Source organism: Eubalaena glacialis, chromosome 11 (genome assembly GCF_028564815.1).
Source record: "Eubalaena glacialis isolate mEubGla1 chromosome 11, mEubGla1.1.hap2.+ XY, whole genome shotgun sequence".
Classification (NCBI taxonomy): domain Eukaryota; kingdom Metazoa; phylum Chordata; class Mammalia; order Artiodactyla; family Balaenidae; genus Eubalaena; species Eubalaena glacialis.
The window spans coordinates 18,125,328-19,278,760 of NC_083726.1; the positions used below are offsets into that span (position 1 = coordinate 18,125,328).

Here is a 1,153,433-nt window from a genome sequence, read left to right on the forward strand (position 1 = left end):
ACAACGGTTCTTCCAGGAGTGGAAATGTGCTGACACTGTTCTTTCTTGTCATTTTATCTTTTTTTTTTCCCTTTTCACAAAAATGGGACCATATAGTACGTACCATTTTGTAAATTTGGGTTTCCCACACCCCAGGCCACTTAACAGCACATAATGAGTATTTTTCCATATTACTAAATTTACAAGTCAAGCAGCGATTTTAATGGTTGCATAGCATTCCACTGTATGAATGTATTAGCCCTTATTTAAACTGTTTCCCTAGTTTGGGATGTTTAGGCTGTTTCCAGATTTTTGCTGGGATGAATATCCTTATTCCTAAATCCTTAGAAGAAATTCCTAGAAGAGGAATTGTTGAGTCAAAGGGCATGTACATGTCAACTTTTGACATTTATGACCAAGTTGCCTACATCTGTCGAGTTCCTGCAGGGAATGGGTGAGCAGGGGGGCCCTGTGAGGTGAGTGGGCAGTTTCACACAGGTCCACGGCTCTTATCTGAATCCCCTGGGACCAGATGTATTTCAGAATTCAGAATTTTCCAGGTTCTAGAGAAGTACCATAGTGTACATTCTATGCACCATATTGTATCTCCAGCAGATTCCAGGACAGACCCACAATCCAAGTCATCATTAAGGTTTCCTCCGTGGCCTATATGGGAACAGAATCTAAAAAAAAGAGTGGATATATGTATAACTGAGTCACTTTGCTGTGCACCTGAAACTAACACAACGTTGTAAATCAACTATAGTCCAATAAAAATTAAAAAAAAAAAAAAAAGATTTCCTCAGTAAAACACATGAACGTTCACAATAAGTGAGATAAATCAAGATCACAAAGAGCCTTGTGGCAGCTCAGGGCAGGTTTTGCCAGTAGATAAGTTTTGGAGCTAGAAGTATGTTTAAGAAAGAAAAAGCAACTTTCAGAGGTCAGAATTTTTGCAGTGTAGATTTATGGAGAAGGGAACGCGGTCTATATATCTTTCTGCCACTTTGTGAGGGATACTGGCTTAGCGGGACAGGAGGACGGAGCACAGAGTGGGGATGAAGTCATCAGCTTGGGAGGAAAACCCATCTGTGTTTGGATCCTGCCTTCACCAGCTGCAAGCTGGGCGTCCCTGGGCCAGTAGCTTGCCCTTTCTGGGCCTCATCTCTGAAGAGTACACATACCCCAGAGCTGTGGAGAGGATTACAGAGGATGGAGCATACAAAACACTGAGCACATCCCTAACTGGCGCTGCATAGATGACAGCAATTATTAAACTTGCCCTAGTAAATGGCAGCACTGGGAAATACAAGAGAAATGAAAGCCTTTGCTTGTCCTGTGATGTCAGGTGGGACCAGATAAACACTAAGACGCTTCTCATCTGTCAGCCCCCAAAGCTGACCTTCAGGGTTCTGCTCTAACTCACCCAGTGGAAGGCCCAGAAATTTGGGTAAGAGGAAGGGGCCACCAGGAGATGCGGTGGAATTCCACCCAGTGGCCCCTCTTGGCTTGTGCCCACCGTGGTGGTGCTGGGGCCCTCTGTCTCGCTGGCACGCTGGCTCGGGGGGCAGAGCCCAGGCCAGCCCCACCTGGACCTCCTCAGAGACCTACTTCGCTGTCCCAGGGTGCAGTTGTTGCAAATGAAGCCCTGGATAGTTCGAAGCTGCAGTTCCAGAGGCAAGTTACCCCAGTGCTTGGGCAGGACCCCAGCAGGTCCCACACAGAGTCAAGCTGTGGCATTAAGGACACGGGCGGTCCAGAGGGAAGAGGTGCGAGGGCGGGCGCAGGTTGGCTTTCCTTGAGTGCTGGGGTCCTCTGGGAGACCACAGGTGGGTGCCGGGGTGGGAGGGGTGGATGAGGGCAGCCGGAGGAGTGGCTGAGGGGACAGAGGTCTGGGCTGGGCTGCATGGGCAGAGGCGGGGGGTGGAGTCAGGACAAGGCATCCTTCCCTGTGTCCCAACCACATGGACCTGGAGGAACGCGGGACTACACCCCTGGGTTGTTTACCAAAATTGAAAAACAGAAAAGGAGAAGGAACAGACTTGTAAAGAAAAGCCTGAAAAGCCCTCTGTCAAATCCCCGCTCTGGACCAAGTTTTACCAGCACAGATTATAGCACCTTGGTTGCTGGAAGCTCTTTGCGCTGAGGACTCAGACAGATTACATTTGCCAAGAATAACTTTGTCAGGTCCGAACTGCTTTGCACCAGGAGGTGGGGAGATGGAAATTTTCAGAAGCCCCCTATCCAGTGGGGCCTTTCACAGCTTACCAAATAGACCCTGGAAAACAGCAAACAACTGGTTCATCTGTTTAGAAAGTACTGCTGGGGTTTCTTTTTTTTTTTTTTTTTTAATTAGCTGCTAGTAGCAGGGCTTTTTTTTAAATTTTTATTTATTTATTTATGGCTGTGTTGGGTCTTCGTTTCTGTGCGAGGGCTTTCTCTCGTTGCGGCAAGCGGGGGCCACTCTTCATCGCGGTGCGCGGGCCTCTCACGATTGTGGCCTCTCTTGTTGCGGAGCACAGGCTCCAGACGCGCAGGCTCAGTAATTGTGGCTCACGGGCCTAGTTGCTCCGCGGCATGTGGGATCTTCCCAGACCAGGGCTCGAACCCGTGTCCCCTGCATTGGCAGGCAGATTCTCAACCACTGTGCCACCAGGGAAGCCCTGGGGTTTCTTTAAAAGATTTTTAGAAAATATTCTAGAATCCACTGTGAGACTTCATCAAAAGTGTTTCTTCATTGCTCATAAGCCCACTAATTTTACACAATAATTTACTTCTAAATGTGCCTTCCTATCTTAATCCGTATAAATTTCATATTGTTCATATTGTTTTAATCACAGTATTATTAAATTTCATTTATATCCTTTTCCTTTCTATTCCATAAACAGTTTTTCATGTTTCTTATAGTCCTCATGTTGATTCTAATAATAGCATCCATTTCATTGTATTCAATACCACAGATTTCCTCACCAGACTACAAAAAATCGTTTTTCATTATTATAAATAATGCTGCAACAAACATCTTTGTACATAGGGTATATTCACAGACTCACTACTTAAATTGATTTTCAGTTATTTATTCAACAGATGTTTATTGGATTCCTATTATGTTAGGCCCAGGGGATAAGTGAACGAAACAGACACAGCCTCTGCCCCAAAGGGGAAACAGTCTATCCTTTAATAATTTTCAGATCTTCCTGAGTGAGTCTCAAATACAAAAAGGACCCTCTGAATGAAAAATTGTAGCATTTGCAGCCAAGAAGCATCAACTGGGGTCTGTAGAAGTGACACACAGAGTTGGGGGGAATCGGGATACCCCTCTCTTACCCACCCCTCACCAGAGCCTGCAGGAGTCACAGGATGGAGAGCAAAACAGCAGCTCATTTCATTCATTTGTCTTTTTGTTGAAGTATAGTTGACTTACGATGTTGTATTAGTGTACAGCAAAGTGATACCTATATATATGTACGTATGTATAGGCATCACTTTTTCACATTCTTTTTCATTATGGTTTTATTTTTTGGCCAGGCCACTCGGCTTGTGGGATCTTAGTTCCCCGACCAGGGATCGAACCCTGGTCCTCAGGAGTGAAAGCACAGAGTCCTAACCAGTGGACCGCCAGGGAATTCCCTCATTATGGTTTATTACAGGATACTGAATATAATTCCCTGTACTATATAGTAAGACCTTGTTGCTTATCTATTTTATATGTAGTAGTTTGTATCTGCTGATCCAAAACTCCTAATCTATCCCTCCCTCCGTTCCCCTCTAGTAACCATCAGTTTGTTTTCCATTAACAGCAGCTCATTTCTACACGAGCCAGGCTGGAGGCCAGGAGACCAGGGACCATGCACAAGGTGCCTAAGAGGCCACTGCAGCATGAACTTGCACCCCATCATGGGGGCAGGTCTGGGCCTCTGCAGGCCTCTCCCCACCCCCTGGGCCTGCCCCTATAAACTGTTAGGATTTGGGGTGCAGGGTTGGTGGAAAGTATTCTTCCTGAGGACAGGCTGCTCATAGAGGGGAAAGGATGTGCCGAGCATGCTTAGTGCCTTCTCCTGAGCGCCCGGATTGGATAACTCGCTTCTCTCCCGACGGAGGGAAGGATGCGATTGCATCCGGAGCCACTCTCCCCGCTCCCACGCTGCATGGAAACAGGAATGGGGACTGCAGAGGCGGTGGGGAGGTTGTCCAGTCTCTTCTGCTTACAGCCCCCTTTCCCATCCAACACCAGCTCCTGACATCCACCTCCCCTCAAAGCCCAGCCACTGGGACTGGCCCTCCAGGGTTCCGGGACCTTGTCAGCAGGCTGAGGGGTGACCGGAAATGAGCGGAGTGGGAAAATGGCAGCATTCCACCCAAAGCCAGGACCTAAGCAAAACTTCCACCTGCACTTGGTCTGGGTCTGCCGTTTGGTGGGATGACAGATTACGGGGCAGAAAATCGGGAGGCAAATCCCTCGGCCACAGGCTGCTTTTGACTGAATTATCGTTACTAAATTAACCTACGGAACCCTTATTGTGTGCCAGGCATGGCGCCAACCTTTTTACATCATTGTCCTATTGAATCTTCTGAGCAGCGCCCCCTGACCCAGGAGCATTTACCAGCTCTCCTTTACACATGAGGGTAGATAACTTCCCCAGGACCGCGCTAGTGAGTAGCAGCGACTGAGTTCAAACCAAAACATGTCTGATGGCAAAGCTTGGATTCCTAGCCTTTGGGCTATGCCATTTATCAGCACCTGGTTACCCCTGTCTCTTGTGCCTTCCTTCTTGAAAATGCATGATTGCTTGCAAAATCACTGCTCCGGTTACCAAAGAGGAAAGAAAGAAAAAACGTGTCTTTTGACTGATTACATGCGACATTCATGGGCGTGGCTGGGGAAAAGCCAGTGTCTCCTGACGGCCAGATCTGCCATCTGCCAATGGTTCACGTATAATAATAATAACTAACACCAACGGAGCACTTTCTACGGGCGAGCTCCGTTGTCAGTACCCTACTGACCAAAGTTAACTGATCTAGTCCTCATGACAACCATGCAAGGGAGGTACTGATGTTTTCACCTCATGTTATAGCTGAGGAGATTGAGGCACAGAGAGGTTAAATGACAAGCCCAAAGTCACACAGTACGTGGTAAGCTAGGTTTGAGCCCAGCTTGTCCAATTTAAGAAGCTATTGGTTCAGCCACCCTCCCCTAAATCCTTTTCGACTGAAGAGGAACAAAGCAGCCAATCCATTTCAGAACACAGGACACTGTGGTGATTCGTAGAGGTGGTTCTCCCCGAGGTCCTTTTGGCATAAACACCTCTAGATTTTTCCACAAAATTGTTCCTGGGAAATGCCCCTTATTTCTTCAAATGGGGACGTGGGGCAGTGGGGAGGGGTAGGTTACAAAGTCTCATTTTATTTCTCAGCCAGTAGACTTGTCTGTGCCTTACTCTTATGCACAAGTACTTAACCCTCCGAGCCTCTACGTTGACCCTGATTCTAAAATGTCTCTCTGCACAAAACATTCCATTTCCATAATGTGGCCTTTCTTATTTGTGGAGACTTCTCTTCTCTGCAAATATTGACAGAGTTTTTTTTCCCGCTGATGAATTAACACACCCCAGCCCAGTCGGCATTCTCTGCGCTATATATGCCTTGAAGCGTACACGGAAGTTTTCTCACTGATTTTATTTGCAGAGAGAACTGACTGGCCCCTGTTGCACCGAGAACAAAGAATGAACAGAACAAGGAGGGATCACAAGAGGGGAGGTTTTCAAGCCAATGCTGAAACTGTTTAATGATGATTTAACTCAAATCCAAACCTTCTAACAAGTAAACGGGGGAAAAGCAGACTGTTTTAGGATGGTTAGTTTTGCTTTCCCTCCTGGCAGCTCTGATATTCTGAGTGATGACTATAACTTTACGAAGCTCTTTCATGCACACAATCTTTTTTGAGTCCTACAACAACTGTGAGGGGGAGTGATGGAGGCTGTAGGAGGAGGATGGCATGAAACAAAGATTAGTTTCTGCTCTGCCTCCCTCCACTACCCAAGGTTGTCTCTGCTTTACATGCTGTTCATTGGCTAATCCACTCACTAGACTAGAAAAGCTAAAAAAAAACCAAAAGAAAACCTCACTTCCCCAGACTCCCTTGCAGCTAGGGGTGGCCATGGACACAGCTCTGGCCAAGGAGATAAAAGCAAAAGTCTGCTGGAGAATGTTGGGGCAGCTGAATTAAAAGTAAAGAGGCAGTTCCACCCTTTTTTTGCCCCTTCTTCTTACTGCCTTGACTATGGACTTGATGCCTGGAACTGCAGCAGCCATCCTTTGACCATGAGGGAAAGGACAAGAGAATTGCAAAAAAGCATACTTGGGGCCCTGACATCACTGAGCTGCTGCTCCAGTAGCCAAAACCACCTGCCTTGGGACTTCTCTTTATGTGAGAAAAATAAACATTCCTTTAAGCTCCTGTTACTGAGTGCTTGTTACTTGCAGCCAAAACCACTCCTAAACAATACCCTTGGGTGTTATTATCTCCTTAACTCAGATGAGGAAAGCAAGGCCAGAGACACTGAGTGTCTTGTTTACAGTCCCATTGCTAATCAACAGAACATGAACTAAAGTTTTCTCATGCCTTTCCCTAGCCTCTCCCCACTGTTTCACAGCTGCCTCCACAGTGGTGGCAGAAATTCCATGTAGCAGAAAAATCTATTGGCCATGAATGTCTAGTACTTCATTCAAACAATTGATATGTCTTCCTGGGTCAGTGGTCCAGGTTTGTGTGCAGCAAGAGGGCATTCTCAATTAATTTCAGACATTAACCAGTAGGGACTTTAGTCACAGAAAGGAAAAGTAAACTGTCTTAGCTGTCAGAAGTCTGGTTTAAGTAATACTGAGCAAACTTTCCCTCCCATCTTAGAGGTATGGTTGAATGCAGTCACTGGTACCCTTGGGTCCTGGCCACCGCCTTCTTGGATGATGTCAGGAAAAATGGACACTTGCTATGTGCGCAAAGGGACATAATGACCCTCAGCCTCCATCTGCCTGGGTAAACACTCATGTGGTCCCATCCAGTTCCCATGTCCCCACCCCCCAGACTATAGTGGTTCACCCTGTTCAAATACTCAGGTTCTCTTCAAATACTCATTGTATGTTGTTATCACTTATTGCAATGTAATTAAATAATTATTTATGCAATTATTTGTTTAAGGTCTGTTCCCCCAACTGGACTGGAATCTCCACATGGGCAGGGACCCTGTTGGTCTTACTTACAGATGTGCCCTCAAGTCTAGCACAGAGCCTGGGCATCGGAGGCCCCTGATGATGGTCTCTGAATGAATAAATGAACAGATAACTAAACGGCTTCAGTGGCTCTTTCTCCTTCCTGTAATTCAGAACCCCAGTCTTTCCAACTAGCTCGGGAAGTTTCTCTTGGCAGATGCAATTTTCCCTCCTCTTATAATCTGGCTTCTATCCTAGGCCTTGAAAGTATAGAGGTGACTCAACCCAATACCAAATGCCTGGGTCCCTTTAGAGTCCTGTGGGGTTTTTCGTGTGGAGTCTTGGAAACAGCTTGGAAAGATATTCTAAGTAGCCCTAAGCTGGCTTTCTCAACCTTGACAAGGTTGGTCATCTGGACTGGATAATTCTTTGTGGCAGGAACTGTCCTGTGTATTACAGGATGTTCCTCAGCATCCTGGCCTCCGCCCACTAGGTGCCTGTAGCACTCCCTCCCTACCTCCTCCCCAAACTGGCTCCAGACTCGGCTGAATGTCCCCTGTTGGGGACATTCAGGAGTTGGGAACTACTGCTCTAGAACTATCGGGTTAGAAATTCCAAAACAGCCAACACATCCATTAATCAAAGGAAGGATCCTTCAACCTCGCATAAGACCTGAGGCTGTGAACTAACACGCAGCGAAAATATAGTCCTGGGGCTCCACTTTCTAGGGGAGAGACAACCTCAAAAATTACAGAGGAATTAGGCCTGATGCACATTCCAGTCTTTGAATCATCTTAACAGTTGGGAAGGAACACAATCTGAACGGCAGAGGTGCCCTGGAGCACGCGTCATCAGCGCCTTATCTGTATCAGTGCCTTCTCAGTTGGTGATGTCAGAAATTCCCATTTTCCCATGGTCAGGGCGGAGCGCCCCACACTCGGGTTGCTTTGCTTTGCACGAGTGTGACATTCGACCACTGTGTAAATGTTGGAGCCATTAGCATCCTCAAAGCTACTTCTCTGGGCCTCCATGCCTCCTTTGGAAATTGAGGCTGGGAAGCCCTCACCTGTTCCGAGGCAGAGTGCTGAACAAAATGGGTCCTTGCAGGTTAGAGATCTAGGACCACTCCCCACACCCATGACCTCACTAATGTGTCCAACAAGAGTTTGCTGACAGACGCCAACTGTGGTGGGTCTGATGGGCATGAGCTGCTCGTCCTTGGATAAGTCCCTCCTTTCTGAGCTTCAGTTTCTGCTTCTGCAAAGTGAGCAGCTTTGAAGCCACAAACCTCTTTGAGAATCTGATGAAGACCAGGCACCATCTCCCTAGGAAATACAAGTGAGCATAAAATGTCGCATAAAGTTTCAGGAGTTCACAGGGCCCCTTTGAGGATGCCTGGACCAGGGCAGGAATATTCGGTTAGAGGCCTCTAGGGCTGCTTTCAGTTCCTACTTCCTGGGGCCTGGAAGCAACACTGGAGCAACGCGCTGACGACCCTAAGTCAGCGCCAGGATGCAGCGACCTGGGGACAGGATGACTGAGGGCGGAAAGGAAGGTGGAGTGAATAACAGTGTGGGAAAGATAGCCTCTTACTATGCTGGGTCCTTTCATCACATCAAAGAGAAAGTCTCAGCAGGATGCGTACCACCTCCTTACCACCTCCCTGAGCTGCTAAACCTCTTTATCAGGGAGAGGCCTCCAGCTTGTCATCTTTAGGAAGCAACGTATCTAGCCAGAATTTAATGCCAATGTTTTGCTTTCATTGCATTTTTTCAAACTGTTTGTTTTTATTTAATTCCCAAAGCAGAAAGTATCAATGGGAATATACAGGAATAGTCACTAAACGTTGTCCCCACCTCCATCCCCAGCCACCAGCTCTTCTCTCCATAGGAGATCCATATGCCTTCCTTCCGGAAATATTTTATGTGTATGTAAGCATATGCAAATATGCTTTTGCATGTATTTAAAAAATTAATATCTATTTATGGCAAATGAGGCTCTTTCCCATTTATGATTTTGATATATATTTTCTCTTCAAATAACTGTGTTTACATTTAAAAGAAGGGGAGTCACTTTAAGGTATAGTGCTAAGTAAATACACAGAGGTGACAAAAAGTATGGGATGACACACACAGGAAGTCCACGGGGATCTCTGCAGGGGAGGGGGCTGGAGGGCAGAGTCTTCACCCCCTCCTCCTCCTCCCCCCAGCAAGAGAGGCTGGAAGGTGCTTTGTTGAGGTTCAAGAGCAGCCCCTCCCCAGGACCCCTTCTCCCCTGAAGGAATGGGAGCCCAGGCGGAGGGCACAAACCCTACTGAGAAGGCTCCCAGCCACAGAGGGCATCTCTTGGTAGGAACTGGGCCTCCTGTCTCCCACAGAACGTCAGACCATTTGGGGTCTCTCTGTATCTATGGTTACATCCAAGTAATGGAGGTTCCATTAGATCACGCCTGACATGTATTTGCTTCCAGAAAGGATGAGTCCCCTGGACACCGTCCTTCTTCCTGCTGCGCAAGGGGCCTCGGTGCAGACGTGTACACTCGTGCCTACGTGAGTACCTCTGGGTCCCCGTGTGTCTGAACAAAGGAGCAGGGAAGCTGCAGAAATGCAGCAATAGCTCAAAACTCCTTGTACCCAGCACAGTGCTGGCCTGCCTCGCAGCCCTTAATCGTTATGAATAAAATATTAATGCATTTTATTTATGCACTAATGAATTTCATTATAAATACAATTAACACTCTCATTCTTCTCAGATACAACACCTCATGGATCTAATGCACAAAGTTTAGAGAGAGTCAAATACTGTCATTATCCATAACTGAATTCAGATTTCACAAGATATCTGCAGACTCTCAAAATTGGCCCTTATAACTCAAAGCGTGTGCTTCTTAGAAATAGTTTAAGGAGCTGTGTTGAATTCAAAAGAGGTGGGGCATGCTTACCATTGCACAGAACAATGTTAAGATTAATTTCAAAAGGATCAGATGAAAACATGCTCAGAAATGCCTACAACTGTCATAAGTAGTCACTCCGTGATATGCCACGTGTCATGCCATTATGGTCCCTTACGTAGTAACAGGCTTGATTTTCTTGTGATCACTGGATTCTTGCTCATTCACTGGTTGGAGGGATGCTGAGACCCTCAGGCCCAGCTGAACCTACCTGAGCATCTTACATAGAGAGTTATTCACTGGAACACAAAACCCCAAGTCCCAGGCACTGCCTTCAATAAACATGTGGGCCACTCAGTGAGCTGTGGGAAGGCTGAGGCCACACCCCAGAAAAACGTGTGGGTCTTCTATATTTGGTGTACACCTATGTAGCTGGGGTTTTTAAAAACTAGATTTTTTATAGCAGTTTTAGGTTCACAGTAAAATGGAGCAGAAGGTATAGAGATTTCCCACATAACTCCCTGACCCTACACACACGTGCACACACACACACACGCACACACGCACGCGCACACACGCACGTGCACACACGCAGCCTCCCCCACCATCAACATACCCACCAGAACGGTACATGTGTTACAGTTCATGAACCTACATTGATTGACACATCGTGATCACGCAAAGTCCATAGTTTACATTAGGGATCACTCTTGGTGTTGTACATGCTATGGGTTTGGACAAATGTATAATGACATGTATCCACAATTATAGTACCATACAGAGTAGTTTCACTGCCCTAAGCATCTCCTTTAATATACTGACTTTTCCCCCGATCTACAATCTATAAGCTTTTTCTCATATCATTAAATATTTTCTGGAAAAAAAATTTTAATGGCTGCATTAGTTGAAGTACAGGCTAAGCTGCTATATCAAAGAGTGGTCCAGATAAGACACGTGTCTTTCTCTCTCATCCAGCAGATGGAGGGTCCTTGAAGGAACCCTGGTTCCTTCCATCTTGTTGTTCCCCCTTTTGTACTTTATTTGCTGAAGAAACCATGTGTTACCTTTCTGCGCATGTGTTACCACCCAGAGGTTCTTCTGGAAAGTGAGATGATAATGCCCAGCTCTTGGGTCCATCTGGGAGCTGAATGAGATGATGCATGAAAGTGCCTCAGATGGTGTGCGGAGAGGGGGTGCTTTTCGTAGAGTATCCTTATTCCATAGATTCAGGGGAGAGTAGAGTTTATAACAGTGACAGCGAGCTAAGCCCTTGTGAAGCACAGCTCTTGAAATTCTGCATGTGGCAGTGGGGGAGTCCCACCCCCGTCTTCCAGAGCTGCCTGACACCACACCTACCAAGAAATGACCCCTGGCAGGCCCAGCCCTGATCAGGTGCTGATGGCCTTTGCTTCCCTTCCTTTGCTTAATGGCCCTGAATGTGGACTCCGGCAGAATGACACAAGAATCATAAAAAGAAATTTAGAACAAGGCAGTCATTAAGCTGTGCGAGCCACACAGGAGGCAAGGTAATTGAATTCCTAATCATGTTCCTGTCTCCTCACTTCACCATGAGAAATTCATTTCACCAACTATTAGGCTCAAATTCACTACAGCAGGAAAGGGGCCGGGGAAGGGAGGTGCCTATGACGAAGGCAATCACCACCCCACACCCTAGAGCGGGGACTCGTCCCACAAAATCCCCTTTCCACGCTAGGGCTTTGGGGGAGGGCTGGGGGTTGTTGGCTCCTGATAACACCCACCATCAAGTTACCTTGCAGCGTTCCTAAACGGGAAGGCACAATGCAAGGCTGTGCTCTTGTTTAATTTTGTAACTACTCTCAGATGAGGCCTATGTGGGTTCCCGCTGGCTGATGGGGGCCAGAGCGTGGAGGGGCCTTTTCTTCCCTGGCCTCTGTGCTTGTCCCCAAGGCAGAGACAGGCCTTTCCTTCTGGTCTCCCTCCTGCTGGCCCCGCGCTCGCCCTGGGGTCACCCTCACATCGTTAAGCGTCAGCGGAGGCTCTGAGACACACCCCACGTCAGCTGGGCTCAGGGTCCCCCGGGAAGGTATTTAAAAATGTGTAGTGCTCTCTCAATTCCCAACAGACTCCCTGGCTTGGGGCCCAGGAATGACAGACATTTGGAGGCTTTAGTCGTAGGTGGTAGTGAGTGGGGCTGGAGTACAGAAAGACACGGAATTGTCCTGAACTTGAATCTCAGTGCCGCCCCTTCACATTTTTGGACCTCATCTGCTGAGAGCTGAGTTACTCATAACTCAACTGATAAGAATAATAAATAATAATAACAATAGCATCCACTCACCCAGCACCGCCGGCTTTGTGCTCCCTATTCTAAGCGCTTGATCACGTGCATAACTAACTTGATCCTCGAGGCAACTCTGGGAGGTGAGGACTGTTATTATCCCCATTTAATGGGGAAGAAAAGAGAGACCCTGAGAGGCTCTCTTTTTCTTCAACTTTCCTGTAGTGCCATAGCTCCATAGTCGGCTGCTCTGATCTGCTCGATGTGTGCTGTCTGCGGGGGTCCTTGCAAGACTCGGGCCATGGCGGTATGTGCCTGCATCTTTAATGTACACAGGCAGTTGTAGGGCTCATTCTCTTTCTTGTTTTGCTTTTTTTCACCCACGTCATGGTACATCCCGCAATATTGTTGCGTCCTCCTGCCTCCGCCTCCCCCTGGCCTACTCGTTCATCCCTTAGTAAGAGATATCAGGATTGGCTCCAACTCCCCAACATCACAAACGATGATACAACAGACATCTCTATGCGTGTTCCCTTATGGACACATGTGAGATGTCTGTCCAGTTCTCTGGGGCTGATGCCCAGGAGCAGGACTGCTGGGTCATGGCGTACATGGTGCGTGATCTGTCTAAACACCGAGAAGCCAACGGTCTGTTCTCGCACTGGCAGAGCCTGGGAGTCCCCTCACTCGGCGTTAATCAGCTTTGTGTATCAGGTCTGGTGAGTATAAGGCGGTCTCTCATTATTAACATTCACCTCTTAATCACTCATGAGTGTGCACATCTCTCATCTCTTGTTAGACTTTGGGGTTTCCTCTTCCAGGAATAACCAAGTCAATGTCCTTTGCCTGCTTTCCTTTGGGGTTCCTGTCTTCTTATTTGATGAGCCAGAATTCCTTGCTGTCATCTGGGTCTAAGTTTCTTGTCAGTTTTAGACACTGAAACTATTTTCTCCCAATGTTGTTGCCTCTCTAAGAACTCTTTTCCGTGGTGGTCTTCGCGGGTCAGATCTTTTGATGCAGTCGTTTTGCCTTATGGTTTGTGCTTTTGTTTTTGGCCGCACCTCTCCGCTTGTGGGATCTTAGTTCCCCAACCAGGGATTGAACCCGGCCGGGCCCACGGGAGTGAGAGCGCAGAGTCCTACCACTGGACCGCCAGGGAATTCCCTATGGGTTGTGCCTTGAGGTCACGGTGTATGAAGTCCTTCTCCACCTCTAGATCACAGAGATATTTTCAGTATTTGTCATATAAACTTTATGGTTGTACCATATACATTTAGGTCTTTACTGTTTCAAGCCTAGCTTTGTTATATGGTGCTTAATGAGGATGCAGTTTTATAGTTATACATACAGTGATCGAGTTTCTCCAGTATTATCTGCTAACGTATTTGTCCTTTTCTTTTGATTTGCAAGCCCTGCAACTTTTTAGCTGTGCGGCTTTATTTATTCAAGAGGGTAGTTTGTGTTCCAAGCAAAATAACGGAGGGCTGCGAAGCAGAAGCGGCAGCCTGCTGTTCACAGAGGTGGACACTAGGGGGCATACCTTCTCTTTCTGCTCCACACAAGCCGTGTGAGCTTGGACAAGACTAGGTAACTCCCAACCTCATTTTGCTCACTTGAAAAATGGGTACCACAGTTCTAAGGGTTCTTACAGGGATGAAAACAGAACCACTCACTGCACAGAAAGTGGCCTGGAGGTGCAGTTCTTTCTCCTTGTCTGCAGCCCCCATTAGTAATGCATCTTCTCTTCATAGTTCCTCTTGGGGCCATTTCAAGGCCTTTGTTCCCCCCATGCCCTTGTACTTGCAGAGCTACCCCCACATCATTCCAAACATAGTGAACTGCAGCCCTTCCTGTGTTAAATATAACGTTTATAAATATATGGGCATTGGATCCAACGGCAGTTGATTGGCTGAAATAATATTACGGAGGCATTTAAAGACTCGTCCATTGCAGTTTTTGCTGCACCAATTTTTCTTTTTTTTCCTTCATATTTTGAAGCATTTTGTAAAAGGTCTCAAATGTCCTCATAAACACTAGGTCTTTTGCTCATAGTACTTAGTGGATAAAACAGCCCAGCCTTCTCTGCCTCAGCAGCACTAACTCACCTTGTGGCTGTCGATAGCCCTGCTGTATAGATACTGGCTCAAACCCGGCACCTCCCCCGCCTCCTGAGCCTGAGACCCACCTACCCATCTTCCACTCAATCGACCCCACTAAGTCCACTCGAGGATGTGCGGTATTTGTTTCTAGTGCAGGAGCCAAGAACGCAGGCCCTGGGCCAGGCCAAGTGCAAATTCTCGTTCTGCCATTTTCTAGCTGTGATCTTGGGCAAGTTCATTAACCTCTCTATGCTCACTTCCTCATCTGTAAAATGGGACATTAATGACACTGACCTCAGAAAGGCAGTTGTGAGGATTATAGAAAAGGAGTCATGTGTGCAAAGCACCTGGACAAGTACTAAATTCCCTTTTGCTATTACTACCGTTCTGTTCAGAGAAGTTGTCTTCTCCACAGGATGTACCCTAGTGTCTCCAAGATGGGCTTGCTCATAAAAATCACCTGGAGTACTTGATAAAAATACAGATCCCCAGGTTGGTTGATTCCCTTGGGGATCTGACTCTGTTGGTCTAGGGTGAGACCCTGGAATCTGTATTTTAACAAGTGCTCAAAACCTAGATTCAATCTCGATTTTGTAATCTAAGAATCATCTACTGTTAGGCCAATTACAGAATCTCTCTAAGCCTCAGTTTCCTCCTATGAAAGATGGGAATAAGACCTATATAGATTATTGTGAGAATTAAAAAAATAAAGCCTGCATCATTCTGCATACTGCCTGGTGCATAGCTTCCTTTCATTTTTCTCATCTTAGTCACTGCATAAAAACAATAGCTTCTTGAACTATTTCTTTCTATATTTTATTTCATTTTTTTGAAAATTGTTTTTAACAATTAATTTTTCTGGGTTTGTTTTTTCTTTTTTTGAAATAAAAAGGCTCTAAATATTCCTCTGAGTACAACTTTAACTGTATCCCATAAGTATTCTCCTTTCTGTTATTTTCAGTTATCAGAGTTTTAATCACCTCTTTGATCCAGTTTTTGAAGAATGTTTCTCAATTTCCAGGTGGGTAAGTTTCCTGAATTTATATTTTTGCTTCTGATTTATGTAATCGGATATTATAGCTGTTGTATCACATCTCTGTGAAATGGACTCAGGTTTCTTTTGTGGTTTCTACAAATGTTTCATGGACATAAAAGAAAAATGTGTATTTTCTATTTGTAAGGGCAGTTATACAAACTCACTGATCATGTCAGTCAAATAGTCTGTGTTCTCACTTCTCATTTTGGTCTTTTTCAGTGTTTTCTAAACTGGAGCCATTAAAAAACTCACCTTTGTGATTTTTCCTGTATCCATGTATCAGCTATACTGCTATTTAATACATTTATTTCAAAGGGAAACCAATGTCATTTGTCCTTTTAGCTCAACATGAATATGGGTCTAGCACAGGGCACTGTAGGCTCTGAAATGTTTGAGAATGAACGTGTTACGGGCTGAACTGTGTCCCTCCCCACCTCCAAATCCCGATGTTGAAGCCCTAAGTTCCAAATGTGGCTGTATTTGGAGATGGGGTCTTTAGAGAAGTGATTAAAGTCAAAAGAGGGCATGTGGTGGGGTCCTCAGACAACATGATTGGTGTCCTAAAAGAGGAAATTTGGACACAGACACGGCGATGCATGCACAGAGAGGAAAGGCCATGTGAAGACACAAGGAGAAGGTGACCGTCTACACGCCAAGGAGAGAGGCCTCAAAAGAAACCAAACCTGCCAACACCTTGCTCTTGGAGTTCTGGCTTCCAGACTGTTGTTTAATCTGCACAGTCTGTGGTATTCTGATAAGGCAGCCTGGGCAAACTAATACACAGTGAAGGAATGGGCAGTTCCCTTCTCAGGTGAGACCCGTCACGGAGACCAGAAGTACTACCTATGCCCCAACCTCCACTTCAGCCTGCCCATTGTGGGTCTGGGGCCTCGCTTGAGACTCACAGGGCAAGTGGGCTTGCCTCGGAGCTCATGGGGCTCAGACTTCGCTCTTTGCTGAGGGACCCATGCATGGGTCAGGCCCCCTTGGGCAGCAGCGGTTAAGTGTTGCCCCAGGCCCTGCTGGAGACTCAAACCTTCCTCCTGTTTCGAGACCCACAGCCCCTAAATCACCTGGGACTCCCTTTAGCCCGTTTTTAGGCTTGTTCTGCTGAACTGCCCAGCTGGAAGTTTGGGGATTGAGCTGAGGCCACTTGTCTCCTTCTGTCCCTCAGAGTCTTTTTTGGAAGACTAGACTTTCCCTTGCTTTCCAATCAACCAGCTCGCAGAACAACTCCAAGTTCACAGTAGTAACTTTACACATAACTGTGGAATGAAAGCACACTGCTGGGTCCCACTGATTTTATCATTCTTGATAACATCCATCACCTCATCTTTTCATGACAAGTTCCCTCTTTAGGCTCCCTTTATCTCTTACTCTGACCTGCAATTGCCTACAAATTTATCTCTCCGACCCTCCTTCCACTCTTTATTCTGACCAAACAATGTGACAATAACAGTCGACTTTACCACATGCTTCCTCTCAGTGCTTTACGTGTATCGACCCATTTAACCCTCGCAGCCACCCTAGGAAGGTACAATTAATATTCTCGTTTGGAAGATGAGGAAACGAGGCAGAGTGAGGTTAAGCATGGATAACTTGGCCAAGAGGTGGCAGAGCTGTGATTCTAACCTACGTTGCATGGGTCTGCAGTAGGGTAGGGCACTGATCTGCCCCAAACCTGGCTACTCATCATCTATGCAGGGCCGGGATTAGGGTGAGGGAGGAGCCGAGGGTGCGGAATCTGATTCTCAGAGCTGTGCAGGGGCCGCTCCTGCTCTTACATGACCCTGAGTGTGCCTGCCTCACTTTCCTCACCCCAGTCCCGGCCCCGCAGTTGTGTACTTTCTCCGCTTCCCAGAGCCCCAGAATGATGCCCCGAAGCGTTGGCCTGCTGTTTGAGGCAACTTACAACTCATCTCTCCATCTTTCACTCATTTTCTATTTCCATGTCTTGACTGCTTGTCTGTGTGGAACATCCTTTTTCTATCCCTTGAATCTTTTTCCACCCCTTGTGGATCTAAAACCTGCCACCTGGCATTCACAGGAAGGGTCCCCAGGAGATCCCCTTGAAACAGGTGGGAAAGGGGGCAGGGCACGACATTTTAAAAGAATGACATAGCCATAGGACGTGACAAAAACTGGTTAGAACCAACTAGGTCCGAGACGGCAGAAGATTCGACTTCCAGTAGACCTTGAGCCTCATTATACGCTCATTGCAATACATTAGCTAAATGACACACCCACAGGCGCCATGACAGTCCTGACCCTAAAAGGTCAAAGTGGGCGTGGCCCAATTCCTGGAAATCCCCGCCCCTTCCCCAAAATAGTTGGAATGATCCTCCCACTCATTAGCCTATGAAATTACCCACCCTGTAAAAACTAACCACCCCATATTTTAGGGCCTCTCGCCTTCTGAGATGGCCCACACTCTGTCTGTGGAGTGTGTTTGTCTCTAAATAAATCCACTTATCTATCACCTTGTCTCTCACTGAATTCTTTGTGCAAGGAGACATCAAGAACCTTAGCTTCATTAAATCCTGAGACCAAGTATGTGATCTCAGTTAGAAGGCCTTGGGTTCAAGTCCCAATCTGGGTGCTGGCTGGGTTCGAGTCCCAGCATGTGGGTTCCAGTGTCAATCTGAGTTGCACAGTCTCACCCTAGTCCTGCTCTGTTCTCCTGGCATGGGGTCCCTTCCTTTGGGGCAGCTGCTGGTTTCTAGCAGAGCTTTTCTCCTTTTTACCTGCACTCATGCCCTTGGGGCCTCATCTTTCTCAGGACTTCAAATATCCTCTCTGGGCTGACGCGCTGACATTTAACTCTCTATCTTGAACTTCTTTCTGGAACTCCAGACTCATGTGTCCAGCTAACCGTCCAAAACCTCTACTCGGATGTCTACAAGGCATCTCAACCTCGGCACCTAAAACTCGAGCTTCTGATATTCCTCTCCAACCTGCCCCTCCTCCGTAGTTTTCCCATCTCGGTGAAATGGCACCTCCAGCCTCAATCCTTCCAGTGTTGAAGCCCAAAACGTAGGAGTCATCCTTGAACCTCTCTCGCTCTCTCTCTCATCCCACATCCAATCCAACACTAAGTCCTATTGGTTCTCCTCTCAAATTATGTCAGACTGGGATTTACTCACCATACCTACTGCTACCACCTTGGACTAAGACATCATCTTCTCACCCCTGATCACTGCAGCAGCCTCCACCCAGCCCAAAGCCTCAGGCTGCCCTCAGACCAGCCACCCGAGTGCTCCTATCACCTGGAAGTGTGATCAGGAAGTGGGGTCACACCCCTCCTCCGTTCAGAGCCCTCCAACGGCTCCCAATGCTGCTGCTTCTTACTACAACCAACAAGACCCTACCTGATCTGTTCTCTCTCTGATCTTGACTTTTATTCTTCCCCCCCTTGCTTGCTGGACTCCACCCACCATGCTGGACTTAGACTCATTCCCCCAACATCCCAGTCATTCTCTGCCTCAGAGCCTTTACACTTGCTGACCTCCCTGCCTGGAATGTTCCTTCCCCCAGGATCTCCTTCACCTCCTCCAAGTGTTCAGTCAAATGTCACCTTCTCTATGGGGTCTACCTTGACTGCCTTAATTAAAATTCCACTCCCCACGCCCCACACACCTCTCCCCTTCCCTGCTTAGATTTTTCTCCGTGGCACTTATCACCACTTATTCAATATAATGACTTATTTATTTTTGCCTATTTCTCTCAACTATAATGTAAACCCCTTGAGGACAAGGATTATGGATGTTTTTGTTCACTGCTGAACTCTCCTGCCTAGAACAGTACCTGGTACATAGTATTTGTTGAAAAAATGAGGGAGTAACTGTGTACATTCACCCACCCTACCTGACTGCACACACCTTCAGAGCAACGTCTGTGTTTGTTTCGGTCAAAGTTCTCTAGAGAAAGTGGACCAATAGGAGACAGGTAAAATGACAGATAGATAGATTCATTTATTATAAAGAATTTGCTCATGCAAATATGGAGGCTGGAAGTCCCACTATCTGCCATCTGCAAGATGGAGACCCAGGAAAGCGGTGGAGTAGTTCAGTCTGAGTCCAAAGGTCTGAGAACCAGGACCGCCGAGGGTCAATGTTCCAGCTCAAGCAATCAGGTAGAAAGAGCCAAATTCTTCCTTCCTTCTATTAAGGCCCTCAATGGATTGGGTGATGCCCACCCACACTGGGGAGGGCAAACCATTTTACTGAGTCCACTGATGAATGCAATTTCATTCAGAAACAGCCTCAAGACACACTCAGAAATAATGTTTAACCATCTGTCTGGGCATCCCTGTGATCCAGTCAAGCTGACACATAAATTAACCATCAGTGTGCATTCACTTTGTATCCACTGTGCCTTGATGTACAGCACATGCCATGAAGTTTGTTTCTTGTCTCTTCACTCCTTTAGCAACTGCTCTTCCAAGGTGCTGCTTTTGCAATTATGAGGCAGGCTCTACCTCATTTTCCTGACAGACAAGAAGGCGTCCCCATCACACACGCAGGAAAGCCAACACGGAGGGCTCTGATGCCTCCCTTCAGGTCAGTCTGCATGCATTTCCTGCACACATACTGTGTGCTGACCACAGGGCCAAGGACCTACCTATTGGGCTTTTTCAGAGTCAACACATGCTCCCATGCCCTTCATCTTCACAGCAATCAGTGTGCTGACATGCCTGGGTGTTTATAACCACGTAGGAGAATTTACAAAGGAGATGGTGGCAGGAACAAAGTAGTATCATGTTGTAGAAAAGCACACAGTTGGAAGCTTCTGGTCTCAGATCTGTGTTTAGCTGTTTAACCTTGACCTTGATGTTGATCAGTCAGCTTCACCTGTCTAGCCCTCAGTTTCTGCATCTGTAGACGGACTTGGAGAGGCTGACCTCCCTTTCCAATCTCAAAGCCTACGAAATAGCGCCTGAAAAACGAACAGCTATAGTAAGGTTGTTCGGTGGTGGGATCACGCTCACAGATAGCCAAGGGATCCAGAAAACCCTGTTCTGCTCAGCTCCTCCGGAGACTCTTAGGAGTGCCCAGAGGGAAACATACTGTAACAGTGATATAGGGCATCAGTAGGAAAGGGTCTGCAGGAAAAACCTTGGTTCCTTAGAGTGAATTACAAATTTAAAAAAAAAATTTAAGCTCTTTTCTTTTTCTAAATAAAATCTTTTGAAATGTTAAAAGTTGAGTGCTCTGATTTAAAGTGGGTTTAAGGAAAGAGGACCTGGCCTGCTTGTTGTGCAACCTCTCCAACTCCCATGTATTCATTATCGATTGCTGTGTCACAATTACTCCCAAACTTAGTGCATGTTTAGCCCATTCCCAGACCTCATATCAAGGATGGACTCATGGATGGTCAGGAAAGGCCTTCTGCTGTATTCTGTCTTTAGAGTCTGGTCTCCTAGCTCCTGTGTGAGACCTTGATGGACACATTCCTGCTCCTGGCATTCTAATACTCCCAGCTGCCCCTTCCCACCTTTTAAAGCTATTTGAATGAACTACTGAGTAGATACAAAGGAACATTTGTAACAAACATAAATAATGATGCAACAAATGCACAAGTCCTCCACTTGGGTTAGGAAAGAAGCCTTTAGGTCCTGGGTGCCCCTTCCTGACTCCAGCCTCTGCTCTGACCTTCAGCTTAAACTCCATATTCTTCATTTTGAATTTCTGTTTCCTGTGTGGTTCTACTCCAACTGTCCATCTAAACACACACACATATCGCTTAGTTTTGCCTGTTTATGTATATAATGGAACCACACTGTACATATGCCTTTGACCTTTTCACTCATTGATCCACTGTTTATAATACGTAGCTTGCTGTTACTTGCCTTCTGTTGTATGGATACACCGCAGTTGACTTGTCCATTCTTGTTCTGATGAATATTTGGGTTGTTTCCATGTTTCGTTTTTTGCTATTGCTAACAGTGTCGCGTCTTTTGGTGCACAGATACACCTGTGCTGGGTACATACCTAGAGTATGCACAGGATTTTGACTTTACTGGGTCATGTCAAATCATTTTCCAAGGTGATTGTACCAATTTACACTCCTCACAGCAATAAATGTGTTCCATTTGCACCACATCTTTGCCAACATTTGATACTGTCAGACTCTCTAAACTGTGCCACAGAATGGGTCAGAAATGCTATTTCACAGCAGTTTAATTGCATTTCTTCAACAAGTGAGGTTGGCCATTTTTATGTTTATGCCCTTCCTACTTTCATTAACATTTGGATCAAAGATTCCTGACACGAGAGATTAACAGTATCCTGAAGTGGTCATCTCTGATAGGTACTGATCCAAGTGGTTAAGGCTCTACCTGCCCACCCAATTACACAAAGTTTTATGTGCCTCTGTAGCGCACTTGTAGGCTTCGTGCTGGAAGCTACGCAGCACACAGAGGTAAAGAACCCTAATTATCTAGAAGTGGCTTCGTGCAGGGTAACCTGAAGTGCTCTAGAGAAAGTACAGAGTCCTGTGGAGTACATGCAGAAAGAGTTCTGGCTGGAGGCAACCCAGCGCAGGGGGTTAGGAGCGGTGTCATTGGGGCAGAGGTCAGAGGTGCAGGTGACTGGCCCAGGGTCTGACAGAGGGCCCAGAGCCTATTTACAGGGCTTTGGAAGACCCTGAGGACTCGGGGCAAGGGAAGCCTGAGGAATAAGATCCTGGCAGTAGTGTGGAAATACACCGGCAGTGTTAAGACCAGTTAGAAAAAGCACTACAACATCTCAGACAAGGTGTTTGTTAATTGTGCGGACAACACTGCTCGAGGGCATGTGAAAAAAACGATGGGACCCCAGGCTTCGGCTCAGTCGCCCTTCATGAAAGTTCCCATCCGTCAGAGATGAATGAAGGCAGACTGCAAGGTGGTCGAGAGCTCTGGGCCTTTGAAGTCACAGACGTCTCTGGCTTCAAAAATGTGCTATACCACTAACTAGCTGTGTGACCCTGAGCAAGGATTCCTACCTCTGAGCCTGCTCTTCCACCTGTAAGTGGGCACAGGAGCGTCCTGAGAGGGCTGTTATGTGCCTGGTACATGCTGCAGTAACATGCACGAAGTGGTACTGTTAGCACTCTGCAATTACTCAGGACAGACAGGAATTCTGGGAAGGTTTTTGGTAAGGATTACCACAAGATAGGAGCTTCTGCTCAACAACTGATGCGTAAGAAAATTAAGTGCATATGAGTGAATAATCTGAGCATGACAATAAACATCAATGTAAACACTTACTGAACCCCGGGTATGTGCCCGATCCAGTTCAGAGAGAAAGGAAGGCTCACGCACCCTCACAGTGCTGCTGTCAGGTGGGGCGGTTTTGCCACCTTAAAAACTAAGATTGACAGATCAAGTGGGGATAAGCTGAAAATGGATCTGGAATGCCAACACGGCTAAAATGTGAGCCTCAGCACACCAACCAGGCCCCGCAGCACAGCACCGATGAAACGTACTCAGCGCCTAGTTCCCACCATCGCCAACAGGAGCCCTGAAGTCCATTGGGCTCTCAGTTGAACAATCCCAAGACCACCATTCAACAAGAAGCCACACAGGGTGGATATTAACAGCTTTTAAGGTTTCACACTGTTTCTTTTCAGAAGATTTATAACAAAAATACATGGAATTTAATATGAGTTCTGATACACTGGGCAATTACACAGACAAGTCTATAAAGTGGAATCCTTCTCGTGGGGGCAGAACATTCTATTCCACAAAGAAGACAGAATCACACCATGATTAGGCATGATCACCCCGTACTGCCTGCGTTCTAATTTCAGAGACTGGCAGACTTGGAGAAAAAAACAAATGAGAAAAAAAAAATTTAAAAATAAAGAAAGAAAACTGAACACAGTCAGCTGTCTCAATTCCCCTCTCCTCTTTTCCTTTTCCCATTGTCTCCACACAACCAGATGGGACGGAGGGTGAGGCAGGGCTGTGAGGCAGACAGGGTCAGGGGATCTGCTGACTAAATGCTGGGCAGACGCTGAGTTCCCTGAGGTGACCGAGAAACGTACTTTCAATCAACCACTCAGTGCTGTAGCCGAGAAACACACACAGAGGGGAGGAAACGAAAAAGGAGCTATAAGAACTGCTGGTGGGAGGTCTGACGTCCACAACATGTTTAAAATCCAACTTCTGTAGTGGGAAAACGGCCTAAATAAGATCTGTCGTCAGTACATTTAGCCAGAAATCTGTAACTGTAGGGTTAATACCTCTTTGTGATAATACGGGTTGGAACGCTAATGGAGCAGAAACACTTCTGCCCAAATTCCACCAAGTACAGTCAACAGAAAAAGCCAAAACCATGTGGTTTTTACATGAAAATCCTTCACATCCACCTGTGTTCAAACATAATAAATTATGATATTAACAGCTTTCTTGTAAAAGGAATTACCACAAGAGTTAAATTGTTAAGTGTGGAAAGACTTATTTTTCCCATGAATATAGTTCTTAGGAAGGGAAAGATGCATAACACACATGAAAAATAAAGCTGCAGTATTTTGTGATTTTAGCTTAAAACAAAAGCTACCCCCCCAAAAGTCTTAAACAAGCGCTAAATGTTTCCCATTGCAAAAGATCTCAGCTCACTCAGACCAGCACACAATGGACTAAATAAAGACATTTATTGTTTTTCCCCATTTCAGCTGTGCATCTGCCTCCATGATGAAGAACAGTGGAGATCACGCTGTACGACCAAGTTGCCTGCAGTGGAATATTCCTCCAAACAGGCTGGCCAGGTAGCCATTTCATCATCGGTGGTATAGTGCCTGGGAGCACACCTGGCCAGTGGTGACCACTTGTTTTGGGGAGACGCTCTCTCCCCGGGACAAGCCTAGGAGCCACAGTGCGCCGTCCCAGCAACGAGCCGCCTTATTTGCACACGGTGGCCACAACTTGCTTTTGGATAAAAATTGTCTGCTATCATCTCTACTTTCACTAACACGGCGGAGAAAAAAAGAAAAAAATAACCAACATGAGAAAGGTTGACAGTGAGAATAAGAAAACCTACAAAGGAAAGGCCATGCAAAAACTGCTTCGACGGTTCCATCACCACCCACCGCGCGGGCTTGAGGCTGGTGACTTCATGGACGCCCCTCTGCGAAGCTCTGCCGAAAGTCAGTTTCGAGTGCGTCATGCTGACCCCAGTGCGATGCTGCCTGCCACCCACGCGTCACCTCCGGCCCATGAGATCCAAGGGGGCCTCGGGGCTGTAAGCACAGGACACGTGGCTGCTAAAGCCCGAGAGCCTTCCACAAACTTCGCCTTGGACTTGGGCAAGAAATACGTCAGTGGTTTGGAGTCCTGGCAGCAGCACCCACACTGGGGCTTAACCTCAGCAACCGGTCTGGAGGATGTTCCCCCCCGAGCGCTTGGTCACCGACAGTGTCGTGAATACCTGCAGGGGAGGAGACAGCATGAGACTCAGACACCAGCGCAGAAGTTAACTGGGCGCAGCTCAGATAACACCACGGGACTAAGAATGACTTGGGTGACTACTTACAACAGAGATGTAATATGACCAAGGTAAGCATTTCAAAACCAAGGTGAAAGAGAAAAAAATGTAGCTTATATCTAATAAAAGCACTTATTTGCACTAGGGTGATTAAAATAATACCCTGGTTGTTTATCAGTTCTCTAAAAGAAATGTACCATGAAATATTCTGGACACATAGAAAGAAGTGAAGTGTACTATCACAAACACCGTTGTGCCCACCCAACTCAGGGAGCTTCATAACACATGGTTCGAGCCCCATGTGTATCTCCTTCCTGATAACTTTCTCCCTCCCCGCCCCCTGACTGGTGCTTTTCTTTTGTAGGTTTTTAAAAACTTAATATGCAAATGGCAAGATAGTATATACATCCTCTTCTGCTACCTGCTTTCTTGGCTCAATACTTTATTTCTATTATTCACGCATATGGACACAGATAGCTCTAATTCTTCCATTTCTCACTGAAGAGTATTCAATTACTATAGTATACGATACCATATTAGAGTATAGTATATATACTATAGTAGTGGTCCCCAACCTTTTCGGCACCAGGGACCGGTTTCGTGGAAGACAATTTTTCCATGGATGGAAGGGGGCGGGCAGGAAGGGGGTGATGGTTCAGGGAGTAATGCAAGCAATGGGGAGTGGGAGATGAAGCGTCCCTCGCTCATCTGCTGCTCACCTCCTGCTGTGTGGCCCGGTTCCTAACAGGCCACGCCCAGGGGTTGGGGACCCCTGTACTATAATATTCAATTACTCAAATAGTGAGTATATTACAAATTACATACCCAGGCTCCTTTTGCTGGCCACTCAAGCTATAACCAATATGCTATCTGCAATGTGCTGTGACATTCTGGTACATCTCCCTGCACCTGGAGCTAGAGGTACAATTGCTGGGTGGGAGGGCAGGTGCAACTCTGACTTGGCTAGACTTCCAAAGTGCCTGACCAACTGATGCTCTCATTTGCAGTGACTGACAAGTTCTCCTGGTTTCACATCCTTGAAACATTGGTCCTTGCGGACTTAGAGCCTAAGATCTTTAGGTGGCTTTGATTTGCTACTACTCAGGATTGCCCATACAAAAAAAAAACAAGGCCTCTCAAACCTTAAAGCCTGTTCACGCTGATTAAAATACACGGAAGTTACAGATTCTAATTTGGCAGGTCTAGGGTGGAGCCCAGGAATCTCACTTTTAGCAAGAGTCCCAAGTGATTCTAATGCAGGTTGCCTAAAGACCACAGATTAGAACTTCTTGAGGAACACCAGTGTAGGCAACGCACTGAGAATTTAACGCAAAGTCCAAAGCCTAGAAGCCCACTGCATGGTAAACTAACCATTGGTTGCTTAACTTTGTAGTTTCCCCAAACAGGAAACCTGCAGCTCTCCTACACTCTATCTGTAACAGTAACTCTCTAAATTGCCAAATCCAGAGGACACCTTGCCGCTTTCATTTCTCAGCCTCTCTGGAGCATTTCTTGTTGTCGATCTCACTGACCTTCTAACAGTTCTTTCTTCTTTTTGTTTCCGTGAAAGCACTCTTTCCTGTTTCCTTCTTTTGTGGCTATTCCTCAGCCATGGCTTAGAGGTGTGCTGCTGAAACACCGATTTTTTTTTTTTTTAATAAATTTATTTATTTATTTATTTTTGGCTGCATTGGGTCTTGGTTGCTGCACGCGGGCTTTCTCTAGTTGTGGCGAGTGGGAGCTACTCTTCGTTGCACGGGCTTCTCATTGCTGTGGCTTCTCTTGTTGCGCAGCACGGGCTCCAGGCACGCGGGCTTCAGTAGTTGTGGCACGCGGGCTCAGTAGTTGTGGCTCGCGGGCTCTAGAGCACAGGCTCAGTGGTTTCGGCGCACGGGCTTAGTTGCTCCGCCGCATGTGGGATCTTCCCCCCGGACCAGGGCTTGAACCCATGTCCCCTGCAGGCGGATTCTTAACCACCGTGCCACCAGGGACGTCCCTGAAACACTGATTTCCCCCAGCCCTTAGGGTGGTCAGAGCCCCAGGGCGGGTGGGCTGCAGAACCAGGTGCCTGATCTGCTTATTCCAGTGTGCTGCCCAAACAATGCCACCGTCTACACGTGCACGTGCATGAACAAGGCCAGGCAGCATGGCCCTAGGGGTCCTTCCTCAGCTCTCTCCCCTTTAGATGCTTTCGTCATGGTCTCATTCAGGCAACTACTCCCTTTTAGGCAGATGGCTCCCGGTGAATGGCAGCGCCACTACTTGATTGACCAGGCCACGTGCCACGCATCTAGAATTGACCCTTAATTCCTCTATTTCCATTACTGCTGATGTATCATCAATTAATAAGTCTTAGATATTTTGCTTCTTTTCTGTCAAATCTGATCCCTCTTCATGTTAACCCTGACTGAACTGTGAGATTTTTGTTAGTTTCCAAAACATATGGTGCCTTCACCTCCCTGTGATGACAACTGTGTGGACCGCACGTTATACTTTCCCGCCCTACTGGACACGGACATGGGGGGCCGGGGCTTGCTCTGGCCAAGGACACATGTGGAAGTGGGAAGCATCACTCCTGAACAGAGGCCTTGGGCACCAAGGTGCTTTTCCTATGCCTCCTGTCCCTCTACCATTCAGCCAGCCGTGCCCCCAGGAGAGGCTGCCCCATCAGGCGGGCCCTGGAGTGATGATGGAATTGGAGCTGAGCTGCAGCTGCTCCGTGATGACCTTAGCGCCCCACAAGGAATAAACCTCTGTTGTTATAGGCCAAAAAACCCCAAACAAAATCGCCACCCAAACTGATCATCTCTACTGCCCAGGCATGAAGACATAAAAGGACTTGGTGTAAAATCAATTAAACTTAGAAACTTATTTGGCTACTGAATACAATTAAGATTTCAATCCAAATCTTTTCGGTCACACCAAGTAAGCTGAAAGGTAACTCTAGTAAGATTCTGCAGAGTCCGTTTGTCCTACTCTAACCCAGACCGACCTTTGAGAACCACTGAGTAAGTGTCATACTGAGACAGGAGGCCATGGCTGATGTGGGAGAGACCCCAGTGGAAGCGAGACTCATCAAGTGCTTGTACCACTGTCAGCACACCTGGACAAGCTTTCTGGTCAGCTGCATTCTCTGATTCCTGAGAAACAACTGGTCTCCTGACTTTTAATACAAAGAGGAAAGAGCACAAGAAATCGAGGCCACTTTGACTTATATAGGTCAAAGCAACAGGAATCAGCATCAAAAATACTTGTGAATAAAAGGGGAAAATACTTTTGTGTAAAGGAGGAACAAGACTGAGAAAAACCCGTGGTCTATTTTAGCCTTAAAAGCAGCAACAAAGCCTTTTGTCTTCCTATATATCAGCAGCACCTCAAAAAAGTCAGACCCAAGTAATAATGGCTAGTAAAACATTTAAAGTATGAACCCAGAAGAAAAATGTGTGAACAACTCGCATCCAAAAAAAAACAGTAATTATAAGAACAAAAGGTTCATCCTTATTAATAAAGATATGTGAAAATCCTTGAAATAGTTATCTTTCATACTTATTAAAGAAAAAGTTACACTGAATTTTGCAACATTTTCATTAGCACTCAAATACAACGCTGATGACACTGTAAACTAGTACAATTCTTTTTTGAAAAGCAATACAACTCCTTTGTTTAAAAAATGTGTGACTGTGGATGAGGACAGAAAGATAATATGCGATACTGAAAATAGCTGTGTTCGGATGATGGTATCACGGGCAATTTAAACTACCATCAAACATGCTCTCTTTCCAATTTTTATAAAGGAAGAAAAATAATGAGGCAGGGAATAAAGCAAATTCCAGGCTTGTGAATTTGCAAGCTTATGTTTTATTTCTCAGGAATCAATCTAGAAATAGAACTTGTAGGACATGTGGTTGAAAAACTAAACCCATCAAAAATGGAAACAAATTAAGGGGGGAAAAAAGAGCTCTTACCAATAGCCAGGACATGGAAGCAACCTAAATGTCCATAGACAGATGAATGGATAAAGATGTGGCACATATATACAATGGAATATTACTCAGCCATAAAAAGGAACGAAATTGAGTTATTTGTAATGTGGTGGATGGACCTAGAGTCTGTCATACAGAGTGAAGTAAGTCAGAAAGAGAAAAACAAAAAACTGTATGCTAACGCACATATATGGAATCAAGTTACTGATGAACCTTGTGGCAGGGCAGGAATAAAGACACAGACGTAGAGAACGGACTCGAGGACACGAGGACACAGGGGCGGGGCGGGGGGAAGGGGAAGCTGGGACGAAGTGAGAGAGTGGTGTGGACATACATATGTTACCAAATGTAAAATGGATAGCTAGTGGGAAGCAGCTGCATAGCACAGGGAGATCAGCTCGGTGCTTTGTGACCACCTAGAGGGGTGGGATAAGGAGGGAGGCTCAAGAGGGAGGGGATATGGGGATATATGTATGCATATAGCTAATTCATTTTGTTGCATAGCAGAAACTAACAACATTGTAAAGCAATTATGTGCCAATAAAGATATTAAAAAAAAAAAGAGCTCTTATCTATTTTTCTTATACTGGAAAACATGCTGATGTTAAAGAGATGGGGGAAGCCGAACTGCTGTTGTTGGTTAGTCTAAACGGAAAAACTGATGGGGTCAATTCTTACACAGATTTTATACGTGCAGAGCTGCTTTAGAATTTTCATAAAAATACATTTTAAAAAAACGAGCAGAGGCAGCTTTTCGATCCCAGCACAAAGAACACTCACAAAAGGGCAAATGCGGTAGGCATGTACCTCACATTTCTTATCCGGCCAACACCTCCCAGCCTCACAAGACCCCCTTCACTGAAGACAGTGATTATGTTGACTATTAATAAAACAAAACTTCTGATGTCTGGCACTAAAAGTCATTTTAAGGCATTTCACAGGGTCTTCTCTCTGATGCTCCTTCTTCTTGAGCCATTTTTTTTTTCTCTACAAATAAACTTAAGTTGAAATTATTACTCAAAATGATGTGTAATCAGTTTCCTATTCAACTATTACTGCTCAGATGTCCAGAATAAATTATCACCACACCGTCCTCACACTGAATAACGCTCGTGCCATCACTGACGCCCCAGGCCTTAAGACCCCCTCTCGTACTGACACCAAGGGGCCTTCAGTCAAAACAAGAGTAGTCCCTCCTCCTCCTCCAGCAATTCCAGAAGGAAACCCTTTGGAAACTATTTTGCTCCAAAAAGCAAAGCCTCCACTGAGGAATTCATCAACTTTTGTAAGCAATTACTTCTGAGAGCCAAAGGTTGTGCAACAGGTTATTTTATCGAAATGGTACAGAAGACTTCATTCAATGAATCATTCTGCAAACCACCCACAGCTGGCACGGGAGCCGGGCTAGTTCTAAACACTTGAAAGCAATGCCCAGGAGCAATTTTCAAATTATTACTGTTTCTAATCCATCCAATGGACTGACATGTGTGAAGTTTGATAAAAATGATTAGGAAACAAACTTTTAAAAGGCATGTAAAATTACAACCCCAATTTTCTATTATATTAGATACTGTCAAATTACCCTTTAAGTTTCTAAACCTTTTTCTTCATTTCCATCCTGACCTCATTATGGACTAGTAACAAACATTCTGTGGACTGCATTTTGAGTGGCACTCCTCTACAGCACATGGCTGTTTGCTAAAAAACAAACAGAAAAAACAACCAGTGGGTCCAATAGCAAATCCAATTACATACCATGCCAGCCAGAACTCAGCATTTAGCAAGAGTGTCCCTAAAAATCCCCTACTGATCAAATTTTACTTTCCCTCAATCAAGAAGCTTTAAGAAAGATTTCCACAGTCAGGATTTTGTCACAAGTGTTTGGTTTTTCAAAATCTAGTTTCTAAGCAAGTTGCTCAAAACCAGAGGTAAAAGAAATCACCAGAGGAGCTTTCTCGAAATATACCTCCTTCCTCCACCTCCCCTCTCCCCAAAATACTGTAATGATGACTTTTTAGTCAAGCCACATCTTCTGTAATGAAATACCCTGGGGAAAACCAGCTAACACATGCAGCTACTGAGTATCTGCCGAGTGCCAGGGACTCCCCTAGACACTTTCTGCACAGCACGGCCCACTGGCCCTGTGAGTTACAGCATCTCCACGTCAAATGCCGTGGGAAGGTGTGCAGAGCATCGTCTGCCCTGCGTGGTGCCTCGGAAGCCAGCCTGCCTGAGTTTGGATCTCGGTTCTGCCACTTCCAAGCTGCCAGGTCACTCAACCGCTCTGTCCTCAATTCCCTCGGGTGTCAAATGGAGACACTCCTGCCACCCGCCCCGTGGGGTTCCTGTAAGGACTAATAAGTAAGTCAGCACGTGGAGGGCGGGGTCCTGACACAGTCAGTAAGCCCTCAGGAACCTCGGCGCTTCCGCAGTGGGATTCCCCGGGAAGCTGCTCTTTCTATGGCTGCTCCCTACTGCAAGCCGCAAATGTGAACCACGCTCAGTTCTTCCCATTTCCAAACAGTGGGCTAGTGCGATCAACTCCATCTCCTATTCCCTCTCGCCTGGACCACGTCTTCTGACACACACTGCCACGACCCTGGTTCAGGCCCCTGCCCCCGCCCGCCTCCAGCCGTGCCTCGGCGGGACCTCTCCCCACAGCGCAGCCGGAGGGATTTCTCTCAGTAAGGTGTCTGATCACGTTCCCCCCACCCCCCCGACCCCGACCCAGCTTTAAACCTCTCTCAGCTGAACTGCATTGGCCCCCGGATAAAGTCAAAATATCCTGCCTTGGTTTATGAGGCCATGACCTTCCTACCTACTTCTCCAGCCTAATTTTATTATTATTTTTTTACCCCTCTCTGAGCTCTTCAAGCTACAGCAGTACTGAGGGCCTTTCAGGTCCCTGAATAAGCCATGATCTCTTTCCACAGAGTTCTCTTATTTGGTGTTCCCTCTGACTGGCTAACACCAATGCATTCTCTTCCTCTTAGGCAAGAACCACCCCGCAACCTGTCCCAAACCCCACTTGACACGTGCCCCGACCCTAGGACTCGTCACACTGGACTGTCACTGGCACTTCCCTCACCCGCCTCCCTGCTCTGACTCACATCCTAAATCCTTGCTGCTCCCCAGTGCCCAGCACAGTGCCAGGCACATGGCTGCATAACAGATGCGCTCAGGGAGTGACAAAATAGCATCCAGGGTTTTAATCTTGTTAATCAGCCGCCAGCTTGGAAAAAAGAAAAAGAAAAAAGCCCTATCAGAGGAGTAGAACATTCACCTCTGAGCTTCAACGTCATAAGAGAACCAACAGGTGGAGAGGCACAGTGGCAAACATCAAGACTTAAAAAGGGTTCCCATGGTGCCAGGTGTACTGCGGGAGCAGGCCTTTGGCTGACCTCCCTGCGGGCCCGGGCTTCAGGAGGACACCTGCCTCTTCACTGCACCTCTCTGCCCAGCTGGCAGTCATCCTGCCAAGATGCTGCCGCGCTCTCACTGCTGCTGGGTCACAACACAACACAACATGACACGACACGATACAACACCACCAAGTGAGGCGGCAGGAGGCAAGCACACGTCAGCCTTTTCAACCAGCCCACTGAAAACCGAATTCGATTAAAAAATTAGACACTCGCATAACCAAGTTGGGAAGTTATGTCTTTATCCCTGTTGGAGATGACTGTTGTTATTTTTAAGTATCTTAGACTTTTAAATATACTCACTGTCGTGGGTTGAATTAATTCTCCCAGAAAGATGTTCAAGTCCTAAGCCCTGGTACTGTGCACATGACCTTATTTGGAAACAGGGTCTTTGCAGATGTAACCAAGTTAAAATGAAATCATGCTGGATCAGCGTGGGCCCTAATCCAATGACTAATTATCCTTACAATAGGAGGGAAATTTGGCCTAGATACACAGGAGATAAGATCACTTGAAAAGCAGAGGCAGAGACTGGAGTGATGCATCTACAAGCCGAGAAATGTCAAGACTTGTCGGCAACCACAGAAGCTGAAGCGGCAAAGAAGGCATCCTCTCCAGAGCGCCTTTGAAGGGAGCACAGCCCTGCTGACACCCTGATTTCAGACTCTAGCCTCCAAAACTCTGAGAGAATAGATTTCTGTTGTCTTCAAATGCCCAGTTTGTGGTGGTTTGTTACATCAGCCCCAGGAAACTCACACACTAAGTGTTCTTGAAAAAAAAAAGAAATTAAGTTAATTGGCTCCTTCCCTAGACAGTCTCAGTCATTACACTGAATAAAAGACATACTGCCTGTTCTTTAAGAGCTTTTAAAATCTATTCTCTTTTCAATTTTTATTTATAATTTTTGAAATTTAGTTTTACTTCACAAGAACAAGTTTTCAAAAAAAGAAAAAAAAAACACACAGAACACAGAACAGAAACACAGAACAAAACAACACATACAAAGTTTTCTATGAATAATGCCACTAAACAGGTGCATATTAATACAGAGGAAGACACTATCCGTACTCAGGGAAAAGGCAAAGAAAAAGGAAATGAGAACATTTTTCCAGGCTGCAATTCTCAGCTCCATACCTAAGCCTCTTTATGAGATAACCTCTCCCTACCTCCAAGTTCTCCAGCTAGACACTTTTTTGGTTTCCAGGCCCTACTTAGTGGTATCACAATATTCGACTCTTGGAATGAGCACTGACAGGCATGAAGAAACACTGACACCCAGAGGCCCACACTGGTCAATTTCCAGTTCCACTGCCATTTGCTTGATCTTTTACAAGCCTCACTTTCATTCTCATTCTTTGATGTCAAAAGCTCACAAGGTAGACATCATTTAGCCTCCAGGTAGCTCAGGGATAACTAGGATTGATGCTCCTTCTGGGTACGGACGGCATTATTAGCTGACTGCCATGAAAATAATTTAGGACACATGATAAATAAAAGATTTGAGGCACATCTCTATAAAGCACTCTCACCATTTTTACCATTTAATAGCATGACGGTACTATCCGGTTACCAGGAATGAGAAACATATGAAAGAGAAAAAATCATTTCTAGAGACAAGGCTTTCTTTTGAGATAGTCTCCATCACTAATAAGCTCTAAGGAGGTAAAAGTAGCTCGAGTACAGCAGAAAGAACACTAGCTGCAGAGTCCTAGATCTGCCCCCTGTAAGCCAGGTGACGGTCACTTTGAAACAGAGCCTTTAAAACGTAGCGACCCACCTCTGCGCAGACGGGGTGGATTCCGATGGTGCCGTCCAGCTGGTCTTTGGTCAGCCCACATTTGAGAGCTGCTGCAAAGCCCTGGGTAACTTCTCCAGCATTTGGACCCAGTATGTGGAAGCCCACAACACGTTCCTAAGGTACAAAAGAATAATACAATTATGCGGCTTTCCTCCCCTTAACAGACTGGAATATTTCCCCAGTCTAATCTAAAACCCCCATTCAGAAATGGCCAAGGCTTATACTAATGCTTGCTGCTAAAAGCTGTCTAGGCTGAAGATACTCCAACATGGGCCAATACAGAGCGTGTGGTCACATCAAGCAAGAAGGAAAAGATAGGAATCGGCCATGCATGATGATGAGGAAAAACATGAAAAGCAAAAATGTGTGCAACCCCGTAAGCACCAATATGTTCTGGAAAATGTTTTCAAAGGGCTGTTCCATTGTGCCCTCATCTCCTCTATCTGATTGTCTCAAAGCTCCAGATAAACGACCTGTGGTAGCTGAAACATTTAAGAGCAATCATTCAAATTAAAAAATCATTTACACTAAAGTTTTGGGGGTAGATAGCACAGACTTAAGATCCTTCCAATGTGAAAACATTTTTTTAAAAAATTTTTTATTGGAGTATAGTGGTTTACAACGTTATATTAGTTTCAAGCGTACAGCAAAGTGAATCAGTTATGCATATACATATATGCACTTTTCTAGATTCTTTTCCCATATAGGCCATTACAGAGTATTGAGTAGAGTTCCCTGTGCTATACAGTAGGTCCTTATTAGTTATCTATTTTACATATAGTAGCATGTATATGTCAATCCCAATCTCCCAGTTTATCACCCCCCCTTACCCCCTGGTAACCACAAGTTTGTTTTCTACATCTGTGACTCTATTTCTGTTCTGTAAATAAGTTCATTTGTACCCTTTTTTTTAGCTTCCACATATAAGCAATATCATATATTTGTCAATCTCTATGAATGAAAGCAAGAAAAAAAAATATTTGGCAACTCTGAAATACCTGTGTGGGAATTATTTTGGATAAATTCTAAATCCCAAACTCAAGCTACCTCTGCCAAGAGCAGGGAAGCAAGCCTGTTGCGTTCTACTGCACAGACTTTCCGAGCCAGCTCGGGGCTACTGCATCCAGTCCAGCACCCTCACAACAGACCAGGTAGCTCAGGCGGTGAGGTGCAGAGCCTTATCTAAGGTGCAATGCTCCTGGAAACAAACAGGAAGGGCACTCTGTATGTGATACATTCCACGTTAGACTCTTACATTATTCATCCTGACAGTCAGGGGTTGTGTATATGGATAAATAAAGCACAAAATATACTAGGCTCTTGAAATATGCTAGATTTACATGTAATAATATGGATAAATCTCAAACTGAGATTCAAAAAAAAAAAAAAGTGCAGGCTTCTATTTAGCTGAGGATACCACTCTTCTTTAAACCACATTGTATGACATTTATGGTAAGTAATAGGCAGCAAACATATAAAAATATGAACAGGTGAGAGAGTCCAACTTGAGGACAGTGCTGCCTCTGGAGTAGGGAAGGAGTGAGGGGTAGAGGATCAAGAAAGAATATGAAAGACGGCACCGGCACTGGCTAGTGGTTAACAGCACGGATTCTACGTTGCCTGGGACTGAATTCCAGCTCTGCCATTAACTAGTAAGTACCCTGGCACAACTACTTAACTTCCACGCTTCAGTTTCCTCGTCTATGAATGCGGATAACAATAGCACGTACCTCATAGGGTTATGTAAGGATTAAATAAGTTCATACATGTGGACCATTAAGTAGTCCCTGGCACATTTCAAGTGTTCAATTACATATAGGCTATTATAAACTGCCTCTGTGATGGTTTATCTCTGATAAGAGAAAAGCTCTGAAGCAAATACACCAAAATGTTAATATTCATTTGAGTCTGGACGGTAGGTACATTCCCCATCCCTTTCTGTAAATTTTAAATATTTCGTGTAAAAAAAAGAGTAGCATACAAAAAGCATAAAAGCCTGGTAAGCAAGTATTATCTAAAACCAAGCACATTTAGACGGTGTGAAGTGACCGACTCAAAATGAATAAAGCAAGCCCCAAGGATGGTCAAGTTCCAGAAGCAAGCTTTTGTACGAGATGGCTCATGACAAAAGAGCAATGACAAGTATTTGTCTCTTCTAATACTATCTTTTTTAATGAAAATAACTGACAACAATGTCATCCTATTTATCGCCTCAGTCATTTTAATTAAGGTGAGTTTACCGGTAATGAAAATTATTTTTCACATTATATAAAAAATGCCATTATTAAAAAATAATATGTCATTATATAAAAAATGCCATTATTTTTCACATTATATAAAAAATGACATGGCAGTTCAAAAAAAAAAAGGACAAAACAACTGGATACAGTTAAAATTAAAGACTTGCTTGGTGTGAAAGAAACTTTTGAGGTTTCATTCATTGCCTTGTGCAAATGAAGTATCTCTTGCTAGACATGAGGCTGCCAATGAGAACGTCTGACATTTTCTCCTTTTCTCCTTTCTCTTCTACAGTAGCATGGTATCTAATGTATACTCATACAAATGACTTTTTTAAAACTTATGTCTGAAAAGATAAAACTCTACATGAAATTGTTCTCTATGTCAACTCTGTATAGCTTGTTAGAGGTTATCCTAGTATGTCCATTTTTAAAATGCATCTATGATGATCTTTTTTGTAGAGGATCCAGGTTTTCCTAGAACCTTGGGTTCTACAAAAAGCAATCTGCAACTGTGCTACTGTGTACAGTGGCAGTTTCTAAACAGGATATATCAGTTAATTATACTCAAATCCCAAGATAAGAAAATGAGTTTATTAGCCTTTTAACATATGGATTCTTTAGCACTGTTTATAGTTTTACTGGGGACGCTTTTTTTAAAAGTAAGATCTCAGCTAAGTTAAAAATACCAATTCTCATAAAGATTCAATCCACATAGGTGAGGGATATCAGGAGGTACAAACTTCCAGTTACAAAATAAATCAGTCACCGGTATGAAATGTACAGTGTGGGGAATAGAGTCAGTAATTATGTAATATCTTTGAATGGTGACAGATAGGATACAAACTTGGGTTATTACTGTTCTTTTTTGTTTTGTCATTATTTGTAGACAGTCGACGGCTTCATTGGTCCCCTCTAATAACACAAGCAGTTCTCAAGTTGTCCCTCTGGTTCCTTCCTCCAGAAAGTTCTGACTGCCTGCCCACTACATCCACTGCAGAGGGGAGTCAAGCAGTGTCATCATGGGCCTCGCCCTGGGATAATGTCCCAACAGGAGACCTACAGGTGGAACACTAAAGGAATGCAATGTGTGTACCATGTGAAAAATTAGCAGAAAGGAGTAAATAAGATTAGCACTTACACTGTCTTTGATATTGCAGACTATTTTTGCATAACATTTGTTGTTATCTCTTGATGGAATCGTCCATTCCAATGGCCAAAAGTAACTATGGAAAACCTAAGAAGAGGGAAGCACAATTTAGACCCATCATCTTAAGAAGTTATGTCTGTCAAACATGAGTTGTGGTGTGAAGACGGTGGAGGCTCTTTAATGTTTAATTATTAGACTTTCATTAAACAATAAAATTCATGGAATACATAGGAACCTGGTCAGAAGGTAAATAACTTTAAACTCATAGTTGACAAGCCCTTTTGCTATAAGCTCATCCCTTAATTACATTTAATTACATTTCAACCTCCAACGAATAAACCTCATGTAACAACAACAAGAGCAAACAAATGAGAGAAAGAAGCCATGTAATTACTTGCTGTCTTGCATTAGGAAAAAAACAAAACAAAAAAACACCATCCAGCTACCTCATAGGAATGACAACTTTGGGCAAGAAACAAGTAAGGTGCCAGGAACAATTATAGCAATTATCTAGTTCTCTTACTTAATACCTCCAAAAACATTTTCTCCTCTGAAATTATTCACCAAAAGTACTGAAGGAGAGAAGGAAGGAGGGAGGGAAGATGGTAGATAGAAGGACAAACAGACATCCTTACTGATATTTCATAAACTTAAGTCTTGGATGACTAAAGGGATTTTTTTCTCCTCCAACTGCTAGCCTCAATTCAAAACATATATGGTTGGCAAGACCTTTTAAAAACGTACTGATTATGTAAACATTATATAACATTATTTTATCTTGTAATATGATGTGATTTTTTTTTAATGTGGGTTACAATACTGAATGTGTAGTACTGCAACAATTACACCCAGAAAAAAATGATTAAAGCAATTATCCCCAAAGGCTAACAACTGCTGCGTTGTAAACATAAGCCTATGAGTAACTGTTTCCTATTTCCCTTGCATTTCACAAGATTTCAACTCAAATGCATTGTTTTTATAATAAAAAATGCAAATTCTAATAAAACGAATGCCAAAGATTATCTGTGAAGAAATACAGAATACATATATTAAGAACCTTAAAATTTAAATACCTTCTGATAACAATCTATCCTCAGCAAAAAATCAGAAAGAGACAATGAATAGCAAAGAGGTTCAAAATTCTATTTATAACAGTGAAAAACTGTAAATAATCTAATAAAAGAAAGGCTTACCAAATTACCGTACAGCACCCCTAAAGGAAATATTGCACAAGTCATTTTTAAAAGCGGTGTTTTTAGAGGGAAATTGCTTGTGACTTAACATTAACTGTAAAGTACAACAGAAAACCGCACATAACTTAATCACGCTTAAACTAAAATATATATACCTACACAAAATTATACACACACACAATATATAACATACAAATACTTAGAGATTAGAATATGCAAAAATATTAATAGCAGTTACCTTTTCATGAATTAAAATTTCTGTTTTCATATTTTCCTAATTTTTAAAATTTCCTATGAGGATATACTATTTTTTACAATCATAAGTGTGTTTTTGTTTTTGTTTTTTTAATATATAGATCTTAAAAGTTCACTTGATAACAATACTTTCATTCACTGTACAATCACTCATAGACACAATATCTAGAAATATTACAGACAGGCAAACAAGTGAAAATTTGATATTTTAGGCTGAAAATCAGAAAGAGGTTTGGCTGTCACATGTAGAAAGCTCCTATTTAATACAGTCAACTCATATTTAGCATTCCTAATGGAAAAGATGAACATAACAAATTATATCATTTTATTATTTTTCAATCCAAAAACTAACTTTCCTAATTTTAGAATGCATCCTGTGATTTTATTTAAAAAAAAAAAAAATGATAAGAAGAAGGATTGCCTTCCAAAGCATGTTGGCTTTAGGATAATATTTTTTTTTTTTTTTGAATTTTTGAATTTATTTGTTTTGTTTGTTTTTTCATACTGCAGGTTGTTATTAGTCATCAATTTTATATACATCAGTGTATACATGTCAATCCCAATTGCCCAATTCAGCACACCACCATCCCCACCCCACCGCAGTTTTCCCCCCTTGGTGTCCATATGTCTGTTCTCTACATCTGTGTCTCAACTTCTGCCCTGCAAACCGTCTCATGTGTACCATTTTTCTAGGTTCCACATACATGCGTTAATATATGATATTTGTTTTTCTCTTTCTGGCTTACTTCACTCTGTATGACAGTCTCTAGATCCATCCACGTCTCAACAAATGACTCAATTTCGTTCCTTTTTATGGCTGAGTAATATTCCATTGTATATATGTACCACCTCTTCTTTATCCATTCGTCTGTCGATGGGCATTTAGGTTGCTTCCATGTCCTGGCTATTGTAAATAGTGCTGCAATGAACATTGGGGTGCATGTGTCTTTTTGAATTATGGTTTTCTCTGGGTATATGCCCAGTAGTGGGATTGCTGGATCATATGGTAAATCTATTTTTAGTTTTTTAAGGAACCTCCATACTGTTCTCCATAGTGGCTGTATCAATTTACATTCCCACCAACAGTGCAAGAGGGTTCCCTTTTCTCCACACCCTCTCCAGCATTTGTTGTTTGTAGATTTTCTGATGATGCCCATTCTAACTGGTGTGAGGTGATACCTCACTGTAGTTTTGATTTGCATTTCTCTAATAATTAGTGATGTTGAGCAGCTTTTCATGTGCTTCTTGGCCATCTGTATGTCTTCTTTGGAGAAATGTCTATTTAGGTCTTCTGCCCATTTTTGCATTGGGTTGTTTGTTTCTTTAATATTGAGCTGAATGAGCTGTTTATATATTTTGGAGATTAATCCTTTGTCCATTGATTCGTTTGCAAATATTTTTTCCCATTCTGAGGGTTGTCTTTTCGTCTTGTTTATGGTTTCCTTTGCTGTGCAAAAGCTTTGAAGTTTCATTAGGTCCCATTTGTTTATTTTTGTTTTTATTTCCATTACTCTAGGAGGTGGATCAAAAAAGATCTTGCTGTGATTATGTCAAAGAGTGTTCTTCCTATGTTTTCCTCTAAGAGTTTTATAGTGTCCGGTCTTACATTTAGGTCTCGAATCCATTTTGAGTTTATTTTTGTGTATGGTGTTAGGGAGTGTTCTAATTTCATTCTTTTACATGTAGCTGTCCAGTTTTCCCAGCACCACTTATTGAAGAGACTGTCTTTTCTCCATTGTATATCTTTGCCTCCTTTGTCATAGATTAGTTGACCATAGGTGTGTGGGTTTATCTCTGGGCTTTCTATCTTGTTCCATTGATCTATTTTTCTGTTTTTGTGCCAGTACCATATTGTCTTCATTACTGTAGCTTTGTAGTATAGTCTGAAGTCAGGGAGTCTGATTCCTCCAGCTCCGTTTTTTTTCCCTCAAGACTGCTTTGGCTATTTGGGGTCTTTTGTGTCTCCATACAAATTTTAAGATGATTTGTTCTAGTTCCGTAAAAAATGCCATTGGTAATTTGATAGGGATTGCATTGAATCTGTAGATTGCTTTGGGTAGTATAGTCATTTTCACAATATTGATTCTTCCAATCCACAAACATGGTATATCTCTCCACCTGTTGGCATCATCTTTCTTTCATCAGTGTCTTATAGTTTTCTGCATACAGGTCTTTTGTCTCCCTAGGTAGGTTTATTCCTAGGTATTTTATTCTTTTTGTTGCAATGGTAAATGGGAGTGTTTCCATAATTTCTCTTTCAGATTTTTCATCATTAGTGTATAGGAATGCAAGAGATTTCTGTGCATTAATTTTGTATCCTACAACTTTACCAAATTCATTGATTAGCTCTAGTAGTTTTCTGGTGGCATCTTTAGGATTCCCTATGTATAATATCATGTCATCTGCAAACAGTGAGTTTTACTTCTTCTTTTCCAATTTGTATTCCTTTTCTTTCTTTTTCTTCTCTGATTGCCGTGGCTAGGACTTCCAAAACTGTGTTGAATAAGAGTGGTGAGAGTGGACATCCTTGTCTCGTTCCTGATCTTAGAGGAAATGCTTCCAGTTTTTCACCATTGAGAATGATGTTTGCTGTGGGTTTGTCGTATATGGCCTTTATTATGTTGAGATAGGTTCCCTCTATGCCCACTTTCTGGAGAGTTTTTATCATAAATGGGTGTTGAGTTTTGTCAAAAGCTTTTTCTGCATCTATTGAGATGATCATATGGTTTTTCTTCTTCAATTTGTTAATATGGTGTATCACATTGATTGATTTGCGTATATTGAAGAATCCTTGCATCCCTGGGATAAATCCCACTTGATTGTGGTGTATTATCCTTTTAATGTGTTGTTGGATTCTGTTTGCTAGTGTTTTGTTGAGGATTTTTGCATCTATGTTCATTTTGCATCTATGTTTTTAATTTTTTTATACAGCAGGTTTTTTTTTTTTTTAAATGAAAGCTTCTTTATTTATTTATTTATTTTTGGCTATGTTGGGTGTTCGTTTCTGTGCGAGGGCTTTCTCTAGTTGCGGCGAGCGGGGGCCACTCTTCATCGCAGTGCGTGGGCCTCTCACTGTCGCGGCCTCTCTTGTTGCGGAGCACACGCTCCAGACGCGCAGGCTCAGTAGTTGTGGCTCACGGGCCTAGTTGCTCCGCGGCATTTGGGATCTTCCCAGACCAGGGCTCGAACCCGTGTCCCCTGCATTGGCAGGCAGATTCTCAACCACTGCGCCACCAGGGAAGCCCTATACAGCAGATGCTTATTAGTTATCCATTTAATACATATTAGTGTAATATGTCAATCCCAATCTACCAATTCATCAAGAAAAGAAGTGTTAATAATGTGTTACTGATAGACTGATATTACCTGCTACTACTAAAGCATATAATAAAGAAAAGATTAAGAAATTTAAAATAGACTTTTATGTTACAAAATTTACTCTGATTCACAAATCTGGTCTTTTAGAAGGTTTTACTGGAAACTTTTTTCCCAAGCAATTTAAAACAGCAGACCCTTTGTGCAGCATTATTTGTATATATAAAAGTAGTTATTTCGTGTGCATTTTCCTTGACTATATACAGGATAAAAGGTGACTGGCAAAGTTAGTATAAATTAGAGGGTAATGGTAGAAAAAAAAAGTTAGTAAGACAGTAGAAATGTAGGTACTTTTTAGTTTCCTTCCTTGTATTTTTAACCATATAAATAATAAAAAGAAACCAGTAAAAGTGGTTTTAAAAAGTAGAACTAAGTATTACTGGGTCAACTGATAAAACTGATAAATGGAAGGCAGGTCAGATTTAAGTATTGTATCAACATTACATTGTCTAAAAAACAGTAACCACTATGTGGTTATACAGGAAAATGTCCTTGTTCATAGGAAATACACATTAAAGTATTCAGGGGTAAAGGGGCATTCAACTTACTCTCAAATGGTTCAGGAAAAAGAAATACACACAGATGCACAAAGACAGAGGAAGAGAACATGCAAAGTATAAAACAAATGGGCAAAATGTTAATAATACATGAATCTGGATAATGGGTATACAGAAATTCTTTGGGCTATTTTTCAATTTCTCTGTATGCTGAAAGTTATTTTAAATTTTGGGGGGAAAAGTAGTAGTAAAGAGTAGAACTTACCTCAATATTTTCTTCCCCGAATTTCTCCACAGCCTTCTCTTCAGAAAGACCACAAGCACCATATTCCAAAGGAGTGAAAATGGTCGTTGGAACATTGTCGTAGTCACACTGTTTCAAAATGGAGGTAAAGAGTTATGACAGAAGGAATTATAACTCAAAAGAGCATATACTTCAAAAAGGTTCAAATTTAGGAGAGGAAAGCAGACTAATAAAAACCTACTATGCTGACAACCATTAACTGATGTGATAAAATTTCAGCAGAGGTTTAAAGTCTGTTAATACTAGTCATGAATAAACGATTTGCATGGCTTCTCCACCCATCTACCAACAGATATTACAAGGACATACTTTCTCTCCCTTAAATAAAGCAGCCAAAAACAACACCAGTGCACCCAATGCTGAAAGTCTCCTATTATTAGTGGCAGAAGTTAACAGACTTTATTGGAAAATCAATCAGGCAATACAAATCAAGAGCCATAAAAACATTTAATAATTTTTGGCCCAATAACACCACTTTTAGAAATCTATAATAATAATTTAATATATAGCAAAAGCCACATGCATTAATTGAGCAATGCCGCAGTTCTCATCAATAGTGGCAATATTGGAGTGGCTTTAAAATGCAAATAAGGAAGTGATTCTGTAGTACATATTTTCAATGCAATCTTATACAGCCATTAAAATGGTAATGAAGACCACAGCAACAAAAAAGTTCATGATTATGACAGTATTTCCAAAGCACATTTTAATAGGCATAGATGACGGAAGGGTTCTGAAGTCAAACAAGTTTGTAAAATGCTTTATTAAGCAAATAAACAGGTTTCTCAACTATCAGATTCCTCAGAGCCTTTGATATGTTGATGTGAATTGTGAAAAATGTAATTATGTAAGTGCCAAATATGTTTGCCAATGTTATTTGGTAAAAACCTACCCAGTCACATTTGGACATAGAGGTGAAGCCTAAATTTAAGGTAAGCACTTAAAATATGAAAAATACAATTCTCCCTCTCTAACACAGTAGGGTGAAATTTTTAAAATGTGCCTCCCTCTAGAAATAGCATATATAGTATTTTTTCTCTAAACAGAGCACAAATCCTTGGAATTCTGATTCAAAAGTAAAGGCAGACATCCGCTTACAGCCATAATGGACCAGGTTTACTTCCTGTTTTAAACAACTAAAAAATGGGACAAATATGAAATACTTTTTAAGACACTGGCTGGTAGGGTGTGCAGCACTGTGGTCCCTGTGAGAAGGGAAACAAATGAGGTGAGACCAGCGATTGCTCTAGTCTCCTGCCCAGAGCAGTTTCCAGCGCTTGGTGCAAAGAGAGGGAACAGAGTGCAGGGTCTTTCTGAGTTATGGAGACAGAGATCCAAGTTCAGGGAAGCCAATGTGGCCCGAAGCTGCAGGGCAGAACACCAAAGTGGGTGGAGCTGCACAAAGAGAACTTAAGATCTGCAGAGAGGGCCTCCTGAGATTTGGGCTGAGTACTGATCTGTAAATGGATGCCAGAGGAAAGCACTCAAGCGTGAGGAAAGAACCACTGGAAATCAGTGAGCCCCCAAATGACCAGAGCTCTTACAGGACGGGAATCAGTTTCTGTTCCCACAGGCCAGAGTAGAGAAAGAGTTCGTAGTAAGAGGAACGGGGCAGGGTCCTTGGAAGGGTAACAACTGAGTAGTGGAACTAAATTGGGCCTAAATGAAAGGCTGCTGTTGACAAACCCTAAAAAAGCTGAAAAGCAAGCTACACAAGGATAAAATTAATCCCTTGTAACATAATGGGCCACCAGAACAAAGTCCAACACTACATAAAGGAATTCAACAAAACCCAGCCCCCAACAGTGTAAAATGCACAAAGTGCACATCCATCCAAAGTAACACGACATGCAAATGAGCAAGAACACACAAACTAATACCAAGAGGAAAATCAATCAAAAGAAACAGACATTGCAAAAGAGATAAGGGGATTAACAGAGGACATTAAAAGAGCTATTATAGGGACTCCCCTGGTGGCGCGGTGGTTGGGAGTCTGCCTGCCAATTCAGGGGACACGGGTTTGATCCCTGGTCCGGGAGGATCCCACATGCCATGGAGCAGCTGAGCCTGTGTGCCACAGCTACTGAGCCTGTGCTCTAGAGTCCGCGAGCCACGGCTACTGAGCGCGCGTGCCGGAATTACTGAAGCCCGTGCACCTACAGCCCGTGCTCCACAACAAGAGAAGCCACCACAATGAGAAGCCCGCGCACCACAACGAAGAGTAGCCCCTGCTCGCTGCACTAGAGGGAGCCTGCGCACAGCGGCGGGGACCCAACACAGCCAAAGATAAATAAATAAATAAATAGTTTAAAAAAAAAAAAGGAGCTATTATAAATGTGTTCTGTAGACTCAAGAAACTAGAGAAAAATAGGAATCCGCTGAGGAGAGAAAAGGAAAATATATTTTAAATAAGTAAAACTCGTAGAGATGACAGAAACTGCTTGAAGTGCAAACTACACAGAATGGGATTTATATCCCAAGACAGTGCAAAACAAAAGATCAGTGGACTTGAAGACATTGCAATAGGCTCTCTAAAAAAATAAGGCACAGAAACAGGGAGAAAAAACATGAACAGAGCATTAGAGACCCACTGAGGGAACCAACATTCATCAATGTGAGGCTGAGGGGGAAAAAAAGAGGGGGAAAGCAGAAAAATTAATTGAATGGCTAAAAAATTTCCAAATTTGATGAAAACTATGAACAGATAAACCCCAAATCTCTACACACCACCAGCAGAATGCCAAAACATGCAATGATCAAAATGCTAAAAAACAGTGATAAAAAGAAAATCTTAAGAGGAACAAAGATAAAAATGATGGCATATTCTCTTTAGAATCTATGCAACCAGAAGACAATGGGCAAATATTTAAATAAACACTGTAAATCTAGAATTCTATATTCAGCAAAAATATCTTCAAAAAAAATAAAGGCAAAATAAACTTAAAAAAAAAAAAAAAGCCAAGGAATTCCCCTTGAGCAGACATGCACTAAACAATTGTTAAAGGAAGTTCTTCAGGCAGAAAACGGTGTATTAGATGGAAATATGGATCCACATAAAAGACATTTTTTCTCCTTGGTCTAAAAATTCAGTTTCCAATTGGCTTAAATAGACTATTGTGGCCTAGCCTGAGAAATGTAATCCTTTTTTTTTTTTTTTAAAGGTTTTCTTTCTTTTTTTTTTTAATTAATTTATTTATTTATGGCTGTGTTGGGTCTTCGTTTCTGTGTGAGGGCTTTCTCTAGTTGCGGCAAGTGGGGGCCACTCTTCATCGCGGTGCGCGGGCCTCTCACTATCGCGGCCTCTCTTGTTGCAGAGCACAGGCTCCAGACGCGCAGGCTCAGTAATTGTGGCTCACGGGCCTAGTTGCTCCGCGGCATGTGGGATCTACCCAGACCAGGGCTCGAACCCGTGTCCCCTGCATTGGCAGGCAGATTCTCAACCACTGCGCCACCAGGGAAGCCCTCCACTTCATTTTATTTAGTAGAAGCACCTCTGTACTTGGTGGTGGATTCTTTAAGTCTTGAGACATCTGCTCTATCCTCAGCACGCTTTATAATCCATACTTCCCAAATCTTCCTTATCTCTTAGACGATACATTTTCATGGTTAAGACAGCAGTACCTACAATCAGATGTGGACTGGATTATGCCTTGGCTGCCTCCAAGCATTGTGACCTTGGACAATTACCTAATTTCCTGTAAGATGTCAGCATTTTCCACAGCTGCCCTAAGGTGGAACAAGGTATGTGTATACAGCACTTATTAGCACAGTGCCAAGCGCGTCAAACATAGCCGCTCTCTGTCGCCTTTCCTCCCAACACTCTTACGAAGCAATGAATATGTTATCAATTTTGAGGGAAGGCACAAACACCCATGATTCAATTTGGGTTCTCTTAAAATCCCAGAACAGATTTAATTTAGGCAGGTGTTTATGTTAAGCTGAATTTTTCAACAGAGAGCTGCTCCTTTAAAAGGAAGGAAGGAAGGAAGGAAGGCAGATGTGGATCCTCTGACGTTCTCAGATATGTGGGAATGTTCTATTAATGCATACTGGACAAAACTAAAAGGATTACGCAGTTCTTTAAAAACAAAACAAAAATGTGTAATTTCCCCAAATACAATTAACCTAGATATCTATTAGCATTTCAGCTTTGTTTACTATATTTGAAGGACAGACTGGTGAGATTTCAAACTCAGGGAGTTAGCACCACCTGTTTACTTTCCTGTTCGGTAAAGCACTTGTCATATTAGTTAGACTAAAAACGGGGGGAAAAAAACGAACAACAAAAAGAGTCCTTTAATTTCAATTTCCATTAAATTCTGATGCTGATAAAAGCTTAAGGCACTTTAAGAAAGAATTTGCTCTACCTGGCCAATGCCAGAATACAGTACTATGCTCACACATAGAAGGATATGTCCAAAGTAAGTGGATTCACTAGATATTTTTTTTTAAGGAATTTTGTGCTACAATAATTTTAAATTTATTTAGTACCAAATTTTTGTATATTTGCCCTCTGGTTATTATTGGTATAAAAAAATCTCTTTCTGTTTTAGGAAATCACAAAGACTCAAGGTCAAAAACAAATTAAATGCACCTCACATTTTATTTCTGAATACCCCTTTCTTGGTTCACCATTACTCAAAAACTCCAACAGTTAAAGAGGTAGTTAAGTTTATTTCAAATAGTGATATGAACCAACTACTATTCCCTGGATGATCAGACAACCTTGGATTAAAAACCCTTTTTAACCTCAATCCTGTTATCCTCAAAACATAAGATTTTATCATGCTACAATCCAAACCAACTCCAGGTACATTCAAAATGCTTGTCACAAATTCTACTAGCAGTATTCTTTGAAGTTTCAGTTGCTGTAACCAAACTAAATCAACCCATGATAATTTATGCACAAGGAAAATGGGTAGTGACTAAATTCTTTACAATCGATATTTCTAGAATCCTTTTAAAAAAATATTTAGGGAAGGAACGTTGGTAATGGGCAGGGGATATAAGGGAAACCTCTATACCTTCCTCTAAATTTTGCTGTGAACCTAAAACTGTTCTTTAAAAAGTCTTAAAAAACTAATTAGAGCATATTTATTCTTTTCTTGCCATCTAGTCCCATGAGACACACAACCAAGAGTTTCCATTTCCTGCAATGACTTTTAAAATCACTTACACATTCAACACTCCAAGAGCAGAAGATCTGTTTTTAGAAAGGACAGGGGAATAAAGCCTGAATACTGGTTTAAATAGCTCTGCACATTGACATTACTACCTAGATCCCCAAATCCTTTTGCAGCCTAGACAGGGGCCATAAAAAGATTCAGAAAATTATAACTCAAATTGGTAATAATGAAATTGATGTAAAATGCAACTATTAGGAGTATATGGAACATAATAGTGCTGAAACTTGATTAACCAGGCTCATTTTATTCTTAGTGCGATTCTAAGAGTGACAATTTCCATAATAAATCACAAAGGTACAGTGGTCTTAACAATGTCTTGTCTGGAATAGAGTTAATAAAGCGCATCTAGGATGCCATCATCAAAATAACTAAATTATTCAAGACCTGGAAAACTTCACAACCACCCTACACAGAGCACCAGGAGGTACCATTACAACAGCATGTCCGTGGTGACAGCCCCAACACTCACCTTGACAGCGGAGCCCCCATACAGCCTCTGCACCAGCAACCTTCCTGCCTGGATTGCCACTGGGGTGAGCTCCAGCTTCCCCTCTAACACATCGCCAATGGCATAGATGTAAGGCACGCTGGTCTGCTCTTCATCTGTGACAGGTATTTTTCCAGTCCTGCAAATTCATTCAGTTAAAATCATCATCAATTACCACTATTAAGTAAGTAGATCAAAATCCCCTTTCTCCCAAAGAAGCCCAAAACTGTGGCTCTAACTGAGGGCAATGTTCTCATGTATTACCAAAACAACAACAAAACTCAGAGGAACCAAAAGCTTAGAGATTCTAGCTATTCTGAAAATCAAAGGAATAAGAAAACTGTAAGAAACCCTGGAATGGGAAAAGTAGAACACAGTGGTTAAGAATGAATGAGGATTCTAAAGTGTGATAACCAGGTCTGTTAGTTATTACCTCTGTGATCTTGGGAGGGCTATTTAACATCTCTAAGCCTCATTTTCCCACCTATCAATGGGAATAATGATAATGGGAATAATTGTGAGAAGAAAAAGAATACCATCATTTACCTTAAGGAGTTGTGAGGACTGAATGAGAATGTGTATAAAACATTAAGCACAATAGTCCATGGACCCCAGTAAGTACAGAATAAATGTTAGCTGTTAACATTATACAAAATCTAAACCTTGGCCCCAGTTGGAAACAGGCAAGTAGGTTATTAAAATGGTGGAACACTTGGGCTGCTAAATCTTATCAGACCTCCTCAACTCCCTTGTCTATCCAACCCAAAGGGGAAAGAAAATAATAAAGCAAAAATGCTCACACTAAGATTAAGAAATCTCTTCTGTATAAATGTTATTCCTGGAAGGGGGTAGAGGGGGCACCCCGTATTTTCAATTTCCAAGGCAGCTAGCCTCTCAGAGCACTTGTTTTTACTTGGATATAAAAAGGGCGATACTGGGAAATACCCCATGCTACTCCTGTAAGCAGACAACAGAGTCTCAATTACCCAGTGCAGTGGTATAGTCCAAAGGGATTTTAACTTATAAAACATCAAAGTTTTCAGACTGGTAGCTGTCACTAGAAATGTAGCGACCACTCTAGTGATCCTAAAACTTGGTAGCTTTGAACATGGTTCAGATCTGCATATTCAATGAAGCTTTCAAAGCACATACCAGCAATTCACTGGGAAGTTGGATCTTTTTCTGTACACATATACATTAAAGAAACAAAATGCAAGCCAGTGTATCTCTCATTTAGATTTTGAAAAGGAAAAAAAAAAAAGACAAACAGGAAATATCATGATTGGCACTGAAAGAAGAGTCTTCTAAGCTTAAAAAGGGAACATTCCAACTATGGTAAAAACTAACTTTAAAATCTAAAACTCCAGTATTAATCGATCTTATAAATAACTGAAATAGTACTTAATAAAACATAATAAAGATTTTTTCTTACTGTTCATTTAACTTTACCCCCACGTTTTCTAAGCCAATTTCCCTTGTGCAAGCGTCTCTTCCTATTGCCAGCAACACCTGAAAAATTATTAATATATAGTGACTGTTAATAGAAAGGCTTTGCATGAGTTATTTAATCATATTTGTTTATTAAGGCGATGTGATTCATTTTCCAGACCTGGAAAGACATATTCTATTAAGATAATAATGCAAGAGTTTAAACAAATCAAAATCATTTAAATTAAATCTTCTAAACATGATATAGTAAAAAGCCTTACCTATTTCTTGTTAAGAAAAAGGGATTTAACAATTCCTTAATAAATCTAGCCAAGTATAGCGACAAAGACAGCATAGCCTATGACTGAAGTAAGTTATTTTTTTAAAGTGGTGGGCTGGGAAAATGAAAGAACATGGAGCAGAGAAATTCTAGCTCATTTTTAAATGTTGATACCTTTTAATAGCCATCTGATAAACAATATTTAAGTTATAGTGGAGAAAATTTGAATCCATCCCTGTACCAAAACAAATTATAATATCATAAGTAATAAAGGTGTCTTAGAATAGGAACAGAACCAAGGGTTTTGGAACTAGCAACCCAGCAAACATCCAGTGAGCACACTATTTGTTTTCTAATGAAGTAGGACCGAGGTCCACTCCTTACCGTATTATACTCTCCTTCGATGGTTATGTCACTATCAGTGGACTTAGCTACCACCCTGAGTCGGCCTGGTGTCCCTGCTTCAATTTGTTCAACCTACAAAAGTGATAAAGTTTTACTCCATGATAAAGACATGTATCAATATCAAGATGGTTAATTATGTCCTCTCCTTCTATCTGGTTAACCCAAACTTAAAACATGAAATTTGGCTTGTAAGGTCTTTTATGTCCCATCTCCCTCGCATTAACATCTTTAGGATGACATGTGGTTCTTTTATGTATTTCCTTCTTTCTCACTGCTTAATGTTTGCTAGAGGGGCTTTCCTTCAAATAGTTCTCAAACGGAATAAAATTCAGAGAGAAAGCACAGGAAAGGAGAAAGCCAGAGAAAGTACACTACAATCTCTAAAATTAAACCAATGACTTACTGCTTCTGCCAGGCTCCTATCTTATGACTTACCCAGAACCATTAATCCCATGCTGCTCACATTCGTAGATTCTCTTCTGACTACATATGTTCAGCTTTGTCAACAAAGAATAGACACGGAAATAGATCAATCACGATACAGATAAGAGCTAGAAAGCCCTAAAAAGCCCTAAAAATCATAGTGGGTGAGGAGGTATGTGGGCTTGTCATAACTAGGGGTTGTCTTCAGGTGAGGATGTAGGAATGGTGAGCAAGCCCTGGTACCTGTGCTCTGGCAAATGAGTCTGAACATATTAACCTACTACACATAGATGTCAACAGCCAAATCACGGGTTTCTGTACAATAATTACTGAAGAGACCCATAAAATCAACTGCAATTTCTACCCTACCTTTAAAATACAATACACTCTGTACGGGAAAACTGTGAAGCGTCATTTTATTTTCAACATCAACAAATAGTAAAGATTCCCTTCTAAAATGCCCTTCCTTTCTTACGTAGTTAAGCCCCTTTGAACATACTGGAAATGTCTTTCCGTTTAAATTAAAATATTCTAATTTTTGGAGAAGAGTTGAATTGGTCCATGGCTTAGATTTGCTTAAAAATATTAAAGGCCTCATCCCTCCCTCAAATTCCTTTCTGCCTCACTCACTTCTGTGTTCCAGTCAGGCCTTTCCTGTAACTAGCACATTTTCTGCCTTTAGAACAATTTCATTCCCCATGGCCTTTTTGCACATGCTATATTCTTGCCTAAAATGCATTCTCTCTCCCTCCTCTCCACAGAAGGCTTCGTCCACTGGGTCACTTTATAATACAGCCAGCATTCACCACCTGCCTACGGGGATCAGGGACACCGTGGTAACCCCAGCAAGATATTATGTACACAGACACAAGCTTATTTCACTAGGGATAGTCCACCACATTCTCAAAGGGCCTACAATGCCCAAAATGTTAAGATATTATAAAGGAAGATGCCACTTTTCTATCAGTATAGCATATACATACAGCTGTCGTTTGTCTAATCATCGTCGTAATGCTAACGCAATCTTCATGAGAACTCTAAGATAGGTGCTATCAATTATCATCATTTTACAGAAGAAACTGAGGCCCAGAGAAGTTAAGTAATTCTCCCAGAGTCATAACAGCAAGAAACTGGGAGAACAGCATTTGAACCCAAGTCATCCTGATCCCCATGCTCATCAAGAGATAAGCAGCATCAAGAGATTCATGGTCCCACAAAAAACCTAAGTTATTAACCCATTAAGCAATTTTTTAAATGACAGCTAAAATTCCTTAATTTTAAGAAAACAGTCCCATCCTTACTTGCCCTAAAGGAAACTGTTACTTTGAGATATGCGAAGTGATCGATTTTGCCACTCTTATGTATCAAAACATTTGTGGTAATGTTAACAAGTCTCAAATATAACTTGGCATATTATTCAGCATTTTCAAAAGAAGATTAAATGAGCAAAAAAGGCCAGCCCACATAACAAAATTAGATAATCATTTCCAGGGAGGCCAGAAAAATACAGTGCATCTGTGGACTATACTGTATACAAAGTAGAAATGTCTTTTGAAAGAAAAAAAAAAAAAAATCAGTCATCTTAAACTCTTATTTAAATAACTGGTATGTAGAAAGAAACAAGTGTAATAGACCAAAGATAATAAAATAATGGAATGCATAAAGGAAAGCATTAAACAGAAGAGAACTAATAAAGGTGGTAAAGTTGAGAAGGGAAGGAAATTATTAATCTGCAAACAATAACAAAGCTATTTAGGTGGTAGGAAGGTACCAGTTTATACACCTAAATCACACAAGTTGAGGAATTACAGCATTCCCAATGGTTTATAATGCTGAAAGGAGGCTTCTACCACTCACCCCAACTCTCTTCTCTTGCCTTTTAACATGAGTATAGAATCAACAAACATATAGGCAACCCCACTTACTTTTATTGGTACAAACTGTCTTATAAACTTGATACCATGTTCTTCCATATGTTCACCGATTTTGTTGGCCATGTCCTGGTCAAATCCTCTTAGGAGAATGGACCGTACCATAACAGTGACATCTAAACCAATGCCAGCAAGAAATCCAGCACATTCCAAAGCAACGTAGGATGCTCCAACCACCAGGGTCTTACCCGGGCAATAGGGTAAAGAGAACAGATCATCACTGAAAAAAAAAATTTTTTTTAAAAAGGAAGAAAAGAAAGAAGAGAAAAATGTTCATATGTGAATAATGACCATATCAAAGTAGACCTTTTTACTTTCCTAAGAACAAGACACTTTTAAGATTAAAAACATTCAATTAGCTACACACATAATATTTGAGAAGTTTTTATAAGGTCTTAGACACTCTCCTTTCTTGCCACTAAGTTGCTCTGGGAGCAGCTCAAGCTACCGTGGCTGAGCACAATAAACCATACAACTCTGACATTAGCCCAACTCCCAGTCAAACAAATTTATTCTGTACTATCCAGAATAATTCTCCACTTACATGTTTACAACCATACATTTGCAAACCCAAACTCCCACCCTCCTCCCACCACTCAGCTCTCCCTGAGGTGCAAACCCGGTGTTACTTCCCCTCACCTACAACACCAATTATCAAGGGGGGAAGAGAGGGACTTCCCTGCTGGTCCAGCGGTTAAGACTACGCGCTCCCAATGCAGGGGGCCCAGGTTCGATCCCTGGTCAGGGAACTAGATCCCGGCATGCCGCATCTAAAAGATCCCACGTGCAGCAACTAAGACCCAGCACAGCCAAATAAATAAAAAAGTATTAAAAAAAAAAAAAAAAAAAAAAAAGAGTGGGGAGAGGGGTGGGGGAAAACTTTCAACATATGGGTTTTATAATATGAAAACCAACTATAAAAAGTAAAACCTGACAGAATCTTCTAGCAGAGTGAGGAAGATACAAGACATAAGAGATCATAAAAGCACTGTTGGGAGATGAGTTTTTTAAAATATGAGAAGGGAGCCCATCCAAGACAGCAATGACAAGAGTTGTCAGCTGAGCTGCCCCCGATGAGGCTCAAAGGATAAACTCCTATTACAAAAAAAAGAAAAAGAAAAAGAAAAAAAAAGCCTGAAAACAAGTAATTTATAACACCATCAGAAAACCAGAAACTCCTGGGCAAAAAGCATCCAAGAAGACATACTTATCAACAATGTCTTAATGACTTCGTAATTCAAAACTCCTGAACAATAATGTCACCAGTGTTATCACTTGATGGACAAAAATAAACCACCCAGTAAAACCTTCTTGCTTGACTCACTGATTTCAGAAGGTCCCTCTACACTGACAATGCAACCATACAAACGGCAAAGAGTAAGGAAAAACTAGGATTTGAGAAACCTAAATGGCCTGCTATCCTCTAATTTTTTTAGTGTCTACATAAAGGTAATATGTGATTCTAGTTTTGAAAAAACAAAAACAAACGTATCTATCAATTATTTTATAAAATGTGAATATCCATATGGTTTTATATAGTATACACGTATAACATATACTCACACAAATATAAATTTCAAATATAAATATTGTAAGCATGTATCTATATGTTAGCAGCGATATTAACTCTTGGTGATAAGATGACCAATGTTTATAGTTCTGAATTTTTTTAATGTTCTCTGGTTTAAAATAGTTTTTCCTTTCTCTTTTTCCTAATTCCCTGTCCCTCTGGACAAAAACGTGGTGGAAAAACTAAGTTTCAGGAAAAGGATTAAATGGGTTTGAAGAAAAAAGAAAAAGCATAAATCCCCTTTTCTCCCTGCAATTTGTCCTTACCTGCTGATGCAGTATTCTTTGTCACCAGGGATACCCAAATAACGTGGCCTTTCACCGGTGGCAATGAGAAATCTCTCTGCAGAATAAATCTTCTCTTTGCCTTTGTTGTTTGTTGCCTACGAAGGAACCAATATATCAATTTTTAATAAATTATTATCCTTTAGAATTGTAAACGTTATAATTAAAAAGGCTGTTTTACCACATTGCCCAATTTGATCCTCATAAAAATTTGCTAATGCAGTAAGAAAGAGATACTAAGACTCTGAGTAGTTAAGGGATCGCTCAAAGTCCCAATGCTAGGAAGTGACAGAGCCAAGACTCAAATCCAGCTAATGTGTCCCCAAATCCAGATTACCCTTTACTTCACCACAAGAGAAAGTCCCTAAGAAGTGACTGCAAAATCACCAAACTGGACGGTCTGGGTCACAGTGGCTATCACTTTTATTAGGATAATCACCTTCTCTTTTCCTCCCCCAACAAAAGCTTAAAAACACACCAAAAACAGCTACTTACGCTGTCACATGGTTACCTTAATCCTATGAGGCCCAACAAACTGCCCGTACGCGTTCTCATAGGTGACCTTTTTCTCCCGCAGAGCCACACGGTAGCCCCAGTTCAGAGAGCCAATGTGATTCTGGATAGCTTCTGTCATTCTCTCCCAGTCATGTTTCACTGCACAGGAAGGTAAGACAAAATGTTTAGCTTTTCTGCTGCCACCTGGTAAATATCATTTCCCGGCAACTATTTAGTCTAAAAGGGCAAGTCCTTCATTTCAAGCACATAAACAACCTTTTCAACTTCAAATATTTTTCCCTTTTAGAAAACTACCATACAATTAAATAGTGCAGAATTCCTGGCAGTTCTTAAGACTAAAATAACCATACCCAAAGTTTTTTCTTCTTTATCTAGAAACGAATGGGAATTGTACCTTGGATTGCGAACACTGACTGCTGGGGTAACAAGGTACTTAGGTAAAGGCCTAAGATTTTGAATGTGTAACAATCTCTAAGAGATTCTGATGTGCCTCGGCACACGCCTATACTTATCTCTTAAAGATTCTAAGTACCCATTATATGTACTTTCCTACATTTCTAACCAAACTAAGTATTCTGTTCCACCTACTTCATTTTTCATAAGAGTTGACAGTTTAAAGCTAACATCCACTACTTCTACATACCAATTTGAGTACTAGACCTTATATGAATGAATAACATTTTCATGACTCTGAGTTATAGCTCTCCAGAACTGTTACTGATTGAGATTTAAGGGCCAGTGGCATTCACTATGAAGACACTATATGGAAATTATTACCGCACAAGTCAAAATTTGCTTGGAACGACCTTACTTTTCCCAACAAATACTAGACTTTTTCAGATTAGTATTCTTGTTACATGTCCTTCTCTTTAAGAGGGAAATAAACTGTTCAAATATACAACTTCCTGTAAGATCCACAAATGTTTTCTACAACCCATTAAACAAAGAGCCAAGAAAAGTGCTTGGCGGAGTCTGCTCCAATTTACTGACGCTCTGAATATGGAAGAGTTACAAGAAGCAAGTCCAGGAGGAAGGGACAGAAACTAACATTCACTGAGTGGCAGGTTATTTTAATCACACTGTTGAATTTAATCCTCACCACACAGTAGTACATAGCAGAGTCAGCACTAGTGCCCAAGTCTGTCTACGCTAACAACCTACACTTTAATGGGGCAAAGGAAGGATCTTAACCCTAGGTGCCCTGGGGAAAGAAGTCTCACTGAGAATACTGGTAAAAAGAGTATGTGTGGAATGATGGGGCTGGGAGGGATCACAGATCTTATGAGAGTGGTTAGAAAATAAAATGAGTGGTTCTTAGGTTTTCCTCCCAAAGACCCAGAGGAGTATGGCCTACAGACCACATATAGAACTTGCCCCTTTTGTGGGGACCATGGTGAGGAGAGGTAAACACAGAGCCATGTCAAAAGCTCTGAAAGTACCTGCCCCTACAGCAGCTCCTGAAACTTTGGTCCTACAAAGGAGTTGCCACTGAAGCCACGAGGGCTCAAAGAACACCACTTGTGTACACTCCATCTGCTGTGAAGTCAGAAAGGCTTCAGTCTAAACCTTAGTGCTGCCAATTTCTCAGCTATGACATGGGCGTACTACTCCACCCCCTAGAGCTTCAGTCTTCTTGTCTGCCATATGGAACAACGGGATCTCCCTCCAGGGACAGCAGGCTTACATATGTACTGGAATAAGATGGAATGGAGAATAAAGAGGAAAATGAGATGATCTGACTTTAATCACGACTCCTGTCCTGCAGGACCTCGATGAATCCATAAGGCTGGCAGGAGGCTGAGGTGGGTAGTGGGGAAAGATGGTAGCTTCCTTTCTGCTACAGCTATGGTCTTTATCTCCTCTCCCCATTTTCTTCCCGCTACTACCCCAACAATCACAAAACATCTGTTCCAACTTGCCCTCAGCACAACTGTGCAGCTCCCTAAGCTGGTCCACGGTCCTCCTCCTACCCTTGTCCCAAACCACCCAGGGTGTTCAGCCCACAGCAAATGTCCTCGCTTATGTTCCCCACATGCTCCCTGCTCTAGAGATGCCAGGGTATTTACTATTCTTCAAATATGTACCTGGTTCCTTCACTGTCTAAATGAACTGACCTTCCCCTCCTCTGCTGGCTGTCAAGGACACAACATCTAAAAAATCATCTCCAGTCACCCCTTAAATCATTTACCGATCCCACCTCCGGGCTCCCAGGGTACTTAGTTGGTACATCAATGATAACAAAACCTGTGTACCTACAGATTTGTGTTATTTATCTCTATATTTCCCCAGCACAGACTCAAGTACAAAGAGTGAGCACTCGATAGTAATATTATATAACTTCACTAGTAGGATTTCTAAAAAGTCTACTAAAAAATCTAATACATTAACTGAAGGGAGATTCTGTTGTTAACTGGGTAGTACATTGATAGTAGGCTCCCAGGAAGGGAAAGAGTGGATTAACGGCAGACTCAGTTGGGCATTCAGACATGGGAGTGAATAACTTGGGAGGTGGGGGGGGTAGAGGTGAAAAACAGAGGTGGACCATCAGCAGATGACGTGTTAAATTCATGTTTCATAGGTCAAGAGTCTGCTCAACTGCCTTTTTTGTTGGGCAAGGGAAAAGGACATGGAGCATGGCACCTCAGAACCACATAACAAAACTCTCAGTACCAGCCTCGGGCCTCCATAGATCACAGACAGAAAGCAGCCTTCTAAGGGTCGGAGGAAAGAGATATGACCCCAGCATAAGAAAACTTCAAGTAAAAGCATCAACAAAGGAAGCATGACTAGGTTTGAATAACAGCAAAAATTTTCAAAGCATGTGTTTATACCTTTTACATATGGGTATCTAATAACTATTAATTAAAACTCAGAAAAAGCCACAATACAATTTACCCTAGCTGCTGGTTAGAAGATTTTCCCTCGAATGTCCCTCAGAACTAAAATCAGATTAAGGGTTGGAGTCTCACTCTTCAAGGACATAGTGACCTACGTAATCAATTAGCCAGGAAGCTGTGCCAGACCTCTTTTTATTCTTCTACAGATAGTGTCATCTATACCTTCTAAAGTCAACAGATTCCTCTTCAACTTTTCTAGGGTTTCTATGGTAGTTTAAATATTTTTAATCCAACAAAACCCCCTTCTCAACAAACAATCCCCCCAAATATCAGCTCATGGAACAGACTTTTTTGGTGAGAGAGAAATGTAATAGCTTCAAAGGAAAGCAAATGTAGTTTGCACTTCCTTAGGAAACTCTATATAATTATGAGAATTTATCTGAAAGAATTCTGGTTTTCTATTATAAAAAGGTACTCCAAGTGCAATATCTGTTCTTACCATACATAATAATAGCTACAGAGCTAACACGACACAGGATAACCTCAGTGATTTTATCCATTAAAAAAACAAACAACAGAAACAACTTCCGGGTTACTTGCTAGATGCATGGCGCATTGCAAGATCCCAGCTTGAACCCCTCAGAAGCACAAACGTAAGAGCAGCTTCCCCCACATACCTATCTCCTCGACGTTCCACCCATAGTTTCGAGAGTCTCGGAGAGCTTGTCCTAACAAAGCTGCTTGGTGCATCAGTTTTTTAGGTATGCAACCCACATTCACACATGTTCCTCCGAGACCTGCAACAGCATTGAGAAATCAGTTTATAGCCTGTATTACAATCCTCCAAAGAAAAAGGGCAACGATTATTACTAACATCACAGAGGAGGAGATTTCCCTTCTATCCCTCTTGAGTTCTTGTGGTTGGACTAATAATAAATTTGACATAACAGATCCCCAGGAGAAAAAGAAAGAAATTTTAATTTGTGCACATGAAGGTTTCATAGAAATGGGACCTAAGAAGTAGCCAAAGCAGGCAGCTTTTATACTTTTTAGACAAAGAAACAATACATTTGTGAGAAATTGACAGGACAAAGAAACTTAGGTTTTGGGTGCCCAATTATTTAAGAATCTAAAGAGTTTAGGCTTGGGATGAATTAAAGAGGTGACAGGTTTGTGTACAATAGGCTCCTCAGCCCCAAATTCCCAATCTTTTGTGATAAGGCTGTCTCTCTACCTCCAGATGCAGGAAGTGCACCTTTCGCGTGACTTATTTCCTGCTTTCAGAGACAAAAAGGAGAGCTAGAGTGTCCCTCTTGCACTGGCCATTTCTTAAGTAACTTTAATTCAAAATAATCAGTATGCCACTGTGCGTATTTTGGAGTGGCCTGCCCCAAGTACCAGTGCTATTCTATTAAACATCATATTTTATTTGCTTAATGTAGCCAATACTGTTTATATGCGTTTACTCCTAAGTCTCGTGACATTTCTAAGTTCAGAGAGCCTTACAGACCAAAGACAGCAACATTACCCTAAAATGAAAATGAGCAGATTTCCACAACTTCCACATACTTCAAAGATTCAAAATTAATTGACTGCTGATAAAAATGCCAGAAACTGAAGCCTTACTTTGTGCACAACCTTACACTTGCCACCAGCCCTATGAGTAGAACTGATAAAGGGGCTGTTGAGCTGGGCGTGGCTGGACTGCAGTGGGCCCGGGACCACACAGAAAGTTTGGTGTATTCGAGCATCTCTTTATGGAGGTGGTCTACAGCCTTCCCTGATTCTCACCAAAGGATTCATGACACCACCCCCCCCAAAAAAAAGATTTAGTGTCCCTGAGTTTAAAGAACATGGTGATAACTTGTCTCCGTTAGGCAGGTGGGGAGGCAGCCAAAATGGCATGAGTAAGACTGCAAGATGGCAGTGGACTCCACAGCGAAGGAAATCGAAGCCCTCTCAGGAGAATGCTAGCCGCGTGTCACTACGGAGTGTGAGCTCCACAGGCCAGAGGGACTACACCCAGCACCAGAACAGTTACCGACACAGAAGTAACACCTTCACAAATATTTGATGAATGAATTAGAAATTGTGACACTGTTTTATCCAGACTTCCTGCTTCTTCTTGCCTCCTTCTAATTTGAAGCAGCTGAGTCATCTTGATAAAACTTAACCTATTTCAACATTTAACTGGAGTCCACTTTAACTTAGCACAAGTGAAAGAAGTACATGTTTTGGGTTATTTTTTTTTCTTATTTAATTTTTAATTTTAAAATTGGACTTTAGGGGCCGTTTAAACCATGCCAGGGAAAAACCTGCTCCTACAAAGTCACTTCTAAGGTATTTTAAAAGCCTACCCCATGTTGTTCCAAGAGGGGTTGGAGTGACAAAATCCAGGACCATCACCTTCTTGTTATATTTGGCTGCCTCCTGGAAAATAAAATTATTAAAATGAGTTGGAATGGTTAACATGATAGACTGGAAATGGGCTGTTGAAAACCCACTAAGCTATAATGCCTAAAGCATAACCAATCATTAATACCTGAGAATTTCATATACCAAAACGATTAGTGCAACTCCAAGGTAAAAGTTAAGCAATACTTAGTCATAAGGTAGCTTTAAAGAATATGCAGATTACAGTTGCAGAACTGTCAGAGTCAGCTGGAATCCCTAGAATCCTCTTATGTAATTCCAGCCAAACGATAATAAATTAAGCAATAATCTGAAAAATATGTGGCCATTTCTAAGCAAGTGGTAAACAGGCAGTAAAACAGATATACTGATAGTCTACAATCCTTGATTCAACCTGCATCCAGTAAGACAATATTTTTATAAGTACTTCGAAGTTTTATCTACTTCAGTTTCTAAACAGAATACTGGAAAAGTTTTTCTTCTGAAATTGTCAGATTTCCTAAAATGTTCATGTGAAGAGCCAATGGAGAAGTTGATGATCTCTATAAGGTTTCCGAATCTATTTTAGCGGAGTGACGACAACCATCACAAGTTCATTTTGCAGAGTATCCTTTATCTTTCTCAGAGAATAAGCTTTGTGTATTTGCAACTAGACCCCCAAAGGTTATTTGAAAGGACTGAGTCTATGTGTCCTTCAAAGCCACCACCACTAGAATAAAAAAAATCTGAGATTACTCCTCAATCATTTACAGCAAAGCAATGCTTGCTGCCAGACATTGGCCTGCTCCCAATTTGGACAGCTTCATTTGAATCTACCTTTACTGACTCACAAGCTACACCTCAGAGGAGGACAACTACCTCATCTTTTAAAACAAGGTGATGGGGAACAATGACAGGCACAAGGGCCCCTCACACATGGAAAATGTATCTCAATTTAGGGCCAGGAGCCGTACTCCTAATCTCCTGTATTTATACGTCCTGTACTCCATCACCTCCAGGCCACAGAGTGAATGGATACACTCTTACCTCATTTCATACACAGGGGAGGCAAAAACTTTTAGTAATTAAGCTTAAGAAATCCAGCTGCTCTCCATCTTTCTATTGGGGAGGAGGTTCTGTGATTCGGGAAATCATCAAAGTGAAAACAACTAATAATTATCGTATTTATAAAGAATAAAAATATATTTATTTCTTTTCAAGCCATTTGCACACAAACCCCTTATTATCTTTAAAAAAAAAAAAAAAATCAACCAAACTTAAAATGAATGAAAATATGTCCCAAAATACTGGCCCCAGTATTTTTATACAAAGAATATACAGCTGAACCTGGAAAAATGTCCTTAACGTTCCCTGCCCAAGTTAACGTATAAAACGTCACAAGAGTAGCTCAAACAAATTGCACATGGAACCTGGAGAATGCTGTTGGGGGCGTGACTGTTCTACATATCCCAGAACACACAAGAAGCCTTGCCTTAGCGGCTGCCAGTCCTCCCGAGCCCCCTCCCACGATGATGAGGTCATAGTCATAGGACTCGGGGAGATCCTTGGAGCCATTCATTTTCAGTAGATTTTGAAGTCCGCCCTCCTGATAAGCCTAAAGAAGAAAAACAATGGAAGTAAAAATAACTTAACTTATAAGCAGCAATGTCTGAAAAGTTTTGTGAAAAACCTTTCTTGAAAGAAAAGCAAAGGAAAAATATTGATTTACATCATAGCATGCAATTGGAAATGTTCAACCTTCCTTCAAGTGGTCATCAGTTACCTGCTTTCTGTTAGGACTGTCCTAATGCATCTCCACATCACAGATAGCTACTCTGAAGTGTCCTCATAGTACACAAAACTGAGGCCCTGATGGTCCGACAAAATCAACTTAGACCTAAATTAAGTTTGGTCAGCTCTTTTTTCCTAGAATTTTTAAACTAGGCTTTAAATTAGGTTTTAAAAACATCTGTACTATATGTTTTTAATGGACCCAATACAATTTGGCAATCATTTTCACTTTCTAGTCAAAGGTAGAATAATGAGTAGGCTAAGGTCATAGATTAAGATAGGGACCTGGTAAATAGCAACTGAAACAGGTTAGCCAAATATTTAAAACTTTTTCTACATTGTTTAGGTAAAGCGTAAAATCTAGAAATTCAGAACAAAATCACTAATTGACACTGACCTGAACAAAAAGTTAAAAGTCCCTGCTTTCATAAGACATTTTAAATAAATGCGGAAAAAAGGTTAAATAAATAAACAAGTGACCCTTAAAGCTCATTTCTTTAATCTGCTTATGTATGAAGCCTCCTATATTTAGTAGTTTCCATGTACTTGGCATTTATAATATAAACATTAGACTTTTAATTTTAAAATATTTTTTGATTCCACTAGTTTTAAAACACATGAGTTACATTTCATATTAGCATGGAACACTGTTTCGGTGAATATTTAAAATTATTTCTTATTTAAAAAATCTGCTAACATGAGAGAATGATTGGAAAAGTTGTTAACAAGCACACAAAAATGTTTTTCTTTTTTTTTTTCAAGCCAAGTTTTAACCTTGGTAATCAAAAAAGCCCCCAAATTTACCAGCCCAGACTGCACATTTTTCTCCTGCCTACCATCAGATGTGGGGGACAAAAGGCAGAGCTTAGGATCAGTAGAATTGGATGCTTGGGATGTAGAAGGGGGTGCAGTATGGAAAGGTGGAGGAGGCGCGGCACCGTGGCTGCCCCCAGGCAGCACGGCAAGTACACACCATGGCTCAGGGATTGAAGGGAGAGCACCTGGAAACCAGCAACAGCAGGGGCAAGACTGCATCACCCTGACCGTCTGTACAAAAGGTCTAACATGAGAGGCTGGTAAACAGAGCCAGTATTCATCAACTGGCATTATGGCCGAGGTTCCTCCTCCAATGCAAGGCACTGTGGGGAGAAAAACAATTTGGTAATGACAGCCCTTCAGATCAAAGGAGCAATGTAAGCCTCAGGTCACAAGCGTTCCTCTCTCTAGCTGATCTCAGAGCGGAAGGGCTGACTTGCTGTTTGAAAAGAATTAACAAATAGATGCAGCTAGATGTTCTTCTAGAAAAATAACCATTTTTAATCTCAGCCTCATTTTATCTGCATGTACTTTAACACAGATGGTGCCAAAACACAATCACTGGCTGCCTAAATAAAAACCACCCGTTCTTATAACCACCTCCCCCAACACATCTACTGAAACAAAAGAAGGAAAATGCACTGTCATGCTGGAAAGCTACATACTCCCTCTACCAGTTTATAAAAATTTGTTCTGTACTGAAATTTTTTATCAGACCTGGGTTCTTATGGTTCAAGTTTAAGTCAAATTATATCAACCGGGCACACAGATTTTACAAAGAAAGCTCTGAGTGAGCCTGAACATTTTTAGTTCTGTAATGTAAAATCAGCAAGACAGGCAACTGAGGCATTCAGCTGACCCCAGAACTAAACATGATGTTTTAAAATTTTAATCCAACTTAAAACTGAAATTGCTGGGCTTCCCTGGTGGTGCAGTGGTTGAGAATCTGCCTGCCAATGCAGGGGACACGGGTTCGAGCCCTGGTCTGGGAAGATCCCACATGCCGCGGAGCAACTGGGCCCGTGAGCCACAATTACTGAGCCTGCGCGTCTGGAGCCTGTGCTCCGCAACGAGAGGCCACGATAGTGAGAGGCCCGCGCACCGCGATGAAGAGTGGCCCCCACTTGCCACAACTAGAGAAAGCCCTCGCACAGAAATGAAGACCCAACACAGCCATAAATAAATAAATAAATAAATAAAATTTAAAAAAAAAAAACTGAAGTTGCTGTCATTCAACTGCAAGGAAGTGGTTGCCCACCTGAGATAAAAGTAAGACAGACAATATAAGACAGCTCTCTCCTCCACAGTGTAAGGAAGGCGCACACAGATGGGGTAAGGAGACACAAGAGAAAAATGCCCCCCATTCTCCAATTACGACTGCTAGAAATATTGGTTACTACTGACCAGAGAAGCTGATAAAGAACAGGAGTTCTCAAACTTTTAGTCTCAGGATCCCTTTAGAACCTTAAATTATTTAGAGCTTTGGTTAATGTGGGGCTTAGTATATTGGAAACTAAAACTAAGAAAAAAAATTTAATATCTTAAATATTAAAATATTTTAAGTTATTAAAATATCTTTAAATTTTAAATATCAAACATTATTGTTAAACATAACAATTGATTAAAACATTTTAAATTAGTGAGAAGAGTGGCATTATTTTGTATCTCTGTAATTCTCTGTGATGACTATCTTGATAAAAGACAGTTCATGTCTTTTCTGTGTTCAGTCTGTTGCACCACTCTGCCTGCCATGTAGCCTCTGGAAAACTCCATGGTAGATGTGCAAGAAAATGAGTGAAAAAGGCAAAGAGCATCTTAGTATCAAGGTAATTCTGACCTCAAGGACTTCCTGAAGGGGGTGGGCAGAATGAAGACCACATTTTGAGAACCAAGGACAGCAATGTAAACATACACCCCCCTCCCCCCAGCAGCTGTTTGTGAGGTTTACAGATTGTATATTCTTCCATCTGCCTCTCAATGCCTTTCCTCCACCCCACCCCCAGCAAAAACAGTGCTCCAGACTCCCCCAGAAAGGCACAATACTGAAAGCAATTCAGATTTCTTTAAAATTTGAGTAAGTCATTTTTATTTTTCCCCCAAACATGACTCCTATCCTTTGGGCACAGGTTTTTGTTTTTTTAACTATTACACATGAGCTCTGGTGTGGAAGTGACCTAGGTGAAAATACTTGCTCTCACTCTCAAGGCTAGGTGACTTGGGCTAATCATCTCATCCTTGGGAGTCTGTTTTTTCCTTTTGTAAAATCAACATTCCCCCCAACCCCACCCCCGCCCCCAACTGCTGAGCGTGAGATAAATCATATTGGCACCGTGGTTGGTAGGAAAAATCCCTTCAGTCACTAATTCTCCCTTTCCTACAAAAGGGAACCTGTCTGCTCAAGGGGCTAAGTCAAAAAGCTCCGGCATGTTTTACAGATGTTGTCCCCTGCACTTACCTGCATCGCCTCTCACCTGAAATGCCCTCTTCCCATCAAATTCTGATCCAGTATATCAACTGCACGATGTTTTATTATTTTTATTCAATGTACACAAACATGTCACCCTTTCTAAAGCATTCCTTTAGGCTCTTTTACCAACATCCTAAGACACCAACGTAAGGCCCGTTTGTTCCATTGTTTCCCTAAGGTTCCCAAACAACATTCTCCTGTTTCTTGCAACTGCATTAACACAGGTTCTCAGATCACTTAGTGAAGACTGTTCCGCCCCTTCCTGTCCTTCAACATTTAGCTGGAAGCCTTTACTTGACTGTGCCCAGCAGGCTGGATCCTCCTCTGATGCCCCTGCTGGCATCTTCACAATCCCATCAACTCTACAAGGACAAGCATCTTGTCTCATTCCTGCATCACCAGTGCCAACTCCACATGCATGTGATGTTCAAAAATATTCTTAGAATAAAAAACCTGGGTGCTAGTTCCTACTTTGTTATGTATACTGAGAGGCTGGGCTTCAGTTCAACTTTCTCATCCCTGAAAATAAACCTGTGGGAAAACACTGAAAAAGTACCAGGGGTGTAGCATAATAGGTTAGCAGCTTGGATTTAGTCCAAATCTGAACCTGACTTTGTCACTTATGTGATCCTGGGCAAACTGCTTAAATTCTCCTGCCTGGGTTCCTTGTCTCCAGTGATTATATAAACGATACGAGCTGCTGACTGCTTGTTTCCTTTGAAATCTGACTGCTGTTGCCAGCACGCTGCAGCATCCACCAGGCGATATACCTCAAGCCTCTGCTTTGGAGGATTATGGGCCACGAAAGAAATAAAACTAAATGATGGTTTAAATGCTACAGACTTTCTAGAAGAGCCTGGGCCCCAGGCCTGTAACAGGAACTGGCAAACTACAGCCTGAGGGGCAAACCCAGCAGGCCTGTAGTTTTTTTTGGGTTTTTTTTTCCACAGCCCCTGAGCTAACAATGGTTCTTCTTAACATTTTCAAATGATAAAGGAAAAAAAAATCAAGAGCAATACTTAATGATACATGAAAATTATATGAAACCCGAATTTCACTATCCATAAATAAAATTTTATTGGAAAACAGCCACGCCCATTTGTTTCAATATTGTCTAGAGCTGCTGTTTTTGCAACAAGAGCACAGTTGACTAGTTTCAACAGAGGCCATATGGCTCACAAAGCTTAAAATATTTACTACCTGGCTTTTTGCAGAAAAAACATTGCCAACTCCTGGCCTAGGGAAAATTTCAATCAATGCTGACAGGTGGTGCTGGGTGAAAACTATCAAACAGTAATACTGAGGTGAGTACAAATCAGAGAATTGTCTTTGTGCCCAGTCAGTGAAGTAGAGATGCTTGCTACACTATCTTCCTCCTAGGAGAACCAGGGAAGTTGATTCTCCATGACCAATTAACCATCTAGACCTGTCAGCTATCATGTGCCTAAAATGTCTAGAGCCACAGTAATATTTAACATTCACTCTGTACCAAGTATTCTGGCAAATGGCTTACAACAAACAGACTCCATTTCAATGCCTCCTCCCAGGGGCCACCCCGACCCAGCCTCTCAGCCACTCTCCAAGCAGTTTTTCTCCAGAGCAGTCATCACTGACAGAATTACTGTGGTCTCCCACTCTGTGACAGGCTCAACAATGGTCCCCTAACACTGAAGTCCAAACCCCAGATCCTGTGAATACATTACCTGTAAAAGAGTTTCTGGAGATGTGATTTAAGAATCCGGGGATGGGGAGATTTTCCAGGATTATCCCACGGGGCCCAACTTATTCACAAGTATCCTTCTAAGAGGGAGGCAGAGGGAGACTTCATTACAGTAATCAATGCGAAGACAGAGAGGCTGCACTGGCAGCTTTGAAAACGGAGGAATAGTGCATCAAGGAACACAGGTGGCCTCCAAAAAGGCAGAACAGATTTCTCTCCTCAGAGCCTCAACAGGAACCGGCCGTGCTGACACCTTGAGAAACCGATTTCAGACTTACAACCTCCAGAACCGTAAGAAAATTAATTTGTGTTGTTTTTAAGCCACTAAATGGTAGTTTGTTACAACAGCAATAGGAAACTAATACAGCGATTAGAATATAAACTCCATGAGAGACAGGCAATTTTCAGTTCACCACTTTCCACCCCCACCCCGTGCCTAGAGCTGTGCCTGGCACAGTTGTTGAGTGAATTAACAAAGTGCCAATTCTAATCACTTGGTAATGGCTTCCCCACAACAAAGCCAAGAATATGAGAAAGTCATGACATCTAGACTTAAAGCAAAGTGTAGGAACCGTGACAGAGATGTCACCATGGAAGGAGGCAGCAGCATGGACTTTCTGACGCTGATCTACTACTGAGTGAGGGACTAATATGAGTGCTCACAGCAAGCCCAACCTTGGGCTAGATGTTTGGTATATATCATCCCATTTAATCACATGCCATTCCCATTTCAGAAATGACAATAAGGAAACCCTTAGAGGGCTTCCCTGCTGGCGCAGTGGTTAAGAATCCGCCTGCCAATGCAGGGGACACGGGTTCGAGCCCTGGTCCGGGAAGATCCCACATGCCGCGAAGCAACTAAGCCCGTGCGCCACAACTACTGAAGCCCATGCGCCTAGAGCCCATGCTCTGCAACGAGAAGCCACCGCAACGAAGCGTAGCCCCCGCTCACTGCAACTAGAGAAAGCCCGCACGAAGCAAGGAAGACCCAACGCAGCCAAAAATAAAGAAAGAAAATAAATTTTAAAAAAAGAAAGAAACCCTTAGAGATTAAGAAACTTGCCCATGAGTCAATAATTATACCCAGGTCTAAATGATTACAAATCTCTTGCTTTTCTCACTATACCACACCCATTAATTCACAGTACTTGTCACATACATTTTCTCATTTTATCCTTACTGTAAATTTAAGGGAACAGGTAATAATTCCCACTTAACAAATAAAAAACCTAAAGGTTTGCGGGTTTAATAATTTGCCCAAAGTCTCCAACTAGAACGTTACAGAGGATCTGATCCCAGGTCCTTTGATCAGAGAGTGGTTCTGTCAAACAACAAAATCCTAGTTTAAAAGATTTCCATAATATTCTCCTGAAGTTCAGCTGATTTTACTGAACCTGTGAAATATAAGGCATTCTAACTATATTAGTGGGAAACCAGCAGACTTGCAGCTTGGTTCACATCTAATCTCTATAAATGAGTTATCTATCAGACAATTTTCCTTTTTTCTTCAAGGTAAACAATCGCTTTAATTTCCAAGTGATGAGGCAATCTATGTGTCATGACAACCAATGAAAAGTAGAAACAAGTGGTCAACCTGATTTATATGTTAACAGCTATTACTTTAGAGAAGACCCAGAAGATTACCTTCCTCCCAAACCTCCACATTCTCTGTTAATGCTTTTAGTCATCACTAAGTTTCAAATACTCCTAGTAAAGGCACTTGGCATTTAAAGAGAGAATTGGTGGTGAGTAGACCTGAGGCAAGATCTTTTTGCTATCACTAAGATTATCTTCTCCCCAAACAGCAAAGCTCTGGAAAACCTAAGGAACCCGGTTGGTAGAGGCATGCTAAAGGGAGGATCAGAGACCAAATGATGCTTGCACAATTGCTAGATCAAAGGGTGGTAGACACTGGGAAGGGTGAGCATCCCTTCATATAAAAAAGGGGAAAAATTGACTACTTCAGAAAATAATTGGCCCAGTTTCATGAGAAATTTCTATTTTTGCTAAAAACCTCCACTATTACTGAAGAACCTCTCACTCTCAATCTTCTCTTGATCTCAAAGTCATTCATTTAGTCTTTGGATTTCCCTTCCCTGTACTACATTTAGACTTAGTGGGAAAGTTTATCATTACTGCCATGCAAAGCAGATACTTATCCACTTGCCAAATAAGATTTAATGGCACGACCCCCTGCTACCAAAGATTTAGTTTCTATAGGGATCAAGGAAAGCATAGGCATGCTCACTGCACCTTCAAAACTTGTCTTCTTAAAGACCCAAATTTTCAGCAGTAGCGTCCAAATAAGGTGGTAATTTATATTCTTAAAACAATTACAAGCAACAACACTAAAAACCCTTTATGGCTTTATCCTAAGTGAAGAAAACTTGGATTAATTAATCATATATTTCAGTTTAAACAAGAAGTTTCCACGCATTTAAAGCCCTACTTAAGAAATCAAAATGGAGTTGGGAACAAATACTCAAAGTTGTTACCATGATGAAACATCACTGATTCTGAGGGACACTCCGTATCAGCAGAAATTACAAAGGGAAGCTAGGGGCCAGAGAAGAAATGAAGCAAGTACATAAAGACTATGTAACAGGATGTTAAAAGATTTTGTGTTTGAAATAATCTGGCAAAGGTGACCTTCTACTCCTGAGGACACTAACAGATGAGGTATGCCAATTTTTGCCCAGGATAACATTCAAATGGAGTAGTCTTCCAAAAAATCTTACAGGTCTCTCTGGAGCCATAACTTCTCACAATTCCATGTATTTGGCCTCCATATTTCTCTGCGAGACTACCTTCCTTACCTTTGACCAATTTACTCGCCTTTCAGCATTTAGTTGATGGCTCACCTACTACAGTAGAGATATTCTACTTTTGTTGAGTCCAATCACAGGAGAAATTATTTAGAATATGGATACCCACTCATTAATCTTACTGTCTTCTTTGCAATGAAGCACGGCATCTGAATTTTTTTTTTTTTAACAGTATTAACGTCACTTAGGCTCTGCCCTACAGATAGTCTTCCTTGACCATTTTTTCCACCCACTCTTCCCCCCAACCTGGTCAAGAGCCCCATTTGGGATTCCTGTGGTTCCCTGAAGCAGAGGAAGCAAGGCAGTAAGTATCAAAGAGCACCATAACTAATCTTTTTTGGAAAATTATCAAATACCTTTTAATTTATGGAATTCAGAACTTTTATTATTAAAGTCTTAAGGAGCATTCAAAAAAATTTTCCCATGAACATGCCAGTAAATTTTTTTTAGCAACAGAAGATGACAACTTTATAAACTACCAAGAAAAATACACTGCACAGTGAAACAATTTCTGATGTTCTTGAAAATACTTTTTCACTTTACAAGAGATACAATATGTGCTTCTGTATGGATTTTACTCTCCATTTTGAGATGCTTAAGAAAAGCCACAAAATGTTTCCTACACTAAGAACAAAAATCTTTAGTACGAGTTTCTGATCATGGCCTCTGAAATTTCAAAAGTTGCCACAATATTTTTCCAGTCCTGTAAACTCAAAGATATAACTCCTTGTTTCCTGCCATGGGAACTGGAATCATTCCCCTCACCCACATGGTTAATATTAATGGGCTCCAATATTGGCAGCCTGTCTTGGTCAAGCCTTATTCTTGCAAAACCATCCCTTACAATGAAAGAAACATAAAATATATTCTCCACAGTACGAGAGAAAGAGTTTGGGTCAATCACAAACTCAAAATAGGACACGGGAGTATCAGGATACTTTCGAAAGTACGTTTGCAACAATCCCAAGATTCTTTCTACTTCTTTTTCTGTCGCTTCTTGATTACTACTCAGGTCCAGCTTCCTCAGCTTTGTAGGCATATCCCCGTTTTCTTCCATTCTGTGAACTTTTTTCCGGTGCTCCAGTCGGGGCTTCCGCGCGTTAGTCTCTGATTTGAATGAACCGAAAATAAAGTGGAATGTTTCAGCTTGCAGCATCCACGACGTTGCTTCCTTTTGTACTGTCTCCCAAAAAGAGCGAGCTATATTATCATCACAGTCACTCAGCGCATCACGTCCATCATCTTCCATCCAGTTTAGACCCACAAATATAAGCAGAAAATCACAAAATGCCACTTGATTAAAAAAGCTCATGTCAGAGTTTAGCTGCTTTGCTTTTTCTTTACCCAAATCAGAAGCCAAAACAAGAAACTGAGCGTCGAGGGCCGCTTCTCTCGTTCGACTCACTGCATCAAACAGAACATTGGCTTCTTCGAGAGCCTCGGTTAAGGACTCGCTCGCCGTGTTCACTATGTCATCACGGTTCTGCTGGACGTTATAGATGAGCTGCCGGTACTGCTTGCGGATACTCCGGCATTTCTCCTCATCCACCAGCTCCAGCAGGCTTGGGTCGATGTCGGCCTCCCCACAGCTGAGGTCGTCAGAGCAGGCATCAGCCCCCGCCGCCGCTTCCACCTTCATCGGCTCCTCCGCCGCCTCCTCCTCCGCCGCCTGCTTCCCAGAGTACGCACCACCGGTAATGGTCACCACCGGCTCCTCGCCCATCTCTACATCTCCCCTCAGGCAATCTTTTTCCTCAGCCATGTCGGCGACCGGTAGCGCTCAAGTAACGGCCTTCGCAGTATTTCGGCCAACGGCGGAAACAAGGGGTCAGCCGGCGCGCAGGAGGACGCCTGCCCATGCGCACTAGCGCAGTCCAGGCGGCCCCGCGCCCGGCTCACCCCGCCTCCCGGCGGCCCCGCCCCGCGGAGGCCAGACCCCTCAGTGTTCGTGAACAAGCCCCCGGCCGGCGCAGAAGGCGCGCGAGAGGGGGTCCCACCCCCACCCTAGAGTGACACCGCTCGGTTCAAGTGACAGCTACTATTTTGGCGTTTACTGGCATTGTCATCTAGCTTTCAAAGAAACGCTTGGACAATCTTATGACAAAATTATGGGGGACCAAACGTCCCGTGCTTTAAAACATTTGCTGTCACATGTTGCGGCACCGTTTTTTCGCTCTGTGATTAAAAGACTTTTTAGGGGGGGAAACTAAATCTGGCTAAATTATAAACTGCTCACAAAGCCAAGGATCGTGGCCTGCGGTATCTCCATTACAGACAAACTGAACTCTCAGGGTCCATTTGCAAGGTGGTTGCTCGGAACTCTGTCATTATACTAATGTAAATTGTGTTAATTACCTAGGCGGGCCCTCAAAACCTTCAAAAGCCAAATCCTCTCTAACCTACCCCAGTGGGGGGCGGGGTCATCGGGTAAGCCAGGTCCGGACTGGCGCATGCGCAAAGGTGCGCTACCATACCCAACTCCCACCCCCGCCCCCCCCCACCCGGGTCCCCCAGCGTTACGCAAGCGATCTCTGGTGCTGCGCCACCCAAGGGTACAGGAATAAAGTGGACAGGGTCTCCGCCAAAGAGCTGTTTGGAAGCTTGCCAAAAGTGAGGGTCACAGACTCCGAATGGATAGTAAATCTGAACCCTGAAAGGTGAGAAATCTGTGAAGATTTTAAACACAATCTGTTATAAGGATATGAACGTGAATGCTGTAAGTCGGGTGACTAATGTATGTTGGAAAAATACACCCCCTAGTTCACTAGGAAATCACGTACAGTTGGAGAAAGGGCTCAGCTCATCAGTCACAAGAGGGGAAGGAGAGAGGGAAGAAGAGAGAGAGAGACCACCACATTGCATCTGAAGCTCCGGTTTCAAGGCACCAGGAAGTATACTGGCCCTACCTTCCTTCCTATGCATCTACACTGGTTCATTTTTCTTTGACATTAGCATAAAGTTTCTTGCAAATACATGAACAGCCAAGCCTCATGTTAAGTTACTTCAAAATAGTTATATTACTATTCGTTCACCATTATTCTTTTTAAGTAGGGGTAAAATTCAGAAAGAAACATGCATTTTTCAAAAACAGCATGCAGTACTGTTACTTGTGCATATACATTACCCTGCCCTATTAGACTGTTAGCTTCCCTAAAGCAAGAATTTGGTTATAAATCTTCCAAGCAAAGCTATTTTCACATGGAGGCATTTAAGTATGCACACTTGAACGTGTAAGCGTAGATGAAAACCTTTGTTCCAGCACCTACTGCCAACTTATTTGGAGCAAAATATTTCACAGATTAATGGAAGAAATATATCTTACACATTGACAATAAAAGTTGGGACTTCCCTGGTGGCGCAGTGGTTAAGAATCTGCCTGCCAATGCAGTGGACACGGGTTCGAGCCCTGGTCCAGGAAGATCCCACATGCCGCGGAGCAACTAAGCCCATGCGCCACAACTACTGAGCCTGTGCTCTAGAGCCCGCGAGCCACAACTACTGAGCCCACGTGCCTAGAGCCTGTGCTCCACAAGAGAAGCCACCGCAACGAGAAGCCCGTGCACCGCAACGAAGAGTAGCCTCCGCTCACCACAACTAGAGAAAGCCCGCACGCAGCAACGAAGACCCAACGCAGCCAAAAATAAATAATTAAAAAAAAAAAAAAAAGTAAAGTTGACTGCTTTTCAGAAAGTCAGCCTTATCTCTTCTCTGAAATGAAGAAAAAGAAAGAGAAAAAGTTGGGGACCAGGATCATCAAAGGGCCATATTTTACCCCCAAGTCTGGCCAATTACAAACTAACACTTACCCATTTTAAATCTTTGATGAAAACACATAGTTCCAAGTTCCAAGTCCAAAAAAGTTTGCTTAAATAGTTAACCATATTCTTGGGAGCTTCTGATATCCATTTCAAATTCAATAAAAGCAATTTATAAAAGAACTCCAAAAGATAAGCCAACCTTCCCACCCTAAGGTGCCTATTTTCTCCTGGCTCAGAGGATGGAAAACAGACCGACACCAATTTGCTCCATACAGAGCCTTTCATCCAACAATTTTTAAATGCCTTAGAGAAATAAATTAATTCTCCCAACCTACTTATAAAGTATTACTAATATATCATTTATAGGGATGTCACAGGAGATAACAGCCCACACAACTTGCTCGGAGCAACAGCACACATCAAGACCAGCATCATATTACTAAGTTGTGATTTTCAGTGCTGAATTTATTCTCTGCTAGATCCCTGCTCATAAGAACCTTGGTAACATGTAACTTAGGTCATCCTCAGAAAGTCATACTTGCATTATACTCTGCCTTTTAAAATCTGCCTTTAAGATGGGAATAAAGACACAGACCTACTAGAGAATGGACTTGAGGATATGGGGAGGGGGAGGGGTGAGATGTGACAGGGTGAGAGAGTGGCATGGACATATATACACTACCAAATGTAAAATAGATAGCTAGTGGGAAGCAGCCGCATAGCACAGGGAGATCAGCTCGGTGCTTTGTGACCACCTAGAGGGGTGGGATAGGGAGGGTGGGAGGGAGGGAGATGCAAGAGGGAAGAGATATGGGAACATATGTATATGTATAACTGATTCACTTTGTTATAAAGCAGAAGCTAACACACCATTGTAAAGCAATTATACTTCAATAAAGATGTTTAAAAAAAAAAAAAAACCTGCCTTTAGAGCGCAAAGTTTAGATGTAGCTACAAAATACAAATCTCAAATCTAATGATTTTCCCTGATCATTTGAAGAACGGGATTTCTACACTTGTGAATCCTTAAGTTACTAAACGGTGATTTTCTAACCCGAGGTCCAATTACTAGTAATAATTATATAAATGCAGCTTAAAAAGAATGCACAGCAATACCTAATTTGTTATACCAGTAAACTTCTCTGTGACTCTTAACAGAAGGCAAAAAGTGCGAGTACTTTAAAGAAATCACTGCAGTCTACCTTCTTCTTGCGGTAAGACTAGTTCAGGTCCCTTAACACACAACTTGGCCTCCAAAATAATTTAGCTTCCTTCTTACCCCTTTTTCTCTTTCAGGAGTTGCTGCTAAAGGCTCCATAGGGCCTCCATTTCCTTTCTTCTTTTCTTCACTCTTTTTCTCCAGTATTATTATTCAGTCCCTTTGCTAGGAGTTCAGATTCATTCATTCCAAGCATTCTTAAGCTCTTTCCCACAACCCCTAGTGTTCAACACAAACATGGTGGTACGGATGAATGTTATAGGTTATAGGTCTCTCTATGGTCAAATTTTAAAAGTCACATAGGACCCACTATCTTTTCCAGTGGGGTTTTATTGCCTGATTAATCTACAACCAACAGATATTTAAGAGACCTCTGAGCCAAAGCCAAGAACCAGTCAGGTTTGAGTCCCGCACTCTAAAAGATATGCTTATCCTGCTGTTAGCTACCTCCTGACACTTTTCTGTTCCTCCTTTCACAGCAGTTTTTCTCCCCTCATCCTGCCAGGGTATTGATTTAATACTGAGCTGTGAAGAGATGTGGTGAAGGCCTAGCTTGATTTGCTGGAGTAGCTGGATGTTAGGTGTATGTTCTCTTTCATCTGAATTTCCTTTAAGGTTATGTTTGTGTGTGTATATTTTTGCTTTGTTTAGCTTTTCAGTATTAAAGGTAAACTTTCCAATGATCAAGGCAGATATCTGTGTTTTTTAAATGAGTTTCTGAAAAGACCATGGACAGTGGAAGGAGGCAAACCTGGGTTCCATTCATGACCTCTTAGCTATTAGCACTACCTTAGGTTGCTTAACCTGTCAGCCTCCAGTCTCCTCATTTGTAAGATGAGAATACTACTACTTACATCATAAAGTTACTATAAGTATTGAATGAATGAGAATTACGTGATAGATCTGACAATATTTTCAACTATTGAGCAGGTACTTAAATCTTCAGTTATCCCAAAGATAGCAAGTGTTTAATAAACGTTAGACACTAAATAGGAAAAAAAAAAAAAGTGTATACAAACCAGTAGCTTCACTCCTGGGATGTTGTTTTAGGAACAGAAAAATATTTTAAAGGCTAAATATCCATAAGGAAGACAAAGAAATATATCTCACTATAATAATACCAGTGAAAAGAAATTTGTCATATAATAAAATTTTAAAACCTACTAAGGCTTCAACTAATGGAACTGTGTATATATATCACTTTGAAGGGTAAACCACTTTACTAGAAATTCTGAATCAGGGCCATGAAGAGTCTGAGATTACATGCAAAATTCTTTTTTTTTTTTTTGGAAAATTTATTAAATTTAATCAGTGTGGGTTTATTTAAATTCTAATGTCAGTTAAATGGCATATAATTTTTTTTTTTTTTTTGGGGGGCTGTGCCACGTGGCATGTGGGATCTTAATTCCTCGACCAGGGATCGAACCTGTGCCCGCTGCAGTGCAAGCCCAGAGTCCTAACTACTGGACTGCCGGGGAATTCCCGCACAATTCTTTATGTATATTTTTCTCATAAATGGCTCCTTGGACTTCAGCAGGTTCTTTGAAAAAACCTGGTATCTAAAAGAGGCTTTGAATAACTGTTCTATTCAAATAAGAAGGCTTTACTGTTAGTTGAAGTAAAAGATAAAATGACAATCAAGCCCCACAAAATAATTTGGACCTGCCCACTGAAATACTTTAGAATATATAAAACCTCCACCCTTGCTCTGTGGTTGAAAGTCATATATTTAACTGACACTTCAGAAAACCAAGTGCTGGCTGACTTGCCAAGCCTTAAGAACTAACATAAACAAGGGTGTGAGATGAGAATAGAACCTTTCCTGTTGTAAGAGCCACTATCAACTCTCTTGGGACACCTCAGAAGTCAGCAATGACCAGGAGCATCATTCTGATAGACTAAGGGTAGGAAAGCACTGGGTATTCGGCTTCTAAAGGAGGCAGCCTTGAAAAAACTCAGCTCTGGAGCCCTGGGTTAAAATCAAAACTAGTGCTTTCTTTGGAGTTTGAGTTTCCTCTTCTGTAAATGTCTTCAATCCGATGTCTTCTCTGTCATACAGAGCGGCCACGACTCTTTGTAAAAAATCATATACAAACATCTGTTGACAAAGGTATTTTAAAATATATACATTGCCCTACAGACTTGAGTTAGAGATAACAAAGACAGAGCCTAGCTCAACATCGAGAACACAGGGGCTCAATAAACAGTAGCTAAATAGACATAATGTGACTTTCTTCTCAACTGGCCTGGACACAGCTACATAAACTGAGGATGGACAATGCCGCTACCATACAGCTCTTTTAAAAGTCTGAACTGCTTTATATACTGCCTAGAACCTCTCCTGAACTATTATACTTGGGGCTTAATCGCTAACAGAGACAGTCCACTTTCACCAAATCAGACACCTTGTAGCTAAATCCCTCACTGAAGTCAGTCCTCCGGCCCCACCATCAACCATTCATTCCACAGGTATTTACTGAGTGCATACTAGGTGTTAAAATAACACATGGAAGATACAAAGATAAATCATTTTCATCCTAAAGGAGGGTATAATTTAGCAGGCACAGAGGAATGCAGTTCCACTCAGCAAGCATGCTATGCACAAACGCCAATTTGCCAGAGCTATGCTAGGAATACCAAGATTTGCATGGGCTCAGCCATGAATCATGAGCACACAATCACACCAGGGAGATCAGGCACGCATCCCAATAGCAGTAACACAGAGCCAAGTGCCAGAAGTGTGAGAACACCAGAGTGAACTTTACAGACAGGCCTGCGCTCCATCCTGGCTCTGCTGCTTTACTAGCTGTGTCATCTGGGCATACTCCTTAAGATCTGAGGGCCTCCATTTGCTCATCTGTAAAACTGGATCACACCACCTCCTTCACAGGACTACTACTGGGAGGATTTCAATCAACTAGGTACCACAGCATTTAGAGGCTAGCACACAGCAGATGTTCAATAAATGGTAGCTGCTATCATTGACAGACATTCATTTAAATATCTGATGAGCTCTAAGGCAGATCTAGAATCATAGGCACAAGGAATAAGTCTAACTCTTCACTTCTGATATTGGCAGGATTCCTCCTTACCCAGAGACAGGGATTTGTGGGAGTGCTGCGGGAGCAGAGGAGGGAGAGAACAGGCAAATCTGGCCTTGTACTCTGACACAGGTAGGCAGTTGGAAAAGTGGGTCTGAGCAGGAAGAAAAGTCAGGAAAGAAAATGAAGAACAGAACAAAGGAGGGAAATTTTAGGGACCACAGCTCCAACAGTATTCCCACAAGCTTCCAGTAGAGGTAAAAGGGGGCAGAGCACAAGATCACCAGAAAAGCAGGTTGGGGCCAGACCCTGGAGGACACAGAAAACCAAGTTAAGCAATACATACTCATCCTGGATGCAGATCTGGGGGCAGCAAAGAAGCAATCGGGAAGATGGTTCTGCAGCAGATGGACTGCAAGGGCAGGGAGATCAGAAGTGGGCAGCCAGTTAGCGACCGTTCAGGTAGGAGGCAACAGTACCTCAAGTAGCCTGGGCAAAAAGTTAATAGAAGAAGTGGGCACCTGTGTGGGAAACAGGCCCTGGTAAATGAACAGACAGGAAAGGTGAGAGGAAATCTGAAGCCTGGACCAGAACAGTGACACCACTGAATAAGGACTGACAGACAGCAAAGAAGAGGTTTGTGTTGTCACCTGGTTAAAGTGGGAGGAGAAGGCACTGGGTCTCACCACGCATTCACAGCTAGCAAAAATTTTACTATATAATCAGCACCAAATAAATTTATTTGCAGCACTAACAATCTATGCCTCTTGTAAACACTGTTAGTCCTTACTCTTACCTTCTTAAATAAACCAGAGTCAAAGCAGTCCTTCAATTCTCCTTAGGCCTCAACCTTAACTAGGCCAAAAAGCACATACACTACTAATCTCCCTGGAAGGGATTATCTGAGGAGAGAATCAAGTTTTCTGCCCGTTTTGGTAGAGTATTAAGAAAGAAAGGGAATGGTCAGAGAGTTATTAAATTACCACTCATTTCCCGATGTCTATTCAGTTAGGGGTCTGGTTTCTGGTAACTTTTAGAAGTTAGGCTTGAGAGGAGACCTGCCTGTTTCAGTGCCTACCCCGGGCCCAGAATGTGGGGGGCCCCCAGCCTGACCACAACACCATCACCTCTGAGCTGCTCCCACACTGGCTCCATAATTCCCTTGGATGTTAATCATGCACCGCTTTGGGTCTGTGTTCTCTCCTATTATTGCCTGGAAGAAATTAAGTCCCATGTTGCAAGTTTTAGTCTTAATCTCCCAAGATTATTATCTCAAACTACTGAAGTCTTAACTATGTCTGGCACTTTGTATTCCAATAAGCACTTTTCCACTCACTTTGCTTTACCTCTCAATACCACCGACAGGCATTCATTTTATATGAGAGGTTTTAAAACTCTGGAATCCTGGAGACACTGATTTACATATAAGAAAGAGTCCCTGTAGGAAAATTTGCAAGCTTGCTCTTAAGAACTAAAATGTTTATGAAAGCCGTATGTCTTTGTGCAACAGGAACTATATTCATAGTTCTTAGAATTTAGTAGCTAGCTAGTGCTAATTTCACACATGGACATACAGGCCCTGACCACAGATAGCATAGTTCCCCATTTTTCTATTCAGGTAGAAAGTGTTACTTGCCTGTTAAGTTACTCTTTGCCATCTTCAAACACCTTTTAGATATTAAACAGTAATCTTTTGTTTGGTTTTCCTCGACTCTAATTATTTAGCAACTAATCGTGACCAAACTACCTTATACATTAAAGTAAGTCTCAAATGTGATAGTTATAAGAATTACCTGAGGAGGCTTGTTTAAAATAAATTAAAAGGCAGAACCTAGTCCCTTCCAGAGGGTTTAATGAACAAGATCTCAGGTAAAGCCCAAGCATGTGTGTTTAACAAGCACTCCAGGGGACTCTGTGTAGGTGGTCCATAGCCTACAGTTTTTTGAAAGGCACTTCTTTAAAGCCTTCATCCTGTAGGTAGTCATCTAAATTTATCAGTTCCTTGTAGTAGGGCTGTACTCCCTGGTCTTCCATTGTACGCTGTGAAAATGAGGTAGGTTTTGCTGCTGCTGCTATTTATTGAGGAGAAAGGAAGACAAAGGAAGAAACAATAAGAGGAGAAAAGAAAAGCACATGTTTTAACGAGCTCCCTCCCTCTCCATTATTTAGGTTGCAACTAAAGCAGGAAATCTTAACCTTTTTTATGGTGTGGACTTCAGGATTATAACACTAATCCTATAAGCACTCAATTCTCCACTAAATAAATGCCTTTCTCCACTCAAACCCAATGTTCCCTAAAGAATTTCAAGACCTACCATTTAGTCCCAAATGTGGGCAACAATTATCTAGAAATTCACAAACATTTCAAAGCAGTAGCCTTACCTTGTTGTGTCTTCTTCCACATCTTAGTACTCATTAAAAACCAAAAATATATCAAATGATACAAAGGAGAGTGGTAAGTTTACTTAAAAGAGATGTACTAAATCATTTTTTAAAATTTAATTATAACTTGGTGGTAGGCTTTTCATTCATGGCATTGCACCTCACTAAATGTCTGAAATTAACTATGATCATAAAGAATTGAGAACATCAGATCTTACCAATAAAGTGGGTGCAAAGCTTATAAAAAAGTGATTTTACTTTTTACTCCCACTGGTGTTAAAACTAGGACCATCTGTAGAATTTATATAAAGATCAAATGCCTATACAGCTTTTTAAGTGCAAATTTATGACACAGGCGGAAAAAAGATCAGACAGGAAAGAATATTAACAGGACTCTGTCTCATTTTACTTGCAAACTAAAGGTCTGAGTAACACAGTGTATTTTATATCAAGCTAAAAGCCTTAATCTCCTTTAATTATTTTCCATTAATTTATTATTTGTCTTTGAAGTCTATCTCCATTTCTTATACCCATTCTTCAAAAAGGTAATAAATAAGATTCTTTTAAAAGAAAAGGTAGTAAATAAAAATACAAATTGTTATAACCCTCCTAAACACACACACATCAAAATACATTGTTACATTTAACTGAGGCCTCAGGCTTACTTCTAAGAAGGCAATGTTCAAGTATAGTATGAGATCCATTTCTTGAACATTACATTGATACAAACAGACAAGGAGGACAAAAAAATCAGCAAAAGTTAAAGCAGATGTATCAAGGTGATGCGATTCTGAGGCTTTCTAACCTGGTCATCCACGTTGCATATCCCCCCCTAAATGTGCACCCAGCCTCCCAGCATCTTGCCTGTATGGCAGGCCATGACCCATCCAGCCTCCCAGCATCTTGCCCGTATGGCAAGCCATGACCCATCCACCCCTCAGTGGATGATCCTAAGGGAGGGCTGCCACCACACTCACCACCACCTAAAGGAAAGATTTCTTTCTCTTCTTCCCCTCTACCCAGTTGTTAACTCTGGGCTAGAAAAGAGATACCTGAAGGGAAATGAACTCACTCTAGGAGCTTGCTGGTTGCTCTCCCCTGAGCCTGGGGTTCCGGGGTTTCTGGGTTTCCCTCCCCGAGAATTAAAGAGGAAGACGATAGGGACGGACAAAGATAAAGCATTTCCTGACCCACTTTTCTCAGTACTTCTCTAAACGACTCACTTTCAGCAGTTTACACTGCTGCTAAAAAATTTTAAGTTATTTGGATTTACTGGGAAGGAAAGAAAAAGGACACTTTAAAAAACCTATTTTAAAAGATGAAAATAGGTCCGTCTGCCCTTCCAAGCTTCCCACTTCTGAAATGTGTGTCTCATCCACGTCGATTAACACGTGAGCTGGCCCCCACGTTTCTTTGTCGTTTTCTAAGGATGTGCTCCGTTTGGAGGTTCGCTCACAATCACCCTGGCTTTGAGACCACGACCGGATCGATGAGCTCGTTCGCAGTTCAGGCGGCAAAAGAGAGGTTAAGGTCCCCCACCTACCTTCAGGGTTGGACCATGGCCGCCTAGCTTTCTCCGTTTCACAAACACAACGGGTACGTCGGTTTCCCAGGTCAGTTCGCAGAGCGCTCCCTCGAGGCCCCGCCCGTTCTCTGTGGCGCAAAAGCAGAGCGGATCCGGTCAGTCTTTCCGCCCGCGGCCGCGGCGGGAAGTGCGCGGCGGGGGCGGGGCTTCCGCGTCCCAAACTGCACTCGCCCGGGCGACCGCCCAGGCCCCAGCCCCGGCCCTGACCTTGACTAAGGCCCGCCGCCGGCTCGGGTCCGGACCTACACGCGGGCTGGAAACATGGCCTCGAGGCCAACTACAAACCCCACGATTCCGGCCGGAATGGAAGAAGAGCAAGTCTCACTAAAATACACGTCCCACTTTCCCAGTATGTCTGGAATTCAGAAAAGCCTCAAAAGCAAGCTCAAGGCACAATTATCTCAGCTTTTATAAAACACCTCCCAACTTAATCTTCCTTTGAACTCTGCATCGTATACACAGAATGCCAAAAAACCAACTTCCAAAGTTTCTCTGAAATTTGAAACCTCGAGGCAAAATTAAGAACACTGCCCACTTGGGGTGCTTTTATTTGAGAACCTTGAAATAATACAGCAACACCCTAAATGACATGCTGGGTGCAACTGGTCCAATTTTACAAACGGGCGAACTCAGAGAATGAGTCAGTGAGAATTAAAAATAGACTCTAGTTATACTGACATCAGGTCCATTCATGAGACAAAAACCACACCAGCCCCCAAAAGTATAGTTGTTTGACAATAACAATAATAATAGCAGCAGCTAACGATTCTGTAGTGCTTTGCATATGTTAATACTTAATCTTCATAACTACCCTGTTGAAGTAGGTCCAATCAGGTCCATTTCACAAATAGGGAAACTGAGGCACAGAAAAGCTTCCCTACCCAAATTCAAGCAGCTAGTCAGTCAACAGCAGAGCCAGGATTCAAACAAGGCAGTGCAGTGTAGCCTTTAACCCCTACCCTGTACTGCCTGATACAGTGAGATAAGCACCGGTTCCTCTTAGTTGTCTCCTTTAACAGCCTAGGGAAAGTCACAGGAGTCTAAGCCTTGGTCTCCGCACTTGAACACACGGAGACACACGTGATTTGCCTATCTCTCACAATTTCTGAGGATTCAGTGGTGTGAAAATTCCTCGAAAGGCATCCTTTAATCGTTATACTCGCTTATTGCTGACAAGGTTCTGTCAATCTATTCATCATATTATCACCTACAGTTCAAGACTCGTGCATTAAGAAATGATACAAAAACCATTTTCTCCGATATTCTGCAAACCGTCTCTATAAAGAAGAGCTAGAGACAGGAAACCACCAGCCGACAGGGGGCCGGTCTCACCTACCAACACGCCAAGCTTTCACCGACCCGGGCGAAACAATGAACACCGCCAAGAAGCTCACCCGACTTAGAGAAACCTCGGCCCTACTCAGACACGCTTTCAAACGTCTCCCCTTCCCCTGCATCCACAAGGCACCCGGCAGGAGGATGCTCTCGGCCCAGAGTGCTCACAGCCCACGGGCTTGGGGCTTCCTCCGTTTTCAGTAAACCCGAAGCTTACACGAACGCGAGTCCTTGGGCACCAGGCGCTCCTTCAGACGTCCCAGCACCTGCCGCTCCGGTGCAATGCGGGACTGAAGCAAACTGAGGAGAAAGGGCTGCGGGTTCCCAGTAGCTCCGAGAAGCCACGCCCTCCTCTGAATGGGCGGGCAAATCGCCAGAGTCAGAATGACAAAGCAAAACTCCACTCCTCGTGCAGCACTGGCAACTAGGCTGATGGGCTTAGCAAAGTGGGATCTCCTAATTGGGTGACAGCACATCCTCTTCCTGCTCACAGCGCCCCCCAACCCAAGAAAGGAGCAAAAACAATTTAAGGAATGTTTGGAACCGGAACCAAAAGAGCGTGCCTTAATTGAACAAAACTGGGCTATGCCCTCGGGCAGTGACTCCAGAACTTTGCTACTGATGGTAATCATGCGAGGATCTTCAAAAATACTGACGCCTAGCTCCCACCCCCAGACATTCTGATGTAATTGGTATTGCGTGCGACCTGGCCATCTGAGGTTTTTAAAACTCCCTGGATGATTCTAGTGAACAGCAGTTTGGGACCCATTGCCCTAAAGTAATGGATTAGTCAGTCTGGCGGTTCCCTAAAGGAAGCGATTAGGCTTTAAAAAAAAAAAACTTCTAGTCCATCCTGACTAATTCTGAAAAGAAGTGACAAATTTTCACCAACACGTAACTTCGCTTTATAGTACTTCCTCCTTATCCCACTCAGATTTTGGTTCGTCATGTTGTTTAAGGAAAAGTGAGTATATTTAACTCCAGCCATGCCAGGCACCTGCAGCCAGCTGCCCAAGTGAGCCACACTCTCTCATACTTCCCTGCTCTTAACTCATATTCTTACTCAGCACCTTGCGCTAGTAGGTGGCTATGAATATTTGATGAATAAATAAATAAATGAATGTCTTTCCCACTTCTTTGTCTGGATACTGCCAGACTGAAACACGCTCAGGTTGCTGGTTTCTAAAGGCTCCGTGAAGCCACAATTTGCTCCTTTTGAGTCCCCTCCCAGGTGCAAGGCAGAGGCTTGTTGCAGCCTCTCAGTTTCAGAACGCGTGTACACACACACACACACTCTACACATTGTGGGGGAGGGAAAAAAACCTTTAGCCTCCTAGGTTCTTCTAGCTGGTCTAAGAATTAAATTGGCATGAGACACATTAACAGGAGAAAATCAAATTTAATTACATACATAGCAGAGCAAGAGGAGAATATGAGGTCCAAGGACAAGTCAGGTGACTGAAGCTTGTATACCTTCCCAGAGAAGGAGAAGAGGGTGTTTGGGACTTCAAAGGGAAGGCAACTTACAGGAAGATGAAAATGAGCAAATGTTTGATAAACAAATGTTTGCTGAGTCATGCAGACACAATGGGACTCAGAGAGGACTTTGATCAAACAGGCCTTGCTGAGTGCCCCTAGTCTACCACACCTAGTTCATGGTATACTTTAGTTTTCTATGGTGATAATTGTTCTTCCTGAATAGGCCCTTTAGGCGGTTAAGGGGAGAAGGTAGAAAGTTCTTCCTGAGGTTTTTGTTTCTTAAAAATAATCAGCCCCGGGCTTCCCTGGTGGCGCAGTGGTTGAGAATCTGCCTGCCAATGCAGGAGACACGGGTTCGAGCCCTGGTCTGGGAGGATCCCACGTGCCGCGGAGCAACTAGGCCCGTGAGCCACAACTGCTGAGCCTGCGCGTCTGGAGCCTGTGCTCCGCAACAAGAGAGCCCGCGATAGTGGGAGGCCCGCGCACCGTGATGAAGAGTGGCCCCCGCTTGCCACAACTAGAGAAAGACCAAGGAAAAAAAAAAAAAAAAAAGGCAAATAGTATTAGGGAGATATGGCCAGAGACCAGAAAAGTAAATGTTACCTTTAAAAAAAAATAATAATCAGCCCCAAATCATCCTCAAACCAAAGAGACACATTTGGGGGTGGAAAGTTTTGTTACCCTACAAGATGCTTAACTGACACTCTCCCTGTTTGGTGGTTATTTATGTGAGTGCCTAACCTGATTCTGGGGTCCTTAGAAGAGAAGATGGGTCTAGCACATAGGTGTTCAGGAAACAAGATGACTTAGGAAGCAAAGAATGAAAAATGTGAAGGAAAGACAGCTGGGATTAAGGGAGAGAACTTACCATTTACTCCCAGCTGCTGTGCCAAGCTTTGTACTAACCAGTTTACGTGCCTTCTTTCATTTAATCTACACAAAACAACCCATGAGCTGGCATCATAACTCTACATTCTTAAACATCCATAGAAGCTACAGTTTATTGCAAAAGCACGTCTTAGGATACAGAGGGACTTTAAAATCATTTAACTTAATGTGCTAAAAGCAAGTGATAAGGGTTGACTTCTAAGAGCCTTCTGGGACAGACAGGTCCGAGTTACCATAGTTAACATTTTCTAATGGCATTCCAGAAAAGGCTAGATAAGGCATTTTAACTTCAAACTGTTCTTAAGTGAGCAGATTATAGCACAAATCCCGAGAGTAGTTCCATGTAGTTATTTTTTAAGTTAAAAAAAAAAAATCACCGTTAAAATAAGCTTCACTTTCCTTTCAAACCATTCTTGCTACAGTTCAGGGCCCAGATGCCTTACCCTTGTCAGGAAACAGAACGCCTTAGTTCTATTTAGTTGCTGGTTAATGGAAGAAGAGCCGCTCGCTGGCACACACACACCCCTCCCCCATTTCTCATCATGCAGCATTTGTTCTAGTGGTACATCTTGCATCTCTTGACTGGGTTCATGTTATTCCCCCTTCCTAAAATTATCTTCCCTCCCTAAGGGCCTACTCCCTCAAAGCTCATCTGAAATGTCATCTCCTGTGGGAGGGCTTGCCTGATTTCTACCCTGTGTTTATCGCTCCTTCCCTCTTCTGTGTCCCCAAACACCTAAAAATAATTACAAATCATCTAAATCCAAGAGCGTTTTGAGAAGGTAAAACCTTGCTTGATTTATCATGCCCTCCCAGAACCTGTTATATATAGTAAGTATGCAGAAAATGCTGGAAAAGACCCTCTGTTCCTGAGCTGTCATCTAAGGACACTATTAACAGGTCTATGCAGGTGTTCAATGAAGGGTCCTATTGCACTAAACTACCATTCCTCAATAAGCCTTTCTCACACATACACACTGAGCTAGAACCACCTTTCTGACACCCAGATCTTCTCTGCGCAAATCTCCAGTAGTTCTCTAGGAACCTCTAAATAAAGTCCAAACTCCTCAATTGTACTGACTTGGCAAGGACCACCCTTGTTAAACCTAGATGTCCACATATTCTGTACCCTACTTAACAAGAAAACATTGCTGGAGAAAACACAGAAATTAAAAGTAATTTCACTTTAGGGCTTCCTTGGTGGTGCAGTGGTGAAGAATCCTCCTGCCAATGCAGGGGACACGGGTTCGAGCCCTGGTCCAGGAAGATCCCACATGCTGTGGAGCGACTTAAGCCCGTGCGCCACAACTACTGAGCCTGTGCTCTAGAGCCCGCAAGCCACAACTACTGAAGCCTGCGCCCCTAGAGCCCATGCTCCTCAGCAAGAGAAGCCATCGCAATGAGAAGCCTGTGCACCGCAAAGAAGAGTAGTCCCCGCTCGCCGAAACTAGAGAAAGCCCACACACAGCAACGAAGACCCAACATAGCCAAAAATAAAAATAAATTAAATAATTAGAAAAGAAAAAAGAAACAGCCAACGCAAGAGGGACACTCTGACTCTCCTTTCTGTCTCACTGAAAATAGGAAATAAGTCACTCACGTGAAATGTGCACTCCTTGCATCTAGAGGTAGAAGGACACCCTTAATGCAAAAGATAGGGAATTTGGGGCCAGGAAGCCTATATAAACAAACTCATTACTTCTTTAATATACTACCCCAAGCCCAAACTCTGCTGATATTCGTCACTAGTTGGGCACCCAAAACCTAAGTTTCTTTGTCCTGTCAATTCCTCACAAATGTATTGTTTCTTTGTCTAAAAAAGTATAAAAGCTGCCTGCTTTGGCCACTTCTTGGGTACCATTTCTATGGGATCTCCATGCGCATGAATTAAAATTTGTTTCTCTTTCTCCTGTTAATCTGTCTTGTGTCAATTTTATTATTGGTCCAGCTATAAGAACTCAAGAGGGGTAGACTGGGAAATATCCCCCTCGCCAACACTCACCACCCAGTTCTACAAGGGTTAATTCGGAACCCAATTCAGTTGCCCACCAACCTGAGAGGAATTCAGGATGGAAACGGGATGAAGCACTTTAGATAAAGTGCTTTAGATAAACAGGCCCTTAAATAGCTAGATGTGTATCTCAGGAAGAATTTCAATGACCCCAGATTCTTGCATCTTCTCATACTTAGATAAGCACTTAACTTGAGATATCTGTTCTTTGTGATTAGCAGTAATCTCTTACCAAGATGTATGCTTGACAGTGTGTATTTCCTAGCCCAAAAAAAAAAAAAAATCATATATAAACGGGTCTCTCCCCTACTTCTTTGGAGCAACTCCTCAGAGCTAACTGAGCACTGTCTCTGGGCTATAGTCCTCAATAACACCCTGAATAAAACTTAAACTCACAACTCCTATGTTGTGTGTTTTTCTTTAAGTCGACAACACCTACACCTTGCCATTGGCTCATAACCTGCTTTCTACTTTAAGAAAAGAGAATCAACCAGACAGAACTCCCACCTATTTCCCTTTTTTTTTTTGGCTGTGCCATACGGCATGCAGGATCTTAGTTCCCCCACCAGGGATCAAACCCGTGCCCCCTGTATTGGGATCAAGGAGTCTTAATCACTGGACTGTCCAGGAAGTCCCAAACTCCCACCAACTTCCATCTCAACCACCAAGCTGCCATATTCCCTGCCTTCGCTCTTGATTTAATGAAGGCCAGCCTCTCCACTTGTGTGCAGATTTTCATCTTTTCTTGACTTCTCAATCTTCGATAAATTCACTCCTCCCATTAGCCTCCCTCTCTGGCATCATCAGTTTCTTGTTCTCTACCTGATCATTCCCATCATCATACAAACACACTGTAATGTTCCCACTTTTAAAAGTCTCCCAAGATCCCATATGCCCAATCCCTGTAGTTACCACCCAACTTCATTTCTCCCCTCACAGGGGGAAAAAAAATTTTTTTTGGAAAGAATTCTTTGTACCCTGAGAATAAAGTAGGGTAGGGAGGTCAGGAAAGATCTAAGTATGTGGCACTCGAGCAGAGACCAGAGTGAAATGAAGGAGCAAGACTTAAGAGGGGGAAATCTTTCTAAGCAGAGGTAACAGGGAACAGCTCCCTAAGCTGGGAGCCTGCCCGATTTGTCCACGGATCTGCAAGGGAACCAATGTGTCTACAGCTCAGTGAGTGAGGAAGAAAGTGGTAGGTAGTGAGGTCAGAGGAGTAGCCAGGGGTCAGATCCCAAAGGCCATAGTCAAAACTTTGGATTTCATTCTTAATGTGATAAGAAGCCAAAGTGTCACAAGAGAGGAGAGGGAAATGATCTAGTTTGTATCCTTAAAGGATTGCTCTGCTGTGTGGAGAAGAGACTAAGGTAGGGACTCAGACTGGAGGAACACAGGCCAGTCAAGAAGTTACCGTGGTGGTCCAAGCTGAGATGATGAAGGTTTGGATTAGTGAGATGAGAACATATATCTGAAGATAAACCTAATTAGTTTTACAGATGGATGGAACGAGGGGTGTAAAAGAAAGAAAAGAATCAACGATGACTCCAGAGTTTTGGTCTTGGCAACTGAAAAGGGGGGATACTCAGGTAGGAGAAGAAAAGATGGGAATGGGAGAGATGGAAAGCAATAGTTTGGGACAAATGCATAGTATGGTTTGAGAAACCTACTGTTATCCAAATGGAGATTTTGAGTAGGTAGTTGGTATGCAAATCTGGAATTCAGGGGAGAAGTCAGGGATAGAAATAAAAATTGTTAGTCAAATATAAAAGGTATTTAATGCCATGGATATTGCATTGTAGATAATGTTGGGGTTCTCCAGAGAAACAGAGAGAGAGAGAGAGATTTTTTTTCTTTTTTTTTTTTTTCTGGCTGCACAGCATGCGGAACTTCCCCAACCAGGGATCGAACCCATGCCGTCCCTGCGTTGGAAGCGTGGAGTCTTAACCGCTGGACCACCAGGGAAGTTTGAAAGATTTATTTTGAGAGAATGACTCACAGCATTTGGCGGCTGGCAAGTCTGAAACCTACAGAACAGGTCAGCAGGCTGGAAATTCCAGCGGTCTTAATGTTGCAGTCTTGAGTCTGAAGGCAGTCTGGAGGCACAATTCTTTCCTCTGCAGGAGACCTCAATCTTTTCTCTTTAGGCCTTCAACTGATTGCAGGAAGCTCACTCACATTATGGAGAGTAATCTGCTTTACTCAAAGTCTATTGATTTCAGTGTTAATCACATTAAAAAATACCTTCACAGCAACATGTAGACTGGTGTTTGACCAAACAACTGGGTACCATAAAATCAGCCATCACATCATGCGACTGGATGAAATTACCTAGTAAGTTAATGCATTTAGAGAAATGAAGACAGTCCAGGACTGAGCCCTGGCAAAGTGCAAAGGAGAAGGGTCCAGCAAAGGAGGCTGAGAAGGGAGGTAAGAGGAAAACCAAGAGAATGTGCTAAATCAAAAGCCAAGGAAGACGTGCTTCGAAAAGGAGGAAGATCAATTATATCAGGTGCTGCTGAGAAATCCTGCAAGATAAGGACTGAATCATGGAAGTTATTGCTGACTTTACTGAAAATGATGGGGGAAAGAAAGTCTAAGTAGAGGCGGTTCAACAAGAAACAGAAAAAAAGGACAAGGAGGTAGTAAGTATAGCCAACTCTTTCAAGGAGTTTTGCTATAAAAGCAGAAAACAATGGGAAAGTAGCTGAAGATGGATGTAGGAAGGGTTTTTTGTTTTGTCTAAGAAGGAAGTTATTATAGCATGTTTTAATGCTGAAGAAATAATCTAGTAGAGGAAATTTGGTGATTTCCAAAGAGGAAAGGAGCAAGATGAGATCTGTAAATTACAGAGGCAAAGTACTCTGAATATACATCTATTATGCAGCATAGACTTAAGTCAAATCTAGGTTCCATCACTGATTAGACAGTCAAATTACAAAGCCTCTCAGCTTTCTCATCCTCTTTCTACAAGGTCCTCTGTGGTCCTTCTACTCTTTATCTCACCCAAACCTTCCCACCGTCTCTATGCCCCAGCCATTAGCCTTTTTTCAATCCCTTTAATTAATCTAACCACAGGCTTTGCTAACTCCCAATCACTCAACACATCTTAGTTCAAACATGTCTTAGTCACATAAGCCAAATCCCCCTATGAAATGCTCTTGTGTTACCATGTATTCTTTCTGATTAGTACTTACCACAATTGCAGTTATATTTTTAAGTATGGTTATTTGATCAATGTCAGCCTCCCCCTCTAGAACAGCTTAGTTCAATAGAACTTTCCAGAATGATGCAAATATTCTATATTAGCATTGTCCAACCCAATAGCCTCTAACCACATGTAGTTATTGAGCAAATAAAACATAACTAGAGCATGTGGGGATGTAGCTCAGTGGTAGAGCGCATGCTTTGCATGTATGAGGTCCTGGGTTCAATCCCCAGCATCTCCATCTGATTTCTCCTTGTTTAATCCTTGGAAAATATGGCTAGTGCAAGTGCTGATCTGAGTTTTAAACTTTATTTATATTTAATTAATTTAAATGTAAATAGCCACATGTGGGCAGGGACCAGGTTTATGTTCACCACAGTGTTCCCAGCACTTAATACAGTACCCACACTTAGTAATTGCTCAAAAAATGTTTGTCAAAAGACTCGATCTGTACAGTGGGGATATTACTAGTTAACCTGTAGATTTCAACTTTTTCTAAGAGGAAAGGAAGAAGAGTCTTTACATGGTAACTGTCAAAGATTCTCAGTCCTCTTATAAAGGTGAATCTGACCTTCAAGAATTTGATCAATCCCAGAGGGTGGCTGAGAACATATTGGGTGATCTGAATAAAGTAACATCTGTAATATGCCTAGGAGTGTGCCTAGAACATGTGGTGGTCCATCAACTTCACAGAGGTCAAGCAAATAATGGTGTAGGGAAATTGGGGAAGCAGGTGATATTTGAACCATATCTGGAGGAATAATAAAGGTAGTAGTAATGGGAGTGGGAGTAATACCTAAGAATTTTTCAGTGCTTACCATATGCCAGGCATAAACTTGGGTCTTTACACGGCTAATTTAATCCTCACAATAATCCAATGAGTGAGATACCATTATTTCCCCCATTTTACAGATACCTGAAAAAAACCGAGATATAAAGAGGAAAATTATCTTCCCGTGGTCACCTAGCTAATAACTGGCAGAGCTGAGACTGATGCCCAGCCCTTAGCTCTTACCACGATGTTGTTCAACTCTTGAACAGAATTTTTCTAGGCAGAGGGAGCAATAGGTACAAAGACACAGTAGTAGGAAAGAAATGGTGTGTTTTTGCATGACATGCAGAAACATAAGGGGAGATGAAACTATAAATATATGCTGGATTCAGTTTGGGGTTCCCAAGGCAGCTAAGTGTATGGCTCTTTCCCCTACATTCTCAGTTAATTTTTAAAATCATCCAAGTATTACACCCATATTATAAAATTAGAAACAGAAATTCCAGGAAGATAAGCATTTTGCCAAAGGTCACAAAGCAGGTGTGTTGGAGTTTGGATATAAATCTAGGTGTGCGTATCTCCAAATCTATTGTTTGTCTTACTACTCAATAATGTATAGTGAGGTATGGGCTAAAAAAAAAGGCAAAAGGAACATGCTCTAGGGACAAAAAAAAAAAAAAAGATTAATTTTCTGACAAGAACCAGGTCAGAATTCATCCATGAAGCAACTACCTGAAATCCTGCTTGGGGGACCATGATCTCTGTGAAGCCTTCTCTGATCAAACAGAATTAGTCACTCCTTTATTTCTTATGTCAAGCTACAGTAAAGCTGTCTGTTTACATGTCTGCCACTCTCAGAACTGTCACTTAGTGAGCACCTCTGTGCCAGGAGCTTTACACGTTCTCATTAATCCTCTTACTAACCCTTTGGGAGGATACGTATTATCATCTCCATTTGCAGATGAGTAAACCAAGGATAAGTGAGTGGCCAAAGGTCTGAGAGCTAGTCCAGGCCTTATGTCCTCATGCTCTTTTCTCTCCACCACAGTCATTTTCACTCTGGGGGCTGGTTTTTGCAACCCTCGTACTTGGTACAGTGCCTTCCCCATAGTAGGCAGGCACTCACTCAAGGTTTGAATTCAACTGGCAGGATAGCAGGCTTTCGAATGTTCATGAAGTAAAGAGAAGAGAGTCTAAGGTGTCCTGGTAAACCAGCTTTGGGTGGCAGTTGCGGGGAGAAGCCCTCACTTGTAGCATCTGCCAGTTTCTGTGGTATAAATACCCCCACTTCGGCTGATTTCAAGCTACAAACCTGCCTGCAATATTCCTGAACGTTTTACCATGGCTCTCTTTAGCTGGTAAGAGCCAGCTCCAGCACACCATCTAAAAGCTCAAGGTCATCAGGTACAAGCTACTTTCCCTCCTACATGTCCTCTGCACGGCAGCTCTCTACACTTAGACTTCACTGCAACCTCAAAAGGATAAGTATTCTTCTACCTCTGCTATAGCTCACCTTTATCAGAGCCCCATGACCTATTCTAATTCCAAGTAGTCTTAGGGACTCCACATCCCTTAAACATCCTCTTCTTATCTTGTATCCATGACCATTCAATATTTAAGCCTTCTGTCTTCAAATGTGCCCAGGTCTCCTCTTTTGTGAATATTTCAGCTGATCTCACAGCCTCATCTAGCTTTCTGCTGACAAGCAGTATGGGCCAATAGTTACGGGAGCAGAGCCTCCTCTGACATCACATAACCTGGCGTTTCTGCTGACAAGCGGCATGCCCTTAGGCAAGTTCCATTACCTTTCTGTGCCTCAGTTTGCTTATCTGTAAATGGCCATAAGAAATAGCACCTGCACTTTATGTGGCAGTTGTGGAAATTAAATGAGTAAGTAGATGTAAAGGGCTCAGAATGTGGTAGGTATTCAATATTTGAGTTGTTATTATCATCATTATGTCCTTAGGCATGGTACAAATCTAGGAAGACCTCAGTGTGGTTAAGAGTTTGGATTTTCCCCTTTGACAAGTTAGTTATTCACAGTAACTGTTAAAAATGTGTTACACTAGACTCTGTTTAAAACTTAATTCAAGGGGGTAACCTATTCATCTTTCTTTTAATTAGCAGTCTATTGTCAAGCATGCCATTTTTCACGGTCATCCACTCTCATTGCTCACGGCTTGTTCTTTCTCTGGTAGAAGAAAAATGTATTTTTCTCAAACAACTTGCTAAAAGAAATGGAAAGACATGAGGAACTTAAAAAAAAGTTCCTCATGTCTTTCATCCATTTTGTATTACATGTACATACATGCATTTTGTACTACATACACATACATGCACAATGTACAAACACTAGTGCAGAAACATTCCCCTCCCGCATTCCATTTGTTTTAGGTCTCTCAGCGTCCCATTTCAGTTCTAGAGGAAAGAAAACCTTTTTAATTTAGAAAACAAACTGGCCAGCAGAACCTCAGGAGGTACAGGCTTTATTGCAGTCAAGCCTCAGACGTCTCATCTTATAAAACTGGAGATCAGTCACCCTCACCATGAGTCAAGGGGTTGTGTGAGTATTAATTAATAGTCATAAACAGCTTTTAGATCTTACAGATGAAAGAAGTGCCATATAGTTTATTATCATTATTAACCTCCAAATTCTTAAACCCTATTAGGTAGTTGACATTGAGAAGAACATCCCCCTCTGATTCTCCAAGAGCCCAAACTCCAGAATCCCAAGACAGTTTATGACTACAAATCGTTGGTGGAGGGCTATGGTCACCCATAAAGTAGCCTTGAATCTTCTTGATTGGCAACTAATACTCCAGAGCTGATTTGAACTAAGAGTGACCTATGTCTCATTTATAACTTCAGATGTATTAAGACCAACTTTCCCACTCTAAAGACAGATGAGAACATTGTGGTTCTCCACCAGAATATTTCTGAATTCATTTATCTACAGATTTACAATGCTCACTTAATCTTTCAATAATCTCAGGAACTCTTTTGAGGCCTTGTTGCAATAAAGGAGGCTGGACTACCTCCTACTCATCTTGATAGGGTTCAATGTTACCCATTAAGTGAGTTTACTAGGCCTCTAGTTCAATGTTCAGTCATTGGCCTTTCTTTTTTTTTTTTTTAAACATCTTTATTGGAGTATAATTGCTTTACAATGGTGTGTTAGTTTCTGCTTTATAACAAAGTGAATCAACTTTGTTTTATTTATATATATATATATATATATATATGTATATATATATACATATATCCCCATATCTCCTCCCTCTTGCGTCTCTCTCCCACCCTCCCTATCCCACCTCTCTAGGTGGTCACAAAGCACCGAGCTGATCTCCCTGTGCTATGCGGCTACTTCCCACTAGCTATCTATTTTACATTTGGTAGTGTATATATGTCCATGCCACTCTCTCACTTTGTCCCAGCTTACCCTTCCCCCTCCCCGTGTCCTCAAGTCCATTCTCTACGTCTGTGTCTTTATTTCTGTCCTGCTCCTAGGTTCTTCAGAACCATTTTTTTTTCAGATTCCATATATATGTGTTAGCATATGGTATTTGTTTTTGTCTTTCTGACTTACCTCAATCTGTAAAGTCATTGGCCTTTCTAAGAAAACAAAGTATTTTCCAGCTTACTACCATCATGTGATGACCTTAGTATGGTGCCTCTATTCTTATGATTGAAATAGAAGACAAATGTATGGAAATTATCGTACTAATCCCTTCAGACAAACCAACCTCAGCTGTTCCACAGGCAAAACCAAGATGTCACTAGTATCACTAACTGGATTCTTGACTTTCAGCTTCCTAAAATAAATTTCATTTCCCCATATTCTTATATGGCTAAGTGACTAAATTCTGGCCAATAGGATGTAAGCAAAGTGTTATGTGCAACATTCAGAAAATGATCTTAAATGGAAAGAACATGCTGTCCTTCAACTCTTCTTCCAACTGATGGCTGGACTTTGGGCACTCATCTTGGGACATAAGATGGAAGACAAATGCTGAGGACTGTGGAACATGAAAATAGGAGGACTCAACATTGGTTCCAACACTGTAGAGTACCATAAATGCCCTGGACACACTACCCCTATCTAAACTTCTTTTAGGTGAGAGAGAAATAAGCTTACATTTAGTTTAAGCCACTGTTATTTTAGGTTTGCTGCCACATGTGGCAAAACCTAATCGTAACTGAAACATTTACATTACACTATAGGAAACACATTTACACTATAGGAATTTTTTAAATAAATAAATAAAGCAAAGGAAGAAAAAGTTATTCAAAATTTCACCATCTGGATGCAATCAAGATCTAACTCTTGGCTCACTCTGCAGACTTTCCCTGAGTGCTTCTATTTTTTCCCACAGCTTCAAACCTCACCTATAGATTAAACCTTTCCAAATCTGTATCTCCCACTCATCCAGACCTATATACCTACTAGCCTATATATCCACATTGGACAATCACAACATGTCCAGAACCAAATTCATCATCTTCCCTGGTCCAAACCCTGTCTCCTTTCTCAATGACTGATACTACCATCCTCCCTCTTCATGGCACAAACTGAAGCAGCTTGCCTGACTTCTCCCTCTGCTTCAGCCGACACTGGATTGTGATCATCTGTCTATTAAAACCTCCCCCTAAGGAAGAACCAGATCTTATTCACCTGTGTTTCCTCAGTACCTACTACATGGCAAGATAGATGCACAATATTTGAGTGATTATTCATATTTTGTGTCTTTCTTTCCAGTCTTTTCCTACACTTTTTAAAGCAAGATGTGACTATTCTATAAAAACTATTTTAAACTCTGTTTTTTCATTAAACATTATAGTACTGAAAGTTTCCCCATGCTATTAAATATTCTATGTGAATCATTTTTAATGGCTGCATAATATTACATGAATTAGCAGCTACTACTAGCACTGACTATGTGTCAGGAACAGTACTAGGCATTTTACATACAATCTCACTTTATAGATAAGAAAACAAAGGCTCAGAGGAGCAAAGAGTCCTCTACGTGTGGTGACTATGACTAATGACCCACAATAGACAATGAGCCCATGAAAGGCAGAACTCATATCCTTTATGTATAAGAGCAGGCCCTCCAATATTTGTCAAAATAATTAAAATAATCAATAATTTACTAGAATGTGTATCTGGCAATTAAAAAGATTTATCTTGCCTTATAAAAAGCTTAATCTATCCTTTTCATATCTGAGTACAATGGGAAGAGGACATTAATTAAACACCATGTTAGATGCATTACAAACACCCTATTTAATCCTAATGACTCTAACAGAGGAGTAACACTATCCCACCTGCATGGATTCAAACCCAGGTCTGCATAATACAAAGATATATTTTCTACTTCCTATTTAAGAGAAATCCTTTTATAAAATGCATAAGTTGTTTTCTTAAATGGATAATCAGCTTCCCTACTTGCCTTGCATTCATTCCAAGACAGAAATTTACTTAAATAGAAGTATATATGCATGGATTCTGATGTGACTTCGATATAACCATTGGTCTCCATCCTCTTGATCCATTTATACAAAAGCAAAGCACACATGAGGGGTCCAATCAATGCAGTGGTTATTTCCGTAAATAGCACTAATACAGGTGTGAAAACTGGCCTGGTGTGCGAGGCGTGTGTGTGTGTGTGCATGTGTGTAGAAATTAGTGGGGAGTACCATGACCAATAAGATCATAAGCACAGCTTAGATCAGAGAACAGTTCAGCATTGATTAAGAGCCTGGCCTTTGGGCTAGATTCCCTAGCTTCAAGTTCTAGCTCTGTCACTTACTGGTTGTACGACCTTGAGCAAGTTCTTTAACCTCTTTGTGCCTTTATTTCCTTTTCTGCGAAATGGAGAAAACAGTAATATCTCGCAGAACTATATGATTAAATTAGTTAACACTTGAAGTGCTTATAGCAGTGGCTCATAGAAATTGCCATATAAGGGTTTCCTGAGAAACATGAACAGACAACAGAGATAACAATAATATAACATATGGAAAAATTTTGCTGCATTAGTAATCAAAGAAATACAAACAGAAATAAAGCTATATTTTTTACCTCTCAAATTGGCAAACAATAATTTTTTAAAACCTATTATTATTTCTAAGACTCACTAAGAACAGGGAAAACTCATTGAACTTGTGGAGTTATCAATTAGTACACATCATTTAAAAGGCTCTAGAACTTTAGAAATGTTCATACTCTGACCCAGAAATTCATTCCAGTAATTATCCTGAGAAATAATTCTAAATACAACAAAAACTTTATGCCCAAAGAAAAATATTTCTAACTTGTTATTCCATAATAGCAAAAAATTGGCAACAGATTATTTGTCCAACCATAGTGGAATGGCTAAATAAAAATATTATATGGAATATTTCATAACTGAGAAAATTATTGAGAACTTGTAATAACATGCAAACTATTTTAATAATAAAACAGAATACAAGATACATAAAAGATACACAAAAATATTAATAGTGGTTATCTCTGGATATAACTATACGTGATTTTTGTATTTTATTATAATGCAGTCTCTACATTTTCTAAAATGAACATTTCTGCAGACAAAACCAAAATGCTTAAGGAATATCTTAAGCCTCATTCATAAAACAAACAGAACAACCTCCATGGATCCCCACTTCCTATAGGATAAAGTCTCTTTACTTTTCCACTTTTATCTCTCATCGTTCTCTCGGTCAGGCCCTCCTTACTACATTCGCTCTAAATGAACAAGCCGTGATGTTTTCTAACTTGTTTTTGTTTACAGCCATGAATTCCTCCCTTACTACTTTTTTCCACTGGGAGAACACCTATCAACACCCTATCACAGCTACTCTGTGATCCCACAGCCTTTAGAAGAGAGATAGATACAAATAAGCAGAATGACCTTAAAGAACGAGACTGCCTTATTCATCTTTTTCTCTCCAGCCAGTGCTTGGCACATAAATAGGTGCCCAAAACACATCTGCTGAACGAATAAGCATCAGTACCAAAGCGGCGAGACCTGAGCTAGCCTGGGCTCCTCTGCCTGTGGGGGCTTTTATTTGTTTAAGGCAAGCAATCTCTGAAGAGGCGACTGGGGAACCAGACAGGCCTGGGCTTGACACAGCAACACTGAGCAAGCTACTAAAATGCGGAGCATCTGCTTCCTCACTTGCGAAACAGAACTAAATCCAGCAACCCCACAAGGTCATTGTGAGGACTGAGTGAGAGAGATGTGAAACACTGGCATAAAAAAGGAATGTTAGTTCATCAATATATCTCAAATGTTAGTTCCTCTCCCTCTTGCTGAAGGCGTTAAAGCCGTGCCTTCTATAAGCAGCCAGGGGACAAGGATGATACACCTCAGAACCCCTGGGCTAGTAACATATGGCATCCAGATTCATACTTTCAGCAAACTGTCACACATGTCCTCTCAAACCTTATATCTGCTTTCCACATCGATAGCTGAAGAATGGTAGCAGCTGCCAGACCAAATTAAGATGACTACCTTGATGCTGTCTGTTACTCAGATCAAAGTCACTGGGCAGACACTCGAAACCAAGATACAAGCTTTCGTGTATCAGCCAGCCCTGTGAGTGGCAGCCAAGGTACAGCTGTCACGGTGGCAGGTGGCACAACCTCTGGTTACAACAGCCATCCTCACATCTAGGAACACCTACCATAGTATCAGTGCCATGAAAACCATACACAAGGCAGGTAGCTTGAGTCACAAAACGTTCTGAGGATGGAGGCAGCGGAAGTAGAGGGGAGGGACCAGGAATTACCAGTGGGTTCACTGGCAAGCCAACTATCCTATTCATACTTTTCCATGCTTTGTTTCCTCATCATATGAAGGTGATATTACCTACCTCACTGATGGTATTTTGAAGATTAAATAGGGGAGCGTGCATAAGCCTCTGGCACAGGGAGGATAGGATTTGTGACCATTACCACGGCCCACAAACAGATACTAATGCCATGCCTTCTGGTGCTGAGTGCCCCTCTCCAATACCAATCACGATAGATCTGAGTTCACCTTGACAGTTCTTCTCAAATAATAACCTTAATTCATGTACACAGGCTCAAAATATGGCCCAAAAGAAGGAAGAAGAAAACCCAGTCTCACAAAGACAAGTAGTTGGAAAAAAGAGAAATACTTAATAGATTTTTCAGATAATTGTGGATATTCTTTTTTGATACTACACCAAAACTCAACAAGTGGTGGTTGATTAAAGGTTAGGTGCAGTGTGGAAACTGAAACCGTGTGGATGAGGTTTCCATACTCCATCACATTAAAATGCATTGGTCTATCTTATACTTTGAATGACTCTTTTACCCATGAATGACTTTGTAAGATCATACATTGATCATTAAGAAAATATTCATTCACTAAGCTATGTAGCTCTTCCAAATGTTGACATATTTCAACACAGAATATTTTTTAAAAATTATATTCATAAATAGTACCACCAACCTCATCAGAAAAGTCTTTAAGTACTAAAAAGCTATTGAGCTCACATGGCAGATACAACTTCCCAAATTCTAATTTTCATGTGAAAGGTCAAATGTTATCATTAGCAACAAACACTGTCAGTTGTTTTCCTTGAAGTGACAGACTCGTTTTGTTCATTTTGGGGGAAATGTCTGCCAAGTACTCAAGTTTGAATAACCATAGTTTGACTGTCAGTTATTTTTTCAAGTATATATGGTGTTCCATGAAAAAAGCAGCTAGTTCAGTTTGCAACGCAAACTATTAATTGCACAAGTGCTTCTTCTTGATAACATCATCACACTCCTTGCGGCAAAACACTTTATGGATTCTTTTCTCATCACACAGAATATTAAAAAGATGTATACTCAAAGGGTTGAGATTTAATAAAGTTAATAATGTTTATGACTTCATCGAGAATAGTCTTAAGTAAAATAGACATTTTCTTTTACTGTGTGTGTGTGGTGGTGAAGAATATAATATAAACTAGTATAGTTTGGTACCCCTAGTTTGATTCATGCTAAGTCATCAGCAGTTTTACCCACCACTGCTTTGCACCATCAATGAAAATGTCAAAACAGTAATGGTAAATAACATCTCAACATTATTATGAAAAAAGTTTTGACCTTGAGTATCCCCAAAGGTCACAGGCACCCCCAGAGGTCTGCAGACCACATTTTGAGAACTGCTGGCTTACTTTATAAATCCTGATCTGTCCCTGCAAGCTGCCCAGACTGTAAGCATGAAAAGGAAGAAAGCTTCTTATGTGTGATGAAGCAACAAGTGAGGACACAGAGGACCATCCACTCCCTCATCTAGTAAGAGGCTCCCACTCTTCAACCACAGACAGCTTCAACCTATCCCAATTCACATACTTTTTAAGCAGGACTTTAGCAAGGGAGGAGTGGGAGCTCCCAGCAGTGATCTATATATCTATGGCCCATAGGGCGAGAGCTTCCTGTCTGATTAGTGTTGCCAGAATCAAAATTTCAGAGAAGTTGATGCTTGCCTTAATTGACCTCCCATCCACCTTTTGGCACCCTTGCCAACCTCCCTGCCTTCTGACTCATGCCCCTCAAGCACTTGGCACATCCATTCTGCCCATCCTCTTCCAATGTTACCTCCCTTACTTTTCCCATCCTTAACGGACATGTTCATCTGCTTTATCTTGTTAGTTTAATTACCTTTTTTTTTTTTTTCTAATTCACACCAAGTTGCAAGTGACTTAACTTTCCCAGGAAAACTTTTATTTTTAAAAGGCTACTTTTTGGCCCAAATGAAATTTTAATTATTGGGATTTCCTTTCAAATACTATGGAGTGTTTAGGAGCAAGAGTCTTCCTTGATGGAATAATAGAAAGGTCATGCTAGGAGAGACAGACAACATGGTACTATGGAAAGAACATAGACTTTGGAATTAGGCCTGGGTCCAAATTAGAGATATATTAGTTATATGACTTTAGGGAAGTTTTTTGACCTCTCTGGGACTCAATTTCCTCATCTGTAAAATATAGATAATCTCTTCTTGTAAGGATTAGTGACTTTGTATATAAACCCAGCAGAGTCCTTATGAAACAGTAGGCATTCAATAAGAGGCAGCTATAATCTGGTCTGTGTTAGGGCATCTGTCTTTAGAAGCATCAAATAATAGTTTTCTGCCCCACCACTACCTCCTTTCTTCTGAGCCTAGAAATGAGCTTTCTATCCTAGTTACCATGTCTCTCTCTAGCTGAGTCTCTTCTCTATTGTTTTATTCCTTTGGAGACTGGGCTGAGACTATAAATGCTTAGGACTCTGCTTCCCCAAGCTACTAGGCCTGAAGATTCCCTATACTTCCTGATCTGGAAGGACCCACTTTCTAGAAGAGAAATGATGATGCTGGGCACTTGATCAGATTCTTAATAATGTTCGACTGCTGAGTCTTTGGGATTTTCTGACCCACGAACAGAAAGCATGATTGCCCTGGTCCTAGGAAGAGGCTATCCACTTTCCTCTACCTACCTTTCTTTCCCCGGGATTTCTAACCATATGCAACTATTTCACAATGGCTCCTTTCATGGATCTTTATCTTTACTGGTCTTTATATGTTCTTGCCACAGTTTCTGAATACATCTCAATTTATATTTAATTAAAATATTATTTGATATGACTTTCCAGAAAGGAGGCAAATTTGCAAAAATAATAAAGTTACCATAAAACTAGCAAATACTGTACCTGTAACTAGATTCAAGGTTAATAGAAATAATGATTTCAACAATAGGAAACTCAGAGTAATACCAAGGCTATACACTAAAGACTAAAGGTGAATATGATTAGTGCTAGGGGAAAGCCCTGCCTCAACGGTCAAAAAGAGGAATCAACTGGTAAGAGCTTATTAAACAATAAAAACCTCAAGGAAGAAAAATAAAAACCAGACAGAACAGATTAAATAAAATATACAGTCAGCAGATATAATTTACATATTAAACAGAACCTTACCTGCTTGATCAAGTTCGAGCATAAAATAAGAAACAGATATAGATTTAAATAACTTCTTTACCTGGAAGAAGTTGAAAAACAAGGGGGAGAATGTAAAAAAAAAAAAAAAAAAGGTTATAACCAACAGTAGAGTCTCTTGCCCACCTTTGTTACTTTCCTCCTCAATCAGCCTTCTCCTCTGAATACTTTCTAGTTCATTTTTATGTAACCCACAAGATACTCCCTGTTGACAGAAAGATATTTAAGAGGGTATTTGAAATCTGTTGATTCTAATCTGTTTTCAGTGATTCACCTGTATGGCTTCATAAAATATATTTTACATGTTTAGTGACTCAGTCTACCCCACTATAAAATGGGTTTAATACTAACCATGTTTAAAAAGGCACTGGAATACTTAATGTTTCCAAAACATCATGTGGTAACCCTGAGAAAAAACACATCCTACTATAGTCAAAGTATTATTTCTTTTTGGGCAAGTAACTTTTAACCAACAAATCAGTTACAAAAGTCATATGAGCAAGATTACATAAATTTTAATGGCAAAAACCAAAATTTTAAAGATAAGAATCCTTTCTAAGAATGATGGGGTATATGAAAAGGAGCTTGAAGGAAAGGGCAAGGAAAGCTATAGCTGGAAGACTGCATGGACAAAAGTCAATTCATATTCCAATGCTCATTTTCTAAGACTAAAAATAAAAAGTTCATAACATGAATGCATGGACTCTTAAGACTTCCTTATCTGCTTAGTTTTAGAAATAAAGCATTTGCAGTTTGTTACCAAAAAAAAGTTTTCCAGATTTAGAGAGTAAATCCTAAAAGTAAATTATCAAAATTTCAAAATTATCAAAATATGATAATATGTGAAATTTTAGAAAATATACTCCCTAAATTCCAGAGGACACATGACCCCACTTCGAGAAACTATTTTGTAGGTTGTTTTAACTCTGATTAAACTTAAGCATTGTTCATCAGTATAAGATTAAAGATCTGTACTGAATATCAGAAGTGCCAGTTTCTAGTGCATTTTTATTCATAAAAGTAGAGAATGGTAAATTTTGTCTGTAAAGTAGACACACTATGGAGAAATGGCAGTGGATCTGGATATCAAGGAGTGGATAAGCTGTAATGAGACATCATTTGCTAATTCCAAATGCATACTTCTGACTTCCCACTGAAACAAAAATCACATTTTCTGAAAAGGTTGGGGGAGTGTATCTTTGCCCTTTTTTTTTTGAATTTTATTTTATTTATTTTTTTATACAGCAGGTTCTTATTAGTCATCCATTTTATACACATCAGTGTATACATGTCAATCCCAATCTCCCAATTCATCACAACCCCCCATCCCCCCCAACGCTTTCACCCCTTGGTGTCCATACGTTTGCTCTCTACATGTGTCTCAATTTCTGCCCTGCAAACCGCTTCATCTGTACCATTTTTCTAGGTTCCACATATATGCGTTAATATATGATATTTGTTTTTCTCTTTCTGACTTACTTCACTCTGTATGACAGTCTCTAGATCCACCCACGTCTCTACAAATGACCCAATTTCGTTCCTTTTTATGGCTGAGTAATATTCCATTGTATATATGTACCACATCTTCTTTATCCATTTGTCTGTTGATGGGCATTTAAGTTGCTTCCATGACCTCGCTATTGTAAATAGCACAGCAATGAACATTGCAGTGCATGTGTCTTTTTGAATTATGGTTTTCTCTGGGTATATGCCCAGTAGTGGGATTGCTGGGTCATATGGTAATTCTATTTTTAGTTGTTTAAGGAACCTCCATACTGTTCTCCATAGTGGCTGTATTAATTTACATTCCCACCAACAGTGCAAGAGGGTTCCCTTTTCTCCACACCCTCTCCAGCATTTGTTGTTTGTACATTTTCTGATGATGCCTATTCTAACCGGTGTGAGGTGATACCTCATTGTAGTTTTGATTTGCATTTCTCTAATAATTAGTGATGTTGAGCAGCTTTTCATGTGCTTCTTGGCTATCGGTATGTCTTCTTTGGAGAAATGTCTATTTAGGTCTTCTGCCCATTTTTGGATTGGGTTGTTTGTTTTCTTAATATTGAGCTGCATGAGCTGCTTATATGTTTTGAAGATTAATCCTTTGTCCGTTGATTCGTTTGCAAATACCTTCTCCCATTCTGAGGGTTGTCTTTTCGTCTTGTTTGTAGTTTCCTTTGCTTTGCAAAAACTTTTAAGTTTCAGTAGGTCCCATTTGTTTATTTTTGTTATTATTTCCATTACTCTAGGAGGTGGATCAAAAAAGATCTTGCTGTGATTTATGTCAAAGAGTGCTCTTCCTATGTTTTCCTCTAAGAGTTTTATAGTGTCCAAGCTTACATTTAGGTCTCTAGTCCATTTTATTTTTGTGTATGGTGTTAAGGAATGTTCTAATTTCCTTCTTTTATATGTAGATGTCCAGTTTTCCCAGCACCACTTATTGAAGAGACTGTCTTTTCTCCATTGTATATCCTTGCCTCCTTTGTCATAGATTAGTTGACCATAGGTGCGTGAGTTTATCTCTGGGCTTTCTATCCTGTTCCATTGATCTATGTTTCTGTTTTTGTGCCAGTACCATATTGTCTTAATTACTGTAGCTTTGTAGTATAGTCTGAAGTCAGGGAGGTTGATTCCTCCAGCTCCGTTTTTTTCCCTCAAGACTGCTTTGGCTATTCGGGGTCTTTTGTGTCTCCATACAAATTTTAAGATTTTTTGTTCTAGTTCGGTAAAAAATTCCATTGGTAATTTGATAGGCATTGCATTGAATCTGTAGATTGCTTTGGGTAGTATAGTCATTTTCACGATATTGATTCTTCCAATCCAAGAACATGGTATATCTCTCCATCTGTTTGTATTATCTTTAATTTCTTTCATCAGTGTCTTATAGTTTTCTGCATACAGGTGTTTGGTCTCCCTAGGTAGGTTTATTCCTAGGTATTTTATTCTTTTTGTTGCAATGGTAAATGGGAGTGTTTCCTTAATTTCTCTTTCAGATTTTTCATCATTAGTGTATAGGAATGCAAAAGATTTCTGTGCATTACTTTTGTATCCTGCAACTTTACCAAATTCACTGATTAGCTCTAGTAGTTTGCTGGTGGCATCTTTAGGATTCTCTATGTATAGTATCATGTCATCTGCAAACAGTGACAGCTTTACTTCTTCTTTTCCGATTTGGATTCCTTTTATTTCTTTTTCTTCTCTGATTGCTGTGGCTAGGACTTCCAAAACTATGTTGAATAACACTGGTGAGAGTGGACATCCTTGTCTTGTTCCTGATCTTAGAGGAAATGCTTCCAGTTTTTCACCATTGAGAATGATGTTTGCTGTGGGTTTGTCGTATATGGCCTTTATTATGTTGAGGTAGGTTCCCTCTATGCCCACTTTCTGGAGAGTTTTTATCATAAATGGGTGTTGCATTTTGTCAAAAGCTTTTCCTGCATCTTTTGAGATGATCATATGGTTTTTCTTCTTCAATTTGTTACTATGGTATATCACATTGATTGATTTGTGTATATTGAAGAATCTTCGCCTCCCTGGGATAAATTCCACTTGATCATGGTGTATGGTCCTTTTACTGTGCTGTTGGATTCTGTTTGCTAGTATTTTGTTGAGGATTTTTGCATCTATATTCATGAGTGATATTGGTCTGTAATTTTCTTTTTTTGTAGTATATTTGTCTGGTTTTGGTATCAGGGTGATGGTGGCCTCATAGAACGAGTTTGGGAGTGTTCCTTCCTCTCAATTTTTTGGAAGATTTTGAGAAGGATGGGTGTTAGCTCTTCTCTAAATGTTTGATTGAATTCACCTATGAAGCCATCTGGTCCTGGACTTTTGTTTGTTGGAAGAATTTAATAACAGTTTCAATTTCATTACTTGTGATTGGTCTGTTCATATTTTCTATTTCTTCCTGGTTCAGTCTTGGAAGGTTATACCTTTCTAAGAATTTGTCCATTTCTTCCAGGTTGTCCATTTTATTGGCATAGAGTTGCTTGTAGTAGTCGCTTAGGATGCTTTGTATTTCTGTGGTGTCTGTTGTAACCTCTCCTTTTTCATTTCTAATTTTATTGATTTGAGTCCTCTCCCTCCTTTTCTTGATGAGTCTGGCTAATGGTTTATGAATTTTGTTTATCTTCTCAAAGAACCATCTTTTAGTTGTATTGATCTTTGCTATTGTTTTATTCGTTTCTATTTCATTTATTTCTGCTCTGATCTTTATGATTTCTTTCCCTCTAATAACTTTGGGTTTTCTTTGTTCTTCTTTCTCTAGTTCCTTTAGGTGTAAGGTTAGATTGTTTATTTGAGATTTTCCTTGTTTCTTGAGGTAGGCTTGTATAGCTATAAGCTTCCCTCTTAGAACTGCTTTTGCTGCATCCCATAGGTTTTGGATCGTCGTGTTTTCATTGTCATTTGTCTCTAGGTATTTTTTGATTTCCTCTTTGATTTCTTCAGTGATCTCTTGGTTATTTAGTAACATATTGTTTAGCCTCCATGTGTTTGGGGTTTTTACGTTTTTTCCGTGTAATTGATTTCCAATCTCATAGCACTGTGGTCAGAAAAGATGCTTGATATGATTTCAATTTTCTTAAATTTACTGAGGCTTGATTTGTGACCCAAGATGTGATCTATCCTGGAGAATGTTCCGTGCACACTTGAGGAGAAAGTGTAATCTGCTGTTTTTGGATGGAATGTCCTATAAATATCAATTAAATCTATCTGGTCTATTGTGTCATTTAAAGCTTGTGTTTCCTTGTTAATTTTCTGTTTGGATGATCTGTGCATTGGTGTAAGTGAGGTGTTAAAGTCCCCCACTATTACTGTGTTACTGTCGATTTCCTCTTTTATAGCTGTTAGCAGTTGCCTTATGTATTGAGGTGCTCCTATGTTGGGTGCATATATATTTATAATTGTTATTTCTTCTTCTTGGGTTGATCCCTTGATCATTATGTAGTGTCCTTCCTTGTCTCTTGTAATATTCTTTATTTTAAAGTCTATTTTATCTGATATGAGTATTGCTACTCCAGCTTTCTTTTGATTTCCATTTGCATGGAATATCTTTTTCCATCCCCTCACTTTCAGTCTGAATGTGTCCCTAGGTTGGAAGTGGGTCTGTTGTAGACAGCATATATATGGGTCTTGTTTTTGTATCCATTCAGCAAGCCTGTGTCTTTTGGTTGGAACATTTAATCCATTCACGTTTAAGGTAATTATCGATATGTATGTTCCTATGACCATTTTCTTAATTGTTTTGGGTTTGTGTTTGCAGGTCCTTTTCTTCTCTTGTGTTTCCCACTTAAAGAAGTTCCTTTAGCATTTGTTGTAGAGCTGGTTTGGTGTTGCTGAATTCTCTTAGCTTTTGCTTGTCTGTAAAGCTTTTGATTTCTCCATCGAATCTGAATGAGATCCTTGCTGGGTAGAGTAATTTTGGTTGTAGCTTCTTCCCTTTCATCACTTTAAGTATATCATGCCACTCCCTTCTGGCTTGTAGAGTTTCTGCTGAGAAATCAGCTGTTAACCTTATGGGAGTTCCCTTGCTTGTTATTTGTTGTTTTTCCCTTGCTGCTTTCAATAATTTTTCTTTGTCTTTAATCTTTGCCAATTTGATTACTATGTGTCTCGGCGTGTTTCTCCTTGGGTTTATCCTGTATGGGACTCTCTGTGCTTCCTGCACTTGGGTGGCTATTTCCTTTCCCATGTTAGGGAAGTTTTCGACTATAATCTCTTCAAAGATTTTCTCTGGTCCTTTCTCTCTCTCTTCTCCTTCTGAGACCCCTATAATGAGAATGTTGTTGCGTTTAATGTTGTCCCAGAGGTCTCTTAGGCTGTCTTCATTTCTTTTCATTCTTTTTTCTTTATTCTGTTCTGCAGCAGTGAATTCCACCATTCTGTCTTCCAGGTCACTTATCCGTTCTTCTGCCTCAGTTATTCTGCTATTGACTCCTTCTAGTGTATTTTTCATTTCAGTTATTGTATTGTTCACCTCTGTTTCTTTGTTCTTTAATTCTTCTAGGTCTTTGTTAAACATTTCTTGCATCTTCTCGACCTTTGCCTCCATTCTTTTTCCGAGGTCCTGGATCATCTTCACTATCATTATTCTGAATTCTTTTTCTGGAAGGTTGCCTACCTCCACTTCATTTAGTTGTTTTTCTCGGGTTTTGTCTTGTTCCTTCATGGGGTACATAGCCCTCTGCCTTTTCATCTTGTCTGTCTTTCTGTGAATGTGGTTTTTGTTCCACAGGCTGCAGGATTGTAGTTCTTCTTGCTTCTGCTGTCTGCCCTTTGGTGGATGAGGCTATCTCAGAGGCTTGTGCAAGCTTCCTGATGGGAGGGACTGGTGGTGGATAGAGCTGGGTGTTGCTCTGGTGGGCAGAGCTCAGTAAAACTTTAATCCACTTGTCTGCTGATGGGTGGGGCTGGGTTCCCTCCCTGTTGGTTGTTTGGCCTGAGGCGACCCAACACTGGAGGCTACCCGGGGTCTTTGGTGGGGCTAATGGTGGACTCTGGGAGGGCTCACGCCAAGGAGTACTTCCCAGAACTTCTGCTGCCAGTCTCCTTGTCCTCATGGTGAGACACAGCCACCCCCCGCCTCTGCAGGAGACCCTCCAACACTAGCAGGTAGGTCTGGTTCAGTCTCCTATGGGGTACCTGCTCCTTCCCCTGGGTCCCGATGCGCACACTACTTTGTGTGTGCCCTCCAACAGTGGAGTCTCTGTTTCCCCCAGTCCTGTCAAAGTCCTGCAATCAAATCCTGCTAGCCTTCAAAGTCTGATTCTCTAGGAAGTCCTCCTCCCGTTACTGGACCCCCAGGTTGGGAAGCCTGACGTGGGGCTCAGAACCTTCACTCCAGTGGGTGGACTTCTGTGGTATAAGTGTTCTCCAGTTTGTGAGTCACCCACCCAGCAGTTATGGGATTTGATTTTATTGTGATTGTGCCCCTCCTACCATCTCACTGTGGCTTCTTCTTTGTCTTTGGATGTGGGGTATCTTTTTTGGTGAGTTCCAGTGTCTTCCTGTCATTGATTGTTCAGCAGTTAGTTGTGATTCCAGCGCTCTCGCAAGAGGGAGTGAGAGCACGTCCTTCTCCTCCGCCATCTTGAACCAATCTCCTATCTTTGCCCTTTAAAACCCAGACTTCACAGTAGTATCACAGTAGGATGTGTTATGCAACAAGCAGGAAACTAACTTTATGTAGAAGTTAATTTCCTTGTGGGCAATTACCAATTTGAATTAATGCATTACTCATCCTAGAGAGAAATATGAATTAATCAGGCCAAGTACAAATATAAAAACAAAGTTTTGCCACTCTGACTCACTCACATCACAAGTGCTAAATGAGATGATAAAAATCAAAACTGAAGGAAATAACCTGGGGGAAATTCTATTCCAAGGTAATTTTTTTTTAATGAATGTGAACAGCCAAGTATATAAGTTTTACCCGCCTCAGAAGAAAATCACTGTTTTTACCAGGAGAGGCACCTAACCATCCTTCATGGCCAAAGACATTGAAAATTCATTTCCATATTAATTGGCACAAATCTGAAAACAGCTTATATATTTTATATTCTGAAAAGCTAAGGAACTGTTATGTGCCAAGGTAAAACCAGAGGATGTTTGTCCAGAAGGCCTGGCATATCCAGAAATTATTCAGATAATGACATTAAATTATTCAGATAATGACATTAAAGTTGCCAGAATAATTATACATTTTAATAAGTGTGCAAATACCTACCACTCTGTGTAGGAAAAGTTCATCATTCCCAGAGTACAGTTAATTAAGTAAAACTGCATAAATAAATAAATAAATGGCAAGGCTTTCTTTACCTTTTCAGACACAGGGCAGAGAGCTGAGAAATGAGGAAATCAGGAGAATTCAGGGATAAGATAGTAGGAATGAGAGTAATTACAGGTCAAGGAGATCTGCGATTGTCGGCAACACACAATCTGACTGCCTATCACTAGCAGCAACCCTGACCACACTAGCCCAACACTTCATTGCAGAACTAGAGCAGAGTCAAAATTGGAATTTTCTAATTCTTTACTAGTGTTTTAAAATATAAAACTAGAGTGACCAAATAGTGCCTGGCACATGGCAGGCACTCAATGGTGGTTGTTATTAATAAAAACGTACACTGTAGGTTTCCAAGTGCTTTCACATAGACTTGAAACCATCTGGGCCTCATAATAAAGCTGTGTATTTTACAGATATAGTAGATAAGGTGGCATTGTCATCCTCATTCTGTTGTTGAGGAAACTGAGATTTACGGAAAGAGAACTGAGGTCTTTTCAGTCCAGGTGTTCCTTCTGCTGTACCACCGTGAGCATGGAGCTATGAAAGGAGAGGCTAGACTAGAATAAGAAACCTCTTTTTAACAGGATCAGTTGTGCTTGGAATAGAGACAGATATTTGTTGACTGCCATTTAACCAAGGCTCAGAATTGATGGAAGGAAGATCACCATCCCAGGTCTTAAGTCTTGATAGGAAAACAGGAAGAGCAAGTAGTTCTCTTATTTAATCAACACTTTAATAGCATTTACTATGTACCAGGCATGTTCTATGGCTTTTTACAAATATTTACTAATTTTATCCTCACAACAAAGTTCTGAGATAGGTACTATTATTATCCATATTTTACAGATGAGGAAACTGAGGCACAATAGGCAAATAACTTAACCAAGGTCACATGGCTAATAGGACACGGAACCAAGATCCAAACTCTGACTTCAGAGCTCAGGTTCTTAACCTTATTTGGTAACAGAGAAGATTAGACAACCACATAATTTCAGAACTAAAAGGAATCTCAATCATCAACTAGTCTCAGCCCTTCATTTTAAAGATTAAACAAGCGAGAGGAATCTCAAAAGATCACCAGAGCTAGATAATTGAGCCCCCAGAGGGCCAGAATCATACAACAGATTTCTAATACCCAGCCCTCTTTTAAATTCTCTACCATTTACTGCTTATACTAATCATTTAGAAGTTAGCATGGGTTATCTTAGATCATTTTTCTTTCTAAACATATGTTCTGCCTTCTCAGTTTGAATAAACCCCCTAGGGATGGGATCTATACCTCCTACCTCTTGGCAACCCTACTCCCAATATGATGTCCTACACAAAAGGCATCATGATGACATTAATAGGGATGAAGCCTCAGGTGACAATGAAGCAGACTATGTTCAGGTGAAAAACAAAGATGAAAGGTTCTGCCTACTTTAAGTGTTTCCACTGCTTGCCCGCCTTCCCTTTGTTCTTATTTGGAAAAAGAGAAACACACACACACACACACACACACACACACACACACACACACACGGTCAGAAAAACCTGTCTCTACATAAGGCTTCCAGAATAAAAAGGCTTCTGAATTCAACCTCTCTGAGAACTGGAAAATAAGTCAAGAGATAGACAAGCTGAGGGAAAACTGAACTTAATAAATTACCTGGACAGATAGCCAGTTATGTTTACTTAAGAGTCCATCGTGTCTAGTCCTAGAGCTACCCTGAGTATAATTTAAAGTTAAACTTCAGTGATATTTAAATGCCCTCAACCTTCCTGTTAAGCACCTGATCAAGTTTGTCTTTAAATCCTCAACTTCAATCTGTGGTTAAATCGAGGTGGATTAAACCAGTCCTCCCCATGGCTGTGATCACTGACCTTTTCTCTCAATAATCTAAGATCATGAACCAAGTAGGAAGCATAGTTCATTCTCTGCCCGTAATAAACCAGAGCATAAAGAGATATTTATCCAAATTCAGAGTACCTTAAGTAACAGCTCCTTAGGATATAGTCTCTATAGACGTGCCTAAAAGGGAAGCAAATCACCTGGTTTGGTAACTCCCCTACCTAATCTTCCCTGACCTTGACTACCTGACGACATCTAGTATTTTGCAAAAGCTCAGAAAAAGATTACTCAAGCAATATTTTGTTCTCATATCAACACTCTCCAAGTACTCTGAAGCAAGTTACACCTACACACACCCCTCTTCCTAGGGTGAAATCCAATTGTTTACACCTGAGCTCGAAAAGTCGGTCAAATTTCTATCATTCAACAATTTCTCACCACCTGCCGAGGTTAAAGCCTTACCTCAGTACAGCGCTTGCACGTGGACTTGTTGAGGGTGACCGCAGGGTGGCTGTCGATCCAGGCCTGCAGCTGGGCGCTGGGGCCTGTGAGGGCTGTGCTGGTGGACCCTGAGTGACCACTTACCCTGGTGGTTGAGCTTTCTGGCGAAGCTGGACTAAAGAGATGATCCTTAGCTACAGTAGAAGCAAAGACGGTAATTATCAGAAGGAAAAACACGATGATGCATTTTCTAATATCAGGTTCGCTCAAAAAGCCTTACAACTTCAGCCCCAGCAGCCAAACTAAGGGATCTGAGGAAGGACTCCAGCGCGGACTACACATTTAGCTCTGTCATCTGACTGGAGACTTCTGGCAACTCATTCGATATTCCCAACTCTCTTTTTTTTAAATTCTTAGAAATTTACTTATTTTAAAATTTATTTTTGGCTGCGTTGGGTCCTCCTTGCTGCACGCGGTCTTTCTCTAGTTGTGGCGAGCGGGGGCTACTCTTCGTTGCGGTGCGTGGGCTTCTCATTGCGGTGGCTTCTCTTGTTACGGAGCATGGGCTCTAGGCGCGTGGGCTTCAGTAGTTGCGGCGCGTGGGCTCAGTAGTTGTGGCTCACGGGCTCTAGAGCACATGCTCAGTAGTTGTGGAGCATGGGCTTAGTTGCTCTGCGGCATGTGGGATCTTCCTGGACCAGGGCTCAAACCCGTGTCGCCTGCATTGGCAGGCGGATTCTTAACCACTGCGCCACCAGGGAAGCCCCTCCCAACTCACTCTGCATACTCGAGATTAGTTCTCAGGGGATCCTGACAAATGATAGCAAGAGTCTGAACCATCCCTGGAGAAACAGTAGGAGGCTCTGGACACTGAGGGCCACATTTACCCGACCCCTACTCCTATCCGTGGTTTACACGCAGAGAGGCCCTAAATCAGACATTATGTCCCCTTCTCACACAGCCCTGCTCAGAGACACGGGCATAGATGACTCAAACCAAGCCTTACTCCTTTTCCTCCAGCTAATTCCTGGATAAGACACAGGATCTTTAGGACACAGATGCAGCAAATTTTCAAAAAAATACTTTCTTCAGAATCTCTGTTTCCTCTCCAGGAGTTTGCTGGGGTCCGATTTGGCACCATAACAAACATGACCCGGCTGAATGGTATGTGATCCCCACATGACAGCACCGTCATCCTGCACAGCATCACCAACCAAAACCACTGAGAGACTGCTGCCTCTGGCCTGTAAATATCTAAAACTAGCTGTCTTCTTCAGGGCCCACACACAAACCAAGGTCAGTCCTACCCTTATTACTTGCTCTGCAAGTTATTTCTTCTCATTTCTGCTTGTCTGAGATCTACCCATTCTCCAACCTCTTCATCATCTTCATAGTTCATATTCATGTTTACTAGGCAGGGAGTGACTATCTAGATGCATCATCTCATTTAATCCTTACAAGGATACCATTAGGTAGGCACTGCTACCATCATCCCTATTTTGCAGATAAGGACACATACTCAGAGAGGTTAAGCAACTTCCCCAAGGTTGCACAGTTTACAGTGAGTGATGGAGCTAAAAATTCAAATCTAGGTTGTAATTCTCTAGAACCCATACTTAAAAAAAAACCAAAAAACCCAGCTCTATTGACATATAATTCATATACCATAGCATTAACCAGTTGAAGTGTACATACAATTCAATAGCTTTTAGTATATTCAGAGTTGTGCAGCCAACAACACAACCAATCTTAGAACATTTTTATCACCCCAAAAAGAAACCCTGTACCCATTTGAAGTCACCCCCCATCTTTCCCCAGCAAGCCCTCCTCCTTCACGACCTCTAAGCAACCACTAATCTATTTTACAGAGTCACACAATATAGTCTTTGTGACTGGCTTCTTTCACTTAGCATGATATTTTCAAGGTTCATCTATGCTGTAGCTTGTATCAGTGTTTTATTTTTTTTAATTGCCAAATAATATTCCATTATATGGATATACAACATTTTATTTATCTTTTCATGAGTTGATGGACATTTGGCTGTTTCCACTCTTTGGCTATTGTGAATAGAGCTGATGTGAACATTTGTGTACACGTTTTTGTTTGAACTCCTGTTTTCAATTCTTTTGAGTAAATATCTGGGAGTAGAATTGTTGGGTAATGTTAAATCTTTTGAGGAATCACCAAACTGTTTTCCAAAGCAGCAACACCATTTTACATTCTCACCAGCAATGTATGAGGGCCCCAATTTCTGCACATCCATGCCAACACTTATTATCTGTCTTTTGGATTCTAGCTATCCTAGTGGGTGTGAAGTAGTGTATCATTGTGGTTTTGATTTGCATTTCTCTGGTGGCTAATAAAGTTGAGCAAATTTTCATGTGCTTATTGACTATTCGTATATGTATCTTCTTTGGAGAAATGTCTGTTCAAATCCTTTTCCCATTTTATAATTGGGTTATTTGTCTTTTTATTCTTGAGTTTGTAAAATATTCACAAATCTGATATCTGATCAGATATATGATTTGTGAATATTTTCTCCCATTCTGTAGGTTTTTTTTTTTTTTACTTTATTTGATGGTATCCTCTGAAGTACAGAAGATTCAAATTTTCTGTTTTAATTTTATTTTTGGCTGTGTTGGGTATTCGTTGCTGTGCCCGGGCTTTCTCTAGTTGCAGCGAGCGGGGGCTACTCTTCGTTGCAGTGCGCAGGCTTCTCGTTGCAGTGGCTTCTCTTGTTGTGGAGCATGGGCTCTAGGCGCGCGGACTTCAGTAGTTGCAGCACGCGGGCTTCAGCAGTTGCGGCGCGTGGGATCAGTAGTTGGGGCGCGCAGGCTCTAGAGCACAGGCTTAGTTGCTCCACGGCATGTAGGATCTTCTCGGACCAGGGATTGAACCCATGTCCCTTGCATTGGCAGGCGGATTCTTAACCACTGCACCACCAGGGAAGTCCCAGAAGCTTTAAATTTTGATAAAGTCCAATTTATCTATTTTTTCTTGTACTTTCGATGTAATATCTAAGAAATCATTGTCTAATCCGAAGTCACAAAGGTTTTACTCCTATAATTTTCCCCTAAGAGTTTTATAGTTTTAGCTCTTACATTTAGTACTATGATCCATTTTGAGTTAATCTTTGTGTATGGTGTGAGGAAGGGGTCCAACTTCATTCTTTTGCATGTAGATATCCAGTTTCCCAGTACCATTTGTTGAAAAGATTCTTCTTTCCCTATTGAAATGCCTTGGCACCTCTGTCGAAAGTCCACTGACTATAAATTTAAGGGTAGAGCCCATGATTTTAACTAGTATGCTATACTGTCACCGCACCTAGACTGATATTTAAACAAAGTGTTAACAAAATCAGCTAATCCCAAGAAAAGTTAACAATAGTTCTCTCTACTAAGCTGGACTTGCACTTTTCATCATATACTCTTTTACACTATGTGTTTTAAAACATGAATATGTATTATTTTCATAAAAAGTTTTTTAAAAGCTAGTCAATTATAAATTTTAAAAGCTAACCCCTCTTATATACTGTCAAGACAGGGTCAACAACTAAGAGACTTTTTTAATGTACTAGACATTCAAATATTACTAACACCTGAAATATAGATAGAAAGGTGAAAAGGGATCTAGAAATCCTCTTATCTCTGAAATATGAAGAATGGGTGCTTCTTAAAGAAAAACTAAAATCCAGCCAATTAGTTATAGGATCCCAAAAGAGCAACTGGGTTTTGTATTCGTGGCAGAATATTCCAGATCAGACTATACTCTTAGTATCTGTCCTCCATAAGCTTGTAGTCTAAGATAGGCTTCTCAACCCTTATTTGCGTCAGAATCACCTGGGTTCTCTAGGTCTCACTCGTGACCTACTGAATCAGAATCGCAAGCCATGGGGCCCAAGCATGTATATTTATGTATGTGTATGTATATATGTATGTATGTGCACACACATAAATATACATATATTTTAAATGTTCACTGGTTATGTACACTCCTAATTAAGAACTACTGAACTAAGGCAACGTGACACATGACTACAGCCCAACAAATGATAACTTGGAAAATTTTTAATTAAGCTCTGGTTTTCATGTTGCTTATTTTAGAAGGCAAAGTGGACATAAGGATTCTTAGTGGTAACATCTCATAGAAAGAGAATCACAGGATATGAGCATGGGAAAGACATTTGGGGTCACTAGGCTAACCGATTCATTCTACTGATGAGAAAACTGAAGTCCAGACAGGTAATTAATTGGCGTTAGAGTCAGGGCTACCACACAAGCGACGTGATTCCATTATGCCTTACTGACTCCTTTGATTTCACAGATGACTGACTCTAAAAGAAGATGACAATTCCTTACAAAACATCTATGCTAAGGGCCCCACCCTCCTATTAAGCTCAGATATTTGCCAATACACAGAACACAGTACTAAGCACCATTACAAGGAAAGGAATATCTTCCGTAATCAAAAAGAGCTGCAATCTTACTGGGGAGAGACTATTTACCAAAAATAAAAATAAACCAACAGATGGATAAATAAATAATAAGAGATTGCACAACTAATCAAAGTCATCAGAATTTTTCCCTAAATTCCACCTCTAACAAAAAAGGCAAATAAAATTTAGTTAACAATTTTATCATTTGTTTCCAAATTTCCCCCCCTCAATTTTGAAATAAAATTTGAAACAGCACTGAAAGAAATATATTAAATGTTGCAAGAACTACACAGGACCAGTTGATCAGAAAAACTCAGGTAAAATTGTAATTATAAGTTTCTTTTATTTTGCCCCAACTCTTCTGCCTAAGATCAATTCCTAATGTTTAGATCCATCAAGTAACTACTATCCACTTATAAAAAGTCTAAAGGGTAATAATATAAAATATGCTCCATACTTAAACATTTACAAGAATTATGTACATCAGCAAAAGAGACTGGATAGCACAGAAATAGACAAATATAGAATAATTTATGATAAAAGATATCACAAAGCAATAAAGAGAGAATGTATTTTTTTAAATAGTATAGTAATGATGGCTTGATAATTTGGAAAAAAGTTTTTTCCCTTATCTCTTACTACATAACAAAGCATGTTAAATGGAACTTTTACCAGATCTCTGAGGCAATAAATTCCTAAGCTTAGAAGTAAATACAAAGGAAAAGAGCAACAGATTACACTGCAAAATAATAATAATAATAAGGTTTTTAAGGCAAAAGAGTAGCTTAGGGAAAATATTTACATTTAAAAAAAAGAACAATACAACAACAACAAAGAAAACCTCAAGCAAATTGGTGAGAAAACAGCAGTACCACAAATGATAAAATGAATAAGAACAGGAATTCTTTAATTCATTAGAAATTTAATTCATTAGAAAGAAAAGAGCAAACCTAGAATAAAAAGGTGTATTCATTTTATTTTTATTTCATAATCAGAAATGCAGATTAAAGCAATGAAGTATCATTTCTTACATATTAAAAATGGAATTCCCATTGATGGTAAATGTACATTGAGGAGAGTCCATGGATATAAGGGGGTATGTAAATAAGCTATTACTATTCTTTTGGAAAACAATTTGACAATGTGAATCAAAAACCACTAAAATGGCCATATCTTTTAACCCAGCATTCTCACTTGTGGGAATTTATCTTAAAAAAAAATCTAAAATAATGAAAACATTATATTCACAAAAATGATCCCCACCTCCTAGTCTTCTCACAAAAGCTTTCAGTAGTTTTTATTAATATAGCTAGCATCACCTAGTTAATGGAAAACTTCCAAATTCCTTTTCAATACAAGTTCTACAACTTTAGGAGTAATCATGTTAACTTCCTGTAAAATCCAATGGAACAAAATAGGCCACTGACCTAACACTCTCCACTCCCTATCTCCTGAAGGTGTGTATCACCTTTCTAGAGACAGGGACAAAGTTATATCTTGTTTCAGCTGCCTTTCTCCCTCCAAAGGCTATATCACAAACAGATTCTATCCCTACTCTCTAGCCTACTTCACCTCTTTCTATTCCCAGTCCTCAATCCCCTCTTTTTCTCTAGTTGGTCCCAACAGTTTAATCACAGTATAAACTGTATATTGTACAGTTTAGTAAAAAATTAGAAATAACAGAGGTCCCACACTAGGAGAATGGCTAAATTATAGCAGCTGTCTTGTTCTTCAATAATTTTAATGGCTGCATACTATTCAAGATTCAAAACAATATAGAAATGGTTTGACATAATGATAATTAAAAGGAAACAGAATACCAAATCCTATGTACTGTAGTTTTGCAATTATGTGAAACTCTGCATGTAGGAATCCTGAAAAGGAATCTGCAAAATGGTTATACGAGTTGTACTGGCATGACAGGATTGCAAATGGCTTTTCCTTTCTCAAACTTGAGAACAATTTTTTTTGCGAAACCTACTAACTGGCCACAAATTGCTACATATGATCCTTAAATAGCTCTTGGAGCCAAAAAAATTGGGAGACAATGGAGTAAATTTTAATATAGACTTGTGTTGGATGATATTGTGTATCAACATTAAGCCCAGTGGGTTTATGTGGAAGAGTAATTGTTCTTAGGAGGCACATCCTGAAATACTTAAGGTAAAAGTCATGATGCCTGCAACTTATTCCAAATGGTTCAGGCAAAAAGTGTGTGTGTATGTAGAGGGAGAGAGAGATTGGGAGGGAGAGAGAAAAGAGGGTGTCAAGAAGGAAAATAAAACAAATGACGGGAAATGTGAATCTTGTGAAGGGAATATGGGTATTCATTATATTATTCTTTCATCTTTTCTGTTGACCTGGGTGAACTGCTAGACTGCTGGGTTAGCAGCTTTTAAAACTTTTCTACAGAGCCCATAGTAGAATATTCCTGCTTGGATTTGTGGGGAAAGTCTGGTTCATTCCTGAAGGTTCATCACCTTCAGTCATGTCCCTGCACTGAGGCTGGTCTGTGTTTGAAAAACTCAGGAAGTTGTACGTCAGCTAACGCTAGAGACATTAAGAAGCTCAGAACCGATCCCTGGGACTCATTTCTTGATTTCCATTGTTCAGGCAAATCCCAACGATTTCTCTGATGCAGCATAAACATCTCTAAAAACAGTGGCTCTCAAAATGTGGTAGGCACACCTTTAGAGGTCCCTTTACCTCTTTAGAGGTAAAACTATTTTCATAATAAGATACATTTGTCTTTTTCACTGCTGGGGTTCTTAATAATGTTTAAGAGTAAAGGACAAATTTTTGAAAACCACCAACCTTGACATTTTGAAAAGTTTGAAAGAAAGAATATGTGAAAAGTGGGGTTTCATGAGGACCCCAAATTTTTATCTAGGTCTGCAAAAAAACCAAGTTCTTCCCTTAAACCTAAGTGAAGTGAACACAAGTTGGCTTCTCTTTCAAAGCCCCTAAAACTCATTGGAACAGGGCAGTCCTCTAGGCCTCGTTTTAAAAAATTGTTGTTGTTCTTTTGTTATGAGTTCTAATTCCAGGACACTTAAAATGAAGGAGAAGGAGAAGAATAAGGAGGAGGAGGAGGACAAGGAGAAAGAAGGAGGAGAAGCAGAAGCAGCAGAAACAGCCTGACTGTAAGGAAGAGACCCATCCACACTACCTCCCTTCTGGATCCTCACGCACTGCATGAAGCTGCAAAGGCCTGTGTTTCTGTTTCGTGGTCATGGCAACTAACAAAAAACCAGCAGATCATCATGAGGGTTGACTGATTAGACTTCTGAAAGGACCAGCTCAAGGTCAAGAGGTTTACACCAATCAAAGGATGAGAGAAAGAACCTAAGAACTTCAAAGCCGGGAAACAAGGGGGAAGGCAAAGAGGAGCCCAGCAAAGAAAGCAAAATGGCAAGGTTAAACACAGACTGGAGCTGCCACTTGTTAGAACTTGAATTTTTGCCATTAATTAGCAACATGATCACTTCAAACGTGATGATAAAAATTTTATAGCACTCCATTCAAGGATTTCTGCAGATCCCACAGTTCGTAACAAAACTTTTTATTCAGTTCAAATGCAAAGAGTTTTGCAAACACATCACCACTCTCAGATTTTTTAAAAATAAATTAATAATTTTTAATAGTATTTTATTCAAACCACAAGAAACACGGAATATTATTATCACAGTTGAGTGTAACAAGACGCCATCAAATAAGAAGTTATTCCATAAAAAAAACCTAAGAGTAGGGAAGCTTAAGTGGGGAAGCATATATGATCTATAAAGTGAAGAAGACAAGATAATTATACGTGTTTTTTAAAGTCTGCAGGGTATGAGACATGCTAGAAAAATAAAACACAAGTATTTGTGGAAACACAAGGAAGACTAGAAACTTAATGGGACACGCTGATGACTCTCTGACGCTGAATATAGTAAGTACATCTTAGTTTTTAGTACTATTTATTTACCAAATTGAAATAAAACACTGGGATGGTTTTTAGTTTTGAAAGGGGTTTTTAGTTCTTACAAAGAATATGCCATATAAAGTACTAGTTATGTTAGAAGCAAGCTGCTTCAAAAGGGCCTACAACATCCTGGTTATAGCTCTTCTTGTATCTCCTTCAAAGGAGTCTTATTAGAAGATTAAAATTAAACCTGGGTTGTGGTGGGTGTCCTAGCCTAGAAGGAACTTCCCACTTGCCTCACTCCACAACTGTATTCTTCTTTTTTTTTAAATAAATTTATTTATTTTATTTATTTTTTGGCTGTGTTGGGTCCTCATTGCTGCACGCAGGCTTTCTCTAGTTGCGGTGAGCAGGGGCTACTCTTCGTTGTGGTGCGCAGCCTTCTTATTACTGTGGCTTCTCTTGTTGCAGAGCACAGGCTCTAGGCACGCGGGCTTCAGTAGTTGTGGCATGCAAGCTCAGTAGTTGTGGCACACGGGCTTAGTTGTTCCACGGCATGTGGGATGTTCCCGGGCCAGGGCTCAAACCCGTGTCCCCTGCATTGGCAGGCAGATTCTTAACCACTGTGCCAACACGGAAGTCCCACAACTGTATTCTAATATGATTATACGCCATGTCCAGGATTCAATGGCTATACGAACCTGAGAACACACATTGTGAAAGGAAATATCTCTTCCCCGAAGGACTGGTTTATGATGGGAAGAACTATGCCAGAAGATCAAGTGTGTTGTTACTGCAGCAGACTCTGTGTGGAGGTGGGAGTGAGGTTGGTCTTAGTTTACTGGATCACTCGGCCCAAAGATCATTCTGTCAGGGTGAGGATTTACCACAGGGAATTTGGAAGGGTTATTTAAGGACCAAATGGTGGGACTTCCCTGGTGGCACAGTGGTTAAGACTCCGCGCATCCAATGCAGGGGGCCTGGGTTTGGTCCCTGGTGGGGGAACTAGATCCCACATGCATGACGCAACTAAGAGTTCTCATGCCACAACTAAGGAGCCCATGTGCCTGCCTGCTACAACTAAGACCCGGCACAACCAAATTAATTAATTAATTAATTAATTAATTAAAACTATTAAAAAAAAAAAAAAGAACCAAATGGTAGAAGAAAAAAATATCCAACTTTCTCCTACTGTTAAATTTCATATTGATGCTGTTAATAAGATAATAAAATCATTTTAGGGACTTCCCTGGTGGCGCAGTGGTTAAGAATCTGTCTGCCAATGCAGGGGACATGGGTTCAAGCCCTGGTCTGGGAAGATTCCACATGCCGCGGAGCAACTAAGCCCGTGTGCCACAACTACTGAGCCTGTGCTCTAGAGCCGCGAGCCACAACTACTGAGCCCACGTGCCACAACTACTGAAGCCCACGCGCCTAGAGCCCGTGCTCCGCAACAAGAGAAGCCACTGCAATGAGAAACCCACGCACCAAAACAAAGAGTAGCCCCTGCCTGCCGCAACTAGAGAAAGCCCGCGCGCAACAACGAAGAACCAATGCAACCAAAAATAAATAAATAAATAAGAAAATAAAAGGTTAAAAAAAAAAGAAAATCATTTTAAAGGCAATACTATAGAACTTTTTAAAAATCAGAAATATAAACACTTAAAAAATATTACATGAAAGAATAAAATGTTAAAGTTTTCCTTAGTATATTATATTTTTAAAATGATTTAAGAAATCAGATTTTTCTCATCTATGATGGATATACTCTTGACTTGATAATGCCCTCTAGATTTCAATTTTTTCATCTATGAGATAAGAGTTGGTCTAGATATGTACAAAATTTCTGCAAAGATGTCTTTTCTGGACATAAAGCATACACATGGAAGAAAGTGTAGGTGCTATCTTTGATTGTACAACATACCCACTATCGAATCTGAATTACAGTCATTAAAATACAAAAGGAATCTGTGGAAATGACTAAGCTGATCCCTCACACTCACACACTCACACTCACACACTCACACACACACACACCCCTACCAAATACCACTTAAAAGCTAACTAAAAGAAGTTCTCTCACCTACACTAGACCATTAATTCTCATGATTTCACTAAACATGCTTCAAATATATATACATACAGAAAATATTTTGTATTTCTCTTATTCTTTACGTTACCTGAGTGTTAAAAATAGCCAAAAAGTGGAAAAGTCATAGTACACTAAAATGTTCAGCCAATATGACCAACATTAGACTTTTAAAGAAACTGTCTCAATCTTTCCAGTTTTCTCATAAAAGGTTTAGAAATAAGAGATGAGGTTGCATTGTGTTTGAACAGATTTTCTTTTAAGGACTTAAGAGAAAACTATAGAGCGCTCTTGCCTTCTGAGATGGCCCACACTCTGTCTGTGGAGTGTGTTTCTCTCTAAATAAATCCACATCTTACCTATCACTTTGTCTCTCACTGAATTCTTTCCGTGATGAGACATCAAGAACCTGAGCTTCTTTAAGTCATGAGACCAGGTGTGTGATCTCAGTAAAAGGACTGTGGGTTCAAGTCCCAATCTGGATTTTGGCTGGGTTCAAGTTCCGGCTAGTGGGTTCAAGTCCCAATCTGACAGGCATGGTTTCAGCTGGTGACCATGAAGGGACAGTGACAAGACTACAACAAATAGGGAGGAAATTTTTGCAAAAAAGTGAGACAGACCTTAAGATCTTGGCACCAAATATCGTTGACTCTATCATTGTATAGAAAATTTCATCTCTAAAAGGAAGAAGAAGTACAATCCTGCAGCCTGTGGAACAAACACCACATTCACAGAAAGACAGACAAGATGAAAAGGCAGAGGGCTATGTACCAGATGAAGGAACAAGATAAAACCCCAGAAAAACAACTAAATGAAGTGGAGATAGGCAACCTTCCAGAAAAAGAATTCAGAATAATGATAGTGAAGATGATCCAGGACCTCGGAAAAAGAATGGAGGCAAAGGTCGAGAAGATGCAAGAAATGTTTAACAAAGACCTAGAAGAATTAAAGAACAAAGAAACAGAGGTGAACAATACAATAACTGAAATGAAAAATACACTAGAAGGAGTCAATAGCAGAATAACTGAGGCAGAAGAACGGATAAGTGACCTGGAAGACAGAATGGTGGAATTCACTGCTGCAGAACAGAATAAAGAAAAAAGAATGAAAAGAAATGAAGACAGCCTAAGAGACCTCTGGGACAATATTAAACACAACAACATTCACATTATACGGGTCCCAGAAGGAGAAAAGAGAGAGAAAGGACCCAAGAAAATATTTGAAGAGATTATAGTCGAAAACTTCCCTAACGTGGGAAAGGAAATAGCCACCCAAGTGCAGGAAGCACAGAGAGTCCCATACAGGATAAACCCAAGGAGAAACACGCCGAGACACATAGTAATCAAACTGGCAAAAATTAAAGACAAAAAAAAATTATTGAAAGCAGCAAGGGAAAAACAACAAATAACATACAAGGGAACTCCCATAAGGTTACAGGTGATTTCTCAGCAGAAACTCTACAAGCCAGAAGGGAGTGGCATGATATACTTAAAGTGATGAAAGGGAAGAACCTACAACCAAGATTACTCTACCCGGCAAGGATCTCATTCAGATTAAATGGAGAAATCAAAAGCTTTACAGACAAGCAAAAGCTAAGAGAATTCAGCAACACCAAACCAGCTCTACAACAAATGCTAAAGGAACTTCTTTAAGTGGGAAACACAAGAGAAGAAAAGGACCTGCAAAAACAAACCCAAAACAATTAAGAAAATGGTCATAGGAACATACATATCGATAATTACCTTAAATGTGAATGGATTAAATGTTCCAACCAAAAGACACAGGCTTGCTGAATGGATACAAAAACAAGACCCATATATATGCTGTCTACAACAGACCCACTTCCGACCTAGGGACACATTCAGACTGAAAGTGAGGGGATGGAAAAAGATATTCCATGCAAATGGAAATCAAAAGAAAGCTGGAGTAGCAATACTCATATCAGATAAAATAGACTTTAAAATAAAGAATGTTACAAGAGACAAGGAAGGACACTACATGATGATCAAGGGATCAACCCAAGAAGAAGATATAACAATTATAAATATATATGCACCCAACATAGGAGCACCTCAATACATAAGGCAACTGCTAACAGCTATAAAAGAGGAAATAAACAGTAACATAATAACAGTGGGAGACCTTAACACCTCACTTACACCAATGGACAGATCATCCAAACAGAAAATTAACAAGAAAACACAAGCTTTAAATGACACAATAGACCAGATAGATTTAATTGATATTTACAGGACATTCCATCCAAAAACAGCAGATTACACTTTCTTCTCAAGTGTGTACAGAACGTTCTCCAGGATAGATCACATCATGGGTCACAAATCAAGCCTCAGTAAATTTAAGAAAATTGCAATCATATCAAGCATCTTTTCTGACCACAATGGTATGAGATTAGAAATGAATTACAGGGGAAAAAACGTAAAAAACACAAACACATGGAGGCTAAACAATACGTTACTAAATAACCAAGAGAGCACTGAAGAAATCAAAGAGGAAATCAAAAAATACCTAGAGACAAATGACAATGAAAATACGACGATTCAAAACCTATGGGATGCAGCAAAAGCAGTTCTAAGAGGGAAGTTTATAGCTATACAAGCCTACCTCAAGAAACAAGAAAAATCTCAAGTAAACAATCTAACCTTACACCTAAAGGAACTAGAGAAAGAAGAACAAAGAAAACCCAAAGTTAGCAGAAGGAAAGAAATCATAAAGATCAGAGCAGAAATAAATGAAATAGAAACGAATAAAACAATAGCAAATATCAATACAACTAAAAGATGGTTCTTTGAGAAGATAAACAAAATTCATAAACCATTAGCCAGACTCATCAAGAAAAAGAGGGAGAGGACTCAAATCAATAAAATTAGAAATGAAAAAGGAGAAGTTACAACAGACACCGCAGAAATACAAAGCATCCTAAGCGACTACTACAAGCAACTCTATGCCAATAAAATGGACAACCTGGAAGAAATGGACAAATTCTTAGAAAGGTATAACCTTCCAAGACTGAACCAGGAAGAAATAGAAAATATGAACAGACCAATCACAAGTAATGAAATTGAAACTCATTCTCAATGGTGAAAAACTGAAAGCATTTCCTCTAAGATCAGGAACAAGAGAATGTTCCACTTTCACCACTATTATTCAACATAGTTTTGCAAGTCCTAGCCATGGCAAGTAAAAGAAATAAAAGGAATACAAATTGGAAAAGAAGAAATAAATTGTCACTGTTTGCAGATGACATGATACTATACATAGAGAATCCTAAAGATGCCACCAGAAAACTACTAGAGCTAATCAATGAATTTCGTAAAGTTGCAGGATACAAAATTAATGTACAGAAATCTCTTGCATTCCTATACACTAATGATGAAAAATCTGAAAGAGAAATTAAGGAAACATTCCCATTTACCACTGCAACAAAAAGAATGAAATACCTAGGAATAAACCTACCTAGGGAGACAAAAGACCTGTATGCAGAAAACTATAAGACACTGTTGAAAGAAATTAAAGATGATATCAACAGATGGAGAGATATACCATGTTCTCAGATTGGAAGAATCAATACTGTGAAAATGACTATACCACCCAAAGCAATCTACATATTCAATGCATCCCTGTGAAATTACCAATGGAATTTTTTAGAGAACTAGAACAAAAAATCTTAAAATTTGTATGGAGACACAAAAGATCCCAAATAGCCAAAGCAGTCTTAAAGAAAAAAACGGAGTTGGAGGAATCAGACTCCCTGACTTCAGACTATACTACAAAGCTACAGTAATCAAGACAATATGGTACTGGCACAAAAACAGAAATATAGATCAATGGAACCGGATAGAAAGCCCAGAGATAAACCCACGCACCTATGGTCAACTAATCTATGACAAAGGAGGCAAGGATATACAATGAAGAAAAAACAGTCTCTTCAATAAGTGGTGCTGGGAAAACTGGACAGCTACATGTAAAAGAATGAAATTAGAACACTCCCTAACACCATACACAAAAATAAACTCAAAATGGATTTAGAGACCTAAATGTAAGACCGGACACTATAAAACTCTTAGAGGAAAACATAGGAAGCACACTCTTTGACATAAATCACAGCAAGATCTTTTTTGATCCACCTCCTAGAGTAATGGAAATAAAAACAAAAATAAACAAATGGGACCTACTGAAACTTAAAAGCTTTTGCAAAGCAAAGGAAACTACAAACAAGATGAAAAGACAACCCTCAGAATGGGAAAAAATATTTGCAAACGAATCAATGGACAAAGGATTAATCTCTAAAATATGTAAACAGCTCATGCAGCTCAATATTAAAAAAATAAACCACCTAATCAAAAAATGGGCAGAAGACCTAAACAGACATTTCTCCAAGGAGGACATACAGATGGCCAAGAAGCAGATGAAAAGCTGCTCAACATCACTAATTATTAGAGAAATGCAAATCAAAACTACAATGAGGTATCACCTTACACCAGTTAGAATGGGCATCATCAGAAAATCTACAAACAACAAATGCTGGAGAGGGCGTGGAGAAAAGGGAACCCTCTTGCACTGTTGGTGGGAATGTAAATTGATACAGCCACTATGGAGAACAGTATGGAGGTTCCTTAAAAAACTAAAAATAGAATTACCATATGACCCAGCAATCCCACTACTGGGCATATACCCAGAGAAAACCATAATTCAAAAAAACACATGCACTGCAATGTTCATTGCTGTGCTATTTACAATAGCGAGGTCATGGAAGCAACCTAAATGCCCATCAACAGACGAATGGATAAAGAAGAGGTGGTACATATATACAATGGAATATTACTCAGCCATAAAAAGGAACGAAATTGGGTCATTTGTAGAGACGTGGGTGGATCTAGAGACTGTCATACAGAGTGAAGTAAGTCAGAAAGAGAAAAACAAATATCATATATTAATGCATATATGTGGAACCTAGAAAAATGGTACATATGAACTGGTTTGCAGGGCAGAAATTGAGACACAGATGTAGAGAACAAACGTATGGACACCAAGAGGGGAAAGCTGCGGGGGGTGGGGGTGGGGGTGTGATGAATTGGGAGATTGGGATTGACATGTATACACTGATGTGTATAAAATGGATGACTAATAAGAATCTGCTGTATAAAAAAATAAATAAAATAAAATTCAAAAAAAAAAAAAAAAAAAGAAAACTATAGAAAGCAGGGGTATTTAGAAGTCCCTCTGATCCGGCAATATTTTCACATGTATAGAATACCAGGAGAAAAAATATTTAATAAATATACCAATCTACCAATCTACACAATCTTGTCAAGAAAATACAAGACGAGGGACCATTTTCCAACTCATTTTATGAGACCAGTATTACCCTGATACCCCAACTAGACAAAGCCAGTACAAGAAAAGAAAACTGTAGACCAACCAATATCCCTCATAAAAAAGACATAAAATTCCTCAACAAAATAATGGCAAATTAAATCCAGCATTATATAAAAATAATAATAATAATATACCATGAGCTAGTGGGGTTTATCCTGGGAATGCAAGGTTGGTTCAACATTAAAAAAAAAAATCAATCAATGTAGTCTGCCACATTAACAGTCTAAAAAGAAAAACCACATGATCAATTGTATGCCAACAAATTAGATACCCGATATGAAACTAAAAAATTCCTAGAAAGACGTGACTACCCAAACTGACTTTTTTTTTTAATTTATTTATTTATTTTTGGCTGCATTGTGTCTTCGTTGCTGTGCGCGGGCTTTCTCTAGTTGCAGTGAGCGGGGGCTACTCTTTGCTGAGGTGTGCGGGCTTCTCATTGTGGTGGCTTCTCTTGTTGTGGAGCACGCTCTAGGTGCACAGGTTCAGTAGTTGTGGCATGTGGGCTCAATAGTTGTGGCGCACGGAATTAGTTGCTCCACGACATGTGGGATCTTCCCAGATCAGGGCTCGAACCCGTGGCCCCTGCATTGGCAGGCTGATTCTTAACCACTGCACCACCAGGGAAGTCCCCCAAACTGACTTTTGAAGAAATGAAAATCTGAATAGACCTATACTAAATAAAAAGATTGAATTAGTAGTCAAAAACTTCCCACAAAGAAAAGCCCAGGCTCAGGTGTCTTCACTAGTGAATTCTACCAAACATCTACAGCAGAATTAACACCAATCCTTCACAAACTCTTCAAAAAAATAGAAGAGGGAACAGTTCACAACTCATTTTATGAGACCATTATTGCCCTGATACCAAAACCAGGCAAGGACATCACATGAAAAGAAAACCACAAACCAGGGAATCCCCTGGTTATCCAGTGGTTAGGACTCCATGCTTTCACTGCCGAGGGCCCGAGTTCAATCCCTGGTCGGGGAAGTAAGATCCCACAAGCCATGTGGTGTGGCCAAAAAAGAAAAAAGTAAACCACAGACCAATATCTCCTACAAATAGAAACATAAAAATCCCAAAATCCTCCACAAAATATTAGTGAACCAAATCCAGCAACATACACAAAGGATTATATACCACAATGAAGTGGAATTTATCCCAGGATAAACTTTGCACAGGTTGATTTAACATATGAAAAATAAATCAATGCAATATCCCATGTTAATTGAATAGGGACAAAAACTACATGATCATCTCAATAAATGCAGAAAAAACACTTGACAAAACCCAACACCCTGTTACGATAAAAACACTCAACAAACTAGGAATAGAAGGGAACTCTCCTAACCTGATAAAGTCCATCTATGAAAAACCCACAACTAATATCATACTTAATGGTGAAGGACTGAATGCTTTCCCCCTAAGATCAGGAACAAGTTAAAGATGTCTGCTCTTGCCACTTCTATTCAACACTGAACTAGAGGTTTTAGCCAGGACAGTTAGGCAGTAAATAAAATTAAAGTTATCCAAGTTTGAAAGGAAGTAGTAAGACTATCTGTGTTCACAGATAACATGATATTGTACGTAGAAAATCCTCCGGAATACACACACACACATAAACACACATCTCTTAGAATGAATGAGCAAGTTCAGCAAGTTGTAAGATAGAAGATTAATATAAAAATCTTCTTCAGTTACATTTCACTAGCAATGAGTAATGTGAAAATGAAATTAGGCAAGCATTTCCACTAACAATAGCTTCAAAAAGAATAAAATACTTAGGAAAAGGTTTAACAAAAGCAGTGCAAGGCCTATACGTTGAAAACTACAAAACATCATTGAAAGAAAGAACTAAATAAATGGAAAGACATCTCAAGCTCATTGACTGGAAGACTTTGTTAAGATGGCAATATTCCCCAAATTAATCTACAGATTCAATACAATCCCTAACAAAATCCTAGTTGTCTTTTTTGCAGAAATTGATGAGCTGACCCTAAAATTCACATGGAAATGCAAAGGACCCAGAATTGCCAAAACCTTGAAAAAGAGGAACAAAGTAGGAGGACTCACACTTCCTAATTTCAAAACTCACTACAAATCAACAGTAATCAAGACAGGGCAGTACAGGCACATGAATAGACAATAGATCAATGCAATAGAATTGAGACTCCAGAAATAAACCAGTATGTTGATTTTTGACAAGGGTTTCAAGACAATTCAATGGGGGAAAAATAGTCTTTTCAACAAGTTGCTGACAACTGTATATCCACATGCAAAAGAATGAAGTTGGACCCCTTCGTCACACCCTACACAAAGATTAAATCAAAATAGATCATGGAACTAAATGGAAGAATAAAAACTATAAAACTCTTAGCAAAAAACATAGGAATGGACTTTCCTGGTGGCACAGTGGTTAAGAATCCACCTGCCAATGCAGGGGACACAGGTTCGATCCCTGGTCTAGGAAGATCCCACATGCCGCGGAGCAACTAAGCCTGTGCACCACAACTACTGAGCCTGCGATCTAGAGCCCGTGAGCCACAACTACTGAGCCCATGCGCCACAACTACTGAAGCCCACGCGCCCTAGAGCCCAAGCGCCGCAACTACTGAAGCCCAGGCACTCTAGGGCCCATGTGCCACAACTACTGAAGCCCACATGCCTAGAGCCCGTGCTCAGCAACAAGAGAAGCCACTCCAATGAGGAGTCCGCACAACACAATGAAGAGTAGCCCCTGCTCGCCACAACTAGAGAAAGCCCACGTGCAGCAACAAAGACCCAAAGCAGTCAGAAAAAAAAAAAAAATATATATATATATATAGGAATAAATCTTTGTGACCTTGTATCGTTTCCTGGATATGACACCAAAAGCACAAGAAACAAAAGAAAGCAAAAGATTAAGTGGACTTCATCAAACTTTAAAGGTTTTATGCTTCAAAGGGTACCATCAAGTAAAGTTAAAAAACAACCTATAGAATGGGAGAAAATATTTACAAATCATATATCTGATAGGTGACTTGTATGCAGAATACATAAAAAACTCTTACAACTCAACAATAAAGAGACAAATAGCTCAATTATTAAGTGGGGAAAGATTTTGAACAGACCTCTTCCCAAAGAAGACATACAAATAGTCAATAATCACACAAAAAGATGCTCAACATCATCAGTCATTAGGGAAATGTAAATCAAAACCACCATGAGATACCACTTCACACCAACTAGGTTGGCTAAAATTTAAAAGATAGTAACAAGTGTTGACAAAGATGTAGAGAAATTAGAACCCTTATACATTGCTGGTGGGAATGTAAAATGGCATGGATCTTTAAAAAGCAGTTTGGCCATTCCTTAAAAAGTTAAACATGTAATTATATGGTCCAGCAGTTCTAATTCTAAGTATATACCCAAGAGAAAAGAAAATGTGACCACACAAACTTGTACACTTATGTTCATAGCAGTATTATAGATAATAGTCAAATAGTAGAAACAAACAAAAAAAAGTAGAAACAACCCAAATGTCCATCACCTGATGAATAAATAAAATGTGGTATATCCATACAATGGCATATTTTTTTGTTTTCATTTTGTTTACTCAGTCATAAAATTATTTATTTTTCATAATTTATACACATATATAAGCATAAATATAAATAATATGATCCTTAGAAAAACGATCCTAACATCTTTCTATAGGATTACTTCAAACAGAGGCAACAGACTATATTTCCTTTTTGATTGGACCTCAGAGTTTCAGACACAAACAATGGCATATTATTCAGCAATAAAAAGAAATGAATTACTGATAATATGCTACAGTGTGGATTAACCTTGAAAATGTGCTTAGTGAAAGAAGCTAGTCACAAAAGACCACATAGTGTATGATTTCTTTTCTATGAAATGCCCAGAATAGGCAAATCTATACAGACGGAAAGTAGATTAATGGTTGCCAGGGTCTCCTGGGAGAGAGGAGTGGAGAGGATATCTTCTGCTAATGGGGATGAGGGTTCTATTTAGGGTAGTGAAAATTTTCTAAAGTTGTATAGTAGTGTTGGTTGCACACTTAACTGTGCGCTATTTTTTTTTTTTTTAATTTTTTGGCTGCGTTGGGTCTTCCTTGCTGCGTGCGTGCTTTCTCCAGTTGCGGTGAGCGGGGGCTACTCTTCGTTGCAGTGCGTGGGCTTCTCATTGCGGTGGCTTCTCTTGTTGCGGAGCACGGGCTCTAGGCGCACGGGCTTCAGTAGTTGGGGCACGAGGACTCAGTAGTTGTGGCTTTTGGGCTCTAGAGCGCAGGCTCAGTAGTTGTGGCGCACGGGCTTCATTGCTCCGCATGTGGGAACTTCCCGGACCAGGGCTTGAACCCTTGTCCCCTGCATTGGCAGGCGGATTCTTAACCACTGCGCCACCAGGGAAGCCCAACTGTGCGCTTTTAAATGGTGAGTTTTATAGTATGTTAGTTATATCTCAATTTTTTTAAAAACCTGGACACAAATGTTTATAGCAGCTCTATTTTTAATCACCAAAAAATGAAAACAATCCAAATGTCTTTCAATAAGCGAAAGCTTATATTATGGTACATTCATACAATGTAATAAATGCAATAAAATAGAATACAACATATTGTATGAATCTCAAAGGCATTACGCATGTGAAAGGTTACATTTTGTGTGATTCCATGTATATGGCATTCCTGAAAAGACAAAATTATATTGATGGAGAACAGATCAGTGGCTGCCAGAAGTTAGGAGAGGGGATAGGTTGTGACCACAGAGGGAGAGCAGGAGGGAGTTTTTTTGGGGGTGATGGAACTGTAATATATCCCGACTGTGTATACGTGTGTTAAAACTTATAAAACTGACAACCAAAATGTCAATTTTACTTGTAGATTAAGTCTTAAAATAAAATTTTAAAAATATCCCAAAAGATATACTCAGTTACTGAGCAGTTGTTATGAAAAAAGAAAACAAGACTGCAATGAAGATCTTATATATAGAAGAGGAACATGAATTTAAGGATCATTCCTTTCAGAGAACTGGTTCCAGAAATGTGCTTGTATTTATACAAACCCCTCTACTCAAATCTTTTTCAAATGCAATTAAGACATTATTTTCGATTTTAATATATTTATCACTTTAAAGCAAGTTCTTTCCTGCTATCTCAGGAGTTGCTGACTTGCCCACATAAAATGAAGTGAATGAGTTAAAATCTTAGTAGTTATTCAAGCATGTATTCCAGGAGCCAAGACAGGAAAACAGACATGTCTTAGATAATAAATGTGAAATTACCTTGTATATTGTGGAATCCTACAAAATGCTAGATATTTTTGTATGAAATTATTACATGTCCTATGCATTTACTTTTCTTTTTTTTTGGCTGCACTGTGAGGCTTGTGGGACCTTAGTTCCCCGACCAGGGATTGAACCCGGGCCCTCCTCAGTCAAAGCGCAGAGTCCTAACCACTGGACCGCCAGGGAATTCCCTGCATTTAAATTTTTCTGGGAGACAGATCCACAGAATTTTAGAGCTGGAAAGGATTTAAGGTTTATCCATTCACTTTATTTTGCAAATGAGGAAACTGAGGCCCAGAAGTGCCATGGAACGTGTCTCAAATCACACAGCTAGTTGATGGTAAAACAGGAGCTAGAACTCTGTTCTCTTGACTCTGATTCTCTTTCCACTCCCCCTCAAGTGACTTGTGGAGCCCTAGTCTAAATAAGTAGCCCTCAAATATAACAGGAGCTCTCTGTAATGATGGTCCTGTATTGGGATCAACCTTAGAAGCTAAGTTGTTTTATATCAGGCTCTTCCAATTCAAGGTTATGTTCCAGGGACCCGACTGATCTTGTGGACACGAAGTGATAAAGGGATACTACTATGCTTTGAAGGCAGGGTCAGGGAGCCCACAGCATTCAGCATTCACCACCTAAGCTGGACATTTTAATCTGTATTCAGGATTTCTATGACTAATTTTTAGTCTACTTGTCCTTAAACATAAGGTTAAACTGTCCTGAATATGATCCTTTTCCCCTTTATTTCCAGGTACTGGCAATCCTCCTAAAAGTTTTATTTTAATTCAACTGCTTATTTTCATGGAAACACAATGTTTTACTTTCAAGTCTTACGAGGTGATGGAGGGACGCAGGTTCTCATTACGTTAAAAATGGCTAATCAATCTATTAAGTGAGGCAGTAGAGCATCAGCTTCCTGGGGGAGGATCCTGGCTCCACTACTTACTATTTGTATGCCCTTTACCTCTCTGTGCCCAGTTTTCCTCATTTGGTTGTTGCAATGATTGAATGAGTTAGTACATGTAAAGCACTCAGCATAGTGCCTGACTCATAATGAGCATTCATATATATCACTACTTTTCATAAAAAGTCTCAGAAGTTATATTCCACTCCAGAAAACCCCAGAAGGGCATGTTCAGTCATATCCCCAGTCCCTACAACAATGCCTAACATCTAGAAGATGGTTAATAGGTGTTGAGTGAGTAGATATAACCTAACTCACAAGACTACCTTAGGAGTTACCCCTCTTTCAAAAAAACTATATTACTGGGAACTACAACACCCCATATGGAATGTTGGAAAAACCATTCCTTCTCCCTCATGACAAGGGCAATTTTACCTGAATGAGCTGTCTCATTTGTAAGATTCCAAAGAGTCAGAGGCAAGAGAACTAGATAAAAGAAGTTTCCAAGGGGGAAAACTGGTTCCTGGATTGATCAAAAGTGGGAGAGAAAATCAGACAGGAGAGACAAACTCGACTCACTTTATTCAAACATTTACTGAGCACCTACTATGTGCCATGCACTATCCCAAACAGGAAATTCAACTCTGAACAAGACAGCCTTACCCTGGGAACTCAGTCTAGTAGAGTATATTACACACTACACATTATGTCCTATAACAGAAATGCAAAGGGCCACAGGTGTCCACAAAGGGTAACATTAACTCTATTTGGGGAATCACAAAACTGTCATTTGGACTTGGTCTTGATGGGTAAGGAGAGTTTGCCCAATAAAGAGATGAAGGAAGGGTATGTATTCCAGGCAGAAGAGACCAACCATTTAAGAATAAGATAAGTGAGGCAGCCTGGCAAGGTCAGGGAACAGAAAAAACAAAACAAAACTGTGCCAAATGCAAGAGAGGAGGCCTTCAAAAGAGGCCTAAACCTGTCAAAAGTTCTTTGCTCTTAAAAGAAAATTCCCCAGGAGTTACAGCGTTGATCTAATCCAGTGTGAATGATTATTAATCAGTGCCTATGCAAAAAGATCACACACACAAATCCCTTTAAAATCTACCACCTCCGCCTCCCACACTACTCTGCCCACACCCAGAGCCAGAGAAGTTGATTGGGCTTTGCTTTGTTGTTGTTCTAATAAATACAGTTAACATCCCTTAACAAGCCTGCTCCAACTGCTGAACCTTAAAACTAGCTGCCAGACACACCTGCTCGTGCTTCCCTCCTTGCCAGTCCCTACCTTCGGCTGCCTCTTAGTGATACTTAGAGAGAGCTTTTACTGGTTGGTCCCTGTGCTTGACTGAAGGCCAAATCCCAGTTCAGCTTCCCTTATGTTCTACTTTGACCTGGAACCTTTTCTTGTCCAGCCAGATCAGCCTGGCCAAATCCCGAGAATTACCAGTCCAGCAGATCAAATCACACCCAGGAAGATACCATGGAGCCCTGCTTGCTGCAAATGGGTACAACCCATGCTTCCTGCTTTCCCAACACAAGGAATGTTTAGCCCAGTATTACATGTCTGACAAGCTTGACTTGGGGGTGGGGAGATGCTTACTGAGTTTCAGTTCCTTCTACTCCTTCTTTTCCTTGATCTCATTGCATACATAAAAGAAAGAGCAAATCTAGCTCTTGCTCAATCAGGTAAGATTACTTCCGCAAACCTAAAACAAACGTGATGACCAAGGGTGCTGTGCCCACTTCAAAATAAATCTTTGTGGTAAAGCACTCAATGAAACAATGAAACTGGATATAGAGGGGGCAAGCCTTCAGTATGCTCACAGTGGCTTTAAACCCTCTGCAGGGTGCTGCACACACTTGAAAAAGTAGTCAAACTAGGGCAGCACAATTTGAGAAGAATAAGCAGCTGAAAATACCACTAAATAAGTGAGCAGTAATTTCAAGGTAGTCATAACTATGGTGTACTACCCACGATCTTAAGAAAAAGTATCCAAAACTTGGAAATAAATGAAGGGATGACAATGTCCTTTCAATGTCATACTGAGGCATTGTTAAAAAACCCACTCGAGGCTCATTTAATAATCTAAGAGAATGTATTTGTACTATTTACTATTTTATTAGAGTCCAGACACTGAAGTTTCATGTTAACTTGTACATTTCTGTCCAATAATACCAAAGGTTACAGTTTTATTCACCAGTTTATTGACCTGTAGGACATTAATCAGTTTTGTAACTACTAGCAAAATCCATTCAGCAATTCTTTGATTGTGTCTCTATTCCTTGAATTCTCCTTTAAATCAGCTTTGCTACCTTACTGATTCCTTCATTAATTGATGAGTTTAATAAATTTTTATACAGGTTCATTTTATTTGTGTACAAGAATCATGTTTTTAACTTCTTGAAAATCATACTTTGATAACAGTCATTACATTGTTCACTGAGTCATTTCTCTGCATTGTGGTCTATCTAAGAAGAACTATTTTCTGCCCTGGCCACTCCTCCCATACGTTCAAAAGGCACATTTTTTTTTTTTTTTTTAACATGTGCCAGCTTGACATTATTTTACACAGTCACAGGCCTTAATTACCTACAATCATACAATCATATCTTGTTTGGTCCTCAGTGTTTTGTTTTATTTAACTGAATTATTGCTGACATTTACAAACTAGAAGTCACAAAAATAATTAATAAATATGGATTTCTAGTTTCTTTTGAGAAATCAGAAGGTCTGGCAACACTACACTCATTTTCTCACCCAATGGAAGGGGAGCTGAATAGAGGTTGCCCCTTTTTAGAGCATTCTCCCCTCGGTTCGCCACAGTCCCCAACACTCCCTGTTGTTTACCATACAGATTAATGACTTCTTTCAAGAACTTAATCCAACTGTAAATCCGAAATGCACTTTAAAAAAAAGACTAAATAGGGCTTCCCTGGTGGTGCAGTGGCTGAGAATCTGCCTGCCAATGCAGGGGACGCGGGTTCGAGCCCTGGTCTGGGAAGATCCCACATGCCGCGGAGCAGCTAGGCCCGTGAGCCACAACTACTGAGCCTGCGCGTCTGGAGCCTGTGCCCTGCAACAAGAGAGGCCATGACAGTGAAAGGCCTGCGCACGGCGATGAAGAGTGGCCCCCGCTTGCCGCAACTAGAGAAAGCCCTCGCACAGAAACAAAGACCCAACACAGCCAAAAATTTTTTTAAAAATTAATTAATTAAAAAAAAAGACTAAATAATTTAAAAGCTTTAAATACTCAGTACACTTCAATACAAAGAAGTGAACATTCAAGTGTGAAGATCCAAGTAATGTGCAAAGATTTTATCTGGCTAATGTGGGCTAAAAGCAATTATTCTCTTGAATTATCTAGTAAATCAGGCAACATTAACTTCTAATTGCAGATTCCTAGCCTGTCAGCCAGGATGATCTTTGGTTCACAGTTTTCAATTTCCTCTTACTGCATCTGACTCACTCTATCAGCCTTAAAGATCTGCAGAGGCTGCCTCCACCCATGCCTCAGCCCCACTGCTGAGGACAGCAGCCTCTTCTGGGAAAAGATGGCTTGACTCTGGCCCAAACACCTCACTGCTGCGTTCTCAGACCTTGGTTCAAACAAAATCAGCCAAGCCACCAAAAGTGAGGATTCCTGGCCCAATACCCCGAGACTGACTTAATAGGTCTAGGTTGGAGACCGGGAAAAGGAGCTTTTAATCTCCACATCCCTTACATGTATTAATTCTCTTGTAGGTGGTCTTAGGACCACACTTTGAGAAACACTGTCTTATGTAATTAATTCTTACATAATTAATTCTCTTGCAGGTGGTCTCAGGACCACACTTTAAGAAACACTGTGTCTCCATGCCTCACTGAAGAAGCTGATCAGCATTAGTAACATCTCGGCTTATGGAAAATTCCTCACTTAAAAAAAAATTGTCCTTTGCCATATGGACCATATGGATACATTTACTGACTCCTAACTATCTTTAAGGCGCCATGCCAAGGACTGTGGGAGATGCAATAATGAACAAGACACATTTCCCGATCCTCAAAAATCCAGCAGGAAAAATGTTTACAAGTTAATTAAAATAGAATGGGATATGTGTCATGGCAGAAGTACAGATTAAAATCTAAGCACCCAGAAGTGAACTCTCTCTACCATTTTTCTCAAGTATCTTGTACCCATCCAGCTTTATGATTACACATGATGACACAGCATTTTCTATGTTACTCATCTGCACTAGACTGTAAGTTCAAGGGCTGAGATCATGCCTTATTCATTCTGGTGTTCCTAGTGCCTGGTAAGAAATAGATGCTTGGTTGAAGAGTCATTCAATCAAGACATTCTTCATCATTACAACTTGGGCCAGATTGTGAGAAACTTCACATTAGATTCTGGCTGCTCATTGAAGAAATCCGTTTCTTGAAACCTAATAATTTACAGTGGGAGGGAACTTTGAGAACATGTGATCTAACATTTCACTAAATTTGGTGTGCAGATCACTGGTGATACTCAAGAAAGATAGCTTCTAGTATATTTATAGGTGCTACAGGAAACAACATTTTAAATTTCGATAGGATGCATATATGTATGTGTATAGAAAAATATCTAGAACAAAGCAGTGCTTTCATAGATTGATCTTAAAAAATGCTAAACTTATTTTGAAAAGTAAATGAAAGGTGAAACTTTTATGCCGTAAGGAATCAGCAAAGGCAACCATACGCCAATAAAAACTAATTAAAAAAAGAAATCAGCAAAGGGAATTCCCTAGCAGTCCAGTGGTTAGGACTCCACGCTTTCAGTGCCGAGGGCCTGGGTTCAATCCCTGGTGGAGGAACTAAGATTCTGCCAACCTCACAGTGTGGCCAAAAAAAAAAAAAAAAAAACCAAAGAAAAACGTTGCCCTTGGTGTGGGAGAAAGAGGCATGGGGGCGGGGGTTTCTGGGGTAGTAAAAATGTTGTTTCTTTAGCTGGGTGCTGGCTGGATAGGGACATTCAGTTTGCAAACATTTAGTAAGCTGTATTACGATAACTGCACTTTTCTGTACATATAGTATACTTCAATTAAAAAGCACTGCAAAAGGTGGATGTAGTTAAAGAAAAATAGTCAATAGATGATAGTACATGAATATGGGAACAATCCTGAAGCTGGTACACGAAAGGCAAATTTGGGACACACGGACTCAAACTCCTTCACTGGGTAGATGAGAAGAAACTCAAGAAATGGTCACAAATTAGCTGCTTGACCTTGAGCAGGAACTGCCCCCACTCGACCTTCTCTCTCATTCTTCCCTTGCCCCAACTCAAGTCCTCAACTCCAGCAGGCTATGTATCCTCATGACCTCCAGGATGGTCTTATCAGCTGCTCCCAGAGCAAGAATGATCTTTCCCTTTCAGACACCCCTGCCAAATCCTAGCTCTTCCAAGGGAGCTGCCTTCCCCACTTGGCTCTTTTTACCATTCCTTTTAGCCTTTCACCATATGCTGCCCTAACTAAATGGTAAGCCTCGGAAGGAGGCAGATCCTACAGCATTTAACAACTCCATCAGTTGGGCAGGTTACAATGAACACAACACTGTAAATCAACTATACTTTGTTAAAAAAATTTTTTAAAAATTGGGCAAGTTACTTTTCTGGGTCTCACTTTTCACACCTGTAAAAATCCGAGGCGAGGGGGACAGTATAATGGTTATGATCTGGGCTTTAAAATCAAATTGCCTCAGCTTTTACCCCAGTTCTACCACTACTTAGTTGTGGAAATTTGGGCAAGTTTTGTAACCTCTTTGTGCCTCAGTTTCTTCATCTGTAAAACGGGGGTGGGTGGTTTGTATGATACACCCATCTCAGAGTACTGTTGGTAAAATGAAACCGGATTATCCATGCCAAGTGCTTGAAACAGTGCTTAGTAACTGTTAGCCTTAGCCATTACGATCATTACCTGCAAAACGGAGAAAATATACGCACCTTTCTCATCGAAAAGAGTAATCGGAAGGATAAAGTGGGACGGTGGTGTCAAAAACGTGCCTCAGATTCAAGGGGGTGGGAGAAACAGGGAGGATGTGTCTGACAAGATTCGGGATGAACGGCAAGAGGGTGCGGGGGCCTGGGGGCACGTGGGCCCCACCCAAGACCTATCCAGTCAGCATCTCCAGCTAAACGGGCCTAAAAGTCCCTTTGGCCTTAGCTCCTTTGAGTTTGTCACCCTCAGCCCAGGGTCCTGGATTCTCGAGAGGGGAAGGTAATTCCCCGGGGGTAGCAAGTGGCGGGTTCCCTTCCCCTCTACTCTTTCTTTGTAAACTCTGTGCTTGTAACAAGGGCGCACCTTCAATAGCCCGCGGGCAAAAAAAAAAAGGCCAGTAATTCTCTGTAGGGTCGGCTCTGAACCGTCTTCGCAGGTCCGGGCTGCCCGGCACCTGCCTCCGACCCCCTTGAAAGCTGCCAGGCCGGGCGGCCCGCGGCCAGCCGCCTCCTCCGTGTCTTCGGGTGGACCGGGGGCGGTGGCGTTTCACCGCCGCGGGGCATCCCCAGGGCCCCGGGCAGGGCCGGCCTCCCCCGTTTCCGGATTCTCCAGCTTGGCGCCCGTCGGGCCCGCGACGACGGCCGAAGGCAGCCAGGCCGAGGGCGCCACGGTGCGGGGCCCCAACCACGGTGGGTCGGCGCCGGCCGTCTGGAGGGCCCCGGGGGCCGCGCCTACGCCCTCAGTCGTACCTGCCCTGCGGCCGCCCCGGCCTCTCTTACCGTCGGCCTTCCGCTCGGCCACTCGCGCCTCCCTGCTCTTGGTGCAGCCCATGGCGCACGGGGCCGTGTGGGAACTCGCGGCTGGGCGACGCCAAGCGGGGGTCGCGCGCCCCCTGCCGGCCGCCGCGGGCGAGACCCCGAGGCTCGCGCCTCTTCTCTTTCAAGCGGTGGATTTTTAGGCTCGCCAAAGATAAAATAGGAAAATGCAAAGTGGGAAGAAGGAGAGGGGAAGGGAGAGGAAGCGGGAGAAGGAAGCATCATCCAAAATCTTACCCTTCAAACTACTTTTGCTGCATTTATTACTTCTTTCCAAGTTTTGGGGGTTTTTTTTCCCCCTCAATGCATAGTTTTGCACCCAGCTTTTCACTTAATATTAGCATTTTCCATACTGTCACATAGTCTGCCAGATAACTGCCTGGCTTCCACCCACACCACAGGCTTTGCCACTGGATGAAACTTACACTGACCATCCTATTTTAAACAGAAGCCTGCTCGTCCCAGCCTCACCTCGACCCCCAACCCTTACCTTATTCTTTTGTTTATATAGCGCTGACAGCCTTTTAACTTGCCCTATATTCGCGGTCTCCGGCTCCTCTTGCCTCCTCCTAAAATGTATACCCCATTAGAATAGCACTTTTGCATATTGTTTTTCCTTTGCTGTATCCCAAAAGCCTAGAACAGTGCCAGGGACACTGCAGAAATTCAATACTGAAGAAAAGGAAGAAGGGAGGAAACATCATCTTTAATAACTAGCAGTTAATAGTCCTTCCAGTAGAGCTACTGTACTACACCTACCTGGTTCTCTTTGTTAGACATTTTGTTCGTTGCTTATTTTAAAATATTATGAATCAAGTTGCAGTGAATATCTTTCTTTTTACAGCTTTAAGGGCTCTCCTTACACATGGCCAGATTGCTTTTCCAGAAAGGCAGTCCCCGTTTGTTCTCCCTGTAGTAATGAATGAAAGTTCCACACTCCCCTAGAGTGATTTTTTTAACACCAAAACCACATTGTGCCACATCAAGTGTGTGTGTGTGTTTGTTGGGGGCGGGGGTGTCGCTGTTCCCAATCAGTGCAGTTTTTTGTTTTCCTTTCTTCTAATTAATTAACATATGTGAAGCATCCAACCCATATCCGGTTCTATTCTACGATTACAGGGTGTCTAACACAAGTTTCCTGCTCTTGAGGAACTTCTATCCCAGCTGAGATTCAGGGATCTTGTCTGCTCACCAGATGTGTGGCAAAGGTGCAGGCTCTTTGTTTTTGTCTGGGTTTGTGGGCAAGCTTATTTCCTGCTTTTCTTGGGAGCAACCCAGAGTCAAACTGCTCTTGGAAAACACTGTTGTTTATTTACTTAAATACAGAAAACAAATAAAAGCTGAACCAAAGCCTTTTAAAAACAGACACTGCCCCAAGCCAAAGTGAATCTTAATAACAACCTACTACAGCTGTTTGCAGTCTATCATAACAGTAACTAATATAACTAAGGCAGGACCGTTTAAAGGCAAAGAAAAGCTCCCTCCCTCTGTGAGCCAGGTCTGTTTCCTTTGTTCAGTTGGAGTGATTGTTTCAGAGATTTAAAAAAAATAGAAAATACTTGCTCAACTTATGCTAAAACTACTATTTTGTCAGCAAAATTCCAATTGTGGTTGTCTTTTCTTTTTCTGTATTTAAACCATACATTTAACTAAAATGATGGCTTTTCTATTAAAAAAAAAAAACTAGCAAAAGTAGCTGAGAGTCATGTGCTTGAGTCATCATATCATATATCAACAATTTCTTGGGCACTTAAGATGAGCCAGGCATCCTGCTTTGTCCTTTCTGCACATCTCATGTCATCTGCACAAGAGCCCCGTGTGGTAGGGACTATTATTGTTCCCATTTTACAGATGAGAGTCCTGATGCCAATCTAGATCTCCTGGCTCCCAGGCCTCTCCTCTTAACCACTAACCTCTCTAATCATTGTGATACAGCAACCCACTCAGCCCTATACATGAGAAGGCCTCTTCCCTGGGAAATGTTTTGAGTTTTAATTTACTTATACGTGATTTGTTTCAAGAGCATTGAAAGAGGGGACAACTCTATGATTTCACACAATAATAGTCAATTCTGAGTCCTCATCTTACTTGACCTGTCCACAGCATTTGACCCATTTAAAATTTTCTCCTCCTTGGAACAATTGGCTTCCAGGGTACCACATTTTCCTATATTTCCTCCAATCTTGCTATCTGCCCTTTCTCAGTCTCCTTTGCTGGCTCCTCCCCAATCTCTCTGGCCCTTAATATTGAAGTAACCCAAGACTCAGTCCTTAAATGTTCTATCATCTATCTATCTATCTAAATCTGCATTTGCTCCTTTGTTGATCTCATCCAGTCTCAAAGCTTTAAATGGCTCACAATGGCCAGATTCCTAACTCCTGCCCTAGACCACTTCCATAAACTCCAGGCTCACATATCAGCTGGCTATCCAACATTTCCACTTGATTGTCTAATAAACATCTCAAACCTAAAATGTCCAACAGATTATCCTCTCCCCAAACCTGTACCTCCCTCAGTTCTCCATCTCAGAAAATGGCAGCTCCATTCTTCCAGTTGCTAAGGCCAAAAACCTGAGTCATCCTTGACTCCTCTCTCTGGTACCCCACATTCAACTTGCCAGCAAATCCTGTTCACTCTACCTTCAAATGATATTTTAAAATAAACAAAAAAATAACTATCAGTTTATAGGAAACAGAGGACAAAGGAACAAGTTAAACAATACCATAGAGATGTAATCAGCAAAACCCAGAATGTGCCAATTCCATCAACAAATAATGGCAAGGGAAGAAAAAGAGGAAGTGGGAGATTATCAATTCCAAGAGACTTAGGATATATGAAGTATCCAGAATAGTCGAATTCATAGAGACAGAAAGTGGAATTGTGGTTGCCAGGGGCTGGGGGGAGGAGGAGAAAATGGTGAGTTATTGTTTAATGAGTCCAGAGTTTCAGTTTGAGAAATTGATAAAGGTCTGGAGGTGAATGGTGGTGATGGTTGCCCAACAATGTGATGTTCTTAACGCCACTGAACTGTGTACTTAAAAATGCTCAAAATGGCAAATTTCTCACATTATGTATGTTTTAGTACAATACAATGTGTGGACTTTGGATCTGAACAAATACATTGTAAAAACATTTATATATGTAAAATACGGACTGGATATTTATAGGTTGCTAGTGTTTTAATTGTGATTCTTTTGTTGTAGTAATTTTTTTTTTAAGTTCTAACCTCTTAGAGGTACATCCTAAATATTTACAACCGAAATTATATACCTGAGATTTTCTTTAAAATAATCCAGTATATTGGGTAGAGATGGAGATAAAATAACAGGCCAGGTGTGGATTATTAAAGCTGACTGATGGGTCCGTAGGGATTCATTCCACGTTCTCTCTAATTTGTATGTTTGAAATTTTCCATAATAAAAAAGTTTTTAAAAACCATTTCCCCCCCAAAAAAAAGATTACTTCTCACCATCTCTGCTACTGCTGTCATCACCTCTCACCTGGATTACCGCAGCCTCCTGATGGTCTCCCTGCTTCTGCCTTCCCCCACACCCCCTCTTGCTCACTCTCTTCTAATTTCCTTTCTTCCTTGAAGCCCTCCAAGCACACTCCCATCTGGAGCCTGTGCACTGGCTGTTCCTCCTGCTGGCACCACGCTTCGCTCATCTATCCCCTGGCTCCCTCCCTTGCCTTCTTCAGACCTTGACTCAAAAGGCACCTTCCCAATGAAGATTTCCCCAGCCACTCTTTCAAAAACTGTAAGCCTCCTTGCTCGGCAGCTCACCCTAACAGTCCCTTTCTCCCTTCCAGGCTTCCATTTTTTCCTTAGAAATGATCACCATCTAAACTATAACAGGAAAGTGATAATAATAACAACATAAGGTAGTCTATAACATATAATGATACTATGGTATGCTCTATGCATTTTACTTAATCATCTTGATTATTGTTTACCTCCCCCCAGAGAATGTATTCTCAAAAAAATTCCTGTCTGCTTTGTTTGCTGCTATATTCTTGGCACCCAGGACAGCATCTGGCACTGGCAGGCAATCCCTAAATATTTGCTGAATGAAAGAAGGAAGAGACACCAATGTGATTTACAAGTTCTTGATCTTGGAGCAGTTTTCATTCATTCATTCAAAAAATACTTATGGAGCCTTTGTTGTGTGCAGGGCATTTGTCTAGATATCACAGGATAATAATTTATAGCCCCCCCTACACATACCACTACCCTATTTGAAATTTTCAACATGGAATGATTAAAGTAAAAGTTGCTGTCAGATCAAAGTCAGATCAATCCATCATCTATGGCTGTTCCATAACTGGAGTTCATGAACCAAGTCCCAACAAAATGAGGGCTCCACAGTGATCTGGTTAATTTAGTCTCTAAAGTGTTGGCAATCCAGATGCAGTACATTTCTCCTTATCCAGAAGGGTTGAGGAATACCTTGTGCCAGTTAACACTTACCTGGATCGCCCTCCTCCCTCCTGCTCCTGTTCCCCTCACTCATGGTCAGAGTTACCCCAGCCCACCAATTCTGCTCATTCTGTCCGCTAAGTCCCTCTCGAATCCATCGGCTTCTCCCAGCCTCACTGCTGCTGCTGTAGCTGCCCGCCCCACCCCAATTATGACCCTGGGCTCTTGTCTCTTCTCCACCTTCAGCCTTGTTCCCCTCGAATCTTGCCTCTGCATGGCAGCTAGGGAGGTCTTGTGTGACATCTCCGCCTCGTGTGGCCTCAAGCTGGCAAACATTTGATGCCTGATACAGGCCCCCCATCACTGTGATGGGAGCCAGGATTTAGGAGGAGAATAAAACAAAACTAGCTTCCTGCCATCTCTGAAGTTTACAGCGTCGTTGGAAGAGAGGAGAGACAAATTCCTTAGCTCGCCATACAAGGAGCCCCCTAGTTAATCTGTGTCTCTGGCTTCTCGCCCCAGAGCAAAGTTCACCTGCACGGTGGAGCCAGGTCGTCTGTGCGCCCCGAGATTATGGAGCTGGCTCAGCTTGCTGGTTGCCTCCCTTCTTGGGCTGACTTACCTCCACCCATCTTCCAGGGCTGGGCTCACTGGGCCAAATGCTTCCATAATCCATCCTTCTATAGCTGCACTTAGGCTACACTGCAGGGACCCCTCAGAAGAGGAGCTTGGAGGGACAGAGATGGGGTAGGAAAAGAGTTCAAAGCCGTGTTTGCCCAGCTTCACATAAACCTGAGAAAACTGTACACATCAGAGAAGGGGGTGGCTGGGAGGCATGGAGAAGTTAAGTCCCTCAAGCTACCCTTTGACACAACTGTTTTCTCTATAAGATGATGAACTTGTCACGAACTGGTCTGTGTCTAATTTACCTTTGTGTCCCCAGCACCTGGCTCAGCGCCTAAGAGAATTAATGTGAAAACCTATCACATAACATCAATCATCAATTATACAGTGATGAACATTCTAGTTATTCGAGTTTTCTGGTTGCTTAAATTTGCCCTGGAATTTAGATTTTAAAGCAAGTTCCCTAAATCTAAGTTCTCTAGTATTAGAACCTTTTGCTTGAGTCACACACAAACTCCATGTTCCCCTTTAAAGGTGATTCTAACACTGGGTCACCTATTTATAGGACTCTCTGTGGTCTCTTCACCCAGAACAATTCACTATGTGTGCCAGGCAAGATAAAGGTAAAATGAAGGCTGGTTTTGCTGTGGATGGAAAGGTCAACTCCAAAACCACCAGCTGCAGGTTCTTGGGAGATATCCCTGCCAGGCTGCTCTTCCTGATGCGTTCCAATCAGGATTACTCCCTGCCACAGAAAGTTCCTGCAGTGTCTGTCCTAGAACTGAGATCCCAGCTAAGTAGAGCAGAGAACCAAGCTTTGTTGTCAGATCTGGATTCGAATCCTGCTTCTGGCATTTATTCGTTGCATGATTTTGAGCAATTTTTTGACCTTCTCTGAGTCTCCACCACCTCTGTAAAATGAGAACAATTACAATATCTATATGGTATGATAGCTATGAAGATTAAATAAAAGTACACACTCAGCATGATAATTGGCACGCAGGCTGACACTCAACAAATGGATATTTTCTGCCTTTCCTGGGGAGCTATGTTTTCCAAAGGTCCCCTGAGAAAAACTCTATATACCCTTTCAACATTTGTAGTAACAGATGGGGGTTATTATCCCCATTTTGCAAATGAGGAAACTGAGACCTGAAGGTATTAAATAGATTACTCTGCTAAAAAGTGGTAAAACCAGAATTTGCTCCCAATTTTATCCGATTCCTATGTGGTTGACAGATCCTACACACTATTGCCTCCAAAGCAACTTCATCTGGTTTATAATTTTCTTCAGGCTTTGTCCTCTGGTTCAAGAACTGTTTCCTCTGCATTTTAATCCTTCCCCCCCCCCCCACCGCAATGACTCAGAGTCGGCTGAACCCACTGTTAGCACTTATTCTTGCTTCAAGAAGAGTATTTTTATTTTTAGTAACTCATACACAACATGAAAAATTTTCTGCTCAAAATACAAAATTATTGGGACTTCCCTGGTGGAACAGTGGTTAAGAATCCGCCTGCCAATGCAGGGGACACGGGTTCTAGCCCTGGTCCGGGAAGATCCCACATGCTGCGGAGCAACTAAGCCTGTGTGCCACAACTACTGAGCCTGCGCTCCAGAGCCCGTGAGCCACAACTACTGAGCCCACGTGCCACAACTACTGAAGCCCGAGCGCCTAGAGCCCGTGCTCCACAACAAGAGAAGCCACCACAATAAGAAGCCCGCGCACTGCAACGAAGAGTAGCCCTCGCTCACCGCGACTGGAGAAAGCCCGCGTGCAGCAACGAAGACCCAACACATCCAAATAAATAAATAAGAATTGCTTTAAAAAAAATACAAATCATTTACACTAAAAAATCTTTCTCTCCCACCTTATACAAAGCCCAAATCTCCCTGCCTATAGGGAACTACCATTAGGTTCTTATGGATCCTTCCAGAGAGAATCTGCATTTATAATAGGGCACAGCTTTAAAATGAGAATTGAGTCCTTTTCCTGTATCAGGCAAAGGAGGAATTAGTGTCAATGATACTACAAATCAGTCAACTTCTGGGGAAAAATATTAGATTAGCCTGAAAGAATACTGAGGATTAAGGGTGATGAACGACCAACCAGTTTGGGAATATATTGGATTTTTATTTCATTAAAATGGGCTTTCTGCTGTGAATTTCTGGACCCAGGTGTCCAGAAAGGTCCAGTGAAAGGCCCCCGCACCGCAATGAAGAGTGGCCCCCGCTTGCAGCAACTAGAGAAAGCCCTCGCACAGAAACGAAGACCCTACACAGCCAAAAATAAATAAATAAATTAATTAATTATTTTTAAAAAGTTGTCTTTTGAATGACGTAATTTAATTTGTTTATTTTTTAACTGCGGTAAAATACACATAACATTTACCATCTTAATCATTTTTTAGGTGTACAGTTCAGTGCTGTTAAGTACATTCACATTGTTGTGCAATCATCCATCTTCAGAAGTTTTTCCTTTTTGCAAAAACTTCAGACTTTACCTGCACCATCAGCCCTTCTGGGTCTCAAGCCTGCTGACCCACATGGCTGATTTTGGACTTACCAGCATCCATATGAACCAATTCCTTATAAATTCCTTAAATCTTTTCCTAAGTATACACATACACATACACATCCTGTTGGTTCTGTTTCTCTGGAGAACACTGACTAATACAACATTGTGTATGAACATGCGTTCAAAACCAGTCTGGAAGCGTCCATAGTCTTAGAAATGCTCAGTATCACACCCTCACATGTGACCCTCACGTGTCACACCCATCCAAGAATCCTGTAGGCGAATTCATCCCAGCCCTTTGTGCCTTTGTGACACATCTCCATGATGGCTGGAATGGCAGCATGATGTGTTACTTCACTTCCTCATGGTTGTAAGGAAGAAAGAACCGAAACACAGATTCTTGACATGTCCCCATGTGCATCCTGAATGTTCACACAATCAACTTACTGAATAACACATTTTTGAAAGCATTCAATTCCTTCTAGATTGCTGTATATTGTCGAGATTTTTAAAAAGCCATTGTACTGCAGTGTGTACATGTGAATATGTATATTTGTGTAATACTGTGTAAAAAAGATATAGATAGATCAATCGATCTAATATATATCTATTTATCTATCTATTCGTATATATCCATGCTTGCATATTCATGAACATTCTCCAGCAATTCACAAAAGAAACTGATAACACTGGCAGTCTCCGGGGGTGGGGGTGGGGCGGAATCATAAGATAGTAGGGAAAACAGGGTGGAGAGTCGATTTTTCACTGTCTAACCTTGTGTAACTTTTGAATTTTGAGCAATTTGAGTATATGACATATTTTTTTTTTAAATCAGAAGGAGGGATTTCCCTGGCAGTCTAGTGGTTAAGACTCCGTACTTCCACTGCAGGGGGTGCAGATTCGATCCCTGATCGGGGAACTAAGATCCCGCATGCCGCATGGTGGAGCCAAAAAAAAATAATAAATAAATAATTTTTTTAAAATCAGAAGGAAAATAAATAATTTTTGCCTCTATTTCCTCCAAACTTTGTTTTGGGCTGTGCATTTTAACTTAACATACAACAAATAAGTCCTTGAGGAAAAGTATTTTTAAAATATTTACTGAGCATCTACTCGGTGGCAGGCCTGCTAGGTGCTGGGGGACACAGCAGTGAACAAAATGATGAAAAGTCCCTGCCCGTGTGAAACTTAAATTCCAGCAAGGGAGGTTGTGCAGAAAACAACTCTTAATAATAAATAGGTAAAGCATAGTAACTTAGAAGGTCATAAAGCCTGTAAATGAAAAGAAGTGAGCAGGATTAAGGAGGTTCGAGAGTAACGAGGGGGATGTGGGAGTGATGAAGGGTAACCTTGTAAACAGATTGTTAGGACAGAACTCATTGACGAGGTGACACTGGAGCAAACATTCAACTTTGTGAAACAAGGGGTGAGTTTACAGTTTGTTCTATGATGCTATTTCACCATTCTGCTGGATCATTCGAAATTATCTGATCCCATCTTGCATTATTTTTCTAATAAATATTATTTGTAGCAATACTAGGACCATCAAATATGTTGTGAAAGAGTTATGGGTTTGAGGACTTCCCTGGTGGTGCAGTGGTTAAGAATCTGCCTGCCAATGCAGGGGACACGGGTTCAAGCCCTGGTCCGGGAAGATCTCACATGCTGCGGAGCAACTAAGCCCGTGCGCCACAACTACTGAGCCTGCACTCTAGAGCCCACGAGCCACAACTACGGAAGCCCGCGTGCCTAGAGACTGTGCTCCACAACAAGAGAAGCCACCCAGTGAGAAGCCCGCAAACCGCAACGAAGAGTAGCCCCCGCTCGCCGCAACTAGAGAAAAAGCCCGGGCGCAGCAACAAAGACCCAAGGCAGCCAAAAATAAAAATAAATAAATTTAAAGAAAAAAAAAAAAAAGAGTTATGGGTTTAACAGTTGAGTGCAATGTTTTAAAGTTAAATGTAGCACGAAAATATCTTAGTACTCATAATCATTTCTCTATGGTGGGCCGTAGAGACAAGACAAAAGGCAAAAAATTCCTCTGGAATTTACTTTGTGTTTAAGAGAGTTTGTGTTAAATTTTTTGAAACCAGCTTCACTCTTTCTAGCTATGCCAATGTGGCCACTTTCTTAAAATCTCTGAATTTCAGTTTCCTCATCAGGAAAATGGGAATAAATAATAATAATACCCAAGTCATAGAGTTTTGGGTACTCAGTAGGATGATGCATGTAAATGCATACAGTATGTGCTCAGAAAGTGCTAGTCATGGACTGGCGCCAGTCTGCCTTGGTTCAAATGCTGGGTCAGCACAGATTGGCTGTGTTGACATTAGGTGAGTTTCTCAGTGTGTCTGGGCTTTGATTTTTCCCCAGCTGAAGAATGGGATAATAATAATATTACTTACTTCCTTGGATGTTTATGAGGACTAAATAAGTTAGTATATGTAAAACATTTAGAAAAAGTATAGTAAGTGTATTATCTGCTCAGGTTGCCGTTAAAAAAATACCATAAACTGTGTGGCTTAAACAACGGAAATGTATTTTCTCAGTTCTGGAAGCTGGAAGTCTGAGATCAGGGTGCCAGCAGGTTGGGTTTTGGTGAGAACCCTCTTCCTAGCTTACAGATGGCTACCTTTTCGCTGTGTGCTCACATGGCCTTTCCTCTGTGCGTGTACACGGAGAAAGATCTCTCTCGTTTCCTCTTCTTATAAGGCCACCAATCCTATCAGATTAGAAACGCACTCTTAAATGATCTCACATAATCTTAATTAACTCCTACAAGCCCTATCTCCAAATACAGTCACATTGCGGATTAGGGCTTCAACAGATGAATTTGGGAGGGGACCCAACTCAGTCCATAGCAGGAAGTGTTAGCTGCTCTTATTTCTATTGTAAATTTTATTCTTATTGAATTTCCTTATGGTAACTGATATCATATCATTTTCTGAGAGCAGGTTTTGATAGAGAGAAAGTGTCAAGTCAGTGGAGGAAAATATAAAATCACTGGTTGCCTGAGGACGAGGAACATAAGGAAGAAGAAAGAAGAAAAGGAAGGAGGGTTAGCATTCCAGAAAGCCCCTCATTCATGACGTTACCAGTCCTAAATTTTGCTTTTCCCTAGAAGCAGTGCACTTAAACTTTTCACACGGGTATTTTCTAAAAAAAATAAACAACAGGGATTTGTTGTATCTGAAAAAAAGTGGAAAATATGGAAAAGTAGGAAGAAGGAAAAACACCCATAATCCACCTCCCAAAGACAAGTAATAGCAATTTGGTGTCTTTCTTTCCAGTCTTTTTTTCAATGAGTGTATTTTCCACATAGCTGTACCAAGTATTATACTGTATTGCCTACTTGTTCAATTTAACAGTGTCATATAAATGCTTCTCCACTGTAGAGGTCAAATGTCAACTCTTGACCACCCCACATCAATTTCTCTTCCAAACACCACCCTGATTTTCTTTTTGCAAATTATCTCCCCACGTAGTGAATCATATGAAGGTAGATCCAGGTGAGGCCCTTCACCTGCAGAAGCTGCAGGAGTCCGGCCCTACCTCTTCTCACCTCAGTGCAGGTGGGAGGCATCCACAGATGCAAGATGCAGGGGAGGAAGGAACTGCTCCAGGGTGTTTACTGCCGCTGAGTGCTCTCCAGGGCAGCGCCTGTTGTGAGACCATTGGGGGAATTCCTGCTGCCCACGCGTCTGGAACTACCTTTATTCCTGCCCACTTGCCACCTGACCCTCTAGCCTCACTTTGATGTTGGGTGACCTCAGCCTCCAACCTCTTTCCATAAGTTTCCTTCTGCTTTAATAGGCCAAAGTCAGTTTCTATGGCTTATGGCCAAAGAACCCTAGCTGATAAACCTAAATTATTAATTTTTTGTTTAAACTGAGTTTTTGATGGCTATGTGATATTTCATCTCAGGGCTGTACCCAGTGCATTTAACCATGTCCATTTTGCTAGACATTTAGGTTAGATAAGCAACTTTGTGCATATTATGAACTGAATGTTTGTTTCCTAAATTTTATATGTTGAAGCCTAACCCCCAATGTGATAGTATTTGGAGACGAGGCCTTTGGGAGGCGATTAGGATTAGATGAGGTCGTGAGGATGGGGATCTCACGGGATTAGGGCCATTATAAGAGGAGACACCAAGGAGTGCTCAATCTCCCCCTCTAGAGCGCACTCTCTCTCCCCCGCACTCCAACCCACACGCGCAGCCCCCTGCCACGTGAGGACCCAGTGAGAAGGCGGCCATCTGCAACCCAGGAAGAGGGTTCCCACCAGAAACCGACCACGCTGGCACTCTGATGTAGGGCTTCCAGCCTCCAGGACCGTGAGACACAAACTTGTGTTTAAGCCACCCACGCTATCAGTCTAGGGTATTTTGTTCTGGCACCCTGAGCAGACCAGGACAGTGCATAGAGCTCTTTCTGTAATGTACATGATAAATACAATTAACACTGCTGCATTTAGATATGACAATTTTTAAGAGAGTACATCCTAAGAGTTCTCAACACAAGGAAAAAAATTTTTTTCTATTTCTTTAATTTCGTATCTATGATGATGGATGTTCTCTAAACTTGTGATGATCATTTCATGCTGGATGTAAGTCAAATCATTATGCTGTACACTTTAAACTTATACAGTGCTGCATGTCAATTATAACTCAGAAAAATGGAAGAAAATAAAAGGAAGACTTCCCTGAGGCAAATGAAACAATTGCAGATATTTAGATTAGCCTGATTCAAAGTTACCTACAAGCAGAAACCAGGTCTTATAAGTCTTGTGAACTACCTTCACCAGGGCCACCCCTAGGGTGTGTGAGACCATAGGTGACTATTTTTGTGGGGTCCCTATCTAAATAAACAATTTGGTTTTTAAAAAAACCAAAAACAAAAACCCCAAACCTATTCTGGGCCAGGCACTGTACTTACAGTGGAATCTATGAGTTTTGCCAACATCTAGGCCCCCATTCTTCTGGTAACAGTGCCCCGATTTTCCTTAAGCATCCCCTTTGTTAGTCTATATCAAGGTTTGCCAACTTTGGCACTATTGTCATTTGGGCTGGGGTAACTCTTTGTGGTGATGAGTTGCCCTGTGCATTGTAGGATGTTTAGCAACATCCTGGCCTCTACCCATGAGCTAACAGTAGCATCCCTGTCCCCCAGTTATAACAACCAAAAATTAGTCCAGACATTGCCAAATGTCCCCTGGGGATCAAAAATCATCCCCCAGCCCATTGAGAAGTCCTGTTGTGAACTGCCTATGGGGTCACGTGGTAAGAAACTGTGGGTGACCTCTAGGAGCTGAGAGTGGCACAGATGGAAAGGAAATTAGGACCTCAGTCCTACAACTGAAAGGAACTGAATTTGCAACAAGAATGAGCTTGGAAGCAGATTTTTCTACTGAGCCTCCAGATGAGAACTCGGCCTGGCTGATCCCTGGATGTCAGTCTGTGAGATAATACATGGGATGTGGCTGTACGCTGCTAGGTTTGTGGGGATTCGTTATGCAGCAATAGGGACCTTAAGTACCATGAGATATATCTATATCTTTATAATAATTTCCCCCACTCCTTTTTTCCCTTAAGCCATATCAAATAGATTTGTTATTTGCAACTAAAAATGTCCTAAGTAAAAAATTACCTCGTAAGCCTATTGAATCAGACAACTGTATTGATCTGTACATTTCACTACTTATAAATTTTACCTAAATTAAAAAAAAAAAACAGGAAAAAATTATCTCATAGGGTTGCCATGAGGCATAAATGAGATAATGTACATATAGTTCTGTGTTAGATACAAGTGGCTATAACTTAAACTGGGTTAAGTTAAAAAAGGAATGTACAGGCTCACAGAACTGAAAAATCTAGGGGTACGTCTATGTATTAGTTCTCCATTGTCGTGTTTCCTTTCTTTTTAAAGCTGAATGACATTCCATTTTATGTATGTGTCATATTTTGTTTATCCAGTCATCTGTCAGTGGACGTGTGGGTTGCTTCCACCTCTTGGCTGTTGTGGATAATGCTGCTGTGAACATGGGTGTGCAAATATCTTCCTGCTTTCATTTTTTTTGGATTATATACCAGAAGTGGGATTTCTGGATCATAAGGAGGTTCTATTTTTTTTAATTTTTTGAGGAAACGCCATATTGTTTTCCATCAAAAGTTCATCATTTCACATTCCCACCAACAGTGCACAAGGTTTGCAATTCCTCCACATCCTCACCAACACTTGTTATTTTCTGGGTTTTTTTCCACACTAAGTTTTATTTTATTTTTTAAAAATGCAGTGGATGCAGCATGGAGAATGGATTGGAGGGGTTCCAGGGTTAATGCCTACGGGCCTGGAATTGGCCTGAGATGAGTTGCCAACGTGGAATATGTACCTGCATAGCACTGGCCTCTGGTCAAGATACTGTGTTGCTTCGTAATCATGGACCCAAGGTAAGTTTCAGGGAGATTCGTGCCAGCATTGTTTATTGATAATTGTGAGATGGGTGATTTGCACCTGGTCTCAGTGAGACCCCCTTGAAGGAACTCACCATTGGGGTGGATACATTGCAAGAATATCCCATGTGACAGGATAAGAAGCCTGGCTATACTCCATTTTGGACACTGATTCCAAGGTGTTCAGTGTACATGTTGGTGGTTCCTGACCTAAAGGCAAAACTGTGTCCATTCAGCAAAGCAGAAAGAGAACGATTGGTGTGTACATCTGGACTTTCTGGACTCTTTGTTGTGAAGCAGACTTTGCCTGCTTCCTATGCATAACCTTACTTTAATGCTGCTGCTATACTTTAGCCCTTTCTGCAACATCGTCATTTTGGGTCCTGTTAGGTTTCTTTAGGAATCAACCCCTGCTAACTGCCACCATTACCGCAAGGGAGGAATGACTGGTTCTGTGGTATCCCCGTGTCTAATATAGTGCCTGGCGGACAATATGCATTTATTGTCAGTGTTTGTTGAGTCATCCAGGCTGGAGCTGCTGAGGAGTGCGGAGTGGGGACGGAAGTCCCACTATCCAGCTCCTCTGCTCCCCCCCGGGTCACGCGGACTGCTCGTCGGTGCCTCGCCCTGAAGAGCTGCTCAGTACACATTTCTCAAATGAGCAAGTAAATGAAAGAAAAAAAAACAAATGTTCTCTTTACTTGGACGTGGCAATGATCTCAAGGTGCTACAGAGCAAAACAAAGGAAGGTCAATGAGCAAGCCACATAGAGCTCGTCCTTCTCCAGGCCTCCTGGACACTCCTTTCTAATGACAGCTTCTCATGAACACTTTTAGATAAGCTGTCCTCAAATGAGAGGGTCCAACTGATTTTATTCTGTGGGCATTTCACCCGTGCTCCTTTCTCAACATCACCCCAGGGATTCACCAGCCTTTTTTGAACTGCCAACAATGGTTTAGAAGCAGATATTTTTGTACTAGTTGATTCTTGTCAATCCTGCCTCTTTTACAGTTTCTTGTTCCAAAAATAGCCTGTAATTTTGCTTTGCCCTAAGAACCTCTGAAGAAGGATTCTCCATTTGAAAAAAAAAAAAAAGGCATTGAAGCCCTGTATACAGAGAGATCGTAACGTGCCATCATTTCTTGGGCTTCTTTCTTTTATCTTCCTTAAGCACCAACTGGCTCCCCAAAAATGTGTGAGGCCTTTCTCAAGTTCCGTATTATTTCTATTCAGCAGCCATGAAACACCTTTTGTACTTGAGATGGACTTTGACAGAAGGATCTAGGAGTAAGTGTTCATTTTAGGTTTTTCTGAACATTAATAAGAACAAAATTGATGGTTCCTGGAAATCACTGGGAGGGGAAGAAAAAGGTGGACATGCCCGTGGCTTTAGTACTTGGAAAAGGAGCAACAGGCTTCTCAATCCAGACATTTCAAAGTAGACGTACAGAAAACATCTGCGACAATAAAAGTGCTAATAAGCCAAAAAAGAACTAAGCCAAAAAAGCTTATCTTGGGCAAAGGAATGCATTTTGGTATTTACATTTGCCAATGGGTTTGCCTGATTTCTTGTATACCTAGACAAGAACGAAGCTGCTCTGACCGAAGACTCTGCTCTGACTCAGAGAAACTGACCCAAGAAGGGCTAGAGAGACCCATAGTTTCCTCATGCAAAGACTCTGCCTCCTACCCTATGCTGTGAGAGCAGTGCCTTCCTTTTCATGTCTAATCCACACCTTCTCTGAGTAAAGTTGAGATAATAATGAAGCATTTTTGTTTAAAAAATAAAGTAGTTGGGGACTTTTTCAGGTAAAACTGAAATAAACACCAGAATAAGTAGATTAAATGAAAAGACAACTCATTGACACATGGAAAGGAGAGTCTGTTGGCTTCAGGCACAGCTTGATCCAGGAGCTCAAATGATGTTATCAGGACTCCATTTCTGTTAAACAGGACTTCTCTACTAGAAATCATAGTGATCACTGGCAGCTCAGACATATCCTACCAGCTTAGCATCCTCAGAGGAAGGAGAGCATTTTCCCAAATCCTGTTGGCAGCAAAGTCTCAAGGAAGATTTTGAATGGTATCATTTGGGTCATGTGCCCAATCCTGAGCCATTCATTTTGTCTGAGGGCATGGAGTCCTTTGGGAGATGGATATGAGCAAACCCACTTGAACTACATGGGGCACGTTTCCCTACAGGGATGAAGAATGCTGTTTCTAGAAGAGGGAAGGGATGTCAGGCAGACAATCACAACAGCTACGCCCCACAAAAGGTCTTTCAGAGTAACTTACCCAGCAGAACAGAGAGGCAGAAGGAAGGAAGAGGCCAGGGGTGGGGTGCCAACCATGGGACATGATTTTTTTTCATTTCTAATTTCTTGTTTTCCTCCTTCCTTCATTTGTTTCATTCAACAAAACTTCTTGCTTGCTGGAAACAGCAGGAGCTGGGATTGCAGGCTTACAACACCACGTACGAGGGTTTTAATAGAGATGTGAACAATGGAGGCTGGACAGACTTCCTGAGAATGTAATTTTGAGTCAGGTGTGAGCAGTGAGAAGGAGGGAGATCACTAGAGGAGGGAGGAGAGGTGAAGAAATGCCAGGTAAAGGAGACAGCTGGCATCAAATTATGGCATCTGGCAGGGTAGGCACATTCATTCAACACTGGAACATTCCCCGCGGCTGGGGCAGGGGCTGCATGGGAGGAAGGGGGGCCGGTGATGAGAGAGGAGCTGGGAGAGGGACCTCAGGGCAGATTGTGAAATGCCTTGAACCTCACGCCAAGATGTTTGGACTTGATCTTCTCTCTAGGTTTTGGGGAGGTCTTTAACCCTAGAATTAAATTTTCAAATATTTTTATGATGATATCTCTGGCAGCTGACAAGAAGGTGAGGTGGGATTGGGCAAGACGGCTGGCAAGGAGTCCAGTTTTGAGGTTAAGTTGGGAATTGTGGCCAGAAGTGACAAAGACCCCTAAGGCAGGGGTAGAGGAAGGGTGGGATTCTGGAGGCACAGCTCAGGTAGAATCCATGGGATTTGGTTTTGCCACAGATTGGGGAAGAACTGATTAACAGAAGAGGTATATGGAGACAAGAGTTGGAAGTAAGGAGCTACTGCCCTCCCCTGGCAAATTATTGCCAGAATGAATCATCCATTAAGAGACAGGAATGTTCATTGTATTCTCAGAACAGAAGATGCTTGTTTCTGGGACACGTCAGTCAGGAGGTATGGGTTGCATTCGTGTAGATTTTCATTTCATTCACTTCTCCAGAAATATTTATTAGGTTCTGTTACGTGCCCAGTCCTGTGCTAGATGCTGGGTACAGACTGGGAAGTGAAACAGACACCCTTCCTGTCATCATGGAGCTTTCTATACACTGTACTGGAGGGAAGGACAACAAACAAATGTATGCATAATTAACATGTACAAACTGTGTTAAATGTATGAAGACAATCAGTTCCAGGTGCAATGAAAAGAAATGAAGGGAGCAGAGAACCTCCTAAGATGGATGGTCAAGATGAGGTTCGATTCAGAGTGGGACCGTCCACATCCCCTTTCATCCGGGGAGGGCATTTCTAGCCAAGCAGATGTCAAACTAATGAAAATTTTGATATGTTGATAAATTTCATTTTGAGTTCAAAGTCACTCTTTTCTCCAAGTATCTTGCAGTTTTAAATGCACTCTGAGTAACTTGCTTTACTTATCCTCAAGTTTTATGAGTATAACTCATTTAGTATTTTAAAATTTGCAATATGATTCTCCATATTTGCTGACTGGTTTATGTGATATCCCTGGGGTAGATTGTTACAGCAATGGCTCCCACTCTATCACCCTTTCCTGTATGCAATCTCTTAGGTAGGCCCCTCCCGCACTGACATGTGGTGTGGCCATGTGACTTGCTTTGACCAATGGAATGTTAGGAGACATAAAACAAGCAGAGAATTAAAAAGTGCTTGAACGTTGGGCTTGCCCTTTCTTGCTCCCTGAGAATGACATGTGAGGAAGCCTGAGCTAGCCTCCTGGAGGATGAGTATCCCAGCTGAGTCCTCCTAGGTCAATGAGCTCTCAACCAGTCTACAAGCTGACTGTCACCACAGGAGTGACCCTAGATAACCAGCAGAAAAATCTATCTAGCTGAGCTCTGTCCAAATTACTAGGCCCAAAGAAATTTTGAGCAAATTAAAGGATTGTTGTTTTAAGCCACTAAATTTTAGGGGCTTTTTATGCAGCGATAGATAACTGATATGCTGTAATCTTCAAACAACTTAATTATTAGTTTTTAAACAAGAAAACTTAAAAGCAGCAAAGATAAATGACCCTCCTAAGATATCATCATAGTTTGGGGGTGGATCTGAATTCCTACTTTACATCCTAGACCTTATTCTAAAGACCGCTTCATTTCTGCAACTTCCAGTATCTCTCGGAAAATACCCAAACCTAAACCCACTAATGAATCATGGTTCCCCAACTTCCCAGTTTTCTTAGCAGGTATCTTAAAGTGATATTAAGATACTGGGCTTTAATTTAAGTGATTAAGAACCAAGATTATATATAATTGCATGAATAAACAGAACTAAACTGATCATTTTCAAAATAGCCACATAACCTTGTAATCAAAACTCATAACCATCTGCGAAATATTCTTTCTGTCATTCTAAACAACAAACGAATTAAGAGGAAATAAAAGGACATTTTACTCAACTTGTTAAAAAGAAATTATTGTGACTTTTTTTCATTGTGCTTAGAGAAGAAACATACTTTTCCAGTTCTTTGAAATATTAAAACAATAACTAAACCTAAAGTGGTGTAATCTAACACATATGTTCTGAATCCTTACAGATAGGAAATAATTTGTTCCCTAGGACATAAGAGAAACTCACATCTCTTTAATGTTTTGTGTACTTTTTTTTCAACTTGAGAATCACTTTCAACTTTTTAATAATGACTTGAAGATGTTGAGTTACTTGCCCAAGATTACAGATTATAAATCATAGAGATGGAATCAAATATTTTTCTTTTTGATGCCAAGTCCCATTCTCTTAACTGCCCTAACTAAAATAATAATAACTATTATTGTACAAGTAATATGGTCACTTTCTTCTTCCTAACAGAAGGAATTTTTTTTGCAGTTTCCCATCCTCCCCCCAGTAGCCACATTCTTCTGGGGAGGTGGGCACTAGACCATCTTGAGGGTGTGGTCCTGATTGGTCTATCTTTAAGTCAATCATAGTGGTCTCAGCTGGTTTACACAAGGACATGTGACCCCTGTGACACAAAGGGAAAGTCTGCTGGGGCATTTGTTCTTAAAAAGAGAGAATGCTTGTGACTGTCATGAGAATGACTTCTCAGCTCTCCAGCTGCAGGGACCGTAACAAACAGTCTCTGAGCACCTGAGGCCACGCTTCCCAGGGCAGCTTCCAGCCAAGAATGGAGTGTGGCAGTGGTGGTGTGATATGGGACTCCTGTGTCAGGTGACTTTGATCAGCGGTAACTTCGGCTAGGTGCCTCTGGCCTTCTCTGCTAGGGATATTAAGTTTGGATGTTTCTCCTGAAACTACCGCACCTATCCCACATGAGCGGAGCTGTCTGAGAACAAAGCCTGCTCCCGGAGAATGGCAAAGCAGAAAGATGGAAAGAACCTGGGTCTCCAATGATGTTTTGAGCTGCTGAGTTAATCAATCCCAGGTTCCCCCTAAATTTCCTTATTGTGTGAACCGCTGAGTTGAGGTTTTCTTTACTTGCAGCAGAAAGCATTGTCATGGATACAATTATTCTCCAACCCCACTTCCTAGAAGAAACCTCTAATAACATTTTACTATGAACTTTTCCAATACATTTACAAACATATACATCATTTTGCAACTTGCTTTATTTTGTAGTCATCAATATGTTACGTACGTCCTTCCACATCAGTACCTATAGATCTACCTCTCTCTTTCTCACAGCCACACAGAATTCTATATGGGGATGTGCCCTCATCAGTGTGCTGCTATCCATGATCATTCACGGTGTGCCCTTTTTCTGAGTCAAAAGACTTGAGAGCCACTGGCAGAGCCTTCCTTAGAGGTCAAATTACTATGTTCTGTTCCTCTTTCCATCCCAGAAACGGGACCACTTTCAACACAGGGGGAAATATACTTTTAAATGTACACCAAAGGCAGCGTGAGCAAATAAATCAGACTTAGGAACCAGAGAGGGCAGACGTTTTGTAGAAGACGAGACCTCCCAGCGAGGCCTGGTCACAGAGATGCAGCCTGAGACTGCTTGCGGAAGAGGGCAAGAGTATTCCAGATTATTCTAGCCACTTCCTCGCTCCTCCACTCCACCGGCCTCGCCTCGTTCTCGGCCCTCTGGTGTGCCAGGTTCTGGGGGCCGCGAGGGAGGCGGGGAGTGAGTGGGCTCATGCGGACGAATCATCCTGCAGGAACAGGCTCAGCTACTTACGCTGGGCTCGGTGGGATCGAAGACACCTGCTCCACCCGACCCAGCCTGGCCAGCTTCCACCGCCCTCTCCCGGCAGGCGTCCGGCCCCGCCCCCTAAACAGCCAGACCCCGCCCCCAGCCCCACCCACAGCCTGGCTCCACCCACCGCCACCGCCGGCCCCGGCCCCGGCCCTGCTCGCTGCTGGGACTTCTGGCTCTGGCGTCCACCTCTCCCCTTACTCTGTATGGGATTGTTTTGAGTCTGCAAGCAGCAAACCAAAACAACACAGAAAGTGTCCACTCTAAGGTGCTGTTTTTGTTAGGGCCAAACAACCAATGTGTTTCACCTAACGAGATCCTCCACCTTACCTTCTGAGAGGTGGAGTGGTCCTCAAATCCCAAGCCCATCGCAAAAGTCTCATGTTGAGGACAGAACTCCGCACCATGATCCTCACAGGAACTTCTTCTGGCGGAAACTGCATTTCCTCGCCTTTCCAGGAAACTTCCCACGTTCAGCCGGCTGATTTCAATCACTCTATCGACCTCAAACTGGCCTGGCTTAGAGATGGATCTTATCCGGCTGGGAATATAAAAGCAGCGGGCTTGGCTTTTTTTGAGCTTTTGAAGCCCTGCCTACCTATTATAGCAAACATTAAAATAGCAACTAAGCACATCACACATTAAATATACTTTTAAAGTTTTTGCTATATATGTTATTCGATCAAGATGGAGAAAAGTGGGTATAATATGCCAATGTTTATATAAAAAGAGGGAGATACAAATCTGTATGTATATTTACTTATTCGGCAGAGAAAAGGACAATGGAAAAATATACCATTAAAGTGAACAGTTATCTATAGGTGAGAGGAAGAAACTGGAAAGAACAGAAATAAAAGCTAGACTTCGAAGGTACCTTGTTTTGTAGATTCAAGGAACCACATGATATTTTGTATAATTATAAAAATAAAATTAAATGACAAAAAACATTATTTAACAGTGAAAGCAAAATGGAAGAAAAAAAAAGAAAGGAAGAAAGAAAGAAAAAGAAGTTAACTGTATATCCAGCTGTTAGTATAACCACATTGTGAAGAACTGAGACCAAAATAACAAACAACCCTCTGGGCAACACTGTAGGATGCTAGAGAACCAAGTCATTATTTTGAAAACTAGTAAATAAAAAGAAAGAATCAAGCATTTACCTTGCCTTTTTTATGCAAGCTATGCTTTGGGGTAACCAATTAATTGATGAGGGAACGTTTCTTTTTATAGTACTCCAACTGTTAAAAGAAGGAATGATAGAATAACACCATTTTACAACTTTGAAAGAATTAATGGTTCTAGGCAATGATCACCAGTGGTTGCAAATATCTCAAAAACAAATACAACCAGATATTGTGTGCCTCCTGATAGAGGTACCTCTGAAGGAGGCTTCCAAAAAAATTCCATCATAATCGAATCAAGTAACTTGATCTGACTACCAACTCAGGAAATATCAGGGAAAGGAGATGTGAAGTGACACTGCAAACTAGCAAAATCCAGACTATGGCGAACTCCATGGGACAAACAACCTGGTTTATTCAACAAGACAAATTGTCAGTAAGAAGAAAAAGAGATGGAGGGGAAAACCTACAGATTAAGAGGCATTTAAGAGACATCATTCATTTGCATTGAATGGACTTTATTTGGATCTTGATTCAAACAAACTCTAAAAAAAATAATCAGTTCTATAAACAAGCACACATATTTGAACACTGGCTAGATATTTGATGGTATTAAAATTTTATTGTTTATTTTTGTTTGTGTTTATTTATATTTACCGGGCTTTGGGGTTATTTTTTGTGTTTCTGTGGTTATGTTTTTTAAAAGAGTCCTTATCTTTTAGAAATAAATGTTGAAATATTTACAAACAAAATGATAGAATGGATGTCTGGAATTTTTTTCAAAATAATCCTGGCTTGGGTGCAGGGCAATGGGTAGGGATGTAGATTGGCCATGAGTTGACCATGGCTGAAGCTGAGTGAAAGGTACATGGGGTTAATTATTACTATTTCCTTTACATTTGTATTTGCTTGAAAATTTCATTGCTAAAATGTTTTAAGAAATCCTTTGGAAAGGGTTCTTATAATTTTGCTTTTGAAATTACTTGAGTGTGAGTAACTCATTTAATTTGGCGATGACTTCTTAGAAATCAGTTCATATTTTGGAATTCTTTCCAAGTGAGAAAATAATGATAATAACAACAACAGTTAGTACACATCCTTAGAGTGTGCCAAGTACTTTTCTAAGTGTTTTGCTCATTTAATCTTTTCAACCGTCTTTGAGGTTAGTGGTATAACTAACCCCATCTTATATACGGGATTACAGAGGATGAGGAAACGGAAGTTCAGGGAGATTGTATTACTTGCTGGAAGTCACACAGGTAAATGAGGAGCCAGGATTTGACCACAGGCAATTTAGCTTCACAGTTCATACTTTTAACTACTATATTAATCTACAAATTATTTTCCAATATAAGGACATTTTTATGAATACTAGATTGAATAATTAATGACGTTGACATAAGGATGCTTCACACACATTTAGTTAACCTTCATTAACTTACATTTTGAGATTTTTCTCTTTGTACTTCAGAGCAATACTTTCTTGCAAGAACCCAAATATTTTCATAAATCCCAAATATCTCACAGGCCCTATGCCTGGGGCCTCTCCTGCCCAGTGTATAAAACAACCTGAGATCTAGGGCAGAAAATTGATTAATTCTCAGGTGTTGCTTCAGCCTGATCCTCTCGTCCTGGTTTTGTCAACTTTCAACATCCCTCCCCATTGTCTCTATCTGCCACCTTTGTTATATCTGCCACTCATCTTCTGGAGTGGATCCCAGTGTATTTTGATCCTTGATTCTACCTTGAGCGGCTAGTATCAGTTTGCTCCTAAGGAATATGTTTTGGCTTTTCTGGCTCTCCCCAGCTCACAGGGTTGGTTGGCCACTTTTTGGTCAGAATTCACAGGCTCTGGGCCTAAGAAATGCAATGAGTTGGGCAGGGCACTCACCTCAAACTTTCTTCCCAATCCCCACTGATAGAGCTTAGTCTGTTCTAGAAGATTTTGAAAAGTTCTAGCCAATGGGATTCCTGGATCTAGCTTCTGTGTAGTGACCAACTAACCGGATGTGAGGATAGTTTAGCTAGTGGGCAATAAAAAAATAAAATAAAATAAAATAAAATAAAATAAAAATACCTGCACACAGTCAGCCCATGAATTCCCCTAATACTGGATCCTCCAATACTGGTTATAGGACCCTGGGATCCCTCATGTTCTCAGTCATCTTATTGTGTGTCTTATTTTTCCACTTGAGTCTGTTCTTTGCATTAATTTTAATATCACTTAATCTGCCCTGAATGTTTGGAGCTGGGAGGAAGGGACATAGTGTAATTTGCCCTGGGCCTGCTGGAGAGCTACTAGCTATGAACCCTCCCTAAAGATAACTCTGAACACAGGATAAGCATGTATGCATGCATGCCAAGAATGATTTAATAAGAAGTCTGCAATGTATCAAAAAATAAAAGAATAGGCATAGACTGACTCAAGGATCAAAAGAGCAGAACTTTGAACTTCCAAATCAATTTTTCCTCCAAAACAGATGTTTAAAAACCTTTATAGGCAGCAGACCTGAAGGATTTTGGTTTTGTGGTCTCATATACAAGCAGATAGCCAACTCCAAAGGGTAAGGCTTGTTAGCATTGGTTCCATCCTTCCTTAGTGAATAAATAAAGTGCCACTTATTGAATTGCCTCTATTGATCCCTGCATTGCCCCTATATTCTTTGAAGTTTCTGGAATCCAAGAGTTGGCCTGTTCCATCCTATATAGTTTAGGAAATGTTAAAGTGGCCCAAGGCAAATAAGACTCAAAGCCAGAAACACAGCCTGATATCACTGATAAGATAACAAGAAAAGGATGAGATAAATACACTATATTTAATCTTGGGAATGTTTATGTTGCTATTTGCATCATTCCAATTAAAAGAGTGATGTACACAAATGAAGTTTCCTACAGTTGTTGTGATGTGAAATAGTCCAGGATTGTGCTAGGCAAGGGTTTTCTGAGCAGGGTGGTGGTGTGGGGTGGTGAGGATGAGTTGAAATGGAGAACAAGGTATGACAGGTGTATGGGGTGGGCTGAGCCACCACGTTGTACAACTACAGGGGATGCTGCTCATTATCGTGTAAGTGAATGGCGCTCCCTGGCGTTGTGCAGTGCACCACCTGTGCCCCAGGGGTCTAGGAGAGTGAGGGAGTCGTGTCCGGGCAAACAGACAAGTAGTCCTTTCCCATTTGTCTACCCAGTGAGTGATGGCTTCGTTAAGTTTCAGAACTTCTTTCACTGTCGCTATCGTACCTGAAGCTTTCCTAACATTGCACACCGCCCTGGAGAGAGCTAACAGGATCACCTTCTATATTCTATTTCTCCCCTAAACACAATTTCTTCACTGAACGTACCACCCTGAAATTGTAAGAATTAGGTGCTATCTCCCTTGCTAGATCACTTTTCTTTTTTTAAATAAATTTACGTATTTATTTATTTATTTTTGGCTGAGTTGGGTCTTCGTTGCTGCACGCGGGCTTTCTCTAGCTGTGGCGAGCGGGGGCTACTCTTCATTGCAGTGCGAGGGCTTCTCATTGCGGTGGCTTCTCTTGTTGCGGAGCACGGGCACTAGGTAGTTGAGACTCACGGGCTCTAGAGCGCAGGCTCAGTAGTTGCGGCACATGGGCTTAGTTGCTCTGCGGCACGTGGGATCTTCCCGGACCAGGGCTCGAACCCGTGTCCCCTGCATTGGCAGGCATATTCTTAACCGCTGTGCCACCAGGGAAGCCCGCTAGATCATTTTTTGAAGGCAGGGAACATTGTGTTTCATTCATATTTGTAATCCTATTGCCTGGCACCTAGTACGCACTCAGCAAATGTTTATTGAACTGCACCAAAAGCAAAGGATGGTTTCATCATCTCTTAAATTCAAATCTAGAGACAAGACAAGCATTTCCTGAAGTGTGGACCACAGAACAGCAGTCCTAGAGAAATGCTTTTCCTAAAAGGGTAAACGCTGCAACCAAATTATCCCATCATGAAAATCGCAGTGCATATTACATAATACAGGCTCTATGAAGTCCTGCAATTAAAAAAAATCTTTTAAACTTCGTTCTGAAAGCAGAATTTCCAAATTCATTTGAGCATGGGATCGTCCCCTTCTTTGTGGTAACATAACATTTCTAAGGACACCTAAGAAACACTGCACCAGAGTATCTTTTTTTTCCCTTCTTTTTATTGAAGTATAGTTGATTTACAATGTGTGCCAATCTCTGCTGTACAGCAAAGACTCAGTTATATACATATATACATTCTTTTCTTATATTCTTTTCCATTACGGTTTATCACAGGATATTGTATATAATTCCCTGTGCGATACAGTAGGACCTTGTTGCTTATACCAGAGTCTCTTGATGTGTATAAACCAAGCTCTATTCACATTTCTCAAATCCAAACTGGGAGCCTGCCTTTTTAGTTCGCCCCTGAAAAGAACTCATTTTATTTATTTATTCATTTACATATTCACTTAACTAACATATATGGAGTGTTTATGGCTCATATGCCAAGGATAACAAAAGATGCCCTAGCTTCCCAAGAATTCATGGTCAAGACAAGAAGACAGAGAGCGAAACAGACTCTTACAGTACATACAACTCAATAGCTGTATGATAGACATAGCCCCTGCTTCACACCACTCTGAGCCATTATTCACATTGAAGTCTAGATCAGCTGGGAGGGGATGGGGAGAATTCACCTGCCAGGGTGTCTCCACTGGGGTGAAGAACCAGTTGGTTTTTGTGACACTGTGACTTATAATAAGAAATAGACATTTGGTCTTCCTAAAACCCTTAGAATTTCCTAATAAGAGGAAAAAGGTGTCTTCATATTCACAACAAACCCCTTCAACTACACCTGAGTTTATATCAGTGAGGCGACTTTTGGAAAGCTCCTAAGGCTAGGGGCTGGTTGCCAGGGGAACCAACCAGGTGTTTAGAGGGTTGGAACTCTCAGTCCTCCCCCCTCCACAGCCCTCACCTGCAGAGAGGGGAGATGGGGTGGAGATCAAGTTCAATCAATCACCAATGGCCAATGATTCAATCAATCATGCTTCTGTAATGAAGCCTCCATTAAAAACTCAAAAGGATGGGGTTCAAAGAGCTTCCGGGTGGGTGAACACTTGGAGATCTGGGGAGACTGGCACACCGGAGAGGGCATGGAAGCTCCGAGCTTCTTCCCACATACCTTGCCCTATGCATCTCTTCATTTGTTTATTCATCTGTTTCCTTTATAATATGTTTCATAATAAACTGGTAAACGTAAGTAAATGTTTCTGAGTTTTTTTCTGAGTTCTAGGCGCCACTGCAGAAAATTAATTGAACCTGAGGAGGGTGTCGTTGGACCCTCCAATCTCTAGCCGGTGGTCGGAAGCACAGGTGACAATCTGGACTTGTGATCATGTCTTGGAGTGGGGTGGAGGGGGTGTATCTTGTAGTCCTGAGCTCTTAACCTGTGGCATCTGACACTATTTCTGGGTAGATATTGTCAGAATTGAGTTGAACTGTAGGACACTCAGCTGGTGGTGGAAAACTTCTTTTTGGTGGTGGGGAAAAAAACCCAACAACAAAGTTCTTCTTTTTCAGTCCATTGTGAATCGATACCTTTGCAAAATACATAAAAAATGTATTACTAAGGCAGTGTGATAGTGGCATAAAGACATATAGATCAGCAGTCCAGAAAACAACCCTCAGGTTTATGGTTAATTGATTTTCAGCAAAGGTGCCAAGACCTTTGCTGAAAATCAATTAATTTAATGGGGAACTAGGACGCTTTTCTTTTCAACAAATGGTAGTGGAAAAACTGAATATTCACACATAAAAGAATGAAACTGGATTCCTTCCTTACACCGTGCACAAAAATTAACTCAAAATTGATTACAGACCTAAATGTAAAAGATATTCTTTGAAGAAAATATGAGAGCAAACTTTTGGAATCTTGGGTTAGCCAAAGCCTTCTTAAAGGATATAACACCAAAAGCACTAGAGACAAAAGAAAAAATAGATAATTGTATTTTATTAAAACAGAAAACTTTTGTGCTTCAAAGAATACCACCAAGAAAATGAAAAGACAACTCATAGAATGGGAGAGGATATTTGCAAAGCATACATCTCATAAGGGATTTAAAACCAGAATATATAAAGAACTATTGCAACGCAACCATAAAAAAAGATAAATAACCCAATTGAAAAATGGGCAAAGGGTCTGAATAGACGTTTTTCCAAAGGAGATATACAGATGGCCAAAGATGTGAGCAGGGTTTGTAAACCAATAGGAGACAGTGTGGTTCCCCCGGTGTCAGCAAGAGCCGGAAACCATTAGCAATGAAGGAGCGAGATGGGAGGGAATAGTTTCAGAATCTATGGAGAGGAGCTGAAGGGAGAGGGCTGCCCAGACAGGACTGTGGCCTTTGATAGAGGGAGGCAGCAAATCCACTGCTTCCGGCGGGAAAGGAACCAGGGAAATAAACGCCCCAGGCCCACTCTCTTCCTGCCTTTGATTTCTTCCCCCATTGGCCAAACTCAGAAGTAGAGCTGGAGTCCTCCAGGTGGAAGACAGGGGTGGAAACAGGGTTAGGCAGAGGCGAGTTTGTGATTTAGGGAGTAGGAGTCAGAGGGAGAATCTATACATTGGATGAACCTGGAAAGTCAAAATCAAAGAAAAACTAAGGTGAGTAGCGGAGCAGGATCAGGGAAGATGGGGTGGGAACAGGATGTACTGTGGACTTAGAGGTGATACGGCTGCTCGCTGAGTACCAGGATGTTCTCTGCTGGGTGAAAACCAGGGGCGGCTCAGCTTGGAGCAGAAGTGGCCTAAAACTATTGTGCTGGTTCCCGACTTCTCTTTGGAGCATTGCCCTAGGCCAGAGGTCAGCACACTTATTCTCAGAGGGACAGATGGTAAATATTTTAAGTTTTGCATCACAGCTACTCAACTGACACTGCAGTGGGAAAGCAGCCTCAGACAATACATAAATGAATTGTGTGGCTGTGCTCCAGTACAACTTTATTTATAAACACCGCGGGCCTGCAAGCCATTGTTTGCCAACCTCTGCCCGAGACACTTAAGAATTTTTTCATCATTTTGCCTTCAGGTAAACTTTTTTTTTTTAATTTTTAAATTTTTATTTATTTATTTATTTTTAAATTTTTTGGCTGTGTTGGGTCTTCGTTGCTGCGCACAGGCTTTCTCTAGTTGTGGCGAGCAGAGACTACTCTTCGTTGCGGTGTGCGGGTTTCTCATTGTCGTGGCTTTTCTTGTTACGGAGCTTAGGCTCTTGGTGCTCGAGCTCAGTAGTTATGGCATGCAGGCTCAGTAGTTGTGGCTCGTAGGCTCTAGAGAGCAGGCTCAGTAGTTGTGGCTCATGGGCCTAGTTGCTCCGCGGCATGTGGGATCTTCCCAGACCAGGGCTCGAACCTGTGTCCCCTGCATTGGCAGGCAGATTCTCAACCACTGCACCACCAGGGAAGTCTCTTCAGGTAGACTTTTTTTTTTAAATTAATTAATTAATTTATTTATTTTTGGCTGTGTTGGGTCTTCGTTTCTGCGCGAGGGCTTTGTCCAGTTGTGGCGAGCGGGGGCCACTCTTCATCGCAGTGCGCGGGCCTCTCACTGTCGCGGCCTCTCTTGTTGCGGAGCACAGGCTCCAGACGCGCAGGCTCAGTAGTTGTGGCTCACGGGCCTAGTTGCTCCGCGGCATGTGGGATCTTCCCAGACCAGGGCTCGAACCCGTGTCCCCTGCATTAGCAGGCAGATTCTCAACCACTGCGCCACTAGGGAAGACTCTTCAGGTAGCCTTTCGATGCATCTGTTCAAATGGCCTTTCCCCAGTTCTGGCTTCTGACAGATAAACAATCTGGACTTCTTTCAGTGTGCCAGGAATGAATGAGTCAGTAGATTCTGCCTTAATTCCTATAGATGTCCAAGAAAGGAAGCATGTGTAGCTGGCTGACCGCTAACAAGGGACATGGGCAGGAATTTCCAGCTCCAATGTCTTCATTTCAAATATTTTCCTGAAAATATGTTAGGTTAAAGGAAGGTTTGCTTTTCATGCCAGGAAAATACTCTAGTCTGGTGAAATGAAGGTTAAGCTTGGAAATCACACAGACCTCAGTTTAAAGCCAGTCACTTACTAGCTGTTTGACCTTGCTGAACTACCTTTCTCATCTGTAGAATGAAGGTATTCCTGACCTGATAGGTAGCAATAGTTATTATTATTATGAGGAGTTACAAAATATGTTCCTATTTGGAGCTTTTTTCTCTCTTGCTCTTTTCTACTGCCCTCTTGAAGAATATTGGTTCTTAAAGTTTGTTCCCAAACTACAGGTTTTTCACTTGGGTTCTCTAAATGCTCCTTGGGCAAAGCCAGAATAGATCCCAGACAACTTATAAATTGATGGACACACTTTTTTTTTTCATGGAAAGGCATTTTATTTTAAATATAACAGTGTATACACATCAATCCCAAACTCCCAATTTATCTCTCCCCTCCACCCTTCCCCGCCACGCAACCATAAGTTCGTTCTCTAAGTCTGTGAGTCTATTGGAGACCCTTTGTTTGCAAGCAATAGAAACTGAATTCAAACTAATGTAAGGGGAAAAAAAGAAAGGTGGGGTAATTTATTGGATACTGGAATTTTTCTCAGACGAAGCATAACAATTCAGCCTCAGGAAAGCATGGATTTCAGTAACTGAACTCATATTCTCTCTCTCTCTCTCTCTCTCTCCCCTTTTCTCTGCATTTCTTTTCCTGTGTGGACAAGTATTTTCTTTAAATTTATTTATGTATTTATTTATTTTTGGCTGTGTTGGGTCTTCGTTGCTGTGCACGGGCTTTCTCTAGTTGCGGCGAGCAGGGGCCACTCTTCGTTGTGGTGCCCGGGCTTCTCATTGTGGTGGCTTCTCTTGTTGTGGAGCATGGGCTCTAGGCATGCGGGCTTCAGTAGTTGTGGCATGTGTGCTCAGTAGTTGTGGCTCGTGGGCTCTAGAGCACAGGCTCAGTAGTTGTGGCCCATGGGCTTAGTTGCTCCGCAGCATGTGGGATCTTCCCGGACCAGGGCTTGAACCCATGTCCCCTGCCTTGGCAGGCAGACTCTCAACCACTGCGCCACCAGGGAAGCCCCTGAACGAGTATTTTCTATACTTCAAGGTAGGTGCCTGTTGAGAACTCTCAGTCACATCACAGCTTCGCCACCTAAGAGGAGAGGAAAGTTCTTTGCTTCTTCTTCCCCTAGAGCTGTATTTTAAAACCCCATGAAAGGGTCCTGTCTATCCTGACTTGGCTTGCATGCCCATTCCTCGAGCTAATTGCCGTGGCTGTGGAGGTGAGCTACTATGATCTGCTGAGCTTGTGTCAAGTATGCACATCATCTGATTGGCCGCACCCACTCGGACCACATGGCTGGAGTGGGGGAAGAGCAGGTGTCTCCAGAGAACAAGAGTGATGTTACTTGAAGAAGCATGGAAAGGTGTGTTGGGCAGAGAGATGTGTGCTATATTCACCGGCCATGTCTGCTCTATTAACCATATCAACATGGCAATTTTTCTAAGTGCCTGCCATGATTACAGTGCTAAGATCCTTAGAGTGAGCTACAGGACATATGTGAGCACATGACTCCCACCCTATTGTTGGGGGCGGGTGGATGGGGGCGGGTATCTGTTAGAGGACTGGGCTGTGAACAGGACATCTGGGATCAGTTTAGTATAAGGTATAAGGTAAGAGATTCTACCTAATAGTTTTCCAAATGATCACGCTAGACCCATTAAAGTTCGATTCTAGTGTCATACATTTCTTTTTCAGTTGAAAATTAAAAAAATTAAAGTCCAGTTCACGTCTCCCTGTTTTGACTCCTCTGGCTGTGTTTCTCTGTACTTCCCCTCTTCCCTGGCTCTCTCCTGGATACTATGTCTCCCTAATTATAAGCTTTGTAATGATTTCTTTTGCATGCATATCACCTGGGGTGGTAGAGAGGTGGATGCTTGTATTAACTCAGGTGAAAGAAGATGACAAGCGGTATCGCAATGAGCAAAATTAACCTCCCTTTTGTGGTGATTACGTCTGGGACCATACCAGACACAGGACGTGTTACTCAAGACTTAACTTCAAGGGACAAAAACCCAGCTAGTACCAAGTGAAGTAAGTCAGACAGAGAAAGACAAATATTATATGATATCACGTATATGAGGAATCTATAAAATACTATGAATGAACTTATTTACAAAACAGAAGCAGACTCACAGACATAGAGAACAAGCTTATGGCTACCAAAGGGGAAGGGGGGGCGTCGGGAGGGATAAGTTGGGAGTATGGGATTAACAGATGCACACTACCATACATGAAATAGATAAACACCAAGGATTTACTGTATAGCACAGGGAACTATATTCAATATCTTATAATAAACTATAATGGAAAAGAATCAGGAAAAAAAAGACTGTGGATATATACACATATATGTATAATCAAATCACTTTGCTGTACACCTGAAACTAACACAATATTGTAAATCAACTATATTTCAATGAAAAAAAGAAGTAAAGTAAATTTAAAGAAGAAAAAACGAACCAGCTAGTACTAAGTTGATGACTAGTAGTAAGTTGACAAAAAGTTAGACAAAATGGAGAGTGAGAAACTAGAACCCTGCAGAGACCCTCCCCTGCTTCTCTGCCTGTGTGCTGGCTTTCTCCGCAGGGCTGGGGGCCAGGAAGTTGCCAGGCCAGCTCCTCCCAGCTTGACACCAGACAGAGGCAGACACTTGCTCTCCTGGTGTCAAGTTTACAAGCCTGGGTAAGGGTTCTTACTTGGGATAGGTTGGAGGTTGAACCAGCATCAGCTGCCAAAACTGAGACCTGTCTTCAGAGGTCAGGCAGGTCACATAAAGGGAAGGGATAGCCTGGTAGAAGCCCGGGGTTGGTGGGGCCTGGAGCAAGTGAAAGAAGCCATCACCCACAAATGACTTAAATTCCTCCCTTCCCACTCCAAACTTTGAATAAGTGAAATAAAAATATGTGTGCTGGGGACTTCCCTGGTGGCGCAGTGGTTAAGAATCCGCCTGCCAGTGCAGGGGACACGGGTTTGAGCCCTGGTCCGGGAAGATCCCACATGCCGCAGAGCAACTAAGCCCGTGAGCCACAACTACTGAGCCAGCGCTCTAGAGCCTATGAGCCGCAACTACTGAGCCCGCGCACCACAACTACTGAAGCCCGTGCGCCTAGAGCCCATGCTCCGCAGCAAGAGAAGCCACCTCAGTGAGAAGCCTGCGCACCGCAACGAAAGTAGCCCCCACTCGCTGCAACTAGAGAAAGCCAGCGCGCAGCAACGAAGACCCAATGCAGCCAAAAATGAATAAATAAAATAAATAAATTTATTTAAAAAAAAAAATATGTGTGCTGCCTCCAAAGGCCACACTGGCTGGGGAGGAGTTTGCAACCTTTGAGTTAGAAGGCCTCAAGAATGTCTTAGCAATTGCGCAAATGAATCTGTGACTTTGATCATAAGCAAACCAAAGTGGGAGGAGTCTTTCCAGCCAGGAAAACACTATTTCCCAGAAGGATAATGAAGGCGGGGATGTGCCAGGTTGGGAGAAGCTGCAAAGCATCCTTCCCTTTACATTTCATAAAACTCAGTGACTTCCCAGAGTGAGGTCATAAATGCCTTTTAAAAAAAAATTTTATCACTCTAGGTTCAGAAAATTCAGTCATGTAAGTTCAGTCTATGCTTATAGTTTTGTATCCTTTGGTTGGATTGGGTTCTCACTGGACTCAGTCAGGGTCAAGTCAAAGGCATGGTGGTGGAAGAGTTTCTGACTCTGAGGCAGGGGAAGTTCAAGGGCCCTGGAGTCCGGTCATAGTAACCTGCACAGAGGCGGCCCATTAGCTTTGTCCAGGCGCTTGTTGGAGGTGAGAGAGTTGGGGCCGGGGCGGGGCGGGGGGGTGGTCACTCATTTGATAATTTGTTCATTTAGTAAACTTTCATTCAGCTTTGAGCCAGGCACTGTTCTAGGGTGCGGTGATGAACAAGATGGACATGGTCCAGCTCTCACAGAATCTACATTCCAGAGGAGGATGTGCTTTAGTGAACAAGATGGATATCACTCTAAGGCTTGGACTTGGAGGATCAGGAAGGCTTCCTGGAGGGGGTGATATCTAAATTCTGGAGGATATGTAAGCAGCAGCCAGGCAAATGGCAATGGGTGAGAGGTCAGTGGCCCAAACTTCCCAGGTGGAATTAACTATTATGCAAACCAAGAAAGTACTTAGGGACCAGCAAAGCAAGGATATCAGAAAATGAGGGGGAACATTTTTTTGGAAAGAATTTGACCTTGAAAAACATATTAAAGTGCCCATTTTGGAGAAAGCAAAAACTCTGTGGGACTGCCATCCATGTATTTTTCAGTGAAGTCTCCTTTTTATTTTGAATTAGATGTGGGAGACATGGCATCATAATCTTTTCGGTGCTTAGGGCCACTGAAGGTTCTCAGGAGCTGTCCTGGACCAAGAGGTGGGAGGGAGGTCTGTGGCCTCCCATTTCTTCCCTTCCAGGTACCTCCCTCAGCTGGTCCTTCCCCTCCAGGGCTCAGCCTGCCTCCTCACACCTCTCTTGTAGAACCATTCCCTAGCGTGCCTATTAAAATTCACTGCCTTCTTATTCCTTCCCCCCTGCACCTCTAATCCACAGCGACATGGGTGTTAATGATCACATAGCATATAAATTACTCCCATAACTGAGTAAACTAGATAAGCTTTAAAGATGGCCTGATTCCACTGTAATAAAGAATATTAATAACAGTCAATGACTAAGTACTCATAGTCATTCTTAATTTTGATTTCTTTTTCAGTTTTCCCCCATCTCAATAATTAGAACAACAATAATGGCTAACAATTTTGGCCATTATTCAACGGCTCTCTTGTTGAAGAGAGTGACCACCAGCTGAGTGACCTTGGAGGCACAGGCTACATAATCTCTGTGTGCCCCCATCACCTTATCTGCAGAGTGATGCTTTTCCTCATCCATTTTGGAGGTAACAATCTAACTCTTAAGGTTGTTGCGAGGCATGAGTTAGTATAAATTTAGAGTCTGCCTACAACATAGTTTTTCCCCAATTTTTTCTACTACTAACAGAGCTCTTCTGAATTGCTTATTACCTAATTATTATATTATTACCTGCATCACAAATTATTTCCTTATGATACATTTATTGATTAGAAGGGTAAGAACATCTTAAAGGCTGCTAATGCACAGACTAATTGCTTCCTAGAAAGCTTTCCATCATTGGTGTATGGGAACACCCATCTCACCACATCTTCATATTCATCTTTGTTGTAAAATTCGTAGCTTATTTGATAGGTTTCTCCTTCCTTTGATTTTTTTTTTTTAAATAAATTTATTTATTTATTTATTTTTGGCTGCGTTGGGTCTTTGTTGCTGCGTGAGGGCTTTCTCTAGTTGTGGTGAGAGGGGGCTACTCTTCGTTGCGGTGCCCGGGCTTCTCATTGAGGTAGCTTCTCTTGTTGTGGAGCACGGGCTCTAGGCGCGCGGTCTTCAGTAGTTGTGGCACTCAGGCTCAGTAGTTGTGGCTCGCAGGCTCTAGAGCACAGGCTCAGTAGTTGTGGGTCACGGGCTTAGTTGCTCCGTGGCATGTGGGTTCTTCCCGGACCAGGGCTCAAACCCGTGTCCCCTGCATTGGCAGGTGGATTCTTAACCACTATGCCACCAGGGAAGTCCCTCCTTCCTTTGATTTGAGGGTAAAGCTTTTTTAATAAACCCCACATGTTTATTAGCCATTTGTATTTTTTCTTTTATGAGTTTTCTATTTTATGTCCTTTGCTCATCTTTCTATTGGAGATGTGTTTTTTTCTTATCAATTTGTATGTGCTTCATACATAAAGATATTAACAATGGGTAGGATTTTTTAAATAACAGTTTTATTGTGATATCATTTACCTACCATACTATTCAACCATTTAAAGTGTACAATTCGAGGGACTTCCCTTATGATCCAGTGGTTAAGACTCTGCACTCCCAATGCAGGGGGCCCGGGGTTCAATCCCTGGTCAGGAAACTAAGATCCCACAAGCTGCACGGTGCGGCCAAAAAAATAAATAAACAAAAAGACACCAATTTCTAAAAAAATAAAAAATAAATAAAGTGTACAATTAAATGGTTTTTAGTATGTTGCAACCATCACCACAATCAATTTTAGAACATTTTTATCACCTCAAAAAGAAACCCCATGCCCTGTAACTATCACCCTTTATTCTCCCATCCCCTCCTGGAGTCCTAAGTAACCAGTTGACCTTCTGTCTCTATGGATTTGCCTATTCTGTACATTTACTATAAATGAAATCGCATACTCCATGGTCTTTTAGGGCTGCCTTCATTCACTTAGATAATGTTTTCAAGGTTCATCCATGTTGTAGCATGTATCAGGACTTCATTCCTTTTTAAGGCTGAATAATGTTTATCCATTCATCAATTGATGGGCACTTGAATTATTTCCACTTTCTGGCTCTATGAATAATACTGCTGTGAAGCTTCATGTACAAGTTTTTGTGTGGATTTTTTTTTTTTTTTCATTTTGCTTAGGTATGCACCTAGGAGTGGAATGGTTGGGTCAAAGGTTAACTCTGTGTTTAACTGTTTGAGGAGCTGCCAAGCTGTTCTCCGCAATGGCTGCACCATTTTACATTCCCACCAGCAGTGTAGGAAGGTTCTGATTTCCCCATCCTCAGCGACACCTGTCATTAGCTGTCTTTCTGATTATAGCCAAACTAATGGGTGTGAAGTAGTATCACACTGTGGTTTTCGTTTCCATTTCCCTCATGATTAATGATGTTGAGCATCTTTTCACGTGCTTATTGGCCACCTGTACGTCTTCTCATAGAAACATCTATTCAGATCTTGTAAATGGGTAGGATTTTTATAAGAGAGATTAGGGCCAGAATGAATCTGCAGTGGGGCGAGACTAAGAGGGAGTCCTAGACTTGGCTCTGCCACCTACTAGCTGGGTGATTTCTGGGTTTCTTAAACTCTGAGCCTGTTTTCAATTCTTTTAAATGGGGATAATAATACCTACCTCACAAAGTCATTGTGTGGCTGAAATGAGAAAACATGTGTGAATCATTTATTGGAGTACACGATACACAGTAAACACACAATAAGTGGGATGTATTTTCATGATTTTTAAAAGGTAATAACATGATACGAGCTGTGTGTCGGTAAGATTAATCTGGACCTGTCACAGTAAATAGATCAAAGAGAGACTGCAGACAGGGCCGCAAGTTCAGAGAAGACAACAGTTTAAGCAAAAGCAAACGAAATGAGAAAAAGACGTTTTTTGGCTTTCCTTCCTATTAAAGACAATTTCCCCTCCAGTCCTTGGCCTGGGCAGCCCTAGAAAGGAGAGGGATGTTGTTGCTTTTTCAGGTTGATCAAGAATGTTTTAATCATCTTCGTATATTAATTCATCTAATCCATGTGAAACTAGAGATGAATGTATTTTGAATATTTTGATTAACAATTCATAATAACTTGAGGAATTTTAAATATGTTTATTAACTCTGTTTCTCTGGAGAAAGATGACACATGACGCTTTGGTAATTTCAGGGTCATTTATATTATCAATTAAAATACAGATCTTCCTTGATTTATGATGGGATTACGTCCTGATAAACCCATTGGAAATTGAAAATACTGTAAGTTGAAATGCATTTAATATACCTCACCTACCGAACATCACAGCTTAGCCTAAGCTACTTTAAACATGCTCAGAACACTTATATTAGCGTACAGTTGGGCAAAAGCATCTAACTCAAAGCCTATTTTATGATAAAGTGTTGAATATCTCATGTAATTTATTGAATACTATACTGAAGGTGAAAAGTAGAGTGGTTGTGTGGGGACAGAAAGGTTGGAAGTGTACTGGTTTTTACCCTCATGATCGCGTGGCTGACTGGGAGCTGTGGCTCACTGCCACTGCCCAACATCCTGAGAGTATTATACCGAATATCATCAGCCTGGGAAATGATCAAAACTCAAAATTTGGGGAATTCCCTAGTGGTCCAGTGGTTAGGGCTCCACGCTTCCATTGCAGGGGGCATGGGTTCGATCCCTGGTCAGGGAACTAAGATCAGGAGAGCCACATGGCCAAAACAAAAAACAAAAAAACAAACAAAAAAACCCCTCAAAATCTGAAGTACAGTTTCTACTGACTGTATATTGCTTTTGCACCATTGCAAAGTTGAAAAATCATAAATGGAAACTTTTAGGTCGGGGACCATCTGTATAGTGTTTTCCAATGCCTGCTCATGAATTCATTCCTTACGTATCTACGGAGCCCCTACTATGTGCAGACACTGTTCCAGGCCCTGACTACACAGCAGTGAACACAAGGTCTTTGCACTCAAGGAGTTTATATTGTAATAAGGTGAAATGTTAAAAATCCATTCATTCAACAAATATTTTTTTTTTTAACAAATATTTTTTGAATACCTACTATGTGCTTGGGATGCATGGGTGAACAAAACAAGCAAAACTCCTTGTCCTCATAGAGCTTACATTCTAGCAGGAAGAGACACAAAACATAAACAAAATAAATAAGGAACCTCTACAGTATGTCAGAAGGTGATAAGTGTTACTAAAAAAATAATAATAATAATAAAGCAGTTAAGGGAGAGTGGGGGTAGGGAACTGGAATTGCAATTTTTATATAAGTGATCAGGTTGGTGTCAGTAAGAAACAGAAGGAGGTGAGAGCGTGAGCTCTGTGGATATCAGAAGGAAGAATGTGCTACGCAGATGGAATAGCAAATGCAAAGGCCCTGAGGCAGGAGCATTCCTGCCAGAAATAAGGACAAAAGGAAGTGGAGTGAGCAAAGGAGAAAACAGGATATGAAGTTAGAGAGGGAGTGGAGAGGAAATAGATTGTAGATGCCATAGGGCCTTGTCTGATCTTCATGTCTGAAAGAAACAAATAAAAAGTGCAGAATATATTTCTTGCTAAGCAAAGGACAGCTGTATTATGAGGCAGAGTATCTCTGAACAGAGAAGTCTGTGGTCTTATATAGTGTTTCAGGAAGTGTGGGGTTCAGAGACTGGCACTCTTAGAAGCTGGACTGTTCAGAGATGAATTGACCTTTAAAGAAGGAAGCAGGATTACTGGAGTGTGGCTATTGCTCATTGGCTAACTTTCTGAAGTCAGGGGCTGTCACTGATTGGGAGGTTGTCATAGATTGATTAAAAAAGATTCTGGTGGTTGCTTGTTTTATGGACAAAAAACAATCTTTTCCTTTGTCCAACTTGGAATGAACAAACTTGTCACTCTCTGCTTGCAAGGCTACTGTAAAGTCTTTTGTCTTTTACTCTGAGGAGAATGGGGAGGTACTGGAGGATTTTTGAGCAGAGAGGTGACAGGATCTGACTTCCATTTTCGGGGGATGACTCTGGCTGCTGTGTAGGCCAGGGCGGAAGCAGGGGCACAAGTTAGGAGGTCACTGCAGTTACCCTGGTGAGAGGAGATGAAATGTGTTCCCATTTTGGATATATTGATAGACAACAACCAACCAAGATAATCCAATGAGGTTAAGTATATTGGAGTGAACATAATAATACTTATTATTATGATATGAGTGGATGACATTATAGGGTGGGGCTTTTAAAGAGATCAGGGGTCAGGGGTCAGAGGTCAGGGAAAACCTCCAGTGGGTCTAGGAGCTGGTGAGGTGGGGCTGTGGTGACAGGCATAGCTGGGGTGGCAGAGGGAAGCTGAAGCCCGATCCTTCCAGGTCTTCAGGGCAGAGAATGGATGGAGAGGACAGGGGCAAGAGTAGACTAGGAAGTTGGAAACGGAGACAATACTATAACAGACACTGTCATCATGAGAATTTATGAGGTGAGGCCTCATTAAAGTAATAAAGTAAAATCCAACTGAGAAATCTTCATTGTGCTGGGGATTCTGTTTTGATGTTTGCCGAATTATGACTCATATATGGTGGTATAAATTAAGGGGCAGCTGTGGTGTACCGATTAGGGAGGGGAAAAAAGACAATCACCTATCCTTTGACCTTTAATACAAAGTCTAGATTAGTCTAGAGAATGTCTTTTCCAAGACATTAAATTGTGATCCACATCCCTCTCTTTCACCATGTCATCATGAAAAACGGTTAATGTTTACTGGGGGACTCCTGAACACAGGTATTAAAGGCACAGAGAACATAGGTTGTCATGGCAGGTTAACTGGGATTCAACTGCAGAGGGGGTGTGGACTGGGTCTCCAGTCTCCTAGAGTTAGCTCCCAGGGTAAGGAGAGTGCTTTACTTACCTCCGTAGCCCTGAGGCTCCTAGCACAGTGACCGGTAGACAGTAGGGGCTGAACAATCCTTTGCTGACTCGAAATTAAGCATGTAGATTAGATCAATGGCACTGAAATAAAACCACATTAATGCAGGGAAGGTAGTCGGTTATCTTTGCATCTTTTGATTCATCATCCAGTGTGTGGATTCGTCAGACTTCTCCCAGTTCTACTACTTCCTTTTTTATATTTCCTGCCTTTGAGTACATCATTTCACTCCTAAAACTCCACTTTACGGGTAGTTGTAGAGAAAGGGAGGAGTTAAACACAGGCCAACATTACTTCTTTTCTGCAAATAACAGTTTTTAAAAGTTTGATGAAAGATTGAATTTTTAAATCAATTTTTAAAAGATTGAAATTCATGTGATACAAAGGTAATAAGCCAACTGAAGCTAATGGGCCAACTTTCCTTAGAGCTTTCTCTGTGCATTTACTCTAAGTGAATTCCAAACAATCCTAAGAAGTAGCTAGTATTACTCCCATTGTAGAGGTGAGGAAACTATCATGGAGAGGTCAAGAAACTTGGCCAGGGTCACATGCCAGCAAGAGGGGGAGCTGGCATTCAGATCACGTTGTCTGATCCCAGGGTGGTATTGCTACTCACTCCTCTTGGAATAATTTGGAGGATTTCATTCGTCTTTGCTTCCTTATTTGCTCCGGAAATGTGAAAATAGGCAGAGAAACGGTAGGAGCTTTATAAATAAAACATGTCTACATATTTTTATGTGATTAAAGTTGGAAAGTTTAATGTGGCACCGGGCCACTTGTTTAGTAGAAGTAAAGGGAACGCGATTCCCGGCTCCGGTTGCAAAAATCCTGCCCCCTTTGCAGTGAGTGGTGTCTGGCCCACCGCCCATCTCTGATGGTCACAGCCCAGGGAAGTCCGACCCAGACTGCACTCAGGGAAAGACAGCGAAGGAGCTTGGCTGCACCAAGGCAAGAATGGGCCATGGATTCTTGCAGCCCAAATGTCATCGGGTTGGGAAAAGCCACATGTCATGTTGCAAATACTGTGGGGTTGGGGGACAGGATATGCAACATTTTAAGCTGGCGTGAAGGCTGGCTGGACTGACCAGCTTGTTAAACCTGAAGGAGAGTACTGCATCTTTAGATGGAATCTGAAAAACGAATACCGGAGCTCAGCGGCCGAGTGAGAAGGAGCGTTGTGCATGTGGCCACATTAACAGGGACACAAGGCCAACACGAGGTACTGAAAGCGTTCCAGGAGACAATCGCCGTTCAACTCCACCCTGCAGTTCGGGTGTTGCCCTGGTCGACAGCTTCTGCCCTTGGTTTCCCCATCTTAAAAATCGAGGCGCAGGCAGTCAGGCGAATGAGACACTTGCACTTGGTGGAAGGAGGGGATTGAAAAGAGAGGGAAGGCTGAGAAATCACGCTTCGCAAGGCCCGGGGAAAACACCGCGGGAAGCAAGTCCGCACAGACCTTAGCAGCAGCGCGCCAGAGTCCCAGTCCCTGTAAGCCCCCGCCGAGCAAGAAGGCCGCTGGCCGGCTCCGCCGTGCGCCGCAGCACCTACCCGCAGCTGCCCCCAGCCCGCTTTGCGGGCTGGCACAGCTGCCGCCGCTCGGCGCACGGGGCGGGGCCGGGGGCGGGGCCGGGGCCGGGGCGGGGCCGCGCCGGGCGGGCGCGCGGGAAGCGCGGAGGGAGGGTGTCACGCCGAGGGAAGCGGCCCGCGGCGGAGGGAGGGGAGGCCGAGTCCTGGAAGCGGAGCTCCGCGCTGGGACTGGTTCCTTCGCAGCCATTTTCTGTCCAACCAAACAGCCGATTGGAGACGGGAGCCAACCAGGGCTGCATTGGAGGTTTGTGTCTCGCTTCGGCCAATGATCGCTCCTAAACCGACTCCACTTTAGCTCGAATGAAATGTCCGTCTCCTCCCGGCGCCGTCCCCGCCGCCAACGCCGCCGCGGCCGGGGGCACTCGCCTCCTTCCCCCCCGCCCTCCCGCCCGGGCCGGAGCCGGGGCCGGGCGAGCGCCTGCGAGGCCTGTCCCGCTGCGGGCCCGGCCGAGGAGCGAGCGCGGGGCCGTTGCGCGGCTCTTTGTGCGCGGGGCCGAGGAGCGGCGGGACGCGGGCCAGGCCGCCCCCTGCTCGCCGCCGCCGCGGAGCTCCGGGCCCGAGGCCGAGGAGGGGGCGCCGGGGCACCGTCGGGCCCCGCTCTCGGCGGCGTCCCGGCCGGCTCCATTTTGTGCGGAGAGCCGGCCGGGGGGCGGGGGGACGCAGCCAGGACCTTCGGCCCCGATCCTGAACCCTGGGCCTGGCCGCCGCGCGGGGGTCCCCGGGGAGCGCCCCCCTTCCGCCCGCCGCTCCGCGGGGGCACGGCGGGGCCGGGCTGCTTTGTCTGCCCCGGCACCCCGGGCGCCGCGCGGCGGGCGGGCGTTGGGCGCGGGCCCGGGCCCGGGCCGGGCGAGTCGGGGGGATGCGCGCCAGGGGCGTCCGCGCCGCGCGGGCGGGACTGACAGGTCGGCCGGGCGGGCGGTGGGGCCGGGCGGGCGGTGGGGCCGGGGCCAGCCCGGGCACCTTCGTGGGGAGGAAGCGAGGTCCCCGGGAGGAAGGAATGGATTTGGTTTCCCCGCAGTCTGGTTTACGCGTAAAGAATGCAGCCATCTGGCGGCTTGCGGTCCCTGGACTTGCCCCGAAGGTGGGAAGGAAGCCTTCCGGATTGGACTAAGGTTTTAATCTTGGGTGGGAGGCGGGGAGGATATGCCAGGCTTTAGGAGTAGTAGTCTCCGAGAACAAAGAATTAGGGGACCCACAAGTCGTAATCTCGACCGAAGTACTCTAATGAGATGATTTAAGCAAGGTTAGGTAGCGTATGACCTTTAAAAAAAATAGTATCCCACTAACCTGCATGGACTCCACGGTTCGTGCCACGAATCACTGGGATGGTTTCGGCTTTCTTATATGGAAACTAATCAGCAATATAAAGTGATGAGGTAAACTGATCAATGTAAGTGGCATTAACAAATAGGGATTTTATTTGTAAAGTATTGAAAGTTTAACCCAAAGACCTTAAAAGGCAATTATTCCTTCCTCACACTGCTGCTGTAGTTTTTAATTTAAGGATTATATTGATGCAAAACTCTGGTTTTGATGCCAAAGAATGGAGGGTGGAGGAAGGAAGGGTCTACTGCTTTTCTTGGATACAAATTTGCATTTCTTTAAACATTAAACAGATGTATGCATTCCCTTGAGCTTTCATATATATCACAACCTGCCTTTAAGAAAATATATACCATATGAGGTGATAGTGTTTTTCTTTGATATACCGAATCTAAATATATACCGACTCACCTATTTGGGTGAGTGATTGTGGTGAGGTGTGGCACCCCTTCCCCCAGCAAAAATACATAAATATATACAGCTTCTATATTTTAAGGATTCTGAGGATTTTTTTACCCCCCCCCCTCCGCCAGAGACACCCTTTAAAAAATAACACTTATAGCTACAAGGAAGGAATTTTCCGGGCAGCTTTGGGCTAGGAAGAGGACGATATTTGGAAAGAAATTAGAAATTCCTTTTAAGATTATAACACAGTGGACAATGTCAGCCAGTCTTTGCTGCCTGTACCCTTGTAATGGCATTTTAAAATTCAATTAAGTGGTTATTTTTTCTGCCATTTACTAGATTTCATGCTTGAATGCGTATCAGTATTTTTTTCTCCTTTTAAAAATTAACACTAAAAGGGTATGTTTTTGTCCCCCCACTCTCCATTTAATCGTTTCACTCGAGAAAAGGAAAAGCAAATGAGAAAGGGAGATTGTAACATTGTAATTGATGCTAGTTTATTCAGCTATTTATGCCTTAAGGTGAGAAGGAAGTTCTGTTGAGATGCAATTTGAGTCCAAAATGGTGGTGCCTTAAAATGATAAATAAAGGTCTTAATTGATTGTGTTGTTGTTTTCTGGGCAACATGTATCTTCTTCCCGCTATAATCTGAGATATTTAAAAGCATTATACTCAGAGGTAAATTTGTCTCGCCTTTTGAGCTTTTGGACTCTAAAACAATAAGAAAACCATCACCAAAAAATTAAGTTGATAAATGGAGTGTTCGTGTCTGGGTGTCGATATTTTAAATAGTTTAGATATGTTACATGATTTTTGGTCTCTTGCATATTACATAATTTGGTGTGTTGTGATGAATATTTATGATGAACATGACTAAATATAGGGTTATGTTGGAAAAGCAATACCTCCCCCCGATGGCATTAACTTTTTTGTAAGTTCTCCAAAATATATCTTCCAATTTAACAAACATTTAATGGGTGCTTGCTTTTTGCACCATTTTTTAGCCATGCATTCCATTAAATAAGAATAGTAGGTAAAATTATATATGCCTTTTAAAATTTTACAAGGAAGAAAGCCTATAGGCTATACTTTCTTACTACTAATAGATGTTTATCTTCTAGGTTGGAATTGGGCAGAGATTAGACACCTTTTTAGGCAGGTGTTCTTGAGTACCACTGACAACACGGTTCTCAGAGTATTTCATGATAGTAAGTATGTTTTATCATTTTGGTTGTTAATTTGATTTGAACTGTAATTAGCTGGAAACAAAATTGTAACTGATTTATATTGGAGATTCCTGATAGAATGAATGCCTTTCAAGGCCAGACAGTACCTCTCCTCATTCCTGTTGCTTTCTTCTTTTTAGGTACTTGCATATATTAAGTGTTTCCTCTGGGTCCTTCAGAGTTGTCCAGGCTACAGGGTAAAAAGCTGTCCCAGCTCTCAAGAGGCTATCTGTTTAGCTGGTAGGGCTTTAGTCAAATTGAATACTTAGAGGCAAATTATGTGTGGAACAGAAAATGCTGGTTCTAAGGGTAGCACAAGTGAAAAGAGAGGTGTGGTGGGCTTGGTAGTTGGGAATGTCATGGAGGGAGCCTGCAGGGTTCGAACTGAGCCTTGAAGGATGAGTGGGGTTGGATAGGTGCAGGCTGTCACCAGAAGCAAAAGCCTGAAGGTAGGGGTGAGTGACTTATGTTTAGTGGCTGGGCAGTAGATCTGCATGGTCCAGGTGGGGATTTCACAGGATAATCTAGTGAAGAGATACCATGTGACCTGTCTGGATACTTAATCTTGAATCTGATACTACATCTGTAACATTAGGCACAGTCACAACTTCCTTGAGACATGATTGCCTCACTCCTAAAACAAAAGAACAAAAACAAAAGAACAAAAGAACCTGGTGATCCCTAAATAAGGTTTTTTTAAAAAATCAGCCCTGAAGATAGAGTTGGAAACCAGTTTAGTTAGGTTAAATAGGGGAACCACTCATGTAAAGCCATGAAATGGTTTGGATTTGATGCGGAAGACTTTTAGAACCATTATAGGTTCAAGAGCTATAGAAGCAATGTTTCAGTGAGATTAGTCTTAAAACTACATGTACCCAGGTAGGTTGGATAGTAATCCAGTGGAAATAGAAAAGGAAGGGCATATCCAGAAAACATTTAAACAGATTAGGTAGATCTTGGAGGAGATAGAAGAACCTAAGATGACACTGGTATAATTAGCCTGGAAGAGTAGAGAGATGGCATTATTAACAATGGAATTGCAACAGTTCAAAAGGAGTTCTTATCCATTGCCTCCTTGCAGGGGATGGGGGAGGTGAATTTCATTTTCCAGTATCTTAAGTTTGCAGTGGTGGGATATCAGACATATTCTACAGGCCTGGCTTGCTTGGGTGGCAGTCATGATATAGTTGTAGATGTAGGACTTATGAGCATAAAAATGATATTTAATGAGTTTATTAAGAAAGTAAGGGAAGAAAGAGAAAACGATTGTTGGTTAAAACTAACAAGTAGGGTGTGGGAAGGAAAGACTATTGCTTTGGAAATCAAGGGAGAAGAGAATTCCAAGCATAAATGTGGGGTCAGCAGTGGCCAGCACTACAAAGAACAGTCAAGTAGGTTGAAGGCAAGATCTTTGCCAACTTTTGAGAGCAGTTTCAGTATCATGTTGGGATGGAAAAGCACATGTCACAGAGTTTCAATAGGAATGAAGAGGTGTGTAAGGACTGTCAGGGTGAGGATGAGCCAGACAGAGTGTGGAGCAGAATTAAGGTTGTATGTGTCTATATGTACTTCGGTGTGTTTAATGAGGGAGACTAAGCATGTTTATTTTATTTTATTTTTTAAACTTATTTATTTATTTATTTATGGCTGTGTTGGGTCTTCGTTTCTGTGCGAGGGCTTCCTCCAGTTGAGGCAAGCGGGGGCCACTCTTCATCGCGGTGCGCGGGCCTCTCACCATCGCGGCCTCTCTTGTTGCGGAGCACAGGCTCCAGACGCGCAGGCTCAGTAGTTGTGGCTCACGGGCCTAGCCGCTCCGCGGCATGCGGGATCCTCCCAGACCAGGGCTCGAACCCGTGTCCCCTGCATTAGCAGGCAGATTCCCAACCACTGCGCCACCAGGGAAGCCCTAAGCATGTTTAAGGAAGAATGAAGAAGCTGGTACTAGAGATGAGGAATCTTTGTATTATTCCTTATCCTCAAAGAGATAAAAAGGAATTGATCCATAGAACGGGTGAAAGGGGTCATGTAAGAGAGAAAACTTTTTATGCCTGGGAAGAATATGAGAACTGTATTTGAAGGGACAGTAATAATACTAGGGTACATTTACTGAGTTCTTACTGTGTATCATGCACTTTGCTAAGTGCTTTTTATACAATACCTTCACTTCTCATAGCAATTTCATTTTGAAAATGGGGAAGTTAATATTGTCCTTGCTTGAGAAGCATCTTTGAAGGTTTTTAACATACAATCAGTAGACTCAGAATTTAGAGGACAAATTAAAGACGTAGGCTTAAGGACTATTTGAAAAACTATCAGGAACAAATACTGTAAAGCACTTTGCATCTGAGACTCTGGACTTGGGTCTCATTTAGGGTGCCACCTTGGGCAAGTCATTAGCCTCACATGACCTCAATTTTCTCACCTGCTTCATGGGGTCATGAACGTTGCATAAGGTATTTAGAAAGTGCTCAAAAATGTTAAACGTATTAAAGAGGGCACTACTTATCACATTTGTGCAACAGATTATTAGTATAGTTAAGATACTGCTACATCAAAAAATTATAGAATAAAATTTACTAGCTTAGACAGCTGACCATTTGTTTCACATAATATTTTAGAGAACAATATTATCAGTTAAACTAAATACTTAGAATAGTCAATAAAATCAATTTAATGGGATTTAACTACTCTTTGTCCATATTTCTCAGTTCCCTTGGATCTAATGATTGATCATTTTACCCATTCTCATCATTATCCTACATGCTCTTTCCTCTTTGTTGTCTGGATGGAATCCAATACTTTGGGGTCTCTGTTCTTACCAGGCTTGTAAGTATCACAGCTGGACATATTGATTCCACTAAACATTTCTGGTCACCAACTTCAGCTAGGCTCTTTGCATCCTCCCAGCACTCCTGTTCCCTTCCTTTTGCATTCTCTGGGGAAAGCCATCTGTCTCCCCAGCTGTAAGAATCCCAGCATTATCCTTGGTTCTTCCTCCAGCTCTTATTCAGTCAGCCACCAAGTCTGTTGATTTTACCAATGAAAAAGCTCTGTGGCCTCGGCTTCTGCTGTCCAGTGCTGCTGTCCTGTTGATACTGGGAATGTTCATCATCTTTCCTGAACTCATGCCCTGAATGCAGCATTGTAGCCCTTCCTGGACTTCTGCCCCCATTCTTGCTCCCCTCCAGTCCACTTTCTACACTGGACTGTAGCCAGAGTGATGTTTTTGAAAAGAAATCTGATTTGCATTCTTCTGCTAAAACTCTCCTTTGATTTACGCTTGTCCACAAGGTACTGCTTGATCCCGCCTCTGCTTAGCTCATTCCAGTCCGCCAGTACTACTTCTCAGTTTCCTTTGCCTGGAACATTCTTGCCCCATCCTTCTTTGACTGATTGCTGTTCATCTTTCAGTCTCAGTTTAAACGTCATTTTCTTAAGACAGCCTTCCTTGACTCTTTAGACTAGTGAGGTTCCTTATGGAATAAACTCCCAAAGCATATAACAAAACATCTTTATTTTCCTTAGCACTGGGCACTAGTAATTAGTTAATTATTTGTAATTATTTAATAACTATATATAACATTTACTGAGTACTCCTATTGTACTATGGTAGGTCTTTACATGGTAAGTACTATTCTCGCCCCACTTGCCAGTAAGTAGCAGGGAATTCAAACCAGGTGATCTGATTCCAGAGCCTGTGCCTTGGAAATACTAGTAGGCTGCGCTCCCCACCCCGTCCCCCTGACCCCAGTTTACGTAACATTTGTCTTCTCTGCAAGATGAGGACAGAGACCTTGTCTTTGTTGTTGACCTATGACGTTGTCGGCACATAGCAGAGACTTGATAAATACAGGGTGCTTACTCGGTAAATATTTGTTCACTGGCTTACAATCTACAATCTATTTTGTAAATTTTCATAGGAAGTTTTAGACCTAGAAAAAGCCTTTGGGATGTATCTAGCAAGTTACCCCCCTCATTTCTTATATATATATATAGGAGGATAGCTAGCGTATGGTAAGCATCAAAGATGAGGCTAGCTTGTTGAATGGAAGATTCTAAGAGCCTTGGGGATTCCAAGATGGGAACACTGATTTTTGGCTTACAGAATAGGGTAAATCAGAAAGATTTCAGGAGGATGGGTGAACACTGGGATTAAAGTATGGGGCAGGATTTTAATGGTAGAAAGATAGAAGAGAGGAAGACAGGAGTGGTGAAATGACAGAAAAGCTAAAACTTGCAGAACCAAAGACACATACAGCTAAGCAGATGACATGTGGCTTATCTTCAAATGAGGGAGGGTGAGATCTGACATCTCCTGAGTACGCTATGTGCCAAACTCTGTCCTTAGCAGGTTTCTAGTCTTTAATTCCAACAACTCTATGAAATACTTTCAGAAGTAATTTTTAGAAGACTGAGGTTTAGAGGCTAACGTTCTTAATCCAGGTGATAAACTTGCTGCTAATTCCAGTGCATGACAAGATAATGTGAGTTAAACTTTTTGCCTTTAATACTTTTTTTACATTATATTTATAAATTAATTAATCTCTCAGATCACGGTTATTACAACAGGGTCTTGCTCATCAGCTAATTTAAAAAGACTCAGGCTATCCTGTGGACATTGATTTAGCAAAGGATTTCTGTAACCGCCTCCACCCCCCCCTTCCCAAAAAAACAAACTGTATTTGTTTCTTAGTTGTAGGCTTTTAACCACTTTGGTCCTGTCTCCTGCACCTTGATCTCCCCTAGGGCATTGTAAAAACCAATCCATTCACAGCTATCCTAATTGACCTCTCTTTCATGGCTAATAAATCCATCGTCATATCTATTAAAGACTACTCTCCTAGTATCTTTATAGCATTTTAGGATCAAAATAGCATTTTATATTTGGAAAATGCTTCATACATATATTAGCTGTTTAAGATGGGGAAGGTGAAATTATTATTTCCATTTTATATAGAAATACATTTAACCGGTAGGGATGTTTGTTTTCAGGGATCAATAAGAGAGTCTAAATCAGAGCTCACTGACTGTTGTTTACCTCCTCTTAGAGGGCACTAAGAAGCATCATAAATAGGTACCCTGTACTTTCACAAATTATTAAAAGTAAGTGAATTCTATTCTCTACCCCCTTAAAACAGCTATATAAATTATGGCAATGTATCTGTATTTACAATTAAATTAGATACCACAGTCAACAGATGCATCAAAGAAATGCCATGTTATTGAAGACTTGGAAACTAGCCTGGTATTTTAGTATTAGGTAAAAATCCAACAGAGATGGAAAGGAAGAGGTGTTACATAAGGACTCAAATATCGCAGTTAATAACATTAAGTTTGTGCTGGGTCCTGGGCCTTGATAAACATTTAGGATCAACTGTCTCTTCTTGATTTGGCCTGAAAGCGTATATAAATTACACTTAATTTTTGCTATGCTTTTTATTCAGATAATGCATTCAAAATTTTTCCATCCACAATTTTCCATCCAGTCCCTTATTGTTTTGAATAGTATTATTTGCAAAGCAGAAAGACTTCCAGGATTTGCCATGTTGGAATGGAGACAGTTCAGGGCTTATGGGTCACCCCCACCCCGCCCAGATTTTCCCTCTTAGAAATCGTTTACCTCTGAGTAAAATTAAGCAGGGTTTTATTTTTATTTTGGCTGTGCCGCGTGGCTTCAGGGAATCTCAGTTCCCTAACCCACAGCAGTGAAAGCGTGAAATCCTAACCACTAGACCACCAGGGAATTCCCAGGGTTCTTTTAAAATAGTCATTTTAACTCTCATTTTTGTCTGTGGTTATCATTTTCCTATTTTTATATGCAGATTTCCAAGCTCCCTGACCCCTCCTTTTCTTTTTTCCTTAACGAGTCAAAAGTCTGAGGGTAGGGGGAGAGAAAATTAACCTTTGACTAGACTTAGGGGCGATAAGCTTGTTCAGAATGGGGGTGCACTTTCGGGTTGTGTGGGCACAGGACTGTGCAGGGAGCCCGTGTGCTTCTTGTACCAAACAGCAGTTTAAACCAGGATATTGTCTCTTGTGGAACTTCTGTGAGATGGCAAAGAGAGTTTGCAGCAAGAGCAAAAAAGTTCGTGTAGGAATATCTGGCTTTAGCAGGAGAGCTGAACAGGCTGGATATAGGTGAGTAACTACTAAGCTGATATTGGCTCTGCTTGTCATTACAGAGATAAATTAGGTTGTAAGTCAGGGTTGCCTATACTATATTTGATGATGATGCAATTGAAAAGAAAGACGTGTGTGTTTTAAATTCATTTCCTTGTTTTGTTTCCCCGTTGGTCTTAGGCTTATCGCTTAATAGAGGGTGAATAGGGGAATCTTGAATCATTGGCAAATTATCAAAAGGTTTCCAAATCAAGAAATATGTTTTCTTTTAGTAAGCTTAAGGCTATGAAAAATGTAACTGACTCATCCTATGACAGTTTATGAGCACTAAATCTATTATGTAGTTTTTAGACAAGTTTTATTGAAGATTATTGAAAGCTTTTTTTCCTCATAGATGGATGGTGACAGTTCCACCACAGATGCTTCTCAACTAGGAATTTCTGCAGACTATATTGGAGGAAGTCATTATGTTATACAGCCTCATGATGGTAAGAAAGCCACAATTAGAAACAAATTCACAAGTTGGAACAAATTAGAAAGTGGAAATTTTATTGATGTGATGTTCTAGGTTACTTTTGTCTTTACAGGAAAATTAGCACTCTTGTGTCACAGTTTAGTGATAGTCTAAAAAGGTATACTTTGCTATTTTTATTAGAAATAGTCTTCAAAAGAATGACGGGTTTTAGAAAAGAATTCTATAAAAGTATGCCTTTTTAAAGCTGGTACAGTTTCTTTAATGATTTGTTATTGATTTCCTACTTAAGTATTAAATATGGCGAATTCTTACTCAATTGATAAACTGAGTAGTTCTTTAGAGGGTGGTTGCTAGCTATTATATTTCTAGTACTTATAAACAGACTTAGTTTTGGTTTTTATTCAATATTAAGTTTTAACTATGTAGTAGAATGGCAGTATTATGTTGGCCTATCAGAAAAAATTTGCTTTTGTGGCATTCTGATGTGTAAGATTAAAAAACACTAAGATATATTTTTGTAGAAGGCAGTTGGGGGTAGGTGATTATTTACTTCATCCTAAAACAGATATTCAAACAAGTTAATTTTGATAACATCATTTTAAACATGTAAAAATGTAAACTGAATCAACTTAAGTACCTTTCGTATTTAATACATATATTAATAAAAGAGTGGGAAGTTTACTTACAGGATACTGCATTTAATCATAAAAGGATATTATTTGTACTATGAAAGCTTCAGTTATATCTAAAAATTTACTTTCTGTAAGAACATTGGATTACTGCTATAGCTTTGTTCAAAAACTGTTACTACATTAGTGGTAATCCAATTGGGTTAGTAATATTCAAGTCCAGTTTTTCCATTCTGTATAAACTTGGCTTTGGATAAACACACACCACACCCTTTTAATCTTGTTATATGCATGGAGCCATAGATCATAGTCTCTTCTATTTTATAGCTAAGTTATGTAACATATTTATGAGCACCTCCTCTGTTGGAGGTGCTGTACCAAGTCCTAGGAAGGACACAAAGCTGATCCCTGGACTCAGGTAGCAAAAATCTAAGAGGGGGAATGAGAAATAAGGATTATAAAATGTGTTAAGAGAAGAGACACAAAGAAGCACTTGTTTGTGATATTTTGTGAAAGGAGAGATCACTTCTGAAGGTGCTGTGGAGATGTATTTGAGCTTTTTGGAGAATGGGTAGGTAGGATTTAGTAGGCAGAGTTGAGGATAAGAGTATTCTAGGCAGTGGGTTTGAAATTAATGAGGAGGGTCAGTTATGGCCCTGAGAAAATTGTGAAAAGAACTGCTATCCTAATCCCTAAAAACGATTAGGAAATCAACCAGAATGTTTCTTATCTTAGATTGTTTTAGGTAGTCTTCTCTATCTTGAAGGAAAAATTATGAGAAGCTATAAACCTGTTATTTTTACTTAGATACTGAGGACAGCATGAATGATCATGAAGACACAAACGGTTCAAAAGAAAGTTTTAGAGAACAAGATATATATCTTCCAATTGCAAATGTTGCAAGGATAATGAAAAATGCCATACCTCAAACGGGAAAGGTAATGCTGAGGAGAAATTTAACTGGGTTTTGTTTTTCAGGGGTGGGGAGGGGGGAATGTAAAACTACATGAACACATATTTCATGAATATAGTTAGCTGTTGATTTCAGTCATTCAGCCTTTCAGCAAAACACATATTTCAGTTGTACACACTTGGTTACTGAGCGGTGTTCCAGTTTCAGCTCTCTCATGTCCCTCAGTGCTCCCGCTCCCCCACTTGCTGGAAGCAGATAAAACAGAATTAAGAATCGTTTTAAAAATAAGTGCATTGTCAGAACTATCAGGTTTTGGGCATATGAAGTTGTAACTTCCATATTGTTGCAGCAAAATTGGATCATGTTGGGCTGATGGATGTAGTAAGGATTTTCCCCCCAAATCTGTATGTTTGGAAACTTTCTCTATAATTATAAATATTAACATACATTTAATTCAACTGGCATGATTTTTTAAAGTAGTTTTGTCTTGTGAGAGAAATAATTGTATAAACAGTTACTTATAACAGCTTTTAAAAACTCATTGTCACTCTACTTATCACTTGGTCTGAACTGAAGTCCACACTTTGTATATTGTTTTGTATTGCATAATAAGCTTTCTCTCGTTTTATTGTAGCTTAGAAAATACTTATGAAAGTAATAAAGCTTACGAAGAAATACATTATTAAAATATATCACTGAGTCTAGAAGTTCCAATTTGAGTGGTCCTCCTTATGTTTTAAGGGGAAAAAAGCACAACTGCTGATAATTGCTTACTAGGCTAGGCCTGCGCTGCCTGGTACTGTGGCCACTAGCCACATGTGGTTATTGAGCACTTGAAATGTTGGCCGAATGAATTGATATGTGCTGTAAATGTAAAACATACCCCAGATTTTGAAGGCTTAGTATAAAAAAAAGGATAAAGAGATCTCAATTTTTAAAATGTTTTTTAAATTGAAGTATAGTTGATTTACAGTATTTAAAATATCTCAATTTTTAAATGGATTCTGTGTTTAAATGATAATATTTTAAATTTACTAGGTTAAGCAAAATATATTGAAATTAATTTCACTTTTTTTTTTTTTAGCATAGCTGCTGGAACATCTAAAGTTATGTATCCAGCTCAGGTTATATTATCTTGTTTGACTGCATTTATGCAGTAACTCTTGTTACTTTTCACCAGGATGTAAAATAGGCATGGAGGTGAAAGACAGTATGTTTCAGCAAGGATTTTGTCATTCTGTTAGAAGTGGCTTTGGAATTGCATGATATAGTCTATTAGAGTTTCACTTTCAAACCCTAGACCACTAAGTGAAGAGTTGTTTTTATAATGAGATGGCAGGTGTGTGCTTCTTTTGGTAGGCTTTTTCATAAACTCAGAACGTATTCTGGACACTTTGTATCTTTATTAATAAAAATGTCACCAGATGTCATTATTTCACTCCCTTGTAAGCCTTACAGTGAATTTAGTGTTTAGTTTGTTTTTAAAAACTTTCTGGTGTCCTCATTGGTGGAAATGCCAGGGCAGAGAAGCGGTACCTAAGTCTAGCCCACAGTACACTCCAGACATAACAGGATTGATTTTCTTGGGGCACTTGGTTAGTAGGAGTTTTCATCTTTTTGGGGTGGTAGGGTCATCCAGTAGTTGCTTTTATACCTAAACTCTGTTTTCTGTGAACAGTTGTCAAGGCTTCTCTCATTTGTATTTGAGTTTTCAGTCTCACTCAATGAGGGTTGGAATTTTGATAGCATACGTTACGTCACTGTTAGCAGCATATACTTTGAAGATTAAAGGTTAACAGTCATAAACTGAAATTTATATTCTTCTGAATAGCCTTTTATTTTTGCAGGTTGTTAGGAAAGTGGTGGTTATATTCCCTGCAGATTTACCTATGACTTTTCTCTTCAGATTGCAAAAGATGCCAAAGAATGTGTTCAAGAATGTGTAAGTGAGTTCATCAGCTTTATAACATCTGAAGCAAGTGAACGATGCCATCAAGAGAAACGGAAGACAATCAATGGAGAAGATATTCTCTTTGCCATGTCTACCTTAGGCTTCGACAGTTATGTAGAACCTCTGAAATTATACCTTCAGAAGTTCAGAGAGGTAAGTAAAGTGTCTCCCATTATGTTTTTAAGAAAATAAGATACACTATTCACTTTTTACTTTTTAAATGTATTAATCATTTCTCAGAAGTATGTAATCACTTATATTACTGAACTTAAATAGGAAGTCCTTTCTTTTTTCCTTTGTTTATTACTAATGACAGCATAGTTGTGTAATGATTCAGAGCATGGACTCTGGATTTAGACCACCTGGATGCTGAACTCTGTGACCCTGGGCAGACTATTTAAGTACTTTAGGCCTTGGTTTCCTTGTCTGTAGAATGAGGCTAATAATAATAGTACCCACCTCACAGAGTTACTGAGAGAACTAAGTAAAATAATCCATGTACAGCCCTTGGCTTGGCACATACAGAGTGCTCGATAATGTTAGCACATGCTGTAATTGTTACTAATTTAAAAGAGGTAGCATCTCAAAGCTTGGGGCCTTTTAGATAAGAAAAAGGGAATTATAACTATATCCTTTTCTTACTATTGATTGAATTCTTCTACATTTCCTGTTTGGTTTTTCTTTGCATGTGGTATGAATTTTGTGAAAATGAATTGAGATCAGCATATTTATTTCTACACTCCAACTTGGGTGTCAGATCCACATTGCTTTCAAAATACTTTCTCAATGTCTGTAGTGTTAGAATCCCATTAAATTAGTGATATCTGCACAGAATGACTAAAGTAGGAAGAGAATGTGTAAATTCTTTACAGAACTTTTCCAAATCTTCAGCATCATTAGAACCTGAGAGTGGACAGAAACTTAGAGGTCTTTGATCCAAACTGTAATTTCGATTTAGGAATTTTAAACTCCAAACTGGCTGCTATAGTGCTGGCCGAGAGCTGCATGTATAGTTAAATGATAACTTGGATCACTTGTAGTAGATCCGCAAGCTGGGTATTTACAGTTTTTGCAGACTACTTCATCTGTAAATAGACTTCTCTTTTCCTTTTGGTGTAGTGTGGAATAACTTTATTTTTACTCATAAATATTTTAGATTTTCTAGGTCATTACTAACACTGTCTTGTGATGACTACTGCATATATAACAGCATTTTGAAGGACCTTTCCATATGTTATTAACCAGAAGCATTAATAAATACTCTGTATTTTGTAATAATAGAAGCTCCTAATTTTAGGAAATAAGTAAGCATCCTCATTTAGGAAACAGGTTGTTGTTGTTGTTTTGAATACAGTGATTGCTTGTTTGATTTCCCTTCCTCAGGCTATGAAAGGAGAGAAAGGAATTGGTGGAGCAGTCACAGCTACGGATGGACTAAGTGAAGAGCTTACAGAGGAGGCATTTAGTAAGCAGTGTTATGATACATTTGTGCAGCTGCATTTATTCTTACGAGTCATGTAGATTGTTGGCAGTGATTAATTCTATATGTCTAGAGTAGAGCTTGTGGAATATTAGCACTGAGTGTTTTGACATAGCACTATTTTGAATAGTTCTTACTAGTTCATGCCCTTATATTTGAAGTCGGTGAGGGATAAGCGTATAAATTTTAATTCTGCAGAGATTATAATCTTTCACCAATAGTTCTAATGGATTTCCATAGTCCCTAGTTTTTGGTTTAAGATTCACATGAGAGGAGTATTGAGAATTGTTGTTTATAATATAAAATCTTGTGATTTAAATAAATTTGAACTGAAGGTTTCTTAAAAATTGAGTGTCATATTGGTGAAATAAAAGGTCTATGGTGATGTTTCTCATATAAAATTTATATGTACATATATTTCTCATATTTAAAATATATGCTGCTTAGTTATGTAAGTGTTGCTCCCAACCAGGCCTCACAGTGTAGGTCTACTTATGAGTCAGAAACTCCATCCAGTCTCTTATGCGAAAGTACACTTAGCGAAAGTACACTTCAGAAAATTGAAAAATGCTATAGGAAAAAAATGTGCGTTTTTAGGGAACTTTTTTTTTTTTTTGGTGGTTATTTTAATTAATTTATTTATTTATTTTTGGCTGTGTTGGGTCTTCGTTTCTGTGCGAGGGCTTTCTCTAGTGGCGGCAAGCGAGGGCCACTCTTCATCGCGGTGCGCGGGCCTCTCACTATCGCGGCCTCTCTTGTTGCGGAGCACAGGCTCCAGACGCGCAGGCTCAGTAGTTGTGGCTCATGGGCCTAGTTGCTCCGCGGCATGTGGGATCTTCCCAGACCAGGGCTCGAACCCGTGTCCCCTGCATTAGCAGGCAGATTCTCAACCACTGCGCCATCAGGGAAGCCCAGGGAACTTTTTTTAAATGGAAAAATCACACAACCTTAAGGTTCAGGTCAAGAAAGCAGATGCAGTTCTTTTCCTGCTTTAACTTTTTTTCTGTCTTTTAGCTAACCAGTTACCAGCTGGCTTAATAACTGCAGATGGTCAGCAACAAAATGTTATGGTTTACACAACATCATATCAACAGGTACAGTACCTTCTTTCTATTAATATTTTAAATAATTTAAAAAATTATATTCATTGATTTTTTTTAATCACAGGTAGTTAACGTCAACACATTATTATTAAGAATCTGATAAAGAAGGTTGTTAAAAATTGTTTTCTCAAAATATATAACTGTGTATAGTATTCTCTAATGGTTACAGATATGTACACATATGTTCATACAGTTCACCCGTCATATCCACGGGTTCCACACCCATGGATTCAACCAACCATGGATCATGTTTCCGATCTGTGGTTTGTGGTTGGTTGAATCCGCAGGTGGAATTTGCGGATGCAGAACCCGTGGATACTGAAGGCCGATTAAAGGACTTGCGCATCTGTGCATTTTGGCTTCCACAGGGCATTTTGGAACCAATCCTCCATGGATATTGAGGGGATGAATGTATTTGCATAGATTTCTATAAAGATACACAAGAAATTATTAAAGTAGCTCCTTAGGTAGAGAGAATGGAGATTTGGGGTGGGAACTAGACTTATTTTTCATTGTCTGTTGTTTTTACTCTTTGAATGTTTATAATATACAGGAAACTATTTTTTCTTTAATTCTGCTCAATTTAAATTTTCAAATCTTAGATTTCTGGTGTTCAACAAATTCAGTTTTCATGATCCGAAGAAATGATGGACTGGAGAGTGTAGAGAACTGAGTCTGTATGATTCCGGAACAGAGACATTAGAAGGAGCTGACTGGTGAAAAGATGTCTCTTTGTATATTAAATAGCTGTAATGTAGCTTCCCAATGCTTGACTAATTGAGGTGTTAATTCTGACTTGAGAAACTTTTTCATGAATGATTTTAAAGAAAAATTTGGATTTTAAAGGTATTAAAATATTTTTGTTTTGTACGAGAGTTTGTTGCTCTGTATGACTCCTGTATGCATTGTATATTGCAGTTTATTACTGTCAGAGATTTGTAGACAGTTTCTTATTTTCATATTGAATCATGTTACTTTTGTAATAATTCAGGTAAGCAGCTGGGTTAATTCATGATGTTTGCCCTTTTAATAAAAAATAAGGGTAGAGTTCATTTTGAATGCAAGTTGCCTTTATTATAAATTTGAGTTTGTCTTGGTTATATAATACTTTGCATGATAACCTAGCTAGATTTTTAGCATTTGCCATATTTATTAACTTTTTTGTAAAACATTCATAGCTTAAGCAGCACCATTTTTTAAAAAAATGTAATTGAGAAATTAAGTGTGAATGCAGAAGCAAATATTGTCTGCCCTATTCAACTTGGTGCCCGTTAACAGTGTTCACACTGTTCATTGTGCCTGTTAAGAGAGTTTTAGCTTATTGGCGCTTCTGTTAAGACTAGATTTGTCTTTGAGTTACATTATTACGGGTGTTGGAATTCATTAAGTTTAATGTAGTCCTAGTGCTCTTGAAATGGGGCCCCTTTCATTTTGTATATGATTTTTCCAAAGGCATATCTTCAAATACTATATAGTATCCTCTTCCAGAAGAGGAATTTCATAGTTTGATGGTAAATGTCCTCATTTTACCTTTTTAATTGAAATGTCAAGTTTCCTATTATGCTATGGGAACCAAGAAATGTCAGCCATCATTGTGTGTATACAGAGCTTTTTTGCATGGGTGAGTGAATGAAGTGAAGAACAGAGTTAGTGCTGTGAATGGTGCGAAAGAGAAATCTCCAGCTTCTAGTGTGCTGTCTTGATCTTTGCAATAAACTAAATTTAGATAATGTAACATTGTATAATTTACTAGTATTGTACTTGGGTTGTTGCTTTTTTAAAGTGAGGATTTGTATTTTCTCACCTATTTTTTGTGATAATTGAGTCTTTTTTTTTTTTTTTTTTAATCAACAATTGCTCTTGTATAATTTGCCTAAAAGGCACTTTGAGTGAATGTCATCTTGGAAGGACACTCAAATTTATAAGGGAGAAGCAATTTCCTAGATACAGGCTGGACAGAAACATTTACTTTGCCAGAAGGAACTTTGGTGGGCACAACTGGGATAATCTGAAGTTAATAACTCCCTCACTGCCTTCCCATTTAAAAAATAATCTTCATTACAGAAAATTCAAATGGGCAAAAAAGGGTGGTTAAGCAAAACCAACCATCATCCTACTATGTTAAAAACAAACAACCAATGTTAATATTTTGGTAAATATGATTTGTCCTTTTACTTTGCTAAATATGTATATTTTTATAAAAATGGGCTAATACTTGCATACTGTTTTATAACATGCTTTTTTCACTTAATATATTGTGAACATCTTTCCCAGGTCATTACATAGTCTTCTACTTTTATTTCTTTATTATTCTGTTGTATGGCTGAAACATAATTTATTTAATCTTCTATTGGACATTTTGACTATATACATCTTTTCACAGTTATAAACAACACTTCATTGAATCTTGTGTACATCCATTACTGTTTTCTTCAAATAAATTCTATTAGTAGAATTGTTGGTTTAACAGATATGCAAAATTTTAAGGCTTTTGATACATATATAATTGTATTTTTGAAATATCTTACATTTAATCCAGGCAGTATGTCATTATATAACTGATAAAAGCACTTGATCTTTGGTTATCAGGTTCTTTCTCTAAAGTTTAAAGATTGAGCTATGTTTAAGAATCCAGATAAAAAAATTAGACAACTTTAAAATGTATATCAGTATATACCAAAATGAAATTCTAAATTTAATAATTCGCTATTAGTACTAAAACTTTAGAGTAGGTAAAATTAGGTCAATTTTGGATTATACGGGCTTCATACTCTGAAAGAACATTGGCAATTGGCACGTGTCAGGTCCATAATCCCCTTTTATGCATGTGAGAAGTAGTGCTGCCTTCTTACCTGGCTATGTTGCATGTAACTGAATGTCATGTTTTCTTCCCCCCTGGAACTTCTTAAGTATATAAGCTCCTACATTAACCTAAAAGTTAGTTTTTAAAATAATTTTGTATGTGTTGCTTTATGAGTATCTAAGAGAGAAATGGGCTTCAGTGATTAAGTCATAGAAGAAGGGACTTAAGTTAGCGTCTATCTATCTAGCCCCTCACTACCTCATTATAAATGGAGATGCTTTAGTCCAGAGAAAATTTTTTTCAATGCTACCTTCCTAGTGTCATATGCTTGGGTATGATGATGTTTTAAGCTATTTGTATATCTTTTCCTCTTATAGTATACTATCTATGCAGTATTTTCCTTTCTTCAAAAACATGCCTTCTTGCGTATCAATTAGGCCTGAAAAATGAAAAAAAAAAAAAAGTTTCTACCATTTACCAAGAATGAAATCTTGCAGTGCAAGATTTTTGGAAAATGTATTTTCTCTTAGGGGATCTTGTTATTTTATCAGCAGTCCAAAATAAGACAATATTTCTTGCTTTATGTGATAAAATACACTTCTGAGTCACTCAAATAAGTGATACTGTATGAGAGCTATACTGAAAGCTAGTCTATTTTATTAAAAAAATTTTTTTTAAATTTATTATTTTTTTGGCCATGCCATGCGGCTTGTGGGATCTTAGTTTCCCAACCAGGGATTGAACCTGGGCCCCTGGCAGTGAGAGCGCTGAGTTCTAACCACTGGACTGCCAGGGAATTCCCAAAGCCAGTCTATTTTAAATGTATATTTTTGGTATCCCTGAATTAGACAATTTATTAGTTTATGTAATAATTTATATATATATATTGACATTAAACTCACATTAAGTCATATAGTGTGCTCATGAGTAAAAAACAGAACAACCGTACTAACTTTGTTTTCAAAGAGTTGTACTATACTGTCTAAAAAATACTCAGTTTTAATTGATGGTTTCTTTTAGAGCTAGATACGTTACTTTGCTTAATTTCACCAAGTTTAGCTTCCTCTTGCTCGTTCTGCTCCAGCCACCCTGGTCCCTTGGCTCCTTGTGCTGTGTTCTTTGTTTCTTCCCACCCCCCTGCCATGACTTTAAACACATATACTTCCTTCTGCCTGGGTAAGCCCAACTCATCCTTCAGGTCTCAGCTTAAACTTCATCAGGAAAGCCTTTAAAACTTTTGTAAAAACTTTGTACTAATCATCAAATACGGAAAATAGCACCACCCCAAATCGGTTTGTAATAGCCGATATGCTGGCTGCTATTGCCCCATGGATATTTCTTTCAAGACTATGCTGCTTTTTATACCTGATGTTAAGGATTTTAAAACCATAAGGCAGAATCCTTTCAAACCATAGGCCACAGATGGCATTGGGATGGATTCATATCTCTGGCTTCTGGGCATCACATTTTGAGATACAAGCTTGCCTAGAAATACAGTTACAGCTTTCCCTGACCTTACCCCAGAGACAATTTCCTTTTGCACTGCATATTAAATAGATACCTGTGCAAGGCAATGTATTGTAAGAACTCCTTTGCCAAGTTTAGTGCCACCGAGCGTGCCAAATAAAGTCAGTAAAATATGTATGTGCTGGCTCTGTCTGTAGAGGCCTAATGGCCATGTATGCCTTTTAGGGGCGGAAGGTACAAGTTGATAGGTAATTCCTCCATCTTCCACAAAAATACGTAAGATTAAAAACTTCTGACACAACAGCATACATTTTTGCCTCTTTTAAAAAGGCGTAATTTAGGTCTTTCCTGATTGTCCTCTAAGTACAAACAGTAACGGTTTCGTGTCTTACTTTTGCACCTCTTTTCCAGGGCTCAGTTTCAGAGTACATCTGAATGAAAGATAGTTCTGAACCTTAAACACTGGGTAATTGGTTGAAAACAAGTTGCTAGGCAAAGACAAGTCATAACAGACAGTGCCTTTCAGCTAGGACAGGTATGCCAAGAAGGCCCATTCATGCATATATAATGCCCAACATTAGGTTTACAAGAAACCAAATTCAAATCCTTTTTTTCAGACCAAAGCAATCACTAGTCAAAGAACACAAGTAATATTTGGGCTAATAGCCATTTAAGGAAATGGCAGAGCCATTCCTTACTGTGGAGGAAGAGTGTAACTTTAAAAAAATGGTTTTCTATACATTTCCAACCTTGCAAGTAGCAGTCCCCAAACCATAAAAGTGCTGTCTTGCAGGACAGTACAAAGGAAAGAACGAGGCATCCTACAATTCTGTACAGACCACAAACTATTACGTTTCCTACTCACATCAGGGCAAAGTAAAGCAGATTTTAATTTAGACTTTATTTCTGAGAGTAAGGCAGTCTAGATACCTTCAGTAACTCCTGTTTTAAAAAACCAAATGCTGAACAAAATGTAAGAAACAATGTGAAGTTGTATTAAATAAATATCTTTTTAAATGTATCACTGAGTTGACATGAAAGTATAAGGCATCTGCAAAACGCCAAAAATGAAGTGGAAACAGGACACCTGTGAGGTAAGCCAGCACCAAAGCCTGCTTTTGCCATGAGAGTTCTGTTAAACTCTGGAGACCAGGAGCTACCAGTAGTGGGGGAACTGGACATAAAGCCCGAGGCTCACTTAGGCTGGAGTCTAGCTGGGCCACCACCGAGAAGTGGGCAGCAAGGAACCTTGCCTGTTTCAATTTTGGTTCTGGGTGGAGGGGGATAAATCACCACCACCGTTGAATTCATAATCACTGGTGAGCCCTCAAGGTTTGTGATCTGAAATCTGAGAACCTTCAAGCTCATAATTTAAAGTGGTCTCACGTTAGTGGCCCCTGGGTGTTTGGCAGAACAAACAAATTATCTTAAGGATCTCAATTTCAGTCCATACTTCAAGTAATTCCTTTTTTCCCAAGGAAAATGTTTCAGATATCACAAAACAAGGGGAAATGGCACCGTAAATGAAAAACAACACGATTTATACAGCAGTAGACTCACCCACAAAGAATACTGGTATCAACACAAGAAAAATTACTGATGTATAAAGGAATAGAAGCATGGAAAATATGAATAAGGAGCAAAAGATTACACAGGAAAAAAAGTACATTTATAAACCAAATAGAACTCATAAGAAAAAAATATAATAATTGAAAAAAAACCCAACAAATAGAGGAAGGGAAAAAAGAATAAGAAAATGAAAAATGAAAGATAAGGGAGGAGTGGACAAAAATTTAAAAAGATGATATGATGAGCAATCATAAAAATAGAAATCATAGAAATAAATCCAAATTATACTTGTAATCATAATAGATGTACCAAACCATCCGTATGTTTTCTGTGGCCGTATCTTTTAAGTATGTATCAAAATGTGAGGCCAAAGAAAGATCTAAGATATTCAGATAAACACTAACCAAAACATTGCTATAGTAAGGACAAGAAAAAGATGAAAGCAACAGCATTCACAGAGAGTCACTACATAACTATAAAAAATTCAATTTTCACCAGGGAGATAGAAAAATTCTAAATTGGTATGCATCTAATAATAAAGCCCAAAGAAGAAGAAAGCAAGAAAAAGAAAGCAAACACAACTTAAAGAGAAATTGAGAAATCTGCTTATCATAATGAGATCTTGAGACTCTTCAGCAAATAAGAAATTAAGTATAAGGTAAATCAGTAAGGAGAAGATCTGCACAGCACAACTAACAAGTTTGATCTAATGGACACTACACTCAACAACTGAGGCATATACACTCTTATCAAGTAAACATGGGGCATGTATAAAAACTGACCACAAGATAAATCATAAAGCTAGTCTCAAATTTCAGAAAATCTTATAGCTCATATTCTCTGGAAAAATGACATAAGAAATAAAGATTAAGACAACTATAACCCACCCCTAGCATTTGGAAATACACTTTGAAAATGACTAATGGGTTAAAAAGTCAAACCTCTGGAAGGATTAATGATGAAAAAAAATGAGAAGGCACAAATGAACTAATAGGAATGAAAAAGAGTCATAACTACATATGCTGTGGAAACAAAAACGATATAAAGCTAATAAGGATAACAATATCAAAAAGTTAAACTAAGATGAAATGGAGAAATCCCTAGAAGAATTTATTAAACGTAACAAAACTGACTTGAGAATAATAAATCCTAATGATGCTAAAACCCTCAAAGAAATGAATCAATAGTTTAAAATCTTCTCTTAATGACCACATGGCTTTAAAGACTAGTTCCAATCTTAAACTCTTCCAGACAGTTGAAAAACTCATTTAATAAGACTAGTATAACCTTGATACCAAAACCAGACAATGACAGGACATAATAGGAGAATTATAAGCTGATTTCACTCACAAACGTAGAGGCAAAAATCCTAAAGAAAATATTCGCAAATTGAGTCCAGCAATGTATTAAAACACACACACCATGATCAAACTGGGTTTATCCTAGGAATTAAAGATTGGTTCAATATTAAAACGTCAACTATCATAATTTAACACATTAACATTAAAAGAAAAAACAATTTAACCATTTAAATGGATGAGAAAAAAGCATTCAGTAAAATTCAACATTCATTCATATAAAACTATTAGCAAACTAGAAATAGAAGAGAATCTCCTTAACGTGATGAAGGCCATTTGTGGGAAAAAAAAATACTCAGCTGAAATGTCAAAAGCACTCCCTTTAAATTGGGGCTGAGACAAGGATGTTCACTATCAGTTCTTTTCAACGTTGTACTACAGGTCCTAGCAAGTACAGAAATGTAAGAAGACATTTTTTAAAAGGTAGAAGGATCAGAAAGGAAGAAAACTGCCACCATTTCAGATGATGCGATTATATAAAAAACTCAGAAAGACATCTAGATACATTATTAGAACGAATAAAAATTTAGCATGGTTCTGGATCCAAAATCAACACATAGCAACAATATATCTATAATCAGCAACATCCACTTAAAATAGAAAGTGTAATTTTAAGAAATTTACCACAGCATTAAAAAATATATAAAACTCCCAGAAAGAAAACTAATATAAGACATGAAGGCCTTTATGGAGAAAAATTGTTAAAGTTTATTGACAGATATTAAAAGAAAACCAAATGGAGAAATATACAATGTTTTTGGATGGGAAGACTCATTACTGAAAAGATATCAATTTTCTCCAAGCTAATCAATAAATTCAATACAATCACAAAAGATAATACACAAACTGGGAGAAAATACATACAACATGTTTAACTGACAAAGGACTGGCATCCAGAATATATAAAGAAATCATATGAATCAATGAAAAAAAAGACACACACCCAATAGAAAAATGGGCAAAAAAGACATGAATAGGTATTTCACAGAAGAGGAAACACATTCATATACAAAAAAACACTCAGTTTCATTAGTAATCAGGGAAATGCAAATTAAACCCACAGTAAGATACTATACAATCGCCATCCAATTGGCAAATATAAAAGATAGTCAAGATTAAGTGTTTGCTAAGATATAAGTGTTTGCAGTGACACTCAACCACTGCCAGTGGGAGCTTAACTGGTACAAATGCTGTAGAAAACAGTTCAGTATGACTAAGTAAAACCTGCTTCTTAGAGCATCAGTTCTCAAATTTTTGGTCCAGAACCTCTTTACATCCTTAAAAATTATTGAGGACCTCAAAGAGCTGTTGTTCATGAGGGTTATAGTTATCAAAATTTACCATATTAGAAATTAAAACAGGCATTTTCAAAACAAAACTATATAGGTACACACTTGATAAGCTGTCAGAGTGATGATGTCATCATATATCTGGAAAACATTTAAAAGTGAAAACTGAGAGTGAAGAGGACAAATAATGTCTTAGTATTCTTATGAAAATGCTTTCGCCCTCACGGACTCCCCTGAAGGGGTCTCAGGGACCTCAAGAGTCCCTGGACCATACTTTGAAAACAACTGCCCTAGAGAACTCTTGCACATGTGCACCAGGAGACATGTACAAGAATTCACTCATTCCTCAAATATTTATTAAGCATCTACCATGTGCCAGCATTGTTCTAGACACTGTGAATGTGTTAAACAGACAAAATCAGACAAAAAAGACAAAATCCCTGCCCACACGGAGCTTACATTGTAACTGGCAGAATGCTCACTAGCAGCATCATTCAGAATAGCCAAAAACTGAAAACAATCCACATCTCCATGAACAGAGGAATAGATAAATAAATTGTGGTATAGTCATACAATGGAATACTATACAGCAGTGAAAAACAGATGAAATACACTTACATGCATAAACATGGATAAGAATCTCAAAAACAGTGTCAGAAAAAAGTCACAGAAGAATACATACAGCATGATACCATTTACATAAAAGTTCAAAAACAGGTAAATCTAAATAATATATTATTAGGGATACAAAATATAGATGGCAGGGCCATAAATAAAAACATAGGAATTACTGCCAAAAAATCCAGAATAATGTTTACCTCATGTGGTATGTGGGGAAGGAAGACAGTGGGGTAATTCTACACATCTGAGGGTATTCTAGTTCTTAAGCTGAAGATTGAGTACATGTGTGATCATTTTATTTATTCTCAACAAACATTGTAAAAGAAAAAGGATATAAGGTTACGTGATATAACTTCATCAACAAAGAGAGGGAACATCCGATTATTTCAGCCACTGTTCTGCATTGCATATCAGGCAATTATTGTAACTGGTGGGGAAGAAGTACATAATAATATGAAAAAAGGAATGAATATGGGCTATTCTTCACAGAAGTTAACTAGGTTCCCAGAGAGTTAGAATCTAACGAGATGGCAGTATTATAGCACTGCTCTGCCAAGCTGGTTCGGCCACTGGCATGATTCTGGTTAGTTGGTTATGTTGTTCATTGGGTATATAATTATTTGTATAAAGCGGAGAATGAAATGATAGGTGATACAAATCACAAAATAAACTGAGACACTGCCTCTTTACTGAATTCTGTAGACTTTCAGAAGTACAAATTCCCTTTGGCACATTCTCCTAATAGTGCATTTATGTGTTAAGCAATCCAAAAATACAGAAAGTGCATGGTGGCTATTGACTGTTTCTCCACATTGGGCAATAACAGGTGCCCAGGTTGGTCACAAGTGTCATAATAATTTTGCAATCATATCTTTGCCAGGGTCATCACCAGCAGTGCCATTTTGCAAATTAAACAAGGCACAGTTAAGGTACATTTTCACCTGATTCAGGGGATTAGCTATACATTTTGGTATACAATTTAGAAATTTGAAAAAAAAAGATCTTGAAACATTGGATCCATCCCTCGTACCCAACAAGGCAGGCTAAAGTTATTACCTTGGGTTAAGGAGGTGGTGCAAGAGGCAGACTAGGCCCGGCAGCAAATGGCTGGCAATACATTCTCAGGAAATGGAGAGCAGACAGTGTATCCTTCAGGTCCAATCTCTTCAACTAGGTTCCAAACATTCAGAAAATTCCAGACATCGTTGTGCTATTTTAAAAATCCTAGGCTGCTTGTTACAAAAGACCCAAAATCTTACCCATATGTAAGCTGGAATGGACAATGCCACCAGAAGGTGCTAAAGTGCAACTGGCAGCAGGATGATTTCGGATCAAGCAGTTGGCTGGACCTCCAGAGCCCTGCCCCCTCTCTTACATGCTACGCCGCCTTAAGTGGCACACCCACAGCTTTGTTAAATCGGATGTAATTATTATACCTGCAGCTTTGTCCTCCTTCTCCAATAAGAAACAGAGAAATAGGGAGGGAGCCTTCCTCAAGCTCGTAGGGAACTTCCAGTCCATCTTTTCAGAGGAGGAATGGATAATCCTCTTGGTCAAAGATGGGCATTTCTTGGACTGTGACTTACTAGCGGACAGAGTTACTCTATGCTCAAAAACAAACACTAGATGCTACCTTATATAGATATAGAAATAGAAGATATAGAGATCTATTTTGAATAAGGAGGCTGGTATAGCTTTTTCCTTCATCATTCGGTTTATAGAATTAATTGTTTCTCCCCAGAATGTTGTAGTTCATGTTTTTCCAGGCATGATTTTTAAAAAGTCTTTTTCTGAGTTACAGAAATATATAAGTATAAGGACTCCCAACTATAACTGGGAAACTTGGAAAGAAGGTGTGCCAATGTCATCTTGTTTTCCAGTAGTGTAAGAATCCTTTGTCCTGTAAGCTTAGAGGTGACAACGGTGACCTGACAGACTCCAGTGAGGTTCTAACGCTGGTGCTGTGTCCTCCAGCAGCTCCCTGTGCTTACATATTAAATATGTAGGTAGCTTCTTCTAAAGTTAGACAATTGTCCATGGCTTTCCTATATGGAAATCAGAGAGACTGACTTTGGAAATATTTTTAGCTCATTTTCCTGATCATCCAATGTTAAAAATCATTATCCAGCAATGCCCACCGGTCTCACTAAATTCTCAGATCTTTTTAGATCAAAGAATTCCTCTTGAGATCTATACAAACCCATATTAAATCCCTTTTAGCCTAATAAATATGTGACATATCTCTTACTTATCCCAGAACTTCTCTTAGGAACCTAAGTAACAGCAGGGTAGGGTAAGACAAAGGTGGAGCTTGTATTTCCTCCAGAGGCTTATTAAATCTGCTAAAATCTCTTTCCCTTTCAAAGCCTCCCTCTCACTTTGACCCAATTTGAGAAGGGGAGTGAGAGTATGGAGAGAGATGTACAGGTGCAATTTTCTTTAATCATTTGTTAAAATATTTAAGTAGCAGCTAAATGGCTGATATGGAAGAGAGATAAAGACCCAGTCTCTGACCATCTGGCAGAGGGAGAGGACTAACAACGCTAACGAGTAAGGGCGCAAGAGCTTTTAGGCTGCTATGACAAAAGATTGAACAAAGGACAGTAGGGGCATAAGAAAAAGGGGTCAAATCTACCTAGAAATGAAGTATGTCAGGAAAGGCTTCAGCAGGTTGGCGACCTTTACCTAAGTCTTGAAAATATGAATGGAGACAGGTGGGAGTGGAAAAGGGGACTGCAGACAGAAGGAGGTGCATAAAAAGACAGAGAGCACAGTCTGACAGAAACTAAAAAAACGTGAAAGTGTCAAGGGAGTGGTTAAAGTTTCAAATGACAAGATTAAGTACAATGAAAGAATTCAATGGATTTGGGAAATGAGACATTATCCCTGACCTCTGCTAGAGCCATTTTGATGGAGTAGCAGGACAGAAGACCGGCTGCTATGAATTAAAATGAAAAGCATAAAGAAAAAAAAAATTAAGACTAAAAAAGACCAAAAAAAGGTGACAACAAGTTTAGTCTGTTTCTTGGAGCCATCTGCCTTTTTACTTTCAAGCATACTAGTTTAGTTACAATAAAGGTTAGATAGGCTTTACATTTCTATCAGAAAATGACTCCCAAACACAATCCACTCAATAAACAAGTTTTTAGACACAGTTCATTCTTTATGAGCCTGCCTATATCATTTTAAGTGAATGATATAACATCAGCATTTCTACAGATTTACTCTGCCACCACTAATTTTTCTTCCATGTAGTTCAAAATAAATAACATCTGTAATTGCTTATAGTAGAAAAGGTGCTTTATTTTACATGTCATTGGTACACAATACATAAGACCGCCTAAAATTAGTCTTGGAAAACATAACTGTCAGTTATACCTTAAATGGTCAAGGACCAAGTCTATTTTGAACCTACTTCATTTATGATCAGATGACTACAGTAATTTTAAATACTAATAATCTCTTCATATCCAATGTTACAAGTTATTTTTATGCTACAAGTGCTGCAATTTTTAAAAATAAAAATATCTCCAGTTATAGTAGACCATATATCTAACTGGAACAAATCTTTGCTAGTCTACAAGTCTTTGAAATAATGGATCAACAGTTTCACCTTCTTACAGATGATTATATTTATGCAATTGGGTTATAGGGCAGGGGGCCCTCATACATGCAATCGGATTATTCCTGTTTTTTTTTTTAATGCAGATAAAAGTGGGTTTATAATACCCTATTTCTAGTTAAGTTGCCAAACAGTTTACTAAACTAAAATGAAGCCAATACAATACTTTAGAAAACATAATTCTAAGAGCATGCAACAGCAAAATCTTTTTACTACCTATGTGAACCAAATCTGCAGAGTCCAGGAAGAGGACTATGGCACAAAGACTTGTACATCTGAATTGCTTATCCAGCTGGGAGGAGTAAAGAAAGTAATTTAACTCAGGGTAAATCCTCTTATGAAAGATACCTGCATGTTATAACCCACTGCTACACAAAGGGATCGTCACTTAGAAAATGTGCAAATCATAGAAGCTAAATGCACTTCTCTTGTTATTTATCCCAATCCATTCTATTCATAAACACATAGCTCAATGATCTCTTATTAACTATTAATGTCAAAGCCACAGAGATTTCCCAATGGCGTCTTTCAGTCACCAATCATTTATCAAAGAGATAAATGTGATTACTACTTAATGTACAAATGTGAAAAAATGGTAAGAAACTGGGCTGATTCTCAAAGTAAAAACATTTGTTATTTTAACAAATCCCTTGGTATACAAAGACTGCCTTTCTCTCTAGAAAATAAGACATATTTTAGAACCACAGGTTCATATTCACCTCCTAGTCTAGAAAAGAAGAGATATTTAAACAAAGTAAACTAAACAAAATACTAAGTAGGTATAAATGTACACACTCAAACAAATATTCTATTCTTTGCTTAAAGTCAACTTATTCCTTGTCATTAAGAGAAGTGCTTCAAGATGCAAATTGTTAATTAATGCAGAGAATAAAGGGTTAAAAGCCAGACCTTTTCCTAATAAAGCAAACAGATCATTAAAATGATTGGGCTTGAAACACATACTTACTATAACTTTCCATTCTTATTCTTTTTGTAACTAAACGCACACATATACACAACAAACCCTAGCATTTAATATGTGCAAAATTGCTTACCATTTATTTTAACTTTGGTTAAGTACTTCTTTAGCCTATATCAGACATATTATGGAAGCTACACAAATGATTACAAACATAATAATGAGGTAAGTTAAAATTCTACTAGTGCAAAAAGCAAGCATATGCCAAAAGCAAAGCATATGAGTTAAACAAATGCAGAATGAAGCTCTCACCAAGGGAGGTGCTGGGATAACAAACCAGAGAAGCTCCTTGTAAACACTGTTTGTAAAGTACACATTTAAAGATTAAAGATTCATATAGCCACAAAAAAGGTATTCTAACAACACCACAGTAGTGCATTTATTTTACCTTTAGAGTTTGGAAATCACTCATTACGTGTCTAACAGTTTGCATATTTTCTTCAAGAGAAAATTAGTGAGACACATTAATTACAAATACTGTAGTATAAAAATCCCAGTTCTTTACAAAAATTATATATTAAAATATTCTATACACTTTTAAATTAGTAACTGGAACATACATATATATCAATTCTGCACAATTAAATCCATCTTTGCTTGGAGTATTATACATGAAGTTTGAGGACACAGCTACTCAGTCAACCTAAACTGGCATAAGGTTACATGGTATAAAACGACAGACCTGTGCCCCTGCAGTTACTGCAGCTCTTAGTCTGAAATATCTTTTCTGCAATTATTGCTCTGTATATTCATTCCAGATTCGAATAGGCAGTGGAACCATGAAATGTCTAAAAGGTTTAAAACAAGTTACCTGTAGCAGAGTATCCATAATGCCTATATGCATCTTTAAGGTTGTAATGGAACCTGAGTAAGCTGTCTAATGCTTATATTTCAGTTGTAAAAAAGTTTATACAATTTCAAGGTAAAAACAATGCAAAAATAAAACATTTAGAGCATTTACAAAAATCTTACAAATGTTTAAAACACTATTTCAAAACTGATGTCCAGTTAAGGTGCTTCTTTCTTTCTTCAATAAGAAGGACATACTTTAACTTTGAATTTTAAACTATGAACATTTTAATTTCAGCAAAAGCAAAATTAGATCCGTTGAGACAGATGTTGAAATGTTTAGGGATATATTTTACTTCTGATGAACATACAGAATTTTACTGCTGAAAGGGACCTTAAAGGTAAACTCTTTTAACTCCCTCATCTATTAATCAGGAAATTGAGGGCCAGATAAGTTAAGTGCTTTGGCCAAAAATATATTCCAATATATCAACCTGGTATGAATCAAGAAAAACCCATTATTCTTTTTGTATGTTGCCATGATACTTGGAAAATGATGAAAATTCAAAAGCAGAGTTTCTGAACTTGCCTCTTTCTTTTTTTAATTTCTTAAGCTCTGTGCTAACTGTAGATAAAGAAATGAATCAAATGGCTACTAAAATCAGTATTACAAATATTATCCAGTAGAAGATAGTTGTTAGCGGACCACTGCTCATATAGAATAAAGTTAGAGGGAGTACTCAAAGACAGGGCCTTTACAATGTAGAGAACATTTACTATATAAGACAGCACAGTGTACAACAGCCAGTTACTAGAATCATCTCAATAACTCTAGGATGACTGAGTTACATGGCCTTTATAAAAGATATTGGAGTAATAAAGCCTTCTAGCTTTTATCTTAATTTTACTATTTTCCTTTATAAAAGAGCTATAACTTTAGGGAAGAATTCATATACTAGTTTTCAGAGAGGCTTTGCTTCTTTTCTACTTTTATTTGGATCTAGAATTGAGCAAATACATTTTAAGAACAACTTACAAACTCAAATTCATAACTGCTAGAAATACAGTCAGAGAATACTCTTTTAAATGACAAATCTCCAAAACCAGTTACTAATAAATAATCATCACAATAGCTTCAGTTAAAAAAAAAAATCAATTTAAAGGTGCTTTTTTATTGTTACCTTGAAGCCATCGAACTTGTGTAGCTGGTCCATATCCCTTTTCATTCTTTGCTGATATCCTGAACACAATGGCAGGCCTGGATGTATAATCAATATGTGCATTTGCAAGTTGCCCAGCAGTTACTATACATGATGTCTTTAGACCACAATAAATCCTCATAAACACAAGCTGACTCGGATTATCTTGTATTTGTGCTGTGCGGATAGCCAAGTAGGCTGAATATTCCAAAATATTTCCAGAAGGTGAAGTTGGAGGTTCCCAGGAAAGATGGATACCCTCAACATTCTTGAAGAGAGGGGGAAAAACAAAAACAAAAACAGGTAAAAGTTCTGAAGTTTTCTCTAATATCACTTATTATGTTGAGTCTATCTTTAGAACACAAGATGCTTTTCACTAAAGTAACTGCATTAGATGTTAGAACTTTTATTGTTGATTTTTAAAAACTAATCTTAATTGGATCTACAGTGTTTAATTCATGCCCTTTTAAAAAACATAACTAGGCTTAAAAGTCCGCCTGTATTACCCCAAGAAAGGGATTTTTCTTATCTGAAAGCAGACCTTATCTTCTCTAAATAGGGGTAGGACCTTAGGATAAAATATAATCCAATTAAATGTGTTCTATTAAAACTCTCCAGCACAAAACTTTGTGGTTCCATAATAACAAGAACAAGGCTAATATTAAGAAGCATACACAGATTTCCCTGACTTTGTAAAATTTGGATGCTGTAATTCTGCTTGAAATTTTGGTCCTTAAAAATATCATGAATGATTAGAGAAAAATATTTAAAAAATTTTTAATCTACCCCTTTTAGATACCTCTCATTTCATCAGACACTAACAAGAATCTCTAAACTGATAGTTTTACTTCATGTACAAAGTTTCAGTAATTTAAATCATTAAGTCTTGACCTGATGTCTCACCTTTGAAATTCTGACTGCAGAAGGAGCTCCAGGAAAACCGGGAATACAAGTTTTAAATTCACTGATTTTGCTGAAAGGGCCTATTCCGCAACCATTGATGGCAGCAACCCTGAATCTGTATCCTGTGCCTGGAACAAGATCTTGTTTCTTAAGTAAACTGTAGTCAGGTACATCTGCATTTCCTATCTAAAATGTAATATATGCAAAAGTCAAAGAAAAGATGCAATTAATTATTTTTTCATTAAATAACAAAACTTTTAAAGAATGAATTATGTTTTAGGGTTGTAGTTCACATTATCTATTTTCCTCTTTCATACATGGAATGAACCCCCCCTCCCCCAAAACAAAAGTAACTAAGCCCATAAATTGGTGATTCTCATCCAGAGGAAAAGTGCCTTTCCAGTTGAGAATCACTGGTTATAAAAAGAAATATAAGGGTATTCTGCACATGAAGAGTATGGAGATAGAAAAAAACTGACCACTATAAACAAGGTAACAACTATCTCCATGTAAACTTAACGTGGAGTAGAAATCTCAGAAAATTTACTGTCAAACAGTCTAGCCAGGAACAATACCCTTTGGACATAGGCAAGCAAACTGGATAGAAAAGGAATGACTAGCACGTAGTACAGAGCGTTTTAATAATTAATATTCAGCAGATGCTGAAAAAATGTTAAATTAAATAATTGGACTGCATACTCTGGGTAAGAAGATCATAACATCTACAACTTTCAAACAATTTTTACATATTCTCCCTAACTCTCACTACACCACCAATGTACCATCCCATTTTTTTAAGGGAGTTAGGTCATCTCCATTTCACAGATGAGGAAACTGAGTCTCAGCAAGGTTAAACAAGTGACTTGTCCAACGTCACACTGTCAAGTGCTGGAACTAATGATTCAAATTCAAGTTTACTGGCTCTAAATTTTATGTTCTTTTCTTTCTTTTGGGAAAAACAGATAGCTACTAGGCCCTTAGATAAGGATATTTCCATGTATATGAAATCAAACTACAGCCAGAAATTTTGTTAGGCATAATACCAACAAATTATTAACTAGGATATCTATTTTTGTCAAGAATTGGAAGAATTCAATATGTAAAAGTGAGACATCAGAAGTAATATTAGAGAAACTAAAATATAATGATAAATGATATATTTCCCATTAGTAAGATCTTTGGGAGATTCAAACTGAATATGTATTTCTTTGGCAATTCCCTCTCTGAAATTCCCCATTCCAGAAAAAAATTAGTTCAATATGCTTTGGAGCTGTTATCTATTTCATAATTCTTAGAGGGTTAATGTCTCATCTATATATATGAGGTCCTCTTTAAGGGACTTCAGAATTAAGGGAAAATTAGATTGTATTCAATAGCGTAGGGGTTTTTAAATTTTTTAAACTGTGAAATTAGGAATAACAAAAGTTCTAAGTAAAAAAATGTTCTTCAAACATTCTTTAAACACACCAGGTAACAAAATTAGAGATATTTCAAAAAATCTTTATCTGTACTGGCCAGACCATATCATTTATGACTCAAAATCCAGCCCAGTGATTGTATGGGATTTTTTTAAATAACCTGCTTGTGATATATTCTATAAAAAGAGTCTTAAAAAAGAATACAAGATAACTATATACAGAACTCTCAATTATAGATTGTAAACAGATCCCAATTTCACTCATTCGAATGTCCTGAATCAGGATTATTTTTTAAAATCTCATTCTTGAGGCTTATAACTAACAGTGTAGAAAGTATGTCAATAGCTACCTTTGAGATGCTTTGCTTCCCTTTTGGCAGCAAATAAAACTGGCTCACCAAAGCTGTATTATTTTTAAAAATTCCTACATCACACCACTGTCGTTCTCCTGCTTTCGTTGTGGCCACTGGATTTGAAGGAGTCTCTTTCTAATTTCAGAGAAAGAAAAATTTATGAAGACTCTTACCGAACATACAAGAAATTTCAAGATTTAATAAATCCATGCAGTGATCTACAAGTAGGTATATGGGTAAACACCACAATTAATAGCTCATAAGTAAATAAACTCTTAACAGATTAGGTCAACTGACAGTGAAACAGGGTTGCCAATTCAAACATAGGGAGTGACAGGCATTCTCCAAGTCAGTAGCTCTGTGCTATCAACCTAGCTGGAGTTAGCATGCTTTCCAATCAGTGATACGTTAAAATGCCAGCTGTTTTATAGAACATTGTCATTTCAGAGACTCTCTCAGAAAATGTAATAATCCCTTTAATGTGACACTACAACTTGCTCCAAAAGGAGCAAATAAGGAAAAATTCATTCCAAGCTGGCTTATTTCTAGATTCAAAAACAACTAGCAGAAATTCAGTGATCTTTGCACTTGAAATACCTGTGATTCTCCAAACCTAAAAGGAGAAAAAATGTTCAAAACTAAAATGCAATTTGAATATAATTTATTATATACTAAAGAGGAACAGATTAAACAGTTTTACATTTTTACCTTGCTTTAAGACTAATAAACTTCCTCTACCTTAAGCTACTTTTAGTGATAAGTGAATTATACTTATCCCTGGAACTAACCTTTTTAAGCCATCTTCTTTATAAATGAGACACTGTTTCCAGAAGCTCAAAACAAATGTGCACTTCAGTTATTTATTTCTGTCTTGAATATATAACAGCAGAGGTACATGCTTATAACTCACATTACTTGTTACTTAGGCTATCACACATGACAAAGTGAGCTAACTAGAAGAGTCTTTAAGGTTTTTAGAAAAGGAATAGCTTTAAACTTGTTTTCATTTTAAAGTTGTAAAAACTCTCTTCAACAACTTTTATAAAACAACTGGCTCCAACTGAAATAACAGATACCACTCTGGCTGATGCATTGCAAAACAGATTTAAGAGATAAAAATTCATTTTAATAATTCTTCTCTGAGAAGAGTCTAAGAACACTGGGACTTAACATTCTGGAAAGGTGAAAGCTGATGAAGGTAAATACACAATCAAAAGCCATAAAATCATGACTGAAAGAAAACTAAAACTATAGACTAACCTTGAAGATTCTAAAAGGTAAATTTTAGGTCAAATAAAAACTCTTGCTCATAGCAATAAAGTTAAAATGACTGAGAATTTAAAAATAAATTTAAAGATATACACAAACACATGTATTCATCTAAGTGAAACAATCTTAGTATACTATTTGTGAGGCACATTCCTAGCATTTAAATTTGGTACCAGGCAGACTTATTCTGGCCTTCCACCAAAAAACCCAATGTCAGACACTGTTGGGATACCCTACAGGTATGCCTGACTCAGTATTGCAATATTCTGTTGTTCTCCTATTAAGTAGCTAGCAAGAAAGCCATTCAAGTTTTATGTTTTATAACACGTCCTTTTACTCTTTAAACCATTAATGTAATTTCAATATATACACATATGTATGTATACACACACATTTCTGATTATGAAAGTAACATTTTATTTTATTTTATTTTTTTTAACAGAAATATCCTGAAAGCATAAAGAAGAAAGTGAAAATTATCTCTGGCCCCACAACCTGAAGAAAGTCATCTAGCATCGTAGTGCAGACGTGTGAGGACTCACGTGAGAGTGTGAATGTACGCACTGTGTGTGTTTTTAATAAAATTGGGAATGCAGTATACATATTATTTTTTGTCCACAGTTTTCCACTTAACATTATACTGCGAACAGTTTTCTCTTTAACCCTTCACTTTTCAATTTATGTAAAATAATTACTAGAGGATACCCAAGAGTCTTTTCCTGAATTTATGTTGAAGGTGCTCAGCATTTAAAGCATGTTTAACCGTCTGTAAACATATATCATCTCCAGGTAATATACTTACAGAAAATGGCATCACTCCAGCATGTGCCTCTACACGGCTGATCTTAGTTGCAGGTAATGCACATGTTTCATCAACTAAAAATTAAACAATTCATCAGATAAGACTTACATAATCACTTATCAAACAGATATATTAAAATATAGTTTATAAATATACAAAAAATCACAATAATTGGAATATGGACCCTCTAACTTGAACTAATTCACAAAGTTCATTTTTCAAGGATTTGATGACTAGCTGGAACTTCAGAGAATATTCACCAAACATGAAACACAATTCCTATTGCAAAAGAATAAAATGAGAATTTACAAAATCAGAAATCAATCAAGCTGGGAGAATTGTTACTCCATAGCCTAGAACTAATCTTTTCTAAGGAAAAAAAAATTCTGCTGAATAAGTTCATGGTAGGAAAGATACATTCTGATTGTATTACAGTGTGTGCTAATATAACTATTTTATGTAAGGTAGCAGAGAATATATTATATAATGATTTTAACTGAAATGCCTTATCTTTTTATATTTGATTCAATCCAAGATGAAATGCAATTCCCATCTAAAACAAATACGTTTGATGAATTTATATACAAAAATGGTTCAAAATACAGTATGTGAAACACATTTCAAACCTTCAGATTTGGTACTGAATGTTGTTAGTGAAGTTTCATCTTTAACAACTGCCCCATTTGTACTGGATGATTCAGTTTTAATGGTCTGCTGGGTTACCATAGTTTGTGCGTTGGAAACAGTACTGGATACAGAAGTTTCAGGGATTACTGTTCTTAAGTCCAGGCAACTACTTAGAACACCTATATTTGCTGAAGTGTGAGGACCTAAAATTAAAGGGAAAAGATTAATTATTAACATAATACCTGCAAATAACTGCTGTATCTTGTAGTTCTTGTCACCCAATTCTTGGCATTTTCAATTTTACAATCATAAACGTGAGTACCACGAAAGTCAGTCATATGACTTAACCATTAGGCATAAAATATCTAGAAAAATAAAGTGCATTATATCCATAACAGATTGCCAACTTCTCAGCTCCTTCTTCCATTCTAAACACTGAATCATTGTTCTTGAACTCTACTCAGTCATAGATCAAATGGCCTTTCCTCCCATTTTAGGAAAAGAAAAAGAGGTGATCAGGCATGAATGCCACCAATTTTCTGCCTTCTCTTGTCCTAAACTAGAAATGTATTTATGATTGTGCCCAGCCCCTCTGTCCTTTCTTCCATTTCAGATGATGACTTCTCTCCTAAGGAAGTTTAATCTATTCTCTTGTGCTCTTGGTCCCATTCCTTCCACATATTTTGGGACCCTCTTTTATCAATCATTCCTTTCTTTTTGGGGTTTTCAAATTCTTCTTCAGTAGTTTTGGGCCTCAGTCTATAAACATTATAAACAAGTATTCTCCAGTTACCATCTCCCCTCGCTAATTTCCTTTAGAGCAGTCTCTAATTCCTTGACCTCCCCAAATTTGATCCAGCACACAACTCTAATGAAATGGCTCTGACAAATGTCAAGGGATACTTATTTCTAAGGGATACTTATCTACTTTCATTTACTTGACTTCTCTGCAATGTAAACAATCCTGACCACATACTCTTTTTTGAAACTGTTTCTGTCTATGACTTGTATTCACTCATACATACATCATAAATACACAGTCATAAACAGTGATGCCCACTACGTAGGTAAAAAATATGATACCAATCTTTTTTCCTAACCTTCTTGGAATGCCTTTTCAATCTCTTTAGCTGGCTTCTCTTCTTCAAATGACTCTTTAAATGCAGGTGTTTCTAAGCCTTTTCTTTTCTCCCCTTGTATATTTTCCTGGTGTTTTAGCTACCATTCACGAATTATACATGTCTCAAATACATGTCCCAGGTGCAGTGCCAGGTCCTGAGAATCCCTCAGTAAACAAGTCAGACAAGGTCCCTGCTCTTGTGGAGCTTACATTTTAGATACTCTTAATTTCTAAATTTATACTTCCAGCCAAGAACTGCATCGTAGACTCCAGACCTAAGTATCCAACTACCTATTAGAAATCTTTACCAATATGTTCCTCAAGTGCCTCAAAAACAGTAAGTTCAAGGCTGAACCTATCTTATCCCCAAATCTGTTCTTTTTTTTTTTTAATTTTTATTTATTTATTTATTTATATTTTATTTTTGGCTGTGTTGGGTCTTTGTTTCTGTGCGAGGGCTTTCTCTAGTTGTGGCGAGCGGTGGCCACTCTTCATCGCGGTGCGCAGGCCTCTCACTGTCGTGGCCTCTCTTTTTGCGGAGCACAAGCTCCAGACGTGCAGGCTCAGCAGTTGTGGCTCACGGGCCTAGTTGCTCTGCGGCATGTGGGATCTTCCCAGACCAGGCTCGAACCCATGTCCCCTGCATTGGCAGGCAGATTCTCAACCATTGCGCCACCAGGGAAGCCCCCAAATCTGTTCTTGCTCCTGTATTTCCTGTCTTGATGAAGAGTATCATCAACGACTGAATGTCCAACCCAGAAAACTGGGAGTCATGTTCGACTCATTTTTATTTCTCATATCTAACCAGTTTCCAAGTCTAATAGGTGCTACTTTCTAAAGGTCTCTGAACTGATGTATTCTCTCCTCTCCATCCCACCTACTGCTTTAGTCTCTATGCATCTCTTGAAGTCCTAAAAGAACGTCCTAACGAGTCTCCCAACCATTTCGTATTATAACTCTTCCTGATGGTGAGGCTAGAACGTCCTTTCCAAAATAAAAAACAAAAACTAATCACGGGGCTTCCCTGGTGGCGCAGTGGTTTAGAAACCACCTGCCAACGCAGGGGACACGGGTTCGAGCTCTGGTCTGGGAAGATCCCACATGCCGTGGAGCAACTAAGCCCGTGCACCACAACTACTGAGCCTGTGCTCTAGAGCCCACGAGCCACAACTACTGAGCCTGCGTGGCACAACTACTGAAGCCTGCGCGCCTAGAGCCCATGCCCTGCAACAAGAGAAGCCACCACAATGAGAAGCCCGCGCACTGCAATGAAAAGTAGCTCCCGCTCGCCGCAACTAGAGAATGCCCACGTGCAGCAACGAAGACCCAATGCAGTCAAAAATAAATTAATTAAATAAATTAATTTTAAAAACCCAACTAATCGTGTCACTCTTTCACTTTTGAAACATACAACAAAAAAAAAAAAAAGAAAGAAACGTATCAGCTACTCCAACCTACAGAGAAAAAGCCCAATCTCCTCTTGTTAACCTGAAATTGGGTAACCATTCATTCACACATTTGAATATCTACTATGTGCCAGATACTGTCATTGTACAACCACTCTTGTTTCTCCATTTGACTAATATTAATTTTATCCAAACTGCCTTACAAGTAGGATTCAGAGTACATTAAGACTCTCAAATCTCAAAGCTCCTATTTGTTTTCAAGAGTATAAACTTCTTTATATGATAGACATAGAAAATCACTATAAAAAAAGAAATTTAAACTGACGTCCAAGACCAAGCTTTTATAAATTTGACCAAATGATTCCCTTACATCAGAAAATCAACAAAAGTGCTCTCCTCTTCCACAAATAATAAAATTAGAAAAACTATAGGAAATTATTTTCCTTGAATATTTTTATCTACCATGGACTCATAAAGAAAAATAGAAATAAAAAGAATATTCATCTTGTTATTCACTGAAGAGGATTAGCTTTTTATTAACGGTCATAATTTTTTCAAATTAAAAATAAAACCACATATTCCTATGTCAGGGATATATCAGAATGAGATTTATAAAGTAATTTTAGACAATGAAATCAGAGGCAACACTTAATATATCTCAAATGGTATCAGAATATTCAAATTAAATACTTTAAAATATAAGGATCACCAAATTACAAGCTGTACCATGAATTCAACAGGCTAATCAACAGTTTCATAAATGAACTACCTTTCTGAGGATAATCCAGTTACTTGGTAAACAAATATTTATTTATTTATTAAGTGACTACTATTTACCAGGCATGAATCTGGGTGCTGGAGAACTTTATGTGAACAAGATAGACAAAATCCTGGCCCAAAATAAATTACTGCAGTTAGTTATAAGTGCTAGGACAACAGGGTAATGGAACAGTGATACTGAACACACTGGCCAATCTCAAATGGTACACAAGAGCTTGCCTCATTTAAATTCTGTAGTTAATAACTAATCTTTACTATTCAGGTAAGTTCTTGCTTGGTATCTTGACATGATTCTAATTAGGGTCAATATGGTAGGTATATATTATATTTTGAAAATGGATCCAAACCATATAACATTTACTTTTTCAAAGACTCTAAAATTTTCTACCATTATTATAAAAAGCTTAAGCTTTATTTAGAATGCCATCTTTATACCTTCATTTTTCCTTAGCATATCCACCACACAACTGTTATGATTAGAAGCGTTAGTTGCCAAAGATGAATGTAAAGTGGCATTAGAATCAGTTGATGCTTTGAGTTCTGGTTTGTTTTTCAGTGAAGTTCCTTTCATAGCTGTATGTTCAGATTTTGCACTGTTCATTGTATCACTGATCTACAAGAAATAAAATAATTTATTGTAGCAAGTAATGTTCAATTAAATAGAAATACATGTAAAAAAAAGCAAAATAATTTACAACTTAAACGTTTTGAAAATAAATTTTCCAAAATACAAAACAGTTTAAATTATATTCTTAATTTGTACAGGATTATTCTTTAAATTTTATAATAGTTTAAGAAAACAATTTCTTTCCACTTAATATTCATTCTCAAAAGACCAGTTCTGAAGGGAAAAGGAACAGTACATTTTGAGGGAAAAAAAAAATCTACATCTTTACAAGCAGTAGTTAGTATTCAAGTAAATACATATGTAACATAGGTGACAACACCCAAGATACTGAATTTAACATTCAAATTTTCTTAACAAGATCAGACATGTACACTAAAGATTTTACGACTCCTAAGAGAAAAATCTCACTTGTATGAAACCTTGAAGCATATGAATTATTCTATATGACTGAGTTTTCCATATAGGCTTCAAGATTTAATACATACATATCAATATTCTTCACCATTAAACATTCTAGATAGGAATCTTCCTAATTACATTTCTGTTTGTCTTCTTAAAGACACTATAACAAACACATTTAAACCTTTTGATAATTCAAATCATCAATGTGAACATCAGTTATTATATAGCAATAATTATAGGTCTACTGAACCATAAAAGTGATCTGGCTTCATTCAAATACCCCAATATCATTGCCTCTTTTTCGTTACATGTTTTTTGTTACTTTTCTGTCTTCACCTTTAATGTCACAATTATAACTATATTATCAATTATAATTTCTCATAGCTCTAAGGATACTTGTCCATAATATGCCCTCTACTTCCCTTCTAATTGATGGTGATTGTCCTACTGTTAATAAATGATGACGATGACAGCCACAGCCATTAAGGAGCATTATACTATGTGATAGTTCTTGTGCTACATAGTTATAAAGTCTGTATCTCATTTAACCTTCATAAGAATGCTATAAATTGGATAATATCACCCCTGGCTTACAGATGGAAAAAAATGAGACTCAGAGATCTTAAATAACACACCCAGGGTCAGGCAGCCAGCAAGTAGCAGAGCTAGAATTTGACCCTAAGTTTATTTCACTACCAAGTCTCCATGTTATACTATGTGGGAAGCACAGTAAAGCGAAGTGCAAAAAATGAGGTATGCCTTTATAAAGCAGAAAAAGCTAAAGCTAAGAGCCTGTACGTGGAAAGTCACTGAGAGGTGAACCGTTTTTGCTGAAGAGCCCAGAAAGCCTTGGAAATTGGGGGCATCAGGTTCTTTGGAGGCTGAAGTGCAGAGTGCAGAACACCAGAGGACCATCATATGGAAGACTATATAAAAAGTGTCTGTAGCCCCAGCTCTGCTCTTCCAGCATACAAAGGCAGACAGATTCCTCACCTCCATTTGAACTGAAGAAGGGAGATAGGTAGAAAGATTAAAATGGGAGGCTCTGGGGCTTCCCTGGTGGCGCAGTGGTTGAGAATCTGCCTGCTAATGCAGGGGACACGGGTTCGAGCCCTGGTCTGGGAAGATCCCACATGCCACGAAGCAACTAGGCCCGTGAGCCACAACTACTGAGCCTGCGCGTCTGGAGCCTGTGCTCCGCAAGAAGAGAGGCCACGATAGTGAGAGGCCCGCGCACCGCGATGAAGAGTGGCCCCCGCTTGCCGCAGCTAGAGGAAGCCCTCGCACAGAAACGAAGACCCAACACAGCCAAATAAATAAATAAAATAATAATTAAAGGTGCTAATAATTAAAAAAAAAAAAAAAAAATGGGAGGCTCTGGACCGTGGTACAGAGTCTCTCTGGTGAGGATGGAGGAGGGGCACCGATACTGAAAATGGGGATTAAGTGAAAGTCTGCATACTGAACAGAGAGACACTGCCCTCTCTGCATTAAGCTCCCAGAATACTGATAGCCAGGCTTAGAGCCCTTAAGCAAGAGGTTGGAGAAGTCTCAGGGGAAACCCACTGGTCCACAAGAAAAGATACTGATATTTGTGGATCCTCACTCAAAAACCCTCATAAAGGTCTACTAATCAAGCATGCCCATATGCATAGAGCTGCTATGGTCTGAATGTCTGTGTCCCCCACAAATTTATATGCTGAAACCTAACCCCCAAGGTGATGGTATTAGGAAGTAGCTTTGGACTGTGATTAGTGCCTTACAAAAGTGGCCCAAGAGTTTTGCTGGGTTTTTTTTAAACAGATTGTGCTAGATTGTTTTCACAAAATCTTGAACAAATCACAAGTGGATCAGCAGTGCATGAGCACCCCCTCTTCCTGATGGTGAACGCCAACACTGTGTGGCTGACGGGGTCTTGGTGCTCCAGCTGGGTGTCAGGCCTGAGCCTCTGAGGTGGGAGAGACGAGTTCAGCACACTGGACCACCAGAGACCTCCTGGCCCCACGTAATATCAAACAGCGAGAGATCTCACAGAGATCTCCGTCTCAACGCTAAGACCCAGCTCTACTCAATGTCCAGCAAGCTCCAGTGGTGGACACCCCCAGCAAGCTCCAGTGGTGGACACCCCATGCCAAACAACTAGCAAGACAGGAACACAACCCCACCCATTAGCAGAGAGGCTGCCTAATATACTAAGTTCACAGACACCCCAAAACACACCACCAGACGCGGTCCTGCCCACCGGAAAGACAAGATCCAGCCTCATCCACCAGAACACAGGCACCAGGTCCCCTCCACCAGGAAGCCTACACCACCCACTGAACCAACCTTACCCACTGGGGGCACACACCAAAAACAATGGGAACTACAAACCTGCAGCCTGCGAAAAGGAGACCCCAAACACAGTAAGTTAAGCAAAATGAGAAGACAGAGAAATACGCAGCAGATGAAGGAGCAAGGTAAAAACCCACCAGACAAAACAAAAGAAGAGGAAATAGGCCATCTACCTGAAAAAGAATTCAGAGTAATGATAATAAAGATGATCCAAAATCTTGGAAACAGAATGGAGAAAATACAAGAAACGTTTAGCAAGGACCTAGAAGAACTAAAGAGCAAACAAACAATGATGAACAACACAATAAATGAAATTAAAAATTCCCTAGAAGGAATCAATAGCAGAATAACTGAGGCAGAAGAACGGATAAGTGACCTGGAAGATAAAATAGTGGAAATAACTACTGCAGAGCAGAATAAAGAAAAAAGAATGAAAAGAATTGAGGACAGTCTCAGAGACCTCTGGGACAATATTAAACGCACCAACATTCGAATTATAGGGGTCCCAGAAGAAGAAGAGAAAAAGAAAGGGACTGAGAAAATATTTGAACAGATTATAGTTGAAAACTTCCCTAATAAGGGAAAGGAAATAGTCAATCAAGTCCAAGAAGTGCAGAGAGTCCCATACAGGATAAATCCAAGGAGAAACACGCCAAGACACCTATTAATCAAACTATCAAAAATTAAATACAAAGAAAACATATTAAAAGCAGCAAGGGAAAAACAACAAATAACACACAAGGGAATCCCCATAAGGTTAACAGCTGATCTTTCAGCAGAAACTCTGCAAGCCAGAAGGGAGTGGCAGGACATATTTCAAGTGATGAAAGGGAAAAACCTCCAACCAAGATTACTCTACCCAGCAAGGATCTCATTCAGATTCGATGGAGAAATTAAAACCTTTACAGACAAGCAAAAGCTAAAAGAATTCAGCACCAGCAAACCAGCTTTACAGCAAATGCTAAAGGAACTTCTCTAGGTAGGAAACACAAGAGAAGGAAAAGACCTACAATAACAAACCCAAAACAATTAAGAAAATGGGAATAGGAACATACATATCGATAATTACCTTAAATGTAAATGGATTAAATGCTCCAACCAAAAGACACAGACTGGCTGAATGGATACAAAAACAAGACCCGTATATGTGCTGTCTACAAGAGACCCACTTCAGACCTACGGACACATACAGACTGAAAGTGAGGGGATGGAAAAAAGATATTCCATGCAAATGGAAATCAAAAGAAAGCTGGAGTAGCCATACTCATAATCAGATAAAATAGACTTTAAAATAAAGACTATTACAAGAGACAAAGAAGGACACTACATAATGATCAAGGGATCAATCCAAGAAGAAGATATAATAATTGTAAATATTTACGCACCCAACATAGGAGCACCTCAATACATTAGGCAAATGCTAACAGCCATAAAAGGGGAAATCGACAGTAACACAATAATAGTAGGGGACTTTAACACCCCACTTTCACCAATGGACAGATCAACCAAAATGAAAATAAATAAGGAAACACAAGCTTTAAATGATACATTAAACAAGATGGACTTAACTGATATTTATAGGACATTCCATCCAGAAACAACAGAATAAACTTTCTTCTCAAGTGCTCATGGAACATTCTCCAGGATAGATCATATCTTGGGTCACAAATCAAACCTCAGTAAATTTAAGAAAATTGAAATCATATCAAGTATCTTTTCTGACCACAACACTATGAGACTAGATATCAATTACAGGAAAAAAAAAACTGTAAAAAATACAAACACATGGAGGCTAAACAATACGCTACTAAATAACCGAGAGATCACTGAAGAACTCAAAGAGGAAATCAAAAAATACCTAGAAACAAATGACAATGAAAACACGACGACCCAAAACCTATGGGATGCAGCAAAAGCAGTTCTAAGGGGGAAGTTTATAGCAATACAATCCTACTTCAAGAAACAAGAAAAATCTCAAATAAACAATGTAACCTTACACCTAAAGCAATTAGAGAAAGAAGAACAAAAAAACCCCAAAGTTAGCAGAAGGAAAGAAATCATAAAGATCAGAGCAGAAACAAATGAAAAACAAATGAAGGAAATGATAGCAAAGATCAATAAAACTAAAAGCTGGGTCTTTGAGAAGATAAACAAAATTGATAAACCATTAGCCAGAATCATCAAGAAAAAAAGGGAGAAGACTCAAATCAACAGAATTAGAAATGAAAAAGGAGAAGTAACAACTGACACTGCAGAAATACAAAGGATCATGAGAGATTACTACAAGCAACTATATGCGAATAAAATGGACAACCTGGAAGAAATGGACAAATTCTTAGAAGAGCACAACCTTCTGAGACTGAACCAGGAAGAAATAGAAAATATAAACAGACCAATTGCAAGCACTGAAATTGAAACTGTGATTAAAAATCTTCCAACAAACAAAAACCCAGGACCAGATGGATTCACAGGCGAATTCTATCAAACATTTACAGAAGAGCTAACACCTATCCTTCTCAAACTCTTCCAAAATATAGCAGAGGGAGGAACACTCCCAAACTCATTCTACGAGGCCACCATCACCCTGATACCAAAACCAGACAAAGATGTTACAAAATAATAAAACTACAAGCCAATATCACTGATGAACATAGATGCAAAAATCCTCAACAAAATACTAGCAAACAGAATCCAGCAGCACATTAAAAGGATCATACACCATGATCACGTGGGGTTTATCCCAGGAATGCAAGGATTCTTCAATATACGCAAATCAATCAATGTGATACACCATACTAACAAACTGAAGGATAAAAACCATATGATAATCTCAATTGATGCAGAAAAAGATTTTGACAAAATTCAACACCCATTTATGATAAAAACTCTCCGGGAAGTATGCATAGAGGGAACTTACCTCAACATAATAAAGGCCGTATGTGACAAACCCACAGCCAACATCGTTCTCAATAGTGAAAAACTGAAACCATTTCCACTGAGATAAGGAAGAAGACAAGGTTGTCCACTCTCACCACTATTATTCAATATAGTTTTGGAAGTTTTAGCCACAGCAATCAGAGAAGAAAAAGAAATAAAAGGAATCCAAATCGGAAAAGAAGAAGTAAAACTGTCACTGTTTGCAGATGACATGATACTATACATAGAGAATCCTAAAGATGCTACCAGAAAACTACTAGACCTAATCAATAAATTTGGTAAAGTAGCAGGATACAAAATCAATGCACAGAAATCTCTTGCATTCCTATACCCTAATGATGAAAAATCTGAAAGAGAAATTAAGGAAACACTCCCATTTACCATTGCAACAAAAAGAATAAAATACCTAGGAATAAACCTACCTAAAGAGACAAAAGACCTGTATGCAGAAAACTATAAGACACTGATGAAAGAAATCAAAGATGATACAAACAGATGGAAAGATATACCATGTTCTTGGATTGGAAGAATCAACACTGTGAAAATGACTATACTACCCAAAGCAATCTACAGATTCAATGCAATCCCTATCAAACTACCAATGGCATTTTTCACAGAACTAGAACCAAAAATTTCACAATTTGTATAGAAACACAAAAAACTCCGAATAGCCAAAGCAATCTTGAAAAAGAAAAACAGAGCTGGAGGAATCAGGCTCCCTGACTTTAGACTATACTACAAAGCTACAGTAATCAAGACAGTATGGTACTGGCACAAAAACAGAAATATAGATCAATGGAACAGGATAGAAAGCCCAGAGATAAACCCATGCACATATGGTCACCTTATCTTTGATAAAGAAGGCAAGAATATACAATGGAGAAAAGGCAGCCTCTTCAATAAGTGGTGCTGGAAAAACTGGACAGCTACATGTAAAAGAATGAAATTAGAACACTCCCTGACACCATACACAAAAATAAACTCAAAATGGATTCGAGACCTAAATGTAAGACCGGACACTATAAAACTCTCAGAGGAAAACATAGGAGGAACACTCTTTGACATAAATCACAGCAAGATCCTTTTTGACCCACCTCCTAGAGAAATGGAAACAAAAACAAAAATAAACAAATGGGACCTAATGAAACTTAAAATCTTTTGCACAGCAAAGGAAACCATAAACAAGACCAAAAGACAACTCTCAGAATGGGAGAAAATATTTGCCAACTAAGCAACTGACAAAGGATTAATCTCCAAAATATACAAGCAGCTCGTGTAGCTCAATATCAAAAAAACAAACAACCCAATCCAAAAATGGGCAGAAGACCTAAACAGACATTTCTCCAAAGAAAATATACAGATTGCCAACAAACACATGAAAGGATGCTCAACATCACTAATCATTAGAGAAATGAAAATCAAAACTACAATGAGGTATCACCTCACACCAGTCAGAATGGCCATCATCAAAAAATATACAAACAATAAATGCTGGAGAGGGTGTGGAGAAAAGGGAACCCTCTTGCACTGTTGGTGGGAATATAAATTGATACAGCCACTATGGAGAACAGTATGGAAGTTCCTTAAAAAACTAAAAATAGAACTACCATATGACCCAACAATCCCACTACTGGGCATATACCCTGAGAAAACTATAATTCAAAAACAGTCATGGACCAAAATGTTCATTGCAGCACTATTTACAACAGCCAGGACATGGAAGCAACCTAAGTGTCCATCGACAGATGAATGGATAAAGAAGATGTGGCACATATATACAATGGGATATTACTCAGCCATAAAAAGAAACAAAATTGAGTTATTTGTAGTGAGGTGGATGGAGCTAGAGTCTGTCATACAGAGTGAAGTAAGTCAGAAAGAGAAAAACAAATATTGTACGCTAACACATATATACGGAATCTAAAAAAAAAAAAGGTTCTGAAGAATCTAGGGGCAGGACTGGAATAAAGACGCAGACATAGAGAATGGACTTGAGGACACGGGGAGGGGGAAGGGTAAGCTGAGACGAAGTGAGAGAGTGGAATTGACATATGTATACTACCAAATGTAAAACAGATAGCTAGTGGGAAGCAGCCGCATAGCACAGGGAGATCAGCTCGGTGCTTTGTGACAACCTAGAGGGGTGGGATAGGGACAGTGGGAGGGAGACACAAGAGGGAGGGGATATGGGGATATATGTATATGTATAGCTGATTCACTTTGTTATACAGCAGCAACTAACACAACAATGTAAAGCAATTATACTCCAATAAAGTATAATTAAAAAAAAAAAAATTGGCCCAAGAAAGATCCATTGTCCCTTCCACCATGTGAGGATACAATGAGAAGTCAGCAGTCTGCAACCCTAAATAGGTTCCTCACCAGAACTCTACCATGCAGGCACCCTGATCTGACTTCCAGCCTCCAGAAATGCAGGAAATAAATTTCTATTGTTTATAAGCCACCTAGGCTATGGTGTTTTGTTATAGCAGGCCAAATGGACTAAGATATCTTCCAAGCTCATTTTTAATGCCTCACTTAAACATGAAAGGATAGCCAAGCATCACCAGACATTTGATAACAGCCTCTAACATGGAAGTCCAAGACCAAAACAAATTTTTTTAAAAGGAGCTTGAAAAAAAGAAATAATGCTGAGAGCAGAATATAACTCCATTTTTTTTAAAAAGCATAATTCTTGAAGAGATAAGGGAAAATATTACATTCATGAAGCAAAAATAAAATGTCATAAAAGAAATAAAGAATAAGAGCAGGCTTTTAGAGATTAAATATGTGGTTGAATATATTTAAAAATTGCATAGAAGATTTATAATATAAATGAAGAAACTTTTCAGAAAGCAGAACAGAGGAAAGATAGAAAATAGAAAATAAAAAGTAAAATCAGAGGATTAGTTCAGGAGGACCATCATTCAATTAATAGGAGTTTCCAAAAAAGAGAAAGAGAATGTGGAAGGAGGAAATAATCAGTAATGAAAGCCATGAGTTTCCAGAATGACACGGCCCACTGACTGCACAGCACAGTGAATGAAGCAAAGACACACACTCTAAGGTACATCACTATTGAAATTTCAGAGAACCGGGGATTAAAACAAAAACTATTAGGTCACATATAAACGATCAGGAATCCAAGTGGCGACAGACTTCTTAACAGCAACACTGAATGCTAAAAGACAGTAGGAAAATGCCTTTCCATTTCTAAGGAAAACATTTACAATATAGAATTCTATAACACAGCCAAGCTACCAATCAAATATGAACAGAGAAAAGGCATTTTCACATACGTAAGATCTCAAAAAGTTTACCTTTCATAAACCCTTTCTCAGGAAACTACTGGAGAACACCAAGAAAGAGAATGAAATGAGACCGAGAAACATGGACTCTAACACAGAAAAGAGGTAAAAGAAACTTCCAATATGAAACAAATGGAAGTTCTAATCTGACAGCTGAGTAGCAGACTTAGAGAAGAATTAGTACAGACTAGAGCATCAAGACAGAGGCCCTGGGAGGAATGGTTCTGGGGGCAGGGGGTGGTGAAGAAAGAAAAAAGAGACTACCTTATATGTTTGAATATTTTGAGAGGAGTTTTATTATTTTATTGGAGAATCTGAGTATTAATTAATGATAGGCAAGAAGAAAACTAAGCAAATGAAAAAGTGAGGCAGTTAACAATGCCAAGAAAAACAAAAAATTACATGAAGAAGGAACAATGCTCACAGCACACTACATGGCTCACCTATGAATATGTCATAATCACAATGTAAATATCAAATAATGATTCAACTAAAAATATTTAAAGGATGTGGGAAGAGGAAGGGGAGGAAATGGCAATATTTTAAGAGATCATAAAATCTTCATCTTCCATTACTGAAGACAATTGACCTAAAACTAGAAAGTCAAGAAGTGGCAGCACAAGGATTTTATTTAAAAGCACAAAGGTAGATACCAGAAGAGAGCTAAAATATTTGAAAGTAGTTGTTTCTAGAGGCAGGATCAAGAGCAAGTAGGAGCAGAGCAGGAAACTATTGTTCTTCATTATAAACCTTGTAGTACCACCTAAATTTTAAAAAAAAACAACAAAAACCAAACATATATATATACACACATATATATACATATATATGTGTGTGTATATATATATGTGTATGTGTGTGTTTGTGTGTTTGTATTAGCCTCTGATACTATGTGTAATGAGACTTCAATCTCTTGGCCAGGGGTTCTTAATTCAGGCTACTGTCACAATGATATACGGAGCTTTCCTTAAAAATAGAGTTACCTGGGCATCATTTTAAGATTCTGCTTCACTAGATCTGGGGAAAGGCATGGGAATCTGTGTTTGTTTGTTTTTTAATCTCAGAGGTGATTGTGATGTGCAGCTATGGTGCAGAACCCCTGTCCTAGGGTAATATGCTAAAAATATTAATAAAAATTAGGACTGTAACCATAAACATTCATTTACTGTTATAAATTTTTTCAACTTACACTGTTAGGAATGATGCTATTACTGCCTTGTCTGTGTGGGTCCATCCTGACTCCTGTAGGAATGGGAAAGTTCAGACTGATATGCTCTAAATTAGCTTCAAGAAAATACATTACAATCAAATATTTTTAAAAGTTACATATTTAAGGTTTAAAAAGTAGTATATTTATCAAAGTTTACCTGTTTTCTTAATAGTCTGCTTAATAGTTAACTGAAATCCTTTTTGGAAGAACATGTAAAATTAAATTTGCTTTTACTTTCCAAGTGCCTGTTAGTTACAATACTTTTGAAAGAAGCTGAAATATTTAAGAAAACTAATTAAAACCATCTCCTGAAGTCAAGTAGCATGTCAGATTAAGAAAGTACATCAAAATGAACTACAGAAAAAACATGCTACCCTACATGTCTATGTGTTCTACTACATCATAATGGTAATACAGTTAAGTTTCAGAGTTGAAACATAACGTATCTGATTTACCAGGCAGGAAACATCATAGCATAAAATTTCTTAAATCAGGTCGAATCACAGGCTTTTCTACACTATCTTTTTTTCGCGAAGCATATGAGCATACACGCTTTAAGTGTGAAAATTATGTTACCTTGCATATTTGGTGTTGCTGAAGAATCTGATGACACAGCTTGGTACGGCAAGTCTGTATTCAACTGCAAAAGATAGCCTTCAACTGTAGGCACTTCATCCCATTTGACATGAAAAGAGTTGGTAGTGGCTTTGATCAGTTGTACTTGTGATGGTGCCGGTGGTTTCTCTAAAGAACAATATTGGTATTATGTATTAAAGTTTCAAATGTATCAATAGTTTGCCTATATAGCTTGTGGACCTGGAGTTCTGAAAACATCAGCAATGAACATTTCATCTGTTTACTAAGAGGAAAAAATTTACTCAGATAAACATAGCTATAGTAGGTCAAATGAAAATAATTTGGAGTTCTGATTTTATTTATTTATCTAATTCCTTACACGAATAAATCTATAAACAAAATAATTTAGTTCCAAGCTGAGTCATCAAATTTTAAAAAAATATTTAATCCTAGAAGTGGGGGGAAAAACCAAGTACTTTATAGTTACAGCTATGCTATTTTACCTTCCTTGTAAGTTTTTAATTTTATGACCCAATTTTGAGCCAAAAGCATACATGTTAGAAATACTGCTAATGTTAGCAAAAATTATTTGGACATGATATTTTGGAAAAACTTCTTTGAAGTAACTTCTTTGAAGTTAATACCTTCTTATCAAAACTTGTACTAACCAGGGCTTCCCTGGTGGCGCAGTGGTTAGGAATCCGCCTGCCAATGCAGGGAACACGGGTTTGAGCCCTGGCCCGGGAAGATCCCACATGCCGCAGAGCAACTAAGCCCGTGCGCCACAACTACTGAGCCTGTGCTCTAGAGCTCACGTGCCACAACTACTGAGCCCGCGTGCCACGACTACTGAAGCCCGCGCGCCTAGACCCCATGCTCCACAACAAGAGAAGCCACCGCACCGCAACCAGAGAAAGCCTGCGCACAGCAACAAAGACCCAGTGCAGCCAAAAAAAAAAAAATTAAAAAACAAACAAACAAAAAACTTGTACTAACCAAAACAGGTAATTATTTTGGCATAAAATATTACCAACATTTCTAAAACAATAACAATCATAGACTAGATTAGAACTGGAAAAAAGGACCTAAGATTATTTCTACAATATCCCTGTCTTCTTTTTGTTTACCTATCAAATTAGGGAACTCACAAATCCCAAGGCAGTACACTCCATCTCTGGACAGTTATATACGAAAATGTATTTTTCTAGTGAGTTGAAATCTATACACTATAATTTAATCTTTATAGAACAAGTCTAATATCTATCTCTTTGTATCTTTTAGAGTAGGGGTCAGCAAACTATGGCTCATGGGCCAGATCCAGTCTGTGCCTATTTTTGTAAATAAAGTTTCACTGAAATATAGCTATGCTCATTTGTTTAGGTATTGTCTATGACTCCTTTTATGCTACAAGGGTAGAGGTGAGTAGGTGTAACAGAGACATTATGGCCCACAATGCTTAAAATATTTACTCTCTGGGTCTTTATAAAAACAGTCTAATGACCCTGTTTTAGAGGATAATTAAGCCTAGTTCCTCCAACTATTCCCATGTAAATTCCTCCACGATCCTATTCACAATCCAGTTTATTTATGTCTTTCAAAGTAAGGCAACCCATACCTGAACAAAAGCAGAGAATAAGAAGACAAGTCCAGGAGGTAAACCACCCACATAACAGAAGTTACATGAAGAAAAATAGAGAAAACAGAAGGGTGTAAATCAGTGAAATAAACTGAGAATTCCCACAGCTGAAGAACATGAGTTTCCAGACTGAAAGGGCCCACTGACTACTCAACACAAGGGATTAAAAATAGACACACAACAAGACACATCATCAAAAAATTTAAGAACAGTAGGGACAAAGAAAAAATCCTAAAAGCTATCAGGGGAAAGGTCACATTTAAAAGGACGAAAAATCAGAAGTGGTTTAGAGTCTCAACAAAAACACTTGAAGTTTGAATATAATAAAACAACTTTCAAAAAAAATTTTTCCCAGCTTTCAAAATTCTGAAGGATAATGACTTCCAATATAGAATTCTATTTCCACTCAAACTGCCAATTCAGTGGGAAGGAAGACTGAACTTATTTTTAAACAATGCAAGATCTCAAAATAAATTTATCACCTATGCACCTTTTCCTGGGATGTGTTCTACAAAAATGAGGATGTAAACTAACAAAGGGAAAAATATGAGATCCAGGAAAAAGGGAATCCGGCACAGGTGAGAGGCAAAAGATATCCCCAGAAAGATGATGAAGGGAGACTCCAAGATGATAGGTGTGCTCAATTTGTGGAAGGCAATCATCCCAAATTGGAGGAGGAGAAATTTCTTCAAGATGAGGAAATTTGATAGAATATCTGATGCATCTAACCATAATGAGAGAAGATTTAAACAAATGAGAGCATAGATTGAATTAGTGGTAAATACATACAAATCTAAAACAAACAAAGTGACCATTACTAATCGATGGCAAACAAAAAATATTCACAATATTCTACATAGCTCACCTGTGAATAGCATTTATATGGTTATAATGTAAACACTGAACACTCATCTAACAAAATTATGGTGTAATCAATCATACTCAGAGAGTAGGGGTTAGGGAAGGTGCATAGGAGAGAGGTGAGGAGTGGTGGGAAGAAGAGAGAAATCCTTAACTTCCACAGTAGAAAGTGAGCATATTATGCCTAAACTGAAAAAAAAATTAAAGTAACATATTCATGTTATATGGAGAATTGGAAGTAAATACCATAAGAACTGTTTAACAGAGCTGAAAGCACATGCTTGTGAAGCAAGGAAAATGGGAGGAAAGTGTGAGCAAAAGACTGCTATTTTTCATAAAAAACTGTTATGGAAGTATATTAATCTTAATATGAACTCAAATGCACAAAACTTAACTAAAAGTGAAGAAAGGCAAGATGAAGAACTCTATCCCCCTCCCTTGCCCAAACTGAGGCCAAGTTATCACAAGGAAAAGAAATATCTAAATTTTGCCTTTATGATAGTGGCCATGACTACTTTTAGATAGATATCCCTGTCCACAGCCTTTTATGGAAAGGTTTATGGAAAAACTGGCCATTCAAAGACAATGATTTTTAATCTTTTAAAAGTCACAGATCTCTTAAAGAATCTGGTTAAAGTGACGTATTTGCTACTGAGAAAAATTTATATGTGCACATTTTTCTTCTAATCTCAGAGACTGATTAGAAGCTTATCCTTGGACTTCAGCTCATAATTCCCAATTTCAAAGATGAATTAGTAAGTTCAATTTTCTATATTTTTTCCTACTTGCTAGTATGTACTTCTTGCATAGAAAGCATTTAGTCTCCAACTTAATTGTTCCATTTATTGCTTTTTCAAGTATCTTAATTTTTTTTTTTAATTTATTTATTTATTTATTTATTTATTTATGGCTGTGTTGGGTCTTAGTTCCTGTGCGAGGGCTTTCTCCAGTTGTGGCAAGTGGGGGCCACTCTTCATCGCAGTGCGTGGGCCTCTCACTATCGCGGCCTCTCCCGTTGCGGAGCACAGGCTCCAGACGCGCAGGCTCAGCAATTGTGGCTCACGGGCCCAGCCGCTCCACGGCATGTGGGATCCTCCGGGACCAGGGCTCGAACCCGCGTCCCCCGCACTGGCAGGCGGACTCCCAACCACTGCGCCACCAGGGAAGCCCCCAAGTATCTTAATTTTAAAATTAAACTTTCTACATTATAAAAGCAATGCATGCTACTGTAGAAAATACAGATAAGAGAGAAAACCTTTTAAAAAAATGTATAATCTCACCTCTTAGATAATACTTTGGTACACAGTGTATCCTTCCAGATTTTTCTATTTATACACTTAAAAGAAAAACTGGAATCATAGGTATGTTTTATAATCTGCTTTTCTCATAAAACAACACATACTACGTCTTCAGATCTGATTTCTCTACTGGCTTCCAGACTTCTTTATTCCCTCAATTGCCTACTTGATCTCCTTATTTCAAACTTAGCAGGGTTTAAATGGAACTTTTCATTTTCTCCACAAGCCTGTTTTCTCCGCAATTTTCCCATCTCAGTAAATGGAAATACCACCAAATTATTCAAGCTAAAAACTTCATCCTTCTTTCCTCTCTTTCTGTCATCTGCCATACCCAATTCATCAGTAGGTTCTGTCAACAAGAACTCCAAAATACGTCCTGAATTTATCCATTTCTCCCCATCTCCACTGTCACCACTAGAGTTGAAGACTTCTTTGACTACTGCAAAAGCCTCCTTTTGTCTCGGTGTGTGTACTTTTGCCCCCTTCAATTTAGTTTCCACACAAATGCAGTGACCGTTCCAAGATGTACACATCTCTCCTTCAAACTAATAAATAACCTACCATGTATTTTTAAAAGATTTAATCTCTACCATGGTGTTCCAGGTCCTACATGATCTGTCCCATGATCACCACTCTAATCTCCATTCCTATACTCTCTTTTACTCAGCTCAAATCTGTTGCCAAACATGCCAAGTATTCCCATCTCAGGGCCCTCATACTTGCTTTTCATTCTTCCTGCAGTGTCCCCACTCCCCCACACCCCACCCCCAAACAGGCTTTTTACATGGGTAGCACCTTCTCATCATTTGGACTACATCTCGAATGCCATGTCACCCTTTCCTGGCTACCCATTCTGAAGTAGCCACCCCACCCCACCTCATTCCTAGTACCTCTCATCACTATCTCATTGTTCTATCTTACTGTGTTCACATGCTTACACAAAACTAATTTTGTTACTTTGTTTGACTATTGCCCATCATCCTCCTGCCCTCACGCTCTCTTAGAATGTAAGTTCTTTGACAGTAGGGATATTATCAGTCTTATTCAATACTGTATTCTCAGCATTTGGAAAAATTCCTGTACACAGCTGTCAACCAATAAATATTTATTGAAAAATGGACGTGAGTTCCATATTAAAAAATGTTTTTGGTGTTATAAAACTTTTAAAAAAAATCTTTTTATTTTGGAATAATTTCAGATTTACAGAAGAATTGCAGAGTTCCCATATACCCTTTACTCAGTATCCCCTAATGCTAATACATTTGTTAAAACGAAGAAATTAACATTGGAGTAACACTATGTATTAACTAAACTATGGACTATTCAGATTTCACCAGTTTTTCAATTAATGGTTTTTGTTCTAGGATTTAATCTAGGGTATCACCTTACATTTAGTCATCACAACTCCTTAGTCTCCTCCAATCTGTGACAATTTCTCAGTCTTTCCTTGCTTTTCATCACTTTGAAACTTTTGAAGAGTACTGTTCACATATTCTGCAAAATATCTAGAATGTCCCTCAATTTGGGTTTGTCTGATATGTTCTCATATTTAGAATGGTGTTATGCATTTTGGGGAAAAGTATCACAGAGGTGAAGTTTCTTCTTATCACATGATATGGGAGGCGGGGGTAAATGATATCAACATGACTTATCACTAGTGATACTGACCTTGATTACTTAAGATGATGTTTGCCAGGTTTCTACACTGCAAAGCTACTAGTTTTCCCTTTCCGTACTCTATTCTTTGGAAGGGAGTCACTAAATCTATTCTAAACTCAAGGAGAGGGAAATTAAGAAATTCCCCTATAATGGGAAGGATCTACATATATCATTTCTTCCATTCATTTTCAATTATTGGGTTGGCCAAAAAGTTCATTTGGGCTTTTCATAAGCACTTATGGAAAACCCGAATGAACTTTTTGGCCAACCCAACATGACCGAGAGAGGCTGTGGCTTTCCAGTAAGTCTCAAAAGACAGACATCATTTGATCATTTATTTATCTAAAGGAAAAACTGTATTTGTTAAATACTCTTACCTACCAGTATCAAGATACCAAAGATCCTTGCAGCAAACTTGACTATTCAGTGCTTTTTTGTAGCCATCTCTTCCACTCCAAAAATACAATCGAGTGCCAATTGCAACAGCACAGTGTCCAGCTCTTGGTCTTGGTCTTGAATTTTTTTTGTCTTCTTGAGAATCTGATACTAGGGTGGTCCATTCTGCTGTATCTAAAGACAGAAATATCCATGACTAATCTACTTTTCTTAAAGGACAAAATAACAAAAGTTATTTTATTAATAAACGTTATTTTAATAACTCTTAAAAGACTCACCAAGATTTAAGTAAGAAAATGAACTGGTACATCTCCATTCACAATCATGAGGTGAAGTCTCAATATTTTCCCCCTTATGTGGAACCCATCCACCAAAGATGTACATCCTGAACAACAAAAAAAGAAAACATAAAGTAGCTGTTTTTTTTCCTAAAGCTTTAATTTTATTTTTTAGATTTAAAATGCTAAGAATAGACGAATTTCTTTCTTCTTGACTCAAAGTTTCAGGACTAATAAATCACTTATCACTGTCAAGGTAATGGAAATACGACAGTGAATAAAGTGGTCTTCTTTCAAGAGTTTATAATTTTATGAAGCAATACAGAATCAAAATTATTTCTCTCTGGCAAGTTATTTAAAGTGGGAAATATTTCAATTATAATACATTTGAAAATCAATATTGTATGCAATATACTAAGGGTTACCTCAGCCAGAAGGATACTCAAATGATCTATGACATCCAAAGTTAAATTTAGAATTGTATGTGTATAGTAACCAAAGAGAATTCAGTTTCATATAACTTTGGTCACTGATATCATCAAATAAAAAACATTAGACTATGTTCCTCAGGGCCCTAAGGGTTCCTGAGACATGCCCGATGGCTGCTGAAGAAGAAAGGCTCATCAGGAAGAGCTTAGGCCATGTAGCCTCATGTCAACCAGAGAAGCTCTATTTTTTTAAAATCTATTTTATATAGTAGAGTTCCAATGGAAAAACCACATGTTATAAAAGGGTTCTGCTGTTTAAAAAAATGAATATCTTATTAGATTTTGTTTATGGCTATTTTTTAAGAAGAACTAATGAGGTTCTAAATTACAACTAGTTGTTTCCTAAAACATTACTTTTAAGGTAAAGTCCCTACACAGGTAAATACTTACTTAAATTCTATTTAAACAATATTCCTAATTCTGGCCCAATGTTGCACAAAAAAGGGAACTTGTTGATAGTAACAGCTAACCTTTATGGAGTGCTCTCTATGTACCAGGCACTGTTTGAAGCATTTTATATGTATTAATTCACTCAATCCTCATGACAGCCTTGTGAAGGAGGTTTTACTATTATCCACATTTTATACTTGAGGAAACTGAGGTACAGATAAAGTTTCCCTGCCCCAGAACAGATAGGACAAGTATCAAAGCTCGGACCTGAATTCGGGCAATCTGGTTACAGAGTCCACATTCTATCCATAACACCATCCAAAGTATAATCATTGAGCATAGACACTGAATACACACCTGGGTACAAATCAATATGTGAAAAATATGTAAAATATGTAAAAAGAAACAGTGAGTTAGGTGTATCAAATCTGTTGATGGAGGACAGATCAGTTTGACAACACTCTACCTTACACTTATGTAATACCTACTCTGTGCATATTGTAAGGAATGTGAAGAAGTAAAAGAGGCAGCATGACAAGAAAATGGTAAGTATTTTGGCTCTTATGGGCATATTACTTTATGCCCAGTAAAGTAAATACTTACTTTATGCACAGTAAGTATTTTAGCTCCTGTGGGCATATTACTTTATCTTCACTAAGCACAATCAAACATTACTAAATCACTTTCAAGAAACTAGCAGCATCACTCTTCTTTGTACCTATCTTTCTTAAGTTTGTTAGAAAGAAAAAAAAAAGAAAGACTAAAAAACAGAAAAACACCATACTTATTTCCTATAACACTGGCTGTATGAAGGCTTCGTGGAAGTGGCACTGTCCCTTTAGTTTCTGGTTTTGACCATGACATAGTTTCTAAAAGTAAAAAGAAGTATATTAGCAACTTAATCTAATGACAGCAAATTACTTCAACTTACAGAATTTAAAAAAAAAGGACTTACAAAAATGAAGCAAAAGTGTTTCAAAACCATTACTTGAATTTCATCTTAAAATAAACATTTCCAGCTGACATAAATTGCCAATCACAGAAATCTATTTACACTTGAATATTAGTATTTGTAATGGAGAGGTGTATTTAGGGTGCTACCAATTTTGAATTAAAACCAGATTAAGGATTTTAACATTTTAAGTAAGAGCATATTGTGTAGAAGACACTCAGAAGTGGGAGCGCACATACCCTCCAAATATTCATTCCTACAATCCCTTAAAATAGCTATGCAAGGAGGTTTTTCACTGACCAGCAGTAACATTACTAATGCCACATTTCCTGTAGACAGAGTAACCACATAAATTCAATCATCCTCAACTGGGACATCTCACAGAGTGAAAGGGGTACTATTGATAATTACGTGGGACAATAAGCATAAACCAGGACCATCCAAGGCAAACCAGAATATATGGTGACCTGACTTATAGGGAGCCCAGGAGAGTTACTGTCATAAATCAAATATTCATTTGTTCAACTTGACTGATCAGCAATCACTCATATCAAGTACAACTCAATCAAAAATATTTTTCAAAGCAATTTTTATATTTGCCTTTATCAATCATAATGAATTCCTGAGCCTGCATGAACTTAAGCTTACCTAAGTCAAGTTGCCATAGGTCATCAAGGCGAGCACCACACATTCCACCAAAAACATACATTTTAGGACTTCCAGAATCTCTTCTGCAATATATAACAGCTGTGTGGGATTCTCTTGGAGAAGGCACAATCCCTTTAGTCACTGGAATGCTCCAACCCACAACACCAGAACCATGCTGTAGCTCCAACTCATAGAAATCATTTAAATATCTAGGATATAATGAATGAAATTAAAACATTAACATGATATACACTTTTTATTTGCTTTTTGTTTCTATTTATAAAAATAATATATGCTTATTCATATAATACAGAAAGCCATTAGAAGAGCAGAAACCCCATAACTCATTCATTCAACATGTATTTATCAAACACTACTGTGTACCAGGCACTCTTGTGGGGATCAGTAGTGAACAGAAGAGATTAAAAAAATTCCTGCCATCATTTAGTCAGCACTCTTGTCCATGACAATACCATGAAGGTTTCAAAACATAGCTGCAAATTCCCTGACACTCTTCCCATGAGGAGGTAGGGTCTATGTCTCCTCCCTTTGGTGCTAGGCAGGTTGTGACTGCTTCGACTAATAGAGTGTGGTGAAATGACACTATGTGACTTCTGGGGCTCAGTCACAGAAGGCCAATGCAGCTTCACTATAGAACACTTGCACTTGGAATCCTGAACGTCCATGAAAGTCCAACTGTCACAAAACCACCATCTGGAGAGGACACAAGTAGGCACGCAGGATGACAGTCCCAGTTGAGTTCATCCTTCAGCCATCTCAGCTGAGGCATCAGACATGGCAGTGACCACTGAAGCCTTCCCATCTGAGGGCCTAGTCACCACTGCTGTGTCCTGTATGAATTCCCAATATACAGAATCCACGAGCACAATAAAATGGTTGCTATTTTGCATCACTAACTTTTGGGGCAGTTTATTACATGGTACTAGATAACCAGAACAATCACTATTGACAATAATTAGTAAATACCCTTTCAGACCTCTCTCTCTATGGATACCCACATATGTATAAGCAAGATATACTACAAATGTCGCTTTGCAACTTTTTTTCTTTTTAAATTTTCACTCTATAATGTCATAGCAATGTCCTACATAGCTTTTTTACTCTAGAAATTGGCATGAAACTTCTCATCTATGACATGGATGTTTTCAATGTTTTGAGCAAAGTGACATTTGTAAGAATCTATCTCTCAATAAATTGAGTAATCAAATTATTACTCAAATCTGAGGGCAAAATTAAACATTTTAGAACATATAAAACTGCAAAGTTTAGCCATATAATTGTTTTGTGAAAAAATGATGCTAGATCATCCAGGAGAAATAAAAAGAAATCCAAGAAAGAATACACTGAATAAAAGAAATGGTTGTGCAAAGAAACTAGTAATTTATAATTAAATTTAAATTGATGTTGATGACAGTGGCTGTGAGGTCTAAATAATCACTGGGAAAGACTGACCAAAAAATTAATTTCTTAACATTACTGTAGTCTGGAATAAGATTCACGACTCTACGAAACATATGTAAAAAGGGAGTAAGCAAAAAAAGGCTAAAGAAAAAGACAGTAATCTATTTCCAAAGAGGACAAGGCATCTTCAGTTTAAATGTGTGTGATGATTTCCAAGCAACTAAGGGAAGCACAGAATTAGCATGTATAATTTTCAAATCATTAGAAGGAAAGAAAGAATCAAAGAAAAACAATAAATCAAGAAAAAGGAAGGAGAAGGAAAAAAAGCAAAGCATAGTCTATGGAAATAAGATGGCTAGGGAAAAAAAACAACTATAAACAATGTCAAAAGAGAAGAGAAAAACTGAAAAAAAATTTAGTAAACATCACAGAATTTTCTTAATATAAAGAGCTCCTAAGAAATCAAGATAATGACCAATCACACAACAGACATAGGTAAAAGGATATAAACAGGCAGTTCACAGAATAGGAAATAAAAATTATATAAATATATAAACACACATACACATACACAAATATTCAACCTCATCACAATTTTTACAAACCTAGCAAAGGCAGGGAAAGGGGTGTGGAGAAGCAACAACAAGCAGAGTAGATGGAAGACATAAAATTACAAGGGCAGGAAAAAACTTCCTTATTTTAAGACAAAGTCTCTTGGAGATAGGGAGTATGCAGGGGAAACAAAAGAACCCCAAATCCAACTATAAGCTATTAATAGCAGGATGATATTAAAACTATTTAACAACTGATATGGCATAGAGTTAAACAGATCAGAACGAATCCCAGCCAGTATGCTGTACCAGTGCATACTAGTTAATTGTTAGTCCTATTTACATAAGATAAGTCTATAACAAAATAATACACACAGGTTGAAATTATATATGTAAGGAGCAAAACACAAATTCACAATCACACTGGGAGATTTTAACATGTCATTCAGAAGTTATGACCTACACCCACAGGATAAAAAAGCTTTGAATAATAATTTAAAACACTGATTTAATAAAGAACCTTTTAGCCAAACAGTCAAGAACTTACAATCTTTATGAACAACTATGGAATAATTACAAAAAATGACTGTGAAATAGACCACAAAAACAATCACTAAAAAGGAGAAATCCTATAGACCACATTTTTTTTTTAACCTCAATATAATAAAACTAGATATTAGCAACAATAACAAAACTTTCCATTTTGAAATTTTTCTTTTTTTTCCTTTTTTTTGGCCACACCACTCGGCTTGTGGGAATTTAGTTCCCCAACCAGGGATTGAACCCAGGTCCATGGCAGTGAAAGCCCAAGTCTTAACCACTGGACCACCAGAGAATTCCTCCATTTGGAAAATTTTAAAAATTATGCTCAACATCCATTTTTTGGTTAAAAAGAAAGAAAAAGTGAATTAGCAAACTATAAATGTAAGAAAACTTCCTTATATATATGGAATCTAAAAAATACAACAAACTAGTAAATGTAACAAAAAAGAACCAGACTCACAGATATAGAGAACAAACTAGTGGTTAGCAGTGGAGAGAGGGAAGGGGGGAGGGGCAACATAGGGGTAGGGGATTAAGAGGTACAAACTATTAGGTATAAAATATGCTACAAGGACATACTGCACAACACGGAGAATATAGCCAACATTTTATAATTATAAATGGAGTATAACCTTAAAAAATTGTGAATCACTATACTGTACACCTGTTACTTATGCAATATTATACAACTATACTTCATATATATATAACTTTTTTTTAAAAACTTCCTTAATCTGATCAAAGGCATATACTAGAGACCTACAGCAAACATCACAATTAAAGATAGAAAGGTTGGGCTTCCCTGGTGGCACAGTGGTTGAGAATCTGCCTGCCAATGCAGGGGACACGGGTTCAAGCCCTGGTCTGGGAAGATCCCACATGCCGCGGAGCAGCTGGGCCCGTGAGCCACAATTGCTGAGCTTGCGCGTCTGGAGCCTGTGCTCCGCCAACAAGAGAGGCCAAGATAGTGAGAGGCCCGCGCACCGCGATGAAGAGTGGCCCCCGCTTGCCACAGCTAGAGAAAGCCCTCGCACAGAAACGAAGACCCAACACAGCCATAGATAAATAAATGGATAAATAAAAATAAAAAAAAAAAAAAAATAGAAAGGTAAATATATTAATGAAACAGAAGAGAGTCTAGAACAAGAGCTCACAAACTTTTCTGTAAAGAGCTAGACAGTAAATATTTTAAGCTTTGTAGGCCATAAATTCTGTCACAACTACTCAACTCTGCCCTTTTAATATGAAAGCAGCCAGAGACAATATGTAAATGAATGGACATGGCTGTGTTCCAATGAAACTTTACTAGCAAAAACAGGCAGCAGGCCAAATTTTGTCTACAGAGAGTAGTTTGTAACCCCTGGTCTAGAGAGTCTAGAAAAAGACCCAATTCTACGAGAATTAAGATATGACAGAGATGGGAGTTCAACACATTGTGGGGGGGGGATTGGCTTATTTAATAAATGGTGGTGGGAGAACTGAAAATTCATTCAGAAAAAAAAGTAAAAAGCCTCATACTAGTCACAGAAATATATTCCAAATGCATTAATATTTTAAACACAAAAACAAAGCTGTGAATGTACTAGAAGAAAATATAGAAAAATTATTTTTATAGTTTTGGGACTGAAGAGTCTTCCTAATAAGCAGGATACAAACCAGAAAGCCATTAAAAAGTATATTGTCATACTTGATAAAACAAAAAGGAAAACCCTTAAAAAAGTGGGGGGAGCAAAGAGAAGACTTGGGAAAAAATATTTGGAACGTATAAAACAAATTACATAGAGAACTCCTAAGAGTCACTAATAAAAAGAAAAACGAAAATCCATGAAAATATGATTAGAAATAATAAATGAATTCAGCAAGGTCACAGGATACAAGATCAATATACAAAGACCAAATGTATTTCTATATGCTAGCAATGAACAATCCAAAAATGAAATTAAGAAACCAAATCTATTCACAATGTCATCAAAAAGGATAAAAAGTTAGAAATAAATTGACAAAATAAGAGCAAGATTTGTACATTGAAAACCTCAAAAGACTGCTGACTGACAATAAAGAAGATCTAAATAAATGTAGAGACATTCCATGTTCATAGATTGGAAGACTCAATACTAATAAGATAGCAACTGTCCACAAATTGATCTACATAGTCAACACAATCCCTATCAAAATCCCAGAAGACCTTTTTGCAGAAATTGGCAAGTTGATCCTAAAATTTATACAGAAATGTAAAGGATTCAGAATAACTAAAACATTCTTGAAAAAAGAGTAATAAAATTTGAGAACTTTTATCTTCCTATTTCAAAACTTACTACAAAGCTACAGTAATCCAAACAGTGTGGTACTGGCATAAGGCCAGTGGAACAGAATTGAGAGTCCATAAATAAACCCTTACATTTACGGTCAATTGATTTTCAACAAAGATGCCAAAACAATACAGTGGGAAAAGGATAGTCTTTTCAACAAAAGGTGTTGGGAAAACTGGATATCTACATGTAAAAGAATGAATTTAGACACTTACTTTACCCAGGCATAAAAATTACCTCAAAATGGATCACAGATATAAATGTAAGAGCTAAAACTACAGAACTTTTAGAAGAAAATAGAGGAACAAATCTTCATAATCTTGAGACAGGCAAAGAGTTCTTAAAAAGGATGCTAAAAGTATGATCCATAAAAGAAAAAATGGATAAATTGAACTTATCAAAATTAAAATCTTTGTGCTTCAAAAGATACCATTAAGAAAATAAAAACTACAGATTGGAAGAAAATATTTGCAAATCACATATTTGATTTTTTAAAAAACAAACCTGTATGCAGAATATATAAAGAACACTTATAATTCAATAATAAGAATACAAGCAACTGAATTTTATTTTTAGATTTATTTTATTGAAGTATAGTTGATTTACAATGTTACGTTAATTTCTGCTGTACAGCAAAGTGATTCAGTTATACATATAAATATATACATTCTTTTTCATATTCTTTTCCATTATGGTTTATCACAGGATATGGAATATAGTTCCCTGTGCTATACAGTAGAACCTTGTTGTTTATCCATTCTCTATATAATAGTTTGCATCTGCTAATCTCAAACTCCCAATCCACCCCTCCCCGACACCCCCGCCCTTGGCAACCATAAGTCTGTTCTCTACGTCTGTGAGTCTCTTTCTGTTTCATAGATAAGTTCATTTGTGTCATATTTTAGATTCCACATATAAGTGATCTCATGTGGTATTTGTCTTTCTCTTTCTGACTTACTTCACTTAGTATGATAATCTCTAAGTCCATCCATGTTGCTGCAAATGGCATTATTTCATTCTTTTTTTTTATGGCTATGTAGTATTCCATTGTATATGTGTACCACATCTTCTTTATCCATTCATCTGTCTTTGGACATTTAGGTTGTTTCCATGTCTTGGCTACTGTGAATAGTGTGGCTATGAACACAGGCATGCATGTATCTTTTCGAATTATAGTTTTTTCCAGATATATGCCCAGGAATGGGACTGCTGGACCATATGACAACTCTATTTTTAGTTTTTTGTTAAACTTCCATACTGTTTTCCATAGTGGCTACACCAATTTACATTCCCACCAACAGTGTAGGAGGGTTCCCTTTTTCCCACACCCTCTCCAGCATTTGTTATTTGTAGACTTTTTAATGATGGCCATTCTGACTGGTGTGAGGTGGTACCTGATTGCAGTTTTGATTTGCATTTCTCTAATAATTAGCAATGTTCAGCATCTTTTTTTGTGCCTGTTGGTCAAGTGTATCTAACAAATGAACAGATTTGAATAGAAATTTCATCAAAGAAGATATATGAATGGATAAAAAGCTCATGAAAAGAAGCTCAACATCATTGGTCATTAGGGAAATGCAAATTAAAACCATAATAAGATACCACCTTATACCCACTAGGTTGGCTACAAAAAAAAAGACAGACAATAACAAGTGTTAGCAAGGATGTGGAAAATTTGGAACACTTATACATTGCTGGTGGGAAGGTAAGATGGTAGTCACTTTGGAAAACAGTTTGGTAGTACTTAAGAAGTTAAATATAAATTTCCCACATGACTCAGCAATTCTATTACTAGGTATCTAATCAAGAGTAATGAATACATGTTCATAGAAAGACCTGTATGCAAATGATCATAACAGTATTATTCATAAAAGCCAAAAACTGGAAACAATCCAAATGTCTACCAACTGATGAAAAGATAAACAAAATGTGATATATCAATACAATGGCATATTATTCAGCAATAAAAAGGAAGAAATATTTGATACATGCTACAACATGGTTGAACCTTAAGAACATTATGCTAAGTGAAAGAAGATAAATGCACAAAAGCACATTTATATGAAATGTTCAGAAAAGGCTAATCTACAGAGACAGAAAGTAGACTGGTAGTTGCCTGGGGATTGGTATGGGAATGGGGACTGAATGCAAATGAATAAGAAGTTTCTTTTGGAGTGATGGAAATGTTCTAGAACTGGATTGTGGTGATGGTTACATAACACTGTAAATTACTAAAAATCATTGAATTGTACATATAAAAAGGATGAATTTTATGGTATATAATATATACTTCAACTTTTAAAAATAGAAAAATAAACAAGGACCTGAACAGACAATTTCAAAAAAGGAATTGTAAATATCCAATAAGCATTGTTAATCAAGCTCATTCCTAGTTTAAAAATAAATCAAGATAAACCCATGAAATGTATTTCACCAATTATGTTGGCAAAAACTATGAAGAGTGAGATGATTCAGTATTGCCGAGGGTATAAGGCACTCTCGTACACAGTTATTAGGAGTATAAAATAGTTCCATCTCTTTGGAGGTTGATTCAGGGGTACCTAAACAAACTTAAATGTACCCTTTGACCAACACCCTCCCCACCCAATTCCATTTATAAGTATCAATCCTACAAAAATATTTATACATGTGCAAAAACTGTAATAGCAAAATAATGGAAATATGTAAATGTCCATCTGTAGGGGAATGGTTAAATAATTTGCATAATTCAGACTACTTTTCAGCCTTTAAAAAAATAGGTCAATCCATATCTACTGCCATGTAAAGATATATTGTTAAAAGTAAAAAACAAACAAACAAAAAACCCAAACAAGTAAACACCCAAAGTCATAAAGCAAGAAGAAAGATCTCACTTGTATAAAAAAAAGACATGTTTGCATAGAATCAGATTAACGTTCCCAAGTCCCCTCTCCCAGAAAGCAGAACATGTATCCTTGCATCATCGACTCAGGTCTTGGCCTTACGGCTTGCTCTGACCAATGGAATGTCAACAGAAATGAATGTGCTAGCTTTAATCAAGGTTTTAAAAAGCATCACGTGTATCTAGTTATTCCCTCAAGCAGCATAAACTTGAGAAGCTTACCCTTAACACAACAAAAGCTAATACAATGTGTTACATGAAAAAGGTCCCAAAAGATACACATCAAACTGAATTATGTGTGCTTGCCTATGTTGGGGAACAGTGATGCTATGAGAAAGAACTTTGTATACTTTCTAGTTTCTTGAATTTTACAAGTCTGTATCTAAAAAAAATTTGTTTAATGGAAAATGAAAAAAAGACATGTGCTAAAAGTAAAAGTATCTGGATTAGTGTGGTGGGATAAATTCTTTTCCTTTTCTCCAGTTTCCAATTTTTCCATGTAGTTTTAGTATATGTTATTTTTTAAAGTCTGGAGGAAAAAAAAAGCTAAGACTCTATTATCAGTCTAATGTAGGTAAAAAGACACATTATAATGGCGATGACAACTACTGATATTGCTGATGGCAACTTGAAAGTCCTTTGAAAATTATGCCAATAATCTTATTTAGCAATCACAATGACACTGAAAGGTAGGTATTTAATCACTCCCATTTCACAGTGAAGGAAAACAGGCTTAGATTACTTCCACTAAAGGACACGTACACGGTAAGCAGTGAATCAGAAAACAGCCTTTTGGATTCTAAACCTCCAAATCCTGAATGCTATAATGACCATGTGATCAAAACATTATGCAAAAAGAAAAGAGGCAGTGATTAATTCTGTTTGGAATTAGGAGGAGAGAATTGGTTCTGAAAGTACTTGCTTGTGTGAACCACTCTTAACAGCTTCCTATGAGAAAAATGGAAATGATAGCCTTCATTTTATATTCAGATTTTTGTCACTAATTCTCAGAGAAATATAATTTGAAAATATCCATTTATTACTTTTCATTATCACTTATGACAACTAAAATTCATTATGGCTCAACATATACAAATATATTGCCACAAGCAGTTACATTAATATCAATTTAATAAGATGATTTCTGATAGGAAAAGGCACAGTTTTGAAAATAGATATACTCCAGGGACTAAGGAAAACACAAAATGGACACAAATTTGTTCACTGTTTGGTTTAATTGAAAATGGCTAAGCTTCATCACTTTTGATAATTAAAGATGGAAGAAATTAAATGTTCTTAATCTAAATCGTAAAATAAACATTTGGTCTGAAAAAGTGTTGGCATACCTGGGAACATTATTGTTTGAATCTTCACTTTCATTTGCCAGGCCACCAAACAAATAGCATTTGTTACCATATAAAGAGAAGCTATGTCCCAGCCGAGGACAAGGAGGTAAACCAGAAGACGGGGGATACGGTTTCACTTTTTTCCATAACCAACGACTTGCCTAAAAAAAGAGCATAAATACTCTCAGACAAAATCAGGAAAGTGCTCCTATATTGTCAATAGTGTAACATCATACCAATACATTTTAATCTGAATCCAGTAAGAAGGCTTCAATAAGCTACTTTTGGGACAAATGACAAGTTAACCAGATAACTTCAGGAATTAAAATGAGTGTTCCAATAGAAATTCAGTCTAGTCTTCCATATTCACAGCTTTCCACAATGGCAAACTAAGCTTATAATAATAAACACTAGCAGTTATAAAATATTTTCCAAATGAAAAATTCAACATTATTTATAGCTTTAAGATTAAATGTAATTTATGTACTCTCACTTTTTGAAATCAGGTAATCCATGGATGGTATATATTTTAACCTTTAAATAAACATAAAGCTCATTAAAAAAAAATTTTTTTTTTCTTGGCCGCCGCATGCCATGCGGCATCTTAGTTCCCCAACCAGGGATCGAACCTGTGCCCCCTGCAATGGAAGTGCGGAGTCTTAACCACTGGACCACCAGGGAAGTCCAACATAAAGATCATTTAACAAACCAAACTCCAAAACTTATTCTCTAGCCATGGATGCTTTCTTTATCTAAAACTATTTTTGAAAATTTTTTAATGAACTGCTTGTAAATAGGCATAATCCACCTACATCTGCCAACTACCAGATACCCTTATGATCACAGCCCTGGGAATATACAGTTCAGGGATAAAAGTCAGTTAGGGTTGTCACAGAGGGCTGTGGGTCTGGTTTATTAGAGAGTAAAATCTAGAAAGGCTATTTGAAACTGTTACTCCTTTTGTATGTACTGCCAGAAAAGGGGAAAAAAGTGATTATTAGCGTGAGGGTAACAATTTCTATAACTAAGGCAGAAGTTTTCAAAAACTTATGGTCTGAAGACAGCAGGAGCAGGTGGGAACTTAGTAGGAATGCAAATTCTCTGTAGAGAACACTGATTCAGAAACTCTGAGGGCGGGGCCCAGCAATCTGTGTTTTCACAAACCCTCCAGGTGCTTCTGCTGCAGGCTAAAGTTAAAGAAGGACTGCACTAAGACACAAAAGCTCAAACATATAACTTGTACAACTGAGGCTAAGTAACAGGTATCTTAATGTTACAAATGTTGCACTGGGTATTGGAAAAAGACTTACATTAGAAACTTTGGCTTTGGGACTTCCCTGGTGGTCCAGTGGATAAGACTCCGCGCTCCCAATGCAGGGGACACGGGTGTGATCCCTGGTCAGGGAACTAAGATCCCACATACCGCATGCCACAAGGCGCCGGCAAAAAAAAAAAAAAAAAAAAAAAAGGAAACTTTGGCTTTTTAGTGAAGTGGAAATGTTTTCTTTGAAGCTCTGAAATGTGAAGCTCACACTATTTTAAGCATGTTAATGAAACATTTTGCAATCTTTCAAAGAATTATGAGCAATATCATTAAAATTTCAGGTTGAGATAATAAATTTGAAATACACTTACTTGTAACTCATATAACTCATTGCTGTATCTTCCGTATTCAACCATTCCCCCAAATACTAATATTCTGGTACCATCACAGACAAATCCATGGGCAGCACAGCCTGGAGGGATGTCTCCTCTAACAGCTGGCAGGAACCACTGATTTGTAACTAGTTGCCGAAATAAAATTAAAACCAATTATAATAAACAGTTATCACAAACTATGCGTATGTACTTTTATATGAATCATTTATATCAGTGGTTCTTAACTGGGAATGATTTTGCCCCCCCAGGGACAAACAAAAAAATTACAGTTGTCAGAACTGCAGGAGGAAGGTGTTACTGGCAACTAGTGGGTAGAAGGCTGGGGATATAGGGCAGCCCCTAAAACAAACAAAATTATCCGGTTCAAATGTCAATAGTGCTGCTGTCGAAAACCCTGATCTATATCACTTAATTTCTCAACAAAAACCCTACTTGGGGAGCATCATCCTCTCCATTTTACAAGTGAAAAATCTGACACTTAGGTTCAGTTACTTTAGCGCTGATCCTTGAGCAACTGGCAGAGCAAAATTCAAACCAGGTCTAACTTATTCCACAGCCAAGGTTTTTACAGTCTACCAAATTGTCGACTAACTTTTTAACTTTTTTTATGCTGGGGTGCCAGGAGGAGGAGAAGGTGAAAAAATAAAGTTTCCCCTACTCCACCATTTTATTAATTTCTAAATGACCACTACGATTAAGTTGTTTGGTCAAAGAAGTTATTGATCACGACATAGAACTCAAACTCATTAATTAGCCTTACACCAAGAAAACAGCTTCCTTAGGACAGCTGGCGCATTTACAAGTGGGAAAAATGAAATTCCAACCTCCTTTCTGTTCCACGGAGGTACTCAAAGTCAGGGCCTCCGCGGCCGGGGGCATTTCTGATGTGCAGCGGCGCTCAAGCCGACAGTCCTCCCCGAGCGCCGAACGGCTGAGCTTGGGCACACAGACAGGCGCCGGTATCACCCACGAGCCACTTCCCCGCCAGTGAAGAGGGCTACCAACGGGGTAAGAATCTTGACTGCCAACTGCCAGGTACGGGGCTGTATTTGGGGTGAAAGTACCAGAAGGCCTCTCGTTTTCCCTCCTCATCTCCCCTATATTCCCTTCCTCCTAAGGAAGGCAGGCAGGCAAAGACGGGAAAGGCCCGGAGGAGCTCTGGTTTGGAGGTGGGTTTTGACAGGGAGGGATCTCGGGGCCCCGGAGTGGGCGAGACTTCGGGAAGAGGCCCAGGCGGGTGGAAACAGTCTCTCTCGCCTACGTCCGCCAGCAGGGCTGGGGCGGGGGGGTCCGGGACCGCCTGCCCGAGGGCCGGCGCGCCCCGCTCGGGGGCCGGTTCCGCCCCGCGAACCCCGGGGAAACGGAGCTACGGACCGGGACGCTGCGGGATTGGGGCCTCCCGGCCGAGACTCGCTCCCCGCCGCCCGCCGGAGGAGGTAGTGACCCGGCGGTGACAGCTGTCAGGGCCGCGGCCGCCGCCTCGTCTCCCCTCCCCCTCCGCGGCTCCCACAGGCGGGGCCGAAGAACCGCCGCCGCGCCTACCCGTGTTGTAGACGTGCAGCTCGTCGGCGATGCCCTCGTTGCCCCCTCCAAAGATGATCATCAGCTCCCGGATGGCCACCGCTCGGTGTCCGTGCCGGGCGCGGGGGACCGGCCCCGTGAAGGAGGAAACCCGCCTCCAGTTGAGGAGGCTGGGAGCCGCCATCTTCCCAACCCCCGCCCCTCTGTCCACAATGCACCGCGCCTGCTCCGGCGCCGCTGCTCCGGGAGGAGAGGTGGGACCCGCCTCCAGCTGTGCACGCGGGAGGGAGGGAACCCCACGGAGGAGGAGGATGGTCACGTGACCGCGGGCGTCCAGGGTGAGGATGGAGGGCTGAGGGGAGCAGAGGGGGTCCTGGCAAGGGAGCCCCGCCCCCGCCCCCGGGTGACGTGGCTGGTGTTGGCACCCTGGACAAGGGATTTTAGGGTGGAAGGAAATTTCCTACCGACCAGTCTCCCCTCCCCATCCAGAGCCTCCAGTTTTTTATTTGCGGGAGAAGATACAGCGTTTTCCTTTACGGCCACTTTGAGCATCTAGGATGTGCGGGCGAGTCAGACCCTTTAAAACAGGGGTCGCCAACCCCCAGGCCGCAGACCACAACCTGTCCGGGCCTGTTAGGAAAGGGGCCACCCAGCAGGGGGTGAGCAGGAGGTGAGCGAAGCTTCCTCTTCGCCTGAACTATTGCCGCCCCCCATTCCGTGGAAAAATTGGCTTCCACGAAGCCTGTCCCTGGTGCCAAAAAGGTTGGGGACAGATGCTTTAAACAATGACAACACAGCAGGAGAAAAGCTCTCCTAGAGGTTTTGAAGTGCCGGGAGCGCGGGGAGAGGAGAGGGAAGTCCATCTCCGCCGAGGGCGTGACTGCGCGCAGAGCGCCGGGGCGTAGTGGATGCCCGCGAAGGCGGGGGGAGGGAGGGAGTCTGGACCATGGTGGAGAGGCCGCGAGCGCTGCGTGCCACCCGCGGCTAGGAACACCGGAGGGAAGGTCGGAGCTAAGACTGCAAAGGCAAATTAGGCAGATCAGATTTGCGGGGGTGACATGCCAAGAAGTTTAGGAACGGTGAGCCGCGAAAGTTGTTTTGTTTTGTTTAAGCAGGTGGGAGGTTATAGATTTGTCTTTTATTACTATCTAACATTTGAGGGTCTTTCATTGACAAGCACTGTCCTCCTTGCCTTATATGAATTAACTTGTGATTCTCGTAACAATCCAGTGAAGTGGGTACTGTTATTTCCCTTTCGTGGATGGGGAAATGAGGCACAGAAAAGTAAAGTAATTTTCTCATGGGCACACAGCAGAAAAGAATTAGGGCCAGTATTCAAACGCAGAACTTCTGATTCCAGAGCCCCAACCCCTAACCACTATACCATACTTACTGTGAATACAGTCATAAGTAACCCTGTTAAGTCCGGGCTGCTTTGTGATTTGGTCCTACCCAGAATCACACTCAAAGAGATACAAGTCCAGCGGCAGAGGTGGGGGGGCGGGGAATGAAAGCAATTTAAATCCCTACCTCACACTCTCAAGAAGGTATCAAAGAGGGAATACACATAATGTAGGCCAAATTTCCTAAAATTTCATTTCCCTCATCTTACTATTTTCAGTTTCTCTCGTATGCCTAGCTCATCTCTCCTCCCCCAATTCCCTCAAACCTAACCATGCCTCTCCCACCTTCTCATTCATCTAAACTTCCTTTTGAGAGGTAATTCTCTCCCTTTTAAAAAGGAATTCTTAGTATTCTTTCCAGCTCCTGCTTTTCAAGTTCTTCCTGTCACTGATTAATTCCCCAATTTCATAATATGGTCAAAGAGAATTTGGAATCGGAATAGGAAGGTGGCTGGAAACAAAGAAAGAAAGCTATGAATATTTATGTACTGATATTTTTCTTGGTCACATACACAACATGGGCTCTTAAATGTTTCAGTTATAAAGTTTTTATGTATCTGAAACAATACTGGAAAAGTTGGGGTAGAGCCATGAGTTTTTCATAAAACTTTAAATACTTCATTTAAAGAATTTTTTTTTATTCTGAGAGTTTAGTGTTAAAATGTCCTTACTTTTATGACTGATGCTGTAAGTGGATGGTAGTTTTTTTTGTTTTGTTTTGTTTTTTTAATGTCCTTATAGCAAAAGACTAAGGGTAAAATTAAAAGTTGCAAACCCAATGTTGATATTCAAATTTAAAAAAATCAAAACTGGTGTATGATATTTGAAAGTCTGAAAATCTCTGAACTAAGGGAGAGATGAAAGCAAAATGTTAAGACAAAGGAGATTACAAGTGATAACTGGTTGCTTAGATAAGGAGCTTCAGGACAGTGGTGGAGGTCTGTATTAGTTTCCTAAGACTGCTGTAACAAAGTACCACAAACCAGGTGGATTAAAACAACAGAAATTTGTTGTCTCACAGTTCTAGAGTCTAGAAATCCAAAATCAGGGACATAATCCCTCTGAAACCTGTAGGGAAGAATACTTCCTTGCCTCTTTCTGGCTTCTGGTTGGTGGCCGTCAATCCTAGGCCTTCCTTGGCTTGTAGCAGCATCACTCCAACCTCTGCCTCCATCATCATATGGTGTTGTCCCTGTGTGTCTGTGTTTCTTCTCTTCTTATAAGTTCACCAGTCATATCAGATTAGGGCCCACCTAATGGCCTCACCTTAACTTGTTTACATCTGCAAAGGCCTTATGTTCAAATAAGTTCACAATCACAGGTTAGAACTTAAACATATCTTTTTTGGGGGGACACAGTTCAATACATGACAGAATGCTTAATCCAATGGGAAAGATATTTTACCAGAGCACCTTTGACTCAACGCTGCTTAAGTGAGGAGTCTAGAATAGGTCCCCAATTCTCAAGAAAGCTACCTTCAATCTTTGAAACTTTAAGAATGGAAGTTACCACCTAGGAGGTGAGTGTAGAAAGGGAAGAGAAGAGTGAGGCAGAATAGCGCCCTGAAGAAACCAACTTTTAAGAGGTAAAGACAGCAGGAGGCTCTCATGAACGAAATGGGGAACGAATAGCCAGAGAAGTCAAAAGGGAACTGGGTGAGGGCGATGTCAAGCCACAGGCTAAGGGGCTTTCACAGAGCGGAAGTGGTTATCAAAGCCAAGAGCCATAGAGAGGTCAGATAAGAAAAAGATGAAGAAGCAACGTCTGCAAACTAAGAGGTTATTAATGGTCTAGATTAAAATACTCAGTGGAGTGGGAGGAGGGAAGCCACAGAAGATCGAAGAATGAATAACAAGTGAGGACGCACAGATAACATGTATAGTCTACGTTTTACAGAGACTTGCCCCCAAAAGGAAAGAAAAAACAGTGGCTGGAGGGGAGAAATGGCTGTGTACAGAGCAAACTCTTCTTATTCTTTTCCAAGGATGAAACTTGAACATGATTGTGGGCTCAGAAGAAGGATCCAGTTGAAAAGGTAAGACTGAAGGAGCAATAGAGACGTCTTAGTCTGTTTAGGCTGCTGTAACACAATACTAGAGGCTGGGTGATTTATAAACAACCAAAATTTACTTCTCACAGTTCTGGAGACTGAAAGTCCAAGATCAGGGTGCCAGCATGGTCAGATTCTGCTGAAGACACTCTTGCAGGTTTCAGACTGTTGACTTCTCACTGTATCCTTACCTGGTGAAAGGGATGAAGGAGCTCTCTGGGGTCTCTTATAAGGGCGTTAATCCCATTCATGAGGGCTCCACTCTTATGACCTAAGCACCAAAATACCAAAGACCCTACCTCCTAACACCATCACCTTGGGGGTGAGGATTTCAACATATGAATTTGGAGGGGGACACAAACATTTAAATCATAGCAAAAGAATATGTCATTTGGAAATCCTTTTTGTTACAAGTAGCAGAATATCCGACACAGTGTGGCTAAATGATAAGGCACTTAATTATCTCGCACAAGAAATCTGGGGTAGGTAGGTCTAGGGTTAATTCAGCAGTTCAGTGGTGTTACGGTTCCAGGTAGCAGCTCTGAATTTCTCTTGACTTTTCCTTTATGGTCAAAAGAAGGTCGTTGTACCTTTGGACATTGTGTCCCCATACAACCATGCCCAAAGGCATGAAGCAGGAGGACAGCCAGGATGGGGAAATAGAGCTTTCGTTTTACAGGGAGGAAAAGCATCTTGCCCAGAAGCCACCCAGCATACTTGCTCTTAGGTTTCACTGGCCAGAACTGGGGCATTTGTTATATTAAGATTACGTTAGCTATAGAGACAGAAATAGGCTTTAAAAGTTTATGTTTCTCCCATGTAAATGAACTTTGGAAATGGCAGTCCAAAGCCAGCATGGCAGCTCTATTTCACCACATCTTCAGGAATTTGCAGACTTTGTGGATTGGAATTCCTCCTTCCAACTCATGATCCAAGATGGCTGCTCCAGCTCTAGCTATTGCATCTACACTCCACCCAGCAGGAAAGAGTAGGGGAAAGGAATGTTCCCATCTCCAGAACACATTCTGGAATTGTACATGTTATCTCTGCTTACATCCCATATGCCAGTATTTAGTCACAAGGCCACAGCTAGTTGAAGGAAGTTTGTGAAATGTAGTTTTTATTTAGAATGGCCAAGTGCTCAGGTAATAGTCAAGGTTCTATCACAGAGAAAGAAGAGAAGAGCAGACTGTGGGGGTCTTCTTGCAGGAGGGTGGCTATAGGAGTCTAGGAAAGTGTTTTTGTTTGTTTGTTTTTAGCCTCAATAATGAGAAACAGGCAAGGGAGAAGAAAGTTGGAAATGAGAATTGGTGAGTTAACCAAGTAGGCCTGTCTCAGGGCAGATTGAAACTTGATTGAGCAAGATCCTAGAGTATCAAGAAAAGATGGATTCAGAAGTACATGTAGATTTACACATGTACTAGTGTTGAATGTATGTCTATCTCATAGATTATATAATTGTTTATATTCTATAAAAATATATTAGAAAACAGAAAGCTCTATTGGACAGCACTGCTCTAGCCTTTTGAAGTTACGTTAGAGAAGATGCCTTCATCTGTCACCACTTTCTCTCCTTCACTCCCGCTCCCCCATATCAAACACCATCATTTACCTGGAATCTCAGTATAGCATAGAGGTTAAGATCACGGGATTTAGAATTCAATAGGCATAGCCGTTTACTAGCTATGTGGTCTTGGTCAAATTACTTATTTTCTTTGAGCTTCAGATGCTTTGTCTATAAAATGGGGATTGTAATAGCATCTATTTCTTAAGGTTATTTTGAAGATCAACTGAGATAATATATGCAAAGTACAGGCTGTCCTTGCTTTGCATGAGAGTGCAGTTCTGTGAAAATGGCCATGGAAGCTGAAACCCTGCAAAGCGATCTTAATTACTAATGGGAAAAATTACAATTGTTTTGTTCATGATCTTTAAATATTTTTGTCAAAATATTTAAAGTTCTCTTATTGTTGGTTTTAAATGTCTAAAGAAATGAAAAAAATAGTAGACTTAATATTTATTTGTTCTAGTGTAATTTAAAACATTGGACATATTGAAGATGAAAATTAAATATTCAGGGTTTGTTTTTGTTTTTGTTTTGGTATAAAACTTACCAAGAGCAGCTGAGCAGTGCTTACCTTCTTGCCATATAACTTACTGTAAGGAGTGAGCATCTTTTCTGTGCCTTGGAAAATGGTCATACTCCTTTCTAAGTTTGGATCAGCTTCCCATATTTTATCCTTTGCACTTTTAACATCATAAAATACCTTTGAGAGTTCCTCTAATGTGAATTTTTTGCCCATGTCATTTCCTCTGGAACATCTCCATCCCTCTCATCACAACCACTTTCCTTATTTATGTTCGTAAAATCACCCTTACTAGATTTTTCTGGCTGCATAGCTAGAGTTGAATAGCGACAGTATCATCCCACGGCCAACTAATTTCTTCTCTACCTTCATTTACCTTTGATTTGAATGTCACTCCCACTATTATCATTTTTTGTTTCTTTGCTAACTTTTCTCTTTGTTGGCCAATTCTATTATCCATTTTTGTAGATGTCACATGGATTTATCACTGGGAATTAATGAAGCAACACAACTACACGCTTTGCTGTCTGTACATAAGCTGAATAACAGCTATCCAGTGACCAATCACTGACAGACTGTCAAAGAAGTGACATGATTGGTCACTCATCATTGATGTGGCTCTGTTATCAGCGTAGTAATTTTGTGGACTGAAAAGCTAGCAGCAAAGTTAGTAATTATCCAGCTACTCAGTTGATATACTGTGGTAACAGATTTGAACTGTGTTGTAGGGGGACTGATGTTATTAAACTACACTGTGGTGACTGAAATTTGTGCTGATGCCACGCAGAGCAAGGACAGTGCTGTGCTTATGAAATGCCTAGCACGTGGTTAGCATTTAGTAAGTAATAGATTGTTTAACTTCTATCATTTTCATTATATTACTACTGTTTCTACTCCTCCTGAGCTACGGGCCACTGAGGAGTCAGTCCGAGAGGGAGGGGCTGGTGCTGGGAGGTGGCAGACAGTGCAGTGTTTTCAGCCAAGAGTGTAAAATGGCCGTGTCCAAGGGATACCTTAATCTCAGTTGAGGACTCAGGCCAAGGGCTTATTGGCAGCAGTCTGAGAAGGGGTTTTGAGGAGTGCCAGCAGGTAGGCAGAGCTCAACAGCAGAGAGCCTAGGCAGGCGCTGTTCCTGAGATGAAGGAAGTAGATGGTGTCTGAGAGATCTGCTCCCAGATCACAGGGCTCCAGCCGTGGCTAGAGCTGCGGCCAAGGCCTGGAGAGGGCAGCTGGCCAGAACAAGCCAGGACCCCAGGCCAGGTAGAGCCTACACCAATTACCAGAGGAAGGAGCCGGCACAAAAGCCAGGGAGGAAAAGCAGTCATCTCACGTGGGAGAAAGGGACCCTGTGTGCAAAGAGTCAGGTGCAGGAGCGATTGCTGCAGCTCAGGGGGTAGCAGGCAAGAGCCAGAGCAGCTAAGCTCTGGACAAGGAGATGACCCATCACTGAGCCCCACCAGCCAAAGAGAGAGAATTGAGGCCCCCATAGTTGTATTTCCTGCCCCATGTGGATGATCCTGGAGCCCAGCCCTGGGAGACCGAGGCAATAAATAGAGGCTTGTCAGCCTGACCCAATGCAGTGATTCACTGCTGCTGCACAATGCTGCTTCCTTTCCTTCCAGTCACATTTATCAGCCTTAATAGAGTTTATCTTACCTACTTATCTACAAAGTAATACACTCAGCCAAGGCAGGCCCATTGGGTAAGAAATGATGAACATTTGGCTTTCTACTAATAAGAAATAAACATGGAATAATAATGACTCAGATATACATTGTGTTGACTAATGATAGCACAAATCGAAAATGCATATAGATCACATAGGACAGTGTTCAGGCAGATAACTGAAACCTGACCGAAGTGACTTAACCGCATCCAGGTTTATTTTCCTCACACGGTTAGATGCTCCGTAAGTAGTCAGCTCAGGCTGCTGTGGTGACTCCCGGTGCCATCGGGACTGAGGCGTCTCCTGTGTTCTTGCTCTGCCCTCCTCACTTAACATGTGCAGGGCTGCTGAGTCACCCAACGCCAGGGCACGGATAGTTTCCATTTGCTTATGAAGATCTATTCTCCACTCTTCTTTAACTTGTTCAGTGCCGTGAGGCTGACCTAAATGTATTACATCACCTGACGTCTCCAGGTCTCTGACTTCCAGTTGGGTTTGGCCAATGGGAGGCGCCACCCACAGGAGATTGTAAGGTTGGGGTAAGGTACCTCCTAGTCCCTTTCGTGGGGGTGAACAGAGGTTGCTCCTCTTGGGCAGCCCTTCCCTGCAGCTGCTTTCTCCCACTCCTGGTAACCACTCCCTTCTCTTGCCTGCAGGACTTCGGGTGGTAATGGCTCCCTGCATTGCCAACCCCAGGCTATAGCATCAATTCTTAACCATGTTTCCCTAACACTGACTACACCTTTTCAAATAGTGCCTGTTTTCAGAGTCTTCACCATTAGCTCATTGGGGTGGGCCATCTGTGTCCTGCCGGGACCCTGACTGACTTGCCACGGCGGTCTCGGCGGTCTCTGCGCGCAGCCCGTGGGACCATATGCAGCAGCATGGGGTGGGCCTTTCATCCACAGGGCTGCGAGATGGCGACTGCACCTCCAGGCACCAAGGTTGGGTTTCAGAAAGGAGGAAAGGGCAAAAGGCACCAAACAGCTCTTTGCCAGGAAAACAATAGCTTTCTAGGAAGTCATAGACAGCCAACTTCTGCTCACATGCCGCTCTGGCTTCAGGACCTCTGAGGAGGTGAGTATTTTTAACTGAACAGTTGCCACCTCAAATGACAGAGTGTTTCTATTTGAAGGGAAGAAGCAGAGAGGTTATTAAGTAGTACCAGGCTACCAGTGTTTGAAACAGCATATAACGCATTTGGACTTTTTGAAAAAAGTTACCGGTTGCTTACTGTTACAATTTCTTTCTCTTGTTTATACCTTGGGGTGTCTTCATGCAACAACAATAATAATAACTTCCATGTACTGAGCCCTTACTGAGTGCATTACATGCATGATGTCTTTTAACCCTCACAAGAAGCTTCCTTACCTTACAGGTGAGGAAACTGAAGGTGAGATTTTCGGGAATGTGTAAGTATAACATCTGAGCTAACACCTAGGTCTGTCTGTCTGTCTCCAGAGCCCAAGCTGGTAGCCACTACACTTAGGGTGCCCCTTATATCCTACATGTCTTTCTATTCTCATTTCTTCCCCAGGGGAGAATCTGTGCATCCAATGTGGAAATATAGGTCATAGACAGTAAGCCTCTTGCAGCTCAGCACATGGCCCAGCAGAAATAAAGGAGGGGCTTCTCTGGTGGTGCAGTGGTTAAGAATCCGCCTGCCAATGCAGGGGACACGGGTTTGAGTCCTGGTCTGGGAAGATCCCACATGCCTTGGAGCAACTAAGCCCGCAAGGCACAACTGCTGAGCCCGCATGCTGCAACTACTGAAGCCCGCGAACCTAGAGCCCGTGCTCTGAAACAAGAGAAGCCACCGAAATGAGAAGCCCACACCTCAGTGAAAGTAGCCCCTGCTCGCCACAACTGGAGAAAGCCCACTCGCAGCAACGAAGACCCAACGCAGCCAAGAAAAAAAAAAAAAAATGACTAGTGCCACTGAGGAACTGAATTTTATTTATTTATTTTTAAACAAACATAATTTCTTTTTTTGTTATTTTATTTTATTTTTATTTTATTTATTTTTTATTTTTGGTTGCACCAGGTCTCAGTTGTGGCAGGCAGGCTCCTTAGTTGTGGTTCACTGGCTCCTTTAGTTGCGGCACGTGTGCTCCTTAGTTGCGGCTGGTGGGCTCCTTAGTTGTAGCATGCGAACTCTTAGTTGTGGCATGCATGTGGGATCTAGTTCCCTGACCAGGGATCGAACCCACGTCCTCTGCATTGGAAGGCAGATTCTTAACCACTGCGCCACCAGGGAAGTCCCGAGGAACCGAATTTTTAATTTTACTTAGTTTTAATCAATTTAAATTGAAAAACTGATTCACGATTCAGTTATTGGAAAATTCTGAAGTATGTTTGGAGCAACCTGAATATGTGAATCTATTTTTTGAACTGTAAATTTTATCAAATCTAAATACATATCAATTGTTTCTGATGAAATTTAGTTTGGGAATTGAGATGTGTTGCAGGTGTAAAATACACACCAGATTTCAAAGGCTTCATACAAAAGAAAAAGTCTTGTTAATAAGTTTTATACCAATTACATGTTGAAATAATATTTTTGTATATATTATGTTAAGTAAAATTTATCATTAAAATTAATTTTACCTCTTTGTTCTTAAAGTGACTACTAGAAAATTTTCAATGACAATGTGGCTTGCATTATATTTCTATTGGGCAATACCACTTTAGAAGGTGGCAGTGAGCAGAGGCAGACTCATTTCTTTATAGGAATGAGGGAGAGAGGCCATTGCTAAATAAATTCCATGGTCCCAGGCAAAGTGCTGGCACCATTTCCTGGATTTCTGAGAATCAATGGCAGGAACACAGAACAGCACAGAGCTGGGTGGGGTTGATTCACTGCCTGATTCCTTTCCATGTTCAGTCACAAAACACACCATCTTGAAATTTCTGTCACTATCATTGCCTTGGTCGAAGGGAGACCACAGTTTTTATCTGGGCTTTGATTTGGGGACAACAGCATTTTAATGACTAGGGCATTTTAGGAGAAGCTAGTGGCCAGGAAAGATATTCTTAAAATCAGTCTGAACTTAATTTTTTCACTTCTGCCGTCTCAAAGTTTACCTTAGACCCAATGTGTGGTGGAAATTCACCCTCCAAGCGTCTGCTTTTCTCCAGTTTGGAATGTTTTCCTCCAGAGCAGCCTTGTTTTTGAAATGATTTGCGGGCTGCCGGAGGACGCTGGGAGAGGAAGTCTGACCCGCCAAGCCCATCTGGAAGTGGTTTCAGGGGCCGCATCACTCGGCCAGCACAACGCCTAGATTCCCAGCTGCCTGGAACAGGGGTGGAAGAAACCCGAGCTGCTCCAGAGTCTGCGCAAGCAGGGGAGGTGCAGTGGGGGAGGAAGACTGTCTTGGAAACGGAATATTGGCCTTGAGGCTCTCCAGCCCTTTGAGATTTCCAATGGGATTGTAGAAGCAGCTGAAGCAGTGTGAAGGGCAGCATCCCAGGGCCAGCCACGATTTGAATGCTCTGCCCTGCAGCTCTTCTGGACGGAGGAGCCCTGCCCTCACCGCTCACCAGGTAAACAGAAATTTACAGCAGGGTGACAGCCTTTCTATTTCACCCTGGCCTGCTGGCAGCTGTCCTTTATTTTGCTGTAGATGCAAGAAAGTAAATCAGAGGTGGACTGTCCCACGCAAACCACCTTCAGGCACTCCAGCTGATGTTTGTAGCATGCTAGCGGAATCTTCTTCTTCTTCTTCTTCTTCTTTTTTTTTTTTTTTTTTTTTTTGCCATCGCTGCAAATCCAAAATATTCAATGTGCAAATTTTTCACATCCTGGACTGCTTTTCCAGACCTGGGTTTATCTCCGTCCCCCTACCCCCAAATAGTGTGATTTACTTACTATTTTCATCATATTTTAAGTGTGGAAATCATCTGTTAGCTAGGACTGGATAAATGCTAGCATTTAATGCTGGTATGTTTCTGAGCCACAAAAGATTTAATTGAGCTGTGATTCATGTTTTCAAAATCTGTCCTAGGAAGCTATTCTGAGGGCCCCAATCCCCCCAAAAGAACTGGCAGTTGTATGAAATCTAAATGAGGCTTATTGTAAATATGGTAGTCATAACGGTCGGGTTGAAAATGCTTTTTAACTTTCAAAAAAAGGTCTTCTTTTGTTCACTTTATGAGCAAGCATAATACATTGGCTAAGCCTGATATATAACTTATGACATAAGTTAAGAAGGGATAGTTAATACAAGAGTAAGAAGATAGAGAGGAAGAAAATATGATATCCAAACATCTGAATGTGCTGTGGAAAAAAGTCAGTCCTCTAGCTGTTTGGCCCGTGCAGCCAAATATCCAAAGTGACATTGGTTTGTTTTGTCTTTTCCTCTGAATGTTTTGGTGTTGCATTTGTATACAGTATCCTTTGCGTGCTGCATAATGGAATTCCAGGCTTCCATCTAACTCAGAAGTAGAGCAGTGCAGGGCAGTGGTGGGAACATGGGCTCTGGGGTGCGACTCACAGAGGTGAGTCTATGCGCTGCCACTTATAAGCTTTACAAGCTTTGACTCTGGGTGACTCTATCTCCTCATCTGTAAAATGGGAATTAAGCGACATCATGTGTCTAAAGGACATAATGCAGGATCTGCAGAGTAGTGAGGCTTCAGGGGAGGTCAGCTTCTCTGGTGGTGCTGATGATGACAATGGTGATGGTGAAAGTGACCACACATCCTGCACTGGACCGCAGCCCTGCTTTTGACACATTGTTCCCTCCCATAGTCCAGTCGTCCAGGTGTTCCTCACATCCGTCCAAGTTGTCTCTCCAGGGTTCTGCTTCCTTCCTTCTTCTCTTCAAACACCTCTCCTTTTTTCCCACTCTGGCTCTCTTTAGTTCTCCTGCTTCTTCCCTTGCTGAGAGAAAGACATGCTCAGCAAGCCACAGCCCTCACCATTTTCATTCCTAGTTCCCAGGGGGCATGATTCTAAAGATTTCTTTTATTTCAGCGTCTGCCAAAGAATGTTCCAAAGAAGATAGTCCCGTGGGGAAAATACGTTCTGTGAGCCATATCCCCCTCTCAGCACTCTCAAGGCATGATGGCATTTTAAAGGTCCTGAGAAGTCCCGCAGAGCAGGGGTCTCCAACCCTCGGGGCGCAGACTGGTAGCGCTCCGCGGCTGTTAGGAACCGGCCGCACAGCAGGAGGTGAGCAGCGGGCGAGCTCAAGCAAAGCTTCATCTGCCGCTCCCCATCGCTCTCATTACCGCCTGAACCGTCCCCCCCGCAGCCTCCCCCCACCGTCTGTGGAAAAATTGTCTTCCATGAAACCGGTCTCTGGTGCCAAAAAGGTTGGGGACCACTGCTGCAGAAGAGAAATCTGCTTAAGTTTGTTTTTTAACACTGTGATTCCCAGTTGACACAGAGCCATTTTATCACATCACATAGATTAACATAGGCACTCTGCAATATCCTATTCTTTTTTTTTTTTATAAATTTATTTATTTATTTATTTACTTATTTTTGGCTGTGTTGGGTCTTCGTTTCTGTGCGAGGGCTTTCTCTAGTTGCGGCAAGTGGGGGCCACTCTTCATCGCGGTGCACGGGCCTCTCACTATCACGGCCTCTCCTGTTGCGGAGCACAGGCTCCAGACGCGCAGGGTCAGTAGTTGTGGCTCACGGGCCCAGTTGCTCTGCGGCATGTGGGATCTTCCCAGACCAGGGCTCGAACCCTTGTCCCCTGCATTGGCAGGCAGATTCTCAACCACCGCGCCACCAGGGAAGCCCTCCTATTCTTTTTTAAAATTTATTTATTTTTTATTTTTTGGCCATGCCATGTGGCATGTGGGATCTTAGTTCCCCGAACAGGGATCAAACCCGCACCCCCTGCAGTAGAAGCGGTGTCTTAGCCACTGGACTGCCAGGGAAGTCCCTGCAATATCCTATCCTGACCACACGTGTTTTCACCCTGGTTCCTCTCATGGACATCCTACTTCATACCTTTCCTGGCGAACACCCAAGGGGACATCTTGTTCTCCCTTCCCTGGTTAAGGACAGATGATTGATCACGTAGAATGTTGATATGTAGAAAGTCTGGCCTAAGGTGGGCAGCAGGGATCAGCAAACGTTCCCTGCAAAGGGCCAGATAGGTGGTTTTGCAGGCCAGATGGTCTCCATCATGACGACTCAGTTATGCGGAAGTAGTGTGGAAATGGCCGTGGAAAAAACATCAAACAGCAACATCAAAGAATAAGCCTGGCTATGTTCCCACAAAACTTTATTTTTAAAAAACGGTGATGGGCAGGATCTGGCTGTAGTTTGTTGGCACCTGGTCTAAAGCCATGTTGTGAAAGAATGCCTCAATTCATCACAGGAGAAAGCAGGATGGGTCGTCCGCAAACTGAAGACATCCCCACCCTGCTTATTTTGGTGGATCAGGAGTAAGCCTTTCATGCTCCAGCAAAAAGTAAAAAGGCCAGAGGTGTTTTGTTGGAGGCCAAATTCCTAAGTCCTGGTTTTGTCCTTCTTTCTCTTTTCTTCAAGTGAACCCATGCTCCTGTCCTGTTCATCACTCTGTAGTCTGCCTGGTTTAAGTTGAAGTGCTCTATTAAACGTATTTTATGCACATGTGAACTTCAGGGTCAAGTCTTAGAGCATACCGTGAAATCACAGAGCTTCTTGGCAGGTCTCTTAACCTCCCTGAACTTCAGTTTCCTCATCAGTAAACTGAGAAGAATAACCTTATAGGGTTGTTGTGGGAATCAAATTAATTAATATACATATAAAGGTCTTAGAACAATGCCTTGCTAATAGAAATTACTATGTAAGTGTCTCCTATTATCATTGTAATAAATTATTTAATTTAACCTGCAAAACAATCCCATTTTACAGACTGGGTTTTGTAAATTGCCCAAGATTACACCGTAAGAAATGAGGCAGAACCAGGATTCAAAGTCAGCTCTGTCTAATGACAAAACCCATGATATTTCCACTCAGGTACATGCCCTGCCAGATTTAAGTCATTCAAAAATACATTTTAGGAGCCCCTCTTTTATATTCCTTTTTGATTCCCAGGTCCTTTCTTATTACCTCCTTACCTGAACCCATGGCAGACATGATTAATCAATCACAGTGCCCTTCCTTCCTTCCTTCCTTCCTTCCTTCCTTCTTTCCTTCTTTCTTTCACTGAGTCTTGTGATGGCTTTAGACTCCTCAATTTGTCAATCCTGAAAGCTCCTACCAACTGATTAGAGTTGGCATGTAAAATAAAACTTATGGGCTCTGATTTTTGGAATACTTTTCTGGAGTCCCTCCCACTTTTGCCTTTTCTTCCAAGGCAGAGCTAATCCCCTTAGCCACTGCCAGGTCTTAAGACATTCTTTCCAGGTTTGACCACAGGCCCAAACTCTTCGACATTTGGTAAAACAACTCCCCATGCAAGATCATCTGGGACCTGTTTTTAAACCTAACAGACATTTCTCTGGTCCAGGTCAATTCCCTAAGCTCTCCTTTTTCTTCCTAGTCACAGGCCCTAGGACCTTTCCTCTTTGAAGCTCCAACCATCCAGGGCCTTACCTAGGGATTTCCTCTTTCCAACGCTGTGAGATGACTCCCCAGCTGCATCTTTCTTGCTGTCCTGAAGACAGGCCTATGGGCTCTTAATGCTGAAGGTGCGATTATTTGTTACTACGGGGAAACTACAACACAGAAGTCACTCAGCTTAGGAAAGCTTACAGAGGCTCAGGGGACATGGTTCTGGGGCTCCTTGTTGTGATGGTAAGAGAAAGGTCAATAAGAAGACCTGAGGCCTCCGCTTTTATTTATTTATTTTTAAAATAAATTTATTTATTTGTTTATTTATTTATTTATTTTTGGCTGCGTTGGGTCTTCGTTGCTGTGCGCAGGCTTTCTCTAGTTGCGGCGAGCAGGGGCTACTCTTTGTTGCAGTGCGCGGGCTTCTCATTGTCGTGGCTTCTCTTGTTGCGGAGCATGGGCTCTAGATGCACGGGCTTCAGTAGTTGTGGCACGTGGGCTCAGTAGTTGTGGCTCACGGGGTCTAGAGCACAGGATGAGTAGTTGTGGCTCATGGGCTTAGTTGCTCCACAGCATGTGGGATCTTCCCGGACCAGGGCTCGAACCCATGTCCCTTGCATTGACAGGCGGATTCTTAACCACTGCGCCACCATGGAAGCCCCTGCTTTTATTCTTGTAGTGGGACCATCAACCTGGCTTTACCCTCCTTCTGGCTTTTTCCTTAGTGAGGGTATGCAGACCCTTTTCTTCCTGGGATTGAAGAACAGAACAACAAGAGCCCTTTCTTCCTCTCTCCTATTTCTCACTCATTCATTCCACACACATTTCTTGAGGCACACAGAGGTAGGTCGGCCACAGTCCCTGTCCTCTGTCATCTCATGGTTTAGTGGAGGAGACAGGCACACCCATGATATTAGAACACAGTGTTCTGAGTGCAGGGATAGGCATAGGAATGGAGGTTAGGGGAGCACCCAGGCAGGGTAATCAGGTAAGGCTTCCTGAAGGAGGAGGAGGAGTCTTTAAAGCACAAGTAGCAATTTACTGGGGAAAGAGGAGGGGAAAGGGCATTCCAGGCAGAGGGGACTGAATGAACCAAAGTTCAGCGACAAGAAAAACATAGAGGGCTTCCCTGGTGGCACAGTGGTTAAGAATCCACCGGCCAATGCAGGGGACACGGGTTCGAGCCCTGGTCCGGCAAGATCCTACATGCCACGGAGCAACTAAGCCCGTGCGCCACAACTACTGAGCCTGCGCTGTAGAGCCCGTAAGCCACAACTACTGAGCCCACGTGCCACAACTACTGAAGCCTGCACGCCCAGAGCCCGTGCTCTGCAACAAGAGAAGCCACCGCAGTGAGAAGCCCGAGCACCACAACAAAGAGTAGCCCCCGCTCGCCACAACCAGAGAAAAGCCCACGAGCAGCAACAAAGACCCAATGCAGCCAAAAATAAATAAATAAATAAATAAATAAATAAATAAATGTATTAAAAAAAAGAGAAGCATAGACCTGGGTGTGAAGGACAGTGGAGGGCTGGAGACTAACTTTCAATCAGTTCAGCTTAGACGGAAGGCATGGCACAGAGGACCTAGGGGAATCTTAAGCTCCAATCTTAACCTTTTGGTACTGGATTTCCAGTGAAGGGCTTTAGGGAGGAAAGGAACACTCAGAGTAGTGGGGTTTTTTTGTTTGTTTGTTTTTGTTTTTTTGATTGAAGTGTAATTGATTTACAATGTTAGTTTCTGGTGTACAGCAAAGTGATTCAGTTATATATATGAGTATGTGTGTGTGTGTGTGTTTGTATACACTTTTTATATACTGTATATATTCACTTTTTCAGATTCTTTTCTGTTATGGTTTATTACAAGATACTGAATATAGTTCCCTGTGCTATACAGTAGGTCCTTGTTGTTTATTTTACGTTATAGTAGTATGTATGTGTTAATCCCAAACTCCTAATTTATCCCTCTCCCCCCAACCCCTTTCCCCTTTGGTAACCATAAGTTTATTTTCTATGTCTGTGAGTCTGTTTCTGTTTTGTAAATAAGCTCATTTGTATCATATTTTAGATTCCACATATAAGTGGTATCATATGCTATTTGTCTTTCTCTTTCTGACTTCACTTAGTATGATAATCTCTAGGTCCATCCATGTTGCTGCAAATGGCATTATTTCATTCTTTTTTATGGCTGAGTAGTATTCCATTGTGTGTGTGTGTGTGTTTGTGTGTGTGTATATACCACATCTTCTTTATCCATTCGTCTATCAATGGACATTTAGGTTGCTTCCATGTCTTAGCTATTGTAGGTAGTGCTGCTATGAACATTGGGGTGCATGTATCTTTTCCAATTAGTTTTCTCTGGGTATATGCCCAGGATTGGGACTGCTGGATCATATAGTAACTCTTTAGTCAGTAGGATTCTACAAGACAACTGGCTTGTCTTCTTCCAAAAAAAGTTCATGAAAAATAAAAAGGCAGTGTGGTGAGGTGGGACTGATCAAGAGTAAAAGAAACTAAAGATATGACAACCAAACTATAAAAAACAATATTGGAATAATGGGGACATTTTGAATATGGACTGCTTATCCAGTGATGTTAAATTAATGTTATTTTTCTTAGATGTGATAATGGCATTGTGATTATATAGGAGGATGTCCTTGTCCTTAAGAGATGCACACTGAAGTATTTAGGGCTGAAGAGTCATGTGTATATATATATACATACATATGTATATACAGAGGTAGGGAAGAAGAGAGAGAGAGAAAGGAAATATGGCAACGTGTTAGCAATTGGTGAATCTGGTGTAGGGTATATGAAAATTCATTCTTTCAACTTTTTGGTAGACTTGAAATGTTTCAAGTGATAAAAAGAAAAGGAAAAATCGAACAAAAAAATAAGGGTACTCGGGACTTCCTTGGCAGTCCAGTGGTTAAGACTCTGCGCGTTTCCACTGCAGGGGGCACAGGTTCCATCTGTGGTCAGGGAACTAAGATCCGCCAGGCGGCGTGGCCAAAAAAAAAAGGTACTCAACCTGCATGTATATTTCAAATTAATTTACTATAATTATTAAACAACAAAAATAGTCACTGTGACAGCTGTACCAGTGATGGATTGGGCAAGGGGAGGGAGCAGAAATCCTAGAGGCAGGAAGTCCAGGAGGGAAGTTACTGCAGAGTTAATCAGTGAGATGAGGCAGGGTAGAAAGGAGATGGATTAAGAAACACTTAGGAGGTCAAACTGTAGGAATCAGGCATTGGTTGGATGAGGGATTGGGAGGGAGTGGTGGAAGAGGATTCTCAGAGAACACTGAGGAGGAGCTTCTGTGGGGCAGGTGCTCATTTCAGTTGTGGACAGATGAGGTTTGAGGTGCTGCGCAGCTTCCTGTAGGAGAGGGTCACATGTTCTATAAAACTTTTATATTACAAAAGTATTTATATTATAAAAATATTTATATAAGTCTGTAAATATTTTTGAGGGTTCATATCTCCAGGCACTCATGCTGGGCATATGGCAATGAACAAAACAAACAAAATGCCCTGCCTTCAAGGAGCTTATAGCCTATCACCGGGAGGGCAGACAATAAACCAGTGATGAAATGGGCAGTATGTTGGACGGTGTTCATTGCTGAGGAGAAGTGACATATGTGTTGCTGAGGTTAGGGGGTTTTGACTGAGTCTGGGGGACACGAAGGAGCCAGCCACATGGATATCTGGCAGGAGTGTTCCAGGTGAAGGGAATAGCATTCCCGGTGGAGGGAACGAGTGTAAAAGGCTCTGAGGCAGGAGAATGCCTGGCAAGGAGGCCAGTGTGATCGGGTGAGATCTTGTAGGACACTGTACAGACTTTGGCTTTTACTCTGAGAGAAATAGTGAGGGCTTGGAGAATTTTAAACAGAAAACAACACAACCAACTAAAAGGAGACGCAGGCAGAATCATCCAGTCAAAGGATGGTGGTGATCAGGCCAGGGAGAAGGCGGTACTGGTGGTGAAGATCATGGATATATTTTGAAGGTGGAACTGACAGGATTTGTGGTCAGTCCATCTGTGGGGAATGAGAAACAGAGAAGGGTCAAGGATAACACCAAGCTTATTTTCGCTGGAGCAATTAGAAGAATGGAGTTGCCGTTGTGCAGTTGGGGGAGATGATGGGAGATGTGTGTTTTGGGCAAATGTCAGGAGTTCGAATTTGGACATGAGGATGCCTTCAAGTGGAGCCACCCAGTGGACACTTGGCTTTAGGAGTCTGGAGTCCACGTGAGAGATCTGGGCTGGAGACAGTAATTTGGGAGTTGTAGGCATATAAATGGTATTTCAAGCTAGGTGAGTCCACCATTTAGAGGTTCCAGAGATGGGGGAACAGCCAAAGAGGCTGAGGATGAGCGGTCCCCAAAGGTGGTGGGAAAGCAGGCGAGTGTGGGGTCCCGTAGGCTACGTACAGGACGTGTGTAGAGGAGGAGAGAGCGGGCAGGTGGCCTGCACCTCCTGTGCACCTGGGCCTCGCCCGCATAGTAATGAGTCCTGTGCTGCACTTGCTCGTAGGCAGGAACCATGGTAACCCAGAATATGCTCTCCCAGGCTCTGCCCCAGACACTCATTTCCCTTGGCCCCAGATCTCTGCTTCTTATTCTATGTCTTCTTAAGATGTCTTGCAGCTGTTTCCTCCAGCTCTCGTCCCTGACTTCCCCCATCACTCTTCTACCCCTTTACAGCTCTGATCCCTCTGCCAAATCCATACCATCAGCTGCTCTCTAGAAGCTGCAAACATCTCTTGCGCACCTACTTAATCTATTAGAATGCTTTTGACTGCAAGCCCTGGAAATACCAGTTTACAGCAGCTTAAACGGAACGTGCCACTGTCAGAGATGAGATGAAATTGTGAAGAGGGAGAGAAGTATGCCAATCAGGCATACCGAATCTTTATACAATTTCATATGTTTTTTAAAAAGTAAATGAAACAGGGAATTCCCTGGCAGTCCAGTGGTTAGGATTCCATGCTTCCACTGCAAGGGGCCAGGGTTCTATCCCTGGTCAGGGAACTAAGATCCTGCAAGCCGTGAGGCACGACCAAAAAAAAACAAAATAAAAAGTAAATGAAACAGGCTTTCTCTTGGAGGTACATGCTTCTCAGGGACTCCTTTCTGCCTTGTATTCTAAAAGCACCTTAGAAGGTTTCCTACAAGAATCTGCTTCAGGAATTTCCCTCCTTGGCTCACTACTGCTGTGCCTTGCAATTAGATGTGCATATCAGTTTCCTGAATCCTCTTATTTTATCTTTTTAAAAAATTTTTATTTATTTATTTTTGGCTGCGTTGGGTTTTCAATGCTGCGCGCGGGCTTTCTCTAGTTGCGGTGAGCGGGGGCTACTCTTCATTGCGGTGCGCGGGCTTCTCACTGCGGTGGCTTCTCCTGTTGCAGAGCACGGGCTCCAGGTGCACAGGCTTCAGCAGTTGTGGACCGTGAGCTCTAGAGTGCAGGCTCAGTAGTTGTGGCCCACGGGCTTAGTTGCTCCGCGGCATGTGGGATCTTCCTGGACCAGGGCTCGAACACGTGTCCCTGCATTGGCAGGCGGATTCTCAACCACTGCGCCACTAGGGAAGCCCCTCTTATTTTATCTTGAAGAGATTTTAGAGTTGCAACGTGCTGGACAGGGGAAAGATGAGCCCCCTTGCCAGATGAGTCAGCACTTACTCTTTGGCATGAGTTCAGTAGTTAGAGTAACGGAGCACTCAAGGGAGAGCAGACCAACCTTGCCTGGGAGCTGTGAAATTTCATCAACACACAGTGACATCTGTTACCTGGAGCCCACCTCAACTGCCTCTGGGGTAGCCAGAATAGCCTTTCATGAGTTTCAGAACCTTGTGGTTAAAGAGCATCAGATTTGAAGTCAGAGAGCCCTAATTTCAAGTCCCTGTTCTACTATTTACCAGCTGTGTGATTTTGAGCAAGTTACTGACCCTCTCTGAGCCACAATTTCCTCATTTGAAAAATGGAATTAGTACTATATCCATCCCGTTCTGGCCACAGGGAATGTATTTGTAAGAATTCGTTTGCAAGAAATTGAACCTCATTTCAAAGAAGTTTAAGGAAAAGAGGGGAATTGATTGGCTTGGCTGACTGGGATATACAGAGAGGAGCTGGCCTCAGGGATGTGGAGCCCAGAGCCTTCTGGCCTCCCCCTCATTCTCTCCTGTGATACCAGATGGTCTCTGGAAGGGAACAGACATGTGGCCAAAGACCATTCTAGGCTGACATTACCTCAAAAAGTTAGCCGAATGTATATCATCCAGAATAGTAAATGGATAAAAGGTACCTGAAACCAATCTCAGAAGAATTGTAAGTAGCATGCTTTTTGACTCAATTCTTTCCCAAGTGCAAGAGCAGAAAAGGAGAAGGGCCATTGCAAATGCACTCAGAGCTCCTGGGTGTACAGTCTATATCCCGGGAAAATGAAAGGGACATTGTAGCCAGTTGTTTACAGTGAGTTAAAGGCTTGAATGAAATCCCTGTTGAAGAGTTTCCCTAGATCCCTGCCAACAAGTTCTCACAACACTTTGGTTCATAAAGAAACCCTGGGGTACTATGCTATCCTGCCTTCTCTGTCATGTTGCTGATTTCTAAAGGTTACTATTCCCTGTTTGCAGACGGCTGCATCCAGTCAAACGTCAAGTTCAGAAGTTCTTTTGAAGGACCGTAATTAAGAAGGATCAATTTAATTTTAAAATAAATTTTGAGTTTTCAAGACAAATTGTTATTTATGGTAAATTAGCTTGTTTGTTTGTTTGTTTGTTTTTTAAGATAAAGGAAGTCAGTTTCCAACTCCTGGAAAATGCCACAAAGAAATGAATGAATATGTGACAAAATGTAATTTTAGATTTCCAAACTAAGATGAAATTTTTTTTTTTTCCGCCAGCAAAAATGGGTTTCTTCAGAATTAGCAGAGAATTTGAGGTCTGCAACCATGGTGAGCCACGTGCAAGTTCCCTCATGGCAAGAGGAGAACACTTTTTTAGAGGGGAAAAAGGAAGCTGGGAGGGCTACAAAAACAGGGTCTGTGGCTTTTCTTTTTTTTTTTTTTGAATTTTTGAATTTTATTTAATTTATTTTTTTATACAGCAGGTTCTTATTAGTCATCCATTTTATACACATCAGTGTATACATGTCAATCCCAATCTCCCAATTCATCACACCCCCACCCCCACCCCCCGCCTCTTTCCCCCCTTGGTGTCCATACGTTTGTTCTCTACATCTGTGTCTCAATTTCTGCCCTGCAAACCAGTTCATCTGTACCATTTTTCTAGGTTCCACATATATGCGTTAATATACGATATTTGTTTTTCTCTTTCTGACTTACTTCACTCTGTATGACAGTCTCTAGATCCAACCACGTCTCTACAAATGACCCAATTTCATTCCTTTTTATGGCTGAGTAATATTCCATTGTATATATGTACCACATCTTCTTTATCCATTCATCTGTTGATGGGCATTTAGGGTGCTTCCACGTCCTGGCTATTGTAAATAGTGCTGCAATGAACATTGGGGTGCATGTGACTTTTTGAATTACGGTTTTCTCTGGGTATATGCCCAGTAGTGGGATTGCTGGGTCATATGGTAATTCTATTTTTAGTTTTTTAAGGAACCTCCATACTGTTCTCCATAGTGGCTGTATCAATTTACATTCCCACCAACAGTGCAAGAGGGTTCCTTCCCTTTTCTCCACACCCTCTCCAGCATTTGTTGTTTGTAGATTTTCTGATGATGCCCATTCTAACCGGTGTGAGGTGATACCTCATTGTAGTTTTGATTTGCATTTCTCTGGTAATTAGTGATGTTGAGCAGCTTTTCATCTGCTTCTTGGCCATCTGTATGTCTTTTTTAGAGACATGTCTATTTAGGTCTTCTGCCCATTTTTGGATTGGGTTGTTTGTTTCTTTAATATTGAGCTGCATGAGCTGTTTATATATTTTGGAGATTAATCCTTTGTCCGTTGATTCGTTTGCAAATATTTTTTCCCATTCTGAGAGTTGTCTTTTCATCTTGTTTGTAGTTTCCTTTGCTTTGCAAAAGCTTTTAAGTTTCATTAGGTCCCATTTGTTTATTTTTGTTTTTATTTCCATTACTCTGGGAGGTGAATCAAAAAAGATCTTGCTGTGATTTATGTCAGAGAGTGTTCTTCCTATGTTTTGCTCTAAGAGTTTTATAGTGTCCAGTCTTACATTTAGGTCTCTAATCCATTTTGAGTTTATTTTTGTGTATGGTGTGAGGGAGTGTTCTAATTTCATTCTTTTACATGAAGCTGTCCAGTTTTCCCAGCACCACTTATTGAAGAGACTGTCTTTTCTCCATTGTATATCCTTGCCTCCTTTGTCATAGATTAGTTGACCATAGGTGCGTGGGTTTATCTCTGGGCTTTCTATCCATTCCATTGATTCCATTGATCTATATTTCTGTTTTTGTGCCATACCATACTGTCTTGATTACTGTTGCTTTGTAGTATAGTCTGAAGTCCAGGAGCCTGATTCCTCCAGCTCCTTTTTTCTTTCTCAAGACTGCTTTGGCTATTCGGGGTCTTTTGTGTTGCCATACAAATTGTGAAATTTTTTGTTCTAGTTCTGTGAAAAATGCCAGTGGTAGTTTGATAGGGATCACATTGAATCTGTAGATTGCTTTGGGTAGTATAGTCATTTTCACAATGTTGATTCTTCCAGTCCAAGAACATGGTGTATCTCTCCATCTGTTTATATCATCTTTAATTTCTTTCATCGGTGTCTTATAGTTTTCTGCAGTGTCTTATAGTTGTCTCCCTTGGTAGGTTTATTCGTAGGTATTTTATTCTTTTTGTTGCAATGGTAAATGGGAGTGTTTCCTTAATTTCTCTTTCACGTTTTTCATCATTAGTATATATAGGAATGCAAGAGATTTCTGTGCATTACTTTTGTATCCTGAAACTTTACCAAATTTATTGATTAGCTCTAGTAGTTTTCTGGTGGCATCTTTAGGATTCTCTATGTATAGTATCATGTCATCTGCAGAGTGACAATTTTACTTCTTCTTTTCCTTTTTGGATTCCTTTTGTTTCTTTTTCTTCTCTTACTGCCGTGGCCAGGACTTCCAAAACTATGTTGAATAATAGTGGTGAGAGTGGACATCCTTGTCTTGTTCCTGATCTTAGAGGAAATGCTTTCAGTTTTTCACCATTGAGAATGATGTTTGCTGTGGGTTTGTTGTATAGGCCTTTATTATGTTGAGGTAGGTTCCCTCTATGCCCACTTTCTGAAGAGTTTTTATCATAAATGGGTGTTGAATTTTGTCAAAAGCTTTTTCTGCATCTATTGAGATGATCATATGGTTTTTCTTCTTCAATTTGTTAATATGGTGTATCACATTGATTGATTTGTGTATATTGAAGAATCCTTGCATCCCTGGGATAAATCCCATTTGATCATGGTGTATGATCCTTTTAATGTGTTGTTCGATTCTGTTTGCTAGTATTCTGTTGAGGATTTTTGCATCTATATTCATCAGTGATATTGGTCTGTAATTTTCTTTTTTTGTAGTATCCTTGTCTGGTTTTGGTATCAGGGTGATGGTGGCCTCGTAGAATGAGTTTGGGAGTGTTCCTTCCTCTGCAATTTCTTGGAAGAGTTTGAGAAGGATGGGTGTTAGCTCTTCTCTAAACGTTTGATAGAATTTACCTGTGAAGCCCTCTGGTCCTGGACTTTTGTTTGTTGGAAGATTTTTAATCACAGTTTCAATTTCATTACTTGTGATTGGTCTGTTCATATTTTCTATTTCTTCCTGGTTCAGTCTTGGAAGGTTATACCTTTCTAAGAATTTGTCCATTTCTTCCAGGTTGTGCATTTTATTGGCATAGAGTTGCTTGTAGTAGTCTCTTAGGATGCTTTGTATTTCTGCGGTGTCTGTTGTAACTTCTCCTTTTTCATTTCTAATTTTATAGATTTGAGTCCTCTCCCTCTTTTTCTTGATGAGTCTGGCTAATGGTTTATCAATTTTGTTTATCTTCTCAAAGAACCAGCTTTTAGTTTTGTTGATCTTTGCTATTGTTTTCTTTGTTTCTATTTCATTTATTTCTGCTCTGATCTTTATGATTGCTTTCCTTCTACTAACTTTAGGTTTTGTTTGTTCTTCTTTCTCTAGTTCCTCTAGGTGTAAGGTTACATTGTTTATTTGAGATTTTTCTTATTTCTTGAGGTAGGCTTGTTTTACTATAAACTTCCCTCTTAGAACTGCTTTTGCTGCATTCCACAGGTTTTGTATCTTCATGTTTTTGTTGTCATTTGTCTCTAGGTATTTTTTGATTTCCTCTTTGATTTCCTCAGGGATCTCTTGGTTATTTAGTAACGTATTATTTAGCTTCCATGTGTTTGTGTTTTTTATGTTTTTTTCCCCTGTAATTGATTTCTAATCTCATAGTGTTGCAGTCAGAAAAGATGCTTGATATGATTTCAATTTTCTTAAATTTACTGAGGCTTGATTTGTGACCCAAGATGTGATCTATCCTGGAGAGTGTTCCATGTGCACTTGAGAAGGAAGTGTAATCTGCTGTTTTTGGATGGAATGTCCTATAAATATCAATTAAATCTATCTGGTCTATTGTGTCATTTAAAGCTTCTGTTTCCTTATTTATTTTCATTTTGGATGATCTGTCCATTGGTGTAAGTGAGGTGTTAAAGTCCCCCAGTATTACTGTGTTACTGTCGATTTTCTCATTTATAGCTGTTAGCAGTTGCCTTATGTATTGAGGTGCTCCTATATTGGATGCATATATATTTATAATTGTTATCTCTTCTTCTTGGATTGATCCCTTGATCATTATGTAGTGTCCTTCCTTGTCTCTTGTAACATTCTTTATTTTAAAGTCTATTTTATCTGATATGAGTATTGGTACTCCAGCTTTCTTTTGATTTCCATTTGCATGGAATATCTTTTTCCATCCTCTCACTGTCAGTCTGTATGTGTCCCTAGGTCTGCAGTGGGTCTCTTGTACACAGCATATATATGGGTCTTGTTTTTGTATCCATTCAGCAAGCCTGTGTCTTTTGGTTGGAGCAATTAGTCCATTCACGTTTAAGGTAATTATCGATATATATGTTCCTATGACCATTTTCTTAATCGTTATGGGTTTGTTTTTGTAGGTCCTTTTCTTCTCTTGTGTTTCCCACTTAGAGAAGTTCCTTTAGCATTTGTTGTAGAGCTGGTTTGGTGGTGATGAATTCTCCTAGCTTTTGCTTGTCTGTAAAGCTTTTGATTTCTCCATCGAATCTGAATGAGATCCTTGCTGGGTAGAGTAATCTTGGTTGTAGGTTCTTCCCTTTCATCACTTTAAATATATCATGCCACTCCCTTCTGGCTTGTAGAGTTTCTGCTGAGAAATCAGCTGTTAACCTTACGGGAGTTCCCTTGTATGTTATTTGTCGTTTTTCCCTTGCTGCTTTCAATAATTTTTCTTTGCCTTTAATTTTTGTCAATTTGATTACTATGTGTCTCGGCATGTTTCTCCTTGGGTTTATCCTGCCTGGGACTCTCTGTACTTCCTGGACTTGGGTGGCTATTTCCTTTCCCATGTTAGGGAAGTTTTCGACTATAATCTCTTCAAATATTTTCTCTGGTCCTTTCTCTCTCTCTTCTCCTTCTGAGACCCCTATAATGAGAATGTTGTTGCGTTTAATGTTGTCCCAGAGGTTTCTTAGGCTGTCTTCATTTCTTTTCATTCTTTTTTCTTTATTCTGTTCCGCAGCAGTGAATTCCACCATTCTGTCTTCCAGGTCACTTATCTGTTCTTCTGCCTCAGTTATTCTGCTATTGATTCCTTCTAGTGTATTTTTCATTTCAGTTATTGTATTGTTCATCTCTTTTTGTTTGTTCTTTAATTCTTCTAGGTGTTTGTCCTTTAATTCTTCTAGGTCTTTGCTAAACATTTCTTGCATCTTCTCGATCTTTTCCTCCATTCTTTTTCCGAGGTCCTGGATCATCTTCACTATCATTATTCTGAATTCTTTTTCTGGAAGGTTGCCTATCTCCACTTCATTTAGTTATTTTTCTGGGATTTTATCTTGTTCCTTCATGGGGTACATAGCCCTCTGCCTTTTCATCATGTCTATCTTTCTGTGAATGTGGTTTTAGTTCCACCTGCTGGAGGATTGTAGTTATTCTTGCTTCTGCTGTCTGCCCTCTGATGGATGAGGCTATCTAAGAGGCTTGTGCAAGCTTCCTGATGGGAGGGACTGGTGGTGGGTAGAGCTGGGTGTTGCTCTGGTGAGCAGAGCTCAGTAAAACTTCAATCTGCTTGTCTGCTGATGGGTAGGGCTGGCTTCCCTGCCTGTTGGTTGTTTGGCCTGAGGCGACCCAACACTGGAGCCTACCTGGGCTCTTTGGTGGGGCTAATGGCGGACTCTGGGAGGGCTCATGCCAAGGAGTACTTCCCAGAACTTCTTCTACCAGTGTCCTTGTCCTCACGGTGGGACAGAGCCACCCCCTGCCTCTGCAGGAGACCCTCCAACACTAGGACGTAGGTCTGGTTCAGTCTCCTATGGGGTCACTGCTCCTTCCCCTGGGTCCTGATGCACACACTACTTTGTGTGTGCCCTCCAAGCGTGGAGTCTCTGTTTCCCCCAGTCCTGTTGAAGTCCTGCACTCAAATCCCACTAGCCTTCCAAGCCTGATTCTCTAGGTATTCCTCCTCCCGTTGCCGGACCCCCAGGTTGGGAAGCCTGACGTGGGGCTCAGAACCTTCACGCCAGTGGGTGGACTTCTGTGGTATAAGTGTTCTCCAGTTTGTGAGTCACCCACCCAGCAGTTATGGGATTTGATTGTATTGTGATTGTGCCCCTCCTACCATCTCATTGTGGCTTCTCCTTTGTCTTTGGATGTGGGGTATCTTTTTTGGTGAGTTCCAGTGTCTTCCTGTCGATGATTGTTCAGCAGTTAGTTGTGATTCTGGTGTTCTCGCAAGAGGGAGTGAGCGCACGTCCTTCTACTCTGCCATCTTGAACCAATCTCCTAAGATGAATTGTATAATCTAAAATTCTTTTCTAATGGTTAAACTTCATTTTTTTTCATCAAACTTGCCCTGCTATCCTCTGCTTCTCTTAATGCCCACTGCTTCTTCTAATGAATATATAAGGTATTATGATAAGCATATAGATAAATTGTGAACTGGGACATCCAGGAAGCAGAGTTATAACAGGCATATTTTGAGAACAGAGCGTCTGTTAGCTCTCTTGGATTTTCAGAGCACAAATAAAATACTCCAGAATATTGTGAAAAGATAGGATTTGGATTTGGGGAAATGTTTGGTTGAAATTTTTCATGATGTATCAGCCCTTTTCTTGTCTCCTTAGGCCTGGTGCTATTTTGAGAACGTTGAATCTTTATTTGATGATATAACTTACTTTTTAGCCACTGATTGCTATCCAAATCTAGAAAGTGTAGGAGAGAATCAGAAACCTTCTTTGGGATGCACGTCATCCTCTAGATTCAAACTCCTTGATAAATCTCAAGCCTCCCTTTGAATACCCTAAAATTAGAATGAAATATTAAAGAAAAAAATCAGTTCAGTGGAAAGGATAGTCTTCTCAACAAATGATCCCAGAACAACTGGATATTTATATGCTAAAAAATGAGCTTTAACCTGTACCTCATGCCATATAAAAAATTAACTCAAATTGAAATGTAAAATATTAAACTACAAAATTCTCAGAAGAAAACATAAGAGAAACTCATCCTGACCTTCCTTGGGTTAGGGCAAAAATTCTTAGATATGACACTGAAAGCATGATCTGTAGAAGCAAAAAATTGATGAATTTGACATCATCAAAACTGAAAACTTCTCCTGTGCAAAGGAAAGTTTTAACTTTTCATTGTTAAAAGAATGAAAAGACAAGCCACCTACTGGGGGAAAGTATTTGCAAATCACATATCTAACAAAAGACCTGTATCCAGAATATGTAAAGCTCTCAAAACTTAAAAATCAGAAAGCAATGATCCAATTAAAAAATTGGCAAAAGATTTAAACAGACACTTCCCCATTGCATTAGTCAGGGTTCTCCAGAGAAACAGAACCAATCAGATGTATATGTATGTAGAAGAAGACTTATTATAAGGAATTGGCTCATGTGATTATGGAAGCCAACAAGACTCAAGATCTGCAGGCTGAGTCAGCAAGCTGGAGACTAAAGAGAGCCAAAGGTGTAGCTCCAGTCTGAGTCTGCAGGTCTGAGAACCAGGAAAACTGCTGGTGTAGATCCAGTCTGATGGCTGGCAGGCTCAAGACCCAGGAAGAGCATGAGTTTCAGTTTGAGTCTGAAGGTAGGAAAAAGTCAATGTCCCACTTCAAAGGCAGTCAAACCAGAGAAATTATCTTACTCAGGGGAAGGTCAGCTTTTTTGTTCTGTTTAGAACTTCAACTAGTTGGATGAGGCCCACCTACATTAGAGAGGGCAATCTGCGTTCCTTACACTACTGCTTTAACATTAATCTCATCCAAAAACATCCTTGCAGGAACACCCAGAATAGTATTTGACCAAATATTATGGCCCCGTCAAGTTGATACATAAAATTAACCATCACAACGATATACAGATGGCAAATAAACACATTAAAAGATCCTCAACATCAGTAGTTATTAGGGAAGTGCAAATTAAAACCACCATGAAATACACATATTAGAACAGCTAAAATAAAATACCAAGTGCTGACAAGAATGCTGAGCAACTGGACTTCTCTTCCATTCCTGGTAGGAATGCAAAATGATACAGCCACTCTGGAAAACAGATGGGCAAACTTCTTATATACACACATCTACCAAATGACCCAGCAACCCCACTTCTAAGTCTTTACCACAGAGAAGTAAAAACTTAAAATCATGCAAAAACCTCTAAACAAGTGTTTACAGATGCTTTATTCATAATCAAAAAACACTGGAAAGAACTCAGATGTCCTTCAATGGGTGAATGGATGAATAAACTGTGACACATCCTTGCAATGGAACGCTATTCAGCAATAAAAAGGAACAGATTATTGATTCATGCAATGGCAAGTATCAATCCCAGACGCATCATGCTAAGCAAAAGAAGAGAGTCTTTAAAGATTGTATACCGTGTGAATCCATTTACATGACATTCTAGAAATGACAAAACTATAGGCACAGAGAATATGTCAGTGGTTGCCGGGAGTTAGGTGTCAGGTTGGGTTTGCCTGCAAAAGGGCAGCACAAGAGAATTTTTTGGAGGTGTTGGAATTGTTCTTTCTCTCATTTGTTGTGATTATCACAGGAATTTATGCATGTGTTAAAATTCATGGAACAATACAACCAGAAAAGTGAATTCTACTATATGTAAAAATTTAAACATTTAAAAATCAACAAGTCAAGGAACTCCCCTGGTGGCCCAGTGGTTAAGACTCTGCACTTCCACTGCAGGGAGCATGGGTTTGATCCCTGGTCGAGGAATTAGGATCCCACATGCTGCACGGCCACACACACACGCAAAAAAAATCAAGTCAAATTTTGAAGCTGACCTGTTAATATGCAATTAATCAATTACATGTGTCACAGGAAAGAAGTCTATTAAAAAAAAAAACAAAATCAGGTATACTGAATATTTGTTATACATCACCATTTGTGTCTCCCTGAGCGAGGCACTCTTTCTAATTATGGAAGTTCACAATAGGAGATTTGTGGAAATCCAGGACACTATAAAGAAATTACCTTGGCAACATGTCTCAAAGGTCTTGGCAGAAAAATAGTTCTCATAAGGCCAATTCTTTATTCTCTAAAGAAGTAGTTGCCTCTTCTGTTAAAAGAAGTTGTTCCTGGGACTTCCCTGGTGTCCAGTGTTTAAGACTACAAAAAGCCACAGCACAAACCTGGCCAGTCTTCCCAAAACAGCAGTTTTTCTAGATGGTAAAACATTAAAAACATGACTTTTCTATGACATATTAACCCAGATGTCAGTTGAATCAACCTACCCCAGGGATTCTGTAACCTTTAACCTGGGATGCACAGACCCTCAAAGTGTCCATGGATACATTTCATTTTCTCATGCACTTAGATGAGAAAAAATTTGAGCATTTCCTTCAATTATGAATATAGGAAACAAACCACAGAAGTAACTGTAGTACCTGTGACTTCATCATCAGTATAAATCAGATACTTTCATGTTACATTACAGTTGTTACAAATATCTCACATTTTTTAAAGCTCATTACTATTTAAAGTTACAGTAAGTGTTATACCTGCTAATAGCCCTTGTTATTTAATAAAGAAGCATGTTTAATGCTATAGGTATCTATAGGTATCACAAATTTGTTTTTTCCCCCAATATTCTGATAATTTTCTTTTCTTTAAAATTTTGTAATTGGTTTTCTTTATAATACAATATATCTTTTAAGCTTTTAAAAACATTATTCTGGGAAGAGGTCTATGGGATTCACCAGACTTCCAAGATATTTATGTCAAAAAAAGGTTAAGATTCCTACCATCTGCCATAGATTTGGAGATTCGAATGCAGTTAACTCACAATTAACTCACCTTTCCTCCATCCAATATTCCCTCCAAACTTTGTACCAATTCTTTTTTTTTTTTTTTTTTACACTGTATTTATTTCCTTATTTATTATTATTTATGGCTGTGTTGGGTCATCGTTTCTGTGCGAGGGCTTTCTCTAGTTGTGGCAAGTGGGGGCCACTCTTCATCGCGGTGCACGGGCCTCTCACTATCGCGGCCTCTCCTGTTGCGGAGCACAGGCTCCAGATGCACAGGCTCAGTAATTGTGGCTCACGGGCCCAGTTGCTCCACGGCATGTGGGATCTTCCCAGACCAGGGCTCGAACCCGTGCCCCCCGCATTGGCAGGCAGATTCTCAACCACTGCGCCACCAGGGAAGCCCTGTACCAATTCTTGATGACTTCCATTCTCATGTCCGGTGCCCACAGAACTTTCTAGCTCAGTTGTTTCTCTCCCCTGTCCTCCATGTCCAAAATAAAGAACATTGCCCCATTCCCTTGATTTCCCTCAAACACAGCAACATGTGTCTTTAGATCCAGAGGGAAAAACAGTGTAGAGGTAGGGTGGGGATTAGAAGGTGCAGAGCACGGCAGAGACTGTGGACTGCATATCGGAAATTCCAGTTCTTTGAAAGTCCCTAGGACCCACCTGCACAGGGAAAGAAATTCTCTTGGGCGACTGGCAGCTTCTGTCCTGTGATCTTTCTCCTCCTTACACGCTGTTCTTCTTGGGCTGCTGCCAAACCCGGGGATTCCAGCTCATCATTTACTTGACCCAGTTAGCTTTCTCCTGACCTCACCCCTATCCATCACATCTGTGTATAGAAGACCTTGATTTCATAACGAAGAGTTTTCTCCCTGAGAGGAGCTCTTCCAACAATGAAGGGACTATTTTTTTCCCCTATATTTATGTACAGTTTACATGAACTTGAAGGTAAAACAAGAAACTTGTGAGGATGACTTTGAAGTGTCCGCTCTCCTTTTTCATCAGAATTTCTGTGGGAATGTTTGAAAAACATTGCCTTAGGGCTTTAAGGAAGACAAAGGCTGATGGAGGGGGTTACATGCATTTAAAAGAAAATCCAGGGATTTCTCTGGTGGCGCAGTGGTTAAGAATCCACCTGCCAGTGCAGGGGACACAGGTTCGATCCCTGGTCTGGGAAGATCCCACATGCTGCCGAGCAGCTAAGCCCGTGTGCCACAACTACTGAGCCTGCGCTCTAGAGCCTGTGCGCCACAACTACTGAACCACGCGCCACAACTACTGAAGCCTGTGTGCTCTAGAGCCTGTGAGCCACAACTACTGAGCCCGCGAGCCACAACTACTGAAGCCTGCACACCTAGAGCCCGTGCTCCACAACAAGAGAAGCCACCGCAATGAGAAGCCCGCACACCGCACAAAGAGTAGCCCCTGCTCGCTGCAACTAGAGAAAGCCCGCGTGCAGCAACGAAGATGCAACGCAGCCAAAAAATAAAATAAAATAAAATCCATATTCCTTTACAGACCCCACAGTTTGTCTCCAGCCTCTTCTAGCCAGTCTCTCCCTTAGTCCACTCTGTTCCAGCCACATTGAACCTCTTGCGGTACTTAGAATCATCAGCCCCAGGGCCTTTGCACTTGCTGTTCCCTTTGCCTGGGATGCTCTTCCGCATTCGCTCCACTGGCTCCTGCCCTTTCTTATGATCAAACGTCATCTCCTCAGTGAGGTGTTTCCTGATTTCTCACCAAGATGCCTCCTGGTCTCTATTCATCTTTATCCCAGCACTTCTGTTTTTTACTTCATATCACTTACCATAATCTAATTATTTTACTTGTTACATTTTAATATCTGTTTTCTCTACTGAAAACAGCTCCATGATGATAGGGGCTGGGACTGATATGTGCATTGCTGCATCCCCAGTACATAGCACAGTGCTGGGCTTTTAGTAGGATCTCAATAAATATTTACTGAATGATTGAATGGAGTGTAAAATGTGCCCCTCTCAGGATGGTTCTGTTTTCACAAGGGATTCCTGAAGATGTAGAAGCTTCCTTATCAAAGGAATGAAGTTATGATAGCAGGAAAAAAAGGCACAGGATTGATATTTTACATCAAGGAAAACTTCTTATGTGACATTTCTTCCAGTTAGTGCCATCTGATCTGCTAACCCAGAGAGCTGACAGGGCAGTTTTTGGAGAAGGTAAAAGATTATGCTTTGCGAGTCCTTTGTACATTTTGTACAGCCAGAGAAATCAATTTGAAGAGGTGAGCGCTAAATTCAAGAAATATTTAGTTCAAAATTCTAGACTCAGAACAGTTAAGAATGATTGCAAAATTTTCCACATAGCAAATGGTCAAAGATGTAGTCCTTAATAATTGTATTATGACCTTTGGGTTGATTGTCTTTTAAAAATAATTTTTATTCTTTAATCCACAGGTCACAGTTTTTATCCACATGAACACACATGGCTTTGTTACGAAAAAGTAAGATTACAAACTTTTAAAAATTATGATTAAAAATAGATATTTTGGAGGATTGTTTTGATGCTGAATCTTATTATTTTTCTTTTTTTTTTTTTTTTTTCAATTTTCTTTGGTTTTCATGGATAGCTTTCCCACAGACAGTTGTTGGCATCATCATATGAGGATGATTTCCGTAGAAAGTTGTTGGGTGTTTTGTTCAGAGGTGGATTTTTCATGAGAGGGGTCAGATGTTTCCGTAAAAGTTGCAAATATTATTTATTTTCTCATTTTAAATAAGTATTCATGTTCCTGCCTAATTTAGCATTTGTAATTTCGTATTCTTATTCTTAAAGATTCACTTCAAGTTATGTAATCTTCAGACCCCATCAAAACCTGGACTTGCCTCTGATTTTATATCCAGTTGTTTGTGAATCTAGGGGGAAAATAATTACCTAATTGTGTTAGTTACCCTCAGAATAGAGTTGCCCAATGTAGCAGATGAAAAGACAAGATATCCAGTTAGATTTGAATTTCTAATAAACTATGAATAAATTTTTAGGATAAGTATATCCCCAATATTGCATGGGACATACTTATACTAAAAAAGGGTCAGATGGTAGTAGACATTAGGCTGCTTCCTCAAAGTGGCTGTGGGAAGCGAATGTTAATCAGTTGTGTCGATAAACTATAGAACTTTGTCCCTTGTCTTCTGTTTCTCTATAGTTTTGTTTTAAACTGAGTATAGTATCTGGTTGTCTCTGGCTGAATCTGATAACCCAGAAAGGCAGAGAGGAGATGGATGTCAGCAAGGCAGAACCATTGAGCCTTAGGACATAGCTCTGGAAGGCATTCGTGGAGATTGTCCAACTCCTTCCTTTTACAAATGTGAAGACAAAGGCCTAGGGGCCAGAAAATAGATCAGTATGAGGCCAATAAGTGTAAATATCTTGACACACAAAAATAGTAAATAATAATACAAAACAATTTTAAAGTCTTTATTGGGCCTACATTGCCTTTGGTAACTCTCAAAACACCCCTGCAAGGTAATGGTTATTATTACAATCCCCATTTAGCAGATGAGCAGACTGAGACTCAGAGAGGTTAAGTAACCTGTCCAAGGCCACACAGCTAGTAGGTGGTAAAATGAGATTTGAGTCTGACTTCAAATCCCAACCCTTTCCCCTTCTACCAATGTTTACCAAACTGCAGGCATTTGTGTCCCGCATATGGCAGTGTACCACTTTCTCAACTTTTCATCATCTGTGTTCCTTCTGTTCTGTGCATGACTTACTATTTTCTTTAAATTGACTCATTTAAAAAATTATAAGTGTATTTTGTAATAGAAAGTGTATATCCTTACTATAAGTAGAGTAACAGTTATGTCTCAAAAGAAGGTGATTGTACAAATATATATGGTTAGAGTAATGTTATTCAATTCTGGGTAGCTTTTGTTACCTGCCTGCATATGAAATTAGGACTGATTTCTCACTGTGATTTAATGTTACTTAATGCTATGAACACAAGCCTCCTAAATCATCCCATGTACAACCAGTGGTGTATGGCTCCATACTTAGGAAAACACTGTCCGACACCATTCCAGTTCTCAGTAGATCCTAAGGGCAAGCATCACTGTTCTGGAAAGGATGGCCCTGGAGGCTTAGACTGGGAAGAGGTGTTGGGATCTTCTAACCTCTTACTCAGGGCAAGAGTTTTCTGTGTATCATCCTTGACCAGTGGTAGAATTAACTGAGAAGCAGCTGTTATAATGACCAAGAACATGTATTCATAATAAGCACTGGCTCATCGTAAGTGTTATATAAATGTTGGCTATTATTTGAAACAAAGTATTCCTGCACAGAAAGTGGCTCCAAAGGCAGCATCATGCAGTCATCAAGGTTATAGCCTCTGCCATCAGACTGCCTGGGTTTAGCCCTGGCTGTTCTTAAATTACACCTGTGTGTCCTTGAGTATCAGCAGTATCACAGATTAACTCTTGACTCCACGTGCTACCTGCTTAGAGAAAGGTTCCAGGCCTCCAGTCCTGTGTATGTCAGGGAGAGCGTCTGTTCCCACTGGCTATTCTAAACTTATTCCACAATTTCAGTTTGATAGGTTATACTTGAACATGTTTCTGTTTTTATTTCAGTTAACCAGGTGTTGCTGTTCCTTCTCATTGTGACCATCTGTGGGATTCTGTATAAGAAAGTTCACAGGGGGACTGTGCTCAGGAACGAGACAGGTATGCAAAGTGACAGAAGCCAGTCACAAAGAGTCAGATACTCTGTGATTCCACCAACACGAGGTACTTAGAGTAGCCACATTCATAGAGACAGAAAGCCTAGTGATGACTGCCGGGGGCCGGGTGGGGGGAGGGGAAAGGGGAGTTATAGTTTAATGGGTATAGAGTTTCAGTTGTACAAAATGAAAAGCATTAGGGGGATGGATGACAGTGATGATTGTACAACAGTGTGAATGTATTTAATACCACTGAACTGTACACTTGAAAATGGTTAAGATGGTAAATTTTATGTTGCGTATTTTACCACAAAGAGAAAATATATTAAAAAAAAGAAGACTGGAGCAGGCAAGCAGGCATGTGGTCCATCAAGATGAGATACCTAAGAACACAGTAGGAGTCCTTCCAATAGCTGGGTTCAGAGAGAAACAAAAATTCAGTCAGCTTCCAAGTACCTGCTTGTAGAATATCCACCCAAGGCCAAATTTTCAGTTGTGTTCTAGAATGATCAGTGCTATTCAAACTTAGCACGTACCAGAGTCACACAGAGGGCTTGTTCAAACACAGTCCTGGCCCCAGGTTTTGAATCAGTAGTTTGGGGGTGGGGCTGAGAATTTGCATTTCTGATGAACTCCCAGTTGACGCTGAGGCTGTTGGTTTTCGGACCTCGCTCTGAGTGGCCTGCTCTGCATCCATCCTTTTGGAGTCTCTCAATAATTTCGCTTATGAGCAAAATCGCTGCGTTGACCATATGTCCTCCTCCAGCTGCACTGGGGAGCCCGGTTTCCCTCTTCAGGGGTGAATTGCATGGGATGGAACCTCACTTCTCCAAACATACAAAGCCAACACACACAAAAATTAAGTAGCACCAGTAGTGTTTTATTTTTCATTAGTTTACTGTTTTATATCAGCAAAATGAATATACTCATTTATGGAAAATACAAAAGAAAAATACTACCTGTAGTTGTATCAGCCAAAGACAAATACAATTAATATTTTGGTGCATTATGTACATTCATATTCACACTTCTTTTTTAAGCCAGAGGCTTAGGCACTGGACACACTACAAGGAACAAAATAACGTCCCTGCTCTCACAAAGCTGACTTTTTCAATATAAAAAAATTCATAAGGGCTTCCCTGGAGGCACAGTGGTTAAGAATCCACCTGCCAATGCAGGGGACACGGGTTCAAGCCCTGGTCCAGGAAGATCCCACATGCTGCGGAGCAACTAAGCCTGTGCGCCACAACTACGGAGCCCACGTGCCTAGAGCCCATGCTCCACAACAAGAGAAGCCACCGCAATGAGAAGCCCGCCATTGCAAGGAAGAGTAGCCCCCGCTCGCCGCAACTAGAGAGAAAGTCCGCGTGCAGCAACGAAGACCCAACACAGCCAAAAATTAATTAATTAATTAATTATTTAAAATTCATAAAAAATTAAAAATATGTATAATCAGGTCTAAATGAACATTAGGAGCCTCTGGAAAGCGAATGATTTCCATACAGAGATATGTATGCAGATGTTTGTAGGGCATTATTGATAGTAGCCCCAAACTGGAAGCAATCCACATGTGAATCAAGTAGTGACTATATAAAATGTATTATATCCATGCAATGGAGTACTTTTCAACAATAAAAAGGAACAAACTACTAATACATGATACAATATGAATTAGCCTCACACACATATTAAATGAAAGAAGCTAGACCAAAAACACCACATGTTGTATGATTCCATTTAAAGGAAATTTCTAGGAAAGGCAAATCTATGGAGACAGAAAACAGGTCAGTGGTTGCCTGGGGCTGGGAGTGGAAGTGGCTTGACTGCAACCCAGCTGAAGGGAAATTTTCTGGTGATGAAAATGTTCTAAAATGGGATTTTAGAACATTCTAAATGTTCTAAAATGGGATAAATTTACTAAATATCATTGAACTATGTACTTACAGTAGGTAAATTTAAAGAAATCTATATTAGTCTGCCTGGGCTGCCATAACGAAATACCACAGACTGGGTAGCTTAAACAACAGACATTAATTTTCTCACAGTTCTGGAGGCTGGAAGTCCAAGATCAAGGTGCCGGCAGGGCTGGTTTGTCCTGCAGAGGAATGCCTTCTCTCTATGTCCTCACGTGGCCTGGTGTCTTTTCCTCTTCTTATAAGGACGCTACCCATATGGAATTAAGGGTGGGCCTCATTTAACCTAACTGCCTCTTTAAAGGCCCTGTCTCCAAATACAGTTGCATTCTGACGTACTGGGGGTTAGAGCTTCAACATATGACTTTTAGGGGTACGCAATTCAGTCCATAGCAGTATGTAACTAATGACTCAATAAATTGCTTTGAGAAAGGTCGAGAGAGAGAGAGAGAGAGAAAGAGAGAGAGGGAAAGAGAGAGAGAAGGTCATACAAGGTCAAATGTTGTCTGAACTTTGAGTTTGTTACTCCTCACGTTTTACTTCCTGCCCATAAACCAACACGTTCAGTTGGCTGATCCCATTGCAAATTCCTTTCTCCATGGAAAGAAATGAGTTGCTTTTATAATAGCTGTTAAAAGAACTGTTAGGAAATGCACATCCTGACTAATTGGCTATATATTTACATACGATAAAGTGTTTTCACCACATGAATGGATCCAATAGCACATTTTTATCCCACACAGTGTTAAAATTTAAAAAAAGAGAGAGAATCAGTATTATGAAATACCACTCAAAAGAACATAGTTGGCATGGAAAGATGGATGTCTGTGGTATGTAAGTGGAAAAAGCAGGTTACAGAAGACTATGAAAAGTATGATTTCATTTTGGTTTTAAAATAATACATCATATTTCATGTAATATTTATGTAATATGTAGTATATGTGCTTTTGTATGTACATTAAGAAGGGTTTGAGAGGCACATACCACATTGGTAACCTTTGGAATGTGGGCTGAGAGGTCTGCAGACAACAATCACCATTTACTGGATACTCTTCTGTTTGACTGGAATTTTTCGAGAAGTGCATGTTAATATTTTATAGACTTTATTTTTTAGAGCAGTTTCAGTTTCACAGCAAAACTGAGCAGAAGGTACAGAGATTTCCCCCGTACCCTTTCCACCACACACACACACACACACACACACACACACACACACACACACATGCACACGCACACACACACACATGCACACACACACACAGCCTCCCCCACTATTAACATCCCGTACCAGAGTGGTACATGTGTTACAATCCGTGGACCTATGTTAACACATCATTTTCACTAGTGTCCATAGTTAATTTTTTTTTTTTGGCCGTGCTGCGCAGCATGCAGGATCTTAGTTCCCTGACCAGGGATCAAACCCGTGCCCCCTGCAGTGGAAGCAGGGAGTTCTAACCACTGGACCACCAGGGAATTTCCACCAGTGTCCATAGTTTACATTAGGGTTCACCCCTGGTGTTGGTGTTGTACATTTTATGGGTTTTGAGAAATTTATAAGGACATTTATCTATCATTATAGAATACAGAATAGTTTCAGTGCCCTAAAAATCCTCTGTACCTCACCTATTCCATATTAATCTTCACAATTTTTAAAACATTAATTCAAAGAGCTAGTGTCATAACGTGAAGTCCAGAGGCCCTGGGAAGTAATGTACTGAAGAAAAACATGGTACCATTCTATGTAATCTCCTGATAATGACATTCCATGGAATCTCCTGACAATTTCCTTGCAATCAGCATGCTGGTGATTCACTCTTGGCCCATTTGGGGTGCAGCAAGTTTATATGTTTGGCTAAAACAGTTCTAATTTGAAATGGGATTCAGAGATTTGGCACTGGGAGAGCAGACATTTCACCTCTTCTAGAAATGGACATTGTTTGATCAGAGTTACTTGTGAGAAGGGACTAAAGCAATATAATAAATTTCTAGTCCATATGCCATTATTATGAGATTTTTATGGGCACCAAATGGCTTCTCATAACCAAACCTTTTAATGGTCTGGCTCAGGCAGCATTTGGTATAACAGATCCAAGTAGTACAATGGCTGATTCCCAAAGATCTGCTAGGATGGGGCATTGGTGAAGAATTACAGTTGAAAAATCTTCCCACCCTTCCTCCAATGTGCCTTCATCTATCATTCTGTCCAGGGAAGACTTCTAGGCAGAGAGCAGTATTTTTGGCTTAGGTTAGCTCTCAGATTCTCTGACTTGCAGAGGCTCTTAAGCAGTATGGTGGTGTGACGTGTCTGCAGCAGAGCTGTAAACTCAGTGTTTGACCTTCTCTTGGGGTGCTCTTCTTTCATGGGGATGTGTTCCTCCAACCTCATTCTGCCCATAGCCTGATGAAGGCCTCTATCTGAGCCTGACAGCCAGGTACTGCCCCAGATTTTCAACCCTTCCCTCTTTCTTTGCCCCTAAGAGTCACCCATGAATTATTCCTCTAGGGCCCTGTTCTCTAAGGCCAATGCATCATATCTGTTTAGTTGATTTCAGCAAACTTTCATTAAGTGCTTGCTAGGTGCCAGACTCAGTGGGGATAATACAATGAGCTTACAGTCTAGTATAGGAGACATACACGTGAATAGATTCTTCCCATGCAGTGTGGTAAGTGCTCAGATAGAGGTTTCTAATAAATTCACCCAGCCAGCCAGCCAGCCAACCATCCAAAATGTATTGAGAATCTACCATGGTCCAGGCACTGGGCTAGCTGCAGAGGAGACAGAGGTGAACAAGATACTGTCCCAGCCTTCACAGAGCTCCTAGTGTTACAGAAGAGAAAGGAAAGACATGCTACCAAATAAATTGCAGTGCAGCTGGTAAATCCACCCACAAGCAAGGACAGAGTGAGCATGGGTGAGGGCTGAACTAATTTGTGTTAGTGAGCTGTTAAAGGCTTCCTGGGGGCTCCAATGTCTATACTGCATTTGGAATGAATATGTAATAGTTAAACATGCAGGAGAGGATGAAAATAATATTCCAGACATCAGAAACAGCCTGTGAAAAGGCATTGAAATAAGGGACAACATGGTGCCAGTATTCAGGGAACCGCTAGTATTTTTGCAACACTGGAATAGAAGTAGACAAGGCTAGAGCAGTGAACAGGGACTGGATCCACGCGTGCCAGGAATGGAATGTGGCTCTATCCTATAGCAACCATGGGAGAACTTTAAGCAATGAAGAAACATAGTCAAATTTTCATTTAGGCAGATCACTTAGATGCCTGCAGGTACCATATGATTAGGCAACATACCACATGATTAGGGGACCTCCCCAAGATGACAGTTTAGTCCAAAAGGAACAATCCCTTAAGAAAATTTTTTTTCTCTTTATAAAAGCAACCTGTAATTACTTTGGAGAATTTGGAAAATACAAGAAACACAAATAAGGAAATTAAAATTACTCATGATTTTATAAATAGACATAGATCCATTTGCAAATATGCATGTGTCAAATTGGGATCAAATACTGGAGAGAATTTTGTGTTCTCTCCCCCCAACCCTTAACATTATATTATGAGCATTATCTCATGCCAGCAAATATACTGTGAAAAATTATTGTAGTGGTGGAAATTTCACTTGCGGAGGAAGGTGGTGGAAGAGATGTAGGAGATAAAGAGGGAGGCCTTTCAATATTTCTTAAATTATACAAAGCAGAGTACCTGGTGGTTAGTTTCATACATGTTTGTTGGATTAAATATCAGCTAAAACTACCCTGGGTCTGAATAATAGAGATTTTGCAAAAAGACACCTGTAAAGAAAGAGAGAGCTTTAAGTAAAAATCAGATATCTGTTTGATAGTGAATACTCTACATACTGATAATTATTATTCTTCATACCTAAAAGTTGTGTTGTGGTACCGAAATATGATGTTATGACATTAGTATTTTATATCATAGCCAAGGATCAGAAGAATAATCAATTATTCATCTTATGCATTAGTCATACTTTTTCATTTATCTCCTTTTTTTGCCATCAACTTTTGACTCCCTCAACAAGAGGGTGGATAACAGAAAGCAAGGTCACAAGCAGTATATTTTATAGCAATGTAGGCAAGGTAAATATTCCAATTCAGACAAGAGTTGAAGAATGTTGAATCAAATGAGGCTTTTCAGTTCTTCACGTATTTTTCAACTGTGTGTATGTGTTAGGCTATCTGATTGGCTTCTTTAAGAGAGCTCCAAAATAATAATGACTTAAGCAAAGTAGAAGTTTATTTTCTCTCTCAAGTGAAAGTCTGATGTGTCAGTTCCATAATCATCCAGATCAGGATCCTTTCTATCTTATAGTTTCGGTCTCCTCAAGAGGCAGCTTCCATCTCATGGTCCAAGATGGCTGCTTTAACTCCTATCATCATATCAACATTCCAGGCAATGGGAAGGGGGAAAAGAAAAGGGGAGGGTAAGCATATTCTTTTTAAAGGCAAACTCAGGTGTTGCTCATTTACTGGCACTAACATCCCATTGGTCAGCACTTGATCACATAGAGCTGCAAGGGAGTCTGGAAAAATATTCTTAGTGGTTGGCTAAGTGCCAGCTAAAGTTCCAATGTTGTGTTTCTAAGAGAAGAAGGAGAGACTGGATATTGGAGAATAATCGGCAATCTCTTCCCCACTATGCTATCTTCCCCCTGGAGTGTAGAAGACAAGTCAGACTGCGATATTCTTTCATGTTCCAAGACTCTGATTTTGATGTTTCCAGATGATGACTCTGAGACTCCTGAGGATATGGAAGATGAGATTCCGGTGGTGATTTGTGCAGCAGCAGGGAGGATGGGTGCGGCTATGGCTGCCATCAACAGCATCTACAGCAACACTGATGCCAACATTTTGTTCTATGTAGTTGGACTCCGGAACACTCTGTCCAGAATACGGTAATCCGTGTACTATAGACTTTGGAGTTTTCTACTTTCTTTTAATTGTCCTTGTCTTTCTTTACATGGATTCCCTTCTTTCTTTGGTTTGATAAATGTCCTTCAAATTAATGAGGGGATGACCTGAGGTTTACTTGATGGCCTGACAAACGTGTTCCTAGCTAAGGAAATTTTAGCAAAGCCTCATTAATCCGGTAGGGCAATGCATCATTCTGCAGAAGTGAATTAGCTAATGAATGAAGGAAACCCAATCCTTAAGCAGTTTATATGAGTCTTTCTTTCTAAAAGTTTCTCTTTTCTCTGCTTTCTTAACCTGAGAGACTATTAATATAATATAATAATTTAATATGGCTCAGAAGCATCACTAATTATAATTTTTAAACTGCAAAGCCGTCTCTTTCCTATCACACACCATACTAAAACATAAATTGGAGTTGGATTTAAAAGAAATAAACAGGAAATAAAATTCTAAATGTATTACTAAAATGCGGGATAATTGTATAATTTTGGTATGGAGAGTGACTCCTTGAGCCCAAGGAAAAAAACGGACAGATTTGACTGCTAATATTTAAAAAGTTTTAACTGATGAAAAACACTAAGTGAAACTGATCACACAACAGATTAGGCAAGATATTTTCAACATGTATTATAGACAATGGATTACTATCCAAAATGTATAAAGAATTCTTACCAAAAAAATTCAAAAAGATGAGCATATAGTAGAAAAATGAGCACAGAATACAGACAATTCATAGAAAAAAAAACTATAAATGGCCAGCAAACATGAAAAGGCATTCCATGTTACTAATAGGGAAATGCAAATTAAAACAATGGCGTGGAATTGTCCACTCATCAGGATGGTAAAAACTAAATAGGACAACACCATCCTGTTCAGGAAAATGGACATGCTTACTCCTTGTTTACACAATGTACACTTCATAAATTGGTAAAGCAATTTTGGGAGGGCAATATGGCAATATCTAATAAAATGGTATATGCATATATAGTTTGACTCACCATTCCATTTCAACAGCTGGGAATCTGTGCTGCAGAAATTCTAGTACGTAGGACCAAAATATATGTACAACAGTGTTAATTTCGGCATTATGTGAAGTAGTAAAAATATTGTGAAGTGCTTAAACGTCCATCAGTGAAAGAATATTTAAATGAACTATGGAATATGATCCAGCTACTGACAAAGAAAGAAGGCGTAGAATATCTCCAAGACATATTACTAAGTGGAAAATACAAGTTGCAGTACACCTCATATAGTATGACCCACTTTATGAATGTCTTAACCTGTTTGAGCTGCTGTCACCGAATGCACAGACTGGATGGCTTGGCTTAAAAACAAGAGAAATTTACTTCTCAAGTTCTGGAGGCTGGGAAGCCCAAGTTCTAGGTGCCAGCAGATTCCATGTCTGGTAAGGGCTCATTTCGTGCTTCATAGCAGGCTGTCTTCTCGCTGTGTTCTCACATGGCAGAAGGAGTAAGGGAGTTCACTGGGATGAACGTCTTTTATCAGGGGCACTAGTCCCATTCATGAGGGCTTCATCCTCATGACCTAATCACGTCCTACAATCCACACCTCCAAATACCATCACACTGGGGATTAGGTTTCAACATACAAATCTGTGGGGGACACAACATTCAATCTATAGCAATGAAATCAAAACCCCCAAACTGTAAATTTGTACACATACATATATGTATTTCTGTAAAGAAAAAGACCCAGAAAGATCCCCAGCTGTTAACAGTGACTATTTCTAAGGAGGATGGAGGAAGTGGAGAGAGCAGAGATGAAGGGAAGTTCAAGGTATTTCAAGTTCTGTGAGACTGAGAACACATAAGGGGAGAGAGTGGAGAGGAGGAGGAGGAGAAAGTGGGGAGCAAGGACAGAAGACTGAGGTAAATCTTCTCAATGCAAAGGTAATGCAAAGGTAAATTCAAATCATCCTTGGAGTCAAAACAGCAGAGTAAACACGATTCAGTCAAAGTAGCAGGTTCAGAAGGCCGGGCTTCCTTACAGAGCTGTTAACCCATGGCAAAGAGAGCACCGTCAACCACAGATGCTGCTTTATAAGAAAGAAGGAACACTTTTTGTTCTTCTAGTTTCCTGTGGAGATTATGTGGATCTGGGGAGATATTTGGTTATTACTGTTTTGCTTCATTTCCTTTGCAGAAAGTTACGTGAATGAGGAAAAAAAAAAAAAGATTCAAAGCTAAACCAGATGGGGAAAAAATCAGAAGGATTTATAGACTAGACTCTACTAAGGTTGCACATATTTTATTTTTAATTTTCTATGGAGGCAAGAGATTGAGGCAATAGGCAAATTGAGGAAAGTTTGGAGGTGTGTGCTCGAGGTTGTTTTTTGTTTTTGTTTTTGTCATCCCTTTAGAAAATGGATCGAACATTCTAAACTGAGAGAAATAAACTTTAAAATCGTGGAATTCAACCCTATGGTCCTCAAAGGAAAGATCAGACCAGACTCCGCGAGGCCCGAGCTGCTCCAGCCTGTGAGTAGGGATCGCACACGTCGGGGATGGTTCTCGGTGAGACCTTGTTCGGTGCGGAGCGCCAGCAACTGGGAAGCACACAGAATGTTTTTGAAGCCTAGCAGTTTTAGATGTCCACCAAACTCTGCTTATTTATAATTCAAAAGGCACCTACTGCAGAAAGGATGTAAGATGGTTTACATAAACCATAATGAAGCTATGAAAGAAGAAACGAAGCGTAAGAAAATGCAGGATGCATTTATGTGTGTAAATACGCCTGTGGGGTGGGGGAGGGCCCGAGTTGTGAGGCCTAGAAAAATTATTCCCAGCCCAGAGGCAGTTGTGTGTACCGTGACGGGACCTTACACTTAGCCCAGAGTATCCCAGCAGCTGAGGAAAAACGGTAACAAGATGGATTATATACTTCAGAGTATTGACTAATACTTTCAGGAGACACCAGCTTTCTTCCTGACATTGGGAATCTTAAGGTGTTTTACTGCAAGAGTTCTTACAAAAGGGACCCTCTTCTGCATAAAGAGTGGTGTTTTTGATGGCAGGTGTACAGAAAATGCAGCCACCTTCTACATGTGATTATTATTTAAATCCATCCTTGAAAATTAACTAAATTCGAAGCCCCCTGATGATAAGATCTTTTCCCAATTCCAGATATTTATTATCAGGAGTGCTAGCTGAGTTGGGACTTTGCATTATACAGTATTGTAGCTATTAAAACGTTAAGACCCCCATCCTCAGCCTATGCTTCTCTGGCTTTTTTCTGGTTCAAGGGGCTAAGAGGGTGAACCTGTGTGTGTGATGTGATGACGTGTGAGATGAGCTCCACATGCGCACGCACATGTGCGTGTATGTATGAGTGCACGTATATGTGTGTGTGTGCACACACACGTGCGTTTATGTGTGCACGTGTGCACGCGCATGCACATGTGAGTTTATGTATGTGCGCACGTATGTGTGCACGCACACACATGTGCTGCATGTATGTGTGTGCACGTGTGTGTGTGTGCATGTGTGTTTAAGGCTGTTTTAGTTGACAGTAGTCAAATTACTGAGTGTAGAGGAAGGCAGGCAGTTTGTGGCCAGAAAGATTGACAGCCTCTGTGACTCCCGCTGCATCAGTTCAGAGAGATGAAAGCGGTGACAGTCTCAGCAGTGGGGGGTTTGGATCTAGAAGAACTGCTGACCAGCGCTGGTTTCAGTCCCAGGGCCCAGGTAAACTGGGCACCAGGAAGCTCGGGCGAGGCCTCTTTGCAGCCTCTGTTTTATTCTGCTCCAGACCTGGAGCTGAGCAGAGGCCGTGGTCAAAGCTGAGCCCCCCAGCACCCCTATTAGTCACTGGGCCTTCTGTCTCTTCCCCACCATCACTGCTTTTGTTGTTTTAACAGCTGAACTTTGTTCGATTTTATCTCCCTCTGCTTATCCATCAACACGAGAAAGTCATCTATTTGGATGATGACGTAATCGTACAAGGTATGCTCACCGATGCCAAGAACACTCGGAAACAGAGCAGCTGATAAGTAGAATGACTGTCTCTCTTCATTTTTGAAATATCTAGCGGCTCAGTGATTTTGATTGCTTATTAAATTTGGGAGTATAGTGTTGTTGTTAATCAGGGAATACTTTGAAAACAGGGGTTGATACTTTTCTGGGACAATCCAGTTGACTTTCTGAGAGCCACTCTCTGATTGTCAAAGTCTGTAATAAGTAGCTTGTAAAAGTCTGTAATAGGTGGCCTTTCCTTTTCCTGCACGCCTGAAATGTAGGGGGATAAAGCCTCACTAACAACATTCTTAGAAGCGAGCTAAGTTTTAGTGTTAAATGTCACCTTCTCTCTCTCCCGCGTGCAAAATAAGACGAGCGTTGGTGTGGTACATACACAGCAACAGAAATAAAGAAATCTGACCAGTGTTGATCTGAGCTTATTATCAAGTGGCTTTTTAAATTGATATGACCTATTCTTATCAAGAAAATTGCCAAGCCACTTGAAACCATGGATCACATACTTTTCCCCCACAGCAAAATCAGGGATTGTTTAAGCTCGAAGGCTCTATCTAGCCCTAGAATGAGTGCTATACTATCGTTAACTCCTGGTGTTTGTGAATCCAGGGGACATCCAAGAGCTGTACGACACCACCTTGGCCCTGGGCCACGCGGCAGCTTTCTCAGATGACTGCGATTTGCCCTCCTCCCAGGACATACACAGACTTGTGGGGCTGCAGGTGGGCACATGTCTCGGGAATCCTCCCTTTGCCCCTTCTCCTCCCTGCACTTCAGAACGAGTGTCATCCTCCCCTTGGAGAAGACTGGGGGACTGCTGGGAGGCAAACAGCCCGGGGCCTGGGCTTCCCATTCACAGCCCAGCTCTGCTCCCACCGACTCCGGGGCAAGTTACTCACCCCTGCAAGTCCCGCTTTCCTTACCTGAAACATGGTAACAATAACATCTATTTGGTTGTGTTTTTGTGAGTTGTGATGAAATAACATGATGTCAAAGTGTCCAGTAAATGCTCCAGAAACGATGGTTGTTATCTAATTCACTCGCAGCCACGTTCTATGGCAGAAATGGTGTTTTCTGTAAAAGAGACTCACTGAACCTTTGGTTCTGTTTTCAGAGTTTTGACCATTATTCCCCGCCCCACTCCTTTCAGTAGAGGAAAATACTGATTTTGTTCCAAGGTAAAGAGCTCCTTACCCTGGTAGAAATGAAGACAGTCGAACCCAGATGTAACACCGAAAGCAAAAGAATGGCGTTACAATACAAGATGCTATTACGAATCGAATGCTGTTCTTCAAAAAAAGTTCCAGGAAATAATTTTATATGTGTGACATTTAAGCTGTGACACACTTTAAGGCCTAGGCCCTGGGGCCAGACCTGCCTGTCAAAATCTTGGCTCCATCACTTAGTAGCTTTGTGACCTTGGGCAAGTTACTTAATCAGTGGTTTTCTCCCTCATTTCTTAAATAGAGGTAATAACAGTATCAATACTTCTCTGGTAGGGTTATTGGGAGAGTTAAATTAGTTAATACATGTAAAGCTATTGTATGCAACTAATGAGGTAATGTGCGTGAAGTTCTTAGAACAGTGCCTGCACATAGAAAAGTGCTCAAATAGTTCCATTACATCCATGTTGTCTTTGAGCATCCCATGAGGTGGGTGAAATAGTGTGTCCTTCCTCATTTTACATTCACTCAAAACTAGCTATTGAGTGCTTGCTATGTGTCTGACACTGTTTTAGGTGCTAGTAACACAGCAAATAAAACTAAAACTCCGCCTTTGGGTAGCTTGCATTCTAGTGGGAAGAGGCGGTCAGCAAGCAAGTAAAATATTGAACAGAGGATCAGGGTGGAGTTGGGGTTGGATTTTAAGTTGGGTGATCAGGGAAGGCTCCACTGAGATGTTGTTGCTGAGCCTACACCTGAAAGAACTGAGGCAACTATCTTAATAGATATTTAGGGGAAAAACATTTCAGAAGAGGTAACAGCAAATGCAAAGGTCCTGAGGCAGGGGTGTGTTTGGTGTATTAAAGGAACAAGGAGGTCAGTGTGGCAGAGGGGTCAAGGGGGAGAATAACAGAAGTTGGAAAGGTAATGGGGGCGGGGTAGATGGTGGAGGGCATGGCAGGCATTTTAGGGAGTCTGCGTTTTACTCTGAATGAGAGGGGAAGCCACTGGAGGGGCTTTGAGCAGATAAGTAACACTGAGACAGAGTGGGGTTGAAAGGGTGGAAGCAGGACACAGGTTGGGAGGAGCTGGCAGAAATCCAGTGAGTGGTAATTATGGTTTGGACCAGGAAGGTAGTAGAGACAGTAAGAAGTGGTTGGCTTCTGGGGACTTTCCTGGTGGTCCCGTGGTTAGGACTCCACGCTCTCACTGTTGAGGGCCCAGGTTCGATCCCTTGTCGGGGAACTAAGATCCCACAAACCACGTGGCGCGGTCAAAAAGCCAAAAAAGTGGTTGGCTTCTGAATATATTTTGGAAGATGGGACGGACAGGATTTGCTGAGATCTGGATGAAAAGTGAGTGAGGAGGAGGAGTCTAGGATGACCTAATGACCTTAGGTGTTCTGTCTAACTGTAAGGATGGAGTGGACACGGAGGTAGGGCAGGTTGTAGGGAAGCAGGTTTGGGATAGGATTGGGATCAGTTTTGGGATGTAAGGAGAGCTGCTTCACTAAGCACCCACGAGGACAAATAGAGTTGGCAGATGCAGTGGAGCTGGAAATCCAGAGGAGAGGTCCGGGCTGTCTACACGGAGAGATTTAGAGCCATGAGACAAGATGAGGCTGTCTAGGGAGTTGATGCTGCAGAAAGGAGCAGATGCTGGACATGAGACTAGGGGCACTCAGTTTTTAGAGGTTGGGGAAACAAGAGAAAACTGGGAAAGGACTCCAGGAAGTGGCCAGTGACACAGGAGGAAGCCCAGGTGCTGCATGATGGTCTCAAGAAAGTGGTTATTTTCCAGAAACAAAAGATTCCTTGGTCAAAAGCACACATATCCTCTTCCTTTATAGAACACGTATATGGGCTATCTGGACTACCGGAAGAAGACGATAAAAGACCTTGGCATCAGCCCCAGCACTTGCTCTTTCAATCCTGGTGTGATTGTTGCCAACATGACGGAATGGAAGCACCAGCGTATCACCAAACAGTTGGAGAAATGGATGCAAAAAAATGTGGAGTATGTGTGGCCCTCTACCAGTTTTTCCATGCTTGGGAGTAAAATTATTCCATTAATTTTCTATGCATAGCTCAGGGGTTAGAAATATTTCAGACATCTGAGGTCAGATTTTCTTACAGAGGCACTGTTGAGAAAAAAGGGAGCAGTGGATGAAAAATCCGTTCTCAAACGATATGTCATTGGAGGTGAGATCCTGTGCAATCCCTTATTATACAAACATTTTCTAATAAATTGTTTAGTAATGTGATTTTTAAACCTTCTCCCAAAATTCTAGTGAACCTTTTTGACTGCAAATCATTTATCTTAGTCGAGTTTCTCCTTCTTACATAGATTTATTTTTAAGAATTATTTTATAAAGTCAACTTTTTTTTAAATAACACTTAACATTTAATGACACGGCCTTAAAATTTATAATCCATGCATTGACAGAATTCCAAAAACTAATTTAGAAATTCACAATACCCATTGGAAATTTTAACATACTTCTCTCAGTAAATGATAAAGACTAAAAATTAGAAAGCTTATAGAAGAGTTGAACAAGACAATTTACAAGCTTCATCTTTATACATATTGATAATATAAGACATTTTAAATATCAAAGAACTCATATAAACTACCTTTTTATTGTAAATTAATTAAATGCAATATCATTAGCAAAAGAAATATGATGGGGAAAACATTATAGGCCATGTTTGAAATTCATAGACAGCAGATAGTATTCCAGAAGAGCAGGTTCAGGAAGATATTTCAACATTTTAAGGAAGGGAGAGAACAGGTATTATACCTGTATGGGTTAGGGGGTAAGCCTACAACCAGGCAAAGGCCCTGTGAGTCTGGTTCCTGGAGACGTCAGAGCAGTTGATCCTTGTACTGATCCCACTGTACTGAGCTCAGGAACATACCTGGACTAAACTCATGTTGGCCTGTAGGGGTTGAGGGAGATGCCTGAATGTACTGTATTGAACTGCTCTCAGTAATAATATTATATATTATATAACAATAAGTTTGATGATCTCAGGCATATATTCCAACTAGCCTATGCTCAGACTTCCTCTGGCCTGTTAAGATTGAGAATGCTGGGTTTCCTGAACAGTGATATTACCCTCATTCACTTAGACATTATAATCCATAACTGCAGCATCTTAGGGTGTGGAAATTTGCCCTTCCATCTGTCCTGGAAAATGTGCTGTGTATCCTGACATCACTAACTTCCTTAAGGATCCTTTAGAAAAATGAATCCAGCTTGATTTCCTAAAGCAATGTCTGTGTTTGGTCTTTCGTCAGTTTAAGCCCCCAATGAAATTTATTAAGTCCTGTTTGTAAAGTCAACTTTTTAAAGATTGAATTTTTTAGATCAACGTTAGAATTTTTTTTTAATTAATTTAGTTTTGGCTGCATTGGGTCTTCGTTGCTGCGCGCGGGCTTTTTCTCTAGTTGAGGCGAGTGGGGGCCACTCTTCGTTGCGGTGCGCAGGCTTCTCATTGCGGTGGCTTCTCTTGTTGCGGAGCACGGGCTCTAGGCGTGCGGGCTTCAGTAGTTGTGGCACGCAGGCTCAGTAGTGTGGCTCGCGGGCTCTAGAGTGCAGGCTCAGTAGTTGTGGCGCACGGGCTTAGTTGCTCCGTGGCATGTGGAATCTTCCGGGACCAGGGCTCGAACCCATGTCCCCTGCATTGGCAGGCGGATTCTTAACCACTGCGCCACCAGGGAAGTCCTAGATCAACTTTAAAATATGCATAATACATTGACTGACTTAAAGCTAAAAAAAGTAAAGTAAAATAAAGATTGAATTTTTAAATCATTTTTCATCATTGAAGTATTAAGAGAGAAAATAAAAATAACACAACCACTATTATCGTGGCATTGTATATCCTGTCCATCTTTTTTATCTGGATATTTTTAATATTATCATAACCTTGAATTTGTGAGTAAAGTCATTCTAAATAATGTAGGATCAGAATTTGGGATCTTCGAAGTTTGCCATAAAAAGGCCTGAGAAGTAAAATGGCAAAATATTAACACTCTGTGAATCAAGGTAAAGTATATGGGAGTTCATGGTATTCGTCTTACAATTTTGTGTAGGTTTAACAATTTTCAGAATAAAAAGTTGGAGAAAAATGAAAGACCATGGACTTATTATATAGTGAGGGACTGTCTTACACCTTTTAAAATGATTAGATTCTACTTCATCTGAGTCTGTGGGACTCCAGGACAAATGCTGCTTTTCTATTCTCTTAGGGAAAATCTCTACAGCAGCTCCCTGGGAGGAGGGGTGGCCACCTCCCCAATGCTGATTGTGTTTCACGGGAAATACTCCACCATCAACCCCCTGTGGCACATAAGGCACCTGGGTAAGTATTTCAGAAGAACACCAGTATGCATTTTATAGACCCAGTGAGCACCAAGGTGAAGAGCGTGTGCTATTGCACCAGCTTCCTCAGTTCAAATCCTCCAGGTGACCTTGGAGGTGACCTTGGACACGTTACTTAAGCCTCAGATTCTGCAAATGCAGGTGATAAAAATGACCTGAGAGGTGTGTTTCTAGGAATTCAGGAAAAGCAATTAGACTCATGCTTAGCATGTAGTATGTGCTTGCTAAACATGAACTATTGTTACGATGGAACTTTCACTGTCAGAACTTTTTCACATGCCTTTATTGCCCTCTTGCAGTAGCCCACAGTGGACAAAACCAAATGAATTATCATAACAGCTTATGATGAATTTAGATAGCTGGCAATTTCTCTTTCAAAAAGAAGTTGTTTAATGACTGTGCACTACGTGAGTCCCTCAAGTCTTCTATTCACTCTTCACTACAGGAGTACAGGCTCTGGGGTATGGACTGGAGTCCCAACTCTGCTATTTTCTATGACCCTGGGCAAGTTACTCAGGCTCTCTGTGCCATAGTTTCTTCACTTGTAAAAGGAAGCTAATAGAACCATATGTTTTTACAAGGAACAAATTACCTAATATGTGTCAACTGCTTAGAACAGAGCCTGGCACAGAAGACATTCACATTCATTCAAACATATGGCCACAACCCATTAGCCAAAACCACTGGGCCAGATCTGTTTAGAAATGTAGAGAGGTTTTGAATTTTTAAAAGGTAATGTGCACGTACTTATATTATGCAGTACCTTGAGAGGGTTATAGATTTTGCTGCCAAAGAAGTTATTAAAAATCTTTTTGTTTTCAGACATTTGGGGATTGATTATTTTAGAACTGGAGACAATGGACTGTGGACTTATATTTACCAGGTGCCCATACACTGCCAAGCCCTGGGCTAGGCTCCAGGGATAGACGTGAACATTACTTCTCTCAGAACAATCCTGCAAGGTGATATGTCCCCTACTCTCCCTTGTAAAAGGAAGGACAGACAAAACTGTGGAAGTTGGGTTACTGTCTCCTCTGAATGATGCTGTGTAGATTTGCTTCTGCCTCACCAGAATCTCCCGATTTTTCTGAGCATCCATATGCATAGAAGAGTGACACAGGGACATTAAGGACACTAATATTCTGTCTGATTCGCTTTATAATAATGTTGGGTTCACTGTTAGGTCAAACATCAACATTTCCATGTGATGAGTGTGTAGAAAATCCCATCAACGTGGAATATCTATGAAAATGTTGTGTAGGAACAGCTATGCGGAGCTTAGATCGATAGGGTTAGAGCAGTTTATGATCTTGGAACAGCGACTCAGAATTACATTTTATGAACCATCTAACTTATTGACAAGTAGGAAGGGGCAGAATCTTCCCAAGGGAGATAAGTCATTTTTCCTTGTAGAACAGAGCCTACATCTCTGCTGAACGTTTTGGAATCAGGGATGGTCTGCAAAGTAAAGCTACACAGAAATCATTTGAAAAATGATTCCGTTTTAGAGTTTGTTGAAAGCAGAAAGCAGTGTTAACGCTAATGGGTATTAAGTTTGGGTCTAAACAGGTAGGCTTAAGATTTTTAAAATTTATGAAATTTATTTAGCTAAGAGCAAAACTGCAAGCCCCTACAGAGTCCTTCAGTCGTGGGGCTGAGAGACAATGTCCTACTTCCTGGAGACTTCCCACGTGAAGGCTCTGCTCCCCAGATGAGCATTTCCTTGTATAGATTCTTTGGAAGTTGATAATTATTCCAATTATGCTACTATAGCCCAAACACCTAGCTCCTCTTCTGCAACTCCCTGCACAGCTATGTTTATGAATAATGAAAGAAAGGTTTGGAGGGGGGTGTTTCCCTCTTACATCATATGTTAAAACGAGAATAATAATATTCTAGCTATTCATCCTCTCTTGACTCAACGGACTTTCAGTTGTTTTTTTTAAAAATACCACATTCTCTTTCCTAGAAAGAAAATGTAACATGATAGGGATATTTAAAAAATTTATATTCACAAGATCTTAATGTACTTCTGGAAGAGATATTCTAAAAATATTCTGATCAATAACAATATCAAGGTAAATGCGTAGTCTCTAAGCGATTACTTATGAGGAGAGTAATATTCAAATGGAGGCAGCTGTTTGTTAAAAAGTAGATCTCATTCTCAGTCACATTTTATAGGGTAAACACAAGACTGTTTAAAAGAAAATGCTGCCATATTAAGGACGGAAAATGCAGAGAAACAAGAACTATAAACTCTGGGTGGGAGGGAAATTAATACAAAGTCTTTGGGGGACAATTTCACAATCTCTTATCAAAATTTATAAGGCACAGACCCTTCAATCTAGCAGTTCCATATACAAGATTTTATCCTACAGATATTATCTATACAAGATATGCATAGAAGACTGTTCATTGTAGCATTGTTTATGCTTGTGAAGGGATAGAAACAGCCTAAATGTCCTTAATAAGAAACTCACTCAACAGTCATATATCCATTCTATGCAGTCATTAAAAATGATTCAGTGAATTCACATGTGCTGCTGTGCAAAGTTTTCCCAGACAGTGATTTTAAAAGGCAAGGTACAAAAAATACACAAACACGCACACACACACACACACTGGTATACAGGTAGAACATTACTGGAAGAATTTCACGAGAAACTCTTTAACAGTGGTTATTTTGGAAAATTAGGGTAGGTGGTAAATTCTTCACTGCATACCGATTGATTTGTCTGATTTTTTTTTTTATGATGAACTTGTATTGAATTTTTAATATAAAATTTTAATTTCCTAACAAACCTATTACTTTCCTCTAAACACAATGAAGGCTGGAGTCCAGATACCAGATATTCGGAGCATTTTCTGCAGGAAGCAAAACTACTCCACTGGAATGGAAGACATAAACCTTGGGACTTCCCTAGCGTTCACAACGACTTATGGGAGAGCTGGTTTGTTCCTGACCCTGCAGGGATATTTAAACTCCATCATCCCAACAGCTGATATAACACGACATTTTAAATATTTCCTGTATAAATAATGTGGAATTGTCCATTTGTAGCCTACCATACCACTGTTCTTTATGAACAGTACCTTTGATACAAATGATCCACAAAAACAAAAAACCCTACTGTGTACAAATAGTACCTTGAATCATATAGGTATTGATTTACTTCCTTAAGTACAAGTGGCAATTATAGAAGATAATGTGAGTGAAACATACTACTGGGAAGAAATAAACCCAGATAGATTTCAGCAATCAATTTGCTTAACTCTGAATGAAAATTATAGCCACAAATTTAAAAAATTTCTAAATGTATTTTTCACATGTAGATATTTTTTAACAGGTTGCCAGTCTTGTCTTGGGTAGAACAGTATATTACATTTAAAACATGAAATGTCTGAAAAAATAAAATAATCATAGATTTTTAATGATTTTCATTATATATTATTCTACATGTTAAATATAGTAGAAGACAAACTGATCTCAGGTTAACAAGGGGAAAGAATACCAGTAAGTCTTGCTAAAGAAAACAATGCAACTTAAGGATAATCATCTTCAATATTTTTTATTGTAAAAATCATCAGATTTTCAAATGAATTTAAAAACTTTTTAAATATTATTTAATGAAAAAGTCTCATATTGTTGTGTATAGGGTATATCAACATTTACTGTTCATCTGTCATATTTAATGAAAAACACCATTATTGTATGCTTGAAAAGAATCTTCAAACCCATTCTCTAGTGCGTGTCCATCATAATTTAAAAGGTATTTTCTCCACTTAAAAAAAAAATCTATGTAAGGCTGTAATTGTTAAAAACCAAAGTAATACCTAGTTACATGCTTTACAGAGTCCCAGGAAAAAATAATTAAATTGTTCCTAATCCCTGATGCAAGGCACTTCAAAGCACCTGCACAAAACATCCATGTAAACAGCAGTACAGTACGTGATTTAAATAACACGAATGACTTTTACACAGCTTTACCTAGACTAAAGGAAAAATAAAATCCATCATAGCTACAGCTAAAAAAGCATGTTAAGATTCACAACAATAATTTGTATCTCTTATTACAAAAAAAACAGGCTATATAACCTTTTAGAAAAAAAAACAAAACCTCATAAATATTTTCATATCAAGAAACAGCATGCTCCCTGGGTAGGTATAAAATCAGAATATTCAGAAGTGATCAGGAGTAAATGCAACTGGCATTTCTGAATACCCAGCTTTGATATCCACCAGGCCTAGTAGTCTGGACTATTTGTAGCACCATGGAAAATGCATTAGAAAATCACAGAGGTACATTACTTCAAAGTAACCTGGCCATGAGGTTCACTTAATCCACAGTAACAAATAGCAATGATGAAGAGAAAGAATTTTTAAAAATTACTGGCTTATTTGATTTACCTAGCAAGAAAAATCCTGTATTATTTATTTTAGTACATCTCATGTACATAAAGCACCAGTTTAAATAAGATTATCAAACACCTCCAGCATCTTGTTACTCAATCTGAAGGTTCATTTCTCATCATTTCCATGTTACATGCTTAAAGCCAAGGAGGATAAAATTTGAATGGTGATAGATACTGAGAGAGAAATTCAGTTCCTTCCCTATCAAATGTATGTCTCTCAAGTAAAACACAGATGAAGTAGCAAAATTTAAAAGGTCTTCTGCACTCTCTGGAACTTACCATCCCAGCAGAATAGTTTCTGCCTACTAGAAGACCAACACATGGGGGTGAGAGGGCCAAAGCCAGGGCTCACGGCCCTGACACGTAAGGCTGGGTTAGCCTTGCTGCTGCAAGGCCATACTCTCCATTTCTACTACCAAGCAACTCTCACAAACGCTCACCACTGGTAAAGCAAGGTGGTCTGAGTGTGAATACAACTCAGGAAGCCCATCAAACACCACTAAAAACTACCAAATGAGACTCTACTGAGGGTTAACCTCACAGATGAAAATCAGCACATTTGCCTCTTTACCAGTGGGAATCTTATCATCAGCATGCCCTTCTTACGCATGAAAGGGATAACGGTGCGTCTAAGTTTATGCACAGTTAATAATCAAGTGTAAATATGCAGACTCTTTCATTTTTAAATTACAGGTTAAAAGTGACTCCCAAAAGAAAATCAATTTCTTCATAAATGAAAGATAGTTTATAAAAAGCTGGAATGATGATTAATTCCAATACAAAAACTCATACACAAAAAACTCTACTTTCTCCTTCCAAAGTACTTAGGTCCGTAAGTAGTTCTACTGTACCATGATTACATCACCAGAGTAAAATATGAATAAAATACTTCAGTTAACAAACCACTCTGAGGTGGTGTCAAGAGGGCCACTTCTTGACAACTGCATTAAAACTGCAGCATTTAAGCAGGGCTGAGAAACACCATTCTTAAGCATGGTTTCCTTCTTCCTGTTCTTGCATCCCACAGTGATTATTAAAGGAAGGAATCTCGTCTGTAAATGACTGGGTCATCCACTGCCCATTGGGAATGTCACTGAAAGTTGATCCTCCGCTGTCAGCCACTGGCGGGGGGAGGGGGAAGGGAGGAAGAATGTTAGTTTATTCTATTTAAAAGCTTTAAATGATCTAATTAGGAGATTTTAACAGTCCAGTGAAGGAGAGCTGTTATTAAAATAGTTAAGCAACCTTCTTGAATACAATTGTAAATTTCTTTTCTATTTTAAGATGCGGACTGATAAATCCTCATTTGTTATTCAAGGAGGGAAATGCACTTAGGATGACTTAGAGTCAGTGACTTAAAGAAAATGAGCTGTAAAAGCTTGTGAAGTTAAACGCCAAATAACCATCGAATTTTCACTCTAAGTCACTAAATAGATTTTTGTATTTCCGTTCCCATTCTTCAGTAATTTACTCTCTCTAAAAAAGCTTTTTCCCCCAATCCTGGCAAAACCAAGTTTTTGAAAGAAACAAACAGATGGAGGGGACATACTCAGCCCATCTGAAGAGAAGCTGCAAGGTTCACTACTGCACGGATTTTCACTATAAGCACCACCGTACGCTGCTTCATAACCCGGATCATACTTTTCTTCCTTCACAGCCATCTTCTTTGCATCCTCTGTGACAAGGGTAAAAGGGATTTAAAACTGATTTTGTATAACAATTTTGAAGATAGCTTTATTCAGAAATTATCGTGAACAAATCTTTTTCTTGAATTTCACATCTGAGACACAACTTTCGCTTTCAACTATTTGTAACATAAACCAAGTTAACTCATAAAAGCTGTCAAAACCTATTAGATTTAATTTTAGGTGAGCTACACTGTTTCTTGGCTCCTCAACATCTGTAGGAGCCCCCAGATGAGACAGGAAGTCCTCGGGAAAAGGATTTTAATAGTGACTAACACCTGTTATCAGAGCACTCTGGCTGCCAATATAATTGTTTTCTTTTCTCCTGCTTAATTTAAAATTCACAACATACTTTCTATAATGTAGACATACATGAAATGAACAACAGGAGTGATAATGGTAACATACCTTGGGCTAGCCGCAGGTCAAATGTATATTGCACCTCTTGAACTTCTGTGTTTCGCTCAATGCCTTTCAACTGATCTCTTAAGTCTTTCAGCTTAATGTAGTAATGAACTTTGTCCTGGGCTCGAGGAAACTGAGCACATCTTGCACTGGATGATGGCATAACATAGCAGAGCTAGAATCATAACATTTTGTAGTTATAGAAATCTTACAAGTCTATTGAATCTACTCATCTTGAGATTAGAAAATCTGTCTTTCTTTGGGTTAATAACTTGATACTTATATAAATATATGCAAAATCAATAAAAGTAGCTGTGTTTGAGTTCAAATTTGTAATATTTACTTAGTACAAAGTCAATAAATCAAAAACAATGAGGCTTCCCGCCTCCCCCAGTGTTCGTACAAAACGACATATAAGTATACAATGAAAAGTCTTTCCTCCAAATTCTGTTTCTATCTACCTAGTTCTCTTTTCCAAGGGCAATCAATTGCTAGTTCCAGAGGTTTTCCATGAATATACAATCAAATAAACGTATCTGATATATGTACTCTCCCTCACCCCTTTTAAAAACACACAAATGGTAACATGCTCTATTCCCTATCCTGCACCCTGCTTTTTTTACTCAACAATGTATCTCAAAGATAATTCTGTATCAGGTATCTATATCAGAGTAAAACAAGCTTCCTTTTTTATAGCTGTGTAGTAGTTTCATAATTTAACCAGAGCCCCCCTGTGGGCATTTAGGTTGTTTCCAATCTTTTTATATTATAAGCTGTAGTGAAAAACCTTGTATATATTTAATTTTGAATATGTGTGAGTCTATCTGTTGGATAAATTCCTAGAAGTGGAATGGCTAGGAAGAAAGATATTTGCATTTATCATTTTGGATGATGATGACAAATTGTCCTTCACAGAGCATAAAATATATCAGGATATATATATCTTATATAAAAGAGTGAGGCTGCTGAATTATGGACTTTCCAGTTGCAATTTTTTACAATTTTTAAATTGGCCTCTATACCATATATTACAGAAAAAAAACCAAACTGTTATTGACTTATTTTGTTTCGTTTATGCAGCATTTAGAAAATCCTGATTCAGAAAGATATGTAGGTGCAAACGCTACCAGGTTTTGTAATAGCACATTTTCCAAGCTCAAGATAGTCTTCAATTAAAGTGATCCAGAAACTTGAAAAAGTAGATTTTTTCAAAGCTGGATCACTAATATCATCAATAACTCTGAATACTTCATGATAAAGAATAAATTTTATAAGATAAATGCACTCACAGATCATTGTAAGAGCTAAAACTACCTATCTTGATATGATTCAGGTTCACTTATTATTGCACTACTCTGATCACACATCCAAGAGACATACCTGAGCCTCATCTGGCATTTAAGGGACAATAATGCAGTACTTTATAGGAAGTAGTGAACTCATCTGTACAATTTTACCCAAGTAAACAAGGGTAGGCCGCAATTTAAAGAATGACCAGTGCTACAACCTACTTTATCAATCACATATTTATTAGTTAAAAACAGAAGAAATTTAAAAAGAAGTTAAAATATATATTGGTTGCAGAAACTTTATTCTGAGGTCTCCACAAAAACTTGTCAGCACGTTGGCTTCTCGTCATTTAAAATGCTGTCTGTAACACAGAGGTCTGTGCATGTGTATTTTTATTTTAAAAGCTGTAAACAAAACTTAAAACTATATTTAAGAAGCAAACTTTGAATCAAATGTCTGCAGAAACTCCACAGAAATTATAGAGTTTGAAAACCCATGTGTTATTTCATGATGCCTTTATGTATAAAGACAATAGCACCAAATGCCAGTCAGGTTGGCTGGATGCCTGTCTGCAACGGGGCTGTTCTGTTTATATGGCTCTAACATGAGACTGGGCCAGGATATATAAACGGGGGGTGATTAGCAGTTTCACTAATCGGGATCATGTCTATATTTACATGTTTGTTTCACAACTGAATAAGGGCTAACCCACTTGAATTTGACAAGAATATGCCATTAAATATATTTTGAATGAGCTTGTGAGCCAGCTCCTCTCAATATTTTAGCCAAATAACATAACTAACATAATGTCATAAAGACATTTATCTGACAAATGTTTCTTTTTCTAATAAAACTATAACAGTATCTGAATTAATTTGCAACAATTACTTCAAGCTGATATGTAGATATTATTCCACAAAATACAGTGGTTTTTTTTCACAGCATAAATTAAAAATGGACAGAACAAATAAAAAGGGGAAACTAGCTAGAGAAAATTCATATTTAGTTGATTTACAAATGTAGTTTTAAGGACTTACAGTTTCTGTGTCTGGGATCTTATGCGGTTGAAGTCCAAATTCTAAGTTCTTAACTTTTATTCCAAAAACTTCCTTACTAAAAATGTCATAAATACCTAAAATGAAATACAAGCATATTTACATTGCCCATAACGTTAGCAAAGAAAAAAGATAAAATTTAAAAGTAAATCTTACATTTTCCATTAAACACTGCTATTCGTGGCTGATATTTCTGTAATTTCTGCACTAGAATACGTCCTCCTTCACGAAATTCTTTACTAAAATCGAATTAAAAAGTAGTCAAAATATAAATATGGCAATATTTATAATACACTAAATTCAGATAGCTTTCTATAAAAGATCAAATCATATAACTGTTAAGCTCAGCTTAAACTAGATACATAGGATGCTCCTAGAGTACATGAGGCACCCAGCATGACCAAGGTTCCAACCTATAAAACTGAATGTTATACAATCACCTGGAAAGATCCTTGCTGCCTGGTGTTGTCCTTTCCACCATATTGGTAAATCCAATACCATATTTTCCTGGTAAAGTGTGATCATCCATGTGATTCAGTTGGATCTCACTCAGCCCTGACATAAACAGACACTTCCCTGTGAAAAAGAGAGTTCAGTTTATTTCTGTAGAAGGTCAAAGGTTTTTCTGCCCCATGTATTGATGTGGGTCTACTCTTGGAATTAAAAAAAAAAAAAAAAAAGATTTCAGATATTTAAAAAATTATAACATAGGTCAAATACCATACCAAGCAATTACTATGGGCTGGGTACTGTGCTAAGTCCTTCACATGGATTACCTCATTTAATTGTCGTAACTGAAATATTACTATTGTTTATCTCCTTTTTACAGGGGGTCAAAGTAAATGCTTGTTGAGTACACAGCTAGTCAGTGTAGTAAACTTCGACACTGTTTGTTTAGCTTTTTAATAACTGGAAGTACCACCACCTGCCCCTGGAAAACCCTAAACAGATAAACATACACCAATGGACTCAGGGCATGTAAACATCTTGACAGTGGAGAAAATGAAAAGTTCAAACTTCTCTGGAAATTTTGTTTTCAAATAATGGAGACAACATGTTATTAGTTCCAAAAATACATTACTGTCATTTGTACTAAAGGTTTTTAATGCTGTTTACTTAATCAGCTAGTGTTTCCTGATTGTCTACTGCACGCCTTGTCTATTAGGCAGTGTTATAATAGATAAGATGATTTATATATAGGACAATACAACAGGAGCTATACTTGGTTTTAAAGCTCACTCTACAAGTATGAAGATCTTCAATACTAATTTCTGCTAGATACAAAGCATCTGTGGAGAATGTCTCCAATCAGAGTCTCTCTTAACTATTACAGCTTAATTGCCAATGCATTTAATTTCTCCTAGGAAATAAGATGAGCAGAAATCTGGAAAGGTAAGTATTCCGTCTGTACTGGCACAACGATGTACTATTGTTACTATTCTGTAGATAACAGAATAGTAACAAAAAAGAAAAATCATTTTAAAAAAAGGTGTTAAAACTCACTGAAAACAACTCAAACCAAAGAGAAAGTACTTTTTCATGCCCCTCCACTCTTATACACCAAAATGTTAACAGCGTCAGATCATTTCAAACCTTTTATTTTTGTGTAAAAACACATAGAAAAGATGTATTATATTTACTCAACCATAGTTTCTTTTTAAAAAACACAATTTGGTTTAAAAAAAACAAGACCCAAACTATTAACAAGAATATCTAGTTTAAAAGTAAAATATTAAAAAAGGTAACCACAGGGACTTCCCTGGTGGTCCAGTGGCTAAGACTCCATGCTCCCAATGCAGGGGGCCTGGGTTTGATCCCTGGTCAGGGAACTAGATCCCACATGCTGCAACTAAGAGTTCGCATGCCACAACGAAGATCCCACATGTGACAACGAAGACCCCGTGTGCTACAACTAAGACCTGATGCAGCCAAATAAATAAATATTTTTAAAAATAAAAAAATAAATAAAAAAGGTAACCACTTACAAAAATGGTTTCCAGGTCCAGGGTAATGATGCCCTTTGTAAGCAGCCATTAGTCCTGGGTTTATGCCAATCTACAAAACAAAATGTTTGTACATTTTAGTCTTGAAAAGTAGGCTTAAGTCTTAGGGCTTCCATGGAGGAGTGGTGGATAAAACTGAATTGATTAAAATAAAAATCTAATCTAGCATCAGAAGCTATTGCTCTATCAAGTACCAACTCTTGACCTGAACAAAGTATTCCATTTTGAGGAAAGAGATTTCCTTTATATTAAAAGTTTTGGTGTTGTTTTTAAAAACCAGTTTGACTCCCTCATATCCCCAGCAGCCTCACACCCAACTGGGCTGGAAAGAGAGAGGAGCTGGAGCAATCAATCAACCTGAGCCCAGGTCCAGCCACAAGTCTGCTTCTCAACTCCCAACAAGCAGCTGACTCCACATCGTCTACACAGTTGTTTCCATGTTGATGTTTCTTACAGTTACTGACAAAAATCAAAGTTCAAAATCAGAGTTATCAATTATGGAGAACCCACAGGTGTCATGCAACCTAAGTGAGTCACGTGGATTATTTTATGTAATTGCAATCCCTATGCCAAAGGATCCACCTTCATCCTATCATCACCCCTGCTTCACCAATGAGGAAACTGGTGTTTAGGAAGGTTCAGGCTTGTCCGTGGTCATACCCATGTGGCAGGATGTGAAAGCAGACAGCCCTGCCCCGGAGCCCACCCTCTTAAACCAACTCATACAATACAACCTTAAGAAGGTGACTCCATTTACTACCAAGAGGATCTTAGAAATGGTTCTTTTCAGCAAAATGCTATTTGCAAGGATATGGTTAAGTAAAGTTAATCCACCAATGCTATTTATAAAACCAAAGGAGAACAAATATCCTTACAATCACAATGTCCAGATTGAAGGTCAAAATGTCCGGTAGAGTCTTGGTCAAAAGTTCAGCTTCTGAAACACCATTGAACCGGTCTACTTTTCTCTTCACTTTAAATGTGTCTGTAATTTTTTCTTGCTTTTCTTTTGATTTTGTGGACTTGCCAGATTTTTTGGCTTCAGTGGGTTTTTTGGGTTCCACTGGTGTTTTTGGTTCTGTTTTTCTGGGTTTTCTTTTTCTTCCTTTTGGAGTCTCTGAAACAATGATTTCCAAGACGTAGATGCAGAAAACCTTAACTTACAAGCTTTATGCAGCTTTCCCAGAAAAGTCACCCCATCAACATCCTTTCCACTTTTCTCTTTATTTCCCAACATCACTCTCCTCTGCAATACCTCCCCCTTCCTTCTGGGTCTATGTGGCCTCAACCCCACCCTCCTTCCTCTGCTAGCTGTTCTTGGGATGGAACGTCCTTTATAATCATAGATTGATTTTCCACACAATATTACTTGGCATCTTGGGCTCCCCAGGGATGCAAAGTGTCTATGTACCATTTTATAAGAATTCTAAATGTAAATACATAAATAGTTAAGTCAACAAATGAAAGAATAAATAGATAGAAAAACAGAGAGGAAGGGAAACATTTTAATTCAGTTCCCCCGTAATTTCCAGCAGAACTCAAATGGCTTATGGGCTTGTTTTAGGGACTGAGCGTATACTGTGTTCCCCACACAGTCGAAGAGGTGAATTGAGACATGCTGGGGATGAACTCTCTGGGCTGGCAGTACTTGTCAAAAGGTAAGACTAGGGCTCTGATCTCAGGACCTCAAGCAGAGTTTCTCAATCTTGGCCCTACTGACATTTGAGGCTGAATGATTTTGGGCTGTGAGGGCCTGTCCTGTGCATTCAAGTATGTTTAACAGCAACTGGGGCCTCTATCCACTAGGTGCCAGTAGCACCCTGCCAGTCATGGCAATCAAAAGTATCTCCTCCAGACAATGCCAAATGTTCCTTGGGGGAAAATTACCTGCGGACAAGCACCAGTGACATAAAATTACCCAAAGGAAGTCTTGATTTTGTCATCCATAACTCTTTAACGTGGCACTTCATTTCTCGGGCCCCTATCCCATTCCGCTACTATTTGGCGTTTCCTCAACTCAGCCTCCCATCCGTCCTCGCTTCTCCTCACACTGCTTCAGCCACTCCCCATGCCAAGGGGTCCGCCTCCATCGGCTGGTGGCTGGAGACGTCCTAGTGCTCCCTGCCCGGAGAGACAGAAGAGTCGAGGGCAGGGCGGATCTCCAATGCAGTGCAGTTAGATGTGCTCCCGCAACCATAAACTGAAACTCTGAGCACATTCCTTACACCGTACTGCTACACTGGAGAAAATCGTTACCCTCTCTCCACCATCCACCCCCAAATCTGTTCTCCTCTCTTCTAATTCCCTGTCTTGGTGAATGGTACCTCTTTCGTCCAAGTGCCAGACTCCTCTTTCTCCCTCACTTCCTGCAGGAAATCCATGAACCACGGCCTTGCCTCCAAGTTCTGCCCTGCTCTCTACCATATTATCATATATATTATTATTATTAGATACATATTTGATATATCTCTATTATAGTCTATCCTCTATGATATTAAAATATCAATCTATTTAAGTCCCCCTCTAATTCCATTCTCTCAACAGCTTCCTATCGCCTACAGAATAGAACACACATTCTTTAGGTTAAACAAGAAGCCTCGACTGCCCCCTAATCCAGCCTCATCTCTCACCATTTCTTTGCTATACTCCAGACTCCAATAACACAGAATCACGGTTTTTCAACTGTGTCATGCTTCTTCATGTCTGTGTTTCGGTGCACACTGCTCCCTTGGCCTGGAATTTTCCCCAACCCATTTGTCATGTGCTTCACGTGCTACTCCCTCACCGCTGAATTTCAGAGCTCTGGGAAGCTGCCTCTGAGCCTCAGTCCAAGTTAGGTGCCAGCCCCCCAGCATCCTGTGCCCCTCTGCATCACTTAGCGTACAGAGGAGTTCCATGTTGACTAGATTAGGAGATATTTGAGGGCAGGATTCATGTTCTTTTATTCCCCAAAACCTATCATAGTGCCTGGCACTTATTAAGTACTTAAAAAAGTGGATTAAATTTTTTAACACAAAAACAGAGTTAAAATTCATCATTAAACCCTTTCTTAAATATGTTGGCTAATGCAGTAGCTAATTTTCCAAAGTATCCTGGTGAAAACTACCTTGTGTGGGTTCCTGAGCAGGAGCTGGGGCTGGAACTTCGTCTGGCATTTCTTGTTCATTCATAACTGCCATAGGAACTTCAGTCATCATTTGCTGGAATGGAAATGTATAAAAAGCTTGTGCTTGCTGAAGGGAATAGCTGAAAGAACAATTAAGGATAAGATAAGAAGACAAAATTACCCAAATGGAAGATTAAATGATCAGCTCCAAAAAACCGTCAGGATCCAAATATTTGTAACCAGATTATAGTATTTATTTAGAGTTGACAACAGGAGCAAAGAGGGGAAGAAGATCTCTTCCCATATGTACACATTTACCCATCCTTTACTGGGTGCCTACTAACCATCTATAATTAACTCTCACACTGTTTTAATGACAAAATGTGTCATCAGTAAAACTTACCAGTCCTGTCAGGTAAGCGTGTACTTCCCTGAAATGAGATCATGGGAATTTTCTAGTAGACAGTTGAAATGCCCACCAGCCCGTACAGGGTTGAAATATCTACAAAAATAATTTGTATTCCAACCTTCAGTATTTAATCCTCTTGTCACAAAGGTCCCCTGCAATTTAATCTTTTTTTTTTCAGTTTTATTGAGATATAGTTGACATGTAACATTGTATAAGTTTAAGGTGTACAACAGTGTTGACCTACACACATATACTGCAAAATGATTACCACCAGAGCCTTAGCTAACACTTCCACCGGGGCACATAATTACCATTTCTTTCTTGTGGTGAGAACATTTCAGATCTGCTCTCTCAGCAACTTTCAAGTATATCCTTCAGCATTATTCGTTAAAATCACCATGCTGTACATTAGATCCCCAGAACGTGTTAATCTTATAACTTGAGGTTTGTGCCCTTTGACCAACATCTCCCCATTCCTTAAGAACTTAAGGTTCTCTTTTGATTTACTTGCCTGTTTACTTATGTATTCACTGGATCTGTTTTTTTTAACGGTTGCTGGGGTTTTTTTGCCACTAAATGAGGACTAGAAATGGATATTTCCATAAATATCTGTGAATTTATGGAAAAGACTACTCTAAACCTCTCTTCTGAACATGATTTAAACTCTGTTCAAAGTGTTCTGTTCAATGTAAGGAACACAGGCCTTCACAGAAAACAAATGCTAAAAAATATGTCTGGTGACTATAAACCACTACCCCAAGCTGTTGCTATCAGCACAAAGCTAGGGAAGGAAACCCACATTTTATGAAACCTGAGTTACAGCTGATGCCAAAAAAATGCCATTAAATATGCAGAAGGAAGAAAAACACTAGGAAATAAAATGGATAAGTACCATTTACCATTTGGAAAGAAAAGCCATGTTTTCTGTGGCAAGCTTAATAGTTTCTTTTTCTGTGATGTGTGGACAAAGAAAACAGGGTGCTCAGAAAGCTGAGGTTAAAAAGGCAAACTAGTACACGGTAAATGCATGAAATTTACAACATGTAAATCATACCTTAATAACTTGGTTCTTAAAAAAAGAAGGCAAACTAAAACATTCCCCAGGATAAACTTAAACGGCCCAGGCAGACACAGGGTTACAAACTACCTGTGGGTGGCTAGGCTAGAACACTGGATGCTCAAAGAAAAACAGGGGCCCAATCTCAGTGGACAAAACAATGGCGAAGCATTTTAGCTTCAAGCTATCTTTAAGGGTAAGATGGTAAAGAAAAGATGAAGAATTAGTGAGAAAGATATTAAACTATATATCTTAAGAGTTTTATTTCTTTAAATACATTGTTTTCAAATTATATGAAAAAATAAAGACAATACAATGATTTAGTAAACTATAGTACATTAACATGAGTCTACTATGCAGCTACTAAAAATTAAATTAATTGATATGTAAAAGCACAGAAAATGTTTAATATATAATAAAGTGGAAAAGAATACAAAATAACATTGTGAGCTAAGGCTGCTCATGGAGAAAGTATGTAGACAAGGACTAGAAGTTAAGTTGTAAAATTGAAAAGAAGCAAAGGGCTTAAACCTTGCCTGGCACAAAGTCAAATGTTCTCTTTAATCACACTTTTCTTTAATAATATTCATAGCACTTTTGGATAAATTGTCCAAATACTGGCTGTGTTTATGACTGAGATATGCTAACGAGGAGCTGGATATATAGCTAGGTTAGTCGAGAGATCTCATGTGGCTACCCTTCGAAATTCCAGTAAAACGCACTGTAACTTCGGACTGTGGCCAGTGACGGTTTCCTGAGATCTAATAGCCCCTTTCAGCTAGAAGATATAAAAGAAAACTCATGTGGTCACAATAAGTGAGTGTCGCACTGTCAGGAAGGCAACGTCTCACTCTCCCCCATGTTTATTGTTACGGCTCTCAGAGTTTCACATATCTGTCCCATTTTGAGCACTTCACAAAAATCCACTCTTAAAAATACAAAAACAAGGGAAACACCATTCCCATTACAAAAAGATTCTGAACTTAAAAAAATGAATTTCCAAAATGTGGCTCCTTTAGCATATTTAGGGGTCATTAAATTCTGACTTTCAGAAACTGAAAACCAACATTTCAGAATTCAGCTGGCTGAAGAAAAAGTGAAAAATAAGGAAGAGAAAATGTGGTCTTATTTTAAGAGATATGCATCAATTTTTTTAAAAAAATCCGGAAACTTGGCTATAATATGGATATGTCCCTTAATCTTTCTAAAATTATCCCTGGCACTTCACAGTAAGTTTAATTAGAAAAGAAACAGAGAAAGCTATGAAAAATAGAATGTATAAATTCTGAGGTAATGTACTATTTTTGAGCATTCAATTTAGCTTGATTATCTCAACGGCTTCCTAACAGCCGGAACAAAAGGAAAGAGGGTGGACTACAACGTTCTGACTACTTGGAGAAGACAGCATTACATCTGTACCAAACCCTTTATGAACTTGAATGCTAGGAAACTAGAGTTCTGGATAATTTAATTTTCTATTATCTAATAATGGTTAAATTTGGAAGCAGCATGAACCTATTTCAACCTTAATGTGAAAATATTTCCTAAATACATTTGTTATATTTATATAGGGTAACTACCACTTCATAATTCAGAATTCTGCAATGTTTATGAACAATAATTTTCTCTGTATTAGAGACAGCAACAGAGGAGCACTTAGCATCCTCTCAGGACCTCCGTTCCCTCCCCATGAAAATGAGGGGTGAGATTCCGTTATGTCCACATATATGGAGAAAGTGTAGGAAATAAGACTAAACCTGTCCAGACTCAGAACGGACCCCAAAGCATTTTAATTTTCTATAATTCCCTGATATCAAACTTACGAGCATGATAAATGATTTTATTTCCCCTTGTTGACTTTTCTCCCCTATCATTTGTGTTTGTCCCCACACACAAATGTTCTGGATACCTCTCCCTTTTTCCTGCAGTTAACCCTTTCCTCTCTCCTAGCCTCCATTTACACCCCCTTCACCTGAACAACAGTGCTCAAAGGACTGGTTTTTTACCACTGTCTGAAAGTGATTAAGTGTGTATTTTCCAAAGGTCTTTCTCAAAACACACACGGGCATGCATGTGCGCACGAGCGTGCACACGAGCGCGCGTGCACACACACACACACAGAGTTGACTAAGGAGTCCAGTTAATTCAGATTTTGCTGCATTTCAAAAAACTAACTCAGGGCGGTGGGATGAATTGGGAGAGTGGGATTGACATATATACACAACTATGCATAAAATAGATAACTAATGAGAACCTCCTGTATAGCACAGGGAACTCTACTCAATGCTCTGTGGTGACCTATATGGGAAGCAAATCTAAAAAAGAAAGGATATATGTATACGTATAACTGATTCACTTTGCTGTACAGCAGAAACTAACACAACACTGTAAAGCAACTATACTCCAACAAAAATTAAAACAAACAAAAACCCCAAAAAACTAACTCTTTAAGGTTTCTCTAAGATGAATGACTCCAACTTCTTTAACCTTCAGTTATTTTCTACTATTTTAAAGATGTAAGTTGCTTTTTTTCTAAATATATTTGTCTTAGTTTGTTCAGGTTGCTATACAAAACACCATAGACTGAGTGGCTTATAAACAACAAATATTTATTTCTCACAGTTTTGGAGGTTGGAAAGCCCAAGTTCAAAGTGCTGGCAGATTTAGTGACTGGTGAGGGCCTGCTTTATGGTTCATTTTAGGTTGACTTCTTGCTGTGTCCTCACACGGGGGAAAGGGTGAGGGATCTCTCTGGAATCTCTTTTACAAGGGCACTAATTCCAATTAGGAGGGCTCTGCCCTCATGAGCTAATCACCTCCCAAAGGCCCCACCTCCAAATAACCTAACCATATGTTAGGTTTCAACATATGAATTCTGGAAGGACACATTCACTCTATAGCAACATTTTACTACCTTCATTTAAACACGCATACAGAACACTGAATACTTACAAAATAACGATCAATGCTAAATAATCCAAATGCTCAACTAAAAGTGACTAGTTACATAAATTATGATGGAATACATTATAACTATTTAAAGCCTACATTCAATATTGCTAAGTGGAAGTGCATGTATTCACCATGCATTACTGGGTACTTACTGTGCAGGGTCTACTGGAAACTGTAAACACAAAAAACTGAGAATGAGCCAGAACCCCAACTCATTTAACTATTGTGCATATAGCATAATTTCAAGTTTCCTCACTATCTGGTCATTTTTCTAGGGCTTAGGATAAAACAAAATAAAAATACTCCATAGCCTCATCATCCTGAGACTGAGCAGGGCTATCAACTTCCTCATTCTGGAGACATATTACAAAATCATTACATTAGCTTTACTGGCACCCACATTATACTGTTGATTCATACTGAATTTACCATCAGTGAAAACTGCCCTTTGTCTCCGCTCCCTCATCTCTCACCTGTAGCACTGTTCTTTCTGTACTTAAGCACAGGATTGTGCCTCTTTTTGTAATAGATGATTCACATTCCAGCCAGTTGGGAGTGACCTGGATTCTGACTCAATCTATCAATTCCACAAACCCCTCACAGAGTTGGGTCACTCAAATATTTTATCAGCATGCCATCAGCACCTTGAAGCTGTTAAACACTGAAAAGTTGGGGTAGGACTACATGGCACATCAGTATAGACCTCTCTTCAGCCTGGCCTTGACTCTCAGTAGTAAAGCAGTTTTTGATTTCACCTAAGAGGACTGCCACCAGTCTATCCTTATCTTGCCCACAAAACATACAGATGTTAGGGAGGCTGACTTTGAAGCTACACTGCGTGGGTTCAAATTTCAGCTCTGCCATTTACTAGTTCTGTAGGCAGGTTCCTTAACCTCTTTATGTCCCAGCTTCCACATCTGTAAAATGGGGACAGAAGCACCTAATTCATTGATTATGAGAATAAAATTAGTTAACACATGTAAAATGCTTAAAACAGTGCCTGGTATGTAATACATTTGTTATAACAAAAACAAAGACAACAGGGGATGATTAAATATTCTAGGTACCCCTGTCATCCACCTTCTGATGCTGTCTGGCCTAGTATCATTATCAAAAAGGGAATGAACCTAGCCTGGTAGGTCTTGCTTTATTCTGAACTTATACTGTAGCTTAGTGGTCACTAGTTCCTTTTAAATATGTTCAATAACCACTGAGAAGTAAAAATTTTATTTAGGATCAAAGTCAATAAATTCCACGACAGACTCCACCTGTGGAAAATAAAAAGGATCCATGTGTTTATTTTCAGACTTTAGGCCCCTCTCCTGTTGTCTACAAGTTATTAAAGAATGCTGTAATCTGGCCTCTCACTTGAAATACAACTCATCTGGGTCAGGAAACATGATTTCTGTTAGAGCAGCTAAAAGTTCTCTTCAATGCCCTCATTGATCTTGAGCTTTAAATCTAACATTCATTCTGCCATTTTCCATCTACAATCATTTTTCTTAACATGAAATGAAAAATCAAAATCAGAACTAAGTGCTTATAGTTTCTGTCATCTACTAACAACATGCCAGTGAACAAGGCAGAAAACCCAAATCTTTCTTGTCCTTCTTATTGTCCACACTAACTCAAAAAAGTTCTTGGTCTCTTTAACATTTCTAGAAAGCCCAATCTCATCTGAGGGTTAATCTTAATTGTCTGTATTCTCGGTGGTCTGTGTCACACGTTTCCAGTCATTTTTGACTTGGCATCCTACTTCGCATCTTTGGTAAATGTCCTTTTCATGCTTGAGCTCATTAGAAACATACTGGTCCTCTTTTTCCTTTTTTCCTCTCTGGTTAGACTGTAAGTACTTGTTTAGACTCTTGAACTATTCTCTCTTTTTTAAAAAAGGGGTCTATATCTATGGAATTTTTTTCTTTGAATTTTTTGAAATTAATCTTCCAAAGTAAATAGTAAATTCACTATACCTAAAGTTCCATGCCATTCCTTGATTAGCACAAAGTCAAGGATGACAGAGAACCACTTTCTCAGAATTACCTGGGGCCTGAGTCATTTCAGAATGCCCAAGGATAAATTCCTGAGAGTACTAACACAGAATTCTCCACATTTCCCAAGGCGAAAGCTTTGCAAATCAAAATAAAAAATGATCTATAACCCAATGGATTAAGTTAAGACCAAATATAAGTCAGACAGTTTTGAGCTAAACATTGTACCAAAGAGACCTATTACTTTGCTGTAAGACACTGAGTAAGGTCTGACGATGTGAACAACCAGCCCTCCCCAAATCTGCATTCCGGAACAGGCATGAGGGCCGACCGGACTCTGCCATTTTATTTAAGGTATTGAGCGTCCAGATTTTGGTGTTCGCGAGGGACCTGGATACAGAGAGATGACTGTAATTTACTTCATGGAAGGTGTTACCCAGGTTTCAATTCTGATCCGAAGATCACAAAGATGAGAGTGATTTCCACAAGTTTTGGTGAATTCTTTTATTTGTAAAGTTCTTCACGGAAAGAAATGGAGTTGTTTATTTCGGGATTTGATTCATAATGTCAAGATGAAGTCTGCATTTTATCTACATATATCTCCTTCCCTAAACTCTAAGACAATCTATGTTGGTTACTTAAGCACACCCCTTCCACATAACGCCGACTCACAGCATGTCAGAACTGGATTTCACAGACGCCCTATTTTACAGATATGAACAGGCTCAGAGAGGTTTAGTGTCTTGCCCAAGTTCAGGGCCCAATGGCCAGAAAGTCAGGATAATTCTTCATTAGGTCTAACAGTATTGTATTCCAATGTAAACCTTTTTTTTTTTTTTTCCTTTTTAAATACTCTGTTACCATATTTAGTTCATTTGGCTTTCCGTCTGGGGTTCCTATTTCGAGATCTCTGCTTTTGCAAAACTCTCCACGCCTCTTACACTCCCCAAAGGACATATTACAAGTAAATTCTTAAGAGAGTCTCGAAGACCACTAGAACACAATTTCAGACGACTTCTTGGGAATGTTATTCCTAGTCCCAGAATTCAAGAGCTCTAGTGCGGCAATGTTATCTACCCTGTGCCCCTGACGTCCACCTTTGAGGAAGGAAGACACAGTAAATCTACAACTCTGAGATGCAAACTCCTGGAGTGATACATGTGATACTACATCCTTACAGCTCTGCACGGTAATGGAGGGTGAAGGGAAATGTAGCCAAGAAAGGTAACCGGAACCAAATACTAACCGGAGACTGCTGGTTACTTATTATCGCATTTTAATGCTGGCTAGCTGCCGGGAAGGACTGGAGAGCGGGGCCCAGATGCAAGCGGCGCCCAGTCTGAGGGACCTATGCAAGGGGCGGCCCGAGCAGGCCGCCAGTGCGCACGCGCGGCCCCGGCCTTTGTACTGGGGCCGTGGCCTTAAAGACCCCCTGCGTGCGTGCGTGAGCGCGCGCGCCCGCGGCCTGACCCACGGCGAAGGGCGCGGGGGAAGGGGCGGCGCCCCGCCCCGGCCTTACCTGCCTGCGTTCTCCGCTTCCATTCCCTGCTGCCGATCGCGCGCACAGCTACTCCTGCCCGGCAAGCGAGCGACCGGACTCTGTAGTACCGCGGCCCAGGCACGTACTGCGGTACGGTAATAACCAGACACTTAGATTCGATTGCTGGCAGAACTGGGACAGCGGCTGGCGCTCAAGCTCCTCCCCCAAGTTTCTAGTCCCCCTCCCCCCAGGCCAGACCCACCCGCCGTCCGGCGCTTCCGTCTGCCCGGAGCCAAGTCACACGCCCCGTGCTTGTCACGTGATGCAGGGCAGTCCAATCACGTTCTCTCCCCTCTCGTTGGTTCTTCTGCTCGCCACTTGGCCTTCCGGGAAAGATGGCGGATAAAAAGGCAGGGAGGGGGAATGCTCTGGGGATGTAAGGTTTTGCTACCCGGCTTTTCGGTGGTGGGCTGGTGGCGGTGCGTGCGAGTTGGGGAAGTCCTCTCTGTGGGCGCTGTGTAGGTGGGGCGGTTATGCTTATCACAATTATCCAGGCCTTTCCACCTGGATAATTTTATTCCAATTAAAAACAGCGATTTGCATTAATTACCAAGTAATTACTGTGATGTAGGACAAAGCAGAGACTTTGGTATCAGAAAACCTGGGAGTCCCAGCCACTGTACCATATTGGGCCTCAGTTTCCTAATCTGTAAAATGAGGGTGATTGTAAAACGGCTTTGTAAAATGTGGAACTTTACGTAAACCGTTCTCTGCTTTACTTTTAATATGTAAAAATATAAAAGTTTAAAGTCTGTGAGAGTAGTTGGCACTCAAGCATCACCTCCTCCTTACAACCTTCCGGACTAACCCCTCTTTTATTCTCACTGGCTGTTAAAGCTGGTTTTGTTTCATTAGTTCTCAAGTTAATCGCTGGTTTTTGTACAAGGACATCATTAAATAACTCTTAATGGAAATAGGCTTTTCTGTTTCTTTAGTTAGCCTGATGGGACACATGGCTGCTGTATTAGTTAGCTTTCCATATTTTATGCTGTGAGTCCAAAATCTCAGTGGTTTACAGCAACAAAGGTTTATTTCTCACTCATTAATACACGAGCTGGGAAATGGCTGAGGTTCTGTGCCACTTGTGTCTTCTTCATTCTAGGATCCAGGAAAGGGCTTTCATGAGTAAATACAGAAATATTGATTTGTATTATATGAATTGCTTAAGTGAAACTTATAACATTTTTAAACTATTCAGAACGTCTACGAATACTCTGCTTACTAGTAAGTAGGTGTCACTCAGAACCTGACTCATGGTCGGTATTCAGTGATTATTTGTTGAGTGAATGAATTAACAACAGCCCAACCTCTCTTTCTCTCTGGTTTTGCTAACCACTCAGGACCACAATCCAGAAAAGTTTTAAAGCAACATCTTTGAGGTACTCCTGTATGTTTTTTTTTTTTTTTTTTTTTTTTTTTGCCACGTCACGGCTTGCAGGATCTTAGTTTCCCAACCGGAGATGGAACCCGTGCCCCTTGCAGTGGAAGTGCAGGGGTCCTAACCACTGGACTGCCAGGGAATTCCCTGTCCTGCATGTATTTTTAAATGCATGAATTAGGCGAGCATATTGTGAAAATTAAGTAGAAGTGAAGGTTACTAGTGGGAAGCTCAAGAAGTAGGAAGCTAGAGTCGTGGGTAGGAAATCGCCTCTGATGCTGGCAGGCAGGGCCAGCTTTCTGGGTGTGTGATCTGTGTAGTCGAATAGGGCCCTACTCTTATAAGGGCCCCATAGTTAGTTAATTTAATGTTCTGCTACTGCCATCTTGAAATTCTTAAATAATTATTTAATGAGGGGTCTGCATTTTTACTTTGAACTGGGGTCTGCAAATTATGTAGTTGGTCCTGTTGACAGGTGTTAAAGAGGAAGATTAAATAATGTGCCAGTGTCTCTGTTAAATATGGGGGCCTTGGAGGCCAACAGCTCATAGCAACAAGGAGAATGGATGACAGCAGTTATATTCATAACAATAACAATGGTGATAATAATGATGGTAATACAGCAGCTTACATTTACTGACTATGTACCATGCACTGTTGTAAGTGCTTTGCATATATTAATTCTTTTAATTCTCAGGAGAAACCTATAAACTGATGCCACAGCTCAAGTTTGAAGGCTATCAGGCTGGAGAACCGGGAAAAGCCAATGCTCCAGTTCAAATCAGAAGGCCATCTGCTTGAGAATTCCTTCTTGTTCAGGGAGATCTTTTGTTCTGTTCAAGCCATCAACTGATTGGATGAGGCCCACCCACGTTATGGAGGGCAATCTGCTTTACTCAAAGTCCACTGATTTAAATGTTAATCTCATCCAAAAACACCCTCATAGCAACATCCAGAATAATGTTTGACCATATATCTGGGCAACATGGTCCACCTAAGTTGACACATAAAACTAACCATCAGAGGTAGCAACTATTATTATCTATATTTTGCAGACAAAGAAAGTGACAGCGAGGTTAAATAACTTGTGCAAGTTCACACAACTACTAAGTGGCAGAGTCAAGAGTATTGCCAGGGCAACCTGGCTCCAGAGTCCACCCTCTCAGAGCTATATGTGAGCCTTAGCAGAGCATGAGGAGGAAGGAGGGCTTCAGACAGAAGGCTATTCAAAGCCCACATTGCTGGTCATCATATGTTTATAGCATTAAATGCCTGTGTTAGCAAAGAAGAAATGTCTCAAATCAATGACCTCAGCTTCTGGACTTCCCTGGTGGCTCAGTGGTTAAGAATCCGCCTGCCAATGCAGGGGACACGGGTTCGAGCCCTGGTCCGGGAAGATCCCATATGCTGTGGAGCAACTAAGCCCGTGTGCCACAACTACTGAGCCTGTGCTCTAGAGACCGCAAGCCACAACTACTGAAGCCTGCGTGCCTAGAGCCCGTGCTCCGCAACAAGAGGAGCCACTGCAATGAGAAGCCCATGCACCGCAACGAAGAGTAGCCCCCGCTCACCGCAACTAGAGAAAGCCTGCGCTCAAAAACGAAGACCCAACGTGGCCAAAAATAATTAATTAATTGATTGATTAATTTTAAAAAGTGACCTCAGTTTCCATCTTAAGAAACTAGAGAATGAAGAGCAAATTCAACTCAAAGTAAACAAAAGAGGGACTTCCCTGGTGGTCCAGTGGTAAAGAATCCGCCTTACAATGCAGGGGATGTGGGTTTGATCCCTGGTCAGGTAACTAGGATCCCACGTGCCACGGGGCAACTAGGCCCACGCGCCACAACTACTGAGCTTGCCTGCCTCAACTAGAGAGCCTGCGTGCTGCAAACTACAGAGCGCACATGCTCTGGAACCCACAGGTCACAACTACAGAGCCCACGCACCCTGGAGCCTGTGCACCACAACTAGAGAAGAGAAAACCCGCAAGCCACGACTAGAGAGAAGCCCGCGCACCACAATGAAAGATCCTTCATACCTCAACACAGATCCCGCGTGCTGCAACCAAGACCCGATGCAGCCAAAAAAAAATACTAAAATAAATAAATAAATAATATGTAAATCTTTAAAAAAAAGTAAACAAAAGAAAAAATATAGAGTGTAAAATCAGCGAAATCGAGAACAGAAAAACAATAGAGAGAATCAATGACACCAAAAGTTGTACTTTGAGAAGATCAATAAAACTGATAAACTGCTAGCCAGATTTAACAGGGAAAAAAAGGAGAGAAGACACAAATTAACAATGTAATAATGAAATAAGTGACATAACTATACATTCTACATGTATTAAGAAATAATAAGGGACTATGTTGAACAACTCTATTTCTATAAATTCAGCAACTTTGATGAAATGCACAAATTCCTTAAAGACACAAACTACTGAAGACCAGTCAGGATAAATAGATAACCTGAACAGCCCCATATCTATTAAAGAAATTGAATTTGTAGTTAAAAACCTTCCCGCAAAGAAAACTACAGGCCCAAATCGTTTAACTGGTGAATTCCAGCAGACATGTTTTTTTAATTAATTAATTAATTAATTTGTTTTTGGCTGTGTTGGGTCTTCATTCTGTGCGAGGGCTTTCTCTAGTTGCGGCAAGCGGGGGCCACTCTTCATCGCGGTGCGCGGGCCTCTCACTATCGTGGCCTCTCTTGTTGCGGAGCACAGGCTCCAGACGCGCAGGCTCAGTAGTTGTGGCTCACGGGCCTAGTTGCTCCGTGGCATGTGGCATCTTCCCAGACCAGGGCTCGAACCCGTGTCCCCTGCATTAGCAGGCAGACTCTCAACCACTGCGCCACCAGGGAAGCCCCCCCCAGCAGACATTTAAGGAAGAAATAATACCAATGCTGCCAAGCTCTTCCAGAATTTGAAAAGGAGGGAATATTTTCTAACTTATTTCATGAGACCAACATTACCCTGTCACCAAAAGTGGACAAAGATGCTACAGGAAAAGAGACTACAAACCAATATCTATCATGAACATAGATGTAAAAGTTCTGAACAAAATTTAGCAAATCAAATCCAACAATATATAACAAGGATAATACATCACAACTAAGTGGAATTTATCCAAGTACAGTCATCCCTTGGTATCCACAGATAATTGGTTCCAGGACCCCCCTGTGGATACCAAAAATCCATGGGTGCTCAAGTCCCTTATATAAAATGTCATAGTATTTGCATATAACCTATGTACATTCCCCTATATACTTTAAATCATCTCTAGATTACTTATAATTACCTAATATAATGTAAATGCTATGTAAATAGTTGTAAATACAATGTAAATACTATATAAATAGCTGCCAGAGTGCAGCAAATTCAAGTTTTGCTTTCTGGAACTCTCTGGATTTTGTTAATATTTTCAATCAGAGGTTGGTTGAATTCTAGCTTGTGGAACCCACGGATATGGAGGAGCGACTCTAATATAAGCTTGACTTAACGTTTGAAAAAAATCATTCTATATAGTTTATCACATTAACAAATTTTTCAAAAGCCCTTATGACCACCTTAATAGATACAGATAAGGATTTGACAAAATTCAACATCCATTTCTGATAAAAAAAAACAAAAAACAAAAAAAACTTTAAGCAATCTAGAACAGAAGGGAACTTCCTCAACTTGATAAATGACATCTATAAAAAACTTACTGTATTTATTAAGAGTTCATTTTATGGTTTAATGTAAAGAATCCTATGAAACCTACAAAAAAGGTACTAGAATAAGTGAGTTTAATAAAGTTGCAGGAGAAAAGATCAATATAGGACAATCAATTGTATTCTATATATTATCAACAAGCCATCAGAAAAAACACCATTTACAATAGCATCAAAAAATATGAAATACTTAGGGATAAATCTGATAAAGGATGTTTCCTGAAAATTACAAACATACTGCTGAGAGAAATTAAGTAAGACCTAAATAAGTGGAGAGATACATTGTGTTCATAGGTCAGAAGACTAAATATTGTCAAGATGATCACAGATTGAATATTATGGCAATCAAAATCCTAGTAGGCTTTTTTGTAGAAATTGACAAGATGATCCTAAAAGTCATATGGAAATGCAAAGATCTAGAATAGCCAAAACAACTCTTTAAAAAGAAAGAACAGTATGATATCACTTATATGTGGAATCTAAAAAAATAAAACAAACTAGTGAATATAACAAAAAAAAAAAAGAGAAAGAAAGGACAAAGAACAAAATTGGAGGACTAACACTACCTGATTTTTAATATAACTCTACAGTAATCAAGACAGTGTGGTATCATGATAGACAACAAGATATCAAAGGAAAATAACAGAGTCCAGAAATAGACACATACATACATAGACAACTGGTCAGCAGATTTTCCATAAAGGTATGCTTTCAGTGGAGAAAGCACAGTCTTTTCAACAAATGGTGCTAGAACAATTGGATAGGCATATGCAAACAAAACAAGACTGGGGTGCACACCTCACACCATACAAAACGTTTAGCTCAAAATGGATCACAGACTTACCTGGAGAAAACCATAATTCAAAAATATACGTGCACTCCAGATTGGAACTAAGATGGCAGAGTAGAAGGACGTGCTCTCACTCCCTCTTGTGAGAACACCAGAATCACAACTAGCTGCTGGACAATCATCGACAGGAAGACACTAGAACTCACCAAAATGATACCCCACATCCAAAGACAAAGGAGAAGCCACAATGAGATGGTAGGAGGGGCACAATCACAGTAAAATCAAATCCCATAACTGCTGGGTGGGTGACTCACAGACTGGAGAACACTTATACCACAGAAGTCCACCCACTGGAGTGAAGATTCTGACCCCCATGTCAGGCTTCCCAACCTGGGGGTCCGGCAACGGGAGGAGGAATTCCTAGAGAATCAGACTTTGAAGCTACTGGGATTTGACTGCAGGACTTCGACAGAACTGGGGGAAACAGAGACTCCACTCTTGGAGGGCACACACAAAGTAGTGTGTGCATCGGGACCCAGGGGAAGGAGCAGTGACCAAAGGGGAGACTGAACCAGACCTACCTACTGCTGTTGGAGGGTCTCCTGCAGAGGCAGGGGCTGGCTGTGGCTCACCGTGGGGACAAGGACACTGGCAGCAGAAGTTCTGGGAAGTACTCTTTGGCATGAGCCCTCCCAGAGTCCGCCATTAGCGCAACCAAAGAGCCCAGGTAGGCTCCAGTGTTGGGTTGGCTCAGGCCAAACAACCAACAGGCAGGGAACCCAGCCCCACCCATCAGCAGTCAAGTGGATTAAAGTTTTACTGAGCTCCTCCCACCAGAGCAACAGCCAGCTCTACCCACCACCAGTCCCTCCCATCAGGAAACTTGCATAAGCCTCTTAGATAGCCTCATCCACCAGAGGGCAGACAGCAGAAGCAAGAAGAACTACAATCCTGCAGCCTGTGGAACAAAAACCACATTCACAGAAAGATAGACACGATGAAAAGGCAGAGGGCTATGTACCCCATGAAGGAACAAGATAAAACCCCAGAAAAATAACTAAATGAAGTGGAGATAGGCAACCTTCCAGAAAAAGAATTCAGAATAATGATAGTGAAGATGATCCAGGACCTCGGAAAAAGAATGGAGGCACAGATCGAGAAGATGCAAGAAATGTTTAACAAAGACCTAGAAGAATTAAAGAACAAACAAACAGAGATGAACAATATAATAACTGAAATGAAAAATACACTAGAAGGAATCAATAGCAGAATAACTGAGGCAGAAGAACGGATAAGTGACCTGGAAGACAGAATGGTGGAATTCACTGCTGCGGAACAGAATAAAGAAAAAAGAATGAAAAGAAATGAAGACAGCCTAAGAGACCTCTGGGACAACATTCAACGCAACAACATTCGCATTATAGGGGTCCCAGAAGGAGAAGAGAGAAAGGACCAGAGAAAATATTTGAAGAGATTATAGTCAAAAACTTCCCTAACATGGGAAAAGAAATAGCCACCCAAGTCCAGGAAGCGCAGAGAGTCCCATACAGGATAAAGCCAAGGAGAAACATGCCAAGACACATAGTAATCAAACTGGCAAAAATTAAAGACAAAGAAAAATTATTGAAAGCAGCAAGGGAAAAACGACAAATAACATACAAGGGAACTCCCATAAGGTTAACAGCTGATTTCTCAGCAGAAACTCTACAAACCAGAAGGGAGTGGCATGATATACTTAAAGTGATGAAAGGGAAGAACCTACAACCAAGATTACTCTACCCGGCAAGGATCTCATTCAGATTCGATGGAGAAATCAAAAGCTTTACAGACAAGCAAAAGCTAAGAGAATTCAGCACCACCAAACCAGCTCTACAACAAATGCTAAAGGAACTTCTCTAAGTGGGAAAAACAAGAGAAGAAAAGGACCTACAAAAACAAACCCAAAACAATTAAGAAAATGGTCAGAGGAACATACATATTGATAATTACCTTAAATGTGAATGGATTAAATGCTCCAACCAAAAGACACAGGCTTGCTGAATGGATACAAAAACAAGACCCATATATATGCTGTTTACAAGAAACCCACTTCAGACCTAGGAACACATACAGACCGACAGTGAGGGGATGGAAAAAGATATTCTATGCAAATGGAAGTCAAAAGAAAGCTGGAGTACCAATACTCATATCAGATAAAATAGACTTTAAAATAAAGAATGTTACAAGAGACAAGGAAGGACACTACATAATGATCAAGGGATCAATCCAAGAAGAAGATATCACAATTATAAATATATATGCACCCAACATAGGAGCACCCCAATACATAAGGCAACTGCTAACAGCTATAAAAGAGGAAATCGACAGTAACATAATAGTAGTGAGGGACTTTTAACACCTCACTTACACCAATGGACACATCATCCAAAATGAAAATAAATAAGGAAACAGAAGCTTTAAATGACACAATAGACCAGATAGATTTAACTGATATTTATAGGACATTCCATCCAAAAACAGCAGATTACACTTTCTTCTCAAGTGCGCATGGAACATTCTCCAGGATAGATCACATCTTGGGTCACAAATCAAGCCTCAATAAATTTAAGAAAATTGCAATCATATCAAGCATCTTTTCTGACCACAATGCTATGAGATTAGAAATGAATTACAGGGGAAAAAACATAAAAAACACAAACACATGGAGGCTAAACAATACGTTACTAAATAACCAAGAGATCACTAAAGAAATCAAAGAGGAAATCAAAAAATACCTAGAGACAAATGACAATGAAAACACAACAATCCAAAACCTATGGGATGCAGCAAAAGCAGTTCTAAGAGGGAAGTTTATAGCTATATAAGCCTACCTCAAGAAAGAAGAAAAATCTCAAATAAACAATCTAACCTTAAACCTAAAGGAACTAGAGAAAGAAGAACAAACAAAACCCAAAGTTAGCAGAAGGAAGGAAATCATAAAGATCAGAGCAGAAATAAATGAAATAGAAACAAAGAAAACAATAGCAAAGATCAACAAAACTAAAAGCTGGTTCTTTGAGAAGATAAACAAAATTGATAAACCATTAGCCAGACTCATCAAGAAAAAGAGGGAGAGGATTCAAATCAATAAAATTAGAAATGAAAAAGGAGAAGTTACAACAGACACCACAGAAATACAAAGCATCCTAAGAGACTACTACAAGCAACTCTATGCCAATAAAATGGACAACCTGGAAGAAATGGACAAATTCTTAGAAAGGTATAACCTTCCAAGACTGAACCAGGAAGAAATAGAAAATATGAACAGACCAATCACAAGTAATGAAATTGAAACTGTGATTAAAAATCTCCCAACAAACAAAAGTCTAGGACCAGATGGCTTCACAGATGAATTCTATCAAACATTTAGAGAAGAGCTAACACCCATCCTTCTGAAACTCCTCCAAAAAATTGCAGACGAAGGAACACTCCCAAACTCATTCTATGAGGCCACCATCACCCTGATACCAAAACCAGACAAAGATACTACAAAAAAAGAAAATTACAGACCAATACCACTGATGAATATAGATGCAAAAATCCTCAACAGAATACTAGCAAACAGAATCGAACAACACATTAAAAGGATCATACACCATGATCAAATGGGATTTATCCCAGGGATGCAAGGATTCTTCAATATACACAAATCAATCAATGTGATACACCATATTAACAAATTGAAGAATAAAAACTATATGCTCATCTCAATAGATGCAGAAAAAGCTTTTGACAAAATTCAACACCCATTTATGATAAAAGCTCTCCAGAAAGTGGGCATAGAGGGAACCTACCTCAACATAATAAAGGCCATATACAACAAACCCACAGCAAACATCATTCTCAATGGTGAAAAACTGAAAGCATTTCCTCTAAGATCAGGAACAAGACAAGGTTGTGCACTCTTACCACTATTATTCAACATAGTTTTGGAAGTCCTAGCCACAGCAATCAGAGAAAAAAAGAAATAAAAGGAATACAAATTGGAAAAGAAGTAAAACTGTCACTGTTTGCAGATGACATGATACTATACATAGAGAATCCTAAAGATGCCACCAGAAAACTACCAGAGCTAATCAATGAATTTGGTAAAGTTGCAGGATACAAAATTAATGCACAGAAATCTCTTGCATTCCTATAGAGTAATGATGAAAAATCTGAAAGAGAAATTAAGGAAACACTCCCATTTACCACTCAACAAAAAGAATAAAATACCTAGGAATAAACCTACCGAGGGAGACAAAAGACCTGTATGCAGAAAACTATAAGACACTGATGAAACAAATTAAAGATGATACCAACAGATGGAGAGATATACCATGTTCTTGGATTGGAAGAATCAATATTGTGAAAATGACTATAGTACCCAAAGCAATCTACAGATTCAATGCAATCCCTATCAAATTACCAATAGCAGTTTTTACAGAACTAGAACAAAAAATCTTAAAATTTGTATGGAGACACAAAAGACCCCGAATAGCCAAAGCAGTCTTGAGGGAAAAAAACGGAGCTGGAGGAATCAGACTCCCTGACTTCAGACTATACTACAAAGCTACAGTAATCAAGACAATATGGTACTGGCACAAAAACAGAAACATAGATCAATGGAACAGGATAGAAAGCCCAGAGATAAACCCATGCACCTATGGTCAACTAATCTATGGCAAAGGCGGCAAGGATATACAATGGAGAAAAGACAGTATCTTCAGTAAGTGGTGCTGGGAAAACTGGACAGCTTCATGTAAAAGAATGAAATTAGAACACTCCCTCACACCATACACAAAAATAAACTCAAAATGGATTAGAGACCTCAATGTAAGACTGGACACTATAAAACTCTTAGAGGAGAACACAGGAAGAACACTCTCTGACATAAATCACAGCAAGATCTTTTTTGGTCCACCTCCTAGAGTAATGGAAATAAAAACAAAAATAAACAAATGGGACCTAATGAAACTTTAAAGCTTTTGCAAAGCAAAGAAAACTACAAACAAGACGAAAAGACAACCCTCATAGTGGGAAAAAATATTTGCATACGAATCAACGGACAAATGATTAATCTCCAAAATATATAAACAGCTCATGCAGCTCAATATTAAAACAACAAACAACCCAATCCAAAAATGGGCAGAAGACCTAAATAGACATTTCTCCAAAGAAGACGTACAAATGGCCAAGAAGCACACGAAAAGCTGCTCAACATCACTAATTATTAGAGAAATGCAAATCAAAACTACAGTGAGGTATCACCTCACACCAGTAAGAATGGGCATCATCAGAAAATGTACAAACAACAAATGCTGGAGAGGGTGTGGAGAAAAGGGAACCCTATTGCACTGTTGGTGGGAATGTAAATTGATACAGCCACTATGGAGAACAGTATGGAGGTTCCTTAAAAAACTAAAAATAGAATTACCATATGATCCAGCAATCTCACTACTGGGCATATACCCAGAGAAAACCATAATTCAAAAAGACACATGCACCCCAGTGTTCATTGCAGCACTATTTATAACAGCCAGGTCATGGAAGCAACCTAAATGCCCATCGACAGACGAATGGATAAAGAAGAGGTGGTACATATATACAATGGAATATTACTCAGCCATAAAAAGGAACGAAATTGGGTCATTTGTTGAGACGTGGATGGATCTAGAGACTGTCATACAGAGTGAAGTAAGTTAGAAAGAGAAAAACAAATATCGTATATTAATGCATATATGTGGAACCTAGAAAAATGTTACAGATGAACTGGTTTGCAGGGCAGAAATTGAGACACAGATGTAGAGAACAAATGTATGGACACCACAGGGGGAAAGTGGCGAGGAGGTGGGGGTGGTGTTGTGATGAATTGGGCGGTTGGGTTTAACATGTATACACTGATGTGTATAAAATTGATGACTAATAAGAACCTGCTGTATAAAAAAATAAAATTCAAAAATTCAAAAAAAAAAAACATACGTGCACTCCAGTGTTCATTGCAGCACTATTTACAATCGCCAGGACACGGAAATCACCTAAATGTCCATCAACAGAAGAATGGATAAAGAAAATGTGGTACATATATACAATAGAATATTACCCAGCCATAAAAAGGAATGAAACTGTGCAATTTGCAGCGACATGGATGGACCTAGAGACTGTCATACAGAGTGAAGTAAGTCAGCAAGAGAAAAACAAATATTGTATAACATCACTTATATGTGGAATCTAGAAAATTATACAGATGAACTTATTTGCAAAGCAGAAATAGAAATACAGACGTAGAGAATGGACGTATGGATACCAGGGGAGGAAGAGGGTCTGGGATGAATTGGGAGATTGGGATTGACATATATACACTACTATGTATAAAACAGATAACTAATGAGAACCTCCTGTATAGCACAGGGAACTCTACTCAGTGCTCTGTGGTGACCTAAATGTGAAGGAAATCCAAAAAAGAGGGGATATATGTATACATATAGCTGATTCACTTTGCTGTACACCAGAAACTAACACAACATTTTAAAGCAACTATACTACAATAAAAATTAATTAAATAAATGGATCACAGACTTCACTGTAAAACCTAAATCTCTAAAACTTCTGGGAGAAAATACAAGAGAAAATCTGTGACCCTGGGTTAGATTTCTTAGATATAACACCTAAGCATGACCCATTAAAGAGAAAAATGAAAATGGGACTTCATAAAAATTAAAAACTTCTGCTCTTCAAAAGATTAAGAAAATGAAAAGACAAGGTATAGACTGGGAGAAAATATTTGTAGATCAAATCTATCTGATAATGGACTTGTATCCATAATATATAAAGAAGATTCAAAACTCATAATAAAAAACCCAATTAAAAAATGTGCAGAGGGCTTGAACTGATACTTCCCTCAAAGAAAATATAAGCACATGATTCTCAACATGATTATTCATGAGATACCATTACCCACGTATTAGAATTGCTAAAATTAAAAAGACTGATCAAAGTGTTGGAGAGGATGTGGAGAAACTAGAACTCCCATATACTGTTGGTGGGAACCTACAATTGTACAAGTACTTTGGAAAACAGTTTGGCAATTTCTTTAAAAGTTAGATATGTACCTACCATAGCTGCAGCCATTCTACTCCTAGGAATGTACCCAATAGAAATGGAAGCATATATTCATAGACCTGTATACACGTCTTTCTGGCACTCTTCATTGTTCATAGCAGTTTTATTCGTATTAGCCCAAAACTGGAAACAACCAAAATGTCAACCAAAGGCGAATGGATAAGCCAGTTGTGGTATAACTATACTCAGCAATAGAAAGGAGTGAACTACTGATACATGCAACAATGTGGATGAATCTCAAAATAATTGTTCTGCATGAAATAAGCCAGACCAAAAATAGTACATACTGTATGATTCCATTTCTTTAACATTCTGGAAATGCAAACTAACCTATAGTGACAGAAAACAAGATCAGGTTGCCTAGGAAATGAGGCTGTGTGGGAGAAATTAGAAAGAGGAGCAAAGAAACTTTTAGAGGTGGTGGATGTTTTCATAATCTTGATTGTAGTAATGGTTTCACAGGTGTACAAATATGTCAAACCTCATCCAATTGTATGCTTTAAATACATGCAGTTTCCTGAACGTCAAACATACTGCCATAAAGTGGTTTTAAAAATGTGAATGTATCATGATGCATGTTATGTACACAAGATTGATTTTTCAGAATTGTCTTGCATTAACCTTTTGCTTAACAAAAAGTAATCCATAATCAAAGCACAATCTTTTCTTTTAAATTGAAGTATAGTTGATTTACAATGTTGTGTTAGTTTCAGGTGTACAGCAAAGTGATTCAGATATATACATACATATAAATATATATAAGAATATATTCTTTTTTAGAATCTTTTCCATTATAGGTTATTACAAGATATTGAATATAGTTCCCTGTGCTATACAATAGGTCCTTGTTGTTTATTTTTTATATAGTAGGGTGTATCTTTTAATCCCAAACTCCCAATTTATCCCTCCCTCCCGCCCCTTTCCCCTTTGGTAACCATAAATTTGTCTTTGTCTGCAAAGCACAACCTTAAAAACGCATGGATTAAATAATGTCGATTTCATTCTTCCATTTTCCAGTGGCACCATAACACAAGGTCATAGCTGTCTGGGTGTGGCTCTGTTTCAGGTATCAAAGGACGTGCAGGGCACAACTACAGAGAATGCTTTTAACTTCACTCACTCCAGAGTGACCTCACCTAAGCACACGTGGCTCAGTGTGCGAATCTCCACCTGCTCCTAAAAGGTGGTAAACGTGAGCAACCTCCTTTGTGGGTGCGAAAGCACAAATGATTCAAGAATCCAGCCAGAGACGAGGTCAAGACTCGACATCTGCCAGGAGAATTCAACTATAGAGAGAATGATGAGGGCGCCGAAAGCCTGGGGCCGGGAAAGGTCTGCGTATTGGTTTATAAAGAAGAAAAAGACAAGACACTGGCTCTGGCCGAAAGCCCCACTTCCGTCCGGGTCACGTGCCCACGCCGGCAGTGAAACGGCTTTCCGGTCCGGCGCGGGCCTCATCCCCTGCACTTTCGGTCCGATCCGCGGCCGCCCGCTCCGTTTCCGGAGCGCCCTTCCACCGTCCCCTGACCCGCTTCCGAGTGCCAGTGCAGCTCGAGGTACAGTCTCCCCCGGGGCGCACCCCTAGGCTGGGCAGTGCGGTCTGTAGTGCCTCTTCTCCCAGGGGTTGCTGAGCCCCGCGGGAGACCTTCGGGTGCGACCTGCCGCTCGCTCCGCTAGAGCTGCCTTTGAACTCCGAAGGCCCGGCCCCCCAACTAAGAACCCGCGGCCGTCTGGTCTTCCGCCTCCAGGGGGCGTTCGTGCGCTCAGCGCCCTCGTTTCATGGTTGAGGACCCAAGGGTTCTGACTCCGCCCCTGCGCTGCAGTGGGCCTCGTTTACCCCCACGGCTTAGTGGGGACCTGGGAACGTTCTAACATCGCCCGCTTTCCCTCCCTCTTAAGCCCGCCGACCATGCCCGCGGGCGTGTCCTGGACGTCCTACCTGAAAATGTTCGCCGCCAGCCTCCTGGCCATGTGCGCCGGCGCGGAGGTGGTGCACCGGTACTACCGGCCGGACCTGGTGAGTGCAGGAGGGGCCCTGCGCCTCGCTCCTGGACCACTTCATTTTCACAGCAGCAAAAGTGATCTTGAAATTAGGAGCACGTCTGCCCGGGACCTAAAACCTTGTGGTGGCATCTCATTGCCGTTAGAGCAATACATGGCCTGCTCTTACACAGTCTTGAAGTTTTACACGGTCTGGCACCTGTCTGCCACTGGCCTTATCTTCTACTGTTTTTTCTTTGTTCCCTCTGTTGCAGCCCCACCGACTTCCTTGCTGTTTCTCAAACTCGTCAAGCCTGTCCCAACCTCAAGGTCATGCTGCTTCTCTTCTTGGAATGCTTTTCTTCCAGATATTGGCTTGGTTTACTTCTTGAAAACTTCAAGTCTGTGCTCAAATATCTCCTCTAGCAATGAGGGTTCTTTGTACAGCCCCCAAAGGATTCCTCCTCTGCCATTCTGTCTCAGTCCTTCGTTTCTGATAGAGCACTTGTCACGATTTGCAATTATTTTATTCCTTTGTCTTTTTACTTGTTCTTTGTTTCCTCCACTAGAATGTAATCTCCAGGAAGGGACTGTGCCTGTCTGGTTCGCTCTTGTATCTCAGTCACCTAGCAAAGGCCGTAGAATGTATTGATAGTAGATGCTTATAAATATTTGTTGAATGAGGAAGGGGTGAATATAGACATTCAAAGGAGGGAGGAATTTTAATTAATTTTAATAAGCATTCCCGGAAGTAGAACTGAGAATTAGAGGTACTTTTGAGGAGTTATGGTCTTGGGGAGGTGGAGGCAAGGTAGTACAGTGCAAATAATTCCAAGAATGTGCTCCGTGTTATGCTCTGGGCGTGAATAGAGTGTTTGGAGCACAGCGCAGGGAGCAGTCATTTCTGCCTGGACTCTGGACAGGTAACACAGAGAACCAACCGTTCGTTGGTTTCTAATTTCAGTGAATTAGCACTACAGTTTTGGAGGTGTTTATTCTGGTTTTCGGAAGAGGAAACTGAGGTTCAGCAGAGTGAAGGTGATTTCCCAAAGTCGCATAGCTTAATGACGATTTGAAGCCCAAGCTTTCTGTTCAGTGTTTCTCTTTTTTGAACCTGTTAATGAAATAATACAACACCCTTGGAGTTTTCCAATTGAATTCAAGCATGTAGAGTAAAAAGTGAAAATCCCCCCGCTGATAACCCCCTTTATCCAATCTGCTCCCCAAGGTAACTACCATTTGTTGGTTGGTATATCCTTCCAGACTTTTTACTGTTGTTGAATACACACACACACATACATAGAGTTTATGGGGTGTTTTTCCCCATGTAAATAGAAATTCATATACACGTTTCTCTGCGGCTTGCTTGTTTTGGTTAATGTCTGTATGAATAGATTTGCTTATAGCCTTTTTCTTTCTGGCCACTGAATAGTATTTCATACTATAGATATTCTGTATATTATTTACTCAATTCCCTATTTACGTTTAGCTGGTATCTAGTTTTTGTACAAACAATGCTGCAGTAGTTCTTTCTTACCACTTTAGACTGCTTCTCTTGAATTCTACGGAGGCATCAAGGATACTTAGTGGGGACAGAAAGGGGTTAGAACCTTCCACAGAAATGCAGTTTGGTCTCTAGCTTGTGCAGGAATAGACATCAGACAGGCTTTACAAAGGGAGGAATGCCTGTGATTTGACCCTGGGAAATTTGCCCTTTCGTTCACCCATATCATAAGCCAGAACGTGCAAGGGTTGTTACCAGCAGCTACCTGGACCTTGGGATGTGGCAGCGTGAAACCAGAGTCTCTAGAAGGGGCATACTGAAGTGTCTCAGGCCACCTCATCCTGATTGGGTGGTGACATTGGCAGTGGGGCACCTCTGTAGGGACTTGTAGGCCAGGGCTGGCTGTGTGTAGGAGGCTGTTGGCTTTACTAACATTTAAGGAATTTATGTTCTTTACCTATGTCTTTTGGTATTGTTCCAGCAATTACAGTCACTATTGTAACTACCACCAGCCTTTGCAGGAGTCTTTCAGTCTCTGCAGCTAGAGGTCTGGGTGGATTCTAGAGCAGAGGAGACCGGAAGGGCTGCCTAGGGCTTGTGCTCAGTGCTGTCTTAAGGGAGAAGCTTTAAGGGCACCTTTTCCTCGTCGTCCAGCCCAGCTCATCAAAATAGAAGAGGAGGCAAAGACTCGGGGCGGATGCTCCATCCTGGAATAGAGAGTGCTTTCTGCTCGAGCTTCCCTTTTGCATTTCCTTTTACTCTTGCATTACTTGTACTTGTTCTGTTTTTCTTAATTTATAATCTGTTTACTATTGGAGGCATAGCAGGTCAAAAGACACAATCTCTGGACTCATTTTACAGCATTCATTTTTGGTTGTCTCCAGACACACCCATACACACACAAACTGCTATTTAGAACCTCTGCTGACATTGCTAACTTTTGATGCCAAAATCACTTTACTCTTAAAAATTGGATGTAAATAAGAAGTGCTACCTTTTTTTTAATCAAAGTTGAATTGTCATTTTAGCCAAAAAGTGGAAACAATCCAAATAAATATCCATCAGCTGGTGAGTGGATAAATCGATGGTATTTATATCCTTTTATTTTTATGTTTTTTTATTTTTTGGCCGCACCGCGTGGCATGCGGGATCTTAGTTCCCGCGGGTCAAACCCGTGCCCCCTGCAGTGTAAGTGTGGAGTCTTAACCCCTGGACCTCCAGGGAATTCCCCAGTATATCCTTGTAGTGGAATATTATTTGCTCCTAAAAGGGCATGAAGTATTGATATATGTGACAACACCGATGAACCTTGGAAACATGCTAAGTGAAAGAAACTAGTCTCAAAAGACCACATGTTGTCTGATACCACTTATATGAAATGTCCAGAAGAGGCAAGTCTGTAGAGATGGGGCAGGGGCTTGCTGGTGGTGGTGGTGGTGTGTGGAAATGGGAGCCACTGCTAATGGGTTTGGGTTGCATCTTGGGGTGATGAAAATGTTCTAAAATTTATTATAGTGATGGATGTGCAACTTTGTGAATATACCAAAAGCCATTGAATATTTATTTATTTATTTATTTATTTATTTATTAAAATTTTATTTATTTTTATTTATTTATGGCTGTGTTGGGTCTTCGTTTCTGTGCGAGGGCTTTCTCTAGTTGCGACAAGCGGGGGCCACTCTTCATCGCGGTGCGCGGGCCTCTCACTATCGCGGCCTCTCTTGTTGCGGAGCACAGGCTCCAGACGCGCAGGCTCAGTAGTTGTGGCTCACGGGCCCAGTTGCTCTGCGGCATATGGGATCTTCCCAGACCAGGGCTTGAACCCGTGTCCCCTGCATTGGCAGGCAGATTCTCAACCACTGCACCACCAGGGAAGCCCAACCATTGAATATTTAAATAGGTGAATAGTATGGTGTGTGAATTATATTTCACTAAAGCTGTTACAAGTTAAATAAAGCAAAATCACCTTTTTTAAAAAAAAAAATTTATTTATTTATTTGGCTGCGGAGGGTCTTAGTTGTGGCACGCGGGATCAGTTGCGGCATGTGAACTCTTAGTTGCGGCATGCGGGAGCCAGTTCCCTGACCAGGGATCGAACCTGGGCCCCCTACATTGGGAGCGTGGAGTCTTAACCACTGGACCAGCAGGGAAGTCCCCAAAATCACCTTTCTTGAAGGCAGTTTTGTATTTTTTTATCTACTGCTTTATGCTTTGTGCATAATAGGCACTTACTGTTTTTGAATAAATGAATTAATTCCTAATATCTGTTTTCTGTGCCAGGCACATGGTAGAGAGGTCAGTAAGTAGTGCAGGAATGAATTTCCCAGTGTGGAAAGCCTTGTTCAAATTCGTAATCTGTCAATCGATAACTGATGCAAACTTTCCCTCTGTGAGTCCTTTAGTACTTAAGACGTAGCCCAGATGATAGAGTCATGTAAATAGAGGGCTAGAAAGTGACATAGATCAACTGCAGGTTCTCATAATAAAGATTTATCATTGAGTAGCTGGGGGCTTTTTGTTCTTTTTTACTTTTTACTTTCTTTGATGTTTTTCAGGTTACATTTAATTACAGTCTTAGAAAGCATTGGTATCTATATATTTTGTTTGTTTTTATTTTTGTTTTTTATAGACAATACCTGAAATTCCACCAAAGCCTGGAGAACTCAAAACAGAGCTTTTGGGACTGAAAGAGAGACAACATGAACCTCAAAATTCATCTCTGCCAAGAACTCTGTGAATAATATTATGAGAATTAAATATGTATTTTTAGAATTTACTGAGTCTAACTACTTGCGTTTAAGCACTAATACAATGCTAACTGCAAGAGGAAGTGCTCAGCAGATGTTAACTGATGCATTGAGATTTAGTTATGGTTTGACTAGTGTTTCTTGAAAACTGCCAAAGCTTATATCATCAGCTCCTCTAATGTGGTTTGATAGATACCTAGTCTTAAATATCATGTGAGAGAACATATTTGCAGTGTCTCCTACCCTTATAATTCTGGTTTATTTCTCTGAATTAGCTTGACTATAATGGCAAATGGGAATTATAAATTAACTATAATAAAAGTGACATTGACCATGAATGCTTAGGGTGAGAAGTTAATATTTCTCTAAATATTGGAAAGTACTATTTGTACTAAACTGAATTCAGTTGAAATATTTAAAGTTTGAAATTCTTTTAGAGTTGTATACATAACAAAATTATAAACAATTGTGACTTGGACGGTCACAAGTTCTCTACCCCCAAATTTGAGAAACCACTTGGCATTTAACTTCTCTTATAAAATACTAAAATAACTGATAAACATAAATGAGTATTGTTATGGGTTGAATTGTATCCCGCCAAAAGATGTTGAAGTCCTAACTCCCAGTACCTGTGAGTGTGTATTTGGAAATAGGGTCTTTGCAATTGTAATGAAGTAAAGATGAGGTCATTAGGGTGGGCCCTAATCCAATGTGAATGGTGTCTTTTTATAAGAAGAGGAAAACGCCATGTAAAGACAGACACACAGGGAGAATGCCAGGTGATAACAGAGGCAAAGACTGGAGTGATGCAGCCACAAGCCAGGGGACACCACCAGAAGCTAGGAAGAGACAGGGCAGGATTCTAGCCAGAGTCTGTGAGCATGGCTCTGCTGACACCTGGGTTTCAGACTTTTGGCCCCTAGAACTGTGAGAGAATAAATTTCTGTTGTTTTAAGCCATCCACTTAGTGTTTCTTTGTTATGGCAGCCCTGGGAAACTAATACCAACGTGTTAGCCCTTTTCTGAGTCTATGAAAGCAGTTCGAAAGTAATTTATAGAGCAGTCAGCTCTGTGTTCAGGGCTATTTTTCCAAAAGAAGTTTTTAAAAATTCTGAATTTCTAATGACAATGTCTAAGCTTATTCTTAGCCAGTTACCAGATTGCTACATGATAGAGATCTTTGGGGTCAATATTGAAATCTTAAATTCCTAAGTGCAAACAAAATGCTTTTGTTTCTCTCCATAGTCAATGCCCTTTTAGTTGAACAGTATAAAGCAACTAAATGAAATGGTTTATTTCCAGACTCATATACCAGATTTTTCTTTTCCGCTCTGTGTCATTTGGTACTTTATCATATGTTCCCAGCACAAAGAGAATCTTCAATTCTGTCAGTGACAGATGAGCAGTACCCTACCCTAGCAAAACAAGGGCCGGGATTCTGAGGCAGAAGATGGGCTTTTTTTTTTTTTTTTTAAATAAATTTATTTATTCATTCATTCATTTATTTATCTATTCATTTATGGCTGCGTTGGGTCTTCTTTGCTGCACACGGGCTTTCTCTAGTTGCGGCGAGTGGGGGCTGCTCTTCGTTACGGTGCGCGGGCTTCTCATTGCAGTGGCTTCTCTTTGTTGCAGAGCACGGGCTCTAGGCACTCGGGCTTCAGTAGTTGTGGCTCACGGGCTCCAGAGCACAGGCTCAGTAGTTGTGGTGCACGGGCTTAGTTGCTCCACGGCATGGGAGATCTTCCTGTACCAGGGATTGAACCCATGTCCCCTGCATTGGCAGGCGGACTCCCAACCACTGTGCCACCAGGGAAGTCCCCAGAAGATGGACTTTTTAGTTGAGACTGATTGCTGTTTGCTGATACTTTATTTACTGTGCCCTTGTGCACGAGACTTCCCTTCTCTGTATCAAATTTCACAGCATCATTAACTGAATACATTTTTCTTGAAAAAAAATTGTATACTTTACAAATGGTGAAGCTTGCCACAGCTGCCATTGCAAGGGCTTTATATCAAACTGGAAGAAGTCTATTTTTTTTTTAGTTAAAGGGATGTAAAACTGTTTTCCTAAATATTAATTCGGTCATTCTAGTCGAGGTGCCTAACTTCCGCAAGAAGTTGGAATTCCCAAAGGCTTCAGGGAAGGATACTTGATTTAGTATAAATCAACAACAAAGAGTCATGATTTGAACCCAAATCTCCTACAAGACAATGGCTTCATGAAGGTGAAAAATTAATTTTATAGCTATTAAAATTCAAATGTACCAAAAATAAAAATGCCATCATTTCAGTAAGTGCTGATTCTAAGTAACTTTAACCAAGGTATATATTATATATATTTCTTCCTTTTTTAAGCTGACCCCGTTGTGAAAAATGGACATTATGGTGGGTGTAGAAATGTGGCCTCCGGATTCCCAGGAAAAGGCTTGTCACCCCAGTGCTGAATGCTTGTCAGCGAGCTCCCTTCACTTGCCAGCTCCTGCGGGGACGGCCTCAGCTAGCACCACCTGGCTCAAAGCTGCACAGCACAGAGGGGCCGGCGACTGTGAGGGACCCCGGTTGAGCTCACTTCCCCGCACGGTTGACTGACGCTGGTTTTGGACTTGCGTTGCTGCTCAGCTTCTCCTTCTGTTCAGTCTCCTTTCCTCTCCTTCCACAGGTGCTCATCCAAGGGCGCTCCTTCGTAAATATTCTGCACACTGAACTCCATCTCGGTGCTTCCTGGAGAACCAAATCTGTGACAAAAACCAAGTATTAAAAGTAGAACTAGATTAGTCCTTAATAAAGCTGTGAGGGAACAGTTCAAGACAGCTCAGTTGTAACCCGTCAGATGATTTAGACCAGTTAAACAGTTGTAGTGCAAGGTGTATATGGCATAGCTGCATAGCTGCCTGTTTCTACCAAAACCTCAGGGAGAATGATGCTTTTTATGCTTCCTGATGGAACAATGGAAATTTAGAATTTGTAATTGGAAGATTCTGAGGAGCAGAAGTTTCAGATGTCACAGATTTAATGTGACCTAATGGCTTTAATTTTTATGTCCTAACAACCTTCACTAAAAGTAGTAATTTATAGTGGCCAAAAAATTGGAAACAAATACTACAACTAATAGCTAATATAACATTGTATCAGGAAAGAAAGCTATACCTTAACTGATAGCCTGTTTCTCTACGACTGAGCTCCCATTTTCTTAAAAGGGAAAAGAAGCAGGGCAGATTTTTAAAAAGATGATTGTAGGGTATCTAGTAATTTCAAAGTGATTATTGCAAACTAAAAAAAGAGCTTGATGGGGAGGGGTAGGAAGCATATAATGATTAGAATTACGAGAAGCCTAGAAAGTGTCCTAGATTATCAGGAAAATTGTGAAGTGCTTAACAACTTTATTGTACATAAAATTAGGTTCCACAGAATTTTCCCACACACCATGATCTCTGAATATGCAAATGAGTAACATTTTCTCTCCCTAGCCAGTTAAAAAAAAATACTATTTCAGATGGCTGTATTTAGAGAAACCGTTTCTCCCATAACACATTTTAAAACAAATTAAACAGCTCGATGAGGATCTTCACTCAATATCTGTAGTTATACTTGTGGTAGGATTATAGGTGATTTTAAAAAGATAGCCTTTTTATTTTGGAATAAATTTAGATTTACAGGAAAACTGCCAAGATAGCACAGTTCCTGTATCCCACTGTCTGTTTCCATGAATGCCCTCATCTTACATGACCATGGTACACATCACACATGCCAGAGCTAAGGCACAAATGACCTATGTCCCAGACTCTGGATTTCACCAGCTTTCACCCAGGTTACTACATTGCATTTAGTTGCCATGTCTCCTTAGTTTCCTCCAGTCTGTGACTATTTGTTTTTTGGGTTTTTTTTAACATCTTTATTGGAGTATAATTGCTTTACAATGGTGTTGTTAGTTTCTGCTTTATAACAAAGTGAATCTGCTATACACACACATATCCCCATATCTCCTCCCTCTTGTGTCCCTCCCTCCCACCCTCCCTTTCTTTGGTTTTGACCTTAAAAAATTTTGAAGAGTACTGTTCACATATTCTAGGTTAGGTTAAGGTTAGGAAGTTTTGGAAAGAATACCAGAGGTGAGGTACCCTCCTCATCACATCAGGGGGTACGTGACATCCCTGGTGATATGAACCTTGATCACTTGGTTATTAAGGTAGCACTTGCCAAGCTTCTCTATATAAAGTTACTGTTTTCTCCTTTCCATACTCCAGAAGACAGTCATTAAATCCAGCCCACATTGAAAAAGAAAAGGAGGATTAAGCTCCACTTCCTAGAAAGGGGAGCTTCTACATGTATTATTTGGAATTCTTCTGTAAGGAAGAGTATGTCTTCTATGGGTGATTTTTAAAGATTTTTTTTTTTTAAAGATAATTTTAAAAAACTACTTTTCTTTAGTAAATATGAATTATTTTTGAAAGGAAAAAAACCCAAGACACATGATGTAAAAAATGTTTTTCTTTTATCTTATATCTATATGAGATGATAGATGTTCACTACTTATTGTGGTGATCACTTCCGATGTACATAAGTCATTGTGCTGCACACCTTAAACTCATACAGTGCTGTAGGTCAATTATATCACAATAAAACTGGAAGGAAAAAAAAAATCAATGAATTATGAAAAGACAGGCAAGACACTGAATGTTTGGGATCTTTTTTATTTTTATACACATGACAAGATTTTACACCAATAGTCAGTTAAATAGTACAAATTTACATTCATGAGGAATGTTAAAAAAAAATTCAACTAAAAAACCCACTTCTTCCTGTGACCCAAAATCCCAACATTTTACAGTGCAGGGGAGAAGAGGGCTGGGGGGGAGCATCCAAAACAAGTCTCTCCCAAAAGAAATGACTTAAATTTCACATTCCCTCTCCACACAGGATCCAAATGGTGACAGTGTAATTTACAGTTCATCTTTTTCAGCTGTAGATTTCTGTGAAAACAGAAAAATCAGAAGACGTTAAAAACCAGCACAACAAACCTTAGCTCACAGAAGGTTCATGTATGGAAAAAACAATTGAAATGGACCCAGCCTATCCATTAACTTGAGCTGTAGGCTAGAACCTCACCTTGCTAATCTGCAAAATAACTTAGAACCCAACAACAAGATCAACAGTCCCTGAACACAAATAATCAAAAATTTAAAACAGCCTAATGTTACTATAGTTAAGGCAGAAGCAAGTGGCAAAGAACACAGAAGCACCGTGGGCTAAGGGACAATCTGCTTAATAACATCTCAAGAATGGATGGCTAACCTAAGGGAATAAAGGAAGTGGGAAGATCAAAGTACAAACTTTAAATAAAGAAAAAAGGGATTTGCTCCAGCTTTTGGATTTGATAATTAGATGACTATTTATTTCTTGACTTCTGTAACAGTCCTAACTTTGCAAGAACTAAAATTGCAAGTCCCATTCTTGGTTTGTTCTACCTTTGCTGTTTCTTGTTCTTCCTCATCCGTTCCTGCATCCATTTCTTCGTCGTCGTCTTGCTCTGTGTCTTCTGCGGTATCCTCTGTTGTTTCTTCAGGTTCTTCTTCTGGTTCTTCTTCCACCTAAGGGGAACATTTACGAGCCCATTAATGTATTGAACACCTTGGATCTATTTTCACTTTGCTCATTTAAATGTATAAGATCATAATTAACCTCACTCTGGTTTATCCAGAACTGTAGAGTCAATCCTCTAATTAGAGTTAACAGTCAAGCTAACAAAGGGAGACGGACAAAAAAAGGATGTAAAAGGGGGAGTTTCTCATTAATTTCTAGCATTGTCCGTGACACTGGGGATTCAAACATTCAATAAATTACTTCAAACCTTCGCATCAGGGTCAATGTTTAAGCTCAGGCGAAGCATTCTTTCTATTCTATCTCCATATGCTTTAGTGTCTGGTAAAAGATATCCTGACCGCAGTGTTGCTGTTTCAAACAAAACCACAGCAAGATCTGAAACTGTTTTGTCATCTTCATCTTCCTGAAATGGAAGAAGTCACACTTGATTAATATTAAAGGGTCCAAAGTAGTCAAATTAAAAGACAAAGGAGTATGGCTATGATATTGCTCACCTTAACTCGCCGAAGCATGTCTCTGATCAGTGGGTGTCTGGGGTTAATTTCAAATGTTTTCTTCTGGCTGGCATAATAACTGTTACAGAGTAAAAAAACAAACATACCGAATTTTAGGGTCCATGCATTTCCCATACTCTATTACTAACTTACATAATTACAGAGAACAACTTTTTGAAAAATCGACATGCTTATATATTGTTACATCATGCTTTAAATGTGTGTGGTTAGATGAAAGAGTACAATAATGAACTCTTATTTACTAATGAATCCCAAGTGCCTTTGCTGAGTGGATGAACTGATTTAATGTCCTGTTCATCCCCTCTTAATGTACTCACTATCTTAATTGCATCTGTGTCTCCCCAGAGTTCTGGAACAGAACAGCCTCTGGGTGCTGCTCAAGTAACACCTTCTCCACGATGCCTCAACCTATATGGTTCTAAGAAAAACTGCTTCTTTTCTCTGAAGTCAGCTGCAATGCCTTCTGCGTATACCTTCATCGTCGTTAGCATCCTACCATCCCGTGACTGTTCTCCCTCCTACAGCTGCATGCCGAGGACAGGGAGAAGGCCCTCTCCCTACATCCTGGTATAACCTATCATACACGCAGGACTTAGAGGATTATGATTTGTCATCCTGACTAGTCTGAATGTCACAATTTATAAATATTACACATTGGTGAGTCATGCTAATTATGAATTATAGATATATTTTTAAATGGAGTTTGGGGACTGTGACAATGGAAACTACACTTAGGAGAAGAATCCTTAAGCTAGGCCTGGGGAAAAAAAGTATGATGATTAGGTAACTAATAAGAAGATATTCCAGGTAGAAGAGAATAAAAGCAAGGAAGAAGTCATTTTCAAAGCTATTGTTGTGACATTAAAATAAAAACTTGGAATACATATTTCTTGAAAATAAAGGGTAGCAAAGACCCAGTGTACCTCCAGTACTTGGCCCTTGAGTTCAAATACTCGTTAACTTGTGCACCCTCTACCCTTTATTTTGTGGAGCATACTTGTTGGGGGTGAAAGGGGTGATTAAAAGGATTTAACTCCTTTAAGAAATATAAGTGTCATTAACTTCATCTGTAACTATTATCTAAAAATGTAAAAGAAGTCCAGATACCAGGCCAAGCATATAATCTAATGCCGAAAGACATTATGTGTAACAGATTAAGAAAATTTCCATCTGTAGATAAAATACTATAAAATAAATCACAACTTCAAGACCTTTTCTTTAGCAATCTAATGTAGCAATCTAATCCCTTTGTAAACTTATCTAATATACAATAGACAGTGGTGGACACTTAAAACACCTCAGTTCTTTGTAGAGAAGCTGCCATTATCTTCTAAAGGACGGCTGGACAAGAGCTAACGCCTCGGCAGGACTTCCCTGAGGATGCTTACTTTGTAGAGATGTCCTTGCCGGTCTGGTACGCTTGGGCTTTCATGATTCTCTCCATGTTGCCAGACCATCCGTACTGGCTGGCCACAAGAGCACACGGGGACTCTGTCAGGCGCTGAGAGACCACAGCCTTTTCAATCTTAGGATAAGGAAACCAAAAGTTAGAGATATATAAATATCAACAGTTAAGGTCGTGAAGTAATTGCATTTCAACTCCTTAAGGGCTCATCGCTTAAGATCATAAATGGAGGCAGATCAGAAAAGTACCTCTCATTCAGATTTTTAGGAAACTGTCATTTAATAATGTGAAATTTTCAGTCATAAATAAATACTTAAACATCAACTTTCAAAAACGTTTAAAACTTAAGTTTAACCGGTAAAAATTTAAGCTATTACAAAAACAGTATTAAATTATGGAAAACTTTCAATTACAAAGGGAAAAAAAATACCCACCCACAGGATAACACTTATCCTTTCAATTCTTTGTAGTTCATAAATTTTAAGCTCAACCTCCCAATAATTTAACTACAATATTAAACGTTGTTCTGTACAACTTTTAATGGTTACAAAAGTACCAGTTGCAAAGTTTAATTTGCTGACATAACACATTTTTTAAAATGTAGATGCTAGAATTTTCACAATTTCTGATTTCTAGAATACCTTGTCCTTGAGGGCTTTATCTTTCATCCAGTTGAGCAGAGGCTCAAATTCTTTCTCAATTGCCTCACGACTCTCCTTACTTTTCTCACTCTCATCAAACTTCACTCCTTCCTTGGCAACATTCTGGAACCTCTTCCCATCGAACTCAGGAAGAGCCTGAATGCAGTATTCGTCCACAGGTTCTGTGAGATAAATCACTTCATATCCCTTTTTCAGAAGTCGCTCAACAAATGGAGAAGATTCAGCCTACAAAATTAAGAAAGTAACAAAAATTTCCAAGTCTGGCCTTGGTATATTTGTTCATCCTAGTAGCTACATTTATGTAGTACCAGCAACCCCATTTTACAGGTGGAGAATTAAGAGGTGCAGAGAATATAAATGACTTTCTTCCTATCAGTGACTGAGAGGCCTCATAACTACTTCAGTTTATAATTAAGTTTTCCTTTTTTTTTTGCCCTCAAGAGTTGGCTATAAATCCCCAGCTACATGCCAGGACCAGTTCAAGTTCACCTCACCTCTTTTCTGCTGGACCCAGCCATGAAGTAGATTTTGTCTTGCTTCTCCTTCATTCTTTCCACGTACTGGTCTAGACTAGTAATGTCACTTGGATGATGAGAAGACTGGAATCTAAGCAGTTTAGCAAGACGTGTTCGATTTGAGTGGTCTTCTATCACACCAAGCTTGATGTTGGTACCAAATTCTTTCCAAAAAGTATCATTGTATTTCTCATCAGCAATCTTCTTGATCATGTCCAGGGTTTTACGGACAAGTTTCTTTCTAATCACCTAAACAAAATTAAAGAATAACTTTACAGAAGCTCATCGCAAACTTTTGAGAACCTACAACACGTAAGGTAGCAGGGGAGTACTGGTGAAAGATACAGATGCTGGTATTTATCAAGGGGCAGGGAACGGTGAGTACTCCTATGTCAGATGGAGCAGAAACTAAGTTGTCACTGGAAACAGTCACAAGATTGTTTTAATGTTTATATTCTAACTTTAAGACCAGGTAGTGGGCATATATGGGTATTCACTGCTCTTTCAACTTTTCTGTATGTTTGAAAATTTTTTATTATAAAACGTTGGGGGGAAAACAATCAGATTCTCAGGATTTGATCATTCCAGAGTAAAATTAAGTTTTTTATCTGAAGAGCCAAGGACTAGTCTCAAAACCTGGGAACTCCACTAACGGAGTCTTGTTCTCTGAAGCCCAACCAAAGAGCAAGGCAGCCGGTCTCTTCCCAGAGACACTCACCTTAAGCAGTTTATGTTGCTGAAGAGTCTCACGGGAAACATTCAAGGGGAGATCATCTGAGTCCACCTTCAGGTGGCAAAAGAAAGTTCAGTTAGCAATAAAAACACTGGAAAAAAATAAAACCAACCAACCCAAAGAAAACGCCACCTCCAGACCCCCCACTCTAATCCCCTCTTCCCCCATTAATCTCCAGATACTTACAACACCCTTGACAAAATTCAGGTATTTGGGCATCATATCATGGAAGTCGTCTGTGATGAATACTCGGCGCACATACAGCTAAGCAGAAATCAAAAAAAAGGTCACTTTCTGGAAATCATACTTTCAAATTTTAAACTCAGTTTATACCATTTAAAAACCCACCTTAATGTAATCGCTCTTCTTAGATCCATATTCATCAAACAGACCCCGTGGTGCAGATGTGGGTACAAATAAAATTGACTTGAAGGTAACTTCCCCTTCAGCAGTAAAGTGGATATATGCCATGGGGTCATCGCTTTCCTAGAAAGTTGGTATCTTAGTCATTCAAAAGGCACAGGAAAAAGGCAGCGCAAACGCTAAGCAATTTATTATGTCGTACACATTCAGTTTAACATTTAACTAACAAAAAAGTACCCTTACCAAAAAAGTGGAGGTGGGGGACAAGGAGGGAAGAAGAAACAATTAAGATTGCACTTCTAAGTGGCTGGACATGGTTGTTCTGATGATGACTGTCAATAATATTACTCTATCGCCTAAACCTGGGGAAGGATGGATGAGTCTAGGTTCCACACATGTAAGAGAACAGGACAGGAAAACCACCGCCCTGCCTAAATGACAATATACAACATTTCATGAGTGTACTGTTCAACCAAAAAAGTACTCAGGAACAGGATTCTTCCAGGAAATTTGGAACAGCAGTGGATAAAAAGAGGTATGTAAATAGCTATAAAGCATAAGGACAGAAATTTCCTGCATTATACACTACCGTACCCACATATGGCTACTGAGCACTTGAAATGTAGCTAGTCCACACTGACATGTGCTGGTTAAAACACACACCAGACTTTGACAACATGGTACAAACACACACCTCACAAAAAAACCAAACAAAAAAAAACCAAAAAAGGAAACAACTCAATTTTCTATACTGATCACCTGTTGAAATAACACTGTTGGGTATGTTGGGTTAAATAAAATATATTATTAAAAGTTAACTTCACCTGTTTCAACTTTTTAAAAAATGTAGCCTCTAAAAGACTTAAAATCACACATTGCTCACGTATTTCTTATATAGCTGCTTGAGACGAAAGTACCTTTACATATGCACTAGGACTTTCGAGTTCACGGGAATGAAAGTAGAGGCAGAACCAAGGGAAAGTTTTTGGAAGTAAAGCTGAAATGATGGTTGGATGTTAAGGTAAGGAAAACAAAGGTTAAGTAATGAATCAGCAGATGGAATAGAGCAAAGAACAAATACAATCACAGAACGTTAAGTTTCCTGTAGCCGTGCTAAGTCCATTAAACTTTTCTCTTTTGTGCAAGATGTTTGAGGAAACGTTAACTTGAAACAATTTTAGTCAATGCCAGTTTTGGATTCTAAGAGTTACAAGAAATGATCAGTAAAAGAAAACAAAACATTGGCAAGGAAATAGATTTAGTAATTATTCCTAGGCATATTATGACCTCAAAAGAAATGTTTGATGTTGTAAACAAGCTCTTCAATATTATGTTAGAAGTCATTCAATAACATGGTTTTAGGTCTTACAGGTTCTGTAGTAGAAATCAAGCATGTACCTAGTAGGCAGTTCTAAATCTTTTTTTGTAGCATAGACCACTTGGCAATTTGGTGAAGCCTACAGATTCCTTCTCAGAGTAAAATTTTTTTAATGCATAATATAAAATACACAGGATTAAAAAGGAAACCAGTTGTGTTGAAATAGTTATAAAACTATTTTTAAACATATTTTTGATTTAGTAATGTTTCATTATCACATTATTCTAAAATAACATTTACCTTTGAAAATGATTTGTAGAAAGCTTTGTATTCATCATCCTCCACTTCTTTCGATGGTCTCTGCCATATCGGTTTGATATCATTCATAAGTTCCCAATCCCAGACAGTTTTTTCAACCTGAAGTTACAGTATTTGATTAGTCTCTCCTAGCAGATATACCAGTGGTATCAATAGTTATACTATAGTAACCACAGCTTTAGAACATTTCAAAAAAGTATTAATATAGGAAGCACCAAAGGGTACCTATATTGTAGTATGATTCTTGCCAACTGGATCAAAAAAAATTTCAGAAAGTACTTCTGTCAACACTCTTGTTATTTAATACAACAAAGACAAATGGTTATTCATTATAATTGATAACAATCCAAATAAGGTTTTTCCAGTTATTTTTAACTAGCTAAAATGTTATTTCTTGAAAATACCTGTTTTGAGTTTAGAAAGATATACATCTTATGTATTTCTATTTCATGACTTATAGAAATCCAACATCTTACAATAAATATTTCTCAAAATCCACCACCATTACTTCCACCTACTCTACTACCTAAGCAGACCAGAGAACTAATTTTATAGTTGATATCTACATGACAAAAGAAGATGCAAAATAGCTTTTTAAGATTTTAAAATTCAAAACATATCATAAGCCATCAGTCCTGGGCAATATATGGAAGTCAGAGAACTCTTCATAAAAATGATCTGCATTTGCTACTTAAAATTTTCTAGAGAGACAGAGAGAGAGAGAGTGATAGAGTGTGTGTGCGCACACACACACGCACACGCGCACACACAGAGTTTGGTTTTAAAAGCTGGGCCTACAGACTCACTCCTTGAAAAAAGAAGACCATTAAGAACTGAAGCTTACCTCAAATCGGTCTGTGCATATTTGGGTTTCGTGTTTTTTCTTTTTCCTGCATCTGTGTTTTTTCTAACACAAGCTAAACAATATTTTTTACCTTAGTTCTCCCCTCTCCCTGGTTTTATCAAGATATAATTGATACACATCACTGTATGAGTTTCAGGCATACAGCATAAAGGTTGAATTACACATATTGTGAAATGATCACCACAATAAGTTAACATCCATCATCTCATATAGATGAGAATAAAAGAATAAACAACAATTTAAAAAAATGGACCAAAGAAAGAAAAGTTTCTCCTTAAAATGAGAACTCTCAGGATTTACTCTCTTACCTTTCCTATACACCATAGAGCAGCGCTAGCTCTACTTGTCATGCTGTACGTGACATCCCTAGTACTTATTTACCTTATAACTGGAAGTTTGTACCTTTTGCACCTTCTTCCAACACCCCCCCACCCCCGGCAACAACAAATCTGAACTCTTTTTCTATGAGTTTGGTACTTTATAACCTAAACAATATTTTAAGTAGGAAGATGAACCAGACTTACTTTTTTAGTTTTTGGTTTCTTTTCTTCTTCTTCTTCTTCTACTGCAGCTTCATCATCAGATTCTTCTTTTTCTTCTTTTGCTGCTTCTTCTTCTTCCATGGGTTCCTCAACAGTTTCAGTCTGTTGAAGTAGAAAGTAGAATTTCGGTTGAACTCATTTGTTTAATAATTCTGATTTCATCTATAGGATATGAAACAAAATTACAGCTGAAAAAATCGATCTTCAGTAAGAAAACACTGAGAGTATCCCGTATTGAAAGAACCATATTTAACGTTCATTCTTTCAGTGTTAAATATTCAAATATGTGCCAAGGTAATACACATAAATTGTATTCCTACAGATTTACCTTGCTGCTCCATACATAAATAGGAAAGTTTATGAACTGTGAATATTTTTTCACGAGACTTTTAATTGTATCCAATTCAAGGTAATCAGATGCTTCTTCTTTTAAAACAAGGCTGCAAAGAAAATAAGACGTTTAGAGAGAGACATGATGGTTTCAAAGATCTGATTATAAATTTGTCTAAATACTCATATGACTATAATAGCCAGCAATTCTGTGTATAACCAACCACGTCCCCGTTATCCATGTTAAGAACTCTCATCACCGATAAAGGTTTGTGAGCTAAATACACCAAATATGGGTATGGTAAAGGAAGAACTTTCTTGCACTCCCTCAGGTGGAAAATATTCTTAGTTCCAAGTAAAAAAATGAAAATGTTCTCAACCTTCTCAATGTGCTGGATGTTTTTCATTTGAAGAACAGACATCTTAAGTTAGCTGAAGGTGGGAAATCACTGCAATATTCTGGAGAAAAGCAGAATCATAGGCACTCTGATAGCTACTCTAGAAATCAAGTGATTATTGTAGTTAACCCCTAATAAAAACATGTTCCTTAAAAAAAGCTAGAGAATTAATCTGAACTATTGTTTACATTTGCACTAGACAAGAAAACAGTAACCACCTGTCACAGGTGTCTATTTACATAAAAGTTAAAATCAGTTCTTTAGTTATATTGCCACATTCCAATAGTCACATGTAGCTAGTGGCTACCACATTGGACAGAGCAGTGATAGAACATTTCTACCACAGAAAGTTCTACTGGACAGCACTGGCTTAGATAATTACAATACCAAAAATTGTAGCACTGCCTCCTCTTCTTCCTTACCACCCCTTCTGCAAACACTGGCTCCATTCACCAAAAATAATAATCACAACGTACTCTCAAACACAGCGGGTAGTCGTGATGTTTGCACTCCCAATAAATATGGGCAATGTTGTATCCATGGTTCTCTCCCTGCCTCAAAAAGCTTATAGTTTAGTAGCACCTGCCAACAAGTAGACAGCACATGATGACACAGCCTAGTGGAGGGGACTAAATCTCTGGTCTTGGAGCATACACATTAGTGATCCGGGGTTAGTGGAAAGTTGCATCAGTTTTGGATGCAAATTGAAGCTGATGGTTAGACATCTTAGTTTAGAGGTATTTAAGAGGCAATTAGACATATGAGCCCAGGGCCCCGTAGAGAGATCTAGACCAGGGGTTGGCAAACTCTGGCTGGCACCCATAAGAAATTTTATCGGGACACAACCTCATCCTATATTGTCTATGGCTGCTTTCAAACTAGAATAGGAGAGTTGTGACATGTGACAGATCCTATAGTCCACGAGCTTAAAATATTTACTAGCTGATCCTTTAAGAAAAAGTTTGCTGACTCCTGATCTGGACTAAGAATTTAGATTAGAGAACCCTGAGGAGGAGCTGGAACCTGGATCCAAGACAGTGGTTCAGACTGCATGAGGGACACGGGATAACGTGAAAGGGTTGAAACTGAACTTTTGAAGAAAGAGAATATCAACATTTAGGCAAAGGAAAGTTTAAAAAGATGAAGCTAAGTACTGAATGGATTGTTTTAAGGTATGAGCAGTAGAATGCAAATTCTGTAGAAAACACAAGAGAAAAACTACAAAAAAAAAGAACCTATTGCTGGGAGCCATACCAACTAAAGTAACCCTGAATCCACTAGATTTAGCAACAAGGATTACTGGTGACTTATTTCAATGGAAAGATGATGGATAAAGTCAAAACACAGTGGGCTGAGCTGTGAACAGAAGGTGAAGTAGCAACAAAGGCAAGTATACTTTTTTGAGAAGCTCAACAGTAGATGGGGGAGAAAAAGAGAGTGCATGCCTGACAGTAGCATGGGGCATGGCACCACCTGCCTGCCTCTGCTCCTTCTCCCAGAGACTTCAGTACATTTACACTTTGATGGGAAAGAGGAAGGTGTTCAGGAAAGGCTGACTTTAAAAGACATGGTAGGAATCAGTTTATGCTTAGTCTCTGAGGAGGTGGCGTGAGAGACAACAGATGAGAAGCAGAGACTAGCTTTGGGGAGAAATGTAGAATACTCCCTCATGGTAGTAGGAGGGACAGAAGCAATTTTCACAGCATTTACAGGATGCTAATTTCATGATCTCATTTAATCCTCACTAAATCTCTCATAAGGGTACAGTGGTGGCTAATTTAGGGGTACAGACAGGAGTAGGGAGGAAATTGAATTGTCTGATGGTTTCTACTTTATTAGTCAAACATAAGATGAAGTCATATGTATGCAGGGCAAGATCCTAACCTTGTCACTTCCTTGCCTTTGCTCTCCTTTTCCCTTTGGCCATTCTAGACTTTCAGTTTCTCAAATGGGCCTCTTGCCTCTGGAACTTCCAACATGCTGTGCTTGCTGCCTAGAATATCTGAACCTAATTTATTACCATTTCAGAAAGACCTTCTGATAAGGGAGGTATCCCTTAACTTCCTTTCTGGTATTTGCCACTCTGAAATTATCTCATGTTTTTTCTTCCTTAGTCGAATGAGCCACGTGAAAGCAGGGACAGCAACTGTCTTATTCTCCACTGCAGCCCTAAACCCTAGCAGGTAACAGGCACTCAAATGAATATCTGTTGAGTGAATGATTGGGAAGGAGGGCTTAAAGAAAAGAGGTAATTTTGCCAAGGAAAGGAGAACCTGTTGTAAAATTTCATTTACTGACCAACCATCCATGCTACCGTATGAAACCATCCTGATGACCCTTATTCATTCATACCAATACCTGCCAGTCATGCGTTAGGCTCTGGGAATGGAGTATCAACAAAATGTTTGCTCACATGGAGCTTCCATCTAGATGTCTCACCTGTCTCTTAGCAACCTGAGACATTAGCACCTCTTGGGACATCATTTTCTATCTCTTTCTAGTTAAAAGATGTGATTTACCTGTATTCTCCTACCACCTAACAGAGAGGGCCCTGGGGTATAACTATTAGGGATGCCTCCTAAAGAGATCAGGAGATGTGAAAGGCAGGAGAAGGTAAATTTAGAACAGTAAATTAGTAAAAATACTAAAATGCAGTTGTCTAGTTTCATGAAAGGAAAATCTCTGACGATGAAGATAGGAAATGTCTTCTGGGATGAAGAAAATTGGTCGAAATGATAGATGTATGATTGTTTCCTACTTGAATATTTAAAAATCCTTAATGTTGAGAAAATTTTAAACTGAATTAAGAAAAAAATCAAGGCTGGAGGCACATTTTCACTTGGCAGAGCTGGGCAAGTCAACTGACCTCTAAATTGGAATTGCTTTATCTCTAAGATGGAGAAAAAAACCAAAAGGCAGAAAGCTGCCCTGTCGCCTGTCTGCTTCACACTTCACAGTGCTGCAAGCACCAGGAGATATTGGGCATAAGATCTGTCTCATCGACACCAACAATAGGTACTGGCTTAAAATGAATTCCATATCAAATTCAATAACTAGTAACTATCCTCGAATGAGACATTTCCTTCCAAAGAACCTTCATAACTCTCTTCAAGTCCTTTATCTGCTCCTGTGCTCTCCAACCCGCCCCCAACCCTGGCTACTGTCTTGGAATGTTTTCAACCATTACCCAGGTTACCCCAAGAGTCTCTTCTCATCCAGTCCTGCCATCCTCCACACCACCTTCAGAAAACTTTAAAAAAGTTCATCAGAAATTCCATCAGTAACTGCCACCACCTGAAAGGAATTCCTTGAATCTTGTAAACACGCTGTGCCACCGCCATTATCCATGATGCTCCACAGACTGACACCACTTTTCTAAGTCCTGCTTACCTGGAAAACCTGGACAAGCCACTTGTCTGTGAGGCCTCCGATCTGCCTTCTCCCTGAAGAGCTAACCCTTCCTCCTTCAAGCCCTCCATAGACAGCAGCCACCATAACTCTGAGTCTGGCCCTTAGCAAGGCCTCAAAATACTTCAAGTGGTGAAAACTGCTCAAGTTCCTCATTTTTATAGGCAAAGAAATTAAGGCCCAGAATAAGCCGTTTGCTCAGAGCCAGAACTGGAGAATCAAGATCCTCGTTACGACTATTAATTCTCATTAGGAATTAGTAATACTCACGTAATTGTCGTTCCCCGTCCTAGAGTGTTTCCTCTGGGGTCAGCAATTACAGAAAACTCATTGGAGTCGGACTCCCAGATGTGCTGGGTGTCGTTGTTGTGTTTCGACGTGACAATAACTTTATCTGCTACAAGGAAGGCAGAATAGAAACCGACACCAAACTGGCCAATCAGTTCTGAAGTTGACTGGCCATCTTCTTGTGCCTCAGTCATTCTGTTTAAAAACTCGCTCGTCCCAGATTTGGCTATGGTACCAAGGTTTTTAACCAACTCTTCCCGGGTCATTCCTACACCAGTGTCTGTGACATGGAGCAGGTTCTTCTCCTTGTCACACTAAAACCAAGACAAGAACAATACAGTTATACTTGCTCAATACTCATGATATAAAAAGGAAATACTGAGCTATATATTGAGAAACTACCAGCTTTGGACCACATCAATTCCAATACAGAAAACAAAACTGAGATATTTTCCTCCATATAGTATTTTATGGCCTTTTCAAAAAGCGTACATCTTAAGCACAAGCATCCTTATAGAGAGTAATTTTAAGTTCAGTGTATTTGATAAAGTATCCATATAAAGAGGGCAAAGACTGGTCTAAATGTCAAAGGGCATAGATAGACCTAAACGAAGCAAGCTATTTATGAAAAAAAAAAATTCAAGAAAGATAAAATTTTATGTTCCACCTATTTCTTTGATAGAAAATAAAAGGATTCAAAACTTGAATGACTTCTGTCTTTGGAATCTGTGGTGACCAATGTTCTTCACTAAACATTCCCAGCTCTCCGCCTTCCAGAAATACAGTAGGAATATACTTCCTCCACTTATGGTTGGATAAGGCCATGCGACTAGCTCTGGCCAATGAGTTGCAAGTGGGAGTCAGGAGCGTGGCTTTCAGGCTGGAGCCTTTAATTGATGCGAGACCCTCCAAGCTTTCTCTGCACCGTGGCAACCAGCTACACTTCAGATGGCGGCTGCTCAATCAGCCTGTGTCATAGAGATGATGCAAAGCAAAGGCCACAGGCAGCCCGTGATTGATGATTTAAGACAGGGGTTGGCAAACTTTTTCTGGAAAAGGGCCAGAGAGTATTTTAGGCTTTGTGGGCCATACGGTCTCTGTCAAAAGCAGTCACAGATAATACACAAACGGGCATGGCTGTGTTCCAAAAACGTTATTTATAAAAACAGGACTTCCCTGGTGGCGCAGTGGTTAAGAATCCACCTGCCAATGCAGGGGACACGGGTTCGAGCCCTGGTCCGGGAAGATCCCACATGCCGCGGAGCAACTAGGCCCGTGCGCCACAACTACTGAGCCTGCGCTCTAGAGCCCATGAGCCACAGCTACTGAGCCCTCGCTCCACAACTACTGAAGCCCGCACACCTAGAGCCCGTGCTCCGCAACAAGAGAAACCACCGCAAGAAGAAGCCCGTGCACCGCAACGAACAGTAGCCCCCTGCTCGCTGCAACTAGAGAAAGCACGCACGCAGCAACAAAGACCCAATGCAGCCAAAGAAAAAAATAAAATAAAATGTTAAAAAAATAAAAATAAAAACAGGCAGCAGGTCAGATTTGACCCACAGGCCATATTTGGCTGACCCCTGATTTAAGTCCCTGACACTTGGGAATTAATTGTTATTGCTCCTAACCTAGCCTATCTTGACTGATATGGATTCTCTATCTCTAAGAATTCTTTCTAGTTAAAAAGAAAATTGTTCTAAGCTTACCTTAATTTTAACCGTTAATTCCTCATTTCCAGCAAGAGCATTTTCATCAGTCAGTGATATTAGCCTTATCTTATCTAAAGCATCAGAAGCATTCGAAATCAGTTCTCTCAGGAAAATCTAAATAGAAGCCAGATTTAATACACTTAGATTAGCCTCAAGGTACATGAGACATTAAATTTAATGTCAAACTCATTTTATTTCTACTCTGTACTCTGAAAAAGCACTCTTTAAGGACTAGACTTCTATGGTACAGAGGTGGCTTTTACTCTCCTGGTAAAAGGAGGTACAGCTCTTTACACAAAGGCCTGTGGCAGCTATAAGGAACACCTGAACCAGTGAGAGTAGTTAATACTCTATTTTATTTTCCTTCTTAATGACCTTTATGTATGCAATACTCGAGGCTTAGTTTGTTATAACTGAACTTAAGACTCACAACTATTTAGCAGGCCATGAACACAATTGGAGGGGAAAGGGAAAAAAAAAGAAGGGAAAATGTTCAGCAACCCTCCCCCAAACACACACAAATAGGTATCTAGTAGTGATTCTTGTACATACTGGGTTTTTAAACTTTGCCAACTACTTGCTTGGAATTGCTGTGTCAGCACATTCACTATGAAAGTTAACAAGTTAGCTACCATACAGAAACAAAACAACATTATCATAACCACATGTTGCTTACCTCTTTATTTTTATACAATGAATTGATGATAAGTTTCATCATTCTGTTAACTTCGGCTTGGAAGGCAAACTTTTCTGATTTCTCTCTAAGTTCTCTTATTTGGGATGCATTTAATCCATCCAACTGAATAGCTTCTTCCTCTCTAAGGAAATAAATTTGATCAACTAATAATGCATTACTTAATTCCCTCCAAAAATATAGGATCTGTGATGAGAGCACAGTGATCTCTTAAGGTTGTCTTAACGGTTAAAAGGCTACAATGCAAACCTTTATATTACTAGTCTACCATCTCATTATTATTTTATCACAGTAGTACATTACCTTTAACAGCAAGTTGGAAATACTCTGTGTTTAACATTGTCAGAAAAATAAACCCAAATTCCCTCTCCTAAAAAGCAAAGTCACATTCATTTATGTTCCCTCACAGGGAACCCTCTGCCTGGGAAACTTTGGCTTCTAAGGGTCTACAAAAGTTTAAGTCCTAAGAAGCCGAATCAAAACATTGCTCAACTGACAGAATTCCTTTTTAAAATTACTACGTGTACACACTGAGTATAAAACCAAAGGAAAAGCCTTTTCTAAGGTCTTAGGAAGGCTATAGTGCTAGCATTCTGAAACAGAGTTATCAAAATAGTTTTCAACGGAATTCATCTCATTTTGACCAGTCATTCTTAGTGGCAAAGTTAGAAGATACTATGTATGCACACACTTGCTACCCCTAACGTTTTCTCTATTTAAATTCAGAGTATTAAACTTCATCTGGATCTTTTGAGAAGAGATACAAAAAAGCTACTGTATTCCAAGTTCCCAAGGGGTTATCTGTGTAGTTTCAGAAGAACACAAACCTCTGTACTACTTCATCATCTGTCCTTGAGCCTTCTCTACTTTTACCCAGATCTTCTTCCACTGTCCCATCCACATCCACTTCATCGTCAGCCTGGACAGACCCTGAAGGCAGATTTAACACCACAGAACTCTTAAACATCGTTGCTTCATGTACTTCTCAGAAGAAACAAGATCAAACAGGGCCAGCGTAGTAGTTGCAAAATCCACTTGGCAAATACGGGAGGGGGTGATGGAAGAATGGATCCACTGGTTTAAATATCCAATGTAAACCCACGTAAGCGTATTTCTTATGTAAGTTCAGATACTGAGGTTTCCCAGGAGATTTTGAAATACGGAGGCAGCCATCACTTCTAAAGGGTGGCCCTGGGATCCTTTATAAATACTGTTTAGCAGATTCGATTCCAGGCCCCTTCTACATTCACACGTGTTGCGCGCAGGCCGAGACAAGGCCTCCAAACTGACCATGCCAAAACTTAGGCCTTCAATATCACAAGTCAAAACACGAAAAGGATTTGTGCAACCTCTAGCGAGGGGAACTGAAGGGCCCAGGGCCTGAGAAAGCGAAGAGACGTTAAGAGATTTTAAGATGTTAAGGAGCTCGAGCAAAAGTGAGTCAAACACGCTGACACTGCCGGTTCGCTGCCCCCGGGCCTCACGCTCCACAGCCCAGCGGCTAAGAAAGGAAACTCGCGTTGGCGAGGCGTCGAAGCCTGGGGGCGGGAGGTCCTCAAACTCTGACGGCCAAAGGTTGCGGCATCTAACAAAAGTACTCCAGAAAGGGCACACACAATGCTCCCGGGGGGGGGGGGCGGGGAGGGGGGCACGACCCCGAGAGAGGCCCCACCGCGAGGAGGCTGAGCCCTCTAGGAGCGGATACTAGGAGATGTGTAAGGGACTGAAACGACTCCGTTCTCCTTTTGTCTTTCCAGAGGAAAGAGAAAGTAAACGAAATCCCCTGAGCCTCTTTCGAGGAAAAGCAATGGACACCCCATAGACCAAGCACAGGCCCGGTAATCCCCCGCCCGGGCTCAACGCCCCCAGAACCTTCAAGAAGAGGCCGCGCTTGAGGAGGGGGGGGCGTCCAGGGGTGCCCGCTCCTCCAGGATCACTCACCGAAGGTCAGCAGGACGCAGCAGAGGCCCAGCACCCACAGGGCCCTCATGGCGCACGGCCGGTGAGTCTCAAGTCCCCTTTGATCGCAGGAGCCGCCTCCGCCCCGCGCCACGCCAGGCTCCGTTCCTCACACCTCAAGCCTTGCAATCCGCCCACTAACCCCAAGCCGCTCGGGCCGCTTTTCACCCCCACTTCTCGCGGGAGGGGGACGGGAAACACGAATCCACCAATCGTGCCGTACCACGCACCACCTGTACCCAATGGGGACTCGTGGGGGGGACCGCAGTTCACCAATCGGAGCTGTCCAGGTGCGGTGTCCAATGCCCGAAGCGTGGCTCCTTCCGATTGGTCAATCCTGGCTCCTTTTCTCCAATCAACTGGTTCCGCGGGCCCCTCTCACGCGGGACCGCCCCTTTGCCTGGGTTGCTCTGGTCTCTAAGGGAAACCATCCAATGAACGTCAGCACAGAACACATCCCTCCTTGCGGAGAGGTCACGCGGAACCACTTCCGGATCCTAGAGCACGCTTACTCCGTGACCAGGGGAAGCGGTAGCCATGGTAACGCGTTCTTCACCTTTCCCCTGTCCATGCGTGGGGTCACGTTGGGAATGATTCCAATGCGACTTTTCGCAGTCAGCTTTCTATCTGGCAGTGCTTCTCGGAAAAGAGACAAACGTGAGAAGTTGAAAATCCCCCGGCGCACTTTTCGATGGGGTTGGTGAGGAACTACAGTTCCCGGCATGCAACGTACTAGGGGGAAACACTGTAGTGCATGCTGGGAATCGTAGTCTTTGATCAGCTGCGTAGTTTGGCCCTTTTTTCTGCCTTTTTCCCAGCGCGTCTTTGCGGGAAGTCTGCGCTGCGTGTTTTAGAATTTACATCTCGTTCCCATTGCCGTAGAAATTTGTACGTATTCCAGACTCTCTAGTGTACACAGCCTTCAGAACCTAGAAGCCGCCAGGCCTTGGCCGAGGCCGCCCAGCGTTTTGGAGGTCGGCCTGAGTCCGGCCCAGCCTCCGGTTCGTGAACGCGCCTTTCCGAATCTGGCTTCTCGTGCGTCACGTGGGCAGCCGGAGCCTCTGGTACGTCTGCACCTTTCACAGCCGGAATCCCAGGCCTTCTGATTCGATTTACAGAAGAGGGTAGCGGGGCTTTTTCCCCCCCCTTCCCTTGAGGGAAATCGCGAGCAACTTTGATGCCTTGACTCCCTCCGGAGAGTTCAAAGGCGGTGAACCGGTGGTCCCAGAGTCCCTGCTGTAAGTCAGGTGAAGAGCATGGTATTAAAGTCCAGTCTAGCACAAAAAAGAAAAAAAAAACCACTCTCAGTTTGACGGGGGCAGGAGGATACACCTGCAGATCTTTGAAAGCAAAACCTGTGGGACTGCAAATGAGAGAGAGAGTACAGCTTTGTAACTTCATAGAAATACAGAAAGACATAAAACACCAGGTGTCTTTCGTGTGAGGGAAGTCCCTCACCCAAAGCTTGGGCCTTTGGAAATATTTTCTATGGCTCTTTAGCCTTTACAGACCCCCCAACCCGACCCGCACCACGTTTCCACAAAAACACTGCCTTCCTTACTGCTTCCTACAGGTTAATTGAACTTCGAATTTGTTTTCAGATAATCATCCGAATTCCTGAAGACAAGCTTTTCAGTGACAGGCTATCGTATATATTTATAACTTCCCCTGTTGAGGTTCGTCAGTCTTAATTCTGTGGTCAGCACTTACACATTGTGGTGGTGCCTTATTTACATCTGCCCAAATTACCTGAATTTGTTATTAGTAAGAAAAGGGTAGCTTACAAAGCTTTTGTTTTGCTTCTGTGCTTGCTTTTTTTTTTTAAAAAGAGTTACTAGGGTGTGAATTACATTCAGAAATCTCAAATAATTGCATTTTTGTGTTTTAACTCTTGTTTATTTTTTCTTTTTAGAAAAAGATGAGTTCCTTCACTATTCTGCATTTCACAACATTTCTTCCCCTTTTTCTCTAGCTCTGAACAAGTAAGCAACCAGTTCTGAAACTGCAAATTCCATCTTAACTGGTCAGTGGTGGGTAGTTTATGCTGCACCTGAAGGGAACTGAGAATGAGGCAGGCCCTCCAGAATAGATGCATTGCTTGTGGGTAGATGTTACTGCAGATAACGGTGGGAATGTATGAGGCAGGCAGAACACAAGACGATAGCCTGGCAGAAGAATATGGCTGGTTGTTGTCAGGCTCAACTCTGCCCCTTTAAGACATGATCCCTGGCTATGCACCCTGTGAAGGTAATGGGCAGCTTACCCCGTTCCCAGCCTTGCTGTTTCTCCCCTGTAGTCTCCACCTCTTCTGCCTTTTGACCTATGATTGATCCTCATGTCCCATCTTGGCTAGCTCCTCCAGAACTTACACTCCAGATTGTTTTTAAGCTCCTGACCTTTGGATCTGATTCCCTCTTCCTAATTTTAGTTTTTTCCTTTTGACATTATATGCCCATGACTACTACAGGGAATAGCTACCTTTGTTTTTGTTATTGTTGTTGTTGTTAAGCTTTTTCTTGAGCACAGCTAACCCCACTAGACAGCACCCTCCTTTGCAGTTGAACTTGGGAGAAAACACCAGCGAGGCAAAGGGGTGCCGTTAGGAACAGTGGATAGCTCAACTGGTAGACAGGTGTAGTCCAGCAGCGAGGAGTCAGGGAGGAGGCAGACTGGGAGATCGAGGCAGGAAAGCAGTTGGCATCGGAGAGCATTGAGGAATGAGGCTGAGCACCAAGGTCAATTTTTTTGGTTGGTCAGTTGGTTCATTCATTCTTTCATTTATTAATTCAGCAAGTGTTGAGGACCTGGTATGTGCCAGGTATTATGCAATAGAGGGGTGAGCAATATTGATATGGTGTCTGTGCAGAGCTTGAACAAATATTAATGGAGTTGCAGCATAAGTGCATGTATCTTATTTAAACCAAAGCAAAGATATAAAAGAGTGACTGCAAAAGAATGTGAGGGAGCTTTTGGGGGTGATGGAAATGCTCTTGATCTTGATTTTGGTGGTGGTTAAAACTCATCAAACTGTATACTTCGAAAAGAGTGAATTTTGTCATATAAATTATACCTCAATCCAAGAAACCCTAATAGCAGCCATTGATTTAAACAACAAAACACTGAAACCATTTCAGTAGGAAGGAGGAAGCAGACAGAGATGCCCGCTATTGTCAGTATTGTCCCACACTGTTTAGAAGGGTCTAAGAAAATTAACTGAAATTAATTTTAGAAAAGTTGAGGTTTTTTTATTTTGAAATCCCTTCTCACTGGTGAAATGATTGCCTATCCAGAAACTCAAGAGACTCTAGCTAGGGGAAAAAATTACTGACTATAAGAAATATGTAAACATCAATAGAATTGCTCTAATCTTGTAAAAAACAAAGAAATGGAAATTTAAAAAATTTCATTCGTATTAGAGACCCAAACCATAAAATACTTAGGAATAAACTTGACAAGAAAGACATAGCTCCAACATGAAGAAAACCATAAAATCTTATTGAAGAGTATAAAACAAATGGAGAAGTTGGGTCTAGTGCCATACCCTATAGGGTATTATTTACTGCTATGTAACAAATTACCCCAAAACTGTGTAGTTTAGAACAATAATCATGTATTATCTCACAAAGTATCTGTAGTGGGGAATCTAGGAGTACTTAGCTGGGTGGTCCTGGTTCAGGGTCTCTCATGAAGCTGTAGTCAGGATGTCTGCGTGGGCTGCTGTCATCTAAGGCTTGGCTGGGTCTAAAGGATCTGCTCCCATGATGACTCACTCATAGGTAATGGCAGGAGGTCTCAGTTCCTCACCACATGGACTTCTCCATTGGGCTACTTGGGTGTGCTCACAGTATGGTGGCTGGCTTTCCCCAGAGTGAGTGATCCAAGTCAGAAAACAAGGCAGGAGCCATGATAACTCATGACCAACGTTGGAAATCACATACTATCATTTCTGCAATAACCCTATTCAGTGAGAAGAGGGGATTACACAAGGAGGTTAATAACCAGGAGTCAGAGATCACTGGGACCATTTTAGAAGCTGCCTGCTACCATACCCTAGCTGCAAGGGAAGCTGAGAAAGGTTCTAGCTGGCATCTTCAGCTTCATTTGTGAGGAGTGGGCTCATGAAATGGGGGATAAGAACCAGAAGTGGGGATTTCCCCCAAAATAGGAAGGGGATTCAGATGTTGCACAGTCAAAAAGAATGCTAAATGTTCACTACGTGTTTGAATAGACAAACAGAACAGTGCAGCAAAAGAGAGAATCCAGAGATAGATTGTTTCAATGTAATACATGATAAAAGTGATATTTCAGTTTAGAGGAGAAAGGATAGTTTGTTTCACAAATGATGCTGGCCTTGACTGGTTATCCATCTAAAGAAAAATAAAGTTGACACCTATCTTACATCATATAAAAAAAGAAATCCAGTTTAGGAGAAAATAAGAAAGCCTGTGAGTGCACACTAAGAATGGGGGAGACCTACTTAATCAAGATTGAGCATCCAGAAAATACAACAGAAAGCCTACAGTGTTTACCAGGCTCCTCGCTGGTGGGCCCGGAACTCCAGTTTTTGTCTAACTAGCACTGTCACCATGAGGCTGCTGAGTGTTGCGTAGTGTATCAGCCTTGTGCTGCTTTCTAAGAGTATTAGCTCTGCATGGTGTAAGAATCAGCAAGCATTTTGAGGGGAAAAGCAACAGAGAATGTAGGGTTCACTTCTTAACCCTTCCTTTCTGGAATCTTGTCTTCTCAAATCCTGGTTGCCTGAGTAGCTGTCTGATGCCTTTAAATAAATCCTCAAGTATCTTATCCAGCTTCTCTGTTCTGGCAGGAAGGTTGCTCTGCTTTGAATTGTCCTTCATGGTAGAATGTGGAAGTAGGTGTAGGTCTATATAGGAGATGTAGATGTTCTTGGTCCTATTTTAATATTGGGGTTCAAATATTGGATTTCAAAAATCCCAATATTTCAGCTAAGACATTAACCATAATTATTTCCTCATGTTAACCTTTTGGTAGTTTTTCATCAAGTAATTAATATGGTGTTTAATGTTTCCGAAATGTGGAACTTGTATTATTTTAGACTAGAGAACAGAAAAATGTGTTTCTAAATATTTAACGTAATTGTAACTACAGTTTACATTAGTTTACATTATGTCTTCTTTTTGACTAGTTTTAACCACAAATGTGGATTATTTGTGATCTCCCTAGGCCCTGCCCCAACTCACACCACGTTACCCTGCCTGAGAATTGCCTATGGGTTTATAAAATGGTTACCTGCATTTGCTAATAAAATCTGTGGGTGCTGTGACTCTTAACATGCAATCAGAGAGTTTAAATTAAATTCACCTGTGGTCTTGTAGTTTACATTTTATTTTCTATTACTTAAAAATGAACATCTCCCTAGTCTCTGCCTTAGAAAAACAGATCAATTAAAAAATATATGTCTGGGACTTCCCTGGTGGTGCAGTGGTGAAGACTCTGTGCTCCCAATGCAGGGGGCCTGGGTTCGATCCCTGGTCAGGGAACTAGATCCCACATGCATGCCACAACTAAGAGTTCGAATGCCTCAACTAAGGAGCCCATGAACCACAACTAAGGAGCCCACCTACTGCAACTAAGAGCCAGTGCAACCAAATAAATAAATATAAAAAAAAAAAATATATATATATATATATATGTCCAATTGTCCTCTGTCAACTTTGGACACCAGCAGAGCACAAGAGGAGCTGAATTTCAAATAAGAGATTTGTTAAATTTTAAATTGTAATAAATTTGATATTTTACATGATCCAATCAGCCATGTTGATGATAAGTTACATTAGGGACTTAATAGGAGTTTTAGAGCTGGAAGAAGTCTTAGAAATCATGTAGTTCCACAACGCACCCTCTCGGTTTTGAATTATAAAACTAAGATATTTTCACGGTTTAAAAAAACTCCAATTGGTACAGAAAAGTGTAAGATCAAAGGTAGAAGTTCCAGGTTCTCCCCACCCCATTGTTCCCATTCTCTAGAGGTCACTACTGATAGAAGTTCCTTATGCATCCTTCCAGAAATTGTGTGTGGGGGGGTGGGTGTGTATGTGTGCATGCATGTGTGTTTGTGAATGTACATATGTGTGTAATAAAATTAAAAATGAAATTCTTAATTTTTAAAAAGATAAATGGAACAATACACATTAGCTTATTCCATTTAATAGATCTTGGATGTCTCATTTTTTAAAATCTACTTCCCTATTTGATAGGCACTTGTTTTGTTTCCAGTTTGTTGCTCTTACAGTCAGTGCTGCAGAGAATGCTTTAATCTGCACAGGTTTTTTATTTGTGAAAGTTTATCTGGAGGATAAACTTTTAGTTTTGGAATAGTTAGGTCAAAGAGTATGTGCCTTCAAAATTCTATGGATATTTACCAATTCTCTGGGGGGTGGAAAAAGCTGTACCAATTTATGTTCCCATCTCAAGGCTCCTCCCTTTCTTTTTAAAAAAAGCTAAAGAAATTTGAGGTCCAGAGAAAAGAAATGCGGTCTCAGAGTTAACTCTTGGTAGAACAAAGTGGAACTCATATTTTAAACATTTCTTACATTGCTCTAGGTACCACGTACCTCTTGGCTACTTGAAAAAGTTTGAAAGGCTTTTTAAAGAAATTTTATTTTTTTATGTGTATTATGAAAAAATTTGGAAATTAAAAAATTAAAAAAAGATTGAGGAAGAAAATTAAAATAACCCATATGCCTTAACTAGATACATCACTATTAGCATCTTAGTGTCTTCATTAATGTTTAATATATACATTTTAAAATTAAAATTGGATCACACAATAATAGTTTTGTAACTGTCTTTAACTTGCCAATATATGGTAAACATTTTTCCATGTAAATATTTTTACAAGATATCTTTTAGTGGGTGTACACTATTTCATGTCATGACTGTGCCATAATTATCGATTTATTATTGTTAGCCCTTTAGTTTACCAATCTTTAAACCATTATAAATATTGCTGCACTGAAAATTCTTAGATGTAAACCCTTATAGACAAATAGAACAAATTCTTAAAATTGAAATGCTTGGTAAAGGTATGTGACTTGTGTTTCAAAGGGTTGTGGTACTGCCAAATTACACTCTAGCAGAGTTGTACCAATTTATATTCCCACTGTTTTACATTTTAAGCATAAAAAGCTTTAAAAAAAAAAAAAGAGAAGAAAAGCAAAGTAAAAGTACAGCCTGGCGTTGTCAGAGTAAAATTACTAAAGTTAGATGCTGTGGTCATTGGGGGCGGGCTTGGGGGTGGGGTATTTGAATATAGAAATCCCGAAGCCTTAAAATATTGAGAGAAATCTCTGAAAAAAAGCCGGAGGAACTTTTGACCAGTTAGTAGATATTCTTATAACTTCTAGTTCTCAAGTGCAGTGATAAATAGAGTGATACGATTGAGGCTACTTTATGGCAAAATTTGAAGTCAAACATTTGCAATAGAGGTAATGTTAACACTGACAACAGCAGTAGGAATAGCAAACATTGACTGAGGACTTCGTATGTACCTTGCAGATTCTAAAATGTAAACTAAGCCGTGATAACTTGCTTAAGAAATCTGTTGAGAAGTCTGTCTCTTTCCCCTCCCTCCCTCCTTCCTTCCCTCCCTCCTTCCTTCCCTCCCTCCTTCCCTCCCTCCCTCCTTCCCTCCCTCCTTCCCTCCCTCCCTCCTTCCCTCCCTCCCTCCTTCCCTCCCTCCCTCTTCCTCCCTCCCTCCCTCTTCCTCCCTCCCTTCCTTCCTTCCTTCCTCTTTCAAGAGCAGGGGACTTAGTGAAGAGACAGTGAAGCAGGTCCCAGAATGGAAGGAAAAGCTAGACACCAGGCCTCAGGATCGACAGGACCCAGGGTAGCAATGGGCGTCCCAGTGGCATGGACACTCTCTCTAGGGCACTGCAACAGGATGCGTCAGCCCTTACTAGGGAATGTTCTTTCTTAAAGTGTCCACCTTAGCAGTGTTAAAAGAAAACAAATTTTTATTTTAAAAAATGTTTAGGGCTTCCCTGGTGGCGCAGTGGTTGAGAGTCTGCCTGCCAATGCAGGGGACACGGGTTCGAGCCCTGGTCTGGGAAGATCCCACATGCCGCAGAGCAGCTAGGCACGTGAGCCACAACTACTGAGCCTGCGCGTCTGGAGCCTGTGCTCCGCAACAAAAGAGGCCGCGATAGTGAGAGGCCCGCGCACCACGATGAAGAGTGGCCCCCACTCGCCGCAACTAGAGAAAGCCCTCGCACAGAAACGAAGACCCAACACAGCCAAAAATAAATAAATAAATAAATTTATTAAAAAAAAAAAGTTTATTAGGTGCTTATTATGCAAAGTCTCATTTAATCCTGCCACATGGGTGTGGTCATTGTTTCCAGATTTACAGCTGCAGGAACTAGTGTCAGAGTGAGATCTTGGGGCAGGTTTTATATGACTCCAAAGCCCATGTGCAACCTCTGTATCCCCGACAATGTGGGAGATGCCACTTTGATACCACTTGCTGCTATCAGGTGGGCCAGGGACAAATATTAAGTAACTTTGATTCTCTGGCACAGACGTTGGACCCTTTCAGTTCTTTTTCGGTGTTTCTGATTATACCAAGAGAAAGTCAGTTGGGTCCAAGTTTGTCTTGAATGCCTCTCTAATAAGTACATGTTAATCTACTTTCTCCATAAAACGAGAAGTGTATCTAAATAGAATTTATTCAACACTGTTTGCTTTTTAATGCATTTATTTTTATGGATACTATCTATTTGTGACATGTAATAAGGGTTTTGCACTTACAGTAATAATGAAAAGTTTTTAGTTAAATTTTTTGACTTACATTGTTTTAAAGAAAAATAAAAAGTCATGTCCTACTTTTCTTTGTCTTCTTTCCACTCCAAAATAACTCCTTCTTCTGTTTAGGTCTCCTCTGTTCCTCTCCCCTCTCCCCCCACCATTAATCCCCTATTTCTGCAAAAACTGGGAGGGTTCTTTATCAGCAGTTGTGGAGCAAGTTGTGGAATTACTGTTTTTTCATTTAAAATTTTAATTATAAAATAATATAGCTATAGTTATTATGATTAGAGAAATGGATTTGCCTTAACCTTACCATTCTAACACAGCTACTATATCATTTTTCTTTCCTGTTTTTACCTCATGTGCATTTGTTCTAATAATGATACTTAACATTCATTGACTATTCGTTATAGGCACTGTTGCTAGCATTTTGCAATCCAATAACTTGTTTAATCTTCTTAAGCATTTTATGATATAGATTCTGTTATCCCTGTTCTGCAGATGAGGAAACTGAAGCATGGTGAATTTAAGACACTTACTGTAAGGACTTGAATCCTGGGAACTGGTCTTCTGAACTTGGACCTTTCACTTCTGCACTGTGCTGTTTCCCATATTTAGCTGTGTTTTATTAGCACTGTTATTATTATGGCCTATACTTATTTTTTCTCCTTTTCACCTAACGCTTATAAACCTTTTTCTCTTGCTATATAGTTCTCAGATTTTTAAAGAATCAACTATATTTTGGTCTAATTTATATAAAATAAATTGCACCCATTTTAAGTGATCAGTTGGTAAGTTCTGATGAATGCCTACACCTAACTACCATTATAATTATGATAGAAAACATTCCTGTTGCCCTGAAGAGTTCCCTTGTGACCCTTCCCAGTCATTTCCTCCCCATGCTCCACAAGGCAACTAATGATCTGCTTTCTGTCACCTTTTTTTTTTTTTGCCTTCCTCTTCAACCCATGAGTTGTTTAGAAATAATATTTAATTTCCAAAATTTGTGAATTTTTCAGGTATCTTTCTGTTATCAGTTTCAAATATTCCATTGGGGTTAGAGAACATATTTTATATAATTTCAGTTCTTTCAGATGTGTTGAGTTTTGGTTTATGGCCTAGAATTCAGGTTGGCAAACTTATTGTTTAAAGGGCCAGATAGAAAATATTTTAGGTTTTGTGGGCCCTTTGATCTCTGTCATAACTACTCAACTCTGCTGTTGTAATATGAAATACTTAATATGAATGGAAGTGGCTGTGTTCCAATAAAATGTTCTTTATAAAAACAGGCAACAGGTGGGCCTTAGCCTTTAGGCTGTAGTTTGCTGACCTTTGGCCTAGAACCTGGTCTATTTTGGTGCTTGTTCTATGCGCATGTGAGAAGAATCTGTATTCTCCTGTTGTTGGGTGGAATGTTCAAAAAAATCAAGTTGCCTGATAGTGTTTTTCAGATCTTCTGTATCCTTGCTGATTATCTGTCTACTTAAACTACCGATTACTTGAGAGGAGTGTTGAAATCTCTAACTGTATTAAGGGTGTATCTATTTCTCCTTTCATTTTACCAGTTTTGCTTTGTGTATTTTTTTTAAATAAGTGATTGTTAAGTTTTTTTAAAAAGTATCTATTTATTTCGTTGCACCAGGTCTTAGTTACAGCAGGCAGGCTCCTTAGTTGCGGCTCGTGGTTTCCTTAGTTGCAGCTCACCGGCTCTTTAGTTACGGCATGCAGCCTCTTAGCTGTGGCATGTGAACTCTTAGTTGCGGCATGCATGTGGGATCTAGCTCCCTGACCAGGGATCGAACCTGGGTCCCTTGCATTGGGAGCACAGAGTCTTAACCATGGCCCCCGCCAGGGAAGTCCCTGCTTTGTATATTTTGAAGCTCTCTTGTTAGGTGCCTACACACTTAGGATTATTATGTCTTCTTGGTAGACTGACTACTTTATCATTATGTAATGTCACTTTCTATTCCCAGTAACACTTGTTCTGAAGTCTACTTTTTCTGATAATAATATAGCTCCTCTAGTTTACTTCTCTCTGGGATCACACACTTCTGTACTGCCTGATGTATAATGTCTGAAAACAGCTAATTCATATATTTTGTCCAGTTTTCTGATTTTTTGAAGAGGATAGGTAAGTCTAGTCCCTGTTACTTTATCATGGTTGGAAGCAGAAGTCTGTAACTGTCTTTTTAATATATGTACCACTTGCCATCAGTGCCTATACTTTTATCCTCTTAGTTATGTCCTTTGCGGAGACCATTTAGTTTTCTTTCTTTCTTTTACTATTTTTTCTATCATAAACAATGAACATCTAGTGACTATAGTTTCTCACTATTTTGATTATTTCCTTGGAGTGATTCCCAGAAAGTAGAATCATTGAGTCAAAAATTAAAAACACTTTAATATATTTTGAAGTATATTGCCATTTACCTTCCAAATATACCTTCTAGTAGCTTTCCAGAATTACCAGTTTACAATTCCATAGCTATATGTGAGGTATAAATTTCACCAATATTTAGATAACTATGCGTACTTAAAAAATTCTGTATCATTGCTTACTTTTAAATTTCTTTGAATTCTGGAAAGGTTAAATATGCTTTTATATGTATTCTTGTATTATTTTTCTTTTTATCTGTTTGTATGTTTTGCTTATATGTCAACTAGGATATCAGTATTTTTCTTAGAATAAAGATAAATATATTTGTGGCAAATATTTTTTTTTTTTTTTTGTGGCAAATATTTTTAAAGTCTGTTGTTTACCTTAAGTATTTTTATTTTGATGTATTTATTTCAATGAATGTATTTATTTATTTATTTTTGGCTGTATTGGGTCTTCGTTGCTGCACGCATGGGCTTTCTCTAGTTGCGGCGAGTGGGAGCTACTCTTCATTGCGGTGTGAGGGCTTCTCATTGCGGTGGCTTCTCTTGTTGCTGAGCACGGGCTCTAGGCGTGTGGGCTTCAGTAGTTGTGGCCCACGGGATCAGTAGTTGCGGCTCACAGGCTCTAGAGCGCGGGCTCAGTAGTTGTGGCATATGGGCTTAGTTGCTCTGTGGCATGTGGGATCTTCCCGGACTAGGAATCGAACCTGTGTCCCCTGCATTGGCAGGTGGATTCTTAACCACTGCGCCACCAGGGAAGTCCCTAAGTATTTTAAAAATGTAGTTATTATCTATTCTTTTGTGACTTCTTCTACAGCTTATAAGTTTTGGAAGTCCTTTCCAGGTTTGATAAATATTTAATTATGTTTTCTTTTCATTTAAAACTTACATTAAATTCTTTCATTCAACAATTATTTACCTGTCACCTACTCTGAGTCAGACCTTATACTAGGTGTTGGGGACCTGGTAGAGACCAAGATAGAAATTACTACCTCTGATCATTTGGGAATAGGAAAACGTGGATATTTTCAAGGTCTGATAATCTAATTCTAGCCTCCTACATGGCAGGTGAAAAAGTCTATTAATAAAGTGTCCATGATGCCTATTCTGTCATCTTTTAGATTTTGTTTGTGTGAGATTAAATTAAATTAATTTTTTCAAATTGTCGCCTATTTATTACAGTATCATTATTGCATAGGTGTTTCGTACCCATTGATTTGTGGTATCTTCAAGACCTAGAGTCTTATCTTTATTATATGGAGGCAGTATAATGTATGTGTCCTGGAGTCAGGCTGACCTGTTTTTAGATCCTAGCTCTTCACTTACTAGCCAGGTCCCTTTGGACACGTTGCTTATCCTGTTTGAACTTTTGTTTCTTCATCAGTAAAGTAGGGTGGTAATATTATCTATCGTAGGATTATTGTGACAATTAAATGCAAAAGGGTTAACACTTTTTTAATTTTTAATTTTTTAAATTTTTATTTATTTATTTTTTATTTTTATTTTTGGCTGTGTGGGTCTTCGTTTCTGTGCGAGGGCTTTCTCTAGTTGCGGCAAGTGGGGACCACTCTTCATCGCGGTGCGCGGGCCTCTCACTATCACGGCCTCTCTTGTTGCGGAGCACAGGCTCCAGATGCGCAGGCTCAGTAGTTGTGGCTCACAGACCTAGTTGTTCCGCGGCATGTGGGATCTTCCCAGACCAGGGCTCGAACCCGTGTCCCCTGCGTTGGCAGGCGGATTCTTAACCACTGTGCCACCAGGGAAGCCCTTAACACTTTTTTTAAAAGGTAATGTATTGTTATATTCTAGTCAGGTGGTCTTGATGGAAAATTGCCCTATATATGATAACACGGTATGTTTCTGTATAGGTGAAAGCAACAAACATAACCAATAAAGCAACATTTGGTATGGAAATAAGTTGCATCAAGAAAAAGCTCGTAAAGCTAAGTAGTTTTCATTGAATATTTTGCTTCTGAGCAAGGTGCAAGCATATCTACATCATTGCTGGAGGGCATGTGTTTTTCCATTAGGTCAGTGGAATTGGATTCCCAGTGCATGTAGGTGAATGGAGTGTCGTATGAGCCTGCACAACTTAAGATAAAAATGATCACAGTACTCCATCAGATTCTTAGATCCAGACTTCTTTGCCTCTCAGATGCCAGGTGCATTACTGGTCTTGGCCCTTATTATATTTTGATTTGTTCCTCTTGTCCTGACCTCAACTTCATACCTATTTTCATTCTTGCTTCTGGTCCCAGTCATGGGTCTTGGCTTATTCTGTTGCTGGATACGCTAGGCTCCTTTTCTGCATTTGCCTTCCTTTTCACACTCTTAGCAAGTCCCCTTGCATAGTTTTCAAATTCACAGGGTGGCAGAAGGAGCAGGTGGCCAATGGAACACTGGGAAGGTGGAAGGGGGGCTGAGGAAAAGAGGGAGAGCCTTGTATCCAGTGCCCACTCATCACCCGTGGTTCTCAGCTCTTCCGCAAAAGCTTTGGGGAAACAGAGGAGCCGTGGACTTCCTGTAATCCTAAAAAAGAATGTGTTTTTTTCACTCCTAACTTAAACTAGATTGTGTCTCAACTCTGATCTGTCCATTGGTTGGCATCACTCACCTTCAAATATCTATGAGAAAGAAGGCGTTTTGGGGAAAGATTTCAATCTGTTTATAGCGAACATAATTAGGGGGAAGTCATAGAAGCAGTGGAGGTTAGTGGCTGCACCAGGATGAAAATTGTTTTGTTTTAAGGGTGATGTCATCTCTGAGCAAAGTGAAATGAGCCAGGAGGCAAATGAGAATGTAGACAGGTCTGCCCAATTCCTTTTAAAGCCCCGGAAACCCATTCAGTCTTACATCTGCTCGACTCTGGATGATTTTCAGGAAGAGAGAGACTATTTGGCAAACTACATCTTCCCTCAGCTGAACAAATTCTACAATTCCCGGGGCGCGTGTTTCAAAGCTGTGGACCTGACATGGTCAGCGTTGAAGGCCCAGGCGCCCTTACCCTCCAATCTATTTAGACAACATTTTTGTCTCCACTAGCAACATCTGAAGCTCTGTCTGGACTGCGTGAACAGCTGCTTTCCCTTTTTTATCTGCTTGCTGGGTCAGACATACGGAGACTTTCTCCCAGACTACTTACCTGTCATGTTCTCCAAGGCAACTGACTTGTCAAGTTTATCCATAGTGGAACAGCATCTCTATGTTGCTGCAAAAAACTGTTATCCTTGGGTCCTGGAGAATCCCAACCGCAGTCCGATGGAGTTAGAGATCGTCCAAGCAGCATTTCTGAATGAGTCTCAATTTCAGTATTTTTACTTTAGGACGGGAACCATGCTGCTGAAGCCTGTGGACGAGGAAAAGGAGGAGATGCTGTCTGCAGGCTTTCTGATCAACGATGAGGAAAAATTAAAGGTTGGAAAGCGTAAGGCCAAGATTATTAGCAAAGGGCTACCTGTCAGGTTGTACAGAGATCTCCATGAGTTGGGTGAGCCTGGTTCTCAAGGACTGGTTGGTTGTGGTAGAAAAACTTTACCCAGCCGCGTTAATGATGGAAAATACAGGTTAGTGAATATGGAGAGAGCTAAGTCTGTTGTCATAGGTCCATGTGTTTTGTATGTCTTCCTTGTGAAAGGAATTTTTAAATGGTTGAAAATATTCCTTAAACATTTAAAATTATTACCATATTCCTGTAACATGCATTTCTTCATTTGAAGATTTTTGAAACTGAGAGCAAATAGTGGGTCATGGAAGAGGATTTAGGAAGTCAAGGAGCTGGGAGAAGACCTAAAATATCTGGCAGTTAACATGTAGATATAGAGCAGAGGTTCTCAACCAGGGCTGATTTTGCCCCCGAGGGACTTTTGGCTACATCTTTGGTGTCACGTTTTTGGTGTCACAGTTGGGGGTGTACTACTGGCATCTAACAGGTGGAGGTCAGGGTCACTGCTAAACATCCTACAGTGCACAGGACTGCCCCTCATGACAAAGAATTTTCCAACCCAAAATGTCAATAATGCCAAGGTTGAGAAATCCTGATCTAAAGAGGAGAGAACTTTTATTAATTGTCAAGTGCTTTTTGCACGTTATCACATTTAATCTTCAAGGTTTAGCCCTGCAAGGTAGGTGCTATAATTCCTGTTTTACAGATGAACAAATGAAAGCTGCTGTGTAGCAGTTAAGTGACTTACCTAATGTCACTTCACCAGTGAGGGGTCATTCTAGGATTTGAACCCAAGTCCTTTTGACTACAAAATCCATGCTCGTTTGCCTTCACCCTTACTACTCAGAGGGTAAGTGATCCATGCACCAGTAGCCTCGGCATCACCTAGGAACTTGCTAGAAATGCATTCTGGGTCTATTGAATTAGAATTTGCATCTTAATAAAGATGACCAGGTGAGTTGCAGGCACATTAAAGTTTGAGAAGCGCTGCCTGGCATCCTGTTGCCTCTGAATGAAATGATTACATTTATTCTGAAAATAGTGTCTCACGGACATGTACAGATTAAAAAGGGAGGAACAACATCAGAGCAGGGCAGAGATTCTTCACCTAGACAGCCTTTGGGAGGGATCTGTGATGCCCTAAATTTAAATGAAAAATAGAATGTTTATATGCAGATGTGTGTTTTGGCGGGTAGGAAGTTGGCCTGTGTCTTTGATCAGATTCTCAAAAGGTTTAATGACCCAAAAAAGATTGTGAATTACTGTTGTAAGGGCCCAATTAATGTGGGAGTGCAGAATGCAGGTGGTGCATTCTCAAATGCTTTCAGGGACCAGGCAGGCATAGTCCTTCTAATGTGATAGGGGCAGATGGATCTGTAGTCAGCTGAATGGGAGGGCGTTGACCCACCTAAAGTCATTCACATCCATTGTTGGGGGTGGGGCATGAAATCCCACCTGTGCTGGTCAAACAAAACTCTGCCTACAAGCCAAATTATTTTGGGGTCCTAGAAAAGAATATTGTATCAATCGTTACTCTTTGGGTTGAAAGTGACTCCGACTGGCTCCAACAGATAGGGAATTTTAGTTTATATAACTTTAAAGCCCAGGATTAGGTCTGTGTTCAGCTCAGGCTTCATCCACTGGCTCAAATGAGGTTACCAGGCCCGGGTTTCTCACTATTTCTCTGCATGGCTCTGCTGTCCTGATGTTGCCTCAACTCCTTGGCTCCTCCGTAATGGAGGGAAGATGGCTCTAGCAGCTCCAGGTGCAAGTCCAGCAGGAATGGCTCAAAGTCCTAGGATTAAGTCTTTCTGTCTCTTGATTAGTGAGACTTGGACTATATGTTTGTATCTGACTCAGTCACTGGTGCCAAGAGAATGTGATGCTCTGATTGGCTGAACTTGGGTCATATGCCACGTCTGGAGCTGGAGGGAGTCAGACCCACTACAGTAACATGAAGTGAGAGTTGAGACAAGGTGGGACCCCAAATGATAATCTGGGGCTGTTACTGGAATTAGGGTAGGGTGAATAGAAGTTGGGCAGCCCCAAAATATCCTGAATATTTACTACGAGCTTGGAGTTTTAGAATGTCCGACAACAGAAATGCTCTCAGATCCAAGATTTTTTAGTTCCTAGTTCTGTGACTTTGAGAAAATGACGTAATATTGGTGAGCCTTGGTTTCTTCTGTTTACTGAGTTAGCATTAACGACCTTGAACTCTCAAGGTAATGTGTATAATAATGTGTGTAAAGCACCTAAAAAACAGTGCCTGACACATATTAGGCTAATGAGAATGAATCATAAAAAATGAGTCCTGGAAGAATATAGTATATATTTGGCTAAGGCCTGAAGTATGGTTAATAGTGATATTCTTTGACTAGTCTCAATCTGGACTGCATTCATTAATATTTACTAACATGTTCAAGAATCAAGCCTCTTTGTGTATTTGGGTTAGAGACAGATTATTTCTCCATAGTATTCTCCTTAGTCTTTGATTTTGGTTATTATTGAAATATTAGCTTGTTTTAGACTTTAGTTTTGAATGTGTAATATATGGACTACATGTCTGCAGTAGAAGGTACAGAATGGATGGATTATTACAAAATCTTCAGAAAAAAGGCTAAATTATTTTTCTTTTGGATCTTCGATACCCTTTTTTAAAAAAATTTATTTATTTTTATTTATGGCTGTGTTGGGTCTTCGTTTCTGTGCGAGGGCTTTCTCTAGTTGTGGCAAGCGGGGGCCACTCTTCATCGCGGTGCGCGGGCCTCTCACTATCGCGGCCTCTCTTGTTGCGGAGCACAGGCTCCAGACGCGCAGGCTCAGTAGTTGTGGCTCACGGGCCCAGTTGCTCCGCGGCATGTGGGATCTTCCCAGACCAGGGCTCGAACCCGTGTCCCCTGCATTGGCAGGCAGATTCTCAACCACTGCGCCACCAGGGAAGCCCCAATACCCTTTAATCACCCAGATAGTTCCAAAATCTCACAGCTGGGGTAGCAGTAGGCCATGTGGGTAGCTGATAGTTATCATAAGGCAATACAGAGCTATCAGTTCATACTCTTGACCTTCAGAAGCACTCTGAGGTCCTTGGAGATGCCTGAGACTAGTGGGTGAGGTTCAAGGTGAGCTAAAGAGATCCATTAGACTGTGGGATCATTTCCAATTCTGTCTAAGATCTTGAAATTTGGAGCTGACCTTGGCCAAACTGTTGGTCCTCTAGGTTATTCTGGCCCTAACCTGAACCACAGGGCAGCCCAGTTAACTATGGGGGTATAAGATAGCTTGAGACCTTACCAGGTTAAACTACCTGATGTTCATTTTCCTGCCTCACCGCATGTAAAAAAAAAAAAACCCCACCCAAACTCTGGGAGGTGTAGGTGTCTCCAGAGACAGGAGGACATTGTGGCAGTCCAGAACGCCTTGACTTTAATTAGGCAATGAGTTTAGAAACGCAGTGCCTTGAAACTAGGAGGAGTCTCAGAGATCCAGTGGTCTGGCCCTGCCACTTATTTTACCTGGGAATTTAAGGGACTTGCCCAGTGGCAGAGTTGCAACTGTACCCATGGTTGTCATTGGGCATCTTATCTTAAAAATACACCTCACTCGGGCTTCCCTGGTGGCGCAGTGGTTGAGAATCTGCCTGCCAATGCAGGGGACACGGGTTCGAGCCCTGGTCTGGGAAGATCCCACATGCCGCGGAGCAACTGGGCCCGTGAGCCACAACTACTGAGCCTGCGCGTCTGGAGCCTGTGCTCCGCAACAAGAGAGGCCGCGATAGTGAGAGGCCCGCGCACCGCGATGAAGAGTGGCCCCCGCTCGCCACAACCAAAGAAAGCCCTCGCACAGAAACGAAGACCCAACACAGCCAAAAATAAATAAATAAAAAAAAAAAAAAAAAAAAAAATACACCTCACTCCCCCAACCATTGCCATGGATAGAAACATACACATATGCCACGAGATTGAATTAGGTAACTTCATATTTAGCTAACAATCTAAAAATACAAGAGGCTATATGTAGCAAATCCAATTTTTTTTTTTTTTTTTTTTTTTGCCTTGGTCATTCTGAGGTCATGAAATAACTTGGAATCCTACGTAGGATTTCATGTACAAATAGCATTAAGATTAAATTGCTTGCCTGTAGCTTCCTTTCATTAGAATGTAGAATGGGCTATGAAATTTGGTGCTAACATAGAAAGAAGGTGGTATAGACACAGAAGGGGAGATACTTTCCTGGGTATTCATAATAACCATGTGTAATGGAAAATGCAAAACTATAAATCTAAGGTATTAAAACATCTTTTTGTGTCTAAAGACTTTTCAGGCACAACTTTGAACATTTCTATCACGAAGAGTTCACTGAAAAGTGCAAGGAAGTGTTTGTTATTTCCAAGGAGTCCAACAGAACCTTTGAAATCTTGGAAAGATTTGCCTTACAGGATGTGGAATTTGATTTTAATAATGCCGCAGCAGGCTCCAGCTTATCTGTTCTCAGGTAAGATGTCAAGAAATCCCAACCAAAGCAGCCTGACTTTAGTGAATATGATCCCCCAAATTTGGAATTTCTTCCCTCACTTCCATGTCCATCCATGCCTGCAAGAGAGGCTCCCTAAAAGTCACCCCCAGGTTAGAATCTCCTTATCAGATATCACTCTGCAACTGCCAAGTTACTTCCCTTCAGTCTCCTTAAGAAGATTATAAATGCTGGAGGGCAGAGAGCTTGCCTTCTTTTTTTTTTTAAATTTTATTTATTTATCTATCTATGGCTGTGTTGGGTCCCCGTTTCTGTGCGAGGGCTTTCTCCAGCCGCGGCAAGTGGGGGCCACTCTTCATCGCGGTGCGCGGGCCTCTCACTATCGCGGCCTCTCTTGTTGTGGAGCACAGGCTCCAGATGCGCAGGCTCAGCAATTGTGGCTCACGGGCCCAGCCGCTCTGCGGCATGTGGGATCCTCCGGGACCAGGGCTCGAACCCGTGTGCCCTGCATTGGCAGGCAGACTCTCAACCACTGCGCCACCAGGGAAGCCCTTGCCTTCTTTTTTAATCCCATAGATCAAAGTTGGTCTCTCATTCCTGTCAGTGATGGAATGATTTTAAGGAGAAGAAACTGGATTAGGAAATATGAATAATGCATCTGTACAGTATTGTATAATTTACAGAGAGCTTCGACATACATCATCAGCTCATTATTAATTACATTAAGATATTCAGCCAGTACTTGTTAATTGCCGACTATGGGCCATAACATTATTTGCGTTTGTGAGAATCGAGTTATCTTACCCAAAGTTTGCACTCCTTCACTGTTTTATCCAGTGTCCTCTGCATTAAAACCCCCATATCTTTTCCCACTCCGGGTGCTGACATGCTCTGTTCGCCAGCCACAGGCATGAAGAGACTGGGGCGTGAGGAAAGAATTGGGTTTGTCTGTGGTGTCCTTTCCAGTCTAAACCCTAGAAATAGGGAGGTTCTTGGGATCATTTTATTTTCTTCCATCCTCATCCTCCAGTTCTTATTCCAGATCTCATTTATTCTGTGAGAGTTTGGGGATTTGAAATAAACCCACAGTGGCTAGGGTGGCTCTGGGTTGTGCTCCAGCATGTCTGCCCCGGTCTCAGCACCCACTATGATGTGCAGAGCTACCAGCGTTCTTGTGGTTCTGGGAACCCATGCCAAGAGGAAGACAATTTAATTGGTTAAAACAACATGGCGCTCAGTGAAGGTTTTTGAAACTACAAGAGTATGAAATATATGTCATCTGTTAAAAATCTTAGGTTTGAATAGGCAAGTCCATAGAGACAGGAAGTAGGTTAGTGGCTGTTAGGGGATGAGAGTAGAGGGGAACCGGGACATGACCCCTAATGGGTCTGGAGTTTCTTTCTGGGGTCCTGAAAATGGTCTGGAATTAGATAGTGGTGATATTTACTATATACTAAGTATACTAAAACCGACTGTATACTTTAAAATGGTGGATTTTTTTTGGTATGTGAATTATATCTCACTTAGGTTATAATTTTAAGTATTTCAGAGTGGATGAGACATTTAATAAATTTTATTGCAATTACACAACTCCAGTTGTGCCCAATCAAAACACAACAATTAAATAAGTCCTTTGAGATTAGCTGTGTGGAAACAGGGCTTTGCCATTTGGAAACAACGCTTTGTATTGTAAGTGCCTGAATAGTGTGTGCAGCTAAGAGAAAAGGGTGTTCTTTTGGAGTTTCAAAGCATTTTCTTAATAACCAACCATCTAGAGCAATAGCATTCTCTTTTTTTTCTCTTTTGAAGGGAGCCACAGTTTGCTTTGTAATGTTTTCATTTTCTATTTGTTCTTGAGAAGAAATCATTAAGACCCTAGCTTATTTATGGGGGTATATTATATTTGTATTTTTCCTTCATTGGTTTTTACCTGCTAAGTGCCCAAACATGTTCTAGACACAGGGGATACAGCAGTGAACAAAAGACAAACATCCTTGCCTCCATGGAGCTTGTATTATGGAGACATGCAACAGACATGAAACATACGGAAAATATGTAGTAGGCTAGATGCTTGTAAGTGCTATGGAGCAAAATGAAACCCTGAAAGGGAATAGGCCAGCTGGTAGGAGAGAAGGTGGCATTTGGGTAACTGCTAGAAGCAGGTGAGGGAGCAGGCTTTGCCAATATGAGTTGGAAGAGTATTCCAGACAGAGGGAACAGCAAACACAGAGGTCCTGAGGGTGGAGGAACGGCAGGGAGGCCAGACAGCTGGAAGGAAGTCAGAGCTGTAGGGAGAGTGATGGGGTGAGGTTGGAGATGTGTAAGGGATGAGAGGAGGGTCTTGTCTGTTCTCATGCATCATTGTAAGGACTTAGACTTTTACTTCTTTTGAGCAGGGCAATGACCTATATGACATTTGATAAGTTCACTCTGGTGGCTTGGCTGAGGAGAGACTGAAAGAGGGCAAAGGTGAAAGTGGGACATCAAATCCAATCCAATCCTGCCATTCAAATTTGATGGTGAAATGACTAAAGCAATAAGGCATTGATTCCTAACTCATAGTCATGGAGATGGAATTCTTATGGAGTAACTACTATTTAATGATCCTGCTATAGGTTTTCTATTTCAATAGGTTTTCAGACTGATCCTCTTGCTTTGCTGAACCTGAGTGTCAGGTTTATTTATTTTATTTCATTCACTCCATCAACAATTTATGATCAGGTACTGTGCCAGCCACTAACAATCCAGTAGTGAGTTAGGTAAGCCTGGTAAGTGCCCACTTGGAACTTACATCAATGAAAAATCACTAGACACATATTTATTAAATTACGTGAGGAACAGGGCTGGAGTCTTTATGCAGTGATACTCATGGACCTGGGACTCCTCTGCATTTCCAGAAGCTTTTCACTGAAAAAATTTAAGCAACAGGACAAGTTGTATTGTGCTCACGCCAGTTCAGAGAAATCATATTTATTCATTACTACAAGCCAAAACACCCCCATAGAGCAGTGGGCTATTTCTCAGTGAGTAACTAACAATTATGGTCATTTTGTTGAATTCCTAATGTCATGGTCATCAGGATTATGGGAATCCTTGGCATGTGAGTGTTTCAATTTTTTATTCTCTCCTGGTTGGGTAGTCTCCTGCCCTGGGCCTTTGGGTAGGTTGGGCCCTTGATGTAACCCCAGGTTCATATTGGACAGCTCTAGAGTCTGTGGTAGGTGGAAGAGCCTTCTGAGGTTACCATCTTGCCACCCTCCTAATTTTACATAGGATAGGGCTGAAGCCCAGAGGATGAATGGTTTATTTGGAGCCGACTGAGGTCACAGTTGAGAGACTAGAATTTCCTATCTCTTAGAGACAAACGTATGCAGGAGTATTTTCCCTTCCTCCCTTCCTCCTTCTCTCCCTCCTCCCTCCCTCCTTCTCTCCCTCCCTGTCTCTCTTTTTTTGTAATTATTCTTGACTACATTTTCTGTCTTTATTTTTCAGAATAAATCCTCTTCCAACTTACAAGTCTATTTTGCTCTTGTCTGGAGAACATGGTCGTGGGAAGTCCAGTCTGATTGCCAACTGGGTGAACTATTCCAGAAAGAAACATCCAAATGTGTTGCTGATCCCTCATTTTGTGGGCAGCACCTGTGAAAGCAGTGACATCCTGTTGGTGATATATTACTTCATCACAGAATTACAGTACAAAAGCTATGGTAATGGAATCAAACTTTGAAATTCATTCAGAAAAATTTTTAATTATTCTGTCTTCTGCCCATGTGGCTGTTTTTCTCTTGTTCCAATCTAAATCCTGTATAGTCTTGCTTACATATCTACCCACCTCTTCCACTCACAGAATTAAATTTCTTCCCTCCCTCCCTCCCTTCCTTCCTTCCTTCCCCAAATACTAATTGAGACCTTATGTGCCAGTGGGGATACAACAGTGAACAAAATGGACAGAAGTCCTTACCCTCATGGAGTTTTCCTGTTATTGGAGAGGGGAGGAAGACAAAGAGTTAACTAAATAAAAAATACAGAATGTTTGATGATGGTACGTTCTACGAAGAAAAATCAGAGAAAGAAAGCAGGCAGTGTATATGTATAAGAACTGCTAGGATTTTAAAAGTGTCGTCTGGGAAAGCCTCACTGAGAAAAGGGCATTTGAATAAATACCTGAAGGAGGACTTAAATAAACTAGATGGATGGTGAGGGCTGTTCACTGAAGTGGGACAACTTGATGGGGCAGCAGGTTTCGAGGGGAATCAAGAGTTCTGCTTTGGACGTGAGATATTGAAGGTACAAGGTATATATGGGGAGAGAGAACAATCATGTGGGATCTACCTCTGTTCTAGGAGCAGCTGGGGAGCCTGACCACTTCTATTAGCTGTGTGATCTTGGGCAAGTTATTTTAACTCTCTCTGGCTCAATTTTCCCATTTGTAAAATGTGGATAATAAAAAAAACGTGTCTTATAGGTAGTTGAGGGGATGAACTGTGATACGGTATGAGAAACAAAAGACACTTAGCACAGTGCTTAGCATATAGAAAGCACCAATAAATATTAGATATTATTATTATTATTATTAGGTGACTGCTGTGTATTTACATGTTTGTATGTGTCTGACTGCCTGCTTTGGAGAATTCATCCCTTCTCACCCGGGGCTTGTACCCATGTGCGCCTCTGGGAGCTGAGTGGGCGTGTGAGGCCCCTGGTGAGTTTTGATGGACGTATATCATTTCTCTACGGAGGGACAGATATTTGAGCTTCCTTCTGTGTGTGTGTGGAGGGGCGTTGTCTGTGAGTAAATAAAGTGAACACGTGGGTGTGAGTTCTCAGTGGTTGCATTTCTCAGGGTGTGTCAAGTGGGTAAAATCAAAATCAGTAGCAGCAGGTGTGCCTGGTTCTAAAAGAAAGCTACTAACCCCGCTCAGGCACATCCTAAAGGCGTTCAGTCTGGCCAAGCTGATGATATCAGCTCAACTGCACACGCCCAATTATGATTTTATTTCCGAAGTGAATTGTTATTTTAATGAGTGTCTTTTTAGGCGCTGAAAGCTCCTAATCAAAACAGCTGCTGTCTTCTCAACAAACAGACCTTTAAGCTGATAAAGCTAAATAAAATCAGGAACAGCCTGTGAGAACTTGACAGCGAGGCAACACCTTCCCTTGTTAACCGGAAAGGCTGTAGTTCTGAACTTCGATTCTGGCTCCGCTACTTACTAGCTGTGTGATCTTGGGCAGTTTACTTCAGCAATCTGTGCCTCAATTTCTCATCTCTAAAATGGGGATGGGATTAATAGTACCTACATAAAGCTGTGTGAGGATTAACAGATAATACATGTAAGGAACTTAAGCGGGTCCCTGGCACATAGTTGCCGTTATTATTGTTGTTATTATTCCTCAGTGAGCTGGGGAAAGAGGCAGGGAGTGGGGGACTGCTGAGAGAAACAAGAAGCTCCTTTTCATTATCTAGACTAAGGAGAGCAAGGAGGGAAAGCAAGAGAGTTTGCAGCTCTTGCTACACGGCAGCCCAGGAGGAAGCCGGGGCAAGCAGGGCCGGCTGGCTCCAGCATCATTTAGCATCACTGCCTCGGCTACGAAGCTGGCTTTCACCCAGGGGAGGTAGACGTGGGCAGGGGAGGAGGAGTGGCTGCTGAGAGCACAGCTGGGCCTGGGAGGTCACGAGCAGATTCAGCTTCTTTGCAGAGAGCATTTTCCCGTGCCCGCCTCAGCTGTCCACAGCTGCAGCTCCTGCGTGGGCTGTGAGCCTGGGCCCTTCCCTAGTGGGGATGCTAAAATGCCCCTGGGTGAAGCTGTCATTTCTGCTCCCCGTCCGCACCCTTGCTGGTCAGGATAAAGGGATCTAGTAGAGGAGAACTGCCCGCCCACCCGTAGCCAGCTCTCCCAACCCAAGTGCCCTTGCCTGCCCTGCAGCTGACATCCCCGCTGTGACAGGCTTCACAGAAGGTCAAAGTAGAGCCACCGCTTTTCCTACTTACATGTTTCCTCGCCCTGTTACTCCGGACCCTGGTGGCAGCCCTGACTAACAAGGAGTTCCATTTATTAAAGGCTTTCCGAGTGCCGGGTGCTGTGGCTAAGGGCTTCATCAGCATCTCTCTCTTTTTTTTTTCCCCGAGAGGTCTTTTTTTTTTTTTTTAATTAATTTATTTATTTTTGGATGCATTGGGTCTTCGTTGCTGCACGTGGGCTTTCTCTAGTTGTGTTGAGCGGGGGCTACTCTTGGTTGCAGTGCGCGGGCTTCTCATTGAGGTGGCTTCTCTTGTTGCGGAGCATGGGCTCTAGGTGCACGGGCTTCAGTAGTTGTAGCATGCGGGCTCAGTAGTTGTGGCTCACGGGCTGTAGAGGGCAGGCTCAGTAGTTGTGGCACACGGGCTTAGTTGCTCTGCAGCATGTGGGATCTTTCCAGACCAGGGCTCGAACCGTGTCCCCTGCATTGGCAGGCAGATTCTTAACCACTGCGCCACCAGGGAAGCCCCCAAGAGGTCTTTCTGGATATAATAGTACAGTTACACTTCTGTGAAATACAGTTACCCTCTCCACTTGTACACAATAGATTAAAAATGCTTGCTACATACAGTGCATAGACAGTTCAATAATTAGAACCAACTCAACTGTGTTTGAAATAAAATAGCTTATTTAGTCATTTAAAGTAAAATAACTATACATATGAAAATAAAGATACGTAAATGTTAGGATCTACAAGTCTGTAAAAATAAAATCATTATTCTGCATTATACAAAACAGTGCAAGAAAAATTCTAAATAAGCTTTTGGAGCACAAATTATAAATTTTCCATTTTAACTTATCATGCAGACGTAGCATTTCAAGCCATGTTGTAGTCTATAGCCAGGTTCTTAATTTTTAAGAGGAAAAAATGCTAGTCAGTAAATTTTACTGTATGATTAAGTGTCACATACCATAAAATATTGACATCTCATTTAATGCTCTCAGTAAGCCCTTGACAGCATTATCGTCCCAGATAAAGAGATGGGACGGATGGCTGGGTCACACAGCTACATGTGGGCAGAGCAGGGAGTTCAAACTCCGGTCTTTGTTGTGTTCAAAGCCCCGACTCCTCATTACTGCACTGTCTTGCCCCTTTGAGCCAACAGAGGGACATTTCTCTCTTTTGGATGATTTCCATCGGGGTCCTCTGCCAGCATCAATTATCAGGAGAGCCTGCAGAGAGGTCATTGATGTGGAACGGGTGGAAATACTAGCAGGAATCCTCGGCAGCCCTTGCCAAACCCTTGTGCCCTGGGCTTGGCTGACTTCTCCAGCCTTTTGCTCCACGGGGATGGTTTCCTTGGAGGAGCCAGTCATGTCCATCCCTCTGAGTCTGCCCACTCAGTTCCCTTCTCCTGGAATGCCCTCCCCTTTCCTCAGGTCAGGGAAATCCTTCTCATCTCTTACAGCCCTATTTAAAGGTCACCCTCTCTAGAAGGGGGGCTGATGGGTGCCTGTCTCCCTCACCCCTAACTTTGGCCAGATGGCAAGGATAGCCCCAGTCCCAGTGTATTCTAGTTTATGTGGATGTCTCCCTGCAAATACTGTCAGCTTGCCTTTCTGGGCCCTCGGGTGACTCACAGCTGGTCCTGTCATTCTACGTTTTATTGTCTCCCTCTATAGTCCTGTGCGTTCAGGGACCATGTCTATTTTATTGGCCATTGTCATACTCAGTGCCTGGCACAGAGCCTGACGCGTAGAAGGTTCTCAATATATCCATATTGAATAATGAGAGACAATAGGACAACATTGCCCCAAAGAGAAAAAGTTAGTCAATCACTAAGCCACTTTGTTACTAAGTATCATGGAATTGCATCAATCAACTTTTTTTTCTTTCCCCATTAATTTAGCTATCCCAACTGGGTGTTTAAACACTTAAGCTGTTACCATTTAAATTAGGCAACAGGCGGTTGTCATTTAGTAGAGACAGTTTTGTTCTGCCAGAATAAAGAGAAATGTTTAGGATCATTTTCCAATACTAGTGATGCTGACTTACTTTGTCTTCAACATCATTTTGAGGAGAAATCATTCTAACCACCCAAAATGTGATTTTTAAAACACTGAACATATGTTTTCCTTCGTATACAAGGATAGAAATCCACAAGAATCATCCTTGAATACTTTTTTCTTAGAATTTTTTTTTTGCTGATTATTGTTAGTGATATTACATTTTATGATTGTCAGGCTGTGTATATTTTTTGAGGTTCATTCACCTCCGTTTTGTTACTTAACCTCTACACCAGTTTTGTGAGACAGACAATCCATACCTCCTACCTGTGATTGCACAAGAAATGTTGACCCACACAGCTTGGAAACTCAAATGGAGTAGTCTTTACATAGTTCCTTGTTGTTTGAAGAAAAGCTATTAGAAAAATAAGTGTTTTAAAGGCTCCTGATGATCTGTGTGTCCAAGTCCCTTCACCTCTAGGCCAAGGTGTCCTCATCTGCGACATGAGGGGTTTAGATGAGACTAGAAGATCTGCAAGAACCCCTTTTGTTCTAAAATTCTGTCATCGAAGGCCTGACATCTCAACATTGCCCATATTTTAAATGTTTTTTTAAACTCAAAGGATGAAGCATCAAGATTAATTTTTCTCTTCCCATTCTTGAAAAATATTTTTAATTGTGTAACACAAGCTGAAACTCTGCCTTTTTTGATGCCTTCTCCTTTATATCTCACATTCGTATATGACTTCCAAGTCATTGATTTTATGGTCATTTTCTGATATAAAAATATCTTTAAAAATCAATAATCCACTTATAAAATAAGTCATGGGGATGTCATGTACAGCTTGGTGACTATAGTTAACAATACTGTATTGCATTTTTGAAAGTTGCTAAAGAGTAAATCTCAAAAGTTCTCATCACCAGAAAAAATGTTTATAACTATGTATGGTGACGGATGGTAGCTAGACTTATTGTGGTGATCTTTTCCCAATGAATACAAATATTGAATCATTATGTTGTGCACCAGAAACTAATATAATGATACATGTCAATTATACCTCAATAAAAATATCAGTGCAACTCTCTACTGTAATACAAAGGACAAAGAGAAAGTAATTTATTATAAAATAATATGTATTTCAACATGTAAACGCGCAGACATGATTCCAACAGAAGACACGGTGGAGTAGGCTGGTGCCTGCCTCTGTGTGGGAAACGACCCTGAAAGCAATAGCTACGGTCGAGACTGACGTGGGTGTGCTGTATTCAAGGCACAAACATCATGAGAAATATTCTCTCAGGGTTGTGATTTTCTGCAACGGTGAACAAATCTTGGTATCATTTCAGACAAAACAACATATTAGCTTCTATCAGTCTCACATGGTAGTTACGTTCTTAGAAAATTCAGTGTGTTTTAAACCCACGCGAAAAGCACTTTGCATTTGTGTGTAAAATAGAGCTGTTTCTAGGTTAGTGATTATAAAGTCCCTCTCCACACACACACCATGTGACTGTCTGACAGAACGTTTGAAAGTCAGACCCCGGGACAGAGCTTCACTGTGTGTGACTGACTGTGTTGTGGGATGTCTAGAGTCCCTGAACGCCGCTGGTGAGTACCACTGCTCTAAGCGACTTCCTGGTTTCTGAATGTTCGTGGGATTTCCTACCTCCAGGCCTTCATCTCTGCCTTGTCTTGCTTGAGATACCCTTGCCCTCAACTCTACCTGTGTATTCTCTGAGGCTCATTCCCAATGTCTTCTGCATGAAGATTTTCTTTATTGTGATGGGTCTGCATCAAACTCCAGTAGCCTTCAGACTCATATTCTGCCTTAAACTGTGTGTACAGACCCCATTTCCACTTCCTTTAGCTTTGACTTTATATTATAGATCATTTTATCTCGTCTATCTCCTAGGCATCTAACACAGAACCTTGTACATAATAGGCAACCAATAAATATTTGTTAAACCTAATTACTCTCAATGACTCTAACAGCATCTTCATATATCTGAGAAACTTAATCCATTCCAGCTTCTTTGCATAGCTTGATTTCCTAGATCCTAACATGCCTAAATTTCTTCAAAAAATATTGCTTTTGAAAATTAAAAGCAAGGCGGAAGTTGTATGTAATAAAGTGCTCTTAGAATATTAGGTAGTTGATTACAATTTTGGGTTGCTGCTACTGTGTCACTTAATCACAGTCTGCAAGTTGGTCCTCTCAAATTACTTCCTTTATTCTTTGCTGCTTCATAACTTAATTCTCCCTGGGAATTTCCAGAATCCAAGCTCTGGAGTTCATTACTATGGGCTGAGAAATTTAGGACTGGTTGTGTTAGGTTTAAAAATGGGCCAGGACCCAAGAGACTAGGTGGTGGGTGGGAGGTGTTGTGTGTGCGCGCACTGCTGGACCACCCAGGGTGGTGGCCGTGACCCCTAAGCAGGTACCTGATGTTAAGGATCTGCTGAAGCTTCACAGGTCACATAGCCCGACTTCTCTTTCTTCCCATCCAACTCTTTGTGATGATCAACATTTGCATTTTGGAAAGTGATAGTAGTGCTTTAGATGATACAAAATATTTTTTTATATAAAATCCTGAAAATATATAGGAGACATCTGGTGGTAAATATCATTACCTGTTTTGGGCTGAATATTTTGAGGCTGCTAATCACACATATCAGTATATGTGTCAGCTGTACAGCTGTGAGTAGCACTCATTGTTCCCAACCCCTTCTGCCGCCTCATCCCATTAACATGTTTTAGCAATGATGGAAACATTTTCAGCTGATTTGAGCACATTTCTGTGCTGTAGGTACCCAGCTTGAGACTGATATTCTCCATGAAGATGTAAATATCTTGGTCTTTTCATTTCTTGTAGAAGTGTTCATTGCTTCCATCAGTGTAAAGCCATGTATACTTGTACTAGATGGAATCGAAGAATTGGTTGGCATTTATGGGATTTCAGGAGAGAAGGTAATCTCTTTTTAAAATAATACCTATTTTATTACTATTTAATAAAAAGAAAACCCCTTAATTTAGAATGTACATAACACCCTTCCATTGCATTTCCTATCTATAGTTACAGCCAGCACTGCTGCTAGTTACTGCTGAATATTTTATGGAACGAATACTTATATAACACTTACAATGGGCCAGGTACCATTCTAGGAACTTTAGAGATACTAACATTTAATTCTTACAACAACCCTGTGATAGAGAAATTGTGATCATCATCCCTGTTTACACAGAGGGGACTGGACTTGGAGATATTAGATGACTTGTTGAAGGTCCTAAGATGATGGTGGACTTGGAATTCAGGCGTGGGCAGCCTTGTTCTAGAAACTGTGGCCTTTACTCCTGCACGGTTCTGCCCCTCTATTTTATACTTTGATCAGACATTTATTGGGCCCCTACTATGTTCTTTAGGTTGCATATTTTGATCTGCCTTGTCTACACTGATTTTGCACATACCAAATCCCATTGATGGGTTGCTATCTTTAGTTTTCTGTTTGAAGTGATATGGGATCAATGGAACCTCTAATGCTTCTTAGCATCAGTCATTACTTTGTGAAGCATTTTCTCTAAAACTTCTACGTGCATAATTATAAATTATGTAAGTCATGTATGTTTCTCACAGGAAATATGATAAAGAAGAAGAAAATAGAAAATTAAATATACTCACAGCCTCACCACTGTTAAGCCTTCTTTTTCCTGTGGATATCTTCATGTAAATGAAATTACACACCATATTATGTTGTAATCTGTTTTTTAATTCAGTACATGGCGACCACCATACATCCAACCAGTAATTATTGACCGTTTAGTATGGGAAAAGCACCGTAAGCAGACAGACATGGTCCCTGCAAAGAAATGGAGCTTTCATTCTCGCAGGGAATGGCAGATACTAATATTATCATCACACAAGTAAGTATAAAATTACAATTGTGATGAGTGCTGCCAGGGATCAGTATGTAGTAGTGTGAGGGCCTCTAATGAAGGCACTTGACCTTTGGAGAAGGCTTCCTGGAAGAGGGGCCACAGGCGGAGCTCTGCAGGAGGAGGAGGGACTGTCCAGGCAGTTCCCCGAGGCATCAGTGCAGTGGTGAGGACCCTTGGTTTGAATCCCAGCTCTGCCGCTTCCCATCAGAATGAATTAGATGAGACATTTAGGCCCTCTGTGCTTCAGTTTCCTCCTCTGCCTTTCTAGAGGGTTGTTAGGAGGACTGAATGAGTTAATGAATTAAAATTATACCCGGGATTTAAGTTATAGAGGGATGACTGAGTGATGGCATGGAAAAACAAACCAATGGTGTTGAAAAAAGAATGTATTATTTACATTTCCGGGGAGGAGACGTGCCTTGCCTCGCAGGGCCCAGGGGGAAGTATCAGGGTGGTCAGGAGGCAGAAGACAGGAGCTGGGGGAAAGCTGAGGCCAAAGCCTTTTTTGGGGTTTTCATGGGAAAGGCAAGGTAGGGCAGAGAAACAGTCTAGGATTGGCTAGTTTGGATAATCCCGGTGGGCTTTGGGGCTTAGGGGCTTTCCCTAGTTGTCTGGTATCTGGCCGTGGGATGATTTAGGGCAGGGGAAGTATTGGCTTGATGAGCGAGAGTTAGATAAGGTGGGTCGGAGCATAGCTGTGGGTTGGCTGGTCTGCACATAGAAGGCATGTTCCAAACAAGCTGTCCACCACTCCCAGGAATTGGCTGGCCTTGGGAGGAGCAATCTCTCCCTGGATCTGTAAGGCCCCCTCTGAGAGATATAAAAATAACGTAAGATACAGAAAATTTTAAAACGTACCTAATGTAGTTGGTACCTGATGACACATTCAACACAGTGCCTGGCTCAGAGTAAGTAGTCAGGATATGATAGTTGCTATTATTAGGCAAAGAGGGGTGGGAAAGCCTGTTAAAGGAATCTGGAAAGATCTTATTAGGTGTTTCTTTTATTCCAAAATAAAACCATTTAACTTATAGTATTGCTGCCCAAAGCAACAATTCTTCAGCATAAAACAGTGTCTTCTTTTTCAATTGAATAGTTCAATTTTAACTTTCTTGGTTTTACTCTGTTCATCACCATAGGTCATTCTTCAGAAGTCTGTGATTTTGTTAAAGTACTTGCTTGTAGGAACTTCTTTTTAGAGTCCGCATTTGTACTATCAAATTCATAATAGATAGGTGAGTCAGTCAATATGGAGTGTGAATTGGTATTGTCTTACCACCATACTGCTTGCTATCCAAGGTACTGTTAATAATTGTAACCCTAACACTTACCGTATGTGCCACCTACTCTAAGTTTATTTAAAAAATTTTTTTTTAATTGAAATATAGTTGATTTACAATATGTTAGTTTCAGGTGTACAGCAAAGTGATTCAGTTATACATATATCTATATATATGTGTGTGTGTATATATATATATATTCTTTTTTACATTCTCTTCCATTATAGGTTATTACAAGATATTAAGTATAGTTCCCTGTGCTATACAGTAGGTCCTTGTTGATTTTCTATCTTATATATAGTAATATGTATCTGTTAATCCCAAACTCCTAATTTATCCCTCCCCCCATTTCCCCTTTGGTAACCATAAGTTTGTTTTCTATGTCTGTGAGTCTATTTCTGTTTTGTAAATAAGTTCATTTGTATCATTTTTTTAGATTCCACATGTAAGTGATATCATGTGATGTTTGTCTTTCTCTGACTGACTTACTTCACTTAGTATGATAGGTCCATCCATGTTGCTGCAAATAGCATTATTTCATTCTTTTTTATGGCTGAGTAATATTCCATTGTATATGTGTACCACATCTTCTTTATCCATTCCTCTGTTGATGTACACTTAGGTTGCTTCCATGTCTTGGCTATTGTAAATAGTGCTGCTGTGAACATTGGAGTGCATGTATCTTTTTGAATTATGGTTTTCCCCGGATATATGCCCAGGAGTGGATTGCTGGATCATATAGCAGCTCTATTTTTAGTTTTTAAAGGAACCTCCATACTGTTCTCCATAGTGGCTGCACTAATTTACATTCCCACCAACAGGGTAGGAGGGTTCCTTTTTCTCCACCACCTACTCTAAGTTTAAAAACCATCAGCAAAGTAGTTTTAAAGTCGTGACATTTTCAACTGTCTTTGACTCTTTCCGTCAGGCAAAAGACCTTTCCTGGCTGCCAGGCTCGCTGTCTCCTCATTGCAGGTTTATCATGAGCACTGTCTCCTCCAGCCTGTCCTACAAGTCGCTGTGTGCCCGCCCAGACGTGAGGACAGTGGAGCTTATCAGCACAGAAGATGAAGAAGCAAAACTACATATCTTTAGACAGTATCTCCCCCTTCCCAGCAAAGACCCCTTCTGACAGAGCAGACACAGCTTGAGGAAAAAACCAAACCTGAGTCCTTTAAAACTCACAGTGCTGGCAAATGAACTGAAAGAATGCAGAATCTACCGAAATGAGTTTCAGTGTCTGAAGGAGTACTTGGGGGTGGTCCCCATTCAGGAGCTCTGGGAATTGATTCTGAAACACTGGACTGAAGACTATAGTTGGACTTTGAAACAAAAAAAGGCAAATTCAGACACTGTGGCATCAGGAGAAGGTAGGCATTAGCCAGTATTAACAACCTGGTACGATTCCACAGGGAGAAAGACTCCACCTGGGGACGAGGGTCTAGGGAGAGGATTGTCAGAGAAAGTACAGGATGCCCAGTTAAATCTGAATTTCAGATAAACAACCAATAACCTTTTAGTATAAGTGAATCCCAGATATTGCATGGGAAATACTTATACTAAAAATTGTTTGAATTACAGATAAGTAACAAATAATCTTGGGTATAAGTATATGCCAAATAAATATTCCATGGGATATACTTATGCCAAAAATTGATTTATTGTTTACCTGAAATTTGGATTTAGCTGGAGGCTCTATATTTTTATTTGCTAAATCTGGCAGCCCTATCTAGGGAGCTGTGTGTATTGATTGTAAGCAGAAATGTATTAAGTACAAATTTCAGTCACATTTCTCAGGGGTCTAAGGAGTGAGCCTTTATTATTTCTGTACTTCAATTTAATCTCTCTTTTGAGCCTACAGTCCCACTGATGGCAGAAACTAGGTTAATTCAGGTTAATCTCATCAGTTTAGTTTGTTTTCAGTCAATTCAGGATTTTTTTCAGTCAAGTGAGGCTTTGTTACCTTGCTGTGTCCCTGTTGGGTTGTGCTTAGATCTGAGGGCCTTGGTGCTGGGTGTCCTTGGTTGTCATCTGTTCCTGCCATCTTCCACCAAGGTGGTCGTGGCTCCACATGGTCCACAGACACCGACGTGCCCCCGTTTTTGGCAGCCTCGGGGATTCCTGTGGTCCCATCTGTTCTTGGGTTGTTCCATCTGTGCTGCCATCTGCTGCCATGTTCCCTCATCCTCACGTGCACCCCTCAGCTCCCTTCTGCACTCTTCTTGAGCCTACAGTCTTGTAGGTACTCAACATTCCCAACAGAGAATGTCACCGCTCACTGCACCACTTGGAGGCCCAGGCCCTATAGGTCTCCCCCATTGTCCCCACAGCCATTTCTCCTCTCTGGTTCTTCCTGGTGGCATTGGAAAATCTGCAAAGCTGCTGCCTTCCAGGCTTCCGACGGGAAGCAGAGCTCAGGTCCTCCCTACTATCAGGTCTCAGAAGCATCCAGAGGCCAATCTCTCCCTGCTGCAAGCTACCTTGCGTTCAGGGGAGGGCACAGGCCCCTTCTCAGAAACCCACTTAAGCAACTTAATTGCTTTCTCTCTCTCTCTCTCTGTGTCTCTGTCTCTTTTTTAACGCCTTTCTGAGTTCAGCAAAATCCTTTTCTTCCTGTGTGGGAAAAAAAAATCTTTAGATCTTCCTGTAATTGTCTGAGTCTGTTGTTTGTTGTTAAAAAAAAAAAATTATTCCAGGAGTTGGCCAGGAATCTGTCTTTTGATATTCAACAATCAGGCTTTCGAGAGCCCAAGCTTGTTCTCATGAGCCATTGGCTCTACTATGAGCTTCAGAAGTCTCTTGAAACGTGAGTTTTTCTCTCTTCATTTCTGCTGTAACAACCTTCTTCTAAGTGAATTAGAATGCAGCAGTGATGGGGAGGTAGGGCTGCGGAGAGAGAAGCAGAAGATGCTGGGAATGAAAGACACGTGGTTTGGTGCTGCAGCATATCGTCCTGTCCCACTGTTTTGCTCTAGAGTTTGCATTTCTGCAAAGAAAGTTAACTTCAAGTTTACTGTGCCCTTCCCCACCTGCAGGGAGGTGGAAACAAGGTCTCTGTGCCCAGGGAAGAATCCTTCAGGTAGAACCATCCACGGCTGTGCCCTTGGCTATCCCCACGCCTCCAGGATTGTGCAGGAAAGCCCGGTCCTCCTCTCCAGGGACTGCTCCTTTTCCAGGTGACTTTCTTCCTCCCAGTGCTGCCCACTGACACCCACTCAGGCCCAGGGAGCTCAGCCACAGGTACGGGAAGAGCTTGGTTAAACTGGGGTAAACCTCGCAGGAAGCTTGTGCAGCTGGGTCTGAACAGCTGCCTCTGCTGAAAGATCGCGGGTATTTGGGGCTCATTCCCCAATCCTAGCATAGGAAATCAATGTTGAATGATAGACCTTGCTGTCATTTCTCTCCATGGTCTTAAGAATCTTTTTAGAGTTGGTTGATCCAGTGGGAAATCCAGCTACAGTGGAAAAAATCTGAGAGTCCGGTGAGTAATGAGTGGCTGGCTCATGTGTGTGTGTGAATGTGTGGCAGGACAGCAATCATACAGAAAACCCTCTCACACCCATACGTGCAAATCTGATATTGGAAATCTTAATAAAGACTGTTCAGCAGAAATGCTAAGTGTCATAACTGGCAAGCTTGCCAGTTTGTAACCGTAGCTGACACACATGGAGTTGTGACAATGTAGGTGATAACTGTCGACTTAAAAAAACTGCATAACATGAGAGTTGTGAGTTAGGTTTTATTTGGGGCAAAATGAGGACTATAGTGCAGGAGACAGCATTTCAGATAGCTCTGAGAAACTGCTCTGAAGAGGTAGGGGGGAAGGTCAGTATATATGTGATTTTGGTGAAGGGGGAGTACATGTAATCAAGCACATATTTTTTTCAGAAGGTTTCTGCTAGTCTCATGAAGGTTACTGCTAGTCACGAGGAGCAGACGTCACCATGAAGGATTTTAGTGCTTTTCCAGATATGAGGAGATACAAGAATTGGGCTCATAAAATTGGCTCCTGAAAATATCTGACTATCTGAAGACCTGTTCTGCCAATTTTTCCTAGAGCACTGAGTGCCTCATTTCTGCTCTCCACCCTGAACTCCTTTCAGGGGGTGTTGGAAGTCAGCAGCTGAAGCAGTTCGTGATTTAATTCTTGTAGAGGTAGATGGCAAGTGCCAGTGGCAAGTGCCAATTTGTAGTTGACAGGGCCCCATCATGGTCATAAATTCGACCATGCTTGGAGAGGCATTTCATGACCATTTCGTCCCACTGTGCTAGGAAGGTTCATTCCTAGGTCTGGCAAAGATTTCTCTGATAGGCCACTAAATGTGCTATGACTGGACTAGGTCTTTTAACAGTAAATAAGGACTCTGGACCACCTGTCTTACTAATCTGTTATGGTCCAGGAAAATTCCCTCTTGTTGTATCTTCCGATTTCTAGAGTTACACTATTACAATCATTGATCTCATATAAAACTATATATATTGGAGGCTCAGTCACACATTTGGTAATGTAAGAAACAACAATCTTGTAAAACAGGCAAAATACAAATAATATAGCTAGCAGTATTATTAAAGTCATAAGTAAGAATTAAGCCAAGAACTTCCATTAGGTGCAGCCCAGTATATCCTCAGGTCACCTGACTTAGTCTATTCTGTACCAATCCTTATCTTTCAGGGAAATGATATATTGGCACTGTCCATAAGGCTCCCAGCCCAATTTCCTAGTGTTACTAGCCTGGTTATCCTTAGTATAATTTAATTGTTCCCAAGATAAAGGGGGGGCCTTAAAACTTAAATGACCATAGCCGGGTGTTAACCACATAAATCCATCCCATAATTGTGGGCGGTTTTATTCGTTGGCTGAAATTTTGCTTGTTGCTCTGCTTGAGCTTGAGTAACTTTAGGGGAAAATTCATTTTTATGGCCAGGGTCAGAGCAGGTATTATTAATTGGGTAGGTGAGGGGATCCCATCTAGCAATATCAAGAGTAGCCTGAACAGGACTGAACTTTCTTTCTTCTAAAATAAATGTTCTGGGACTTCCCTGGTGGTCCAGTGGTTAAGAATCCGCCTGCCAGTGCAGGGGACACGGGTTCAATCCCTGGTCCGGGAAGATCCCACATGCCATGGAGCAACTAAGCCTGTGAGCCACAACTACTGAGCCCACACGCCTAGAGCCCATGCTCTGCAACAAGAGAAGCCACTGCGATGAGAAGCACGTGCACTGCAACGAAGAGTAGCCCCCTCTCACCACAGCTAGAGAAAGCCCGCGTGCAGCAACGAAGACCCAACACAGCCAAAAATAAATAAATAAAATAAAGTAAAATAAATGTCCTGGGACTTCCCTGGTGGTCCAGTAGTAAAGAATCCGCCTTCCAATGCAGAGGGACACAGGTTCGATCCCTGGTCGGGGAACTAAGATCCCACATACCGCAGGGCAACTAAGCCTGCGTGCCTCAACTAGAGAGCCCGCACGCCACAACTACAGAGCCTACAAGCCCTGGAGCCCGTGCACCACAACTAGAGAGAGAAAAAACACACACACCACAACTAGAGAGAGAAAAAACACACACACCACAACTAGAGAGAAGCCTGCGCACCGCAACGAAGATCCCACGTGCTGCAACTAAGACCCAATGCAGCCAAAATAAGTAAATAAATAAAATAAAATAAAAAGTCCTAAGGGCCATCCAATTAGAGCCTTGGAGTGGAGAAATCCACCAACGTAATCCAGAAGTACTAGACACAGGTAATTGGCCACAAACCCAACAATTGGATTGATTTTTAAAACTAGCATAGGATTGTGTCCATGATAGAAAAACGTGATTTATATGCAAAGGTCCAAGAAGTCAAGAGAACATTATAAATGATCATGCGAATCAGGTCCAGCATCTTGGGTCAGCTGTCTACTTCTGATGTCTTCTTCTCGTCCTGGTGTGGGTGTAGTTTCCTCTGTTTGAGCATCGTTTTAAGGTGAGTTTGAGGTCAGCCGTCCTCTCTACAGACCCGTCCGGTGCCGGGACCCTTTGTAATTGGAAATTAATCTAAGAGTCAATTCCCTTCAGTTTTGCTGTGTATGAGCTAGTTAAGAGTACCTGATAAGGGTCCTTCTATCCAGGTTGGAGATAGTATTTTAAATTATGTCTTGTCCAGTATGCATAATCCCCTGGTTGCAGGTCGTGGGGCATCTGATCTTCATCCAAAGATAGATGACTGAGATAAGCTTCAGAAACAAACTTAGAGTGTCCTTTTAATAATTCAGTTAAACTTTACATTAATATAATGTAACAGCAAGGAACTATCCAGGAAGTGAGTCTTAGTAAATACAGACCTCCATTAACAAGACTGGGATTTAACATTCACCGAAACATCTTTCTCTTTCTAAAATTACCCTCATTTCTACCAAATATAACCAAATTAAGACTAATTTGTTTGCAAGATAAGTCTAGTCTCAAAAACTTGGCTTGCTAATTTATATAACTGTAATTGGTCATATATGCTTTTTGCTTTGCTGAAACTTTTATAAGGAGTCTCATACTGAACTTTTAAAAGACCTCTCAGGGCTAGAAAAGTCACGCCAAGGACTTATCACAGATTTTGCCTGACAGATCTTGGTGAATTACTCCCTTTTTAAGGTCCCTGAAATACCTGAGTTTTCTGTACCTGTTAGTGAGTCGCCTTCCTAATTTATCTGATAAAGCTTCCGGGAACCTAAGGGTTTACAATCTCTGGAGGGAGCAGATAGAGAAAAAAGATAAATGTTTCAATTCTGCTTACAAAGGTATAATTTACCAAACTACTGGAAGTCATAATTAGTTTGAGGGAAAGGTTTCCTTATACCTGGAAAACACAGATTTAAACCAGTAATTTTTCAGATAGAAACCAGATAAATTATAACCATATTCACCAGTTCACTCAGTCTTATGTAACTAACTCTTTTTGTTAACAGTTTATGAAGCCATCAGGTTTCTCATTAGGATTCTTTAATTTCTTACCCAGTTCAGCATTATGGTCTGAAAGTCAGAAACTTGTATTTATCCAAAAGTCCTTTTTATAAATCTTCTTGAAGAGGAAGCATTTTTGCAAAGGCATCAGAATAAAACCATAACAAAAGACTTAAGAAAGCATGTTTAAAATCTGATTACAATGCGATTGACAAAGAAACTTGGTTACTGCTGTCACATACAACACTTTAAGATAATAACTAGAATTATGACTGATAACATTTTACCAGGGCATATTAGAAGTTTAGGAACTCCATATAATTTCTAGGATATCTATATTAGTAACATTTACCATACAATGTAACCTAAGAAGATTTATTACTCATTTGACAATACTTCCCATGTAATTTAACATACCAAATGAACCTAATTAGTTTAATATCTCTCTTTGGGATGTTTCAGGGGCCCTTTGAAGCATCCCAAATTTAGCTAGAGGTCAAGAGGACTTCATTAGAATTTGGTTTAGGAAGCTTTTTTCAAAAAAAAAATCTAAAGGGTTTAGAACACTCAGGTAGGATCATAGGTCACTGTGAAACAACAGTTATTCACTTAGCCAAAGGAACAAGAAAAGATTTCAAAGACAAATACACAACAGATCACTTAAAAGGTAAAGAACTTAAAATCTGTTATCAAAGGCAGTTCAACATCTTAAGAAAACTTGTCCTCTTAACAGAGAGAAAAGCCAAATCCAAGTTTTGCACCAGCTTACTTTTACAATTCATTTACTCAATTAAATTTATTTTAACCTTAGTCAATCCTGACCATGCACAAAGCTCTTTTCTCGGAGTCCACTTTCCACAAACCTTTCCTCACTTTCTGTATCCATCACTTTATTTTCCCATTCAGGAACAGCCACCTGTAAGTCAGACTTACTTACTTTTCCCTTAATAAAATGTAATTCCATTCTTCATACCTTCTTTACTTTAAACACACATCCTACTTTCCTACTGTATACTGAAATGTTTCCTTTATTATTTCTATTAGCTTTAATTACATGTTTAAATTAGAATCCTCAGCTCTTAAAACCTTGATTTCTTGTGAAAACTAAGAAGTAAGCAATTATGAACTGTCCTTTACATCAGCATCCTGTAGATTGGTGAACATAAATAACAGTGATATTTTGTAAAAACTTTTGCTGTCTTTAGAGAACATGGCACCAAATATATTCATTAATAGTCCTAAATACCTTTTGTTTCTCTGTGAGAGGAAGCCAGTGTTCAGTAATTAATGTTTCAGTATCTTATTTGATTTGGGAATGACCTAGCTATTCAATAAGCTTCCATCACTTAACTTAATTTAGCACAACTCTAGGATTTCAAGTTACCAGAATCTGGAGAGACTATTTTAGATAGATGTTCCTAAAGCATAATTATTCTTGATAGAGTTTATCTAAAAGCTCTTATCTCATTTACATTTTCTTTCCTTAAAAGTTTCTTCACATCGTTACTTTCCTTGCTGACAAATTTGTAACAGATATAACAAGATTTTATTTAGCTTATATTAAACCTAGGTATAATAAAAGTATTATACTTAATGTTGATGACTCTAAAGACATGTCTATATTAATTAGATCAACAAACAAACAGGTATTAATTTAATACTAGGTTTTATTTGGGGCAAAATGAGGACTATAGCCCAGGAGACAGCATTTCAGATAGCTCTGAGAAACTGCTCTGAAGAGGTAAGGGGGAAGGTCAGTATATATGTGATTTTGGTGAAGGGGGAGTACATGTAATCAAGCACATATTTTTTGCAGAAGGTTTCTGCTAGTCTCGTGAAGGTTACTGCTAGTCACGAGGAGCAGACGTCACCAAGAAGGATTTTAGTGATATTCTAGATACAAGGAGATGCAAGAATTGGGCTCATAAAGTCTCCTGAAAATATCTGACTATCTGAAGACCTGTTCTGTCAGTTTTTTCCGGAGCACAGAGGACCTCATTCCTGATCTGCACCCTGAACTCCTTTCAGGGGGTGTTGAAAATCAGCAGCTGCGGCAGCACATGATTGAATCCTTGTAGAGGCAGATGGCAAGTGCCAATGGCAAGTGCCAGTTTGTTGCTGACAATATATAGATACACAGATTTATAGAAAGAGATTTATTATGAGGGTTTGGCTCATGCAGTTATGGAGGCTGAGGAGTCCTATGATCTGCCGTCCGCAAGCTGGAGGCCCAGGAAAGCCCATGGTGTGTACAGCTATAGTCCAAGTCCAAAGGCCTGAGAACCAGGGGAGCCAGTGGTATAAGTCCCAGTCCAAGAATGAAGGTCCGAGAACCAGGAGTGCTGATGTCTGAATGCAGAAGAAGATAAATGTTCTTCCAGCTCAAGCAGAGAGTAAATTCGCCTGTCCTCTGCTTTTTTTTCTATTCAGGCCCTCATCCCACTTGCTTTGGTAAGGGCTGGCAATCTTTTTTATTCAGTCTACCAATTTAAATGCTTATCTCTTCCAGAAACACTGTCACAGACACACCCAGAGGTGAAGTTTTGCCAGCTCTCTGCGGCCCCCTTAGCCCAGTCAGTGAACATGTAAAATGAACCAGCACAGGGGTTTCCATATCCTCCTCAAGAGGTTACGTCGTAAAAAGATAACATTAAATGCAGTGTTTGATATGAAAATGTTTTTGTATACTTTAAGCATTGTGTTTAACACTCCAAATCTTGGAGTCAGGGTAATGTTTGTCCCAGTTCTCTTTTTCTCTCATTCCCCACCCACTTTACCAATTTACTACCCACAAAATGTCTTTGCCACACCCATTGGGGGAGGGGAGTTGTCTTTTAAGCACCACACATGCCATCTGGGCAAATCTGCACATTTTAGACCAGCTAGCACGGCGCCTCTCCAAGTGGGTAGATGACCTAAAATTCATTTCAGCGGAAATGCAGAATGGTAATTTGAACAACGGGCTCCCTTTTTGTTATATTTCTTCTGAAGAACTGGGCTTGGCGTGTCATCCAGCTGTGCATCCTATTTGTCTTGCAAGAAAAAGTGTCAAGCGGGAAATTAAAAATACTTCTATTTCAGTTTTCAAGAATATATGTCACCAAGACTGAATTAAACAAAACCCTTTTGTTTTAGAGAAGCTTGTTTCTGGGTATTATGATCTACTGGAACCATTTCTCTTTGGAAACGCAGTATAGTAATCTTGGCTCCAACATCCAATTTGCTTTCAATTTGCTCGGCTACCCCTTGCCCTATATGAGATGCAGGCAGCAGATTAACTTCTCCAAAATGCATGCCCTCAAATATTTCAAAGTGCTTATTTAAGCAGTAACCATGGTGTATATTTAAAACTGAAAGGTAGGTTACAAGTATTTCCTTGGGGGAGGGGGCAGACAACGTGAAAAGTCAACATGCTCACAAAGTTTCTCAGAATCTAGGTCAGTGATCATAGCTGTAACTAATTCTTTGATGAATTCTGACTGCCTTATAAGAGGATACATTTTTAATATTTCAGTTTTTTTTCCAGCTACCTTGACTTTTGTTGTCTCTAATTATGGCCACTGAGCTGTTATCTGTTTGCTATAGTGTCTTCATAGGCTAAAAAGTCAGATGTGTTCTACTGTAACTGATTTTTATTTTATTAAAAAATTTTTTTTAATTAAAAAAATTTTTTATTGGAGTGTAGTTGATTTACAATGTTGTGTTAATTTCTGCTGTATAGCAAAGTAACTGTAACTGATTTTTAAATAGGTATAATCACTCCCGCCAGAGAGAGCGGTCCATATGCCTTTCAACGAATCACAAGAAAGCACATTTCCACCGAATCTTGGTCAAATACTTCCAAAGGCAAACGGCTTTCTGGAGAGTGTATCAAGAGCTGCCTTGGCACATGAAGATGAGCAGCTGCTGGGAGGATTTGTGCAGCTTTCTCTCAAGTCCTAGGTAAGTCTTGTTTTTATATCGTGTTCGGCAGATTTCGCTTTTCCTTTTGCTAAGCGCTGCATTGAGGTATCCACGGTTCCCTTGAGCAAGACACATCCATTCATATATTCATTCGACACCGGTTCATTCATTCGGACTGGACCATCACTTGACATCAACTTCTATGGCCGATGGATCCCTGGGCCTACTCCATTTGATCATCTGGCTCTGCAGAGCGTTCTTTTCCTTTCCTGACTCCCACTGGATTCCTCTCAAAGATAAGAGGCATTCGGGGGAGAGGAGGACTAGTTGAGCGAGGATACAGGAGTGGCCATGTTCTCCTGCTAGACCCTCCGAGCACCTTCCCTTCCTTTCCTTTTCTTCCCCTCCACCCCTCTCCCTTCCCTCCCTTCCCCTTCTTTCTTGTCCTCCTGTGCATTCATTCAGCAAACATCTCTCATGGACCCTCTCTGTCTCCCACGCTGTTCCAGGCCCTGGGGATGCAGGAGTGAAGGAGCTACGGCCCCAAGCCTTAGGTGCTTTCCATCTAGTAGGGAAGGTGTGGAGCCAGAGAATTGCTGTCCATGGTGGTAAATGCTTCACTGGAGCAACGGCACAGACCTGGGTAAGCTCGGAAGAGGGAGGGGCTGGCTCGGCCTGGCAGATTCAGGGACCCTGACCCGAGGAGGGGCCTCCTGGCCAGAGGAGGGGCATTGGCTTCGACCGCTGAAGAGTGACAGGCTCGCATTTATCTGGTGACCTACTAAAGTCATAATAGTGCAGAAGTTTATGAAGAGGCTAATGGGATGTGGTAAATAGAATAGCTGCCTTCAAGGCATGAAATACTACAGCGACTTCCATTAATACATTGTGTTACAAGTATCACAGACTTTATATCAAAGACCCAAAGCCCGAGCTTCTGGACAAGGCTGCACCTCATCCACTACTGGAGTGTATTGTCAGAAGCTGGATATGATGCTACCGAGGCCTGTTTGCTCACAGTGGCCAAGATCAAAGCACATCAGTACCAGAAAAAGAGGAAGAGATGTACACTCTCAGGTACAGTGAGTGGCGATGTCTCAGTAGTCCATTCTGCTGGGATATAGAGTGGCCCAGGGTTACTGTTCCACACAGTAACACACACTGTGTCTGTGTCTGTTACTGTGTTACTGTGTCTGTTCCAGACCTCGGAGTCCTCCTTCCCACCACTTAAACCAACAATTTCTGAAGGCAGGCCGTGTTAGCATTAAATTTGAAGCGGCTCCTCTTTGCCGTCTTGCAGTGGCTGCTTCTCAAGCGTCAGTAGTGTTCTTTCTCTCTCCTTTCTCATGGCTTCAACCACACCCCTGACATCTTCCTTCTTGATCCGTGTTTGCAGCCTTGACCTCCTTTCAGAGTATCAGGGCCCATGCCCCACTTCTCAAGAGCTACTAATAGTATTATTGCTTGATCAACGTCTTTCCTGAGTAACCACTTCAAATTAAATAGATGCAAAACCTAAATGATTTCAGACCCACCCGTCCCAAGCTTGTTCTTCATTCTATATTCCCTCTACTGAGGGTGCCACTAACTCCCTCTGTCACTCAGTGCTGGGAACATGCAATTACTGTCAAGGATGGCCTCAACCCACATTGGGACAGTTCTTCTTTGACCTTCTGCCTGTTGGCTTGGGTTTAGACAACACTTTGGTTAATTTTCTGCTCTTTGCTCTCCATAGTAGCCCCCCTTGCCCCCCCCCACCTTCATCCTTTATTTCCTTGCTTATTAAACAGTAGTAACCTTCATTCATTCTTTCAACAAATAGTAACTGTGCTCCTTCCCCGGGACATGCACTCACTGGGCAGTGCTGACATAGCAACGAACTAGGCAAACTAGTTCAAAACTAGTTCAAAAACTAATCCCTGCTCTAAAAACACCCCATATGGGGTTTATCATTTAGTGATCATAAACAGATTTTGAGCATTTGTCATATGCCAGGCTCTAAGTTAAGCACTTTATATGTATTATTTTAATTCTCATAAGACCTCTCTAATACTATTAATATTTTTATTGAAATTAAGGGAACTGAGTCTTAGAGAAGTGAGGTAAGTTGCCCAAGGTGTCTCAGATAGTTGAGAATGGATTTGGGTGATACCATACCTCCATCCCTTTTTGTCCTGAGACACCTAGGCTTTACCTTTATTCTTATGACCATGTACGATTTATGTAATTTTGGAATTTGTCTGATCCACTCATCCTCCATGTGGAAGGACCCAAGTGATACTCATAGGGATACCAGCGTGTTGAATAAAGCCAGGGTCCATAAGGAAATGTGTCAGTGCTTAGGGATGTAGGGTGGGGGAAGAAGATAGGAGGTGAGAGACAAGGTGGGGAAGTTCTGTGTGTCATAGGAAGCTGGATGCTAGCCAGGGGAAGATCAGATCTCCAAGGTGGGGTAGAAGTCCTTCCTGATAATGCTTCTAATTGATAATGCTACACGTTGATCAAGCAATAATACTATTAGTAGCTTGTCATCACATGGTTGTCATGGTGATGGAAGGGGCCAGGGGCTGGGTTGAAAGTGAGAGGGAATAGCCTAACATTTCAATGTGTGAGGATTTTCAAGATGTAAATGGACCTAGTTCAGAATGTGTCTCTTTGAACTAGGCTGGAGCCATCCACAGGGCCCTTCTGGTGATTCTGCACGCATGTTGTTGTCTGTACAATCACCTGAGATGCTGCTGGTTAGTCTCTTGTGTTACCCTGGCCCCCAGGGCCTGCTCAGCAGGGAGTCCTGGCCTCCATCACTGCCTTTGACACCTTCCATCTTCCTCACCCTTCATGTTCAATCAAGGCCAAGTCCTTAGATTTTACTTCCATAGAGCCTCTCATGTCCATTCTCTCATCTCTACCTGGTCCTCATTTCCCCTCCCTGGTCAATCTTCATAAAGCTTCCTTCCGTAGAGCCTCTCATGTCCATTCTCTCATCTCTACCTGGTCCTCATTTCCCCTCTCTGGTCAATCTTCATAAAGCTTACTTCCATAGAGCCGCTCATGTCCATTCTGTCATCTCTTCCTGGCCCTCAGTTCTCCTCTCTGGTCAATCTTCGTAAAGCTTCCTTCTGTAGAGCCTTTCATGTCCATTCTGTCATCTCTACCTGACCCTCATTTCCCCTCTCTGGTCAATCTTCATGAAGCGAAGCTGTCATTACGTCACTGCGTGTGGTAGTTGTGTCCACCTTTGGGTCTTACCTCCCACCGGGTTGGCAGAGTCAGCCCATGGCCATGTGTGTGTGCAGGGCTGGGGGATGGGGGGGATCCTTGAAGTCCCTCCAGGACTATGTAGGTTCCTTTTTTTTTCCTTTTGGGGTTGCTAAAAGTACAAATCACAAGGCCAAGTATCATCAGCTAAGCAATAGAAGATGCATTAGATTCATCAGAACAAGGTTTAATTATAGCAGGAATCCCGTATAATAACCACAGGAGGTCTGATTGGCTGCCTGGGCCTCCTCAAACATTTGTTTTTCTGCCATGGTTATGCAGCTGCACACAACCTGGAGTCAATCTGCCCTCCTGGGTGCAGCTGGAATGTTCTTTCAAAGAGGTTTTCGAGAAACCCTGTTTTATAGTCTGCGATTTCAGGAGAGCTGCCCTCTTTATTGAAAGGTCTGGGCAAATGCTGCCACTCCTCCAACTTAATTCAACAGTATTTGCTGAGTGCCTAGGTTATGCCAAGCATGATGCTAGATGCCAGGGATACAGCGATGGATACGACACGTGGTTCCTGCCTTAATGGAGCTTTCGCTGGCGTGTAAAAGATAGACACTGTGGAGCAATTTGGCCTGAGGGGAGTGGTACACAGTGGTGGCAGAGAGCCTAGAGCGGGGAGGTATGACCTGGCCTCAGGGACAGTGGACGTCACCCCAAAGCAGTGACATTTCATCTGAGACTTGGAGGATGAGTGAGAGCTAGTTGGACAAAGGGCAGAGGGAACAGCCACCCAGAGTCGGGAGGAAGAGTGGGGAGCGTGAAGGGCTGAACAAGTCCAGTATGGGCACATGAGAGGTGGGCATGAAGGGAGTCCCGGGGCTGCAGAGGCAGGCAGGCAGGCACCCAAGTATGGAGGGTCAAGCTAAGGATCTGGCTCTGATCTGAAGAGCAGTGGGAAGCCATCGGGGATTTAAGCAAGATGGTGCCAGGTTTGGTTTTGAAAGTTTGCTCTGGGTGCGGTGTGAAGAATGAAATAAAAAAGGGACAAGCATGGCTTGCCAGGCATCTGATAGCGGTAATGACCCAGGTGAGAGGCGATGTTGGCTCCGACAAGGGGGAGGCAATGGAGACGCAGGGGAAGGTTGGGAAGTAGAATCCACAGGACTTAATCATGAGGTGGGTACAGGAGATGGAGGAGTCAAAGATGACTCCCATGGTTCTGACTGGAACGACTGTCCATCAGCCGAAACAGGAAACACTCCCAAAGGAGCAGCTTTAGGGGACAGAAGCTGTGTTGAGTATGGAGTGATGGAAGAATGTTGGGAAGAGATATTCTCTGGGCTCAGGGAAAGACAGCCGGGCCAGGGATACATGCATATTGTGGGCATTGAAGCCAGAAGAGGGGATGAGGGCATCCAGGGACAGGAAGAAGGGAGGTGGGCCTAGGGCAAAACTCCGAGGGGTGAGCAGAGAAGGACGCAGCAAGGAGAAGAGAAAGAGGGGTTACAGAGATAGGAGGAAAACCAGGAGACTAGGGAGTTAGAAATTCCCAAAGTGAGGATGGATATCAATTAAATGCATTTCGTTGAGTGTCTAATATTCCATTTTAAATGATTTTCTTCTCTGTGCCATGTTGAAACTCTGCTCTGATGCCCCTACATTTTTAGCAAGTCTGTTACAAACTGTTTGGGGGCAGGAGGGAGAAGCCATCGTGTTCCACATTCAGGGCAGTGGGGGTCAGAGGGGACAGCAGAGGGCCCCGGGAAGCCACCACCTTCTGGAAGCACAAGCCCAGGTGGGGCAAGGTGCCCTGGTGGGAGCAGGAGTTTAGGGCCAAGAGCACAGGTAGAGCCAGCCACGCCTGAGAAGCAGGACTGGCCCAGCTGGGGAGTGGATGTAGGACAGAAATTCCTTTCCCCAGATCCACCAGCGGGGAGAAGTGACCTGAGGAAGGAAGGGCCAGACCCTGCTGCTGGGTGGAGAGGAGCTTTCCACGTAGGCACACTTCCCTTAAGTAGCAAGAAAGCCCCGATTCATGGGGACCTCAGAGCATCCTTCCAACCACCGTGCCTAGCCTCCCTCCCCATGCGGGAGATGATTAAGAATTCTCTTCTTGAGGCTCCCTCTTCCTTATCTGCATTCTGTTCTGAAAGGTAAATAAGCTACTTATACTTTTGACCCCTACCTGCTTCTGGTAGGTTCCTTTAAAAGTGAGAGTTTTCTAAGAGTGCCCAGTGGCATTAGTTTGACTGCGGGTGGAAGACAGTCTGACATCTCTCCTGGTCCACCAGGCTGTTGCTCTGTATGCCCTGTTCTCAGTTCTCCCTCCCGACTGTGTGGTTTGGCTCCCTCTGGTGGCTGCAACAAGAACAAGAAGCCTAATTTCTTGGCTTGATGGAACGATGTGCAGTTCTCAGTTTGGGACTCCCTTCTCCCTTGATGCTTCCTGACCACCCCCCACCCCAACCCTACCCAGCAGCGCCGGCTGGGGAAGCTGCACCTCTGATTGATAGGCCAGTAGAGAGGTCTTTGAGTCAAGAAGACAACTTTTATGGTCAGGTCCGTTTTTATAGGTTCTCTTCGACATGATACTTTTGATTTTGGCTGGAGCCCTGGGTCACATCAAAGTGAAGAAAACCCATTTCTGGCTGCAGTTGCATTTTTGGACAGTGTCAAAGGTGAGAAGAAGATGTGGCAGAAGGATGAGTCCCAGCCTGGCTCCATCTTGACAGATGGCTGGCTGGCTGCCCTCCAGGTGGTGGATGGGGTGGGGTGAGGAGAATCATCTTGTTTTTAAGGGGCAGGCTTTCCTATTAGGGCAAAGGATAAGTGCATTACATTCCAGGATCTTGTCAGAAGATTGTAGTACATGGGAAAATGCCAGCTTTTCATGATTAATGTATGAATCTTTGCCCTTGATGCCTTCAGAATCTCTAAATATTTTGGGTAAATGGGACAAAATAGCTCTACAGAAAAATTAAAAGAATAAAAGGCACAATTTGCTATGGCCACAGAAAATATGAAATATCTAAGAATAAATTTAATAAGAAATGTGCACAATCTTTATTCTTATAAAAAAGCTTCAGAATTACAGAAAATAAGATTTCAGTATGTAGGGAAACACACCATATTCTAGGACGGGGCAACTCAATGTTATAAAGCTGTCAGTTCTTCCCCAATTGGTTTATAGACATAAGACAATTCTAACTGAAACCCCAATGGGATGAAAACATTTCTAAATTTTCAAAATGATTCCAAAATTCTTGGAGAAAAAATATACGAGAGTAAGAGTTTAAAATAATGAGGGCAATTTGAATTTCAAGTTATTTAAACATATTATGAAGCAATAATAATAATTTTAAAAATGCTACTGGCAGCAAAAATAGCTCAGTTGAACAGAATAGAACGCTCAGACAGACTCAGGTGCAGATATAAGAAATTAGTAAATGATAGAAGCTTTTCAAATTAGATGGATTATGGAATAAATAGTGCTGTGATAATGATACGCTATTTGGTAAAAATAGTTAAGTTACCTGAAACATTGCACCAAAATAAGTTCCAGGAGGATTAGAGTTAAATATAAGAAAGTGAAATTCTATATAAAGAAAACTATAAGAAAATATGGATGAGTCTAAGCAAGAAAGCAAAAGAATAAATCATGAAAGAGAAGATAATTGATAAATCTGTCTAAATAAACACATGAAGTTCCCATCTGTAAAACAAAACAACACAAATCAACTCTGAGAAAATCAGAAACACAACTACAAGGCAAGTGATAACTAGGAAAAATATTTGTAACACACACAACAGGCAAAGGATTAATAGCAATATTTCTAATATGTAAAAATGCTCTTAAAATCAGTAAGAAAATGATGAACACTGCAATGAAAATAGGTAAGATCACAAACAGGTCATCCAAAGAACATTTTCAGTCCTTGTCTGACTTTACTTCTTAGCGTCAATGGATTTTTTGACCTGGCCCTCCTCTTGTAAACATTCTGGTCTCCGTTTTACTGGTATATACTCCCATGGTTCATCTTCCATCTCTCTGGCTGTGGCTTTTCTGTCTCTTTTTTAGTTCCTCCTCTTCTACCTGGCTTCTAAGTGTTAGAATTCCTTAAGGCTCTTCTCTCATTCATTAATTCCAATGTAAGAATATTACCTGTGTCTATGGCTTTAGTGATTGTTCATGTGTATGTGACTCACACATTTACTTCCCCAGCCATGCTTATCATCTGAGCCCCAGATTCACATACCCAACGACCTACTTAACTCTCCACTTGGGTGATGTCTTCAAAGCTCCTCAAACCCAACACATGTAAAACTGAACTCATGAACATCCCTCCAAAACAGGGTCTGTTCCAGGGACTGTCTCTAAATTTACCACCTTGGAGTAATCCTTGACACTTTTCTCTCCTTTATCCCCTTCCCAAATACGTTTCATCCCTGAGTCCTGGCATTTTTTACTTCCTAAATGTTTCTCAAACGTGTCCACCTCCACCATCACTGCCCTTCTCTAAGCTGTCAGGAACGTTATACACAGTTGTGATTAGAATATGCATTTAAGATTCCTCCATGTCTTTTCATGGCTTGACACCTCATTTCTTTCTTTCTTTCTTTTTTTTTTTTTTAGTAGTAGAAATATTTTTATTTATTTATTTATTTACTTATGGCTGTGTTGGGTCTTTGTTGCTGCGCGCGGGCTTTCTCTAGTTGCGGCGAGCGGGGACTACTCTTCGTTGTGGTGCGCGGGTGTCTCATTGAGGTGGCTTCTCTTGTTGCGGAGCACGGGCTCTAGGCATGAGGGCTTCAGTAGTTGTGGCACGCAGGCTCAGTAGCTGTGGTTCATGGGCTCTAGAGCACAGGCTCTGTAGTTGTGGCACATGGGCTCAGTAGTTGTGGCTTGCGGGCTCTAGAGCGCAGGCTCAGTAGTTGTGGAGCACGGGCTTAGTGGCTCTGCGGCATGTGGGATCTTCCCGGACCAGGCATCAAACCCGTGTCCCCTGTATTGGCAGGTGGATTCTCAACCACTGCGCCACCAGGGAAATCCCAACACCTCATTTCTTTTAATGCTGAATAATATTCCAGGGTACGAATGTACCACAGTTTACCTATTCACCTATTGAAGGACAAACGTTTGCTATAAACATTTGCATGCCAAGTTTATTAATCAGTTGAGTAAATACCTAGGAACATGATTGCTGGATTGTGTGGTAAGACTATGTTTAGCTTTATAAGAAACTGCCAAATTGTCTTCTGAAGGGACTGTACCATTTTGCATTCCCACAAGCAATGAATGAGAGTTTCTGTTGTTCTGTATCCTCGCTAGTATTTGGTATTGTCAACTTCTTTGATTTTAGCCATTCTAATAGGTGTGTGGTGATATCTTATTGTTGTTTTAATTTGCAATTCCCTAATGGCAAATAATGTTGAGCATCTTTACATATCTTATTGTTGAGTTTTAAGAGTTCTTTGTGTATTTTGGATAGAAATCCTTTATCAGATATATATTTTACAAATATTTTCTCCCAATCTGTGGCTTGTCTTTTCATTCTCTTAATAGTGACTTTCACAGAGCAGAAATTTTAAATTTTAATAAAGTCTAACTTAATATTTTTTCATGAATTGTGCTTTTGGTATTGTATTTAATAACTCATCACCAAATCCAAGGTCACATAGCTTTTCTTCTGCATTTCCTTCTAAAAGTTTTATAGTATTTCATTTTATATTTAGGTCTATTATCAATTTTGAGTAATTTTTTGGTGAAAGTGTAATGTCTGTGTCTAGATTAATTTTTTTTACACATGGATGTCCAATTATTACAGCACCATTTGTTAATTAGACTATCTCCATTGAATTTTCTTTGCTGCTTTGTCAAAGGTTGGTTGGACATCTATAGAAGATTTTTATTAGGATTGCATTGAATCTATAGGTCAAACATCTTAACAGTGCTGAGCATTCCAATCCATCAACATGGTATATCTGTTTGTTTAGATCTTCTTTGATATCTTTCATCAGACTTTGGTAGTGTTATGCATATAGATCATATACATATTTTGTTAGATTTATACCTAAGTACTGCATTTTTGGTGTTCTATTATAAATAGTAATATGTTTTAAATCTCTAATTCCAATTGTTCATTGCTGGTACATAAGAGAGCAATTGACCTTTTTTTTTTTTTTTTTGGCTGCGTTGGATCTTAGTTGCAGCATATGGGATCTTTCCTTGCAGTGCATGGGTTCTCTCTAGTTGCAGCGCCCAGGCTCCAGAGCATGTGGGCTCTGTAGCTGTGGCACGCGGGCTCTCTAGTTGAGGCGTGTGGGCTCAGTAGTTGTGGCGCACAGGCTTAGTTGCCCCGCGGCATGTGGGATCTTAGTTCCCCGACCAGGGATTGAACCCATGTCCCCTGCATTGGAAGGCGGATTCTTTACCACTGGACCACGAGGGAAGTCCCACAATTGGCTTTTGAATATAAATCTTGTATCCTGTAACCTTGCTATAAATGCTTATTATTTCCAGGAGGTTTTTTGTTTATTTTTTTGGATTTTCTACATAGACTATCATGTTGTTTGTGAAGAAAGAGTGTTTTATTTCTTCCTTCCCTAATATATATAGATATATACATATCTATATCTATATCTTTTATTTCCTTTTCCTGTCTTATTGCACTAGCTAGGACTCCCAGGATGATGTTGAAGAGGAGAGGTTAGAGGTGTCATACTAACCTCGGCTTTTCACTAGCATCACTCTAGTGAGCCCTAGCCACCATCCCCTCTCCCTTGGCCTGTTGTAACAGCCTCTGAACTGGTCTTCCTACTTTCATTTTTGTTCCTACAAAGTCCATTGTCTGCATAGTAGCCAAGATGAGTTTTTAAGAATGTAAACCAGATCATGTCACTTTGCAGATTAAGACAACTCCACTGGTCTGCTGTTGCACTTATACTAAAATCTAAACTCCTCAGTTTAGCCTACAATGCCTTATACAATCTGGCCCTTGCATGCCTGGGTAGCATCATTTTGTAAGACCCTGGCTTTCTTTCTGTCCTTCAAGTACATTCTGCCTTTGGGCCTTGGCACCAACTGTTCCCTCTGCCAGGAATGTTCTTCCCACTCATTGTAGTACTGGTTCTTTCTGGTTATTTAGATCTCGCTGCAGTGTCACCCTCTCAGGGTGACCTCCCAATCTAACGTTGTACTTAGTCATTCTCTGTTATGTTAACATGTTTTAATTCTTTTCATAGCTTTTACTGCTACCAGGCTTTGTCTTGTTTCCTTTTTTAATTGTCTATCTCTGCTCCCCTCTCCCCTGCCTCCGACCCTCCCAGCTGCTGGAATATAAGCTCCATGAGAGCAGGGCTCTACCTCTCGTGTTCACTGCTGTATCCCCAGTGCCTGGAGCAACACCAGGCTTGGTGTGGGTGCTGAATGGCCCCTTAGTGATGAACACCATCCATCCCAACCTGAGCTCTTGACAGGAATCTGGACTTAGTAAACCTCTTGGAATGTGTGAAAGTCCCACTTCTAGACAGGATCCTGTCCCTTAGCTTTGTGTCCACATTGCCCTTTTCTGCCTGTTCTGAGCAGCCACTTCTGGTTCTTAGGGTCCCGCATCACTTAGCTCCACCCCTCAGTTCTTTTACCCACCTCAGGCCCCTTTGCTCACACAGCCCCTGCAGACAAATGTCTTGGACTCTGGCCCTCAGCACTCTCTCTCCCCTGGCTCTGTTTAGTTTTTGCTCCCCAATCCGAGGCACCATACTATGGTTCAGAGGCTCCTGGCGGCCTCCCTGATGCTGAGGGCTGCACCCTCGTCTGCTGTGCTTGGTGTTCAGAGCCTGGAATGCTGCCTGACACATTGGTGTTCACTGAACATTTATTCCGTGCATGAATGGGGATCCACGGAAAAGTTGGCAGAAAGAAAGCAAGAGTGTAGCCAAGGTCTGGGTGGCCTGGTTTGTCCAAAGGAACAGATGAGAAATAAGAATATATTTGTGTCAGACACATTAGGCACAACAGTTTGAAATGTAACAAATGGACAAATGTAGAAGTTTAGATACTGGAATGTTTGGAAAGAGAAATTCTGAAAATGATGACTTTGTGGTACCATGTATTTAATTGAGTCTTCAAGTTCAAAAATTCTGTATATTTTCATTTGTATATGATAAGGTATAACTGCACACACACACACACACACACACACACACACACACAGAGGTATGCTCCCTATTTTGTTCTTTTAACATTTTGTTCTTTCTGCTAAAGCTAGTAATTCAAGACAGTTGCAACAGAGGGCAGAATTGTATAAGAAATTTAAACGCCTTTTATTTCTTGCCTGAAAATCACTCCCAAATACAAATGACAACAATATATGGGTTGAGCTAGAGAAATACTCTTTTTTGACTCTCTGGTTTTCAAAATTTACATATGAGGATTAGTTAAAGGCCTTGACTTATTTTTCATGTGGTAGTTTAAGATACTTGGTAATATATGTAAACCTTAATAAAAACAAAGTGCTGATCCTTTGAGAGAGAAACAGCGGAATATAGAAAATGTATTTAATATTTAACTTCTATCAAGATTAAGTGGTAAGCACTCTTTGTTCCTTTCCAAATATGCTTTAGGATTATTTACTTTTCTTTCCATTCTAGTGCTGGAATGCAGACTTTTTGAGGTTACTGCCACTGACAAATGCCGATTATGTTCTTTATTGTGAGATTTCTGAAGCTTCTGGGCAAGACCAATGAAGCAGAAGAGTTATTCTTGAGTGCTGAGAACATGTTAGTGCAGGTAAATTGGGAAATAATTTTTTAAATCCTTCAAACGTTATTCAATTTGTGTTAGGTATTTTCAGATATCATTTACCTTTGTTTGTTTATAATTTAGTCCACAAATAGAGGAACTAATGAATAATGAATAATAAATAATTATTACTTATGTTCATCAGTGAGGAAGCTTTGATTTTAATCTGTGTCCCAAGCTGTATATTAGTGACGACAACCAGTAAATAGATGGGAGTCACGATTGAATGAATGAATACCAATAGGTGTCATTTTGGAGGGAAAAAAGGAATGTTCGTAAAACAAAATGGGAATGAGAGTAGTAGGTTGAAATAAACTAATAAAATACTGGTTAAAGAGTTGGTTATAATTTTCTTTTTTTCTACATCTTTATTAGAGTATAATTGCTTCACAGTGCTGTGTTAGTTTCTGTTGTACAGCAAAGTGAATCAGCCATATGCATACATATATCCCCATAGCCCCTCCCTCTTGAGCCTCCCTCCCACCCTCCCTATCCCACCCCTCTAGGTGGTTATAATTTTCATAAAGATGTTGGGGAAGGTTGATTGATGATCTTGTCCCTCTATTGATTTACTTTTCCTGAAACAGAAACTTTTGGGCTTGTTGAATACAATGAAACTTTCCCTCATGACATGTAACTGTAACTATTCTTAGGATGACATTTAACTGTCCTTTAAAAAATTATAAATTTTTACCGATTGTAGTATTTTATGGACCAAGGGTAATGTAACCCAAGACAAAGCTATGTTTGTTTTAAAACAAAGGCCTTCAAATGTTCATAAAGCTCTGTCTCTGCTCCATCAACATACATCTTTCTAGAAGGAATTCTATCTAAAGAGATTTATAAGACTCAAGATCTGCAAGTCCCTTTATTGCAGAGGCCATGCTTGTTTACCAATTTTTGTATGTACCATGGTGTATTACAACCTCTGGGTGCTTAGTAAATGTGACAAGTGAATCAATGAATCAATTTGAATTTGCCAGTACTTTGTGTCCTTAGAAGGTAGTGTGGAGTAGTGCATCAGCCTGGGGGCTGTTTACAGACTGACCCAGATTTAAAGTGCTTTGGCACTTCCTGCTGTGCGACTTTGGCAAAAATTTGAACCTCTGACTGAGAGTTCTCATTGTTGAGGGTTCTAAGATCTGCCTCATGGGGCTGTGAACAGGGTGAAGTGAGCAGGAGCTCAAAGCACTTCAAACAATGCGTGGCTCACAGTGAGAGCTTAAGCTGTTTTGTTATTACCATCCGTGGGTTAAAAAGTAACTGAGGCCTAGGTTAGAGATAATAAGAGTTTGATTTAAGCTATTTTGACCACTCTTGCATTTTCAGAGAGTAGAGTCCAGTGATTCTCTGATATCTTATTTTGATTATGGAATGTCCCCCTGCACCAAATACTTTTTTCCCCACGAGGTCCAGATTTTCATCACAGACATGTGTCTTTCTGGAAAGCACCAATTATTTTATTAGGTCATCACTGAGTGCCTGATTTCAGCCATTCACTCAGTCGACCACTCATTCATTCATCCACTCATTCATTCATTCATCCATTCCCTCATTCACTTAGTCATTCCCTCCTTCATTCACTCATCCATTCACTGACTCATTCACTCATTCATTCATTAACTCACTCATTCAGTCATCTATTCACTCAGCCATTCACTCAACCATTCACTCGTTCACTCACTGAGTCACTCACTCATTCATTCACTCAGTCCTCCACTCGGCAAACATTCCCTGAGGGCCTTGCCCAGCTTGAGCTCTGTGCTGGGAGTTGGGGTGATAGCAGTAGGCAAGGCAGGCACAGTTTCTGCCCTCATGGAGCTCCCAGTCACTGCCAGCATCTCCAACTATGATGAAGCGTAACCTGTGGAGTAGGTGGGGTGAAGGGAGAAGATGGCTGCACGGGAAGCATGACAAAGCTGAGACGTTCAGAGAGGACTTCCCACTTCAAAGCACTCCTTCCAGAGGCATCAATCTTATGATTTTATTCTCAAAATATTTTTGCAACAGTTCTTTGGGATTAACCATCATGGACACTATCAAAATAATTTTTTTAAGCTCTGAAGGCCCTTCCCAAAGAGAAGTTCTAAAACGATTTTGGGCAAGAACCACTTCTTTGAAATATGTACTGAACATTCTTGAGGGGAAAGAGCTTATTATTTGTGCTATATACATTCCGTGCCAAACCACTTTTGTAATTTCTTCAGATTAGGTTATTTTAAAGTTTTGGTGCAGAGGTTTTCAACTGGGAGGCAATTTTGTTTGTCAAGGACCATTTGGTGATGTTGGAGACCTTTTGGTTGTCACAGCTTGGTGGGGGGCTTGCTAACGGCATCTAGTGGGTAGAGGCTCTAAACATCCTACACGACACTGGCCAGCCCTGCCGCCCCCCATGTCAAAGTATTAGATGACACAGAAGTCAGTAGTGCTGAGGCTGGGAAACCCTGATTTATAGCAGCAAGTATGCTTGTTAAGAAAGTAAGTCTCATGACTCTCCCCCTAGTATTTCACAGTAGGTGCATCAGGCTGCAGGAAAACCAAAGGATACTTTTGTGAAGGGGCCTCTGTTTATGCATCAGAGGCTCACTTGTTAAGAAAATGTGCAGAGCAGAGCTTTGGAGATAGGCCGGTCTGGGTTGGACACCCTTGTTCTCCTACTGGCTAGCCACGTGAGCTTGGGGGATTGATTTAACCTCACTGAGCCTCAGTTTCCCTGCTTGTAATAGAGGAGTAATAATCCCTATTTCCTAGGGTTTCTGCAAATATCTACTGAGGTTATGCAGTTTAAGAGCTTTGCTCGGTCAGGGCTCCATAGGTGTGGCCAGTATAGTCCATGACCTAAGAATGCTTCACAGTCACTGGGCATATCAACAAATGTTTACTGAATACCCATGAAGCACAGAACTCAATTCTTGGATCGTGGGGTCTCTGCCCTCAAGAAGCAGATGGCCTGGAGTAAGAGGGGAATAAAAGACATGTCTTCATCAAGAGGATACTGACACTATTTGGCTGCATCTGACATGCCGATTAGTATTCCGGGCAATGTGGGCAGTGAGACTCAAGGGTCAAAGGACCACTGGGGGCTGGTGGTAGATGGGGAGCTGTCATCCTCCCTGCGACAGGGGATTCTGCCTGACTCAGACTGATTGGAAACGTGGCCATGACATGGGGGGAAATCAAGGAAACCCTGAGGATTTGAGTCTGATGATAGACGTGGGGAAATTCAAAGAGGAGCCTGGATTTGGAGAGAGGATGATGAATTTTTAACATTTAAACTGCTGAGTTTGCAGTTCAGGAAAAATACCCAAGGGGAGTATCCAGCCAGCTGGGGAAACATAGGATTAGAAGTCTGGAAAGAGACTAGAGAGACATCTACATACATGTGAATGCTAAAACCATGAGGAAACAAGATCTCTGAATGACGGTAGGAATTGGTCATTGGAAAATTACTTATCCTTAAAAGGAGGAAAGGGAAGAAACCTGTACAGGAGTGAGAGATTGGAAGAGAATAAGGATATCCTAGTTTCCCCAAATCAAAGAGGGAGTGGCTAACAGCATCAACTGCTCCTTAGAGGCCTGGGCAAATGAGGACTGAAAGAAGGCCCCTGGGTCTGGTGAGCAAAGGTCAGTGGTAACCCCTGAGATAGAAGGGGGTATATGTGGGAGGAGCCAAACTTCAGGGCTTTAATAGGTGAGAGTGTGGTAATGAAATGGGGAAGCACATGTGTTAATACCTGTTTGAGAAGTGTGTCAGTAAAAGGAGAAAGATGAAAAGTCAAGATAGTACCAGGTTCAAGTTAGGTTTCATCCAGGATTTATGTGTTTGTGTGGAACAGGAAACGAGCCAGGGAGAGAGGTGGATTGGAGATGCTGGTGGGGACTCTGTGAGGAATACAGGACTTCGAGAGCTTGGGAAGGGGCAGGTCCTTGGTAAGGAGGTTGGGCATCCCTTCCTCTGGCATAGGCAGGAAGGAAGAAGATAGGTGAAAACACTGCTAATTTGAAATTTAAAAGAAAAGGGGAAGTGAGGTATACCAGAGACTATAATTTCCCAATATCTAGTCCCCCTTTTGTAGTAAGTAATGTCCCCACCCCCCTCCTGGACTGTTTGGAAAGAAGACTACATTTCCCAGCTTCCCTTGAAGCTAGATATGAGCACATGCCTAAGTTTTGGCTGATGGGATGTAAATGGAGGTGCTATGGATAACTTCTGAGAAGTTTCCATGAAGTGAAGGGTGTGCCCTCCCTCTCCTCTTTCCTCCTTCCTGCTGTTTGGATTGTGGCTGTGATGGCTGGTGATGCAACAGCCATTTTAGACCAAGAGGTGTCCTTGGGAATGGAGGTCAGGCAAGGTCAAACAGTGAGATAAGAGGAACCGTGTCTCTGACACTGTGGTGTGTCTATAGCCCTGGGTCATCCACTTTCTGACTTTTGTATGAGGGAGAAATCAAGCCACTGTTAGTTTGGGTTTTCTGTTAACTGCAGCCAATCGTGATCCTAACCAATATCCGAGGGCAATCTTTCAGAGTAGGTTTGATCTCAGTAAAGTCAGCATGCAGGCCATCTTGAAATGGAGGATAGGAAGTGTGAGCACTAGGGCTGAGACCTAGGATAGCTGCCGAGAAGGGGGCACTTTGGAAGATACCCGTGAGAGAGTATAAAAGACTATGGGTCCAGGGATTCCACACCACAACCAGCTGCCTCCAGGGCTGAGATCAGTATCTCAGAGTAGGTGTAACCTGTTTGCAAGACACTTATTGGAAAGCTCTGGGTCAAGCCGTAGACGGTCACTTTCAGTAGGTGCAGGAGAGCAGAAAGAATTCCCGCCAGGGAGCCAGGCTCAGTCAGTCCTGTCCCGGGCTAACATTTCGGTACAGCATAAAGTATTCCATAACCAGTGATGGTGGTAATACTGACCATTTGAATAGGGCTTTATTAGTTACCAAACATATTCATATATAGTCTTGTTAATATTAAGTTTTCTGAAATGAGATATTAATAATAACTCATTATTATTTAAATAACTAACTCCCATTTTTTTTTTAATTTATTTATTTATTTTTGGCTGTGTTGGGTCTTCGTTTCTGTGTGAGGGCTTTCTCTAGTTGCGGCAAGTGGGGGCCACTCTTCATCGCGGTGCGCGGGCCTCTCACTATCGTGGCCTCTCTTGTTGCGGAGCACAGGCTCCAGACGCGCAGGCTCAGTAGTTGTGGCTCACGGGCTTAGTTGCTCCGCGACATGTGGGATCTTCCCAGACCAGGGCTCGAACCCGTGTCCCCTGCATTGGCAGGCAGATTCTTAACCACTGCACCACCAGGGAAGCCCCCTAACTCTCATTTAAAAGAGTATAACCAACTAGTGTATTCTTATGCATTGATAAGATTTTGATAGAGGAGTGATTTAAGGTAATGAAGTTTAAGTACCCCTGAAATAAACATGCTAAACCAGGAAAGGGAATTGAAATTCTAAGCAAAAGTGTATCAAACGTAAAGTTAGCAGATCTCTGGTCACACTTGAATTCAAGGTCCACATAGACAGCGTTTTTAGGTGTTCGTTTGGATTTTAGATAATACCTCCTCTGGGAGCTTTAACAGCTGCAAGACATTTCATGTTATTCTTACCTTCAAAAATTTTCATTACCATTGACTAACAACCTGTGAAAACATTTTCCAAAATTTATTTTTGGTTTGCAGTGTCTCCCCATAAATGTTTCGCTATAACTCTCATTTTATAAGTATTTAGAATTCCGCAAGAAATGCTGTAAAGCATGCAATCTTTTGCAAGTTCATTATGAAATGAGCCTTTCTTGGGCGGGTGTCAGGCGGCTGTGCTTAGTCTAACGCTGTGTCCCCTCAGGACTGTGTTCTCTTTCATTTTATGTAGAGTTGGTCCATGACAGGAATGCTTCCCAAAGTACAGAATGCTATCGGGGAACTCTATCTGGAAATAGGGATGACTCAGGAAGGAAGGCTTCCAGTATTTCCAGAAAGCGTGGTCCAACCTGATGGAATTTTCATCCAGTAACTTAAAAGACAACCAGGACTTAGTGAAGCAGAAAGGTAGGGTGGGCACGTGCAGGGGGCATAAACCCTTGTGGTCCAGAGTCAGACTCCTGGGCTCCTCCCACCTGTGAAGAAAGGGAAACGGGCGTGTGTGCCTTGCTTGCTTGATTTTTTGTTGGGCTGCTGGGCGTGTGAGGGTTGACCATGAGCACTCCTCCTGTGACAGGCCACCCTTTTAGAATGTGGAAGGCTGTTGTGATGCACCTCACACTGCTTTGAATAGTAAGAGGGCCATTCAGAGCTCGACTGTGAAGCCAGCCTTTCTGGGTTCAAATCCCACCTCTCCACTTACTGGTTCTTTGCTGTTTATTTATTTATTTATTTTAAAAATGTATTTACTTATGTATTAATAATTTTAATTTAATTTTTATTTTTTTGGCTCTTTGCTTTTAGACACAAGACTTAGCCTTTCTGGGTCACAGTTGTCATATTTGTAAAAATATAGGAATAAAAATAGCACCTACATTGCATGGTCGTTGTGAGACTAAAAGCATTCAAGGGAGACCGTAAAGCACACAGAATGGTGCCTGACACATAGTCAAGTACTCATTCATGGTAGCTCGTTTTTCTATTCTCCAGTATTTGATGCCCGACGCTGCTATGGCACCACTAATAGAACAAAGAACGTTCAGTGAATGCAGACACTAAGCATTTTTGACTCACTGACTTACAGTCAGACTAAACATAATGTCTAGACTTATGTCATATTAAATGGCTGTGTCAATTATCTTATGTTGTATGAGAAAGCACCCCAAAACTCAACAGATTAAAACCAACAGCCAACAAAGAATCATACTCTTTCTGAGCTACAATCCTACTCTTTTTGAACTATAAGCAAAAGATCATCTAGTCCAACGGCTGCATTATACAGATGAATATGAATATGAAGGAACTTTTCTATGACAGGTTAACTCATGGGTGTGTAGAGCTCAGTCTTTAGGACAGAGAGACCTGGGTCTCTACCACTTACTAGTTGCATTGTCATGACCCATGGCAACATAGTGACACTCCCTGTACCTCGGTTTGTTTCCTTAACTCTAAAATGCTAATGGTTTTCACCTCATATTATTGTTGCAAGGAACAAAAAAAAAAAAAGGATGTAGAGTACCTGGTTTAGAATAAATACTCTATCACATGCAAAATAAAATAAAATAAAATAAAACCAACAGCCACTTATTACTGCCCATGTCTATGGGCCACCAAGGGGATCCCCCTGGTCCAGGGTAGGCTCAGCAGATCTGGGCTGGGCTCATGCAAACATCTGTGATCAGCTGGCAGGGCCAGTGGGGCTGGCTGGTCTCAGAGGACTTCACTCAGATGTCTGGTGGTTGTCTGGCTGGGTGACAGGGTTCTGGTCACGTGCTCCTCATCCTTCGGAAGACAGCCCAGGCCTGCTCACCTAGTGGCTTGCACAATTCCGAGAGGCAGAGCACAGGTTTACGCCTGGGCTCAGAACTGGCATGACACCCCCTCTGCTGCATTTGATTGGTCACAGCAAGTCATCAGGCTTTATTCCATGGCAGAGAAAGAGACTCTGGTGCAGAGTGGCATTGCAAAGGGGAGTTGGGTACAGGTTGGCATGGGGAATCACAGCTGTTTTTACAGTCTACTGTAAGATCAAAGGTCACCTTGGGCAAGCTACTTAACCTCTCTGCATTTCACCTGTAAATCCACTTTTTTTTTTTTTTAGTATTAGTTTTTTTGTTTGTTTTTTTATACTTCAGGTTCTTATTAGTCATCAGTTTTATACACATCAGTGTATACATGTCAATCCCAATCTCCCAATTCATCACACCCCCACCCCCACCCCCCGCCTCTTTCCCCCCTTGGTGTCCATACATTTGTTCTCTACACCTGTGTCTCAATTTCTGCCCTGCAAACCGGTTCATCTGTACCATTTTTCTAGGTTCCACATATGTGCGTTAATATACGATATTTGTTTTTCTCTTTCTGACTTACTTCACTCTGTATGACAGTCTCTAGATCCATCCACGTCTCAACAAATGACTCAATTTCGTTCCTTTTTATGGCTGAGTAATATTCCATTGTATGCATGTACCACAACTTCTTAATCCATTCGTCTGTCGATGGGCATTTAGGTTGCTTCCATGACCTGGCTATTGTAAATAGTGCTGCAATGAACATTGGGGTGCATGTGTCTTTTTGAATTATGGTTTTCTCTGTGTATATGCCCAGTAGTGGGATTGCTAGATCATATGGTAAATCTATTTTTAGTTTTTTAAGGAACCTCCATACTGTTTTCCATAGTGGCTGTATCAATTTACATTCCCACCAACAGTGCAAGAGGGTTCCCTTTTCTCCACACCCTCTCCAGCATTTGTTGTTTGTAGATTTTCTGATGATGCCCATTCTAACTGGTGTGAGGTGATACCTCATTGTAGTTTTGATTTGCATTTCTCTAATAATTAGTGATGTTGAGCAGCTTTTCATGTGCTTCTTGGCCATCTGTATGTCTTCTTTGGAGAAATGTCTATTTAGGTCTTCTGCCCATTTTTGGATTGGGTTGTTTGTTTCTTTAATATTGAGCTGCATGAGCTGTTTATATATTTTGGAGTGTAAATCCACTTTTACAGTAACAGTTATCATTCGTTCATTTTTACAATGTACAAGGCACTTGATGCTCACAAGCTCTTTTACCTTCAAATATACCTCACGTGGTATGTATAGTTACCCCATTTTACAGATGAAGAAACTGAAGGTCAGAGAGATGAAATCAACTACGTCAGCTCCCACAGCTAGCACCTCTGGAGCTGGGGGTCCAAGCTAGGCCTATCTGACCCTAAAGCCTGTCCGCATTACTCCTTGCTATGTGGCATCTCTTCTAGCATCGGCATTTATAAAGCTCTAATCCTCCATACACAGAGGCTAGCTTCTAAGTCATCCTAATGTAGGCAGGGCTGGTCAAGGACATGCTGGGACCTTGGTGAGCAGAGGAAACCAGTGTGGGAACCAGGGACGCTTCTGTGGGTTCTGGGACTGGCCTTCTAGAGCCAGCCGGGCCGTCCAAAGCATAGAGTTCCAAGGATTTCGGCAGACCTTGGCCTGGTATAGACAAGTGTGGTTCTCCAAGGGGGCGAAAACAGCAGGCGGGGTGGGCTCCTGGTGAACGGGAATGCTCAGAGGTAGATCAGTGTCATTAGCAGCAGCTTTGATGGGAGTGCACTGTACTTGCGGTCTCTTGACGAGGGTCTGGTGGGGATTCAGGGTCTAGGCAAGCAGATAAAGGGGGAGGGGAGGGGATTCCAGCCTGATCAGGGCTCACACATTCAAAAACTCTTTACTGAGCACCTGTCGTGCACCAGGCACTGTGTTGAGTCCAGCAGCTTGAACAGGACAGAGTCACCAACGCTGCCCCCTAAAGGAGGTGACACGTGACACACAAGGGAGCGGACACATGCAGTAATTACAGGCTGTACTAAATGCAGTGAGAGACACAAACAAGAGATGGTGGTAGAGCGTGAGCAGGGGGAGGGACCACCTGTGAAAGGGTGGTCAAGGGGCCTCTCCAGGAGGGGACATTGAAGCTGAGACGTGACAGACTGCAGGAGCCACATGTGGTGGGGATGGGGGCATTCCTGGCAGAGGGAACATCGTGTGCAGAGCCCTGAGGTGGGAGACGGCTCGGCTTGTCCTAGCGATGAAAAGAGGCCTTTGTGACCTGCTGTGTGTGTGGCACAAGGAACTATATTCACTGTCTTGTAACAACATATAATGGAAAGGAATCTGAACAAGTACACACGTGTGTATATATATATATGTATATAACTGAATCACTTTGCTGTACACCAGAAACTAACACAACATTGTAAATCAGCTATACTTAAATAAGAAAATTAAAAAAAAAAAAAAGAAGCCTTTGTGAACAAAGGACAGGAGGCAGCTGGGCTCACATCCTTCAGGGCCTCGGGCCCCAGGAAACATTTGGATTTTATTATCAGTGCGAGGGAAAGCCTTTCAGGAGTTAGGCTGGGGATGACATCGCCTGATTTCTGTTTTGAGGTCACGTTTGCTGCTGTATGGAGAATGGATTATGTGCTGGCTAAGAGGGGACATAGGGAGACCACGTACATGGCTGCCCCTCCCTGGTGTGCAGATGCACGGCCTGAGGCCCTGGAGTGGGCACTGAGCAATGAATGGGGTGCTATTGATGATGGGAAAGATGCTTTTTGATAATTTAATGGTAATCCTTTATAATTAATACTGAATTCCTTAGCATAGGGAGTTAAATCTGCTTTGTTTACTGCTAGCAATGCTCTAGTAACACCTTCTTGAAATATAATTATGGTTTTTATCTCTTTCCATAACAAAGTATGGCTTAGAAAACCGTAAAACTGTCTACTTTTAGAAGTCTATTATTGTTAGAATATCTAACTCTCAATAACTAGCAAAATTTAGGCCTTTGCAAAGGGTACATTCCCTAGGCAGTGTGTATCTAGGTACAGCCCATTACTTATTAATTAGGTTTATGGGGTTATTCACGTGTTTCTTGTTGTAAGGCTGTACCATTTTATTGTTTCTTGTTGCAAGGCTGTACCGGCTTGCCTTCTCTAGGACTTGGTTACCATGGTGACGGCTGGTTTCACTACATTCATATTCTCACTCTGTTTCTGACCTGTTCATTTGCAAAATGGACTTGGATTTGGTTTCAATCTATTGCCTCAGCTCCTCAGCCCTATAACTTCTGCACACACACAAATTCGTTGTAGAAAAACCAACTCCATGTAATGTAGGTCAGTAATTGATTTATTAAGAAAAAACCCAGCTGTTGGCAGCGAGGAAGAAATGATATTAAATGCTCTGCCTAGTGACATCTTAACTCTTCTGTGGAAAAAAGCCTTGAGCATCATCTTCTTTGCCAAAATGTTTTCCCTGCAGGCAGAGTGCTGAACAACCTGGCAAAGTCAGCATCTTAAGGAGTACTTAAAAGAAAATCATATTCTGCAATGTGCTACTGAAATGTCCAGCTTACTGGACAGCAACACCTGTGACCAGGCTACCATGAAATACGCTGAAGGTGTTCTGATGTAAACGTGTGTTTTTGCTTGAAAATGTTTTATTTTCTGTACTAGCTGTTATTGTTATGATTAATATACTTAACCCGTACTCGCTCATCCATTTCCCAACTAACTGATTGGGTTAAGAAAGGCTGAATTGTAACATTTCCATCCTCTGATTCAGTGGTTCTCAACCGGGGGCAGGCTTGCGCCCCATGGGGCCTTTGGCAACGTCTGGAGATGCGTTAGCTTGTCATGACTGGGGGCGTCGTTATTGGCAACTAGTGGGTACAGGCCAGGGGAGCTGGCAAACATTATACAGGACCCTTCGCAACAAACTATCTGACCCCCAATGTCCATAATGCTGTGGTTGAGAGTAGTGCCCTAGTTTCTTTTCTTTTTTTTTTTTATAGTAATCTTTTATTTATTTATTTATATTTATTTATTTATGGCTGTGTTGGGTCTTCGTTTCTGTGCGAGGGCTTTCTCTAGTTGCGGCAAGCGGGGGCCACTCTTCATCGCGGTGCGCGGCCCTCTCATTATCGCGGCCTCTCTTGTTGCGGAGCACAGGCTCCAGACGCGCAGGCTCAGTAGTTGTGGCTCACGGGCCCAGTTGCTCCGCGGCATGTGGGATCTTCCCAGACCAGGGCTCGAACCCGTGTCCCCTGCATTGGCAGGCAGATTCTCAACCACTGCGCCACCAGGGAAGCCCCCTAGTTTCTTACAAAGATGTACACAAATCTTATCAATCACTTTGAAAGTCTCAAGTCTCTGCTAATATAAACTGCTCTGCTGTTTTGCATCATCCTGTATAGAATAAAGGATGTTTATGAGCATTATTTTTGGTGGCACAATGAAGGTAGCCAACATGTATCGTGCCCAGTAAGTCACGCACATGCATTTTATTTTCAGATCTGCTGCCGGAAACGCTTCTCTTGCAAAAATGAAATTTCAAGAATGCTTAAATATCAGGAGAAGTTTGGTGAGAAAAACATCCTAGTTGGAGAAATTATGGAATTTTTAGCGGATTTACTGTTTTTCCCACTGAGACATAGTGAAAGGTAAGTTTTTATGAAATGTTTCAAGTAGTGTGTCTCCTTTCCCCACCCCCAGTCCCCCCCAAAAAACCTCACTAGTGGCAGGGAGGTCAGGGGTCACTCATCGGGGCGTCTCACTTCTTTGGTCCCAGCCTTGTGCAGAGAGACTCACCGTGCCTGAGAGTTCTGCCCTGATCTGTTTGTCAGGACACTGACCATGATATATTTGAAAGGAGCTCCTAGCCCACAAACCGTGTAGCGGTTTTGGTAGGAGGAAAAGTAAAAAGGAGGACAGTGCCATCGTGAGTGTCTCCCAACATCACCCCGGGCCTTGTGAGGAAGATGTATGTATTGTACTTCAGGCCTCTGTGGACTGTGTCTCCGGTACCACACCCCACTGGGCTGTCTTCTGCAAGACCTAGGCCAGAGCCTGCAGTGCCTCAGACCCCACTTTCCTGCCACCCCTCCTCGCCGGGGAAGACCTCTCACTCTCTTGCCACGTGTGGGGCTTTCCTCGGCTCTCCATACAAGGCGTTGCTAAAGCTGTTAAAAAAATATTTGTGACACTTGTTAAAGAAAGACTTGTTAAGGCAGACTTTATTCAGGCCCTTCGTGATAGGTGTAGGGACCCCTCTGCAGTGGGGTTCTGCAGCGGCAGAGACAGATTGGACTCACCTCCGAATACACGGAAAAGCAGCGGGGTGTGCGGGGTCAGTAGACGGAAAATTACTAAGAGGAAACATCAGGGGTACAGATGGGGGTGGATTCCGGCTAAACAGACGTAACAGGATTCTTGCTGAAGGCAGGCCAGGGTGATCAGACGCCACCTGGGGGATGGTGGCGGTGAGGGATCTGCGTAGATACGGACGGTGATCGGATATCAAGGATGGCTAAACTGACCGAGCAGGGTTCTCGCTGGGTGGACAATGCAGACATGAACAGCGAAGTCCAAAAGTTGGGGCCGAGTTGAAAATTGCTCGGAAGAGCCTGAGTAGAGTTTGGTCAGGAGAGACTGTCAGCGTCTGTGTTTAAAAGAGGGGTTGTAGGTATTACCGTCTGCATCTAATCTGTGCTAGGATTTGCCAAGCTTGACCACTTCTTCCTTTGCCAGGTTGGTATGAGAGAAGGTTCTTTGTGAGTCCACAGAGAGTCAGTCCACCACACCCTTCCTTTGGCCCAGCCTACACCCTTGCACAGCCAGTTCAGCTGGCTGAAGGGCCAGGGACGCTCTCGGTGAAATTGTAAAGTTGTGAGGTTTTGTTTTTGTAGCTCCTCCCTCTCCCCTCCCTGTTTGCTGTCCTGCCTTTCACTTTTCCCTTTCCACCATCCTTGAGAGAATTTTCCTCTCACCAGGGAGGTGACCTCTTCTGGCTTTTGCTCCCAAGAAGAATGTGATGTGAGTCATCTCTAACGCTGAACTGCAGATCAGTGTTAACCCTTTCGAAGACTATTTACTTTGAAAAGAGCAGCCCCAATAAAGGAGTTTCTAAGGGTAAAGTTACCAGTGCTCTGTAGTAGTGCTGAGATGTTGGGCTCTGGGGTCCGATTGCCTGGATTCATATTTTGTTTCTGCTGCTTGGTAACAGTGAGAACCTGGGTGCACACTTAACATGTTGGTGTCTCATTTGTTTCCTCGTTGGTAAAATGAGAGTGGTGATAGTGTGTTCCTTGCAGGATGCCGGTGAGAACTGAGAGAGCTTCTATGTAAAGGGCTTGGAAGAACGCCTGGCGCACTGAATTGATAAACTGAGTTCTTAGTATTATTATTTTGCTCCCCAGCAGGGAATTTTTGAGGCACTTGACACTACATAAGCCTACTTTTGTTCCTCTTAAGGTCAGCACTGTGAGCAGAGAACAGGACTTTCTTTAGAGAAGGGAAAAGCTTGACAGTAGAACCATTGCCTCGTAAAAGAGAAATCTAAACACGTAGCTTACTGACTGAGTCATCGCCACCTCCTGGGCTGCCCACCATAAATCCAGGGCTGGCAGCGTGTGACTCATCAGACACTTAACACTGCTGCCGTTCAACGTGCATGGCCTCTGTGTCAGAGGAGCTGACCGTACTTGGCAGTCTTCTTCCCAGACCTCATTGTCAACGGTCAGCTTTCCGAAACGACTGAGAAGCCTTTATCCTTATTGAAGGTTGTCCTTAGGTGGCCGCATCTTCCACGTTGGTTAAGACTGGGAGATTTTTGCTGTGCCACTCAACTCACCTCTCAAACATGTGGAGATCCTTTGTCTTGGTGGCCAGGGGCCCTCAAGACAGCTCTCATGCACTAGGGAAATGATCAGAGGGTCCTAAGGGGCCTTGGAGAGTGGGGATAGGTAGGGATGGATTCATGAGGTCAGATTATAAAATTAAAAGTAACCCTCCCCCAACTCCCCCCTCCCCTCCCCGCCCCCAGGACAGAGAAGAATGAGCAAACTGGCTTAAGAGGAATGGGGATATGTTCTCAGTGAAATCAGTGAATGTCATCGCTCTTTCTCTCAACTTTGTATCCATTCATCAGCAGCTGTCCTTTCATCAGTGTCCCCTCCACAGACAAGTGTCTCAGCTGCCTCACTTCCCGTTGACGTCGTTCGCCTCTCCCTCCACCCAACTCCGTTCCGCCTACTCCCATGAACATAATCAGGGACTTCCTCGTTGTGTCTCTTTGTACTTTGATCTTGTTGGTCGTCTGCTGCTGGAGTTTTTGACAGCATCCATTGCTCCCCTCCTGAAATACGCTCTCCTGGTTTCTGAGCTACCCACCCTCATGGCCGTCTTCTCTGATGATGCCTTCTCGGTTTCTTTCGTGGGTTTCCTCTTTCTCTTCCCGACTCTCATCCAGATGGTGGTGCTCTTGGGTTTCAGTTCTTGGACTCTACATGTGTCAGCCGCGGTGCCGCAACCTCGCCCGTGCCCAGGGCTTCAGCCAGCATTCCCTAAGGCGATGGCTTCTCGTCTCCATCTCCTTCTCAGACCTCCATCATCAGCTGCACACGTGTGCATCCATCTGCCTATTGGGCGTCTCCGTTTGGGTATCCAAAGTCTTCGGGCAGTTCAGAGTCAACATTCTCAAGCCTGAAAACATCCACCCCTCTCCCTGACAAAATGCATCTTCTCCCATCTCACCCAGTACAGACACCATCTTAACGACACATTTTCGTGGTGTTTATTATCAGTCACCATGCTAAACCCACTCCATACATTTTCTCATTTAATCCTCACAACAGCTCTGTTATCCTCATTTTGAACACGAGAAAACCGAGGTTTAGGAGATTAGGATGCTTGACCAGCTTTCAAATGGTAAGGCCAGGATTAGCACCAGGGGAGTCTGATTGCAGAGCAGTGGTGCCTAACCACCGTGTCACTACCAGGCACGCTTGACCTCAGAGCTCAAGCTCCTAACCTCATCATCCTACTGCATGTGCAGATGCCAGCGCTCCCAGCACCAGGACCACCACATTCCATGTGACGCCAAGACTTAGCAGGTCTCCGGTCACATCTGTGGCCACTGCATTAGCTCAGACCCTTATCATTCTTCCTCTGGACCAGCTGGTCTCCCCTTCCGTAGCCTCACCTGCTTCAGTTTATCCTCTGCATTTGCACCTAGGTGAATTTTCTAAAATGTAAGTCGGATCACATCACTGTCTTAATGAAAACTCTTCAATATTAAAGTCCAAAACCCCTAGGTTTGCACTCAGTGTCCTTCACAGGTGGTTGGTCCTCCATTTCACCCTCCAATCTCTCCTCCTACCTTGGGAAATTCTCTGAGGGCAAGGGTTAGTCTTCCTCATTTCTGAACCCCAGCCCCAGTGCCAGCATTCCGTGAAGTTTGTTGGATAAATGGATGAATGCCATGCTTCTTGGATGCAAAGCTTTAATTAAATTTCTCTTTTCTAGATTCAAAGGAAGCAAGCAATTGAACATTATAAACAAGTGATAAAAATAAAGGAAAATGCAGGCACTCTGGCCAACTCCTCACTCGTCAGGAAGCAGGTGAGCATTAGCCTAAGTGATACCTTGTGTAAATCAGGTAATTGCTTTGATGTATTTCTGTTAGAAGCAGATGACTTTTCCCTCCGTCTCACCTGCATACTTTGCTTATTTTTTAAAAAGCCTTCATTTTTTTAAAAAAAATAATTTTATTTATTATTTTTGGCTGCATTGGGTCTTTGTTGCTGCGTGTGGGCTTTCTCTAGTTGTGGCGAGTGGGGGCTGCTCTTCGTTGCGACGTGCGGGCTTCTCATTGCAGTGGCTTCTCTTGTTGAGGAGCACGGGCTCTCGGCACGCGGGCTCAGTAGTTGTGGCTCGTGGACTCTAGAGTGCAGGCTCAGTAGTTATGGCACATGGGCTTAGTTGCTCCGTGGCATGTGGGATCTTCCCGGACCAGGGCTCGAACCTGTGTCTCCTGCACTGGCAGGCAGATTCTTAACCACTGCGCCACCAGGGAAGTCCGAAAAAAAGCCTTCATTTTTGAAGCAAGCAACTCCTGTTCCACATACTTTCAACTTTTTTTTTTTTTTGCAGCTTATTTACCTTCCCTCATTAGGTAAGTGTCTTAGTCTGTTGCTATAAGTAAACTGGGTGGGTTAAACAACAGAATTTTATTTCTCACAGTTCTGGAGCCTGGGAAGTCCAAGATCAAGGTGCCAGCAGATTTGGTGAGGGCCCATCTCCTGGTTCAAAGACAGCTGTTTTCTCACCGTGTCCTCACATAGTGGAAGAAAGGGGCTGAGAGCTCTCTGGGGTCTCTTTTATAAGGGGCACTAATCCCATTCGTAAGGGCTCTATCTTCATGGCCTTATCACCTCTCAAAGGCCCCACCTCCTAATACCATCATCTCAGGGGTTAGGATTTCAACATAAGAATTTTAAGGGGGACATAAACATTCATACCACAACAGAAAGGTATCTTTTAAAAGTCCTTTCCATCCCATTTTTCATTCTTTTGTAGGCAAAGCACCATGCCCAACCACACCCCTCTCCTGTCAGTGTAGGTTCCCTTCTTCCTTCCAGTTCTGTTTTAAGATGCTGTTTCTATAGCAGTAGCCGTTTCATACTTATTCCTGTGTCGCTAAAGTAACACGTGACCAGAAATAACACGATGGGCCCACTTTTGATTTTACTCATGGGACTCAGTGCCTCAGATCTGGTGCAGAGATTTGAAGGCATTGTCTGATTAAAGATAAACATTTAAAACTTAAAACAAAAGTTAAAAAAATTGAAATGAAAAATTTGGCCCTTAAATCTTATCAGGAGGATTGGGGTTGGGTCTTCTGCCTCCTCTTGCTCCCTGTTACTTCTGTTATACTGTTCTGTTTCCCTTCATGGGAGGAGTTCTGATTCTTCCTCTGCGTTTCTTCCACCAGAATGTTGATATTATTACCTGTGGTTTATAGTGACTGTTGAGTCTCTTCATCCCTGGTGCTAGATTGGTTAGGTGGAATTTACTGACATTTTAAGGGTGGTCCTCCAGGGTCACTGTTGAAGAACTCAGGGGCCTCTGAGAGAAAGGTCCTGCTTTCCAGGCTCTGCTATTGCCAGGGACCAGGGTAGCAGGACCTCACCTTTTACTGCCTCAGTACTTATTTGACTCAGTAGCCCATTAGCTTGTTCTGCAAATAGTTGCCACACATGAATTCTGTCATTTGCCTCGAGCATCTCTGCCAGACTTGGGAACTGAGGAGAACGAGAGTTGAATTGGAGGCTGCAAATCACGCTTGGATAGGAGGCTGGGGACAGGCCACGGCTGGAGGGTGGGATAGGCGTAGTCAGGGATGTGATTCCCACAGACAGCACTTGCCAACTTTTGTGCCTCCAGTGAGTGGGTTCAAATAGAGTGAGGGTTCAGTGAGGGTCAAACAGAGGCCTCTCCGCCCTCGGGCAGCTTTGTTTCTTTCTTTCAGTAGGCTACACTAGAAACCTCATTTTCTATAAATGCTACAACTGGAAAAATTTTGAAACACTGTCAGGGCTCCTGAAGTCTCATTGCCACAGGGCACAATCTACTTCAGCCTTCAAGAGTGGTTTTTAACCCGGGCTGATTTTGACCCTCAGGGCAAAAAGTCTGGAGAAACTCGATTGTCATGGCTGGGGGTGGGGAGTGCACATTTAGTGGGTGGAGGCCTGGGAGGCTGCTATACATCTTACAGTGCCCAGGACAGTCCCCGACAATAAAACATTACCCAGCCCAAGATGTCAACAGCGCTAAGACTAGGAAACCCTGACCTGAATCAACCACTTTCCCTAGCATGTATGCTTATCATCCATAGTACAATAAAACAGGATTGCTCTCAGCCTAGTCATTTGCTGACGAAAAAGGCTTAAAATACTTGATATCTGCAGGGAGAGAATATTTTCTATTTTCACTCTACAGATTTAGGAGTATGTGTGTGTGTGTGTGCGTGTGCGTGTGTATGTGTGCGTGTGTGTACTTTTTTTTTCCAGTAAGGGTGTCCAGGCTGAGTAAAGATTTTGTTTCTAAACAGAAATTGCAGATGCAAATCTAGAGAACATTTATGGGAAAGGAACTAGTTTACCTGATCTGGTTGCTTTGCCTAAATTTTTGTTACTAGTTTTAGTGGCTTGTCTATGGTGAAAGTATAACATATTCATTTACTTTCCGATAAGAGGGTCTCTGGCAATCACAGTGTTTTGGTGACTTCTTAAATAATTCTTTATGATAGGTTTCCATTTTGCAGTCAATTTTCAACGTGGTTACGGTCAAGTATTTTTCTGTAAGGAGCACTTTCTTGCCATCATTTTATAGTTCTTCCCACCTGCTGGTGATTGAAGTTGATTCATTTCACATAAGGCCCGCTCCAGGCTCACAGGTACATTGTGCGTGGTTAAGTCAGCTGTCAGGGCAGGATTCTTGTGCTTTTGTTTCAGTCCCCGGTGGTGAGAGCTGATGGGTGTCTTCAGTACAGGAGGATGAGAGCCCTGGGAGGGAAAGGTAGCCTAAGTTTACGGAGACCTCGGAATCAGTTGTTCTTTGACATATTTTTAGTTTTCCTATGTAGGGGCAGAAAAACATTTCTTCCATCTTCTTAGGGTCCCTGGCTGAGCCTGAAAATTAAATTGAAAAGGCAGACTTTCGCCACCCTCATTCCACCTGACCCTGCAGGCAGAAATTTGAGAGGCTGACTTTGGTAAGAAATTTTATCTCCTGCGGCTTTTGTTAAGAAGCCCAGGATCTCTTAACAGCAGCTTCTGGACCAAGCAAGGAGTACTAGACGATAGAATTCCACCTTTATCACCAAAACTGTAGGGGAGAAAAAAAATTTTTTTTCCTCTACCCTCCTAGGTTCTTCTGCTGGGGCCCTGTAAAATTAGCCTGAGAAAAGATTGATTAACAAGAGAAAAATCAAACAGAAGTTTACTCATGTGTGCATCACACTTACACACCTACTCAGGGATGAGCAACTCCAAGGGGTGGCTTGAACTTGGGGTCTATATACTAACTTAGCAGGGGAGAGGGAGGGGGAGAAAAGGCCCTCATGGAAAAGCACATGACTCTTTGGAAGGATAAATAGGCCCTTAGGAGAATAGGTGATATGGTAGTTTGTGGCAGTGTCTGTCTGGGTGTGGTGCTGGCTTCCTGTCCCCCGCCCCCTCCCCCAGGGAGGGGACTTACAACACTTGAGTCCTTTTGGGAGGCTCTGCTTTTAGGCACATAAGGGATCTCAGGAATCAAATGCCTCAGCTCGTAATAATTCTAATGTCAGTGTGGCCTGCTTTGGGGTGGCATATTGTGATCCCCTTTATCTACCTTTAATGGAAAATGTCTATCTACATGGAGTGTGCCTGAGGAACTCATAAAATAAGAAGGAAGCCAGAACCACATGTAGCTGGGACTCATTATTAGTCATTTTTAAAGAAGTCTTGGGGCCTCTGTAGTAAAAGTGTTACCGAACGTTAGTCATCAAAGCGATCCTCTTTAAGGATTTTTGCACTGAGGGAAGAAAAGAACTATGGTGTATGATGCTTACACTGTATCTATTCAGTGAGGATTTAGTGCTTTATACATTGTAATGCATGACAGAATTTTAAGGATGTGTTATCTTAACCTAACTAGTTTGTCGGTCTGGGGTGGTTTGGGAGATTCATTCACCCGGTTAAGATAAACAAGCCTCCTACTGCGCACCCTACCCCCCAACACTCAGCCTGAAGCTGCCCATGTGAGTGGCAGCCCAATCACCCAATCACAAGTCATCGCTTGCATCTGCCTTTGTGACTCTGGATTGGAGGGTCTTGTAAGAAGCTTTCCTTTGTCTGAGTTTTTCTCCTTGTGGGGGCAGTTCCTCAGGTGCTCTGCAGGGGCTGCTTACTACTTTGAAATGGTCTCCTAGGTCCTCCAGCATGAATTTTATGAATGCCGTATGGCCTGTATTTCAATCCAAATGACAATTTGTCTTGGTCTTTTCTAGATGTGGTAATAGACAGACAAATGGGATGGGACAGATGGGAACTCTGTCCCCTGTGCTCAAAGAACCATCCTACGTTTTGTATCTGGGGGATCCAAAAACAAACGAAGTTAATTTCTCCCTTCAAGCAAATTCTTGTTTTGTTAGGAGGCAAAACAAACCTATTATAAAATATATAACACATGAAAGATTTAAAGCACCGCCTGGTTGGAGGAGGCTGAACTGGGTTTTAGTTTTTGCCTGGCTACAGTCAGTTATGTGACCTTTGCCAAGTCACAAGTGCTCTGGCCCAGGTCTGTCTCTGGGCTCCATCTGTAACTAAGGATATAGGGTTCTCTGAGGTTCTCTGCAGGGTTTCTCTTCCATGTTTACATTTAAGGGAGACAGCGATCCGTAGCGGGAGGTTTTCCAGGGAGAGCCTCTCGGGAGGAACGCCTAAGGGAGACGGAGGGTGTGAGCTGGCCGAGGACGAGGGACGGCTAGGCAGGGGATCTGCATGAACGAGGGTAGGAAGGTAGGAATAAACAAAGACGTGGAGAAGACCACTTGGGAGCTGGCAGGGGGGCTATGAGGAAGGGTGGGATGGGAGGTGAAGACGTAAGAAAACAGGCAGTGGTGGGAGAATCGAGGCAGTGCACTGATTTGAAGGCAGTTCTGTCCACGGGCAAGTGGAGATTTAAGACTGAAGAAGGCTTGGGGGCCAGTTACCCTTTCGTGGTCTTATTCTATTTAGGAGATTGTTTTGGAAACTCTTTAGAATTATTGAGAACTCAGCAAGGCTGTCTGAAGTCTGTCTACAATTTCAGAGTGAAGTGAATTCCCTGTGCATCCTGTGTAAATGAACGTCCACCCTCATTACTTCTTCACTCAGCTCTATTTTCCTTCATAGCACATAGCACACTACCTAAAATTATGTATTTGTGTATTAGTTTTTTTTGCCATTAAAAAAAATTGAAGTATAGTTGATTTACAATGTTTCAGGTATACAGCAAAGTGATTCAGTTATATAAACAAATATATATATATATATATATAAAATTTTCCATTATGGTTTATTACAAGATATTGAATATAGTTCCCTGTGCTATACAGTAGTTCCTTGTTGTTTATCTATTTTATTAGTAGTTTGTATCCCAAACTCCTAATTTATCCCTCCCTCAACCTTTCCCCTTTGGTAACCATAAGTTTGTTTTCTATGTCTGTGAGTCTGTTTCTGTAGTAAGTTCATTTGTATCATTTTTTTAGATTCCACATATAAGTGATATCATGTGATGTTTGTCTTTCTCTGTCCTACTTGCTTTGCTTAGCTTGATAATCTCTAGGTTCATCCATGTTGCTGCAAATGGCATTATTTCATTCTTTTTATGGCTGAGTAATATTCCTTTGTATACATGTACCACATCTTCTTTATCCATTCATCTGCTGACAGACATTTAGGTTGCTTCCATGTCTTGGGCTATTATAAATAGTGTTGCTATGAACATTGGGGTGCACGTATCTTTTTGAATTAGAGTTTTCGTCTTTTCTGTATATATGCCCAGGAGTGGGATTGCTGGATCATATGATAAGTCTATTTTTAGTTTTTTAAGGAACCTCCATACTGTTTTCCTCCATTGGCTGCACCAATTTACATTCCCACCAGCAGTGTAGGAGGGTTCCTTTTTCTCTACACTCCCTCCAGCATTTATTATTTGTAGACTTTTGGATGTTGGCCATTCTGACCAGTGTGAGGTGATATCTCATTGTAGTTTTGCATTTCTCTAATACTTAGTGATGTTGAACATCTCTTCATGTGCCTATTGGCCATCTGTATGTCTTCTTTGGAGAAATGTCTATTTAGGTCTTATTAGTTTTTTTAAAAATCTGCCTTTCTTGCTAAAAAGAAGGAACTTGATCTGTCTTTCCACCATTGTATGTCCAGCTTCTGGAACAGTGGCTGGCACATAGTAGGTTCTCAGTAAAAATTTGCCAAGGGAATGAACATATAATGGAGAAAATGACTTTGTTAATTCAGATTTACCCTTCCACTTTAGAAAAGCAAGTATTTATTATTAAGGGTATTTTAATGTTAATTATGTGTATTATAATTCATTCATTAATTCTTTCAACAAATATTTACTGAACCTTAAAGCAGTAAAAACAGATTTTATTCAAGACTATTGCAGTAGGGGGAAAGAGACATTAGTACAGGACTGGGTTCAGTTCCAAATATGGGCATGGGCAAGTGGGAATTTGTAGCCAAGGAGTAAGGTGGGGGTCAGTGGATAGAAAATTACTAAGAGGCAACACCAAGGATAAGGGGAATTCTGGCTAAACGAACCTAGCAGGATTCTTGCTGAAGGCAGGCCAGGGTGATCATACATCACCTGGGGGATGGTGGAGAATGAGAAACTTGACTAGATATTGAGGGTAATCAGGTATTGAGGATGGCTAAACTCAGCAGGATTCTTGCTAAAATTGGACTACATAGAGTTGAACATAGAAACCCAAAAGTCAAGCCTAGCTGAAGAAGAGTTCAGAGAGCCTGAGTAGAGTTTGGTTAATGAGAGAATCTTTGCCAGGTGACAATCTCTGTTTTGGTTCCTGGGGATATAGCAGTGAGCAGGACAGGTAGAGACCCACACTGCCTTCACTGAGCTCACATTGAGACCAACAGCTGTCAGACAACTAAATACAAGACTGTTTAGCTGCAGTTGTGGAAAATGCCACTATAGAGATTGTGGTTGGACAACTAAACACACAATGGCTGCACCACAATTGTGCAAAGTGCTATCATAGCAAAATACAAGTGCTAACAGGGGACCTTGATCTGTTAGATGGAGGGGGATGGGTCGGGGGTGCTTCTTAGGAAATGATGCTGCAACTGAATGTGGAGGTGGATTTGCTTGTTAAGTAAGGTGGTGGGGAGGGAAAGGAGTCATCTAGGCAGCGAGGACAGAATTTGCAAATCTGGAAGGAACAAAAAGGGCCAGTGGGGCTAGTATGCAGAGACCAATGTGGGGGGGAGAGGGTGCATGAGGAGGATGTCAGAGAGGTGTCACAGTCCCCGAGGCCTGGTCAGGGATTTGGGGTGCTACCTGAAGAGCAACTGACACATACACACTACTACATATAAAATAGATAACTACTAAGGACCTACTGTATAGCAGAGCGAACTCTACTCAATACTATGTAATGGCCTATATGGGAAAAGAATCTAAAAAAGAGTGGATAAATGTATTTGTATGACAGATTCACTTTGCTGTACACCTGAAACTAACACAACATTGTAAATCAATTCTACCCCAATAAAAATTAAAAAAAAAAAAAAAGAGCAATTGAAAGCCAGTGCAAGGTTTTTGCAAAGTGAGGGAGTGTTAGGAACATAGGGTCCTTCATTCCTCTAGCATCATCATCACAAGAGATTTCTCACACAGCATGCTAAAATCATCTTGTATATCCAGAGTCATGAAGGAGCTCAAAGAACCCTTTTTTGACCTCATTTCTATTTCTTTTTACTGTGAGTATTTTGACCTCTCAAACAGACTGTGAACTCCCAGGGGCAGGGGACTTATTTATTCTTTGTATCTTCAAAGCATCACAAAGAGTGCTAGCTGTGCGTAAGTGCTCTGTCAATGCAGGAAGGGTGAGGAAAGTGGATAAACAGTTTCTTTCTGGGGGGTTACACAATTTGCCTGGCTTTCCAACAGAAGTGATGGCTCTGATCCAGGCTAACAACATTAAAAGAAGTGACCGAAATTGTATTTTAGCCTATTGAGAACAGTAATTTTTAGGTCACTTTTTATTTATTTATTTATTTATTAGGCTGCATTGGGTCTTCGTTGCTGCGCACGGGCTTTCTCTGGTTGTGGCAAGCAGGGGCTACTCTTCTTTTTGGTGCGCAGGCTTCTCATTGCGGTGGCTTCTCTTATTGCCAAGCACGGGGTCTAGGCGGCGCGAGCTTCAGTAGTTGCGACGTGTGGGCTCTAGGGTGTGGGGGCTTCAGTAGTTGTGGCGCAAGGGCTTAGTTGCTCCGCGGCGTGTGGGATCTTCCTGGACCAGGGATCGAACCCGTGTCCCCTGCATTGGCAGGCGGATTCTTAACCACTGCGCCACAAGGGAAGTCCCTACGTGACTTTTTAGATATCAGTTTGGATTATAGATTAATGATATTAATTGCTAGCTTGAAAGTTTTGGCACCTGCACCTTCCTTAGTCTTTTATTATTACATTTAATCAATGTATAGAATACAGTATAATCTTCCAAGGGGTATAAAAATAGTGGGCTTCCAGCAATGATCATTCAGATTTTAATTATACTCACAACATTTTAATGCATGAGATTATACTAAGCACATATTAAAATGGTGGATTTGTGAGAGGGTGATAATCCTAAAGTTTGTTTCTTCTTCTGATCACATTTTCATGAGGCATTTATTCAAAAGCGAAATCTCTTTCTGTTCAATATTTCCTTGAAATATTTCCTCATCTCCTTTCAACTTCTTCGATCCAGTTTCAAGAACAAACCTTAACCTCATGAAACTGCTAATTCTAGAGATTTTAGTACTAATCCTGACATGAAAAGAGGGTTTTTGTGATGTATGTTCCCTACTACCTCTGACACAGACCAATCTTTTTTTTTTGTTCTCCTTCTCTGATAAGTGCTTAAATCTGCCTATTGAGAAATCATTACAGTGGGAGGAAAAAGCAGAAATGTGGCTTTTCATATTCCGTTCTATCAGCTGAGGGTTCTATACGGAATTGTTTATTTTGGATGAAGTATGGTAGATGAATATTATGTTACTTCCCTCTCCCTGGGATTCTTTTATAGAAGACATATCAAGCATTTCAGTCACATTTAGAAGGAAGAAATTAAACAAAGGCTCTACAGGGTGACTTTCAGTGGGGTGAGTCGGTCCGTTTTTCCTCATTTGATTTTAAAATGCTTGTCTCAGCCAGAGTCCTCTTCTCTATAGCAGGGGGTTCCTTAATCCCAAAAGTCAGGTAAGTGATACAGACAAACTTTACATTTTCATTTTAACTTAAGCATATATATGTAATTCTTTACCTAAACTTAAAAATTTGGAGTTAAGGTCTTTGCCTTTAATGGGTCCTCTGATTGGAATTGGATGTCACCTTTCTCAAAATGCATCACACACAATTTCTAGTTTTGGTTTCTGTAAGGTAAGAACTTAGGCAATTGTGATGCTTCTGGGCAGGATACTTTTGATTGCTGCCTTTTCCTGCCTTTAATCTTTTACGGTTTTTTTGTTTGCTCACGATTTGAAAGAATTCCAAAGCATTCAGCCTGTTTTTCATAGAAAACCACTCTTTCATTTCACCCTCATATCTTCCTAGTTTGTACCATACTAAATTCAATGACCAAAATTAGACTAACAAATTCAGTTGACTCTTGGTCATGCTAGAACCAATGCTAGTTAGGAGCAGAAGTATGCCAGCACAGTGGGGATGAACCTGCTAGCTGCAGGCATTTAGTGTGCCCTGGGCATCAGGTAGAAAGTTTTGCAGAGGAAATAGAGGGCCCTACTTAATAAATAGAGGGTTAATCCAGCAGTCTATTTTATGTCTGTTAGCAGAGCTTCCTTTTTACTTGTTGTGTGTGTTGAATAATTTTTAACAGGTTATGTATTTGTAAATTCTCTTGGTTGCAGGAAAATGTCAAATATCCCTTATAAGCTTAGAAAACTTTTAAACCTGGAAGGGACTCTAGAGATTACTCAGCTATCTTAAAGCTGAGGAAATAGCAGATATGTCATATGACTTAGCCCAGTACAGGTGATCTGAGAATCCTATCAGTTAGATAATAGAATCATTGAGGCTCAGAAAGACCAAGTGACATTTCAGAACTTTGCAGTTGGTAAGTAGTACACTTATGACTTGGAACCCAGTCCTCTGACCCTAAATCCTGTGCTCTTTCTACCCTTCGTGGGCTCCAGGAGTTTGTGGTCTTGTTGGGATGATACGCACATAAAAGAGAACTGAAATCCAATGTGATATGTGTGGTGACAGACATTGGTAGAAGGTGTGGGGGCATATAAAGGAGGCAACAAGTAAGCCTTTCCAGAGAAAGTGACCTGGCTGTGAGTCCTGACAGGCATTTGTCTGGTAAAGAAGGTGAGGAAGAGCATTTCAAGCAAGAAAGTATAGCATGAACAAAGGTGAGGGAGGGTGACTCAGGGGGGTGTGAACCTCTGGAATGGGGAGGGTTGGGAGGTGATATTGGAGAAGTCAGCAAGGTTTAGGGCATGGCAAATCTTGTCTACCATGGTAAAGGGTTCATCAGAGGAGGTGCTGTAGAATTTCCAGCACTAAGGGTCATGAGTAGATCAGCACTTTTTTTTTTTTTTTTTTTTTTTTTACTTTTTGGCCGAGCCGTGTGGCATGTGGGATCTTAGTTCCCTGACCAGGGATTGAACCCATGCCCCCGGCAGTGGAAGCACAGAGTCTTAACCACTGGACCGCCAGGGAAGTCCGTAGATTTGCATTTTAGATCCAATACTCTCGTGGCTGAATAGAGGATGGAATTGGTCGAGAGGAGAATGGAGACTCTCCTGTGTTAACTAAGAGAGGACAAGACAAATGGAGAGAAAGTGGTGTATTGGCGATTTAGTCAGTAAATCCAGCAGTGTGTGATTGGATACCAGGTGAGGGAAAGGGAACAGTCTGAGGCATTCCCCAGTTTATGGCTATACCCATGGCCAGTGCAACTGGGTGGATGGAGCTGTCGGCAGGAAGCACAGGGTTGAGAGGTGGGATGGGAGCCATGATGAGCTAATTTGGGGCCTGTTGATTTGAATCTCTTATCTGAGTGGAGACGTTCAGTAGGCAGAAGAATATATGAGTCTAGTGCTTAGGAGCTAGAAGACTGAACTGGAGAAAAACATTTGGGAGTCCTTAGTACACACATGGTGGCCAAACCCTGTAGAATAGTTGAAAGAGCCAAGAAGAATAAAAGCCAAGAAGATGGCAGGAGATAGAACTTGGGAGAATGCTGTACAGTATTTAAGGGATGGGCAGAGGAAAAAGTTGTAGCAAGAGATGAGGAATGGCTCTAGAAGTAGGCAGAGAATCAGTAAAATCATGGAAGCTAAGAAAGGAGAGGGCTGACCAGGGATAAACTCTATGTACCTATGACAGAGGAGGCCAGAATATACAATGGAGCAAAGACAGCCTCTTCAATAAGTGGTGCTGGGAAGACTGGACAGCTACATGTAAAAGAATGAAATTAGAACACTCCCTAACACCATACACAAAAATAAACTCAAAATGGATTAGAGACCTAAATGTAAGGCCAGACACTATAAAACTCTTAGAGGAAAACATAGGCAGAACACTCATTGATATAAATTGCAGTAAGATCTTTTTTGACCCACATCCTAGAGTAATGAAAATAAAAACAAAAATAAACAAATGGGGCCTAATTAAACTTAAAAGCTTTTGCACAGCAAAGGAAACCATAAATAAGATGAAAAGACAACCCTCAGAATGGAGGAAAATATTTTCAGACGAAGCAACTGACAAAGGATTAATGTCCAGAATATACAAGCAGCTTATGCAGCTCAATATCAAAAAAATAAACAACCCAATCAAAAAATGGGTGGAACACCTAAATAGACATTTCTCCAAAGAAGACATACAGATGGCCAAGAGGCACATGAAAAGATGCTCACCATCACTAATTATTAGAGAAATGCAAATCAAAACTACAATGAGGTACCACCTCACACCGGTCAGAATGGCCATCATCAAAAAATCTTGGGACTTCCCTCGTGGTGCAGTGGTTAAGAATCCGCCTGCCAATGCAGGGGACACAGGTTTGAGCCCTGGTCTGGGAAGCTCCCACATGCCGTGGAGCACCAAAGCCCGTGAGCCACAACTACTGAGCCCGTGTGCCACAACTACTGAAGCCCATGCGCCTAGAGCCCGTGCTCCGCAACAAGAGAAGCCATCGCCATAAGAAGCCTGCGCACCGCAACAAAGAGTAGCCCCCGCTCGCCGCAACTAGAGAAAGCCCACGCGCAGCAACAAAGACCCAATGCAGCCAAAAAAAGAAAAAAATCTACAAACGATAAATGCTGGAGATGGTGTGGAGAAAAGGGAACCCTCCTACACTGGGATGTAAATTGATACAGCCACTATGGAAAACATTATGGAGTTTCCTTAAAAAATTAAAAATAGAACTACCATATGACACAGCAATCCCACTACTGGGCATATACCCAGAGAAAACCATAATTCAAAAAGACACATGCACCCCAGTGTTCATAACAGCGCTATTTACAATAGCCAGGACATGGAAGCAACCTAAATGTCCATCAACAGAATAATAAAGAATATGTGGTATATGTACAATGGACTATTACTCAGCCATGAAAAGGAACGAAACTGGGTCATTTGTAGAGACGTGGATGGACCCAGAGAGTGTCATACAGAGTGAAGTAAGTCAGAAAGAGAAAAACAAATATCGTATATTAACGCATATGTGTGGAATCTAGAAAAATGGTATAGATGACCTTATTTGCAAAGCAGAAATAGAGACACAAACATAGAGAACAAATGTATGGATACCAAGGGGGAAAGGGGTGGGTTGGGAGGAATTGGGAGACTGGGATTGACACATATACACTATTTTTTTTTTTAATTGTTTAATTGAAGAAGTACCCTTTTTTTTTTTCAGATTATTAATTAATTTATTTATGGCTGTGTTGGGTCTTCGTTTCTGTGCGAGGGCTTTCTCTAGTTGTGGCAAGCGGTGGCTACTCTTCATCGCGGTGCGCGGGCCTCTCACTATCGTGGCCTCTCTTGTTGTGGAGCACAGGCTCCAGACGCGCAGGCTCAGTAGTTGTGGCTCACGGGCTTAGTTGCTCCGCGACATGTGGGATCTTCCCAGACCAGGGCTCGAACCCGTGTCCCCTGCATTGGCAGGCAGATTCTCAACCACTGCGCCACCAGGGAAGCCCTACACTATTGATACTATGTATAAACTAGACAACTGAGGGGAACATATTGTATAGCACAAGGAGCTCTACTTCATGCACTGTAGTGTCCTAAATGAGAGGGAAATCCAAAAGGGAGGGGATATATGTATATGTATGGCTGATTCATTTTGCTGTGCAGTAAAAGCTAACACAACATTGTGAAGCAACTATACTCCAGTAAAAATTAATTTAAAAAAAAATGGAGAGGGCTGAGAGCTGACCACCAGATCTAGAATAGACGATTGCATTTAGCAACATAACGGTCACAGGGAACTATCAATTTTGGTGGAATGGTAGGGACAACAGCCTGTGTAAGAGAGAATAGTGAATCTGTTCCCTCTACCCAAAGGTGGGGTCTGCAACGGCTCAGCCCCTTGAATTGGTAGAGTGAGCTCATGCAGTACTGGGGGTGATGACAGAGGTCATCTGCAGCCAGGTCCCTCTGAGCAGACTAGCCGATGGTCTCAGTGAAGAGGGTGCAGGGAAAGAGCCATCCCCTCCCCATATTGTTTTCTGTAGGGCAGAAATTGAAGACGCATGGAAACATCCCATTGCAACCTTTTACTCCATTTGGGACAATGATTGACAACTTTCTCCCTCCCCAGTCTGTTTATAGACACACGTTTATTGAAAGAACGAGCAAACAAGCTTAATTTCTCAAACTGAAGGACTTCTGACAAACTTTAGACATGGTGTACTTACCAAACAAAAAGAAACTTTCAACAGAGAACCTTTAAATCCTGCATAATCCTCCTTCCTCATTACACATTGGCAGCCTGTCTTCTGGATGGAGAATATAGGCTGTGATTGTCTCCACTTCTTTACCCATTTGCTCCCAGCGCAGTGGGGAAGCTCATTGTTGGTCAGGGTCCACAGAGTCTGGACTCATTCAGGGACGCTTCCTGAGGCTCTCCACCAACACCTGCGATTTTCCTTGTTACGTGGTGACAACAACCTGAATTATAGTTGTGGGCCCCGGGGAGGAAATGAACACAGGACTGGCATTGTAAAAATCTACCTGTTAGTTGACAGCAAATATAATACGAAGCAAGAGGAATAGGCTTAAATTTCAGTAGAATAAAGATTAGAAAAAGTTGTACTTTAGAAGATTACTTAAAAGGGCAGTGGACTGTCTTTGGATAAAATATCTTTCTTTTTCCAGAGGAAATAGTAAAGATACTACTTTATTTTTTAATATTAAGCACTGAAAAAAAGGGGGAAACTAGGAAAACTTACCATTTAAAATCTGAGAACAGATTTTTCAAGGAAGTTAGTTAGTGGGACCTTCCCTCATTCTCATCCCCAATTCACACTCCCTTGGAAATAGGGTAGGTGTGGCTGTCCAGATGTAGAAAATGGAAACGATAACAGATGGTTCCTGTCTAGCTGTGGTTTTATAGAAAAATCTCCTAAGGAACCAGCGTGAGAGGGAGAATAGTGTTCTCGTTTCCCACTTCTAGAACTTAGGGTCCTTGGATCTAGGGACCTGGGTTTAAATCCCAGTTCTGCTATTTTCTGGGCTTGTGGACATAAACTCTCTGAGTCTCAAGTTTCTCAGTAGCCAAAAGGGGATAATAATCTCTGCCTCTAGGGTTATTCTGAAGATTTAATGAGATGTTATATGCAAAACAACCAACAGAGTCTACAATTAAATATTAGGTTCCCTCCTTGTCCAGAATGAAGATTTGAAGTGGGAAGGAGGTTCAGTGACCTCTCTCCTATGGAAATGAACTCATCCTGGACTTTCCTCTTCTCAGGGTTGAAAGGACTGACCTGGCTGAGTAGTGCTGTCCAGCTGGTACCGACCCTGAGGAAAGATGGGGTGGACTGGGGTTGGCCTGAGCTAATAATGTCCTTTCCTGGCAACTACTGTGCTTGCTGCCAGAAAGAGATAGGTTGTGTTCAAGAAAGTTCTGAGGTCAAAGCTATCGGTACAGGTCCAGATGGGTCATGAGGGTAAAGGGCCTGAGGAGCCAAGGTGTGTGGCCAAGAGGGAGTGTGGGGAGCGCAAGCATGAAATAGTGTATGTCAAGGGCATCAGCAGCTGGTCCGGATACCAGTCTCAATCTCCCAGCAAGTCAGAGCCTCTTAAAGGGCCTTCAGGCAGAACGAACAGTCTGCGGGCCTGGTTATTGGCATCCAGAGGAACTCTGAGAATGAGTTCTTGCCTAGCCAGACCTGAGACATTCTGACTCTATTCTCCACTTTACCTTTTAAGGCCTGTTAAGGCCAATGCAACATGGCCATCCTGAGCAGGGTAATTCACAAGTGCTTTCTGCTGAGTTATGTTGGGGCAACTGAGAACCTCATAGAGAGTCATGAAAATAATTCAAAAACAAGAAAAATAGCCACTGATTGCTAAGTGGAGCCAACAGCTGGAACTCCCCTTCAGATTTTCAGCAGAAGCTGTGGGCAGTGTGAGATCCGTGCTATGACCCATGAAGCAGAGCTACAAGAGAGAACATCTCTGCAAACAGAAGCTGTAGCGCGGATACTCAGAAGGACAATCCAGTATGGGGTGAAGAGGCAGCCTAGCATAGCAGTAAAGGGCATGGGCTTGTGGATGAGGCTGACCCAAGATCGTTCTACCACAAACTGGAGTGACTTACTTGACCTCTTTCAATTTTCTCATCTTTAAAAGTCAATGAACGTGCACAAAAAATTCTCTGGAAGGATACACGTTTTAGGAGAAGACTGCCCAGATGAAGACCACGATGGGAGAGACAGTTTTTACTTCATACCTTTATACATTTTCATTTTTGAATCATGTGGATATGCATCCTATTAAAAAGAATAAATGACAAAAATAAAAGACAAGTGATGATAGTTTATACCTTGTAGGATAACACAGGCCTGATAGTACTCAGCTAATTTGCAGTGTTTATTATTATTAATATTAATACAGGGATGCTGGCTGGGTCATCTGCCAGTGTTTTTTACCTTTAAATACCCAGCAGTCTCTTATCATGTATCCAGATTGATGCCCTACATGCACCGGCCTTACATTATGTTTATAATCAATGGTATAAATTTAGTCCCTTAAAAGTAGTCATGTAGGGACTTCCCTGGCGGTCCAGTGGTTAAGACTCCACGCTCCCAATGCAGGGGGCCCGGGTTTGATCCCTGGTCAGGGAACTAGATCCGCATGCGGCAACTAAAGATCCAGCAACTAAAAGATCCCGCAACTAAAAGATCCGGCACGTGGTAGTGAAGAATGAATGAATGAATGAATGAATAAATAAATATTTTTTAAAAAAGCAGTCTTGTAAATGGGTAAAATGAATAAATGAGTGCCACTTGCAAATTGACTAATTTTTTTTTTTTTTTTTTACTTTTCACGCATTTTAGAGAATTACATTAAATTATTGACAATGGCACATGGCACTGTATAATGAGCACCTATATACCCTTTACCTTTAGTCACCAACTGTTAACATTTTGGTCATACTTATGTTTTCTTTCATATATACACACACATACACATGCATACATTTTTTTTTTTTTCTGGACTATTTGAAAGTTAGTTGCAGATGTGACACTTTTATCTCTAAATACTTCAGCATGTGTCTTCTGAGAACAGGACATTCCCCTACATAACCACAGTACAATTATCAAACCCAGGAAATTTAACCATTACATAAGAGTATTATGTACAATCCATATGCAAATGTTCCCAAGTGTCCCAGTAAATGTTCTTTATAGCTGTTTACTTTTTGATCCAGAATTCTGTTGAGGATCTTCCACTGCATTTGGTTGTCTCCTTTAGTCTAGAACATTTAAGTAGGGCTTGTTTTGCCTTTCATGACACTGACATTTTTGAAGAGCCTAGGTCAGTTTCTACCCTACCCTCCCTGCCCCAATGTCCTTCAGTTTGTATCTGTTTTCTGATAATTAGACTCAGGTTAAATGTTTTTGGCAGGAATACTACAACAGGTGATGTTCCAATGCCACCTTTTATAAATGTTTTTTTATCGTTCTCTTTTAAATGTGTGAAGCCAGGAGTCATTTAAAAAAATTCTAATATTCTTATTTTCAAATATCCAGCAGGTCAATTATTGATAAATGACCTGTCATCAAGTCATGATGGAGGCTGTGGGCTATTTGTACAGATCACTTGATTTAAGGGCCACTTACCTGGGATCTTCTCATTCATCGATCCGTGGAATCCTGCAGTGAGTTTCTATTCTATGTCTCAACAAGAAAAAGGCTTCAGGTTATTCATGTTCTATAAATGACCTCTTGACAACTTTTGATCCTTTGCAGCCTCCTGAGGGAAACTGAGTGGATCCGGGGTAGGAGATGTTGGCCTCAAGGCATGAGCCAGCAATATTCTGAGGGTCCCAGGAATGGCGCCTCATTATGGGAGCACTTGCTTAAGTTAAACTATCACAGCGCTCAGAGTTCTGACACAGTGAGCTCGGCAATGTGCACCAGGGCAGATAAGCTACAGGGGGCTAAAAGCTTGGACTTGGTGCCTCATACAATTTCAGATAAATCAAAATATGCTTCAGGACAAGGGAAAAAGTTCTTGCGACCCATTATTTCCGTTTCTGCTGAGGAAAAGACCTGACTGAAGACCCAAAGTAATGTTGCAATATGGCATGAAAGATTGTTCCTCTAAGATTTTATCTTTGGATAAAATGGATGGTGCAGTAAAGCTTTCACAGCAAAGGATTTTGTCAGCTAAAAGCGAGAGTGAAAGACGCCAAATTACCGCAGTTTACCAGCATCCCCTGCTAGGGTCTCTTAGCACAAATAATCCCTGAGAATCCTTATCTGAGCTCATCTCAGAGAAGTGGCTTTTTCATAGCCCAGATTACAGTTCAATTTCTCAGTGAAGTGTTTTTTGCAGAGAAGATCTCAGTTTGAAATAAAATTGATGAAGACCTCAAATGATACTAATAAAGAATAAAAATTATCATGGGCTCTTCTGTGTCAGTAATTTTTTTCTACTTGTCTTTATTTAGAACTCTTTGATGAGATATTTTCTAATCAAGAAAATAATCAAGGTGATAATCAAGGTTATTGGGATTTTTATTTATTTATTAGCCGCTTAAAATATTTTAACAGATTGTAGCTAAAAAGAACAATTTTTAAGTGATTCATATTTCTGTGGTAGGTAGAAGAATGTTGCTCTCACAGTGTTCCATATCTAAAAATATATGGAAGCAATGTTATTAAAGTTCTAATTGTGTTAACTTTTACTATCATTTATCTGTGAATTTATGACAATGTTTCATGTGAACAAAATTTGCAATTGCTATCACATCTTTTTAAAGTAACATGAATAAGAAAAGATATAAATTCAAGTAAACTAAAACCATAAAGTAAGTTTAAAGTACTAGAGTCCATGGATTTGATACCATATCTGTTTTAAACATTGTAATTGCCTCTCTTTTATCAGTGATTTGTAAGATATTACCTATTAACTGTTGAGGATTACTTACTGGCTTCCTTCTTCCTTATCACCCAACTAAATCCTACCTATTACTTTAGGAATCCAAGTGGAAGAATGGGCTCAGCTGTGTGACTTTAAGAATGCTATGTCGGGCTTCCCTGGTGGCACAGTGGTTAAGAATCTGCCTGCCAATGCAGGGGACACGGGTTTAAGCCCTGGTCTGGGAAGATCCCACATGCCTTCGAGCAACTAAGCCCGTGAGCCACAACTACTGAGCCCACATGCCACAACTACTGAAGCCTGCGCGCCTAGAGCCCGGGGTCCGCAACGAGAGTAAGCCACCGCAATAAGAAGCCTGCACACCACAATGAAGAGTAGACCCCGCTCGCCGCAACTAGAGAAAGCCCGTGCGCAGCAACGAAGGCCCAATGTGGCCAAAAATAAATAATAAAATAAAATAAATTTATATATATATATATAAAAATGCTATGTCACTTCTCTTAGCTTCAGTTCCATCACTTATAAAATGGGAGAAATTATGGTGCTTACTTTTTAGGATTACTGAGAGGACTGCATGAGAAAATGCACATTGCAAGCCTTCAATAAATAGTAGTTACTGTCTGTCATGGTCTAACCCAGAGCCCACCTTTTTCCATGAAAACATCTCCTGATCCCTCCAGCCCACAACTTAAGCATACACTAATGCTTTGGGTTATTTGTCTTAAATCGTGCCCCACCTATTTCACAGATGGCAGTGTGGTCTCCCAGGCAGACAACCAGCCTTGAGGGTTATTCATTGCACTCCACCAAGTGCCCTGCTCCGCCGTAACCACGGAGTAGCTCGGCAAGCTCTCGCAGTTCAGTGATTCCCAGACGGGTTCTGGGTGGGCCGCATCAGACCTTCCTGCAGGAGCCAAGTCTGACTTAATCCACACAGAAGTGTCGCGTGGTGGGGTTTACTGTTTATTTGGCTTTGGTGGAATCACAACGCACAGAACGGGTGTAGCCTCGCAGGTCTGAGAGAAGACAGGTGCACCGTGCCGGTCAGCGTGGGCATGAGAAGGGGGAGTGGTGTCCCGAGGGCTTCCCTCGCGAGGCAGAAATCTCGGGAGGGGCACTGGCCTTCCAGGCTGTGTAGTCGGGGTGCCCTTCAGGCACATCAGACCACGTGTGGGCCCTGGTCCCAGCTGCTGGCTCATCCGTGGGACTGTAAGGATCCAAGCCAGGGGCCGGGGGACGTCCCAGACCCGCCCCCGCGATCAAGGGGAGGTCCAGACTGCAGAGGCCATTAATGCGGAGAGGTCGCCTCCTGGAGCCGGAGTCACAAACACCATGTCAGTACAGCCAGGGTTGGGGGACGGTCACAGACTGCGGGAGGAAGGTGCTGCGGAGCTCGGCGGGCGGCGCCGGGGTCAAGTCTCGTGGTCCAGGGCCAGCAGAGTCATCCTATTCCATGTGACCTCGGCTGACGGGGCGTTCGCGCCACCGCACAGCCACCTTGGCGCGCCACACGGTCAAGAAGCGGCTGTAGCAGGCTCCGCGCGTGGCCGCGACTACCCGGGGTGCCCAAGCCCTTGCTGCCCCGCCCACACCGGGCCCGGCCTAGGCCCCGCCCCCAGGCCCCGCCCCACCAAGACTCCTCCCCGCCAGGACCCCGCCCCGCCAAGGCCCCGCCCCCGCGGCGGCCGAAGGGGCGGGCCGCGCCCCCACGTGCTCCGACGTAGGGACCGCCAGCCGAGCGGGCAGAGTGCGGGCAGAGCACAGGTCTTCAGGCGCCACTCGCGGCGGGTGGCGGCAGGCATGGCTACGGCGGCGGCGGCGGTGGCTCGTGGGGCCGGTGCAAGGGCGGTGGCGGCCCTGCGGAGCGGCTGCCGGACTGCGGCTCGGGGGCGGTCGCGCGCGGGCCCCGCACGGCCCTTATGCACAGCACCTGGGACCACCCCGGACATGAAGCGCTACCTTCGGGAGCGCTACCGGGAGGCGAAGAGGAGCACGGCAGGTGAGTGAGGCTGCGCCCTCCCGCACCCTCGGTACGTGAGAGGGCCCCTCCCCGCCGGGCTGGGGCGCCAGGTCCCGTCCCATGCGGCCATCGGGGAAGCCGGCACCCTCGGACCCGCGTGGGTCCGCTGCTGACCTCCAGAGCCCCCCATCGTGACCCGCGGTTGTCCCCAACTACGGGCGACATCGCCTCTGCAGTGCGATTTCCGGGAAACGCGGAAAAATGCGCCTCCACAAACTTTACAACTCTTGCCTTTCTCCTGTCGGGAAAGCCCTTTTATAAATTCCTGTGATTTTTAGCCAGAAATCTGCATCGGAAGCGCTTTGGGCTCTCCTGGGGGTTCCACGGACATCACTTGGGAGACGGTCACCCCCAGGCACCGTTAGGTATTGTTATTAATAAACAACAATAATAGTAACCGCCGGAGTCCGGCAGGCGGCGGGTTACCCTGGATTCCGCTGCTAGGCAGGTGGCAGTGTCCGGAGGCTGATTTATTTTCCTTCTTTGTTTTAGGGGATGGGGTAGGATTTACTGCTCTTGAAATTGGAGGGGTTCGGGTTGGGAGTGTTCTGAGTTATCTACTAACCTCAGCGAGGAGGTGATTCCAGGGAGTGACCACTTCGTGGTCAGATGAACATAAAATGAGCTTGGTTTGATTGTTGGTAAGGGAAACAGGGAGGGACGGAAAGAGGACCCAGTAAATACTAATGTCAGACACATAAATTGTCTCCCTGAATTCTTCCCCATACCTAGGAAGGAGGTGCCACATCCCCATCTTATAGATGAGACAGGCCAGACTCAAGTTTAAGAAGCTTTGACCTCGGGTCTGTCTCAGCCCCTAACCCATTGTCCTGTTTCCTGCACTGCCTTGCAGTAGCAGCTGATCGTTTGGGAACTGGTGTAAAGGGCCAGTGATAGTCCATTGGTGCTGCTTTTTTCAGGGAAGATTTAGAATAGAAATTTTTATACTGATATTTTTTGGGGGGGTGGTGGTGGTGGTGGAGGTGGCGTGGAGAGACAGGGAGAGAATATTTGGTGGAGAGAACGTTTGGTAGAATCACATTTTACAGACAAGGTTTGCTGCTGCAGATTGTGAGACTCTGGGGACATCACAGAGCTTCAGTTTCCTCATCTGTAAAATGGGGATGGATGCTGGTGATACCAACATCATAGGGTTGTGGCGAAGAATGAGTGAGTCCATCCATGAAAGGTGTTTAGAACAGTGCCTGGCAAAGGAGACAGCTGAAGGGTTGGATGATAAAGATCAGCTTCAGGCCAGAGTTGGGCTTTGGTGTGGGATAATCCCAGGGGGATTTTGGAGTAGGGCAGTTTGAGGGAGATTTTGAGATTTGTTAGCTCTGTGACTTTGGTGGCAAGTTACTTTTCTCTGACCTGAGTTTTCCAACTGTAATGTGGGGATAAAGTGAGGATTTTTAGTGTGGGCTCAGCACCCAGCAGATGCTCAGGAGATAGTAGCTATTGCAGCTGGTTATTAAATAACTCAGTCTTTGACACGCTTAGTAATGGTGGAGGTGAGTTAGTTAGCACTAGGGTCTAGGTCTCCTTTAGCTTAGGGCAGTGCCACATGCGGTGTTGAACAAGCCACCTAGTCTCTTTAGTCTTCTTTCTGTAGAGTGAAGCCACTGGACTAAATAATATGTGAGCCTTTTCAAGTGTTACAGGTCTGAGAATCAGTATGCCGGGTGCCCCATCCTGTCTCCACGCCCCCAGCACATGCCCACGTAGTCCCTGGGTGAACCCCAGAGAACTCAGGGACTTTTTTCCTTCACCCTTTCTGGGGCTGCACCACCCCTACCCTCCTTTAGCTGAAGTCTGTACACATGCCCAACTTGCATTCATTCACCAGGCATTTATTAAGCACGTACCAGTGGGCTTAAAAGCTGTTGATTCACAGATGGACGCATGTGAGAGGGAGGGGCCCACAGTGGCTGAGCACCTGCCCGGGCCAAGCGAGAGGGACCCGAGTTGCGCGGATGGCGAGGCTGGTAAACAGATAAGTGACAGTCCAGCTCGGGGAAGATAAATAATGGCCCCAGGGGATGCAGGAAATGCTCGACACTGTGTTTGTAGGAGTGAGGGCTCAGAAGAAGTACTGATGCTCATACAAAAATATACAGGTTTTTTTTTTTTTTTCGGTTTACTAGAGGACAAAAGAATTTTGTTTTCTCCCTTCCTGATTATTGCTTTCTGGTGTTTGATCTCTTGCCTTAATCCAAACAATCCCTTCAGGTGTCTTCTCTTTGAAGAGGTTCCCAGAATGAAGCCTGCTCAGGAAAGAGATGATTTTTACTCTTTGTTTTACCCTTTCTCTCCCACCCTCTTTTTTTGTTTTTTTTCAACATTTTAATAAGTTTTTTAAAATAAACTGTATTTTTTAGATCAGTTTTAGATTTACAGGAAAATTGCATGTTTCTCTAAACCCCATATGCAGTTTTTCCTCTCTCATGACTATGGGACTGTGATATTGAGATTTATAATCAGAAATACTGCAGAGAGCCCCTAAAAGCCTTGGAATTTCCTAAGTACAGTACAGAGGTGATAAAGGTGTCTTTTGTTATTTTAATTAGGTGACTTTTGGAATACCTCAGGGCAACCACAGGGTGGGGCCTGGATGCCAGGGAACCCAGCCCTGTGGTTAGAGAGTTGGCACTTTGTGTCTTCTGACCCGCACCCCTCGGGGAGGGGAGAGGGGCTGGAGATTGAATCGATTGCCAATGGCCAATGATTTAATCATTGCCTGTGTAATGAAGATTCCTTAAATGCCTCCATAAAAACCCAGAAGGATGGGGTTCTGAGGGCTCCTGTGTTGGTGAACACGTGGAGATTGATTTGGGGAGAGTGGTACACCCAGAGAGGGCATGGAAATTCCTTGCCCTGTCTGTGTACTTTGCCCTCTGCATCTCTTCCATCTGGCTCTTGCTGGTTGTATCCTTTTATAGTAAACCAGTGATCTACAAAGTAAAATGTTTCCCCGAGTTCTGTGAGCCACTCTAGTAAATTAATTGACCCCAAGGAGGGGGGTCAGTGGAACCTCCAGTCTATAGCCGGTCTGTCAGAGGCACAGGTGACCACCTGGACTTGGAACTGAAGTTGGGCAGGGGGCAGTCTTGTGGGACTGAGCCCTTAGCCTGTAGGATCTGATGGTCTCCCCAGGAGGTGTCAGAAATGAGTTGTGTTGTAGGACACCCCGCTGTGTCAAAGAATTGGTGGCCTGGGGAAAAAACTCACATCGGAATTGGGTGCTGAACCCTTTAGGTACATTTGTCACAGTTAACCAATATTGATACATTGTCGGTATGTATCAGTATTAACCAAAGTCCATATTTAATTCAGAATTCCTTAGTGTTTAACCTAGTGTCCTTTTCTACTCCAAGGTCCCATCCAGAATAGCACACTGCATTTAGTTATCATGTCTCCTTGGGCTTCTCTTGGCTGTGACAGTGTCTTAGAGTTTCCCTGTTTACCATGACCTTGACAGTTTTTTCTTTTTTTTAAACAATTCTTTTTTAAATTTTTAAATTTTATTTATTTATTTTTGGCTGCGTTGGGTCTTTCTTTGTTGCTGCACGTGGGCTTTCTATAGTTGCGGCGAGCGGGGGCTACTCTTCGTTGCGGTGCACAGGCTTCTCATCGCAGTGGCTTCTCGTTGCAGAGCACAGGCTCTAGGTGCGCGGGCTTCAGTAGTTGTGGCACGCAGGCTCAGTAGTTGTGGCTTGAGGGCTCTAGAGCGCAGGCTCAGTAGTTGTGGTGCACAGGCTTAGCTGCTCTGCGGCATGTGGGATCTTCCCGGACCAGGGCTCAAACCCGTGTCCTCTGCATTGGCAGGCAGATTCTCAACCACTGCGCCACCAGGGAAGCCCACCTTGACAGTTTTGAGGCGTACTGCTCACATACTATGTAGAATGTCCCTCACTTGGAATTTGTTCCTTTTTTTTTTTAACTTGAGATTTCATGTAATATTTATGTATCTTAAGTCAAACTCAGCCCAAAGAAAAGGTTCTTTATACTGTTAGGAAAAGAAATACTGGTTTATTTCCTTATTGGTTACCTCTGGCAAAAATTTCCTGTAGAACTGTGGGTCTCAAACAGAGTAAGGGAGGGGGGGATTTTGACCCCCCCAGGGGATGTTTGGCAATGTCTGGAGACCTTTTTGATTGTCACAACTGGGGGAAAGGGAGTGATGCTGGCCTGTAGTGGGTGGAGGCCGGGGGGCTGCTCAACATCCTACAATATATAGTACCTTCTCCTGCCCCGCCCCCCAAAGAAAAATCCAGCTTCAGGTGTCAGTAGTGCCAAGATTGAGAAACCTTGCCCTAAAAAGGTGAAAGTCTAAGAAATCATTGTGTGATTATAATTTAAAGGGATGAATATATTTGTGTGTGGTCTGTTATACGTTGTGTGCGACTTCTTTGAACTTAATCCCTGGCCTTCCCTGTGTGCCCATCAGGTAATTATCCTGTCCTGTTACATACGAACGGAACATTCTTGTGCCTTCAAGAGCAGTGACTCCAGCCATACGTTTGGGTAGCCTGGTGGATTTTCCCCCCTTCAGAGGTCATCCCAGAGCCTGCCCTTTTTAGAACATTTGGCTACTTGGCCGGGGCTATGAAGTATATTAAGTTGTGGAAAGAAGTACGGGGATAAGTGTGAAGCGTTAGAAGAAGGCTTTACAGGGTGTTGAAGGATTTATTCAGAGTTCTTGGTTGATGTTTGGTGAGGATTGTGTGTAGCTCAGTGGTGTGAGCTTAGTGTATATAGAATAAGCACAAAATGCAAACGCTTCCCTCGAGGAACTGCAGCGGGTTAAAGAGATACCTGTAAGATAATTTAAAAATTAGGCCGGTGTTTCTCAGACTGGGTTCCACCATCTTCTGAGAGACGTGGTTAAAGAAATGTGCAAAATGTATGTGAAAGGAGCTTCTTTACCGATAGACTTATCAGAGCTAGTGAATGAGAGCCTTTAAAATACATGACTCTCCAAGGGGGAGGACAGAGGTACAGTACTTCCCAAATAAATTTTGGAGCCCCTTTTTTTGAGCTAATAGTTCAAAATAGATGTTCTAAAGAAGACTTTAGGAAGTTCTAATAATATCTGTAACAAGAATGTATATTAATAATGTCCAAATCCTTAATTGTAACCAGAAATATGCTTTTTATTTTTTAAAATTTATTTTATTGAAGTATTTACAATGCTGTGTTAATTTCTGCTGCACAGCAAAGTGATTCAGTTATATATATATATATACACACACATACTTTTTCATATTCTTTTCCATTATGGTTTATCACAGGATATTGAATATAGTTCCCTGTGCTATACAGTAGGACCTTTTTGTTCATCCTTCCTGTATATAATAATAGTTTGTATTTGCTAATCCCGAACTCCCAGTCCTTCCCTCCTACCCCCCACCCCAACCATAAGTCTGTTCTCTGTCTGTGGGTCTGTTTCTGTTTTGTAGATAAGTTCATTTGTGTCATATTTTAGATGCCACATATAAGTGATATATATGGTATTTGTCTTTCTCTTTCTGACGTACTTCACTTAGTATGATAATTTCTAGTTGCATCCATGTTGCTGCAAGTGGCATTATTTCATTCTTTTTTTATGGCTGAGTAGTATTCCATCGTATATATGTACCACATCTTTGTCCATTCATCTGTCGACGGACATTTAGGTTGTTTCCATGTCTTGGCTATTGTGACGAGTTCTGCTGTGAACATAGGGGTGCATGTATCTTTCTGAATTATAGCTCTATAATTAATAATTATATGTTATATGCCCAGGAGTGGGATTGCTGGATCATATGGCAACTGCGTTTTTAGTTTTTTGAGGAACCTTCATACTGTTTTTTCATGATGGTGGCACCAATTTACATTCCATCAACAGTGTAAGAGGGTTCCCTTTTCTCCACACCCTCTCCTGCACTTGTTATTTGTAGATTTTTTAATGATGGCCATTTTGACCGGTGTGAAGTGGTACCTCATTGTAGTTTTGATTTGCATTTCTCTAATAATTGGTGATGTTGAGCATCTTTTCATGTGCCTGTTGGTCGTCTGTGTGTTTTCTTTGGAGAATGAAACATGCTTTTTCTATGCAGCAGAGAGAATAATAGGGACCCTTTGAGAATCTGGAGAAAGCTGTATATTGTTTTTAGAAAAATATACACATTTGTACTATCGCACATAACACAAGCACTCACACACACACACAGACTATTTTGTATATAATTCCAAGTGGTTTCTGAAGCATCTGTCTCATTTGGCGAGTCCACTGCTAATTTATCCCCTCTGTTATCGTGCAAGAAAGCGTGAAGGACTGACATGCGATGGGATGCTAATGGAGGTGGAACTCAGCATGGGGACTGTTTTCTAGATTAAAATTTGCACATAACATCCAGAAGTCTGTCTGGAATAATGACCTGTTTGGGGCCTGACATGTTTGAGGTTTTCTGAAACTGTGTGGAGGTGGTAGGGTGACCCATCAGCATGGAGGGGCTGAAATCTAGAATTTTTTTCCCTTTTTCATTAGGGCATCCTGGGTAGCATAAACAGGATGTGAAAGGAGATAAAAATATAAAAAGGAGATGAAATGATAATTTTGTTGCCAGTTTTTGAAGGTAAGTAGAATTAAAAATATATACATTTTTCAGTGGTTCTCAAACTTGATGGGCACATCAGAATCACCTGGGAGCTTGTTTAAAAACCAAGACTTCGAGGCCCTAGCCCTGGGGATTCTGATTCACAAGGCATGGAGCCAGGGCCTAGGAATCTGTGTTTTTACAGGCTGGGGTTGGAAACCAATCCTTAATTGAGCTCTTGAAGACATGTGGAAACACAGACATGCTCTGTATTTTAAAGTTCTTTTGGATTTTGGCTTCCAGCAGTTTGGCAGACTAGATAGTCTCAAAACCTTTTTGTACGGGATATTCACATGCAGGTGAAAAATACAAAGAACATTGTTTGCCTGTATAGCTGAGCTCTGAGAAACTGAAGAGAAATCACAGGGACTAAAAATGAAGACTAGTGAGCAGCCCTGAAGGTGTTACAGTCTTGGGAGAATTTGTTGAGTTTTATTGGCCGTGCCTGCTGGGAGGGAGTGCGTGCGTGTGCGCTCACACACACACACACACACACACAGATGCCTGTAAATTCTATCCTGCTGGGAGGACACACACACACACACACACACAGATGCCTGTAAATTCTATCCTGCTGGGAGGACACACACACACACACAGATGCCTGTAAATTCTATCCTGCTGGGAGGACACACACACACACACACACACAGATGCCTGTAAATTCTATCCTGCTGGGAGGGCACACACACACACACACACACACACACACACCCCGTCTGAGACTAGTAAATTCTATCCTGCTGGGAGGACACACACACACACACACACCCCCCCCCGCCCCCGCGTCTGAGACTAGTAAATTCTATCCTGCTGGGAGGACACACACACACACACACACCCCCCCCCCCGCCCCCGCGTCTGAGACTAGTAAATTCTATCCTGCTGGGAGGACACACACACACACACACACACACACACCCGTCTGAGACTATCCAGTGAAGAATCTGGGACCTACAAAGGGCTACCTTCCATGCAGAGACAATAGGGAAATTTGTCACTCTTGGTCTCTGCTCTAGACTTTTTCCTGTGTGTGCGTGGGGTGTTGTGAAAGTCTCCCCATGACTTGTAATCATAGGCTAGTCCTCACATGGGCTTGGGTTTGAATTTATTCTGCTTGCGTGGTCTGCTTGTGGAATCTCAAGATGAGAAATTAACTAAATGTGGTTCCAGGGTGATAGCATCCAGGGTTTCCTGATAGAAGCAAATGCAAACTCTTCCTGGATGAATAGACCTTCAACCTAGCCCCAAAGGGAGAGCAAAGAAATTGGTAGACCTGTGAGTAAATCTAAACACACATTGACAATATAGAAATCAGTCTGAAAGAGAGCAGGAGAAGAGGTAAAAGAAACTGAGAAAAAGCAGGAAATACCATGAAGGATGATGGTGGAAATAATTCCAAATATATCAGTGATCATGATAAACTCAGATTAAAAGATCGTCAGATCAGATATAAGAAACACAATCTAGCTAGGTGCTGTTTAAAGAGATACACCCCAAAACAAAGATGTAGAAAAGGTTGAAGTTAACAGAATGGGAGAAAACATCTCGGGCAAATGCAAACCAAAGAAAACCAGCTTGTATGAGTATCAGACAAGTACCGAAATGGCGTTGAAAGGAAATAATGTTTACTATGGGAAGAGTTGCAAATTACAGTCCACGGACCAAATCTAGCCTCTAGTTAAGTTTTATCGGAACACAGCCGCACTCATTCGTTTGCATGTATATATTTTTTGGCTCCTTTTGTGCTATGATGTCAGAGTTGAGCAGGTGCAACAGAGACTGTATGGCACAGTGTTTACTGACTGGGCCTTCATAGAAGATGTATGTTGACTCCTGAACTTAAGCTGTGCTTATATATCAACATGGATGAGTCTCACAAAAGCAAGACTGAGTGGAAAAAAGCAAGTTGCAGACATATACTAATTATAAAAGATTTGAAAACACAAAAAATACTGTAGATCACCTGTAGGGATACACGTGCATGTGGTCAAAGTCTAAAGAAATGCAGGAAGAATGTTAAACACCCAAGTCAGGGTAGTGGTTACCCCCTCCGCAGGAGGAGAATGCAGGTGACGTCTTAGAGGGTTTAGTTCCTAAGCTGCATGGTGGGGCCGTGGGTGTTGTTTGTATTATTTTTATACCTTTCTGTGTATCTTAGAACAGTAACATGACACATTCTTTAGAAATCTTTTGTTTAGGTGTGTGATGTTGATGATCCATGGCTACAGGAAAAAATAGCAAAAGGGCTTAAGGGAAAAACATGCCACATAATAATTTTCACGTAGGAAAGAAGTTCCTAAAATAGAGAACCAGAGGGGCCGCTAGAGGTCATGGAGTCCAGTCCTCTGCTTGGAGAAGGAATCCCTTTTCCATAGCCCTCGCTAATGGCCACCCGGCATCTGCTTGAGTTTGCCATGTGATCACAAGGCTGCCAATTTTTATTTTGGATGGCCTGAGTCACAGAGAGTAGGTAATTCCAAGAAGATGGTGATGGTGTGTCATCCTAGCCCTCCCCTTTGACTTCATTATTTGGGAAGCTCGCTTTTACATTCACTCGTGTTTGTTGATATCCCTTGTTGGTACTTGGTCCTGACCACAGGAGGCCACATGTGGTTCGACTGTTTCAAAGTGGAGGGAAGCAGTGCGTGGCATATGGAAGGCACTGATATTTATTCTTCTCTATTTCCTCTATGCTCTGATGAAAAATTGTGATAGTTTTGCTTAGTATTTGATCTTTTGATATGACTAAATTTTTTAAGATTTTCCCTTGAAACAAATGTAGTTTTCTTTTGAATAGTTTTTTGTTTTTTATTAAATGACTTAAGATTAGGGTGTCATTAAACCATTACTTTATATAATTTTATTTCAAGTGCAGTTGCATATAATTTTATGTTTGGAACTTTAGGAAGCCTGATGGATTTCTATGGAGCAGTCAGAATTACAGATATTACAAAGTAATAAGATATAAGTTTAACTTTTGGTGGGAGTAGTATAAATGTCATGTGTATTATAAATTATTTGGATGACTAATTCTATTTGTCATGGATTGCTTTTCCCTGGAGATGGTGCAAAATATCTAAAGTCCTGGAAAAATGAAAGCTTCTTTTGAGATGAATAAACGCAATAGAATGACTTCTGCCCAGCCCGGTGTTAAGTTCCTCTTGTCTCCACCTGTCAGAGTGATATTTCTTGGTCTTCCCCACTGCCTGGGATGTTGCTCACTACAGAGCCTTTGCTTTATTATTATTTTTTTTAATAATCCCTGCACAATCCTCTGTACAGTGTCTGGCACATAGTGGGTGCTTATTGAAAAAATTCCTGAGGGTTTAGTAAGCGGGAAAATCAATTTACAAACATATTACACATGTATGATTCCCATTTATATAAAGTTCTAGAAAATGCAAACGAATCTGACTGAAAGAAGAACAGCGGTTGCCTGGGGATGGGTGGGGATTGAGGGACTGAGGGAGAGGTGGGATTCAAAAAGGTGTGAGGAAATGTTTGGAGATGTTAGATGTACGCTTATTATCTTTATTTTGATGATGGCTTTGTAGGTGTGTATGTATGTCAAACCTCATCAAACTGTATGCTCTGTGTGCAATTTATTATGTATCATTTGTACCTCAATAAAGCTATATAGTAAAGACAAAGAAATGAGGGAAGGACTCTGGTTTAGCCTGGCTTGAGGTAGGTACCCACCCTGGAGGTGGGACCCTGGAAGTGGTCCAGTGCAAGTCAGGTGTTCTAGTCTGAACAGCTGTGGCTGGAGGGGTGGGGCAGGGTCCTGGAAGAGCCCAGAATGTGTGTGTTCAGAGGTGGGGAAGGGCCACTGCTTATCTGAGGATTGGGGCGTGCTAGGCAGGGAACCCCATAGATGTTCACCTTCGTGGAGAAAAGGATAGGATGCCTTAGATACTTGGTTTCATCTTGGCATCTTTCGTTGGGCTGTTGCAGAAGTAAAAGTGGTTAACAACTGAACGGTTTTTGGAGATACTGGGGAAAACAGTTTCTGGCTAAAAATAGTTGCTTTTATTTTATTAAAAAATTTTTTTTAATTGAAGTATAGTTGTTTTACAATGTTATGTTAATTTCTGCTGTACAGCAAAGCGATTCAATTATTTATATATCCATATATATATACACACACACACACACACACACACATTTTTTTTTAACATTCTTTTCCATCATGGTTTATTACAGGATATTGAATATAGTTCCCTGTGCTGTACAGTAGGACCTTGTTGCTGATCCATTCTATGTATAATAGCTTACATCTGCTCACCCCAGCCTCCCACTCCATCCCTCCCCCACCTCTCTCCCTCCTTGGCAACCAGAGGTCTGTTCTCTATCGATGTGAGTGTTTCTGTTTCATAGATAAGTTCATTTGTGTCATATTTTAGATTCCTCATATAAGTGATATCATATGGTATTTATCTTTCTCTGTCTGACTTACTTCACTTAGTATGATCATCTCTAGTTGCATCATGTTGCTGCAGATGACATTATTTCATTCTTTTTTATGGCTGAGTAGTATTTCCTTGTATATATGTGCCACATCTTTATCATTCATCTCTTGATGGACGTTTAGGTTTTTTTCACGTCTTGGCTATTGTAAATAGTGCTGCAGTGAACACTGGGGTGCATGTATCTGTTTGAATTATGGTTTTCTCCTGATATATGCCTAGGAGTGGGATTGCTGGGTCATATGGTAGTTCTATTTTTAGTTTTTTAAGGAACCTCCATACTGTTCTCCATAGTGGCTGCACCAATTTACATTCCCACCAACAGTGTAGGAGGGTTCCCTTTTCTCCACACCCTCTCCAGCATTTATTATTTGTAGACTTTTTGATGATGGCCATTCTGACTGATGTAAGGTGGTACCTCGTTGTCATTTTGATTTGCATTTCTCTAATACTTAGCGATGTTGAGCATCTTTCGTGTGCCTATTGGCCATCTGTATAAAAAGAGTTGTCTTAAAATCTGTAAGGTCTGATAGTAGTACGCTCTTATAAATTGTCTGATCCCAAGTCACACTTGCTCCTCAGTTTTCTTTCCCTGACTGTAACTGATTATCAGCAGAAAGAGTATTACGTGGACATAATCATATCAAATAACATTTGTTGGCACGAAACAGCAGTCTAAATATACATGTGAAACTTGTGTTATGGTCAAATTGTTCCCTAACGTATCAGTTGCACCAAAACAAATTCACATTTTTCAGAGAATGTGAAATTGTCAGTGGCAGAACTGACTGGCCTTTGCCCAAGTGTTACTTCGCAGAAGGAAGTTGTAATGTGGTGAAGTTTGCTAAGAGAGAAATCACCTATAGTGGGGTTTGTCTTTTTCTTGTTATTTTTTAATTGACAGTTATAGATGAGAAGTTTAAGGGTTTAAAATTTGGCTGTGGAATCTTGAGTTCACTTGGGGAAACAGTGGGAGAGATGTTAATACTGCTTCACCTTAGATACGAGTCCCTGCACTTTTATTTTTCATGTATTTTCAGTCTATATGTATACTTTTTAAAAAAAAATTATTTTATTTATTTATTTTTGGCTGCGTTGGGTCTTCGTTGCTGCATGGGCTTTCTCTGGTTGCAGTGAGCTGGGGCTACTCTTTGTTGAGGTGCGTGGGCTTCTCATTGTGGTGGCTTCTCTTGTTGCAGAGTGCGGGCTCTAGGCACGCAGGCTTCAGTAGGTGTGGCACAAGGGCTCAGTAGTTGTGGCTCGTGGGCTCTAGAGCACAGGCTCAGTAGTTGTGGCACATGGGCTTAGTTGCTCTGTGGCATGTGGGATCTTCCCGGACCAGGGCTTTAACCCATGTCCCCTGCATTGGCAGGCGGATTCTTAACCACTGCACCACTAGGGAAGCCCCTATATGTATACTTCTAAAAGAAATTTTGAAACCTTGTTTTCAATCTATACGTGACCTTTAAAAAGGGAATTTGAAGCTGCGTTAAGTCAATATGAACTAATTCATAAAATATTTTGAATATTAATATTCATGAAATATAGGAGTATTGTGAAATATAAGCAGAAGTTAAGATTTGATCAAATTAGGGAAAATAAATATTTGAAATCTGCTCTAACTTTTGTTGATGTAGGTACATAGAAATATGTCACGAGCTAAGAAATGTGGCCTCGAGCTGGTAATCTTGTCTCATCTTCATTTTCCTCCTGTAAAGTGGGGATAATAACTAGTGTCTCATGTTAAGTGGGGTCCATTCACATTGCTTCATATGGTGCCTGGCACATCGCAAATGCACATAATTATTAGCCACTAGGATAACTTGTTGGTCCATTGAGAACTGGGAAGATTCAAAGAAAGCTTTGTGGTAGTATAGTCATTCCTAGGTCCCCAGGGGATTTGATCTAGGACCCCCGAGGATACCAAAATACACGGGTGCTCAAGTCCCTTATATAAAATGGCATAGTATTTGCTTATAACCTAAGCATATCCTCCCATATACATTAAATCACCTCTAGATTACTTGTAACACTTAATAAATGTAAATGCTGTGTGAATAGTTGTAAATACAGTGTAAAGGCTGTGTAAGTAGTTGCTGGCATGTGGGAAAGTTTTACTTTTTGGAACTTTCTGGAAAAAAATTTTTTGGGGGGAATATTTTCATTCTGCAGTTGGTTGAATTCGTGAATGTGGAACCCAAGGACATGGAGGGCTGACTGTAAATGGGGGAAAAAGGAGGCTTTTCTTCTGTTTTTTGAAGCTCTAAAATTCTCTGGGAAAAAGTTTTTTCCCCCCCATTTTTCTCTTCTTTTCTTCTTCAGGGGCTTCATATCTTTATATTCTTTTTCTAAGAGAACAGCTTGATGTCTATAGCATATTCCAAAATGAAAAAGTCTAATTAATTAAAGAAAAATGACATCTTTTTTTTTTTAACAGATATATCACATTTTATTTATCCATTCATCAGTCAGTGGACATCTAGGTTTCAGTATTGGGCTGGTACGAATAGTGCTGTTATAAACATTTGTATACAAGTCAATTTTCTTGGGTGCATACTTAGCAATTGCTGGGACATATGGTAATTATATGTCAACTTTTTGAGAAACTGTTTTCCTCAGCGGCTGTACCATTTTTCATTCCCACCAGAAATATTTGAGGTTTCCAATTTCTCCACATCCTTGCCAATCTTTGTTAATATGTCTTTTTAAATATAGCCATCCTAGAGATTGGGAAGTGGTATCTTTTTTTTTTTTTTTAATATTTATTTATTTGGTTGTGCCAGGTCTTAGTTGTGGCAGGCAGGCTCCTTTGTTGTGGCACATGGGCTCCTTAGTTGTGGTAGGCAGGCTCCTTAGTTGTGGCATGTGAACTCTTAGTTGCAGCATGCACATGGGATCTAGTTCTCTGACCAGGGATCGAACCCAGGCCCCCTGCATTGGGAGCACGGAGTCTTAACCACTATGCCACCAGGGAAGTCCCAGGAAGTGGTATTTTATTGTGGGTTTAATTTGCATTTCCCTAAAGAGTAATGATGTTGAACATCTTTCGTTTGCTTATCAGACATTTGTATATCTTCTTTGAAGAAATGTCTATGCAAATCCTTTGTCCATATTTAAACTGGGTTGTGTTTTTATTTATATATATCTATATATGAGTTCTGTATACTGAAAACTAAACCTTTACCAGATATATGATTTGCAAATATTTTCTCCCATTCTGTGGATTGTCTTTTCATTTTCTTGATAGTTTCCTTTAACACATAGATATACTTTTTTTTTTTAATGTCTCTGGGACTGTGGTTTTTCCATTACCAAAAAATTGAACTTCAAGAATTTTCAAGTGCATTTCAGCTTTTCTGTTTGAACATTTTCCTGTTAACATGTTTGGTTCCTGAGTTCAGATATCTGAGATGTGTATGTTTGGGCCTCCAAATGGAGCATGTTTTCCCCCAGGTTTTGCTTTTTAATATAACTGCAGTGAAATCTTTGGGTATAAATCTTTATCTGCATCTCTTGGTACTTATTGCCACCCTGCTTTCCGGAAAGTTCGAACTGATTTATACTCTTATTAAACAGCAAGGAGTGAGGCTGCGCATTCCCAGCACCAGCACCCACTCTGTGTTCTATCATTAAAAACAAAAAGGCTAGAAACCCCACCCCACAAAGAAAACCACATACAAATAACAACAACAGCAACGAAGACACCACTGCAGTCTCATTGGAGAAAAATGGTGTCTTACTTTTCTTAGCCAAGTGACACATGCTTATAATAGAAAAAAGTGTAACTGAAATAAAAACAGTAAAACCATTGATAATCCCACCTTTCAGAGAGAGCTACTCTTAACTGTCTAGTTGTCTTATTTAAAAAAAAAATTTATTATTTGCTTTTGGCTGCATTGGGTCTTTGTTGCTGCACGCGGGCTTTTCTCTAGTTGTGGTGAGCAGGGGCTACTCTTCCTTGCGGTGCACGGGCTTCTCATTGTGGTGGCTTCTCTTGTTGCGGAGCATGGGGTCTAGTCGTGTGGGCTTCAGTAGTTGTGGCACGCGGGCTCAGTAGTTGTGGCTCGCGGGCTCTAAAGCACAGGCTCAGTAATTGTGGTGCACGGGCTTAGTTGCTCCATGGCTTGTGGGATCTTCCCGGACCGGGGATAGAACCCATTTTCCCCTGCATTGGCAGGCAGATTCTTAACCACTGTGCAACCAGGGAAGTCCCTGTCTAATTGTTTTAGTTTGCTTTTTAAAAAAATAATTGGAATGGTTGAACGTTTGTTTATTAGCCATTTAATTTCCTTTCTTGTGAGATATAGTCTTTATCTTTTTGTTTATTGGATTTGTATGGCTTTTTCTTTTTTTACATTAAGGATATTAGTCTTTTGCTGTTTATCTTTTAATTTTGTCTAATATAACCCTTCCCCCCCAAATTTGTGATATTTTTTGATACACAGATGTTTAAAATTTTTATATTGTAAATCTGTTGATATTTTTCTGTTTTGATTTATTCTATTGCTTTTACATTTGGAAAGTTATGTTCTATCCTGAGATGAAGTAAAGAGTAGTCTATATATTTTTCCCACCTTTTTAATATTTAGAAAAAAAAACTTAACTCTGATGCACATGGTGTTTGTTTTGCAGCATAGTGTGAAGGAACATCTTACTTGACACCTTTTCCATATAGCTAAACAGTGTTTAGTTAGTTAGACAGAGAGATAGACTATTCCAGGTGAATTTTATTCATCACTATTCAATTACAGTATATTCTGGAGAACACAGAGTAGTAGATTGCCCATCTTGTTGAAAATAGGGCATATGAAGGAGGATTTAAGATTGGGAAGACAGACTGAAGTCTAAGTGGGGACTGCCTTTGATGCCATGTTAAAAGTTGAAATTTGTAGGCAGTGAGAATTTTGAGTGGCTGAATATCCTTGAAATGAACTTTTAGTTAGGAGTCCTTCAGCTGCAAGCAATAAAAATAAAAAAGCCTGAGTCAAACTGATGTAATTTAAGCAAAAAATTGAAAAGATATTTTATGGGCTTGTGCAGTTGAAAAATCCAGAGGTAGTACCAGCTTCAAGCTTGCCTTGATCCAAGTTCAGTTGATGTTGTTGGGTGGCTTCTTTCCATCTCTTGACCTTGCTCTCCTCCCCACTGGCCTCTTTTTCAGGTTCCTAGAGGGGGCCCCTCATATCTCCAGATTTATATACTCTTAGGTCCATGTTTGGAAGAAACGAATGTCTCTTTCTTGAAATTCCCTTATAAATCCAGAAATTTCCTTGATTGGACTCATTGGTTCTCTGTGGCTACAGGGGACATATGAGGATAATTGGCTGGAGGTGGTTCTGTGCCTGCCTCAAATGAATCCGTGTTGGTGAGGGAATTCAGGGGTTCTCTTTGGCCAGGTTTGGGTCACATGATCTCCTCCCAGAGTCAGGAACAGAACCTCCCCAGGACCACATAGTCTGAATGTTAGGGAGGGGCGGTTTCCCAGAGCAGTTGAGCATACTGGAGAAACAGAAGGTGTGTCAGTCAGGTTAGGCTAGGTTATGCTGCAGTGACAAGTGACACCAAAAATCTCAGTGGTTTAGGATTGGCAGCTGTAACCACAGTTTATTTCTCACTCCTGCAGTCTCCTGGGGCCTCAGGCACTTCTCCAGGGCAGTTGCCCTCAATGTGGTGGCCTAGCCTTCCAGGCTTCTCCATCTTGTGGTGTCTCCATAGCACATGTGTCCATGATTGATACAGCAGGGGAGGGAGTGTGCTCTGCTCTGGAAGTGACCCGTGTCACTTCTGCCCACAATCTGTTGGCCAGAGCCGGCCAGAGTGGGACTGGGGGTGGTTAGGGGTGAAGGGGGGGTTGTAATCTTCCCCATGTGCCTGGAAGGAGAGAATGTGAGTCAGCACGAGGTGGCCCAGCCTCGCTGGGTAGCACACATGCCCAGGACCCACAGTCACTGCCTACCACAGGCTCCCTCGAGGACCTCAGTTGGTCTCACTCATCCCTTATGCCTCTCCTCCTGACTTTATCTGACCTCTTCCTGGGACGGTGCTGAGAGTAGGGGATGTATCCCTTTAGAGCTTCCCAGTGGTGTCCCCAAGGGCCGAGGGACAGTCATGTGGCCTTTCTGAGGACATCAGGAGTATTCCTTGACATGACTCAGGCCATGGATTTCTACTTGGCACTGTCCCACACACTGCTCCATTAGGCTGGGGGCCTTTATTAAGGGAGAGTCTGTGCATTTCTGAACATTACAGGGAACACAGTACTTATCAAAAGTTGTATTTCCCAAACTCAGATCTTTACACGGTTTAAAAATCTTTCCTTGAATAGGTGGAAAAATGTCTGACTTCTATACCTAGGTTCTGATTTCATTCATACTCAGAAGTAAAGATAAAGTTAAGGCAAGGAAGGAATTCTTCTGTGGTGATCTTACAAAAACAAAAACGAACTCACCAAAAAACCAAAATAACAGAAAATGGTGTAGTGGCTATGGAAAACAGTATGGTGGGCCCTCAGAAAATTAAAAATCAGGTTACTATATGATCTAGCAAGTCCACTTCCGGGTATATACCCTGAAGAAGTGAAAGCAGGGGCTCAAAGAGATATTTGTCCATCCACATGCATAGCAGCTTTGTTCATGATAGCCAACAGGTGAGAGCAACCCAAGTGTCCATGTGTCATCACAGATGAATGGATAAACAAAATGTGGATATACTTACAGTGGAATATTATTTAGCCTTTAGAAGGAGTGAACTTCTGACACGTGCTCCAACATGAATGAATCTTGAAGATGCTATGCTAAATAAAATGAGCCACTCACAAAAGACAAATACTATATGATTCTCCTTATATGAGGTACCTAGAGGAGTCACATTCCTAGAGACAGAACATAGAAGGGTGGTTGCCAGGGCCTGGGGGAGGAGGAATGGGGAGCTGGTGTTTAATGGAATGGGTATGGAGTTTCACTTTTGCAAGATGAAAAGAGTTCTGAAGCTGGATGGTGGGGATGGTCGCACAGCAATGTGAATCACCTTAATGCCACTGCACCGTACACTTAAAATGGTTAAGATGGTAAATTTTGTGTTATGCATATTTTACCACAATAAAAATAAGCAAACACAGAACCCCAGGAAGCTTACAGATGTTTCCTGTAAGTGGTCCACTGCGTGTGCTCTGTGGGATGAGCAGGTGAGTAACCGGAAGCTGGTGCGTGTGCAGGGGGCGCCCAGTCTGCCGCCTGATCCCAGGAAAGGCGCTCACCTCCCAGCTCAGGGTGGCTGCCTTGGAACCCAGCTCTGGTCGGAGCTTTGGGCAGAGCAGCAGAGCTGTCTCTCCATGTCTTTGTCCCCGTTGTATAGTCTTGCTGTCATCATCCATTAGGAGCAAAAGGAATTTGCTCTCTAAATTCGTACCCACTCTTGTGTCTGCTTTGGGGAAGTACATAACTGACTAGTCAAGGGCCCTTCTGTTTATACTTGGAGTTTAGACAAGTATAAAGTTTAGACAACTGAGTTTAGATTCAGTTTAGACAGACCGTATTTCTCTGAATGGTTGGCATTCTTTTCTTTTGCCTTGTAATGACTTGCGTTTATTCTTAGCACTTTTTTGAAGTGATTGCATGGGATGCTGAGATCCTTTTAAGCTGCTGATGTCCCTCGTGTTTATTTCGAGTGATGACAAATTAAGCATGCAAGCTTTCCGGTGATGATGTTCATGTGATTGATGCACCTTGAGCTTCCCCTCCGGTGGGGAGTGCATTCCTGGGCAGCTTCTGGAGATGTGCTGACTGTCAGCACCATGTTCCAAAACAGTCGTGTTCCCTGAGGGCTTCACAACTTCTTCTCAGGTAGCAGAAAGGGACGTGGACTTCATTGTCAGCACCTTTCTAAATAGAAACTTCTAAGGTCAACAGGCCGTGAGAACTTCCTTGGAAAGGTCATTTGTGAAAGAAGAGCTTTTGGTCACTCTGTAAGCGATCCCGCTTCACTTCGTACAGACGATGCCATGTGGTCCTATTCGGAAAATGACATCCTCTGCAGTGGCCCGTTGATGCTGTAAGGCCAGATGGTCTTCAGTGTTGGATGCTGAAGAGCTTAGGACTGCTGGCTTCTCCCTTCCTGAGGACTAGTTCTCGTGAACTGTCTGCCTTCAAGTTACTGTCTTTCTTATCCTCCAGTGGATCTTAGTTGCAAAAAAAAAAGGCCAAGGTTACCATCTCACTGATTTTGACAAAGGAAACTAAGAAGAAATGGAATTGTTGGTGAATCTTGGCTATTTGGATTTTCAGTAGACTTGGTCATATCTAGGTTGTCAGTGGGAGAGAAACTTGGCATCTTACTGGGAGAGAAACTTATGGCATCTTACCTGGTGACCATGAATAGGCTTCAGGGGTCAACCTTCCTGAAGTTTTCCACGAAATTTTATTTGTGTTTTTCTGTGTGGAGCGGATTCTATGGCTTTTGTTAGGTTCTCAAAGGGATCCAAGCCCCACAGCTATAAGGAGCCTTCTGAAAGGCTCAGAATACGTCATTGTGGCTGGCACGGTGCCCTGATTGGAGTTGTCACCCTGTGAAAGTAGTACTTTTTGGGTATGTCAGGTGGCCCCTGAGAAGTGGATAATGTGAGAAAGAAGGTAGCAGAAGGGAAGGAGGAAGCATTGTAGACTCTATGGTAAGCCTTGAAATGAGGAAGGATTGACTCCGTTTTATTGAGAAAATAAATGCACCCTTCTCAAATGCTTGTTGATTCCCATAATCCTGGAGAAGAGCATTAAGAGTGCAGATTCTGAAGCCCGACTTACCAGGTTCAAATCCCAGCTCTGCTGTGTAGTGGTTGTGTGTCCTTCAGCAAATTGTATAATTTCTGTGTGCTTCTAGTGTCCTCATACATCAAATGGGGATAGTAGAGCCTTCGCCTCATGAGGTTGTCGTAAGGATTAAATGAGGTGGTAGAAAGTGCTTCTGAGCATATAGTACGTGGTAAGTGCTAAATAAATATTAGCTCTTACGACAGAGCCAGGAGGTGGCCCTTAGTAATGTGAAGAGTAGTAAAATACAGATAGTTCAATTTTAGTAGTAAGATGTGGACAGTTCACTTTTCGTGTTGCATGTGTTGGTGGTTTTGTACCTATCTCCAGGAAGTCACCTGCCTTCAGCATTTGTTTACTGATGAGTTGCTTCGGGTAAATTTTCGTGCACAAACATCATAGAAGGTGAGAGAATGCTGTTACATATCCTCTTAGCAAAATGGGACGGTCTGTGTTCTTGTTGCAAAGTGCTGCATGATGAGATTCTTTGTGTTAAATGACTACGTGTGAAGTGACTGGATGAGAATATTGTACTTCCTCTTTGTCTTTAGAAATATATTGTGCAATCTCTGTCATTACCTGACTCTAGAGAGCTGCTTTCTATCTCTTTGCATTCATCTTCTGACTCATCTAATAATTGTGAAATGTCTTCTTCTGTCAGTTTTATGCTGGAAAATAGAGAATTATGAATTCTCAACTGTGTTCCATGAAAGCTAAAAAAATGACTGCAGAGATGGTATCTTCAGACCTCTTTGATATACCTTCCTGAAAATGATGTGATACTTCGGGCAGGGCAATGAGGAAGCTGAAGGATGACGTGGTAGCGATGATTTGTTTCACTATTGCAACATCTTGGGCAATCTCCTGTCATATCCTGCTTTCTTTATTTAGTCTTTTTTTTAAATCATAGGTGGGAATAATTGCTAGGTAATGATGAAATAATGCCTGCAATGATAAAATAGGAAAATGTTTCAAGATGTTGGAAACTAAGATCACTAACCTCCCATATTGCATCTTAGATTTTTAAAAGGATCCAGTGGGCTCATGGAAGTTGTAAGGTAGGATGAGTTTTTGGAAAACCTCCAAGGAAGAATAAAAGTCATGAAAATAGCAATCCTCACAAATAGTCAGAACTGCTCAAAAAAGAAGCTCAAAACTAACATAGGATCCAGGGGACCCTGATGGTATCCTGGGGATAATCACATTTCTAACAAACCATCTGAAGGAAATCATCTGAAAGGCAAAGATGAACATCTGAAGGTACTTAATGCTGTTTGTTTTTTTTTTTAAACAGGAAAAAACCCTAAGTGTGTAACAGAGAGTAAAAGGTTGATGTGGCACAATATACCAGAATCTTACATAATGGGTTTTTTAAAAAAATTAATTAGTTTATTTATTTATTTTTGGCGGTGTCGGGTCTTTGTTGCTGCGCGCGGGCTTTCTCTAGTTGGCAGCGAGGGGGGGCTACTCTGCACTGCGGTGCGCGGGCTTCTCATTGCGGTGGCTTCTCTTGTTGCAGAGCACAGGCTCTAGGCACGTGGGCTTCAGTAGTTGTGGCTCGCGTGCTCTAGAGTGCGGGCTCAGTCCTTGTGGCGCACGGGCTTAGTTGCTCCGCAGTGTGTGGGATCTTCCCGGACCAGGGCTCGAACCCGTGTCCCGTGCATTGGCAGGCGGACTCTTAACCACTGTGCCACCAGGGAAGCCCTATATAATGATTTAAATTTATATTCTTAGAAAGTCTGTAATGATAGAACACATTATGATAGGATATTAAGTTTAGAGTGGAACACAAAGCTGTGTATATCGTGTGGGGTCAGCTATGTAGACTACATACATAGAACAATATGGGCGGCAAATACAGGAAATGTTAGTAGTTTTTTTCTGGGTGATGTTACAGTGGGTGATATTTAATTATCTACGTGTTTATCTTCTAAAATCTCTAACTGGCATGTATTCTTTTTTAAACAGAAACAAATCTTTTCGTGATGTCGAAGCAAATATTTTTTTTATAACAGTCTTATTAGGATGTTATGTACATACCATACAATTCACCCACTTAAAGTTTCCCATTCAGTGGGTTTTAGTGTAATCAAAACAGCTGTTCAGCCGTCACCACAATCAATTTTAGAACATTTTCACCACCCCCAAAAGAAATTCTATGCCCATTAGCAGTCATTCCATTTCTCCCCATCCGCCAGTTCTAGGCAACCACCAGTCTATTGATACTTTCTGACTCAGTGGATTTGCCTAGTCTAGACATATCATATAAATTGAATCATACAATATGTGTTCCTTTCTGACTGGCTTCTTTCACTTAGCATAATGTTTTCAAGGGAAGGCGAATCACTCTTGCACTTCAGTTTACTCATTTTGTTTCGAAATCATACTAACCTTTATTTATCATAGGGTATAATGTATTTTTTCCCTTTACTTCTAGAATTGGTTCCTTCAATTATGAGCAACTTGTTGAATCCAGATGCCATCTTCTCAAACAATGAGATGAGCTTGTCGGACATTGAAATCTACGGCTTTGATTATGATTATACCCTGGTGTTTTATTCCAAGCACCTGCACACACTGATATTTAATGCAGCTCGGGACCTTCTCATCAACGAACACAGGGTAAGAGCGTGGGGACCTCACAGTCCTCTTCCCCTTCCCCGCTGGCGTTTGAAGACTAGCCGTGAGCTGACCTGGCCTCATGCATGGCACAGTAGACATCCCTTAGTAAATTGTTGCTGAATGAATGAGTAGATTTGGTTCCGTTCCAAATGACTCCATCTGGAAGATAGTTTTTTTAAAAAACCACTTTATCGAGGTATGATTGACACGTGAAAGGCTATATGTATTTAATGTATATAACTCACTGAGGTTCAGGAGAAGTGTGTGAAACCATCATCAAGGTCATAAACTATCCATCGCCTCCCAAAGTTTCCTCCTGCCCCCTTTATTTATCATTATTGTTATTTGTGTGTGTGTGTGTGTGTGTGTGTGTGTGTGTGTGTGGTAAGAACGCTTAACATAAGATCTACCCACTTGGCAAATTTTGAGTATACAATACAATATTGTTAGCTATAGGTACTATGCTATATAATAGATCTCCAGAACTCATTTATCTTGCCTAACTGAAACTTTGTACCTGGAAGATAGTTGTTTGTTTAATAAAGAATCTTTAGCTGTCTCTGACAAAAAGACGGTCCCAAGTTACTCATGAGTGGAGATTCGGCCGCGGACGTTTGCCCTCTCCTTTCTCATGGAGCAGTGACATAGGTTCTCCCAAAGCCTGATGCACTGGCAGACTGTCAAGTTCTGGTTGGAAGGAATTCTTGAAATCATGGGCAATGTTTTACTCTCATCACTGAACGGAATCGCGTTCTTAGATAAAGAATATTTGAATGTCTTTTGATGTGTAGTGTTGTTGAGAGCTTATAATAGGGAAGGAAGAAAAACACTCAAAACCAAACGTGGTTTTTTTCTCTAGTCTAGTTTGAGTACATGTTTCAGGAACCAGGATGTGAAGCATCCTCAGAGGTCATCTGGACCAGTCCCCTTTGAGAACCCCTGACAGCATCCTGAGAAGTGTGACTGGAGTGCATCGCTCCTGGAGGTGTTCTGAATTTGGGGAGATTCTTCCACGGGTTGAAAAATTCTGCCTTCATGCAGCTTTTACCACTGATCTCTTCTCGTCATTCATCCCTTCACACGTTCATTCTCCCTTTACTCAGTCCTCTTCTGTGCTAAGCTCTGTCATAGAAGCAGGGAGGATGAAGGTGAGTAGGATACAGGTGCTGTCCTTGGAGAACCAACAGTCTAGTGGGGGAGTCCATCCTGTAGGCAGGTAAATTATGAAGCCTCTGCCTGGTGGAGCCCTACAGACATCTGAACAGAGAGCTAGGCGTGTGCAGAGGATGGTTGGAACAACTTTCTCTGCCCGAGGGAGTTGGGGAACAACGAAGGAGGTGATATTTCAGTGGAATCTGGAAGGAGTTTATCCACAGAGGTGGGCTGGGGGTGGGGGAGGGTGGGTGTGAGTAACCTAGAAACCTAAATCATGAAGACTGATATTTTATACTTGACTATTTGAGTAATGGGCTGGGTGTTATGTGGACCATTATGCCCTCTAAGACTTCTTTTACCTGTTGGATCATTCTTAGTTTTTCCAACCATTCTCACTTGGCGTCTTTTCTCATCTTTTCATCGTCTTGGTCACCCTTCTTTGTGTGTGCTCTGGTTTATCCCTCTCAAATGTGAGGCTCTGAACTGAAGATGTTACTGCAGGTGGGGTCTGACTAGTGTGGAATAGAGGGAGCCCATCACCTTCCTGGTTCTGGGTATCTTACCTTTATTAATGCTGTTAAAGTTTTGGATCCTCACCATTTGGTGCAGTATATTTCCTGATCCCCTCAGCTTTTGGTTATCAGTGGATTTAATAAGAAACTCGTTTGTCCTTATTCAAAATGCAGAAATGGCACTTGCCAAAAATAACATTCCCTTCAGCCACCAAGCTTTCTTTAGTTATGGCCACTTGATCAGACGTAAACCCATCTAGCCACTTGCCATCCAGCTGCATTTCTCCATTTGTTCAAGAGACTCTCTTCTCTTCGGTCTAACCCACGGTCCTTTCCCTTTACTTTGAGGATGGAAGCAGGATAAGAGCGAGGTGGTCCTGCTCTTGCTCTCCTATATGTCGGCTTATCCCATCTCCCCACCACCCCACTGGAGAGCGAGCTGAAGGGGTCTTGCACTGGTGCTGGCATTCTAATCCCAGGTCGTCTGCAACGTTTGCTGTGACTGATATCACTTACAAAACGAAGGTCATTATACTAACAGCACCAACTGTTGGCTGTCTGCTCAGTGCCGAAAGCACAGGTTCTGGAGCCTGACTGCTGGAGTTTGAATCCTGGCTTTTACCACTTATTTCTTAGGTAATCTGGAGTAACTGACCTAATGTCTCTGAGCCTCAGTTTCCTCCTCTGTGAAATGGGCACAGTTAACAGTACTTTTCTCACATGTTATCGTGATAATTAAAGGAGTTAATTTCTGTAAAATGCCTGGCACATAGAATACACTCAGTAAAGGTTAGCTATTACTACTGTTATTTCTGATCTGCATGACAGCCCTGCAAATGGATATTCACTCTGTTTTACGGTTGGGCAGACTGAGGCTTACGGAGTTCAGCTAGTAGTTCAAGGCCACAAGACCAGTAGGAGGCAGAACCAGAATTTAAACTTAGATTTGCCTGTTTCCAAGGCAGAGATGCTCTCTTCTTTGTTCACGTTGCCTTTTGTGGGATTAATAACACCTTTTCTTTCTACCCTATGGGTTTGTTGTTCGTATGAAAATAAAATATTCATGACGATGAAAAATTTATGAAATTTGGAGAGAAAAGAGAGATGAAATAGATGGGAAAAAGGTGCAATCATTATGATTAGAAAAGCTTCTAGATTTAAGATACTTATTTCATTCTCATTATGTCTGTTTGTTGCTTTGATAAAAGAGATATGTCCTAACATTAATTATATCAAGCATATTAATAGAGGCAGTTATGCTAATGCAGATTTTTCTCTTGTTTTGGATTTGAAAATAATTCTTCCAAGATGCTGTTGGAAGCATTGAGTTTGGTGCCATTTTTTCCTGCCAAAGACTAAAAGTACTTGTAGAGATGAAAGACATCTGCTTTTGAGATGCATAGTAATAGAGCAGTAAGTTTGCAATTAAGCATCTTCCCCAAAAGCAAATGTAAATGTTCCAGCCCTTTCGTAATTACCCTTTCTCTTTTTTTTTCACGAGAATAAGTTTTTACAAAAATTGAAATAAATATTGGATAATAACTGTATCTATATTTTCATTCGGTACGTCCGCCCCAAGGGATGGAAAGACAGTGTTAGAAGAGTTCTTAATTTCACCTCCCAGATTTGCACCCTCATCAGTCAGTGTTCCTGATTATTAATGGTTACCGACATTCACCCGGTTTTTCAGATCCAAAGCCTAACACCAGCCTCGACTCCTCAGTTCACCTCTGTTCCGCCTCTGATCTCTCAACACATGCTGTCTCTTTTTTATAATAAACTTCCTTTTAGAAGAGTATTAGGGTTACAGAAAAGTTGCAAAGGTAATACAGAGAGTACACCCCATGGCTGGTTTCCCCTAATGTTAACATTTTACATTACTGCGGTGCATTTATCACAACTGAGGAACTGATATTAATTAATTGTTATTGATGAAAGTCTGTACTTGCTTCAGGTTTCCTTAGTTTTTACCTCATGTCCTTTTCCTGGTCCAGGATCCCATCCAGGACACCGCATTGCATTTAGGTGTCACGTCTCCTTAGGTTTCTCTTGGCTCTGACAGTTTCTTACAGGTTCCTTATTTTTGATGACCCGTTGATGACTTTGATGGTTGTGAAGAGTCCTGGTCAGTACATTTTAGCATGCCCTTCTCTTGGGCTCTGTCTCCTGTTTTCTCCTGGTTAGACTGGGCTTGTGGATTTGGGGAGGAAGACCATGGAGGTAGAGTTCCATTCTCATCACATCCTGTCAACATGACTTACCACTGACGATGCTGGCCTTGACCATCTGGCTGAGGTAGTGTTTACCAGGTCTCTCCACTATAAAATTACTCTTATCTCCCTTCCCATGCTGTACCGTTTGGGAGGAAGTCAGTCTCTGCAACCGTGAGCTCTCTTTTCACTCATTCAGAATATGTCCTGCCTGCCTCTATCCACTTCTCACCTCCCCCACTGCCTGCACCCTGGTCCAAGCCACCATCACCTCCCGCCCGATGGTGCGGTAGCCCCCTGACTGGTCCCCTGGCTTCTATTCTTGCCCCTTAGTCTGTTCTCCATTTGGCAGCAAGAGTGAACCTTTAAACGTTAGTCATCTCAGTCCTGGACTCAAGACCCCCTCGAGCCTTCCCATCACACTTGGAGTGACAGCAGAGGCCTCTAGTGCTCTGGGCCTCAGGCTTCCTCACCAGCCTCCTCTCCTCCCACCTGCCCTCGCTGTGCTCCAGCTGCCTCGCCGCTCCTTGAACCGCCAGACACGCTCCTACCTTCGGGCCTTTGCACCTGCCAGCCCCTCTGGTGGAACCTCCTGCCTGGCTCCAGGCAACCCGAAGCCTTGCTCCTCATTGCTTTTTTTCCCCTAGATCTCTGAACCCTTGTACTGCGTTCTTTCTGTAGTACTTATCACTACGAGGCACTGTACCATGTGTTGATTTGTTTATGGTTCGCCTGCCCACCATAGAATGGAAACTTCTTAGGGGCAGAGACGGTGTCAGTTGCTTTTGTTTTTGTTTATTTTAGCTGCGCCATGTGGCATGCGGGATCTTAGTTCCCCGACCAGGGATCGAACCCGGGCCCCCTGCAGTGGAAACGTGGAGTCTTAACCACTGGTCCGCCAGGGAAGTCCTGACAGTGTCAGTTTTGTTCACTGCCAAATTCCCAGGCCCTGGCACAAAGTACTCGCTCAGTAAATACTTGACGTGTTCATTGGATTCCACCGTTAAGTGAGAGTATAGTGCTTGGTGTAGAATCGCCTGATGCAGGTCATTTTGCCTTGGCTTCATGTTTTGTGTGGATTTTGGAGAACTTTGTTTCTATACCCTTCTGCCCAGGAGGGAAATAGCATTGAGGGATTTCATGGCAGGTGTTAGATAAATGAGCCCGAATGTGACATTTGACTCAGCGCTTTGTGCAGCTTGGCTGGAGAACTTGCCGCATGCGGGTCAGCCTGGTGGTTCCAGGAGATGTTCTTGCACACGCGTGACCCTGGCCGTGCACTGGGAGGTAGCTGTGCAGCCATGTAGAGGGGTTTCCTGTGCCCGTTGACAGTTGTGGAGGTTTTTTACGTAAGCAGTTCACATCATGATTGGGAGATCCTGGGGACACAGCCTCCCTAGACTCAGAAGTCGATATTCTGGCCCGCAGGTGCACGCTCTGAGGGCAGGGGCAGTGGGGAGAGCCTGACCCCCCGCCTCACCACGCCCCGTGCTGTGTGGCCCAGGCCAGGTTGTTTCATCCGGAGCCTCTGAGGTCCCATCTGTCAAATGGGCATGGTGGGGCCAGCTGTGCAGAGCAGCAGACAGTGTGCTCGGTACGTCGGTGCTACCAGCGAGGTAACTGGTGTTCCAATTCTGAGATCTCGGGAGAGAGGGAAGGACTTGGATGCCAGGTGCAGTGGATAAGGAGGGGACTGGGATATTTGTGTAGTAGGAGGGACAGGTTAATGATTAGGAAATAGCAGGGGAGCCAGGCCGTGTGTTCTGAACCGGGGTTGGAGCTGTACCCGGGAGCCGGGCGCTGAGAGAGGGTGTCTCTGGCCCGAGTGGGAGGAAGGCTGTACCGACGGCTGAGGGGTCCCTGCAGCTGAGGACAGGGGAGAGTTAAGGCCAGAGAAGCCGGGGGGCTGAAGAAGCTGGGGGGCTGAGGCCTCACCTGTGTGTGGGCAGATAAACACAGAGTAGGGCAGAAGGGGTGCTCTGTGGCCTGGAAGCGCTTGGTCTGGAAGCGGAGGGCAAGCTGTGGCCTGTCCCTTCTGACCCCAGCTTCCCACCCAAGTGCACGAGCCACCTCAGCCTTCGCACAGGGGCCAAGTGTGGATGCTGTCTTGAACTTCGTATGTCGCCAACTGAAACCGGTTCCTTTCTTCCTTCTTAGTATCCCGCGGAAATCAGGAAGTATGAGTATGACCCAAACTTTGCAATCCGTGGACTGCATTATGACGTGCAGCGGGTAGGTTGAATTCTCATCCTTTTTTACAGTTAAACATGTTCGGGGGTAAAATGTACTCTTGATGCTTTTCTTTGCTGAACGTGTAAATTGATTTTAAATTATGTTCTTTGGGGCTGAAGAACTAAACTATCCAAAACATCTTTGGATGAAGTCTTTTTCAAGAGACTGTATTGGAAGAGCATGAATGCATTTAGCCACTGGGAGATACTTGCTTATTTCCAATAGTCAGTCATTTTCAACATTATGAGGACAAGGTGATTGTAATATCTTTTTTTGCAGACAGGCCGTTTCCTTAATGAGGAACTCAGCAAGCAAACCTTTCAGAAACATACAGGATGCTTCTTTGTTTACGACAACTTGATGTTGATAGGATTTATTTATTTATTTATTTATTTATTTATTTATTTTTTTTTTTTTTTTAAACATCTTTATTGAAGTATAATTGCTTTACAATGGTGTGCTAGCTTCTGCTTTACAACAAAGTGAATCAGTTACACATATACATATGTTGCCATATCTCTTCCCTCTTGCATCTCCCTCCCTCCCACCCTCCCTATCCCACCCCTCTAGCTGGTCACAAAGCACCGAGCTGATCTCCCTGTGCTATGCGGCTGCTTCCCACTAGTTATCTATTTTACATTTGGTAGTGTATATATGTCCATGACACTCTCTCACCCTGTCACATCTCACCCCTCCCCCTCCCCATATCCTCAAGTCCATTCTCTAGTAGGTCTGTGTCTTTATTCCCATCTTGCCACTAGGTTCTTCATGACCTCTTTTTTTTTTTTTTCCCTTAGATTCCATATATATGTGTTAGCATACTGTATTTGTTTTTCTCTTTCTGACTTACTTCACTCTGTATGACAGACTCTAACTCCATCCACCTCATTACAAACACCTCCATTTCATTTCTTTTTATGGCTGAGTAATATTCCATTGTATATATGTGCCACATCTTCTTTATCCATTCATCCGATGATGGACACCTAGGTTGCTTCCATGTCCTGGCTATTGTAAACAGAGCTGCAATGAATATTTTGGTACATGACTCTTTCTGAATTATGGTTTTCTCAGGGTATATGCCCAGTAGTGGGATTGCTGGGTCATATGGTAGTTCTATTTTTAGTTTTTTAAGGAACCTCCATACTGTTCTCCATAGTGGCTGTATCAATTTACATTCCCACCAACAGTGCAAGAGTGTTCCCTTTTCTCCACACCCTCTCCAGCATTTATTGTTTCTAGATTTTTTGATGATGGCCATTCTGACCGGTGTGAGATGATACCTCATTGTAGTTTTGATTTGCATTTCTCTAATGATTAATGATGTTGAGCATTCTTTCATGTGTCTGTTGGCAATCTGTATCTCTTCTTTGGAGAAATGTCTATTTAGGTCTTCTGCCCATTTTTGGATTGGGTTGTTTGTTTTTTTGTTATTGAGCTGCATGAGCTGCTTGTAAATCTTGGAGATTAATCCTTTGTCCGTTGCTTCATTTGCAAATATTTTCTCCCATTCTGAGGGTTGTCTTTTGGTCTTGTTTATGGTTTCCTTTGCTGTGCAAAAGCTTTTAAGTTTCATTAGGTCCCATTTGTTTATTTGTGTTTTTATTTCCATTTCTCTAGGACCTGGGTCAAAAAGGATCTTGCTGTGACTTATGTCATACAGTGTTCTGCCTATGTTTTCCTCTAAGAGTTTGATAGTGTCTGGCCTTACACTTAGGTCTTTAATCCATATTGAGTTTATTTTTGTGTATGGTGTTAGGGAGTGTTCTAATTTCATACTTTTACATGTACCTGTCCAATTTTCCCAGCACCACTTATTGAAGAGGCTGTCTTTTCTCCACTGTATATGCTTGCCTCCTTTATCAAAGATAAGGTGACCATATGTGCGTGGGCTTATCTCTGGGCTTTCTATCCTGTTCCATTGATCTATATTTCTGTTTTTGTGCCAGTACCAAACTGTCTTGATTACTGTAGCTTTGTAATATAGTCTGAAGTCAGGGAGCCTGATTCCTCCAGCTCCATTTTTCGTTCTCAAGATTGCTTTGGCTATTCGGGGTCTTTTGTGTTTCCATACAAATTGTGAAATTTTTTGTTCTAGTTCTGTGAAAAATGCCAGTGGTAGTTTGATAGGGATTGCATTGAATCTGTAGATTGCTTTGGGTAGCAGAGTCATTTTCACAATGTTTATTCTTCCAATCCAAGAACATGGTATATCTCTCCATCTATTTGTATCATCTTTAATTTCTTTCATCAGTGTCCTATAATTTTCTGCATACAGGTCTTTTGTCTCCTTAGGTAGGTTTATTCCTAGGTATTTTATTCTTTTTGTTGCAATGGTAAACGGGAGTGTTTTCTTAATTTCACTTTCAGATTTTTCATCATTAGTATACAGGAATGCAAGAGATTTCTGTGCATTAATTTTGTATCCTGCTACTTTACCAAATTCATTGATTAGCTCTAGTAGTTTTCTGGTAGCATCTTTTGGATTCTCTATGTATAGTATCATGTCATCTGCAAACAGTGACAGCTTTACTTCTTCTTTTCCGATTTGGATTCCTTTTATTTCTTTTTCGGCTCTGATTGCTGTGGCTAACACTTCCAAAACTATGTTGAATAATAGTGGTGAGAGTGGGCAACCTTGTCTTGTTCCTGATCTTAGTGGAAATGGTTTCAGTTTTTCACCATTGAGGACAATGTTGGCTGTGGGTTTGTCATATACGGCCTTTATTATGTTGAGGAAAGTTCCCTCTATGCCTACTTTCTGCAGGACTTTTATCATAAATGGGTGTTGAATTTTGTCGAAAGCTTTCTCTGCATCTATTGAGATGATCATATGGTTTTTCTCCTTCAATTTGTTAATATGATGTATCACGTTGATTGATTTGCGTATATTGAAGAATCCTTGCATTCCTGGAATAAACCCCACTTGATCATGGTGTATAATCCTTTTAATGTGCTGTTGGATTCTGTTTGCTAGTATTTTGTTGAGGATTTTTGCATCTATGTTCATCAGTGATATTGGCCTGTAGTTTTCTTTCTTTGTGACATCTTTGCCTGGTTTTGGTATCAGGGTGATGGTGGCCTCGTAGAATGAGTTGGGGAGTGTTCCTCCCTCTGCAATATTTTGGAAGAGTTTGAGAAGGATAGGTGTTAGCTCTTCTCTAAATGTTTGATAGAATTCGCCTGTGAAGCCATCTGGTCCTGGGCTTTTGTGTGTTGGAAGATTTTTAATCCCAGTTTCAATTTCAGTGCTTGTGATTGGTCTGTTCATATTTTCTATTTCTTCCTGGTTCAGTCTCGGCAGGTTGTGCATTTCTAAGAATCTGTCCATTTCTTCCAGGTTGTCCATTTTATTAGCATAGAGTTGCTTGTAGTAATCTCTTATGATCGTTTGTATTTCTGCAGTGTCAGTGGTTACTTCTCCTTTTTCATTTCTAATTCTATTAATTTGAGTCTTCTCCTTTTTTCTCTTGATGAGTCTGGCTAATGGTTTATCAATTTTGTTTATCTTCTCAAAGAACCAGCTTTTAGTTTCATTGATTTTTGCTATTGTTTCCTTCATTTCTTTTTCATTTATTTCTGATCTGATCTTTATGATTTCTTTCCTTCTGCTAGCTTTGGGGTTTTTTTGTTCTTCTTTCTCTAATTGCTTTAGGTGCAAGGTTAGGTTGTTTATTCGAGATGTTTCCTGTTTCTTGATGTAGGCTTGTATTGCTATAAACTTCCCTCTTAGAACTGCTTTTGCTGCATCCCATAGGTTTTGGATCGTCGTGTCTCCATTGTCATTTGTTTCTAGGTATTTTTTGATTTCCCCTTTGATGTCTTCAGTGATCACTTCGTTATTAAGTAGTGTATTGTGTAGCCTCCATGTGTTTGTATTTTTTACAGATCTTTTCCTGTAATTGATATCTAGTCTCATAGCGTTGTGGTCGGAAAAGATACTTGATACGATTTCAATTTTTTTAAATTTACCAAGGCTTGATTTGTGACCCAAGGTATGATCTATCCTGGAGAATGTTCCATGAGCACTTGAGAAAAATGTGTATTCTGTTGTTTTTGGGTGGAATGTCCTATAAATATCAATTAAGTCCATCTTGTTTAATGTATCATTTAAAGCTTGTGTTTCCTTATTTATTTTCATTTTGGATGATCTGTCCATTGGTGAAAGTGGGGTGTTAAAGTCCCCTACTATGATTGTGTTACTGTCGATTTCCCCTTTTATGGCTGTTAGTATTTGCCTTATGTATTGAGGTGCTCCTATGTTGGGTGCATAAATATTTACAATTGTTATACCTTCCTCTTGGATCGATCCCTTGATCATTATATAGTGTCCGTCTTTGTCTCTTGTAATTGTCTTTATTTTAAAGTCTATTTTGTCTGATATGAGAATTGCTACTCCAGCTTTCTTTTGATTTCCATTTGCATGGAATATCTTTTTCCATCCCCTCACTTTCAGTCTGTATGTGTCTCTAGGTCTGAAGTGGGTCTCTTGTAGACAGCATATATATGGGTCTTGTTTTTGTATCCATTCAGCCAGTCTGTGTCTTTTGGTGGGAGCATTTAATCCATTTACATTTAAGGTAATTATCGATATGTATGTTCCTATTCCCATTTTCTTAAATGTTTTGGGTTTGTTATTGTAGGTGTTTTCCTTCTCTTGTGTTTCTTGCCTAGAGAAGTTCCTTTAGCATTTGTTGTAAAGCTGGTTTGGTGGTGCTGAACTCTCTCAGCTTTTGCTTGTCTGTAAAGGTTTTAATTTCTCCATCAAATCTGAATGAGATCCTTGCTGGGTAGAGTAATCTTGGTTGTAGGTTTTTCTCCTTCATCACTTTAAGTATATCCTGCCACTCCCTTCTGGCTTGCAGCGTTTCTGCTGAAAGATCAGCTGTTAACCTTATGGGGATGCCCTTGTGTGTTATCTGTTGTTTTTCCCTTGCTGCTTTTAATATGTTTTCTTTATATTTAATTTTTGATAGTTTGATTAATATGTGTCTTGGTGTGTTTCTCCTTGGATTTATCCTGTATGGGACTCTCTGTGCTTCCAGGACTTGATTAACTATTTCCTTTCCCATATTAGGGAAGTTTTCAACTATAATCTCTTCAAATATTTTCTCAGTCCCTTTCTTTTTCTCTTCTTCTTCTGGGACCCCTATAATTCGAATGTTGGTGCGTTTAATGTTGTCCCAGAGGTCTCTGAGACTGTCCTCAGTTCTTTTCATTCTTTTTTCTTTATTCTGGTCTGCAGTAGTTATTTCCACCATTTTATCTTCCAGGTCACTTATCCGTTCTTCTGCCTCAGTTATTCTGCTATTGATCCCGTCTAGAGTATTTTTAATTTCATTTATTGTGCTTGTCATCGTTTCTTGGTTCCTCTTTAGTTCTTCTACGTCCTTGTTAAATGTTTCTTGCATTTTGTCTATTCTATTTCCAAGACTTTGGATCATCCTTACTATCATTATTCTGAATTCTTTTTCAGGTAGACTACCTATTTCCTCTTCATTTGTTAGGTCTGGTGTGTTTTGACCCTGCTCTTTCATCTGCTGTGTGTTTTTCTGTCTTCTCATTTTGCTTATCTTACTGTGTTTGGGGTCTCCTTTTCACAGGCTGCAGGTTCGTAGTTCCCGTTGTTTTTGGTATCTGTCCCCAGTGGCTAAGGTTGGTTCAGTGGGTTGTGTAGGTTTCCTGGTGGAGGGAACTAGTGCCTGTGTTCTGGTGGATGAGGCTGGATGTTGTCTTTCTGGTGGGTTCGTCCACGTCTGGTGGTGTGTTTTGGGGTGTCTGTGGCCTTATTATGATTTTAGGCAGCCTCTCTGTTAATGGATGGGGCTGTGTTCCTCTCTTGCTAGTTGTTTGGCATAGGGTGTCCAGCACTGCAGCTTGCTGGTCGTTGAGTGAAGCTGGGTCTTGATGTTGAGATGGAGATCTGTGAGAGATTTTCGCCGTTTGGTATTACGTGGAGCTGGGAGGTCTCTTGTGGACCAGTGTCCTGAAGTTGGCTCTCCCACCTCAGAGGCACAGCCCTGATGCCTGGCTGGAGCACCAAGAGCCTTTCATCCACACGGCTCAGAATAAAAGGGAGAAAAAAATGGAAAGAAAGAAAAAAAGAGGATAAAATAAAATAAAATAAAGCAATTATAATAAAAAATAAGAAAAAAAATTATTAAGAGTAAATTTATTAAGAAAAAAAAATTTTTTTAATTTTTAAAAATAGATTTATTAATTTTTTATACTAAAAATAAGAAAAAAATTATTTAGAAACAATTTATTAAGAAAAAAAATTTTTTAATTTTTTAAAATAAAAAATATGAAAAAACTTATTAAAAATTTTTTTAAAAATAGAAAATAAGGAAAAAATTATTAAGAAAACATTTATTAGGGAAAAAAAAATTTTTAAGCCAAAAAAAAAAAAAAAAAAAAAAAAACGGACGGACCTAACCCTAGGACTAACGGTGAGAGCAAAGCTATACAGACAAAATCTCACCCAGAAGCATACACATCTACACTCACAAAAAAAAGGAAAATGGGAAAAGTTAATATATCCTGCTCCCAAAGTCCATCTCCTAAATTTGGGATGATTCGTTGTCTATTCAGGTATTCAACAGATGCAGGTACATCAAGTTGTTTGTGGAGCTTTAATCCGCTGCTTCTGAGGCTGCTGGGAGAGATTTCCCTTTCTCTTCTTTGTTCGTACAGCTCCCGGGGTTCAGCTTTGGATTTGGACCCGCCTCTGCATGTAGGTCGCCTGAGGGCGTCTGTTCCCGCCCAGACAGAACGGGGTTAAAGGAGCAGCTGATTCGGGGGCTCTGGCTCAGTCAGGCCGGGGGGAGGGAGCGGTACGGAGGAGGCGGGGCGAGCCTGCGGCGGCAGAAGCCGGCGTGACGTTGCAGCAGCCTGAGGCGCGCCGTGCGCTCTCCCGGGGAAGTTGTCCCCGGATTACGGGAGCCTGGCCGTGGCAGGCTGCACAGGCTCCCGGGAGGGGCGGTGTGGAGAATGACCTGTGCTTGCCCACAGGCTGTTTGGTGGCGGCAGCAGCAGCCTTAGCGTCTCATGCCCGTCTCTGGGGTCCGCGCTGATAGCCGCGGCTCGCACCCGTCTCTGGAGTTCGTTTAAGTGGCGCTCTGAATCCCCTCTCCTTGCACGCCGCGAAACAAAGAGGCAAGAAAAAGTCTCCTGCCTCTTTGGCAGCTGCAGACTTTTTCTCGTGCACCCTCCCGGCTAGTTGTGGTGCGCTAGACCCTTCAGGCTGTGTTCACGCAGCCAACCCCAGTCCTCTCCCTGGGATCCGACCGAAGCCCGCGCCTCAGCTCCCAGCCCCCGCCCGCCCCGGCGGGTGAGCAGACAAGCCTCTCGGGCTGGTGAGTGCTGCTCGGCGCCGAGCCTCTGTGCGGGAATCTCTCCGTTTTTCCCTCTGCGTCCCTGTTGCTGTGGGATCCGCGCTGATAGCCGCGGCTCGCGCCCGTCTCTGGAGCTCGTTTAGGCGGCGCTCTGAATCCCCTCTCCTTGCGCGCCGCGAAACAAAGAGGCAAGAAAAAGTCTCTTGCCTCTTTGGCAGCTGCAGTCTTTTTCCCGGACTCCCTCCCGGCCAGCACCGAAGCCCGAGCCCCAGCTCCCAGGCCCCGCCCGCCCGGCGGCTGAGCAGACAAGCCTCTCGGGCTGGTGAGTGCTGGTCGGCACCGCTCCTCTGTGCGGGAATCTTTCCGCTTTGCCCTCCGCACCACTGTGGCTGCGCTCTCCTCCGTGGCTCTGAAGCTTCCCCCCTCTGCTACCCGCAGTCTCTGCCCACGAAGGAGCTTCCTAGTGTGTGGAGACCTTTCCTCCTTCACAGCTCCCTCCCACTGGTGCAGGTCCCGTCCCTATTCTTTTGTCTCTGTTATTTCTTTTTTCTTTTGCCCTACCCAAGTACGTGGGGATTTTCTTGCCTTTTGGGAGGTCTGACGTCTTCTGCCAGCGTTCAGTGGGTGTTCTGTAGGAGCAGTTCCACGTGTAGATGTATTTCTCATGTATCTGTGGGGAGGAAGGTGATCTCCGCGTCTTACTCTTCCGCCATCTTGCCCCTCCCCCCCGATAGGATTTATAATGACACCTGGCATTTTCATTAAATATGCAAATTGTTGTGCATTATTCACCTGTGTGTGTGCTTGTGTTTTTGAAGGCAGTCTTGATGAAGATCGATGCTTTTCATTACATCCAGCTGGGAACTGTCTACAGGTAAGAGTGAGAGGAGGTAAATTTAATTTACCCAAAGTAACCAAGTGGCTTTGGGTTTCAAGACCCCCTGACTGTTTAGTGATGGGAGGGCTGCAGTGTGTGTATCTGTGAATCATTCGCTCATTCCCCCACTCCCTCCCTCATTCAGGAACATTGATCAGGCCACTACCATGTTAGATGCTAACGGTTTGGCTTGTGAGGATGTCTTCATGGAGCTTGGGATGTAGGTTGGAAGCCACACAAGTAGACCAATGAGTGCAGTCCACAGTGACCCAGGTGATGATGGACGTGTGCTCAGCCGTTAGGGAGCACTTTGGAGGACTCTAGGGAGGATGGGCTCTCCAAAGGCGATGGTGGCCACCTGAGTGAGGGTCCTGCAGAGGAGGTTTGGATGGGGAGGGATGGTGGGGGCAGGTGGTTGTTCCCGCCATGGTAGTTGAGTAGTTTGGATATTAAGACTCTTTTCCTCCTGTTTATTATTGATAGAATTAGTAGAAGTACTGAGCTCAGTGAGAAATCTTTGTAACTTTGAAATGGAGGGTTTTGCCTTTTCTAATTCTTAAATTTGTGGGTGGGATTTAGGAGTGTCGTTTGTATTTACATATATATTTGGTATTTTTCTTTCTATTTCTAAATAATGTGCTTACACTTCTGTTTCCTAGTTTATTAATTCTGGACATTGTCCCTGCTGTGAGGGCTGAGGATTTGGCTCTCCTGCACACGCACCCCCTTCTCCAGCCTCATTCTCCTAACCCTGTTGAGATCTCTCTCTCATTGTTTCACCGTTTGCATTATGACTCTGTAGGTCTTGTTCATTCTTAAGCCAAGTAGTGCACTGAGATCGTTTTCTTGTACAGTGCTTGGTTTTTAGGTTTAATAATAACCTCATTTTTTATTTGCTTAGTTTTCTAGTTAGGTATCTCTAGTTTTTTCCTTAATGTTCCATCACAGATATCAAGCATATATTTATTTCCCCACAATTCAAATGTGTTACATAATCTCTCAGTTACTGTTTTTTTTGACTACCTCCTCCTGCTCTGATCTACTCTTGATTGTTCATTTGTTCATTCTGGGACTTCCATTTGCTACTTTCCCTGTTTCCTGGTTCCCATCTCTTCCTCTTTCTGGCTTTACTCCCTCATTTTGCTGGAGCACATCCTCCAGTAGCTTCTTGGCGCCGGATACGGCTGATTCTGGGGATCTGTGGTCGTTCATCAGTTCCTCTTGTTGGTGTCCCCTTGCAGGCCCCGTTCTCAATGTTGCTCAGTCAGGTGCCTCCTTCTCACCAACTGTTTGTTTTCCAAAAACATGTTGAAATGTCTTATCTGCTGATATCTTTGCACTCATTTCCTTTGATTTTGAGCAGTTTATTCTTTTACTGTCATTTTAATGGTGTTTCAAGAGGGAGAAGAGGTGGTGGTGGTGACGAGAATAATAATAATATTAGTAATAATAAATAGCAACTAACAAATAAGTTTTGCAGTGAGACAGATACTGCCATAAAGGTTTTGAGTTAACTCATGTGATCTTCAAAATAATCTTATAAGGTAGGTACTATTATTGGTCCCAGAGATGTTAATAAGTAACTTGCCCAAGGCCACACAGAAGTAGAATTCAGACCCAGACAGTCTGGCTCCAGAGTCTGTGCTCTTGGCCTGTGTGCAGCAGGCATTTCGGAATGTATGAGGGTTAACTGGAAGTCCTCAGCAGATCTTTCAAATCTGTCCCTCCAGTTATGTTTCTGCCCTCTGCTCCTGGACTCAGACGCTTATCCCATCTCTCCTGGGCTCTTGTGGTTTTCTGCAGCGCAGTCCATCCTGGACGTAGTTGCTAGACTGATCTACCTAAAGCATTGCCTTCAACAACCCCTCTCTCTTCTGAAATCCTGGATGGCTCTCCACCGTCTGAAGAATAGAGCCCAGATCTCTTAAATTTTCCATCAACCGTCTCTAAACCCTTAGCTTCCTCTTCTGCCATACACACCTCCTTTACTTCCTGGATTGGTTAAGACTCTTGATTGCAAGTGACTGAGACCCAACTCAAACTGGCTTTTAAAAAACCCCAGTTTGGGCTCACTAGTTGTGTAGTCTAGGGACAGAGCTTGTTGCAGGTGTAGCTGGCTCCAGGGGGCCAGGTAGTTGCTGTCAGTACTCTTTCCGTCTCTTGGCGTTCCTCCTCTCTGGCTTAGCTCACAGCAGGCCCCTCCGCGTGGTGACCCCTGGCAGTACCAGGCTTCCACCCCCAGCTCCAGGTCAAGGGGAGAAGGGGAGTTTCTCTTCCCAGCAGTTTCAGCCAGTCTCAGGGAGCGGATGCCAGGCAGGTGCAACAACACAAATATTCCTTTCCTCCGAGTTCTCCTTTCTCACTGCTCAGCATCTGTTCAGGCTGGCGTTCTCCCAGGATGTGGTTTTCCTTCTCCTCTGCTTCTTGAAATCTCACCCATCCTTCTGCAAGGCTGACTGGTGTTGAGGCCTCTCCTCACCCTCTCAGCCTGACAGGGTCTTCCTCTCCTGTGGTCCATCCCATCCTGTGGCTCCTGATTATCTTGTTCCTTCTTTTGTAGATAAATCATCCATCGTATTAGGGGTGCGGACAGGGCCAGGCAGGAGGAGCCGCTGAGGCATTTAAAGGGGAAGGAGTGCTCAGGTTGAGGTCCTGGGAAGGTCGCTGGGGCCTCGGCGCTGAGAGGGGGTGTGGTAGCCAAAGCAGCAGTGGTGCGTGTGTGGCTCTGGAGTCCCACTTCCTGAGTGTGAACGCCAGCCCCACTGCTCATGTGTGTGCGGCCTCGAGCCAGTTATCGACCTGCTCAAAGCCTTGGTGTTTACTCCTCTGTAAAATGGGCATGATTCCGGCACCCACCTCCAGGGCGGCCGGTCATTTGGACTAGAGCATGCTTGGAACAGCATAGGCAGGCAAAAATGTCACTTCTCTCCTCTCTCCCCTCCAGAGGGGTAACGAATGAGCAGACGGCAGGGAAGAATGCTTGTGCCTCAGCCTCGTCCCTCTCTGATCCCCGCAGGGTCACTGCATCGGGCCGGCTTTCCCGCTGTGTGTGGGCTCTGTGCGTGAGCACCGCTGGGCCGAGGGGCGGGCTGGCTCCCCGCCGCAGTCCTGTTTCATACCCATGTTTTCAGTTCTTAACTGGGAACCTTGTGAAAAGCTGGGATTGTTCCCATCGTAGTCACAGCAGCAGAACTTGGATAGTACTTACCATGTACCGGTGCCGTTCTGTTTATAGCAACTCATTTAATCTTCTCAGTAGGTACCACCAGGAGGTGGGTACTGCTATTGCCCCCGGCCCCATTTAGAAAATGACACTGACACCCAAAGAGGTTAAATTACTTGTTCCTGGTCCAGGTCATCCCCCCAGCAGGTGAGGGAGCTGGGATTTGAACCCAGGGCAGACTTTTTCAGGTCTGTGCTCCTACCCTTTCTATTTCTCTTATGCATACAGGGCCATGTAAAGTTTTATTTTGATTTCAGTGCTGGTTTAGGCCGCATTCGGGTGCGGCCGACCGTCTCCCTGAGCCTGGCTCCGGCAGGTCTGTGTGCTGCTCTGTCTGCATGTTTTCAGCTGGCATTTGGTTATGTGGGCCTTAAAGATGCAGCTTGTGTGGCCACGGGCCTGTGAACGTGTCTTAGAGGTGGCAGTGGCTTCCGAAGAACCGGGCAGCCCCTAGGGTGGGGACAGAAAAATAACTCCCCTGGCAGAATCCCTTTACTTTGTATATTCCCTTTCTAGGTGTCAGAGCCTTAGGGGTGTTCACTGCTGACTGCTGCTGCGGTAGCCAGAGCTGTCTTCCAAGGTCCCTGTCTAGAATGATCTGGTTTAGTTCCAGTGTCTTATCTGATTTCTGGAGCAAAGATAAAGGGAAGTCCAGTGCTCTTTTGTTTTCAAAGGCCAGTAGTTGTTTCAAGTTAATCAAGATCAGAGGCAAAATATCAATGAATCCCCTTGGCTATTTTTAAAATTAAGATAAGGGTAGAGAATGGAGGAAAGAAGCTGTTTTTCATTAAAGTTACATGTCACATGTAAATTATGTTTTATACGTAGTTTAATATTGGCCAAGTGTGATAAGCAACCTGTTTGTATTAGTAACCAAAATTTGAGTTGAATTGTTTATACGCCCATTGTAGCACAGCGTGGTGTTTCCATCATTCACTCTGTGGTTTCCTCACCATTGGTGTCTGTTTCTCAGGTGCCTTCTCCTCTAGAGAAGGGGGTGGGGAACACATATTTCCCTTCACAGTTCTCTAGAGGGGCTATTGCAGGGGAGGAAGTCTGAGACCATTAAATCCCACGTGAAGCCTGGAGCCTAGTGTATGACTTTTTCTGCCTCAGCTCTCACCTTCTTAAGGTAGAGTATCAGAGGGCAGGAGGATGATGGGGACAGACCAGCCTCTCTCTGCCTAATGTATTAAAAACATTAAAAAAAAAAAAACCCAAAAAACTCACCCCAAAGCAGGTCATTAGGAGGCCGTGTACCTTGTTGAGGGAGGCCGTGTGACGTGGTGGTTGAAGAGCCTGGGACCCAGTCCTGACCCACCACTTTCTACTTTGGTGACCTTGGGCAAGGTCTGTGACCTTTCTGTGCCTTGGTGGCTTCTGCTGGAAAATGGGAAGAATAATAGTGCCTCCCTCCTAAGATTGCTGAGAATTAAGTGAATGACTACATGGAATTCATTTCTGGCATTCAGCAGGGGCCATGTGGTATTAGCTGTTATTTTTCCTGCTCTCATTACCAGTAGAATGGTAGTAGTAATAGGAGCATCATGCCTGTTATTTATAGCAGTTACCGGTGGCACCTCCTGCCTCTTTGTGACAGCAGCGTCTTGCATCTCAGTTGAAAAATGCCAGCAGTTGCCAGAGATCTGAAAACTATTGCTCTCTCTAGTTGATGCTAACTGCCCCACCTGTGATTTTCCCAGAGGCCTCAGCGTGGTCCCTGATGAGGAAGTCATTGAAATGTACGAGGGCTCCCACGTGCCTTTGGAACAGATGAGCGACTTTTATGGGAAGGTAACGAGAAATTATTTATTTAATTCAAGCAGCCTGCCTTTTTCCTTTTCGAAACGTGGCCTGGTAGCTTTAGGATCTTGAATACTAGACTCTCTGCTCATAGGGAATCAGCAAGGACATTTGGGGTTGTGTTTTGAGAGACCCTCGATTTGAGAGAGATGGGTATGTTAGAGTCTCTCCTGGGTTCTTCCATGCTCCTCCTTTCTCAGCCCTTTCCCCCCTACCTGGTGAAGGCTCTGTATACCTTCCTTGTACCCTCTCGCTTGCCACCATCTCCCCGTGTGTGTCCCCACTTTCTGGATTAAGTCACTGGGGGCTGTCGTACAGCAGCTGTTGCCTCCCCTGAGATTAAGCGCAGCACTTCACTTTGTGCCAAAGGGAAATCTCTGCTTTTCTAACTTTTGTGGTCCTCTTTGCCCTCCGAATTTTTGCTTCTTGTACTGTTAGATGCGGTCTCTTATTTGCATTATCAAAATGCAGTGAAGATGCCCAATCAGCTGGTAAAGTTAGTCTTATAAATCACAGGTGTTCAGAGAAAGGTCTTTTCCAAACTCCCATGTGGGCTGTGGGTGCTCAAATTCAGGAGAGTTAGTGGCTTTTTATGCCATTCCATGGGCAAGAATCAATTTGCTGGCTTTCCTCTGTGTGTGATGAAAGCGTGTGAGCTTTAAGATGGATGGAGCCAAAGGAGAGGAAGGGGAAGGGTGGTTAGACTTTTGGGGGGAAATCAGGGCATTTCCTTGGAAATCCCACTTACACTTAGAGTGAGACGTCAGCTCTGCCGTGAATGACGAGAAACAAGGTGAATGTTTTTACTTTTTCATTATTAGAATTTTCCTTTCCTTGTGGGGAGGGAGCCAGATGTTGACGACCAGAATCCCCTGGGTGAATGTAAAGTCTACTGTGGTGTTGGCTCCCTTGCTGAAGCCTTCCTCCCTGCCTGCAGAGTTCCCACGGAAACACCATGAAGCAGTTCATGGACATCTTCTCCCTGCCCGAGATGACCCTGCTGTCCTGTGTGAACGAGTACTTTCTGAAGAACAACATCGACTATGAGCCTGTGCACCTGTACAAGGACGTCAAGGTGGTGTGGACATGGGGTGCCATGATGCTGCACCTCTTCTAGCTCCTCAGCAGAAGTAACAGAATCCCTGGCCTCCCTTGTCGGCTGGGTCTTTGAAATCATCCCTTGCTTGGGATCTCTTTTATTTGTGGTTTAACCCTGAAAAGTCCTAAGAAAGATGTTATGTTAGGAGAATTGGAAGTAAGTCAGATTGGTTGGTAAAAGAAGAGGGTACTTGCTATCTGGATTTCCATGTGCATATATATACACATCATTTATATGACTTTGTGTTTATGTATTTTAATTTACATTCATATTCGCATGTGTCTATAGATATATTCTTTAAGCTGTCTGAACTTTTATCAGTACTTAAAAATATGTTTATATATTGCTTATTTAATATATATTTTTAATACATATTTCTAAGCATCTATTGATATATATATTATTTAAATATCTGTATTTTTAAAAGATCCACATGTACATACTACAGTGTTTTTATTATGTGTTCATGACTAATTTTAAGTATTGACTGCCCTGAATCATGGGTTTTAAGAAGATATAGGATGAATGAACAGTTTCTCAATATCAGTCTGGTGTTATTTGAACTAAATTTAAATATTTAGTTTTGGTTCTCCGTTTTGCTCACACAAATACTTCATCTCTAAGAATCTTTAAGAATCACTGGTAGTTATGTAACCCTTAGCATTCATGAGGAAAGATGTTTACTAGAAAGTTCAGTTTTTACTATGAAGTATTACTACCACTAATAGTGAACACACATGTAGAGTTTATGGTGTTCCAGGCACTATTTTTCTGAATGCTTTATGCATATTAACTAATTAAATCCTCACAAGAATGCCCTGAGCTCTTATCACCCTCCTTTTGCAGATAGAGAAATTGAGGCACAGAGAGGTTGAGTAACTTGCCCAAGGACATCCAGCTAGTAAGTATCAGAGCCTGGATTTCAGGCCAGGAAGTTGGGCTCCGGCTTGCTCTTAACCACTGCCTTCTGCCGATGCGCAGTGGAAACAGGCCTGTGCTGGAAGATAACTGAGGTTGAGTTTACAGTCCAGAGGTGCTCATTCCTGACGATAAGCACCTACCAATTTTCTAAGGCTTATGACCCAGTTTTTCTGCAGCCCCGTCCCCTGCTACAGGCTCCAGAAAGTTTCCATGTGCCTCCAGCAGTGCCCGCCTATGTAGCAGACCTGCTTAGAGCTACCTGAGAGCGGGGCAGTGCTCTGAGACCTGCCAGGCATCAGGCTGCCATGCCGCTGGGCTCTTCCTCATGGCTGCCGGCTGGACCACATCTCTGCCCGAGTTCCGAGCTCCTTGACAGTTCCTTGCCTCTTTGGTAGCACTGAAGAGAGGAGGATCCCATCATTGTTCTCTGCCCAACAGAACCTGCTGCTGGGGTCCAGGGAAGGGTGCAAAGATGAAAAGAGCAATAATTCTCTTTGTCCAGATGACCTGGAATTATTTGATCATGATACTGCATGTAAATGACTGTTTATCCTGTGAGACTTTATTCAGAATTGTTCATACAAATTACCTCCTCCAAGTGGCTTTTTTGAAAATTGCACTGGAAACTGCTGCTATCACCATGGAAACTTAAGTTTCTTCCCAGGGGCCACCTGTAATAAATGCACCAGAATTTAGATTTCATTTAGTGCTTGGGTTGCCAGGCTTCTGCAGACAGACATTATCCTGAAGGCCATTTCGCTTGTCCTCTTACTCAGACTGTCTCAGTTATACTCTGACTGATTAAAAACGTATCTTTTGACAGGATTCAATTCGGGACGTGCACACCAAAGGAATCATGTACAGAGCAATTGAAGCAGATATCGGTATGTACCGGATGTTATTGTGACGATCAGCCTTTCCCTTAGCTGTGTAATTACGCAGGCATTTTACTCTCACTCCAGGTGCTGAGCAGGGGCTGTAGGACCTCTTCTGAGTGCAGTGCAGGGACCTTGCATCCTTGCGCCTTAGGTGTCTCCCTCCCCTTTGTCTCAGAACTTGACATAATCCTGACTGGAAAGGAGAGGAGCTGGCAGCTGCAGCCACTTAGTTTTTTCCACTTAGACTGAAGAGGCAGGGTGTTGGTTACTGATGCACCGGGTACCAATATACTGCCTCGAACCAAGCTTCCTGAAGGCTTTTCTCCCCTCAAGTGCCCTAAACAGTGCTGGACCCATCTGCCCCATTTAGGAAGTGCTTGCAGATTGACTGACTTCACCCTGAAACCCTGTGTGCATTTTTCTCTTGCTCTTTAGAAAAGTACATCTGCTACCCTGAGCAGACCCGTGCAGTGTTGGCCAAACTGGCTGATCACGGCAAGAAGATGTTTCTCATCACCAATAGCCCCAGTAGCTTTGTGTAAGTTCTTCTGTGATTCCTGGCTAGTTTCTGGCTCACTTCCTGTATTCCATGTATTTTGATAGTTGGAAATTCGAAAGAAAAAGTTGCAAGAATAGTTAATCCCTGCAGTGTTAGACTAACCTGGCTGAAATATTGTTCTAGGGACAAAGGGATGAGGTATATTGTTGGAAAAGACTGGAGGGACCTGTTTGATGTGGTCATTGTTCAGGCGGAGAAGCCAAACTTCTTTAATGATAAGCGGAGGTAAGTGTCTTTTTAGGGACTAGATTTTATTCATTTGCTGCTGCGAATACTTACGTAATGTGTCTTGGTGAAATCCAGTTGGAAAATCACAAGCATCTAACATCATAGCTTTTGATTTTTAACCCTTCTAGCAAGTAATTGCAAGGAAGGTGGGATGAGTACATAGCAGGCAGCTTACACCTCTTGAAATGGTTCTCAATTCAGTTCGGGCTACTTCAGTCCTATGAGTCAGGCTTTAAGAGAAAGATTGACAACAATGAAAATTCCAAACTTAGCATCGCATAGTAAATTAGATCTCTCGATGCAGATGCATTGTGAAGCATAACAAAACAGCAACAGCAAACCACCTGGTGGGTATCTCTTTAAATAGAGCTCTAAATGGTTCACTGACAATTGCGCTTAGATTTTGCAGAACTTCTCTGCAATACAGGTTTTGCATCAAGTGGAGTAAATCTAGACCAAAACTTAAAGTCCTTCTGCTGCAGTATCCTTGAGCAATAGAGGAATGGGAAAGTTTGGGTTGTGAAGGTGACCGGGGTGTGCTCTTAGCGTTTCGTGACTGAGGGTCAGGGGTCCTAAAAGGTGATTTAACGTGCGGGGCAGACCGGTGCACCAAGAGTCATCCCCCACAAGTGTCAGTAGTGTTGAGAGTTACTGCACTAGGATTATAAATATAATTTGTATTTGTATAACAGTGACCTACTTTTGAAACACTTTTACCCACATTTCTCTGTTCTGCAGTGGGTAACCATGAAGCCTTTCCCTCTCTGCTAGGTGATTTAAAGCATAATAATTCGGTGCCCTGTAGTTAGTGTTGAGTGGATTAAATTCCTCTTACGATGCTAAACTCCAGTTTTGCAAGTGTCACAGTGACTCCTGGGAGAAGAGGCACACCCAAGCACCATGTGCAGAGACTGAGAAATCAAGAGAATGCAGGAAAAACAGGAGTGTTGATCAAAAACAGCTGTAAACACTGGCTTGCTGTTTGGTCCCTGATAAAACGCTCTCCTGCATTTTCTTATTAGATCCCAGCGGGGTGGAGTGGTCAGGGGAAGGGCCCCATCTCTCCTTTCACCTCCCTCCTTTGTCATGTTTATACTCAGTGGCAGGACCCTGTCTTGGATTAGATTTTCCCAGCACAGCGCTCTTCCTTACTCTGGGTGCCTGGATTAAGAATTCTCTACCCCTATTCATCCCCGCGTTATTTATAATGATGAAGGTTAGAAACAACCTAAAGAAACGTCCATATGAGGGGATATTATGCAGCCATTAAAAATGAGGTTTGTTTTTTTTTTTTAAATGGCAGTGAACATGTTTTACGACTGAAAAAAATGATGTATGAAGGTTACATAATCACATGGGAAATTGCTCACAGCCTTGGAGAAAAGAAGATACGTATTAGTATCTGCAAATGATCCTCATTTTATGTTCATAAAAAAGAGAAAGATAACAGATACATAAAGACTGAAAGATATCCACTGAAATGGTGTGTTTCTACCTGGGTACTGGCATTTTGATTTTCCTTTTCTTCGTTGTATTTTTCTGCATTTTTCCAGATTTTTTTGCAGTGAGTTTATATTTTTCTAACCAGGAAAGCAATCCAAATAAGTGTTACCTAAAAAAAAGAAAAAGGACAAACAAACCTTGTGTTTTTTGGACTAACACCCCAGGGTGAGGAGTGAGGCCTTTATTCTTTTTTTCCTATTTTTCCATCATAAAATAATATGCCCAGTTCTCTGATCTCTGATGTATTTTGTATCTAGAGTGGCTGCATTTCAAGTACAAAGCTGGATAAATATACTAAGCAGTATTTCTATAAGCTTTTTTTTGTGTGTGAAAAGTTTTCTACCCGGTTGAATACGTTTAGAAAATCTGGGCTAAAGAGAGTTTCTTTATAGGAGGGCTTTTCAGAGCCATCGGTAACTTTTAAGGAGGAACGGGGATAGTGGATAGTGTTTTCCAAATATATTTGACCCTGGAGTTCTTTTTTTTCACTCACCTTCTTTGGATACCGGGGTCCGAAGTTTGGGGTGTATTGCACGAGGCCCGGGAACGTGATGGTGGGGTCTCGGTTTCGGTTGGCTCCTTTCTGTACTCAGGGGGTAACCGTGGAGTTTCTCATACAGCACACAGCCTGCACTGCTACCACACGTCATAATGTTTCCCGTTTCTGTTGTTAGACCTTTCCGGAAGGTGAATGAGAAAGGCGTCTTACTCTGGGATAAAATCTACAAGTTGCAGAAAGGCCAGATTTATAAACAGGTATCTCGTGACCCATCTGTCCTTTTTGTTGCTGTGCTTTGTGATCGGTTATAATGATAACAGCTGACATTCGCTGAGGCTTGCCATGTGCCAGGCACAGTCCTGAGGGCTCTGCTTCAATGGACTGTTTATAACTTAGTGGCAGAATTTAAGCTTAAGTCCATATATTTTCAATGTGCTGTGTGTAAATTAACTCAGAATTGAACAGTTTTTGAAAAAAAATTTTTAAAGCATTTTTTCCATAGGATATAAAATTTAAGATGCCAGTAGTAAACCTTGGAAATTTCTCTTTAGTAAGTGTTTAATCACATGGCATCGTACCCAAATTAGTAATTATTTCCTGATGAACTGTGTTTTATGTACAGTTTTGATGTATTTCAGTATCATATAAAGCTCTCCCGTGTTTGAGTAAATGATTGAATTGCTGTCCAGTTTTGTGTTACTGAAATTAGGTTTTTTATCTTATCTTTAAACGTTTTTATATTTGTGTAATATTTATAACATAAAATTACAGAACAGTACTATACAGTTTTGTTTTGTTTTTTAAAGTACTGATACATTCCTGTTGGATATGTAACAAACTGCTGGATTTAGCACTAAGTATATTTTTTAGGCCTGAAAGATTAGCTTTGAACAGCCCTCCAAGTCTAGGAAGTGAGCCTAAGAAAATTATTAAGATGTAGCTAAAGCTTTGCTACAAGAATGTTTATCATGAAGTTACTTACAAAATAGATAACAAGGTAAATGTCCAGCCTCAGATAATTGGTAAAACGAATCATGGTAGGTCTCAGCTGCTAAAACTACATGGCAGGCGAATATTTATTGACATGGTCACAGAACGATCGTCAAGCGTGAAAAAAAAAGATCATTACCAAAATATTCAGTATGAAGCCCTTCTGAAAAGTACATTTGACTTAGAAGAAAGGTCTAAAAGATTTCACGTAAAAATGTTTTTTATCTTTATATTTTGATATTTAAAATAAATTGTAAAAGCAAAAACATTTTTTTAAGTTTTAAAAGGTAGATATCGGGACTTTCCCTAGCAGTCCAGTGGTTAAGATGCCGTGCTCCCAATGCAGAGGGCACGTGTTTGATACCTGGTTGGGGAGCTAAGATCCTGCATGCCGCATGGGGTGGCCTAAAAAATAAATAAATAAATAAATAAATACTATAAATAGAAATTAAAAAAGAAAAGTAGATATTTTGGGCCATGGGTTATACAGGTCTCTTATTTGTCATACAATATAACACCTATATTTTTCTGTTATTGCAGGGTAATTTATATGAATTTTTGAAGCTTACTGGATGGAGGGGATCCAAAGTGTTGTATTTTGGTGACCATATATACAGTGACCTGGCGGTGAGGAACCTTTTTCCCTGTTTCTTTGTTGGGGACAGTGTTAGGCCCACTTATTGAGGAATTTATCTTTTGTTTAAGACCATTTTCATACTTTCATAAAAGTGAGGAGCAGGCCACATTTCTTTCTTTTTTTTTTAATGTCTCATTTTATGCAACAGGATGGATCAGAGTCATGAAATACATTATTTTTTTTTGGGAAATGATGGAAATTAGCAATTTACTCAGTTTATCAGAAAAAATCTTTCCATTTAGGTAATGGTAAGAAATAAATGTCCGTGTTCTTTCCTTTCCCTTTTATTATTAAGCATCAGAAACATACAAATGCTTCATAAAATCTCATAAACATCAGTCAGGGTTTCTTTTGCCAGCCAGTCATTTTGAAAGAGTACAAAACTGGCATTTCCAGGAAATAGCTATTATGTGAAAATGAGGCTTTTCATGCCCCTCGGAATGACTAGAGTGTCTCAGGACTTGAATTATGATTTAATCTATAATTGGCGCAGGATTGAGTGAGTCACATCTATTACCACACTTGGTTCCGTGTGGAATGAATTTATGTTTGTTAAGTGATTCCAGGTGAGGTTGCACAGTGCACATTTTGCAAAGTCTGAATGAAGCTCGGTGTCAGGGAGGTAACAAGAGTATGTCGTGGCCGGCTGTCGAACTCCTCCACTGTTGATATTTCTGAGTATTTTGGCCCACACTGGATTGGCCTCACATGTGCACGTCTGTGTCGCTCTTGTACCATCGAAACGCTGAGCTTTAAAGGCTGAGCAGTAGGGCCATCTGGGAAGCATTTCAGAGCACACGTGCCTGAGCCCGACTGAGGTCTATGGAGTCAAACTTGCTAGAGGTGGTGAAGGTAGAGGGTTGATTCCAGTGCCTGTGTGTAGTGACACCCTTCCCAGGTGACTCCAGTACACGTGCTACATAATCATGTCTGTCCAATGGGTTGAGGTCTAGTGGCAGGAATCGTGGGAGAATTGGAAAACTGAGGTTTTCATCCCATTTCTGCTCTTGATTAGCTGTGTGACCATGGGCACACCCCTCAAGCCTGGATGTCTTCATTTGTAAGAAGAGTGAGATAAGCTAATATATACAGAAGTGCTTAGTAAAGTAGAAACAAAGTGCTCCCTTCAGGATGTTGGCGCTCCCAGAATGTCCGGCCAGGTGACGTGGCATCACAGCATGTACCTCTTGCTGTGTGGCCTGTGGGCCTTGAGGATATAACTAACTGTGTGCTACCCCGGAGGCATGTAGGTACATGGCCCCATGAGGTCACACACACACAGACATGTCTTAGCACTATGAGAAGTAGTTTGTCAAGAATGCAGTAGTTTGTCAAATGTGGTCCCCATGACATCGGCATCACCTGGGAACTTGTTGGAACTGCAGATTCTCCGCTTCACCCCAGATCTCCTGAGTTAAAAACTCTTGGGGTAGGGCCCAGCCATCTGTGTTCTACACAGCTTTCCACACTAAAATTTGATATCAAGATAATGCTGGCCCATAGAATGAGTTAGGAAGTGTTTCCTCTTCTTCAGTTTTTGGAAGAGTTTGAGAAGGATTGGTGTTAATTCTTCTTTACATGTTTGTTAGTGAAGCCATCTGGTCCTGGGCTTTTCACTGTTGGAAGGTTTTTGATTCTCGATTCAATCTCCTTCCTAGTTAGAGGTCTATTCAGATTTACTATTTCTTCATAATTCAGTCTTGGTAGGTTGTGTGTTTCTAGGAATTTGTCCATTTCATCTAGGTTGTCCAAGTTGTTGGCATACAGTACTCAGTTCACAGTACTCTTTTTTTTTTTTTTTTAACCTTCCTCATCTTTGTTTTTAATTGAGGCAAAATTCATGCAACAGAAAATTAGCTCTGTTAAGTGAACAACTCAGTGGCATATAGTACATTCACAATGTTGTGGGAGCACCATTTCCATCTGGTTCTGGAACATTTTCATCCCCCAATAAAACCTCACGCCTCTTAGGCAGTTTCTCCCCAGCCCCTGCCCCCTCCAGCCCTGGAAACCAGCAGTCTGCTCTCTGTCTTTATGCCTTTGCCTGTTCTGGACATTTCAGAAAATGGAGTCACACGATGCTGGCCTTGTGTCTGCTGCTTCTACCAGCATCATGTTTACACCAAGGAAGCAGGGGTGCAGGATGCTCATTCCCTCCAGGGGCCCCCTGATCTTCCTTCCTGCTCACCTGCCTGGTGGCCTGCTTTTTATTTTTTTATTTTTTCCACACACACACACACTGTATTTAATTTTTACAAGAGATAAATAGACTGACACCAAGCATTGTAAATGGATGACCACAACAAAATCAACAATGATTGCAATTACCAAACACGAAACACACTCATGCTATGTCATAATATTCACATTCAGTCCAGTAATCCTCCACTGTAACAGCTCCTTTACTTTGCAGTGAAAATTGATTTGTATATTCTTTGCCTCTGAGTCCTTGTGGGATTTTTTTTTTTTTTAATTCAAACAGAAAGTCACAAAAATTATAATCATCCTCCTCAGTTCACTCAGTCCCATGTAATTAATTTTTTTTTTCATCTTGATCTTTTGTTAGCACTTTTATGAGTTCATCAGTTTTTCATTAGAGTTCTGAAAATGCTTATTCATTCAGTTCAGCAGTACAGTCAGTTACCAGAAACCTGTACTTGTCAGAGTCTTTTCCATGAATTCCTTGAAGATGAAACCCTTTTATAGGAACATATTTGCAAAAGCATCACAGTACACCCAGATCAGTTCACAGTACTCTTTTATATCCTTCCCTCCCCCCCCGCCCCCGTAGAATTGCTGGTAATATCACCACTTACGTTTCTGATTTTAGTAATTTGAGTCTTCTTTTTTTCTTATTAAAGGTTTGTCAATTTTGTTTTTTTTTGCTTTTTTTTTGAAGAACCAATTCTTGGTTTTGTTGGTTTTTCTCTATTGTTTTTCTATTCTATTTATCTCTGCTCTAATCTTTATTATTTCCTTTGTCCTGCTAGCTTTCAGTTTAGTTTGTTCTTTTTCTAGTTCCTTTAAGGTATATAGTTAAGTTGTTTTGAGATCTTTTTTTAATGTAAATGGCTATTGCTATTAATTTTCCTTTTTAGTATTGTATTTGTTGCATCCCATAAATTTGAGTATGTTGTGTTTGCATTTTAATTTGTTTCAAGGTATTTTTAAATTTCCCTTGTGACTTCTTTGACCCATTGGTTGTTGAAGAGTGTGTTGTTTAATTTCCACATATTTCGGAATTTTTCACTTTTTCCTTTTGCTGTTGATGTCTAGTTTCATTCCTAGTGATCAGAAAAGATACTTTGTATGATTTCAGTCTTTTAAAATTAATTAAGACTTGTTTTGTGGTCTAAAATACAGTTGCTCCTGGAGAATTCTCCATGTACACTTGAGAAAAATGTGTATTCTGCTTTTGTTCAGTGGAGTGTTCTGTATATGTCTATTAGGTCTAATTGATCTGTAGTGTTGTTCAGGTCCTCTATTTCCTGTTAGATCTTCTGTCTGCTTATTTTATCCATTGTAGAAAGTGAGCTATTGAGTTTCCTGCTATTATCGTAAAGCTGTCTTTTGTTCCCTTCAGTTCTGTTAATGTTTCCTTCATATATTTTGGACCTCTGATGTTTGGTTGATATGTGCTTAGAATTGTTATATATTTTTGGTGAATTGACCCTTTTATCATGATATAATGTCATTCTTTGTATCTTGTAACAGTTTTTGATCTAAAGTCTATTTTGCCTGATATGAGGATAGCCACTCCTGTTTTCTTTTGGTTACTATTTGCTTGGAATATCTTTTTTAATCTTTTCACTTTCAACCTATGTGTGTCTGAGATCAAAAATAAATGTCTTGGAGACAACATATAGTTGGATTCATGCTAAAGTTGGAAAACCACTGTTTTAAAGTGATCAGACCAATTCATTAACATGTCAGAAGTTATGTGGGCGATGAACATTACCCTTCAAAGGAATCTCTTGAGAATGCAGATCCTTTAATATTGCTGCCGTTTCTCAAAATACATTTAGATGCCCCTTTTGGATTTATTTGAGAGTCAATTTGAGGCATAGGAGAAAATTAGTTTCATTATTATTAATTTATTATCATGTACTTTAGTCTTAGGAATGTTCCAAGTGATTTTTTTACCTATTTTCAGAAATAAGATCCACCTTCAAAAGTTTGCCACCACTGGGAATATTTAAAAGAATGTGATGTATGGTAGGGTCTCATATATTATAGGACAAAGAGAACTATTGAAAGGTTTAAAGAAATTCAGCCACTGAAGAAGGTAGGCATCCTTAGGACATACAGAGCAGGGATTCTAGCTTTAGATGAATAGCAGAGTGAATTTTCAAAATAGTAAACCACATACCACTTCTCTCCTTAAAACCCTTAAAAGCTCTCTCCTTAAAAGCGCCCCTTTCTTCCTCAGAGTAAAAGCCTGATTTCCTATAATTGCCCTCAAGGCCCTGCTTGATCTCTCCTTCCCCAGCCTCCCTCTATGAAGGCACCTCCTGCCTCTGCCCTCTCTCCTACTTTGCTCTAGGCTACCTGCCTTGCTGTTTCTTAACACACCTTGCTCCCAGCATGTTCTTGCCCCGGAGCCTTTGCACTTGCTCTTTTTCCAGGCAGAATTTTTCTTCTCCCACATATTTGCATACTTTTACTCTCCTTACCTTCAGATGTATTAGCCTTGTCTTCCTAATCACTCTATATAAAATGGTAACTCCTTTTCCCTCTTATTCTGCTTGATTTTTGTCCACTGTATTTCTCACCACCTGCCATTGTGTATTTACTTGCTTATTTTTTGTCTCTGTTTCCCATGAGAGCAGGGAATTGTTAGTTTTGTTCATTACTTTATTGTCAGTATCTAGAACAGGGCCTGGCAAACTGTAATATTTAATAACTCAAATGAGAAAATTAACAGCCATTCATTATGGTGATTATGTATCTTAGATTTTCCAGGACATAACTTAGATATTCTGGCTTATTAATGTCATATCATGGGATTACAATATTTGGAATGAAAACGTGGTCATATATGTTGGTATTGTGTGATCATTCCAAGTCTGAGATTCCCCATAACCCAGGAGGCTTGGCATGCAGTGGGTGCTCCCCAGCGGTCTGTGGATGAATTGAATGAAGACCTTCAGTAGCATTTCAGTTGACCCTCTTTCTGCCCCTGACCTAAATGTGGTTTTATAGACCATGGTTAATGATTCCAGATGCTGTGTTTCTGTGGGGGCTGTGATTCACCGCAATTATTTCCGGAACAGAAACTTTCTTGGGGTGAAATGGTCAAAGCCTGAGGCTAAATTTGTTTTAATTAAGTGTAATTCATTGAATTCGGCTTGGTTAATAACTAACATTACAATTAAAACGTAATTCAATGAATGTTGCCTCGGGGAAAGGTCTTGAAATGGTTTAAATTCTGTTGAGATTAATGTCTTGTGATCTTTGCATTCAGGACTTGACCCTGAAGCATGGCTGGCGAACGGGTGCAATTATCCCAGAGTTAAGATCTGAGCTCAGAATCATGAACACGGAGCAGTACGTTCAAACTATGACCTGGCTACAGACCTTGACTGGGTTATTGGAGCAGATGCAGGTTTGGGATTTTTTTTCTCTCCTACTTTTTCTTTACACCTGAGGTTAGTCCACTGGTCAAAGTTATTTTCAGGTATTTTTATGTTTAATTGTGGTCCTGAAGTATGAGGCATAAATTATCCTGCAGGATAACCACTGGGGTGATTTTGCCCCTAAAAGAGTCTTGACATTTTCCCTAAAGAGAATTTTTAAAATGGCTCCCAAAGCCATTTGGAGAAAGAGTTCTGTGGGGAAATCTGGTGTCCTTACTTCCCCACTAAAGCCCCACTGGGAGATCAGTGGGATTCCAGAACCTCTGCCAGTGTTTGGGTCCAGTCCTGCTTCTGCCTTTAGCCTGCGGTGGGACTTCTCCGTTCTGGGCCTCTGTTTCCCCATCTGTAAAATGGAATGAACACTTCAGGCTGGGCACCACGGCTTACTGGGAAGAGTCTCAAAGCAAGAGTCAAGATCCCTGTGTGCAGCCTCCGTCTGACTTTGAAGATAATACCTACCGTTTGCTGGCTCACTGGAGTTCAGTGGTGTATTTTTCTTTCTGTAAGTTACATAGCCAGTTTGGGGCAGTTAGTGAGGAAAGTTGTTTCAGCAGTGAGTTCCTGGCCCGTGGAAGCTGCCCTGTGTTGCAGCTGCGACCCCTCCCCAGTCTCACGAGGCACCTTGCTTTCTCGCCTGGTTCAGCTGGCCTGGCCCGCAGCTGTCTCGGGGTGAGTGCCGACTCTCGTAGGTTAAGGGGCATGGATGCTTGCTCTCTTGGCTGCAGCCTCTGGCCATGGCCTGGTGCCCACGGCCTGCCAGCCTGCTTTGGAAGTGGGCTGGGAGCCGCCTTGCCCGGCCCGGCTGGCAACAGACTCGGGCAGGGCTGCGGGGAGTGGCAGGTCCTCACTCCAGGGTGCACCCTTGCAGGGCATATGGGGCCTCACACGTCCCCCAGGCCTCGCTTCCAGCGCGCTCTGGCTGCGTTGCTCCTTGGCTCCTCTCTGACGAGGACTGGTTCTGTTTTCCTTCCTGTGTTTGTCTGTGAGGTGACTGTCTAAAAATAAAAGGCATCAATTCTGGGTTAATGTAGCTTTAAGTCTGCGCATAGGTCATACAGTAATAATAGTTACTCTTCAGATGCCAGGCACTGTGCTGAATGCTTGCTCTGCAGCATTACTCATAACGCGTCCCAGCTGTCCAGTGTACGATTTTCCAGTTTAGAATAAGGAAACTGAGTGTTTGAGAGGTTGGGTAACATGTCCAAGGTCATAAAATGACAGAGCAAGAACTTGAACCTAGGCTGCGTGGTGCCCAAGTCCCTGCTTTCAAGCACTGCACTGAAGTGCTTCTTTGCTGTGCGGTTTAGAGCTCTCGGGTGTAGCTGGATCCCTTGCCTTAGGTGCGGTCTCTCTGTGATGCAGGTAGCTGGTCAGCTACACAGATGCAGCCGGCAGGTAGATGGTGTCGCTGCATTTTAGCTTTGAGGACAAATTTATTTCTTGTTTTCCTGTCTCTGACCTGTATAAAAAGTTTGATGAATAAGGAGTGTGTGTTTTAGAGAACGGAAGTGCTGGGAAGATTTCTGTGATTTATAGAGTTAATTGTATAAGGCGTGGGGTTAGGGAAGGAAGAAAAGGGGATTGACGTTTATGCTGCCGCCCCATTTTACAGGTGAGGAAACAGGCTGAGAGAAAAGTAACTTTTCCAGAATCTCAAAGTTAGTGACGGCAGAATCAAGCGATGTAGAAGCAAGAACTTACTATGCTTCAGACTCCAAGGGCTTTACGGGCATTTCATTCAACAACAGCTCTTGGAAGCGGGCACTGACATCACCCCATTTTACAGATGAAGAACCGGAGGCAGAGAGGAGAAACTAACTTGCTGGGCTTAGACCAGGCTGTCTGGCCCCAGGGCCCTCATCTCCGTGCTGTGTCACCTCGGTGTCTAACACTTTTTACAGCATTCCGTCAGGGTGGATTCACTAGGACATAGAGGAGGGTGGCTGATAATTAAAAAAATATCCAAAGGAGCATCACTTCTCCCTGTTCCCTATCTACTCTCTCCTCTGCCTCTGTGTTCACCTGGAAAACTATACATTATTCCAGTGATCCTGTGTCAAATGTTTCTATAGCTCCCCTTTTTCCGATAGTATGCACATAGCATATTATCTGGACTGTTTTCTGAGGAGAGAAATTTGTCCTCTGAGGTTGGGTGTGATTTTTTTTTTTTGTTTGGAAGCCAGCGGTGTTGTTTGGAGCCAAGTCTGATGAATTAAATGCCAGTGTTGAAATTTTGGTTTTAAAAAAGTAGCCATGAAGAATAATTTTTGTTCACTAGCCTTGAAGTGCACCCTCAAGTGGTATGGCTTATGGTCGTAGTGCCGGTGGATGGTGTGGTGTATAGTGTAGAGGCTTCCCAGGTAACCACGGCCGAGCCACGTTTAACCCGGGGTGGACGGGCTTCTGCAAAGAGCCAGCTAGTCACCGTGTTAGGCTGTGCGGGTCATACGGTCTCTGTCACAGCTACTCAACTGTGCTTGTAGCACAAAAGCAGCCTTAGGCAGTATGTAAACAACCGGTTGTAGCTGTATCCCTATAACTGTATTGGTGGATGCTGAAATTTGAATTTCGTATCATTTTCACGCATCATGAAATTATTTTTCTTTTGATTTTTTTTCAACAGTTTCAAGAGGAAAATCCTTTCTTAAGCTCATTAGGCCAATAGAAAAGCGGGTGGTGGGCTGGATTTGGCCTCCCCTGGCACAGGCTGTCAGGCTGCTGGCTAGATGGCGATATCCTGCTCTTACAGGGCTGGGCCGGCCTGTACAGTACATTTTTGTAGATTGTAGTCGTGAAGGGCTGAGTATGCTAACTAATGAGTGTGGCTAAAGATGGCTGAGGTGGCTGTAGGATGAGCCTCTGGTGTGGGCTTCTGGTTAGTCTTTTCCCGTGCTAACTACCCACCCTTGAGTACATGGTATCACTTAAAGGTTAATTATAACTAATTAATACCCAGTCTTTGAAGTATTTTCAAGTAGATTTCAGACACCTGAGATTGCTGTTTTACAAAGTTTGGCCTTGTAGGGGGATCAGAGCTGGAGAAAGGTGTGGCTCAGGAGAAATTGTTTTCTTTTGATGGGAGAGCCTTGAGCGTGTTTAAATGCTGATGGGAAGGATCCAAGTGAGGAGGTTGATCACGTGGGAGAGATGATAAATGATAGAGAAAGGGCAGGTGGGAGGGGGGTGTGGGTAGGCCTTGGATGGGAGGGTGCGAGGGGAGGCTGGGTTAAGGTGCCCACCCCCAGAGCCCATATGCCCCCTCCTCTGGGGATGCTCCCGGCTCAGATCTCTGGGGCGTTCCTCCTTAGCATGTCCCTTTGGCAACCTTGGGCTTCGCTGGAGATGATCCGTCATCCTTGGCTGCCCCCCATTCTGGAAAAGCTGTGCTGGAGAAAGTGCCTTGGACTTGGAGACTCTTCATGTCTGCGGAGCCTGCCCTCAGGTGGGGGGCCCACCTGAGGGGAGAGTGGAGAGGAGCATTCACATGGCCTGTGGCAGCTAGTTTCCAAAAGGAGGGAGCAAGTAGATTCACTTTGGTAATCTTTCTTCTGGTCACTAGTCAGAGAATTCTCCCCTCCTGCAAGTACGGGAGAAGCTTCTCCTTCATACTGGACACAAGTGCAGTTCGTGGGCCAAGAAGGGTGTATGGGCAGAGGTGGGAGGGAAAATTCCTGCCCACAGACTGATACCCCATCCTGTGTGGTATCACATTGTTTTGTCCTGATCTGCTTACCTGGGTGTACCCCCCGCCAGGGCTCCATCTTTTCCTCTCTTACATCTTCAGTAGATAGCACAGTGCTTGCCACATAGTAGGTGCTGAATATGTATATGTACACCTGTGTGTACGTGTATGCGTGTATATCTGTGTATAAGTGTGTATATGAATGGGTGCATGTGTATGTGTGTATGTGTATATCTGCATGTATCTATCTATATAAATAAATTCCTTGTGGCACCCTACAGAGTTTTGATCTAGTCTCATACTTCGTAGTGCCTAAGTTCTGTAGTGAGTAATTTGTTGATCTAAAATGTGAGCGCTAATTGAAACCACACTCGTAGGACCTACCTCAACACCTCCAGATGTGCTGGCCCAGTCTTCCGGTGCTCCAGTAACACACGGCCAGTGGTCATTCAGTGGTGGCTGCTTCTGGCTGGTGTAGGCAGTGGTGCTGGGCCAGAAGTCCAGATTACAAGCTCAGGGTTTTGTCTGAGTGGCAGAGGCCTGTCGCAGGTGACTTAGTCAAGCTGTTGACCTGGGCATACGTGATAAACAGAAGGGCCCTGGCTGCCATGTCAGAAGCGGATGGTTTGCTTGTTCGGTGTTTTCCTCCGGGTCCTGAGGCTGCCCCTGTGACCATGGACTGCAGGGAGCCCCATCTGGCCCCTGTGGTCACGTGCACCTCTGGCTGCGCTCGAGGGTTCCCGTTTAGCCTCAGGAGCCTTGGAGAGAGACTTGTGAGATTCCATGTGTTAGGGTGTGTACGGTTGTCATTTTCTTTTTGCCTTTTGCTCACATTTCAGCCCACCCAGAAAATTCTCTGCTTCTCCGCCTGGGTGAGGTGCTCTGCCTTCTTGCCTTTTATAAAAACAATTTTTTTTTTCTTAAACACTTTAAAAGATAATATTAAGGAAAAAGATTAAAGCCAATTACAATTCAACTACCCTTGCACAAATTAAAGAAAAATGTCCATGTTAATTTCCAAATATATACACGTTTTTTACATGCTTGTAATGTGTGGATGTACTGTTAAACCTGCTATTTCCACTTAACTGCCGTTTTTTTGTGTGTGTGTATAATACGTATATTTATGATATATATAAATGTGTATTAGGTAGCCTGTATTAAGTATATGTTTATGTGTGTAATGGATAATCCATGTGTAATGGATACATTAAGCACGTATAATACACATATATTTTATGTGGATGCATATGCATTGTGCTTATACAAAGCCTTTAATAATACTTTAATATCTCTAGTTTAATAGGAGCCTTGCTTAATGGCATCATAATATGCCATCTGCACTTGGTGGAGAAGGGCACATTGCAGCTGGGAAGTCTGAAAATGTATTATTTCCTGCAGGTGCCTGTCTCTTAGACCTGAATAAAATTCCTCCCAGAAGAGCTGCCCATTAGAAAATTCTCATGACCTAATAGGTTTATTCATATCCAGAACCTTCTCAATAACTGGCTTGTGTCCTGCAGGTTCACAGAGATGCAGAGTCACAGCTGGTTTTGCAGGAGTGGAAAAAGGAGAGGAAGGAGATGAGGTAAGAGCGGCCTGTTTTGGATAGAGTAAATCCCCCACCCTGGCCACGCTCACTCAGCCCACACGCCTGGCGCAAGGCCTTCCTGAAGCAGTCTTCGAAACAGTCTTTCTCAGCTGCCAGGGGTAACTGTGACCCCCCAGCATCCAGAACGAGCCAGCTGCCGTTAGTGATGAGTGACATTTCCTCGAGGCAGCAGTGAGCTCCCTCACACCTGCCGCCTGCCCTCGAGTTTGTTGTCTGTCCATCCCTCCTCCCATCCATCCCTCCTTCCAGCCCACTTAACTTCCCCGTTTGGGCAGCCATTGGTCCAGTTGTTGGCAATGCCGGTGGCACAGCGTGGCTAGTGGGACAGTAGCCACCGAGCCACAATTAATTCTCGGGGCTTCTACAATCCTGGTGCTTATTTGTAACACTGCTGTTTTAGGAATGTGCGGTCACTCAGTATCGTGATGTTTATTGGTGAAGAAAACCCATCTGCTGTCAGAAAAGTTTGGTGGGTGTGTGTCTTAAGGGAATGGTTATTCTTGAATTTTTTTTTTTTTATTAAACTATTGTTGATTTACAATATTGTGTTAGCTTCAGGTGTACAGCTTCAGATTCTTTTCCATTATAGGTTATTACAAGATACTGAATATAGTTCCTTGTGCTATACAGTACATCCTTGTTGTTTATATGTTTTATATATAGTAGTGTGTATCCATTAACCCACACTCCTAATTTATCCCTTCCCCTCTCCTTTTCGCTTTTTGTTTTCTCTGTCTGTGAGTCTGTTTCTGTTTTTTAAATAAGTTCATTTGTATTATCTTTTTAGATTCCACATATAAGTGATACCATATAATATTTGTCTTTCTCTGTCTGACCTACTTCACTTAGTATAATAATCTCTAGTTGCATCCATGTTGCCGCAGATGGCATTATTTCATTCTTTTTTATGGCTGAGTAATATTCCATTGTATATATGTACCACATCTTCTTTATCCATTCATCTGTCAATGGACATTTAGGTTGATTTTAAGGGAACGATTATTCTTAAGAGGCCCTGTGGACAGTTGTGCTTTCCTGTAGAAGAGGATGGATGCTGTGCATGTAAACACTGTTGATGTGACCATTTCTGCTCTTGTGGTTCCCCCCACACCCCCCTCCCGGGCACAGCTGTCCCTAAGGTTTGGAAGTAGTGCTCACTTCCTGGGTTCTGGCCTCTGAGCAGTGGGCAGCCTGGTGGGGCCGGTGTGCGGGGAGAGGGGCAGAGTCCATCCCTCTGGGCTGCAGAAGCCACAGCTGTATTGAATCAATCCTTCCTCTTCCCTCTCAGCGTGCTGGCTGTTGGGGGCTTATTCCAACATGATGATTGGTCTCAAATGTTGGGTGAGAGGGTGATGGGCATATAATGTCATTTGACTCTGGGCCCCTTGCCCCTGAAGGCCAGACCTGAGTCCTACACTCCAGGGACCTCAAATTATTAGAGAAAGGAATCGTTTCACCCGGCAGAGATTTTGTTTTGAATTCGAATCTCTAACAGCCTCACATCTCAATGAGATTTTTCAGTAAGTTTAAAAACCATTTATATTGCTCCACCTGCAGACCTAATTGAGGTCTTTCCATTTTCTACTTTTTATTGTTGTAGCATCTGCTGTCACCATATGACGAAAGAAGGCCTTTACCAACAAGTGGCTTTTATCACACAGTTGTATAAAGGATTATGTTTTTTGCTGTGTTTATAACTGATTTTTTAACAGTCAAATGGTATTTATCCAGTTTGCTGGAACAGTCTGTGTGTAGGGGTCCTGGCCATTGGACTGGGTGGTGTGCATATCCCGTGTATGTGTGACGGGGTGTTGTTTTACACACAGACGCATGTCTGCACACCTGCAGGGGCTTAGAGCCTGGGTTAGGGTGAACAGTCTTGCAAGATGCCTGTAATCCAGGCTTTGAGGAGGTGCTTGAAGCTCTGTAATGGATGGTGGAGGTGTGTTTACATCACTATAAAATAATCCTTAATCTCTCAGACATAAAGTACTTTTGAGTTTATGATATGCTTTTATTTCTCTTTCCTTACTTAGTTCTCAATAGAACCTCATGAAAAGGGGGCCTTCGTCCCATTCTGTAGACGAAGGGAGTTTGGAGACTCTGAGGACATTCTGCATCTCTGTGGAGCTTCAGAAGCAGCTCCCGCGCCCTCTGTTTTTGTTTGGGAAATGGGGTGTGCAGGTTTAGAGGCTCACGCGTTGCCGCTGGAGCCTTCAGCAGTGTCCTCTCTGGCTGGCCTAAGTGGGGAATGTGATCGGAGCCAACTGATGGACAAATGGACAGACTGTTTTCTCGATTAGAAATCGGAGCTGCTCTAGGCTAATTTGAGTCCTATGCCTGTGAAAGAGTGATTTAAAAAAAAATCTTTTTATTGACGTATAGTTGATGTACAATATTATATCAGTTTCAGGTATACAACACAGGGATTCACATTTTTTATAGATTGTACTCCATTTATAGTTATTATAAAATATTAGCTATATTTCCTGTGCTGTGCAATATATCCTTGTAGCTTATTTATTTATTTTTAACTTTTTATTTTATATTGGGGTAGAGTTGATTAACAATGTTGTGTTGGTTTCAGGTGTACAGCAGAGTGATTCAGTTATACGTATACACGTGTCTGTTCTTTGGGAAACAGTGATTTTGATTTTATTTGATTTCGGTAGCTAAAAGCAGACCTTTTGGGAATCACTGTCTGTTGCTTCGCTCTTCTCTTGCCTCTTCAGAGAAATGACCAAAGGTTCCTTCAACACCCAGTTCGGAAGCTTGTTCCGCACAGACCAGAACCCCACATACTTCCTGCGGCGCCTGTCGCGGTTTGCCGACATCTACATGGCGTCCCTGAGCTGCCTCCTGAGCTATGATGTCAGCCACACATTCTACCCCCGGAGGACCCCGCTGCAGCACGAGCTTCCTGCCTGGTCCGACAGGCCCCCGGCCGCCAGGCTGCCGCTCCTGCAGGAGGCCCAGGCCAAGTAGCCAGCGGCCCAGGCACCCTGGGCGCGAAGAGCCAGGAGCGGCGGCGGCCCCGCACCGGGCAGACTTTGCATGGACGTGACTGTCGCTTACAGACATGCCTTGTGATATCTATTTTGTACATTACGGAGGATGCCCCCCAGCTCGTGAAGACAGGAGCTCGCAGCCCACGGGGACTGCCTTCCTGTACGTGTGGGGACAGCAGCTGGCTTCCTGTCAACACCCTGTGATCGCCCTTCTTGTTTACTAAGGTACCGCGACCGGCGTCAGATTTTCTGGGACGGGGAGGCTTCTTGATACCATCTCTGGATTCCAGCAGGTGACGTTTTGAAACTCTTCTTGACTCTTCCATGCAAAACGCATGGAACAAGTGAACATTCACAGGCAGTGCAGGGGCCCAGTGATGTGCACCGGTGAACTGCTCACAGAAAGCTGATGCTTGAGCGAGCGCTCCGATAGCATACCACGATGTCAGCGGCAGAGATGGTCCCCAGACGGCAGCCGGTTCCCAGATATCTTCTGGTACTAGGGCTTTGGCACTCTGGTGCCTCACTTGAAAGCAGACTCAGCCTCTCTGGAAGTCTTTCGTGAGAAAGAACAAGAGAAGTTGCAAGTCCTTGGCCTTGATGGTCCTCAGTATCCGTTTCCCGTGTCCTGCCCCCTGCGGGGGAAGGACCATTGTGCCCCAAGTGATAGGCAGGTTCACTCTTTTCCCCAGAAAAGGAGGGCAGAGAGAGAAGAGCTTCTGGTTAAATTCCAGCCAGCAGAACAGACTTTGTAGAATGAGGCTGTGAGAAACGAACAGGTCAGAAGACAAATGCCAGTGCATTTGTGGTGGGTCTCCCAGGACTTTATTTTACCTGAAACTGCTACCCGTATATTGCTTGAATGTGATCATTGGAGGATGGAAAATGAAACCAAAAAAAATGTCCTTGTAATGAAGTGCCACGCCATGACGCCTACCGGCTGTGTTGCAGTCTTATTAAAATGTGTATTACCAGAAGCCGTCCTTGTTGGAGGGAAACGAGCAAATGCCTGTCTCTCTCCTGACTTGTCAGCCGAGGAGAGGGGCTTGAATCTAGCAGGAGGGGAGGGAGGTGGCCCTCTCCTCTTAGCCATCTGCCACCCTCTCCTCCTCTTAGATTGCTTTCCTGCCATGTTTGTATGTCTATTTTGGGAGTTTGGGTGGTTTTCTTTAGGTGTCTGTGTTAAAGGTGGGAGAGGATAAAGGGCACTGAAGCTAAGAGAAACAGAGTTGGAAATGACCTAGCTGGCTGAGTGTTCCCATTTCCTTCTGAGGACAAGGCAGGTGACACGCATCCTTAAAACTAAAGGATGCAGGTACAGGAGGAAGGGGGCTTGTGGAGAGAGTGCTTGCTTATTCAGCGTTTTTAATGGATTCATGTATGGAGCCAGTTGTTGATGAAATGCTTGCTTGGCCTTCCACAGGATACCTGCCCGAGCGTGGAAATCAGATGAGTCCCATAGCATGCATTGTAATACTGCTTGTTATAATGGGAGTGTACTTGTGATATTTTCTTGTATTTAACTAAAATAGCGAAGGTGATTCTCTAGACCTAATAGGCCCAATTAGCCCCCGTGTTTTCCTTCTAAATTTTATTATAAACACAGTAGTCCATTCCTTTTTCAGACAGCAGGAGGCATTTTGTTTGCCGTTTGTTAGCGCCCAGGGGTTTTCAGCGTCCGAGTGCATTGGAAGACTGGCGTTTCAGGGGTGCAGGTGGTGCCCAGAACTGTTCAGTGTTGGGGTCCTCAGAGGATACACTGGTGCTTTGGGCTGTTAGTTTCTGCTTTGGAGAAGCTGAGTGAGGAAGTAGGTATTATTTTAAAACATTTTCTTAGTTTTTATCTAATCAGGTAACTGTTAGATATCTCCTAGGTGCCAGTGATAGGGTGTTTTGTTTACTCAAGAATGAAGTACAACTATTTTTACAACCTGCTTTCATGTACATCTAGGTTACGTGACCCAAGCCTGGGGGAAGAAATAGATTTTCTGGGTGTGAATAATGAATTTTACGATTTATTACCAATTAAGGTTTCGGTCTGTGGGCCATAGTACGTGGCAGTATTGAGATCTCTCTGCGCAGGGCCCACCGAGCATGCGTCTGGCAGATGCAAACCCGCGCTGGGGCCAGGACAGAGGCGTTCTTGTCTGTGCTCAGTCAGTCTTAACTTGTCACTGTCATGACTCAGCTGGTTTTCAGCACGATGCACTGCATTCTGTTCTTCCCGGTTTGTCCTCTGGTACGCACACTGATGAAGGCATATGGGTACAAGGGAAGGGAGTCTATTTTCTACCACTTAAAACATCAATTTGGAAAGTGAACGGAATAAAATTAGTTTACGCATTAAAAAATATTTTCCGTTTTTAGCATCAGTTAGACTGATTTTCTCCGAATGATGTGAGCAAAACTTCACAGTCCAGGGGCAGTCCTTGCCCCCAAGGCTCACGTACCTGTAGCTGGTTGCCCTGGAAGGAACCTGCACAGCTGGTTTTTCCAGAGTTGTTTTTAATAGATGAAACCTGGCTTGTGATATATTTTAGGAGTTTGGCTTAGAGCTCCCACTTTCCTCCTAACATGACCTCTTTTTTTTTTTTTTTTTCCCCTTTTAAAAATTCTCTTCAGTTCCGTTAATGCCATCCAACATAAACCACACGTTACTGATTCAGGCACATCTCAGACTAAATTCCTAGTTGCTTTGAAGGCATTGGTCCTCTTAATTAGTGCAAAGGAGAAATGAAAAGTAATCTTTCCTCCTAGCTAATTTAGCTTTGGGTGACCTAAATAGCTTTCCCTCTCTTTTTGTCCCCAAAGGGCTCTAAAGTGGTAGAGAGTGTGCTAAATACTGGAATTGGATTCCACTCAGCCGAATGTTCATTTGCTGCACCCACTTGGGGGCCCTTGTCTCGAATATGCTCTCAGACTAAATTTGGCCAGAGGCAGGGTTCCTTGATTGCTCTCTTCAACTACTAGGGAGCCAGCCTATGATTTGCCCTCTTAGTATTGATTTCCTTTTGTACCAGTTTTCTGCGTTAGCATATGGGAGCTTGGCTCCAAGTTCAGCTAACCTTTAATACCCTAGTGGATTGAGGAAAAGAAAGGAAGTGAAGTTTCCCTAATGCAAGGTTCAGCAAACTTTTCCCGTAAAGGGCCAGACAGTAAATACTTTCAGCTTTGCGGGCCATTTTCTGTGGCCCCTCTCTAGGACTGGGCCTGCCTGTGGTCCAGTACAGCTTGGCTTATGAAAACAGGCTGCAGGCTGGATTTGGCCTTTGGGCCATGGTCTGCCGACCCCTGCTCTGATGGATTGTGTTGGTGGCAATGGCGAGATGACCTTGCTGAAAGCATGCAGATGAAGCAGCCCACAGTTGGGTGCAGCCAGTAGAAAGAAGTTCTGTAGGTAAGTGCGCCATGTTCCCCTACGAGCTACTCTCTGGGCATATTTACTTTTATGGCCAGTGGTAAAATACTGTGTTTCCAGCACACGGCATGATTGTCGTTGTGTAATTGAGCTGCCAGACTCGGCATTCATTGAATATACCTCTCATTGCACTCATCTGTGATTGTGCTGGTAGCGTGTGATGGGCTTGGATGCCCAGAAGACCCTTCAGGACCGAAGGACTTAATCCCCCCAACTGCTGGGTGTGCTGCTGGCTTACCGTCCGCAGCTGTCAGTCCTCTTTGGGAGCTTCCCCTGCTGAAAAGTCCTGCCTCGGATGAGGATGTGGTCAAGCTCCCTCCCTGGAGCAACTCTGAAGGCCTTTCAGCTCCAGAGCTGGGGGGAGGGCACACAGCTGAGGCCTCTCTGTGTCTGCACTGCAGCCCAGCTCCCCTCCCATCCCCTCTCCCCTTCCCGGGTATTGATCCCAAGGACAGTCCCCTGTAAACTTCCCACACGAGAATCTCCATCTCAGTGTCTGCTCTCCAGGGAACCAACCCACAACAGTGCGCTGTACTTTTCTATACTGCAGGCTTGAACTCTGACTTAGGAAACTGTTTTTTTAATAGAATGACAGATTGTGCCTGTTTAATTAATTTCAGGCACAATGAATGCAAATTAGATAGACTTACTGTTTATTCTGAATGTGAATTTGCTATTTATTCTAAATGTTGATTTTATGTTACATGACTTTGAACTTGTTGCCAAATAAAAGTTTGAATTGTATTGTCCAGTTTATTCTAAGTCATCTGTTTTGTGTGCTTCAGTTAGTGGCAAAGCCATATCACATTCTAATGTACCCAAAAAAGAATATCCCTGAGAGAAAGGGTGAAAGATTTATGGTTCATTCCTCACCACCCTTGTTCTCACACCCCCAGCAAAGCACACTTGCTTGTCTTCAGAGCTTGAGGACCACGTAATTAAGCCACGGAAGGAAAATTGGTATGCGTTTGGCCTTAGGTGGGCAGCAGGTAACCCACCTGGAATTTCTGTCTCTCACAGCCTGTTCCCTCCTTGAGAACAAGGAGATGACAGTGAGCCACCTGTTTGTCTGCAGTCAAATTACCAGGAAAGCTGGAAATTGGAAGCAGTGTTTTTAAGGGGAGAAAATACTGAATAATACTGAATTAGGAATGCATGCTGTGAAGTCAATTCACTGCTGGGTTTTGGATAAATTTATATTTTGAAGAGCCTTCTAAAAAAACTGAATTGTGTGTGTGTTTCAACTTAATGTCCTTGACCTCTTGTTGTGCCAGGAACTTCATCTCATTCACTCCTCCCACGGATACCTGCTGTTTTTCCTCTTAATCACGTGCCTTTCTGTCCCTCTGATGGTGGAGTTGGTGGACTCACTAGCGAATCGGTCCCACGTTCCTTTGGGGAGAGAGTTTCTGGAAACCTGGCGTTGCCCTCATCACGGCACGTTGTCCGAGAGGAGGTGGTGAGTTAGTTGTTCCTGTGCCTGCCACGGGGGCTTCTTCCCTTTCCTAGAGTTGTGAGAAAGCTTCTGAGACTCTGGGGCTTCTGGACTTTGGACTTGGCTCAGCAAAAACCCTGATGATGTGGAACAAAGTCGTTTGGGTTGCGAGGGCGATGGAGAGGAGAGTCTGAGGTCTGCTCAGCCCAGCCTTTCACTTCTCCATCCCCAGCAGTGGCTCCTGAGCATGGGCAGTGCTACCCCCAGGGGCAGCTTGGAAATGGGTGGTGGGTGGGCTGGAGGGTGCCGGGTTGTCACAGTGATGGAGAGGCCACTTTGGGCCTTTTGAGGGTGTGGTGGGCGTCCTGCCTTGCAGAGTCCTGCACGGTGAAGAACTGGCCTGAGCCTACACATCACTTGTGTAAAATTCCAGAACACTTTCGTACCCCCAGAAGAAACCCCGTACCTCTTAGCAGTTACCCCAGTCCCTAGCTGGCAACCACTCACTCACCTTTCTGTCTCTATGAATTTGCCGATTCTGGACATGTCCATGTAAATAGAATCATATGGCATGTGGTCTTTTGTGTCTGGTTTCTTTCACTGAGCATCATGTTTTCAAGGTTCATCCGTGATGTTGCATGTATCAGTACTTAGTTCCCTCTTAGGGTGAAATGCTATTTCATTGTGTGGCTAGACACACTGGTTATCCATTCATAAGTTGGTGGACATTTGGGTTGTTTCCATGTTTTGGCTGTTATGAATAATGCTACTATGTACCTACTTCTGTAATTTGTTGTGTGGACATGTTTTCATTTCTCTTGGGTCTGTACCTAGGAGTGGAATTTCTGGATCACACGGTAATTCTGTGTTTAACTTTTTGAGGAACTGCCAAACTGTCTTCCACAGTGGGGGCACCATTTTACATTCCCACCAGCAAATTAGGAGGGATCTAGTTTCTCCACATCCTCGCCAATACTTGTTATTGTCTGTGGTTTTGAGGATGGCCATCCTAGTGGGTGTAAGTGGTATCTCAATGTGGTTCTCATGTCTTCTTCACACAAGCAAACAACAGAATTAAGAAAGAAGCGTTCATAAGGCAGATGTTGGCTAGTTGAAAAGGCCCTAAGAAGCCCAAACAAGTTGGTTTTACCTTCAAAGTAAGTTTGACCCCGCCTGTGGCGAACAGTCGTTTTGTTTCCCAAAACACTGGATTTGTTCCATTGACTTTATTTCTATTCTGTAACCAATACTTCAGCACATTTCACGTGCCAGACACTGTGCTGGGTGCTGAGATATAAAGACGAATGAGGGAGGTCCCTGCCTTTGGGAGCTTACAGTCTAATTGGGAAATAAGACAAGGTCACTAGAGTGTTGGCCACTAAAGGTACACGGGAAGGACAGAAGAGAGTCAGGGAGGGAGCAGCCTCCGTGGGTTGGTGGGTGGATTTAACATGGTCCCTCACCCACAGAAACAGAATAATCCCCCAGATCAACCAAAGAGATGAGGTATGGCTTGAGTGTTTCATACTTGGAAACGTTAAAGGACCTTACATTTCCCACAGGCAACTGGGGCTGAGGATTCACAGTTGATGGCCTTTCTGAGGCAGCTCCGGGTGCCCCGGTGGCGGCGGGTGATGTCTGGCTGGGGCAGGTCCGGCCCTCACAGCGCCCCCAGGGGGTCAATGCTGTCCAGCTGCTGGCCTTCAGGGTCCTGGAAATGAGAGGTCTGTGAGCCACGCAGAGGGTGCAGGCCTTCTGCTTGTGAATCCTTCCAGGTCGAGCATTCTTATGGCTACTGGTCTGAGGCCTTGATGGGGTTCAGGACACGCGACCCCCAAACAAAGCACCTTGGCACATTAAATGTCTTAAACTGAAGGAATTTTTAAAAAATGGCAGAAGCAGGAGGGTCACTCCGACCCCCTTGCCCTACCACCTTGCCTTTCTTCCCTGAAACAGGTAACAGAATTCCCATGTGAAAGGTGCCCTCCCTGTACCAGGAGGAAAGAAGACACCACCAGAGATGGGGAATTGGGGGACTAAAATCTGTACAAACAAACCTTGTTCACTCACCCTTATCTTCCTAGTGACTTCACCATTCACTACCCCAGCCCCAAACCTCTTTCTCTTGTCAATTCCTCACACATCATCTATTGTCTAAAAGGTACAAAAGCTTCCTCTTCTGGTCCCTCCTTTGGGTGTTTTCTCCTGAAGGCTCCCACGTACAGGTAAGCATTCAATAAAATGTACATGCTTTTGTCCTGTGAGTCTGTCTTTTTTTTTTTTTTTTTTTTAATTATTTTAAGTAATTTATTTATTTATTTATGGTTGTGTTGGGTCTTCGTTTCTGTGCGAGGGCTTTCTCTAGTTGTGGCAAGCGGGGGCCAGTCTTCATCGCGGTGCGCCGGCCTCTCACTATCGCGGCCTCTCTTGTTGCGGAGCACAGGCTCCAGACGCGCAGGCTCAGTGATTGTGGCTCACGGGCCCAGTTGCTCCGCGGCATGTGGGATCTTCCCAGACCAGGGCTCGAACCCGTGTCCCCTGCATTGGCAGGCAGATTCTCAACCACTGCGCCACCAGGGAAGCCCTGAGTCTGTCTTTATCAGTTTACTTTTCAGGCCCAGCTAGGGATCTTAGGAGGGTCAAGGAAAACTTCTTCCTCCCCTACAGCCTAAAACATGATTCTTCCCCCAGTGCCCCGTGGACACTCGTGTTGGGAGCGAGCATGGCTTCACACTGCTGTCCCATGGCTCATGGCATGGAGGTTAGGGCCCCGTTCTGGGTGCAGTCTCTGCTGTTTGAAGGTGTGTGGCCCTGGATAAATCATTTGAACTGTGCTGTAGTTTCCTCATCTATAAAGAATCCTAGTAATATTTCCCTGACAGGGAGGTGTGAGGCTTAAATTAGATGATACTACATTAAGGAAGATTAAAAAAGCACCCCACAAAAGGTGCCTGTTACTCTGATTACAAAAAAACTTCCCAGTTGAAAATTCAGCCTGAACTAGGGTCTAATCAGAAGCCACAGTCCAGAGGCAGCCACTCTGAACCGTCTGCTGTCTGTGGCTCTGATCAGCACTGAAGTGTTGTTAATTCGCATCATGGATGTTCATGCTGTCTAGATTGACTCCAGATAGTCTATAGGCAATGCCCGCTCCCTCAATATAAAAGGCATGAGAATCAAACACACTTGGGGCTGGTATCCTCAGCTTGGGATTCCCATAACTGGAACATTTTTGCCACCTGGTTGAATGAGAAGGGTTGAGCTGAACCCTGCATCTGGGATACTCTCTCACCTGCCTCCGGCGAGTCTTTCATGCACGGGGCTCATGGAGCCCTGAGAAGAGGCCAGACAGCTGAGAAGGCATGGAGAGCATTGAACAGGATGTGTAATTTTTCCCCCTTGCTTTTAAAATGAGGTTGATTTCAATATCACAAGGCTTACAGAAATAGTAGACTATTAGTAGATGCAGTTTAGCTGAACTTGCCCTTGCAATTTGGACTGGAAACTTTTACATGGGTTTGATTGAAAAAACAGGATTTATGATCTGGTTATTTTTCAGTATTGCAGACATATTAAATCTGCTACCACAGGCACTAAGAACCATGGGATATTTGCATTTGGTTCACTGCAGAAAAATAGTAACAAATGTTGCACTCTACAAGCTTACAATGGTGCAATAAAGTATGGTAACGTTTCAGTGCCAACTTACAGAAATTCAGTATAGCTCCTGCCCCCTGGAGTTGGGGTGCGTCACCCTCCCAGTGTGGATGTGTTCACCACCCTGTAAGCTCTCTGAACCCCCTACTATTGGGACTTTATGGATGATGATGGGAGTAGAAGGATGTGAGCTCACCTCTTCTTATGAAAACACCAAAATCGCAACTAACTGCTGAACAACCATTGACAAAAAAACACTGGAACCTACCAAAAAAGATATCCTACGTCCAAAGACAAAGAAGAAGCCACAATGAGACGGTAGGAGGGGCACAATTGCGATAAAATCAAATCCCATACCTGCCGGGTGGGTGAACCACAAACTGGAATATAATTATATAGCAGAGATTCTCTCACAGGAGTGAAAGTTCTGAGCCCCACATCAGGCTCCCCAGCCTGGGGGTCTGGCAATGGGAGGAGGAGCCCCCAGAGAACCTGGCTTTGAAGCCCAGCAGGGTTTGATCGCAGGAATTCCACAGGACTGGGGGAAACAAAAACTCCACGCTTGGAGGGTGCACACAGCACCCAGGGGAAAAAGCAGTGACCTCATAGGAGCCTGCGCCAGACCTACCTTCTGGTATTGGAGGGCTTCCTGAGGAGGTGGGAGGCGGCTGTGGCTCACTGCAGGGACAAGATACTGGCGGTGGTAGTTCTAGGGAGTACTCATTGGTGGGAGCCCTCTTGGAGGCCACCATTTTCTCAACCAAGATGTGGTGCCACCCAACAGCCTGCAAGCTCCAGTGCTGGGATGCCTCTGGCCCGACAACCCAGAGGGTGGGAATACAGCCCCACCCATCAGCAGACAGGCTGCTTAAAGCCTTCCTGAGTGCACAGCTGCCTGATAAACACACCCCTGACATGGCCACGGCCACCAGTGGGACAAGACCCAGCTCCACCCACCAGTAGGCAGGAACCAGTCCCTCCCACCAGGAAGCCTGCACAGCCTCACCCACCAGGGGGCAGACAGCAGAAGCAAGAATAACTACAACCCTGCAGCCTGTGGAATGGAAACAGCAATCACGCAAAGTAAGACAAAATGAGATGGCAGAGGAATATGTCCCAGATAAAGGAACAAGATAAAACCCCAGAAGAACAATTAAGTGAAGTGGAGAGAGGCAATCTACCTGAAAAAGAATTCATAATAATAATAGTAAAGATGATCCAAGATCTCAGAAAAAGAATGGAGGCGCAGATTGAGAAGATACAAGACATGTTTAACAAGGACCTAGAAGAACTAAAGAACAAACAGAGATGAACAATACAATAACTGAAATGAAATATACACTAGGAGGAATCGATAGCAGAATAACTGAGGTAGAAGAATGGATAAGTGGGCTGGAAGACAGAATGGTGGAAATCACTGCTGCGGAACAAAAGAAAGAAAAATGAAAAGAAATGAGGACAGTCTAAGAGACCTCTGGGACAACATTAAATGCACCAACATTTGCATTATGGGGTCCCAGAAGGAGAAGAGAGAGAGAAAGGACCTGAGAAAATACTGGAAGAGATAATAGCTGAAAAATTCCCTAACATGGGAAAGGAAACAGTCACCCAAGTCCGGGAAGTGCAGAGAGTCCCATACAGGATAAACCCAAGGAGGAACATGTCGAGACACATAGTAATCAAATTGACAAAAAGTAAAGACAAAAAATATTAAAAGCAACAAGGGAAAAGCAACAAATAACATACAAGGGAATTCCCATAAGGTTATGAGCTGATTTCTCAGCAGAAACTCTTCAGGCCAGAAGGGAGTGGCATGATATATTTCAAGTGTTGAAAGGGAAGAACCTACAACCAAGAATACTCTACCTAGCGAGGATCTCATTCATATTCGATGGAGAAATCAAAAGCTTTACAGACAGGCGGAAGCTAAGAGTATTCAGCACCACCAGACCAGCTTTGCAACAAATGCTAAAGGAACTTCTCTAAATGGAAAAGAAAAGGCCACAACTAGAAACAAAATTATGAATGGAAAAGCTCACCGGTAAAGGCAAACATACAGTAAAGGTAGGAAATCATCTGCATACAAATATGATTATCAAAACCAGCAATTGAGAAGAGGAGAGTACAAATGCAGGATATGGGAAATGCATTTAAATTAAAAGACCAGCATCTTAAAACAATCATGTTTATATATAGACTGCTATATCAAAACCTCATGGTAACCACAAACCAAAAATCTACAATAGATACACACACACACACACACACACACACACACACACAGGGATTTTTTGGAGGCTTCCTCACATGGGTATGATTGATTATTAGCTCTGTGTCTAGCCCCTCTCTCCTCTTTTAAGGGTGAAGGGTGGGGCTGAGAATTCCAACCTTCTGATCATGGCTTGGTCTTTCTGATGACCAGCCCCCATCCAGGAGCCATCCAGGAGCCCGCCCAGAAGCTCCTCATCAGAACAGAAGATGCCCCTAGTGTTCTTATCACTTAGGAAATTACAAGGGTTTATGAGCTCTGGGGCAGAGACTAATATACATTTTCTCTTATCTCCCTCCTAGCTTCTCAGTCCAGACCTGGTAATAAATTACAGGCAGGGCGGTATCTTCCGCATTCAGTGTGAATGGGGTGCCCTGCCATGGGGTTAACGTCAGTGGAGGCTCCGTCTAAGCTCAAGCGTCACTAACTCTAGAAACAAGTGGTCCTTTCCTGGAAGACCAGAGCTGAATATGCTCCCCTAGATATAAAAGACCTTATCAAAGAAACGTAGCTCCTAAAGCAAGCAGCAGCTCTGACAACAGGCAAAAGAATCCTGGACAACAGTGTAAATGTTGAAGCAGTTTTATGTCTTAACTTTGCACCTGCTACTCATCAATGTTTGTGGCAGAATTTGGCCCAAGATTTCTTCTCCTTGTGACCTCTCACCTGGTCACGAGGTAGGGGTTGGGCAACCCCTAGTTCTCTCCTGCCTCTAACTGTTGGACGCCTCTGCCGTCCACCCAAGAGAGCTCAGAACGCTGCGCAACTACATGGCTTCACCCAGCTCACAACACTCGATTTTAGGCTTGTTGCCGGGAGACACGTTCTAGTAGTGAGATTTCTTGGTGCAGAGCTTTCCACTGAGATTTGCTGAAAGACATCGTTCCCCTGCACCCCGACGGAACCTGTTCCTAGAGAAAGACACACACTCACCATGAAGGGGTCGTAGGAAGGTTCTGGGGTTGCTGAGGCTGTGTTCTCGTACATGGGGTTCGAGATATTCTCGGGCTGCTGCTTGCCGAGAGCTGCCACGTCGATATCCTCTTCCGACTGCTCGGAAAGACAAGCACAGGGCTGAGCACCACCAAGTCCCCGACGCAGGAGTGTCTCATCGAAGTTGGCGGGTAAAGCAAGCCACCCCCCGCCCACCTCCGGGAGCTTTTTCCTTTTCCTTTTATTGAGATCTGACTTACATATAATATCATGCACCAATCTTAAATGTTCAGTTCAATGACTTCTTAATACGTCCCCCCAGGTATGACCACCACCCAAATCAGCATATAGGGCATCTCCATCCCCCCCAGGCGGTGCCCTCATGCCCCTCGCCCGCCAATATCCGGTCCCACCCAGGGTAACTGCTATTCTGACTCCTGTCACCTGGCGTGGTTTTGCCTGTCCTTGAACTTAATATAAAAGGAATCATACAGCAGCATGTGCACTTTTGCTAGATGTGATGTTTTATAAATCATGTATATGGTGCTGATAAATACGCAGGTTATCTGCCAGAAGGAAGTGACCTACTGCTTGGGTGCTGCTGGTAAACCTGGTCCGCAGTGTCTCCCCAGGGTCACCCCACAATCAGCCAAGACCCGCTGACCTGGATGTGGGCTCAACAGTTCAAAGAGGGCCAACATGTTTCCCTGGCTGTAGCGTGAGGCCTCTGGCTGTGTAGGTCCCTACCCTGTCCCCACCCTCAGAGTCAGCCTTGAAGCTCAGATCAATGCTGGTGGGTGCCTGTCTTGTGAATCCTCCAAGGTGAGTGGCCTCCTGGGCCCCTGGTGAGTTTGCCTCCAAGCCAGACCCCTGGCACGAAGGGCCACTGGCAGCCCATCACCCTCCTCCGTATCCTGTCTCGGCCAGGAAGAGGGCCTTGGAGCTGCCACTGCTGCTCTCTTAGGGGCAGAGGCCCCACCCAGGAGACAGGAAGTGTGTGCCAGGCACCCAGCTGCCGGCGAGCTCGGAAGCAGCCCAGAGCCAGGGGCTGGGTTTCAGAGAGGACCCCCATGCCCATGTTCTCGTTTTTCTCCGTCTTACCTCAAAATGCTGAAAGCCGATTGTTCTCCGGTTTAATCGAAAGTAAGAATATGCAGCCAAAGCGATGGCTCCAGTGACCAGGATGATGGCAAAGAACATCCCCGTTCCCAAGCCAGCGTGGCTTGAAGTCTGCACACAGAAAGGGGGGCGGTTGGTACTCAAAACTGGTGACTTCCCCAAAGAGGAGTGCTTTCTGGAGCCTACCCCATTCTGGCTGGCCTGAGGCATCTTGGTACCAGTTGGGATAAAAATAATGATAAAATTGTTAACATGTATCTAGCCCTTACTATTTCCAGGGTCTGTTCTAAGCCCCCTTACACAAAATAATCCATTTAAATGTATAATAACACAAAGAGATAAGAACAATTTTTATCGTTTCCACTTTCATATGGGGGAATGGAGACACAGAGCGGGTAAGCACTTGCCCAATATCACACAGCCTGTGAGTGGTAGAGGCGGGCTTTGGAAGCCAGCCTGGCTTTGGAACTTATGTGCGTAACCACTATGCTGTGGAACTTCCCAGCAGCCAGCTGTGCTCGCCCCTCCCTCATACTTTTAGAACAAAGTTAGAATACTAACATCACCACCACCAACCAACCACAGCCAGCCGACCAACTCTTATATAGCATGTACTATGTGCCAGGGACTGTCTTCATTATTTTATATTAACTCGCCCTCCCAAGAACCCAGGGAGGAAGGCATTATGACCTCGATTTTGCAGATAAGAAAAATGGGGCTTAGTGATGTTCTGGGGCTTGTCTAAGGTCACACGGTTATGAAGTGGAGATGCTCAGGATTTTCACGCCCTTTCCAGTGGTTTCTCCATTGGCCCATCCTGCCCTTTTCATTCAACAGATATTGATGGTGACAGGTGTTACGTTGCTAACGCACTGGAGTGGGGGTGGGGTGCAACAGGGCCCGGCATCCCTGAGGCCAGCTGCCATGGATGGGGGAGGCGCCTCCAGTATCTGGAGGAGGCGTGGACAGGGCTTCCAGGAGTAGTTTGCTTCTTGGGGAGTGGACATTGGGGTTCCCCCCGGCCCCTCACCAGGAACCCTGGATACTCACCACTGGGGTGGGAGGTGCTTTTAAAGGCCTGGAAATGACATGAATAATCCCATTGGAGGCAAAGATGTCCCACTGCAGAATGGCTCTTCCATCAACGAACCTGGTCTCCTAGGGGAGATGAGAAGAGCCTGGTGGAGATCTCTGACCACCTGACTCTTACTCTCCATGTGGGCAGCCCTTTCATGGAGGAAAGTCGTCCAGTTTCCCAGAGGTCCTGGTGCCTGGGCTTCAGGCCAGTCCTCACTGACAGGTAGCATAGGACTTGCGCTCACCCTCTGGACAGCCCAAAACACATTAGTAGCTCTTGTGCCAACAAGCTGATCTAAGAGCTGCAGAGACCCCAGGAGGTCATTCTGTCCAGCCCACTTGTTTAACAGTGAGAGTTCAGAAGGAAAATGGTATGTCCAAGATCACCCAGGTCGTAGGTGGCAAATCCTATGCCTCTGGATTCCAGATCCACTGCTGTGAACATCACACCACACTGTCAGAAAGGGATTTTAAGTGATCTAATTCCTTGCTAATCAAAGTGTGCTCCACTGGCTTGTGGCGTGGGCAGTCACCTGAGAGTGCCTTAGAAGCGCAGAACCTGAGGCCTCACAACCCACCCACTGAATTACAACATGCATTTTAACAAACCTGTAGGTGATTAAAATGCATAGTAAAGTTTGAGAAGCACTGGTCTAAACTACTGATCTTCGGTAATAAAGATCATTTATTAGGTAAAAATTAAAAATAATTCGTTTAGCCCTTGCTACATGCCAGACACTATTATCACACGTCGAAAGATTTGAATCACTGAATCTCCATAAAAGCCTATGATTTGACAAAACTGCAATGAGGTATCACCTCACACCAGTCAGAATGGCCGTCATCAAAAAGTCTACAAATAATAAATGCTGAAGAGGGTGTGGAGAAAAGGGAGCCCTCCTACAGTGCTGGTGGGAATGTAAATTGGTGTAGCCACTATGGAGAACAGTATGGAGGTTCCTTAAAAAACCAAAAATAGAGTTACCATATGATCCAGCAATCCCACTCCTGGGCATATATCTGGAGAAAATCATAATTCGAAAAGATACACGCACCCCAATGTTCACAGCAGCACTATTTACAATAGCCAAGACATGGAAGCAACCTAAATTTCCATTGACAGATGAATGGATAAAGAAGATGTGGTACATATAAACAAGAGAATATTACTCAGCCATAAAAAAATGAAATAATGCCATTTGCAGCAACATGGATGGACCTAGAGATGATCACACTAAGTAAGTCAGGCAGAAAGACAAATTTTATCATATGTATCATAAGTGGAATCTAAAAAAATGATACAAATGAATTTATTTACAAAACAGAAATAGACTCACAGACATAGAAAACAAACTTATGGTTAACACAGGGGAAAGGTAGGGAGGAGGGATATATTAGGAGTATAGGATTAGCAGATAACACTCTACTATATATAAAATAGATAATTAACAAGGACCTACTATATAGCACGGGGAACTATAGTCAATATTTTGTAATAACCTATATGGGAAAAGAATCTGAAAATATAATTGAATATATATATAACTGAATCATTTTGCTGTATTCCTAAAACTAACATAACATTGTAAATCAACTATACTTCGATTAAAAAAAATTTTTTAAAAAGCCTATGATTTGAACATCATGGTTGTCATGGTCACATTACCACCACCACTATCACTACTTCTAATATCACTACCACCACTATCATCCCCACCATCATCCATCATCATCATCAAAATAATCATCACCACCACCACCATCATCATCAACATCAACACACCACCATCATTAACAACATCACCATTATCAATATCACTATCATTACCATCATAATCATCATCATTACCAACATCATTAACACCATCACCATTATCAAAATATCACTATTACCACCATCGTAATCATCATCATCACCGCTACCACCACCACCATCATCATCAACATCATTAACACGTCACCAACAAACCTATTTTTCGGATGAGGAAATTGGGACACAGAGAAGTTAGATAACTTGTCTAAGTTCCTAGAGCTAGTGAGTGGCAGAACTGGTTTTCATACTAGGGTCATTTGACTTGAAGGCTCACATGTTAACACCTAGGATAGGCTGGCAATCTGACAGAAATAAAGGCAGAGAATCAGACTGCTTTAAAATGGTTTCATTTATAGTTCCTCATTACCAGCTTCTGGGGCTGGCAGTCACCAATGGCTTATTTCCCAAAGGGTAGGGGCTGCCTGACAGTCAGTGTGGTGTGTGCTGGTGTGCAGCTAGTACCGCTAACTGCAGCTTTGGAGTTTACTTTCACATTAGAAGAGTTGCCATCTATTAAGCACCTACTCTCTGCTAGGAGCTTGGCATATATTATCTCCACTTCTCCCTATAAGCCCAGAAGACTTTTCATACCAGTTGGCGCTGGTCCTGGCTGGAGGTGATGAGCAGCTGGCTTCCCAGCCTAGTGTGCAGGATGGTACCGTTGACAAGGTCATTGTAAAAAAAGATGCTGACATTGGCGAGATGGTGCTCGATGTCCCGCCCAGACAGAGTCTGAGAGGAAAGAAGAGACACAAGAATGGTCTTTAAAAGCCAAGCAATATTTTCTCCTTTTAATGACAAGGATGACCCAGGGGAAAAAAATCACTTCACAAAGCCTTGGCTTTTCTGCCTCCACTTTGAAAGTCATTTTTATCGTCTAAGCAGAGCTTCCAGTGGTGTCCTGGGAGGAATGGGTCTTGAGTGGGTAACAAGTGAGCAGAGGTGTTGCTTCTCTCAGCCCTCAGTGGGGTTTGGGCTGTCAGAGCCTGTGGGTGGGCTGAATAAACATTGCCAGTTCCTCTGTGTGCCATGACATGAAAAAGGTTGATGTAGTAGATGAGTTGCATCCATGGCCCTGGTTCTTCACCCCTCCCTGTATCCTTGCCCTTTACCACATAATCTGAGGGCCTCCCACTCTGACTTTGGGCTCAGCCACACGACCTGTTGGGCCACTGGCATATTAGCAAATGTGACCAGATAGGGGCTTAGAAAGTACTGGCAGGACTGGGCTTGCTCTCGCCACATGCCCGGGCTAGCCTGCTGGAGGATGAGAGCCCTGTGGAGCAGAGCCCCAGACAAGCCAGCCTAGATAACCTGACGGCCAGCCCAGCTTAGACACATGAGCATGCCTGGCCTAGCCCGGAAGAACTGCCAGCTGATCTACAGATGTTTGAACTAAATAAATGTGTAGCCACTGCATTTTGGGATCGTTTGTAGCATTGCACTGTTGTGGTGATAGATAACTGATACTGTCTAGAAGCGCTAGTCTAAAGCACAGACATCAGGAACCCAACTCACCTCATTTTCCCCCAGCCCACTGTTCTGTGGCACAAAGAGGGTGCTTCGGATCGACAGGTCAGTCAGGTGTTTCAGAAATGCCCGGCCTCTGGCTGAGCTGTTGGAATAGGCCAGCACTTCCTGGGGAGAGGAAGGAGGTGGTCAGATGGGTCAGCCTGGTGTGCAGGGACTGGGGTGGCTGGAGAGGGTAGCATCACCCCTCTGGGAATATTCCTGATGGTTGTCCCAACTCAGGCTGCCACTTGTCTGCTCTTCTTTCTGACTGCCCCTTGAGAAAATTTTAGGAGGATTTTTCCTTTCCTCAATAAATCCTATGGTCCCAAGTCATAGCCAGATCACAGGCCATTCTCAACACGACAGCCCGTGTAGTCTTTGAAACGTTAAGTGAAATCTTGAGTCTCCTTTTGTCAAAACCCTGCAAGGGCCCCCACTTCACCCAGAGGAAAAGCCAAAGTCCTTACAATGGCCCCTGAGGCCCAAACCATCTGGACTCTTGCTCCTCTGACCCCGTGCCCAGCTGTCCTCTCGCTCACTCTGTGCCACTGGCCTCCTTGACGTTCCTCAAGCTTGCCCAGCATTCTCCTGCCTTTCATCCTTTGCCTGGTTGTTCCTTCTGCCTGGAATATTCTTCCTCCAAATCTGCATGGTTAACTTCCTCTCTTCTGTTCACACTTTACTCACATGTCACCTTCTCACTAAGGCCTTTCCTCATCACTCTACGCAAAATGGGAACCCTGTGGTTCCCCTTCCCCTCCCCACCCCCCCATAGCCTAGATCATCTTCTAGCTTTCAATACTATTTACTTATTTATTCTGTTTATTGTTTATCTGTTTTGTTCACTGATATATCTGAAGCACTTTGTAAGTACTCAATTCATACTCACTGAACAAATTTTAAGAAACCACACTACCCAGTTCAGCTTTGTCATTATGCAGAGAGCACTACTGACACCCAGAGAAGATAATTTGCTGGAGGGCACATAGCCAGTGGGTTTTGCTCTACACTGTCTTTTCTCTGCGATGCTGTCACAAGCCAAGCTCCCATGCAGCACAAATATTGGTTTGGGTGTTTACCTTTAGAGTATTTACAGTAACCCTGATTTTTTAGACGAGTTAGGTGGATACCTTTGGTCTGTGGAAAAAGGCTCGCCATTGTGGGGTCCTTGGTCTAGCTTCTGTCCTGCTCCTACAAGCCCTATACTTATGCTCAGTCCCCTCTCCTTGGCTGTGTCCTTGACCTTGCTAAGCCTCAGTTTCTTTATCTGCAAAATGGGAATAACAGCAGAAGTGACTTCATAAGGTTGCATAAGGATTTATTCCTCCTAGCAAGTATTTATTGAGCACCTACTATATGCCAGCCACAAGGCAGAGAAAATCCTTTCCCTTATGGAGCTTATGTTCTATGAACCAAATGAAAAGTGCCCTGAAAGGGCTCAGTACAATGCCCCATGCGAAGGAAGTGCTCAAGAAATGTTAGCTATTGTTATTAAAATTATTAGCTCAGTTCTTTCATCAGTCAACACCAATTCCTTCTCTAACAAGGGCTTTCTCTTCATTGGATGTGACTTGTAGAATATTAAAGTGACTTTAAGGGCAGTGCAGGAATTCCCTGGTGGTCCAGTGGTTAGGACTCTGCGCTTTCACTGCCGAGGGTGTGGGTTCGATCCCTGGTTGGGGAAGTAAGATCCCACAAGCCGCATGGTGCAGCCGAAAAGAAAAAAAAAAAAAGTGCAGTGCAAAATGCAAGGTGACCCCATGTTGAGAATTTGGCTCACTGGGTGACCACCAGGCAGGCTTAGCTAACGGTGCCCCACCCCGTCCACAAAGACAAAAGAGCATCTTACCCCTCCAGGGCCGACTCTGAAGCTGCTGTAGTTGCAAACAGAGATAAGAATACCAGCTAATACCAGTATAGCATTTTGCATCTGCTGGCCACAGGGCTAAGCACTTTACAAATATTAAGTCATCTATTTATCACAGCGCCCCTATGAGATTGGTGCTATCATCATCTCCATTTTACAAATGAGCAAACTGAGGCTCAGAAGGGAAAGCAACTCATTTAAGGTGATGCACCAAGTAAGTGGCAAACCCAAGCTTCAAACTCAGGCAGTGAGGCTCAGTGTCGATGCTCTTTTAAGATTTTTTTTTTTTTTTTTGGCTGCGCCGCACGGCATGTGGCATCTTAGTTCCCTGACTAGGGATTGAACCCACGCCCCCTGCATTGGAAGTGTGGGGTCTTAACCACTGGACCGCCAGGAAGTCCAATTTTTTTTTTTTTTTTTGTCAGTGTCCATGCTCTTAACTATGACTGTGAGCCTCTGTCTTCTTCGAAGGACTCACCTCTCTAATACCTGCTTTGAGGCAATCCCTCCACCCCGAGGCGAAAGCAAACAGACATGGTACATACCGTCAGGAAGTTTGTGAGCGAGGGGAAGGACATCAGGACCTGCAACAGATTTCCACTGCACGAGAAGCCATCTCCCACGTAGCCTACCTTGCAGGTGCAGTTCACATCTGGAAGGCAGGAGCACACGGGATCCCACCCCAGTGAGGCAAGGGCCTGGGCTGCCCCATCTCACCCTGGGAGGTTGGCTGGCCACGCTGAGGATTGCTCAGCAGCTGCATGGCCTGGAATCTAAAGTGGGGGTGTGGGCCGTTACCTTTCATCCGGTAGCAGAAGACATCCCACATTTCACTCTTGTTGTTTCTTGTTCCGTAGTCCACTATCCCAATGATACCAGAGCCACAGTTCTGGGAGGAGTAGGATGTGGGGTAGGCTACTCGCCCACTGTCCAGCCAGCCTGCTGAACAGAGGTGGTACTTGGCCTGTAGGGACACAGACGTGGCCATGGGTCAGCTGTGATTTCATATTTGTTGTGGGGTTCTTTGGGTAATGTCTGACTCCCCCATCAGACTGAAAACTCCATGGAGTTAGGAATTATGGCTCATTTTGCCTGTTGTACCCCTGTGCCTGGAACATAGTAGGTGTTCATTAAATTTTTGTTGATTGAGCCACTGGATGGATGAAAGTGGTGCCTTCTCTTTCCTGTAGGTGCCTGGGTCCTTCACACTCATTTTTCTTCCCTCTGCTCTCGAGAAAGGATTTGCAATCAGCTATTTTTTTTTGGGTGCAAATTCTTCTGCTTACGGGTTGATAGAACTCTAACTCATCATCCGTCATCCTCCTCACCATCCTCACCATCACCATCACTGTAACACTTATTGAGAGCTTATTCTGGGCCAGGTTCTGTTGCAAGGGCTTTTCATGAGTCAACACCTTTAACACTTATATCAACCCTTTGAGATAGAAACTTAAAAAATATCTCTATCATATAATTGAGAAAATAGAGGCCAAAAGGGTTAAGCAACTTGCTCAAAGTCATACAGCCAGCAAGTAGCGGAGCTGAGATTCACGCCCATGCAGTCTACGCCAGAGCTCTTAATCTTAAAAACTGAGTGCCTACTGTGTGCCAGTCACCGTGCCATATTACCTTTAGTCCTTCTACAAACATGCCAGGTGGGACAGAGGTTTCAACGGCTTGATCAAGGCCATACAACCAGCAAGCAGGAGAAACAAGAAATTCTGACCCTCCAAGATGCTGGGTCCTGGCATCAAAGGCTTTGCTCCTTGGTAAAGAAACGTCAGGTCTGAAGATTTGGTAGTGATGGAGGTTGGAGGGCAGTAACATCATCCTGATGGACTCCCAGTGAGCAATCACTAGCAGGTCACTCAAAGTCGCTGACCTTTCCAAATGGGCTTCTGGTTTTAGAGGCCAAGAGAGGAGCCCTGACCAGAGCTCCATTTCCTCCCTGGCTGTGGCTGAAAGCTGGGGCACTTCCCATTTACTCCCTTCACAGCCCCTCCAGACACAGAGAGCCCCGGCTATTCCAGAAAACTCAGCTGCTTTGTGGGTTCAGGGAGGTCCTAGGCTTGTGGTTAACTGATCTCTGTCTGGTTTCCATCTATGAGGTACACACTCCCAGTCTGTGCCTCTGCCTTGGTGGTTGAATGTCATGATCGAGAGCAGACTTTTGGAGTCAGGGGTACATGGAATGCTGGATCTGCCACTTCTTGGCTGGGTGACATTGGGCACTTTACCTTTCAGAGCCTCAGTTGCCCTATCTGTAAAAAGACATTAGGAATACCTACCTCCAGGGATGTTGTAAGAATGGACAGTAATGTCAGTGAAGCACCCCACACTGTGCCTGACACACAGTAGACTCCCAGTGGACCTGACGAATCGTTATTGCTCCAGGAGCTCCCTGAACTCCCCGCTCCAGGAAGGCAACGGCCTGAGTCTCCCCTGTGTCAAGAGGAAGCTGCATCTCCTCCTGAAGACCCTGCCTGCACAATGCCCGCCAACTGGGCCCCACCTTCTGGGCGTAGGAGAGCTGGTTGTAGGTTGCCATGGTTGCAGCTTCCTTGGTACAGGCCTCTCTGGCTTTGTCAAAGGTCAGCTTGTACTGGCCCAGTGGGGAGCGTAGATGGAACACGCCAACGGTGGTATCTAGAAGGAGGAGGAGAGGAATCATCCAGGCCAGCCCCGCTGGCTGTTAGTGCTTTCATCAGAGATTTTCAAAGTGGAAGGCTGACCGTATCCCAGGGTTTCTTGGGATGCCACTCCCCTTTGAGATGTCATTTAAAATACTTATTTCTTTTCTAACTATGAAAGTAGCACGTGTCTAGTAGAAATCTGGGCCGTACGGAGAAGAAAAGAGATGAACAAAAATCACCTACAGTCCTGTTCTCTGGAAATAATCATTACTCCATGGCTAACATTTTGATGTACTTCCATACAGAATTTTTATTTTTGTAACTTTTAATTTTGATGTAATTTCACCCTTCCAGTCTTTTTTCCTGTTCATTTACGTGTCATATATATCACAAGTGTGGCAGTATGCTGCATATATAGTTTTTAGAAATCTTTCTTATAACGTGAAATCACGATTATTTCCCAATATTATAAATTTTCTCTGGCAACATAATTTCCCCTTGACACTTCTAGTTGAACACTTTTTGTGAACTCCACAGCCATGAAAAAAAATACATTAAAATGAGTTTCTGCCAAGGACCCCATGTGTTTTCTGATTGCCACTATGCCTTTACAAAAGTTTTCTGGCCATTTTCCCCCTAAGATACTAGAAGATTTTAATCCTTTTTAAATAGTTGGTATCTTTTTTTAACCAGTTAATGCAGAGACCAATGCATGTGACTTTAAGAACCAAGTCACATTTTTATATTGTCAAGTTCTTTATCAAATGCCACCAAAAGGGTACTTTCTACCCCCAAAAGAGCTAAGTTTAAGATTTTTTTCTTTCTTTCTTTCTTTCTTTCTTTCTTTTTTTTTTTTTTCTGGCTGCACGGCTTGCGGGATCTTAGTTCCCTGACCAGGGATCGAACCTGTGCCCCCTGCAGTGGAAGTGCGGGGTCCTAACCACTGGACCACCAGGGAATTCCCAAGATTTTCTTCTTTGACCGCAGCCAATAGTATATTCATCCACAGGCCATATAATCTTGTCAGCCACACCTGAAATATAAACACTTACCAATATAACAGCTTGGGGAAGGACGGAAAGGTGTTTAGCCTTGTCTCCTTCCCAAGTCAACACGATTCTTTTTTTTAAAATTAATTAATTAATTATTTTTTGGCTGTGTTGGGTCTTTGTTGCTGCGCACAGGCTTTCTCTAGTTGCGGCGAGCGGGGGCTGCTCTTCGCTGCAGTGCACAGGCTTCCCTTGTTGCGGAACATGGGCTCTAGGCATGCGGGCTTCAGTAGTTGCAGTATGTGGGCTCAGTAGCTGTGGCGCATGGGCTCAGTAGTTGCAGCACACAGGCTCTAGGATGCGCGGGCTTCAGTAGTTGTGACACGTGGGCTCAGTAGTTGTGGCATGTGGGCTCAGTAGTTGCAGCACATGGGCTCAGTAGTTGCAGCGTGCGGGCTCTAGGGTGCGTGGGCTTCAGTAGTTGTGGTGCGTGGGCTCAGTAGTTGTGGCTCGCTGGCTCTAGAGCACAGGCTCAGTAGTTGGGGCACATGGGCTTAGTTGCTCCGCGGCATGTGGGATCTTCCCGGACCAGGGATCGAGCCCATGTCCCCTGCATTGGCAGGCGGATTCTTAAGCACTGCGCCACCAGGGAAGTCCCCACAGTTCTTAATAGTGCCCTTGAGTGGATATAACAGTATATTTGATCATCCTTTACTATTAGATATTTGTTATTTCTAATTTTTTGTGATGTTAGGTAATGCTGGGATGGTATGTTTCCCGTTATTCAATTCTTAGATTATTTCAATAGGATGTGTCCCTTGAAATGGTGCTACCAACTCTCGGCATGAATTATCATGAGGCTCTCTGCACACATTGCCAAATTGGTTGCCACAGAGGCTGTGTGAGTTTGCCCTCCTCGGAACTGTGTGAGAGTAGGCACTTCCTCCTGAGTGTGGGATGGCTCTGCAACCTGCCCACCGGGACAGCTGAGGCATTATCCCAATGCCGTCTTGTCTTGTTAAGGGTAACCACTCAGCTACAACAGAAGGTGGGTCCAATGTGACGCTCAGTCACTTAATATCACTACCGTCACTGTCTCAGTATTCATAAAAAAGTAGAAGAGAAAAGCCCCCTGGAGAAGATGGGTGATGTTCCACGAACTGAATAGATTCAGTGAGTTGTGGGATCAGGCAGGACTGGCTGAATGAATCGTGCCCTAAAGAAAAAAGCCAAGCACCTCTTGACTCCACACTCCTCCTGGCAAATGACTCATGAATCAACATCCCTGGTCCCAACTGCTCATTCTTGACCCCATCCTAAATAACAACCGCCTACAGAATCTCCCTGCTTTGAAGTCCCACCATCACCTTGAAATAGAACTTGGAAGATCCATCATCACCTTGAACATAGAATGTCCCCAGCAAAGCTTTCAAAATTCTTGGGCCCCCTACTCCCAAACTGCTTTAACACCGCCACTGGGTTGGTCTCTCGAGATGGAAACCTTACATTATGGTCGACCCTTTCCTTTTCTACACTCTCCATGTCCACGGTGTGCCCTTTTCTCCCTCATCTCACTCCTTTTCCCAGCAGAGACCCTGTTACCTTGGGGTCATAGCCTTGATATTATGCTGTCCCTCCCGCCATTGCCTCGTCCTTCCCAGCTGACCCCTGATAACTGTCTGCTGTCCATGAGTCCTCCCAGCAGAAATGTCTTGCCAGCTCTTCTGTGCATAGCTCAACTCAAGCATCTTTCAAGCCTCTACTGTAGCCCCAGGCCTCTATTCAGCTCCCTGGGATTCCCTCTCTCATCCCTCCCAGAGATCCTTCCCTTCTCTATTCTTTTTTTTAAAAATTTTATTGCGGTAAAATATACATAACATAAAATTTGCCCTTTTGACGATTTTAAGGGTACAATTCAGTGGCATTAAGTACATTTACATGTGCAACCATCACCACTATCCATTTCTAGAATGTTTCCATCATCCCAAACAGAAACTTTGTACCCATTAAAGAATGACTCCCTCCCCCCACCCTTCAGTAACCTCTATTCTTCCTTCTGTCTCTCTGAATTTGCCTATTATAGGTACCTTCTATCTGTGGAATAGTACAATATTTGTCCTTTTGTGTTGGCTTATTTCATGTGGCATGTTTTCAAGGTTCATTCACGCTGTAGCATGTACAGAATTTCATTCCTTTTATAGGGTAATTTCCCACTGTATACTGCATTTTATCTATCTGTTCATATGTTGAACATTTCAGTTGTTTCTGCCTTTTGGCTGTTGTGAATAATGCTGCTGTGAACGTGGGTGTACAAATATCTGCTTGAGTCCCTGCTTCCAATTTTTCTCTAACCAGCTTGCTCTCTCCCTTCAGTTGCACCATCAGCATGAGATAAATTGCTGTCTTCTGTCTTATTACCTTTCTTCCCCCGGTCTTATTAATTAAAAAATGTCCTCAACTCCATTGGGAATCTCCTTGCAAGAAGAGACAGTGTCATATATTTGTCATATCTCCTATGTATTTCTCCTGCTTATATGTCCTCCATTTCATCCCCAAAATGGACTTGAGGTGTCTTAGGACTTGATGCGTGATAGGGACTGAATGTCTGTGTCCCCCACAAATTTGTATGTTGAAATCCGAACCCTCGATGTGCTGATGTAAGCCTCCACTGGGTCCTGGGCAATGCATGGGCTGTTTGGTCCCAGTTTGTTTTTTTTTTAAGATTTTTTTTTTCCTGATGTGGACCGTTTTTGAAGTCTTTATTGAATTTGTTACAATATTTCTTCTGCTTTATGTTTTGGTTTTTTTGGCCTCGAGGCATGTGGGATCTTAGCTCCCCTACCAGGGATCGAACCTGCAACCCCGCACTGGAAGGCAAAGTCCCAACCACTGGACCACTAGGGAAGTCCCTGACCCCAGTTTTTAATACTTTTTCCTTTTGCTCTTGCAGAGGTCCCTTCCCCATGCCTGAAGACCAGGTGCTCTGGGCCACACTGACCTTGGAAATGGAGGTCAGCACAGCTGGCGTCGGCATGGCACTGCCCGTTGTCCTGCAGGCAGCGGTCGATGGGCAGCTGCTCCAGTTCACAGTCCAGCCCATCTCCCACGTAATGACGTTTACATTCACACCTGTGCTTGCCCTGGCGGGGAGAGTGGGAGAGATGAAAAAGGCCCTTCTCTGGGCCCCCAGAACCCCATGTGCTCCGCGGGCCACCATCCAGCACAGGAGATGCTCAGAAGGGTAAGAAACATGCCTGTCCTGTCCGGTGGGAACTGAGTTACTGCTCCGTCTTGCTTTTGCACAGGATCAGGATGGAATGTCCTCCTTTACATCTCAGCTCAGATGTCGCTTCCCTGACTCCCGCTCCCTTTTTATCACACTGGCCTGATTTTTGTTCCTCCTGACTCTTGGCCCTCTCTGAAGGTATCTTGTACACTCATTTCTGTACTGAAGATGCCCCCTCCCCCTACTCGTGTATAAGCTTTTGATCGCTACATCCTTGGCAGCTACAACAGCACAAAGTAGGTGCTTGATGACCATTTGTTGAGTCAATGAATGATCTCATTTAATGTCCACAACAATCCTGTGAGGTTCGCAGTATTATGAGGCCCACTTTGTGAATGAGGAAACTGAGGCTCAGAGAGGTTAAGCAGCCAGCCCCAGACCACACAGCATGTCAGGCCAGGAACAAAGACTCAAAGGCTGCCTGACTCTGAGTTCATGTTTATAACTATAATCGACATCATCTCCCACCGTCTTTCCTTCCCACCAGAGAAATGGGGCAACAGGGCACTGATTCCATTCTAGAAAGACCTGAGTGAGTGCCCAAACTGCACTTTTCCTGCCACCTCTTACCAACTTTTTTGGTTTTAATAAACTTTTTATTTTGAATAATTTTAGATTTAGAGAAAAGTTGCAGAGAGAGAGTCTCCTTATATTCTCCACTCAGTTTCTCCTAACGTTAACACCTTACATAACCATAGTACATTGTCAAAACTAAAAAATTAGTGTTGGTGTATTATGATTAACTAAACAATAGACTTTATGTGGACTTCACCAGTTTTTCCAGTAAAGTCCTTTTTCTGCATAGGGTACCACTTCATATTTAGCCCGTCGACTTAACAAGAAATAGACTCACGTGGGAAGGAGGCTTAGGAAGAGGCCAATGGTAACCTGAGTGGAGAAGCAAGGCTGAGCGAGGCACAAGGGCTCCCCACCCCCAATTTCCCCAGGGAGGCGAGACTCACCGGGCCGGTCATCTGGCAGGTGGCATGCTCATGACATCCGCCATTGAGGCCGTCCGCACAGGGGTCTATCTCCGTGCAGCTGTGGCCATCCCCCTGGTAGCCCTTCTGACAGCTGCAGGAGACCTGCGTGCCCTTCTGGGAGCACTTGGCGACCTCTGCACACCCCCCGTTGTTCTGTTTGCAGAAATCCACAACTGCAAGAGCAGAGGATGAGGGCTCAATGCACCACGCTCTGTGTAACACGGGCTTCAGATCGAGGTGTGGGTCACCCCAGGACCAGTGGTGCTGGGTGAGACAATGGGCCCCAACATTTCAGTGCCTTCTCTCCCTGTGCCCGGTGGCCTCTGTGCTACATTTGCCAACACTGGTGTCCCGTGGCGAACACCCGCATAGACGAGGCCTGGTGACATCTGTCTACCTCTGCCCTTTTTGTTATCCCATACTTTACTTTGGTAGTAGTTTTCTAATGAGTTTGGGTTTTTAGTGTTAGGACATAGTTGCATGTGTGTGTGTGTGTATAGAGTTAGTGCACTACTGAGCACCTTGTGACATAGACATTGTTACCCCCATTCTACAGATTAACAAATGGAAGCTCAGAGCTTAACTGACCTGACAAAGGCAAACCAGCTACAACGTGGAGGGGCTGGGATTTAAACCCAGGTTGGTTTGACTCCAAAGCCCACGCTTTCCCCGCTGTTTTGTGTGCCCCTTAACCTTTGTTTTCTTAATCCCCCAAATTTCAACCTAATAGTAGATTAGCTCCAGCCTCAGGAGTAGCTGGAAATCTCTCTGATTTATCTCATCTGCCTTTTTGGCTAGAGTGGTGGCAGCCACTTGAGACCCTGAGAGCATGAACATGAGGACAAAAGGCCTCAGCCTAAGGCTGGCAGAGCAGAAAGGCAGAACCTGGGTCTTTGCTGCCACTGCTGATGCTGAGCCACTTCTAGACTGCCTCGTGGCAGATCACAAAACAACAGGTATAGCAAGATCTCAGTTCTGTAAAGAAAGTATGTATCTCTATATGGATATCTACTCATGAGAACAGTTAGAAAGTATGCGTGCCCAGGACTAGTAGCTTTCCCCCAGTACCTATTGTCTTCTTTTTCTATAGTAGTAGATTTTCAGCTGGGCTTCATGGTTGTCCAACTGAAGACTACATTTCCCAGGCTCCCCTGTCCTAGGTGTGACAGATGATGAGGTTCCAGCCAATGGGATGGAAGCAGACAGGATTTCAGCAGCTTCTAGGTGTGTCCTTAAAGGGAGGAGGTTTGCCTCCTTCCTCTCCCTCTCTATCCTGCTGCCTGGGAGGTGCTTTGGTAGTGACCATCTCGGGCCAGGCAAGTGAACGATGGCAGAGCAACAAGACAGAAGGAGTCTGGACCCCCAGATGACCTTTCAGAGTGAAACCCTATGTTAGCCCTGGATGCCTCCATGCAAATTGCTATAAGAGATAAAAATAAACATTTAAACATCTGCCTTGTTTGTGCCACTGTTCATTTGGGTCTCTGTGTGGCTGAACCTATATTGTAACTACTAGAGACAGAGACATTTCAGTGTTCAAAGTGGTTCTCACCGAGTGGTGAGAGCATGTATAGGTTTCACTGTTGTTTTTCAAATACTGTAGTATAGTTTCTGAATTTTTTGAAGTAAGACTGGATTATCTGTAAAGTCACAAAAATACCATAAAACCAAGTGCATCGCAGTTGGCAAAGCAGTTTCAAAGTCATGACCTGGGAAGTGGGCAGGTCAGGCATGAGCAAACCCATCGAGGAAACTGAGTCGCAGAGAGGGTGGGATTGCCGAAGCCGTCCGAGCGGGAAGCAGATGGGCCGGGACGGAGCCCAGGCACCCTGACCAAGAGCCGCTCTGCTCCTGCCCCTCGCTGCTATTCCACCCATGCACGGATGGGACCTACCTGTACACGTTATTCCGTCCCCTTCATAGTTCAGGTTACACTCACACGTGTTGTTCTCCTTACAGGTGGCGTGAGCAGAACAAGGAGGCATGCACACGAGGGGCAAAACTGCGAAGAAAGAGGTCACCATTCATCCCGCACCATGATGTGAAGGGTTGGGACCCACCTAAGGCATCTTCCTGAGACCCCCATCTGGCCTGCCACTGTGTTTCAAAAGTGGCCCCTTATGGCGGGAGGATGGGGTGATTTGCTAAGGTCCCTCCCAGCCTGGAGATTCTGAGATTCCGGAATCACTCCTTTGTATTACTAAGACATTATTTCTGAAATGTTATCCAGATTAAAATGCAAATATGTTACCGTTAGGGGCAACCAATGAAAACTTTATACCTCAAAGTCTGCTAGAAAGGGTGAATTTAGCAGATGAGCTCTTTGGCCCTAAGGGCATGGGGTTCCAGAGGAGATGGTTAAATTGGAGAAGAAATTCCAAGGCCTTCTGTGGGCACTGCAGAGCTTGGGAGAAGTCTGGGGCTTTGGTGATTGGAAGGGGCTGCAGTATCAAGAGGCAGCATGAAGCCACGGGATGATTAGGAGAGGAGGAGGGGGGAGGAGGAGGGGGGAGAGAAGAGGGGGAGGAACTGAAGTTAAGGGGACTGCTGGGATTCTGGAGCTTCAGGTTGCTGATGCCCATAGGAGGAGCTTGGTCTTGCCCTTCTGCCCCCAGGGAGGATGAAGTGACAGTGATTTACATTGGAGAATTCAACCTTTGACCGGAACATGAGGCTTGGGCTTCAAGGGAGGCCTCAGAAAACTGACAGCTCAGTAAGGATCAAGGTCATGACAAGGATGACAATGATGGATGGTGGTAATGGCAGCTACTGTTTCTGAGCGCCCCACATGCACCGGACACTCCAAAGCCATGACCCCGACCCTCACAACAATCCTCCCCTGAAAGCCATGCAACAGGCTCTCTTTTTTCGGACGAGCGCATCAAGGCTCGGAGAGGGTGGCTTAGCTGAGGCCGTTTGTCTAATAAGTAGCTGAATCAGGGGTCAGATCCTGGACTCCACGGAACAGCACGTTTTCCGTGAAACCCTTCACCTCTGTGTCTGCACACATCTGGGCCTGGACCACAATCCCGAGGGACCCTTCCTGCCCAATCCTGTATTCTTTGCTTGAGGTGGGTCCTTCCATGATTGACAGGACTGCATGCTGGTTTCATGGGTTTGAGTTAAATCTTGTCATCTAGTTTCCTTCAAGTCACCAGCTCTCCAGACCCTAGGGCCACACAGCCAAGTCATCTATTCCTCGTGGAAAAGGGAACCCCTGCTTTGTTGGTTTTTTCCGATGTCGCTCAGACCCCCACTCTCAGTCGGCCGCTCTCGGCAGGGTCCGCTGCAGCGCAGGGCCGCCGGCAGGTGACCGCCCCCAGGACAGACCTGTCTGAGTGTCACAGAAGCGGCCCGTCCACCCCGTCTCACAGACGCACTGCCCGGAGCCCGTGATGCCGTCGTTGCACTGTCCATGGTCCGAGCAGCCACAGGCTGTAGAGCAAGTTGGAGTGTGGTCAGTCAGCAGAGATCGGGGACTGAAATCCCGTCAACCAGCCCACTGACCACGTGTTGGCTGTGCTGTTGGTTTGGAAGGCACCGTGTTTATCCACATTCATTCATTCATTTATATCATTCATTCAGACTTTCAAAAAATAACCTATTCAGTGGCTATCATGAGGCAGACACTACCAGGCAATGAGGTTACAGCAGAAAACCTAAGACATAAGGTCCCTGTTCTCAGGGAGCTTACAGTCTAGCGGTACCTGGTTATGGAACACGTAATTATAAATACAGTGATTGTCGTAAACACATTAGTAGAGGGTATCATGGGGTATGGAACTGAACAGTAGGGGGAGGGAATATCACCTGGGCCTCCTAACAGAGAAATGGACTGAATGGTCAAACCTTCAAGAAATACACCAATCCTTCTGCTTCTTACCACCTCCAGCAGCAGCACTCTAGCCCACGGCACCACCGGCTCTCACCCAGAATGCGGCATTAGCCTCCCCAAAGCTGGCCCTGCTTCTGCTCGTGCGCTCCCGTGGTGCACTCTCCACGGGGCAGCTGGGGTGGTCCTTTCCAATCTGCTCAGGACAACCCCCCCACCCCCCATTCACAATCCTTTACTGGCCGCCATCACACTTAGATGAGACGCCGAAGACCTGTCTCTGGGCAAGAAGCTCCTATGTTATCTGGCCCCTGGCGACCTTCAGATTCCTTCTTCTCCCTTTCTCCCTCTTCTTTGCCCACTCTGCTCAGCCACCTTGGCCGCTTTGCTGTTCCTTGCATGCCGAGCCCACGCCTGCCTCAGGGCCTTTGCACTTGCTTGTCTCTCTTCCAGGAAAGCCATTCCTCTAGCCTGCACTGTCCATTAGAGCAGCCGCTCATCACACGTGGCTATTTAAATGTAAACTAATTAAAATAAACGAAAATCAGTTCCTTAGTCACAGGTTTTGAGTGCTCAACATCCACATGTGGCTAGCGGCTACCACTCCTCATGGCGGAGTTACAGAGCGTTTCCATCATCACTGAAATTTGACCGGACAGAGCTGCTATTGATAGTCCCACTCCCGGCCCCCTCACCTCTGTTAGGTCTCTACTCAAATATTTCATGAGATGTCTTCTGGACCAGTGCCTCCTTTCTTTCTCGATTCCCTTCATCTGCTTCATCTTCTTTATGCCTTTATATCTATTTTCGTTTCTGTCATCTTTGTCTGTTTCCTCCCTTTGAATGTACACTCCTTGAAAGCTGGGATTTTGCCCCCACCCCACCCCACCACTGCATCCCTACAACTTAGAACCATTCCTGGCTTTTGATCAAGTCACTTAGCCTCTTTGTGCCTCAGCTTCTTCATCTGCTAACTGGGGATGATAAGAGTACCCACCTCAAAGGCTTGTTGTGAGGATTAGATGGTACAACATACCTGCCTGGCACATAGTAGGCACTCCACACACATTAGCTATCAACATTAGTAAGGACTCAGCATATATGTGATAGTTGAATGACTGAATGAGTGTTGGTCGGCCGCAGCTTGCCTTGGTGGCTGCAGGGGATTTGAGTTTCACTTCTAGAGAGGAGGCTCTTTCAGTGGATGGAAACTGGGAATATATCCAAGGAGCAAAAAAGCATGTGAGGGCAGGCAGATGGGAGGTGGGTGGCCGGGAAAGAGAGGAAGAAGGATGCTTCCAGCTCAGGTGGATGGTGTGCATCGGGGCAGGGAGCATACAGCCGAGCGACAGGCAGAAGCTCAGGGGAGTGGGTGCCACGTACGCTGACAATCAGGCCCGAATCTTCCTGGCCAGCACAGCTCACACGCTGTCCCGTTGAAGCCGGTGTTGCATTTACACTGTCCCGCGGGTGAGTACTGATCGAGGCAGACACCCCGGTTGTTACATGGGGTATCTGGTCCTCCAGGGCAGGCTGGAAGAGATGAAACAGCAGTGACTCAACAGCCTCCCCAGACCCAGAGCAGCTCAGCGCCTTTGTGAACATGCCGCTAACCCGGCCTCAGCTGTGGGTTCTGTCCTCTGTGGCCCCGGTGACATATCCACATAGTGTCACTGGATGTTTAGAGCAAGCCACTGGCCTATGACTTAAATATATCTGATAGGACTGGCAGAGCAATATACTGAACTGTGCACTGTATTTGGGGGTCAGGAGACCTGGATGTGTGTTGATCTGGGCTGAATAATGAACTTGCTCTGAGCTTCAGTTCTCTTAGCTCTATAAGAGGAGGAGGAGGAGGAGGAGGAGGAGGAGGAGGATAGAGTGCCCACTTGACCTATTCCACATTGTGACTCTGAGGATCACATGAGATACTGTAACCAAGAGCATTTGAAAATATAAAGCACTGAACAAATGTAAGGGATGACGCTGACTTTTATGAACGGTCTGTGCTTTAGTGACGGAGAGTAGAGTGGAGGCTGAGTGATTGCGTGGACTCCCAGCCCAGAATTTTCTCAACTGGACCATGATGAATGGAGTATGCATGGTACTTAAAACCATGGCTTCTGGAGACATACTGTGGGACCTTAAGCCTGCTTCTTATCCAATCTGTGCCTCCATTTCGTCATCTGTAAAATGGGGATGACAATGCAACCTACTTCTTAGGGGTTGCTGCGAGGTTCAGATGTCCCCATATATGGGAAGTAGCACTCAATAAATGTGCTCACTTAAATCAATGCATGGTGGATGGGAAGTTCTATGGCATTTGTTATGCTTTTGCTGCTGCGTTATTGGCTAGAAGTCGTATCTAGACCCAGGGGTTTCAGGAGCCCCTTCCTGAAAGGGTGAGGTAAGGGAGGGAGGGCGATGTTACACATAACAGGGGAGATTTCAGGAAATAATGGCCCATTCGTATCACGTTGGTATAGCAACCTGCCAAGGTAGATGTCTTTAGACGCATTTAAACTAGCATGCTTATCAGTATCATAGACTGGTGTCAAAACTGAAATACAGTGTTTCTAACACCATGGGAAATGTCTTATGCTATAACATCAAGCAGAAAAGCATGACACATGATTTACAATCTATGCACAGTAGAATCTCAACTCTGTAAAAACCAAATATGACAAGAAAAAAAAAAAAAAGGAGAAGGAAAGCTGCACAGCTCTTCAGAATAATTGCTTTTGGATCTTTTCTTAGCAGAATCATTAAGAGTGATATACTCCCCTGCTCCCCATGCCCCCCCCCCAGCCCCCCATACAGTACTTTCAAATGCTCCACAGTGACTGTACAATCATTTCAGAATTGCGAGGCAGTAAGAGGCTCCCTTACCCTGACAGTCTGGCCAGAAGTAGCCCTTGCAGCATTTGGGGAGCTGTATCACCAGGGTGCACTGCTGCTTGCAGCCTTCCAGGTTCCTCCTGAAGGGCAAGTCGTACAGACACTTCCGCTTCTCACCCTAAAGGAAGAGATTGAACCATCTCTCCACCTTCCATCCCCTTGGGCTCTTGGGCTCTAGTCCGCCCCCAGTGGAGGATCCCGGGTACTGCCCAAGTAGAAAATGGGACTCAATGGTCATGAGCCCTGTACAGGGAATTCTCTTCTTAGGGGTGTAGAGAGACAAATGAATGGGGGAGGGGGCAGAGGTGGAGTCCACGGAAAGAAGATTTCTCCCCATCTTAACCCTTAGAGCTGTTTGCAAAAGGTGTGGTTGCCTGAGAAGGGTGTGGGGAAGAGGTGGCTTTCTATCAGGAGAGGGGTCTGTGGCCAGGCCCCAGGATCATCAGTAGAGAGGGTATGCGCTTACAGTTCATTTTGTAGGGGTGTTTCTGTTAGAGGGGTTACTGTTAGAGTAGAAAGAGCTTGGCTTTGGAGTAAGTACTAAAACTAATACTTAATGAGCACTTGCTATGTGCCAGGCTCTGTACCCACATTTAAAAACTTACTTTTCCTAATAATCACACACAGAACTGTTATTAGCTCCATTTTGCAGAGGCAAAAACATATAAAATGACTTGCCAAAGATTACCCACGAGAATTTGACCCCATAACTGTGGACCCCAAATTTCATTGGCTTAACCATTACCCTTACATTGCATGCTGGGCTCTAATCCTAGCTTTGCTCCTTACTAGCTGTGTGGCCTCGGGCTGATTGCTTATCCTCTCTGAGACTCATCTGTTGTAAGTGGAGGTAGCATATTTTTCTATGAGTATTATAATGGGGAATAGGGATAATGTCAAAATAAAGGGGACAGCACAGAGCTGGGGACATGAACAGCAACCAACAAAATACAACTATTATTTTTATAATTATAATTATCTTTGCAATCCCTTCTAGGTCTATAATCCCATGACTCTTCTAGACAGTTCTTAAAAGACAGATAGTGGGTTGACAGGCTGCCTGGGCTAAGAATGTTCATCTCCAATCCCATTGGCCTGACTGTTGAAAGAAAGACATAAACTAATTACACACAGTTATAACACACTTGCAGATGCACACACACGCACGCACACTCATAGCTACCAGGAGACTGGGGTCTGATAGAGAAACAAACGTATCATTCTCCAAACGTTTTATCACTGTGTTCATAATTACCTTTGGTTTAGTCCACCTGGGGCAGCTGGGAGTATGAACACAGCTCCCACAATTCCCCTAGTACGCAAGAAAAGAAACACTTAAAAATCCAGAATATTGGGAAACACAAGGAATGCCCCAGGTTAATGCCTTGATTATGTGACTAAGAACTTAATTAATCTTAAGATTCTGGCTATGATCAAGAATATAAAAGCAAACACTCTGTAACTTTGCGATAGAGAATTCTGAAGGTCTGTCGTGGACCTCAATTCCTTAGTTTAGTTCTTTGAGGTAAAAATTCCCTGTTAGATGGAGGTGGACCAGGGCAGGGTCACACAGGCACATGGTATAGCAGCAGTGGGAAATGTGGATGCAAGTGTCAGTTCCACTATAAATCAGCTGTGATTGTTTTAGCTAATCACATTCTTTGACCCTTGGTCTTCTGATCTATGAAACAGGGATAATAATTCTTGCTGCTATTTGATTTTCAGGGGATTGGTGAGGAAAAATGATTAACTGAAAAAAATGTCTGTATATATACTTTGAAAGTGAAGAAATTAACAACTGGTTTTTCAGCTCCTACTTTGGCTGACTGTTATCCTAGTAATTTGGGGTATTTATTGAATGCCTACAAGTTGCCTGGTACAGAAATCAACTGGTGACAGACTTTGCCATGTAAGTCACTTCACCTCTTTGAGACTCAGTTTACAAGTGTGCATAATAGGGTAGATGATAACTGCTTCTATTATTGGATAGGGGTAAGATGAGCATTGAGCCGAACAGCAGGCTCAAAGGTCAATAAATGGCCCTGGATGGATGAATGTGTGTGAAATGTACACATGCCTCAAACAGTGCAGGACCCGGGACGGAAGTTCAATCAGTGTTAATGAATGAGCAAATGAATGGCAGTATGGTGGCATGTATTAGATCGAACCATATGAAACTGCCACTTTTGTAGTCATACCCTGTCAAGTACGGCATTTCGCGTGGTTCATCCTGGCAGAGGCTCAAAAAATGCTTGTAGAATGGTTAAGTGAATGACTGAATGGGTGGGTGGGTTTGAAAATGACTGGTAGAACAGTGGCACACAGTTGGTTCCCAACAACTGTTTCCTTCATGGCAAGGGGATGAGTGGATGGGTGTGTGGGTGGCTAAATGAGAACGGGCAAGGCTTGTACAGGACTAAGGAGACGTTGTTGATTCTGAATCTGAAGAGCACTGTCATGCGGTGCTCTGATCCCTTGGGTCCTGTGTTCACTGGGGACCAGCCCTCTGTGGCTTCACAGCAGGGTCCAACAGCCCAGGAGGGCTGTTCCTTGGCCCAAGGTTCCCTTACTACAGTAGTGTTTTTAGGACTGACCGAGACATCGAAAGTGGTAAAAGTGTCACAGCGGCCCCCCAGGGTGGGGTCGATCAGTAGACAGTCAATGCCGTAGGCCACGCCCAGGTCAAAGAAGAGCTCCCGCTGCACAATTCTGCACATTTGGCCGTTCAGGAAGAGCTCGCCCTGTGACAGAGGGAGAGAGAGCAGGGGAACAGTCAATAATCCTGACTTCTCCTCTTCCCAGGCCGTGGAATGTGGCCAGCACCTGCTAGAGTCAGAAAGAACTGATATGTATCGACGGCCAACATCTTTATCTCAGACACACAGTACGTATGACATCCAAGTACTGTCCTTCATGCTTTACCTGTGCAAATTCTTTCAATCCTCACAACATCCCTAGGATGTGGCTACTCTTGCTGGTATTCCCATTCACGGATGAGGAAACTGAGGCAGTGAGTGGTTAGATAACTCGCCAAGGTGACGCAGTCAGTAAGTGGTGGTGCAGGCATTCACGCCAGGCTGGCAGCCTCAGGCCACACTCCTGGCCACTCGGCAACACTGCCTCTACCAAAGTAGAAACGCTGGCAGTGGGGGTAACAGGGTGGAGTAGGGATGGCCTGGCTGTGGCTCAGGATAAACCTGGTTGACATGGCCACCTCGCGTGCAGTTACCCAGTTTTCTTATTTAGTGCCAGCACCTAGCAAAGCTACCGGTACAACTTCCTTTCCAAAATATACGCCGATGGGCTTTACCCTTTTAACGATAATAACTTTTTCACGTGTACTAGGCATTGTCTAAATTGTGCTCTAGATACATGATTTTGTTTAATGCTTGCAACAGTCTTCAGGCTTTCTTTTCTAAGGTCCACCCAGCTAGTAAATTGATGGATATATTTCCCCCCCAGGAAGCAAATGCTTTTAGAAAGTTCCATGAAAAGAAAAAGATAAATCTCTCTCTAGTGTTTGATGGGATGTACACTGTGTAACTCAGTGGAAAGAACACTGGAAAACTGCAGTTGAATCCCCCCACTTCTACTTATATACTGTGTGAACAAGTCCCTGAACTTTGCTGAGGTTTAATTGTTTTTACCAGGTAAATAGGATTAATGATTCCACTGCATAGGGTTGTTATAAAGTTCTGACTAAATAGTACTCTGGGGACTTCCCTGGTGGTCCAGTGGTAAAGAATCCGCCTTCCAATAAAGGGCACACGGATTCCATTCCTGGTCAGGGAACTGATTCCACATGCCGCGGAGCAACTAAGCCCGTGTGCCACAACTACTGAGCTCGCTCACCTCAACTAGAGAGGCTGCGTGCTGCAAACTACAGAGCCCATGCGCTCTGGAACCCACGCACCACAACTAGAGAGGAGAAAACCCGCACGCCACAACTAGAGAGAAGCCTGTGCCCCACAACGAAGAGCCCGTGTGCCTCAACGAAAGATCCCGTGTGCTGCAACTAAGACCCGATGCAGCCAAAAAAAAAAAAAAAAAAAAAATAGTACTCTGAGTACAAAGTGCCTGAAAGTTCTATTAGCACTCAGGATGAGCAGTGAACATTTTTCTTCTTCTTCTTTGATAAATGTCCAGTTTGGTCTATGGAGACAGTATAGTTGATCTCAAGAGAGTATGTACATTAGGATAACTTTCCAGAAGTTGGGATGTAAAGATGCTAACATTCTTCATATTTGGTAACAAATTCAATGCAATTCCAATCCAATCACCAAAGGGATTCTGGCTTGTCAGAAGATGTAAACAGAATGTTATCTGGGACTTCTCAGAAGGCTCCTTGAAGGTAATCAACTCAGCTTGGGGCTGCATCCCTTTTTCCCTTTCTCCTTTCTACTGCCTGGAAAGTGGACATGATGGCTGGAGCTCCAACAGTTATGTTGGACCTTGAGGTGACTGTGAGGCTGGAAACATGTGCTGCAGAGCAGGAAGACAGAAGGAGCTCCCCCAGGGAGCCATCATACTAGCTCTGGATTGGCTACTTCCAGATTTTATTTTTTTTTATAGGAGAGAGAAACCCTTACATATTTAAGCCACTGTCATTTTCCACTAAATAAAAGACATAGGATGTAGCTACTATTATCCCATCAGACCCATTCATCACATGGAATTACAGGAAGGTAATATTGTTAAGGAACTAGCCAAGGAAGGTGAAAATTGCAAATTTTCTCTTTGTTGGCCTATCTAGGTAGATGTAACCCAGAGCTGGCTCTGACATGCTTTGAGAGGGCTGGAGGGGAGGCTGCAGTAGGGCTGGGAAGGAAGGAAAAGGAATGACAGTGTACTTTCTTGCTTCAGGGAAGTGTCTCACACTGGAACATAAATCTTCCCAAAAAATCTTCCCAACCAAAAGCTGCTCTCTGCAAGTGTAAAGGGAGGCTCCCTGACACCTGGTGAGGGCTTGGGCTGGCCAGGACTTATCAGGTTTTTCATATCCACTTACTCAGGGGAGATAGCCCTGAAGGCAGTGAGAGAAAAAGAGCGTGCTGTCAATGTGGGAAAAAATGAACAACTCCTGGAAGGGGCAGTGGTTGGGGAATGCATTCCCAACTTCCACTGGGTGACAATACTCACGATGTCACTGCCAGCTCCGCACTTCACACTCAGCTCGGAACCTTGCAGGGTCTTCCAGGTAGCAGACCTGGGGAGATCCACTGCCAAAACCTGTAGGAGTGATGGTGACACATTAACACCCCAAATCTGGGCTGAAGAAGGGCCCCAAGGAGCTTTGCCAACAAACCAAATTCAGACACAATTTTTCTAAGAGTTCTAATAATTCCAGCTTTAAAATGACAGTAGATATAATCAAAAGGAAGAATAAGCATGGGCTCTCTAGGAAGCTGGACATTTTTTCTGTGGGGAAAGTCTCCTCCAGCTGGTTTCAATCAGCCTTCCATCCCCATCTATGCTCGGGAGTCCATGGAAGATGCTGTGTTGGTGTATGAAGCCCGTGGTAGGATCAGAGTTAGGGAGATGGCATAGGGCGCTGTGATGGGTTGAATTGTGTCCCCTCAAAAGTTTTACTGAAGTCTTGGTCCCCATTACCTCAAAATGTGACCTTGCTTGGGAATAAGATGATTGCAGATGTAATTAGTTGAGATGAGGTCATACCAGAGTAGAGTGGACCCTTAACCCGATATGACTGGTGCCTTTTTAAGAAGAGAGGAGAGTGCCATGTGAAGACACAGAAACACACAGGGAGAAGATAGACAGCCATGTGATAACAGGGCCAGAGACTGGAGGGGGTGCAGCTACAAGCCATGGTTGCCTAGGATGTCTGGCAGCCACCAGAAGCTAAGAGAGAGGCAGGGAGCAGACCCTCCCCCAGAGCCTTCAGCAGGAACAGCCTTGTCAACACCGTGATTTCAGACCTCTGGCCTCCAGAGCTCTGAGAGAATACATTTCTCTTGTTTCAAGCCACCTACTTTGTGGTAATTGGTTATGGCAGCCCTAGGAAACTAATACAGGTCCTACGAATTAACCAGAGGGAGGGCATTTGGCCTTCTTGGATTAGATGTCTCATTCCTGGAGGGAAACAGGGTCCTGGTTGAGGACCCAAAGAGACACGGTTTTAGCAAGAGCTGCCATGTTCCCACAAGATCCTGCCTCCCTGATCACAGAGGATCGGTTCAGGAGCCAACAGCTGGTCACAGCTGGATGAATCAGACCTTTGCCTAGAAACTCTGGAATTGGGAGAGATAGAGTCATTCTGGGAGAAACTTGGGGATTGTCGTCAACGGCCACTTTGCCATGTGAACTAGGGAAGGGAGGAGGCTGGTCTGCAGTACAAGAGGGGAAGGATGCTCTTGGGTATTGGTTAAAGTTGGGACAAAAACAGTGGCCAGTGGGAGAAACAGAACGAGATGTGCTACACTGCAGGGGTCAATTCACCACAGGCAGTCAGAGGAGGACACAGCGGGGCAGGGGATGCTCAGGCCACCTTCACACCGTGGGGGCGGGGGGGGAGATGCACGGACAATTCCTGGATTTGATCACCCCAGGGGCACCCCTGCAACTCCCGTCTGTGTGAAAACAAAATACCTTGGAATCTCGGATCACGTGGAACTTCAAATACTCCTTCAGCTTGTCCTTGTTGTCTTGGTTGAACAGGAAGTCCTGTTGTTCAGGGGGCAGGGCTTGGAGGGCTTGGTCGCTGGGCCAGAAGAGAGTGACCGGGGTGTGGATAGGGTCAGTGATGACACTCAGCAAGCCTGAGTCCTGAAACGCAGGGAGCTGGTCACATGCGCAGCAAAGCCCAGCCAAGAGGCACAAGCTGTCCTTGAGGACCAGAGCCAGCCAGCCCGGGGTCCCTTCCGTGCCCGCCCTGGGGCTTTTGGGGACTCTGGCTGGTTCCTAAAACTAGAGGCCCATCAGACTCCAGTCATTCTGACCTTCATTTTCTTAGAAAGTAAAACAGAAAGTCAAATTCTGGGCTTTTGTTAATAGGGAAACACTTTAGCAAGTATCTCTCCTTCTCTCTCTCTTTTTTTGCTACTACTCTCGTCCAAATATTTTAATTTCTGGAAGACCCACTTAGCACTTTTCTCATATTTCATTAAAAAAAAGTGAAACCTATACAATATTGAGATACTCTCGTATATTTAGAAGATTTCTAGATCACACAGACTCAAAAAAAGAACTTGCCAGATGAATGGGTAAGAATCATTTTGAGAACCTTCTATAGCAGGGGTGCATCATATTTTTTTCTTGTAATTTTCCCAACAACACTATGAAGTAGGCTTGATTATTCCCTTTTTTTGAGCCCCAGAGAAGCTTGCTACCTTGCAATAAAAGCCTGTGTTCAAGCAGACCTGATGTCCAGGTATGGGGGGTAGTATAAGGTTTAGGGGCTGGGTGGGTGGGCAAAGATACTGGTCTGTAACACCTCTGGAGATTCTCATTAAGAACACCTTCAAATCTCCATTTCTAAAAAGCTCCCCAGAGAACCCGAGCCCCAGGCCATTTTGGAAATCACTGGTCTACACCAGGTTTGTAGACTGCGCTGTGGGAGCCCCAGGGTTCTCAGAGCCCTCCTGGGACTGCTGGGGTGAGGTGGCGGAGAGGGGTCTTGGAGAACCCCGCCCCTTCCTGATTCTCCTCCAAAATCTTTGAACAAGAAGTTTCTCTACTCAATTCATGGGAGTCATCTCTGAAGTCAGAAAAATGTGGTTTGAAATGTAATTTCTGCCCGTCTCCTCAGCATGGATTTCCCATCTCTGTGTCTCAGCTTCCCCATCTCGGTAACAGGGGTGATAATTCCAGATGTGAAGCACCTATTTCAGGAACTGGCACATCCTAATTCCTTTCCCTTGCTCCAGCCTCAAATACCTCAATTTCTAACTCAGCCAGGGAACAAACCATACAACATTTGGGGAATGGAGTGGCAGAGAATGACTTTGTTCTTCAGAAAAGTAGGACTTTCCCAAAGATCCCACAACAGCTGGCTAGTGCCGCAAACAAAAACCACACAACAAACAAAAAACCCTCCAAACACCAAACCTCTTTAGGTAGGTTATATCCCCTGAGGTAACTTCCCTGCTAGGTTTTTACCTGTATCAAGTTGCTAAATTTGATGTAGCCATGGTTTATTGCCACTGTTGTAAGATTTTGCTGCAAAGATAATAAGAATGGGAATGAAACTTTTCTGCCTACAGTTCACAAAGCACTTTAACAAAAGCTCAACTGAATAAAACGAGGGGAAGAGAGCGTGGCAGGTACTGTAGGTTGGCTCGTCAGCACCCACCCCAGCTCCACTGTACCCATGCCTTCCTGCTTTACAGAGGCTGGATGGCCAAACACTGCCTTTTCCCAGACTGCCTTGCAGCTAGAGTCCCATATGTGATATGGGATCCCCCAGGCGGAGGTGCTTGTGCAAGACTTAGAGGTGAAAAGAAACAACATGAGGTGGTGGTGGCTGCTAGCAGGAATATCAGATCTTCTGACGAGCACAGGGCGGAGGCATCTGGTATCCAGACTCTCATGTCCTGGATGAGGCTGGAGACAGGTGGCATGGGCGTAGCTGGTACAGGACAGCCCTACGGTGAAGTCAGGCGTCCTCCCTTTGTAGGTGTCCCTGGGCTGCTTTGTTCCCAGCTGTGTAGTATCTGAATTAGGCTCTGTGGCTTTCTAAGAGATTTGGTGATATACTTAATATCTTTAGAAACTCTTTTTTATTTAAGTGAGATAGAGTGGATTCTGCTGTCTGCAATGAAGAACCCAATACTAATAAATAACAAAAAAGTTGAAATTGTCTTTTCTGTCAATTGAGAAGACGTTTTACTCCTGGTTCAGTTTTGGTGGTATCTGTCTCTCTACCTACCTACCTACCTACCTATCACCTATCTATCTATCTATCTATCATCTATCAATCATCTACCATCTATCTATCATCTGTCTCTCTCACACATCATCATCATCATCATCATCATCATCCATCTATGTAATTTCTCCATCTTCCAAATCTATACAAGACCACCTGCCCTTGTGGACACTAAGGAAAAACTTATAAAATCCATTCAATTATTTAAAATAGACTTTTGCCTATTTACTTCTTACTAAGAATGGTATTTATGAGGTTTTTAATAGTAGCTTGAGATTGAAGCAGCAAAATTAAAACGTCTTGAAACAATGCCTCAAAATCCGAATTGAGATAATAAATGATGAGTATTGTGAGTCATTCCACGCTGAGAGCCTGACAATGAGTTCACCCACCAGAATCCTTCCAGAGGCATCTTTAGGGGTGATAAGCAAGTTTTGGGGAGATAGCAATTTGTCTATGATGTGGATGATTCCGTTGGTACTGATGATATCACTGGATATGATCTTAGCTTTATTATTTATCAACACTGTGTCCTGAAATCAATCAAAAAAGAAAGAAAAAAAAAAGGAAATGAGCACAAAGAGAAATAGACACAAAATCACTTTTTTCAAAATGTTTCATGAACTTTTTAAATCATCGTGAAAGTGAATACTTACGTAGAGCCGTGGGAAAAATCTGAAGATACAAATTACCTGAGCACATTTTTTATTATGATTATAAAAAAAAAACTGAGACAAGAATGTAATTTTCACCTGGAGAAGTTAATAGCAAATAATCAACCAAAACAGTCATTTCACTGTGATTCTCAAATATGAAATAAAAAGCAGATCAAAATTGGCTTCTCTTTCACATGTGTTCTCTACACCACCAGCCCCCCTTCTGACCCCACTACACACTTTTTTCCCTTTGTAATGGATTCCACAGCCACCATTTGTTTCTCTTTGTGGGGAGGGAAGGGATCAGCATGGTCAAACGCTTTGAACAAAAGCTTTCATCCCTCTCCAGCTTCTGACCAGTGCTGCCAAAAGCAGTTCTCTTGACCACCTGAAGCTGCCTTGCCTCTGAGTTTCAATTCCAGCTCTAATGTTTACTTGCTGTGTGACCTTGGACAAGTTGCTTAACCTCTCTAAGCTCAGTTTCCTAATTTGTAAATTGGGGAAAATAGTAGTATTTTCATGATGGGAAATCCCCTACATGATGGGATTATTTTGAGGATTAAATCAGTTAGTACACATAAGATACTTAGGATAGTACCTGGCATATAGCAATCACTCCACACGTGTTAGTTGTTATTGTTATTATTCCTCTTACTACTCTAAGGAAGAGGAAAGAGAGAGGGCCCAAGGAAAACGGGCACCTTCCAGAGGTGGCCTCTCTTACCTGAGAGACGGAGATGACAATTGACTCCCCTTGGAGGGAAGTAGCATTTGGGGTCAATTTCAGGTTTTCCAGAAGCAGCTGGTGGCAGGCGATCACATGATACCGAAGAACCTGGGGCATCAGGCCCTGTTTGTCCCAGTCCTTAATCTGCAGTAGATCAGAGGGTTCCAGCCAGAGTCAGAAGCCTTCTCCTTCAACTTTCCCTTTTGCTGTCCTCTCCTCCAGACTCCCCCCACACCCCTGTCCCCACCCAGACCCCGGGGAGTCGGCAGTCGGGGTTGGCTTGTAGTCAGGGTTACGGTAGAGATTATTCAGGCAAGAGGGAGAAGGCAGCCCTAGTTCCTTTCCTGCTTCCATTGTAGAATCTCAGAGTAAGAGGGAACTTGGAGTTCCTCTGGTCCAGCATTTCACAACACATGTGCCAAGGACCCCAAGTCCCGTGAGATGCTACTTGAAAAAAAAGTGCTCTTGTGAAAAAATGCCGGGTAATACCACATAGTACAGCCCCCTGTTGCGGAGATGCCTGGGCCAGATTTACACCATTAGTATGGAGAAGCCCACCATGCTTCATCGTTCGTAAATCAAACTACAAACAATATTAACCATAAAGTCAGTGTGATAATAAAGCCGATGAGGTTATCATCGTTTCATGATAACTCTTTGGATGCTTAAAAAAAATCAAATGTCAAATTTTTTTCAAAAACTATTTCTGTGTCCCTGCTTCACTGGTGTCCAAAATATATGCATAGAGAAGCAGTGTGGGTGGTGGTCGGGAACGCAGGTTCTAGAGTCATGTCTGAGTCCTTGCTCCACATTTTGCTAGTCGTGTGACCTGGGGAAAGTTACTTCTCTCAACGTCCTTGACTGTTAAACGGGGATGATAATAGCATTCAGCTTACTGTGTTGTCATGAAGACTGTCATGAGTCAATCTATGCCAGGTACTAGAAACAGTGTCTGGCACAATCAATAAATGTTTGCTATATTATTATATATTAATGGGTAATCCAGCATGAAGAGTCCAAGTGAATGTTAAACAGTAAAGGCTCTGATAAGTCCTGCAAGAAAAGAACCTATTTATATCCCATTAATATAGCATTTCTTTTCATTCATTTTTTTTTCAGGGGGTGGTGGTCTCTGGGAGGTTTGAATTATTTAAGAATTGTTGGTCTTTTCTAACCTCCTACCCTATTCAGGAATGTCCTTTAGAAAGTCTCTGGCCAGTGGTTACCCCAAATCCACTTGAATGCTTCCCCTGATAGGGGTCCCTACACTGAGAGGCAGCGCCTTCCATTACTGGTCAGCTCCAGCCGATCCTAGATCTACTGTCCAGAAATGTCTTCAGTGTTGTCTCCAGGGTGATGCCCAGAGACTGTGTTCCAATCTCAAACCTCTTTCACCTGTCTCTAGCTTCACGCTTACCTGGGGTTCCTCGTCAAAGGCTGCAGATAAAGGTGCCAGAACAGTGAAGGGGCCAGGACCAACCAGGTCTCGTACAGAATGCTCCTGTAGGAAGGAAGGTGGGGGCCACGTGCCATGTACTTAACATAAGTACAGGCAGGGGCTCAAACAACTAGCAGAGAGTACATGATGGCAGAGGGGAGAGAAAACTGGATAGGGAGACCCGTGTTTTATTTAGTCTTAGATTCAGAGTCACTCAGATTCTTAGACGTTGAAATAATGTTTATATTTATCTGGGTATAAAAGTAACATATGCTGACTGTATTAAAGATTTGAAAATACAGTATAAAGAAGAAAATAACTACCCATAATCCTACCACCTAGAAGGATCTCTGTTATTTCCAGATAATTTTTTCCAGTGTCTTTTCCACATACTAAATGTTTTCTATGTTTGGGATAACAATACAAATATAAGCAATAAGATGATTTACTTAACTGTTCTAATTGTCTTCTTGCCAATGCTAAGATTCTATGGTTACTTATATTTTCTTCTAGGTTTTATGATTTTATTCTTCTAGATTTTTATCCTTTATTCTCCAATATATCTGGAATGTATTCTGATGTAAGAGGTGCAGAAAGATCTAACTTAATACTTTCGCCGGGAGAGTTAGCCAATTGCCCCAGTAATGCTTCTTGTCTCCACAGGTATGATGGCAGTTTTTTTTTTTATAAACCACATTCTCACGTGTGCAGTGGGCTAGTGCAACATTTATTCCACTCTTTTATGCTGCCCACCTGGGGCCTGAGAAGTTCACAAATGACCAACACAGAGCCTATTCCAGAAATGCAGTTTCCTGGATTTATTCTACTCTCACTTACTCTGGAGGTTACAGATTTATCCCATATCTGGCTTGAGACCCAACTCTTCTAATCAGACAGACACACACATTCTTACCAGCAACTGGAAGTAATACTGGGATGTTTTGGGGTTCTTGGGAAGCTCCTGGAAACAAAGACAAGGAAGGTTCACTTAACATCTATGAATTATATACCAGAATGTCATTGGAGGACAAATTCTCTAAGACTGAGCGTATCTACCATCATTTCAACTGGAAATCTGCCTCATCTATAGACTCACAATTGATGTTCAGAACGACTCATTTTTAAAAGTTCGATGTTAAAAAACTCAGTTATAGGTTTATGGCAGATTTAGTTTCTTTATCAACAAGAATATTTGATCAGCCAGAATGCTCTAGTCCCTCTTTAAACCAAATAACAGGATGTTCACGTTGTAATAGGTAGAACTTTACAAGTATCACAAGGCTTCACGGTCTCCGCCCGAGGGTGTTCGCACACACACTCCAACAACAATCCACATCGCGGCGATGCCTTTGAGGTACTGTGTGCTCTGTGCCCACTACCCACATTATCTCATTGAAATCTTATAACAACCTGCTGGGGCTGGTACCATTGTTATTTTCTTTTACACGTTAGAAAACGGATACACAAAGAGGTGATATAATCTGCCCAAAGCCACATTACTAACTGGCGGAGCTGAATTCAAACCCAGGTGTTTCTGACCCTAGAACTGTTGATCTGAATCACTGAATTCCCACTGGGAGATAAAATTTCTTTTCATTGTCCACTTATATGAAAATAGTCTTTCGTATTTTATAGTTTTATATGTAACAAAACTCTCGCACCCTCCTTAGCTCCCTGGATTCTTCGCACGGGGAGGAAGGTGGAGTTTACTTTATGGAAACATGCCTCGCGTTACCTGATGGATGTTGCCACGGCAGGTAAACCCATCCCCAACGTAGTTAGGTTTGCAAGTACAAGTCCTTTCGTCTTCTCCGGTGTGATTGCAGATAGCAAATTCACTACAGCCGCCATTTTTCTGGTAGAATTTCCAAGGAGTGGGGGATAGGAATCAGACCAGTTAGTTTGCCAGCTCTGCCAATGTTCACGCAGCGATTCTGTATTGAAATTTACTTTTTTTTCACTCTCTAACTGACCGGCTTGCATTATTTGCCCTTTTCCTGAACTTGCCTTCCAACTGGCTACAGTTATAAGGGCCATCCTACTCCCCCAGCCTTACACAGGCATACCTTCTTTTACTGCACTTCGCAGATAATGCGGTTTTTACAAATTGGAGGTTCGTGGCGTCGTCAGATGATGGTTAGCAATTTTTAGCAATGAAATATTTTTAAATTAAGGTATGTACATTATTTATTTATTTTAACTCCTAATGTCTTTTGTTTTTTTAACTGAAGTATAGTTGGTTTACATACATTGGTCTTTTAGACGTAATGTTATTGCACACTTAATAGACTTCAGTACAGTGTAAATATAACTTTTATATTTATTGGGAAACCAAACATTTTTGTGACTTGCTTTATTGAGATATTCATTTTATTTTGGTGGTCTGGAACCGAACCCACAATATCTCTGAGGTTTGCCCATATCTCAAGATGGCAGCCCATCCCAGCAGATCTCCAGCCCTGAATAGATCAGCCCAGAGTTGCCAAATGGGAAATTTCTCAGCACCTGGGGGTTAACTAGAAAGGCATCAAGCATGTTGGATACTTCTCAGCTTTAGTCTGAACTCTAATCCATCATAGCAAAGGGAAAAGTCATCAGCTGGAAGGCAGTCAGTATGAAACAGACCAGCACGGGGGACAGTAGGAACCTCGACTGGAGAGGAAGGGCTTTAATTACGGGCTGTCTGTGCTGTACTCATGCCCGCAGCAGGAGGCTCTCAGGTGGGCAGTGACATGAACGAGGAAGGAAGGTGTATGAACCGGGCCCCTGCGGGGAATCAGTGCCTCGTGGGAGGAACAAGCACCACGCACCACGAGAAGTGGTCAAGGGTGCGGGCTCCGAGTCAGACAGACGTGGGCTCGAGTTCTGGCTGTGCCGGGTACTCGCTCTGTGAGCTGGGGCAGAGGCCTTTGTTCCTCCTGCTCTGCGGCGGGTTGAATAGTGGCCCCCTGCCAAGCTATGTCCTCGTCCTAAGCCCTGGTATCTGTGAATGTGACCTTGTTTAGAAAAGGAGTCTTTGCAGATGCAGTGAAGGATCTCGAGATGAGATCGTCCTACATTAACCAGAGGGTCTTAAGACCACAAGCGTCCTCACTAGAAGAGGAGACACAGACACAGAGGGGAAGCCACGTGAAGACAGAGGCAGAGACTGGAGTTTCTCCAACACTGGAACTGGGACACGAGGGAGAAATGGCCCAGAAGCAGCTCTGACGGGGCCCACCTCAATGCCCCGCCCCTAGACATGGAGAAGGGGGCACCGCAGGCCAGACCTCGGGGAAGGGGGGCCGTACTCACGGTTAAGCAGACGTTGATGAGTGTGCAGACCTTCCCATCTCCAGTGTATTTCGACAAACAGTTACAGGCGGCCTGTCCAGGAGGAAGGGGAAATGGGTCATTTCACAGAGAGGTTCTGCTGGCTGTCAGCTCTGGTCATCATCCAGTTTCTGACGTATGCAATTTCCTGCTCGTTCACAACGTGACATGGACTGAGGGAGGCACAGCCTGGGTCCCCGAGCCTCCAGCTTCCCCGCCTGAGTCTTCTCACCCCTCGACCTCTCCCCTCCTTTGTGCTGGAGCCCTCACATTTCCCCACGTCCCCAAACCTGCTCCCGCGGAAGGCACCGCAAGGGGCACAGTGCTGGGGAATACATGGCTGACAGAGGCCTTAACACCGTTATCTTCTGCTGTGGCACATGCATTTCACAGCCTCAAGCCAAAGAAAAATGGTAAGACTCTGGGCATCAGAAAGCTGAAAGAAAGGAGAGCATTGCTGGAGACCTTCTAGGTGCTTCTGGAACCATGTGGTGTTTGCACATGCCACTTCTTCCCACTCTAGGGAAGGCCCTTCTCCCTGTGTACCCTTTGTCCCCTGCCCCTCTCCCCTTTTCTCCTGCTTCCCAAAGAATGGCCTCCTGGGGAATTCTTCCAGAATCTCCTCTAATGTATTTATTTCATGCTGCTGCTCCCTAGAGGTCTGTCCTCAGCCCCTCTCCCTCAGGCCTGGGTCTAACTACCCAGGAATTTGCTCCTAGGAAAACGTAGGCCCCCGCGGAGGCAGAGCTCACCTGGTTGGGTCCTGTTTGCGTGCACTCTGCGTGCTCGTGACAGCCACCGTGGTTCTCCAAGCATGGGTTGATCTCTTTAAAACAAAAAGCAACACCCAGCATGAGAGTCAAGCCTCATTTTTTAAGTAAAGCTGTCTTGAGGGACCAGCCAGGATGGCTAACTGACCGAGGGGAGCAAGTGTCAAGGCGTGATTCGGTTTTCTGACAACTCTGAGGCAGAAGTAACCCAACAGGGAGGGTACCAGCTGTGGTTTCTCAAAATCGGCTCCTCGGGGATGGGACTGTGCCAGCAGAGGCATGTCTGCGGGCTTGACTCTGTCCCTCTATTGACTGAATATGAGTGTTTGCAGCCAAGGACTCGAAATAATAAAATTTTGGAGTCCCATTTAACACGCTATGAATGAAGAGATGTAGGAATTAAAAAAAAACAAAACACTTGTAACCATCACAGTATAATTGGTTCAGAGAAGAATCATCAGTAGATGCTAAATTTAGGAGGACATTTAGGTGAGGAGCAGGATATTTGCTTGGTGTTAAAGCGTTTCCTAGCCGATTCCTTATGAGCAGCAAAGGGGAAACAAGCCAATGTACAGTGGAGAAATCAGACAGCACCTGGACCGAGGGGTCAAAATTAAAGGCAGTTGGAAATCGCAGGTGAGGGATGGTACCTACCTATGCACACGATGCCATCGCCAGTATAGCCTGCCTTGCACACACACACCCGGCTTCCTGGGGTGGTTCTTTTACAGACAGCCCTGCCAGAACAACCTCCATTGCTGATCTCACAGGTGTTGATTGCTATAGAAGAGAAAGATGACACAGAGCAGGGCAGGGGGAGGGGGGAAAATAGATGCGTTTTTACTTGAATCATTGAGAAATGGAAAATACTTCAAAACGGTAGCCACTGGATTAAATATGGATAGCTCAAAAGAATGCAAAGCACCAGATGTCATTGGTGAATTCTACCAAACATTTAATAAATGCCAAAATTTCACATACTCTTCTAAAAACTGAAAGAGGAGGAAAGACTTCTCAATTCATTCTGAGACCAGTATTACTCTGATACCAAAACCAGACAAAGCCATCACTACAAAAGAAAATGACAGACTGATATCCTTTATGAATATAGACACAAAAACCTCAAGAAAATACTTGCAAGTCAAATTCAGCAATATATAAATAGGATTATACACCATAACCAAGTGGGACTTATGTAGGAATACAAGATGGTTTAACATCCAAAAATCAATTAATGTAATATAGCACATCAGTAGAATTAAAGACAAAACATGATCATCTCAAAATGAGCAAAAGCATTTGTCAAAATTCGATACCATTAATAATGAAAACACTCAGCAGACTAGGAATAGAAGGGAACTTCCTTAACCTGATGAAGGACATTTTTCATTGATGAAAAACCCACCACTAAAATCATGTTTAATGATGAAAGACCAAATGCTTTCTCCCATGATCAGGAATAAGACAAGGTCTGCTTTTGCCACTTCCGTTCAATACTGTACTGAAGGTTCTGGCCAGGGCAATTAGGCAAGAAAGAAATAAAAGACATCCAGATTGGAAAAGAAGTAAAACCATTTCTATTTGCAGATGCCATGATCTTGCTATGGAAAATCCTGAGGAATCCACTAAAAACAATCAGAACTAATAAATGATCCTGTGTAGGACACAGGAACAGTAGGCAAAAATCAATTGTATTTCTGTACAGTAGCAATGAGCAAACTGAAAATGAAATGAAGAAAACAATTCCACTTACAATAGCATTAAAAGATGGACTCCATTTAACAAACTATAAAACACTGTGAAAACTACAAACATTGTTGAAAGAAATGAAAGATGACCTAAGTAATGGAAAGACATTCCATGTTCATTGATGGGAAGAATTAATATTGTTAAGAAGGCACTACTCCCCAGATCTGATCTACAGATTCAATGCAATCTCTGCCAAAATCCTGCCTGACTTCTTTGCATAAATTGACAAGATTATCCTAAAACTCATTTGTAAATTCAAAGGGCCCAGAATAGGCAAAACAATCTTGAAAAAGAAGGACCAGGTTGGAGGACTCACACTCCCTAATTTCAAAATTTACTACAAAGCTTCAGTAATAAAGGCAGTGTGGAACTGGCATAAGGATCTGTATGGAATTGAATTAAGAGTCCAGACATAAACCCATACATCTACGGTCAATTGATTTTCCACAAAGATGCCAAGATGTTATTTCAATGAGGGAAAGAATGATTTTTTCAACAAATGATACTGAGACAACTAGATATTCATATGGGAAAGAATGAATTTGGACTTCACAATATATACAAAAATTAATTCAAAGTGGATCAAAGACCTAGATCCATTTGGAGACCCAAGATGTGTGTTTGGGTCTTGGCTTGGCCTTCATTCACCGTGTGACTTTGGACAAACCACTCAATAAATAAGAACTTTGGGGTCCACCTATATAGGTTTACTTACAGGTTTGGATAATGTATATGAAAATGTTATAGAAATGTTGGTTGTTATATTATGTTCTCTGCTTTTGTTATTTTTCCCCAAAGCAGGGGGCAAGAGAAACATTACAGTTATTTGCCTTTCCAGCTGTTTTCACTGGCATGCTGTACACATCCTACTGCAGGGAACATCAGGGACAATCCCCAGGGTCAGATGGTCTAGAAAGCAAATTGGTGCGGTCATTGCCCAGCTCCACCACAATCTGCACTGAAGCCTGCCTGGACACAGTGCTAAGTGTTTCCATTTTCCTAGCACCAAATACGTGTTGGGCACCATGAGAGTATTAGCTCACATTTATTGAGTGCTCTGTGCCAGGGATGTTCTAAGCACTTCACAGGTATTATTTAATTCAGGTTATCATCCAACAATCCAGGGAGGGAGATTCTCTTATGAGCTACAACTTACAGATGACGACATGATGCAAAGAGCAGTCAGGCAACTTTCCCAAGGTGACACGAACTATAAGAACATAGATTCGAACCCAGGGAGTCTAACGCCGGGGCTGTTTTTAACAGCTGCCTCATTCTGTTGTTGTACATGGAGGGGTCATTTCATCCCCAAACTACTCTGCGAGGGGAGAGAGTTTTATGTTTACTTTACAAATGAGCTAAGGGGGCTCAGGGTAGTTTAGAGACCCACCCAAGGCTGTGTGGGGATTGGGGGGAAGAACCAGGGCTCAAGCCTCTTTCTATCCCACTCCGGAGTCCCCCCCACCCCTCCACACACAGGCCACATCCTAGGTCAGCCACATCAGTGGTTTTTAAAGCTCTCCAGATGATTCCAGTTGTGGCCAAGGCTCAGAGAAAAGAACAGGGGTGGTTGCCCCACACATTCCAAAACCAACACGCCCTATCCGTGAACAGGTGTCCTGCTCCCCGGGCACGATTGGCTGCCCTGTTACATCCAGTTCACCATCAATGGTTGGTAGCAGCTGCCCATTTAGTCTGCAGGAACACAGATCTCTCAAGAGCTCATGCTATTCTCCTGTCAGCAAATTCCTTCTTGACTTGCCTGTGCAGACCGTCCCGTTCCCTTGGAATCCTGCTGCGCATTTGCACGAGGCGGTGCCGTCCGGATTGAGAAGGCAGCTGCAACAGGAAAGGGCAAGTGGTGTTTGTAGAAAAACGCACAGCACCCCACCACGGGACTCACAACACCCCTTCATCCCTAGCATCCCAGCTCTTACCCCCATGAGGCACTCTGAGGTGCCGCCTAAGGCTGGGGAGGAGAGTCCATCCCTAGCATGGCCCTGCCACAAGCAGCTAAAACTGGAGTCATTTATCAGGCAAACTACAGAGTGTGTATATGTACGCATTGGCCCAAGGATAAGGAGGGTAGCTGCCCATCTTTAGAGAGCATCCTATGTGCTTGGAGCTGTGCTTCACACATTATTTTATGTAACCTACACAATATCCAATAGCCCTAACAGGTAGGTATTATCATTATTCCCATTTTACAGATGAGAAAACCAAGGCTTAGAGGCATTAAATAAGTGACTCAAGGTCACACAGTCAATGGAAATGATAGATGCTGATTTGAACTCAGGTCTAACTCCAGCTACTGGGCTCTTGATTAATTAACCCATTAAACCCCTCTGGGAGTTAGGAGTATGAAGTTCCATTATAAACAAGGAAGGCTTGGCTGTGAATTGCAAGTAAGGTTTGATGAAATTGAGGCCCACCGGGCTCCCTCTGCTTCTGTGAAAGGGTCCCTGTGGCTTGAATGGGGGTAACAATTGGCACTCTGCCAGCATGTCAGGTAACTCAGGTGGCAGCGTGTTCAAAAGGCTGGATCTGCAAGCTGATGGTGGCCTCATTTTTAGTTTCGTACTTAAATTAATCATAAATCCTCAGAAATGGTCTCAGGAAACTATTTCCCTAAAGATAGGGTCTGGGTGGACACATGCTACTAGGAAACCCCCCCCACCCCTTGCATTTTCTCTTTCTGACTGTTCTGATGAACCTAGGGGCAGGACAGGAATAAAGACACAGATGTAGAGAATGGACTTGAGGACACAGGGAGGGGGAAGGGTAAGCTGGGACGAAATGAGAGAGTGGTATGGACATATATACACTACCAAATGTAAAACAGATAGCTAGTGGGAAGCAGCCGCATAGCATAGCACAGGGAGATCAGCTCGGTGCTTTGTGACCACCTAGAGGGGTGGGATAGGGACAGTGGGAGGGAGACACAAGAGGGAGGGGATATGGGGATATATGTATGCTTATAGCTGATTCACTTTGTTATACAGCAGAAACTAACACACCATTGTAAAGCAATTATACTCCAATAAAGATGTTTAAAAAAAAAACAAAAAAAACCCCTTGCATCGCCTCCAAAGGAGGCCAAAGGGGACATACTTGGCACTGGTGTGGCAGGTCCCATTGCATTCATCTTTTGCGATCTCTGAAAAAGAGAACCAAATGCTGTGTCAGCCCTTCTTTACTAAATCTCACTCAAGAACTTTCTTTTAGTACTTGGTGCTAGGAAAAGATTTACTTCCTCACAAGTAACTGGTATGTATCACGTGAACTATGTAAAACTATGTGACCATGTAAATCTTTTTTTACCTTGGCTTCTAGGAAGATCAGAGCCAAATCTGAAGGTCAGATACACCAATGGAGTGTCTCCTGTGTGCCGGTCCCCATGCTAGGTGGTGAGGATGCACATCCCTCCCCGGGGCTTAATTTTCTATTTTATTTATACTTCCTATGTTCCTTATTCTTCCTAATTTTTCATCATTTTGTTACAGAGTGATATAAATAAGCAAATACCTAATTATAATTAATATGAAGTTGTTGTTGTTATTGTTTTGCATGTGCAGAAATAGTCCAGAGCCTGGCATGCAGCAGGTACTCACTACCTATTTGCCAAATTAGTTCCTAAATTTCCTGGAACAGCATTGTTTTTACCTTGGATGCCCAGCTAACAGATACTTCCTGGCAGGGGAAGATCCAGAAAGAAATTGTCAGAGATGAGGAAAAGGACCCACTGGGTTGGTTGCTCAGGCTAAGAGCTTTTGAGAAAGAAATCTCGTTAGGCCTGGCCAAGAGAAATCTCATTAGGCCTGGCCTGGTTGTATAGAAGGTCCTGAAACACAGAGCTGGCTGCGAAAGTGGTCTGTTTTGTGTCAGAGGGAACATTTACAGGCTCCAGTGGGCTAGAGTAGATGCAGTGCAATTCTGTGCCTTTATGTGTGCTTTTCCTTGAGCCTGGAAATCTCCTTCTCTCCATTCTCTATCTCTGAAATCCCAATCACCTTTTAGGTCCTCCTCTCTGAAATCTGCTCTAAACCTTTGAGCCAACTTCAGTTAATTGGTAGTGACTACATGGTGTGCTCTTTTGAAAAGGATGTGGCGCCCCTATCTGACCTCAGAGGAAGGAGTGCAATGATCGATGAATGATGTCTGACATGGCTTGGGAGTGGGGAGTTTGCATGCGAACAAAGAACAGGCTAGTCTGGTCTAGAGGCGCTTTACTCTGCACTCTCATATCGCAATTTTCTGAACACGATTGAACATTTATTTCCATTACTAGACTGAAGCCCCTTAAGCAGAGTGTGCAGTGGAGACCAGGCTGGAAAACTGGGTGAGTGCCAATTGGTGAACAGCTTTGTACCACACCTTGCTAAGGTGTGTCTCCTACAGGCAATGAAGTTTCTCCTACTGGAGGCTATGGAGAATCACAGCAGGTTGTCAGGTCCTGGGGAGGGTGGGTAACAGTGCTGCTATAGTCCAAATGTTTATGTCCCCCCCTCCCCAACCCACATTTTGAAACCTAATCTGCAATGTGCTGGTACTTGGAGGTCGGGCCTTAGAGAGGTGATTAGGTCATGAGGGTGGAATCCTCACAAACGAAATGAGTGCCCTTATAAAAGAGACCCTGGAGAGCTCCCTTGCCCCTTCTGCCATAACATGAGAAGACGGCCATCTGCAACCCAGAAGAGGGCCATCACTAGAACCCAACCATGCTGGCACCTTGATCCTGAACTTCTAGCCTCCAGAACTATGAGAAATAACTTTGTTGTTTATAAGCCACCCAATCTATGGTGCTTTGTTATAGTAGCCAGAACAGACTAAGGTATCTACGTTTTAGAAAGTTCTGTCTGGCAGCAATGTGGAGTATGGAACGGAGGGAAATAGGACAGGAGGCAAAGAGATGAATCACAAGGCTGCTGGTGAGAGGAGCAGCAGGAGGACGGGCGTGAAAACTTGTCACAGCCTCTAGACTGTTCCCTGTCCCTTTAAATGCGGTTGGTCCTCCCATACACCATGCTCCTATAAGCATATAAATGACAGTCAAGGGTAAATCCCCAGATTATCCCTGGCTGCCGCTTATGTCTTGATCTAGGGATTCCCCCAGGCTGTCTCTAGGGATTCCCCCAGGCTGTCTTCCTGTTTATGTGACCCTGTTGCTTCCTGCTTCCCTCTCCCAGGCCCTCTGAACCCTGGCTCCACACACCAGCATTTGATATCTGCTCTAGGATGTCTTTTTGGCTCGAGACCACTCACACTTCTGACTTTAGCTTTTCCACAAAATCTGAGTTCTCTTGATTTTAACATCACCTGGAGCTTTGGGCAAAGACACTCCTTCTGACAACCTCACATCCCTGGAGCCCTCATTGGGCTGGCAGGCACCTGTGACTCCTCCCCAGCCCCTGCCCCAGGTGAGAGGGACTCTCTGATACCTGCTTCCAGGGGTATTCTCTCCAACCCAGTGTCAGGATGATCTTTGTAAAATGCAGATCTCATCACATTGCCGCCCTGCTCAAAACCCTTGAATGGCTTCCTGTTGGCTTCGGCAGAAGGTCCACCGTCCTTAGCCTTTCACGAGCTGACTCCTGCCTACACCTCTAGCCTGTTCTCATTCCACTTTCCTCATTGCCTCTACATCCCTCCCATTCATTCTGCAGTCCTTTGGTCCTGTAGATGTGCAGAACCTTCCCACATCTTTGGGCTGTGCCACGAGCTTCTTTCTGCCTGAAATTCTCTCCCCTCTCATCACTCTCATGGGGGCACATTAGGAACCATCAGTGCAGTGTGGGGGGCTGGGGAAAACGAGCCTGCTCAGACCCTACTGGGGGGAAAATAAATTGATACAGTTTCTGGAGGACAACTTGGCAGTAAGCAGCAAACCTTTCCCCCAAACTTCCAACTTCTAACTCACCATCCCAAGGAATTTAACCAAATAAATTAATAAGACAAATTCAAATATATATATGAATATATATACGAATATATATATGAATGAGATACTCATTGCAGCATTGTTTATGATAGCAGAAAATTGATTTTAAGAGGCATGGTACAATCAGATAATGGGATATTGTATAGAAATTAAGAAAAATGATATTTATCTATATTTATTCACATGAAAAGATACTGATTATATATATTGTGAAGTGAAAGAGTAGGTTACAAAACTGTGTGAAGAGTACAGTCCCATACACACATTTATATACCTAGAACAAGGCTGGAAGGCCAATACAAAATACTAATGATAGTTTTTTCCCTGTCTTGGGAGGATGAGTAATTTTTATTTTCTTTTTAATGCTTTTCTTTATTTTACAATCTTTTTGGCTGCAAGTAGGAATTACCTTATTGCCAAAGGAAGAAATAAAGATGCCATTTCTATTTTAGAAGGAGAAAAACATGTAGCTGCTGAGAAGTGAGGCTAAGAACAGATCATAAGTACCGAAAGGCTGGCTCTTACCATCGTCACATTTCACTCCTCGCCAGCCCACGTCGCAGTCGCAGGAGCCGTCACCCACGGGTCCTTGATTGCATCTCCCATGGACACAAGTACACGCTAAGTGGAAAAACACCCACACATTGTCAGACCTCTGACCCGTGTTCAACAATTCACTTTACATTTAATACTAAGGTTCACTTCAGTGCACGTAATTCTACTGCCTGGTTCTAGATGATCGTTGTCGCTAATGGGTTTGGGGGGTGGATTCCCAGGAAGGGCGGGGGCATAGGAGGGGGCTAACAGGTGAATCAGGTCATGCTTCAACAAAGACCACCGTCTGGGGACCGTGTAGCACTGTGGGGCAGTGACCCAAGCAGTGTGAGAGTGTTTTGGCTGAGGTTATCTGAGGAATTGAGGTTATCTGAGGAATCATGGTTATGCGGGACCCATTTGGGACAGAGCCATGTTTGTTCCCTAAGAGTAGACTTCAGAGAGAAGCCCACTCGGTTCCTATAAAGCCGGTGTGGCACCACCTTCTTTGACAACATAGAAATGCCGATTCCTTTGTTACGCAGCAACATTGTGAGCCTCTTTGAGAACTGGATGAAAGTTAAAGGATGCCTTCCTCAGAAAAAAGCATTCAGCCTTGGGGGTGTGCTGGACCCCCTGAGGGTCATCTATGGATCCTAGGTTAGGAAATCCTGCATGAACGCAAGCAGATAATTCTTCCATATAACACAGAAAAAAATCACCACTATAATGCCAATTATATATTATACGGCCCAATTATAATGATTCAATTATATAGTGATTTTGTTTGGCTTGGACTAGCTGTTGAGAAAACAGCAATAGCCAGGTCAAATACGTAGTTTTTAATACAAAGTAGAAAAAATGCTTCGTTTTCCCATCATGGATTAGGAAACCCCTTCTCCCACATCAATCAGCCCTCTCATAGGTGTGTGTCCCTGGGCACAAGAAAGTCAGGGTGAGAGAATGCAGATGACTCGGCTAAAACAGATCATGATTTTTGTGGAAACAACGTAAAGCATGTGGCTGGCAGAGGATGAATCAATAGAGTGACCTTCACGTAAAGGACATGATTCAAGAACAAAGCTTTGGAGGGAAGCGGGGTGTGCATTCAAATCTCATCAGGTGTGACCTTGGGGGAAGTCATTCAACCTCTTTGCCTTAAGTCCTCATTTGTAAAACGGGGATACGAATACTCAACTATACATGGTTCCTGTATGGATTAAATGAGATAATGTGCACAGATCTGCTTTTCAAACTATCAAGCAATGTCCAAAACAGAGCATACCCACAGAGGACCAGCACACGCAGGCAAATACAGAAACGTGGGTGGGTTGGAGAATGTCAGTGAGCAGATCGGGGAGGGTTGATAAGTCCAGGTTAGTAACTGAAAATGTTTGGAATCACTGCCCATTGCAAATTACACAACACAGAAGTTCCTGTAATTCACATGAGAATGGGGGGGATTCCAGTCTGCCCTGGAGACCGGCTGGTGAGGGAGCACGTGCCGAATCACTCTTTTCTTCTGCATTTCCGGCTGGTTTCCGGCAGCCTGCCTGGGTCGGGGAGGGTGCGCACCTTGGTCGCAGTGGATGCCGTACTTGCCCTCCGTGCAGGTCTCACAGGCTGTCCCACTGAAGCCCTCTCCACACACACACATGCCCGTGCCGTTGACTCCGTCCAAGCAGATCCCGTTCCCAAAGCAGACATTCTCGGCTTTTCCTGGGCAGGGCTGGCACTGGGGGCCAAAGTAGCCCGCACAGCATTCTCTCGTCTGAAACAGAAGGACCAGGCTGGGCTTGGACAAGGCCACACTTCCATCCTTTGGTTTTGTCCAGCCATGGTGTGGACATCCTGCAGGTGGGACTGGATGTGTGTCCGTAGCTTTGACCCCTCATGGGGGGGTTGGGAGGGATGGGGAGAGCAGCCCCCGAGAACCAGGTGAGGCTATGCAATCTCCAGGCGTGCCAGGAGCAGCGTGGAGGCTTCTGCCGAGGAGGCAGGAAGGAGGGGAAGGAAAAAGGCAAGCAGGAGGAGAGGATGAAGAAAAGCGAGAAAGAAGGAGGGGCAGCAGGAACAAAGTAAAAATAATGCAAGTGATTCCAGAGGGGCCCTCGCCATCCCCAAACCTGGCACCTTTGCGTTGTGTGTTATTTCATCTGGTACTGAAGGTTGGGAGGTGGGTGAGACCTTTGACATTCTATAAATGACTCTCTTTTAGTTCAGGGAAGCCCTGCAGGATATCTGCTTGCTTGCGCCTGCCTTTATTCTTGAGTGCATTAAAACACAACATCTCCTGCAGCTGCAAGCTCCACAACTTAAGGGCCAAATCACCTGCCTCTGCAGGATAGGCAGAGGCTGTGTCTAGTCTTCTGCGAAAGAAGCAGGACAGGACATTATAAAGAATTTTCCTGCAGATTCCAAAGTAACAGATCAGAGGTGCCTAGCTCTGGGGTCCTGCTTTCTAAATAACCAGGTGCACCTGTTCTTTCCCTGGAGAGCTGCCCATTTCCTGTCTCTTTCACTCACGGGGCATTTCCCCTGTTGTGAGAACAGGGAGATCCTCTTAGCCTCTCAGTCCCTCTATTTCTTCATCATGCAACAGAATACTGCAGCTTTCACCAATGTGCTGACTTGCAGGGCTGTCCTGAATTTTAGAGCTACCGCTACTACTTTGAATGACAGTGGTAATGAAGATAATAAGGAGGAAGGGGAGGTGGCAGAAAGAATACATGCAAAGGGGGACTTCCCTGGTGGTACAGTGGTTAAGAATCCACCTGCCAATGCAGGGGACATAGGTTTGATCCCTGGTCCGGGAAGATCCCACATGCCGTGGAGCAACTAAGCCCGTGCGTCACAACTACTGAGCCCGCGTGCCACAACTACTGAAGCCCGCATGCCTAGAGCCCGTGCTCCGCAACAAGAGAAGCCACCACAATGAGAACCTGCACACTGCAAACGAAGAGTAGCCCCCGCTCGCTGCAACTAGAGAAAGCCTGTGTGCATCAACGAACACCCAACGCGGCCAAAAAAAAAAAGAATACATGGAAAGGCACTTTGAAAAGTATAACACATGATTACATTTCTCAATGCTGCTGCAATAGTTAGAAGGCTTATTAAATCATTATACTCACAATGACAGTTTTCACACACTTTGGCTGGCACCCAATGAACAGGGATCGCTTGCCCATGAAATAAATGGTATAGAGACATTTCTTCGTCTCTGCACCCTATGAAATAATAATGATCGTATCAGCTTTTCAGTTAGAACAAAGCTTTCCAATCTCTAAAAGCAAGTAGGTGGGTGATACATTGCTGTCTCTCTAACTGAAATGTTCTGGAAAAGGAGGGGGTTGTCTTCTTTGAGCTGTTTCATAAGAAAGAAGATGCAAAATCACAATGTTGGCTGCCAGAATACCAGGTGGCAAAATTCAGATAATTATCCCTTAAGGTAGTACTCTGTAAAAAGAACTTTTCTTTAGAAGACTAGCTCAAGTTAGGAAGAATCACAGAGTCAATCAGATAAAAACATCCTTCCAACATTCCACATTGAGATGAGGCTTGGTTTCTGTTTATTTATTGGTTGATATCCTGCCTTGGTCTGAGACAAGATTAAGGCTGCTTACAAAGATTTATAATATACAAGATTAAATGCAAACTCAAGTAAGAAGAGTCAGCATTGTTAGTTATAAATTACTATTATGCAACGGAAGGTACTTGAGAGTTGATTCTTTGTAATGGTTGGAGTATCATCAGAGCTAGCTTTTGCAATAAACAGCAATAAGCAATATAGATGGGTAGTTAATTCAAAGACATGTCTACCTCCCCCCAGGTCTGTCATGTGTTTCTTAGAGAAAGTTAGTTGTAACTTCAACTGTAGAGGGAATCAGGAAGGTGGGACTCCTCCAGGTTGGATACCGAGTTGGATATGGAGTTTGCCTCCTTTGATAAGCTTTCTTGCTCCTGTCCTTAACCAGCTACTGGAATATGAAAGATGTAGAAAGTGAAAAATCCCTTCCTGCACTGGGTGTTGGTTGAGAGAACCCCTGTTTCTATTTATGTATTAATTAAATTTTTGCTTTGGTTCAAAAAAAAATGGATTTAAGACTTTAGAAAGATGCATATAAGGTAAGAAGGTAAGATTAAACTAAAATCAAGTGAAGGAATGAAGGCAGTGAAATGAGTTGTGCTTGAGACTCATTTTCTAATTTGGACCTCCCTGGGATCCAGAAACACTTTTATCAAAGCAGACAAAATACTTACTAGTGGTTTAGTTCCAAACGGGCAGATCGGCTGCTGGGGACACTTCCCACACTTTCCCTTAGTAAAACACAACCAAAGTGAGTATCTCATGGTTATTATTTTTAGTGCAAAATGAGGCTACAAATATTTTCCAGACATGGAGCTGGAGGTTTTAGGCTATAAAACTGAAAACCAGAAGCTCGTCTGGTCAACCTCTTTAGTGTCCTTTGAGACAAACACTTCAACTACTTTGGGTCGTGGACACGGGAGCGTCACTTTCTCTACTATACACTTCAGATGCTCATAATCTTGTAACCTGTGAGGGGGGGTCTTAACTCACTTAAATCCTAATTCCTTTAGCAACAACTCTCATTTATTGAAAACCCACTACTTAGTGAATTGGGCCGGATTCTGAGACTAAAGGATGCATCACGCGCAGCGCCCAGCCATGGGGTCCGCGTGGAGATAATATTCACTATCATAAAAAAAAGAGCACAAGTTAAGAATGACAGTCATTTTTAAGTGCAGCCTGTTCCTAAAACAGGAGGAGACCAATGTGACTAGTTCTTAACTCGGCACCTACTGGACGGTATTGTGTGGTCGTTCACAGTTCTGGCTCTGGGGCCAGACTGCCTGGATTTGAACGCCTTCTCTGCCACTTGCTAGCTCTGTGAAACTGCGTGTGTTACTCAACCTCTCTGGGGCTCATTTTTCCCCATCTGAAAAATGGGCGGAGTAATAGTACCTACGTTGAAGGGTGTTGTGAGGGTTACCTGAGTTAATACATGTAGAATGTTTAGAGCAGTGCCTGGCACATAAAAAGTGCCCAGTGAATGTCAGCAGTTATTACTATTACTGAGAGACCCTACACCATCTCATGGAGTAAAAAGTCTCCATTACTGCATCCTATATTATACTGAAATGATCCATTCCCATATTGTCTCTCCTGCTAGACCAGGCTTGGCCAAAACCTGTCATGGGTGCACCATACCGCCCCCCCCCACCCCCGCCGCCTATGCTGGGTGTGGCACATTTTCCCTTTGAGGAAGGCCGGTGGCTCCAGAAGCCTCCTCCCTCCTCAACATAACCCTCCAGGCAGCATTTCAAGGCACTAGACTGTGAGCCCACTGAGGGCAGGGGTCATGTCTTATTTATTTTTGTGGAGCCACAGCCAAGTATGCTCCTTGGCATTTAGAGATGTTCATGCAGTGTTTTTTGCACTGAACTGAGATACTCTGATAGATGAGTCCTATGCTCAAAATTATAAAAAATAAGCCAACACTCTTTAGCTCATCATTGGCCTCGGATAGAACTTACTCGTAGGATAGTAGTGTCATTAATATCACATCTATTCTTCTGAATTTCCAGAACTTTCCCCAAGCCATGGATCACTCCCTTGTCAGTGGCTATATTGGTGTAGTTTATCGGAGCCTCATTTACGTAGAGCTGTGAACAGAGGGTTAACTGTTAAGTTTTTACTAGAGTGATTTTAAGGGAAATAAGGACGATGGGGATTGGAGGATACCAATATGACAACGGCCTAGGAGATATTCCAAAATTCACCTGGCAGGTAGCACAGTGTAGTGGAGAGAGCTCTGCCCTAGGAGAGGGGAGTCTGAGTGACAGTCCTGCATCTGGCACCTTCCAGCTGTGTGACCTTGGGCCAGTTGCTTTTCCTCTGTGAATCTCAATTTCCCCTTTTGAAAAGGCAGAGGTTGTTCTAGATAATCTCCACCCTTCAAATGATCGGTTTTTATTGTTTAAAAAATTCTGAGTCATGATCGTTATGTTAGTGCCCCTGATAAAATGGCTCCACGGATGATGGATGTGCTTGGCTGTCCTGGTTATTGGTGGTCCAGGAGGCGTGGATGCCTTCCAAAGCCAAGACATGGAGAACGAAACTCAGCGTCCTTTTAGCATATCTCTACTTCCTGGTTAATTTGCAAGCACCCCTAAGTAAGGCTAAGTGACTGTTATATAAGAATAAAAATAAGTAGCATATTTGAGTGTTTTAGAGTTTGTAAAAAGTGTTCCACCAGATAGCATCACTTCCCAGTGTAAGGAGACTGCTCAGAGGTCTGCATTACCATACCATGTGTCCCTTGGGGCTTCTTCAGAGTTCATGGTATGTTTGTATTGTCTTTGCCTAGTGTGTCCGTAAGCGTCCAAGACATGGGAACTAAATTTCTAAATGTTGCCAAATTAAATTCAACTTTGAGTTGTAACTTGTTTTGTTTTGATTTTTTTAAATGGGAGCATACCTTAATGATTGCTTAGCAAAATAAGTAAAGCCATTAATTCATTCATTAATATAACTAATATAACTGAAAACAAATGGTTGTCTGAAAAATTGGGAGGTGGTGTGGATGTGTGCGGGGTGTGTAGCAGGGCCGAGGTTGGGAGAAGAGGGAATTCTTTATTGTACTAAACAGATGTCAACTTCATATCTCATAAGGGTTTAAAAATGATTAACATCTCCCAAACTCCCCACTGCATCAAGATTAAAATGACTCTACTAAGTGTTTAAATCTGAACTTCCACTGAATGTTAAAGTTCCTGATGATTTACTTGGAGTCAAGTGAATTTCCACTGGATGTTGGGATAAATCATGGCTGAGGTCCACAGAAGTGGTCCAGAGTCTGTGCAGACTTGGAAAAGAAGCAGGGGGCCTTACTTATGGTGTCAAACGGTGATTGCAAAACAAATTTGTAGAATTCCAAGATGCTGAGCTATTTTAAAATATCAAAATGGCAGAACTTCGGATGCTGTAATACTGTTAATTTGGCATTAGAAAAAGTCTGAATCATTTTTATTGTGAGATGTATTTGAAGAATTACGGGTTGCATTAAAATTTTGATCTGAACACAAGTTTACTCATTTAGAGACCATTTTTCTACATCTTCTTTGTCCTAAGAGTAAATGAGTTATCAACAAAAGCAAAACCTCTATTGTAAGATTGAACTATTTGTTTATTGTAAGATAAAGCCTCTATTGTAGAAAGGAAGAAAAAAAAAAAAGCTCTAGATCAAAGACTTTCCAAACACATGAAAAATAAATGTGACAGAATCAAAACTGATTCAACTAACTGCACTGGAATATTTATTTCTACATGATGAAATAAAAGATGACATAGATTAAAAACAGAAACAAAAATGTAAGGTCTTTATCAACAAAAATTGCCTTACCTGGAAAAAAAAGAAACTGTATTTAAAAGGATCTCCTCAAAATTATTACACAATAGGTAAGATTATTTATAGGAGTCAGAGGGAAATATTTGGAGTTAGATTATTCCCTAAGTAATGAAGAACCATGAAGACTTTTTTTTTTTTTAACCCGAGCATGTTAAAAGAAAAACTGTACACAAAATTCACTTGTACTTCAATGATGATAACACTGAGAAAATTATTTTCAAAACTGCACTTTTTTACAGGGACCAATTAATATTATTACTTAAAAATTTGCAATTAAACTTTCTTTAATATAGTGTTTAGTTTATCCTAATCATTCATTTTTATTAATTTTTCTTACGAGAATGTATACTAGAGTTACATAGTGAATTTCTTGTTGAATTTTCAGATTGATTGATGTTTGAAGTAGGTACAAAGAATTTTATATTGAAATACTTAAAATATGTATTTAGTCTCAATTCTTTCTACGAATTCTAAACAATTTAAGTACTTAGGGGTTGTGTGAGATTAATACTGGAATACTGGTATGGGGGTCAGTTGGTCCTAGGTCTGCAGTCTGTATGATCAAGCAATGATAATAATGTTTATTCATTTAGCTGCTGAAGTCACGAGGCTCCTTATACCCAGTGCCACTTCCTGTGGGTCAGGTTTTGCTGCTGGGTTCCCTTCTATCTTGGAGGTGGCTTGGGGGCTGTCTGTTTGTTAGGAATCAGAACTGAAGGGCACCTGTGACTGCTGGGATTCAATCCCCTCATCAGCCAGGCCACACTGATGATTTGGTAACAGGGAAGGGGAAGGGGAGCTTCCGAGTCTGGCTGAGTCATTACTTTACGGTGAAACACAGACAACTGTTCCTGTAGAGAAGGCTTAGGAAGTGCTGGGGAGATTATGCAACGCAAAAGTGATGACGGACACGGAGCTAGGACACCCACCCGTGGGTTTTAAGGGAAAGGATCGCACCTGGTCATTGCGGAGGAAGAAGCCAAGGAGGGAGGAGAAGCCCAGCATCGTCTCCCGGTGCATGCCGTTGTGCAAGTCATTCTTCAGCAGTTTCTCCTCCAAGACCACGTGATACTTGAGTACGTCCTCTTCCTGGACAACACACAGAAGGGAAAGTTAACCCACAAATCAGCCGGTCCCCGGGCACTTACTGGGCTGCCCTGATGTCCAGGCACCGTGGGGTTTAAGAGCAATAGCTTGTTGAACTGGAAGTTTTGCCCGAGGCATCAGGGCACGGTAGATAATAAATACTAAACCCGAGACAGATCACCTTGGGGAACTTGCAGACTTTCCATGTAGGATGGTCAAGAACTCATTACGGGACCCTAAAACCCGGAGTGAGGGCAGAAAAGGTTGGGGGGGGATTTTAAAGTTGATTTATTTGGTGAGAACAGCTGTGAAGAGAGTCCCCACACCCCAGCCTGCCTTTCACCTCAGGGGTCATGAGAGGAGGCTCAATGGGATATTTCAAAGGGCTTGATCTGTGTCCTCTGCAGACAGGGTAGCCTGTGGGGTGTCACTCAGGCCTGAGCAATCTTGTGCCAGGGACTGCTGGCAGGTTGACCCCCAGCGGAGGGGGCAGGCTGTCACCGCACTGAGACAGGCCTGCACTCCCAGCACTGACATGGGACAAGAGAGTACAGGTGTCCTGTGGACCAGAGGGTTGGCCGTGTCTGAGAGAGCTGGTGCCTTAGGTCCTATCCTAGATGGCTTTCTGGAAGGGCAGACAGGCCTCCCCAAGGGAAAGGCTGGAGGTGGCCTCTGGATGCTGAGGGTCCACTGAGAAAAAAAAGTGGCTGTAGGAAGAGATGCAAGCACACAGGTGGGGGGAACTGCAGTCAGAGACCACCAGGGATGGGTGGGGTCTCCAAAGAACCCATCAGAGAGCGAGAGAGCGAGAGCGAGAGAGCAATGGCATCTCAAGACGGTACCAGTTAGATAAGAACTTCCTGCCCTCTTAACATCTCTTCCCGACCATCAACAGGTCCTAACTGCAAACCCGGTGAGACCAAAACTGAATTCAGTGAGATCAGGAAAGGAAATAGAAGCGTCATATGGGGAAGGAGAGACGGTGAATTATTGTCTCAGCTCCAAACCACCCTCTGCACTGTTTCTGTGGTGGGGCTGGGACCACAACCCACACTTCTCCTCTGCCAGGTCTCCTGTTTGGCTCCGCCAGTGGAAAGTGCTCGAGGGAGACTGTGAGGCCTGTTAGAGGGATCTCCTCTTCCTGCATGCTTCCTGGTCCTGGGGGCATCACCCCAGCTGCACTTCATCGCCCTGCCAGTGGCAGCTGGATCCAAGTGGCAGAGGCCTGTCACTCCCAGACTGGCCTAATCATGTCCCCCTCCCCCTAAGACGCCAGCACCAGCTGGGCAATGGCATCTCCAAGACGCCTGGGTCTTGGACCCCCAGGGACCCTCCTCCAATGTCAGAGCCACAAGCAGAATGGCACCCCGTCCTCAGAGATCTGCGTTACAGCTCTTCCAGGCTCCTCCATGTTTCTAACTTTTAGTTGTTCCGACCTCTTTCCTCTGTTCTCCCAGCCTTTGGGGTTATAGATGCTTCTATGCTATCTCTTTTTTACCTTTCAATTATATTTATATAACTTCATACCCAATAAACAATTCATAATATTGAATTCTCTCTGGTACGGTTTCTGTCTCCTGATGGACCTTGATTTTTTATTTTTTTTAGCAATAATTTTTACCTTTCCATACTGATTTTTTTCATGGAAAGGCATTTTATTTTAAATATAGCAGTGTGTACATATCAATCCCGAACTCCCAATCTATCCCTCCTGCCACCCTCTGAGGGACCTTGATTGATTCAAAGACCAAAACCCCTCCTCTAGTTTCCTGTCTGGACAAAGCCCAGCATGGAGCAGTGAGGAAAGAAGATTTAATTCTAAATCCAATTCAAAATGTTGATTTTTTACAAGGAGCTGGATTTTTTTTTTTTTTTTTTTAACTTAATTGAGACTGTGTTTGTGACTTACAGTGATGATAGGACTTTCTGGGGAAGCAGAAAGGCTGCGGGATTGCCTGAGGGTTTATCCCAGGGCAGGAGAAGAATATTCCCCACTGAACAGGTTCAAAGGGCTGGGGGAGGGCTGTGGGTGAGGAGACACAGTAAAGAGGATTTCCCCTTCCATCCCAGGAGTCCTGCTTGCTCAACATGGCAGTTACAAAAGTCTAACACACCGTTCCTCCCTTCACAGGGTTTTCATCCAATTGGAGGGCTAAGACACACCCGCCTGAAAAGACAGTTCCTTATACCAGGTGTGTAAGTGCTGAAGGGCGTACTAATGGTCTGAATTCAGAGGCAGGAGAGATTTTCTGCAGCTCAGGGGCCAGAGCCAGCTTGTCTGAGGAGGTGAGACTGGACTTGAAGAATGGGTATATGTATAGATGATTCACTTTGTTATAAAGCAGAAACTAACACACCATTGTAAAGCAATTATACTCCAATAAAGATGTTAAAAAAAAAAAAAAGAATGGGTGGGGAGGATTCAGGAGGCATCGGAAGGAGGAAGGGCAGCCTTCCTGATTGAGGGGGCGGGGGGGTGTGTGTGTGTGTTTGTGTGTGTAGATAGGAGCAAGGGCACTGAACATGCCTTTGCTTTCTTTAGGGTCTGTATGACATCACTCTGGTTAGACCACATGGTATCTGCAGAGAATGGATGGGAGACAGCAGTGGGCCCAAGGGTGGCTTAGCGGGACTTCAATTATCAGCCCCCGTCTCCTTAGCATCCTCATCTCAGTCACCTTATATAAAGAGAGAAGTGAAAACAGCGTGCTTGCTGTGCAATTACAGCTTTAAACTTGTCCTCCCACTATGGGGCTGGGTGCGGGGCACCCCTGGGATCCTTCTAAATGGAAATTCTGGTGCCAGCACTGAATAGAAGGTAATCGTGGCCAGTTTATGGAGACCCTAAGAACCTGGGGAGGTAGCTTGGACTTAGTCATTCAGGAAATAGAGATCCACCCAAGGGTTTTGAGCCAGAGAGTGACAGGATTGGAGCTTTTTATTATTTCACAAAGTCTTTTGACAAGTTCTGACTGTTCAGCCCCAAATGTTAGGAATCAGGGAAGACAGAGACGGGGAGAATAGAAGGAAGACAGAGACAGTGAACTCCCCCTAGGTCCCAGCTGCTGACAGCTCACTGCATGGGACCAGGGAGAAGCCAGGGAGGGGAGGAGGGGTGGCCATGAAGATGTTTCCAGGTTCCTGGGATGCCCGCATCCTTGTGTATGTGAGCCTGAGTGTGTGCTTCCAGGGGTACAAACTAAATACATGAGTAGCTCTGGCTTGGGGGAGGTTCGGGTATGAGAGAGTCTCTGCTCAAGTTTATGTTAAATATCTGGATATCGACAAAGAAGTTTTGATGAAAGAGTGAAATGGTATATGGTTGATGGACTGAAAAATCTTAAGTGTTTGAATTTCCAGGAAATAATTTCCCAGGTTATTATTGCTGATACTACCAGAGTTGTGACCTTCTTCTCCCGGAAGTAACTCTCAATGGCGTCGTTGTTTGGAGCAAACACCGTGTAAGTGTCAGCAGCCTCGATCGAACTTGCCAGATTATGTTGCTGTGATGGAAAGAGACAGGAGCGCGTGAGGGACTTCTGTTCCCAGGTAACCCGAGCAGAGGGTCATGCAGAGAACGTGGTACTTGCAATGATGTAGCCCCGGAAGATGGAATAGTCAGGCATCTGGTCCAGCCGGGTGAGTAGGTTTGGTAAGGAGCCAGTTAGACCTCTTTGGGGAACCAGAACCTGGGAAAGGAAGCCCCAAAATTCTGTTAGCCTGCATTGGTAGGACTTGCTGCTCTCTAGTACATAGGTTCATGTCACATAACAATATGTGATCATGAAGCCTCTGCAAATAGAGAACAAGGTACCTTTTCCTTTGATCGTCTGCAAGACCAAATAGTGGTGCGTAGTTTGGGAAGTGAAGTGGGTTGGACTTCAGCCCTACTCCACCACCAGACCAGGTACCTCTAGGCAGGGAACAACCTGCACAACTGTTCATGGTGGCCCTAACAAAGGGGGCCACAGTGTCCAATGGACAGGTAGAAAAGGAGTTCCTTAACGAGCCACTGCAACCCAGAGGCTAAGCAGTGAACTTGAATCAGTTGACATGCATCCATGGATCTTTGTGTCCACATAAACTTCTTCCTCAATCCAGTTACCTAGCCATGAGGACCCTCAGTGGTCTCCTTTGAGAAGTGAGGAGAATGGCACATACTTTCTTAGGGTTGTTATAAAAATCAGATGAGATAATGCAATACATGACACTTGGCACAATGCCTGGCACTTAGAGGGCTGTCAATCATTCCAATATTACTGCACACAAGGTGAGGTGGTAATGCTGATGAGGGACAGAGAAAAGATGCAGCTCCACCCCTCCGGGACATGCCATCATATGGGGGTTCACGACCTATTCCATAAAGAACTATCAAAACAAGGGGGCACAGTTATGCCAAATGAGTTCTATACTGAGAAATCCCACGGGATTTCAGAGGAAGGAAAAGGGAATAAAAATGACATTTATTGAGGTCTCCCTAGGCAGCAGACAGTGAGAGAGGAGGTGTTGTTTAATCCTCGTAGGGAAGAAAAATGGGGCTCAGAGAGGTTATGTAACTTGCCCAAGGTTACACAGTTAGTTAAGTGCCTGAACGAGATGCTTCATGATTCTAGAACTTACCCTCTTGACACTATGTCAGCCTCGGTGATATGGGCTGCAGGGATCAGGGATGGCTTCACAGAGGAGGTGGGACTCGAACTGGCCCCCGTGATAATAACGCTCAGTACAGGACATGGGTTGAGGTGCCATTTTACTAATGAGGTTGTGTTCATCAAAAATGTAAATGAGAAGAAGAGGTAATTTTACACTTAAAAAAAAAAATTTTTTTTTAGTACTTTGAAAAGCCAGTATTGGAGAAGAAAAATACTCTTGGTAAGTAATATTGCTTTCTGATAAATGAAGCCATAAGCCCAGTATAGTTCCCTGCAAATGACCTATCACTTGCTCAAAAAATAGTGTATTTTTTAATGCCTCTTGGTGATACAAGAGAATTGCAAGGTCTTTGCAAAGTGTTGCACTCAGAAGTCTTATAAGAAGCCTCTCTTTTCTGAACAGAAAGAGTTAACGTGTTCTGTAACTTGAAATAAAAAAGTATGTAAGTGCCAAGTGAGAATAATTTTAGTTAAAATGCAATTAGTTAATTGTCTTTTCTAATCTTCCGCTTTTCAAAATTTCCCAATATACCCTAAATTCTAACTTTAATTTTAAATGAAGATATTAATATAGTAACTGAAAATTATAGGATAGCTTAAAAGCTCGTTTCCCGTTAAACTTTTTTTTTTCTATGTCATACCTTTGAATACTGTTGAATTGCATCTTAGAAGAAAATAAAAATTCTACAATACCCTTCCTACCCTTTTCCATTTTTTTTTCTAGGGCACAATAATGCAGAGGGGAGAGGACCAGTGATACATAGCCAGTTGCCTCTCCTCCAGTTCTTGATTATATCTAATCTGGGCGTATGGACTTCCCAAAGTCCATACTAAGGTTCCCATGTACCTTGTAAGATGTTCTGATAACTAACAAATATGATATATGTGGCCACACATTATACAGGACCCATTGCAGGATATAGGCTGAGTATATAGTAACTGAGTCTTACTGAATGAGTAGAGCCTCTAAATGGTTTTAAAATAAAAATAATGAAGCACAATACAGGTTATTTGTATATTAAGGCTAAGTATTTTTTCTCCAAAAAGATACTGCACAGGAGGATAAATAACAAAAGGAGAAGAGATTCAACATGTGTGGGAGGAGGCGATTTTGTACCTTGTTTATGATGTGTATCACTCCATTTGTGGCTGCATTGTCACCATCAATTACGGACGCTCCTTCGATTGTGATATTCTGTAAACGCACCACAGTGAGAAGGTGAGTCCCTATAGAGTACACCCAAGGATTGAATTATTTCTGGGTTTCCCACTTTTGAGTAGTAGTGACCTTCTCACTTTTGGACCATGACACAAAGTCAGAAATATTTTTAAATTGTGAGCCTTTTGACATTACACACACACACAATTGAAATGAAATAATACTTTCCTCTACCATGTGGGAGGCACCTGATCATCGATTCTACTCTATTTCATTCTATTTCATTAAAAAAGTGCTGGGGACTTCCCTGGTGGCACAGTGGTTAAGAACCCGCCTGTCAGTGCAGGGGACACGGGTTCGATCCCTGGTCCGGGAAGATCCCACATGCCGCAGAGCAACTAAGCCCGTGCACCACAACTACTGAGCCTGCGCTCTAGAGCCCACGAACCACAACTACTGAGCCTGCGTGCCACAACTACTGAAGCCCATGCATCCCAATTACTGAAGCCCACGCCGCCTAGAGCCCATATTCCACAACAAGAGAAGTCCCCACTCGCTGCAACTAGAGAAAGCCCGTGTGCTGCAAAGAAGACCCAACGCAGCCAAAAAAAAAAAGTGCTGGCTGAGGCTTACTAAAGTGACCCTGCAGTTGGAAAAACACCGCAGATATTGTTGTGGGTTGAATAGTGTCTCCAAAATTCGTATGTTGGAGTCCTAACCCACAGTGCCTCAGAATGTGACCTTATTTGGAGACAGGTCTTTACAGAAGTAATCAAGTTAAAATGAAGTCATTAGGGTGGGCCCTAATCCAATATGACCAGTGTCCTTATAAGAAGAGGGTATTTGGGCACAGACAGCTATGTAGGGAGAAGACCATGTGAACATGAGGACGGTCATCTACGAGCCAAGGAGAGAGCCTGACCTCAGTCCTCAGACAGAACCAACCCTGCTCACACCTTGACCTTGGACTTCGAGCCTCCAGAACTCTGAGACAAAAATTTCTGTTGTTTAAGCCACCCAGTCTGTGGTTCCTTGTTATAGCAGGCCTAGCAAACTAATACAGACAGTTACTGACTTTTCAAGAATATTAATTACACGGGGAAAGGAGCTAAGTAAACCCAAATGCCCGCTCACGCAGCCACCGACCAAGCATGGACTCCCCTCTCTCTGGTTTCCTCTCCTCTTCTCCCACCACTGCCCTTTGTCTGAAATGCCTCCTGGGAACCCTGGGTGCAGAGGGGACTTGCCGCACCCTGAGCACATCAGCAGAGGTCCTGAAACAAACATTCCTGGCTACCTTGCACATCTCTTCTGGTTGCAGGGAGACATTTATATCAGACATAAGAAAGAACCCATTACAGCTGTGCCTTTGATGGTTAGCTCCTCCAGCTCACAGGTCTTGACTGATTTACCTCTGAATCTACGGAACCTGGGATGAACCTTCCCAGGGTGGGTGTTCAATTAATGCTTGCTCAGAGCATCAGTGATTTAAAACACCAATGGAAAACCACCCATTGTCTGATATATGCATGTAACGTTCTAGAATTATTGTAATAAAATGTAAAGAGTCCATGGGACCGTATGTAACTCTTTTCTGCTTTCTAAAAGGAATGATCTGATGAAGCACACATACTTAGGTAATACTAGGCATAGAGCCTTTTCACAGCGCCATCACTGATGGGTAGGTAGGCAGAAATGCTTTAGAGCCGCAATTCTAGAACATTCTGACTCTGGCCCATGCTCCATTGATGGGGCAGTTCTCATTTCCCAGTAGAGTCTCCATTTTCATCTTGTTCAGTTCATAGAAAGAGCTTTAAAACACTGCCGCATTCAGCAGGGCAGCCAGACTTCCTCACAGAAAACTGAATCCAAGTCCTTGAAACACTATAGAAAAAGCCAGAAGGTGAGCTTCTACAGGGCTCTGCTCTCCTGTGTACTGTCCTGTCTCCAACACTCAGATCAGTTCCTGGAGCACAGGAGGTGTTCAAAAAGTATCTGTTTATTTTTTTGGCTGCATCGGGTCTTAGTTGCGGCACGCGGGGTCTTCGTTGAGGCATGCGAGATATTTCGTTGTGGCGCGTGGGCTTTTCTCTAGTTGTGGTGTGCAGGTTTTCTCTCTCTAGTTGCAGTGCTTGGGTTTCAGGGTGCATGGGCTCTGTAGTTGTGGAGTGCGGGTTCCAGAGCTTGTGGGCTCTGTAGTTTGCGGCACGCAGGCTCTCTAGTTATGGTGGGCAGGCTTAGTTGCCCCGCGGCATGTGGGATCTTAGGTCCCCGATGTGGGATCGAACCCACATCCCCTGCATTGGAAGGCGGATTCTTTACCACTGGATCACCAGGGAAGTCCCAATAAATATCTGTTGACTGACCCTAGCTTAATATAAAATTGTAGTAATCTCGAATGACTCAATTAGTAGGTTTCCAATAACCAGCTCTTAATCACACATAAAAATCAAAGTTGTGAAACTGTGCGGCCTTCACCCAGAAGAAATGAAAGGATTGCCTTTCCGGATCAGTCTGTTGTCTGTCAGGAAGAGCCTGTGGCCAACCAGTGGGCAGAGATCTTCATTTTGTACTATCCCTGCTACAGAGTAAGAGAGAGAGAGAGAGAGAGAGAGAGAGAGAGAGAGAGAGAGAAAGAGAGAGAGAGAGAGAGTGTGTGTGTGTGTGTGTGTGTGTGTGTGTGTGTGTGTGTGTGTATCAATACAGGTTGCTAATTGTTGAAGCTGGGTGATACCTACATGGAGGTTTTATTCTCCATTTATTTTTGCTCATGTGTGGAAATTTCCCTAACAGAAAAAAACTAAAAGTACACTATGAACAGAGGTCACAAGTTTCCACTAAACAGATACAATACGATGCTCTCTTACCCCATCCGCCTTCGCCAGGTGGAGGAAGTTGCCCTGCAAAGACGTTGCCAGCATGTCAGAAGGTGACAGGGCCTGCAGATCGGCCACTCCATACGTGCCCAGTAGAGTATGGTACCTACAACAACAGTCCATAAGGGCTGTAATGAGGTGTCAATGCTTGAGGCAGTGGCATTGTGAGGAGTTAAGAGAGTAGGTTCTGGAGCCAGACTACCAGGTTCAAAATCTCCCCCTGCAACTTCAGCCATGGTACCTGGGGTTAGCTAATCAACCACCCTGTGCCTCGGTTTCCACATCTATAAAATGGGAATAATTCTGTCTATTTCACGGGGTCCTTGGGAGGATTAACTAGGTTTACATAAAGCAGTTAGCACAGAACTGGCTGTCAGTCATGTTGACGACTTCTGTCCTGGGGTAAGGAGGTGAGGGGGTCCTGGAACATGGTCAGTTGCATGGATCTGAAGGACCATGTAGCCTCCCTTCACTGAACTTCATTCACACTGATGCCAGTAAGATATCATGAAGAATAAAACACACATAATACCTACTTTATGAGGGTGGGAATATTGCTCTTGGTCAACCAAAAGGCTTTCTCATCTTGGTCCATGTCCTCAATGGCTTGTTGGGAAGGCACGAGGATGGTGAGGTTTGAGACGGCTGACAGCATGGGTTGTAGGGAAGCATTCTGAATCGCAGAGGGAAAAGAAACTGGCCTGACTCATGTCAGAGGACAAATGCTGACTTAATGCTTGGCAGAGATGACAATTTCCCATGTGATATAATTTCAGAGATACCGGGAAGGTCCTAGGGACCCCTTTCCCAAATCGATCCCACCTACTGGCTGATGCCTCCTCTTCCCTCTGAGACTCATTCCTTGTATTTCAACGTGTGAACCTTGACAAAAGGCAAAGTTTCCTGATCAGGTCACACTTGAGTCATTATCAGTCATTCACCCTTTAGTCTAAATGAAGAGGCAGAGAACAGTCTTGACAGTGTCATGCGTGTGTGCACATGTGTGTACAGAACCTTGAGAATCCTTGGATGCCTTTGGAATAAGGATGGTGGGAAGATTACAGGAACAGTTTCAGCATGAGAGAGAGACTGGAGGCCTGAAATCAAACTTCATCTACTCACCTAGAGCTACTTCTGGGTAGAAGCAGTGGTGGGCTTATGTTTCACAACCGGCTCTCCAGGAAAAACAAACAAACAAAAGCCCCACTTTATAGTGTTTGCTGATTTCTGTGGTGTAAGTTCTCCCATCATAGCTGATTCCAAGCTACCACCATAACAGCACAGAAAGTGGAGCTGGGAAAGCTGTGCTCTTGTGAGCTAGGACGAGTGGGTCTAGCACACCACAGGGCAAGCTTATGAGTGTGGGGTGGGTCTGTATGAAAATTAGCACCTGCTATAGGACCCTCAGTCCCTGCTCTCCCATGTGATGGGGGTCAGAGGGACCCCACATGGAAGCAACAGGAAGGTGTCCTGGAGTGGCTGCTGACCAGACACTGCATATCTTGGCATCTGTCTTCTTAAAAGGGACAAACCACTTGTCACGATGGCTGGCTGAACCTGCCACCTTGGGCCACTCAGGCAAAGATGACAGAGATTCAGACAAGTGGGGATGGTGGGGATTAGACTCTTTGTTATAGAACTTTCCAAAGGAGAGGGAAAAGCTCCTCTGGGCATGTTGGGCTGAGGGCTAAACACACATGAAATATGATAGTACTGCAACTATAAATGCCAAATATAATTTGGTGAGTTACCGTGATGAATTATGCTGGCTTTTCAAAAATACCTCTTTTAATGAATGAAGTTATACATATATATTTGGATTGGTTGAAAAGTTGACCACCCCAGCTTATCTTAGACCAGAAGCTCTTAGTCCTGGTTGCATGTTAGAATCACCCGGGAAAGTGTTAAAATACACTGATGCCCAGGTCAAACCTCTATCCAATCAAATCAGAGAGTCTGGGGGTGGGAGCCTAGGCATGGCTATTGAAAAACATCTGTTCCATGTGGTTCTAAAGTGGAATCAAAGCTGAGAACCACTGTTCTAGACAATTTCCCTCCCTCCCCCTCACCAGCTGCATTTTCAGTTTTCTGTTACATGTAGTCCAAATATCTAAAATTATTATATATTCCCAATCGTAATTCCAACAAAGGTACTCACATTTATCCACTGGTTAAATATAGCTGCTGCAGAGAGAAAGGACAATTCCTTATTCATTTCGTGCAAGAGAGGGAGGAGAGAGGAGAGAGAACATAGAGGAGGATCAATGAGAGGCATAATCACAGGGCAGCTCTGGGCATCGTCCTTGCCAGCCTTGTCGATGCCGACATGAATGATGCCCAGGCTGGATGAATCCCCATGTTGCCAGAGCCATGCATTTCTTTCATGTTTAATGGCTTGAATTATCTTCTCTATTCGAGGTAAAGGAGTAATTCCAGAAACTTTAAATGAAACAACCACCTCAAATCCGTCCAAATCAGAATTTATGTTGTAAGAACACGGCCACCCAGCCCTACAGGAGGGTCACAGAACTCAGTAAACTGCCCCCTTTCAGAGCTAGCATTGAGCAGGGGCTTGGGACACAGTGCCAAACCACTTGGGTTTTCTTTCTGGTTTGGCCATTTCCTAGCTCCTTAGGCAAGTTACTTCATCTCTCTGGGCTTCAATGTTTCCAGCTATAAAATAGGGATGATAAAAGCTCCAACTGATAGTGTTGATGTGGAAATTGGAAGAGTTAATGTTTTTAAAGTGCTTAGAATAGAGGATGGCATGCAGGACACAGTCAGTAGGTTTTAGCCACTATTATTTTTAACTTATCCACCATGGGGTTTGTTAATGAACATATATACTGAACCATCACAATTGGCACCAGGTTGGAGTGAGGGAGTTTATAAGATATGAAAGAGAAAAGATGGCCCCTGATCTTATGCAACTTACAGTTGTTTTGGGGATGTTAGGATGTGAAAAAATAATGCAGAGGGCCGGTAGATCAGTGATGTTTGAAGGTGTGATAGATTAAAGAAAGCTCTAGACTTTGAGTTTAAAAAGTCTGGGTTCAATTCCTGGGTCTGCCATTTACCAGCTGTGTGATCTTGGGCAAGTCACTTAACCTCTCTGAGAACTCAAGTGCCTCACCTGAAAAGTGAAAATGATGATGCCTTGCTCCTGGGATTATGAACATTACATGCATTAACGTATGTGAAAACATTTTAAAAATTATTAAACACCACGAAAATGGCAACAACAATTATTATGTGCAAATTTACCAAAAGGCAATACATCTCAGAGCTGTCTTAATTCCTTTTTGAAAGTGGTTGAGGTTATGGAATAAGTTAGTAAATACCAGTTAAAAAGTAAATCAGTTAGTAAATAGATAAGTGCAAGAGCTGAGATGCTCGGGTAATCCCTTCAAGGAGAGGAGGGCATGAGCTGGACCTGAACTGCTGGCAGAAAGACCTGAGGCTGGGTCCATGGGGGAGGGGAACGGAGCCAGGAAGGTGACAGCTGGGAAGGCAACAGCTCAGCTAAGCTGGTTGAAGTGAGTTGAGTCCATGTGAAGTCCTCAGAGTACCAGGCCGAGGATTTGGACTTGATCTTGTTTTCTGTGGGAGGTGAGGGGCCTTGTGAAAGCAGGGTTTTAGGGTTTTAAGGTTTTAGGAAATGTGGCCCATGGACAGTGCAGACAAAATGTTGGGTCCACGCTCCATGGTCTGAATGTCAGGAGACAGACCTGATGGGATGAGTAGGAGAAACAGGTTCAGTAAAGAGCAGGAAGGACCCTGATAGGCAGGGAGGGCCAAGGTCAGATGCTGCAGCTGCCAGGGAGCACATTAGGGCAGGTGCAGCCCTGGGCACTGTTACGCCAGTGGTTTCCATTGAGAGGAGGGGTAGGAACCAAACTCCAGTGAGTTAAACAAACTGAGTGATGAGAAAATTCACCAATTTACTTTCTCATTTCAGCAAATCTTTATGAACAGTAGGAGTGAAGTAGGAAACAAGGACAAAGACCTGCCCTCAAGAGTTGACAGTCCAGTGGGGAGACAGACAATTAGGTGGGACGTGCCCTACGCTGATAGAACATACTAATGGTTAAGTGCTTGGGCTCTGCACGGAGACAGCTGAGCGACCTTAGGCAAGTTTGCTTAGGCTCTCAGTTTCCTCATCTATAAAATGGGCATAATAATAGCATAAGCCCAGAGGTTGTGGTTTAAAGGGGGTGCTGCAGCATGTTAAGGATTTAGTAAGATGCCTGGTACACAGAAGGTGCGCGTGCATGCGTGCGCACACATGCACACACACACCCCCCCAGACAGGGGTAAGCACAAGGTGCTCTGGGTACCTATAGGAGGCACACAACCCGGACAGGAGTGCCCGAGAGCTCAGCAGGCGCCAGTTATTTGCTCATTTGGGAAGTCTGGGACTAGAAAGAGGCAGAATGGCAAGAAAGGGAAGCCAAGACTGCTTGGTACACAGAAGGTGCCAAATAAAAGTTACCTCCCTTCAACTTGTAGAAAATTTGTGACCCACAGAGCACATATGCCATTTATGAGAAGCAGTTTGCTTCAGATAAAATCTGGAGCAAATGATTGGTAGAGCACTTTAAAGCCATCCTAGCCAAGAGCGCTTTTTTTTTCTTTTAAATTTGAAGACTTTTGTCTTTATTATTCTGTACTGGAGTTGATCTCAGAGGACTTACCACTGCAGCGTTTCCATAGCAGAGAAGGCCATCTCCTTCGTAGCCCTCTTGGCAAACACAACTCCAGACACCAGAGGAAGTAAACTGACAGGTTGCCTGATACAAAGAAAATGAGAGAAATGATTTGCTTTCCCGACTAAAGCATTAGATATGAGGTACACCTGTGAATCCTCAGGCTCCGTCTACAGTGAGAACTGTAATTCGGGGCTGAAAGATGGTGGAAGTAACCCACAGGCCCTCAGCCCTTTCTGCAGGTTTGGTGCACTTCTTATGGAATCACAATTAGATTCTTTCTTTTCATCCCTGCCAAGATTTAGCAAGCAGAAAGCAGGACACACAGTTAATGTGAATTTCAGATAAACAAAGAGGTTTTTGTATAAGAATGTCCCATATAGTATTTGGGGGCACACTTGTGCCAGAAAAGAATTCACTGTGTATCTGAAATTCAATTTTAACTGGGTGTTCTGCATTTTATCTGGCAACGCTATGTTGGTTCTTCCACGCTTTGGAATGAAGTGAAAGTTCCAATAACCTCTCACGTGTGGAATGTCAGGGCTTGGTTGGGCTTAAATTAAGCAAGAGTGTTGGAGCTTCTTCAGCTTTATGAAGCGCTTTCATGATTCTTGGGTAATGGATACTTTAGAGGCATCTCCTCCCACTTTTTTTGTCTTTGAATATTACCCACCTGCCCACACTATTAGGCGTGGGTCTGGCAGTCCTGTTCATGATATGTCACCCCACTCCCTGGCCATCATTGAGTGTCTCATATGTGTACACCTGGACCCAGCTGGGGTCCTTTCTCCTATGAGTTAGAATTGGGACACAGAGTGCTGTTAAGTTAGTGGGCATCACTGGTAGTGGGGTAGACGTTCCTCTAAGAACACGGAGTCATCTACCCCAAGATGCACAGAACTGCACTTAAAGTTGGGAGAGGGAGGGGGAGAGAGAGAGAGAGAGAGAGAGAGAGAGGGAGACAAAGACAAAGAGAAAGTAAAAGCACAGGGAATAGCAAAATGAGAAATTGTGTGGTCTCAGAGGATCCAGGGAAGAAGCTGCCTTGATCTTGATTCTAAGTCCTTGGGAAGTTTTAGAATTCCTGACTATGGAGCTACCCTGGCGGCATATGTCCAACAAATTCCTTTTTAGCTTAAGCTGATTTGTGTGGATTCTGTTACTTGCAAGCAAAAGCACTGTGACTAAGGTGTCGTCTTCACTGGTTCTGACGCTGGGTGCTTAGTGATGTTCTTTTAAAAACATGAACACGACCGGCTCTAACATCTTTGCCTGCTCTTCCATAATTTAGACACAAGGCTCAACCTACCCTTGAATGGGCATTTTCACTAATAATTTGGGTAAAACTTTGTTATGACATTCAAAATGGGAGTCTAGTTACCCTTTAAATTATCCTCGTGATTTAGAATTGCCAGATCTAGCAAATAAAAATACCAAGTACGAATTTTAGATAAGTTATGAATAATTTTTTGTTTAAATTTTGTTTAATATCTAACATTTGGGTCATATTTGTGCTGGAGGATTATTTGCCATTTATTAGAAATTCAGATTTAACCGGGAATCTTATCTGGCAATTGTTATGTTGGTTCTTCCAAGCTTTAAAATGGAGTGAAAGTTGCAATAATTACTCACATTCTGCTTAGGGACGCCCTTTGGGAGTAAGAGAGATTTTGTTCATTACTGGGCCCACATAAAAAATAAACCAACCTTCTTTCTTTCTCAAGTAATTTCTTTAAGTATTAATGAAAAAAATCAAGTAACTCACCAGTGGATGACATTTCCCAGTTTGTTCCAAGCATGAAGTTACTGGTTCACAGTCAATCCCATTGCCTCGAAATCCTTTCTTACACTCACACTCATTCTGTAATTCCAAGAGCAAAGTCAAATGGATTATTGAAAACACCTGCCTTCCATGCCCTGCCCTCACACTGCACCACAAAATGAAGTACGGAAACCATCACTGTTTGGCTCTTTTAGAGAACACCATTAATGTTTTTCGTTTCTTACACTTCAGATTCCGGAGCTATTGGTCTCCACATTCTACATTACATTTCCCAGCCTGATAGTCCTTTGGTGCTTTTTTTTTTTTTAAATTTTTTATTTATTTATTTATTTTTGGCTGTGTTGGGTCTTCGTTTCTGTGCGAGGGCTTTCTCTAGTTGTGGCAAGTAGGGGCCACTCTTCATCGCGGTGCGTGGGCCTCTCACTATCGCGGCCTCTCTTGTTGCGGAGCACAGGCTCCAGACGCGCAGGCTCAGTAGTTGTGGCTCACGGGCCTAGTTGCTCTGCGGCATGTGGGATTTTCCCAGACCAGGGCTCGAACCCGTGTCCCCTGCACTGGCAGGCAGATTCTCAACCACTGCGCCACCAGGGAAGCCCCCTTTGGTGCTTTTTGAATTCATTACCCTAGAGGGGCCATATGGAGATTTGTCTCAGAGAGAACTTAGATTCCAAAGAGCATCACACTGGAAAAATTGGCCCCTCCATCTAAGAGGGAAAGATTAAGTAAGTCATGGGGCATCCACTTGGTGGAGATCCATGCACACGGCCACCGTTGGTCTGTGAGGCACGTTGTGTAATTTAGAACAGGCATTCCCTCTGAGCAGGCAAATCTGAGTCAAGTACCACCTCTACATGGACAACCCATGGCTAGTGGCTCAGCAGGTAGACAGTTTCATCATGCAACAAAAAAGTCCCCCCTTCCTCTGGGAAGGTTTAGGTCCACACCAGGGTACATACCTTGGTGAGCAGGGTGCAGGCTGGGTTTCAGCCCTTGTTTGCCCCATAGGCTGCGTACTTTGTGTAGTACACAAACTACACCACAGAAGCAATGGCCCTGATCATGCAGCTATTAAATATGATGATGATAATGATGATGATGATGATAGTGGTGGGTTGTATGATAAAATGGGGGAATGTCTGTGCTAAGTACAGAACAGGAACCAAACAAAACTGCAGTGGATCACAACAAGGTAGAGAAAAATAAAAACCTGTGCATTAAGAAGGCCAGAAAGAAAAAATACATCAGCACACAAATGGTGATTGTCAGGGTGCTGTGAATGGTTTTCATTTTTCTCCACTCTTTTACTTTCCCAAATGTCTTCCATTATTAAACATTATTTTGAAGTTTAAAACATAATTTAGGGGGCTTCCCTGGTGGCGCAGTGGTTAAGAATCCGCCTGCCAGTGCAGGGGACACGGGTTCGAGCCCTGGTCCGGGAAGATCCCACATGCCGTGGAGCAACTAAGCCCGTGTGCCACAACTACTGAGCCTGCGCTCTAGAGCCCGCGAGCCGCAACTACTGAGCCCACGTGCCACAACTACTGAAGCCCACGTGCCTAGAGCCCGTGCTCTGCAACAAGAGAAGCCACCGCAGTGAGAAGCCCGCGCACCGCAACGAAGAGTAGCCCCCGCTCGCCGCAACTAGAGAAAGCCCGCGAGCAGCAACAAAGACCCAACGCAGCCAAAAATAAATAAAAAACAAATAAATTAATTAAAAAAAACCCCTAAAATTTAAACAGGAGTAATCTCTTCAACAGATAACAAACACAGCTATTGAGTGACCTTATGGAACCAGCAATGAACCTCAAAGATGCTTTCACTGAAGAGAGGAAGATAAAGCATACAACGTAAATAAGAATAGTCCAATCTTAATAAACACTGGAAAACAAGAGATGCTGTAAGTCTTATGGATGAACTGGCACATGAGATGCTTCTGTGATGAGGACCACTGCTCTTCAGAGGAGGGAGGATGAGCTGGGAAGTGGGGCATGGCTGGACCTTGGGAGAGGGTGGGAGGAGTGGGGAGTCCATCAAAGCTGAGGGTACATGTCAGAAAAATAAACAGAGGTGGGAAAGTAGGAATATTTGATTGGTGAAGGGTTACTGAGGGACTGGTCTAGAGAGTGGATACATCCAGAGGTGATACAAGACAACCCATTAAGCTGTGGGAAGAAAGGAATAGAACTCCTATTTATGAATTTTTATCTTTAAGGGTATAAGTATTTTTTGCTATATATGCTTTATAAGGTAAATTGGGTATCTTATATACAAATATATGCACACGTACACAACTTTACATGAGAGGGCAAGACCTTATAAGCAAGAGTGTTTAATCTTCTGTACTTGGTATTGGGGTAGTACGTCCCTGCACCCCCAGCCCTGACATATTGACCCAAACATGGTCTGTCTTTTAAAATAAAAATTCATGGTAGTTAGGATTTGTGCCTATTTGGAATATATCTACAAGTTTTCGAGCCAACTAAGAACACTACTGAGGGCAATCCTAGATATGGCCTATTTTATTTCTTATGTAACACTATAAAAAGTCGTTTCTCTTCCTCTATCTCCTCCATCAGAATGCTTTTCAAATTTGTCTGCAGAAATGATGATAGAGCAGAAGGGAATAGATACTCTTATGGGTTGAATTGTGCTCCCCCAATCCCACCCCCCCCCCCACTCATATGTTGAAGTCCTGACCCCCAGTACCTCAGAATGTAACCTTATTTGGAAAAAGGATTGTTAATATGTAATTAGTTAAGATGAGGTAATACTGGAGTAGGGTGGGTCCCTAGTCTAATATGACTGGTGTCGTTATAAAAAGGGGAGATTTGGACATAGACATGCACGTGGGAGAATGCCATGTGAACACGAAGGCAGAGATTAGGGTGATGCGTGTATAAGCCAAGGAACACCAAAGCCTGTCAGCAAACCACCCAGAGCTGGGAGAGAGGCATGGAACAGATTTGTCATCATAGCCCTTAGAAGGAACCAAAGCTGCTGATACCTTGATCCTGGACCTCTAGCCTCAAATCCTGTGAGACAATACATTTTTGTTGTTCTATGACACCCAGTTAGTGATACTTTGTTACAGCAGCCTTAGCAAACTGATACTGATACCAAGAAATTGTTTTTCTTTCTCAAAGGCAATCTGGCAGCTCAGGTGAGTCAAAAACTAATTGAATTGTTGGTAATTGCTTGGCAAGACATAAGAATGCAGTGAGTTCTTTCATGATTAGGACTTTTTCATGGCTACAATCCTAGTACAGTTGTCATCACCTCCCCTGGGGCTGATTAATTCCTAAGAAGTAGCTTTCTCTGCCTCTGTCTCCCTTAAATGAGGTTAAGTGAAAGTGACCCACAAACTGTAGAGTATTACAGAGTGTTATAGAGAAATAGAGTATGGTCAAGGATGGTGACCAAGAGGGCAATTCTGGAGTCAGACTGTCTGGGTGTGAATCTCACACCGTAATTTGGTTTCTGTGTGATATGAGCAAAGTATTTAACCTCTCCATGCTTCAGTTTCCTCTTTTATAAGATGGAATGATAATAGTACCTATGTGGCAACAAAAGCAAAAATAAGCAAGTGGGACTACATCAAATTAAAAAGCTTCTATATGGCAAAGGCGACCATCCACAAAATGAAAAGGCAACCTATGGAATGGGAGAAAATATTTACAAGTCATAATCTGATAAGGGGTTAATATCTAAAATATATAAAGACCTCATACAACTCAACAGCAAAAAACCAAACAATCCAATTAAAAAAATGGGCAGAAGATCTGAGTGGACATTTTTCCAAAGAAGACATACAGATAACCAACAGGTACATGAAAAGATGCTCAACATGACTAATCATCAGAGGAATGCAAATCAAAACCACAATGAGATAAAGACAAGAAATAATAAAGTGTTGGTGAGGAAGCAGAGAAAAGGGAACCCTTGTGCGCTGTTGGTGGGAATGTAAATTGGTGCAGTCACTGTGGAAAATTGTTATGGTGGTTCCTCAAAAAACTAAAAATAGAACTACCATATGTTCTAGCAATTCCACTTCTGGGTATTTACCTGAAAAAAAAAAAAAAAAGGAAACACTAACTCGAAAGGTATATGCACCCCCATGTTCATTGCAGCATTATTTACAATAGTCAAGACATGGAAGCAACCAAATTGCTCATCAACAGATGAATGGATAAAGAATATGTGGTGTATGTATACACTAGAATATTATTTGCTCAAAGAAAGAATGAAATCTTGCCATTTGCAACATAATGGATGTACTTTGAGGGCATTATGCTAAGTGAAATAGGTAAGAAAAAGACAAATGCCATATGAGCTCACTTATATGTGGAATCTAAAACAAAACAAAACAAAACAAAACCAAGCTCATAGATATGGAGAGCAGACAGGTGGTTGCCAGAGGCTGGGTGGGGTGGGGTGTGGTGAGGGTAAATGGGGTCAAAAGGTGAAAAAAATAGTACCTACATCATAGGTTTGTTGCGACAATTAACCCTTTCCCGTTGCTACAAATGATAAAAGAGCTGCAGTAAATTCTAGCCAAAGTACTTCTGTGTTTAGGGGAAAAAACAATCTACTGCAGGAATCCTGCTTCCTCTTTGCTCTCCACCTCATCACACCTACCTGCCCAGGGCCGATGTACAAACAGGTTGCATTGTGGTGGCAGCCGCCAGCACTGGGGAGCAGGCAGGTGTTGATCTCTGAGCAATCCCTTCCGTCCCCCGTCCATCCCTGATGGCATACGCAGATGTGGGTTCCCCTGCCAGTTTTGATGCATTCTGCCTACGGGAGGAAAAGCAGCAGCAAAACCTCTGAAACCCCAGCCCAGCTGCAAGATTCCAAGTGCAAAGCAAGGATTTCCAGAGGTACATTGAAGAACCTTATATTTACATGGAGTGCAAAGGAAATGATTAAAACACACATTTGCATTAAGATCAATGGAAAAGATAAGATGACTTAAAGAACAAATTTGCTTGTTTTTGGCCAGCTAATGGCCACCGTCACTAACGTCACTGCCATTTATTGAGCCAGGGATTGTTCTGAATGTTTTGTAGGTGTAAGCCATCATCTTGAGGAAGGTACTGTGATTATCTCTATTTTACAGATAAGGAAACTGAGGCTCAGAGGAGGTAAGTGACTTGCCCAAGGTCACACAGCTGTAAAGAGGCATGAACCCAGGTCTGTATGATGCTTTAGCCCAAGCTCCTATCTGTACCAATTCCAGGCCTTTCAGGATGACCACACCAGGAAGCTGAAGGACAGAGTGAGAGGTGCAAGGTAAGTTGTCCAGATGAGGCTGAGTGGGTGGGGCTTGCCCAAGGGCAGTCTGGAGGGTTGGGCAAGGCATTTGCATCTGATTTCATCCTCAGAGCCAGGGGAAGTTCCCGAAGGGATTTCAGCAAGGGGGAAACATGATCTGATCCACTCTGGCTGTGGCTATAGCCAAGAGGAGCAACAGGGAGAGCAGTTATTAAACTGTGGGTAAGGAATGAAGGTGACCTTGGCCGGGTGGTGGTGGTGATATTCAGAAGGTATTAATGAAAGCAACAATCAGTTTGGGCTATACCCCTGACACTAATACAACTTAAGGCAAGTCACTTAAGGTCTCTGAGCCTCAGTTTCCTGATCAGTAAAATGGGGATAAACAACATCTGCTTCATTGTGTTGGTGGGAAGAGCAAATGAGATCACATACATGAAAGTCACTTGTAAGCTGTAATGTCTGAATCAGAAGTTTATTACTAATGATCTCCAACATCTGATTCTTTGGCTGTGTTTTTAGAAGCCCAATACCCCTGCACATGTGAACCTGGGGCTCCCCCAGCACATGTGGACTTAGGAAGTGGAGGCTCACAGAAGGTACCTGGCACCATCTTTAAAATGCAGGGTTCAAGCAAATGTGCCTCATGCGATGAAGTCATCTGACACTGCCTTTTGGAAGGTCTTCCCTCAGGATTTCCTAAAAAACCTGGCAGCTTGGAAATAAAGACCAACACTCACATTGCGGCTGCAGCCCCCTCGGGTTAACCCCGAACAAGGGTCCATCTCTGAACAGAGGCTTCCGTCCCCTTCATACCCTGCTTTGCAAACACAGCTGCAAAGAAGAGTGAGCGCACAAAGTCAGCCCTAGAAATATAAGCACCAACCATCCCACCCCTCCCCAAGAAGACCAGCCAGCCAGGGGTGAACGTGTTCACGGCCAGGTGGCTTGACGCTTTGCCCTGGTCGGGGGAGCCACGTACCATGGTGGCCACCAGCACTCCTGGGTCTGCAGTCAGACACACCTGGGTAGGTATCCAGGCCCCACCTCTTAGCAGTTGTGTGACCCTGAGCGAGTCGCTTAACCTCTGGCAGACTGTTTCCTCACCTGGAAAATGGGTCTAACATCTCCCTCATAAAGCTGTGGTATAGAGTGAATGCACATGGGGCGTTCAGCAGGGCACTTGCTCACACTTGCCCCTTCTCTGGCTCGACATTGGGCGGCGTTTCTGTTCTTATGGGGCTGGAATCTGTCTCTTTATACCTCGAGTCATTATCTCTGGTTCAGCAGAGAACGACGCTCTCTTCTGTGTGACAGTTCAGTGATTTGAACATGATGATCAGGTGAGACCTCCCCTCTCTCCCTTCTCTGATCTCTCAGATGTTCTTTTTGTAGAGCACAACATTCTCAGGTGCCTGATTCCATGATCCATCATGCCCTCAGACACTCCTCTCAAAATGCTCCACCTTGAAACTTTAGCTATTAAATAGGACCATTCATTCATTCATTTGTTTGGTCAACCAGTATTTATTGAGTGCCCTGTGATAGGTGCTGGGACACCTATCACACCCCCATGTCACTATTGCAAATTCAGTCATATGTGCTTCACAAAACTCTAAATAAAATTATTTTTCATGCATCAAGAATCCTAGAGGAACTAAATACTTTAGGTGGTCCCCAAATGAAGAAATAGATTGATCTGTTTCAACACTGATTTATCTAAGTTTATATAGTAAATACAGACCCATGTTGATGATCCTCTGTGGGTGATTAGAGTTTTTAAAATTTATTTATTGTTTATTTTTTTATTTTTTTCTGGCTGTGCCTCATGGCTTGCAGTATCTTAGTTTCTGACCAGGGATTGAACCCAGGCCCCAGCAGTGAGAGCGCCGAGTCCTAACCACTGGACTGCCAGGGAATTCCCTTAAGAGGTTTTAAGGGCAATTTTGGTGACTTGTGACTTTCGCCTTATGCACTGATGTATATACTAACTCCTTAGGAAGATGCATTTCTATTGTACCACCACGGAAGAGCAAAGTCAGTCTCTGCCCCATGCTTCCTGCAGACTGGTGGGGGAGATAGATCACAAACAGGTAAGCAAATGATTAGGTAATTACAAATTAAGAAAAGTGCTGCAAAAATAAGGCTAAGAATTCTACATGTTGTCTGCATGTCCCAGGATATTTTTTGCATGGTTACTGCCTTTGAACCAGATATTCCCAGAGAGGAAAATTTCCTCTGACATGTTCCCCCCAAGCCCACTGCATATGTTAGGTAGCATTAAGAAAACAAATGGTGATCCAGTGACCAACGATCCAATTTCTTGTAAGATGCCTTTAACAGGGGAGTAGTTATTAATGACCTTAGGAAGTAAAGGCGTTCTTAAAGGGTTGGAAAGTTGGTGGGCAAATCTTCATTTCCTTCACATGAGTGATGGTAATAATTGCAGTTTCCATGACTGAACACCTATGATGTACGAGCCCTGGGGCTGGATGATTTGGCATTCAGTTCTTCTAATCTCCACAACTGCCCTGCTAGGTAGGCAACATCACCCTTATTGTACTGATGACAAAAGTGAGGCTCAGATAGGTTAAGTAACTGCCCAAGGTCACACAGCTGGTAAGTTTCAAAGCAGGGAATGCTGCAAACTTTGAACCCAGCTCAGTCTGAGGTTTTCTCCACAAAAGCCATGCTGGCAGCTGAAGAGAACAGGTCTTAGTTTATGAAGAGTTTAGATATGGGTTGGGTATGTCTACAGGTAACACAGTGGCCATGGGCCATTAAGGATGGCAACCCCCCCGCCCCGACCGGCCTACCTTGCTGTCCCATTGCTGTATTCGCAGGTGGCATGCATGTGACAGAACTGCACGTAGGGCCCGCAGGCTGAGGTCTGCTTGTGGCAGAATCTCCCGGCGGAGCCGTCCCTGCAGGTGCCGGGGAGACAGGCGCCGTCACTGTCAATTCTGTTGTCACACGTTCCGAAACTGCACAGACACCCTGGAAAGGAAGGAAGAGGGCCATTCAGGGCTTGGGGACAAGCTTAGCAATGGGCACATGGGTCATGGAGGACAGGGCCCCCTCCCCTCACCCCCCACTCACTCCTGTAGGTGCAGAACCCGGGGCCGAGACGCGGAAGGCCCTGGACGCTATTTCTCAGCGTCTTTCTCGCGTGCCAGGACAGCTCTCGGTGAGAAGAGCTTGGTCTTCGGGATGCTTTGTGTGTCTGTGCGTGGGATGCAGGGGGAGGGTGGGTTGTGATGGTGTGAAAGAGGCCAAGGAGCTCAATTTTCACCTACTTCATGGTAGGAGAGTTTAGTCTGGAAATTTCTCACCTTTTTCTGAAGACATTCTGGAAGTGATTTCTCCTGCCGGCACAGCCTCTGATGTGTGGCTTACATATTTGCTTTTCACCCTCCATCACAGCAAACCAATGCTAACTCATGTCCAATATTTGCACACTGACCTTGTTCTAGGCATTGGGCCAGCCTTTAACCTGTACCCTCTCATTCATAGTCACCAGCCTCAGGAGATAGGTATCAATACTTTTACCATCCCCATTTTCCAGATGAGGAAACTGAGGCCCAGAGAGGTAAAACAAATTGCCTGACTTGCTGGCAAGTTCCCAAACAGGGACTTGAACTCAGACCTTCAAATTCCATTTCCCTTAGTGACCATGAGTAACCAGTAGATCAGTGTATCGACTGGCATTTCCACTGTCTGTTATCATCTTAAACTTTAGCTGCTAACTTTGTTTTTGATTACAGGTATTTAAAAGTTGCAACGTGAGCCAGCGTATCAGATTCAGGCTCCTCTGCATGTGGAAGTGAAAAGAAGAACATTCTGGAGACTCTCAAAGGCAGGTGGCAAGGATTTGGGGGCTTGAATGTGATCAGAAATGAAGGAATCTGTGGTTTTGCCCCAGAAGGGATTGATGGGAAAGGGATTTGTGCGGGAGCTTGGAGCCAACATCCAGGAAAGAGAAACACAGTGAGGGCTGGCAAAGCACAGCTAGATTTAAAACAAAGAAAACTTTTCATAAACTTTTAAGAACGTCAGGGCTTGGTTAGCAAGGAATAAGACCCCAGAATGAAGAGGAAGCTCCCCTGCATGAGGCGGTGGGCAGCAACAGGCTTGGACAAGAGGCTTTGGAGCAGGAAGCCACCACTGCTGCCCCAGCCTCGGCATCGTGACTACTAGCCTCATAAAAATGCCTATGTCAACAGGCTTTGGAATAAACCCCTATTTTTTTCCCCTCAGAAACCTGATTTGGCAAAAAGAGTATTGGACTAGATCAGCAGCCCCAAATCTGCTGGGCTCTGGTGTCCCGTCCGTCTTGAGAGGTAGCCGTGAAGATCAGACAAGGTAAGAGAGGAGAGGGGTGGTGTGTTTTGTAACAGATGAGTGGAGTTAGTAGTGATAGTAACAAGAATGGCTTCATTTATTGATTATTTGCTAGGTGCACGCTCTGGGCTAAAGCCCTAAATTATGATCTCACTTAATCAACAACCTATGACGTGGGTACCAATATTGTCTTCATTTTCTAAATGGGGAAGTGAAGCTTCAATGAGAGATTTTTTCCAAGGTCATAGAGCCAGTAAGTTGCAGAGTGAAGATTTAACTTCAGGTTGGTTTGACTCCACAGCAAGCTCTCATCTATTCATTTTTTTTCTATCAAGTTCTAATCTTAGCTTAGATGGATAGATGTATATTCTATGTACTTAAATATTCACATGGTGTTATTTTTAAGAACATAATGTATTTTCTAAGATTATATAACTGCATTTTTTTTTTCCAATGCCTAGTGTTGTGGAACTTTCTACATGTTCTATGAGCTTCTGGACATTTATATCACTGAACTTAGCATAACAGCAACAGTACCAACAATAATAGATAATAATAACAATAATAGATAATAATATTGGTAGTGCATACTAGGTGCTAGGCATTGTTCTAAGGCAAGTGCTTTCCACTTATAACTTGTACTAACCTGACGAGGTAGTTACTATTATTATCCCCATTTTACAGATGAGGAAGTTGAGGCCTAGAGAGGTGTAGTAACTAACCCAAGGTCGCACATTTAGCAAAGGGAGGAGCGGATGGAAGAGGACTGCTTGAAAGATGGGGAGTCTGTTTTCTGATATGGAGCCCACGATCACTTCAGGTATGTGGGGAAACCCTAAAAGACTGGTTTTCAAAGTGTGGTCTTGGGCCAGCAGTGTTGACATCTCAGGGAACTTGTCAGAGAGGCAAATCCTCAGGTACCACCCAGGCCTCCTATCTCAAAGCTCTGTGAGTGGGGCCCAGCAATCTGGCATGTGCACTGTTTGGGACCCAAGTGCTTAAGAAATACCCTGTGATAAGGGCATCCACCAAGCCGAGGGGCACCTGATACCAGGACTGCACTGCAGTGCTGCAGGGACCCCGGGTGAGGAGCACAAGGCAGCTCAGGAAGTGACACTTACTTCTGTCACACCGAGGTCCGTATTTATTGGGGTCCGAGCAGAACTGACACCGGGAGCCCTGGAAGCCATCCTGGCAAACGCATGTCCCATTGCCGTCGAGGCCGTCGGCGCACTGCAAACAAAGGCAGGGCCCCTGGCCGTCAGGACAACACGCCCCCGGCAAGGAGTCCCAGATGCTTTCGTTTCCTGGCCTGCTTCTTTGACTCAGATTCAATTCTGCTTGAAATGACTCTTTGGGACCCCTTGTGGAAAGTGGAGTCGTGGGTATCGGGTAGGAAGCTAAGACAGTAACCTATGGGTGTCCCGAGCCAGGATTCAGAGCTTCACAGGAAGTCATTTGGTCGGGGGTGGGGGGGGGGTGTCACAGTGGTGAAATGGAACCTCTAAACAATGCTTAAGGGGCAGCCCGATAAACCACTGACCTTCAGAATGAAGGCAGGCCTTTCTCTCCAGATGCTCACATGCTCAGCTGTGTGACTCCAAACGGCAGTGTTTTTCCCTTCAGTGTGAGCATTTTACCCCTCATCTCCCCAGCTATTTCAAGATTAGATTTGTACTGACTGACACATATCAGAATTGGGCTTGGGTCCCAGACCACCCAGGTACAGTAGTTAATTTGTAGCAGCTTCGTCCTATTCCCCCGGCCTGTGTGGTGTCCCCACTTGGTGGTCATGCAGTTTTTCCTTCCCCTTGAAAGAGGCATATTTTTGATGTGGATTTCTTATCTGTGCAGATCCATAATTTCCCCATATGAACCACAGCTACTATTACCTTTGTATGTTTAGCCCTGGCCTCCACGCTAGATGAGTTAAGTTTTGGCTCTTACATTTCATAGGTTTTGCAGATGGGCTAAAAAAAGCATTCAGGACTTCCCTGGGGGTCCAGTGGTAAAGAATCTGCCTTCCAATGCAGGGGACATGGGTTCGATCCCTGGTCCAGGAACTAAGATCCCACATGTGGTGGAGCAACTAAGCCCGCGCGCCACAACTACTGAGCTCGCGCACCTCAGCTAGAGAGCCTGCGTGCCACAAACCAGAGCCCCCGCGCCGGGGAGCCTGAGTGCCACAACTAGAGAGAGAAAACCCGCACGCCACAGCTAGAGAGAAGCCCATGCACTGCAATGAAGATCCCGAGTGCCGCAACTAAGACCCGAGGCAGCCAAAAAAAAAAAAAAAAAAAATCTTAACAAAAGCATTCACTGGGCAGTGCTTTTTTTTTTTTTTTTTTCTTAAAAGTAGTAAAATCTTGGCCCTAAAAAAACTTGGAGATCAATGCAGGCCAATCCTGCTATCTCCCACATGAGGAAACTGGGGTCCAGAGAGCCTTGCTGAGTTGCTCAAAGTCATGCCATCAGCAGTAGGAAAGCAGACCAGAAGCGACATCACTGGACACCCTGCCCCCTGCCACTCCCCCAGGCAAAATTCCTTCTCCTGCAGACACCCTCTCTTCTTTTAGCAACTGATCTGTTTCTTTTACTCCCTGGGAACAGTGACTGGCATTGTATCATTTCTTGGTTTAGGGGTTTTAAAAATTATTTTTCAACTTAACACAGGTCAACCTCAGCATTCGTGAAAAAGTCAGCCTCAGTCTGTATCACCTGCCCATTCCCGGAGCACGGATTCGAGAAGCCTCCTGGACACTGGTTGCAGTCGGGCCCGTAGAAGCTGTTGCAGCACTTTGGTATCTGAGAAACAAAATGTGTGCTGCCTTGTGGCATCCCAGGCAGCGTGCCAGCTCCTCAAAGGAAATATCAACGCATTTTAATTTCCATTACGATCACAAACAGTATCAGCCCCCTCCCACCCTCAGGAGCAGGACTTTTTCTCTTGCAGATGATGGCGTGGCTTGTGCTCAGCCACCTGTTCACCACAGATCTCCTGAGGGCCGCCCCGGGCTGCTGGCTTGGTTCTGGCACTGTGAGAGCAAGACAGATAAAGGCTTGTGCTCATGGAGCCCGTGTTCTATCTAGTCAGGGAAGAGACGATAAATTTAAAAAAAAAAAGAGGATTTCAGATAGCAGTGCCAGGAAAACAAAGTGCCGTTATCAAGTGGTGGCAGGTGGGCGCAGAGGTGTGGGGACATTGGCAGGGGCACTGTGGATTGGGCGGTGACAGAGGAGATGAGGGTTGGATGGAGACTTGAGAGATCAGTCAGCCCCAAGAAAACCTGGAAGAACATTCTTCCAGGAGGGAATGGCAAAGGCACACACGCTGAGGTGGGAATGAGGGTGAGAGACAGGCCAGGGACACTGCACAGGGTGGGCCATGCAGGGTAGTGTCAAGGGTGTGGGCTCCATATTAAGCATGAGGGGAACCATGGGATGAAGGGACGCAGGGAGGGGGTGACCTGGCCGCCATGTGGGGACTCTGCCCTTCCCTTCCTTTGCAAGAAGACATGGTCAAGGCCCCATGGGCAACCTGTGACTCACAGACCCTGGGGCCCAAGAGCTGCCCAGCCCTGCTGGCTTCTGTGCAGGCCTTGGTGGCCTGGATAAGGGCCCCGGCCATACACAAGCCTCACCTTCACGGTGGCATTACAGTATCTGGCACAGCCATTCTTCAGGCTCCTGATTCGGCCAGTGTAGACACATTTGCGTATGAAGAGTGTCTGGAAGAAAGCCAATGAGGAAGAGCATCGCTGTCTGCATTTTGAGGTCCTCTGGGCATGACTCGGCTTCTACAGACACTAGACAAACTACTTCCTTTTTACTGTCAGCGCCAGGAAAGAGTGCTAGAGCACACAGCACACACAGGGCCCAGGCAGAGCTGTCACCCTGTTAAGCCTCTGTTTCCTTGTTGGAAGAATACAGGCCAGGGTTTGCACGACACAGGGCATATGTACCTTTCCGTCCCTTCTCATGCCCTGGAAGACATTGTTAATCAATCAGGGAACACATTCCTGTGCATCCAGGATGTGGCTTAGCCTCCCCTTCCAATTAATAACCATCCCTAACCACTTCCTATATAGAAATTTTGGAGCAATTAGAGATTTTCTTCCTAATTTGTACAAAGATCCACCAAAAAAATAGTGAGAGTCTGAGTTTTCCTCTTGGGAATTGTGGGGTATAGGGGCAGATTTCTGTCTATTTTCTAACCTCTGATACCCACTCAGAATTACAGAGAACTACCATTTATTGAGAACCTACTAGGGTCAGACACATTGCCTGTATGAGGTCATCAATCTTCAACTCCATGTGGATATTTCTCATCCCTTTTTTATAGATGAGGAAACTGAGGCCCAGACAGGTGAAATCCTTTTTCTTAAGAACACGGATAGTAAGTGGCAGGTCGAGAGAATGGATCTTACCACCTACTAACTTTAGGATCTCAGAGGCAAGTCATGCTGTCTGGTGGGCCTCAGCTGCCTAATCTGTGAAATAGGACAAAAATGCTGATCTCAAGTTTTGCGCTGAGCATTTAGTCCATGGCTCAAATTTTATGTTAGATAAAAATTGATATGGAGGTACTCCTTCATCTTAGGCTCCTACTTAAAAAGAGAGCAGTGAAAACCATGGGCAGTAAAATCCTAAAATCTTAAATGTCTAAAGGAATTCTGAGGTCGATGAGGAAGGACTATTCAACCCCTTTGTTGGCTGTCAGGATAATTAGCCAAGTATAGACCATGGGAGCCTGGGAGGGGCAGTTTAGGGGTTCTCTTGGCTCTGACCCATGTGTCTCATTTTTTCCTTTCCTCTCTCCCTCCTCCTTCCTTGGGCTGAGGCAATGTAGGATCATGGTCTGCGTGTACCAGCTGTGTGACCTTGTGGGAGGGCTTTTATGTTTCCTCGCCTCAGTTCCCAGGTTACACTCTGGTTATAATGTGCCCCCCTCATAGGTTTGCTGCACGATGCACTTAGAACAATGTCTGGCACACAGCACTCACTGGGATGCCAGTCACCACAGTTTCCTCTTCCCTCCTCCCTCTCCATATCCCCTGGTTGACAGCATCCTGCAGGACTCAGGGGTGATGGCTTCACTGAGCAAAATAAATATCTGAACACCTGTGCCTATTTAATGTTAATGTTTTTCTTTATGAAATGCTCCACAATAGGATGGTGTTAAAAAACTCATCACCTTCTTTAATAGCGATCTATTCTAGTGTGGAATGAACTGGCTGTTTGGGAAGTTCTTTCTTAGGATGAACTTAGAGGCAGGAATTTCTATCATCAATTTTACCTTAGAACACGTTGCTTTTGCTACCAGTACTTACTTGGCATATCAATGATGCCAAGAAAAATGATCTGTTTTCCTTTTTAGATTAGAGCTTCTCAAGACCAAAACAAAACAAAACAATATCTTATTCATCTTCATGCTCCCTGAACCAGATCTATAATCCTCAATAGATGTGTGCAGAATTCTATCAAGCTTGACAAGGTTCTGATGGTCCTAGTGTCATTTTTCTTGATATTTCTTGTATTTCTCTCCAGAATGATGCTTGGGAAGAGCAGATGCAAATGAACATGCCACACCCAAATGTGCCACTTTGGCATATGGATTATTTTGCGCTAAAGGCGCTTGAAAAATAGCAGATACAAAAAAAAAAAACAAAAAAACTTGTATAAGTTTAAGGTGTACAACATAGTAATAATGATTTGATGTAGGTATATATTTTGAAATATATTTCACATTTTAGTTACTTTCCCACAGTTACCTGTCTTTGCTCAACATACTATATAAACACTTGGGTTTTGCTGTTTCTCCAGGTCTTCATTCTCCTGTGGAAGCTCTTATGTATGTGTAAAAACCTGTGCCTTTCTCCTGTTAATTTGTCTTATGTCAACTTAATTCTCAGGCCCAGCCAGAGACCGCAAGAGGGTGAGGGTGAAGCTTTGCCTGTCTTATGCAAACATTGGATTTTATTTCATAGGGCAAGTAGAGAGGGAACATTTACTGAGTGGCTATTTGATTGCACTTGGAGTTTTATCTGTGCTAATCCTGCGGCTGCTAGTGGTGTTATTATTATTATTATTATTGCTATTTGCGGATAAGAAAATTAGAGTAAATATGTGAAGCAACTTACCTTGGATAAATGAGCAAGGACTCAAACACAGATCTGTGGGCTGTCTTTCTACCATCCCCCCAGATATAGTAGGCTAAGAGCTAACCTTATGTTATCCCAGTTGGAATGAATATCTTTTAAGAGGGGAAGGTGGGAAGGATGAGAAACCACACCAGTGGGGTTGCTTGGGTGATGTGTGCTTCCCTGAAGCTGTCACACTCACTGTGGGCTCAGAGTCGGCAGGACATTTGCTCCAATACACCAGGGAACAGCTCACACAAGTGCCCTGGAAGGAAAGACTGCAGGTCAGTACAGGCATCCCTGTAAGAGGGAGTGGCAGGCCACGTGTCTGGCCTCATGCATCCTCCCTGTGAAAGGGTCCCACTAGTGTACCACTCTTGGCCTCTCTCCCCGCCCCTACTGCCTCCTCACCAGAGAGAAGGAATTTGGGAGAAGGAAGTGGGCCTGCTCAGAGCAGCCCCTTCCTCATCCTCTGTCAGGGTGAGACAGGCCTCAGGCTTCTGGTCGACCCTCGGCCTTGTAGAGAGGCACCTGCCACTGAGGGGACACTGCAGTTGTCCACCTGTGCCAGGGATGTAGTACTAGCATTGGCCACACACTCAAGTCCCTGTTCTCCAATTAGCTTAGCAGTAACGAGGCTGAACATTGAATCTCTGCCTTTCAGTCTCCTGGGCTTCTTCCTCCATTGGTTCTGAATTCAGGAGGAAGAAAAGGGGTGTGTGCCTCCAAACCTCTCCAGATCCATTCTCTGACCTTCTCTACTGTGTTCTGTGCTCCAGCAGGTGAACCTTGAAGGATGGTCTCTTGGGGCCCCTTGCCAGTTTCCAACTGGTCTTGGTGAGGTGCCAGCAGGATATTGCTGGGTAGGAGGAGAACAAGGTCAAGGTATTTCTTTCCTGCTCCCTCTCTGCTCGAGCACCGTTCCTACAGCTCCTGATGGATTCCTCTTCTTCCATTCTCCCCACTCTCACTGGGTTCAGGTAACTCCAGCCCCTCCCCACCCTTGACTCTCTGGTGGTAATGGTTTCGTGCCAGTGCTTCTCCTTGGATGCCCCAGCATCATGTGCTTGCTTCCTCAGCCCTGCCCACCCCCCTGTAGCAGTTTCTTCATTAAAGTCTCTTAATTTGAACCCTTGGGATAAATTCTGCTTCCTGCAGGGACCCTAACTAGTACAGAGACTTATTAATTAAGCCTCTAAAATTCAAACATACATGCCCAAAGGCAGTTATGGGTTCAGCCTGCTGAAAACTGAGACTTCTAGGAGAGACCAGCTGCTCCTACTGTTTACTAGTTCTCAATACTTTCCAGAGAATACACTTGTACTTTTAACAGACCTAATGGAAACCACCCTAAACCACACAGAGCAGACTGATTTGACTTTAAACCCAGAGAAAACAGTAAACGAAGACCTCAGTCTAAGGCAGCTATTGGGAAGCCCTTCTTATTTAACCAAAATTCTTTTGGTCGTGGCTCAAACCCACATCTTAATTCTTTTCTTTGGGGAGATGGAGAACAAGTTCTTGAACGACCTGCAGAAAAGACTCAATAGGAGTCAATAATTAGACTTGTTCAGAGCTCCCCCCTCCAGCCGAGCAGCTGCCATTCAAGTTCAGGGAAGGAAGTCTGGAGGACCAGGGCAGCCCTAACTCCCTGCCTTGTTGCAGGGTTGCTCTGTTCCTGGTTGTTCAAAATCTTGTTGAAATTTAGTTGCTCTGGTTAAAACCAGCTGAGCCAAAAAGTTGCAATGGAAACAGGAAACCTTGATTTTGGACTGCTGGCTTCCAGAACGGTGAGAGAATACATTTTTGTTACTTTAAGCCACTTAGTCTGTGGTAACTTGTTATGGCAGCTCTAGAAAACGAATATACCAGGGTAGCAACTATCAGTTTGGAAATAGCCCCAGGAACTTTGGTTCACGTTTGATGAGATACGACCTCAGACCCTCCTGCCTCTTCACAAAGACGGAAAGGCCTTCCGAACGAGGCTCAAGTGTGAAACTATCCTCGTCAGCTCCCTCAGAATTGTGAGGAGAGAAGTGTCTGCTCTGCGGGGCTGTTCAGGGTCCTCACTGAGCTTCCTAGTTTTCTTACCAGTTTCATCTCTCTCTTTGTTTCATCACATCGGTGGGGCAGGATTGGGACGATGGAGGGAGGAATAAGGACTCCAGTCAGTGTGTAAATCCGGCCGTTTTTGGCAACGACCTCCATTTCTTCCATTGCCACGTCATTTGCCAGAATCTGTCCCTGGAAGGAAGCAACGGCATCTTTCATCTTTCTGTACTGAGGAGCACCAGGGGTCCCCAGGCAGAGCTGAATGGTGGCGACCTCTCGAAAGAGCCTTCAACTTCACTTAACTTTCCACTGAGTGGAAGATTGTGATGAGAAGGGCTTGGCTGACAGGGAAAGATGAATCTGTTGAATGAATTCTTGACTGACTCTAAGCAAGGATGTCCTTGTGGAAATGGTCCTTGCCGGTGCCGGACTGGGGAAGAGGCATAACTATTCCAGCTCTGCAATATGTTTGCTATGAGACCTTGGGCAAACTGTTTTACCCCTGTGGTGAAATGGGGATCCGTTCATTCAGATACATTTAGTGGCCTTGTCCTAGACTCTGTTTTAGGGTCTGGGGAGATATCAGGGAACAAACCCAGACAAGTTCCTGCTTATGTTGTAGGCGAGGGAGCAGAAAATGAACAAATCAGCAAAGAATTCTGATCTCTACTTTCCTCCCAAATCTGCTCCCCCGGCAATATTAATGGCAGCACCATCCTTCTGGTGGCTCCAATCAGAAGCTCAGGAGTCATCTTTGGCTTCCTCCTTCTTCATCCCCCATCCAATCCATCAGCACCTTCTGTGGGTCTGCCTTTCAAAATACCTTCAGAATTCAACCACTTCATACCATGTCTCTGCTACCACCCTGCTCTGAGTCACCATCATTCTTTTTTTTTACGTTAAAAAAATTTTTTTATACCATTTCTAAAGGTTACTTTCCATTTACAGTTATTAGAAAATATTGGCTCTATGCCCCGTGTTGTACAATACTTCCTCGAGCCTACCTTATACCTCGGCCTGTCTCTCCACTAGTCGCCATCATTCTTCTCTGAGTTATTACATTCACCTCCCAACCGGTCTCCCAAAACGTATGTCTGATCATGTCATTCCACTGCTCAAAATCCTCTAATGGCTTTTTATCTCATTCAAAGTAAGAACCTACATCCTGGCCCCAAGTTCTTAGGCCATGTGTGACCTGACCCCACCTCTCCTTCTCCCTCCTACCGCCTTGCCCTCCTCCTACCTCTCTCCTTTCCTCCCTCTGTTCTGGCCCCGAGGACCTTGCTGTTCCTCAACCCGATCAGCATACACCTTGCTTCGCACCTTTGCACTTTCTGTTTCCTGTCTCTGGAATGCTCTTTCCCCAGCTATTCACATTGCCTGTTCCTTCATTTCCATCAGGTCTTTGCTCACATATTTTCTTCTCCATGAGGATTTCTTAGACACTTTATCTAAAACATCAGCCCCACTCCCACTTTCTAGTTCCCATCCTTGCTTTGCTGTTTTTTGCCTCAGCGCATACTACTCTCTGATATATGATATATTTAACTCACTTATTATCTATTGTCCTATGTACTAAAACGAAAGTTCCACGCAACCAGGGACTTTTATCTGTTTGCTTACTGGTCCAACCTTGAGGGCCTAGAATGGTGTCTGACACATCTGAGGCACTCAACAGAAACTTGCTGAGAGAATTCCCTGGTAGTCCAGTGGTTAGGACTCAGTGCTTTCATGGCCGTGGGCCTGGGTTCAATCCCTGGTTGGGGAACTAAGATCCCAAAAGCTGTGCAGCTTGGCCAAAAAAACAAAACAAAACAAACAAATAAAACCAAAACAAACAGGAACTTGCTGAAAGGATGACAGGGCATCATCATCACCATCCACAGTGAATCTACAGGAGACATAATCTCTATGCTGCCATATTTCTGCTGATATTACAGCCCTGAGAAGTTAGCAGAATAATACTTTGAGTTTCTTACATAAACTCAAAGTTTGAGTTTCTTATATATATCATGTTCCCTCCCACCTCAGGGCCTTTGCACCTGCTCTCCCTTCTGCCTGGAACTCTCTTCTACTCATCTCTGCCCAAGTTCACATTACTCATCCTTTCAAGCTTGGCCAAAGCATCATCTCCTGACTGAGGACTTCTAGATTCCCAGATCTGCTTGGTCTCCTTCTGCTGTGAGCTCCCACAGCCCTTTTAACTGCCTCTTGGGGCCCCTGTTTATAATTGTAATTAAGTAATTAACTGGTCACTAATTAGTTGCTTAAAGTTGTTTTCCTTGCTGGGATGTAAGCCTGTTTTTTTCACTGCTTTATTCTTGGCTTCTAGTTCAGACTCACACATGGAGTTGCTCAGCAGGTATTTGCTGAAAGACATAACAAATGAATGAAATAATCATAAAGAGTTGAAGCCCGTGAATTAGCGTCGAGGTAGGATAACCCGATGAACAATCATAAGCAGAGAAAAATGCATTTCAGCAATGACGTCAGCAGTAGAGTTTTCACCTACGTTGTCGGTCGTGTTAAACCGTATGATCTGGTTGGCCATGCTCCTAATGTGAGGGGTCGAAATGAGGGCAGCCACTTCTAGCTGCAAGAACAAGAGAACAATAGAGACACTGAGAGCGGCACCCAAATCCTCACTGGAAAAAATAGCTTGAAAGCTTCTGAAATAAGTGACAGGAGCTTTGAGGTCACGAGTTTTTGTGGCTTGGAAGATTTCTTTGATGACAGGCTCATTATTCACTACTCAGCGTGTGCTCAGAGCACCAGATAAAGAACAACTGTCACACGTTCTCTGGCACTAAAATATTGGAATTTAAGGTCAGGTATCTTGAAAGCAAGAAAAAAATACCACAGAAAAGTGGGGCTGACCTGGGTAAACGGGACAATATGGTATCTGACGAGTTCCAGAAGCTTCCGAGATCCCTGCAATGGAATCAAAATACTTCTTTAGTCACTGAGGAAAACACAGATTTGCCTCTCTTGTTCAAACTTCCTCAAATGCCTTTGGACACTTGGTCAAGAAAAACAAATGACCCATAATCTCTTTACTGGGAAGTCCAGGGTGAGAAAAGCCCCATCCCCCAAATAGCTAACATTCACCAAATTTTTACTTTATGGCAGGGGCTATTCTGAAAACATTATATGCACATCTCATTTAAGCCTCCCAACAGCCCTGTGAAGTGGGGATACTACTACATGTGTGCTAACGCTGAATTTTAAAGCCATGTCCAAGGTCACAAAGCTAACTTAGGATACAAGCCGAAGAAGTAACTCAAGCTCTCAGTCACCTTGCTCCATCACCTCTCTCCATGTCTAAGGCTACATTCCAGGTTTTCTAAGACAGCCTCAGTTTATGATTCTGTTTCACTCTCTCTAAATAACCATGTGCTTGTTAGACCATGTACTGGTTATTTAGGAACATACAGTCCTTGTGAGAAATATCTGGCCAGGACTCTTTCTCCTTCTGTGTTCTCATGGTACATGTTCATCTCGCCATCAAGGTCCTTTCCAGGGTTTCTCCTGCTTCAGGAAACAGAAGCAGCAGTGGAGAAAAAAGAGAGTCTTGGGACTCTAAGCAGGATAAGCAGTCCCCATACGGGTGCCCTGGAGACAGTGTACGGAACTGAGGAGCACAGGGCCGCTGTCCCTGGTGGAAGAAGGCAGCAGCAGTGGCGGGCGGCTGTGATATGTCTGTAATCTCCCAGCTGAATCAGAGCTGGGGTTACAAGCTTTGAAGCGCTGAATTCTGCTGCTTCAGTGGCACTGCCATGGTTACTCTATCTTGGAAAGGTGAAGGATGACAAATCAAGATCATAATAACCTCCAAGAGGCTGACCGTGTTAGGGACATGTTCCAACAGCATGAGGTCCCAGGTGGAGAGAAAGCCCTGCCGAACCTGAGTTCCATTCACTCAGACCCCTCTCTCCATTCCCCCTTGGCCCCTATGCCAGGAGAATTACCTGTAAGTAGAGTGACCACACATCCTGGTTTGTCTAGTACAATCCTGGCTTTTATACCTATCATCCTGGCAGCCCCATTCACTCTCAAAAGTGTCCTGGTGTGGACACTCGTCAGGCCACCATATCTATACATCAATAGCATTATGTGCAGGGCAGGGTTACCAGTAAGAATATTGAAGTTGACCACCAGTTGGCCAGCCCTGGAAGTGATGGTTTCTGTAGCTCTGGTTCTGTTACCATGAGACTTTGAGCAAATCACTTAGCCTCTGTGTTTTAACTTCCCCTTACAGCTACTTTATGGTATCCAGAAGTGAGGACTTGCAGGCAGAAGCAATGCCATTACACGTTTGGATGCTAAGTGGCAGAAAGGGTGGGAAAAAGTGGGGACCACTGGAAAATATCAGACAAAAGTAGACTGCAAACTCCCAGAAGGCAGGGACTGGGTCTGTTACCGTGTCCCCAGTCAGCATAGTATAGGGCACATGACAGGACCTACATAAACATTTGTGCCAATAAGTTAAAAGGAGGAGGGGAAGAGTCCTGAGAAGGGCACTGAACTGGACCTCAGGAACCTGAGTTTAATTGTGGTTCTGCTTCTGTGTGACCTTGAGCAAGCCACTCAGCACCTCTAGTCTGCAAAACAACAGGGTTTGTATGAACCCCTTCCACCCTCTAATTCTATAGAAAGACCTTATCAACTGGATAATCCACTTCTAAAGCCTCAAGAATTAATTGGCGTTGGATCCTTTTTACAAGAAACAGGAGAATGAAAGGGACAAAGGAATTGATCAGCATCACTCTGCCACCGTGTGTGCCTGCCACCTTATCTGGTTGGGGGCCGTATCATTCAGATAGAGTTTAGTCCAGTGAGGCTCAGGTCGACAGGATGTGCTTTCAGGCGCTGTCGTTGGAGAGCCTTTTGGTGCAGTGCATTCTTTCCTTTATGAGGACATTCACTTCCTACTTGCTGTTTTACATGAAAACGAACAACAACAACAAAAACCAAGCCTTTTGGTGCCAGAGACAGAAAGGGAAAGTTTTTCTACCAAATTGTGACTATGACTTTGAACTCTGTAAATTCACCTCTTTTTGTCCTATTTAGCTTGCAAGGTCTTTGTGAATTGGCAAGGGCTGGTCTCTTGCTCCCTTTGCTTTTATTTCTGTCTAGTTTGGTGATGAAGTCATAAACTGGGGCTTGTGATCGATAGCCATGGTCTCTGCAGGGGTGGGATGGTTCAGAACTGAAATTTTGCTTCAGAGAGAAGCAGAAAGATACACTGGAAAGGAAACAACACATTCCCAGAGCAGAATTAGAAAGTATTCTTCTAATGAAATCATTTTTTTTCCCATTTCATTGGCATAACTGATGGGGATCTTCTTGTCTCCAGCTGAGGTTCCTCCCCAAAGATAAAGCTAAAGGATGCTCTTAAGATGGATGGAGAGAGAAGGAGCTTCCCATAGGTTGAGGAATTTTAACCCACACTGACTCTGGACCAGAGAAACTGGTAGAAATGATGGTTCTATTCCTCACCTAGACGTTGAAGTGGAAAAACTGTTTTAGACGCAGGATAAAGAGACTTGAGGTTTTATATTCTTTGTGAGCAGAAAGATACTGCCTTTGAGAGAAATGAGATTGAGAGCCGGGGGCAATGGTGTGCTGGTAAATCCCTTCTACGGGGAAGAAAATAAGCCCTGATTTATAGCGTTGGCCAATTTCCATGGTGTCCATATTCCTATCAGAGGCTGATTTCAAGCTACCGATGGGATCTCACTGAATGGCAAGAGACATAATCTACTCTCGAGAGCCTGAGTGAAGCAGCTCCAGTCACCATTGGAAGGAGCTACGAGGAGAAAGAGAGGAGCTTCCCGAGCCAAGGTACTTGACAGAAAAGCAGGGAGGCTGATTTTTTCTATCCTAGTCAAAAGGCTTTGTTTTAATTTTAAATGTACCCGATTAGGTGTCTGAGAACTCCTTTATTATTATTAAAAATATCTGTATCAAATTAGAAGCTATGCATTCAGAGAAGCCATATAATCTCAGAATTTTAATACCTTCCCAGGGGAGAAATGATTACTTCTTGGATTTAAAATTAAATATGAATGTGAGTTCTAAAGAGAAGAATGTTAGTTTTCCTGTAATAGCTAGGTTTCAGGAAACTTGAGTGTGAATCATATTTTTAAAATAACACCCTAGTTTAAAGGCACTGGGAAGTCTGACTTTTTAAATGGAAACCTGTAGCAAATCTTCACATATCAATACGTTTAACATCTGTTTGTAATGTAAGAGGTCACCTTCTGACTTAGCTCCTTGATACCTATTTTTTTTAATCCAAAGTATTCTGAATGCAAGATATCCTTGTAGGTACCTGAAAGTATTCCAGAAAGGGAATGTGAGCCTCTACATCATTCAGGCAACAAGTTTCTGAGTGCCAAAAAACAGTGTGACCTGGGATACCGGAGTTAGAAAGTTGGTGCTTACCAAAATGTCTATTTCTGGGCCTCATTCCACCACCATGATATCAGAACGCTTGAGGTGAGCTTCTGGAATCAGCTTATTTAACAAGCTCCATGGGTAATTCATAAGCATACTAAAGTTTGGGGATCACTACTCTAAAAGATTCAGACTCCCTCATTCTATATAGTCAACACTGATCTATATGAGGTCATAGGTAGTTTTGCCTCATTGCCAAGATGGTAGCAGGGCCTCAGGGTACTGAAAGAAAGCCTGTGGTCCTTCCTGTAATTTCATTATTTGACATTCTAATGAAAATAATTCCATAATCAGCTAACCTTCTTTTCAGTTTAAGCCTGATATTTCTGGAAGAGGAAACACTTTAAATGGTATCAGTTATCTATACCTTAGAGTGAAAGAGTAAAAAATCTCCTTTCTTGAGGAGGACGTGAGAGAATTGAAGGTTTATGGTGTATAAGGAGAGGGTTATTGTGGAGAGAACTGAAAACAATAGAAAGGAGAGTCGGGAGCCCCTAAAAATAATATTTATTCCTTTTAAGTTTAGCCTAGACCTGGCCCAGAATGCCCTATATTAGGCTTCATTTTCTAGATGATTTTAGAGTTATAGGGAACTTAAAATTATGATTTTGCTATTAAGAAATATTAGAAGAGCCAGGACAAATCAAACCAACCATTCAGAGCTGGGGTTGCAAATAGATTTTATTTCCTGTGCCCAGCCTGATCGACTGGTCTTATAGCTACTTGGAACTCTACTGAGGAGATTGTAGCCACATCTAGGCTTAGTTCCAGAGTACTGTGATTGACTAATGATGTCTGCCTTTGTTTTGCAGAAGGATAGATGGTGATACATGTGCTACTTGTCATCCTTAATTTAGAAAAAGCCTGTATGGACAGAGACTGAAGCAGTGATCCTGACATGACACCATTAGAGTCAGTAGGATACAATACCTCTGAAGAAAGGAGATAATCGAGAGTGCCATCCTTCATGTTATTCAATGCTTCATCACTTGGAACAAAAACGGTATATGGTCCACCAATCCCATCCTCATCTAAGACATGTCCCACACTGGTTTCCTGCATTTGAGAAATGAAAATTTATATCTGCAACCTATCTCAGATAAATATCTGAATTCCCCAGCAAGTATCTATAATTGATACCCCCTGCTAATTTTACAAAGGACTGGACATAAAACACTTTCTAGAAATTCATGAAAAGTACATACCTCTAACAAAGATCTGAACTTGCTGTATCTTGGTTGTAGCATTGTCATTATGGTTTGCTAAAAAGAGACATCTTGCTTAAAATTCAGTGAAAAAGAATAAGGTGGTTTAGGAAATATTTAGATGCTCTAACATGAAAAGACTGATGACAGAGTTTACATGTAAGTGTGGATCTCCTCCATAAAGCACAAGGGGTAAATTTTCATGACAGCTGGTCTGAGTTGTCAGGTGTGACTATGAAAAAGGTCACAAAATCAACATCTTTCCTACACTTACTATATGCGTTTCTTTCTCTCTCAGAGGTGCCTAGAATTCTACTAAAAACAGAAATTATCCCGTTTTCCCCATGGTTGGGGTCCTAGTACAAGCACATAGTGCTGGCATTCATTTCCTTCTTGGGAGTGACTCTCCAGGGAGCAAAGGGAGATGGGCTTGACGTGACGTCACTTTTACCTGAAATATCTCACCTCAGTATTGCTCTCAAACGTGGGCGTCACCTTGTCCATGGCTCTGTCGAGGATGTGCAGGAGCCCGTTGGAAGCAATTATGTTCCCTTGTATAATTTTCACCTTCCTTTTGCCTCCGTAGAGTTTAAGCTTCAGGTGACTGTCCTAAAACACCAAGGAAAAATAAAAATTAATGTGTGCCCTTGAAAAATCGAGCACTGGATTAGAAGAAGTCTTAAATCCTTGGGTTCTGCCACTTATTGGCTGTGTGATCTTGGATGAGTTACTTATCCCCAAAATGGGAATGATGGTTTCTGCTCAGCTGAGTTCACAGGTCTTTCATTAAGATCAAATGAGACAACATATGAAATCACTTCTGACTACCAGTGATTGCTAAATGACAATAAGGCATTATAGTCTCCCCGCCATAGATGGCAAGCTACAAAAAGGCCCCAAACTATTCAATTTATCATAAATTCATTACCTACTTTAGTGTTTTGGACAGAAGAGGCACACAACAAAACATATCTGTTGAATGAATAAAGGAATGAATGCATGTCCTTGTGAGAAAGGAAACCACATCTTCCTCTGTCTGTCTGTCCGTCCATCCATCCATCCATCCATCCTCACACACATACAGTACAACCCACTGGTGAAGGATTCAGGCTTTGGGGTCAGGCAGACCTGCTTTTGAATCGTGGCTCTGGCCCTTACTGTGCGACCTCTCAGTTTTCCCATTGGAAAAGCCTTCATAGCGCTGTTGTGAGCCTTATGTAACACAAATCCAGATTTACCCCATTACCTTGCATGTAGTAAGTGCTCATTAATCTATCAACTATTGATATTTGGTGAAATGCAACAGGATAGGTCATAACCCCTCCCCACACACACACTCTCTCTGTTGACTGACCATGTGCCCTTCAGCTCAGTAAAATCACAAAAAGAGTTATTTGTGAAAGAGGAGGAAGATATTTTAAAAACAAAACAGAATTAATGGCATTAGGAGAGATGCAGTGTTGAGTTGGAGAGGATGGATAAACCCCGGCAATCTAAAACAAACAATCCATTTCCTTTCGTAAGATGAGTGCTGATCTGGCTTTCTGCTGATGCTTCCAGGAAAAAGGTTTACTGTAAATTTCTCCTTCCTGCTGGCAGTTGAATGATGGTTGTCTTGAAAACTAATTCAGACCGGAGCGAAATCACTTTACAATTCCCTTTCTGTAACAGTCCACCCCTCTCCTACTTGACCCTTTCCTGTGTTGCTCTCCATTTTTTTCCTGTGTAGGGAAGTGCTCTGACAAGTAAGGAACAAGGAAAGGAGTTCTTCGGAACCTTTCATGACCCCTGGACACCAAGAGAGAGCTGGCTATGGCCATCGACTCAGTGAGAAGCTTCATTCTGGGAGTGAAAATCAGAGAGACCCTCACCTTATCACCACTGAAGATTTCCCCTGACTTTCCCGTCAAAGTATAGAATGTGTCTGTGTTATTCATTTGCTCGGTGCCCATCTGCCCAGCAATTATGTGGAGTTTCACAAAGTACTGAGCAGCTTCGTTATTCAGCAAAAGCTCTTTTACCTGAGAAAAGAAAGCCGATTCCTTCAGTCTCTACTGTGGTTTGAAGGGGAAAATGAGGTTTGTGATTCAGGTTATGACTTGTTTAGCATCAAAAACATCAAAGTTAGTTCACCCTGACTTAAGTTTGGGCTCTTTCAGATACAGACGACTTCCCCAGAGATAAGCTGCCCTAAGCTAGGCCTCAAAGGGAGCAGAAATCTGGAGGTGAGGCGCGGTATACTCTCAAACCATGGTGGGTGCTCTGGGAGGGAACCGGACATCGTGGGGAGACCATAGCGCTGGGGCCAGGAGGACCAACGTGGTTGGCCGGTGCTGAGGGGTCAGTCATCTTGAGCCCAGGAAGCAGCTGGGAATGAAATATGAAATTGTGGGAAAAGACCCAGTAGAGTGGACCGATGGAGCTTTTGAAGAGCAAAATTAAGATTTTCGAAATCCTTTGGATCAAATTGACGTTTTGTCAATATTATATTGTCAACAATCACGCAGAGACCTTTTCTCAACTCTATGTAAATTCAATCTGTATATTAAACAAGAGACCACATGCAAAGTGTCTAGCCCAGATGCCTTCAATATTCACCAGTTCTCCTTCCCCACAGGAGACATGTGAGTACATCTCTTAAGATTAATGACAGATTCGTCTTGGACGGATGAATGGTGGTGGCATATTAGGAGGAGAGAGTCTGAAACTCGCTGGGTGTTAATTGAATGCAGCACAAATTATGATCACAAAATATCTTGGATATTTTTGTGATCGTATATAAACCAATATAAACCAATTTCACGCAAATCAGTGTGTTCATTACCTACGTTAAACCAAATCTAAGTATTGCACCGATACCATGGGAAACCTCCACTGGGCACTATGGGTTTCATTCCCACTGGTTGACACTATCTGAGACAGCAGCCGCTCACATTGAAGACTACAATTCTCTTCTAGTTTCCCCTACCGCTGTTACCATTTATGATGATTTTAAAGAAACAAATACCTAGCTGGTATGTTGATTTAATTCTTTCTGTGGGAAGTGAGCAGTTTTGCATTATGCAAATCTTATTTATCACGTGACTACAGTTGAGGACCCTTAGTGATTACCCTTGAGGGGTAATGACCGGAAGGGGGCATTGGGGGAGGCTTGTAGGGAGCTGGAAATGGTCTCGCTAGATACATCGACACGCACTTTGTGACAGTTCACTGAGTTGTGCACTTACTGTTTGTATACTATCTGTAAGGACGTTTTATTTTGCTCAAAGAATTTTACAAAAAAATTGCCATCTCATCATCAGTAGGTTTAATTTTAATGGGGTTTCCCACTTTAAATAAAGAGGGTACTGTCTACTAAGGTGTTTTTTTTTTTTACATTAGTCCTTATTTATAAAACAAGGTTATTTAAAATACTTACATTGAATCCTTTTAATCCCTTGTCTGTCGGCAACAGCACGGTAAATGGTCCCAGGTTACTCAGTGGCCAAGCATAGACTTTGTCTTAGGAGTTGAAATACACAAAGAAAGAAAACACCAAATGGGTCAGTAGCACATGAGGAGTAAAATCAGGCAATGCCCCTTGTGGTCCACTTAGACCCTCTGACTCCTGAGCTTCTCCGTTCTAATTGGTATTACGCAGGCCCTAGATGAACTGGGAAGCTAAGAATGTGAGGCCCCCAAGGGTTCCTCACAACTGTGTGATTTTTCCTGTAGCCACAGTCTTGACTCAAAGATACCCTGGGATGAGAGGTTCCATGAGGGTCACGTGACAAAATCCTTGGACAACCCCTGCCCCTGTGCCCGACTTTCTGACCTGTTGCCATCTCAGTGAGTAAAGATGCAGCCCTTGCTCCATCAGGGCCAGCTCAGAAGAGCCTCATTCTTGGGACTTCCCTGGTGGCTCAGTGGTTATGAATCCACCTACCAATGCAGGGGACATGGGTTCGAGCCCTGGTCCGGGAGGATCCCACATGCCATGGAGCAACTAGGCCTGTGCGCCACAACTACTGAGCCTGCGTGCCACAACTACTGAAGCCCGTGTGCCTAGAGCTCGCGCTCCGCAACAAGAGAAGCCACCGCCATGAGAAGCCCACGCACCGCAACGAAGAGTAGCCCCCACTCGCCGCAACTAGAGAAAGCCCGTGCGCAGCAACGAAGACCCAACGCAGCCAAACATAAATAAATAAATAAATTAAAAAAAAAAAAGCACCTCATTCTTGGTTTAATGCTTTGTCGTTGCCATTGTGAAATGCTCAATACTTTTTGAACAAAGAACCCCTGTCTTTTCATTTTGTACTGGGCTCTAGAAATTTTATAGCTGGTCCTGTTCCATGCCCCTGGGGAGGCGGGGACAGCAGGATGGGCTCTGTGCTCTCACACAGGAGGCAGTGTGCCCCACACCTCATAAACCGGGCAGGTGACAGGGTGACTGGACTTTGTCCAGGGAAATGTCTAAAGGACACTGTCCCCCTTGTCTGCTCTCACTAATATTCTAAGAGCATGTAGAGAAAGGCGGGAGAGCCCTGAGGTCTGCCAGTAATGCCTGACACCCTGGGGGGTGTCTTGCAAAGAGCGGGTCATTTGTGTAGGAGGCACATTATCTGCACTGAGAACACAGCACTGACCAGTGCAGAACACTTCCTTCTCCGCCCGTGCTCTTTCTGGGAAAACATGCTTGGTGACTGGTCAGTTCTAGATGCTGATATTTTAAGGATTCTGTTGATTGCTCAAGCCTGTGTTTTATTTCCTGTCGACTGGCAAAATTTGTGTTGTATTGGAAATCTTGTCTAACGCTGTGATCAGCTATATTTCATTCTTATGGGAGTGTGAGGTCACGACCTCTAGAGGGTATTTGGAAAGGCAGGAGGGTGATTTAGGCCGTCACCCTGCCTGGGGGCTGGCAGAGAATGTGTCACTATAGACTGTTAGTGGTTGGGGGACCAAGGATGCTAAACACCCAGCGATATGTGAGATGGTCGGTCGCACACCATCAAGACTCTGCCCCACATTCAAATGGCACCTTCACTGAGGAGCATGGATAGTGCCTCCCAGTACTACCTGCCAACATTGTTTCCCATCTGGAGGACCCATAAGGTCAAGGGAAAGAGGATGGTTTCCATCCTCACATCGGTAGCTGCCTATCTCACTGTTGTTGCAGACCTGTTAATCGACGGTGAGCCCAGGACCTTGTCCTTAGCTGCTGCATTGCTGGATCTCTTGGCACTAACTCTCATCTCCTTGGAACAGCTGCTTGTCCTTTTCCTCCCACTTGCCCTTCCTAGAAAGGGCTGATCCCAATAGACAAGACTTGCCTATCCTGCACACCCCTTTCTGAGTGATTGTGTGTCTGGCAGATGTCCTTGCCCATCAGAGGACTGCTCTTTCTGTGGAAATGTGCACCCATGGCTGTGTACCCAGGAGTGAGATGAAAGAGGTCAGCCTTCCTTGCCATTTTCCTCTGGGTTCAGTGTTTAATTCTCTGAGCCGCTCCATGATGTTTCCATAGCACGTCGAGCCATCGCCAACGTAACCTTTGCGGCAAGTGCATCTGCAGAGAGGGGGAAAACACACTTTCAGGGTCTCAAAGCCATTGGATGTTGAGGTCATACAGTCCAAACCCCTCACTGTGCAGATGGGGAAGACTGAGACAGTCAGACTGGATGCTCAGAGCGGGACAGAGACAAGGCCAGAAGAGTGGGACAAATACAAGTGAGCATTCCCAGTGTACTGGCTGACAGAGAGCAGCCCCACAAGAAATGGATATTTAATAAATTATGTGTGTACATGTAAACACTAGATAACTCTGTATATTCTTTGTCTCAGTATTTTTTCAAAGTATAAGCAAGAGCCCATGTATATCAGAAGCACTAGGGTACTTACTATAAATGTAGAGTCTAGGTCCCCACTGCAGAACCACGAAACCAGAATAAGCTGCTGAAGCCAGCCTCAAGTAAAGAGTCAGAGCTGTGGATCTGCTTGGAAGACTCTTCCCCTCCCTTTCCTTCCTGAGGTCTCTGCTCAACTGTCCCTTCCTAGGGAAACCTTCCTTGATTTTCCATCCCCTTCCCCAGCCCTTTGTAGATTGTGTTCCCCTTAGTGTGCCATGTAGCTCTTTTCTGCAGCATCAGTCCCAGTTGTAATTTTATCCTAACCTGTGTGGTTTTTTGATTAAGATCTGCTTCCCCATCTAATTTGAGAAAAGAGTAAGGACAAGGGCTATGTGTGTAATTATTCACTCTCGTAACCCCAAGATCTAGTACAGGGCTTGGTCCATAGTAGGTATTTAATTAATAGTTGTAAAATAAGTAGTAATTGAATTAAAAGAAATATGTAAACAATGAAAGTCACAGAATCTTATATGATAGTTTAGGTTCACAAAAGAGAAATGGAGTTAAAGATGCAGTTAAAAAGGCACTAGCAGTGGTGTGCTGGTAGATGTTAGACATCCAGCTCTCCAGGGGAAAAAAATAGTCCTGATTTGCAGCATTTGCCCATTTCCCATGGTTCATACTCCCACCTTGGCCAGTCTCAAACTACTGTGACACCACTAACCAGCCGGCACATTCCTGAAAATTTAATCATTGGCTCTTGTGACTCAGTAAGCCCTGGCTCTAGCAAACCACTGCTACCTGGCAAAGATTGGTTGACAGCTGGCTGAAATTGGCAAGGTGCTTAGGAAGGTGACATTCACCAGAATCTTGGAGATAAGGGAGGAACCAAACAGGAGACAGGGGAAGAACATTTCAGAGAGGAGAGAGGCAGGGATGCTGTGGGCATGCATACCACAGATGTGACTCATGTTTAGGAGAGGATTCCAAAGAACAATTATACACTCGCTAATCCATTTGTGTTTCTAAATTGGTCCCATGGCACACAGATAAATTTCCAACAAGTTTGCTGAACAAACATTTCTGAGTCTTATCACCCCTTGCTTGGATTGCTGCAATGACTCCCTAACTGGTCTTTCTGCCCTCAGTTTTCCTCTCGTCAAATCAGTCTTTCATACAAGCCCTGAGGGGTCTGTCCCAAAGGGAAATCTGGCATGTGTGTACGTAACACTCTCAGGGACTCCTTTTGTCTACAGGATACAGTGTAAACGCTTAGCACGCATGCAAGGCTTCAAAGGGTGGGGTGGGGGGATCTTGCTTATGTGTCCTTCCTGCCTTCATGCAAATCCCAGCAACACCAAATTGCTTTTTTTTCTAGACTGTTATACCCTTCTCAGGCTGTGTGTCCTGCCGGGAGTGCTCTCACTCCCTCCTCATAGCTCAGGTGTGACCCAGGCAGCCCTACCCGGCCTCCCGACTCACTCCCCCACCAAAACCCATCGTACCAAAATGACCTCTTCAGGGGATCTCCCCTCTGCCAGCTGGGACGCTCTCCTAGAACCTGGATCCCACCTTATTTCTCTCCCTTGTATTCCAGCACCTGGGACAGTGCCTCATTGTTGAACTGATTTTCTATCTATCTATCTATCTATCTATCTATCTATCTATCTATCTATCTATCTATCTATGGCTGCATTGGGTCTTCGCTGCTGCACGCAGGCTTTCTCTCTAGTTGCGGCGAACGGGGGCTACTCTCTTTGTTGTGCTGCGCAGGCTTCTCACTGCAGTGGCTTCTCTTGTTGCAGAGCATGGGCTCTAGGCGCGCGGGCTTCAGTAGTTGTGGCTCACGGGCTTAGTTGCTCCGTGGCATGTGGGTTCCTCCCAGACCAGGGCTCGAACCCGTGTCTCCTGCATTGGCAGGAGGATTCTTAACCACTGCGCCACCAGGGAAGCCCGAACTGATTATTTTCTAAGTACCTACTTAATTCTAGAAACTGAGCTAGGCAAGAGAGCTATAAAGATGATAACAACAGATACCTTGCTCTTCTAGCATCTCACATGCTGGAGATGAACCTGAAAACAAATCACTTATGGCAACATGATGAGGTTACTTAACATCTTCGGGTCCCAGTTTCCTCATCTATGAAATGGGTTTACTAACACCTTTAGGGTTGTTGACAGAAGAGACAATGCATGAAAAACAGCTGGCACAGTGATGGACACATGGAAAAAGCTCAGTACTTGGCAGATGATGATAGTGATGGAGACGGTGCTGATAACGACAATGACGAGGAGAGGCTGGGATGCAGCAGGACAAGTCCATAAACACGTGACTCGAGTTCCATAGGAAGCGCCGTGATAGATTGAATAGGATGCGGTGGGGCATGGAGGAGGAAGTGACTAATTCTGCCTGAAGAAATATGGAACAGGTTCTAGGAAGAAGTAATGTTTAAGCTAATTCTAAAAGGATGCATATGTGATTCCCAGCCAGACAAATGACTGGGAGATCATTTACTGATTGAGCCTTAGGGGCTTTTATAGAGCAGTTGCTCTAACCAGGGACGATTTCCACACACCCCCAACCCCCTACCCCGGGGGACATTTGGCAGTGTCTGGAGACATTTTTGGTCATCACAACGGGGGTGAAGGTGCTACTGGCAGCTAGTGGATAGAGGTGAGGGATGCTGTTCAACATGCTACAGTGCACAGGACAGTACCTACAACAAAGAGTTATCCGGCCCCTAAGGTCAATAGTGCCGAGGTTGAGAAAACTTGTTATGAAGAATCACTAAGGTAGATGTAACCATGAAACAATAGCTTATTTAATACAATCAAATGACAGTTTCCTACTTAAATATCAACCTTCTCTGTAAGTACTGAGCTTCAGGATGGTGAATGTAAGGAGGCAAAGAGGGAGACTGGTAACTCCTGGAAGTGATACAGTAGTCACTATTGAAAACCAATCCTGCTGTACATTATGTAAGTTCCATGTGAAGTTAATAGAAAGACAAGTAACTTTTATAAGTTACTTTTTATATTTCTCTCTGAAAGTTCCCTAAGTTGTTATGAGGCCAATGATCCATTTTGTGTAAAGAGACTTGACTTGTCTTTCCTAAGGATGGCAGGAGAATTATATTTTAATGGTCTCTGTGCTGAATGGAATGTATGAGACATAAATATTCTTTAAATTTTTATTTAAAATCTCGGTCCACAAGTCTGAGACTTTATGAGACCATTTTCTGACTCAGCTGGGCTACGGCCTATTCATAGCATCACCTCTTTTATAAATTGGTTCTTTACTAGGTGTAAAGTTCTTACCTCCTGTCCCAAGGCTTTTAAAACACCATAAGCCACCTGCATTTTATGTTATGAGATGGAATTATTTATATTCAATGTTGGATAAAATTTAGTTAAATTTTACCATCAGAGGATGGTACCAAGTGTGCAAGCTGGCTGGTTCGGTTGTCAGTGTCAGAACCTGGGTTTCAGGAGAGGATGTGCCGTATGCATAGCTGTGTAGGTGTGTACGTGCCCGTACACACGTCTGGGAGGGGTTTGCGTGTGCATGGTGTGTATGGAGTGATTTCTGTGTGCCAGGTTCCACTCAGAGACTGATGAATGTAACCTTATTTAATCCTCATCACAGCCCTGGTGGGAGGCACAACTGTCCCCCTTTTACGACAGAGGAAATAGAAGTCACAGAGTAAGGGAAGCAGCAGAGCTGGGGCTTGAATCCAGGGGTTCTGACACTCAAGCTCTTTCCGCTCCAGCCACAGTGCATAGAGATACACTTATTTGCCCAGGGAGAACACAGTGATCATAAAACCTATCTGGGCGAATCTACATGTTCAAGACCCAGCTATAAAAGGAATGACAGAGGGGGGCTCTGGAAGCACAGAAACTGTTCCATGTCTACTGTGGCTTTGAGCTCACTACAGCAGAACAGGTTCTTTGCTGATGCTGGTGACAATGAGAACCGAAAGTGGCACCAAGATGCAAACCTCTGTCTGGGAGTCAAAAGGCTTGGGTTCCAGCCTTGGTTCACCCACTGATAAAAACATATCACAGAGGAGAGGGGCAAGATGGCGGAAGAGTAAGACGCGGAGATCACCTTCCTCCCCACAGATACATGAGAAATACATCTACACGTGGAACTGCTCCTACAGAACACCCACTGAACGCTGGCAGAAGACGTCAGACCTCCCAAAAGGCAAGAAAACCCCCACGTACTTGGGTAGGGCAAAAGAAAAAAGAAATAACAGAGACAAAAGAATAGGGACGGGACCTGCACCAGTGGGAGGGAGCTGTGAAGGAGGAAAGGTCTCCACACACTAGGAGCCCCTTCGCGGGCGGAGACTGCGGGTGGCAGAGGGGGGAAGCTTCGGAGCCACGGAGGAGAGCGCAGCCACATTGGTGCGGAGGGCAAAGCGGAGATTCCCGCACAGAGGAGCGGTGCCGACCAGCACTCACCAGCCCGAGAGGCTTGTCTGCTCAGCCGCCGGGGCGGGCGGGGGCTGGGAGCTGAGGCGCGGGCTTCGGTCGGATCGCAGGGAGAGGACTGGGGTTGGCGGCGTGAACACAGCCTGAAGGGGCTAGTGCGCCACAGCTAGCCGGGAGGGAGCCCGAGAAAAAGTCTGCAGCTGCCGAACAAGCAAGAGACTTTTTCTTGCCTCTTTGTTTCGCGGCGCGCAAGGAGAGGGGATTCAGAGCGCCGCCTAAACGAGCTCCAGAGACGGGCGCGAGCCGCGGCTGTCGGCGCGGATCCCACAGCAACAGGGACGCAGAGGGAAAAACGGAGAGATTCCCGCACAGAGGCTCGGCGCCGAGCAGCACTCACCAGCCCGAGAGGCTTGTCTGCTCAGCCGCCGGGGCGGGCGGGGGCTGGGAGCTGAGGCGCGGGCTTCGGTCGGATCCCAGGGAGAGGACTGGGGTTGGCTGCGTGAACACAGCCTGAAGGGTCTAGCGCACCACAACTAGCCGGGAGGGTGCACGAGAAAAGGTCTGCAGCTGCCGAAGAGGCAAGAGAATTTTTCTTGCCTCTTTGTTTCGCGGCGTGCAAGGAGAGGGGATTCAGAGCGCCACTTAAACAAACTCCAGAGACGGGCGCGAGCCGCGGCTATCAGCGCAGACCCCAGAGACGGGCATGAGACACTAAGGCTGCTGCTGCCGCCACCAAACAGCCTGTGGGCGAGCACAGGTCATTCTCCACACCGCCCCTCCCGGGAGCCTGTGCAGCCCGCCACGGCCAGGCTCCCGTGATCCGGGGACAACTTCCCCGGGAGAGCGCACGGCGCGCCTCAGGCTGCTGCAACGTCACGCCGGCTTCTGCCGCCGCAGGCTCGCCCCGCCTCCTCCGTACCGCTCCCTCCCCCCGGCCTGACTGAGCCAGAGCCCCCGAATCAGCTGCTCCTTTAACCCCGTTCTGTCTGGGCGGGAACAGACGCCCTCAGGCGACCTACATGCAGAGGCGGGTCCAAATCCAAAGCTGAACCCCGGGAGCTGTACGAACAAAGAAGAGAAAGGGAAATCTCTCCCAGCAGCCTCAGAAGCAGCGGATTAAAGCTCCACAAACAACTTGATGTACCTGCATCTGTGGAATACCTGAATAGACAACGAATCATCCCAAATTTAGGAGATGGACTTTGGGAGCAGGATATATTAACTTTTCCCCTTTTCCTTTTTTTTGTGAGTGTAGATGTGTATGCTTCTGGGTGAGATTTTGTCTGTATAGCTTTGCTCTCACCGTTAGTCCTAGGGTTAGGTCCGTCCGGTTTTTTTTGTTTTTTTGTTTTTTTTTGGCTTAAAAAAAATTTTTTTCCCTAATAAATGTTTTCTTAATAATTTTTTCCTTATTTTCTATTTTTAAAAAAATTTTTAATAAGTTTTTTCATATTTTTTATTTTAAAAAATTAAAAAAAATTTTTTTTCTTAATAAATTTTTTCTAAATAATTTTTTTCTTATTTTTAGTATAAAAAATTAATAAATCTATTTTTAAAAATTAAAAAAAAATTTTTTTCTTAATAAATTTACTCTTAATAATTTTTTTTCTTATTTTTTATTATAATTGCTTTATTTTATTTTATTTTATCCTCTTTTTTTCTTTCTTTCCATTTTTTCTCCCTTTTATTCTGAGCCGTGTGGATGAAAGGCTCTTGGTGCTCCAGCCAGGCATCAGGGCTGTGCCTCTGAGGTGGGAGAGCCAACTTCAGGACACTGGTCCACAAGAGACCTCCCAGCTCCACGTAATACCAAACGGCGAAAATCTCTCACAGATCTCCATCTCAACATCAAGACCCAGCTTCACTCAACGACCAGCAAGCTACAGTGCTGGACACCCTATGCCAAACAACTAGCAAGACAGGAACACAGCCCCATCCATTAACAGAGAGGCTGCCTAAAATCATAATAAGGCCACAGACACCCCAAAACACACCACCAGACGTGGACGAACCCACCAGAAAGACAACATCCAGCCTCATCCACCAGAACACAGGCACTAGTTCCCTCCACCAGGAAACCTACACAACCCACTGAACCAACCTTAGCCACTGGGGACAGATACCAAAAACAACGGGAACTACGAACCTGCAGCCTGTGAAAAGGAGACCCCAAACACAGTAAGATAAGCAAAATGAGAAGACAGAAAAACACACAGCAGATGAAGGAGCAGGGTCAAAACACACCAGACCTAACAAATGAAGAGGAAATAGGTAGTCTACCTGAAAAAGAATTCAGAATAATGATAGTAAGGATGATCCAAAGTCTTGGAAATAGAATAGACAAAATGCAAGAAACATTTAACAAGGACGTAGAAGAACTAAAGAGGAACCAAGAAACGATGACAAGCACAATAAATGAAATTAAAAATACTCTAGATGGGATCAATAGCAGAATAACTGAGGCAGAAGAACGGGTAAGTGACCTGGAAGATAAAATGGTGGAAATAACTACTGCAGACCAGAATAAAGAAAAAAGAATGAAAAGAACTGAGGACAGTCTCAGAGACCTCTGGGACAACATTAAACGCACCAACATTCGAATTATAGGGGTCCCAGAAGAAGAAGAGAAAAAGAAAGGGACTGAGAAAATATTTGAAGAGATTATAGTTGAAAACTTCCCTAATATGGGAAAGGAAATAGTTAATCAAGTCCTGGAAGCACAGAGAGTCCCATACAGGATAAATCCAAGGAGAAACACACCAAGACACATATTAATCAAACTATCAAAAATTAAATATAAAGAAAACATATTAAAAGCAGCAAGGGAAAAACAACAGATAACACACAAGGGCATCCCCATAAGGTTAACAGCTGATCTTTCAGCAGAAACGCTGCAAGCCAGAAGGGAGTGGCAGGATATACTTAAAGTGATGAAGGAGAAAAACCTACAACCAAGATTACTCTACCCAGCAAGGATCTCATTCAGATTTGATGGAGAAATTAAAACCTTTACAGACAAGCAAAAGCTGAGAGAGTTCAGCACCACCAAACCAGCTTTACAACAAATGCTAAAGGAACTTCTCTAGGCAAGAAACACAAGAGAAGGAAAACACCTACAATAACAAACCCAAAACATTTAAGAAAATGGGAATAGGAACATACATATCGATAATTACCTTAAATGTAAATGGATTAAATGCTCCCACCAAAAGACACAGACTGGCTGAATGGATACAAAAACAAGACCCATATATATGCTGTCTACAAGAGACCCACTTCAGACCTAGAGACACATACAGACTGAAAGTGAGGGGATGGAAAAAGATATTCCATGCAAATGGAAATCAAAAGAAAGCTGGAGTAGCAATTCTCATATCAGACAAAATAGACTTTAAAATAAAGACTATTACAAGAGACAAAGACGGACACTATATAATGATCAAGGGATCGATCCAAGAGGAAGGTATAACAATTGTAAATATTTATGCACCCAACATAGGAGCACCTCAATACATAAGGCAAATACTAACAGCCATAAAAGGGGAAATCGACAGTAACACAATCATAGTAGGGGACTTTAACACCCCACTTTCACCAATGGACAGATCATCCAAAATGAAAATAAATAAGGAAACACAAGCTTTAAATGATACATTAAACAAGATGGACTTAATTGATATTTATAGGACATTCCACCCAAAAACAACAGAATACACATTTTTCTCAAGTGCTCATGGAACATTCTCCAGGATAGATCATATCTTGGGTCACAAATCAAGCCTTGGTAAATTTAAAAAAATTGAAATCGTATCAAGTATCTTTTCCGACCACAACGCTATGAGACTAGATATCAATTACAGGAAAAGATCTGTAAAAAATACAAACACATGGAGGCTACACAATACACTACTTAATAACGAAGTGATCACTGAAGAAATCAAAGGGGAAATCAAAAAATACCTAGAAACAAATGACAATGGAGACACGACGATCCAAAACCTATGGGATGCAGCAAAAGCAGTTCTAAGAGGCAAGTTTATAGCAACACAAGCCTACATCAAGAAACAGGAAACATCTCGAATAAACAACCTAACCTTGCACCTAAAGCAATTAGAGAAAGAAGAACCAAAAAACCCCAAAGCTAGCAGAAGGAAAGAAATCATAAAGATCAGATCAGAAATAAATGAAAAAGAAATGAAGGAAACAATAGCAAAAATCAATGAAACTAAAAGCTGGTTCTTTGAGAAGATAAACAAAATTGATAAACCATTAGCCAGACTCATCAAGAGAAAAAAGGAGAAGACTCAAATTAATAGAATTAGAAATGAAAAAGGAGAAGTAACCACTGACACTGCAGAAATACAAACGATCATAAGAGATTACTACAAGCAACTCTATGCTAATAAAATGGACAACCTGGAAGAAATGGACAGATTCTTAGAAATGCACAACCTGCCGAGACTGAACCAGGAAGAAATAGAAAATATGAACAGACCAATCACAAGCACTGAAATTGAAACTGTGATTAAAAATCTTCCAACACACAAAAGCCCAGGACCAGATGGCTTCACAGGCGAATTCTATCAAACATTTAGAGAAGAGCTAACACCTATCCTTCTCAAACTCTTCCAAATTATTGCAGAGGGAGGAACACTCCCCAACTCATTCTACGAGGCCACCATCACCCTGATACCAAAACCAGGCAAAGATGTCACAAAGAAAGAAAACTACAGGCCAATATCACTGATGAACATAGATGCAAAAATCCTCAACAAAATACTAGCAAACAGAATCCAACAGCACATTAAAAGGATCATACACCATGATCAAGTGGGGTTTATTCCAGGAATGCAAGGATTCTTCAATATACGCAAATCAATCAACGTGATACATCATATTAACAAAGTGAAGGAGAAAAACCATATGATCATCTCAATAGATGCAGAGAAAGCTTTCGACAAAATTCAACACCCATTTATGATAAAAGTCCTGCAGAAAGTAGGCATAGAGGGAACTTTCCTCAACATAATAAAGGCCGTATATGACAAACCCACAGCCAACATTGTCCTCAATGGTGAAAAACTGAAACCATTTCCACTAAGATCAGGAACAAGACAAGGTTGCCCACTCTCACCACTATTATTCAACATAGTTTTGGAAGTGTTAGCCACAGCAATCAGAGACGAAAAAGAAATAAAAGGAATCCAAATCGGAAAAGAAGAAGTAAAGCTGTCACTGTTTGCAGATGACATGATACTATACATAGAGAATCCTAAAGATGCTACCAGAAAACTACTAGAGCTAATCAATGAATTTGGTAAAGTAGCAGGATACAAAATTAATGCACAGAAATCTCTTGCATTCCTGTATACTAATGATGAAAAATCTGAAAGTGAAATTAAGAAAACACTCCCGTTTACCATTGCAACAAAAAGAATAAAATACCTAGGAATAAACCTACCTAAGGAGACAAAAGACCTGTATGCAGAAAATTATAGGACACTGATGAAAGAAATTAAAGATGATACAAATAGATGGAGAGATATACCATGTTCTTGGATTGGAAGAATCAACATTGTGAAAATGACTCTGCTACCCAAAGCAATCTACAGATTCAATGCAATCCCTATCAAACTACCACTGGCATTTTTCACAGAACTAGAACAAAAAATTTCACAATTTGTATGGAAACACAAAAGACCCCGAATAGCCAAAGCAATCTTGAGAACGAAAAATGGAGCTGGAGGAATCAGGTTCCCTGACTTCAGACTATATTACAAAGCTACAGTAATCAAGACAGTTTGGTACTGGCACAAAAACAGAAATATAGATCAATGGAACAGGATAGAAAGCCCAGAGATAAGCCCACGCACATATGGTCACCTTATCTTTGATAAAGGAGGCAAGCATATACAGTGGAGAAAAGACAGCCTCTTCAATAAGTGGTGCTGGGAAAATTGGACAGGTACATGTAAAAGTATGAAATTAGAACACTCCCTAACACCATACACAAAAATAAACTCAAAATGGATTAAAGACCTAAGTGTAAGGCCAGACACTATCAAACTCTTAGAGGAAAACATAGGCAGAACACTGTATGACATAAGTCACAGCAAGATCCTTTTTGACCCAGGTCCTAGAGAAATGGAAATAAAAACACAAATAAACAAATGGGACCTAATGAAACTTAAAAGCTTTTGCACAGCAAAGGAAACCATAAACAAGACCAAAAGACAACCCTCAGAATGGGAGAAAATATTTGCAAATGAAGCAACGGACAAAGGATTAATCTCCAAGATTTACAAGCAGCTCATGCAGCTCAATAACAAGAAAACAAACAACCCAATCCAAAAATGGGCAGAAGACCTAAATAGACATTTCTCCAAAGAAGAGATACAGATTGCCAACAGACACATGAAAGAATGCTCAACATCATTAATCATTAGAGAAATGCAAATCAAAACTACAATGAGGTATCATCTCACACCGGTCAGAATGGCCATCATCAAAAAATCTAGAAACAATAAATGCTGGAGAGGGTGTGGAGAAAAGGGAACACTCTTGCACTGTTGGTGGGAATGTAAATTGATACAGCCACTATGGAGAACAGTATGGAGGTTCCTTAAAAAACTAAAAATAGAACTACCATATGACCCAGCAATCCCACTACTGGGCATATACCCTGAGAAAACCATAATTCAGAAAGAGTCATGTACCAAAATATTCATTGCAGCTCTGTTTACAATAGCCAGGACATGGAAGCAACCTAGGTGTCCATCATCGGATGAATGGATAAAGAAGATGTGGCACATATATACAATGGAATATTACTCAGCCATAAAAAGAAATGAAATGGAGGTGTTTGTAATGAGGTGGATGGAGTTAGAGTCTGTCATACAGAGTGAAGTAAGTCAGAAAGAGAAAAACAAATACAGTATGCTAACACATATATATGGAATCTAAGGGAAAAAAAAAAAAAAAAGAGGTCATGAAGAACCTAGTGGCAAGATGGGAATAAAGACACAGACCTACTAGAGAATGGACTTGAGGATATGGGGAGGGGGAGGGGTGAGATGTGACAGGGTGAGAGAGTGTCATGGACATATATACACTACCAAATGTAAAATAGATAACTAGTGGGAAGCAGCCGCATAGCACAGGGAGATCAGCTCGGTGCTTTGTGACCACCTAGAGGGGTGGGATAGGGAGGGTGGGAGGGAGGGAGATGCAAGAGGGAAGAGATATGGCAACATATGTATATGTGTAACTGATTCACTTTGTTGTAAAGCAGAAGCTAGCACACCATTGTAAAGCAATTATACTTCAATAAAGATGTTTAAAAAAAAAAAAAAAAAAAAAAAAAAAAACCATATCACAGCTGGAGAGGAGTTTCCAGAACATTCTCTCATGAATCTTCACAACAACAGTATGAAATAGACGTCACTGCTCATTTTATACATGGAGAAACTGAGGCCAGAGAGACCGTGTCACATTCCCAAGGTCATGAATCTGATAGATACCAGTGTGGAGACTCAAACCCAGGTCTTTAAACTCTGAATAGGGCTTCCCTGGTGGCGCAGTGGTTGAGAATCTGCCTGCTAATGCAGGGGACACGGGTTCGAGCCTTGGTCTGGGAAGATCCCACATGCCGCGGAGCAACTGGGACCGTGAGCCACAACTGCTGAGCCTGCACGTCTGGAGCCTGTGCCCCGCAATGCGAGGGGCCGCGATAGTGAGAGGCTCGTGCACCGCGATGAAGAGTGGCCCCCGCACCACGATGAAGAGTGGCCCCCGCTTGCCGCAACTAGAGAAAGCCCTCGCACGAAACGAAGACCCAACACAGCTAAAAATAAAATAAAATAAAGTAGCTATAAACTCTGAATAGCATCTTCCCACTAGGCAAGCTGCCTCTGCCTTGGGAATTTTCACACAAATATTTTAACTCACAGTAAACCCCTTCTTTTGAAACCTGGAGTCTGGGAAACACCACTCATGTGTATTCACTTTCCCTAGTTTTCACTTTCCCATTGTTTTGCACCACTAACAAGCAATATTTCATAGATTGCGGAAACAGGCCTATACATTAGAGGTCAAACCTCTGTCATCACAATAGACATCTGTTTTCCCAGTGACGGTGGATTCTTTCTCCCAAGCTCTGATCACTTCATACCATGTTTTCAGGCCAGGTCAATATTTCAGGGTGCTGGCACGGTCATTATCAAGGAAACCATTACTGAATGATTCATTGATTATACAAACATGTATCGAGTCCCTACTGCGCTCCTTGCATTGTGCTATGTGAGGGTGGTGCAAGGCTGAACAAGACACATTTCCTGTCCTCCCGAGAAGTTTCCGCATTGACTGGCCACCACCTTCACTGCTTGGAAAGGTGGTGGTGGAATTGGAAAGCCTTACTTGGTGTGACCTGGCGTGATGGTGGTGCAGTTCGCATCCCTGTGGCAGGGGTTCTTAGACTCACAGACGTCGGTCACGCTGCACCCCACTCCAGGGACAAAGTTGCGGTAGTGTTCCGCACACTCGCAGTGAGCCTTCAGTCGATGGGAAGAGAAGAGAGCGTTCTCGTTAGTCACTTAGGCTGACATGCTTCTTAAATTCCTATCTTTATTCTGCCATAAAAGCTGACTTGGGGTAGGTCTAAAGTGTGGGCTGAAACTAAAATTTGTCAGCAGATCCAGAATTGGAAATCACGTTCACATCTCATCTGTTTGGAAACTCAGACACCTTGCTTGTAGTTCACACTTTCAGTTCTTTGGTTTGCTAACCCTGGCCCTCCCTGGCACCATACTTCCCGCTTTTAGATTTAGGTGAGTAGAGACTGAGGCTCAGATGGGAGGTATTATTTCTCTAGAATAGTGGTTTTCAACTGGGAGTCTCAACCCAAGGGACATTGGGCTTGTAGACATTTTTGATTGTGACAACAGGGTGGGGGGACAGTGCCACAAGAGGCCAGGGATGCTGTTAAACATCATACAATGCACAGGATACTTCCTACAACAAAGAATTCTCAGGTCCAAAACGCTAATCATGCCAAGGATGAGGAACCCTGTTCTGGAATAATGAATGCTTCTCTGTGAACGATGGAGGGTTTCTAAGACTTGAAAATACGCCTTGGGCCCCATTTTTAAAGTGACAAAGTATATGTTTTAATCTCACTCCCAAGGTCCTGGGGCTTTGCTTCATGATGTAACATGACTTTTCCCATAAGGGACCTCATTTAGAGGATGAGAATTTAGCCCTTTGAATTCCTTACAAGCCAGCCTCAGAAATTGATAGCAGAAATGTCATGTGATGTATTCTTTTTCTTGGACATGAGATCGGGTGGATTCTCTGCAGAGGACTCCAGGAGCATCCCCATGGGGTGCGGATTAGACTGCTGGGGACCCATGACTGGGTTTGGTCAGACACTGAAGGCTTTCCTTTCACCCAGGCAGCAGTAGTCTCTTGTATGGATGGGTTTCCTCCACTGGACACTTGACATGCAGTTGTGGCTGCAGTAGGCACCCACTAAATATTTGGTGGGTGAATGAGATATTGAGGAAAGGGCTCTTTGATCTGGACTCTGTAGAAAAGGTCTCCTGACTAGGCTGAATTTTACCAGTCAAGGTCATGACGTGATTTAGAGAATCACATACGTCTCACTCCAGAGTATCTTCATTGCTCCCTACAAATCTGTCTGTGCTGCCTGACATTGTATCAGCATTCATCCCTTTGGGACAGAGTTTTTTGGTCCTAAGAGTCCCCTCTCACTTTGAAAAGACATTAGAGAGACTGGAGGAATGCAGGTGAAAGTCAATTACATATTTTCCCAAGACTTCATTAACAGTTAATTTGTTAATAGAATTAGAGCTATACGTATATATGTTGTCAATCATCAAACAGGACTGGGATGGAGGAGACAGTGGAGTTCTGACTGGAGAGCTGGGAAAGGGCGAGTTCAGAGGGTAGATCACGGCTCCCTGAGGTTGACCCCAGGCACACAGAGGTCTGTCTGGGCAGGAAGCCCGACCTGAGCATGGAAAGGGAGAACTGAGACGGCACAGTTTTACCTTCAGCGGGTGGTCCTACTTCTATTCTCATCAGTTCCAACATCGTTAGCTCACCTGTCCGGGCCCATCATATCTGCACACTGTGGACTCTGTAGGGCAGTTTCCAAAGTTAACTTGGCAGGGGTCCACTGGTAAGCACACCTGGCCGTCCCCGTGGTAGCCTTCTTGGCACGTGCAACTGTGCTGATTTGGTCCTAGGTAGGTGCACCGAGCGTGAGGGTGGCAGATATTTTGTGAACATGGGTTGATGGCTGCAGAAGCAATGACAAAATAAGGTGGTTACCACACTCAGGGAAGGAGAAGGAAAACTGAACTGTGAAGGGATTGCAAATCACAGCTCATCCAAGCTGCAAAGGCAATTCAACAGTTTCAAGAGAGAGAGTAAAAAACATTTCATCTTACCCTCCTGATCACCCCCATTGACCAAAAAGATTTATATATGGCCATTAGAAATTATAATTACAAGTACTGTGATGATGTATTATTATGCCATGCTATGTGTGGATTTAAATATAAAATCGCATGAAAGAAAGCACTAATAGTAATAGAATTTATAATATGTACTGGGCCCTTTTCTAAGCATTTGCCATATGTGAACTCAGTTAATCCTTACAACCCTCTAGCGTAGTTACTATTATTATCCCCATTTCATAGATAGGAAAATGGAGGCACAAGTAGGTTAAAGAATTTGCCCAAGGTCATATTGTTAGTAACAGGCAGACCTGGGGTTTATACCCAGGCAGTTGGGCTCCAATAGCATGTTCATAACCAACACACAACCACTCATGAAGTGAAAGAGCATGAAAGGAAGTAAGGGGACTTCCCTGGTGGTGCAGTGGTTAAGAATCTGCCTGCCAAGGCAGGGGACACGGGTTCGATCCCTGGTCTGGGAAGATCCCCCATGCCGCAGAGCAACTAAGCCCGTGCACCACAACTACTGAGCCTGCACTCTAGAGCCCGCGAGCCACAACTACTGAGCCCGCATGCCACAACTACTGAAGCCTGCGCGCCTAGAGCCCATGCTCCACTACAAAAGAAGCCACTGCAATGAGAAGCCCGCACACCGCAACGAAGAGTAGCCCCCGCTCGCCGCAACTAGAGAAAGCCCCCGCACAGCAGCAAAGACGCAACGTAGCCAAAAATAAATAAATAAAATAAAATTATTAAAAAAAAAAAAGAAAGGAAGGGAGGAAGGAAGAAGGAAGGAAGAAACAAACTACCTTCTATCTTAACGTTGATTTAGGTGATACAGAAGAAGAAAAACTTACAGTTACTAGGGGGAAAGTGGAGGGGGAAGGGATAAATTGGGAGACTGGGACTGACACATACACACTACTATATATAAAAGAGATAACTAATAAGAACCTACTGTATAGCACAGGGAATTCTATTCAATACTCTGTAATGACCTATATGGGAATAGAATCTAAAAGAAAGAGTGGATATATGTATAACTGATTCACTTTGCTGTACAGCAGAAACTAACACAACATTGTAAATCAATTATACTCCAATAAAAATTAATTAAAAAAGTGTAAAAATCTATATATGTGCTTTGATAACAAGAGAACTTGCCATTTATTGAAGAGCTACCACATGATGAGCATTTTGCTTAGAATTTTTAATATATGTCATTCAACTACAAAGAGAGAAATAGAAGTGGTCATTGTGTTAATATTAAGAAGGTTGTGAGGTTGTTTTCTGTTGCGGAATCTAACCACCTCAATGAATAAACCAGCAGGATCGAAGTTCTACTCACGCTCGCAGTGTTTGCCATCGCCTTGGTAACTGGGGATGCATTTGCATGCTAGTTTTGTTTCATCTTCGCTGGAAGGTGAGCATCTGGAATTTTCTGGGCAGAGCAAGGTTGCACATTCTGGGATGGCTGGAAAGGAAGATTGTTGAGGTAATGGCCTTAGTAGAACAACCAGTTCTAAAAAAATTCAACAAATGCAATGTTCCCTATTATTACAAAAGTGACACAGATTCACTGTAACAATTCAAAAAATACAGAATGAGTAAAGCAAAAATTAGCTGTCTTCTTATTCTCATTCTCCCATCCCACTCCCAAAATAACCAACGTTAACAACCAATATAATACATTTATGTATAAGATTTTCAAAAAATGAAATGGAATCCTGTTAAAATATTTAGGAACTTGATTTTTAATTTAACAATATATTATGGAGGTATTTAAGGGTGTACCTTAATCTCTAATGACTGCATAGTATTTTATAAGATAGATGGGGCTTAGATGGCTGTTAAAAACTATAGAGTCTGGTATAATTAGCCAACTTGCAAAGCGAACAAGTTGGGCTGATGCAGTCACATTGTTGCTGCTAGAAGATATGAGATGCCCGGGTCAGAGATAAAGGATAGTTTATCACTCACATCAGGAGCAGTAACCAGAATGTCAGCATTTTTGGACCAGTTCTTCCAAGCCCCGGTTCCCACAGGGCAATGCAAAGAGGGCCATACTGAGACCAGAACAGGCAGTGGATTTCATTACAGAAGAGGAGACCTGAGCTTAGGGAACTGAAATGCCTTTTTGTTTGTTTTTAAATAATAGGCAATGTATTACTTAGGGCCCAGGCAAGAGAGAGAAATCATGCAATTATTGGAACAGTGAATATTTTAGTGTAAAGATTCATGAACAGAGTGGAATAACAGGGAACTGGCTCCTGACAGCTAAAAAGAGTTCGAAAGAATAAAGGAATGGAAGAAAAATAAAGAGCAATCACTCCTCTCGGGTGAAGATAAGAGTAAGTCCTCCTCTTCCAGCGCTGAGACCCAGATGTCACTGGAAAGGACATGGCCTTGGTCACTCTACAGCAGAGAGGCTGCTGAGGTGTCCGCTGGTGAGACTTGCTGGAGACCATCCCTCTGGGGCCCCAGGGAAGGTCGTCCACAGGTAGGTGCCAAGCCTGGGAAAGCGGCTTGCCTCTGGGTGCTACTGGAAGCAGGGGCTGAGAAGCCCGCTTTCTCAGAAGTGTGGTGTACTCCTGTGTGTGACTGGGGCAGGGGTGGTTTCAGGGGCCAGCTGCGTGGCATGGAGGTGGGTGGTCAGCTCTCGGGATGGCTGGTCCTGCGGGGCCCTTGCTGTGCATGGGGCTGAGGGGAGGGTGTGCAGAGCAGCTCCCGAACTGGGCCCCCAGCCTGCACTGTCTAGGGCTCCTGGTTATGTTGCTGCCGCCTGAGTCAAGCACTAGACGAGGTATGCAGTGGTCAGATACTGGAGGATGCTAAGCCTTGCCAGAACCTAGTGCTCGAGAAACTGTGCGGGGCTGAGCAGCGGAGCAAAACCGTGTTCTTCAGGAGCCTGGTGAGTGAGAAACAAGAAGAGAACAAGAAGAGAAAACTCTTGCTTTTTCCGTGTCCCTTTAGCACCCTCTATTGGTAAGGCTTCACATCTTACTGGCTGACAAATGAGAAATACTCCAAAGCCCACCTCCATATTCACAGAGCAGGCAAAAAGTTTGGAGCTGAGAGGCAATCCACTGATAACTGGCACAGGCAGTAAGCACACCCGCACTTGTTCCCGAGGGAGGTCCTATATCTTCCAAGGCTGTTCGCTCTACAAACATCCTTGTAAAGATGCTGGAACAAAGGGCAGTCAGCGTGCTGCTCTCAGGATGTGCACAAATGTGATGCATGCGTTTGTCTCCCAGCAGTGGCTAGTTGAATCAAAAATTCATAGAGAATATCCCCTCACCTCTCCCATAAAGTAGAATTGCTGCTGAGAAGGGGCTGCCCTTTCAGGATCACGTTTTCCACCCCTCTTTGCATCCAGGTGGGGTTATATGACTAGTCTACGTTGATGGAATATTGGAAGTTCTATGTATTATTCTGGACTTTATAAGCAGATGCTTCTCTACACTCTCTCCTTCCTTCCGTGGCTCAAAGCAGCGCACTCGGAGGTGCTACAGAATGGCAGACGCATGCAGTGGAAGGCTCTGGATCCCTAAACACCATGTGGTGGGGAGCTGGTGGGGAGCCAGGAACACCCACATTGGACTGTTACATTAGTAAGAAATATACCTCTGTTGTGTTAAGCCAGAGGTTCCCCAAATTCTCTGAGTGCCCTTAGTGTTTCAGTATTTTTTTTCACAGGACCCCAATACAAAAGAAATATCTACCGGTTCATTTACTAAGTTGTTAGAACCAAAGAATTCAGTAACTATTTATGTCATGATAACGTAGTAGCCATCTGAAAAAGTAATATGGTTAATAGAAAGATTAAATATTTTATTTCGTTCTTAAACAACCACATTTACTTACTAACGGGACACGTGAGCTTGCTGGAGATGGCACAACTTCTTCAGCCTTGGAATCAGATTGGAAACTACCACCCTCCTTCCAGTTAAAATGATTTTTGCATGGTACTTACTTTTTACCACAGTGACCACTGGAAATGCAGCTTCGTAAAGAAATGATACCATCGCACAAATTGTAGTGCTACCTAATGTTGAAATTGTGTACTAAATCAGGTTAACATTTCATACGATATTCTACAGATGTATCACCGTTTCCCTCAGAAATTAAAAATATCCCATAGCAGCCCTGTGAGTTTGATAGGGTACTTTGGGATGCCTTGGTGCAGTTTTGGAACCGTAGTGTTAAGCCATTGGATTTTTGTGTTGATTTCTTTCCGCAGCTAGCATTCTTCTAACTAGAATAGGATGTACCACACTTCACTCAACCACTTCCTACTCATGGACGTTCAAGTTGTTTCCAGCTTGCTTTGTTCTTAAAAACAATACTATCATGAGTTTCTCTGTACATATATTCTCACCTACCCACCTCTCCAGTCCTCCAGGTAAATTCCCAGAATTGGGGCTGTAGCCTCAAACTGTAAGCATCCTTTAAAATTTAATAGATACATTTCCCTCATAGATTGTAGCAATTCACATCCCCACTGACAGTACCGTAATTTTTCTCACACCCACAGATAGATATTACCTAGTTTTTCAACCTGTGTAACACAGTGGGCAAAAAACCAGAACCAAACCAAAACAAAACCTCCCAAACTCCAAAGTACTACTTCATTATGGTTTTAATTTGCATTCTGTGACTCCTAGTGGGGTTAAGCACCTCTTCTATGCTCGTTGGCCAGTTTTCATTTCTTCCTGAGAATTAGCTGCTCCTTGGCCAATTTTAAAGGTGAGCTCATGGACTTTCTATTATAAAAACGTTTCTGCCGTGTGGATTGCAAATATTTTTGTCCCAGTCTATTTATCTTCTGACTCAATAGAATTATTTTGTCATTTGGAAGCAAATCTTTTCATGCTGTCTATTAGGCTGGCTTCTGAGATGGATCTCTGGTCTTATTAAAAAGGGTTTTTTGTTTGTTTGTGTTTTTGTTTTTTGCTCATGAGTCCATTGGGCAGTACAGGATAGCTGGGGAAGGAGGCTGACTGAGGGCTATGGAAGGGGTCCCCCCTAACCACCTGAGTTTCATCCTGCCGTTGATTCATATTGGTCGTTTGCATGTCTGTCTCTTCCACAGGAAGAAGGCAGAGGCTGTCTTTTATTCATCCTCCTTTCTACCACTGCTCACATCTTCTCAACGACTTTCAATAAAGCGAGTTTGAATTTGTTGAATTTGATTCTTGTCTAATCCCTTTATTTTACAGACCAGGAGAATAAAATCCAGAGGATAAGTTAAGTGAAGCTATTGTCACAGGCAGCATGTCCAATTTCCTAATGGCTAAGCTCCAAATTCACCCTTCATCACCTGCTCTGTGATAACGGGCTGGACTCTGAACATTTCTCCTTTGCAAGGATATGTTAATCTTGGCCAGTAGAGGGCGCAGGAGGGCTACTGCAGGAGGAAGGGGCGCCTCTTGCCGGTTCTGCTGTACAGTGCTGTGTTTCTGCTGTGTTTGCTGCTGTTGCACAGCCTGTCAGTGGTGTGGGTGTGTGAGGACATCCAGTGATGCCCTGTCCCAACTGTGCACTCAGAGCGCACAGTTCATCGGTGACCTTGCATCCCTGGCCTGGACCCAGTGGCCACCTTCCCACATCCCTCCCCATGCACAGACATTGAAGGTTCCAGGTTTAGCACCCATGGTGCCCCAACTCCCTCTGTCCACTTGCTCCCCAGCCTCGGCTCATCAGTGCCCTGAAGGGTTGTTGCCTGCCTGCTGGGCGACTGTACTCCCATGCTGGCTTGGGCAAACCAGCAAACTTCTCCCCTACTAAGTGGGCTGCCACCATCCCTTCTCCAGCAAGATTTGAGCCAAGCCTTGGGGATGGCTGTCCCCTTCCAAGTTTGCCCTTCTTTGCTATGCCCCCTCAGCCCTACAGTTCATTTTGCATTTTTATAGCCACTCTCCTATCATAGCTTACTAATTCTTTATATTAAACTTCCCTTGCTGCAATCACCCTGTGGTCTCTATCTTTTGATTAAACCCAGTGTGATCGATTGTTTAGAGAATTTCAATGACTTGAGTCCCAGCTCACTAATTCACTATTTTGTGAACTTTGGTGAATCATTTAGCCTTGGTGAGCCTCCATTTCCTGTCGATGTGCTCTGTCTTTGAGACCTATAATGCAGAACATGCCTTATCTCCCTTTTCAGGTACCTAACTCGTTGCAATGGCCCCAATGTCTTCCTCTCCAGCCTATCCTCACACTGCCACAAGCTTGGCCTTCCTAAAACATAGCTACAGCCATGTCACTGCATTGTTCCCAAATCTTCCGTGACTGCCAATATTCTATACGATCTCTTCCCTCTCCTCCCTTCCCCTCCCCTCCCCTTCTCTCCCTTCCTCTCCTTTTGTCCCCTTTCTTTTTAAATTTTTGCCTATCTTCCAGCAAAACATTTGATGGCACGTCACACACGTAGAGCCCCAGTACATGCATGCACAACTGAAATGCATACGTCTGTGCCCATTTGATCTGGTGTGGTATTAAGGGAACTAGCAGTACTTACGCTTGTCACAGTTGCGGCCGGTGTACCCAGAGTAGCACTCACAGGTCCCATCGCCACGTATTCCACTGTTGCATACTCCATGCACACAGCTGCACACTGCAGACAGAAAAGGGGAATTTTTCGTTACCTGATGTAGACTTCCTCCAAAGATTCTGGAAGGATACTGTTTTCAGATAGTGTTTATTGAGATTCTGCTTGATGAAGTGGGGAAAACCATGGGTTTGAAGCCCTAGAGACCCTAGTTTGAACCTTGGCTTCTTTTTATTAGCTTCAGTTTACAGTAAGTCCCCACATACGAACGAGTTCCATTCCGAGAGTGGGTTCGTAAGTCCAATTGGTTCGTTAAGTCCAACAAAGTTAGCCTAGGTACATAACTAACACAGTTGGCTATACAGTACTGTACTGTAATAGGTTATAATAATTTTCACACAAATAATACATAAAAACAAACACAAAAAATAAAGAAAATGTTTTTAATCTTACAGTACAGTACCTTGAAAGTACAGTAGTACAGTACAACAGCTGGCATACAGGGGCTGGCATCGAGTGAACAGGCAAGAAGAGTGACTGACTGGAGGAGGGAGAGGAGGTGGGAGATGGTAGAGCTGAAGGATCGTCAGCCATAGGAGACGGAGGGCAAGCTGCAATTTCACTCATGCCTGACGTGGATGGCACAGGTTCTGGTTCCTTGCTGGCACCAGATGCATGTTCACATCTTTGAAAGTTTGCAACTTGAAGGTTCGAACTCTAAGGTTGTTACATGTCCCACCTCAATCCCGTGTCCTTCATCTCCACGGGAACTGTCCTCCTTCAGGTCCTTATCTTGTTTTGCCTGGACTATTGCAGTAGCACTTTACCTGGACTCATTGTTCGATTTCTCACCTCTCCATTTTATCCATTTCATTTGATCAGTAATGGTATCAAGGTGATCTTCCTCCAAATATCTCAGTGACTCCCAATTGCTAACCAAATGAAATCTAAATTCCTCTGTTTGGCAAACAAGGCCCTCTCCAAGCTGACTCCAACTTTTAAAAATTTTCATTTTCATCTTTCACCACTTCATTTTATGCGTCTGAGGATCTAAGTGCATGGGATGACTCACTAGAGTTCATCTTCCTTCAAAACACGTGTTGAACATCTACTACTTACAGGGCGCTGTGCTTGGGATTAATGACCCAAAGTCCCTGCCCCCAAAGAGCTCACAGTCTGAAGGCAGAAGAAAGCAGCCCATCATAATGAGGTGTGATAGATGCTAAGATGTGACGGGTCAATAGCAATGGGGGCTGGCCAGGAAGAGATGGGGGGAGCTGGTCTAGGAAAGACCACGCCCTGTGGAGGCAGCAGGACGTGCATCCTGTACTTTCACTCCTCCATGCTCTTGCCTCCACTCTGCTCCCTTCTGCATGCAACTGAAATCCAGTAGAAATCCTCCTCATCCTTCTAGGCCATCTAAAGCCCCTCTCCTCGGTGGTGCCATCTCAGAGGTGCCAAAACAGAATCTGTGCTCCTCTGGGCAGCACTTTATTTGTACCTCATTCACTATCACCTCCTGCTGCAACTATTACTTTTGTCATGCCAGCCAGCCAAGTACCACCAGGAACACAACAGTGGTCAAAGTTGGCAGCAGGGGCGAGGGGTCATGAAGAGGCAGCAGTAGCCACTCGTGTTAACTGGGAGAGATGGCCATTGGGTTGCCCCCTGTCACTGTTTATTTCTCTATTCAGACAGGATAAGGCAGTGGCCTAGTTTCTGTCTTGTTCCAGCACAGATAGAGCGAGCCATTGATGGTGACATTCTATGAAATTGCAGGCCAGCGACCAGCCGACAGCTGTCAGGGCTGCGTTTTTCTCTCTCAATCTGCTGAGGTAAGATCATTAACCCCGTGTTACATATGGAAAATGGGAGACAACTAGCTCCAGTGCTCATTCAAATTACTGAAGAATTAAATTGGATTTGCAATTGTCATCCTCCCTTTAAAAACTGATTTGCTGTTTCTATGTTAGCAAAGCACTTTGATGTCCACCCATGGCTGTAGCTTTTGGAACAGATGAGTTCCAGAGGGAAGTCAAATTCATCGTGGAGATAATAGGGGTGAGGAGGGGGTGTACTACGGGCTCAGCAGAGAAGACGCAAATTAATTCAGTTAAAAAATATCTACCCAGCTCCTACCTAGTGGCGGGCACTGGATTAGGCACTGGGTATACAAATAAGAGTAACTCACAATATCTAAATTCAAGCTGCTCACAGTATAGCGGGGCAGCTGAACTCTAAGAGACACACTGCTTCTGCACGTCCTAAGTGCTGTCATGCAGCCCATGGAGAGGGTGAGGAGGCGGAAGGGGGGAGTCGAATGTGACTCAGCCCCTGCTCCCAACTTAGATGCTAACTACAAGGGCCGTCCTTGTCGCTGAGCCTCCCTTCTAGGCACGAGCCTCTCCCCAAGTCCTGCCTTTCAGCACAGCCCATGTACTGGATTAACTGATCTGGCACGGGTAGCTTTCGGGAGCCTCTGACACGCATTGCAGGGCCGCCAGCCACTACCAAGAAAGTGTCCTTGGGAAGGAGATGTGAGTGGCAGAGGGATTCCCAAAGGTCATTTAAAGAGCCCTGGGTATTTGTTAAACCAGCTTCAGCAAATCTCTAGAGACATGTGAAACTTGGGGTGTATGACTTTAAAGTAGCCAAAGCCATGGCCATTGGGGTCAGAGGGACAGCGCACAGAGCCCCCGTGCCGTGCCCCTGGCCGAGTGAGCTGCCCTCTCTCATGTTCCCGCAGCATCCCATGTGCACCGTGCACATGGGCTCATAAGCGTCTCCCACATTTCCAGCTCCTTGGGAGTGGGGACCTAATCTCTCCCCTCTTTGGATGCCCATCACCTGTCACGGGTCTAATGCATGGTGGATGCCTGCCAGGGCCGAATGGTGCAGTGGTTTTGTGCCCAGGTTCTGGAGTCAGACACTTGGGGTCAAACCCTACCTCTGTCCCTGTAATAGCTGCGTGACCTTGAGCAACCTCTCTGCTTCTTCATCCATAAAATGAGGAACCCAGCTTGCAGAGTGTTTCCAAAGAGATTCTGCATGCCAACCCTTGAGCACTGCCTGGTGCCCGGCAGACACTCAGCAAATGCTAGCTACTGTTATTAACAGGACGTGATTGTGGGATTGATTTGGGTCATGTTAGAGAAAGTGGGCTTTGCCTTCTGCCCTAACCTGGAGTGAGGCACTGAGCAGGCGAGGGCCTTGGCAGCTGAGATGAACACCCTTGGCTGATGCAGCTTGAATCATCTCTAAGCAAATCGAGGGTCAGGTAGGAGAATGCTCCGGCAGCAGGTTAAAGTCAGTGTTAAAAATAAACTGCAACTCATAGCGCTGTCCTACTTACAGGCAGAATTGCCACCGCCAACGACCACTGCCTCATGATGGGTGAAACAACACTGGCACCCAGTGGATGCCTGGCTGAAAAGGTTTCCAGGTTCCCCTACGGGAACCTGCCAATGGGAAATGACCAGCCATCACTGAGCCATCATTCATTGGTTCATAGGTGAATGAATGTTCAGCTTACTGTGGGATTGCTCTTGTCCTCGCTTAATACTTGCTTCTATTGAGTGCTTATGACTTGCCGCTAGGAGCTTTTCTACGAGTCAATCCCACGAGGCAGGTATTATTATTCCCGTTTTGTAGATGAGGGCTTAGAGAGGTTAAATAGCTTGCCCCAGGTCCCACAGCAACTGGGCTTGGTTTCAAACTCAGGCCAGCTGCCTTGAAGTCTGCTCTCTTAGCCATTATGTTCTAGAGCTGCGCTATCCAATATGGTAGCCACTAGCCACGTGAGGCTATTTAAATTTAAACTGAGTAACATGGGCTAAAATTTAACCTTCAGTTCCTCAGTTGCACTAGCCACATTTCAGGTACTCGATGGCCACACGTGCCTTGCGGCTACCGTGTTCGATAGTGCAGATCAGGACATTTCATCATCTCACAAAGTTCTGTTGGAACCCAGAACTGGGAGTCTTATCTTCCGAGTCTCAGTTTAGGTTTCCAATTTTCTTACTTAAAAACTTGGGTTTCCAAACCCTTTCACTTGCCCTTTCTCCATGGCACAAACAAGTGTAAAGGGAAGCCACTTTTTTTCTTTTTTTTCTTTTTTTAATGTATTTATTTTTGGCTGTGCTGGGTCTTCGTTTCTGCGCGAGGGCTTTCTCCAGTTGTGTTGAGCGGGGCCACTCTTCATCGCGGTGCGCGGGCCTCTCACTATCGCGCCCTCTTTTGTTGCGGAGCGCAGGCTCCAGACGCGCAGGCTCAGTAGCCGTGGCTCACGGGCCCAGCTGCTCCGCGGCATGTGGGATCCTCCCAGACCAGGGCTCGAACCCGTGTCCTCTGCATTGGCAGGCAGACTCTCAAACACTGCGCCACCAGGGAAGCCCGGGAAGCCACTTTTTAAATTTAGAAATGTTTGGAATCTCCATGTACATCTGTGCTCATTGGCAACCAACAACAGTTTCTTGGAGGCAACATGAACTCATCTTCTTTCTAAATTTTCATCCGCAAACAATTACTTGGCTTCTTGATAAGTAAGCAGTGTTGGTTGCTGTCTTTCTTCCTATTTCAATATTTATTTAAAATATGTGATTTAAATTCTATTATGGTAGGGAAGGGCCAATTTGAAAGACATGTTCTTTATAAACGATTGATTACACTTAATAGTTTACGGGGCTTCCCTGGTGGCGCAGTGGTTGAGAGTCTGCCTGCCAGTGCAGGGGACACGGGTTCGAGCCCTGGTCTGGGAGGATCCCACATGCCACGGAGCGGCTGGGCCCGTGAGCCACAATTGCTGAGCCTGCGCGTCTGGAGCCTGTGCTCCGCAACAGGAGAGGCCGCGATAGTGAGAGGCCCGCGCACCGCGATGAAGGGTGGCCCCCGCTTGCCGCAACTAGAGAAGGCCTTAGCGCGGAGACGAAGACCCAACACAGCCATAAATAAATAAATAAAATTAAAAAAAAAAAAAAATAGTTTACTGTCCTTTAATATAATGTAATGTTAAAAAAAACACTCAGAATGCTAACATCTGTTTTAAATTTGCTTTTGCTAACACTCTTATGAAATAATCTTTTATAAAGTGGTGGATGAAGAAAAACTTAAGATTGGGGGACACCAGGCAATAGTAGGTATTAATAATAATAATTGCTATCATTTGTTGTGCAGTGATTATCTCATTAGTTCCTTGTAATAATTCTAAAGGAGGCAATATTATTTCTATTTTTACAGATGAAGATGCACAGAGTATGCTCAGTAAACTTAAGGTTCCCACAATTTGCAGCAGCCCTGGGGCTGAAACCCAGTCTGAGTCTAAAGCTGGAGCTCTAATCACCTCTACACGATGCCTCCCAATAACATGTTTCTCGGTCAGGACAAGAGGGCTGGAGCAAGTTATATCATTCATTCACTCACTCATTTGTTTATTCATCCAGCCAAGAGTGTAGTGTGTGTCTACCACGCAGGCAGCACTGTGGAAGGTACTGGAGATAAAGAGGTATAACAGCACCTGCTGTCAAGGATCCCATGGATTAGAATGAGACCATGTCTTTGCTATTGCAGATGAAACTTATTACAGAGTGAGCAAACTTAGGGGGGCTGGGATGTCTGTGTATTTTTCTTGCCCAAAATATTTGAATCAATGCAGTGTCTACCAAATATGATTTTTCTATAAAAGCCAAACTGAGGTGGTATTGGACAAAGGCCACTTGACTTATCCTTTTTGGGAGACTATGAATCTGGCAGACACTGTCCCTACTACGCCCACATTCTCTAGGCCTTCCTTACCAAGTCCATGCATTCAGCTGCCTTCCAGTAGCCTGTGAACACTTCCTAGGAAGCCTGCTCCGCCTGGGTGCTCACTGGGGGTTGGAAGTGCCAGGGAATGAACAACTCCCCTCTAATGACCGCATGTATTAGTTTCCTATTGCTGCTGTAACAAATTGCCACAAACCTAGCATCTTAAAACAACACACATATATTGTCTTACAGTTCGGGAGGTCAGAAATCCAAAGTAATTGCTCTAAAATCAAGGTGTTGGTGGTTGTGTTCCTTTCTGGAGAGGAGCATCCCTTTCCCTGCCTTTCCCAGCTTCTAGAGGCTGCCCACATTGCCTGGCTCGTGGGCCATTTCCACCTTCAAAGCCAGCAAGGGCTGGTGGAGTCCTTCTCACGTCTCATCACTCTGACACCACATCTTCTGCCTCTGCCTTCCTCCTCCACATTTAAGGACCTTTGTGATTACACTGGGTCCACTCAGATTATCCAGGATAGTCTCTTTATGGTAAGGTCACATGATTAGCAATCATAATTCCATCTGCTACCTTAATTCTCCCTTGCCATGGAAGGCAACATATTCCCAGGTCCATGGGATTAGAATGTGGACATTTTGGGGAGTGGCCATTATTCTGCCTACTACACCATGGCTCCCTCTCCCCTCAGGTAAAGTAACTCCAAGGTGAATGTTCTACACGGACTTCCAGAGTTCCCCAGGGGATTAAGCTCTGGTCATCCACACTGGTCTCTGTCTTGACAACACACCCTTTATTTCCTCTGTGTCACTTTCTTAGTGTTTCCCTGGGTCACCTCTCAAATATGCTACTTGTACTAGAATGCTTGCAGAATGCTTCTGGGTCAACTTCTGGGGAGAACCAGAAATAAGAGAGTGGACAAACCCATGTCAGGGACAAAGCCATAATCTGCAAATTGGGACAAACAGCCTCTGATCACCTCAGGTATTTATTTGTGAACTCCCCAGAGAAGGACAGATTAGATGTGTTGGGACCTGTGGTGGACATAGAGGCCCCTGGCGAGAAGGTCAGTGCTGAGACCATGGTCCGGAAAGACCTCATGGAGAAGCTGGGCAGGCAAGGAACTGGTGGATGTTGGATCCTGGAGCCTGGAGAGAGGGAACCTATGCCCCAGAGTTTGCCAGGAAGCATTCCTGGTGAGTAGCTGCCTGCAAGCACTGAAAACCACAGACACACTGTCTCTCCTTATCAGATTTGTTGTCAACTCTCTGTTTTGCCTGTGTAGCTTGGTTATAGAGAACTGTTCTGTGTTTTTCCCCCAAGGAACTTTATTTCTGGGATCTTGAGCTGTATAAGCCATGTCTGACTTTCAACCTTCACAACTGCATTCGATGACACAAAAGTGAGACATACTTGCTGAACAGCTGGGTCCAAATACGTTGTCATCAGTGCAGGTTTCACAGGCTGTTCCTCCAAATCCTTCCTGCAGGACACCCCAGGGAGAGGATGTTAGACTCAAGCGATCTGCGCTGCCCACAAAGCCCTTGGATTTCTAACTGACTGTCTGCTCAGTGTTTGTTTCTCAAGTGTTATCTGCCCTCTGTGCCTGTCCTGAAACTCCTTCTTTCTCTTCCTTTCTTCTTTGCTCTTTTTGTGTTACAATTTGTACATTCATCCCTGCATCAGTTATTACTAAGAGTCTGGAGCTCTTCAGAAGAAAGCTGCTTCGTTAGTCCAAAGATACAGAGAGCAAGTACTGATGGCTAAATCATAATTCCACCCAAGGGTGAAATGAAAACGCTTTCAGTTTTGCATTTCTGAAGGCAATTGAGCTCAATCCTTTTCAGAAGGATTCCTTTGTATTTCCATCGTCTAAGGCTTGAAGCTTGCAAAAGTCCCTTTCATGGGACAGCAAAGAAATGCCTCAATTGGCAGACCCAGCGCTCAAGTATGGGTGCTGAGGACAGCTCCGAAGACTAGTCTGTTAATAACGGTGATTTTTAACAGTAACAATGACAAATTTCTGTCGCCCTGCATGGTTTCACAAAGTATCTTCATATACATGATCTCATCTCACTTTTTCAACAAGTATAATCACGTAGGTATTATTATTAGACTCATTTTACAGATGGATACACTCAAAGGTCCCCCAGCCTCTAACATGTCATTTTGTTGCACACTGCATCCTTTTTTTTTTTTTTTTTACTAATATTGCTACTTCTTAGAGTCTCCACCCAGTGTGTGTTTACAGAGCGACCCCACAGGTAAGGAGAAAGCAGAGTCAGGGAGGAGGAGAGCAAGGTTTTCAACTCACTTGGCAGGAGCAGCTTCCGTTTCCTTCCATGCCGTCAGCACAACTGCCCCGGCCACTGCAGGGCGCCCTCGCTCCTCCCGGGCACTCTGGGGAATCAAAGGGCATATTCATTTGTTTGTGATCGCACAGAAGCATGCTGCAAGGATGCATCAAGCATCTACTACATGCCAGGTAGTGTGCTAGTTGCCAGGGATAAGAAATAATTGAAGACCTTGCCTGCTTTATCTAGGGTTACATAGGGGAGGCAAGTGAATCACAGAGTAGTCAGGTGCTGTACTAGGACGCATCAGACTGGCTACCATTTCTTGAGCATTTGCTGTACACTTTACAATCATCTAATTAAATCATCCCCATTACAACCCTCAGGGGTTCCTACTGGTGCTAGTTAGCAGACGAGGAGACTGAAGTTCAGAGAGGTCACATAACTCGCCCAAAGTCTCACACTTCGTAAGTCGCAAAGCCAGGGATTTAGCTCAGCCCTTAGCATGACTCTAAAGCCAGGCCAGTTAATCAGTGTGCTAGACAGGGTATTGAGGGAGCCCAGGGAAGGGAGCTACTGATACAGCCTTGGGGAGTCAAGGAGACATCCCTGAGGAGGAGTCATTTAAGCTGGGGTTTTGAAGGCTCAGTAGGAGTTGGCCATGCTTAAAAGGGAAGAGCATTTCAGGAAGACGGAACAGCAAGTACAAAGTCTTAGAGTTGTAAAAGGGCATGACCTGTTCTGCGAATGATATAAAGTTTGGCAGGGTTGGAACTTGGGAGTTGGGGGGAGAGTATGGGGAAATGGTAGTTGATGAGGAATAATGGATTGGCTGGGGCCAATTAATGAAGTACTTTGTGTGGCAAGCAAAGGAATTTAGTTTTCACTCAGAAGCCGATTCCAAACAAGCATCAGTTTGCACGTTTGGGCTGTGCTAGACCTGAATCAGAGCGTTTATAGACATTTATTAGAGGATTTCACAGTCATTCACTAAACATTCAGGGAATACCTACCATGTGCCAAGCATTATATTACACATTGGGGTGGAGGGACATTTAGCTAGAGAGTCAGATATTAAATGTCCAAAATTAAATACAAGATTTAAAGTAATGGTAAGAACAGAAGTTTAAGGTACTGCTGTGATGAGGATGAAAAAAATGTTGTTTTTTTTTTCTTTCTTTCTATGCTGGCTGTTGTTCTACACTTTGAGTGCTGAGTTGACATGGGTTTAATGCTGGTTTGGTTGAGTTCTGATTGTTAAAATGAGGGATCTGGCCTAGCAAACACCAAGCAGAAATCACACAATGGTCATGAATCGTGTCTGTGTGAATGAGGCAGGATCAAACGTTATCCCAAATTAAAGTTAGCAAGGCAAATGCTTTCCAAAAAATAGCTAATGATATGGAGTTCTAGATAATAATAAAGGATTCAAAGCAATACCCGTAGTTAAGTCCCATTTTTAGCCCCATTTTCTAGATGAGGCAACTAAGGCACAGAGTAGTAGAGTGACTCGGCCAAAGTCATCCAGCTGGTGAGGATAATGAGAGACTCACTTACCCCTCCTCTACCAGAAGTATCCAACCTTCCTGCCCTCCCTCCCCTCCTACCACCATTGACAAAGACCTTTGTCCAAAGCTCTCCTGTGCCATGAACTTACTGTCATATATCTCCTGAGAAATCAGCATCCATAGAAAATGAAAAAGCAGTTTTTGGAAAAAGAGACTTCGAACTGCAAAGAGAAGCAGTTCTCCCAAGGAGACCCTGATGGCTCACCTGAGTTACTAGGCTAGTTCTCTAAAAGAACATTTATAACTTGCAGGTATGGGGAGGTGAGAAGGTGGAGATGGCTCCTCTGTCTCTTTCCTGCATGCAGAGTCTGAGTCAACCACAAGGGCTAGATCACACAGTTTGAGCCTGTGGTCCTTCTTTCCACAACGGTGGCAGAGCCAGGCTTCCAACCCTGGCAGGTGCTCCAGAGTCGACTACACCGTTCATCGCTGTGCTTTATCCTCACCCAGCACTGCTCCAGACCAGAATCACAGCACAGATGCAGACATGGTTATGAAGTGAGTAAAGGAGAAGACACGCTGACGTGTAGCTACTGTTTATAAATCACTTTGAAAACCAGTACGTTGGTTTGGGCTGTTCTCACCAGCTAGGGCAGTGGCTACACAAGACGAAAGGCTGTCAGGAAAAAAACCCAGATTTTTCAATCAGAGTGTTCTGGGTTTGAATCCCAGCACAACTCTTTGCTAGCTGTATCTCTTTGGGAAAGTCGATGCCTGGCTCTGAGATTTGGTTCGAGCATCTTCCTGGCAGGTTGTGGTAGGGACTGGAAATATTAGGCGCCCAAGAAATGGTGGTAGTTATTACTTAGAGTGGATACTCTCCATCCTCTCCAGTTTCTGTTCTTTCAGGCTGGCCGTGTAACAGATAACAACACTCAGGAAAGGAATGATTGGGCACCTGTTTGAATCAGGACCATGGAAGGTCCTGGGTATATATGGATTAACAGACAATCAGATAAATACTGGTTCACAAACCAGGAGAGAGGTTGTCCAGGGAAGAGACCTAGAGCTCTGATCACTCTACTGGAGGGCACCAACACTGACCTCAAACCACTAATCCTGCATGGCCCAGGTCCCTGAGATCTGGGCTCAACAGAGGGCAACAGCTGGATCACTAAGGAAGGGCCTGGTTAAAGAGTGTGGTGTTTAGCTTTAAAAAGGCATCAGTAGGGAGTGTGGGAGGGAGGGAGACGCAGAGGGAAGAGATATGGGGACCTATGTATATGTATAACTGATTCACTTTGTTATAAAGCAGAAACTAACACACCATTGCAAAGCAATTATACTCCAATAAGGATGTTTAAAAAAAAAAAAAAAAAAGGCATCAGGAGGCGAGGATGAAGAGGAGGGAGAGGGCCTAATCAAGCAGGTGCCAGGTACACCTTTGAAGCTCATCTGGAAACAAACTGAACCACTTGAATTCATGACACTGAGCAAGGGGTGCTAGGAGAGGGTTTCCATAGACAATGGGCTATCAAACAGTTCTTCTCCCATTGCCTGTTGCCATGGGGCCCTTCTTGGGATAAGATGGTATTTTGGGAACCAGGCCCAGCTCTGCGCAGAGGCAGGATAGAGGTGACAGTTCTGCCCCTGTTGCTCTCTCTTGACCCCCGTGCCTCTCCCTAGGGCTAGGTGTTCAAGGTGCTCTCTGGATGACCCCCAGCTTGCCCTCAGGGCTGGCTCAGAAGAGCACAGGGCCTCCTCCACCCCGAGACGCAGCCATCAGTGCCACCTTGCAGAAATGCTCTCCCAGGCCTTTTCACTTTTGTAGGCAATGACGCCTGAACCCCAGGCTCCCCCCAACACATTCCATCCAATAGTCTCCTCCAGGCCTTGAGCCAACTCCCCTCCCTTCCCTTCTGTCCAGCCCAAGCAGACCACCATGTGCTGCCCCCCAGTGCCCTCCCCTCCACACTTTGCCTGTGCCTGTCCGCCCTCAAAGCGGTTCTCCCTGACCCCGTCTCTGAGGCAGATTCAACTATTCCATCCTCTGGGTGTCCCCTCTACTCGGCTCATCCCTTGTTACAACATATAGAGCAGAAAATGGGGGCAGAGTCATCCACTGTGGATATAACTAGATTCTAGGCTACAGGCTGATTTCAGAGGAATTGGGGAATTTCCCCCATCCCAGCCCCCAAGAGTGTGACATTGTATCCGGGAAGTCTGGGCCTCCTTTTTCCTTAGGGGATGATTAGCAATCCTTTCTTTTTAAAAACGTAGGCAAGTGTTCCTCTAAGTGTGATTGTGACGGAGTGGTTACAAAGGCAGATTCCGAAGACCCTCCTCTCTCCAGGAATAGTAGCTGTGAAAGTGTACCTCTCAGGGCATAATTTCCTGAAATCCACCACCCTCTTCATGAAGCCACGCTTTCCACTTCCAGCCAGTGACTGAGCACAGCAGGGATACCAGGGCAGGCCCGTTCTCACAAGACAGAGGACTCTTCTGTTGAGTGACTTTGGCTGATGGAGGACTCCCCATCAGCTTTACCAAATTTTCTTAGAACTACATGTAGTCTAAGACTTTTCCATCCAAACTTTCTTGGTTCTCTCTCTTACAAGGGTTAGCGCTCCATCCTTGGCTGATGGCTCTCCCTACTTCTCCTGCCTTCTTTCTCATTTTCCCTTGCAGGCACTTCTTTTAATTAATCTCATGCATCTCTAGCCCTACCTTGACACGTGCTTTTAGAGGACGTAGGCTAATACACCAGGGCATAGAGAGGCTTTGTGCAAATTGGAAAAAGCCTTCCCTACCCCAACTGCCTTTGAAGATATATCCCCAGAGACACTAGACTTGGCAAGCAGATGAAACTAAAATCAAGACGTGGCCCTCCCTGAGGGTGGACCAGGCCCACACCAGAGTGCGTGGCTTGGTGAACCAAGCATGGGCTGGATTTCAGTCCAGACTCACCCTGTTGGCCAATAATAACCTGTTGCAACTTTATGCAAAGTCTGGCACTTCACACCCACTGAATGAGGATCTCTGGGTGTAAGACCCAGGAATATGCATTTTAACAGGCTTGACAGTAATTCTACTGCACAGTGTTGTTTGAGAACTGCTGGGTATGCCGTAGGAATTAATGTGCATGGTCCCCGACAGGGAGGCGGTGAAGGTGCTTCTTAGGCTGCTGGGAGGTGATGAGCTGATGGGCCTTTGCATGAGGATGGTTGTGTGGCGCCTGGGCTGGGCACCAGGCAGGGCCCTTGGTGCTTCAGCAAGGTTCTGCTGTGAATGAGCTTAGTGAGGAGGGAGTGCCTGGACACTTAAGTGGACCAAGACTTACTTCAGAGGAAAGTGCAGCACTGGGCAGCTGGTGGAAGGCCAGTGTCCTGCCCTCATGGAGCTTACATTCTAGATTTCAATGAACACTGGGGACACGAGATCAAAAAGATATACTCTGTGACTTCAGGAAGATTACAGTCTAACTGCTTCATTTAGAAATTATTTTTCATCAGGAAATAGCAGGAATGAGGGAGGGGACATCACTACAAATCTTAAGACATTAAAAGGATAATAAGCGGATATTACAAACAACTTTATGCCAATAAACTTGATGAAGTAGATGAGGTGAATAAATTTATTGTTCCAAACTACCAAAGATCATTCAAGAGAAAACTGATAACCTGAATATCCTTGTATTTATTTAAGAAATTGAATTTGAAGTTAAAATCCTTCCCACAAAGAAAACTTCATGCCAGATGGCTTCACTGGTGAATACTACCTCACACTTAAGGAAGAAATTATATCAATTATATAAAAACTAGGAAACTGAAGAAGAGAGAACTCTTCCCAGCGCCTTCTATATGGAGAGCATTTTTACTCTGATTCTAAAACCTGACAAATACATTACAAGAAAAGAAAACTACAGACCAACATCCCTAAGGAGTATAGATATAAAATTCTTTAAAAATCTAAAACAACAATTAAAAATCAAAAAATTCTAAAACAAAATTTTGCCCACTGAATCCAACAATATACAAAACAGATAATACATCATGGTCAGTGCAATAAGGTAAGAAAAAAGACTCAAAATGGATACAGGTTGGAAAGGAAGAAATAAAAACTGTCTTGATTCTCAGACAACATGATTTTCTACACAGAAAATTCAAAAGAATCTCCAAAAATTCATTAGAATTAATACATGAAGTTATAAGTTCTCAGGATACAAGGTCAACATACAAAAATCAATTACATTTCTATAAACTAACAGGGAACAGCTGGTGACTGGAATAAAAATATATAATTAAACATAATACCAAAGCCATGAAGAGCTTAGGTGGGAATATTACAACAATTGTGCAAAACCTGTAAGCTGAAATCTAGCAAACACTGACAAAAAATAAAAGAAGTCCTAAGTGAATGGGGATATACTGTGGTTATAGATTAAAAAAGTCAATATTTTACATTGTCCCTAAACTGGTCTATAGATTCACTGTAATTCCAGTTAAAATCCTAGCAGAATTTTTGGGTAGAAATTGATAAACTGATGCTAAACTTTATATGGAAAAGAACTAGAGTAACCAAGATAATTTTGAAAATGACCAGGTTGGAAGACTTACACTACTTAATTTCAAGACTTACTGTAAAGCTATAGTAATCAAGACAGTGCGGTAAGGTGAAGGGATAGACATATAGATCAATGGAACAGAATAGAGAGTCCAGAAAGAGACCCACGCATTGATGGTCAATTGATTGTCTACAATGGTCCAAAGGCAATTCAATGGAGAGAGCATAGCTTTTTCCAGAAATGATGCTGGAATTACTGGATGTCTATATGTAAAGAAATGAACCTTGATTCAGACCACGAGTCACATACAAAAGTTAACTTAAAATGGATGGTAGACCTAAATGTAATGCCTAAAACTGTAAAGCTTCTAGAAGAAAATATAGAAGAAAGGTTTTGTGACATTAGATTAGGCAAAGATTTCTAGATGTGAGACAAAAAGCAACGTTTAGAAAAGAAAAATTGAAATATTTGACCTCACCAAAATTAAGAATGTTTGCTCTTCAAAAGGCACTGTTTAGAGAGGGAAAAGACAAGCCACAGACTTTGAGAAAATATTTACAAATCACATATCAAATAAAGGACTTGAATCTCAAATACTTAAAGAACTCTCAAAACTCAGTTGTAAGAAAACAACCTGAATGATGTGTGAATAGCAAATAAGCACATGAACCATGCAAATTAAAATGAGCTGCAATAAAATGCTACTAGACACCTATCAGAATGGCTGAAATTAAAAAAAAAATCTGATTATACCAAGTACTACCAAGGATACCGAACAACTGGAACTTTCATACATTGTTGGTAGGAATGAAAAAATGATGCACACACTTTGGAAAACAGCTTGGCAGTTCTTATAAAGTTAAAGTACATTCACTATACAATCCAAGACTCCCACTTCTAAGTATTTACTCAAGTGAGATGAAAACTTATGTTCACATTAAAACCTGTACATGAATGTCCATAGCAGCTTTATTCTTGCACCAAATTGGAAACCCAAATGTCTTTCAGCTGGTGAATAGATAAACTGGGTAGAACCACATAATGGTGGACTATGAAACATTGTAAAGGAATGAACTGCTGATACAGGTAACAACATGGACGAATCTCAGATGCATTATGCTATGGGAGAGAAGCCAGATTCACAAAGGTCCGTACTGTAGGATTCTGATTATAGGACGCAAAGGCATAATGATAGGCACAGAAAACAGATTAGTATTTGCCAGGGATTGGGAGTTGGGGGAGGACTTGACCACAAAGGGAATTTTGGGGGATGACCTAACTGTTCTCTATCTTAATTGTGGTGCTTGTTACACAACAGTTTAGGGTTGTCAAAGCTCATATAACTGTCCACCAAAAAGGGTGAATTTTACTGTATGTAAATTATGACTTAAGAATAAATGAAAAAAATCCATTAGCAGATTATGTGCTTCAATGATAGATTTGGAAAAGGTGGTCAATGTCCCTATAAATAATTAAACTTTACTTCTATGTAGACCTCAGGGGTGTCCATTTCTGTAGTTTATACTCACTGGAAAGGAAAACAAACTAGGACACTAGAATCAGAAACGGCTGTTTTTAAACACGTGGTAAGTTACACAATTTCCTATCTTCAATCTCTAAATCGTTTCATTTGAATACTTTAGTGTGGTTGTAAGAAAATCAATGTTTTGATTTCAATGGAAGTGTTTCTTCAGGCCCAAATAACCATTTAGCAAACGATTGGGCCAGATGTTGGTCTTAGAAAGACCAGTATGACTTGTTTTTCCTTTCTGTGCTGTCCTTGTTTGTTATTATTATTGTTGTTGTTATTGTTAGCAATCTAGACCCTGGGTGGAATGCCAAGAACATTACACATATTATCTCAGTATATTTAATCTCCACAACTGTGAACTATTAATCTTCACCCTGTGAAGTGGTTATTTTCACCATTTTATGTATGAGGACACTGCGGCATAGATAGGTCACAGGGCCATTGGGCTCAGAGATAACGATTCCCTTTCAGCCCTGTCTGACTTTAAAGGATTGTAATTGTGCTTCTCTGTATGGATAATTATTTTATGTAATTATAAATATATATAATTATATATAATTATTTTAAATGGCTTAAGTGTTTTACAAGTCATTCATTTAATTAATTAATTCAACATTCATTAAGTGCCTAGAATCATCTTCAAAGCTGACAACATCTTCTCTGTTTATTCACAAGAAAGTGAAGGTTTAGCTGGGACAGAGAGGGGCCTGCCTGCCTCTCGCTGTGGGCGGGCAGGGGCTGATGAGGCAGCCTCTGGGCTTCAGGCTTATTTCTCAAGAGGTGCCCCAATGCCTCCTTGTCTGAAATGAGCAGCCTGCTCCATTCAGGGCCCATCGGGTGTCTGCCGGTTGTGAATTTGCTGTCCCCTGGGGTCTTCCTGAGCCTTAACATCACATATGCTGCAGGGGGTGCGAGGCTTTCTCTGCAGCGTGTTCCTCATTCTGGCCAGGCCTCTCTGCCAGTGGCTTGTGAGTCAGCAGGCTAAAGGGCAAAGTGAGTGCTTACTGTTATGGACTGAATATCTATGCCCCCCAAATCCGTATGCTAATGCCCTGATGTCCAGTGTGATGACATCTGGAGGTGAGGCCTTTGGGACGTCATTAGGTTTAAATGAGATCATGAGGGTGGGGACCCCGTGATGGGACTAGAGCTCTTATGAGAGAAAGAGGGACCAGAGCTCTCTCTCTGCCACTTGAGGACATAGAGAGAAGCCAACTGTCTACAAGCCAGGAAGAGGGCCCGCAACAGGAACTGGACCTGCTGGCACCTTGACCTTGGACTTCCCAGTCCTCAGAACTATGAGAAATACACGTCTGTTGTTATGGTATTCTGTTACAGCAGCTTGAGCGGACTAAGCCCCTATTGTCCCCACGTTTCTGAAGGGTAGGCCTTTGCTTTGACCTGACGCATCAGGGTGACCCATGGGGTCCACGGAAAGGCAGACAGTGGTGCAAAGAAAAATAATAAACCCAAGGGATCATAAGCTACATAAAAAATGAGATGCACAGAAATGGCCTTACCAAACTGAGTAGGGAGATAGTTATCAGCTCAATAACAGATGGAGAGGATTTGTTGAGCATTTACTATTTCTAGGCAGTTTGCATGCACGGTCTCATTCTGACAACAACCGTATAGGAAGCTACCATTCTCGTCCTCCTCCCCAGGTTATAGATAAGAAAACTGAGGCTCAGAGAGGTGAGGAACTTGCCCAAGATCACAGGGTTGGTAACTGTTGGAACTACTGCTGCGATCAGGCCTGACTCAAGATTTTGAGTCCTCAACACTAAGCCAGACTATACAAGATCAGTACCTTAGAATATAAAACCAATCCAAGACACACCTCCTGAAGTAAAGAGGCCAGCCAGTGATCTGAGAACCACAAAAGACAGAAATGGTAAGTAGCATATTCTGAATGCCTACCATCTGCCAGGCGCATCCTAGGTTCTTTACATGTACTAGTTCACTCAATCCTCAGCACCGCCTTTGGAGGTAGTCGTATCAGCATCACCATCTCCATTTTACACATGAGAAAACTGAGACTGAGGATTGGTTTACCAGATAAGATATAGGATGCCAGTTAAATTTCAATTGCACATAAACAATGAATAAATGTTTAGAATAAGCATGTCCCAAATATTGTATGCATATTTGTTGTTTATCTGCAATTGATTTAACTGGGTATCCTTCATCGTTATTTGCTAAATCTGGCAACTGGGCAGGGAGGGGAAGTAACTTGCAAGGTCCCAGAAGGAGAATGTGGTAAAGCTGAGAATGGAAGCCAGGCAATCTAACTTCAGGGTCTACAATCTTACCGTAAAACCACACTGCCCCTCAGGGCTAGGATGGAACTAGGGGGAACTCGGGTGTCATGGAATCAACTCCAGGCAGTGACAGGCACCCAGCTAATGGAAGCAAGTTTGCCAGGAGCAGGCTCGTGGTGGGCAGGCTGCCCTCCCAGCAGTTGACCTGGCCACACAACCAGGTATTTGGGTAAGGAGACAGGGATAGGTTGGAGCTGGGGCTCTGCAGTGAGACGGCCCTTGTTTCCCACTCTGCTCTGCACTTATTAGCTGGCTCTCGTTGGGCGAGCTGCAAAACCCCTCAAAGTCCCAGAGTCCTCACCTGGACTCTCAGGTGTGACTGCTTTCGTGTCCCTCGCCCTCATCAGTCTGTGAGCTCCTTGGGGTTAGGGACTGGGCTTGTCATATAGGGGATTATGTGCAGCAAGCAGTAGGGGCTCAAGAAATGCTCGATTTTTATGAGTTGGCCAACCCTGGAAGGAACTTTGGAAAAAAAGATAGCAGGAATGTGAGGGTATGGAGAGTCCTTCATTTGTTGTCCTAAATTGAATGTTTTAACAATTTATGAAAACAACTTGTTCGGTTTTAAAATAAAAATTTTAAAGTAAAAGTGTACATTTCTTTCCTGCTTCTCAAATCATTTTCTATCACCTCAGGTCCCCATTAGGCAAAAAAGATGGTAAAAACTGACATTCTCAGCAACCACACTTGAAAGAGCTATTATTCCAGAGTTTGTTCTAAGGGCACGTTTCTAAGGCCTGGTGGAGGGCTCAAGCAGCTGATAAGGCTGTTTTCAGCAATTATCACATTTCCCTTTGGTCACTGCTACTCTGGGGGTCTCTTGCATCGTGACTTTGCTCACGCAGGAGGCTTACCCCTGACAAGCTGTCAGCAAATCATCAGCTGTTCTGTTCCTTTAAAGGCAGATAATGAACTTCCTGGCCAGGAAGAGGCCAGGGACCTCCCTGTAACTTTATCTCCCAGGAACTCCAGAAGTGGCTACCAGTGTCACCACCTTTGTTTCAAAGCCTGGTGCACAGTGCTAGGCAGAGACTATGTCCTGGTTTTTAAAAATGGTAAATATTCCATTGATCGCTCTGGTTGGAATTGTCTGCCTGGGAAACCGTTGTGAAAATAGGTTCCTCACGTGAACTCAGCGTTATTCGTCACTCAGAGCCAAAAAGGACACGCCTCACAGGGTGGTTTCAAATCCATGTAGTCCATTTTTTGCAACCCAGGCAGTGAACGGCAGGGAACATACAAGAGGAAAGAAAAAGAGGTCTGAAAATGCAAATAACATGATGCAAAAAAATAAATGTGCATAATTTGATGACATTGACCTCACAAAGCATCAAGGCCATTTCCCTCTGAAATAATCAGATTGCTTTGGCCACAGTCAAGTTTCTGTGTAACCCTCCGCCCACATTCTTTTTCCATTACTCTGAGTTTTTGCACGGATCTGTTAATGTTCACCGTGCGATAATAAAGAACTGGGATGTTCAAATTTTAAAAACGTATTTCCTCTGAGACAGAATATTGGTTGTTCAAATGTGATTTAAGTTTCACGGTTAAAAATATGTTTCTGTGCTAATAAAACACATATGAGACTCCCATATGCAGAGCTGACAAAGCTGTACAAGTTTTAATGAGGGAAAAGCAAGTTAAACCTGAGTAGAAACACCCTCCTTACATCAGGATGACATATTTTTTCCTCAGGTGAGAATTCATGCCTTATTCCTAATTTTAGAAGATAAGTAATTGTTTTCATTGTGCTCTTCTTTGTTTTCTAAGTTTTCAGAATTGATCGTCGAGTTTTCTGGTTTTGAATAAGGTACTATTAAAATAATTTAAAAAGTAACCCAGAGGTGTTAAGTGTGAATGTCTTTGTCAATGCATCAAAAAGGAAGTGGATTCTGCCCTTGTCTTGGAAAGAAGGCTATTCCAGAGCTTGTGCTTCCTCAAAAAGAAAGATGAACATACGTCAGCAGCTCCAAAATGGGCTTATCCTTGCAGAAATGTAAAGCGATAGCCAAGATCTCACTTGTCATCACCACAAAATGGGAGAAGTGAAATACACGGCAGAGTAGAGCATTTATCTCTTTCCTGAGCCAAAGGAAGGAAGTCTTTTGAGACATTTAGTATGTTTGGGAGATGAAGATAAAGCGAAGTGCCCTTTTGCCCCAATGAGAGGACAGCCTTGGTTTTCACGTTTTGCTTCTCTGGCCTCGAGACCTGTCACAAGGAAAGGCCTGAACATTCAAGGAATCCTGCAGACTCCTTTGACTGTAGGGGAGAGTAGTGCACAATTTTTGCATAGCCCAGTGTGATGCATGAAACCCACTGAAGATCCTGAATCCTGTTGGCTGCGTCTATTTTTTCGAGTAACCCACTGTTTAAGAAGGGCTCAGGGAAAGGGAGTCACTTTATTCGCCTTTCATGATCAGAGGTCTGTTTTGATTGTGATTCGCTCATTCATTTATTCATAAAATGTCTACAGAGTGCCTTCCTTATGTTATAGACTCTGCTAAGTACTTTCCTCTATATTGAGGTTTTAAAATCCCTCCTAGAGTTTTGTAGAGTAGGACTTTTTACCCCCATTTGACAGCTAAGGAGACTTGGAGAAGCAGCAAGTCATTCTGTCATTCACTACGCTGGATGTGGTCACTTTCATTACTGCGTCTTAGACAAAGCCTTTTCTTGTCTACGGTGTGTCTAATTAACTTAAGATCACATTAGTTTCCATGGGTTAGAAAGAGAAAAGCAAATAAAAAATTCAATTTTATCCTGATGACTGTATGAACTGAAAGTGACCATGACCCTATCTGATGCTAAAAAAGTTCGTGAACTCTGGGTTAATCGCTTGATTCTGATGTGACAAATGCTTTGAAACATGAAGTGCCAATGTGCTGGGGTGAAACAGAGCAGAGTGGTTAACACAGAAGGGCCAGGGTATCCTAAACCCCAAACCTTGACCTTTCCAGGGTAAGGAGCATAATCCAGACATTGACTGGGAAGGCTGAAGGGACCTACCAATCGAAAGAGAAATTGGAATGCTCAACATCGCTAATCATCAGGGAAATGCAAATCAAAACCACAATGAGATGTCACCTCACACCTGCCAGAATGGCTATCACCAAAAAAAACACAGATGACAAAATGTTGGCGAGGATGTGGTGAAAAGGAAACCTTCGTACACTGTTGGTGGGAATGTAAATTTGTGCAGCCACTGTGGAAAACTGTATGGAGTTTCCTCAAAAAAAATAAAAACAGAACTACCATATGATCCAGCAATTCCACTCCTGGGTATATGTCTGGAAAAAACAAAAACACTAATTCGAAAAAGACATGCACCCCAATATTCATAGCAGCATTATTTACAATTACCAAGATATGAAAGTAATCTAAGTATCCATCAACAGATGACTGCATAAAGAAGATGTGGTGTGTGTGTGTGTGTGTGTATATATATATATATACACACAACGGAATATGACTCAGCCATAAAAAAGAATGAAATTTTGCCATTTGCAACAACATGGATGAACTTGGAGGGTATTATGCTCAACGAAATAAGTCAGACAGAGAAAAACAAATACTGCAAATATCACTTATATGTGGAGTCTAAAAAATACAACAAACTAGTGAATATAAGCAACCTCACAGATATAGAGAATAAACTAGTGGTTACCAGTGGGGGAGAAGAAAGGCGGGAGGGGCAATATTGGGGTAGGAGATTAAGAGGTACAAACTATTAGGTATAAAATAAGTTACAATGATATATTGTACAACATAGGGAACATAGCCAGCATTTTATAAGTGGAGTGTAACCTTTAAAAATTGTGAATCACTATATTGTATACTTGTAACATATAATATTGTACAGCAGCTATACCTCAATTTAAAAAAATGGGGGGCTTCCCGGGTGGTGCAGTAGTTAAGAATCCGCCTGCCAGTGCAGGGGACACGGGTTCAATCCCTGGTCCAGGAAGATCCCACATGCCGTGGAGCAACTAAGCCCATGTGCCACAACTACTGAGCCTGTGCTCTAGAGCCCACGAGCCACAACTACTGAGCCCAAGCGCCACATCTACTGAAGCCCATGCACTCTAGAGCCCGTGTTCCGCAACAAGAGAAGCCACCGCAATGAGAAGCCCGCGCACCGCAACGAAGAGTAGCCCCCGCTCGCCGCAACTAGAGAAAGCCCGTGCACAACAACGAAGACCCTACACAGCCAAAAGTAATAAATAAAAATAAATAAATTTGTATAAAAAATAAAAAAATTAAAAAATGGGAAAAAATAAAATAAAAAATACAGAAAAAAAGAGAAATTAGAAACACATTGGGGACTCTACCTCTCTGTCTCTCTTTTTTTTTTTTTTTAAGACAAGTTCTGCTCCAGGCAGTGGGACAGAGTAGAAAGAGAGCAGGCTTTGGTGCCAGGAAGCCCTGAACTTGAACTTGCTTCACTTACCAGCCCGAAAGAGACAGGCAAGAGATCATCTTTAAATCAGATTCCTCATAGGAAAAATGGGGATAAAAAAGTCTAACTTAAAAATTTGCTTTAAGAATTAAATCATTATATAGGCCAACTACTTCTCTATTACCTAATGTCAGCAATATGGAGTAAATGGATGCTATTATTCATTTAATCATTAGTTAAAAAAACAGGAGGAAACATTATGCATATAATGTGGGCTCAACTATTTAGAAGCCATATGGAAAAAAAAAAGACCAAGGAAATAAGCCAAACTACTTATAGTTTTCTATGTGTGACAGAATACAGGTCACTATTTTTTCTTTCTTTATACCTTTCTAAACTTTACAAGCTGTGTGCAATTTGCTTATGTTATTTTAACAAGAAAAACAAAGCAAAAGAGAAGTAATCTCTCCCTTTAAGTATTTAGATCCTTAAGGAGATGTTTTCATTACATCTTAGAAGATGGAAAACAAATGGTAAATTCATGATTAAAACGCCTGATTTTTACTATCACTCCTGCCCCAAAAGGGATCTCACGTAATTTGCATGTCATATCAGGGACTTAGTCACTACTTGAGTGTTAACATCTTTAATCAGGATAGAAGTTCAATTTCAGCTGACAAATGCTATGCTCGACCAGAGGAGTCTAGCTATACCATTGACTCAGGATTGGCTAGTGGTTTTTCTTACAATGGAACCTGACCATTACAGAGTTCGATATTGCATCCTAAGACAAAGTTTTAGAAGAGTTAATGATTATCTTGGTTGCTAAACAATAACTACAGTCTTTGAGGTATTGTAATCAAATATCTTCTTAAAGAAAATTGTATTGAGGTTATAATAGCCCAGCAGTCTTACTTCCTCTCTATGGTCAATAATCTTTTTTATAGAAATGGATATCCTTTCAATTGTCCCCTTTTCTGACTTGTAAAGGAATTGTCTTAAAGAGAGATCTCTAAATGGAGGAAAGCAGATATTGATATAAAAGCTGACAGGGCTAGAAAGATTTTCTACATATAGACGGAAATGGAAATTTCTAGAAAAAGATGCTAACATTCTCTTTTATCAGGCTTCCTTCCTCTTGACTTTCTGTAAAATGAGACATTGAGAACCAAATACCATCAAAGGAAAGTGTTGTGCCACTTACCCATGCAGTCTGGGCCCCAGTGGCCTGGACAGCACTGAGGCTGGAGATAGTCCTTCCTACAGATATGGCGGCATCCAGGGAGAGACAGCGAGTATGTTCTGACCTCAAAGGTGTACCTTGGAGGGTAAAGAGAGGACATTAACCCATGATTAGGGCAACGTAGTGAACTCCGGGCAGCGAGATTTCCATAGATTTTTATTTAGGTCTTTATACTTGCCTATATTTTAAAATATGTAGATTGAGCACATTTTGCTTCCTAGGTAAAATAAAGCATAATCATGATTCATCTTTAATTGTAAGAAACATGAAAAAAATCAGGGAAGGATGAAAATAAGGGTGAGATATCTAAAATGTTAGAAGTGAAGTTAGTAGATGAAAGAAATGATGCTAGGTTCCAGGCACATGCTAGAGGTGGGCTTCAGACTTGTCACTGAGTGTCCTAGCAGCCAATGCAAGAAGGGAAAGATCAAGAGTTTTGTGATGCACAGTACCTGTGGATTTAAAATAAACTGACCATTCAGGATTTGCACATTTTTTGCATATACCATAGATAGAAAATTTCTGTGAGAGGTGTTGTAGTGAGCAATATTTGCCACGGTTTTATTGATATAATCATGAGTTCCTTAGAACAGTTTTTGTACCAGCTGAGGAACAGTTCTGGAATAGCTAGTCTACAGAGGTTAAATACTTGTCTATTTACAGGGATCTCTGTATGGATGACTTATTCTAGGACTTGACTTCAGTGTATCTAGAGCCATGAATATCATTTCTTACTATTGGGCTGTTAAGAATACTGTGACGGTGAGTTCAAGGTTGTACTCCTAAACCAGTCCCTGGAATGTAGCTGATTCACCAAAGAGCTACTGGCTTTATGGGCAGTCGAGTTGGAGATAGAGTTGATGATTTCTTTGAAAGGTTGAGCATCTTGGCAGGGACATCTCTTCACAAAGAAGGGGACAGGGGGAGCCCAAAAGAGAACCAAAATGTCCCCTCAAGAACCAGTCTTGGCATAGAAAACAAACTTATGGTTACCAAAGGGGAAAGTGGGAGGGGGGAGGATAAATTAGGAGTTTGGGATTAACAGATACACACTACTATATATAAAATAGATAAATAATAAGGAACTACTGTATAGCACAGGGAACTATATTCAGTATCTTATAATAAACTGTAAGGGAAAAGAATATGAAAAAGAATATATATGTATATTTATAATTGAATCACTTTGCTGTACACCTGAAACTAACACAACATTGGAATTCAACTACAGTTAAAAAAAATTTATATAAAAAAACCAGTCTTGGGTTTGTTTCAGCATAGCTGAATGACAGATCAAAGTTCTCAATTCTAAAACAGACAGCCTGAATGCAATAATCTTATATGCTGTGTGTGTGGGAATTGGGGGGAAGGTGGGGTGGAATACATAACCAAGTACACACTTCGGCCATGAAAAAAAAAATAATCAGTATAAAAAGTTCTCAGTAAAGTGCCCATATAATTTTAACCTTGAACCCCAAAGCTTTCTGATGTACTTTCTCAGGGAATCTGGTCGCAAACGTGTGCCCACTTTGGTAACTAAGTGGTTAACTGCTGTATATGCTTGCTAATTCCAGGCCAGGTAATGTTGGGAAACTTCTATTAAAAATGATGACTTGGGGTTTTAGGATATAGTACAGTCGCATTAAGCAAACGTGAATTTAAAACAGTGTGATATAACAGTGTTAGTGGTTTCATTTTATACAAAATTCTTCTAATTCTTCACCCCTAAATTAAAAACAAACTCATTGAGTACTGTCTAATTTTTGAATTAGTAGACTGAGTAAATTAAAATTTGTGTTTGCATTTGAGCTGTATGGCTGCAACCATGAGTTGGTGGGCAGAACTGCTTGTCATCCTTTGCAAGGATTAGCCTTGAATTATGAGAGTTTTGAATCATAAGAGGGCTTCAAGAATGCTACACTCACATACAATGCAAGAAAGCTGTAATTCCTTTGTCTCCCTTCTTTGGGTTCTAATTAGTATCAGGGTGCATAGCTAGTTTGTAAGATGACTATCAGACCCAAGGCTTTTAACATGTTCTGACTAGAACCTTTTCCAAAGGAAACAAACCCCAGATTTTCAAAATAAAGAAGGGCAAGATGAAGGCAGAATATTTTTGTGCAATTTTGTATGAAAACATGAATTGTAATATATTTTTTAGACTCAAGGTCATAGTTGTAAGTTACTGAAGTTTGGGTTCAATGTAACCTTAGAGTAAGAGAAAATCATGGAAATGCTTTGTAGTTTTTAAGTTGGGAAGTTTCAATTTGAATTCACAATCCTTTGAGTTCCAAGACTCCAGCACACATATATTCTCATAATGAGTACCTGCAATCTCGGATCCCTATGGTGCCATTGGTAATCTTGGTGTAACCATCTGGGCATTTCATTCCAAAGTTGAGTGAGCAGGATTGGCACTCAGTCCTAATTGTAAGGAGAGACTTCTTATCACATCTTTTTGCCTGTGAAAACATTAAAAAAAAAAAATCAAGTCCCATTAGCAGAGCCTGGGTTGGCCAATCTTCTCCATTAGCTTCATGTAAATGAAACGACAGGGATGGCAATGAGGTTGATTGGTAATGACTGGCGGGTCTTTCCATCTTATCTGCAAGGAGTGTTGGAATCAACAAGCAATGTGTACCACGGCTGTGGGCAAGGGAAGGCACTGCTCATACCACCCATTTGCCATAACTGATCTCAAGTCTGGAGTCTAGCAAAGTAGAGCAATGTCACTATTTACACATATCCAAATGGGAAACCTGAAGTATACTGCAGGGTACACTTTTCAAATGGGAAATTGTAAGCAGGTTATTCAAGATCAATTGATCATAGATCAATAGGTCTCAAGAATATTCTTTCAGCATTAATTCCATAGGAATAGTCTAGTTTGGGTGCTAAATGCTGTGAAGCATACAGTTCCTGCTCCAAAGATGTTTGCAATCTTTTGATTATAATCCAGCTAGAACGTGGGCTCTGTAAGAGCAGAGATTTTTTCCTGTCTTGTTCTCTGCTGTACCTTAAGCACCTAGAGCAGTGTCTAGCACATAGTAGTGCTTAGTAAATATTTGACTTTTTTTTAATAGATCTTTATTGGAGTTAATTGCTTCACAATACTGTGTTAGTTTCTGTTCTGTTGTACAACAAAGTGAGTCAGCCACATGCATACATATGTCCCCATATCCCCTCCCTCTTGAGCCTCCCTCGCATCCTCCCTATCCCACCCCTCTAGGTGGTCACAAAGCACGGAGCTGATCTCCCTGTGCTATGCGGCTGCTTCCCACTAGCTAACTATTTTACATTCGGTAGTGTATATATGTCCATGCCACTCTCTCACTTCATCCCAGCTTACCCTTCCCCCTCCCCGTGTCCTCAAGTCCATTCTCTATGTCTACATCTTTATTCCTGCCCTGCAGCTAGGTTCATCAGTGCCATTTTTTTTTTCTTTTAGATCCCATATATATGCATTAGCATATGGTATTTGTTTTTCTCTTTCTGACTTACTTCACTCTGTATGACAGACTCTAGGTCCAGCCACCTCATTACAAATAGCTCAATTTCGTTTCTTTTTATGGCTGAGTAATATTCCGTTGTATATATGTGCCACATCTTCTTTGTCCATTCATCTGTCGATGGACATTTGAATGAATGACTTGCGGGAAATCACAGACACACTAGAAATAATCACTTGGCAACATCAGGTGGCAGAGAATTCACTGTTAAAATGAATGACACAGACACACTTCGGTCTTGTCTTCAGGATCCCTTGTCCACGATTCTGGTGCTGATCCTTCATGGATATCCTCCTCTTAAGTTTCCTTCATCTCCCCATCAAGCTTAAGAAGCAGCAGCTTTGTACAATGAAGAGACACTGAACTTGAGGCTCAGAAGACCTAAGTTTAGAATCAACCTTTGTATCTTGCTAAGCATACAGTCTTGAATGAACTCCTTATTTTTTGCCATCATCTGTAAAGGGGGGATATTAATAACCACCCTGCAGGTTATTGAGACCTGAGTGATATAACACACGCAAATCACCTAGCCCAGTATCTAGAATATCATAGGCCATAAATGCTTGTTCCTGTGACATTTCTGTTCTTACCTGTGTTTGGCTGGTTGCCTCTCCTCATCGGAGTGTTCTTTCCCCTCCCCTTGGCTAGCCACACCTCAACACCCTGTGTAACACCACGTCCACAAAACCACACTCATTTCTCTTCCATTCTTGACTTCTCCGTATGGCTGGACAGTGGAGCACATTCTGTTGTCTTTCTTTCCACTTAAAAACCCCTTGCCGGAGAGGACCACTTCTCCTATTTCTTTGTCATCCCATAGCTTATCCCTTGGGCCCAGCATTAGGTTACGGGTGGTGGGAAAATAACTACTTCTAAGTTCATTGAAATATGTAAAGGCTGCATAAGAAGAAAGCTTACATTTACAGGGCAATATATGGTTATGCACACTTCCAAAGGCATCATCTTATTTGATCTTGACCACCCTAAAGACAAGTAGGGGAGGTATCATCATCCTCATTTTAGTGGGGAGAAAACTGAGGTGGGGGTAGGTCCAGTGACTTGCCCAAGGTCACACTGTCAGTTAGTGGCCTTATGATTCCTTGATCAGTCATTGCTCTTCCCCATACTGTATAGTGGGGTATAGAAAACAAAATCTGTTTTTACTGGCAGCTTTCATTTGGTGATCTTTATGAACCAAAACAGCACTAGAATGTTCTTTGTGAAATAATAAAAGCCACTCTTAGATATTGTTTGAATTAATTCCCTTTAATGGTTAGGGCATATCTACACTTCTTTTAAGCAGGATTTTCTTTACATTAGGGTTTCCCATTTGGATAAGTTTATGGGGTGACAGTACTTTTTCTTTTCTTAGTAAGCCAGAATACTCTCTCTTCAAGGAATCCTTTGATCTTCAAACTGTCCTTTTCAAATGGAAAGGCTCATTCTCTCTCTCATACAGTCCCGTCTAAAAAGTAAACTCAGCTTTAAAATCAGTCAAGGCCTGACTTGTGTACTAAAAGCAAGCACTCAACAATGATGATGATGGTGGTGATGTGGATGATAATTACTGCTGTCTGTGGAGCAATGATGGGGAGAAACTGAAGCTCAGAGGGACTAAGTAACACGCTCAGGGTTCAACAGCTAGTAAGCCATGGAGCAGTGACTGGTCCTCAAATAGTTGTTAAACAAAGAAAAGCCCCAGTTCAAACTTGCCTCTATCTAACCTCATAGCTGGAGCACTTAACCCTTATGCCATCTTCCAATGTTTCAGTGAAAAACCTTATCAGAGTATAGCCAACTGGAGAATAATTGGTGTTGATAAAAATGTGTCTGGCACAAAACAGATTCACAGACATAGAGAACAGAATTGTGGTTGCCAAGGGGGTGGGGGGATAGGGGAGGGATGGATTGGGAGTTTGGGATTGGCAGATGCAAACTATTCTATAGAGAATGGATAAATCACAAGGTCCTATTGTATGGCACAGAGACCTATACTCAGTATCCTGTGATAAACCATAATGGAAAGGAATATGAAAAAAGAATATATACATATGTAAAAATAATTGCCTGGCACAGATGCAGAATCATGTTTATGTTTTATTATTAATAGAGCAGAAATCCTATCTCGTGAAATACATTTTAAATAAATCACTCAGATTGCCTCTCACATACCTCCCCTTTATTTATTTTTATTTTTGGCTGCGCAGCATGCAGGATCTTAGTTCCCCACCCAGGGATTGAACCCATGCCCCCTGCTGTGGAAGCATGGAGTCCTAACCACTGGACTGCCAGGAAAGTCCCTCACATACCCTCCTTTAGCCTGGACTTGCTGCAGAACTGGTATTGAACCTGCTATATGATGACAACTCACGTGAGCCTGCTGGACAGGCAAGAGTGCTGGTGTCCTTCACAAGGACTATCCACTCGACTGCCCTGGGTACTTCTACTCAACTCTTGGTAGGTAGATGGATGGATTCCTGGCACGTTTGGTGACACTGTGTTTCTCAATCAGTTATCACCCAACCTGGAATTCTGCAGAGCTCCTCTCTACTCAGCTCTCTACAGCCATTGTTATTTTCTACATTCAGAATGATGCAACGGGAGGTATTCATTAAAGCAAACCGACCAAAAGGATAGCAAAATCCACAATGGATAGAGGGATGTTAGCACTTAAATCAGAGATCCCAACAATGGCGTTTTAACACAGGAATAGAACGGGGTTAGCACCCCTTCAGACAGATCCCCATTAGCATCCTATTCTCCACAAGCTATCTATTTTGTGAAGTCCAGATAGTACCATTTACCTATGACAACGTAGGAAAGCAAAAAAGTTTATGTACACAATCGTGAACGTAAGCACATTTTTAAAAAACGCAAGTTTCATCTTACCTGCTCTGCAGTTTCAGGCAGGGAACAGAGACTTTGTGCCGCCAATCCAAGAAAAAGAAGTATTAAAATTTGTAGCATGATGAGGAAATATTTGCTTCTTCTCCACGTCAGGCACCTGTCAGGACTATTTAGCTACATTAACTTAGTCTGATGAACGCCCAGTGAATTCTTTCTCATTTCAGTGTTTGCTTTTAAATCTTTTCCTCTCCTTTTCCTGGATTGAAACAGATGATCTGTGAGAACTGCCTCTAGACAGGAAAAATGGCCAATCTAGGGGTCGTGGTGAAATCGGCCACTCTCAACTGTATACACGTCTGGCTCAATGACAGGATATCCTCAAGGCGCTGAGGCAGAGACATGGTCTGGAATTTTTGTGCCTTATGAAACTCCCAAGAAAAAGCTCCTGCCTCCTACTGCCCTGCCCATCCGCCTCTGGTCCTGCCTACTTCTGGCCCCAGGCCCTGCCAACATTTACGCAGCCACACCATGGAAAACTGCAGGCCTCTCCCCCTGAATGCAAAGGTCTGAGCTTGCCATCAGGCAGTTTAAGCAGGGATGCCCATAAATGGGCACAGTTCCAGGAACGGAGGGGATGTTGCAGAAGGCCGGGTCCTTGACTTGGACGAGGATGGTGGCAAACTCTACCACAAAGAAATGTCTCTTTGCAGATGCCATTGGTTGGGTTTTTGACCCATTCTCTCCCCTATTCCAGGTCACTTCAGTAGCAAATAACTGAGTCTGTAGGTCTCATCTTACCCTTTGAGGCCCAGATCTAATGGCATCTCTTCCAGGAAGGCTTCCTGTCCTGCTCCTCCAATCTCATCTTGGAGACTTTCCCAGCATTTTGCGCATCATTCTATGAAAGCCCAGTCATATCCATCATAATTCTCTGGTCTGTATGTCTGTCTCCTGTGCCCAGTTGTGAATTCCTTGCAGAGAGGGGCTAGCCTTCATCTTCTGTGTCCCCAGCAGCTTAGAGCAGAGACCTGCATTTGAAAGTAAGAAAAATAACAATAGCCAACATTTGTTGAAAACTTACTATGTGCTTCTCACTATGTTAGACTTCTCCATGGATTAACCTATTTAATCCTCATAATTCTTGGTGAAATAGGATTGTTCTCCCCATTTTATAGATGAGGAAACTGAGGCAGAGAGGTTAGGCACATCTCATGACATTGAGTTAATTGGGAGACTGGCAGTTAGAGACTAGTTTTGGTTAAATAATCCTTACTCTGCAAAATCTTTCTCTCTGGATTTTTGAAACAACATTACATTATATTGATCAATAATCCAAGAAAATTCTGGTACAGATAAGCCCTTCAGAGGCTAACCCAGAGGTCTGAATGAGAAGACGCCAGATGAGGAAGTCCTTACAATCCCTTGGTTCACTGGATTTCAACCTCATTTAGAATTTTGGAGAAGCTTAAATTTTTTTTTTTTTTTCCCAATGTCTACCCTACTCCAGAACAATCAAATCAGTACGTCTGGGGGTGGGGCACAGAAATCGTATTTTTCAGAGCTTCCTAGGTGATTCCACTTGCATGGATGACTGCTGCTTAAGGAAAAATTAAATTTTATTGTGTGAAGTCAATGAGATTGAGGTTAATCTGTTATAGCAGCTGTGTTACCTTAACTAATACACGAAGGAAAGAAGTTGGAAGCTTTTTTCTGATTGTTTTCTCTCTGAAGAACATGGATAAGTGTCTGGGTCTTGGAATGGGTTAGATTCCTGGCGGGGGGAGAATGAACCATACTTGCATTTCCTAAATAGTTGTGGAAGATGCTGCAGGGGGTGCTGGGGAAGAATTCTATCAGATAATTTGGAAAACCCTGCCTCTGCCGTCCCTTTCTTAGGGATTGACCATGCTCATTAGCTCATTAAAGGTTCTGAGACATTCCTCAGTAAAACATAAGGTAACAAAACCAAACAAAAACAGTTCAACTTTGCTTAAAGCAGTATTTTCCAGAACTTTTAGACCAAGAGATGTTTTCTCTTTGCAAACTAACCTTAGCACCTCCAGATCTATGTTCTATTGCTCTTGCCTAGGGAAATACTATCCTAGATTTTAGCAGGTTGAATGTTCCATTTTTAAATCACAAGGATGTAGAAGTTAGCTTGCCAGTGGCCATGGGGATTCCACAGTTCAGGACCTGTTCATACACTTTACCTATTAGTTGCATTAGAAACATTTCTAAATACGTGGATTTGTTTAGAAGTTGAATAGTTTTATTTCTGTGAGGCTCATTTGATTGCTATGAACAGAGGTTCTTCAAGTTATTTCAAATCCCTACCACTGCTTCCCTGCAATGAACAAGTGCTTAAAATGGTGCCTAGCACATAGTGGGTGCTCATCCATTCTTAATATTATTATTAGAATATGCTAATGTCATAGACAACAGCTACACAAATCTATACCCTTAGCCCAGTGTAGCTGTGAGGTAGTTCTGGATTTCCTCTGTCCCGGGTTGACGCAGTTCTGCTGATCTGCGTGTCCCTCACGGGGTGGGATGTCATTTTCTCTACTGTGGTCCATACTCCTTTTTGCTGATTGTTATAGTTTGTCTCTTAACCATTCAAAGTTGTTTTCAGACAAGGATTTTTTTTTCCAAATGTGTTGGGTTTATTTTACTCTGATGCAAAACCAAAGATTCCACTATCGCACAGAGACCAATATATTACAAGGTCATGAAAAAGTGGTGTGGGACACGCAGGACGTGTGGACAGCTGGAGGGTCAGGTCATCTCCTTTGTAACATGACACTACACCGTCGCTGAGCAACACATTGAAAATAACACTGCGGGACTGAACTGAAATGTGGCACGCACGTGACAACTTCCGGACATGCCTTCAAGCACCTCCCTTAGGATGGACTCGATATCTGGGCTTCAGTGTGGGGAAGATTACAGTTCTTTGGAAGGATAAAATGTTCATACTTTTGAAATTTCACAGAAGAATTTTAAGGCCAAAACATAGTGGGTTCATTTCTCTCCACCTCCAGGGACAAAGCTGATGCTTTATTCAAAACCACATTAAGCTTCTAGCTCAAATCCCAGCCCGACCTTGTGTCCTCCTGCACTGAAGTTCTTTCCATGGATGAGAGCTGACAGGGTCAGTTTCACTCCTGGTCGAAGGGTCTGAGTATAACCCAGTCCAATCAGGCTGGCATTATTTACTTTAGCAGATAGAGAAGTTCTACAATCCAGCTTGTACTTAGCAGCGATGCCAAAACGTGTGTTGTTCCTGCCTGCCATCCACGCAAGGTTTATTGGTGTTTCAGTCTTCTTGTTCACCTTCTGGTAGATCCACCCTCCAAATTCAATGCCATCGTTCACGTGAGTATGCAGCTGGTAGTCTGCGGCCTTGTAACCCAGGGTGAAATTATTCTGTGACAGTTTGGATTTGGCTGTGTCTAAACTCATCTGATAGCCAGCAAGCCAACCTTCAAAGACCAACACAGCCCAGCCATAGATGGTTTGTCCAGAAAAATCTGTATCAACATTATTGCCAGGACTGAAACAATCCCGTTTATAGGAGGCTTTCAATTTAACACTCTTCTTTCCTGTGTTCGGGACAAATATGGTATCAAGAGTCAGTTTCAACCCTTGAGTTGAACTTATGCATTGAGTTGAATGAACTTGAGTTGAGTTTCAACTTACTCTCCGAAGAGATTTCTGTCCCAAGAGTATTGTCTGTGTTCCACTTTTGGGTGAAGGTCAGTCCATAGTTACAAATCTTGTATTTGGTTTCTAGGTTGCCTGATGCTTTCCCTGTAACAGTGTAAGCATGACCAGAAGTAGAAAATTCCACTCCACTACATAACTTGGTTCTCAGATCTATTTTGACCATGCTAAACCCATATCCTTTGCTGAAGACATCCTTGGCAGACTTTCCTAGGTCACAGTAAGTTGGTGTATTACACATATCTCCGACGGGATGGCCCGTCAGCTCCGCCAGGGCACCGCTGAAGCCAGACAAGGATTATAAATCAACAGTACTACACAGGCAGTTTGTTCTCTCCAATATCCCCTATTATGCTGCTGGCAGTTACTTAAGACCTGGGAATGGCTTTCCCCTGCCCAGGGCTGCCCTCCTGCTCTCTCATTGCTTCCTCCTTATGTCCCCCTCGACTAGTACTCACCTCCTTTGCCCCCGCGATCTGTCCTCAGTGGTGACAACATGAGAGGTGATAGTTTCCTCTTGGGTGAGAGGATTAATTTCCTGATTGGAATGTGGAGACTTTTCCCATATTGGAAAAGGCAAAAGAGGGGCTGGGACACTTCCTGGGTAATACTGTTGTGCATCCCCTATGGCTATGGCATTCTGAGTTGTTAGTGGTCCCTTCTCTACATCATGCCAGTTACCGAGACTTTAGTCCTTGGTCACTTCGACTAATAAAGCATTTCACGTGTGCCCTGACCAGCATTCCAAGGAGGGAGAATCATCATCCTCGCCATCACCAACATGACCATCCTCATCATCACCATCACAAACATACACATAGTTTTTACACATGCCAGACACTCTAAACTTTTAACTCAATCTTCACCACAAGGCTAGGACAGAGGTATTAGTAACATATACTATCCCCATTTCACAGATGAGACTGAGGCAGACAGAGGTTTACTCACTTGTCCAAGGTCACAAGGCTAGTAAGTGGTGGAACGGGGACTTGAACCCAGGCAGCGTGAAGCCACTGGTTGATGCTGAAGCATCATCTACAGGACCTGCTTTGGATCTTGAACCTTGAACAAGATATTTCTGGGTCAAAGCTTATGCTTCCGAAGTAGAACAAACCTAACTGTTTACTGGGGAATCAATTGTATCTTTTGCTTTGCAGGGGAATAAAAAAGGCCAGAAATTGATATCTAAGGTGAGTTTTCTGGTCAAGATTTATTTTTCATTCTTCCTGCAATTTTTGCTAGACTAAGGAAGAGAAAGAGCTCGGAAGAGCAGCTACCTGTTGGTCTCTCTTGAGCAGATATCTAGAAAATTGAAAAAGTTGCTTCACGTAGGTTCAACAAATCCAAGAACTCCTAGAATTTTTCCAAATGAAGATGGTGCTTTGGAAAGTAAAAACTTAGAAAAGGGAAAACAATACTACATCCCTGAAAACTTTAAGCATGAGAAATCGTTACCGAACCAGGCTCGTCTTGCTCGCTGCACAGCAAGCCAAAACACTGACGTTGAGGTTTGCAGCAAAGAGAGGGCTTATTCGCAAGGCAACCCAACGAGGAAACTGGAGAACAAACTTCAAATCCACCTCCGCGAAGGCAAGCGGCTCCGGGTATTTACCGGACAACTAATAAAGAAGCAGGCCTGTCTGAGGCGTGGGAAGCGTGGGGAAAGTGATTGGAAAAGGGGTGGTAATTGACATTCTGCGCAGGTGTAACTAGGCTACAGGCCTCCGCATTTCGAAAGGTCACTGGGCGGACACTCGCGCATGCGCAGTTGGAGGGTCGGTGGTCCTAACAGGTCTTAACCAGCTCAGCTCGAACTAGACGCAGCTGACTTCAAGCTCCTGAAGACGACTCAGGCAAACATCTTACCGTTTAGGCTATATGCAGCTTGGAGGACATGTGAGTCTTTTGCAGCAACAATTAAAACGACCTTGATTAGTGAAGGCAGATTACAGGTGAAATGGATTTAACTAATGATTACCCATGGTTTCAAAATCAGAGAGAACTATCTGGAAATGTGGTCCTTGATAAAATTTAAATTCAGGCCAAGGTGGAGCAAACAGAACTAACAAAACAGACTTTCAGAATCTCAATTCATAATTTCAAGTAGCATTAAAGGTAGTCTCCCAGGAGAAGAGATGTATTTTTCTGCCCTAGCTTATGGATATTATGCTGAGTAGGCATTTTCAGTGGAATCCAGTTTTATTGTAGGAATAGCTTGCTCTTGATTCTCCTGGGTATTCCTTTTGTGTACTAATTGGGTAGAATTCTTGGCACCTGAAACATCTTGGCCAGAGCACAATATAGTTTCTTCTCTCCTTCATATCTTATGTCAACATTGAAACAATTCGATAGCTGTTTATATTCCAGATATAGAAATTACTAAAAAGAAACACACATTCTTCTGTTTTGTTTTTTTTTAAAAGCTCTTTCTTGTACCCATCTGCTGAGCAATGTTGAATTCTTTTTTTCTTTGCCCTTCTCCTTTCCCTGCTTTGGGTAAAAATAGCTTCCACTTTTCTAAATCAAAGGACTTAACAAGCTAAACTGAGAGTAGTCTATAGTTTAATATCATGGTTTGAAATAACCTCTTTAAAAAGTCTTCAAGTAAAAGTCTAAATATTTTATTTGGCTTGATTTATATAGGTAGTTGTCCCAAATACTCCCTAATACCTTTGATTGTATAGACATATGTTGTGTTAACAGGATGGTTTTTTTTTTTGGTTGCCATCCCACTGTAAATTTCACTCATTCTTTCATTTATTCAACAGACATTTATGGAACGCCAAACCCTATACTGGGCTCTGAGGACACAGAAGTGGGTAAGTCACATTGCCTCGTGCATTATAACTTCCACCATACTTTTGCACATATTATCTTAAATTTTATTACAACCTTGGGAAATAGACTGGGTAAAAGGTGATATCTTGATTTGGTAGATATGAAAATGGAGGCCTAAAGGAATTGAGTGATTTATTCAGTGTCAGTAAGTTAGCATGACTTAGTAATAGATGCCAGGTAATCTTACTCTAATCGTGTGCTTTGCCTGTTATGATAGACCACCATTCTGATAGCTGATGCCTAAGCTAATGAATGGATTATCTGTGGTTCATCTAATTCAGTCATTAAAATGCTAAACTGAATTTAGTCCTGTCTATTTGTTGTCACATGAGACAAGGTCATGGCCACCAGAAGTCCTGAAGAGCAAATATAAAGGAATACGGTTGTGATTCATAACAACTACAGGCATACTTGGGCCAGAACTGAAGTGTTACCGATTCCAGATGGTCCATTGCATGATCTACTGGTCTTGTCCATGGCATAGCATGACATGGGCAAATTGGATGGATTGAGGCTTCCTATTCTATGTAAAAGGACTTAGCCATGCTCCAGGGCCAGGTACCACACCAGCTCTACAGAGCACATGGTGGAGCACACACCTGCCAGGCATGCCTCTCCCTTCATGACTTGTCTAGTCCGGGGAAAAATCTTCCCCTAAACAGCCATTTGATTAACTCCTTCATTTCCTTCAAGCCTTTGTTCAAATCCACCCTCTCCATGAGACCTATGCAGACTACTGTACTGAAAGCTCCCACCCCGGTACGCCTGCTTCTTTTTAACCTTATCTTTTTCTATCTCCCTGGCATGTATCACTTTCTAAGTCACCATACAGTCCACAAGTTTATTATGTTTATTGTTTGCTGCCTCTCTCCCCAATTGGAATACATGCTCATTTAGGGCGGGGATTTTTGTCTGTGTACTTAACTGATAGATCTCAAATATCTGGAAGAGTGCTTGATATACAGCAAGTGCTCAATACAGATGATTGACAGAATAACTCACAGAAGTGAAAATTTCTCAGCTATATAGATAAACAGGTTGGGTAATTCAAGTAAAATACCACCATCGCCCCCCAAACATTATTGAAACATATTCTTCTTTTTTCTTTCAATTCCCTGAGCCCCAAATCAGTTCTTTCTGCTCTTGCTGCCACTCAGCTCTGCCACAGCCATCTCGTCTAAAGGACTCATTCTAAAATTTCCTTGTTTCTTGGTGAGTTTTTTCCACATCTTTTTCTTTTGGATTATTATTTTGATACCTGGGAAATCAAATTCTTGTTACTTGTGTTAAGTATTTTTCTATTTCTTACAAAATGGTTTTAATCCACGAGTCCCAGACTCTTTCCATCTGTGATGAATATTGGTTCAGAAAAGAGAGTTGGTTCAATACATACAAGGGTCTGGCTCCAGTTCTGCCCCAAACCACTGACCCTGACCTCGAGCAAGCCCTTCAACGTCTATGATAAAATAAGGGGGTTGAGTGACATGATATCCACTCTGCTTCTCCACATTTACAGGATATTATAAACCATTTCTTTTCACATTTCTCACCCTAAGATTTCTCTCCCTCCAAATTTCGTTAAGCCTTGAACACCTTTGGTGGTTGGCTTGAAATCTGGGTGCATCCTAGAGGACTATAGGTAAATTATTTTCTCCCCCAAGTAATCTGAATTGGCTTAAATCCCTCAAAATGACTTTCTCAAAGGAAACAAACATTCTAAGATTTTGAGGAGAGTGTAGTGGGGCTATACTTAAGCTAGGATTTATTGTCATGGCGGTGTTTTGCCTAAACTATTTCATCAGCCTGCAGAGGTAAATATCAGGCTGAACCATATGAAATATCACTCTTTTAAGTCAAAAATGGACTAAACTTCACATGGTGCACCCCACATGTACCTGTGTAGCGCTATTCATGATTTGGAAATAGTTTAAACTTTTAATCTTCATGGAGAGTCATCCTCTTAGTCCAATTCCATTTCTCAGGGGCTGAATTTACAGGAAGGTTATTATTGCGAGTATAAGATACCAGGGCTCAAGAGACTAGTAGTTTGGGTTGAAGTGCTATGTCTCCAGGTAGCAGTACATTGGGGTCATGGCATCGCTTCTCCTTTATGCTTCCCAACCGACGGAAAGTGCTGAATGCACAGATGGATAAATAAATGTCCATGCCTTTACCTGGCCCTGAACACCGCTCCTGGTCCCTCTGCATTGTGCTTTGAGAGAGTAAATAAATGCGCCCGGTTGTTACTAGGAACTGACAGGGCAAAAGGGTTTCCTGCACACTCATCAGATCCTGGCCCTTTCAGGAGTCAGCTTTCCCAGGCAGGGGATGTGTCCAAACACATGTCTCCCTGTCCTCTTGGCCCTTTCCTTTTCCTTTGTTAGGGCAAATCTTTCCACGCAGCAAACTTTCTTTTTTTGTGATTTTTGTTTTTCCTTTTTGTGAAGACCAGTCAGCAGGTCCTGCTTTAGGCAAAATTGTAAAGTAGGCAATGTTTCTCTCCGGCTTCCCCCCCTCCCTCCCTGTCAGTGGTCTCCCTCCCCCAGTTCATTCATTCCATCAACTAACGTTTACTGGGCGTTCACCATCCTCAGGGCACCTTTCTAGTTAGGATGTTATTTCAAGATAACATCCTAGGGACTTCCCTGGCGGTCCAGTGGTTAAGACTTTGCCTTCCAATGCAGGGGGTGTGGGTTCGAACGATCCCTGGTTGGGGAGCTAAGATCCCACATGCCTCATGGCCAAAAAACCAAAACATAAAAAACAAAAGCAATACTGTAGCAAATTCAATAAAGACTTAAAAAAAAAAAGGTAGCATCCTAATTCTTAATTAGGATTCATTACTAATCAACTATTAGTAGCTGGTATTATTTGGTATTTACATAATAATTTTTGATATTTACTTGATCATTGTGAACATTTATCCTCCCAGTTACTCGAGTCATTTTTGTTTCTCTTCCTCTCCACCAATAGTACCAGCAATTCCTATTGATTCTACCTTCAGTGGTTAGAATCCTAGCATGAATCTGACCACTTCTCTTCATCCCCACCACTCTCACCCTGGTTCAAGCTGCCATCATCTCTTGCTTACATTATCATAGTAGCATTGTAACATTCTACTTGACCTCCCTCCTTCCACCTTTGCCCCCCCAATCCATTTTTCAAATAGCAGTCAGAATTACCTTTTAAACATATAAGTAAGACCAAATGTTCCCAGCTTAAAACTCTTGAATGACTTGCCATCACACTTTTAACCAAGCACCAACTGGTCGCTGTGGCTTTGGGTCCTACCTGATCTAGGCTCTGGTCTTCTCTCTGCCCTTGTCCTGAAGCCCTCTCTAATGCACTCTGCTGCCCCCATCCTGCCTTTGTTCTGTGTCCCCCACACCTCAAGTTAGTTCCCATCTTTGGCATTTTCAACTGCTGTTTCCTCTGCCTGGAATGCTCTTCCCTCTGATTTTTGCACAGTTGACTTCTTCTTGTCATCAGTTCTCATTTAAATGTCACTTCACAGAGAAGCTGCCCCTGATCACCTAAGCAAGAGTGGTCATCTAGCCACTGCATCACACCACTCCACTTTAGTTCTCCACATAGTACTTATCCCATGTGACAGTATCTTGTTTGTTACTGGCTTTCTTTCCCTCACTGGAATACAAGCTCCATGAAAGCAGTTTTCTCTAGGCATTTCCCCAGTTCCTAGAACAGTGGCTGATGCACAGTAGACAAATAGTAAATTATTGTTGAATGGATTTATATATATTAATATGCCTGGTTCTTAACATGTATTACCTAATCCTCTCAAAATTCCTATGGGAAAGGTGCTAGTGTTTTCTTTGTTTTACAAATCAAAAAGACAGAGGCAAGTAGAGATCTTTAAGGAAGGTCGGCTACGTAACTTGTAGGGTCTAGTGCAAAATGAAAATGCAGGGCCCTTTGCTAAAAAATTATCAGGAATTTTAAGGCAGAGACAGCCGGGCTGGGTAAAGAATTTTTGGAGAGCTAGAAAAGGCATATTGAGTAAGGCAGTCAGGGTAATCCTCACTGAAAAGGTGAAATGTGAGAAAGAACTCAAAGTTGATGAGGGAATTTGCTGAGTGAATAATCAAGAGAAATATTCCAGATAGGGGGAACAGCAGGAGCAAAGGCCCTTAGGTGGACGTGGTGATGGGAGATGGAAGGTAAAGGGCCTCTGTGAGGGTTCTGGGAAATATTGGAGGGTTCTGAGTAGAGGAAAGACATGATCTGGCTTCTGTTAGGAAACCATCATTCCAGCTGCTGTACTGAGAATGGACCTTGGAGGAGCAAGTGAGAAGGCTTCTCAACAGGCATTGCAATAAACCAAGCAAGAGATGATGGTGGCTTGAACCGTGGTGGAGCATGGAGGTGGTGAGAAGGGGTCAGACCCTTGATATATTTCACAAGGAGGACCAAGAAGATTTGTCAATAGTTTGCATGGGGGGCAAGTAAGAAAGAGAGGAGTCAAGGATGATTCCAACGCTTTTGGCCTGAGTAATTCAAAGAATAAAGTTGCTATCCCCTGGGATAGGAGGGTGTGAGTAAAGCAGGATTTTGTAGGGGCTATTGAGGAATTCAGTTTTGTGATACGTTTGAGATGGCTGTTAGATACCCAAATGGAGATGCCAAGCAGTAGTTGAATAAATGAGTCTGGAGTTAACATAGACATTTGAGAATCACCAGCACTATAAGTTGTGTTTAAAGCCTTGGCACAGGGTACATCACCAAAGGAGTGAGAGTAGGTAGAGAGTAGATCACAGCTCCAGGGACACTGATATGAAGAGGTGCAGGAGAACTGGGTCAAGCAGGAGGGAGCGCTCACCTGTGTCCAATAACGATGAGAGGTGGAGAGGACTGATGCTATGTCTCTGGACTTAGCCATATGGAGGTTTTCAGTGAACTTGTCAAGAGCAATTTCAGTGAAGAGGTAGGGAAGAAGACTTGAATGGAGTAGGTTTAAGAAAGAATGAGAGGAGAGAAATCGGAGGTGGAGAAATTGGATTTTTTTTTTATTGGGTTCTGCAGCAAATGGGGAGCAAAGGAATAAAGCAGTAACTGGTGAGGGTGGAAATGAGTCAAGGAAAGATTTTTGGAAGATGTGAGAAATAACCGCATTTTTGTATGCTCATGGGAATGTTCCAGCAGGGAAGGAAAATTGGATGATGATCATGATTAATTTCAATATTGAAAAACCATCCCTATCTGTATCATACTAAATTCACTACCTGGTGTTACTGTGATGCATAGATACTGAACTGGTGGTTACTTCTGGCCTCTAGGCTTCTGATGGAAGCTTTCAAATGTTAACCAACTATTCCTTGTGTTTGTATGCCAGATGAAAGGAAGATAAGTTTTAAAAAGGCTCTGTGAAAAGAGTCTAGTATACACACACACACACACACACACACACACACGCACACCCCACATTGTCCTAAGTAACAATGTGACACCCATAAACCAGTGGTTTATGCCCTAACTCCACCCATCTCTCACTTTAACGTTCCCACCCCCCCCACATTCCTCACTGGAGCCCCAGCCTAGGGTTGGTCCTCGAGATGTGTAGTCTTCAGTAGCTGGGGTGGCCTATGCAGTTCTCCAGGACATCTTGCCCCATTGTGCTTTGCTGGAGCGAATACCTTTGTTGGGAATAGGGGGGGATGTGGAGCCCCAAAACCATTTGAAATAGATCTTTCCCAACTTCTTACTCCAAGATGAGAAAATCACCAAACTGTCATACATTCTCCAGGGTTTAAATGTTAGCTCTCCCATTTATGAGCTGTGTAATCTTGGACAAGCCACGTAACTGTTAGGATTCTTGAGCTCCTCAACTTGAGTCCATTCTGGTTTTGACTTATTATTCTAGCTTCTCTGAGTCTTTCTGGAGATCTGCACCAGAAATTTTTTCTTCTTTCATTGTTCTTTTGCCTCTCTCTCTCTAGTTGAGGACCAGTGACCTAAGAAAAATACAATTCGAGGGTACATAAGTTAAAAGGAAATTCATTTTCTTTTCTTTTTCTTATTGTGGTAAATATACATAACATGTAATTTACCATGTTAGCCATTCTTAAGTGTACAGTTCAGTGGCATTAAGTATGTTCACACTGTTGTGTAGACATAACCATTATTCATCTCCAGAACTTTTTCATCATCCCAAAACAAAACTCCATACCCATTAACTACTAACTCCCCATTTCCCCCCTCCCCTCAGCCCCTGGCAACCACCATTCTACTACCTTTCCCTATGAATTTGACTACTATTCCAGGTGCCGAATATAAGTGGAATCACAGTATTTGTCCTTTCGCGTCTGGCTTATTTCACTTAGTAGAATGTGTTCAAGGTTCATCCATATTGAATCATGTGTCCGAGTTTCCTTCCTTTTTAAAGCTGAATAGTATTCCACTGTATATGTATCCACATTTTGTTTACCCATTCATCCTTTGATGGGCACTTGGGTTGATTCCACCTGTTGGCTATTGTGAATAATGCTACTGTGAAAATGGTTGTACAAATATCTGTTTGAGTCCCTGCTTTCAATTCTTTTGGGTCTATACCTTTCAACCCAAATAAAGAGGTAAACTGAGGCAAGCTCAAATGAGCAGAAATTGAGTTTTCTTCAGGAATAGCAGAGGAATTGCAGTTTGGGAAACGCATGCTGTATAAGCCACAGGTGAGTCACTGAGGGTTTGGGGCGGGTTGTATCAATATTTACGGGCAAGTAGTGCAAAGAGTGGGGAGTCCAGCCAGAGTCCAATCAGCGAGTTCACTGGCTTGAGGATGGGGAGAGATTCATGGCGGATGTTTATTGGTCAGGAGATAAGTCTCCGTCTTCTGTAAATCAGGCGTTTATGGAAAATCAGTCTCAGTTGGTAAGTTCCATTCTTCCCAGGGCGCATGCCTGAGAGTCTCCATTTCCTGTCCTCCGGGTCCATTTTAGATTGAAATCCTCTCACGTTCCCGAGAGTGGAGTTGCTGGTGTCAGTTCATAAACTTAGGAGCTTCCCAGGTAAAATCTGAAACCAGCCCCTGTACACTGAAGGCAAGGAGAGACCCAAGAAAGAGGCAGATGGTTCCAGATTGGTAAGTGCAGTTTTAACAAGCAAAGGGACTTACTTATGAGGCTTGTCACGGGGGCTGCAAGATGAGCAGATCTCCGCACCTGCCTGCCAGAATCTTAAAAGTTTATATAGAGGCCTTAACAGGGTTCAGTCACTTACACTGTCCAGATGGTCTCAACAACCTCTTGCTATCTCAAGGCTGTGTCCTTGGGGCAGCTACTAGTTCAGGGAAGGCAAGCGGAATGCACATTCCAAGGACAGGGGAGGAGTGAGGAGCTTCCGATGCCAGGGTCGATCGGTGGTCAACGTCCTCTCCATGACCTCCTCCAACAGCTGGATCATCTGGTAGTTGTTTAATTTTTCGAGGAGCTACTATATGTTTTCCACAGTGCCAGTAGCATTTTATATTCCCATGAATAGTGCCCAGGTGTTTCAATTTCTCCATATCCTTGCCAACACTTGTTATTTTAAATTTTTTCCTAGAAAACATCCTAATGGATGTGAAGTGGTATCTCACTGTGATTTTGATTTGCATTTCCTTAAAGATTCGTGATGTTGAACATCTCTTTATGTGCTTATGGAACATTTGTGTATCTTCTTTAGAGAAATGTCTATTTGAGTCCTTTACTTTTAAATTAGGTTGTTTGTTTGTTGTTGAGTTGTAGCTTTTTATATATTCTGGATATTAATCCCTTATCATGTATATAACTTATAAATATTTTCTCCCAATTCCGTGGGTTGTCTTTTCACTCTGTTGGTAGTGTCCCTTAATGTACAAATCACTTTTAGTTTTGATGAAGTCCAATTTGTCTATTTTTTTCTTTTGTTGATTCTGCTTTTGTGTCATGTCCAACAAATCATTGCCAAATCAATGTCATGAAACTTTTCCCCTATGATTTTTTTAGAAGCTTTTTATAATTTTAGCTCTTACATTTTCATAATCCGGTGTATGCTTGTGTCTTGGATGTAAAAAAAGTTTCACTAAAGCTGTTTCTTAAAGAACAGGAATATTATATTTTATTCAATAAATAATTGATTAAAACATTTCAGTTGGATATGGCCAACAATCAAGGGAGCAAAAAAATGAAACCTCAAGAGGGTAAAAAGTGTGAGACAATGAGGGAGGAAGACAGCAGGAGAAGAAGATGCAGAAGGAAAAACAGGGAGAAGAATCAGGCAGTTGAAAAAGCAAAGATCTGATTTTTTAATCCTATTCTTAAAAAAATACACCTACTGCCAGCATTTGTTATAATACAGTGTATATTTGTATAATGATTACCTAAATTTTGTATGCATTGAGGTTATTAAAAAAATTATAATGAAAAAAATCGCTTACCACATGCTTTGGGATGCAGATTAGGTAAAAAACAAAAGTTAAAAAAAAAAAAAACTCATGTCCTTTAGTCGTGGCTCATTTTGTGGTCCTTTGTGGTCCTGCTCTAAAGGCATATGAGCCACCCCCTGATAGTCCACAAACTATCCAGAACAGTCCAAAAAGGACAGTCAATGGGATTTTAGCAAAAAGAAACACAAAATTTATATTTTCTTCCGTGTCCTGTAGATTTAATAGAAATAATGGAAGGAGTTGTATCAGCAGACGCAGGGCAAGCAATCTCTTGAAGTGAGAGCCCGCAAACATCTGGACGGGGTGGCAGGCAGAGGTGAACTGCACAGACCTCAAGCTCCTTTCCTTCTCGCTTCCCTTCCCGCCCACGAGGAATTAGCAAGAGACCGACTGGGTCCTGTCGCAGGATGGGCTGCCTGATTCTAAATGTGTTGTGTGCCCCTTTCTGTCGAGAGAGAGGTGCAGCCTGGAATCACTGAGGGCAATTTCCCTTCCAAACGCACAACACCTCGGAGCCACGGAGGATGGTCTCCTCAGAAAGGAGGCGTCATGCAACCAATTTGAAAAAATGGTGAAGCCTTGAGGAGGATGCTAGAGGGAATCCTGATTCTGGGAGTCTGGGGTTGGCTGATGTTCTGGAAGGCGGCTCAGCATGTGGACTGAAAGAGCCGATCCCTAAATGTGGCCGCCCTGGGAGTGCCACAGGTCCCCTTGCTGCGCTTGGCACGGGGAGCAGGGTGGACTTCCTTGGGGAGTCAGTTCAGGACAGCCTGCGCAGGTACCAGGACCCTCGCCAGCTACGGCAGCGAGGACCTGCAGCATCTGTTTTTAACAGTGACCCCGTGTGGCGAAAAGGGGCAATGACAGGTCCCGAGACTCCAATTTTCTCCCAGCCTGGGCGTGGGAGCCACGTGAACCCCGGTTTTGGACTGTACAGTTCCTTGGGGTTCGCGGATTGTGGGGAGATGGGGTGGGGAGGAATCTTCTAGAAAGAGATGCTAGATTTCATGTCAAATAAGGTTCATGGGGCCTTGACAGGTGATTTGAGAAAATAAACAGTTGTCTCTGGTTCATGGAGCACCTCATGGCCCTTACATTTTTTTTTTTTTTAAAAAGCATTTTATTATAAAATATAAAATTTCAGACATATGAGATTAAAGAGTATGATGAACCCTCATGTACCCTTAAACCAGTTCCAACAATTATTAACATTTGCTAATGTTGTTAATACCTATCTTCCTTATATTTATGTCCCTTACATTTTAATAGAGTGAAAGTGGCATTTTGGACTGTGTACTTGGGTCCCCTCCTGCCACCTTCCAAGGGAGGATTTTCAGTCCCAATAGATGGAAAATATAGCTTTGCGTCTTGGACAGTTTTGGCTTGTGGGTATCACTAGTTGCTAGTATATGACACCTGGAAGGTCCAAAAAGTCCATTTCATGCAGGGTGAGCTAGTGGATCTGTTTTGGGTAGTAAAAGAATTTTTTCCCCACAATCCATGCCAATTAAGATAGTGGGAGAGGCAGGGGTGGAGAAGAGAGGGCTGTGGAGGGAAAGAGAGGAGAGACTGGGGAAGCATCAGGTAGCTGAAAAGGTGATGGAGTCTTGGAAGTGTTGGCAGTGGGAACAACAGAGGTCTGGCACAGCACCACATAATAATGACAAGTATTTCTATAGTCTTACTCAGTGTTATGCTCTATTCTCAGCATTTACATGTTACCTCACGAATCTTCAACAATCCTGTGCCACAGGTACTATTATTATTCCTCATTTATCAGTGAGGAAACTGAGACACAAAGATGTCATGGCCCAAGAGCAAGCTTGGGGTTCAAATCCAGGGAGTTTAGCTACAGATTCTGAACTCTTAACCTCTTTTTGCTGCCTCTTTGCCATCAATAGAACTGAGAGGAGAGGAGGGTGGAGTTTGATAGACAACAGTAATGGTATAACTTAGATAATTTTAGTAGCAAGTGAAAGAAAACCCAAGTCAAACTGGCTTAAACCAAAAAGGAATGTATATCTACTGTATAGCACAGGGAACCCTGTTCAGTATTTTGTAATAACCTAAATGGGAAAAGAATTTGAAAAAGAACAGATGCATGGGGACTTCCCTGGCAGTCCAGTGGTTAAGACTCTGCTCTTCCAATGCAGGGGGCACGAGTTTGATCCCTGGTCAGGGAACTAAGATCCCACATGCCTTGTGGTGTGGCCAAAAATTAAAAAAAAGAAAAGAAAGGAAAAGAATAGATGCATGTATATGTAACTGAATCACTTTGCTGTACCCCTGAAACTAACACAACATTGTTAATCAACTATGCTCCAATATAAAATTTAAAAAAAAACCAAGAATGTATTGGTTCTCAATAGTGAAAACTCCCAAGATAGGCTTGGCTCAGGCATCACTTGTTTCAGGATTCGAATGATGACTTAGGATCCTTGTCTCAGCTCTGCTTTTTCCAGGCTGGCCCCGTTCCCAGATTGCTTAATAGTCCCAGGATTTCAGGCACCCTCCCCCCACTCCCACCCAATCAATGGGGAAAGAGAATATCTTTTCTCCAGAATTCTCAGTAAACCTATCTTCACACATCATTGGCTCTGATTAAGTTAAATGCATCTGTGGCAGAGACCAACTCAGTGTTTACCAAATCAAGCATCTCTTTCTAATGTGTAAACAGCTAGACTGCATTTCCCAACCTCCCTTGTAGTTTGATGTGGCCCTGTGACAGAATTCTAGCTGATAAATATGGGCAGAAGTGACATGATCCTGATACTTTCTTTCCTTTCTGGATGACTGGAATGGAGATGACCCCGAGGGCGACCTTGGAGCCATGTGTATAAGGTGGGCAAATCAACCAAACAGAAAGAGCCGGGTCCCTAAATCACTGCATGGAGGAAAGTCACCCATCAGTTATGTGAGCAAGGAATAAACCCTATTATGCTAAAGCCGTGGAGATTTTAGTGTTTTTCTTATAAAATAGCTTGCCAACATGGCTAGAGGAATGTGATACATGTAAATCAATTAGGATCCATCCCTGGGACTAGGAAAGGGGTCATCAGCTAAAGCACATGGCTGGGAATAGGGAAAGGGTAGTTTCTTGGAGGAAATTCAGGTTACTGGTACTAGGAGGTGAGGGAGATACTGGGCCAAATTCTCAGGGCAAACTGTGGATCCAGGAATCCAGCTCCAGATCTCTTCACCAAGGATATCCTCAGGTGTCAATCTTATTATCCAGTAGCCTTCTGGGACAGCTGGTTCACAATTTCTTTGAGCCTGCTTCAGTTCTTCATCTGGTCTTGCTCAGGCCCCATATGTAAGGCCCCTTAGCACCGGGCAATGTGCTAAGCTCTGTGGGTGGAAACAGAGATCAAAGATGAGCCTGGGCCTGCGCAGAGCCCACATTCCGAGGAGGGAAGACCTGGCATTCACATTTCAGCTAGGAATTTTTAAAAAAACTTTTAATTGAAATATAGTTGATTTACAATGTTGTGTTAATTTCTGCTGTACAGCAAAGTGATTCAGATATCTATCTATATATATAGATATATATTCCTTTCTCATATTCTTTTCCATTATGGTTTATCATAGGATATTGAATATAGTTCCCTGTGCTATACAGTAGGACCTTGTTGTTTACCATTCTCTATATAATAGTTTGCATCTGCTAGCCCCCAATTCCCACTCCATCCTTCTCCCACGCCCTGCGCCCTTGGCAACCACAAGTCTGTTCTCTATGTTTGTGAGTCTGTTTCTGTTTCATAAAAGTTCATTTGTGTAATATTTTAGATTCCTCATATAAGTGATATCATATGGTATTTGTCTTTCTCTTTCTGACTTATTTCACTTAGTATGATCATCTCTAGGTCCATCCATGTTGCTGCAAATAGCATTATTTCATTCTTTCTTATGGCCGAGTAGTATTCCATTGTGTGTATGTATCTCATCTTTATCCATTCATGTCGATGGGCATTTCGGTTGTTTCCATGTCTTGGCTATTATGAATAGTGCTGCTATGAACATAGGGGTGCATGTACCTTTTCGAATTAGAGTTTTGTCTAGATATATGCCCAGAAGTGGGATTGCTGGATCATATGGCAGCTCTGTTTTTAGTTTTTTGAGGAACCTCCATACTGTTTTCCATAGTGGCTACACCAACTTACATTCCCACCAACAATGTAGGAGATTCCCTTTTCTCCACACCCTCTCCAGCATTTGTTATTTGTAGTCTTAATGATGGCTATTCTGACAAGTGTGAGGTGTGAGGTACCTCATGGTAGTTTTGATTTGCATTTCTCTAATAATAATATGGAGCATCTTTTCATGTGCCTGTTGGCCGTCTGTATGTCTTCTTTGGAGAAATGTCTATTTAGTTCTTCTGCACATTTTTCAATTGGGTTTTTTGGGGGTTTTTTTGTTGAATTGCATGTACTATTTGTATATTTTAGAAATTAAGCCCTTGTCAGTCACATCGTTTGCAAATATTTTCTCCCATTCCGTAGGTTGTCTTTATGTTTTGTTTATAGTTTCCTTTGCTGTGCAAAAGCTTGTAAGTTTGATTAGGTCCCTCAGCTAGGGATTTTGATACAAGTTTTAGCAGACAGTTGTGTCCAAATAATTTAGTCCAACCCAAGCCTTAGCCAAATCTAAACTGAAGTTTTTATCTTGTTTTTGTTTTCAGAATGCCTGTGCTCACTGATCTCTCTGATGTGGAGGTCTACTTTTCTTATTGCTCTCTGTAGAGTTTTGCAGGATTAGGAATACGCCACATCCTTTTCCTTTGCTACAATCAGAGACAAAATGCACATTTTAGAGTCTGCCCCCTTTCCGCTCTCTATTCTCTATATTATCTCAATGTAAAGTTCAGGGTATTTTCCGCTATTCCCAGCTTCCTCTCTCCTTCTGCTTGAATAGAGGATGGGACACTTGGAGCCCACTGGCAGGGACCCAGTACTGTTGTGTCTGATTTACAAGTGATATTTATGCCCTATTCATTCCCAACAATGGCTCAAACAATTCCCTGGGACAATAATTGAGCTGACGCATCAATAGGAAGTGGTTGTGACTTCATGAAGCCCTTGATAGGTCAGGACCAGCAGTAAATCAGCTGCTTCCTGCCTTTTTATTTATTCAGTTCATTCATTTTTTTCAACAAATATTTACTGATGACCTACTATGTACCAAAGGCTGTTCTAGGCCTGTTGCTTTCTTTCTAGCCCAGGGGTCAGCAAATTTTCTCTGTAAAAGGCCAGAGAGTAAATATTTTAGGTTTGTTGGTCATAAGATCTCTTTTGCAACTACTCATCTCTGCCATTGTACTGCAAAAGCAGCCATAGGCAATGTGTAAATAAGTGGGGTTGTATTTCAATAAAACTTTACTTACCAAAGTAGGCAGTGGCCGAGATTTGCCTTGTGGTCCTAGTTTTTTGACCCCTACGCTAACCTAATTCTAACCATAGTTCATCTCCATCCCTTATAAGATTTCACCTTCCTTTTTCTCCCAGAATTGGAGAGCAAAGAAACCCATTAGTTAATCAATTGGTGAAGTTAACTAAATTCCAGTTCCAAAGGTTCTATAGTTTGTTTCTTTTTCAATAATGATAACAACAATGTGATCAAAAAGAATAAAGGTAATAGCTGACAATTATATAGCACTTATCATTGCTTGTAATCATTTTGTAATCACTTTGCAAATAGTAACTCATTTTCTCTAGTTTGGTAGAGAAGGGATTAAGACCTGGTAAAGAGGTTTATTTAATAGTGATACACACACACACACACACACACACACACACTTAATTTTGGCTATTGTTTTCCAGTATCACATATATTTTGGTAAGATAAATTACATATATAATATATATATATACACACACATTTATTTTATTTAAATTATATAAATATTTGTTGAGATCTTACAAAATACCAGATGTCAGGCTAAGTGTTGTCCACGCATGACCTCACTCAGTCTCCCAGCAGCCCTTTGAGGAAGGTGGAATTTTGATATCCATTCCTAGCCAAGAAAATTGGAGGTCCAAGCGGTTTAACAACTTGTGCCATTCAGCAAGTGTGGAGTGGGACTTGTTTGTGTCTCCAAAGCTTATGCTTTTCACCACTTTGCTATAATGACTTGTCGGACTAGAGGAGGATTAATAAATTAATAAATTGAAGACAGTCATGTAGATTTTATTATGATTATATTTTATTTTTAAATGAAAAACATTTTCTTTTTATGGTGCAAGCTTCTGAGATGGCAGAACACAAGATGGTTTGTGTCTCTGTGGCCTTGGCATTACGATGACTGTCATTTACAAACACAGTGCCCAGGAGGCCTCATTAAACCAACAGGACAATGGGATGTATGAAAACCTAAGTGCAGCTGCTCTGTGGAGGAATGTCGCCGGTGGGATGGAGCTAGGCCTTTATCAGGCCGAGGGGGGTGGCTCTGGGCACAGGCTCTGGGCTGCTTCACCCTGGAACGTGGCCCTGCGACGACAGCTGACAGCCACCCTGCTTGCCTGGGGAGGTGTGGTCTTACCCATAGATTAGATCTTGAAAGCTACCTCTTTTGGTGTCTTTTTGTTGTGTGGTTCAAAAGAGTCCCTCAGCTGGCGCAATTGCTGTCAGCAAAAGGAGCTGGGCAGGCCTGCCCTGGGGAGCGTGCTGAACCAAGCGGGCTAGACTTGAGGTGGATGCTGAGTGTGAATTTGAGAGCTCACATTCTCCTGGATTTTGCAAGTTAGGGTTGCGCTAGGTCACGTGCATGTTTGGAGGAGATCCCTGTACTCTATGGGAGCAAATTGCTTTGGGGATGCATTGCCTCTTTCTGGTAGAGCACACAGTTAGTGTTTATGTGGGATGAGAAGGATTTCTCTCTCAACTCAATTTAAAGTGCTACAATGTCAGCCCCAAATGACTTTTTTTCTGGATGCTATGGCAAAGGTAATTGGAGAAATAGTAGACATTACAATGACTAGGTTTTAGAAAATCTGAACTTTAGACTCAGTTCTATTCCAAAGAACTATGTAAACTTCGATTGGTCTTTTCAGCTGTTTGGGTCCCAGTACCTTTTTATCTGTTAAATGATGGGGATGACATCTGATAAGAATAAGAAATCATGAAAAATGCAAGAGGGTCTGCTTTCTTGTCTTGATTTGTTAAGCAAATTGTTTATAAAATCGAAACCCAGGGATTGAACCTCATGGGACGAACTTACTTTTTATGGGGAGCTGTATGGAAGCATGTGTTGTGAGGTGGAGGTTTGGAGGAGAAGCCATCGTCTGGTCCCTGCTCTTTGCCTCTCCTTACGTCTGTGCCTTTTGCCATAGAACTCTGTAGTACCCTCCCTGCTTGACCTGAGCTCAGGCTTTGGCCAATGGGATGTTAGCAGATGTGACGTAAGCAGAGGCCTGTAACTGCCTTGAACAGCAGGACTTGATCTCCTGATCCTCTGGCATCGCCGTGAGAACATGCCAGGGCTAGCCTGCTGGAGGGTGAGAGACAAGAGGAGCCGAGCTGAGTCACCCCCAGTAGCCTCAGTCGAAGCCAGTCTAGATCAGCTGACAGTCAGCCAACTCCCAGACACGTGATTGAGCTGAGATAAGATAGCAGAACCCCCAGGCCAAACCTCAGCTGAGCTCAGAAGTGTGAAAAGTAAATGCCTACTGTTGTATGACAATGAGGTTTTGTGGTTATTTGTTATGCAGTGAAAGCTTACTGATATATGGACCCAGGGAATTTCATTTCCGTCCCAGCCCTTACATGCCAGGTGTATTTTTAGTGCAACTGGGATCTTCAAGGCCATTCTAGATCTTTTCTTGGATAGACTCTAACTGGCTGTAGCATACAATGGAAACTGACAAGGGGACCAGAGACTATCTGGGATAAGTCTAGGGTATATACTCTGGAGGCTGGAGCAGAACCAGGTTGACCATGAGGCAGAGTTCCCATAGATGTACCATCGGTGATTCACTGCTTTGTTGGACAAGGTACCTGTGAAGGTTTACTTGCTCAAGGGACCTGAAGAGAATGTGGATACACATTGGGAACGCACACAAGCTACTTGAGAAACCAGTGACTGTCGACTCTTACTCTGACTGTCGGTCAAAATAACCTGTTGATCAAGCAAGTCCAAACACATTGCTTATTGCGGTAGCGGGACCACTACATTGCCAGTCTTAGGAACATCACAGAAGGGGAAGTGATGTTTCAAAGGCAGGAAATTGACAGTGTTTTAGGGGTCTGGTTAATGTGGGTCTTTCAAAGCAGGGGCCTGACAGCGAGGGGACACACTTTGAGGTACAGTGCTGGGGGCCTGCTGCGCGTGGTGAGGTGCGGTTTGGAAGCGAGCCTTGCAGAGTAAGCAGCGGTTTGATGACCTCAGCTGAGAGTTCGGAGAAAGGGCGCATTCACCCCGATGTGGGCTGGCTGAATAGTCTGTAGTTTGGATACGTGGATTTTCAGAAAGTTCCCGGAACAGAGTTATTCAGAGCTTCATCTTCCCGGACAGGGACTGTCCGAAACAACGCGGTCGTGTTGGAGCCCCGTGTGGAGGCGTTGTCACCCTGGCGGAGACCGTCAGTTGTGTGGTGGGGGACGGTGTCTGTTCTCTAGATCGGTGAACGCTGTGTTCTCATCGCGTGAGCTAGGAAGTCACATGGCTTCTCTGAATGTCCCCTTTCATGGGTCCAACGAGGATAATGACCATTCCTCTGGCAAGGCATTGTGGTGAAGACTGAAGGGGAGAAAGCACAGGATGAGGTAACAAATGCCAGGTACACAGGAAGTGCTGGACAAATGGGGGCCATTTCCAGATTCCGAATGACATTAGTGGCAGTTCTGAGATGTACGGTTTTGGTGACTCCAACAGCAAGAGGGAGAAAGGGGAGAAAAGACAGCGGCCCTACTTGGAACAGGTACTCTGGCATCAGCAGTTGGGTATTAATGGCAAAGGAGAAAACTGAAATTAAGTACTTCTAGCTCCACGCAATGGGGCTTTTAGTATAAGAAATTGTTTTTGCAGAAGCCTGACTCAGGGATGTCCTGCATCAGAACAAATCATAATTACTTGCTTTAGAGCCTCTGGAAGGAATGCAGCCCCGCTGGCCCATTATGGACTTCTGACTGCCGGAACTGTACCATAATACATTTGTGTTGTTTTTAAGGCACTGAATTTGTAGTAATTTGTTTCAGTAGTAATAGAAAAAGCAGTACTGAGGCTCAATACTTTAAAAAAGTGTAAAGGGATTCTGAGACCAGAAAAATTGAAAAGCACCGTCCTGGATCATCTAGATCAGTGATATAGGCAGAGGGGAGTGATGTGGAAATAGAGAAAAAGGCAAAGATGCAGCCGGGGACCATGTTGCAATGGTGTTTAGGACCTTTTACGCCGTTTTTCAAAAGAGAGTGGGTGTGATTGCTTGTCTAGTTTTTGTTTTTTTTTGGTCTGATTGTTTGTTTTGTTTGTTTGAAGCAGTGCAGCCCTTTCTTCACACTGGGAGGAAGCCCAGTGTACAGAATCCACACGCCTGCCTTGCTTTGGTTCAAGTAAGAATGGCAGAGGCTTCACCTCCCCACAGCCACTCAAGAGGCCCCTTGGAGTGTGGTGTGAAGAGCCCTGTTTAGGCCAAGGTCTTAGAGTCTTAAGTCATGTTAGGATTTTAGTGCCTACTGATCACCCCAGTGGAGGGAGGATTCAAGGGTGGTGAAGCATGGAGGTCTTCTGGAAGACAGGCTAGGACCTTGATTAGAGAAATGAAATTTGGGTGAAAATGAGGTGAACGAATTGAGGAGTTTCAGGTTGAAAATCAGGCGTAGTTGTTGTTGATTGAATGCTGTGGGTGAGGGAGAGGGTGACTCCCAATGACCCCACAGATTTCCATGTTGGATGACTTGTGAGAATAGTGGCAGTGGCTGACATTTATTGAGATGCGCCTTATATTGTCCACTTTACAGGCATTGTCTTGTTTAGTCCTCACAGTGACTCCATGAGGTCTGTATTCTTTCACCCCCATTTTAAATATGAGAAAACTGAGCCACAGACTTCAGGAAAGAACTAGGAATAGCTGAACTGGATTCCGAACCAGTCACACTCCAGAAGCTGCACACAGCCATTTCTTGTCCTGTTGGTAACTGACCACGCAAGTAGATACTGGCTGTTCTTCACCATTTTGGGGTCACAGACCGCTCTGAGAATCTAATGAAAGCTAAGTGTGCATCCTTGCACCAGTAATTATATGCACAGGCTTCAACAGGAATTTTCTTTGGATGTGTCCGTGTCACTCAGCTAGTGAGCGTCAGAGCCTAACCTTACCCAAGGCCGCATCTCCCTTCCTCTCCTCCAATCTGCTTTTCCCTGAAGGTAATGAGCTCCGTTCCAGGAACATTTAGAAGTCCAGAAGTATAATCTTTGCTCTGCCACTAATATGCTTGCGACTTTGGACAAAGCAGTAATTTTGTAGTTTCTTGTCTATAAAGTGGGGACAATAATGACCCCATTTAACTTTCCCCTACTTAACTCAGGGGAAAGTTATAAAAGTTGGGAAGTTATAAGGAACTTCTATTACTGTGCAAGTTCAAAGTCTATCCTGCAGGTAAATTCTGCATTTTCCGTGTGTTATTGCAACACATTCAGGAAATCAAATGAGAACTTCAGTTGAAGTTTGAAATATTTTAGGATAAGTTTTTTTTCTAGTGTTTTGAATGTCTTGCTGCAATTGTATTATCCAAGTAATTACATCTGACTGAGCAAGCTTGAGTTATTGAGAAATGATTATGGGTAACAATTATCAATGATTATTACCTTTGCACGCGAGAAACTAACGCAACATTGTAAATCAGCTATATTTCAATTAAAAAAAATAATAATTACCTTTGCTATAGGGTGTAACATAAAGCCCAGATTCATTCATTTGTTCATTCACTCACTCATTTATTTATTTGTTCCTTTGTTATCCATTTATTTAACAAATATTTTTTGAGCATCTACGACGTGTGAAGCATCATGGTAGGTGCTAGGGATGCCTTGGTAAATAAGCGTGGTCCATGTCCACCCTTATGGGGCTGCCATTCGTGGTGAAGAGAGAATGCAGGGATCTTGTATCACATTCCTACTTGCCTTTCCACTCCCACCTAACTAGCATTGGTCAGGCTTCTTACATTGTTGTGCTCAGGGCTATCACAGGGCTTTGGGGCCTGCTGTCCCCTCTGCCTTGAATGCTCTCTTTAGCCCTGTGTCTGGGGGCCTCAAGACCAACCTTAGGCTGGATGATTTGCTAGAAGAATTCACAGGACTCAGAAAAGCTGTTGTATTCATGGTTACGGCTTATTACAGTGAAAAGAAACAGATTAAAATCAGAAAATGGAAAAGGCTCATGGGACAGAGTCCAGGAGAAACCGGGTGCAAGGTTCCAGGTGTCCTCTCCCAGTGGAGTTGCACAGACCCCCTTCATCCTCCCACCAATAATGTGTGACAACATGAGTAAAGTGGTGCCAGCCAGGGAGGTTCGCCCAAATGAGTGTTCAGGGTTTCTAACTGAGGACTGTACGTAAGCCTGCAGTACCTTGTGACCGACCTCAGCTACTCAGATTCCAACCTCCCAGAACAAAAACTTGGCATTCTCTGTAATCATACTGTTAACATAAACTACCTGATCACACTGGTACCACGTGGCCCAGGGCCTCAGGCATACAGAAACACTCTTGACAGGCAGAGCATTCCAGAGGGCTCAGAGCTCATCTTCCAGGGCCCATCCTAACCTTTCGTAGGAATGTGCAGGGTTTGAACAACCCAGGTCTGCTGAGTTAACCCTTTCCTGCAGAGACCCTCGGATCATTTTTTATTTTCTTGGGGATGCTTTCCCTAACTAGGCCAAATTTTTCTAGTTTGAGGTCTCATGGTACCCTGTACCAAACACTTCTCACTTTGCCAGTTTTTAAATTGCATGTGTTATTATTTTTTTAAAAACTATCTCTCTCAGTAGACTCTTTCCCCAGTGATGGTGGGGCTGTGGCTGTTTCTTATCACTGTAAACCTCCCACACCTGGGAGGACCAGATCTGCCACATAATAAGGGCTGAGTATATATTTCTTTGAATGAATGAATAACAAAGAAATGAAACAAATAGCACTTGTTACTGGTTCTGTGAAGGAAATAAACAAGGTAAAATGCTAGAGAATGATATAGTGGGGTACATGGATGGATGATATTAGAGAAGGTCATTGGAGAAGACCTTCAGAGAAGGAGAGCTGAAAGATATGGAGGAGTCATATATACGGAGTCTGGGCCGAGTCTCTGAGGAAGAGGGAAGGACAGAGTTCTGGAGGCTGGGAGAGGCTGGGTCCATTCTAGGAACTGGGAGGAAGTTGAGGCTCCTGGAGCATTGTGAGAGGACAGTGGCTTAAGATGGAAGCTGGGGAAGTCTTGGAGGCCAAGAGGAGGAGTTGGGATTTTATTCTGTGTGCAGTGGGAAGCTGCTGAGGAGTTTTCTGAAGGGAGTGACACTAACTGATGTATGTTTTTAGGTGATTTCTTTAGCTGCTCTGCAAAGAGTAGATTGCAAGAGTCCAGAGTGGAAGAGGGGATGGTCCAGTCAGGAGGCTGTTGTGACAGCCTAGCAGGTGATGGCCAGTCTGTCAGGAGGTGGCGATGGGATGAACCAGGACAAAGACGTGGCAGTGGCAAAGGAGAGTAGCGGACTGATGTGAGATATATTTTGGGTTTAGAACTCACCTCTTGATGGAAGGTGGGTTTGAGGTTGAGAAAAAGAGAGGAGTTCTACGGCTCAGTGTGTATCTCCTTGGAATAAATGTGGCAGATGTTGATGTCAAGCAAGGCCAGTTTAACATTTAGATCCTTTTCTAATGTTAAAATGAAATCGGCAGGTGGTTCAAAATGAATTCTTAAAGAAGACAAAGGCTTCATGTTATGCTTTTTGGCTCTGAACTGCTTCCAGCTCAGTGCTTTTGCAATCTGTCTTAGTTTGGGCTCCTCAAGAAGCAGACCCGCAGACAAGGATTTAAGGGGAAGTGGTTTATTTGGGAGGTGATCCCAGGAGACATTGGTAGGGGAGTAGGGAGAGGAGATGGGAAGGGAAGCAACCATCCTGGAGCAGGTCAGTGCTCTAGGCATTTGGGGCTTAGTCCTGCTGGTGACTCAATGGCCAGAGAATCCCAGCCAAGATTTGGGGCATGGGGGAGTGTATACCTCAACTCCAGTTAAACCCTGCTTGACGGATACTCCTGGGGCCTTATATTTCCCAGCACTCCACCTTGCCATGTGTCCCAGGCAGAGCAGGCTCTGGTGGCCAGAGGAAACCCCAGGTAAAGAGGCGCAGATGTTGGCAGTTGGGCCAAATTGCACTGTAATGATAAGGCCTTTATGGTGAGGGCTGGACAGCTTTTACCACACAGTGAAAACAACATCAGCAGTTACTGAAATGCTCTATAAACAGAATGTACCATTGCTTTCTTTCAAAGGATTGGATAATTGCATGTACGAGCACAGGCACTTCATTTTTGTTTTGAGTTAAAAAAACTTAATTTTTTTGAGTTTAAAATTTTTTGACATATTTTTTGTGATTTCTAAACTTTGTATCCTTTACTGTGCTCAACCTTTCTTCCTATCATTTTATAGTTTTCCTTACATGGCTCTGGATGAACTCAAATCGTTTCTTGGAATTGAATGTGGTTTCTTTTGCTCTTAGATACTATATTAGTTTCCTAGGACTGTCATAACAGATTACCACCAACTGAGTGACTTAAAACCAGCAAATCTGTCATCTTGTAGTTTTGGAGGCCACACTTCCTAAGAAGGCTATAGGGGAGAGTTCTGCCTTATTTCTTCCAGGTATTCCTCTGCTTGTGGCCGCATAACTCCAATCTCTGCCCCGTCTTCACCTGGTTGTCTCCTCTTACCCCTCTGTCTCCCCTCTGTGTGCCTCTTAGAACAACACTTGTCATTGGGTTGAGGGGCCATCTGTTGTATAATCAAAGATGATTTCATCTTGAGACCTTTAATATCTGCCAAGACTCTTTGTCCAAACAAGGTCACATTCACAGGTTCTGGGGGTTAAGACATGGATGCTTCTTTTGGCCATATAACCTACTATAGACTCTATGAGGTTTGTTAGTTTAAACGCTCTGATATTCACATGGGCCAAAAGTTCTCATCTAAAAGTAGGTAATGTATGTTTTTGAAGATTTGTTCACATGACCTCTCCATAACCAGGTGAGTTCCGTTAGGCTGCTGCTACTTTGCTCTTCTTCAGAACTCTTGTTCTAAGACATAGGTGGGCACTTTCCAAACAGAAGAAGCTTCTGATAAAGTAACACTCAACACTAACCTCTTGGAGGATGGTGTGATGGGTAATTTTATGTGTCAACTTGACTGGGCTAAGGGATGTCCAGATAGCTGATGAAACATTAATTCTGGGTATCTATGTGAGGCTGTTTTTGGAAGATATTAGCATTTGAATTGATAGGCTGAGTAAAGATCACCCTCACCAATGTGGGTGGGCATCATCCAATGTGTTAAGGGCCTGAATAGAACAAAAAGGTGGAGGAAGGGCAAATTTGCTTTCTGTTTGAGCTGGGACATCCATCTCCTGCCCTTGGACATCAGTGGTGCTTGTTCTTGGGCCCTTTGAACTCCGGCTGGGACTCACACATGTCAGCTCTCCTGGTTCTTAGGCCTTCAGGTTTGAGCTAGAACTATACCACTGGCTTTCTTGGGACTCCAACTTACAGACTGTGGGACTTCTTAGCCTCCATAATCATATGAACCAATACCTCACTATAAATCTCTTTCTGTGTATCTCTCTATTATCTAATTAGTTCTGTTTCTCTAGAGATCCCTGACTAATACACATAGTTTTCTGAGTTCTTACCCTGATATTCATTATGACTAAGCCCTGATTTTTAGTCCATGTGATTTCAGTGTTGAGTGATGCTGAGTGATTTCAGTGTTGAAATGTTCATAGCTTGGCAGAAATACCAAAACGGTAATAATAGGTATTATTTTTGGCTGCTTATAATGTTCATGACGATAAGCAATCAAGGAAAGTTTAAATATCCCCATTTGTAGATACAGACTAAAACTTAGAGGGAGGGCAGTTGAATCAAGATGGTGGCATAGGAAGAGTCTGAACTTACTCCTCTGACAGACACAACAAATATACAGCTACATGTGGATCAGTTCCCTCTGAAAAGAACCTGAGAACTGGCTGAACACCTGCTCCACAACAATGGATAAAAAGGACCACATTGAGAGGGGTAGGAGAGGCAGAGAAACACTCTTGCCAAAACCTCACCCTTGGTGTGATGGCACACAGTAGGGAGGGATCTCACCAGATGGCTGCTTCTCCTGGATGACTGAGGGGCTGGCATCCCACATCAGGCACCCTGTCCCCTGGAATATACACCAGAGAGATGAGCCTGCAAACTGTCTGGCTTCGCAAACCAATGGAGCTGATATCCAAAGATCCCAAAGTGCCCTCTTAAAAGGCTTGCCTGTGGTCTCATTCACCCTGAGACCCAGTAAAATAGCAGCAGTTTGAAAAGTGCAGCGACTGTATGTGAAGGAGAGTCATTTATGAAGCTAAAAGCATTGGCTGGATGGGCAGGGGATGGTAGAAATTGTCCCTGGAGATGTAGGCACTGGTGGACACCATTGTTGTGCTTCCCACCTAACATTGCTAGCACAGGTGGGAGAGCTCTGATATGGGTGAGCAGTCACAGCATTATTCCCACAGCCTTGCTAAAACCAAAAGCTCTGTTGGTTGTAGCACTTCCCCACTCCCTGGCTGGGGCTGGAGTTAAAACTGATACCTGTATATACAAGGCTCTCTCCTGCTGCACTGCTGAAACCTGTGGGTGCATGCAGTCAAGTCATTTCCTGATGCCTTTCTGAAGCAAGAGGGCAAGTCCTAACCCCTACACTCTCCAGCTGCTGAGCTAAAGCCAGTGGTTACGTGCAGTCCACACAGGGGACACCCCTTGATTGTCTGCACTTGGTGGTCAAGGAGGCTGATGTTCCTGAGCTCCATGGGACTGTAATAATCAGCAGTACAGTTCTTGGCAGGTCACCACCCCCAGGGTACCACACTGACAGCAGACTGAAACACATCCCAGTCTTTTTATGAAAAAGGCCTGTTTACTTAGCCTGGAGCATCACCCTGAGGGACAGGCTTCACGTTTTCCACACACCTAGAGGCTAAGGAGGCACTCCCAGGGAATGTAAGCAGGGAAACACCATCTTTGTGTACCCCTCAGCCTTGAAACAGCTCAATGGGACTCCCCAGAAAGGAACTTATACCCTCATCAGGAGCTTTTATTTTTGCAACTGTCATCCAGGGGACACCTCCAGATCTCCTGGTCCAGAGGCCAGCAGAGATTACAATTGTGACCCCACAGGACTGTATATATCTGTGTACTTTAACAGCTCCTACCTGAGGGTCTGGCTTCCAGTCAGCTTGAAACTGGGTGCTAAATGAGAGTCTTTGCCTTGGAACACTGGCAGGTCTCGGCACACCCTCGACAGGGGCATATCAAGAATAAATCAGGTTGGGGACTTCCCTAATGGTCCAGTGGTTAAGACTCTGTGCTTCCACTGCAGGGGGCGCGGATTCCATCCTGGGTCAGGGAAATTCTGCATGCTGTGGGGTATGGCCAAAAAAATAAATAAATAAATAAATCAGGTTGTATAGACAGCCACAAAGATTTGAGAGACAATCAAGAGCTAGGGCAGCCTTGAATGAGAAGGATCATCACCTACACAAGGCCACTCCTTCAAGACTGCCTAATACTTAGAAAAAAACACAGAGAGCCAAGCAAAATAAGAAAACAGAAAATGTGCCAAACAGAAGAACAAGACATAACCTCAGAAAAACGCTTCATTGATATGGAAATAAGTAATCTACCAGATGAATAATTCAAAGTAATTGTCATAAAGATGCTCACTAAATCCAGGAGAAGAACTTCAACAAAGAGTTAGAAAATATAAGAAAGAACCAATCAGAGCTAAAGAATACAACAGAAATAAACAAAATACACTAGAGGGAATCAAAAGCAGATTAGATAATAGAGAAGAATGGATCAGTGATGTAGAAGACAGGGTAATGGAAATCACCCAACCAGAATAGCCAAAAGAAAAAATAATTGAAAAAAATGGGGATAGTTTAAGGGATTTCTGGTATAACATCAAACATACTAACATTTACATTATAGGGGTCCCAGAAGGAGAAGAAAGATAGAAAGGGGTAGAAAACTTATTTGAAGAAATAATGACTGAAAACTTCCCTAATATGGGGAAGGAAGAAGACATCCAGGTCCAGGAAGTACAGAGAGTCCCAAACAAAGTGAACTCAAAGAGATCCATACTGAGACACATATAATTAAAATGTCGAGGGTTAAAGATAAGAGAGAATTTAAAAAGCAGCAAGAGGAAAAACTAGTTAAGTATAGGGGAACCCTCATAAGACTATCAGTGGATTTTTCAGCAGAAACTTTCTAGGTCAGAAGGGAGTGGCAGGATATATTTAAGATACTGAAAGGAAAAAAACCTTACAACCAAGAATCCTCTATCTGGCAAGCTTATCATTCAGAATCAAAGGAGAGATAAAGTTTCCAAGACAAGCAGAACAAAGAGTTCATCACTACTAAACCAACCTTAAAAGAAATGTTAAAGGGACTTCTTTAAGTAGAAAAGAAAAGGCCATACCTAGAAATAGGAAAATGTATGAAAGAAAACAATCTCACTGGTAAAGGCAAATATATAGTAAGGGCAGTGGGTCAACTATAAAGTTGGTAGAAAGGTTAAAAGACAAAAGTAGTAAAATCAACTATAACTACAATAAGTAGTTAAGGGATACACAAAATAAAATGATGTAAAATATGACATTAAAAACAAAATGTGGAAGAGAGAAGTAAAAATATAGTGCTTTTAGAATGTACTCAAACTTAAGAGACTATCAACTTAAAATAGACTACTTTATATATAGATTGTTTTATATGAACCTCATGGTAAATACAAACCAAAAACCTATAATAAGTACACAAAAAATAAAGAGAAAGGAATCCAAACATAATACTAAAGGTGAAAATCACTAAACCACAAGGAAAGAGAACAAGAGAAGAAGAAAGGAACAGAGAAGAACTACAAAAACAATGAGAAAATAGTTAACAAAATGGCTATATGTACATACCTATTAATATTCACTTTAAATGTAAGTGGATTAAATTCTCCAGTTAAAAGACATAGGGTGGCTGAATGGATAAAAAAAGAAGACCTATCTATATGCTGCCTATAAGAGACTCACTTCAGATCTAAAGACACAGACAAGCTCAAAGTGAAGGAATGGAAACAGATATTCCAAGCAAATGGAGACAAAAAGAAAGCTGGGGTAGCAATACTTATATCAGATAAAATAGACTTTAAAACAAGGACTGTAACAAAAGACAAAGAAGAATATTACATAATAGTAAAGGAGTCAGTCCAACAAGAGGATATAACATTTGTAAGTATTTATGCACCCAACTTAGGAGCACCTAAATATGTAAAGCAAATATTAATAGACATTAGGGAGATACTGATAATAATACAATAATAATAGGGGACTTTAATATCTGACTTACATCAATGAATAGATCTGGACAGAAAATCAGTAAGGAAACATTGGTCTTAAATGGCACATTAGACTAGATAGCCTAAATAGATATATACAGAATGTTCCATCCAAAAACTGCAGCATACACATTCTTTTCACATGTACATAAACAGTCTCCAGTATAGATCACATGTTAGGCCACAAAACAAGTATCAGTAAATTTAAGAAGATTTTAATCATATCAAGCATCTTTTCCAACACAATGGTATGAAACTAGATATCAATTACAAGGAGAAAACTGGAAAAAACACAAACACGTGGACACTAAACAATACACTACTAAACAATCAGTCAATGAAGACATCAAAGAGGAAATAAGAAAATATCTTGAGACCAAAAAAATGGAAACACAGCTTTCCAAAATCTATGGGACACAGCAAAAACAGTTCTAAGAGGGATCTTTATAGCAATACAGGCCTAGCTCAAGAAACAAGGGCTTCCCTGGTGGCGCAGTGGTTGAGACTCTGCCTGCCAATGCAGGGGACACGGGTTCGAGCCCTGGTCTGGGAAGATCCCACATGCCGCGGAGCAACTAGGCCCGTGAGCCACAATTACTGAGCCTGCGTGTCTGGAGCCTGTGCTCCACAACAAGAGAGGCCGCGATAATGAGAGGCCCGCGCACCGCGATGAAGAGTGGCCCCCACTTGCCGCAACTAGAGAAATCCCTCTCACAGAAACGAAGACCCAACACAGCCATAAATAAATAAATAAATAAATAAACCCAAAGTTTAAAAAAAAAAAAAAAAAGAAACAAGAAAAATCTCAAATAAACAATCTAGCTTTATACCTAAACGAACTAGAAAAAGAAGAACTATCAAAACCCAAAGTCAGTAAAATGAAGGAAATAATAAAAATCAGAGTGGAAATAAATGGAGATTAAAAAAGCAATAGAAAAGATCAATGAAACTAAAATCTGGTTCTTTGAAAGGATAAACAAAATTGACAAACCTTTAGCTACACTCATCAAGAAAAAAAGAGGCCCCAAATAAATAAAATGAGAAATGAAAGAGAAGTTACAACTCATACCACAGAAATACAAAGGATCATTAGAGACTACTATGAAAAATTATATACCAAGTTGGACAACTTAGAAGAAATGGATAAATGTCTAGTATACAATCTTCCAAGTCTGAATCATGAGGGAATAGAAAATCTGAATAGATTGATTACTAGTAATGAAACTGAATCAGTAATTCAAAACTCCCAGTAACTAAAAGTCCAGGACCAGACAGCTTCACAGGTGAATTCTACCGAACATTGAAAGAGGAGTTGATACTTAGCCTTCTCAAATTATTCAAAAAATTAAAGAGGAAGGAATGCTTCCAAACTCATTCTACAAAGCCAGCATCACCCTGATACCAAAACCAGACAAAGATACAAGAAAAAAAGAAAATTATAGGCCAATATCACTGATAAATACAGATGCAAAAATCCCCAAGAAAATATTAGCAAACCAAATTCAACAATACATTAAAAGGATCATACGCTGTAATTAAATGGGATATTTTCAGTAAAGTTGCAGGATACAAAATTAATATGCAAAAATTGGTTGCATTTTTATACACCTATAATTGAAAAGAATAAAATACCTAGGAATAAATTTAACAAAGGAGGTGTTAAAATGAAAACTATAAGACACTGATAAAGAAATTGAAGAAGACACAGATAAATGGAATATATCATACTCATGAACTGGAAGAATTAATATTGTTAAAATATTCATCCTACCCAAGCAATCTTCAGATTCATTGCAAGCCCTATCAAAATACCAATTGCATTTTTCATAGAACTAGAAGAAATAATCCTAAAATTTGTAGGGAATCACAAAAGACCCCAAATAGCCAAAACAATCCTGAGAAAGATCAAAGCTGAAGTTATCAAGTTCCCTGATTTCAAACTATACTACAAAGTTATTGTAATCAAAACAGCATGGTACTGGCACAAAAACAGACACATAGATCAATGGAACAGGATAGAGAGCCCAGAAATAAACCCACAAATATAGGGTCAATTAATCTACGACAAAAGAGGCAAGAATATACAATGGAGAAAGGACAGTCTCTTCAGCAAGTGGTGTTGGGAAAGTTGGACAGCTGCACGTAAATCAATGAAGTTAGAACACTCCCTCACACCATACACAAAAATAAACTTAAAACGGCTTAAAGACTTAAATATTTGACATAACACCATAAAACTCCTACTTTTCTGCTTCCCTACAGGGTTAAGCCCACAGTGGTAGTGAGCTTGAAAAGAATCTAGCATTACCTGATTGTCCTTCTCTGTCTCACATCCCTAATTCCCTAAGAGTATTTTTACTTGAATCCTGACTTCAGGGTTGCCTTCTGGAGAACTCAAACAAGGACAGCAGTTTATCTAGTTTACTTACTTATTGACTTTTTATTCCTGTTGAAGGTCATTTAAGACACTTTGCTGAGTAACATAAAATTTTAATTTGCAATTCTTGGACTACTGACCAGACTTCAGCCCTCCTTCTTTACCACTTGTTCCCCCTCAACCCCTTTCAAGGCTACTCTTGATTTTTTTTTTTTTTTTTGCCAAATGTCATTTACATCAAGGGTGAGAAAACCACGGTACCCTGTTTTTTGTAAACACAGTGTTTTTTGGAACCCAGACATGCCCATTTGTCTAGGTATTGTCTATACTGCTTCGGACCCACATCCACTTAAGACATCACAGGGCTTATAAAGTTGAGACTCTTTCCTCCCAGGTCCTTTACAGAGAAACTTTGCCGACCCCTGACCTATGTAAAATCAGGTGATTTGCTTAACCCACTTCTGAACCCTCCTGCCACCCCACCTGGGAGAGCCCCTTTCCATGTCTTCCTGAGGGATTTGCTGACCCTGCTGGCCTCAGGTTGGTGAAAGGGAAAGAGCTCTGGGGCCAGAGTCCAGGATCTGTCACTTTCCACCTGGGGGATCCTGGGAAAATCACTTCCTTGGTGCTCAGCTGTCTCCTCTGGGGAAATGAAAGGCCGCCCTAGAACAGTGTTGTTTAAATTTCCCTGATCAGAAGAACCATCTGGGGCACTTACCAAAAACAGATTCCCAGGCTCTCCTCCTTACTGCAGGGAGCAAGAGGGTAGAGCAGGGCCTGGGAATCTGCACATTTGCCAAGCAGCACGAGAGTTTAGTAACCACTGACCTAAACAATTTCCAATGAACTTGTGGTACTAGAATACCATGGCGCTGTAAATAACTCGATAAAATGGGCTTCTTCTATGGATATAGACATTTTGTGCATAAACATTTTTTATTCATGCTGTGCTGCCAGTGAAGGAGCTGATATTATGATAGTCTCTGAATCTTTCAAAAGGAGTATGGGACAACCTTCTCTTCATGCAATTCTTCCTTGTAGGCTGTGTTGACTGAAGAAGTTTTTTCTTTAAGGACTGCAGGACTATTTACACTGTCTCTGGGGAGGATGGATAACCAACTGAAGCCTGAGAGTCCTGTGCTCTTTTACGTTATCCAGACTTTCTTTCTTTAAAAAATTTTTAATTTATTATTTATTTATTATTTTCCTTTTTGGCTGTGTTGGGTCTTCGTTTCTGTGCGAGGGCTTTCTCCAGTTGTGGCAAGTGGGGGCCACTTTTCATCGCGGCGCACAGGCCTCTCACTATCGCGGCCTCTCTTGTTGCGGAGCACAGGCTCCAGACGCTCAGGCTCAGTAGTTGTGGCTCACGGGCCCAGTTGCTCCGCGGCATGTGGGATCTTCCCAGACCAGGGCTCGAACCCGTGTCCCCTGCATTGGCAGGCACATTCTCAACCACTGCGCCACCAGGGAAGCCCCAGACTTTCATTTTTGCTCTCAGAAAGAGAAGAGACAGAATTAGACCAGTGGTTCTCAACCCGGGTTCTTTGTGGCCCCCTGGGGACATTTGGCAATGTCTGTGACCACCACACTTTTGGTGGTCACAGCTGTGTGTGAGAGCAGGTGCTCCTAGCATCTAGGAGGTGGAGGCCAGGGACGCTGCTAAACATCTTGGAATGCATAGGACAGCACTATCACAGAGAATCAGCCAGTCCCCAGTATCAATAGGGCTGAGGTTGAGAAACCCTGGATTAGACCGGGTGCTCACCAGCAACATTTTGGAGGGTGTGAGTGGTCCCAGTATTTGTACTGAAGGCCCAGTATTCCTACCTCGAGCATTGTGTCTTCTGTGAAACCTTCCGGGATCTCATTTGATCCCCATAGAGACATCTTCTCAGCCTTCTCTTGTAACAAGTGCTTACCTCTTTTGTGTCACTGATCACACTCTATGGCAGTTATTTATTTGTCCTTCTTCTCTACTGTATTAGTCGGTGTTCTCCAGAGACACAGAACTAATAGGATCTATATACCTATATAGAAAGAGATTGATCATGAGGGATTGGCTCATGCAGTTGTGGAGGCTGAGAAGTCCCACGATCTGCCGCCTGCAAGCTGGAGACCCAGGAAAGCCAATGGTGTAGTTCCAGTCTAAATATGGTGGAAACAAGCAAGAGGTAGATTCCTAAATTCTCGAGAAGAAGAACTAGTCAGGAAAAAATGAAGGTACAGTAGCTCACCTCATACCATAGTCACTTCTTAGGTATCAAAATTTAAATATAAAAACTGAAATCATAAGTGAAAGGAAAAAAGTACATAAATATTTAAGTGATTCTAGAGAATGGATTTTTGAGAATAAGAACGTGAAAGAGATGTTAAGAAAATTGTAGATTTCATAAATATTAGGGGCAAAAATTGAATAACAAATATAACAAGGCTTCGTATCCATAATATATAAATTAATATGACATTACTAACAAAACACTAACACCCTAATGGAAATAAGGGGCAAAGAACAGAGAATTTGCAAATATAATACCATGCTGTTTGATAAATATAATGTTATTTGATAAGCACACAGAAGTTTAGATTTATTAGCTTTTAAATATAAATAAAAACAAGGAGATATAATTTTCTAACTATAAAATTTTAGGCAACATTTTAAAAATAATGATTATTTTGGCAAAGGTGTAATGAAAGTATGCATCTGCTCTTAGCAGAAATGTAAGTTGTAACTACCTTTTTGGAATATTATTCATCAATATAGGCTTGTATCAAGAGTCTTAAAGAAATAAATACACTTTGACTATACAGTCATACAAGCGTGTTCATATCAGGTTTATTCATATAAGAAAAAAAGCGGGGGAGAGTAAATGTCTGACAATATGGAAATGATTAAATATATTAACAGTATGTCAGAATTATGGAATAGCCTACAAATACTGGAAGACTTTCATGATCTGAGGCAGTACCCTCGAGATAACTTAAATAGAAAAAGGCACACAGCTCAAAACTTCTGGGGATCTTAGAGCCCCGAAACTTCAAGTACAGTTTGATTCCCAATTAAATATATTATTTTTCTATAGGTATTTGTTTGTGTGTATAGACACACACACATACATAAAGTGAAATGAACAGGTTTAAAAAGGACTGAAATCAAAGATAACTTGTAAAAATATTAATACTGCATCATCAGTGTATGAGATTATAGGTGATTTGAATTTACTTTTTCAATGCTTTTTTTATATTTTTGTTACAAGCAAATATTTATACATTCAAATACATTCATATTTGATATTTTATTTGTAATAAAAAGAGTAGTTCTAAAAAGGAAGTTTGATATTATGGAACCACAGAATTACTAGAATATCATTTCTGAGAGGGACACTTGCCATTTTTCAGGTGGAAAAACTGAGGCTCAGACAGTAAAGTCACTATCTGCAGTAAAACAAGCCTTCAGCAGCACTTTTAGAAATGGTGTTAAAAAAAGAAAAGAACAAGAAAACGTGCATGTTAGGGCCTCATCAGCCACTGGAATGGCCTCCAAAAACTCCGAGAGTCTATAATATGCATGGATGTCTTGAAGATTGGATTATAAAAATCTATTGGGTAATATTTAAAAAAATGACTAATTCTAGAAAAGCTGGGTTTTAACATTGATCTACCATGTTATCTCAGAAAAAATTACTTAAGCATTACTATTACTTTGTGCATTGTTTGATTTACTTTATTAATCAACAGGAGTCCCTTCTGCCCTTCCCTCCCCTCATCCTTCTTTCCTTTCTTCCTCTGTCTCCCTTCACCAACATTCGAGGGAAGTTATTTATCTGCCAGGCACTATGCTAGGAGCCGGAGAATCTAAAATAACAGACTGCATAAGAACAACTTATACACACACGCGCACACACACAAACTTAAGTGCGTATGAAACTGGTGAAATCTGAATAAACTCTGTGGATTGCACTAAAGTCAGTTTCCTGGTTTTGCTCATGTACCATGGTTGTGTAAGATGTTACCATTGATGGAGGTTGAGAAGGATGCACAGGATCTCCCTGTACATTTTCCCCCCTTCCTGTGAATCTATAGTTATATCAAAATAAGAAGTAAAACTGAACCAAACTCAACCAACAACAACAAAAAACAAAACACTAACCTAGTAATCACTGTAAGAGTCAGATGTTTACACAATGTGATAGAAACAGAGAAAGGGGCACTAACTCTGAGATGTTAGAGCTCTTTATGGAATAAGAAATGAAAGTAAATAAGAGTTTGGAAACTAGTAAAATAAAAAATGACACGATTAGTATCATAGCCATTTTAGAACTGGAAGTGTTTTTGAAGTTCATCTAGAGTTAGAAAATTGTCAACGTTTTACAGGTAAGGAAAGAGGGGTCCAAAGAAGTGAGATTACCTGCTGAGGTACTAAGACTCTGGCCTGAGACTGGTTTGGATTGTGAAGCTTTCCAGGTGTGGCAGTGACACGCTTGATAACTCAGATTCTTTGGGCTCTAGAATCCCCAGAAATCTGGAGTTCACTCGTCCAAACCAATCTTCCCCACTGTTCCCAAAAGCATGTTCCCAGTTTGCTCGCCACGAGATGGCAGCAGAACATAAACCATCCCCATCAGAGTTCCTGCGGAGGCCCTGTGGTTGGAGGGCGATTCAAGAAGTCATCCAGACAGGTTTTGATTGTACAGTCCAATCAGCACTGTTATACTAACATATTACGTACATTATAAAATAAACCACTAAAGAGAATTAAAAATGATGTAAGGATGAAGCAAATAAGCCACTTTGGTATCTTCATTCTGTTGTTAGCTAATATCTTAAGGCAGAGTATGTATTTACAGGCAGGTTCATAGTTAAGGTGAGTGGGTATATTGTCCGTATTTCTAATTATCTTGATAATTTCACCTTCTTCAAACTCGTTTTCTGTAAAGTCTCATTAGATGGTCATTATTTTGCCTGATAATGTGGCTGATTGGCTGGCACCAGGAATAGTGCCATTTCCTTGTTGTTTGCAAGCATTAGTTTGAGCCATATTAAATTGCTATTTTTCTTATGTAAAAATGGAGCAAATATTGGCAATTTCATGTGGTTTAACCTGTAGCTGCATTATTTGCATTATCTTCAGTCTACATTTTTTTTTGGCAGAATTTTTTAAACCATTTGTCCATCTTAGAAAAACTGATTATCTAATTAGTATAACATATACATCTACTAACTGGGTCCCCAACTGTAATGTGTCACCACAAGGCAAAGAGCTGCAGAGCCTCCGCGCTGTGGAGCTCTTGCTCCTCCCTCAGGATTCCTCACAAACCTTATGTGACCACAGACCCTCTGACACAGCCCCCAGGTGAGGGCCTCCTGTCAATCCAGATTAGTGAAACCCACTTTCTCATATTTTCAGATAAAAATTAATATAAATCATTTGAACATGATCTTTTTGCAGCTGCAGTGGGTGGTCTTGTAGTCCAACTTGCTCATTTCACAAATGAGGAAATAGGCCAAGACAAGCCGATTTACATTCCCTCTTTGGAGGAACGTGAAAATTTAGTATCAGACAACAGCGAACCACATTGGGCCACGTGATGCTGTGTGGCCATGCTCCATTCTACCTTCAAAATGGGCAAGGGAGAAAGCTTTAAAAGAATCCTGGTCTTGGATTCTCTGTTAGAGACCTTTGTTCTCACAGTGTGCAAATCTCATTCCATTGTCCCCAAAGTTGCAGAAACCTTCACTTGAACACTATAATTGGGGTGTTTGGAATGTGGTACCTTTGACAGTTTCAGTCTGGGGAGAAATTGTGCCTAAGGAAAAGTTTCCTGAGTTCTTCCAGCCCGTGAAGCAGGTAACATATCTTTCTTCCTCTCCAGATAATGAACTTCTTAAAGGCAGTGGTCATGTCTAATTTTTTTTTTCTTTTTTTTAATCCCCCCTCAAGTGGCTGGCTCAATGTCTTGCATCTAGAAGGTGGTTAATAAATGTTGACTGAGGTTGATAGAATTTCTACGTAAGACATCAAACTTTAGACAATTACAACCTGCACTGAAAATTGTATTTGTAAATGTGTAGTAGGACGCTAGAGAGGGCTGTTCCCTTCCGAGCTATTGTTCTCAGTTCAAATAGAACTTTCTACAACAATGGAAATGTTCTATATCTGAGCTCTCCAGGGCATTAGCTGTTAGCTAATGAAATATCTGTTATTAACAGAAATATCTATTGAGCACTTGAAATATGGCTAGTGAGGCTGAGGAATTTAATCTTTCATTTTATTTAGTTTAAATTTAAATAGCTGGATGTGGCTAGCAGCCTCATATTGGACAACACAGAAAACCTAGATGATAAATTATTAAGTGTAGTAGCTTCAAACTTCAACATTCATCATTTATCTTATAATGACATCCTTTCAAGCACCTCACATTTTGTACCACATCACCATCAGGTTGTACTTTCTCCTATTCTCTCACATCCCTTAAGATCCCCAGGCAATACTCTTACTCCTAAGTGTTTATTTTGTTTAACCCATCATCTAAACAACAAAGTCACAAAAAACCTAAAAGCAACCAGGAAAATAGTGATAATTAAAAAATAGAATTGATCTTATCATTCCGTTAGAGAAGATGCGTCCTGGGTCCTTCCAGAGGGAGCCGTGACAGGACCCTTTGGTCAAAGCCTCAAGCTCATTGGGACACCAAACATTGGCTCCCCTTTAGGGGCAAAATTGTAATTTGGTCTTAAAAAAAATCTATATAGTTTCCTTTGCCAATCAATTAAAATGTTAATATTGAGTCATTATATGCTGAGTTTCCTAGATTCAGTTTCTTGGATTGAATCACCAGTTTAACTCCTACCCATTCTTCAGGAATTGGCTTCATCATCCCCTCTTCAGGATGACTTTCTGATCTCCATCACTAATCAGATTTTCCTAGGATGTGTTCTCTCAGCATTTGCACCTCTCCTCACAGGGTTGTTGTAAAGACAAATAAAATAATGCAGAGCAAGCACCTATTTAGTGCCTGACACATAGTAAGTGCTCAAGAAATACCAGTTGTCCCTATTTTTATAGAGGCACCCTATCCACATGGAGAATCTGAGCCATAGTGAAGTTCATCTGTATTGAGCTTTGGGTTTAAGAATCAATGAAAAATTGTAAACAGACAAAGTAATTCTGAGGTCATAAGCAGGCCAAGGTGCGGTACACTGGATGGTCTGTAATGTTAGTATAGATAAGGCAGAGGAATTGATTCAGAAATGAATCTGGGAAAGAGAAGAGATTGCTGTGGGTCCACTGTGATTCAGGACTACCTAAGTGGCAATTCAAAAGGATATGTGCAAGATCATCTGGTTAACCCATTTATAATTGGGCAAGATAACACCTAAACCATTGAGATATTTGCCCATGTTACCTTTCAGTCCTTGTCTGTAGTCTTATTAAACTTTTACATATTTGGAAGAATATGAACATTTTAATAACTTGTATATTTTCCCTCTTTTTATAGTATTTTGCCCTTATTGTCTCACACCCTGTCTTAGCCATTCTGAAGTAATCAAAACAGTTTATATGTAGCTCTTTACATCTTTCTCTATGCTCATACACATATACAAACAAGTATATATTTAAAGGTTTTTTAATGTTTATTTTTACAAAAATTGTGTTATACTATACATGCTTATTTACCACTTGCGCTTCATACATTACACATATCCAACATCTGTTTGAAATGCTCATAAAAAACCTGGAATGTGTACTAGATTTGGTGTCTGTTCTTATTCCCAATTGAAAACAAACCAATTTTCTGTTTCTGGAAGAATAGTAGATAAGATACTCTGACTTACCCTCCCAGTGAAATCCTCAAATGCAGAATAAAATTTTAAAAAATCTTAAAATGCATTAATGAGCTGTTAGGAAGCAATGAATCCAGAGAGGTAAACAGATTACTAAAGATACTTTCATTCTGAGGACATCTGACGAAACCCCAATGAAGTTGGATTTTGATTGTAATGGCCGCTTACGGATGGGAGAAAGGAGAAAAAACTAGATTCCACGCAATGTAGGAAGCATAAGGGAAACCCCCAATATAGCTAGAAACTCACAAGCCCACACAGGCTGAGTATACAAGGGTAAACTAAAAATAAAGCTGCCAAGAGGGAGGGGCAAGATGGCGGAAGAGTAAGACGCGGAGATCACCTTCCTCCCCACAGATACATGAGAAATACATCTACACGTGGAACTGCTCCTACAGAACACCCACTGAACACTGGCAGAAGACGTCAGACCTCCCAAAAGGCAAGAAAATCCCCACGTACTTGGGTAGGGCAAAAGAAAAAAGAAATAACAGAGACAAAAGAATAGGGACGGGACCTGCACCAGTGGGAGGGAGCTGTGAAGGAGGAAAGGTTTCCACACACTAGGAAGCCCCTTCGTGGGCAGAGACTGCGGGTAGCAGAGGGGGGAAGCTTCGGAGCCACGGAGGAGAGCGCAGCCACATTGGTGCGGAGGGCAAAGCGGAGAGATTCCCGCACAGAGGAGCGGTGCCGACCAGCACTCACCAGCCTGAGAGGCTTGTCTGCTCAGCCGCCGGGGCGGGCGGGGCCTGGGAGCTGGGGCTCGGGCTTCGGTGCTAGCTGGGAGGGAGTCCGGGAAAAAGACTGCAGCTGCCAAAGAGGCAAGAGAATTTTTCTTGCCTCTTTGTTTCGCGGCGCGCAAGGAGAGGGGATTCAGAGCGCCGCCTAAACGAGCTCCAGAGACGGGCGCGAGCCGCGGCTATCAGCGCGGATCCCACAACAACAGGGACGCAGAGGGAAAAACGGAGAGATTCCCGCACAGAGGCTCGGCGCCGAGCAGCACTCACCAGCCCGAGAGGCTTGTCTGCTCACCCGCCGGGGCGGGCGGGGGCTGGGAGCTGAGGCGCGGGCTTCGGTCGGATCCCAGGGAGAGGACTGGGGTTGGCTGCGTGAACACAGCCTGAAGGGTCTAGCGCACCACAACTAGCCGGGAGGGTGCACGAGAAAAAGTCTGCAGCTGCCGAAGAGGCAGGAGACTTTTTCTTGCCTCTTTGCTTAGCGGCGTGCAAGGAGAGGGGATTCAGAGCGCCGCTTGGGCGAACTCCAGAGACGGGCGCGAGCCGCGGCTGTCGGCGCGGACCCCAGAGACGGGCGTGAGACGCTGGGGCTGCTGCTGCCGCCACCAAACAGCCTGTGGGCGGGCGCAGGTCATTCTCCACACCGCCCCTCCCGGGAGCCTGTGCAGCCCGCCACGGCCAGGCTCCCGTAATCCGGGGACAACTTCCCCGGGAGAGCGCACGGCGCGCCTCAGGCTGCTGCAACGTCACGCCGGCTTCTGCCGCCGCAGGCTCGCCTCGCCTCCTCCGTACCGCTCCCTCCCCCCGGCCTGACTGAGCCAGAGCCCCCGAAGCAGCTGCTCCTTTAACCCCGTTCTGTCTGGGCGGGGAACAGACGCCCTCAGGGGACCTACATGCAGAGGCGGGGCCAAACCCAAAGCTGAACCCCGGGAGCTGTACGAACAAAGAAGAGAAAGGGAAATCTCTCCCAGCAGCCTCAGAAGCAGCGGATTAAAGCTCCACAAACAACTTGATGTGCCTGCATCTGTTGAATACCTGAATAGACAACGAATCATCCCAAATTTAGGAGATGGACTTTGGGAGCAGGATATATTAACTTTTCCCCTTTTCCTTTTTTTTGTGAGTGTAGATGTGTATGCTTCTGGGTGAGATTTTGTCTGTATAGCTTTGCTCTCACCGTTAGTCCTAGGGTTAGGTCCGTCCGTTTTTTTTTTTTTTTTTGGCTTAAAAATTTTTTTTTTTCCCTAATAAATGTTTTCTTAATAATTTTTTCCTTATTTTCTATTTTTAAAAAAATTTTTAATAAGTTTTTTCATATTTTTTATTTTAAAAAATTAAAAAATTTTTTTTCTTAATAAATATTTTTCTAAATAATTTTTTTCTTATTTTTAGTATAAAAAATTAATAAATCTATTTTTAAAAATTAAAAAAAAATTTTTTTCTTAATAAATTTACTCTTAATAATTTTTTTTCTTATTTTTTATTATAATTGCTTTATTTTATTTTATTTTATCCTCTTTTTTTCTTTCTTTCCATTTTTTCTCCCTTTTATTCTGAGCCGTGTGGATGAAAGGCTCTTGGTGCTCCAGCCAGGCATCAGGGCTGTGCCTCTGAGGTGGGAGAGCCAACTTCAGGACACTGGTCCACAAGAGACCTCCCAGCTCCACGTAATACCAAACGGCGAAAATCTCTCACAGATCTCCATCTCAACATCAAGACCCAGCTTCACTCAACGACCAGCAAGCTACAGTGCTGGACACCCTATGCCAAACAACTAGCAAGAGAGGAACACAGCCCCATGCATTAACAGAGAGGCTGCCTAAAATCATAATAAGGCCACAGACACCCCAAAACACACCACCAGACGTGGACGAACCCACCAGAAAGACAAGATCCAGCCTCATCCACCAGAACACAGGCACTAGTTCCCTCCACCAGGAAACCTACACAACCCACTGAACCAACCTTAGCCACTGGGGACAGATACCAAAAACAACGGGAACTACGAACCTGCAGCCTGTGAAAAGGAGACCCCAAACACAGTAAGATAAGCAAAATGAGAAGACAGAAAAACACACAGCAGATGAAGGAGCAGGGTCAAAACACACCAGACCTAACAAATGAAGAGGAAATAGGTAGTCTACCTGAAAAAGAATTCAGAATAATGATAGTAAGGATGATCCAAAGTCTTGGAAATAGAATAGACAAAATGCAAGAAACATTTAACAAGGACGTAGAAGAACTAAAGAGCAACCAAGCAACGATGAAAAACACAATAAATGAAATTAAAAATACTCTAGATGGGATCAATAGCAGAATAACTGAGGCAGAAGAACGGATAAGTGACCTGGAAGATAAAATGGTGGAAATAACTACTGCAGAGCAGAATAAAGAAAAAAGAATGAAAAGAACTGAGGACAGTCTCAGAGACCTCTGGGACAACATTAAATGCACCAACATTCGAATTATAGGGGTCCCAGAAGAAGAAGAGAAAAAGAACGGGACTGAGAAAATATTTGAAGAGATTATAGTTGAAAACTTCCCTAATATGGGAAAGGAAATAGTTAATCAAGTCCTGGAAGCACAGAGAGTCCCATACAGGATAAATCCAAGGAGAAACACACCAAGACACATATTAATCAAACTATCAAAAATTAAATATAAAGAAAACATATTAAAAGCAGCAAGGGAAAAACAACAGATAACACACAAGGGCATCCCCATAAGGTTAACAGCTGATCTTTCAGCAGAAACGCTGCAAGCCAGAAGGGAGTGGCAGGATATACTTAAAGTGATGAAGGAGAAAAACCTACAACCAAGATTACTCTACCCAGCAAGGATCTCATTCAGATTTGATGGAGAAATTAAAACCTTTACAGACAAGCAAAAGCTGAGAGAGTTCAGCACCACCAAACCAGCTTTACAACAAATGCTAAAGGAACTTCTCTAGGCAAGAAACACAAGAGAAGGAAAACACCTACAATAACAAACCCAAAACATTTAAGAAAATGGGAATAGGAACATACATATCGATAATTACCTTAAATGTAAATGGATTAAATGCTCCCACCAAAAGACACAGACTGGCTGAATGGATACAAAAACAAGACCCATATATATGCTGTCTACAAGAGACCCACTTCAGACCTAGAGACACATACAGACTGAAAGTGAGGGGATGGAAAAAGATATTCCATGCAAATGGAAATCAAAAGAAAGCTGGAGTAGCAATTCTCATATCAGACAAAATAGACTTTAAAATAAAGACAATTACAAGAGACAAAGACGGACACTATATAATGATCAAGGGATCGATCCAAGAGGAAGGTATAACAATTGTAAATATTTATGCACCCAACATAGGAGCACCTCAATACATAAGGCAAATACTAACAGCCATAAAAGGGGAAATCGACAGTAACACAATCATAGTAGGGGACTTTAACACCCCACTTTCACCAATGGACAGATCATCCAAAATGAAAATAAATAAGGAAACACAAGCTTTAAATGATACATTAAACAAGATGGACTTAATTGATATTTATAGGACATTCCACCCAAAAACAACAGAATACACATTTTTCTCAAGTGCTCATGGAACATTCTCCAGGATAGATCATATCTTGGGTCACAAATCAAGCCTTGGTAAATTTAAGAAAATTGAAATCGTATCAAGTATCTTTTCCGACCACAACGCTATGAGACTAGATATCAATTACAGGAAAAGATCTGTAAAAAATACAAACACATGGAGGCTACACAATACACTACTTAATAACGAAGTGATCACTGAAGAAATCAAAGGGGAAATCAAAAAATACCTAGAAACAAATGACAATGGAGACACGACGATCCAAAACCTATGGGATGCAGCAAAAGCAGTTCTAAGAGGGAAGTTTATAGCAATACAAGCCTACATCAAGAAACAGGAAACATCTCGAATAAACAACCTAACCTTGCACCTAAAGCAATTAGAGAAAGAAGAACAAAAAAACCCCAAAGCTAGCAGAAGGAAAGAAATCATAAAGATCAGATCAGAAATAAATGAAAAAGAAATGAAGGAAACAATAGCAAAAATCAATGAAACTAAAAGCTGGTTCTTTGAGAAGATAAACAAAATTGATAAACCATTAGCCAGACTCATCAAGAGAAAAAAGGAGAAGACTCAAATTAATAGAATTAGAAATGAAAAAGGAGAAGTAACCACTGACACTGCAGAAATACAAACGATCATAAGAGATTACTACAAGCAACTCTATGCTAATAAAATGGACAACCTGGAAGAAATGGACAGATTCTTAGAAATGCACAACCTGCCGAGACTGAACCAGGAAGAAATAGAAAATATGAACAGACCAATCACAAGCACTGAAATTGAAACTGGGATTAAAAATCTTCCAACACACAAAAGCCCAGGACCAGATGGCTTCACAGGCGAATTCTATCAAACATTTAGAGAAGAGCTAACACCTATCCTTCTCAAACTCTTCCAAAATATTGCAGAGGGAGGAACACTCCCCAACTCATTCTACGAGGCCACCATCACCCTGATACCAAAACCAGGCAAAGATGTCACAAAGAAAGAAAACTACAGGCCAATATCACTGATGAACATAGATGCAAAAATCCTCAACAAAATACTAGCAAACAGAATCCAACAGCACATTAAAAGGATCATACACCATGATCAAGTGGGGTTTATTCCAGGAATGCAAGGATTCTTCAATATACGCAAATCAATCAACGTGATACATCATATTAACAAATTGAAGGAGAAAAACCATATGATCATCTCAATAGATGCAGAGAAAGCTTTCGACAAAATTCAACACCCATTTATGATAAAAGTCCTGCAGAAAGTAGGCATAGAGGGAACTTTCCTCAACATAATAAAGGCCGTATATGACAAACCCACAGCCAACATTGTCCTCAATGGTGAAACACTGAAACCATTTCCACTAAGATCAGGAACAAGACAAGGTTGCCCACTCTCACCACTATTATTCAACATAGTTTTGGAAGTGTTAGCCACAGCAATCAGAGACGAAAAAGAAATAAAAGGAATCCAAATCGGAAAAGAAGAAGTAAAGCTGTCACTGTTTGCAGATGACATGATACTATACATAGAGAATCCAAAAGATGCTACCAGAAAACTACTAGAGCTAATCAATGAATTTGGTAAAGTAGCAGGATACAAAATTAATGCACAGAAATCTCTTGCATTCCTGTATACTAATGATGAAAAATCTGAAAGTGAAATTAAGAAAACACTCCCGTTTACCATTGCAACAAAAAGAATAAAATACCTAGGAATAAACCTACCTAAGGAGACAAAAGACCTGTATGCAGAAAATTATAGGACACTGATGAAAGAAATTAAAGATGATACAAATAGATGGAGAGATATACCATGTTCTTGGATTGGAAGAATCAACATTGTGAAAATGACTCTGCTACCCAAAGCAATCTACAGATTCAATGCAATCCCTATCAAACTACCACTGGCATTTTTCACAGAACTAGAACAAAAAATTTCACAATTTGTATGGAAACACAAAAGACCCCGAATAGCCAAAGCAATCTTGAGAACGAAAAATGGAGCTGGAGGAATCAGGCTCCCTGACTTCAGACTATATTACAAAGCTACAGTAATCAAGACAGTTTGGTACTGGCACAAAAACAGAAATATAGATCAATGGAACAGGATAGAAAGCCCAGAGATAAGCCCACGCACATATGGTCACCTTATCTTTGATAAAGGAGGCAAGCATATACAGTGGAGAAAAGACAGCCTCTTCAATAAGTGGTGCTGGGAAAATTGGACAGGTACATGTAAAAGTATGAAATTAGAACACTCCCTAACACCATACACAAAAATAAACTCAAAATGGATTAAAGACCTAAGTGTAAGGCCAGACACTATCAAACTCTTAGAGGAAAACATAGGCAGAACACTGTATGACATAAGTCACAGCAAGATCCTTTTTGACCCAGGTCCTAGAGAAATGGAAATAAAAACACAAATAAACAAATGGGACCTAATGAAACTTAAAAGCTTTTGCACAGCAAAGGAAACCATAAACAAGACCAAAAGACAACCCTCAGAATGGGAGAAAATATTTGCAAATGAAGCAACGGACAAAGGATTAATCTCCAAGATTTACAAGCAGCTCATGCAGCTCAATAACAAGAAAACAAACAACCCAATCCAAAAATGGGCAGAAGACCTAAATAGACATTTCTCCAAAGAAGAGATACAGATTGCCAACAGACACATGAAAGAATGCTCAACATCATTAATCATTAGAGAAATGCAAATCAAAACTACAATGAGGTATCATCTCACACCGGTCAGAATGGCCATCATCAAAAAATCTAGAAACAATAAATGCTGGAGAGGGTGTGGAGAAAAGGGAACACTCTTGCACTGTTGGTGGGAATGTAAATTGATACAGCCACTATGGAGAACAGTATGGAGGTTCCTTAAAAAACTAAAAATAGAACTACCATATGACCCAGCAATCCCACTACTGGGCATATACCCTGAGAAAACCATAATTCAGAAAGAGTCATGTACCAAAATATTCATTGCAGCTCTGTTTACAATAGCCAGGACATGGAAGCAACCTAGGTGTCCATCATCGGATGAATGGATAAAGAAGATGTGGCACATATATACAATGGAATATTACTCAGCCATAAAAAGAAATGAAATGGAGGTGTTTGTAATGAGGTGGATGGAGTTAGAGTCTGTCATACAGAGTGAAGTAAGTCAGAAAGAGAAAAACAAATACAGTATGCTAACACATATATATGGAATCTAAGGGAAAAAAAAAAAAAAAAGAGGTCATGAAGAACCTAGTGGCAAGATGGGAATAAAGACACAGACCTACTAGAGAATGGACTTGAGGATATGGGGAGGGGGAGGGGTGAGATGTGACAGGGTGAGAGAGTGTCATGGACATATATACACTACCAAATGTAAAATAGATAACTAGTGGGAAGCAGCCGCATAGCACAGGGAGATCAGCTCGGTGCTTTGTGACCACCTAGAGGGGTGGGATAGGGAGGGTGGGAGGGAGGGAGATGCAAGAGGGAAGAGATATGGCAACATATGTATATGTGTAACTGATTCACTTTGTTGTAAAGCAGAAGCTAGCACACCATTGTAAAGCAATTATACTTCAATAAAGATGTTTAAAAAAAAAAAATAACTACAAAAAAAAAAAAAAAAAAAAAAATAAAGCTGCCAGCCCTCCAAGTAGGGAACAGCAAGGAAAGTGGTCTGCCTTGAAACTTGGTACTAGGAAGAAAAATAATCAATGGATGGATTTTAATAGTAGATTAGACATGGTGAGAAAGAGGATTAATAAATTCGAAGCTAGATCTGAAGAAAGTATCCGGCATGAAGCACCAAGAAACAAAATAGGTAAAAGAGGAGACACAAGGCTAGAGTGAGATGGCCTAATATTTGGGGTCTCAGAAAAAGAGAAGAGATATATGAAGGAGAGAGGATGTTTGAAGAGATAATGGCTAAGTATTTTTCAGAACCAGTGAAAAGCATCAATCTTCATATTTAGAAAACTAATCCATCCCAATCAGGACAAATAATAAAAAATACACACCTGGAAACTTCACAGTCGAACTTTAGAATCCCCCCCAAAAGATAATATCTTCAAAGCTATCATCTGTGAGAAAACTAGACTATCTACAAAAGAATGGCAATTGAACTGACTTCTGAACAGCAACAATGAAAGCCAGAAAAAAGTAGAATTTTGTGAATGTACGGAGAAAATAGCTGTCAACCTAGTATTACCCAGCAACATATCTAATAGTCAAGGTGAAATAAAGACATTTTCAGGAAGAATAAAAACTGGGAAAGATTGATACCAACAGACTCTTACTACAGAGAATTCTAAAAGGATGTACTTGAGGAATAATAAAGGTATCTCCAGATGGAAGTTTCTTAGATACAAGAAGGAATGATTAGTGAAAAAGTTGTAAATCTATGTATTTGGGTTGGCCAAAAAGTGCCTTTGGTTTTTAAATAAAAATAAAAGACACATTTTTCATTTTCACCAAGAACTTTATTGAATAACGTATTTGCCCTTTTGTTCCACTACCTTCTGCCATTTTTCAGGCAACTTCATAATTCCATCTTCCCAAAACTTTTTATCTTTTTGAGCAAAGAACAGTTCCAGGTGCCTTTTACAGACTTCCAGGAAATTGAAATTTTTTCCATTAAGAGAATTTTTTAAAGACTGAAATAAATGGAAATCTGAAGGTGCAATGTCTGGTGAATACAGTGGGTGAATCAGAACTCCCCAGCCAAGCTGTAACAGTTTTTGCCTTGTCATCAAAGAAAACAGGCGGTCTTGCGTTATCCTGGTGGAAGATTATGCATTTTCTGTTGACTGATTCTGGACGCTTTTCATTGAGAGCTGCTTTCAGTTGGTCCAACTGGGAGCGGTACTTGTTGGAATTAATCATTTGGTTTTCAGGAAGGAGCTCATGATAGAGGACTCCCTTCCAATCCCACCATATACACAACATCACCTTCTTTGGATGAAGACCGGCCTTTGGTGTGGTTGGTGGTGGTTCATTTCACTTGCCCCACGATCTCTTCTGTTCCACATTATTGTACAGTATCCACTTTTCATCGCCCATCACAATTTGTTTTAGAAACGAAACGTTTTCATTATGCTTAAGTAGAGAATTGCATGTGGAAATATGGTCAAGAAGGTTTATTTCCACTTAACTTATGTGGAACCCAAATATCAAAGTGATGAACATAACCAAGCTGGTGCAAATGATTTTCAACACTTGATTTGGATGTTTTGAGTATGTTGGCTATCTCCTACGTGGTATAACGTTGATTGTTCTTAATGTCTCAATTTGATCACTATCAACTTCAACTGGTCTACTGGACCGTGGAGCATCGTCCAGTGAGAAATCTCCAGCACAAAACTTCACAAACCACTTTTGACATGTTCAGTAAGTCACAGCACCTTCTCCATACACTGCACAAATCTTTTTTTGGGTTTCAGTTGTGTTTTTACCTTTCTTGAAATAATAAAGCATAATATACCGAAAATATTGCTTTTTTACTTCCGTCTTCAATATTAAAATGGCTACACAAAAATTCACCAATTTTGATGTCTTTTTTTAAATGCATGCTGATATGTCAGCTGTCACATACAATCTAACAAAATTGTTTCAAATGAAGTTAAAAACAAGTAAGTGCTACTAGAGCCATCTTATGGAAAAAGCAAACCTTTTGGCCAACCCAATATAAGTCTAAAACGAAGATCAATTGTATAAAACATTGATGGTGATAAGCCAAGACAGTGAAATACACAGGACAACAATAGTGTGCAAATTGGAAGTGGCTGATGGGATTAAAGTGTTTTAAGGCTTTGAATTTCATGGGAAGAGTTTAAATATATAATTAATTTTAGACTTTAATAACTTAAGTATGCATGCTGTAATTTATATGGGAATCTAGAATAATAGAAGTAGCGATTATAAATTCTAAATCGTCAGAAGAGGCAGTGGAAATAAAAAATCCAAAAGAAGGTAAGAAAGAAAAAGAATTAAACACAAAAGATGAGACAAGTAGAAAGTACAAAATAAATTGGTAGAAGTAAAACCAAATGTATTTGTCATTGCAAAAAATTAAATTGTAAATATTCCAATTAAAAGACAAAGATTGTCAGACTAGGTTTAAAGAAAATAAGGCCATATGCTGTTTAAAAAGTGAGAAATGTAAAACCTTAGACACAGAAAAATTAAAAGTATAGAAAATGATATAACTGGCAAATGCTAGTCATAAGAAAGCTGGTGTAGCAATGTTAATAACTTAAGACTTTATGACAAAGAACACCATGATAAATAATGAAAGTTACTATGTAATGAGAAGAGGTTCAATTTCTGAGAAGAATATAAAAATTCTAAAGATAATTTGCCTAGCAGCATACCCACAAAATGAATAAAACCGAAACTAACTACAAGGAAAAACTGACAGATCTAACAGCATACTAGGGAGATTTTAATACACCTTTCTCAGTGATAGATAGATCAAGTGGACAAAACTATCAATAATAATATGAAAACTTTCCTGGTGGTGCAGTGGTTAGGAATCTGCCTGCCAATGCAAGGGACATGGCTTCGAGCCCTGGTCTGGGAAGATCCCACATGCCGCAGAGCAACTAAGCCTGTGTGCCGCAACTACTGAGCCCTCGTGCTGCAACTACTGAAGCCCGCACACCTAGAGCCTGTGCTCCATAACAAGAGAAGGCACGACAATGAGAAGCCCATGCACCACAACGAAGAGTAGCCCCTGCTCACCACAGCTAGAGAGAAAGCCTGAGCACAGCAACGAAGACCCAATGCAGCCAAAATAAATAAATAAATAAAATTAAAAAAAAATATATCAAAGAGCTGAAACGTGAAAAGAATATATATGATCTCATGTTCTATAAAATATAAAGTGAAAAATCGTTTCAGATTCTGTTTAGCATATCAACTTTTTATTAAAGTTAAGAAAAGTTAATCATAATTTTTAGGAATACACATGTATGTCTTTTTTTTTAACATCTTTATTGGAGTATAATTGCTTTACAATGGTGTTAGTTGCTGCTTTATAACAAAGTGAATCAGCTATACATATACATATATCCCCATATCTCCTCCCTCTTGCATCTCCCTCCCACCCTTCCTATCTCACCCCTCTAGGTGGTCACAAAGCACCAACCTGATCTCCCTGTGCTATGCGGCTGCTAACCACTACCTATTTTACATTTGGTAGCGTATATATATGTCCATGCCACTCTCTCACTTTGTCCCAGCTTACCATTCCCCCTCCCCGTGTCCTCAAGTCCATTCTCTATGTCTGCGTCTTTATTCTAGTCCTGCCCCTAGATTCTTCAGAACCTCTTTTTTTTTTAGATTCTGTATATATGTGTTAGCATACAATATTTGTTTTTCTCTTTCTGACTTACTTCACTCTGTATGACAGACTCTAGCTCCATCCACCTCACTACAAATAACTCAATTTTGTTTCTTTTTATGGCTGAGTAATATTCCATTGTATATATGTGCCACATCTTCTTTATCTATTCATCTGTCGATGGACACTTAGGTTGTGTCCATGTCCTGGCTATTGTAAATAGAGCTGCAATGAATATTGTGGTCCATGACTCTTTGTGAATTATGGTTTTCTCAGGGTATATGCCCAGTAGTGGGATTGCTGGGTCGTATGGTAGTTCTATTTTTAGTTTCTTAAGGAACCTCCATACTGTTCTCCATAGTGGCTGTATCAATTCACATTCCCACCAACAGTGCAAGAGTGTTCCCTTTTCTCCACACCCTCTCCAGCATTTATTGTTTGTAGATTTTTTGATGATGGCCATTCTGACTGGTGTGTGGTGATACCTCATTGTAGTTTTGATTTGCATTTCTCTAACGATTAGTGATGTTGAGCATCCTTTCATGTGTTTGTTGGCAATCTGTATCTCTTCTTTGGAGAAATGTCTATTTAGGTCTTCTGCCCATTTTTGGATTTGGTGGTTTGTGTTTTTGATATTGAGCTGCATGAGCTGCCTATAAATTTTGGAGATTAATCCTTTGTCAGTTGCTTCGTTTGCAAATATTTTCTCCCATTCTGAGGGTTGTCTTTTCGTCTGGTTTATGGTTTCCTTTGCTGTGCAAAAGCTTTTAAGTTACATTAGGTCCCATTTGTTGATTTTTGTTTTTATTTCCATTACTTTAGGAGGTGGATCAAAAAGGATCTTGCTGTGATTTATGTCATAGAGTGTTCTGCCTATGTTTTCCTCAAAGAGTTTTATAAAGTGTTTGGCCTTACATTTAGGTCTTTAATCCATTTTGAGTTTATTTTTGTGTATGGTGTTAGGGAGTGTTCTAATTGCATTCTTTTACATGTAGCTGTCCAGTTTTCCCAGCACCACTTACTGAAGAGGCTGTCTTTTCTCCATTGTATATTCTTGCTTCCTTTATCAAAAATAAGGTGACCATATGTGTGTGGGTTTATCTCTGGGCTTTCTATCCTGTTCCATTGATCTATATTTCTGTTTTTGTGCCAGTACCATACTCTCTTGAATACTGTAGCTTTGTAGTATAGTCTGAAGTCTGGGAGCCTGATTTCACCAGCTCCATTTTTCTTTCTCAAGATTGCTTTGGCTATTCGGGGTCTTCTGTGTTTCCACACAAATTGTGAAATTTTTTGTTCTAGTTCTGTGAAAAATGCCAGTGGTAGTTTGATAGGGATTGCATGGAATCTGTAGCTCGCTTTGGGTAGTATAGTCATTTTCACAATGTTGATTCTTCCAATCCAAGAATATGGTATATCTCTCCATCTGTTTGTATCATCTTTAATTTCTTTCATCAGAGTCTTATAGTTTTCTGCATACAGGTCTTTTATCTCCTAGATAGGTTTATTCCTAGGTATTTTATTCTTTCTGCTGCAGTGGTAAATGGGAGTGTTTCCGTAATTTCTCTTTCAGATTTTTCATCATTAGTGTATAGGAATGCAAGAGATTTCTGTGCATTAATTTTCATCCTGCTACTTACCAAATTCATTGATTAGCTCTAGTAGTTTTCTGGTAGCATCTTTCAGATTCTCTATGTATAGTATCATGTCATCTGCAAACAGTGACAGCTTTATTTCTACTTTTCTGATTTGGATTTCTTTTATTTCTTTTTCTTCTCTGATTGCCGTGGCTAAAGCTTCCAAAACTATGTTGAATAATAGTGGTGAGAGTGGACAAACTTGTCTTGTTCCTGATCTTAGAGGAAGTGGTTTCAGTTTTTCACCATTGAGAACGATGTTGGCTGTGGGTTTCTCATATATGGCCTTTATTATGTTGAGGCAAGTTCCCTCTGTGCCTACTTTCTGGAGGGTTTTTATCATAAATTGGTGTTGAATTTTGTCAAAAGCTTTTTCTGCATCTATTGAGATGATCATATGGTTTTTCTCCTTCAGTATAATAATATGGTTTATCACATTGATTGATTTGCGTATATTGAAGAATCCTTGCATTCCTGGGATAAACCCCATTTGATCATGGTGTATGATCCTTTTAATATGCTGTTGGATTCTGTTTGCTAGTGTTTTGTTGAAAATTTTTGCATCTATATTCATCAGTGATATTGGCCTGTAGTCTTCTTTCTTTGTGACATCTTTGTCTGATTTTGGTATCAGGGTGATGGTGGCCTTGTAGAATGAGTTTGGGAGTGATCCTCCCTCTGCTATATTTTAGAAGAGTTTGAGAAGGATAGGTTGTAGCTCTTCTCTAAATGTTTGATAGAATTCGCCTGTGAAGCCATCTGGTCCTGGGCTTTTGTTTGTTGGAAGATTTTTAATCACAGTGTCAATGTTAGTGCTTGTGATTGGCCTTTTTATATTTTCTATTTCTTCCTTGTTCAGTCTCAGAAGGTTATGCTTTCTAAGAATTTGTCCATTTCTTCCAGGTTGTCCATTTTATTGGCATAGAGTTGCTTGTAGTAATCTCTCATGATCCTTTGTATTTCTACAGTGTCAGTTGTTACTTCTCCTTTTTCATTTCTAATTCTATTGATTTGAGTCTTCTCCCTTTTTTTCTTGATGAGTCTGGCTAATGGTTTGTCAATTTTGTTTATCTTCTCAAAGAACCAGCTTTTAGTTTTATTGATGTTTGCTATCGTTTCCTTCATTTCTTTTTCATTTATTTCTGATCTGATCTTTATGATTTTTTTCCTTCTGCTAACTTTGGGGTTTTTTTGTTCTTCTTTCTCTCATTGCTTTAGGTGTAAGGTTAGGTTGTTTATTTGAGATGTTTCTTGTTTCTTGAGGTAGGATTGTGTTGCTATAAATTTCCCACTTAGAACTGCTTTTGCTGCATCCCATAGGTTTTGGGTCGTCGTGTTTTCATTTTCCTTTGTTTCTGGGTATTTTTTGATTTCCTCTTTGATTTCTTCAGTGATCTCTTGGTTATTTAGTAGTGTATTGTTTAGCCTCCATGTGTTTGTGTTTTTTACAGATCTTTTCCTGTAATTGATATCTAGTCTCATAGCGTTGTGGTCAGAAAAGATACTTGATACAATTTCAATTTCCTTAAATTTACCAAGGCTTGATTTGTGACCCAAGATATGATCTATGCTTGAGAATGTTCCATGAGCACTTGAGAAGAAAGTGTATTCTGTTGTTTTTGGATGGAATGTCCTATAAATGTCAGTTAAATCTATCTGGTCTATTGTGTCATTTAAAGCTTGTGTTTCCTTATTTATTTTCATTTTGGATGATCTGTCCATTGGTGAAAGTGGGGTGTTAAAGTCCCCTACTATGATTGTGTTACTGTCGATTTCCCCTTTTATGGCTGTTAGTATTTGCCTTATGTATTGAGGTGCTCCCATGTTGGGTGCATAAATATTTACAATTGTTATATCTTCTTCTTGGATCGATCCCTTGATCATTATATAGTGTCCTTCTTTGTCTCTTGTAATGGTCTTTATTTTACAGTCTATTTTGTCTGATATGAGAATTGCTGCTCCATCTTTCTTTTGATTTCCATTTGCATGGAATATCTTTTTCCATCCCCTCACTTTCAGTCTGTATGTGTCCCTAGGTCTGAAGTGGGTCTCTTGTAGACAGCATATATATGGGTCTTGTTTTTGTATCCTTTTAGCCAGTCTGTGTCTTTTGGTTGGAGCATTCAATCCATTTACATTTAAGGTAGTTATTGATATGTATGTTCCTATTCCCATTTTCTTAATTGTTTTGGGTTTGTTATTGTAGGTTTTTTCCTTCTCTTGTGTTTCCTGCCTAGAGAAGTTCCTTTAGCATTTGTTGTAAAGCTGGTTTGGTGGTGCTGGATTCTCTTAGCTTTTGCTTGTTTGTAAAGGTTTTAATTTCTCTGTCGAATCTGAATGAGATCCTTGCTGGTTAGAGTAATCTTGGTTGTAGATTTTTTCCCTTTCATCACTTTAAGTATATCCTGCCACTCCCTTCTGGCTTGCAGAGTTTCTGCTGAAAGATCAGCTGTTAACCTTATGGGGATTCCCTTGTATGTTTTTTTTTTTCCCTTGCTGCTTTTAATACTTTTTTTTTGTATTTAATTTTTGATAGTTTGATTAATATGTGTCTTGGTGTGTTTCTCCTTGGAATTATCCTGTATGGGGCTCTCTGTGCTTCCTGGACTTGATTATTTCCTTTCCCATGTTAAGGAAGTTTTCAACTATAATCTCTTCATATATTTTCTCAGTCCCTTTCTTTTTCTCTTCTTCTTCTGGGACCCCTATTATTTGAATGTTGGTGCATTGAGTGTTGTCCCAGAGATCTCCGAGACTGTCCTCAATTCTTTTCATTCTTTTTTCTTTATTCTGCTCTGCAGTATTTATTTCCACTATTTTATCTTCCAGGTCACTTATCTGTTCTTCTGCCTCAGTTATTCTATTGATTCCTTCTAGAGAATTTTAAATTTCATTTATTGTGTTGTTCATCATTGTTTGTTTGCTCTTTAGTTCTTCTAGGTCCTTGTTAAACGTTTCTTGTATTTTCTCCATTCTATTTCCAGGAGTTTGGATCATCTTACTATCATTACTCTGAATTCTTTTTCAGGTAGACTGCCTATTTCCTATTCATTTATTTGGTCTGGTGAGTTTTTACCTTGCTCCTTCATGTGCTGTGTGTTTCTCTGTCTTCACATTTTGCTTAATTTACTGTGTTTGGGGTCTCCTTTTTGCAGGCTGCAGGTTCATAGTTCCTGTTGTTTTTGGTGTCTGACCCTAGTGGCTAAGGTTGGTTCAGTGGGTTGTGTAGGCTTCCTGGTGGAGGGGACTAGTGCCTATGTTCTGGTGGATGAGGCTGGATCTTGTCTTTCTGGTGGGCAGAACCATGTCTGGTGGTGTGTTTTGGGGTGTTTGTGACCTTATTGTGATTTTAGGCAGCCTTTCTGCCAATGGGTGGGGTTTTGTTCCTGTCGTGCTAGTTGTTTGGCATAGGGTGTCCAGCACTGTAGCTTGCTGGTCGTTGAGTGGAGCTGGGTCTTAGCACTGAGATGGAGATCTCCGGGAGAGCTTTTGCCGTTTGATATTATGTGGAGCCGGGAGGTCTCTGGTGGACCTGTGTCCTGAACTCAGCTCTCCCATCTCAGAGGCACAGGCCTGACACCTGGCCGGAGCACCAAGACCCTGTCAGCCACACGGCTCATAACAAAAGGGAGAAAAAGAAAGAAAGAATGAAAGAACGAAATAAAGAAAGGAAGGAAGGAAGGGAGGGAAAGGAAGGAAGGAAAGGAGGAAAAATAAAATACAATACAGTTATTAAAATAGGAAAAGATTATTAGAAATAAAAAAATTAAAAAGTAATAATAAAAAGGAGAGAAAGAAAGAAGAGAGGAACCAAACCGAAAAACAAATCCACCAATGATAATAAGCACTAAAAACTATACTAAAACAAATAAACAAAAAAATCCCCCCAAAAAACGGACAGACAGAATCTTAGGACAAATGGTAAAAGCAAAGCTATACAGACAGAATCACACAAAGAAGCATACAGATACACACTCAGAAAAAGAGAAAAAGGAAAAAAAAAATTTATGTATTAAAAAAAAAGGAAGAGAGCAACCAAATCAATAAACAAATCTATTAGTGATAATAAACTCTAAATACTAAACTAAGATAAACATAAAACCAGAGACAAATTAGATGCAGAAAGCAAACCCCAAGTCTACATTTGCTCCCAAAGTCCACCACCTCAATTTTGGGATGATTTGTTGTCTATTCAGGTATTCCACAGGTGCAGGGTACATCAAGTTGATTGTGGAGATTTAATCCGCTGCTCCTGAGGCTGCTGGGAGAAATTTCCCTTTCTCTTCTTTGTTTGCACAGCTCCTGGGGTTCAGCTTTGGATTGGCCCTGCCTCTGCATGTAGGTCACGTGAGGGTGTCTGTTCTTCGCCCAGACAGGACAGGGTTAAAGGAGCAGCTGATTCGGGGGCTCTGGCTCACTGAGGCCGGGGGGATGGAGGGGTTCGGAATGCGGGGTGAGCCTGCGGCGGCAGAGGCCAGTGTGACGTTGCAGCAGCCTGAGGCGCACTGTGTGTTCTCCCGGGAAAGTTGTCCCCGGATCACGGGACCCTGGCAGTGGCGGGCTGCACAGGCTCCCAGGAGGGGAGGTGTGGATAGTGACCTGTGCTTGCACACAGGATTCTTGGTGGCTGTAGCAGCAGCCTTCGTGTTTCATGCCCATCTCTGGTGTCTGTGCTGATAGCCGCAGCTTGCGCCCATCTCTGGAGCTCGTTTAGGCAGTGCTCCAAGTCCCCTTTCCTCGCGCACCCCCAAACAATGGTCTCTTGCCTCTTAGGCAGGTCCAGATTTTTTCCCGGACTCCCTCCTGGCCAGCTCTGGCACACTAGCTCCCTTCAGGCTGTGTTCACGCAGCCAACCCCAGTCCTCTCCCTGGGATCTGACCTCCAAAGCCCGAGCCTCAGCTCCCAGCCCCTGCCTGCCCCGGCAGGTGAGCAGACAAGCTTCTCGGGCTGGTGAGTGCTGGTTGGCACCGATCCTCTGTGCGGGAATCTCTCCGCTTTGCCCTCTGCACCCCTGTTGCTGCGCTTGCCTCTGTGGCTCCGAAGCTTCCCCCCTGCCACCCCCTGTCTCCACCAGTGAAGGGGCTTCCTAGTGTGTGGAAACTTTTCCTCCTTCACAGCTCCCTCCCAGAGGTGCAGGTCCTGTCCCTATTCTTTTGTCTCTGTTTTTTCCCAGGTATGTGGGGAGTTTCTTGCCTTTTGGGAAGTCTGAGGTCTTCTGCCAGCATTCAGTAGGTGTTCTGTAGGAGTTGTTACACATGTAGATGTATTTCTGATGTATTTGTGGGGAGGAAGGTGATCTCCATGTCTTACTCCTCTGCCATCTTCAAGGTTTCCCACATGTATGTCTTAAGACTATATTTAAAAAGTAAACGTTTGATGAAGACAAGATTCAGTGTAACGATCATTTCAAATGGGGAGAGGTATGTGAACAGAACTGGGGAAGCACATAAGTAAATGTAACTTAGTATTCTAGTTCATGTATTGGATGGTGGGTAGATAGGTGATTTTTCCTTATTAAAGTAATAAATAAACAAGAACTGAGGATCACTTAAATCAAATTCTGTGCTACTGAGTATATGTCTATCTCTGTCTCTATATCTATTTCTATCTATATATGTATATCTGGAGATGGATTGCCAAAGTTAAAATTCTGGCTCTGCACTCAATCTCTCTGTATCTTAGTTCCCTTCTTTGTAATATGGAGGTATAATAATTATACTTATTACATCTTGGTGAACATTAAATGAGCTAATACATTTAAAGTCCTTAAATCATTGTTTGACATGGATTAGGGGATCAGTAAATGTTAGCAATTATTATTAATTGTTTCTGAGAGAGAAAAGACTTTTTGGACACCGTGCCCTTCTTTTCCGTTGGATTTATTCATACTCATCCTGGTTTCCTTCTCTTCTGAGATAATTAAGGAAGGATTCCTGCACCTCTTTAAGGCCCCTCCTTCACTCAAACTCTGAATCCCATCCTCATCTCCGTTGCCTCCATGCCTCATTCCATAAACGATCCTGTCCTCTCTTGCTTCTCCAGTCTCTTTGTATCAGTAAGTTTTGGGCCAGGAAAACAGAAACCATTTTAGGTATTTCAAGCAGTGAGAGATATATTACAGGGTATGGGGGTGGGTGAAGGTCAGGAAAGCCATTTCTAGCTTTCGGGAAATCAATGTCCACACCGTTCTTTCCATCTGAGGCAACTTCCCTTCCCCTTTGATAAGTGAACTCTACACAGCCTTCAGGATTTGGCTTCTCAATCCCTACTTCTGGGAAGCCTACTCGAAAATGTTAGCCTGCCCCAGTCTCCTAGATTCTGGCAGAGGACACAGACTCCTGGGTCAAAGACAAAGGAAGGCTTATCACTCACAGAAATAGCAGCTGCCAGAGTATCATTTTTTTGTACTGGTTCTCTGAGTTCAGTTTCTACAGGGTGAGGTAATGAGGGTCAGGTGACACTTGCACATGCAGGGCGTTACAGGGGCGGAACCCTGGACTTAGAGAAGCTGAATCTTTTATAACGGGTTGCAAGTAAACCTGCCCAAAATTTATTTGGGGAGAGCCTTTATATTTATTTTACTGGACAGTAAAAAAACTTGTCCTTTCTCTGGAGGGAAATACTATTTCTATCTTCCAAGGCTGTTTGCTCTGCAAGCATTCTTGAAAAGATAGTCTGAGCAAAAGGGCAGTTAATGTTTCTGCTCTCAAGGCATGCAGAAATTTGAGAGACCCATGGAGAATTTGTCTCATACCACTTATTGCAGATTATTGTAACTGATTGTTCATTTGACGTATTCTCTAACTGTGCTGTAAGTTTCTTGAGGACAGGGTACAGTCTGTTTCCATTGCTTTATCTCTAGGACAGTGACTAGTGCATAGTAAATGTGAAGGAAATGTGTGTGGAATGAATGAATGAATGAATGAATGAATGCCCTCAGCTCTACTTGTGACACAGGCTTGGGATTGATGCTCCATGTCTAGCTCTTCTTATCCAAGGCTAGAGCAGTATCTGGGAAGCAGTGCTGGGGTTCTCCTAATGGGTCATAGATCCTCTGGGTCATGCTTGGGCAAGTATTTGGGAGTGTAATTGCAAGAATAGGAGGATGATGTGATTATGAGGTATCCCAATATTCTCCTTCTCCTTTCCCCTCTTCCAGAGCATGTAAGTTGGGTGTACAGAGCCTCAGGATAATTGCTGTGATATTTATTTGAAATCTAACTCTATCTCTAGGCTGGTGACTGGCAGGTATTTCTGGTACAAGAAGAATCTTTAAATAACCCTCAAAGAATTTTGATAAAACTGTAACATCCATCAGAATGTAAGCTCCACGAGGGTATTTTTGGAGATAATAAGTCCTTAATACATTCTGTTGATTGAATTAAAGAATTAAATTTATTGTGTGCTCACTATATGCCCAGGCATGGGACTAGGTGTGGGGCTAAGCATTTAACATCCTTCATTTAATTTGCACAGTAACCCTATGAAGTAGGTATTATATTAGCCCTATTTAGCTGACAAGGAAACTGAGACCTAGAGAAATTGACTCACCATGACAACGCTATTAGCAAGTGCTGGGTTGGTGTTCAGACCTAGGCATGACTCCACACAAAGCATCCCTCTGCCCATAAAGTGACAGTGTTGGAGGGTTATCATTTATTGAGAAGGAGGGTGGTAGAATGTCAGCCTATACTATGTGTTTTCGGTGAATCATTATCTGATCCTATGATTTGAAAATTTGTAGCTTGACAAGTATTGTGCACTTGAACAAGATCAAATTGCTGATCTTTGAACATTTTGGCCCTAAAAAATGTCACTTTCACATATTTCCACCTCAACTGTGTGTTGTAAACATCTCAGAAAATGTGGTTTTCAAAAAAGTAGCTTCAAAAACATCAATATTCTGAGTACAGGATGTGCTTTGGTTCCCCAGACATGTCTGGCACCATAGTTTTACTATTTACCTAGACCCTGAGGTCATCCAGGGGACTTTTTCATAGAAAATGGGGACCAGGGAGAGGATGTTTCTCAACTAAGACCCATGAGGGCCAAAAAGCACAGTTTAAAAGAACAACAATAAAGACAGCAGCTGCTGAAATCACTGAGCTAGTGAACAGCAGATTAGCCGAACCATCTTCTGGGCTCTTACAAATACTAAAGTTTATACTGTCAGAGTGAATTCCTGGCTGGAAATCTGAAGGGACAATTTGAGAAAATTTAAGTTCCTTAAAATGAATTTGCCGTTTTTAGCCATGACAAATCACCATAGTATTCAACAAGCGCAGTGATTACTGAGTTAGAGGACATAACCAGCATTGTTGCTCCAAATGAATATCCGAGGCTCAGTATTCATTTACGTCATTAGTGTTATGAAATGCAGCAGGAATATATTCAGGAGCTCACTCTGTTGGCAGAGTCGGCCTGAAAGGAATCGCATCCTGTCAAGGACTGAACTGAAGGCCGAGCTTTAGTGTGATTGGCATCGGTTCCAGTCCTGCCAGCAGACACAATTCCCTGTGCCTCACCCCATTGTTAAGAGGAGGCTGGCAAGCCGGGAGACCACTGGGGCAGGGCTAGCGGTCGTCCTCATTTTCCTGCATTCGGTCACATAGTAGGTCACAAGTACTAATGATAATTTAATAAGCATATCAGCCAAATAGCAGATGACAATGTTTGATTTTGCTGTGGAGGTCATAGATCTGAAAGCCAAGAAATTTCTGGAGTTTGTGGAAAATTAAACAAAATAAAATAGAGCTATGTTCCTTTCTTATGAAATTTTCTCTCCTTGAGAACAAATAGATACTTTTTCCCCCTGATAGACAAAATAACTATTTTACAAGTTTACGGTATAAAATGTTTTAAATTCAAAGTAAATATAGAAAAGAAAGTAAAATTGTAACCATTCAGTGACAACCACAATGAATATTTTGGTACATATTTCTAATCTAGGTATAAATCCATTTATAAAACAAATTGGCATCACACTATACATACTTTTGGTATCAGGCTTTTTTCCATTTTGTATGCTGTAAACATTTTATTGTTGATAAATAGTCATCTCTTACCTGTTTGTTTAATTTTTTGTGGCTGTTTGGTATTCCATGATGCAAATGGGTGTGAAAATTTCTGGGGCTTTTCATACATAGGATGTAGAGGAAAGACACAGGTTTAATAATTCAAAAAGAGTCATGTACCAGAATGTTCATTGCAGCTCTGTTTACAATAGCCAGGACATGGAAGCAACGTAAGTGTCCATCAACAGACGAATGGATAAAGAAGATGTGGCACATATATACAATGGAATATTACTCAGCCATAAAAAGAAACGAAATTGAGTTATTTGTAGTGAGGTGGATGGACCTAGAGTTTGTCATGCAGAGTGAAGTAAGTCAGAAAGAGAAAAACAAATACTGTATGCTAACACATATATATGGAATCGAAAAAAAGAAAAAAAAAGGTCATGAAGAACCTAGGGGCAAGATGGCAATAAAGACGCAGACCTACTAGAGAATGGACTTGAGGATACGGGGAGGGGGAAGGGTAAGCTGTGACAAAGTGAGAGAGTGGCATGGACGTATATACACGACCAAATGTAAAATAGATGGCTAGTGGGAAGCAGCCGCATAGCACAGGGAGATCAGCTCAGTGCTTTGTGACCACCTAGAGGGGTGGGATAGGGAGGGTGGGAGGGAGGGAGACACAAGAGGGAAGAGATATGGGGATATATGTATATGTATAACTGATTCACTTTGTTATAAAGTAGAAACTAATACACCATTGTAAAGGAATTATACTCCAATAAAGATGTTAAAAAAAAAAAAAAAAGACACAGGTTTAAACCATAGCTCTTCCAAGGCCTCACTTTTCATCAACTATATAGGAGTACTAACATTTCACTGGCCTCCTCGGAGTGTTGACAGTTAAGTGAGTTTCTGTGACGCCTAAAACAGGCTATGCTTGTAAAGGATTCTTGTTTATAGGTGTGTTTATGGGACATGTGGGTAACACTTCACAGATGGGCCATAACACTGGAGTCTGCATAATCATTTGGTCTTAAAAATAGAAAAACAAGCCCACCAAACATCACAACCCAAGTTATGTCAAAACTTTAATCCCACAATTCCTCCTAATGCAGCTTTTAAAGTTTTGAGTAAAATCAAACTTAAAGAACCAGCACACACTTTGACGGATTTGTCTTCTTTTCAACAAAGAACTGGTGTGACTGACTCAAGCTCCTGTTTGCACATATGGGGAGGGCTTTAGTCTTCAAACAAAATCACTGGGGGGCTTTGATGTTGGGTGGGAGTTCAGGGAAGCCTCTCAGGGTCCAGGAATTAATATGTTTTGATGAATGCTAATTTTTAATAGTTCCCAGGTTAATATTCTTTTACCTAAAATATAGCGAGAAGAACTTGCCACTCAAACCTCTGAAATCATGAGCAGGGGCAAAATCCAGATCCTTCAATATTTCCGGTTCCAAAACCCTACTCTGCTTTCCTTTGACAACGGGAGACTCTGTTTAGACAAACTACTCCCAAGGTAAGCAGCCCTTGATCGTGTCCTGCTGCTACAGATGGCCCTCCTGGGTTATCCTACATGGGTCATCCTAATGTTCTGACGAGAGGATAGGGCTGGCAAGAAATTGTGCTCTCCTTCCTGCAAGGTGCAAAATGTTAGGTCTTGTGTTGACCACGATCCAGGGTGAGACAGGGTTTATTAAAAAAAAAAAAAAAAAAAGAAACTAAAAGAATTCAACTTCTTTACCATTGATTGCTGCCCAGAGTAAAAGTTAGTGCACCATTTTTAATGTTAGCAAGAACCTGATAGGGAATAAACATATGATCAACTTTTGTTGCAGAGAAAGATGATTTTAGGAAGAGGTTACAAATCCTTCCACTTGGAGGAAATGAACTTGACGGCTTCTGCCTCTGTATTGTTACAGTAATTCCCCCCGCCCCCCCACCCCTTTTCTTTTGGAAATAAGTCCCCTGGAATGGCCGGGCGATGTGGGAAAATATTGTGACACACAGGCCTGTTTACGTTTTTGGGGGCGGCTGTTTTGTTTGCCTCGCCGCCCCCGGGCCCCTCCTTTTCATGGTTGGCGGTCCCCGACAGCTCGGATTCCTCCGCTGACATCTGCTATAATGAGAGCTCTGACGGGAATAGATTTGCAAAATGATGGGCTCACAATAGGACGGAGCTGTTCCCCAAACTTCGCTCGAGATAAGCAGATGGGGTCTGAAAACAGAGCATTTGAACCGATTAGGTCGAGGTGAACGCCTTTATTCAGCGCACACTGAAGAGCTATTCTGCTGCGACACCCACCCCAACTTCTCTGCCGACCCCCTCCACCCCTCACCTCCCCCGGGTTGGAAACGGGAGGGTTGCCGATGGATGGCTTCCTTTCTCTACCTCCTGCACACTCGCCTGGAGCCCGGCCCTTGCCGTCCCTAAAGCAGAAGCCTGCTGGGCACCTACCTCGTGCCAACGGGCTGAACGACAGAGAAAAGCCACCCCTCACGCCGCATAAAGAGAAGCTGGGGCAACACATGGGGCTTTCCCACTCGGCACAAATGATGGCTGTTTGTGCTAGTTAACCTCTTCCAAGCCCGGGTCGCTCCTGCTGGGAGGCAGGGGCAAGCTGCAGGGAGCGCAAGCCTGGCAGAGCCCAGAGTCGCCAGCACGCCCGCCCGGGGGCCCCCAGCGCGCGCCGCCGCCTTCGCAGAATACCAGAGGCCCCATCCCACTCTTCATAAGTCAGCCGGCTCCATGTGCTGGTGACAGTTTGGATTCTAGAAGAGATGGGCCTCCAGGAAAGCTCTGCAGAGACTTCCTGGTAATTCTGATTGCCTGGCACGGTTTACCTTCGGAAGCTCTGAAAAGGATGAAATGGAAACGTTCCCATCCCGGGCTTTATCATTTTAAGCGTCTCCACTGGCTGTGTCAAGGGCAGCCTCCTTTGTACTTTCCAAGCCTAAAGTCAAGTCGGTAATACACTTTTTAATAACTTGTGCCCCAAGCGTATTGACTGAAGCAAAACCAAGACAGGGTGATTGCACAAATACATTTCTAAGACCCATTCCCTGGGTCTCTGGGGAGAATTCTGACAGTGTCAGAGGGGTAATGCTATCCAAGGGAGAATGAGGACAAAAGGTGACCATAAAGGAAATTTTGGGAAATAGCTTTTCAGGGCAGGGGGAGGTGAGGGAAGCAGAAGTTAAAAGCGATGGGAGTTCAGTGCTCAAGTGGAGGGCTGGTATTGCCGCATCACTGAAATAGCCAAACATTGTAGAAGGAATCAGATTTCTGCAAATTGCAGGTTGGAATAATCTGTGGAAATGCATTTATTCCAGCTGCCAGGCTTCTGAAGAGCAGGACTCATACCCTGCAGTACACTCCAGAGAATAGTCTGTAGAGCTCACATTCTCAAATCCCGCATCCCTGGCTATCTCCTGCTGCCAGCCCAGACCGGTGGGTTTTTGTGCTCAGTGCAGTTGGTTTATGTGGTGGTATTGTTCAGAATGGGGTGTTTACCTGGCAGTGCATATCCTTAGAACAGAGGGTGTGCTAAGGCACAGTTGAAATAGTTCATTAACCAAGAAAGCCATCACAGCATTTCCATGAATAGATCAACAAAATCTAGCATTACAGGTATCACATTCTGAGGAAATCCACCTTAGAGTTATATCCTTGTTTATCAAAAGAAATCATAGAGGATTCACTAAAACTTAATATTTGTGGCCATCAGTAGTGGTAAAGAGAAGAGTGAAGTAACTGGATGCAAAGGTTGGGATCTTGAGCTACTTTTTATTGGGATTGTTTGAGATGAGGTACAGGTCATGTCGTTCATGGAAGCTCTCTGGTACTTGGAGGGTAGGCGTTTATTGGTTTTCATAAGACCATGGGATTAAATATTAAAGCTAGTTTGCATTGGTGCTTTTTTTTAGGTACAAACTCTCGTGGTCCTTTAGAAACATAAAATGGTAGAAAGAATGTTGAGTTTTGGGTTCACAACATTTGAACTTTGGCTCTACCACTCACTGGCTGTGTGACTTTGAACACATTTCTTAACTTCTCTGAGTCTTGGTGCTATGGACTGAATGTTGTGTCCCCCTAACATTCATGTAATTGAAGACCTAACCCTCTGTGCGATAGGAATTGGAGGTGGGGCCTTTGGGAGGTAATAAGGTCATGAGGGTGGAGCCCTTAAGAGTGGAGTTAGTGCCCTTAGAAGAAGAGACATGACAGAGATGACCTCTCCCTCCACCATGTGAGAATACAGCAGGCTGTTGCAAGCCAGGAAGCCAGAGTAGCTTAAATATACTTCAGAAAAGCAAACGATGTCTTACTCTGCCTGAGGATTATATTATTTCTCCTCAAAGATAGCTTGGTAATTCTGTTATAGGAATATCATTACTGATTCTCTGTTATTCTTTCTTGAGGACTAAAAGGTGTAAATTGGAAAGTTCTGCATAGTTGAAAAACGAAACACACTAGGATGACTGGCTTCTTGCAAATAGCATAGTTGGTTAAGAGAGCAGTCTCTGAAATCAGACCGCCAGGGCCACATGCCCAGTTCTGCCTATTACTGGCTGTGTAATAGTGAGAAATTCATTAACTGATGTTTCAGTTTCCTCATTTGTAAAGTGGTAACAATAACAGCATTTACGTGATGGGGTTGTTATGAAGATAAACTGAGTTAATATACATGAAGTGCATCGACCAGTGCCAAGCTTGATCTGCTGTCGTCATCATCACCATCATCATCACACTGCGATGAACAGCTTTGTAGTGAAATGTCTGCATGCCTTAAGATATATTCCCAGAGGAGCTGAATTGCTGAGTCAAAGAGCATTTGACACACAGCTCCTTTAAGACTCAAGAACCCCATCTAATGGAGCCGGTAGTTAACTTAGCAGCTGGGCCAGGTGTGTTTTGTCATTAGCCTTTCTTGGACTCGAGAGGAGGCAACGCTGATCAAAACCAGATTCAGGTGCTGTAATGCTGAGCCTCTCTTGCCACTGTGACAGCATAGGTGTCCCTGAGAATATTTCCTGGAGATGTCTTGTGATTCTCTTGGCACTTAGCTCACCCACGTCCTATCCATTGATGGATCTGGGAACAGTACTTCTGTTCGTTCTGCCCCCGAGCAGCCATTCATCACGAGACACCCTGTCAGGGAATGCCCAGAGCCGTTGTGACAAATAAATGTACTTAGCGAATCATACAGTTCAAGTAAATCAGAGTTGATTTGGTCCAGCCTTACTGTGTCACTGGGCTGACAGTCATTCTGATGAGTGGCAGGGTTGATGGCTGCCTGGGTTTGCTGGGTTTGTTCACTGGTAGCATTTTAAAGGGAGGACTTGCCCAGGGTTAGCTGTCACTTGGTGTGAATGGGGGAGCAGGCATGGGGGAGGGGGCCAGGGAAGCATGTCTCCCTGGTTTGGAAACAAGAAAGGCACACTTGGGAAATGTGACCATGCATTTCTCTCTTGCTCCCACTCCGTGCCTCAAGGAAGCATGGCTGGGCCTGACAGGGCCCTGTTCTTGCCAACTTTTTGATTCCTCTCTATAGACCCAAGCTCTCCTCCCAGACAAAAGGAAGGGGTTGGGGTGGCTGGAGAGACTCAAATCACTGGGCCTACTTCCTCTTTCATCTTCCTTTGTAGGTGAGATAAAGGCCAGAGAACAAACAGATAATAAAACAAGAAATCCTTGAAAAAGGATAGGCAGAATAGGTCTTAGGGGCTGTGAAAATAAGCCAAAAGAGAAGGTCAGATTCTGTTACCCTTTCCACCTGCTTAAACTGAGTAGAAAGACAGAATAATTGAATTAAATTGGCAGAAGGAAAATTTTTTGAGGAGCAAGGGTTGGGTAATGACTATGTTTACCCAAAGTCTATAGCACATGCCACGTCCCCAAACATGCCTGTTCAGTGAGTAGATGAATGAATGAGTGATAATGACAATAAGGTTTCAGAAGCCTGGATTTTTGATCTTTGATTCATCACTATCTCTGTGGCCTTAGGCAAGTCCCTTACACATTCTGAATCTGTTTTCTTACCGCTAAAATGAGACTAATAATACTCTCTTGCAGGGTTGTTGAGAGGTTTAAGATAATATATGTAGGCATTCAATGCATAGAAGATATTATTAAGCAATTACTGTTTTATATTAATATCACTTAAAACAGGAGTTGTCAAGCTTTTGGAATATGGGCATCCCTTTATAATGTTAAAGTAATTTGCAGATATCCCTCATGCTAGGATATGTATTATTGACGGAGGAAATAATACAGTAACATTTTGGAATGAATTTCTATTTGATTAATCACAGCACATCTACATACATAGGTAGTCAGATGAAAATGAGGCGACATTTATTCTCTCTGAAGACAAGGCACAATGCTCATATAAGTTATTATGGGCCCTTGCCAAAGCCCCACAAGCCTCCAGGTGACTGGGAGCCACCATCTGAAAGGACTGAACGATAGGGGAGCCATCTTTAGAAGAGAGGATTAATTTATCTTAGCTATTGATACTAAGCCAAGTTAGATGTAGGAGATGGCCTTGCTATACAAAGATAGTTCTTCAGACTAACATATTTCAAAGTTGGGGTTATTTTCCTCTCTGGGAGCGAGAGGTGTGTGCTTATCCAGCCACAAGAGCCTGCTAGATACCAGTTCCTTCCATAATCCTCGTAACAATGGGACTTGTTTCCCAGCTGACCTGCTGAGGAGAGTGGTTGTTGTGGTGGACGGTTTGACTCCCTGTGCACTTTACAATCAAAACCATTGTGAACTTGTATCTTAGCAGAGCCTGAGATGAGGGCTTGTTTGCAGGTCGCTTATTTGGGGAAGTAATTTCAAGGGGTGTGCGTGGGGGGGTGGTAAGACAGAGGGAAATTGGGAAGATTGGAAAGCTACTTGGAGGGTGTATTGTTACCTGGTTACTGATGAGGGCAGCTGGAATGCAATCCCATTGGGGACCTTTAAGAGCTGTGTGGAAGGCACCTTAAAATCCCCTGAGACGTGAAAGGGTGGGGCATTGTTTTCACTGGCTCCTGTCTTCTGATGGTCAGGGTTGCCCCATGGGGTGTTAATTCCCTTTTCCTTCTAGGTTTGCACCTGTGTCAAGATGGCTGGATGAGGCTGTGATGGAAAACGTGAGAGATGTGGGTGTGGATGAGACACAAGATTGTCAGATAATTCCTGGACACAGTTGGTGCCACAGCAAGGGCTGGGTCAGAAAGTGAACTAGGAACACGGGAGGTGGAACACAAGAGGTGCCCGACCAATGAGACAGAGCGCAACAAAGGGGAAAGTAGAGCTGAGATCAGGGCTGGTCGCTATCAACACCTGTTGGGCATCATCTCTGTACCATGTATTGTGTTTGCTGCTGGAGCTAGAAGGTTTAATGGAGCACAGTGCGTGTCATAGCCTACAGTCCATAGTACACAGAGGAGTATGACGTGACAAAATAAAGGAAGAGTTTACTTCCTAGTTGGGGAGACAGGCAAACACTGTAGTGGATGGAAACATGAAAACCTCTTGCAACTGGGAAGGGAATGACTAAATCCTCCTGTAGTCCTGGAGGAAGGCTTTACACACAAGGCAGTAAATAATTAAGCTGGGTCTTGAAGGATGAGTAGGAGTCTGCTAGGTGGTGACAGAGATGAAGGGCATTCACACAAGGACAGAGAGAGATGGCAGAGCATGTGTGTTTTGGGCATGCCGTGAAGTCTTCACATGGCCATTCTTTCTCTCAAGGGCTCCTGGCTCAGGCCACTATTTTAGTTAGTTTTTTTGTTGTTTGTTTTGCTTTTGGTCATAAGAAATAGAGGGTTCCTGTGGAGGGTTGTTTATTGTAAGGTGATACATAGGAGATCAGGGAGTACACGTAGATTGGGTCTTTGATAGGCTAGGAATGATAGACTCAACCCTCTGCCCTGAGGTCCAAATAGAGTGAAATCTCTCCTGCTCCCCCCATCCTCTACCTGGGACTGCCTGTGCCAAGGAGTTGTGGGTGGTTTGTTCCCTTTATAAGGTGAAATAGGCATGTCGGCCATCAGGGTTTTCCAGTCTTCTGTGATTCCTATCCTGGGTCTTGTGGGTCATTTATACTCACCGCTCACTCTTCACACTGGTCAAGCAGAGCTTGTTGTTTGTCCCTTTGAGGGATGTCTGGGCCACTTCAGTGGCCACCACATCCCTTTTCACTTCTAGACGGCCCTCTGTGGTGCCCATCTCCTGCCACCACTAGCCCGTCCAGCATCCTTTACCTTCTTCCCTCCTCTTCCTGTACCACTGCTCTCAGAATGGGACCTCATAACCCTTACTTCTGTCTCAAAGTGGGTTATTCAAATCCATGATCTTGTCAACCTCATTTCTCATGGCTGGATCCCGACATCTCCCTGACTTCAGTCATCAGTGAGCTCTGTGTGTGTGTGTGTGTGTGTGTGTGTGTGTGTGTGTAGGGGGACTGGTTGAGGGCTGGAAGGGCTTCCTGGAACCTTGGTAATCATACAGCTAGGCACCTGCTTACTCCAGTAAGCATAAGGCTTGTCCTCGTCTCCTTGAGGTGTGGACCTGATATTCATTGTGTGTCTATTCCAGTCCAAGCTTGTGCCCTGTTTCCAAAAATGTCATCACATCAACTCTGTGAGAAACTCATCATTTCACTTTGTGGATGAGGAAACAGACTCAGAGGGTTAAGTAATTTGCCCAACATTACATAATTTCTAGGTGGTTGTTCTAAGGCTCCATTCCAAGCATTAAAAACATAACAGTTGAAGTGAATTAAATTACTATCTGCTTAGTACCTGGTACTAAGTAGCTAGTACAGAGAACTTGGTGCTTGGGGACAGTGTGAAGGGTAGACTTTAAGTTTACTTTCAACACATGACTGAGATGCAAACCCAGGATGTCAGAATAGACTTGGGTTCAAATCCAGAGTTTTTACTTCTTAGTCATTGTGTGATCTTGAGTAAGCTACTTAAATAAGCCTCATATTGTAAAGCTGGGAAGTAGGATGCGTGGGGAATAATAAAGAGATGAGGCTGCCTAGAACGGAGGGTTTGGGGAGAAGAAATATGGATGAAAGAGGTAGACTGGGATTCATATTGGACTTTTGTCATTTGTGGCTGCCCGCCACCTTTGAACATTCTCTCTACATTCTGATAGCTTCTCACTTTGTCCGTCCATGTCCCTGGACTCTTGCACCTGGGATGCCCGTGTGTGACAGGTTCTGTCAGTTGGGTCCACCCTTAAGAGACTTGATTCAGAAGACAGCAGTGGGGGGAGCTGGCTGCACGTGGGGGAGAGTCAGTTTTCTGGGTGTGGTGGGGCAATGATGTCCACTTCATCTGGGGCAACAGTGGAAGCTTCTGGTATTTGGTCCCAAGAGAGGATGCTGAGTAGAGTTAGCAGTGATGTTTCTCTAGAGAATCCCATGGGATGGCTGGGATTCCTGGTCAGATGGCTTCAGGTCTTGCTCCTGGTCCCCTTCAAAGATTCTGTGAGCTACTTCATAGAACTTTTAATAAATCCTTCTCTGCTTAAACCAGCCAAAGTAGATTCTGTTATTTGTCACTAGGAACTCTGACAGATACAGCGTCAGACTGTAGCAAGCCTGTGAGCCAGTTTATGGCCTGGAGTTCAAAGAAACATCTGTGCATCTTTCTCAAAAGTCACAATTTCTTTAATCCTTATATCCTGACAGAAGTGTTTTAATTTCTGCTGGGCCTTCAAAGGCATTAAAGTATTTCTATTGTCTTTTGAATATTGCTCAAAATTTTTTAATTTTCTGATTTATGATGATAAAAAAGGAAAAAAAATGGAGGTATAATCCACAAGCATACCGTTATTTTACATCCTCTTTCAGAAGAAACTATTTAAAATTATTTTCAATGAATTTTCTTTCAAATCTTAAAAATGTCCTCTGTGACTCTTTGTTCTTTCCCCTGAGCAGGGCCTTGCGAAAGGCTGTCTTTAAAAGCTAAATGCTAGGGATAACAGAGATCCAGTTTGAGAGAAAAGACGTACCCAATTTTTTGAATTAAAAATTTAATAATTCAAAGCACAGCTCAAGTAATATATTTCCCAGAGACCAGCCTCTCTTCTGACACTGGGCTGTCTTGTGGGTATCTCCTAATCAGAAAATATCTAACTCTCTAACCACTCACCTGAAATGGTCTGTTTAATTTGTGGATCATCCATCAAGTGGATCACGCCACTCTCGAACTTCAAGCAGGCTGACTCCATTTCATGTTTGGCATCAGCAAAGGCATCCCAAAGACTTCCTTCACATCTTGCTCTCAGTGCTATGGCTTTGACTATTTCTACGAAAATCTCTTGCTGCAGACTGCAAGCTTCCCAGTTCACAATTTTTTTGGTGAAGGAGTGGCGACTTGCAGTAAAGGCAGGACAGTGTAGATATGCAACTCATGATTAATTAATTATACTGGTTTGACCAGAGCCAGACGAAGCAGCTACTTGCCTGTCTCACCCAGAAAGTTCTTAAGCAGACAGACTTGGATGGATGTGTATTTACAAAAGGGACATATATATCGGGTCTGTCTTACTGTGTTACCAAACTGGTTTGCCCAAACTTCTTCCTTCCATTATCATGTCACCACTGTGCAGGGAATAGAATGACTGGACAGCCTGGTCTGGACAGCCTTGTCTCACTGCTGTCCTGGTCTTCCCTGGTGGTCCCCTTAGCAGACCTGTGACTGGCTGGTTCTTTTCCCAGGGCTGTTGCACCGCGGCATGTGCCTGGGGTCAAAGCTAGGCAAGAATCTCTGCTCTCTACCAAATCTGGCAGACACCAGTTGTATTAAATGGATAAGTATTTTCTCACAGCTTCTGTCATTTGTTTACCCCCCCCCCTCTATTGTAGAGCCCTGTTTATCTTCAAATGTTTAACTCTACCTATTTATAGAAATGCTGCTTGAACTTGAACATGTATTAGATTGTCTGTTTCGCTCCCCATCAGGCTTACCTCCTAAATTCTTTGTATGTGGAATTTTTGTTTTAGTCACTCTTTTAGAAAATACCAATTTGTAGAGAAACAAAAACAAATTTCCATCTCTTCCAACTTTATTCTTGTTTGTTTTTAAACCTCAAGATAAAAACATCAGATGATAGTGGCTCCTTTGAATGATTGCTTAGCCTCAGGTCAGCATACTATGTCCTTTAATTACGATGAGAAAATATTAAGTAGTCCATCAAGTTACGAATTTCTTATGTTTACAGGCCCTCTGTTAAGGTTAATGTTTCTCCAACTTTTCTTAAAACAAGTTTCCAAGGACTAACTAACTAACTGTACTATGTTGTATTGGGTTGGCCAAAAAGTTCCTTTGGTTTTTAAGTAAAAATAAAAGACACATTTTTCATTTTCACCAAGAACTTTATTGAACAATGTATTCACCCTTTTGTTCCATTACCTTCTGCCATTTTTCAGGCAACTTCATAATTCCATCTTCCCAAAACTTTTAATCTTTTTGAGCAAAGAACAGTTCCAGGTGCCTTTTGCAGTCTTCCAGGAAATTGAGATTTTTTTCCATTAAGAGAATTTTGTAAAGACTGAAATAAATGGAAATCTGAAGGTGCGATGACTGGTGAATACAGCAGATGAATCAGAACTACCCAACCGAGCTGTAACAGTTTCTGCCTGGTCATCAAAGAAACAGGCGGTCTTGCGTTATCCTGATGGAAGATTATGCGTTTTCTGTTGACTAATTCTGGACACCTTTCGTCGAGTGCTGCTTTCAGTTGGTCTAACTGGGAGCGGTACTTGTTGGAATTAATCATTTGGTTTTCCGGAAGGAGCTCATAATAGAGGACTCCCTTCCAATCCCACCATATACACAATATTACCTTCTTTGGATGAAGACCGGCCTTTGGCGTGGTTGGTGGTGGTTCATTTCCCTTGCCCCACGATCTCTTCTGTTCCACATTATTGTTACAGTATCCACTTTTCATCGCCCGTTACAATTTGTTTTAAAGACAGAACGTTTTCATTATGCTTAAGTAGAGAATCGCATGTGGAAATATGGTCAAAAATGTTTTTTTCCACTTAACTTACGTGGAACCCAAACATCAAAGCGATGAACATAACCAAGCTGGTGCAAATGATTTTCAGCGCTTGATTTGGGTATTTTGAGTATGCCAGCTTCTCCTGCATGGTATAATGTTGATTGTTCTCAATTGATGTCTTGATTTGATCGCTATCAACTTCAACTGGTCTACTGGACTGTGCAGCATCGTCCAGTGAGAAATCTCCAGCACGAAACTTCGCAAACCACTTCTGACACGTTCGATCAGTCACAGCACCTTCTCCAAACGCTGCACAAATCTTTTTTTGGGTTTCAGTTGTGTTTTTACCTTTCTTGAAATAATAAAGCATAATATGCTGGAAATGTTGCTTTTTTCTTCCATCTTCAGTATTAAAATGGCTACACAAAAATTCACCAATTTTGATAAGTTTTTTTAAATGCACGCTGATATGACAGCTGTCACATACAATCTAACAAAATTGTTTCAAATGAAGTTAAAGACAACTAAGGGCTGCTAGAGCCATCTTACGGAAAAAAACCAAACAAACCTTTCGGCCAACCCAGTATTTCTGTAACCAAGCAAAAACTCATTCCAATGTGTATATGTACTCTCACACATCTTTCTGATACGTGACGTTAGCTAGAGCACAAACATAAACTATTATTTGGTCTTTCTCTAGGTGAAATCATCAGTGAGTTAAAAATCCAGAAAGCATTTCTATTCTCCATGTAAAATGGAAATTAAGCGCCTTTCTTTCTTTATTTTAAGTAGATTATTGCTCCATTGTACATAAAACATCACATATGATAGTTTGCTTTCTTGTTCCAATGAAACATCTCTTTTTATTACATACAGTTAGCATATCATTAGAAAGCAGGCAGTTTGAAAACATCATATTTGTAGTTCACACTTTTTTTTGGAGCCACCCCTTCTGTAGCAGTTAAAGGCCTCGATTTGCACTTCACTGATGAGGGGCCAGAACACTGAGGGATTTAGCTTTTCAAGCTCAGATTCAACTCCAATGTGCTGGAATGGAATACAAAGTACAGCTCTGCATTCATTATCACTTAATTATACAACTAGTTGGGTTTTCAAAGGCATTTTCCTCCCCAAAGCAAAATCTGTGCCAGGTACTTTTGTTTCCCTGGAATGACATTTTCATATTTAAAAAAATTAAGTTTTCTTCCACTGCAAACTTAGGAATATTCTTATGTTACTTTTTTTTCCTCTAATGGTCTATTTGAGAACATAGGCCACTATTCATTTTTTTTTCCAATAAGTGGTCTTAAATGTAAAACAGCAACTGTAGTCTTTGCCTTTCAGATGATTAGCCAAGGAGGAAAATAATCAAACTCATTTTGTGCTTCTCTGATTTCATATTTATCGCAAGTTTAAGAGTCACTAACACAAAAACTAAGAACAATGAATCTTTGCATTCTCTAGACTCGGGTTTTTCAGCCTCGGCTCTATTGCTCTTTGGGGCTGGATAGTTCTTTGTTGTGGAGGGCCTGTCTTGTGCGTTATAGCTGTTTAGCACCCTCCCTGGCCTCTATCCACAAGACGCCAGGAGCGCTCTCTCCCTTCCTTGCCCGCTGCCAGTCGTGACAACCCCAAAGGTCTCCAGATATTGCCAAATGTCCCCTGATTGAGAACCACTGGTCTAGAACTATGAGGGACTAAAATTATAATTATTTATGCACTATGGTTTTGAACTCTCTCTCTGCAGGTATAATTGAGAATTGTTTTCAGAGGTCCTCAGTTCTTCATTTTAGAGCCTATAGTAGACTTCTGACAGAGTACTTGGATTTGGAGGCTTTTATACTGCTTCTGAAAAAAGCTTGAGTGGAATTGCCGAGGGACATCATCTCTCAGACTCTGTCCTTGCCCCCCGCTACCTCCTACCCATTTTCTGTAGCAAAACTGCTTTTATTAATCAGGACTTTTTCAGTTGCAAGGGACAAAAAAAGACCTAATCCAGATGGGCTTAAGCAAAGAGGGGAAAGTATTTGCTTATGTAATTGATATTCAGGGTCATAACTGGCCTTAGGCGTGGCTAGATCGGTTTTGAAGTCGTGTCCTCAGGAATCTTTCTCTTTCTTGGATCTGTCCTCCCTCCCTGTGGCTTCATTCTCCTTTTCACATGATGGCAGCAAACGGCCAAATGGAGCTACAGGTTTCTCTTCTACTGGCTTACCAAACTCCATGGAAAGAGTTCCCTCTTCCTGAGAGTTCATGCAAGCATCCTGACTCTCCTTGGCCTGGATGAGGTCACATGTCCTCCTCTGAATTGGTTACTGTGCCATTTCTGGGACACATGCCCCATTAGACACACGAACTGAGAGTGGAGGGGGAGCATTTCCCCAAAGGACTGTTAGCAAACTCTTACCTGAAGAAACAGGCATGGATGCTGGGCAGACAGCAGTAGGTGTCAGGTGTCTGCTGCACAGTCAAGACGAGCTTCCCTCCCACTCCCAACAACGACAATCCTGAAAGGTTCCCAAAGTTTCACTGGAGGGCAGGCCACCTGGGCTGTTTGCTATAAATTCCATGAAAGGAACCAAAATCTCACTGAAAATGTAATGAGAGGGAGAAAATAAAATATACCAGTACTTCTCAGGAGAGAACCATAGTGATAGGAATAAAAATATGGCTGATTCTCTTGGGAAGGGACCAAGACTCCCAAGGAGCAGGCTCAAATCTGAGCACTCATTTCCCAAACTACTGTCTAAGGAGACTGGTCAGGGTGCTTCCCGGGCTTCTGTTTTGCAGAGTAGATTAAAGCACATTTGAGGCAAGAGCGTAGCTTTCCAATTCCTATGAGTGAAGCTAGTCCTTTAAACATAAAAGTTTAAAAAGTATATTTATATGTTTAAAGACTTACTGTAATATAAAGATGTGTAAAAATTTAAAGAATACCAATTGGAAAGGCATCAAAGCATTACCGACCTCACCAGGGATGTTACGTTATTGGCCAAGTTGGACACCATGGAACACGTGTCTATTTGGCCCTGCTTTTAGTTGTACTTTTTGAAGATGCATAAGCATGTCAGTGGCTCTTCTGAGTAAGTGAATGTGTTTATACATGTCTCTAGAGAGTGTGAGAGTAAAGTCAGGAGAGAGAAGAAGAAAAAGGAGAGTTGAGCAATGGAATGAACCAGCTTGGAATACCTTACACCCCCAAGTGAGGGCTAAAGGGTGTTTTTATAGTGATAATCCTTGTTACATCCAATATATATATGAATGTATATACACATATACGTTATATACACACACGTATTATATAATTTTATTACATACATTTTATAATATACTTATATAAATGTACATAATTATAAATTATATAAAATATAATTCTACTAAACATATATTAAACGTATATAATATTTATTTTGGTTCTCTTTTACTTCTTAGACTTTCTAAACATCACTGGGATCCAACTGAAGGTCATAATGAGACTAGCATCCTAAGTGAATGAAATTCTCTTCTCAAAGGTATTTCTATCCTCCTCACCATTTCTTCTCTGGGGGCTTTAAAAATTAGAGCTTCATCTGGGAGCCTCTTGAGAGTTAGGATGGAAAATCCTGTCCCCCAGCCTCAAGGAAGGGAACCTTGACAACTCTCCAGTGTGGTCGGGTAATGTCTTTCACTTACTAGCTTGGGAATACCCAACAATGTGTAGTCTCTTGGTAGAAGAGGGGGCTGGACCTGATGTGCATGGACAGGATACAGAAGACAACTGCAGTGTGCTGAAGTGCAACTGGGATTAAGGATGGGCTGAAAACCAAATTGCAGCCATTAGAGAAGAGGCAAAATATAAGATTATTGATTTCGCTTCAAAGTTTTCTGTTCTAGAATGCTTATGACCCAGCTTCTCTCGAGCCTACAGCACAAAGGAAGGGAGCCCAGGGTGGGAGTGTGATACTGTAATTTCATCACAAATGAAAAGATTGCTTCAGGGGGATTTAAAGAAAATTATATCTCCATGTTAGGACTCCCTGGGTTCAGAAGTCTAAAGGGCTAAGATGAAACGGGATGTGGAAATTGTTATTATGTGTTTAGGGAAGAAAAGAGAAAGCCTCTCTGTTAGGATTTATTATATACCATATATAGGTGTGACCTCTGAAAGCTAGCTGGGTTGTACTGCTCAAAACAGGAATTCAGAATAAAAATGTGAGTTGATTAGGGTCATTGTCTCCCTGTATAACATCCAGTACCTGCTCTGCTCAGAAGTGATGCTAAATTGGTTCAGGCTTGGAAATTAACTTTGATTTACCATTTTCTTTTCTTTGGCAGTACCATCTGTATTTTATACAAAGATGCTTTTTCGGTTGTTTTTTAAATTGCACTTTCAAGGCTATCTATAGGTGTTCAGTCTCGGCTCAGGGGCTGAGATTTATTTTTTTTCCCTTTGAAAATGGCAGATTTGGAAATGTTTCAGCAAAATAGTTCTTCCTTGAGCCTCTTAGTTGGGTGGTGATTAACTTCAGAAGGAGTGAGATACTTTACAGAATTACTCTTGTATTTCCACCCCCCACCCCGATTCTTCAGCAACAAACATTGCATGATTGAAGCATAAGGTAGTTTAAGGTTAATACGTACCAAATGGCACAGATGGGAAGGGGCATGAGGAAACCCTGGTGGGAAAAGATCACCCTAGGCATACAACTGCTGTGCTTTACAAGTTATCTCATTCTGGCATCAGATAGGCTGGATTTAAATAACATCTTAATTACCTGTTGGCTGTGTGACCTTGAGCAAGTTACTTAACAGCCTTAAGCCTCAGTTGGCCTCATCTATAAAATGGGGAAAATATTGCAGCTACCTCAAAGGGTTCTTGTGAGGACTGACTAAAATATTGCACGTAAAACGTTTAGAACACTTAGTACTTACCTGGCACATAAGCATTTATTTATTTAGTTATTATTATTATTTCTTAAATGATGACCACCTTTTTATAGATGGGGAATTGACACTTAGAGAGGTCAAATAATTTGTACGAGGTCATGCAGTTGGCAAGTGGCCAAGCCAGGACTTGATATCAAGTGTCTCTGCCTCCAATACTTAGGCTTATTGACCTCCTGTATTATGTTGCCTTAAAGGAACTTATAATGCAGAAGGGAAGATATATATATATATATATATAGATATATAGATATATAGATATATAGATATAGATATATAGATATAAAACTGTAATTTCCAGGGAAAAAAGAGAAAGGTCCTAGGAGAGATTCTATCAAATGGGGAGATGAGGAATGTTTCAGAGAAGGGTGATATTTCTTCTTAGCAGGAGTCTGGACAGTTGCAGTACTTTCAGTCTTATATTGACTGAATTGCATTTCCATTTATTGTTGTGGGCTTTCAAATTTGATTTGGGATATTTTTTCCTCTTTAAGTGTTAAATTTGGAAGCATGCCATGGAAATGACATCCCAAATGGCTTCAATTTTGCTAAGACAAACTCAAAAGCTTACAAAGCTGCTGGGAAATAATTTCTCTGTGATTCTCATGTTCACCCTGTCAGGAAAACAATCCCTCCACTCACAAGATTTATTAACCTTTGCTGATCATATGGGCATTTTCCATTTCTTTTCCTTTAGTCTTTGTATTTTCATAACCATTAAGTAAGATTTTATTCTTACAATTCTTCATGACATTAGATACTTTGCCAGTGATTCTTGAGCACCCCCAGATTCTCCAGCTTTTTTTTTTTTTTAACACATGTCTGTGTTTATTTCATCCTATTAGTTTGTCGAGTTCACCTCTAGGTGTCCATCCTTCATTCCATCCTTTCACTAGTATGATCATAACTGTTCTTCATGGGGATTAGAGGAATTTTGATGATCGAGGCTTTAGAAATCACTAATAAACAGGCAGGGAACTGATGGTCATAAAATTATGCTGGGTTTGCGGTATTATACTATCACTGCAATACTGAACTACAAAAACTCAGAAGGAACAAATCACTAACAATGAACCACAGCATTCTTTAACATGCCCACTATTTTCTCTCACCCATTGTTCCATAGCCTGGGCGTCGCAAGTTGGTGCACGTCAGAATCATCAAGGGTAGCTCAAAAGAAAAACAGATTGACGGGCCCACTAGCAGGAATTGTGATTTGGAGGTGTGGGGAGGTATCTGAGATATGTAACAAAGGATGTGAGAGAGAGTCATTGCAGGGAGGCTGGTAGGGGGAGGGCTGCTATTCTACGTGGATGGCCAGGAAGCCTCTCTGAGCATGTCAGGTGATTCGCGCTGAGACCTGAATGATACGCAGCTGTGGGCTCTATAAAGACCTGGGAAAGAGAATTCCAGGCAGAAGGGGCAGCCAGAGCACAGGCATGGTGTGTTTGTGAAGGAGAAAGGGACACAGTGTGACTGAAGAATGGAGGGTCCAAATCACGTAGGTCTTTAAAGGTCATTTTAAGGAGTTTGTGTTTCGTTATAATTGTACTGCGCTATGATTTACATTTTAAAAAGGTCACTCCGAGTGCTCTGTGGCACATGGCACGGGTACCAGCAGGTTGGAGGCTATTAGGGAGTCTTGGTGAGAGCTGATGGTGGAGATTATGTCTAAGTTGGAATGGAAGGAGGAGTAGGAGTTGGCCAAGTGAAGGGGGTGGAGAGTTTCAGGAAGAATGGCAGGTGCAAGGTGCTGAGGTGGAAAGACTATTCTAGAAACTGAGAGATGGTAAGAGAGGAGCTGCAGGCGAGATAGATTCCAGATGATGTGGATTCCATGGATTATGGAGGTAAAAATGGTGAGTATAAAATATCAGCCAGGGTGGGCTGAAGCATATTGACATCTTTTGAATGATGACCTCGTTGTAGGCATCGGCACTTTCCATATGTTAATAATACAGCCTGCTCTGATTTTTCCAAGAGAACCTAGAAATCTGAGTTCTTGTTTCCTTATTTTTAAACGTCAGCAAGGTAGTTTAAAAAAACGAACATTTTAAAACCCAGCATGTCTGTGGACTGGATTTGGCTTGTGACTCTTGGTATGTGGTCTTTGAGCACCAGGACAACCAAATGATGCCTTTGTGAAAATTAAGGAAGGTATCCTTCTTTATACTTCCCACCATCTGAAGGGAAATTGTCATATTACTTAGACATACCAGTGAGGACTGTGATGAACGTGGCACTCCTAGAGTTGTGCAGTGTAGAGTTTGCACAAGTTAGCAGCCCCATCTTTGAACAAGAATACACGGTGGGAAGAAGTGACAGGAAACATGAAATATAGTCAAGGGCAGTGGTGTGTTTGAGCCAACTTGCACTGACTCGTCAAAGCTGATTGTACACATCTTTTCCCAAATCTGCACTCACTAATGTCACATTGGAAGCTTGAAATCAGTCACAGTAGGAGTATTTACACCATGGAAATTGGCAAGTGCTACAAATCAGGGCTTTATCCTCCCTGAGAGCTGGTTGTTAAACGTTGACCAGGGCACCACTAGACAAGATCACATCATGGAGGGCTTGGATAACCTTTAAGGATTTGGATTTCAACTGTAGGCAAGGGAGAGACAAGAGAGTGACCTAATCAGAATTCCTCTGCATTCCTCGCCTCTTCATTCAAAGGTCCCTCCACTTCTGACCCAACTAAAACTTTGTTTTCCTTTGATGAGGTGACTTCCTTTGTACCCCCCGGAGCGTAAGCTCTTTATCCTTGTTCATCTTTGACCAGACGCAGAAGAAGAGAATCACATACTTTTGTCCCCCATTGGCTCTTTCAACCATTCCTCCTCTGATCTCTAACAAGCCCCTCTCCGTTGACGTGCTTGGTATGTTGCTCAAACATCCTTTGCCTGACCACTGAGTAGAGTGACTGCTGATTTCCCCAAATGAGAGCTTTGGTGCCTCCCTCCTGCCCTTCTCATCTACTCCAAGTCATCAGCTTCCTGGGAGACTCAATGCTCATGTGGATGATCCACTGAACATCCTAATCTCATGATGTTGTAACTTCACCAATGTCAGGGACGCTTCTTCTCTGCTCCACTTCAGACACACTCACCAACAGCTACACCCTGGACGTTAAAGCCAACTTAGCAACTGCTGCATCTTTGAAATGTGGTCATGACGACACTTTTTCTGCAAGCTTGAAGTAAGGATTAAGTGACATGACGTATGGAAAGCATCTAGAAAATGCCTGACATATAATAGGTATCCAACAAATATTTCTTTCCTTGCCTTTTCTTTCAAAAACAGAAACACACTTTTGAAACCCAGGTATTTTTTTCTCCCTTTATTTGAGAGTGTTATTTGAATTTGACATAAATGGCTGATGTTTATGTAGTAAACTTTCTGCTAGGTGACATCCTTAGGAACCTGTGTTCTCTCCAGCACTCAGTAGCTGCTGGCATCCAATATTATTGGTGGCAATTGTGCTAACATGCACAACACAATACCCACCCTTTTAATTACAGAACATTCTTGCAGTAGAGTGACACTGATTCCCATCTGATTAATATTTATAGTTTTCACTTCTGGCTAAATGCCAGCTATCTTCATCATGTGAATTTCCTTGGCTTCCCAGCTCCCTTTTGCTGCCTCTCTTCCTTTAGCTTACCTGCGTGAGCATATATCTTTGTTTTACCCAGTTCAAAAGTGCCATGGATTCCTTAAATCACAAGTTTTCTACCCACGAGGGGCTTTTAATGGGCAATTATAGCTAAATATAAGTGATCAGTGATGAATTTCATGTGACTTTTAAGAAAAACACTTGAATGCTTACATTTGAGTGGGTGCAGGGAAGGGTCACCATACACCATAACTTTGATCATTGCTCAAAAATTGGTTCCCCTGATTAGTAAGTTAAAGGAGCATTTGATATCTCTCATCTCTGCCTTCCTTTTGGTTATATTTATAAATCTTCTATTTGCTCATCTTAAGATCCAAAAATCTATATTCTGACATATGGGCCACATCTTAAGCAGCTAGTGCAAAGGAATTTGTATTTTTTTCAAAACTTTTGCAAGTGTGGGAATGTGTTGGACATAGTAACAGTTATCATGCACAGTTTATTACATATTACTATTTAAAAATATCCAAATTCAGAATGTACCAGAGGTGAAATTATTTTCCCTGAAGCAGAAAGACCATACATATTAAGGATTCCATCTTCAAAATCTCTTTATCATCCATTTCACTACCAATGTCGCTAAGTCCTCATTATTGTGTGCTTGGACAATTTCAATAGCAACCTAAATGCTTTCCTAGACTCCTTCCCATCCAAACTCACACTCTCATGCTTAGTGATGTTCAGTGATAGCCCATGGCCCATGGCACTGTTTTTTAAAGTGTTTCAGGGACAATAGAAGGGTTCCCCAGCAGTGCCTAGAGGGTGAGGTTGTGGCCAGGGAGCAGGATGTCAGATCCTATTCCTGTTTCAACTAGGGCAGCTGTATTTTGATCAGTTTTATTGTATTTGAGTTTCTTGCAAGATTCTGTTTTAAAAAAGTGTTCTGCTCTTGAAAAACTATTGGCCTCCAAGACAAAGTCCAGCTTCCTGGCACGGTACTCACATCCCTTCTCCACATGCCTCCACACCAGCATTCCATCGTCCTCTTTCTCCTCCCTTGTATTGTTTTGCTCATAATGAATTGCTCATTCATTCCTTAAACAATATGCTTGGAGCCTTTGCTCATACTATGACTTCTTCACCTGGAATTTCTTCCCTACTTGGAAAATACATAATTCATTTAACAACTGTTTATCAAGCATCTGCTATGTGTCAGGCCCTGTTATAGGTGCTGGGGATGCCTACTAATTCTTGATGGCCCAGTTTATGACATCTCTGTGGCAGTATCTAGACAAAATCATCTGATGCCTCCTCTATACTTCCATGATACTTTGGCCTACTGATATTATTTTCTAATTAATTACATTATGCTCTGGTTTTGTGTGTGTGTTTTTCTCTTTTTGAGACAGATATCCACATCTTACTTGTGGATGTATTTTCCCCTATCCTAGTAGTTGATTAGGTGCTCAAGAAACGTTTGTTGGGTAAATGAATAAAAAGTTAAGAAAAAAATCTATTTACCCCTACTGAACAGTGAGCGCCATGAGGGTGGTGTCTGTCTAGTTTGCCTTACACATGGCAGGTGTTCAATGATTATTTGTTGAACTGGTGAAGAGTTCTCATCTCTGCTGTGCAGCCAGCAGCTGTAGCAGTGGGAATAGAGTGGATTAAGGGCATTTTGAGGTGTTCTTGGTGTGGAAGGCTGCTTCTCTGGGAGGTTAGTGGGGTTGAAGGTGCCCTGAGCACCCCCGGCCACTGTCTGTAACAGTTTTGGGCTAGTTGCTTATCTTTTGGTTTCAGTTACGTTTTCTATAGATAGGATGGTTAGACTCAAACTCATCCTTTTTAAAGTGGGAATGATGCCATGATTCTATCTATCTGGAAGTACCTTTCGAATCAAAGAGCATGCCTTCTAAGAACTCTCACCTTTAATTCTTAAAAGTCACAATTAAAAGCAGTATTGGATGGGTGAAATTTTTTTAAATCTTTTGGGCAAGTTTATACATTACACACTTGTTTTTTTTTTCCTTTCATGTCAAAGTGCATGTATATTTTTATGGTTGACTTTTTTCTCTTGCATTAAATGATAGGAACAACAAATAAATGATGGTAACAGTAAATTTTAAAATTTTGATTTTAATCACAAAATTAGTCTAATTCATGGTGTTCATATCTAGAAATCATAAAAGTATGGGAGAAATTTTATTTGATGATTATGAGATTTTAGTTGAAGTTATATAGGGTCAATATCACAAACTTGATTTGGTGTAACTTGAAATATGGATTTTGTTAAAGAAAAGAAAAATAGTAAAGACTGGAGAAAATTTGAGAAGGTTAATAGATAATTTAATAATTTCTTCAACACAAAGGGTTGATTTGAAAAGAGGCCAATTTCTCTGTTTCTTCAGAGAGCAGAACTGCAGGAAGTGGGTTTGAGTTACTAAGTTAGTCCAAGACTGTTGGTTCCTCAAGGGTGGCCAGCTTCTGGAATGAGATCTATTCCCGAAAGATTTCGGGCTTTCTTGACTCGGAAAGCTTTAGAAAAAAGCTAGAAATTTTACCCGGCTGGAAGTGTTTTAGATGTGGGTCTGGGAGGAGGTAGGGGTGTTGGGACTCAGTGAATCTCCACTTTCTGCTGCTTCTGTTATTCTGCAAAGGAATAAAAGCAGTTGGCCAGACCAGAAAGAAAAAAAAAAAAAAAAGATACGAGTTGTGGTTAAAGCTGAACTCCTTGGTTCTGTGTAGGCCATGTTAAGTTTACGTCGGGGAGTTAGCTACTCTTAGTTCAGGGGCATGGAATCCTCTGGCAGATATGATTGACTTCTGTTGGTGCAGCTGGCGTCCTTGACCAGTTGGCGGGTGGGGTGGAGATGGGCAAGGGCAGAGGATAGATTTTCCTGGAAGTTTCTAAACCAGAGAGCATGGCTTTGGATCCAATATAATCCCAGAGTGGACGTGGTCCCATCTGCAGCCTAGCTCTGCCCCCTGCTGTTGGCTGAAATCACTCACTACACTTCTCCTGTATTCAAAATTATGTCGAGTGCAGAAATAGGAGTGGGTGGGAGGGGGATTTCAGGATTTCTGGGGGTTTTTATCTCCAGAACTACTACCTCCGTGGAAAATCAACCCATTTAGATAAATCTAAAGAGCAGATGTCACTCATATTCTGATTTCCAAGGCTTCCCCAGGCTTGGCGATGGGCGGCCGACCAGAATGTCAGAGGAGAGGTGTGGAAGTTATCTGTGACTTGGATGGCAGGCTGGAGCCGGGAGGTTCTACCCGCGATGCTGACCCCATTGTGGTGGCTCAGCGACTGCGGGACGCTCAGAACCGCGCTGCACCGCGCCCCCAGGGACCGGCTGAGCGGGCCAGCTCCCCGGATGAGGCAGCAGGAGGCACCGCCGGGACCTGGCCCACGCAGCTCCAGGTAGACGCGAGGGTCGCAGTTCTAGCCCTCCGGGTGAGTTTGAAGGGCGGGGCCGTCGGCTCTCTGCTCCGCCTCGAGACTGCCGCCGCCTCCGCGAGTAGAAGCGTCTCGTGTGCCTTTGCCAAGCCCGAGGGGCAGCAGCGAGCGGCGGCACCCGCCACGGTGGTCGCCTGGCCCCTCCGAGGGGCGGACCTGTCCCGGGGCTGGGGGCGGCTGAGGAGCGCCCCGCCCTCGCCCCCGCCGCGGCCGGGACCCAGACGCACACGCTCCTTAATCCCCCGCCCCCCGTTGCCCCGGCGACGGCCCAGACGAGCAGGTGATGCATTGACAGCGAGCAGATGGTCCCCCGCGGAGGCGAGCGCGGCCCACAATGAGCCCAGCGCGGCGATCCCACTGCAGCCCTCCCCCGCGCGGCCGGCCCGCTGCGGCCCGCATGCTAATGCGGGGTGGGGGGGTGCTGTGGGGGCGGGGCCCCGGGGGCGGCGGAGGGCACGCCCCGCCTTGCTCTTTGCAGGCCGGCTCACCTCATTTTTCTGAAGGCGCTCCTCAAATCCCCGCACCAGAAGAGACAGCCTCCCCTGCCCAGCCCGCTCCAGCTCTCTTCTAATTCTCCCCGAGTGGTTAATTTCCATTGAGATAAACGCTTAACGCCCTGCTTCCATAGCCCCTTACCCCCATTCTGTAGCCCCTACCCGCATCTGCTCCCTGCTGGCATTTAATATTCAATCTTGGAAGACCAGAGGAATGGATTTACCATCGCACCTCCATTTCCACCCCCATTCCCCTCCCCCACCACCCCGCGCCCGGTCCATGATTCTAGAGTTGGCTTTGACACTTGCTAAATGTGTACAGACATATCGTATATCTCACATCCTTCACCCTTATGCTTCAGGACTTTTAGGCAGCTTCTCCTGGGCTTTCTTTATGGAACTTCAAAAATAAATCGCACTTCTCCTGTGAGTCCCATGCTGCTCCCTCCAGGGAAACCTTCCCATTCACAGACCCTCCTCCTCCCATTCATTTGACACCCCCCCCCCCCCCGCCCTTACACTATTCACCGCTGTGTGGCAAATTGAGGCGATCTTATAGTAAGTGCATGAAAACTGCTAGGCACTATTCACAATTTTAATACTAACTTCATAGCTGTCACATAAATTCATTCCCGACCTACTCTATAATGGTCAAGAAGGAACTCTGAGGGAAGGAAAAAAAAGCAAAAAAAAAAAAAAAAACCTGAAGACACTGTTATGGTGTCTTTCTTTGATTTGCAGGTGTTTCTTGAAACCATTACTACAGTAACTGCAGATAGCTTTTTCTCGCTGCAACATAGGGCGCTTAAAAAAAACCCAACAAAAAACCATCCTCCTTTTCATTTTACAGTAGATAAAAAAATGCCAATAAAGGCTTAAGAAAAGGAAGGGAGGGAGAAAGAGAAAAGAGACTAGTGAATAAAGTTGGGACAATACAGGGTCACAGAGCTGTCGAACCGATGTCATAGTGTGACTGTTGGGCAGGAGTACAGAAAACTTCTTGTTTCTTGATTTTTATGGAGATTTGGTCTAAGGCATGGAGCACTCTCTGAACAGGTTTAGAACAAGTGGCAAAGAAAGGACTCTTCACAATAAACTCCCTTCTGATGGGCTTTATGCCCACAAACACCTGTGATTTACAAAGAGGCGTTGCAGAAGAGAAAAGGAGGCGAGAGAGCCAGGCTATTGTGGGGAAATGATGCCCCATGTACCCGTGGCCCTAAGAGAGAGTCGTTTTATGTTAAGACTTGTCTTGGATGCTTGCTATGCAAACTTACAATGAGAAAAGAAGCATTAGACTCTTCTAGTGGCTCATAATGACGTTTTCAAATGCTTCTAACTCATTCTGAGCCTTCATTTTGACAAGTTTTCAAACTACAGAATGTTGTAGTCACCAGAATTCGAGGAAAATCGATTTACATAAATCTTGAAGGCAGGAAAGTTAGAAATCAGTACCTAAGACTTAGAAAAATAATGGTTAGAATGTTCACTGGTGGTTCATACAACCTATGCATTTATTTAAAAATGTTATGAACTTCTTTTCTCCAGGAAGGATAATAATTTTATGCTTATTTCCTTTCAGTTTCTTGCTTTTTTCCCCATTTTTCTTACCTTTTGAAGGTTTTTGTTGTTGTTGCGTCTCTTTTTGGCGTTTTCTTTTGCTCTGCTCTTTGTAGTTTCTTTCCCAATAATTTAGGGAGACAGGCAAAAATATGAAAACATAAGGCAATAAAATAAAGAATTACAAGTTGGGAGAAATTTCCTTTGGATAGGGTGGCCAAGTAAAGACACTTGGAGAAGATCAAATATCGAAAGCAAGTGCAGGAGCAGAGGGAAGATCAAGCAAGCAGAGCGATGTGTGCAGAGGCCCTAAGGCAGAAAACAGCTTTAAGGGTCCTGGGCCTCTGAAAGAAGGTGGTGTGGCTGGAACACTGTAAGTAGGGGGAGCGTACGTGAGATGAGGTGGAGAGTTTAGCCAGGATGAGATCATGGAAAGCTGTGTCAGGCACAGGAAAAGACTATTTTCTTCTAAGGAAAGTAGGGAGCTACTGGAGGATTTCAAGTGAGGGAGCTATTTGATTGAATTTATATTTTAAGAAGGTCATTACTGCTGCTGTCTGGAGTATGGAGAGAATGATGGAAAGAATCAGGAGTGTAGTGACTGGTTAGGGACCTATTAGGAGGCTGTTATAATAATCCAGGTAAGAAATACTGGTGTCTGGATTAAGGTGATGTTAGTGAAAATGAAGAGAATGGATGAATTTGGGATCTACTTTAGAGAAAGAACGATGGGACTTGATGCATGGGAGCGTATGAGTGAGGTGATGAGAGAAAGGGAGGGACCAAGGAGAGGATATAGGGCTGAATACCTTGGAGACAGTGGTCACATTATGGAGATGCGGAAGAGAACAAAGATGGGAGACAGGCTTGAAAAAGGGTGTGAATCAAGAATTCTGCTTCTACATGTTAATTTTGAGCTGTTATCGAGGAGGCCAAATCAAGATGGTAGGCTTAAGGACAGACACTTGACAGGCGCTAGGCCCCCTATCATTCCCTATGTTCTTCAGGATCTGTAATGTGGCTGGGCATGAAGGCATGAGCTGGGCTAGGAAGATTCCCTACCTCCTGAATCTTAACTGGAAATACTGAGCATCAGAGGATGTGAAAAGTCATGAGCTGGAGAAAGAATCATTAAAGATCATAATCAAATGGATGACTTTAAGCAGAAGAAAATATAGTTGAAGGGGAGGAAATTATTTGTTAGAGAGAAGAGAAGGTGGCAAAGAGAAGCAAGTTTACGTAAGGAAACTGTGCCATGTGACTAGAGTGACATTAGAATGAAGATGTATAAAGTCATGCCATTGAGGTCTTTACAGTCACTTTTGACCCAGACTAAGTCTCTTATTTTAGACTATGAAATAATAATGACATGCAAATTGCTGCAAAGTTGATTTAAGAAAAAAGACAAACCACAAACACGTAAAATTGAGAATGACAAGAAGTGTGTCTAAAAAGTTAGGGGTTATGTTTGGGAAGTCAGTAGTTCCTTCATCCCCCTTCAGTCCTGCTTCATAGGATAAAGGCCTGTTTTCCATCAACTTATCAGCTGTATTAACGTAGGCCAAATTACTCTCCAAGTAAAGGGCTCCTGATAAAGATGAATTGGGGATTGAGGCTTGAGTTTTAAGCCAGGACGGATTTCCCACTCTCTCCAGTCTGAAATGACTGAGGATAAGTCACAGGTCACAGTGGAGAAACTGAGTACATAAAATAGTGATTGGCAGGCCTATTGCCAAGGTCTGTGAGGTCTGCTTGCCATGTAGAAACCAGGCCTGCTATGTCTGGGCACAGGAAGGCAGAAGAGGAAGCACGATAAAAACACAGAATGAGATATATACCCTTATTACCTTTTTATTTTATTTTATTTATTTTTTGGCTGCATCGTGTCTTAGTTGCAGCACGCGGGATCTTCGTTGAGGCATGAGGGATCTTTCATTGAGGTGCGCAGTCTCTTCGTTATGGCGCGCAGGCTTCTCTCTAGTTGTGGCGTGTGGGTTTTCTCTTTTCTAGTTGTGGCGTGCAGACTCCAGGGTGCGTGGGCTCTGTAGTTGTGGTGCGCAGGTTCCAGAGCGCATGGGCTCTGTAGTTTGTGGCATGCAGGCTCTCTAGTTGAGGCACGTGAGCTCAGTAGTTGTGGTACGTGGGCTTAGTTGCCCCACGGCATGTGGGATCTTAGTTCCCTGACCAGGGATTGAACCTGCATCCCCTGCTTTGGAAGGCAGATTCTTTACCACTGGACAACCAGGGAAGTCCCCCTTATTACCTTTTAAATGGTGTAACTCCTGGTAAATTTAGCCCTGTAGATATAAGCCTTTTTCTAATCACACCAATTATCTCTTGAGGGGAGGACTGTTTGTTTCTATATTTTCTCTTGAGGTGTAGAACAGAAACTACTATATCTACAATTCCAAGGAAATAAAATGGGTGAACAAAAGTTTTCCCTTAATTTAGAGATTTAAAATATAAGAACCACTATGTAAAATTTTGTAGTGATACATTTAAAACCCTCAATAAAATTATCATATTAATGTGCAAAAAAATTAAAATTAACTCAAGGAGAGATGGAAGACCTAATTAGAACAGTAGTCATGACAAAGATGAAAAATTCTTTCAAATAATTAACTCTAAAAAAGGCTCTGAGCCTAGACAGTTTTACAAGTGAGTTCTTTCAGTGTTTTAAAGAAACAGAAGTTCTACATTATAGAAATTGTTATAGGACATAAAAACTGGTGAAATTTTCTTAATTCATTTGATAGCCAAACTGGACAAAACTAGTGTAATAAAAAAAAGTCAATAAAATATTTTACTTGTGAATATAGATGCCCATGTCCTAAAATCCCCATGAACACATTAAATTCATCACTGTACATAAAATATATTATTTTATATGAATATATAAATAATGTCAATGTATTATCTCATATTTTATGTACTCAGTAGATATTATTTCAGGATTGTTTTAATGTTAGGAATTATAGGAACCAAATATATCACAATAGTTGATTGAACAGGAAAAATTATAGGCGAATGTTATTAAACACTAGGCATTTTGATAACATACTACTATTCTTTATAAAAGTTTTTATAAATTAGGAACAGGCAGATACTAATTTAATATATAAAGAATCTATCTTAATGTAGGAGTCATTATCATACTTAGTGAAAAAAATCCTGGAGGACTTTTAAATTGTAAGTAAGACAAGGATACCTAAATGTCACTATTATTTTAGATTATTCTGAAAATTCTAGAAAATTTAAAAAGACATGAAGCAGAAATAAGTAGGATAGCCAGTTGAGAAGAAGAAAAAGATTACTAATTGCAGATAACATATTGCTCACCAATAAAATCTGAGAAAAATCAGTGGAAAAATCATGTTGAATAAACTAATTGATGCCAAAGTACAAAATTTAATAATTTAAAAATATTAATAAAGATAAGTTAGAAAATACAGTGGGGGTTTTCTATTTCTAAGGGAATTGCAGACTAATATGACTCTCTAAATTGACAAGTCAAAAATGCTGGGTAAATTATTTAAAAAACTGAATATCAATGAGTTGAAAATAGCAGAATAAGCTCCCAAAATGTATAAGAAAGACAATAATTAAAAAAGCACACAATAAAAACTAATAAATCAGAAAATAAACATATAAAAAGGATTAACAAAGGTAAGAGTTGGTTCTTTGAAAAGACTAATAAAATTGACAAGCCTTTGGCAAGATTTGTCAAGAAAGAAGAGAGAAATGCAATATAAATAACATTAAAAATTAAAACAGGAACATATACTCTTAATGAATAGATCAAAAGCATAAGTGGATAATGTTTATACTTTAATGTCAATTTTGGAAAACTGGAAAATCAAAGAATAATTTCCCAGAAAAACACAATTTAAAAAACGACTCGAAAGAAGTAGAAAACATAAGTAGCCCTATAGCCATTAGATAAATTGAATCAGTAGTTAAAATTTTTCCCTAAAGAAAGCATCGGAATAAAATAGTTTTACCAATACAGTCATTCAGATATTTAAGGTATAGGTAATTTCAATCCTATACAGACTTTATCAGCAATTAGAGAAGGAAAATATTCTCCAAGTCATTTTATGAGGCTTGCATAATTTGATACCAAAGCAAGGCAAGGACATTATAAGGGAGAAAAGGTCAATTTCAATCATGATCATTGAAGCAATAAAACTAAATGAAATATCAACAAATGAAATCCAGCAATATACTAGAAAGAAAATACATTATGACCAAGTTGTTTTCATCCTATGAATGCTTGATTTGTTTAATATTGGAAATTTGATTAATGTAACAGCACTTTAACAGATTAAAAGGAAAAATATGATCATATTAATAGATGCAGAGAAAACATTCAATAGAATTCACCATTTCTTCCTAATTAAAAACAAACAACATCCCCTAACCAAAAACCCCAAACCTTTGCAAACAAGGAAGAGAACTTGTTTAATTTCATAAAGCAATCTACAAAGAACAAATAAATAAATAAGCAGCAAACTTTGTACTTGATGCTTGCTTCCAAGTTTTGGCAATTCCATTCATATGCAGGGTTCTTTGTATGGAGGTAGGTTTTCAAGTCCTTTGGGTAAATACTAAGGAGCATGGTTGCTGGATCATATTGTAAGAGTGTGTTTAGTTTTGTCATTTTGAGACCTTTTAAAGCAATTTATCAGAAGTGCTTCCCAATTTCACTGGGCTTCCCCTCTCTACCTAGAATACTGTGCAAATCCTAATAATTTCTAGAACTCACAGGGGCCTGTGCAAGTAAGCTTTATTTGCTTCAGTATATCAACAGTAAATCTGTTTTGGGGAAAAACACAATGCCCACTACCACCAAGCTGTGCAGGTGATAACAGTTGTTCACATCAAAACCCCAAATAATCTATAGACATATATTTCAGAATTAATATGAGAGTTTAGCTAACTTGCTGTTTTAAAACAATATATAAAATTAAATCACATTTTTATACCCTGGACATAATTAGAAAAACACGTAATTTAAAGGATACCATCTTTTAAAAAATATTTATTTATTTGGCTGCGTTGGGTCTTAGTTGTGGCGCTCGACCTCTCTAGTTGTGGTGCGTGGGCTCTAGAGCGTGCGCGTTTAGTTGCACCGCAGCATGTGAGATCTTCGTTCCCCGACCAGGGATCAAACCCACGTCCCCTGCATCGGAAGGCGGATTCTTAACCACTGAACCACTAGGGAAGTCCCATAAAGGATACCATCTATAATGCAAAATAACCAAAACTAACCAAACAAAAAATCCCAACAGTACCTAGGATTACGTCTTACAAAAGATGGTCAAGAACTTTATGTAGAAAAGTATAAAATTTTATTGACAGTCCCTGGAAAGAAATATGTTCATAGTTAGGATGATTCTGTATCTTAAAAATGTCATTTTTTGCCTGTTTGTAGCATCTTTGTAAACCTGTTCTTTCTCCACCCACTGTTTTTAGGGAGATGAACTCAGCTAATGGATGTCTAAAGAGATGTAATATAGAGCAATGGGAGAAGAGGCATTTTCGCTGACTACAAATCAGACTCTTTCAAATTAGCATGCAGGTAGTGTATGAGAGATAATGCATCTTCTTACATATTTTTTAGGTCAGTAGGTTTGCTCCGTTTCAGCCAATAATTTTGATTCTTGATTCAGTGCTGTTGGTCTTATAGTTTGGAACATCCCCTTAGTTTCCATATTTATCCACATCATTGTAAATTACAGCATATTTTTATATGCCTTCATACAAAATTTTACCACCCTAGGGATACATTACATCTCTGCTAGGAAAACCTGGAGACACAGCCCCTGTTTCCTTTGCCATTCTTTCTTTAGTGTATTTATAAGGTGGCTCCAGACTGTTAGGGTGAGGCTTATGTCCTCACTTTAAAGCAACTGGTGTTACTTCTGAGAAGTTGCATAAGTCAAGGCTTTCGAGAGAAGACAGAAAGAGACTTTTCACTGACACGTAACGTCTGGTAAGGTTAAGGATGATACTGTATTAGTTTTCTGTTGCTGCTGTAACAAATTACCATCCATTTAGTGGCTTAAAACAACACAAATCTATTATTTTGCAGTTCTGCAGGTTGTAAGTCTGACATGGGTCTCACTGGAAAATCAAGGTGTTGGCAAGGTTGCATTCCTTTCTGGAGACTTTAGGGGAGGTTCTATTTCCTTGCCTTTTCCAGCTTCTGGAGGCTGTCTACATTCCTTGGCTCCTGTCACCTCTACTCTGTCTTCAAAGCCGACAATACCAGATTGACTCTTTTTCATAGTGCATCCCTCTGACCTCCTCTTCTGCCTCCCTCTTCAGCTTTTAAGGACCCTTGGAATTGCACTGGGCCCACCTGGATAGTCTAGGCTAATACCCTCATCTCAAGGTCCTTAAATTAATCACATCTGCAAAGTCCCTTTTGCCATGTACGGTAACATATCTAGGCATTAGGACATGGACATCTTAGCGGGTGGCCAAGCTGTCTACCATCACTTCCTGCCCCCGTCACCCTGCTCACTCTTGCTCTGACCACACCGCCCCACTCCAGACTCAGTACTCACCATTCTCTCGATGTGGAATGCTGCCTCTCAGGGATTCTCATAGCTCCTTTACTTTGTTCATATCTCTGTCCAGATGCCACCCCTCAGAGGGCCCGCCTCTATCTAAAATCCACTCTGTGCTTTTTAACATTTTATTGTGCTTCGTTTTTCCCCATAGCTCCTCTCACTACTCTCTGGCTCCCCTGAGGGCAGGGACTTGGTCAGTTTTGCTCCCCTGTGTCACCCAGCATCTAGCCCAGTGCCTGGGACATAGGAGCTCAAGTAAATGCATAAGTGAATCAAATTGTTAATTGCATCCTTTAATATAACCTTTTCTTCAGTGAGCCTGGACCAAAGTGAAATCTCTATAATTGGAATTATGAGCTGAGTTTAAATTGAAGTATGAAAAGTATGACCATTGCACTTAGTTATTTCACTGAGGGTGCTATTTGAGTATATAATCTGAGTAGCCAGGTTTAAAGCTGACATCAGGAAGTGATGAACTCAATGTGAAACATTAAGTATCCTTCTGTGAATACCCCTCCTATTGATTGTACCTTTTGAGACTAGAGATTGATAATAATAATTACCATCACCTTTGCTACCATCTATGGAATACTTACTATGTGCCAGTTACTTTACCTGTATTATTTTATTTACTTTTTTCACTCCATGTGGTTTTAGAGCATGCATTTACTATTTGTCTACCCCAGGAAAGTATTCCCTCCACTCAAGACTTCTTTTGGGAAACTGCTCCTACCACTCCGACCAGGTGGTTCTGAGGATAGCCTGAGCACAGGACCTTGGCAGTGGATGGTCATGTGACCCGGTCTGGACCAATCAGAGTCCCCATAGTGGGAGTCCAGTGAGTGTCATAACCTCAGTCAAGCCAATCAGAATTTTTTTCTCAATTTTTAAACTCAAGCTGGGAAGAGAGGGCTCCTTTTCCTCTTGGATCAAAAACTACAAGGATATGAACCCAAAGCTGCCTATGGTCTGTGAAGTAAATAGTTGGAAAAAAATGAATCAGGGACAGGAGTTGAAAAGTCCTGACTTATACATTATACAGCCTTGTTTTCTCCATTTGGCAGATGAGCAAACATAGAGCAGACTTCTATACTTGCCAGAGGTTGAGTAGCTAGTAAATAATAAAAGGGGGAATTTGAGCCCTGAGTCAGCCTGACTTCAATAGCCATATTTTCTTTCACTTCGTTGTACTGTGTCCTGGCCTCTCAGATTCATAAATGGCTCTACCTATTCTTCCCATTCTGTGTGATTTCTAAAAACACACAGCAGGGAAATGCATGCTCTGTATTACTAGCAGGGAATGTCTTAAGACAGTTGTTGATCATCTATTCATCTTATGTTCTGATGAATTTGTTTACTTGATACTCCAGGGCTGGAATGACTAATAGGCTCCATCTTTTGTGCTAATTCCAGTGGATTAGAAATGGCTACCTAGAGCTTTGTGTTGAGAAGGATTCCGAGGCTTACTCTGGGCTAGCAGAAAAGGAGGAAAGTGGAGTGAGGAAATGAGCTGCTAAATTTGCTCAAAATATTTGATAATTTGAATTACATTTTGGAACTGTGGAGCTATAACGTTTTAGTATTCAGGGAGTGTTGAATCAACAACAGTGATTTTTCAGTTCAAAGAATGTTTCAGTTGTTAGCCAGGGCCTTACCTGTGTGCCAAACCAAATCCAATAGTCCCATCATTAACGGGATGATGGCATCTTACATGGAATATCTTCCTCTACAAAATGCCCAGACAGTCCTATCCCACAATGATAGGAACAGCAACATGGGCTGAATTTAGATTCTAGAACGGAATGTCACTAATGGGACCACTGTTTTCTAGTGAGAGGGAAGCTAAATCACAGCCACCCTGAAAAATTGTCATGCGCCAGTATTGTTGAACATTTTCTAACAATCAGATTAGGCCTCACATTTTGTGGGTTGGAAGTTCCATTTCTTCATCTTTGGCCCAAGTTACTTAGCAATGGCCAATCAAACTATGCGCCCACCATATTGTTTTGCATGTTTGACTAGAACATTGACAGATTAATAGGAAGGATAAATAGCAGAGCACAACTGCAGGGGCCCAGTGTGGGGCGGCAGGATTGACTGCTCCGGACTTTGTTGTGTTTGCTCAGAGGAAGCCGCAGCAAAAGCCTGCTGGGACGAGGTGACCTGGGTCACAGGCATTTGTTTCTTGTCTCTATAGAAAACAATTGTCTTCTCAATGGAAGATGGCTTTTTCTGAATCTACATGGTTCCACGGAGGAGGAAGCCTCTGCCATTCCAGGGTGCTTGCTAAAACACATACATGCAAATAAAAAGGCCACACAAAGGTTCAAACTTACTATATTCCCCAGAGACTCCATTGACTTAGGTTAACCAGGAGAGAAGCCTAACTCTGGAAAATTTATCTTGAGTGTCTCTAAACCTTCATCTCTTCACTGCTAACTCCCAATCTTTGGTGTTTATGAAGTTTTTATGAAGTTTCAAAATGATCCAGCCACCTTCCCATACCCCTGATTCGTGAGGGCTGAATCCATTAACATTTAGAACTGTTGACTTTGTAAACTCTGGCTTTGGTGGAAAGCCATTTTGATCTCAAAATTGCTCTACTCTGAATTGATAGGAATGAAATATGTTAATAATGAAGAAAAACCCACTTTGGGCAAGGTTTAATCCACCCAAAGTGGTGGCTTTATTTCAAAGCGAGAACTATGTCTTTGGTGGATAGATTTCTTTGAACACCGTGGATTTTACGTTTGCAGTTATTGTAGTTCTTCAGAATAAGGTTTACTTCTAATAAAAGACTTCAAAGGGTTCTACACCAATTTTTCACTAATCTTTCTTGATCTCTCTTTGTTTTTTTCTCTCTCTCTAATATATATAATAAATAACAATATATTATATTAATAAATATATACATAATTAATTAAGAAGGGTGTTGAAGTGTCATTGGTGGTTGTGGTGGAAACCATTTTAGTTCCTGGTCTCCTTGAGCCTTATGCACTTCTTAAACTGAAAACCACCATGGGGGGAAAGCCCACAAACAAACACACTTTAGAAAACCCAAGGAATAAAAGCTTCTCAGTGACACTAAAAACTAGGACCAACTGGCGTATTAAGAAAAATCAAGGTATCTGCACTGATATGATAAGAACCCTTTTATTCAACAAAAATCAACCAATATTTATTTAGCACCTACTCTGTGCTACTCTGAGGATAGTTCCTGTCCTTAGGGAGCTGATAATCTTGGACTGAAGGATGGGGACAGAAAATTATCCAAAGAATTACAATACAGTGTGCCCAGTGCCACAGTGCGGTGACCCTAGGAGACTGTGGACAGGCACAGAGGAGGCGCCAACTCTAATTTCTCAAGATGGCAGAAGATGCATGCCTTTCTGGTCTTGTGGCTTTTTATTAGGGCTTAATCTAATCTTATTTGTAGGTTGTGAAAAAAAAGAACAACTCTTTAGTTGATGCCTATGTTATAGAAATATGATAAGACTTGGGGAAGGAATATTTTGCTGTAATTTTTGTGGAGACAGGAATTGCATCTGTCTCATTCACTGTGTATGGTGTGAAACTGGCACTGATCCTGGACTCCATAAATATCTATGGAATATTTATGGATGTCACAAAGCCCAAAGACCTTTGTTACCACTTACTAGCTCTGTACCCTTTAGCATGGCTTGGGGTTTCTCTGAGTGCCCATGTCTTCACCTATCAAATGTAATACCCACCCATGTCACAGTATTATCGTAGGATCAAGTCCTATTTACTGAGCATTTAGTAGTTTAAACATTTTACATGTGTTTACTCATTTCCCCTCCACAACAAAAATATGAAGCAAGTACAATTATTATCCCCACTTTACAGATGGATTGTGTGTAATCATTTTTTTTGTGTGTGTGTGGACTATAAAGTACTGTATTATTTGAATAAAAGGCATTATAATTAATATTTTTAATATTCCAGGAGGCAGAAGCATGGGAATAGTCCTCTATGAAGTCCTGTCTCTTGTCTGCGACTCTCTTGCTGTCCCACCCTGCCTTTCTCTTGGATTCTTGCTGTGAGGATATCTGGGGAGTCCATCTAATTAAGAAACTTAGGATTGTAAAGAACTAAAAGCTTTTCAAATCTCCAGAAAGAAAGATGTGTCTTTATGTTGAGTGTACCCACCACTGGAGTGGAACCAGAAAGCCAGTGGGACCTACCGCCAGGAGAGGGACTAGCTTCTCTTTGACCATCTAGGGGCACAGGGCCTCTCTGCCCTTCTCTTCACGTGCACTCCGTCCTCCTTTCCCTTCACGTGCCGTCTCCAATTTCATCATCACTGTGGTATGTCCGTGGTCACCATGGCCTCTCCAGGCCCAATGCTGCCTCATGACCTTTCAGTGTCCCCTTTCCTGCTTCTTTGGGTTATTTCCCCATCATTCTCACTCTCATTCCTGACGTTGGTCCAGCTCCTCTTCTCGTGCCATGACACATCACCATTCTCTACTCAGCTGATGGTCCAAACAGCTGGAGTGACGGGGGTGGGGGCAAGCGGTGTCCTGCGCTGTGGTGTCTGGCAGGGGCTGTGGCCATCAGCTCTCCTGAGAAGGGGTTGGAGCAGAGGCAAGCTCGGGGTGAATATCTTTCCTGTATCTTCTATTCCTGTCCAGCAACTAGATCTAGTATGTAATTGAGGTTTCAGTTTTATTGTTCATTAAATTTATCAAATACAGCTTTTTATTAAACAGTCTCACGTTAAAAAGAGAAGATGTTGATAGAAATTTTAAAGTTTGTTTCTAATTTTAAAAACGGTTGTCTTAAAACTTTCTGTTTTTAGCTCTTTGGGGAGTAGTCTTTAGTTTAAAAGTAGAAAAGGGTCTTGGAGTAATGATCTCCCAGATTTTAAGTCAAGTTGGAGAAGGTATGTAGTGATTTTATTAGCCTCTGTGTTATGATAAGTTAGCAACAAGTTATACAATTTGATGAACACTAACTACATTTTAAAAATGAGAACTAGACCAAAAAAAAAAAATTAGAGAAGATCAATGTGCTGTGTACCTGGTAAGGTATTTATTGTTTCTTAACACTTTTAGTTCATGTGTGTAGGTGTTCATCGGCCATGATGTAAGATGCATTTCTTACCATGCGACATGGCCAAAAGGCTTGAAAGCTACTGTTGTAGTGGTTAAGAACTGGGTTTGAGGTCCTATGACCCTGGATTCAAATTCTGGCTGTACCATTTAGGAGCAGCCAGAAAGAAAGGTAGGAGACCTGGTAGCTCATGGACTATAGAAGGAAAAGGAAAAGATGGAGAATAATTGTCTTGGTCTGTTTAGGCTGTAAACAAAATACCACAGTCTGGGTGGCTTATAAACAGCAGAAATTTACTTCTCACAGTTTTAGAGGCTGGAAGTCCGAGATCAGGGTGCCAGCATGGTCAGGTTCTGGTGAAAGCCCTCTTCCAGGTTGTAGACTACGGACTTCTTCCTGTGTCCCCACATGGTGGAAGGGACCCCTCTGGGGCCTCTTTTATAAGGGCGTTAATGCTGTTCATGAGGCTCCACCCTCATGACCTAATCACCCCAAAGGCCTCACCTCCTAAAACCATCGTAGTGGACATTAGGATTTTTCTGCTCCATAATGTCTGGGGCATTAGTGGGAGGTCATGAAGGCTGTGGTTGACTCGAATGGCTGGGGACTGGAATGGTCTGGAGGTTTCCTCACTCACGTGTCTGGCGCCTGGGCTGACTTGAAGGCCGGGTTTATCTGGAACTGTCATTGGTGCGTCTCCCCGGGGCCTCTCAATGTGATGTGGACTTCCTCATTGTATGGTGGGCTCAGCGTAGTCAGGGTCCTTACACGATGGCTCCAAGAACAAGAGTTCCCAGCAGACCAGGAGGAAGCTGCATAGCCTTTTATCACTAAGCCTCATGAGTCACCTAGCATCACTTCTCCTGTACTGTGTTGGTCTAAGCAGTCACAAGCCATCCAGATTCAAGAGAAGGGGACATAGATGCCTCCTCTCATCAGGAAGAATTTGTGGCTGTGTTCTAAAGCCACAATAGGGTCAGACGGAGAAGAGACTTGAATGCAAAAACTAAAGGGAGGTTTGAGATGTGAAGGAAAGTCTTTAGTGATGGCCTTCACTTTAATGTTCTCAGCATAAATGAGCCACAGACAACTTGGGAGTATACAGAGAGGCAGGGAGGACTCATTTGTATTTGATTTTAGATTGTCACTTGAGAGATCTTCAGGATAGACTGAGCTTCCTAATGGCACTGCTCTGGTTAATTCTGAAACGTAGTATTTGCATTTTGTGATTCCTCTCCTCCCAAAGGACCCCCTTTGAGAGGTGGAGGTGATAACTGGTGAACTGCTGGGTGGAAGGAGTGCTAGCTTGGGGCAGTTCTGTAAAGACGTGAAAAATCAGTGGGGAAAAAGTTTATTTACCAAAAAACAGTCAAAAGTCTCTCCTATCTCTCCATCCTCTCCACATTTTAAAATAGCTTTCATTTTTACTGGCAACCTCTACCACTTAGGAACAGGGTTGGGAATTAGAAGAATTCTTGGTTTTTAGTCCCAAATTCATTGTTAAAGGGTCAGGTGACCCCAGGGCAAACCGCTTCGCTTTCGGCATATCATGTGCTCTTTGAGGTTACTCTGTTTCCTGTGGTTTTCCAAATGGGCCAAATATGTTAATTTTATAGCAGACCAAACCTTACATAATGTATTTTTTATACATAAACTACAAAAGTGACTTCGATCTGTGATTAGCACTCAGTGTTGGTAAAAGTGCATTAATATGAGACTCTCTTATTTTGCTTTTGAACATAGTGTCTAATTGCTGCAGCTTTTCTGGAAAGCAGTGTGGCTCAATTTTTTAGAAAAATTTTTTAAAAATTTATTTATTTTATCTTCGGCTGTGCCACGAGGCTTGCGGAATCTTAGTTCCCTGACCAGGGATTGAACCCGTGCCCTCGGCAGTGAAAACATGGAGTCCTAACCACTGGACCACCCGGGAATTCCCGGCTCAATTTTATGTATCAGGTATGTTAAAATGTCCATATTCATTGATACCACTCATCCCTTCTGAGAATCTTTCTTAAGAAAATAATTAGAGTGTGAGACCAAGATTTCTGTACAAGGATGGTCATGATGATGTTATGTTTAGTTATGTAGTAATTGAAGCCACCTATGTTGTCCAGCAATAGGAACATTCTGTAATTTACAGGTGCATAGAGACAGTGATACTATGTGGCTACGAGAACCGTATTTTAAAAAAAAGTGTTCATACACTATAAATTTGCATAGAGTAATTAAAGTCTGCATTGAGAAAAACTGGAAGGAACTGAATCAAGATATCTGGATAAAATTACTGGTGATTTTGTCCCTTTTTGGATCTTTCTGTTTTTCAAAAATCTGTAATAAATGAGTATTTTCTTTATAATCAGAAAAGGAAATGAATGGTATTGATAGATGTCTTTTTACACATTTTTTGTTTGTTTGTTTTGATCTTGTTTCTGCTCAGAAAGAAAGCTGTCAGATTAAGACCTCTCAAGAGTTTGACGTTCATTAATACTGTGCCTTCTGCCCTGTTCCTCCCTCAAATCCCCACTCCCTCTCACCCCAGTCGGGCTTCCCATACTGGGCACTGACTTTGAGATTGTGACCATGGGGAAAGCAGGCCTGGAGGTTCCAGGGGTCCAGGCAGAGCAAAGTTTAGCTGGGGATCTTTGCGTGGCTATGGGGACCTGCAGGCAGTAGACATGGTGTGCATGTGGCCTTCTGGAAGAAGGCCTCAAATCTACAAGTCTATTAGCTGGATTTTCCTGCAGTAAATTACCATTGCTTTGCAAGAACATTGACAAATTACCATGAAAATGCTGTCATCATCAGCACAAATGTCTCTCAGAGGCTCACTTCAGTGGCTTTTTTTTTGTCCAGACTCATAAGATTCACTTACTAGGTCTGCAGAAAAGGAAAGACTGGATCTTGAGGTCATTTGCACTTTGAGTGAATTCATTGGACTTGTTTTTTCCCATAGGGTTTGTTTTGTATCCAGGCTTATGTACAACTTTTGTAAATGGCAGTAACAGTTCTGTGGGCACTTGAAATGGGAGAGAATTCCAAAGTCGTTGCCTCCTGTTAAACACCGAGGCGATTACCTCTTAGTCAAGAGTAAAAGAGTCTGAATTAGGCACAATGGGGATTTCACCTTTAAAAGTCTGATCCAGGAAATATCTGCGGGTTACAATTTGTATACAGTTTGCATTTTGAAGTTTAAGCTTCTGGTTAATAAAATGACATAACCAAACTATGAACATGACTATCACATGCATTATGTTTGCAGTTCCTTGGATAAGAAGTACCTTTCTTAACCCAGAGAGTCCTGAGAAACTGCGTACAGGCTAAGTTTGGGATTCATAAGGGCAGGCCCCCTTTATGAGGATGAAAGCTATACTTTATCCATCGACTCCTCTTTAAATGCTAGCATTTTATATTTGTCTGAACATTACATCTAATGAAAATTTAAAAGCAGGCTAAATAAAATCAGAAGGGTGGTTAGCAAGTTTATTAAATAATAAGAGTATTCAACGTAAATATTTATAGGCTGAACTTGTGTTACTAATTAGAGTTTTGTTCTCACAATGCAGTCACATTCAGAAATAAGTTATTTTTCCAAGGCACATTGTGTGAAACTTTACTCATTTTGTATTTATTAATTAAAGTTTGCTGTTGGTATAGATTGTTTCCATTTTAAAATGGATGCACCTGGCTAGGGCAGTCCGAGACGCCCAGGTAGAAAAAAAATCTAGTTTTCCTGGTTTTTTTTCCTAATCTACTTATAGATAGATTACCTAACACGAGGGTTAAGTATGTGCTTTGGGAACCAGCAAAGTGGACAGAAAAACGATCTCCCCCGTTTCCCCGAAATAAAAAAATAAACAAAAATCCACTAAAATAGAGAGAAGTTTGGCTTTTTGTATTATGTCAGGAAGTTTACAATCAGAATAGCTAGATCCCAGCATACAAGACATTTTGTGTCATTAAAAAGCATATATTATTTTGAATCACATATGGCAGTGGGCACCACGATCTCGTTAATGCTTAGAGTATCAAAATATCTTTGTCCAATCCTGCCCAAATATGGCAGGTGTGTTTAAGCCCTTTTCACATCTAGACTCTTAAAACAGAAGCCATTTATTGAGGTGCAGTGGCCCAAAGGAAATGCAGTAGGTCTCCTACAATTGGAACTCTGCAGGCTCATGGTCCCTTAGTTGCAGAAAAGAGCAGCTGTGATGAAAGATGCTTTCTCAATCCAGTCTTTATTCCCTGATCATGCGGGACCCCACAGTTACTCCTTCTGAGGGAAGCAGGGCAGAGCACACTTACTTCTCAGCCAGGACAAGCCAGTGTCCTTGGAGAGATAGGGAGAAATCCTCCACGTTGATCCCAGCTGCTTGACTTGGGATGAGGTTAGTACCCTCCTCTAATTATATTCAGAGATGAGGAGCAGTCTCAGAAAGCCCTGTGCACAGAAATTCATATCCATCCAATTATTTAGCAGAAATCCCCTTTCAGGGAGTAAATAGCTCCCTATTCACCCCCACCCTCCCCATTAATACAATGATGGATATTTCAAGCTGTAGAATACAATGGTACATAATGAGTAGGTTTATACGTGCGTATTTTATAATCTTAGTAAATAATAAATTCTAAATTTAAAAAATAATATTCTAGTAAATATATAGGATCTCATCAGTGATATACATTTAAAGGGAAAATATTTCCTCACATCATTTTATCTAATACATAACAGACGATTGGCAATCGTAAATAATTATTTTGCTTGGGTGTTTGAGGGGTTCAGGTGATGTGGTTTTGTTCTGGCTGATCTCAGCATGGCTCCCTCACATGTCCTGGTCAGCTGTGAGTGAGTCTGGTAGGCAGCCCTGCTGATTTTGGCTGAGGGTTGGCTGTTGGCTGATCTAGAATGGCCTTGACTGGGAAGACAGGGTGACTTGGGTCTGGCCCATGTATCTTTTGACCTCCAGCAGAATAGCCTGAATATATCCTTATGTTAACGACAGAGGGCAAAGGTGGGCAAGTCCAACAGTGCAACCCCTTAAAGGCTGTGCTTGCGTTTGTAGTTGCTAGCATCCCGTTAGCTAAAGCAAATCACATGGCTGAGCCCAGATTCAGAGTGGGAAGTGCTACAAAATTACATGGCAAAGGTGAATGAATTTAGGGACAGGTGAATGAATAACTGGGATCATTAATGCAATATACCACATGCGATAACATTTTGAAATGTCATATGATTTATTTTGCATTTTTGAGAATTTTTGCTTTTCTACTAATTCTACCCCTTGAGACTGAGTTAGAATTTTTTTTTTTCTTGGCCACACCACGCGACATGTAGGATCTTAGTTCCCTGACCAGGGATTGAACCGATGCCCCCTGCATGGGAAGCGTGGAGGCTTAACGACGGACCGCCAGGGAAGTCCCCTGAGTTAGAATTTTATTAAGTTAATTTAACTTAGTTTAGTTTTTATTGAAGTATAATTGACATACAATAATATGTTAGTTTCAGATATACTATATAGTGATCTGACATTTAAAAACATTACAAATGATTACCACAGTAAGTCTAGTAACCATATATCCCCATCCAAAGTTATTATAATATTATTGATGATATTCCTTATGCTGTATAATACTTCCTCATGACATATTTACTTTTTTTTTTTTTTAATTTTATTTATTTACTTACTTATTTTTGGCTGTGCTGGGTCTTCGTTTCTGTGCGAGGGCTTTTCTCTAGTTGCGGCAAGTGGGGGCCACTCTTCATCGCGGTGCGTGGCCTCTCTTGTTGCGGAGCACAGGCTCCAGACGTGCAGGCTCCAGACGCGCAGGCTCCAGACGTGCAGGCTCAGTAATTGTGGCTCACGGGCCTAGTTGCTCCGCGGCATGTGGGATCTTCCCAGACCAGGGCTCGAACCCGTGTCCCCTGCATTGGCAGGCAGAGTCTCAACCACTGCACCACCAGGGAAGCCCCGACATATTTACTTTTTAACTGGAAGTTTGTACCTCTTAATTCCCTTTACCCATTTTTCCCATTCCCCCACCCGTCTCCTGTCTGGCAACCACCTATTTGTTCTCTGTATCTTTGAGTCTGATTTTGTTTTGTTTTGTTTGTTTGTTTTATTTTTTAGATTCCACATGTAAGTGAGACCATACTGTATTTATCTTTCTTTGTCTGGCTTATTTCACTTAGCATAATACCCTCTAGGTCCATTCATGTGGCAAATGGCAAGATTTCATTTTTTTTTTATCACTGAGTAATATTCTATTGTGTGTACCTGTATATACTGCATCATTTTTATCCATTCATCTATCGATGGACACTTAGGCTGCTTCCATATCTTGACTATTGTAAATAATGCAATAAACATTGTGGTACATATATCTTTCTGAATTAGTGTTTTTATTTTCTTCAGGTAAATACCCAGAAGTAGAATTGCTGGATCATATGGTAGGTCTATTTTTAATTTATTTGAGGAAACTCTGTACTGTTTTCCATAGTGACTGCACCAGTGTACAATCTCACCAACAGTGCATTGAAGGTTCCCCTTTCTCTACATCCTCAAAAACACTGGTTATTTGTTATAGCCATTCTGACAGGTGTGAGATGATATCTCGCTGTGGTTTTGATTTCATTTCCCTGATGATTAGTGATGTTGAGCACCTTTACATGTGTCTCTTGGCCATCTGTATGTCTTCTTTGGAAAAATATCTGGTCATGTCCTCTACCCATTTTAATCAGATTGTTTGTTTTCTTGACATTGAGTTATATGAGTTCTTTGCATATTTTGGATATTAATCGTTTATAGGATATGTTGCTTGCAAATATCTTCTCTCATTCAATAGGCTGCCTTTTTGTTTTGTTGATAGCTTTCTTCACTGTGCAAAAGTTTTTTAGTTTGATGTAGTCCCATTTGTTTACTTCTGCTTTTGTTTCCCTTGCCTAATGAGGCAGATCCAAAAATATATTGCTAAGACTGATGTCAAAGAGCCTACTGCCTATGTTTTCTTCTACAAGTTTTATGATTTTAAAAATTATAAAAAAGGTCTTCCATTTAAGTCTTTAATCCATTTTGAGTTTGTTTTGTGTACAGTTTGAGACAGTGGTCCAGTTTCTTTCTTTCTTTCTTTTTTTTTTTTTGCATGTAGCTCTACAGTTTTCCCAATACCATTTATTGAAGAGGCTGTCTTTTCCCCACTGTATATTTTTGCCTCCATTGTTGTAAATTAATTGACCATATAAGCATGGGTTTCTTTCTGGGCTCTCCATTCTAATCCATTGATCTATGTGTCTGTTTTTGTGCTGGTAACATACTTTTTTGATTACTGTAGCTTTGTAGTATAGTTTGAAATCGGAGAGTGTGTTACCTCCAGGTTTGTTCTTTTTTCTTAAAATTATTTTGGATATTTGGGGTCTTTTGTGGTTTCCTACCAACTTTAGGATTCTTTGTTCTAGTTCTGTGAAAAATACCATTGGTATTTTAATAAGGATTGCATTGAATCTGTAGATTGCCTTGAGTAGTATGGCCATTTTAACAATGTCAAGTCTTCCAATTCATGAGCACAGTATATCTTTCCACCTGTTTGTGTCATCTTCAGTTTCTTTCATCAATACCTTATAGTTTTCAGAGTACAAGTCTTTCACCTCCTTGGTTAGGTTATTCCTAGGTATTTTATTCTTTTTGATGCAATTGTAAATGGGATTATTTCCTTAGTTTTTCTTTTTGATAGTTTGTTATTAGTATATAGAAATGCAACTGATTTCTGTATATTAATTTTGTATCCTGCAACTTTACTGAATTCATTTACTAGTTCTAATAGTTTTTTGGTGGAGTCTTTAGGGTTTTCTGTATATAGTGTCATGTCATCTGCAAACAGTGACAGTTTACTTCTTCCTTTCCGATTTGGATTCCTTTTATTCTTTTGCTTGTCTGATTGCCCTGGCTAGGACTTCCAATACTTTGTTGAGTAAAATTGATGAGAGTGGCCATCCTTGTCTTGTTTCTGATCTTAGAGGAAATGCTTTTACCTTTTCACCATTGAGTATGATGCTGGCTGTGGGTTTGTCATATATGGCCTTTATTATGTTGAGATATGTTCCTTCTATACCCACTTTGTTGAGAATTTTTATCATAAATAGATGTTGAATTTTGTCAAAAGTGTTTTATGCATCTATTGAGATGATTATATGACTTTTATTCTTCATTTTGTTAAGGTGGTGTATCACATTGACTGATTTGCAGACATTGAACCATCCTTGCATCCCTGGGATACATCCCTCTTGATCATGATAAATGATCCTTTTAATATATTATTGAATTTGTTTTGCTAATAATTTGTTGAGGATTTTTATGTCTATATTCATCAGTGATATTGGCCTGTAATTTTCCTTTTTTGTGGTGACATTGTCTGGTTTTGGAATCAGGGTGATGCTGGCTTCATAGAATGAGTTTGCAAGTGTTCCTTCCTCTTCAGTGTTTTTGGAATAATTCAAGAAGATAGGTATTAACTCTTCCTTAAATGTTTGGTAGAATTAACTTGTGAAGCCTTCTGGTCCTGGACTTTTGTTTGTTGGGAGTTTTTGATTACTTATTCTATTTCATTATGAGTATTTTTTTTTACATATTTTCAGTTTCAATCTTAGAAGATTGTACATTTCTAGGAATTTATCCCTTTCTTCTGCATTGTCCAATTTGTGGCATATACTTGCTTATAATAGTCTCTTAGGATCCTTTGTATTTCTGTGGTGTAGGTTGTAACTTCTTCTGTTGCACATATGATTTTATTTATTTGGGCCCTCTCTCTTTTTTTCTTAATGAGGTCTGGCTAGAGGTTTGTCAATTTTGTTTGTCTTTTCAAAGAATCAGCTTTTAGCTTCATTGATCTTTCATATTTTTTTAGTCTCCATTTTATTAATTTCTGCTCTGATCTTTATTATTTCCTTTCTTGTACTAACTTTGGGTTTTGTTTGTTTTTCTTCTTCTAGTTTCTTTAGGTGTAAGGTTAAATTATTTAATTAATATTTTTCTTGTTTCCTGAGGTAGGCCTATTTCATTATAAATTTCCCTCTTAGAACTGCTTTTGCTGCATCTCATAGATTTTGGATCAGGGTGTTTCCATTTTAATTTGTCTCAAGGTATTTTTTAATTTCCTCTTTGATTTCTTTGTCTGGACTTCAGGCTATCTTTCACAGCTTGTCAAAAATGGAAATAACTCTCAATTTTCTAAATGATGTTTAGATGGATCAGCATAGCTGAATCTTAAACTCCACTGTATCTACCCCTGGGTCCAGACTAAATAAATATGCAAGAGATTTGGACATTATGAATGTGATTATTTTCTTTAAATCATCCTGCATTTGCCTATCACTTTGCAATTTCCAAAGCTCTTTTCCGTATATTTTTTCTTTTATGCTTGAGAGAACCCTAGGATGGAAAAAGGGTAGATTTTTCATATAGAATACTGAGTTTTCTGTATGTGGAAATGGAGACTCGGAAAGGTTGAAGATATCATATATATAGAATACTGGATGCAGGGGAAGTCATTTAATCAAAATATAAGTTTTACAAAGGAGGGAACCAAAGCCCAGAGAAGTTAGGTGACTTATTCAAAGTTACGCAGCTAGTAAATGCAGAGCTGAGTCATGAATTCAAATGTCTGGACTCCTACATCAGAGCTCTTTCCACCACACTCTGGTAGTCACTGATCCAATTTTATGAGAATAAATCCAGACATGGCAAATACGATATCATTTATTCCATGTGTCTATAAGTGTTATGGAAATATTTTATAAATGCAAAGTGCATCTGAAAAGCAGTCTTTGCATATTTCTCTAATCAGGAATGTATTGTTCAACTTCTTAGCAGACCTAAAATTTCCTGACTTTAATTTGTAAGCACACGATATTGTCTGTCGTCTAAAATGGACAGTGCAATGCAGGATTATGTTGTTAGGGGATTAGGAAGAGCTGTTTGTCATCTTCAAAGTAAAAGGAAGCTCTGATGCACCTTTTGAAAAAGATACTTTTGTTTGTTGTCTGAGCTAAGTGGCTAGATTGCCAGCAATCTTTTGCTTTCTCTCCAAACATATGTTCGAAATGGCATATTTTCATATGTGTAAGAATATAAAATAAAATTTCACCATAATGCCATAAATGGGGTCCAAAAATTTTATTCTCATAAAACAAGTTGCTTCATTGGAGATTAATGGAAGACAGCATTTTTTAGTCAATCTGCTGTCACAAAGACCACAGAGGTGAAGCTCAATGTCATGGTGTTTTCAACAGCTTGTATGTTGCATGAGAAAATCCCCAAATGACCATGGATAGTCACTTCCTAACATGTCTCTGATCCACTTATTTTATGATAAGAATTTATGCTTGTTAGAGGATGGGAACCAAGTGCCTGACATTCACATTCCCATTTAATAGATACTTATGCTGACACATATACATTTAGCTCCTAATTTACAGATACACTTTCTTATTGAAGTTTGTTTACAAATAAGTTGTTTATGACCCCAAATCCATCTTCTCATAGGAATTTTCCACCTGAAAACATTTACTAAGTGTTCAAGGCTGAGCCCTCAAGCAGCTCACGGTCTTGTGGTTAGGTTCTGAAACGAACCTCAGAAACCTTTTAAAGCAAAACCTTTCAAAACAGTCCCATTGCACAGATAGATAGTAACTCAGTTGGCTGAGAGCTCAGTTCTCAGGCCCCAGCTCTAGACCTTTCTTAGCAGAGATGGCTAGATGCTAACCAAATCTTGTTATTCTTGCTCTGGAGGGTACAGCTGGACCACAATTCCCAGCCTCCCTTGCAGTTGGATGTGGCCATGGAATTTGTTCTTGTCAACAAATATTTAAGGAAATGATAGATTCCGCGTCCGGGCTTTGCCCATGAAAATCTCTCCCAGAGATTCCTACATTCTATTATTTTCTGTCCACTGGTTGGAAGAGAATATCCCCAATCCCTAGGGGGTGGACCAAGCAGAGGTCCCTGACTCATTGTGCTGAAGGCTGCCTGCTACGTACCTGCATGGACTGTTGGATATACAAAAAATAAATTTCAACTGTGTGAAGCCACTGAGCTTAGGGAATTTATCTGTCATAGCAGCAAGTATTAACTTATACTCCTTATGAGTCTTGTGTCCTTGGAGTTAAGCCACTTTGGTCTAAACTTTTCAGGAAGATGGGAAGGAAGCCAGAGAGGAGGCTCAGGGTATAGGGAGCTCTCAAGGTAGCTGAGGAGGAAGGCTTCTTACAGCAGAGATATGTAGAAGGGTAGGGGGGTGAGGGGCCTCAATAATGGGTGTTGGCTCAGCTATGAAAGAATGTCTTCTAGTTGTCACAAGTGCTCCAGGCAATACAAAGGCAATGTCATCAGCAGCTCTGCTGTGTGTAGCTTGCTTCATGTAAAAACCTTATTAATTGGGAGATTGGCTTTATATATCAAAGCGATCCTTTTTGAAACATCCAAGTTTTAATTTAAGGCTGTGTCTACAGCTGGAGAAAATGTGAAACCTAATTAAGAAGCTGTGGAAGCCGTTAGATTTCCCCTCTCAGATACGTCATGAGCCCAAGCATGGTGGGGATACCGAGGCCCATCCTGGGGGACAAGAGACTCCTCTAATGGCTGACTTTGGCTTGAGGACTCCCTGAAGTTCTAGGTGCACTTTCCTTGATTGCATAGCAGTCTAGGAAGCTTCCACCCAAACTTCCTTCCTTCCTTTACTCTCACCTTCCCTCAGGGTCAGACTCGTCCCTCCCATTTTTTCCACAGGTATTTCCTTTGATAAATTTCTTGCATGTTTAATCTGTTGTGGTGTTCCCTACTCAGAGGATCTGAACTTAATCCAGAAATCATTCTACTCTTTCTGTTGAGAGTGGAAAGACTGATTCTCTTAAAATGTAAGGGATCTGTGATTACCTCATTTAGTTCCTTGACTAGGTGAGATTCCACTATAGACCATGAGCTTTGCCCTTGAGCTGCACATGGAATCTTGGGTAAGGTATGGTTACAGAGACCCCTGTGGCCCACCCAAGAAATGAGACAATCAAGTTGCAAAAGCCACTAAGAAAGATAATTTCTCGCTTTTAAACTCGGGGATTCCTGATGGAGATGGGAAAACAAAAAAGGATGAACTAAAGGATTCACTAAGACCATGCTAGGCTGAATGCTTTCCATATGGGATCTCATTAGATTATTAAGTGCAAATCCACTTCAAATAGATATTTTTATCCCAAAGGTGGGGTGAGGTTCTGGTAAAGAGGCAGAGCTGGTATTTGAACCCAGATCGTCTCTGTTCCATAACCCGTCATATTCTTTCTACTTGGCCGCATGCCTTTTCAGAGAGCGGTTTTGCAGGGAATTTTTGGAAAAGTACTGCCCGTTTTTTTCTTACAAGCTGATGCTAGAAATCTACCAGTTTCAGAGTCTGTGGAGAAGGAGAGGCCTCCCTCCATGGTTTCTTGGATTCGTCATCTCCACCCACACGTCTTCTTTTTGTGAAATGTCTCATAATTAAAAACTACGGATTCTCTGCAGACACAGAGGCTTTTCAGTATGGACCCCATTTCCCAAAGTGGTTATTATGCATGGATGTGCTTGGAGAATTAGATTTCTGTGGTCTTGACTTTAATTGCCCTGTCTAGATATGCGATTAAGCTTTTGTTCTTTGTTTCAAGATGACCAGTCAATGGAGTTGTGTAGTTTTAATTTTATCTGAAGTGTAGTTGGAGAACCGGCCACGGAGCCTAAGGCTTTTTTTCCCTTTCTCCTTCTCAGTTACTATGACTATTATTTCAATATTTTCAGGTCTTGTTAAACACCAAGAGTGGTATGAGATAGCATTATGTGATAGCCAAATTTATGAGTGCAATGTGGAATATGTTTTTATTAAAAAAATGTACTACAAAGGGGGAACAAGGATTGAATTTTACTTGTGCCTTTACCACCCCATACCACTGCCCCTCCCCAAGACAGAGCATGTAAATGTGAATCTTGTGGCAAGTTGAGGAAAACGTAGTTTAATATAAAATTGTAGGTCCCTGTCTGGAACATCTGTTACCACGGCAACCGATTTAAAAGCCTGAAAGACCAAGCTATTTAGGCAACTTAACTAGATGTTTTGTAAGTATGGGAACTAAAAATATTTTAAAAACAGACACATGTAGATCCCCATTCAGCTGACCTGGCTGACACCGAAGTAAGACATTGCTGTGACAACTGGAGCGATTACACAAAAGAATGCAGTTAAGGAACAACAGCTTCAGCCAGGAGAGCAGCCTCGGCACCATGACTGTCGTTTTCTCACTGCCTTCAGGGAGACGGTCAGCTGCATGAGGCTTACAGCCCCCCTGCTAAACAAGTACAATGGTACCGTTAGCTTCATCTTTTCTGCACTTTAAAACCACAGATGGAGGAGCAGACTAACCATTTCCAGGGCACAAACACAGAAAAGAGAAAAGCGAATTTCCTCAGAGGAAGACAGGATGCCCCCTGCCAGTGGCTTCTTTTCTTAACTATATTAAAAGTGACTTTTTTGGAGGGAAAATGATCCAGAGATTTGGTCTTACCCACACAATTCATTTAGAACTGCAAACTCCCGGAATCATCCCCTTCTCATCAGAGGCAGTAGGTTCAAAGTAGAAAATATCAATCAATAAATAAAAGTTTCCAGTGACTTAAAGCCACCCGGTTGAAATTCTATGAGCATCGTAGTTCCTTCAGTACATATTGGTGACCAAGTTAACTGAGGAAAGATCACAAAAGGGAGAGGAGACATCAGGCTCAGGTGTTCTCTCTCTCTGTGTTATGTGTGGACTCTTTAGGCTTCTTAGAAATTGCGTTTTCAGGACAGCACTCGGACCAGATAATCTCTTCCTCTGAGAAGTCTTTTCATCATCCTGACGAACTTTTCATAGCAGATTAATTACTTTAGAAATCAAAGAAAACATAAATAACAAATGACTGCATAAAGGATTTTCCTAGATTGGGAATTTATTTGATAAAGTAATACATAAGAAACAGCCTTGAATCTGTGAGGAATTTCTAAAAGAAGGAATGCGGGTGGGTTCAGATTGAAGAGGGAGACTACAACCAAATTTCAAAGGTCTGCCGATAAACCTCCACCTTTAAGCAAGAATTGATTTTTATGGAAATGCATGCAGTACCGTGTACCCAAGCGGACATCAGAGGACATATTAATGTTCAATTTCCAAATGCTTACTTTATGTTTTGCTCTTAGTTCTTTTCTCATGTGTGCTATGTTTCTGTTATTTGCATAACAAGAATGGTGGATATTGAGTTAAAAGTCTACTTTTCCTGGTCGAGTGAACATGGCAGTTCTAAAACTGTGGAGTTTTGAGTCCAAACATTAGTGAACTAAGGCAGGGATGAAAGGTCTTTGACTGACCTTTGACAAGGTTTGAAAAACCCCTTTTGTTGCCAGAAAATGTCCTATAAATGTCAAAAGCCTTCATATTCAAAGGGGGTCTGTTCTAGAAACATCACTGACACCAACATCAAGTAGACAAAGAAGAATCTGTAGGTCTTGGATTCTTAGTAAGTGAAGTTAGCGTGGATAAAGTAAAAAGGAATATTGTACAAGCAGATGCTTTAAATGTCTCCAGTTTAACTCATAGATACTTATTCTGAGCTTGACAGGATAAAAATTAACGTGTAGGTTCACATCTTTCTTCTTCTCCTCTCTAAGGAGAGAAAAGGACAAAAAAGACAAAACAGGGTCTTTTATTAAGAGGAAAATCAATGAAAGTAGAAGAGGAATCTCACACCTTAAGGGGACGAGTGGGAGAGAGATGAAACTTCTCCGACAGTGTTGGTAGGAGCAGAGGGAAGGGCAGACCAGGGTGGTGCCGATGAGAAGGAAAAGAAGCAAAGACTCCTAGGAGAGCAGAAAAGGTAGGTCTTAAAAAAATTTTTTTTGTTTGAGGTGTACAGTACAGTGATTCAGTTATGCATATACACATATATATATATATATAAAATACATATATATATTTATATATATATATATTCTTTTTCAGATTCTTTTCCCTCATAGGTTATTACAAAATATTGAGTGCTAAATTTGTAGGACCTTGTTGGTTATCGATTTTATATATAGTAGTATGTATATGCTAATCCCAACCTCCTAATTTATCCCTCCCCCTCCCCCACCCCATTTCCCCTTTGGTAACTATAAGTTTGCCTTCTGTGTCTGTGAGTGTATTTCTGTTTTGTAAATAAGTTCATTTGTACCTTTTTTTTAGATACCACATATAAGCGATGTCATATGATATTTGTCTTTCTCTGTCTGGTTTACTTCACTTAGTATGATAAACTGCAGGTCCATCCATATTGCTGCAAATGCCATTATTTCATTCTTTTTTATGGCTGAGTAATATTCCAGTGTGTGTGTGTGTGTGTGTGTGTGTGTGTGTGTGTGTATGTGTGTGTGTGTATATATATGTGTGTGTGTGTGTGTATATATATATATATATATATATATATATATATACACACACACACACACATACATACATACCACATCTTCTTTATCCATTCATCTGTTGATGGACACTTAGGTTGCTTCCATGTCTTGGTAATTGTGAATAGTGCTGCTATGAATATTGGGGTGCATGTATCTTTTCAAATTAGTGTTTTTGGGGGTTTTTTTGGATATATACCCAGGAATGGAATTACTGGATCATACGGCAGTTCTATTTTTAGTTTTTTATTTCGTTTTTTGTTTTCCACAGTGGTTGCACCAATTTACATTCCCACCAACAGTTTATGAGGGTTCCATTTTCTCCACATCCTCGCCAACAATTGCATTTGTGTTCTTTTTGTTGATAGCCATTCTGACTGGTGTGTGGTGATATCTCATTGTGCTTTTGATTTGCATTCCCATGATGATTAACGATGTTGAGTATCTTTTCATGTGCCTGTTGGCCATCGGCATATCCTCTTTGGAAAAATGTCTATTGAAGTCTTCTGCCCATTTTTTAATTGGGTTGTTTGTTTTTTTTGATGTTGAGTTGTATGAACTGTTTATATATTTTGGATATTAACCCCTTATCAGTCATAGCATTTGCGAATATTTTCTCCCATACAGTCAGTTTTCTTTTTATTTTGTTGATGGTTTCCTTTGCTGTGCAAAAACTTTTAAGTTTAATTAGGCTCCATTTGTTTATTTTTACTTTTATTTCCTTTGCTTTATGAGACAGATCCAAAAAAATATTGCTACAATTTATGTCAAAGAGTGTTCTGCCTATGTTTTCCTCTAGGAGTCAACATGACTTCTTATGCTGCCTTAGTAGTCTTTATGGTACCTGTCTCCCTAATTCAGTTGGGTAACTCAGCTGAGCAAAACATTGCAGAGCAGAGGTTTCAAATAGATGGTTTCAAATGGACATCAGCATTTGATTACAGGTGTGTTTTGTTTTACCCGCATGGTGTTTTGAAAGTTTTTGAATTATTGCCAATTAAAAAAAAATCAGGAGATTTCACTTAGAAATCCAGATTTCTGGCATGGCTAAGGATTCAACGGAGCCTGTGCTCTTTCATTTACTGCAGTCCTTACTGTTTTAATCCCAACTCTGCACCACCAGCAGGATTGTTTTGGGAAAAATACCTAAACTCCAGAGTTTGTTGGTTTCCCGTATCTGCAGAGTGGAGCGAATGTGAGGCTTATAAAGTGATGGTTAAGGTTCGTGGATATTGACTAAGAGTATGAATGTGGAAACATCCAGCAGAGTTGGGGGTCCAGTGAAGTGTATCAGTTTCCTCTTTCAGGTTTTGTTCTTTTTTTCTATTATATAAAATAGACCCCTGTTATTTAGTCATAGAAACAAGGTGAGCAATACAATTATCTTGACATAAAAATTCAGTGATAACTAACATCCTCTGCTTAGGTGTTTGAAAAATGAACCTTGTACTGTTTGATGTCAGTTCGTTCTAAAGTACAGAAGATGCTAGCCAGCACCTCCTCTCTAGCCTGCAAACAAACTCAAAACTTAAGTTTCTTTTTACAGCCTCCCCGTCTTCACTTGGCAGCTCTCTCCATTCGACTGTAAACTCCTTTTAGGCAGGTTTAACAGCTGCCCTGACTATTTCTCTATTCTTAGCACCTAGGGCGACACACGCACCTAATAGGAACTAAGTATATATTTGTTGAATGAATGATTATATGAGAGAAGGAGATAATTATATATATATAAATAGATAATTATACATATATAATTATAATATATAATTAAACATTATCTATAATTATATAAAATAAAATATAAAATTATACAAAATTAAATATAAAATATAATTAATGTATCTAATAGTTATGTTATATATAATTTAAATATATAATTATATAAATATAAAAAATAGAGAGAAATAGCGTACATATAACTTGCAAGGCAATTTCCATTTTGCATGATATGAAAAATTGTTTTTTACTCTTTAATATATCCATGATTCTTTAATTCATTTCTTTTTTCTTTCTCTTTTCAAAATATAATTTGTAGCACTTGGAAAGCATATAAGACAGTATCTGACACACAGAAGGTGTTTAATTTATTTGTTTATTCAAGAAACTGATCTACATTGTTCTAAGCACTGTGATTTGATGATTTGTTAAAAAGTGGAAATTCAGTGTATATCAGGATGGGAATAAAAAAGTTTGCACCAGGAAATGTGGGTACAGAATGGAGGGCGGATAGATTTCAGCAGAAAGGAGCCAGAATGGACCAGTCTAAGGTTCCATTTGCCAGATTGGAATGTCAGTGATAGGGTTTTCCAGGGAGAACCTCCTCGTCTTCAGTCTGCTAAAGGTCTTGGGTGCCCAAACCAGCAATCTGTTGACTTGCCCGTCTGTGCTGTCCAGTGCTTGCAAATGTCATAGCTCACAGAGCTGTCGTCCCCTTGTGATTGTGAGACCCGAAAAGCAGGTGCGAGATCATCAGTCGCACCTCTCCTTGCTTTTGTGAAGAAATGGCAGTGTGTGTGCACGTTTGTTACAGATAGTGGGTGGCATTATCTTCTTGTAAAAATCTAGGGAAAAATATGTACACCAGATTTTATAATATGGAATGGAGGTTAGAGGAAAGTTGTAAAAATGGAGGAAAATGAGCATGTGAAAATTTGAGTGGAAGTTTTAAAGGTTACGAAACAGATTCTTGATTTTTAAGAGAGAAGAATTTGTCTTTAATGATTGGATTTCCTTTGAAGTGGAATGACATTTCTCCCTTTCTCAACAGAAGGTTCTGGTTTTCTTTAGAGAAGACATTTCCTGGTTTCACAGTTGCCCATCTAAAAATTGTACCAGACCTGAAAGATAAAGGATGCTGCTGTGTACATCCTGAAGATGGGGTTTGCTTGACATAGCGCCCAGCTCTCAGCACTGCTATTGCTTCTGAAGACTCTTCCGTGATGAGCTTCAGTCATTCATACCCAAATGAAGCTGCTCACATCCTCAGAGGCTGTTGCTCCTGGGTGGCAGGTCCACATAGATGTCTGAGTCCTGAGATGTAAGAAAACTGGGGACGAACGGGTGGAACAGGAAGAGGTGATGAGTTTTCGGTTATGTGTGGAAAGCATTTCTTAAAGCAGCTCAGTTTGAAATTGTTGCCCCACGTTTCCTTTTTCTTTTCATGATCAAGTTTTAGTTCAAAGTCTTCACATCTGAAGAAAAAAAATTTAACTCATTTCTGTAAAATTTAGCCAAAAGCCTTCAGTTTGTGCTAGTAGTAACAGTGACATCAAGATGTGAGGACATGTTGAAAAATGGAAATTTCCTCTCCCTTTTCTGTTCACCATTCTAGGAAATAAACTTTCCAATGAGCTTGGGTTGGGGAAGGGATCCTAGACCTCATGGGCTCTTTGGAAAGTATAATACTTAGGAGACTAAATACTTGGAAGGAAATAATACTGTTCTTGACAGAGTAAAGATAGTTGCTTATCAATGAAAAATGATGCTGGTCACTTATCATCTACTGTTTTCTTGCTAAAGAAATGGATTTATTCCTTTCCCATTTGATGGTATGCATTCATATTCTCAAATTCAAAAATGATAGCAATATAGTAAGATTTCACCCATTGATAACATGGAATAATGAAGCATTCCTCAAGGTGTGCTCTGTGGGAATACGTGAGATTAATAGATGTTTAATGTAAAAAAAGGTTCTGTGTTCAAAGTTTGGGAACTTTGGCTAAGCCAATGTACATTGCAACTCACCAAGAAGGAAGCTGCGGCGTGCGATGATTGCCACGCTGATTTGGCCCCCTGGCCAAAGACCTGCATTTCTCGTTTGATATGGAGTCATACAGATCTGGGTTGGAATCCTGTGCCGCTCTGGGCAAATCACATAACCTCTTTGAGCTCTGGTTCATCTGCAAAATGTGTCTAATAGCACATGTTTAATGGTTTTGTGGCGAATATCAATGAGATAATGCATATAGAACACCCAGCAGGGATATTGCATAAGAATAAATGTTAATTTAAAATTTATGCCTTTATCCTTAATTTTGTAGTTAGGGGTCTATAGTGAAACACGCACGTGCACCAGAGGAGGACTTGGAAGAAGCAGGTCCTGCTACTTCCTGACTGAGTAACCTTGGCAAACCTCTTAACCAAGAAAATTGTGTTTTCAATGTTTTCATCTTAAACAACAACAACAACAACTAAATCTACCCTCTTTTGTGGAACATTTGAGAATCAAGTTAGTTTTAAAACTCTTATGGAAATTCTCAAACATCATGCTATTGCATCCACAAATTCTTCAGTGTGCATCATTAATTGATAAGGATGTCCATATCTATACCTAAATTTACATCTCTCTACATTTGTACATATAGACCATGCTATGATTATACATAACAAAAATTAACAATAATTCATCAACACAGTGAAATGTTAGTCCACATTTCTTTTTCCCAGATTGTCTCAAAAGATGTCATTTTATATTTGATAGGATTGAATCAAGATTCAAACAAATTGCATACTCTGAATATGTTGTTATATCTTTTATGTTCACTTTAATTTTGTGACACTCTTCCTTTCCTCTTCCCTCCAACCCATGCCACAGTTTTGTTAGAGAAAATAGGTCATTTCTTTGGAAAGTGTCTCACATCCTGGATTTTGCTGAATCCTTCATTGATGTGCCTTTTAACTTGTTTTTCCAACCCCTATATTTTTGTAAACAGCTAGTTAGATCTAGAGGTTCAGTTAGACACTGGAACAATTTTTTAGGGAAGATACTTCAAAGATGGTGCTATGTCCTCCTTGTTGTATCACATCACGAGGCATACTATCTAGTCACCCCCTTTTTAGATATCTTAAGATTGATCAATGAATACAGATGGTGTCAACATGATCCTTTCATTGTAAATTCCCCATCAATCATTCAATAATAATTTTAACATCCATTTTTAATCATTTTAGTATTAGGTATAAAAGCAATCAGCATAGATCCATTTTTGCCATAAGTGTAACAAGATGGCAATCGCCTGATTTTATCATTTATTTTGCATTTATTAGCTATAATATTCATATAAAGAAGAACTTTCTTACATCAACTATTTGGTTACCCTGGACCACAGGAAAGGAAGGATAAAACATTTCTCATGGTTTTACTTATTTAATGAATATCTATTGGGTACCAGGAATGGTGTTAGGTGTTGGAGACACAACAGCAAACATATCTGTACCCTACTGTTAGGAAGCTTATAGACCCAGTAATGCAGATGAGTAAATAATTGCCGTATTGTTTGAGGTATTATAAAGTACATAGTTCTGTGGGAGTCCTTCTGGGCTTGGGATTACTGGGTCTTGTATTATTGCTTTTAATCTATGTTATATAATGTATTAATTTATTAGGGCTGCCATAACAAAATCAAGGTGTCAGCGGGGTTTTTTTTTTTTTTCTGAGACCTCTCTTCTTGGCTTGCAAATGGGCACCTTTTTGCTGTGTCCTCACATGGTCTTCCCTCTGTCGCTATCTGCATCCTAATCTGTTCTTTTTTAAAAATTTTACTTGTTTTATTTATTTATTTTGGCTGCGTTGGGTCTTCGTTGCTGCGCGCAGGCTTTCACTAGTCGCGGCGAGCGGGGAGCTACTCTTCGTTGCAGTACGCAGGCTTCCATTGTGGTGGCTTCTCTTGTTGCGGAGCACGGGCTCTAGGTGCGTGGGCTTCAGTAGTTGTGGCTCGTGGGCTCTAGAGCGCAGGCTCAGTAGTTGTGGCGCATGGGCTTAGTTGCTCTGCGACATGTGGGATCTTCCCGGACCAGGGCTCGAACCCGTCTCCCCTGCATTGACAGGTGGATTCCCAACCACTGCGCCACCAGGGAAGCCCTAATCTGTTCTTATGAGGACAATAATAATATTGGATTAGGATCCACCAATATGACCTCATTTAACCTTAAGTATATCTTTAAAGGGATTATCACCAAGTACAGTTACATTCTGAGATACTGGTAATTCATTCAACATATGAATTTGGGGAGACACAGTTCAGCCCATAACATAATGTAAGGCTGAGTATTTAATGCATTTTCTCTCTCACTAGCTGCAAGCTTCTTCAGGGAGCAGGGACCTTCTATTATACCTCATACATTCCCAACATAGTTCTAGTAAGTTTCTAGTAAGAGGTTTCTAGAAAGTTAAGTCATAATAGAAAACATTCATTGAAACCTTGTGTGAAAGACAGAATAATACAGCTATTGCTTCTTGAGCACTTACTGTGGATCAGACTAAGTAGTTTATATGTGTTATCTTACTTCATCTTAAAAATGACCCTCAAATTTGGCTGTTTTACTACTATCATGACGGTTGCCTCCTTTAAGGGAGAGGAACTTGAGAGGTAAGAGAGGTCACCTTGTCTGGGCTGCCATAACAACTAAGTGTAGGATGCAGGATTTGAACCCACAGCTTGTGGTTTTACCACAGTATTATGCCGCCTGTGATATTTAGGAAAGTGGTTTATAAATGGTAGCTCTCCATAAAAGGTTAGATATTAATGCAGTTTGGTGGAAATGACATGGACTCTAGGGTCAAAATGGCCTTTATTTAATTTTTAACTCCATCACTCCTCACTGTGTGGTCTTGGATTCCTAGTTCCTCTGAGGCACAGTTTCCCAACCTAGAAGATGGAAATATATGTGACCTGATGGCTTGTTGTGAGCATTTGAGAGGCTGTATATAAAGACCTCAGCACACTGTCTGAAAGATCAGGTTCTAGATAAATGATAACTACTGTTCCAGTCTCCTCACCATCCTTCACATGTTTTTATACTCAGTGATCTTTCTTATTTGATGCTAGATAGTTACAACAAAGGAATGAAGACAAAGGGGGCTTAGTAACAGATTACATTATTACCACTGACCTCAGAGAAACAGATCCGGTTTGTGGATTCATTTATAAGCTCATCCCCACAATATGTATTTTGTGCCCATGGTGTGGGCGAAACTGGAAAAGGCCCGGTTTACAGGGGGCCTGACCTCAGAGGGCTTCACTTCTGCGTGGGGATTGGTATAGACGTGTTTCTAGTAAGTTAAGTGCCAATGCTTTCCATTCATGCATTTGCCAAAGTGGCCCAAATGTCATACAATACATAAAATTATCACAAAAACATAAACTGAACAAACCACCAGTGCCTTGCACTTCCTTTTAAATCCATCTTCAGTTAACAAAGTTGAGTGGATTTTTATATTAAGAAAATAATAAATTTCATATATACATATATATATATATATATGTATACTTTGTAGGATTACCCAGGAATATAATTTTCAACTTGTTATCTTTAGAAGGGATGCTGAGAGCTTTGACTTCATTCGGAATTTTCATTTACCTTAATTCTTTTTTTGAAACTCATTAAATTTTAACTAGATGCACACTCTTTCTGCTCAACTTGGAGGAAAAGCATAGTTTAAATATCTGTCAAGTCCGTCATCGTTACTCATAGAAATGTGCCTGATTGTGAGCCTCAAAATGCGATCTGCTGGGAGGAATGCCACACATGTCACCCAGTGAGTGTGCAATGGAAGCACATGTACAAATAGTGGAGCCCAAAATCTTCCCAGAAGTTTCCTGGTGCATTAATACTGGAGGGTTTGATTTGGAAATTTCCCATTCAGCCCTACTAAAGAGTCGGGGGGTGGGGTGGGGAGAGAAAACCCACTTATCTTAAAGATTCATGATTCAAGCTCTTGATAGAATCTGCAGTTTCCATAGTGCTGGGCCCTAGATTTCCCTTTAATGTAATTAAGCCTCAAGATTTATGAATACAACAGGCCAGAACTTGATCCGTGTTCATTTTCAATTACTGCAGTGAAAGGGCTCTATCCAGATGTCTCTATTTACAGCGTTCAGGCAGGCTGGACTAGGGGCTGAGGGGGGAGGGCCCACAAATTGTCACACTTGTTAATTCTTCACAGAGGATACTCAGCCGAGGTCCTGGCTTTGACCCTGTAACAAAAGGCTGGGGGCCCCCAGGGCAAGGGCATCAATGCTTCCAGGGACAACACGGTGACCCACGGGGGTCACTCCCTCTGCTTTGTAGGTATTTGTGTAATAATGGGGTCCATTCCTTATTTTTATTTTTGTTACAGTTCTGGGAGCATCCAAAGGAAAAGCCTGGCTCTGATGTGAAAGACAAACATATATAATGAGAACATCAAGTGTCCCCTGGCAACAGTAACCATGATAAAATGCTACAGGGGAAATACACAGTATGCAGTGACCCACATAATAGGGCCTATTTTGGGGGCATTGTTTTATTTTTCTTTTGAAGGGTATTTTTTTTTTTTTAATGTTCCCTGGTCTGCAGTTTAGTTTTGTCGGGATTATTGGAACACAAGTGTCTTTTCTCTTGCTACAGTTGCAGTCCTACTTGTTTTGGAGCCCGTTTTATAGCCACCAAATACCCACCTGCTAGCACAGCCTAAAATATTCCATTTTATTCCCTTTATTTTTGCTTGCAAAAATTTCTGTGCTTTCCATGACCATTCTACAGGTTTCTTAGGCATGTGCTAAGTGCTTTCTTACACTAGTGTGGACGTTTGCATTGAGGTATCATTTTAAAAGGAAAATTCCACACAAAAGGCTTAGAAATAAGAGCCCAGCGGGAGACTTTGGACCCCGAATGAAATGTACTGCCTCCAGTAAAAAGCCCCAAATCCTACCCCACACTTTTCCTCTGTGGCGTGTGTCTAGTCCATCATTTTATTTTCTCAACTCACAGACCAGAGTCGTTACCTTATGAACAAGAATGAATTGGGATATGGCTTTTGTTGAACAATAATTGGCTGTTACATTAACATGTGGCTCAGTAAAATGGAATTGTTGGCCAATTCTCTACCATTTTCAGAAGGTTGTTTCTTGAAAGTACTGCAAATCTCCTCCTTGATTAGCCCCTTTAAATCAATTTTGGGTTTTTCTTTTTTGAGTCATGACCTTTACAGGCCTCAAATTCATTTCAGTCCATTTAAAGAGATTTGAATAGGACAAGGGATTGTTCAAAAATAGAGCTTTCACTCAGACGTATCCCATTCTTGCCCTTCAGAGCAACACCTCTTTTTTTTTTTTAATTTAAGAAATGATTTAATAATTCAACACCAAATCTAATCAAATGCAGTACTTCATTATACATAAATTTCTCCCTCTGGCTCCAATGAATGTATTTCAGATACAAATGGCATCATTTCTGACCATCTTATTTTCTTTTTTGGAAGGCGAATGGACCAGGTGTATAGGGCCAGAGAATGGGACTGAGGGTTTTGCGATTAGTCACTCCTCTGGAAGGCTCTTATCCTGACAGTTTTAGCAATTAATTTGTACCTTTTGCAGAAACACTGGTGTAGACTTCAGGCAGCCCTGCATCCTTCGGTTACTAGAGGGAATTAGAGCCAGGTGTATGTATTGGAACAGTTGTTTTGCAGCAGTGTTGAGACAGTGCTACTGTACCGGAATATTAGTTCCGTCAAGTTTTAGTTAGTTAGTTTTTCTGCTACTTCTGTCCGATAGATTCGTGTTGGTATCAGTACACTTTATTTTCTAAAGTATTTTTGAGTTTACATTTATTTGGTCTTAATCTTCTCGTTGCCTCTTTACCTCCCTTCTACATTCTCTTCCTCCCTTCTCTCTTTTTCTCATTTTTTAGTAGTCTCAGTGGATTTTCCCCCCTGTGCCTCTATGTTTATGTTTATGGTGATAACAACCCTGCAAAATGTGTGTGTGTGATATATAATATTTCCTTTGGATTTAAAAAAAGGCAATATTACATAAAATATACATATATATATATATATAAAATTTTGTACCGTTAATAATAATTATGGGAATTTTTGTTGCAGAAAACTCTGTGTACAAGTTCAGCTTTGTGGTGAGAACCCTCTGCTCAGGGCACGCTGGAGGGAATTGATGGTGGGTTCGGGTTCCAGGAAGCACAGCAAGGTGTCTCCAGAGGGTCCAGGAACGGAAGGAACCAAAGGCTGATTCCCAGCTCAGGTTCTCTGAAAATGTAAAGGGCAAGCTGGAGAAGCCAAGTTCAGTTAAACGAATGGACACAACCAGGCCCGCAGGGCTGGATGGCGTGTATACTAAGCAGAACTGGAGAATTTGGGAGTCCAGCCTGGAGGATTCTTGGCAGGGGCCGTTCGGACTCTCCTGGGATCCTTACGGTCTTCGATGGCGGGGTCCCCTGTCATCACTCTGCCTCTGGTCTATTTTAACCCACACAACCTCCAACCTGGGGCCAAGGTGACCCTTCTAAAATGTATCTTTGCTTAAAAAGTCACACCTTGGCTTAAAACATTCTAATGCCTCCCTCTCCGTTGCCTCCAGAATAAATTCCAAACGCCTTTACAGATGTGCGAGGTCCTTTGCCATCTAAACCCAGCTTCCTCTCCAGCTTTCATCTGCCACTAAACTCCCTTTCTTCTCTCTGCTGCCATCTCTCTGAACTGCTCGTGGTTCTCTGAAGGTGCCGTCATCTTTCTATCTGTTGTGTGTGCGGCCTTCCTGCTCATCCTCCATTCAGGGCTGAGTTCGGATGGCACTTTCTTGATAACCCAGGACTGGCTTGGACGGCCCTCCTCTAGTGTGGATGTTTGGGACTCACCTGTTTAATTCTCTGTTTCACCGATGGGCTCAGAGAACCAGAAGCACATGTGGAAAGAATGCCAGAATTTTGTCACCAGTAGAGACAATATAAGGAAGCTGTACAATATGGCTACCAGAAGAAATCCCCCTTCCCCACCCAATGACAGAAGACAACAAAAAACTTAATGGACTGTTGCATATAAAAAATAAGCTTTTAGAAACCGTTTTCATGCACTCTGCTTAGCAATTGTCTACAAATTGTTAGTTTTTACTGCAGTAAATACACTGGTCTATGCCAGACCTTCTTGCTGTATCCAGATAGCTGCTTGCAATCTGCTGTTTGTTGGAGATCAGGTTATCTTGGTAGCATTGTGTGTTATATAAGAGTCTGTAGGCTTTAAATGAAGACTGCGCACTTCTAACTAAGAGGAACACATGGCTGCTGGTATCAGGCTTTTCTTATCCTTGTTTTGATATCTCAGAGGCCTGTGTCTAGATGTTGATGGATCCAGAAACCTGAATTTTTCAGAGGTGAAGATTATTGTATTGAGAAAACAAAATATTTTCCCAGTCAGTGAAAGGAGGATTTGATTAGGTAGTACTTTAGAAACAGATCTGGGTTGAGATTAATTTAAATACCATTCCCGTGCTAATTATAGAAATAAACAGCTATTCTAAATAGCTCTTGGCTGTAGGGCAGAGTTCCAAAGTTATCTTTAAAAAATGTCTTTGTGAACAGAGTTGTTTTAGACTAGAATCAGAGTTCAATTGATGTTCTTTTCCAGAAACTTTTTACTGTCAGCTGACTGTATTATTACTGTTTTTCTGCTTGAATCTCATGTAATAAGATACACCATTAGTTTGTTCATCCAACCGTCGAATCATGCATCCATTTATCCACTTATCTACTCATTCCTCATCTTCCCATCCACCCATCAATCCAGCCGTTTCTTCTCCCGCCTATTTCTGCGTCCAGCCATTTATCTACCCAGTAAAACTTGTGTAAGCATCTACCCAGGATAAGGCATTCTTAGTTACAGAGGAGATTCAAAAATAAGCAAGACAGTCTCTCTTCTCAAAGTGCGTCAATGTTAATGCCCTCTTAGAGCATTAAAATTGAGACCCGGATACAGGTAAGGAGAGGAGAGTGCCAAGGAAGAAGACAGAGTGTGATGCTGCCACGCAGCTGGGAGAGCATGAAGCATGGTGGGGACCCTGAGGTTTGTGTAAGGGGAGCTGAGTGTGTCCAGGGGCGAGTGGTGGCCGTGGCTGGAAAGGCGGTTTGGATAAAGGGGCAGAAGGTCCTAAATGCCAAACAAAGGAGTGTGGAGAACCTTGGGTGATTTCTGAGCAGGGAAAATAACATGAAGGTTAACTATTCTTTAGGAAGATCAATCCAGGTCAATTTGGGAGATGGATTGGAGGAGAGGGATAAGAGCGAGATAAGAGACAGAGAGACCGGTTAGTGCTTCAAGATAATTAGGTTTACTCTGATTTGGGTCACTTGCAGCACATGGACCATGCCACAGTTAAGTTAGGGGACTTTCCCATTATAGGTACTCAGGTACTGGTCATATTTCAGGGATAGAAGAGAGAAGTTATGTTTATGTTACTCTTTTTGGCTTATGTTCAATGTTGACTTTCTCCTAAATGTTCAGGAGGGTGATTTGTACATTGAAAAGAGCTGTTCTTGAGCTGGAACATTCAGGTAGCTTTTGTTGTAGTAACATATGAAGGCTTAGGGGAAAGATACAATTATCAAAGTCCAAGTTTGAGAGTGGGGGAAATAGAGGCCCCTTCTCTTAGTAAAATAACATCAACATTAGAAACCAACCCTTTGTCCTACACATACTGGTTGTGATATCTTTTGTGTAAGTACTGTGAAAACAAATATTTGACTCATTAGCGATGTAGCTTGCTTTGAAACCAATGCCTGGGATATGGAAGGCTAAAACAGAGGTGAAGAATTCTAATTCAGTTCTCAAGGTCACCAATTTCAAAGAAAACAAAATCAGAATCATGCAAAGTATGGAACAATAGATTCTCTTCTACAGGGTAGATAGAGTGCTTGTAAAGTTGTTCCTTAAGGGCCCAAATATCTTTGCTCTCTCTGAAGCAAACTCTGTTTCAACTGCCTGCATACAGTAGTAAACAGGGCACAGATACGAATAAATGCCCTTCTTCTTTGGGAGTGGGCTGCTGTAATGCTTTCTTCAGTTTCAAGAGAATGTCTTTTCCCTACCAATTTATCATTCCTGCAGAGCCTTGTTAAAAAGCAAACAACCAACCTAAAACTTCATTGCAGAAATATTCGCTGGCTACCCCTGGGTTTCCAGCCTCCCAAGAAAATGTGCCTGTTTCCCCAGTATGTTTAGCTCGGTCCAGTGCTGCACGCCGCCAACCCCTCCCTGATCTCTATAATGCAGTAAACCTTTTGGTTCAGAGGATGCTGTCAGATTCTGAGGGCTTCAGCTCTTCAGATCAACTGAAAAGCTCTGGGAGTCGAAACTCTTTTCTTCTACCTTTCTTCTATATCAACTTCTGTATTATTTTATATAAATGTGCATACCCCTGTTGAATAACCTATACTTTAATTATAATAAAGACAAGCAACCGAAATGACACCCCACCACATGTGTGCACGCACACTCAGTTGCAAAAAGGCCAATAAGAAACACTTCGAAACAAAGGCAAAGGGGCCTCAGAAGAAGGCAGAGACTTGCAGAAGAAGGCAGAGGGGTTTTCTCTTCCTGGAAACGGGGAAAAATGAATAAAATTTGGCACTTTCTCAGCGTAGCAGCTGCGCCTGTCTCCACAAGAAAACACCATCCAGCAATCCGTGACTTCATGTTAAATAATTGCTCTTCATGTAAGGTGACTATTGTGTTCTGTCCCTCATTATGAATATCTTGCAGTCTGATTTTCAGCACTTTTAATTCTGTTCAAAACCAAATGAAACTCCGAAAGCATGTGTTACTGTAAAGCCTGAGTCACAGACTGTCGTGATATTTTGCAGAGTATTCAGCAGCTGTCTTAAAAATTAAAGAGCTACATGTACTAAATGCTTATCACGTGGCAGAGGCTGTATTAACTGATCTGTGGACCAGCGTTCAAGGAGTGAACACCGTAACGTGTTTGTATTACAATACCGTTTGGTTATTGCTGTTTAGTGGAGGTATAATGATCTTAGTGTTGATCTGAAAGGCTGTTCAATAAGAAAGGACCCACTGTTCAACGTATTTCTTCTCACTTTGATTCCAGAATCTGACATTTCACTTGTGCTGATTCAAAGGTTAAAACTTTGGACCCTGTGAAAATGTTAGTTAGCAGGATGAGTTCCAGAACATATGCTTAATGCTGGGGTATCAGATGGTGTTGTGTTGCCTTGGTAACCAGTCCAGATGTGGCACCTGTGTGTGTGTGGAGTCTACTTAATTATGTCTACGAACTCAGAGCACTGGAGTTAGTTGCCAGTGCTCACTGCATCCGTCACTCAGCCCGTTACCAGGGAAACAGTACTGGGCTCCTTATGACTTATATTTAGAGTGGTAATGGGGTGTGAAATTCAAGTAATCAGTTTTAAGTCTCCCTCTCTAATTGTCCATGTTACAAATTTTCTTTCAGTGGTTTTACTTTTGGATAATAATTATATTTTATAATACCCAATGATACCATATCAAATGGAAATAGAGAGTTCTGGAAAGTGTAGGTTGTTACAGTTTTGCATAATAAAATTGACAGGAAGTCCTCCTTGATCATTACTTCTTTTAAAACTTTTGCATATTAAGAAAGGTTAATAGGGTTAAATATATAACCCTATTAGAATGGTGTTATTACAATAAAAGATTAATGGTTTTTTTAGATATATATATAGCCAATTAAATAGTTGCCTGTTAGCTTGATACAGTGGATAAAGCTGACAGATGAATCTGCAGGTGTGCATTGTGCTAGAAGGGATGGGAGAGGATGGAAACCACTGCAGTATAGTCTTTTTTTCTTTACTCCTGTTCTGAAGGGAGTAAAAAGTACTATTTTACTATCAGAAGAAGAGTAAAAGTTATTGGACCATATTTGGAGGCATTTTGGGGACAGATCTTAATTCAAATCCCCCTTGTTTAGTAGCTGAGGTCCTTGGGACTGTCGTTTAGTCTTCCAGGCAGTTTTCTAATCTGAATAGAGACCGTACAACCTGTCTCCAGAGTTGCTGTGATGTGCTCAGTACCTGCTGATGCTTCTTCCTCCTGACCCTGGTGCTTAACTTTCAAGAGAGTGAATGGACCTAAACTTACAGAGTCTTCCTCCTTTCACCTGATTTGCTGATCTGAAAGTACAGAGGTCAGGTTTCTCTGATCCCCAAGACTGGAATCACTCTAGAAATAACTCCTGTGTTCTCACCTGCCCCAATCTCCCAGCTGTTTTTGCTGGAACAAAGTTACCGTCCCAAGTGTCCTTCTTCTGGCTCTGTCCTAGGCATTACTCAGAGCAACGATGGTCAGTATGGGCACATGTTCCCCATCCATTCTGAGACACGTGCTGTTTCCCATGAAACCTGGAAGGTTTCAACGTCCTCCTTAATGTCACGTCCAGGTAGCCACTACCAATGGATCTGAGTTGGTGTTCAAGTTGAAGCCAATTCTCTGTCCTGACCTAACAGCCCTACAGGAAGAAAATTTACAGCACACAAATTTGAACACAAAGATCTTGACTCAAAGATGATCACACAAATATTTTTACCTTCCTTTTTACACTAGCACAGAGAGATTAAATGTTACTCAAGATCTTAAATTGGTTTCAGAACCAGGACTAAAATTTGGGGCTCTTGACCTCAAAATTAAGACTCCTTTTAGTTTAGGTTTTCGATTTTTGCTTATGAAAGTGTTGTCTCCCTGGAAACGGGTGGCTGCTGGAAACAGTGAGTTTGAAGTCTTCATGGAATTATCCAACTACAGACTGTAGGACAGTGGGGTGAGGGTGTTATGAGGACATGCAAACATCAACTGGGATGTTGGATTATATCGTCTTTAAGATGTCTTCTGGGCCCCTGATTCTGAGATTCTCCTAACAATGTCACTCAAGAATGCAATTTCCTAAACATCAAATGTCTCAGGAAGTAAGTTCCATGTCTGGGGCTCATTTGTAATTAGACATTCAAGACCCTAAATGACATTTCGGTCAATTAACTTTTGTCTGGTTTCATAAAACACATTTAGTGCTTCTGACCATGTCAGTACATTTGCTCATTATAAGGTCATTAGTAGACTTGTGAAAATTATGAAATTTGGAAAATAAGGATCACTACATAAATACCTAATATTTTAAAAAGTCAAGGCACTCCTAAATGCATGACCAGATAGCGTGTCTATTTTTTTTTTTTTCAGTAGGAAAGAAATCTTATTCATCTGAATATCCTTTTTAAAAAGGATCTATAAGAAAGTTGACAATTTAAGATAATTCTACAATACGAAATTTCAACAGTGCACATCTGTCCACTTCTGACAACAATGCGTGTTAAGTAGATTTTCAGGTTTTCTTTTTTTTTTTATGGGTATCAAAGTGATGTTCTTATTGAACCTTAAAAGCCATAGTAAGCCTCTCTTGTCTCCTACCTTCCCCTTCAGTGCTGTAAATCTAACTTCTGCCTGTCCTATTGTTCAGAAAAAAGCAGACATATTGTGCTGATTGCTATTAAATTAAAGCAGAAAGGGAGAGACACAAATGTGGAAGGCCATCTTACCAGCAGGGATACCACTATCTTTTATTTTGCATTTTGGGAGGGTCAGAAAGTCATGACAGGCATCTGACCTCTGATAACCTCTTTGGTGCTTCTGGGTGCAGTTTTGGGGGGAAGAACTTAATTAAATACAATTGAATTTCCCTGCTAACATTGCCACTGAAAGGACTCCTTTTAGATGGCTTGGTGTTTGCTGGTGAGGAACAAACAAAGATGCTTCTTTTGTTCCTCAAAGAAAAGTTAGCATATGTTAGTTAAGGATTTGTGATTTCTTTTGACTAGACTGGCAGGTTCCTAAAAATTCAATGAGCCTTCTGAAATGGTACCCACAATAAAAGATGAAACATATGACTAACTAAAACCCTAACTTTTCTTATTCCTGATAGTTATTCTTAAGGCTAATATTTTTAAGAGTCTACTATATTTATTTGTACTCAAATAAAAATTATGATCATAGATTTATAATGAGGCTACTAATATTTGGCCACACAAAATATAAGTTGTCCAGCTCCTGGATTCTCTGGTCACCAGAGGAAGAGAACTGGAAGCAGATGAATTTTTAGTGCTATATGTTAGGAAACTGTTACAACAGGTGTTGATGAAGAATACACAATTTTGGGTTATGAACAGTTTATTATTATGCATATTAATTGTTGAATAAGAAGCTTGTCTGTAAGTTATACTTTAATAAAAATCAATAATTACATAAATATGTGGGTTAGAAATCCATTTTCCCATTGTTATTCTTGGGCTTCTGAAATCAGCAGCTAACCATTAGAAACTGAGGAATCAATTTTATAATGATGACATATGGAAAGAATAGGTTATTTTATTCAAGTTTGAGTCTTAGTGCTTATTTTAGGAGGAATTAGGTTTACATCTTCTTACATTCAAAGAACCCTTTAATCCTGAGATGATTTTTTTTCCTTGAAGAGAGGATTAGAATAAGGAATTGATGCTTTTGAATTTAAAGTTGACTATTGTGTGTTAAGCCTGCTTCCTCACCTCCACACCCCTTCCTCTATTTCTAAGCTTTCCCAGGTCTCTCTAATTATGTAGGGGGGAAAGTCAACACTTGACCCTGTTACCCTGTCTGGTTTCTGTCTCATCTCTTGTTTTCTATTCACGGTTAAACTCCTAAGAGTAGTGTGTACTGCACTTACGGCTCTTGCGTCTGCTTCACTATCTTTCTGGAATCTAGTTTTTACGTTTACCCCTGTGCCATGTACTGTGTATCCCAGCTGAAGTCGCCAACATCAGGGCCACCAAATAAGGGCTAGAAGGGTGTACCCTACACAAGGGCTCCAGGCCAAGGGGATAAGTGGAGGCTGAAATTCAGGCCCATTTGCTGGTGAAACCAAGTCCTGTCTTGGGGCTGTGTCTGTCCAGAGGGGGGCGGTTTTGTTTTGTTTGTTTGTTTTTTGTATTTTGCCCAAAGGCTCCATAGGGCTAGCTGTGGCTTTGTCAACAATTTCCTTGGTCCAGTCTCAGCCTTTGCTGCCTGATCTTATTCTTCAAAATCTAGACCTTTTAAAAGATAATAAATAAGCATGTGGTCAAGAGGGAAATCATTCATTTTTTAAGGGTCCGCAGTTCTTTGCCAACCACTGTCAGCCCAAGGCAGTTAAAATCTTAAATTACCATGCGATTGGGATGAATTATGTTTTCTGTTTATTGAGCAAAATGCTAATTGAGGGAAGGAAAATTCAAGGCTGGAATCCTTATGGAAAATATAATGTCAGCCTCTCACCAGATCACTGGCTGCCTCTTACCCCACAGCCCAGTCACACTGAAACACTCATGAGAGACCCCAGAACGTAGTGAACTAACACAGGCTTGGCTACTAGGCAGGTTCATGTTGGAATCTCAGCTCCACCACTTCCTTAGTGATTTTGCCTTGAGCTGTCACTAAATTTCCTGGGCTTCAGATTTCTCATCTACAAAATCATGATAAAAATAGTCTCACCTCTCAATAGTCCTTTGGTGGAGAAATTGGTGTCGAACCCAAGTTTGTGTGCCTGACACACAGTGAGGCCAAACAAACCCAAAGGTCAAGATTTTGCAGTGGAGAAAGGTTTATTGCAGGGCCAAGCAAGGAGAATGGGGTGGCTCATGCTCAAAAGACCCGAACTCTCCGATGGTTTTCAGGGAAGTTTTTATGGGCAAAATCTGTGGGGAGGTCTGCAGGATATATGACTTTCCTCTGATTGGTTGGTGGGGAGGTAACACGGTGGTGTTCCAGGGATCTCAGTCATCAGCCTTCTGGTTCCAACCAGTCTGAGTTTCACGTGTTAGTTCCCATCCTCCACCTGGGTGGGGGCCTTAGTTCCTGTAGATGAGCTCAGAGATGTGTATCAGATTGTTACGTAAATCCCTTGAGGAGGAACCGGGACCCTGCCCCGTGGCTGCACTATTGTTTCTTGACAGCTTTTCTTTGTTTATGCATTCCCTCACTCCTCTAATTAGTAACTATTTGAATCTGCCCTTTGGAAGTCAGGGAAGGTCTAGGAAGCTGAAATCTTTTTCCTACAGACAAGAAACTGGGGACACAGAAAGGCTTTTGTATCCAGGAGGGCCCTGTAATGTTCTGCCCAGTTTCATATTCAGGGAGTTATTGTAGGGACACACCTGCTCTTTTATTTGGGGTCAGAATGCTCTCCCGATCTAGACATTTTTCCATGCTGATCCTCTGCTAAGGACATTCTTACTTCCTCTTCTTCAAGTAGATAATTTTTTGCTCCTGCTTCAGTATTCAGCTCAGCTGACATCTCTTCCAAGAAGTGTTTCCTGATAACTTTTAACTCGTTTAAACATTCTTCTCCTTAGCTCTGGGTCAGGAGCTCCCCCGGTACCCTATGCATCCTTTTATCATAGCTTTTATCCTGCTGTGTGGTAACCCTATTGGGGGAGCACTATGGAGATTACGACTCATTTATTTTTACATCCTCAGTACCTCACATAGCACATGGCATATCAATAATTATTTGGTAAACTGAATTGTCTGGATGTCAACAACTGGAGAAGTGGACCAAAAAGCTATGGCAGCTGGGAGGTGTGTATTAAGGAGGAGTGGTGACTAAACCACTTTCCTTGTGTCTTTCATTTCTAATGGGTATTCATTCTTTTATTGCTTAATTTCTGGTCCATCACACTTTCCAGGTTTCTTCTTGGAGAGGAACTGATCTATTTCCAAGGCTTCAGTTACCTCTAGTTCTGATCTTATAACCTTTTAAAACCAGCTACCTACTACAGTGATCAGTAGATAACTACCTTGCTGTATGGAAATCAGCGTTGCCTGGGAGCTTGTTATATTGATATAAAAGCAGAATCTCAGGCCCACTCTGGACCTTCTGAATCAGGATCTGCATTTTAACTAGTTTCTTAGGTGATTCGAATGCGCTATAAAATGTAAGAAGCACTGGGTTAATAGTAGGTGCCTTAAGAATAGTGTATTCCCTGAATTTCCTGATATATTTCTTTATGAAGACTTAGGAAATGGTATTGGGACTGTTGCAAAGAGAATGAAATATGGATGAAGTCTTGGTCAAAATCAGGAAGTAATTTTCTGACCAAGAAAATCTCAAATGAAACACTCCATATTAGGTTAGAACGAGGTAGATGATCTAAATATTTCAAATGGTTGGAAACAAGTGAGAAATGAGTTTTTCAGTTTAATGTCTTGATCCTCTGCCTGGAAATAAAATGTTTATCTTTTTAAAGTGAGACCACATGTCTTGAAAGAAATGCACACACCCCGTCATGGCAAACACATTTTTTTTTTTTAATTTGGTAGCAGTTAAATGACCTATGTAAGGATTTCAGAAGCTATCTCCTGGTTTCCGTTTTCTGTTCCAATCCGGAGTCAAAGCAAGTATTTGTTTTTACCATAGTGGATACCCAAGCACTTTGCAAATGTTTCCACAAAGCCATCTGCCCTTTAAGGATCCCCCTGGGAACCGTTCTTTTGGTTACCAACCCTCAAGCGCCTATAACCCCTATTTGCAAAGTATTTGTCAGATGGGGAGGGCTCATGAATCTTCAGCTGTTTTTGAGGAGGATGCTCAGGACCCCTGTTAGGAAAACTTTGTCCCCTGCTCAGACCTTCGAGTTCATCTGAAGACTCCAACCCAACCATCCTATTACAACCTGAGGAAAGCAAAAAAATAAATAAGTACACCCAACCAGCACCTCTGTAATATTTCTTGTATGACTATTATAGGATCGAAAATTCTGAAAATATGCAACTCTTGTTTTGAATTGTGAATGTATTTTTGGAGCAAAGTTTCTGTTTATGAATGCTGGGACCACATGGAATTTTGTGTCTCCTTTCTGCTCTCTAACCAGTTCCAGGATAGTTTTTCCCTGGGAATCACCTTTATTTTCCCTACCACCGCCCTTCTCTCCTCCTTTTTAAAAGTAGCCCCTAAATGCATTTAACGGCTGACCTTTCATGCCATGTGCTAACTCGAGTAAAAAAGCTGTAGTCAAGCACTCTTTTGGAAACTCAAGTTACAGAATTGCTAGTGACAGAGACCTGGTAACTACATACTGAGATGCAGGGGCTGGCCAAGGACCTGATTGAGGATTCAGTTTTTACGCTCCACACATCTAATAGGTAGTTCAAGAATGTAGAGTCTGTGTGCCTGTGCATGTGTGTGCATGCCCATGTGCACAAACAGAACAAAAACTTGAACTCTCTGCCACAGACCACCTGTTTTCACACCATTATGGTTACAAAAGGGTTTTTTTTTCATTCTTTCTTTTTTTAATTAGCTAAGCTGTCCTATTTTTTCAGTAACTTGCCTCTTCTCTAACATATGGGCTGTAACCGTATTTCTTTTCATTAGACCTGGGCCTTATTTATCATTTACACCATACTTTTGCCTTTCTCTTTCATTTTGAAAGAAAGAGAGGTTCTTCTATTATCTTAGAGCAAAGCACCTCTGGTTTATGTGGCGACTCTTGTGGCTTTCTAAATGCACTTGATTTAGCTTTCAATGTGTAATTACTGCCAAACAAGTTAATTGCTTTATAAGTGTCCAAAATTCCCTGGTTTAATTTTGCTTTCATTTACCAACCTTCATTATACATCCACTCTTCAACATAAACACAAATGATTGTTAATGAATGCCTAATGCCATATTCATTAGAAAATCAGGTTAATGACTGGCAATGAATATCCCAGTTACTTTATTCTTTCAAGCCTTTTTTTTTTTTTTGCTTGTTGATTACAATAGCTTTTTTGTTTACCAAAAAATTCTACCTGCATTCTAGGCTTGCTTAAAAGTTCAAGATGGAGCTTTTCTAAGGTATCAGATAACCCCATCCCTGATTCTTCTTTCTTCTTGCAGCTGCCTTTACCCTTTAGAAAGAGTCTACTATTAGAATGAAACAGAATGCACAAGATTTCCTGAGACTGTTGGCTACCATGATGGCTTATTGTTTGGAGAGCAGAAATCTCAGGACTGCTGTGTACGTATGTTCAGGTGGTGCACTGAACAACCTCAGGGGGGCATTGTTTGCATTGCACACTCTGTGAATGATAGCACTCAGTTGTTCCATCTACAACCTGCAGAGCTCTGAGCAGTGGTGCTGAGAAATCTCCATTGATTTAAGAAACATGTCAGAGCAGTGTGGTTTGGGACAGCATTCAGTGCTTGGTGCTGACCACCCTGGGCAAGGGTTACCTACTCAGAACAAAAGCAGATTTGTGAAGCAATATGGTTGGAGTGAATGGCAGGAAGTCCGCTGAGGAGGAGGACTGAGATGCATGTTATGGAACTGGGCCTGACTCTCCATCTGATGATTCTTGCTTTGTGAATGAGATTCCTTTTCCTCCCTGCAGACATGGGGTTGCTTTCTCAATCAAACCTGATAGTTGGACTTGGAAGACCATGTGGGCTCATACCTGAATATAGGATTATGGAGTGGACCTGGGAGTCCAGACTGTGAAATTTGATCGCTGGCTTGTCACTGCATGCTTGTGTGGTCTTGAGCATTTTCCTCATCTATTCAATAAGAATGTTGGTGATTTAGGATCCCTTTCAGTTCTTATACTCTGTGACTCCTTTTAGGATCATGGGAGAATCCACCTGTATTCTTTAAACACACTGATTGGAGGCTTACCTAGTACCCCGGTACAAAGTTGATGTCAGGGATCAGGTAGCTCCAATCCCTGATTCTTCTTTTACTTTGTAAAATTAGATTCTTCCTTTACTTTGTAAAATTAGATTCTTCCTTTACTGTGTAAAAGACACATTTCCTGACCTCATGGGAAGAAGACAGATGAGTGTGGCTCACGTGTCCGCAGCTGTACCTGCCAGTGTGGTGTGTTTACAGTACCACTCAATTTCAGTGCTATGAAAGCTTTTTAGGCCCCTCCCCCCAGTGGTTTCCTACAGTCATTTTACCTTTCTTCTTCCACCTGGAACATCCTTCTACTTCTCTTGTCATATTCCTTCAGTCTTGGTACTTTGATCTCAGAGATGCCACTGTCTCTTCTTCCAGTTTTGTCCAAGTCTCTGTAATCCATACTCCTTGGCTCCCCATATGCCTGGATCCCATGTATCTCTCCTTTATGACATTTAGTATCATTGAAAATTTGCCTTTATTTGTGTGATTCTCTGTTTACTATCTCCTGCTTTGGATTCTAATCACCTTGAGGAGAGGAAGTGGTGGACTCACCATTGGTTTCTTTGGTATGTAGATATATGCTTATGACCTGGTCATAGCTCTCTTGGGGTCTCTCCTTCTTGACACCAGGCTATCCAGGCCAATAAAAGGCTGAGGCACTGTATTAGCAAATATTGACCAACAAAAAGTCAAGGACCTTGAGGACGGTGACTAACCAAACAAACAAAAAGCATCAAATTGAAAAGTAGAAATATGAAAATAAATCCTGATACGGTCTTTTTAAGGTTTGGTATTTTAAGTAAAATTACAAGGCTCCCTACCATTGTCATATCCTCAAGGGTGCCTTTGCTGACCTCCCTGAATGAACCTACTGTATCTATTGTATATTTGTTTCAGTCAGGTTTCTGCTATGATCATTCTGCATAACAATTCCAAAATCAGTAGCTTTTCATCAGCAGCATCCAGTTTTTATTCATGTTTGCAGATCTGTGAGTTGGCTAAGGCTCTGCTAGCCTCAGCTGGGATTGGCTTGAGGCTGTGGGTTAGGTTTGAATCTATTACATTTGTCTCCTCCTATCTGGGACCAGTAGCTGACTGGGGCAATTTTTTTTTTCTTTTTTTTCTTACTAAAACAGAAATGCAAGAGGCCAAGCCAAACCCTGCATGTACATTGAAAACCTCTGCTCATGTCAGGCTTGTGAACATGTCATTGGCCAGAGCAAGTCATGGGGACTGGCTCAGCATCAGTGGGACAAGGAAGCATATTTCATTTACTCAAGTGGGAGGTACTTCAAAGTCACATGGCAAAGGGTGTAAATGTTTAATTCCATTTCATCCTAATACATCACAGTGTTCTTAAAATTCTTTGTCTCTCTCATTCATAACATTTGTCACAGTTGAAATATTACATTTATTTGTATAATTCTTTAGTTACTACCCAAGTCTTCCTCTGGACTCTTGATGGTAGGAATTGTATCTGTCTGGCCTCGCCATTGTTCCCCTAGAACCCTGGACAGTGTAATGGACAATATCAGACACTCAGTGACTGAACAGCCATTGTTTGAATTTGTTTTATTGAAGAATAATTGATTTACACTATTAATTTCAGGTATACAGCATAAGGATTCAATATCTTTACAGATTATACTCCACTGAAAGTTATTACAAGATAATGGCTGTAATTCCCTGTGCTATATCCCTGTTGCTTATCTATTTCATACATAGTAGTTTCTATCCCTTAATCCTATACCCCTAATTTGCCCCTTCCCCATCCCTCTCTCCGTCGGTAACCACTAGTTTTCTATATCTATGAGTCTGTTTCTGTTTTACATATACATTCATTTGTATTATTTTTTAGACTCTACATATAAGTAATGTATAGTATTTGTCTTTCTCTGTCTGACTTATTTCACTAAGCATAATATTCTCTAGATGTATCCACATCGCTGCAGATGGCAGAATTTCATTCTTTTTCATGGCTGAGTAATATTCCATAAAAAGGAATAGCTTCTGATCTGCCCCCAGATCAACTCAGGAATGGAAATATATCTTTGTGAGAATTATTGGAGTGATTCTAAATGCCTTGTTTCAAATCTTTCAGAAATCCCCCTGCTGTATTTCCATTGTGAGAAGTGCAACCCTGTGGGAGAGAAGGATATCTCATGCAAACGTGAGTAAGTGGAGTGCTCTTGTGCAGGACTGTGTCCATTGTGTCATCATTTGGGGTTCAGTTGCTTGATACATAAGATTTGTTCCTTCATTAAAAAATGTATAACTGGTGAAAGATTTATTTTTTCGATTTCAAAATAAGGAGAATGCTAAAAGACATTTCCCATAGAACTTTTTGGATCCCTGTTTGAGAATCATTCTACCCCTTTCTCCTTTACACACAGATATGTACACTGAGAAAAAACTGTATCATTAATCTGATGAGCAAGAATAGAAAGGCAGTGCTTATATGTGGTACAGCATACAGAAAAGAGGACAATGATTTCATCTTAGTATAATCAATAAGAAGAAACAACTGAGTTCATCAAGCAAAAGGCTGACGTGTTAATAGTATTCTTCCCCAGCTCACCTTGTACTCACTGGTTGCTAATGATCCCCTCTTGGGGAGAGCAGAAGTGAATGTTTATCCTGCAGTGTGCATATGCATGTCTGTAAATGGCTGTGATGTGTACATGGAGATGGTCGCCATGGCTGGCCTGTCCAGTTGTCATGGAGCTGTGGTAGCTTTCCAGGTTTAGTCCCACCAGAGCTTGTTTACAAAAGCAGGATTGGGAAAAAAAGAACCTTTCGGCCAACACTGAAATTTACATCCTAAGGGCTCTAATTGCCTTCATTTCCTTCCTATTTACCATGAAGAGAATGGCAATGTCCTTTAGAGAGGACCAGAGAGCTCAGTGACACTGATGAAATCAGAAAGTCCCAAGCCCATGGGGAGGGGGCGATTCTAGTTTTATCTTCCATAGTCTCTACTTTCCAAAACTTGTGGGCAAAATTGCTCCAAGTTACTGCTTGCTGAAAAGAAGCATATGGTGACTGGAAATAGAATTCAAGAGTAGAAATCAAGAGATGTAGAAAATCACACGTTAAGATGAAAGAAAAAGGCCAACTGTGGGAAGATGCAAAACATGACCTGGTTGAAAAATGTGACCTGTTTTTTTTTCTAAGTGCTAAAACCCAGAAATATAGCTAAATAAGGCATCTACAAGATGCTGTTTCATTAGTTATTTTTCCATTTGGACTTGGAGTAATTGATTTCTTAAGAATCCTCGCAATTAACGGATTGCATGACTCCCAGCATGGACTGCGTTGTGGAGAAAATGGACTCCAGTGAAGTACCCTTATTGCTACCACTCCACCATTCATACGCAGGCCCTGAGAGGTCAAGGCTCCATGAGAGGGGACCACAGGTCCATTCACTTGGCAGAGAGTGAAGCAGGTGACAGTGAGAACCGTATGTTGCTACTTAGCTTGTGCTACAGCCATCCAGTGCCTCTCAGGCTCACAGACAGGTGCCACCTGGGTACCACCTGCCACTCCTTTCCTCAAGGTGAGGACTGGGAAGCAAGTGCAGTCCTCTGTGAACTCAGGGGCTTGGCATCAGCTGGATCCTCTTTCAAATTGTTTTATCCCCTCCCTTTTCTTGTTTCCCCCTTTCTGCTCCTTTTCTTTCTCTCTCTCTGTGTGTTTGTGTGACTTTGGAGGAATTATAGAAGTGGGACTAAAAAATTTTAAGATGTATGTCTTTAAAAGACTTTCCTATTAGTTGTCATTGTTTATAGTAGATTGACTACTGTATACTTTATTACATAGTATATATTATACATTGTATATTATGCATGGTACATTGTATATTATATAGAACGTATTTGTATAACACGTTAGACATCATATATAATATACTACCATATGTAATACCTCAAATAACTATATGGTGTGTGTGTTCCAATATTATACATGATATATTGTATTTGCTGACACCAGTGGTGGTCAGTGGACTGTTCTAAAAGCAACAGTAAAGAAAAAAATCTTTGCCTTCTAGGAGCCTATCATATAGTGAGGAACGTAAATAACGGAAAATGAGCAAAATAAAGAAAGTAATTGCAGGTAATGAAAACTGCAGTGCTGTAAAGCAGGTAAATTGGGGTAATAGGTTGAGGGTGATGTGAGGTGGCCGGGGAGAGGTGGTATATGAGAGGGAGTCACCCAGGTAAAGTTCTGGCTGGCAGGAAGTGCCCCGAGGCAGACTGCTCCACCCAGAAAGAGCATCCCGAGGTGGGCTGGGCTTAGCACATCTAAGAGCTGACAGAATGGCAGTGTAGCTGGAAGCGGATGGAAAGTGGGCAGGGGCCAGGTCACACAGGGCCTCATGTGATGAATTGTGACCAGTGAAAGGAGTTTGTCTTCTGTTCGGATTGCAAGGCAGAAGCCATGTGAGAGTTTATTTTACGGCAGCGGAAGCAATGATCTGATTTCCTCTTTAAGAGTTTCACTGGCTGCTTATGCAGGATGAAGTTTTGGGGAAATAAGAGACCTCGAGTCCCATCAGGAAGTTACTAGAATATTCCAATGAGGGAAGATGGTGGCTAGGACTAGGTTCATAGCAGTTGGAAATGGAGCTGATAAGACACTGTAATGGATTGGATGTGGGGTATGGAGCAAAGTGTAATCAAGAAGGACTTTTGGGTTTTTGGCCCAAAAACCTGGGGTGGATGATGGTGCAGGTGGTGGGGATTTTGAGAATAGATGTTTGGTAGTGATTGATCATCAGTAGTTGTGTTCAGAGAATGTTAAGTGTGATATGCTTAGTAGTTAACAGCTCATTGATCAGAACTTAGTCTCATGGTCAGATCTAGCTGCAGGAGAGGCTGGGAAGTGTCCATTAACTGAGCACATTGTGACCTCAAACTCAGGGTTCTGTTACAAAGAATGAAAATAGAATGGATATTGGGATAGGTGACTAACAGTGTCTGCCACAGAAATCAATAGTAAAAATATTACCCAAAGTATGGCTGCCAAAAAATTACTTCAACATGACTAATGGGTCAAAGAAGAAATAATGATGAAAAGGAAAAGGTTTTCAGAATTAAATGATATAATAATAATAAGAATAAATGTGGGATGCACTTAATGTGGTTCCTGGTGGTGGATTTATGCCTAAATCTCATATTAGAGAAAAATAAAAAGCTGAGAATTAAAGAATTAGGCATTCAAATTAAGGGCATATTATTAAAAAAAATTCAAAGGAAGCAAAAAGAAGGAATTAAAGTAGGACAAGAAATCACCAAAATAGAAAACAAAAATACGATTAGAGAAAATCAACAAAGCTAAAAGCTTTGTTATTGGAAGGAGTGAATAAAATAGACAAGCCTAGCAAGACTGATAAAGGGGAAAAAAAGGAGAAACAGTATTATGAATGAAAAGGGAAATGTACCTACAAATGCAGTGGAGACTTAGAAGATCAAGAATCAATACTATAAATAACTTATGTGAACAACTTGTAAACACTATTAAATCAATATTCAGAAGTTTTCATTCCCTCAAAAAAAGCATGCCCAGAGGGTATTGTAACTGAGCTTTATTAAAACTTTAAATGTCAGATAATCTTTATATGGAGAAAGAGAAAAAGTCACCTCAGTCATTTTTTTAAGTTAGTAAAGCGTTGAAAATAAAATGGGACAGACTATGGATCAATCTCATTTATGAAAAATATTAAATTAACTATGAGCAAGATGAAATTCAGCAATGTAGACAATAAAATAAATCATAACCAAGTAGGGTTTATTCTAGAGATGCAAAAACAGTTTAACATCAAAAAAATCAATTCATGAAATATACATTAATAGGTTAAGGGAGTAAAATCATATAGCCAACCCAATGAACACTTCAGCATTAATTTATGGGAAAAAAGGAACATTTAGAAAACTGGGAATATTAAGGAACTTCCTTAACCTGAAAAATAATCCATAAAAAGCCTGCAGGAAAAATAATCAGACTTAATAGCGGGCCTTTGGATGCATTTCTATTAAAGTAAGGGAAACCAGAATGTCTGCTATTATTGTTTCTATTCAGCAATGTCCTGAGGGGACAAAGCAATGAAATATATGTTTTAAAAAGTTACAAGAATTGGGAAGAAAGGGACAATATTGATTATATGCCTTGAAAATTATCTCCAAATTATTAAAACATGAATTATTAAAACCAAAACTAAAGTCAGCTTGGAATAAATCTAACAAAATATTTGTAAAACACATATGGAGAAAAGTACAAAATGTTACTGAATGACATAAAGAAGGACCTGAATAAAGGAAGAGACAGTATGCTAAGGAATGAGAGATAATCACAGTGTTTTTGGTAAAGTTAAAGAGCAGATCCTACAAGTTGTCTGGAAGATCAAGGACTAAGTATAAATAAGAGTTATGAAGAACAAAATATGGGAACTTGTTGTATCAGCTACCAAGACCTTCATAAAGATATAATAATAAGACAATGAGCTATTCGCTCAAGTATAGGCCAACGGAGCAGAATAGAATATATAAATCTTATATATTCTTATATAAATTCTTCTTTTTAACATTTTTATTGGAGTATAATTGCTTTACAATGTTGTGTTAGTTTCTGCTGTATAACAAAGTGAATCAGCTATATATATACATATTTCCCCATATACCTTCCCTCTTGCTTCTCCCTCCCACCCTACCTATCCCACCCCTCTAGGTGGTCACAAAGCACAGAGCTGATCTCCCTGTGCTATGCAGCTGCTTCCCACTAGCTAGCTGTTTTACATTTGGTAGTGTATATATGTCCATGCCACTCTCTCACTTCGTCCCAGCTTACCCTTCCCCCTCCCCGTGTCCTTAAATCCATCCTCTACGTCTGTGTCTCTATTCCTGTCCTGCCCCTAGGTTCTTCAGAACCATTTTTGTTTTTTTTAGATTCCATATATTTGTGTTAGCATATGGTATTTGTTTTTCCCTTTCTGACTTACTTCACTCTGTATGACAGACTCTAGGTCCATCCACCTCACTACAAATAACTCAATTTCGTTTCTTTTTAATGGCTGAGTAACATTCCATTGTATATATGTGCCACATCTTCTTTATCCATTCATCTGTTGATGGACACTTAGGTTGCTTCCATGTGCTGGCTGTTGTTAATAGAGCTGCAGTGAACATTGTGGTACGTGACTCTTTTTGAATTATGTTTTTCTCAGGGTATATGCCCAGTAGTGGGATTACTGGGTCGTATGGTAGTTCTATTTTTAGTTGTTTAAGGAACCTCCATACTGTTCTCCATAGTGGCTGTATCAATTTATATTCCCACCAACAGTGCAAGAGGGTTCCCTTTTCTCCACACCCTCTCCAGCATTTTTTGTTTGTAGATTTTTTGATGATGGCCATTCTGACCGGTTCTTATATAAATTCTTATATAAATTTTATGTATATCTCGTTATATACAGAAGGTACATTAGATACTGATGAGGAAAGGAAGAGTTCTTTAATGAACGGTGCCTGAAACAACTGGAAATCCCTACAGAAAAAAGGCGAAAATGTATGCCTACTTTATAGCATGTAGAAAAGTAAATTTTGGGTGATTTTAAGACCTACATGTACAAGGAATAACTTTTAGAAAAGAATAAAAAATATTTTTGTGACATTAAATGTCTAGGAAAGTTTTCTTCAGCAAGGAATGTAAATCACAAACTTTAAAAGTATGTTGATAAATTTTGCTACATTAAAATTAGAACATTTTGTTGACTGAGATTTATAACAAAAGTGTAAAGACGAGTTAACAATAAATATCTGGAAAGTAAATATTAATAAGGGGTTGGTATCTTGAATTTACAGAGAATTCATACCAGTTGGTAAGAAAAAGATAAGTAATGGGGTAGAAAGAGGAACAAAGGATAGGAATTGACAATTCACAAAGAGGAAAGCTGAATATCTAATAAATGTGCTAATTGATGTTTAGGCTTACTTATATCCATCAGTGGACATAAATTTAAAAAATCTTATGATAACAACTGTTGGCAAATGTGCAGAGAAATGAGAGGTCTTGTACACACTTCTGGGGAATCACTTTGGAGAGCATTTTCACCATCTAACACAATTATAGAATGCAAACATTCTTTTTTGTCCTTTGTCCCAACAATTTCCCACCAGGTATGAATTTAGAGACTATGTGTACTCAAGGATACATATAAAAGAATGTTTTTTGTTGCACTGATTTTTGATAATGACAAACTGAAAAGACATACCTGACCATTAACAGGAGAATGGATAAATACATTGTGACATACTTATCTAATGGTATAGTATTGTACCATTGTAGTTTAAAGGAATTGCAAGTAGTTTAAAGGAATGAGTTAAAGCTACACATACCATCAAGGATAAATCTCAATAACCTGATGTATGGATAAATCAAGTCACAGAAATAATTATGTGTTTAATGTGATAGATATTGTCATTTAGGCCAGATCAATCTACATGCCTTTGCTTTCCTTTCCCAATTTAGAGTCATTTGAGACAGACAAATCAGACAGTTGGTGGTAAAAATATATTCCATGTCAAAGCTGGATTGAAGGACTTAGTAATGTTTCCAAAAATATGAACAGATCATATCATTCTCCTGCTCACAAACCTGCAATGTGCTTTGATTTAACTCCCAATAAAATCCAGAGTCTTTATTATGGCTCTAAGACCCTGCACCATCGGAGTCCCACTACCTTCTTGGCCTCGTCACTCATCCCTTTCTCTCCAGCCTGTCTCTAGTCCAGCTCTCCAAGCCCCCTTTTCACTTACTGTTCTAGTGTTCTAGTGCAAGGTTCTAGAATGCACCTTGCTCCCTCCCTTCTTCCAGATCTCAGCCCCACTTGCCTCAGAACTAGAGAAACCTGGTTGGATGGGACATGCAGGATTGGAGCGCTCCTAAGTAAATCGATTTGGAATTACTCACCAGCTAGTCTGTGCTCAAGGATCTAAAACAATGGTGTCCAAATTTTAACTGCAAACTCCTAGCAATGAAAAAAAGATTGAGTGCCTATCTCCAATCTACTTACATTTATTTATGTATATGTACTACTCCATTCGTTAGAGTGTTATAAACTATGTTCTAATGTATTTATAAATTATAAATATATAATAAAATACATATCCCATCAAATTTAAAAATAAATGAGACAAGTGAACATTATTTTTTCATGTCTAATCATGATGATTTCATACTATCTTTAAATAATGTCAAGAAACATTGTGCACAAGGGTTATTGTTAGTAAGAGTGGATATAAAGTCTTTACATATGTAGTCTTCATATATATAAAGTCTTTAGAAGTCTTCTTACTAAATTTCAAATATCTTGGCCAACTTCTTGACAGCTTCTTTGAGATCATCATTTTTTCACCTTGTAGTGTGGCACATGAAGATATCATACCAGAAAAAAGAGAAGTGTTGACTCAGCCGTTTTCTCAGTTGATTAATTCATCAAATACTGATTCAGTTACTGCTGTGTGCTAAATGTAAGCTCCCTAAGCGTAGGGGCCAGGCTGTCTGTTTTACTTTGGTTAGATCCTCAGCTCCGGGCAGGATGCGTGGTGCATGGTAAATGCTTGTTATCTGTTGAATATCAGCTTAGTATTTGTTGAATATCAGCTTAGTATTTTTTGAATAAATGAATGAATGAGCCGAGTGCCCTGCAGGTGTGGGGGAGACCCAGGTGAGCCTCTGACCCCGCTTTCCTATTGCTGTGTTTAGCTGTTGTTCCTGGAATGACCTTGCTTTGCTCCTGAAGCTCCCACATCTGTACCACTGGCCCCACCAGCCTTGTTTCCCTGCACCCAGCCTCACACTGGATGGAATTTGCTCTGCCCCATTTGGAGTCAGCCTCCATTACTGGGCTTTCATCTGGACCTCACAATGAGCTGTGTACTCACTCCACCCCTCCAGTGCTTGCTTTCCTTTTGCTCTGCTAGAGCCTTTCCAGGTAGCATTGCTAGGAAACACTTCTTAGTATTTGTGGGAAAAAAATACGTTGCTTTCTGGAAAGTATGCTTTCAATTGGCTGCACATTTCAGATCACAGTCAAATCAGCGATTGTGTATTAAACACATATTCTAAAGTTACGTGCCATTCAAGGCTTGTATACAAGCTGTGGTGGTTTCACATGGAGAAAGATACAGGAGTTGGTCATAAACAGGTCAGTAACCCTTGCATGCATCCGTTCCACACAAGTGTTAAAATGGATATTTGAAAGAATGAACTGGAGGCAGCTGGGTGAGCTGAGGGCTGTAAGAGGTAGGTAAATGTAGGGCAGGTCCTGAAACTTGTGTTCTAGAAAAGAGCATCATTTTCTCAGCAGGTGTAAGTGAGCTAGATTTGGACAGGAGGGCATTTTCAGACCTTTTATGAGTGAGTAATTTGGAAAGTGGAGTGTCTTCATCTCAGCATGCCAGGTAGCGAGCTCATTCTCTATTTCCTCTATGATTTCAGAAGTGGATGAATCCTGCTGTGGCTGAGATGGTCTGGGGACACCTTTTGTATTCAACTAAGTGTTTCTGCAGACCTTTAAGTTTGGCTTTTCTAATATCCAATATGAAAGTCTGAAAGAAAAAGAGAGGAATGTCCACTTACTTTGGAAAAGCGAATATTAATTGTCCCAGACGATAGCTGGCAAGTCAGGGTCCTACAGAAATGATAACAAGCGCGTATCTGCGTCCCTGGAGGAGGGCCCACTGGGGACCCTGATGATCTCCAGCATGTTGCTCTGCCTGGAAGCATAGAGCACAGAGCTGGAAAGGGTTATGTTTCAGAAGTGGAATCACACATACAGAGCTGTGAATAAACATCACAGGTTTTCGCTTTTAATAGACCTGGGTTGTTGTCAGGGTTAAATGAGTTAACAAGTGTTAGATGTTTCATTCATTCAACAGATTGTATCAAGTGAAATATATACACAGCAGGCATTGTTTTAGTCATAATTAGTGAACAAAATGAAAGACTCTATCCTCGTGGAGTTTCCATTCCAGTGTCAGAGCCAGTTAAGGAACAGATGGGTCAGATAGTGGTAAATACTATAGAGAAAATGTTGGATAAGAGAATGGGGGCATGTGCCATTGTGGATAGTATATCACTAGGATTCTTATTTGCAAACAACAGAAGCTGACTCTGGTTGATCAGTAAAGGGGTTAAGCTAAATAAAATTGGGTGGTTCACAGGATCATCGGGAGTGTTAGGGAACCAGATCCAAAGGTAGGCTTCTTAGAACAGTGTCTCAGAGGACCTTGCAGAACGGATCTGATCCCTGCTACCACCTGCCTCCACCTCCACCACTGAGAATGAGATGCTGTAGCTTATGCTGCTGCTACTTCTGTGCCAGGGACTCGGACTTGCAGTTTCTTCTACTGGCAGAAAGAGGAAGAGCTTCCTGCCTTTTTCTCACATGTTACCAGTTCAGGAGTCTGGCTGTGGATGCCAGTGCCTGGGCATTGACAGTATCCACAGATTTGAGTTCAAGGTTAAACGAGTTAGCGCTAAAAAACGAATTCAGCAAAGCTGTAGGATACAAAATCAACATGCAAAACTCAGTTGTATTTCTGTACACTAGCAATGAACACTCTGGAAGGGAAATTAAGAAAATAATTCTATTTATAATAGCATAAAAAAGAATAAAATACTTATGAATAAATTTAACCAAGGAAGTGAAGGATTTGTATGCTGAAAACTATTAAACAATGCTGAAGGAAATTAAAGACCTAAATAAATGCAAAGACATCGTGTGTTCACAGATTGAAAGACTTGGCGTTACTGATAAGATAATATTACTACCTAAAGTGATCTGCAAATTCAATGATCCCTATCAAAATCCCAACTTTTTAAAAGTAGAAAAATTCATCCTTGGAGTTTCCTGGCATTCCAGTGGTTAGGACCCAGCACTTTCACTGCAGGGGCCCAAGTTCGATCTCTGGTCAGGGAACTAAGATCCCACAGGCCATATGGCGTGGCCAAAAAAAAAAAAAAAAAAAAAAAAAAATTCATCCTAAATTCATATGGAATGTCAAGGGACCCCAAATAGCCAAAACAATCTTGGAAAAGAAGTACAAATTTGGAAGGCTCACACTTGCTGATGTCAAAACTTGCTACAAAGCTACAGTAATCTAAACAGTGTGGTACTGTCATAAGGATTAACAAATAGACCAAAGGAATAGAACTGAAAGCCCCAAAACAAACCCTCACACATATGGTCAATTGATTTTGACAAGGGTGCTAAGATCATTCACTGGAGAAAGGACAGTCTTTCAATAAATTTTGCTGAGAGAACTGGATATTCAGATGCAAAAGAATGAAATTGGACCTTGCAATATATAAAATAGTAAAATTTCCTGTTTTGTATAATTTAAAATTATAAAAAATAAAGATGAAATGGTGTAAAGCACTTAGAACTATGCCTGGAACATAGTAAGTGCTCTGTAAATGGTAGCTATTAATATTTTGTGCCAGACACTGGGGATGCAATTGTAAGAGAGTGAAGAGAAAAGACATACAGAGGAATGAAAATCAGACTGGCAGTGGAGTTTGCAGCAGCAATGCTGGAGGCCAAAGACATTGAAATAACATCTTTAATGTGCTGGGAGTAAATTAGCCTTGTGTCACTAGCAAAATGATCTTTCAAGGATGGGGATGAAATAAAGATATTTTAAGAGAAAACTGAGAGATTTCACCAACAGACCATGATGAAAGGAATTCTAAAACTGTGTTTCAAGAAGGAGCAGTATGACCCCAGAGAGATCTGAGATGCGAGAAGGTGTGAAAACAGAGCAGCTGGGAGTGCAGCTGAGGTCCACATGTGCTGCCCAAGTTTAGACTGAGCCTCACGACCTCTCTGGGCCTCATATCTTCATGGACAATGGATTCTTCAGCAAATTCCCTGCCTCTGTGCCTTCCTATCCTGAGGTCAACCTCTTCTGTGGCCCCAAGGTTAGAAACTGATAGGATGGCTTGTCGAATGAATACATGAATATTGGGTAGAAAGATGAGGGCACTCAACGGAAGGTCTGTGTTTTTCATTCCTTTTTTTTTTTATTAGTTATCCATTTTATGCATATTAGTGTATACATGTCAATCCCAATCTCCCAATTCATCACACCACCCCCTGCCCCGCCACTTTCCCCCATTGGTGTCCATACGTTTGTTCTCTACATCTGTGTCTCAACTTCTGCCCTGCAAACCAGTTCATCTGTACCATTTTTCTAGGTTCCACATATATGCATTAATATACAATATTTGTTTTTCACTTTCTGACTTATTCACTCTGTATGACAGTTTCTAGATCCATCCACGTCTCTTCAAACGACCCAATTTCATTCCTTTTTATGGCTGCGTAATATTCCATTGTATATATGTACCACCTCTTCTTTATCCATTCGTCTGTTGATGGGCATTTAGGTTGCTTCCATGTTCTGGCTATTGTAAATAGTGCTGCAATGAACATTGGGGTGCATGTGCCCTTTTGAATTATGGTTTTCTCTGGGTATATGCCCAGTAGTGGGATTGCTGGATCATATGGTAATTCTATTTTTAGTTTTTTAAGGAACCTCCATACTGTTCTCCATAGTGGCTGTATCAATTTACATTCCCACCAACAGTGCAAGAGGGTTCCCTTTTCTCCACACCCTCTCCAGCATTTGTTGTTTGTAGATTTTCTGATGATACCCATTCTAACTGGTGTGAGGTGATACCTCATTGTAGTTTTGATTTGCATTTCTCTAATAATTAGTGATGTTGAGCAGCTTTTCATGTGCTTCTTGGCCATCTGTATGTCTTCTTTGGAGAAAAGTCTATTTAGGTCTTCTGCCCATTTTTGGATTGGGTTGTTTGTTTCTTTAATATTGAGCTGCATGAGCTGTTTATATATTTTGGAGAATAATCCTTTGTCCATTGATTCGTTTGCAAATATTTTCTCTGAGGGTTGTCTTTTCGTCTTGTTTGTAGTTTCCTTTGCTGTGCAAAAACTTTTAAGTTTCATTAGGTCCCATTTGTTTATTTTTGTTTTTATTTCCATTACTCTAGGAGGTGGATCAAAAAAGATCTTGCTGTGATTTATGTCAAAGAGTGTTCATCCTATGTTTTCCTCTAAGAGTTTTATAGTGTCCGGTCTTACATTTTAGGTCTCTAATCCATTTTGAGTTTATTTTTGTGTATGGTGTTAGGAAGTGTTCTAATTTCATTCTTTTACATGTAGCTGTCCAGTTTTCCCAGCACCACTTATTGAAGAGAGGCTGTCTTTTCTCCATTGTGTATCCTTGCCTCCTTTGTCATAGATTAGTTGACCATAGGTGCGTGGGTTTATCTCTGGGCTTTCTATCCTGTTCCATTGATCTATATTTCTGGTTTTCTGCCAGTACCATATTGTCTTGAATACTGTAGCTTTGTAGTATAGTCTGAAGTCAGGGAGTCTGATTCCTCCAGCTCCGTTTTTTTCCCTCAAGACTGCTTTGGCCATTTGGGGTCTTTTGTGTCTCCATACAAATTTTAAGATTTTTTGTTCTAGTTCTGTAAAAAATGCCATTGGTAATTTGATAGGGATTGCATTGAATCTGTAGATTGCTTTGGGTAGTATAGTCATTTTCACAATATTGATTCTTCCAGTCCAAGAACATGGTATATCTCTCCATCTGTTGGTATCATCTTTAATTTCTTTCATTAGTGTCTTATAGCTTTCTGCATACAGGTCTTTTGTCTCCTTAGGTAGGTTTATTCCTAGGTATTTTATTCTTTTTTGTCACAATGGTAAATGGGAGTGTTTCCTTAATTTCTCTTTCAGATTTTTCATCATTGGTGTATAGGAATGCAAGAGATTTCTGTGTGTTAATTTTGTATCCTGCAACTTTGCCAAATTCATTGATTAGCTCTAGTAGTTTTCTGGTGGCATTTTTAGGATTCTCTATGTATAGTATCATGTCATCTGCAAACAGTGACGGTTTTACTTCTTCTTTTCCAATTTGTATTCCTTTTATTTCTTTTTCTTCTCTGATTGCCATGGCTAGGACTTCCAAAACTACGTTGAATAATAGTGGTGAGAGTGGACATCCTTGTCTTGTTCCTGATCTTAGGGGAAATGCTTTCACTTTTTCACCATTGAGAATGATGTTTGCTGTGCGTTTGTCATATATGGCCTTTATTATGTTGGGGTAGGTTCCCTCTATGCCCACTTTCTGGAGAGTTTTTATCATAAATGGGTGTTGAATTTTGTCAAAAGCTTTTTCTGCATCTATTGAGGTGATCATATGGTTTTACTTCTTCAGTTTGTTAATATGATGTATCACATTGATTGATTTGCGTATATTGAAGAATCCTTGCATTCCTGGGATAAACCCCACTTGATCATGGTGTATCATCCTTTTAATGTGTTGTTGGATTCTGTTTGCTAGTATTTTGTTGAGGATTTTGCATCTATAGTCATGAGTTATATTGGTCTGTAATTTTCTTTTTCTGTAGTATCTTTGTCTGGTTTTGGTATCAGGGTGATAGTGGCCTCATAGAATGAGTTTGGGAGTGTTCCTTCCTCCGCAATTTTTTGGAAGAGTTTGCGAAGGATAGGTGTTAGCTCTTTTCTAAATATTTGATAGAATTCACCTGTGAAGCCATCTGGTCCTGGACTTTTGTTTGTTGGCAGATTTTTAATCACAGTTTCAATTTCATTACTTGTGATTGGTCTGTTCATATTTTCTATTTCTTCCTGGTTCAGTCTTGGAAGGTTATACCTTTCTAAGAATTTGTCCATTTCTTCCAGGTTGTCCATTTTACTGGCAAAGAGTTGCTTCTAGTAGTCTCTTAGGATGCTTTGTATTTCTGCGGTGTCTGTTGTAACTGCTTTTTCATTTCTAATTTTATTGATTTGAGTCCTCTCCCTCTTTTTCTTGATGAGTCTGGCTAATGGCTTATCAATTTTGTTTATCTTCTCAAAGAACCAGCTTTTAGTTTTATTGATCTTTGCTATTGTTTTCTTCATTTCCATTTCATTTATTTCTGCTCTGATATTTATGATTTCTTTCCTTCTACTAACTTTGGGTTTTGTTTGTTCTTCTTTCTCTAGTTCCTTTAGGTGTAAGGTTAGATTGTTTATTTGAGATGTTTGTTGTTTCTTGAGGTAGGATTTTATTGCTATAAACTTCCCCCTTCGAACTGCTTTTGCTGTAACCCATAGTTTTTGGATTGTCCTGTTTTCATTGTCATTTGTCTCTAGGTATTTTTTGATTTCCTCAGTGATCACTTGGTTATTTAGTAACGTATTGTTTAGCCTCCATGTGTTTGTGTTTTTTACGTTTTTTTTCCCCTGTAACTGATTTCTAGTCTCATAGCGTTGTGGTCAGAAAAGATGCTTGATATGATTTCAATTTTCTTAAATTTACTGAGGCTTGATTTGTGACCCGAGATGTGATCTATCCTGGAGAATGTTCTGTGCGCACTTGAGAAGAAAGTGTAATCTGCTGTTTTTGGATGGAATGTCCTATAAATATCAATTAAATCTATCTGGTCTATTGTGTCATTTAAAGCTTCTGTTTCCTTATTTATTTTCATTTTGGATGATCTGTCCATTGGTGTAAGTGAGGTGTTAAAGTCCCCCACTATTATTGTGTTACTGTCAATTTCCTCTTTTATAGCTGTTAGCAGTTGCCTTATGTATTGAGGTGCTCCTATGTTGGGTGCATATATATTTATAATTGTTGTATCTTCATCTTGGATTGATCTCTTGATCATTATGTAGTGTCCTTCCTTGTCTCTTGTAACATTCTTTATTTTAAAGTCTATTTTATCTGATATGAGTATAGCTACTCCAGCTTTCTTTTGATTTCCATTTTCATGGAATATCCTTTTCCATCCCCTCACTTTCAGTCTGTATGTGTCCCTAGGTCTGAAGTGGGTCTCTTGTAGACAGCATATATATGGGTCTTGTTTTTGTATCCATTCAGAGGACCTGTGTCTTTTGGTTGGAGCATTTAATCCATTCACGTTTAAGGTAATTATCGATATGTATGTTCCTATTACCATTTTCTTAATTGTTTTGGGTTTGTATTTATAGGTCCTTTTCTTCTCTTGTGTTTCCTGCTTGGAGAAGTTCCTTTAGCATTTGTTGTAGAGCTGGTTTGGTGGTGCTGAATTCTCTTAGCTTTTGCTTGTCTGTAAAGCTTTTGATTTCTCCATCGAATCTGAATGAGATCCTTGCCAGGTAGAGTAATCTTGGTTGTAGCTTCCTCCTTTTCATCACTTTAAATATGTCCTGCCACTCCCTTCTGGCTTGTAGAGTTTCTGCTGAGAAATCAGCTGTTCACTTTATGGGAGTTCCCTTGTATGTTATTTGTCGTTTTTCCCTTGCTGCTTTCAATAATTTTTCTTTGTCTTTAATTTTTGCCAATTTGATTACTATGTGTCTTGGCATGTTTCTCCTTGGGTTTATCCTGTATGGGACTCTCTGCACTTCCTGGACTTGGGTGGCTATTTCCTTTCCCATGTTCGGGAAGTTTTTGACTATAATCTCTTCAAATATTTTTCCGGTCCTTTCTCTCTCTCTTCTCCTTCTGGGACCCCTATAATGTGAATGTTGTTGCATTTATTGTTGTCCCAGAGGTCTCCTAGGCTGTCTTCATTTCTTTTCAGTCTTTTTTCTTTATTCTGTTCCGCAGCAGTGAATTCCACCATTCTGTCTTCCAGGTCACTTATCCGTTCTTCTGCCTCAGTTATTCTGCTACTGATTCCTTCTAGTGTGTTTTTCATTTCAGTTATTTTATTGTTCATATCTGTTTGTTTGTCCTTTAATTCTTCTAGGTCTTTGTTAAACATTTCTTGCATATTCTCGATCTTTGCCTCCATTCTTTTTCTGAGGTCCTGGATCATCTTCACTATCATTATTCTCAATTCTTTTTCTGGAAGGTTGCTTATCTCCACTTCATTTAGTTGTTTTTCTGGGGTTTTATCTTGTTCCTTCATCTGGTACATAGCCCTCTGCCTTTTCATCTTGTCTATCTTTCTGTGAATGTGGTTTTTGTTCCACAGGCAGCAGGATTGTAGTTCTTCTTGCTTCTCGTTTTTCATTCCTTGAAAGAGAAAGGATGGAGCTGGTAAACAGGTCCTTGGACAATTAAGTTAAGAAAGTTCGGAAGCAAGACATCAAATGCTTCCAAGCCCTCAAAAAGAAGTATGTAGGAAAGGGAATATAAAGCAGGAATTCACTTGGGACTTTTAGAAGGGAGAGATCCATTCTCTTCTCTCCTCTGGGCTTCCTCCTCAGGAGCACGTAGATCCTGAGAAGATACATCTTGGGATGCAGAACAGTCGTGGTGGATGTGACACTGATATTTCACGTACAGCCGAATCTCATTCTCCACTCCGAAACACAGAGGGAAAAGGCAGTCTGCAGTAGTCTTCCGAACCCCGCTTCTTAATTCTGTCCCCCATCCCATAACCCATCCATTGTGCTGTGCTGTACAGTTCAGGGCTGTGGGGTTTTTTGTCTGCAGGTGCAAAGGTGAGCACAATCTCTTCTGTAAGTGGGGAGAGACCAGGGCCACTGCTAGGATATATGGAGCCTTTGTATGTATCGGAAAATGGTGCCCACTGTGCATGGAAGTGTATGCTTTCTCCAGGCTGGTGAACCCAAGCCCTTATGTAAGACTTGAGAAGTAATGCTTCTCAAGTAATTCGAGCTTGAGGCCAACCTGCACAATTGTCTGTGGAGACCCTAGGGAGGATAGACAACACACAAAATAAATTAAGAGACTTTATCATAGTTTGATGTATGGTAAAGAACCCAAGTGGGGTAAGGGTGTGTGTGCGGAGTCAAGGGAGGTCACTCTTAAAATATGGTGGTCCTGGGATGCTAAAAATAGTATTTAGTAAAGAGGTGAAGTAGATGAAGGACCAAGTCATGAAGATATTAGAGCAAGCATGTTCCAGGCAAAGGGAACAGCAAGTGCAAAGGTCCTGAGACAATAACAGGCCTGGAATATTAAAGGAGTAGCAGAGGGGCTGGAGTAGAGTGAGTAGTAGATGAAGTACGAGAGGAAATAAGGACATCCCTATTTGCCTAGGACAGTCCAGATTTACACTGTTGTGGTTCCAGAATAATTATTAGTAGGCTCCCCTTTCATGCTCAAAAATGTCCTGAATTGGTCAAAGCAGTTATGGGGGGCGGTCCCAGACCCTGTTCAGTCTACCAGGAAGCCCTTGAGGAGGGTACTCTGAATGAGATGAGGAGCCACTGGAGGGCTGTGAGTGGCTGGATGTGACTTAATTTTACCAGGACCATTCCAGCTGACTTCTTGGAGGTGAAAGAAGAGCTAGCAGGTGAGGATTTCCCCCAGGAGATCAGGGTTCTGTAGGAGGGGTACCTGGGCAGCCCAGCCTGGTTCTCGGGACTCCCTCCAGGATCTAACACCTGGAGGCTCGCTCAAAACTCCATCATGTGTGTGGATGTTCAACCCACTTCAAAGCTGATTCACTTCATGACAGCTAAAGCAAAAACAGCTGAAAAGAGTGGGTGTGACTTCAGCCTATTCTGTGTCTTTTAAGCAACCCCACACTGCAGGAGTGGTTGCTATATTTTGGATCATACTAACCCTCTTTTGTGATAAACTTTATGCCTAAGGATCAAAGGCTCACATTCATGACAAGTTCAGGAAGGTTGTAAGTGGCAGGGACCTTGAGCACTTAGCCAGGATTTGAGTAGCCTCCTTTACTATGGTGGATATGACATTGATCAGATGAGTTTCAGGGCTTAGAGTATTGAGAAAGGATGGGTAAGTCCATATCAATAAGCCAGAGATAACCTGGGCTCAGGACAAGATGGAGTTCCAAGAGGTCACTTCAGTTCTAGAGAAGAGTTTGGAATTACCACCAAGTTCTTGACTGTATTCCAGGTTACTTAGAAATGTGATGCTGAGGATCCTGGTACCAGCTTTCAGATGGCTATGGCTTGAGTGGGTGGCGAACTGAATAAACGCGTAAGGACAGTGATTATACAGACAGACCCTGGGGACAGACGTCCTGAGTTCAAATCTTGGCTTTGCTGCTTTTTGGCCTGTGACTTTGGGAGATACGTCTCATCTTTCTATGCCTCAGCTTCCTCATCTGCAAGATTGGGAAATAATAGCACCAACCTCATAAGGTTATTGTGGGAATTAAGTGAGTTCAATGTCAAATGCCTAGCACTGTGCCTGGCATGCATGGAAAGCCTGCTACATACGTTAGCTTTTACTAACATTTCTTCTGACAAATGCACTTTATATTTGAATCTCTCTTTTTCACGAGGCTGGTCCTTTTTGATCACAGTGATTGGCATGCTGTCATCTTTCTGGTTTCAGAAGCAGGTGAATTATTTCCTCTGAGGTTCTCTCTAAATCCATCAGCAAATGTTGTTGGTTTTAAACAAAGTCAAGCTTAGCATTTATCTCAAGTTGTCATTTTCACTTCAGATATGAAAAAAATCAAGCTAAACTTGGTCAATTTTCAAAGTAAAACTGTTTTTGGTGTTTTTTTTTTTTTTTTTTGGTTTAAATCTGATTAGGCAAGTGAAATTTAGAACTCTGGTAAACAAAAATGATGAAATCCATCATCCTCAGAGAAATAAGGCCAGAATTCTCTAGTAAAGAAGGTGACATCATTACAGCTTATTTTAATCACTTAAAAACTTTATTGAGCATTACGTGGATTTATTTACGAATCCAGTGTTACCTGAGTAGCTTTCATATTCTACTAATGGGTTACTTATAACACAAGAACGAGTACATCTCAAGGAAGAATATATTTGGATTCATTACTCATCATAAGTATAATTATTGTTTAACAATATTATGAAGGGCTGATGATGAGGTGCAGGTGTTTAAACATGCAGTGCCAATAGATTTGACACGGTGTTCAGTTCTAGGCTTATACATTTTTAAAGGCTTCTATTCACCAGGGGGGACAATGAAGCCCCACACAATGGTAAGTGTGTTTGCTAGAAACATGAAGTGACTGGTTAATTTTTAGTCTTTAGATTTTAAAATGGATTTTTTGGGGGGCAGTGATAGGTATTTCTTAACTTGCTAGTCTATACGTTAATACTACTTTCGAGTAGAAAATACAACAGGGCTATCTTGATAAGTCCATGTAACTAGACCTTTCAAACCGTCTCTGGAAGATGATGGAAGACTGGAGAAAACTACATGCAGTTCAAGGCCGGGCCAATAAACTACAAAGTGGTGACCTGGAGCTTTAACAAGTATTTTTACCTGGAATTATTGGTACCTTAGGAAGGATGTAGCGCAACCTTCTAGCTTCCCAGATGAGAAGACTCAGGCTGGAGAAAATCATGATTTGCCCAAGAAAACATGGCTGATGGACCAGAATTTGTAGACTTGAACCCGAGTCTCCTCATTTTTTGTGACTGGACTCCTCCCAGTGTGCTATGTTGCCTCTGGTCAAATGCGGGACTCTCATTATTTCAGTTCTTGATTAATATATCCAGTCAGTAGACACTCTTGGAGTATCTGTTCTGTGCCTGTTCTAGGCCCCAGGATCTCTGAAATTCCCTGACTTGCTTCTGATGTAGCTGTTCTGCTCTTTGTTCTCCTTTGGGTTAACGCTTTCTTCATTACATTCTGTCAGTGTTAATATGTTTGTGGATTGTCGTGAATCTTCAGCCCTTAGTCAGGAACAAGTGGGAAGAAAACAACGTTTACTAAATACTGCTGTGCACTTTACATTTGTTACCTTTATGAAAAGCTTATAAGGTGGCATTGTACCCTAGACAAAGAGAAGCTAAATCATTTGATAAGGTTTCAGTATCTCTTAAGTGACAAAGTGGGAGATTTATTCACCCACAGTTTAACACAGTGCTTGGCATTCAAACCACTTAAATTGTGTTGAATGAATGAATGAATGCTGGGCTTTAAACTCAGGGCTATGTGTTTCCAAAGATCTTTCTGCTATATTTAGTTACCCCTTTTGGTACGTCCCAGGGTCAGGAACACACTGGCTTTCTTTGGATCTCACTTAGTGTGTAAGCAATTGTTTAATAAGTACCTTTTGCTTAGGATGGCGTATAAAGTCTCTAAGGCTTAGAGGGCTTACGTAGCTGTCATTGTAGGGTTTTTTAGGAACAAGAAAATATGTACTTGCAAAATTAATTAATTGTCATTGGAAGGTCAAGGCAGATAAGGATGCCCACAATGGTGCTATGAATACTATGCAAAATACTGGAGTCGTGAAGACACCCTCCAGGGTTTAAGACCCTCTTCTGCACTGTGGCTCTCAAATACTGCTGGTGACTTTCCCTGTCCGCAAAAAGTTCACAGCACCCACACTCTCCTCATTTAAAAGATTTAACATGCATGTGTGATTTTAGTCCAATAATAGCTTACTTTCCCCCGGGTTAGGCAACTTTTCGATACTATCTCGTCTAATCCTTCAACAGGTTTTTGAAATATTTCCCCATTTTACAGGTGAGGAAAGTTGATTTCAGGAGTGGCTAAGTAGAGGTTAAATCCTGTAACACAAGCCCAGCTACTACATCATTTACCTTGATTGTGGTTTATTATCACACTCTCAGTTATTTGCTAACTTTTTCTTTCATTCATTCGTTCAGATTTTAAAAATGTGCATTTGTCATTATTATTGTATATTATATAAAGCTAAGCCAGAGAGACACAAATCCATGGTTGTCAAGAGCACATCCACACTTCCTCATGTGAAAGAGATGCGTTTACATGGCTTATTCATTGCAGCATTCTTGTGATAGCAAAAAGCCAGAAACAACCTATATATTTATCAGCAGGGACTGGTTACATGCATTCTTAATACTATAGAATCCTATGTCCGTTTAAAAAGAATGAGTCAGGATACTATATACTGATGAGCAGATATACCCGTGATGAATTTACAAGTAAAAGAAGCAAATTGAAGACAGTGAGTATCATATTGTGACAAGGACAAAGTACATGTATGTATGCATAATCTTGACCCGTCCACTGGCCTTGGAAGAGAAAAGTTCATTTGTTGCTTGGGTCTGCCTGTCACATCTGACCTTTTGTTGGGCTAAACCAGCAATGAGTATAGAAAAGAATGGAAGAATCCTAGCAAGACGAGTGAGGTTAGGATGGACAGAAGCTACTAAGGGATAAAAGAATATACAGGAGAGGCAGGAAGAAGGGCGCAAAGACTAGGGCTAGCTTGGATTGAGTTTTGAGATGTTTTTTGATAAGGCGAAGTAAGCGGGTGAGAAAGAGAAGGGAAGAGAGAAAGAGAGTGAGAGAGAGGTTCCCATGCTGTGCTGTGACTCGGGAGACTTTGCGGAGAAGGGAAAAGAGGTGAGGAGGAATTTCAGAACATGTTGCCATTTGCCATGCAAGGCAATATTTGTATTTTTTTTTTTGATGTAAAGATTTTACTTGCTTTCCAACCAGTTTTTGGATGTAGGGTTTGGGCTTGCTTTCTTGTGGCACCCACGCTGAAGTGGACCATGAGGAAGCAGCTTTATCTGGGTTGCATTGTGATCTCACTTGTGTAAAAAAAAAAAAGGGTGTGTGTATAATGGCACTATATATGCATCACAACTTTCTGGAAGCAACCCCAGAACATTTTTGTTATGTTACTTGCCTCTTGAGAGAGGTGAAATCAGCATGCTCTTCTATACTGTTTAAAGATTTTTAGAGTGAGCATTTATTATTTTTATAGTTTTTTTAAAAAATAGATATATTTTAGTGATGCAGTTTGTCTTTCTCATAAATTGAATAGCGATATTTTTCTTAAGTGGAAGAACTGTCCCAAACAGCAGTTATGTTTCTTGCCTCAAAAGGCTTTAAAAATGTAAGATTATGGAGAAAACTGCTTCTAATACCTAACAAGTTTAAATAATTGCACTAAGCCCCTTGGAAAGGCAACAGTGCACAGACCAAAGGGCAGATCAGAGTTAAGTCACTGCGTGGTTTAATTCCTCACAATAAATCTAGGGAGTGTATCAGGGAGGGCCTTTCCTTTTCAAACTTCGTCTAAGTGAGTGTAGCGAGCTGGGTTTGGAAAACAGCAACTAAGGTATCCCCGTAGGTTAAGAGACAAAGACATTTGCCTGATGCCAAGGGTTGGGGAGACACTGGGGGTGTCTGTCTACCCCTTCGATTTCTACTGGGTGCTGCCTCCAAATGGGGAATTTCCTCCCCACAAAGCGAAGAATTGGTTTGATGCTGAATAGACCAGAAAACAAAAATGAAAATAAAACCAGATGAAATAAAACAAATGAGCAAAAAATTCCAAACCAAACAAAACCCAGAAAAATGTTCCTATTGGGGGGGGTCTAAGGAATCAATACATATCACTGTTTTTTTTCTTTGCATGAATTTTGAACCAGTGAGAGAGAGAGAGGAATATTTGCTGAAAGAGGTCAAAGCACCAGGTCGGGTAGGAATATGATTTAAGTGTGTGGCAAAAATGGGCTTTCTCTTCTGACCTCCAGAATGACCGGCTTGCCTGAGCCACCGTGGCAGCACTTGGAAATGGCAGAATTCCCCTCTGGGATGGGGGACAGCAGATGTTTCCTGATAAGCTAACCTCATGTCTAAAGGCGCAGGGGAGCCACTTGCTTTCCGTAGACCCCAAAGACAAAGGAGGAGAGTTCGTTGAGCCAAAGATGCTCAGCTCTTTCCTCTACACTCTCCAGTCAGGCAAGGTGTTCCACCTCCAGAGGATGATGAGAAGCCAGGAGTGATTTGCAGGCAGGGTTTTCTCTTCAGGACAAAACAAAATTGGAGAGTAGTTTTTGGAAAGAAGGTGAGGTTTTCTAGGGGGAGGACCGGGACTCTTAGTGTGGGAATTGGTGTCTTAGAATAAAGCCCTCTCGTTCTGACATTTGGAAGAGCTCCAGCCAGCCCACCCACACTGAAAGAGAAGCCAGTCAGTTCACATGCCTTGACCATGTCTACCAAGCTCACGGTTATTGAGGGGAAGCCTGAAACTTCTAATAAGAAAATAACATCTGCACAAAGAGAGAGGAAACCCATCTACTGGACTTTTAGTCATCATATCAAGGACTGCCAGATTTTAAGGAAAACCAGTTGCACAAAAGAACCAAGAAGATCCAACAGAAGAACTGGCATTAGAGGAAACAGGCATAATTCAGAAACCAGAAAAAAAATTTCACTCTAAAAAGATACCTAATTAGTGTCCTCTGGAAAATTCTGAGAAAATCCATAAAATAAGAACATCTGTGTCCTTGAAAAATCAGCAAACAGAAAGAGTTCGTGGAATCAAATATATGCCTGCTGAACGTAAATAATTTAATAGAAGATTGCAAGAAAAAGTTGTGGAAAATCTCCTAGAGTTTAAAGCAAAACGATAAAAACAAGAAAAATGCAAGAGGAAAGTTAAAGCATGGGGAATCGATCAAACAGTAATCCAAGCAAACATAAAAGATAAGAACTACAGGTTAATTTGCCCTGAAGCACCAGTGCCTCCTTATTGGTACATCAGCGAAGCCTCTAGCAGGAGCCTGAAGGGAGTGCCGTGCCTGGGCATTGATCTTGGTCCTCTGCTTCTTCCATCATTGAGTCAGAGTCAGCCTCTCATCTACTTTCCTATCCCATGCACCCATGCATAGCCACAGGATCCATTTTGGACAGCTCAATCCCCTCCCCGCCCCCCCGCCCCATAGTAGCTTTTATTTATTTATTTTTAATTTATTAGTTGTGGTAAAAATATGTAACATAAAATTTACCATCCTAACCACTTCGAGTGACACAGTTCAGTAGTGTTACCTATATTCGCATTGTTGTGTACAAGATCTCCAGGCTTACTCATCTTGCAAAAGTGAAACTCTGTACCCATTAACCAACGACTCCCAATTTCCCCCTCTCCCTGGTTCCTAGTAACCACCATTCTACTTTTTGTTTCTATGAATTTGACTATTTTATATACCTCTTGTAAGTGGAATCATACAGTATTTGTCTTTTAGTGACTGGTTTATTTCACTTAGCATAATGTCTTCAGGGCTCATCCACATTGTAGCATTTGACAGGATTTCCTTCTCTTTTAAGCCTGAATAATATTCCATTGTATGTATATGCCACATTTTGTTTATCCATGCATTTGTTGATGGACATTCAGGTTGCTCCCACATCTTGGCTATTGTGAGTAGTGCTACTATGAACATGGGTGTGCAAATATCTCTTTGAGACCTTGATTTCAATTCTTTTGGATTTATATTCAGTAGTAGGATTGCTAGATCATATGGTAATTCTATTTTTAATTTTTTGAGGAGCTTCCATACTAATAGTTGCATTTTGCAATCTCACCAATAGTTCACAGGGTTTTAATGTCTCCACGTCCATACCAACACTTGTTATTTTCCGGTTTTTTGATTTGTAGCCATTCTAGTGGGCATGATGTGATATCTCATTGTGGCTTTGATTTGTATTTCTCTAATTATTAGTGATGTTGAGCATCTTTTCCTATGCTTGTTGGACATTTGTATATCATCTTTGGAGAACTATCTATTCAAGTCCCATGCTCAATTAAAAAAATGTTTTATTGTTGAATTGTAAGAGTTCTTTATATATTCTGGATATTAACCTCTTATCAAATATAAGATTTGCAAATATTTTCTCCCATTCCATAGGTTACCTTTTACTCTGTTGATTATCTCCTTTGATGCACAGAAGTTTTAAGTTTGATGTAGTCTTATTTGCCTATTTTTGCCTGTGCTTTGATGTCATATCCAAAAAATCATTGCCAAATCTAATGTCATGAAGCTTTCCCTCTCTGTTTTCTTCTAGAAGTTTTATAGTTTTGGGTCATATATTTAGTTCTTTAATTCATTTAAAGTGAATTTTGGTCTATGGCACAAGATAAGGATCCAACTTCATTCTATTGCATTCTTCATTCTTTTGTGAATGTCCAGTTTTCCAACACCATTTTTTGAAAAGACTGTCCTTTCCCCATTGAGTGATCTCTGAACCCTTGTTGAAGATCATTTGACTGTATATGTAAAGGTTTATTTCTAGGCTCTGTATTCTATTCCACTGGTCTACATGTCTGTCCTTATGCCAGTAACACACTGTTTTGATTATTTATAGCTTTGTACTATGTCTTAAAACCACGAAGTATGAGACTTTGAACTTTATTCTTCTTTTTTCAAGGTTATTTTGGCTATTCAAGGTCCCTTGAGACTCCATACAAATTTTAGAATGGGTTTTTCTATTTCTGCAAAGAAACAAACAAAAAACGCCATTGGGATATTGATTTGGGATTATATTAAATCTGTAGATCACTTTGGGTAGTATTGACATCTTAACAATATTAAGTCTTCCATTCCATGAACATGGGATGCCATTCCATTTATTTATGTCTTCTTTAATTTCTTTCAGCAGTGTTTTGTGGTTTCCAGTGTAAGTCTTTCACCTCTTTGGTTAGGTTTATTCCCAAGTACTTTTATTCTTTTAGATGCTATTGTAAATGGAATTGCTTTCTTAATATCCTTCTTAGATTGTTGTTAGTATATAAAAATAGAACTGATTTTTGTGTGTCAATTTTGTATTCTGCAACATTGCTGAGTTCATTTATTGGTTCTAACAGGATTTTTTTGTGTGGAATCTTTAGGGTTTTGTACACATAAGGTAATGTCATCTGAGGACAGAGATAATTTTCCTTCTTCCTTTCCAATTTGGATGCCTTTTATTTCTTTTTCTTGCCAAATTGCTCAGGCTAGGACTTTTAATACTTTGTTGAATGGATATGGTGAGAGCAAGCATCCTTGTTTTGTTCCTGATCTTAGAGAAAAAGCTTCCAGTCTTTCATCCTTGAGTATAATGTTAGCTGTGGTTTTCATATATGACCTTTATTTTGTTGAGGCAGTTTCTTTCTATTTCTAGTCTGTTGAGTGTTTTTTATCATGAAAGATGATTGAATCTTGTCAGATACTTTTTCTTCATCAATTGAGATGATCATGTGGATTTTTTCTTTATTTTGTTAATGTGGCATATTACATTGATTTTCATATGTTGAATCATCCTTTCATTGCAGGAATAAATCCCATTTGGTTGTGTTGCATAATCCTTTTAATGTGCTGTTGAATTCTGTTTGCTAGTATTTTTTGAGGCTTTTTGCATCAGTATTTATTAGTGATATTGGTCTGTAATATCTTGTAGTGTCTTTGTCTGGCTTTGTTATCAGGTTAATGTTGATAGCTCACTTTGTTTTAATTGAAGTTGACATTCTGTTAGCAGAAAATATCTAATTTGGGTCTTCAGTTGCTCAATATTCAGTCTTAAAAATATGGGAAAACACTACAAAAAGTGTTAAGGGTTTCTCATCCACTTGCTACTCAACCATTATGTGCAATGCTGAACCACCAGCAGCATGGAACTCTGGGCTCCCTTTTCACACGTAGGTGGTTTCTCCCTGTGCCTCCTCACTACTCCTTCATAGTTGACTAACCTTTGGCAAATTTAGTCACCTACTCTCAGCCATGATTCCTGCACCTTTAAAATGGGCACAGTGCACTTTATTTCATAGCATTGTAGTGAGGATTCAGTGATTTGGCATAAACACCTATCTCAGGGCCATGGGGGTTTAGGTCCACTTCTGCTATATTTGTTCTTTTTCCTTAGTATATCTCATTAGGGTCAGAGGAAGAGCAGAGGTGCTATGGCCAGGGATTTGGGGGCAGGAGACCCACTGCTCATCTGTGCCTTTTTTCATGCTGATTTGTGCCTGCTACTGACTTGATTATTTTGCCTCTGCTACTTCTGCCTTAGCGTCTCCATAAACACCATAAACGGTCCTCATGAAATCCCAAAGTCTCAATAGTCTTAAGACGATTCTACAGTGCTCAAGAGAACATTTTGTTAACTAAAATGTAAAAACAGAAGTAGATGAAATCAGCCACATAAATTGTGAAACCCAAGTTCCTATTCTAGTTCTCTGGCCAAGATGGAAAAAAATCATTAATTTTTCATCAGGATAAAAAGTAGAAACAAAAGCCATGATTCTATCTTTTAACTTCCTGGTACAATAATCAATGGATTGATGGCACCTGTCACTGAACAATTAGTTATGTTACTACTCACAACTCTCCAATGTGTATAGATACATAGTGGTGACTCTCCACCTGGCTGTTCTTAATTCTCTATGAATATTGTCATTGAATTGTCATAAATACCTTATCAGATGGGAACTACTATTATTCTCATTTTACAGGTGAGAAAACCAAGGCAAAGAAAGGGAGTGCAAGTGATAGACCCAGGATCCAGCTTGGGCAGTCTGGCTCCAGGGTCTGTGCTGTGAACCGCTGCATGTATTGCTTCTTTATCCCAATGAGCACTTCTCTTTATGATTGTTGCACTTGTTGTCATTGTCACCTTTCCCCTTTCTTTTCCCCTCCCTCAAATAAACCTAACTTGCAAGAAAGAGCTTAGGAGCAGAGTGGGGGAGTGAGGAGAACGTGCTAGGTTCAGACTCTAAGAGCTTTGCTTTTGACCTTTCACCCTCTGTTTCCAGCCTTTGCCAGTGGCATTGTCCTGTCAGTGTGCTCTTCACACTTCTCAAAGTTCGTTGACTCCCCATCCTCTCTCAAGGGCCATAGGAAATGGCCAAGGAAGGGAACATTGCTCCCATCTGACTTTCTTTCAACAGAGAGTTGGGTGATTTGCCCAAGGTTGGAGAGCTGGTATTGGTGCCTGAGCCAGCAGTGGAACTACTCTGATGGGTCCTGATATGCCATTTCTTTTGGCTTCAGGCTGGTGTCAGAGTGAGCATTGCTGTAAAACAAGCAGCCTGAGTATATATCACACAGAATACATTCTGGGAACTCGAAGGGGAAAAATTATTTGAACTAGAGTTTAGAAGTTTGATATATGGTAAAACCAAATCTAATTATGAGGATGGATATAACCAACAGAAATTTTGTTTTGTTTTGTTTTTGTCTGCATTGGGTCTTCGTTGCTGCACGCGGGCTTTTCTCTAGTTGCGGCGAGCGGGGGCTACTCTTCGTTGCCGTGCGCGGTCTTCTCATTGAGGTGGCTTCTCTTGTTGCGGAGTGTGGGCTCTAGGTGCATGGGCTTCAGTAGTTGTGGCTCGCAGGCTCAGTAGTTGTGGCACGTGGGCTCAGTAGTTGTGGCTCATGGGCTCTAGAGCGCAGGCTCAGTAGTTGCGGCGCACAGGCTTAGTAGTTGCTCCGCGGCATGTGGGATCTTCCCGGACCAGGGCTTGAACCCGTGTTCCCTGCATTGGCAGGCGGATTCTTAACCACTACGCCACCAGGGAAGCCCAACAACAGAAAGTTTTATATAAAGTTTAGAGTAGTGGGAGCCAGCTGAGCAAGTTATTTAATCTGTCTGTGACTAATTTCCTTCTCTGTAAAATGAAGAGAATAAAGTAATGATTTCACAGGGTTACTAGGAAGATTTGAGGAGTTAAACATATCTAAATTGTTTAGAACACTGCAGTAGATACTCACTAAAGTGTTAGTTACTGCTGGCATATAATGAGTAGTAGATAAATAAAAGTTATTCCTAAAAAAAAAAAAAAAACTACAGTTAAGGACAATCATGCTATCTTTCTCTCCCAAAAGCAGTTGCTTCTTTATATTTTGAAAGATCTCAGCATTCTTATTTTGGCAATTTTACAACTTGATTTTTTTTCATCCTCATAATTAGATCTGGTTTTATCAACCTTCTAATCCCTAGTTCCAATAATTTTTTTGCCTCTGGGTTCCCAGAATTTATTCTGTATGATGCATAACTCAGGTTGCTTGTATCACAGCAGTACTCACTCTGACACCATCATCTTTTCCAAAAAGTGTTTTTCAACTTTCACATTTTTTGGTGTTGTTTGGTAGGAAGTGTTGCATTTATTATCAACAGCACAGGTTTAAGAAATCACACTTTATGAAAAAGAAATCTCTCTGCAGAAGCTTAACATCTGTTTGTTCAATGACTTCAGTAGGTAACTCTGAATCCCCTTTGGTAAATTTCTTATTAAAATTCTGGCTCTTCTACTTCTAATTTGGTAGAGACAACTTTCACCAGAGGAAATTGGGCAGAAAACCTTGCCAGCATATTTAACTTCTTGTCCTTTAAGAAATTATACTTTGATTTTAGAGGTTCAACTGCTAGAGAATGAAATTATCATGGTGGAACAAGCCATAGAAATAATAAATACAGTAATTCTTCTTTGCCTATTGTGTGCTTTTGCTATTCATAAATTTTAAGGCCTTAGATATTAGATACACTTACGTAAGGCCTCACGAACGGTAATTATCTTTGGCCAAAGAAGAAACCCAAACGAATGCAAAGCTGCAGTATCGCTTGGCTTCTGACATGAGCTGATAATCAGATTTTCTTGCTTAAATCCATGGTGCTCGAACAATGCTACCCACTGTCTGTGCTTCCCGATATTACCCTTAATTAGAAAGAACAGAAACACAAATCTGAATTATTTCAAAATCTGGTTTCCATGGTCAGTGGTTTGAAGGACTTAATTTTATTATAAATAAACCTGGCTTTATTGGCTAATGAAATCTGAAATGCGAAGCCTGGGATAGAGGGAATGTAATACTCTGATGTTTACACATCAAAATAGTCAGTGTGGGCAAAGTGTTTTGTAATAAATCATTGGATAATTGAATTATGATTCCTTTGTCCAAGTACCATCTAAACTCCAACACTAAGGAGAACCTGGAAGGAACTTTATATTTTCTTGAGAAGCAGCATTTGTAGGTTTAATAACATATGTTCCCATAGCTGTCAAGAGGGCATTGATCTTTTATTTATTTTCTCCCCTTTTGTAATTTTTTTTCCTTTGACACACTGGGGTACATAGTTACAAGTGTGTAATTGTCGGGCTCTGCACACATATACATCCCTCAACGCATTAATCTTAAATATTCACATTGGGGTTTTTTTGCCACTCAGAATAATGTGTGGGCTGGTGTCTGAGTGAGGCAGGTGATAAGATGGGAGATTGGTTGTATTTTTATTTATAGTCTTGTAAAAAGAGGGCTAACAATAGGGGAGGATGCCTGACCTCATTTGAAGGACTAATTAATAATCTAAGTGGAGAAAGTAACTTTGTTCCTCTCCTGGAAACAAGCTAATTCCTAGAACCCCTGTCACATATAAGGACGTCAGATGCTATTGACAAATGTATATATTTATATATTCTGTTTTTTATATATTTTATATGTATTTATACATATATCCTGTTTTACATATTATATAATCTATATCTGTCTATCTATCTACCTATCTATCTGTCTCTTCTGATTTTATGTGGATGGCGGAGCCCTAAGTATCTATGTGTTTGTCAGCTGTGGCCCTGATCCCTTTTATTCTCTGTATAACATTTTTTTCTAAGACCCTATCTTTTTTTCTTTGTGAATATTATCTTTTTCATTTTAACCCTTCACCAGTATTTTCTGCACCCATCCCTCATCACCTTTGTGCTAGGCACTTTGCATTTACTTTCTCACTTAAACATTCATAGCAACAGGAATTATTCTTAAATCCTGTTTTCCAGATGAGGATATTGAAGCTTAGAGACACAGAATAGTTTTCCTAGGATCACAGACACAGTAAATCTTGGAGGCAGGATTCCAAGTCAGGTATTATGGTCTTGAGTACTGTGTTAAACTGTCCCGCCAAAGCATACGTCAGCTCCTTTCAGATTACTCCCTCTGTCTTCACAGAGGTTCTGTTTCATTGGCTGGGGTAGATGCCCCTCTTTCTTAAGTCACCAGGGACCAGGCTGAATGTGTCTGGGGTTCAGGCTCCTGTGACTTAAGTGACTCATTAAGGAGAGAGGTATTTGCCTTGGGTGTATGGTGCTCTTGGTAAGACCCTCAAGAAGATGCCATTTAGAAGAGCTGAATGGGTACTCCAGGACCATGAGATGGATGTCCACGGTGGGGAAAATCATCTAACCTGGACAATACAGACGAGTGAGCAGTGAGGGGTGGCTGGTTAAACATGGTAGACTTGACAGCATTTACCTCCTCTCCCTCTCCCCAGCCCCCTCTCAGCCTCCCAAATGGTATGCTGCAGTTGGGCTGCAGGTAAGCAGAGATATTAATCTATTTAGTTCTCTTGGTGGTGGTGCGGGGGCTGGGAGAGCTGGTAAAGGTCAGATAAGTCGCCCTTGGCCTTGAATAGCCTCATCCATTTACTCCAGTGTTTCCTACACATGCTATATGTTTTTTGTCTCTCGTGATTTTTAAAACAATTGGGAAGCACGGCTTTAAAACAAGTGCAGTCCCCCACAAGGATAAAAAACAAAGACATGGAAGCAACCTAAGTGTCCATCATCGGATGAATGGATAAAGAAGATGTGGCACATATATACAATGGAATATTACTCAGCCATAAAAAGAAACAAAATTGAGTTATTTGTAGTGAGGTGGATGGAGTTAGAGTCTGTCATACAGAGTGAAGTAAGTCAGAAAGAGAAAAACAAATACAGTATGCTAACACATATATATGGAATCTAAGGAAAAAAAAAAAAAGGTCATGAAGAACCTAGTGGTAAGATGAGAATAAAGACACAGACCTACTAGAGAATGGACTTGAGGATGTGGGGAGGGGGAAGGGTAAGCTGTGACAAAGTGAGAGAGTGGCATGGACATATATACACTACCAAACGTAAAATAGATAGCTAGTGGGAAGCAGCCGCATAGCACAGAGAGATCAGCTTGGTGCTTTGTGACCACCTGGAGGGGTGGGATAGGGAGGGTGGGAGGGAGGGAGATGCAAGAGGGAAGAGATATGGGAACATATGTATATGTATAACTGATTCACTTTGTTATAAAGCAGAAATTAACACACCATTGTAAAGCAATTATACTCCAATAAAGATGTCAAAAAAAACCAAAAAAAAACAAAGGGAAGAGACAATATCAAGCAAGCAATTTCAGCCATTTTTTGAAAGCTGTAAAGTTGGTTAAAAAGTGGTCGCAGAAGGAGTGATTTCCCAATGCAAGTCTACACAAGGGTCCTACAAGGAGAAGTGAGTCAATTCACTCTACCCCCAAGAAACCTGGAATCGTAGGTTTCACATCTCTTCTAAAGCAGGGAACAGGCACAGGGCTAAAACAAGGGGCTGGTGACAGTTGGGATACAGGGCTCCATTTTTCCTTGGCTCACCCTGTAGAGTCAGGACAGGGATTCATTCTCCAGTAAATTTAAGTTAGAGAGACTCCCACCCAGGGACACTGGGCTCCGAGATGAAGTGGGATCTCCAAACAGGGGTTTCTTGAAATTTTAGATAGTGCCCCTTTTTCCTGTTCTGTTGCCAGAGTGCCATCAGCCAGGCAACTATTTCCCAGGCTTGTATTTGGAGGAGTCTTCTCTGGAGAAACCAGAGAAAAACCCTCACATTCCGACATTGAGGAGCCTCTCATGGGAAGGGCAGGCTCACAGCCTTATGCCACAGTGAAACCCAGTAGTCAACAAGACTTCAAGTGAGTCCAGAGTTTGCAGTCAGCCTTTTAGTGCCTTACTCTTAAATATGAATGGATAGCCAAGATTGCAAATAATTTTTGATGATGTTTAATTTTCAGGAGATTCTGTCTGCTGACGCAACTGTTGTTAAAACTGTTGAGTATTTTATGGAGGCTGAAATATTGGGATACATTTATGATAAATTATTTCGAAATGTAAATTTTAGTACATCCAGAGTTGATGATTTTTATAGAACAATTTTCCTAAAAATATTTGACTCTTCATACAAATCCGTTCTGTGTAAATCTGAATTTCGTATTAAGTTTAAATTTATACAACGGTATCTTCATGTGCCCTCTGACATTTCTTGTAATTTGTGGAGATTTTACAAGAAACTGAAGGTGCCTTGATGATTTTCATGTAACTCACAACACTTGTAATGCCATGGAGATCATCCTAATCCAGCTCAAAAAAGGGAGGCTGGTTTCAGCTCCTTACTCTGTGGCTCACTACATACATTGAGAAGACCAGAATACCTCTTTATTTTAGTTGTAAGGGTTTGTAGTAAGTATCATACCTTTCACTTTTGGAATGAGTAAATTACCTAGGATTTTTTGGCTCAGCTGGTTAGGAAATGGTGCCAACTAAAGGCACCATTAGTTGATAAGGATGATCCTTATTTCATCCTTATCAGTACCATCCTTATCAGAACTGGTCAGTTTTACCCAAAGTGAAATAAACCATTCCATGACCACAGACTGCATTTTGCATCCTCATATCACAAATACAGCTCTCTGGGAACCAGGCAGAACTGGCACAGTAGTACAGCTCACCCAACTCAAGCTGTCTCACCAGAAAAATAATTCAAAGCCAGCAGGGGCTTGCCTTGTGTTTGTAAGATGGCTGCGGCAGCCCCAGACTCTGCAATCCCTCACCGTCAAACCTTGATCCCAGACGTCCCAATGATATCTCACTGTATCCCATTGGTTCTGAACTTCAATCCCTACAGCCAGTAGAATATTAATGCACTGATGTGTCAGACCTGAACATTTGCTTTATCCCTGCAGTTTGGGGAAATCATTCACTTATACCATATGGATCAGGATTTTGAGTCATGTGGATTCCCAAATAGTTATTCCTGAAAGTAGAATAGAGATACGTAGGGAAGGAAAAGTAGCAAATACCCTCCCCAGCGGTGGTGGTAATAGAGGCTGCAACACTTTGAGAAGTCAGCTTCGAGTAAGAGAAAGGGCTAAAGCTTTACACAGACCATTTGTCCCCACACCCAGTTTGTCATCAGCGCTGACCAGATCACAATTACTGTCCGCAGTTTATTTTGCTCTAATGCTGTATTGACACGTGGCTCAGTGGGGAGTGATTAAGAGCAGTGATCCAGATCACACAGGGCCTCATCCTGCTCCATCAAATGGTGGGTGATACTTCAGGTCGAAGAAATAGTAGCTTTATTCAGTATTTATGTTTAGACCCTTGGGGTAATATTCTAAGTTGCCACTTTCAATTGCAATTCGAATTTCTGCTTGCTGAAACCCCATTCTTATTTCTGATTGCAAGTCTTCATGCTCAGTTAAAGAATGGTCTGGATTTCAGCAAAACCAAGTTTAAAACTTTCTGCCAAATACTAAGGCTGTTGAGGAAATCCAAACCTTTCCTTTTGGTCTGCGGTGGTCCATTTCTCATCATCCTAGGAGACAAGTACTCGGATAGTGGAGTTCTAATTTCTGTGCCCCTCTTCCCATGCCGTCTAATAACAGTGGCTGCTAGGTGCCCTAAAGCTGATGCTTCCCCTGCAAATTGCCAAGAGAGAAAGAAAACACCCCTTCATTGGCTACTGTACTTAAAATGGTTCCTAAAACCAAGCAAGAAAACCACAGTGATCTTGGCAAGCAAACAATTGAAAGTCCAGGTGCTGGCAGTATGCAGAGCCCCAGAATCAACATGACTTGGGAGGAGAGGGGGTTGGAGAACAAAGAAAGGTGCTTTCATTCAGAGAAATTTATTTCTTTTAAATATTTGCTATCTGCAGTCGCTAGCACAGGAGGCCACTTGGCATTATTTCCCCACAAAGGGGAGGGCTGGGTGGTAAGGAGCAGATGCTTGAGTGGCCTGTGGCGTGAGGTGCACCATCCGTCAAGAAGATCAATATTTACTGTTCTTGTATCTTTGTGGTGAAAGTTTGCTCTTCTTAAACAAACAAACAAAAAAAAGGTGGGGACTGTGCTTTAATACATAGAGCACGGGTTTGACTTCAGGCAGTAAATCAACCGAGAGCAGCGAGGACTTCACAGGCAGGACTACTTACCCCGGTTCCCTGCCCCATCACGCCATGTTCCCTGTTTGAAGGAGTAAGATGCATCTGACTTATGACATTGCCAGCCTTTTCTCCATGCATTCTTTTTCATTCCAGTTAGATCGTACCTGGATGAAAGATAGAATGTGAGTGTAATATTGTATTTCAGACACCTGTGTTGTAAAAGATACATTGATCCAGTTCAGTTTGACTCGACATGTGTCTTATGTGGTAGGAACTGAGCTAGACTCCGGGGCAACCAAAATGGAGAAGGCGGGGGTTGCCTCTTTAGATTTTGGGTGCCTCAGTGTCCCCAGTTTGTTAAACTTAGATCACAGAGAGAGCCCTGTGATATTGGGGTGGCGGAAGGGATGAATAGATGATGGGTCATGACCAGCCTCCTATACCATGGAAAAGATTTTATATTTTATTCTTTAGATCAACGTGTGTTCTGTGTCTTTAACGTATAAACAAATCCGCTGGGAATTTTGTTAAAATCCAGATCCTAATTCAGTAGGTCTATCTAGGGCCAGCCAGAGAATCTCCTTATCTAACGAGCCCCCAGGTGATGTTAATGATACTGGTCCATGGGCATGCTTTGTATAACAAGAATCTACTTATTACGCATATCAAGCACCTGTGAGGCTTCTTAATCGTGCACATTCCTTGCCCACCCCACCTCCAGCTCTTTGAATCAAAATCTGCATTTTAACCTGTTGTCCAGGTGATTTTTATGCACAGTAAAGTTTGAGAATCATCGATTAAATGATGGGAAGCCATTGAACACTATTAAGAAAGTGAGTGCCGTGTTGACTAGTGTATTTATTATGTTAGGTTTTATAAAGAGAATGTGCAAAGAGAATTCCATGGAGGTGAACCGCCAGCAGGGGACAGATGGAGAAGCTAAGGCAGAAGGACTCTGGAGGAGGGAACTGGTCTGGAGGACCTAGAGAGCGTGGGGTTGACAGGATTCGGCCATGAGTGAATCTAGGGCCGAAGGGTGTGTGATGAGGCCAGAGTGAGTGACCTTCCAGGTTCTGGTTTGGGTGTCTGGAGTGCGGGTTGTATCAAGACTAAGGCAGGGAGGCATCTGGTGTGGCGTTAGGGATGCGGGCTTTGGAGGGAAGGAGTGCATTGAGACCTGCCTTCAGCACTGACTACTTATACAGTCTTGGTAAGTTAATTTTTCATCAGTAAAACGGGGATACTGGTTGTTGTGAGGTGGCATTAGCCCCATTTCGCAAAGGTGGAAACTGAGGACGAGAGAGGGTAGGTTGTCCTTAGTTCCTACAGATAGAGAGGGGTGCAGATTAGATTTCCACATGGGCCTTCACGAGTCTACAGCCCCTGCTCTGAACCATTACTTCCAAGGTTTGTCCAGGGAGGGGTACACAGAGTTTCCCCCTCACTTTACTTTCTCTCAGGGTCTCTCCCTCCCACTCCTGCTCCTGAGCTCCCCCTCGCCCCTTAAAGTTGTAGAAAGCCACTTCCTTTCATTTCTCTGAGCTCTTCAAAGGTGATTATCAAAAAGACGTCTCTTAAGATGAAGCAAATACAGAAGGAAAGAAAGCGCTGTCAGCAGAGAAGATAAAGTACAGGTTTCTGATCCTTTCTCAGCTGATCTCCCACCTGTGTCACTGGTGCAGCGGGCTTGGGTCATTCAGTCCCCAGCTCTCTTCCTGCCTTTTAGGAGATACATGTCCTCTTAAGCCTCAGGAACAGGTGGGGCTGGGTGAATGATACGTCTGTGGGGAATGACAGGATGAAAACCTTACCCTTTAGGGAAGGTCCTGTCCTGCATGCAGGGGTGCTTTGGTCCCTTGTAGACCCAACAGATGAACACCATCCTAAATACGTGATACTATACGCACCAAACAATACTATACATACAGTAATATCCAATATCTAAACAATCACATCTCAGCAGTAAGGGTTACACACAGACACTAATGGACAGTTGGTACTGACTACATGTTTGATGAATTGTTTGTTTGTTTTTTTAAATTTTATTTATTTATTTATTTTTATTTTTTGCTATGTTGGGTCTTCGTTTCTGTGCGAGGGCTTTCTCTAGTTGCGGCGAGCGGGGGCCACTCCTCATCGCGTTGTGCGGGCCTCTCACTGTTGCAGCCTCTCTTGTTGCGGAGCACAGGCTCCAGACGCGCAGGCTCAGTAGTTGTGGCTCACGGGCCCAGTTGCTCCGCGGCATGTGGGATCTTCCCAGACCAGGGCTCGAACCCGTGTCCCCTGCATTGGCAGGCAGATTCTCAACCACTGCGCCACCAGGGAAGCCCTGATGAATTGTTTTTAAATAAAATCGATCAGATTGTCTTTATTTATGACCTTATTTCATATTAATTCTTCAGTATCTTTTAATCTCTTTCTCCTCTTTATTTTTGGGTTTGGTTGTTTCAGAGTGACAAAGCCCAACTTGAGAGCCCCCCTTCCCCAATCTTCTCATCCCCTCCCCTTCCCTATGCCCTGGGTCCCACCCTCTGACACACTGGCTGTGCTTGGAATGATCCTCGCCCAAGAAATCACATGGCTACACCCGCTCTGCTTTAGAGTCTTTGCTTCAGTGTCACCCTGTTCAAGAAGATAGCTCTTAGATCTGTATATAAATCAGTACAGTATCCTCGACATTTTTGCATTCCCATCACCTTGTCTTATTTTTCTACTTAGCAATAGAAAAATCACCATCTCATATATTATAGATATGTTTATTTATTTTTCTGTCACTGCTACTAGAATGTCAATTTCATAAGGACAGAGACTTCATCTATTGTATCCCCAGTTTCTAGAAGAATGTCCGGCATGTGGTATAATTCAATAAAAATTTGTTGAACAGATAAGTTAATTAGCCACTTTAAATATGGGAATGATGTACATGTATAGGTAACTGGAGTTCGATTCAGTTGTCTTCAGGATCATTTCATTTAAAGAATAAAGAAACAAACAAACAAAAAAACCCTTTTAAAATATCACTCATTTAGGGAAGTGAGAATGGCAGGTAGCATGGATTATTTTTGGAGCCACAGACCTCATTTTGTGTATTTTCCCCTCTACCTTTTAGCCCAGCCCTCATGGTGAAAGAACTGCCTTGCCCTGCTCCAGATTCACGGCTCACTTGAAGAATTTCTCTGAATCTGTTAAACTTAGCAGTCTACATTTTCTGCATTTTCCAGGTAAATTAAGAAATAATCCCAAGAAAGATCAGAGTTTCTAGAGAAACTCTGGAATATGTATGGGTAAAAGCATAAAGACCTTTTAAAAGAACACTTAAACTGTGTTTCAAAGTAGCAACAAAAGAGAGAATCCATTGGTTTATGAAGTTGATAAATCCAAGGGGTGGACTGGCTCAAAGCATGGCTGGATTCAGGCTTCACCATTATTATGCTCTTCTTTCTTTCTTTTTTTTTTTTTTTCTTGTCTTAAAAAATCTCCATGTTGACTTAATTCTCATTTGGGGCTTATTTTCAGAATGGAGAGCAATCATGGATCCCGGGGGCTATATGATTTTTATTTATTTTATTTTAAAAAATTTTAATTAATTAATTTATTTATTTTTGGCCATGCTGTGTGGCTTGCGGGATCTTAGTTCCCCTGAACCCGGGCCCCCTGCAGTGGAAGTGCGGAGTCCTAACCACTGGACTGCCAGGGCATTCCCTGCTATATGATTTTTAGACCTCCAAAGTTAAAAAAACCCTCCCTTGCTCTGCATTTGTAACAGTCTCCGCCTCCTATCCTATTACTCTGGCCAAACCTGAGTCTCATGTTCATTCCTGAAACAATCAGGATGTTTGGGAGAACAAAGCATACCACTCAGCTTTCACTACCCCTGCATTTAACCCTGACAGCTGCATTTAAATTACACAGAATATTTGTGTGTGTGTGTATGTGTGTAACTGTGTGTACGTGTGTATGTGTGTGTGTGTGTGTGTGTGTGTATGTGGTGGGGGAGGATAGGAGGGATGGTTTCCCAAAACAAATTGATATAGAGCTAGCAAAAAGTATCATTTGTGTCAAGCCGAACTGATGTGTGGTAGCAATAGTTATATTTTATACAAGGCTGGCACCATAGATTATGATGACAACCTCGGATAATTTCCCTGACCTGAAAAGGTAAATGAATGTCTAATTTTCTACCTAAGAGAAAATAAAGTTTTTAGGATAATTGGTAAAGCAGATAACCGCTACACTTTTGTTTGGATGATGTATTATTTTAGAATGTATTTATTTATTTACTTGTATTTTAATAAAGCTTGTCGCATATGTAGATATCAGAGCCATTGAAAGGTTCTGTTGGTTTTATGATAGTTTCAAAGCCCTGGGGTAATGCAGTTTTAATGCGGCTTTTTGAGAACCACATTGTGGTACCCACTCAAACTCTTCTTTACAAGAATTAAGAAATGAAGAGGGGGTAATACATTCACCTGATTCAAACCCCTAAAATATAAAGAGGTATACAGTGGAAAGTCTTGTTCCCACTTCTGCCCCAGTCTGCCTCATTACCCTTCTTCCCACAGGAAAGCACTTTTTCTGGTTTCTTGGGAATGCTTCCACATTTTCTCTGAGCAAATCCAAGTGTGTATATGAACGAATATAAGTGTGCAGGTGAGCAGAAGCATTCCACACTTTGCTGTCTTCACTTAGTGCCATGACTTGGAGCTCTGACCATAGCATTACATGGAGAGCTTCCTCATTCATTTTTCTTACAAGTTCAGAGTAGTATATTTTATGCATATAGCTTAATTTATTTAGCCAGTTTCCTTTATTTATTTATTTAAAAAATTTTTCCGTGTGATGAGAACTTTCTTTTTTTTTTTGATGTGGACCATTTTTAAAGTCTTTATTGAATTTGTTACAATATTGCTTCCATCTTATGTTTTTTTAAAATTAATTAATTTTATTTATTTATTTTTGGCTGCGTTGGGTCTTCGTTGCTGCACGTGGGCTTTCTCTAGTTGCGGTGAGCGGGGGCTACTCTTTGTTGCGGTGTGCGGGCTTCTCATTGCGGTGGCTTCTCTTGTTGCGGAGCACGGGCTCTAGGCACGTGGGCTTCAGTAGTTGTGGCTCGCGGGCTCTAGAGCGCAGGCTCAGTAGTTATGGCGCACAGGCTTAGTTGCTCTGCGGCATGTGGGATCTTCCTGGACCAGGGATCGAACCCATGTCCCCTGCATTGGCAGGTGGATTCTTAACCACTGCGCCACCAGGGAAGTCCCCCATTTTATGTTTTCATTTTTTGGCCACGAGGCACGTGGGCTTCTAGCTCCCCCACCAGCAATCGAACCTTCACCCCCTGCTTTGGAAGGCGAAGTCTTAACCACTGGACCGCCAGGGAAGTCCCAGCCAGTTTCCTTTAATGGATACTAGTGACTCCTCAAAAAGAATCAGTGAAATAAGTGGAATTTCACAGTTTAGAGCTTTGATGGCTCCTACTAAAAATTGTTAAACATTTAGACCCAGTTCACTTTTGTCAGTTTAATAGAAAAAGAGTAATTTAGGCTTAGTTCCAGTCAACTGATGTAATTCAATAAAAGTAAATGCCAACCTCTTAATTCTTTTCAAAATACAATGGAGGAACAGAGAAAATAATTGCCACTATCAGCATCTGAAAAATATATGGCTTCAAGATTCAGTATATCAGGACCTTGAGAGGTGAGAGTGCGGGTTTAACTTTGAAAAGTGTCAGGTTTATTAGTACATGGATCGCTCTGATAGCTCTAAATTCCTTGTCATGTGGATATTTATCTTAAATTTGGGAACACAAAGCCCTTAGGCATGCTGGGATTGAGGGGGTGCAGATGTGCGGGGATGTGAAGGCAGCGGGGACTGTCCAGAGATGAGGGGCTCACTTTCTGTAGGTAGGACAGAGGAGCAGCAGATTTAGGTTCTGGGAGTCATGTCTGGATAGGAATGGAGCCCTGTCAGTAGCAAGAAGTGGGGTGGCTAGGGTTAGACACTGGGAGAAGAGCCGGGCTAGTTTGGTAGTTTGGTTTGGTTGCTAAGCAACAGGAACACTTGCCTATTTATTTATTTATTTATGGAGTGATGTAATTCACTTGTATGTAGCAGCAGTCAGAGACAGTGACTGAGGGGGCAAGACTGCTAATAGGGAAACCACTTTTGAGGCTATTACATCGAAGTAGAAAACAATTAAGGGCAGAAACATGTCAGGGAAGTTAGAGGAAAGGGGGAAGAGATATTTAAGAGGTGACATCCCTAAGATGTGGTCATGAGTTACAGGTGAGGACTGAGGGAGAGGGCCAAGTTGAAGAGAATTAATGGGTGCGCTAAGTCAGGGGTCCCCGGGCTGCGGACTGCTACCGGTCCGCGGCCTGTTAGGAACCAGGCTGCACAGCAGGAGGTGAGTGGCGAGAGGGTGAAGCTTCATCTGCCGCTGCCCATCGCTCACGTGACCGCCTGAACCATCCCTCCCCCCCAACCCCCAAGTCCGTGGAAAAATTGTCTTCCACGAAACCAGTCTCCGGTTCCAAAAGCGTTGGGGACCACTGCACTGTCATTCAACAAAGGATGGTTGAGCACCCATTTAGTGACCGGCACTATGCTAGTCTCTGGAGACACAAAGTGAACAAGACAGACAGGGTTCCTGCTCTCTTGGGATGTCCCTTTTGAGGAAGGCGACAGTTAATAAGTAAAGAAATAAATAAACCAGATTATTATGGATTTTAATAAAACCTATGAAGAAAATATGTGGCTAGATTGCCATGTGCCCCTTCATAGTCAGCTGCCCCTCCACCCCAGCCCCTGACAATCACTGGCCTCTATAGTTCTGCCTTTTCTAAAATGTCACATACTCAATTGTGATAGTGGTTACAAATCTGTATGTGTTTGAGAAAACTCATATAGCTGGACTCTAAAAAGCTTGCATTTTATTCAGTATAAATTATACCTCAATAAACCTGACACTAAAAAAGCTTATATCCAAAAATTTTAAAAATAAGAAAAAGACAAGAAAAATAATGGATTAATGAATGAGAGTAATCCAGGGATGGCAGAGGGTTGGAGGCTATTTGATACGGAGGTCAGGGAAGATGCCTTTGTATATGTATGGTTTGTGTGTTTAGACAAGAAAAACGAGACCAGTGTGGCCAGAATATCATTAATAAATAAGAGAGTGGTGTGAATTGAGATTAAGAGGCAAGCAGGGTCTAGGTTATGGAGAGCCTTCTAGGTCACAACAGAGAGTTTTGGATTTTATCTTAAATGCAGTGGGAGGCCATCAGAGGTTTTAGGTGGTGCTATACCATCTTCTGATTTACTTTTATGAAGGACCGCTGTATTGTCGTTTGGATACTTAATTGTAGAGGGAACAAGTGAGGAAGCAGGGAGACCAATTAAGAGACTGCAGAAAAAGTCCAAGTGAAAGATGAAGAAGAACCAGATGATAGTAATGACAGTAAAGACGGAAATGAGTGGGTGGAAGTTAGAAATAAACTTTAGGTGGATAAAGCCAATATGCCTTGCTAATGGTTACTGTATGGGGATAAGGGAAAGATAGGAATCCAGGATGATTCTCGGTTTTTGGCTTGAACCAACTGGATGATGATACTGCCATTTAGTGGGTTGGGGAATTATTCAGAGAGGACTAGTTTTAGAGAGGAAAGTCAAGAGTAGAATAAGACTCTATTTCCCCAATGGACTCAGTCACAAAGCTTGGGAGCTTTTAAAAATCGCCATCTTGGTCAGGCTAGACCAGTTGCTCTCATCCTTGAAATGGCTTCTCCCAAATGCTGCCTCTTGACCCACTGTTTCTTGAATAAGTCTAGCAATCTCACATCCCTAGGATCTTTCTAGTTTCTATTCTTATGTCTTGACTGAGAAAAATACCACAAAATTGAAAAAATGGCCACAATAATTCATTGCATCTTTGGAGGTAACCCCTTTGAAATGTGTATTTTCAATCCTCCTATCAAGAAGTAGAGTTTATTTCTCCACTTCTTGAAGCTGTGCTCGGCCACATGACTTGTTTTGGCCACTGGGACATTAGAAAATGTGACATAAATAGAGAATGGAAAAGTGCTCGTGCATAGGGCTTGCCCTCTCTCACTGCAGGAAACTCTTCATGCTATGAATGAGCCCAGGCTATCCTACTGGATGATAAGAAACATGAGGTTGTCACCCCAGCTGACAAGCAGACATGTGAGTGAGACCCCTCTAGACTAACTAGTCTGCCAATTGTTAGACATGTGAGTGTGGTCATCTTAAAGTATCCAGCTCGAGCTGAGCTGGCTCAGTCCAGAAGAATTGCCCAGGTGACCCACAGAACCATGGGAAATAATATACGTTTTTGCAAGCCAGTAAGTTTTGGAATTGTTTATTATACAGCAAAAGCTAACTGATCCATGACCCAAAATTTTAGGGGTGGTTAGCAATCTCAGACTTACTTCTGTCTAAGTTTAGTCCATGGATAAGATCACCTGATCTTATCTGCAAATGGATTGTGGAATAAATACAGCACCTAGCCAAACTGGCCAGTGAAAGAGGTTAAAGCTGATTCACAAAAGAAAGAAACTTGCTGGAGTTTTTGGTCATGATTGACTCCATATTGCTCCATTATCAGTAGAGCATCAGCCTTTGATTTTTCATTTCTGACTATAATCATGCGGTCAGGTGCCAGGCCCAGTATGATGGCAGTGGTCAAAGAAGGAGTTTTTGGAGTCTCGACTGGCCTCCTGAGCAACTGGGATCTTGCCTTCAGCAGACAGGTGGAATGATCCTCTTGCAACATGCCTAACCCTTCAGTTAAAAGCAACAAATATACCTTTAGTTAAACTAACAAGGAGGGATTAGTTTGCTATTTTTGCTTTAAATAAACAAAACTCAAGTGGCATGAGGAGAAGAGAAACTGGAATATTATAAAGCTAAACCAAATTTCTTATCAGCTGAGCAGAGGTTAGCAAAGGAGACCATCTGTGCAATGGACCTGAGCAGATACAGACATTGAAGTAGGTGTGTATATAGAGGTTTTATTTGTTTGTGACTTAGAATAGAGGTTTTAGAATAGAGGTTTGAGCTTGAGGAAAAGGTTATGGAGTCATTTGGGGGTTGTAAGGAAGTCTTGGGAATGGATGAGATGATCAAGAGAGGGGAAAAGAAATGAGGGTTGAGACTGGAACTCAAAGGAAAACTATTTTTTTTTAATGGGTATATATATATATATTTTTTTTAAAAATATTTATTTATTTATTTAGTTGCACCGGGTCTTAGTTGCGACAGGTGGGCTCCTTAGTTGAAGCTCGTGGGCTCCTTAGTTGTGGCATGCGAACTCTTAGTGGTGGCATGCATGTGGGATCTAGTTCAGTGACCGGGGATCGAACCCAGGCCCGCTGCACTGGGAGTGTGGTCTTATCCACTGCGCCATAAGGGAAGTCCCAGGAATACTATTTAAGGGGCATGAAAGGGAGGGAAACTGAGAAGGCACGTGAACTAGAAAGGTGAGAAAGAGGCAGGAGCTGACAACTGTGGTGAGAAGTGCCCAGTCTGCAGGCAGATTTTTGAGTCTGAATTCCAAGTTAACCATCGACGAGTGGTGTGACCTTAGCCAAGCTAGTCATCCTCTCTTCTCTTTCGTTTTCCTAAGTTAAAATGGGGACAATCACATGTGTAACTCCTAGAGTTCATTGTGGGGAATAAGTGTCACAAAATAAAGTTCTTGGAATGGTGCCTGTCCGCCATCAAATGGCCAATAGCCATTAGCATTACTGTTAGCAACATTCAAAGGAGGTCATGGGTTTTAAAAGGAGGGAGAGTCTAGTTGGCATAAAATAGTAAAGAAAGACAAAATAAGAAAGACAAACAAGAATGCTCATTTGATTTAACAACTAGGATGATTTGGTAACATTAGCAAAAGTAGTTTTTCAAGAGTCATAGAGCTCAAACTAGGCTGCTGAGACTCGAGGAGGTAAGAGGATGTGAGGTCCTGGCTCCATCATCTGCTGTGTGACTTCAGACAAGCTGCTTAACCTCTCTGGATCAGTCTCCTGAGCTGTAAAGCAAGAGAAGGAGGAGACTGGATGATCTAGTCTCTATTTTTAAATATCTTTCAATCAACCCATGAGAACCTGGAGGGTCAATCAGCAGAATGTTAGAGAAATGATTTTCTTTTTTTATTTTTTCAGATAGGAGGGTTGATGACCAGCCAAAATTTATGGCCTCCCACTTCTCATTTGCCTTGGTGCTGCTCCTTTCAGAGCCAGAGACATATACCAGTACAGATGTAAACGCAGACAAGAATATGTGTATGTACACGTGCACACACACATACACACGCAAACACGAGTCAAGCTGTCCAGAGACCCCTGTGACAAGACTGCACATAAGCAGATTGTGCCACAGACCACAGATTCAACCACCACTTGCTAAAAACCTACCATGTTCTGGGTGTTCTTCTAGGTATTGGGGGGGCACACAGACAAATCTGTCAGTGTGATTGTCCTTAAAGATATTATAAGTTAATAGAGGGATTAGGAATTTATCAAAGGACAAGGTAGCTGGCTGGCAATGAGTTCTGTGACACAGTTCAACAAATATTTATTAAATGCCAACTGTGCACCAAGCACCGCACTGAGGACTGGGGACAGCAGTAAGAAAAGTCAGGGGAGTGTAAAATTATTTCTAACAGGAAGGCCTCATAAGCTTTCAGCGTCTTTATGAACTGCAGTGACTGAGAGCAGCCGGGTGACCTTGGCATTCACCTTGGGAGGTCTCCCCCTGCTGACCTCAGTCTTTGCAGTAGGGTTAGGGATCATGGCCTGGAGAACTATGAGATGGACCTGGAAGGCGAGAGGGAGAGCTGGGATCTTGTTCTCCTGCACTCACCCAACTTCACTGGCAAGCCACAGTTCTCTCTTTCTAGAACTGAGAGTGAGCTGCTTCCCCGGTCCGTGAATGTGCCCTGGGAAGGTTTCCGTGATTGCTACCCCTCACCACCATCCTGCTGTCACTGAGAGCAGCCTCAGCACAATCCACTGGCTGGAAAAGTCTCACCAAGGTCGGAGACCCCTGCAGTATAGACCCCAGAGGCTTCCTGGAGAAGACTCACTTTTGCTCCTCCCAAATACAGTTAGAAGAGATGAAATGGCTTCAAAACGTCTTAGTTTGCTCAGACATACCTCATGTCAGTTTTCACAGTTACCTTACAGCCAGCTGAAGGCAGGTGAAGCCTGATTGGGCCTTGCCTGGATGACTTTCTATTTCCCTGAGGCTTTCTTGCTCTTTTCTTTGCCATTTCCAAAGACTCTCATTCCTTTCACACTAAAACTTGTGAGAAAACTCTTGGATTCTGACAGGACTCTTTCAAGGTACTTACCCTCGTGAAGGAGTGGTGGTTCCCACTGGAACCTTAAATGCTTCTGTGCTGTTCTCGCTGCTTTCTTGCAAAGAGCTTGGGGTGGGATCTGCCATCCACCCAGGCCTTGGTGAAAACCACTTTTCATGGGTTGACAGAAATCTGCACTGGGGGGCAGGGGGACAATTTCCAGTTGTTTGGCTTTTGGAGGGAAATGATGCAAACACAAACCCGGGGTTTAGTTCTTGGGAAGTTCAGGAAGCATCTCCCAGAAGCGGAGGGGAAGAAGGACGTTTGTCAAAGTGCCTGTGCTCCCCCGTCCTCACATAAATGAACTTTCTCCTTTGTTCCTACTGGACTCTGGAGAATACAACTCTAGCACAAAGCCAAGGAGGCACTGGCAAGTGAAAGCAACAGTGTTTTCTAATCTCCCTGGATCAAAACCATGAAAGTTTGGATTCTGTAAAGAATCTTCCTTAGCATGCTGGATTAATCAAATGGATTAATACGACACAGTCGTCTTTACTCAGTGTGCCTCCTAGCCTTTGTACTTGCCACCCTCCCGACCCCCCCTTTTTAAAGTCCCTGGAACTCTGAGGGAACAAAAGGACCAGCATTTTCTATGAGTGCCACGGCCATTGGTCCCTTGGCCTAGCCCCTCTGGAAGGTAGGCTCCCGGAATCTCTCAGTGTGCAAAGCTCTTGTTTGTACCCCTGTGCCTTGGGGAAAACTCACGGTGTCTTTTGGACCCTACATTCTGCATGCTTTGCTGTGAGTGAAAAGTAGCACATTGCTGCCCTTTACATGTAAACCACAGCAAAGACTAAATGAAAGCCAATTAGTACATGTTGAGGGGTATTAGATGAGGGCCTTGGTTAGATAGATACGCGTATGTTGGTCTCAACTCTTTTTGGCCTGTTTAACTTGCATAAGCCCTCACCTCCCTGTTTTCTGGGTTGAGATCAATCTGCCTATGTCTGATTCAACAACAGCCATAACAACAGCTAAGGTTCGTTGAACTTACCTGCCTGACATTGATTTAACACTTCGCCTGAAGTATTCATTTCATCCTCATAGAACCCTTCTGGGGGCAGTGGTATTATCATTTCCATTTTCTGACAGAGGAGCTGGCATCAGGGATGCTTAGTATCTGGACCGGGGCTTATGCCACTGCTAAGCGGAGGAGCTGAAACAGCTTAGTCCTGGCACTCTCCAGAGCCTGGGGTCCTCACCTTTGCTGCTGTTTCTTCTTCCTGGCCTAAAGCCAGCTTGTTTAAGTGTTCTTAACCTTTTTAAACCATGCCTTCAACAATGAGGTAGATACTTCTAGGCTGTGTTTTAAGTTTCTTAATGAATTGTGCCTTCTTCAAAGTGAGGAAATAAAATGGCAGTTTCCTTTCTCAGCCCACAGTGCATAGTTCTTATCATTCATAAGTTGGAAGACCCGGATTGAAACCTTGTAGGACAAAACAACATAGAGGGAGAAATGCATGAAGGACAAGGGAGTGGCTAGTAAGGGGAGAAAAAACAAAGTCGTGAAATGCACCAACATGTACAGACACTTTGGCATCTTGTCCTTATCTGTCTGAGTGTCACTGTGACGGGGGGAAGGGACTCATTTTTGTTTTTCGTCATCTCTCTCCTGCATGGCATCCTCCTGCCTCACCTTCCCTCCAGGGTGAGCATCTTTTCTTTTGCCTCTGCCCACTTGGTCTCCTCTTCAGACTGACCAGCAAGGAAGATTCTGCCCTCCCTAGTGAGCTCCTTGGCCTTGATACCAGAGAAGGGTAATAAGGGAGCGAAGAACCAGAAGAAAATGAAGAACCCAAAAAGTATGCAGAGCAAGAGTAGAAGAAAAATAATAATGTCAACGGGGGCAAAGGGGAAAGGGTGAGGGAGCCTGTGGTGCCAACAGGGGTGAAGGAGAGCTCTGGGGGGCTTGTTGGGGAGCGGTACATGGGGAGAAATGGGGGACTATTGTTATATAGGAGAGAGTGGGAGGGGGAGAGGAAGAAGGAGAAGGGGGAGGGAGGGGGAGAAAAGGAGGAAGGGAGTTGGAGAAAGAGGCTTTCAAGGAATTTGTTGTGTGTATGAATCTAAACCCCATCACTAAGATATGTGGGACATGCCAGTTGTTTCTCTTTGGACATATATGGGATCTATTTATTCACTTTTTGTCCATAGTGATATTTGCAGAGTGCCTATTCTGTGCAAACCTGTAGTGAATAAGACATGGTCCCTGCCCTTTAAAGCTTGCAGGGGAGGAAGCAGAAAAGAAACCACTAAACATATAACCACATCATTACAGATTGTGAAAAGAACTATAAAGGAAGTAAAGTTGGAGCAACTCCCTGCAAAAGCGACAGTTAAATCAGGATCGGAACATAAGAAGGACCTAGTTATACGAAGAGCTCTGGGAAGAAAAGTAGACACTTGCTAAGACACTTCCAAATGAAACTTCTGAAAACTCAAGATAAAATCAAGATATTCTGTTAGTTACCCTTAAGTTGCTGGTGTAAATTTTAAAAAGTGAAGATTTAGTGTTTCCAGGGCAGGGAAAAAATATGATTGGAGAATTACATAGCAATAACTGGTTACATCAGTAGGATCCGGAAGGAGATATTTGGCACACTTACGGGGATCTCACAGAAAATAATTTAGGAAAGGGACAATACACAGAGAGATGGGCAGGGTTTCGGTTCTGTAAGGTGAGGCACACAGGACTTGCGATAAGCGTGATGGGAGGCCGTGAGCATTTCTAGGTGTCACCAGCGCCCGGTGGAAGTCGGAGCTGTCTGCTGACAGGAATTACAACACAGAAGAACGTGCTTGAACAGTGGTGAGACAAGGAGGGAGAATTAGACTCCTTTCTCTTTCTCTCTTCCAACGCTTTAGTCTCTCAGTGCCTCCCATGATCCAGACCCATCTGGGAGCCAAAGGGAGAGGAAGACCAGGTAACGCATTCAGTGGAGACAAGGCTTCTGGGCACAGATCTTGCCAGGAAAGAGAAGAGAGTAGGAGGGACAGTGGCAAACGGAGAATACCCAGCACCTTGTGTGTTGACTCAGCAGTGAGGCAGTCTGGTTTCACTATTAATCAGCTGTGGGACTTCGGGGAAGTCACCTATATTCTTTGGGCTAAAATTTACTTCTCTGTTACATAAAGGCACGCAATTAGATAATCTTGAATGTTATCTTTCAACTCTATTCAGTGTCCTCTGTAGAAGTTCTGTGTCGATGCATCTGGGTTTCAGTTATTCCAGAACTGAAGTATTTAAGGCTTAAATACTCCCAGACTACAGTAAATATTCTCTTACAACCCCCAAATTAATTGACCCTCTACTTTCTCCAGGTTCACCAATGTTCTCTGTCTCCTTTGTAGAACATTCTGACACCCACAGCCTATTGCTCATGTGCTACTCTCCATTTTACCCATCCAATCCTATCACCATCGAGTACTGTTTGCCAAGTTGTCTGTTCTCTAACCTGTTGATGCCAGTTGTACATGTATTATGATTATATAACAATTAAATCTTATTTGAGGGCAGAGTTTCTTTAAAAACTAAGTGCTTCAGAAATACAATAGTTTTAAGTTAGGCTTAAAATTATTAATAGTTGTAAGAATTAGGAGGAAATTACTAAATCTAGAATGAATTTGCATTCAGATCATTTTGGAAGCATCCCACTGTACTTCAGGAGTTGGAAACCAGAAACTGCAGGTAGGTGACTGCAGACATGTATTGTGAATGCAACGTATGCAAGAAAGGAAAGTCGACACTCCATCAGCTCTTAGGCCCATGCTCAAAGAAAAGGCCTTGGCCCTACATCAAAAGTTTGGTTAAAAATGTGCAGACGTATGTTTTACATTAAAAAAAAAAAAAAAACTTAAGATAAAGGAAGAGTATTTTGATTCCTTGCTTATTTTTTTTTGATTAACTGACCATTTGTTGGACATAATCAAATTGCGTAAGAAGGCTTATACTATTCTTGATCTTTCGCATGTTTTTCTTCTACAAGAAGTAACGGCTGCTAAGCTTGCTTCATAACCCACTAAAAGCAGCATCCTGTGCGTTAAGACTCCATAGACTGTTAGGTAGTTAATAACTTCTGAGTCTGAGCTTTATCTTGTTACATTAAACCTAAACCATTTTCTTTGACACTAATGCATTATGTCTTAAGATTGTGAATCTGTGCTTATCCAAGAAATGCTGGGTGGCCTCGAGGTACAAGTTACTTATTCCTCAAAAACTTCTACAAAATGGAATGACATTTGCTATTGAATGACTTGCTGTTATCACCTGAGTTGAAATTCTCTGGCTTCCTTGATGGACATGTGCTTTTAGAAAGAACTCTTTTGAGGAATAGTCCTTAATTTATTTTCAGTGTGTATGAGAACTAAAGTCCTTTGTTTGTTACCTGGTAGCTCATTTGGAGACATATCATTGCGTTGTCATGCCATTTGTCACTTCAAATGTCAAATACACTCTGCTATCTCCCTTGGAAGTTAATAGATGTTAGAAGATCTCTAAGACCTGTCTTTCCACAATGTAGACAATCTGAGACGATTGATGTAAAACTGGGTTTGATAGGGGACTGGAAGGGAGAGGGAGAATGTGAGAGAAGGAAAGAGCTGTGGGTAGTTCAGAAATTACAGTTATTGCTATTTATGGTTTTCTAAGAAACCCCATGTTCTGCAAAATCATGTACAAAAATGGGAAAAATAATGTTGGGCTGATCACTCAAAGCATATGCAGCTTTGAAAAGTTACAAAAATAATAACAATCCTAACAAAAATAGTGATGCTGTTAAAAGGATGTGTTGAATTCTTGATAAAGAACTAGAGCAGTAAATACAACTTTTTAGAAACCTTTTAACTTTTGTTTATTGCATTCCCAAAATACAGCAAGTGACTTAAATGGCCAAAGAGTACAAATGTTATTAAAAAAAAGCAAGTCTCCAGACCCACCAGCAAGGTAGTCCCTTTTAACAGCTTTTTGTGTTGTTTTTACAGTTTATTTTTATGAAAAGCAAGCATAATTTTTATCTTTTCTGTCCTTTTCTAATGCAAAAGAGAGCATATTGCACAAAGTGTCTGCATCTTGCATTTTTCAATTAATAATCTATCTTGAAGATCTTTCCACATCAGTACATACCCTTTTTATTGCTAAATATAGCTTTTAAAAAAATCTTAAGGTAGTTTAATGTAGAGAAATATAAGGAAGTGTTGAGGCTGCTAAGTTTTGTAGGCAAGGGCAAATGCATAAAGATTTGGGAGATTTGCACAATTAGCTTTGCCGGACCAAGCTGTTGGTCAGACTGAGTAAGAAGTGTGTTGGGGGGCTGTGGGAAGATGGCGGAAGAGTAAGACGCGGAGATCACCTTCCTTCCCACAGATACATTAGAAATACATCTACACGGGGAACTGCTCCTACAGAACACCCACTGAACGCTGGCAGAAGACGTCAGACCTCCCAAAAGGCAAGAAACTCCCCACGTACCTGGGTAGGGCAAAAGAAAAAAGAAAAAACAGCGACAAAAGAATAGGGACGGGACCTGCACCAGTGGGAGGGAGCCGTGAAGGAGGAAAGGTTTCCACACACTAGGAAGCTCCTTCGCGGGTGGAGACTGCGGGTGGCAGATGGGGGAAGCTTCGGAGCCACGGAGGAGAGCGCAGCCACATTGGTGCGGAGGGCAAAGCGGAGAGATTCCCGCACAGAGGCTCGGCGCCGACCAGCACTCACCAGCCCAAGAGGCTTGTCTGCTCACCCGCCGGGGCGGGCGGGGGCTGGGAGCTGAGGCTTGGGCTTCGGAGGTCAGATCCCAGGGAGAGGACTGGGGTTGGCGTCGTGAACACAGCCTGAAGGGGTTAGCGCACCACAGCTAGCCGGGAGGGAGTCCGGGAAAAAGTCTGCAGCTGCCGAAGAGGCAAGAGACCTTTTCTTGCCTCTTTGTTTCATGGCGCGCAAGGAGAGGGGATTCAGAGCGCCGCCTAAACGAACTCCAGAGATGGGCGCGAGCCGTGGCTATCAGCGCGGACCCCAGAGACGGACAGGAGATGCTAAGGCTGCTGCTGCGGCCACCAAGAAGCCTGTGTGCAAGCACAGGTCACTCTCCACACCGCCCCCCTGGGAGCCTGTGCAGCCCGCCACTGCCAGGCTCCCATGATCCAGGGACAACTTCCCCAGGAGAACGCACGGCGCGCCTCGGGCTGGTGCAACGTCACGCCGGCCTCTGCCGCCGCAGGCTCGCCCTGCATCCGTATCCCTCCCTCCCCCGCGCCTGACTGAGCCAGAGCCCCCGAAGCAGCTGCTCCCTTAACCCCGTTCTGTCTGGGCGGGGAACAGACGCCCTCAGGCGACCTACACGCAGAGGCGGGTCCAAATCCAAAGCTGAACCCCGGGAGCTGTGCGAACAAAGAAGAGAAAGGGAAATCTCTCCCAGCAGCCTCAGAAGCAGCGGATTAAAACTCCACAAACAACTTGATGTGCCTGCATCTGTGGAATACCTGAATAGACAAAGAATCATCCCAAATTCAGGAGGTGGACTTGGGGAGCAGGATATATTAATTTTTCCCCTTTTCCTTTTTTTGTGAGTGTATATGTGTATGCTTCTGGGTGAGATTTTGTCTGTATAGCTTTGCTTTATAATAGCTTTATTTTATTTCATTTTATTTTACCCTCTTTCTTTCTTTCTTTCTATTTTTTCTCCCTTTTACTCTGAGCCGTGTGGATGAAAGGCTCTTGGTGCTCCAGCCAGGCATCAGGGCTGTGCCTCTGAGGTGGGAGAGCCAACTTCAGGACACTGGTCCACAAGAGACCTCCCAGCTCCACATAATACCAAATGGTGAAAATCTCTCAGAGATCTCCATCTCAACATCAAGACCCAGCTTCACTCAACGACCAGCAAGCTACAGTGCTGGACACCCTATGCCAAACAACTAGCAAGACAGGAACACAGCCCCATCCATTAGCAGAGAGGCTGCCTAAAATCTTAATAAGGCCACAGACACCCCAAAACACACCACCAGACGTGGATGTGCCCACCAGAAAGACAAGATCCAACCTCATCCACCAGAACACAGGCACTAGTCCCCTCCACCAGGAAGCCTACACAACCCACTGAACCAACCTTAGCAACTGGGGACAGATACCAAAAACAACGGGAACTACAAACCTGCAGCCTATGAAAAGGAGACCCCAAACACAGTAAGATAAGCAAAATGAGAAGACAGAAAAACACACAGCAGATGAAGGAGCAGGGTCAAAACACACCAGACCTAACAAATGAAGAGGAAATAGGTAGTCTACCTGAAAAAGAATTCAGAATAATGATAGTAAGGATGATCCAAAATCTTGGAAATAGAATAGACAAAATGCAAGAAACATTTAACAAGGACGTAGAAGAACTAAAGAGCAACCAAGCAACGATGAAAAACACAATAAATGAAATTAAAAATACTCTAGATGGGATCAATAGCAGAATAACTGAGGCAGAAGAACGGATAAGTGACCTGGAAGATAAAATGGTGGAAATAACTACTGCAGAGGAGAATAAAGAAAAAAGAATGAAAAGAACTGAGGACAGTCTCAGAGACCTCTGGGACAACATTAAACGCACCAACATTCGAATTATAGGGGTCCCAGAAGAAGAAGAGAAAAAGAAAGGGACTGAGAAAATATTTGAAGAGATTATAGTTGAAAACTTCCCTAATATGGGAAAGGAAATAGTTAATCAAGTCCTGGAAGCACAGAGAGTCCCATACAGGATAAATCCAAGGAGAAACACGTCAAGACACATATTAATCAAACTATCAAAAATTAAATATAAAGAAAACATATTAAAAGCAGCAAGGGAAAAACAACAGATAACACACAAGGGCATCCCCATAAGGTTAACAGCTGATCTTTCAGCAGAAACGCTGCAAGCTAGAAGGGAGTGGCAGGATATACTTAAAGTGATGAAGGAGAAAAACCTACAACCAAGATTACTCTACCCAGCAAGGATCTCATTCAGATTTGATGGAGAAATTAAAACCTTTACAGACAAGCAAAAGCTGAGAGAGTTCAGCACCACCAAACCAGCTTTACAACAAATGCTAAAGGAACTTCTCTAGGCAAGAAACACAAGAGAAGGAAAACACCTACAATAACAAACCCAAAACATTTAAGAAAATGGGGATAGGAACATACATATCGATAATTACCTTAAATGTAAATGGATTAAATGCTCCCACCAAAAGACACAGACTGGCTGAATGGATACAAAAACAAGACCCATATATATGCTGTCTACAAGAGACCCACTTCAGACCTAGAGACACATACAGACTGAAAGTGAGGGGATGGAAAAAGATATTCCATGCAAATGGAAATCAAAAGAAAGCTGGAGTAGCAATTCTCATATCAGACAAAATAGACTTTAAAATAAAGACAATTACAAGAGACAAAGACGGACACTATATAATGATCAAGGGATCGATCCAAGAGGAAGGTATAACAATTGTAAATATTTATGCACCCAACGTAGGAGCACCTCAATACATAAGGCAAATACTAACAGCCATAAAAGGGGAAATCGACAGCAACACAATCATAGTAGGGGACTTTAACACCCCACTTTCACCAATGGACAGATCATCCAAAATGAAAATAAATAAGGAAACACAAGCTTTAAATGATACATAAACAAGATGGACTTAATTGATATTTATAGGACATTCCACCCAAAAACAACAGAATACACATTTTTCTCAAGTGCTCATGGAACATTCTCCAGGATAGATCATATCTTGGGTCACAAATCAAGCCTTGGTAAATTTAAGAAAATTGAAATCATATCAAGTATCTTTTCCGAGCACAATGCTATGAGACTAGATATCAATTACAGGAAAAGATCTGTAAAAAATACAAACACATGGAGGCTACACAATACACTACTTAATAATGAAGTGATCACTGAAGAAATCAAAGGGGAAATCAAAAAATACCTAGAAACAAATGACAATGGAGACACGACGACCCAAAACCTATGGGATGCAGCAAAAGCAGTGCTAAGAGGGAAGTTTATAGCAATACAAGCCTACATCAAGAAACAGGAAACATCTTGAATAAACAACCTAACCTTGCACCTAAAGCAATTAGAGAAAGAAGAACCAAAAAACCCCAAAGCTAGCAGAAGGAAAGAAATCATAAAGATCAGATCAGAAATAAATGAAAAAGAAATGAAGGAAACAATAGCAAACATCAATGAAACTAAAAGCTGGTTCTTTGAGAAGATAAACAAAATTGATAAACCATTAGCCAGACTCATCAAGAGAAAAAGGGAGAAGACTCAAATCAATAGAATTAGAAATGAAAAAGGAGAAGTAACCACTGACACTGCAGAAATACAAATGATCATGAGAGATTACTATAAGCAACTCTATGCCAATAAAATGGACAACCTGGAAGAAATGGACAGATTCTTAGAAATGCACAACCTGCCGAGACTGAACCAGGAAGAAATAGAAAATATGAACAGACCAATCACAAGCACTGAAATTGAAACTGTGATTAAAAATCTTCCAACACACAAAAGCCCAGGACCAGATGGCTTCACAGGCGAATTCTATCAAACATTTAGAGAAGAGCTAACACCTATCCTTCTCAAACTCTTCCAAAATATTGCAGAGGGAGGAACACTCCCCAACTCATTCTACGAGGCCACCATCACCCTGATACCAAAACCAGGCAAAGATGTCACAAAGAAAGAAAACTACAGGCCAATATCACTGATGAGCATAGATGCAAAAATCCTCAACAAAATACTAGCAAACAGAATCCAACAGCACATTAAAAGGATTATACACCATGATCAAGTGGGGTTTATTCCAGGAATGCAAGGATTCTTCAATATACGCAAATCAATCAACGTGATACATCATATTAACAAATTGAAGGAGAAAAACCATATGATCATCTCAATAGATGCAGAGAAAGCTTTCGACAAAATTCAACACCCATTTATGATAAAAGCCCTGCAGAAAGTAGGCATAGAGGGAACTTTCCTCAACATAATAAAGGCCATATATGACAAACCCACAGCCAACATTGTCCTCAATGGTGAAAAACTGAAACCATTTCCTCTAAGATCAGGAACAAGACAAGGTTGCCCACTCTCACCACTATTATTCAACATAGTTTTGGAAGTGTTAGCCACAGCAATCAGAGAAGAAAAAGAAATAAAAGGAATCCAAATCGGAAAAGAAGAAGTAAAGCTGTCACTGTTTGCAGATGACATGATACTATACATAGAGAATCCTAAAGATGCTACCAGAAAACTACTAGAGCTAATCAATGAATTTGGAAAAGTAGCAGGATACAAAATTAATGCACAGAAATCTCTTGCATTTCTATATACTAATGATGAAAAATCTGAAAGTGAAATTAAGAAAACACTCCCGTTTACCATTGCAACAAAAAGAATAAAATATCTAGGAATAAACCTACCTAAGGAGACAAAAGACCTGTATGCAGAAAATTATAGGACACTGATGAAAGAAATTAAAGATGATACAAATAGATGGAGAGATATACCATGTTCTTGGATTGGAAGAATCAACATTGTGAAAATGACTATACTACCCAAAGCAATCTACAGATTCAATGCAATCCCTATCAAACTACCACTGGCATTTTTCACAGAACTAGAACAAAAAATTTCACAATTTGTATGGAAACACAAAAGACCCCGAATAGCCAAAGCAATCTTGAGAATGAAAAATGGAGCTGGAGGAATCAGGCTCCCTGACTTCAGACTATATTACAAAGCTACAGTAATCAAGACAGTTTGGTACTGGCACAAAAACAGAAATAAAGATCAATGGAACAGGATAGAAAGCCCAGAGATAAACCCACGCACATATGGTCACCTTATCTTTGATAAAGGAGGCAAGCATATACAGTGGAGAAAAGACAGCCTCTTCAATAAGTGGTGCTGGGAAAATTGGACAGGTACATGTAAAAGTATGAAATTAGAACACTCCCTGACACCATACACAAAAATAAACTCAAAATGGATTAAAGACCTAAATGTAAGGCCAGACACTATCAAACTCTTAGAGGAAAACATAGGCAGAACACTCTATGACATAAATCACAGCAAGATCCTTTTTGACCCAGCTCCTAGAGAAATGGAAATAAAAACACAAATAAACAAATGGGACCTAATGAAACTTAAAAGCTTTTGCACAGCAAAGGAAACCATAAACAAGACCAAAAGACAACCCTCAGAATGGGAGAAAATATTTGCAAATGAAGCAACTGACAAAAGATTAATCTCCAAGATTTACAAGCAGCTCATGCAGCTCAATAACAAAAAAACAACCCAATCCAAAAATGGGCAGAAGACCTAAATAGACATTTCTCCAAAGAAGATATACAGATTGCCAACAGCCACATGAAAGAATGCTCAACATCATTAATCATTAGAGAAATGCAAATCAAAACTACAATGAGGTATCATCTCACACCGGTCAGAATGGCCATCATCAAAAAATCTAGAAACAATAAATGCTGGAGAGGGTGTGGAGAAAAGGGAACACTCTTGCACTGTTGGTGGGAATGTGAATTGATACAGCCACTATGGAGAACAGTATGGCGGTTCCTTAAAAAACTAAAAATAGAACTACCGTACGACCCAGCAATCCCACTACTGGGCATATACCCTGAGAAAACCATAATTCAAAAAGAGTCATGTACCAAAATGTTCATTGCAGCTCTATTTACAATAGCCAGGACATGGAAGCAACCTAAGTGTCCATCATTGGATGAATGGGTAAAGAAGATGTGGCACATATATACAATGGAATATTACTCAGCCATAAAAAGAAATGAAATGGAGGTATTTGTAATGAGGTGGATGGAGTTAGAGTCTGTCATACAGAGTGAAGTAAGTCAGAAAGAGAAAAACAAATACAGTATGCTAACACATATATATGGAATCTAAGGGAAAAAAAAAAAGGTCATGAAGAACCTAGTGGCAAGACGGGAATAAAGACACAGACCTACTAGAGAATGGACTTGAGGATATGGGGAGGGGGAGGGGTGAGATGTGACAGGGTGAGAGAGTGTCATGGACATATATACACTACCAAATGTAAAATACATAGCTAGTGGGAAGCAGCCGCATAGCACAGGGAGATCAGCTTGGTGCTTTGTGACCACCTAGAGGGGTGGGATAGGGAGGGTGGGAGGGAGGGAGATGCAAGAGGGAAGAGATATGGGAACATATGTATATGTATAACTGATTCACTTTGTTATAAAGCAGAAACTAACACACCATTGTAAAGCAATTATACTCCAATAAAGATGTTTAAAAAAAAAAAAAGAAGTGTGTGATGGTGAATCCTCTGTAACTTGCTGTGTTCAGCTATATCCTAATACAGCTGAAGTTGTATTCAGCTGCTCTTACTGATGGTTCAAACATTAACACACTGGGAAAATTAGGTATGAAAAAATGTGAGTTTCAAACGACTGCATTATATTGACCTCATCCCTTATTTACCAATGACAAATGAGCTAATTTGCTTTACAGAAACACACATTGTAACAGGCCATATTTGCAGAATTCGAGTGATATTTAAATGTTTACCACGATCCATCTGCTTCATAGATTATGCTTTTCAGGGAGAAATTAATTTCTTATTCTACAAGGTATTAATAGCAAAATTAACCAACCTACATATTGAGAATTCTTCACATAAAAGCAGGGGCCAACCTACATATTTGAGAATTCTTCACATAAAAGCAGGGGCTGTAAGCTACATCTGGTGGGTGGCAATTTATTCCAGTATTGGAAAGATTAGATAGAAGAAATAATAGGTAACATTTATCGAACATTTAATGGTGTCATTAACTCTGCTCAGCGCTTTGATATGTTATTTCCTTTAAACAACACACATCTAGTCACACAACACACAACTGCAGAGCTAACTTTTCAAACCGGAGTTTGATTTCAAAACCTTCTCTCAACCAAACACTACACTACTACCTTCAGCAAATGTGGCACATGATGTGCTCGACCATTCTGTACAGCCCCCAAAGACACTTAACTTTTCAGAAGTATGTGATCAAGAAGACTTTATTCAAAATCCACAGTTTTCACACCTGGCAAGTCTTGCCCATCTTGAGATCAATGATGCATTTATTTATCTTTTCTTTTAAAGGCGGGTACTAGTCTCTTTGTAACTTTTCCTCCCACCATAACATGGGGATAATAATAGGGTCATTATCTTAGGGCTACCTTTAATATTTTCAAAAATATTCTTTGATCTGTATTTGTATGTTCAGAAAATTTATGAAAAAAATGTATTTTGACTCCTTCCTTTAGAAACAAGGAATTTAGCAAGCTATGCTTACTCACAGCGCCCTTAACTTCCCAATCTTTGTTTAAGTAATTTAGAATTTGGGATGTTATTTTTAGTAAAAATTTAATTAATCATAAATCAATTGACTTTATTTAGCTCCTTTCATGTATTGGAATCACATTATTTACAACAATCATTTCAGGCCAATCTATGTTTAAATTTTTTCTGTGTTCACCACCAGCCTTTAATCTTTTTTTAACAAATTAATTAATTAATTAATTTTTGGCTGCTTTGGGTCTTCTTTGGTGTGCGCAGACTTTCTCTAGTTGCGGCGAGCGGGGGCTACTCTTCGTTGCGGTGTGTGGGCTTCTCATTGCGGTGGCTTCTCTTGTTGCGGAGCACGGGCTCTAGGCACGGCGGGTTTCAGTAGTTGTGGCACGCGGGCTCAGTAGTTGTGGCTCATGGGCTCTACAGTGCAGGCTCAGTAGTTGTGGCGCACGGGCTTAGTTGCTCTAGGGCATGTGGGATCTTCCCGGACCAGGGATTGAACCTGTGTCCCCTGCATTGGCAGGCGGATTCTTAACCACTGCGCCACCAGGGAAGTCCCCAGCCTTTAATCCTGATTAATCTTTCAGTTTATTAAGGACATTTTTAAGTAAAATTTTAAAGAAACACGTTCACTTGGTATATTTTCTGATCCCTTGCATATCTTAAGACAGCATTTTTCTATTGTCTTCCCATGTGAATGAAAACATAACTAGAAGTAAAATTATTTGGTGTTTGTAGACATTGACTCATTGTCGTTGGTATTTAAAATTGTACAAAAAGTAGCAGAAGCCAACTTTATTTATATACAGAGGTGGACATCCTTTCTTTTTCTACCTAAATACTTGCATGATTTTTCTTTATCCTTGAAAGGAAAACCAAAATTTGCTATTATAAACCTATGTAACACCCTTTCAGATTAATTTTACTTAAAATACAGTGAATGCTTTGGTTTGAATTATCAGGATATTTTCATCCCGTATCATTTTTCTTAAATTATATCTTTGCTATTGCTTGAATTTCAGTTGTTCTCTATTTTTGTCTGGACACTCCTATATTTCTTAGGTTTAATTTGTTTTTACTTGTCCATATCCTCCCTATTTTCTATTCTCTGTTGGTTTTCGTTTCTTCGTCTATTTTTTTTTTCTTTTCTTGAGAATGGGTGAACTTCTCAGGTTTGCCCGGCATATCAGGATTCTTTCAAATATGACTAAGAGAAGCCATGCCCAGTGTGGGGACCATGCCTGCAAGTTAGTTTCCTTCATGTGAGCAAAGTAGCCTCACGTTCCAGAAGAAGAGCAGTCTATCTGTGTGTTGTCACCTTCATGAGCAAACTCTTCTCAGAAGTCCCCAGCAGACTTCCCCTCAGGTCTCATTGAGTTTACCTAAGTCACATGCCCTCCCCTAAACCAGTCGTGGTAAAAGGAATGCGGTTCTCATTCACAGGGATTTCCCCCTTAACTGAGAATTGGGCTACTTCTCTGAGCTGTGGATACTTGAACAAATGGTGGCTTCTGTTTGCAGAAAATATAGTTTCTGTTTGTACCAACAGTGTCTGCTGCATCTTTCTTACTGTTGATTTGATATTCTTGCAGTGTTGCTTATTTTATTTACTCATACAAAGAAGATCTTGATATTGCTATCGGACATTTAATTTCCGTGGCATTGTTCCTTATCTCACCCTGCTCTGTTTCGTCTCTGCTTATTGGTCTTTGCTGGTCATCCTGTTGTTTTTAAATCCTCTAATGCTCTTGTCCTTTCATCTTATCCTGTTCTTTTGCAGGTTCCTTTTCGGTAAGGCTATGTCTTACATCCCGTTAAGGATACCAAACTCTGTTTTCTAAAAGTCCCAAAATATTTGTTTGCAGGAAGTTTTTCTGAGCTTTCAGGATGATGCATTCTCTTCCTCATTTTGCTCTCTGTAACTACATATCCATTTATACATAGCATTATATAAGTTCATATTTTTGGCCTTTGAGTGAGCAGTAGTGTCTTTTCCTTGGGGCTTTCTAGAAAACACAGCAGTCATTTGTCTCTCTTCATTATCTACTTGGAAGTTACTTGATCCTTTTCAGGACTGATGCTGGAAAGTAGGTTGATGGGTACAGGACCAGACCTGCTCCCAGGGAATAACCTACATCCTAATCCCAACCCTAACCCTAACCCTACCCCACCTCCATCTGGTGCTGTTCTGCCCTGATATGGTGCCTCCTCCCTCTCACTGCCTGACTACCTGGTACTCACGGATCATAAGAGGGGTTAAAACTCCATCAAGCATTGTTACCATGAAGCTTTTCTCTGACCTGACACTTGACATGTAGGGTCTGTATCTTCTGGGATAGACTGTACAACTGCCACCCTCCTCTCTCCCTGTGCATCCAGGCAGGGATCTAGGGCAGGGAGTGGAGTACATGCCTTGCCTCAAAAATCAGTGTGTGCAATACATAGAGGAGACTCTGCTTTTTAAAATTTTCTGTTTCTATTTTGGCCACAAACCCTTGTTCTCTGGGCCAGGAGATGGACAATTGGGTGGAGCAAAATGTCTACCTCCTATTTTCTGATCAGCTGGGACTCCTTTGTCAATTATCCATAGATTGGTATGGCACTGATGGCTGTTCTCATTCCATCTCATCTGGATATAAATGCCTCTTAGAATCCAGCCTAGGGTGTCTCTCAGGCTTAGAGTTTAACAAAAAGTGAGGAGAGATCCCACCTGGAATGATGGCTAGACATTCACATTATTCTTTTTTTTTTTAATTAATTAATTTATTTTTGACATTCACATTATTCTCTTAATAATGGATTTTCACATGGTATTATTGAGATTATGGAATTTTTGCCATGTAACTTTATTTGTAGTTCACAGCATCCATAAAAGTGGTAATTACAAAACATGGTGCAGACTGTCAGTGATGCTTGGATGTCAACTCTGGGAGGGGCTGACCAAACCCTCATGTAATTAAGGAAAGTGATCACGGTCAAACTTTGGAGGATTGTCATGTGCTTCCTCTGTGTTTAAAAACAGCAGGACCTGTTTTCTGTGACTTTTCTTGTCACTTAACATTGGAGTAATCTAATTAATGGGGTATGATGCAGTTATTGTGAAAAATTCATTACAGAATGTATGGCCAATGGCGTGAGAGTCCTCAGATCCTCATAGCTTGACAAAACTTATCACTGCTTCAAAGAGTTATCTAGACTTTCCCCATGTACCTAGGTATTATCACAGAGTTTCAATCATGGAATAGGTACAACTTTATAATCCGCTTTAACTTACCACTACGTCATTCTCTGTATTGCTTCATGGTTCAGTTAAGCAAGGCTCAACAGTATTATACCCAGCTGACTTACTTTGATCGAATTAGTCATTTCTCCCTTGTGAGACATTTAGGTTGCTTTTGCTTATTTTTTTCCCATTCACGAATAACTTTGAAATGCTTGCCTAGATAAAATTCAAGAACCACATTAAAACGAACTATCATCACTCTTGCTGCGTATTTAATAGGGGTGGTGCCAGCAAAAATAGCCCTAATGAAGCATCCAAGATTTACGAAGTTGTGCACAGAGGCAAACATAATTCCGTAATTTTCTGATTAACTAGCTTAATCTGCAAAGGTGATGATGTTAAAAGTGCTGCCAGGGGGCTTCCCTGGTGGCGCAGTGGTTGAGAATCTGCCTGCCAATGCAGGGGACACGGGTTCGAGCCCTGGTCCGGGAAGATCCCACATGCCGCGGAGCAACTGGGCCCGTGAGCCACAACTACTGAGCCTGCGCGTCTGGAGCCTGTGCTCCGCAACAAGAGAGGCCGTAATAGTGAGAGGCCCGCGCACCACGAAGAAGAGTGGCCCCCACTTGCCGCAACTAGAGAAAGCCCTCGCACAGAAACGAAGACCCAACACAGCCAAAAATAAATAAATAAATAAATAAATAAATACCAAAAAAAAAAAAAAAGTGCTGCCAGGTCCTGCAAGGCACTGGGATGATAATCATAATAATCGTAATAACATCATCATCATATCAACAGTAATAATAGAGATAATAATAGCAACCGAAATTTACTGAGCCCTTACTATGTACCAGGCACTCTTCTAAATACTTTATGTGTATTAACTCATTTAATTCTCACAGCAACTGTATGAGTAAAATACTATTATTATCTCCATTTTGTAGAAGAGGAAACATTCCTAGAAAGGTTAATAATTCTTTATTATTACAGAGCTGATATTTCTTGGATGCCTTATGCTCTACATGCATCCTTTATTTAATTCTCCCAAAATCCTTATGAGGGGATATAATTATTACTCTGATTTTACATGTGATGTATTTGAAGCCAAAGAGGGCAAGGCAGGTGACTAAGGTCACAGGGCTTGCAAAGATCAGAGCACAGACTCAGACCCAACTCTGCCTGACCCCAAAGTGGCTAAAGTCTTAATATGAGATATACAGTCATCATGGAACCAAAATTGAGTGAAGTTAAAGATTTACCTAGAGCTACATCAAGAGCAGTAGCCAATCCTAGACTGGAAGCCATTTCCTTTCTCCTAGCCCAGTGCCCTTTCCAATGCGCTGTTGTGGCTTTCTCTTTCCCTCTCTCTCCCTCTGGGTACCTGGTCCCCTTCTTACTCTACTATGTGCATCTCCCTCGCTCTTCTTTTTCTGTAAACCAGCTTCCTCTCTCTATTTGCCCTTGGACTCTCATGGACCTCCCCAAATGTGCCCTCATCCCCTAGGTCCACCAGACTTTTCCAGCCATTTGATTTACTCCCTGTGTCTGGATTTCAGATTTCGGAGAATGGAGTGTCTGATTAGTCCAGTTTGGCCCCAGGGTTTATTCAATCACCTGTGTTGGGTGTGTGTGTGTGTGTGTGTGTGTGAGACATGGTACCAGGCTGTGGGTGGTTCCCTTTCTCTCTAAGTAGGGGATATAGGCAGTAATGCAGGGGTTGTCATATTTATTATTGATTGGAATGAGATAGGCAAAAACCTGAGCTTTCCCAGTAGAGGAAAGGAATGGTGTGGTCCTTGCCACCTTCTAAAGCCTTGGATGATCAGCCCATGCACAGAATTCTTCAGAATTCTCAAGTAGAATTCTGCATGGAGAGATTCAGTGTCCATTGGCTACCCTTCTGGCATCATCATGGCCATTTCAGCAGCTGCTCCCTTTGTGCCATGAAAACACAGCTTCAAGAAGTTTGAATTAGATTAACTTTCATGTTTGTGGATGAGTGAGGAGGACTTCTTTATCTTGATCCAAGATCCAGCTGCCCTCCCACTTTATTGTATAACAAAGATGAAAATGGCTGAAAACAACTTAATTTTACACAAATATAGGAAGGCTTTCAGATGCATGGCTTTTCCCTGTTTTGATCACATCAGCTGACATCTGGTAACATGCCTGAGCTTGGCTACTGCTTCTTGTCTGGGTTCAAAGATGACAAAGATAAAAATCTTTCCTTCTGGATATATACATTTAGGGCACATGGATACACTAATTGGTAGTGCTTATCATGGTGCCGATTCAATAAATTTGTACCATTAAAACTAGCAGCCCTGGAGAAAAACATTGGACTTTCTCCTCATGTTGCAATTCAAGCATTACTAAAAATTCTGGCTTTTGAAATGCCATTAAAAGGCATGTCAGGAGGTATCCCTCGGCTGACTTGATTGCTTCTTTTAAGATTATTCAACTACGTAATTCCTTTTATAAATATTCTTTAGGAAATGGAGAACTGTGTCCACAGTCTAATTTTTAAAAAATCTTTGATTTCAGCATGTTTCTCTTTTTAAAGCAATGCTTTAATTTCGCTGCCTTGAATTATGTTTTTCTCAGGGTAAAAAGAGGTCAAACTGAATTGATTTTTGTGATTCAAATGCCTATGTAGAAATAAATTAGAAGAAGATATTAAATATCTCAATTTTTGTGGGAAGACATGTAGGGGAATCACTTTGTGTGTGCTTGGGTATAGAAGAGTTTTGCTTTCATTTGTGAACATTAGAATTTAAAAATTTTGTTAAATCACACTGGCAGCAAACATTGATATTTTGAAAATTGATCATTCCATTTGGATTTGTACTAAAACTCTAACATGCGCATATTTTCTTTTTATTTTTTTCAATGTCACAACATCTCTGACAGGTCCTTACAACCCTCTGTGTCCTGGATGCAGAGTGTTAAGTTGTAAACAGGGTAAACAGGCAAAGGGTTCTTAAACAGTACCCTTGAATTTGCCCCCTGAACTTGTCTGGTTCTTTTCTTTCTGACATCTGGGAGGGTAGCAGAGACCTGGTGACAGGACAATGAGGTTTTCCTGTCAATGCTGATCCTCAGAAACCGACGTCATCTCTCTAATTTAATTCAGTCCAGTCGTCTGTGCGTGTTGTAGCTCCTGTCAAGGAGTTTTGTTTAAGAGTAGACTTGTTTTCATAGAAAGAGAGGGGGAAAATGCATATGTAATCTTTAAATTTGGATTTTTTTTTTTACCTTAAAAGAGGAGGATGTTTTCTCATTTACAAGCTCTCTGATTAACTTTGCTTAAAATTCTTAAGGAGTCTATATTATAAGGTCATTAAACTACATTTGGACAGATTTGAGGACTAGAGATTGTGTCTATAGAATACCTAGTACAGTGCCTGGCACACCGTAGGAACTCAGTGCATATTCATTTTTCCCTGCCACCTCTCTTTATGTGAACACTTTGTAATGGGATCCAATAAGGCATCATTCCTTGCCTAGATCTCTATTAGAGTAGAATAACATGTCCCAGACTTAATGGGATGAGAGATAAAGTCTGTCACTGTCACTTGATATCTTTACAACACTTTTGGTCTTAGAAAGTTGGTTCTTCTGTTAAAAGGAAAAGGTTGAGGAGGCCCATCAAGTATTTCGAGTACCTGCTGAGTCTTTGAGGCTCATCATGTGCCAGAGGTATCCAACCCAGTACCCCTCTACCTTGGAGATCTGTAGAAATGCAGACATGCCTACAAATTGATCAGCTTGGTGTAAATATTCCATCCATCCATCCATCTATCCCTATCTTTCTTCTCCTTCTTCATCAACATCATCATCATCTATTTATTTATTTATTTGAAATATTGATTATACAACATACCCAATGGATGCATTGTAGGTAGAGAATATTATAGAACAGGAAAAAACTGAGAGATGATGGGCCTATAACATCAAAGTACTTTCCCCCTAGTCTAAGGGATCTTTCTTTCATTTTAAAATGTAAAATAGACTTTGGCTAAGCAACTCTTTAATCAAGGCATAATGGGCATAAAATAAACTGCTCGTATTTAAGGGCACAAATATTAAGTTTTGACATATACATACACACCTATGAAACCTTCACCATATTCACGATATTGAACATATCCATCACCTCCCAAAGTTTCCTCATTTACCTTTGTAATCCCTCTATCCTGTCTCTCCATGCCTCCCATCCCTAGGCAACCACTCACTGGTTGGCTTTCTGTCACTGTAGGTTAGTTTGCATTTTCTAGAGTTTTATGAACATGGAATTATGCAGTATGCACTCTTTTTGGTGGGGAGGGTCTGGCTTCTTTCAGAATAATCATTGTGAGATTCATCTACGCTGTTGCATATACCAATAGTTTGTTCCTTATCACTGCTCAGTAGTACTCCATTGTATGGATACATCACAGTTTGTTTATTCATTCACTTGTTGAGGGGCATCTGGGTTGTTCCCAGTTTGGGGCTATTATAAATAAAGTTGGTACAAACATTTGTGTACAAGTCTTCATATGGTCATATGTTTTCATTTCTCTTGGATAAATACCTAAGATGGAAATGGTTAGATCACCCCATGGTTTAGCTTTCTTCTTAACAACTTTAACTTTTTAAGAAACTGCCAAATTGTTTCCATTGTGGTTGGTCTGTTTAAGTTCCCATCGGCAGTGTCTGAGAGTTCCAGTTGCTCCACCATCTCGCCAACAGTTCAGTTGTTTTAATTAGCCATTCTGATAGGTGTGTAATGGTTTTAATTTGCATGTTAATGACTAATGTTGGGAATCTTTTTACATTCCAGTTTGCTGTTGACATATCTTCTTTGGTGAAATGTCTGTTCACATCTTTTGCCAGGGTTCCACTTCCCTGTGCCGTGGCCAGGAAGCTCTTGGAAGGTGGTAAGCTAGACAATCTTAGTGATCGCCTCATTCTCGCATCTCTCTAGGTTGACTGTCCTTTTTGATTTCCGTGTTACTTTTTTCCTAGCAAATTTTAAGGAGTCTTCCCTCTTTCCAAGGAACACTGTTAAATGCATTTCATAATAGTCTTTATTTAAATTCTGAGTGAATTATTTGAGTGCAGATGATCTGAATATCACTAGAAGTTCTGAAATACCATGACCTTACTAGAGTACAAGTGGCACATAAATGAAATATAAATTCAAATCTATATTTGAATTTACCCAATAATATATATATTAAGATACATATGTCATCCTGCCTTAGAGACCCCAAATGCAAATACAGCTGACCCTTGAACTATTCAGGGTAAAGGGTGCCAACCCTTCCTCACAGTCTAAAATCCACGAATGACTTATAGTCAGCCCTCTGTATCCATGGTTCCTTCATATCCGCAGTTCCTAATCCACAGATTCAACCAACCAAGAACCGTGTAGTACTGTAGTATTTACTCTAGAAAAAATATCTGTGTGTAAGCGGACCCATGCAGTCCAAACCTGTGTTGTTCAAGGGTCAGCTGTAACGTTTATGTCTTGAATTGTTTTTATCGTGAAGGTTAAGAAAAGAGAAGTCTTCTAAATCTAATCTATTTGTAGTTTAAAAATCAGTCAAATGATGAAACATGGGCATGTTTATGTTGAATATGAATGAATATCCCGATTGTTTTTATAAAAATGTGCTTTTCTATGTATCTTTCCCACAAAAGAGAGGTAGGCTCATCCCTTGAGGCTAGGTGGCTGTGTCTTTACAGACTTGGATTTAGCTAGTACATTGGAAAAAGTGCTGAAATCAGTCAGAATGCCCTCTGCCCTCCTCCTGTTGCACTGCCTCCCATTCCTACCCCTTTCTGCCAGTGCACGCATCGCCAGCATTTGTGAACCAAGAATCAGCTAGAGACTCCACAGAGCATCTCTCTTATTTGACAGATGTTGGGGATCCGGGAACTGTAGGCAACAGGATGAAGCTGTGGTCTGAAAATTGAAAAGGATAAAAGTGTTGGGGAAAAATAAAAACACTTTTGGAAGCCTGTACCTTGAGAAGGGGCTTTACAGCGAAATCTAGTCTGGGAGGAGAGGATTGTAAAGATTGACTACAATAGAGCCATTGCAAGTGACCAGGAAATACTTCTTCGGGCCTCCTTTGAAAAGCTTGCTGTACAGAAGCCAGATGCTGCTCTGAGCTTTCCCGGGATGACTTCTGTTTCAAGTGCATCAGTACAGCAGTAAAATGCAGAATCCAAAATGTCGAGTTCCAGGTGTTGGAGAAAGAACTGGTATAGATTTTCAAAAGGAACCGGGAAACATGGATCTGTTTCTTTGCCCTGTGAGAGAGCTTTGGTTATTCTCTGCATAGACAAGATAGGGAGAGCTCTGGGAGAGAGTGAGTTCCCTGAGAGAGGATGCACACAAGAAGAGACAGAACTTTATGCCTGCACTGCTTAATATGCTAGCCACCAGTCCCATGCAGCAACTCAAATGTAAATTAATTAAAATAAAATAAAATATTAAATTTAGTTCTTCAGTTGCACTAGCCACATTTCAAATATTTACTAGCTACATCTGGCTGGTGGCCACTGCCACAACACAAATATAGAACATTTCCATCTGTGCTGAAAGCTCTTTTTCAGTGCTGTTTATGGGGATGCTTACATTTTAGAGAGGTGGATGGTTAGGGATGGAAGGAGAACCAGTAGGCAGAAAATAAGAAGATCAGAAATATGGATGGAGAGCCAGAGAGGGCAACGTCTAAAGAGACAAGAAGAGTTACGAAAGTAGGGAATATACGAAGTAGGGAAATGCTGTCTAGTGGACAAGGTGGAAGAGGACACAGAGGTGGTCACTGGATTCGGTGATTAAGGTTTGGTGATGACCATCTGGAGAGCATTTTCAGTAGTGGAGGCAGAATTCGAATAGGAGGACTAAGGAGTAAGTTGGGGGCAAGAAAATGGAGGCAATCAGAGTAAACCATACCCTGTTTTTCCAAAAGTTTGGTTGTAAAGGGAAAGAGAAAGATAAGATAGCAATATTAGAGCTAAAAGATCTGAGTCATTTACAGGTATAGAAGAAGAGATAGAAATTCCCATTAGAAACATGGACGATTAACACAATACGGTGTAGGGAGAAGTGGCAGGGGACAAAATGAAGAGGCCAGGTCGAGGCTTGCCTGAGACTTAACACAGAAAAGAGGACAGGAAAGGGTTGGATGGGTGGAGACAGAGAGAAGAGGCACATGAAGGGGTTCATGGTGGATGGCTTTGTCTTCTCAGTGGCATCAGGGTCATGCTGGGAATGGGTTCTGGGCTTGAGGAGATTGGAGAAGGTTCATATGTCTACCATGGCAAGTCCACAGAGGTGAAGACGTGAATGCTAGGGAATTAATGTGGTATCCCCTTCCAAATACAACATAGGATTTTAAATGGAGAACTTCTGGAGACAACATCTTAACCCTAAACCATGACTTCATGAAAGGATAAGAATTTCAGGGTAACCTAGTAAAGTCATAAATTGGGAAAGGAAGGGAGACTCTGTAGCACATCTCAGCTCACCTCCCATGGGTAGGGGTCTACGCCACCCTCCATAGACTTAACCCTGATTGTCACTTCCTGTTTGCCCAACCAGCTCATTTGAAGCAGGGCAGCTTTTTTCAGGGGGATATTTAGAGAATCGTTTTAACAAAGCAGTCACTTAACCATTGGTTAGGGAGGCTGGGTAAGGTGAACATGGAAAGGAGGAGGAGAGCACTGGCTTAGATTGGTACCAGGGTGCCAGGGTGTGTGTGGCGTATGAGAGGTTACCCAGCAGGAGGGATATGGTCCCAAGTGATAAGCCATGTCTTATATTCAAGCTCCCTGCCCCTCCTAGTTTACTGTGGGCTCCTCCTCACAGTCTCAGACCCTTGTCCCCAGCCCTACAGCTGGGACTTATAAGCTGCCGGATGGGAGCAAACTTTCCAGCGGTGTACAGAGGGGCCGATGGCACTGGGACAGACCGTTCCTGCAGGCAGTTACTTCTTCATTTACAACAGTTGACTTTTCACTTTTGGCCTCTCGTTGAATATATGTCTTGACTATAGACCAGTCAGAACAGCAACTCTGCTTTAATATTGAAGTTTCCAGCTCATTTAACTGTAACTTTGTAGGAAATCATTTTTGGTTATGCAGCAGAAGTACTTCTCTTAAGAACAATTTCTTGGTGAAGCACCCCCATCCTTCCCTCAAGGGCTATACCTTGGATCAGTTTTGATGCCCACCAGCAAGATGAAGGTAGGATGCCAGAGACTTGAGAATCCTTTGTTTGAGCAAGTTATTGTTATTTCCTTCAGAACAGGGAGCAAAAGGAAACTTGTTTCTAATACATTGTTTAAGCCAAGAAGGGAGTCACTTCAAGCTGTTTATTTTTCCCAGTGATGCATTTTTAGTGTTTTATTTTGAGCGGAAAAAGATTTCGCTCAAAATAAGAGGGTAGATCCATAATCAACTCCTCTCATGTTTCAGGTTAGTGTTTATTAATGGTTCCTTCAAGTATGAAGCCCCAGGATTAAGTAGATTTGATACTTTGAGGATTTAGTCATTGATTGTAACTAAGAATAACCACATTTCATAGATGATAAACTATGCGTTAAGCACCGTATTAGGCAGTTTGCACAACTTACTTTTTAATCCACAAAATGATGCAGAGGAAGTATTATCTTCTCCCTTTCTCTTCACCATTTATAAACACATGAGGAAACTGAGGCTTAAAGGAACTAAGCGGGAACTAGTCAGTGGTGAAAGCTGGCACGAAGCTCGAGATGTATGGCTTCCAAACTATACTGTTGCCCCTACATTTTCTGACCAAAAGTACACAGAAAACACCATAGCAGGTGCTCTTTGACCAAAAATGGAACATGTTTTTCCTACAATTGGAATTTTAGAGTAGAAAGACGAAAGACTATAATTATAGGCCAGTGGTAGTCAGAGGGATAATGCTAATTAGATGAAATGGAAGATGCCCCTAGGTGCTACATTCAATATCAACTTCCAGTGCCTGCTGGCAGGGATTCTCAAACTATGATCTACCAAATGCTCATGGTTCCTAGACTGCTTTTGTGTAATATTCAAGATTATTTAAAGTATTTACTCAACAAATGCATGTTGAGAATTTATACCCTGTAGCTCGAACCATCTAGTTGGTGCTGAGCTCTAGGTACTGAGGATATAGTGAAGAGCAAATAGAAGCCATCCACATCCTCAATGAGTTTATAGTCTAGAGGGTGACATAGGTATTATCCTAATTGACTACAAATATAAAAAGAAAATGACAGTTGTCATTTTATGGCACTGATTCACATTTTGCTTGTGAGATTTCTCTTGACTGTCTCATTAAATTATCACCGCTCTGCTGATTTATTCTGGCGGAGCATTTCTTTATCAGTCACAAATAGGAGGGAGGATCTTGGGGGGACTTTTGCCATGGTATGATGGTCTGCAAACTAAAGGTATTTGGGAACCACTGACCTATAGCAAGGCTCTGAGAATTGTATTAGGGAACATTTCAATTCCCCGTCTCTCTTCCTCAGGGTTCATATGTTTGTATGCAGAGAACATGGAGGCCAAGGTCAGAAAGCAGTTCGATTTAAAACCTATCAGGAGCACATCAGTGTTGCCTTACCCTAGAAATGCAAAAATGGATGCAAACTTAGGTATGTTTATCTTGTGCTGTATATGTGGAATAAATGTTTATTTTCTGATTCCACAAAGATCTTTCCCTCCTTTGAGAGAAATTATCTGCTGATTAAGGCTTCTGCTTTGGGGATAGTGAACTTGAAATCTCAACTGGGTTCTTAAATCTTCATGCTAAGAGCATCAAGTGTATTTTCTGTTGTAATGAGGAAGTAAGTGTTTATTTAAAGAGGCCAAAAAGTGCATCCTGCTTGAGACAGCACTAATGATACTCACTATAAATTTATGCTCACCTCTTACACATCAAGGGCAGAGAGCGTCCTGGTATTCGGCTTTGACGTACCATCTTCACATGGACTAAATTCATCATTGTGAGAAAAAGAAGATTAAAGCCATTTTATTAAAAGAAAGACATTTGGTTGTGAAAACTGGGCATCTCCCATTGGGTTGCAGCCTTTCATAAAAAGAAAAAAAAAATTTACAGTTTTCTTTAAAATGTTCTGGACTCCCAGTCGTCACCTATTTGAAAGGAGGCAAAGCAAAAGGGACAGAGCTTGAAGCTGGAAAAGAAAAAAAAAAAACAACTCAACTTTTGTTAATGTATAGGCATTCAACTCCCACTGTTCATTAACACACATATTGCTAACGTTTGGCAATGAAGCGGACATTTTTCTTGAGTGGGGTCGAAAAACTAATTATTCACCATATGGTGGTTAGCGCAGCAACAATCGCTGAAGTCGTGGAAGCAAAGGGAGGTTGGCTGAGCGATTTCTTTGGGCAGTTTGCACAGCTCTGACTCTCTTGACATATGCCATTCATGTGGCCTCTGGAGAACAGATGGGCCAGGGCTGGGAACCGGGGAGAAATAGTGGCTGGGATCTGGTAGCAGCCCCTGTCTCTTTATCCTTCAGAATGACTTGGAGTCACATGGCATGCGAAAATAACAAGTAGGGGATTGTACTCGGAGGATTTCCCTGCCTTCTTTTATAAAGCCACAGCGTAATTTTGACTGCCTTTTCGTATTTTGTTTATTAAAGGGATCAGGGTTTTAGATGAAAGGGATTCCTTGGTTGTGGGTAGGGTCTGGCCTATGCCAATGACACTTGCTCATTGTCAGCAGGAAAAATGCTGGCAGTTTGATAAGGGATAAGAAAATAGAGGGGTTTTTAAATTAAAATTTAAATTACTCCTTATTTGTTCTCGTCCCATTTGTAAATCTCACATAAGCAGGTTAAGATAAGAGCTGGTTCAGATTCAGGATACTCAAACCTCCTGAAACGAGTTAGTGTGGGTTATTTTTTTTCCCCTTCAGAAGAGCCGATGCAGCAATGCTTGAGAGTAAGATGGACGTTGAATAGGCACAACTTGGGTGCTTTCTGGATCTTACATTGTCCAAAAGAAACAAGATAGAAGAAGGAGGAAAAAGTTACCAATTAGACATAAGCTGGGCATTAATATGCATAAAAACAGATTAAGCTGAAACTGTTCACTTAGCAACTTCAATTTTAATTAAGAAGCACTTGCAGTTAGGGCCTACAAGTTACAGCCCTGGGAAGGTACTTAGCTGCCATTCTTGCTTTGCAATTATAGCCCTGGAACTCGTACTAAATATGGGGCATTGTTCTTGGTCTTAATTCTGGAGATTGATTTCCAAAGCTGACTCCTCACAGAGAGAGACATCCTGAATGACAACTACAGTGCTTTACATTTCGGAGCTTTTGAAAGCAAAATTGCTTGGTGATTTGAAATTAAAAGAATTACAGGACTTTTCTTCTTGTCTTTCTATATTTTGAAATTTTATCATTGAAAAATTGATCCTAGTACACCAAGATGATATTGAAAGAGGACCCTGAGAGTTTTTCATATCATCTCAGATGTGATGTTCTGAGATTTTTAGAGCCAGACCACAGTTTACCTGCTAGCGCTGAAAAAGGAAAAATGGTTTTAATCCTTCTTTAGGTTTCTTTTTTTGTTCCTGAAATTTATTTTTAACTTTCGGTAAGGTATTAGGCAAAAGCCCATCACTCTGTTCTCAAATTTGTGTAGTTTTCCTTTATTCCCTATGAGGCAAGCATGATCGACATTTTATATTTTTATTCTTTCCCATCTGCAATTCCTCTCTTTGTGTACTGAGTCTTTGGCTTATGTGTTAGGTAGTTTGGAGTGGCTTCCTAAATATTTGTTTGATTCTCAAAACAGAGAGGCAGACCTGTTAATCCAGAGTCAGCAGACTTTTTCTGTAAAGGTCAAGATAGTAAATATTTTAGGTTTTGCAGGATATAGGTGGGCCAGATATGGTCTGGGACAGTAGATTGCTGACTTATGCAGTGTTGCTGAACAAGTGTTCTATTTATCTCAAGACAAGTGTTAACATATTTCTAGTCAGGTCATTTTTCATCTTAGCCTCTTTTGGTTCTGTTGAATCTGTTCTTCAGCTTCTCTGAAAAGCCTATGTTCTCTGCTCAAAGTGTGGTCTGAGGACCAGCAGCCTGTGTATCACTCGGGAGCTTGTTAGAAATGCAGAATCACAGGCCCCACCCCAGACCTCCTAAAACAGAATCTGCATTTTAAAGAGGAAACACTGGGCTAAACTACAGAGCTTGCTTAGAGCTCAGAGATGTCAAATAACCATGCAAGGTCACACAGCCAGTAAGAAACCAAGCCCAGATTCCCCACCCCCCCACCTCCTCCAGGTCTGTCTCATTAAGTGCCGAACTTATCTTTAACCATGCTGGTATACTGCCAATAGGTCTAGAGCTCTAGAGCTTGACAATCTGCAGCAAGGATGTTGCCAAGTCAGAGTGAATTCTTCCAAGAATGACCTTTTCAGCTGACCAAATGGAAACTCAAACTGGGTCATTCCTGACATCGAGTCCTCTTGATCCTTCCCCATGAACCACAATCCTATTCTTTCCATTCATTTCCACTTTCAACACTTACTGATTTAAACTTGTATCACCTCACACTTTATTCATTTAAAGGATATTCATTGGTGCAGCCACTATGGAAAACAGTATGGAGGTTCCTGAAAAAAACTAGAAATAGAGTTGTCATATGATCCAGCAGTCCCACTCCTGGGCATATATCCAGACAAAACTATAATTCAAAAAGATACATGCACCCCTATGTTCATAGCAGCACTGTTCATAATAGTCAAGACATGGAAACAACCTAAATGTCCATCCACAGATGAATGGATAAAGAAGATGTGATACACATATACAATGGAATACTACTCAGCCATAAAAAAGAATGAAATAATGCCATTTGCAGCAATATGGATGGAACTAGAGATTATCATACTAAGTGAAGTAAGTCAGAAAGAGAAAGACAAATACCATATGATATCACTTATATGTGGAATCTAAAATATGACACAAGTGAATATGTTTATGAAACAGAAATAGACTGACAGACATAGAAAACAAACTTATGGTTACCAAAGAGGAAAGGGGGTGGGGGAGGCATAAATTAGGAGTTTGTGATTAGCAGATACAAACTGCTATATATAAAATAGATAAACAACAAGGTCCTACTCAATAGCACAGGGAACTGTATTCAATATCCTGTAATAAACCATAATGGAATATATATGTGTATAACTGAATCACTTTGCTGCACACCAGAAACTAACACAACATTTAAAATCAACTATATTTCAATAAATAAATAAATAGATAGATATTTGTTGAGCATTATATTTGTTTCCTAGGGCTGCCATAAAAAAATAGCACAAACCAGGTGGCTTAAACAACAGAAATTTATTTTCTCACAGTTCTGGAAGCTAGAAGTCTGAAATCAGGCTGTCGGCAGGGCCACATTCTCTGAGGGAGGGTTCTCCCTTGCCCCTTCTGGTGTTTTTGGTGTTTGTCAGCAATTCTTGGTGTTCTTAGTTTGCATCTGCATCTTCCTAATCTCTGCTTCTGTCATCAAATGACCTCGCTATGTGTCTCTGGGTCTCTTCTCCCTTTCTTATAAAGACATTGGTCATAGTAAATTAAGGGCCCACCCAACTCCAATATGACCTCATCTTAACTTACATCTAAATTACATCCCTAAAGACTCTTTCAAATAGGTTACATTTACAGGTAATAGCACTTAGGACTTTAACATATCTTTTTCTGGGGACAAAATTCAACCTACAACAGGTGCCTAGCATGGCACGGACATTGCTGAGGAGACAGTGATAACCAGCTAGACACAGTCCTGCCTCTAAGGAGGCTTCATGGAATAGACAGAAAGGCAAGCACATACAATATTTTCAGGTAGGGATGAGTGCTATTTAGAAAATCAAAGAGGATAACAATATGAAAACTCAGATGGCTTTTTTTAGCTGGGGAAGTCTGTTAAGGACTTCTTTTTCCCCTCAGATTTATTGAGATATGATTTAATAAATAAAAACAGTATATACTTATGAGGTACAAGATGATGTTTTGATACATGTATACATTGTGAAATGATTCCCAAATTCAAGCTAATTAATGTATTCATCACTTCACATAGTTACCAAACGTTTATTTATTTTTTTGTAGTGAGGACACTTAAGACCTACTCCTGTAGCAAATTTCAAGTATACAATGCAGTATTGTTAAGTATGGTCACCATTAGGTCTCCATAATTTATTTATCTTATAACTAAAAGTTTGTACCCTTGGACCAACATCACCCCATTTCTCCCACCCCCGAGCCCCTGAAACCACTTTTCTACTCTCTGTTTCTATGAATTCAACTTTTTAGATTCCACATGTAAGTGAGATCACGCAGTATTTGTCTTTCTGTATCTGGCTTATTTCACTCAGCATAATGTTCTCCAGGCTTCCAGGTTCATCTATGTTGCTGCAAATGGCAGATTTCCTTCTTTTTTAAGGCTGAATAGTATTTATATCATTCATCTGTTGATGAACACTTAAGTTGTTTCCATATTTTAGCTGTTGTGAACAATGCTGCACTAAACCTGGGAGTGCAGATATCTCTTTGAGATAGTGATTTCATCTTCTTTGGATATATACCCAGAAGTGGGATTGCTGGATCACATGGTAGTTCCATTTTTAATTTTTTGAGGATCATCCATATTGTTTTCCATAACAGCTATATCAGTTTACATTACCACCAGCAGTGTTTAAGGGTTCCCTTTTCTCTACATCCTTGCCAACACTTGTTATCTTTTGACTTTTTGATAATAGCCATACTACCAGGTGTGGGGTGATATCTCATTGTGGTTTTGATTTGCATTTTCCTGATGATTAGTGATATTGAGCACCTTTTCATATACCTGTTGGCCATTTATATGTCTTCTTTAGAAAAATGTCTATTCAGTTCCTCTACCCAGTTTTTAATCAGATTTTTTTTTTTTTTTGCTGTTAAGTCATATGAGTTCCTTGTATATATTAGATATTAGCCACTTCTCAGATATATGGTTTGCAAATATATTTTATCATTCTGTAGGTTACATTTTCATTTTGTTGATTGTTTCCTTTGCTATGCAGAGGTTTTTTGTTTGACGTAGTCCAACTTGTTTATTTTTGCTTCTGTTGCCTGTGCTTCTGATGTCATATCCAAAAAGTAATTGCCAAGGCCAATGTCAAGGAGCTTTTCCTGTTTTCTTCTAGGAGTTTTATTGCTTCAGATCTTAACATTTAAGTCTAATCAATGTTGAGTTGGTTTTTGTATATGGTGTAAAATATGGGTTCAATTTCATTCTTTTGCATTTGGGAATCCAGTTTTCCCAACACTATTTGTTGGAGAGACTTTCCTATCTCCATTGTGTATCCTGGTGCCTTTGTTGAAGGTAACTTGATGAGATGTGCATGGTTTTATTTCTTTCTGTGCTCTCAATTCTGTTTCATTGGCCTATATGTCTGTTTTATGCCAATACCATACTGTTTTGATTACTATAGCGTTGTAATATAATTTGAAATTAGGAAATGTGATGCCTCCAGGTCTGTTCTTCTTGCTCAAGATTACTTTAGCTATGCAGGGTCTTTGGTAGTTCCATACAGATTTTAGGATTTTTTTTCTATTTCTGTAAAAAATGCCATTGAACTTTTGATAGGGATTGCAGTGAATCTGAAGATCACTTTGGGTAATAAGGACATTTTGACAATATTAATTCTAAGCCATGAACATGGATATATATCTTTTCATTTATTTGTGTCTTCTTTATTTTCTTTCATCAATGTTTTATAGTTTTCAGTGTACAGATCTTTAACCTCCTTGGTTAAATTTATTCATAAGTATTTAATTTTTTAAATGCTTTTGTAAATGGGATTGTTTTCTTAATTTTTTTTTGGATAGTTCATTGTTAGTAAATAAGAACACAGTGGAATTTTGTATGTTGATCTTCTGTCCTATAACTTTACTGAACTCATCTATTAGTTCTACCAGTTTTTTGGTGGAGCCTTTAGGATTGTTTATATAAGATCATATAATCTGCAAATGGAGACAATTTAACTTCTTTTCTGACTTGGATTCCTTTTATTTCTTTTTCTTGCCTAATTGTTGTGGCTAAAACTTCCAGTAGATACTCTTGTCTTGTTCCTGATCTTAGAGGAAAAGCTGAAAGCCATTGTGTATGATGTTAGTTGTGGGTTTGCCATATATGGCCCCTGTTATGTTGAGGTACATTCCTTCTATACCTAATTTATTGAAAATTTTTATCATGAAAGAATGTTGAAGTTTGTCAGATCTTTTTTTCTGCATCTACTGAGATGATCATATGATTTTTATCCCTCATTATGTTAATGTGGAATACCACATTTACTGATTTGTGCATGTTGAACCATCCTTGCATCCCAGGGCTACATCCCATTTGATCATGGTGTATGATCCATTTAATGTGCTGTTGAATTCAGTTTGCTAGTATTTTTTGAGGATTTTTGCATCTGTGTTCATCAGGGATCTTGGCCTGTGATTTTCTTTTCCTGTAGTATCCTTGTCTGGTTTTGGTAACAGAGTAATGCTGGCTTCGTAAAACGAGTTTAGAAGTGTTTCCTCCTCCTCAATTTTTGGGAGGAGTTTGAGGAGGATTGGTATTAATTCTTCTTTAAATGTTTGGTAGAATTCGCCATCTGGTCTGGGGCTTTTCTTCGCTGGGGGATTTTTGATAGTTAAGGACTTTTAAATGGCTATGTCAGCAACCTCCCAGTGCTATTCTTAGTCTTCCATTTCATTGTCTAAGGAATTTGCTCCAAACACTGTTTTCACCACTCTGACTTACTGCCTCTGGAATACATTGGTATAGTGGGTGAGCCACAGAGGCCACCACTTACTTTACGACCTCGATGAAAGTCACTTTAGAAGAAAACTTCAGTGTTGTTATCAGTGAAATGCGATTATTGTGAGAGTTAATTGAGCTAGTTTGTGGAAGGTACTAAGCTCAGAGCCCAGCACACAGATCCTTGATAAGCAATTGCTCCAATGTGTGGGGTTTTTCATTTTCTTCTTTTACTCCTCCTTTCTTTATACTTCTTTTGCACAAATTGCTTTCTTCATCATTCTCTTCATTTCTACATCTATGTATTTCCTAGAACTCCCCCCTCCCAATTTCTGTTAATTGAAATCCTCACCATTTTCCAGAGCCCATTTAAAAGACTGTGCATCTCCCCACTGCATAGAGTGGGAAGGTTAGAACCTATCCCCATTCAAACTCTCTGTAGGACTTCACCCCTCGAAGCCTACACTGCTATGCTGTGTCCAAACCCGCCTCCCCTGGTTGGCAAGGACTATTTCTGCGTCCAACTCATTTATTTAATTCCACGTGTTGAAGCTGCTGACACATTCGCCACAGCCCCGGATAATTTAAACCTGCTCCCCCCAACCAGCATCCTTGTTTTCCAAGTCTCACTCCCATGCTGTGCTCCCCTCACAATCCCACATCATCTCTCTTGTTTCAGTCTTTCACAGTGCAGTTTCTTCTGTAATTTGACTGTTTCCTCTTCTTTGCACCTATGAACTGAGCCACAGGCTCCTCCTGTGTTCCCTTTTATCTCCCTGGACTTACCTTATCCTCATGCTTTCCGTGAGAGTGGCCGTCTTTCCTCCATGCTGTAAACAAGAGCAGAGACTTGGCACAGTTCCTGCCACATAACAGTCGCTCAAACATTTGATGAGAGAATGAAGAAATGATTGAATGTTTCCTTGCAGTTAAGGTAGCTGATGATTTTATCAGGGTTGGACATGAAGTATTATATCTTTTACATTGAGAATTTGCTTGTTTTATTAAAAAAGAGCCAGCAAAAAAAAAAAAAAAAAAGAGCCAGCAGTTAGCAGGTGTGAGCCTTAAATATCATTCTAGTTTCTTTATGTTTGGCTGTTCATACATTTTTTCTGTGATAAATATTTATTTGATAATGGACTTGAATTTTATTAACCTTATCTCAGATTTGCTGAGGGTTAGAACTGTATTTAAAACTGTGGGTTGGACATATGCTTATTCTCTTTTCCTAAGGAAGGCACAGTCTATGGCAGTGATTTTACAGGCCAAATCTAGCCTTCAGGTATGCATGGTTTTCTCTGGAAAGTAGATTAAAAAGAAAGAAAGAAAGAAAAACACCCCCCCTCCAAAAAAAAAAACGCCAGAAAAAAATGTAAGTAGGTGGGTATCAAGGTTTTTTGTTTTTGCTTTCAGAACAAGAAACTTACATGTTTATGTTTGTGTTATCTACTTGGCTCTGTAGATATTTGAATTTGCAACACCTGGTCTACAGGTAGGGACATGATATTTGAACATGAATCGACATGTGAGAGCAAGACCAATGTGTTCCATGATTTATAAGGAACTTTCTTACACATTGTACTTGAATCTCATGTCAAGTTCCTGAAATAGAGGGAAATAGTTATCCTTGTTTTATGGGTGATATTACTAAGGTTCAAAGCATTTGATTTCCTTTCACCTGTCGTGAATGAGCTAGTATTCATCCCCAAATCTTCTGTCTCTACATTTAGTTGCACCTCTATAGTCATGGAAAGAGACAGTGGGTTATTGTTCAAAACATTTGCTGCCCTGGATTATGGGAGGATTTTACTTCTCTGCCTCATTGACATGAGGGTTGGCCATGTGACTTGTTTTGGCCAGTAAGGTATGAACAGAATTTTGTCACTTCTAAGCAGAAGCTATGAGAGCCATGTCCTCTTTTCTTCTGCTATGATACAAGCAGTGTCCCACATATAGACTGCTCCTCTGCAGGAGGTCCAGGATGAAGATGATGTGGAGCAGAGCTAATACCAACTTGCAGATGAACAGGAATTGAGAATGAGAATGATTCTTTGTTTTTGTTAACCACTAAGATTAGGGGGTTGTTTGTTACTGCAGTGTAAGCTAGTTTTAAACTGACTCATAAATATAGCTTGAAATCAGGTGCTAGATGATTTCCCATCAGCAGTATGGCCTAGAAGAGTGGTTCATATAATCATAATATCTATATGCGCTGGAGCAATCAGTCGTAAACCTAAGGCAATAATGGATGACTTCTTTAATCATCTTAGCTTCCCTCCCCTTCTAAAATAAATGAGGTTCTGTGATTCTACAGAGGTGCCATGCTGTAGCAGAAATGCAATGGACCAGAGACTTTTCTGGCTGTAACTATCTTGTGCCATTTTAACCTTCAGTAACCTGGTGTTCCTGAGCCAGGTATCTCATCTGTAAAATGGGAATATTACTGTCTGCTGACTCTACATCCCAGGACTACTGTGAGAGGCTCCTATCTCATCAGTGCAGGCCTCCATGACAGCTGTTGTTACACTGTGTGGTGACAGTCTGTTTGCTTATCTTGCTCCTTCTGGACTGGAGCCTCTAGAAGGTAGAGATTGGGCTTCATTTATTTATTGCTGTAAGACCAGTGTTTAGCATGATGCCTTGCACAGAGCAGATGGTAACAGATGAGTTGTTCGGTGGAAATTGTAAGTCCTCTTTGAGAGTGAATGATGCATGGAGGAAAGGCCTTTCCAGGAGGTGGTGGGTGTGTCTTGTTGCACTTTCACTGAACCACACCCAGCCATGTCTGCCTTTGTGCACTCCATAGGAATAAGAGTGCTGGAGGTTTGGAGGGAGGTAGCCGCTAACCCTTCCCCATCCAACTGAGAGTAGGCACAAGAAGGCAGAATAGAATCAAACCTCAATTTCAGCAACTAATGGTAAAGCTGGATGGGAAGGTGTGGCAATTTTGCTTGGTGTGCTTACAGAATGAGCTTTGGAAGCACTAGGTGAGTCCGTCCTGCACAAGAGCAGCCATGTAAGAAAACAGGAGCATGACAGAATACATACATTCTGTTTTCCTGCTTTGGGGAACAGTGATTCCTATAGCTGATAATCTGGCCAGTCCTATCCTGGGGAGAGGAGTAAGCTTAGGGGTGGGAGAAAGGACTGATGAGACCGGACATTGAGTTCCTCCTACACTTAAATATAGACACATGGAAGCAAATAGATGAGGAATACATAGGCAGTCCTTGCAAACAAAGGAGTCCGGTAAGGAACACAGATAACTATAATTCAAGGTGATACAGGTGGTGAGAAATAAAGCCCAAGGGGGGTTAGAACAGAGAAAAAATGATGAAAAAGGATACAATTGGAAACAGAAGATGAGGATTTAGGAACAGTAGTGATAGTGGACAAATGACCTTCATCCTTCCCACCAAGTCATGCTTGTCCTGGCCAACTATCTGAAATAAATTCAGACCCATATTGTGCCTCTATTCTGTGGGCCTGAGCAGCCAACCACTTCAGGTTAAAGTTAATGGTTACAGATTATCCAGACTTTGACACCAAGGGATTTATTGACACTAATGGGTCTAATCCTATTAGAACTCCCTGTGCCTTCCTTGCAGCAATTCCTTTACCTCCAGTGGAACTACCTCCTCATCCTTGAATTTACAAAATAAGATAAGACAATCTGAAAACCATTAGTGACATTTAACACAGAGGCAAGGCTGTAAAATCAGGAGCCACATCCTCTGTATATAGCTCCATCTGCAATAGGATTGACTCATTGGATTCTTTTAAATGGAATATTAAAAGTAACTGATATTCATCCCAACCCAACACTATAAATAAAATAGAGAATGCTTTGATGTTGGTCTGAATGTGAAGGAAGATATTATAAAATCACAGAGTTATTTGTTATATTTCATAATTGCTTGCATAATTCGAAAGGTAGTACAACAACATTTTACCTCCCTTAAAGTTTATGGCATTTCAATTTTCTTAAACTTTTGGAGTTGTAAATCTCAGTCTGTTTTGAAGTTTGACATCTTTGCCTGCCAGAATGAGTCATTTCACTTGTCAATTTCTTTTTATTGCCTCTGTCAAAAAGACTGTCCAAAAGGAACAGGGATATTCTCATACAGCAATATTATAGAGTCATAAAAAAGTCTTCAAAGAATATTAATTGGCACAGGAAATGTCTAACAGTGGGGGGTTAGGTTAAAAACACAATATAAAATTATCTATATTGCTATAAGTGTTATATATATATATATATAAATCTCCATGGATAGACATATACATTACACATTTTACATATGTTACTACATATATATTACAATTATCTATTCGTCCATTTGTAGAGAGAGAAAGGAGAAAGACCAGAATAAAAACAGCACGAAAATGCTAATAGTGGTTATATATTTTTTCCTTTTTTATGTCTTGCCAGATTCTGTACAATGACTATGTATGCTCTTATGATTAGTAAACTGAAAGTCTTTGTGTTTTGTAGAGAGCAGTGGCATTATTTAGTTTCGTCTCTTTTGGGCTATCTTCATAACCGCTGAGAAAGCAAGGTGACAAACTAAAAGATGTTAAAAATTCTTACATACAAACCTATGGCCCCTGTATTGTGAAAGGGTGGTAACAAGAGCCCTCCACGTGTCCCCACTGCGTTAAGTGCCACCTCCTGTGCTGCCTTAGCCCTGAATGCTTCTCTGCCTCACTGTACTCATCACATCATTTCACGGTCTCCTCTGCATATTTTTTCCTTCCTCACTAGGTCAGGATATTCTGAAGGGCACGGACCATGCTTTAGCTATCTTTGTATTCCTAGTTTGGGGCATGGTAGCTAGAGCATATACTAAGTGCTCAGTAACCCTTTTCAATTCAGAAATGGTCAAGAAATACTGAGGAGGCCCATCTCCCCTCCTTCCAAGGTCCTGAAGTCCTAGCGTTGGAAGAGTCTTTGGCATTGACCTCCCCTCACCCAGAACAGGCTGCCTCTCCACGTTCTCTCAGTTCTGTCAGCGCCATGGCTTGCAGACTCCGGGGATGGGAAACCAGTGCTGTAGAGGGAACCCATTCCACCACGGTCCGTCTGTATTTATTGAAAAGCTGGTCTTTCTAAAGAATTGAAATATTTTCGTCTCAAGAAATGTTTTCACTCAATGGAACTGAGTAGTGGGGAAAGGATTGGGTTTGGGGGAGGGGGAGAGATGCAGCCTGCTATTGCTGAAGAAATAATGAAAGCATAGTTAGAAGAAGATGACTTTAATAAAAACACATTGGCGTGTATGATACTATCTATACAGCTGGCATAGATTGAATTTGGAATATAGCACTCTCTGGTATTTTTTTCTGCTCAGCATCTGATATCCCTTTTTCTCTGGGAATATCACCCTCCTCCCCTACTTGCAGTTCCAATAACTTGGGTGGGGCTGACCCTACTCCCAATTTCCAGGAGTGAATGAGTCCGTGATCTAAATGAGTCTCATCAGAGCATTTAGTTCTCCTGGGCACTGTGATACTGGTTTGGGGATTGGCATCTGACCCAAGGAGAGGCCATGACGTTGTATCCTTGTGATTTTGCTGAAACTGTTGAGAAAGAGGACTGCTTGCCCCCTGATGAGATTGCTAACCCATTAGGATGTCGGCCTGGAGCACAGGTGACTGCTTTATCACCTTGAAAGAGGAGGCTGCCAGAGAATGGAGCCAATGCAGGAAAAGTAGTGGCAAGAGATGAATCTGAATCCTGAGGACATCATTTCTACACACTTGGATTCAGTCATTCCTGAGTCAAGATCCTCCTGGGTATTTTCTTTCAGTGCAAAGTAATAAGTTCATTTTTTTTTTTTTTTTGCTTAAGCCCATTTGATTTGGATTCTAGTTATGTGCAATGAATGGAGTCCCATCTAATACAGAGGTCTGTTCTCATGCCTTCTGTGGGACTGAAGTCCTAGCGTTGGAAGAGTCTTTGGAATTGATCTACCCTCACCCAGAACAGACCACCTTTCTCAACATTCATTCAATTCTTTCAACAATGTGGCTTACATACTCCTGGGGATGGAAAACCAGTGCTGGGAGAGGTAAGCCATTCCACTATTGCCCACCTGTATTTATTGGAAAGGTGACTTCAACATCTGGTCTTCATCTGTCCTCTAGAGTAGCAGAGGCTAGAGGTCCTTTCCCTTCGGCTATTTGAATATCACTGCGAATCAGGTCCCTTTCTCAATCTAACTTATTTTCTCCAGACTAAATATCATCTCTCCCTTTAATACAGGGTTTTTCTCTAAGTGTGGTCTGCAGTGTTTTCAGATAGAATATAGGACCCTCAGTTTATCCTTCAGATCGTTTTTAGTAGCATAAGCACATCCCATGCAATATATTTGTTGTTTATCTGAAATTCAGGCTTAACTAGACATCCTAGAGTTTTATTTGCTAAATGGGACAACCTTATCCACAGAGCCTCTGGATCAGAATCACCTGGGAGCTCCCCACCCCAGAGGTCCTGACACAAAAGGTGTATACTTGTTCACTGAAGCTTGAGAACCACTTCTTTAACTATTTCTCACACTCCTACTTGTCCTACTTCAGGCCTGCTCTTCTTGGATTATGTTCCGCATTTTTGAAATGTTCAACAGTAAAGCAATCTTAAGCAACATCAAGGCTCTGGGATATTTTGTGAAATGTATTGAGTGCTTTTTATACGCCAGACACTGGTCTAGGCAGTGAACAAGAATACCTAGGGCCCTGCCTCATGGGATGTACATTCCAGTGGGAGAGCCAGGTAGTAAACAAGTAAACAAACAGATATGTCATTATTTCATTTCAGGCAGTGGAAGTCCTGTGAAGTTTTCTTCATGTCATATTTCTTCAAGTCAGGGTAAGGAAAGAGCAGTGAGATGGAGAGGTGCTATTTTAGATAAGGTGATCAAGGAAGGGCTCTCTGAGGAGGTGAGATTTGTGCAGAGTCTGAAGGAGGCAAGAGGTTGAGCCAATGCCAACATCTAGGGGAAATAACATTCTAAGCAGAGGTAAGAGCAAAGGCATGGAACCTGGGTGGGAACAAGCTTGGGGAGGTCAAGAGGCTGGAATGGAGTGAAAAAGATGGCGTGTAGTAAGGTGGTAGGTAGGTATGGAGGTAGGAAGGGGGTAGACCATGTCAGGCCTTGTGACCGTAATAAGAGGTTTTAATTTTTCTGTAAGTGCAATGGGAAGTCATTGGAAGAGTTTGAACGAGGAAGCCGCAGAATCTGACTTAATCTTTAAAAGGATCCGTCTGGTGGCTCCACGGAGAATAGACTGAAGAGCACAAGGATAGGCACTGGACCCTGATGGTGAGGCTTTTGCAAAGTCTTGGTTCCTGCCTTTGACAATGTGTTCTTGTCTTGCTGATTTCCTCCCAGTCCTTTCAAGAGCAGCGTAGTATAATGGTGGAAGAATATGAGCTCTGAAGCCCAATGGCCTTGGCCAACTCTGCCAATTACCATCTGTGGGATATTGGCCAAGATTCTTAACTACCCAGGGCCTTGTTTTCTTAATTTGAAGAAAAGGAGGGTAATAATTACACCTAATTCATCAGGTTGTTGAGGGAAATTAAATTAGTAAATACAAGCGAAATGCTTTGAACAGTTCCTGGCATATCACGAGTGCCCAATAAATGTTAGATACTATTATTATTCAGCATAGCATGCTCTTTCTTGCCTTAGGACAATATTGTCCATTTCCCCCTATTCATTAGGCTAATTTCTGCTCATCCTTCGTGCTTTAAATTGTCACAGGAAGCCTCCCCTATCACCTCTGCCCCACTTTATTGGACAAAATAAGTCACAAGGCGAGCCTCAATTAATGTAGGGAAACACTCTATCTTGTGATGGGGCAAAGTTGCATTGCAAAGGAAGGGTGGAGAATTAGGGCCATTTTTGGAAGCTGCCACCACAGATGCCAAGAGAACCATTGCCAAATGCTGCTAAAACACACACTTTGGGTCATTTAAGTACCCCAAGGACCCTGTTCCAAGACAGCTTCAGCATCATGTTGTGATCTTCGCCGGTGGTATTACAAGAACCAGCTTCCCTGCCGTCCAGAGTGCTGGCTGTTCTCTTGGCTGTATTTGCTACCTTCTAAAGGAAAAGTGTTGCAAAAAGCAGTCTGGGCGGCTGAGAGTGTGGTGAGGAATGTGGGGGAGGACCTGTGCTGGAGCACACACTTTGAGCCACTTAATGATTTCTCAGTGGAGACAACTGCAGTTGGATGCCAACGCTTGGGGCCATGGGGCTTGAGGTCTGTGACCATCAGATGCTTTTAATGCTGCCCTTCTTGCTTTGCCACAGAGTAGTGCTCGAAAAGGGAGTTCCCCACTCTGCCCATGAATAAGGCCTGCCTGCCAACACCGGTTCCAGCTGTGAACATGTAATCAGCTCTTCTATGGCTCCAAAAGGGGAGTCCCAGAGGCCTAAATTTAATTTTCATGCATATTTGTCATCTCCCTCTACTTTATGCAAACACAGTTTTGTCGCCAACACAGGCGCCAACTGTTTTGTTTGGATAATTGCTCCAAGTCAACCCCAAACTACAGGGAGTTTTCTTTTTCAGAAAGCACGTTTTGGTTAATTTTCCGTTAACCAAATTATATCTTCCTTCAGCACCTCCTTCAGGGTCTCAGCGACGATTTCTGTAAACATTTTCTTCCTTTGAAGCAGTTCACCACCAGTGTCAGGTTTATTATCCTCCACGCTGGGGCGGTTGGAAGGAGCAAAGAAAACAGGAGCTCTGCAGCTCCACGGATCATCTGCGGCTGCTGTTTTTCTTCCAAATAATTCTCTATTCATCTTTTCACAATTGGCTGGTCCTAGAGTGGCTGCAATAACCCGAGTAGAGGTTTGTGACCATAATAGAGATGAGGGGAGAGAGGAAAATGAACTCTCGGAAAACAAAGGTCTTATTTTTATGGAAATGAATAGAAACTCTGAAATAAGGATGAGACATATGGAAAAGCATAAGATATGAACAGAACGTTTTAAAATAGAAGGTCCTCAGAAATGCTCCATATGTCCCAGCGGTATTTAAGGTAACAGAAAACAGTTCATGGTGCAGCTGCAAACGTTCATTCCTGGGGTTCAGGACTCAGTTCACGAAACTGTACTTTCCACTTTGTCTTGAAGAAGGCTTCCTTTGTCTCACTCCTGGGGCTAATTCTTTTAGGGTTAGGGGGAGAGTTACATTAATAAGTTATTAATTAAGATCTTCAATTTTAATTAATTGTATTTCACTCATAATGAAGTGATACATTACTCATAAGTCATCATCATTTCTCCTCCTTCCCTACTTAAAAGTCAATAGCTAATGAAATAGTTATGAGTCAATAGTTACGAAAACTTCATGCAGTTTTAGAGCCTGTTTAGAGCTTATGGACTCTAAATATTACAGCATAGTAATATTGCAGGGCTTGTAATTGAAACATCAATCTAAAAATGATACAGGACATTAAAATGACATCTCCTAAAAACACAGTTGACATACACCATTAATGCTAGTCAACAACTACTATCTACTACTATCTAAAGAGTCAACCAAAAACATTACACAACTTATAGGGGATGTTCAGATTTTTGCCATAGCGTTTATAAATGACTTGGGGAAATCAGTGAACATCAAAGAAGTTTTGTTATTTAGAATTCTCCATAGATAGTATGCATCTCAATATGCTTTTTGCCCTGTAGAAAATGAAGATAATATTTGATTTACCAAATATGAAACTAAGCCACATTGAATGATCACATCAAAATCTGTCATATGCCAGACTTAGCAAAGGAGAGTGCTTCTTTTTAATATCCTGAGCCGGGGTATAACTCAGATCTTTGGATACCTGCTTTGTTTTTTCTAGATTTACATCTTAAACTTGAATTCTGAAAATGAAACAGAATCAAGAGGAAAGAGAGAGAGAGAAACATATAACCCCACACAAAATTAATGAATCTGTTTTAGTATGTTCAATAGCACCTCTGTATTTCTGACAGTGAGCATCAAAAATCTCCTTACTTATTCTCCCTTTTAAGTCTGTAATCTCCATCAGGACCTTTACCGTGCTATTGTATTGACCTTCGTTTCTTCATTTTATTTTGTCTGCACAGTCCCGATAACTAATTTCATTTTTCCTGTTGCTAAACTGTATTTTTTTTTTTTTTTTTGGCTGAACTGACTGGATGTTTGGCTTTGTGTAGACACAGCCTCACTGTAAGTTGGCCCCCTAATTCAATAATTCACCATGAAGACTGGTTTTCATCCTCAGTGTGTTGAACAGGCATCTAATCAACCATTAATTTCCTTTTTGTTGGATGAACATAATAACTATTTCTGTCTTTCTTTCTGATGGGAAACAGAGGCAGAGAGGCTTAGGGGCTGCCCTAAGTCAGAAAGGGAGGTTGTAGAATTCTGCTTCAGGAATCCCTATAGTATTCAGGATTGATGTGGCGAGATGAACCTAATAGCATTCTTATGAGTTTAGACATTTGTGGTGGAGAGACAAGTTTAAACTTGTAAAGAAGTGCAGTTTCAGTTAATATAATACAATAATAGTGACTAGTTTTGACATCATGGAGATCAATCGGAATTACATTGGTCAGAAAGAGAGGCGTCTTATATATCTGAAATAAATGGAATTTGCAGTGAATCAGGCCTCAGGGAAGTTCTGAACCAGGGAATATGAGCATCCTTAAGACCCTCCATCTTGTGCCTCTCCTTCTCTCTGCAGTGTTACCTTTATTTTCTCAGAGCAGATTCTTCAATGAAAACTAAAAACATGGCCTCCAATAACTTTCAGTTCATATGTCACAGCATCCCCTCCGGAAAGGAATTGAGATGTAGTTTCTTAGGTCCTAAGAACAAAAATCCATTGAAAGAGTCTGATTGTCCAAGCTTGGGTCAATTGCAGGAACCTGGACCCATCAATTGTGAACAGGAAGTAGGGTATCATCTTGAGTGATTTTCCCATTGTAGCTGAAGAAGGAAGAATCTAATAATCAGGAGGCTCTCATTCAAACCACTTAGAGTCATAGGATCATTGACTCATGTGGTTGTCTAAGCAGACAGACTAAAACACAATTACTCTATATGTTTAATAAAGCATTGCCAACAGATTTTTCTTTTTGGAATTCGCTTAAATACTTACATGATTATTTTTATATGTTATTGCATTTATTTCGAAAATAGTCATTGAACACTCACAGAGTGCAACATGCTAGGCACTGGGTTGGATTCAGAAAAGTACAAATATACAGATTCTTCCCTCAAATAACTTACAAATTCTTTTGTTAAAAAATGCACACTCATCTAAGACTTTCAATTGCAATGTGGCTCGTGTCCAGTGGGAATGCAGGAAGAACTAGAGGCATTCAGGATTCAGGGAGAGGGTTGTGAGCACGAGTGGCAGAAGGCTTCATTAAAGGAGTGGTTCTTCCCCTGGGCCTTGAAGGCTGATACGCTGTAGACAGGTGGACAGCATCCCACGTGGAGGACCTTCTAAGTGGAGTCAATGTACAGAGGGGGAAGAAGGACTCAATGCCAAGACAAATGGCTGAGTTGTCCCTGGTATGTTATGTATGCAGTTATTTTGCCTAGCAAACGCCCTTGTCAAAGGTGGTTGAAAACTGACTTCCTCCTATCCCTTATCTGGTCATGGCTTGCTCTGAAATAATAGAATATGAATTGGTGAAGCTGCATGGTAGTTGCTTGGTGCCTTCTCTGTAGTACAATAAAGGCAAGTTGCTCCAGTGCTGAAGCCTTCCTTCATGTGCACAAGAATTTCTTTTCTTTAACTGAAACTTGTTGTAAGTCAAGAGGTGATGAGTTCAGACCTTGTTCCAGTTTTATTATTGAAAGTTACTATTTATGTACAAAGGTTTATGGAGCACCTACAAGGATGAAATTGACATATCCCATCTCTCTCCTCATGGAGTTTGGCGTAATTTAGAAGACAAGATGATTCAATAAGCAATTTCAAGTGTTGAGTGTTATGATAAAGCAACAGAAGGATCTAAGCAGTTCAGGGGTTTGGGAAAAAGAATGGAAGGAGTAGAAACTGGTCAGAGGCACAGGGGCTGTGGGAAATATGCCAGATAGAAAGAAACTGTCTAAATGTCAAGAGAGAGTTTGAGAGTATGAGGTATCCAAGGAACTAAACAGCATTCTCTCTCTTCTTTCTCGTTCCCTCTTTTATTCCCTTCCCAACCCCCTCCAGGACTACGACAGTAAGGTCAGAGTGAGGGAGCTGAGATACATGCTTATTCACTAATCATTCCATTGATTGTATTCTTTCTGATCTCTTAAATAAAAATAAATGTCAACTTTTACTTTAAAATGCTGTTGAATAACAAGAACCCCATATTTCTAATACTGAGCATAGAACTGCTTCTGATCAAGATCGTCAAGTAAGAAAGCTTGCTACCTGCTCTTAGGTTTAGTATTAAATGCATGCGCTACCATCTAGCTTCATTCAATTCTGCCATCATACTTTACTTTATGTAGCCTTTAGCCAAGATGCAGTGTGGTCAACAGACCCAGGCCTTTGAGTTCTTTTACACCAATTGTATTAAACCTTATTGATAGCATTTTCATGAACTTGTTGGTCTTTACCATTAAGAAGACCATTCAAGACTCTGAGCTGTTAAAATATGATTTCTCTTTTCAGTGTGGAAAGTTACGCCTATTAGGAGGAGATGCCATTTGGTCTGATGATTACATGTTATTAAATTAATATTTTAATTGGGTTGCCTGGTTATTCTCACCCACCGTGGCCTCGAGGTATATTCCTTAAACATGATCTCTAGCCATAATGTCTGCTCCTGCTTCAAAGAAGTGAAAGGATATTTGTTAAAAGAGGAGATCATCACTCAAGATCATTGCCTCGTTGGTGTCAGCTGTCAGGCTAATACATTTATTTGGACAACAGTGGGTTCTGACAGAACTTATAAAGTTCTCTTTCTCGGTTGTGAAATATGATGGATGTGCCATACCGGTGACCTTTACACAAGGCCACATGTTAATATTCAGGACCTCCCTTTTGTTGGCCTCAAACAATGGCTGTCATTAAGAAAGCTTGGTTTGCCAATATGCCCTCTGTTAGGATGCTGGACCACTCCTGATTGGTCACTAGGAAGTATCATGTGCCTTTGATGGAAATGACATGGAAGATGTATGGTTGAAGTGCTGTGCTTAGCACCACTGCTGTGCAGGGGAGAAAACCACTATGACCCAAATAGCCCTGCACTCAAACAATGTCGCACCAACCAAAGACAACATATTGGGAAGAAAAATGCTTGTAAACTGCATGTGTTAGAAGATGTATTGGCCAGACGGCCATAGGGCAATCTTTGAACTATTGAAATCTTTAGAAATATTGTTTGGTTCTGAAACAATACTTACAAACCTAATTAATCAAGCATAGATGGTTTATTTTCAGGCTTTCCACAGTGTGTTGCTTTAAGGCAAGAATAGGGTCCGTTGGGTTCTTTTTGCTGTTTCACGGAGGCATGCAAAAACTCAGCATGGGCATTCATGTTCATACAAGTTGAAGCTCTAAATTTCAAAATAATATCTACATAGATCTCTGGTGATCCCTTCAACAAAGGCCGGGGTTGGGGGTAGCCTGGATTCCTTTTTCAATTGTTTCCGATTCTGTGTGTGACTTTTTTTTCCACCCTTCTCCTAAATTTTATTCATCAGCATCATTTAAGAAAGATCATCATTCCTGTTGCATTCTCTAGCTTGAGGGGAAAACACTTTTGACTTTTTTCTTATAAAATAAATATACTGAAGTGTTGCTTTCCTGAATATGTGCACTTGAATGATGTGATTTAAAATGTTTTCCAGTCTTAGTATCACATTTTAAAAGGGTGACTGAGAAACTACACATCCTCAAGGCAGAAAGGTGAGCAACTTGAAAACCATTTCGTGTAAGAAGGCTAAGTAAGGGGCCATCTGGAGTGATGCTACAGGCAGGTAGTGGAAGCCCTTTGTGTCTCAAGCAAGCCGTGGTTGAAATAAGCTCATCATTCAGATGAAAGAATTGTCCAAGTACTTGGTTGCATGCAAAACAGTGCCTGGCCAGAGTTTTAGCAAGACATGAAATATTGCACTGGGTCATGGCAGTTGAATTGCGTGAGTACAATCCCCGAGGGTCAACTCCTGGTTATTTATTTAGAGGCAGATTATGGACTTTGTGGATTATCCAAGTGTTCCCCACTGTGTCCTCCAGGGCTGTGCCACTATTTACCAGCTGGTTAGAATATGAAGGGCAGAAGAAAGGAAAGGGATGGAAACTCAGCCCATAATCACATAGCTTGTAAGCAATTCAGATTAAAGATGTGCTGGGAGGAGGGACGTTAAGCTCATTATTTATTGGGAAGACGAAAAAATTAAAACCACAATGGAGTACTGTTTTATACCCACCAGAATGGCAAAAATTGAAAAACTCAGTCAAGTAATAGTAAGTGTTGGCAAGGATGTGGAATGACAGGAAGTCTTATACACTGCTGGTGGGAGTGTCAGTTGGTAAAAACACTCTGGAAGACAATGGATATTGTATAATATTGAAGACATGGATACCCTAGGACTTGGCTATTCCACTCCTAGAGAAACTAGAGTACATGCAACAGAGGATGTGTACAAGAATGTTCATAGCACCTTGTTTGTAATATTAAAAAAACAAAGCAAAAATGGATTTCATGCATACTCCCATCAATAATAGAATGGATGAATAATTTGTAGATATTCATGTAATGAAATTAGGTTGGTCTGTGGCTATTTGTTTCCTTTAAACAATGTGTATATGTCATCTATACTCTTACAAGCATCATATTAAGTTGTAACATGTGAAATTGCCTACATTTGACAGTTTTTGTCCTACAAGACAGCAATTTCATATGGTAACATAATGCTTCCAAAAATAAACAAGGTAATTAAATAAAAAATGTTTTGTGCAATTAAAAAAAAAACCTCAGAGACTCACAGGATTATTAGGGCTGGGGAATACTTTAGAGATCATTTAAATTCTTCCATAGATGAAGAAATCAAGGCCTTCAGACGTTCATTCAGTGAATCCACCAGAAACCAAATACAGTGGCTCTCAAATTATAGCTCATGTTTAAAACAATTCACAGTCTAGTCCGGAAATTTAAAAACAAAACATTTCAATACACATCCATGTCCCTGGGCTGGAGACTTTCTGTGATTCAAATGCAACTGAGTAAGGCAAATGGTGTCGTGGGGAAGAGGTGGTGTCGTGGAAGGAGGGTGAAGTGCATCTGAATACACTTGGGTTACCTTCTGGTGCCTGGTGAGACACCAACTCCATGTGTCCTTTTACTAGAGGAAGGGAGGTGGTTGAGTGATATTGGAAGAAGGAACATCCCTCCCCCAGAGGCAGGGAAGTCACCCTCATACTTAGCAGAGTACCTGAGCTGGGACAAGTTCCTGCCCCTCTTGTGGCCACTTCATTCTCCCACATCCATGGCAGATATCAGTCATTTCCCCATGAACTGAGACACAGCCCTGGAACTCTTAAAAATTGATGTCCCAACGGGTACTGGTGTTCAAGAAGAAAGCTGTTTGCCATCCTTAGTAGGAGACAAGACATTAGAGCTGGAATGACTGATTATGGTGAACTGAGCAACGGGGACTAATCCCTGAGGAAAGAGAAGTGGTTATCCCCAGGCAAGTCTGCAGAAAGGGAGGAGGGAGGGTGATGAGGTGGACATGGAGAAGGGTAAGCTATAATGCTGAAGAGCAATCCTCTTGAATTCTTCTTCTTCTTAAACTTATTAGACACTTATTAAAAAGTGTTCCCTGCTTGTTTCTCAGCCCCCCAGGTTCTTTCAAGATTTTCTTTTTGTGTTTGGTTTTCTGTAATTTTAATATGCTATGCCTGTATGTAGTAGGTCTTTTGTTTTTGTTTTTGTTTTGTTTATTTTTGCATTTATCTTGCTGAATGTTCTCTGAGCTGCCTGAATTTGTGGTTTGGAAAGTTCTCAGCCATTGTTACTTCAAACATTTCTTCTGCCCGTTTTCTCTTTTTTCTTCTACTGGTATTCCAATTATGATGCATATGTTATATCTTATAAAATTGTCCCAGAGTTCTTGTATGTTTTGTTCTTTTTATCACCATTTCTTTCTCTCTTTGCGTTTCAGTTTAGGAGTTTTTATCGACCTATCTTCATGCTTGCTGATTCTTTCCTTGGCCGTGTTCAGTTTACTGATGAGCCCGTCAAGGACATTCTTCATTTCTGTTACAGCGTTTTGTATTTCTAGCATTTTTGGATTGTGTTTTACTTTTAGTAAAAATTGTATATATTTGAAGTGTACAACATGATGATTTGATGCACATATACATAGTGAAATGATTACTGTAGTCAAGCTGATTAACCTGTTATCTCCTCATGTAGTTTTTAACCATTTTTTGTGTGATGAGAGAACCTGAAATCTACTCTCTAGCAAATTTCCAGTGTTCAGTACAGTATTATTTACTGCAGTCTTCATGCTGGAAATTAGACCTCTAGATTTATTCATCTTCCATAACTGCAACTTTGTACCCTTTGACTTAACACCTTCCCATTTCCCCCACCTCCTTGTCCCTGGTAACTCCTGTTCTACTCTCTGCTCCTATGTTTTCAGCTTTTTTAGATTCCACATATAAGTGAAATCGTGGAGCATTTCTTTTTGATTCTTAGAGTTTCCATCTCTCTGCTTACCTTACTCAACTGTTCTTTCATGTTGTCTACTTTCTCCATTAGCGCCCTTAGAATATTAATCACAGTGTTTGAAATTCCTTCTCTGATAATTCTGATGTCTGTGCCGTAGCTGAGTTCTTATGCTTGCTTTGTCTCTTCAGATTGGGTTTTTTTTTTTCTTGCCTTTTGACATGCCTCATAACTTTTTGTTGAAAGCCAAGCATGATACATCAGGTAATAGGAACTGAAGTAAACAGATCTTTGCTGTGGGTTTTTGTGTCGACCCGACTCGGTACTGGGATGTGTTTAATGTTTGTTGTAGCTGTAAGTACGAGAGGCTTCAGGTTTCTCCAGTGTTCGCACTTTTGTCCCCTTTCCAGACTTTGGGCTTCCCTGACTACTCCTCCTGAGAGAGAGTCTGTATCTTGTAGCTCTCTCAGCTGGAATCCACTGTTATTATACTGGACACCTGTTGGTGTGCTGATAAGGTGTGGGGGAGGGGAAACATTCTATAATCTTATGATTAATCTCAGTCTTTTAGTGGGTCTGTGTCTCTGGCTGTGACCTTAACAAGTGTTTTTTAACTTTTTTTTTTTTTTTTTTTTGACTGCTCCTTAGGTGAGACGAGAAGGCTAAAGGAACTGGAGTGGGAAAAATGCCCTTGCCTCAGCTGGGATAAGGATCTGATATGCTTTTGTTATGGAGGATGCTCTGGGCATATTTTACGATGATTGTTTTTCCCATGCCTGTATCAGAGCTTTGAAGGGATCTTTTTCAGACTTTCACCTTGAGAAACTAGTGAAGTTCTTATAGACAAAATCCACTGAAGTGCAGGGACCACCTAAACCTGCTGTCTTCAGGAGTTTCTAACTCTCAAGCTAGTCTACACCCAGCCTCCAGCAATTCATCAAAATGATCATTTAAATGTTCCTACCAGTGTAGGAACCAGTGTATTGTTCCAAAGGCTTCTACTCCAGGGAAACAGATCTTGGTTTGACTCTTTGGATTCACCTGTCTCTCCAGATTTTGGGGTGGCCTTTTGCCCTGCAAACTCAGTTCTCTGATGGGTCCAGGAAAAGTTGTTGTTTTTCACTTTGTTAAACTCTTTCTTGTTGTAAGGATAGGACTGTCAGTTTCCAAGCTGTTTCCATGTTGGAGCTAAAACTGGAAGTCCATGACATGTATTTCTGCCAACACCTTCCCCCAAAATGGGGATTATCATTATCTATCCATTTTACAGATGAAGAAAATCAAGCCCAGACAGTCTGTGTCTCAACCACTATACAAAACTCCCAGGCACATCCAAGTTGCCATCGCTGTTCACTTAGCTGACTGCTAACTGCCTTCTAACTAGCTTCTGCTCTCATCCTCTTCTGCCCAATTTTCCTTAGAGAACCTTTTCAAGGGTAAGTCCTGCTGTCGCGACTCATCTATGGGAAAATTTTGGTAGCTTTCCATCATACATTGTGCAACTTCTAGACCTCACCTGTCCCTTCTTTTTTGCTCACTTCCATTTAGCCATTGGGTGTAGCAATCTTAGGAATATATCTCAGTCCTTGTGAGGCTGGAATGCTATTCCCCCCTCCTGCATGACTGACCTTTTCAACCTTCGGGTCAGTCTCAAATTAAATAGTACCTTCCTAGGTCTCCACCCATGTTTCTCTGTCTCGGTCCCTTGTTTTTTCCTTGATGTCACTCACTACAATTTGTAATCACTTAGTTGTGACTTGATGTTGTCATCTTCTCCAGTTGATTGTAAGCTCTATGAGGGCAGGGACCACATTTGCCTTATTCTGTTGTATCCCCAGGGCCAAGTACAGAACAAGGCACATACTAGGCATTTGATAAATATGTTTTTGAACAAAGGAATGAATAAAATGAGGCAAACTCTGGATGGATGGAAAAGGTATTATTTTCCACTTGAGTCCTTATTGCCTAAAGAGGCCATTCAGGAGCTATAGAGGGAGAGAGAACAATAACAACAGCTAAGGCTGAGTACTTCCTGTGTGTCACATACTGCTCTAAACACTTGTTTATTAACAACTCATTTAACCTGCACCTCAGCCCTGGGTGGTAGTGGCAATCATTATTGCCATTTTGTGAATGGGGAAATTGAGGCACAGAGCACTTAAGTAGCTTGACTTAGGTAACACAGCCAGGAAGAGGTGAACCAGATTTGATCCAAGAAGTCTGGGCTCAGGGCTTGCTGCTTTCCAGACCCCTCCCATGGACTCAGCCCCACTAGCTGAAAAACTCTCACTCCCCCACTAGGAGAAGTGGTGAGGCTGAGGTGGCAGACTCCAACTCTACTATGTGATCTAAGAATCCTTTAAAAGTGTGTCATTGGAGTTTTCAGTATTAATTGAAGACCTATTTAAAGTTTAAGTTTGATTTTAGATATGCAGGAGATGATATTAATTAGCTTTAGCCTCTATTTATGCCTACAGTTAAGGGCAAGATGAGCTCTGGGGAATTAATTGTCTCTGGGTTTCATTTCTCCTTCTAGGACAGGTGCCTCTAGTTTTTTTGTAACATGAACATGCTGGAGATAGAAGCCCAAGGGAGCAGAAGAGAGAGGGCGGGGATACAAACACATAGAAGTTATATATTGAGGGAGCGCTGCCAGGAGCAGGTGTGATGGGGTGCGCCATCCTGCTCCCTGGTAGCCCAGAGGGGCTGAATATGCAGGGATTACCATATTTGTCTTTTCCTAATGAATAGAAAATGAATAAATCTGCATCTGTCATGATTTATCATGAGCTATTTTGCAGCTCAAGAGAAAGATACATTGTTTTTGTGAACTACATTCAGCTCTGGGGGTTATCTTATTGTGCCTTGAAATCTCCTGTCTGCCACAATATTATTTCAAAAGAAATTAGCAACAGATGGAAGACCTGTGCTGCAAAATAAGAGGCAGAGTTGTCTACACATTGAAAGAACCTGCAAAAGGAAGAATTTCTTAAGACGAGAAACACCCAAGAACAGGTAGTTGAGAAAAGTTGGCCTGTTGCATCAGTAAGTGAGCACTGGAAGAGGTTGTCTGGAGGAGGGGTTAGAATGTGGGCTTTCCTGGGAGCTGATTTCAGTCACTGGGCCTCAGGCAGAGTATTCAGTCTAAGGTGCCCTGTCTTCTTCTGCACAGTAGAAGTCATGCTGGTAGCACTGATGGCGGGCTAAGGCAAGGCCAGGAGGGTGGTCAGCGCCCACTGTTTGCTAGCTGTTGTTGTGGACATTTGCATCCCTCCCTTCATCAAGCCCAGGTCATGGTAATCACACATTTCTTCTGGCACCGCTGGCATTGATTGGGCTGTAGAAAAACCAAACTCCTTCGAAATCTAAGACCTGAGTCCCAACCCCAGCTTCTCTGGTGCTTGACTCGTGGTGTGGACAGATGCTTACTCTCTGACCTCAGGTCCCTCCTGAGTGAATAAGCTGAGGGGTCGTGGTCTGGCTCAAGTGGGTTTACTGGTGTGAAAGCAAATAGAATAAGGAATAGACCAGTTGTAAAGTGGCAGATATTGCTGGTATCTGAAATGAAGACTGTTCACAGAGAGATAATACTTGGAGGAGAAAGACATACCTGAGGTCATGGCTCTAGATTGCTCATGAGTATTTGGACTACATACAATTTATAACAGTACCTGACATCTCTGATGAGTGAGTTAGACCGGTGTCTCCCTAATTACACATCGTAATACCCGAGGGGCTTACAAACTACAGAGACTGGGGCCCCGGGACCACGTGCCTATATTTTTTCAAAGCCTGCCAGACATTGGTGAATGCGCAGCCAAGATTGGGAAACACTGAAGTAGACTCAACAGCCCAGTAATGTAACAAAGAACACTGGACTTTCAATCATGAGCAGTGGATTTGGGCTCAAGTTCTGCCACTGTCTTGGTGGGGAGATTGGAAAATTTAAAAAAAAAAAAAAGGCTGAAAGCCATTGGAGATTGGAAATGGCCCTTGCATTTCTAACAACAGTCTCTGTTTGATGCCCAAACTACTGGTTGTTCTATTCAATTCAGGCAACCTGGCAGCTGTATCATAGAGGAAACCTGAAATTCATGCAGGGGTCTGTGAAACTGGGAGGCTCTTGGGTTGCTGTGCTGAATTCCATTTTGCCAAAAATCAGCTGGTCAATTTAGCCTCAAGATGATGGGTTCTGTTGATCTGAGTAAGATTTTGTCATTGTTGCAGTACCTAGTATATGGTAGGAGCTTAATGAATATGGGTTGAATAACTAAATAAACAAACATAGTCACCAGCTGTCTCAACATCATATAGGGTGACCTTGATAATTATTACCTATATAAAGTATTACCTTTCTTTCTATTTAAATGTGCCTTTTATATGGCAATTACAAAGTTACTTATTTGCCTTTCTGATAAGCAATGAAATCTCTGATGCAGAGGTAGTGAGATTCAGGACCTTGGAAGTATTTAAACAGAGATGGATGAAGAAGGTGGTGAGGGTCAGCCTCAGATGATCTTTAAGGTCTCTTTCAACCCATAACTTGTGGAATGTGAAGGTGTGTAAAGTGGCTTCAGCCCTTCCATCCTGAACAACAGAATGAAGGCAGGTCAAATGCCATTGGTTCTAAGGTTGTAGATTTTCCTTTGGGATCAAGAGTCCCAGAGCTACTGTTTTGAAAGATTCTAGGAGTTTCTCTGCATTTGGGACTGATACATTTGTCTACCATTTCAAATTCTGGGATTTATGATGAAAAGGGGCAGGCAGTTAAGATTAAAATGAAAATCTCAGTCTTCCTAAAGTGCAGGAGGAAGACGAGACTTCTAGAACTCTGTAACCTGCTTAGGCACAGAGCTTGCAAATACATCCCCATGACTCCAAGCAGAATACTTAGAAAATCATGTTCTGAGATGAAGATGGCACGAAAGGAGGTAAATGATAGTGTAACTTTTATAGGGCTGGCCATAGGCCAGAGATGCAAACTGGTGGCCCATGGTGATTCAGAGAACAGATGTGTTTTGTGGCATCCATACCATATATTTTTTTAAATCGAGCGAGTTACCAACATTTAAAAATTAGAAGTTTTTACATATATTGAAAAAACATATGTCTGCTTCTCCTGAAAATCCAGAAAAATCTCTCTTCATGGGGCCCACATCCCCTCAGGGCAATAAAAGAACTGAGAAGTGGCTGGCCCCTTCTGATGGCTGCTCCTACTTGGCCTCTTCTCTCATTTCTATTATCTGGAGGCATTTCTTTTGATTTCCCCTTCTGCAGGCAAAGCTGCGATTTAAGAGTAGTGTGTCCTGTTACCTAACATGGCCAGCATCTTTGCCACTTGACTGAACCTTGAACACAGGGAATATGAGTCTTGCTAAGAGTTGGTGCGTCCTGGCACGGTTCCTGCCACACAGTAGAACTCAAGAAATCTACTTCGTTCCTCCCCCCGTTCCACACCTCCCCACCTCCTGGTTTTTCTTCTTTTCTACCCCCAAGTCTGAACAATTTTTTAGTGAAAAGGGCTACTGTTAATAATTATTCTGGGATGACATGTGTGAGTTTGAACCATTGTGGGTATATTAGTTTCCGAGGACTGTCATAACAAAGAACCCCAAACTGGACGCTTAAAGCAAAATTATTATCTCACAGTTCTGGAGGCAGAAGTTGGAAATCCAAGTATCAGCAGGATACCAAGTATCAGCCAAGTATCAGCAGGCTTGGCACCTTCTGGAGGTTCTAAGGGAGAGTTCGTGCCTTTCTCTTAGCTTCTGGCGGGTGCTGCAGTCCGTGAGGTACCTTGGTTTGTAGATACATCACTCCACTCTCTGCCTCTGTCATCACATGGCATTCTTCCTGTGTGTCTGTGTCTGTTTTTTCTTCTTATAAGGACATTAGTCATATTGGACTAAGGCCTTACCCTAACAACCTCATCCTGACTTGACTGCAGTTACAAAGACCCTATTAGCAAATAAGGTCACATTCACAGCTACGGAAGGTTCGGACTTCAGCATATCTTCTTGGGGGACACAACTCAACCCATAAGCTTCAAACTAGCTTTCTGACCTGAAAAGATGGAGATAATAATTCTATTTGTTAGATGAGATTCCTGTGAGGACTAAATGACCAACATGTCTGGGCCCTCACACAGCGCCTGCAATATAGCTTGAACTCAACAAAAGCATTTCCAGCCTTTTACCTCCCCTTCCACACCTTTTCCCTCCTCTTCTTCTCCTACTTGGGCACCTGGGTCCTTGGCTTCTCTGTCATTTTGTTTTCTCAGGATAGAAACATGAAACAAACAAAAAATCCATCCATTGCCTGATTTTATCCTTCCTGCCATTAATTCCGTAGGTGATATTTAAGTGCCTTCCTTCAAAATAATGTGTTTACCTTTTACAGTATTTCCAGAAAGGATTCAGACTCCAATGGCATATAGAAGACTGCTCTGTGCTCGCCAGTACAGCATCCCCAGGCCTCCTGCTGTAAGTATAGCTTCTTTCGGCAAAGAAAGCCATGGTGAAGCAAGTCCCTCTCCAACACTGTCCAGTGAATGGGAAGGGACCCCACTGATCTTCACGGTCAGACAAGAAATGAATATGGGAGCCAGAGGAGCACCCAGACAGGCCTGGGGCAGTTCATTTCTGGAATAGTGAATGACAAAAACGCCTATTCAGGTCCACTCAGTAAATCCTATGCACCTGGAGGCCACAGGCACACATATCAACAGGCACGTGAGATTTCAGAACCAGCCCCCTTGTAATTCCAAGGGAGATTCTGTCCCATCTGGTGAGTATCACTTTGTGGTTCCTAACTCTTTCTTCCTCTTTTCAATTGGCCACATTTTGTTTTTAAGTTCAGTAGAAACAGCAAAATTATTTGACTCAACGGTAAGTCCTATTCTAGAACGTTCTATAAGAACTGTAGTTGTCAGTCTTTAATGGAAGTCTACTTGTTGCTTTGTATTGTATTGGAGGAGAGCACAGGTGTGAGCTGATGACAAGAGTTTAATGATTCAGGTATTGCACCTGATAATCATAATGACAAGTATTATCATCAGCATCCCAACCCCCATTTATGAAGCTCTCAGATACTGTGCTGAGCATTTTACATTATTTTATGAAATCCTCATATAACCCTCTTAGGCAGATAATGTTATTATCCCCATTTTACAAATAAGGAAGGTGTGAATTCATAGCACAGAATAATGTGTATAAAAATGAAGTATCTCAAAACTGCATAACAGGAGGAATGATTTAAAGGTAAGAAGGTGGACCAGAAGAAATGAGCTTTGACATCAGGGAAACCTGAGCCCAGAACCAGAAATACTTGGGCTCAAATTTCTGCTTTCTACTGTTTCATTCAGTTCTGTTGCCATGATCAAGTCCCATAAATGTTCTTTGCGCCCGGTATTTTCTGTATACTGACAATTACTACCTTGAAGAGATGTTGTTGATATAAAATTCCCTGAACACAGCAGGGCTGACTAAATGGCAGCTGTGATGATGGTGGTGGTGTTTATGGTGCTGATATTCTGACTGCAGGAGAGGAAATGTCAGGAGACAATGCATACCTCCAAATATTATAGGAAGTGTCGTGTAGAAGAAGAATTAGACTGATTTTATGCAGCTTTTTTTTTTTTTAGGTAACTTTTTGGGTAGATTTTGTTGCACATATTTATACAGTTTGTTGGAATTGACCAATAGAAGAAAGAGAAATTTTGACACAGTCCAAAGGAGAACCTTCTTTGAACTAGAGGATAATGTCCTGCCTGGGCTGTAAATGGTAAAGTCGAGGCTGGGAGACTTTGTAGCAAAGATGCTGAGTCAGAGATTCTTCTTTTCTGGGAGGATGGGCTTGATGATGGCATGTTGAGGATGCTGGCAGGTTAACACATTTTGAGTCTTATGTATAAGGCAATGTGCTAAAATCTGAACATACATCTTCAATTATGGTCCATATGGCTACCTTCTGAGACAAGAACTGTTATCTTCCCATGGTTTAGATGAGGAATTGGAGGCCCATAGAGATTCTGTAACTTTAGGGATGGAGCCAGGATTCAAGCCTCCATTCTGACTCCAGGTCAGAGCATTCCTATATTAAGATTCCAAATATGACAATAATAGCTCATGGGTGCTGAGCACTTACTATGTACTAGATGCTTTACATTTTATTATGTTCTTCCCTCAGATACTTGCTTAGTTTGCTTTTACACTTCCTTCAGGTCTTTACTGAAATGTCACCTACATGGGTGGGCTTTCCTAACCTTTCTCACTTTATTTTCCTCCTTAAGATTTATTACCAGCTGACACTTATACGTTTCTTTGTTTGCTTATCTATTAGTCTGCTTCCTCTTCCACTCCCTCTCTTCCCAACTCGCATGCATGCTCCATAAGTGCAGGGATATTGCAGCTTTATTCCTTTCTGTATTCCCAATGTCTAGAATACTGCCAGACACATAACAGGCACTCAAATATTAATGAATGAAAAAAACGAATGGACAAATTTAATCCCACTAGCAACCCTGTAAAGTACGTAATACAATCCTCATGTTTCAGGTAAGGACAAAGAGGCTTAGGCCAGGTGATATGCTGGGATGTAAATCTATGATGGTCTGCCCCCAAAGCCTGTTTATTCCCTTACACCAAAGTGTCCCTCTAAGACAGTTTGTTACAAAATGCATCATTACTGAATTACATTCAGGGAAGGAATTCCTATTCTTTGTCTCAAGACAGAGGACAGCATATTCTGTCTAGGTTGTATTCTGTTTCTCCAAATTCCAGAGTCACATCTATGATCTTAGGTGGAATCGTCTTGCAATGAATGGGTCATATGCCAGGGCTGTAAATCCAAATCACCAAACAGTTATTAAGCATCTAGTTTTCACAAAGCAATGTGTTTGGCTCTCTGAAAACTTTTATTTACCTGGCCATATTGAAATGCCATTCTACCTCTATTTCCAGGAAATAATTCTCACGTTGGAGAAATCAGGCTCACTAAAAATTTTTCACAGTTTGACTTGGTTATGTTAAGTGTGTAGTGGGAGCTGCCCAGTACATACCAAACATAGAACAGTGTGTGATGAACTAAATTGAACCTAGTGTTATACCATTTAACACCGACTGTTCGGAAGGCAATGTGCATTTGAAATCTTCTGCATATTTTTTGAGTTTGCCAATGATCCCTTGGGTTGCTCCAAATATTTTAGACATCTGCATGCTATTCAAAGCCCTTTAAAAGTTTACAGAAAGTGATTTAAATCATCTAAGTTATCTTAATACACTACTGAAGAATTAGACTTTAATTTGCGTAGGTCAGTGGGCAGGATTTCTTACGTAAAAACGATTTTTTTTGGGGGGGCCACATGGCGCGGGGCATGCGGGATCTTAATTCCTTGACCAGGGATCAAACCCGTGTCCCCTGCAGTGGAAGTGCAGAGTCTTAACCACTGGATTGCCAGGGAAGTACCCCCAAAACAATTTTATACATATGATATATATCAAGATTTTATTATATATATAAATACATACTTATATATAAATGCATGTGGAATATATATATATCTTTTGTATATATATATCTTTTACATGAAACAATGATTTCATGATTGGGCAAAGAAAGAAAAAAAATCAAATCTATTATTAGAGTGTATGTATGTGTTGTGTAGAGCCAACATCAGATTAAAACACTGTTTTAATTTTCACCCAGTTTGACATTTCTAATAAAACTCATGAAATAATTGCCTCTTGGATTTTTAAATTGTCAGTAGTATGTCTAAATGGGCCGCGGATCTGTTTGTTTTTCCATGATATCTCAATAATTTCCATTCACAAATTTTCCCCAAATTTCAAATTTGAGGCTTTATTTTAGTTACCCATTCTTCTGTTTCCCTCTCTTTAGAAGTTTTGAACTGTTTGTCTTGAAATTAAAAGTTTTATGAGGATTCTGTAAAAGTTATTTTGGGGGGAGGAGGTGCTTTCAAACAATAGGAAAAGAACCGATAGCATTTTATTTTCTTAAAGAAATATGGGAAGCACGTGAGGATAATGTCAGGGGATTTAAAATTTTTTCTCAGCATGTTACAAACATCAATTTCTCAAACATCCAGTTATCAGGAGATTTTTTTTTTTAAGTCCCAGCGGGGCAGGTAAATTCCACACACTTGAGCACCACCCTGGCTTTTCTTTGCCTTCCAGGTCTTACTCTGAGGCCGTACACTGCCGTCGGCCTCAACGGGAGAAGCTAGACCCCCTTTGCCTCGTCCAGGGTCTCCTGGAGTTTGTCAGAGCTTGAGCTGGAAGAGAGGATGGCACCCGCAGTAGGCACACCGGCAAACCCAGATTCCCAAAGCTGGCTCCTGGGCGCGCCCGGGAATTCAGTGGGAAGGGGCACAGTTGCCATGGCACCAGAGATGCTCCCCAAGCATCTTCATCCCCCCGAGAAAAGGGGGCCCGGGGCAGACGCCTCTCCCCGGCAGTCTGGCAGGAGCACCCCTTCCTGTGCTTGCCGGTGCTCCCACCCATCTCCCCTCCAAGAGGTTAATCAAGGTTTGCTCCTCTCCCCACTCCCGCCTACCCCCGCGTTTCCATACGGTTTGTTCACAGGCCCCTCCTAGGCTGGGGGTGAATGCTCACTTACACTGACCGCTGCGAGGGAATTGTTTGGTGAGTGCTGCCCATCTTCAAATCAATGCCTGCCCTGAACAACAGAAAGGGCCTCAGATGTACTGGTTTCCACAGAACCATTGTTAGGCTTCACAGAAGCAGTTTTGAACCTAATAAATAATGTCAAAAGTCTCTATCGCAGCCAAAAATGTTCCTTTTGAAGGATTTCTAATAGTATTTTTGTTCTGCGGTGTCTCCCAGTGTCACAAAGAATTTGTGCCTCACAATGGGGATGGGGTACATCGCGTGCCACTTTGCAATGTGCCGCCGTCAGGGATGGCCAGGACCCCGCTTTGTTTTGCTCTCTCAGGTAAACGGTTTCACTTGCCAACTTGGGCTTTAGTTTAAGGATGTTTTCTAAGGGCCTTTTTAATCTCTAAACAGAGGTTTTGAAAACATAATTGAATGTCTGTAATTTAATAGTTAACATGAAATTTGATTACTCCCAATGTGCCTAGGGGAATTTTCTTCAGGCTGTATTAAGGTTTTTATGGCAGAAACCTGAAGCTGGATCCTCTTTGGAGGCCCTGAAACACATGGAACTAAGTTTAATGCAAAAGAGATACTTAGGGAATGTTGTATCAAACTGGTGGCTTTAGGCAGTATTTTTGATTTTGGTTAACGTCAGTTAAACATGGCAGCTTTTCGCTGTGAGGCGATGCAGAGACTGATATATCAAATGATTTTATGAGTTTAGTTATTTTTTTCTTTTTAATATGCTATTTTTTTCAACATTCAGAGAGGAACACAAATCAATGTGACCAAGTCATTCATGTGCAGTTTTGCACTCAAGTTTCTTTCAATTTTCCCATAGGCTTGGATTCATAGAATTTGATACATGTAAAATCCCACTGCACTTTACCCTTCAGTTCGCGATTTATATATATACATATATATATATATATATATATAAATATATATATATATAAATATAAATATATATATATATAATGCCTATATATATGTATACTATATGTAGTATGTCTATATTTAAGATGTTCTCCTGTCTAAAGTCCAAATGTTAAGTTTCAAAGTTTCAATCAAAATGAAATGTTACAACCGATAGTTGCTTAACATTTAGAAGTCTGTTTAATCCTTTGAGGAAAATTTGATTTTTTTGAATATTATTCCCTAGGAGTAATGCACTTAAAAAATGTATCCCCAAACTTTAGCGCTTTTCTTGTTCCAGATTAATATGATTTTATAATCAATACGCTTTTATTTTTATTTATTTTGATTATTTATTAGCCTGATTTTAGATAAAAGAATGTACAGGTTATCAATGGTGGTTGCTATGGTTTCCTGAGGATATAATGGCATCTACTCACCAGAGTTCTTGTGACAACCATAAGTTCAACTTCATGTCATTTGGTTAGGGAGAAGTGGGTGGGCACACTCGTGGGTTTTATGTAAAATTTTGATTCTGGGATATGTTAATTATGAGTTAGCACAATTGATTTTTTTCAGGTCAAGAGATCATTGCTTTAAGTGATTATAAAACAACCAAAATTTTATAATGGTCAAATGCAGGAATAGAAAATGTTTTTGATATATAGTAAATGGATTTCCTCACCTGTGGAAATACAAAATAGTGAATTTACTAAAAAAATACAGTACAGAAGAAGCAATTCTGCTCAGACTTGAGAAAAGGGATACAAGCAAAAGATATAAAATATGTGATACATGATATTCTAAAGCAATTTCCCAAAGTGTGTTCCATGGAACACTAGAATTAGAAAGATGCTTTGTGAGATGGAGAAGCTATAGATGAGTATGTCTGGGAGATGTGGCCACAATGCTCCCACTTAGAAAGTCATGGTAATATATTAAGGGTCCCCCAAAATCCCGTGGCAAAAAATCTGATAAACTCTGTTTAACCCAGTGTTTCCCAGTTTTATGTGATCAGGGAACACCGATGTGTGTACACATATATGTATTTTTAAAATATAACGCCTATCAATACCTTGCAGTGCTAGTGTCCTGTGGAACACAGTTGAGAAAACATTGCTCAAAACTCTATTCTAAATATACTAGAATCCATGTAAACTGGTAGGGTTCAAGGTAAGGATTTCTTTTCAAAAAAGTGAAGTAAGAATCAGAACTCAAGAAAGCAGCCCTTCATAAATACCTCCAGGAGCCCATTCTTCCTTGGAGGAATGTAATGAACTATCTTAATTTTCCTCATTTTGGGTGCACATGGCTGGGAGTTTAGTTGGTCTAACCATGACCATAGCTTAGATAGTGATGGATGAAGAGCTTTTTCGGCTTTGACTGCCATAGTTATGGGCTACAGGTGTCCAAGTCTTTCTGAATGACACTAGAACTTAGACACAAATGCACCAAGGTAAACATAGTTAAATCTTTCCCAGTGTCATTATTTCTGAAAATAGTGCTGATTTAAGCAGTTATAATTGGGTACGAATCAATTTTAGGAAATAAATAATATGTGTGTGTGCTTGAGGACTAGAACGAGGTCTTATGGTATAAAATAATTGTTGCTAAGGTTCTGAATTACAGTTTGCTTTTATTTCTTCAGGGATATGTGGTTTGACTTAAGGGACATTTATTACCACGTACTACAACAGTTTTCTAAGGAAGATAATGTGTCATTTTAGGGGAAAAAATGTTTTTCTGAAAGTTGCACTGGAAAATAGTGATAAATTTTAAAAATTAGTGCATTGAAGAAACGAAATATTTAAGAGAGTCTCTAGTGAATAATGTTTACAAGTGAGGAACTCTTTTATAATATGTAAAATAAGTAATAATTATGGCAGATAACATTTACTGAGTGTGTATTTTATGTTAGGGACTGTTCTAAGCATTTAGAATATATTAATTCATTTAGTCCTCACAACGGCTTCATGAAGTAGTTACTGATATCATTATCGCTACTTCACAGATGAGAAAGCTTTATTTTTAACAATTATATATACATATGTATATATTGAAGCTTATAATTATATGTTCATAAGTTACAAACTATATTGTTATATATTATACAATATTGATTGTGTATAAAGCTGTACTGTACTGTATCATTAGAGCTAATATATGTACATATGAATATGTGTGTATTCCACCTATACAGATATCATATATAAATCAGTTTTTATTCCATGCTATTGGTGCCTAAGTGAGGTCAGTATAGAAACTCTGCTTATATCCCTCTCCTCCTTACAACAAAGTGGAGAGTAGGAGGTGATAACTGGGAGTTGATGACATATGATATGTTTGAACGCTTTGAAGAGCAGCGTGGGATCAGAGATGATCATCACATCGTTCTTTTTGTTTGAAGCAACATCATCGCTGTGAATGAAGTCTCAGAAACTCAGGAAAGGGAAGGTGGTTTTGAGGTTTTACTAAAGACGGCAGCACTTTCCAAGGTTATTGGAGCTGACCCACATCAGCCTTGCGGAAGGGATGGAAGGTTGTAGAGGGAGAGCTAAGGTGCTGGGGCTGACCTGGACCTGAAGAGCCAAGAATTTGTTCCTGTAAACGTGACCTGAACTTAGTGTCACTCCATCCTTTGGCTGCAGTTTCTTCACTGTTAAATTGGGATAACGGGTTTTGTTTACTGCAAAGGATACTTGGGGAACAAGTCTGCTATCAAATCAAAGCATTTGAAAAGCAAGATCACTATGCAAATGCAAATAATTATTTTGATATTAATATCAACAACAATTAGCATAAATATTACCATCAGTTATGCAGGGCTAATTTCAGGCTTTTAGATCCAGCTGCCTTACACTGACAGTGAATATTATTTCTGGTAACCAGGTGATCATGTCTCTCTGAGAAGGTTTTTTTTTTTTTTCTTAATTAATTAATTTATTTATTTATTTTTGGCTGTGTTGGGTCTTCATTTCTGTGCGAGGGCTTTCTCTAGTTGCGGCAAGAGGGGGCCACTCTTCATCGCGGTGCGCGGGCCTCTCACTATCGTGGCCTCTCTTGTTGCGGAGCACAGGCTCCAGACGCGTAGGCTCAGTAGTTGTGGCTCACAGGCCTAGTTGCTCCGTGGCATGTGGGATCTTCCCAGACCAGGGCTCGAACCCGTGTCCCCTGCATTGGCAGGTGGATTCTCAACCACTTCGCCACCAGGGAAGCCCTCTGAGAAGTTTTATATACCATATTCTTTACCTTCATCACAGCATTATGAGGCAAGTAGTACAGCAGTATCCCATTTACTGACAAGGAAACAAACACAGAGAGACAAAGCAATTTGTTCAATGATTGCCCCCAGCACACATGCTCACAGCCATTCTCTATTAAAAACAATGTAAACAGTTGACAACTCAACAAAATATTCCATTTGGAACCTCCAGTTTAGAAGAGTTCAGTTTAGAGTATAGAATGACAGTTGGCAGTGTCTATCACATGTAATCTTTTATCCCAACTATCTATAAAAGTCTGAAACTACCCAGACAAGGCGGGGGGGAGGAATAAAGCAATGTTGTAAATACCATTGTGATGTTGAGGGTTCTAAGTCATGTAGAGACCCAGGAAAGAAGTTGTTTTCAGGAGACTACTTTTCCTTAAGAAAAATGCTCCAGAATTCTTAAGGTGTATGGCCTCCCTATTGCACGGTCCAAGGTCTTTTCACCTGCATCAATACTTTCCCACAACAAATTTTTGCCATGTCTAGGCTCCTTCTCCTACTGTTCCCTCCGTATCCTGCAACTGGTGTTTTCCCTCCACTATGGGAATCAATCTGATTTTGTAAGTCAGAGATACTGGGATCAATATCCGAGGTAGTCATTGTGGGAGATTTGAGAAGTGTGATTCAACTCAACCAGCATGCATTGAGTATTCACCATGTGCCAGACACTATGGACACCAGCATGCATTGCAAATGTCAACTGAAAAGGACACAATCCTTCTGGACAAGCTCAACCTAGTATAAAACTTAGTTCTTTCATTCATTCATTCATTCTATCAAATGTATTAAACACCCACTTATATGCCAGACACCTTCCACTGGAGATATAATGGTGAAGAGCCATTTTGGTCAAGTAAAACCTAACTGATGAGACATGAAATAATAACACAATAATGTTCAAGTCTATAATCCTTTCGCCATAATTCCAAAATCCAAAATCTCTGAAAACTGAAAGTTCTTTTCTAACTCATTTGGTGTTAGTATCACCCAAACTGAAGTGAGGCTACTTATAGCCTTTATTTAACTCAGTGTGAATATTCATGTATTTTGATGAAGATGTGTTAATATAATTGATTATGGGGTGTTACTTGGGATCCTCATGGGACAGTGTTATGTAATACATGATTTATGCACCATTACATAATATATAGCTTGTGCACAATAATATACAAAAAAAAATTAAGTTCCAAAACTTAATTGACCTGGAGAGTTTTAGCAAAAGGATTTTGAAGTTGTCTAGTGAATAAGTGCAGCAAAAACTTAGAGAAAGAAGTCACTTTGGGTTGGAGTAATCATAGAAGGCCTCCCATAGCAGGATTTAAACTTGATTTTGGAGAGGTAGGATTTGAAAGGACAAAGTAATGGGTAGTGCAGGAAGTAGCAACCAGAGACAGATCAAACTTTGTGGAGCCTGAGCTTATATATTTTGAGGGGGCCTCTTTAAGAAAAAGAATACAAAATTATGAACATAGGTAGAGGGCCTTGGAAGGGTCTTTGCAAATAGGAGCCCTGAAGCTTAAATTTCATTAGTTTCTTAGTAAATTCATCTTTGAGCAAGGCCAAAGGCATGGATAATTTATAAAGTGAAACATACCTGTAGATCTATAAATAGACACATGTTGACACATGGAAGGAGAGAAGAGTTGGGTTCTTGTGGAGGATAGGAGTGAATCTACCATTTTTATCTCTTTGAATTGTTTGAGATTTTGAAAATTGACAACAGCTGTCTTTTTTATCTAGGCATAATATGTGTGGCCTTTGGAAAATAGTCCAAAGATTTTTTTTAAAGAATGATTTCAATTGGAAGTATATTTCAGAATGAATGAACGTTCTCACTTTTCTCATGTTTGACTCTGTAGCTAGTCAGTTTCTAAAGCTTAAAGATCTGACAATCATAAATAATTTAATGTACTTAAATATCAAACTCTTTAAGGAAGAGAAAAAGCTGCATTGTATTTTGAAATTTACCTTTTGAATAGGCTACTGAGGAATAGATTGTCTTTAGATTTCAGGGAATAAGGTTGAATTTTGAAAAATTTTTAAAGATGAATATTTTAAGATTAAAATGGAAATTTCAGTCTTACTATTAGTCACACTACGTAACAGTACTCTTTTCCAAAGCTTTCCCAAAACTATTTACAATGATTTATACTTACTCTCAAAAATAATTACTGATACTCAGTGTTTATTGAGTACTTTGTGCCAAGCACTGTTCTGATTCCTTTATTGTAGTATCTCTCCACCATCCTTTAAAAAAAGTATTTTGTTTTATTTTTTGCCACAAAGATTTGTCCATCATTTTTGATTGGTTTGTTTTATTTATTTTTAGCAGCTTTATTGAGATATAATTTACATACTATACAAGTCATCCATTTAAAGTATACAATATACTGGTTTTTAGCATATTCACAGATAGGTACAGCCATCACCACAGTAAATTTTACATTTCACCCACTCAAATAGAAACTCTATACCCTTTAGCTATCACCTTTCTCTCCTCCCCTTCTTCTCCACCCCCCAGCCCATTCGAACAATCACTAATTTACTTTCTGTCTTCATGGATTTCCCTATTCTGGGCATTTAATATGAATGGAATTATATAATATGTGGTCTTTTGTGACTGGATTTCTCCACTTAACATAATTTTTCAAGATTCATCCATGTTGTAGCATGTCAGTGTTTTATTCCTTTTTATTGCAGAATAATATTCCATTGTGTGGCTAGACCAGATTTTGTTTATCCATTGGGGTTGTTTCCACTATTTGGCTATCATGAATAATGCTGTGATAATCTTGAGTGTACAAGTTTTCGTGTAGACATGCGTTTTCATTTCTCCTGGTTGCAGTCTCTCCTTTAATCCTCCCAATACTCCTGCTGGCCTGTTGTTGTTATCCCCTTTTACACAGGTGGTGACCGACAAGAGTGAGGTTAAGGTACTTGTCCAGAGTCACGTGGCCTGAACAAGGCAGACCCAGACTGTAAACCTAGGCATCTAGGTGGGCTGACACAGATTTGCCTTGTTGCTTCTCTCTAGATCAGCTTTTCTCAGAGGGATGTTGAGACTTTCCTTTTAAAGATATCTAAGAAATTGCACAAAAGAAATAACTACTGTTTAAATATACCCACCCACCCCGCCACTTACCTATCATCTGACTAAATGCCACACATAGTTCCCGAAGCACATCCAGAAAATAAAACTCTTAAGAAATGTAATAGCCAGCATAGAATTAATACCACTTGCATTTACTTCATTTTTAGAAAAGTCACGTTTTTCTCACTTTGCCTTAAATTACACTTATCTTTCTAATACACAGTGTGGGTGCGTGTTTGGAATGGCAAAGACCATCCCCAAACTGTCTATTAATTAATCCTCTTGGGGTAGATCCCCTCCCCTCCTAATTCTTCTTTGGGATGAAATCAGTATTGCCTGTTACATCCTTCCTTCCCACACCTCCTCTAGATTAAAGTTAAATTCTTTGAGATCGAGATTTTTTTTATGTGTGACTTTAACAATGTCCTCTTCACATGTCCTTGCTTAGGCCCAACAATTGCTTGTTGACCCACTTTAACCTCTTTTGAACGTCATCTTCAAAGTGTAACTGTCCTTGACAATGAAAGAGACCTTCCTATTGTCTGGTCCTTCCAGGCAAGCTTTAGCATGGAGCTAAATGGCTTTCAGATGGAGGAGTTGGCCAGAGGAAGGAGACAAAGTAAGCTGTTGTTCCTGAGTGACTTTGCGAAAGTTTCCCTTTTCTCTCTTAGAATGGTGAATTTCTATAGAAGATGACAGACATTTTGACAGGTGCAATATGCTTTGAACTGTTGTGTCCGATAATTCTTTTGTCTTGGGTTTTCCCAGTAGAGTGGTATATCTTGGGATGCTGATATGCATATTGTTTGCCTTTCATTTAGTGTGGCGAAGGCTTCCTTCTCACTTTCCCTCCGCCTCTCTTTTTAGCCCTTTACACGCATGTCACTAACCCAGATGGGAAGGCAGGCATTGGTGCAGGAACCTCTCACTAACCTTCCCCCCAGCCTTTTTTTCCTCAAAATGGAAATCACTTCTTGTATAGTTTTCTCATGATTGTTAAAAGAAAAAGAAATTACTTAGAAAGGGACAAAGCACATCAGAGGCAATGGCTGATAAAGCTAAAATCCTAATATGAATAATACCTAATATATATGGACCATGTGTCAGATATTATGCTAAAACCTTGACGTGAATTGTCTATTGTGGAAAAAGTGAAAATTGTCTATGGCCTAATAAACCCAAAGACAACCATTGTTTACATTTTGGAGCATATCTTTAAATACTTTTTTCTTAGCATATTACATCTTTGCACTTTGTGCAAAAATGAGCTCGTACTGCATATGTTGTTCTATAAGCTGATTTTCCCCCCATCACACTGAACTGTGGACATCTTTGTAATATCAATAAATAGTGATCTTCATTACCAATTCAAATATCTACAGAGAATTTCATTGCAGCATCATCATGCAATTCGCCAATCCATTATTTTGGCACATTTTAGTGACTTGCAAATTTCACTATTAGCAAGTATTTTTGTAATGAATATGATGAATATATTTTACATGTTCTTATTTGTACTCTTTTGATTATTTTTATAATATAAATTCCTAAACATGGAAGGCTGGTCAAAATGCATGTAAGATTTAACTTTTGCTTCTCTTTTGCCCTTGTCAGAAAGATTCCTAAATGTTTCATTGGAATGCTCTCTGACTTCCAGAACTTAAAGAATTGGTAATATTAGAAAAGGTTTAACATAAACTAAAAATACACACCAGAGATCCTAAACGAATTCATTTTGCTTCTTCATCTTTTGTCATGGTAAATTAGATCTGCACAGATTTTTCTGCTTTGGTACAAATGTGGGTAAGTTTTTATTTGACAAATTAGAGGACTTCTCTTACTTCAGGAACTAAAAGAGGGGGGCTTCCAAGCACTAACTGTTCCATATCTAAATGGATATGGAAAGAGAACCTTAACACAACCCAGTTTGTTTCTCTGGATTGCCTTTTGTGTATTTCTATTAAATGTGGTTTATGCCCAGCGTCTTGTCCCAAGTATGACTAAAAAGAACAGGCTGAACCAAGATAGGAGAGAATTGTTTATAAAATAAAATTGTCCTGCTCTCTGTAATAAGTGATTTTACTTTTTGTTTTAATTTATATTTTTCCTTAATACCAAGAAAGTTCTAGAATCAGAGGAAGAATGAACTAACAGAGAGGGAGTTTTGGATTTTGGATTTTGCTAAGAAATAGTTAAAGACGATGTTGAGATGTTTATTTATCTACCTTTCAAAACCATCTAAAGATACTCTTACAAAGAGTTAGCATATAAGCAGTAACAAACAGAAGTCAAAGAAGGGCAAGATCTGTCACAAGTCTGACATAATGGCAGCTGGTTTACAGAGCATCTGAAAAATCAAAATACCGTGTTCTGTGTTTTAGATCAAAAAAAGGACAAGATTAAATTTCAATGCATATTGAAAATAATGAGCAACAACAGTACTTGCAATTTTCAAATAAGGACACATTAAGTTAAACTGGATAATGTGCTAAATGTGATTTTTATTTCCAATTTGTTTTTCCTGTAAACTATATGGCCAACTTATCTTGTTTACTTGGTGACACCGCCCCTCTCAACACACACACATACACACACACACACACACACACACACACACACACACACTACCACCCACCTTTGGGTTTTCGACTTTATTTTATTCAGTGCCTCTCCACAGTCTGAACTGAACCCTGGCTATGAAAAATCAGCATAGGTTGTGAATTCGGCTAAGTGGGAATAGTTACAAAGTCACTTCTGCTTTTGTTTAAGCAGCAGGACACTGGCGGTTTGGCCTGCCATGGGTCATGTGATCCATTGACCTCTATCTGGGTTCCATGACTCTGCCTAGTAACAATTGATTAATGGTGTATGGTAACTTTGAGAGCAGATCTCATCAGTTCCCCTGAGTTTGAAGACTTCCTCATTATCTTAGACCTTTCACTACTGCCCTTAGGAAATTTTACTCACAAATTAGGTGGAACAAAATCTTCTCAAAGAAAATTATTTTCGGTGTTTGGTCATCGGGAAGCAGAAGGCTTGATGGTCATTTACTGCACTGAAAAGGGGGGGCGTGGGAGGCAAGTGGTGGTTATAGAACCCGGACAGCGTTCAGGCTTCCTTCCTCTATGCTCCAGGACTGGGTTTTTAGAAGAAGCCAAGTAAAAAAACTATCACTTGAGTGACAAGTTGGCCTTAAACATTTTTTTGGCGGGGGAAGGGGGGGATGGGGTAGAATATCTGATGTTCATGCTGGCATAGAGGTTATGAGCACATTTATTTCTTGAGCTTTAACATCCGATAGCCATCTGGATTTGTGACGGGCACTGCTGGTTGTCTACCCAATATCCATTCTCTGCTTCTTGGTAACAGAACCCCAGTTTTGTTTAGGGTAACAATATGCTAGGTTAAAAATATTCACATGTCCATACTTCCTTGTAGCTAGAGTGGCTGTGTTACCCTGTCCTGGTCAACTAGTTATAAATGGAGTTTTACTGGAAAAGCTATCATTTTCTTGATAAAAGGAACAGATTCGGCTAGCATGTCCTTTGTCCCTTGCTTTTCTGCTTCTTTCTGCTTCACTACAGATGCAGTGCCTGGAGTGGAGCAGCCCTCTCCTGACCATAAGGACAACAGCCGCAAGCTAAGGGTGGTGCCTATGGAAGCGAGAAGGGAACTGGGTCTTTGAGTCTTTGAAGACTTCCTGAGGTGATGTATGAGCCCTCAGTTCTCTATGCTTGGATTTCTTGGTATGTAAGAAAAATTAAACCCTTATTTGGTTAAGCCACTGAAGTCTGGTTCTATTACATAGAGTTGAATGCAGCTCTGATCAATGCTGTTCAAATCCTGGCTCCATCATTTTACACTTGGGTGATGCTCTCTGAACCTGTTTCTTCATCTACCAAGTGGGAGTTGACAATAGCTGTTCCTATCTCAGAGGGTTGTTGTGAGTATTAAATGCAACAGGCAATGCATGTCAAAGTCTTAGCGTAACACCTGACATGTGGAAGGTGTCGATATAAATTAGGTATATGTTAGTAAGGATTTAGCTCTGACTGCCATCGCCTCTGATGTGCCACTGTGTTTTGTCTCTCTGATGTTTGTGTTAATCCCATCTTTTTAAGGTCCAAAAGATGATCAGATATCTATGTATTAATGTTGGGATAGCATTTGACATATACTTATTTCCCATCTGTTGCATGTGTACCCAGTCCATAGACAAATTGCTAAATCAAGAAACAAAGTAAAATATAAACTGTTCAGTATCATAGGATTATGACTGGAGTGGCTGTTTCTATTTCCAGAGGGACAAAGAAACTGGACTTTTTTTTTTAATTGAAGTATAATTGATTTACAGTGTTGTGTTAGTTTCGGGTATATAGCGAAGTATATATTTATATATACATATATACATATACTTATATGTATGCTTTTTCAGATTATTTTCCATTATAGGTTATTACAAGATATTGAATATAGTTCCCTGTGCTATACAGTAGGTCATTGTTGTTTATTTTATATATAGTAGTTTGTATTTGTTAATCCCAAACTCCTAATTTATCCCTCCCTCCCCCCTTTCCCCTTTGTTAACCATAAGTTTGTTTTCTATGTCTGTGAGTCTATTTCTGAGAAACTGAACTTTTTCAAGGGGACACAAGCCATGATTTGAACCCAGAGCACTTGTTTGATTACTGAAATAGAGATATCTCTTTGTTTCTGGGGGCAAGGAATCAAAAGTTCAGCTTGTAACTAAGCACACACTATAGATTATGAAATCTTTTGAAAGCAAGGTTTGACCATCAGGCTTTTGTGCCATTCAACTAACCAAGGAATCTTTGGAATTCTCTGTTGTTTATAACCAGAAAACTCTTATTTATTAACTCTTTTTATGCCAGGTTGGAAAGGTAAAATTATAGCAGACGGACAGCAATTGATTCCACAAATAATTAGAGTCTATTTTAGGCATTTCTTTCTGTTACCCTTAGAGTGCGTTTTTGTAACAAAAATTTTTTAAATATCATAGGCTTTAGGAGACCTGAGTTCTAACTGAATTTCTGTATTGCCTTGAATAAATAATTTAACTTCTCTGGGCCCTGATTTCCTCATTTGGGGGATGAGAAGGACTTTCAGAGCTCATGCTTTATGATTCCATGCTTTCTCCAACTTTACCAACCTCCCTAGTATAAACACCACATCCTATTTTATCTACTTCCGTTTATCCGTGACCATCCTTCCTTTTTGCTATCCCAAACAGTAACTTAACTTAGTCCAATTCACTTCTGTATTCTGTGATCCATTTCTTTATCTTTATGTCAGACCTTAGAAAAGAGGGACACATGGATCCAGAAGTTGAGAGATGTCTTGATTATAAGGAGAAAGTACATATGTTTTGCCTCTCTATTGCATCATCACCACTGTCATCACCATCACCACCATCATCATCACCGTCACCACCACCATCACCATCATCATCATCATCATTATCATCACCACCATTATTATCACCATCATCATCATCATGATTATTGTCATCTAATGGCTAAATTGTACTGACTAGTTAGTATGTACCAGGCCCTGTGCTAAGCACTTTATACATATTATACTTCTGGCCAGTGGAGTATAAAAGAAAGTCTGTTGGGCTTCTTAGGAAAGATGTACCTACTGCTGTCAAGAGAGAGGCACTTGAGAAGTCCCTGATCAGAGCAATGGCAGCCATTTTTACACTGTGAAGGCAGGTCAAGAGAATTCCAGAGATGCTGGACCAGATCCCCATCATTGCTAACAGTTCAGTGGATAGCCCACCCCCAGGCTGCTTGTTAACAGAACAATAAATCCATGATTTAAGTCACTACTGGTCAGGTTTCCTGTCCCTTGTAAGCAAAAACATTCCAACTGGTATAAATGATCATGTGCCAGGCACTGAGTTAAGCCCTTTACGGTCATTATCCCATTTAATCTCACAGCAATTCTAAGAGGTAAGTACTGTCATTTTCCTAATTTTCGAGATGAGGAAACAGGTTGAAAGAGCTCATGTACCACGCCCAAATCACAGACTGTGAGTAACTCTCTGATGATGACCCATCTTCCCTAGGAGGCCTTGAGCTACCTGTAGTCAGGGAGTGTCAGTCTTGTATCCTAGTAGCTCTAAGCGGCAGGTGGATCTTCATAAAGTTGGTGGAATGATTATTGAGCGAATGCTCTGCTTTTCACTGCCAGTTTATTCTACCCCCTTTTTCATGTTGGCCTCAAGCCAGTACAAGAATCATCATCAAGGGATGGTGCTTGTTAACAAAACATTCTGTTTTTTTATGTTTCCCAATAGGCATGATGAATAAGAAATAAAAAAACTCCAAATAATTATTTATATCAATAGCAGTTTTGAAATTTCAAAAATGTAAGAAGCCCTTGCCATTTAATGTTCTTGGGGCACCAGTTTGATTAGGAGCACTCAGGTGTCAAGACTCCTGAGAGATTCATAAATTCTGTCTCAAGTCTTTGACGAGATTCTGTCACTCAAAAGTTCTTTCTCATCCCCAGAGTTACCTAAATGGTGTCTTAGGCGAAGCTGGCACAAAGCTTTCAGTCTAACTTTTTTTGCCTCCTGATAACTAGAATGGACTTTTAACAAAGTATGTATTGTATTAGAAAATTCTTTAAGTTACTCATTCACTCTCAGCCTTAGTTTTCTGGACTTGAAAGAAGATGAACTTTTCACTAGCTCATTCTCGTGTCATTTACAAAACATTTATTGAGCAGCTACTATGTGTTTAGGGAAGGTGTTAGACATCAGGAACAGACAGAAAGAAGACATTACCTTTCTCCTTAAGAAGCTTAGTGCCAGTGGACTAGAGAAATATGATGCTGTCAGAATGTCGTATAGGAGAAAATTGACTTATTAGGGGGTCTAAACAAAAATAAGGGTAAAAGGAAGAATGTTTAAGTAGGAGACTCGGTTGTTCTAAGTCTATGGAGAGGAAACAGACTAGCAGGCTTGAGGCCATGTGTCTGGAGCACAGAGAGTGAGAAGACTGTGGTCAGAGAGGAGGTTGCGTGAACTGGTGGAGGTCAGACCACAAGGGCCGGAAGGCCTTGCTAAAGATTTTGATTTTCTACTGATCGCGATGAAAAGTCATGGAAGGGTTTACAGTAGTGGGATACACTCTGAACACAGAGCGAAGAGTAGATCAGAGTGGAAGCAGGCAGTCCAGCTTGGAGGCCGTAAAACTGTGGTCCAGGAAAAGGATGGTGGTAACTTGGACTAAGATAGCAGTTGTGGAAATGGAAAAGTGGACAGATTCTGCTAATATCAGACACCAGCTCTCATATTCTTTGTCAGCACTTCACTCCGTGCCCACGTGGTATGCTGATTGCAGGTCAAGGCACAGGCTAAAATGCTAGGGGACTTTTTCAATTCCATATGGCAATTTAAAGCATTATTTTATGTTAAATAAAAGGGAATATGAAATCAAATGCAATATTCATATGACATTTTAAAACCCAATCAGGAGACTTGGAAGACATTTTCTACTTAGGCCAGGATCCTTTGGGCTCTACCTCCTGGTTTCCCTGGGTATATGTGTGTGCACTTGTCATTTGTCTCTGGGAAAAGAGGTACTTCTATGGAATAACTTGAAAAATATGGTCTTAAGGTGTTACTAAGCCCTCCCCCAGGGTGGTTTCCCCATGTAGAGCCTCTGTGACATGTCCACGTTGCTACAGTGAACAGGCAAAGAGGGGCATGTCCTGTTTTTTCATCAGTAAGGACACCTAGCATGCCTGCTCTTTCATGTGACAGATGAGATAGGGCAGCTCATCCATATGCTGACTGACAGATGCAGGGTGCCAGTCAGAGCCCAGCATGTGGACAGAGGTTAGCCATCCACATCTGATCCCAGCATCACTCATCAAAACTGTCCCTTTCTTCCATATGACTTCCTTCCATATGTGATTTGTCAAGGTCTGAAGATAGAGCTCATCTTGACAAATCATATAATGCTTGGTCTGTAATATTATGTTCTTGGGCTTTTTTGTTTCTCTTTTTTCTGAGTGGAGAAAAAAAGAGATGATTTTTGAAAAGCATATTTTTATCTAGTGGAGGAAAAAATGATTTCTAGAAACATATTTTGAAGTGAGCTAGTTTCATTTTCCTTTACCATAGAAAAAGACCTAATCAATAATCAAAAATGCTTCTGAGGCTTACTATAGAAAGTTTTCCCATTTTTGTTCTTTTGTAAACAAATGTATCATCTAGCCAAGGGTGCATTCCAGTGAAAGGAATGAGAGAGACCTGAGAAGCTGACTTAAACCTAAGGTGTATCCTGGGTACCTACTAGAGTCAAGTCCAGCTGAACTCAGCCACGCGCAGCAGACCCACAACCCAATCTATAAGCTGGAGAGTGAAAAATAAATACTTATTGTTGTAAAACATTGTGAGCGGGGTTGTTTGTTACCCAGAATTGTCACAGTAAACCTGACTAATACATGGGCTGAAGTGGGGGTTATTTTTGATGACTTTGACAACTTGAGGAATATTGGTCAGGCTTTTTGTAGAATGTTCCCCCGTTAGGGTTTGTGTGATGTTTTTGCTTGTGATTAGACTGGGGTTGTGGGTTTTGAGGAGGAAGATCACAGAGGTAAAGTCCCGTTCTCATCACATCATGTCAAGAATAGATGCTGTCGACATGACTTATCAATGTGGAGGTTGACCTTGATCACTCAGCTGAGGTAGTGTTTGTCAGGGGTCTCCACTGTGAAGTTATTCTTTTCATCCCCCTTTTTGTACTGTACCCTTTGGAAAGAAGTCACTATGGGCAGCCCACACATAAGAGATGGGAATTTATGGTCCACTGTTTTGGGATGATTGTCATTTTTATGTTTTTACTAGTGTAAGTTACTGATGTTTTAATTGATTTTATATGCAACAACCTGCTTGAAATTTATGAGTTCTAGTAGTTTTTTGAATTTATTGGGTTTTTATCATAAATCATATCATCTAATTATGATTTTTTTGCCTTTTCTCTTGCAGCCCTTATATCTAATTTTTAAAAAATGTTCATGTTGGATAAGACCTTCAGGAGTGTATTGGTCAGCTCTCATTAGGTTATGATATGATAAGAAACACTCTCAAATCTCAGAGGTTTCCAAAATCAAGTCTTAACTTCTTAATCGCATCTACCCATTGGTAACAGTTGGCTATGGTTGGCTGCAGTCCTATCTCCTTTCTACTGTGATCCAGTGGAAGAAGCAGCCCCTGTCTGAGAAATGGCCTTCTGATGGCAGAAGGAAAAGAGCAATTGCAGAACCACATGGTAACCCTTAGAGCTTCTGTTGGACGTGGCGTGGCCAAACTTGATAGCCATGACCTGGGAAGTCCACTCTGCTAAGGGGAGGGTCCCAGGGGAGAGCTGCCTAGAGATGGACTTAGTACAGAGGACAGGGGATAATTAGGAAAGGTATTATAAACTTCCACAAACACTAGGGAGAATGATAATGAGAGTAGTCACCCTTGTCTTTTTCCAACATTTAAGAAAATGACTGAAATTTTTTTTCATTAAATATAATGCTTGCTATAGGTTTTTGGTAGGTAGCTTGTTACCATGTTATAGAAGTTCTCTCCTATTTGTAGTTTTAACTTCTTAAAAATATTGGCTTGGTATTGAAATTCATTAAATTTTTTTCCAGTATATACTGAGGTGAACATGTAATTTTTCTCCTTTAGTCCATTAACATGAATGGAATGGATTTTTTAAATGTCTATTTATCTTCACTTTTGGGAAAAAAAGAACTACTTGATCATGATACATTTTTTATTTTTTAAAATTTTTATTTTGGGGGATTTTCGCATCTATTTTATTAAATAAAATTAATTTTTTTCTTCTTATATGTCTTTACCTAATTTTTCGTATAAACTCATAGCCTCACGAAACGAATTGGGCTCCTTTCCATATTGTTTTGTGCTTTGGAACAGTTTATTTAAGATCAGGATTATTGATTCTCTTGAAGTTTGGCATAAAACTATCTGAGCTTAGGGCTGTTTTGTAGGGGAGGGAAAGGATCTTAGGCATATAATTTCAATATCTTTAACATGTTGGTGCATTAGCTTTCTTTTTCTTCTTGCATCAGTATTGGCTCTTCACATTATTTTCCAAAAAACTTAATGTGTTTAATATAGGTTTCAAAATTATTGGTATATGGTTATTCATGATATTCTTATATAGTTTAAAAGATATGTCTTCTTTTCTAATTCTGTTAACTTGTTTTCTTTCTTTTTTGTCAAACTTTCCAATACAATAATTATTCCTGAAGCTTCTAGATGAAATAACCATAGAAACAAGTTTCTTCTTTTTGGATTATCAGCCACAGGAAAATGGAAATGTAGAAGATGCTGATAAAAATATAGAGTTGGAATTTAAGGATTGAAATCCAAATGAACTTAGGTAAGGCATTTACTTTAAATTTAAAAAAATAAACTATAGATGGGAAAAAAGTGATTATTTTTTCTCCAGAGATCATCCCTTTTCTCATGAAAGAAAACTCTAAAATATGCTAAATGGAATGGAGCAGTTAATTTAGAACCGAGCAGTTAAGATATCAGGAGGAAAGAGAGTTCAATCTTGGTGTATCAATTAGGAGCTTGGAAACTAAAGGAGACCACTTTCAAACTGAGCATAAAGTGTTTGGCTAGATTGAAAGAATAGCAGCTGGAAACTTCCGTTTATCAAATTTGAAAAGGCTCTAATTCTGTTTTTTCAGACAGCAAATGCTAAACCTTGAAAAGGATTCATTTACTCCATCCAAATGAAAATATGGTTTGAAACAAGCTCGTGCACACACACACACATGCCAGGAAAACAAATATCTTTTTCTATGCCCAGAAGAACGCATATATGAAAAATCAGGTTCCAAATCAGCCACAATGAGAAAGGGTAGCAAATGGCACACAAGAAGAATGATAGCTCTGTAAGCTGAGAAATGGAGAGCCCTAACTTGAGCATCTTAGGGGAAAGAGAAAAAAAATATTGAGCCCTTCATATATACCAGGTGTTAAACAAATTTAATACTCACTACAACCCAGGGAGGTAGGATTTTTTTGTCCTCAGTTTAAAGATAAGACTCAATCTAAATGAATTCGAGATTAACTATCTCATATGTAAAGGACACAAGAGCATCTCATTGGAGACAGTCGAGTATGTGCTTAACAGCACAGACATTGCAACTACTCTAAGCTAGAATCCTGCTCTGCTGTTTGACAGCTGTGTGGCCGTGGGTATAGTACTTAATATCTCTGTGTCTCAAATTATGTTCCTATAAAATAGGACTACTAACAGTACCTACCTCCTAGGGTCCTTGTGAGCATTAAATAATTGAATACGTGATAAAGCACATAGAATGTTTTCTGGCCCTGAGTAAGCTGTGAGGAATAGCTTATCCTGAGTCTGGAAAGGAGAGTTGAACTGGGAAAGCAGGCAGGGGCGGGGAGAAGAGGGGTGCTCTTGGGAGGATTTTTCTTGACCCTGGACAGCATATCACCATGAGCGTGTAACAAATATCATTTCTTTCTGCTTTCCAGACTTTAACTTTCCTAGTTCAAATAACCAGTATCCGGAGGAATTCTGCAAGTGTGTTAGTCTGAAACTGCGGATATATTAATGCTGCTTCAGACCCATGAAATTATCATGTAAGACACAAGGGCTTCTCTTCCCCTTCCCCTTCCCCCTCCCCTCCTCCTCTGCCTCCTCCCCCCTCCTCTTCCTCATTTTCTTTCTTCTTCTTTTCCCTAATTTCTGGTTTCTTAAAGTAATTTAATTATCCTATTCCCATACCACCGCCTTATTCTTAGTCTTAGACCTTTAGACACAGCATCCTGTATATTAATAAACTAGACAGATTTTTAGTCATGACATTAGGTATTAAGGAATCCAGACTTTTCATTTCATAGAGGAGAAAATATGCCAGGAGAGGTAAATGATGTGCTCAAGATTGCAGGGTTGGTGATGGAGTTAAAATTACAGTTAGGATGTGTCCTCTAGCAGAGCATCACACTCTCCATTACAGTAGAGTACGCCCAATATGTAATGCTGTGTTTATTTTTAACCTAACTATTAAAAGCAATCATTGATATCCATTAAATATTTATAGTTTTAGTTAGATAGTATATTATGTACACAGAACACATTCTTATTCTTCTGTTATTACCTTTTTTTTTACACCTTAGTGACCCTAAGTGGAAGAGGGGAGTCATACTCTTTCTCTTATCAAACTGAACCTGGGCAAGGCCTCCCAGTGGTCACCCAATGGGTCGCTGGTGGATCTAAGCTGGAAACATGAATTCCAGCTCCCAGATGGTCAGAGACTGAGTCCCACCAGCACAGAAGGAATGACTAATGTCCTAACAGCTAAACATCATCAGGTGTTGGAGGTGGAGCAAAACAACCTGTGTTAAAAATATTCCTCTGCTTCTTGTCTGCTGGGAACACGCAGGTAGCATAAAAATAAACTGGAACGAATGAGCAAACGAGGCTTTACGTGTGCATATAATGAACTTGTGATTTATTGGAAGCAGAGAGCCTGGAAAAGTACTTAAGGAGAAGGCACGCTTGGGTGACAGTCAAGAGACAGAGAAGGCAGGTCACACGCTAAGCTGGTCAGGAGGCCTGCACTGTCCTTCTCACTGTGGCCTCTCATTAGCTGTGTCCGGGGAACTAAGTTACTTACCTCCCTGGGCTTTACTTTTCTCCTGTGTATAAGGAGGAGTTCAGACTCACGGGTCTCTAAATTCTCTTTAGAGAAAGAGACTTTCAGTGATTCAAGGTCTGCAGTTCTATCTAGTCTTGACCTTACACTATTTCCTATGAGTCGATTTGCTGTAGGAAAATGAACCCCACTGCATGCAGTCTCTGTATCAGGTGTCAGAGGCAGTGCGTTAGAACATAAGGGTGCTTTTTATTGAAAATGCATTAAATGAGATCAAGTTTTCAGAACAGTTTCTCACGAGGGGCAGTTCAACCTAATGGCTGGCTGCACGGACCTCAGAGGCAGACGCCTGGGATCGTTGCTGACGAGCTGCGTGATCTTTATGAATGTGAGAGATCGCTCCTGGGCCTCAGTTTGTCCAGTGGGCTGCCGTGGGGATGCAATGATTCAGCACAGCCCTCGGCACGTAATAAGCACTCAGTGTTCTTGGCATCCTCTTCCTTGGTTTAAACGTGGTTAAACTGAGCAGACTGACCGTGTCTCTTTTAAGGTCAACACAGTTACGAGGCTCGGAAACTAGATATAACACAGTCACGGTCAATGTTTTGTCCCAGCAGAGTGTGTTCCTCTTCTTACCTGTGTTTGTTCCACGGCACTGCCTAAAGCCATGCTCAAATGAGTCATCCTATTCCCATACCACCTCCTATTCTCACCTCTTAGATCTCTAGACACTGCCTCCTGAAGATTAATAAGTTCGACAGAGGTACAATCGTGAAATTAGAGAGTCCACACCTTTCACTTCATAGGTGGGAGAATGTGCCAGGACAGTTAAGTGACGAGCCCAGCACAACACAGAGTTGCTGGTGGAGCTGAAATTATGTTGTTAAGACATGCCCTCCAGCATTAGGGTGGCAGGTATAGCACCGTGTGGCCAGTATTCAGTGCTGTGTTTATTTTTGAAAGAATTATTTTGAATTAGTTATCAAAAGGTATTGGCATGGTGGAAACAAATCAGACCATTGCAATGCACGTCCTGGTGATAAGACGTCCTGGTGATAAGACAGAATTTGAGTGGGGATCCATAGGCCATGAATGCCCACATCCTCCAGTGTCCTTTCTCTTCATCGTGGTCAGAGCAATCCAGCCTCGTGGTCATTCTCCTAGAGCTTCCGTTTACTTAACTCTTTCTAAGCACTAGTCACAGTTCTAAGTGCTTTACTTACTCTATCTCCTTTTCTCTCATAAAAATCCAGTGAAATAGGCATTATTGTCTCCATTTTACAGATGAGTAAACCAAGGCTCAGAGACAGTGTCTTGCTGGAGTCATCCAAGTGGTAAGGGGCAGACCCAGCTGCCCAGCAGATGGGTCTCTTTTCTCTCTGTTGCACTTTTCTGTTCTCACTCTGATTCAAAGCCACAGTCTAGGGCTGACACAAGGGAAATGTAAAGAGTGGATTTGGTCTCACCTCTGTGGGAAATTGCATCTAAACATTGTATCTTCCCGAGAATGACTATTTCAATGTGGCTTATTTGTCTGGTTGTTGTCGTTAATCTATGGTTGTACTTAAAGTGTGGCAACAACTGATTATCAATTTAGAGTGCAAATGACAGGTGTAGGTGCTGAACCCCAAATGGAGAGGAGCCCACCCAGCACCCAGCTTTTCAGGGCAGGCCACTGTGGCTTGCATAAAGTTACATAGCTCTTCTGTGACACGTAATAAGGTGCCGTCCTGCTGTTTAGAGCTGAGAAAAAAAAACAAAAACAGATAAATATTTCCAGAATTACTGCTTTGTCCCTGGCCAAACAAATAATACAAATCATATTTCTGGGTCCTTGTTTTTGTCTTCTGTTTCATAATTCTTTGCTACCTTGCTCTGGGAAACTGTCAAAATTATCTCACTCAGATATTGCCATAACTGAAGAATGGTAACAAGTTTAGTTTTGATAAAGTGAGAAATGGTTACAACTCCTTTTATTTATCATCTGACATGTTTTGGATTTCTTTTCATTGGTAAGATCTAGATGTTGCTAAATGATTATTAACAGAAAACCGATAATCAAAATCTAATCTGAGGTTCTCTTTAGTTTTTCAAAACTCTGTTGAAATTTTTTTCTTTTTCTCTCTCTTTTATTTTTCTTGTTCTTTCTCTCCTTTTCTCTTTCTTTCCTTCTCTCTCTCTCAATCTCTCCCCCACCACTCTCATCTAGTAGAGATGCTATCTATTCCCTTTGTGTATGGTGAACTCCTATTGATCCTCTAAAACCCACCTTGGACTTACCCCAATCCATACCCACGGTAAAGAGCTGCTTTTCTGTGTTCGCATAGTACTTAGATCATGTTTCTGTCAGAGTGCCCACCATATTGTATTGTAAATATTTGTTGCCAAATGCTAATGGATCACACGGCTCCCCTGCTCAAAGTCCTTTAGGGACAGCTCATTAATTTCAGGATAAATTCCAAACTCCTTAATCTGAAATCCAGAATCCTTTGTGGAGAGCCTCTCCTGAGAACCTCTAGTTTCACATCTTGCCATCCACACTGTCAGAAAGCTGGAGTGTTGAAAAGGGCTATGTTGCTCACCTCTACATCTCTAGCTCATTCTTTCCCCAGTACCTCGAGTAACTACCCACCCCCGACCCTTTCCCAGTTCAGATGTCACCACTCCTGGAAGCCCTTTCCTGAGCCTGCCTGGCTCCCCAGGGGCCCTCCCATTATGCTCCCTGTATCATTACCATATTGTTGAGCACACTGCCCTGGATTTGCTTCTCCCCAACTACACCATGACTTCAGAGGGGCTGCGTCTTCTATCTGTATATCCCTAACACCCAGCTGAGTGCCAGGGACTTTTTAGGTGCTCGATAAATCCTGGTTGAATTTAATAAATTAAGAACAGCCATGGCCAATGGTGATCCCAATTGTCATTGCATGAATATTAAACACGGAATTATAAACTTGGATAGCAGAAAAGATAACCTGTAGGCAGGAGATGTTCACGGAACAGACTTATTCCAAAAACTGTGATTATGATCATTACTATTGTTATTTTTTAATTCTTCAGAGTTTTGGAGGGTGAAACACAACCCGAGCACACCTGTGTTCAGTTTGGCTTGGGGCAGAATGCTTCCCGGGAGTTCAGCCCAAACAAAGATAACGCTACAGAGTTCAGGTCCCTCCCAAACAAAGCTGCAGCCACACTGCACCTTTGCTTTACCATGTCATTTGTCTACTTAGGCCATTTATTTGCTTCCACTGATCAGTTCTCTCTCAACTATGATTTAGTGTTTGACCTCAGCAGGTGTAATATAATATTTTGAGGTTGTATACGGTTGTTTTAAAACAGCACTTCATTTTGCAGGTTACAAAACTAACAGAGACCCTTAAAATACCACAAAGATAATGAGGACAAAAAGCAAACACCTCTAAAGTTGTAGTCAGAAGTCATTTCCCTCCTCGTTTCTGGTTACTCTCCCTCTTAATTCCTGGCAGCCCTGCAATCGTAGAGCTCTGGTCGCCAGCACCAAATGGTAATTTATCATCTTTCTTGGCAGGCTTCCTGCTTCATCCTGCACCTGCCTTCTTGAAAGAAAACAAGACATCAGATACTTATTCAAATAATGGAATAGCTGATCAACTAGGCCTCCGCACAATAGTGAGTTATCCATGATAAAAGAACAACTTTTTCATGCATTATATGTGACATATGCATCCTTTCTCTTAAGATTTATGAACCCATGACTATTAGTATTGTTAATATAATCAAACCTTTTACAACCTCACTCTGAAGCTTAAACTTATTATCAATTGGCTGCTAGAGGGGAGTCAATCAATTTCATAAGTGCTTAAACACCTGCACTCTCTTTGGATCAAGGCGGAAAAAAATCAATACCAAGTCCTCATTTTTCTCCAAGTATAATGCAACCAAATCTTGCTTACAAGTTCAGGAGGACTTGTAATTCAGACAGCCACACTTAAAAGACATTGTGACTTGATCCTGAGTGGTGGTGTTTCTTTAAAAAATTACTTCTTTTTTTAAATTACTGAATCCTAATGAAAGAGCAGGGCACTAAAAAATAAATGAAACAGGTACTGCTACTACCATTTAGAATTAAGTCCCCTGTGTGTGTGTGTGTGTGTGTGTGTGTTCTGTAGCAAACATTTATTATGTACCTGTTAACTAGATGTGATGTCAGTCCCTGAAATACGCAAGGGTGACTGAGACAAAGGCCCTGCCTTCAGGACACTCTAATCTATGAATGGATGAAGACATTTAAACAACTTGCTCTAACTGTTACATAAAATAACAGAATAATTTAGAATAATTTAATTGCTGAGTATAGGGGAAAAGAAAAGAAAGAAAAAAAGCAAAGGAAAAGAACGAAAAAGAAAATAAAAGGAATGGATAGTTTATACATGCTTGTTGCTACTACTAGGCTAGAATCTCCACTTCTATGATCACATTCGATTTTTGTAATATGTGATGAAAACAGAGGGGAGTATAAATATTCTTAAAGGCTATTAGTTCCTTTTTTGTTGCATTTCTCCTTTGTTTTTTTGAAAAGATATTTCAAAATGCAGGAAAGCAGAGTCTAATAGAGGAAAAACTGTTTATTCATCAGAAAGAATTAATTAAAGTTCACCTTTTGCCCCTTCTGCTTTGTATTTTATTTAAATAACGTAAATAGAATGTTGCAGATAAACTTAAAGTCACCTCAGTTCCCTTTTCCCATCCTACTCCTTACCCTTCCTGGATCTCTAAAGGTAACCCCTTCCTGAATTTAGTGTTTCTAGTTCAGTTCACGTGTTTCTAAGTATACCCCACTTGCTTACTCCTTGTGCTTTTGTCACCTGTAAAATAACGTCATTAAAACTAGCTGTCCTTTCTATCCCATGGGGCTTTTGTGAGCATTGAATAAGATCCTGATGTGAAAGTGCTTTGTAAGCTGTAAATTACTATAGAAACATTATTTATTGTTATTTTTAGAAATAATTCTAATTCTTTTTATAAATAACTGCAATACCGCTTGCATGCTTATGGTCGCATAAATTCATACAGGTACACATATTACAACTGTCTTTTGTTCCTCAGGACTGGGCCTTGATAGCTACCCATGTGAATGTGGGTTGCTAGAATAGTGCCTGGCCCACGCTGGGTATTCCATCAATTTGTTGTTTATTGAATGCGTGGCATCTCTGTTTCCATGAGATGCTCAGCAATTTGAGGCCAATATCTATTTTCATTGCTACTGACCCCTCACTAGCTGGCACAGTGTTGGTGAATTGACTGGAACCAGATATCCTTCCTTCCTGGAATGGATGATGTCTTATCTGAGGCTGGAAGGCTATGCAGGATTTCCACCAGCTAGTGAAGGATGGATGAACACGGCAGCTGGAGAATAATGAGAGAAAAAGCCGGTGATGCTGAAAACAGGTACTCCTGGCTTCTCTGCTCTCTGTCGGCTTCCTCCTAGATTTGAATTTGAAAGTGTCCCTCATTAGCACATCTCTTTTTAATAGTCATATTTTCTTTGTAGTCAAGTTGCAAAGCAAAATGGCTGCCAGGGGTTAGGATAATCACTGTCTAGCCTTTCTTGGAATTTTCCCCAGATACCCTAGAAGGTTATTTTTCCACTTTTTACACCTGGTGTGCTGTTTGATAGTGTGACACCTGGTGACTGGAATTTTCTAGCTCTCCACCTGCTTACAAAATATGGTATTTCTTTAATCTAAAAATACTCTACTCTTCTTTTAAGATGTAGAAGAGAAAAAAAAAAACAAATTAAAAAGTTTAAATAGTCAAATTAAGCAAGAAACGTTCAAGATTAACTTGGGCTCCATCTGACGGCTGCTTTTGTTCACCCCCAGATCTAGAGAGGAAATGGAAGTGACAGCCCCTGCTTTTGCACATGCTTATCTTGACCAAGTTGACACTCCCTTGCTTTGGTGTTTTTTTTTTGTTTTTCTGTTATTTCTTTGGATTTCTTCAGAATTTAAAAACCACAAAGGGATACAAATATTGCTCCTTTAACCGAAAAGAAAAAAAGTCTTGCATAAGGGGCTGATCAGACTAGATAACCTAGTAGAAATCTCCCACTCTGACTCATTGGGGAGCAGAGTGCCTACACGTCCTCTTGAATGGTAGCCCTCGGCTGGACAGTCCAGGGCTGGGCCAGCTGCCTAATAACATAAAGATACAGACATAAATACAATCAGTCCTGAGGATTTTGTTTCATGGGATTTACTCCTTCTATTTTGGGTATCTAGTGTTCACGACTTTGGTATCCTTTCCAAATGAAAATATATTCTTCTGTGTAATTATCGTGATTTGATCTTAAAGAGACCTCTTCAATAATGCACTTGTTTAATGCTTTTAGAAGGTTTTCATAGAAGTTCATAAAAGGAAGCCACAGTGTCTGTCTTCAAGGGGTGTAAATACTACCGCAGGTGATGTTGGTAAATTTGTCTGGGCAAAGATCATGTCCTTTGCTCGCGAGGCTGGTAAGTTACCTGGTGAGAGGGGTGTTCCCACCAAATGCCAGTGAGGAGGATATCTGTTTAAGATGACCACGGTAGCCTTGGTCAACAGACCTCCCAAGGCAAGAGGTTCAGGCATGGTGATAAATAGAACTGTTGCAGCAGCATGTGTCCTGTAAAAGTCAAAAATGAACAAATAAACCAGCCTAAGAGATTGCCAAACAGTGATGGTGGGTAGTGTGTATGGACTGTCTTTTCCCCACTGGATGCTAGCTCGTGCTCTCTCCCCTGCCTTGTCCCAGGTCCCCCACCCCATGTGAGTCTCAGTCCCTTAGGAACAATGTCCGCTAATGTCATTACGTTCAGTGTCTTGACGGTGTCATCTGTAAAATAACATCAGTAAGACTAGTCCCCTTTTCCTACCCCATAGAGCTTTTTTTTTTAATTTGAAGTATAGTTGATTTACAATGTTGTGTTAATTTCTGCTGTACAGCAAATTGATTCAGTTATACATACATATACATTCTTTTTTAAAAATATTCTTTTCTATTATGGTTTATCACAGAATATAGTTCCCTGTGCTATACAGTAGAACCTTATTGTTATCCATTCTATATGTAATAGTTTGCCTCCGTTAACCCCAAACTCCCACTCCATCCCTCCCCCGTGGCAACCACAAGTCTGTTCTCTATGTCCGCGAATCTGTTTCTGTTTCATAGGTAAGTTCATTTGTGTCATATTTTAGATTCCACATATAAGTGATATCGTATGGTATTTGTCTTTCTCTTTCTGGCTTACTTCGCTTAGTGTGATAATCTCTAGTTCCATCCATATTGCTGCAAATGGCATTATTTCATTCTTTTTTTATGGCTGAGTAGCATTCCATTGCATATGTGTACCACATCTTCTTTATCCATTCATCTGTGGATGGACATTTAGGTTGTTTCCATGTCTTGACTATTATGAATAGTGCTGCTATGAACATAGGGGTGCATGTATCTTTTTGAATTATAGTTTTGTCTGGATATATGCCCAGGAGTGGGATTGCTGGGTCATATGGTAGCTCTATTTTTAGTTTTTATAAGGAACCTCCATACTGTTCTCCATAGTGGCTGCACCAACTTACATTCCCACCAACAGTGCAGGAGGATTCCCTTTTCTCCACACCCTCCCATGGAGCTTTTTCTGAGCATCAAATAAAATATTGGTTGTGGAAATACTTTGTTAATTAAAAATTGCTACTGACATAATATTTGTTATTATTTTATTATGTAAGTCTAAGTCTATTAGAATAGAATAGAATGAAATAGAATCAAAATATATAAGGCACTTACCTGCCACTTTGGTAGAAGGCATACAGGGCAGGGACATTATCAGTCTTGTTTGTGCTAGTCTAGCACCTAGCATAGTGCCCAGCACGTAGTAGGCACTAGATAAATACTTGCTGAAGGAAAACAAGTGTTTCAAAGAATGAGTGACAGTGTTACTTGGGGCCGTTTGCATAGGTAGCCCCATAAATAAGAGGGGGGAGGAGAAACCATAGGAGATGAAACTAATCATCCAATCAAACAAAAGCCTCATATTATCAGAGCGTGCTTTAGCTTCAGACTTTAATTTTGGAGTTATAAATAAACATTTTTTTTTTTGCTCTTAAGTCCACTTGTTTTCTATTTTTCTATGGATCAGGCCCTACAAATTCCAGTCTTTAAGTAAACCAGTCAAATCAAAAGATCAGATAACATGATAAGTTGTGGATTGTTGAATGGGAAATGTCAGGCTACAGGAATTTATAGGCTAAACTAGTTTGGAATGTGTGGAATGGCATTAAAACCCGTTAGTCAGTCAGCTAATACATATGTACAGAGGGTCTACTGTGTGCCTGGACGGTGCTGGGGACTGCGGCTGCCACAGTCCATAGGGCTTTTCCTTTGTCCTAACTGGATGGTGGCTCATTTCCTTCCTTAACCCTCTAGGACACGGTAGTCAAATGGGCAGTGCACTCTGAATTAAACCTCTCTCTCTTCTGACCATTTCAGCATCATCTACGGAGAACATTTGGTTCATTTTACAATGGATACCGATGACAATTCATTTTACAGCTGCAGTGCTGCAGCACATCTGTGTCTTAAAGCCAGGTGAACCTTTTAAGTGTGGGTTTACTCTAGGTATATGTTTTAGAAGCATCATCAGTCTCAGGTTTGAAACTAACAATGCAGAACATTAAATAAATATATTTCCAAGATAGGGTATGTTCTGGTGGTACGAGCTTCATAAAAACTGGTTTTTATGGAGAAGGGGAGGACACATGTTTTGCAAGTGAAAAACACAGAGGACATGTAACCCACTTCACGCCAGGTGGTAGAGGATGGGAGAGAAATTCCCATTCCTCCCTAACAAGGAATGGCCCCAGGAGACAGGTTTCAGTTAAAGGACAAAGTGAAGGAGATGCTCGAAGAAGAGGTTGGCAATGTAGAATATTTTGCTGCTGACCAAGCAGCCTCCCCACCAGGCTGCAATGGAAGGGTTTGGAGCCATGAAGGGGTGTGAGAGATTGGGTCAGACTAGGGGGTGTACAGAGACATATAGGGAACAGAGTCTGCATTTTATGGGATGACCTGGGATTATAAATCGTTATGTAGGGGCATGATGGGGTTCACCTTATGATCTCAAATGCAGGTTAGGGTGGTAAGGCTGAGAGTGTGTGGCAGGGGACTCCTTGCTAGGAATATGTGACTAGACTACCAAGGGTCTTCAAGTTCCATCCAGAAAGGAATGATAACTGTGGCAAGCCAGAAGTGAAGAGATCATTAAAAAGTTTAAAATAGAGAGGTATTATGGCTTCACTTAAATCAACTTTTTTTTTTTCCCTGTCAGTGTCTGTTCAGTTTGGCCACCTGCTGGGCCTACCGTGGCTAGAGGTATTCTTTTTATGACAATACTCCTTTTCACTGTCCTTAGTATACATGCATACAAATTTGTTTTATAAAATTGGATATGCAGAAAAAGTAACAAAAGAAAATTAAGATCCCTGATAATCTTATTACTCCAAAATAACCACAGTTATGAGTTTAAGTCTATTTTCTTCAGACTGGAATGCACTACCGCACACATCTAATTTCATTTTACTAAACTGAAATTAGACTGTGTGAAATTTTACCTTTTTAAAACTTAACATTATACTAAGTTTTGTGGCATGACTACACATCCTTTGAAACTGTATAATATTCTGCCATGAGGTGTCACGTAATTTGTGGTTAGACTTTTGATAAAAAGCCTGAAGTAGAGTCTTGTACCTGAATCTTTGTTTGTATCTCTGATGATTTCCCTAGGATAAATCCTTAAAAGTAGAATTATTGAATCAAAGGGTACAAATACTTTTATGTTTCTTGACTGTGATTATAAACATTCTTAGTATAGGCTTATTTCTCTTCTATTACAGTAGAGTCACTGTGACAAGCAGCAACCAGTAACCATTTTCAGGTACAATAAATGGCATATTCTGATGAATTTCTCATCTATAAACATACTAGAAAATTTAAAAAGTAACTTCTGACAAGGGAAAGTCCTGGCACCAAAGTCAAGAGACCTGGGTGTTACTTCCCACTGAGGCACCAACCAGCTATTTTCCTTAGGCCTGACACTACTTCTGCAAACTCTCGAAAAATTCCCTCATCGTCTCTAAAATCAGTGTGTTGAATTAGTAACCCTCAAGACTCCTTCTGGCTGTCAAATTCTATGATCTTATTCTGTGGAAAAAATTGTTTTAAGAGAAATATAGTAATAATGTGTTTCTGGCGCATAGTACAAACTCAATACATATTTTTTGAGTGAGGGGAAAAATTAAAGTTACAAAATATGGTATATAAAGTAGAGTAAAATCTTTAAAATTTTTAATTAAACAAATTTAATTTCACTCTAAGAATAAATTACTGCTCGTCTCCTCTGGGTAATAATCCATGTTAAATTTTATGGAAGACAAGAAATACAAACAGAAAAGCTTTGTAGAACTTTTACATGAAGAATCATTTACGAATTTTGATGGGAGAATTTAAAAATAAATAGGAATTACTATAGCACTTACTCTTAAGGTGATTGTAATCTCATAGAGATAGTTTGTGGACCCAGGTGACATAGCTCAAATAAAATGGTTAAGAAAAATTTAAAGGTGTAAATGATACAGCTAAGAAATTATGTAAGAAAGTGTTATGCTTATCCCAAGTGCAATTCTTAAATTTCTTGAAGGCAAATATCAGAAGAAATAATATTCTATTTTTAGGAAAACTATCAACAGTTTTGTTAAGGTAAGAGAGTTCAGGGGACCACTAAGACAAATACAAAACATACCTGAATTTGGCAGTGTTACTAAGACCAAAGACATGCCTTCAAATTTACCACTCTAGTAAGGTGGCAAAAGTCACCTTAACTTCTTGGAAATGGTTTCTGAAAAAGCCATGCAAAAGCAGATATGCGTTTGGATAGTTTGCCTAATCACTATCTTCATATTTTGGCAAGGCTCTGAAGATCTCTTTGTTCACATTTAGTGAGAACCACATGATATTCAGCAAATTAATCTCCTGGATCTTGTTATTTGGCCTCTTGTCGCTTAATATTATTAAGTTTTAATTTGCTCGGTCACCTTGTACTCTCCGCCACTGGTTAGCATATCCTCATTTTCCCAAAGAACACTGGCGTAAAAAAAACACTTACTTAAGACAGCCTTAATGCCCATGACTTAGAAGGTTCATTCAAAAGCCAAAAGAGCAGAACTAATATACAAAGCTTGGTGTATCTGGTTGCCTGGGCAAGTCGACTTGCCTTGCATATGTGAAGATATTAAATTCCTAACCAGTTAATTAAAAGAGCTTCTTCATGTGTCAGTGTAAGACCTGGTCCATAAACGGGGCATTAGGAGTTGACTCTTGTTTCAGGAAACAGCATCCTCTCCAAGTTTCTCACACTTTTAAAATTTTGTTTGTTTTTTAGCAGTGCCTGCTAGTCACCTGTGCATTTCTTGTCAGAAGACTAAAAATTATATTAGAAAATAAGGTTGACTTAGTTCTATAAAGATGTTTTGGGGAGAGATGATTGGTTGGTTTTAATTAATTCAGATTATGCAGTTTTCCCTTTCCTCTGATTTTAAGACTGAAAATGTACCAGTTCAGTTTCTAACAGGGCGATGACAATATTTTACAGAAAGACTGTGGAGGAGTAACTAAGAGACCAAGTGCTGCTGTTCAACAGACATAGATATAAGTCCCAGCTCCATTACTTCCCAGCTAATTGACCTTGATCTTGGGTAAATTATTTAATTCCTCCTACCCTCAATGTGCCAACCATAAAATGAGGATGATAACTGCACTTTCTTCATAAGGTTGTTTCCAGGATTAACTGCTATAATTCATATAACATGTTCATTAGAGTGTCTGGATCATGACAAAGCCTCCAACAGCTATTATTATTACATTTGGCCCTGAGACAGAGGGATACCTGAGAATTTTTGCAGTGCTTTTGTGAATATTATTGCATTTTATCCTCAAATGAGAAAAGAAAGGTGGAGTCACTAACAATGAGCCACTGACAAAAGACAACACTGCAATTAACATCTGCCTTCTGTGCCAAAATTTTTCCACTCTACCTTAATGGATAGTCTTAAAAAAGCCTATATGAAAACTGAACAGTCTGAAATTTAAATTTATTTTATGTATAACAAGGTTATGATTCCAGGAGAATAGATCCAATTCCAGTTCAAGATCTTAGAATAGTGAAATCTGAGTCCTGACAAAATACTTGATTCCAGACTCTAGAACAGAGTCGACTAAAACAGTTATGACTCAGGGTTCAAATTCTCATCTACGTGTTTCTGTTTCTGGATTCTTTGACCTATTCAATTGGTCTCTTGGTCTATCCTGCTACCAAAACCACACTATCCTAATTGCTACAACTTTCTTAGGAACCTTGATGTCTGGTAGGGTGAGGATACTATCTTGTTTTTCAAAATTGCTTGGCCATTTGATCTCTCATGTGAATTTTAGGATCAGCTTTTTGTCAGGTTTGAATTGAAATTATGTCAAATTTATAGATTAATTTGAGGAGATGATATTTTTATGATGTTGAATCTTCTCATCCATGAACATAGTATATCTCTTCTTTTATTTCAATCACTTTTTGGGTCTTTGAACAAAGTTTTATGATTTTTTTCTTCATTAAAGCCTTGCATATTTTCACTTATATTTGTTCCTAGGTATCATATAGGTTTCAATGCTATCTTCAAAGGTATCTTGAAAAAATTATATATTCTGATTGTTTTTGTTGATATATGGAAACACAAATTTTTTGAACATTGATTTTTATATCCATAACTTTCTGCATCCTTATTATTTCTAATAGTTTATATCACCTCTTAGACTATCATGTCTGAATTATAACATTTTTCTTACTTTTCAATTAGTATATTTTTTTCCCTTGCACTTTGTACTGGCTTGGAACACTGATATAATGTTGAATAGAAGTGGTGATGGGACATCTTTGACTTGTTCATAATTTTAAATTGAATGCTTGATCATGAACTATACATTTGCTCTAGGTTTTTGATACATAACCTATCTCAATCTGAATCCATATCATATTTTAAAAGTAGTTTATGATGTTTACGTTATCAGAACATTTATCTACTACACGTTGTACTCTTTTCTTCAAGCTTTTATTTAATCTTAGTCATTTATTCATTTCAGTTGCTTGAAACTTACTCTCTAGTAAGTTCCTCAGGAAAGGCCCAGTATGATGTTTCAATACGTAGTTTCAATTCTTCTTCTTCTACTTTTTTTTTTTTTTTTTAATTTAAAGAAAGTTTTCTGTTCTGTTTCTTTGCTTTGGTTTTATTCTTCAGGGACTCCTAGTATCTGTATGTTAGATTATCTTTGCCCATCTTTGTATTTGTCACTTTCTCTTGAAACTTTAAAAAAGCCCGTATTTCCTTTGATTTAAAAAAATTTCTGATGGAGGAACCAAGATGGCAGAGTAGAAGGACGTGCTCTCACTCCCTCTTGTGAGAACACCAGAATCACAACTAGCTGCCGGACAATCATCGACAGGAAGACACTGGAACTCACCAAAAAAGATACCCCACATCCAAAGACAAAGGAGAAGCCACAATGAGACGGTAGGAGGGGCGCAATCACAGTAAAATCAAATCCCATAACTGCTGGGTGGGTGACTCACAGACTGGAGAACACTTATACCACAGAAGTCCACCCACTGGAGTGAAGGTTCTGAGCCCCACGTCAGGCTTCCCAACCTGGGGGTCTGGCAACGGGAGGAGGAATTCCTAGAGATTCACACTTTGAAGCCTAGTGGGATTTGATTGCAGGACTTTGACAGGACTGGGGGAAACAGAGACTCCACTCTTGGAGGGCACATACAAAGTAGTGTGTGCATCGGGACCCAGGGGAAGGAGCAGTGACCCCAGGGGAGACTGAACCAGACCTACCTGCTAGTGTTGGAGGGTCTCCTGCAGAGGCGTGGCTGTGGCTCACCGTGGGGACAAGGACACTGGCAGCAGAAGTTCTGGGAAGTACTCCTTGGTGTGAGCCCTCCCAGAGTCTGTCATTAGCCCCACCAAAGAGCCCAGGTAGGCTCCAGTGTTGGGTCGCCTCAGGCCAAACAACCAACAGGGAGGGAACCCAGCCCCACCCATCAGCAGTCAAGCAGATTAAAGTTTTACTGAGCTCTGCCCACCAGAGCAACAGTTAGCTCTACCTACCACCAGTCCCTCCCATCAGGAAACTTACACAAGCCTCTTAGATAGCCTCATCCACCAGAGGGTGGACAGCAGAAGCAAGAAGAACTACAATCCTGCAGCCTATGGAACAAAAACCACATTCACAGAAAGACAGACAAGATGAAAAGGCAGAGGGCTATGTACCAGATGAAGGAACAAGATAAAACCCCAGGAAAACAACTAAGTGAAGTGGAGACAGGCAACCTACCAGAAGAAGAATTCAGAACAATGATAGTGAAGATGATCCAGGACCTCGGAAAAAGAATGGAGGCAAAGATCGAGAAGATGCAAGAAATGTTTAACAAAGACCTAGAAGAATTAAAGAACAAACAAACAGAGATGAACAATACAATAACTGAAATGAAAACTACACTAGAAGGAATCAATAGCAGAATAACTGAGGCAGAAGAACGGATAAGTGACCTGGAAGACAGAATGGTGGAATTCACTGCTGCGGAACAGAATAAAGAAAAAAGAATGAAAAGAAATGAAGACAGCCTAAGAGACCTCTGGGACAACATTAAACGCAACAACATTTGCATTATAAGGGTCCCAGAAGGAGAAGAGAGAGAGAAAGGACCAGAGAAAATATTTGAAGAGATTATAGTCGAAAACTTCCCTAACATGGGAAAGGAAATAGCCACCCAAGTCCAAGAAGTGCAGAGAGTCCCAGGCAGGATAAACCCAAGGAGAAACACGCCGAGACACACAGTAATCAAATTGGCAAAAATTAAAGACAAAGAAAAATTATTGAAAGCAGCAAGGGAAAAATGACAAATAACATACAAGGGAACTCCCATAAGGTTAACAGCTGATTTCTCAGCAGAAACTCTACAAGCCAGAAGGGAGTGACATGATATACTTAAAGTGATGAAAGGGAAGAACCTACAACCAAGATTACTCTACCTGGCAAGGATCTCATTCAGATTCGATGGAGAAATCAAAAGCTTTACAGACAAGCAAAAGCTAGGAGAATTCAGCACCACCAAACCAGCTCTACAACAAATGCTAAAGGAACTTCTCTAAGTGGGAAACACAAGAGAAGAAAAGGACCTACAAAAACAAACCCAAAACAATTAAGAAAATGGTCATAGGAACATACATATCGATAATTACCTTAAATGTCAATGGATTCAATGCTCCAACCAAAAGACACAGGCTTGCTGAATGGATAGAAAAACAAGACCCATATATATGCTGTCTACAAGAGACCCACTGTAAACCTAGGGACACATACAGACTGAAAGTGAGGGGATGGAAAAAGGTATTCCATGCAAATGGAAATCAGAAGAGAGCTGGAGTAGCAATACTCATATCAGATAAAATAGACTTTAAAATAAAGAATGTTATAAGAAACAAGGAAGGACACTACATAATGATCAAGAGATCAATCCAAAAAGATACAACAATTATAAATATATATGCACCCAATATAGGAGCACCTCAATACATAAGGCAACTGCTAACAACTATAAAAGAGGAGATTGACAGTAACACAATAATAGTGGGGGACTTCAACACCTCACTTACACCACTGGACAGATCATCCAAAATGAAAATAAATAAGGAAACAGAAGCTTTAAATGACACAATAGACCAGATAGGTTTAATTGATATTTATAGGACATTCCATCCAAAAACAGCAGATTACACTTTCTTCTCAAGTGCGCACAGAACATTCTCCAGGATAGATCACATCTCGGGTCACAAATCAAGCCTCAGTAAATTTAAGAAAACTGAAATCGTATCAAGCATCTTCTCTGACCACAACGCTATGAGATTAGAAATCAATTACAGGGAAAAAAACGTAAAAAACACAAACACATGGAGGCTAAACAATACGTTACTAAATAACCAAGAGATCACTGAAGAAATCAAAGAGGAAATCAAAAAATACCTAGAGACAAATGGCAATGAAAACACGATGATCCAAAACCTATGGGATGCAGCAAAAGCAGTTCTAAAAGGAAAGTTTATAGCTATACAAGCCTACCTCAAGAAACAAGAAAAATCTCAAATAAACAATCTAACCTTACACCTAAAGGATCTAGAGAAAGAAGAACAAACAAAACCCAAAGTTAGCAGAAGGAAAGAAATCATAAAGATCAGAGCAGAAATAAATGAAAGAGAAACGAAGAAAACAGTAGCAAAGATCAATAAACTAAAAGCTGGTTCTTTGAGAAGATAAACAAAATTGATAAACCATTAGCCAGACTCATCAAGAAAAAGAGGGAGAGGACTCAAATCAGTAAAATTAGAAATGAAAAAGGAGAAGTTACAACAGACACCGCAGAAATACAAAGCATCCTAAGAGACTACTACAAGCAACTCTATGCCAATAAAATGGACAACCTGGAAGAAATGGACAAATTCTTAGAAAGGTATAACCTTCCAAGACTGAACCAGGAAGAAATAGAAAATATGAACAGACCAATCACAAGTAATGAAATTGAAACTGTGGTTAAAAATCTGCCAACAAACAAAAGTCCAGGACCAGATGGCTTCACAGGTGAATTCTATCAAACATGTAGAGAAGAGCTAACACCCATCCTTCTCAAATTCTTCCAAAAAATTGCAGAGGAAGGAACACTCCCAAACTCATTCTATGAGGCCACCATCACCCTGATACCAAAACCAGACAAAGATACTACAAAAAAAGAAAATTACAGACCAATATCACTGATGAATATAGATGCAAAAATCCTCAACAAAATACTAGCAAACAGAATCCAACAACACATTAAAAGGATCATACTCCTTGATCAAGTGGGATTTATCCCAGGGATGCAAGGATTCTTCAATATACGCAAATCAATCAATGTGATACACCATATTAACAAATTGAAGAATAAAAACCATATGATCATCTCAATAGATGCAGAAAAAGCTTTTGACAAAATTCAACACCCACTTATGATAAAAACTCTTCAGAAAGTGGGCATAGAGGGAAACTACCTCAACATAATAAAGGCCATATACGACAAACCCACAACAAACATCATTCTCAATGGTGAGAAACTGACAGCATTTCCTCTAAGATCAGGAACAAGACAAGGCTGTCCACTCTCACCACTATTATTCAACGTAGTTTTGGAAGTCCTAGCTACCTCAATCAGAGAAGAAAAAGAAATAAAAGGAATACAAATTGGAAAAGAAGAAGTAAAACTGTCACTGTTTGCAGATGACATGATACTATACATAGAGAATCCTAAAAATGCCACCAGAAAACTACTAGAGCTAATCAATGAATTTGGCAAAGTTGCAGGATACAAAATTAATGCACAGAAATCTCTTGCATTCCTATACACTAATGATGAAAAATCTGAAAGAGAAATTAAGGAAACACTCCCATTTACCATTGCAACAAAAAGAATAAAATACCCAGGAATAAACCTACCTAGGGAGAAAAAAGACCTGTATGCAGAAAACTATAAGACACTGATGAAAGAAATGAAAGAGGATACCAACAGATGGAGAGATATACCATGTTCTTGGATTGGAAGAACCAACATTGTGAAAATGACTATACTACCGAAAGCAATCTACAGATTCAATGCAATCCCTATCAAATTACCCATGGCATTTTTTATGGAACTAGAACAAAAAATCTTAAAATTTGTATGGAGACACAAAAGACCCCGAATAGCCAAAGCAGTCTTGAGGGAAAAAAACGGAGCTGGAGGAATCAGACTCCCTGACTTCAGACTATACTACAAAGCTACAGTAATCAAGACCATATGGTACTGGCAGAAAAAACAGAAACATAGATCAATGGAACAGGATAGAAAGCCCAGAGATAAACCCATGCACCTATGGTCAACTAATCTATGACAAAGGAGGCAAGGATATACAATGGAGAAAAGACAGTGTATTCAATAAGTGATACTTGGAAAACTGGACAGCTTCATGTAAAAGAATGAAATTAGAACACTTCCTAACACCATACACAAAAATAAACTCAAAATGGATTCAAGACCTAAATGTAAGACTGGACACTATAAAACTCTTAGAGGAAAACATAGGAAGAACACTCTTTCACATAAATCACAGCAAGATCTTTTCTGATCCACCTCCTAGAGTAATGGAAATAAAAACAAAAATAAACAAATGGGACCTAATGAAACTTAAAAGCTTTTGCACAGCAAAGGAAACCATAAACAAGACAAAAAGACAACCCTCAGAATGGGAGAAAATATTTGCAAATGAATCAATGGACAAAGGATTAATTTCCAAAATATATAAACAGCTCATGCAGCTCAATATTAAAGAAACAAACATCCCAATCCAAAAATGGGCAGAAGACCTAAATAGACATTTCTCCAAAGAAGACATACAGATGGCCAAGAAGCACATGAAAAGCTGCTCAACATCACTAATTATTAGAGAAATGCAAATCAAAACTACAATGAGGTATCACCTCACACCAGTTAGAATGGGCATCATCAGAAAATCTACAAACAACAAATGCTGGAGAGGGTGTGGAGAAAAGGGAACCCTCTTGCACTGTTGGTGGGAATGTAAATTGATACAGCCACTGTGGAGAACAATATGGAGGTTCCTTAAAAAACTAAAAATAGAATTACCATATGATCCAGCAATCCCACTACTGGGCATATACACAGAGAAAACCATAATTCAAAAAGACACATGCACCCCAATGTTCATTGCAGCACTATTTACAATAGCCAGGTCATGGAAGCAACCTAAATGCCCATCGACAGATGAATGGATAAAGAAGATGTGATACACATATACAGTGGAATATTACTCGGCCATAAAAAGGAATGAAATTGGGTCATTTGTTGAGACGTGGATGGATCTAGAGACTGTGGATGGATCTAGAGACTGTCATACAGAGTGAAGTAAGTCAGAAAGAGAAAAACCAATATCGTATATTAACGCATGTGTGTGGAATGTAGAAAAATGGTACAGATGAACTGGTTTGCAGGGCAGAAGTTGAGACACAGATGTAGAGAACAAACGTATGGATACCAAGGGGGGAAAGCCGTGGGGGGGTGGGGATGGTGGTGTGATGAATTGCACGATTGGGATTGACATGTGTACACTGATGTGTATAAAATTGATGACTAATAAGAGCCTGCTGTATAAAAAAATAAATAAAATAAAATTCAAAAATTCAAAAAAACCCCAAACTAATACTAAACTTTCTTTGGGTTATTTGTATGGAAATATGTTAATATAAATGTTTCAGACATTACATGAAATTCCTAAAAATCTTATATGTTCTGGTATAATGTTATAAGTCATAATTCTAGTTATTATTTTAAAATGTGTATCTCAGAAATAACTAAATTTCCTTGTCAATTTCATTATTATGAACTTTCATCAAATCTTTAACCATGGTCATTTTTAAGTCTTTTGTCATTTACAGACAGTTCTGGGTGTATTCTGATGCTTTTGCAAAAATGTTCCTATAAAAGGGTTTCATCGGCTTCCCTGGTGGCGCAGTGGTTGAGAATCTGCCTGCTAATGCAGGGAACACGGGTTCGAGCCCTGGTCTGGGAAGATCCCACATGCCGCGGAGCAACTAGGCCTGTGAGCCACAACTACTGAGCCTGCGCGTCTGGAGCCTGTGCTCCGCAACAAAAGAAGGCCACGATAGTGAGAGGCCCGCGCACCGCGATGAAGAGTGGCCCCCGCTTGCCGCAACCAGGGAAAGCCCTCGCACAGAAACAAAGACCCAACACAGCCAAAAAAATAAAATATATATATATATAAAAAAAAAAAAGGGTTTCATCTTCAAGGAATTCATGGAAAATACTCTGACAAGTGCAGGTTTCTGGTAACTGACTATACTGCTGAACTGAATGAATAAGCATTTTCAGAACTCTAATGGAAAACTGATGAATTCATAAAAGTGCTAACAGAAGATCAACATGAAAAAAAAATTAATTACATGGGACTGAGTGAACTGATGAGGATGATTATAATTTTTGTGACTTTCTGTTTGGAAAAAAAAAAATTCCTTTTCCACCTTCTATCCTTTAGCTCGTTAGCTGAGTGTTTTTTCCACACTGTATCCTTCTATTTTTGTCTTGATTTCTTAAAGGATATTTTATTTCTAATTCTTTTCTGAGTTCTAGGATTTAAGTTCCCAGCTTTAAAAATTTTGATATATGTTATTTTTTTCATATTCTGTGTAACTTTCTTAATGTCTTTTAACTAATTTTAATTTTTTAATTTTTAAATTTTTAAATTTTTTTTTGACATGAAACATTTTTCTTTTTAATTTGGAAAGGAGTCAATAAGTGATGTGGATTAGTTTTGATTATAAGGCATTAAGCCCCGCAAACTTGATGGGCACTGAAAGAACAGACATGAATTTTGAGGTCTGCATCTGGCTTCACTTGTTCTTTAATATTCAAAATAGGCTACCTGCTACACTCCTCAGCTCATGTCCTCTTCTTTACAGGCAGGATGATAACAGGTATCACTGCAGCATGATGCCTGTCTGATGCTAAGTGTAAGCTCTCTTCTTCTAAACTGTGTCCAGTACAGGTATCCTGGTATCCTGTAGGGTGTCATGACTAATTTTTAAATAGTAAGTTGCATTTTGGTCTGTTTGTGGACATATTTTCTGGGATGCTTTCATCATCTCTAAAAATATTATCGTGCTCCCTGTTACCTCATTTCTTATTATAACTTCATATGGGATTTGAACTTGATGCTTCTTTGTTGCTCATTTTTATGTGAAATTAGTTTTCCTGACCTTTTAGATTGAGGCAGGATTTAGTAAAGCTTTTCTAATGTCACAAAGCTCCTTTTTCTGTTATTTTTATGTAATGTTTAAAAATATGGCCACTTGCTTCCCAAGATTTCCTGACTGTCTTCCTTTCTCCACTTGGGTGGAAATCTTCTCTTTTTTAATCTTACTTTTCCCTAATTGCTCAATTTTATTCTACTTCTAGTAGTTTCTTCACAGTATGGTTCCTTAATTGGAAGAAAATCCATTTAAGTTTTGAGAGTTCATAAGGATTAAACTGCTTCAACCCTTTCAGTCCTTACTTCGTGCTCCTTGAACTCACTTGGTATTAGAGAGAGAATTCATTCTCAGTTTCATCTGATGTACTCAAATTGACCCACTGTGCTCCCCAGTAAATAACTATTGGCTCTTTTGGGGTTCTCTTCACCAGTTGACACAACCCTGTGTACTTCCCTCTACTTTCTCCTGCACAGATGCCAATACCATGTGAGTCTCATGGCTGTTGTTGGTTTGTCCCCATGTGCTTATACTAGGGGAGATACCTTGTTGCCTAGTTTTGTGGTAAATGTCGTCCATGGATCTTTGGTTTTGCTATTTAATTGCTGTGTTTGCTTTAATGTGGGGATTCGCTAAGATTGAAAGCTACAATGTCACTGTCACTACTATCTTCCTAGAATCTCTAGATTGGACTTTAAAAGTTGTCAAAAATGACAACTACAACAACAAATTCAGTAATTTTTTTTTATAATAGGTATACCTAAGACATATTTATAAGGAATTTTTTTTAACATAAAAGAATAGAAAAAGATATACCATGCAGTTATAAATCAAAATATAACTGATATAATGATATTACTTTAAATAATCCTTAAGACAAAAAGCATTATTAGCAAAAAAAAACAAAAAAACAAAACAGTATCATTACATAGAAAATATTCACCAGGAATATATAATCAGAAACCTGTATTCTTTTAAGAAAATAATTCTCAAAAATACAGAGAGTAAAAACTGAATGAATTACAAGGAGAAATTGACCAATATGTAATTTAAATGGGAATTTGTAACATATTACTCCCATATACAAAGCAATGATGAAACTTGATCTGATGAAAATATTGATATATTTAGAATCATGCATAAAACAATTACGAAATACATTTTTTTCCAAAGATACATGGAAATTTACAAAATCAGAGTCTGTTGAAGGTCACAAATGAAAACTCAGTAAATACCAGAACTGAAATTACACAGACCACATTCTTCAACCACAAAGCAAAATAAGTAGATAAAAAGATTATCTCTCTCCCCAAATCTGCATGCTTGGAAATTTTCAAAACACCCATAGTGTGTTATGGAACAAGGAAGAAATCTAATGAAAGTTTAAAATATTTAGAACTTGAGAAGGAAAACACTTATTGCAAAACTTAGAGGATGCAGCTAAAGCTGTAATCTTAAATGCATATATCCAAAAGAAAGAGAAAATTAATGAACTAAGTGTTCAACTCAAGAAGTTAAAAAAGAGAACCACAGAGTGAACTCAAGAAGGAAAAAGAGAGTATTTTGACAATAACGCATATTCACAAAATAGAAAAAAAAAAGTGGGTTTTAGAAAGATAAAAGATATTTCTTTGAGGAGAATTATCAAGTGGCCAAAACCTAGCAAGACCATAATTCTTGTAGAGTTCACACAACTCTGCTGTACCTTTTAAAGATTTTATTTTGTACCTACTATACAACAATGTAGAAAAATCCATGGCAGTTCTTTGAGACCTTTTGATGCTTTACTTCCCTCAAGGCTGCATTTCTCTTGAACAAAGATTTCCTTACATGAATTTACTTCTTCTGCTATCAGGAAAACAAATATTACATGCATAACACATGACAATTTTTAGAAAGAAAGTGCAGCCAAACACAACATGGGACAATCCAGTTTCTGATTAATAATGTTATTCTCTAAATGATTCTTGGTTCTACAAATGCATTCACAAGTTAATTCCCTTAAGTAGCAAGTTCCCCTAGTATTTTTAAGCTATAATTCAATTTTTAAAACTTCTGAGGAATACAACTTGTCTAGAAAATAAACCACTCTTCTATAAACTGTACACCCAGCAGTAATTCAAATGCTGAAATCCTATCCCTGCAGCTTTTCTTCTTAAAGCCATGGACAGATGCACTTGCATGATCCTCCGCCTGAGTGCCTTCTTCAGTTCTGAGCTCTATGGACCTCGCTCTTTTCATCTTAGTCCTGGTTTGGGATACATCTTCCTCTTTTCTGAAGCCGCTCTTAACCTGTGTTATAGTCAGCCAGGGAACAGGGGGAGTAATTGCATCTGCTGAGTACAGTCTCAAAGGTGGTAACTTTCAGCCATTTTTCATGGCCGTACATGAGTCTGATGAATGTGGTGTGGAGAGTTGGAGGACGCAGTGTGAAGACAGGGGCATCCTGCAGCATGTGATGCGACATCAGTGCCAGGCTGTGATGCTTGCTTTGATATTTGCTAACACAGATACACTCTTAAGTGTTTAAACATATTGACTCATTTAATCCTCACAATATCACAAGAGTGATTCTCTTATTATCCCATCTTACAACATGCTCAAGGTCACAAAGCTACTAAGCATCAGAGCCAGGATGGGCACACAAGCAGTCTGTGTTCTCAAACCCACTGGCCAAAAGGTAGAGTCTATTCCGTGCTCCACTAACCAAAGTTGCAGGTCCTACAGCCAAGCTGGGTGTTAGAACCTGGTTACCCTTGACTAGAAATCTAAGGTCCATCTTGAGCTCCATTGTCTAGAGCTGAGTCGAACTTCTTTCCAGGGTTTCTCAGGGTCCAACCCCATGACATCTCCCAGTGGGAGGTTGTGTGTCCTCTTATTTATCCATGTATGCCCTCCCCTATCAGGTCAGCCCAGGAACGTGATTATTCTGTCTTTTCAGTGCTGGGGAAAGTCAACTCACTCCTGTGCACCTTGCCGTGCTCTGTATCACCAGGGACCAATACTGTGCTGACACCCAGCAGGGCTCCGTAAAGATCTGCTGATGAACGAATGAGTTGACAGGGTACCAGTGTGCTAGGCACTGTGCTTTGGGGAGTGATAAAGATTGTAAAGATTAGTAAGACCCCACCCGTCTCCTTCAAGGGCTCATATTCTAGTGAGGAGCTTTTGAAAGTTCATCATCCTCTCAAAATAGTTCAGGACATGGATTTTGAAATCAGATAGATCTGATTCATCTGACTGACTGTGTGGCCTTTGACAAGTTATTTTACTCCTTTTATTCTCCATTTATTCATCTGTAGAATCGGTATGATACTGTGACCTGCCTCATAGATGTGTTATGAGGATTAAATGAGATTATGCTTGTAAAATTGCTGTGTCCCCAAAGGGAGCTGCCTCTGGTTTTATTCATTGCTGAGGACCTGCAGGGACACGATGGGAACTCTCTTTGGCTGGATGGACTCCTGAAGTCAGCAGGCAGTGCGTCCCACTCAAGCGTCTGGCATGTCCACCATCCCCTGTTGTGTGAACCTGGATGCTTGGGGAATAAAACACCCATAATTAAGAATAGAAGTTACCTGTGTTGGGTAACTTTGGGGACATTGTCGTCTGCAATTATTCCTATAGGCTGAAGTTTCTCTGCGTCTCTCCTCTAGGAATTCCTTTGGCTGAAAAAGGCAGTGAGCCCATGACCTGTTTCTTTCCAGCGATTGCCAGGACCTTTGCCCCACCTCTTACATTCTGGAAATATTTCTCAGACACCCCTCTCTCCCCAACCTCCAGACACCACTCTTGAGCTTGGGAGCGGGGAAGGTCAGGCATTGCTGTCGTCAGTTGCTTAGACTCCTTCAGCGTGAAGCTCACCTGTGGAATGTACAGGGCCGTCTCCCTGCTCCTGGCTCTGCTTTGACACAGGGAAAAGGTTTGCTAACCCTTCTTTGGCTCCGGAGAGTTCTCCCCGTCCTCAGAGGCTGCCAGGGGTCTAGCCAAAAGAGGGGATGTGGAGTCAAGTGTGTCTGGGGTGGACCATAAGCCTGTCACCTCAGACCCATCTCAGAAGCTCAAGTAAGATAAACTTGTATCTGACTCTATGATCTCAAATTGCCCCTCTTTTTAGCCTCAATTTCCCTATCTCTCTATAAATACTAGTATGACAGCTAGAGAGTCTCTGTTCCTTGAACTACAAATAAAATTAGCTCAAACATAAAAGTTCCAGATCCTCCCCTGGCTTTCTGAGAATCCCTTAAGATGCTTATTCCTCATGATCTCATCAGTGAGGTTTCCCTGAATGCCCTTTCTACATTTAAACTTCACCCCCCATGCCCATTTTCTCCCATTTTCTTGACCATCTCTCTCTGTTTTCCTTGGGTTCCTGATGATAGCCACGCTTCTAGGATTCCAACTTCTATTCCCAGTTGTTTATCAAGATATTCCCCTTTTCCTCCCAGGACAATTTTTGTCCTAAAAGGCATTTTGATGGCCACTGTTTTAAAAATGTGCATTTAAATTTCATCACAAGAGAAAACTTTATTCATTGCATTGTGAGGATCGGATAGGCTAATAAAGGTCCAGTACAGTGCTGTGTACCCAGTAGGGAGCAAATAAACATCAGCAGTGGAAGTTATGAAGATTAATTGTTATATATAAAAGCACTTAAAAAACTGTAATACACTGTACATGTGAAGGATTCTCATTATCAATGCTAGTACTTTAAGTCCTAGTAGATGTTATACTATTCAGACCATGTTCAAAAGTAGTTGAGACAGTACATGGTCAAGCTCCTATTTCTCTGTTTGAGAAACCTTTCCTTTCTAAAGAAGGTAGAGTAGGAGGTATAACACAAACTAAAGTAAAATCCTTGGGCTCAGCACAAAGACTGCACATATCAGCACAGGAAGAAAATACAGGTTTCACACAAGATGTCATTATGAAACTTTTAGAGGAAAAAAGTGTAGAAGTTAACTTCACTAAGTCCCTCCTTCGAATGGCAGCTGCTGATGTGGAAGAGTATGTGATTAAACAACCAGAGCCAGAATTCCAGGACCTAAATGAAAAGGCAGGAGCACCTAAACAAAGTCCCAGTAAGATCACAGCTGAGATCAATACCAGAGTGAGATTTCTGCAGGCAATCAAGGATATACCTAGTGCAATTAAAGAACTCTTTGATGCAGTGAGTAATGTCTTCAAGAAATACTAATACCAGAACCGCATAGCACTTGAATGCCAAAAATAAAGAATTTTTAAAGTATTCCAAAAGTTTCAGACATACTCTGAAAATCTGTTTTGAAATGGCAGGGCAATAAATGTATTCATAAGTGCCAACCGACTAAATCATCAAACCAACTTGGTATTTCAGACCTTCAAAACTGTGCCCTCAAGGCTGTACACGTTAAGAGATGTGCTTCTCAGTGGCAGTGTTGAACTACCTTTATCTGTAAATTTTAAAGTTTGACTGTATAAATTATGAGTCTCTCCTGAAGGGATCTAACCCAGGATGTTGAATGGTATTATTGCCACTTTGTGTTTTTGTAAAATGTCTCTTAATCACAATCTCGCACTGAAGATTTTATTTGCTATTATCATTTATTTAAGAATTATAAGCCAAAAAATTTACAGTCTAATGTCTCATATAACATTCCTTAAAAGAATTGTAAATATTGGTATTTGTTTCTGACATTTTAACTTGGAAGCGATATGCTGCCAGATGATGTATTTAACAATATTTGGTGGCAAATATTCAATAAATAGTTTACATCTGTTTTAAAAAAGCAGAACACTATATGAATAATATGGATTAAGGAATGTGTTATAAGCATGGACTACACAGTGTGGAAAGAGCTGGGGCTTGAAGGTCTATAAAGGGGAATTGGAGGCTTAGAGCAGAGACACTAATCAGCCACCATACAGCACAGGTGCCGATGGACAAATCAAAGCTTGCAGAGAACCCTGGAAGCTCGGTATGCCCAGCTCGGTGAGTTTGAAGCCAGGTGTCTGGTGATGGGCTTAGGTTTGCCTTTGGTCAGCAAACCAAGCTGTCTGAAAGAAAAGAACACAGACTGGTTACGAGGCGAACAAACTGGAATTTGCTGATACCTGTGTAACTGTGTTTCACCACCTCTAACCACAATGACCTTCAAGAATATAGTGGTTACTGCCTCATTTCTGCCCACAAGTTTCTTTTTGACCAACTCTAACCCAGAACCATATAGAAAAGGTATCCTAAGAAATGTAATTCCGGCTTTGCCAAGTTGATGCAATACAAAACCACCATACTGCATAGTGGACATGTGGTCTTACCTGATGTGAAGTGCTTACTAAAAATACTATTTTAATCCAGTGGAGGTCATGGTAGGGCAGATATCTTTATTTATGTATTCATTCATTTATTCATTTTGTATTTAATGACAATCTGCTGTGTTCCAAGCACTGTTTTTTTGGCTAGGGAATAGAGAAAACTATGACCCATGATATTGAGTAAAGTCCTATTTCTACAAAAGTGGGTTAATGGGTACATGCAAAGGGTCTTGGAGGGAGAAAGGGAGAAAGGCAGAATGAATTGTGAAGATGACTGCAGGCATTAGGAATAGCATGTGAGAGAGTGTATTAAATTCAAGGAGCCTAAAGTTCACTGAAGTGTATAGCACGTAGAGAGCAATAATGGCAGGAGATATTCAGGAAATGAAAACCAATAAGATTTAGTGATTGGTAGGAGAAGAGGAGAGGCAAGAGACGAAGCTGCCAGTGTGAGAGGTTACGTGGTTGGTGATTTCACTAACGTGACATGGAATACAGAACATGATTTGGGGAGAATATGTTGAATTAGAATCTGTAGATACTGAGGTACTGCAAATCATGGAGGTGGAGGCATCCAGTAAGCAGTTCACAGTGTGGGTCCAGAGACCACCAGTCTGTCCTGTTCTTCTCTCTTCTTAGCATTAATTACATTTGCAATTACTCATTTTAGCACCTACCTTCCATGCCAGAATGACTACTCTTTGAGGGCTGGAACCACGTCTTGCTTTTTGCTTTGTTGTTACCCTAGCATATCAAGTAGTGAATGGCATGTTGCAGGTGCTTGATAAATATTAGGTTAATGCAACTTAAGAGACCAAGAAAGGGGTGCTTTTGGGAGCACCAAAGAGGGGTCAGAACTTGAGATATGGATCTGAATAGTGCTTGAAGCCATGAAGTGGATGGACTTATTCAGGGATATATACACAGTGATAAAAGAATCCCCAGGGCAGGCCCTGAAAGGACACTCACACTTGAAGGAATGGCAGAGAAGAAAAAGCTGGTGAAGGATTCTGAGAAGAGGTGATTAGAGGAAAAGATAACGAAGAAAAAGTTTGAGGTAAAAAGGGAGGAAGGCAGGATGAATTGTGAAGATGATTCTGGGCATTAGGAATACATGTAAGCATGGGAGAAAACAGGAAAGACAGCATTTTAAAATATAGCTTGCTGGGACTTCCCTGGCAGAACAGTGGTTAAGACTCCGTGCTCCCAATGCAGGGGGCACGGGTTCGATCCCTGGTCGGGGAACTAAGATCCCACATGCCGCGTGGCCTAAAAAATGTAAAATAAATAAATATAGCTTGTTATTGAAGTAGTGTGATTATCTGCTATAAATCAACATCTACAGGGATGGTGACCCTCTCTCTCACCTAACATCCCTTGAAGACCAGCTTGATTTGCTCTTAGTCTCCCCCTTTTCTCCTTTGGAAAACTCTTCAGCCATATTTCATGAAGAGGAACACTATTTATTATTGGCCTCTCGCTTCCCTGAATTATCAACACATTGCATTTCTGTGGCCGTAATGATTGGTTTCTTCCAGGATGGGTACAGTCCAAAGTTATACCAATTGGATCGTATCTCAGAACCTTAGGTTGGTGCTCTTGGGAAAAAGGCTTGCCTTTCCTACTGCATGTGAAGGTGAGATGTGTGGAAAAGAGAAGAAAGGAGAGACAGGAAAACCAGGGCCTGGTGACCTTTGAGCCCCTAACTGTGGTGTGTCTAAAGCAAGCCCTGTTTCTTTTCTGTGAGCTGGTAAACCTCTTTGCATCTTTATCTCAAAGACTCTTAAACTGACATTCTAAGAAGTAAAATATGAGTCCTTTATAAAATTAAGCACACATACATTTAGATATATTTGATTTTTGTAAAAGTAGGGAAGATTTTGCATTTACCTCAACCCCAGATTATGACCCTAACTATGCAGAAGCTGATGTTCTATAGGGAATATTGTCACAGCTTGAACAAAAACCTTAGTGGGTGTAACACGACTTTCTTTCTAAATAGCAACCAGCCCCGCTGAGTCAATGTTGACATATGTAACTCTTTCCTGGAAGGCAAGAAAATCTGAAGGTTGACTGGTTTGCTCACTCACCCTGCCTTTTGTTTCCTAACGAACAGGTAATATTAGTCTTTCAGTACGATAACATAACGCCACCGATTTGCATCACTGGGTATTGTCCGCCCTGTGTGTTTCAGTTTGTTCTCTTATTTAATAGGAGCTGTACTGAAACTGGGCAGTCTCTATTTGTTCAGCAGCCTCTTATGAGTGCCTGCCTTCTCTCCTGGATTGAGTTGGACCAGGAAAAAGATAGACGTAGGATAACGTGAGGAGCTTTTCTTAGCAAAATGGACATTCCCAAACTTTTCACCACTCCAAGGACTTCCAGTAGGACCTTTGATATCTTTAGAAATCTAGTCACTCCAGCCTGGAATAGAGTTGATGTTAGTCTCTTGCTTCACTTATGTTGAGATTCTGGCCCAGCTGGTCTTAGTCAACGACCCTCTTTTGCTGTGTCTTTGAATCATGGTATCATATGATTGTCATCCTTATTTATTCTCTGGTATTCATACTCGTAAACATTGATAAGCACTCTCTAGGCTCTGCTATTTCATCACCTGAAAAATGGGAATATTCATACGTAACTTGCAGGTTTGTTGTGAGGTTGAAATCAGAAAAAAATGATAGAACCTCACTGTCAATCACCATGAGTATTTACAAGACTGTATCACGCTCCCACAAAAGGCTCCCTTAAGCCCATCCCCCCATCAGCCCCCACCCCAACCTGGGCCTCCCTCCAGTCTGTGCTTATTTTGGTTCAGCACAAGGTATGTTGTGTTTATTTGTAGGTTTTCTTTTTTTTTTTTTTTAATAAATTTATTTATTTATTTATTTTTGGCTGCGCTGGGTCTTTGTTGCTGCGCACGGGCTTTCTCTAGTTGTTGTGAGCAGGGGCTACTCTTCGTTGCGGTGCACGGGCTTCTCTTGCTGTGGAGCATGGGCTCTAGGCGTGCGGGCCTCAGCAGTTGTGGCTCGTGGGCTCAGCAGTTGTGGCTCATGGGCTCAGTAGTTGTGGCTTGCGGGCCCAGCTGCTCCGCGGCATGTGGCATCTTCCCAGACCAGGGCTTGAACCCGTGTTCCCTGCATTGACAGGCGGATTCCCAACCACTGTGCCACCAGGGAAGCGCCAAGGTTTTCTGATCATTTTTATCCGCTGAACTGTGGACTATTTTGGAGGCTCAATTGTCTTCCACCTCTGTATTCCCAAGGGATGAACCATGTCTAGAACATTAGTAGGGGTTCAGTAAGTGCATGTAAAAATGTTAAAAGAGAGAGAAAAGGAACTAACTTTTTTTTAAGTCAGCTATGTACTGAACACTGTTAAAGACACTTTCACACACATAATTGCATTTAATTCTTTCAATACATCATTTTCACAGATGGAGATGTTAAGAGATAAAGAAGTTAAGTGGTTTGTGTAAGATCCCACAACTAGAGGGTGTCAGACCAGAATCCCATTCCATTTATATTTGCCTCCAAAGAGGTAGCCTCAAAGCAGTTGAAAATTCACCTCCTTCATGACTTCCTTAATCTTTGAAATTTTCTAGATCACTCTTACATACTTATGTTTCTCAAAGGGATGCGGAGACCCCTTACATATATCAAAATATGTATATATATACATCTGAAACATTTACATATCTTTATATAAACATTTGAAAGACAATTTGATTTTCACCTTAAAAATGCTTTGTTCATATGGAACCCTTAAATGAATAATTGCCTTGCCTTGACTTGAATTATCATTTAGCTATGAAGACTCTGCCAGAAAGAGTTTAAATCTAATTATTTTGGGTAACTTATTGTTTACTTACTGTAATATCAGGTCATGATGTTTGAATAGTGAGTGTAAAACATCATGATGATTTGCATAGATGTGAATGAACAGTGGTAGTGTATGCTGAAAATTCATTATATAATGGTTAAACATTTGATAAGAAAAACCAATTCATTGTTTTAAAATGACAGCGAGGTTGTTTTCTTCTCATAAATACTTCTTCTTATAAATTCTGAATTTACATCTCAAAGGAGTTTTAGGTCTTAAACATAGGATAAAACCCTAAGGAAAGGATGTACACCACAGCAATTAAGAGAACAGATTTTGAAGTCAGAAAGACCTGGGTTGAAGTGCTCTCTCACCACAAATTACTTGCAGCATGACCTTGGGAATATTACTTAAATTTTTTCAAGCCTCAGTCACCTTATCTATAAGATGGGGCTATAATAGTGCATGCCAGATAGAATTGTTGGGAGACTGGAATGATGATACACATAAAAGGGCTGAACACAGAGCCTGGAGCCCAATGAACACTTAAGAGTGATTAGCTATTTTTCCTCTTAAGAGCGATTAGCTATTTTTCCTCCTTTAAGCTAAGTCTTGTTTAGTTCAGTTATAGCTACATGATCATTTTAACACAAGCTTTACATTTCCAACTGGTACAGTCAAATCCAACTGCTAGAGAGAGATATATACAGGTGGTCAAGAAGCTTGGCCCAGCTGACTAGAGGCAATCAGGGAAGGTCCCATAGAGAAAGTGATGGGTTAGATTAATCTTAAAGTGGGGGAAACTCATGGGAAAGGAGAAAAGGATTGGGGTGGGTGTCAGGAGGACAAACTGGCCTGGGACTATTCATAGGAAGTGGAGGGTCAGAGTTTCACTTCTGCTTTTCTCATTTCAAACTCATAGCATTCAAACATTTTATCCCTGAATGGAATAATGAATAGTTAATTTTTGGAATTGTACAAGAAATATTGATTTCATAAATTATATGGTCATAACATAAAATTTTCTTTGACATAAAGTGAATAGAATATTAGGCAGATTGCTTCACCAGGGTGCAAATTGTTATTTGGTGTCTGGAACAAATGAAATGTTTAATTTTTGCTCTACTTTTCAAGCAAGAATGAGTCTGAGGAACTGCAAGTCACCTAGCTGTCTTATGTTGTGTTTCAGTACTTACATTTCTAATATGTTTTCTCATTGTCATTTGATTAAGTATTAACTCAAAATATCAACATGATGAGACTACTGATAACAGTTTTTTTGTGGGTGTAGAAAATGGTACTTGTTACAGTGAAAAAGAGGCCTTCATTTGACCAAATTAAGAAATCATGGCTTGAAATTGCTATCAAATATTGATTTTATAGTTGATTCTTTTTTAAAGATCATAATTTTTTTGTTTCTTGCAAAGCATAGTTTTACCAAGATAAAATATTAAAGGAACTGAAATAAATTATTGAAAATAGAGCAAAATTTGATAGTCTTATCGTATTAAGGCTTACCAAAATATGATAGTCTTATCAAACTTAATTCAGTTTTTACAAAATTAACTATGCATAGTAAAACTTGAGCAAACGTATTGATGAATGAAAAATATAGACTGAGAAATTTCAGACCCAGAGGATTTTTGTGTTTTCTTACACTTGTAATAATGAGCCTCTGGGCTAACACTGAGTAGGGAAGAAGGTTTTTTAAAACATAGTCTAAGTGGTCATTTTAAGCTCTGCATTTTTATTCTTCTCTGCTTCCTCTTCCCCAGATTCAAAGCCTCCATCTGTTGGGCCCAAAAATGGGTTGTTTACTTTGACTGTATGAACAGATAATCCCTTTCTCCCAGGTCTGTGTCTTTAAAAAGATATTAAATCTTTGCATGGTTGAACTACTTTTATGACTTCATTTCCAATATTTGGAATGTTTAGGTTCCAAGGGTTATATCCACACTGTCGGCAAACAATGACATCTTTTAAAAAAAATCAGTTTAATTAAGTTTGGTCACATATGGTACAGAGTCATATGGCATAAAATCATTAGAATATACTCTGATATTCTTCCAAATCCTTTAAATCCTTCCCTCTTAACATAGAATTAATTGCTAAAGAGGTAAGTTAATGTATGGCAAATGTTTATCCAGTGAAATTTCCCTCAGTAAAATCACTCCGATTTCCAATTATGTTCTCTTAAAAGAAACTGACAAACCGATTTCATCTGGTATCGAGCCAGCTGATATCCTCAATCACATGGCATCTTTCTACCTCAGTGTTCTTAAGTGACCATTTCTTAAAGTTACAAGGAATGCTTCCATGTTTTGGCTTTTAAAATATTAGCTTATTTTGGATTTACTTTGACTGACTCTGTAAGTTTGAAATCAAATTGATCATTTTAGAATGACTCACAGTAATTGGTTAGCAATTGGGTTACCGCTGATCATTTCTGTCCTGTCAAAAATATTGCCAAATTAAGCAAATTAAACTCTGTCCATTATTTTGGCTGCTTTATTGACTGATTCCCATCTGTCCCACCTGGATGTCCTTCACTCACATTTTGTCCCATGCAGCTCCTTCAAGATCCAACTCAAAGACCACCACTTTCCCTCTAGTCTCCGAATTGCTCTAGCTGGACTCCTACTGTCTTAAAGAACTTGATCTGGGCAGGTGTTAGGCACTGAGCTGTCGACATACTGACTGATCCAATAGTTGTTTTTATATGTGCCCTACGTCTCATCTAAATTACTACTGATTGAGGGCAATGTTTATTTTTATAAATTTCTCTACAGTGGCTTCTATGCATCAAGGCTCAATAAATATTTATGGAACAAATTAGGAATTTGGGGCTCAGTATTTGGCTCTTACAATTACTAATTTTTGCAGTAGATTCCAACTTTATGAGAAATAATAATCTCTATCAATTTTAAAGTGCTTAGAGTACTCCCAGCATTTAACTAGGCTCTTAATTCATGTTATCTCATTAACCTTTTATATAACTCTCTACATTAGGGATTGTTTTTGCTCTTTTTTTCACATGAAAAATGTGAAGCTCAGAAAGGTTAATTAACTTGCCTATGATTGCTCAGCTACTATTTGACAGAGTGGAATTCAATGACACATCTTTCTGACTCCATAGCTTGTGTTCTTCTGTGAAGCAGTTATGTCCCTCGAGAATTATTATCATTGGACAGGTAAGAACACTGGAGTTAAGAGAGTTTAATAATCTTGCCTAAGGCTATATAACAAATAACCACTGCTGAAATTTCTCTAGTAGGTGGGTGTTCCAATGTCTGTTTCTGATTAATTTTTCTTATCTCAAGGTAATAGTATTAGACGCTTTTTATATTGTTGGAGTAGGGTTCAAGTTTTTAAAAACACACTTTTTATCAGTCCTCTGGGATTACTTAAACAATTCTATTCATTTCAGACATTTATTGATTACATTTTTCCCTGACATTTGGTGGAAATAGGATAATACAATAATACCACTTTCCTGTTTTTTTTTTCTTTGCTTCTGTTTACTGCTTAACATTAAATATGTTCTTTTAAGAGATGAAATAATATATTAACTTCTGAAATCACCTCAAATAAAGGCCTACAGAGATGTCCATGTGTTTTGGAATGATCGTTGCTTATTTAGCAGGAATATTAGTTTAAAGATGGTGTATCCTGACTCACTGGATAAATCTCTAGAAGTAAATGGAGAGTTTGTTAATGACATGAAAGGGGATGAGGAGGGAAGTCAGAAAAGGAAGTGAAAAGTAAATTATGTCCAAGTCAAAAATAAGTTACATTTATAGCCTTGGAGTCAAGATAACAAAGAAGGACATTTTGTGTGTAGTTATTTGTGGTATAGTTTTACATGTCTGTAGCACCGTTGTTGATCAATTCTGGCTTGACACTAACTTAGGGATTTTTTACCTCTATTTTCTTCTTTCATAGAATGCCAGACATTGCTTACGTGAAGAGATACAGTTGACCATTGAACAACAGGCATTTAAATTGCACAGGTCCACTTATACATGATTTTTTTTTTCACTCAGAAATACTACAGCACTACACGATCCCTGGTGTGTTGAATCTGCTGATGCGGAATGGCAGATGAGGAGGAACCAAATATATGGAGGGCTGACTATAAATTATGCCTGGATTTTGGGCTATTTGGAGGGTTGGTGCCCCTAACACCCCTCCCTCCCATCCCTATTGTTCAAGGGTCAACTGTACTAGAATTGACAGACAGTTATCAGAACAAGTCTTCAGGGGCTGAGAATAAACATATGGGAAGACTCCTGTATAGTTTATGGAATGAATACCATTCCCACACTTGTCTAAGTGTCTGTACATGAGCCAAGCTACCCATGGACCAAGCCACACTAAGCTGATGACCTCAGAGGGGGTGCCATGCTTCTGGTGTGGGTGCTTGGAGCAGATAGTCCTCATCTTCTCAGAGGGCATCAGCTCTTTCCTGGAAGAGCCCTTCTTAGGTTGACATCAGCCCAAACCCCCCACAGGCCAGGGATTGGGGCCCTTGCCTGCTATGAAACTACAACTTTCAAGATCAAAAAATTTAGGTGGCTGAATGTTTCATTTGATAACATCAGAGATGTGATCTACTGGAAATGAGAGATATGAAGACAGTCTGAGCTTAGATTCTTTCCTCCTCTTGTCTGTTCTATAGCCCCAGTTCTTACCTTGGCTGCATTTTGGAATCAACTCTGGGAGCTTTAGTGAATACTGATAATTGGGCTGTGCCCCCAGAGATTCTGATTTACAGGTATACCTCCTTCTATTGTGCTTCACTTTATGGTGCTTCATAGATACTGAGTTTTTTATAAATTGAAGTTTAGTGGCAACACTGCTTTGAGCAAGTCTATCGGTGCCATTTTTCCAACAGCATTTGCTCACTTCATGTCTCTATGTCCCATTTTGGTAATTCTAGCAATATTTCAAGCTTTTTCAATATTATTACATTTGTTATGGTGACCTGTGATCAGTGATCATCGATGTTACCATTGTAATTGTTTGGGGGTGCCATGAACTTCACCCATATAAGACAGTGAACTTAATCAATGAATGCTGTGTATGTGCTGACTGCTCCACTGACTGGCCATCTCCCCTCTCTATCCCTCTCCTTGGGCTCCCCTCTTCCCTGAGACACAACAATATTGAAATCAGGCCAGTTGATAACCCTACAATGGCCTCTAAGTGTTCAAGTGAAAGGAAGAGTCACCCATCTCTCACCTTAAAGCAAAAGCTACAAATTATTAAGCTTAGTGAGGGAGGCATGTTGAAAGCTGAGATAAGCCAAAAACTAGCCCTCTTGCACCAGTTAGCCAAGTTGGGAACGCAAAGAAAAGTTCTTGAAGGAAATTAAAAGTGTTCACATGCATGACAAGAAAGTGAAACAACTTCACCGCTGATATGGAGAAAGTTTGAGTGGTATGGATAGAAGATCAAACCAGCCACAACAGTCCCTTAACTCAAAGACTAATCCAGGGTAAGATCCTAATTCTTTTCAATTCTATGAAGCTTAAGAGAGGGGAGGAAGCTGTAGAAGAAAAGTTTGAAACTAGCAGAGGTTGGTTCATGAGGTTGAAGGAAAGAAGCCATCTCCATAACATCAAAGTGCAAGGTGAAGCAGCAAGTGCTGATGTAGAAGCTTCAGCAAGTTATCCGGAAGATCCAGCCAAGATAATTAATGAAGGTGGTTACAGTAAATAACAGATTTTCAGTGTAGACAAAACAGCCTTCTGTTGGAAGGAGGTGCCAGCTAAGACTTCCATCACTAGAGAGTATAAATCATGCCTGGTTTCAAAGCTTCAAAGGACAGGCTGACCCTTTAAGTTGAAACTAGTGTTCTTTTACCATTCTGAAGAATCTTAGGGCCCTTAAGAATTACATTAAATCTACTCTTCCTGTGTTCTATTAATGGAACAACAAATCCTGAATGGTAGCACATCTATTTACAAAATGGTTTACTGAATATTTTAAGACCATGGTTGAGATCTACTGCTCAGAAAAAAAAAGATTTCCTTCAAAATATTACTGCTCGTTGACAATACACCTGTCACCCAAGAGCTCTGATGGAGGTGTACAATGAGATTAATGTTGTTTTCATGCCTGCTAATAAAACATCCATTCTGTGTCCCATGGATCAATGAGTAATTTCAAATTTCAGGTCTTATTATTTACAAAATACATTTTGCAAGGCTATAGGTGCCATAGATGGTGATTTCTCTGATGGATCTGGGTAGAGTAAATTAAAAGTCTTCTGGAAAGGAAAGAAATTCACCATTCTAAATGCCATTAAGAATATCTGTGATTCACGGTAAAAGGTCAAAATATCAACATTAACAGGAGTTTGGAAGAAGTTGATTCCAACCCTCATGGATGACTTTAAGGGGTTCAAGACTTCAGTGTAGGAAGGAACTGCAGATGTGGTAGAAATAGCAAGAGAACCAGAATTAGAAGTGGAGCCTAAAGATATGACTGAATAGCTACAATCTCATGATAAAACTTTAACAGATGAGGAGTTGCTTCTTATGGATGAGCAAAGAAAGTGGTTTCTTGGGATGGAATCTACTCCTGGTGAAGATGCTGTGAAGATGGTTGAAATGACAACAAAGGATTTAGAATATTGCATAAACTTAGTTGATAAAGCAGTGGCAGGGCTTGAGAAGACTCCAATTTTGAAAGAAGTTCTACTGTGAATAAAAAGCTATCAAACAGCACTGCCTGCTACAGAGAAATCGTTCATGAAAGAAGAGTCAACTGATGGGGCAAACTTCATTGTTGTCTTATGTTAAGAAATTGTCACGGCCACCCCAGGCTTCAGCATCCACCACCCTGATCAGTCAGCAGCCATCAATATAGAAGTGAGACCCTCCACCAGCAGAAAGATTCTAACTCACCGAACACTCAGATGTTAGCATTTTTTAGCAATAAAGTATTTTAAAATTAAGGTACATACATTTTTTCAACATACTGCTATTGCACACTTAATAGACCACAGTGTAGTGTAAACCTGACTTTTATATGCTTTGGGAAACCCCAAAATTCGTGTGCAATAAAGCAGATATTGCTTTATTGCAGTGATCTGGAAATGAACCCACAATATCGCTAATTGGAATAAATGTAGCCTATGGAATGGGTTTTTTAAAAGCTTCCCAGGTAATTCTATTGTGCAACCAACATTGAAAGCCACTGCTCTAAAGTACCCCTTTCTTGCTGATATAATGTCTTTATTTTACTTCTTTTTCTGGCACTGCCATAGGTAACATCCATGTTTCTAACAAAACACTGGTAACTTCACCTTGTCCTCTATAGCTGTGAAAAAGGGACAAGCCTAAGTACTTTCATAGAATTTAATCTAGTGACTGAGAATAATTACCAATATATTGTTAAGCTTATTGTGGCTAGAGTTCTGCTAACAAAAAGAAACATTTCCTACTTATCAGAAGGGCATGATAAATCATTACATGTGTAATTATAATATTAATATGCCTTGCAGGCAGATTTTAAAATTGCAGATGGTAGGACACTGAATAAAACAGGGCATTTTTCCTGAATATCTAATTGGAATTATTTTAATGATTACAAAAGATATTGTGAACATTTTTGCAGAGATTGGGGCATGTACAGCATGGGGACATTTGCCAACTACTTGTCTTTTTTAAAATTTTATTTCCTCGTCTTTACTTAATTTCAAATACATAATGTAGTAAGATTTTTCATAACATTCAGATACTTAATGATTTCCCATAGAAATCCAGAGAGTTTAATTATGATTATATGCCAGTAAATGATAAGTAGTAAAGTAAGATTGTTACAATATAATAATGCCAGAGATCATGATTTCCATAATAGATGAGTGCCACTAAAATTGGATTTAAGTAGAATTTATATTAATAAACTTTCTTTCAATGTATTAGAAAAATTTAATATTAAATGTAACTTTATGGTGAATCTTTTTATAATGAATTTTCACAAATATATTTTTCGTATATATTTGGATTTCCATATGTTGGTTTTTTTCCAAAGTAGCTACTAAAATATTGTTTTTCATTTCTTAAAAAAGATGTTTAATCACCTAACCCAAATTGATTGCCATGTATTTCTACTCCAAATGTTAGGGTGGCAATAGCTTGTGAGTACGCATCTGATGCTTGCTTTATTGCAGATGGTTAGTGGGATAAAATGACTTCACAGAAATTAGAATTTTGGTGTTTAGTGACTTTTTAAGACTTTTTTTTAGCAGAAAAAAGAATAATTTGGAAACTGTCATAAACAACATTTTAAAGACAAAGTATGGCAATATATTAAAAATAATATTTCATAGGCTATTTGCTTAACTTTTCGGTGCAAACTACTACTGTAAAAAAAGATATTGCCATGTTTATATCAGTGTAGAAAACACAACCTAGCTATTTTCTAAAGTTTCTGCTTTAAAAATTAAAACTGATAGGAAGTCTGGAGAAATACTTCATACCACAACTGAGAGAAAATAAATTTAGGTTAAGCACAAACGCAATCTACAGTGTCCTTACATTTTCCCATCTCAGAACAGGTGGGTCTCACAGCTGAGTTCCAGGGCTGAATTTGGAAAGCTCCTGAGAAGGTTAACAGTTAGTTCCTTTGTTGGCTTATTGGAGTCAAGAGGTTGGAGAATCTGTGTGATTCAAGTTCTAAGACATGGAATAGTAGTTCAACTCCATGAGCCAAGTGAAGGAGAAGGACGAGAAAAAAACACATCCACCAAGAGAATGTGTTTCCCTCACTTATGGCTTTCATCTTTAATTGTCCTTGGAAGAGCTTTCCAGATTACTTAAGATTCAGCAGGTGTTTAGTTAAATAAATATATAAGTATAAATCTGTAGGACTTAATCATGAAGACCATTCCTTGAAAAGGATTTATAACATAGGCTAACTAGCCTTGAAAGAAATAGTTTAACACATGTTTCAGGCTTGTTTTCGATCCTGCGTGAACGCTCCTGTTAGTTTCAAGCCCTGAAGGCAGAAGCCATGCTGTCTGCACCTGCCTGTCCGAACGATGCCATGCAGAGTGCCTCACTCAGAGTGGAGTTTGAGTGAACATTTATTAAACGAATGAATATAGAATTTCAAGATGGGAAAGACTTTTAGAGGTAATTTGGTCCAACCCTCTCTTTAAAGACCAGGAAAATGAGACCCAGAGAGGAAAGTGATCAGCTAACGGTCACATTGCTCTGAAGATCAAAGCCCTGGCTGGGACCGAGATTCCCAGACTCATGTTCCAGTGCTCTTTCCACTCCACCTTCATCAGGGAGAGAAATCTGCTGGATGTTTTTCAAATTGCCCATGGAAAGTGGTCCAAATGGCAGGTGCAGCCACCGGAAGCGGTTGCTCGATCTGTTCAGTTGTATTTACTTTTCAGTATGTTTGCTTTCCGAGCCAGAGAGGCCAGATCCATTAGGTGAATGACTAATCCACTAAAATGGAATCTAAATAAATGAAGTGGCATCTCAGTGCTGGGTGATGTCAAGAGGTGGAGAAAGGGAAAGTCGGGGGCAAGGGAAGGAGGACACAGGAAGAAACACCTAATAAAAAAATTTTTTTAAAGCAAAACATCTATGTTGTTCACCGAGATTTAAAAACAATGCCATTGTGCATGACTATTAATTTTATATTGTCAGAGTCTAAAATATAATTGCTATCCAATAATTAGGGTAAATTAAATTGAAATTTTTTAAGAATATAAAATACTTCTGAAATGGACCTAGGTTTTTTTATATACATTTTATCTCAGAACTTTTTTCTGAAATAACTGATTAAAAAGCAAACAAAAAAAGAACAAAGAAAACTAACTAGGAGTTTCCAGTTAATGAAAACACAATGTACTTTTCTATTTTTCACACTGCATTGATTGGTACATTGACTAAATTCCCAAATAATTTAAAAATAATTCTTTCAAAAAAATTTTCAGAATGCAAAAAAGAAGCTAACAGTATATGAAATATAAGTAACCTCTGTGTTGGAAATGGTATTTTGGAAATATCTCCCCATGTATATATCCTTTCAGTAAACCAGTTTATCCTCCTGCATATCAGAAAACATTAACACCCACTTATGTGACAAATATATGTACTCATGTTGAATTCGTAAAAAAAAAACAAAAAAACAATGCCATTGTGTATTTTGAGGACAAATGATTTTTATAATCTTTCTTGTCAATAAATTTGATCACTGTTTCCAAAAGTGTAATAGAATGTAATAATAAGTAGGTGAGTAAATAATACATAAATAATAAATAAATGTAATAGAAATCTTATTAGATATTTATATTTTTTAAGTGACTTTGTCTCTTCACAATGATTGAATGATGCAAGAACAGCATTCTGCCGTGAACAATTGGTTATGTCAGCCATTCATTCATTCTTTCAACCACTCAGCAACATGTATAAGGCATCTGCTCTGTCCCAATGTTATATTAGATACTCCAGACACAGAGTCAAAAAAGCTGTAATCCTTGACATCTAGGAGCTCACAGTCTTCCTGGAGAAATGTACATATACGTAATTTCAATGCAATGTAAGAAATGCTTTGATAGAGGTGTGTACAAAGTGCTCCTGTACCAAGGAAGACGTGACTCTCATTCTGTGTATGGAGCAGGGTGGGGAAACTCAGGAAAGGTTGCAAGCAGAGCGTTATGTTTGGAGTGAATCCTGAAGTAGGAACTGATTAGCATTCCTGTTAAATCAATGGTCCCGGCATTGAATAAAAACTCCTGCTGTACGCCTCTACACGGTCCAACTACTATTGCACCTGGCGAATGTACCATTACTTCAACTCTGGTTAATTCAGGAACATGTGTTACTCTTCTGAGCTCCAGATTTTGTAGGTAAGGATATGAGAACTCTGGAATTAGATGCCCCATTTCAAATACCCAGCACCCAGACTTTCCAGCATGTCTTTCATTCTGGGTCTTAGTTTTCCATTTACTAATGGTGATAATAACAGAAGCTACATCTAGAGCTGATGTTAAACCCTGCATGGTCTTACCAGTTGTTTCTGGTTGGCATCTGTTCAGATTGCTTTGTGTCTGGGCCATAGAGGCTGCAAGGCATTTTAAGGATCTATCTGACCCAGAGTTGTTGTGAGATCTAAATAGGAAACACATCTTTAGGACTTATCTTAGTGCCTGGCACAAGGTAACACCAAGTAAATGTTGATTCTTTTATAATAATTATAATGATTATTATTTTAAGTAACATGTTACATAGTAAATGCTGAGTGGTGTTGGATAACTCTGAATAAGGAAGTATCTCAGTAAGGGCTTTTGCGCATGATGGAAGATCCATAACTGCGGGTTGAATGCCTAGTTTTCGGAGCTGTATTTACTCGTAATATAGCCTCTTCTTTACTTCTCCTGATTTCTTTCCTCAGTTCCTCGGAGCTGGAACCTCAACCAGCGTCCCATTGGAAGTTCAGGCATATTTTGTCTCCAGTTCCAGTTGGCAGTGTAGCTGATGGTGAGGGCTGTCTCTTAGCATGGCAAGCCAAGGATATTTGCACTTCAAAGCTACCTGGGACCCTGATGATGTTTTGGTCCTGTTATGATGATGATGACAATAATGATAATAATATATAGCATTTCTCAAGCATTTTGTTTGCCTTAGGTGGTATTTTAAGCATTTATATGAAATAACTCAGTGCTGACAAGAAATTCACAAGGAAGGTTTTATTTTTTTTTTATTTTTTGTTTTTTGCACACATTTTTTTTATTCCTCCAGACATACATGTGAAGTTCTGTTTAGTATCCTACATTACATTCAGAAATAAGAAAACTGAGGCTCAGGGAGATTAAGGTCTTCACAATTATATACAAAACAAAGAAAGATTATTTTGCACTTTCTTGAATTATGAATAAAGGAAGGTTTTCTTTTATTTCACTTTTATAGGGTGCACATTTGTAGCCTCATAGAAGCCCCTCATGTGCACTTATTCTCATCCAGATATTTTTGAGAAAAAAGCTAAAAGCTTAAGGAGACAACTAGAGCAGGGACTCAACCACGCTCCCAAGTGCAAGCACAGCGGCCCAGTCTCAGTCGCCCTCTAGATCTCAGCCAGCCATGCCCAACATCTGCAGTAACTAGGGCTGTTCCCTGAATTGCCTGCCTCCTTTATCCCTCCTTGACTCCACCCAGCTTACAGAACTGGCTTCTACCACACTGACTCAGTCCATGCTTCTAGCTATTCTCAGGTCTGTCTTCTTCTGGTCTCCAGAAATCAGAGCCTAGTCCCAACTAGCTGGTTTGACTGGGGCACCCCATAGCCTCATCCTCACCGGTCTGCACTCATGGGATATCCACGCTGCTTTGTATCCCTGGATCAAGGATGTAATCTCTGCCAAATATGGACAGAACTCCTGGAACCAGCAGAGCAGCCAACTTGGCTCCCAAATAAACAACAGTTGCTGGGCTTTACAACTGGAGCCTGTCTCTTCAAGAGCTATCACTGGGACCCTTACGCTCCTCAAACTGTGTCTAAGCAGTTGACCTGCTCTCTAGTCCAGCATTGCTCAAACTTTACTGTGCGTTACCTGGGGAATCGTGTTAAAATGCAGATTCTGATACAGTAGACCTGAGATTGTGCATTTCTAACAAGCTCTCAGGTGATGCCAAATCTGCTGGCCCACAGACAACATTTGGAATAGCAAAGCTCTAGAGCAGAATTTTTTGGTAAAGAACTTGAGAGTAGGACTCTGTAGGCCAGGTCATTTGTATTGCAGCTACTTAACTGTGCTGTTGTAGTGTGAAAATACGGTAGACAATGCCAACAAATGGGTGTGGATGTGTCTCTATTGAATTTAATTTACAAAAACAAGCAATAGCCAGGTTTGGCTCATCCCCCTCCCTACGCTACTCTAGGGGGCAGATTTGTCTCTCTAGAGCTATAGTCACAATCTATCACTTGCCTACTGTAGTATATTGATTACATTGATGGCCTCAATTAATGGTCTCCCTAAGCCCTTTGCAATATAACTTTTCAGATCCTTTTTTTCAAGAGGTGGAATTTATTTCCCCTTTCCTTGAATTTAGGCTTTCCTCGTGACTTGCTTTGGTCAATGGAACATGATGGAAGTAACATTATGTGTTATAAGCTCAGTTCTCAAGAGACCTTCTGTATTTCTGCTCTCTTGAAGCCCTGCCTCTACCAAAGGAACAAGTCTCTGCTAACCAATGGAGGTGGAGAAAGCATGAGGAGGAGAGCCAAGTCACCCTGAAAATGGCAGAGGCAGAGCTGTTCGCAGATGCATGGGGGGTCCAGCCAAGACCAGAATGGCCCAGCTAAGCCAGGTGAAATTGCTGAGTTTGGATTGGTTTGTTACACAGTGAAAACTAACTGAGACACCTGCTGTGGGATAAACACATACATTATCAAGAATACTTCCAACTACCACATGAATTAAGCATCATGTCCATTTTATAAATAAGGAACCAAGGTTCAGCTAGTGAACCTTTCCAAGGGAGCACAGTGGGTAAGAGACAAAGCTGGGATTGGAACTGGTTCCAGGACCTGGGCTCTTGTCACTGTACCAACGTTGTCTGTCATCTCAGTTTGGTTTGATCCCCCTTTTCATCTCCACCCAAAACCCCAACATCTCCACACACACACATAAGCACACACATGCACGTGCGCACGCAGCATTGTAAAAGACTTAACATTTGAAATTCATGTCCAGCCCACCAGGAAACACCAGCTAAAATGCTTGCTGAGGGGGTTCTGTCATAACAACTCTACAGCCTGTGTGATTGCTCTCAGGACAAGTTGCATGTGTTGCACTTCAGAGCACACAAGATTTGACTCCAAATATATCCAAACCCACAAGCCAACAAGCTACTTAAGGAATATTGACATCGGTGCACCTGTTTCAAACTAAAAATTGTATGGTATTTCCTTAAAAGAAATAATGTACATTTTGCAGCGTGTGGGCATTGGATGAGGAGTGACGTGTCCCTGGACGCTCTACATTGGACATGCTGCTGCATCTTCCAGGTCTGTAGTCCTTTTGGTAACCATGATTTTTGGTCTCACAGATTTAATGAAAGATTGATTTTTTTCCTTCCTGGACAAAGATAAACCTCATGAAATGGTGATTTAATTCACAACACAAAAGCATGAAAGCCCTCCTTAAAATTAAAAGGAGTCTTCACACACAAAAAAGAGCAGGTTCATTCAGAGTAATAGACCACTTTATTTTTTTTTTTTAAGGCAATAGAACTTTGCTAATTCTCACTAATGACAGAGGAGGCCCATTGTAGAAGAACCAATTTTACTGATTACTGAATCGTATAAAATATTCTGAGAAAGAAATGAAATCTTGGTCATTCAAGACCCTGTCGCGGCTCCATGTGTCTTGCTGAGAAATAGGCAACCACTGCTGTTTTAATTGGGAGAATAATCAGGTTTGCAGTTTAGTGAACTGAGATAATCACAGATACCATCCAAGTGCAAACGTACATTTCAACCATTATTAAAGAAGACACTTTCAGGTGATAAAAAAACCCAGCAGATCCCATGGGGCAAATCAACAACTCACAGACTTCAAGGCAAGTGTTTTTAGAGGCGTGTTCAATTTTTCAAGCCGTTAGAGGAACTAGGTTTCCAGTTGTACTTGAAAGTGTCTACTCATCTGGCAAAATCTGACGCAGTAATTTATTATCTCAGTGTACACTGAGAATCCCCGTACTAAAATAGCATTTGACATGAAAGGGTAAAACCAGATGTGGAGTTAGAATACAGACCCGGCTCACAAATGCATAAAATGGTTGACTAAGTTGTTGAAAAGTGGTGGTTAATTTAAATGTTTAAATCAAATGCATTTGTTCATAAAATGAAGAAAAGCAATAAAACACTTGGAAAATACAGGATTTCGTAAAGTATAATCTCAGAGCCCTTCAACAATGGCAACTGGGAGGTGGATACTTCCAGAGAAATTGTCTTGCGTTTGACCGAAAAGAGTTTCTTACTCTGTTTCCAGGGCCACTGGGAGCATTTCTGAACTGCTTTGCTGACATAAGGCACCACCAGAATTGGCAAGAATTTTAAACAAATTATTCCAAAGTTAGTGCATATGTATATTTTAAGTTCGAATTTCTTCATTGCTGTATTTTTTTTAAAAAGCACATAGATTTGTCATGTTAATGAGAGGCAGTTGTAGCTGGATCTCCAGGCCCAATATTAATATTATAGGAATTCACTTGCCATGTGTGAAAGGCATTCCTCTAGAAGCTTTGTGTGTATGAACTCTCTTAATGCTTGCATCAACACTATTAGACAAGTACTAGGATTAAAGCCACCTTAATGATGAGGAAATTGAAGTACAGGGAAGTTACATAATTTGCTCAAGAGCCCATGCTACTAAGTGGTGAAGTTCGAATTTAGACCCAAGTACTGTGGCTCACCCTGTACTCAGACATCTACTGCCTCGATACTATTAAAAGGTGCACCTGTCTACCTAGACTTCTGCAGAAAAAAAGATTCTCCTGAAAATCGTTATAAACATAATTTTGTCTAAAGAAATGTCATCTTAATTATTAACAGTTCCATGAAAAGTTCAAATTTGAAAGCAACTTCTAAAATAATCAGTATCTTTTTGTTTTCTTGACCCTCACATTGAGCCTCTCTTGATGCTTCTACCTTTAGCCATTCAAGTTACCATATTGGAGAAAATGGGAACAAATCCAACTAAGTAGGGAATGTGATGTGACTTGTCACAAAGCCTGCCAGGGGTGTGAAATGGGCTGCCAAATTGATTCAAGTTGTTTTAGTACAACAAGTCTGGAACATCTGGGTCTTGAATTACACAACAATTAGTGCAAAAATGTCAGTAGTATTTATGGAAGTGTATTCAGATCCTATAATTAGTTTGCTCTATCCCAGAACATTTATGATGTTTAGGCAGACAGATTCTTTCAAACTGATTTTTAATTAGTGAAGTTATAGCCATGAAAGTTCCTGCATTTGAAAGCATGTTCTTTTAGTATTTACATATTGATTCCTTCCTAGGTAGAGTTGGGCTACTAAAGTGACCAAGATTAAGTTCTAGCCTTCAAGCTCCTTAATAATCCAGTGGGAGAAAGAATGTTCACGAAAAATATCATGCAATACAAAATAGGACAATTCATGACGGAGAAATAGAGTCAGTGCTATAGATGTTCAGAGGAAGGAGGAGTCTGAGAAGGTTCTTAAAGGACATAGGAGGTTTATTTTATTATTTTTGATTAAAGTATAGTTGGTTTGCAACATTATATTAGGATAGGTGTGTGGCATAGTGTGTAACATAGTGTATAGCATATTGATTTGGTATTTTTTCAGATTATACTCCATTATAAATTATTACAAGATAATGGCTATAATTCCCTGCGCTATATAGTAAAGCCTTGTTGCTTATATATTTTATACATAGTAGTTTGTATCTGTTAATCCCTTACTCCTAATTTGTCCCTCCCCTCCTCCTCTCCCCTTTGGTAACCACAAGTTTGTTTTCCATATCTGTGAGTCTGTTTCTGTTTTGCATATACATTCATTTGTATTATATTTTTGATTCCATATATAAGTGATATCATGAGGTTTTGTCTTTCTCTCTCTGACTTATTTCACTGAGCATAATGTTCTCTAGGTCCATCCATATTGCTGTAAGTGGCATAATTTCATTCTTTTTTTATGTCTGAGTAATATCTCATGGTATATATACATACCACTTCTTATTAATCCAATTGTCTGTTGATGGGCATTGCTTCCATGTCTTGGTTGTTGTAAAGAGTGCTGCTATAAACATTGGGGTGCATGTATCTTTTTGAATTAGTGTTTTTGTTTTCCCAGATTTACTACCCAGGAGTGGAATTGCTGGATCATATGTTAGTTCTATTTTTAGTTTTTTGAGGAACCTCCATACTGTTTTCCATAGCAGCTGTACCAATTTACATCCCCACCATGTACAAGGGTTCCTTTTTTTTCTACATCCTCTTCAACATTTGTTATTTGTAGACTTTTTGATGATGGCCATTGTGACAGGTGTAAGGTGATAGCTCATGGTTGTTTTGATTTGTATTTCTCTAATAATTTGTGATGTTGAACATCTTTTCATGTGTCTGTTAGCCATCTGTATGTCTTCTTTGGAAAAATTTCTATTCAGATCTTCTGCCCGATTTTTGATTGGGTTGTTTGGGGGTTTTTTTCATATTGAATTATAAGAGCTGTTTATATAATTTGGATATTAACTCTTATTAGTCACATCATTTGCAAGTATTTTCTCCCATAACATAAGCTTTAAGTTTAATTAGGTCCCATTTGTTTATTTTTGCTTTTATTTCTTTTGCCTTAGGACTCTGATCCAAAAAAATATTGCTACAGTTTATGTCAAATTGTGTTCTGCTTATGTTCTCTTCAAAGATTTTTATGTTTTCCAGTCTTACATGTAGGTCTTTAAAGCATTTTGAGTTTATTTTTGTATATGATGTAAGGGAATGTTCTAATATCATTGTTTTACCTGTGGCTTTTCAGTTTTCCCAGCACCACTTGTTGAAAAAACTGTCTTTTCTCCATTGTATATATTCTTGCCTCGTTTATTCTAGATTAATTGACCATAGGTGCGTGGGTTTATTTCTGTGCTCTCTATTCTGTTCCATTCATCTATGTGTCTGTTTTTGTGCCTATACCATGCTGTTTTGATTACTGTAGCTTTGTAGTATAGTCTGAAGTCTTGGAGGATTATTACCTCCAGCTTTGTTCTTTTTCTCAAGATTGCTTTGGCAATTCAGGGTTTTTTGTGGTTCTGTATGAATTTTAAGATTATTTATTTTAGTTCTGTGAAAAATATCCTGGGTGTTTTGATAGGGATTGCATTAAATCTGTAGTTTGCTTTGGGTAGCATGGCTATTTTAACAACATTAATTTTTCCAATCCCAGAGCACAGTATATCTTTCCATTTCTTTGTATCATCTTCAATTTCCTTCGTCAGTGTGTTATAGTTTTCAGAGTATATGTCTTTCACCTTCTTGGTCAAGTTTATTCCTAGGTATTGTATTCTTTTTGGTGAAATTTTAAACGGGATTTTTTTTTAAATTTCTAATATTTCATTATTAGTGTACAGAAACACAACAGATTTCTGTACATTAATCTTGTATCCTGCAACATTGGTGAATTCATTTTTAAGTCTGGTAGTTTTTGGGTGGAGACTTTAGAGTTTTCTATATAATGTGTCAAGGGACGTGGGGATTTTAATATGTGTATGTGGGTTGGGGAAGGTCATTCTAAGAGGAGGGAACAGCAGGAGCAAAGGCAAGCCATGGCAGGGAAATAAATCAAATTAAGTGATCTAATGTTTCAGCAGTATTAAATGCATGAGAGATTTGGGGGAAAGGTTCAAGAAAATAAATTAAATGTAAAGTTGTACAGAGACCTGTGATCTTCTAGCACACCAAGCAATAAGTGGGATGTGATGTGCCACACACACACATCACAGGGTGATATAAGCGTAATATCAAGTACTCTTTCCTCAGTCTTACCACGTCCTCAACAGCCACAGTCCACAAAACCTTACCATGACAATCTCTCTAGAACAGTAACAAACACAAAAATTATATAGAAGATTTGAAGAATAAAACTAATGAGCTTATTCTGATAGGCAAGTATGGAACACGGCCTAAGCACATGAAAAAGTTATAAAGATGGACCACATATATCATAAAGAATGCATCAACAAATTTAAGAAGCAGTGTATATAAGGCACAATTAAATTAAGGATTGATATTGAAAAGATAATTTTTAAAAACTCATACATTTGGAAATTTAAAGCATATGTCTAAATAACTCATGAATTATAGAAGATATTATACTGGGAACTATACTATAAATATCATGTGAATAATAAAAAAATTACTTATAAACTTGTGGGACACAGCTATGCCAGGGACATTCATAGCCTTGAATGCTTATGTCCAGAAAAAAAAAGGCCAAAAGCTAATGAAGTAAATATCTAACTTAAGTTATAAAAAGAACAACATAAGAAATCCAAAGAAATTAAAAAAGAAAACTGATACATTAATATAACAGCAAAAATAAATGAAAAATCAAATAAACGTACAACAGGGAAATCAACAGAGCTAAAAGTTAATTATTTTAGAAGACCAATATCTTTGCCTCTGGCAGAATCAGTAGAGAAAGTTAGAGAAGAAAAACTTCAGTGATATTAGGAATGAAAACAGGGACATAATTATAAACACAATAGAAATTTGAAAGATAATAAGAGAACATTACAAATATCTTTATACCAAATATTTTGAAAACAAATCCCTAGAAAATTATTACAAATAACCAAAGTAGACTCAAAATTATATAGAAATCTGAGTAGTCTTATAACCATTAGAGAAATTATATCCATAACTTAAAATCTTCCCACAGTAAAAACACCATGCCCAGATGATTTTTATAGGCTCTAGAAAATAGTCAACAAATAGCTAATCCCAACCTTAAATTTTTCCCCAAGGGAAAAAATAAAAGGTTTTACTCCCCAGCTTATTTTAGGAGCTAGTGTAAGCTTGATACCAACAGATAAGGAAACTATGAGAGAGGAAAATTAAGTATAAGTCACTCATGAATGTAGATAAAAAATTACAAAAATTATTAGCAAAGCTAATTCGAAATGAACTACATAATTTGAGCTTATTCCAGAAATGGATGTAATGGATCAACATTAGAAAATCGGTTATTGTAATTCATCATGTAAAGAGATACAGAAAAATTAATACAATTAAAGCACATTTACAAAAAACAACTCTTAGCAAACTGGAATTAGAAGAAATATGCTTCACCTGGCAATATCTAATAAACATTTACTGCAAACACTAAAATCATTCCCTTTAAACTGTGAAATAAGACAAAGATACTTACTATCACCACTTCTAATCAATTCTATATCAGAGGCTCTAGACAGAGCAATAAGACAAGAAAAAGAATTGAAATTATAAAAATGGGAAAGGAAAAACATATTATTCCTAGATAGTATTTAAATAAAATCCAAAATAATTTACAATTTATGAGTGAATGAATAAAAATAAGTTGAACATGTTTGTAGACTGAATGGAAGAAGATGACGGAGAGAAAGAGACTGGTGGTACAGGAGAAGATGAGAGAAATGATGAGAGAGAAGCAGGAGAGGTAAGGCTCCTGGGCTTGATCTAGCCCCCTCGTTGTACCTCACACAAGGTAAACTTACTATTGTGTTCCTGACTTGAGGTCGAACATCCAGGTAGGGACAGGAAATAGATCCACTCAGGGATGGGAGAAATTGTCCTTGCAGGCAAAATATACTTATACAAGGGAAATGGGTAAAGTTTCATTTGCATAGCTAGTATTTCAAGCTCTGCCAAGGTTGTGGCCTTCCCTTCATCCCCAATCCCACTTCCTGTAGTACGTTATTACCTGGAAGCCCCTGACGGATTATCCCCTCCTGTCTGCAAGCTCCATGGACACTGATGGCTGCTGGTTGCCTCAAAAATTACCATATATAAAGTTGGGTCTGCTGTAGGTCTTTCCTATAGCTTGAGCCCTAGGACCTTGCTTATGCTTCCCTCGTTGCTTTCTTTTCTGTTTCATAGACTCTTGACATGGATTTCAAGTATGTCAATCTTTATTGCAGGACACTGTGTCCTTGGGGATTCAATGAGAGAGATAAATTCTACCCTCAAGTTGCTTAAAATCAGATAAGGACCCTTAAACCCTGCTAGTCAGTCTCCTTGTTGCAAGGTCAAGGAATCACAGACATTGGCATTGGAAAAGATGATGGAAAGGGGTTTCCCTCATTATAAATGCAGAAAGCCAAAAGGACCCACTGATTAAGGGGTTTGTCTATGTCCACATGCAAAATCAATGACAGCCAGAGCCTCTGACTCTTGATTAGTGCCTTTCCCTATATCATGATGCTACCTTGAGAAACTGCTATTTGGAAGATCATTGTGAAGTGTGGTAGGGGATGTGGAGGACGAAGGCATAGTCCTTGGCCTTCAAGGCTGCATAAATAACATAGCAGGGTCTCAGATAATTATATTATTGAGGATTTTTTTTTTTTAACTTTGGGTTTATTTATTTATTTATTTATGGCTGTGTTGGGTCTTCGTTTCTGTGCGAGGGCTTTCTCTAGTTGCGGCGAGCGGGGGCCACTCTTCATCGCGGTGTGCGGGCCTCTCACTGTCGCGGCCTCTCTTGTTGCGGAGCACAGGCTCCAGATGCGCAGGCTCAGTAGTTGTGGCTCACGGGCCCAGTTGCTCCGCGGCATGTGGGATCTTCCCAGACCAGGGCTCGAACCCGTGTCCCCTGCATTGGCAGGCAGATTCTCAACCACTACGTCACCAGGGAAGCCCTATTGAGGATTTTTTAATGATTAAAGTGTATATAAGTGAATGCAAAAGACAATTCTTGAAAACTGGGAGTGGATTTTATTCATTTTATTTCTTTCTATTCCGGCACAGTACCCAGCACATAGTAAGTGTTCAGAAAATGAATGCAACATTGATTTTGAACCACAAAATATTTAATGAGTTTTTTTTTTTTGGTAAATGTTCTTGTGTGTATATGTGTTTGAATTAAACATTTCCTAGAGTCTGAGACTTAAACTGGATGTTTTAGAGATTTTTCTTTGGGATAGGAGGTTGCTGGTATGTAATATTTTTCAAAATCATGGCTGCATTAAAAAAAAAAAGAAATGCAAATGTCAATAGCGTTCTTATTCTGTCCATGTTAAGCATGGAATCCTCTCTATGTGGTACTTTTCCCCCAGTTTATTTCAAGCATTCATATGGCTTTGGTCAAAATAAGACCAGTATTTCCTGAATCATTTGACATTCAGCTGTTGCTGAAGATGTTAAAACTACAGGCAAACCTGCTAATCGTTGGCAACAAAGCAGCTTAATCCTGGCTGACCAGCGATTTGTTTTGGAGCCTTTGGAGCAACAGCGAGATTCAAATTTATAAAAAGAGGTAAATAGTCGGTTAGAGATTAGAAGCAAAAAAAGGAAAAGACTTATTTCCCCCAGACCACACACTGATAGGGAATCTTCCTTCAGCAATTGTTTGAGAATGTTTCATGTTTCTTCCCCCTCTCCTCCCCTTGGCTTCACTGCCCATTCCTCCCCCTTCCTCAGCCACAGAAGGTTTGATTGACACTTGTCACCACTGATAGAGAGAGAAAGATGCTTCAGGAAAAAGGGAGGGGGCAGGGGGAAGCAGCCTCGTCAAAGGCAGCAGTAGTCAAAAGATGATTCCTTTTTTCTGTGTGTGTTTTGTCTCTCTCTAAATTATTCAAATCTGGGTGGCATCGAGGGTAACTGGCATTTTGACACAGCTTAAGGGATTGTCTCACTAACACTATTGAACTGAAGCTGCCACCCTTAAAAAAAATGTATAAAGAGCTCTTTGGTATAATCTGATGTGTCTATAAATGAAAAGCAGTTTCCTGTAAAAGGCCTTAAATATTTTTGAACAATTATATTTATTTTTGACTTATCATTTTGTTCCATCCATCTATAAGAGTACGGTTTATTAGCTTAAGAAAGGGCAAAGCTCTTACTTGGATTTCTTTAAAGAATGTGCATAATAGCTTGGTGGATGTTGGTTGGTTACACAGCTGAGGCAGCTGGTTGAGAAGGTAGACATGGAATTTTCTATGCCAGAAAATGTTTGCCTTTGTCAGAAATATCTTTAGTGAGGGGGTGTGGAAGGAGCATTGGGAACCTAGGGTGGTCTGGTTATAGCCCCAGATGTGCCACTGCCAACTGTAAGGTCTTAGATAAGCCATGGAAGCACTCTGGGCCACGTTTCCCCCCACACCCCCAGGGAATGAGGCAGTAGAAAGGTGGCCCTTACCTCCTTTCAGCTTTAGGATCATGTAATTTTTGACTTTTTTTTTTTTTTTTAAATTAATAGCTACTCTATTTATTTATTTATTTATTTTTAGCTGTGTTGGGTCTTCGTTTCGTGCGAGGGCTTTCTCTAGTTGCGGCAAGCGGGGGCCACTCTTCATCGTGGTGCGGGGGTCACTCTTCATCGCGGTGCGCGGGCCTCTCCTCACTATCGCGGCCCCTCCCGTTGCGGGGCACAGACTCCAGACGCGCAGGCTCAGCAGTTGTGGCTCACGGGCCCAGTTGCTCCGTGGCATGTGGGATCTTCCCAGACCAGGGCTCGAACCCGCGTCCCCTGCATTAGCAGGCAGATTCTCAACCACTGCGCCTCCAGGGAAGCCCTTGACTTATTTTTAATTTACTCTTTTTAGTAGCATTTTGCCCTTCATGGTCTTTTGTGAATGGAGACACTTGGAATTTTAAAACTTTAGTTCAATTCAACAACTGATTATTGGTGCTTTTGTGGAAGGCACCGTGCTGGGTACCTCATGGTGTGTGTGTGTGTGTGTCTGTGTGTGTGTGAATAGGTGGCACAGATACTAAGGTGAGTTCCTGCTTCCTATTCTCAAGGACTTTGTAGTTTTCATGTCTCTTGTTGGCTTACTTTCTTATTTCCTATTAGTAAGATGCTCTGAATGTGCAGTTGCTGGATTTAGCAAATAAAAACACAGGATGCCCACTTACATGTGAAATTCAGAACAACAAATAATAATTATGCAATATTTTGAATATACTTAGACTAAAAAAATTATTCATTTTTTATCTGAGCTTCACATTTAACCAGGCATCCTGTGTGTTATCTGGCCACCCTAAATGAAATCACCCCCTGAGCTCTTCCTTCAGATGTCAGGAAAGTTTTGCTCTTACCACATTGTTTTCAGCCTTGAATAAAACAGAGTCCAAGAGAAAATGAGAGTTATACACACTCTATCTGGTAGGACTGGTTTATTCATGCATTTAACAAATGTGTCTTGAGGGCCTACAAAGTGCTGGCAAATAGGCGAGGTCCTGGGGATACAAGCAGAAGAAGATAGACACAGCCCATGCGCTCATGAAGGTTATGGTCTATCAGGAGGGAAAGAGACATTGACATATACACACTACTACATATAAAATAGATAACTAATAAGGACCTACTGTATAGCACAGGGAACTCTACTCAATACTCTATAATGACCTATATGGGGAAAGAATCTAAAAAAAAGAGTTGATATATGTATACGTATAACTGATTCACTTTGCTGTACAGCAGAAACTAACACAACATTATAAATCAACTATACTGCAATAAAAATTTTTTGAAAAAGTAATCACAGGTAATAAGTACTTAATTCCCATTGTCATAAGGCACGTGAAGGAAAATGTAGGATGTAATGAGATTGTTCAACAGAGGTGCCTAATCTCATCTTGGGGGTCAGAGTAGGCGTCTTTGAGGAAATGACATTTAACCTGAAACAACTGGATTCTGGAGAAGAGTGTTCTGTACAGAGGAACAACTGAGGAGGTTTTGTTGCTCCCTTGTGGGAATAAGTTCAAGTCCAAGGGAAATTAAAAATAACAGTGCATAGATTTTTTTTTTTTTTTTTTTTTTTAGTATAAAGCAAGAGCAGCTGTTACCTCAGGAAGAATCACATTTCTAGAATCAAGTGTTAGTGTTGCCATCGACCGTAACAAAGGCTCAGATCAGAGGGAAGGAGGGGAAACAGAGAAAAATGTCTTGATGTCTGCCAGGATGCCAGTGAGTCCATGCTTGTCACTTAGAGCCCATGATCTGTGAACTTAAAACACAACTGGGAGAACTCTCCCAACAAGAGATTAGTTCAACAGCATTTTTATCACTTTGGTATGGTGGGTGGTATATTAGCTTGCTAGGGCTGCCATAACAAAATAAAGAAAGTACAAAGACTAGGTGGCTTAATTACACAACAGAAAATTATTTCCTCACAGTTCTGGAGGCTAGAAGTTCAAAACAAAGGTATTGGCAGGGTTGGTTTCTCCCGAGGCCTCTCACCTTGGCTCGCAGATGGCTGTCTTCTCCCTGTGCTTTCACATGGCCTTCCCTCTGTGTGCGTGAATGTCTGAGTCCAAATTTCCTCTTGTTATAAGGACGCCAGTCTTATTGGATCTGAGGCCTCCCTAATGACCTCATTTAACTTAATTATCTCTATAAAGTCCTTATCTCCAAATATAGTTACATTCTGAGGTACTGAAAGTTAGAACTTCAACATATGAATTTGTGGGGGACACAGTTCAGTCCGTAACAGGTTGTATGGAAGGAAAGACTCTCTTTATTACCTCCTCTGTCAGAGGGAGGCTTTTGAGATATTTGTCGTCTTAACGAAATTTAGAAATTTTCAGTGTAGACAGTTCCAGTCCCAAGTCGGTCTTTTTTTCCCATCCAACATGTTCAAAAACTCTTAATTTCCATTTCTCTATTGAGTCCTGTGCGCCAGGTCTTGGGTATTTTCATCATGCTCCAGAGTGGACATGAAAACATCAACTTCGTGGTGGATAGAGTTTGGTTGGAGGGGTCACTTAGCTAGGTCGTCAAATGGGCCAACTTGCTCTCTGTACCACCAGCCCTCAAATGCAGGCCTTTAGATGGGACCTGAAGGACGTTGGGTTCTATAGACACTCTTATCCAGGATTACTGCCTCTTGTGGGCAATGCTGGGACAGACAGAGATGAGAAAAAAAGACTAAATCTTCAGGGATTACAGCCTTTTAATTGATCAGTGGCTGCTATTCATCTGTTAGGTTACTCATTCCTTCTCCATGGAGAGGAATAGGTAAGGGAGACATTAAGAAGCCAGGAGTTCTACTCTACTGGAGATCCCTCCATGTGGATTAAAACCTGAGAAATGTTTTATTAGTATCAGTATTAATATCAGTATTTGCATTAGTATTGGTATTAGTAGATAGTATTTGTATTAGTATTTGCATGAGTATTGGTGTCAACATTATCAGTATCAGTGTCGGTATTTGTTAGTGTTAACACTGGTATTGGTGTTAGTATTAATATAATAAAACATCTAGGACCATGTCTTGGCACAAATAGGGTCAAGAAAGTTTTATTTCCTTCACCTTCACTCTTCCTTTCACTGAAATTTCTCCTTTTGTTTTGGAGAAAGATTGATCATTTCTCTTCTGTATGATAAACACTTATTGAGAAACATTTTATGGAGTTAAATGAACTGTCACTGCAGAGTATTGACTTTGGTGTATAGAGATTTTTGGTTGAGAAGAACTTTGAATAGTAGATTCATTCTTGGGGAACATGGCAGAGCCCCCAATGGAGAAGGGACCCTTTTTTGACAGTTTCTGTAAGGTTTGGTCTGGGAGAGATGAGTAGAGAGGTCGGGGTCATGGGGGGCAGGCACGAACATGGACTCCTTCTCCCCAGTGGCCAGCTTTGCAGCAACACTACAGAGAGAGTGGATAAGCATTTCAGAAGAGTTGGTGGGAGCAAATGTCTTTGATTTTGATGTTTTTACATGAGCAATCTTATTACTCTGGATACATTTTTCCAATAACAGCTTGTCAACCTACTTTGTTAAATGTAAATCACCCCTTGCTAGATAAACTAGACCTTTGTGTGGGAGGAACTGAGAATGTTAGCGCTGAAATGAAGAGGGACACAGTCTGTAAAAACTGCATTTATCTGTGTTTTGTAAAAGGGGATCTTTAGATCAGTGTTACATGCCATGGTACCTCCCTCAGAAAGTTAGGTATCATTCAACAAGCCTTCATGACACATCTTCAGTGATCCCTAAGTCCCACCAAGACAAAAAGAAAAAGAGAGAGAGAGATCACAGATTTGTACCAGTAGACTGTACAGTGTGATTTTCCCACTTCTGTTCTGTGATATCAGGGAGAACTAATATTCTGAAGCCTAAGCATCCAGTCACAGCAGCTCAGGTGCAGTTGTTCAGAATACAGGCTCCTCAGTCAAACCATGCGGGTCCAAGTTCAAGTAATATGATTTATCAGTTGTGTGACTTAAGCCACCTGCGTATTAAATGAGATATTATATATAAAGTGTTGAGACTGGTGTCAAGCCCTGTTAAGGGAATGCTTAATGAGTGTTATCATCATCATTGTTATCATGATCATCGTCCTTTCATCTGATCATGGCAAGTGGACGGGACTGAAAAATAAGCTGGTCTGCTTTTGTTGGCTCATGTGTTGTAAATTGACCCATGAAAAATGAGACTCATGAAATGTTGTGGTCTGGTACCAGTCCAGAGTCCTGTTGGCCATTCCCGACTCAATCCCAAAGGAGAAAACTCAGCTCTTTAGTGCACATTATGGGGATAGGAAAGCTGTGGGACTTGTATCCTTGTTAAAAAATGAGCCAGTAGCACTGCAGCAATCTGAGACTTACTGATGAGCTTTTTGTCTCAGCTCCCTAGATTCCTCTTGACATTTTTCCTATTTGATTTTACACTTTGACTTTTCACATCAGTGTGTTAAAGCTCCCAGAGAAGTCTCTAAAGATGGCACAACCACAGAAGATTGAGGGAAGAGGAAGAAGTGCTTATCAGTCTTCCTAGGATGGCTTCCATTTTGCTGACACTAAGGCCATCTGCTTTGCTACATTGGCGCATATATGCTTTAAACACCCAAACTTCCCTTTGGACATGCAAATACATGTCCCCAAATCAATTCAATCTCTTCTGGACTCTAAGTAGTCAATTTGGGGCAAGTTGCTGAACCTCTTTTCAGTAGATAGATTTTTCCAAAAATTCTGTATGATTGTAGGCAAAGAGAGTCTTAGATGGGCTCTGGAGGTGGACCTCCTGGGTTCCAGTCTTGGCCTCAACCACTTACTGGAACTTGGGCAAGTAATTCTCTGTGCATCAGTTTCCTCTTCTGTAAAGTGGGAATGAGAATAGCACTGTGCTGTTGTTTAGAGGATGAAATGAGATCTCTTTTGTAAAGCACTTAGCCTAGTACCTAGCAATGGCAAGCCTAAGTGTGCTTCAGTTATTTGAGCAAAACTGCATTGAGAGTAGCCAACCCCCCTCTTTTAACCATTTTAAATTGTGACCCTACCTTGAGATTTGGTGAAAACATGTCAAGAGTGGATAGCCTTTTCATTATTGTATAACTTTAGTCATATATTGAAAAATATTATAGGTTATCTTAATTATATAGATACTTACATGTATATGTGAGTGTGTGTGAGTGTATGAGTACATATACATATGTAATATGTTACCAAAGACATGCAAGCATTTCTGGGGACAATTAGTGTCAGGAGAATGCCTACACAAATTATACAAATTATGCTTCAGGTTATCCAAATAGATGGTAAAGCCAAGTGTTTTCCTATGTAGAAGTATTCCAGCTAATAAATGAAGACAGAATAATAGAATTAATGCCTTACCATTTCTTACTCCCTAATGATTTAATGGATATAGGCAATGATTGTTGGTGGCTGCTAGCATCACAAAAAGACAATCAGATATTGTGTATGTTCTGTGTACAGCACCGTCCATGAGATAGTCTTGTCCTCTCCGCCAAAATTGAACCTGATTCTGGTCAGCCAAGAACTATAGAGGAGTGAGGAACACAGTCAAAAACACCAGAGAGGTGCAGTCAGCAAAACTCAGACTGTTTAAGACATTACAGGACAAATAACTTGTTTATTTGACAACACTGAAAACATTATAAGAAGAAAGATATAGGAAGAGCATACAATTAAAAGAGAAAAGAAATCTATCAACTACTTCGTTGTATGGAGTCACTTTTAAGTCCAAATTTGAATAAATAAACTGTAAAAAAAGAAAAGCAAGTTTATAAAACAATCAAATAAATATGAACACTGCATAGTTGATTATATTAAGGAAAATTGATTAAATTTGGTGGGTATTAATGATATTGAAATTATGTTTTAAAAAGAGTCAGGTCAAATACTCTTTTCTTTTACCTAAATGCTTAAAACTTTAAAACATTGCAAAGGGAATTTAAAGAAGATCTAAAAAATGGAGAGGTACATCATGTCAGACCCAAAATTGTGAAGATGGCAATTCTCCTCAAATTGATCTATAGATGAAATGCAATCCCAATGATAATCCTAGCATGCTTTAAAAGTAAACTAAATTGATAGGCTGATTCTAAAATGCATAAGAAGAGCAAAGTATCGTTCATAAAAGCCCAAACCTGGAAACAACCAAATGTCCATTAGCTGGTGAGTGGATGAATACATTCTGGTGTATTCATACTGTGAAATACTTTCAGCAATAAAAAAAAGTCTAAATTGTTAATGCGCACAATCACATGGGTGATTCTCAAAAACAGTATGTGAAGTGAAAAAAATCAACCACGAAAGACTATGTAACACAAAAGGAAAAACTATAGGTACAGAAAGCAGATTAGTTGGGGCCGAAGGATGAAGGAGAGGATTGTCTACCAAGGGTATGGAGGATCTTTTGGGGGTGATGTAAATGTTCTGTATTTTGATTGTGGTAGAGCTTACACAACTGTAAATAATTATCAAAATTCAACAAGTTGGATACCAAAAATGAATGAATTTTATTCTGTGTAAATTATACCTCAGTAGAGCTATTAACAAATAGTTATTTTTAGAGACATGCTGAAATATTTACAGATGAAAAGATAGGATGTTTCAAATTTGCTTCAAAATAATTCTGAGTCCAGGATGATGAATAAGAGATATATGGAAGCAAGACTGGTCTTGAGTCGACATGTGCTGAAGCCAGATGATGAGTATATGGAGGTTTCTTATGTTATTTTCTTTATTTTCATATTTTAGAAAAGGTCTCCACAATAAAAATTTTAAAAACAAAAGCAAAACAAATCACACTGATTAATTATATCTGAATCGTACTTATTCAGACCCTTTGAGTCTCTCCAGGCAGCCATTGAATCATGCATCTCGAACAAGCAGAAAGGTGAAAGCATAGCTATATTAATTAGAGTTGTAACAAAAAGACTCTAAAATATGTAGATCGAACAAGATAGAAGTTGATGTCTTTATTTGTCACTCATTAACTCTTCCAGAACTAAGTGGGCAGTCTAGGATGAGGAGGGGAATCTGCTCCATAGGGTCCTTTGGGGACCCAAGTTCCTTCTATCTTGTTCCTTTGCCTCCTCCAGGATGTTACTTTTAATGGTTGAAACTGACCCACCAGCACCATGTCAGCCAGTGGGAAAGAAGAAAGAGAGTGAAAGGCAAAGAAATACTCTTTTCAAACATTGCTACTACTCACATTCCAATGGCGAGAACTTAATCTTGTACCTGCTTGCAAGAGAGGCTGGGAAGCATAGCCTGTAGGTGGATAACATATTAATTTGCTAGACATTTTCAGATAAGACACACACACACAGAGCTTTTTGTGCACCGTTTTTTAGGAATACAGGGTAACACCAAGATGAGTACATAAACTGTGATAGAGGAAGCATGGAATTCATGCAATGGGATAGAGCACATAAAAGAGGCAAAGAGATTTATGTCTCAGGCAACAGCACTTGGAAATCTCAGGAAGACGGTTCTGCAGATTAAAAGAGGAAGGCGATTCTAGGTGAGGAGAAGTGGAAGTGGTAGAATTACCTAAGTGTCTGACTGTGGGAAAGAACATGGAGAAGGGACTCAGAGTTTAGTTGGTGAGTTTGGGAGTATCACAAATATAGAAAATTATACAACTGGAAAATGAAGTGGTTGACTCAAGGTAGAAGTTGGGCAAGGGGAAAAAATAGAACTATAGTTCATGACTTGACTCAGCAAAGAACAACATTTACCCAGACAGAGGAGTGTGAATATTTGATACTGATTTAACCAAAAATTGTGATAATACTGTAATTTGTAATGAGAGAGGAAAGATAGGTAGGAGGAACATAAAAGTTATATAGATTGTCATCTTTTGAATTAGGAAGACAACAGAAAATGTCAAAATTGACATAGCCGCAGAGGCATATAGTTTAGAAATATGGAAGAAAAGACTAAGAGGCCAAGAAGGAGTTGCCTTTAAAGAGCGGGGCTGGGTTTTTTTTTAACGCACTTGTTCTATTGAATATTTATCTCAGTGAACTATGTGTATGCTGTTCTTTGATAAAAGCAAAATCTAATCTCATTGGGAAAGAAATTGTTTGGAGCATAAAAACTGAAAATCAAAATGAGAGAAAACACTTCTTTACATCCCATGTTTATAAGAGTGGTTACTGAACTGAAGGTTTAAGCCAGACCCATAGGGCTGACTGGCCATGCACGATGAGGAAAAGCGACACAAGGGATGATCGGGAACAAATGAAAGGCTGAGCCCCTCGAATCTGCTGGGAGGTAATTTTAGGAATGAGAGTTTCTCCAAAGATTGCCCTCTGAGACCTCGCCTTTGAAAAACAGTCCCAATTCTGTGACTCAGTACTGGCTGTTGCGTCAGTATGAATCAGATTCCGGGCATTTTAAGAATAAATGACACTGGTAGAATTTTTTGGCTTGCAAATTATCTTTTTTTAATCTTATGTCCTGAGGATTGTGTGACATAAGCTAACAAATGGAGACCAGAGATAGAAACTTTGTAGGAGAGGTGCTTACATACACAGCTTTTTAATGAATTATATATATATATTAAAGATCGAAGGTAGAGTCTGTTTTGTTCTCCGCTATGTGTCTTAGACCATGTTAAAAATTACAACACATAATGGTTAAATGGAGATATAATGGGTATCATTCCACCTAATGGAACGAATGAATTGGAAACTGTTGGATTTTAAGGAATTTTTGCATTTCTGAGTGAGGTAAACAGCCCGCATATTCAAATATATCTTATTACCAATTATTGAAGCTGCATCATTCCATAAAATACAGATGTATTGAGTACGTTCTGAAGAAAGTTCATTTTTAAAATCAACATTTCAAATTCTGTCGGTAACCTCTCACCCTGAAACCACATTAGGGGGTTGTATTAATGATCCTCAAATTTTCATCGTTTGTCCATTTTACTATGCTTTTTACCAAACTTGAGGAGAAGCACTGCGGCAAAGAAATGGAAAGAAACAGTACATCTTGACTAAATCAGTTGGAAGCGTTAACAGTCCATTGCAACTCAGATAAAAAAAGATTTCACTTTGTTTCTGTGAAAATGAGGAGATTAGAAAACGGGAGAAACTGTTCATGAGGATAATTCTTCCTCACTTTAAGAGCTGAAGGCTTTTCTAATGAGGGTCGCTAAGCCCGTTTTGCATCACACAGAATCCAGCGTTGCCACCTGCTTAGAGTGAGAGCACACTGAGTAAAAATAACAGAAATGAATGCAAGAAGTTACCCCAAAATGGGCCCGCTCGAAGATTAAAGTGGGAAAATAAAAACACATTTTTCCTTTGCAAACACATGGGTGAAGAATGATATTGCTATTATTCTGAACGTTTTCCTAAATTAAATCTGACCAGAGTCCAAAATGTGTCTAAGAGAAGGCCCCAAAATGACTCTTTCTGGGAAAAAAAATCAGTCTTAATTCCCCTTTGTCATAATTTAATACTTTCCTCTGTTACATTTTTCTTTAGTCAACAATGTAAAAACAAATTTCTTGCAGATCTGAACACTGTTTTTGTGTGTGTGCGTGTGTGTGTGTGTAGGGCAGAAAAACACTGTGGTTTATGTAACTGCAGTCATTCTCTAGATTACCATTTCATGGTACACCACACACCAAAGCAAGCAACCTGTGTCTTTCACGCAAAAGTGTCGGGGGGTGGGAGAGGGCTGGAATGGGGGTGTGGGAAGCCTTCAGCCCCGAATGTAATCAGATAAAGCTAGTGGCTTGGTATTAGGATGTTAGCTTTGTCTAAGTCCTAGCATCTTCAATGAGCCAGCCCTCTCTTCATTCGTCACCCCAGCGCCCCTTTTGTGGAAATCATTTCCCATTGGTATTTCCCAGAGCTTGGAGTCGATAGGCGACTAGCCTCTTTGCTTGTACCATTATTTCCAGCAAGCTTGCTACATCTGCAGTAAATCCTGGAGGATTTGTGGGTGGACTGAGAAAATATAAGTGACAGAATGAGGTGATAAGGCCTGGATTCGACTGAAACAAAAGCTTTTCCGTTCTGCCCCGATGTGACAGTCACGAGCCTCTGAAGATTTGATTCGATCAAGTTTGTGCCAGCTGTCTCGTGGAGTTGGAGCAAGTTCAAAATGAAGCCCATGAGCATCTCTTTCACTCTCTGCTAAGCTTGCCTCTGAGTACCAGTGATGAAAATCTCTCTCTTTCTTAGCTTTTCTATGTGGTGGTGGTGAACACTGGGTATTCAAGGTGTGTCAGCTGTGACAGGGAGCTGTCTTAAGTGATAGACCAGGATGAAAAGGCAGGCTCTGGCTTTACACAGCAGCCACAGACCATTTTCAGGTGTGGAAGCAAGACGTGTGGTTTAATCAGAATTTCTCAGCTTGGTTGCAGAGGGGCTACGATGAGCTCTTCGAAGCAGAGTCGTTTTTAAGCAAGATCAAATCCATGGCTGTCATTTCATATAAGTTTTTCTCCTCTTGGGTTTTATTTTTTTTCTTTTATCCAGAAAAGCTTAACTTAGAAGTGGTGTCTGTTTATCAGCGATGGCTCATCATGTCCATGTGTGTGTGCACGCGCGTGTGCATTTCAACATAAAATGAAGGGAGGCACTGTGGCTTCTGAGGAGAATATTGCACAAGAATCTGCACAGTTGCTGAGATATTTTCATGTGGTGCTTGCGATTTCAGGATCCCTTGCTAGGACTCTGTATCAGTCAGAATAGTCTGGGTTATGTCTTGATAACAAATACGTCTAAAATTTCAGTGATTTACAACAACAAAGGATGATTTGTTGTCCATGTTCTGTGTTTGCTATAGGCTCAATGTTTGTGTCTCCCCCCTCCAACAAATCCATATGTTGAAGCCCTAGTCTCCAAGTGATGGTATTTGGAGGTGGGCCTTTGGGAGGTAATTAAGTTTAGATGAAGTCATGAGGGTTCCACCCCCATGATGGAATTGGTGACCTTATAAGGGGGTGAAGAGACTGCAGTTTCCCCTCCGCCCCCACTCCTCTCTCTCTGCCTCTAATGTGAGGATTCAGCCAGAAGACAGCCATCTGCAAACCAAGAAGAGAGCTCTCACCAGACACCAAATATGCCCGCACCTTGATCTTGGACTTCCCAGCCTCCAGAACTATGAGGAATGAATGTTTATTGTTTAAGCCACACAGTCCCTGGTATTCACTGTAGCAGCTCAAGCTGAGTAAGAGTTGGGCCAACTGTGCTCTGAGCTGGGACCTTGGTGGATGGAGCAGCCTTTGTCTGGGACATTGCTTGTGTCATGGCAGAGGGAAGTGGGAGAATGGCAAAGCATGCAATGACTCTTAAAATCTCTGTTTACAGAGACATGTGTCTCCTCCACTCACATTTCCTTGACCAAAGCATGTCACAGACCTAATTTTTTCATCAATGGGATGGAGAAAGATAAGCATTCCATTGGAAGGAAACAGGACAGCTTGGAGGCACAGTGATACAATCTCCAGGAGCCCTTAGTTTCCCTATATGTAAGGGGAGGGGATTTGATGTCTCTGATTCCTTTCAGTGGCACCGTGAGGCAGAAGTCCTGGCTCCAGAGACCTGATGGAGATGCTCCAGTGCAGAGAAAGCTCCGGGACCATCACAACATGGCTGAAGAATGTATGTCACAGCCAAATAATTGTTGTGGAAAATAGGAAAAAACAATCCACAAAGAACCTAGGAGAAACTGTTTTCAAATATTACACTTCATTTAAATCAGAAATAATATTTCCCTCCTTGCATGAGAAATAAAAGTCATTTTTAATCCTTTTTTTCTGTGTGATATATATAACACTTATAGATGAGATCTGGAAAGATGAATGTACAGCTTAGCTAGTTATTATAGAGAGAACACATATACAACCACCATCCAGTTCTAAAACTAGAACATTGCTGGTATTCCAGAAGCCCCAAGGGGCCTCTTCCCAATAACATCTCCCCTCGCTCATTTTTTCTTAAAGATAATTGGTAAAGCCTTTCTTAGAGTTTCCTGCAAACAGATTCTAAGATGGAAAGTTACAGGCAGAAGTTTACTGGGGATATTCTTGGGATACACACCTGTAGGAAAGTCAGGAAGGCAAGATGAGTAGAGAGAGAAGCTGGTCCACAGTGTGGTTGCCCCAGAGACAGTGGCCAATCCCACAGGGGTCTCTGAGATGGGTTAGCCCTTCAGAGTTGTCCTGTATTGAGGCAAGTGGGAGTGGGCTTTCATAGTCCCACATGGGCCAGTTATTGGACACAGACCAACCCCCGGGGAGGGCAGGTTACCTTGGGAGTACAGTTCTCTGTGGCCAAGGGTAATGCCGGTGAGGGACTGGCTATGAGCCATCACGAGAGAATATCCTCAGCAGCTGAGAATGGCGCTGGGTCCTGAAGAGGGGATCCTGGAGCACTACGCCATCCATGACACTAGCTGTTACGGTCATTACTTCCTTTACATGCTTTTAAATTTTAACATTCAAGTATGTCTCATGCATTTTAAAAAATATCTGGCTTGTTTCACTCGACATGATATTTTTAAGATTCAACATTGTTGCCTGTGATTGTAATTCATTCATTTTCATGACAGCATCGTACCTATTTTATTGTACCCCAATGTATTTACCCATTCTACTGTAGAGACACATTTGAGCTGTCCCCCGCCTTTGGCTCTATACATAATGCTGCTGCAGATATCCCCATAAATGGCTCCTGGTGCACATTTTTTTTAAATTAAAGTGTAATTGATTTACAATATTGTGTTAGTTTTAGGTATATAGCAAAGTGATTCAGCTGTGTATTTTTTCAGATGATTTTCCACGGTAGGTTATTACAAGATATTGAATGTAATTCCCTGTGCCATATAGTAACTCCTTGTTGCTTATCTATTTTATGTGTAGTTTTTGTCTATTAATCCCACACTCCTAACTTGTCCCTCCCTCTCCCCTTTGGTAACCATAAATTTGTTTTCTATGTCTGTGAGCGTCATGTGGGTAGACAACCAAGGAGTGGCATTGCTGGGATATGAGCTATACATACGTTCAATTTTCCAAGCAGTGCCAAACAGCTTACTTTCCCACCAACAGCATTTGTGTTCCCATAGTTCCACATCCTCATCAACACTTAGTATTTTTGTTGTTTCTTTTTAATGTAGCCATCTGGTGGGAACCCAGCCATGTCTCATCATGGTTTTATTTTCCACTTCCTTGATAACTAGAACCTCTTCATATATATTTTTTAATCCACTTAGATCTCCTCTTTTGTGACAAGTCTGTTTTTGTCCACTTTTCTTTTGAGTTCTCTTTTTCCTACTGAATTAAATAAGATCTTTATATATTTTAGATGTATACAAATTAGCTAAATATTGCAAGTTTTTTCTACTCTATGGATACCTTTTCACCCTCTTAAAGTTGTCTCAGAAGTTCTTAATTTTAAAGTAATCAAAATTTATTAATTTTTTCTTCTGCCTAGTGCTTTTTCTGGTATCTTATGAAATGTGTTGACCTTAAGCTTGCATAAGTAGCATAGATTCAGATACCTTGTGAAATATACTGTCTCATTCAATTCTGTAATGAGAAGGTATTTTGTGCTATTCTTTCCTAAAAATGTATTTTGAGTATCTGGAGAGAGAAATGATTTTCTTTTCAAACAGATCAATTTACTTTCATTTTAAGTTCAGATTCTTTTAGTTTTGACCATTGAATCCACAGAGAAATGGTGCTAGTTATTTAAACAGAAAAGAGAAATCAACCTGCAAGGATGTGCAAATGGCATTCAAATACAGTTAAGTTTTTGAAGTTGGAATCTCTTTTCAGAGACATAATCATTGGACTAGTTAAAAGGGGAAAAAAATTAACTCAGCAGGAGGCAGCAAAGAAAATCTGTTCGGTACAAGCTGGAAAAAATGAACAGATCCAAAAGGATTTAGATGAGTTCATGGATTGGTGGTTTTAATAATGGGATTATTTAAGGAAGTTGAGAGTTTTAGGGTCTATCCATCACCTTTCAAGAGCTATGTCACTCAGGGCAGTGACTCCCAGCAGTTCCTTAGAGCCATCTCATCAGACATTAGTGAGGCCATTTGACCCTAGCGTATTCCAAATTGCTAATTCCCCTTTCCTCTATGCATCTCCCAGGGCCAAGAATGCGGGCATGAATTTAAGATGGTGGAGGCTGAAGCTGTGCCTTCAAGTTGGAGTTGTGCATCTGGCTGGTTTTGCCAGCTGAAGGAGTGATTCTATTATCATTGATGCTGTAGCTTCTAGGAGGAAGGTGAGCTGGTCCTGAGGCTGGGCTTTTTCTCCAATTATATCTTTTCTACCAAAAATAAGTTTCTGCTCTCCCCCTCCACCCCTTTGCCATCCTCTGGCCTAAAAAATGGGGTGCTCATCTTTCCTAGGGATACATCTCAATTTTCAGGAGACATTTTGTTACTCTTATCAGTGCTAATAAGAGCAAGGTCAAGAGTCAGGGATATCAAGCAACCGTGCCCCTCCTTTTGTCACTATCTAGTACTACTTAGCATGGGAATTTCCAAGCTGTTGTGTTTGGGAAACTCAACCTGTCACTGTGCTGCAGTATTGTTATTGGTGATTTCTCATTTCTGTGTCCTTGTCCCAAGTAGGGGTTACATCTGAAAAGTTAAACTTCCATTTCAGTTTCAGGAAAGGACATTAGCAAACTATGGCTTCCAATTAATTAACCTGAGAGGAAGTCCTTTTTAAAGTCATTATGAGCTTTAACTGCTCGTCTCTACAAGTTTTGATAAGGCTGACCTGCTTGGCTTCAATCACAACTAGAAATCAACTTTTTCTTAGTAGCCTTTACAGGGGCCCAGTAAATACTGCTTTTCACTGCCTAGGTTCTGAACCAAATTGAGAAAGTAAAGCAGTTGAAAACTAAAAGAACTATAGTAAAAATCCTGTAATAACATGCCCTGTGATAATGCAGGATTAGAGGCTGAGGCAATTCTCTGTCCAGCCTCCTTTCTCAAGTTGCAGGGGGAGAGGGACTGTGGAGGGAAGGGCAAAGCCAGGTGAGGAGACTTCCAGAAACCTCATTTTGAGAAAGGGGGAGGTGAAGGGTGGGTCTCCATATCACCAGCATTCTCCTGGCCCAATATCCCTGGGTCAGGGTGAAAAAACAGGTGTTGAATATCTGGGAGAGCCTGGAGTTGCTTCCACCACCCTGGAACACACAGCCAGTCACAAAATCTTGACTCAGGCATCTTCAGTGGTATGGTGCCAGGATAGATTTAGATTACACACTGGAACAGCAGGACTGCTGGCCAGCTACCTGCTCAGGCTCACCTGGTTATTCCATCGATCTCATAATAGCTGATTGCGTATCCTATGACAGAATCATTTGGTCCCCACTTACTATGTTAGGGCAGGGTTTTTACCACCAGTCCTTTATTACCAATGATGCCATGTTGAAGGAAGTAGTTTAGTTTGAGACAACTAAGCCTGCTGGCTGGACCCTAGAAGTAGACAGATTTATCTCCCAAATACAAGCAATGCTCCCCAACTAGAGCTAGGGGAAGGACAACCAGAGTAAGACTTATGGCATGGATGAGCAAAGAACTTCCTGTGGACAGCCCTCTTTGAAAAAGAAAAATGGAAGAGCTGAGTGAAACCTAAGCAGTTTATTCTTCCCAGATTTTCCAGTTAAACTCAACTGTTGAAACCCATGGGTCTTCTCTTGACCAGACATAGGCTAAGTGCCCTCTAGGTATTTTCAGGATGCATGATCTCAAATCCTTTGTCTCACTACACTTAAAACATCTTGGAAAGAAGCAATACTTCTTATAGGGACAGATCTGAAAAATGAGTAGACCATACGTTTCTCCAGGTCATTGGCTCTCAAAAGGATTTTGTTCATTTGTTTAAAAACTCTTTAGTAAAAATCTTTTCTTTTTTTTTCAAAGTGGAGATCCAAGCAGAGACTCTAACTGAAGTAGGACTGGGGGAACACAGATACCTCACTTGTCCCTGATTCTTGGAAGCCTCAAAGAGGGCTCCAAGGTTCACTGGGACCCTCCCAGGGCTCTACAGGAAATCATTACTCTAGAGAAACAGAAAAATTTCCCTGGATTAACCCAAGGCTACAGAAATCTAGATTTCCAGACTCTGTGGTTTTAGACCCTGGTAGGGTTACTTTTACTAAATTATATTTGGTTGTACTGTCTTTAGCTTACACTAACAGAGGTTATGAAAAATCAAACAGGCATACATAACTAATTTTATTTATTGTGAGGATATTATTGAGGGTATTGTTTACCACATCAAATAGTGTCCTCTTTATAAAGGCCCATGGGAGAAATTTCATTTAGGTTCTTATTTCTAGGAATAGTTGTCCTTTTTCTAAGCATCTGGCTTATTTTAATCAATAGACACTATGAACCTTGAAAATAAGTGTCATAATCCCTTCTGGCTGCTGTAACACAGCACCATAGACTGGGTGGCTTATAAACAACAGAAATTTATTTCTCATAGTTCTGTTCTGGAGGCTGGGAAGTCTATGATCAAGGTACTGGAAGATTCAGTGTCTAGTGAGAGCTCACTTCCTCGTTCATAGATGGCTATTTTCTTGTTGTGTCCTCATAGGAAGAAAAGGAAAGGGAACTCTCTGGGGCATCTTTTAATTTTATAAGGGCACTAGTCGCATTCATGAGGGCTTCACCCTCAAGACCTAATCACCTTCCGAAGGCCCCACCTCCAAATACTATCACATTGGAGAATAGGATTTCAACATATGAATTTGGGGGTGGGGGACATAAACATTTAGTCTGTAGCAACAGCTGTTCATATTTCTCTCTTTGTACTGGCTGCTGAAAAGTTTAGACCAGATCAGTAACCTTACCTGAAGCAAGTGGATACATTTCATGCATTAACCCCAACCTTGTCTTTATGTTATGTTTCTTACTCTATCCTTTGATCTGTGTATTAATTAGGAGTCTATTTTGGCAAGGGACAGAAAACCCAACTCAACCTATCTGGAGCTGAAGATGAGATTGATCCCACTCAAGACACATGGATGAGAGGGATTGATTTCCAAAGGAAATTCAAGATAGTCTTAGCAAAAGAAAAGAAATAGAGGCACCAAGCAGTATGCCAGGAATTTAACATCTCTCATGGTAGCGAAATGGCTGCTGTGGTACCAAACCTCACATCAGATCACCACTAAATTAAGTGAATGAAAGGAAAATTCTCACTCCCCCAAACTCTGGGAAAGGTCTCCTTTTTTCTCACTTGATCTGTTTGGGTTAAGTGCCTATTCCTGAACCAATTGAGTGGGAACACTGCTTGGCTTAAGCCACCCTTCACCAATGAACTTAATGCTAGGTTAGAACTGAGTAGAATTAGTTCTATTGACCTCACCATTCCTGCTCAACCCTTCTCATACCATTTTCTGCAGAGTTTACCTATTTCATATCTGTTTCTTTGCAGCTTTGCCCTAAACTAGGATGGGTCAATCAGATAACTAATCCCTGCCCAGCTGGTAACTTCCAGATAACATAATGCCTTAACCTCATTTACAAGTCTCTTAAAGACCCATAAACACAGGGGCCCTGGCTTACTTTTTATTTAAAAACATAAAATGGAAGCAAGAGCAAGGCTAATAAAAACACACATAGTATTGAGTCCCACTGCTTGCTATTGGTGAGCAAGTCTGGCTTTTGCTTTTAAAGCAGCCCAAAGAAAGAGAGAAAACAGATCAGTCGTAATTCTCAGCATCCATGAGATTAAAACAAAATAGCAGGAGAGGAACACTACTATTATTAACAACCGTTGGAAGAGTGTGTTTGGGAATGTAATAAACACACTCAGCAGCATCCTTACGATTGACATGGTGACAAAATGAGAAGGATCTTTCTTCATAGGGAAGCTCACTTAAGCTTATGGCATTTCCCAAATCCACGTTAGCATTTTTCTAAATGTATCTTAACTCTTCTACACACCTGTGGGTTGCGGGGGCAGAGGTACAGATATGATGGTTTAGCTTCACGGAAGGGTAAATGGATTGATTGCATATCTTTCACGCAATCTTCATAAATGTTACTTCTGATGAGTTTTTGAAGTGTGTTGTGCAACTCCAGAGTTAGGCAGTACCTGGTACAGAGTAGAGTTTCTTGGGTGAATAAAGAAAACAATGCTAAATCTACAAACAATAAATGCTGGAGAGGGTGTGGAGAAAAGGGAACCCTCTTGCACTGTTGGTGGGAATGTAAATTGATACAGCCACTATGGAGAACAGTATGGAGGTTTCTTAAAAAACTAAACGTAGAACTACTGTATGACCCAGGAATCCCACTACTGGGTATATACCATGAGAAAACCATAAATCAAAAAGAGTCATGTACCACGATGTTCATTGCAGCACTATTTACAATAGCCAGGACATGGAAGCAACCTAAGTGTCCATCGACAGATGAATGGATAAAGAAGATGTGGCACATATATACATATAATATTACTTGGCCATAAAAAGAAATGAAATTGAATTATTTGTAGTGAGGTGGATGGACTCTGAGTCTGTCATACAGAGTGAAGTAAGTCAGAAAGAGAAAAACAAATACCGTATGCTAACACATATATATGGAATCTAAAAAAAAAAAAAAATGGTTCTGACGAACCTAGGGACAGGACAGGAATAAAGAGGCAGATGTCAAGAATGGACTTGAGGACACGGGGAGGGGGAAGGGTAAGCTGGGACGAAGTGAGAGAGTGGCATGGACATATATATGCTACCAAATGTAAAATAGATAGCTAGTGGGAAGCAGCCGCATAGCACAGGGAGATCAGCTCGGTGCTTTGTGACCACCTAGAGGGATGGGATAGGGAGGGTGGGAGGGAGAAGCAAGAGGGAGTAGATATGGGGATATATGTATACATATAGCTGATTCACCTTGTTATACAGCAGAAACTAACACAACATTGTAAAGCAATTATACTCCAGTAAAGATGTTTAAAAAAAAGAAAGAAAGAAAAAAAGAAAACCATGCTGGTGCTCTCATGATTTATGTAGGACTAACCTTGCTGGCCCCATGAGGACTGATGTCTGCCAGTGGATTAACCCCTCCTTTCCAATCTACACAGGCCACTGGTGTTTCCAGCTGAAAACAACTACAGCAGCATTGCCAGAGCTTCCTCTACCTCTGTCTTTCTTCTTTACGGAGAATGATGTGTCGCCCATTCTAGGATTTGGAAAATCTTTGCTCCCAAATTCTACTTATAATATGCTGGTGCTTTTACGCTGCTTCTTGTCTTTTCAATTTCATATCCACCATTAAAGAGATAATGCCTCCTAATCCAATCTCAGCTCCCTGTATTTTTTAATTGGTTAGGACAAGGAGTGAGAAGCAATTAGTCACTTTATTTAAAATTCGAGTCCTGAGCTGTACTCACAGGGGATTCTGAATCAGTTTCGCAGGAGGTAGGAGTCCTGGAATCTGCATTTCAATAAGCAAGCAGGGTTCAAATCTTGCTCCAAACTCTGTTTTTGCTAATGAAGTCAACTCCCTTTCAGCTTTTAATACCCTACAATAAAACCATAGTTTAAGTCAGTGTTTCTCAATCTTTGGTTCACTATCGCCCTCTCAAGGAGCTTTTTTAGGTTTTTTTTTTTGCTACTCACCACCCACCTTCTCCTGCCCACCATCATAAAATTTTAATACCACAAACAGAGCATAAATATGTTTATATACTGTGGCCCTTTGAAGGGCTACAAACTGTTGTAGTATTTAAGTGTTTTTGTCCCCCCCCCAATAAATTTTCAACCCCTTTGGGGGAAATGTTGGCCTCATTGGGAATTCATGGTCCAAATCAAAGGTTTTGGAAGCTCAAAGCCATGCATCCTCTGTCCAGTGGGCACCAGAACTCAACATGCTCCCTACTCACTTCATCTCCCCTCCCCCACCTCCAGACCCCCCTCTCCCCCTTCCTGAGGGTCCTCTGTTGGTCAACAGCACGGCCACTAGTCTAAGCCAGAAATCTGGGGATTATTCCAGCCTCTCCCCTCTCCTGATCCTGCCAAGTTTACCTGCCAGACACTTGACAAACGTGAATCTTCCTCCATGACTCAGCCACCAAATCCCTCATTCTGAATATCATTCTTTCTTCCCTGAATGGTTGCAGTAGTCCGTGAACCAGTCTCCCATCTCCAGTCTTCAAATCCATCCACATGAAGATCTAACAGAATTCAGATCTGACCCCCTCACACCCCTGCTTTAACCTTTCAGTGGCTCCTTGATGCCCTTGAGATGAGGTACAGATGCTCTGAAATGATGGCTAGACCCTCCAACGTTTGGTCCCCTGTCCTGTTTCTCCACTCCATACTTTTTCTGTCCTCATATTTCATGCTCCAGTTCTACTATACCGCTAATCCCACTATTGTATGCGTCTTTGCCTCTCTTTATGTGATTCCTTCTTCCTGGAATTCCTTACTCACTCTTTGTTAACTGGTTTATTCCTCCATAGCCTTCAAAACCCTGCCCAGTCTTCATCTCCTCGAAGCCATTCCTGAGAGCCCAGATTGCACCAAAGGCTCCTCCCCAGTAGTTCCAAACCACTCTGGGTTTCTTTTCATGGCATTGCTTTGAAAACATGTCTGTCTCCCATTAAATCCCAAAATTGTGGATGGCAGCAAGCACCTCTTTTTATCTTTCTATCTCCCGAAGCTAGCGGTGTGCTTGGCGCATGACAGATGTTCAATAAAATAATTGTTGAAGTAAACCGAACTACACTTCCCAAGGTTGGGGGTACTAATTAATATTAAAATGGACAAAACAGCAGGTGCCCAGGAAGTAAATAGAAAGAAAGCACAGGCTTTGATCATCCACCAATGGGATAATTTCTTCTAAATAATTCAGTTTGAACTAGAGTTGTTCCTGAAAAATGCCAGAACAACTGGTCAGTTCATTGGAAAAGTCAGCCAGTTGGCATCACGGAAACCAAAACATTCAACCAGTGATTTCACTAGACTTGTGACTTTTCAGCAGGTGTCCAGGCAGCCTGTGATGGAAGAAGTTACTGATCACGCTATTGATTTCGACTTTATCCTCCTTGCCTACCTGCTCACACACCCGACAACATATGCTGGGGTTTGACCACCCGTGTGAAAATATAAACATTTAAAAACATTCAGTTCCCAAAACTGGCTGGAAAATTGCCTAAACTGTCCTCCATATGAAAAGGCAAGTTTAACCAAGTTGCTCTAAAGCACTAGCCCCTTTCAGGTTTTGGACACGTGGCCTCCCTGGCTGAATGGACAGAAAGTCTGAATGTGTAAGAGCAGCTAAAAACAACCACCCAAACAAGACAGCCATTCTCACTCCCCTCAGACCACCGCTCAGAGAGGCTGCTCTCCGACGGGTGCTACATGCTAAATAACTCCTATTCTTAGTTCACGGTGACTTGGTGGCCCAAGCCAGGTGAAAAGACAATTGACCCAAACAGCCCAGTGGAGCTCAAAGCTTCACTAACAAGGTGAATCTTTTCTAATCGCAGTCAGCATTGTCAAGTACTAAGTGCCACTTTCTAAAAATATGTCTTCAACGTAGAAGAAAAATTATTAAAAGAAGGTGGTGGTGGGCAGCAAGAGAGTCCTTTAATGGACTGTTTTATACTTTTGTTGTGTGCTTTCTTGCAGGCGACTTTTTGGCAGATAGGGCATCTTCAGCCAGGAGAAGTTGGCTGAGTACAAAAGGGCTTTTGAAGCGATGAGTGTAAATTCAGGCTCCTTTTCTTTCTTCCTTCCTTCCTTCCTTCGCCCTCTCTCTTCTCCTGTGTCTGGAGACCACTAAGCAGAAATAATAAGCGCCGTTGCTCGCAGGCCACGTCCCATGGATTACTCAAAACATCAAATGTAACTTTAGAATGGAGGCACGCTTTATTCTTCTCTGCAAAAGTTTCCCTGTCCATTCTTTATTTACATGTCATGGTAAGGCTAAGTGGTGTCCAGCCAGTCAGAAAACACACACACACACACGCACACACACACACAGAGGAGGCCATCAAACAAATTAAAAGGGCTGGGGATGACTAATACGGTACTCTTGGAATCCCCAGTTTGATTAGTCTAATACACAAAAGCAGCGCCGGAGAAAGAGGGGAGGCGAACTGCTCTTTAATCACCTGTACAATTAAATTATGGTGATGAATTTAACTATTCTGGGCTTCTTAAAGGAGTCTTATTATCTGATTGCTTGTACAGGAAAGTCAGTTTTTCAGCCAGGTTTCTGAGTGTGTCCCTGGAAGGCTCACGGTGGCAGTTCTGTGCTTTGAAAGCTGTTTCTTTCTCCCTTTTAGAATTGTTTTTCTGTTTCTCAAGCTTTGTCTGCAAAAATTATTCAGATAGTTTTAACTGCTTTGGGGTCCTTACCTTTCTTCAGTACTTTGGAAGCCTGGAGTCAGAAAGGATAATATAGGGAAAAGGGATTGTTTTTCCCTTTGGTAGTTGTAGATAGACGCTCTGGGGTGACTTTTGGTCAAAGGTCCAAAGATGCTTTAGATTGTGGAGAGCATCCTGCTTCTTTCTTTATGGAGGCACATTTTGCCTCAAGAATTGAGGCGTCTCACCAAACATCAGGGGGCACATTGTATCAGAAGCTGAGATGGTGTGGCTTGATTTTCTAGGGACCAGGCCACCATATTTGTTTCCTTTCTGGGAGTCATCATTCTATTATGAAGCAGTGTGTGAATGTCCATCTTCCATTTGCCTTTGCTTAAATGTTACAGTTCAGGCAGCTGCTGTCCCAATAGAGGTTTACACTGTACAGTTCAGGGCACATTCCCATAAACTGTTGAATGATGAACTAAAACAAAACAAAGGGCAAAGGTGGGGAGAATTTTTGTACCACTGGTCTCAAGCATAGCTTCCACTGGACCTCAGCCCCTATTAAAAATTAGGCCTGTCTGTTTCCACATCACAAGTAAGTGATGAATAGTGTTTATTCACAGTGACATCATTTTCCAATGCAAATGGTGGCGGTGTCTTATTGAGCCCTGAGAGAGTTACACAGAATATTCTCATGTGGTTACCAGATTGGACTTTGTTTCAAGGAAGTGTGGCTTGGAGGTTAAGAGCACAGATTCTGAAGCCAGACAGCCTGGCTTCAAATCCTGATTCTGCCATTACTGGCTTCAGGATCTTTGGCTTGTTGTACACCTCTCCATGCTTCAGTCTCCTCATTGCAAAATAAGGATGATCATGATACCACAGAAAGCTGTTCTAAGAGTTCAGTGACACGTGTAAAGTGACAGAACAGGTCCAGAGTTGTGAACTGGGGCCTTATTACTTACTGAGAATTTACCGGACGCCAGACACTCTGCTAAACCTTTATGGGCATTATTATCTCATTTATACAACAACCTAAAATGTAGTTGTTATTTTCTCTCTTTTGAAGATGAGAAACTGAGGCTTGGTGAGACTAAGCAACATCCCCAAGGTCATAGGGATAAAAAAGAGTATATCACAGAATTAAGTCTATGAACCTGGGTGGTCTGACTTTAAAACATGTATGCTTAGCCACTTCTTATACAATGTATATTCAAAAATATTTTCCTGGTCTCCAAGAGTGTATCAACCAGTAGGGGAGAAAACAGTGAAACAATCAGCCAGTATTTCCAAGAGGTGTTATTGAATGAATGAGCTAGGGGGAAATATGACATGACAAGGAGGAAGAGAAGAAAGGGACATGCCACAGTGGTTGATGGAGGCTGCAGGACATCAGGCATCTGGCACGTGGAGTGGTTAAGTGAGTTAAGTGGTCTCAGGTGATCAATGTCCAGCGTGCTGATCTAAGGTGGCCACGTGCTAACTGTAGTTATCCTGGCTGCTTTATCCTGCCTGGAGTCTCAGCGTGTACTTATTAACTGTCTGACTTAATCATCCACTTGGCTTGGGTCATGGTGTCCAGTCACCTTGTCAGGGATCAGCATTGAAAAGATATTCCAGGGCAGAGTCAACTGATAAACACTGGTCTCTTTCTCATGATCATACATTCAGTGAAACCTGAAGAGTTGTGCAATTATCCATTAGATTTATCACCGTTCTAATCATCCATGTGAGGAGATTGAAACTGGAGTAGAAGTAGGAATGATTCCATTTTTTTCCTGTCGGATTCTAAAACTCAGTGGATCCTTGAACTTCGCCCCATTCTCTTTGGCAGTCCAGGTTACATAAATGCCTGGAGCTTTATTCTCACTGAGGTGAAGATGGGCACCCAATTTCTAGGGCACGTGTATTTTAAAACTTCTAGCTCACCAATTCTTGGCCAGGATGAGCTTTGCAATATTGAACTGTCTTTTCGTTGTGGTTTATTAGATGTAATGTTGAGTAGTGAGCTTGCACGTAAATGGACTTTATCTTTACATTTTCTTGTAATTTGGGATCAGGGTGACTTTGAGTTTCGCCCCACCAGTTTTAGAAAAACCAAGGAGACCACAGATAGACCATTTATAGAGATTATATTGTTAAGGAAAAATTATTCATGACACTTGTTAAGAGACTTGATACAGAAGACTTTATTGAAGGGGAGCTACTTACTATAATGAAGTTTTGTGTTAGGGGAGAGAGATTGGGTTTAACTCCAAATACGACAAGGAAAATGTATAGCCAAGGAGCTGGGGTAGGGGAAGAGCCAGTGGATGGAAAATTACTAAGAGGAAACGTCAAGGGTAAGGGAGGATTCTGGTGAAACTGACCTAACAAGATGCTTGCTGAAGACAGGACAGTGTGATCAGACACTCCACCTGAGGGATGGTGGAAGCTAAGGAACTCGATCAGATATTGAAGGTAATCAGACATCAGGTGTGGAGGTTCTGGTAAAACGGACTTAGCAGGATCCTTGTTAGGCCTGGAGGCCACAAGGGGCGGCATTGTTTCAAGGCTGGACGTGGGCAGTGATCTGAAAACCTGGAGAGCCAGCCTCTAGTCTGGATTCATAATCTCGATGTGGGGCAAGTGGAGGCAACACCTTGCCTTCCACATTTGAAAATGCACATAGAATGTTCCTCTTTGCTCAAATCCATCTTCTCTTTTCACTCTCTTCCCAAATTTGTGAATATTTAGAATAGCACAAAAAGAGTGAAAAGAGGGAATCCTTAGGGAGTTCCTGCAATGAACCAAACAGGTAGAACAGGATGAGAGAAAATTGAGCAGGATACCAATGTGGAGAAGGAGCCAACGGTGGTCAGAAGGCAGAAGAAGAGAGGAGACAGTGTTGCCCACCTCTGACTGCCTTCTCTTGGCACAGAAAAAGGGCTTCAAGGAGGGAAGGGAACACTGATTTAATGGACCATAGGGAAGGAAAAAAAATCACAAGGAATGAAAATCTAATGAAAGTTACAAGGGGCCTTTGGTTGCTTTCCCTATAAAGGTCTAAAATACAGGGGAAAGGCAAAAATTGTCTTGTCATAGCACGAGGCAATCAAATCTGCATTTAAAAAATGGCGATGTCTGCACTCAGAAAGTCCTCAAGCAAAGGCTTTTAGATTCCCGAGCTACTACCAGAAATCATGATTTAGTAAGTCCAGAATGGGAAGCAGATTTTCTTTAACACATGACGGTGTCCATGGACTGTATTGAGGGAGGCACTATCTATGCAAAATTTCCAAGGAGAGAGTTGGGAGACCAGGATTTCAGCTCTTTTACTGGTTTCCCGTGTGAGATGAGACTCATCACTTTGCTCTGTGCCTCTGTTTCCTCATTTACACAATGAGGGTGTTAAACTAAATAATTCCTGATCGATTATATTTCATGATTTTACATATGGGGCATATAAATTCCAGTAAAAATACAAAGATACTGACATGTGGATTTAAAAAAATGCTCTCACAGCTCTGGGCAGATCATTAAACTAGTTAGTACCTTAGGCTCTGTCTGTAATTGAGGAACGTAGACTGGATTATCTTTAACAACCATGGTGGTGCTAATTTTCCCAAAGGACCATTTTGTTCCTGGAGAGAAGAGGACACACACTTCAAAGCCTTTTTGCGGGGGAACTGTCTCCGGATGCCAGTTATTGGGCAATACAAACAAAACATAACGTAGAGGTTATGTGGTGAGAACTTTAATTATTAACTCACAGGGTATGGGTTCAAGAGATCCATTTGATGAAGTTCAGATTCTAGGCACAAAGGAGGCTGATGTAAGCTTTAGAATTGGGTTATTACACCATGTTCTTTTTTTGGATAAAATTCCAGGAAAAAAACCCCAAACACAAAAACTGTTGGAAAGATTTTATACGGATATCCTTGAAACAGGCCAATAAATGTAGGTATGGTTTATTAGGAAATAAAGTGGTGTTGGCATAAGGCTTTGTGAATTTGCTGCATGACACTGCAGTGAAGTATCTCACCCAAACTTATGGCTTAGGGACTGTGAAACTTTAGGCAAGTCCGTTGCTTCTCTGAGCCTCTGTTTCCTCATCCATAAATAAAGGGGGAATGTCATATACCGCATATAATGTTGTGAGGAATAAATGAGTTATGCTTGCAGATAGAAGAGTTAAGCGGACAAAAGAGAACTGAGAGCTCTGTAAAATATAATTGTTACTGTCATCACTATTGCCCTTAACTACGGGTCACTCATCTTTGGCTCATTCTGTCAACTTCCTGACACCATCTTGTCATTTAAGTACTTCGCCACTTATTCATGAGCCAGATTTCCTCCGCTCCATTACTTCCACCCAATCACCTTCCCAGACCCCCTACCTCTCCTCATTCACATCACTCTCTTCTCTTTTTCCTGCAGTCACAGACTGGGACATCCTTGAAGGTAGGAGATCTACTTATTCATGAATTTCAGTAGCCTCCTTCCTGTCTAAAATTTGGGAAATGAATAAAGGAAGGAATGAATGATGCCCATTCTTAGAAAGAGACTGGACTGGATCTTCACCTTTGGACTTTCCATTCTGCCCTATCTTGTGCCCTACATGATAATTCATTCTGGTCACCCAGACAAGCACTTTCCTTATTTCAGGGTCCTGTCGTGCTCAACTGGTCTTTTGCGTTTCCTCCCTGAATTTTCCCTACCACCTTACCCTTTCTGTGTCCCTCACACTGGGCTTCATTTGTCATCCGAGGCCCACCAACTAACTCACCTGCAGTCAGGTGCATTCCCCAGTCCCAAGATACCGAGGACAGGGAAGAGAAAGGGGAGCCCTGCCTCTTCTTCCCAACCCGAGGAACTGGCAGGTCCCAAGGCTTAATCTTTGATTTTTTGCTCCTCTCTCCTTTCAGTCTCCCAGTCTGAAATCTTATTAAACCCCAGGCTTCAATACCATTGCCTCTCTAATAACTTTTTTTTTTTAAACATCTTTATTGAAGTATAATTTCTTTACAATGATGTGTTAGTTTCTGCTTTATAACAAAGTGAATCAGTTATACATATACATATGTTCCCATATCTCTTCCCTCTTGCATCTCCCTCCCTTCTAATAACTTTTGAACTTCCCTCTCTAGCACTTATTTCTATTTCCCAATTCCTCAGTTTCTTAAAAGTACTCTTCGCTCAGCGACTCAGGCTCAAAATCTCTTGGACTGTTCTTTTACCTTTGGCTTCTTAGATCCTCTCAAAGGGATTATAAAATGTGGGATTTACAGATGAAAATTACTCTACATAAAATAGATGAGCAACAAGGACTTACTGGTGGAAAAGAGATGAGGACAGAGAGATAGCAGGAGGCAGCTCATACAGGACCTTGTTGAGAACAATGATAAATGTCAGATTTTATGGAGATTTTTGAGCAATTCAGTGGAGAATTTTGAGCAAGGCGATGGCATGATTTGACTTCCACTTTTTTTTTTAACATCTTTATTGGAGTATAATTGCTTTACAATGGTGTGTTAGTTTCTGCTTTATAATAAAGTGAATCAGCTATACATATACATATATTCCCATATCTCCTCACTCTTGCGTCTCCCTCCCACCCTCCTTATCCCACCCCTCTAGGTGGTCACAAAGCACTGAGCTGATCTCCCTGTGCTATGCAGCTGCTTCCCACTAGCTATCTATTTTACATTTGGTAGTGTATATATGTCCATGCCACTCTCTCACGTCGTTGCATCTTACCCTTCCCCCTCCCTGTGTCCTCAACTCCATTCTCTATGTCTGTGTCTTTATTCCTGTCCTGCCCCTAGGTTCGTGAGAACCATTTTTTTTTTTTTTTTTTTAGATTCCATATATATGTGTTAGCATACGGTATTTGTTTTTCTCTTTCTGACTTACTTCACTCTGTATGACAGACTCTAGGTCCATCCACCTCACTACAAATAACTCAATTTTGTTTCTTTTTATGGCTGAGTAATATTCCATTGTATATATGTGCCACATCTTTATCCATTCATCTGTCGATGGACACTTAGGTTGCTTCCATGTCCTGGCTATTGTATATAGTGCTGCAATGAGCACTGTGGTACCTGACTCTTTTTGAATTACGGTTTTCTCAGGGTATATGCCCAGTAGTGGGATTGCTGGGTTGTATAGTAGTTCTACTTTTAGTTTTTTAAGGAACCTCCATACTGTTCTCCCTAGTGGCTGTATCAATTTACATTCCCACCAACAGTGTAAGAGGGTTCTGTTTTCTCCACACCCTCTCCAGCATGTATTGTTTGTAGAATTTTTGATGATGGCCATTCTGACTGGTGTGAGGTGATACCTCATTGTAGTTTTATTTTTTTAAGTTTAAATTTTTTTATTGAAGTATAGTTGATTTACACTACTGTGTTAATTTCAGTTGTACAACACAGTGATTCACTTATATATATAAATGCATATATATACATATTTTTAGATTTTTAAAAAATTTTTATTTTTTTAACATCTTTATTGGAGTATAATTGCTTTACAGTGGTGTTAATTTCTGCTTTATAACAAAGTGAATCAGCTATACATATACATATATCCCCATATCTCCTCCCTCTTGCATCTCCCTCCCACCCTCCCTATCCCACCCCTCTAGGTGGTCACAAAGCACCGAGCTGATCTCCCTGTGCTATGTGGCTGCTTACCACTACTAACCTATTTTACATTTGGTAGTATATATAAGTCCATGCCACTCTCTAACTTTGTCCCAGCTTATTCTTCCCCCTCCCCGTGTCTCAAGTCCATTCTCGATGTCTGTGTCTTTATTCCTGTCCTGCCCCTAGGTTCTTCAGAACCTTTTTTTTTTTAGATTCCATGTATATGTGTTAGCATACGGTATTTGTTTTTCTCTTTCTGACTTACTTCACTCTGTATGACAGACTCTAGGTCCATCCACCTCACTACAAATAACTCCATTTCGTTTCTTTTTATGGCTGAGTAATATTCCATTGTATATATGTGCCACATCTTTATCCATTCATCTGTCGATGGACACTTAGGTTGCTTCCATGTCCTGGCTATTGTAAATAGTGCTGCAAAGAACATTGTGGTACCTGACTCTTTTTGAATTATGGTTTTCTCAGGGTATATGCCCAGTAGTGGGATTGCTGGGTCATATGGTAGTTCTATTTTTAGTTTCTTAAGGAACCTCCATACTGTTCTCCCTAGTGGCTGTATCAATTTACATTCCCACCAACAGTGCAAGAGGGTTCCCTTTTCTCTACACACTCTCCAGCATTTATTGTTTGTAGATTTTTTTGATGATGGCCATTCTGACTGGTGTGAGGTGATACCTCATTGTAGTTTTGATTTGCATTTCTCTAATGATTAGTGATGTTGAGCATCTTTTCATGTGTTTGTTGGCAATCTGTATATCTTCTTTGGAGAAATGTCTATTTAGGTCTTCTGTCCATTTTTGGATTGGGTTGTTTGGTTTTTTGATATTGAGCTGCATGAGCTGCTTGTAAATTTTGGAGATTAATCCTTTGTCAGTTGCTTTGTTTGCAAATATTTTCTCCCTTTCTGAGGGTTGTCTGTTCGTCTTGTTTATGGTGTCCTTTGCTGTGCAAAAGCTTTTAAGTTTCATTAGGTCCCATTTGTTTATTTTTGTGTTTATTTCCATTTCTCTAGGAGGTGGGTCAAAAAGGATCTTTCTGTGATTTATGTCATAGGGTGTTCTGCCCATGTTTTCCTCTAAGAGTTTTATAGTGTCTGGCCTTACATTTAGGTCTTTAATCCATTTTGAGTTTATTTTTGTGTATGGTGTTAGGGAGTGTTCTAATTTCATTCTTTTACATGTAGCTGTCCAGTTCTCCCAGGACCACTTATTGAAGAGGCTTTCTTTTCTCCATTGTGTATTCTTGCCTCCTTTATCAAAAATAAGGTGACCATATATGTGTGGGTTTATCTCTGGGCTTTCTATCCTGTTCCATTGATCTATATTTCTGTTTTTGTGCCAGAACCATACTCTCTTGATTACTGTAGCTTTGTAGTATAGTCTGAAGTCCGGAGCCTGATTCCTCCAGCTCCATTTTTCTTTCTCAATATTGCTTTGGCTATTCAGTCTTTTGTGTTTCCATACAAATTGTGGAAATTTTTGTTCTAGTTCTGTGAAAAATGCCAGTGGTAGTTTGATAGAGATGGCATGGAATCTGTAGATTGCTTTGGATAGTATAGTCATTTTCACAATGTTGATTCTTCCAATCCAAGAACATGGTATATCTCTCCATCTGTTTGTATCATCTTTAATGTCTTTCATCAGTGTCTTATAGTTTTCTGCTAAAGGTCTTTTGTCTCCTTAGGTAGGTTTATTCCTAGGTATTTTATTCTTTTTTTGCAGTGGTAAATGGGAGCGTTTCCTTAATTTCTCTTTCAGATTTTTCATCATTAGTGCATAGGAATGCAAGAGATTTTGTGCATTAATTTTGTATCCTGCTACTTTACCAAATTCATTAATTAGCTTGACTAGTTTTCTGGTAGCATCTTTAGGACTCTCTATGAATAGTATCATGTCATCTGCAAACAGTGACAGCTTTACTTCTTTTCTGATTCGGATTTCTTTTATTTCTTTTTCTTCTCTGATTGCTGTGGCTAGAGCTTCCAAAACTATGTTGAATAATAGTGGTAAGAGTGGACAACCTTGTTTTGCTCCTGATCTTAGAGGAAATGGTTTCAGTTTTTCACCATTGAGAGCGATGTTGGCTGTGGGTTTGTCATATATGGCCTTTATTATGTTGAGGTAAGTTCCCTGTATGCCTACTTTTTGGAGAGTTTTTATCATAAATGGGTGTTGAATTTTGTCGAAAGTTTTTTCTGCATCTATTGAGATGATCATACGGTTTTTCTCCTTCAGTTTGTTAATATGTTTTATCACATTGATTGATTTGCATATATTGAAGAATTCCTGCATTCCTGGGATAAACCCCACTTGATCATGTTGTATGATCCTTTAATATGCTGTTGGATTCTGTTTGCTAGTATTTTGTTGAGGATTTTTGTATCTATGTTCATCACTGATATTTGCCTGTAGTTTTCTTTTTTTGTGACATCTTTGTCTGGTTTTGGTATCAGGGTGATGGTGGCCTCGTAGAACGAGTTTGAGAATGTTCCTTCCTCTGTTATATTTTGGAAGAGTTTCGTTAGCTCTTCTCTAAATGTCTGATAGAATTTGCCTGTGAAGCCATCTGGTCCTGGGCTTTTGTTTGTTGGAAGATTTTTAATCACAGTCTCAATTTCAGTGCTTGTGATTCGTCTGTTTATATTTTCTGTTTTTTCCTGGTTCAGTCTCGGAAGGTTGTGCTTTTCTAAGAATTTGTCTATTTCTTCCAGGTTGTCCATTACATTGGCATATAATTGCTTGTAGTAATCTCTCATGATTCTTTGTATTTCTGCAGTGTCAGTTGTTACTTCTCCTTTTTCACTTCTAATTCTATAGATTTGAGTCTTCTCCCTTTTTTTCTTGATGAGACTGGCTAATGGTTTATCAATTTTGTTTATCTTCTCAAAGAACCAGCTTTTAGTTTTATTGATCTTTGCTATTGTTTCCTTCGTTTCTTTTTCATTCATTTCTGATCTGATCTTTATGATATCTTTCCTTCTGCTAACTTTGGGGCTTTTTTGTTCTTCTTTTTATAATTGCTTTAGGTATAAGGTTAGGTTGTTTATTGGAGATGTTTCTTGTTTCTTGAGGTAGGCTTGTATTGCTATAAACTTCCCCCTCTTAGAACTGCTTTTGCTGCATCCCATAGGTTTTGGGTCATCGTGTTTTCATTGTCATTTGTTTCTAGGTATTTTTTGATTTCCTCTTTGATTTCTTCAGTGATCTCTTGGTTATTTAGTAGTGTATCGTTTGACCTCCATGTGTTTGTATTTTTTACAGACTTTTTCCTGTATTGATACCTAGTCTGACAGCGTTGTGTTTGGAAAAGATACTTGATACGATTTCAATTTTCTTAAATTTACCAAGGCTTGATTTGTGACCCAAGATATGATTTACTCTGGAGAATGTTCCATGAACACTTGAGAAGAAAGTGTATTCTGTTGTTTTTGGATGGGATGTCCTACAAATATCAATTAAGTCCATCTTGCTTAATGTATCATTTAAAGCTTGTGTTTCCTTATTTATTTTCATTTTGGATGATCTGTCCATTGGTGATAGTGGGGTGTTAAAGTCCCCTACTATGACTGTGTTACTGTCAATTTCCCCTTTTATGGCTGCTAGCATTTGCCTTATGTATTGAGGTGCTCCTATGTTGGGTGCCTAAATATTTACAATTGTTATATCTTCTTCTTGGATTGATCCTTTAATCATTATGTAGTGTCCTTCTTTATCTCTTGTAATAGTTTTTATTTTAAAGTATTTTTTCTGATATGAGAATTGCTACTCCAGCTTTCTTTTGATTTCCATTTGCATGGATGACTTCCTTTTTTAAAAGGATTACTCTTGACTACTATGTAGACAACAGACAGTATGTGGGGAGGAGAGAGTTGGAGAGAAAAGTGAGAGGCTGATGGGACCTTGCACTAGGATATTTGAGGAAGCGTAGGGAAAGGAGGTCAAATTTCAAAAAAAGAACCAATTTGTAGACAAAGAGCATGGAAAAGAAGAGTTGAGACTGAACTCAAGGCACTGAATGAATGGAGATGATGTAAGTTTTGAAGGAATACCAAAATGTCAGCTTTTCATCTGGCTACATGTAAGCCTGGACATCCAGGTGAAATGCTGAGTGTGTAGTTGGGAATCATCAGCATGTGCACGGTATTTAAAGTCATGGCATGAGGGCAACAGTGTGGACAGAAAAGGGAAGAGATTTGAGAGTGCAAATCTAGGGCACTCCAACACTGAAGGCATAAGAAGATGAAGAGCAGCCTGCAAAGGAGACTCAGTAGCATAGCCCGTGGGTTGGAAGAAAACCAGAATTTTCACCATCCAAGCCTGAATTACTACACTGGTGTTTTGCATTTCAGCCTCTTGACTTTTCCATTTTTCTGATTTGTTGCTATTGGTTTCATCCATATAAAATATTAGAAATAATTTTTTCAATTATTTGTGTTTGAAGACTCCCATTGTGGAGAATAAAGGCATAAAATATCCACAACAGTGTAATCATTTTCTTGTTCTCCCCATTTTCTCCCTCATTCCCTAATGAAGACATGTACACACATGTGAACACAGACACAACTTAAAACATGGAGATTATTTAGAATTCAATTGTAAGAGAGAGCTGTTTATAAACATTTACATATTCACACACACACACAAGCATACACACACAAGCACACACACATGCACACACCCCGTCAGGGAGAATTTGTTAAACACTTCTTTCTGTTTCCAGCTTACTTTTCTTTGTACCTCCATTTGTAACAATTTTTGTCATTTTCTGTTGGCTTGTCCCATGACTCTGAAAGTTCCTCAAGAACAAGTCTGATTTATTTTTTTGTGCTGTTCAGTGTTTGAGCCCAGAAATTATGCTTATTAAATGATTGTTGAAATAAAATTTCAAGATTTCATCCAGTGGGTGGAAGAAACGCAACAGGAGATTTTGGTCAATAATAGGTGAGGGGACGGCATATTTCTTCCAGAGGAATCCATTAGATTGAAGCAGGAGCCCAGGCAGTAGCTAGGGTTTCAGGTTGAGGGAGTTGCAAGGGGTAGAAATCTATCAGGGCTGCAGTGGGTTCAAGATAGTACTCACCTTCCAGAGATGACTAGTGTACAGACCAGGGACTAGAGATTTGTGGTCTGAGCTCATGTAGAGGAGGCTAGTGGGAGAAGCCTGGATTTTGGGGAACACAGAATTTTCCAGTGATTCTCCAAGCACCCTGTGCCCCAGGCTTAGGGAAATCAGGCTAAATATATGCATGATTTACTGGTGGAAAGAGAGCTTCTAATCCCTTGCCAGTTGCGATGTTTTTGGAAAAGGGCCTTGTGATGCTGACTTGAGCCTGCAAGTCCTTGGTATCTGGAGCTGAGCCAAGTTGGGGCAAGCCAGGACATATACCTGGAAGGCTCTGCATGTGGAAAAGACCATGACTGCACAACCAATAAAGCTATCAGAGTCAGAGAGACCTGCCAAACCAGAGACGTAATGTGATGCACCCACCATATATAATCATGAGGACAGCAATTCATCTCAAAAGCATGGGCATATGGAGAGTAGCAAGGAGAAATTTATTTTAGGACTAGAAATACCAAAATGTTGTTCAGATAAATGTAGATGTTTTTAAAGAGTCAGGAAAGACAAAGGCTAATAATAACAATAACAGTAACAGCCAATTTCTGAGCCATTAATAAATACCAAGCTCTGTCCTGAGCTTTTCATCTACAGAGCAGTTTAAAAAAAGAAGCAATGTATGAAACTTAGCCCTAAGAAATTAATTAGCATGTTGAGAAAGGAAAATCTGCCCATCATCAACATAAAACTAAATCAAATGGATATGAAGAGAGAGTGAAGACAGTGGGAGAGGAATGAAGAGGATAAATATTAAATGAAACATCTCTACTCATCTCAGGTGGGGATGTTAAAAATGGAAGAAGGGTTTATTGCCCTTGGTTTCAGCGAGCAAGAAGGGACTACTAAACCAGACTCAAGGCTGGTTGTGTGGGATCATATGGAGATGGGAGTAGTATCATTACTCTGTAGTAACACAGAGTCTTATATGGAGACTCTTTGGGGACCCTTCATCTGCTTATGGTAAGGGCCAAACATAAGTGCGCATTGTCTGGACTGCTTTTAAGATGAGAAATGACATAATTAGATATTTCTTTTGTCTTTCTTGGCAGATCTTAGCACAGAACATATAGCACAAAATATATATCGATCGCATTTCGTCATGGCCAGGTGACACTGTGGAAGGTGCATGGACTTTGGTGCCCAGTAAATCTAATTTGGATCCCCCAACTCTGTGATTTATTTGCAGTGAAGTCTGAGACAAATCATCTTGTCTGAGCCACATTCCCCATCTGTAAAATGGGAATGAGAGTGATAGCTGTGTGAAGTGCTTTTTTGAAGATTATCACATTTAATCCTTTTACTATCATTGTCACTATTTTGACTTTATAGGTGAGAAAACTGAAGTTCAGGGAGCTTAAGTGACTTGCCCCAAATCACACAGCTAATTCTTGGGAGATAGGATTCACTCCCAGGCAAACCTACTCCATTATACTTCATAGCTGACTTTTCATGTCTAAGGTATGAAAAATAATTTGGTAAAGCATCTAGCTCAGTGCCAGAAACATAGCGGGTCCTCTCTGCTATTGTTGTTTAATTAATTGGTGATGGAGGGTCAAACGCAGACTTGCAAAGCTCTGGACAGAGCAAAAGACACAAAGTCTAGATCATATTTCTCCGGCTCTTCTTTTCTGAGTCCACTACCATCTCTCGCTCTGCTCAGAAGAAAAGGCAGTCCTGGAGCCACGATTCAACAGCCCTGGTCTTCAGGGGTAACAAAGCCAACACGAAACAGAGGCATTTTTGCTCCTTGAAGTCTGACTCCCATCCCAGAAACAGTGGACCGCCTGATTCCTTCCGCTCCTCTCACATCACACCTCAGTCTGCCATTGATTGGATCTAGATGAAGCACCCTTTCTACGGAGCAGGATCAATTTAGCCAATTTATCTGATGTAGATGCTGCTGAGATCAGTTCCTTGAAGCCCAGGATTGGCAAAGGACAAACGTCTTTATGTGACTTTGTATTTAATTAAACTGCTTCTGGTTCGATTAGTAAAATTCTTCCCCTAGTTGCCAGACTCTGGTGTGAGCAAAAAAGTGACCTCTGAAGTTGGACGGCCGTGGTTAAATGTTGCCGTCAGGCCAAAAGATTGCCTCCCGGGGAAGAGAAGATTTTTTTTTCCTTCAATAGAAATGGATTTCAAATATAATTTACTGTTTCTACCTGGCGAAAGGGCATTTCTCCCCATGAATCCACTGGATGCTTAGATGAGTGCCATTTCTTTCCAGAAGGCCATGTTTCCAAATTAACTTGTTCAGATGTTAAGCAGAGAAGCAGCCGGGCTGCTAAGAAGAACAATTACTTTCCCTGGGTTGCCTACACGCTGGTTTGTTCACCTCTCTTTATGTTCCAAACCTTGGCTGGCTCTGGAATGGTGGTTCAATACTGTGAGGACTCTTGAGTTTTTATTTCAGCCAAACTGGTGAAATGAAAAACGAGAGCCTCGAGAGAATCTCATCATGTGCCAGGTTTGTGCAACCTGTCTTTGGGGCCGCTGAGGCAGACACTGAGTGCATTGTGTGCACATGTGTGCGCAAACATATGCACACACACACAGAGGCACATCTTGCTCAACATCAGTGTAGCCCCAGAGTTGTAATTGAAGGTGCCTTTGAATGAAAGGCCATTTCAGCTGTGGTTACAGCTTCCACCTGGCCAGCATTGCCAAGCAGGTCCCGCGGGAGGATTGGACAAGCCTGCTCTTCCCATGGCCTTGTCTGGGGAGGCAGCAGCCTCCCTGGTGGATCCTGAGCGCAAGGTAGAGGCTGACAAGGACAGGGGGTGGTGGCGTGGCCCTCACACGCCTGCTCCGTACTGTCGCCGTCACTGCTCCCAGCCCCTAAGTGCTGCCTGTTTACAGCATGCTGCTGATGCCAGCTCACTCTCAGGGGACACAGGACAAAGGCGCATGCGGGATCTTCACGTTTTCGAATGAGGATAATCAATCTTACTTCATGTAAAGACCGAAGCCAATGTCGGGGAAGAGCAATAAACCCTACCAGCTGCTCGGGGGCCTTGGAAGGCAAAGGGGAAGCGGGGGCTGGGGGCTGGAGGCTTTTTTTTTCTTCCCCAAATCTGTGGGAACAGATTCTACAGTAGATTACTACACAAAGAGAGAGAGAGAGAGAGAGGAGAAAACATATGGGTGTAGAATGGAGTGGAATGATCTATTTTCTAAGGAAGACAACTTTCTTCTGAAAAAAATCAAAATCAAAATCAAACTCAAGCTATTCATGCTTAATAAGCACATAAAGTTTTTCACAAACAAACAGGTCATCTATGAATACAGGACTCCCATAACAGTCCCAGAGTCTGCAAGACCTCAGTTATGCAACCAGGTAAGATCATTATGCTAAAGGAGAATTTAACTGTGGCCAATATGTAGAGAGCATTTAAAATATGTTTTCTGAGAATTTGGGACAAAGGAATGGTGGCTGCTTCTGGTAGCATCATTTATTGTTGTTTTTGACATCTTCCTTCATTTGTAATGTGTTTTCCTAAGACCATGGGTTCCAAGATATTAACAACAGATCTGTAATAAAATAAATAGCAGAAATATTAATGTGAGATGAAGTCAAGTAGGTTTTTTTAGTCCATGATCTTTCCAAGCCTTTCATATGTAGATGCACATGACAATCTCCAAGAGAGGTGGTACCAGTGCTTTAAAAATGTATTTAACTACAGAAGGCTTTTCTTGATGAGGACCTCACAGAACCAACATCGGGCAGAACGTGCTTTGGAACATGCTCATGTGAAGACAGTTTCCCCTGGAATTATTTCAAAAGCACACATCTCCAAGTCAGCCGTCACAATGCTTCAATATTTGAAGGTCATAAGATCCCTCTTCTAGTTTGGGATTCAAGGTAAGAAGTGGAGACAGTCTACAAGACTTGGGGAACTTCAAGGAGAATCCTGTGAGCTCAAATCCATGCAATGGCAAGAGTGGGAAGCCTGCCCCACCTTGGGAGGGGATGGTCTTCATTACACATGTTGAGTCTGAGACCCAGTGGAGTGGGACAGATGAAAACTGGCCGAACACTCCCGTGCGCCAGATGTCATGCTCAGCTCCTCACACAGGTTATCTAGTTTAGTCTTCCACATAGCTCTGTGAGGATTGCTGCTGCAGTGGTGCTGCCGGGGAAACCTAAAGTTAAGCAAATTGTCCCACGGTGTCATTGTTTAATGAGTGGTGGAGCCAGGATTCAAACTCTGACAGTGTGTCCAGAACAAAATGAGGCAATCTGACTTTTAGCCGCTAGGCTATGTTGACATAGCTGGATATCCTGCCTCATCCAAGTCACAGTTTACTTGAGTCAGGCTTTTATTCTCCCCTGGAGATGGAAATCCTCTGGGGTATTAAGACTAGTGTGGTAGGAGTCTAACTGCCTTTGGGGGGACATGGGCTGGCGTTCAGCAAGGGTTTGGGGTACTTGACTGTCTAGTGGTTACACAGCAAGGGATCTTATAATTAAATGTTTGTAGTTGCCTTAAGGGCTCTTCTTTTTTTGTTTTTTTTAAATTTTATTTATTTATTTATTTTTATTTATGGCTGTGTTGGGTCTTCGTTTCTGTGCAAGGGCTTTTCTCTAGTTGAGGCAAGTGGGGGCCACTCTTCATCGCGGTGCACGGGCCTCTCACTATCGTGGCCTGTCTTGTTATGGAGCACAGGCTCCAGACAGACGCGCAGGCTCAGTAATTGTGTCTCACGGGCCTAGTTGCTCCGCGACATGTGGGATCTTCCCAGACCAGGGCTCGAACCCATGTCCCCTGCATTGGCAGGCAGATTCTCAACCACTGCGCCACCAGGGAAGAAGGGCTCTTCTTTGAGGATTCATCCCATACCTCACTCAAGTGATAAACTTGAGTCCCACTACTGATTATTCTTTGCTTTGTCTGGGGAAAAACTGTTTTTGAGAACAATTAGTCTATCCCACTATAAGGCTTTCCCACTGACTTCTAGAAAATCTGGACACTTTTATAGGAAAAGAGGGATGGGAATGGAGGAGCACTGGACAGTTGTACTCATAAGAATTCTGCACATTTCCCTATGGTTACAGGAATTATTCCATTCTACTTTGTTGTCGAATCTCAGGAATTTTTTATATCAAGCCAGATTCTAGGAAGGACCAAAGATTGCATTTTAATTTAATGCTCTCGGGCTATTTTTTCTCACTGAATTAACTGTAATAAGTGAACCCCAGTGCTCACTATTAGTCACCCTGGGCAAACTTTGGCATCTGATACATGTCAAACCCTACGGGGTGAACACCCCAGTGAGCAGTGCCCTGTTGTTCCACCTCAGGTGGCCTCATCCTACAGAAACTTGTCTGGATTAGCCAACCTATTCTGTTACACAGGATAGGTGGTCTCAGAGTCTTTCAGCCAATTAGTCAGTTGATCAACAGTACTTCTTAAGCAAAACTGTCAGAACAAGACATTGTAAGCATGTCTAAACTAAAAGGCAAGGTCCCTGCCTTCAAAGAGTTGGGAAGCTCTGGGTAGGGAGAAGATGCATGGACACACACATACACACAGAGTCTCCTAGGATACAAATGGAGGGCTCCATGAACATAGCACGTGGACAAATGGGAGAATAAAAAGGAAAGTGTGAACATGAACATGGAGGGGGGATTAAAACAGTATTTGTTGCAGAAGACAGATGACTTGTTAAATAAAAGGTTGGGGAGTGGGGACAACCAAGGCAGGCTCGGTCTCAGCTGGCTTGATTCAAGTAAAACCAGTAGTTCTGGGAGGAGTCTATAGATTCAGGCCAGCTCTGAGCTGGTTGTGAGGATATCGAATTCCAAGCCCATTAGTGACAAGACTGAAGCTTCTTGAAGGCAGGAAAAATGTCTGACTCACCAATTTATCCTCAGCATCCAATACATAGCACATATGGTGTATGGCAGGCACTCAGTGAATTTTTGATGAAGGACTAAATTAATCCCTGTGTCATCCCTAGCGTCAGCCCAGGAACCCCGGCATGCACCACTGGAGCTTAAGTAGTAGTAGTGTGACTGATGGAGAAGAGTTAAGGTGAAATAAGGGGTAAGAGGAGAGAAGTTGGTCCATAAAGCAATCACATCAGCCCACTTTTGGTCTGTATGTACATTTTTTCTTAAAAGCCTAATATAAGTAGCTTTACTTCCTCACCTCCTCACAAGCAGATGCAACATCCTTTTTTCCTCCAGGAGGGTTTAAAAGTCTTGCACAGTGTTCCACATGGTGATTAAAATATAATCTATGTTTCCTGTTTTGGACCTTGACGCAAGATTATTTTTTCTCATAATTAGCAGACAAAACCATGTAATCCACCACCCCCAACTCATGTCTCATTATTTTATTCGCTGTATTTGATGGTCAAATAGACCAGGGGTCCCCACCCCCCAGGCCTTGGACTAGTACTGGTCCACAGCCTGTTAGGAACCGGGATGCACAGCGGGAGGTGAGTGGCAAGCTAGTGAAGTTTCATCTGCCGCACCCCGTTGCTCACATTACCGCCTGAACCTTCCCCTCTGTCCCCCCTGTCTGTGGAAAAATTGTCTTCCAAGAAACTGGTCGGTCCCTGGTGCCAAAAAGGTTGGGGACCGCTGAAATAGACCCTCTATCCTCTTTTTATTTTTAAATAGCAAAAGCTGAAATTGAAACACGTTATCATGGTGGCCTGAGCTCTCTCTAAATAGGAACATTGACTCAGGAAGACTAAGGTAGAAAGTCCATGGCCTTCGGATTCACTAGAAATGGAAATGGAGGCAAATGAGTTCCCAGTCTCCAGACTCTAGCGCTCATGGTCAGCAAGTAATCTGTCCGCATGGTACATTTCAGCGAGCTGGCATTGTCCTAAGAAACAGACACATGGATGGTGCGGTGTGGTGCAAAAAGAGCAGGTTTGGGAATGAAACAAACCTGAGTTAAAAAAATCTGTGTAGCCTTGGGCAAATTCTTTTATGCCTCTGAGCCTCAGTTAGCCCATCTGCAAAAAAGGAATAACAAAACTCATCTCACCAGATGTCGGATAATTAGAGACAACACGTGCTACAATTGTGGCATATACTAGACACTCAAAAAATGGTAGCTGCTATTTTTATGATTGACATCCTTGCCATCAGAATGAAGAGACGTTTTCCTTGTTTCCTGATATCCTTTTTGGAACATAATACAGTGGAAATTTTTTTTAAAAACATAATTAAGCAAATATTTTTGGTACAAATGATACAGTGATGAATATGGAAATTTTTATAGGACACAATTTTATAAAATTACAGTTTCTAAATTTCCGCACCATTTAGCATGTATATTAATTTTTATGTAAATCATTTATTGACAAATATTTGAACAAATTGCCTTTTTTTTTTTTACTTTTTATTGGAGTGTAATGTTAACGCAGAAAAGCGCACTTAGAAGCACAAGGCTCAGTGGACTTTTACAATCAGAACCCACTCATGTCATCAGCACCCACATCGAGAAAGAACATCCCAGCACTTCAGAAGCCTTACCCCACTTCATGACCCTTTCCCATCCCCACCACCCCCAAATGTGACCACCATCCTGACTTACAACACTATAGATTAATTTGGCCTGTTTTTGTACTTACATAAATAGAATCATACATCAGGTATATTTTGTGGCTGGGCTGAACAAATTATGTCTTTTTTATTGTCAAAGAAAACTGTGTGAACTGGCCATTGAAACGTTCAAGCTGATCCGGAAACAATGATTTTTCAGATTTGACCTGCCTTGGGCAATAAACACTAGTCTGTGTACAAGTAGGTAATATAAATAATGAATGCATTAATTCTCAATTAATTATTGCTATGATTAATAATGAATAATATAATATTAATAAACATTAACAATATATTAGAAAATATATACTAATGAAAAAGTAAGCAGCAGATGTAGAAGACTGCAAAGGGCAACTTTCTTCAAAGGAGGCATCTATATCATTTTGACTCCCTAGCAAATAGTCTTAATACATTCTCCAGAAATAATATATTGATATGCGAGCAATCTGAGCATTGCACTGGGTGCTCTGGGAGAGGGAGAAGCCACCAGATGAGGAAGAGTGACTCCAGCGTGCCCCGCCATTTCCCTGCCTAGCCCACTATCCTTGCTTGTGAAATCAGCCCACCATTTCTGTTGAATCATGAGTGATCTGAACAGCCTTTGTTATTCGTGCCCTTATGGTTCATCTAGAAGGTATAGTTGAGGGCCCAAAACAACATTTGTAATCGGCTTTCCTATGGCTTGAGGTCCCATGCCCACTGGACATGCTTGCCACCTACCTCCAAACCCAACCATTCAAGTGCAGTTCCCCACTCAGCACTGTGGTTTGGCCAGAGGACTGGAGCAAAGAGATACTTCTGGCAAAAAATAATTTAGGAGGTCATTGTCCAAACATGATTTTAAGGGCCCTGAACTAAGGCAGGGACAGTGAGAGCAAAGAAGAGAGACTGCTATATTCAGATTTCTAATTCCAGGCAAATTTTTATAGTAGAATAGAGGGCTTATATGGATTGGGGGTGGGGAGAGGAAGAGAGAGAGAGAGAGAAAGAGGTGATGAAGTTTTCAGCTTTGGGCACCAGTTCACTAACAGGACACAGGAGCAGACATTTTTTTCAGAGTAGTGGTGGTGGAAACGGTGAGTTCTTTTCCAGACATGTGAAATTTAAAGTACAGCCAAAAACCAGTAAGCAGTGGCAAATATATAATCATAGATTCAACTTATTTTTTTAAATGGAAAGTTGTTTTTAGCTAAGCAAAGAGTATGTCAAAGATCATTTTCTGTCTTTGTTTCATCTGGGCATATTGTTATTGTCATCTGGAAAAAAAATTGATTTCCCCCTTTTTTTCCCTTGTAAAAGTAATCTATCCTCAGCAAAGAAAATTTGGAAAGTATAAATAAATTGCAGAGAAAGAAAGAAAACATTCACCATCCTATACCCAAATAATTTGCAATTATTATTTTGGTCTATTTCCTCCTATTCAACATTCTAACTTAAGAATTTTCTATGTTATTGCAAACTCCTACATAATATTTAGTGATTACCTAATGTTTTATTGAATAGATGAAAAGTGCCAGGGTTTACTTAATCATTATCTTTTTGTCGGATATTCAAATGCCTTCTCTCCTTCGCCATTATAAAGAACGCTATAAAATACAACTTTAGTCATAGGCTTTTTCTGTAACTCATGTTATTTCCTTGGTTTATATTCCCAGAAGAATAACTAGATGAAAGAATAAAAGGAACTTTTAGACTCCTGCTATGTATCACCAAATTAGTTTCCCCAAAGTAGGGTTGAATCAGTTTCTATCCTCACCCAAAATAGATGAGCACTCTTTCACAACACACTCACCAGCATCCAGTATGACCTTAAAAAAAAAACTTTCCAATTTGATAGGTAAAAATTATATTTCTTCAGTTAATTCTCTGACTACTAATTAGGCTGAAACATTTTTCATATGTTTTACATTTCTGCATATAATTTTTGATAGAATTTAAAACTAGGATGGATTCTGTCACCCAGTTTTAGTGAGCTGCCTCCTTCTGTTATAAACATCCCTCCAAGCTGGCTGATCATGATACTAATGGGTAGATACCTGGATTGCCTACAAGGCACTGGGTTTTTTGTTTGCTTGTTTTTAAATTTTACTTCTTGTTGAAGTAAAATATGCCTACAGAAAAATGCACATATAACTACATAGCTTGATGAATTTTCACAAACTAAATCCAGCTGAATAACCAGCACACAGATTAAGAAACAGAACATCACCAGTACTTCAGAAAACCCTCCCCCAATTTGTCACTTCCCTCCACAAGGTTAACTACCGTCTTGATATCTGTCAGCAGCAATTAGTTTTGTCTATTTTGTACTTTCTATATAAATGGAATCATGTAGCATGACCTCATGTGTCTGGCTTCTTTTATCAACATTATTTTTCTGAGATTCATCCACATTCTCATATGTCTTTGTAGATTGTTCATTCTCACTGTTGTATAGTGTTCCGTTGTGTGAATATACCACAATTTACTTACTATTGTTGATGGAGATCTTGGCAATTTCCAATTTTTTGCTATTATGAGTAGGGTTGCTATGAAATATTCTAGTACTTGTTTTTTGGTGGACATATGTTTTAATTTCTATTAGGCATACACCTAGGAGTGGAAATGTTGGGTCGTGGAATATGCTTATATTCAGATATTATAGATGCTCCCACAATGTTTTCCAAAATTTGTATCAATTTATTCTCCTGCCATTAGTGCATGACAGTTTTAGTTGCTCCATATAATTGTCAATACTTGTATTTTTTGCCTTTTTCATGTTAATCATTCTAGTGAGTGATAGTTTTAATTTGAATTTCCCTGATGACAAATGATTTGAGCACTTTTTCATAAGTTTATTGGCCATTCAAATATCCTCCTTTGTGAAGTATTTAAGTTTTTAAAATTACTTTTCTATTGTAAGGTCTTCCTTTTCCTTATTGATGTATAGATGTTCTTTATGTATTTAGGATATGAGTTCTTTGTTGGATGTATGCATTGAAAATATCTTCCCCCACTCTGTAGGTTTCCTTTTAGCTCTTTTATCTGTGTCTTTTGAGGAACACAAAATTATAAGTATAGCATAGTTTGATTTAACAGATGTTTTTCTTTTATAGTTTTGCCTTATATGTTATGTTATTTGTTTGTTTGTTTGTTTTTGGCTGCGTTGGGTCTTCGTTGCTGCGAGCAGGATTTCTCTAGTTGTGGCAAACGGGGACTACTCTTCGTTGTGGTGCGCAGGCTTCTCATTGTGGTGGCTTCTCTTGTTGCAGAGCATGGGCTCTAGGTGCGTGGGCTTCAGTAGTTGTGGCACACGGGCTTAGTTGCTCCGTGGCATGTGGGATCTTCCCGGACCAGGGCTTGAACCCATGTCCCCTGCATTGGCAGGTGGATTCTTAACCACTGCACCACCAGTGAAGCCCCTTATGTTTTTAAAAAATATTTGCAGGTGGATTCTTAACCACTGCACCACCAGTGAAGCCCCTTATGTTTTTAAAAAATATTTGCAGGTGGATTCTTAACCACTGCACCACCAGTGAAGCCCCTTATGTTTTTAAAAAAGATTTGCTGTGCCCAAGTCAAGAAGATTTTTTCTGCAGTTTCTCTTGAAATGCTTTATTGTTTTATTTTTCACAATTAAATCTGCAATCCATCTGGAATTTAATTTTATATACAGTGTAAGGTAGGAGTTAAGATATGGTTTTTTTCTATAGTGATATTCAATTGACAGAGTACTGTTTATTGAAAAAAACAATCATTCTCTCCCTACCTAGCTGATGTGCCACTATAACCTTTTCTTGGCTCTTCTTTGACTTTTGCATTTCCATATAAATTTTAAGATAACTTGTTTTATTGTTTTGTTTGTTTTTGTTTCTTCTTTCTGACTTTATTAAAGTATAATTGAAAAATAAAAATTATATACATATATATTTATATATAAATTATATATATATTTAGAGAATACAACATGATGGTTTAATGTATGCATGCATTGTGAAATGATGATCACAGTCAAGTTAACTAACACTTCCGTCACCTCATAGAGTTAACCATTTTTGGTGTGTGGCTGAGAACACTTAAGATTTACTCTCTTAAGTTTCAAATATACAATACAGTATTATTAACTATAGTCACCATACTGTACATTAGACCCCCAGAACTTATTCATCTTAAAACTTTGTACCCTTTGACCAACATCTCCCCATTTCCCCCATGCCCAGCCCCATACCCCCAGCCCCTGGCAACCACTGTTGTACTCTCTAGTTCTATGAGCTCAACTTATTTGGTTCCACATTTAAGTGAAATCATACATTATTTGTCTTTCTGTGTCTGGCTTATTTCACTTATCATAAGGTCCTCTAGGTTCATCCATATTATCTCAAATGGCAGGATTTCCTCCTTTTTATGGCTGAATAATATTCTATTATATATACGTATCTCACATTTTCTTTACTCTTTCATCTGTCAGTGGAAACTTAGTTTGTTTCCGTATCTTGGCTATTGTGAATAATGCAGCAATGAACATGGGGGTGCAGATATCTCTTCCAGATACTGACTTCATTTTTGGGGATACGTACCCAGAAGTGGGATTGCTGGATCATATGGTAGTTCAATTTTTAATTTCTTGAACCTCCATACTTTTTCCATAATGGCTACAATATTTTTCATAATTATTTTTCCAACAGTGAGCAAGGGTTGCCTTGTCTCCACATGCTTGCCAACTCTTATTATCTCTTGTGTTTTTGATAAAAGCTGTCCTAACAGGTATTGCATTTCCCTTATGATTAGTTATGTTGAGCACCATTTCATATACCTGTAGGCCATTTGTATGTCTTCTTTGGAAAAGTGTCTGTACATGTCCTTTGCCCAGTTTTAAATTGGGTTATTTGTTTTTTTTCCTATTGACTTATATGAGTTCCTTATACATTTTAGAATTAACCCCTTATTGTATGTATGTTTGCAAATATTTTTTTCCCATTTTGTAGGTTTCCTTTGCATTTTGGGGATTGTTTCCTTTCTAAAGGTATCCAAATTTTCTCTGTTTGTAGATGACATGTTATTATATAAAACCCTATATTTAATAAGGTTATATAAAACCCTAAAGATTCCACCAATAAACTGTTAGAAATAATAAGTGATTTCAGTGAAGTTGCGGGATACAAAATCAATATACAAAAATAAGTTGTGTTTTTATACACTAACAATGAGCTCTCTGAAAAAGAAATTAAGAAAACATTCCCATTTACAGTAGCATTAAAAAGAATAAAATAGTTGAGAATAAATTTAACCAAGGAGGTAAAATATCTGTACACTGGAAACTATAAGGTATTGATGAAAGTTATTAAAGAAGACACAAATAAATGGAAATAAAGCTTGTTTTCATGGATTGGAAGAATTAATATTATTAAAATCTACATACTACTCAAAGTTATCTACAGATTCAGTGCAGTCCCTATCAAAATTCCAATGGCATTTTTCACAGAAATAGAAAATCCTAAGATTTGTATGAAACCACAAAAGACCCCAAATAGCCCAAGCAATCTTGAGAAAGAAGAAGAAAGCTGGAGGCAGCACACATCCTGACTTCAAACTATATTACAAAGCTATAGTGATCAAAACAGTATGGTACTGGCATAAAAACAGACACATAGACCCATGGAACAGAATAGAGAGCCCAGAAATAAATGTACACAATATGCCATTAACTAATCTTTGACAAGGTGACCAAGAATACACATGGGGAAAGAGTAGTCTCTTCAATAAATGGTGTTGGGAAAACGGGATATTCACATGCAAAATAATTAAATTAGATACTTATCTTACACCATTCACAAAAATTAACTCAAAATGTATTAAAGACTTAATTGTAAGATCTGAAACTGTAAAACTCCTAGAAAAAGCATAGGGGAAAATCTCCTTGATAGTGGTCTGGGAATTGACTTTTTCGGATGTGACACCAAAAGCACAGGCAATGAAAGCAAAAATAAACAAGTGGGTCTACAACTTGTCTCAGTCACCTCAGGCTTTCTAACAGATTACCATAGATGGGATAGCTTAAACAACAGGAAATTATTTCTCACAGTTCTGGAAGCTGGGACGGCTAAGATCAAGGGGCTGCTGATCAGGTGTCTGATAAGGGCCTTCTTCCTCGTTTGCAGGCAGCCTTCTTGTTGCATTCTCACAAGGCACAGAGAGAGAGGGAGAGAGGGAGAGAGACAGAAGCAGAGAGTGAGATAGAGAGAAAGAGACAGAGAGAGAGAGAGAGAGAGACATCTTGCCTCTCTTCTTATAAGGGCACTAATCCCATTCATGAGGGCTCCATCCACATGACCTAAGGCCCCAAGTCCTAATACCTTTACAGCAGTGGGGGTTAAGATTTCAACATATGAATTTTGGGGAACACAAACATTCAATCCATAGCACTGCTAGAATTTATATTGAGACTGCAGTAGGTATATAGATTAATTTGTGGGGACCTGATATGTTCACAATATTGGGCCAATTCATGAACATGGTATATCTCTACCTTTATTTAAATCTCTTTTCATTTCTCTCAGTAATATTGTCTTAGCTTTAGTATAAAAGCCTTATACATCTTTCTTTCATTATAGTTTTTGTATGTATCTGATTATTTTGGTGCTATTGTAAATATTTTAAATTTTATTTTCTATTTTTTGTTGCTTACTAGCCACAAAATACATTTTTTGTGTTGTATATTGACCTTCCTTCTATCCAGCAACCTTGCTACCTTTATTTGTCAATTCTAAAAGTTTGTAGATTCTTTTGGATATTCTAGGTCTACAGTCATGTAATCTGTCAACAATGCCAATTTCATCCATTCCTTTTCAATACTTATGCTTTTAATTTTTTTTGTTTGTTTATTTTGTTGCATTTGCTAGAACAGCCAGTATAGTGTTGAATAGAAACGGTGAAAGTGGGCATTCCTGATCTTAGGGGAAAGTTTTCAATCTTTGTCATTGAGTATAATGGTTCCTGTGGATTTTTAAAATACATATTTGAGTTGGCTTTCTGTTGCTGCATAACAAATTACCAAAATTCAGCAACTTAAAACAACACAGATTTATTATCTCACAGATTTGTAGATCAGAAGTATGGGCAGAGTTCAACTAGATCTCTATTCAGGGTCTCACAAGGCAGAAATCAAGGTGTTAGCTGGGGCTGAGTTTCTATCTGGAGTTTTTCTGGAGTTTTGTGTCCTCTTCTAACATCATTCATTGGCTGAATTCAGTTCTTTGTGGTTGTAAGATTGAGGTCCCTTTTGTTTTCTGTATTTGCCCTAGCTGTCAGCTGGGGGGTTCTCTAAGTTCCTAGTGGCCACACTCGAGCCCTGGTTATTTGGCCTTTTCCATCTTCAAAGCTAACAATGGAGATTCTCTGACTTCAGGGAGATCCCAGTCCCTTTTAATGGCTCACCTGATTAGGTCAAGCCTACTTGGATAATCTGCCTTTTGATTAACTCAACATCAACTGTAGGAGTGATAGCTCATCATATTTACAGGTTCTGCTCACAGTCAAGGAGAGGGAATTATACAGAGAATACATATCATTGGGCAGAAATCTTGGGAATCATCTTAGACTTCTGCCTACCACAATATTCTTTATAATTAATAAATCTATAAATAGTTTGCCAAGAGTTATTTTCATGAATGGCTGTTAAAACTTATCAAATGTTTTTTCTGCACCTATTAAGATGCTAATAATTTTTACTTCTTTTATGCATGAATTATATTGATTGATGTTTTCAAACTCACTTGATTATGATGCTACTCTTAAAGATAGCTAGATCCAATTTGCTAATGCTAGCTTGAACCGTATGAAAAGGCTAATATTTGACAATATTTGACCTACAAATGACAAACGTATATGGCTCAACCTAATATTTTTTTATGTTTTGTATCTTTTTAAATGAAATCTATTAATCTGTAATTTTTCTTTCTTAAAATATTCTTGTCAGGCTATAGAATTGAGGTTATTCTGACCGCCTAAAGTGTTAGGAAGTATGCTGCCTTTTTCTATTCTCTGGAAGAGTTTGTGCAAGATTGCTATTATTTCAGTCTTAAATGTCTGAATTAATTCATTGTCCGCCAGTATTGACCACTTTGAAAGATACTCTCCCTTCAGATGATCTAACTGATACAGATGAAGTCTACATATACAGGTTAAGACTTCTAGGCTGTAATCTATGATAATTTTCCAGAGCAAAATGGTGATGATGAAAAAAAATAATGGGTCAGTGCAGTAGAGAAAAATTCAGATATAATCAGGTATTGGTCCAAGAATATTCTGACTATTCCAGTATTTTCATTAGAAATAGGTGCTCTGATATTGGTGATCCCTCAGGAAATCTGCTGTGAAGAAACAAAAACTATGAGTCACTTTGACTCCATCCTATCTCCCAGCTTCTTTGATTCACAGCAGGCACCAACTGGGCTGCTTTTCGGATGTGTGTACTTGGGCAAGGCCAGTGAATCTGTCTTGCTGTGCCTCGGCTTCAAAAAAGGAATAATAAAATAATGTACATCATAGAATTATGAGGATTCATTTAGATTATGGATTAACCTAAATTAGCACTATGGCTAGCCCACAATAAACATTCAATAAAAGCTAACTTTAAATATGTTTATCTAGTCACTTTGTTTTAGAAGCACTTTGGTTTTTTGGAACATGTATTCTTAGCAGAAGTAACAAATTTGTGGGTGATATTTATGAGGTGTTATAGCAACTATGTCACTTTCTTGCATTTAACTGTGTCTTTATTTGCTCATTTGACTGTAAGATTCGTGAAGGAGGGGACATTTTCTCATTCATATTTATATATCCATCTGACATAGAACAGGTGTTCAATAATCTCTACTAAATGATTAAATGAAAAAAAATCCCAAAGTAGCAGTGACAGAAATTTATTAAATTATGACATTAAATTTTAGGAGTGTGTAATTCCTGAAAACCTTGGTTTAACAATTCATGCCCCAAGATTTCCTTTTATAAATTCCTTAGAATTGGGATAAATTGACATTTTTAATATAGGTGCAAAAAGAAGCCATTCTATAAGGAAAGCTACTTTACAAAAGTAGTGAGCAATATTTTATTTATGAGAGACAACATATCCATACCCAGATTTATTCATTTCACCCTTAAAAATCCTTCTTCACTAAAGGACCCTAGACAACAAAAAGTAAATAAAAAATAAAATCTTAATTTCACAACGTGATTGCTTCTTGGATATTTTCAGAAGGCAGAGGGACATACCTCTGTTTTATATACTAAAAAATATTCATGGCTTATCTGAAATTCCAACTTAACTGGTCGTCCTGGATTTTTGTTTTCTACTGCAACTCAATACATCATTTTTCGTGGTGGAATCTCTTGAGCCAACCTATGTCATAGAGTGTGCTATGAGCACAGTTTAAGAATCACTGGTTTTTTGGTCCCAAATTTAGAATGAAAATTCTAATTGTTCTACTTACAGAGAACTAATTCTAAGCAAAGGTTTTCTTTTGAAAATCAGGAGGATGCAATTTAAGCCTAATCTTTGAACGTGGTTTTGCTTCAATTGGACCTCAAAGTGGATTTTTGGAGACAAGTAAACCTTTGGGTAGCAAGCAGTTAGGTACTGGGGCTCCCTCACCCACTCTGAAGGAAACTTGCCTTTCAGGATAAATGAGAACAGAGGGTTATACACCAACTACTCTCAGTGCCCAGCTTTGTAGTCTTAATGTAAATCTCTATTAGGATATGCTATGGTATACAAATTCCTTCTTGAGGGTTAATGGACCAATGAACAAGAATTCTCTGGCTACATAGACATCTTGGAGAGCTTGTTCTGAAGTTTCCCTAGCCCTGATTTTTAACCAAGTGCAAGATACAGCATGATTTTTTTTTTTTTTAAATACCACTTAACTGATCTGTGTTTAGTTTCCCCACACGGAACGTAAAACTATCAGTTACTCCCACGTCCGTAACAGAGATAATGACAGAGATACTGAAATAATATAAAACTAATAACAGTTTATTTCTTGGTTGTTCCAAGATATTTCATCTTATTAAAATGAACACTATTATTTATATCTGCTAACACAATCCCTGTAGCTAGAATGAGCCTCATTTAGCATCTGCTCAGTTCATGGTCCATGGACCCAGAGAACAAGACACAGGGCTAAAGGCAGAAATAACAAATGAACAAGGCATAGGGCTAAAGGACGGTGTAGGTCTAACCATCAAAAGAAAAGGAACCCTTTTTATTCACACTCTTCAAAAAGGCTCTAATATTTCAAACAAGGATAGTAAATTAAGAAATAATTTGGGGAACAAAAAGCACTGAACTGTAAATAAAGTGGAATTTGCAGAGAATTTCCAACTAGGTATTCCTGTTAGTACAGTATGGGCCAAACAAGACCATAACAAATTAAGGTTATAAACTAGACCTTTTAGAATGTAATTAGAACTATGGGAGTGACTTCAAGTGAAACATATTTTGGTCCTAGTGTGAGGACCAAACTCTGAGGTCACACTCAAGAGCTTGACTCTTGATATAGGCATACGGTGATAATTACAGTTACAGCCTTTATTAATTAGGAGGACCCTTAAGTGCAAGAGTCTAAAATAACTTAAAATACTTCAATAAAAATTTTTTTAAATAATCTAAAATAGTTGGACTTTTAGCAGACCCACACGTAAACTTAATCCTGCCTCTGCTATACCTCAGTGGGGATCGAATTCCACTAACCTACATTGTTTGCTTTTATTGAATGAAGCAAATTCATTTTTCAATCAGTCTGTTGTCACTCATTAATAAATACACAGAGAAAGATATGATTCTACTATCCACGCCAGTCCTCTTTAAGTTAAACGTCCCTCATTCATATGGCTAATTAAAACAGGGAGGGGATGCTACTGACATTTATTTCTGCCATTGTTCTCCCCCGACCCCCAACCCCTCGAGCTTTGCCCTATGACTTTTACTTTGTGAAAAGTTAAACCACAAAGTCGGTCAGGCTATTTTGATTACTGGTCCATGTGCCTTGTGTAAACAGATTTTCTCTGCAATGCTTTCCCCCATTTTGCTGGGCATTTTGTTCTCTCTGGTAACGGCTGAACAAGGTTTTACAAAGCCAAGATAGAAAAGGGGGCCAGGGACCTAAGCAAGATGAAATGTCCCGTACCAACACTCCAAGTGAACACCAGCTTTGCACATATGTGGCTCTACAGAGTACACTCTGTGTAGTAGTTACTGCTGTGCAACGCAGAGAAGGAGGGAACCAGCGGCGAAATCCAGTGGGTTGCATTCAATTCCGAAACACAAAGACAACTGACAAGGAAAAAAGAGAGGGAGAGAAAGTTTCATTAGAGAGAACCAAAAAAAAAAAAAACAAAAAAAAAACCTCTGCATTGCCCCTGGGTCATAGCCATGGATTTCTATATAGAAAATGGTTCATTCATTGCAAAGACCCAAACTTTAATTTGGCATAATGCTAGTTCTTCATTTTACAAAGTGTCTTTCATCATATTGACCTGAAGGTTCGTATTAAGCATCTAAATTAGAAAATAATTGTTCAGAAAAATGAAAGCTAGACGCTGCCATAAGGGGAAAAGAAGCAGACCAAATTGTTTTTCTCCTTTGAAACTTCATTTTGACCACAACACAGGGAAACACATTAATGCTTGCTTTTCTGCATCTTTTATGGGCCTCCTTAGAAACCACTAGTAAGGCTTAATTTATATAAAAAGTGTGCAAATTCATCCTGAGCTGCACTAGATGAGGGCATCTCTTGCATCCTTGGGGCCCTCTGAAGTATGCCCCATGAGGACTGGGACGCTTTGCTTGCTACTTTATCTATTGATCTATGGATATCACATCTACATGCCTGAATGGCATTGTGGCTGAAAAGGTCTGGGTGCTTTCTGTTTATCTGGCAAAATGAAAGAGCTCTCTACTCTCCTACCTGTGGTCAAATGAAGCACAGCTTCTCCCCGTAGCTCATGGTTTATGCAAACCACATTAGTAGACAATTTTTGGAAAAAATGCCTTAGCCTCATAATGTGAACAAAGACATAAGGAAGAACATTATGATCTCTCTCATAAACATTTAAGGATGTTTTCAAGATGTTGTCAACTTGTACAAAGAGGCATTTTTTTTCCTTGAAAAGCACAATTTACACAAGGTACATTTCTGAAATAGTATCTGAGACATTGATCCTGCCTCTGTATGCTCACTTATGTTGGTCTATACTTCCTTAACATAAAAAACCTCATAAATAACTTTTATTATGTTTCAATTCCATATGCAGTACGTAAAGACAAAAAAAATCAGCAGAAAACACAAAGAAACACATAAAAATCATCCATAATCCCACCACCCAAAATTACCGTTATTAGTATTTTAATGTATGACTTTCCAGACTTTTTCCTCTTTCTGTATATTCATATATAGTAATCCACACAAACTGTATTTACATCTTTTAAATCAAGAGGTCACCATACTTCACATACTCTTTTGTAACCTGTTTTCTTGTTCTTCAACCATATATCATAAATGTCTTAAAACGTTAACAAACAATTCCATAACATCTTTTAGTGACTGCAAACTATATCATTATATAGTTTACCAGTTTAATCAACCAATCTACCTTTTGTTGAATATTTTTGTGGTTTCTACTGTTGCACAATTATATACAATGTTGCAATAAATATATTTGTGCTTACACTATTTTTTCCTTTAAGATAAATTCTTAGAAATGGAATTCTTAGGTCAGAGGATGTGGACATTTTAAATACATAATGCCAAATTGTCCTTCAGATGGGATGCACCAATTTAATCTCCTACCAATAATGTATAAGAGTGCCTGATTCACTATACCCGTGGCACTGCTGGTTATTATTCTATTTTTATATTGGTCAATTTCATATACAAAAAAAATAACTTTAGCCCATCCTCTTCCAAACAACAGAGGTGATCCTGGACCATAACATCTCTGTTAACGGCCGTGATCACCTCTCTCTTTCCTCACAAGGCCTCTTTGAAATTGATAAAGATCCATAACTTACTGAATTGGAACTAGAAAACTCAGACCCCTAAGAATTACCTTTTTAAAGTAAAAATAAAAATAATTTTAAATGTGTGAAAGATGATAACCATAATTAGAAATAACAGAGTTTAATTCTAACTTTTTGGGAATGTTTAGAAAAGTGCAGTGTGGAAGTGCCTTCTCTGGCTGTCTAATATCCAATACTAACCCTCATAGCATCCTGATTGATTTTCTGGATAATCCCCCATGGTGTGTGGGTCATAGGAGGAGATACTACCCACTCCCACTACTGGACCTGAAGAGAACACAGCTGCGCGACCCGAGGAGTAGGGCACATCACCACCCTCGGCCAATCAGATATGCCTTTCTAGGATTTTGAATCTTGAGGAAAGGACACAGTATGGAGGTGTCAATCATACATCTTAAGCAGCAGAAGTGTACTTCTAACAGCTGTGCCTCCAAGAGTCCCTGTATTTCTTGCTCATTCTAAGACTGGTCCTCCTAAGCAGTCTCCATATCCTTCTAAAATATTCCCTTCTGCTTAAGTTGCCCAAGTCAGTTTCTGTTGCCTGCAACCAAGAACTCTGACTACTAGAAATGGAACGTGATTTATTTTAAGTTGTGGATGCTAAGTAATTTTCCTCCACACCTCAAAATTATATCACCCCCTGTAAAAGCTTCTTTTTAACATCATAAGGAATGTATGTTAAAGCTCAACTCTCAAATGTAATATTGATACATGTGGAAGACTTTCCTCATTGCCTTGTGTGATGAAAGCTGATACCAACATCTACTTTGCCTGGCCCATTGCAAAATCAAAAAATTGTACTCTCTACCTCTCTGGTATCTCATTTTTCATTAAGGGACTTACCTTATTTACTGCAAATATGAAAAATAGAAAAATACCATGGGACTTTCCTCAAGCTTGCTAAGGTGACTACAAATAGCCACAAATCTCTGGAGAGATAAAAGACTTGGTATTCAGAGCCAAGATTACCCACAAATGTACTCTTTTAGCTTTTTTTTCTTCTCCTCTTCCTCTGATTTGTTTTTTCTATTAACAGGATGAAGCCGAAGTAACTTACTGGAAAGCATTCAAGCCAAGCTCCCAAAATACATGTGCTATGCTCTTTAGCCAGGAGTCCCCCAGCTAATATGTATTGCCCAAGTTTATATATAATCTTTCTTCCCAGAAGATAATAATAATGATGACCATAATGGCAATTAAGTTACTAAGCAGTTATTAAGCACATAACTGTGAAGCATTGTGGTATACGCTATCTTCGTATTAGCTCATTTGATCCCCACAATAACCCTGTGATAATAATAATAATGATAATGATTAGTAGTAGTAGTATTCTTATTATTATACTATTTTTATTCCCCCCCATTTTACAGACAGGAAAGCTGAAACTAGAGGTATAAAACCTAGCTCAATATTACAAGTAGTAAATGACAGCGCTGAGAGTCATACCTAGACAGCCTGACGCTTAACAAGTATTTGTTTTATTTGTGTCTCAGAGGCTGCAATTATGTCGAAATTACTCCAAACATTTCAGTCATTTCATCTGATGAATTCTTTAAAGGCCTTTTCTCCTATTAGAGAAAGACTCTACAGGCACCATTTGGAAATGCAAGTTTTAGAGGTACTTGTTACAAAACCTGAGGTGAATTTTCACTCCTCTCAGATAAACTGGCTGGGGTTTTGTGCATCTGGGGTGTTATATAGACACAGTTGGCAACTGGGGGCAAGTTTCTTCCACTCCTCGGAGAGCAGTTTTCCCGGATTCTTGGTGTCTGAGGTGGTTCCTCACTGACTTAGGCCCAGGATGTGACCAAAGGCCTGGATGTGATGGAGGAAGGAATGACAGAGGCCGGGGATGCCATTGAACGTGACAGACAGAGAGCCCAGCCTCCTCCAGATCCTCTGCCTTATTTTGCTCTTATAAATTGCATCCACTTCTACCCAGTAATTTTCCAACACTGAATCCCAAACCCACCATTTGGTGAGCATTGAACTACCAATGCTTCTTTTCATGGGTCAGGGCATTGAAACCGCTGTTGCTGGCTTGGAAAAGAGGACACCCCACAGTGTCTACTATTTGCTCAAATACTTTCACATTTTTCCCCTCTCTTTTTTATCCCCTGGGGTGAAAACTTGCAGACAATAACCTTGTCGCCTGTCACGTTCCAGTATAAAATGTGCTGCTCACAGACAGATATTCTTGAACCAACCCGAGCCTCTAACCTTGCCCTCTTCTGCATTTTCATGTTCTGAGCTGGGAGGTTACCTCACAATGTGGTTTTGTATATTAAATGGGATCGCTTATGTTCTCATTTGAAATTCCAGTGCCTTGTGCTTAAATTTTTGACTTGAACACACTAGGTCTACTTGGTTAAAATATATATTTGTATTTTTACTCTTAGTTATTACAGAAAAAAAGTGGTTTCCACACATGTTGAGTTAGGCATAAAATGCCCTGAGCATGAGATTAAGCCCTTTCTGAAACACAGACAAATGCGCATGAAGGTTTAGCTATCCTCTGAATTACCTTTTCCTTTCTGATTTCTCCTGTCACTGAATGCAAACCGTCATTTCATAGCTTAGTTCAAAGAGATGGGCAAAATGGAACTTTTAGAAGTAGAAGTTCTTTCTTTCATTCTTTCACTCTTTGATACACAGGCGTCTTAGGCTGGGGGCCAGCCCCTCAATGAAAAATACGTCTAACAAGTTTCGTTATTTAGATCCAGTGAAGACTTGCGAGAAAAACAAACCAGATACTTAACTGGAGTGAAATTTGCCAAACACATTCCAACTCAGCACCCTGAAATATCTGAGGTTTGAAACTGGTTTTGTTGGTGTGTTTTTCAGTGATTATCTGTCAGGGGAAGGAACTTGTGAGGAGGAATTAAGAATTAGTATGGTTCCTCTCAAAGAGAGTCCATTTGTGAGAAAGTGACAGTAAAATCTACTTTTATTGTACCAAATTATGACTTTTACCAATCTCATTAATTTTAGTTTACTGAAAACAACAAGGAAATAACTACAGCAGCAAAACTAGTCGCTCAAGTTTTGTAATCACGTTCTTTAATCCATTTCTTTCTTTTCTAATTCAAGCTGCGTATTTGGAAACAATGTCATGGGAAAGAAAAATGGAAATTAAAGAGATGATTAATTAGACATTTAAAAATATCTAGAATTCTTATTTCAGTGTTCATTCTATTTTAACATCTGGAGTCACAGTGTTCATTTGTTTTTTTTCCTCAACATTTTATTGTGGACATTTTCAAAATACAGACAAGGTGAAAGAATTGTACAGTGCATACCCATGTACCCACCACCTAAATTCTACAATTAGCTTTTATCTTATTTGTTTTAGCATAAAGCAATCCATTTATCCATCCTTCTATCCATCTATCAATTTGTTTTATTCTTGGATACATTTCGACATGAGCTGTGGACCTCAGTACTCCCCCCAAAACACTTCAGCCTGCACACCATTAACTAGAGTTCAGTTTTTGTTTGCCAGTTAGTTGGTTTTAAACATACTTGATTTTTGCCCTATATTTTGAGGCTCCCTACTGACATTATGCCTTTTCCAGACTTTCTTATCTTCCTTTTGTTATTTCTTCTCTTTCCCCAGTTGTCCTCATCTCTTTTTTTCCTTACTCTTTGTTAACTCCAGTTTCATTCCTCTTTTTTAGAAACAGTCAAATGTTTCTAAACATTCAGGTCGAATGCTATATCGGTCACAGCTAAGAACGGACATGTGCCTACGAAAGATGACAAAGTTTACAGGCAGCTACGGGGAATTTGAGGGTCAGGTGCTGGTCAAATGTGACTGTGCTTTGTTGAAATAGTCAAAGTAGACCCTGACTCCTCTCACCCCATAATGAAAGTGGTTTGCTTGGAAGGCAAAATGCCTTTCCCAGGCTTGCAAGGCTTTGAAATTTAAGTATAAGCTTGTATTTAGCGTCTGAATCCAACAGCAATTTTTTGGTGGTTTCTCTCCTACGTTGCTGATGTGTGTGTGTGCATCTGTGTGGGAGCACATGCATTGTGTGTTGTTTCTGTGTGCGTGTCTCCCTGTCACATTTAGGGCCCCTGTGACCTACAATTCAACATGGGGTTTGTCACCAAGCCTCTTTAGACTGTCAGCTTTATTGGTGCCATTTTTTTAAAGTTTGTTTTGTTCCCTATGCTAATAAAGCTTGTCTCTGCTTCAATCAAAGCATATTATCTCTCCCTTTTTTTCCCCCCTGTAAGTAAGGCAGCAATCTGTTCTGTTTAAATGCCTCATCATCTTCGCTCTCCTCATCGCTGTTTCCCTAGATTTTCAAGATTGTTGACTATTATGTAACAGATGGCCCGACAGACCTCCGACTCTTTGCGAGGTTGGCCAGCTTGGCTCAGAAAAATCGCAGCACTGGAGTGAATTTTCCCAGGCATGGGACGCTCATGAATTTTAACTCCTCCGCAACAAAGGAATTCAAAGGGGGTAAGAGCCAATCTATCAGGAGCCGAGGCAATTAAAAGATGTAGGTTGGCATTCTGCTGCAGAGGATTCCCTTCTTGGGTTCAGAATATTTAGACTAGATTAGGTCAGCCTGGTTTCCATTCATTGCTGCCCTGCCACAAGCATCAAAACAATGAAATGACGCAAAAACAGAAGCCAGTGGGTTTTTAGCCTTTAATGATAAAATGTTTGTATTGTTGGATAAGAATACCCTGGGGGAAGGGACAGAGGGGCCATAGACAAGATCCCACCTGATCTTCCCAAGGACATCTCCATTAACAACCGGAAGACGCCACCTTTACTGGCTTGGATTCTCCTCCCAAGGCCTTGGTTTTAGGTATTTTAGCCACCAGGAGGTTGGGCTTAGAGCGCAGGTTGCTTGTACTTTGGCGATTATTTCAGGGTGTAAAGATAAACCTGCAGAGTAAGGAGATGAGGAAATGGGGTGGTAGTTATTTGTCTGTTTTAAAAGTACAGGAATGCACAAAGAAGAAAATAGCTATTTTTCATAGCCCCACCATTATAAAACATTTTGGGCATATTTGCTTTCTGACCTTTTTTCACCCGATATATACATTTTATTTTAAATTACCCATAATATATGTGACTTCATTGCCTCTTTAATAAAAAATTAGACTGTTACAGATAAAACTTCACAGGTTCAGCAACTGAGCCCCTTTGCTGTGGCCAGTTCCATTTCTAGCCCTCTTTGGACCTCAGTCAGCCCATATTCACTTCTAAGTTTTCTGTATTTCCTTCCTACCTTCCTTCCTTTCTTTTTTTAAAGAGATACATACACATCATAATTTCTTGGGGCACTGGAAATCGCCTTATTTTGCTTTTGTTTTTGATCTCAGCTATATATGTTTATTAATATTTTAAATATTGTCCTCTAGCCTATCTATGAGTGGAGAAGCAGAATGGGCAGGATTCTATATGTGTTTAAGCCACCATCTGCAACATCTGGAACAGGAACTCTGAAGTTATTTTTTAACCTGGAGTAATAAATGGCAAATTCAAAAGTTGTTCCTGCAATCCACTGAGTAATATTGTTTGAAAATAGGAAAGAAGTGCAGGTATCATCCACATACCTGGAAAATAGTGTTAAATAATAATGATAATGATAATGTCATATGTTTCACTATCATACTTCATTGATGAAGAAACTGAGGGCCAGAGAAGTGGAGTAATGACCTAAGGTCATACAATGGATTAGCGCAGAGCTATGATGAGGGTCCTCCTTTCCACTTTGGTGTCCTTTCCTTGTGCTTTGCAGTAAAGTATGGTATTCAGTTAAGTATCTACTGAGTGGTGGACCCTATGGGGAATACAAGGAAAGTACAAGACAAGGATATTGCTCTTGTAGAGCTGAAAATCCATCTGGGGAGACCAGATGAACTCACATGCGCCGGCTAAGAAACAACACCCATACACGATTGTGCTGAACCATGTGGTGGTGTTGATAAGCGAAATAAGAATTCTACCAAGATGGGTGATTAGCCCCATAGAAGGGTTGACATTTGAGCTGAATCCTGAAGGACAGAATTGAATAAAGAATGGCAAGGGATGGGTTGATGCAAGAGAGAGGCAAGAGGTGAGCAAAGGCAAAATGGAGCGTGACTTGGCTTGTCAGGGTCAGAGGGAGGAAACGGTCTGATTGCTCAAGAGGTGAGCTGCAGCATCATTCAAAAGTGAAATGGAGGTGATAGGGAGAATGATGACCTCGGTAGCTCAGGAAGTGCAGGGAATTTTCTTTTCTGACTTTTTTTCTTGTCGGAAATATGTCGTTTCCTGGGAAAGAATTTTGAGCAAGCGTCTCAGAAAAGGATTTTATCCAATATATTCACCCCCATTTTGGCTAAAATTTTGGACGAGTAGGACAGGAAACAAATATGTGTAATTCATACTTAGCTTTTTAATAGATGGTCTGAAGTGTGACTTTCTCAGTATGAGAACTCCTCACCACCATCACCACCGCCACCATCACCAACAAAGTTCTTCAACCATCACAACCAATAAGAATATCACTCACCACCACCACCGCCGCCACCACCACCAACATCACCCAACAATATTACCCACTTTCAATGTCCCGACCACCAAAAACAATATCACCACCACCACTCACCAGAACTCCCATTCAAATGACTGAAGCTGTTCAATTCTCTGAGAAAAATCTTTAGAGGGGAGTCTTTCTAGATTGAGTTTCTTATAGATTTCTACTGAGAAAACAAGATGAGAATGAGCAGAAATAGTACACATAATTCAAAGAATCTTGGATATTCAAAATATAATATGGGGCTCTAACTAAACCACAGATGATTTGATTAACATCCTCAAGGGGAAAATCTGACAAACTATACTATGAAAGTAAGTGAAAATGGATACTTCCCAAATTATGGCTTTTGGATTGGATTATAATTTGGGGCTGAAAAAGATGTGTTTTAAAGATAATTTTGATTAGAGAAATATAGTAAATGTATAACTCTTAACAAGTTCAAAGCCAAGACTAATCATATTCATACATCAGATTTTGTATGTATTCCCAAAGAATTCAAAACCTTCTCTTTCTATGTGAATTTTTCAAGGACACCAAATAATTCATCAATGCCTCACAATAATTTCTAACTCAGGAAAGTTTATCCTCTCCTAGTAATACATGGAATACTGCAGCCTAAGTTCCACTTTTATCAGTTTTGTTATGCTGTATGCTGTCACCATACCTCCCACTAGCACACTCTCCAACACCTACTTTGGGTACCTGTGTGGGCAGCTGTAAATATCAAGATGGTCAATACAAATTGTTGGATTCTGACATAGCTTCAGAATCAACAAAGAATTGGCAATGCTTGGAAAGCAATGCCACAGTCTATCTAGAAATGTGCATGGGCAAGGATACCCATCGGGGTGTCTGAGGACCAAATTCTTATTCTAGCTGTCCTATTAACTAGTTGGTAGCTGTGGGGGAAAATGCAATGCACCACCCAGATCCCCCTTAGTTTCTAGGGATTGCAAGCAGCAGCAAAGAGCCTGACACCAGGTCATGCAGCCTTCTGGGAGCAGTCCCCATCCAGTGACCGATCACTGTGAGATAATTAGACCCAGTTCCCTCACCCCTATTCAGGGCCATTCTACTTCCAGAGCTCTGCAGCCTTGGGCAAGGCTGTGTTGCGTCTACACTAACTTGACTTCTGCCTCTGTCCAACCCTACTTCCTTCCCCACCTTTTGATCTGCAACCCACTCCCTAAGAAATGACCTTAACACTAAGCCCAGCTCACGGTCAGTTTCTGGGAGGATGCAGCATGCAACAGTTAACACTGGTCCCAGCCAGCCTCAGTTCCCTTTTCCAACCTATACAGCTACTGCAAGGATCAAATGAGATGGTTCAGTAAAATCTATTTGAAAATCACAATGTAAGTTTTATTTTCCTTTGATTAGAATGATGATTAAAGATAAATCTTCAGCTGGGCCACCTAGTATGGAATTTGAGAATACAGACTCTGAAGGCAGACAAACTTGGCTTAGAATCACTGCTTTACCACCTATAGCTATATGACCTTGGCAAAGTGATTTTACCTTATTTCATCTCAGCTCTTCCATCTGTAAATTGAAGATAATAATACTAATTATCAAACTGTTTTGCTAATCAGAGGAGACATAATATTTATAGGGCTTGGCACAGAGGTTTACTTGGAGAAAGTGTAGCTATGTTGTCTATATCTGGGGGAAGCAGTTATAAAATGTCAAGGACTCAAATGTTTCTGGGAACGAATACAAATCACCATGGGATAGGCAATTTTCCCATAGGAAGAGGATGGGGAAAACATTCAGGATTCTAGCTAGTTGGCATCTTTAGTGTTTGTCTGGGGGTTTAGATGGGTGCTGAGGATGAGAGGCGGGTAAGAGAGAGAAAGAGGTCCACGCACAATATGGAAGAAAGAGGCTGGGTCGAGCAGCTGTAGGTGGTAGCTACTGTCCCCGGGTTATGGGCCAAGAAGTCATTTGGGGCAGGGTGAGTTGGAAGGTCACCTTGTGCCAGAGTTTGGGTTGCAGAACTAAAAGACAAAGATCATTTAGTGTTCTGGAGTATGGAGTATAGTGAAGACTGGGCTGTCATGCCCTCTTCGGGAAGGTATGAGTAGAGAAAAACACACCATAATAGGTGGGAAAGGAGACAATTAAAAAAGAAAGAAAGAAAAGAAAGAAAAGAAAGAAAGAAAGAAGGAAAGAAAGAAAGAAAGAAAAAGAAGAAAGAAAGAAAAAAAGAGAAAGGAAAGAAAGAAGGAAGGAAGGAAGGGAGGGAAAGAAAGAAAAGGGAGGAACCTTAAACTCTGAGCAAGGTTATCAAAAGGTAGCAAAACAATAATCACTTAGGATGTTTCTGGTATGTAGCAGTTGCTAAAGATATACTTTGGTTGTTTGATTTATTGATTGGGAAGAGTGGGGGAGGCGAATGGAATAAACCAATGAAGTATGTTCAAAGAAACCACACCCCGTCTGCTTGGGTTTCTCCTGTCAACTTTCCCATCTTTCATCTCATCTGACTCAGCTCTGGTCAAGGTCCAGGGTCAATAGGCCCTGATGCCACTCCACTCCAGGTAACATGAAACACTGGAATCATGTACAAAGTCTGAAAAATCAATAGTTGTTCTTCCCATATCTGTCCATGATGTCTTTTCTTGTGGTCCCAAGCACTCTCCTGGGCCTTGCATCAGCATTCTTTCTCTTCCCCCATATTCCTACCCCCAGTCCACGCCTCTGCTGTTGGTCTTTAAGTACAGCTTCCAAGGACATAGCGTGCAGTCATGGTGCTTATCAAGGGTCATAGATAGTGACTAATGCGTGAAAGGCCACTCCACTGATCCTGGGGGTCCATTCAGCTCATGTGGTCCTCCCTCTTCCCCCGCTACGCCCTGCAAAACACACCCCAGACTCTGTAGTCAGTCGGCCAGTATGACTTCCCTAGGGGAAGATGACATTTCTTCCTTCAAGAATGTGTGAAAGGCTATGTTACCCTCCAGCAAACTAGCAATTCATTGGTAGAAATAGTTTCAAGATATATTTTAAATCTTATAGTCTATAAGTCCTATTAGTAGCTAATAATTAGTCATACTAATACGAATCATCTGAAAAGACTTAATTGGATGATCAGGATGATGAGGATAATGATGACGAAAACGATGACAATCACTCCTACCACGCACGGGGGGCTCTGTCCATAGCACTCTTCATATGTTATCACATTTACACTTCACAACAACTGTGAAAGGTACTATTGTTCCCATTTTATAGATGAGATATCAGGGCTCTGAAAGCTTCATGCATTTGTCCAAGAGGACACAGTTAGTAAATAGTTGCAAAAAGTTTAGAATGGTGGTTGGCAAATGGGAAGCGTGGTGTGTTTGCTAAATAAAAACAAAACAAAACAAAACAAAAACAGAAATAGTGAGTTGCAGGATACAAATTTGAACCCATCTGTCTAAACCCAAAGCTGGTGCTCTTTCTGCGACATTACACTGCTCTCAACCTATACCATGCTGCCCAGGCCGTGGGCTGCCCCGTGCCAAGTGCTGGGGAGGGAGGAGCAGGGGAAAATATAAAGGTTGATGAAGTCAGCAGCCTTTTCTGCTTTCTTCCTCTTCCCCTGTTTTTTTCTCCTGCTCCTTCCTTCCTCTGTTCCTTGCTCTTGCGAACAAATACCAAGCACTTCTCACACGTCAGTCTCTGGGATAGGCACCTGGGAAACACGGTCCCTCCCCTCAAGGTGTTCCTGGCTCCAGACTTCAATGGGTTTATAATTTAGTTGGAGAGCTGATGCAAATAGACAGAAAACTATACCAGAATAAAATCAAATGGACAATTGTCTTAAGTGATGTGCTACCCACTAGAAGTATCATATTAATTCAGAGGAGGGAGAGAAAGGTTTGCAAAGAATAAGAGGCAAGCAGAAGGTGACACTTTAAGGGTATTTCCCCCTCCCCCAAATTAGATATTATGGTATGATTTTTTTCTGACTCTAAAAATAATTTCGCTTCATTGCCCAAAACATTTAAACCACAGAAGAATCCAAAGAAGCAAAGAAAAGCCAAGCAAAGAATATTCCCATAAGTACTATAAATAGAAATATATATGTATATATCTCAGGGTTTCTTAACCTTGGCATGATTGACATTTGACCAGATAGTTCTTTGTTGAGGTGAGGGCTGTCCTGTGCATTACAGCGTATTTAGCAGCATTCCTGACCCCACCCACTAGATGTTAGTATTTCTCCCCTTTCAGTTGTGATAAACAAAAAATATCTTCAGACATTGCCAAAGGTCTGCTATGGGGAGGCAAGATTGCCCCTATGAGATCTCTGACTCTGTCTCTCTCCTTCTCTCTCTCTGTATATACACACGCTTACATGTACATATATACTTATACGTACATACATATGTGGGTGTGTGTACACCCACACACATACATACACACACACGTGCATGCACACACTCACATTTTCATTCAAGGCATTTTTCTATGCAAACAATATACTTCTGTATATCACAAATTAGATTATGCTATGCACATTGTCTTGTACCCCATTTTTGTTTAGGTATCAATATCTAAATAATAATATTGTAGCTATTTTGCATTAATATTGCATTTTATTCCTATACCATATTTACCTAACCATTGCCCTATTTTCGCCCACTTAGGTTTTTCCAAATGTTTTCCCAGTGTAAGAAACACTGCAATGAATATTCTTGTGCATAAATCTTAATGAAAGAAAGTTTCTTTCTGATAAACTCCTGGAAGTGGAATTTCTGGGCTGATGACCTTTCTAAATTTTGCTAATCTTTCTCCAGAAAATAATCATATAATCAAGTAATGCTCCTCTCAACTTTATATGACAATGCTTATCTCTCACCTCATCATTTACAGTGGGCATTAGTAATATTTTAAATCTCTGCCATTGTGACAGGTAAAACGAATAGTATCACACTGCTAATTTGAATTTTTTGACTATTAGTAAGACTGAACATCTGTTTGCATATTTTAGCAATTTGCATTTCTTGTTTTTGGAATTATATTCCATGTTTGTTACTTATTTTTATTTGAGTGTTTTCTTTTTTAAAAGTTGATTTATAAGAATTAATATTCTTAATATTCTTGCATGCAATAAATAATTTCTCAGTTTGTTATTTGTCTTTCAGCTTTAGTTATAATTAGTGTGGTTGTACAAGAATCTTTTTCATTCATTGAAGTCATTTAACGACTCTTTAAATCATTTAGAAAATTCATAAGTAATCTGTTGGGAATTTTTTTGAAATCACAGCCTTTGTAGGTAAAAAAGTGATTGAATATTGAAAATTTCATATGGTTTCAATCTGACACTTTAATGTTATTTTTTGGGAGAATTGATATTTTTTGATTTTTAGACAAGGAATATTATATGCCCTTCCATATATTCATGTCTCCTTTTATGTCCCTCAGTAAGTTTGATAGTATATTTTTACACAGAAAAAAAAATTTTTTTTTTTGGCTGCTCCATGCAGCTTGTGGATCATAGTTCCCCGACCAGGGATTGAACCCGGGACCATGGCAGTGAAAGTGCCAAGTCCTAACCACTGGACCACCAAGTCCAGAAAAAAATTCTTATAAGTTTATTTTCAGTTATTTCACATTTGGTAGTGTTATGAAAGGAATCTTTCAGAAAAAAAATAACTGTTTTATGGGAAACTAATAGGAGATGGCATTTTTGAGTACCTTTCTTAGTCCTTTTTCTCTGTTTATTTTTTTTCAATTAATGTCATGGATTTTTCTATCACATCTATAAATGGCAATAAATTTGCATCTTCCTTTCTAGTATTTAACCTGTCTTCCCATTCTTGAACCATTACATTGATTATGACTTCCAGAAAGATGCTGATAGTATTTAGCTCTCATAATGGACATTGTTCCTGATATTAATAGATGTGAAACTAACATTTAACCACTAGGTGTGATTATTATGACTTTCCAGATAGATAACTTTATTATATTAAGAAGTTACCCATTCCTAGTTACAATGTGGGCTTTTCTCGATTGTTTTAAATCAAGAGTGGGCATTCGTCTTTTTTGGGTTCTTTCTAGAGAGGACATGGAAAAGGCCAGAGCAGTGGGTCTCCCAGCAAGTGGTCATGGCACCATTTCTTTTCTGCTTTCAATAAACCAACCATCTCTAGGAGGTTTGTCCTATCAGAGCCTGCCTTTTATTTTTATCCAATCTCCTGGGGCAGATACAGGTAGCAGTGTTGTGTAGATTTCTTCCATGTGCTGCTACCCCAGCCAGGAAACAGCTCCTGCCCTGCTGTAGTCAATTGCTGTCACTGCCTTCATCAGGCATAAACTCTGAAGGTGACCCAGAGATGCTAGCTTCTTCCTCATATGTTCATTGCAGTGAAGACAGAGCCCAGACTGTGTGCTCTCCATTTCCAGCCTAGTAACTCTGAGTCAGGGACTTACACCAAGGCCTCTTTCACTACATCCTAAGGTGCTGTTTAGGATGAAGGGTCAGGAGTTGACAATGTCTCTGTCCAACACGCTCTCTCATACACCATTTATGGCAAAAATCTGTCCATGTTTCTGGAATAGTGATGACATTCTTCTTTAGAATTAACTAAAGACATGGCTTTCTTTAGTTTCCAAGTCTCCCCCACCTTTATTTCTATATTGTGTAGGTGGTTTCAATGGGAATTGGGAACGATGGAAATGATCACTTGTGAACACATTGCCATCTGACCCAGAGGTCCTCATCAGTTGTCAATTGCCTGTTAATGGTAATTGGCCAACCACTTCTGGTACAAAAACCATGCGTCCTGATATACAATATGGAAACAAGTGAAAGAGGAATTCAGCTTCCTCTGTCATCTATTAGCCTTTCACCAAGTAATGGGTATCAATTTTTTTTGAATATCAGTTAATTTGCTCTGCTTCCATTCTTGATACATAGTCTTCGTGTCGTGGCTGAAAGACTAAGAGTTCCAACCACTGGCTGGGTATCCTTTGGCAAGTATTTTCTGAACCTTGACTTCTTCAAGTAAAGCAGAGACAAATTGGCACTTACCATGAAGTACTGCATGACTTGATACCTGTAAAAGTGTTTTGCACACTCGAGAGCAGCTCTGCCCAGTAGGCATATAATGTGAGACATGAATGGTAGCCATGGGTATAATTTTAAATGTTCTAACAGTTACTGTTTTAAAAATTGAAAAGAATCAGGTGAGATTCATTTTAATGTTTTCATATATTTATTTTAAGTTTATCCAATATATTATCATTTCAGCATGTAATCAATATGAAAGTTTCTCAAAGTGATATTTTATCTTCTTGCTGTCATCCTAAACCTTTAAACTCCTTCAGCACATCTCAATTCGGATCAGCCATTTTTCAAATACCCCATAGCCACATGTGGCTAATGGCTACCGTATCAGGAAATAGTTCCAGTGCATTAAACAGAGGATAAATTTTTTTTTTCGCTCATATACTAATTCTTCCTCAAACTCCTTAATTAGTGCTTTGAGATAGGCGCTGGGAGTCTAATTCCTCAGGTCATATCTCTTTCCTATTCTTTCGAATCAGACACCGTCTCTGACCCAGAGCTGAGACAGCCGTGCCCAGGGGTCACCTCAGGATTATCCTGGGGACTGACTTCCTGCCACCTGCCAAAACTGGCTGCCTGCTGTCTGACCCAGTCAGCTGGAGGATCTGAGTAACGCTGAAACCTTCTGCACTCCCTGCTCACAATTACCTGTCTGCAAACATTTGCCAACTGGCTGAACTTGCCCTCAGGTAACCTCCTCCATCGAGGATGGCTGGGGCCCACCAGCATCACGGAGCAGGTGCTGGCCCACACAGACTGTGACGAAGTTCCTGCAAAGTCCCAAATTGGAACTCCCGGTATGCATCAGTCCATCAGTCTCCACCCAAACCCCCATGAACAACATTTCTGATGAAATATATCCAGAATTTGAGCACTTCCCAGCTTTTCACTGCTAACAGCTTGATTCACACCACCACCATCTCTTAGCTGGGCTCTCGCAGTCGTTTCTTCACTGCTCTTCCTGCTTCACCCTTTCCCTCTCCAGTAAACTCTCCACACAGCAGTCAGCATGATCCAGTGAGGATGCCAGGCAACCCACACCACTCCTCTGCCCACTCCCTCCGGTGGCTTCCCGTCTCACTCACAGTAAAAAGCCAAGGTCCTCAGATCGGCCTAGAAGACCCTTCTTCTAGGGGTCTAGCGATCTGGCCTGTCACAGCTTTTTCTCAGGACCCGCCTCCTCACTTTCTCACTCTGAGCTAGACTTTTCTTGTTCTTCCTCACCCTACCAGACAGGCTACCAACTCAGAGCCTTGGCCTTGTGCTTCCCCTTCCTGAACATGCATCCCTAAGATTACCGCACAGCTGGCTCGCTTACCTCCTCCAGGTTTTATGTCAGATGTTGCCTTATCAGTAACGGAGTTCTTCATAGTCCTATTAAAACTTGCAACCCGCTACCCACACTCTCTATCTCCCTTTTCTGATTTATTTCTTTTCATAGAACTTATCACCATCCAACATTTTCTACATTTTACTTTTATATTTATATATATATTTTCCTGTCTGTCGGGCTTTCTCCTATATTCCCAGTGACCTTGTATTCTGGTCTACTCCTGAGTTCCCAGAAGCTTCATAGTGCTTGACACATAGTAGGTGCTCGATAAAAATATTTGTTGAATCTGTGAATGAATGAATGAGTAAAAATGGTGACTGAAACCTTGCCCTACATTTCCCTCCCAGGTCCCAGAGAAAACAAAAATGCCCTGATGGACACAGAAAGCCCAGTGCTCTGCGTGTCAGGCATGCTGGTTCTACTTTCTTGTGAACTCTGAAATGCATTTACTGTGAACACTCCACACGTCACCGCCTGCTCCTTTTTAACAAGGGGTTAGTGGTCACAAATGGAAACAGACAGAAGGAAGAGCTGGCAGAATGAAAAAGCAAAGTTGTTTGTACCCCCTGGGCTCGCCCCCTTGAGAATTCCAAGCATTTCAAACTGTGGCCATGGTTCTTCCTCCATCCTGACCCATACTTTGCTCCTTTCACAGAATTTCACGGGAAAAAATTACAATAATTTTTATGTATAATACCATGGCCACCTTGAGCCGACACTAGGGCTGTATGTACACATACAAAATGAAGTAAAGGATTAAGGCCATTTTTCAGATAACAGAAAACCAGAATCCATCAACTAGATGGTTTGTTCAACCTAAAAAATTTCTAAAATTTCCTCACTTGTCCACTTCACTTTGAAACTACACCTTTAACCACCAGTTCACATGTTTTCTCAAAAACACAGAAATCTTTCCCACCTCTGTTAGGTAAGGTGATTTCCATCTAAATTTCCCTATACAAATGTTAAAGTGCTTGTGTTATTAGTCTCCTACAGAGTTGAAATACAGATGACTTGGGCTACAAAATATAGTCATGTAGATATCAGAGTCAGCAAAACTAGAGGGGCTAATCTTTTCATCCAGTAAGAGTCAAATCCGAACCCTTGGGGGGTAGCAATTCTTGAACACCTGGGGCATTTGAATCAGACTTCACACTCGAGAAATACCTAAGGATCTGACTTCTGTTGGGTCCATAGGAAATGGCAGCCTGCTTGCTGGGGCAGCCTGCCAACATTGGCCCACTGAGTCAAATCCCAAAGCCACCCTTCTCTCCTCCCTGCCTGCTGACCTGGTCTGTCTGTTCCCCCCCGGCCACATGGCACAGAAGTCCTGCAGACTAAGGACATTCCTTATTGGATGCAGCTCAATGTTCTTGGATTTTATGGGGTCTCCAGTGATACAACATTCCTTTGAATGGTGTTCTTCTTGAGACATCACTGCAGCATTCCAAAAGGAAGGTTTTCATTCAGCTGGCTGACCAGGGCCACGTCAACTCTCAGTCCTCTCGTAGATTAATTTTTCTTCCCTCTATGGTAAAGAACCACCTTCAGCCATTTCTGAAATTAGAATTAAACTTTCATTTGCATAATTAAGTTCAAGAGTATGTTATTTTCACTTCCTTGAAGATTAATTGGTTATGATCTCTGCCTAAAGATGGTAGATGACATATTCCACTTGCATTATTTTGGTGGACTTCTACTCTATTTTTAAACCTCCACTCCATTACAGATAGAGCATCTTGGAAATTATTTGAAAGCAGTACTTAAACAAATCTGAGTCTCTACCCACTTTAATTGACTTAAGTTTTTGGCCAGATTTGGTGTCCCCAGAAGTTCATGATATTAACCACAGCACAAAGTATTTAATCCACTAACTTCTGGAGCATTTATATTGACTGAAGCTTTTGATATACAATACTTATGCTGAGAAACCTTTATCCATTCCCTCTGTCAATCCATGAACATTCTACTACTACTTTCTTCAAATCTAGGCTTCTTCTAAGAAGCAATTTAATAATAATAATAATTCTATTATAATAATTATTATTTTATAATAAAAATTATAGTTATAATAATGCTAATAATACAATAATTATAATACTATTAATGATTATTATAATAATAAGTTATATTAATCATATAAATATTATAGTAATAATAACAGTATAGGAATAGCTGTCATGTAACTTATTTAATTTTCACAAATGACCATGATGTTGGTATTTTTATTATCCCCGTTTTATTGATGAGAAATCTGAGGCATGGAGAAATGAAATTATGTGCCTCAAGTCAAACAACTGGTATATCAAGGCACTGGGACCCCTTCTCTTTCTCACTCTTGCTCTGATGATTCAAATATTCTCACTTCCAGAATGTGCTTGATCACTTTCTACACTAATTGTTCATCACATCCTTCTGGAAATGATGAACCTACGTATATGTTCTTTCTACTTATTTATCCCAGAGATTCACTCTTCAAGACCCAACTCGAGTGCCCCTCCTCCATGAGGGCTTCCACAGTGCTCGCACGCAGAATCAGCCACCCCCTCCTCAGTGTTCCTAACTGTGTCTGAAACGGGCTTCTATTATTGCACTTATCACATTGTCCCAGAAATGTGCCCCTGTCCCTTGAACTCAGCTTTCCAGCTTTACTTACTCACATCTCTGTCTCCAATGCATGGTACAGTGACCAGTGCATCAGAGGTGCTACACAAAGGATGGTTTTGTAAATGAAACGTGTGTTTCCCAGAAACATAGGAAATGACTCTTCTGTGTCTTTTGTCCCTGCCTGCCCTCCCTCTCCTCAGACCTCTAGAGCTGTTGGGTCTCCCCAGTTGATAATTGAGTGAGATGGCCAATGGCTAATTTCCCCAGAAGCAGAAATAGCCCAAGGTTGTACCACCACACCAAGGGTCTTTAGCTAACAGCAAGGTCAAAGGGCAAGTTGGGATTGAGCTGGCAAAATCTATTGCCTCCCTCTTCCTATCATGAAGGGTAGTGCTTGGCTTGGGGGTGACAGGTCAGAAATGGTGATTCCATGTATGTGCATCCACACACGCATGTATGGGGTCATTCCCTTCAGCTCAATTTATTTATCTTTTCAGCTAATATTTGTTAAATGTCTTCTGTATTCCATGTGTTGGGCTAGGTGCTGGGAATACAATTTGTACAAATAGTAGAGAGGTCAGATAATGGTCCCTGCCCTCATGGAGCATATAGCTGACCGGGGAGACGTGAACATTGATTGCATTCTCTGAAGAGTTATTCGGATCTGTCGGATCATGATTCCTCATCACTTACTGGCCAGTTACCTCCACACTTCTCTCTGCCACCGCAGTCTCTGTCCTAGGCTCTTGCCCCAGGCTCAGGGCCATAGATGAACAACCACATTTAGTGCCTCGGCTGCACCTCAGTGGCACAAAAGATGGGAAAGGAAACTACGTTCATAGCTGATAACCAATATTTACTGAGTGGTTATCACACACCAGGCCTTATGCTTCATGTATTGTATTATTTAATGATCACAGTGACCACTGAGGTAGATGCTGTTATTAAGCCTGTTTTAATAACAGTAATTGCTAATGACATTTAGAGAGGTTAAGGAACCTGCCCAAGATTAAACAGCTAGTAAATTAACTCTCTGGAGTTATGAAAACACTAGCGCTTTACTGTCATAAATTTATGCCCCCAAATTAAACATTTTAGGATACCAAAGTACTTAATTCTTCACTTTCCTTTCTGATTTATAACATATAAAGCATTTATAAATAAATTATGTCTTTTAATCATTACGGTAATAATAGAAAGAAGGTGTTTGAGCTTCATCTGATAGATAAGAAACCTGAACCTTAAGTTTTCCAAGACTATGGGGCCAATAAGCTGAGGGGTCAGGGTTTTCATCTATCAATCCGAGCTATACCCAGGTTGCCTTCATAGAACACCCCAGAAGGAAACAAACAACATCCCAGAATCTTTCTATAAATAGACTCCCGGAGAATTAAATTAGACCTTCTGTACTATTACAACTTCTCTTCTATCCATTTGGCGATGATTCTTAAAATATTAAAACAGTCATTATCAACCACATACGTACAAACCCATCTTAAAGACCAGATGACCTTCAGGTCAACATAAATGGGCTACTCTCAGTATTAACCAGAAATAGCCATTTTTTAAAGGAGAGAAATGGCTGCAGTGACAGAGAATATCAGAGGTCTGGTATTCATGCAGCAGGCATAGCCACGCACTTGCATCACTCTCGTGGGGGCCGTGTGCCACTGCTCCCACAACCACTCAGGGTCGAAGGTGAGTCCTGTGCACAAATTTAGAAAGCTAGGTTGGAAGGCCCGCTTTTCCGCTTACTTAACTCTGAGGTCTTGGTTTCCTCCCCTGCACATGGGGATGATAACAGGGAAGAACACTTGCCTCCTTGGATCGTCGTGAGGGTTGAACAAGAAAACGTAAACAAAGTACATACCTCATGACTCAGTTTCCCCATCTTTAAAATGGGAATTAATAATAATACCAACCTCGGAGGGCTGTTGTGAGGATTAAATGAGTCAATTTGTGTAACGTACTGGACAAGTGCACAACATACGGTGCATGAAATACAAATGTTAGTTTAAAAAATATAGTTTATCTCATTTTATGTTGTCATTTATAGATTTCTATTTCTTACATTTTATAACAATTTGGAAATAAATATAATGCATAGGGGGTAAAAAAAGAAAATGTAAGCAAAGAATCAACATACTAAGGAATAAGTAACCTGTATGTGGATGGCAACGATTGTTTAAACCCTGAGACATGGTCTAAGCAAAATTAAGTGCAAAGAGTTATTCTGGATCTGTAACCGCTCCACTGAAATAGTATTTAGAGTTTATAGTTCTCCTGACAATAAGGGCTAAACACCAAAATAGTTGGAGATTATATGGCATTTTGAAAATAAGATGGGGTTAAGAGTTAGGCAAATCTGGATTTGACTCCAGTCTCTCAGTTACTTGAACTCTCTGAACCTCATTATTCTAATCTGTGAAATGAGGATAAGAGTATCTTTCCTGTAGTGAAGACTATAGTAAGTACAGAAAGGACCTAATGGGGAGCTCAGCGATGGAGGGGACTGGTTTGTCGTGTGTGCTGTTGAACCTGCAGGGTGTTACCCAGTGGCTCCACGCAGCAAACGCTTGCTTGTTGAGCTAATGAGAGAACTTTGCTGGCACAGGGTGCATGCTCAACGTCTCATCATTATTTTTATTAATAGTGCTTGCCGGTAGTAGGGGTTGGGGCTGAGGCTGTGGAGGGCAGGTCACCGTGCCCACAATGTAATGGCACAGCTGGTCTTGCGGGAGGGTCACTATGACATATTGACTACAGCAGGCACCTTATCACCCCAAATTTAAATGTCATCGGGAGGTGAAGGACACCTTTATCAGCACCCCATTTTGGCAGTAAAAATCTGCTCTGTTTAACTCTCCTTATCAGCAGGGGCAATGATATGTTCACATATTGATCCATTGCTTCACAAATGTTCTTTTAGAACCCAAACTCCAAGTCCAGAGCACCCCATGACTGAAATCCTATTCGTGTTGCTACCTACGTAGATAGCTAGACCAAAAAGCGATAGTTTTTCTAAAACTTGTCCCTGTATTCATGATTTCCATGAGTGAATTCAGTCATGTTTATCAAGAAAACTCAAATGCTGAGGGTAGAATTGGGAGGGGCCCTTATACATTCCCAAAAGCAAGCCTGGGTCTTTGAACTAACTTTTGGAGACAAATATATGTTCTTAGTGAGCACTAAACTGTGTGCATTAAATTCTTACGTTACCAAAACATCTTACTTTCTCATTAAATTATCCAAACAATTCTCGAAGGTGAGTAACATGATTCTGCCTTTACAGATGGGTACCAAGACCAGAATCAGCTGTGAATAAATGACTAACTTCTTGACATGCTCTAAATTAAAATGACATCTACACTGATTTTCCTTTGGTGCCCATACAATTTTCTAAGATGCTCTTTTGACTTTATGAGATAAAGGAAATAAAATAGCTTCGATCTCTTAACTTCCAGTAAATAGAGGCTTTGCTAAGCTGTACTTGGGATGGGGGAGGGGCAGATACTCATAATATCACGTTGGAACCTCGATTAGGGTACTGAAAGATCTCCAGATTATTTTATAGTCATAATCAAAAAGTAATCCAATGGCTATTGAGGAATCTGGAAGAGATTCCACAACTTGTGTTATTCTGAGATGATTTGGCGCTATGGCATCTTTATAATGAAAAAGGAAACGAGAGTGTGAGAGATTAATTTAGAAAGCATTAATTTAGATATTAATGTAAAGATTTCATTCCTTTTTTGTGAGGTGATACGTGACCACCCAGAACCAAATACCATTTCCACAGTGTGTTTTTAGTTCTTAGACATTATCGGTGAGACTGAAGTTCAGTGTACAATTTTTTATCAACAAGGACCAAGTACATTGGGATACAATTATGCCAGGATGCACTCGTTAAATGTTTTGGGGTTCCTTTTCTGCATGGCTTACCCTGTACTTATAGAAAAATAAGTATAACTTACCCTGTAAGTTTTCTTGCTTACCCTGGTAAACATAGGGTCAATCCTGCAAATCTCTATCTGATTGATAAATGGCCTGAGCGACTTGTCCCAGGGGTGGACATCTCTGCTTTGGGGATAATGGACAAAAAAAAACCAAGGACACGTTTGTAAGTGAGGTCCAGACCTTCTGTCCTCAACAGCATTGATTCTGATTTGTCCCAGATTCGTAATATTAACATCATGCTTTGCAGTTGATAAAATGCCTTCGTATCCAAGTCTCCTTTTGTTTTCATCCAGGGAGGCAAATACACAAAGAAACTGAGGGTCAGAGAAAGTAACTGACCTGCCCAAGAGATACCAGTAGGAAGTGCAAAAGTTCAGATCCGTGTTTCTCACACCTGAGTGTGCATCAGCGCTACGTGGAGAGGTGGTTTGCTGGGCCCCGACTCCACAATGTGTGAATCCGCAGATCTGGGTGACACCCTAGAACTTGCATGTCTCACAAATTCCCAGGTGTTGCTGATGCTGTTACCGCTCCAATGACCCCACTTTGAGAAGCACCAGATTAAAAGACAAGCCTTCTGATTCCTAAGCCTGGTCTCTTCTCTCTAAGCCACACTTCCCTACAAATGGCAGCAGCTCCAATTGGCTTTCTCCTCCAGCTGTTTAAAATTCATCTTTCTTTAAAATGTAAAATGCAAAGTTTTATTTGAACAGTTAAAACCTTTACCATTGAATATCTTCTACCTTATTAGAATATTTGAACAAAAATGGAAAACACCTTTTTTTTTTCTACTGGTAGAACAATGACTAATCATGGTTTTAAAGACTATTTAAAGAAAAACTATGGTTTGACAAGAAAATGTGAACTGTTGAATGTATTGTGGCATTCATATAAATGGCCTCATTTGCTGAAAGGAGACATTTAATAAATAAAGGTGAAGTCTGGTTGGAATTGGTATTTTCATGCCCCAAACTCTATTACTGTTCCCAAAATGAGACATATTTGAAGGATTCTATAGCATCTAGGAAAACCCAATTAGTTTCATTTGAAAAGCAATAGCCTATTCCACATCTTCAGTATGAAACTTCAACTCACTTTCAACCAAGGTCTCAGCCTCGACACTATTGGCACTTGGGCCAGATGTTTCTTTGTTGGTGTGGGGGAGGGAGAGAGGCTGGTCTGTGCATTGTAGGATGTTTAGCAACATCACTGACCTCTACCCACTAGCTTCCTGGAGCACCTCCTTACATTGTGACAACCGAAAATGTCTCCAGACATGACCAAATGTCCTGAACCAAGACTTTAAGGGGAGGGAATATAAACTAAGTTCCTACTCCATGCTCAAGGCTGGGCAAAGTATTTGCATGTACGATAACTGGGTTGTTTAAATTAGTGTGGTTAGAGAGTTGCTGGAGAGACATCAACCCCAAAACATCTTCTTTTCTTGGGTGCTGTTCCTGAAATCCCACTAAATGTATTTTTTTTTTTTTGTGGGAGCTGCTAAATACTGCCTGTTCGTTTCTATGAAATTCTTCAAAGGTGCAGAGGCTTCGGAAGTAGTAACGCACTATCACTCATGCTTCAGTGTGACTTCAGTTTAGGGACACTGGATAACCACAGAGAGGCTAGGACAAGAGGGTCCAAAACTTTTTTTAGTTTTGATCATGTTGATACTTGTAAATTGTTTATGTTTGTTTCTCTGCTCTATAGTATTTCATGGTGGTATCTTCATTTATCCTCTATTCGTGTATATTCATGTATCCTTTATTAATGGGCATGTGTGTTATTACTCTCCAAAGAGGTTGTAGCAGACTGGGAGATCCTGATTCTAGCATCAAAACCCTATACTGGACACTATCAAATATCTGACATCATTAGACTTTTTATTTTTACAAACTGGAAGTGTTTATACTCTCTCACTGTTGCTTTATTGAATTTTTCTGATTACTATCGGTGATATTATTGGGGTTTTTACTTCCTCTCTGTGAATTACTTATTCATAACCTCTTCTCATTGCAGGGAGCTGGAGATTTGGGACGGATTTTTTTGCCATTTATTTAATAATTAATTGAAATTGTTTATATATTTTAAAATTGTCTTTAGTCCTTTAATTTGCATTTTTAAAAATCTGTGGCTTATCTTTTTATTTGTTCATAGTGCCTATTTTTATATAGATATTTAAATTTTAATGTAGTGTCATTTATAATCAGACTTTTCATTTACTGCTTATGCTTTTTGTGCCTTATTTCTGGTATCATTGTTTATCCAAATATTTTAAAGAATTTTTTTTGTTTTTTTCTTCTAAACCTTAAAGTTTTGCATTTCACATCAAGAACTTTAACCTATCTAGAATTGCTTTTTTGTGAAAGGTGTAAGGTGGAGATTTAATTTGGTCTTTTTTCTATAATACAAGTCAAGTGTCCTGGAACCAGATAGTAAATGGTTCTTATTCCCCACACCAATGTGTAATGGCACCTCTCTCATATACTAGACGTATAACACACACACACACACACACACACACACACACACACAAAGTCAGCTTGTTTCTGAGTTGTCTATTCTGTTTTATTAGTCTGTTTCTCTACACCTACTACAATATCACCCTGCCTTTATTAATCTGGCTCTATAATAACTCAGTATCTAACCAGGCAAATTTCCCTTCCTAATTCTTCTTCAAAATTGTCTTGATTATTCTTGACCCTTTATTTATCTATATATATTTTAAGATTAGCTTTCTGTCAAGCCCATGAAAAACTCTGTCAGGGTTGTGACTAGTTGCATTGAATTTATAGATTTATTAGATGAAAACTGACATTTCTATGATATTAAGTATTCCTCTAACAACATATATCTCTCTCCAAAGATTATGTTCCCTTATGTACTTCAACACATTTTTATAATTTTCTCCATAAGGTCTTTCACAAACTAGATAACTTATAGTTACTTAAATAGTTACTTAGATTCGTAGATTATTTATATTTACTAATATATTTTGGAAAAAGTTCCTTTTATATTCTGGATATAAGTCTTTTATCAAATATATGCCTTGCAAATATTTTATCTAAGTCTATAGCTAATCCACATTTTTTGGATTGGAACTGCTTACGATCTATAGAACGCTAAATGGAAGTCAATAAATGGTATCCTTGATTTATTTCTGATTTTGAAGAGAATGCTCCTATCAGTAATTATAATGTTTGCTTTCAATTTGAGGCAGATTATCTTTATCAGATTAAGAAAGATTCTTTCAATTCCTATTTGAAATTTAAAATGATGATTGCATTGTATTTTGTAAATTTTTTCAAATGACCATGTGGTTTTTTTTCTCCTTTAATCTGCTCATGTGATAAACTACATTAACAAATATTTCTAATATTAAATCATCTTTACCCTCCTATGATAAATCCTACATCTACACACACACACACACACACACAGAGTTGGGTTCTACTTACTGGTATTTTATTTATGATTTTTTCCATATATATTCATGAAGATGTGCCTTTTAAGTTTTCTTTCTGATACTAGTTTGTCTGCTTTTGCTGTTAAGAAATTCTTAGCCTCATGAGATGATTTAGGGAGCTTTCCTTCCTTTGTTGTTTTCTGAAAATGTATATAGCACAACAATCATCTGTTCCTGGAAGATGTGACAGGTCTCTCCAGTAAAATTATGTTGGCCAGTTCTTTTTTATAACAAGGAAAATTTGAATGTAGATCAAATTTATATACTGACTAAATAAATCTGCTCCTGCCTTCTCTCTTTTTTTTTTTTAGTTAATTATAGTAATTTATATTTGTCTAGACTACTGTTTATTTTAGTAATTTAAAAAAAATTTATTTGCATTAAGCTGTTTATCACTTTACATTTTTAACTATGTTCTCTGTCTGTACTTATTTGTGCCTTTAAACTTCCAATTTTGTTTATTTCTTCTCTTTTTCAAAATTAGTCATGCCAGAGAAATTTTTAAAAATTTTTATTGGCGTATAGTTGCTTTACAATGTCATGTTAACTTCTGCTGTACAACAAAGTGAATCAGTTATATGTATACATATATCCCCTCTTTGTTGCATTTCCTCCCCATTTAGGTCACCACAGAGCACTGAGTAGAGTTCCATGTGCTATACAGTAGGTTCTCATTAGTTATCTATTTTATGTAGAGTAGAGTGTATATGTCAATCCCAATCTCCCAGTTCATCCCACCCTGCCTTCCCCCCTTGGTATCCATAAGTTTTTTCTCTACATCTGTGTCTCTATTTCTGCCTTGCAAATAAGTTCATCTGTACCATTCTTCTAGATTCCACATATAAGTGATATTATATGATATTTGCTTTCCTCTTTCTGACTTAACTTCACTCTGTATGACAGTCTCTAGGTCCATCCACGTCTCTGCAAATGGCACAATTTCATTCCTTTTTATGGCTGAGTAACATTCCATTGTATGTACCACATCTTCTTTATCCATTCCTCTGTTGATGGACATTTAGGTTGCTTCCATGTCCTGGCTATTGTAAATAGTGCTGCAATGAACACTGGGATGCATGTGTCTTTTTGAATTATGGTTTTCTCAGGGTATATGCCCAGTAGTGGGATTGCTGGGTCATACAGTAGTTCTATTTTTAGTTTTTTAAGGACGTTCCATACTGTTCTCCATAATTACTGTACCAATTTACATTCCCACCAACAGTGTAGGAGGGTTCCCTTTTCTCACCCTCTCCAGCATTTATTGTTTGTAGATTTTTTTGATGATGGCCATTCTGACCAGTGTGAGGTGATACCTCATTGTAGTTTTGATTTGCATTTCTCTAATAATTAGTGATGTTGAGCATCTTTTCATGTGTTTTTTGGCCATCTGTATGTCGTCTTTGGAGAAATGTCTATTTAGGTCTTCTGCCCACTTTTTGGTTGGGTTGTTTGTTTTTTTTGATATTGAGCTGCATGAGCTGTTTGTATATTTTGGAGATTAATCCCTTGTCAGTTGTTTCGTTTGCAAATATTTTCTCCCATTCTGAGGGTTGTCTTTTCATCTTGTTTATGGTTTCCTTTGCTGTGCAAAAGATTTTAAGTTTAATTAGGTCTCATTTGTTTAATTTTGTTTTTATTTTCATTACTCTAAGAGGTGGGTCAAAAAAGATCATGCTGCGATTTATGTCAAAGAGTGTTCTGCCAATGTTTTCCTCTAAAAGTTTTATAGTGTCCGGCCTTATATTTGGGTCTTTAATCCATTTTGAGTTTATTTTGTGTTAGATAATTATTTTACTAGTCTTTTCAATAAGGCAGCTTTGGTTTAGTTGTTCTTTCTCTTTTTTTTTTTTTACTAATATGTTTTCTTTATTATTTCCTTCCTTCTACTTACTTTAGGTTCACAATGTTGTTTTTTCCTAACTTTTTGATTTATTTAGCTCATTAATTTTTCATTTTTCTCCCTTTCTAATTTATGTGTTAACTATCATAAATTTTCTCCAAGTCCTAGTTCCATCTTATAATCTTTAAAATGTAGTGCTTTCATTCTCATTTAATTTAAAATATTTTGTAATTTCAATAACACATTTTAACGAGTAAATTATTTCAAAATATATCTTGTTAATGTCCAAACATAGAGGTTTCTAAGTAGAACTTTATTATTGTTTTTTATACTTACCTGTGTCATAAAGAAAAATCAGATCTGTACTTTGATTCTTTAGCTTTGTGACATTGTGTGTGGTTAATTTTGTAAACGTTCACTGTGTGCTTGAAAAGAGTACTATTCTTTAATTTTAGAGTGCAAGGTTCCAATATGTAAGATATATATATTTAAGAGTTTTTATTTTGTTTTCCAAAATGTTTTGTGACTTTACTGATTATTTTGTCTGTTTAACTGACCTATCAGTTTCTCCACTGTTAACTTGCTTGTGAATTTGTCATTATCTAGTTGCTGCTTTATACAGTGTGAATCTAGATGGTGTGGTCCTTACTGGGCAGGATTGCTATAGTTTTATGATAAATTATTCCGTTTAACATTATTCCTAATAATACTTTTTCCCTTCAATCATGCTGCACTTGCTTTATTTTGGTAAATATTTTGCGAGTATATACTTTTCCTCCTGATTACTTTCAATCTTTCATTATCATTATATTTTAGTAAGAAAGTATTAATTTTTTATTATGAGTACATAATTTTAAAAAGACTTTCTATCCTTTGGAGGTACATATTGGAATATTTATGGATTAAATGATGTGATATCTGGGATTTGCTTCAAATTAATATAGCAGCAGACAGGGTGGGGTGATAGATGGAACAGGATTGATATGAGTTGATTGGCACCTGGGGTTTACTAAATTATTCTGTCTTCTTTTGCATATGTTTCAAGTTTTCCATGGTGACAAAGTTAAAAGATAAAATAAACACATGTCAGTCTTGTTTCACATCCCTCAAAAAAAAAAAAGTTGTATATAAGGTTCCATCTTAGCATACTTGGATGGAGGAAGGATGGAAGTCAGTGAGATGTGCTCCTACTGACCTAGAAGAAAGCAACTCTCATGTTTCTGGAGTGGGCCTTGTGGCAAGAACAGCAGGTGCCTCTGGCACCAAGAGTGGCCCCCAGTTGATGGCCAACAAGGAAGTGAAGACCTCAGCCCCACAACTGCAAGGAACTGAATTCTGCCAACAGCCCCATGATCTTGGTAAAGGACTCTGAGCCCCAGAGAGGAATGGAATCCAGCCAACATCTTGACTTCAGCCTTGTGAGACCCTGAGTAGATAATCCAGCCAGCCTGTACCTGGACTTCTAACCTGCAGAAACTGTGAGATAATAAATAAGTATTGTTTTAAAATTCTAAAATTTTGCTAATTTGTTACACAGTAATAGAAAACTAATACAAAAGGATATACTGGAGACAGAGAGATTAGTTGGGTTATCAGAATACCCCAGACCAAAATGGGAAGGATCTATATTAATACTGAGTCTATTGGAATGGAGATGATGAGAGCATTGAATAAGGATCTATTAAGAAAGTAGACATAGTAAAACTGAATCACCCACTAAATGTCAGCCTGGAATGTCCCAGAGTGACCTGAAATATTTTGGGTAGACCTTGATGGCTTTAACCAAATTGGGGAGAGCAGAGGTGAGAAAGTTTCATTTGGAAATATGAGTTCAGTTTGGGACAGTTTGGGATTATTAGCAAAAATTATTTCCCTATCAATATTTGTTTGCACTGAGACTCTGCAGCTTATCCCATCAAGAGGTGGAATCTGTTCCATCCCTCTTCTCACCCCCCTTGAATCTGGGCTGGCCTTAAGGTTAGGATTGGCCAGTACAATGCAGAGGAAGTAATGATGTGCCAGTTCTAATTCTAGGCATCAAGAGGCCCTGAACACACTTCACTTCTTTCTCTTGGTACCACATAACCCTCATGTGAGCAGGCAAACCCAGGCTGGCCTACTGCGGGATAGAAGACCACATGCAGTGGAGACAAGCCATCTTGACTGAGGCCATCCTGGACCAGCCAGCCGCTACCTTACTAGGCAGCTGACCACAGACCCATGAGTGAGTCCTGCCAATGCTAGAAGAACCACCCAGCTGAGTTCAGTCCAAGTTGCCAACCTACAGAATCATGAGCTAAATTAGTAGCTCTTGTTTTGAACCACTAAGTTTTGAGGTAGTTTATTCTATAGCAAAGCTACCTTTTACAGACATATTAAGTTTGAGAAATATCCATTTAGGTATGTTCAGTGGGAAGTTTGGTTTCTAGATCTGGATCTCCGTAGTGTAAATGAGGTTCTAGGTAGAGATTTAAGAGTGATCAGCATAAGGATGGCCACTGATGTCAAGAATGTACATGAGGATATTATTTTCTGAACAAGATGTTAATTTTCTGGTGATAATGACTACTGTGAAATATTGCTCTTCATTCAGCTCTACTGCTGTCATTTCTGAGGAGAAGCTATCATGAGATGAGTAATTAGGGAAAGTGCCTCTAACAGAGTAATTGATTTTTCTCTTGAGCTGGTCTGAGGTGTTATACAGCTTGAATCATTCCTCTCAGAGTGAAATGTTTGGAAGACAAAGTTTAAATTTTCCCTCTCACTAGGACAGTTTTTACCTCTACTTCTCCTAGTAGACCACTCTACCTGATGTATATGTCATATCCATGCAGAGTGATCGTAGCGTAAAAGTGGCAGATAACCAGCATCTGTGTGAGTCAACGTAACTGACAAATCTTCCTCCTGTAATCCTCGTGATTGCCCCGTGAAGTTGGGAGTTTGGCTATCCCCATTTTACAGATAAAGAAATGGAGATTTGTGAGTTATAAAAGTTGCTCAAGATCACTCAGCAAGTAAATTGAAGAGCCAGGGTTCAAACCTGGTTTCTAACTCAAAGCCTTTTGCACTTCCCACCTCACTACCACATCCCAGATGAAGTTCTTTTCTCATGTACAATTGAGTTCAGTCCTCACCACTCTTTGTGAGGTGTTACTAATCATTTTAAAACTTCCTATGTCTTATAAAGCTTTATTTTTGTCCTCTGCAATGCACTTTTATACAGATTGTATTACCCTGTCGAAAATCCCATGGACACCCCTCCACATGGCCCAAGAAATAGGGCAGGACCAGACCGGGTCATGCTCCCAAGTGAGTCACGCTAACCTATCTTGTCATTAGAAATGGCTCTGAGTCTTTATCTGCCCACAACCTCTAATTAATGATCATTTAACTGTACTGTCAACTCTGCTTAAATCTGAGTGATACCAGTTGTTCCTTCCTTGGGCCAGCCAATAGCTACAGAGGAAGGCATTCATGCATGCCATTGTCCGGGTGGCTCTGGGCCTATAGCAGCCCAGTTTAATGGGCATTCAGAGCTCATTAGGGAGGAAACACATCGGGAGTGACCGCTCCGGTGCCACACGTTGCAACTAATAGCTCTGCCGAACAGAATCGTTTCTGTTTCTGCTCACTTGTTGTGAAATCCTTTCAATGTCAACAAGTGGCCGTGTCGGCAGGAGCCCGCCATCCTGCCCAGCAGTTTTATCCGTTGCTCTCCTGAGCCAGACTTGTGTCCTCCTCCATTGTCCAGTCCCACAAAAGAGCCTGAGCAATCACAAAGCCTTCACAGCCATTCATCGTCAGCTCACCGATTCCACGGGCACGATTGCCCACCAAAGTGTGGGCCTGTCTGTGGGCCTGGCATGTGTGGGTGCAAAGGCGGACACTGGGCCTGTGGCCTCCTGCCTTGGGGATCCAAACAGAACAGACATATAAGGTCTGATTTCCTTACCCAAGAGATCACCAAAATGACATGTAATGTACAGAACTGGGCTAAGAAGGTTCTAAGAGCGTAATGGAAAAATTGCAGGTGGGGCGAGATTGGGTTTTTCTCTAGTCTGAAAAAGAAAGTGAGCTCTCTGATCAAAGGGGAGATTGCACCAAATAGGTAGGTTTATCTACTCAAGCATTGTATATCCTTTTATTCCTGAATAACTTGGTCCATTTGCCCAGTACATAGAAGTGAAAGTTGTCTATAAAATGTCATGCAAACTTTCTAAGCTATATCATTAGGTTTTTAGAAAGATAGGTGATACTCTTGTTTGTGCAATGTTTTGATAACCAGGTAGTTGAGAATTGGTCATATTTGCCTGAAATACAGAAGCACTAAAAATGATTCTCCAAATACAGCCTCTCATACATTGGGAAAATGCTTTTTTAAAACTTTTAATTGAAGTAGAGTTGATTTACAATGCTGTGTTAGTTTCAGGTGTACAGCAAAGTGATTCATATATACATATATATATAACTTTTTTCAGATTCTTTTCTATTATAGGCTGTTACAAGATATTGAATACAATATACAGTAAGCCCTTGTTGTTTATTCTATACATAGTATTGTGTATCTGTTAATCCCAAACTCCTAATTTATCCCTCAAAAAATGCTTTCTATTTTAACTAAAAGAATAAAATTTCCTGTCCTTGGATGTAATTCTTTATTCTTTCAGAGCTCTCCCAAGAAAGTGTCTATTGTAATTCATTCTGTATTTGACAACGTAGGCAACTAAGTGATAGAGATCCTAAACTCCCTAGGTCACCCTCCAAGCCCTAGGCCTGGCCTCTGTATGCCTTCTGTGCCCAGCTTCTGTATGTGGTTCTAGATATACTTCTTTTTTAATCCAGACCCTACTAGATTTTTGGATTATTGGTTTCTGTGTCTGAATCCCTTGCTAGACTGAGAGCTGCTAGAAAGCTATTTCTGCTTCTTGCTCATCTTAGATGACTCAGCACATTTCGATGAGTAGATGCTCAATAATATCAATAATTTGTTGAATAAAGCAGTCAGTGTCACAAAGTTGTCAACAAGTGAATGTCTGCCTTTGCATTTTCAACCTAGAGGTACCACAAAAAGTGATAAGGCTGTTAAACATTTCGGAGCATTACCTCTAGTTCATGCTATGCTAACTTGGGGCTTTAGGATGCATAGTTAGGTAAAAATCACTTCCTGATCAAAATACTTGCAGTAAGAAGAGCAAATTTTTTAATATCCATGTTCTGATACACAGTATGTCACCGAATTTTTTTGTGTTTCCCTAAGATGTGGCTCCTCTTTACAGTTATCTGTTATTGTTGTTACCATCATCATAGCTTCCAAAAATTGAGCCCATACTATATGCCAGTCACAGACTAATGCCTGTAGTCTTTGCTCATTCAAATTCACCCAGCTGCTTTTATTAATGCCATAAATATGCAGGATAGCATGATGGTTGTGCAATCTTTCTGTGCATTATCGTAGCTGCAGCCCTTTTCAAAGGCTGTGTATTCATAAAATATTCTGAAATTCCTCTATGGGTGTTCTGTTTCAGATACTGAAGACATGTTAAAAGGGAAGGGATTTCTGTTTCCTAATGGGCCACTCCAGTTTTCTTTGTGGTGCTTCTTTCGTTCGGCACTTCCAAAAGATCACCGATTCACACGTGGGTTTTACCTCTGTAGGTAAAGACACACAATGCCAAGGTTAAGCACGTGACCCTTGCTCCTTCTTAAGGTGAGCAATGACGTGTGTTGGTTTCCAAAGGAAGTGCCCAGAGATGACTAAAAACTCAGACTCTGACGTGCTTTTATAATTATTAAAATAAGCAAAACAAAAAAATATGAATTCCTTATAGTTTCCTTTTTTAACAGTTTTTTTTTGTATCCACAGTAGGTTAGCTCCGACCTTCGCCAGTGCAATTTGGTCATAAATACTTTATATAAATTATCCCATTTAATCCTTCTAAGGATCCTATATAATAAGTCTTACTACGATCTCCATTTTGCACATGAAAAATTGAGGCTTAGAGAAGTTAACCGATCTGCCCAAGGTTAGGGAGCTAGAAGGCCATGAAAGCAGGGTTTGAACCTTTTTCTAGGGCTTGTGTCCTTTTTAAAAAAAATTTTTTTAATTGAAGTATAGTTGCTGTACAATATTACATAGGTTATAGATGTACAATATAGTGATTCACAAATTTTAAAGATTATACTCCATTTATAGTTATTATAAAATATTGGCTATATTCCTCATGTTATACAATATATCCTTGCAGCTTATTTTATACCTAATAGTTTATACCTCTTAATCCCCTACCCCTATAGTACCCCTCCCCACTTCTCTCTCCCCACAGGTAACCCCTAGTTTGTCCTCTATGTCTGTGTCTGCTTCTTTTTTGTTATATTCACAAGTTGGTTGTATTTTTTAGATTCTACATATAAGTGATATCAGACAGTATTTGTCTTTCTCTGGCTGACTTATTTCATTTAGCATAATGTAGGGCTTGTGTCCTTGACAAGAGTGTATGCCTCCATTGGTTCCCCATTATGAGGCTGTGGCTGAAGTTTAAATTTGCCTTGCATCTTCTGGCTGCTGCAGATGGAAATGTCCTTAAGTCTCTTGTAGTGCCAGAGATACGTTGGCAATATTGGTCCAGTGTTCCCAGCAGGAATTCACTAGGAAGGCCTTTCTGCATGCAACCTGCCATCTCCTGTCCTTCCAGACGTACAAAAACAGCTCTTTGCTTCCTGACCACCTCTAACATTTTACAATAGGGCACCTCGGGGTTCGTTTTGTTTCTGTCTTGTGATCCCCACAGCATGTCACAGAAGAAGTGATATAGAACTGTGATGAAGAGCAGTTTTTGTGTCCCATCTGCATGGGTGGGGAAGGAAGGGTTTTGCAGCACGTTACTTTGGGGGACTTTAAAAAGGGTAATTGAATTGTTGAAATCAAATTTGGGGCCCCTGTCACAAATCATTACCTTGTCTTCCCTCCATCTATCTCCTTGTTCTTCAAATTAATGCCACATACCACACACTGACCTCCATTAGCTTAATTTGGTTGAGACATTTTCCAGCCCGTATCATCAAAAGGAGAGAGAAAATTATGTTGGCCAGGGGACCATCTGTGGAGTGCAAAATGTTCAAGAAGCAGGAATTTTTCTGCATCTTCTCATTTCTCATTTTTGAAACTATATACAGCCCTAGATACTTACAGTTACTAACTCAGCACATCTCTTAGATCACTGACTTGGATTTGGTAAATAAGACTGGTATTTCTCTTGTCTAGGGTGACATTCAAAATAGTCTTATCCTCAAATCTTAACACATGAGCTACCCGAAAAATGATTAAGGCTTTGACTTCTTAACCAAACGTTTCTCTTAACTGAGAAGGCTGTACATAGCTCTCTAGGGCTTTATTCTCTCTAGCATTTCACAAGAAATGCTGTGAAATAAAGTCATCTCCAAGCACACCTGCTCAACACACAATTTTTAATGCATTGTCACATTACCCAGCACTGATTCCTTCCTTCTGTAAACGAAGTGGTTTTTCTAACCTCCCTGGTGGGTTAGTTATCATCAATATACTTCTGAGGTTTCAAAAATATCTTCTATAGATGTAATGGTTACTATATAATTCAATTTAACGTGCATTTTTAGAATGTGCTCTAGGAATTATTCCAAGCCCAAAGGACACAGCATGGAGAGGAAAGTACTCTTCACCAGAGTGCGGGTAGAGTGATCATTTACCTACCAAAACCCCAACGTATTCAAAAATCCTTCCCTGAACTCCATATAGGCTTAGGGAGGAAGCCTGGTGAAGTACATTGGAAAAGGGACAAGAGGTTAGATGGTGACCCTGATTCTTCCTTAACCAGCTGTATGACCGTGCTCATGTCACTCAATCTTGACAGATCTTAGCTTCCTCGTGTGTGTAACCAGGCCCTCGGACAAGATCTGGGTTTTCTATCCATCCCTGAACAAGGACCCTTTAAATATCTTTTCCTCCAGTTCCTTATGTTTTGAAAGACTAAATCTAAGAAAGAACATTTATTAATGATTAATTTTTTGTTCATTAATGATTTATTTTCTATTAGAGACATCCATAGTATTGCCAATCGGACTTGTTCATAAACATGACACCACAAGGTTACACTAATTTGATGATTGTAGCTGAAATCAATAAAATAAATTTTTGTGTGCATAAGCCAAACATGCTTAGACTTTCTCAATGCATGGCACTCTTAGGGCCTCAATTTTTTTCCATGGTCCTCCTAGGCCAAAAAAAAAAAATTGGCCATTCTGTTTACCAAGAACTTAGATCCAAACAACTCAGTACATATTTACGTCCTAATGACTTAGTAGCCATTTGAAGAAAAGTACACCTAAACTTTAAAAATATTTTTAAATTTTATTCTTATAAAACCACAATTATAGGTGTATGTGCCTATTGGGCATGGGACACCTTAGCAAATCTTGGAATCGGATTTGTAAACAGATTATTAACAGATAATGATAAATTATTTCCTGTTCCACATTGATTTTCACATGGCACTCAATTGCTTTTTGTTGCAGCACTTATGGAAAACTCGCTTTCACAGGTAGGAAGTTATCAAAAGAAATGTAGCACAATTTAATGTTGAAATTATGAACTACCTTGAGCTAAAAATTCCCCTGATGTCTGACAGATATTGAGTACTGCTATTTCCCAGAAATATAAAATTTCCTGCAGGGTTTCTCTGAGTTCACTGAGGCCCCTTCAGGCCCCCTTCACTCCTATATTCCTTAACACATAGTTTATGAACCACAGAACTTGGCAATTTTATCATGGCCAAATGCTTAATTTTCACTAGGCTTTCTTTAAATTATGAAAAGAACTCAGTGATGTCATTATGACTTTCAGAGACCCTCAAATCAGGAACCACTAGACCAGAGAGTCTTAAGACTCTATGGAGTCCTTTTTTTTTTTTTTTTTTTTTTGCTAGCAAACACTTTATTGCTTGACTCATATGCATAGTTTAAAAAAAATAAAGATCAAATTTATCAACTCAGGAGATTTATCACATTCCCCAAATTTGGTTTTCTGGATTCTTTTTTTTAATTGAAGTATAGTTGCTGTACAATATTATATGTTGCAGGTGTACAATATAGTGATTCACAATTTTAAAGGTTATGTTTCATTTATAGTTATTATAAAATATTGGCTATATTCCCTGTGTTGTACAATATATCCTTGTAGCTTATTTTGTACATAATAATTTGTACCTCTTAAACTTCTACCCCTACACTGCCCGTACCCCTTTCCCTCTCCCCACTGGTAACCATTAGTCTGTTCTCTATATCTGTGAGTCTGCTTCTTTAATGTTATATTCACTAGTTTGTTGTGTTTTTTTTAGATTCCACATATAAGTGGTATCATACAGTATTTGTTTTTCTCTGTCTGACTTATTTCACTTAGCATAATGCTCTCCAAGTCCATCCATGTTGCTGCAAATGACATTATTTCATTCTTTTTTATGGCTGAGTAATATTCCATTGTATATATATACCACATCTTCTTTATCCATTCATTTGTTGATGGACACTTAGGTTGCTTTTATATCCTGGCAATTATAAATAATGCTGCTATGAACATTGGGGCACATGTATCTTTTTGAATTAGTGTTTTGTTTTTTTTTCAAATATATACCCAGGTGTGGAATGGCTGAGTCATGTGGTAGTTCTATTTTTAGTTTTGTTGGAAACCTCCATACTGTTTTACACAGTGGCTGCACCAATTTACATTCCCACCAACAGTGTATGAGAATGACTATCATCAAAAAGAACACAAATAACAAATGTTGGCGAGGATGTGCAGAGTCCTTCCTTTTAACTGTAATACTATACCATTCATTCTCTCCTGAGCACCTACTATGTTTCAGAAATTGATCTAAGGTCTAAGGATACATCATTGAACAAAACAGACAAAAATCTCTGCCTTCATGGAACTTATATTCTAGTGGAGGAAGTCAGAAGGTAAACAGAATAAATAAGTGAGTAATGTTGTTTGTTGAAAGGTAATGAGTGGAAGGAATGAGGAACCCTTGGGACAAGTACAGTTTTAAATAGGGTTAAAGGGAATAGTTCTTATTGAGTAAGTGACATCTAAGTAGAGACTTAAAGGATGTGAGACGTTAGTCATACACAAATCTGGGAGAAGAGTGTTCACATGGGACAGTCAGGCATAGGCTCGAAGGCAGAATAGCATCTGGGTTGTTCAAGGACCAGCAAGGACACCAGCGTGACTGGATCACAGCCATCAAGAAATGGAGTCACAGGCAAAGCAGGTCTGGAGGCAGAACAGGTAAGAACTGGTGGACCACTATAAGGACAATGTATTTATTTTCTTCTGAATGAGACGGAGAGCCATGGAAGGTTTTGAGTAGAGGTGTGATGCGATCTGATTTCTGTTTTCACATGATCACTTCAGCGGCCATATTGAAATAGACTATAGAGACAGTGGAAAATTACAGGGCTATTACAGTAATCTAGGTGGCAGTAATTATAATATGAGGTGATAACTTACAACACATAATTATAAATAACAATAAAATACTATATATTCTATATTATAGTAAGTATATATTATATATACTGTAATATAGTTGATGACAGCTTAAACTGAAGTAGTGGTAGAAATGGTAAGAATGGCTGGGATCCTGGATATATTCTAAAAGTAGAGACAAAGGGATGCTCTGGTGGAGTCTAGAATGTGAACGAGTGAAGTTAGAGACTCCAAAATTTGGGGCATGAGGCAAAAATGAAATGCTACGACTTAAAAAATTTTAAAACATTAACATCACTCAGTCCATACAATAATAAAATTAACTTTGATGTTTGATCTTGAGTGTTTCTATTTTTTTCACCTTTTGCACTCAATACTACTTAGCTCAGATATTAAGCAATTTTACTAGGAAGTCACTTCAGAACACACTAACAACAGTTCAGTCCAGCCAGATGCATAACACAAACTACAGATATTTAATAAAAAATTATCTTTTCTCTAACAAGTATGCATCTTGAATTTTATGTATCAGGCAGGGTCTAGGCTTTCTGGATGACTCCAAGATGAATCATACTTTGTTTCTGCCCTCGAGAGACATGCAGTTTACGAGGGTAAATAAGATATTACATATAAAATATGTAAAGTAAAAGAACCAGAAAAGAGGTGGAGATAAAGTGCTGTGGAAAGTCAGAAGAGGAAGAGGTGACTTCTAGCATTTGATGTGGAAGTAGGGTATCAGGGGAAAGGACTCATGATGAAATGGGTCTCTACCAGTTGGATGGAACTTAATCCTGTAGAGATAAAAAGGAAAAGTAGCCCCTGTGGTCTATGAATTAAAACAGAGCCAAGATTGGATGCTTCCCTTTAAGGCTTATAGGAGGTAAGATTGGTTTTGATACCTATATAGAGAAGTCCTGAGTGGAGTTTGAACTTGATTCAATATGAAATAGAGTACCACTCATGGTATTTCAACATGGAGCTAACTTGAAGGGACCCAACTTGTGAGACAGATGGGAAGGATGAGAAACCAATGACATATGGCATATGTAAGAAGGTAATAAAGACCTCAAATAGGCTAATGGTAGGGAAAGTAGAGACAAGGTCACAGATCTGAGAGCTTGTAGGGTGGGCTGTTTCTCCTACTACTGCCTTGACTCAGAGGAAGACCTTGAGCAGATCTTTCTCATGTGTACCCAAATACCTGTGTTGGAGTGATTTTCCTCTCATGCCACCATGCCCTCTCTAATATGCAGAGAAGAGCCCATTCTCCGTCTCAAGGGATGGGTAGGAGGGGAGAGGTTTACGAAGTCAATGACAGGAGTTGCCCACACGTGGTTAAGTTGGTAAGTCATGGTAAGTCATTTAGAACTTAGATGTCCTAAGTCATTTCTACTGGTTACTCTCCCTAGGCGAGTACCAGATGCCATCATGAAGGACCATTAATAGAGCTGCCAAGCATGGCCACGCACATTGCTCACTGAGGTGAAGTCTCCACAATGAGCACAGGCTCAGTTCCCCATGGTTTATGGGCGTGGCTAAGGATGACATCCACAGGAGTGTAGGCTGTGCAAGGCCTAAAAGGGATCAATCCTGCTCTCCTTGTCCTGGTGTCTACAAACTTCTCTCCTTATTCATACTCTCTCTGGTCCTCTAATTTTTCACTTTGACCCAAGATATCCTTACCTACTGGATGTAGATAGGGGAGCTGGAACTGACCACAGGTTTCTCCAACTACAGTATTCATACACTGAGTTCTCTTGGTGTCTTGGTTTTTGAACCCAAAGACCCAAGATTGTTTTCTTCTCTGACATCCCTTTACTGCTATGTGAATGGTGGTCATTGTAAGACAAAATGAGTAGGCAGCAGGGGACAGGAGAGGGGGGACACACTGTCTAATTTTTCCGAATAATATTCTGCTGTAAAATGCTGTAGAATTTGAATCTCTAGGCCTTGGTGACCAATTAGATGGAAAGGATGCTACGGAAATGGGAGCAGGTTTAACAACAAACTCAGATGTGGTCAAGCTGAGTTGAAGATGCTTGAGACATCCTTGGGGAAATAGGAAACCAAGTGTTGGGAGTGAATGACCACAGGAGTCTCTGCTTGAGGTTGAAGGTTGGGATTTTCTTTTTAGAAGAGATGACTAGGAATCATGGGAGAAAATAAATTGCTCAGAAGAAAATTGTGGAAAGAAAAAAGAAGGGAAATAGGAGGAGACCCAAGATGTTGTTATCACCAAAGTGTCAGGCTGAGTGGTCCTGGACAGAGGGGCAAAGAGTTATTCATGCTATAGCAAAGTCAAGGGGCTTAAGGACTGTGAAAAAGATTTGAGTATTCAGACACCCTGATAATATTCTTGGCTGCATAGTAATCAATTATTTCAATATTGAGTTATCCCATGATACAACCTTTTTAAAAATTAGCAACAGAAGCTTGAGAATTATTCCCTTGGTGCTACAGGATAGTCAATCAATCCCAGCTGGATAGGGGCAGGGTAGATTGGGTGGCGGGTGGAGGAGAGGTAGGAAAATACATTGCATTGAAGTCATTCAATAAATAAATAGCATTCTGAGAAAGAATGTCTCAGATGAGTTGTGAATCGCTGTAAAAGATGTATTCTTTTGTTGTTACAGTAATAGAAGCAGCAGCTCAGTGTAATTAAGATTTCCATTAACTGAGACCTAGTTGTGAATTTTTTCATGTGGTAATATCAAAGAGACTTGAAATCTAAGGTGCTTTCAGCTAGGATGGAGTCACAAAATCCCAAATTTGAATCCTGTTTTTCTTCCTGCAAATTAACAAAAGAGTGTGTAAAAGGAATTTAAGATTCTTCTGTCTATTATTAGCTTCCTAGATCCTCAAAGTATCTCCAAGAGCACTTTCTATCAAAAAGCAGATGATGGAAAAACCTGTGTTCTTCCTGCTCTGTTCTCCAATGACTGAGACTTGTGGATGACAGGTAATAGAAGTCTCAGTCCAGGGGCTATTGGAGGAAATGAAAATCCTTTGTGCTTCCCCTTAAGAAATGCTAAGAATCAGAGAAAGCTATTCTCTAACAGCAAACCAAAGACTAGTTTTTTTTGTACATTGACCCTTGTCCCCAAGTGCTCTGATCAGTTACTGTCAGAGCATCTGTCACAAGTGCTATTGATGACATCCAACCTCTCAGTGCCCTCTTACACCGGTACTCTCTTATATTATGGAATTTGACAAATCACTAGATGAAATACAGTCAGCCCTCCCCTCCTCAGGTTCAACCAACTGAGGATAGAAAATATTTTTTTAAAAATTCCAAAAAGTTCCAAAAGGAAAAACTGGAATTTGCAGTGAACTATTTACATAACATTTACATTGTATTAGGTAAATATTATAAATAATCTAGAGATAATTTAAAGTATATGGAAAGATGTACATAGGTTATATGCAAATGCTATGCCATTTTATTTTTTTTTTTATTTTTATTTTTTAAAACATCTTTATTGGAGTACAATTGCTTTACAATGGTGTGTTAGTTTCTGCTTTATAACAAAGTGAATCAGCTATACATATACCTACATCCCCATATCTCCTCCCTCTTGCGTCTCCCTCCCACCGTCCCTATCCCACCCCTCTAGGTGGTCACAAAGCACTAAGCTGATCTCCCTGTGCTATGCGGCTGCTTCCCGCCAGCTATTTTACATTTGGTAGTATATATAAGTCCATGCCACTCTCTCACTTCGTCCCAGCTTACCCTTCCTCCTCCCTGTGTCCTCAAGTCCATTCTCTACGTCTGTGCCTTTATTCCTGTCCTAGGCCTAGGTTCTTCAGACCCTATTTTTTTTTTTTTTTTTGTAATTCCATATATATGTATTAGCATACGGTATTTGTTTTTCCCTTACTTCACTCTGTATGACAGACTCTAGGTCCATCTACCTCACTACAAATAATCAATTTCGTTTCTTTTTAGGGCTGAGTAATATTCCATTGTATATATGTGCCACATCTTCTTTATCCATTCATCTGTCGATGGACACTTTATCCATTCATCTGTCGATGTCCTGGCTATTGTAAATAGAGCTGCAGTGAACATTGTGGTACATGACTCTTTTTGAATTATGGTTTTCTCAGGGTATATGCCCAGTAGTGGGATTGCTGGGTTGTATGGTAGTTCTATTTTTAGTTTATTAAGGAACCTCCATACTGTTCTCCATAGTGGCTGTATCAATTTACATTCCCACCAACAATGCAAGAGGGTTCCCTTTTCTCCACACCCTCTCCAGCATTTATTGTTTGTAGATTTTTTGATGATGGCCATTCTGACTGGTGTGAGGTGATACCTCATTGTAGTTTTGATTTGCATTTCTCTAATGATTAGTGATGTTGAGCATCCTTTCCTATGTTTGTTGGCAATCTGTATATCTTCTTTGGAGAAATGTCTATTTAGTTTTTCTGTCCATTTTTGGATTAGGTTGTTTGTTTTTTTGATATTGAGCTGCATGAGCTGCTTGTAAATTTTGGAAATTAATCCTTTGTCAGGTGCTTCATTTGCAAATATTTTCTCCCACTCTGAGGGTTATCTTTTCAGCTTGTTTATGGTTTCCTTTGCTGTGAAAAAGCTTTTAAATTTCGTTAGGTCCCATTTGTTTACTTTTGTTTTTATTTCCATTTCTCTAGGAGGTGGGTCAATAAGGATCTTGCTATGACTTATGTCATAGAGTGTTCTGCCGATGTTTTCCTCTAAGAGTTTTATAGTGTCTGGCCTTACATTTAGGTCTTTAATCCACTTTGAGTTTATTTTTGTGTATTGTGTTAGGGAGTGTTCTAATTTCATTCTTTTACATGTAGCTGTCCAGTTTTCCCAGCACCACTTATTAAAGAGGCCGTCTTTTCTCCATTGAATATTCCTGCCTCCTTTATCAAAAATAAGATGACCATATGTGCATGGGTTTATCTCTGGGCTTTCTATCCTGTTCCATTGATCTATATTTCTGTGTTTGTGCCAGTACCATACTGTCTTGATTACTGTAGCTTTGTAGTATAGTCTGAAGTCCAGGAGCCTGATTCCTCCAGCTCCTTTTTTCTTTCTCAAGATTGCTTTGGCTATTCGGGGTCTTTTGTGTTTCCATACAAATTGTGGAATTTTTTGTTCTAGTTCTGTGGAAAATGCCATTGGTAGTTTGATAGGGATTGCATTGAATCTGTAGATTGCTTTGGGTAGTATAGTCATTTTCACAATGTTGATTCTTCCAATCCAAGAACATGGTATGTCTCTCCATCTGTTTGTATCATCTTTAATTTTTTTCATCAGTGTTTTTGACATACAGGTCTTTTGTCTCCTTAAGTAAGTTTATTCCTAGGTATTTTATTCTTTTTGTTGCAATGGTAAATGGGAGTGTTTCCTTAATTTCTCTTTCAGATCTTTCATCATTAGTGTATAGGAATGCAAGAGATTTCTGTGCATTAATTTTGTATCCTGCTACTTTACCAAATTCATTGATTAGCTCTAATAGTTTTCTCATAGCATCTTTAGGATTCTCTGTGTATAGTATCATGTCATCTGCAAACAGTGACAGCTTTACTTCTGATTTGGATTCCTTTTACTTCTTTTTCTTCTCTGATTGCTGTGGCTAAAACTTCCAAAACTGTGTTGAATAATAGTGGTGAGAGTGGACAACCTTGTCTTGTTCCTGATATTAGAGGATATGGTTTCAGTTTTTCACCATTGAAAACGATATTGGCTGAGGGTTTGTCATATATGGCCTTTATTATGTTGAGGTAAGTTCCCTCTATGCCTACTTTCTCGAGGGTTTTTATCATTAATGGGTGTTGAATTTTGTCAAAAGCTTTTTCTGCATCTATTGAGATGATCATATGGTTTTTCTCCTTCAATTTGTTAATATGGTTTATCACATTGATTGATTTGCATATGTTGAAGAATCCTTGCATTCCTGGGATAAACCCCACTTGATCATAGTGTATGATCCTTTTAATGCGCTGTTGGATTCTGTTTGCTAGTATTTTGTTGAGGATTTTTACTTCTGTTTTCATCAGTGATATTGGCCTGTTGTTTTCTTTCTTTGTGACATCTTTGTCTGGTTTTGGTATCAGGGTGATGGTGGTCTCGTAGAATGAGTTTGGGAGTGTTCCTGCCTCTTCTATATTTTGGAAGATTTTGAGAAGGATTGGTGTTAGCTCTTCTCTAAATGTTTGATAGAATTTGCCTGTGAAGCCATCTGGTCCTGGGCTTTTGTTTGTTGGAAGATTTTAAATCACAGTCTCAATTTCAGTGCTTGTGATTGGCCTGTTTATATTTTCTATTTCTTCCTGGTTCAGTCTCAGAAGGTTGTGTTTTTCTAAGAATTTGTCCATTTCTTCCAGGTTGTCCATTTTATTGGCATATAGTTGCTTGTAGTAATCTCTCATGATCCTTTGTATTTCTGCAGTGTCAGTTGTTACTTCTCCTTTTTCATTTGTAATTCTAATGATTTGAGTCTTCTCCCTTTTTTTCTTGATGAGTCTGGCTAATGGTTTATCAATTTTGCTTATCTTCTCAAAGAACAAGCTTTTAGTTTTATTGATGTTTGCTATTGTTTCCTTCATTTATTTTTCATTTATTTCTCATCTGATCTTTATGATATCTTTCCTTCTGCTAACTTTGGGGTTTTTTATTCTTCTTTCTCTAATTGCTTTAGGTGTAAGGTTAGGTTGTTTATTTGAGATGTTTCTTGTTTCTTGTTTCTTGAGGTAGGCTTGTATTGCTATAAACTTCCCTCTTAGAACTGCTTTTGCTGCATCCCATAGGTTTTGGGTCATCGTGTTTTCATTGTCATTTGTTTCTAGGTATTTTTTGATCTCCTCTTTGATTTCTTCAGTGATCTCTTGTCTATTTAGTAGTGTATTGTTTAACCTCCATGTGTTTGTATTTTTTACAGATTTTTTCCTGTAATTGATATCTAGTCTCATAGCATTGTGGTCGGAAAAGATACTTGATACAATTTCAATTTTCTTAAATTTACCAAGTCTTGATTTGTGACCCAAGATATGATCTACCCTGGAGAACGTTCCATGAGCACTTGAGAAGAAAGTGTATTCTGTTGTTTTTGGATGGTATGTCCTATAAATGTCAATTAAATCTATCTGGTCTATTGTGTCAGTTAAAGCTTGTGTTTCCTTATTTACTTTCATTTTGGATGATCTGTCCATTGGTGAAAGTGGGGTATTAAAGCCCCCTACTATGATCGTGTTACTGTCGATTTCCCCTTTTATGGCTGTTAGCATTTGCCTTATGTATTGAGGTGCTCCTATGTTGGGTGCATAAATATTTACAATTTTTAATATCTTCTTCTTCGATTGATCATTTGATCATTATGTAGTGTCCTTCTTTGTCTCTTGTAATAATCTTTATTTTAAAGTCTATTTTGTCTGATATGAGAATTGCTACTCCAGCTTTCTTTTGATTTCCATTTGCATGGAGTATCTTTTTCCATCCCCTCACTTTCAGTCTGTATGTGTCCCTAGGTCTGAAGTGGGTCTCTTGTAGACAGCATATATACAGGTCTTGTTTTTGCATCCATTCAGGCAGTCTATATCTTTTGGTTGGAGCATTTAATCCATTTACATTTAAGGTAATTATCAATGTGTATGTTCCTATTACCATTTTCCTAATTGTTTTGGGTTTGTTATTGTAGGTCTTTTCCTTCTCTTGTGTCTCCTGCTTAGAGAAGTTCCTTTAGAATTTGTTGTAAAGCTGGTTTGGTGGTGCTGATTTCTCTTAGCTTTTTCTTGTCTGTAAAAGTTTTAATTTCTCCGTTGAATCTGAATGAGTTCCTTGCTGGGTAGAGTAATCTTGGTTGTAGATTTTTCCCTTTCATCACTTTAAATATGTCCTGCCACTCCCTTCTGGCTTGCAGACTTTCTGCTGAAAGATCAGCTGTTAACCTTATGGGGATTCCCTTGTATGTTATTTGTTGCTTTTCCCTTGCTGCTTTTAATATTTTTTTCTTTGTATTTAATTTTTGATAGTTTGATTAATAAGTGTCTTGGCATGTTTCTCCTTGGATTTATCCTGTATGGGACTCTCTGCGCTTTCTGGACTTTATTGACTCTTTTCTTTCCCATATTACGGAAGTTTTCCACTATAATCTCTTCAAATATTTCCTCAGTCCCTTTCTTTTTCTCTTCTTCTTCTGGGACCCCTATAATTCAAATGTTGGTGCATTTAATGTTGTCCCAGAGGTCTCTGAGACTGTCCTCAGTTCTTTTCATTCTTTTTTCTTTATTCTGCTCCGTAGTAGTTATTTCCACTATTTTATCTTCCAGGTCACTTATCCGTTCTTCTGCCTCAGTTATTTTACTATTGATTCCTTCTAGAGAATTTTTAATTTCATTTATTGTGTTGGTCATCATTGTTTGTTTGCTCTTTAGTTCTTCTAGGTCCTTGTTAAAAGTTTCTTGTATTTTCTCCATTCTATTTCCAAGATTTTGGATCATCTTTACTATCATTACTCTGAATTCTTTTTCAGGTAGACGGCCTATTTCCTCTTCATTTGTTTGGTCTGGTGGGTTTTTACCTTGCTCCTTCATCTGCTGTGTGTTTCTCTGTCTTCTCATTTTGCTTAACTTACTGTGTTTGGGGTCTCCTTTTCACAGGCTGCAGGTTCGTAGTTCCTGTTGTTTTTGGCATCTTCCCCCAGTGGCTAAGGTTGGTTCAGTGGGTTGTGTAGGCTTTCTGGTGGAGGGGGCTAGTGCCTGTGTTCTGGTGGATGAGGCTGGATCTTGTGTTTCTGGTGGGCAGGACCATGTCCAGTGGTGTGTTTTGGAGTGTCTGTGACCTTATTATGATTTTAGGCAGCCTCCCTGCTAATGGGTGGGTTTGTGTTCCTGTCTTGCTAGTTGTTTGGCATAGGGTGTCCAGCACTGTAGCTTGCCGGTTGTTGAGTGGAGCTGGGTCTTAGCATTGAGATGGAGATCTCTGGGAGAGCTTTCTCCATTTGATATTATGTGGAGCCGGGAGGTCTCTGGGGGACCAATGTTGTGAACTCAGCTCTCCCACCTTAGAGGCACAGGCCTGACACCCGGCTGGAGCACTAAGACCCTGTCCACTGGCTGAGGAGAAAAGGGAGAAGGAAGGAAGGAAGGAAAGAAGGAAGGAAGGAAGGAAGGAAGGAAGGAAGGAAGGAAGGAAGGAAGGAAGAAGGAAAGAAAGAAGGAAAGAAAGAAAGAAAGAAAGAAGGAAAGAGAGAGAGAAAGAAAGAAAGAGAGAGAGAAAGAAAGAAAGAGAGAAAGAAAGAAAGGGGAAGGAAGGAAGGAAGAAAGAAAGAAAGAAAGGGAGAGAGAGAAAGGAAGGAAGGAAGGAAGAAAATAAAATAAAATATAGTTATTAAAATAAAAAATTAAAAAATTATTGAAAATTAAAAAGTAATTAAAAAAAAAGAAAGAGAGAACAACGAAACCAAAAAAGAACAAATCCACCAATGATAAGAAGTGCTAAATACTATATTTAAAAAACGGGCAAACAGAACCCTAGGACAAATGGTAAAAGCAAACTATGCAGACAAAATCACACAAAGAAGCATACACATACACACAAAAAATATATATATCTATATATATAAAAAAAGGAAGAGATCAATCACATCAATAAACAAATCTACCAATGATAATAAACTCTAAATACTAAACTAAGATAAACCTAAAACCAGAAACAAATTAGATCCAGAAAACAAACCTACAGTTTGCTTCCAAAGTCCACCGCCTCAATTTGGGATGATTCGTTGTCTATTCAGGTATTCCACAGATGCAGAGTACCTCAAGTTGATTGTGGAGATTTAATCCACTGCTCCTGAGAATGCTGGGAGAGATTTCCCTTTCTCTTCTTTGTTTGCACAGCTCCTGGGGTTCAGCTTTGGATTTGGACCCGCCTCTGCCTGTAGGCTGCCTGAGGGCGTCTGTTCTTCACTCAGGCAGGACGGGGTTAAAGGAGCAGCTGATTCAGGGGCTCTGGCTCACTCAGACCAGGGGGAAGGAGGGGTACAGAATGCGGGGCAAGCCTGCAGCGGCAGAGGCCGGCATGACATTGCAACAGCCTGAGGCGCACCGTGTGTTCTCCTGGGAAAGTTGTCCCTGGATCATGGGACCCTGGCAGTGGCGGGCTGCACAGGCTCCCAGGAGGGGAGGTGTGGATGGTGACCTGTGCTTGCACACAGGCTTCTTGGTGGCTGCAGCAGCAGCCTTAGCATTTCACGCACATCTCTGGTGTCCGTGCTGATAGCCGTGGCTCGTGCCTGTCTCTGGAGCTTATTTAGGCGCTGCTCTGAATCTCCTCTCCTCACACACCCCAGAACAATGGTCTCTTGCCTCTTAGGCAGCTCCACACTTTTTCCCAGACTCCCTCCCGGCTAGCTGTGGCTCACTAACCCCCTTCAGGCTGTGTTCACACAGCCAACCCCAGTCCTCTCCCTGGGATCTCACCTCCAAAGCCCGTGCCTCAGCTCCCAGCCCCCACCCACAGTGGCGGGTGAGCAGACAAGCCTCTCGGGCTAGTGAGTGCTGGTCGGCACCGATCCTCTGTGCGGGAATCTCTCCGCTTTGCCCTCTGCACCCCTGTTGCTGCGCTTGCCTCTGTGGCTCCGAAGCTTCCCCCCCTGCCACCCCCTGTCTCCACCAGTGAAGGGGCTTCCTAGTGTGTGGAAACTTTTCCTCCTTCACAGCTCCCTCCCAGAGGTGCAGGTCCCATCCCTAATCTTTTGTCTCTGTTTTTCCTTTTTTCTTTTGCCCTACCCAGGTACGTGGGGAGTTTCTTGCCTTTTGGGAAGTCTGAGGTCTTCTGCCAGCGTTCAGTAGGTGTTCTGTAGGAGTTGTTCCACATGTAGATGTATTTCTGATGTATTTGTGGGGAGGAAGGTGATCTCCACGTCTTACTCCTCTGCCATCTTGAAGGTCCTCCTGCTATGCCATTTTATGTAAGGGACTTTAGCACCTGCGGATTTTGGTATTTGCAGGGGTCCTGGAACCAATCCCCTTTGGAGATGGAGGTGTGACTGTACTTTAAAAGACACTTTTCCTCCCAGTGAGGGCAGAATTTAGTCTTGTAAGAGAACAGCATTGTGCATTCAATGGTGTGGTTCACCTAGGAAAAAAAAAGTGATTTCAAATAAAACACATTATTGTTTTATGTGTTTTTAAATGAAGAACAACAGATCTCTAGGCTTGGCAAGAGATGCATGAGTAAAAAGAATCTCTGCCTTGATCACAGTACTTGTAACTGACAATTGAATAATCCTAGTTTTCAGATGCATTATAGATTTGCATTATCTTTTGCTAACATGAGAATTTTTATTTGGATGGGACTTTACATTTCTTCTGTTTCTTTCTCCTGTTTCTATTTTAAACCAAAGAGAGGATAACTCCCGTATCATATTGCCATACCCGACACAAAAACAAAAAATGAGGAAAAGATATAACAAAATACAAGAGTGTTCTGTGACCCCAAGGAAATATTTGTTCTTGTATCTTTTAAAATTTAAGACAGGAGGGAAAAAAAACTTCACAGAGAAGTAAACCTGAGACACTGATTCAAGAGCCAGACAGTTCAATGAACAGGATAATCGGGGTAGTTTTTGACAGGTGCGGCTGCCTGCCTATAGCTGGCATATAATCATTACCATTTTAATAAGGCTCTAATAGGGGGGCTGATCATTCAATGGGGTGTGAGGATCCTAATTCAGCTCCCAATCCCACATGAATGTGCTAGAATTTGCAAGCTTTGTTTTCCTCTTTTGTACCTCTGAATGCCAATAATTACTGGCTATAGATTCAAAAATTCTTAGAACTGGAAGCTAAATTAGCTCTCCTAATACTGCACAAGAATGTCAATACTCATAAAAAAAAGGAAGCAAGTGGTTTTTTTGTATTCTTTTTTTTATTACACTTGTAAGCATTGTGAAGACCAGCAGTTGAAGTGGGCTGGCTTACAGCATGAATAATGACATTACTGTCCGTCTCATGAAGGGCCCTCCCCCTTTCAGGAACAAAAAGTTATCCATCAGTCCAAATGAAGTAAGACTTCTAAAATCATACATTGCTTTTTAGCTTCCTGCTTTTCTGGTTGTGAAAGAATCCATGCCTTCTCTCTGGTCTGGTTTAGAGAGAGAATTTGTAAATATTCTGTAACTCCCAGTTGAAATGTAAGTATCTCTCTGGAAAAAAATAAAAAAAATAAAAAATAAAACAAGCTTAAACCTCCCCAAAACCTATCTCCAAAGAGGTTATTCATAGTCAAAGCACTTGGATCCTAGGCAGAATTGTAATAATAATTCCTATGATATTGGATCCTATTATTTAGATAACACAAGACGCTGGATGATTTATTTGATCCTTCAACACCTCTATGAGGTGGATATTATTTTTTTAGGCCCATTTTCACAGGATGACACTTAGAGTGATGAACTAATTTATCCAGTCATACTTGCAGTAAGTGGTAAAGAAAGGATTCAAGCTGCCCATATACCACAATTTCAGTTTGTTTCTTACGGAGGACACATCTTGTCTGAAGCTCCCAAGGCTTGTGCACTGAATTCAGTGGTGACTGTGCCTCACCCCGCATCTTACCCAGTGTCACAAGGTGTCACAACCATTCGTGTCCCCAGTGTCAGCAGAAATGTTCTTCCACGGAGGTAAGAAACCTGGCTGAGGTCATGCTCTGGCTGATGCCAGGAACCGACTTTCTGAAACGCTTGAATTCCCCTCCTTCACGCATCAGACCATGCTCTCTCCAAACAGGCAGTGGAAAATGAAATCTTTGATGGTTGATAAATAATCTCCAAAATGCCGTTTGTCTACACTGATGACTTGCTACATCTCTGTTCTTTGGGAGTCAGGCCAGATGCTCTGCGAGCTTCTAACACAGTGTGTAGAGGCGGCTGTGTACCAAAGACCTTTTGGATAACATCCCTACGCACGTTCACCTTAAAACAAACTCTCTTCTGTGTCAATCACTGACATGTACCCATCTTTAAAGTCCAAGGATACTGGGGACGTCCCTGGTGGGGCAGTGGTTAAGAATCTACCTGCCAGTGCAGGGGACATGGATTCCATCCCTGATCTGGGAGGATCCCACATGCCGTGGAGCAACTAGGCCCCTGCGCCACAACTACTGAATCCCGCACGCCTGGAGCCCGTGCTCCGCAACGGGGGAGGCCACTGCAATGAGAGGCCTGCGGTGCGCAGCGAAGACCCAATGCAGGCAGAAAATTAAAAAAACAAAAAGTCCAAGAATACTGACTACCATTGTCAGGCCTTGTTTTGTTTAGTTGATATACTTTATTCATACAATTTTTAACTAAAAGGGAGTTTTGATTGTACAATTCAGAGAGAGAAAGCATCCTGACCATTGTCATAACCATCGTCACATAGTAGACCAGACAACAGAATCCAATTTTCATAATGCTTCAGAATTATTTTCACTATGAATCAAAACCACTGGGGACCTTAAACACACACACACACACACACACACACACACACTAAAATCTCCACAAATTCCACCCTAGCCCTAGTGTGAACATGACTAGGAAAAGATATTGTTAGGCCTAATTCTTATGTGAAAGATTGAGTCTCATAACTGCTTTCTGATGGATCAATATGAAGAAGATAAGCCAACTGATAATATATGTTTATTTTCTTAAGTGTGAGTCTGATTTTGTGCCACACGATGCAACTCTGTATTAGCTATTGCTGCCAAATAAGTTACCTCAACACTTAGCACCTGAAGGCAGCAATGAGCATTTTTTGGTCTCAGTTTTTGGAGGCCAGGAGCTCAGGAGCAGCTGAGGTGAATGCTTCTGGCTCAGGGTCTCTCATAAGATTGTTGTCAAGATGTCGGCCAAGACTGCAGTCATCCGAAGGCTTGCCTGGGGCTGGAAGATTGTTGGCCCACATGGCTGTCCAGTCGATCCTTGGCTGGGGGTCTCACCACGTGCATCCTCCATCAGGCGGCTTGAGTGTCCTCACACGTGGTGACTGCTCCCCACCGAGCAAGTGACCTAAGAGACAACAAGGTGGAAGCCATAATGTCTTTTACAACCTGAGGTCACACTCCACCATTTCTTCAATGTCCTATTGGTTACATAGGTCAGTCCTACTCAACGTAAGAAAGGACTACACGGGGCAAGAATATGGGGGGAGCAAGTCACCAGGGGCCACCTGGGAGCCAGCCACCACAAACTCCATGGCAGGGCTCTTGACGATTCTATTCATGTCTAACTCAAGGCTAGGAAATATAAAGACATCTATTTCTTACTTAGTCATTTATTCATCCTTTCACTCAACAAAAATTTACTGAGGACCTGCTACCTGCCGGGCACTGTGATAGGTGTTGGGTAACAACAATAATAAATACATCTAGAATGTACCCTCTAGAATACAACCGCCACCTTCACAGAGGGTACCACTGAAGTACCATCTCCTCGTGGAAGATTCTCCTAACATTCCAGATTTGGGTCTCCTTATTTTATCCTTAGGGAAAACCTGACTTCTTGTGAGTCTCATCCCAATTGCTATGTTTTCTAAGGATCAAAGAACTACCAGACCCAAGAAAATGTTAGACAAATAAGATACATTTCCCAACCAGTGCAGGGAAGAGCATTTCGGCAAAGGTCAATTGAACAAGCACATACCTGCAAAAGCTGCTATGCAGTACTTAAGGCTGTTATAATAGAGAGAATACCTGGTCTCTGGTTTATAACGTTCAACTTATAACAATACCTAGAGTATTTATGTGCAAATTTTACACTGTTCATGAAAGTGAACATGTTAATCGTATGCTATAGGATAAAAATGTTGCACTAACATAAGAAATGCACTCATTAAAAAAAAATGCTTATAAAAATAATGGCACCTATTTCATCAGATTATGTGAGAATTAAATGAAATAATATATAGCACATAGCACAGTGCCTGAACCATAAGTGCTCAGTAAATGGTAAAATATACCAGTATATTATTCTAAATCACTCACAGATAACTGGCTTTACTTTGGTGGTGTTCATTGATTATCATTCTTTTTGAGAATTTCAGTGATCAGTCAATAATTCAAATTTCAAACTTTGAATTTTCCCCTAAAACATTAAAATCCCCCATTTAATGTATTCTCCTATGATCTAAAAGAGATGTCTTTTCTTCTATATATTTTTCAACATTGTTATATAACTCAGTGTAGCTGGTATTTTTAACAAATGACAGTGTCATTTTGGACTAAAACAAGTGTCACTTTAGTCTATGGCATATTTTCCACCTGTAAAATGGGATTAACATGTTTATTAGTCTTCTGTCATTTAATATGTGACAATTAGTATCTTGGAAAGCAGAAATGTGTGTTTTGATGAAATTACTATATGCAATAGTCAGTGAAATTAACCTGTGCTGTCCTGCTTTTGATAATATCCTTGAGTTTTTCACCTGTCAGATTTTCCACTTATCTGGTGCTGTAGCAGAGGACAGCAACATATTCTGCCAACATCCAAACTTCTGCTGATTTTGTGAGTATGACCTTTAGAACCAAACTTACTCCTTCCCTGCTTCCAATTCTGCTGAACACGAAGAAAATGTGATTTCCTGGAGCAAAATAAAAGGCTTAGAAAGAGGACTGCGAAGGCTTCTTAGATATCAAATAGCTCTTACGAAACACCATTTTGAAGAAGCAGTGTAAGCGAATCAGAAACATATGTATTAAGTTTCCCTTGAGTTATTTGGGGTTTCAAAATCAAGGGATTAAGAAAGTGGTAGGGGCTGCCTTCAGTTGCCCAGTGCCCTTAGACACTCCCAAAACATGTTCTGGGAGAGAGATTTAGTTGATCCCTCAAAACTTCAGTATATTCTCCATGGACCAGGAAGTACCCAGAACCCATAAGATTGTCTCTTATTGCCAGCTCTCCAGTCCCATTTCTAGATCAAAGAAGCAGAGTTAAGTACACAGATGCTGGGAGGCTTATCTGTACTGAAGTAATGATCCTTTCCTTGGGTTTGCCATGAATTAAAAATAATCCTCTTTTTTTCTGTCGTAAACCAGAAAAGAAATATTAGACACATTTTTTTTGTTTACTGAACTCCAATTCTGAAGATATCACCCTCAGAAAAATTTGTTAAATTAAGAAGTATGACTAGCTTGTCTTTCACTTAGCTTGATTGAGCAAAGTAACTCTTTGGTGCCAAAAGCTCCAATTCTCTGTCTTGTTATTGGAGGATGTCAACAGTTGTCTCCAAAGATGTTGGGGAATGCTTTAAAATGCTCTAATGATACTATTAAACTATATTCTAAAAAATAAACAGGTTCCTAACATCACAATTTAAAAGGAGAGAAGGTGGGAGAATGAATGAGGTGTCCAAAAATCTAAGAAGAAAAGTTCTACTCTGAGGTATTGGTGTTCCGTGTGCTGAACAAATTCAGATTAAGTTTAAATCCAGCAAGGTTTGGAAACCATTCTCTTTGGAGCTTGGCGAAATTGGCAAATCAGCTATTAAAAAATAGGGCTGAAGTGTTTTATCTGTGTTGTCCTTTGTAATTAGGCTGCTGAATAACAGAAGTATTATCACACCAGGGTTAGTGCCAGAGGATTATCCAAAGTTTTACAAATGGGATGCTAAAGTGGCCCGAACAGGTGCACACACAAAGACTAAGGGAGGGGAAAAGTAAGAGAATGAAAGCTGAGGCCTACTACTTTCAGCCACATAGTAAAATTAATGGTTTCTGTAAATGAATGGCACGGTTAGATTACCATTGAACTTGTAAAATTAGAGGAAGGAGTCAGATTCTTCATTACACTCGTTTTTCTCTTTTTTTAATTTGAACAGGGGAGGTCGAACTTAATTGTCGCTTTACCTCAAAAAAAAAAAAATCTTTTCATTCGAATAATTTTGCAGCAGGCACAGTGACTCCTCAAAAGAATTGTGTTTTCTGAAATCTTTTTTTTCTCTCCTGGTCTACTCATGTGACCTGTGTGCTGGAGAGAAAAGTGAGTTCAATTTGAACAAGTTCATATTTGAGAAATTGGTGACTTTAAAAAGGAGAAGGAAAAACAAAACGGCTACTACCTTAAAAACAACAGTGAAAATGGAAAGTCAAATGGGCTTCATGTAGGCAAATTAAGAATTCATATTTTTTTAATAAGAGCCTTGCTTAGAATTAGTAACGAATGTGCAGGAACTCATGGATTCTAAACATCCTCAGTTGGACTTTATATTCATTTCCCCCAAATGTACCCATTTTCCAGTATAATGGTAGTTCCGTTCATTTAACACTGAGTTACCTTTTTATTACTATTTACTTGCAAAAAAAGTTCCAGATTATTTAACTTTAGAAATTTAAATGTTCTGAGGCTGCTATACAAAGATAATTCATTTCCATTTCTACCGACTCTTTCATATTCTCTTACCCAGTTTCCCTGGAGATGAATAGCAGACACTTATTATTTGGCAATCTAGCTAAGCCTGCAGCCTTGACTTTGCTTGAATCATTTCACATTCTAAGAATGGGACCATACCACCAAATTTCCAGGCCTTCCCAGAGTACCACAAGTATGTCTTTATTTTAGCCAATATAATGTATATAAAGTATGAAACTTTGCTCCTGACAAATGACGATGTCTCAGTACATATTTTGTTGTTGTTGTTGTTGTTGTCATTATGGCAAAACATCGTCAAATACATCCCACCAGTATAAAAACAGCTGCCAAGAGAAACAGGCTAGTGCTTCCTCTACAGCCACAGAATCCAGTTTGTGAGCGTAACCAATGGCCACGAAACCATGTCATTGATACCCCCTTCCAAGACAGTCTGAATTTCATCATGCACTAATCAAATGATCTTGCCAATCATGTCAAAATTAGAAGAGATTAATGCAGTAGAAAGAAGAGTATTGCTTTTCATACCTTGGAGAAACTTGTTTTTTTTTTTTTTTTAGTTTATGTCCATTGATAACTTTATTAAAAAAAAACAACTAAATTTAAAGTGATAGGCATCATATTCTTCCATTTAGCCAAAGCAGCTTTTGTTCAGCTGTTTGCAAAATATGATGATAAATAGGATAAGAAGAGATCATGTGTATTAATCATGATTCTTAGATGCAAGCAACAGAGACGTATGAGCTGGCTTAAAGGTATTAACTGAAAAGACATTGGGGAGCTCACAGAACTGGTTGGAATGCTGGAGAACTAGGATTTAAAATGTAGAGGTATGACAGGAAGCAACATAGCCGTAACTATGTTCTGAATCGCATCACATACTATCAGGTGAGGATTCCGTGTTGGTCACCACTGGACTCTGAATACCCCAGTTTACACTTATGATGCTGGAAGTCGTTACTGGAGTGGTTGCCACAACTGTCCCTGGAAATCAGATGCTGTTGCCACCAGCGTCTTGCCAGAAAATTCTCCCCTCCCACTGTGCTTTTTGTCATCAACCCTAGTTCAAATCATACCCCTGTGCATACGATTAGGGGCAGGAAGGCTGGGCAGGCAAATTATCAGATACTTATCATTTCTATGGTAGGAGACAGGCTCTGCTTCCCTCCAGGAGCCATAAGATAGGTAAGTTCCCAATTACAGTACTGGATGAGGTAGACTGTTAATCATCACTTGTATTCACTACCCTTATCGTAGGAGAAGTGCATTATTTACCCCCATTGACTGAGGTTTAGCAATGTGACTAACTCTGGCCAGTTAAATATGAGTAATAATGGCATGTATCACATCAGGACAGAAGCACTAAAAGTCAGCATATGGTTCTCCCAATTTACTTTTCCCTACCTCTGCAAATATGGAAGTATGGTAAGATGGTGTTACTTTCAGCCTAAGTCCCCGAGTGGCTACAGTGAGCAAAGCCTCCTTACCAACCAGTGATGGACAAGTAGTGTGAGTCAGAAATCAATGTCATTATTTAAAGCCACAGCAATTTGGGGGATTGTTTGTTACTGTAGCTTAACCTTGCCTATCCTGACTGATGGTGGTGATTCAGCTGCCGGGCAGTGGAAAGCACGGCAAATGCTCACCATAGTACTTGTCTGTATTGCCAAACATCTTGAAACTTGTTCAGCCATACAGTAACTTTTTCCTCCTCAGCTAATAACTGTAAGTGTAGCTGCTTTTACGTTATTCCAGAAAACGTTTCTTGCTGCCCTTTTTTGCCCTTGACCTGTACTCTTTCAGAGCTTATCTAGTTTCTGCCTAGGTACTATCTGTTTTCTCTGTTTCCCACTCCTGCCCTGTTACTTGTTTTCCCCCAACCTTGACTCTGAGTTCTTTCAGAGAACAAAACAGACCAAAATTCTAGCCCTTGAGAGCTGACATCCTAGTGGAGAGAAAATAGTAGAGGAGTATGTGGTAAATACTATAGAAATACAGTAAGCAAGTTAAGGACAATAGAGAATTCTATGGGTAGGTGGCAACAGGTAGTTTCAATTTTAGGCAGGGCTGATCAGGGTAGGCCTCATTTGAGCAGGGACTTGAAGGATTAAGGAAGTGAGCGATGTGGCTGTCTGGAAGAAAAGTATTCCAAGCAGAAGGAATAAGCAGGAAATCTCTCTGAAACAAAAGTGTACTTAGAATTTTTTAAGAACACCAAAAGCGTCTTGATGGGGACTCCTGTCTACTAGTATATATGGGTGCCCACTTTCTTTGGTATAATCTCATTTTGTGTCTAACTTATGATTGCACAATTTGGGCTTCTGTTTATGCCTTTGGTGATATCATCCAAGGTTGTTTGTGTCCTTGTATAAGAGAAAAGTCTTTTAGTTCTCTTTATCTAGCTTTTATATCAGTAAGTTATTTGAACATAATAATCCCAGAGACTGGCGTGGGGCAACTTTTTCTCAAATGATTACAAATTACTTTAATGATCCATTCCACTCACATTCTTTCTTGGAACTCATCAGAAGTCCATATTTGGCTTTGTTACTAATACCCAAAACAACTGCCATGGAGACGGTAATCTCTGGATGAAATGAAAGATGTTTAAGTGCTTGGGTGTCTGATGGCCATTTTATAAAAATAAAAGAAGACAAAAGCAGTGAGAGGATGTGTTCACAGATGTCTTCACCTCCTCTGGGAGCAACAGGAGGAAGCACACTGGGGCTGACCTCAGTCTTCAAACCAGATATACATTCCTATAGCTGAGTTGTTTGAAGTTCGCCCCGTGTGGTTTAGTGCGCGGTATAAGATGGCAAATAAAGCATAGTATAGGATGTCAGCGTCCTTTGGACAAAGCAACTTCTGAATTTTCGGCAGGGACAAAATTACATTTGTAAGAATAGAAAACCCCCACTGCCAAAAACAGGTCCCTTCTCGTCTTTAGGTCAAGTCTTTTCAAATATTTCAAGATTAAAATAGACCATGCAAATAATACCTATAATCAAATTCTCTTCCCCAATACCTGTCACTCCTTAGACATAAGTTAACCTCCTAAGGGAATGCATTTAAGTTTTTCATTTTAATGGGTTACCATAGACCCACTGCATGAAGCATAGAACACGCAGCCATCATACTGTTGATTAAATCTAAATTTTGGAAGTGAGAATAAAAATACTTTTCCATTGTACTTGACTATTAAATCAGAATCCCAGGAGAACTCCCAAGAGATGGAGGTAAAAGTGAATTGACATGGTGGTCCCCTAGGTAGTAGCACTAGAGTTGAAGAATAGCAACAATACCATGTCCCTTTGTGACTTCTAAAATTCTGGAATTACAGATCTGCAGTGGTGAAAGGGAGGTGAAGTGCGAAAGAAAGTAAGAAAGAAAGAAAGAAAGAAAAGAAAAGAAAAGAAAGGAAGGAAGAAAGAAAGAAAGAAAAATCCAAAAAAAATGCATAAACTTTGATGTTTTGATTCCTGCTAGCTGAATGACTTTAGGCAAATTCTTAACTTCTCAACCTTGAAAACTGTTTTCTCAACCTTGAAAACTGACATTAATCTATCAGTTACTAATATTATGAGGAGTAAATGAGTCAAACATATGGGAAGTACCTAGAACATAAAAAGCAATCAATAACTGTTGGTTTCTTCTCCCTTTACTTTACAGATGATTAAACAAATGCCCACGTAGTGTGTCAGAGAATTGCCCAAAGCCAGTCATCTAGTTTTAACTCTTAATTCAGTGTCCCTTTAAATTGTGTAAATTATTAGCAACTTTTTCTTGATTTTTTTTTTGATCAAATTAAATTTTAATTTGCTATACTGTAAGGGCAAAAATGGGACTGATTCAATTCAAGTGGTGACTGAATCAGAATGAATGTCACAAATGGAGGGGACTATTGCAGACTAAAGTCATAATTTAGATTCCTAACACTGACTTCGGGGATTACGGTGCAAATGACCCAGTTGCATCCCTTCCATGATGCCAGTAACACAATCCCAGGGAGCCTCACTGTCACCCTCACCAAATTTTAGTGGGTCCCAGGTATGGAGAGTTGTTCTTTTTTGTCGTAAAGGGATCTCATGGCACTAGGAATCTCTCCAGGGATTCTCTTGACTTCCTGTGGGACTTGACCCAGAAAGCCTCCATCGGAGATGCCAATCATTCTCCCCCTTTATTGCTAGCTGCTATGTGGCTAGCTTGGATTAATGCAGCAGAGCAGGTAAGAGCACAGGATCTGGGGTTAGCTGCCTGAGTTCAAATCCAGTTCCACCATGTACTTGTTGGTGACCTTGGGCAAGTTACTTAACTTCTCTGTGGTTTGGTTTCTCCATTGTCAACTTAGTCCCTGTGTATAAATTTTCTAGAAGAGTGCCTGGAACACAATAAGTAGAATGTGTTTGCTGTTACTAATATTATCAGGCTTCCTCCCAAGTGTGAGTCTATCCTGACTTTATAATCTCCAATCCCAAAATATTTGTACCTTTCTTCTCTGTGGGCTGGCATTTTACAATGCTTAATGGATGTTTTCTACAGGAGGTACTCCAACTAGCAATTTAAATTCAATGCTTCCAGATTTGTAGAACATGTTAATTACATCTTCAATTATTTTTGAAAGAAGGAGGGCATGAGCAAACAGGCAAATCCATTTCTTCATATCAATCCTAATAATTTTATATCAAATTGGAGGTACTTAGAGCAAATGGAAGTAGAACAAAGTGCCAAGATCTTCTTACACACAAGTTATATACAGATACAATTTTTATTTTTTCAACCTAGAAACTTGATTTAAGTTAATTGGCTGATATGAACAATAGTACATCATAGGCTCTGGGGTCAAACAGCCTGGATTTGAATCCCAATTCCATCACTTACTATCTGTGTGACTTTGGAAAATTTTATTAACCTTTTATTTTAGTTTCCTTATCTATAAAATGTGGATAATAATTATACCTAATGATAGGGTTGATATAAAATTAAATGGGTTAGCATTTATAAAGCACTTAGCACAGACTCTGGTATATTGGAGTGCTATATACACACTTGTTTAATTACATAAATGAGTGTTAGGTATCCTTAGGATGACTAGCACAGAACAGAATGATTCCAGTGAGAGATTTTACCATGTAATTCTCACTGGGCTTTCTCTGACATGATCCATCAAGACTGAAAGAGATTTTACCCATTTACTGGAGTCACTGAATGAGTCCCTTTTGTGACTTTGAAGAAATGGCCCTGAACCCAGTTCTAGTATGAGTCTGAGAAAGGATTCTCTGCCCTTAGAATAAGCACTTTACTGGGCTTCATAAGCTTAAAGGTACACGAGGGGCTTGAGTGGTCACTGGAACAGTCATACCTCTTATTTCTCTGCCTCTTCCCCTCACCTGGTCACACAGAACATTAACTCCTTATAAGTCACCCAACAAGTATCCTAGGGAATTCAAACACAAGGTCTTACTTGTGTTTGAGAAGTATGTTTGATACCGATGCATGTTTTTTGTTTGTTTTTTTAAAAAAAATTAATTTATTTATTTTTGGCTGTGTTGGGTCTTCGTTTCTGTGCGAGGGCTTTCTCTAGTTGCGGCAAGCGGGGCCACTCTTCATCGCGGTGCGCGGGCCTCTCACTATCGTGGCCTCTCTTGTTGCGGAGCACAGGCTCCAGACGCGCAGACTCAGTAGTTGTGGCTCACGGGCTTAGTTGCTCCGCGGCATGTGAGATCTTCCCAGGGCTCGAACCCGTGTCCCCTGCATTGGCAGGCAGATTCTCAACCACTGCGCCACCAGGGAAGCCCCCGATGCATGTTTTAAATATGTTGATATCTTGAAGACAACCCAAACTTTGGAAATTACCTAGATATCTCAAAACATTTCAAACCCCACCTGTTCCAAACCAAACTCAACTACGTCCCTTCCCTTCACACCACACTAGCTCCCCTTGAGTTCTCTGTGCTCCCTCGTCCAAAATGTGGAGTCCTGTTCTACATCTCACAGTTTCTCATCACCCCTCCCCCCATCATGCAGGAAATTCTAATAATTATGCTTCTGAAATGTCCTGTAATATTCCTCCTCTCCCACAGCCACTATTCTGATCAGACCTTCCACTGATCATAACTAAGGTGACACTGAGACTTCACTCTTACTTGCCCAGCTGGGTGCTCAAAAATGGATTAGTTGAGCAGTTAGAGGATCTATGAAATTAGTAAGAGGTATAAATTAGCACCAAACATGATAGGGATCAAATTTTGATTAAATTGAAATATAACGCATGGTTAAACTGTGCTTTGGCTTTGGTTGATGATTGTGTCAGTGTCATCACTGATCCTGACAACTATGACAATATTCTTGGAAAATGTCATCAGTCAGGCAATGTTACGTGCCTGCTGTTCGTAACTACTTATACTGCCTTTGGAATAAACTCTTGATCTACACAGAATTCTAATAAGCTCAATTATCTGGCTTCCAAGCTTACAACAGATTAAGATGATTGCATTAGGAGATAAGGGAAAAGAAGAGGAGAAACACTGATGGCAAGCAAAAGTGACAGCTGACAGCAAGGAAGAGAGAACTGTCATGAAAAGTAAATATAGAAACTAAAAACAGTGCAATGCTCTGGCCATTTAACTTGGGGGAAAATTTGTTATTGAAAAAATTATTTCAACTCTTTGAATATCGCAGTTCTCCATACTAGCTCATTTCTCGAGCATTCCAGCTACATTTGCTCTGTATTTTCAATCTTTGTCTATTAATTATGTAAAGTACTACCTACTACTTGCCATAAAGCTACCTGCATCCAAATTTGGGGATGTCCTTACATTAGTTTAAGATTTCTAAGTTTACATGTTTTCTAAGTTTACAGGTATCACTACGTATATGTCTTAGCTCTTCTCGTCCCACAACAGAATCCTAGTCATATTATTTATAGCTAATTCAGAAACCATTCTGTGGCTTAAGCATTTTGCTTTCCCTTAACTGGACTTTCTCCATCTGTCAACTTTTCATCTATCACACAGTCCAGAGGTGTGCTCTTTTGCCCGAGGACAGAGTAAGGTTTTCCATCTTGTATTCAATACTCTTTCTGGGCGGGAACCATTTGGAGCCTTACCTGTTCCCTTCTGACAGCACTCCCCATAGGCATCACGTCATTCAGGAAGCTATTCACATGCATGCAGTATCTACTCTGCTCTGCGGTAAGCTTTTCTAGGCAAAGGCCTTTGTCTAATTAAGCTCTGTATTAACCCAAGCATTTTTAAAGGTGCTTAAACAAAAAGTGTTTGTGAAATAAATGAATATTGTAACACTTGGAGCTGCTGTCTTCTAGAATAGGTAAAGTTTCTTCCTGACCTAGAGTTCTATGATTCTCAGCCCTTTGGATGCTTTCTCTGGGACTATAGCTCACAGCTCCTCATCCTTCAGGTTTACGCAGATTCTCTGTCTCTAAACACATTTCTTACCTTTTATTAGCCCACAGAGAAGCTCGTTTATCTCAATTCTACTTTGTTATGAGGCTTTAGGAGGATTTCAGACTGGCAGGTGGTGTGCTGTGGAGGGAGGGCATAGCCTATAGTGCTGGCTGTCGCTGGGTTCACATGCTGCTTGAACAGAATTACCTGTGTAACTTTAGGCAAATGTCCTTAACTCTGGAAGCCCCACTCTTCTTCTCTCCAAAAAGTGGCCATGATTGCAAACCCTCCGTGAAAGAAACGCACTGGGAAATAGAGCACTTCATGCAGAGAGAGGAAAAATATAATTGGATGTCCATTGGGTCAACAGTGAACTTAGCAAGTTCATGGCCATGATGGGGTGGAAGGCAGCTTGGAGGACTGGAAAATGAGGAATTGGGGAAAGCAAGCATGCCTTCACTATGAAAAGCCTGGAAGAGCAAAAGAAACTGGAGAGAAGGTGGTTTTCTCAGGACACTTGAGCATGCTTCTAGGCTGAGGGGCAGAGGCTAAAGAATCAGGAGAGGGGGAAGGAGACTGCTGGAGCCAGGTCTCAGAAGGGCAGGAAGACATGGGTTCAAGGGCTTACGTTCCCTGAAGTCCTCATCAGTGATTAGTGGGTGTCCTGGTCTGACACCCATAATCAGGAAGTTAGCCCGCTCACACTAAATGCTGATGGCTTTTTATGATTGGTTTTGGCTGTTCTCCTTTGTGCTTGAACATAAATACTTCTAAAAGAAGATTATTTATATGTTATGTAGCAATAGTTTGGGTCCCAAGGGAGTTGAGAAAGATAAAACAGACAATGTGTTTCCAGATCTCTGGGGATAGCATGCTGTGATGTTTGTCCGTAGCTGTGCTGAGGTCATCTCTCCAGAGCCCCAGCCTGTCCTGGCCTGAACAGGGAAGAAGAGGAATGTTGCTCTTCAGCCCCTTAAGGCTCATGGACTCTCCTTCTAAGCCTTGAACTCCACGGTAACCAGAGGAAGTTCTGCTGGTGTCTTTGGGAAAAGCACCATCTCATCACCACCTCCTCAGAGACTTTTCCAACTAGGAGCAGGATTAAGGTCTAATTTATGCCTTGATAATTCATTAGAATTATCTACTATTAATTGTTTATCTGGCCCCTATTAGCAAAACCCTTGCTGAGTTATTTAGTGTTATTTCATTTTCCTCAAATTGGCTTACCTCATCCTATCCCTGGTCATTACAGGACACTTTCAGTTTTATTTTCTTTCCAGAAAAATCATCCTTCTTAAACCTCTGAAGGAAACGCATTAAAAGTACAGTAAAAATAACAAATGGGCCATTCTGAAATGTACAGAAAATACTTGACTGTCAGTATAGGAAACAGTGTCGGGGAAGGGAGAAGGCAGTGGAAACGAGAACAGACCAGTTTCTAAGCCTTTTATTTCCTTGTATTTCTAGCTATTTGTAGTATGTAAATAATAATGCCATTTCTAGTATTTTTGAAAGCTGGAGGAATTCACATAAATTGATTTTCTAGAGGCTTGAAGCTTGCTCTTATGAGATTCAAAAATAAGGTTTTATAAAATGTTGACCATTTGTTATGAAAACCCTCCTAAAATATGTTACATTTTTCTTTCTTGATATCTAATATAACTGGACCTCTAATCTCTTCTTAATGGCTAAGGTTTGTTTATCCCGGTCTGTACAGGGATACCCTGGAGCTGGTGAGGTATCTAGGCCTACTTGCCCTGGCACTAAATGACTTTAGGTGGCCATGATTTTTGAACACTTGTGACTATTCTCTATAGGATTTATCTTGTATATACAGCCATGAGAACACAATAAAAACATTTACTCTCATTTTAAACATAATTGAAATTACTTGGTCATCTGGATTTCTAGCCTGCAGCAGATAAGAGGCTATAGCTGTCCCAGTGTCTGTTTCTGGCAACAATCCCATCAAAATCCCGGCTCGAAATCCATATGAGCCAAATACAAGGCACTGTGATAAACACAGCCATAAAGGTAGTAGTGTCTGAGAATTGTGTAGCATTTTATAGAAATACATCCTGTTTCTTCATTCATAACCCTTTTTGGTCCGCACAAAAACCTAGTGAGAAAAAAAAAATTATTGAACATCTGCTGTGTACCAGGCACAGTGTTAAGCTTGTTATATTCATCATGTCATTTATTCATTCATCAAATTTTCACTGATTGGCTACTCTGTGCCAGGCCCCCTTCTAAGCCCAGGGAATACTACAGGGAACAATACTACAGGGGAACTCCCCTTATGTAGCTCATATTTTAGTGGAGGGTTATTTGGTTGGCTGGTTGTTATCACAGATAACAGATAACAACCAGCCAACCAAATAAATAAATACACAGAACCTCTGATGGAAGAAGTGCTTTGGAGAAAAATAAAGCAGGGAAGGAGGTAGGAAGTGCTGGGGCAGGGGCGGGGGAGGGTGGCATTTTAAGCAGGATGGTTGGGAAGGACTCACTGAGAATGTGACATCTGAGAAAAGAACTGAAGGAGATCAGAGAATTTTCCAAAGAGATTACCTAGGGAAAAAGCATTCTGGTCAGAGGAAATAGCATGTGCAAAGGCCCTGAGGTGGGAGTGAGATTTATGTGTCCCAAGAGCAGCAAAGGGCCAATGTGCCTAAAATAGAGTGAACAAGGGAAGAGTAGTAAGAGGTGATGTCCTAGATTGTAAACAGCCACTGAGAGGACATTGGCTTTTTTTCTTTTTTTTGAGGTTCTCATTATGCAAAACACTTTAAAAAAATTTTTTATTGGAGTATGGTTGATTTACAATGTTGTGTTAGTTTCAGGTGTACAGCAAAGTGAATCAGTTATACACATACATATATCCACTCTTTTTTTTTTTTTTAGATTCTTTTCCCATATAGGCCATTACAGAGTATTGAGTAGAGTTCCCTGTGCTATACAGCAGGTTCTTATTAGTTATCTATTTTATATACAGTAGTGTGTATATGTCAATCCCAGTCTCCCAATTTATCGCTCCCTGCCTTATCCCCTAGTAACCGTAGGTTTGTTTTCTACATCCGTGACTCAACTTCTGTGTTGTAAATAAGTTCATTTGTACCCTTTTTTTTCAGACATTGGCTTTTATTATGAAAAAAAAAAAGAAAGAAAGAAAAACATGGAAGATTTTTGAGCAGAGAGTGGTAAGACCTGGCTATATTTAAATAGGATCACACTGACTGCTGTGATGAGAGTGGATGTAGGGAGCAAGGATGGAAACAAAGAAACTAGTTAAGAAGCCATTGCTGAAACAGGGAAGAAACTTTGCATTCTATTACAAGTTAATCACTAAAGGGTTGTTGCCTATAAGCTTAAATTATCCATAATGGACCGTCTCTGGGAACCCTGCCTTCCAGGTAAGGACTGTTAGGCTAAGTTACCTTTGTTTGGCTCACAGGAAACATTCTGACCAGGCCCACCTGTGAATGACTGCAGGAAGGAAGAAATTAACACATACCCTCCGAGGCTGACTGAAACCAGGAAATGTGCGACTTTACTCCCTCCCCTTTTAGTATAAAAGAAACCTGAATTCTAACTCAGGCAAGATCGTTGCTTGGGACACTAGTTCACCATCTTCTCAGTCTGCTGGCATTCCAAATAAAGTCAGTATTCCTTGCCCCAACAATTCATCTCTCGATTTATTGGCCTGCCGTGTGGTGAGAAGGATGAGCTTGGACTCGGTAACCTTGCCTTAATCCAGGTGAGAAATGCTGGTAGCTTGGACTTGGAGGGTGGTGATGGAGATGAGAAGGGGTAGGATTTAGATTACTTTGAAGATACAGAGTCAAGAGGATTTGTTGATGGATCAGATGTGGGAGTAGAGAGAAGAAAAAGAGTCAAGGACCACTCCAAGTTTTGTGGCCTGATCAATTAAAAGAATAGTATTGCTATTCATGGAAACAGCAAAGATAATGGGAGGAGCAGATTTAGGGGGGAAGCAAAAGATTTTTGTTTTGGCCATGTTCACTTCCATTTTTCTAGTGGAAATATCAAGGAGGCAGTGAATGTATGCATCTGGAGTTTTTATTTTTTCAGATCTGGAGCAGATGGGAGAGGATTGGATCAAGGGTAAGAGGGGATAAGTTACCTTTTTCCCTTAAGAGAGTTGCTTACTAGAAGAGGCTAGGTAAAAATACAAGGAAATAATTAGGAAGAGAAGAGAGAACATGGCAAAGCTCATTTCAAGTGACCTCCAACTTCCAGATAAAATATATGGCAAGTGTTAGGAATATATTCTAACTCCTCAGGCAGAGTTTGCAAATATGTAGCAAAAGTGCAACATCTCTTCTTTCTAGCACCTGATGCAGACATCATTAATCAACCACATCACTCTTTCCTACTAATCCTAGATGCAGTCTCAATCTAGCAGTCCTGGGTTCAACCCTTCTCAGGGTTAAATCAGTTAGATCTTGAAATGAAATCAATTGCCAAATCTACTCATGAATGGGCTCAAGGCTTGCCCCTTCACTCATTCCACCTTGAAAAAGAAGCAGTTCTGAGACGAATCAAGTACAAAACGGAGTTGTCATGGACACAAAGCCAGGCTACCTCAATAAAGGTACCACGTGCAGTGAGAAAATGGAAGAAATTATAAACAGAACTGGGTGACAGCCTTTTTCCTCCGTATCTTCACATTCTGCTGTATCCAATGGAAAGGGGCAGAGAGATTGCCTCCCCTTAAAAGGCCAACTGGAAACCTCTTTTTCATTATTTTCTTTAAGTTTTGTCCCTGCTTTAAGCAGATCTGAAACCGCACCTCAAATGAGACTAGAACCCAGTCTTCCAACTGAAACCACACAACTCATCTCAGGACTTAATGAAACTCAGGTTCTTTATGTCTCAGTGCAGAAGGAATTCAGTGAGGGAAAAGTGATAGAAGTGATAGGTAAGAAGTAGATTTATTAATATAGGATACTTGTGAAGGATACAAGTGGGCAGGCAAAGGTCTCTGCCCTAAGAACTAAGTGGGCTACATTTTTATAATCAAAGGAAAAGTGGGGAGGGGAAAAAGACCTCCTTCTTCTTCTTCATTTGTAAAGATGTTGCAGGAAAATTGGGCACAAGAGGATGGTCATGTTCCAGGTCTCGGGTGAGTTCCTGAGATGAGCAGCTAAGTGAGGGTCCTTGGCTTCACTGCAGGAAAGAATTCAAGAGCGAGCCATAGTAAAGTGAAAGCAGGTTCACTGAGACAGATACACATTCCATAAGCAGAAATGCAGTCAGTCTCAGAAGGTGAGAGCAGCCCCAGGGCATGGGATTGTCTTGGAAAGTGAAAGCAGCCCTGAAATATGGGGTGGTTAGTTTTTATAGGCTGGATAATTTCATAGGCTAATAGGTGGGAGGATTAGTCCAACAATTTTGGGGAAAGGGTGGGATTTCCAGGAATTGGGCCACTGCCCACTTTCTGGCCTTTTGTGGTCAGAACTGCCGTGGTGCCTGCAGGCATGTCATTTAGCATATGCTAATGCATTACAATGAGCGTATAATGAGGCTCAAGGTCTATGGGAAGTCGAATCTTCCGCCATCTTGGGCCTAATCGGTTTTAACCAGTTTTTGTCATGTCCTCAAGGACTATGTCACTCTTTTAATGGTTGTGCCCTGCCCCCTTCCCTCCTATCTCAGATCCACTTTAAGAGGCTTTGGATCTGTGCCATTTATCCTTGGACATGTAGAAACCTGTAGTTAGAGGAGGCAAGAAATTCTTCTGAACAGCTCAAAGAGGGCTTCCGTGAAGAAGGACATTCTGAGCATTTTTCACCAGATGGACAAATGAGAGAGAAAAAGTCTGGAAAAGAAGGATGCACTTGAGGATGTATGCGAGGATGAGGCGAAGCAAGGAGGCATCAAGGAAAGGTGGACCCATCACAGAAAGAAAACTGCGAGGTATGTTGTACGGGGAGTGCTGTGGATTGGGATCGCAAAAGCAAAACTAGAAAGCTAAGTTGTCATCAGATTATTTTAAAAATACCGAGTCTGTGAGGTAGCTTGCAACCAGATGCTGTAACTTTTTCAAAGCTGAAGAATGGCAAGAGTGTGCTTTTATTTTCTTGTAATACAAATATCCACTCATTTGAAGGCTTACTATAAGTACTAAGTGCTTCACATGTATTACTCATTTTATTCCACAACAACCCTGTGAAGTAGGTAGTTATTATTCCCCCCCCCCTTTTTTTTAAATCTAGGTAGTCATTTTAACAATTTTTTTTTTTAATTAATTAATTTATTTTTGGCTGTGTTGGGTCTTCGTTTCCGTGCGAGGGCTTTCTCTAGTTGTGGCAAGCAGGGGCCACTCTTCATCGCGGTGCGCAGGCCTCTCACTATCGCGGCCTCTCTTGTTGGGAGCACAGGCTCCAGACGCGCAGGCTCAGTAGTTGTGGCTCACGGGCCTAGTTGCTCCGCGGCACGTGGGATTTTCCCAGACCAGGGCTCAAACCCGTGTCCTCTGCATTGGCAGGCAGATTCTCAACCACTGCGCCACCAGGGAAGCCATCCCCATTTTATAGATAAGGAAACTGAAGCATCAAAAGGTTATCTGATCCAATGTAACCCAGTTGGTGGTTGGCTGAAATCAGGATTTATAGTTGGGTCATCTAGCTTTATAAGCTCCTTGGGACAAGACCCATGTGGGATTTATTATTTTTAATACTACCCCCCCCCCCAAAAAAAAGTCTATCACGGTACCTGGTATATCTCAGGCATGATAAATTCTTTACTGATATCAGCCGGAGACCTCTCTGTTTTACCTTCACGCTCACAATCGTCCTCCTCGATATCCTAAAATAGCCTTAGAGCACTGTTTTACCTTGGGGATCAGTGATGACAATCCTAACAAATTTTGACTGGGTGTTCAGTGCACGCCAGGCACAGTGTTAATTTCTTATGGTCCATTAACACATTCAGTTGTCAAAACAGTCCTATTCAGGAGCTACCTGTCTACAGTTGAGGCTCAGAAAGATTAAATAACATACCCAGAGTCACACAGTAGGTTGCAGGGCGGGGGTTCCCTCCTGCAAAGTCTGGCTGCCTCTGGGACCTACTCCTCACACTCCCCCAGTACCCTCCTTGCAGAGATGCTCCTGCTTTGAGGGCCCCAATGACAGCTTGCTTCCCAATGGGTCCCCACAGTGGAGGATAGATTTGCGAGGCTTTGGCTGGGCTGTTTTGTGCAGTGACCAAGGGCACACATTTTGTTAGACATTCGGCCTGAATAAGGGGCTCAGGCCTTTAGTCTGTGGCTGTGGAACAGAGAAAAGCTAACTGACCCAGAAGGGGATTGAACTTGTGACCTAGATTTCAGAGCACCAGGCTCTAACCACTGGGCTTCAGACACAGCCCCTCCAGAGGGCTGTTTTATGAGAGTCCTGCCTTGCATCTTAAATCTTGGGCCGTTTCTTCCCAATGCCCCCTCTTCATTGCTGAAGATTAAGAAACTGAGGTTCACGCAAGAGCAGAATGAGAAGAAAATAAATCGTGATTTAAATTCATGCCTCTGGACGCGTAGCTTAGCCCACTGAACCCCTCTCTCTTCATCTCTGCCACCTCCATTCTGTGATTTATTTCAGGCGATGGCCCTCTGTGTATGTGTAAAAATCCCCCTGAATGCTTTCCCCTGAGGGCAGTCAATGCGTCTCTCTGAAGTTTTGCGCCAATGCTGATGTGTGCAAAGGGATGAAAAACGTACATTTTCAAGTCTCCCCGAAGCTTCGAGCCAAAAGGAAAAAAAAAAGAAAAAGAAAAAAAAAGTTGTCCATTCCCCTTTTTCAGCCCTCGCACTTCAAATGCTAATGAAAAGTGTGTTGTCTTGGGCCCTGAATAGGTCTAAGATGCTCTGGTTTGGAAGTATTTGCATAGGGAGGCAGCCAGCAGACAGGATTAGTGCTACACATCAACTCCCCCGAAAAGGAGCTGACAGCACTGCAGAAAATTAGTGTCGGCAGAAACCTAGCTGTAATTGAAGGGAGAGAAGTATCTTCTCCAGATACTCATCCTTTCCTTCTTTCTCCCTCAAAAGAAAAACGTTTAAGGGGAAAAAATACATAGGATAGGCCACAAAAAAAAATAGTCCTAGAAAAGGAATTTGCAAAAAAGAGGGAAGAAATCTTAACCTATCACTGAAAAACCACTTGCATATTCTTAACTGTGCAATTCACCACATGCATGCAGTTTTTAAATGGCTCAAATTGTTTTGCATTTTTGATGTTCGTTTTACATTCTATATTCATTATTCTTTTAGATGTCTATGTAGCTTTATAAAATATTTTTATTGGCTACTTAATCTCCCTTTGTTGTATAATAAGTTTCTCTCTCTTAGTTACAATAAGCATCTTCTGTGCTTATAAATTTTTGAGTCTGTTGAGTTACATCTTTAGAATAAATCCGTCTGTGGCTCTTTCAGGCCCAAATGGTTATGGATATTTTTTGATGTTTTTCTGTTTTCTATGCATCTCTTTATAGTTTTATTTGTGGTTTATCATTTGTGAATTACTAATTCAGAATGATACCAAAAGTGTGAGAATTTTTGTTTGCCTTCAAACATATAATTTATATGAATGTTAATTTTTAATGAATATTTAAGTTTCTAAAATCTTAACTTTTTAGTATAATTCAGCATTTCTAAATAGATATCTTTTACTATCAGTTTATTTGATCACTAGCAAAGATTAAAAATATTTTTAATTTAGAGAAGAGCTAACACCTATCCTTCTCAAACTCTTCTAAAATATAGCAGAGGGAGGAACACTCCCAAACTCATTCTACGAGACCACCATCACCATAATACCAAAACCAGACAAAGACATCACAAAGAAAGAAAACTACAGGCCAGTATCACTGATGAACATAGAAGCAAAAATCCTCAACAAAATACTAGCAAACAGAATCCAACAGCACATTAAAAGGATCATACACCATGATCAAGTGGGGTTTATCCCAGGAATGCAAGGATTCTTCAAAATATGCAAATCAATCAATGTGATAAACCATATTAACAAATTGATGGAGAAAAACCATATGATCATCTCAATAGATGCAGAAAAAGCTTTTGACAAAATTCAATACCCATTTATGATAAAAACCCTCCAGAAAGTAGGCATAGAGGGAACTTACCTCAACATAATAAAGGCCATATATGACAAACCCTCAGCCAATATCGTTCTCAATGGTGAAAAACTGAAACCATTTCCACTAAGATCAGGAACAAGATAAGGTTGCCCACTCTCACCACTATTATTCAACATAGTTTTGGAAGTTTTAGCCACAGCAATCAGAGAAGAAAAAGAAATAAAAGGAATCCAAATCGGAAAAGAAGTAAAGCTGTCACTGTTTGCAGATGACATGATACTATACATAGAGAATTCTAAAGATGCCACCAGAAAACTACTAGAGCTAATCAATGAATTTGGTAAAGTAGCAGGATACAAAATTAATGCACAGAAATCTCTTGCATTCCTATACAATAATGATGAAAGATCTGAAAGAGAAATTAAGGAAACACTCCCATTTACCAATGCAACAAAAAGAATAAAATACCTAGGAATAAACCTACCTAAGGAGACAAAAGACCTGTATGCAGAAAACTAAAAGACACTGATGAAAGAAATTAAAGATGATACAAACAGATGGAGAGATACACCATGTACTTGGATTGGAAGAATCAACATTGTGAAAATGACTATACTACCCAAAGCAATCTACAGATTCAATGCAATCTCTATCAAACTACCACTGGCATTTTTCACAGAACTAGAACAAAAAATTTCACAATTTGTATGGAAACACAAAAGACCCCGAATAGCCAAAGCAATCTTGAGAAAGGAAAACAGAGCTGGAGGAATCAGGCTCCTGGACTTCAGACTATACTACAAAGCTACAGTAATCAAGACAGTATGGGGCTTCCCTGGTGGTGCAGTGGTTAAGAATCTGCCTGCCAATGCAGGGGACACGGGATCGAGCCCTGGTCCGGGAAGATCCCACATGCTGCGGAGCAACTAAGCCCGTGCGCCACAACTACTGAGCCTGTGCTGTAGAGCCCACATGCCACAACTACTGAAGCCCATATGCCTAGAGCCCATGCTCCACAATGAGATGCCACCACAGTGAGAAGCCCGCACACTGCAATGAAGAGTAGCCCATGCTCACCGAAACTAGAGAAAGCCCGCACGCAGCAACAAAGACCCAACACAGCCAAAAATAAATAAATAAAATAAATAAATTTATTAAAAAAACAAAAAAGACAGGATGGTACTGGCACAAAAACAGAAATATAGATCAATGGAACAGGATAGAAAGCCCAGAGATAAACCCACACACATATGGTCACCTTATTTTGATAAAGGAGGCAAGAATATACAATGGAGAAAAGACAGCCTCTTCAATAAGCGGTGCTGGGAAAACTGGACAGCTACATGTAAAAGAATGAAATTAGAACACTCCCTAACACCATACACAAAAATAAACTCAAAATGGATTAAAGACCTAAATGTAAGGCCAGACACTATAAAACTCTTAGAGGAAAACATAGGCAGAATGCCCTATGACATAAATCACAGCAAGATCCTTTTTGAACCCCCTCCTAGAGAAATCGAAATAAAAACAAAAATAAACAAATGGGACCTAATGAAACTTAAAAGCTTTTGCACAGCAAACCATAAACAAGATGAAAAGACAACCCTCAGAATGGGAGAAAATATTTGCAAACGAAGCAACTGACAAAGGATTAATCTCCAAAATTTATAAGCAGCTCATGTAGCTCAACATCAAAAAAACAAACAACCCGATCCATAAATGGGCAGAAGACCTAAATAGACATTTCTCCAAAGAAGATATACAGATTGCCAACAAACACATGAAAGGATGCTCAGCATCACTAATCATTAGAGAAATGCAAATCAAAACCACAGTGAGGTACCACTTCACACCAGTCAGAATGGCCATCATCAAAAAATCTACAAACAACAAATGCTGGAGAGGGTGTGGAGAAAAGGGAACCCTCTTACACTGTTAGTGAGAATGTAAATTGATACAGCCACTATGGAGAACAGTATGGAGGTTCCTTATAAAACTAAAAATAGAACTACCATATGACCCAGCAATCCCACTACTGAGCATATACCCTGAGAAAACCATAATTCAAAAAGAGTCATGTACCACAATGTTCACTGCAGTTCTATTTACAATAGCCAGGACATGGAAGCAACCTAAGTGTCCATTGACAGATGAATGGATAAAGAAGATGTGGCACATACATACAATGGAATATTACTCAGCCATAAAAGGAAATGAAATTGAGTTGTTTGTAGTGAGGTGGATGGACCTAGAGTCTGTCATACAGAGTGAAGTAAGTCAGAAAGGGAAAAACAAATACCATATGCTAACACATATATATGCAATCTAAAAAAAAAAAAAAATTGTTCTGATGAACCTAGGGCCAGGACAGGAATAAAGACTCAGACGTAGAGAATGGACTTAAGGACACGGGGAGGGGGAAGGGTAAGCTGGGATGAAGTGAGAGAGTAGCATGGACATATATATGCTACCAAATGTAAAATAGCTAGCTAGTGGGAAGCAGCTGCATAGCACAGGGAGATCAGCTTGGTGCTTTGTGACCACCTAGAGGGGTGGGATAGGGAGGGTGGGAGGGAGATGCAAGAGGGAGGAGATATGGGGATATATGTATATGTATAGTTGATTCACTTTGTTATACAGCAGAAACTAACACACCATTGTAAAGCAATTATACTCCAATAAAGATGTTTTAAAAAATATTTTTAATTTGTTTGTTTCCTATTTCTATTTTCTCATGGATGAACTACCTGTTCTTCACCCATTTAATGGATGGGATATGGACTTCTTTTATAAACTTGAATGAATCTTTGCAAATTTTAACATGAGCACTTCAGATGCACATGTATTGTTCCAGTATGTTGCTATTTTATTGTAGTTTTGTTCTTTATTACTGTAAGAGTACTTTTGAGTATTTATATTTACCAACTAATGAGTTTTGTGGTTTGTGATCCCAACAAATATTTTGTATGGAACAATGAGCTGCAGTCCAAATGTAGGCAGTGAGTCAACGTATCCTGAAGCTGAAGGTGGAGGAGGTAGAGAGGACATGAAACAGCTGTGAGGAGAGAATTAAATGGAGAACATCTCCAAGTTCGATACCTTGGATTCTATGACAAAACCTGCCCTTCTTTGTCCTCCTGTAGAACTCAGTAGTTACCAGCCCACTGGTTGATTCTAGAGCAGTCTGATTTATACTCTCAAGGAATCCTGCTTTCTAGACAAGGATGGCGAGGGCCACTTCACCGCCCATCTTTTTGCTAGCATAACTTAGTTTATACAAAAGAAGTTAACCATACAGTACTGCACTAAAGAATTCTTTCTTGTTAGTAGTGAACCGCAGATGAAAGACCCTTCTGTTCTTTAATGCCTGCAATAAAGGCTAGCAGCCTGCATGAATAATGTATTCAATTTATGACAACCTTTTGCCATTAGAACTTTAGAGGCGAATCAAGAAAACATCTAACTCTTAAAAGCAGATTAATTAGGCATCTCCAGTCTCCTTTTCTGAGTTTTAGAGTTGAATTTTCTATCAGGTAAGCTCAGAGGATACAAGAAATTCATTTTCTTCCTTACGAAAATGACATATACTGTTGCTTTGAAGTAACATGCACAATTGATACACCTATGGGGAGTTTTGAAATCTCTGTCCCAAGAGATCTTTAAAAGCAAGACGCTACATATAAGTTTGTTAATGGGTTAGTACAACTTTTCCTTAAAAAAAAATTTAAAAACTTTCTAAAACTATTACCTTTTGGTTTTGAGTATATCATAAACTTTTTGCCCTATAATAACTTTTATTTATTTTGGAAATTTTCTAAAGAGGCTTATTTGTTTCCTTGTTAACTTTGAGCCAAGGAGGGGTATAAAGGACAAAAAAATGCTGTTTTTTTAAAGCTCTGTCTACCTACTTACCTATCTGTCTCTCATTTACCCAGTCCATCAAGTGTGTGCACATCAGGACACATTTGTTGAGCACCTAATGTGTACTGTGTTTTCTCCTATGTACTTCAAGGGCACAAACAGATCTCTCTTGCTCTCAAGGAAGTGAAAAGATAAATCACAATAAGTAGTGGTATTTGCTACATACTAAATTAGTGGCAAAGGTAAGAGATCCAGAGCAGTGTTGCTCGATATATAGCATTCAGGTTGGGGCCAATCCCCAAAATATTTGCTCTGGTAATATAAATACAGGAACTGAGGATAAGCATTTAGAAACTGTTATAGAAATTTGACAGAGTGATTTTATGCTTATTGAGTCTCATGTTTCTGGCCCTGTATTGTGTATGGCTTTATTATTTTAAATTCCCTTATTCTAGTAACTTTTTAAATTATATTTTTCAAAAACACAAGTAGGTGAATGGTAATTTAAAAAACAAGCCTGGTCCTTCACCCTGAGCAACACTTAGATAAAGGATATCCATATGTGTAAGCATCTTGTCTGCAGGAGAGTAGAGAAATACCCTATGGAAGAGAATGCACGAGGATTCCCCTTGTACTCGGTTATTGTCAGAAAAAGAAGATCTTCTTTGACACCCTGCCTCTTCTGTCTGTCTCAGAAGAAATCTTCTCCCACCTTTATACATTTAGAGGCTGTCATCTCTAGAGTTATTGAGTATCACCATTCAGTCTTGAGGGTTTAGAACCAAAGAGTGAAAGTCACATTTCCTGCTAAAACACAAGAATTTTACAAAAACCTAAGGAAAAGAAAGCTAGAGGAATGCTAGATTAAAAATTTAAAAGATATACTGTCCAGGTTTGTTATATCATTTTCCAAACTTATTTGGATAGAGAAATCACCCAAAGGGCAAATTCCCATTTTCATATTTGCTTGACAAACTTCCTATAAAGCTAAAAGAAAATTATTAAAAGTCCATACCTTTAAAAGCTATGATATAAATACATATCAGAAATTTTATATATGTTATTATATATTATAAATATATATTATACATTTTCTTATATTGCATATATCACATTTTATCACATTTTTATATGTGAAAAATTTATATAATTTATATGTGATAAAATATAATTATGTAATTTTATAGATTATTAATATTGTACAAGCATAGATTTATGGAATTTTGGAATTGAAAGAGATCTTCAAGTTTCTGCCAAGCATTTTGCAAAATGGAAATATTGTGAATAGTTATATAGAGGGAAAAAGGCTTCTGTGCTTAAATACGTTTGGATAGCTTTGAGTTAAATAAAGTTACTACTGCCAGATTTCTTAGAGCCTTTATTAATACTTTCTGAAAAAGAAGTCTCTGAATTTTTGTTTTGCACTGTGTCCCACAGATTATGTAGCTGGTCTTGCTGGGAAGGCTTAACTGTGATGGGAACTTTTGCACAGAAACTTGAAGGATGTAAGAGAGAAACTGAGGCTATGGAGGAAGAGCATTCTGGGCAGAGGGAAAACCAAGTGCAAAGCTCTTGAGTGGCACTGTGCCCAGTGCATTCTAGGCACAGCAAGGAGGACAAGAAAATGAGCAGGAGGGGAGGAAAAGCAGCTGAGATCGCAGTGGTGCAGGTAGGGGGAGAGGCGTGAGGACTAGCATAGGGCCCTGGAGGCCTTTGTGGAGATTTCAGCTTTTCTCTGAGTGGGATGGAAACCCATAAGAGGACAGTTTTGAGCAGAAGAGTGACATGATCTGACTTACTTTTTAACAGGATCACCTTTGCTTCAGGGTTGAGGATAGATTCCAGCAGTGGTGTGAGGGTAGGGAATGGGCAGGGAGAATATTAAGGCCAAAGCAGGGAGGCCACATAGGAGGCATTGGCCATAATCCAAGCAAAAGATGATGGCGGTCTGGACCAAGGTGGCTGCAGTGGAAGTGGTGAGAAGTGGTCTGATATTGGGTATTTTCTGAAAGGGGCACAAACCATGCGTGCTGAAAGATTGGCTGCAGGATGTCAGAGAGGGTTGAGATGACTACAAGAGTTTTGGCTTAGAACTAGAAGAATGGAATTGCCAGTAAATGTGATAGGGAAAACTGGATGGAGTGGGTTTTAGGAAAAAGCTTCCATTTTGGACATGTTAAGTTTAAAAATTCAGAGTAAACACTAGGATATAAGCATTAGGACTCAGGGGAGATGCTGAGGCTGGAAAACAAATTTGAAAGTAGTCAGTTTACAGATGGTATTTAAAGCCAGGGGGTTGGATGAGATTCCATGGGAGAGGGAATTGATAAAGAGAAGTAGGACACAGATCTGAGCCTTGGGTCATTCTAAAGTGAAGTGACCAGGGAGATGAGAAAATACTTCCAAAGGAGGCTAAGAATTTTCAAGAATACCAGAATCTTTTCAATCATCATCATCCTCTTTTGATACTCATAATATTAATACATAATACCTATGTTGTAAGGATTTCAGGGCATTATAGATATTTAGAACAATCGCTGGCCCAGCATAAGCATTCAATAAATTATAGCTATTTTTGCTAATATTTAAGGATTGCTCTCTTCATTTCTCCAATAAGGAAACAGGTTTAGTAACTTCCAGAAGTTCACTAGCTAATAACTGACAGAACCAGAGTCACATCCAAGTCCTTTTGTCTCCAAATATCTGTGCTTTTCCCACTACTTATCCTATATGACTTTGTTTCCAAATATTTTTACATAAACCAACCAGGAAATAAAATTTAAAAATCATAACCATGAAGCACTTATTGAGCACTTTAATGTCCAAGAAACAGGTTGGAATGGAAATAGAGACTGTTACAACGTACTGAGCACTTAACACGTGGCAAGCATTGTGTTATCCCGTTTAACAGTCCTATGAAAGAGGAAATAGTATGACCCCTTTTTACAAATAAAGAGTGTGAGTCTTGGAGCAGTTAAATAAGTGTCTCTAGAGAGGTGTGCTTAGATTATAAAAGAGAAGAGTTATTAGAGTGAGATGAGTGGACATGGGCAGGGGGCTGTTTCAGGTGTACGGTTTCAGTTTGGGATCTTGGTCATCCTCAGCATTGACATTTAGTATTTACCAGCTCACCAGGGAATATGAGCAATTGGCCAAAACTTCTTTTTTTTTTTCAGGAGTGCCTATTCATTTATTTGTTTTCAGCTTTATAATGTGTAATTGACAAGTAAACATCGTAAGTATTTAAGGTGTACAATGTGATGGTTTGATATAAGGAAGGTACACCTGCACAGGGGAAGCTTAAATTCTATCAAGAATTTTCTCCGGAAATTTTCTCCTTCCTTCTTACCTCCCTCGCTTCTTCCTTCCCTTGCTCCTTCCTTCATTTCTCCATTCCTTTCTTCTTCCATCCCTCCCACCCCTCCTCCCTTCCTTCTTTCCTTTCTCCCTTCCTCTCTTAGTAGATAGATGGATAGAATTTGATATTTGGGACTTAAGGAAATTCCAGTTTAAAACAGCTTGTGTCTGATTACTTGTTTGACCACTTACTGAAATGTGACATTAGCATGTAATGCCTGAGGTTAGCTTCATTTGAAATTAGTCCTTGAACACTAAACATTCTTCATATTTGTTCCTGAAAAGCTAAAGGAATACAATTCATGAGGCTTGTGTGCAGGGTTATTTGCAAATGTTTGTCTCAAACATTCTAGCTATCCTGCCACTTTTGGTCATAGCTGGGTAGCTCCTATATGACAAACCTCTTTAGAAATAACAACATAAAGTCTGGAAAGAATATAAGAAACAATTACCTGAAGGCATTACCAAAATGGGCAGAATCTGTGGGGGGATTGACACTAGGAAAAAGGAAATGGCGCTGAGTGAGTTTCCTGTTTTTATGGCAAGCCACAGTATTACTGGCTTGAAGAATTAAAGAACAGAGCAATTACAGGAAAAGAGGAGAGTCCCTGGATTAATAGGACAGAGAGACAGAGCCATAAACTCTGTGTATAAACTTTTGATCAAGTCTCTGGCTGATCTCTAAACTATACATGCATAGTTTAGGTACAAACTCCTAACAGTTTATCCAAAGCTCAAAGAACTGAACTAAAATTTCAGCTGCTGCCCACAGCAGGGAGACAAAATTTTGCAGCTGTGTTCAGCCAAATTAACTGATAAAACAAACAAATAAAAATCAATACTCCTCAGAGGAATATAACACTATCAAGAGTCTAAACAATGTATTATTCACAACTTCCAGGATACAACTCAAAATTATTTGACATTTAAAGAAACAGGAAAATGTGACTCGTAGTTAAGAGACAATCAGTGGAACTGACTCTGAGATAACACAGATTTTGGAATTATTGGACAACAATTTAAAACCAGCTATTATCCTCATAATCTAAAAGACAGAAAAACCAGCAAAAAAATAGAAACCATAAAATTCAAATGGAGATTTTATAACTGAAAAATGTAGTATATGCAATAAAAGTCACTGGATAGGTTTAACATCAGTCAATTTCAAGATAAATCAATAGAAATGTTTCAACATGAAAAACAGTGATAAAAAAGATTTATCAGAACAAAGCCTCAGAGAGTTGTGAGACAATATCAAAAGGTTTAATATATATGTAATTGAAGTCTCAGAAGGAAAGGAGAGCTATACTAGGACATAAAATATTGTGAAGAAACAATGGCTGAAATTTTTTCCAAATTTGGTGAAAGACACAAAATTACATATTCAAGAAACTCAACCAATACCTAGCAAGATAAATAAAAAGAAAACCACATCTAAGGATATCACGGGAAAATTTATGAAAACTCAAAGAGAATAACTTGAAGGAGGCCAGATGTAAATGACACATAGCTACAGAGGAATGATGATTGGAGTGACCATTGACTTCTCATAAAAAATGATGAAGACCACAAGATAGTAGAAGAACATTTTTAAAGCACTGGGAAAAAGGCCAATCCAGAATTTTATATCTACCAAAAATATCCTTCAAAAATTAAGACAAAATAATGTCATTTTCAGATAAAAGAAAACTAAGAGAATTTATTGGTAGCACACCTATCATACAAGAAATGCAAGAGAAAATTCTCAGACTAAAGGAAAATGATGTCAGATAGAAACATTAACTTTTGGGAAATAATGAAGAGAACTGAAAATGGTGAATATGGGAATAACAATAAAACACTCTTCCCTTTACATTCTTTAAAAATTTATGTGACTGACCCCCAAATTATAACATTGTAATATGCAGTTAGTAATGTATGCTCTGTATTATAGAGTTAATAACATAACTGTATCATAAAACATGTAGGAGGGATAATTTTATCTTTACAATTGTATACATTTTGCATGAAGATACAACATTAACTCACAGTAAACTGAAATGTTAAGGATGTCTGTTGTAGTTCATAGTGAACACTGAAAAATAATGCAAAGAAGTTTAAGTCATATCTTTAAAAAAAATCATTGCCAAGACCAGTGTCAAGGAGATTTTCCCTTGTTTTCTTCTAGGTGTTTTATGGTTTCAGGTCATACATTTAAGCCTTTAATCCACTTTGACTTAATTTTTGTGAGTGGTATAAGGATCCAATTTTGCTCTTTTGCATGTGTATATCTAGTTTTCCCAGCACCATTTATTGAAGAGACTATCCTTTCTCTATTGAGTATTCTTGGCTCTTTTTAAATATTAGTTGACTGTATATGCATAGGTTTATTTCTTTCCTTTCAATTCTGTTCCATTGGTGCATGTATCTATTTTTATGCCAGTACCATACTGTTTTGATTACTCTAGCTTTGTAATATAGTTTGAAGTCAGAAAATATGATGCCTTTAGTTTTGTTCTTCTTTATCAGAATTGCTTTTGTTATTGGGAGCCTTTTATGGTTCCATATGAATTTGGGGATTATTTTTTCTATTTCTGTAAAAGATGCCATTGGAATTTTGATAATTACATTGAATCTGTGACTTTGGATAGTACAGATATTTTAACAATATTCTTTTAATCCATGAACATAGGATATCTTTCCATTTATTTGTGTCTTTTTCTGTTTCTTTCATCAATTTCTTATAATTTTCAGTGTACATATCTCTCACCTTCTTGGTTAAATTTATTCCTAAGTATTTAATTGTTTTTGAAGCTATTGTAAGTGGGATTGTTTTCTTTATTCCTTTTTGCAGGTAGTTCATTGTTAGTGTATTGAAACACAACTGGTTTTTATATTTTGATGTCTGTGCCTTTGAAGCAGCAAACATCTCTTCCAGTCTTTACAGATTGGTTTTGGCAGGTTAAGTCCTTCTGTCAGTTCCCTGGGCTGACAGGATTACCTCTGGAATTGTAGTCATGCTAGACTGGAGCTAGTTTTGATGCTGCCACTAGGTCTACAGTGGGGTCTGCCATTAGCAGGCTTGTTACAAAGGGCTGGGGTAGGCATGGATCCTTTCTGGTCTCTGGGTGGATGGGACTGGCTCAAAGACCTTGTTCAGTAGGGTGATACAGGGACAAGGGTCCACTTCACAGTCCCCAGGTGGGTCCTCAGTCAGTGGGCCTATTACCAGGTGCACAGACAGGTGTGGCTCCTGCCAGGTCCCTGGGAGGGCTCCTGTCTAATCACTGAATGTGTCCCTGGGTGGGCAGGACTGGCCCTGGACTGTGGCTGAGAGGGCCCAGAACCAAGCCACGGGTCTGTTTCAGGTTGCACAAGCCAAAACTGAGGTCTGCAGACCTGACTCTGGAGGCATGGATGGGCATGTCTCCCACCAGTTCCCTGGGTGGTCTGGACTATTCCTTGACTATGGGTGGTGGGGCTGAAGTGGGCTGGACTGCTCCCTGACTGTGGCTGGAGGGGCTGGAGCCATGTACAGGGCCTTTTCAGGATCTCTGGGGGGCACAGACAGGTGTGTCCTTTATCAGGTCCCTATGCCAGCAGGACCACTTGCAGACTATGGCTGGGATGGTCAGAAGCCCCATTAAGGGGAAATTTTCAGAATCTACAGTCTGGCTGAGTTTGCTGGGTTTGCCTCCAGAGGTTCTTGGACCATAGCTGAGACGGGCTAGAGCTGGTTCATGGGCCACTTCAAGTCAACAGCTGGGACCAAGTTCTGTATGCTTATTATCCAATGCACAGGTGGGTGTGACTCCTTCTCAGTCCCTTGGTATATGGTGCTGGTGACAGGACCAAGCCCAATGGGCTGTGGCTGAGTCCTCAGGAATATGGAGTTGTTTCTAGGTCTGTAGCCAGGACCACGGTTGGTGAGTCAGCCACCTGGGTGCTAGCCTTAAAATGGCTCTCCTCGGTCTTGGACTATACCAGTGCTTCACCGTCTCCTACCTGGATTACAAAGCTCCCACAAAGGCACTTTTGTCCATAGATGGATGCCAAATTATTGTTGTTCAGAGGTGATAAAGGAGAGGACACCTTATTTAGCCATCTTGCTTTCATCACTCTCCACAACCTTGGTTTTCTGATCCAACTTTTTATGGCATATTAGTCAGGTTTCTCCACAGAAACAGAACCAATAAAATATATATAGAGAGAGATTTATTATAAGGAATTGGCTCACGTAATTATGGAAAATGGCAAGTCCAAATCTTCAGTGTTAGCCAGCAGGCTCAAGACCCAGGAGAGCTGATGGTACAGATGAACTCCACAGACCATCTGGTGGAGAATTCCTTCTTGTTCCAGGAAGCTGGTCTCCTTGTTCTATCAGGTCTTCAACTGATTGAATGAGGTCCACCCACATGATGGAGGGCAATCTGCTTACTTAAAGTTCACCAGTTTAAGTGTTAATCATATCCAAGAACACCTCCAAGTTGACACATAAAATTAACCATCACATGTGGCTACTTATACTTCACTGTTTTCAAGAGTCTTGATGTTACCTGGTAACAATATTTGCTTTATTCCAAAGTCTGCTGGCGGTGGAAGGGAAGACATCTGAGGCCAGGCAGTGCTTAGTTTATATCCTGACTCTGTGAGACTTTAGGCAAGTTTATTAATTAAGCTCTCTGAAACTCATCTGCTTTATCAGTATGATTAAAATAAAAATGTCCTTGAGGCATATAGTTGTTAAGAAGATGAAAATATTACACACCTAACAGAATGTCTGGTACATGGAATATATTTAAATAAATATTAAATCTTTTCCTTCCTTATTCTTAATTTTCTATAGTTTTCATATGCCAAGGATATTATCTTTAGATACTTTGTCTTATTCAGGGAGTCATTAGCTGTAAACTAGCAAAAGCCTGCTGAAATTAGCTCAACTAAAAAGAAAAGTGGGGGAAGTGAGGATTATTGATGTTGTAAGAGGCACTCGTACATAGTTCTTTAAAAAGGAAATTAGAATCAGCTGAGCCTCGCTGGGAAGGAGCTGGGAACTGGGCTCTGCATCCGTGGTGTCTGCCCCATTCATTTCTCTATGGAGTCGCTTCCTCTCATTTCTACTTCACTCATCACTTCTACTCCTCCTTCAGTTTGGTTTGCATCTAGTTTTGATCAGAACTGACTCTGCTCCAGCTTGGTGTGATGTTAGTTCTCTCAAGAGTGAGAATTTGATTGGCTGTAGGCCACCCAATAGACTTCCTGACACCAATGCAAGTATCCATCCTGGTCCAATCAGGGGGTATGACACGGTACAAGCATGGTCACTTAGTTTTGCCTGTCAGGGAGGACAGTGATAGAAAAGAGACTTCTATAGGGAAAAGCGGGCTTCCCTGGTGGCGCAGTGGTTGGGAATCCGCCTGCCAATGCAGGGGACACGGGTT

The 1,153,433-nt window shown here is 41.1% G+C and overlaps 12 protein-coding genes, 1 non-coding gene and 2 pseudogenes across 31 annotated transcripts; 8 read left to right on the top strand and 7 right to left on the bottom strand.

Annotated features, from left to right (window-relative positions):
- Positions 1 to 24,091: 24,091 nt before the first annotated feature.
- On the bottom strand, positions 24,092 to 84,150 carry TXNRD1 (thioredoxin reductase 1). 2 transcript variants are annotated; one of them, XM_061206293.1, is made up of 15 exons: positions 84,049 to 84,150; positions 82,455 to 82,564; positions 62,385 to 62,507; positions 60,859 to 60,931; positions 59,179 to 59,298; positions 55,660 to 55,802; positions 55,131 to 55,246; positions 53,289 to 53,514; positions 50,920 to 51,012; positions 50,260 to 50,336; positions 48,810 to 48,966; positions 43,116 to 43,223; positions 37,522 to 37,617; positions 34,123 to 34,257; positions 24,092 to 24,883 (listed from the first exon to the last, which is right to left on the bottom strand). In XM_061206293.1, the coding sequence occupies exons 3-15, from the start codon at positions 62,469 to 62,471 to the stop codon at positions 24,821 to 24,823; spliced, it is 1,494 nt and encodes a 497-aa protein (XP_061062276.1). In that variant the 5' UTR covers positions 62,472 to 62,507; positions 82,455 to 82,564; positions 84,049 to 84,150; the 3' UTR covers positions 24,092 to 24,820. The 2 variants fall into 2 exon arrangements, with proteins under 2 accessions (XP_061062276.1, XP_061062278.1); XM_061206295.1 differs by lacking the exon at positions 82,455 to 82,564 and having other exon boundaries at positions 84,049 to 84,140.
- EID3 (EP300 interacting inhibitor of differentiation 3) lies at positions 71,137 to 72,322 on the bottom strand. Its single transcript, XM_061205844.1, has one exon. It carries the CDS (start codon positions 72,271 to 72,273, stop codon positions 71,152 to 71,154), a length of 1,122 nt encoding a protein of 373 aa, XP_061061827.1. The 5' UTR covers positions 72,274 to 72,322; the 3' UTR covers positions 71,137 to 71,151.
- A 7,433-nt stretch (positions 84,151 to 91,583) lies between the features above and the next one.
- On the top strand, positions 91,584 to 91,655 carry TRNAA-UGC (transfer RNA alanine (anticodon UGC)). The gene has a single exon. It is a non-coding gene; the product is annotated as a tRNA-Ala (tRNA).
- Positions 91,656 to 183,624: 91,969 nt separating this feature from the next.
- On the top strand, positions 183,625 to 200,138 carry NFYB (nuclear transcription factor Y subunit beta). 4 transcript variants are annotated; one of them, XM_061204765.1, is made up of 8 exons: positions 183,625 to 183,765; positions 186,371 to 186,457; positions 192,990 to 193,083; positions 194,507 to 194,637; positions 196,519 to 196,716; positions 197,947 to 198,028; positions 199,058 to 199,137; positions 199,749 to 200,138. In XM_061204765.1, the coding sequence occupies exons 2-8, from the start codon at positions 186,452 to 186,454 to the stop codon at positions 199,779 to 199,781; spliced, it is 624 nt and encodes a 207-aa protein (XP_061060748.1). In that variant the 5' UTR covers positions 183,625 to 183,765; positions 186,371 to 186,451; the 3' UTR covers positions 199,782 to 200,138. The 4 variants fall into 4 exon arrangements, with proteins under 4 accessions (XP_061060748.1, XP_061060751.1, XP_061060749.1 ...); XM_061204768.1 differs by lacking the exon at positions 183,625 to 183,765 and adding an exon at positions 184,366 to 184,423; XM_061204766.1 differs by lacking the exon at positions 183,625 to 183,765 and adding an exon at positions 184,465 to 184,633.
- Positions 200,139 to 214,627: 14,489 nt separating this feature from the next.
- Positions 214,628 to 256,014, bottom strand: HCFC2 (host cell factor C2). The gene is made up of 15 exons (XM_061206598.1): positions 255,774 to 256,014; positions 254,208 to 254,356; positions 252,573 to 252,733; positions 243,521 to 243,729; positions 242,705 to 242,789; positions 241,043 to 241,149; positions 240,750 to 240,938; positions 234,915 to 235,082; positions 234,318 to 234,370; positions 223,955 to 224,132; positions 220,213 to 220,416; positions 219,587 to 219,660; positions 217,513 to 217,650; positions 215,746 to 215,931; positions 214,628 to 215,110 (listed from the first exon to the last, which is right to left on the bottom strand). The coding sequence occupies exons 1-15, from the start codon at positions 255,934 to 255,936 to the stop codon at positions 214,796 to 214,798; spliced, it is 2,379 nt and encodes a 792-aa protein (XP_061062581.1). The 5' UTR covers positions 255,937 to 256,014; the 3' UTR covers positions 214,628 to 214,795.
- Positions 255,155 to 311,184, top strand: GLT8D2 (glycosyltransferase 8 domain containing 2). Of its 8 annotated transcripts, none has more exons than XM_061206599.1 (12): positions 255,995 to 256,090; positions 259,140 to 259,190; positions 266,038 to 266,501; positions 289,397 to 289,443; positions 291,569 to 291,661; positions 298,326 to 298,497; positions 300,897 to 301,050; positions 302,394 to 302,478; positions 303,115 to 303,227; positions 305,518 to 305,684; positions 307,920 to 308,032; positions 310,883 to 311,184. In XM_061206599.1, the coding sequence occupies exons 4-12, from the start codon at positions 289,425 to 289,427 to the stop codon at positions 311,053 to 311,055; spliced, it is 1,089 nt and encodes a 362-aa protein (XP_061062582.1). In that variant the 5' UTR covers positions 255,995 to 256,090; positions 259,140 to 259,190; positions 266,038 to 266,501; positions 289,397 to 289,424; the 3' UTR covers positions 311,056 to 311,184. The 8 variants fall into 8 exon arrangements, with proteins under 8 accessions (XP_061062584.1, XP_061062585.1, XP_061062586.1 ...); XM_061206604.1 differs by having other exon boundaries at positions 300,897 to 301,014; XM_061206601.1 differs by lacking the exons at positions 255,995 to 256,090; positions 266,038 to 266,501 and adding an exon at positions 255,155 to 255,239.
- Positions 311,185 to 311,698: 514 nt separating this feature from the next.
- TDG (thymine DNA glycosylase) lies at positions 311,699 to 330,111 on the bottom strand. The gene is made up of 10 exons (XM_061204527.1): positions 329,935 to 330,111; positions 322,010 to 322,149; positions 319,779 to 320,020; positions 318,886 to 318,955; positions 317,341 to 317,476; positions 317,057 to 317,139; positions 316,883 to 316,977; positions 314,559 to 314,730; positions 314,015 to 314,140; positions 311,699 to 313,586 (listed from the first exon to the last, which is right to left on the bottom strand). Exons 1-10 carry the CDS (start codon positions 329,955 to 329,957, stop codon positions 313,453 to 313,455), a joined length of 1,221 nt encoding a protein of 406 aa, XP_061060510.1. The 5' UTR covers positions 329,958 to 330,111; the 3' UTR covers positions 311,699 to 313,452.
- Positions 330,112 to 344,442: 14,331 nt separating this feature from the next.
- Positions 344,443 to 356,324, top strand: LOC133101185 (ubiquinol-cytochrome c reductase complex assembly factor 6). 2 transcript variants are annotated; one of them, XM_061205860.1, is made up of 4 exons: positions 344,443 to 344,536; positions 344,880 to 344,997; positions 349,094 to 349,197; positions 355,676 to 356,324. In XM_061205860.1, the coding sequence occupies exons 2-4, from the start codon at positions 344,890 to 344,892 to the stop codon at positions 355,713 to 355,715; spliced, it is 252 nt and encodes an 83-aa protein (XP_061061843.1). In that variant the 5' UTR covers positions 344,443 to 344,536; positions 344,880 to 344,889; the 3' UTR covers positions 355,716 to 356,324. The 2 variants fall into 2 exon arrangements, with proteins under 2 accessions (XP_061061843.1, XP_061061844.1); XM_061205861.1 differs by lacking the exons at positions 344,443 to 344,536; positions 355,676 to 356,324 and having other exon boundaries at positions 344,591 to 344,997; positions 349,094 to 349,236.
- Positions 353,890 to 370,997, bottom strand: HSP90B1 (heat shock protein 90 beta family member 1). Its single transcript, XM_061205859.1, has 18 exons — positions 370,820 to 370,997; positions 369,706 to 369,808; positions 368,861 to 369,002; positions 368,182 to 368,298; positions 366,458 to 366,789; positions 362,380 to 362,491; positions 362,034 to 362,153; positions 360,627 to 360,743; positions 358,994 to 359,131; positions 358,832 to 358,909; positions 358,631 to 358,696; positions 357,892 to 358,161; positions 357,377 to 357,622; positions 356,719 to 356,855; positions 355,310 to 355,388; positions 355,063 to 355,218; positions 354,680 to 354,802; positions 353,890 to 354,184 (listed from the first exon to the last, which is right to left on the bottom strand). Exons 1-18 carry the CDS (start codon positions 370,866 to 370,868, stop codon positions 354,155 to 354,157), a joined length of 2,415 nt encoding a protein of 804 aa, XP_061061842.1. The 5' UTR covers positions 370,869 to 370,997; the 3' UTR covers positions 353,890 to 354,154.
- A 13,778-nt stretch (positions 370,998 to 384,775) lies between these two features.
- Positions 384,776 to 460,359, top strand: LOC133101631 (putative tetratricopeptide repeat protein 41; annotated as a pseudogene).
- Positions 460,360 to 462,580: 2,221 nt separating this feature from the next.
- NT5DC3 (5'-nucleotidase domain containing 3) lies at positions 462,581 to 530,804 on the top strand. 3 transcript variants are annotated; one of them, XR_009702660.1, is made up of 15 exons: positions 462,581 to 462,844; positions 485,211 to 485,395; positions 491,430 to 491,504; positions 499,657 to 499,712; positions 504,642 to 504,732; positions 505,679 to 505,816; positions 507,585 to 507,645; positions 508,075 to 508,177; positions 508,322 to 508,423; positions 510,604 to 510,685; positions 511,959 to 512,045; positions 517,520 to 517,660; positions 522,897 to 522,961; positions 525,718 to 529,390; positions 530,686 to 530,804. XR_009702660.1 is itself a non-coding variant. In XM_061206575.1 (14 exons), exons 1-14 carry the CDS (start codon positions 462,646 to 462,648, stop codon positions 525,968 to 525,970), a joined length of 1,638 nt encoding a protein of 545 aa, XP_061062558.1. In that variant the 5' UTR covers positions 462,581 to 462,645; the 3' UTR covers positions 525,971 to 530,047. The 3 variants fall into 3 exon arrangements, 2 of the variants coding, with proteins under 2 accessions (XP_061062558.1, XP_061062559.1); XM_061206575.1 differs by lacking the exon at positions 530,686 to 530,804 and having other exon boundaries at positions 525,718 to 530,047; XM_061206576.1 differs by lacking the exons at positions 491,430 to 491,504; positions 530,686 to 530,804 and having other exon boundaries at positions 525,718 to 530,047.
- Positions 530,805 to 532,443: 1,639 nt separating this feature from the next.
- On the bottom strand, positions 532,444 to 690,269 carry STAB2 (stabilin 2). The gene is made up of 69 exons (XM_061206574.1): positions 690,192 to 690,269; positions 686,122 to 686,255; positions 683,755 to 683,870; positions 668,248 to 668,333; positions 667,347 to 667,416; positions 660,152 to 660,247; positions 654,977 to 655,102; positions 653,272 to 653,468; positions 651,566 to 651,699; positions 638,297 to 638,430; positions 636,301 to 636,383; positions 634,754 to 634,903; positions 633,348 to 633,491; positions 632,883 to 632,939; positions 632,608 to 632,733; positions 628,096 to 628,149; positions 627,731 to 627,811; positions 625,258 to 625,410; positions 623,369 to 623,431; positions 620,668 to 620,754; positions 619,745 to 619,831; positions 618,148 to 618,259; positions 615,502 to 615,682; positions 613,426 to 613,519; positions 612,050 to 612,208; positions 607,397 to 607,492; positions 605,620 to 605,715; positions 603,084 to 603,131; positions 601,462 to 601,598; positions 600,917 to 601,031; positions 598,008 to 598,085; positions 595,829 to 595,927; positions 595,634 to 595,741; positions 592,110 to 592,241; positions 589,279 to 589,407; positions 587,983 to 588,039; positions 586,854 to 586,949; positions 585,298 to 585,493; positions 583,714 to 583,809; positions 580,362 to 580,407; positions 579,013 to 579,089; positions 576,156 to 576,281; positions 575,484 to 575,557; positions 574,714 to 574,785; positions 573,155 to 573,274; positions 572,333 to 572,380; positions 571,399 to 571,482; positions 569,979 to 570,125; positions 568,991 to 569,131; positions 567,830 to 567,889; positions 566,321 to 566,497; positions 564,854 to 564,943; positions 562,309 to 562,455; positions 560,970 to 561,026; positions 559,706 to 559,832; positions 558,200 to 558,349; positions 556,315 to 556,419; positions 554,879 to 554,986; positions 552,964 to 553,157; positions 551,714 to 551,855; positions 547,606 to 547,739; positions 545,892 to 546,057; positions 545,639 to 545,745; positions 543,233 to 543,352; positions 542,306 to 542,446; positions 539,875 to 539,982; positions 538,807 to 538,935; positions 537,706 to 537,822; positions 532,444 to 532,557 (listed from the first exon to the last, which is right to left on the bottom strand). Exons 1-69 carry the CDS (start codon positions 690,267 to 690,269, stop codon positions 532,507 to 532,509), a joined length of 7,650 nt encoding a protein of 2,549 aa, XP_061062557.1. The 3' UTR covers positions 532,444 to 532,506.
- Positions 690,270 to 693,221: 2,952 nt separating this feature from the next.
- Positions 693,222 to 694,113, bottom strand: LOC133100510 (voltage-dependent anion-selective channel protein 3-like). Of its 5 annotated transcripts, none has more exons than XM_061204690.1 (3): positions 693,845 to 694,113; positions 693,741 to 693,804; positions 693,222 to 693,536 (listed from the first exon to the last, which is right to left on the bottom strand). In XM_061204690.1, the coding sequence occupies exons 1-3, from the start codon at positions 694,111 to 694,113 to the stop codon at positions 693,222 to 693,224; spliced, it is 648 nt and encodes a 215-aa protein (XP_061060673.1). The 5 variants fall into 5 exon arrangements, with proteins under 5 accessions (XP_061060673.1, XP_061060671.1, XP_061060669.1 ...); XM_061204688.1 differs by having other exon boundaries at positions 693,222 to 693,395; positions 693,525 to 693,804; XM_061204686.1 differs by having other exon boundaries at positions 693,222 to 693,395; positions 693,483 to 693,804.
- A 1,586-nt stretch (positions 694,114 to 695,699) lies between these two features.
- C11H12orf42 (chromosome 11 C12orf42 homolog) lies at positions 695,700 to 940,533 on the top strand. Its single transcript, XM_061205754.1, has 6 exons — positions 695,700 to 695,768; positions 696,641 to 696,691; positions 834,094 to 834,162; positions 871,828 to 871,939; positions 936,610 to 936,692; positions 940,404 to 940,533. The coding sequence occupies exons 1-6, from the start codon at positions 695,751 to 695,753 to the stop codon at positions 940,413 to 940,415; spliced, it is 345 nt and encodes a 114-aa protein (XP_061061737.1). The 5' UTR covers positions 695,700 to 695,750; the 3' UTR covers positions 940,416 to 940,533.
- Positions 940,534 to 969,681: 29,148 nt separating this feature from the next.
- Positions 969,682 to 987,231, top strand: LOC133101286 (programmed cell death protein 10-like; annotated as a pseudogene).
- Positions 987,232 to 1,153,433: the final 166,202 nt, after the last annotated feature.

Excerpts from the sequence above, each read along its gene's own strand:
- HSP90B1 (XM_061205859.1), bottom strand. The coding sequence starts at position 370,868 with ATGAGGGCCCTGTGGGTGCTGGGCCTCTGCTGCGTCCTGCTGACCTTC. Across the intron at positions 356,856-357,376 it reads ATAAAGCCCTCAAGGACAAG|ATTGAAAAGGCTGTGGTCTC; the intron begins GTATTCTAGAAA and ends CCTTATCCTAAG. Across the intron at positions 355,219-355,309 it reads ACATGCTTCGGCGAGTTAAG|GAAGATGAAGATGACAAAAC; the intron begins GTGAGCAATATC and ends CTTCCATTTCAG.
- TXNRD1 (XM_061206293.1), bottom strand. The coding sequence starts at position 62,471 with ATGAATGGCTCCAAGGATCTCCCCGAGTCCTATGACTATGACCTCATC. Across the intron at positions 55,803-59,178 it reads GTGGAACGTCGAGGAGATAG|TGAAACATGACTGGGAGAGA; the intron begins GTATGTGGGGGA and ends CTTCCTGTGCAG. Across the intron at positions 51,013-53,288 it reads GACAGTTTGTACCAATAAAA|GTTGAACAAATTGAAGCAGG; the intron begins GTAAGTGGGGTT and ends TCACTTTTGTAG.
- EID3 (XM_061205844.1), bottom strand. The coding sequence starts at position 72,273 with ATGGCTGAGGAAAAAGATTGCCTGAGGGGAGATGTAGAGATGGGCGAG.
- LOC133101185 (XM_061205860.1), top strand. The coding sequence starts at position 344,890 with ATGCCCGCGGGCGTGTCCTGGACGTCCTACCTGAAAATGTTCGCCGCC. Across the intron at positions 344,998-349,093 it reads GGTACTACCGGCCGGACCTG|ACAATACCTGAAATTCCACC; the intron begins GTGAGTGCAGGA and ends TGTTTTTTATAG. Across the intron at positions 349,198-355,675 it reads TCATCTCTGCCAAGAACTCT|AGTTCTGGAACAGAACAGCC; the intron begins GTGAATAATATT and ends GTGTCTCCCCAG.
- GLT8D2 (XM_061206601.1), top strand. Across the intron at positions 291,662-298,325 it reads TGTGCTCAGGAACGAGACAG|ATGATGACTCTGAGACTCCT; the intron begins GTATGCAAAGTG and ends TGATGTTTCCAG. Across the intron at positions 305,685-307,919 it reads TGGATGCAAAAAAATGTGGA|GGAAAATCTCTACAGCAGCT; the intron begins GTATGTGTGGCC and ends CTATTCTCTTAG.
- LOC133100510 (XM_061204685.1), bottom strand. The coding sequence starts at position 694,113 with ATGTGTAATACACCAACTTACTGTGACCTAGGAAAGTCTGCCAAGGAT. Across the intron at positions 693,805-693,844 it reads GAAATCTCTTCGGAGAGTAA|TTCAACTCAAGGGTTGAAAC; the intron begins GTTGAAACTCAA and ends TCAATGCATAAG.
- HCFC2 (XM_061206598.1), bottom strand. The coding sequence starts at position 255,936 with ATGGCGGCTCCCAGCCTCCTCAACTGGAGGCGGGTTTCCTCCTTCACG. Across the intron at positions 235,083-240,749 it reads TCTTTGGTATCTTGATACTG|AGAAACCACCGGCACCATCA; the intron begins GTAGGTAAGAGT and ends ATTGTTCTTTAG. Across the intron at positions 217,651-219,586 it reads CTGGAGTGATGCCATTTTCT|AAAGAGACTCCTTCAAATCC; the intron begins GTAAGTATATTA and ends CTCTGAAATTAG.
- TDG (XM_061204527.1), bottom strand. The coding sequence starts at position 329,957 with ATGGAAGCGGAGAACGCAGGCAG. Across the intron at positions 316,978-317,056 it reads AGCAGTGTTTAATGGAAAAT|GTATTTATGACATTTTTAGT; the intron begins GTAAGATTTACT and ends ATTTCATTTTAG. Across the intron at positions 314,141-314,558 it reads TGACCTGCGGCTAGCCCAAG|AGGATGCAAAGAAGATGGCT; the intron begins GTATGTTACCAT and ends CCCTTGTCACAG.
- STAB2 (XM_061206574.1), bottom strand. The coding sequence starts at position 690,269 with ATGCTACAAATTTTAATACTTCTTTTTCTTGGATTGGCGGCACAAAGT. Across the intron at positions 595,742-595,828 it reads TCTTCCGGGGCTACATCATT|CAACATAATCTGGCAAGTTC; the intron begins GCAAGTACCACG and ends TTTCCATCACAG. Across the intron at positions 589,408-592,109 it reads TCTTCCTCCGCAATGACCAG|CTCTACGTAAATGAGGCTCC; the intron begins GTGCGATCCTTT and ends CTCTGTTCACAG.
- NT5DC3 (XM_061206575.1), top strand. The coding sequence starts at position 462,646 with ATGGCTACGGCGGCGGCGGCGGTGGCTCGTGGGGCCGGTGCAAGGGCG. Across the intron at positions 462,845-485,210 it reads GGCGAAGAGGAGCACGGCAG|AATTGGTTCCTTCAATTATG; the intron begins GTGAGTGAGGCT and ends CTTTACTTCTAG. Across the intron at positions 508,424-510,603 it reads TTCTTTAATGATAAGCGGAG|ACCTTTCCGGAAGGTGAATG; the intron begins GTAAGTGTCTTT and ends TTCTGTTGTTAG.
- NFYB (XM_061204765.1), top strand. Across the intron at positions 193,084-194,506 it reads TGTTATACAGCCTCATGATG|ATACTGAGGACAGCATGAAT; the intron begins GTAAGAAAGCCA and ends ATTTTTACTTAG. Across the intron at positions 196,717-197,946 it reads ACCTTCAGAAGTTCAGAGAG|GCTATGAAAGGAGAGAAAGG; the intron begins GTAAGTAAAGTG and ends TCCCTTCCTCAG.
- C11H12orf42 (XM_061205754.1), top strand. Across the intron at positions 834,163-871,827 it reads GAAGGATATCTCATGCAAAC|CCCAGCCCTCATGGTGAAAG; the intron begins GTGAGTAAGTGG and ends TCTACCTTTTAG. Across the intron at positions 871,940-936,609 it reads ACATTTTCTGCATTTTCCAG|TATTTCCAGAAAGGATTCAG; the intron begins GTAAATTAAGAA and ends TACCTTTTACAG.